This window comes from Macaca mulatta, chromosome 2 (assembly GCF_049350105.2).
Source record: "Macaca mulatta isolate MMU2019108-1 chromosome 2, T2T-MMU8v2.0, whole genome shotgun sequence".
NCBI lineage: Eukaryota > Metazoa > Chordata > Mammalia > Primates > Cercopithecidae > Macaca > Macaca mulatta.
This window is the reverse complement of record NC_133407.1, coordinates 158,861,161-159,927,732: the sequence shown is the minus strand read 5'-3', so window position 1 is coordinate 159,927,732 and position 1,066,572 is coordinate 158,861,161. Positions and strand designations below refer to the sequence as shown.

The 1,066,572-nt window shown below is 42.8% G+C and overlaps 5 protein-coding genes, 10 long non-coding RNA genes and 2 pseudogenes across 49 annotated transcripts; 10 read left to right on the top strand and 7 right to left on the bottom strand.

Annotated features, from left to right (window-relative positions):
* Nucleotides 1-60,415: 60,415 nt before the first annotated feature.
* Nucleotides 60,416-133,666, bottom strand: CCDC14 (coiled-coil domain containing 14). Of its 4 annotated transcripts, XM_077993783.1 has the most exons (14): nt 133,551-133,666; nt 129,182-129,237; nt 128,795-128,867; nt 128,486-128,555; nt 128,278-128,400; nt 115,103-115,336; nt 114,898-114,992; nt 112,960-113,476; nt 110,214-110,355; nt 98,650-98,732; nt 95,897-96,115; nt 95,691-95,823; nt 92,220-92,293; nt 78,911-80,933 (listed from the first exon to the last, which is right to left on the bottom strand). In XM_077993783.1, the coding sequence occupies exons 1-14, from the start codon at nt 133,578-133,580 to the stop codon at nt 80,839-80,841; spliced, it is 1,944 nt and encodes a 647-aa protein (XP_077849909.1). In that variant the 5' UTR covers nt 133,581-133,666; the 3' UTR covers nt 78,911-80,838. The 4 variants fall into 4 exon arrangements, with proteins under 4 accessions (XP_014985511.2, XP_077849909.1, XP_001106787.2 ...); XM_015130025.3 differs by lacking the exons at nt 78,911-80,933; nt 92,220-92,293 and adding an exon at nt 60,416-61,684; XM_001106787.5 differs by lacking the exon at nt 92,220-92,293.
* A 6,976-nt stretch (nt 133,667-140,642) lies between these two features.
* On the bottom strand, nt 140,643-163,742 carry ROPN1 (rhophilin associated tail protein 1). 2 transcript variants are annotated; one of them, XM_077993781.1, is made up of 6 exons: nt 163,564-163,742; nt 152,201-152,328; nt 148,690-148,804; nt 147,199-147,360; nt 141,816-141,991; nt 140,643-140,997 (listed from the first exon to the last, which is right to left on the bottom strand). In XM_077993781.1, the coding sequence occupies exons 2-6, from the start codon at nt 152,314-152,316 to the stop codon at nt 140,931-140,933; spliced, it is 636 nt and encodes a 211-aa protein (XP_077849907.1). In that variant the 5' UTR covers nt 152,317-152,328; nt 163,564-163,742; the 3' UTR covers nt 140,643-140,930. The 2 variants fall into 2 exon arrangements, with proteins under 2 accessions (XP_077849907.1, XP_077849908.1); XM_077993782.1 differs by lacking the exon at nt 152,201-152,328.
* A 38,989-nt stretch (nt 163,743-202,731) lies between these two features.
* KALRN (kalirin RhoGEF kinase) lies at nt 202,732-895,775 on the top strand. 24 transcript variants are annotated; one of them, XM_015130033.3, is made up of 60 exons: nt 202,732-203,176; nt 393,970-394,044; nt 401,035-401,149; nt 431,191-431,383; nt 435,719-436,231; nt 465,803-465,925; nt 493,141-493,332; nt 497,032-497,163; nt 501,427-501,657; nt 520,485-520,607; nt 555,048-555,239; nt 564,933-565,141; nt 568,520-568,694; nt 583,506-583,701; nt 593,150-593,316; nt 600,974-601,093; nt 607,687-607,878; nt 611,537-611,686; nt 614,992-615,106; nt 619,177-619,292; nt 619,780-619,902; nt 628,518-628,700; nt 629,937-630,055; nt 635,262-635,328; nt 635,972-636,081; nt 647,791-647,860; nt 650,351-650,440; nt 655,501-655,593; nt 660,921-661,032; nt 663,756-663,946; nt 664,385-664,486; nt 665,806-665,948; nt 669,405-669,507; nt 735,446-735,692; nt 805,919-806,202; nt 807,316-807,420; nt 810,736-810,831; nt 824,773-824,903; nt 829,278-829,344; nt 830,782-830,885; nt 831,068-831,137; nt 831,767-831,853; nt 832,702-832,794; nt 834,250-834,300; nt 835,166-835,243; nt 838,661-838,846; nt 839,224-839,395; nt 843,806-844,044; nt 846,324-846,577; nt 850,136-850,259; nt 851,414-851,473; nt 867,916-867,943; nt 868,438-868,609; nt 870,230-870,351; nt 872,019-872,150; nt 874,278-874,442; nt 877,171-877,249; nt 888,549-888,749; nt 892,830-892,968; nt 893,883-895,775. In XM_015130033.3, the coding sequence occupies exons 1-60, from the start codon at nt 203,104-203,106 to the stop codon at nt 894,426-894,428; spliced, it is 8,940 nt and encodes a 2,979-aa protein (XP_014985519.1). In that variant the 5' UTR covers nt 202,732-203,103; the 3' UTR covers nt 894,429-895,775. The 24 variants fall into 24 exon arrangements, 23 of the variants coding, with proteins under 23 accessions (XP_014985519.1, XP_028700390.2, XP_014985527.1 ...); XM_028844557.2 differs by having other exon boundaries at nt 607,660-607,878; nt 807,319-807,420; nt 846,327-846,577; XM_015130034.3 differs by lacking the exon at nt 202,732-203,176 and adding an exon at nt 263,326-263,523.
* On the bottom strand, nt 320,828-321,759 carry LOC106996798 (large ribosomal subunit protein uL30 pseudogene; annotated as a pseudogene).
* Nucleotides 323,581-331,094, top strand: LOC114676415 (uncharacterized). The gene is made up of 4 exons (XR_013414362.1): nt 323,581-323,655; nt 328,616-328,849; nt 329,110-329,843; nt 330,522-331,094. It is a non-coding gene; the product is annotated as an uncharacterized LOC114676415 (long non-coding RNA).
* On the top strand, nt 578,057-578,152 carry LOC114676553 (U6 spliceosomal RNA; annotated as a pseudogene).
* LOC144339388 (uncharacterized) lies at nt 741,685-744,802 on the bottom strand. The gene is made up of 2 exons (XR_013414369.1): nt 744,603-744,802; nt 741,685-744,232 (listed from the first exon to the last, which is right to left on the bottom strand). It is a non-coding gene; the product is annotated as an uncharacterized LOC144339388 (long non-coding RNA).
* Nucleotides 759,324-762,847, top strand: LOC144339385 (uncharacterized). Its single transcript, XR_013414366.1, has 2 exons — nt 759,324-761,086; nt 761,802-762,847. It is a non-coding gene; the product is annotated as an uncharacterized LOC144339385 (long non-coding RNA).
* Nucleotides 858,189-862,372, top strand: LOC144339389 (uncharacterized). Its single transcript, XR_013414370.1, has 2 exons — nt 858,189-859,206; nt 861,584-862,372. It is a non-coding gene; the product is annotated as an uncharacterized LOC144339389 (long non-coding RNA).
* Nucleotides 895,776-904,925: 9,150 nt separating the features above from the next.
* Nucleotides 904,926-919,588, top strand: UMPS (uridine monophosphate synthetase). 3 transcript variants are annotated; one of them, XR_013413423.1, is made up of 6 exons: nt 904,926-905,103; nt 910,039-910,192; nt 912,494-913,165; nt 914,944-915,119; nt 917,375-917,762; nt 918,098-918,603. XR_013413423.1 is itself a non-coding variant. In NM_001261598.1 (6 exon segments), coding segments are annotated over 6 exon segments (1,443 nt in total). In that variant the 5' UTR covers nt 904,926-904,947; the 3' UTR covers nt 919,334-919,588.
* Nucleotides 919,589-920,204: 616 nt separating this feature from the next.
* Nucleotides 920,205-930,739, top strand: LOC144339381 (uncharacterized). The gene is made up of 2 exons (XR_013414360.1): nt 920,205-921,117; nt 930,606-930,739. It is a non-coding gene; the product is annotated as an uncharacterized LOC144339381 (long non-coding RNA).
* A 1,032-nt stretch (nt 930,740-931,771) lies between these two features.
* ITGB5 (integrin subunit beta 5) lies at nt 931,772-1,063,253 on the bottom strand. 6 transcript variants are annotated; one of them, XM_077990904.1, is made up of 15 exons: nt 1,063,101-1,063,253; nt 1,040,755-1,040,840; nt 1,026,485-1,026,689; nt 1,015,438-1,015,687; nt 1,008,194-1,008,362; nt 988,754-988,915; nt 987,223-987,318; nt 985,057-985,146; nt 976,429-976,563; nt 964,010-964,439; nt 942,368-942,590; nt 937,808-937,908; nt 935,016-935,135; nt 933,187-933,353; nt 931,772-932,521 (listed from the first exon to the last, which is right to left on the bottom strand). In XM_077990904.1, the coding sequence occupies exons 3-15, from the start codon at nt 1,026,519-1,026,521 to the stop codon at nt 932,426-932,428; spliced, it is 2,076 nt and encodes a 691-aa protein (XP_077847030.1). In that variant the 5' UTR covers nt 1,026,522-1,026,689; nt 1,040,755-1,040,840; nt 1,063,101-1,063,253; the 3' UTR covers nt 931,772-932,425.
* Nucleotides 933,236-938,318, top strand: LOC114676414 (uncharacterized). Its single transcript, XR_013414361.1, has 3 exons — nt 933,236-933,373; nt 934,108-934,339; nt 937,604-938,318. It is a non-coding gene; the product is annotated as an uncharacterized LOC114676414 (long non-coding RNA).
* LOC144339386 (uncharacterized) lies at nt 951,798-963,123 on the bottom strand. The gene is made up of 2 exons (XR_013414367.1): nt 962,235-963,123; nt 951,798-951,872 (listed from the first exon to the last, which is right to left on the bottom strand). It is a non-coding gene; the product is annotated as an uncharacterized LOC144339386 (long non-coding RNA).
* LOC144339383 (uncharacterized) lies at nt 958,079-963,043 on the top strand. Its single transcript, XR_013414364.1, has 2 exons — nt 958,079-961,229; nt 962,389-963,043. It is a non-coding gene; the product is annotated as an uncharacterized LOC144339383 (long non-coding RNA).
* On the top strand, nt 1,020,255-1,022,534 carry LOC144339391 (uncharacterized). The gene is made up of 2 exons (XR_013414372.1): nt 1,020,255-1,022,269; nt 1,022,347-1,022,534. It is a non-coding gene; the product is annotated as an uncharacterized LOC144339391 (long non-coding RNA).
* LOC144339387 (uncharacterized) lies at nt 1,048,591-1,051,589 on the bottom strand. Its single transcript, XR_013414368.1, has 2 exons — nt 1,051,482-1,051,589; nt 1,048,591-1,051,341 (listed from the first exon to the last, which is right to left on the bottom strand). It is a non-coding gene; the product is annotated as an uncharacterized LOC144339387 (long non-coding RNA).
* Nucleotides 1,063,254-1,066,572: the final 3,319 nt, after the last annotated feature.

Below are 1,066,572 nucleotides of genomic sequence, written 5' to 3'. Positions count from 1 at the left end.
CCTGACCTCGTGATCTGCCCGTCTCGGCCTCCCAAAGTGCTGGGATTACAGACATGAGCCACTGCACCTGGCTCTATTTTGTTTTATAACAGAAGGAGGTAATATGGAAACTCTCAGCCAGGTCATTAAAATTCAACAGTATCACTACGAGATAACACTAGCACCTGGTGGGTCAGGTGTCCAAAGACACACAGTAGAGAGGAGTTTGACCACTAGGTAGAACTCAAAGCATCAGGATGACTTGGAACTTTTAAAATTTATAAGACTAATAACTGTAAATTACAAAACACATGGAAAGATAAAGACATGGACTAATTAAGAACACTTACTACTTATTAGTCATTTTCCAACACTTAGAATCAAATATGTAACATGGGACAAAATAATAATCCCTATCCTTCCACCAGCTTCAGTCATAGTAACATTAATTTTTATTTTTTTGAGATGGAGTTTCGCTCTTGTTGCCCAGGCTGGAGTGCAATGGTGTGATCTTGGCTCACTGCAGCCTCCACCTCCCGGGTTCAAGCAATTCTCCTGCCTCAGCCTCCTGAGTAGCTGGGTTACAGGCATGCACCACCATGCCTGGCTAATTTTGTACTTTTAGTAGAGACAGGGTTTCATCCTGTTGGTCAGGCTGGTCTCGAACTGCTTACCTCAGGTGATCCACCCACCTTGGCCTCCCAAAGTGCTGGGATTACAGGTGTGAGCCACTGCACCCAGCCTGTAACATTTCCTTCAGAATTATTTTTGTTCTATACACCCTTCAGCACCATCAGTAAGATGTCTTGTTCCTCCCTGATTCTTAGCAGAGTTTTATCAATGTAGCCCTTGAACATAAAATATGAAGTTGATATATATATAAAAATATATAATATATGCTCTATTCAGATATAATTCATATACCATAAAATTTAAAGTGTTCAAATGAATGCTTTTTAAGTATAGTCAGAGTTGTGCATCACCTCATGAATTTAGTGCACTTGCATCACCTGTAAAAGAAATGCCATACCTATTCACAGTCACTCCCCATAATCTACCCCAAGGTTCCCCAACTCTAGGCAACCAATAGTCTACGTTCTGTTTCTATGGATTAAGGATGCCTTCAACAGGCTCACAAGCACACTCAACACAACTGGAGAAACAAAATCAGTGATTTTGAAGATGAGTCAATAGAAATTATCCAAACTAAAACACAAAGAAATAAAATAGTAGGGGGAAGAAAAGAAAATAAAGAATCTAAAAGCTATGGAATAATATCAAGTGGTCTACTATGCATATAATTGGAATCTCAGAAAGAGAAGAAATAGAGGATGAGTCAGAAGAAATACTTACATAATGATTAAGCATTTTCCAAAAATAATGAAAGATATCAAACTACAAGAATCTCAGAGAACTCCAAGCAGTATAAATACAAACAAAAACAACCAAACACATCTAGGCATATAATCTTCAAAGTGGCTGAAAATCAAAGGGAAAGAAACAATCTTAAAGACAGATAGGGTGAGGGAATACATGAAAGCATACTTCTCATCTGAAAAAGTGCAAACCAAAAAAACAACAAAGGAAATCTTAAACGTACTGAAAGAAAGAACCCTGTCAATCCAGAATTCCATACTCCTGAAAATATTTCTCAAAAATAAAAGAAAAATACAGACTTTGGAAACTAAATGAAAAGCTGAGAGAATTCATTATTAAGAAACTTGCACGATAAGAACTAGTAAAGAAACTTCTTCAGGTAGAAGGGATATGTCAGACCGAACTTGAATCCAAACAAATAAACTAAGATCTCCAGAAATGGTTAAAATGAAGGTAAATATAAAAGATATTTTAAAAAATGTTTAATTGCTCTAAAAGATGATTGACTTTTTAAAGTAAAAATAGTAGTAATGTACTATGGGTTTATAGGATAGGTAAAAGAAAAATGAATAACAACAACAGCACAAGAGTTGAGAAGGAAGAACTTGGAGTATAATATTCTAAGGCTTTTATACTATACGTGAAGTGATGTAATTAGAAGGTAGACTGTGATGAAAGATATATGTTGTAAACACTAGAGCACACATTACATTTTTAAAAAGAAGTAAAATAATAAGCCAATAGTGAGATAAAATGAAATAATAAAAATTCTCAGCTGGATGTGGTGGCTTATGCCTATAATCCCAGCTCTTTGGGAGGCTGAGGCAGGCAGATCAATTAAGGTTTGAGACCAGCTTGGCCAACATGGTGAAACCCCATCTCTACCAAAAATACAAAAATTAGTCGGGCATGGTGGGTGCCTGTAGTCCCAGCTACTTGGGAGGCTGAGACAGGAGAATTGCTTGAACTTGGGAGGTGGAGGTTGCAGTGAGCAAGATCGTGCCACTGCACTCCAGCCTGGGCAACAGAGCAAGACTCCACCTCAAACAAAACAAAACAAAACAAACAAACAAACAAAAATCTCAATAAATACAAAGGCAAGCAGAAAAAGAGGATTAAAGGGACAAGAAAAAGACAAAACAAAAAATATTGATGGTAGTTTTAATCCAATCATATCAATAATTGCATTAATAATTATAAATGGCCTAACTACATGAATTAAAGATTGTTAGACTGTATAAAAAAGTAAGACCCAATTATATGCTTTCCACAAAAAAAAGCTCACCTTGAAAATAAAGACAGAAATGGGTTAAAAATAAAACAATGGAAAAAGACATACATGTAAGCACTAATCAAAAGAAAACTGAAATGGCTATATTAATATCAGACAAAGTAGATTTCAGGAAAAGGAATATTACCAGGGATAAAGAGAGTAATTTCATAACGATAAAAGGATCAATTCACTGAGGAAATGTAACACTCCTAAATGTGTACACATCTAACACAGGGTTCCAAAATACATTATCCAAAAAGTCTTAGGCCTGAAAGGTGAACTAGGAAAATCCACAATTGTAGTTAGAGATTTCAACACTCCTCTCTCAGTAATTGATAAAACAAGCACACAGAAAATAAGTAAGGATTTAGAAAAGCTGAACACCACTGTCAACCAACTTGACCAAATTGACACTCAACCCAACAAATGCAAAATACACATTGTTTTCAAAAGCATATGAAAGATTTATCAAGATAGACCATATTCTGGGCTACTAAGCAAACCTGAATCAAATTAAAAGAAGTGAAAGCACATAGAAATATTCTCTGATTGTTATGAAATTAAACTAAAACTTAGTAACAGGAAGGTATCTAACAAATTCCTAAAATGCCTGCAGATTAACACATTTCTAAATAACTCACAGTTCAAAAAAGAAGCCACAAGGAATATTAGAAAAATTTCAAATGGAATGGACATAAAAAAACACAATATGTGAAATTTGGGGGGATGCAGGAAAAGGTCAGAAGAAAATGTATAGCATTAAGTACTTATATTAGTAAAGAAGGAAGGTCTTAACTCAGTGATCTAAGCTTCTACTTTGGGATAAACTAGAAAAATAACAAATTAAAACTAAATTTCTCAGAAAGAAGGAAATAATAGAGATAAAAGCAGAAATCAATAACAATGAAAAGAAATAAAGAAAATCAATGAAGCCAAAAGTTTGGTTTTTGGAAAGATCAATAAAATTGGTAAGCCTACAGTCAGGCTGATCATGAAAAAAGAAAGATGGTACAAAAATAAATCTCAGGAATAAAATAGAGAACATTACTACAAATCCTACAGACATTATATATACATATATATTTAGAACTATATATATTAGAATCTATATATATAGAACAACTCTCTCTACATATATATATAAAACAAGTCTATGTCATAATATAAAAACTTGACAACTTAGATAAAATACACAAACTCATTGAAAGACACAAACTACCAAAATTCCCACAAGAAGAAACAGAGAACCTCAATTAAAGAAATTTTATGAGACCAACATTACTTGATATGAAAGTAAGATAAAGACATATAAAAAAGAAAACCATGGACCCATATTCTTCATGAATATAAACACAAAAATCCTCAACAAAATATTGGCAAATCAAATTCAGCAATATATTTTTTAAACATATATTATTATTCTGTGTGGTTTATCCTGAAAATGTAAGACTGGTTCAACAACTGAAAATCAGTGTAATTTACAGTACCAACTTAGTAACAAAGAAAAAAATTACATAATCATTTTATTACACACTTAAAAATCAGACAAAATTCCATTTTCATTCATGGTTCTGAGCAACTGCTTTAGTCTGAATGCAAAAAACTGCGATTCCTTGTTTTAAAAAGGCACAAGTTTCTTGGGGATCCAGAAGTCCTCTTATGAGACAGGTCTCAGGTAATGTTAGAAGATGGAGTATGAAGAAACAGATACATAGTGGAGACTTCAAACATATAATGAAATTATATTCATGATATGCTGTTCCAGAAAGGGCTTGTTACATATAGGCAGAATTTCTACTGAATAAAAGAGGAGCTTCATAGTACCAGACCTCTGGACAAAGGCAGCAGCTTCATATTTCAGGTGGTAGATTCTTAAAACCACACATCTTCAAAAGGTCCTGGACAACTATCTGTGAAGGATGCTATAAAAGGTCTCCTATCTTAGATGGGAATATAGATTTGATGAATTAAAAGTTCTTCCTAGTACTATAAAATAGTAGAGATAGAAAATCCAGTTGGCCTAACTAATGTTTATTAAGAGCTTGGTAAGGAAGTATGAGATTAATCTGTATTTTAAAAATCATATTGCCTATCTTTACATAGTTTACACTAATAATTTAGTAGAGATGTATATTTCTATTGAATACTATGTAAAAATATTTTTCTGTATATCCCTTTCTCCCTGCTTCTCACTCTAAAGAAGCTGATAAGTGATAGTTTAGTCCTTGCCTCATTAATACCTTCAACCACTCATTTTCTGTCAGTTCCTTTTTTTCTGTCTTCAGACATCCTCTCTTAAAAATACCAACAATTAGACCTACTGCCTTTTCCAGCTACCATCCTATTTCTAGCCTTTCTTTCCACTCATATGTTTTCAATGAGTCATCAACACCTTCTGCCACAATTTCCTTTCCACCCACTCCCTCTTTAACCCCCTACAATCAGTCCAGTTCTTTTATACACCACCTACAAAGTCAGAATGCTAGGGTTTAGAGAGGCTGAGAGTGTCAGGAAGATGTAACATTTGTACCCAAGGAGCTAATCAGACAAAATCTACTTAAATCATCTAAATATCCACTAGGAAGAGACTAGAGACAGGGGTTAAAAAAGATAACTAACATTTATTGGATGTCTTCTGGTATACTGTTGTGTTAGGTTATCTCCCATCATGGCCATCAGCAATTAATCCATCCATGTATACTTAAGTCTCTCTAACTCCAACTTTATCAGAAATCACAATAAATATAAATGAACTAAATTCACCCATTAAAAGATAGATAATATTATTATACAACATTATATACAATATCTATCTATATCTGTAGCTATATATTCTGCTTATATACTATTCATAAGATGAACCTAGAAAACACAAAGGCATTGAAAATAATAAATGAAAAAATAAGTTAGACAAAAACTAACCATAAAAGAGTTGGAATAACTAAATTAATATCAGACAAAATAGACTTTAGTGTAATTGATCAGAAAGAGAATCACTACATAATAAAAACAGGAGTGAGATAAAGATGTAGCGAATATCCCTGGCATCATCAGTTTTAGAAATGGGAGTCTAGTAACTATCTCCAATATAACGGCTCAGAATCAGGCCAATTCTGCTCAATTTAATTCAACTCACAATTATTTGTGTGAAAACTCCCAAATTTGTCACCATGGGCAAAAAAGCTTAATCTAATAGACATATATAGAACCCTATGCTTGATAATTACAAAATACGCATTACTCTTTTCAAACACATAGAAAATATTTTCAAAAATTAAACTGCAAAAGGCTATAATGCAAGTCTCAACAAATTCCAAAGAATCATATAATCAACAACAAAAAACAAGATCAACTTGTCTATTCACTTCCTCTGCCAATATCTTATCTCTCTGAAACTGCCTTATTTATTTGTACTTCTCTTTTGACATTGTTCATAGACATTGTGTCCATTTATTCAACATATTTGTATTAAATACTCATATACCAGTCACTATTCTAAGCATAGGGGATACATTAATGAACAAAGCAAAATAGACAAAGGTCTCTCCTTTGAGGTGTATACATTTCTAGTGTCACTTCTATCACTAGACTGCAAGTGCCCTAAGGCAGGACTATGTCTAATCCAGATTTGGCTGGCTCCCAATGTGCTGCTGGGCCAGATACTATGTTGGATCTCACAAGGTACAGAACCTACACTCTGATATTGAAGACAGGGCTTGCTGAGGCTTAAGGTATGATACTCGGATAGTATGGAATACAGCTTATCAGGCAGGGACCTGGAAGCAGGAGGAGTAACAGAATCTATGCACCCCTTACAACTCCCCTATCAGTAATTCAATAGCTCAAGTCTCATCTGTCCATGGGTCAAAGCAAACCAAAGTCTAAACCATGTTGTCAAAGCAGAGATGCAGAAGACCAGATGTCAAAAATACTGGAAACAATGAAATCAGACAGATCAGGAGAAATAATCATATCTTTTAACATGTCCTTGCAAATTGGGGTACAGTTTAAAGAGGCCAGATAAGCCAGGTGACTAGTGACCATGTCTCACATGTCTGTCCGGTTGTAAGGGCCCTTTCATCCTTCCTCTATGAGATAAGAATGAACATCCAGGCCTAAGAGCATCCAAGCTAGGGAGCAGGACAAGGAGACTATATATGTAGCTTGCTGCAAACAGATTTATGTTCTAATAGGAATAGGGGTAAGGTGGCTGGCTTTACAGAAAACTCCGCTACATTCCAGAATGGCAAGTTAACAGCCAGCATAACGAAGAAAGAAAAGGGCCTGAAAAAGAGAGATGCCTCCAACTTCTGACATAGGTTTAAAAGGAGACTGGTTCCTTCTGCAGAGACACATCCCTTTCCAAAGGCCATATCAGTCCAGAGAGAAAGACCAAAACAAAAGCCCCACAGCAAGAAACAGGAAGGAAGGGGAACTATTCAAATTCCCTGCCCGTCTTCTCCATAGCACACAATAGCTGGGACCTCTACTGGGGCATCACAGCTGCAAAGGAATCCCTCTGACATGGTGTTTTCTGTTTTTTAAGCCTCTGTTTGAGCACTGTCACTATGGCGACAAGGCTGGGATGCTTCTGCTCTAAGTGAGAGGGCTTATCCCTTCAAATATGCTTCTTGAGTCAGCAACAAAGGAACTCACTGAACCTCAACTAATCTCATATTCTCCTTGGAGACCTCTCTCAAAAGGCACTTTCCCTCCTTGCTCCCACAAACCTTCTAGGTTTACGTTCTGTGTTCAGCCAACAACCACACTGACATAATGATTGAGTTTACTCACACACCATATCTCGACCAAGCTCTGAGGTGTCTTCTTTAGTCACATAAGCCTCTCCCATACCTATTAAACAGAGACAAAGCAAGGATCTTGGTTTAGGGGAGGCCTCCCCAAGAAGGCTAGTGGACATGGGCCCCCAAGCTAGGATGGAATACAGGAATGAGGGGTGGGAGGAGCAGGAAGCCAACTTGCATAACTTTCTTTTCCAGTGGGAGGAATCCATGGTGTCATGTAGCCCTGGCAGGCCTGATCCTCACCCCCGGATCTGTCCTCAACCTGTCCTAGGCTGGCTGTTCTGTCTTGGCTCAGGTTCCACATCATTCCCAGCCACAGCTCTTCCAAGAGTAAAAGTTGGCTCTGGGGAATACATCCTCCCTGCCTTCAGAGGGGTCTTCCTTAGTCATGAGTTCTTAGAATCCTAAAATATAGGCCTACTTCTTGTTAGTTTTATTACTTTGGGGAAATCATTTAACCTTTCTAAGCCTGTTACCTCATCTGTAAGATAGGAGCAATTGACCTCTCCAGAGGGTTGTGATAAAGACTGAGGGGCAGGCATACATTCTACAACTCTTAGTTCTCTCTGCACCCAGCCCACTCTTCCCTCAGAAGCAGACAGTATCTAATCCTAAGAAGGTCTGTAAGCAAAGAGACAAAAAGATGCACCGACCTCACCTTGATAGCTCCAGCTCTAGTGTCTTCTGTCACCATTTCTGGGTTATATATAACTCTTCTCCTCAGTTGTTTTTTTTTTTAAAGACAGGATCTTGCTGTGTTGCCCAAGCTAGCATTCAGTGGCTATTCACAGGTACAATCATAGTGTACTATAGCCTTGAACTCCTGGCCTCAAGCAATCCTCCTGCCTCAGCCACCTAGGTAGCTGGCACTGCAGGTGTGAGCCACCGTGCCTGACCTCTCCACTAGTTTTCAAAGCAAACAAACAAATAAGAGAGGGTATTCAGTCTCTTTTACCTTTATTATAAGAGACAATGAGGTGAGAGCAAAGATAATCCTAGGAAGCAAACTTCTGGGTTCTAGTCCTTTTTGCTCACTGAGTTTCTCAGCCTGTACTCCAGAGGACTCACCTCCCTGTGGAAAGAGGCTGCACAGGGCACTCTGTTAGGGTCCATTCCAACTCTAAGATCTCTGGGTCTTAGGTGAGTACCAAACGACCTATGAAATTAGAATAAAGAAGACTTTGCAAAAAGACTGATTGTGCCCTCTAGGAGTGTTCTAAAACAGGGCAGATGAGACATGCAGGACACAAAGACTAGAAGCATCATTTATACCCAGGAAACATTGACCACAAGGACGTGTCAGGAGTCCATCCACCTCAGGGACAGAGTTCAAGTTTGACAATGCTGGGGAAATAGACATGAGAGCCTTTTGGGTTTTTGTTTTGTTTTGTTTGAGACAAGGTCTCACTCTGTTGCTCAGGTTGGAGTGCAGTGGTGCAATCACAGCTCACTGCAGCCTCAAACTCCTGGGCTCAAGCAATCCATCTGCCTCAGCTTCCCAAGCAGCTAGGACTACAGGTGCACACCACCATGTCCAGCTATATTTTTTATTTTTTTAGAGACAGGGTCTTGCTCTGTTGACCAGGCTGGAGTACACTGGCCATCATAGCTAATTGCAGCCTCAAATTCCTGGACTCAAGCAATCCACCCATGTCAGCCTCCCAAATAGCTAGGACTACAGCCACACACTTCTATGCCCAGCTAATTCAAGCCATTAAAAAAATCCACCCCTCTCCCCAATGTTTAAAATAAATGTTTTATTTGGGAATAACATTATATTCTTAGAAAAGTTTCAAACATGATACAGAATCCCTGGTACTCTTCACTCAGTTTCCCCTAATGTTAATCTATTACATTACCATGGTATATTTTTCAGAACTAAGAAATCAGACTTTATTTGGATTTCAGCAGTTTTTCAACTGATGTTATTTTTATGTTCCAGGATCCAATCCAAGATACCTCATTGCATTTAGGATAAAGCACTTTTTAATGGTGAAAGATTTCTATCATAGCAACAAAACAGATTCTTGATTAAAAGAATATCAGGTACATTTGTGGCTCTTTGGGAACCCTTTCTTCCCATTTCCATGTCTTTTCCTCCCTTAGGAACCATTATAAACTCATTGTTTTATCATTCCCAGACATGTTTGTGTGAATGCACAGAAAGACAGTATAAGCACAAACACTGTATATATAGTGTTGTTTTCCACGCTTTAAAACTCATATAAACACTATTCTTTTCATATCGTTCTGTAACTTGCTTCTTTCACTCAATGTTGTTTTTGAGATTGATCTCTTAAGAAATGTAACTATAGTTCCTTTACTGCTGTATATAGCATGTATAATATTTCATTCATTTTCCTACTGGTGGAAATTTAGACCATTTCCCTATTTTTTTTTTTTTTTTTTTTTTTTTTTTTTTTGCTGCAGTGAACACTTTAATATTAAACATCTACTCAGGTACACAAGAAAAGATTCTCCATCTAGGACTGAAATTCCTGGGTATAAAGCATATAACCAAATTGTTTCCTAAATCTGTAGTACTATCCTTCCAGCAGTGTAGGAGTCTGTCATTCCATATCCTCATCCATACTAAGAAGTATATTTAACTTATGAATTAATTTGTGGAGAACTGGCACCTTTATAATGAATCTTCCAGTTCATCAATATAGCCCTTTTCTCCATTTATGAAGGATCTCTTTTTTTTTCTTTCAACAACTGTAATTTTCTTCAAAAACATTCTTGTGTACTTTTTGGTTAGGTGTACTCCTGGGTATATTATGGCTTTTGTTACTGCTGATAATAGGATCCTTTATCTATTAATTTTTCTAATTGGTTATTCCTGGTAAATAGGACTTCAATACGTTGATATTGTGCTTATGGAAGTTGGAACTCTTACATTATACAGTTGGTTCTCTATATCCATGGGTTCTGCACCCATGGCTTCAACCATCTGCAAATCCAAAATATTTAAAAAAAAAAACTAATAAAAATAACAATACAACAACAAAAAAATTACAAATAATAAAATATAGTATAACAACTATTTACATAACCTTTACATAGTATTGGGTATTACATATAATCTAAAGATGATTTACAGTATACAGTAGGATACATGTAGACTACATGCAAATACTAAACCATTTTATACAAGGGACTTAAACATCCACAGATTTTGACACCCAAGGGAGGTCCTGGAACCAATCTCCCATGGATAGTGAGGGATGACTGTATTTTCCACTTAAAAATCCCGAAAGAATCCCCTGTTGGTATGCAAGCAAGAACATTTTAATCTTTATTTTCAATATTCACATTTTTCTTGTCCTATTGCATTGGCTAGAACCTCCTGTACAATGCTGAATATAGTGATAAAGGGTATTCTTGTCTTTTTTATGACTTTATTGAAAGCGAGCCTAGTGTTTCTGTGTATTGTTCAGGATTGTTTTTTGCTGTATTATTTTGATAGATGTTCTTATCAGGTTAAGGAAGTTTTCTTCTATTCTTAGTTTTCTGAGAAGTTTCCCTCAATTGTGAATGAGTGCTAAGTTCTGACTAACATTTTTTCTGTATGTAATAGATTATAGGCATTATTAATCTGTTAATATGCTTTATAACATTAATATATTTTCTAATGTTGAATCATCTTTACATTCTTTTCACAAACTCTACTTAATCAGAATGTAAATATTTGGAATAGATTTGCAAATATTTCATAAGCATTTATGTTTATTAAAAAAAACTGGTCCGGCCGGGCGCGGTGGCTCAAGCCTGTAATCCCAGCACTTTGGGAGGCCGAGACGGGCGGATCACGAGATCAGGAGATCGAGACCATCCTGGCTAACACGGTGAAACCCCGTCTCTACTACAAAAATACAAAAAAACTAGCCGGGCGAGGTGGCGGGCGCCTGTAGTCCCAGCTACTCGGGAGGCTGAGGCAGGAGAATGGCGTGAACCCGGGAGGCGGAGCTTGCAGTGAGCTGAGATCCGGCCACTGCACTCCAGCCTGGGCGACAGAGCGAGACTCCGTCTCAAAAAAAAAAAAAAAAAAAAAAAAAAAAAAAAAAAAACTGGTCCATAATTTTCCTTTCTTGTATTCTTCTTATTTGGATATTCAGGTTATACTATCATTATAAAAAAACGACAGCTTTTCCTCAGTTTCTATTCTCTTAGACAGTTTGCACAATATTAGGATTATTTACTTCCTGGAGTTGTACATGCAAAAAATAATTTAAGCCTTATATTTTTGGGAGAAGAAGTCTCTTGACTATCAGTTTAAATTCTTTATAATTGTTATTTTACTGCAGTTTTCTGTATCTGTTGAAGTAGTTATGGCAAATTATATTTGCCTAGAAAATTACCCATGTCTTCTCCTAATCCAAATTTTAACATAAAAATTTTCAGAGTATAGGGTTTTTTTTTTTGTTTTTTTTTTTGTTTTTTTTTTGAGACGGAGTCTCACTTTGTCGCCCAGGCTGGAGTGCAGTGGCCGGATCTCAGCTCACTGCAAGCTCCGCCTCCCGGGTTTACGCCATTCTCCTGCCTCAGCCTCCCGAGTAGCTGGGACTACAGGCGCCCACCACCTCGCCCGGCTAGTTTTTTGTATTTTTAGTAGAGACGGGGTTTCACCATATTAGCCAGGATGGTCTCGATCTCCTGACCTCGTGATCCGCCCGTCTCGGCCTCCCAAAGTGCTGGGATTACAGGCTTGAGCCACCGCACCCGGCCCAGAGTATAGGTTTTTGATTTTTATTATCAATTTCATATCAGGAGTTATATTTCCATTTCATTCAAAATATTATTTGTGGATCTTATTTTGAAAAAAAAAAAGCCTTATTAGGGTTTTATCTATATCACTTTTTTAATCCGCCAAATGATTTTCTATTTCATTTCATTTGTCTTCCTTTATTTCCTTCTTTCTACTTTTCCAAAGGTTTATTTAGGATTTTTTTCTAGCTTCTTGAGTGGGATATATGTAGTAGACAACAATAATTGCCTACACAATATTTATAATATTCTCCCTTGTTCCATACTAACACACCCTTATTCGGTTTGGGAAGGCAATATGCCATGCTAAAAAACAAACTATACTTCCCTGGCTTCCTTGCAGCTAGGAACTGCCAAATGACACAGTTCTAACCAATGACACATAAGTGGAAGTTATTGCATAGGGCTTCCAAGAAAGTGCTCTAATTAAAGGTAGCCAACTCACTTGGCAAATGCCTCTTTCAAAACCTGTCCTTTCTCCATCATGCTTGGAATATCAATACAAAACTGGAAGTAAAGCAGCCATTTTGCAACCATGAGGCGGCAAGCATGAGTATGAAAACTATGTTTACATGAGTGGATGTTAGAAGAGCCCAGGATCCTGATGGCATAATGGAGAATCCATACTTGCCTTGGACTACCTCCAAACTTCCTGTTATATGACAAATGTTAAACCCCTAGGTCATTTAAGCCATGGTCATTTAGATTATCATTTATACATAGCCAAATAAAATTTATAGTAATACCTATTCAATAGGTTACTCTTTTCTTTTTGGTAGGAAGTAGAGGCAGATGGTGTCTCGCTCTGTCGCCCAAGCTGGAGTTCAGCAGCATGATCACAGCTCACTGCAGTCTCAGCCTCCCAGGCTCAAGATATCCTCCTACCTCAGCCTACTGAGTAGCTGCAACTACAGGCCCGCGCCACAACACCTGGCTAATTTTTGTATTTTTTGTGGAGATGGGGTTTCGCCATGTTGTTCAGGCTGGTCTCAAATTTCTGAGCTCAAGTGATCCATACCTTGGCCTCCTAAAGTGCTTGGATTATAGCCATGATTCACCATGCCTGACCTCAACTTATTTTTCATATTTTAAATGTTTCATAAATGCATTTAAGGCCATAAATTTTCCTCAAAGAATAGCTTTAGTTGCATGTAGTATGAGATCAGTTGTGCTGGTCGAGATCAGAAATACCATCTAGCCAACCCAAAGAATTGTGATATAAATAAAATAGCTATGGTTTAAGTCTCTAAATTTTGGGGTGGTTTGTTATGCAGTAAAAGCTAGCTGATACAGCAGTTAGTTTCCAATGTGGGGTGGTGCCATAAGAAAAACTATAACATGTGGTACTGGCTTTGAAATAGTGGCTTTTCTAGTGGCGAGAAAAGCAGTAAGAAAACAGTTTGCAATGGCTGGAGAAATGGAAAAGAAACTGCTATAGCAGGCTGGCAAAATGATGGCTTGTTTTGGGTTGAGACAGCACAACTGGTAAAACTAAAGCTTGCAGTAACTTAAGAGATTTTCAAAAAGAAAAGACCCTAATGAACTCCTAGTTGCAGCTAAGTAGATCTCCAGACAGAATTTCAAAAGTGTCATTTAGGAGCTCTTAACTGCATATGCTAAAGTATGGCAAGACAAAGGTGAGCTAAACAAGGAAATGTTCTGTTTGCAACCAGAATTTAGATGGAATATAGAAGGTCCAGGATTTGTGGTGTTTGAAAATAAAACTGACCCTCATCGCCAGTCTCCCCATATTTGACAACCTTTGAGTAAAATATTCTCATAGTAAAAGGAGGCCTTAAAAGAGCAAATTAAGAGTTGGGTTGTATGACCATTTGTTAAGGCCTCTGAAGGATTTAAGAAAGAAAGCCTAGCACACCTTAGCTTGTCAAAAAAGTTCCTAAGAATCTTAAGGGCCTGACAGAAGCTTAATCCCAAATCACTGAATAACTCTAGGGAAAAGAAACAACAATTGTGGGTATAGTTTTTATACAATGAGTTGGGCTATAGCCTATTACATAGAAAGCCCACAATATTTTAAAGAAAATCATCCCAACAAAGCACTATCAGCTTGGACTACAAGGGACTAAAAATGATTAAGCCGCAAAGAGATCTCTGGGCCCTCAACTATCTATGGGCAGGAAGACAGATGAGAAAGGGACTCAGCTGTACTATTTCTTATGGAAAAGGAAAGGCTTTTTAAGGGGGAGAACCAAGATATTACAGAATAGAGTCAAGAGCCTCGGAGAACAACAAACTGGGAAGACACCCCAGAGGGCAGAAGGAATGGCCCTAGATTAGATGACCCGACAACATTTGCCCCAGGGGAATTTTGATTTGTTATGAACCAGTAACTGCTATGTCCCTTTTGTTTTTCTCCTTTTTGAAGAGAAATGTCTATTCAAGTTATCCTGCCCCAGTCTCACCACTGTATGATGGAGGAGTAGGGAGCAGGTGACTTGTTATTTTAAATTCTGGATCAAGAGCTGCCATATCCAAGGAGCTGCAGCTGAGGACCCTCTTTCATATCTGAATGTGATAAGATCATGAGATCACAGACTTCCAACCTGATGCTATAAATAAGACAGAGAGCCTAGGATGAGGATGAGCACATTTTGCATACATGAGAAATGTGGCCAAAGAGCAGACTCTGGTAGATTCCAAAAACACCCATAAATTATTTTCCTCCTCTCAAGATGTGGAGTTTATTTCTCTCCCCATTGAATCTGGGCTTGGCAATGTGACATGCTTTGACTAACAGGACATTAGCACATATAACATAAGCAGAGGCTTAAAAAGTTTTTGGACAGTAAGTCCTGCTCTCTTGCTGCATTTGGAAACCTGGGTCTACCACGTGAATACCCCAACGCAGCCTACTGGAAGATGAGAAGCAATTTGGAAGAGAACTAAGACATCCAAGGATCAGATAGTCAACTTCCAGACATGTGAGTGAGGCTATCCTAGATCATCTAGACAGTCACCAGCTGACCATAGAGGCATGATAGAGTCAAGATCTGCTGAGCTGGCCTAGATTTTAAAAACTGCCCAACCAGCCCAAAGAATTGGAAGCTAAATAAGACACTGTTTATTTGGGGCCACTGAGTTTAGTAATGTAGCCTAACCCTCTGGGTACAATTGATGACTATAGTTTTTTCTTAAAAAATCTATAATTATTATCTTCCTGACTCTGAATATGACTTTAACATTTTCCCCCAAAATAATCTGAACCATCTTGCTATTGTTGCCTAGTCTTCATTTTAATCGTTTTTAAAATCATACACACTTATGAATGTTTTGCATAGCTAACAAATAAATATAAATATATTTTATCAATTTCTATGTTTACCATTGCCTCCTACATTGTACATCTTTTCACATTGTTTAATTTTTTTCTTTCCAAAACACATCCTTTATGGGAACAACAGACACTGGTGACTCCAAAAGGAGGGGGAGGGGGCAAGGGCTGAAAAACCTCCTATTGGATACAGTGTTTACTATCTGTGGGTGATGGGATCAACAGAAGCCCAAACCTCAGCATCTCACAATGTATTCTTGTAACTTGCACGTGTACCCACCAAATCCAAAACAGAAATGGGAATTAAAAAGAAAAAAACACCCAAATATATCCTTTAATAGTTATTTTAGTGAGCATCTTTGTATTTATACTCTTGGTCTTTGTTTTGCTCTCATTCTCCTGGGATAGTTTAGGTATAGTATTTTAGGTTCAACACAGAAAAGTTACTCCTCTGTCTTCTTACCTCTCTTGTTGCTGATGAAACACCTGTCAGTCTGTTATTTATTTATACATAACTAGTATTTTTATTTTTGATCTTTAGGTTGTTCTTTTTTCTCTTTTCTGAAGAGGAAAAAAAAAGCAGTTTCTGCAGTTTCACTATGTCTAATTGTGGGTTAACTTTTGTTTAGCTTTCAAAGTATTAGGAGACACTTTTAATCTGAGAACTCATGTTGTTACTCAACTCTGGAAAATTATTAATCATTTATTTAAATATTGCTTCACTTCCATTCCCTTTTTAAGTCTCTTTCTGTAGCTTTTATTAAATAATGTTGAAGCCTGTCATTTACCTTCCATACCTTTAAACTGTTCTTTTCTGTTTTCTACATCTTTATATTTGTGCGCTGCAGCCACGCTAAAGTTTTCTGTACTGTTTTTCAATCTGTTAACTCATGCTTCAATGGTAACCAGTCTCCAGTGTATCCCATCTATTGCATCTTATTTCAATAACTACATTTTTCATTTATGTATGTTTTTATATATACCTGATCTCATTGTTTATTTTTTTTTTTTTAAGAGATGAGGCCTCATCCTGTCACCCAGGCTGGAGCGCGAGCCTGTAGTTCTAGCTACTCAGGAGGTTGAGGTGGGAGGTTTGCTCAAGCCCAGGAGTTGGAGGCTACAGTGAGCTATGATTGTTCTACTCTGCTCTAGCCTTGGCGGTAGAGTGAGACCCTGTCCTTAAAAAAATACGAGAAATTAAGAAATAAAAACAAAATTAAAATTTTTAAAAATGAGGAGGAGATCATTTGTGAATGCCAACTATTCCTAACTGGTGCTTCAGAAGCATCGTCACTTTGCCAAAGCCTCTCACTCCAAAAGACAAGCACAGTAACCAAAGCAAATAGACCCCGATCCTGCTGTTTGCCACCACCACCACCTGCCCTAGAGATTTGAGACCTTCTCCTTTTACACCAAAGTTATCACTGATCAAGCCACCTAGAGCAGAGGACTTTGTCAGGAATTTTAAAGACTAATATAATCTTTTCCATTCATTCAAGTGTAAACATTTCAGGTAGAAAGAGTGAGACGACAGAGGAAACAGTGAATACTGAAATTTGTTTATATCTCAAAACTACAAGTCTATTTTTTCCAGAACAAAACTTTGTACACCGGGGCCTGGGCACCTGAGTCTCCAGTGTTTGTGATGTTATCCTTACTCAGTTACTGGGCATATAAAGGGACAACACCTAGTTTGGAATCAACAAATGGAGAACCTATGACACTTAAGTAGTTTTTCTTCCTCTTTACTTGGAAAGGAACCCTTGGTTGCCTGTGAGTATGGAAGGAAAAAGTTGGTCCCCAACTGGAACATTTTCCTCTTTAACACACCACTACAACCCTCTGGTTTGTGCATACACTGGGATCTGCCCAGAATTGGTCTCACCAGGGTACCAGGTTGAACGAGGCACATCAATCTCAATGCTAACCACCAGGGGTTATTTCATATGTGTGCCTCTTTTGGGTTTTGCTTTTGCCAAGTCAACCTTAACACAGCCAGTTTTCCATTTAACTATATTACCCATTCAAATATTTACTGAGTACCTCTTAATAACAACAGCCTTTATTTAATGGGGACCTTCTTTATGTATTACAGTGCATTTTATATATGCACCTAATCTTCACATCAGTTACTCATACAAACCGGGCAATGTTATCTTTATTTTTCAATATAGGAAACAGGCTCAGAGAAGTTCAGTGATTTCTCAAAGTGTTATACAGGTTGGACTTGAATTCAGATATGACTCCCAAACCCAAATTGTTTCCATATTGCAAACTGAGGACATCTGATCTTTGGTATAAAAAAAATTGTGTGTCACGGGCTATGGCCCTGACTAAGTTTTCAGTCCTGGGGCAAATCCAGCCTAATAGCCTACACTGGGCCTGTCACCCTGGCCTGTATATATTCATTTTCCCTTGCACTTCAACTCTCCCACTTGCACTCGGGGCCTACAGCCTGATGACTCTCAGCCACTGGCATAATGTAAACCAAAGGACAAAGGACTTTTGGGTACCCACTGGTATTGGATTCTGGGCCCTCTTCAGTGCCCTGAGGATTGGTAGTTTTCTTGCTGCTGCTCCTGCTACAGAGGCTCTGGGGAGCTATCTGCTTGTCAAGCTTATGTTTATCACTTGCAATAGTGCCCAGATCCTGTGGTATTGTCCTTGGCCCTGAAGATGGTACCACAGACAGAAAAATGCAGAGTGCAACTTGGGAGAACTGAGAGGTCTCCAGAGTGGGAGAGGTCTGGGGACTAAGGAGAGGACTAAGGAAAGGAAAATAGGACTAGGTTTTTCAGAAATGTGATTCTAACCTTTCACCCATTCCCTTTCTCTCTTAGGTCCCCAGACAGCCTGAGATAGCCATAGGCCTCTTAGTCCATTTTCTGTTGCTTATAACAGAATACCAGAAACTAAGGAGTAAGAAAGAAATGCATTTCTTACAATTACAGAGGCTGAGAAGTCCAAGGTCGAGAGGCTGCATCTGGTAAGAACCTTCCTGCTGGTGGGGACTCAAGATTCCTAAGGCAGTGCAGTATGCTGACCATACTAGCTCAAGGCTCTCCTCCTCTTCTTATAACACCACCAGTTCTCCTCCCTTGATAACCATTAATCCATTAACACATTAATCCATGAATCGATTAATCTATTCATTAACCTATTAATAAATTAATCCATGAATGGATTTACCCATTCATGAAGGCAGAGCCCACAAAAGCCCCACCTGTCAACACTGACACACTGGGGACCCAGTTTCAACATGAGTTTTGGAGGGGACATCCAAAACATAGCAGCCTGCTTTCACTAAAATGTATCTGTTCACCCATATTGACAGCTCTCTTCCTGCCAAACTGGCTCCATATCACTTCTTTCAATGCTTTCACAGTTGACCTTCAAACAACACAGGTTTGAACTGCATGCATCCACTTACAGGGAATTTTTTCAATAAGTATATTTAAAAATCTTTTGGAGACGTACAACAATTTGAAATTTTTCACCAATAAATCATGTAACCTAGAAATACTGAAAAAAAAAATTAAGAAGTTAGGTATGTTATGAATGCCTAAAATACATGTAAATACTAGTCTACTTTATCATTTACTACCATAAAATATAAAAAAGTTATAAAAAGTTAAAATTGATGAAAACTTATGCACCTATAAATGGTACCTTTTGCAGCCCAGAGAAATATAAACAAATATAAAGATGCAGTATTAAATCCTAACTGTAGTGCATACTGTACTACTGTCCTAATTTCATAGCTACCTCCTGTTGCTATTGTGGGAAGCTCAAGCATTGTGAGTGCCCATTTAAAATGCCATGTGAGCAGTTCATCTCTCCAGTAAATTGTGTATTGCAGTAAATAATGACCTCTCATGTTGCTCACGTATTTTTTCATCATGGTTAGTGCAATACCATCAACCTTGAATGACACCACAGGACCCATATGAAGTGTCACCCAGTGATGCTGAGGAAAGTCATGACATTCCAAGGAAAAGCTGAATTGCTTGATACGTACCACAGACTGAGTGAGGTCTGCAGCTGCCCACTATTTCAGACAGACAATTCATCTAGTAAAAAGGCAACATAAACTTTTGATATCAATAAGTAAAGTATTGTAAATGTATTTTCTCTTCCTTATGATTTTCTTAATAATATTTTCTTTTCTCCAGCTTACTTTTTATAAGAATATAGTATATAATACATATAACATACAAAATGTGTGTTAAGTGACTGTTTATGTTATTGGTAAGGCTTACAGTCAGCTGTAGGCTATTGGTAGTTAAGTTTTTGGGTAGCCAAAAGTTATACTCAGATCTTCCACTGTATGGAGTCAGGGGCTGGCACCCTTAATCCCTGCATTGTTCAAGGGTAAACTGTACAAACATGACCTCACTTGATCTTAGGACACAGGCTGGACAGGGGATATCATCCCTATTTTAATAAGACTCGGAGAGACTGGGGCATTGGCTAATTAGCAGCACGGCTGAAACTAAAACCCTGTCCTCTTGACCTAAATCCAGTGCTCTTGTTGCTCAAACAAGGATGACGTTGTCACTCTACCTGTAATCTGATCCTAGTTTCCGTAACACTTAGCTCTACAATTATTTATTTTTTAAATTTTACTTTAAGTTCCAGAATACATGTGCAGAATGTGCAGGTTAGTTACATAGGTACACATGTACCATGGTGGTTTGCTGCACCTATGAGCCCATCATCTAGGTTTTAAGCCCTACGTGAATTAGGTATTTATCCTAATGCTCTCCCTCCCCTTTCCTCCAACCCTCCGACAGGTCCTGGTGTGTGTTGTTCCCCTCCCTGTGTCCGTGTGTTCTCATTTTTCAACTCCCACTTATGAGCTCCACAACTAATTTTATTAGGGCCTCATTTTTCACTTGAGTTGATCACACAATCTAATTAGTCCCCCTACCTTTAACCTAGCCCCTGCCTTGCTCCCTATCCCCAAGTTATTCTCCACTTCAACCAAGGGATCTCTCTAAAAAGCAAATCTGCCACTTCCCTATGTAAAGTCTTTCCATGGTTTTCCACAGTCTTAGGAGGAAGTCTGAATTCTCTGGAATGCTGTTTTGTGGCCTTTAACCTACTCACTGGTCTCATGTAGTGCCATGTCCTCATATATCCTGTGATTCACACATCCTGTGACCAACACGCCTCCTCTCCTCTGCACCTGCTGCTGGGCTACCTGGAATAGTTTCTTCATACTTGATACTACCTGTATCTGTCTTCTCCCAGAATGCCCTGCCTGCTTTGTTTGTAGCATTCTTAGATAAGCTATCTTACACATCCCATCCACCTCTATGAGTTATTTCATGACTGCATATGGTTTATGTGAGTCCCCAGAAGGCAAAATAGAGTCTAGACCATGTAGCAGTAGGTTAAAAAATGATATCTGGCTGAGGTCTAGGCTCCTGCCTTGACTAATTTGTGTGTCCTTCCTTGTTTTTTTTTTTTTTGTTTGTTTGTTTGTTTTTGTTTTGTTTTTTTGCTCTTGTTACCCAAGCTGGAGTGCAATGGCACAATCTCAGCTTTGCCTCTCCCAAAGCCTTAAGGCATTTGATGCAAGTCTTCAGACACCACCACACAGTCTCTAATTCACTCCTTTCTGATAGCCTTGCTAACATACTTATTGGAAATTCTGGTTGGAGAGTCCAGAACCAGATTAAATCAATATGCCCTGGTCATCTATTGTGTATCAAGAACCCTTCTGTTACCTCAAACTCAACAGGCATCCTTTAGAAGACAATGTATGGAGAGTTCTAAGGGCATAGCCCTTTCATCAGTTAAAATACAGTGTTGACCTGTCACAATCCCACCCCCCCAAACTCTTATAACTCATTGTTTATGTATGCCTACAGATTTTATATCCATCTTTTCCAGCTTTTACTATGAAACTATTTCTATAACAGTTTAGAGTACAGCCTGTGCTTGGTTTCAGATCCTGGCTCTGCCACTTACTAATGACTATGTGTTTTAGGTAAACATAAAACTTCCCTCTCCCTTGGCTTTCTCATCTAAAAATGGAGATAACAGTACTTGTACCTCAAAGGATGCTATAAGGATTAAATATCCTCAAACATTTGAAATAATGCAGAAAAAGTACTTAGCATACTTGTCACATAGTGGTCACCCAATAAATATTAGTTAGAGCAGAAGCCCTGAAAAATAGCCTCTGCTGACCAGGATCACCCTTTTAGCCATTGCTTTCCACTCCCCCTACATAAGATACCAACTGATGCCACAGTATGCTGAATGCCCAGGGGTAGGAGGTCATTCTCGAGTTCTCTAGTCTACCTGCACACTTCTGCCCCCTCCAGGTGAGCTGTGTGCTTACCAAGAGTCAGCTGGCTTGTCCCTAAAACCGGTTATGCCCATTGTATTTATTATTGAAATGAAATGACTAAATTTACATATAATTTAAATAGTATATGAAGTGATTAAATGTGAATATAAAAGATCTGTTTCTGTGAAAGTTAAATGATAGAAATGAATTGTTTAAAAAATTACTATTGAATTCGGTTTGGATGGGACAACTGTAAAAAACAGAAAAATTATAAAAACTAAAAGAGTTCTACATTCTGATGGCTTTCAAAGTGCCTAAATTCCATTCTACACTAAAAAGATTCAAACTGGAATGTGTAAAAATTGCCTTACAGGCATAGAGCAAACAAGTAAGATAACATAGGCTCCCATTAGTAAACCCAGTTGGGTCCCACAGTGAAAGTTGGGCAACCAAATGTTTCTATGTTTTAAGTTAAAATGTTTTAGGTATGTATACGTGAAGTTTTCATCAGCTTCTCAACGAGTCAATCAATTACTCATCCTAATCACACCTCCAACACAGTCTGTCTATTCCTGATTACATCTGACTCCAAGTCCGTGAAAGGTTTAAGTCTCTCCAGACATGAGTACTGAAATAACATTGCTGAAGTCACTTTAGCCTGACTTAATCAGTCACAAGATATGCATTTCCAAAAGTCTATTTTATGTTCAAAAGATGAAGCTGTATCATAACACAAGATATTAAAAGAACTGTCCATATACTACGATCATATGAAGAGCTTCCATAGCTCAAGGAGAAAAAGACAAATCATTTAATAGAAAAATGAGCCAAGGACAAGAACAAACAATTCACAAATAGCCAAAATACATGGAAACATGCCCAACCTCAGTAGTGGTAAGCACAAATTAACAATGAGATAGCATGTATTAGAAAATTTAAATGACTGGTATCACCTGTTTCTGGTAATGTGTGGGCATCAAATTGCTGCCAGTAATTTCCCCTTTAGGTAATAGAAACAAAAAAGTTTATATACATATATAAATTTTTAAGCAATAGATTCTTTAATATTTTCAGATGCAGTTAGAAAAAAAAACTCCTCCTCAGAAGGAAGGAAAAAAGCATGATTCTAAACTAAACACAATTCTAAAAGTGAAATTCCAAAAACATTTTGAGCAATGGCATCATCACTAGCATAAGTACATACTTTCTGAAGAAAGTTATTTTGAAGGACATCAGTGACTGGGATGATGCCTTCTGCTATGCTGGTTAAAATACCCTCCTTTGATTCTGTAGACAGCAGAGCAGTACTCATGCCCTAGCAGGCCCAGCACAGAGCTACAGACCAGAGGTGTAGGGGCAGCCACGCTGCTAAGCAGCCAGCATCACTGTCTCCTAGACCTGCAGTTCTTCCCCACACCCTGTGTACAAGGCCTGCGTTGCACCAGGTGGACAGCTGGCCTCTCGAATTCTTTGATCAGGGCACTGCTGTGTCTCTAGCTTCTCATGCTGAAAGAGACTTCCTGGTATTTGAGCCTAATGACACCCAGAACCTGGAATAAAATAAAGACCTAGCTTCTCTAGAGATCAGGGAGCCAAGGACATAGTGTTCTATCTATACAATGAAATGCAGATTTCCCAATAAAAGGCAAAATTCTTTACTTCAGGAGGTTGAATGGGATGGAAAAGAATTCCAGCTGCTTAAATTTATGGCACTGAAAAAAGCCCTGTCTGAGAATAATTCTTGTGTCTGAGCCCAAGATGCTGTCACCTTGCCATGGATTGTTAAAGTACTCAGTGTGCTCCCATCCTCAGAGCTGTGCCCTGAGCCAGCCTAAATAGGTCAATAAACACAGTAGTTCTGTCTTGTTGCCTCCTCTTCTGAAATTAAGAATATTTTAACTGAGCCAGTGTCAGGGCAAAATGTACAGGAGGCCGTATTTAGGTAAAAACTTGTTGGACACGGGCCAGGCGCGGTGGCTCATGCCTCCAATCCCAGCACTTTGGCAGGCTGAGGCAGGCGGATCACGAGATCAGGAGATCGAGACCATCCTGGCTAAAATGGTGAAACCTCGTCTATACTAAAAATATAAAACATTAGCCGGGCATGGTGGAGGGTGCCTGTAGTCTCAGCTACTCAGGAGACTGAGGCAGGAGAATGGCATGAACCTGGAAAGTGGAGCTTGCAGTGAGCTGAGATCGCACCACAGCACTCTAGCCTGGGCGACAGAGTGAGACTCCATCTCAAAAAAAACAAAAAACAAAACAAAACAAAAAAAACTGTTTGGACACTGTGTGCTTGCATGTTGAGATCATGAAAGAAAATGTCAATAATCCTCCTTCCTGCTCTATATTTGAAAGAGAAACTAGCCAAGCAGCCCCGAGGGCCTACCAAGGTAAGCTCTGCAGCAAGACAGCTGGGTTCACACCCTGCACCGTCGCTCACCAGCAATGCACCTGTAGAAGCCTGTAGGTGTCTGTCCTTCAGATCCCTCATCTCAAACACAGAGGTACTAAGAGAGCTCCCCTGATGGGGTCATCATAAGGAGAACCTTAGTTAACAGTTCTAAAGTGCTGCCCTCACAGTGAACACTCAAATATCGGTTACTACTGTTGGAAGGGAGAAGGTACTGCAACTAGAGTAGACGCCAGAGGGCCTGAATGTCTAGCATTAGTGTGACAACCCTTGTAGAAAGCATTTATCCATATGACTGTGCCCAAGCTGTCTTTGGCCATTTACATCTGGCATGTACCATATACCTCTTTGTGTGTGTCATTCACTAACTACATTGTGAGCTCCTGGTCAGCAAGAAAACAGTGTCCTAACCCAGCACAGAGTCTCAACAGGTACCCAGCAGGCACTTGACAAGTGCTTAATTGACTCTGCTTCCTGCCCATATGGAGAGTGGACTGGACTCAACATGTCAATCCTACAAACTCCATTCAAATGGGCTTTTCTAGAAATGGGGCTGCATCTTTCAGGACATAGTCATCAAAACCAGGGATAGACATGGGTTTCTGTGGGCCATCTGGGCAACAACACACTGGAGGTGCCACCCCTTCCGCAGACAGGAGTATCCTCATGCTTGCTGTCAGGGAGCTCTCTGTTCACTCAGAGCAGAAGCACCTTCCCCACCCACTCCAGAGCTCCAGGCCCATGGGGGCTCCATTGGAATCTGAGCCAGCAGTCAGTGCCCTTCCTAAGGAAGGCTCTAAGGCCATGCTGGTTCAGCATCACCAGTCTGGGCTGCCTCCTGTACCACCTGGAGTATTTAGAGACCAGCTCAGCTCATGCTCCTAGCTTCTTACTCTAACTTTATGGCCATCTGTGCTAAAACTGCACAGTTACACAATTTTAGCTGGGGAATCCTGTGTCCCTGGAGTTCATCTGTGTATTCAGCAAGCTTTCCTGAGGGTCTACTATATTCCGGGCCCTGACCACATTCTTAAAATACTGAATCTTAAAATAGCTGGCACACCATTATTGAGTGTATGTGCCAGATACTATTCTAAGTGCCCTAAATCCATTGTTTATTTTAATTCAGTCAGGTTGGTGTTATCTCTATTTTACAGATGAGGAAAAATGAGGCACAGAAATGAAGTCACTTGCCTGAGATCACAGAGTAAGCTGCAAGGTCTGGATTAAGACCTGAAGCCAGGTCTGTCTAACAGAGAGTAGGCATCCTAAACATGAAGTTTGCTGACTTTCCCTACCTCTACTTAATCTATTTATCTTCTCTGACTTTATGACTCTTGCTCATGTCACCCTTACTACCTAGATTCAAAAGATTTGGATTAGCTGTATCTTGCCTATTTCATGACTCTTCTAGACCAGGATTGATATGATAGAGAACCAATCCCCTGATGCTAAATAAAAAAGGTGAAATCCAGGTTAGGCTTAATAACATCCCCTTTCAGCAGCCCCCACCTCCCTTCTCCCCTACTTGTTCTTCCAAGTTTTTCCCTTCTTTTTTCTATCCTCTACCCAGTGTGCCCACTCAGGTATCCCATGGGCTCCCAGCTCAATCCCAAACTGAACTCCCCTGCTTCCTGAATTCCCTACCAGGGCTTTACACTGAGCTGCCTGCATTCATGTTGAAAACCTGTCATCCATGTGAGAAGGGTTATTATAACACAGTGGTTTAAATACAGGCTCTGCATCCAGACTGCCTGGGTTCAAATCCTGGATCTGTCTCTGCCAGGTGTGGTTACTTAACCTAGCTCTGTCTCAGTTTCTTCTTCTGCAAGAGAATAAAAACAGTACCTAACAAAAAGGAAAGTGTTTTTGCAACAAATGGGGCTAGAACAACTGGATATCCACAGGAGAACAAAAGAAATCTTGATCCCTACTTCACACTATACACAAAAATTAACTTGAGATGGATGACAAACCTAAACATAAAAACTACAGCTATAAAGCTTCTAGATGAACACACGGTGATTATCTTGGTAATTTGGGGGTTGGTAAAAGTTTCTTTGGACATAGAAAAAAAAATAGCCTTGCCAAAAAAAAAAAAAAAAAGATAAATTAGACCTTATCAAAATGTAAAACTTCTGCTTTAAGAAAGAAAATGAATAGGCAAGCTATAAATTAGAAAAGCATATTTTCAAATCACATATCTGATAAAGAACTGGTATTCAGAATAAAAAATTCCTACAACTCAATAATAAAAAGACAATTCAAATTTTTAAATGGGTGAAATATTTGAATAACACTTCAAAAAGAAAGATACATAAATGGTCAATAGGCACATAATAGCGCTTAATATCCTTAATTATTAGGGAAATGCAAATTACAACCATAATAGGATACTGCCATAGCAGAATCCATGAGAATAACTAGAATTTAAAAGACTGACAACACCAAATGTTGATAAGGATGTGAAGCAACTAGACTCTGATACATTGGAGTGTATAATGTATCATATATTATAATGTATAAATGTGGAAACAGATACTTTGGCAGTTTCTAACAAAACTAAACATAGACTCATCTTATGACCTAGCAATTCCACTCCTATATATTTACCAAGAGAAATGAAAACATATGACTACCCAAAAAGACCTATACAAAAATATTCATAGCAGTTTTATTCAGAATAGCCAAACTGGAAACAACTTTTTCTCCAAAACTGGAAATGGGATAAATAAACTGTGGTATAGCCATAAACGAAATACTCTTCAGCAATTAAAAGGAACGGATTGATACACAAAACAACATGGATAAATCTCAAAACCAGGCCAAATGAAAGAAACATTAAGCCAAAGAATATATACCACACAATTTCATGTATTTGAAGTTCTAGGAGAGGCAAAACAAATCTGTGCCTTAAATATTAGAATAATGGTTGCATCTGGAGAGTGGAGACAGAAATTGGAAAGAAATACAAAGGAATCCTGCAGGATGATGGTTATGTCCAAATCTTGAAAGGGGTTTGGGTTGCACAGGTGCATGCTTTTGTCCAAAGTCATCCAGTGGCATGCTTAAGATTTGTTCATTTCACTATAAATAAGTTTTACCTCAAAAGAAAAAATAATGTCAACAGTATTCAACTCAAGGTAATGGTATGCAAACTTAAGTATTTAGGGGAACATGTACAATTTCCCAATGTCTGTGACTTAAACATATCACAAAAACAAGATGGACTGATTGACAATGGAAGGATGGACAGACAGGTGATAAAACAAACACAGGAAAATGTTAACTTTAGAATCTAGGTGGAGGGAATATAGGTATTCACAATACATGTGTTTAAACTTTGCTGTATATTTGAAAATTTTTATAACAAAATTATAGAAATTAGTCCCTAAAATGTAAGAGTGTTCCTGGTGCTTTGGGAGGCTTAGGCAGGAGGATCGCTTGAGGTCAGGAGCTTGAGACCAGCCTGGGCAACATAGTGAGACCCTGTCTACAAAAAGTAAAAAAAATAGCGAGGCATGGTGCATGTGCCTGTAGCTCCAGTTACTCAGGAAGCTAAAAGCAGGAAGATCGCTTGAGCTCAGGAGTTCGCGACTGCAACCACTGCACTCTAACTTGAGTGACAGACTCCGTCTCTAAATATATGCAATTGCTGCATCATCTTTTACATTCTCTTTTTCGTCACCTCTCACATGGCCCCAAACACCTGCTAACCTCACAATCACTCACATCCCTCCCCTTGATGGCTTTCTTGCAGTTTCTAGCTTGGTCTAGGCCCTGGTTGCATACCTGGATTTCAAATCCACTGATTTGCCTATCTTTGGGGTTCCCTACTCCAATCTGTTTTGAATGCCACTGGCAGGTCAATCTTCCTAGTTCACAGCTCCTATTACATGTACTCTGCTGCTCAACAATATTTGATGACTGTCCATTACTGAATAATATCTATACTCACTGGCCTGCAACAAGGCCCTTACATTCTAGCCTTGTTCTACCATTGTCCTAGGAAAATACAGAAATTATTTACTATAGTCAAACCAGATTACCAGTATTCCCTAACATACGATACAACTTCTATCTCCATACTCATCATGTCTCTTCCACAGGAATCTATTCCTAACCCATGGCTTTTAGCAGTGCAGAATATGAATGAAAACTGCCTAGAAAACAGGCCTCAATAGACAGGAGTTCCAAGTCTTCCCGTAGCTACTTAGCAGTGCTAAGCCAGTCACAGAAAACACTCATTCCCTGTGTTCATGCATTCATTCACTTGCTTGCCGACTTGCTTAGTACCTATTGTGTGCCAGATGATGTGCTAGGTGCTTCAAAAAATATAAACATGGCAGACTCTTTCCTGAAGAAGCTCAATTAGTGAAGAGTGAGGTAGAGAACAAGTATAATTCACCATTAAGTCCCGATCTGAAAGTGGCAGATTTTTACTTCAGGTTAATTTTAGATTGGGACTAGTGAGAAAGTGGTAAGATTCCTGCGGCAGTTTTAAAACTTGGCCTCAAAATCTTTGACACTCCTCCTATCAAGGCGCAGGCTTATGGCTGCTTTGATCAATACAGTACGGCAAAAAGCAACACCATGTGACTTCTGAGGGCAGGTAATAAAAGACCAGAGAGTCCTCACCTGGCTCTCATGGAATGCTCCTTCTGGGAACACTTGCTCCAGAAACCCAGCCACCATGCTGTGAGGAAACCCAAGCCACATGGAGAGGCCATATGTAGGTACTCTGGCTCCACATATCCCAGCTGAGCCCAGCCTTCAAGTTGTCTCAGTCTAGAAGCCAGACGGTAAGTGAAGAAGCCTCCAAATGATCCAAGCCACTAGCTGTTTGAGTCACCTCAGTCTTTCAGGTCCTCACAAGCCATCCCCACCATGTCCTGTTCAAATTCCTGACCCACAGAACCCCAGAGCATAACAAAATGATTGTTGTCTTATGCCACTATTTATGCCACTGTTTGGTGAAGTTTTGTCCCAGCAATGGATGACTGGAACAAACCCTGCAGAAACAGGTGCTACTTATGGCAGGACCCCGGGCAGTCTTGGCTAGAGGGCTGGAGCCAAGAAGGATTGAGACCTCTCAAAGACTATAACTGGTACACCCCCTTTAAATGTTCACCCCATTTATCAAGTTTACCACACCTTCGTTCGTTCAGCAAATATGTATGGAGTGCCTGGTATGTGACAGGCACTATTTTAGAATTGGATAAAAATCCTTGCCCTCAAGGAGCTTACTGTTTAGTGGGAAAAACAGACAATTAGTGAGGAAAATACATAAAATGTAAACCATGTTGGAAAGGGGATAAATATAAGAGAAAAAATAAAACTGAAAGAGGGGACATGAACTATCAGGATAAGATTGAAATTTTAGAGAGGGTGGCCAGGAAAGGCCTCATGGAGAGGTGACTTGAATAAAGTCTTGTTGGAAAGACCTGGGATGGGAAATACCACATTGTCCCCTCCCCAGTACCCAGCCGTATCAGCTGCTCACACCTGGTTACCCAGACAGACCTGAGGACAACTCTTAGGGTCAAGGAGCTTGGGTGTCTCTAAAATGTTACCTCTCCAGTTACAATTATATAATGCCAGACAGAAAGGGATGTCAGAAGCTATGCAGTCCCTCCCTCCTCACCCTCCAATGGGGAAACTGAGGCTATGGTGTTCCAGGTAGCCTGAGACTTAATCTGAGATCTGCATGTCTGCCCAGTCCTGTGTTATTTCTATGACTCCCCACTGGCTCCTAGAACATCCCTTTCCCTCGGTGGCTAAGCTCTTTCTTCTGTGGCTGCATCATCCCTGCTAGAAGCACCCAATACTTATCAGTTACTAGTTTTGTGACAAATCCTTAGGTTAAGTGGGGCTGGGGAGGCCAAGAACAGAAGCAGCACTGGCCCCAGACAACTGTCCAGCATTCCCACCAGTGACACTACCACTGTCCATAATTTTCTCCACCAATAGCCTCATCCACAGTGTAGTCTGTGACATGAAAAATGGACATGTTCCATTTTCTCTTCCCAGTCCATCTGTCATGGGTTAAATTGTGTTCCCCCCAAAATCCTATTGAAGTCCTAACCTCTGGTACCTGTGAATGTGACCTGGTTTGGAAATAGGGTCTTTGCAAATATAATCAGGTTAAGGTGAAGTCATACTGAATTAGGGTGGGATTTAATCCAATGACTAGTATCAAAAAAAAAAAAAGAGGAAATTTGGATGCATTGGACGCAGACACACAGAGGGGAGGACATCAAGTGAACATACACTGACACAGAGGGGAGAAGTCCATATGAAGATAGACACAGAGACTGGAGTGATACACATGCAACCAAGGAATGCCAAGGACTGCTGGCAGCCACTAGAAGCCAGAAGAGTCAAGGAAGGATCCTCTCAGAACCATCAGAGGAAAGCTTGACTCTGTTTGAACCCCTGATTTCAGACTTCCAGCCTCTGGAACTGTGAGGAAATGAATTTCCATTGTTTCGAGTCACCTGGCTTGTGGTACTTTGTTACAGGAACCCAAACAAATGCATACACTCTCCTACATAAAAAGTCTGAAGTCACGCATGGTTGCCATACAGTCTTCCTCCCTACAATCCCCAGGTCCACAGCTCATAAGCAGCTCCTGCCTCCCCCAACACCACTCCTTCATATCTACCTGCTGTGCACATGCAGAGACTCCCACAGAGCCCTACAGAAAGTGAGTTGAGAGGTCAGCCATTTCTAGAGTTTTTAGTACAGTTTGCTGATTAGCCGGGTCCTATGTCTTGCTGTAGGTACAACCTAGTTTATAAAATTTGGCTCCAACCAGTCTAGGATCTGTTGGTCTTTTTGGAAGGTGGTAATTATAACCCTCAATGACTGATGAAAGACTGGTATAGGCCCTCTGATGGGCTAAGAGGTTGCATGGAAGTACCATCTATGGGAGAGAGTTTACTCCCATGGGTCTAGTAGCAGCCTTTTAAATGGGAACCATCCTTCTAAAGGGCTAGTTGGCAAAATGGAACAAAGGCTAAAAAAGAGGATTGTATCTTTTGACCTAGTAATGCTTTTCTGGGAATATAATACAAGGAAATAATACAACAGAAAAAATAAACTATTTGGACAAAGATCATTATAAGAGTGTTACTCATAATAGTGGAATTAAAAACTGAAAACATTCATTGTGGAACAATTAAAATAGAGTATCATAATAATACCCAACATTTTCTGAGCACTTACTTTGTGCCAGGCATTCCCCCAAGCACTTTGCTTGGATTCTCTCGTCTAATCCTCACAAAAACTTTACAAGTTTGTTGTATTATCCCTGATTCTTTATAGATAAATAAACTTGTTCAAAGTCATACAGTGAGGAAGTAACAAGTGAGCACAATTTATATCCTGTGCTTAGTTTGACTTTATTGTGGCCATCTGATCTTGGACAAGTTCCTTTTAACTTCCCTAAGCTTTGGACCATCACCTACAAAGTGGGAACAATAATAATATTGCAAGATTGACAAAGATTAAATGCAAAATGTATGAAAACAAGTAAACTGTAAAACATTACCCAAATGAGAAGTATTTACAGCAAAATAATAACTGAATAATTTTATGTGGCAGGCCTCATTGCAGCCTACTTTACATGCCACGTTGAATAGTTGAAATTTTGTCTTTTACGTAGCAGGCGATTAACATTGTTTTTAACCAGGGGTGTCACAATGAGATCTGTGTTTCAATACTGTTTTTAGGTACAATAATACAAGATCATCTCAGGGTGACAAAATTGGAACTTTATCTAGTTCTTGATCCTTAACAAGTTTTATGAGCTCTCCAATAAAAGCCTTGGTCTGATTGTTCCAGAAGGCAATGAGGCCTCAGTCTGGGATAAGCAGGGCAGCCTAAGAGTAGTCGTGCCCTTAACTCACAGACTCTGCAGGAAAGCAGGGTCCTCATCCCCTAACAGCTATGCAGGAGGGTCTTGAACCTTGTCAAGAGGAAAGCAGAAACCTCAGAACACATGAAAAGGTGGGGGTGTTCTGAAGGCAGTTGGAGGTGACTCTCCTCACTCCTCCCACACTGGGTGGTCATAAGGAGGGTTATTATTATCAACAGGTCCAAGAGGTCTTAAATTTTCCCATTAAATCCAAGGCAATTACACAACTGATTCCACTAAACCAGGACTGGCACAGCTCCAGGTTCCTAGCCCAGTGAACCGGGCTGAACAATGAAAGACAAGAGGTCCAGACAACCTAAGGCATCATCCAGACCTGGCGGTCTCTCTCCAGAGCAGAATCAGAGACTTGGCCCTTGAATCACCCCTCCCCATCTTTCAGCTCAGAAATAGTCTAGGCAGAAAAAGGGACCTACACATCCTCTCCATATCCCAGTCTCCAAATGGATTCCCCTATCATGTTTTCAAGTCGTTTTGCACTTCTCTTGTCCACCACTCTGCTCACCTCTCTCAGCCCAGGAGAGAAGGTGAGGGAATTAACATACCCCTTGCAACAATTCTGGGAGGTTGTTACATCTCCATTTTATAACGGAGTGAACTGAAGTTCAGAGTAGTTAGGTAATGTGCCCAGATTCACCCATCTAATAAGTTCTTGAGCTGGGATTGAAACCCAGGTCTGTTAGCTCCAGACCCTTCCCATCAGCTGCCAACCCAGCCCTCCCAATCAATTAGGAAAAGTGGCTAAGATGAATGATGAAGTCTACCTGTGCAAAATCCGTTTGTCATGCCTTGTTACATGGCTCTATCTAGTCCACACTCCACAGGCATGAAGGTCATTTAGGAACCAGAAGGGCCTGACCCCTCCTGCTCTGCCCCTCCCCACACACAGGCACACTCCTCTATAAAAAGATCTAGAAAGCCATGGTCCTGGAAAGGGGTCAATCAGCACTGGGCTGGCACCTGGAGGCCTGAGTTCCTGAGCCTGCCAGCTATGGTGCCAACCACATCCCCCAGAAAAAGGACAGAGAGTAATTAGAAAGCAACGCCTCACAGACCAAACATGAGTCACATTTCTAAAATAGTCTCAAAATGAAAGATCAGCCTGGGGCCTGCAGTGACAGCACTTGAGCCCAACTCCTCCACACAACCTCCGTTTCTTCTAGGCTCCCGGAGGAGACCCAGAAAGGAAGCTGCAGCAGTGTACCACTGAAGTGTACAGGTGTTTCCACCCAGCCACAAAGGTTCACTAGCCATCCACCATATACCTGACAGAAGATCAGAGATGGCCCTATTGTGGCCCTATCCCTGAGAAGCTCATGGCTCAGTGACAACACAAGCTGAGAAACAAAGACAGGGCCAGCACAGACCAGATGCTCTAAACCAAGTGGAATGTATCTCAAGAATACAACTTGTCTGGAACAGTTGAAAATCAATCAATGTAATTCACCACATTAGCAGACTAAAGCAGGTGTAGGCAAACTATGGCCCATGGGCCAAATCCAGCTTATTGTCTATTTTTGTAAACCAAAGTTTACTGAAACACATCCATGCCCATTCATTTACATGTTACCTACGGCTCCTTCCATGCTCCAATGGCAGAGATGAATACCTGTGACAGAGATGGTATAGCCTGCAAAGTTGAAAATATTTACTATCTGTATCTGCTTCTTTACAGAAAAAGTCCACCAGCTCCCGGTCTAAACTATTAGGAGAGAACCTTTCATCCAACAAAACTGCAGCAACTCCAACTCCCTTTCCTCTCTTTTCTACAGACCATGTTGGGAGACAGATGAGCGTTAGGGTCCTAGACTGTCAGGGCAGGAAGACCAGGCCACTGCTTCCCATGAAAGAAACAGTCCATGGTGTTACCCTTTGCTTCCTTCCCATTGTTCCCACCCCCAAGCAGAAGCTTCAGGGCTCCCTGCTGGTAAGGTTTTTACTAAAGCTCTCCTAATAAAAGTTTAGAGGTAGGAAAACTGGTTCTACACCTCCATGTCCCCTTTCCCCACCCAATTGTCCCAGTAAAGGAGAACCCTAGAAATTATCAGAAAAGAAGAAAGGCCTCAAATCAATGATCTAAGCAAACTAGAAAAGGAAGAGCAACTGAACCCAAAACAAGCAGAATATATAGTAAAGACAAACCAATGAATTTGGAAACAAAAAACATTGAGAAAACTCAAAGAAACCAACAAACAGCTGGTTCTTTGAAAGAACTAACAAAATTCACAAACCACTGCCCAGATTGACCAACAGCAAAAGAGAAGACACAAACTATAAATATCAGGAATAGAAAACGAGACATTACTACAATTCCTAAAGAAATTAAAAGGATAATAAGTTAATGTTATGAACATTTACAAATATTCTGTCTTTTAGATTAAATAGACAAATTACCCCAAAGATACAACCTACTAAAAATCACTCAAGAAACAAATAACGTGGACAGTCCTATATTTATTAAAGAATTTAATTTGCTATTGAAAATCATGCCACAAAACAACTTCAGGCTCAGGTGTCACTGGCAAGTTCTACCAAAACTTTCAGGAATAAATAACAGCAGTTTTATGCAAACTCTTCCAGAAAATAGAAGAGGAAGGAACACTTCCCAACTCATAAGGCTACAAATATACCCTGACACCAAAACCAGACAAAGACATTGGATCAATATCCTTCATGAATATAGACACAAAAAACCTCAATGAAATTGAGTGAACCAAATCCAGCAATATATAAAAAGAGTAATAATATACCACAAGTGGAGTTTATTCTGGGACTGTAAGGCTGGTTAAACATTTGAAAATCAATTCCTGTAATTCCACATATCAATAGACTAATGCAGAGATCAGCAAACTATGACTGGGAAAACTATGACCAGCAGGCCACATCCAATCTGCAGCCTGTTTTTATCAGGTTCCTGGAACACAGCCACATCCATTCATTTACCCATCTATTGTCCATGGCTGCTTTCATGCTACAATGGCAGAGCTGAATCACTGAGTAGAGGAGATTTATGAGAGTTGAGTAGAGAGTTGAATAAAATACCTTATGGCCCACAAGGCCTAAAATATTTGTTATCTGGCTACTATGACCCGTTTTTAACTCCCAGAACACTTCTGACACCCAGCTACGTGGAGTTTTTTTCCTCATACCAACCAAGTCTCTCTCTAGACACCAGCTGCGTCTTGCAATCCAATTCAATGCTAACACTATCAACCTTGAGTTAGTGGTAGATCCTACAGCTTAAGGGCTCAGTCCCCAAGACTGCCCTCATTTCAGATGCTGATCACAAGTCCTGGGCCCCTCATATTTCTGATCAACTGACGATAAGTCAGAGACTCCCATGACCCCCTTCTTGGGTTTGATAATTTGTTAGAATGGTTTACAGAACTTGAGAGCCCTCTTTCCTTATATTTACCAGTATATTTTACAGGATACAACCTAGGATTGACAAAGATTGACAAAAATTAAATGCAAAATGTATGAAAACAAGTAAACTGTAAAACATTATCCAAATGAGAAGTATTTACAGCAAAATAATAACTGAATATTTATTCAGTTATAAATATTCTGGAACAGCCAGAATACATGAGGTAAGGTATTGATAGAGATTCTATTGTGCGTATGAATGTCCAATTGTGCTAGCACCACAGTGAAAAGATAATCCTCTTATTGAATTGTCTTTGTACCTTTGTTGAAAATCAGTTGAGCATGTATGTGTGATCTATTCTGAGTGTTCTGTCCTAGAATATTATAAATATTCTAGGAACAGCCAAATGGAAGAGATACATAGGACAAGGTATGTGAAAAGGGGTGAGGGACTTCCATGCCCTCTCCAGGCATTGCCAGCAGCTTGCCAGCATCTCAGTGTGCTTAGGCAATTCCAAAGCTCTCCAAACCCCTTCAATTAGGAGTTTTTGTGGAGGCTGTGTTACATAGGCATAATCGATTAAATCACTGGCCTTTAGTGATTTACTCTGTGTTCAGTCCTTCTCCCCTCCCTATATGTTGGCGCAGGGTGTGCTGAAAATTCCAACCTTCTAATTACATGGTTGGTTCCTCTGACAATCAGCCCCAATCCAGAAGCTATATAGGGGCTCACCAAGCTATACAGTCACCTCACCAGCATAAACTCAGGTATGGTTGAAAGGGACTTATTATGAATAACCAAAGACATTCCTCTCACCCCTCTCACTCAGGAAATTCCCAGGGTTTTAGAAGCTCTATGCCAGAAACTGAAAATAAAGACCAAATATATATTTCTCATTTTTCTCACACTGCCCTTTGTGAAAGAATTTGCCAACTCATGGACAAAAGAAAAAAATATGATCATCTCAATAGATCCATAAAAAGCACTTGAACAAATCATTATTCATTCACAGTAAAGACAAAGAAAATCTAAGCAAACTAGAAGGAAACTTCCTCAACCTGATAAAAAGTATCTACAAAAAACCTATGACTAATGCATATAAGATGATATGAGACTCAATACCTGCCTCCTAAGATTGGAAATAAGGCAATGATGTCTGTTTTCACCACTCCTGTTTAACATTATACTGGAAATCCTAACCAGCACAATAAGCAAGAAAAATAAAGGCAAAGAAATTGGAATTGAATAAATAAAACTGTCTTTATTCAGAGATGACATGATTATCTATGATGAAAATCTCAAAGAATCTAGAAAAAAAAGCTACTAGAACTAATAAGTCAGTTTAGAAAAGTCAAAAGATATAAGGTCAACAAACAAAAATCAATTGCTTAAAAATAATTAAAAAGCTCAGGAAAATAGTTAAGAGCAGATGAGGACTGAAAATTGATTCTATATCCCAGCCTTCTAAATTGTTTAAGTTACACATTAGATTTAGCTAGCTACTAATCACATTAGATTTTCAAACTCTGCAAGTACATATTTTGCTGTACTTTATTTTGATTTAAAATTTTTAAAAATCCATTAAAATACTAAATCAATTATAGTTATAAATACTAGCAATGAGCAACTGGAAAACAAAATTTTACTAAAAGTACCATTAAAAATTACACCAAAACATGAAATAGATAGCTATAAACATGATAAAATATGTTCAATATTTATATGCTAAAAACTATAAAATATTCATAAGGAGGGCCGGGCGCGGTGGCTCAAGCCTGTAATCCCAGCACTTTGGGAGGCCGAGACGGGCGGATCACGAGGTCAGGAGATCGAGACCATCCTGGCTAACACGGTGAAACCCCGTCTCTATTAAGAAATACAAAAAAAAAACTAGCCGGGCGAGGCGGCGGGCGCCTGTAGTCCCAGCTACTCGGGAGGCTGAGGCTGGAGAATGGCGTGAACCCGGGAGGCGGAGCTTGCAGTGAGCTGAGGTCCCGCCACTGCACTCCAGCCTGGGTGACACAGCGAGACTCCGTCTCAAAAAAAAAAAAAAAAAATTCATAAGGAAATCAAAGATGACCTAAATGGAGAAATATAGTCTATTTATGTACTCAAAAACCCAAAATTGTTAAGATGTCAGTTCTCTCCAAACTGATTTATAGAGTCAATGCAATACCAACAGACTTCCATCAGGAATTTATGCAGAAGCTAACAAGACGATTCTAAAATTTATGTCAGGCCGAAAAATCTGTAACAGCCAAAACTATTTTGAAAATAAAGAACTAGGTCGAAGGGCTCAAATTTCCTTACTTCAAAACTTACAATAAAGCTACAATAATCAATACAGTGTGGTATTGTTGAAAGAATAAATGCATAAATCAATGGGACAGAACACTCAGAATAGATCACACATACATGCTCAACTGATTTTCAACAAAGGTACAAAGACAATTCAATAAGAGGATAATCTTTTCACTGTGGTGCTAGCACAATTGGACATTCATACGCACAATAGAATCTCTATCAATACCTTAACTCATGTATAAAAATTAACTTAAAATGGATCAGAACTAAATATACAACCTAAAACTGTAAAACGTCTCGAAGAAATCATTGGAGAACATCTTAATGACTCCACATTAGGTCAGTATTTCTTAGATATGACAACAAAAGCATAACACATTTTTAAAAACTGATAAATTGAATTTCATCACAATTAAAGACTTCTGTTATGCAGTAACAGGCATTGTTAAAGACAATGAGAAGACAAGCTACAGACAGCAAAAAAAGATCTGCCAAATATATACCCAATGAAAGATAATGTCCAGAACATATAAAGAACTCTCAAATCTAAATCACAAGGAAACAAACAATCCAATAAAACTTGGGCAAAAGACTTAAACAGATACTTCACCAAAGACAAGATATGTTTGGCAAATAAGCACAAAGATGTTCGACATTAGTAGTCACTAAGGAAATTCAAATTAAAAACACAATAGGATAAAACTATTCTTTTAGAATGTCTAAAATTTTTAAAATCTGACAATATCAAGTGCTGACAAAGATGTGGAAAGTATAACCCTCAGACACTACTACCAGGAATGCAAAATGGTACAGCCACTTTGGAAAACAGTTTGATATTCTATTACATTTACCATACCTCCCAGAAACCCCAATCCTCGATATTTACCCAAGTGAAATGAAATCTATATTCATATAAAAATCTGTTCACAAATATTGATAGTGAATTGCTTATTATCACCTGAAACTGGAAACAGCCCAAATGTCCTTCAACTGGGGAACAGGTAAACACACAGTGATATGTCTTTACAATGAAATAATACTCGGCAACAAAAATGAATTATCTATTGATATACCCACCACCATGGATGAATCTCAAACACATTAATGCTAAGTGAAAGCAGGCACCCTAAAAAGCCTACAAACCATGACTCCATTTATACGACATTCTGAAATAGGAAAGAACACAGGGAGAAAAAGCAGATCAGTGACTGCCAAGGTCTGCAGGTGGTGGAAGAGCAGACAACCAAAGCTTACAAGGCAATTCTGGGAGGTGATGGAGCTGTTCTGTATCTCAAATGTGATGGTGCCTATATGACTATATACATTTGTCAAAATTCAGAACTGAACTTCCTCATAATTGTGTACTAATTGTTCGGAATTGTACATTAAAATGGGTGAATTCTACTGCACATAAATTATACCTACTTTTTTACATGAGAAAGAAAAAGAGTCTTCAAGAAAACCCATTATGATGCAGCATTCAAAAGAAAAGTTATTGTGTACCTGGGAAAATGCCAATCATTTGTCAAACAATGGAATCAAAAGGCAGTAGAAACTGCCAAATTTACCAGACCAGAATACACTGAAGCTAGGAAAAGTTGGTGTGACTGATTTATGTGCAATAGATGATCAGGTAGATATTGAATATTTATTTTTTTCAAAGTTTCCAGTTAACTTTTAGAAAAATATATCTAACTTTTAGCAATATTACTTATAGAAAAGCCAGAACTCAAAATTTAATCTAAAGAAAATGTAGATAAAACCCTGGTAGACTTTAATATTCCTCAGACTTATTCTGCCAATCCTAAAGATGCCAAAAATGTCAAAATTGTGGGCACATACAAAACTGGCTAAGGGAAGCAAAGACAATTAATAGTTCAATCTCACTTAGGACTATAGATGTAAAAAAAACAAAATATTAGAAAATCAAAGTCACTAGGGTATTAAAAAAAACTACAGTATGACTAAGTGTTTATTCCAGGAATGCAAGAATGCGTCAACATTCAAAAATCATGAGCACAGATTATGGAAAACAGCGTTTCACCTTGAAATCATATGTAACACTGATAGATTATATCAGTTATCACATTATTACAGTTCAGGAGGATCTTCATAGTTTGATTATAATGATGAAGAAACTGGTATGCAATTTCAAAAATAAAGGTATATTGTAATTTAGAAACTTTTCTAACATTGTCTATATGAAAGGAAGTGCTTTTTCCTGAGAGATTATAAAGTGATACGAATCTTACTGCCTATAATCTGGAATAAAGAAAATACGAGAATCCATCTTTTATCATGCTATTACCGCTATTTTTTCTCTTCAGCTGGCCTGACTTGGTTTCTGTTAATTTTGAAAAATCTTTCCTAATACACAAATCACAGAAATAATAGAAAGAATTACCCAGGAAAAATCAAATCAGGTTGACATCAGAATCACCTGGAAAGCGTTGTTAAACCAGAGATTCCCTGACCCCACCAAAGCAGTCTGGGCTGGGACTGGGGAGCCATAGGTTATTTTTCAAACAAGGTTCCCAAAGAGATTTTGTTATCAGCCAGTTCTGGAACCACTGCTATTAGGAAACAGAGGCATTAACATGTTCTTCCCTTGATGTTTTTTCAGTATAGTTACAGATATAAAATTTTAGCATGAGAAAAATTAAACAAATGATAAAAACATACCATAATAATTTATGACTTGTCTCCGTAAAAAGAATTTTACAGGGAGTTATTTCTAGAGACATTGAGGCTGAAAAGATCAGAGGCAGCCTCTGGGGGCAGTATCTGACAGTCATTAGGAACTTAACTCATTCCCTGAACAAATATTTAAGGCTAGAAGAATCTGTAAATCAAAGAGGCAAGTGAGGAATATTCCAGGTGAGGATGAACTCACAGTCACAGTCACAGACACAGGAAAGTAAAAATTGGGCTGAGACAAGAAGTCTGGATGTAGTGGGATCAAGGAGCGTGGGGGTGGCTGCTGTGAGATTGGGCTTGGAGGTCAGATTATAGAGGCCTGTGAATGGCTTAAGGCTGTTCTGTGTGAAACAGGGAGCCACCGGGGGTTTCTGAAGGTGGTGACGCAGTCAGACTATGTTTTAGATCAACAAAGCAATCAAGTGTATGATGTATTTGGGCTACAGAGAAGCCACAGTTAATACTCCAAGTGTGAGCTAGTACAGTCTGGTCAGGAAAAAATAGTAATATCAAAGTAAAACCAAGTGTTTCTCTACCTGGGATAATCGGCAGGCCCACAGGGGAGGAGCTGAGCCCCAAGGTGGCTGCCCAATCGCAACAAGAAGCCTGAGAACTCCCTAAAACACGCTATTGGGTAACATCAGTAGCAACTGTGTTAATTGTATCATGTATACCATGAGTGACTACTGGGAAGGCAGGAGCTTTTGGTAGTAATCAGAGGCAGGTTGCAAGGTAGGAACTGTGTTCCTCCAGGCATGTTCTAAAACCACCTGCTGCTTCCTCGTGAACATACTCGTTTCTACAAGATTAGCAACCAAGTGATTATGAAAATGATCACCCTGTTGACCTAATAGGAAAATACCAAATGGGAATTTAACTTGGATAATGGGGAAGGTTTGGAATACATCTGTTTGAGTCATGTTCTATGAATGGACTCAGTACTTAGCCGGAAATATGCATAAAGCTCAGGAGAAAAGTTAGAATGAGGTTATACCTAGCCCTATAGAAGACATAACTGAAGTGAGGTGAATGAGTGGAAAGTGCCTTCTCATGGAGTGGCAGACAGCAAATCCCTCAGAATCTTCTCTGAGCACCTCCATTTACCCCATTAGCCAGTCCTTCTACCCACATGTACCGAGCACCTGTGGTGTGTCAAGCACCAGGCTATGAGTAAGGATACAGATGAACCACAGCCCGTGACCTCCAGGAGCACACTGCCTAGCAAGACACTACCCTTATGACCGCGTCACAAGCGCAGGTTGCCGAGCACATGTTCATCTGCCTACAGCCTCATCAGATGAGTAGAGAGGGGCTTCTCTGTCCACTTAAAGGTGCTCAATCTGAGATGTGGAGATACCACATCACATAGCAGGAGACAGTGCTGGAGCTAGACCCCAAACCCGGGGCGTCTTCCCGGTGTTTCCCACAGCCTCAGATGACATTCCATGTAGTCTAACCCCAGGAAAGGGGAACAGCACTCAGTATCCAGGGGCCCTGAAGCAGACAGATGGCAGTGATCACAGGCAGATAAAGGAAGGGCATTCACTCCTGCTCCCCATGGGACCTTCAGACTGAAGAGGACAGCCTTCAAGGACTCTAGAGAAGCAGGTGGGGCAGATGAGGGAACCAATGTGTATCCATTCTTCCTGCCTAAGTCAGACCGTTCACCTTCTCATGCTATCACCATCCTCCACCAGGATAGATAGTGATGAGAACTCTGGCTGATTCTCTTGCCCCGGCCTCCTGAGTAGCTGGGATTACAGGCGCCCACCATCATGCCCAGATAATTTGGGGATTTTTAGTAGAGATGGGGTTTCGCCACGTTGGTCAGGCTGGTCCTGAACTCGTGACCTCAGGTGATCCACCCGCCTCAGCCTCCCAAAGTGCTGGGATACAGGCGTGAGCCACCACACCCAGCCACCACTTGGCTTCTTAGGCCAGAGTTTCCTCTTCAGTCCAATGCAAAGGTCAGGTGGACTTGATTCTTAGTCCTAATACCCTGTGATTCCAGAACTAGGAAGTGAGCCACAATATATGAGGCATGAAAAGAGAACACAAAGCCCCAGAAACCCAAAAGTCTTCTACGGGCCTGGGCTTTCACTCTGGCCACCCAATTGCCTCTTAATATTTTTGATCGAGACAAAATAAAACAATTTCTGATGTTTCAGAAATATTCTTGGCAGCAGAGGGCCAGAATGAAAACCCTCCCAAAATAAACCTCAGGACAAACACACCTGCATGTTTGGGAGTGCACTGCAGGGTCAGAGGTGTTGTGCCAGGGCCCAGCAAAGAAGGAGCTGACAGCCTTCAGACACTGGAGCCAAATGTTCCTGCCTTCCTCTCTCCTGGCAAATGCTCACCCTCCCTTCCTCCTCCTCATCTTTGAGGCCTTCCCCCATCACTCTAGCCCCTGAATTTACTGTCATCCTTTAATTCTCTTAACGAAACTTGGAAATTGCTTGTTGTCCCTGTTTTCTAATTACTTCATATGTGTTAGCTCTCTCGCTTCCCACCCAGTCTCTTAGCATAGGCACATTACCTTTGTTTTATAATCCTCTACAGACCTCGATAGAAAGTAGGTACATCATTAGCGTCTGCTGGTTGATTTACAAGTCATTCTATAGACCTGGAGAACACTGCCCAGTATATATAATAAAAGCTATTCTTTGTTTTGTGCCTATTTATAACATATTCATTTAATTTTTATAACCGCCCTCATTGTCAGATGACAAAACTCAAGTCAGCTCATAGAGGTTAAAACCTATGCCCAAGAACACCCAGCCAGTGAATGAACTGGGTGGAACTGAACCCAAGTTTAACACCAAAGATCACATTCTGCTTGGCTGCCTCCTCCTGCCAGAAACCTGAATGAGAGCTACTATACATCAGAAATCTTCATCTCTGAAAAAAAAAGAAAGGTAAACAACATCCTCAACTATAAAAGCCCCAAGTTGCAGGTGTTCAGTTCCCCCAAAGATTATGATAAGTAACCCATAAGGTCCTGGTTTAACAAATTAGCATCAGATCTGAGTGCCCAGAGCCAGGGGAAAAAATCAAGAAGTAGGTCTGAAAGAAAAGGAAATCCTCTCCTTACCCCTTTTCTTTTGTCGCCAAAGGGGCTTTCTGTCTCCAGAGGGCTCTGCACTGAAGACGCAGGGAAGGAGGGGAAGGGAGGGTGGAAGGGGGGCATGGAAGTACCAACAGAGAAGGGATGGGGACAACATGGGAAATCTGAGAAGCTGGATCTACACAAAAATTTCCACAGCTCCCTAGTTGGGGTGCCCATTCACCCTCAGACACTGAAGTACAGTGAGCAGGAGGGCAGGGAAAAGAAGGTGGTGTGAGCATCTGGAAACACAGCCTTACCTTCCAGCCCATGAGGCAGCAACTTTTGCTGGCTCTCCTCCTGCCCCAGCCCACTGGGCTGGCTATCAGAGTAAATTTCATGGGGGCTGCAGCCCTCACACACCAGGTGCGTGCAACAAGGAGGAGGGATGCACCTGCTGGCCTGCAGTGCAAATACGGAGGTCTACCCACCTTGAGTTTGTGAGGGGAAGGCATTTGCTCAACCTCTTGGCATCAAACGAATGGAAAAGTGCACAGCCAAAACTCAAGAAAGAATAGAGAATCCATCTGCAGAACGGCGCAGGTGGGAGAGGGGCGTGGCTTGTACCAGCACTGCTGCCCTGCACAGCCAAGTCTGCCTGCTTGTAGGGCAGGAGACTGGGGGAGCACGGGGAAGAGATAGAAGTCACATGGCACGGGAGCTAATCACAGTGACATCACTCTGTCCCACTGTGGCTCACCACTGGATCGTTCCTTGATTCTGAGCACTCAGGTCACCCAATAGATCCCGCTCAAGCCTGAGCATCCGCATGGACATTTTCCATGCAAATGGCCCTACCTCATGTCCTCTGCATGCACCCTCTGTTGGCCAAGTTGGGTGAGAACATTGTCTTTTGTTGGGAAAGGATACTTTTTAAGTGTTGTTTCTAAATTTTACTACATTTGCTGAAGACAGGACAGGAAGCTTTTAAGAATGAACAATCTCCCAGCCTCTGTGGGTTGGTTTGAGCTGCGAGAGATGCAGCAGGGCTTCCAAGTAGGCTTATATTTCCAGACTCCCAAGAAGTATTGCTCTCAGAAAGACACTAAATGAGACTCTCCAAACTCATGGGACACTGCACCCTATCCCCAAGCAAGGCTGCATTCTGAAACCCCCACCTTATGAACTTCCTAAAAGACAGACAAGCCAACTAGCTGTGTTTCAAACTCTAGGCTCATCTTCTATTTTGAGGATAAAAGCAAGGGGTCATTCTCAAAGACACTGAGTACATGGTGACCCCAGTGCATTCACAATCTATGCCTCTGAGGCCAGCAAATATCTCCCTAGCCAGAGACCCAGAACCTTTCCCCACCCTTGGCACTCAAAGGCCTCTCCCCTCTGCCACATCTGGGTCACCTCCTTCTCTGACAAGCCTTCTCAGCAGACTCCCCACCCCCCCCACCTGCCAGCCAGGAGGCCCTACTCTTCAGTGACTGTAACTGTCTGTCTACCATGTTCAGACAGCAGGTGGGGCCACCTGGCCTTACCAGTTAGAGTAGGAATGTTCCAAGGCCTAGTCTGCTCTGTGTATGTTCTTTAAAGATCTGGCCCCTGGGGAAACAGCCCCTGATGAAGGGGTGGGCAAACCTCACACAAAGGGCAGCTACTCCAGCTGGGTGCAGTGACTCATGCCTGTAACCCAGCACTTTGGGAGGCAGAGGTGGGCGGATCACTTGAGCCCATTAGACTAGTTTGGGCAACATGGTGGGACCCCGTCTCTACAAAAAAATCCAAAAAACTAGCCAGGTGTGGTGGCACAAACCTATAGTCCCTGCTACTCAGAAGGCTGAAGTGGGAGAATTCCTTGAGCCTGGTAGGTCAAGGCTGCAGTGAGCTGAGATCTGCCACTATACTCCAGCCTGGGCAACGGAGCCAGACCCTGTCTCAGAATAAAAAATAAAAAGAAGACAAGGAAACATCTACAAGGCTGCAGCTACCCTCCTCCTCAGCTAGCCAGTTATTACACAAAAGAAACTGAATATGGGAGATGAACCAGCATAAATGCTTCCCCACTGTGGGGTGGTTCTCCAAGCTCATGTTTAGCTGCAGATGATGCTCAGCATCCTTTGCATCATCAGTGAACAATGTGACAGACCTGTATATCTTGGCAAAAAAGCTCTTGTGCATGTCTCCAGAGTACCCACTACCCAAACCAGCATCCAGAGTCCAACCACTCCGGACCCAGGACCAACTGCTCAGGTTCCTACTTGCCCCAGCCCAAGGCTCCTGGCCCACTGAGAGTGGAAGTAAAAGGGGTAACCTCACTCTGGGCAGGAAGGAAAATTCCATGCTGCCCTAGCGCACTGTGGTGCCAGCAGCGTCATCCTTCACAGTCCCACAGTGTGCAGGCGGTGAAGAGACTAAGAGAATCACAGAAGAGAGAAGGAGGTCAAGAATTTAAAAGAAAACAGATAGTTCTATTAGAACCCTAAATGCCTTGTAGGAACCTAATAAAGTCACCAGACGCACCTACACTTCTCCCAGAGACTTGCATTGTCCATTCCTGATTCTTTGAAGTGTGGGTGGGGTTCCCCAAATGGTCCTCCTAAGCCCACCATCTGGAAATAATTTAATGACAAGTGCATTTTGACAAAAAGGATTCCATTCAGGTGGAAGAATACAACCTCACTTGGAAGGGGGATGCAGCTCCAGGGCAGGCTCTTAAAGGCTGTGGGGTTGGGGGGGTCATCGCATATACTCTGGTTTATGGGGAGAGGAGAGATGGTAAAAACCAACGGCCTGAGGTCTGGCACCACGCCTACTGCCCAGGTGTTTCCCTACACCCACCCAGCTTCCTGAATCACAACAGCTAATTTTATTCCCTCTAGACTCTAGCAGAGCTGGGTCTTCATCTGGTTATGAAATAGAAAGCACCCCGCACCCCAACAGACACACACACACACCCCAATCTAAAAAAAAAAAAATCCTAGAAACCATTTGCCCATCAGCCCATCTTCGCATCTTCAATGCCACTCCTAGAAATTCAGTCCTTTGGGTCTTGAAGGTTTTAGTCCCATAAGTTCCAGGGAGGGGTCTACCTCAACCATTGACAGCTCATATCTCCTGAGAAGTTTATCCAAAACTTTCCAGCTGCAATCATCGGCAAACAAGGTCCCTCAACAGTGGGACCCCAGTTAACGCGAAGGAGGCAGAGCGAGTCAAGGGGCTTAAGTGAGGAATATGGAGTAGGAACAAGTCTGCAAAGCCCGAGCCCCAGCTTCGCCTGGGATGGCCAGGTTTGGCACTCGCGGGCCGCCTTCCCCGCCCTACCTTCCCGGAATCACATTTGGGCTGGAAGGACCTTCACGTGGCACCCCCTTCCCAGAGGCCGTCACCGAGTCCTCCAGCAAGGGGCTGGGAGCTGGGAGAAGGGTCCGCTTCTCCTCCGCCCCTCAAATCAAAGGCACCCCCTTCGGATAATTCCTAGAGAGGCAATCGCATCACTGTCCCCAAGGACTTCATCTCCCCAAAAGAAAACTCGTGCAGCCTGGCGTCACTGGGGTCGTCTCCTTACGCCCCCGACTCCTCGCCGCACCCCGGGGCCCCTCTCCAGCAGGGGAGTCGAGCGGCACCGACGGTGGGGGTCCCAGCCCCCACCCAGAACTCCCACCCTCGGAGCCTTGACTTCCAGGGCCTGCGCCTGGACAAAAGCGTGGGGCGGGCTCACTCACCCGCGCGGCGAAGGCGGCCCGGGAGCCAGGGCACCGGCGCTCGGCGGGGCGCCCCGGCCGCAGGCGCACTGCGCTGGCTCCGAGCTCGCTTAGCGCCCTGCTGCCTACCGGGCGGCGCGGGGAGCCCGCGAGGCGCGTCCGGGACTAGGCAGGGCGGGGCGGGGTGAGCGAACGGGCGAGAGAGCGAGCAAGTGGGAGTGCGGAGAGCGGACGCGCGCTGGGGCGAGCGAGTGAGAGCGCGGCGCTGCGGGGTCAGTACTCAAACCACCGGCTCCAGCCCCCATGTGCTGATTTGCATGACATTTGCATAGCGCTCGGGGGGTGGACCTGCTGCCCTTCCCGCCACTCCCACCCGCCCTCTGCCTCGGAGTCGGGAGCGGAGAATCCGCAGCCAAACCGAGGGTCTGACCCGAGGCCCCCTCGCCCTTACCCTGCACCGCCCCAGTTACTCCTCGCACGCGGCGGTCAGCGTGCCGGTGCCGTCTTGGTGCGTGTCTTAGTCGCAGATTGGGAGACCTAGGCCTCAGGTCGGGGGCTGATGCTAGCTTTGGGAGCGTGCATGAGACACTGGCTGTCTCTGGGCCTCAGTTTTCTAATCTGTACAATGAAGATGTCAGCGGAAGCATGGGGCTAAGGCTTTAGCGATGGAAGGTTGTCTATGTGATGTTTTTTAGGACATCCTCCAGCGGTGCAACTCAGCCCCACGGTTCCTCTGACATACTCCCTTCGTGTGTGTTAAGAATCTCTCATTGGTTTGGAAGATACCTACAAAGTTCTTTAAATTAAAAAAAGGGGGAGGAAGAGGAGGTGTTTTGGGTTTTGGCTTGCTTTATATTTAGTTTGCACCCAATATGAACTATTTTATAGCTTTTGATCTCTTCACTTGGACCTTCTTTTGTTTTTTTTTTTAAAAAAAACTGTTTACGGAAGGTTAAGGAGTGTTTTTTCAATTTTTTAAATTGTAAAATAAAACATAAATACAGAAAACCACACACACACACACAAAAACAAATATATAGACTAGTGAATTATTATAAATGGAACATCCTTGTAATCACCACCTGGATCAAGAAATAGAACTCTGCCAGCCACCCCAGAAGCCTCTCCATGTGCCCCACCTTAATGACAGCCCCCTTTCTCCCTCCTCCCAAAAGTAACTGCTAACCTAACTTTCATGTAGTCACTTCTGTTGCTTTCCTTTTTCTTGGTATCTTCCAAGGGTGCACCTTACCCCTCCCCTAACTCTTTTTTTTTTTTTTTTTTTAACTTGATGTGCCTTTTAAGTCTTTTCCTTACAATTATTTGTTAAATAACTTAAGACCTTGATCTGTGAGGTTTTCCAGAGTCTGGGGGTTGCACATTCATGAGGCAATTCAGCATGTTTCTTGGTCCTCTGTATTGACAGCAAGTTGGTTGATCCAGGGTCTTCCTCAGACTGAAGTTTGATGTCTGTTGTAAGATTTTTTTTTTTTTTGAGACGGAGTCTTGCTCTGTCACCCAGGCTGGAGTGCAGTGGCCGGATCTCAGCTCACTGCAAGCTCTGCCTCCCGGGTTCACGCCATTCTCCTGCCTCAGCCTCCCGAGTAGCTGGGACTACAGGCGCCTGCCACCTCGCCCGGCTAAGTTTTTGTATTTTTAGTAGAGACGGGGTTTCACTGTGTTACCCAGGATGGTCTCGATCTCCTGACCTCGTGATCCGCCCGTCTCGGCCTCCCAAAGTGCTGGGATTACAGGCTTGAGCCACCGCGCCGGGCCATGTTGTAAGATTATACATGGTTGTGTGTTCTTTTCATCAAGAGGTACATGATTATGATGTCTGGTGTTTGCTCTTTTTTGAGGTTAGCAGCTGTCGATGCTCAATTCCTAGATTCATTAATTAATTGAAGTTGCAAAATCATGATATTCTAATAATTTTCATTTATTAGTTCAACAAGTGTATAAGGAGATGCTTCCTCTCATCTACTATTTGATTACCCTGAGATAGAAAGGCACGATGAATACCTGCTTTTTAAAAAAATTTACCTAGTTTTCAAGATAATGAATTGGTTCTCTGTCATTCTTAGATTTCTTTAATATCATTATAAATTCATGAATTTAAATATATGTGATAGGTTTCCATCTACTAAATTAGAGCTCAAATTGTCCCATCTTTGGCCAGTAGGAACTTCTTCAGTATGGCTCCTGGCTCCTTTGGATAAAATTCTAGTAGTCTTTTCTCTCTCTCTCTTTCTCTCTCTCTCTCTCTCTGTAGTGTGCAAAGAGCTTCAAATACTCTAGAAGTCTTTGATAGCTTCCTTGCTATCTGATATGACAAGAGGTTCCAGGCACATCTGTACATTTGCTGCCTCAAACCTGGAATCAGCCATTTCTCCAAGAAGTTCTATTTGTTTTTTTTGTTTGTTTTTTTTTTGTTTTTTCCTTTTTTTGAGATGGAGTCTCAGTCTGTCACCAGGCTAGAGTGCAGTGGCGCAATCTCAGCTCACTGCAACCTCCAAATCCCCGGTTCGAGGGATTCTCCTGCCTCAGCCTCCCAAATAGCTGGGATTACAGGCACGTGCCACCATGCCCAGCTAATTTTTGTATTTTTAGTAGAGACAGGGTTTCATCATGTTGGCCAGGATAGTCTCCATCTATTGTCCTTGTAATCTGCCTTCCTTGGCCTCCCAAAGTGCTGGGATTACAGGCGAGAGCCACTGCCCCAGGCCAGAAGCTCTAGTTTCTTTTGTTGAAATTTTAAGATAACAATATGAGCACTAGGGGTATTCATTGTTACTAGGTTGGGAACTGTTTCTAGGCTTTGTCTTTTTTTGTTTGTTTGTTTTTTTATACTTTAAGTTCTAGGGTACATGTGCTCTAGGCTTTTTCAATAGGCAGAGCTAGTAAAGAATACTTCATTCTTTAATATTCTAGAGGAATATTATTCTTCGTAATATTTTCATTAGTTCATATTATCATGCGCGTCCGTGTGAAGAGACCACCAAACAGGCTTTGTGTGAGCAATATGGCTGTTTATTTCACCTGGGTGCAGGTGGGCTGAGTCGGAAAAGAGAGTCAGCAGAGGGAGATAAGTGTGGGGCCGTTTTATAGGGTTTGGGTAGCTAAAGGAAAATTACAGTCAAAGGGGGGTTGCTCTCTGGGGGGCAGGAGTGGGAGTCACAAGGTGCTCAGTGGGGGAGCTTTTTGAGCCAGGATGAGCCAGGCACAAGATAATGTCATCGCTTAAGGCAAGGACCGGCCATTTTCACTTCTTTTGTGGTGGAATGTCATCAGTTAAGGCGGGGCAGGGCATGTGCACTTCTTTTGTGATTCTTCAGTTACTTCAGGCCATCTGGGTGTATATGTGCAAGTCACAGGGGATGCGATGACTTGGCTTGGGCTCAGAGGCCTGACACATATTATTTCCAATTTAATTTCCGGACTGTAGTTTTTACTTAACATATTCTATATTACATTAGGACATCCTTTCTTTCATGTAGAGAATTCTGGTTCTCAAGGACAAAAGGGATGATGAAATTAGAATATCTCAATTTACTAATTTGCTTTAGTTTGCATTAAACATACAATAATAATCTCAGAATAACAATATTAATACTACCATCATCAGTTTTGATTCTTGAAAACAGTTAATTTTTTTGCATATGCTATTCATCTTTTATAGTTATACTCTATCTAAATTATCAGCTTCTATAGCCATTCTATACCGTAATCTTCCTATTTAATCCTAATTTAGTCTTAGTTTAACAATTCTACAATTCTAATCCTAATTAAAGCTCAAATATATACTTAATGCTTACCATTAGTTCCTTATGTTTGTGTATCTTTAGTCATTTTGATTGTCTCAAAGCTTGTCCTCTACTAGATTCCTTAGGAAGGGCTTATGGAAAGAATATGCTCTGAGTTCTTGCATGTTGCTTACAGTTTGTTCATGCCATTTTACTTGAAGGTCAATTTTGTTGGATACAAACTACTTGGTGTCTTAGTCCAATTGGGTTTCTGTAACAACGACAAAACACACACACACACACACACACACACACACACACACACACAGAGAAGATAAGTGGCTTATAAACAAGAAACATTATTTCTTACAGTTCTGGGGGCTGTGAAGTCCGAGATCAAGGCTCCAACAGATTCAGTGTCTGTTGAGAGCCTCTTTCTGGTTCGTAGACAGCACCTTCTCACTTTGCCTAGATGCCCAAATAACTATCTTTTTCTTTCAAATCCACTAATTTTATTAGAATGTCTCTTGGTCATTCTAGTCTGAAAGTAAACAGTGTGTATTTCTTTCAAAATGTAGTTTCAAATGCATATATGTTGTTAATTTCAGGAAAATTTTCTTCAGTTACAGTCTTAAATATTTTTTCTGTTTTGGATTGCTTTAGATTGCTTCTCCAGAGACTTCTGTTATCTGCATGTTGAACCTCTTTTATCTTCAATATTTGTCACTTTCCCTTAAATCTTTTTAATTTTCTTTCTTCATTTATTTTTAATTTTATAAATTTCCCTCCTTTTTGCCTTCTTTTCTTTTAAGTTTTTATTAATTATATTTATTTGTTCTTGTGTTCCTTATAGGTTAATCTTTATTTCTCAAATGCCTTTTAAAATGTTTAATTATTCTATGAGTTCTGTTCCAATTTCTGAGCTTCTCTAATGTATATTGTTCTTTCATGTTTTATGTCACTCAATGTGTATTTGCTCTTCCAGGACATTATAGCTTTAATTTTTTTTGAGAATATCTTTCTAGAGGTTATTATGATCTTTATTTACTTTTTTCTAGTAACTTTACATGAGAGTTGACCTTAGTATTTTTTTGTTTATCATTTTTACATGAATTTTGTTTTCTTGAACTTTTAAAAGGAGGTTTGGTCCAGACAGTTTTTCAAACTTCACAAAGCTTTCCCTTTTGTTGTTTCTGAGTAGTGCCAAAAAATATATATGGTGGCTGGACTTCTGAGATTTCCTGGCTCTGTTTCCCTCACTCACTTTTATCTGGCTCTTCTTTTTCTTTCAACTTGTATTAGTCAGTTTTCACACTGCTATAAAGAGCTACCTGAAACTGGGTAATCTGTGAAGAAAAGAGATTTAATTGACTGACAGTTCCTTAGGCTTAACAGGAAGGATGACTGGGGGTCCTCAGGAAACTTACAATCATGGCAGAAGGTGAAGGGGAACCAAGCGCTTTCTTCATATAGTGGCAGGAGAGAGAGAGTGTGCAGGGGGAAGTGCCATACACTTTTAAACCATCAGGTCTTGTGAGAACTCACTCACTATCATGAGAACAGCAAGGGGGAAATCCACCCCCATGATCCATGATTTAATCACTTCTCACCAGACCCCTCTTCCAATTCAACATGAGATTTGGGTGGGGACACAAATTCAAACTATATAATTCCACCCCAGCCCCTCTCAAATTTCATGTCCTGCTCACACTGCAAAATACAATGATCCCTTCTCTACAATTTCCCAATCTTAACTCATTTCAACATTAACTCAAAACTCCACAGTTCAAAGTCTCATCTGAGACAAGTAAGGGATATAGGCATTAGGTAAATGCTCCCATTCCAAAAGGGAGAAATTGCAGCCAGGTGCAGTGGCTCATGCCTGAAATCCCAACAATTTGGGAGGCCAAGGCAAGTGGATTACTTGAGGTCAGGAGTTCAAGACCAGCCTGGGAAACATGGTGAAACCCTGTCTCTACTAAAAATATTTTTAAAATTAGCCAGGTGTGGTGGTGCATGCCTGTAATCCCAGCTACTTGGAGGCTGAGGCAGAAGAATCGCTTGAACTCAGGAGGCAGAGGCTGCAGTGAGCTGAGATCATGACACTGCACTCCTGTCTGGGCAACAGAGGGAGACACAATCTCAAAAAAAAAAAGGGAGAAATGGACCAAAACAAAGGGGCTATAGGCCTCATGCAAATCCAAAACTCAGCAAGGAAGTCATTAAATCTTAAAGGTCTAAAATAATCTCTTTTGAATTCATGTCTCACATCCAGGACATGCTAATGCAAGGATGGACTTCCAAGTCCTTGGGCAGCTCCACCCCAGTGGCTTTGCAGGGTACAGGCCCTATGTCTGCTTTCACAGACTGGCATTGAGTGCCTGCAGCTTTTCCAGGTGCACAGTGCAAACTATCAGTGGATCTACCATTCTGGTGTCTGAAGGACGGTGGCCCTCTTCTCATAGCTCCACTAGGCAGTGCCCCAGTGGGGACTCTGTGTTGGGGCTCCAACTCCACATTTCCCCTCCACACTACCCTAGTGGAGGTTCTCCATGAGGGCTCTGCCCCTGTAGCAGACTTCTGCCTGGACATCCAGGCATTTCCATACATCCTTTGAAATCTAGGTGGAGGTTCATGTATTAGTCCGTTTTCAAGCTGCTGATAAAGACATACCTGAGACTGGGAAGAAAAAGAGGTTTAATGGACTTACAATTTCACCTGGCTGGGGAGGCCTCACAATCATGGCGGAAGTCAAGGAGGAGCAAGTCACATCTTACATGAATGGCAGCAGGCAGAGAGAGTGCTTGTGCAGAGAAACTCCCGTTTTTAAAACCATCACATCTTGTGAGACCATTCACTATCATGAGAACAGCACAGGAAAGACCCATCCCCATGACTCAGTCATCTCCCACCAAGTCCCTCTCACAACACATGGGAATTATGGGCACTACAAGATGAGATTTGGGTGGGGACACAGAGCCAAACCATATTATTCCATCTCCGGCCTCTCCCAAATTTCATGTCCTCACATTTCGAAACCAATCATGCCTTCCCAATAGTCCTCCAAAGTCTTCAATCATTTCAGCATTAACTCAAAAGTCCACAGTCTGAAGTCTCATCTGAGATAAGGCAAGTCCTTTCCACCTATAAACCTGTAAGATCAAAAGCAAGTTAGTTACTTCCTAGATACCATGAAGGTACAGGCATTGGGTAAATACAGCCACTCTAAATGAAAGAAATTGGCCAAAATAAAGGGGCTACAGGCCCCATGCAAGTCCAAAATCCAGCAGGGGAGTCAAATCTTAAATCTCCAAAATGTCTTCCTTTGACTCCATGTCTCACATCCAGGTCACACTGATGCAAGAGGTGGGTTCTCATGGACTTGGGCAGCTCTGCCCCTGTGGCTTTGCAGGATATAGCCTCCCTCTTGGCTGCTTTCATGGGCTGGCATTGAGTGTTTGTGGTTTTCCAGGCAAACAGTGCAAGCTGTCAGTGGATCTACCATTCTGGGATCTGCAGGATAGTGGCCCTCTTCTCACAGCTCCACTAGGCAGTGCCCCAGTAGGGACTCTGCACTGGGGCTCTGACCTCACATTTCCCTACTGCACTGCCCTAGCAAAGGTTCTCCATGACTGCTGTGCCCCTGCAGGAAACTTCTGCCTGGGCATCCAGGCGTTTCCATACATCCTCTGAAATCTAAGTGGAGGTTTCCAAACCTAAATTCTTGACTTCTGTGTACCTGCAGGTTCAACACCATGTGGAAGCTGCCATGGTTTTGGGCTTGCACCCTCTGAAGCCACAGCCCAAGCTCCATATTGGCCCTTTTAGCCACAGCTGGAGCAGCTGGGACACAGGGCACCTAATCCCCAGGCTGCACACAGCACAGGGATCCTGGGCCTGGTCCATGAAACCACTTTTTCCTTCTAGGCCTCCTGGCCTGTGATGGGAGGGGCTGCCACAAAGGTATCTGACGTGGCCTGGAGACATTTTACCCATTGTCATGGGGATTAACATTCGGTTCCTGTTACTTATGCAAATTTCTGCAGCAGGCTTGAATTTCTCCTCAGAAAATGGGATTTTCTCTTCTATCACATTATCAGGCTGCAAATTTTCTGAACTTTTATGCTCTGCCTCCCTTTTAAAACTGAATGCCTTTAACAGCACCTAAGTCACCTCTTGACTGCTTTGCTGCTTAGAAATTTCTTACACCAGATACCCTAAATCATCTCTCTCAAGTTCAAAGTTCCACAAATCTCTAGGGCTATGGTAAAATGCTGTCAGTCTCTTTGCTAAAACATAACAAGAGTCACCTTTGCTCCAGTTCCCAACAAGTTCCTCATCTCCATCTGAGACCACCTCAGCCTGGATTTCATTGTCCATATTATTATCAGTATTTTTGTCAAAGCCATTTAACAAGTTTCTAGGGAGTTCCAAACTTTCCCACATTTTCCTGTCTTCTTCTGAGCCCTCCAAACTGTTCCAACCTCTGCATGTTACCCAGTTCCAAAGTTGCTTCCACATTTTCAGGTATCTTTTCAGCAGCACCCCACTCTACTGTTACCAATTTACTGTATTAGTCCATTTTCACAATGCTGATAAAGACATACCCAAGACTGGGAAGAGAGGTTTAATGGACTTACAGTTACACATGGCTGGGGAGGCCTCACAATCATGACAGAAGGCAAGGAGGAGCAAGTCACATCTTACATGGATGGCAGCAGGCAAAGAGAGAACTTGTGCAGATAAACTCCCATTTTTAAAATCATCAGCTCTCGTGAGACCCACTAACTATTATGAAAAATGCACAGGAAAGACCCGCCCCTATGATTCAATCATCTCCCACTGGGTCCCTCCCACAACGTGTGAGAATTATGAAAGCTATAAGATGAGATTTGGGTGAGGACACAGAGCCAAAGCATATCAGTTCCCAAAAACTCAACTCTTGCCTTCTGTGCACCCCCAGGCCCAAGACCACATGGAAGCTGCCAAGGCTTGGGGGTTGCACCCTCTGAAACAATGATCTGAGCTGTATCTTGGCCCCTTTTAGTCACAGCTGAAGCTGGAGCAGCTGGGACGCAGTGTGCTATGTCCTGAGGCTGCACAGAGCAGCCGGGCCCTAGACCTGGCCCACGAAATAGTTTCCCCTCCTAGGCCTTCAGGCCTGTGGTAGGAGGGGCTTCCATGAAGGTCTCTGAAATGCTCTGGAGACATTTTCTCCATTGTCTTGACTATTAATATTTGGCTCCACTTTACTTATGCAAATTTCTGCAGCCAGCTTGACTTTCTGTCAAGAAAATGGGTTTTTCTTTACTACCATATGGTCAGGCTGCAAATTTTCTAAACTTTCACAAGAACAGCACAGGGGAAATCCACCCCCATTATCCAATCACCTTCCACCAGCCCCCTCCTCCAATTCGACATGAGATTTGGGTGGGGACACAAATTCAAACCATTTCACAACTCATCCCTGTCATGCTAATTTTTTCACTTTTTTATTGTAGCAAAATATACATAACCCAAAATGTATAATTTTAACTTTTTTTTGAGATGGAGTCTCGCTCTGTTACTCAGGCTGGTGTGCAGTGGCTCCATCTCGGCTCACTGCAACCTCTGCCTCCCAGTTTCAAGTGATTCTCCTGCCTCAGCCTCCTGAATAGCTGGGACTACAGGTGTGTGCCACCACACCTGGCTAATTTTTTGTATTTTTAGTAGACATGGGGTTTCACCATGTTAGCCAGGATGGTCTCAATCACCTGACCTCATGATCCACCCGCCTTGGCCTCCCAAAGTCCTGGGATTACAGGCATGAGCCACTGTGCCCAGCCAATAACCATTTTTTTTTTTTTTTTGAGACGGAGTCTGGCTCTGTCGCCCGGGCTGGAGTGCAGTGGCCAGATCTCAGCTCACTGCAAGCTCCACCCCCCGGGTTTATGCCATTCTCCTGCCTCAGCCTCCCGAGTAGCTGGGACTACAGGCGCCCGCCGCCTCGCCCGGCTAGTTTTTTGTATTTTTTAGTAGAGACGGGGTTTCACCGTGTTCGCCAGGATGGTCTCGATCTCCTGACCTCGTGATCCGCCCGTCTCGGCCTCCCAAAGTGCTGGGATTACAGGCTTGAGCCACCGCGCCCGGCCGCAATTTTAACCATTTTTAAAGTGTACAATTTAGTAACATTAGGTACATTCACCACATTGTGTAACTATCTATTTCCAGACCTTTGTCATAATCTCAAACAGAAACTTTGTACACATTAAGCAACATCTCCCATTCCCTCTTCCCTCTAACAGCTGGTAACTTTTATTCTACTTTCTGTCTCTATCAATGTGCGTATTCTAGATACCCCATATAAGTGTAATCATATAATATTTGTCCTTTTGTGTTTGTCTAATTTCATTTAGCATAATGTATTCAAGGTTTATCTAGGTAGAATATATCAAAACTTCATTTTTTATAGATGAGTAATATTCACATCTAGCATATTTTGTTCATCCATTGATCTGTTAATGGACATTTGGGTTGTTTCTACATTTTGGCTACTATGAATAATGCATAATATGAATATTGGCATACAAGTATTGTTTGACCATTTTCAATTCTTTTTAAAATAAAACATACCTAGGAATGAAATTGCTGAGTCATATAATGTCTATTTTTTAACTTTTTTGAGAAACCACTGAACTGTTTCAATGGCTGTACCATTTTACATTCTCACCAGCAATGCACAAGGGTTCCAGTTTTTCCACATCCTCATTAATATATATTATTTTCTATTTTTTGATAGTAGTCAATTTAGCAGGTATAAAGTGGTATTCCATTGTAATTTTGATTTGCATTACCCTAATGACTAAAATTGTGGAGCATCGTTTTTGAGTATCTTCTTTGGAGAAATGTCTATCAAATTCCTTTTCCCATTTTAAAATTCGGTTGTTTTGTTATTAACTTGTAGGGTTATTTATATATTCTGACTATTAATCCTTTTCTAGATATATGATTAGCAAATATTTTCTCTCATTCTGTAGGTTGTTTTGTTGATTATGTTATTGATGTCATACCGAAGAAACTATTGCTAAATCCAATATTTCATAAAAATTTTCCCTATGTTTTCTTCTAAGAGTTTTACAGTTGAGCTCTTAAATTTAGGTCTTTCATCCATCTTGAGTTAATGTTTGTACATGGTATAACGTAAGGGTCCAACTTTATTCTTCTGCATGTGAATATCCAGTTTTTCCACCACCATTTGTTGAAAAGACTGTTGTTTACCCATTGGTTTCAACCCTCGTTGAAAATAAGCCGACTATATAATGCAAGGGTTTATTTCTGGACTCTCCATTCCATTCCATTGGCCCATATATCTGTCCTTATGCCAGGATCACACTGTTTTGATTACTGTAGCTTTGTAGTAAGTTTTAAAATCAGGAAATATGAAACCTTCAATTTTGTTGTTCTTTTTCAAGATTGTTTTAGCTATTGGGGGCTCTCTGAGGTTCCATATGGGCTTTAGAATGGGTTCCTTTTATTTCTGCAAAAACACTGGGATTTTAATAGGGATTGCATTGAATCTGTAGATCACTTTGGGTAATATTGTCATCATAACACTATTGTCTTCCAATACATAAACACAGAATGTCTTTCATTTATTTATGTCTTCTTTAATTTCTTTTTAGCAATCTTTTATAGTTCTCAGTGTACAAGTCTTTCACCTCCTTGGTTAAATTTATTCCTAAATATTTTATCCTTTTTGATGCTATTAAAAATTGAATTGCTTTCTTAATTTCTTTTTCAGATTATTTATTGCTAATATACATAAATACAACTGATTTTTGTAAGTTGGTTTGTATCATTTCCTATTATATACATTTTATTCTACTTCTAAAAATTTCTCCTTAGTTTGGAGTCTCGTTCTAAAAAAAAGCCTGAGCTGGTCAGTTTGAAGAGTTAGTGGGGGCTAGATTGTACCAGTTCCCCTAAACTCTGGCTAGTGACTAGAGACAAAGAGGATCTGCACAAATACCTGAAGAAGACCATGGTGCAAACACACAAACCTAGCACATAATGTCTGGTGTGTCAAGACAAAATAAATCTCCTTCAGTGAGAAACTATGTTTCCTTAGGCGTTTTGAAACAATGTAAGTTAGCCCCCACTGCCCCAAAGTGACATTAGTTGTAGAAAATTTTCCTTGGCTTGGTGGCTTGGTGGGGAGGGGGTGCCCATTTATTTTTACTACCTTTGCAAGAGGTTTATTCTGCAAGCCTGGATCTCCCATCCGTCTATGCACATCCGCTGCACTTCCTTCCTGTCTCTGAATCCCTTCTCTGGCTTGGCCCCCTTCACTGCTTGGTCCTTGTTAATAAATAAATAAATAAATAAATAAGCCAAAAGAGAAGGAAAGGGGAGGAAAAGACGGTAAGATGTCACAATTTATTAATCTTACATGGGTGTTGAATAATATATTAGCTCACCTTAGCTCATGAATGTACTAAATCTACCTAGCTCAGCATTGGTAGGCTAAGGCTAAAAGCCTGCTGGTTCTCAAGTCTAGCTGCACAAGGGACTCACTTGCAGAGCTTTAAACAAAGAACAAAACACAAAACAAAACAAAACAAAACAAAACATGTATACCTGGGTCTTACCTCCAGAAATTGATTCAGTTAGTCTAGGATGAAGCCTGGGGAATAATTTTTTTGTTTCCCCAGTAATTCTGATGTGGGGACCAGACAACTACTGACAGCCTAGGTAAAACCTAGGTAAAACAAAACAATTTGCATATTAGACAATTGTGCTTCAGTTTGCTCTTGTGTTCTAAAGGCTAATTATTTGTTTAGAGATTACTCTCTTGTGGAGAAAAGGGAACCCTTATACACTGTTGGTGGGAATGTAAATTGGTAGAGCTATTATGGAAAACAGTTTGGAGGCCCTTCAAAAAACTAAAAGTAGAATTACTATATGATCCAGCAGTTCCACTTCTGTGTATATATTCAAAAGAAATGAAATCACTATGTTGAAGAGATAGCTGCGTTCCCATGCTCATTGCAGCATTATTCACAGTAGCCAAGATATGGAATCAACCTAAGTGTCCATCAGCAAATAAATGAATAAATAAAATGTGGTGCTACGGTTTGAATATCTGTCCTCTCCAAAACTCATGTTGAAATTTAATCGCCAATGTGGCAGTGTTGAGAGATGCGGTCTTTAAGAAGGGTTTGGGTCATCGATTAACAGACTAATGGGTTAATGGATTAATGGGTTATCATGGGAGTGGTGGCTTTATAAGAAGAGAACTAGCATGCTCAGCCCCCTTGCCATGTGATACCCTGGACTGCCCTGGGACTCTGCAGAGACCCCACCAGCAAGAAGGCTCTCACCAGATGAGGCCCCTTGACCTTGGACTTCTCAGCTTCCACACTATAATAAATGAATACCTTTTATTTATAAATTACCCAGTTTTAGGTATTCTATTATAAGCAACAGAAACAGACTAAGACATGGTATATATACACACAATGGAAAACTATTCAGTCTCAAAAAGAAGAAAATCCTTCATTTGCAACAACATGGGGTGAACCTAGAGGACATTATGTTACATGAAATAAGGCAGGCACAGAAAAACAAATATCACATGATCTCACTTACATGTAGAATATTTAAAAGTTGAACTCACAGAAGCAGATAGTAGAATGGTAGTTACTAGACGCTGGTGGGGGTGGGAGAGGGTTAAAATCTTCTTAAAAAAATATCAGTTCCTTGACCAGGAGTATTAACATATGAAAATACAGACATACCAGCCTTAAAATATGATTTGTAGATTTGTTCCTATAAATATTCACTGTACACTGATTTTCTGTACTTTAAATCCTGTTATCTTATGTATTATTCTTTAAATCTTATTATCTTATGTATTTACCAAAGGTTAACTTTTCCTGTTATATAAGGATAATACATAAGATAGTAGCAATTTAAAGTACAGAAAAGTCATGTGGGCAGGGGCAGGGGCAGGGAAAATGTATTACATACCCAAGTACTAAGTCTTTACAATTGTTATCACTTTAGATCAGCACCCCAAAATTCTATAATTACTCCCCACCTCCCACCTGCATTTAAGAGGAGATAAAATCATACAGCTGGTAAGTGATGGCATTGGGATTTCAACCCGAGTCTCTCTTATTAAAAAGCCACTAATGAGAATATCAAAACCTGAAAAAAGTTTAAATTAATATTTTAACCATAAAAATATAAATGCTAACTGCAAGAAAAAGGGAAAGAAAACAAACAGTGTACAAGGTAGAAAATAAAATGTATCTATTGTCTTCCCCATAGCCACACCCTATAATTCCTTAAGTAACTTCTATTGAGAATTTACTGGGCATCTTTCAGGAAAAGACTGTTTTATTAGATCACTTATTATAATAATTCTAAAATTTAGTACAAAATATTATTTTAAAGTTCCTGTGATTATTATTATGTTACAAGTAAGTTTAAAATCCAAATTGATTATTTCAAGCTGCAGAACCCCGGATTCCAAGGAGGTGGCTGTAGTTGATGAAGTGGGTGCTGGGACCAGAATTCAGATCTCCCACCTCTTCCTTGTTCAGAGCAGTTCTGCTTTTCTGTAGTTCATGTACTGTACTGGGCTTCTGTGTAAGACTTTGCAGAACACTTAAATCCATAGTTTAAAAAAGTCTGAAAGAATAGAAATAACAACATCAACAAATGTGGACTCGGGATTACATTCTATTATTTTACATTCTATCTGTCATCCTTCCTTCATATTCTACTTTTATAAACCTATAGGTTCTCCATTTGCTACCCTCAACAGCCCTATACCTCCATTCTAACCACACTGTAGAGGTTTATCTTAGGAACAACAGGCGACCTGGGCAGAGGAGAGGGAAGCGATCTGAAAACCCAGCACAGCAAAGACCACATTTACAGATAAAATGAACACATGCAAATCATGGCTGAGAAATCTATCTACTGTATAAAGTAAATCTGGAGATATTTTACATGTAAGACCTCTGATGTATACAAATTCTGTAAACTCAATTTCCTACAGAATGAGAATCTATAGACAGATGATACCATCTATGAAAAATCCCTTGTTTTGCAAAAGACAAAGTAGAAGGTAGAGGATAAGTTGTGCATTTCTACCTCAGATTGTTTGTGTGGAGGGACTATAGTGTTAACATCTGAGTCACTGGAGCTTTGTTATTAACTAGCTATGTGACTTTGCACAAGTGACTTAATTTCTTCTGAACCTGAATTTCCTAATTGTTAAAAAACAGATACAAATGAGATAAATAAACCTCATCCACTTCATAAGGTTGTTGTGAGGGTTGCACAAGAGGGCACATTGCAAAGCATATTAGCAGAGTGTTTGACACAGAATAATTGTTGAGCACTTTTCTGTGGAGTACCAATCACTTAATCACGCCATGCCAAACTCTGTTCTCTGGCCCCTGGTGGGCTAAAATTCTTTCCATTATTCTGCATTGCCTCTTTTTTGGTAACCTCTATCTGTGCAGTCTTCATTCAGTGCCAGGTTGGAGAGACTGTGAGCTGTGACTCATGGTCCCAGCCAAGGCAGACATGATGAGTGGCAGCTGGAGAGGTGGTGCTGTGGGGAAAAGAAAGAGAGATCAGCCTGTTACTGTGTCTATATAGAAAGAAGTAGACATAAGAGACTCCATTTTGTTCTGTATTTGAGATGCTGTTAATCTGTGACCCTACCCCCAACCTTGTCCTTGCAAGAGACATGTGCTGTGGTAACTCAAGGTTTAATGGATTTTGGGCGTGCAGGGTGTGTCTTTGTTCCTAGAAAAGCTAGGTATTGTCCAAGGTTTATCCCCATGTGATAGGATGAAACAATGTTGCTAAAAGGTTTATCTCAAGGCACAGGATTTTCCTTTAAACTTATTCATGTCACAGAGATCCTTGTTCTCATGTCTTACTGCTAATTTCCTCCCTAAAAACGATCCTATTGTCCTGCCACTCCCTTATCTTTAAGATGGTAAAGATAATCATCTATAAATACTAAGGGAACTCAGAGGCCGGTGCCAGCGTGGGTCCTCTGTAAGCTGAGCGCCAGTCCCCTGGGCCCTCGCTTTTCTCTGTGTCTTATTTCTTTTCTCAAGTCTCTCGTTCCACCTAACGAGAAACACCCACAGGTGTGGAGGGGCAGGCCACCCCTTCATGGTGCAATCCAAGGGAACCTATAGGTGAGTGGAAGATTGAGATGGCGGTTCGGATTATCTACACCTGATGAATCCTAAGCAGGTGTGAAGTGAAAAACTTAAGGTTGAATCCAGCACTTGCGAATATCCCAGTACATTTTTTTTTTCTTTGAGACAGGGTCTTGCTCTGTCACCCAGATTGGAGTGCAGTGGCACAATCTTGGCTCACTGCAGCCTCCACCTCCTGGGTTCAAGTGATTCTCATGCCTCAGTCTCCTGAGTAGCTGGGATTACAGGTGCCTGCCACCATGCCTGGCTAATTTTTATGGTGTTTGTTTGTTTGTTTGGTTGTTTTTTTTTTTGTAGAGACTGGGTCTCCCCATGTTGCTCAGACTGGTCTCAAACTCCTGACCTCAAGTGATCTGCCCTCCTTGGCCTCCCAAAGTGCCGGGATTACAGGTCTCACCCTCCATGCCGTGACCCCAGTACATTTTCATCTAGTTTTTTGCATTCATGTTTACAATTGTTTATTAACAAAGTCAGAAGTTATTTTAACAAGTAGTACTTGAGTAGAAGTATAAATGGAAAGAGCTCATTTATTAGCTTTTCTGACTTTAAGATGTTTATTGTTTCATTAGTTTAGCTTCTGAATTAAAAACTTATTAGAGGTTCTTAGTTCTGTTGTAAAAAGCATTCATCTGCTAGCTTAAGTTGTCCTTGATAACTGCTTTGGTATAGGAGAACATGAACTAAGCCTTGAGTACTCCACCCTAGCTCTGCATGCTTCCTAACCCATCTCATGCCCTCACATGGTTTCAGATACCACCAGTGATCCTCAAATGTAAATCTCTAGTCTATTTCTTCTGAGTACCCAGATTTCGGACTTCTTCACCTGGAATTCATGGCCAATATTGCCCTCTTCCCCTCGTCCCCGGGAAACCTGCCTAGCTTCCTGGCTCCCAGGTTAACGACACTGACACGCATCCAGCAGTCCTGGCTAGAAACCTCGGTCCTTTTGCATTCCCTTTGCCTCATCAGTTGCCCATGAGATTTCCTACCTATGCAGATGGCAAATTCCTCTCCTCCCCAGTTCTCACTGTAACTTGCCTTACCTGTCCCTTAGGCTATTGTGGCAGCCTTCCAACTGGGCTTCCTGTCATCAGTCTTGCCCCTCTAATCCATGCTGATAGAAGGATTTTCTTCAACATAAATCTGTCAATGGAAGTCTCCTCTGTAAACGTCTGCAGCTGACCAAACTCCTCATCTTTTTTCTGGGTTCTTCTGTAGTTACTCATCGTAACGTCAACTCCAGCCATGGGAGCACCTCACTATTTTCTGAACACGCCTTGGTAGTTCAGGACTCGTTAGTCTTTTCCAAGCTTGAATGATCCATTATCTGTGAAGTTGACTGAACCTCACCAGGTTGATTAAGATGTCTCTCCTCTGTGCTCCAGTAACATGTGCCTCATACTGAGTAATCCATTTGTGTATCCTCAAATAGACTGCAAGCCTTTGAGGACAAGGACTAGGTCTGGATTTTTCTATTTATCCAAGCAATAAATGGAGAGCTTGACACAATGTGGATTAAGAAATACATTTATTGCATGACTTATCTGTGGAAATAAAAGCTATTAATTGCAAAAACAAAACAACCAAACAATATAACAACAAAATGGAATTTTTAAGAGAGAAAGAAAAAAGAAGAAATACTTTGGGAATTTTTTGCTCTGAATTATCCCAGCATGTTTTCTTTCTTTTTTTTTTTTTTTTTTTTGAGACGGAGTCTCACGCTGTCGCCCAGGCTGGAGTGCAGTGGCGCGATCTCGGCTCACTGCAAGCTCCGCCTCCCGGGTTCCCGCCATTCTCCTGCCTCAGCCTCCTGAGTAGCTGGGACTACAGGCGCCCGCCACCGCGCCCGGCTAATTTTTTGTATTTTTAGTAGAGACGGGGTTTCACTGTGGTCTCGATCTCCTGACCTTGTGATCCGCCCGCCTCGGCCTCCCAAAGTGCTGGGATTACAGGCTTGAGCCACCGCGCCCGGCCATATCCCAGCATGTTTTCTAATGGTCTCGCACAAACCCATGTACCCACTGGAAAAACTAGCTAATTAAGTCAAGAGCCCTCACATTAACAGAAGCCTGACGTTAGGAGGCTGCCTAAAACGGCAACATTCCAGATTCCTTTTCTGAGTAGGTCTTCCAGGACTCCTCTGGTCCTTCCCCCTATCTCTCAGCAAGACCACAACTGAACAGTCTTAGAAACGTGTATATCCACTTTTCCTTCCTGGTAATATGAGAGGGAGCCTTCAACTCAGTTACAAATTCCAGTGACTGGACATTCTATCTGGAAAGTTCTTTCTTATGTTTACATAATAATTCATGTTGCTAATAAAAATCTATTCAGATTAACATAGTGCCAAAAGTTTTAAATACTTATAAATTTAACAAGATCAACTCTAGGCTTATTTTTTTTTTAATTGGGGAAAAGCTATTAAAAGACACAAAATATTTGAATAGATTTAAAGTCATATCATGTCCTGGAAGAAAATACTTAATATAAAACTGTTAATTCCAGAAATTTTAATATATTAATTTAATGTAGTTCCAATTAGAATTCCAATAGGGTTTTTATTGGAATTAGATAAAATGATTCTAAAGTTTATATAGAGAAAGAATGCCAAAGAATAGCTAGTAAAACTACAAAAAATGTAAGAAGACAGAGTAGGCCAGGCTCAGTGGCTCATGCCTGTAATTCCAGCACTTTGGGAGGCTGAGGCGGGCAGATCATAAGGTCAGGAGATTGAGACCATCCTGGCTAACACAGTGAAGCCCCGTGTCTACTAAAAATACAAAAAATTAGCCGGGCATGGTAGCAAGTGTCTGTAGTCCCAGCTACTTGGGACGTTGAGGCAGGAGAATCACTTGAACCCAGGAGGTGGAGGTTGTGGTGAGCCAAGATCATGCCATTGCACTCCAGCCTGGACAACAAGAGAGAAACTCCATCTCAAAAATAAAAATTAAAATTAAAATTAAAAAAAGAAGAGTATACAGGGGGCTTACTAAGATATCAGTGATACTATAACATATATAAATTCAATTCAGTATAGCATTAGTAAGAATATAAAATATATTTCTGGAACAGAATAAATAATTAATGATTACATTGTAGTTATTCTTTAAATGTATTTCAGAGTGGTAGTTCAATGGGAAAAAAGTTGAACTATTTTTTTTTTTTTCACTATGAGACACAACTGGCTACTCACTTGAAAGGAAAGTGTTGAACTGCCATCTTAAACTACATTCAAAAATAAATGCAAATATATTAAAGAGTTAAATGTAAAAAGAAAATTTTAAGTTGAAGAAAAATATCCAGGGGATTATATGTACACACTATGGTTTGGGGAGACTTTCCTTACCAAGAACTATAGAATAAAAGACAGGCATACTCAGCCTTTTATAAATCACTTTTTTGGTATGGCAAATAGTACTATAAACAAAGTTAATAGCAGTCAGTATGTCTGAAAAAATGTTTGTGCTACTATATTCATACAAAGGATCACTTTCTATACAAAGCACCCTTAAAAACTGATAAGATGATGACCAACAACTGACACAACCGATTAGAAAATTGTGCAAAGGATACAAACAACTTACTAATGAGTAGTATCAAAAGGCCAAACATATGAATATGATTCAAGTTCACTAGAAATCAGAGAAATAAAAATAAAAGTAACAAAAAAATCACAATACCCATCACATTGGCAAACATAAATAACAGCCATAGTAAAGCTTCCAAAGATCAAACATGGGACAATGTAAGTATCAATAAAAATCATACCTGCAATGGATTAAAACACATCAAAGAAGTTTAATCCATCCATTACTTCATAATGATACTTAAAAAAACAGTCACCATTAAAGGATGCTAAGGAACCAATTCATTATTTCGAAAACTGGTAAATGGGAAAGAATCAAGCATTTATGCTGCTTTATTTATATGAACTATACTATTGGGTAACCAAATAGCAGAGGTGAGAAAGTTTTTCTTTATAGACAGTATACCTTATAAATGAAAAAGAGTAGATTTAGACTGTCACCATTTTGCAATCCTAGTGAACTAACAGGTCTGGGTACTGAGCATCAATGGTTGCTAACATCACAAGGAGAGAGACAACCAAACATTGTGTGACTCTTGATCCAGAAACAGTCACTGCCTTTTAAATTCTTCTTGCCATAAAAATCAAACCTGAATCTGATCAAGTTCTTAGATTCCATTAACAATTCACAGGCAATAAGGATGAGGAAAATCTTCCACCAAAACATAGAAATGCAACTTGCAAAATTCAGACTGTGGGAAGCTTTACAGCACCAAAAACTTGGTTCCTTCAACAAATAAATTATATGGGGGAAAAAGAATATGGCAGGGGAGACAATTTGTTAAGAGACATAAAAGACTAATCAATTGCAATTTGTGTACCTCAAATAAGATGTAAACACTAGCTATTTAATGAATAATTATTGTTAATTTTTTTAGATATGATAATATTGTGCTTATCTTTTTTTTTTTTTTTTTTTTTTTTTTGAGACGGAGTCTCGCTCTGTCGCCCAGGCTGGAGTGCAGTGGCCGGATCTCAGCTCACTGCAAGCTCCGCCTCCCGGGTTTACGCCATTCTCCTGCCTCAGCCTCCGGAGTAGCTGTGACTACAGGCGCCCGCCACCTCGCCCAGCTAGTTTTTTTTGTACTATTTAGTAGAGACGGGGTTTCACCGTGTTCGCCAGGATGGTCTCGATCTCTTGACCTCGTGATCCGCCCGTCTCGGCCTCCCAAAGTGCTGGGATTACAGGCTTGAGCCACCGCGCCCGGCCCCCTGTGCTTATCTTTTTTTAAAAAAAATTTATTTCAAGTTCTGGGATATATGTGCTTAATGTGCAGGTTTGTTACATAGGTATACATGTGCCATGGTGGTTTGCTGCACCTATCAACCCGTCATCTAGGTTTTAGGCTCCACATGCATTAGGTATTTGTCTTAATGCTCTCTCTCCTTTTCCCCCCACCCCCTGACAGGCCCTGGTGTGTGATGTTCCCCTCCCTGTGTCTATGTGCTCTCATCATTCAACTCCCACTTATGAGTGAGAACACGCAGTGTTTGGTTTTCTATTTCTGTGTTTTACAAATACATTTATACTTATATTTATGGATGAGATAATAAGGCATCAGGAACGTGCTTTAAAACAAAATGAAACAGAAGGAATTGGATGGGGCAGGTTTGGCCATGGTTATTGGGCTGGCTGATGGACACACAGGAGTTCACTAGACTGTTTGCCTCTTTTGTGCATGCTTGAAATTCTCCATAATAAAAAGTATTATTTTTCAAACACACACACACACACACACACACACACACACGCCAAGCCACAGTATCTATTGCTTATTGCTGGTGGTATATATGAAGGAAATTTTCACACATTTATAGCAAAAGTGTAAAGTGTTACAACCTTTTTAGAAGGCAATTTGGCAAGATCTATATTTTAAAATAAGTGTATTTGTTGGTTCAGCAGTTCTACTCCTAGGATTCTATTCCTTAGAAATAGCAGTGGAAACACACATGAGGTCTTATGGCAATTGTGTGACAGCGTTCATAGGAGACCCCAAACTGGAAACAAAGTGAATGCTCACAGCAATAGATTTGGTAGACTGGCCCACTCGCTGTTTAGTTAACCCCTTTCTTGTGTGTCTTTCTATTTTGCAGAGGTTGGAAAGCTAAAGACATATTTCCAAGTCTCCCTCAAAGCTAGGACTTTAGATTGTGATTTAATCTTTCTAGATGCACTAGTGCAGATCTGACAGACACACTGTAGGTCCGGAGTAAAAAGTTCCTGTGGTAGCCTCCTGATCCTCAAGTTGCAGCTAAGGTAGTGTGGTTCCGAAGCCAGCAGCTGGAACAGCAGCTTCTGGAATGTGACAGAGACGGCAGTTCTCTTGGAGAGAAGGGTCTGTAGGACTGTTGTGGGCATGATTCCTTGAGACCCAGCCTAGAGCCTGCTACTTGGGCACCTCCAGTGATTTCATAAGTCCCAAATTCCCTACGTTAAATCTCTTTCTACTTAAAGTAGCTATTTTCCGTTATATATAACTGAACAAAATAGTTGAATGAATTATGCATTATATAATATTTCCATATCATGGAATACTAACTAGCCATTGAAGAGAATAAATTAGATCCATACTAGATGACTTCCTAGTCATCTAGAGGGATTTTCCTAAGGTATTTCTAAGTCAGAAAATCAAAATATAGAAAAGTTAAATATGATCCCATTTTTGTGAAACAACGACCAGCTGTCTCTGAAGTCTATATAAATCATGGACCTAGATGACTTCATGAGCATGGAGAAAACACTGACAGTCACCCATTAGGTGATGATGATAGGTTACAGGTGTGTGGCTAGGGCGTGGGAAAGGGACTAATATGAGGAGAGAAGGTGATGAGAGAAGGTGTTGATGAAAAAAATAGCAAGCATGATATGATCCTATATATATAGAATTACTTGTGTATTTTTATGTGTATGTATAAAGAATGCTTAAAAGGATAACCAACTCATTAATCTCATGATGATGGGATTTCAGGGGGGATTTACTTTTATGTGATTAGGAACAAACTAAAGGTCTTTTCATTGTGAAAAAAAAAAAAAAAAAAACCCTGGGATGTGCAAGTGTAACAAAAGCTATCAGGTACTTAGGAATAAATTCTATAAAAGTTTAACAAGATTTTTATGGAGTAAGTAAATGGAGCATTATACAATACTAAAGGGTTGGAGGTTTCAATATAATAAAAATTGCAATTCTCCAAATTAACCTATAAATTCTAAGCAATTCTAATAAAATCTCAAGATAATTTGTCACAGAATTTGATCAACTGGTCCTTCACACAGAAGAGTAAAGGCCCAAGCATAGACAAAGACAATTTTGAAGATGAATGGGGGGAGAAAGGATCATTTTACCTGATATGAAGACATTATAAATCTGCAGTAATTAAAAGTATGGTATTGCACAGAGACAGGTAAAACAGATGAGAGAGAGAGAGAGAATAAACAGACCCACAGATAAAGGGGAACTGGGTGAGTGACACAGAGGTAACATTACACATTAGTGGGGAGCACAAGATGGCAAATGAACCTGGGTTGCTAGTCTTTCAGAACCCACCATGCAAATGCTACAAAAGTGACAGGCAAGTTAATAATGGATAACAGAATATACCACAAAACTACTAAGAAACCTTTGGGGAGACAGGAAATGATTGATTACCAGTGGGTATATAGGAAATGTCAGCCTAAAATAGAAGGTGGCCAGGCAGAAGGTGGACTGGGGAACATCATTCTCCCTGCATTTTCTTCTCTCCCCCACATTGTTCTGAATGAGTCATTGCTCAACTCTCACTTCTGGGGGGCCGAAGAGCAGTACTCAGGCCAGTGCTACTGAGTATTTGAGTCGCCTTGTGGCAGGGCTTGAAGAGTGGGTAACAACAGGTGCAGAAGAATGTCTGAACCCCTGAGCAGGCCTAATCCCTGTCCCAATCCTATGGGAAGAAGCTCTTGAAAAATGAGTAGAGCTCAGGGAAAAAAAAACAGATACAGGAAACAGGGAATGATCAAACCCAGACTGAAGTAACAGAGGTCAACACTCTAAGGAGTATTTCCTATCAGTACAACCACCACCCCACATCACATACACTCAATAACTCATCAGAAGGGTCTCAGTTGGATTCTGGATTTCAGTCTTCCTTCCCAGGTATACATTATCTGTTCAGGTAGCTGATACTCCCCAAGATAATGTAAACTCACAAGGGAAAATAATGATATAAACCACGTGCACATGCTTAACAGTCCATGCTAAAGGTATCAGAATCAATGGACCAGGCAGGCCTGAATTTAAAATATACATAATAAACACATTTAACAAGATAAGGGAAAGTATTGGGAATATGAAGCAGGAACAAGCAATTACAAAAAAACATACTGTATGAACAACAAAACAGTTGAAATTAAGAACTCAACACATGAATTGATTTGCAGAATGGGGATGGCTGAAAAACCAATGAATGAAATGAAAGATCTCATCAGGAAACTTCTTCCAGAAGAGTTAAGAATAGACAAGGAAATGAAAAAAAAAAGTTACGAGACATGAAAGTTTCAAATGTAAGTGTAATAGAAATCATAGAAGAAAGAAAAACAAAGTAGTAGGAGGAAATATTTAAAGAAATAATGACTGAAGTTTTCCAGAACTAGAAAAATGTGCAAGACCACTGGTTTAGGCAACTCACAGAGCGTTAACAGGAGACATTAAAGATCAAAACCTCCCATACCCATTACAGTGAAATTTAAGATGATCAAAGCCACAGAAAATTCTACAGGTTTCTAGAGGGGAAAATTATGTCACCTACAAAGCAACAAGGATCTGCTCCATGACACATTTCTTAGTAGCCATGCTTAGAGCTGGGAGGCACTAGTGTAGTAAGTAAAGTGCTGAAGGGAGGACAAGTTTGAACCTAGAATTTTGTATCAAAACTATTATGTTTAGTCTATTTTACTTTGACTTACTTTCAATTTTGCCTTCATTTCTGAGATGGTGTAATGTGTCTTTCCATCTTTTCCCTAAGTTCTGTCAACTCCTGCTTCATCTTCTGTTATCAAATCATCTTGGCCCTACACTCTGGTTTCTCTGCTCAGTACTCTTGGTTTCCAATAAATACCTGTTTCATTCAGTTATAAACATTCATGACCAAATACTTAGTCACAACTTTTGTCTACTTGATGGCAATGTTTTCCTGATAAGTGGTTTTAGTTTACAGTCATATTTTCCTATTTATTTCCCCTATTTCCTACAAATACTTTACTACAGATCCTCTGCTGGTCTTTCTTGATGACTTTTTTTGAAGCAGTTAAGGAAAGTTTTCTTAGATCAGCTATTTGTAGGAAGCTTGTAAGGAGGACTGGAATTTTCTTTAATATTCAGAGTTTTACGCATTAATTTGTTTGGTGTTTATTCTTCCACTTGGGAATAGGCACCTATGCTCCCCGTCTCCAAACACACAATCTGTGTAAAGCCCGTGGATCCTCTCCCCACTGTTACAAACCAAGGATTTAAAACTTCTCCTGACTGGGCATGGTAGCTCACACCTGAGATCCCAGCACATTGGGAGGCCAAAGAATGAGGATGGCTTGAGCCCAGGAGTTCAAAACCAGCCTGGGCAAGATGGTAAAACCCTGTCTCCACACACATACACACACACACACAAAAGAAAAATAAAAAAAATTAGGTGGGCTTGGTTGCACACTCTTGTAATCTCAGCTATTCAGAAGGATGCCTTGAGCCCAGGAGTTTGAGGTTACGGTGAGCTTTGATCATGTCACTGTACTCCACCCTGGGTGACACAGCGAGACCTCATCAATAAAAAAATATATTTTTAAAAAAACCCTTTCACCTCTGGGTAAACTGTTCGTCTTCGAGAAATGTAGTCTGCTAGCCTTTTCTGCTATCTGGAGCTGTGGCATCCACTCTTCTCCTATGCACTCCTGCTTGGTAACTCCTGCTTTTCCAGTCCCTCTAGCTATTTTGTGGTTTGGTTTTAGAGCTCTCTCCTTGTTTCCCCTGCAAATGGAGTTGTACTCTTCTTGGTTTCTGCAAAAGGGGGAAAAGGGGCAACTTTACATTACCATCTTCCCATTAAGAACCAGTGTAAATTATTTAATTTAAATGTGAGGGTAAAATAAAAATGTTCAAGTCCTCAGAGTTACCACACAAAGATACTCTTTGAAATTAAAATAAGAAGAAAAATAAATATGGAGAGCACCCATGATATTAGTATGAAAGAAAGAAGGAAAGAAAGTACAAAACAAAGAGCAACACAACCCAAAACTAAAATTCTGTAAGATACCAACGTGGTAGGAAGACATACCAGAGCCACGTGGCTAGTTACTTTGGTGTTGTGATCTTTCTTCTTGGAAAATTTAGGATTTTGAGCTGGAGTGAGTCTTTGAGATCGTATCGCCTCATTTGGGAGGCACTGGGGCTCTGGGCCCTTCAAAGGCACACTGTCTTACTTGTCTTTAGATGCTCAGTATGTAGCACACAGCAGACAGCTAATAAATTGTAAATGAATGAAGGTCACATAACACATAAAGACGGAATCACTAGGTCACCTGACTCAATCCACTGCTCTTGCTCTTCTAATACACCATGTTATTCAAGTGAACTTAACCACCAACTTATCATTGCCTGTTTCAGTGTTTTATACCAATCAATAATATACCATGGCATTTTCTCCAATTTTGGCCAAAGACATAATACAAAACTATAATTAAAATTCTCATACCCTTTCTGGGTATGTTAGGAGTTGACAGAAGTTGCTTTAAGTGTTTTGTCGTCATTATTTAAAAAATCTGACCAGACAGATTTGTAGACTGGTTGGGATATGGGGAGGGAAGAGATGGTGATGGTGGACTGAGTCTCTAGTGAAACGATGATTACAAGCTTTGTGTTGGGGAAAGATGATGTTAGAATATAGCTCACTGCTCTAAATAGTGAAGACCTATTTTTTTCAAATGTGATTTACTGATTTGCTCTAGTTTTTGTTTCATCTTCAATTGCTCCATCTCCCTATCCTAAGATGGCAAGTCTAATCATATTGATTGACCTAAAAAAAAAAAGAGAAAAGATTAATTTTATCTTAATCCATTGAGACTCTGGGTTTGAAAATTATTTTTCCTTTACTACTTTCTTCTTGCCAAACCTCAAACAAACTACTACCCTCCAAGACGGTCTGTTCTGCTTGTTTTGGAGCTCCTTATTTTTAAAATATTTGAATCTGGTCTCTTACCCCACTCTGGGCCTAGAGTTCACAGCCAAGTGCAAAATAATCTGGAAAGGATGGTGGTATGAAAATATGTACCTTGGCCGTGTGCTCCCTACTGAGAGGCTGACAACATTTCTTGTTATAGATTTGAACAAACGTAAGTCTCTTGCGCCAAAAGGGACTGAGTTTTCCTCTTGGACAGTTTGTGTTCTTCTCCATGTCTTTTTGAGATTTCTGTGGAGAAATGAGCCCTCTTACCCTTGGGCTGAGCAGAAGATAATGCTGGGGTCCTGGAAATGTCAGAGCTCACTTTGAATGCCAGTGTTGATGGGAGAAAAACCCATCTACTTTAAAACAAGTTTTAGTAATGACTTTGGTGGAATTGGCCAAGTGACAGGTGGGGAAATTGTTTTACTAGCATTATGCCACATGCTAAACAGATTTTAAGAACACTGTGTACCTTTAATAAAGCAAAAGTAAAACCTTAAGTGTCTATTATAGTACACACACATACATACACGTAGACCAACTACATGTAATTAGTAATCATTATCATCCACTTAATGTTTGTAGTTTGCAAAACATTTTCACATGTAATTTTATTTAATCCTTATAATAAATCCCAGAGGGAATTCCTTATTATTAGACCATGCTAGTAGAGACAGAATGGCATAGAGCTAGGTTCTGGTGACAGATTTGGAGCCCCAAAGGTTCAAGTGGTCATGAGACTGAGCTGTCATCAGGGAGACAACATAATGAAGAAAGGCAACTGAGAATCACAACATCTGGTTAAGGTGTTAGATGTGCAGCCTTGAGCAAGTTTCTTTAAATATGTCTGGTTTCAGTTTCCACATGGTAGTTTTCATATTTCATTATTCATGGTCTCTAAAAGCAGACCTGACTTCAAGGAGAGCAAGCACTGAGTTTGTGGTAAACTTGAGCTCTTCTTTTAGAAGCAGCTGAGACCACTTAACTAGTTAGTCTTAGTCTTCGAGGAAATGCTCATGTCTAGCTAGATGGAAACAGCCTCCCATGACTTCCTGCCCCAGCTGCCCTAACATGGTACCACTCAACACCAAGAATGACAGTGTGAATATTATCGGGAAACTAACTACAGCCCTAATGTGACCTGCAGCGTGATGGCTAAGATAGCCAACTCAAGCTTTGTCCACTTTAAAACTACTATAAGATTATAGGAAAATGACAATCTAACTGTTGTCCACCTGGATCAGATCACATCTGAAGTTAATTTCTGGATTTACATTTTAAGGGACTCACTGACAAACTGGCGGACATCAGAAGAGGGTAAGCAGGATGGTGAAGACTCTTTAAATATTGTCCTAAGTCAGACTGTACAGTGCCCTGCAGTTTTCCAGTGATTTGCTGACATTCATCCCTCCCAAAAACTAGTGAGGCAGGCTGGTGGGATAGATTACTCTGCACCAGTGTCATGGTTAAAAAGAAGTTTCTATCCTAAATATTTAAGAATCTATGGCTTCTCCACAGCACAAGCAGCAGTGTGCAAATGTTTGCCAGTAAGTGAATTTGGTTTCAGAACTTAGTAACTGAATAAAGAATAAAAGGCACAGGGAGGCTAATGCTAGGAACTTAGACGTGTGTAATAAAGCTATTAGCAAGCTGTTTCATGAACTTAACACCAACAGAAAATCAAGTTATGCCTAGGTGATCATCTGCAGAGATTTAGTTAGGTCCAACAACAGTTATTAAGTACAAACTATATGATAGTCACCAAGGGTCATGAGGGCAGTTGAAAATGAATCAATCCTGGTCCCTGTCCTCAAGAAGAGTAGAGGGTAGGAAAGGCTGATATGTAAACTGATAAAGGCATCACTAGAAGTATATACAAGGTACAGAAGTAGTACTGTGGATTTCAAGAATAAAAAAAAATTTGTCAGGAAGAGCTTGGGCAAAAGGCAGTCCAGGCAAAAGGAATACCCCTGGTGTGCTTGGAATCTTCTAGTAGTAGGTATCTAGTAGTATCACCGTAGAACAGTTCTTTTCTTTGGGTGTAACAGTAAGGTTATTTCTATAGTCCTTTCAAAAAGTTAACTTTTAAACCCTTCAGAAATCTAAGATCTTATCATCTCTGGTAATTCTATGGGAGGGTTAGCTCAAGACAACAGCTTTAAATAGTGACCAGTTCTCTACAAGTGCTAATATTAATACATCCAGAAAAGTTAAGGGGCTTTGTAGTGTGTGTGTGTTAAGGCATGCTATAGTCTTAGAATCCACATGTTTAAGCAATTCTGAGCAGAAGGAAGTCTAGAACTAACATTTGAAAAATGATTAAGGGACTGTTAACTTACAAATCAAACCCAACTTTCCCTAGTGGTTGCTTAAATTCTGGACCCTTAAATATTATTTTTGAGAAGGGGCCTGTTACCCTAGTAGGTAAAACTTAAGCCAATGTTATCACTCTTTGTTCCCTTACCTTGCTTTATTTTCTTCACAGAACTTACTACATGACTGAAGTCCAGTGGGACTTGGCTTGTGTCCCACTGTATCATAAGCTCTTTAAAGACAGAATGTCTGTCTTGTTTATTGCTGTCTTCTCAGAGCCTATAATATGTAACTGGCACACATTAGAGCTTTCATTTCATTCATTGAGTGAATGAGTCTTTAGCTGAGGGAATGTGAGCACTAGATACCTACCTGGTCAGCTGTGATGAAGCTGCACGCCCTTTTTACCTAAGCAGGTTTTACAATGCTGCCCTACTTTCCATGTAGTTGGAGCAGGCCTTTATCACTTTTAAGGCACTTGACAAGTAAAATGCCACCATTAGTGAAAAGCAAAGGTTTATGATTTACTAAACTCCAGGGGTGGTGGGAATAAGGGAAGAACATGTGCTAAGTACTTCTTTGGTTCTTTAGCCCTGTCCCTAGGATCTCTACAGTTGGTCCAATAGCATCAGATTCTACCTTTTATCTTCAATGGTGTTCACAAATACTAAATTCATTGTAAAAGGTTGTACATTACCTCCACAGATCAAAGACAGTAAAATAGTGACAAAATGCCATAGGATGGTTCTCATTCCATGCTCAATACCTATCAGGAGACATGAATTTCAGTGTGTCAGAGGTTAGCAGATACTCTGGAGATCTACTAATACGCTTTGTGCACTCTAGGACATCTGAAAAGGCTGAGAGGGCTGGGATCTGGGACCAGCCTGACCTTTTGGAGACTATGATGGGGCAGTAATGCTGACTCCTGCTGAGATGATCTAAAGATGACTGAGAATGGACACTCTCCTCCCCTTTTTATTCTAATGAAGACAATTTGGAACTTAACTTTTCATTTTAGACACTGCTTAGTGTGTCTCAAACTGATTAAACTGAAAACCTTGGAGTCATCTTTGATTTTTCTGTCCTCTTTAATTCCTATTAAGTCACCCAGCTGATTGAAAAATTTTCAATTTGCCTCTCCTTTTTCACTTCTATTGCCACAGGATTATGTCTGAACTACTGCAACAGTTTTCTAAATGGTCTCCAGTCTCTCCCTCCTCTAATCCTTCCTATTTACTATCACTCTATGACATTTTAAGAATACCCAACTTCGCGGTGGCTCAAGCCTGTAATTCCAGCACTTTGGGAGGCCGAGACGGGTGGATCACGAGGTCAGGAGATCAAGACCATCCTGGCGAACACGGTGAAACCCCGTCTCTACTAAAAAATACAAAAAACTAGCCGGGCGACATGGCGGGCGCCTGTAGTCCCAGCTACTCGGGAGGCTGAGGCAGGAGAATGGCGTAACCTTGGGAGGTGGAGCTTGCAGTGAGCTGAGATACGGCCACTGCACTCCAGCCTGGGTGACAGAGCAAGACTCCGTCTCAAAAAAAAAAAAAAATACCCAACTTCAACCTGGTAATCCTCAATTGAAAACAAAAAACAAAAACCACCACCACCAGATACCCAAATACTCCAATGACTTAATGTTTAATGGATACTCCTCAGCCTGGAGCTGAAGACATCACACAACTGATCCAAATCTTCTAATTGTGTGTTTTTCATTTATTATTACCACCCCATCGCCACCTCTGTTTCAGTCAGGTTGGTCTACCACCATCCTAATATACTAAATTCAATCCCCACATTTTGATGATACTGACTTTCTAAGGGGGAAACATTTAAGGCTGTTCACAGGATTACCCAAATCCTATGTATTCTTCCAAATGAAGTTGTCTCTTCTAGGTCCTCTTCTGCTCTTGGCTTCCTTCTGTTCTAAAGTTCTATAAAACTCACTATCTATTCCATCCATTGTGCTAGGTTCATATTCCACCTTGAAATTTAACCAAATTCATGTTTCTATTTCATGTGCATGTCTTACATCAAATACTAATCGTCTGCTGAAGGTCCCTGAAGAAATTTCTAGTCTCATTTGCTTCTTAAACTATTAATTTGATTATAACAATCACTAATTAATTAAACCCACAAGGGTTTATAAATTTCCTTTGCATATAAGGATGCCTGTTCCACGTTAAGGGCCAAATAGGACTATCTTCTTGTATTACCATGTAATCTTAAGATTCTACTTTTGCATATGAATAAGTTAAATATTTGAGAGTAGACAGATGACACAATTTTCTTATTATTTTTTATTTCTGAACTTATTTGTTAAAGAGTTGTGGCCTATTACCTCAAAATAAGATGCCAATAAATTAATTCATGAATACTAAAGAAAATTAAAGATGCTAATGGACTCTTGTGTGAAATAGTTTAGAATTCACTTAATAAATTTTTAGACTTAAATCTCTATCTGGAAAATCTGAACATATCAAAGAGACTACAGCTGGGTCCTTCAAACGCTATAGCACTAACACCTAAAAAAAAAAAAAAAACCGAAACAAACAAAAAAACACGAGCAGGTTCTGGGCCTAGGAGAACACTCTTTAATGATAAAGCCTGTCCAAGTACTAAAGACAATTAGAGTAGGCAGGTGACCTGTACAAAGTATTAGTGATAACACAACATTCAGCTTCCTAAGAGTTAAAATGTGCTGCTTACATGAAGGGAGATGATACTGAGCTAAGAAGTCGTGGTATAGAGAAGGAGAGAGATCAATCTACTTCATATTATTTATAGAATAGAGAATATTATCAGCTAACATGCTGGAAAAAAAGTTGTTCCAAAAAGGTAGAATTACAATCAATGCCAAGATTTACAAATACCATCATGTTTAAATATAAGGACAAAAATAAACATTTCTTATTTTAAAAAAACCCACAAATTTCCCAAACTATAGCTTATCTGTTAGCACTTATCAGTCTGACTATTCTTTAAAGGCCTTAAAACATGAATTTGGAATAAAAACAAATAAAAGTGCCCAAGTTTTAAGAAGCCATATGTTAACTTAGGATGTTATCTATATATTTTTTAGACCAATCAATGCTTTTTAAGAGGTGTAGATACTGGTAACTTTTCTCTTTAAATAAATGTTTATATATCTCACCAACAACACTAGCCTGTGGCACATAGCATGTTTAATAAAAACACATTGCTATTAAAAAAAAAAAGTATACTGAAACAGAAAAAAACAAAAAAAAAAAAACCAAAAAAAACACCTCCAGTTTCAACAGAAAAACTTACATCCAGAGATTCTTTTCCCATTATCTTTTAGGACAACCACAGAACTATTTCAACCTGTACCCTTAATCCAGCAGATACATCTTAATAAAAGAACTCTAATTGCTAAGTACTGAAATAAAACATTACTCACAGTAATTTCCTAGTTATCTACAACTTTCTTCTTGTAGCAATTGTCAACTTCTTAAGATGACTTTTTATAAGCTCCTCAGTGTCAATATATCCCAACAATACAATTAGTACTTGTACAATGTATTACTTCACACATAATTAATAATATAAAACATCATTTCACTAAAGAAAAATACACATTCAATATAGTCAAGTTCTAGTTTTAAAAAGAAGCACTCGATGAGTTTTCTTCTGAATTCATTTCTCCAGAAGACCAGTCCTTAAAGACTTCTGGAGTCTAGCTATGTTGGCATCTAATGCCGCAAGGCCATTTCTGAAGTCTTGTTCATCACGAGAAGTGAACGTTGAAAATGAAGAGATGCTCCAGTCAGACATCAAGTCAGAAGTGAAAACACTACCGTCACAGACAGTATTGCCTTTCACTTGAAGGCTGTTGCTAAGACAACCTGATGGGCCATGACATGCAGTTTGTTCCTCTGGCTCCTTGGTGGCAGCAGGGATCTTACCAATTACTTCCTTTATTTTATTGAGGAGCTGTGTGTCCTTCATATCAGATGCTCTGGAAAGTTTTTCAGGTGCATCTTCTGCTTCCTTTGTTGAAGAGGAACAGACTACAGGTGTACACAGTTTATTTTCTTTTCCAGAGACAGCAAGTCCACTGTTGCTAACTAGCTGTGTTGTAGCTGCTCTTATCTGTGGCTGAGGGGACAGTCTCTTAGAAAGTGGTGATTTCTTTTCAGAAGTGCTTCTAGCAAAAGGAATGTAAATTGTATTATCCAAATTATGCTCATCTTCTATTAAAGCCATAGTTTCGCTCCCTTCATCAGAATCTTGTTTTGAAAGGGCAGAAATAATTCCAGGTGCAGATACTTCCTCCGTGCCCCTAGTGTTACTATTTTGAGGGCTTCTGGAGGACAGAACATTTTCATAGAGTTTGTCTGGCTCTATGGTTTCCTCATTTTTAATTGTAGACTGTGGCTCTGAATGTGTAAAACTGTAATTTGTTTCTAACTTATTTAGATAACTCATTATGGAAGTGTGAGCAGGAGCTGGGTCATGTTGAAGTTGTTTATCGTGAATGTTCAAGAGTGATCTGGTAAGATTATTCCCAGGCTTGCAGCGAGCACTGTCCACACTAAGATCAGAGAGAAGCTTTGCCATGCTAGTCTGTAAAGTTCTGTTAAGAAGAATTTAGAACACTAATTATTATTATTTTTACCTGTTTCTTTAATTCACTTATCTATACCTCCATCTTTAAAAAAGGGATTTGAGAGAAGTGTCCGGTTCTCAATATGAAAACAAGCGACTAGAAGCACAAAATCACAGAATGTGCTTTGGCAAGAGCATATAATTAAAATAACAATGATAAAATATGTTGGTCTGTATCAAATCTATCACTATGTCTAAAAATAGAGGCTCAGAATTTCTTTTTAAGGTATGGAGATATTTTATTCTTTTCTTTTGTTTTATTGAGATGGAGTCCCATTCTGTCACCCAGGCTGGAGTGCAGTGACATGATCTCAGCTCATTGCAACTTCTGCCTCCCAGGTTCAAGTGATCCTCTCGCCTCAGCCTCCCGAGTAGCTGGGATTACATGTGCGCCATCACCATACCACGCTAATTTTTGTATTTTTAGTAGAGACAGGGTTTCACGATGTTGGCCAGGTTGGTCTTGAACTCCTGGCCTCAAGTGATCTGCCCGCCTGAGCCTCCCAAAGTGCTGGGATTACAGGCATGAGCCACCACCAGCCAAGAGGGTTTATTCTTGAGCAGCACTACAAATTGAGCCCTAGAGTAAAACACCGGCCTAACAAAGGTAGGCTAAGATACAAAGGGAAACACACTATTCATTTGTTATGAATTCTGTTAGAAATTATTTCCCTCCATTATATATGTTTGTGTGTGTATGTGTGTGTGGGGGGGGTACAATATTAGAAAAAAAGGATAGTTAGAGATAATTATCTGGCATAATAGGTATAAGCAACAGCTAGGTACTGGAAGGGTGTATAAGGAAAACCACACAAGGTTTGAAGTTAGAAATGGAATCAAATCCCAGTGCCATCATTAGCTGTGACCTTGGGCAAGTCTTTAACCTTTCTGAATCTCAAGTCCCTCACCTGTAAAATGAAGATATTTCTGAACTACAGTGAAGATTAAATAAGATAAAATAATAAGGTATAAAGGTAAAGTACTTAGCGTGGTTTCAGTCTAAGTGGGTGTTTGTTTGATGGCAACCTTTATCAGTAGTCCTATTAAAGCCTTTTTTTTTTTTTTTTGAGACAGAGTCTTGCTCTGTCATCCAGGCTGGAGTGCAGTGGCGTGATCTCGGCTCACTGCAAGCTCCACCTCCTGGGTTCATGCCTTTCTCCTGCCTCAGCCTCCCAAGTACCTGGGACTACAGGCACCCGCCACAACTCCTGGCTAATTTTTTTGCATTTTTTAGTAGAGAGGGGTTTCACCGTGTTAGCCAGGATGGTCTCGATCTCCTGACCTTGTGATCTGCCCTCCTCGGCCTCCCAAAGTGCTGAGATTACAGGCATAAGCCACCACCACGCCCAGCCTATTTTATAATAAGAGTTTAGTCTATTTAAATTGAATCATATATGGTCTCAAAAATCAGTGAAGGCTGGGCACAGTTAAAAGGAATAGTTTCACCTCTTTCCAAGCCAGTTAAGTACCACACAGGAGGAGTCCCCTGGGCCTACAGTTTCTACCGCAGAAAAAGAAAGCTGGAGGTGAACACTCAACTGACTCAGCACTCCGGGATGCTTCTCAGGAAGCCCACTTGTGCATTACCCCACGTGTTCCTACAGGGCTAGACCATCCGGGGTTAGCAAAAAACAAAGAAGGGGATGGGGCTCATAGTGGCTACAGCACAGATCTTGACAATGACTCTGCATTCCTGCCAATGGAAGCACCAGACCAGAGAGACCAGTCAAAAGCACTGCTTTGCAGAAAGCACAGTTGACAGGTTTGGCAGGGCCAAACCAAGTCCCTACCACTATCACACCCAAGCCTTCCCCAACCCTTAAGCAGAGTCTCAATTCTCTGCTTAAAGTTTTCCTAGGCCAGCAGGCAAGTATGCGGTGGCACCTAAGTGTAGAAGAGAGCATCTGGTCCCATAAGAACTGAGAGGGCGAGTGGTAACCCCACCCAGCCTCAGTACTCTGCTTATGGCTTCCCCGGACCCAGAAGCAAGTGCGCATTAGCATAAATCTGTGGAGGTCCGCATCTGGCCCTGCCAGACTCTAGTGACCCTACCTAACTTCACAGCTGTACATATAGTTTCCTGAGGCCAGGAGGCAAACTTGCATGCCTGCATATCTGCAGAACACAGTAACTGGCCCTGCTCAATCTTAGCAGTTAAGCAGTGACTCCACTCTGCTTTGGAGTCCAGCCTGAGGTTCTGCCCAGGCCCAGGCAGGGAGGCAAACCTGTGACTGCATACCGTGGAGTAATCTCTGGCCCTGCCTGTCACGAGTGGCTGGGCAGCAAACCCAGCACCATTGAAGCCCAGCCTGCAACCCTACCCAATTAGATTCTAAACAGCAGTAGCACTCAGCCAGGGAATATAGCCTGCAACCCTGCCCAAGCAAAGGTGATTGCAGAGCCCAGCCGGCAGCTCCACCTGACCTTGGAACCCAGTCAGTGGCCTCACTGGTTGATGGAGCATAGCCATTGGTTTCACAAGGCCATGGAGCACAGCCAATAGCTCCACTGACCTCAAAGCACAGGTAGCAGCCCAGCTAGAGCACCCAACAACAAGGTCTGCCTGCCTATGGTCACTACCAGATGGCTAATCCAGAATTGCAGGCTAAACAGTGAAGGTCTATCCCCTTCACCTCAGGTGAGAGGGGGGTAGGGCAGAAACCTGCAAAAGTTGGAAGAGGTGGCCACTTCTTCAAGTGCACGGACACCAATGCAAGGATACAAGGATTATGAAGAATCAGAAAAATGACACCACTAAAAGAAAGTAATAAAGCACCAATAATGGACTCTAAAGAAATGAGACCTATGAAATCAGAGACAAAGAATTGAGAATAATCCTCTCTTTAAAATGTTCAGGGAACTACAAGACAATACAGATAAAAAATTAAATGAAATTTGGAAAACAACAAACAAAACAGTAAGTTTGACAAAGAAATAGAAACAAATTTTTAAAATCAAATAGATATCTTATAGATAAAAAAATACAGTATTTAAACTGAAAAATTCAATAAAATACTTCAATAGTATACTTGATCAAGCAGAGGAATTAGTGAGCCTGAAAAGAGAACATTTAAAATTATCCAGTCAGAAGAGGAAATAAAGAATGAAAAAGAATGAACAACGCCTACAGGTATTATGAGACACCACCTGAGAAACAGGAGTGCCTGAAGAAAAAGAGAGAGAAAAATGGCCAGAAAGCATATTTAAGAAAATAATGGCTGAAAATTCTCCAAATCTAGGGAAAGACACCAACATTCAGGTACAGGAAGCTCAGAGGTCTCCAATCCAATTTAACCTACAGAGAAGTTCACCAAGACACGACATAACCGAACCGTTAAAATTCAAAGATAATTGTTAAAATTCAAAGCAGCAAGAGATAGTAAACATCACACACTAGGGAGCCCCAATATGACTAACAGTGGACTTCTCAACAAAAATAACCTGTCAGCCAAGAATACTTTATCTAGCAAAACTGCCCTTCAGAAATGAGGGAGAAATAAAAACTTTCCCAGACAAATGCTAAGGGAGTTCATCATCAGTAGGCCTATCTTACAAGAATTGCTAAAATACATTCTTTAAGCTGAAGTAAAAGGTCACTAATTAATACCATAAAACACATGCAATTATAAAACTCAATGGTATAAGTAATACATAATCATATTCGGAATACTCTAGTACCTTAATGGTGGTATGTAAAGCAATTTTATCTCTAATATGAGGGTTAAAAGACAAAACTGTTAAAAACAACTATAGTTACACGATATAAATTAGAAAAAGACGTAAATTTTGAAATCAAAATCATAAAATGTGGAAGAGGGGAGTAAAAGTGTAGTTTTTGCATGTGATTAAAGTTATTATCAGCTTAAAATAGCCTAAGTATAAGATGTTTTATGTAAACCTCAGAGTAACCACAAAGCAAAAACCTACAGAATTTGCACAAAACATGAAAAGGATTCAAAGCATACCATCACAGAAAACCATCAAACCACAAGGAAGGCAACAGAGGGAGAAAGAAAGGATCTACAGAACAATTACAAAATAAATTACAAAATAGCAGTAGCAAGTCCTTGCCTATCAGCAATTACCTTGAATGTAAATAGAGTAAATTCTCTAATCAAAAGACAGAGTGGGTGAATGAATCAAAAACTGTATGCTGCTTACATGAGGCTCACTCTAAGGTAAAGCACACACATAGACTGAAAGTAAAGAGATGGAAAAATATATTCCACAGGAAAGCAAACCAAGAAAGCAGGGGTAGCTATACTCGTATCAGACAACAGACTTTAAGTCAAAAACTGTAAAAGGAAGCAAAGAAGATCACTATATAATGATAAAGGGGTCAATCTGCAATTGTAAGAATACATGCACCCAACATTGGAGCAACTAAATAATAAAGCAACTATTAAATGATCTGAAGGGACAGACAGACTGAGTGAGGGATTTCGGTACCAGGCTCTCAACATTGTACAGATCATTTAGATATAAAATCAATAAGGAAAACATTTAGATACAATTCTAACATTTAGATATAAAATCAATAAGGAAAATCAATGAGGAAACATCTCGAATTACACTTTAGACCAGGGGTGTCCAAACTTTTGCCTTCCCTGGGCCACACTGGAAGAAGAATTGTCTTGGGCCACACATAAAATACATTAACACTAACGACAGCTGATGAGCTTTAAATTTTGTCAAAAAAAAAAAAATCTCATAATGTTTTAAGAAAGTTTATGAATTTGTGTTGAGCCACATTCAAACCCATTCTGGGCTGCATGCGGCTCAGGGGCCATGAGTTGGACAAGCTTGGTTTAGACCAAACAGATCTCATAGACATAACAGAACATTCTATCCTACAGCAACAGAGTACACGTTCTTCTCTCGCGCACACAGAACATTCTTCAGGATAGATTATGTTAGACCATAAAATAAGTCTTAACAAATTTAAGGAGACTGGAATCATATCAAGTATCTTCTGATTCCAATGGCATGAAACTAGGTATCAATAAACAAGAGAAATTTTGGAAAATTCACAAACGTGGAAATTAAGAAACGTGCTGCTGAACAACCAATGAGACAAAGAAGAAATTAAAAGGATAATTAAATAATACCTTGAGACAAACAAAAATGAAAACAAAATATGACAACATTTATGGGATGCAGCAAAAGCAATTCTAAGAGGGAAATTTATAGCAATAAATGTATCAAAAAACAAAGCTCTCAAATAATCTAATATTACACCTTAAGGAACTAGAAAAAGAAGAACAAATTAAGCCCAAAATTAGCAGAAGGAAGAAATCAACAAAGATCAGAGCAAGAAATAAATGAAATAGAGACTAGAAAAACAATAGGAAAAAATCAGCAAAACTGAGTTGTTTTTTTGGGGAAATAAAATTGACAAACCGTTAGACTAAGAAAAGGAGAGAGAAGACTCAAATGAATCAGAAATAAAAGGAGATATTACAACTGATAACACAGCAATGCAAAGAGATAACACAGCAATGCAAAGAATCATAAGTTACTATGAGCAATTATACACCAACGAATTATATAACCCAGAAGAAATGGATAAATTTCTATACAGACACAACTTACCAAACTTGAATCATGAAGAAATAGAAAGTCTGAGCAGATCAATAAAGAGTAAGGATATTAAATGTTCTTAATAAAGTCTCCCACCAAAGAAAAGCCCAGGACAAGATGGCTTCATATCTTAATTCTAACCAACATTTAAAGAACATTTAAAGAAGGATTGAGAATTCCAATCCTTTTCAAACTCTTCCAAACATTCAAAGTGGAGGGAATTTTTCCAAACTTGTTTTACATAGAAAACACTGAACAAGGCCAAGAACAAGGCCATTATGACTCTGATAACAAAGCCAGAAAAGAACACTACAAGAAAAGAAAACTACAGGTCAATATCTCTGATGAACACAGACAAAAAAAACCCTTAACAAAATACTAGCAAACCAAATTCAACAACACATTAAAAGAATTATACACCATGATTAAAGGGGATTCATAAATGAGATGCAAGGATGGTTCAACATATAAAACCAATGAATATGATATACCACATTAACAGAATGAAGAATATAAAACTATATGATCATCGCAAAAGATGTAGAAAATGCACTTGATAAATGTCAACACTCTTTCATGAAAAAACTCTCAACAGATTCTGTATAGAAGGAATGTACCTTAACACAACAAAGGACATATATATGACAAATCCATAGTTAACATCATACTCAATGTTGAAAAGTTGAAAGTTTTTCCTCTAAGATCTAAGAATAAGGTAAGAAAGCCCACTCTCACCACTTATTTTCTTTTTTTTTTCTTTTTCTTTTTTTTTTTTTGAGACGGAGTCTCGCTCTGTCGCCCAGGCTGGAGTTCAGTGGCCGGATCTCAGCTCACTGCAAGCTCTGCCTCCCGGGTTCACGCCATTCTCCTGCCTCAGCCTCCCGAGTAGCTGGGACTACAGGCGCCTGCCACCTCGCCCGGCTAGTTTTTTTGTATTTTTTAGTAGAGACGGGGTTTCACCGTGTTAGCCAGGATGGTCTCGATCTCCTGACCTCGTGATCCGCCCGTCTCGGCCTCCCAAAGTGCTGGGATTACAGGCTTGAGCCACCGCGCCCGGCCTATTTTCAACATAGTACTGGAAATCTTACCCAGAGTAATTAGGCAAGAGAAAAAATACAGAAGATAATAAGAAAGGAAGAAATGAAATTGTCTCTGTTTGCTGACATGATTTTATACACAGAAAATACAAAACACCAAAAAACTGGTTTGCTGATAAACTCAGTAAAGTTGTAGGATACAAAATCAATATAAAAAATCAGTAACATTTCTATACACTCACAACTACCCAAAATAAATTAAGAAAAACAAGCAACAAAAAACAAAGTAAAATACTTTAGTGAAAATTTAACCAAGGAGGTAAACTATATATATATATACATGCACATATAAAATTAGTATTTACTAAATATTATTAGTATATACTAAAAACTATGAAACATTGATAAAAGAAATTCAAGAAAACACAAATAAATGGAAAGATATCCTGTGCTCATGATTGGAAGAAATAATATTGTTGGAATATTCATGCTACCCAAAATGACCTACAAATTCAACATAATTCCTATCAAAATTCCAGTGTCACTTTTCACAGAAATAGAATAAACCATCCTAAAATTCATATAGAATCATTTAAAAACAACCCGAAAAGCCAAATAAATCTTAAGTAAAAAGAACAAAGCTGGGGGCACCACATTCCCTGATTTCAAAATATATTAAAGGAATTGAAATCAAAAAGGCATGAACTGGCATAAAAACAGACACGCTGATCAATGGAACAGGACAGAAATAAATCCATGTATTTATGGCCAATTGATTTTTGACAAAGGTGACAAGAAAACAAAATGGGGAAAAGTCTCTTCAACAAATGGTGATGGGAAAACTGGAGATCCACATACAGAAGAATGGAATTGGATTGTTATTTCACAATGCATACAAAAATATACTCAAAATGGATTAAAGATTTAAATACAAGACCTGAAACTGTAAAACTACTAGAAAAAAAACATGAGGGAAAAGCTCCACAACACTGGTCCAGGCAATAATTTTTTAGATATGACCTTGAAAGCACAGGTATCACAAACAAAAATAGACAAATGAAATCGTATCAAACTAAAAGGCTTTTGCACAGCAAGGGGAACAATCTAACAGAGTGAAGAGACAAGCCATGGTGTGGAAGAAATATTTGCAAAACATACTTGATAAGGGGTTAATATTCAAAATATATAAGGGACTCACACAACTCAATAGCAAAAAAGCAAAAAATTTAAAAATGGGCAAAGGACCTGAGCAGACATTTCTCCATTTAAATGGCCAATATGATTAAGAAAAAATGCTCAACATTAGGGAAATGCAAATTAAAACCACAATGAGGTATCATCTCACACCAGTCAGAATGGCTATTACAAAAAAGATGAAAGCTAACAAGTGTTGATGAAGATGTGGAGAAAAGGAAACCCTTGTATATTGTTGGTAGGAATGTAAATGAGTATAGACACAATGGTAAACAGTATGGAAGCTCCTCAAAAATGTATAAATAGAATTACCATATGATTCAGCAATCCCATGTGTAGGTACATATCCACATGTATATGTACACATATATAATATGTATATATAATATATATACACACACACACACAACTATCTATACACACACACCCAGAGTATAGGCATTGTAGCATTATTCACAACAGCCAAGATATGGAATCAACCTAAGAGTCCTTCAATGAATGAATGAAAATTTCTTTATAGAAAACGTGGCATATAAACATATTGGAATACTACTCGGCCTTAAAAAAAAAAAAAGAAAAAAAAAAGGGAAAGTCTGTCATTTGCAACATGAGTGAACCTGGAGAACATCCATATGCTAAGTGAAATAAGCCAGGAACAGAAAGACAAATACTGCATGACCTCACTTATATATAGAATACAAAAAAGTTGAACTCACAAAAGCAGAGAGTAGAATAGTGGTTACCAGAGACTGGGATTGTGGTGGATGGTAGGGTATGGGAAATGGGGAGATGTTAATCAAAGGGTACAAAGTTTCAGTTACATAGAAGGAATAAGTTTGTGGGTTCTACTAAACAGTAGGGTGACTATACTTTTTTTTTTCTTTTAGACAGAGTTTCGTTCTGTTGCCCAGGCTGGAGTACAGTGGTGCAATCTCAGCTCACCGCAACCTCTGCCTCCCAGGTTCAAGTCATACTCCTGCCTCAGCCTTCCAAGTAGCTGGGATTACAGGCGCCTGCTACCATGCCTGGCTAATTTTTGTATTTTTAGTAGAGACACCATGGTTTGTCTCTTAGATTGTTTTCTGTTAGATTGTTCCCTTTGCTGTGCAAAAGGCTTTTAGTTTGACACAATTTCATTTGTCTATTTTTGTTTGTGATACCTGTGCTTTCAAGGTCATATCTAAAAAATTTAGTATTTACCATGTTGGCCAGGCTGGTCTCGAACTCCTGACCTCAGGTGATCTGCCTGTCTTGGCCTCCCAAAGTGTTGGGATTACAGGCATGAGCCACCATGCCTTGCCTAGGGTGACTATACTTAATAATAATCCAACATTGCTAAAAAAAAAAAGTAAATTCCAAATGGCTCACTCCAAAATACAATAAGTGAGATGATGGACATGTTATTAGCTTGATTTAGTTATTTCATCTTGTTTACATATACCAAAACATCACTGTAGCCCATAAATATAATTAAAATATTGTCAATTAATTTTAAAAGAAGCTAATGAGTTGTTACTAAAACACAAAAATATATTGGAGAAACATACCTTTAAAGGAATGCTGTAATGAATAATGACCCACTAATTAATTTGATCAGACTGCATACTGAAATTTTTATTTTTGTTTATTTTCAGTAAAGGAATACTTATATTGAGGTTTCTTTCCAGTTTTTTAAAAAAAAGTTATTGTTGCTATAGATAAAATCAGAGATGAAGAAAGGAAGGAAGGGACAATGACATTTAAAAAGGCTTAATTTCTGGAAATTAATAGCAATTACTAATCTTCTGATGTATAAACAGAATATGACTCACCACTATCTCTGAAATTAAAACTCTCTGTAAGTAAAGAGATACGAAAACGTTAAAATTTTAAAGGAAGGAATATGAGCACCTAAACAGTGACAAGTGGATATATTGGTATTTCTATTATACATAATTCAGCTAAATACACTGATTTTTAATACTTAGAAAATTGGCACCCTTTCATAACAAATGCAGGGTCCTTTCTAGGCTACTTATAAAAATGCTTTGTGAAACTATTCACTACTTATTTACTTAGATAATATTAAATATATTATTTAATTTATATATTTTTAAATATAAATATTATTTAAATTAGTATTTAAAATATTAATTTTCTTCACATTTTAATGGTTGTATAACATGTTGTAGAAAGATCTGGAAAAAAAAGTGATACAGGCACATTTAAAATCATTAAAGGTTAGAGAAGGAAAAGAAAGATGGTTTGTGGTATTTCTTTGGACCTTCAGAAATTTTACAGAATCTCTTTTCTGAGAGATTATTTAAAACACACATACAAAAACCATATGCCTATCTGACTAAGGTGACTATGGGAAGAGTGAAGGAGTGGAAGAACATGTAGAGTTATCTGTACTGTCAGATGCTGGTGCTTTACACTCTAATGCCCAAAGTAAAATTAAAATGGTCACAGCAACCCACCTATAGTACTGGAGATGTTCCTAACCAACTGAATTGCATAGAGTGTCACCAAAGAAATTATGAATCAACAATGTGGATGAATTTAGATATAATTAAGCTCAGAGACTTTTTTTTTTTTTTCTTAATTTAAAGAACAAAACAATGGCTGGGTGTGCTGGTAATCCCAGCACTTTGGGAGGCCAAGGTGGGAGGACTGCTTGAGCCCAGGAGTTCAAGACCAGCTGGGACAGCATGGCAAGACCTTGTCTCTACTAAAAGTAAAAAAAAGAACAACAACAAAAAAAACCTGGGCACAGTGGCATGTGCCTGTGGTCCCAGCTACTTGGGAGCCTGAAGTGGGAAGACTGCATGAGCTAGAGAGGTTGAGGCGGCAGTGAGCTGTGATCGCACCACTGTACTCCAGCCTGGGTGACAGAGTGAGATTCTGCCTCAGAACAAAAAAAAGTATAAAACTGACATCAATGTATGTACTTAGAATTCTGAAGCTGTTACTAAATCTTTGGAAAATGTAGGGATAGTGTTAAACTCTACATGAGATATTGTGCCAAGCCTTCCCATCATGTTTTTACAATCATTCGTAAGAGTGCAGTCAATCTGACAGGTGAGCTAGTAGTCACGAGGCAGGATTTATGCCCAGCATAAAAACATGCTTAACAAAAATGTAAAAAACTGATAGGAAAATTCTTGATTCTTATGAAAAGGAGAGCAAAAGTCTGTATCTAATATTCTAGACAGGGCCTTTTCTTTTTTTTTTTTTTTTTTTTTTTGAGACGGAGTCTTGCTCTGTCGCCCAGGCTGGGGTGCAGTGGCCGGATCTCAGCTCACTGCAAGCTCCGCCTCCCAGGTTTACGCCATTCTCCTACCTCAGCCTCCCGAGTAGCTGGGACTACAGGCGCCCGCCAACCCGCCCGGCTAGTTTTTTTTGCATTTTTTAGTAGAGACGGGGTTTCACCGTGTTAGCGAGGATGGTCTCGATCTCCTGACCTTGTGATCCGCCCGTCTCGGCCTCCCAAAGTGCTGGGATTACAGGCTTGAGCCACCGCGCCCGAGGGCCTTTTCTAAAGGCAAATAGTAGGCAAGAATTAATGAACTTTTTTAGTTCCTATACTTTTGTTAGGATAAATGTTAAGGAAAAAAAGAAGCCTCCAATTATACTTTTTCATTCTGAATAAACAATGGAAAGGGCAGACTGCATGTTATTTTGAAAGAATGAGCAGGTACAAAAGTATCTCCAACACAGGTAGAAGAATCCCTCAATAATGGGGCATCTTTATTCAGAGAAAAGCTGTCCACTTTAAAACAGAAAGCAAAGCTGAAGAGGGAATCCAAAATCCTGGCTCTGGTCCTAGTTCAGACACTAACTAGCTGTGAAACTGAGGTAAGTCCCTTTTTTCTTTGGGCTTCCATTTCTACTAATTTCCAGGAAAGTTATACTGTTACTCTGAAAGATTTTTCTTATGTTTTTGTTACCAACTTTCTTAGTAAATGCATGGCACATGTTGAATAGTATGGTCAACATGTGCCATGCATTTACTAAAAAAAAGACGTATTTGGCCGGGCACGGTGGCTCACGCCTGTAATCCCAGCACTTTGGGAGGCCGAGGTGGGCGGATCACGAGATCAGGAGATAGAGACCATCCTGGCTAACACAGTGAAACCCCGTCTCTACTTAAAAAAAAAAAAAAAAAAAAATTAGCCAGGCGTGGTGGAGGGCACCTGTAGTCCCAGCTATTGGGGAGGCTGAGGCAGGAGAATGGTGTGAACCCAGGAGGCAGAGCTTGAAGTGAGCCAAGATAGCACCACTGCACTCCAGCCTGGGCGACAAAGCGAGACTATGTCTCAAAAATAAATAAATAAATAAACAAACAAACAAATAAAAGACATATTCCTACATATGTCAGTAAAGCACTACAAGAAGTTTTTCGCTTGTCAATGTGGATATTTAGCAACCAAAAATAATTAAATATTTTTATGTATGGTTCGCACATATATATTTGGAACATAATACAAAATAAATGTCTGTTGAATAAACAAATGAATCCATCCATTTATCCGTGTACCTCCCAGGTAAAAAATCATAAGGTTTACTTAGGCTAAATTAGGCATGGAGTTATTACCATGGCTAAAGCCATTCCATGTGCAAGAGGAACATCTGGCTAGAAATTAACAGACGTGAGTTCTAGTCCCGGCTCTGTTATTAACATTCTACTAATACTTAATTTGCGTGGCCTCAGTTTGCCCATTTATGAAAATGCAGATACTAAAATCTTCCCTCCATAGATGAGGACAAATAAAATGATACAGGAAAGACAGAACTTTGAAAAAAATTGAAGTAGTGTATAAAAGGTATCAGCTTGTGATTTCACATCCACAAAAAAGCTGAATTTAGCAGTATGAAGAAAAAGATTGTGAGAAGGAAAGAAAACTACCAGAGAACTATATCCTCCACTTCATCAGATTTTCTGCTTGGGGCTAAGAGCTGCCCCTTAGAATGAAGCAGATGCTCATAGTAACTCCTAAGCAAACTCTCATGGCACTTGACCATGTCGACTATTTTTTTCTTTTCTTCCTTTTTCTTTTCTAAACAGACTGTATACCATATACACCTTTTACAAAATAACAGTTTATTGAGATATTATTTAATCTATTTATTTTATTATTATTTTTTGAGACAGGGTCTTACTCTGTCGCCCAGGTTGGAGTGCAGTGGCACGAGAGTGGCTCATCACAGCTTCGACCTCCTGGGCTCCTCCCACTTCTGCCTCTCGAGTAGCTGGGACTACAGGCATGCACCGCCATGCCCAGCCATGCCCAGCTAACTTTTGTATTTTTTGTAGTGACAGCGTTTTGCTGTGTTGCCCAGGCTGCTCTTGAGCTCCTGGGCTCAGGCGATCCACCCACCTCAGCCTCCCAAAGTGCTGGGGTTACAGGCATGAACCACTGCACCCTACAGGTATAATTTACATACCACAAAATCTACTCCTTTTAAGTGCACAATTTGGTGGTTATTAGTATATTCATAGAGTTGAGAACTGTCACTACTATCTAATTTCAGAATATCTCATCACTCCTAAATGAAACTACCCATTAGCAGTCACTTCTCATCCTACACCCCTCGGCTCCTCCAGTCCCTGGCAATGACTAATTTACTTTGTGTCTCTGTCAATTTGCCTATTCTGGACATTTCGCATAAATGGAATCACACCATATGTGGCCTTTTTTTTTTACTGGTTTCTCTTAGTATAAATACCTGACACTAACAAAGTTCTCACCCTGAAATTATGCCTCAGAAAAAAGGACACATGCTCCTTGGGATACCTTACCAAGACTTTCATAAGAAGGGACATTCTATTACTTTATTTTGAATAAGACTGGTATAAGCCAATATGCAGAACCTCTGACTAGAACCTAAACAATTATAATTCTATGATTACAAAAAATGTATCTTGCTTTTCCCATTGTTAAATAAAAGTTTGAATGCAAACATCCTATGAAATGTAAATGTGGAAAAAGGGCAATATTTCCATGTGAACAGATTATTAATTTCAAATATATTTATAAAGCTAAATTAATAAATTAAATGTTACATATTACTGTTTCATCCGATTCCCTACGAGTTTTATCATTCAAAATGTGGGGGAAAGTTTAAAATTCAAAATGGATCTGTTCATTGGAAACACAAGGAAGATTACTTTATATTCAAGATTATTTTATATTTGGAACTTCTAGGATCATTCAAAGACAAAGTCAGATCTGCTGATCTTTAGGCCTAAGGTAACTGACTTCTCTCCTAGAACTTTAAAAAAGCAGTTGAGAGTCCAATTCTTAGCAAATATCTCAAAACTGAACTTTGTAAGTGAGTATCATAGAAAAATTGAGTGAGCTAATTTTATTTTAGAAAAATACTGTTAGGGAATGAAATGATCTTAAGGGCTACTGCCAACCCCCTCATTTAACTGATGAAATAAGGCTGAAAGAGGCTAACTGACTTACCCAAGATCATATGACATGAGGGCTTACCATGCTAAGTACTTTTCATGAATGATTTCTTAGTTTCCCATGACAATTCTATTCATGTCCCTACTTTACAGCTGAGGTTTAGAGAAGTTAAATGGCTTGCTCAAAGCTACTCAGCTAGTATGTGGTAGAGCTGGGATTCCAGTCAGATCTTTCTAGCTTCAGAACCAGAGGGCTTAACGGTGTTGCTATACAAGTCTTCAGCTTCTCATCAGGGACCCCTGATTCACACGGTTTAAAAAAAGCATTTAGCTAGATTTGAAATTTCTAAACTAATTTAATTGGAACAGAAGAAAACATCATTAGAAATTAGCAAAAACAATGGCAAAGTAAGAGAAAAAGATATGGGTGAGATAACAGGTCTGACATTATTTTGAAGTTTATAAAAACATCTAAAAATAAAAAAGGCATGAGTTATTCAAAAGAAGTCAATTTTACCTGGTTAATTCTCTTAGTCGAGTCACCTCAGCATCACGCTGACGTAACGTTATCCCCAATATCTGGTTTTCCTTTTCAGCAGTTTCTAACTTAAACTGGGAGGTCCTCACATTGACTAAGGCTTCTTCCAATTCTAAAACAACAAAAGTGTCAGTTTCCTTATTCCTTTTAAAAAATGTGACCATAACTATTGTCTAAATACATACCAATTTTTATTCTTGTTATCTCAATATCATATTGCTGTTTATTTTCAAGTATAGTTTGATCTTTGTCTTTAAATATACTAGTAAATTTTTTGTTTTCATCTTTCTGATTTTCAATCACTTTTAAGAGCTCTTCATTTTTACTCTGCAGTAACTCCTGGCTCTTTAGTGACTCCTCCAGTTGATTTTGCAGTGACATATTCAATGACTGAAGAGAAAACACTGTAAGACAAAACAGATTAAATAGTTGTTTCCCAAACTGAAAAAGTACAAACTTGGAAAAATACCTGTTTCTTAAAAAAAAAAAAAAAAAAAAAGGCCTGAAATTTATTGATTTTGTTTAACAATTAATTGCATGAGCAGTTCTACATAAATACTACATATATTTTTAAAAACTGATTGGCAGACATCATACCTTTCTTCTCCAGTTGACATTTTAAGAATTTTTTTAACCCTTTTAAAAGACAGAATACATAATCCTTTTAAAAGAAAGAATACATGTACAAAGTTAAAAAATTCAAATACTGGCCAGGCGCGGTGGCTTACGCTTGTAATCCCAGCACTTTGGGAGGCCGAGGTGGGCAGATCACGAGGTCAGGAGATGAAGACCGTCCTGGTTAACACGGTGAAACCCCGTCTCTACTAAAAATACAAAAAAATTAGCCGGGCGTGGTGGCGGGCGCCTGTAGTCCCAGCTACTCGGGAGACTGAGGCAGGAGAATGGCGTGAACCCAGGAGGCGGAGCTTGCAGTGAGCCGAGATTGCACCACCGCACCCCAGAATGGGCAACAGAGCGAGACTCCATCTCAAAAAAAAAAAAAAAATTCAAACACCACAAAATATTAACGATACCAAACGATTCCCAAAGAAGAATCTCCCTCCCACTCCTCCTCTCTGTCTCCAAGACAATCACTATTAATTTTCATATCTTTTGTGAAAACACTTTTGCATATGGTATTAATTACACTACACACACACGTACACACACACCATACACAATTTCTAACGTTGCCTTTTTCTGCCTTAAGACTGTTGTATACAAACACACAGATCTATCACGTTCTTTTTCAAGGCGATAAAAGTATATGGTACCATTTATTGAGCAACTACATGCTTAGTGAACGCTTACTATGTGTGAGGTATTGTATTAGAATCTGAATATACAGAGATGAATAGCACAGACATGGTCCCTGTTCTCACAGAGCTGATAACAAACAAGTAATTATAAACAGTAATGATCTCAAAGAAACAATAAGATAATATAAAGAACAGAAGCTATTTAAAGTGGCAACTACTGATCACCCCACTTGTCCTCTAGGCCTCCTCTCTCCTACCCTCTCCCTCTCCTCACCTTTGGTTAACAGTGGAAACACAGTGATAACTTCTGAATCACTCTGGTGAAATTGAACACTTTTATAAAGTGCTCATTCTGTTGGGTAATCATATTTTTTCTTATTGCTTTATAAGATATATATTAAGAAGATTAAGCCTTTATCGTGTCATATATTGTTTCTCCATTTTGCTTATGTGTTTTGAATGTATTTATAATTTTGCTATGTAGAAACTGAAAAAGGTTTCTGGGGACATATTTTATCAATCTGTTCCTGTGTGGCATTTGAGTCTTTGACAGGCTTAGGAAAAGTCCCCCCACCAAAAAAATTTAAAAATACAAATTCTTATCTTTTCTTCTGGTACTATTATAGTTTCTTTATTAAGTTCTGTGATCGTTAAGGACAATTTGGCAATATCTGTCACAATTACAACTGTACATACCCTTTGGCTCAGCAATTCTACTGCTATACATCTATTCTACAAAAATGCTGGCCAAGCGTGGTGGCTCATTGTCTGTAATCCCAGCACTTTGGGAGGCCGAGGTGAATGGATCACTTCAGGTCAGGAGTTCAAGACCAGCCTGGCCAACATGATGAAACCCTGTCTCTAATAAAAATACAAAAATTAGCCAGGCGTGGTGGCAGGTGCCTATAATCCCAGATACTTGAGAGGCTGAGGGAAGAGACTCGCTTGAACCTGGGAGGCAGAGCTTGCAGTGAGCCAAGATCGCACCACTGAACTCCAGCCTGAGTCACAGAGTGACTCAGAACAAACAAACAAAACAAACAAACATCTCAAAAAAAATCTCAAAACAAACAAACAAAAAAATCTCAAAACAAACAAACAAAAAAATCTCAAAACAAACAAACCAACAAAAAAGCTGACATATATGCACGAAGACATACAAAGATTTTCACTGCAATGTTGTTTGCACTGGGAAAAGGGGAAAGTACTATTAGCAGAGGACCATATTATGGTAGACCTGGATAAGCAGAATATCCAAGTAATTCGTAAAGAGAAAGATGCATAATTATGTATTTTGATAGACAAAAATATCCACTATATGTTAAGTGAATAAACAGAAACTGTGGAAAAGTATATACAGTGTGATCTCATTTTAAAAAAAGAAAAAGTACATATATAGTTCTATTTGTGCCTGGCACACAGTAGGTATTCAGTAAGTATTTGTTAAATACATCAATTACATATGAAGAGAAGATATGTAAAAGGAAACACACTCCTGTTTTTCAAAAAAAAAAAAAAAAAAAGGTGTATATTATTGGGAAGTGAAGGCATCTTTTATTTTCCTATGTTTCTACAATATTTTAAATTTATCCCCTCAAAGTAATTACAAAAGCTCAATTCTTTATCAACATTTCCAGAGCCACAAATAATTTATCAATACTTAAAGTTCTTTTACTTACATTCAAGGTTGCAATCCACAGCACCAGATGGCTTATGAGTTTTCTCTTGTTCTCTGAGTTGCTGGTTCAAAATTCTCAACTGCCTAAAGAAACAATGAAGAACTATGAATGTAAGAATCCCAAGCCAATTTAATAGTATACATGTGATAGCCTATCAAAAAAGATAAAACATAAACCCACTAAGGCGGCAGAAGTCCGTCGCATCCCCAAAAGACAAAAACTAAATAAACATAACAAAACCATACTACTATTATTATGAGGCCTGAGATAATTTTTAAGGTTGCCTGAAACAACCTAACACCTCCCCTCATGGGCCAGGCGCAGTGGCTCACGCCTGTAATCTCAGTACTTTGGGGGATTGAGGCAGGCAGATCACCTGAGGTCAGGAGTTCAAGACCAGCCTGGCCAACATGGCGAAACCCCATCTCTACTAAAAATAGGTGGCACGTACCTGTAATCCCAGCTACTTGGGAGGCTGAGGCAGGAGAATTGCTTGAACCTGGAAGGTAGAGGTCGCAGTGAGCGAGATCGTGCCACTGCATTCCAGCGTGGCAAAAGAGCGAGACCCTGCCTCAAAAAAAAAACCTCCCCTCACAAGGAAAATGTTAATTTCTCTTTTTTGTCTCTTCAGTGATTTGTTGGTTTTTTTTCTATTTCTTTCCTTTTCTACCTCCTCTTGCTGTTTCTCATTGTCTTTCTGTGTATTTTAATCATTGTAGTTAATCATCTACTTTTTAAAAGATTTGTCATTACTATGAACTAGAATACCTACAGGCACTGACTGCTATCAGACATCTATCTTCCTGATGTTTGTCATATGCTGAAACAAAATCTATGCTTCTAATAATTTTATTAGATGGAAAAGTTAGTGGTCTTAAGTAACGAGAATATTAACAGGCTACCAATCTGCCCTGTTACAATGAACTTCACAATATGTATCTGCTTCACAAATAGAAACATAAAAAAGTATTTTCTTTACTCCTAAGAAGTTATCGCTTTTGGGGAAAAAAAGTTACCTCTATTATCTTTCCAGAATTACCTAAAAATATTTTGCCTTAAAATATTTATTTTTGATACTGAATCTAAAATGATAGTACCCTACCTTGCATCACTCACATGTATTAATTTTGAGTTGATTAAAGTGATAAAATATTTTTTAAAAACCCAACTATACAAGTTTTAGGGGGAAATCTACATAATCTTGAAGTGGGGAAGGCATTTCTAAGTGAAACTCAATATCCAGCAAGCATCAAGGAAAAGAACAAAAGATTTAACCATATCAAATTTTGAAACTTGTAAAATTAAAAGCCTGAAAGAAAATACCTGCACATACGTTATAGACAAGGGCTCCATAACATTTAAAGAACTCCTACAAATCAGTAAGGAAGGCAACCTAGTAAAAAGTGGCAAACGATAAGAATGAGCAGTTCACATAAGAAATAGAAACGGCCTATAAGCGTATGATAAAAATGTTCATCTTCACTAACAGGAAGAATTGCAAATTTAAAAGGAGATTTTTTTGGCCACAGGATTGACATAAATAAAAGGAAATAACACTTTCTGATGATAGTACAGGGAAATGAATTATCTCAATTCATGTGATTATATCAGTATAACCATTCTGGATGGCAATTTGAAATGTCCAACAAAATGTATAATGTTCATAATCTCTGACAAAATTATTCTACTTCTAGGTTATCGAGCATCAGAAACAGTTTTACATATGCAAAAGCATCTCAAACCTTATAGATATATACAAGAATATTCACAACAGCAATTATTTAATAGTGCCAAGTTGGAAACAACTGAATGTTACATAAATTATGGTACATCCATATACAAAATACTAATACACAGATATTAAAATGAGCAAGAGGTCCATTTGTACTGATGTGAAAAGATCTTCAAGACATTATGAAGTGAAAGAAGCAAGTTGCAGAACAACAATATAATATGAGCTTATTTTTGTTTTAATAAAATTCTGATTTTCTTTAAAGGTTTCCCATTGACAACAGAAGCTTTCCTTGATAATCTTTTTGTATGTCCCTGGTCAGATTCTTCTCTTCTCAAATGTAACCAATCTAAACTTCTAATAATTCACTGCAAGCCTCTCATTCCTACCTTCCTCTTCTCAACTGTTTACTTTCCTTTTTCACTAAAAATAATGTGGTTTGGGGATAAACACAGTCATCCTTTGGTCCCAGGGTGTATCCATATGTGTACTAACCCTCATTTTTTCCATCTAGTCTGGGTGAGTAGCCTCATCTGTGCCCTGCATCCCACCCTCCTCCTAGACCATCAAGGACTCTGCTCCTATCCCACTCCCTTTATCTTCTATATCTGCAGTTTCTCCCTCTTTGCCAGTTCATGTGCCTAAGCCAAGAAATATATTAAAACTCTTCCCATATTAAAAAAAATTCCCTCCAACTTAACTGTACAACTAGCTACTTTCATTCCTCTCATTCCCTGCTTTCAGGGCTAGGCTTTTTAAAAAATTATTCTATTTAAAATGATACATGATAAAAACAGAAAAAAGGATATTTTAAAAACTGATGTTACACATGCTACTTTAAAATATTATGTACTAAATTTAAATATACTGGATTTTAAAAAAGGAAAAGAAGAACTGCTGCTATTCAGGCAAATATTTCTTTTATTCAAGTCATTCTTTTTTTTAGATAGCTTGAGATAAAACTGACATACTATAAACTACATAAATTTAAAGTGTGTCATTTTATGTTCTGCCATATGATGTAGTAAAATCACCATCACAATTACAATATGCATCAGCAGCCATAAAAAAGAATGTGATCATGTTTTTTTGCAAGAACATGAAGGGAACTGGAGGCTATCATCCTTAGCAAACTAATGCAGAAACAAAAGCAAATACCACGTTCTCACTTACAAGTGGGAGCTAAATGATAAGAACTTATTAACACAAAGAAGGAAACAACAGACACTGGGGTCTGGGTGGTAGGAGGGAGGGGAAGGTATAACTATTGGGTACTGGGCTTAATACATGGGTGATGTAATAATATGTACAACAAACCTCCTGTGACACATTTACCTATGTAACAAACCTTCACGTGTACCCCCAAACCTAAAAGTTTTTCAAAAAAGATATTTATCATCCCCAAAAGTTTCCTCATAGCCCTTTTCATAACCCTCTTCCCAGATAACCACTTATTTATAGATTAGTTTGCATATTCTAGAATTATATATAAATGGAATCATGGAATATATACTCTTTTAGCCTGTCTTCTTTCACTCAACATAAGAATTGTGGGATTCATCCATGCTGTTGCATGTATCAATAGTTCCTATCCTTTTATTGTTGAGTAGTTTTCTACTGTATGGTTATAGCACTATTTGTTTATCCATTCACCCATTGATAGACATTTGGGTTGTTTCCTATGAACACTCATCAACAAGTTTTTGTGTGGACATATGCTTTGACTTCTCTTACATACCCAGGAGTGGACTGGTTGGATCATATGTTAGATATACGTTCAATTTCTAAGAAACTGCCAAACATTTTTTCCAAAGTGTTCAAATTATTTTACATTCCCACCAGTTAATTGTGAAAGTTCCCATTCCTTCACATCCTAACATTTACTAATTTTGAATTTTAGCCATTCTAATGGTATGCAGTGGTATTCATCATGGTTTTAATTTTCACTTTCCTAATGATTACTGATAAGCCTCTTTCCATGTTCGTATTTGATATTCATATTTGATATCCATTTATTTGGTGAAGTATCTGTTCAAATATTTTGCCCATTTTTAAGCTTGATATTTAAAAATTTATACTGTCTTAAGTTCTTTGTACATTCTAGTACAAGTCCTATATCGGGTACATGTTTTGCAAATATTTTCTCTCAGTCTGTTGGTTGCTTCATTTTTAGTAAAAGTGCTTTTTGAAGAACAAAAGTTTTAAATTTTGATGAAGTCCACTTTACTCATTTTTTTCTAGTTTATATTTTTTGTGTTATATTTTTAAAATCTTTCCCACTCCAAAATCCCTAAGATCTTCTCTTATGTTTCCTTTTAGAAGTTTTGTAGTTTTAGTTTATATATTAAGATCTGTGATTCATTTCAAGTCAACTTTGTGTACTGTATGAGGCAAAGGTTGAGGTTCATTTTTTAAAAACATGATTCTCCCATTGTTTCAGCACTATTTATTGAATATTCTTTCCCCACTGAATTTCTCTGATATCTTTGCAAAACACTATCTCTATGTGTGAATTTGTTTCTATACTCTACTCTGTTTCAATGATCTATTTGTCACCTTTACACCACACCTCTTAGAATACTAATCCTTTATGTTTTGAAATTGAATAGTACCAACTTGGTTCTCCTTTCTCAATACTGTTTTGGGTATTTAGATTCTTTGAATTTCCATGTAACTTTAGAATCAGCTTCAATTAAATATTTAAAAACAGCATGCTTGGGTTTTTACTTTAATTACATAAAATCTATACATCAATTTGGGGAGAAGTGACATCTTAAGTCTTAAATTTATGGATCTAGTTTATCTCTCACTTATACTGATCTTTCATTTCTCACAACAATATTTTGTAGTTCTCAGTGTACGGGTCTTACATATTTTTCAAATTTATCCCTAAATTGTTCATATGTTTTTGATGCGACTCTAGTACTGATTTTAATTTCAAATTGTTCATTGCTGATACATAAAAATTCAATTGATCTTGTATCCTGCAACTTTGCTAATCTTTCTTATTAACTCTAGCAGCTTTTTTTGTAGATTCCATAGGGTTTTCTACAAGAATTATCATGTCATCTGTGAACAAGACAGTTTTACTTCTTTCCTTTCCAATGTGACTGGCTTTTATTTCTTCTTCTTGCCTTACTGCACTTGTTAGAACCTCTAGCACACTGTTAAATAGAAATAACAATCATTATTTGCTGGGTAACATTCATACATTCTCCAGCATATACAGAAACAAAATATATATATATATATATATATATCTAAGAAGAATTTTAAAATAATAGGATGATATTACAAATACTACTTAAAAATACCATGTATTGAATTTAGGATTACATAATTTTAATGGAAAGAAAATAAGAAGCGAAACCAAAACTGATTAACTTTAGGCAAATATTTCTTTACTTCAAGAAATATTACTCCTAAGTAATCTAAAATTTAGGAAATAGGATATGAAAAATGCAGAGTCTGGAATTCATATTGTCAAAATTACTAACACATTCTGATCTATAACCATAATTTCCAAGGTTGTCTTAGTTTTACGTATAGGTTCAATGTTCACATCTGTCTACTCTTTTGTTTGAATTCCTCTTTTGGTTGACTGGACTTTGCCATTCAAGTTTTTTGTTTTGTTTTTTAAAGGAGTTCAAGGCTGTTAAACTTCCTAAGTTCTTGCACACTTGAGAATATGACTGTTGCCTTGACACTAAAAGGACAGCTAGACCACATTAGAGATTCTCGGGGCATACTTTCTTTCCCTCAGAACTTTCAGAACTTGTAAATGATATTCTATGATCCTTTGGCAATGAAAATCACTGTGAAGAGACTGGAGATAGCCTAAAATGTTTCTCTTCATTTGTAATTTTCTGTTTCTTTTGAGTGTCTCCAAAAATTAACTTTTTTCATCCTTAGGGTGTAGTAACTTTACCAGCATATGTGTTGGTGTTGATTATTTTGCACGGTTTTTCTGAGATCTTCTACGTCCTATTCATCTGCTGACAAAGATCTTTTTTTTTCTTAGAGATAGGGTCTTGCTCTGTCTCCCAGGCTAGAATAAAGTGGTACAATCAGAAAATTTTCTTGTTATTGATAAATCTCTTGTCTTTAATCCATTTGTTCTGTTCTCTTTTTTCAGGAACACCAATTTTATATCTATTTCCTTTTTCATATGTATTATCTTCTTCATAATAATTTTTAGATCATTCTTTTTCTATTTTGCCTTGTGTGATTCCCTCAAGCTTATCTACCATGCATTCAGTCAATTTAACAAATATTTGTTAGAATGAGTGCTAGGCACAATTCCTAGCACTAGAAATATAGCTGCAAACTCTAAAGAGACAAAATTTCAGCCTTCTCAAATTCAGAGACAGAAACAACAAAAAACAAGAACTTACCAGGAGGTAACAAAAGGAAGAAGAGAAAATTACTGTTTAATGGGTACAGAGTTCATGTTGAGGATGAAAAAGTTTTGTCACAGATAGGGGTGATGGTTACAGAACACTGTGAATTTATTTATTGCCACTGAAATGTACACTTGCAAATGGTTAAAAATAAAAAGGTATGTATTATACATATTTTACCATAATAAAAATATATAAAAATTTTTAAAAGGGTTTAGGAAGAGGAAGAAGCTAAGGTTACTAGGAGACACTGAACTATGAATTTAGTAGCAATTAAAACAGAAAGACGGCCGGGCGCGGTGGCTCAAGCCTGTAATCCCAGCACTTTGGGAGGCCGAGACGGGCGGATCACGAGGTCAGGAGATCGAGACCATCCTGGCTAACACAGTGAAACCCCGTCTCTACTAAAAAATACAAAAAACTAGCCAGGCGAGGTGGCTGGCGCCTGTAGTCCCAGCTACTCGGGAGGCTGAGGCAGGAGAATGGCGTAAACCCGGGAGGCGGAGCTTGCAGTGAGCTGAGATCCGGCCACTGCACTCCAGTCTGGGCGACAGAGCGAGACTCCGTCTCAAAAAAAACAAAAAAACAAAAAAACAAAACAAAAAAAAAACAGAAAGACTTGGGGGGAAAAACTAAAAACCCAAAAAGCAACAAAACAAAAAATTTCAGGCTTCATAATACTTAAGTTCTAGTGGACTACAATATCCCTGACTTTATCTGTTTATTAATTATCTTACATTTGTTTCTAATGGGGCTTTCATTTTTGTAATTTTTTTGCTTTCTTTTATTTTTCTGAGTTCACTTAACTCACTGTTCTTCTTTTTCTTGAGCATTTTGTCTCAATCTCACTCTTTCTCCCTGTAAGAGATCCCATTATCTTTAATTTCCTTGACACTATGGAACACTGTTTTAAGTTTTTCTGAAGTTCTTTGAGTAATTTGTCTTGTGATATTTATTCTTAACCTACATTTGTTCTTGTTGTCAGTTTATTTTAATGCAATGCAAAATCTCTCCTATAAATTGTCTTCTTCCTGTGACTTTTGTGATGTCACTCTCCTAATTTTAATCTTCTGTTGTTTCCTGAAAAAGTTGTTACTCCCCACCAATTCACCTTTCACTGCGCTCACACACTCTACCTTCTTGGTGAATATATCACTTACTTATATGCTGGTAATAAATCACTTACTTTCAATGAAATTGTCTCCAGTGTCTACAACAGTGCCAGATCTATACAAAAAGCTCAATAAAAACATGTTCAGAGAATAACTCCCGAGTCTACATTTCCATCTTGCATCTTGTTCCTATACTCCATATGGTCTAACTCAGCAGGTCTAAATCTTAACTCACAGGCTCTCCTATTACCTTGCCTAACTCAAAAAATGGTAACAATATGAAATAAACAAATCTATTCTGCCTCTAGTAGCTCCCATCTGCAAGAATTATGTTACCATTTGTTAAATTATGAAGACAGAATCTGAACATCATCCTTGACTCCTTCCATTCACTCCCGTTTCATTTTTATGTTCTGTGTGGCTATATAATGGTCTCATAGTTGAGTTTAATATCAGGAGGTGGTCATGAATTATTGGCACTCTCTAGCTCAATGCCTCTTAACTGGAGGTTAATACCCACCAAACTCCCATCCAGGAAATTTGGGAATGTGCCAAGCCTTCTGGTGGTCAAAATTAATGGCACTACAGACATTTAGAGGTTGGGGACTAAATGCTGAACTAAAGGCTAAATGCTGAACAACTGTGTCAGAAGACACATTAAAAACTCTCTAGCCTAAATGCCAAAAATGCCAAAATATCATAGAAACGATGCATCTAGCTATTTTTTAAGCCACAAGATGGCAATAAACTGCAAGAAAGTCCTAAAAGATGTGGTTAAAAAGAAACATGTAGTTTCCAAACATCTAAACAGGAAAAAAAAAAAAACTTTTTTAAAAATTGAAAATGATGACAAACACTTTTGAATGAACCAATGTATTCCAATTTTTATTTGTAATGGAGATAATGGGTAATTCTTTCCAAATAAATTACCAAAGTGGCACAAAATTTCCTACACTACTGCCAGAAACCTCATTCTACTAAAAAGAACATGCCTAACAAATTCTTCATTTTTTAGTTATTTCATCTCTTAGAAGGTCAAGTAAACAACAGTGGCAATAGCATGCTATATAATCTTTGTCCTGTAAAGACAGCCAGCCAAATAGCTCTGGTGCCAGTTGAAGAATTAGGTCAGACATCAAACAAATACCTTTTAAAAAAAAAAAACTAGAAACAAGTGGTGGCCCATAAAACAGTAAACTTCATTTTCTTGAGTGGCTTACGAATTAGCCCCTAAGGCAATTTAAAAATGTTCTAAGGAACTGAAATAAATAAGAACCACTAATATTTTCCATGGTAACAATGTTAAAATAAAATATTCTCAGACTAAGTTTTGGTATCCTTATTTAAGAAACCAATTATTTGATTGTCATTCCTTTCAATAATATGCTTATTTTGAATGGCTTACAATATATTCTATGTTCCACAAAATACACCTAAATAGTGAGGTATAATTAAATCTCTACTTCCTAACTGAGACAGTGTAAAAGTCTACAAGTTAAGATCACTGTACTCTAAAACCAAATTGCCTGGGTTCAAGTCTTGAGTCTAACTTCTTAGATGTATAACCTTGGGCAAGTTACATAAACCCTTTGTGGCCTTGATTTCCTCATCTGTAAATGCAAGTAAAGAGCACCTACTTCACAAAGCTGTTGTGAAGATATAAAGAGGTGACACATATCAAGGACAATAGTCTGGCATATAAAAAACATTCAATAAATGTTAGCAGTATTTGCTGTTCATTAATTATTTACTCATTTTTGGTTTTAAAAATTTATGCTGGTATAGGAATTCCTTAGGTCAAGACTGAAGACGATATTAGATCTTAAACCCAGCAACCCCATCTTGTATCATAGTATCTACAGGATAATGACCTCCGGAGAAAGAATCCTAAACGAGTACATCTCACTAGCTATCATGCCTCATAGGCTCCGGATATATATATTTTAGCCATGCTCCAACTATTTAATTGCTTTCCAGTTTCTTTAAAAATGTGTGTAGATCCTTGCAGGTCATATCTTACTGAATGTCTATAGCTTATGCAGCTGTAACACTCTCTCAGGGCACACTCGCATTGCAGTGCTGCAGATGCACCTGACTCCAATTTTTTGCAAAGTGTATTAATAAACAGACACTGAAGTGTTGGCCTTGATGGTCATCACTGAAACATTCAAAGTTAAGATATTATTGATAATATGTGGGTGATTCCTCCTTATTTCAAGATTAGATCCCTGGTCTACATCTTTCCTAAACAAATTAAGAATGTAATTCCAACAAGTTTAAGATGACCAAAAGAAAAAATATCAAAGAATTTAACTTTTTCCTATGTCTAAGTGTGGTGGGGCTAAACTAGTGCTTACTAAGGTTCTCCTTTCCTTCCTGGGTGTATAGAAGTATGGAAAAATTATATATCTATGACATTATTTTATATATATACATATTGTATATAAATGTATGGTATGTGTGCATGTATGTTTGTCACTGCGTATATATACACACACATATATGTATATATACACATAAACACACACATATACGCATATATACACATAAACACACATATATGTATATATACACATACATATACATATATATGTTTATATGCACATACATATACATATACATATATATATGTTTTCATTCACAGTTCCTGGCTGTCAATGCCCACAGCCTTTGTTATTTGTTAAGCAGTCAAAACCAAAAACATACCTTTTATTAAAGTATTTGGCCTTTTGTCCCTGGTTCCTGAAGCAGCTTCAGACCAGCTTCAGTGATAAAGGTGAAAGACAGTCATTTGTTAATATTCAAGTACTTTAGGCCTCAGAAGCAGGCCTCAGAAAACAGAATCTCTCTCTCTAATCTTCTCTTGCCATCCTTTCACATGCTCCTTTTTCCTCCCCATGGTAGGCCATAGGAACTAAAAATACACTTTAATTTTCTCCCACCTTTCTTACTGCTGGCCATAAGGAAATTCTCTGACCTACCTTGTCTGTCTGTAGGTCATAAGAACCCCATTTCCGAAGGGGACCTGCCTCAAACTGAGGAGAAAGGAATGTTCCACAGAGAGGCCAAAAAATTTGAACGGACAGAACTTCTTGGGTTTCCACACTCTATCTATTTGTATTAGATCGTACCCTTTTTGTCAAATCACATTTCTTCACAGTTGTCCATGATTCAACCATGACTATCCAATGAAACCTCCATAAAAGGCCCAAGAGGACAGGGTATGGAGAGCTTCCAGATAAACACATGGTGGTTACTAGGGGGTTGTGCATCCACCGAGGGCATAGAAGGTCCACGCCTTTTCTCCAATACCTTGCCCTTTGCATCTCTTCATCTGTATCCTTTACAATATCCTTTATAATAAAGTGGTAAATTTAAGTGTTTCCATGAGTTCTGTGAGCCACTCTAGGAAATTAACTGAACCCAAGGAAGGAGGTCAAGGGAACTTCAATTTATAGTCAGTCAGTCAGAAACACAGGCAAAACAACCTGGGGCTTGTCATTGGCATTGGAAGTAGAGCTCAGTCTTGTGGAACTGGGCCCTCAACCTGTGGGATCTGATACTATTTCCAGGTAGACGGTGTTGGAATTGAACTGGAGGACACCCAACTGGTGTCTGTTGCAGAAGTGATTGTTTGCTTGCTGGTGGGGAGAAATCCCTACACATTTGGTCATGGAAGTGTTCTGTGTCAATTGTTGTGTGAGGGCAGAAGAAAAACAGTTTGTTTTTAATACAATGTCCCAGACCTTTCTATTAGGCAGGGCCTTGTGCCTTGTTTCAGCCTATAAAATATAAGTGGTAGCGAAATGATCACTTCTGGGTTGAGCGATGTAAGACTCCTCCCTGTTGCCATATCCACATTCTCTTTTTCCTGGACAACACATACTGAGACAGTGGCTTCATAAAATGGAGGGAGTCTGGATCCTGAGTCACAGGATGAAAGAGCCACCAATGATCCATGTTAGTCTTGGCATGAGAAAGAAACTTGCTGTGCTATGCAAATGAGATTTAGAAGTTTGTTCCTGCAGCATAACTTAGACTAGTCTGATAAACGTACAGAGGTACTTCATTTCCTGCCTACACACTACTAAGTGACAACAGGGGTAAAGGAAGTGGGAGAAAATACGTACAAGGGGGCAGAAGTAAAGGAAGACCTGGAGAATGCTGGAAATCTCTGAAAAATGAGGAAGAAAAGTAGAAATACAGTAAGACAGCAAATCAATTTTACTTATGAAGTCCTAGGTTTATCATTTGGCACCTTTGTTCTGGCCTGGAGACATCTTTGCATACAGACAAAAATATTCCAAGAGCAATTCTTACCTTCGTAACTGAGCATTCTCACTTCTTAATGGTTGCATGGCCAGTGCTATCTCAACTTGAATATCTGTGTTTCCACTTACTGCTGGAAGTACAGATATACATGCCTCCATTTCTGTAACCAACCTCTGAATTTCTGAATCCTCTATAAAAGGAAACAGAAATGAGTAAAATCAATATTATATTTTTGGACAAGATTATTAGTATATATTACTAAAAAAGAAAATCTTTATAGGTATGTACATTCTTGTTATAAATTCAACTCAATTATTTATAAATCTATTATACAGGTTCCATTTTTCTCTTTCACGCTGCTGGTATTTGCTTCCTCAGAATTCTAAAGAAATTAAGTTCAGTAAACTAAAGATTAATCTTAAATCACAGGATTATTACATAAGTGAATTTTTTTTTTTTTTTTTTTTTTTTTTTTTAGTTCAGGAGTCAAGTAGGAATGTGACTTACACAAATTTCTTAGTGCATACTTACCAAGGGCCACAGTGGACTCCTATGATTGCTATAGGGTTTCCTATAATTGGTTATAGTATTAACATTTATAATACAACCTTTGATCCTAGCATAAGCAAACAGTTCACTTTAGGGGGTTAATATGGCAAAATATTGAGTGAGGGTCCGCTAAGATAGTTTCATTATTTAATTTTCTAAAGTAGATTGAACACAAGCCACCACATCTCATTTCATGTGACATCAAAGGGTTGTTAATAATTGTGGAGAGTGGATGTTTTTGAAGACTGCAAACAGACACAGGCATGGAAGGCAGATATTAATTCTTTTGCCTTTTATCTTTGCCCCTCATTCCCATTCATATTTACTATGGGCTAAAAGTACTTAAAATTATTTATTAATTATCTGATAACCAACAGGTTGAAAGTATATTCTAAGTTACAAAATGTATTCAGTTTCACAGATATTTTAACATCCTGATGAAAAGTACATATACACAGTAAACAACTGTGTTCAATTATCAAGCAGTCTTCTACCAATTTTTATTTATTTAGAGACGGAGTCTCACTCTGTTGCCCAGGCTGGAGTGCAGTGGTGCAATCTCGGCTCACTGCAACCTCTGCCTCCCGGGTTCAAGCGACTCTCCTGCCTCAGCCTCCTGAGTCGCTGGGATTGCAGGTAGCAGCCATCATGTCTGGCTTTTGTATTTCTGTAGAGATGGGGTTTCACCATGTTGGCCAGGTTGGTCTTGTACTCTTGACCTCAGGTGATTTGCCTGTCTCGGCCTCCCAAAGTGCTGGGATTACAGCTGTGAGACCCTGCGCTGGCCTTCTACCAATCTTTCGTAGAGCAGTTTCACTCATAGGCTTTGGAGGCTGGGACCTGGGCTCCACCACTGTCTGGAGCTATAACCTTGGTCAAGTATTTAACTCATTTTTTTAAAACAAATTAATCTTTTTGTAAAAAATTATTTATTTAAATCAACAAAGAAAAATTGTATAAATTTATCATGTACAATATGTTTTGAAATATGTATACATTGGGATGGTTAAATAGAGCTAATTAACATATGTATTACCTCACATATTTATCATTTTTTATAGCAAAAACACTTAAAATCTACTCTCTCAGTAATTTTTAATAAAATATTGTTAACTATAGTTATAATGTTATATAGTAGATCTCTTTAACTTATTCCTCCTACCTAATTGAAAGCGTGTATCCTTTGACCAGCATCTCAATTACTTAACTCTTGAAACCTGGTTTCTTCATGGTTAAATGGAGATAAAAACAGTAAAAACAGTACCTTACAGGATTGGTGAGAAGATTAAATGAGGTACTGTTTCTCCAAGTCTCAGTTTCCTCATCAGTAAAATGGGAGTGGTAACAGTACCACATAGGGCTGCTGGGAGGATTAAATGAGATAATGCACATAAAACACTTAGCACTGTGCTGGGCACATGGTAAGTGTTCAATAAATGACAGCCAATAGTATTATTATTACCATGATTATGTATCTGATTGTGAAAATGGTAATAAGTTGAAGGCTGAAAACACAGCAATTTTAATATACTAAATCTTTGGTTTAATGGTGCTACATTCATATAGCATTTTAAGATTTTTTGTCTGCAAACGTTAGGTATTCAATCAATGCTTCCACAATCAATTACTGTGTTTTCTAAGATGACAAAACTGTAACTCATTTCAAGCAAAAGTCATTACTATAGAATACATATACAGAATGGAAACAAATGAATATAATCTGGCTCAGAAACATTTCTCTTAAGAAAAAAAGTCCTAAAAATAAACTGAAAAGGGCATTAAGAAGGTATGGGTTACTTCTCAAAGCGAGATTTGTTAAACAACCTAACAGTTGGCTATTAAAGAAATGACAGGAAGGAATTCTCTGCATCTTTTTAAAATAGAAAGAATAATCAGTCTACTCAGGAAGTTAATCATTTATAGGTGTTCTCTAATTAAAATTTTTATCTGTATAAGTTCTCTTTGTTGAATCTTTTCAAGGTCTATTACCTAGTAGAATAAATACACACTTGCAAGCAAAACACTGAATGTTTGATATTCTCAAACACATTTGAAATCCACAGGAAAGAAGGGATCAAAACCTTAAAAAATAAGAATACAGTAAGTAGAACTCATTTTCTTACTAGCTCAAAACACAGTTCTATGGAAAACACCACAAACTCCATTTAAATGATAGCTAAATAATATGACATTGCTATTTAGTATAACACCATACATACTACAGAAAATTATAAGTCCCATCTACCTTGTTCTGCTACCAGGGCCTTGAGCTCTCCCAACAAATATTTTATAATTCTAACTTTTTCAGCTGTCTCATTCACATTTTTTGCCTTCTGTACATCCTTGACTGTTTTTGTATCTCGCACACGTATGTTTAAATCCTTTCTTTCACTTGTGGTCTCTCTAATTTTCTCTCTGGCACATTTTTCTTCATTAGTGGCCAAGAAAGCTGGTTGTGACTGAGTAGGGCTTCGGTGTGTCTGACTGTCCAGATGTGTTTCTTTTCCATGAGATCGAAAAAGAGACAAATATGTTTGAAAACATTTTAGTAGGTCTGTTTCCTTATGAAATCCTTGTTGTGGCGGAATTCCATTAACAAAGCCCAGTTGCTGCAATGTTGGAACAGCTGATATGTCAGTTTTGGGCAGACTACATGGAACTCCAGGACTGGTATTAAATGAATTCCTTAGAATATCAGTACAGGTTGTAGAAACTGTTTTATCTTGTGATGCAAACTGACTGTCACCATCAGTTTGAACTTCCTGAAGAAAGAGAAAAACACGTCTTCAGAAGTATGAGCACTCATTTGTAGGTATTAATTACAACAAACTCAAACATATGAAATATATTTATTAAAAGTTTATTAATATATTTGTTTTGTGAATATTTAATAAGTAGTTACTACTATATTTTGAGGATATACTGTAGTCTGTATAACTACTCCCATACGGTTAGACATTTAAGTAACAGCCAGTTTTTCACTGCTAAAACATCTCTGTAAATATGTTTGTGCAAAAGCTTATTGTACGTTTGAACTTAAATTTTCTTATGATGTAATTTCCCAAAGTGGACTAATTTTTGATGCTTTTAAACCATCTGTGGTATTTGTAAACAGTCTATTTTAGTCATGGCCTTGTAATGCTCCCATATTACAGGGTAAACTAAGCTTTAAAAAACAAGAATCTTTATTGTACTGAGGAAAAAATCCAACTTACTTACTTTGAAGCTAAAAATATTAGTAAGTTTCTGATATTAGAAACTTGCTTATTAATAATAATACTAATTATAACAAACTCAAATATATGGTTACTACTCCTAACCATATAGTAGTTACATAGACTATGGTATATCCACAAAATACAGTATTAACAAGTTATTAAAAATTCACAAAGGGTATATATTAATAAACATGTTTTAAATAAAGTATTAAGTGAAAGAAGCAGTATATAAGACTGCATAAAGTTTACTTATAACTTTATTTTAAAAGGAAAGCAAAGTTAACAAATACAAACCAGAAACTAAAACCTGTACAGATGATTAAACGATTGGAAAGAACTCTATCAGCGTGTTAAAAGGAGTTGTACTTGGGTGGTCAGTATGGTTGATTTTTTTTTTCCCCCTACTGATCTCTTCCCCTCTAATGATCTCTTTCCCTCTTTCTCCTTCATTATTGTCTTCTTCATTATTGTCATTAAAACATAGGTAAAACTTTTCTTTCTTTTTTTGAGACAGAGTCTCACTCTGTAGCCCAGACCGGAGTGCAGTAGCACCATCTCACTCGCTGCTAACTCCCCCTCCTCGGTCCCGGTTCAAGCAATTCCTGCCTCAGCCTCCCAAGTAGCTGGGATTACAGGCATGTGCCACCATACCCAGCTAATTTCTGTATTTTCAGTAGAGATGGAGTTTCACCACGTTGGCCACGCTGGTGTTGAACTCCAGACCTCGTGATCCACCCACCTCGGCCTCCCAAAGGGCTGGGATTACAGGCATGAGCCACAGTGCCTGGCCATAAATAGGTAAAACTTTTATAGCAAAAAATAAATAAATAAATAAATAAATAAATAAATAAACAACTGATCTTTAAATCCTAGTGCATTAAGTTACAATCAATAAATTCAACAGTCCTTCCCGAATGACTGCTATAAGTGAATAGTTACTTATGTAGTATACAAACTGTACGCACAGAATGAACCTGTGGACGGCAGGGTGGCCGCTGAGGTGACCAGACTGGGGTGGAGGTACATAAGCCATAACTAGAATGAGGAGTTGCCTGAGATTCTGTAAGTAAGAGGGAGAAAAAATCAATCACATATCCTACTTTTTATACAATAACCAAGCAATTTAATTAGAACTTACACTCATGATTTTTAAACAGCATTCATACTCACCAGCGTGAGATAAAGCATGGCATGGTACAGCAGGAATTCCATTAGGGATGTTCTTTGAAGTCAAGTCATTCATCAGTGACATCTGAGTCTGCACATGCTCACAGAGGGCTTGGTATATTATGGGTGAATACATTCTATAATGATCTTGCAATGACCAATTTTCTAGGTCTGATGTGTCTCTTTCACTTCTAGCAGAAGCTTCATTAGGTATCGGTTTCTTATTATCTGCAGATGCTAATGTGGAAAAAGAAAAAAAGTTCTTGAAATATGATTCTTCAAAAATTCTTACCGTAAGATTTTAAGAGAAGAAAGGGCTCTCAGAAGTAGTACAATTCATCACATACTTCATAGAAGGGCTTTACCACTTTCCCCAGTCAAAAATCATCTATACTAATTCTTACAATTCCCATTTTTTTATGCTACTTGCCATGTGTAAAATCTCTCCTTCAATTTTAACACTTCTTTTAAGGGAGTTATATTATCCCTAAAGTCCAATCAAACTCCTTCACCTTGTTCCTCGTCAGTTCATGTTGTCAAGGGAAAATGGAATAGGAAAGAGAATAGTTGGTACAATTCTGATGCTTTGGGTCCTCAAAAACAAAACAAAACCAATCAAACAAACAAAATCTTAGCCTGGCATTTAAAGTTTTCCAAAGCTTGACCACAACCTACTTTTCCAACTATTGTCCCATCACCCCCAACTCAAATTTTTCATTTCAGCCAGGCCAATTTAGTTACCCAACAAGCTTTTTTCACCTTCCAATAACATTGTTCATGATGAACCATTCCTTCCAATCCAATTCTAACCACTCACCAAGGCTCATCTGAGTTTCCTTCTTCCATGAAACCTTTTGCAATCCAATCATTCCAGTCTAGTGACTACTCTTCACCACCCCAGAGCACATATTGTCTATACAAATCATATGCCACTGACACACTGCCTTATATTGCTTATCTTTCATCCTCCTGCCTTTCTGACTAAACCGTAAGTTTCTTTAAGCAGGGCTGTACTTCATTATTTCATCTGACAGAGCCTAGTATTAGTCTATGAACAAGGTAGAATTAATGAAGTATTAACAAAGTAATAAGTAAAAAATAACAAAGTTTTCTACATAGCACTACCTATAGATTGGTATAACAATCTGAAATCTATTTCCCTAATTTGATCCCCTTCCCAAATGTTTTTTTAAAACACTATTAACAGAAATGAGAATATTCTGGTAAATCATAGGTTATCAGTATACAAAACAAATTTAGAAAAACATATGGCTAATTGTCACACCTACCAAAGCTAAACATACATATATCTATGACATAACAATTCCACTCCCAGTTATACACCAATAGAAATGAGTGCTTATGTCTACTGAAAGACATGTACAAGACAGTTCACAGCAGCTTGATTTGCAGTAGCCCAAAGCTGAAAACACCAAATAGCCATGAATAGCAGAAATGGATAAACTGTGGTATACTCACAGGCTGGAATACTATATAGCATTAAAAAAACAACAAAGTACTGATATATATACAACTACCTGGATATTTAATGCGCATCAGGCTGAGTGAAAGTAGTCAAACACAAGGGCGCATAGTGTTCAATCACATTTAGAGAAGTCCTCAAACAGGTAAAAGTCACAAATGGAAATAAAAGTCAGGAAAATGGTTACACAGGGATGAGGGTCTAGGTGATGGTGAGGGTACTGACAGGGAGGGAGCCCTGCAGGGTGCTAAAAATTTTCTATATATTGATCTAGGTGGTGGCTACAGGGGTGTATACATATGCAAAAGTTTATTGAGATTTATGTACCTTAAAATTAGTTACGAAAAGTATTCCTTATTTTTTAAAAAAACAAAATAATTAAAAATTTAAAACTAGAGAATCCCTCAAATATACAGTTTATTGAAAATAAAAACATTACTAAAAGCATAAAACTTCCATGTAAAAGCAAAAACAGAAAAAGTTAAAGGCAGATTAAATACTATAACCGGTGAAAATAGAAAAAAAAATTAAAGAAAAATACTTAATATTTGACTATGAAAATGGCTGAAGATATCAGATGCTTTCCTTTTGACTTGGGGTATGTTTCCTTTTGAGATGATCTATTCCTATGAATGTACTTTCCAGACCTAAATACAAGCTTTAACACTTATTAGCTGAGTAACCTTGGGCAAATTAACTTCTCTTGACCTCTTTTTCTTCATCAGAAAAATTGTAATAATGCCTATTTTATAAGATTATTGTGAGATGTAAATGAAGTAACACTTGTAAATTTCTTAAATCAATATCTAGCACACAGTAAAAACTCAATGTTAAATATCACCAAATAGCTGCACTCTTACAATAGACAAGCAAATATATCATATTCATAAATCATGCTATCTGATGTCAGTAATAAACCTCTGAACATGTCCCCTCTGAGATTATTAAAATCAAGAGTAATAAGAGTTACCTTCACTATCTGAACAGATCAGCTCAAACAAAACTGGTTAATAAACTTCTATAAAGCAAATACTATTTCTTACTGGAAATACAATTTTATAATAAGTCAAATGGAAAAGCCCTCTAAAATATTTTAACTTTGAAATCTAAAATGATAGAGGGCGAGATCATAGCCCATGACCATCTAGCATACCACAAGTCCTTTCCTCTTGATTCCTGGGTCTTTTCTTCTGCTCTTGGATTTCCTCTGGTCCTTAAGAATTGGCTAGTTTGAGGAATTCTCAGATTTCACACACAGGTCACAGCATCAGGCTCTCATTTACTTTCTTTTCAAGGCATGGTTTTCACGGTCTCTAATAAAGCTGAGCTACATTATGCCTCAGCCAGCAGATGTCATCAACTAACATAAATTAATAAATTCCAAACCTATTTCTTAAAAATCAAAGCCTTAGAACTAAAATGACTTCTTTTGCTCCTTTATAAACTCAAGTCCACACAAAACTCTACTGATAATGTTGAGTAACTTTACTTAACAATATGAAGTCTTAAAGCAAACAATCCAAGTTAGAAACCGTAAGGGAAAGACTGCAGTTATATGACTACTACACAATTTTAAAATAAAACTAATGACCAAATGAGTCTGTTATTACGCCAATACAAATGAAGTATATTTTCTTGCTCTTGTTAATTACACCAACACACTCTACATGAAAATTTTAGCTATTGGTGTGGTAATATGTTTAAGTGATATCAGGTGATAACTAAAATTCACGAAAGGAATGTATTCATTTACTCAGTCCACAAAACTTTTTTAGTCCCTGAAGTCTAGCTGCTGTGCAAGCACTGTCTGACAGGAAGTTATTCCTGCCACTCGAATATAGAACACACATCCAGTGCAGGTAAGAGCCACTGGATGCCTACTATCAATTGAAAGATGTGAGAACACCTGGCCTTTATGAGGTGCAATCAATGCTCAAAGGATTTTTGCCTGTGGTTGGTTTAGTTCCCCAAGATGAAGACAGCAATATATATTACTAAAAGCAAAATCATCAAAGTATTCAACACAGTTATCATATGTAAAAGCTCCTTATTTAAAAAATACGTATTTTATTTAATGCCAGAGCACTCTCAAAAAAGCTCAATACAATTCTGGAAGGGTTTCTCTGCCTCCTTACTCCCAGAATGCATCATGGTGTGCTTACCTAACTCCATAGGCATTCAATGATTGGGTAGGTCTCAGATAGAAAGTACATGAGGGGGCCATTCCCCAGAAGACAGTTAACACAAAATAGCAAGATAATGTGTGTTAAAAGTAAAATAATACATGGATACTAGTTAACATACTGTAATAGACTGCTTAAAGTTCTTTATGATTACCTCATTTGGAGAGAGATGGTAAACAGAACAAGTGATGAGCTTGGATTTTGTGTATTGTTGAGCATTGTGGTAACAGAGCAAAATCTTGTATTATTGGTTAACAGCTGCCAACCACATACACACACACAATTAGGAACTAATTTCTAATATTGCAACCCTAAAGAAGATTGTCCTGTGGAACTAGGTCCTTCCTTCAGATTAAGAAAATATGGGAGAAACAACAATAGGAATATTGCACCCTGATCACAGGCCAGAACTGCTGATTCGGCTGTAATCCAAATAAGAATTTAATGCTATGGACTCAGAAAGCCAGAATCTTCCATCTGCCAATCCAAATCCACCTCTACTGGTCTTTCACCCTGCTCTCCCTGGAATGCTGATCTATATGGGCTGCAAAGAGACAGTCCTTCAATATGTCTTGCTGTATATACCAAAAAAGCAAGGCTTTGACCTGAACTCCTTACCTGGGCCACTTCTCAGGGTTGTGTTTGCAGTGAGCAACCTTGAAGGATGAGGTAAGGTTTCCCTCTGGGACAAGCACAGGTTTGATTACTGCTTACTATCAAAGTGACCGATTCCCCAAGCTCAGTGTTCCTCAGCTGCAACCTAAACCTGTGCATCCATATGGGTCCACCGTATCACCTCAACGGGAACTAGGGTGAATAAGAACCAACACAATATGCTGATGCACATACTGCTGCCTGTGCTGTGAGTAATAAAGTCCTTCGTCTCTGATCCAGTAGTCTTGTCTTCTGCTAGCATCCATGACACAGTAAGACTAGCTTACTAGCTTGTAAAAGTCAAATCCCAGACCTGATATACATCAGTAGGGCTTCAGTTGGGTTCAATCCAATGGGAGTCTTGGCATATCAAGGAAAGGAAGAAGCATGAAGTCAGGATATACACTTATTCCTGCTCCCCTTCTATGAGGCCACCTTGGGCTGACTTCGTCCTTTCAATGAAGCTCACTGCTCTTCTCAAGGTAGCATAGTCTACAAACAGTATCTCTTTCTAGATTCAGTAATCTTTCTCTCTCCTAATCCCTTATGGTCTAGAGATGGTAACAGCTCTGCTGCTGCTGCTGCTAGCACTAGGCTCGTGCGACCTAGTAGGCAAAACCTGTGGTCTTCCTATACCCTACTCATATCTTTATGAGTCCCTTTGTAAATAAACATAAACCCTCCTCGAATTACCTCAACTTGAGTGCTGCCATCTGTTTCTTGTTGGAATTCTGACTGACAGAAGCAGTTAAGTCAGGGTCCAATAAGCTGATACTGTGACACCCATTGTCAGTCACATACATCGCAAATAATAGTTGCTTGAGGAAAGGTGCCCTGGATAAGAAATAACCTGCCTACAGACAAAAAGGAGACTGCTACCACTCCTTTCTTTCTCAATTGCGCCCCAATAAAAAGACCTCTGCTTTAAGAGTTAAGGCCAGGGTTTAGCACTCTTTTTCTTAAAAGGTCAAATAAATATTTTAGGTTCAGCAGGCCAGATGATCTCTGTCACAACTACTCAACTCTGCCACTGCAGGACAAAAACAGCTAATAAAAACACATTAATAAATTAGCTTGGCTGCATTCTAGTAAAATCTTATTTACAAAATAAAATAACTAAACATTACTTAAAAAACTGGCTGTAATGTGCTGAGCTTAGACCAATGCTATCCAATAGAAATATAATGCAAATCATATATGTAACTTAAAATTTCCAGTAACTGCGGCGGAGCAAGATGGCCGAATAGGAACAGCTCCAGTCTCCAGCTCCCAGCGCAAGCGACACAGAAGACAGGTGATTTCTGCATTTTCAACTGAGGTACTGGGTTGATCTCACTAGGGAGTGCCGGACAATCGGTGCTGGTCAGCTGCTGCAGCCCGACCAGCAAGAGCCTCACCTGGGAAGCGCAAGGCGGAAGGGAATCCCTTTTCCTAGCCAGAGGAACTGAGACACACAACACCTGGAAAATTGGGTAACTCCCACCCTAATACTGCACTTTACCAAGGGTCTTAGCAAACGGGCACACCAGGAGATTATATCCCACACCTGGCCGGGAGGGTCCCACGCCCACGGAGCCTCCCTCATTGCTAGCACAGCAGTCTGCGATCTAATGGCAAGGCAGCAGCCAGGCTGGGGGAGGGGTGCCCGCCATTGCTGAGGCTTAAGTAGGTAAACAAAGCCGCTGGGAAGCTCGAACTGGGTGGAGCTCACAGCAGCTCAAGGAGGCCTGCCCGTCTCTGTAGACTCCACCTCTGGGGACAGGGCACAGCTAAACAACAACAACAACAACAACAACAAAAAGCAGCAGAAACCTCTGCAGATGCAAACGACTCTGTCTGACAGCTTTGAAGAGAGCAGTGGATCTCCCAACACGGAGGCTGAGATCTGAGAACAGACAGACTGCCTGCTCAAGTGGGTCCCTGACCCCTGAGTAGCCTAACTGGGAGACATCCCCCACTAGGGGCAGACCGACACCCCACACCTCAAACGGTGGAGTACACCCCTGAGAGGAAGCTTCCAAAGCAAGAATCAGACAGGTACACTCGCTGTTCAGCAATATTCTATCTTCTGCAGCCTCTGCTGCTGATATCCAGGCAAACAGGGTCTGGAGTGGACCTCAAGCAATCTCCAACAGACCTACAGCTGAGGGTCCTGACTATTAGAAGGAAAACTAACAAACAGGAAGGACACCCACACCAAAACCCCATCAGTACGTCACCATCATCAAAGACCAGAGGCAGATAAAACCACAAAGATGGGGAAAAAGCAGGGCAGAAAAGCTGGAAATTCAAAAAATAAGAGTGCATCTCTCCCTGCAAAGGAACGCAGCTCATCGCCAGCAACGGATCAAAGCTGGACGGAGAATGACTTTGACAAGATGAGAGAAGAAGGCTTCAGTCCATCAAACTTCTCAGAGCTAAAGGAGGAATTACGTACCCAGTGCAAAGAAACTAAAAATCTTGAAAAAAGAGTGGAAGAATTGATAACTAGAATAATTAATGCAGAGAAGGCCATAAATGAACTGACAGAGATGAAAACCATGACACGAGAAATACGTGACAAATGCACAAGCTTCAGTAACCGACTTGATCAACTGGAAGAAAGAGTATCAGCAATTGAGGATCAAATAAATGAAATGAAGCGAGAAGAGAAATCTAAAGAAAAAAGAAGAAAAAGAAATGAACAAGGCCTGCAAGAAGTATGGGATTAGGTAAAAAGACCAAATCTACGTCTGATTGGGGTGCCTGAAAGTGAGGGGGAAAATGGAACCAAGTTGGAAAACACTCTTCAGGATATCATCCAGGAGAACTTCCCCAACCTAGTAGGGCAGGCCAACATTCAAATTCAGGAAATACAGAGAACGCCACAAAGATACTCCTCGAGAAGAGCAACTCCAAGACACATAATTGCCAGATTCACCAAAGTTGAAATGGAGGAAAAAATCTTAAGGGCAGCCAGAGAGAAAGGTCAGGTTACCCACAAAGGGAAGCCCATCAGACTAATAGCAGATCTCTCGGCAGAAACTCTACAAGCCAGAAGAGAGTGGGGCCCAATATTCAACATTCTTAAAGAAAATAATTTTAAACCCAGAATTTCATATCCAGCCAAACTAAGTTTCATAAGTGAAGGAGAAATAAAATCCTTTCCAGATAAGCAAATGCTTAGAGATTTTGTCACCACCAGGCCTGCCTCACAAGAGGCCCTGAAGGAAGCACTAAACATGGAAAGGAACAACTGGTACCAGCCATTGCAAAAACATGCCAAAATGTAAAGACCATCAAGGCTAGGAAGAAACTGCATCAACTAACGAGCAAAATAACCAGTTAATATAATGGCAGGATCAAGTTCACACATAACAATATTAACCTTAATTGTAAATGGGCTAAATGGTCCAATTAAAAGACATAGACTGGCAAACTGGATAAAGAGTCAAGACCCATCAGTCTGCTGTATTCAGGAGACCCATCTCACATGCAGAGACATACATAGGCTCAAAATAAAGGGATGGAGGAAGATCTACCAAGCAAATGGAGAACAAAAAAAAGCAGGGGTTGCAATACTAGTCTCTGATAAAACAGACTTTAAACCATCAAAGATCAAAAGAGACAAAGAAGGCCATTACATAATGGTAAAGGGATCAATTCAACAGGAAGAGCTAATGATCCTAAATATATATGCACCCAACACAGGAGCACCCAGATTCATAAAGCAAGTCCTTAGAGACTTACAAAGAGACTTAGACTCCCATACAATAATAATGGGAGATTTCAACACCCCACTGTCAACATTAGACAGATCAACGAGACAGAAAGTTAACAAGGATATCCAGGAATTGAACTCATCTCTGCAGCAAGCGGACCTAATAGACATCTACAGAACTCTCCACCCCAAATCAACAGAATATACATTCTTCTCAGCACCACATCACACTTATTCCAAAATTGACCACATAATTGGAAGTAAAGCACTCCTCAGCAAATGTACAAGAACAGAAATTATAACAAACTGTCTCTCAGACCACAGTGCAATCAAACTAGAACTCAGGACTAAGAAACTCAATGAAAACCGCTCAACTACATGGAAACTGAATAACCTGCTCCTGAATGACTACTGGGTACATAACGAAATGAAGGCAGAAATAAAGATGTTCTTTGAAACCAATGAGAACAAAGATACAACATACCAGAATCTCTGGGACACATAAGCAGTGTGTAGAGGGAAATTTATAGCGCTAAATGCCCACAAGAGACAGCTGGAAAGATCTAAAATTGACACTGTAACATCACAATTAAAAGAACTAGAGAAGCAAGAGCAAACACATTCAAAAGCTAGCAGAAGGCAAGAAATAACTAAGATCAGAGCAGAACTGAAGGAGATAGAGACACAAAAAACCCTCCAAAAAATCAATGAATCCAGGAGTTAGTTTTTTGAAAAGATCAACAAAATTGATAGACTGCTAGCAAGACTAATAAAGAAGAAAAGAGAGAAGAATCAAATAGACGCAATAAAAAATGATAAAGAGGATATCACCACTGACCCCACAGAAATACAAACTACCATCAGAGAATACTATAAACACCTCTACGCAAATAAACTAGAAAATCTAGAAGAAATGGATAATTTCCTGGACACTTACACTCTCCCAAGACTAAACCAGGAAGAAGCTGAATCCCTGAATAGACCAATAGCAGGCTCTGAAATTGAGGCAATAATTAATAGCCTACCAACCAAAAAAAGTCCAGGACCAGATGGATTCACAGTTGAATTCTACCAGAGGTACAAGGAGGAGCTGGTGCCATTCCTTCTGAAATTATTCCAATCAACAGAAAAAGAGGGAATCCTCCCTAACTCATTTTATGAGGCCAACATCATCCTGATACCAAAGCCTGGCAGAGACACAACAAAAAAAGAAAATTTTAGACCAATATCCCTGATGAACATCGATGCAAAAATCCTCAATAAAATACTGGCAAACCGGATCCAGCAGCACATCAAAAAGCTTATCCACCATGATCAAGGGGGCTTCACCCCTGGGATGCAAGGCTGGTTCAACATATGCAAATCAATAAATGTAATCCAGCATATAAACAGAACCAAAGACAAAAACCACATGATTATCTCAATAGATGCAGAAAAGGCCTTTGACAAAATTCAACAGCCCTTCATGCTAAAAATGCTCAATGAATTCGGTATTGATGGAACGTATCTCAAAATCGTAAGAGCTATTTATGACAAACCCACAGCCAATATCATACTGAATGGGCAAAAACTGGAAAAATTCCCTTTGAAAACTGGCACAAGACAGGGATGCCCTCTCTCACCACTCCTATTCAACACAGTGTTGGAAGTTCTGGCTAGGGCAATCAGGCAAGAGAAAGAAATCAAGGGTATTCAGTTAGGAAAAGAAGAAGTCAAATTGTCCCTGTTTGCAGATGACATGATTCTATATTTAGAAAACCCCATCATCTCAGCCCAAAATCTCCTTAAGCTGATAAGCAACTTCAGCAAAGTCTCAGGATACAAAAGTAATGTGCAAAAATCACAAGCATTCTTATACATCAGCAACAGACAAACAGAGACCCAAATCATGAATGAACTTCCATTCACAATTGCTTCAAAGAGAATAAAATACCTAGAAATCCAACTTACAAGGGATGTAAAGGACCTCTTCAAAGAGAACTACAAACCACTGCTCAGTGAAATAAAAGAGGACACAAACAAATGGAAGAACATACCATGCTCATGGATAGGAAGAATCAATATCGTGAAAATGGCCATACTGCCCAAGGTAATTTAGAGATTCAATGCCATCCCCATCAAGCTACCAATGAGTTTCTTCACAGAATTGGAAAAAACTGCTTTAAAGTTCAAATGGAACCAAAAAAGAGCCCGTATTGCCAAGACAATCCTAAGTCAAAAGAACAAAGCTGGAGGCATATGCTACCTGACTTCAAACTATACTACAAGGCTACAGTAACCAAAACAGCATGGTACTGGTACCAAAACAGAGATCTAGACCAATGGAACAGAACAGAGTCCTCAGAAATAATACCACACATCTACAGCCATCTGATCTTTGACAAACCTGAGAAAAACAAGAAATAGGGAAAGGATTCCCTATTTAATAAATGGTGCTGGGAAAACTGGCTAGCCATTAAGTACAAAGCTGAAACTGGATCCTTTCCTTACTCCTTATACGAAAATTAATTTAAGATGGATTAGAGACTTAAATGTTAGACCTAAAACCATAAAAACCCTAGAAGAAAACCTAGGTAATACCATTCAGGACATAGGCATGGGCAAGGACTTCATGTCTAAAACACCAAAAGCAACAGCAACAAAAGCCAAAATTGACAAATGGGATCTAATTAAACTGAAGAGCTTCTGCACAGCAAAAGAAACTACCATCAGAGTGAACAGGCAACCTACAGAGTGGGAGAAAATTTTTGCAATCTACTCATCTGACAAAGGGCTAATATCCAGAACCTACAAAGAACTCAAACAAATTTACAAGAAAAAAACAAACAACCCCATCAAAAAGTGGGCAAAGGATATGAACAGACATTTCTCAAAAGAAGACATTCATACAGCCAATAGACACATGAAAAAATGCTCATCATCACTGGCCATCAGAGAAATGCAAATCAAAACCACAATGAGATACCATCTCACACCAGTTAGAATGGCAATCATTAAAAAGTCAGGAAACAACAGGTGCTGGAGAGGATGTGGAGAAATAGGAACACTTTTACACTGTTGGTGGGATTGTAAACTAGTTCAACCACTGTGGAAAACAGGATGGCGATTCCTCAAGGATCTAGAAGTAGAAGTACCATATGACCCAGCCATCCCATTACTGGGTATATACCCAAAGGATTATAAATCATGCTGCTATAAAGACACATGCACACGAATGTTTACTGCGGCACTATTCACAATAGCAAAGACTTGGAATCAACCCAAATGTCCATCAGTGACAGACTGGATTAAGAAAATGTGGCACATATACACCATGGAATACTATGCAGCCATAAAAAAGGACGAGTTTGTGTCCTTTGTAGGGACATGGATGCAGCTGGAAACCATCATTCTCAGCAAACTATCGCAAGAACAGAAAACCAAACACCGCATGCTCTCACTCATAGGTGGGAACTGAACAATGAGATCATTTGGACTTGGGAAGGGGAACATCACACACTGGGGCCTATCATGGGGAGGGGGGAGGGGGGAGGCACTGCACTGGGAGTTATACCTGATGTAAATGACGACTTGATGGGTGCAGCACACCAACATGGCACAAGTATACATATGTAACAAACCTGCACGTTATGCACATGTACCCTAGAACTTAAAGTATAATAATAATAATAAAAAAAATTACAGAAGAAAAGGGAAAAAAAAGATAGATGATTGATTGACTGATTGATAGAATAAAAGAATAGAACCAAAATACAAAAAAAAAAAATTTCCAGTAACTACATAAATAGGTAAAATTACTTTTCATATTTATTTAAATCAATATATCCAAAATATTAACATAATAACCGAATTATTATATATATAATATGTATAATAACTGAAATTTTGTATTAAATCTTCTAAATCTAGCATATATTTTACATAAAGCACAATCTAGATGCTAAATTCTCATCAGAAATACTTGGTCTATATTCAGATTTAATAAAATTTACACTTGAAAAGGTAGGTTCACATGCCCAAGTTATTCCAAACATACTTAAAAGTTTTATAATAACTGGATCAATTACAGTTTTCAAATTTAATTGTAAATTAATTTAAATTAAATAACATTAAACATTCAATTCCTTGGTCGTACTAGTCATATTTCAAGTGCTGAATAGCCACATGTGGCCAGTGGCTACCATCTTGAATAGTACAGGTCATAATATAAGGCTATTGTTACTGGCTTCCAAGATGAGTTACGTTTCCCCTGCCTTAGTTCTCTACCTTGGGACTATCTGAAACATCAACCTCTAGTCCCACGAATGCTCTACTGACACTTTCTCAGCCTCCTTGCCTAAATCCTGATCTCTTAATATATAGGGATACTGCCTTATAAGACTTTCTAAACTTCATTCCTTGGCCAAGCTGAATCTAAGCATGCCCTACAGTGCTGACATTTCTGGCCCACCTGAACTATAGAACTGGCTAGTCTAATTCTCGTCCATCTGAATTCCCATTGTGGACTTTTTCATCTTCATTATGGGCTATCTTGTTCTCTAGGCCTCCAAGGGACAACATAACCAAAACTTTCTTGTTCTAAACTAGGAAAAGTTAGCTGTGAGGATGTAAAGTACCCTTGGCTATATTCACCATCAATCAGCAGCAGGCTCTCTTTCCTTATTGATCCAATTTTACCTCCTTATGTACCATGTATCCTAACTGTGAAGCTTGACAAGTTCGGCTTGACTAACTTAGGACATATATATATATATATATACACACACACACATACACACACACACATATAAATATAATAATCTTAAAGCAACTACTAGAAGTATATACCTGAAATACAACCAATTTATGATTATCTATGGAAACAAGTGGCAGGGAAAATTAAGATAACTCTATATACTTCGCAAATGTCATTCTGAGTTTGAACTTTTTCTCCTACAAAACTCAGACAGTCTCTTTTTCTACTTTTCTTCTTGAGAAGATGATAGCAAGCAAAGTGGACTACTCAGTGATTAGAAGCTGAATACAGAAAGGCATAAGCACACATAAACCTAACCAATACTGATTATTAAAATGAAAGTCAACTGCATAATCCTGATAATTAATCAAAATACCCACAGTTAAGGATTATCTTCAAATAACTAAGAGAAAAAAGGCTTACATGTTTCTTTCTGGACTACCAAAGGAATAGTCTGTTTTTCACGTCTTTTCTTTTTTGATCCATATCTTTTGCTTTCTAAAGGTCTAGAATTAGATCTGTTTTCTAAATATGCTGTTTCTGAACCTATTAATAAAACAAAAATGTGTTAACATCAAAATAATGACTTAATTGAGATAAGGTGTTCAGCAAAGAATTTTAAAAAATAAACCTGAATCTTCATTTCTCAAAATGTCCCTCAGCAAAGAAGCACAACCATCAAGCCCGTGTACAGTTTCCGCCTGTAAGGAATAAAGTCATTTAGAATACATTTGTATATAACTGTTAGTGTAGGAAAAAATATATATTATGTAGTTTTAAAATTTGTTTATTTACAATTTATTATTGGTAGAAAAGATGCTTTAAAGCAACAGACTTCATACTTCCTTACAGCAATTAATACTTTGCATTTTATTCCTACTTTTTAGCTACTATCTGAAAACTAATTAAAATAGTGTGTATTGTATCTATTCAATCTTACCTGACTTTCTGAATCAGAATGGATGGAATAGCCAGAATCTGCATTAAAACGTGATATTTTTCTTAAATAGGTCCTGGAAAACAAGCTCATTAATATTTTTACAAATATTTTCCCCAAAATACATTAGTAAGCAGTCATCTTCTTTCCAGCAAAGACAAGAAAGCTTGTCCAACCATGTACAAGATGAATTTATAAACACATTTTGAAGATTAGAAAGACTGTTAAATACTAAAATGATTAACATGGGTAGATATAAAAAGTTGTTCCCCAGAGCTTGTGACAGTAGAGGCCTACCTAATTTTCTGGGGTAGACAACATGTCATCCAGCCCAAAGACCTGAAAAACATCTTGAAATCTGAAGTTGTAAACGTCTTCATAAGTACTTACGCTTTCTTTCCATTTGTTAATTTAGCAGGTCCAGTGTGCCTTCCTGAAGATAACACCTATGACATAATATATTATAGCAGATAAACATTTTTCTGTTATATTTTCAATATGCTATCTTGACAAAATTTAATGTCATTTTTTTCTTTTATTCATCTTCTCAAACTGAAACTCTGTACCCATCAAACAATACCTTGCCATCCCCTCTTCCCCCTGACCCTAACAACTACCAACCTAGCTTCTATGAATTTGACTACTCTAGAAACTTTATATAACTGGAATAATACAATATTTGTCCTTTTGTGACTGGCTTATTTCCCTTAGCATAATGTCTTCAAGCTTCATCTATATTGTAGCACGTGTCAAAATTTTTCTTCCTTTTTGAGGTCAAATAATATTCCATTGTATGTACCATATTATTCACTGTTTTAATTAATGTGATCTATCCTAAAAATCCACAAGTACAATTCAATTCATATATTAAATTTCTTTTATGTAAAATGTCAAGCAAACAACACATATATTTGTTCCTTAAGTCTGTTTAAGGTAAAAAGGAAATTGAGATATTATTTTAAACCGGAATTAACTACTACACTAAGTTCAGACTATACTAATCCCAAAATATGTTCTATATTCCCAAATTCTTTGAAACATATAAGTTAATTCAAGATACAGAACAGAGTTTTTAACTCTGCTTCCTTTTATGTACATTCTTTGGAATGCCTGATTAGACCAGCAAGAATTCTGCCCTTTCTATCTACATCTCATTGTCTTAATCTTACTTTTTAAATTCATATACCACTGTTGTTTTCTTAAATTTTTTTGTTTTAAAAGTGACATAATGGACAACATTTTGTGTAGAAAAAGAGGAAAAAAATAAGCATTTGCTTTTACATGCATCCGGTATCTTGGGAGTTATGCCAGAAACAGTTAATCATGGATGCCTCCGGGGAGGGAAACTGAGTATCTGGGGGACACAGTGAGAAGGGACACTTTCCATGGTATACTATTTTATATCTTAATAACTTTATATCAGATAAATATAATCTCTATTCAAAATAATTTTAAATAGACACAAGAAAGTCCCTGACTCCCTCCTCGTTCCACCCTCCAGATGTAGTCACTGTTGGCAGTTTCATTTACAATTTATCTTGACATATTTACATATTTCATCTCCAGACAGCTTTGAGCAGTAACTACCAAACTTTCTGGAGTTACATGGCATTCTATTACATGCTTGAATATGCGTTCCATCCTTCTAAGAATGTCACTGAGAATACCTTTTTAAAAAACTGGGTTGGTAAGAATTATACTTCTTGAGATAACTTGGAATATGATGGAGGGTCATGAAGCCAGCAGTGAGAACATCACTCCACTGGTCTCTGTGTCACACTCTCAGGGTCTTTCCCTTTGGTATATCTATGTCGATGTCCTGGCTGGAATCATAATAACAAATCCAAGCCATGACACTGTAATACTGTACCCTGGATTGAGTCCAAAAACAACTACCACAATTATTCTTTCAAAAAAAAATGTTTTTTTAAGTACACTGTCTGAGGTACATGTCTGGCATAACGTAAGGTTATATATGGTGTTTCTCCAAAAAATATACACAAGGCTATATTATAGAAAATCTACTAAAGAAAATTACCCATGATAAAAGCACCTTGAAACAGTAACTATCATATTGGAACAATTCCTTTCATTTTTTTTTTGTAGTTTCTATTATGAAATAATAGTACAAAGAAGCCCTATATATGTTTCAGATTCTGTGACCCTGGACGTTTTCCATATTCTCTCTCAATATATATATACACAGCATTACTTTCTGCCTGAACCATTAGAGTTAAGTTGCAGATACAATACTCCTTTACTCCTAAATATTTCCTAAAAACAAGGTCATTCTCTAATATAACCATAGTATAATTATCAAAACCAGGAAATTAACATGGATACAGAACTTTGATCTAATGTTCAGACCTTATTCGCAAGTTGCCAATTATCCCAATACTGCTCTTTACAAAAAAAAACAAAACAAAAAACAAAAATCCCTCTGGTTCATGCCCAATCCACGCTCACATTCTGTTTCTATGAGTTTTAACTATTTTAGATACTTTATATAAGTAAAATAATGCAATATTTGTCCTTCTGTGACTAGCTTATTTCACTTAGCATAATGTCTTCAAGGTTCGTCTCTGTTGGTGCATATGACAGTTAGTTCCTTCTTTTTAAAGGCTGAATAATAGTCCATTGCATGTATATACCATATTTTCTTTATCTATTCATCTGTAGATAGACTTTTGGGTTGTTCCCACATTTTGGCTATTGTGAATAGTGCTGCAATGAACACGAGAGTGCAAATATCTCTTCTATATCCTGATTTCAATTCTTTTGGATAAATTCCCAGAAGTAGAATTGCTGGGTGATATAGTTCTATTTTTAATTTGGTGAGGAATCTCCATATTGTTTTCCAAAGTGGCTATAGCATTTTACATTCCCATTGACAGTGTACAAGTGTTCCAATTCTTCCAAATCCTTGCCAATACTTGTTTCTGTTTTTTTAATAAGTCATCCTAACAGGTGTTAGGTGATAGCTCATTGTGGTTTTAATTTGCATTTCCTTCATGATTAGTGACGTTGAGCATCTTTTCATATACCTGTTGGCCATCTGCACATCTTCTTTGGAGAAATGTCTATTCAAATCCTTTTTTCATTTTTTAACCAGGTTATGTGTTGTTCTGCTTTTGAGTTATAGAAATTCCTTATATGTATTTTGGATTATTTATCAGACACATGGCTTGGAAATATTTTCTCCCATTCTGTAGACTGCCTTTTCTCTCCATTAATCATTTCCTGTACTGTGCAGAAGCTTTTCAGTTTGATGTATCCAAGTTCTTCTTATAATTCCCCGGCTCAGCCCTGGAGTTGGTCATTTCTCCAAAAAGCCAGGACTCCTTGGTGGACAGTGGTACTTGGAAACCAAGATCTAGGTACTAGACGTGTTCTTTGCTACCGGGGCTTCCAATCTTTTTTTATATGCATTTTTTACTTAGTCATAATAACTAGATATTTGCAATTTTAAATCCTGTGTTTTCTACTTTTAAATCTTTTTCATATTCAGAAATTTTTAATGGTTGTATAATATTTCCTTCAGTGGAAAGAATATAATATGGTCTTGGTTTGCTTCCTATTTTTCACAATCAAGAAAACAAACCTGGAATAAGCCTATTTATTGAAAACAGCCGTTTCATATTTAGGATTAAAAGGAAAATTATTTGGTGAAAGGTTATTAGTAATTTAATAACCCTTGATACAAACTGCAAAGCTGCTCTCCAAAAGGAGTGTCCTAATCACAATACAGGAGAATCAGTTTGCTTTATTTTACACTTACTTCTACTGGGTTATTATCACTAAACTTTTAATTTTGCTATTTGAGAAACATACAAGCATTTCTTAGTAGTCATATCTCCTACCAACAAGTACAAGATAAAACTGCCTTTGTAGAATGACTTAGAGTGCGCTAAGGTCTTTCATTTCCACTTTATCCATACCCTGTGAGTTATCATTATTTCTGTGAGGTGGGAACCTAAACTTCAGAAAAGTTTGTTCAAAGTCATACATCTACTAAGTAAAATGTTTAAAAGAAGAATGGACTCTGGCATCAGCTTTGTGAGTCTGATTCTTGTTTCCACAGCTGTGTAACTGCTAAGTTATTTGAACCCTCCGGCCCTCGATTTCCTCATATATAAAATAGGGATAATAGTACTTACCTCATAAGGATATTGTGACTATGAAATGAGTTATTTTATGTAATACATAACTTAGAGTAGTATCTACCACATAAGTCCTATCTAAATGTTAGCTGCTGTTTATCAAGATGGTGGCAAACTACGAGTTTTTAAGGGAACTAAATGTTGTTGTATGTCTACCAACTGTGTGATCGATGTTTTTACCGGGTTCTCTGATTTAACCTTCTCAATTCTTTGAGACAGGATTTTATGCTTATTTCTGCCTATTTTGCAACTAAAGAATATAAAGTTCTGATAAGTAAAAACTAGTAGACTTTCAAACTGCAGGTGACCGAAGCTAGGAAAGCTTAAGTCACTCGAGCCAGCGGCGAAGGCTGGGACTCGAACCCCGGTCTTACCCCAAAGCCGGCGGGCTACGATAATTTAAACAGAAACACATCGAGACCGAGCGGCTGTGTTACGACGGGAAAATTAGGTGTTCCCTGCACCTCTGTCCCAGCACTTTAATGTCGCCTCATTGTCTTTGTCTCTTTTCGAGCATAGTTTTACAAGTCCCTGGCCCGAAAACCCCCCTGTCCCTCGAGCCATCCCCACAGTGGACTCCTCAGGTCCTCAGCCCTCACCTGGCCCGGTCGAGATCCGGACCTGACCATCTCTCGCAGCCTCAGAGAAGCCCAGACCGAAACAAGTGAAGCCTCACGGTAAAAAGAATTAACCGCCGTGGGCTCCCGGACCTTCTTGGCCCGCCCGCCAAGCTTCCGCTTCCGGAAAGGATCCCGCCGAACGCCGCGCTTCATAGTCTGCGACCCGCCTCCACTCCCTTTCTCCTGCTCCAGGCCCAGCTCCTTGGGCGTGCGCAATAGATCCCGCCGGCTTCCAGGCTCGTCACCCACCGGCAGAGGGTAGAAAAAGCCAATAGATGGCGAATGGGGCGGGGCCTAGGCCTGGCCGGGGCGGGGCCGCCAAGAAAAGAGTTAAGCGATGCGGTTCCAGGGCTAGCGGTGGGGGAAACAGGGACGAGAACCCGCCAGCACCAGAGGAAGGGTCAGGGGTAGGAGGCGGATAGGTTTCAGAAGGAATTGCGCGCGACTTTTTGGGTTTTCGCTCTTTATTTTTATTTTGGCATCGTGTGCCTTTTGGATGATTTCGTTCTTGATATTCTATAAAAATAAGACCGCCGGGTTGTTATCTTTGCCTGAGTGTGATGACAATTTCAGAGTTATTCCCTGTGGCCACTGATCTCAGATGTTCGTTAGTTGGGGTTTGGGGTTTACTTGCATGCGTACTTGTCTCCTCTTGTGTTGAGGTAATTACTTTTGATGAAGAATGACACAGCATTCTTAATATTGGCATGTGCACTCAGTTTAATGAAGATTTTAGTCATTGGTTTTTAAGGCATTGGGTTTGGGTTAATGATTTAAATCAAATTGAAGAGAGATAACTCAGTTTATTCCGTTTCAACTGTCACCCAGACAGGAGGGCAGTGGCACAATCTCAGTTCACTGCAATCTCTGCCTCCTGGGTTCCAGCGATTCTCCTGCCTCAGCGTCCCTAGTAGCTGGTATTACAGGTGCAAGCCACCACACGCGGCTAATTTTTGTATTTTTAGTAGAGAAAGGGTTTTGCCATGTTGGCTAGGCTGGTCTCGAACCCTTGACCTCAGGTGATCTGCCCGCCTTGGCGTCCCAAAGTGCTGGAATTACAGTGGTTAGCCACCACGCCCACCCTCATTGCTTTTTAATGGAGAAAAGAGCTACCCTTTAAATGTCTGTTACCATTAATGTCAAAGCCCAGGAACTAAAATATGTCCACCAATATATCACACACTTATCCTGAGTGATTTTAGGAAACGAGTATTTCACAGATTTAGTTTTGAATTAGATCAAACTGTGAAAACTTCTCCTTTCCTTCCCCAGCCCTCTCATAACTTCATAACTTTCTAACATATTCACCTGAAATTCAGGATTTTTTTTTAGTTAAGTTGATTTTTTAAAATTCATCTTGATTTTTCTTGATACATATTTATTTTAGAAAATAGAGATCAGCAGAAAGGAAAAATAACCCATAACCTCATTGCCCATGAGTTATCACTCTGAACAGCTTGGTGCATTCCCTTCAAGATTTTTTCCACCTATGTATATATGTATAAATGTATTACAGCAATATGAAATAATAGGTATTACTTTAACATGAGTATTTTCTCTTAATATCTAATCAATATTGTTTCTCATTAATCTACGATTATAAAATGGCTGCCTGGTGTTCCATGATTCATTTCCCTAGTGTTGGGAATATTATGCCCCCACCCCCTGTTTCATTTTGTTATTTGCTATTATAAATAATGTTGCAGTGAACTGAGATCTGCAAATGAGCTAGATAGAGAGTGGAGAGCAGAGGATTCTAAAGATGTGGAGACAGCATGATGTTGAGAAAGAGAAACCCAGGGAGGCTCTTGCTGCTGAAGTGTGGATGGAAATGTATGTAGGGCCAGACTATGCAGTCCTCATAGGCTACATGATTTGGCTTATTATCCTAAGGCCATTAGGAATATGTAAAAGTTCAGGCAGGAGGCACAGTGAACTGACTGGGGTTTTACAAAGACCCATGGCTGTAGTGTAGAGCAGGAATCCGAAATCTACAGTCCCTGGCTAAATTCAGTCTGCCATTCTTGGATACAGCCTGAGAACAGTTTTTGCATTTCCAAGTATTTTTTTTTTTTTAAGTCAAAAGAATGATATTTTGTGATGTGAAAACTTACCTGAAAATCATCTCAGTGTTATAAAGTTTTGTTGGAACACAGTCACACTAATGTGTTTACACATTATCTGTGCTACAACTGCCAAAGTTAAGTATTTGTGATAGAGACCATCTAGCCTGCCAAACCTAAAATATTTACTGTCTGGGCCTTTACAGAAGAAGTTTGCTAATCACTAGCATAGAGGCTGCTTGGGGAAAAGGCAAGTATGGGTGTAAACAAGTTCTCTCCTCCTGCATCCATTCTCTGCCCTCTCTTTGGACTGACATCAGTCAGACATGCCCTCCAGCTTCAGGTTCTGTTTAGTCAATAGAAGAGGGAGAGAATAGGATATTCCTCCTATCTCAGCACCATATGGCTGATGCACTGGCCCTCTGCATCGTCAGGGGAATCCCTGCAGCTCCAGTCCTCTCACACTCTAATAAAACATGTCCTTCCCTTTGTCCCTTCAGTCTTAGGGGTGATAATGGTTTGCTAGTCCCTGGGTGCCTCAACCCCCTTGTTGTTTTCCTTGTCCATTCTGTAAACCTTTTAATTATCTTCAAAACTCTAGATTGTCTTCTGTTTCCTGTGAGGACCAGATTGATAGGAAGTCCAGATGAAATATATTGGTAGCTGGGAGGGGATGAGGGGACCTAAGGCAGGTGGTGGTGAGGGAAGGTGAAGAGGACATATTTGAGAGATGCATAGGAGGTAAAATGGAGAGCACTTGGTGATAGAGTTGGAAAGTAAGGCAGTGGGGAGGTATTTGTTGACCCTGGTTTCTGGGTTTTGTATCTTGGCAGGTGGTGGGAGAGATCCGCATTTAGGAAGGAAGCTTATGAACTCATTTCTCTCCAACATTTTTTTATGAAAAAAATACAAACCAGAAAAGTCATTTTTGGATATGTTAAGTTAGGGAGTACTTTGGAATCATCCAAGAAGAGATGTCAAGTTGGCTACCAGATAGTTGAGTCTGGAGCGTGGCAAAGACGTGTGGGCTGCAAATACACCTTTCTGAGTTGCCTGTGGCTTCCGAACTTGCTCTGAAATTAATTCCTCAAGAAAGCTTCTCTATCTTGCCCCTGCAAACTAACTGTGTGCTCGTGCCCCATGCTACTATGCAGTAGCATCATTTCTCACAATTATAAACTTGTGTTTAGTTATGTAATGTAACTTGTGTTTAGTTATGTAATGTCTGTCTTCCTAAGTAGAATTTAATCTCTATGAAAGCAGGGACCTCACCTTGTTCAGAGCAGTATCCCCAGTGCCTAGCACAATCCCTTGCACTTGTAGGAATTTCTTAATTATTTGTTGAATAAACCAATGAATCAACCATTGTTTGGACTGCTTTGGTGCATTGGGGCTGACAGCTACTTGAATGTCTGAGGCTCAGGATTATCCAGGACTAGCCCTTTGAGCTTGGTCTGGAGGTTTAGTCCCTCTAGTATCATGGATACACAGCTCTGCTTGTCTATCCAGTCTTTCATAATTCAGCACATTGGACCAATGACTTTGCCAATTGGCTCACCTCTGAAGTGTGAAAGTCTCTGTTCAGGTTTGACCATGTTCCAGTTTATAGGAAATGACCAAAGTTGAAAGTACATGAAGATCTAAACTAAAAACACAGATTTATGGCCAGGACCTAAGATTCAAAAAGTAAGAGGCTGTAGATAAAAAGTCTCATGTTGGGAGTGTGAGCTCAGTTTTGCTTGGAAAGATCTGAGAGACTGTGTTATTGCCTCTCCTCAAGCCATTTAGTGCTCTCTGGGGCTATTTTGAACCCAAAGGTTCTTCGCCTTTTGAGATATTATACAAATTTGAGAAGTTGCTCAACGCTTTATAATTTTTTCTTCAGAAAAATGCTAAAGAGCACATTTTGGAAACATAGTTTTATATATAATGTTATCAGAGGCATTCAGGAGCCTCTCCAAGGATTTCAGGTTAAGATTCCTGTTCTAACCTAATTCAAAACCAGCCTTCCACACTGGGGTGTCCAGCTCCTTCTGTTGCAGGGCCCTGGTGATCCTGGAAGTGGTTGGTTAACTAGGGATGGTAGGTCCCTGATGGAATAGCATCAAGGAGAGGAAGGGCATGGAGCATAGAGAAAATGGAATTGAGCCATAATCTTTGCATTTCCCACTGAAGCTTATGTATCTGCAGTCTTCACTTTAATCAAAATAGCTTAATTTAGGAAAGAAAGAGCCCAATGTTTTTGCTTTATAAAATCCTGATTTTATTGCTTCCTGAAATTTGTTTTAAAGGAGAAATACAAACCATATGTTACAAGGGCCTTCATTTGACAGTTTAACTGGGGTCATGCTGGGACTCTATAGATATTGCTCATTATGATAGGAAAGCCAGTAGGATGGGTCTGACAAGGATCTGTTGGCAGCAAGAATCAAGGGACCCCCTTTGGAATGATCTGATCACAAGGAAGAAATGGTTGGGGAAAATGTGCCACGTTTGTGGGTCAGATGTGAACTTTAATACAGCACAATGACAGTCACTTATTGCCCTGCAGACCCTGAAGACTTGTGCCTGACCCAAAGAAACATTAATAATGATTAAAATGTTAAAATTTTGTTTTATTAAAATATTTGTAAGGCAGTGTAGCAGATGCGGGTGGCTTGTTATTGTGAACATCTATGACTTCCTGGCCGAGAGCCTATTTTCTGGAGCAAAAGGAGCAAGCTGAGGCAAGCTGGAAAGGCAGAACATTAATTCCCCTGGAAGAAGCCCTCAGTCAATGACAGGTGAGGATTATCCAGTGATGGATGAAGAGCTTCCTCCTCCTTCAATTGGGATAACTCTGAGATGTGTTCTATGCTGTCTCCCAGAGTTCCCCAGCAGTATTGGGGTATAGAGGTAACTGGCTAGATAACACACCATTTATTAGCTTTCTTCCCATCACTATAATATCTTACTCTTCCTATCCCTGTTCCACTGTTCCTGGGATCGCCTCCTAAATGAACTATTTGCATGTAAATCCCTGTCTCAGGGATTATTTCAGGTAGGGGGGTGGGAGGAATCCCATACCTAGACAGGCACTGAGGATATATACAAGGCATCATAGATTTGGAGTCAGACAGATCTGGATTCAAATTATTTCTCACCAGTGACATTGAACAACTTATTTAAGATTGTTTCTTAGAGATAATGACTCTGACTTCATGATATTGTAAGGAAAAATTAGAGAATGTATAAAGCACTATACACAGTGGCTTACATGTGGTAAGTGCTTAATAAATGTTGGCTATTATCATTAATACAGTATTTGTAATATTGTTAATAGAGCATAGCCCAGGTAGAGGGCAAAGCACAAAGCTGTTTTCCATCCTTGGGGTGACTGCAGAAGCAGGTTGATTTGGCAGATGTGCTGTAGATACTGTGTCCCTAGTGAGCAGCTGTGGCATAGCAATATCAATAGCTTAGAGCAAGCATTGCCCCAGTGAACCAGGGCAGGAGAGGAGGAAGATGGCGCACACCAAGTGGTGGCTCAAAAGATGAGCAATTGGCAGTGCAACAATGGTATCGCCAATTGTGCTTCGTCTCAGTAAGCACCGATAGCTACAGCACCAATAACTTCATGTCTGTGTCTAGTACACTCTTTGATCATTGGAATTTCATTAGCCTCACTCTTGAGGGATTATGTTGAAGGCTAACAAGACTAAGTTTCTGATTTCAACCTGCTTTCCCAAATGTACAAAGGACTCTTGCTTTTGTTACATGTATGAACCTAATTTGTTATTTTAAAGTCTGTCAAACGGGGCTCTCTGTCCCCCTTTATTCTCTATTTGCAGACAAGACCATATTTCAGTTATTCGGCCACAGTGAAAGAGAAACTGAGAGACACCAAGAATCTGAGGCAGGTTAAAGGGTTTCACTCATTCTCGAATCCTGATTAATTACAGCGCCAGGTTTCACCTGTAGTGCTTCAGCCTTCTCAAACAGCCTTAGGTTCCAGAGCAGATAGAAATGAGGGGCCACTCACATGGATACATATTAACAAACGTGCACATTGTGCACATGTACCCTAGAACTTATAGTTAAAAAAAAAAAAAAAGAAATGAGCGGCCACTTTGGCTAGGAAGGCAGACAGCAGGTAGGATTAGTTGTTGCCCATCTCTGCAGGTGCGGCCCAGTGCTGTGGGGGAAGAATCTGTTTACGTCCCTTTTATTGTTTCACTCGAGTCAGAAATCAAGGACCATGGTAACATCCAATCACAATCTCCTCTTACCTTTAGACACTAATAGACAAATTTCTCCTCAATTGATGTAGCGAGATATATGCATATAACATAACATGATTTTTGAGCAAAAGCAACTTTTAAGAGGGGATAGTATTACAAATAGAAGGGACTGACCCAGCGACCTTGACACACCTGATATTAAGAACCATAATCACAGCCTGTTAATCTCGTCTGTTTCCTTCGAGAAAGGAAAATCTTTAAGACCTTGTCAGAAGGTCTTAGGCTCATGTAGGGGATTTTCTCTAGTGGGTTCTATGACATCTGTGTATGGTTTCAGAAAAATCCGTTGACATTGACACTTTCTGGAATACTGTTAGTTCTTCTCAAGGCCATTTGCATGAAAGTGATTTATGTTCATGTCTTAGTGTTAGACTGTGAGCTCCTTGAAGGTAGAATTCTGATATTATTTATTTGTATGTGCTCACAAGCCAGCATAGTTCCTAGAACGTTGCCAGGTTTAGCAAAAACCAAAACAAAACATATTTGTTGTTTATCTGAGATTCAAATTTAACTGGGTGCCCTGTATTTTTTTCTGGCAACCCTATTCCTGGCACATAGCTAACCTCAATAAATATTGATGAGTGAGAGGATGAATGACTAGCACAGTACCAACAAATGGAGAAATAAACTGGTAAAAACTTCAATTGACCATATAAAAGGCACTCATCCAAATTATGCCTAACAATCACAGAACAACAACACTGTGTCTGGTTAACGTACTACTTTTTAAAGTCTGACAGTCTGGCTTTGATTGGAGATACATTTTCTATCCATGCTTTGTCAGCCACTTTTACTCAGTGTCCACGTGGGAAGAATACTAATCTCCTGGTAACGAAGGTGTTTTGTTCCAACAATTTCACATCTTAATTCCGCACATTTCTGATTTCATATGTTTAATTGTTTATTAGTGTGTACCAGTTGTACAAGAAAATTGATTTTGGGTGGTATATGGGTTTCAGTCATTCTGAAGTACAATCATCTCTGTATCTTCCTTTAAAATTGCAAAAATTGTGCTTTTACTCCAGTCGAACCCTGGGGTTTTGGGTAAAGTCATTCACCGTGATTATACCATCAGGCCCAATTCTGTTTGGAAAAAGGTATATCTGCAGTTAGTTCACTGACAGTTAATCTTAGAAAGACAATATACAAATAACTCTCTCATTTCACATTAATTCTGCTGTTGCTCCTTTTTCTCTCTCTCTTTGTGTGTGTGTGTGTGTGTGTGTGTGTCTTCTGAGACAGGGTCTGGCTCTGTCGTTCAGGCTGGAGTAACTGGTGCGATCTCGGCTCACTGCAACCTCTGCCTCCTGGGCTCAAGCCATTCTCCCAATTAACTGGTGCAGGCACATACCACCATGCTCGGCTAATTTTTGTATTTTTAGTAAAGATGGGTTTTCACCATATTGCCCAGGCTGGTCTTGAATTCCTGAGCTCAAGCCATCCCTAGGATTACAGGTGTGAGCCACCATGCCCAGCCCTCTTTTTCTTTTAACCCTGCTCCTCCTCCTCCTCCTTCTCCTCCACTTCGGTTCCACTGGTCATAGCTAAGCGTGAGTCAGAGTTACTGGGGGGCTTATAAAGACACAGATTCCTGGGCTCCACCCCTAGAGTTTATGATTCCATAGGTCCAGGGTGTAGCCTGAGATTCTGCATTTCTAACATGTTCTCAGGTGCTGCTGCCACTACTGCTAGTCTCAGAAGGACTCAAAGAATTATTGTCCTTTATCATTCTTTTCCTTCCTCTTCTCCTTCCCTTCCCCCTTTTCTTTCAGATCCATATTTCATGTTTCTCAAAATACTTTTCTATTTCCAGAGCAGTATAATACAATAATCTCTATCTTGGCCTGCTAGATTTGTTTTCCTGGTATTCTTTCACCTCCAATGGGTAAAAGTTAACTTACACTTCCTGTTCAATGTAGTTTAGCATCCTGCTGACGTGTGATGCAGAGATCTCCCCATCCACTTCGGCAATATACGTGTAGAGAAACTGGAAGGTGCTGAATGGGATCCGGGGCGACCCGCCATTATGGTCACATGATAAGACCTCACACAATATCTTGAGAGTTTTGGTAATAGTCTATAAAAGTTACATAAAATGAGGAGAAAGTTACTCTTCCAGGCAATATTCCTGAGATCCATTGAGATACAAGAAAGAAAACAAAAATATTCCTCTATAAAATGAAGTGGGAACAATTTAAGATTCTAGAAAGCTTGAAATTTTTACATTCAAATGTCACTAATTCATTCTAAAAAAATTAAGTATTGGGTATCTTTATTTTTTTCTTTGTTAGAAGACTACTCGAGGAATTAAATTTATAAATTCCTGAGTACTTTAAAATATTTATTACTTTAGCCCAAAAAACCTCACTAAAGGAGGGAAGTTGATTTGCTTTCTATATAGTTAGAATTATTATTATTACCTTCCAATCTTTAAACAGTTGAGATAAATGGTCTAGCCCATATAATCCAGCAAGATACTTGTGGCAATGACACAGTAGAAGAAGGGTAATTTCCCCATAAAAATAGAGACCCAGGAAGATACTGGAAAAATGTTCTTGAACATCAAGATAAACATTCCTCTAAAGCATCTGGGCCCATCTAAATAGAATCACCTAGTGCTTTATTTAATATTACATAATACTAACCCTTATATTGTAGGGGAAATATTGGTTGACAATGAGTGCCAGGAATTTTAATAGAGGGGTTACTACAGAAGCAAACCCTCCTTACAATGAAACTTGAACATTAAAGGAGCATGCTCAGAACTAATCTCATGTCGTTAAATAAACCCACCCTTTGAATAAATAATACAAGGGAAAGAGTTGTGAAATGAAGGTCAGCATACAGATCTTGGTGGTTTACTGAAACTGATGATGTACAGATCATCCTGACACACCCTTCCAGGGATCAGTGAATGATCAGTCCTGAGTCCTTAGGGGGAGTGAAAAAGCAGCTGCTTCTTCCCACATGATTAGTAGCGGAGACTTGTCCTGCCTTAGCAGTTGATGTTTGCTGTTCTTCTCTCATCCTCTCCCAGAACAGAATGATTGCCTAGATGGGGCTTCTCTAACTGTGGTGTGTGTTACCCAGGAGTGTAATCTATGTCAGGAGGTACTAGGGTATGTGTTATCCAGGAGTGTAATCTATGTCAGGAGGTACTGAGGTACTGAGGATGTGAATAAACTCTTCCTTGAGTGATAGTTTGACTTGATGGCAAGTAATTTAAACATAATTTGTAATAATTATTAATTTTAATTGAGTTAATATTAGAATTTGTTTCTTTACATTTAATAAGCATTGTTATTTTCTGAAACAAAATTTTCAATAAACCACACAATGTCAAAAAAAAACTGAGTTTGAGGTAGGCCACCTTCCTTTCCTCTCCCCTGCCCCTGGGGATCCTCTCATGGAAATCGCTGTGAAACACTGCATCTTCTAGGCACTTCCACTTAATTCAGAGTGGGTGGGAGGGCAGGCATGGGCTAACTAGTATACATGAGGCTGTCTGGGAGGATGGTAAGTCATGCATGTGAGTAAGAGAATGGTTTGGGGTAGATTTGCGAGCACACTCTGAACTTTATAATTTCCACCCACAGCTCACCCGTTTCTGTAAAAAAGCAAACAAGCAAACAAAAACAACCCTCTGCACCCCTAATGCTTTGTTCTGTTGCCCTCTCCCATGGGGTGCTGGTATGGGCTGAATTGTTCCCCCTAAAATTCATATGTCGAAGCCTTAACCCCAGAACTGGAGAATGCGATTCCGTTTGAACATACGACCTTCAAAAAGATAAGTTAAAATGAAGTCAGTAGGGTGTCTCTATAAGAACAGGAGTTAGGACATAAAGAGAGAGCCACCAGATATGCAGGCACAGAGGGACACAGTTCGAGAAGCTGGCCATTTTTAAGAGAAGGAGAAACACCTCAGAACAAAGCAATCCTGCTGACAGCTTGTTCCCAGAACCTCTGTCCTCCAGAACTGAGAGACAACAAATTTCTGTTGTTCAAGCCACCAAGTCATGGCAGCCCTAACAAACTAACATAGGGTCTTTCAGCCTTATGCATCATTTTTTATTGATTATTCAAACAACAAACCTTCAAATTCTATTGCCTCATAAGATTTTTAAGTATTTTTAAAGATTTAATAAATGGATGAGTGGATAAATAACTCTTTGGACTGGAGCTATTTGGTAAACTGACATAAATCTAAAGTAAACAGATCTTCATTCTCTTGCACAATATTTTTTTGGGATCTGCTTCACAGACATAATCTTTAAGCATCTTGCGAGCTTCATTTTCAAAATTAGAGGTGAAAGCCTTGAAATGTAAATCGTTTGCTAACAAAATATGTCATTCCTTCCAGTGAACATGATTATTTTCTACATACGTGATCTCTTTCTTTTTTTAATAATCAGTGGATATTTAAAAATTCAGTGGAACAGGAGGTGGCATAGGCCAGTCCAGAAGAAGGAGTGCTGAAGGGAGGAGGAATGCAGGTCTGCATGCCATCGCATTCTGAATAATGAGTATTAGACGCAGAGAGCTCAAGATGGAGTAAATGTACCTATTACCTACTGGAGTAAAAATTCCTGTTACTAGACTCTTCTACAAGGAACAAACTGGCTTTTCTGAATGGCATAGAGATCCTGTCTTGCTGTTGAATTTGCAAAGGAAAGAGAAATTCTGGGCTTGCCTCTAAGGATATATGAATTAACTAGGATGCAAGGTCTCCACCAGATGGTAACCCCTGACTTAGTCTCAGCTATAACAAAATACCTTAGACTGGGTAATTTATAAACAACATAAATTTTTGCTCACAGTTTTGGAGTCTGGGAAGTCCAAGACCAAGGACCCAACAGATTTGCTCTCTGGTGAGGGCGTGTTCCTCATGAATGATGCTTTCTATGTGTCCTCAGTTGGTGGAGGGGCAACTTTTATAACGGCACTAATCCCATTCATGAGGGCTCCAACCTCATGACCCAATCAACTCCCAGAGGCCCTACTTTTAAGGCCATCATCTTGGAAGTTGAGGTTTCAATTTACGAATTTTGGGAGGACACAAACATTCACACCGTATCACTGACCAGCCCCACATTTAAGATCCCAGAAACAGTCCAGCATGATAGAAATGAATATAAGGGTATTGATTACTGGTTTCATAGGGTACCCCTTATTTACAGACTTAACCTCCAGGCTGACTTTACCTCTAGGGGTTCTTTGACATGGGGATGATGCAGAACAAAATCAGATATGTCAAGGCCTCTTAGAATTGGAGGAGCTCACTGTTATTCAGAGGTAGGCCTGAGGGTGTCTCAGAGGAAGCAGAGAAGTGGGGATAGAATCACAGGATGTCAGAGGTAGATGAACCTCATGGAACACTGAATCCCACCTCCTTGTTTTAGAAGGGAAGTAGAAAGATACAATTCACCTCGTGGTTTCCCCTTCTCCAGTTTGGGAGGCAGGTACATCAGAGGAAACTTCGCATCTACACAGTGGACCAAACAGAGGGAGGGTTGGAATCTGACTTTCCAAAGTCATTCTTTGTTACTCTGAGGTATGGGGATACGGGAAGGCCTCAGACACATCACACACTGGTGAGGGGCTGTGAAGTAGACCACCAGAGCCAGGGAGCAGATAGGATGGCCTGGCAGAAACTCAAGGAGGCCCTCGACACCATCGAGAACTGAAATGAGCCGGTGGGGGAGGCATCGTCAGCCTTTCACCAGTCTGGGAGAGACGAGACCAAAAACTTAAGCTGCAAGCAGCTAGCAACCAGACAGACAGGCATTGCCATGGAGACCAGAGATGCCAGAGAAGACTGAGGGCTGTGGGAAACCCTTCACTTGACTGCTCTGTGGTCCTAGAGTCACTTCTTTCCATCTACATTCAACTGCCATCTTGGAGAAGAGAGCGTGGTGAGGAAAAACCTGAGATACTGGGAAATTTATCTTTAGGCTGTTTCAGTTACCACATCAGACTAAAATTTCAGGATTGGATTGAATTTATTTATTTTCTTATTTGACCCTTTGTGGGTGGGATAGACCAAGAAGATCCGAATTAACTACAGATAAAATTTTAAAGGTACATTTTCACCCCAAAATGTCTCAAAATGTGGTGTGAAAAAATCTGTAACCCTATGAGAATTTAATAAAATATGTCCATTTTTTATCTTCCCATTTGTGATTTTCCCCAGTCTTGATTGACAACTCATAGGCCTCTGCTGCTTACTTTTCTTTCCTCCTTGGAGGATAGTGATTTATTCAGTAATAAATGCTATAAAGGAAAATGAAGAAAAAAAGAGCCACAAATGTCCTCTTGTTTGCTTCTCTCTAAAGAAGTGATTATGATGAAGGCTGTAGGGGAACCTATAGGAAAAGTTGGACTACAATATTTCCACTAAATTTTCTCAGAAATAAAACTGTCAAATATGTATTCCAAGCATATTTGAGAAGAACAAGATTATGTTTAGATATGCTGAATGATTCAGACTACCTTTTCATACCATTCGGTTTTGGCAGACGCAATTATTTTCTCAATAATTTTCAAACTTGTATGTATCTCAGGGATTCTTTTAAAAAATCATGTTTTTGATTCATTTTAAGTTACTTTAACAATGTTTAACAATGTAAGTCCAATATAAGATACCCAAGCTTTAAATATCTATACATATAAACTGCTTTCAGCATCTTTGGCTTCAAACCAGTAAAATTGCTTTTCCAATATCAAACAAGTCAAATTTGGAAAAGGCATAAATCTGTATGAACATCCTGCATCCATGGAGATGTCATGACTAAATTCAGAAACAGCCTCATCTCTCTCTCTTTTTTTTTTTTTTTTTTTGCTTTCTTATGTCTGAGTTTCGCATCCAATTCTGTTTATTACATAGTTTTCTATAAGATTGTACCCCCTTTAAAAAGTGTCTATTGATATATATTCTAGGTGTCTGGAAGTCTTTTTCTGCAGCCGGCTCTTGGCTGTCTCTGGGAATGTGAATGGAGGGAGTGGAGTGAAAACAAATCTGAGGGCAATATTCATAAATAATCCAAGAGCTACACTGTAGTCAACTCTCCCCAGAGCCTGACGATGGTGTCTCCCTCTGCCCCTCCCAGCCCCTGCCTCTGCCTGACGAGCACAGAAATGACTTTGCTTTAGAGAGGAGAAGGCCAAGGCGAGAAGAGGCATGTTTATCATCAGCCCTGGAGAGTTGACCACGTGTATAGATCCACTGCCCTTCCAGGCCCGGAGGGAGATTGCCCCCTCAGGAACAAAACAGTCAAGCTAACTTACAACTCCCAGAGCGCTGCAAGCAAGGGCTAAAAACTTCAGCCACTCGATCTCCTCCGTGAAGCGACCCACATTCATCACACTATTAAACAGATCTGCTGGAAGATTCACCACTTTCCACATCTGGGCCAGCTCCTCTGCATGGACGATCAGTCTCCCAGCAACCTGCAGGGCAGGGGACAGACACAACACGGAGATGTGGGAGAAGTTGAGACAAGGCCCTGAGAAACACCCCGCCCCCAGGCCAGGTCCACATCTCCCAGCACATGGCAAGGGGCGGGAGGGGGTGTTAGGAAGGTACAAGATGGCTCTGTGTGGCAATTATCTTTGCAAATCCTAGTGAAGAGCATGCTGAAATATAATTTATTAATTGTTAAACTTTAGGTGTCAGAATTATGCAAAAGATATACATTCATATTACATTTTAATTTCTGGTGACAATAGCTTTTATCTGCTATTGTATTCCTAAATTGTTTTATTCCTTATATGACAGATAGAACAGCCTGAAAACAAAACCAGGGGGTAGAGGGCTTACCTCAGACCACTAATTAATGGTAAAATTAAAACAAGACATAGGTCTCTTCCTTCCAGATTGCACTGAGTTCTTAGCTCTAGACCTCAAGCGCATCCCTCATGCTTTCCCCGGAATGATGTGGGGTATGTGGCTGACCCACGGGGATTTGGTCTGGACGCCTAATGTTGCTTGATACCAGGTACGTTAGAGCTCTGTCATGTTCACTGCACAAGGTACTTGGTGGATAAAAGGAGGGAAGGTGACCGGTTGTTGGCCACCAATGCAACAAGATCACAGATGCCCCTGATGAAGTGCTCCACCACCTTTCCTGACCCTCTGATTCCAGCGAAATGCTAAGCCTCTGGCACCAAGGTAGTTAGCCGCACCAGTCCTAAATCACCCCTAACCTCTCTGTCCTGGATCATAAAGCAGGGTATGGTGGTGCTCAACCGTATTTCTTGGGAATTGGCCAAACCACAAACTGTCTCCAACCGGACCCTCCTCATGCATTCATTCTCCAGGCAGCTCCCAGGATGATGTGGCTGTGAAGAGGCTCACAGCCTCTCCCTAAAAGCTAAAAGCTATGTTTGGACCTGGGATAGCTGGGGAGCTGAAATATGCCCTTCCCCGAACTGTGATTGGCATCATATTATGGTCTTGATCAGTAAGGGAGACACTGTCGAGTGACTGAGGACCTGCACTTTTCTGGAGAGACGAGATTAGCATTGCATTGAGCCCCTGTACATTCTGCCAGCTTCAAGGAAACCTGGGATGACCCCACCAATGACTCAGCCTACAGCCTATTTCAAAATTATTCCCATTTCCCCAAGGGAAGATTTACTTTCAGTCCACGGTTTAGTGTATTTTAGGGTGGTGCTAAGTGGTCAACTGACTGGCAAGAGAACAGAGGGCTTTCATCTGTACCCACCCAGCCTCAACACTGTGCTACATTCCCCTCAATGCTGCAGCAGGGCCCTTACCTGAGAATGCAGGATCTTTAACACCTCAGGTGTTAGCTCTGTCCAGTTACACAAAGCAGCTTGCTCAGACCGCTCTCTCACCGGAGGCATCTCTCTACATAGGGCCTCAAAATAACTACAAGAAAAAAGTCAGAGAGTAGGAGGAGCATCCTATATCCAGTGGCCTCTGGCTGTTCTAGCAATCCTTCCCCCTTTTTCTGAGGGAAGGAGGTAGAGAAAGGAAGCTTTGTGAAGTGGCTCCTATGTGTCATTGTGTTTAGTTCACTTACATATGGGAAAAGCCTGAATGTGTTACTCTCCACTTAGGGCACAGAGAATGCTTAGAGAATACAAAGCTTTGTTCTTCTCTAAGGATGAGGAAGGACCAAGAAAAGTTTGGGTATGCAATTCCCTGGAGCATACTGGGTTCAGGTTTCTTTTTCAGTCATCTCTGAATGTTTTATACACGCAGATGTATATTACACATGTATATACAATCTTGGGAAGAGAAGTTGGAAGAGAACTAAAAAGAAAGGGGAAGACAGCACAGGAATGGTGTCTAGGGCCTGTAATCCAGCGACTCCAGAGGCTAAGGCTGGAAGAGCACTTGAGCCCAGGAGTTTGAGGCTGCAGTGAACTATAATTGTGCCACCACACTCCAGACTGGGTGACAGAGTGAGACCCCCATCTCTGAAGAAACAAAAAAGGAGGGAAGGGGAAGAGATGGAAGTGTCCTAGGGGTGAATCAGGAAGGGTTTCTGGCCAGAGGTAGTGAGGCTTGGAGCTTCAAGAGGGAAGGGAGAGAGGGTTGTCAGGGCACCGTGCAAGGCTCAGGAGAGAAGACAAGCCAAAGAAGGTTTGAGACAATCTGAAGCTATATGGTGACTGTGAAATAAAACTGTTTCTCCATCTTCCCTCAAATTTTTCAGTAAAATCTGCCTGCTCCTCAATATTTTGTGGAGTGGACTTTGTTTTGGGGCATTGTGGAACAAGTACTGGGTTCTGTTTCAGGATTGGCATAAGATGAAAAGAGGCTGCCTGCAGCAGGGAACGGACATGAGCCGCTGACATGTGGGTCACCAATGCTGTATGGCAGCGTCTGTCTCCATCAAAGCCTGGTTATTGATGATCCATGAGCCACAAATTTCTGTCCCTCCCTGCTTTTTTCCCTCCATTACTTCCTCCAGATCCAGGTTGTACGTAAATAAATATAGAGGGAATTTAGTAAAAGTCCATTTTAGGGTCAAGCCATACAATCATGGGCTAACCATTGCCTGTCTCTGAGCCACATAGCCAGGCAGAGCTAAAGCTACATGGACTAAAGCAGTAACTGCCAGTCACCCCTTGGAGGTCATCAGCAGGAAGGGCAGAAGAAATACGTTAAGGCCACATTTAACAACGTGCATGAGAAATCTCTGCACACAGATCAGTGTTGGGGTGGGTGGGGTGTGGGTGCAATGTGACAGCAGGAGCGGGGTGTGGCCTCAGGCTTTATAACCAGACTTGGGTGGTATAAATGGGAGGGACAGAGACACACAGCACCTCATTCTACAGAAGTGCTGCCCAGGTAGAGTAACACTCAGCACCAACCTCTCTGGACTTCTTGTGGGATTGGTTAGACAACATGGAAATAAAGCTGTAATCATGGATTTCGTTCTTTGGGTTATTGAGCTTCATTTGCAAGTGATCAGGTCCATGGTTATACACATAGATTGCAAATTTGTGTTGTAACACATGCCTACCAGAGGACAAAGAAGTATATGTCCTGCCGATGCCTGGTAAGAGGTTTCTTCGTTGACAACATATATGTAGTGAAATTCTTACTTGCAATGGATTAAATACGTATTTTGTCTTGGAAATACTTCGTAGAGTTTTATTCTCTAAAATGGTACAGGTTTTAAGTAAGTCACATACAACCATCTGAGCGGTGCTTTTCACGTCTGGATAGAAAGGAGGGGGCTCTTAGGTCATGCCCTCCTTTTTCATTGTGGTTAAACTACAAACTAAGTTTTCATGGATGTCTAAAAAATTATAGCACATGATACAATATGAGAGCGAGCAGGCTACAATAGTGAATGCCTTCTTCCATAAATGTCAGGGACAGTACTAAGCAATGTCATCTTGCTTATTATAAAACAGCAGCACAAGGACAATAAAATGGGTTTGAAACGAATGTATAAGATAAAGTCTGTCTATCTGACTATGCCAAAATAAATTAGTCTTCTGATGCTAAAGTTCAATCTTAGAGGCAATATATAAAATTTAGAATGGAAAACTAAACAGGGCTCATTACTAGGCGAAGCAACCGCCATTTATGTTTCTTTTTATGAGCACCCCTGGTCTATTTTCCTTCCAGTTGTAAAAGCTGCATCCTAATCCAGCCCGGGAGCACAGCACTGGCCCAGAGACTCCGAAAGACCCCTCTTAGATGACATTTTGTGTCTTCTCAAAGGTGTCCACACTCTCCCCACCATCTGCACAGTATACCCGCTCACAACTTCAGGCTGAGGACATCTTCCCTTCCCCAACTCACTGGCTGTCTCTCAACGGCCTCTCTCACTCTCCCCTTCCTACTGAGACCCTCCTAAGCAGGGAATCATAAAACAGTAAAAATAGCCTGAAAATGGTCCAAGAGGTCTAGTTATCCTCCAGCTCCTGTCTCAAGTCCTGGTTCCCCAGTTTCAAGCAGGCAAGTTTGTCTAAGGAGCAATTTCATAGCTGAGAGGCTTTCTGTGCAAAGCTGCTTCAATCCCGGCCCGCAGCCATTGTTGTGTGAGCTCCATCTACTGAGCAGCCTCTGGAGGTCTCTCCTGAAAGAAGGCCCGCGTGTTTGAGGCACACTGTTTTCAGCCATGCCTGGGGACCCCATCACTCTGCTTGGCCTTTCTCCAGAATGCAATGGGTACTGTGCGGACATCTTTATGTTGGCAGAACAAATCAGTTCAGAGAAACACTAAAGAAAATAACAATTTCCTCAAAGACAAGATACAAAGCGTCTTTGGTTGGGTCCAAGTAAGAGTTTTAACACAGGGGATGAAGTGTCTCCTTAAAGGGGTGAACTAGCTGGACTGGTCCCACCCCATCCACCCAGGGCTGTCGCGTCCCTCCCCCGGCTGCACTGCTGCCATCTAGTGGTGAGACAGGAGAACGAAGAAAGGCAGATTAAGCTTCGGAGATTCCCAGCCCTTCTTTCCACCGGGACTGGGAAAAGGAGAGCAGGGAGGAGGTGGGTGTGCATACGCTGGTGTGAGGCGGTCACTTAACTCTTGCTGCTTGCCCCAGGACACAGGCTATTGACCTGGCGTCCTACTGCTCAATCTGGCTCGCTTAGGGGAGGCATCCCATCCTCACCCCGCTAGATGTAATATTTATGTGTGGATTTTAAAGCATCAAAGCAATGCCAGAGCTAAAACAAAGATGATGCCAGTTAGTCCCGACCCCCTGGCTGCAGCCATGGCAACCTCTGCGGTTTTCCAGGACCCTCTCTCTCCGGCTGTCCTCCAAGGGGTGAAGGCGAGAAAGGAGCACGTACTCGGCTGCCCACTGGATGAGGTCCTGCGGCTGCGCCCGAATGGCGGCTTTGGCAAACTCCTTCAGCATCTTCGGCAGCTCCGGCGGGATGCATGTTGGCTTATCTGTCTGAGCCATTGATTGGTTGGCCTATTCTCAGAAGAAAAATCCCTAAGATGAAAACTTCGACTCATACGATGAGAGCAATCCTGGACAGGAGGTCACCCAGCCTCTGTTTGACATTCAATTTTGGGGACTCTGCAAGACAAATGCATTCTATGCTTACACAACGCCAAGGTTAGAAAGCCGTCTGCTAACCCCTACTTTTTGTTGTAAATACTTATGTCCTTTACATAAAAATTACACAGCCTTGTTCATTTAAAAAGTGGAGGTCAGCAAAAAATTCCCTAATGATATCACCCCAAAATATTGGATGTCTCCTTCCAGAATTTTTCAGTATAAATATATATGTTTGTAAAATAAAAAAATAAGATTATACAAAACAGCTTATTTACTCAAAACTATATAATGAACATCCTTCCATGTCGTCCAGCTCTTATTAGCTGGGTAAGAATTGTAGCAAAATTTACTCTGAACCCTCTGTGAATTGACATTAGGCCATTTCCACATAAAAATTATCATTAAACAGCCGTTTGATGAGCGTCTCTCTTTATAACTGCGTGTTCTTTTCCACTCTAATTGTCAAGCGGAAAATTTGTACATTTTCTCTTAAAAAGTTCCAGGACAAATTGAAACAAAACATGAAAATCCATAAAGTGTATACAATTCCCTCCACAAATAAACAACAGATCAAAAGATTTTTGTCTGCTTTTAGTAGAGAAAGGGACAGATTAGATATGCTAAAAAGCTGTCCCTCTTCAAATCACCTAGAGGCCAGACAAATCTCAGTACAAGCCTTTCACATTGCCTTGCTGGGCTTGCAGTGAAGTGAGAGAAATCTTCCAGTGGCCAATGAGGTGAGTAAAGTGGAACCCGCAGTGCTGGGCAAATGCAGAACCTAGGGCTCATCTGGGCAAATGTAGATGGCAGGAACTTGAAGCCTTGAGATAAATGGCCAGGGAGGGTGGGTAGAGACCAAGGATTGGGCTCACAAAAGGCAATGTCTGGACTAAGGACTCCCCTTCTGACCTAAACTTGAGACCCACCCAGGGACTCCACCCTCAGCCGGAAAAGGTGTGGCTGAAAATATCTGCCTACAGGCGGGGGTAAGCAGCAAAGAGACCTGTCTGCATTGCTGCTTCTAGTCAGGAGAGAGACAGTCCCCCAGGAGTTTGTAGCCGCGGACTAGTTCTAAGTTTTCAATGTATACCAGCACCAGCACGGCTGGGAAATTCCAAGACAAGAAACTAAAGTCGTCTTAGGTTGGTGGGACTTCATGACCTTTTACTTTATTTATATTCTTTTATTTGGAGGAAAAAGAGGATAAAATAATGATTAATTTTAGACTTTGCAAAGTATTAGAAAAGTTATAACAGTAATATAACCACTAAATCTGTAGAGAGGAAAAAAGGAATTTTTAAACAACACAAACAAGCAAAACCCTTCATCAGTCAAAAAGAAGGCAAGAAAGGAGGGGTGAAAACATAGGAAAGTGGACAAATAGCATGGTAGAAAACAATGCATACATATCAGTAATCACAATAAAAATAAATGGGCTTAAATGTGCGAGTTAAAATATAGGTATAGGTACACCTGAAAAAACAAAGACACAGAAAGACTCAATGTAAAAAGGGTATAAATAAGCAAAGAATAACCAACAAAAGTTAAGGTAGACATACCAATGCCAGACAAAAGATACTTTAAGGCAAAATGCACTATTAGGAATAAAGAGAGTCACTACATAACGATAAAAGCTTCAATTGTTAAGACAATAGCAACAATTCTCAATGAGTATGCCACAGACATCACCATGGAGGAGTCTCACCATGCTAGATGGAAAAGCAATATATTGTTTCTGGTGACATATGTATGTTATAATATTCTAATAAAGTGTAAGGAATGATAAATACAAATTCAGAATGGTGGTTACCCCTGGTGGAGGAGGGAGAGGAGGGAGAGGGACGTCATTAGGGAGATACAACAAGGGTCTCTGTATTATTAGTAATGCTCTATGTTTTAAGCTGGATGGTTGCTGCCCTGATGTTTGTTTCATTATTTTTATACTTCTACTTACATCATGTATTTAATTTTGTCAGTATGAAATATTTCATCATTTAAAACGTTCCTCTTATAAGTTGTTTCTGATGACTTTTCAAACCATTTTATCTATCAAACAGCAGTACCTTATTTGCTCTGCACAATGTTGTCTTATGTTGTCTACACATATATGTATTCTTTTACTGTGTTAAAAATAATACAATTTACCATTTTAACCATTTTAAATGTACAGTTCAGTGGCATTAAGTACATTCACATTGTTGTGCCACAATCACCACCATCCACTCCAGAACTTTTTCATCTTCACCAGCTGAAACTCTGTACCCATTAAGTACGAACTCCCTATCTTCCTTCCCTACAGCTCCTGGCAACCACCATTCTTCTTTCTATCTTCATGAATTTGACTATCATATAAAATCATATGGCATATAATATTTGTCCCTTTGTGTGTGGTTTATTTCACTTAGAACAATGTCTTCGGGTTCATTCATGTGGTAGCATGTGTCAGAATTTCATTTTTCTTCTGATCCATAGTCAGATGTGTTATCCATTGCACCACTGGCCCCAAGCTGAGAATTTCCTTGTTCTTAAGGATGAATACTATTTTGTTAGCTGTACCACAATTTTATCCATTCATAGGTCAATGGACAGTTGGATTGTTTCCACATTTTAGCTATTGTGAATAATGCTGCTATGAACATAGGTATACAAATATGTGTTCAAGTCCTTGCTTTAAATTGTGTTGTGTATATATACCCAGAAGTGGAATGGATGGATCATATGGTAATTGTATTTTAATTTTTTGAGGAACTGCCATACTGTTTTCCACAGTGGCTGCACCATTTTCTGTGTCCATGTATTTTGACAGGATCTTTTAGTTGTTGTGCAATTGTTTAATTTCTCTCCTGGAGTCTCAGATAATCTCGTGTAAATGAAAAGATGCCCCAATCCTAATTAAGGAAGCTTCCATGACAACAGTAACAATGGTTAACCCTTGGTCAGTATAGAGCAAACTTAAGTAAAGCCTTTACTTCATCCCATTGCCTTTTCTAACAACTGATCTGCAAGCTCTTTTCATTTTGGGGCAAGGAATCTCTTGTAAGTTTTCCATACCCATTGTCTTTTCTCAGGGGTTGGTCCTTCTTTAACCTCTTGCAGTTTCTGTTTTCTCTTCTCATCATTGTATTTTTCTCTTAAAAGTTATCAATTACATCTATTAATTTATTGTAAGTGCCAGGTGCACTCATAAGAGGACCAGTACTGTGCTAAGTACTGGACCATACATTTTTCTCAAGTAATCCTCAAAGTATCCCTATAAGGTAGACTATATTAGCATTATTTTACAGATGATGAAACTAAAAAAGATAACAGAACTTTTGCAATGACATCTAATAAGTGACAGAGGTAGGGTTGGAATACACAGAGTCTGACATGGGAGGTGACCTGCTAGACATGACAATTGTTTCCTTCTTGAGACTTTCTCCTCCTTTGATAGCATACGCCATTCTTGTGTGTCTATTTTCCTCAGCACTGCTCCTTTGCCTCCTTCCATAACTCCTCTTCCTCCCTCCTCACTCTAAGCAAGAGTTAGCAATCTTCCCCCAACTCAGGTCTTCAGCATTCTTTCTGTTGCTCTTCTTGGAGAGCTCACAGCCTTTTCATGGCTTTATCTATGACAAAACTGTGTGGATTATACTCGTTTTCCCATCCTTGACCTCTTGCCTGTGCTTCTATTTCATACTTCCCATTGCCTCCAGGACACTTCACTAGAATCCATTGTCCATCTCCCAACTAAATCCCTCTCCCAGGTTCTTCTCTGAACGTGATACCACTAATCTCTCAGTCCTTTGGCCTCAAAGCCTGAGAGTCATCCATTTTCTTCAGTCTGTTGAATCTCACTAAATCCCACTATTTCCTTTGAAATGTGTCTTCAATTAATTCCTATTTCTACTCCTATGTCTCTGGCTCAGCCCCTTATCACCTATTGTGCAGCCTCCTGACTAGTCTCCCTGTCTCAGGTCATTCTCTGGCCTGTCCTGTCCAGTGTGTCCAGATCTATCTTCCAAGTTGCTTTTTATAGTCAGAGAGCACTGCTCACAAAATGACAATCATATCCTGACTTTCAAGGTTTTCTATGATTTATACCTATAATTCTAAACTAAAAATTTTCTGCTACTCTTTACCAACACAAATTTCCTATACAGTCTACTCTGGCCACTTTCCAAAAAAAAAAAAAATTATATATCCAAAGCTTAACACTGTCTCTCACCCACTGTTAACAGTAATCTATCTTTCTTTTCTCTCTTCCCCTCAGTATTTTGATAATTCTAGCCGGCTTACTTGAAGTACCCTTCTTCTTTCATCTGCTTAAACCCTGTACATCCCCAGGGGTTTTCATACTGTGCCATAGGCGTTCCTAGAAAACTTGGATATCATTAAATATTGTTTGTAGTATGCATTTCACCACTTAATCCTCTTCTGCCTTTCATAGCTCTCTAAAGCCGAGCTCCCTGCTAGAGGCCATGGCAGAATGGGCTACAGGTGTGCCATGGAAGATTGATGGTTGTAAACTTTTTATAGTAATACAAAATTTACAACCATTCACAAACTTACAACAGTTGAAATTATATTTGGATACTGTTTGGCACAGTCGGTAAACTTCCAGATTTCAGTACCTATTGTTTCTGTGCCGAAGGTTTTATGTATAACACCTGCTGCCAGAGACGCCTTTATAGGGCTTTTCCTTTCAACTATCTTGTTAAAACAATCCCTGTACGTCAGATTATTACTTTAATTGCAATGCATTTATTATCAGTGACAATGATAATCTTTATGCATATGTGTTGCAAATACTTAGCTCTACTTTTGATTTAATTTTCTCTTTTTCACATTATTTTCTCCTAACAAAGAAGTTGTATGATTTTTCTTCATCATCACCATCACCACCATCATCATCATTTGTCCCTAAGAAAACAATAGATTTTGTTCACTTTTTTTTCCCATTGTGACTTGATTTGTTTGTGACTTGTTTATTCTTGGCTTTTGATGTTAAACAAATATCCAAAATCTGATACTTAATGCACTTTTATAAGGACTTGTTTGTTTACAAAAATAATAAACATTGCCTCTAAACATAAATAATAATAGAAAATAATTTAATTGATTTAGTAAAGGAGACTCTAGGCCTTCAGTAAAGTCTCATAAAAATATTTTTTGGCTGGGTGCAGTGGCTCATGCTGGTAAACTCAACACTTTGGGAGGCTGAGGCGGGCAGATCACTTGAGCCCAGGAGTTCAAGACCAGCCTGGGCAACATGGTGAAACTCTGTGTCTACTAAAAATACAAAAATTAGCCAAGCATGGTGGCACATGCCTGTAGTCTCAGCTATTCAGGAGGCTGAGTTGGGAGGATGAGGTTGCAATGAGCCAAGATCACACCACTGTACTCTAGCCAGGCTGGCAGAGCAAGACCCTGTCTCAAAAACAAACAAACAAACAAACAAAAAAAACAAAAAAGAATTCAAAATATTTAAATTATACTTGAAATAAGTAATACTTATGCTTTGTGAAAATCTAGAATTGTAATTATTAAATTAAATAATGTTTCCAAAATTTCCCCTTTACTTACCAAATGCTTTTCAAAAATTTTATGTGATTTATTTAAAAATATTCTTAAGGACAGCCATATTTTCTTTGAAAACTGATTTGTTGTAGTCAAAAAGGCCTATAGTCTCCTTAAGTACTTTATGTATATTATTTATTTTCCATCATAAAAGGTAATGTAAAATTAAATATTAATTACTTTTATTAATATCTTAATATTATTACAAAAATGGTTTCCAAAGTCCTCAGGGACATACAGAAGTTCCTGAAATCACCACACAGTTGCAGAGGCAGGGCAGCTGTTGCGGGGAGCAGGGGTCCCTGATGGAGACTGTGTGTGCTGTTGCACTGGAGGTGGTGTTGGATGGGGGTGGGGTGCTGGCCGGTGCAAGTCCAGGTGACTTCTCTGTACCCTGCAAGCAGGAGTAGTTGCTCAGGGTGGAGGAGGATCTGCTATTCTCTGCACAGTGTTAGCACAAGGGCAGGTGTTGGCAGGGGTGGGGCTTGCTGGTTCTGTACCCACCAAGGCTCTGTCTGCAGTGGCAGTCAGTGAGGGTTAGCAAGGGTGGACTACACTCTTGTGTGCTGGCAGGACAAGTAAAGCAAAACCTGCCTGTGCAGACATGGGCCAGCAAAGTGATGTGGGTAGTTGCTGTGGGCTCAGGGAAGCTGTAGTATAGGGAAGGAAAGTACTGGCTGCAGTATGCAGCCATAGGGGCCACCTTGCTGGAGCTCTCCACTGATCAGGCATGGTTTGCCAGTGCAGAACCTATGGTGTGGAACCCCAAGGCACCTGAGATTGCCCTGTAAGCAGGCATGGCCAGGCTGGGGTCTGGAAGAGGCCAGCAGACCAACGGGTGCTCAGATCAGACCAGCCCTATCTGATGAACAAGACCTCCCTGCAGAGATGAGGTCCAACAGTTCCCCTACAGCTAAAGTCTCTTATTGGAGCAAGTTGAGCCTGGTGGGATGGCCATCCCTGGCCATGCTGCACTACAAACACTCTCACACCAAACTCTCTGGGCTCCACATCATCTGGCTTGCTGCCCTACTTCTCTAAGCAGCTCTCCCTGCCACCTTAAGTTTCTGTGGTGACTGATGGGTTCCCTCCTCCCAGGGTTCCAGTGGCCCCTGGTGAGAGCAGGTTGCTCCTTGCCAGTTCAACTCACTCGTTCCCCCAAAGCTGTTGTGGTTCATAAATGAGCTTCAGTGTATGGCAGCCCGTATGGGTTTCCCAGCTTTCTCCCCCTTCAGCCAAGCTTGTGCCTTCCCTCAGTCCACTGTCTGTGCCTTCCCTCTGAAGACATGTTAAAAGCACTCCAGTCGTCTCAGTTCCTCTGTGGGAGCTGTTCCACTTGTCTGCGTCTAGTTGGCCATCTTGCCCTCCAGTAAAATTTCTTACCCACTCATGTTTTTACATCACTCTGAAAAACATTTAATGGATCTTCATTTCTTTTCTTATAAAAATTATGCCATTTGACTTTCAAGATCTCCACAATTTGTTTATTTGTATTAACTTTGCTTCTTCAACTGTGTTTCACAGAAGCCTGGATTTTTTTCCATCCTGAGACAAACCCATGGCCAAGTCAACACAGCATTTGGATGCCAACAGCAATATTGTTAAGAGCAGTTCTACTTGACCTTGTCCTTTTTTTGAGTAGTAGTTTTGGCTTTGTTAGCAAATTTCCCAAACTTGCTTATATATCATGCTAGTATTACCTCTTGAAAGCATGAGTTCTACATGTTTATTATTTAACTAATGAATAGGTACCTCTTTTGGTTTATCTAAGCCATGCTCATATTTCAAAGATTTCCCCCATGTCCATTCACATCATCATCCATTCTAGGAACACATGGCCCATTTACACACTGGCATATAAACTATGTCATGTAAAGTTGTACAACATGGTTCCCTGATTTGGGGATCTGGTATACACACTTGGGTCACCTTAGCCCTGTCTAATATAAGTGTATGAAAGTCTTTATTAAGAGTAAGTGTCATAATACCCCACACCATTTTCATCTTTTACTTGTCCTTCCTACTTTTTTTTTTTTAAGATGGAGTCTCGCTCTGTCACCCAGTCTGGAATGCAGTGGCATGAGCTTGGCTCACTGCAACTTCCACATCTTGGGTTCAAGCAATTCTCTTGCCTCAGCCTCCAGAATAGCTGGGACTACAGATGCGTGCTGTCATACCTGGCTAATTTTTGTATTTTTAGTAGAGACGGGTTTTCACCGTGTTGGTCAGGCTGGTTGTCCTTCCTACTTCTGATTTCATTATAGCATTTCTGTGAGTCAGAGATTTAAAACATACAAACAAGGGCTCTGAGGGGTGAATGCACTATAGTTTCCAGTGTAAGATTAGGGCTATGTTTCTCTTCAGTTTCCATTACCATTCCTGACGATATTTGACATTGCACTGGCCTTTTCCAAAACAAAACATAGGGCTGCTATCCTTCATAGCTAGTTGTGGCATAACATCCAGAGGGCAGATGAAGCTATAGTGAAGAAGCACTCTTGACTGTGAGGCAGGAGTCCAGGATTTTGGCCCTGGGTCTATTTATGACTAATTATGTGATCCTTAGGAAATCATTAATCCAACAAAACTTATGTGTTTTATTGGAATTGTGCTGAATACTGGGATACATAAATAAGTCACACACTCTGCTTCATGGAGCTCACAGTCTCATGGAGGAGAGTGACAGGAAAATCAGTGACTCAAATAAGGTATAATAAGTGTCAAGAAGCCTGTACTAGATATAGAAGAACAGAAGAAAAACTCTTGGATGAGGTATCTAACATCTGGAGGTATTAGAAGGAGGTCAGAAAGTACTTTTCTAAGAGTGATGATATCTGAACTGAGACTTGGAAAAACCTGGTTTGTTCATTGCTGTATTGCACACCCCCAGAAGAGTACTGGGTACAGGGTAGGTATTCAGTAAGCATATGTGTACTTATGAGAGTAAGGAGAGAATTTCATGTAGCTAGAAGGACTTAGGCAAAGATGTGGGGTTGTCAGAAACATGACGAGTTCAGGGAACTGTAATTATGGAGCTCTAAAGTGGACAAAGCAGGAGTGGTTGGGCCTAAGGCTGGAAATATAGCTCAAAGTTTGGGCTTTTGAATTTTTTCTTGAAGGCAAGAAAAAAATTGGGGGGCCACTAGAAAATTTAAGCACAAGAGTCACATAATCAGTGTTAGCTTGAGGTGCCAGTTACCAATTTTTGCCTCTCAGCTCCAAATTCACCTTGTATTGCCTCCTCCACAAAAATTGAACTAGGTCCTTTAACATTTTTTCCCTTGCCAGTTGTCATAAGGAGTAGCTTTGTTGGGACAGAGCACTGGAAGGACTGGAGGAGGAAGAGGTTTCTCTTAGGAATTTAGGTATGTTCTTCTTGCTAGGCTCCAGGAACTTGTAGTTTCTCCTATGCTGGGATCCTGTAGCAGACAGCTTTTCCAGCATCTGGTTCATGCAGTGTGTGATCTCTTGAGTGCCCAACTGCTGGAGTACACAGTGGCCATCAGTGCCCCACGGCTAGCAGTGTCCCCTGGCACCTCTCTTGGGAAGCTCTATAGCAGAGTGCTGTCAGTGAGTTACCTTTTAGTGAATGACTTCTCTGGTGTTTCAGAGAGTAAATTTTGCCTGCCTGGCACCTCAGCAATTTTTCTGCTCTCCAGCCAGCTGTGGCCATCCCCTCTGCACCAAGCTCTGGGAAAGGTTTCTTCCTTGAGTGATCTGTCTTGGGGGTAGTGGTTGCCCCTTATATCTGTGATTCCTGTATATTTTAGATCTCTCCTGACGTATTAGCCAATCCTTCATTACTCCAATCCCATCATTAACAATTCTTTATATTGAACTTCTCTTGTTAAAATTATTACATGCTCAAAAAATTACTATGTGATTTATTTCTCTTTGTTGGACTCTGAAACACACATTGACTAACAGTTGTGTGGATGAGCTGAAGAGAGGATGGTGAAGCTTCAGGCAGGGAGCCTGGTTAGGAGAATATGGCAGCACTTTTGACAACTCTCAGGAGCTTCACTGCCTTGAAAAGTCGTTGCAATAGGGAGGGATAAAAGAGACAGGTATTTAGGAGATAGGATATACAGGATTTGGTAACTACTGAAGGAGGAGGAGGAAGAGAAAGAGGAGGTGGAAAAGAAGGTGGAGAAGGAGGAGGAGGTGAAGGACAGAAAAGTCTAGAGTCACTATCAGTTTTCAAGCTTGGATGACTGGGTGCACAGTGGTGGTACCCTTGTAGAAATGGAAAACACTGAAGGAGGGTCAGGTCAAATTGTCCCCCCAGGTTCCCATTTACTTTCAGGAGTTCCATGCACTTCTGAATCACAAAAAGTTGAAATCATAGACTCTCTGAGTTGAAGAGGCACCAAAGCCCAGCTTTTCTGTCTTTGGGCAATAAGGGCCATTTGTTCACATCAAAGAAGTGGGAGAAAGGTCCATTCTATCTTAACATTCCTCAATTCTAACATTTTGTAAAGTTCTTTTCCATTTTTAAATCTCTTGATATCGTAGGCCTTCTTCAATTATACATTCCAGAGCTCATCCATACCCCCAACTCTTCCAATTCAATACATTTCCTCTTAAGTGAAACCTACATGCCTCCTAATGTGAAATGGCAGCCCAACATATAACCTACCAAGTGCTGAAGAATGTTGGTCTTAACATAGACTATAGTCTTGTTTCAGGAATCTCTCACTTGGTTTTATTGGTATGGGCTAAACAGGGCTTCCGTTTCATAAATGAAAGTCTCCAGTTACATGAATGAAAGGCTCCAGGGCAGAATTTCAGAGGGTTTCTATGAGTGTCACTTGGAACCAAGCACAGGCAACTGCACATCCCTGTTTGGGTTTGGAATTGGAGGTGGTGGGTTTGGGATGTGGTTACTCTTGTTTGGAATGCATTCTTCTCCTCTTAACAGGTTAATTCTTCCTTTGGAAATCTGCTCAACCTTCCCTGACCACCCTGTCAGTTCCATTGTACATACCCTTTCAGAGCATCACTTACCCATCGTTGCTGTGATTCTTTGAGTAACATGTGCCTCTCCCACTAAACTCCACGGCAGGACTGGTCAGTTTTTGCTCACCACACCATCCCAGTGCCTACCCAGTGCCTGGAACTTAGTGTTCAATAGATACTAGTAAAAATGAATGCATGATAGCAGTCTGTGAGGTGCTAGGTATAAAAGAATGCGTGATAGCAGTCTGTGAAGTGCTAGGTATGCCCATTGGTCCACCTGACAATTCTCCCAAAGTTATTTTTATATCCCTGTTGCTGATGAAAAAGCAGAGGTGTGGCTCCTCCGTGGAGGGCTCTGATTCCAGACTTTTGAGTCTCCCTATCACTGTCCTCAGGGTAAGAAACCGTATAATAGTATTCTGGGTACAAAATACCCACACAAATTGGCCAGAAAGCCATAATCCCCAACAGTCACATTCTCTTGAAGATCTTGCCTTTCCCTTGCTCTGTGAACAAGGAGAGGCTCAGAAGCCAGGGGGCGTCCTGCAGGGCTCCTCGCTCAGACCAGTGCAGCCCTCGGGGCGCTCAGAGCCCTGCCCTCCCTCCACTTCCCCTCGGGGTGGCTACCTCAGGCTCGCTCCCAAACCGGCTGTCTGGCCTCAGGCGAGAGGTGTGGGGAGAGACCCAGTGCCTCACACCCTTCTTCTCAAGAAGAGCAGTAGAACCTCGGCGGGGAGGGCAGCAGCGGCCAGGGGTGACAGCAGCGGCGGGGCACGACCGCCGTTAGCTTTAGACGTTAGCGCTCCGCCTTCGCCTGGCAAACTCTGCGCGGGCTCCGCTGCCAGGTCACCCGGGGTAGGGCCGGGCGCGACGTCACAGAGCCGCCCCGCCCCTCCTGCAGCGGCAGGTTCCCAGGGTCCCGCTAGGGCGCTGCTGGGGGAAGCTGAAAGCTGCTTTTGGCTTTGCTGTTGGTGGAAGGACCAGACGGCCTGGAGGGTTAAGGACAGGGCTGGGGGCGTTAGGAAACCCGGACTGGGGGCGTTGGGGATGGGACAGAATGTGTAGCCATTGACCGTGCGCTTTTGTAGGTGAGAGAGCGGAAGTGGAACTTGACCTTTCGGCTTGTGGAAAGTGGACAGGTGAGAAGTCCTGGGGAATCATAGTAACAACACTTCTTACAATGCGTTCTTTGGTGCCAGGAATTGTTCTAAGTGCATTACACACATGTACTCATTTCATCCTTACTGTCACCCCATGAGGCAAGTACTATTGTTATCCCCATTTTTACAGATGAGGGAACTGAGCCCAGAGAGGTTAAACTTGTCCAAGATGTCAGCAATTGATAGAGTCAGGATTTGAACCTGGGTTGCATGGTCCCAGATACCTCACTCTTGACCTTATAATGCTAAGAAAGAGGGATGGAGTGGATAGGAGCAGAGCCTGAGTTGCCTGGGGACAACAGGGAAAGATAGACAATCTTTACTGGGTAGAATGTGGTCACTGTGCCAGGGCACTTTTACAAACATGATGACATCAAAGTCCCACGGTAAACTCTGAAGGTAGATATTACCTTCGCTTTGGAAATAAAAAACAGGCTCAAGGCTTCGAGTAATTTTGCTTGTGATCAAACAGCTGGCAGTAGGGCCCAGCGCCCAGCTTGACTCCAGGTCTTCTGATTTCAAGACTGTGTGTGTGTGTGTGTGTGTGTGTGTGTGTGTGTGTGTGTGTGTGTGTGTGTTTTGAGACAGGATCTTGCTCTGTTGCCCAGGCTGGAGTGCAATGGGGTGATCATGGCTCACTGCAGCCTCAATCTCCTAGGTCTAAGCAATCCTCCCACCTCAGCCTCCCAAGTAGCTGAGACTACAGTGCTTGCCACGATGCTAGGCTAATTTTTACATTTTTATAAACGAGGTTTTGCCATGTTGCCCAGGCTGGTCTTGAACCCCTGGGCTCAAGTGATCCACTCACGTTGGTCTCCCAAAGTATTGGGATTACAGGTTTGAGCCACCGCACCTGGCCTCAAGACTGTTCATTTTGGCCGGGCGCGGTGGCTCAAGCCTGTAATCCCAGCACTTTGGGAGGCCGAGACGGGCGGATCACGAGGTCAGGAGATCGAGACCATCCTGGGTAACACAGTGAAACCCCGTCTCTACTAAAAATACAAAAACTTAGCCGGGCGAGGTGGCAGGCGCCTGTAGTCCCAGCTACTTGGGAGGCTGAGGCAGGAGAATGGCGTGAACCCGGGAGGCGGAGCTTGCAGTGAGCTGAGATCCGGCCACTGCACTCCAGCCTGGGTGACAGAGCGAGACTCTGTCTCAAAAAAAAAAAAAAAAAAAAAAAAAGACTGTTCATTTTAAGCACCCAAGGAGGCAAGAAAAGCCCCACCTTTCTCTGCTACACCCCTTGTCACTTCACACCTATTTTAAAGGTGCCCATTGCATCATCTAATCTTTCAGTCCATTTATACAACAGGTGTATTAGTCTAAATCGATTAGTTCACCCAGGGCCTTCAAAGCTTTCTCTGGTTGTGAGATGAAAGCCTTTGTCTCTCCTTAAAGCAATTTTAAGCATCAGTGAACAAGTGGGGGGACTAGATTTTTGGGTTATGCATGCAGAAAACTTTTCACAGCCTGCTGTCATCCATTTGTAAAGAGGCCATTCTGCTGGCATTTGTCAAAATTCTACAGGTCCTTGCACACCTGAAGAATCCTGGATGGTCTGGCAATGGCCACCGCCCATAGGACAAGATCTAGGGATGAAAGAAACCTAGTCACTGGCTATCACCTGCCTTCCTGAGGCCTCTCTGGAGGGGCTGCCAGGTGTTGGTATAGGCATCTGACCAACAGGGTGTGCCTTAGGTTGGGAGGGAGAGGCTGGAGGCTTGAGGGCTGCAGGTGCGTCATCCAGGATAACAAGAATGCTCTGGCCACTGGGGTCTGTTCTGTATATGCACATGAGATGAAGGTGTGCCAATCTCTTCCTGCTTTCATGCTGAGTAAATAATGCTGACAGGAATGAATAATAATGATCTTTGTGCAGAAGAAGTGGTTTTTCAGACAAAGCACTAGCAGTTGGAGAGAAGATGAAATAGAATAGAATTTTGGTGTAGCAGGTTAAACACAAGGGAGGAATTTCATGGCACTGTCTGACTGAGGTGATTTGATGTCTGCCTGTAGGAGGCCAGGTTGAGAGCATAGGTTAGATTATCCTTGATCTGCTGGTCAATAAATATAACAGGATACAGTCAGGAGAATATAATTTTACAGGGAAATGATAATAATACAATTCAGGAAAGTTGCTTTCTTCTAAAACAGAGGTAAGATTAGAGAGGGAGAAGCACATAGATGTTACTGGTAGTGGTATAGCTCTTGGGGTGGATGGTGGGTTCATGGGTGTTTATTATGTTTCAGTAAAAATATCTGTCTTAAATATTACAATAAAATCTTTTGTTACATAAAATCTTTTATCAAGTAGGTTACATTGTTTTCTGCTATTTTCTTGTACAAATGAATATTGACTACATCCTTTCTCATCATTTCCCTTTTTCTACTAGATAATTCCCATCAACATAAAAACATGCTTCTCCCATCATTTTCCTCTTCAGTTTTGACCCTTTTCTCTGCTTCCCTTTATTGCCAAGTTCTTTAAAAGAGTTGCCCACACCTGCCACCTCTAATTTTCTCTTCTAAATTTCTTTTGAATCTACTTGAACCAGGCTTTCATCCCCATCACTCCACTGAAATGACTTGTGTCAAGGTCCCCAATGACATGCTGTTAAATCCAACATCATCTGTCAGCCTCAGCTCAACCTATCAGCAGCATTTGACCCTGCTGATCACTTTCACATGCTTGAAACACTTTCTTTCCTTGGATTCCAGGACATCACACTCTTGGTTTTTCTCCTTCCTCATTGGCTGTTCTTTCTCAGTCTCTTTTGCTTGTTCTTTCTCCTCTCCCTGACACTTTAATCTTGGAGTGCCCCAGGATTTACACTTGGACTTCTCTATCTACATGCACTCTCTTTTTGATCTCATCCAGTTTCATGTTTTGGATATTACATTTATGTCTTCAGCCCTAATCCTTCCCTAAACACCACATTAGAACATCCAACTATCTACTCTGCACCACTGGATGTCTAATAGGCTTCTCAGAATTAACACACCCCAACTGCACTCCAAGATTCCTCTCCAAACCAGCTCCTCCAAGCTTCCCCATAGCAGCAAATGTTAACTGTAAATTCCAGTTCCTCAGGCTAAAAACCTTGGTATCATCCTTGGCTTCTTTTTCTCTCACACCTTAAATCCAATCAGAGCAAGTGCTATTGGCTGTATCTGCAAGTCATTCAGAATTGGAGCACTTCTCTCCACTTCCATCACCTTGGTCCAAGCAAACCTCACCTCTTACCCAGACCACTACAATGGCTTCCTAACCCATCTCCCTGTTTCCGCCCTTCCCTTCCAGTGGTCTGTTCTCATCACAGCTGCCTGATCAAATTACTGAAAACCTACGACTGATCATGTCATTCCTCCGTTTAGAACCCTCAGTGGCTCCCACCTTGTGCAAGTAAAAGTCGAAGTAACCCACAGGCCCTTAAACTCTCTGAACCCATCATTTTCTCTTTTCTCCTTCCTCACTTCCCTCCAGCCATGCTAGCCATCTTATTATCCCTCAGAAAGGCCAGATCCTCTCCTGCCTCAAGACTTGTGCACTTGCATTTTGTCTGCCTGGAACATGATTTCCTCAGGTATCCACATGGTTCACTCCTTAGCACCTTCGGTTTTGTATCCAAATGTGACCTTCTAAGGGAGTCTTATCTGACTCTTTTAAGTTGAACACCAATATCCCTTCCTACTCCTCCCTTGCTTTATAGTCAGTACATGCTATGTATTTTTAAATTTTTGTTTTATTGATTTCTCTATATTTTTTCACCGGAGTGCATGGGATTCTGTTTGTTTTAGTCACTGCTATATTTCGGGAGCCTAGAACAGAATGTGCACATAATAGGCACCATCAATATTTGTTTACTGAATTAAATTCTCCTTTTTTTCTCTCCTTCCATCTTGCTTCCCCTTCCTTCCTTCCTTCTTCTAAGAGGCCCTTCTGAAAAATGATACTTCAGTGTCCTTCAGCTTTGCATGTTCAGTATCTTAGGGACTAAAGTTCTGTGTGACCAAGTAACCACAGGTCTGGCACCAGAGAGTGGGAATCTTGACTGCCTTCTCTACCATCTCAGCCTTATAATAAATATGCACTGTCTCATACTAGCTATGAGCTCAGAAAGTCAGTTCTCCCTATCCTCTATGGCTTATATTTTGACTCACTTTCCCCAGATTGTAAGTGTGCCATTTCATAGGAGGAAACTGAGAGTGACCCTATCCCACCTGCTGCTTGGATCATGGTGAGGCTGGGGCTGAGCAGTGACGATGGGTACACCATACTCGGGACCTTGGCTCAGGTTCAGCACAATTCTGGGATTTAGCTGTGGGGTGTGGTTGTTAGACTCCCCGTGGAGCTACTCTACCCTGTGTACATAAACTCCTTTCACATATACATTTGTTTTCTTTTGCTGCATTGCAAATTACCACATACTTAGCAGCTTAAAACAACAGATTTATGATCTGTTTCCACAGGGCAGGAGTCTGGGTAGATTAGCTTGGTCCTCCACTAAGGGTCTTGCCAGGCTAAAATTCAAGTGTTGGCTAGGGCTGTGCTCTCAAAAGAGCCTTAGTGTCCTCTTCCATATTCATTGGTTGTTGGCAAAATTCAGTTCCTTGCAGATGTAGGACTGAAGTCCCTGTTTTCTTTCTGGCTTTTGGCCAGGGATTGCTCTCAACTCCTAGAAGCCACTTTTATATTGTAGTTCCATGGCCCTGGAATGTCAGTTTACAACACTGATGTTTGCTTTCTTCCAGGTCAGCAGAGGCATCTGTTGTGTTTCTTTTGTCCGTTTGTTAAGGCTCACCTGATTAGGTCAGATCCACCCAGGATAATCTCCCTTTTGACTAACTCAAAGTCAACTGATTAGGGACCTTAATTACATCTGAAAGTTCTCTTTTGCCACATAATATTAATCACAGGAATGCTATCTCCTCGTATTCGTGGACCTCACCCACACTTACAGGGATGATGAGATTATACAGGGCATGTACACCAGGGGGTAGAAATGTTGGAGGCCATCTTAGAATCCTGCCTACCACAATATGCCTCTTTGTGAAAGAAAATGATGGGGAAGGTCCGTCATCTCTCTTCAGAGTTGAAACCATTGGGATGACAAGTACAGGTACTCACTGTGGTTCTGAATCCCCTCCACTTCCTGCTACCTCTGTATGTAGTCTTTTTCCAGAACCTAGAAGGGCAACACCTCCTATAACCACTCAGGTATGAAGAACAAACCACAAAATTTCACATAAATGAAAATGTCTACCTAATCAAAGTCTACTTCTTTAAGGACCTGAGTAATTGGGGGTAAAAAAAGGAGAATATTTACCACTGGGAAGTGGGGTGAGTTGTCTGGACACAGTTCCTTCCTTCCTGACACCTGTGTCTTCTGTGGCTGCTCTGATTCTCCTTAGGACTCCCCCCTACGCTGTGTGGCACCTTCACATACATTAGAAAAAGGTGGTCACTCAGGGGCAGACATAGCCCCTTGGGCATATGGGCTGACAAGTAGGGTAGGAGCTGAACTTCAGCCCACTCTCACCCCTCAGAAAACTGCCTGGTTTTCCTGCCTCCAGAGCCTTCTATTTCTATCCCACATTATTCATCTTCTAAATATGCACAACACTCCCTTGCTCCCCACCATCACCATAAAAAAAAAAAAGAGAAAAGAAAAGAAAACCTCCTCAGTCTTTGGATTTCTCTCTATCTTCCCTTCATGAGAACTCCTATCCTACTATGGATAGAAGTTTTCCAGCGAGCTGTCTGCGTGGATGACTCAAATCTACACTTAAAGTCTCAACCTCCCTGCTCAACTCAGTCCCTTGTCCAAATGTCCTGGACTTCATTCAAACAAGTTCACAAAGGGCACACCATCTTCCCCAGGGCCAGCCTCAGACATTCATAGTGTTGTCAGTGGAGACATCCTCCTCCCTCTTATCCCACTACAAACCTAAGAATCACCCTTAGGCACTCCCCTCTGCCTTTCCTCACACATCCCATAAAAGGTGAGGGCCTTCTCACCTACAGGCCCCGTGCCTTTGTCCATTTCTTGCCAGTCTCACTGCTCCACACTGATCTAAGCCCATACCTGCCACCTCTAGAATGTAAGATGCTAACATCGTACATTCACCCTGTGTTTCTACAATTTTCTGATCATGGGGTCCTCCGTTTCCTCTCCCAGTGGTTCTCAACTTGGGGGTAGTTTTGCATCTCTAGGGCATATTTGGCAATGTGTGATAACATTTTTGGTTATCACAACTGGGAGTGGGCTGCTGTTAGCATATAGAGGGTAGGGGCCAGGGCTGCTGCTAAACATCCTACAAAGGAGAGGACAGTCCCCCAAACAAATAATTATCCTACCCCAAATGTCAGTTGTGCTGGGATAAAGAAACTCTGACCTATGTCAATTCCTCCAAACTTCCTGAATGTTACAGCCTTACTCTTCTTAAGAAAACGTACAGTGCACATATTGCCTCCTCACTGGAAAAAAATTATTTCCCATTTCCTATATGCACATGTCTACTTTTGCTTAAGATGATCTCCCCCTTCCTTTTCTATGCCAATATGTCTTTCCTTTCTCTTAAGGCCCGTAGCAAGCTCTCCAGCCTGTGTGTTGGGCTAGTCTCCATTTGTCCCGCTAGGTCCATTCTGTAGTCTTCTCTGGTTCCATGGAACCAGTTCTCATTGGCTCCAATAACATCATTTCCTGCCTTGCCCTTTCAGGTCTAGGGGTGGTTACGGCTTCCACAATTGCTAGTCCCTAAGTTCACCACTGTGATTGATTCACTCAACTCTGCCCATTCTTCAGTAAATATTTCCTTAGTTAAACTCTCTCGAGTATGCCATCTGCTTCCTGCTGGATCCTCAATGATGCTCAGTCACTTGAGGATTTTCTCTCCTCTTGGCTCTCATACAAAACTTACGGTTGGGACCACTCCTCTGTCATTCGGCATGTACGCCTTGATATTGCTGTGATCCACTTACATCTAGTATTTTCATGGTTTCTAACCATGTTGCAAACTCCTGTGCGTCAGGGCTATTTAATACAACATTCCCGCTCTCTTCACATAGTGTTGTGCTCAGTCAATGTTTACCAGTGAAAATAATAATAAAATGCTGGATAAGGGACGCTAAGTAAAACTGGGGATTTCTCTACTGGCTTCCTTCCTTGAAACCTGTATTCCCTCCCTTCAAAGCCCCTTGGCTGCATTATGCTATACCTGGTCTGCAGGGAGCAAATATTCTGTGTGCTCCCTACTTCTAAAGCCTGCTGCTGCATCGTGCCCAAACATGTGCTTCATGAATGCCTTTCTGTCCCACGATTCACTTCAATGAGTTTTTATTTAAATATTTAATGACGTAAAAAGTGGTGTAAGTGCCTCCTTAGGGAATCCTGGTAAAGTATAGGGATGTAATCAAACGGTTTGCAAATTGTACTTATTTATTTATAACTCTAATTTTAAAAGGACCAGAGTTATGAAATTATGAAAGGGATGTTCATATTTCACAGAAATGTTATCCTAAGGAATGAGGGACAATTATTCCTAGGAAAAAGGGGCAATGCCAGATCATTTCCTAGAGTTATTGCATCTTATCCATCAGTGTTGTAATGGTTTTTGTGGGAGCAATTTATAAAGCGTTTTCTTCTGCTCTCTGCCAAATATGTTTCCATCTGCCTAATTCTGCTGTGAGGGTCTCTGTTTAACCTCAGGGCTCTGGTTATTTTCATGCCAAAAATCTACACCCAGAGTCTGTTTCCTCTTTACCAGAATGATGAAGAAGATGATTAGAGAGGAATAGTAGACATTTTGGTTCATAATCCACCTTGATAATTTCATGGAAAGGCTTGGAAAAAATGAAGCTGAAATATAGACTAAGTGACAAATCATGTTATGATTTCTGTGGGCAGGAAGCACTTTTGCCTTCTTGGACCTTTTCCCCCATTAAGAAAATGAAAAATCCTATTTTATGACTGTTTTGAAATAATGGCAAATATATGAATATAATATGTCAAAACATTTTGTGTAGCCCTCACAGTATTTTGGTCCCTAGCTACTGTGTCTCCTGTGCCTAATGAATGAGTTGGCCCTGTTCACAAGCAATGGGAAAAGAATGTAGCTTAACTCCTTTCTCAGGGTCTAAAGATACCAAGGTTCCAATCTGTTCTGAATGATGGCTGAGTTGGGAGGTTATAATCATAAATAAGACAAATTCCTGTTCTTCCTCTGAGAAGCTTTGGGGGGCTTTGGAGGGGTGGGCAGCTGTGGGCCTCAAAGCTTGGCCACCTCCCAGATGTGGGCTGCTCATCTCTTCACCTTGTCCTAGAGTGACATCACCTTCTCCCTATGTGACAGATAGTGTTACAGTCTCTACTCTGGGAGGTCCAAGGTGACTGTCCCCATTCCACAGCTGGGGAGCCTCAAGCATGGTGAGGTGAGCCTGCGTAGCTTGCTCTTCTGCCTTGATTCAGATTCTAATGCCTTGCTGCTTTCTTGGCAGCAGGAAGGAAACATCTTTAAAATATTTTTTTCTGACTATAAAAGTGATACTGGTTTATTATGAAATTTTGAAAAATATAAGAAGTTGAGAGATTTTTTAAAAAGACAACAACTCCCTTGATCCTACCTCCAGGAGCCAACCACTACCAACTGCTTCATGAGATTGTATAAATGGGCGCACCATACCATGGGTGGGATAGGACTATTTGACCTCCTGGGAGCCAGCCCAGGAGTACCTGTCGTTGCTGCTATTTCTGCCTGATGTCTCCCTCAACTGTAAAATGGCTGGACTTTATAATATCCTCCCCTCAAATGCTTACAAGCTATAATGTTAACTGGAAAAGGTAGGTTGCAAAATGTTTATACAATATGATCTCAAGTATGGAGAAACATGCCTAAAAAATTGAGGAAGGTAATTATGTCAACAGTGGTATTAGCTGTCCCTCAGCCATGGGAGCTCTTGTATGGGTGAGGAACAGCTTTCTGGGGGGATGGTAGCTTTCCGGCACCACATAACATCCCCTAGAAGACAATTTTATCATTTTCCTTTGAATAAAATTGCTCCTGTTTGCACTCCTTGGAAGAGGGCAAGAGGAACTGTGATCCCTCCATGCCTGAACCTCAGACCTTTGGAGGTTGTTGTCCTCTTTCATCTCCTCTTCCCTGTGCCCACTCATGAAGCAGCAGTTTCTGCAGGTTCCTATTTGTATTCGAGGCTGGCAGTGGGTTTTCCCAGCTATCCTCTTGGGAACATGAATCCATTCTCTGCATAAAAGCAAAGATACAATTAAAGCTACGCATCAGAGAGCAATGAAGGGAACTAACAACTCCACATTACCATGGAGAGGATGCTATAGAACAAGGTCAGTTTCTGCTAGGAGACTCTTCTTACTGTTGCCACAAATGCGGAAGAGCAGCTCCTGGTGCCTCTGCAGCCTCTCAAGCCTGGCTTATCCGAGAGTGACGGGCATCTGCAGACAAAATATTTTGTCTTCCTCAGTGGCTTGATCCAGTGTTTGACCATGTTTCCCTTAGCTATTACCTACATCTTGCCTACTCAAGTCATCATCCTGTGTCTGTTTTCCCTGATGAAGACAAGACAGAGAACATTGGCCTATGCATCCCCACAGGATAACCTTCCAAAGCTTGATGCTGGGTTTCTTCTAAATTGTCTATATCAAGCCCTGAATGTTAGCATACTACCAGATTAAGGAACTTTGAGTCTAAATGGTACAGTCAATAATTTAATTCAACAACTATTTGTCTGAGCATCTACTATGTGCTAAGCAGGAAAGAAATAGTCAAGGAGAACACAGTCTGCACCGAAATCATCAGCATGTGCTACATCAGGTGCTGTGTTCAAAGATCCCATGTCCTCTTTTGGTTTTTAAAGTGAGCTTTGAAGTCAGATAAACTTGGGTCTAATTCATTTTTTGCCACTTACTTCTTCTGTTACCTAAGCTAAGCTACTCAACTTGCATGGGTCTCAGTTTTGTTACCTACGAAGTGGGGATAATAATACCTATTTCACAAGTTGTAGAATAAATAAAATTATGTGAGCAAAGCACAGTTCCTAAGGTGGAAGTTACTCTGCAAATGTTGCTCTTTCCTTCAGGTTTTATAATGATTTGGTTATGGGGACATTGGAGATATTGAGTGTCGTATAAAATCGGTTTTTAATTTGAAAATGTAAATTTTTACATGTATTGTTTACTTTGTGGATTAACAATAATTCCAAATTGGCTTCCCACAAACTCAGGTTATGACTTGTCATTTAATATGCCAGTATTCATTTGTTTATCCAAGAAATATTTAAATATCTTTTATGGCACAGTCAACGTATGTGTGGGGAATAAAAGCTGCCTTTGATATAAGCTTGGTCCAGACATGATCAGGAAAGGAAATCTGCCATGAAGAGAATCCTGTATGGAAGGCATTTTCAGGACAGTGAAAGATGGGTTCAGAGAAGCACAGCTACCAACAGAGACACTCCTCAAATGCTAGCAGAAAAAAAACCCTAACAAATGCTTGACTGCAGAAGAATCCTGGGAGCCTGGACTTGCCTCTCATTCTTGAATTGCATTTATTCTGGGAACTAAGCAGAGTGCTGTGTCAATCTGCTATGGGGGAGGCAGAATTATAAATAGAATATGTGCTAGAAATAGAAAATGAGATGAAAGATGGCATTTTTTGGGCTTTCACGGCTTCCCCCCGCCCCCCGCCGCCCCCCACCTCCCTCAGCAGAGGGATAAAAGTCATCCAGTTTTGGTGAAGGCAAAAAATTCAGAAGCCATCATTCCAAGAGCAGTGGAAGGGAGGGAGGAAGTAGAAAGTATGAAAGTGGTGAAAAGTATAGAAGTGGGAAGAGTTGAGTGAGATGTGAATAGAGGGGTGGGAGGGTAAGCTGGCCTCCTGGGCAGATGAGAGGAAATCAAAGAGAAAATCCAGGGCTGGGACACAGAATGAAGATTTATCCAGCTGGAGAGAAACTTGAAATAGCAAGATAGTAATAACACATGGCCAGACAGGGATTGCGTTGGAAAAGAATTAAAAAGCTTAAACCCTAAAAATGGAATTAGGTGGGAAGGCTAATGTGACTGTGAGACAAAAGACCCAGGCCTGATCAGTAGCATTCCCAGGTAGCTCCATTTACCCTTTTCCCCAAAGCAGACCTTGACCTTCAGCTTTCAAGGTGAATATCTTCAAAGGTATTTTTGAATCTGTAATGAGGTGTCATTCCATCAGGTATGGGAAAGGGTGTTCTAGTTATGGTTGAGGAAGGTTTAGTGGGAAAAACTCTTGAAGTTGGAGGTGGGTTCTGGTCCCAGCATTGCCATCAACTAGATATGTGACCTCAAACAGGTCACCTGACTGGCCTCTGTGAGCTGGGTTTGGATATCATCTCTATCATGAACTGCCTGTTTACTCTTAATCTATTTACTTCCCTTATCTGCAGGCTTTCACAACTTTCTTCCTTTCAGGAGAGGGAGAAAAAGCCATCCATCCAGTTTTGGTGGAGGCAAGAAATTCAGGCACCATCATTTCAAGCTAAGCAAAAGGGAAGGAGGAAATAAAAAATATGAAAGTGGTAAAAAGTATAGAGGTGGGAGTGAGATGTAAACAGAAGGGTGAGAGGGTGAGCTGGCTTCCTGGGCCTTCATAGCTAGTCTTCATTTTTTTTTCAAATCTGCAAAATGATGGGTATTAGACTCTATGTCTTAAAAGCTGCTGCCTGATGTAAAGTTCTACACTTTAATACTTGAATGAATGCTTAGGGTGAGAGAGAATAGTGACCCCCTAACTTAATTTGTTCTACAATAGGAAACAGCTGTCATGGAGGTCATTCAGCTGAGATGCTGGATGAATTGACAGCTTTAAGTCCTGCTATAGTCAGAATATGTCTCCTCTTCACCTGGCAGAGATCCATGCCTTCCACCATTGCTCTATTGCAGGGGTACCAACTTTGGATCTGTGCAGCTTGAGTGGGGGAGCTCCTATAGTGTTTGCTCCCACACAAGTGTTTTTAGCAGCTACCCACCCGGAATAATTTGGGAAGAAGGCCTATAGATGCCATAAGATGGAGGTTCCTCAAGGAATCCTCAGGGGAAATGTTGTAACAGCACTCTGCCGAAGAGATGAGATGCACCTAGTTATCTTGTAAGTAGAAGGTGTGGAACTGCAGGTATGGCTCTGCTTTGTTGCCCCCAAGTGATCAAAGTTTTGCAGCCCAAACGAGGATTTGGAGAAATCGCAGCTCAGAGAACACCCAAGTACGTCAGGGTTCAAAAGTGTAGTATGAAGTGGTACTGCCCAAACTCATTAATCAGGAACAGCCACGTGGTATATATAGGAACTTGCATTCTTTTACCTTACAAATTACATTATCAATTCACCTGAACGTGATAATGTGTTCTCCCATTGGTCCTTGAGCTTTACTAAGGTAGTTTCTTTGGCCAGAGTTCCCTTGAGGTCGCTATAAAGAGAGCTCAACTTACCTATGGAGATTCTATTGCTTCTGCTCTGTCTTCTGCTCATCTGTTTCTCAGCCCTGAAGGAACTAGTTTGCAAAATACTAGTAAGGAGATAATGTTGAATCTTGTCCATCTTTATAACTTGATCTAGTAAGGTACTCCTCAAATAGCTCAGGTAATCTGTCCCAATATGGTCCTGATTTTGCCCAATCACATACACTTCTGTAAATAGATATGAATTCAGATACTGGGCCACTGGGTCACACTGTCTGGGGGGCATCAGTCTCGGAGGTTAGGAGTCCTGGCCGGGGAAACAGGAGACTCACTATCCTATCAAGATTGTATACAGCACACCCATATCTGGAGATGAATGTGGGTCTTGGTCAGAAACCGTCCTTGTGGGAAATTGAGGGCATTCCCAGTAGGCAAGGTGTCCTCTCTGTTGGTGGTATTTTGTCACAGTGACAAAGTGTGGTGTTTTGCAAAGCTGATTGACTACCATCATCTCTTAGAAGGAGGCAAACCCATGATAAAGATGGACTGACGGCAGGGTCAGACTGACTATGGCTTACAATTGGAGTTCTGTTTGAGTTAGGGTCTTTCTTTCTAACTCAAACAGAAGTACAGCCCTGGACAGGTAGCATTAGCATCATCTGGAAGTTTGTGAAAAAGCAGACTCAGGCCTCATGCCAGTCCTACTGGATCAAAACTCCATTTGACAAGATTCCCAGGCAATTTGTATGCCCATTAAATTTTAAGAGGCCCTGGGTTAGGGTGCTTCTTTTGAAAAGGACGTAAATATCTCTTCTAGAAGCCAGTCATTTACACTGTAATAAGACAGCTTAATCAGAATACTTCTCATTTATCCTTTAGCTAAAATATGCCAGAGTGGGAATTTTTGTTGCAAGGGAAGGGAACGTCACCAAACCCCCAACTCCTGACCACTACTATAACTTCAGCTCTTACCATGGGGATCTAGCACATAGTAGCATAAACGTATCTTTGGTTATTTGGCTGAATAACTCATTCACAATGAGAAAGAGTACATGGTTTTCTGTTTTTCAGTATTTGACATATGCTGAGGTGTGGTAGAATAACAGACTACCAAATTTCCGTGTCCTAATCCCTAGAACCTGTGAGTATGTTACCTTACATAGAAAAGGGGAGTGGAGGTTGCAGATAAAATTAAGGTGGCTAAGCAGCTGATTTTAAGATAGAGAGAGTGTGTGTCCTGGATGATCCAGGTGGGCCCCATATAATCACAAGCATCCTGAAAAGTGAAAGAGGGAGGCAGAAGAGAAGGTCAGAGTCAGAGAAGGAGATGTGAGAAGTACTAGCGCTGCCCTTGCTGGCTTTGAAGACAGAGGAGGAGGGCCATGAGTTGAGAAATGTGGGTGATCTCTAGAAGCTGGAACAACCAAGGAAACTCTCCTAGAGCCCTCAGAAAAGGACGCAGTGCTACCAACACTTTGATTTTTGCCCAGTAAGACATGTGGTAGACTTCTTACCTACAGAACTATATGACAATAAATTTATGTTGTTTTAAGCTATTAAGTGTATAGTAATTTGTATGGCAACAATAGAAAACCTGTAAAGCAGGAAACAGCTCATTTGTTTTGAATATGAAAAACAGACAAAAATCTAGAATTATATCAAATTTTTTTCTTTTTTCTATCTTTTGGAATTCAGGTGTACATGTTTGAGGTAATCCTGCTTCTCAGGTCGTGGAATATTATCATTTACTCATAGAAGAACCAAGCTTTCTGTGAAACTTTTTTTTAAAGGTTTATTGTTTTTTTCCCCTTCATCTATCATTCCTAATCCCACTGCCCTTCTCCCATAGGCATCCACTCTAATACATTTAATATAGTTCTTCCAATCCGTCCAACAGATGTTTATTTAGATATATAAGCGTCCTTACAAAAATATACAAGGCAGCTTTATGTGTGTGTTTGATACATAAATGGAATTGTGCTATAAATCCCATTCTGTTTTTGCTTTTTTTTCTTTTAACTCCATTTTTGAGATCAATCCAGGTTTCTAAATGAAAATATAGTTCATTATCCTATTGTATGCACATACTACATTTTACCTGTACATTCCTTAGAGATGGACACCTAGGTTGCCTCCAGGAGGGTGGTAGTGAAGCTTGTTAGGAACATCTTGTGTTCCCTGGGAAGAATGTCCCCAGGTGTATACCCAGGAGTGGACTTGGTGGATTTAAGGTGCACAATTGTCCTTCAGAATGGCTGCACCTGCAGGGGGTGAGGACTCTCTTTCCCCACCTTTTTGCCAATGCTTGGTAATATCTGACTTAAAAAGACATGTTCTCTGGCTGTTGCAGCCACCAAAAAGCCAGGGTACAAAGGCAAGGAGTTATCTGAACTGCCTTCCCAGAGGGTCATGCATTTAGGATCTGACTCGTTGATTCTTTTCCTTAATTTTGCTCTGTACGTTTCTCTAAGAGGGCTAACCAGTGTCAAGGTTTGATAATATCTGAAATGGTATTCTGGTGCCAAAGTATCATCTCACAAATTATTTAGAAATTGCAAAGAGAAAATATACTTTATAATCCAGATATCTGGCAGTTAACCACATGATCAAATTTAGCATCACTAACAGTAGGACAACTAGATATATACCTCTTGCAGGGTTGAGAGTACAGCGATGCAATCATAGCTCACTGCAGCTTTGACTTCCCAGTCCCAAGTGATCCTCCCACCTCAGCCTCCCTAGTAGCTGGGACTACAGATGTGTGCCACCACACCTGGCTAATTTTTATGTATTTTTTTAGTGACGGGGTTTCACCATGTTGCACAGGCCGGTCTCGAACTCCTGGGCTTAAGCAATCTGCCTGAAAGTGCTGGGATTATAGGCGTGAGCCACTGTGTCCAGACTATGAAGTATTCTTGCCAAAATTGATCAGCCTAAATCTAATCAAGCTTCTAGGCCAGAACTGTCCAATAGCAATGTAATGTCAGCTACATGTAATTTAAAATTTTCTAGTTGCCACCAAAAGCACAGAAAAGAAAAAATAGATAAATTGTACTACATCAAGATTAAATACTTCTGTGCATCAAAGGACACAATCGACACAAACAAAAGATAAACCACTGAATGGGAGAAAATATTTGCAAATTGATATTCATAATATGTAAAGAATCTTTACAACTCAACACCCACAAAATAAAAAAAAAAAAAAGATTAAAAAATGGGGAAAGGACTTGAATAGACATTTCTCCAAAGAAGATGTACAACTGGCCAATAAGCACACGAAAAGACTAATTACAAGGGAAATGCAAATTAAAACCACAATGAGATCAAACACATTAAGTTGGCTATTATACAAAGAAAGTGCCAGGAGCAGTGATCCCAGCTACTCAAGAGGCTGAGGTGGGAGAATCCCTTGAGACCAGGAGTTAGAGGCTGCAGTGTGCTATGATCATGCCTGTGAATAGCCACTGCACTCCAACGTAGGCAACATAGCAAGACCCCATCCATAAAATAAAATAAAATAAAGGCAACAAAAAATAACAAGTATTGGTAAGGATGTGGAGAAATTGGAACCCTTGTGCATGCTGGTGGGAGTGTAAAATGGTATAGCTGCTGTGAAAAATGGGATGGCTATTCCTCAAAAAATTAACCACAGAATTACTATATGATCCAGCAATCCCACTTCTGCACATACATCCAAAAGAAGTGGACTCAAGGACTCAAACACATATTTGTACCCCCTGTTCATAGCAGCATTATTTACAATAGCCAAAGAGTAGAGGCAATCACAGGTTCATCAATGTATGAATGGATAAACAAAATGTGGCATATACACATAATGGGATATCATTCAGCTTTAAAAAGGGAGGAAATTCTAACACATGTCCCAACATGGATAAACCTAGAAGACATTGTGCTAAGTGAAATAAGTCAGTCACAAAAGCACAAATACGTTATGATTCTATTAACATGAAGTACCAGAGTTGTCAAATTTATAGAGACAGAAAGTAGAATGGTGGTTGCCAGGGCTGAGGAGTTAGTATTCTACTGGATGCAGTTTCAGTGGGGTAGATAAAAAATTCTGGAGGTGGATGGTGGTGATGGTTGCACAACAATGTGACTGTACTTAATGCAACTGAACAGTACATTTAAAAATGGTTAAAATGGTACATTTTATATTATGTGTATTTTAGCACAATGAAAACAGCTATAAAAGGCATTCTTGAAACAACTGGGGATATCTGATATTCTGGAATTATTGTTACTTTTCTTAGGAGTAATAATAGTATTGCAGTTATACACATTATATAAAAACAGTATAATGTCCTTATTCTTAGGAGAGGTCTTCTAGACTATTTGGGGATAAAGTGCTCTGATATCTATGACTTACTTTCATATGATTTGGAATAATTAAAAGCAGAAAAACGAAAACATTGCACACACACCACACATACAGATAAGCAAATGTGGCAAAAGATGAACAGCTGGTGAATTAGGAAGGGGGTAAACAGGTATTAATTGTTTCATTCCTATAATGTTTTCTGTCTCCTTGAAAATATTTACAGAAAACATGGGGCCAAGAAAGGAGGAGGCCAGGAGACTTCAGGGAATGGTCAAATCATGTCACCAAGCAGGAGACATAGTCTTCTTTGTCTTCCCCATAAAGTTCCTAAGGATGATCCATACATGCACAGGGAGCAATGACAAAGGAAAGGAGCTCTTCTTTGAGCTTGTGTCTGAAAGATAAGTGCCTCTCTTTGTTGAGTGGTCTAGAGCATGTGGCCTAGGCCAGAGGCTTACCTGTGCCTCTCTTTCCCCCTAAGCATAAGCCCAAGTTAGAAGACTTTCTTCATGTGACAGATCCCAAAAGTGATAAAAGTACCACAGCAAGCATGAGAGAAGAGAACTGAGAATCAGACAGCATCTTCAACAATGCAGAGGGAGGAGGAAGAAAGGAGAGTGGCAGAGAAAGGACACCACCTTTTACTAAGTGATGCCCACTCAGTGTGAGAAATCTCTCCATCAAGTTGAGGTACAGAGTGAGGGGCATGGGGAGAAGGGAAGATGACTTGAGTTTCTTCTTTTCCCAGAGGCAAAGGGTAGATGAATTGAAGCCCTTAGATAGTAAATATGAGAAGGCCACGCTCCTACCCCTGTAAGTATTTCTAACGCCGCCATAAATGATGTGGAGGCCATTGTTTTTAGAGGAGCTGCAAAAAGGAGAAGCTCCAAATGGAGAAGTCAGTATCTGGTAAAGCAGTACTGTTGCTGACCTCTCTAAGCCTGCGTCCAGCAACCAAGACCTCAACTAGAAGGGGAGGTGTTGTGAGCTATAATAAAATGCTTAGGCATTCAGAGGGAAAATTATAAGTACCAACGATGACTTTTGTTAACAGCCAAAGAATCACATGATGTAAAATTAAAAGAAGCACAGCTTACCTAGAGGAATCATCTACTACCTTTCCTTTTCTTTAACTCTTTTTCATAACCTGACAAAAAAAGAGGTTCAGATCGTAGGCATAATTCAGGTCCTGTAATTTGGAGTATTATGGAGACAAAGTAACTGAGATTACTTTGGCATAAATTATTGGCATCATCACTCCCAATTTAACCACTCTGTAAACATTTTGTAATACAGATGAGCTCAGGGAAGGGCCAGGGTACAGGTGAGATTTGGGGATAAGGGAACAGACAGTAGTAATCCCTTGAAGCAAAACCGGAAACCTCTGACTTCCAACTTAACTGGACGTTGGATGAGAGTCTCATGCTGAACCGGCAGAAACTGAGCCACTTATAACTTTCCTTGCAGCTTCTCCTAAACTCTGGTCTTTTGCAACTTCCTGAAATAATCAAACCATCCTTGACACACAGTTAAAACTACTTCCTTTGATGCCTCACTGTATCTTTTTGTAAAGGTTTAGAAAAGAGGCAATACCTTTAGCTGAATAGTTGTTTGTTTCAGAGGATGTTGACTTACTGCATCTGATCAGGAATTAGTTTATCCTATCTTCCTATTACCACTCCTCACAATAACCTAGTGTCAAGGGACTTGGCATGGTGAGGGGGTGAGGCAGTTGTAAATATATATTTTAAATATAGACTTCGTCCCTACCCCTGGATTCTCATGTATCCCCTGGAGTCTCTAAGGGAATATGGCTTCTCCAATACTTTCTCAAACAGCTGTTGAGAATCATTCTTTGTAGTGAGAAATATTACTGATGTGGAGCCAGGAGAAGGTCTGATAGCCACAGCAGCAGGGGAATGGGGAGAGGGTGGTTCTGTGTGTCCTCAGTTCAGTTATCTTCTTAGCCTGGGACTGTGAACTCAAGCTCATGTGCAACACAACCCTGCACCTCGAAAATACCTGGGACAGTTGCTTAGTGAGTAGTGGTACGTTTAACTTCCTTCCAATTTGGATTTTCCCATCTGGAAATATGGAGCTAGTGTGGCAAACACTGAATGCATATCCCTCAGGCTGCCTTACCATTTCAGTGTCTTCCAGACATCTTCCATCTGCCAGGATTTGCATCGTGGTGCTTGAGGACTTTACCTGGAACCCTGGAGGGTCACGAGGCCTTAAGACACATGGCAGTTCAGAAACACTGGAAAATTAACTGTCCTGTCCCCCAGGAGCATCCCTCAACCAATGAATGGTGGGAGATGAGGTATAAATATCCCAACAACCTCATCCCTTGGGTGGAATAATTCTAAGGTGTGTGTCTTAGACTGTTTCCCAGAGTTTCTCTGCAGGATTAAGCTATAGTTGTCCTCTGTAGTTGGCTTAATAATTCACTTTTTATTGGCTGTCATATAGATTCCTATTTAGTAGGTAAGGAAACGGAAGTTTCGATGTTTTCCCAGGATCACTTGGTGGTACATCCCTGCAGGCCAAGTGGAACTTGTAGCAAGTGACACAAGCTGGGGACTCTTATTTTCTCTACATGGACTGAAGTTTCAGTAAAGACTCAGTTAACACAGTAGATTTTTCTAAGACTTTGGGGTTTGAAAGGTCACTGGACCAGGCCAGAAAAGAGGAAGCAGAGAACATATCAATTCTTAGAGTGTGATATGTGAGATTCTTCCAAATGCTCTGTGGTCTGGGCTTATTGCCCCATATAAGGTAGATGGCATCCTGGATAAGATCAGGTCTTCTAAAGCAGACTCGGGGTTGGAGTTTTTGCTGCATCATTTGCCAGCCATGCTACTTGGGGTAAATTACTTAAACAGTCTGCACCTTAGCTTCCTCATCTGTAAAACAGAGATAATAATAATATTTCTTATGTGGCCGCTGTGAGGATAAAATTAGATAATGTACCCAAAGCTCTTCACACAGAAAAGCCTTCCCCGGCTGGATCTCTCATGTACCCCCTGGATTTTCTAGGATAGTGTGGCTTCTCCAATACCTTCTCAAACAGCTGGTGAGAATCACTGTTTGTAATGAGAAATATTACGAAGTGGAACCAGAAAAAGTCTGACAGCCTTTGCAGCAGGGGGATGAGGAGGAGGTGGTTGTGTGTGTCCTCAGCTCAGTGGTAGGTGCCTGGCGTGTGGTAGGAATGAAAAAGAATAGTAGAATAGTAGAATAGTATCCATAACTTCTATTTTTTGGCATAAATTAACAATTCAACAAAATTTAACAAAAACTAGACATCATTTTTGTTGGTGATTTACCAGGAACATTGCTGTTTTTCTTTTCTTTTTTTTTTTTGAGACGGAGTCTCGCTCTGTCGCCCAGGCTGGAGTGCAGTGGCGCGATCTCGGCTCAGTGCAAGCTCCGCCTCCCGGGTTCACGCCATTCTCCTGGCTGAGCCTCCCGAGTAGCTGGGACTACAGGCGCCCGCCACCTCGCCCGGCTATTTTTAGTAGAGACGGGGTTTCACCGTGTTAGCCAGGATGGTCTTGATCTCCTGATCCGCCCGTCTCGGCCTCCCAAAGTGCTGGGATTACAGGCTTGAGCCACCGCGCCCGGCCAACATTGCTGTTTTCTAATGACTTCTGGTAGTAGTTTGTTATTATTTTTTCGTTTTGGTTTTATTTTGTGTAAAAGGACTAAGTGAGACGCGTCTTTGCAATTTTTTTCTTTCCAACTGACTAGTCAATGCTCCTTTGAACACCAGCCCACCCCGTGAAAAAAAGGAAAAAGAACAAATTGAGAACTTATGAAACTACAACCTAGAAACCTGAATGTTTTTCATTTTAGCTTTTCTTGGAAAATTTTGATGAAAAGCCTGTGCTGTGGTTTTAAACGGCATTGGGATGCCCGTCTCCTGTCCTTACCCCTAAGCTTCTGAACGTGATTTATACTTCCCTATTTTAAGCTAGTGCAGATTTATGAGACTTTAAACACCATGGTTGGAGTTACTGGTGGTTTAAAGAGATTAAGCAGGTCCAGCAGCACCTGGAGGTGTGTAAGTTGTTTAAAAGATTTATCGGCATTTCCATGTTAAAATTCACTTTTCAAGGATTCTCATATCCTGGAACTGAATCTATTTCGGGCAGAGGAGTAAATTTTTAGGATGTTTCACAAATGGAGGAAACAACTCATCCCTCTATCACTTCTTGCTTTGTTTTTCCGGCTGTGCCTCTGCCCCCTCACCTCTCTATCTTGCATGTCTAGCTGGGGTTTCCCTTCTCTCTATTCCTGTCCTCTCTCAAGCAGTTGATCTCAGTGTTCCTCTGTGTTCACGGACTCAGCCTCTGACCCAGGAACCGAACGACAGCCAGCGGGAGCCTGCAGCTATCTTGCCTGCCTGGGCTCCTTGTGGTCCAGGGAGGGCTGCGGTGGGTGGGAATGCCTGACACAGGGTGACAAATCTCTGTGTTTACACCAGAGGGAGCAATGACTCCGTGGCTGAGAGGGGCTGGCTAAAGTCTGGAGTTTCCAAACGTCCATTCAAGGCAAAACACACACAATTCCTTGGCAGTTAAATTTAGGAGACTCTGTATTGAATAACCTTAAGAACAGGTTCAGGGCACAACATGGGCACACCGTTTTGTCATATTCTACAAAAACTGGGGAGAGCCAACATTCTTCTCATTGCCAATAATTATGCTCATGAGCCTCCACGTCTTGCCTCTCACGTTTCTTCCACGTTCCAGCTCTGCCCACCCTGTCAAGTCAGTGTGGATGTAGGGAACATGAACACATTTTAATATCAGCCTGAACCAGATATTGCTGGGAAGGAAATTAGAGAAACCATTAAAAAGTCAAGTAAAAATAACTTGTGAATACATACTCTATGGTTCCATTTATGTGATACCCTAAAAAAGACAAATCTAATCTGTAGTGACAGAAAGCAGACTGATGGTTGCTTGGGGCCAAGGTAAGGGCAGATTGGCTAAGACAGCACAAGAAAACTTTTTGTGACGTTAAAGTATGCTATGCCTTGATTGTGGTGATGGATGGACAGTTATATAAAGTTGTAAACACTCACTAAAATGTATAATTAAAATGTGTGTGAACTATACCTTGGTTTTTAAATGTCTCTGTTGTACATTCACACCACCCTTTACCTCTATTAGCACAGACAATAGGAAGCTGTGTATGAATCTTAGAACGCTCCCCAATCCAGGGGTGGTTGTTCAATCAGCCTATGCTGTGTATCCATAGAGGCATGGATAATCCAAAGCAGCAGATAAAACACCTAACTAGTTCTAATTGACTCTGGACTTTTTCTGTGCATTTGCATTCCCTGAGTACAACCTGACTGACAGGAGCAGGGAGAGTAGGCAGCCAAGAAATGTGGCAGGGGAGGCCAGATTAAACAATTACAAGGGAGGGACAATGAAAGGGTGACTGACCACACAAATGATAAAGAATTGTTGACTTTGTAAAGTGAACTGCATATTGCGCAAAGCAATTGGTGAGGTGGAGCAGATGTGCATTAGAAACGAAACCAACCACCCGGAATGGTCATGGTCTCTGGATAACAGGGGAGCTTTATCGACTCCATCTTTTCCACATCTCTAATTAAAATCTTGATATTACTTAAGTCAGGCACACTGCTCTATTCATTCCGACATCTGAATATCCATTTTAAAGTGGGCTAGGCTCACCCAGAGGATGACACAACTAGATTAAGAGATGGCGTGAAGGTTTAGAACACTGGATTTTTGTCCCTGTTTGTGTGACCTTCTGGAAAATCACTTGTTTCGTTTATTTGTTCCTTTATTCCCCTATTCAGTAAAATTATAGAGCACCTATTATAAACCAGGCAGTTCGCAAGACATTGTTGACATATTGCTGTAGGTGTCATTTTCCTCATTTGTAAATGCTCATTCTGGGATCCCTGGACTATCCTGACCACTGTGCTAATGGTAGGTAGCGATGGGGTCAGGCTCTGGGACCTTCAGTGCTGTGCCTCAATGTTGAGGCTGCCTCAGCATAAAAGATAAGACTCTCCAACTTCATTGGTCTGTATCTTTTTAAAGAGTGGCTCCAGATCACTGAAAGCATCTTTGCCATAAAAATTCCATGGAAATGAAACTAAGCATTTTAGTTTTATTTGTTGAAAATCTGTCCTTTAAAAACCTCTTAAGACCATTTTAAAATTAATTTCTTATTGCTTCAAAGCAGAAACTCACAGATAGTTAGGAACTAACATTTGATCTAGTGCAAGGCAGTAAACTAGGGTTTTTGTCAGGCCTTTCTCCCTGATTTGCAGTGTTCCCTGGCACACCCACCCCCTCACTAAGCAAAATTTAGAAGTCAACAGACACAAAATTGCTTCTCCCTTGAAATCTTCCTCACACTTATTTTCAAGCATGCAAGATATACAGGCTCTTTTCAGGCATACAAGATCTGTTCCCTACCAGGTCATCAAATCAACTCTCAGAAAAGAGTGATCGAGTGAGTTTCAGTTTCTACTCTGTCCATTTATAATGTGTGACCCAGAGAAAGTTCCCTTACTACTTCTTCTTCTCCTTCTTCTTCTCCTTCTTCTTCTTCTTCTTCTTCTTCTTCTTCTTCTTCTTCTTCTTCTTCTTCTTCTTCTTCTTCTTCTTCTTCTTCCTTCTTCTTCTTCTTCTTCTTCTTCTTCTTCTTCTTCCTCTTCCTCTTCCTCTTCCTCTTCTTCCTCTTCTTCCTCTTCTTCCTCCTCTTATTATTCTCTTATTCTTCTTATTCTTGAGACGGAGTTTTGCTCCATCGCCCAGGCTGGAGTGCAATGGTGCGATCTCTGCTCACGGCAAGCTCTGCCTCCCGGATTCACGCCATTCTCCCGCCTCAGCCTTCTGAGTAGCTGAAAGTTCCCTAACTTCTTTGCCCCTCAGTTTCTTCATCTGGAAGTGGGGATAACAATATCTACTTTGAGTTGTTGTCCAGTTTAAATAAAATAATGGATGTGAAAATGCCCAGCCAATAGTAGAAAAGCAATAGTGGTTGTTATGAAAGCCTAGCAGGGGTGAAGGCTGGAGATTAGAGAGAAACATCTGCCATTGAGTGAGAGGTACTCCACTTATTCTTGGAATGAGGAACCAGGACTTTCAGTCTTTGTTGAATAGGTGGCTCCTATGGAAGGATAGGATCTTCAGATTATTAAGCTCAGAAGTGTGTATTATCTATCTGGGAGGACTGGCATTCTAAAAGGGGAAATATGTCATCCATATGCCAAAAATGGGAGGGCCCAGCGCCCAGCTATAGGGAGAATGAATATGGAAGAATGATGAAGAAAAAGTCAGCTCCAGTCCACTGTGGTGGCCATATCAGCAGATGCCGCCATCAGATTACCTCCACATTCCCCCAGGAAAAGTTGACATTTCCTGGTCCTTTCCAGAGAAGGCACAGTCCCACCATCAGGTCAAAATTAGTATCACAAAGAGGACTGAGAACCTGAAGGTGGAGCATGCTTGCTGATCCAAGAACAACAGACAACTGGCTCAGGCTGTGATTAAAGTTGGTTGGAATTCACAGCTGGTAGAACAATGACCACATTAATGAACTGAACTTTGGCTTATCCTCCTGTTCCAAAGTCCTTCTTCTTCCCTCCACACACACAGCCAACTCTACTGTGGAGATTTATGGTGTTAGCACCTGGAAGTGTTGGATGGCCTTGATTGCTGTTTAATAAACTCTAACATATGTGATTTGAAAATACAGTTACAGGATGCAAACTGACTTGTAATTGCTAAGAATGCCAAATAAGAACCAACTATATTGTAGAGCTCCACATGGGCAGGGACAACATCTACCTTTTTTACTGCTTTGTATCAAGCATCAAGCTCGGTGCTTCTTTGGTGTCCAACCATCCTGGTTTGCCTGGAGCTCTCCCAGCTTCAGCACTGAAAATTCCTGTGTCTCAGGAAACTGCTTAGTCACAGATAACCAGAGATGGCTGGTCACCTGGACTTGGCACATAATAGATGGCCAATAAATTTTTGTCAACCCAAAGAAATGCATTAAATAAGTGTAGAAGTGTAACTGGAATTACAATGCAATAAGTTATATTAACTACTTTGGATACAAATCAGCCTCTAATAGATACCGGTTTCACGTTGAGTTTGGTGAAACCAGCATTCTAGTTTGATGATATATAGACCAGTTTTGGGCTTTCTATACCTTCTGATTTCTGTCCCTTCTTTTGACCTTAGTTTGTGTATCTGGGCAATTAGTCAGCAACAGGGCCACACAGTTTTGAACTGTCAAAACATGGTCAAACATGACTAGGATTTCTAAAGTTTATTTTCCTAATTGTTAACTTTCCCATCCCATCTACATAGAAGTCGGGTGTTTTAATATGATCCATAGCATACACTTGGGAAGGAAGGAGCATTTGTGCAATCAAAGAAATTCAACAATCCTTTACTGAGTGAGTGCTCTGGGCACTGTGCTGGGGGCTGCAGGGCATTCAAAATGAGTGAGAAAGGATCCGTGCACTTGGCAGCTCTCAGTCTAGGGAGAGGATGTATGAATAACCAGACATGAATACTTATGATATGAAGCAGATGGGTATACTATTTTAATGATTTTAATTGTGCCCTATATGACTACGGGAGAGAGAGAGATGGGTTTTGAGACATTGTGGAACGTCCACTTGAAGGAGATAGGATTTAAGGTGGGCTTTGAAGGAAGTACAGGACTTCAAAAATTGGCTATCAGGTGGGGAGAATTTCTTTCCAGGTAGAAGGGAGAGTAAGGGTGTGGGAATTAGTTGCATTAGGCCACTCACTACATGAACCTGACTACAGGGACTTAGGTAAACAGAGACCTACATACAAGAAGCCCAAGGCTAATGCAGAACTTCAAGGAGCCATCAATGCCCCAGGCTTCTTTTCTCTTTCTGCTCCACCATCCTTAGCCTTTGGCTTTGTTGATCTGTGTTCCCAAGATGGTTACTCCACCTCAAGCCTCATGTTGTGCACGAGGCAGGTAAAAGAAGAAAGAAAAAAGGGTAGGAAAGAAATTGAAGAAGGAAAGAAAGGAAGGAAGGAAATTGAAGAAGGAAAGAAAGGGTGGGGAGAAGGTGGAGCCTGTATGAGGAGGGCAAAAGTTTTCCCCAAATCCCTAGCAGACTTTTTTTCAGTCATATCTCATGATAAGAAACAGGTTACATGGCCACCCCTACCTGCAAAGGAGTCTGGGCAGGTGAGCATCGTAGCTGGACATATTGCCCTCCTGAATATTATCATAGTTCTGTTAGTAGCAAGGCAGGGCAGAATGGATTTGGGGTAGGTACCCAACAGGGTCTGTGCCTTTGAGGAGAAGCCTAGAGATGAGGACAGGGCAGGGATTGCTGGATAAATGAGAGAATGAAGAGTAGAATCTTGTGCCTGGAATGGAGCAGGTGTGTGTGTGTGTGTGTGTGCACGTGTGCGTGTGTGTATGTGTTGAGGAGAGGGCAGAACAAGATGGGATGGGATGGCTTTACAGGTGTGGGTAGAAGTCATCTGAAGAAAATAGTGGGAAGATATGTGCCAAATTCTAGAGATATGTGGCTTTAACCTGTCTCTTTAATTTCTCTGCAAAATCTCTAGATCAGCCTGTTTCATGTTTCATGGGATGGTGTTCATCCTTTACTCCCATTTGCTTCCCTCCTCAGTCTCATGTTATCAAGAACCTTGGATAGGCTGGGTGTGGTGGCTCATGCCTGTATCCCAGCACTTTGGGAGGTTGAGGCAGGAGGATTGCTTGAGCCCAGGAGTTTGAGATCAGCCTAGGCAACACAGGGAGACCCTGTTTCTACAGGGGCTGGGGCAGGGGAGGGAAAGAACTTTGGATAGTTGTATTAAAAATGCCACTTTCAAACCTATACCTTCATGTCAGTATCAGAACATCATTTTCTTTCCCTCAAATTTACCTGTTATCTATATTTCAATTTCACATTATTATTTATATATTATACTGATTGACTCTTTTATTTCCCTTGGGTACTGTACAATATCAACCTTTCAGCATGAAACAACTGTGATTTTAGTTTTGTTAACTAATAATCAGGAGAAAAAATATATATAGAAACATAATACTAATCAGAAATATACATATATATTTTTATATATATTTCTGATTAGTATTTATCAATCTAAAATCATATTTTACACACACACATACTCCCTCCTCCCCTACATATATTTTCCATCTATAGCAGTATTTTTTTTTTCTGGATAGACATTGAGACTTTATTTTATTGTCAATATAGTAGTTTTCTTTCTTTTTTTTTAAATTATACTTTTAAGTTCTGGGATACATGTGCAGAACGTGCAGGTTTTTTACATAGTTATATACGTGCCATGGTGGCTTGTAGCAACCATCAATCTGTCATCTAATGCTATCCTTCCCCTAGACCCCCAACCCCCTGACAGGCCCTGGTGTGTGATGTTCCCCTCCCTGTGTCCATGTGTTCTCATTGTTCAACTCCCACTTATGAGTGAGAACATGTGGTGTTTGGTTTTCTGTTCCTGTGTTAGTTTGCTGAGAATGATGGTTTCCAGCTTCATCCATGTCTCAGCAAAGGACAGGAACTTATCTTTTTTTTATGGCTGCATAGTGTTCCATGGTGTATATGTGCCACATTTTCTTTATCCAGTCTATCATTGATGGGTATTTGGGTTGGTTCCAAGTCTTTATAGCAGTCTTTTTGAGGGTCAGACTTGTTCTTTAGCTTGGTAATTTCTTTTGTATCTTGGAGTAATTTTACTTTGGTCACTCTCTAAGCTACAGCTCTGATTAATTTTCCCATTGCTTGGCTCCAGTGTTGGTTTCTTTCAGAGCAATAGTTTCTGAAAATAACAACTATTCTGAAGAGTAGTTGAAGAACCACAGAGAGCCTATCAGTATTAGGGGAAGTTATAAGGTTGTTGTTATTACTCTAAGTCAGGAGTCAGCAAACATTTTTGTGAAATGCCAGATAGTAAATATTTTTTATTTTGCAGGCCAAATGGTCTTTGTTGCAACTACTCAGCTCTGCCCTTGTAACAAAAAAGTAGCCATAAACACTAAGTAAATGAATGGGCACAGCTTTGTTCTGATAAAACTTTATTTACACTTACCCCTGCTCTAAGTGAACAGCAGAAAGAGATTCTCTCCCTTGAGCATGCGCTTTGTCTGTGTTTCTTCTTTTTGTCTTCATATCACCGTCTTTCCTCGACATTTGTCTTTATTCCTTTTTCATCATAACTTCCCTGTTTCTCACTTTCTTTTCCACATCTTGGTCCTTTCTTGTCACTTGCTGCATGACATGTCCTCCAGGATGCCTGGCAGGTCCTCCTAGTCTCATGGGATGACATCAGAAAGGAAACCTCACTCCTCCTTGGGGCCACTTGTGACAGAGAGTTTCCTGGGATGACTGGATTGCATGTCTGGCCACTTCTTAAGTACACCTAACTCTTTGTGGGTAGCTTAAGCTATGCTTTAGTTTATCAGCTGCATCATTCCTCTGGCTTCCTGGGACCTGCATCTCTGAGGGGACTAAGGGGGGTCTTTCCTTTAAAATGCCAGTGGAGACTGAGGCGTATTTGAGTGTTCTTTAGTTTGCTGAGTTCTCCCATCTCTTCCGAGTAGGTGAAGACTGACAGGGAACAAGAGTGTGGCGTCTGTAAGGGCAACTTCCTGAGGATCTGTAGGAAATGGACATGATTTTACCTCCTGGAGATTTCCTCATTCAGGCAGGTTTTTGGTCACCACATGCTTCCCCCAAAGACAGGATGAGAGTGATTGGGCTTTCACTGCAGCAGGAAAGATTAAGAGTAGAGGTCAGGAAGAACTTTGGGGCTGTCACAACTGTATATCAAGCAAGGCCAAGACCAGGGGATGTTTTGGCATTCCCTTGGAATTGTTAAAAGAAGAGGACAGATTATTTCCTGTCCTCACTCTAAACAGAAAATAGTGTGACAAAGGAAACAGCTTTCTGTTAGAAATTTCCTGTGTAGTATGGACTGAGGGCTGGGAATCAAGATTTGAGGCCCAAATATCTTCCACCAGCTTCCTCTATGCAGACCACTCTTCAGGGTGCCGGCTGCTCACTTCAGCAGGGGAGACAGCCACCCTTCCACGATCTGAGTGATGCTGATATTCTTCTGGCTTCAGAATTCTCTATTCCTTTCTTTTTCTCACTGCTGTGTCTTTTCCTCAGCTTTTTAGCTGTGCTCAGCTGCTCCATTTTGAAAACAACAGAAAAAAATAAACATTTGGAAACTTGACCATCCTGTCTACCTACTGTCTTCTTTTCTTTTTCACTGCCCACTGCCCACACTTCATGAAGAGATGATTCCTCTTTGCTGCTTCCATCCCCTCACCTGACACTGGCCCCTGTCCTGCCTGTGGTATGGTTCTATCCTCTGCTTTGCTCCCTCACCACACACTGTCTCCTATAACCTAGTTATATGCTCCTCTTTCTCTACCGAAGCTCACTTAAAACCTGTCACTTACCCAAGTTCTCCATGTCTTAATCCTCTCTGCCCCTCACTTCCCTGTGGCATCTGACATGTTTGACCCCTGTCTCCTTCCTGACACCCTCTCCCCTAGTCTACGTGGCCAACATGTTCCTGTGACTTGTCTCTCTGGCCTATTGCTTCTTTCTATCATTGGCTTCACTTCCCCACTTTGCCTGGGGAGGCCCGTTGGCAAGCTGTTGTAGAAATTCAAGACCATAGAGCTGAAGGCTGGGCTAGGATGGCATTAGAGGGAAAAGAGAGCGATGGATGGTCTTTCAAAGGAAAACATAGGGTTAATGATAGCATGGATGCAGGAAGTAGAGGAAGGGGAGGAACCCCACAAGTCTCTCAGATTCTAGTCTGTGAAGTTAGAATAAAGAACTCAGAAAAGGTGGAAAAGGTGCTGGTTCTAAGGCACATTTCATTTGAGTAGAAAGCAGGACATACAGATAGGTAATTTCATCCAAAGAGGAAAGTTAATGGAAGTGGATAGAAAATCTTTTATCTCATTCATTCTTGGTGCTTCAACCAGCTCCTAACTCCTTAATCAATATTCCCAGCTGCCAAGCCCTCTCTTAGCTGCTCTGCCAATTGGACATCACCATAGTAATTGGACATTACTAATTGCTGATTGGACATTACCACCTGGATGCCCATCATCACTTCAGATTCCTAACATAGGCGAGGAAATGTGTGCGATAGGGAAACAGCATGGGAACCAGCCTAGGACTCATGAATTCTGGGGTCTGCTGTGGGACTTTGGGCAAGTCACTTTATTCTCTACTTTTCAGTCTTCTCATTGTTGAAATGAGGGGTTCGATTAAGTAATATCTTAATCTCTTTCCCCATCTTTCCCCAGATTGTTTTCTTCTCTCTAGAGGAAGAATTTCTCCTCCAGAAGCCAATTTTCCTATTGGTTATGCCATCGTTCTCTCTCAGTTACCTAGTGTAGCCTAGGAGGCTTCTTGGACTCCTGCTCCCCTCCGCTCCCTCTTTCCTGTCCACACCTGCTTCTCTCCATATATAAGGCATCAACATATGCTATTATGTTTCCTTTCTCATTGCCTTCCACAGCTTTCCATTTCAGTCACAGCCACAGCTTCACTGAAGTACTTCTACACTATTCTATGGACTCCGAACTCCTTCTTCCAGTCTTCTAGTCTCATCTACCTTCCGAAAACACTTCTTCCATCTTGTCCTGTCCTGTCCCTTCCTTCCTTTAAATCTCTGAGCAGGGGTGGAGGAAAGGGGATCTGTGTCAAGATGCCTTGGGAGCTTTTTCTAAATACGTAGACCTGAACATAGCTCTTCCTTCCTCCACTCTGGCATTCTTATGCATCATGTGAAAAAGTTTCTCCAGGTGATGCTTTTCTCCCTGTCTCTCTCTCACACATCATTGTAAAGAATCCACATTATTAAAATTTAAATATTTTATAGACTATGAAGATCCCCTCAAAATAACTGGTATTTCCTTGTAAGCATGTGTAGCTTTATCTCATTTACTTAAAAATTTGCTTTTTAAAACAGTTTTATTGTGGTATAATTGACATTTGACAAATTACATGTATTTAAAGTGTGCAATTTGATCAGTTTTGACATAAGCATACAGCCATAAAACCATCACTGCAGTCAAGAACATATCCATCACCTCCAAAAGTTACGCTGTTCCCATTTATAACTCCCTTCTCTTTCCCCTCAGCTCCCAGTCCCTGACTCTGGTCATCTCCAGACAATCACCGATCGCTTTCTGTCAGTATGGGTTACTTTGCATTTCCTAGAATTTTTTTTTTTTTTTTTTTTTTTGAGACGGAGTCTCTCTCTGTCGCCCAGGCTGGAGTGCAGTGGCCGGATCTCAGCTCACTGCAAGCTCCGCCTCCCGGGTCTACGCCATTCTCCTGCCTCAGCCTCCCGAGTAGCTGGGACTACAGGCGCCCGCCACCTCGCCCGGCTAGTTTTTTGTATTTTTTAGTAGAGACGGGGTTTCACCATGTTAGCCAGGATGGTCTGGATCTCCTGACCTCGTGATCCGCCCGTCTCGGCCTCCCAAAGTGCTGGGATTACAGGCTTGAGCCACCGCGCCCGGCCTGCATTTCCTAGAATTTTATAAAAATTGAATCACCTAGAATATACTCTTTGTTGTCTGACCTCTTTCACTCTCCATAATTATTCTGAGATTCATCCAAGTCCTGCGTAGTATTCCATTATATAGATATAGCATAATTTGTTTATCTGATTGCTTGTTGATGGATTTTTGGATCACTTCCTGGTGTTGGCTAACATAAATGAAGCTGCTATGAACTTTTTTTTTTTTTTTGAGACAGAGTCTCGCTCTGTCACCCAGACTGGAGGGCAGTGGTGCGATCTCTGCTTACTGCAAGCACTGCCTCCTGGGTTCACGCCATTGTCCTGCCTCAGCCTCCCAAGTAGCTGGGACTACAGGTGTGTGTCACCACACCGGGCTAATTTTTGTATTTTTAGTAGAGACGGGGTTTCACCACATTGGCCAGGCTGGTCTCGATCTCCTGACTTTGTGATCCACCCGCTTCTGTCTCCCAAAGTGTTGGGATTACAGGCGTGGACCACCGCACCTGGCTGCTGTGAACATTTGTGTGCAAATCTTTACATGGATATATGCTTTTATTTTTCTTGGGTAAATACCAAGAGTGGAATGATTGTGTCACATGGTAAGTATATGTCTACCTAGTTAAGAAACTGCCAAACTGTTTTTTGAAGTAATTGTACCATTTTACATTCGAAGTGTAAGAGAGTTCCATTTTTGCATCCTCTCCTGATCCTCACCAGCCCTTAATATGTTTGGGCATTTTAATTTTAGACATTCCAATAAATAATGGCATCTCATTGAGCTTTTAGTTTGCATTTTCCTCATGACTAATGGTATTGAGCATTATCTCAAATGCTTATTGCTGTCTGTATATCTGCTAAAGTGCATGTCTAGTCAAATCTTTTGCCTAATTTTAAAAATCGGGTTGTTTGTTTTCTTATCATGAAGGTCTGAGAGTTCTTTATATATTCTGGACACAGAGGGATGGCAGTGTGAGACGGACTTGGCCCATCATTGTTGGTTTGGAGATGGAGGAAGCGCGACACAAGCTAAAAAATGCAGGTGTCCTCTAAAAGCTAGATAAAGTAAAGAAGTAGATTCTCCCCTAGATCTACTGAAATGAAATGAAACATCCCTGCTAACATCTTGATTTTAGCCCAGTGGGACTCATTTCAGACATCTGACTTCTAGAACTGTAAGGTAATAAAATTGTGTGGTTTTAAGCTACAAAGTTTGTGGTACATTTTTATAGCAGTCACAGAAAACTAATACAGATTTTTCAATTGTTCAAGAACCATTTGCAAAGATTACGATTTTTATACTGAATTCCCTTTGATTTATTTTTATTTTTGAAAATCAACAGTAGCAATTGATGATATACCTATGGGTCTGTTTCTGGACCCCATTCTATTCCATCACTTTACTTGTCTATCTTTACACCAATACCACATTGTCTGGATTACTATAACCTCATAAATGTCTTGAAATTGGGTAGTGTAAGTCCTCCAACTCTCTTCTTTTTAGTTGTTTTGGCTTTTCTAGGTTCTGTTCATCAAATCAATTTATAAATTTCTACAAAAAAACCCTACTGGGATTTCACTGAATCTACATATTAGTTTGGGAAAAATTAATGTCCTAAGGATTTCGAGTCTTTGCAAAATTCCATGACGCAGTATTTCTCTCCATTTACTTAGATCTTCTTTAATTTCCTCCAGCAATGTATTTTATCTTTGAGTGTATGGGTCTTATATATTTTAAAAATTAGGCTAAGGCTTCAAATTTTGTATTTCCATGCTACCATAGTGATGTTTTAAAATTTCAAGTTCTAAATCTTCATCGTTAGGTTATAGAAATGCAATTTAATTTTTATATTGGTCTTATGCCCTGAAATCTGGCTATACTCATTATTAAATCTACTAGTTTTAAAAAATATATTTCATAGAATTTTCTAAATAGCAATCATATCATCTTTGATTACAGACAGTTTTACCTCTTCCTCTTCAATCTGGGTGCCTTTAATTTCTTTTTCTTATTGCACTGTACATCCAGTCCATTGAATAGGGGTAGGAGTAGACATCTTGCCGTCTTCTGATCTTAGGGAAAAGCTTGCTGTTAACTATAGACTTTTGGTAGATGCCCTTTATTAAGAGAGCCCCTTCTATTCCTAGTTTGCTGAGAGTTTTGTTCAGAAATGGATATTGGATTTTGTCAAATTATTTTCCTGCATCTACTTAGATGATTACATGGTATTGCTTTTTTAAATTTTAATTTAATTTTATTTTTTGAGACAGGATCTGACTCTCATGCCACCAGGCCCGACTACTTTTTGTATTTTTTGTAGAGATGGGTTATGCCATGTCTCCCAGGCTGGTCTCAATCTCCTGGGATCAAGTGATTTGCCCACCTTGGTCTCCCAAAGTGCTAGGATTACAGGCATAAGCCACCACGCTCTGACTGGTATTGCTTTTTAAATATGGTATATTGGTTTCCTAGGGCTGCTGTAACAAAGTAGTGTAAACTGGGTAGCTTAAAATAATAGAAATTTATTCTGTCACAGTTCTAGAGAGAAGAAGTCTGAAATCAAGTGTTAGAATGGCCGTGCTCCTTCTGAGACTCCGGGTAGAATCTTTCTTTGCCTCTTCCTAGCTTCTGGTGGTGGCTGTCAGTTCTTGGTATTCTTTGCTGCTGCGTCACTGCAATCTCTGCCTCTGCTATTACATGGCATTTTTCCTTATGTGTCTCTGTCTTCTCTGTCTTCATATGGAGTTTTTTGTTTTTTTTCTTCTTATGGGGACACCAGTCATATTGGATTAGGGTCCATCCTAGTGACCACATCCAAACTTGATTATATCTGCAAACACCTTGTTTCCAAATAAGGCCATTTTCACAGCTACCAGGGGTTAGGACTTTAACATACCTTTTTTGGGAAATACAATTCAACCCATAACATGTAAGTTACATTGAATAGTTTTCCAAATGTTAGACCAACCTTGTATATGTGGGATAAACCCACTTGGTCATGACATACTATCCTTTTTATATATTGTGGATTTTATTTGCTAAAATTTTATTTAAAATTTTATTCCTAATAAATATTCCTAAGGAAGTAGTCTACATTTTTTTTTCTTATATGGCCTTTGTTTAGTTTTGGCATCAGAATAATGCTGGCCTCATAGAAGTAGTTGGGAAATATTTCCTCCTTTCCACTTTTCTGGAAGAGTTTTTGTGGAATTGATATTATTTCTTCCTTAAATGTTTCATAAATTTACCAAAAAAGCCATATGAATCTTGAGTTGTTTTGTGTGTGGGGGTGTGTGGGGAAAGCTTTTAAGCTACAAATTTAATTTCTTTAGTAGATAAATAGCTATTTAAGTTAGCAATTTCTCCTTGAGTGAACTTTAGTAGTTTGTGTCCATCTTATGAAAGTTGTCAAATTTGTTGGCATCAAGTTGTTTATAATATTCCCTTATTATTATTTTCACATTTATAGAATTTGTAGTGATGTCACCTCTCTTGTTCCTGCTAGCAGTAATTTAAGATTTTTCTCTTATTTTCTGATCAGTCTGGGTGGAGGTTTTTTTATTTTATTGATCTTCTCAAAGAACCCACTTCAGTTTCATTGATTTTTTTCTTTTGTTTTCCTGCTATTTTATTGCCTTCTGCTCTGATCTTTTTTATTTCTGTTCTTCCACTTTGATTTCACTTGCTCTTACAGTAGAATAGGAGCTTATTGATGGGAGATCTTTATTTTCAAAATAGGTGTTTAGCACTATAAATGTATTTCTGCTTTAGCTGCATCCCACAGATTTAGACTGCCTTAGCTGCATCCCACAGATTTTTATGTAATGTGTTTTCATTTTTATTCACTTTGAGATTCTTTCTAATATCCCCCTTTGAATTCTTTTTTTGGTGGGGGCCGGCAGGGGACAAAATCTCACTGTGTCGCCCAGGCTAAAGTGCAGTGGCACAATCTTGGTTCACTGCAACCTCTGCTTCCTGGGTTCAAGTGATTCTCATGCCTCAACCACTAGAGTAGCTGGGATTACAGGCATGCGCTACCATGCCCAACTAATTTTTGTATTTTTAGTAGAGATGGGTTTCGCCATGTTGGTCAGTCTGGTCTCAAACTCCTGGCCTCAAGCGATCCCCTGGCCTCAGCCTTCCAAAGTGTTGGAATTACAGGCATGCCCCATGGTGCCCAGCCCATCCTTTGAATTCTTAGTAGCTCATGTGTTATTTAGAAGTATGTTATTTACTTTCCAAATATTTGGGAGGTTTTTCTGGATTCTTTTTGTTATTGATTTCTAGTTTAATTCTACTGTGGTCAGACAACATACTCTGTATGATTTTTTTTAAAAAAACCAACTTAGGTATAATTTATATACCACTTTGCATGATTTTAATCCTTTTAAATTTATTGAGATTTGTTTTATGGCTTAGCGTATGGTTTATCTTGACAAATGCTACCTGTGCATTTGAAGAATGTGTATCTGCTGTTATAAAGTGGAATATTCTATAAATGTCAATTAGGTTAGGTTGGTTGATAGCATTGTTCAAGTCTTCCATATCTTTACTGATGATCTGTCTCCTTATTCTATTAATTACTGCATTTTACAGATAATTAATTGTCTGACTATAATTATACATTTTTATATTTCTCCTTGCAGTCCTATCAGTTTTGCTTCAGTTACTTTGAAGCTGTCTTATTAGATGCAAACACTCTTAGGATTGTTATGTCTACTTGATGAATTGAAATGTCCCTCTTTATCCCTGGTAATATTCTTTGCTCTGAAGTCTTCTTTGATATTAATATAGCCATGAACATTTAACACTTAAATAGAAATTGCCAAATTTCCTCTCAAAAAGTTTGTCATTACATAAGGTGTTCCCCCATTCTTGTCTGTATCTTGAGATTTTGATATGACCCTTCCTCTAAAAATGTAATGTTTCTTCTGAATTGGGATGAGCTAATGCCTTGCCAGGCCACTGATTCTTTAGCTGCACAATGGTAGCAATTAATTAATAGCAGCTCTGAAATCACATATGTGTGTGTAGGGGTAGGGGAGCAGACCAGGGGTTAGGCACAGGATTAAGGGGAAGAAAGATTTTGAAAAGACGAATGAGAAGTATTTTCATTGTCAGAAAAGGCATAGGCAAAGGGGCATCTTAAGCCAGTTCAAAATACTAGGGCCAGATGAATTAGATCTCAGGGCAGTGAACTTGTGATGTCAGAGTCACTACAGAGGTCTGATAGATCTCTCCAACTCAAGGTTGGAGACAGATCTGATAGGTGTATCCAAGGTTGGAAACAGGTACTTTTTTTTAATGGGTGAAAAAAAAAGTAGCCTATTTGTGTCAGTGAAGAACGTGATGAGTACCGGGAGCCAGAAAGTGTTCACTAAAAACTAATTTAATTCATTTTTTTTTTTTTTTTGAGATGGAGTCTCGCTCTGTCGCCCAGGCTGGAGTGCAGTGGCCGGATCTCAGCTCACTGCAAGCTCCGCCTCCCGGGTTTACGCCATTCTCCTGCCTCAGCCTCCCGAGCAGCTGGGACTACAGGCGCCCGCCACCTCGCCCGGCTAGTTTTTTTGTATTTTTTAGTAGAGACAGGGTTTCACCGGGTTAGCAAGGATGGTCTCGATCTCCTGACCTCGTGATCCGCCCGTCTCGGCCTCCCAAAGTGCTGGGATTACAGGCTTGAGCCACCGCGCCTGGCCATTTAATTCGTTTTATTTGCTGCTAGGGTTACCCAGTTGGTGGATCTGCATAGGCCCCAGTTGCCTTGGCCCCCAGAGAGAGGTGGAACCAAATAGGTTACTAGAGACAAACAGTTCCAGGAGATTCTGTCTGATGGGTTGCAGTCATCAACTTCAGACAAGTACCTGGTTTTCCTATTAGGCGTGTTTTAACTCATTAGGTCAGGCCACCACTTCTCCATCTGTCTGGATGAGGCAACAGCAAACAGCGCTCAGCAGACTTTATTAAGTACTCAGGTCTTAAAGACCTTCTGTTTGGTGGGCTCTGCAGTCACTAGAACCACAAACACACTACTGGATAATTATTGTTTAATTATTACTTAAAAACTGATGGGCACAATACAATCACCACATTAATTACCCCATACAGCATCTGTTTTCTTTTTTGCAGTCATCCCCACTCCTCCCCAGCCCCTCTCCCCACTTTAATTGAAATTCAGCTTGCTGTAACACCTCCTTTCTCCTGGCCAACTGGATCTCTCCATTCACATGAGGGAGAAGAACAAAACCGAGAAGGCCCCAGGGATTAGAGAGTTTTGACAGCTGTCCAAGAGGAGCACGGAGATAGGGCCAAGTACGGAGGCAGGACAGAGACAAACGAGGGACAAGAGAGTGACGGAGGGAGGGAGAGATAGGCAGGGAGACATCACAGGAGCATTAAACTGGACAAAGAGTCACAGAGACAGGCGGAGATGTTTAAAGGGGCGCTGAAAAGGGGAAAAGGACGAGAAAAGACAAAAAGGAGAGAAATTGTGGCGAGCTGGTGAGGAAAATGTGAGAGGCTCAGGAGGGCAGGGAGACAGAAGAGAGTTCGTCAGGAAGGAGGGGAAGAAAGGCCGGCCTCTAGGGACAGGTCAGTCCAGCTTGGGGACCGATCTGAAGATCCGGAGAAGGCGGGCGGGCAGCCTGGTGTTCCCCTCACACACCTGGGAGTGGAGTGGGCGGAGGAGGTGGCCGCTGGGCCGGGTGGAGCACTGGCGTCGGGAGCGGAGAAGCAGAGCGCGCAGCGCCCGGGCCGCAGAGCCCCTGGACTAGGCTGGCTTGCGCCCTGCAGCCCCGGGCTCGCCCGGCGGCCCCGCCCCCTCCTCGGCCCGGGCTTTTCCTGCCGAGCTCAGGAAGCCGGCCTAGCACAGCCTCGAACAATAGCTCGGGACTCAGGCTTCGCTCCCTGGGAGGCCGGCGCAGGGAAGCTGGGACAGGGGGCGTCGGCGCCGCCGGGGGCCCGCAGCGAGCCCTCGGCCCGGGCTGGAGCTTCAGTTCAGCTCGGCGCTCCAGGGGTCATTGTTGGCGGCGACTGAGGGAGCGGGAGCCGGGGGAGGAGCTGGGGAGGCGGCGGCTGCGGCGGGAGCCAGAGGGGGAGCCAGAGAGCGAGCGAGCGAAGGAGGGAGGTAGCGAGTGAGCGAGTGAGCGAGGGAGGGAGGAGGTAGAGAGACAGGGAGGGTGGGAGGGAGGAGGAAAAATAAAGAGGAGAGAGCGGAGCAGGGCTGAACAATAGAGACAGGCAGACAGGCGAGCAGGAGAGCCAGCTGCCGCTGCTGGGGGACAGCGGGCACCCAGGCAGCCCGCGCCCCGGCCTCGGTTCCCGGCCCTAGCCAGACAGCAGGCGGCCAGCGCCCTGGGGAAGGGGTACCATGGGGGAGCTGGCGGCAGGCACCCCTAGCCCGCCGCGCGCCTCCGCCTGAGGGAGGCTCGGCGTTCTCTGCCCCTGCCCCACCGCCCAGCGCCCGCCCTCGAAGCCCCCTGGCCGCCAGCTCTGCGGCCGCGGCCGCTGCGCCCCGTGCCCTCCGCCCATCGGGCGCCTAGCAGCCCTCGGCCCCAGGCTTCTCTGGCCCCCGGCTGCCCTCAGACGCCCTCCCACAGTCATGAACCCCCCTGAGGGAGCAGCGGAGGAAGGAGGAGCAGCCGACTCGGACGTGGACGCCTTTTTCCGGACAGGTAAGCTGGGCAGGGCGCGGGGGGCCGGGGCTGAAGGCTGCTGCCTCGGACGCGGCGTCTCGGACAAGTTTGGGGAAGGAGGGCTGTTGCTGCCGCGTGCGTGTTGGGGGCCAGTGCCCCCTCGGCGTCGGGGCGGGAGTTGCCGAGATTCTGGTTGTTATGGCAGTGCTGGCTGCGTTTGGGGAGGGCGTGGGGGCTGGGAACTCCGCGCCCCTCCGCCTTCATCCCAGTTGCGGGAGTCCGTGTTGGGGAGGCGGGAGGCGGTCCCCTCGGGCCGCCTTCTCCCGGAGCGCAGGGATGGGCGGTGTTGGCTCACTTTGCAGCGCGCCGCTCCGGCTACCGGCGTCCCGGCCCCTCCCTTGGCTCCCCCTCCCCCGTGCCTGTCAGCGGGGCTCCCGGCGGCAGCCCTGGGCCGGCACCCCTCCTCGCCGTCGGGGGCCCGGGGCCCTGATGTGCACAGAGGGGCGGCGGGGACCCGGAGCCGCGCCGGCTGCAGACTGACAGGAGCGGGGCGGACGACATGGGTCTCGCCTGGTGCGTGTGGGGAGCCGGCCCCTCTCACTTGAGAGGCAGACCCGGCTGGGAGGGCGGTGGGCGCCTCGGACCTCCCCCTTGTCCTCCTCTTCAGTTCTGGGAACGGAGGAGCTATTCATAAGAATTACTCATTCCTGGAAGTGTGAGTTAGCGTCCCTCTCATACACACCCACTAAGTCTCTGCTTGCTGTGAGGTGTAGAGCCCTGAGATGTCTTTCTAGATCTTTGCGCCCCTGCCACCGTCCATGTCCCGGGTCCATTGCTCCTCCTGCTCCCTGGCTACACAGTCCCTCCCGGGAACCGGCACTGACCATCCTCGTTTTCCACCACCTGTGACCCTGTTTCTCTGATGGCCAGGGATTCCCCATCTCCCTGTACCTGTGGCTTCCACTAGCTTCTGTGTGTAGCTCCCCATGTCCCCACATGTCTGAAACCATTTTGTCTGGAATCTTTGTCCCAAAGAGTCCAGTAAGTTACCGGGGCCCCATGCATCTGCTCTCCCTTTTGGAAAGTTGGATTAGAGGACATGAACTGGTGGGGGTCAGGGGTCAGGTTAGCTCTGGAGGGTCTCTGCACATCCATCTGTTTCCTAACCCTGTTACCTTGCCCTGGAGGTCATCTCTAGGGAAGGGGGTGGGGTGCTTTGTGGGGGAGACTTGTGGCTTTGGAAGTCAAGACTTGATTGGCTCATATGTTCATTCTCTAGTTGATGTGCAGAGGAAAAAGCTGGATGACAGGAGCTGCTGCCAGGGTCTGGGGAAATCAGAGGGAGCCCCTGTCATTCTATTCTGCTTCCTAGGTCTAAGCCTACCTTCCTTCTCTTCCTCCTTCCTTCCCTTCTTCCTCTTCCTGAGACATGGATTATATTTTCTCTCTCTTCTTTCTTCTCTCTCATACACAAACAGCCCAGCACCCAAAAGCATGAATTCTAAAGAGGTGGAATATAGGGACAAGGTTCTGGGGGCTAAGTGATATCCAGAAATACTCATTATGAGGACGAGGAAGGGAGATATGGGAACTCATAACTGGGGCTAGAAACAAATTGACCAGTCAATCAAAAACCCAGCTGATCCCTGTTGCCTCCCAACTGGGGCAAAAGTCTGCATTTTCTTAGCTCTAGGGGAAAAAATCTTGAAGTGTGAGCCTTTCCACCTTCCCTTTCAGGACCCCACTTTTACCTTTTGGTGTCCACTCCTCTTTCCCCTTTGTATCATCCAAACACTAGGTCCTGTTCATTTTCTGTTCCAGGCACCTGTAGCAGAGCTCAGTTCCTGGAGGCTTATTTCTGACAATAAATTCACACAGTGTTAATGGTGTTAATGGCCAATAATAGTCCAATGTGTAACTTTTCCCAGGGCCTTTCAAAACACAACGTATGGCACACATTATCCAACCCTGGCTCAAATCACAAAATAAATAGCAGACTCGGGTCAGTCTCCTGTGGGACTCCTATGTTGGGGATATTCTCCCTCCTCCTTGGGCAGTCCAGTGGCTGAGCTAAGTCTGATGTGCACTTAGTATCAGAGAAAGGTTAAGTCCTTGGTGCATAAGGCTGGAAATGACTGATGACCTGTAACATGTTGCAAGAGGGGGTGGGTCAAGGACTACACCCACCATGTGTGGCCCTCTATGCTTGGCTCACTGACTCTCACCACACTTCTGGTCTCTAGCCTAGGCTCTTGCTGGGGATTCGTCTTTTTTTGTTGTTAATTTTTATTTTAGGTTCAGGGGTAGAAGTGCAGGTTATATAGGTAAACTATGTGTCACAGGGGTTTGGTATACAGATTATTTCATTACCTCAGTAATAAGCATAGTACCTGACAAGTATTTTTTCTGATTTTCTCTGTCCTCTCACCCTCCACCCTCAAGTAGGCTCCTGTGTTTGTTATTCCTCTCTTTGTGTCCATGTGTTTTCACTGTTTAGCTCCCACTTATAAGTGAGAACATGCAGTATTTGGTTTTCTGTTCCTGTGTTAGTTTGCTTAGGATAACGGCCCCCACCTCCATCCATGTTGCTGCAAAGGGCATGATCTTATTCTTTTTTTATGGCTGCATAGTATTCCATGGTGTACATGTACCACATTTTGTTTATCTAGTCTGCCGTTAATGGGCATTTAGGTTGATTCCATGTCTTTGCTATTGTGAACAGTGCTGCAATAAACATATGCGTTGGTGGAGAGTCTTAAGCTTAGAAAAGCCATATTTCTAAACCTCCCTTCTGATTCCCCATCTCTATGGAATATAGCACTGTACCTGACAGGCTGGATAGATTATAAATGTATTCAATTGAACATCTGAGAAACCTTCAAACAAATTTTCAAAGTCCCTAGCACCAGGGTTACCCCTTTCTTTCTGATGGAAAATTTTGTATGCACAAGGACCGAACTGGAAATTGCTTTGTCAAAATTCTGGCGTACTGTGCTTCTAATTAGGCGTATTTCGAATTATTCTGTCATTTTGGTTCCTTACTTGTCCTTTCTTGATTATTTTGGTATTTCAATCCCTTGACCAATTGGTTAAGCTAGATTCCCTAAATCTCACTTCCCTGTGTGCACATGGACACAGACACCCCACCCTACCCAGCCTACTATTCTAGATTGGTAGACTCCAGATTGTCTTCCTGGGAATTCTCTGTGCCAAGCCTGAGAAAGTGCGTTACAATAATTTTATTGATCATACTTAGGAGGCAGAGGAAGGGAGATATGGGAACTGATAACTGGGACCAGAAACCAATTGACCAGCCAATCAAAAATAATTATTCGGTTCTCACTAGAGCCTTCTGCTGTCCAGGGTGCTGTGGAACACAAAAGAAATATTTGAAGTGGTCTGTGTTCTCAAATTTTGAAGAAGATTGACAATTACTGTTCAATTAAAGATTAATTGCTAACCATTGTGGTGCTACAAGTTAAAAAGTTGGCAGAACTACAGAGGAGGTGGAGCCTAGGGTGGTCCTTCAAGGGTGAGTGGAGAACGGGCAGTGGCACATGGGAGTTTGGGCATTGAAGAGCCTGGGCTGACACAGAGGAAGATGTAGGTTAGTGAGGAGTGGGAAACAGGATTGGAGAAGTGGGGCAGGGTCAAATAGGGAGAGTCTTGAAAGCACAAGAGTGGAGACTGGATTTGATTCAGAGGCAGTAGGGAGTCATTATGGATTCTTGAGCAATGACACATCATGAAGAAAGTGTTTGGAAAGGTTAATCTGGGGTAATATGATTGAATAAGTGGACAAAAGTAGGGTAGAATCTAGGGAGATGCAGAAGTGATCCGGAGCTGAGGGGGAGGAGCCTTGGTCTGGGTTGGTGGCAGAAAGGATGGGGAGTCAGGGATGACCTCGAGACACATTTTTAGAGGTATGAATGTGGGGACTTGTTGATAATCTACTGATGGGGGAGAGGAAAATGAAGCCCATGAGGAAACTGAAGTATGTGGGTTGAGGAGCCCAGAGGACTGACAGTGTCTGACTGATGGACAGGTGTGGGCTGGTTGAAGACAGGAACTGGTTTTGCAGGGCAGATAATGATGTTAGCTTTGGACATGAAGCATGGGGGGCGACTCAGGGAAATCCAGGTGGAGCTGTTTTGTCAGCAGTTGGAAATGTGAGACCCAAGACAGGAGCATGGCTGGAGGCTAGGGCTGTTGATGTTGATTTGGAAGGTTGGATGCAGCTGAAGCTTTGTGAATGCATCTGCTCTCAGAGGGAAGGAGTAGAGGAAGAAAGGGAAGGGCGAAAGTTAGATTTTGGGGTAGAAATTCTTATTGCAGAAGTGGCAGCAGAGGAGACTTGATCCTGGAGACCCCAGGGAGTCAGTGTGGGCTCTGATGTGATGACAGGCTGCAGACAGGTTGAGCGGGAGGAGTGCTGGGGCATGGTGAAAGAAAGACCCTGCGCGCTCCAGGAGCAGAGGATTAGAAGAGGTGTTCAGAGGAGGGATTTGCGGTGGTGAGTGGGAATCAGCTACTTGCAGAGTTTATCAGTGAAAGGAAAAAGAGGTATGTGCTTAGCCAGAAGGGACATTAGTATCTAGAAAAGGAATTTTTGTTTTTTGTTAGAGTCACAGCAGGTTTGGAGGTGGCAGGGAGAAAATGTGTGGAGATAAAAAAACTGAGGAGGCTAGAACGAGTGTAGAGTTTGATACCTGAAGAAATGAGATAAGAATCGGTTCCCTAACAAAAGTAAGAGCTTAGCTTTGGTGAGCAGCAGAAAAACCTTTTTCTTTAAGGTGCAAAGGAAAAAAGTAAGAAGATAAATGAAAAGAGAGTGATGTGGAGATATTTTCTACCTCTGTCCTTCTGTTGAGCTTTGCTTCTGTGAATCTAGACATTTTCAGTTGAAGTGTTTGTGGTTACTTGGGCTTCGGCCAATCTCAAACTCAACTCTGTCTTTCCAGCTTTCCAAACTAGCTCTTCCTCTTGACTTTCTTAATTCTATAAGTGACATCTTCACTCTTCCAGTCATGGTATTTAAAACCTTGGTATTGTCTGTGAGGAATCTCTCTCCTCCACAAACCCTGTTGGATTATCTTTCATAGTTAGCCCTTGTTCATCCACAGGGCATGACCCCAGGACAGGCCCCATATGCCCCCCATGGACTTCTTTCCTGGCCCTCATTCTCATCCCTCGGAAGCTGTTCCCTTAGCCCCACTCTAAGTTGGACCTGCAGACACTTTACACTTCCTAAAGCACTACTTTCATCACACCACTGCTTGCTGCTTGGACCTTCAGTGAACCCCTAGTGCCTTCAGGGTCAAGTGTCGACCTCACAGCTCAGCTCCAGCCAGGCTGCTCTCCACACACTGCCCAAGGGCGCCTGCATTCACAGTCTCCTTGGATCAACCACCCCAGCACCCTCCAAATCCAACACAGTCTTTAAGACTTGAGCCCTATCTCCTTCTGGGAGCTTTCACAGCTCACGATGACAGCCCTTTGAATTACTCACTGTCTGTACTCATTTTCTCACTTCATCGGTATTGTATTGTTATTTAGCCTTTTCATACATGAAGGCTTGTCTCCCCCATTGAATTTATTTGTTCTTTGGAGGTAAGAAAAAGGATCTTTTTAAAACCTTGTGATTAATCAAAAAACGCCTCCTCACAATATAAAGCAAACTTGGCAAAATATAAGCAGCTATTGAATCTAAGTGATGGATGGTTTGTATTCTCTGTATGATTCCTTAAACTTTTTTCTTAAATAAGAACCCTATCACATCTAGATAGGGAAACTTAAACTGTTGTCATGTCCAGGTCATATAGAAGGGAGATTTTGGAATAACAATCTATGTTTGCCGCAATTCTTTGAGTAAATATCACCGCCCAGTCTGTACATTGCCAGGTACCTAAAAAGGGAGGAGTCTCTTACTTCCTGAGCTTGCTTTTGCAGCAAAGGAAAAACATCTTTTTTTTTTTTTTTTAAGTTATGCTTGATTCTCCAGAGTGTAAACATGATGCTTAATTTAATGCTTATTGTCCCTTCTTGATCTCCTCCACTTTCACCCATTATGAACTGGGCTTTTGGTCACCCCATTTTTCAGGAGCCTTTGGGGGAGTATTGGGAAGACTTTGTGGTTCTGGAGAGGGAATGTTGTTAATATTTCTAATGCTATATTTTTTATAGGCTATTTCTACTATTAATATATTTTAGAACATATCAGTGACATCCAGGTCCACCTCTATAAGATTTGGCAAACTTTGCTTCATCCTTGTGCCACAAATCACCAATAACTTTATTATTGGTACATTCTGTCCCATCATATTTGATAATCCCTTGAGGGATGAAAGGCGGTTTTAGAATAAACTGAAGCTACAGTAAGAAATTAGCTGATAAGTAAGAAAATCTTCCTGACTATAAATAAAATCAGTAAAACACTGTAACCGGTGAACTAGAGTTCTTCTTAGATGTTGGAATTGAACACTTTTTACTTTTCAAAGTTTTCTGTAGTTCTGGTATTTGATAGTTTACTGCTGGAGGTGGGCAGTATGGTGTAGCCCAGTGGTTCTCGACAAGGGCAATACTCCCCTTCCCACCCCCCATCACAGAACATTTAGCAATGCCTGGAGACATTTTTTTGTGTGTGTGTCATAACCTGGGGAGGGTTTGCTACTGGCATCTAGTGGGTGGAGGTCAAGGGTGCTGCTAAGCATCTTACAATGCACAGGACAACAAATAATTATCCAGCTCCAAAATGTCAGTAATGCTGAGATGGAGAAACCCTGGTATAGCTAGAGGATGATAGGCTTTGGATGGAATAAGTTCAGCACTAACTAGGCGTAGGATCTTGCATTAATTATTTAGTATCTCTCATCCTCATCTTCTGCAAAATGGGACTGATAAAGCTTGTTTCACAGGTTGAGAGGATTAACTTGGAAAAAAAAAACATGTATGGAGCATCTAGCGGTCTCTGACACAGTAGAAGCACAAGAAATCCTAGTTATCCCTGTTGTTTCTGCTGTTTTAATTATTGAATGTGATGGACAGAGGCTGAAGGTCTCTTGAAGGCGTGCTGGGCAGGGCTTTTGACATGGGATGTGAGAGGGTGCCAGAGAGGCAACATGATGCAGTGCAGGGAGCCTGTGTGTGGCATCAGAAGGCTAGGTTTTGGGCCTCGGCTCTCATTCATTCATTCATTAAATCATTTGTTTGAAAAATATTTATCAAGTGTTTACTATAGTCATGTACCACGCATGCTATGGGAGTATATAAAGCCATTAAAAACAGAATGTAGAACAGGAATGGAAATGGATATAAATATACACCCTCTGGGAGCACTTGGATATAAGGGGTTAAAAGGGGAGGAAAAAGTCTATGAAGGAGGCTGAGAAGGCCAGACAATAGAGCAGGAGGTAAACACTCCATTTTGCTCTCTACTTACATGAATAACTTGGGCAAATGACTTTAACATCTGTGTAAGATGAGGATAATAGCCCCCCTGCCCCGACCCTTCCCTTATAGAGCTGCTGAGAGACTCAAATAAGATACTGTATCTGAAAAGTCTTTATAAGTTGTACAGTGCTATCCAAAAATACGTAGATCTTTCCAAATTGAACATTCTGTTACTCTAGGTGCCTCTTCTGACAAGTATTGTCTTATTTAATCTGACTTCCATGGGACCTTTACAGTCCAGGAAGATATGCAGTTATTCTCATTGTGGTTTCCCAAGGGGACTGGATGGGTCACCCTTTTACAGCAGGTCAGGGGACCCCTGTTTTCTCCTCCTCTGCATAAGTATAAGAATGCCAGTGCCCCAGTCCCTGTCCGGGTCGTGGGGCACGTGGCTCGATCCATCTGGAGAAGGTTCTTGGTTCTTACTTCTGCTGAGCCTCAGGTGTGCACAGAGAATCAGGCCCTTCCTGCCTTTTCTCTGTCTGCGTGCAGTTCAGACTCCTCCTGCCACTCCTTTGTGCATGAATGATTGGCAGCAAAAATAACTAGGAAATGACTGACAGCCACAGAGCTGTTGGATCAATAGAGCTGCTTGAAATTGTGTCTGCCTAGGAGAAAGGGAACAGAAAGAATCAAATGGGTGGACAGAGGAATTAATTCAGGGAGGTAAAGAAGAAACTAGGAGAATTCGCTTTCTCTCCTCCCCATCTGCCCCATCACATTATTAGAAGGGAGCTGGACACTAGCTAGGGAACATGGATGCAACAGATAAACAAGTATAAGTGAAAAGTGGCAGACACTCTGTACACTTAAGGGAGTGGCTACTTCTCCTTGATCTGGGACATATGATTGGTATGGTTTGGATAGGGAAGACAGAAAGTGTTGTGTTCCCAGGTTAAAACAGCATTGAAAGGAGGTATGAATATTCATAGCATATTTAGGGGCAGTAAATGGTTCAGTTTATGTGACTCAGAGGAGACTGGTGGAGGATCAATGGGAGATGAAACTCAGGAGGTGGCAACCAGGTTGATTAGTTGATTGCTTTATCAAACATTTACTAGGCTCCTAGATCATGAAGGCGTTGAATGGAAAGCCAATGAATTTGGTCTTTCAGCAGTTGGCTCTGGGAAGCCACTAAAAATGACATGATCAGAAAGATAAATCTGGCAGCCCTGTGGACGGCCCATTGGAGTAGGGGAGGGACTGTTGGTTGGGGATGGGTTAGGAGATCACTGAGATAGAGTAGGAGGGTCTGAACTTGAGAAGCAGCAGCAGAAATGGAGAGGAGGGGATGGATATGAGTTACTTCAGGAAGTGGAGTCTATGGGACCTGGCATCTTGGATGTTGATGTGTCAAGAAAGAGATAGGAACCCAAGATTACTCCAAAGTTTAGAGTTTGAGTGACTAGGAGAACAGAGGTACCCTTAATGAAAGTCAGGAGCTGGGAAGAGGAGGAGCAGCTGTGGGGAGGCAGGGGAAGAGGGGAGATTTGGAGAATTTGCTTTGGGACATGTTGCATTTCAGGTGTCAGTGAAATAGCTAAGGGAGGTGTGGATTCAGTAGGCGGATAACGAGGGGAGTCTGGAGCTTTGGAGGGAGGCCAGATCTGGAAATATAGATTTGGGAGCTATCTGAAAGAAGTTGTGGCTGGAGCTATCAAAATAGATCATATAATAAATGAAAAAGCATACACAGAATTAAGGGCAGAGTGCCAAAGACAGAATTGTAGATACAGGGGTATCTACGTTGGGCTGTGGGAGAACAGATGCAGAAGGGCTGGAGGAGAACCAGGAGAGAGCAATACTTAGGAAAATCAGGTGATCAACAGGATTTAATGCTGCAGGAAAGTTGAGGGAGATGGGAACTGAGCAAATACCATTGGTTCTGGAGACTAGGAGATCATTGGTAATCTTTGAAATAGCAGTTTCAATTGTGTATGGGAGGTGGAATCCAAATTCCAAGGGGAATGAGGAGTGAGCGCATGGGGAGGAAGTGGTGGGAGTGCATATAGATGGCTCTTTGGAAAGGTTTGACTGTGAAGGGAAGATTAAAAATAGCAAGGTACTTGGAGATGGGGAGCAGAGTTGAGGGGAGGTTTTTTTTAGGAGAGAATATATGCGAATACCTAGGGATGGGGAAGAGGGAGACGGCAGGCATGAGGAAGATACTTAATATTTAGAAAAGACAGAAGTAATTGATAGAGGAAGGTCCTGGATGAGCCTGGAGGGGTGGATCTCAAGGTCAGCTTTGGGCCAGAGGAGGATGCTTCTTTCTTGGACACTGGAGGGAAGGCAGACCTCAGTGAAGTAGCTGGCTGGCAAGGACCGGTGGGCACAATGTTCCAGATTGACAGCTCCAGGAGAGAGAGCATCATCTGGCTGGAAGACTCAGAGACTAGTGGCACCATGCTTAGGGAGGGTAGTGCAAGCTGAGGCAGCTGTGAAATGGGTGGGCTGAGCTGTTGTGGCCCTAGAAGGCTCTTGGGTAAAGAAGCTAAGAAGCAAGGCTGGGAGATCTAAAGTTAGCAAACCATTTAAAAGTGCTGGTGGCTTTCTTTTGCAAGCTTAGGTGGGACTGCTTTAGGCTGTAGTAGGGTCTGCAGAATCGCCTCCTACAGAGTATGAGTCAGAAAGGCAAGTGGGGAAGAAGTAAGTGAGGAGAGAAGAGAGGGAGGGAAACTCAGGCAAGATGGTATCTGGGCAGCCTACTTAGGAGGGGTCAGTGTCTGGCCATCAAGGTGCTATATCAGTGATGGGATTTGCTCATGAATTTCCAGTTTCCATAGTGTCTCTTGAAGTCCTAGAAGAAAGTGGAAGCAGGCTAGGGCTCATGAAAGAGCCCCTTGCTCATTCTTCTCCATGAAGTGAAATCCTTCACAGAAGAGAATATGCCATACTCTTTTTCTTGGCCCCAAACACTCATTCCACCCCTTGTTTCAGGGGCTGACCCAAGAGGAAAAGCCCCATTTCATCAAAGACCCTCCTGAGGGCTGGCGAGTAGGAATCTGGGTGTTGCTGCCACCAAAGGATGGATTGTGGGGAACCAGGCTTATCTTGCCTAGAACACAAGGAGGTGGGAGTTTCCTTAAGTATAGACCAGTTCCAGAATCACAGAATCTTGGAACAGAAACTTACTCGCTTTGTGACTTTGTGCAAGTTATAATTATTCCAAGCTTTAGTTTATAAATCTGTAAAATGGGTAAAAAAATTCTTACCTTTCAGTGGGCACCTGTAATCCCAGCTACTTGGGAGGCTGAGGTAGGAGAATCACTTGAACCCAGGAGGCGGAGGTTGCAGTGAGCCAAGATCATGCCACTGCATTCCAGGCTGGGCAACAGAGCAAGACTCTGTCTCAAAAAAAGAAAAGAAGAAAAAAAATTGCTCATGTTAATAGATATATTGTGATAGCTGTATTCATATTGTGAATAGTAATGTAAATAGGATTATATTACTAGTAATATGGTACTATATATTACTAGTATGACATATTACATGTATAACATATTATGATTATGTTACTAGTTAGATGAATCCCTTTATTTTCAAAATCATGAAAACTGATTCCCTCCTTCTTTCCTTCTCTTCATTTTCTTCCTTCATTTGATAACAGTATGGAGATAGTGTTATGATTTTTAAACTTGCAGTTACAATTATTCCAAGGCTTGACAGGCAGGGACTAGGGATGAGGCTAAAATCTCCATCTTTTATACTCTTACCCAGCCCAGGGACAATGGGCATCTATGGCGTGGGGGCACAATATTGAGTTGGCAGCTGGACAGTGGGCCTAGAAGGGGACCTGGGAGACTGGCAGATGGTTAATTGGATGTGACAAAAGAGGGCTAGGAGGAGGGGTCTGGGCTCCTGGGGGATTCCTGTCTCTGACTACTTACTGTCCTGAAATGAAGTGGTGGGGAAAGGGAGGAGTGACTCCAGGAACAGTTGGGGAAAAGATTGGCAGGACTCCATGTCAGGGTGTGGCAGTGGAAGGACAGAACACCATAGGGAGTACTGTCACAGCTTTAAGTCAGAGGGACGGTGCAAGATTTTAAGCCTCTTCTGTGTACACCAGTGCTTTGGCACATAATATGCTCAGATACTTGGATGTAAAGAGATGCTTAACCAAAGATTATAACAGTACAATTTTCTAGTCATTCTTCATGATCCCAACCACTGAGTTTTGACAGCTAAGTATCATTCCTTTTGATGGGAATTGGAGAAAGAACTAATCAATTTTAGCAGAGTACTGGATTTCAGTGAGCAGATCTCTTCATTTATTTTTATACTCATTTATTGAAGTGTCAAACACCAGCTGTGCACCTACTAAGTGCCAGGCACTGGGCGTACACAGACAAGTTATAAATAGTCTTTCCCAAAAGGAGGTTAACAGCCTAATTGTCGGGCAGGGGTGCCTGATACATAAACAGATGATTGCAGTGTAGTATGATAAGTGCAGTAAAGACAAATGCACGCTAATGTATAGAGGAAGGATCAACAACCTGACCCAGATGGGTGTGGGGAACATTCATTGAAGAGGGAGTGCTTGGGCTGAAATGGATGAAAAGGTAGTACAAACAAGAATAATGAGCATAGACCAGTATTCAAGAAACTTGGTAATAAAAGTAAGGAGACAAATAAGATGGTAATCAAGAGGACATTTTGGGGTTGCTGATATTGTTCTGCTTCTAGACCACAGGTGTGTTTCTTTTGTGAAATCTTTTTTTTTTTTTTTTTTTTTTTTTTTTTTTTTTTTGAGACGGAATCTTGCTCTGTCGCCCAGGCTGGAGTGCAGTGGCCGGATCTCAGCTCACTGCAAACTCCGCCTCCCGGGTTTACACCATTCTCCTCCCTCAGCCTCCCGAGTAGCTGGGACTACAAGCGCCCGCCACGTCGCCTGGCTAGTTTTTTGTATTTTTTAGTAGAGACGGGGTTTCACCGTGTTAGCCAGGATGGTCTCTATCTCCTGACCTCGTGATCCACCTGTCTCGGTCTCCCAAAGTGCTGGGATCTTTTGTGAAATCTTAATGATCTGTTAACTTATATGTGCAGTTTTATGCATGTATATTATTCTTCATTCAAAAATTTTAAAAGGTTATCAGGTCCAGTGAAGTTATTTTTTTCTTTCAGATCAAGAAAAAGCTTTGAATGTTTGAAAAAGTCATAGGAAGAGACAATGGTAGAGACTCAAAGTGTTAGAAGGTGGTATATGCGTTAGCGGAGGGTACCACGGTGGGTACCAGCTTCCCCCAAAATTAGAAAGGAACGAGATTTGTGGGTAAAGAGGTTATCTCTGGAATGGATGGTCACCTTTTCTTCTGTGGCTATGTGGAAAGACCCAGGTGTTTTTCAGGTCAGATGCTAGAGCTCCTATTAAGCTAACCTCAGTCATCTTAGTGAACGGGAGCCAAGGTCATCTGCAAGCACTGGGAGATGCTGCGAGCCTGGGGAGAGAGGAGATGGATTGGATCCATTTTCTGGAGAATGAGTGGGAATTGCATAAAAGAATGATCTGTTCAGTTGATTTCAGAATGGGCTGGGTATGCCTGGTTCTGACTCTTGCTCAGCCCTGGAGTCTCTGGAGCGGGGAAAGAAATAGTGTTTTTGGCTGGTGATTTGGATGAGATGTCTGGGGTGAGGATGAGGTGTGCACTTCACTTGTTTGAATACTATTGTCTTCCCCAAACCTTATGGAACATTGATGGCGTTAAGGCCTTTTGAAGGCCCTACTTTGGAAAATGTTTATGTCTGATTTCTCCAAGTAGGTTGTACACACCCTTTGCTTTTGACTTGTCTGTATTCTTGTCAATGCCCAGGTTAGTGCCTTGCAAATACTACTTACTCCATTAGTATATGTTGGCCCAATTTTTTTTTTCAAAAAAACTACTTATTGGTGTCTAGGCTATTTGGGAGTTTTATAATGAAACACTGTGCTAAGGAAATGTGTCTTCTTTTTTGTTTTTTTTGTTTTGTTTTGTTTTGTGGACAGGCAATTCTGCTTTAAACAAAAGACCTATGAAGTCAACATTGTGAAATACAGCTGTTGTGTGGATTAATTAGAGGGGATTCCTTTTATCACTTGCTTATAAATATTCACATATTTCACAGGCACTGGAAAAATATTCACTCTTCTTTTAGAAAGACCCAAGTAGGAAAGTTCAAACATGCAAATGGACCAACTAATCAATATTTAGTGAGTGTCTGCCATGTGCCTAGTGTTATGCCAGATACTAAGAGGACTAATGAAAATGGCTATCACATGATCTTTGTCCCTGAAAAGTTCATAGTCTTGTTGAATTAGGAAAATAATGGCTAATTGGAGAAAAATCAGAAAGGGAGTTTTAGTCATTCATTGACTCATTTAATATGTATTTATTGTCTATAAGCTAAGAGATAATTTAAATAAGTGGTAAAATAAGGTTTTATTTAGAGAGACTCAATTTTAGGTATACCTTCATAGAACACTTTTTATATTGAAGTTTTTAAAAATATAAAACATTATTTTAATGCTGGCTAACTGTAGGACATTTGAAAAATGTGATGAAGTATAAAGGATAGAAAAGCCACTGTAATTCTTCTATCACCCAGAGAGAACCCGTTTGCTGATATGAGATATTTCCTTCTAGTCCTTTTTCCTATGTGAATTCTCTCCCTTGATCCATGGTTTGTTTTTCAATTTTTGAATGAAGATGAAAAACAAATGAAGGGGGTAGAATTTTTCCAAAATGAGATCATTTTTTCCAACTAACTTAAAGGTATGATACATTCCTATACATATGTCTATTGAACAAAGGAAGATGTTTATAAGCCAATTGACCTTTATATGGGGGAAATACAGGAAGACAGAGGATCCATTCATTGTTTGGAGGGGTAAAGGTATTGACACTGTTTTAAAAAATATTTACACAGAACAAAAGTACAAGATATATGGTCAGAGTGAATACTCTTTCTCCCTCTTCCTCCCTTATGTTTAGATAAATTCAACAGATACACACATGTACCTGTTGCATATACATCTTTATACAAATTAATAGCTTTTTTTCATTTAACAAAAAGAGGATCATGCTATACCTGTTATTCTGCAACTTGTTTTTATCATTTTGTAATCATGGACATTTTTCTATGTCAACACCTATAGTTTTACCTCATTTTTTTTGTTCTTTTTGTCTTTTTGAGACAGAGTCTCGCTCTGTTCCCCAGACTGGAGTGCAGTGGTGCGCTCTCGGCTCACTGCAAGCTCCACCTCCTGGGTCCACGCCATTCTCCTGCCTCAGCCTCCCGAGTAACTGGGTCTACAGGCGCCTGCCACCACGCCCAGCTAATTTTTTTTTTTTTTGTATTTTTAGTAGAGATGAGGTTTCACCATGTTAGCCAGGATGGTCTCGATCTCCTGACCTCATGATCCGCCTGCCTCAGCCTCCCAAAGTGCTGGGATTACAGGTGTGAGCCACTGCGCCTGGCCACCTCATTTGTTTTAACAGTTGTGTTACATTCTATTGTGAGGATGTGTGACTTTATTAAACCATTCTCCTAATGATAGACATTTATAACCCAGATTTTCTGTGGACCGGTGTTTGTTCTGGGACATTATTTGGTCCAAAGAGTAGCAAGAAAGGCCATTCATTTTTTTGATCTTGTTCAAAGGTGACTGTAGGACAACTGTAGGTTTGTGCTGTTTTCTCTGCCTTTATCCTCAGGAGAGAGGAAGAACAACCAGTCCCTGTTCTCTGAAGGATAACTTTTTGTGTAATGTTTAAGGACACTTTTGTTAGTGACATTTAAATAAATGGTAGAGGCCATTCTTGACCTCTTTTTCAGTGTGCCTTAGGAGCCAGATTTGCAGTCTCAATTAGCCAAAAAAGCCGCATCTGTTCTTGAACTTGAATGTAAGTTAATTCCAATACCACAGTTAGCTATGGCAGCACTTTAGATTGTGTATGCAAAAGCCATAGCCTGTTCTTGGCTAGGAGACTCCAAGGATGTCATTCGGGAGACCTTGGTTTCTAATTCTGCCCACCACTAAATAGCTCTGTACCTTGGCCAAACCCGGTAATACGCCTGTTTTTACAGATGGGATCTCTCTTTCCTCATTCGAAGAAAGAGGTAAACATACTTGCCCTGCCATACCTCATAGGAATAGTATGAGATAAAGTGAGATGATAGAAAGAAAATGCTTTGGAAAAACAAAATGCTGACTAACTGAAAAGGGATTTTGTCAGCTGCTTCTCTGGGGTCTCCTTCGGTTTTGAGTGTGGTTGAAAGCTGAGCTGGGCGACTCAGATGGGAGTGACAGCCTGTACTGCACTTGAGGACTGTACATTTTTTCATGTCTGGTAGGAAATTGGCAGCACTAGAAATGGAGTGAAACTTTTCATGACATGTTCCATTTGCTTTTGGAAAAGAGATGTGTGTATGAGAGAGGAAGAGTAGCTCATCTAACTGCCAGAATAGCTGAGGTTTTCTTTCTGGTGGGTAACAGTGTAGTTCAGTTGCACACTTACTTCTTATTACCCAGATGTGCAAAGAAACTGTAGCTTTTCAAATTTTCTAAAGTGGAGCCAGTCTTTCTGATAAGCCCCCACCCCCGTTTTGCTAGTTTATAATATATTATTCTTTTTTCTGGATTAATCTCTTTTGGATGACTGTTTCTTTTAGGTAAATTGCTCAGTTGCTCAGATTTTTCTCATGTTCCTCCATTTCTCTTCAGAGTGGGATCTGAGTGCATAGAGGTGTTTACATGAACTTAGGTGGTAGTGATGGGAGCAAAGGAAGAAGGGTGCTTGGAGCCAAGGCAAGATAGCTAGATCCCACTGGTCTTTGCTTTATGGAGGTAGGGCTGGTCTGATGACCTCTCTTGTTTTTTGGAATATTGTGCTAATACCCAGCACTAAAATTTATGTCCTACTTTTTGCCTATGGGGTCAAAGACCCTACATATAGCAACCTCTTAGTCCTGACCCAGGCCTTTGCCCAGTCACTGACTGAGTACTATCAGCAGGGAACAAAGAAGTATATGGATCCCAGCATGCTCAGCACCAAGTGTGAGAAGACAGAACTTCTGCACTTGGCTCCCTAACTAGACACTCACCTTGGCCAGTGTTGTGTTTTCATCTGTTCACCACCATCCTCTCCCCTCCACACCACACTTGGTGAAAAGGTAGGCATTTTTCTAGAGGCCTTCAACACCTCAGGAGTAGCCTTAGGGTTCTCAGTGAGTACCATCACAACTATTAGGATATTTCTAAAGCTGTTCCCTAAACTCTGGTTGAGCCTTGAGGTGGGAGTATGTATAGTGGAGCCTAAGACCCTGGTATCCGATCTAGACTGAATTTTTCCCATGTTCCCCACATGCCTGAGGAAAAGGGCTTCCCTCTTTCCTTATGGCAGGGATCTCCCCTATGTCATATCCTCAGTACTTTCTCTCTCTGGTTTAAAGAAAACCTTAATGGTCAAGTCCACCCAGGCTGTATCTTAATATGTTAGTGGGAGCTTGAGAATTCAAGCTGCATACTAAAAAAATCCTATTTTGGATGTCAACAGCTGAACATTGACGCTTTCTCTTTGCCTGCTGCTATAACTATCCTAAACTTCCTTGAGGCAAATAGATGCTTCTGGCAGAGTAAGGAGGAGGTTAAATATATATAAAGACATGCAAAAGAGGAAAGTACATTATATTTTAAAAAGTATTACCCTAGTTAAAACAATAATTTGGGGGGAAGAAAGGTTTAGAAATGAGGCTCCCAAGATTGCCTTCATTGGGATTCCATGTATATACATGTACATGCTTATTTGCATGTAAACATGCAAGGGTGTGATGTTGTTGATTCTTCCAGCAAGCATGTAGTGAGCACTTGTTACAGATCATGTACAGAGGGGCATATGGCACAGTCTCTGTCTTCAAGGAGCTCCTGGTCTTAGGAGAATGATGGAGTGAAGATGGATTACATTATAGAGCTGCATGGCTGAATTCTGCTTTCTGAGACGTTGGTGTTTTCGCCTGATAAATATGACTAATGGTTGAGCTAGGGCCTTTAGTGGGTCTGGTTTCTCCTTACCTTGCTAGGATCTGCTTTCCAAGTCTCTTCAACTTTTGACAATGATAAGTTCTAGTTACTTTTGATTTTCTCAAATAAAGTGAATTCCTTTAACATCAGTCTGGGTTTTCATGAACATATGTTCTATAGCAAGGATGTGCTAAATAAAACCAATTTTAATCAGTAATAAATCAATGGAAGAAATGAAGCCCAAATTAGATTTCCTGCTCTTCTGCTTCTGTGGTGGTGGAGTTGTTTGGTTGCTGTTGTTTTCATCCAAAATTCTTTCACCTCTTTTGATGCAGGAAAACTTTTGTATTTTATACACTATACTCAATCCAGGGCTATGGAGTTCAAACAGCACTAGGGGCTGTGAGCAGTAGTTCTGCTTTGACTGGTGAAACTGGGAACTCTGTCCCCTGTGAAGAGGGGGAGAAACTGGTAGCCTGGCAAGTCAAGCCAGGCAGGGCAAGTATGGAGCAAAAATAACACAACAGGTAAGTGGCAGAGTCAGATGGTTGGGTTCCAGTGGAAAGAGCAGTGGGCTGGAGTTTGGAAGAACAGTTATTACTGCCGAGCTTGGGCAAGTGTCTCCCATCTGAGGCTTAAGAGAGAGTTGAGCTAGAAGATCTCTAATGCGTCTTCCATCTACAATATTATGAGCTGAATGGATAGCAGGTGGGGGGACAGGGAAGCCCAGGGGCATAGGAACCAAGTGGTAAGTGGTTTCAGGACCTTTATGCCTGGTTCTCCGGAGACTTTACCCTTTTGAGGTCTTTCATTTCTGCAGCTCAAGACTGCTTGGTCAGTCCTCCTGATGCCAGAACTCAGAGGTGATCCAGCATCCTTATATGGTGAATAGGGGCACTAACCCCCTTGGGGAGAATCATCCTGATAGTCAGCAAATTAGTGGCTTCACACTATTTTGGTTCTTAGAATCTTTTCAAAGAACCATGTTTCTGGGGTTTCTGGGCCTGCATTAAAAAGCCTACACTTCCTCAGCCTTTTCTTTTGGATTCCAAGTCTGTGTGCCTGAACATCCTAGATAATGCCTTCATCAGGGACCACCTTTCTTCTGGCTCTTCCAAGATACAGAGAGGACTAACTTATTCATCTTCCTGTCAGCCCATGTCCTTGAACTTTTCTTCTTTTGCATCAGATACAGAAGATGGTAAAAAGCAGTCCAGAATCTTCTTTTCTTAGGGTATATGCAAACCCAGCCCAACTCCAGCATCTCAAAAGGAGAAATAGGGTAAACTTCCATCTTGGTTTTCTTACATTTCCTTCCACGCAGAACTCTCCTTTATTCCACATTTTCTAGAGCTTTAGAGAACTTACATTTTGGTAGAGGGAAACATACTTGATTTCTAAAAAGTACACTAAAGCATTCCAGTTATATGATAAGACTACAGTAGTTGATAGCGTGGACATAAACGAGGAATGAAGTCTATGTTGGTGGATATGGTGGTTGTCATAGAGTAGGAAATGATTGAATGACATTTGGAAGAGGGATTCATTATCCATAGTGACGAGTGGGGAGAGGCATTCCTAGCAGAGGAAGAAAGGTGAGCAAAGGGAGAGAGTTGTGTAAACATCATGGAGAATTAGAGGATTGTAGGGAGACAGGGACTAGAGAGACATATGAGGTCTTGGATTTTCTCAGGAGTTGGATTTTATATACTAGGATTTGGATTCTATTTTTAAAGATATGGGGTCTTGCTGGGTCACACAGGCTGGAGTGCAGTGGCACAATCATAGCTCACTGTAACCTCGACCTCCTGGGCTCAAGTGATCCTTGCACCTCAGCCTCCTGAGTAGCTGGGACTTCAAGCATATGCCCGACTCTGGATTTGGGTTTTATCTTGTAAGCACTAGAGAGTTATAAAAGACTTTAAGAATTGAAGTGATGGAATAAAAAAAATCTAATTTGGAAGGGATAATATGGCATTGGAAGGACAAAATTGGAGATAGGAATTCTAGTTAGGAAACTACTGGAATATAGTTGATGATACAAGCAATTTAATGGTAGGGGTATCTGCAGGATTTAATGTCTAGTTGATGTTGGGATTGAAGGAGAGGTGAAGTCTCAGACAATCTCCAGGTTTTGGCTTAGGTTGTGGGTGAGGTCTCAGATGATCTCCAGATTTTGGCTTAGGTTGTGGGTGAAGACTGATGGTGCTTTCACCAAGCCTGACGTCATAGGAATCATGTAGGAGTATAGGAACACTTCACATGCTACTATAGCTTTCTACTGTAAAAGGGTTTAGCACTGCTCCATTCTTCAAACTCTTTACATATTTTGAATACAAAACATTAAAAAAAAACCCAGAGTGACTGATGGTTGGACAATTATATATTCGGACAACTTTTCCCACAGGTGGAGCAAATCTGCATGCTTATGTGTGCATATATGTGCTGTGTGCATGCATATGATGTTGCTCATGCTTTGGATATGAATGTGTGTGCTCCTTTGGTCGTGTTGGGTTCTTGACACAATGTCATTTTTCAGCATTAAAATTCCCATCACCTAGCAGAAGTGCTCCCTTTAACATCCATTTCCGCTTGGCTCGTTGTGCATAAACATTCCAGTGGGATTGATTGCTTATGTCAAATTAATTTTTTCCCTTCCCAGGAACAGTGTCTGCCATGTGCAAAATGGGGAAATCCCCAGGCCTCTAGCCAAATGCAAGGCTCAGATATAGGGGTAAAGTCAGGCTCGGGTCAAGAATGGTTCTAGATAAGCCACAGAGCCTGCATCTGGATACTTAAGCTAACCTTCCCATTATGCTTTGTGACTGTTTCTAGACAACAGGAAAACCCTAAGCTGGGTAGAGATGGCTGCATATGAGAGGCTTGGGTCTTTTCAGCATCAGCTGCAGTACCGCGTCCTCCTCTATATCTTCCTTTTGCTGCTTTGTTTAAAAGGCTGCAGAGGCCGTGTGTTGTGGCTCCCACCTATAATCCCAGTACTTTGGGAGGCCAAGGTGGGAGGATTACTTGAACCCAGGAGTTCAAGACCAACATGGGCAACAGAGCAAGACCCCATTACTTAAAAATAAAAATAAAAATAAAATAAAATAAAATAAAATGAAGTGTTGCAGAAGCCTCTGGAGGCAAATGGAGAACATGCTAAATATCCTTTCCCTACCTGACTGCTATGCAAACTTCACAGAACTCTGGGGTAGTTTTTCCTTCAGTTCCAGTCCTGACACTTCCCTGAAGCTATGGCAGACCTTGGAATGTACCTGTAAGGCCTTTCCCTAACAGGTAGCCCCTATCTTCATAGTGCTTAATTAGCCAGCCTTACCACATTTTGCCTGACTCCAGACACCAGACCAGGGACCTTCAAACTGTCTTTCCTAAATTGGAAACTTTGGCCAACTGACCTGTACAACAGAGTAGTCTAGACTATATTGTCCACTGATGAGCTAATTTGTATCTTGGCAGTAGGAGCTTTGTGAGCTGTATGATACAGTCTTCCTGAGAATGGTTATGTATTCTTTTCCTGAAACCTGGATTTCTGGAAGTCCTGTTTAACAGCTATTAAATTTAAGTTTAACTTTGTGGGTTGTGATTATCAGTAGTTCCAACCAAAGGATCTCTAGGAGTTTATCATCTATAATCTAGCTGAATACAGCTTTTTAATTAGTGGAGTTTATAGCAAATAGCTTACTCAGTTAGCCATTAAACATCAGGACCCTTGAACTTTAAGAAGAAAGTGGGTGAATTCCTCATCTCAGAGGGTAAAATGCTAAACTTCTACTGTATCTGGTGTAACAATTACTTTTGGGGGAAGGGGGCTTGGATTCCATTTGCCAAAAGCTTTTACATAAATCGATAACAGAAATGATTTTTAGCATTTGCCAACAGATTTTGTAATGCATCACTTTTAGCAGAGGGCATGCATAGGACTTGGTTATACAATTTAATTTTCTGTTATTCCCATAGAATCTCATTGTAATGTCTGGTTTTTGAGCCAGGGCAACTGACTGCTGGAGGGGTGCAGGGTTTATAGAAGTCTGCCAACTGTTAGCGAGAATGTTTCCTCTTTCCCGCTCCTGATGCCACCAAACACGTCTCTTGAATCCAAAAGGAGGTCATCTAATTTCTTCTCTTTACCCTGGCCTAGTTTCTAAGCTCTTACAGCTATTCACTCTATTCTATCTAGTTTGTTTTGAAGTATTTATTCAACGTGTTATGCATAGAAGTCATTCTCTGAGACATATTTTCAGACCACCTTAATTACTCTATCTAGCATGATTCTGGGCATTGAATAGGCCTGTTTGTGATTTCCCCCCCTTAGATTTTGGGTTTTCCTATGAGAAAGACCAAGGCAGCTCTCCAGTGGAGGTCCTCTTTGACAGACTCATGGGCTGAGTGTGTGATCACGATCACGTGCCACTTTAGGTTTCCTGGAGGCCCTAGAGCCATAGAACTCCAGATTTGATGGGATCTGACTATAGAGGTGGCACTATAAAATCCCATCCTAAATCTCTTTAGTACAGAGGATGAGGGCAATCGCTTTACATCTCTTTCAATCACTCTAGTGGGTGCCATTTTTCCCCATGCCAAGTCTTTTCCATCCCTGTGCGTTGATTCTGCACCCAGGTACCCACCTTATTCACTCCTTCCAGGACCCTCAGTACTGAAGCCTTGTTCTCCTGGACTTTTCCATTTCCGGGCTGTTGGATTTAATGTGACCTTCCTATATGTCAGGTTGAATGGTGAGAGCCTTGTGAATTCCTGGAGAGCCTTTGTGCAGATTAAGAACAAAGGAGGCAATTTATCTCTTCAAGTGTCAGGACTTTTAACCTTATGTTCTTCAACCTCCCTTTCAGGGTTGTTTAACTTTTTGCCAGCCCCTTGCCTTGCAGGTCTTGCATATGCTATAGTTGAGGGGGCTTTTTACAGGCATTGCTCAGCTTTTGAAAGGAAATTTTTTTTTTTGAGGGAGGAGAGGAATCCCCCAAAATTTGATCAGTGGAAGTCTGTCGTTCTTTGGATGTCAGTGGAAACCTCAAGTCGTCTGGCTGCCTTGTGCAGTTCTGTGTCTGTAGTGTGGTGCAAAGGGGTATGTCCACAGCCTGGAGAGGGGATTCCTGTATGCTGCTGTCAGCCATTATGCACTGGTTTCCTTTCTGATTCTGGGCAGGCCCCTGTACCTCTCTGGGCCTGAGTTTCTTCACTGTAAAGTGAAAGTGCTGAAATGGATGATCACTGAGGTTCCTTTAGTCTCTTGAAAGTCTATGGGGTCTCTGATAATTTAGGAGAAAGTCTTCCTTTGCTTATCTCAACTCTGGGAAAATGCATCTTATAATGGTTGTCTTATGCCTGGGAGTCCCTGTTCTCAGACGTGACACACAAAATGTACAATAACTTGCCACTGACTGGTATCTGTCCCTAGCTATTAGAAATCCAGCTGCAACAAACCTCCAGTCTTGCCAGTCTCTGGATGAGCTGTACAAGCTAAGTTCTGAGCCAATTACAGTATCCTTAGTTTATTTTTTATAGGACCCACCAAATATTTATGGGCTTCCCAGGAAGGTTCAGTCAACAATTTTAGGGTAGCTATAATCTATATGTAACAACTACTCTTCAACATGATTTGTTTCCTCTCTTAGTCTGTAAAGAGGATTTTTTGAAAGGAGAAAAGTTTTGTTTGAATTTTCTCAGAAACTCCAAGTTCTTTAAATTGGATATTTGGCAAATCTTTTTCCCCAGAGTTATCCGTGTTGGCTGGCCCTGCCAGATCTTTTTCCTCTCTCTTAGAGGGAATTTTAACTGCCATTGATTTATCCCTTACCACATTTGGCTTTGTGAAGAGCTGGTGGGGAGGACAATCTGCAGACTGCTTCTTCCTCTGGAGATTAAGCCTTCAGGACCATATCCTGTTCTTTTTCTTAGAGCCTCGCACCACACCACCCCCTCTTTTGCCACTCTGTCTTCAGGTATGAGTACAGTATTCTGGAAGCTGGGCAGAGAGTGAGGAACTGGGATTGAGGGAACAGAAGCAAGTTTTAAAGGTCAAGAAATTCTCATAGTTTATAGAATGATCAAGAGTTAGAACCAGAGGGGGAAGCCTGGCCAGAGTCAGCAAGGGATCAGGGATCAGGGAAGTAGATAAAGGCCAAGAAGATGAAATCGTGAAAGCTCAATCATGGAAGGCAGTATATGATGCATTCAGCATCCAGGGCATCTGCAGAAGCAGAAGGAGCAGGAAGAGAGAGGGGAAGCAGATGTGAGTTTAACTGCAGCAGTCCTTATTGATTGAGGAATCTCCTTGCTTTGGCCCTGCCTACACTTGTGTGGGTGCCAACTTCTAAGCAGAAGGAGCCTGGGCCTGGGTGGCGGAGCCCAGTGAGAGGACCTGGGCGAGGCACAGTTCTTGATGTTATCAGCTGTTGCCTCCCAACTTCTTTCTGGAACAAGTCATCCTGTGAGGCTCTGTATTTCTGCTGCTCAAGGACCCTCTGTCCTTTCCATTCAGTGAGTCTGCAGGTATCCAGGTTTATTTGCTAGGCCTGGGGTTTCAACTTGAGGGGTCAAACTACCTGGATACATTAAGAAAGTGAGTCTGGACAACTGTATTAGTTCCTTTTCATGCTGCTGATAAAGACATACCCAAGACTGGGCAACTTACAAAAAAGGTTTAAAATGGATTTGCAGTTCCACCTGGCTGGGGGAAGATTCACAATTATGGCGGAAGGCAAGGAGGAGCAAGTCACCTCTTACATGGATGGCAACAGGCAGAGAGAGCTTGTGCAGAAAAACTCCCATTTTAAAAATAATCAGATCTCATGAGACTCATTTGCTATTACAAGAACATCCCGGGAAAGACCTGCCCCCATAATTCAGTCACCTCCCACGACAGGTGGGAATTGTGGGAGTTAAAATTCAAGATGAGATTTGGCGGGGACAGAGACAAACCATATCAGCATCCAAATTCCCCATAGAATATTATCCTTTAGCTTGATGTCTTTAGATGTGTAATTTCCCCACTTCAGTTCTGGTAACAGAGCTGCCTGTCTCTGTGTCTTTAGCTGATGCCCTATCTTTGTGTTCTTGAGTCCTTGGGATGAGTTCATTCATTTTGTTGGGTGGGCCAAAGGGTCTTTCTGGCCATAAGTAAAACAGGTTGTGAACTAAAGATGCCCATTTATCTTTGTGCTTTTATTCAGTTTTATTCAAGGGCCCAAGAGGGGCCCTTCCTGATTTTTGACCCAACTCTCCTCCGACTACGTTTTTCTTCATTCTCAAGCTTAAAAGTTTTGAATCTACATATCTCTCTATGGTGCCTGAGAGCACCAGCCTTATCTGTGACTTGCCTTAGATGGCAGGCTTCAGCCTTGACCTGCAATTGGATTTTTCTAGGAATTTCTTACTAGAATTGATCCAGCCCAATTAAATCAGTAGGCTTCCCTCTAGTATCTGTCTTTTCACCCTTCACTCATAGATTTAACATCTCTTTTAACCTTTTCCAAATTGCACCATTCATCCTCCAGGCTGAAGATGAAAGAGTCTAGATTTATTTTATATATTCGTATATATTTAAAAAAATTATATTATTTCTATACTGTAAACATTCAGGTTAAAGTTTGAATCTTGAAAGTAACTTCTTTAAACGTAATTGTGACAAATGTCACTCTGTGTTGATTGTTGGTTTACACTTGGCTGAGACCAGCTCTGATTCCATTGGTTATGTGCTCCTTGTAATCCTCTTCCTTGTCCCTTCCTTCTTGAGACTCTCATTATAGAAGAAAAAAAGGAATTGTGTAGTGTGGAGGTCCCTTAACTTTCTCAGTTCGTGGTACCTTAACATCTCATAAGTTTTCTGTGGCACCCTTACGGGAAACAGAATACTTAGTAGATCTATTGATTAGATAGTTAGATCCAAACAACTTAATAAGTACTAATGTTCTAACAATCCAGTAGCCATTTGAAAAAATGATGCATATAAATTAAAAGTATTTTTTCTTATTTATTTTTTGACAAATAGAAATTGTTTTTATTTATGGTATACAACATGATGTTCTGAAATTGTGGAATGGCTAAATTATACTAATTAACATATTCAGGGCCTCAAATACTTACCTTTTTTTTTGTGGTGAGAACACTTAAAATCTACTCTCTTAGTAATTTCCAACTGTACAATACATTGTTATTAACTATAGTCACCATGTTATACAATAGATTTCTGGAATGTATTCCTCCTGGCTAACTTAAATTTTGTATTCTTTGACCAACATTTCCTCCTCAATCTCCCCAAGAAAAGTACTTTTATTTCATTTTTAACAAATCACAGTTACTTACTAATGAGATGTGTGTGCCTGTTGGGCACTGCACAGCTTCTCAGAGGCTGGACTCAAATTGGATATTGCTCCCCTTATTTCCTGTTCTCCATTGATTTTTGTGTTGTGCTTGCTTTTTATCATAGAAATTGCCTCAAATCCAGTTTTGCAAAGATATGACGTCATTTAAAGGAGTGGAATGTGGTTTAAGGTTGAAATTGAGAGCTACTTTTTGCTAGTAGCTTATGCAGTATCTGACAGATGCCAAGCATTGATGTGTTTCCCTCAAAAATTTAAAAATTCACATAGCCCCTATGAATTTTCTATGGTGGCCCACGGTATCTTTGTGCATCGTTTGGGAACCATGGGGATAGTGGAAGAAATGTTGGAAAATCTTTTCCAGGAGCAATTTTGGTGCTTTTTATCCCCTCAGCCTGGTTGCTATTCTCTAGGTTGCCAGCCTTCTCCTGAGAATCTCTTAGCTTCCAAGTGGCCTTGATTCTCAAGGGACTTTTTCTCTCCATTCCCCATTGGCTTCGCTGACCATTTTTGAGGCTGACTGGTATTTATTAGAGTCTATATCAGGGAGTCTTTTCTGAGAAAGGGTTAGGTCTTGGTCTACCAAACATAAAATGAGGGGGCGGTGAAAGCAGCACCAAGTAGAGCATATAGGGTAGGGGCCAGATGCACATAGTCAGCATCAGCTCTATAATTTGCTGGGCCCAGGTCAAAACAGAAATGTGAAACTTCTTGTTCAAAAATAGCAAAGAAAAGTACTACTGTAGGTGTTAATACATAAAATGCTTTCCTTTCTTTCACTGTCTCTCTCTTGATCTGTCACGTTGTTTTCTATTTGTTATTTAATGTTGTGCTCCCTTAGCATAAGCCTCTTAGGGGCCAGCGCAAACCTCACAGGTATCTGGCTTTCTTCTTACCTTGTGATTTGGTGCACATGGCCTACTGGCTGCTGGGTTCCCGCTTCCCCCAGCTGCAGGACTGAGCCCTGGCCAGGAGCAGATAAATTGTTCCAGGTGTCTCTTTCCATGGACCTGCTGCTTCAACTTAGAGGGGACAACCTCCAACGATATTGCAAGCACAGGGAAGTGCTTGCTACCTGGATTGTGGGTGGGCAGGAAACTTGCTGCTGAGTTGCTGAGCATGCTGTGATGGTGCTGCCAACTCAAGGGAGGGATGGCTAACATCATGATTTGCCTGAAGACATTGTGGGGTGTATGTACCTGACCTCCACCTTCCCTCTGCTAGGTGGAAGGGGTGGGGAAGCCAGGCAAGGCCTGGGGCCCCAGTGGTTGGGGGAATGGTTAGCTGAGAGCCTGTCCTGAGCAGGCAGCTGGTCAGCACATGCTGCTTCACTCTATCAGACTTCACTTACAAAACACAGATTCAAAAATTAAACTATTAAGACATTTGAGACAGTGACAATAGGGCCTTAAATCCCAAACACAGGGCCGTCTGAAGACCCTGTGCAACTGCACACCTATGACACTGGCCCTGGGGAGGCAGATACACGAGAGAATTCTACCTTGTGACTGATCAGACTGAGGTCCCTGTTGTTGAATTAACTAAACTGTGGTTCATTGCTGCACTCAGATCTCTGGTAGTATTTATAGCCAGTTTGTTCGGAATGCCCACCATGTGTCAGACTTCATGCTGAGTGCCTTTTTCTGTAGTAACTCTTTTAATTTTCATAATAACTCCATTTTACAGATAAGAAAACTGAGGTTAAATGACTCACTCCAAATCCCACAACATGTAAGTGACAGAGCCAAGTTTCGAAGCCAAGCAATATGGTACCAAAGCCTACCTCCATGCCAGGACACCATTCTTTTTCTGGGTGTCATCCACCTTTTGTTCATAACAATGGCACTGCCTCTTTATTTCCTAATTCCAGATAAAACCCTCTTGTTTGGTTCCACATGTATTTCTAGACAAAGACGTTTATTTTTAATTTGAAAGCTTCCTTCAAAATGAAATAATCTAATTTTCTAAATATGTTTTCAAGAACAGTATGTGGCTACATCTTTTTAAATCCCCAATTTTCAGGAGGCCATGTCATTTTTCAACATAGTTGTTACAGTAACAGTCAGGGGCTGAGGTTTGGTGTGAGTACCTTTGTTTTAGGCGCCATCTCTGCTGGCTGTCAACAGGTGACTGATAGGCTGAGGGGCAGCACTGTAGTGAGTCCATGCGCTCCACACGGTGCAGCTGAGGACACCAGGAGTAGACCGCATTCTACAGCACAAGTGCTTGTTGTAAAGAAGCAGACTATTTATTTAGAACAACAGAAGAGCAGTTATTTTACTTTCTAAGACTTGCTGCCTAAAGGGTGGATGGCGACCTGGAAGCAAGGGCATCACCTGGGAGCTTGTTAGAAATGCAGGATCTCAGGCGCCCTCCTTGCTGAATCAGAATCTGCATATTTAAAAAAGCCTCAGGCAATTCGTTTGCACATTTTAAAAAAGCTGTTTTAAGCCTGTGAGTGTGTGTTTGTGTGTGCTTATTTCCTTTACTACTTCTATGAAAGGACATCCTTTGTCACTTAGGTTAAACATTCTGCCTTAGACTTGTGTGGCCTTCTGTAGGCACCTAACTCCCTTGAGTTCGGTTTTTCTTCTGTTAAATGAAGAAGTTGGACCAGATAAACTCTGTGGTCTATCTCGGTTCTATGGTTTTAGTAAAAATCCCTAAGCAACAGAGCTTTGTAACAGTTTATTGCTTCTATTTAAAGCCACCTTTGGGCATTTACACATTTTTAGCCCTGTTTGCTTTATCCTATATCCAACTGCTAAAACCCAGTCTTCCAGAATGTGACCTACAGCCGCTTCCATCAGACTCACTTGGGGACATTGTGAAGATGCAGATTCCTGGGCCACAGCTTAGCCTTCCTGAATTGGAGTCTCTGGGGACAGGTCCTAGAAATCCACATCTTTCACCTCTGCGTTAGAGTGCAGGCATTAGCATTTTCTTGCTACTTTCTAAATACAAAGGTCTCTAGGGGTTTTCTTCTCTCTTTCTCTTGTTTTTTAAAGTCACGTGCTTCCTTGGTGCCTTAGACAAATGGAGGCCCAATAGAAGAAAGGAGAATGCTGTGAAAGGAAGCTAGTTTGGAGAGGGGAGACACTGAATTTGTGATGACAGCTGGTGATTTGAATGAAATTGTCTAGAAAACATACCAGGCTGTGGTACTGAAGTATACGTAGAGAACTGGTGAGCTATGGGTTTGTGGGTGCCCTGATGTATGTAGGATTGGGAACCTGGTCACCTCAGAGCACTGAGGGATGTAAAGGAAAAAGAATGAAATACATTTAAGTGTAAGAACACATGTCTGAATAAGGTAGCAGAATCTTCCAGGCAGTGGGAGGAGAGAGCTAGCTGCACAGAGGACCTAAGGGTTCAGCTTCAAGGACTGCTCAGAGTTAGAGGGTGGGAGGAAAAGAGGAGTTAGTGAGTCCTCCCAGGAGAGCTTGGAGAGGCAGAGGAGAATGAGAACAGCAGGAGAGAAGAGCATGGAGGTGGTCAGACACTATCTGCCAGTCAGTCTGTCTCCAGAAGGACTCATGCACTTGGAATGAGGGTTCAGTGTCTTTAATCATGTCACGGCAGCCAGATTATATGTGATTTAAGAGGGCAACAGGAAGAGGAGCAGAGGAGGGGAGGGTGACGGGGCCTGTGATTGTGGTGATGTACTACTCACACTTTTGCAGGACAGGGGAAACACTGGGTCATTTCAAGGGAAGCGGTCTCCTCGGTGGAGGGGTGGGTATTCACCCTTGGTGCCTGTACGGTGCTTACAAGGTAGTGCCTGTGAGGTTGCCAGCTCGGGAAGGAAGTGATGTGGGTGCGATGGGGGAAGATGGTTGGTAAAGACACAAACATTCTCGGCCAGTTGGCAAACATTGGGAGCAGCAAGCTGGAGGCAAACAGATGTCAGTATTTAGCAAGATGTTAGGACATTTTGGAAGCAGGAAGGCCCTTCTTTCAGCTCACTTCCAGGAGGGATTGGTAATTTTCTTCCTCACTTGAACTTTGTCAGCTACTTAACATAATTCAAACACACTGTAGCTATATATGGCAGATGGTCAACTTCTCTGGGGAGCTTAGATCACGGGCACCATCAGGTCAATTCAACAAGCATGTCTCGAGGGTGTTCCATATGTAAAGCACTGACTTTGGCTAGTAGGGATCAAAAAGGCTGGGCCTGCCCTTTAGGAGACATGGTTCTGAACGTGTGTTGCTTTCCAGTTAGTTCGGTTAGTTAGCAGAAATCAGGGAATTTTAAGTTGGTTAGCAGCCATCAGGGAATTTTAAGCAAAGAAAAATATGCACTTTAGTGCCACTAACAAGACAGAGAAGGTGATTTTAGAGAACTGTTAGAATTCAGTTAATTTTGACCAACATTTGTCAATTGATTGAGGTCTGATGGGCCCCATGTTAAGGATTGAGGATACGGATATAAATATGATGGCTTTGGCCTCAAGGAGTTCAGAGTCTAGCAGGGGAGGCAACCAAGAAGGCATAATTACAGCTTATCCTACACATCCTGCAATGGGGTCACCACTGGATGCTAAGGAAGCATAAACCAGAGGGACTGAGCTCAGGAGGTGATTCTGATTAAGCCTTAAAGAACAAGTAGGAGTTTAAACTGCTGAGAGACTAAAAAAAAGGTAAATGAGATGATGTGATTCCTCTCTGGCAGCCATTCAGAGGCAGGGCATGTAGTTTTGGTTTGTAGAGGTCTGCTAGGGACTTTCAGGGCTTTTAGCTCCTGAAGATCAGGCAGGGCACCTTGGATGACATCTTCTCTGTGCTCTTCTTCCACTTCTCTCTTCCTTGTTTTTCTTTGTTACTCAGAGAGGTCTGAAGCAATAAGGAAAGCAACAGTAACTAAGGCCCGTTCCCCTTGCTGACCTCCAACAGCTCACGCTGCCCACCCAGGGTTGAGGAGGAAATCTAAAGGTTTTTGAGAGGGTGCCCAAAGACATAATCTGGCCATTGTATGAGCAGATTATCTGGGCACTAAGGAAGAGAATGGGGTATGTCTGTTAGGACAGCTTTTTGGTTTGGGATTGAGAATCTCAAAGGTGGCCCTCTGCATCTGGAATGGCCCAGCCTTGCTTTTCTTTCCAACTTGATACCCCTTGAGCTACTCATACATTGTTTCCAGAACAGGAGTATTCAGACAAAAACAAGGACAAAATGTTGACCCCTCAAAATTTCCTCCCCTCTTGGTGAAACTTCTCACCCCAGGATGACCCCCCATCCCTGTCTTTGGGAGCTTGTCCACCGTTCCCCCTTCCCTGAGTAGCTGACAATGGACACAAGCAGTGCTGTCCTGTGTGTGTTGTTTACTTGTGTCTCTCACATGGTCTTGGCTGCAGTGGGGCAGAAGCTACATTGGGAAGGTGGGTCTTTTCCACTCCGGAAAGACTGCTTTGTACTAGATTCATACCAGAATTGAGTGGAAGGAGTTCTGGAGTAAGAGAGAAGGTTTCTTATTTTCAAAGACTAAGAAGGAAAAGCATAGCAAGGAGCATACGGCATTGTGATGATAGGGCCGGGTGCTGATGTGGCTTCAGCAGCAGCGTATGAGCTAACACTGCAACAGTTTCAGCAAGATGAGCCCAGCCCCGTGCAAGGAGGATGTGTGAATTCAGAAGGGTTACATATTTTTGGGTGAAGTTAGGGAAATTTGAGTATAGGTTGGTTATTAGATTATATTCAGAATTATTATTAATTTTGTTAGGTGTGGTAATGGTATTGTAGCTGAGTGCCCTCATATTTAAGAGATTCGTATTGTAGTATTTATGGGTGAAATGTCAGGATGTCTGTAATTCACTTCAAAATAATTCAGCAAAAATGATGAAGCAAATATGGCAATAAAATAATAATTGTTAAATCTAGGTTATGGTGACTAGTTATACTATTCTTTCTACTTTTCCATATGACTGAAACATTCCTTAGTTAAAAAAAAAAAGAGTACAGGCTCTGAAGCCAGACTGCATGGGCCCAAATCCTGGCATGTGGTTTTAACCTGTGTGCCATTTTCTCCTTTAAAATGAGATGAGATAATAAAGGTTCCTACTGGACAGGGTTGTGTGAAGATGGAATTGTATAACACATGGAATGCTTAGATCAGTATCTAGTCCATAAATTCTCAACAACTGTTTTATTATTATTACTAAAAAGAAACCACCTCAAGAAGTTGAGCTTTCAAGCTCAGACTGTGGCTGAGAGAGAACATAACTTTTCCGGAAGCCAGTCAGAGACATCCAACTCAGTTCGTCTTCTAGTTGGGGTGAGTTTGGTGGGAGCAGGAGTAGAACTGGGCTTGACAGGGATCCAGGATCCCTGGTGACACCCTTTTCCCTGGGAGGATGGCCTGAGTGTTGTCAGGGAGGGGGGCAGTGGGTCATCTCCCAGAAAAGATGTGAGTCATCAGGCTAGGTGGGAGAGCATATTAGACAATGACATGAACATTGTGTTGTGTTGCTTATCTATGCTCAGAACTGAGAGTTCTAGCCATTATGATTTCTTTTCTTTCTATGTTGCACAGGAAATTTTGCATGTAGGGATGAAGAGGGCTGTGGAGAAAAGAGAACTCAGCTTCTCTCTGGAAATTCCACTGCACCAGAGAGAGTGCTGAATGTGTTGAGTTGCACTGTATAGAGATTTTCAGAACTAATCAATTGTTCAAAGATGACACTAGGGTGAAAATGGGTTCATTAGATGTACCAGTCAGGGCTTTAGCAAGAAACTAAATGTTGGTTATTAGATTATATTAGATTAATCTAAAGTAAGATTAATCTAATATAATCTAATATAATCTAAGATGGCCCAGCCATGTTGGGTAACCTGAGGAAGGTTTAATGAAAGGATTCTTTACAAAGGTGTGGGGAGGGATTTAGATTTGAAGGAGTGAGGGAAGTGGGTGGTTACCAGAATGTGTGAAAGAGCAACCTCAAAAGGAGCTGTGACCTGGGTAAGGGACATAGCGAGCTCATGGGCAGCCATAACAGTATCTGGAACAGGGAACACCGCAGCTTCACCCTCCTTGCTTCTTCTGATCTCCTGCCACAGCTTTTCAAAGGCTGAGCTCAGCAGAATGCCAGAGGGCAAAGGAGCCTTGATGTGGTCCATCTAGGTGAGCCTTGGGCACTCAGTCAGCTGGAGAAGGACAGAGGGTGTGCCTGGAACAGATGGAGAGTGATGGAAGGGCAAACAGGAGCCCCTGGTTGACTAGGAGAATGTGAGGCTTTTAGGAGAAACAATTTTCTCCAACCCTCTTTCAGTTAGTTTCCCAGCACTAACATGTGAGCTAGGTGATCGCCGTACTCTAGCTGCATAAGCTCCAATATCTTTACACAAACTCCACTTTCTAAGGATGCAGTGTTAGCTGCAGTGCAGGCTGGAGCAGACTTCAAATCCCCAAATGGGAGATCCAGAAGGCTCCAGAAGAGACATTAGAGATAATTTAGTCTATTTGCCTCATTCCTTCAGATAAGAAAACAGTTCCCAGGAGGCAAAGTTATTAGTCCACAACTTCTTCATGGCAGAGCCAGAAAGGGGACGCTCATATCCAGGCTGTCAGTAAAATGATATTTTCCGAGGCCCTAATCCTACTCTGACCTCAGATATGATATTCGCACTTATCCTCTCTTCCTACGTCCCTGACCTTGACTGTTCTTTCCTACCCCCCCACCCCACCCCCCCCCCCTGTTGTGATGGGGAATTACTCTGATGCAATGGTGGCCTTTAAGTATGCTCTATATATAGTTGGCACCCAAACCAGAGGTCATGGAACTGGAAGCTCACAGCCAAATTAGGATGCTCAGATCACATGGTTTATTAAATCCATTTAAAGCACACAGCAAAAAACCAAAAAACCACCAAAACAACCTTGCAACAAACAAAAAAACACAAGAGGAAAGATATGGGATAGGTCTGTGCACTCAGGATAGGATAGAAATGGGGAGAAGGATCGCATCCCTGACTTCTGGGTTACATATCCAAGTCTATGTCCTGTGTATCTCTCTGCTATGTCCGCTTTTCCTGCTGCTGATGTGTTTATGGAAACCAGAATTGAGAAGTGAGCAGGCGGGCACAGCAGGTAGGAGGTGCCTGTTCCCAACACACACTCACTTTTTCAGAGAAGCACTGGGGCAGCAATGCAGGCCGGGGAGCCACTCACCGGTTATCCTGATGAACTGCTCTGGGTTCTGGGTGCATGACTTGGGCAGAGGACTGGTGAGGCCTGACTAGGATATGAAGACACAGTCTGAGAGATTCCTGACGTAGTCTTGTAACTACCCACCTGCCTCCTGATGTCCTGCACGTGTCTTCTCAGGCCCTATGCCTTAGCTCAGCTGGTTGGCAGTGGCCTTGAGGTCAAACCATGGGTCTGATTCTTATGGGGCCCAGCTGGGCTTCCACAGAGGAACAAATGGCTTCTACTCCATGGGCAGTGCCTCCTTTAACCCTGAGTGGCTAGTCTGAAAATCTCATCATTGAGGGGGCAGGATGACAAAGTTTGGAAAACTTAACCAAATCCCAGTTCTAGGATCTAGATCCCAATTCGAGAAGTTGGGGCTAGGGATATGGTCATCCTTCTGGGAGGAAACCACCCACCTCCATCTGTGGAACTCAGTGTACTCGCCTGGGCCCTTGTCAGCCTCCACTTGGTGTAACCTGACTTTCCACGGGTAGCAGCCTCTGTGACATCCTGTGAGGTTGCAGCATGCGAGCATCCAGATTGCTTTGTGAAATTAGAACTAAAGCCAAAAAGGCTGGTTGGCCCAGTGACACCGATGACAGTCCCACATCCATCTACGTTTCAAGTTCCTGGGAGGCTTCTCTTTTGCTGAGTGTGCTATACAGTGAGATTTAATCTTTAGAGTTCATCTAGCAGCACCTCTGTTTCCACCTAACGTAGTCAATATCTGTGCTTAGACCAGAGACACAAATAAGAGGCAGCTAGTGCAAAACCCCCTTCCCCATCTGCCTTCATCACAGACTAACATCGAGGCCTCTGCCCTGCCATGTCTGGAGATGATAGAGAAGCCTGGTAGATTTTAAATATTTATTGATTTACACCCTTTCCCCAGCAGTTGAATAATGCTTATTGACAGAAGCACTGGGGACATACCATTTTTACAAAAAGAAAAAAAAAATATCATGGAGCTTGGAGGAGTTGGGGAGGGATAAAGAGGAGCCTGCACTGAGTGATGGTCTCAGGATGGAACAATGTGACATTTTCCACTGGATGCATGAGGTAGCAATGTGATTTGTGATGTGAAAAGGGCCTCCAGGCCCTGGCAGTGCCTGCATTGAGACTGAAGACTGAGGATGTAAAGTGGGTGTCTGACCTCCTGCTTTGGTCTTTCTGGATGTTGAAGCATGAATAACAGCAAGGACAATAATCATTAGTAATCATACCTAGTGTTTATTGAAAGCCTCCGCATGTTTGGTATAAAGTCAAGCATTTTCACAAATATCTCATCCTTAAAATGACCTTTGTGGTCCCCATTTTTAAGATAAAGAAATAGAGAGGCTAGGAACTTGCCTAAAGTCACACAGCTATTAAGTGGCAGAGCTAAGACTTGAACCAAGTGGTCTATTTGTCTATTTCCATAGTCCACATTCTTTCTATTGGATCGCGCTGGGGGGAAAGGAATTCATGGAAACCTGTCAGGAGGAGGAGGAGGAGGAAATACTGAGGGAACGTGGTTAAGATGTCTGAGAGACTGGGGATATCCCAGAGCTGAGTCGACATGTGTCCCTCTGTCGTGCACAGCCCAGGGTCAGTGCTAGACAGAATCACACAAAATCTGCTGCTCCCATTTACTTGTAGCAGGGAACAGGGCATGCTTGAGAAAAGCAGGCAGGTTGGATTTTTAGGTGTATAGGGCAAAAATAGAAAATCAATGTAAACTGTAGTAAAGTGAGAGAGCCCTTCATTGTGCAGTGGGGAACAATTGAGTATTTTTGAGTGAGGGAATTATATGATAGGACTGCTTTGCTTTAGCAAAATTAATTTTTGAGTAGTGTTTAGAGTGGATTGCAGAGTGGACTAGGTAAGTGCTGTAAAGGAGTAGATACCACATGCAGCTGAAGCTCAGAGGAAAGGGAGGTGAGCTTTGCCTGGGGGAGTTAGGGAATGGTTTGTAGAACATTTGACCTAGGCCTGGAAGGATGAATTTGGTGAGTCAGTGAGTGGGAAGGCCAAGATATTTCTGGAGGAGAGACTGGAGAGCCTCTCTCGTCAGGCTGCTGTGCAAATGGGCTTGACTAGCAGGCATGTATTTAGATACCATCTTGCTTTGAAAGGGATTTACAACAGCTTAAAAAAGTGTACCACAAGAAGATAAAGAAAAATAAGGAGGTGATGAAATACAGGCAGAGGAAAAATTAAGGTAGGAAAAATGAGATGAAGATAGGATTAAAGTTAGTACAATTAGCTGGATTTGATCCCTATATCCTGCTCTCTAAGGCTTCTGGACAGAGACCACTGTTAAAGATAGCAGGTGTGGAGTGAAGGCAGAGACTGTGAAGTGGTGATGGCTGAAAAACTTGCAGTCCTGAAAGTCTCTGCTCTGAGTACCAAGCTCGATGATCGGTGGTGAGAGGTCCAGGAAGCATCCAAATACATACTTACCAGGTCCTTGCAGAACCTGCTGGCATTCTCTCTTTACTGAGAACATACCATACTGAATCTAGATCCGAAGACTTTGTTTCTGCTGGAACCTTTGCTTGAATGTTCTTTGCATCCTAGCCATGGTCTTCATGAGGCTGCAGCATGTCCCACTACCTGTGGGGAAGAGATCTTCTATAACATCACCCTGTTTCCATCTCTGATCTCCCTGAACACCTTCCATGATTTGTCATCACAAACCCCCTTTCATTATTGCTGTTTCACGTGGTAGGTGTTTGCTCCCCAGCTAGATAAATGTTGAGCTCCTGGAGGACAGCTGGGAACTTGTTTCCTAAGTCTCAGTGCCTATCCCAGTGTTGTTTATAAAGTAGCGGCTAAGTAAATGTAAGCTTGACCTTCCCTTCCTCTGGCATTTGCCTTGTGTGTCAATTTCAGTGGGTCCTCAGTCAGGAGGTCTTGGTTTAAGGACTCCTCTGTCATTGTCATGGGCCTGTCCCTTCTCCTTTCTAGATCTCAGTTTCGCCACCTATAAAAAGAGACGATTTCACTCAGTGACTGTTAAAGTCCCTTTCACATATTTAATATTTGTGTGATTGAAAATGCCTTAATTAGGGATATTTTCTGCCTTTTCTTGCTCTCTTCAACTATCTTTTTTTGTGTGTGTGCTGATGTCCGTCATTGAAAGGTTTCTATTCGTGTTTAAACCTCATGTTTAAAACAGCATTTCTATGTGGAAGGTGATCAGGAAGGGGAGGTAGGCAGCCTTGTGCCTGATTAGATGACATGGGGGGCATGGTGTACATGCCTGCATAGGTGTGCTGGGATGCCTGGTGATCTGAGATCAGTCAGGTGTTACCTGGTGGGTGACTTCTCTAATGGTGTCGTCTCATCCCTTGCAGGTATAAGTTTGCTGGAAATTCATTGACTAAGCACTTTCCAAATGTAATCTCTATTTCTCCCAACAACTCTGAAATGTAGTAGTTCCTCCCATTTATAGCTGTGAAAACATACCCAGAGAGGTTAAGTGATTTGCCAGAAATGTTCAAAACGAAGATCTCACCTAGGGCTGTCTGGCTTCAAAGCTTGGGTTCTTTTCATCAACGTTGCCTTGCAACTCAGCCCAAAAGAGGAGAGCTGAAGACATCTTAGTCTATCTGTGCTGCTATAGCAAAATACCTGGTACTTGGTAATTTATAAAGAACAGAAATTTATTGCTCATAGTTCCGGAGGCTGGGAAGTCCAAGATCAAAGAGCTGGCAGGTTTGTTATAAGGATTCAGTCTCTGCTTCCAAGGCGGCGCCTTGAACGCTGTGTCCTCTTTTATGAGGGCCTTCATCTCATTCATGATGAGGGGAGAAGCCCTCATAATTTAGTCACTTCTTGAAGACCCCACCTCTTAATACCATCACATTGGCCATTAAGTTTCAACATCTGAATTTTGGAGGGGATACATCTGAACCATAACTCTTTTCATCGACATTGCCTTGCCCCTCAAACCCAGAGAAAGAGAGCAGAATGTGTCCATATCACAACTATGTAGGAAGGTGAGAATTTCCCTGGCAAAGTGTCTCCTCTGTTAGAATTTCCCTTAGGCACATCAGTTCTTGAGTCAGAGAAATTCCTAAAAGACTTCTTGAAGATCGCTTCCAGCCTAGGGAGTCTGAGACTTGAGGAAAAAGTTGTATTTCTATGCCAGGTTTCAAGTTTCTTTCTTCTAAGGACTAAAGCTGCATGTTCTTCCATGGGCTGTTAACACCAGGGAAGAAAAAGAGGATATTGGGCCAGATAAATTTAGTGGAAGAGGAGCTATTCCTTTTTAAGTAGTGGATATCAATTTTCTAAATACAATCCAGGAACATATTATACTTCCTTCTGCAGCTCAGTGCACTCTTATTCCTGGACTTGTTCTGTTCCGATCTGCTCCCTGTATCTGCTCTCTGTGTCTCTCTCTGCTCCTCTGTCTCTCTTCCTCTTTCCAACCAACACTTGAAAGTGGTCTCTTCCTGTTAATAAAGCAAATATCTGCAGTTTCACCTGATAAGTCAATCAATGCCATTGATGAGGTGGTTACTGCAAATGAATTCCTGTTTTACTTGTGAAATAACCTTGAAATAAAAGAGAATATGGGGATCCTGGCCTGGGGGAATTTAGCCCATAGAGGTTTCCTGGAGGTAACAGTGAAGCCCATCATTCCACATTCCCAGGAACCTGGAAATAATAGAAATGAAGCTGCTTCTGAGGGTTCAGTTACTTCCATCCATGTATCCCATATGGATGGGATCTACCATCTGTAGCTATGGACCAGAAGGTGTTTTGCAAATATGTGAAGCAAAAGACTCCATCCGTGTGACCTGGAAATAATGTCAGGGATATTGGCTGAAATATGATTGTAATTTAGTAATATAAAACCTAATTAATTGCTCTGAGTGCAATTTGGAGAAAGATTGTATAAAAGGTGCTGGCCAGCCAGGGCACTCCTGAAAGGCAAGTTGAAGCAGAAGCTGGTGGTACCCATTCAGACTCTGGCTGCCCACCAGGGCTCTTGGGTTCTCCAACAGGACCAGCACTATTCTTGCTAGTCCATCCCATCATGACCTGCTGATGTTGAACCATGGCTTGTTCTGCAGACTTCCCAAGCCTTGATTACATGTTCATCATGCAATGTTCCGATGACAGCTTGGCGTCCCCAGTGCATCAGCCTACACTGATTACACTGAACTAAGCACTCCAGGGTCCTGTGGCAGTTGTGTTTTGTTGTTACTTTTGGCACTCAAGATACGGAATTTCTGGCTTATCCATCAGGCTTGTGAGCTTGGTTAATACAAATCTTCACCCAATGATAGATTTGCTATCAAAGTACTGACCCAGTCTAGTTTCAGAGTACGCACCCTTTACGTGTGGGTTAATCAAGAACAGTGTCATCTGTGGAGCCTCTTGGAAGCAGTAAATGGCCCACTCCTTTTAAAATTGCAGGCGTGCTGCCTTTTCCATGCAAACTTTACTCAAGAACAGGCAGCAATGACATTGACACATAGGAAGGACTTCACAGTTTATTAAGCAATATATAGACAAACCCAAGAAAATACTGTAAAAAAGATACTATAGGGACAACTGAGAGCCAAAGAGCTGCAGAACAGAGAACTAGCATCAGTCACCCCCACTTTTTTAAAGTGGCCTTTTAAAAGCTGCATTTAGACTGAGGAGAAAATATAAAAAATCTTCTGTTTAGGAAGATGTTAGTACTAACTAATATCAATGGATTTCTTATTATGCAGTAGCTACTATATCAAGCTCTTTAAAATAAGCATTACTGCAATTGATCCCCAGAACTGCCCTTTTAAGTAGATAAACACTATTTTACCTGTTTGATAAATGAGGATATTGAGCTCTGAGTTCACTCAACTCATAATTAGGAGTGCCAGGATTCGAACCTATGCACATAGCTACTATAATTTATTGGAACAGGCTTTTGCAGGTGACACAACACAGAAGTCTTTTGTCTCTGATTTCTCCATCAAGGCACCGATCTCAAGCCCAGAATGGTGTAGTAAGTTTCAAGGTCCCATCATATGCTATAGGATGACTGAGGGGAGAAGTTCTGTTGCCTGTAGTTTTGAAGGAATGAAGGGACTTGGATAGCAGAGATAGAGGCTAAGAAAGTGTTGCAATGCCTCTTACCAGTTTGGAGGTAGTAGGAGAAGCAGAATAGATGGATGGGATAGGTTACAAGGGAACAGTGGGGCTAGGCAGGGGGTGCTGAGCTTACTCAGGTTTGCATTTCTAGTCAGCTCCCTGCTATATGTCCAAGATAGAGATGCAGTAACAAAAATTGAAGGAATGGGTAAATCCAGTCATACTCTATTGTTTGTTTTAGAATTCTCGGTTCATAGCTTCAGAATGACTTTTCTATGAGTGTGTGCCCTGAATTTCTGAATCTGGAGCTCCATGCATTGAATGGGCACTGTAATGAAGAAGGAAGGGCAGGGCCATGGCAGGCCTGATTGGTCAGGGTTTAACCAAACACAGTGGACAATCTCTTTGATAGTCTAGTCAGAAGCATTTTCTGTGAGCTAAATCTGCATTTGTTCCTGTTTTCCAGGCATATGTAAATTTTGGAGCCCACAATCGCAAGGTCCAGAGAATGGAGCCCAGAATTTATCTTATCTGGAGAGAGGAGACTAAGGAGCTATTATGAAGTAGATAGATCCCATCCCACTGAAACTCAGTCACCTCTTCTCCATCAACTCTTAGAACCTGGAAGGACTGTCCTATCATTTCTCTTGATCAGCGTTTCTTTCTCCTGCCTGGAAGAGTGTAGACCCATAGAGTACCTCACGTTAGCTCCCTCCTACACATTACAAGAATGTTATATAAGACAAGTTCTAGTGTCCTGATGGCTTATGAACCACACTTTTAAAATTTCTTTAATTTGGAGATGAGTCAGTGAATTTTTTCATTTTGTTTCTGGCCTCCAAGTAGTTCACTGAAAAAGTGTTTTTCCTGTTGTATTGTTATTCAACTTAAAAAAGCTTTTTACTATAGTATCTTGGAAATTTTATGTAAATTAAATTTATGTAAATAGACAAATTTTCATCAATTCACATTCATATTTACTCTCTCAAAAACTATTACAAACAAGCTTTGCTTTTATAAGAGCCGTACTGTCTTTTCCTTTGATAGATCGTGCTTGCTTGCATGCTTGTAGTCCTATTCTTTTTTTTTTTTTTTTTTTGAGATGGAGTCTCGCTCTGTCGCCCAGGCTGGGGTGCAGTGGCCAGATCTCAGCTCACTGCAAGCTCCGCCTCCCGGGTTTACGCCATTCTCCTGCCTCAGCCTCCCGAGTAGCTGGGACTACAGGCGCCCGCCACCTCGCCCAGCTAGTTTTTTGCACTTTTTAGTAGAGACGGGGTTTCACCATGTTAGCCAGGATGGTCTCGATCTCCTGACCTCGTGATCCGCCCATCTCGGCCTCCCAAAGTGCTGGGATTACAGGCTTGAGCCACCGCGCCCGGCCTCGTAGTCCTATTCTTAAGCTATGTCCTGCCTACTTTCCTGGTATGAAAATTAGAATTCTCCCTGGATCCTTTCTTATGAATGGAGGCTACATGGGCACTCTGCCAGTTCTAGAGCATGAGTGACTTTGTAATCAGAGGTTACACATTTTGGGCAGCCTCGCCACAATTTCACCCTTGAATTCCTTTAGGACTCCCAGGTGGATGCCATATGGTTCTGGTGATTTATTTACACTTCATTTGTCAGTCAGGTTCCCATGCCCTCACTGCAGTTTCAACCCTGACCTCGCTCCTGTCCATCAAGGAGGGCAAGTTGGGAAGGATTTTCATTCTTGAGGACACCACTTGTACTAAGAGTATCATCAACTGGTTCCACTGATTTGGCCCCATTGGAATAAAATAACCTTTGGGATTGACCTTGGCATTGGCATGTCTCAGGTTTATTTTTGGTCTGATTATTTTCCTGGTTGTTGTTGCATTTTTATGAGCCATTTCTTTCTCTATGCTCTCTTTGAAATCTCTATCTGGTCATGCAGGGATGCTTGCTTTCTTGAGGGTCTGCTATTTTTGGCCCTAGCGTCACCCCATCTATCCTGGAATTCTAATACTGTATTTACAAATAATAGACTGACTTTATAAACTTTTTTTTTTCATCTCCCCTTAATAATCTCACTCTCTTTCTCTGAAATTTGGCATTCAGGTTTGGGGTGCAGCTTAAGGCAGGAGCAGGACAAGCTGTAGAGAGGGAGTGTGGTGCGTTCTTACCATGAGGCCCTTTGGCAATGCAGATGCGGAGCTGAGCATGCTGTCTGAGTCAGGGCAAACTCCGTTCCTGAAGCTTGTGCTCTGAGTCAGGATCTGTACCAAGAACGGCCCAAGGTTGCCAGCCTTGTGAGTGTACCCCTGTGTCTGCAGTGTGGCCTATGTACAGGCTTCCTTCCACATCTCATCTCGCATACTGGCCTGACATGCTTCCTGTGATGAGGCCAGAATCTCTGCAGGACAGACTAAGAGAATGGGCTGAAGTGGGAGCAGGAGAAACTAATTTTGCTGGCAAATTTCCTAGGAGCCCAATTGGGAAGCTCAAGGAGAAAGTGGAACCTCTTTGGAGATATTTAGAATATCTATCTGTGTGAGCAGAAGATGCAGACCCAAGGGAAGCAAGGAAAGCTGGGGTTGGGGGGTAGGAAGGGAGTTCCTGAAGCTTCTAGGCTGAAGCTTCTGCTGATCAGGATCGTTTCTCCACTCCAGCAGCAAGTGCCTGACCAGAGTTAAGCTAATTGTTAAATTAGAATGGCTGGGGAAGCAAATTGCTTCATGATGGGGTTTCTCTGACTGTGTCCAAGGCTGATGTCATCTGGCCTTGTGCCGTGTTGAGGGTGTGGTATGGGGTGGTGGGCAGGCCTGACACACGTGTTAATGAACCACCCTCATCCGCTATAGCAAGCCCTTGCTCCTCTGAGGAGCCCACATCTTCCATTGAAGGAAAATCCCTCCCAACTCCTCTTTGCTTCTGTTTAATGTCTCCAGTTCCTGAGTCTTGCAATGATGATATTTTAGATCGTTTTCTGTAGAGGTTGTGAACTCAGATCCCTATAGGGGCCAGACTATTAGCATAAAAGATCAAAATGGCCCATGTATAGATGATGAGTGGCAGCAATCAGGGACAGTAGGGGTGGTGGGGACTGTGACAAACTGGAGGGTGGTGTCCCAGCAGCTACTCAGCCCCAGCTGATTGATGCCATGTAGGAATGTGGGCTCCATGTTGCCAGATCTTCCTGCTTCAAGAACAGCGGCAAATATGCACTTTCTTTGTGAAATGTCCTGGTTTTTAAATGTTGAAGCTAATTAAAAGACATTGTGTTGGTCAAAGTCCATTTACAAGATGAGTTTGTCCTGTGTGCCCCTAGTTTGCCACTTTTGATTCTGGTTCAAACTCCTCGGATTACAGATTAGGAAACTGAGATCCAGAGAAGTTAAGCTTCTGGTCCAAGGTTACAGGGAGTCAGTGAAGGAGTCAGAATCACTACCTGTGGCTTCTAACTCCTGTCTGCTGCTATTCCACTTCTTGGTGCTGGTTTGGACCAGACATTGTCTGTGCTGGGTCAGTCTGGCTCTCAGAGGAGAGTAGACCTGGGTGGACATGGTCGTGTGATGCCTCATGTCACATTATTGCCCCTCTGCTTTTGTGGGTTGCTGGGCTCAGATGCCCCAAATGGGTGGGAAGGCTCAGGGAATTCAGGAAGCTTTTGCAGGTAGCAGCAATGCGTAGGGAGAGGAAGAGAGTGGGGAGGATTTAGGCTGCCCCCCTGGTTTGAAGCTCCTGAGGACTTAAGGCTTCTGTAAGTGCTTGCGAGTGAACGCAAATAAAACAAGATTTTTAAAACTGAAACTTAAAGCAATTTTACTATGTACCTGAGTCAAGGTTCTACCCATCTTTCTAGTCTCAGGTGAAAGATCTCTTCTTCTAGCAAGCCCTGGGGATGTTAGGACTATGTTTGTTGTCTCTGCTATGTGCTCCCATATCCTCCTCAGTGTTTTCTCTTTTAAGAACTGGGTGGAAGATTATTCTCTTCTCTTTGGGAAAAGATAATCATATATTTTCATGCTTTCAGGGTGGGGCCTATTCTGTTTTTGTTTGTTGCTTGCTTGTTTTGTGGCTTCAGCTGTGTGGATACAGAGCAGGAAGGCTAGGAGCAGGAAGAGGCTGGGGCGTTTTCTGACCCTGCAGATAGTTCTTCTTGGGTTGGGAAGAAAGACTGTGGGAGCAAACATGATCTGCAGCTGCAGAGGAAGCCGAGGGGATTTTTGCATCAAGGACAGTCTTGGGGATGAGGAACTGTATACAAGTCAGGAAACTTGACACCAGAGAGTGGCGGCCACAGAAGATAAGGGGTCATCTCTGTAGACCCTGTACAAAAGAAATGTACAAGAGGAAAGCGAATGAATTAAGAATCATTGTGATAGAATAATCAGAAAGATTATGAATGATACTTACATATTTCTTTAAAAGGGATTACTTTCTTGGCTTAATGCTTGCACTCTGTTCTCTTATTTTATTATTTTATTTTTAAAGGTATTAAACTGTGCTTTTTAACCACACCTAACATTTAGGACCCAGAGCCCAAGGCATCTACTGCCACCTGGTGGTAGAGTATACCACCTGTGGGATTTGGAATTGATGAGACTATACATTGATTGAAAATTGATTCTGCAGTCAAAATATGGAATCATAGAACATTAGAGTTGTGGAGATATTCAAGATTACATAGTTTTTACTCTAATAAAACCCAACATCTTTTTATATACAGTATTTTAGTTGAATACCTCCAATGACAGAGAGCTCATGATCTGGCCTGACAGGCTATTTTGTCATTCATTCTTGTTAGTTAGAATATTTTTTCTTTTTATTTATTTTTTAATAGAAAAGTCACTTGTATTTATTTGTCTTCATGTTTACCTCTGGAAAAACTCATAAGTTTAGTGATTCATCTACATAATAAGCCTTCAAATATTTGAAGGAATGTGTTTGTTTCCCCCATAATCTTTTTGTCTTCAGGTTAAACAGTCATAGTTCCATATTTATTATTCTGACATCATGCTTTTCAGAATCCCCATAGCATTTCTTTCCTCTAGTTGCATTCTATGTTGCCAATGTTCCTGCTGCCAGAATTGGATCCAACCCAGTGTTCCAGACATGATCAGCTTAGTGAACTCTAATACCTGCAGGCTGTCTGAACACTGAACTTCTAACACATTCTGGATAGTATGAGTTAGCTTTCTGTAGTCTTTCCACAATGCTGACTCCTCTTAGGTTTGTGGTAACTGAAAGCCCAAGAATTTGTATCCTTTCCCGCATTGTAAAACTTTTTTTAAAAAAAGCTAAAAGCAAGGCTGTACTTTAAAAAGAAAGCTTAATTATACAAGTTTAACACAAATACATTCTGAATTTCAGAGGTTACTCGTAAAGCCAAAGCCTTTTTAACTCTGTACCAACTCAGTTTCTCTTTGGAGGCAGATCCTGATACTAGTTATTAGGGGTCCTTCCAGACCTTTCTGTGCATTTACACAGATAGATAGATATCAGCAGAAATGTGTAAATTGTGTATGTGTGTTTGAGGTTAACATATCATTTTGCAAGTTTTCTGCATGCAACATGTCCTGGAAATCTTCTGCATAGTATATTTTGCAGTGTGGATATTCTGTAGTTTTCTTAGCAATTCTTCGATTATTTCTGGTTTTTAAAATCATCATAAGCAGCGTCTCCTTGTACACATGTACAAGTGCTTCTTTAGGGTAGGTACGAAAGACTGGGTGAGTGATACATATATGTTTATTTTAAAATGTAGATCTCAGACATGAAATTTGCCCTTGTTAATTTTGACCTAGTGTTCGAATCTGCCCAGATAATTTTACATCTTGATTTTGGTCATCTATTATAATATTAAGCCCACTATAGCAGTTTTGCATCATCTGCCCATAGTATAAGCATATCTTTGATCTGATCTAAGGAAGTGATTGTTTTAAAAGTCAAATACAACATTTAAGGGAGGAGCTCTGTGGCCATCACCAGAGACCTGCATTCCACCTAAAGCTCACTATATTCTCCTAACAAACACTTTGGTCCGTGCAGTTTATCTACAGCAATTCTATCCAACTATATACTCATCCCATTCATTTTTCACCATCTTATATACAAGAATTTCATGGAGGACATTTGTAAAAGGCTTAGCAGAAATCCAGACTCACTTTCTATGACATTCTCCTGTCTACTGTAGCAGGACTGTCGTGGAGGGAATTGAGAACAGCACACATTGCTCCCGGGCACGTGTTATTTAAGATAGATCCTGGTAACACTTTAATGAGCAATGTGTTTATGTACCTCCATGCAAGAGTGTATTCAGTCTCAAAGACATCAAGAAAAAATCAGCTGTGCCCTCTCAGTTGCCTGTCTTACCTATATGTTCTCAGTCTAGTTGCTCTCCCAGGGAAACTGTCTGATGGCTGAGACATAGCTGCTTTAGTGACAAGCTCATGGGTTATATTTCCAATGTTATTCAGGTAATTTGTCCCGCCCCATCATAGCATAACAGAGGTAAAGGAGCTGGGCACAGTGCCTCACGCCTGTAATTCCACCACTTTGGGAGGCTGAAGCAGGCAGATCGCTTGAACCTAGGAGTTCAAGACCAGACTGGACAACATAGGGAGACATCGTTTCTACAAAAAATACATAAATTAGCTAGATGTGGTGGCACACACCTGTGGTCCAGCTACTCAGGAGGCCGAGGTGGGAGGATCCCTTGAGCCTGAAAGAGAACCAAGATCAAGCCACTGCACTCCAGCCTGGGCGACAGAATGATGCCCTGTCTCAGAAAAAACAGGCAAACAAAGAACAACCCCAAAACAAAAACAAACAAAAAACAGAGGCATCCTCACACAGATATCCACAGGCCTAGTGCACATATGTGTGCCTTGACACGTAGTTATCCTCACAAAATTGTCTCTGTAAACATGGTAAAAGGACTTCCCCTGAGTCACAGCCTTACTGGCTTGCTTTGTGTCATCATAAAAAGAATAGAAGTGATAAGCAGGTAATTCTAACTTACTTTTATCTAGCTTAGAAACTTGTTATAAGACATGCCACAGATGACCCTCAAAATGGTAGTGAAGGTGAGACTGTGGTCCTGGGGTTCTGGGTGGGTGGTGCAGTATGGAGGCACTGTGGCTGTCCCTGGATGCCCAGCTGCAATTACATCAGGCTGCATGGCTTCCCAGGCTGGGGTTTGGCAGCACCATTGCCCTTCTGTAGGTAGCCAGGCTTGGATTCTTCATTGAGGAAAAGTTCTTGTGTTCCCTCATTTTTAGGGCAACTAGTATGGAAAATATAACCTCAAGTATCTTTGATGTAATCTCCAAGGGAAAAGTTGCTCCAACTTTTTCTTACTATAAGTAGAAATTCTGTTTCCCATTTTTTCCTTCAATGGGCCTGAGCTATCGCTCTGGCAAAGCTACAGCCAAGTAACTCTTCTCCAGAATCCCACAGCTGGCTTTATTTGGGGGGTGAGGTGGTGGTGGTGCCAGTTCTGCTTCAGAAAAGTAGAGGAAACAACAAATACTTCTTTAACAAAGCTAAAAAACATGGTGAGGAATGCAGAAGGGAAGTGATACCAAACGAGTGAATTGTGCCCCTTTTGCACTCTGCAGTGTCCCTTTACTTTGGGCACTACGTTAGGTGCTTGGTGCTGATGGAAGGCAGCAGTGGGGTAGGATATAAACTATATGATCATGACAAACAGTGACTTCAGTTCAGATGAGTTTACAGTGTGGTAAAAATAGTCTGCAGACAACATGAATGCAATGAACTAACCAGTGTTTCTCTTGAAAGAGTTAGATGGATGCTTGGGTAAATAAACCACCCTTATAATAAAGAAGAGTCCACCTTTTATTTTTCATCAGTGCAAAGCTACATCGATTCTTCACACGCAGGCATGATAAACAGAATCAAAGCTTCTGCTGCTTGTTTCCAGTTAAACAGACCTATCCTAGGTAAACCTGTATTCCCCTCTGAGAGCACCCCTTCCTTCTGGTACTTGATTGACCCCCTGCCTTGGGCAGGGTTAACCCGCCTCCACTTTTTTCTTGAATTACTGCTAGGAGGCAGAAACTCTGTGAGCTCTTAGAGAGCAGCCTTGGTGTTCTGTTCCTTCATGTATTTCCAGGCATCGTCCAGGGTGTGACATCTTGTAGGCACTTAGTAAATGCTTGTTGAGTGAATGAAAGCTGCCTTTCATCTATTCCCCATTCATTTATTCAGCACATATTTATTGAGTGACTTCTCCATGCCAGGCGCTAGGGATACACCAATGAACAGGACCTGGTTGGGAAGACAGATGATAATATGGGGACACTAATATGGTGTTGAAAAGGTACAGGATGTGGTGGGCGCAGATGCAGGGGTGGCTGGCCCAGCTGAGTTGGCCAGGAAGGCTTCCTAGAGACCTGAAGAATTAGCGCAGATAGCTAGATGAAGGCAGGATGGGAAACAGTGTTCCATGCCTAGGAAGAGCATATGCAGGGATCCAAAGGGAAGAGATAGCTTAGCATGGAAATGTGAAGGCTGACAACATAATGATAATCATAAACACATATACAATGCTTTCTGTGTGCCAGATATTATTCTAAGCCCCTTACATTTATGAAGTTATTTAAATACTATTATCATCCCCATTTTACAGAAAACGGAGGCACAAAGAAGTTTAGTAATTTGACTGATCTCACACAACTGTTAGAATTGGCATTTGAAGGGAGTTGGCTGCGGAGCCTTGGTGGTGACAAAACAATTATTATGCCTGTGTGTGTGTAGCACTGATTCCCAGTGAGAATCCTGGCATGCGGTTAGATATGCATGGGCCTTGTGGTAGCAATCAACTTGGAAATTGTCTTGTTAAGACTGACAGAACTCGTGGCATATCCTGATTGTTGAGTCTGTATTTGTCAGGCAGACGATGAGATTCCTTGCCTCAGTAGATGGTTTTGTTGTGTCTCATCCTATGTGAACAGGCTGCAGGGAGGGTGCCCCTGACCTCCTAGTGAGAAGGGACTTGGGGCTCAAACAACAGTTTAACTGGATGACCAAATCACATTCTTCACTGCAGATTCCCATCCCTAAATGGGGAGAAGGAGGAAAATGGTTTAAAGACCAATACCCAGAAATGGCCGACCTCTACTGGTGCTTCGCCACTGTGTGTGGTTGTTGGAGCTACAGGCTGTGAGGAAGAATAGTTTGGTTGATTGCCAACTTGGCCCCGAGGGAGTGGGCCTGAAAGGGGGTTAAGGCATTGGTTCTGCTTTCTTTCCTTCCAGTTTGTAAATGGTAATCCAGCCCCAAGTCTTTAGTGCATGAGCGTTGTGCAGCCCCTCCCTGTGACAGGTCATGGTGGCTGGGCCTTGGCCTCTGACTTCCAAATTCCCAACTTTCCCCCAGGCTTCAGTATGACCACTTCCTCTGAATCCCTGTTGCTGCTACAGTCAGACCCAGCACGGAGGGGTGTCCTCAGCAGCCTCCTCACTGCCTGCTGCCACTTGCTCAGGAAAAGCACGAGTTGCACATCAGTGTTTGGAAAAATTAATGCTTTCAAGATGAGCTCCATACAGTTTTAGCACGTCTGTCTCTCTCACCAGCTGAAAGAAAGAAGCATGCTTAGACAATTACTCCCCAAGGGAGCCCAAGGACTGGCTTTGTTTATTGAGTGTTTTTAGTTACAACACGTGAAGTTCTGGGATTTTTTTGGCTTTGGCTTCTTTTTTCTGTTTTTGGTTATGGGAATATGAGTGGATTGCCAATTAACAGGGCACTTGGAGGTTTCAAAATTGTGAAAGGCATGTTTCTTACATGGGCACAATTGCTGAGTCTTTGGGATAAGGAGCTCAGTAAGACGTGACAGATGGAATCCAGGCTCAGGGCTTACCTCAGACCAGCACTGCAACCAGATGTTCAGAGTCTTCCATATGCAGCTGTTTGGAGCCACAGCTCCACCTGTGAGGGCCCCCTTCGCTTTCCTCAAACACCCCACATCTTTACAGTCTTCCGATAGACGTACCATATAATGACACAGTCACAGTCAGCTTTCACCTTACTTTACCCTGTGCCACCTCCCACCACCTTCAGCTTCCCCCACCTGCTGCATAAAACTCTAAGTAGAGATGGCAAGTTTTAAAGCCTGAGGTTTGGGGAGTCAGAGCCCATTGTACAAGGGCAGGGATGGCTGACTTGAAAGCCTGTGTATTACAATTCTTCCTGCCTTCCTGCCTGTCTTTGGCAGACATCACTAATTGATGGCGCCATTCTTTCCCCATCTATCCTGTAAGTAGCCGCATAATCTTCCACACAAAACTCTGGACAGTCACTGCCCTTTGGTTAGAGCTGGAACTTGAGATGCAACATAGTTTCCATTGCTGACCAAAATCCCATAAGGTGTCTAAGTGGCTGATAAATGAATGGTTTGAGAGGAGTTGAGGTTCTTCCTGAATGCTTGTTATGGAGAACCCATCATGACTCTTGTGGTAAGTAAGGGATGTGGAACAAAGTGGGGAATGAATAGCATTTTCTCATGATATAGTGGTGGAACTCTATCTGCCAGTCACTTGAACAGGTGGATAAGTCTGGTGAATTTTTTACTGTGACCTGTGGGTTCTCTGAAGACAATTTCATATTCTAGACCTTATGAGTAGGGGGTAGAGAAGGAAATTGCTGCCGTGGCCCTGAGGAGCACCTCCTTTTTCAGAAAAGATTTGAGCTGCTACTTTAGTAGCAGCTTCAATATTTAAATGCTTTGAAAATTACCAGAGTAACAAGTGCTTATAGTTAAAAAATTGTAACAACATAAAATTTTATAAAACACAATTCTCTAACTACCTTTCTTCATTCTTCAGGGATAACTACTGTTAATAGTTTGGTGTGTATATATATATATATGTACTACTAGAACTCTTCTATGCATAGTGAAATACATACTGATAGTGTGTATATATATATTTATATATCTATTTTCACAAAAAGTGAGATAATAAGAATTGTTTCCAATTATTTCACAAATCATATCCTTTCCTTCAATAATAGATCACGGAACCCTTTCATTCAATAATAGATCATGGAACCCTTTCATGTTACTACATATAAAACTGCTTGCTTTTGTTAATGGTTTCTAAGTATAATGTAGGCTGTGTCATAATTTATCTTATTAGTTCCTTATTGTGGGACATTTAGGTTTTTTCTTTCCTTTTTATTTTTTTCTATTATAGAATACACTGCAATGTGTGTATAAGTACAGATATTTCAGTAGGTGAGAATCTTAGAAGAATTGCTAGGTTGAAGGCTATATACTTTAGAATTGTTGATTGTACTGCCAAATTGACTTGGAAGAATATTATATCAATTTAGTCTCCTACTAGGTTGATTGTTTTGTTGTGTGTGTGTGTATGTGTGTGTGTGTGTGTGTGTTTTGCTGGGGGCAATCTTATAGGTAAAATGTGGCATGCTGTTATTGCTTATTTGCATTTCCTTCATCATTAGTAATGGTCAACCTCTTTTTACTTTTTATCAATCATTTATATTTCCTCATCTGTGGGTTGCCTGTTCGTAAACTTTAATTTTTATACCAGGTTGTTAACTTTTTCTTAATGGTTTCTAGGAACTTTTTGTAAATTAGAGATATTAACCCTTTGTATAATTTATTGTTGCAACCATGGCAAATATTTACCTCCTGCATTATCTTTTAATGTTCATGTTTTTGCAATTTTATCTACTATTTTATTCTGTGAGGACTTAAAATATATGAAAATATAATGTACTCACAGTGTTCAAAAATTAGTACAAAATAAATAGGTCTTTATGTGACCCATATACCTGTCTACCAAGCCACTTTTTCCATAGGTAACCATCAGTATTAGTTTACTGGGAACCCTCCCAGTATTTCTTTTTATAAATATAAGCAAATCAGAATCCATACTTATGTTATCCCTTTCTGATCAAAAGCAGGTGAATACTAACTATCCTGCTCTATGCTTTGCATTTTTTTTTTTTTTGAGACGGAGTCTCGCTCTGTCGCCCAGGCTGGAGTGTAGTGGCCGGATCTCAGCTCACTGCAAGCTCCGCCTCCCGGGTTCGGGCCATTCTCCTGTCTCAGCCTCCTGAGTAGCTGGGACTACAGGCGCCCGCCACCTCACCCGGCTAGTTTTTTTTTGTATTTTTTAGTAGAGACGGGGTTTCACCGTGTTAGCCAGGATGGTCTCGATCTCCTGACCTCGTGATCCGCCCGTCTCGGCCTCCCAAAGTGCTGGGATTACAGGCTTGAGCCACCGCGCCCGGCCTATGCTTTGCATTTGTAACCCAACAGTATGTCTTGAACATCTTTTCATATCAATTCACAGAAAGCCTCATCATTCTTTATTCATAGCTGCATAGTGTTTCTTTGTGAAGGTATACTGTCATTCAGTGGGCATCAGACTTTTTTTGCTTCTGTATGCTCTAAAAGAATATTGAAAACTTTATGCCCCTTCACACATTTAAGTGGATACCTAAACATTTTTTTTTTTACCATGAGTTTAAAGGTTGCAAATAATACATTTTCTAGCATGTTGCATATTATAATAGGCTTTAAACACATTTTCTTCAAAATCTTGGAGCTATGGATTTATATGAAACGGGAAAGGCAAATCTGATTGTCAAAGCAAGTAGCCAAATTAGACATACTTACTTCCTGTCAGAGAAAGTCTAATTTCACTTTTTATAATTCAAACAAGCATGTTAATTAGACACCCTCTGTGACAACCCCATCTTCAGAATTCTAAGAAGAGTAGAGAGCAAGCTATTAACAAATAGATGTGGTCCTGAGACTAACCATGCTTTTTGCCTTCTAGATGAAAGAAGGCACAATTGTTTTCAACATCTCCTTGGTGATGTCATTGAATCATGGGGCTTTACTTTGCTCTGCATGCACCAGTGGCTCTGTTTCGTTACCTATTACACTGTAACAAACCACCCCAAATCTTAGCCACTTAGAGCATCATTTTATCATTCTCATAATTGTGGGGCTTACCAGGCAGTTCTTCTGCTCCATGTGGTATCTGTTGGGGTGCTGGGATAGCTGGCAGCTCCAGGGTGGGCTTCCTCTGGTGGCTGGGAGGGGGCTGGGACTAGCTGAGGGTCTCAACCAGCATCTCTAGTTCTCTTCCACATGGCCTTTCCATGTGGCTTAGCCTTCTCACAACAAAGCAGCTAGACGCCAAGAACAGTTGTATCTATTATTGACTCCATTATTTTAAAATGTCTTTTAAAGAGTTAGGTGATACAGTCCAAGGGTCAAAATTTAAAATGTGTAAGATGATTTACAGTAAAAGGTTATCCTTCTAACTACTATTCTTCAGCCTCCTGTTCTCCTTTGGTGATTTGTATATCCTTCAAAAAATTTTTAAAAATGTGTATATAAGCCAATATACTGAGTTTTGTGTCTTGCTTAGGAAAACCATCCCACCCTAAGACTATAAAAATTTTTCTTCTTGAAGTTTTATAGTTTTTTTTTTTTTCCATGAATATCTTTAGGCTTTATTGAGTGCATGACGTGAGGCCAGGATTGATGGACTTTTCGGGATGCCAAATAATTGCTGTTCACTATGCTGATGGTCCATCGGGAACTTTGTATTGTTTCTCTTCTCCCCAGTGCTGAGGGTCATCCACGTGTGTCACAAGGTATAGTCAAAATAGTTTTCATAATTGAATCTCCAGTGGACTTTCCAACCTGTGTCAGAAAGAGGAGATCAGATGAGTTGGGGCAGCTGGACATTTTCATTTCCCTAGTGAGGGAAGGAGAGTGTCACAGGAATTAGAGGAAATGTAAGCTCTAAGAATCTGCCCCCTCCTGAAGGGCAGGTAGAGAAGCCTGGGAAACTTGGAGCAGTGACTTGACTCTTAACTCTGGTCCCATGAATTGAGAATTTCAGCGTGACCTGAGCTTGTTTTTGTTGCAGGAGAATGCACTAACCTTTATGAAGTATCCACTATGTATTAAGTGTAGTGCTTTGGATTTTATATGCTGTTTTGTCTTTTCCTCATGAAAAGTTCAAGTTTTATGGGATTAGTCTTATCTTCATTCAAAAGATGAAGAAACTGAGATGTGGGAAGTTATTCCAAAGCCTCAGCCCTTTCCCAGTACCTCGAAGGCTTGCAAATTAATGGTACAGAAGGTATAAAAAGGTTTATAGAATTTACGAGACTCAATTATTTTTAAGAACCATAAGCAGAGTTCATTTGTTGAAAAGTAAGGTGATCTTTGCAAATAGTTTTATTTTTTCTTTTTGAAAATAAGAACCAAGGAAGAGAGAATTCACATTGGCTAGTGTGCAAGTAATTTCATTATCCAGCTCAATGTGTATGTATGTAGGGAGCCAGGGCATTCAGGTGAGTCAGATATTCTGATTTAACAGTGGGTGGCCCTGTGTAACACACACAGATTATATACTTTCCATAAACAGACAAAAATACTCAAGGGACTATAGCAAAAAAGGGACTAAGTAGAAAAAAAATGTTGAGCTCTAGATATGTGCTAACCAAAATTTAGCATTTATTTGACAATACAGTGGATTCCTTTTGATATGGTTGAACTTCACATTCATTATTATCAGTCCCAGTCCTCATGGTATGGTGCCTGATTTTACTGGGCAGACCTGCTTGAGGGGGGCTATCTGGAAAAGTTCCTGGAGGGGATGGAGAAGGGCATGGGATGGAGAGAGCAGGTAGAGGTTCACAGGAGGGCTACGCCTGGCCTAAGGAGTGAGGCTTCAGCTGTGGTGACTGGCAACTTAGCTTCCTGATTCTCTGATGGTGACCTCAGGGACTGAGAGATGTGAGGAACATTTAAGAGAAGCCAGACCTCCTGAGGGGTGAACGGCCTCCTGTCAGCCATGAAGTAACACTACCTCCTTTGATGGGCAGAGAAATGACTCTTGGTGGAAATGAGATGGAGGAACTGTGTGACTGGCTGCAAGGGAAACAGAGGAGGTAATAGTGAACTCTGGATTGCAGAGGCTCATGGACCAGTTCTGAGAGGGTCTCTCCAAATATTTACCAGCTTTTTTTTTTTTTTTTTCCCTCAAGAACTCCTTTGCAATGTAGGTGCCTTGGGGAAGGCAGCCAACCAGGTGTTCATGCTGAGTAGGAAATGGGAGGTCAGGGCAGTGAGGGAGGATGGAAGGAGCACCAACTTCCGTGATTGACTTCATTGGGATGGCCTCACAGGGACATGCCTGTGAAGACCTAGGGAAGGGAGTCATGGACTCTGCTCCCTGACTGCAGATATCCACCCCCACCACTGCTTACCTAAGGCCTGCACTCCTCTATGCCTTCCTTTGACGTAGGCTTTATCTTTTGCCAAAACAGGAATATTTCCTGAGGGCCTAAATATTAAGCTGTCATCATAAATACCTTGGATGGGATGAAGTTGTCATGGTACTTTTCACAGGACTTAATGGAGAGGGCATGGGGCCCAGGATAGATAAGCTTCGTAAGGTCATGAAGGAGGAGGGGGGACTGGCTCTTGGGTGGGCATTGGGGGGTATTGAGGTGGCATGCTGTGTTAGAGATTCAGTGCAACCTGGGGGTTCTATTGACTGCTGGGGGAACTAGAACCCTCAGAGAAGCAGTAAGGAGGGGTCAGGTTTTCACCACTTAACAAGGTGGTTTAGAGCCCAGGGCAGTGAAAGGTTGTCTTCCATGAGCTGGCCATGCCTCAGCCAAGGCAGAGTTAAAGATCCTCAGCAGAGGTCGGAGGTGAGCCAGGTGAAAGCTACACAAAAGCCGAGGCAAGGCAGAATAATTAGCTTCTGCCTTTCCCTCCTGCTGCCTGGCCTGATATTTGAGGTGACATTTAAAGCCGTTGTACAGATGTGCAGTGGAACTGTGGCAGAACGAAGGCTTTCTGGAGCCTGTGGAGAGGCAAGGCTGATTTCTTAGCCTCCTGGCTGGCAGCTTCTCACCCCTCCATGTGGGGCCCTCTACTAGGCCTTGAAAGGAGAGAGGCCCCTCTGCCTTCCAGGTGAGCATACTCTAATGGGGGACTCAGACTCTCCCTCCCTACTGGACTCTCAGGGTGTTGGGGGAGGTGGGGTACACACTAGAATTCAAGATAGTGACACGAAGCCAGTGCTGAGGGTAGGAGAGGAGAGCAAGGACTGAAGTGGATGGATCACCATCGCAGAACTCTCTGGGGAGCTTGTTAAAAATGCAGGCCTCTGGGAATGAGGCCTCGTTATCTGCATGGATAACCAATCCTCTAAGGTGATTCTGCTGCCCATTAAACTTTGAGAACCTCTGAGATAGAGAATGTGTGAGGTTAGCTGGAAAGGGCCTCTTGGGAGGGGTGGACTTGAATTTCAGTGTCTAGGTGATACTGGCTGTAGATACTGTCCTTAGGTGTGGACCTAAGAAGCCCGTTCACCTAGGGACACTAAACTCATGGGAGAGACTGGCAGGGGTCCAAGCCACCCTTGAAATGGCATCCGTGAGAATGTGTTGCCCCGGGCTCCACTCCACCACTTGGGCGCTAATCGCCAAGGGGGCGGAAGTGGTGTGGGAGGTGGCTGAGGATGCTGTCTACTGGAGTGTTTGATTCATGTTACAACTGAAGCACAGCTTGCAGGGCAAAATGGTAGCTGGGTGGAGCCTGCTTCCTGGGGCAGATCAGTATGTCTGTGGATAGTCTTCACTTTGGTTTGCAGATACCAGCAACTATGCTACCTCCTGTGTTGCCTTCACTTGCCAGATAGGTCCATGTGTCTGAGGAGTTGGGTCAGTGCTGCTGAGGGAACAGTGGCCATTGTTGTCCCAGGAGATGAGTGGGAAAGATTTGAGATGTGGCTGGATCTCTCCTCCCTCCGTACTGCTTGCCTTCTGCTCCATACACTTGTGCTGGCTTTATCTGATTGGGAACACAGTGTTTTCAAGTTGGGGTGGGTGAAGAGAGGGAGAAAGAACAGTGCCAAGGAAAGAAGAAGGAACATCGAAGAGAAAGGAACACATCCATGTTGTGATATCAAATAACTGCTGAACCTCCGGATGGGCATCGGCCCTCTGGAGTGGATGGGCTGTTGCTGGCCTGGTGACACTGCCTGACCCTGGAAAACATGTCTCTATAGCCAGCTGGGTGGGCTGGAGGAAACATGCCAAAGGGAATAGCTGTGCTTGCTTTGACCATGAGGAAAGAAGGAGCCACTGTGGAAGCATTGTATAAGACAAAACAAAAACAACAACAAAAACCTACTAATAAGGCTGTGTCCTGGCCAATATCCTTTCTAATTGCACTGCAGTTAAATGGCAATGCCGACAGTCTCTTGGAACATTTTATTCAACTTCTGGAGGGGCTACATTTCAAGTAAGACTTAGGAGGCTCTGTGGGAGATGAAGAAATGAGCAGTGGTGGGCTGGGGAGCTCCAAGGAGCCCAGCTTGATGGGTTGAAGCCAATCTTGAGTAAAACTCCGGGCTGAATGGGTTCACCCTGGGGCTGACCCGATGGGCATTGCTTATGTTCTTAGGTCTGTTTGCGGGGGAAGTGCTTGCACCCATATTATTCTTGACAGTCTTTATTCCCTTTTCCTCTGCAAATGAGACTGTGTGGACTGTTTTGCCCTTGATTACTGGAGGGAGGGGAACAGGGCCAGCTTCTTTCTCCAGCCCCAAGAATGAGACTTGTAGCACTAGCACCGTTAGGGCACTCTCTGGGACTTTCAGCCTCATAGTCAGATGCTCTTCCCCTGCCCCTCTCTGTCTAGGTCTCCTGCCACGATGGGAGCCTCCCATTTCAGATTTCTCCCAAGTTGTGTTAGAAAAAGTCTTTTTGGCATTCTTATTTGGAGATGCACTCTCTCTGCAGTTATAAGTCAAGGGCCAAAGAAAAAGATAAAAAGCCCTTAGTTAATAAGTGGCCACATTTGGACCCTCCACTCAATCTGTGCCCATGGCATGTCAGCGCCGCCCTGGAGGGGCCTCCCTCAGGGTTCCTGTTAGGAAACAGCCATGTTTCCCCAGGTCCTCCCCTACTGGAGGGCTGCCATATCTTAGTGAAACATGTCACAATTTCCCAGGAATCTCTTAGCGCCCCTGAAACTCTCAGGAAGGAGACAGATGGGCACCTACGAGTTACCTGACCTTAAACAAGTTATTTAATCTTGTGGAACATGGGTTTTCTCTTCTGTATACTGGAGAAAGTGATTCCCATCCTACAGACCTTGCAGGGCAAGCGGGAGATGACAGTTATGAAAGTACTTTGTGAACGAAAAAGTACTGGCCACACGTGAGCGATGAATTCTTGTTATTTGTGAAGGGCAGAACACCGGGTTACTTCTCTCTGGAGGGAGGAGGAGGGGTTTGCATTCTTGTGTTAACTACACACTGGAGTCTTGTCCATTTAGGGTAATAAGAAAATAATGCTAACAGAGCCTGAGAGGTAGCTTCTTGGGTGGTGATATCTCTGCCGAGACCCAATGCTGCCCTTTAAGAAGAAACCACAAGGCATCTGGGGGGCAGGGGCAGGCGGTGGAGGTTGTGGCTCTGCTAGCTTTCTCCCTCTCCCTCCTGGCTTCTACCCCCTGGACGTGTGTCCTCCCAGGTCTGAGTTCTTCAGAAATCGACAGCCTGTCTCATCTTGGAGGTATAAGTTCCAAGGAAGAGCTGGTGCCGAGGGAGACATGCCTGCCAGTTGCCTGATGGAGACCAGGAGGCCTGGAGACCACCATTTCTGCTAGGACAGTGAGAAGGCATTGCTGGCATGGCCTAAGCTGCACAGAGCTGTGATGAATGTGCAGATGGCTGTTGGGTAGTTTTTAGGCTTGGAGAACAAGGTCTTCCTAGACCTGGGGACTCCTCAGGTTTCATTTCAGTGAGCAGCACTCCCAGTCACCTGGGTCACAGGCTGGCCCACTGTAAGACGTGCTGTGTGTGGGGCAAGGACTGGGCACCCCGTCATGCCCCAAAGGCCTTAGACAATGCCTTAGACAATGCCCAGGGGCTGAGGTCTCTGCAGCTTACTCTTCTCCTTGCCTTGAAAACAACATTGTATTGGGGACTCAGATGCCCTTGCACGTTCATTTGTCCAGTTAGTAATTACTTGAGTAATTGCGAAGTTCAGTGTTCTTTGAGGGACACAAAGATGATTAAAAAGCAGATCCTACCTTCATGGAGTTTATGGGTAAGTAAGGAAGAAGAGTCATATACAAAGGAGAAGGTGGAATGAAAAAAATAAAATATAAAGGAAGGAAGATCAGGGAAGTCTGCCTGGATTCTGTGGCATTTGAGTTATTTGTTGGAAAAATTAGGAGCATTTGGCCATGATGAGGTAGGAAAGTGGGGAGAGCATGCTACTGGCAGGAAGGGCAGGAGCAAAGGCCTGGGATAGAAAACCGTGGGATGTATGAACGTGTGGGGAATTGAGAGTCTGGCAAGAGGGAGAGGGGTTGAGAGGTAAGGGAGAACCTCGTATCTACCAGTATCTACCAGGTGCGACACCAGAAACATATTCTTTTGCTTTGAGGCTCACAAATACTATTCTCTCTGGTTTACAGAGGAGGAAGCTGAGGCACAGGGAGCTGAATAACTTCATCGAGGCCAGGCAAGTATTAAGTGGCAACCAGGATTTGGACCCATGACTGTCTCTACTATAGAGCCCATGCTTCAGAGCCCATGCTGTCTCTACTATAACAAAGGTTCCATGAAGGGACATAGGAAAAAAAGATCTGTGGCCTTTTACTAGTCATGCAGGTCCTGCAGTCTTGGGCAAGGAGAGCCGGTGGTCCCGGCAGTGAGGCAGTGAGGCAGTGAGGCAGTGAGGCAGTAAGGCTCCCGGGCTCCTGGACTGGCCTCAAAGTCCAAAATGGCTGAGCTTCTGGCTTCCCATCCCACATTCTACTGGAGGAGCCACTGGCCTCTGGTGTGGGAGGCATGGAAGCCAGGATGGCAGGAGATGCTGGAAAAAAATTTAACACATGGACTTGACTGTGGAGTTTCATTCTCAAGACCACTGCAAACCTCGCGTCTTTGCAAAAGCCCTTCCTGACTCCCTCCCACGCATCTCCGACCTCCCCTTGGGTCCAGGCAGGCTCGGTCTGCACACGGCGTTGTTCTGCACTTGTTCCTTTGTTGCTGTGAAACCGGCTCCCGGCACAGTCAGCCTCTGTGTGGGAGGACTGGTGGCTGTCTTTGCAGGCAGGCGTTTGCTTAGAGCAGGCTGTGTGCGAGCCCAGCGTCAAGTGATTCCGGCCTCCTCGAGTCAGCGGTGGTGGGATGAGGCTCTGCCGAGGGGACTGGCTGTGAAGGATGAGTTCAGGGTGGGATGACGGACCGCTTTTGGGACCAGTGGTATCTCTGGTATCTCCGCTTGCTCCGGCTGCTGGATCGAGGTATCCTGAGTGTGTGTATGGTTGTGTGAGAGACTGAGAGAGATAAATACACATAGAGACATAAAGAGACATGCAGAAAGACACAGCAGAGAGGGGAGGGGGGTCAAGAAGAGAGAGAAGGAATGAAACAGAGGCAAGTAGCAAACCCATGGAAAGTAAAGAAAGGCTATTTTTCTGGGGACATGTATGACCCAGCTGGGAATCAGGAGCACAGGGTCATTTGGGGAGCATCTGTGTAACAGGATCTCATTTCTTGCTGGGTTTTTCATCAAGCTCAGTACTCTAGTCAAATACAAGTTAAGCCCTGTCTTGCAGGGCTCTTGACAGAACTCTCTGAGAAGCAGTGCAGAAGGAGAATGATTCCTGCAGCAAGAAGCTGGGGGCAAACAGACTCAGGCTCAAATCTCAGCTCTGCCACTGACCTTAGCCTGATTTATGTGACTTTTCTGAGCTTGTTTACCCATCTATGAAATGGGCACGGTAAGACCTATGTGCTGGGGTTGCTCTGGAGCTATTGTTTAATTCATAGATGTAAAATATGTAACATCATATCTGGTGCACACAGTAGGTGCTTAGTAAATGCTGAGTTCCTGCCTGTGCACTTCTTAGCTTCACGGAACTATTAGTACCTATCCTGAGGATAGTTCCCTTTTTTGATTATCTATAGACAGAGCCGGTACAGAATTTGCAGGTAGTGGAAAGAAAAGAGAAAATCAGTTTTATTTCTCAGGTTAATCTGACCTTAATACATTTTATCATCAAATATTAATGCAATTAAAGTGTCCTGATAATGTGACACAAATCCAGATGTTCTTTTGAAAGGAAAAGCCACTGTGAACTTGTTTGGTAATTGATTTTTTAAAATGTTGAATATTATTTTTAAAAGCTTTGGCTTCTTTAAGAGGTTTTGTCAAGAACGAGATCAAACTCTTGTCGGGAAAGATGGCTCTGGGGAAGCCTTGCTATACAGCCCAAGGTGTATTCATCTGTATGAGGAATAGTCTTAGTGTGCCAGGAGATCAATACCAGATGGAAGCAGAGAGCTGCACAGAGCAGGTGAACCAGGACCCTTATCAGGGGAGAAAACAAAGATGGAGGAAACCAAACCAGCACACACTAAAAGCAGTTTCTCACTAGCACCGAGAAACAGGCCAGTGGGAGCCCAGACTTGAGATGAGGGCGTTAAGAAGGGAACCAGAACTTCCTACTGATGAAGATTATAGACTGGGAGAAGGGAGAAGAGACCACTAGGTGTGAATCCTCCTTATCTGTGTGACCTCAGGCAAGTTGCTTAACCTCTCTGTATCTTCTTCCCTTCATTTGTGAAAAGGAGTGATGATGATAATGGTAGTACCAACTCAGAGGGTTGCTGCAGGGGCTGAGTGAGAAACTATAAGTGAAATACTTATCCCAGTGCATGGCACAAACAAAGTACTCTTTAAATGGTAGTTTTCATTACCAAGACAGTTAATTCTCACTCTCCAACAAACATCCTGGGAAAGACAGGAACAGGTGGTATATAATACCCGAGAACTAAGAAAAGTCCAATTAAGAATGGTGAGAGGCTTAGAGACAATTTATACTTACATGAATTAAAACAAGATTCACACTACCATATGATGTTAATTATAAGAAGAAACTAGATGTTAATGTATAAGCTATAATACTACCAATTTATTTTTATCTTTTAGAAATGCTTGAATCCATGAGTCACAAACTTAGGTTCAAGTTCTGGCTCCACTGCCTTCTAAGTGCCCTTGAATAAAAGGCTAAGGGTAAGGACTTAAAAAATAAAAGGCATTGTTTTCTAGAGCTATACTTAACCAAATTCTCAGTTTGTTAATCTTAAAAATTGGAATACTAATAATAATGCCTACATCATAGAATTTGGGGGAAAGTTATTGTGTTAGTGCATATATAGTGTCAGGCATTTTGGAAATGTCAGGTTAATGAATTTATGGGTTGATAGATTAACCTGTCTCCTTGGATAGCAAAAGCTGGTTGCAAGAATTATGTGATCTTCCATGCATGTTTGATCACCACATATAACTGTAATTTGAAAGTTTATGTGTCTTTCTATCTATAGGGTTTTCCTTAATGTGAGGTTTTAGACCAGTAGCTCTTGACTGTGTAGGGTGTTTGATTTCCAGGTGTTTGGAGATTAGATGTTGATTATGTTTCCCAGTTCTGGTTAATCAGTATTGAAGTATTATACATGTGTGCATACCCACATCCATATTCAAAAAGAATTTTCAGTTATGGCACCTTTCCTCTTGTAATGAATGTTACCTAACATTGCATAGAAAATGGCATGCTTTTAAGTGGCATGTTAGGCTGAGCTAGATCATGAAAGATGCTCAATAAATATTTGTTGAAGGAATGAATGAATAAGTGAATGAAAGATGAACCTGCCTTTCTGGGCGGTGAACAGAATTCCCTTAGATTTGATCTTTCTTAAGTATAACAGAATTTAGCTCCTTTGATTTGTTTGAAGATTTTATATCATGTTGCCCTCATCATTGTCGTGCCTTATGTCATCTTGAAAGTAACAGGCCTCAAGAAAGTAAGGAGGGGATAGGAAATGAGAAGTGGGAACTGATGAGTTTATCCCAGGAAATTGAAATAATCGATGAGCTGTATGCTGGCCTGAGTCACTCACTTGGCTGTGACTGGAGGATAAGTGAATCTGTGATTTGACACACCTAGGAAAAGGGAGGAAACATTAGAACACATCTTGGAGCTGAAATAAACTTTACAAAGAAATAACAGCGTAGGCTTGATGATTGCAGACTAATCTTTTGTCTCCCCCATCATTGTTCAGCTAAGGGTAAGGATTTAAAAAATAAAGGATATTGTTTTCTAGGGCTATACTTAACTACATGCAAGAATTTATTTGACAGTGTACTACCAGCTTGTTCAGACATTATTTTGATGATTTATTCTCCTTAATAATAGATGCTGTTTTTACGGTGTTTGTTACTGGGCGTTTGTCAATTCTGCTGATTGTATTCTGTGCTTATAGACGTTGACTAAGGAGATGGTTGCTATGGTGGGGATTGTCTATCAAAACAAAAGAGCTCATAGAGATAAGAAGCATGAGTTGTATATAAAAGAAGTCACATTGCTTTTCGTTGTTGAGTTTTGGTGTATTCATGGGGACCTGACAAGTAAGGTAGGGGTTTAGGTTCCTTTGTTTACATGTAATATTTTTTTGGTAATGAAAGGGGAAGAATGAAAGACTGCTGCTCTTTATTCGTAGAGCATCAGGCAGTTTCCCAGCATGTGGGAATGTCCACCACTGGTAGTACATGAGATGATTTTAGGTGATTTACAGATGTTTCTTGAGCTTATCTTGCTGGCCACTGCCTGGCACAGTCCAGAAGACAATCTGTTTTCCCTGATGCCTGCTTCTGTTGGGCTATCCACTGCTGCCCCACCCATTCACTGTGGGCCCTCCTCAAGCCCACCCATTCCTCAGCTTTTCCTTCATTCCTACCTCTAGTCTCCCTCTTCTCCTTCCAGCATCCCTGCCTGGGCCTCACACTTTGCCCTGCCTTAGTTTCTTGGCCCCAGTAGTCTCCAGCCTCCCTGGCCCTCATGCTTATTCTCTGTCCCTTGTGTTCTTTCAAGGCACAGCTTTATGCTACCTGCTACAAGTATCCCCATTCCCTGGCATTTCTCTATTATTCTCTCATTGCCCAGCTTCCATCCCTTCTTATGTCTGTGCTGGGTCACCTTCACCCCATAGATCCTGTGTCTCCAATCCTGGACCTGCCCCTACCTGTCTTCCTTGCCTCTAACCCTGAGTGCCTTTTCTTTTCAGCCATGATCTTCTTTTTTCTTTTTCTCCTACCTTTTTATGCCACCTTGCAGTCCACTAATTCCTTTTATAAAGATATATAAGTAAAAAAGAGTCAACTTAAAACAATATCAAGGAAACAACAGTGTAGGAGGTATGTGGATATGGTTAAAATACTGACAGAAGTACAAAAATTACTGATGTTTGTCATTATGTCAACATCTCAACATCTCACATGTTGAACTTAAGGATATGCTGAATTAGACTGCTAATTTCTTCTTGATGCTTTTAAAAATTGATACATAATAATCGTACATATTTATGGGTACAAGTGATATTTTGTTACATGTATACAATGTGTAATGATCAAATCAGGGTATTTAGGCTATTCATCACATCAAACGTTTCTTATTTATGTTAGGAACATTTCAAATATTCTCTTCTAGCTATTATGAACTATACAATATAGTGTTAATGATCGTCACCCTGTGCTATCAGACCCTAGAACTTACCTTCTGTCTGTATGTTTGTAACCATTCACCAACCTATCATTGTACTGTTTACGCCTTAAGATGAACTTTTTTAAGCTTCCACATATGAGTGAGAACATGTAATATTTGTCTTTCTGTACCTGGCTTATTTCGCTTAACATAATGACCTTCAGTTTCATCTATGTTGCTGCAAATGACAGGATTTCCTTTTTATAGCTGAGTAGTATTTCATTGTGTATATATAACCATTTTCTTTATCTATTCACCCATTGATGGACACTTAGATTGATTCCATATCCTGGCTATTGTGAATAGTGCTGCAGTAAACATGAGGGTACAGGTATCCCTTGACATACTGATTGATCTCTTTTCCTTTGGATAAATACCCAGTAGTGGGATTGCTGGATTGTATATAGTTCTATTTTTAGGTTTTATGAGAAACCTCCATACTGTTTTCTATAACATTTCCCACCAGCAGTGTATGAGTTCCCTTTTCTCCACATCCTCGCCAGCATCTTTTATTTTTTGTCTTTTTGATAATAACAATTGTAATTGGGGTAAGATGACATCTCATTGTGGTTTTGATAGCATTTCCCTGATGATTAATGATTTTGAGCATTAAAAAAATATGCCTGTTGGCCATTTGTGTGTATTCTTTTGAGAATAGCCTATTTGGGCCAGGTGCGGTAGTTCACGCCTGTAATCCCAGCACTTTGGGAAGCCAAGGCACGCAGATCACCTGAGGTCAGGAGTTCAAGACCAGCCTGGCCAACATGGTGAAACCCATCTCTACTAAAAATACAAAAAATAGCCGGGCGTGGCAGCGTGCACCTGTAATCCCAGCTACTCAGGAGGCTGAGGCAGGAGAATTGCTTGAACTAGGGAGGCAGAGGTTGCAGTGAGCCGAGATTGTGCCATTGCACTGCAGCCTGGGTGGTATAATGAGTCTCAGTCTCAAAAAAAAAAAAAAAAAAAAAAAAGAAAAAGTCTATTCAGATCATTTGCCCACTTTTTAATGGGATTATTTGGGTTGTTCTGTTTTGTTTGTTAGTTTGCTGTTATGTGAATTCCTTGTATATTCTGGATATCAGTCCCATGTTGGATTAACAATTTGCAAATATTTTCTTCCATTCTACAGGTTGTCTCTTCACTCTGTTGATTGTTTCCTTTGCTGTGCAGAAGGTTTTTATTTTCAACAAAGGTACCAAGAACATATATTGGGAAAAGGACATCCTTTTCAATAAATGGTGCTGGGAAAAGGACATCCTTTTCAATAAATGGTGCTGGGAGAATGGGATATCTATATTCAGAAGAATGAAATTAGACCCCTATCTCTCACCCTATACAAAAATCAGCTCAAAATGGATTAAAGACTTATGTGTAAGACCAGAAACTATAAAATTACTAGAAGAAAACATAGGGAAACCCTTCAGGATATTAGTCTAGGCAAATATTTTATGGCTAAGACCTCAAAAGCACAACAAACAAAAACAAAAATAGACAAATGAGATTATCTTCTTGGTACTGTCCACATTCCTATAGCTACCAGAAAGTGTTTTGGATTCTGGACCAGAAACCAACTGTTTCTCATCTCTCGATGTATGCTAGAATCATCTGGGAGCTCTTAGAAAGCGTAATGTCCAGTTCCTCCCTTTCAACACCCCCACTTCCACCTCCAGCCAATTAAATTGGAATAGCTGGAAAGGGGGCTATACACTGGCATTTTAAAGACCTCTGTAGGTGATTCTAATGGCAGCCAGAGTTGAGAACTGCTTGTTGTCATCCTTTAACGTGGATGTCAGAGAGTAAGGGCAAAAGGAACTCTGTTGCAAAATAACAAAATGAATGAAAAACAAGTCACTACATGGGAATAGTAAACATAGGAGTAAACATAGGACTATGCTAAGGAACAAATTGTGTAAGAACGCAATCTTTTGGATACAACTCATGCAACTTTCTTTACAAACTTAACCATTTTTTCTATGACTTCCTAGATAAACCTTGACTTTCCTTCATATTCCCAGAAAAGCAATTTATCTGTGTCCCAGGAGGTTGTTTGGCCCCAGCTTGCTTTGGGTTTATTGCTCTCAGTTCAGGCTGCTGAGGGGTTTGGAGGTAGGGATGGTGGTCTGTCACTGTAGATGTCAAAAACCTTTCCTTCCTTGGTTTGTATAACTCATACTAGGAAGGCGTTAGGTGGGCATTATCCATATTCTGCTAGAATTAGAGAAAGAAAAATCATTTTCTCTCTTCAGGATAAATGGGAGGTAAGGAGAATAACTGTTTTCAAGCCTTCATGGTGTTGGGCTTTACTTTGACCAGGAATCTACTTGGGTTTGTCACTAAAGTTCACCTCTCCCTGACTGGCCATTCTTTGTTGTCTCAACTTTCAGATCTCCCAAACATTCCAAGTCAAGGATTGATTCTGCTCAGGTGCAAGAAGTTAAAAGGCAGCTGGACCTCGTGGTCTTGGTTGTCAGGGCACCCTGATCTTTGTGCTTTCCCTTTCCTTGGTCTCATCCTCACCATGCCTGCAGCCTTCTTCTGGCTCCTTGTCTTCTAGCACTGACAGATACCGTGTCTTTGACTTGCTCTATCATTGGCTTGCTTGCTGCTTATCTATCTGTACAGCTCTGGCCCCTAACCAGGTCAGACTCGGTATCTGTGCTTAGGCCATCTGCTTGTAACTGGTCCCTAGCCTGCCCCGGACTCTGGATACCCATTGTGGTCTGGCTTGCCCTGTTCTTGTTAACTATTGCATATGTATGCCCAGCATGATGTATGGGTTCTTTGCGCCAACCTTTATGACTTGTTCCTTCTCTCTTACATTCAATGGGAAAAAGAAGAAAAAAGCACACAACATGTATATGAAAAGCACATTGGGTGATTCTGCTGTGCTAGGGTTTTTCTAATTGAAGGAGTTTAAGTTGTAATCACCTTCTCATTTGAGCCGAATATTCAGGTAATACATAAAGAAGTTACTTTAAATTAGCTTTTATAGTCATCTATATATATACCTATTAGAGTTATTTAATTGGCTTTTGCCACAAGATCACTTTACTAAAGGGACCAGGCCTCTTGTCTAATAAAGAGTTTGAACACACACCCACTTGAAACACCATCACAGAACAATTCCCTGTTGTTCTGTATCAGAGCCTCACCAGCAACCTTCATATTTTCTTGTGCTTTCTCTTGAAATGCCCCAAACCTCCTCTTCTTATAGTTAATCCACATTCTTTTCCCTCCAAACCTCTTAGCCCTGATGTCCTCTAGAGAAAGGTCCCCTGACTATACCTGGTTCCATTCAGAGACTCACGGGCACTAGGTCCATGGCTAGTGTTCTGTAATTCACAATGCGCTCCTGTGGGCAGTAATAATACACACCTCAGGAGGTTGTTGTGAGCCTTGAAGGAGCTAATATGTGTGACATGTGTTTGGTACCAATAAGTACTAAGTAAGTATGTGCTTGCTGTCCGAATTTCTGCAGCTTTAGGAATCTTAGTTTCTTGTCGGGGATCATTTCCCTCCATTAAGAGTGGAGTTTCCCTGAGGGCAAGCCCTTGTCCTCACTATCCTTTATATTTTCACCTAGATACCTAATTCAAAGTTATATCTTAATAGGAAGCCTAATTAATAACTTTGGCTAACAGAGTATCTGAACTCTCCAAGGAACAGTTGATTATCACAGCATTGTTAAGGAGGAAAAAGAGAAATGTAATTATTTGATAATTCCAAATATCTTACCCCTTTGTTTCTCATTATGCCCGTCTGAGATAGGTCATATCACTTCCCGTTTCACAGATAGGAAACAGGCTCGTAGAGATTAAGCGCTTGGTTAAGGTCAGAGAGCTGCTGAGGGAAAAGTCAAGATCCAGGACCCTGGACTCCTGTCTAGGATGGGTTGCCCCCTCTACCTGCTGCCATACAGATGGGAAGAGCTCCATCTGTCTGTCTCTCCAGCATGCATGTTAAACTGGGAGTCCAGCCACCTTCCCTGTCAGCAGGTAGTAGAGCATATCATTGGGATGTCTTGTCTGTGATGTGAACTACCCAGGCAAGATGTATCTAGGCCAAGTCCTGGGGGAAGGACACTGATAGCTGCTTTGTGAGGTCCCGGTGTGGTGTTTCCATCCAGTGGGGTGGAGATTACCGTGATGTGAGAACAGCAAAGCAGCGCTTGCCCAGATATGGCATGTCCTCCCAGGGCCTGTTCTGTGGTGGCATACTCAGTGGTTGCTGAGAACCAAGGGGCAGTGGGACAGCTGTGTCCCTGGATATTCAGAAGGCTAGTTGGATCCCCAGCATGAGTGATAGGTTTGCTCTTCACCTTGTGGACAGAAGTGGCTTATTATCAAAGAAAACACCAAAGCAGTTAGTATTGTTGTTATTAGTAGCAGTAGTAATAGACTCTACTAAGGGTCCAGGTAGAGCAGGGAGTGATTAGGGTTAGGTGTAAGCTCACTACCCTTAGGGAGCTTACAATTCAAACTCCTGAAAGATCAAGAATCAACAGTAAGGCTGGGTACAGTGACTCATACCTGTAATCCTAGCACTTTGGGAGGCCGAGGTGGACAGATTGCCCGAGCTCAGGAGTTGGAGACCAGGTTGGGCAACATGGTGAAACCCCATTTCTACTGAAATACAAAAAATTAGCCGGGTGTGATGGCACGCAACTATAGTCCCAGCTACTCAGGAGGCTGAGACAGGAGAATTGCTTGAACCTGAGAGGTGGAAGTTGCAGTGAGCCGAGATCACGCTACTGCATTCCAGCCTGGGTGGCAGAGCGAGACTCCATCTCCCAGAAAAAAAAAAGAATAAACAGTAACATCTCTGCATCTCTGTTGGCCCTCTTTCAAGTGATGGATTACTTATAAGGGGGAGCTCTTCTAGCTCTAGTGTTTCATGGTTCCTTGTGGACAGCACCTACAAAATATTCACCTATTAATACCTATAATATATCTTTGTGATGCCACAGGTACTCTTTCATGTTATATTGCTAGATGAGTGCTATGAATTTACAAGAGAGAAATAATTGGGTCTGAATGAAGGAAGAAATACTCATTTATTCAACAAATGTCTTCTAAGGACCTACTATGTGCTTTGCTCTACCCAAGGCTCTGGGAATACAATGCTAAAGAAGACAGTGTTCTTGTCTTTGTGAAGTGTTACAGTTTGATGGGGGGAGTAGATAATAACAAATAACACAATAGGTAATACAATGACAGAATAAAAAGGAGAGAACAGGGTTAAGCTTTAGTAACCCTTAATTATGAGGATGGAAATCAGCAAATACAGGGTGTGCTTGGGGAATGAAGACTAAATCAGACTGCCTGGAGCATCTGTGTGATAAGAGTTAAGGTTGGAGGGACAGACTGGGGCTACCTTATGAAGATTCTTGCATTGGCATGTTGGGTTAAGAGCAAATGGTTCCAGAGTTGTAGCATTCAATTTAAAAAAGGTATTGAGCAGTACCAATGTACCAGACAGTAGACTAAATACTACTGGGTTTATATGGTTTAAGGAGAGACTCAGATGTGTAAAAAGGACCTTACAACAAAACTGGTAAGTGCAATTACCTAGGCTTGCATAGGATCACAGAGGACAGAACAACTAATTGCCTAGAGGGGTTGGAGAAGTAAGTCTTCCCGGAATATCTGATAGTTTAGCTTGGGGTGCAGGATTAATAGGAGTTTGTTTGGTGGAGAAGGTGGGGCCAAACATTCTAGTCAGTAAAGCATGGGCAGAAGCACAAAGTGGGTTGAAGGGGATGGATAGCTAAAGAAAAGGGGGCAGATCAGTGTATCAGGAAGGTAAGGCACACAAGAGGAAGCAAGGGTCATGGGGAACTTCTGAGCATGTCATATTCTTTAAAGATGAATCTGAATACATAAAGAGAACTGGAGAAAAAGAAAATGGATGTGAAGGAAGCATTGGCCTATGGAGAGGAAGGAAGAGAAGGACGTACAAGATAACGTCCGAGAGAGTAACAGGGATTTCTTACTCTTCATATTAAAAGGTCATTGAAGCTTTCATGCTTAGGTTTGACTTGAGTGGCAACCGTTACACTAAAAGTCTGAAAAGAGGAGTAGGACTTGGGATGTTGGTAAAGGGATTTAGAAAGTTTGAGTTTTAGATGATTACAAGATGCCTGATTCGTTCATGCATTAAAGTAGGTTTGTGTTTCTAGGGGGATGTTAGGGTAGGAGATGAATATTTTGAGTCATTTGCCAAAAAGTGATGGTGAAACTGGTATTAGCTCAAGGAAGACAGCATAGAGAAAAGTGAGAGTAGTGTAGACTGGTTTTCGAAAGTGTTGACATAGGGAGACAGGATAAGAGAGATACAAAGAGTATTCCTTAAGGGTAGGAGGAGAGCCAGGGTACAATAATTTCGTGGGAATAGAGGAGAAGGAGAGTTAGGGAGCTCCATGTGCAGGGAGAGGAGGCAATGTTGAGGGCTTTGGTGACAGAAGGCATTGGTGACTACTTACAGCATTGTTTCAGCACCTCAATGACAAGAAACCAGATTGCAGTGGGAGGAGGTGGTGAAGATGAGGCAGCAGCAAGCACATATTGTTTGTTTGAGAAATATGTCAGAAAATGCAAGGTAAAAATAGAATGGTGGTTGGTGGGACGTTAGGGTCAAGTGATGATTTTGTTAAAGGAGGAAGGCCTATGGGTTTGAGGCTGGGGGAAGGGACCAGTGATATAAGTTTAAAGATGAGGAACAGAAATGGATTTATTTATCCATTCAATAAATATTCATTGAGCACTGACAATATTCCAGGGACAGTGCTATTTGCTAGGGATACAACATGAATAAGGCATGAAATCTTCATGGAGTTTACATTCTAGTGAGTAAGGCAGACAGTACACAAGTCAAGCAACAGTTGAATTTGTAAGAACAGCTTGTGATAAGTGCTCTGCAGTGAAGCAGTGGCCTGGAGGAGGTAGGGATGGACTGAATAGAGAGTGCAGATGGAAGTGGTAGACTGGAGGAGGGGACACTTCCTCTGTTGTAAGGAAGGAAGAAGGAGTGCTTAGAAAATGATTTTTAAGTAGAAAAAATTAAAAATGAGGAAATGCAGTTCAGATGGTCCTGATATTCTTAAAAAAGAACAGGCAGTGTCATGAGCTCAGACTGGAGAGGTGGGATAGTTCAAGACCTCAGATAGGTGCTTACTGCTTCATTCAAACGTCCCATGACCCTGTGATGTTGTGGGAGGGTGTTATTCTCATTGTATACATGAGATAACTGAGGGGACTCAGAGAGGACCCATGACTGGAGAGTATAGGAGCAAGGGATAGGAGCCTCACCTTGATGCTCTTATTATCGGACTCACCTCCAAGAGCCAGCTCAGAGGGGCCTGTCAGTGCAATCAAGACATCCGTTCCTCCTTCTTTCTCCTATATAAAACCTTGTACTGGGCCTTGGAGGAGACTGTGGAGAGGAGATGCCACCTGCACATGGAAAATAAGAAAGATGAAGTTGGAAGAGATGAGATGAGGAAACTGAGGCTCAAAGAAATGATTTCACTCCCCAAAGTCACACAGTTGTCAGCTGAGCCTGGATGTGAAGCCAGAATGAAAAACTTCAAATTGAGGCCTCTTTGCATTATATTCCCCTATGGTTTCAACTCAACTCCACCCCTTTACTGTGCTCAGTAGCCTTGATGTAGTCATTATATATGGACAGACTGGAGAATTCATGTGTTTGAGGGTTACCTGGTTTGGGTTCAGCTTTTAACGACTCCAGGCAAAATTTCTAAGAAGCTCCAAAAGCAGGATTGTATTTCTTTATCCTTCCTTGTTATCATTATGAAAAATAAGCTGTCTGGGGTTACAAGTGGCACTTCTTGGTTCTCCTGGGCTATTGCAGAATTGTGCTCTAAAGAACCCAGAGGAGTATCTTCCTTATAAACCCAGGATAGGAGGAATAATTGGTATGGGGCTTTTAATCTACTTTCATGCTACATGAAATCTGTTAGATGGAATAATGAGCTCCATATTTTATGGACTATTTTAAGCTTGTCTCAAAATAAAATACAGGGCTAGGGGTGGAGGAAGGACGTTAAGTCTTAAAGACAAAATGCCATGGCTTACTCATCAGTGTTTTCCTTTTAATGATCCCAACCCCAGTACAAGTCCCTCAGTGATACTGTAATGGAAACCACATTTTTTTTTTTCCTGTTGGAAGTTTCGGGATGAACACAGCCAAATGCTTCAAGACATAATTAAGACTACAATCTCCTATCCTCGGTAATATACAGACCTTTCACCCAGGGGGCTCAGCTAGAGACAATGTGGTTGGAAAGCAGTTGAAATTATAGATACTTTTTTTCCACCAATCTCTGGCCCCCCAGAGCTTCTTTTCTAGGCCTTGTCCTCCCTGTCCCCTTCCCCTTAACTGCTGCCTCATGCCTGGGAAGGAATAAACCAACACATAAATAAGTAAGAACCCTGGTATTGACTCTTTCCCTGCTGCAGGGAGAGAATCCCAGACAAATGCTGCTGTGTCTGGAGGAGGCTGGACTGCGCTGGCAGAGGCAGCACATACATAGCAGGAAGGGCAGCCAAGAGAGCTTGCCAACAGATGTGGGGTGCTGGGAGGGAGGAGGTGGACAGTATCATCATTAGGTATGGAAGGAGGTAGGGAATGTTCTGTACATTACAGGCTGGAAAATCCAGCTCATAGGAAGGTCTTGAGGGCTTAAGAGAGCAAGACAGCCCCTTCTGTGTTTGGACACAATGGGTCTCCTTTGCTTTGGCAAGCTTTCTGAACCTGCACAGATCAGAGTTAACAAGCTTGGCATGACCAATCTGATTATGTGTCTTCTCCGCCCCTCACTCTCTTAACCACATCTTGAACACCTGGAATATATAAGATAATGGAAGCCCATAGTACATATATGCATATACTCTCTGTTTGGCCAGTTACAGTACAGTCTTATCCTTGTAGGGAAGACTCCAGTTAGCACAAGGAACAAAGGAAGGGTTAGGATATTTGCCCCTTGCTACCTTGGTTCCATACTCTGCCCTGGGGGTAGTGATTCTGGGATAGCTGAGGATAAGACCCCACTGGGCACTCTGCTTGGCTACTTAGAGATCATATCACTGGTACATTTCTCTTCTCACTACTCCAACCACCAAAAGACAGATAGTCATGTTAATATCTCCTTCAGGAAAATGTATTAATTAATATATTCTTGACTCATTTAACTAGTGACTAGTTACACACCTTTCTGAGTCTCAGTTTCTTTATTCAGAGAATTAGGATAATATCTATCTGTGGTAGTCATTAGTACCATTCAGTAAGTACTTCTAGCTATCTACATTTTTGGGCATACAGTTAGATGGTACTTCTCTACATCCTTGGTCCTGTGACCTGCTTTGGCCAATGAAACGTGAGCAGAAGTCAGGTATTTCATTTCCAAGTGAAAGCTTTAAAAGCCAATATACTATTTACTTCCTTTCATTGTTTAATTTATTGTAGCTCTGTTGGGATAAATCCTTCATCAGCCTGGGACTGTGAGTGACTATGATGATCACAGCTCTCTGCTGAACTCAGTTGAATATGTAGTATAAGCAAATATTAATCTTATTTTCTGTGAAGTTACTAAGATTTGGGGGTGGTTTGTATCTGTAGCTTACCTAGCCTGCCTTGGCTGATAATACACTACCTTATAAGACTTTGCAGGGGATTACAAAAAATGTGTATGTACACATAGTCCACACTCAATAATTGGTGGCTACTTTATTCTCACCATGAATATAATTTGGAATGCTTTTGGCTGCGGGTAATTTGGCCCAAACTCAAAATGCATAAACAATAAATGCGTTTCTCCTCTTGCCTTCACTTCTCCTCTTCCTGCTTCTCTTAACAAGAAGTTTAGGATTTGGACAATTAAATTAGAGGCTCAGCATCATCACTAGCTTCTTTCTTATTTAGTCTGCCTAGGTTCATTAGATTTCTTAAATCTATAAAATGTTGTAGTTCATCAGTTTGGGAAGATTGTCAGTTATTATCTCTGTTCTTTCTCTTCTTTTCTTTTGAGATCCCAACGGATTGTATGTTGCAATTTCTCATTGTATAGCCTGTATTTCTTATTATTCTAGATATTTTTATCTCCCTTTGATGCATTCTAGATAATTTCCTCTGACATATCCTTCAGTTTATTCTCTTTTTAGCTGTGTCTAATCTGAAATTAAATGTGTTCACTGACTTCTTAATTTCAATTATTGTATTTTTAGTGCAAAATCCCTATTTAATTCTTTCCCAGATCACCTTTCTTTCAGTTTCCAATTTTATGAAAAATACTTTCAAGCTTATCTTTTGTTTCTTTGAGCATTGAGCATAGTAAGCATATTTGTTTTATAGTTTTTGTTTGATAATTCTACTCTCTAAAGTCTTTGTGGGTCAACTTTTTTTCCCCTGGCTTTACTGAGATAAAATGGACAAATAAAAATGGAATATATTTACCATGTACCACATGATACTCTGATATATATGTCAAAGTATGATATATATGATATATCAAAGCATCATGTGGTACATGGTAAATATATTCCATTTTTATGTATGTATATATTTCATATACAGACACACACACACACACACACACACACACACACACACACAGTGAAATAATTACCACAGATGTGGGTCTCTTTCTGTATTCTGCTGTTCATGATGGTACTTCTTCATGGTATACTTTTTCCTTGTGTTTTTTATCTTTGTATCTTGATCGCTATTTTTGAAAAAGATTTTATGAAAATAATTTGAAGGCAAGAATGATAACATTCTTCTGCAATGATTTTTATTTTCTTTTGACAGCCCCTGGGATACTTCCAGTCCAGTTCTACCTTAACACAATGCTTCAGATTCCTTTGACCTAGGTTGCAGGCAACTGGGTTTCAGGTTTGCATTAAGAGCTAGTTTATTCTAGGCTACCTTTATCTTGAGGGTGAAGCTTCCCCTCTGAGAGGAAGCCTAGCTTAGAGTGGATGTTGTTTATCAAAGTTTTCTGGGGCAGAGGCCCTGGACGTTGCTTTCTTCTTTCCTACTCCTCCTGGTTGCCAAAAGCACAGCTTAGTTTTGCTACTAAACTAAATATTATTTCTTGCAGATTGGCAAATGCTCTCAAGGCAAAAGCTTTTTTTGTGTGTTTTGGGCCTTCCTCTTTAGATTTTCAACTTCTCCTAGGTTTCAGCCTAGAAATTCTTTATCTTGTTAGCTCTTTAATGCTTTTGAGAAAATAAAAACAAATATAAATGATTGTCCTCAGTGGGAAGGATGGTCCTGATCACCTAGCCTGCCACTGCAAGAAAAGATGATCTTAGAACCCCAATACCTTACATCTTTCCATTCTACCATCCTGATAGTCCCAAGATGGCTGCTGTAACTCCATACGTTACATGCACAACCGATAACAACTGAAAGAGCCTGTTTCTTCGTGCATGTATTTAAGACCAAGAAAACCTTTCCCAGATGTCCTCCAGGAGATGTTTCCTCATGTCTCAAAGGCCATTATTTTACCACCAATTCCAAAACTAGTCACTGGAAGGGGATACAATTTCTGCGATTGGTGTAATGTAATTGGCATTTACCCTGTGGGACTGAAGTTGTCTTTGCGTCCCCTGAAGCACATGGATGCTTGATTTCTGAACAAAATGTGGGTCTGTAAGCAAGGAAGAAGGGGGTTAATGGCCGCTGGGTAGGCAACCAACTGTGTCTATCACAGTCTGTGCTCAGGATTAAAGATTAAGAAGCATAGTCATGGTTCTTGTTCTACTTTGAGACCTACGTGCTCTGAATGATGCAAGAAAATATACAGCCAAACCTAATACAGAAAGGATTCAGAAATGTAGGGGGCATGTTCATTGAAAACACACTTTGTAACTTAAAAACTGTAAAAATTTGGGATAGTCTATGATCAAAATATAATAAATTTATTTAATCAAAAATATTAAAAAATATATAGCAGGAAGAATAGCTTTATTGGAAATGTATTCCCCAAACTTCATCATGTTACAAATTACTTCTATAAATGCATATTATACAAAATAGGAATAGATCTAATGCAGTCATGGTTCCACTGAATGAGCTGGGTCCTTCCAAGTGCTCCTAGTAGAGGTGGGCTGCAGTTTGCAGAAGAAAGAAAATATTAAGGCTTAAGAATCCTGGCTGAGCATGGTGGCACACACCTGTAATCTCAGCATCTTGGGAGGTGGAGGCGGGTGGATCATTTGAGGTCAGGAGTTTGAGACCACACTGGCCAACATGGTGAAACCTTGTCTCTACTAAAAACACAAAAATTAGTAAGGTGCAGTGGTGCACACCTGTAGTCCCAGCTACTTGGGAGACTGAGGCTTGAGATCGCTTGAACCTGGGAGGCGGAGACTTCAGTAAGCCTAGATCATGCCACTGCACTCTAGCCTGGGCTACAGAGTGAGACTCTGTCTCACCAAAAAAAAAAAAAAAAAGATCTAGAACTAGAAATACCATTTGACCCAGCCATCCCATTACTGGGTATATACCCAAAGGATTATGAATCATGCTGCTATAAAGACACATACACACGTATGTTTATTGCGGCACTATTCACAATAGCAAAGACTTGGAACCAACCCAAATGTCTATCAATGACAGACTGGATTAAGAAAATGTGGCACATATACACCATGGAATACTGTGCAGCCATAAAAAAGAATGAGTTCGTGTCCTTTGTAGAGACATGGATGCAGCTGGAAACCATCATTCTCAGCAAACTATCGCAAGAGCAGAAAACCAAACACCACATGTTCTCACTCATAGGTGGGAATTGAACAATGAGATCACTTGGACACAGGAAGGGGAACATCACACACCGGGACCTGTTGTGGGGTCATGGGAGGCGGGAGGGATAGCATTAGGAGATATACCTAATGTAAATGACGAGTTAATGGGTACAGCACACCAACATGGCACATGTGTACATATGTAACAAACCTGCACATTGTGCACATGTACCCTAGAACATAAAGTGTAATAATAATAAAAAAGAAAAAAACACAAAAAACAAAATAAAAAGGAAGTTACCCTATATGGTTTTAAAAGGGAAGGCATGAATAACCCACCCCTTGTTTAGCATATCATCAAGAAATAACCATAAAAATGGGTAACCAGCTGTGTCTATGGAGTAGCTATTCTTTTCTTCTTTTACTTTCTTTATAAACTTGCTTTTACTTTACTTTTTTTTTTTTTTTTTAAAAGAATGCTCCAAAACCTTGGAAACGCGAGCATCCTTTCCCTAGCAGGGGTAGAAGTTTTTTCTTGATCTAATATACCTGCCTTTGTTACCTAGGAGCAGGGGACCACAGAAGGCGAGGTACAAAGGTACAAAGACAATCTTTTCCAAGTTCTGGCTTGCTCCCAGAAGTTCAGAAACCAGATCCTCCTGTTTGGACAAGCAGCCCCAGAGAGAGATAGGAATTTATCCTGCCTGTCCCCAACTGCCCCACCAGAGTATCTGAGGAGAAGAGGTCCAATTCCTGAACACTAGCCTTCCACAGGTTTGGGGTCCATCTTTCCTCCTTCTGTTTTCCATATCCTATATTTATGGTTTGATCTCATCTTAGAAGTCCCCCTTCCTAGTTTGTCATTTTCCACAGGTTGCTGGCTCTTGAAAGTCCCTCAAAGAGGATACCCAAAGGAAGTGTGCCAAGCAGGTTGAAAGTAGGCATGGGGTGATATTTTTGGTCATGAGCAGCTGAGTACAGCTGGGTTTTAGGGGACGGTGGGGACAAGTAGGGTAAAAGTGAATTGAAAGTGTATCTACATGTACTTGTAGATATACTTTCATGTACCACATAACTACATGTCACCTTTGATTACCTCCATGCCATTTCATTCTTCAATCCCACCAGTTAAAGCTATTGATTTATGTGACCAGACTCCTTTAAAAAAACCAAAGGAAAAAAAGTTAATAAATTTGGATGTGTCATGCCCAGTGAAGAGGTTTATTTAGCTGATCGGCTTGCTTTTCAGGCGGTATGCTGAGTAGTGAAGTGGGAGGAGGCTTTGAAATAAAAATGGCCTGGTTTAGCTCATAGCTTCACCACTTACTATTGTGTGACACTGGGCATGTCACAGCCTTTCTAGGCCTTGGTTTCCTCATCTGTAAGATGCCAGTCATATCCTATGTTTACCTTATAGTGTTACTGTAAGGATTCGGCGATGTTACACATGTTAAAGGCTCAATAAATGTTAGTTATTAATTCTTAACCTGTATTGCCTAAAATCTAACTTTTGGATGAGAAGGGAATGGAGGAGTGGTTATAAGGCACTCTGGGGACTGAAGGCTTGGGAAGGCAGGTTTTGAAAGGGTGCGGAGACAGAATATGCATGTGAGGATCTGGGCTTTGAAAGAGGATAATCAAAAGTTGGATTGGGGGAAGAGAGTCGATGACTAACTTCCATTTCTCTTGAAGTGTGGCCCAAGGCCCTGGGGGAAACTTCAGCTTCAGGCTATACCTGTGTACCTGCTTGTTTCTGGGATGCGTTTCTTGCAGGAGTGAAGCCATCGGTAGTTTCTTTTAAGGCCCCGCCTCCTCACCTTGAGACTACTGGCCAGGTGGCTGAGCTGGGCTGCCTCAGAGGGGGCAGGTGCCCTGCTATCTCAGCAGGCGCCCTGCTGGCTCAGCCTGCAAGGCTCAAGGTACATCCTGCCTCACTGGAGTTCCTTCTCCTAAGATTAAGAGCTTGAGTGGCCCAGCCCAGAATAATGGATACATGAATTGGCAGGCATTAGAAGGCTTCAGCATCAATAAATCATCATAGTCTGGGCAGTATCTGCTGAAACCCATTCTTATCAACCACTTCAGGAGAGAAGGATCCAAGGGCCATGGTGAATATCTGTCTCAACCCAGAGAGAAAGGAGCTGAGGCAACAGGGTCTTTGGTAGTGCTGGAAGGGTAGAGAGTAGGCCCTGGGTAGATTTATTTTTAAAAGGAGAAAGGTAAGAGAAAGGGTTAAAAGGCAGCCTTTTGTCACCACCTCAGGCAGCTGGATGAGGGACCAGGCTTGAGGGAGCAAGTTGGAAGAACAGTTATGTCAGAGGTAGAAGTGTAGCTTCAGTCTTCAAAGTGGCCGTTGTCAGCATTTGGTTATGTTCTGGCCATTTCATCAGAGGCAAGCACCCCTTGGTACCTGTTTGTATGATGGATTTGGATGGGAGGGAGAAATGGGTTTTGGGGATACCATGAGCTCTTTTTCGCAGGGGTTCTTCTTTAGCCAATGCCATGGGCTCACATCTGAGCCCTGAGGAGAGGAACCCTGTGCAAAAGTTGAAGGAGCTGTCTGTTGTTTTCATGAGGACCCTGTGTGACATATGGGGACAGATGATGCTGATCTTGTGAACACTGTGGGGAAGATGGGCTTAGCTTCCATCAGGGCTTGATCCTGGCATAGTGAAGACTCTGGGAACTCAGACTACTTGGCACTTGGAATATTGGGGGTTTGAGAACCCTGGAGCCAGCACTCTGGATCTGATGCTGGTGTCCGCACAGAGGGCACCTCAGGCATCCTCCAGCAACAGTGGGCAGCTAGAGCAGCAGAGGAAGGACATGGCAGGTGTGGCTGACAATCCCTTGCGAACAGGAATGAGTATGGGGAGATGTGAGTGGGGCTGAGGTGCAGCATGAGGTAGAAGATCAGGCCAAAGCCAGTGGAATTTGAATTGCCTTTGTTAATGTGGATGTCTTGTCTGGTGAAGGCTAGGAAATTCAGGTCACCAAAGAAACTTCCTGTCAGTGAGGTAGTATTCCCCAATTTAACAAATATTTACTGAATGCCTACCCTGTGCAGGCACTATTATGAGTATGAACAAGACAGGCAGAATCTTTGTCTTCATGAGAATGACAGTGAAGGGAAGGCATTACCCAGTTAGAAAGTGCCCTGGGAGCAGAGAAAAGGAGGAGGAGAATTTCAGCTGTGGACTGGATCTTAAAAGGACCTTAAAGGATGGGTAAAAGTTGGGCCTGTGGAGATAGAGGAGGCCTACAGAAGAAGGCAGAATTTGGGAAATAGTCTGTATGTGGTGGACGTGTGTTTATACACACTGTGAATGTGTATGAAGGGGATTAGAAATATTGAGAGAGAAAGCTGGAAAGGTTGGTTGGATGGCCTTTAGGCCCCATGCTAGGATTTTATTCGGTAGTCTGTGGGCAGCCATTGGGAGATTTTCAGCAAGAAAAATAACTTGATCAATCCTTTCCTGCCTTTGGCTGAGGTCACTTAGCAGCACTGGTGTTAGGCAGGGCTGCAGGCCATGATTGTTTCAGTATGTTCTCTTCCTGGCCTTCTCACGGGAGCAGTCGTAATTTTATTTTTACCCACTTCTCTGTTTTGGGCGTGCGTCAGATTAGCAGCTAGCTCTATGCCTCCAGTTGGAAGACAGCTTCTGTTCAAAGTGCTGTATGGGTGGAGTCTTTCCGCCACTGTCCAAGCCCTGCTGCCCCTCTTGGGTGTTGACCTTGGCTGTAGAGGGTGTTTCCCTTGATTTAAAGCTGTTTGTTCCCCCTTCTTTTTCAGCTTCACCCTGGTACTTCTGAATGACCAGGGTTTCTGCAGGGAGGTAGAGCAAAGGCAGCTTGTGGTTTGGGTGTTAGCTAGGGGCAGCAACTAATAAATGAATGGTCAGTTATCTTGGGAATATAGGTCTTTGCTTCAACTAGATTTACTTCCATTTTATCATAAATACCAGAAGCTTCATGAATTTAAATTGGTTTCTTGAAACAGACCCTGGTTCCAGGAACATTTCTCACTGTGGGAGACAGGATTGTCAACAAAAATCGGGATGCATTTTTAAAGATAAGATCTATTTATCAGTGTAGGGTCCACAAAGAATCAAATTTGGTGACTTAAAACTTCTGTACTCAAATGAAGGGTATGGTGCATATTTATCTTACAGTGACAGTGATGTTTTAGAATATCCGTATGGTACTGCTGGCTTAGTTGGCCTGGGTGTTATATTCATGAGGCCAAGGCTGCAGCCCAGCTCTCTTCCCTCTGGTGGACAGATATCTTCTCTCTGGTCATGGCTAGAGACCACATCTTCTGTTCCAGCTGGTAGTCTTTTAGTAGCATTTTATTAGTCATGCAAGGGCCAGCAAAAATAGCATAGACAGATAATAAAAATCTAGTCTTGTACTGGAAAAAGAACTTGGAGAATGTGGCCTGTTGATAATGGTTGTATTATCACTTAGTACTTTTTTTTTGACATTGATTAAGTACTTCCTATGTGCCAGGAACTGTCCTAAGTGCTTATCTCAACCCTCAAAATAGTACAGATCCTATTTTACAGATCAGGAAACTGAGGCTGAAATAAGTTAAGTGACTTGACAGAGTCATTCAGCTTGGATAATGGTATGCATAATTAGGTTTGAACCTAGCATTTCTTATCTTAAATCTCGTGTCCTTTCCTCTCTTCTATCTAGAAATGATGATGAGAATATAGTCGTTTCCCCTTATCTGAGGCGGGTAGGTTCCAAGATCCCCAGTGGATGCCTGAAACCACAGATAGTACTGAATCCTAAATATACTATGTTTTTCCCTGTATGTTCATACCTGCAATAAAGTGTAATTTATAAATTAGAAACAGTAAGAGATTAACAGCAATGACTAATAATAAATAGGACAATTATAACAATATAATGGAAGTTATGAGACTGTGGTATCGCTCTCTCTCAAAATATCTTATTGTACTACATCACAGGTAACTGAAACTGTGGAAAATAAAACCACGGATAAGGAGGGACTACTGTACCTATACTGTAGATTGCTGGAGGCAGAGTCAGATGTTGCATTGTTCAGTAACATCTTGAAGTCTCCTTTGTCCACCAAAGTATGTTTAGCTGTGACCTTAGGCCTCTTGCTTTGAAGCAGAGTTACCTCTATCCTATTTGGAGTCCAAATTAACATCTATTCATCACCAAGTGGATCCCTGGAGATCTTTCTTGCTCTATCCTCCAGCCCCTAGCCCCTGTTGAATTGGGGAAGTGGCAGATGGAAGATCAAGTGGCAGATGGAAGGTCAGATTTCAGACCTTGTAGGCTTCCTTCTGATCTGCGTCAGCTCAGAGGGAGAGAAGGGGGGACTGGCTGGTGTATGGTCAAGTGTACTTTGTTGACCTGCTGCCCTGAGCTGGGGGGTGTCTGTACTAGGAATTTCTTTTATGGAAAAGAAAAAGACTTTTTTTTTTTTTTTTCCCCCTTGAACATACTGGGGGTGGGGAGAATCAGCAAATTATTTTATATTTAAATAACTAAAACATTTCTTAAGGGTCATCTCTGGAGAAGACAGAATTGGTGTGATTTGAAAGATGCTACAAAAGTGCCTCCTGCTCAGAACCTCTGTGACCCTTGTAGTGCCTTGACACCTTGAACAGTTCATTCATTCCTTTTGGCTAATATCACTCAGCTGATCCTCTTATAGGTGCTAAAATAATGCACTCTTGTGTTAATTTAAGATTCTTCCGGAAGAAGTAGAGGAACATTAAGGCAGTGTGTGTGTCGGGGGAGTGGGGTGGGTGGTGTTTAGAGTGAATGGATGACTCAGACTTGGTGAGAGATATTCTGGGATGGCTTCCTGGAGGAGAGAATTACTTAACATGATGTGGTGGCCAAGAAGGCTGTTGGCACTGTTCTTTCAGAAGCTTCGGATTGAGGCATTCACCAAGTTACTGAACATTAGTTTTTAGTTTCTCAGATAATGGAATTAGCTCTAGTAGTACAAGGTACAAAGCCATTATTAACTTATAAGCCTTTATAATTACTTTTCAGAAGCCTTTTTTGCTTTAGCATTGTAAATCTTTCTCACAGTTCCAGGGATTTAAAAATTTTAGAAATGACATTTAATTAATGTTGAATGTAAAATCTCTTTGGGTTTTAAGCTGTCTTGGGAATCTACTCATTCCCTCCTCCCAGACCCATCTTGCCTCCTCTTAGGGATCATCCAGGAAACCTCCCTGAGGGCTGGCATGGAGGTAGACAGCGGAGAGTGCCTTCCCTCAGGGTGACTGTCAGACTTTCCAGCCCCCAGAAACATTCTGTGGAGATGCAGGAGACACTTCCATCTGTGCCTGGGCCATATTTCAGGGAGACTACGTGGTGGGACTCGCAGCTGGGGGACAGGACAGAGGGACCACAGATGGCAGATGGCTCTGGCTGCCACTTGGAGGGGGCTGTTCTTGGGACTGAGGAGGGGGGTGTGTGGCTTAGACTATACTCCCTGTGAAGTAAACAGGGAATGCTTTTCTTAGGATCTAGGGAAGTTTTAGCAACTGAGTTAGGATTATGCCATCTCTGTGGGAGAGAGGGTTTCTGCAGGAGACTGCAAAGATATGCATGTGAACGTTTTAAAAGTACAACTTTCCAGCCCCCAGAAGCATTCTGTGGACTTGCAGGAGACACTTCCATGCATCCATAGAAACCCTCTGTCCCTCACATGGGCTCTGAGGATTCCTAAGACTTCTGTGCATCTCTCTACGCGAGTAATGGGACATGTTCCCTTAGGCCACATGTAAATGCCAGGCAGTGAGGCCTAAATAGTCATTGCACTCTAAAAAAAAGTAAATATATTTAATTTCTCATGTTTTTATAATGATGTCTTACTTGAACATTTACTGTATACCAGATTTGTTCCAAACACTGGAAATCCATCTTCTCATTTAATTGTCACAACTCTGGGAGGTAGCTGTCATTCTTTACAGTTTATAAATCATGTCCACCATCTATCTCACTTGAGTCTTTCAACAGTATATATATCCCCATTTTACAAGTAGGATGCGGCCAGATAAGTGACCATTGTAAGACTGTATGTCCTTGGAGTAGTGACATTGGAACTTGAACTCAGAGCTCTTTGTTCCAATTCCGGTCTCCTTTTCATCATACTGCAATGAGAGCCCAGCTTTCTTCCTCCCTTCAGCCCCCACCTTGTTTTACAGAGAATGTCTCTGGGATTCTGTGGCTGGGAGAGGTGGGAGAGGTAGCTGAGCAGGTAAGCCTTTTAAGAATGTGTATAGGTTTGAGACCTGCAAGGCGAGAGGCAGCAGGGAGTGGAAGCTGACTGACAGGGCCCTGGGGGATGTGTCAGAGACAGTGCAACTGTAGCACAGATGTGGTGCAGGCTTCTCATTAAGAGGGAGCTGGAAAGGAAAAACTCCCACTTCAGAGAAGAATTAGACTGTTCCCAATGTCTTCACATCTGTGAGGGGACTGATGGTACAGACTCACTGATAAAGGGACAGAAGTTTTCAGACCCAAGAAGATATTAAAATAAATATTTAATTGGAACAAATTATGCTGTGAATCATTAAGACAAACATAAATCTCATGAATAAGATTTCTGTTATTTCTCTGAATCTCAATGAAATATTTATTGAGGAAAATGAAGTCAGCTCATTGCTTTGCATGACTAAATGCCATTGCTGGCTTCCAAGAGCAGCTTCCTCAGGATCTGTCTCAGATCGCAAGGATGGGGGAGGAGGCAGGACTGCTTCCAGGCTGTCCCAACATGAGCAGGGATCAGATCATTCAGATCTGGTAGGACTGAAGTATGATCTAGCATTGTGTCTGGAATAGAAAATGATATCTAATTTTTGGTTATTTAAGGTTGATTTTGAAGGTCCTGGGGCACTTTCTGATTTGAGGAGTAGGGAGGATGGGCTTCAGGGTAAATTCTCTGAATTTTCAGATGGCAAACCCTGAGACAGCTTTCGAGGGTGTCTAGAACTTAGAATGCTCTGATTCAGGTTAATGCCTTTGGGGGTGATACATGAATGTCCTGATGCCATTCCTGGGCTGCTGCTTGGGTATGCTTTACCAATGCTAATGGTGTGCTCACACCTTGGGGATTGGGAGAACAACATCAATCCACCTAATCTCACCTAAGGTAGTAGAGGATATTGACCCATCTCCCCACAGAGGTCAGCCCCAGTTCACTGACTTTCTTAGTTGTGGTTTATCAGAACAAAGCTGGTTATTCTAGGAGATGGATTTCAAGAGGCTGAAACAAAAGACAGCAGTGTGGGTACACGGGGTGATGAGGATACCCAGGCCTTCCTGGACTGGTTTGGGCTGTAGCCGTTCCCCCGACAGGGCAGGTGGCTCTGACCCTGGGTTCGTGGTCCTTTGGCAGGCAGATCCAGTGTGGGTCACATGATGGATGTTTCTATGGGTGGTCTTGCTGTCCAAAGTCAGCCTTGCTGCTCTAATTCCATTCTGGTTTTCTTCTTGCAGTCTACAGGTGGTTTAGGTAAATCCCCACAGATGAAATATTCCTCTCTCAAAAACACAGTGCTTTGGTCAGAGAGAAAGCTTAGCTAGCATGTTGAGGGAACTGTTACTTAGAACTGGCCGTATTGTTTTCCTTTGCCTTCGACTTCCCATTTTCTAAATCTAGAGTGTGATTAATGGTATAAATGTAGAATAGGAACTCCCATTTCTAGCAGAATTACTGAATTTAAGTATGTACTGAGAATGAGCCATGTGCCTAGAAGTGTGCTGATGCTCTAGAAGATACAGAAATGTGAACAGAAGAATTGCTGCTTTTGAAGAAACTTACAATCCAGATAGGAAAACTAAATATATGTGTGTGTGTGTGTGTGTATATATATTTCACATAATTAGCTAACTATTCATTCAATGTATATTTATGCAGCACCTTCTCTTAGCAGAATATAAAAGGAATCAGAAATGCTCCTGTAATCCCACCACTTTGGGAGGCCAAGGCAGGTGGATCACTTGAGGTCAGGAGTTTGAGACCAGCCTGGCCAACATGGTAAAACCCCATCTCTACTAAAAAAAATACAAAAATTAGCTGAGTGTGGTGGTGCACCCTGTAGTCCCAGCTACGTGGGAAGCTGAGGCATGAGAATTGCTTGAACCCAAGAGGCAGAGGTTGCAGTGAGCCAAGATCATGCCAGTGCACTCCAGCCTGGGCAACAGAGTGAGACTCCATCTCAAAAAAAAAAAAAAAAGAAAGAAAGAAAAAGAAATCAGAAATGGCTACTTAAAAAGATATGTTGATAATTATTTCGTAAAATGAAGAGTAATATGAGTTCCAGGAAATGCTATCCATGAAAGATGCAGGAGTATAAACAGTACTTCCATTAGTAAACTAGAGAATGTAGCCACCAGATAGAGGTTTTGATTGTTTATATTTTCTATCTCTAGAATCTAGCACAGTGTCTGGTATGCAGTAGATGCTCAATAAAGAAATGTTGAATGAATAAATTTTTCTAGGCTGGAGTAGTCAGAGAAAAGCTACCTCATGGAAGAAGTCAAGCTTGAGTTAGATATTTAAAACATGATAGAAATTGGGTGGCAGTGGAGAGGGCATTTTAAGTTTTTCAGAGGATATCATTGCCATGTCCACAGCACTGTGTTATTTATTTCTCTCTCATATTTGTAAAATATTGCACGAGTCACTCATGAGCACTCAGCTATTTCTTATCTCCTTTATCAGACCATTAGGGAAGGGTTGACTCTGGGACCCATGGAACCTGGTTGTATGATAAAGTACAAGAAGTGGTGATTTATTTCTACTTGAAGAACCAATTTTACAGTTTGGGGATGCTTTTGGAGCCCTGTTGAAAGAGGCTGTGGATTGGAATTCTCCATAAGGCCATTAATTATTGAATTCGCTTTGCTGTAAAACAAAGGAGCTGCTTATAGGTGTCAGCTGTTGAAGGTGCAGAGCGACTTAGTAGCAGTGTAAGTGCTCCTCCTAATCACAGGCAGACCTGTTAGCCGACACTCAGAAAAAAAGACAGGATACTGTCAGCTCATTGCTTCAGGGAAGATGGGTAATTAGTGGCTTCAGATGTCACATAGCATTCTTCTCCCTTTGGTCTCCCGGGGGCTCTCTGTTGGGCAATCAGAGATTTTAGTTATGACTCTAGAAACAAGTCCCAGTGAGAGAATTTTGGGCTTTTCACTTCCCAAATGGTGAGATGAGTGGTGCCAGGGAGTTTGGCTGCAGTGGTTGTGATGGAAGTTCTGCAGGTGGTGGTGCTGAAGAGAAAGAGAAAACTTCCTGGCTGTCATGGAAGATAGTTGCTTTCTGGGCAGTGGAGCTGGATATACCAGTGCAGTCTGCAGTGCTGGTGGAGGCTCAGTACCACTCTGCTGCTGTGGTCGTGTCCTTCAGCAGACTCTGAGGTCCTGATCTGCTCTCCTGTCTCATATGTGGGGGTGCACAAAGCCAGGCTGCAGGAGCCTTCTTGGTGGGCATTTTTATAATGATATGCTTGGAAGCTTGACTTCTGAGTGTACAGGCATCCCTCACTTTATTGCACTTTATAGCACTTAACACATATTGCATGTTTTGCAAATTGAAGTTTTGTAGCAACCCTGCATTGAGCAAGTCTGTCAACACCGTTTATCCAACAGCATGTGCTCACTTCGTGTCTCTATGTCGCATTTTGGTAATTTTCACAATATTTCAAACTGTTTCATTATTGTTATATCTATTATGGTTATCTGTGATCAGTGATCTTTGATGTTACTATTATGATTGGGGGCACCACAAACCATGCCCATATAAAACTGCAAACTTAATAATTGTGTGCGTTCTAACTGCTCCACCTACCAGCTGTTTTCTCATCTCTCCCTCTCTTCTCAGGCCTCTTTATTCCCTGAGATGCAGTAATACTGAAATTAGGCCAATTAATAATCCTACAGTGGCCTCTAAGTGTTCCAGTGAAAGGAAGAGTCATACATCCCTCACAGTAAATCAAAAGCTAGAAATGATGAAGCTTAGTGAGGAAGGCATGTTAAAAGCCAGTATAGTGGCTGGGTGCAGTGGCTCACACCTGTAATCCCAGCACTTTGGGAGGCCGAGGCGAGTGGATCATAGGAGCAGGAGTTCGAGACCAGCCTGACCAACGTGGTGAAACCCAGGCGCTACAAAAAATACAAAAATTAGCCAGGCATGGTGACACCCACCTGTAATCCTAGGTACTCAAGGGCTGAGGCAGGAGAATCGCTTGAACATGGGAGGCAGAGGTTGCAGTGAGCCGAGATCATGTCATTGCACTCCAGCCTGGGTGACAAAGAGAGACTCCGTCCCAGAAAAAAAAAAAAAAAAAAGCCAACATAGGCTGAAAGCCTGTGTCAAATTGTTAGCCAAGTTGTGAATGCAAAGGAAAAATTCTTGAAGGAAATTAAAAGTGCTATTTCAGTGAACACACACGTGATAAGAAGGGGAAACAACTTTATCACTGATATAAAGTTTTAGCGATCTGGGTAGAAGATCAAGTCAGCAACAACATTCCTTTAAACCAAAGCCTAATCCACAGCAAAGCACTAACTCTCTTCAATTCTATGAAAGCTGAAAGAGGGGAGGAAGCTGCAGAAGAAAAGTTCGAAGCTAGCAGAGGCTGGTTCATGAGACTGAGGGAAAGAAGCAGTCTTTACAACCTAAAAATGCAAGATGAAGCAGCAAGTGCTGATATAAAAACTGAAGCAAGTTATCTAGAGGATAACTGATGTAGAAGTCTATAACAAACAACAGATTTTCAGTGTAAATGAAATAGTCTTCTATTGGAAGAAGCTAGAGAAGAGAAGTCACTCTCTGGCTTGAAAGGACAGCTTGACTCCCTTGTTAGAAGCTAATGTAACTGGTGACTTTAAGTTGAACCCAATGCTCATTTACCATTCCCCCAAATCCTGAATCCAACAAAGCCTGGATGACAGCACATCTGTTTGCAGCATGGCTTACTGAATATTTTAAGCTCACTGTTGAGACCTACTGCTCAGAAAAAGAGATCCCTTTCAAAATACTACTGCTCACTGATAGTACAGCTGGTCACCCAAGAGCTCTGATGGAGATGTACAAGGAGATAAATGTTGCTTTCATGCCTGCTAACACAACTTCCTTTCTGTAGTTTATGAATCAAGGACTGATTTTGACTTTCATGTCTTATTATTTAAGAAGTACATTTCATAAGGCTATTGCTGCCTTAGACAGTGATTCCTCTGTACATCTAGGCAAAGTAAATTGAGAACCTTCTGAGAAGGATTCATCATTGTAGATGCCTTAAGAACATTTGTGGTTCATGGGAGGAGGTCAAAATATCAACATTAATGGGAGTTTGGAAGATGTTGATTCCAGCCCTTATGGATGACTTTAAAGGGTTCAAGGCTTCAGTGGCAGAAGTAACCACGGATATGGAAGACATAGCAAGAAAACTAGAATTAGAAGTGGAGCTTCAAGATGTGACTGAATTATTGCAATCTCATGATGAAAATGGAATGGATGAGGAGCTGCTTCTTATGATGAGCAAAGAAAGTGGTTTCTTGAGATGGAATTGATTTCTGGTGAAGATGCTGTGAACATTGTTGAAATGACAAAAGATTTCTGTAAACTTAGTTGATAAAGCAGCAGCTGGTTTTGAGAGGATTCACTCCAGTTTTGAAAGAATTTCTACTGTGGGAAAAATGCTATCTTACTGCATCACATGCTGTAGATAAACCTTTAATGAAAGGAAGAGTCAATCAATGTGGTAAACATCGTTGTTGTCTTATTTTAATAAATTGCCACAGGCTCTCCCACCTTCAACCACTATGCTAATTTCTGGCAGCCATCCACATTGAGGCAAGACCCTCTACCAGCAAAAAGATTGGATTCAGATGACTGTTAGCATTTTTTAGCAGTGAAATATTTTTAATTAAAGTATGTACTTTTTTTAGACATAATGCTATTGCACACTTAATAGACTACAACATAGTGTGAACATAACTTCATATGCACTCGGAAAACAAAAAATTCATGTGACTCACTTTATTGTGGTGGTCTGGAACCAAACCCTCAGTACCTCTGAGGTATACCTGTATATGGTAATGCGTGGGAGAGGGTTTGTGTTTAACATTGTAGGGACAAGGAATTCAGTGACATTTAAAGCAAATCTTGCTGAGCCTACAGATCGGGGCACAACCCTAGTTCAGAACCTAGAGTATAAAGAAGAGACATGGCCTCTGTACCAGCAACAGAAATAGGGTGATTTACAATTTACAAGAGGGTTTCACATGATTTATCTCATTTGAAATCCACAGTAGCCTTCTGAATCAGTAAAGCAAGGATTATCATTGCCCTTTTACAGATGAGGAAACTGAATCTCAAAAAGGTGAAGAGATTTGCCCATGACTTCCTAGCAATGGCATGGCTTCCTGACCAATAGTGGCTGAGAAAACAGTTGAGGTAATATTGGGTTAGAGGTATTTCTTAACATAACATTGAGGAAAAAATAAAGGAATCCTACTGAAAAATTCTGATTGATATATATCTTTTCAAGTTTGGAAAACTTGAATCTAGGACCTTGGATTACAAGTTTCCTGCTTTGTTCTTTCATGTTAGTTTCTAATCATGAGAACAGACAACTACACATGAAATGACTCAAAGGTACTGATATTATGCTGACAGGAGAGTTTGAAGGGAAGGAGGAAGCCCAAGGTCAGAGATAGTGTAGTGAATGAGCAAGCCTCCAGGAGCTGGTGACCTTGAGCTGTCATGCAGATGAGAGGAAGCTGTGATGTGGTGGGCGGAGGGCTGCGGTGCTGAGCCTGGCTGTATAGGCAGGCACTTTCATCCAGGACCACTCTTCCTTATTCCTGGACATTTGAGGGAATCTAAGGGAGGTCCAGAGGAAACACAAACACCTCATTTTAACTTACAGTATAATCCCCCCTTCCTAGAAATGCTGTCAACACAACAGCCCACAAAAAGCAAAGTGACTTGGAGTCAATTACACAACGGCCCACAAAAAGCAAAGTGACTTGGAGTCAATTTCTTCCACTCCTTGCCTTTGATTCCCCTGTGAGCGGCAGGGAACTACTTAGGAAGAGTAAAGAGGAGTTGTCGAGAGCCTGGATGACACAGAGTTAGGCTGCTCTGCTTAATTAGGACTGGGCTGTCCTGATTAGGTGTTTCTGCTTTGAGCAGGAGTGGTTCCATGCGTTAGAGGCTGCATCTTGGTTTGCATCCTGACTCTGAGGCAGGTTTGGAGGAAAAGGAGGTAACTCTACCACCTTGTACCCCCAAATCTCGACAACTTATCTACTAATATTCTCTTCTGACTCTAGGTTGCCTTTTAGCAACATCTGTTTTGCCCTCATGGTTTGCCTTGATATACAAAATGTTGAATAGAAGAGAATCATGGTTTTGTGAATGTCTGGCCAAGAATTGGGAGAGATTTCCTTGCTTTTGCCAGTCCTCAAATTAATGATTCTGTTTTTTTTTTCCTTTTCTCTATTTAAAAAAATTAATCATGAGTGAAATTTTCTAAACTTTATTAATTTTCCAAAAATAAAGGATTCCTTTATTTTTTCCTCAATATTATGTTAAGAAATACCTCTAACCCAGTATTACCGCAACTGTTTTCTCAGCCACTATTGGTCAGATTTCTTTCCTTCAATCATTGAAATTTTTGCAAAGTCTGAACAAATATTTGAGGTTCCTTCCTGCTTCCTACCACACCTGCACCTTGCGAGGTGGAAAACGGAGGTTTGTGTGTGGTCTCAGGACATCCCCTGGCCACTGTTCTTCTTTGGGGTGATTTGCCTCTGTGTTTTAAATCCAAGATGGTGGACAAAGATGACATCCAATTATAACTTCTTTCTGATTTGGGGCAGAAGGGCAGATTCTCCTAAGAGAATTTACACAGTCACAAGCTTAGAAGAATTTCTCGTGATATAACCAAGATGTAAAGGCTATTTCCTTGCTATAACTCATGTGCAGTTTCTTGTGAAAATGGAATGGTCCAAGCTCTGCTGTACCATGCTCTCCAAGTGACAGTTTCATCTACTCCATATGTTCACAGATGAGGGAATCATTGTCACATGGCAAATGGCCAAGAAAGCCCCTAGCCCACTTCTGTAGGCTTGTCCAAGAGTGCCTGGCACATTCTACCCCTCAATTATTCCCATCAATTGTGAACAGATGGGCACAGTACTCTTTAAGTCATAGTAAAGCGACTTGTATCTGGCCATTATCCAAGTGAAATGAAAGAAGGTGTTGTTGTCTATTTGGCTCAACTACAATATGGAATTCATAAAATAATGACCCCTGGTTCGATAATGACAGGAGCCCCAGGCTGCCAGGATGGGTACTTTTGTGGCAAGGCAGCTCAGAGATCACCCTTCATAAGTTTCAAATTGGTTGCAGATTTGTGGGGTAGACTTGCGTTGTTATTGGCTTCCTTTAATTTGCAACTGTGTTGCCTCTCCATATTGCCTCAACTTGTTAAATATCTGATAAGATTTTCCCATTTCAATTTTATTCAGGTTAGGATTACCTGCCAGTTTAGGAAGGCTCCAATTTACTCTAAATAGATGTTTCTGAGAATAATATCTCTGGACCTTAAAGTGTCCCTGAGACCAGTTATACTGTTAGGGTGATTTTTTCTAATCCTCCTCCCCTTAGTAAGGTTTCTGGACCCTACACTCCAATATGTACTTATGTTTCTAAACTTGGCTAATTTACCATTCTCTGTTACCCCCTTCTCAATCTGACCCCAAACTTCCCTCTTTCAGGAAGTCTGCTTTGCTTGATGTTACCTACTTTTCACCACAGAGTTCTAGATTAGTAGAAACTTAGTTATGAATGAGATCTTAAAGTCCATTTAGTCTAACTTTCCACTTGAGGCAGAAATTGCCTCTAGATGATCTCTGAGTGATGGTAATTCATATCTTCAGTGACAAAGTGCTCATGACTCCATGAGACAGCTAATTTTATTGTTGTGCAGATCTAATTGTTAGTAAATTATTTTATGTAATTGAAATCTGACTTTGCCTAATTTAGGCATGTTGATCTTAGTTCAACCCTCTAGAGTAATGCAAAGCTATACAATTTCATTTCTACTTGAAGTCCTTCAGCTAATTGAGGATGGCAGTTATTACTATCACACAGTCTTTTTTGGCAGTGTTTTATCCTTTTTGGTTGATCCATATCTTCTTATTTTTTTCTTTCTCTTATGCTTCATTTACTTTATTACGCTTATTCCACAGTTTTAGAGGCTAAATCTCTTCATTATTTTGTGTCCCTTAAGAATTTATGTCCTTGATGTGTAGAATATGTTTTAAGTTACTCAGTTATTGCCTTTCTTCATTCATGTATTCCCTCAATATTTATTAAGTACTTTTATGTGTGGCAGGTGTATGGTAGGTGCTAGCAATGACTAAGGCCAACTCCCCACCCTCAAGAAGCACTTACTGGTGTGTCACACTAACTTTTCTCAAGTTAGTAATTATTACTATAGTCACGTTTATCAGTGGAATAAGATCCGTTTATGAATGAAGAAAACCAGAAGACTGGGATGTTGAGACGTAGGTGCTGTCAACCAATGTTATACTTGTTTGTCTGGTGGCCATTCTTCACCCCTCTCTCCACTTGCTACTTTTTGTATATTAAAAGATATTTGGACCTGAAAAAGATGGGTTTTCCATAGAGACTATTTAGATAGCAAACACAGAAGCCTGAGGTGAAATAAACTTTTGGACTGAGAATGGAAGCCTTAGCTCAATGCCATTTTACTTGTTGGCAGTTCAAAGGTGGTAGTTATACTTCTGCCCCATCCAGAGGGCAAATGTTCCCTCTGAGTTGACCATAGCGGGAAGCATGAAAGTGGAATGAAAATTTAAACCAAGTAACAAGAAGTAGAAGGTCCTTCATGATGGAATAAGACTACAGAGCCCTGAAAAACCTTGATTTAGGCCCCAAAAGCTATTTGGAGAAGAAGTGAGCTTTCTGCAGGGGAGCATTGTAATCCAAGAACTTCATGCGGGTGGCTGTGGTATGGTGCCGAGGTCTTCCTACTTACCTCCTTCTCAGATGCTCACTGTGTCCTTTTCAACTGGTCCTGAAGAGTTCTGTGGTCCAGAGTCACCTCGTTGGCCTAAACATAGTGTGCCTGTTCCCTGTCCCCTCCCCTATGTTAGCTGCCCTGTTGGCTTGGTTATATCTCTGCACAGGGATAGAAGCAGCTTTGCAACCCAGAAAATCATGGAGTTGTTCTCAGACATTTGCATTTGACATCTAGAGAGCCAAGCAGAAACTATGAATTGTGAAATTGAGGGCATGGAGGCTTACGAGCAAAACTGTGTACAGCCGTGTTCAGCATGCTCATATTTGGGTGTTCCTAAGAAAATTCCTAAAAGTCACAGTCATTGTGCTCAGGCAGCTTTTGTTTGAGGAAGATCAGCCATACTCAGGAGCATTAGCAGAATGGTACCCCAGCATCATGGTGGCATGGAAAACCACTTAGATAGGTTTGTCTATCTATTCACAGATCCCAAGGGTCCCATGTTCTTCCTACTTTTGTCTTTTGCTCTGCTAGAGGACAGAGCACTCTCCACATCTGCTTCACTGCTCTGCCTTAAGTCCTGTCTGCTTTAAGGATCAGCTCAATGCCTGTCCATAGTGACTCGTACTCTAGTTTGCACCCTGCATTTAGAACAGAGCCCCTTCTCACTTTACGCATCCAACTAGAGACATATTCCTTAAGGTTGATATGTTTTGTAAGGTCAGGGAATATGTCTTGTCTTAGGCACTGCACTTGGTGGTTTGGCGTGGGATGTGATGCTCTACTTCAGTCTCCTGGACAATGGCACCAAGAGGTAGTAGCAAGGGAGAAGGAAGGTCGTGATGGGTGGAGGTTGGAAAAAGGATAAGATAGAGCTTGGTCTTCTGTTCTGAAGAAGACCAGAGGTTGTAATAATCACATTGCCTTCAATCATTCATTCACTCTATCACCATGGCCCTATGGGAAGGGCTGTTCTCCCCTCTTCTGTTTTCATTCCCCAGGAAACCTCTGTTAGGTCTTGCTTTCCCCTCTAAAGCCAAGGTCATCATTGAAGTTTGTTTTAACCTCATTTCATCTGTGAAAGGGATTGGATGGGTAAAGTGAGAAAAAAAAAGGCAGATGACAACATTCTGCCCACTCAAGGAACTTCCAGAATGTCTAGCTCAATAACAGAATGTGTGCTTTATAAATGTATGTTGCTTGATAGCTGATTAACATTTGCCAAGCCACACAAAAACAAGTGAAATGAATAACAACTCACTTACCTATTTTGGGGACAACGTTTACCATTCAGGACATAGAAATAGTCTTTCTAATGGAGAGCCCATGTGACCAGATCTTATTGACTTATGGTAGTGTATAAATTAAAGTTCCTAATTGGCTCATCTTTTTTTTTTTTTTTTTTTTTTTTTTTTTTTTTTTTTTTGAGACGGAGTCTCGCTCTGTCGCCCAGGCTGGAGTGCAGTGGCGCGATCTCGGCTCACTGCAAGCTCCGCCTCCCGGGTTCACGCCATTCTCCTGCCTCAGCCTCCCGAGTAGCTGGGACTACAGGCGCCCACAACCGCTCCCGGCTAATTTTTTGTATTTTTAGTAGAGACGGGGTTTCACCGTGGTCTCGATCTCCTGACCTTGTGATCCGCCCGCCTCGGCCTCCCAAAGCGCTGGGATTACAGGCGTGAGCCACCGCGCCCGGCCGGCTCATCTTTAATATTTTCCAGGACAGAGATTAGAGGGAGGTGCTCTGGGCTGCTGATACCTTAGTGATATCTACCCATGAAGAAGGAGACAGTGAAATCCTTAGATATTTAGTATGTCTCTGAATATGTTAAATATATATTCAGAGCTCTCTGAACATCTCAGTGTAGTCTGCAATGGTTGGGTGGTTTACTATCTTCAAGAAGTAAAATTGTTAGATTAAAAAAAAAACTGCTTAAAGACTAACATCAGATATCTGGAAACATACATGGGGTACCATCTTTTCCAGTGATACTTTAAAAATGATTATTTACCAATAATATCAAGTTTTGGTGAGACTATGGAGCTCCTGGAACTTACTTTGCTGGTGGAAGTGTATATTTATACAGCACTTTAAAGAGAATTTCCATGATATCTATTATGTATACCCCATGAACCCATAATTCTACACCTGGATATACCCAATAGATTTGAACTCCATCTGTGAACAAAAACAAAAACATGTACAAGAATGTTCGTATCAGCTTTATTCATAACAGCCCCAAACTGGAAACAACCAAAATGTTGTTTCCAACAACAGTAGAATGGATAAATATGTTGTATATCAGTGCCACAGAATGTTATACAGAAAAGATAAAAGAGCACACTATTGGCACACTAATGGCACAGAAGCATCTTAGAAGATTGTGAAAAGATGCCAGACATAAGGTAATACATATCGTATTCTCCTACTTATATGATCAAACAAACCTAATGTATGGAATAGAGGTCAGAGTAATAGCTATTCTTGACTGGAAGGGGGCATGAGGGAGCCTTCTGGGTAACTGTAAATGTTCTAAATCTTGGTCCGGTGATTATATTAGTGTATAACATATGCAGAAATTCACCCAGCTGTTCCCTTATGATTTGTATACTTAGTGCAAATTATGCTTTAATGAAAAAGCAAAGAAAAAGGAAGAGATGTACTGAAGTATGATGCTGAGTAATTTGCCACAGACCCCAGTGTGTTCTATATGTCTGAAGCTTAACAGATAATATCCTTAAGGTTCTTGCCCCTGAAACTTCTTGTGAATTTTAGCGTATTTTTTCCTGCTTCCAACTTGCTCTGGAAATAACTGGCGTCTGTGACTCAGGAGTCCTCTGCTATAGTCTCTCAGCCCCAATTGCCAACTGTGTTTACTTAGGGGTCAGTTCTTGAAGGAAATATATGAAGTAGACCTCCCAGTCACTCCTCTACCTTTGACCCATGGGGTTTGGTGAACATAAAGTGAGGTATAAGCTATCAAGAAGTTTTTGAAAAAAATTAAAAGGGCCACCCAAATACTAAGAAGTAAGATTGTACTTGAACTTGATGAAATTGATAGCAGCTACTGATTTGAGTCACATAAGGTGCTGTTGACAAAGACTGTGCTGTGATTTTAAATAATTGGGCAGTGATTTATGAATCATCTTGGTACTTGGCCCAGGGCTGTTCAGTGGCAGCTGTGACATCAGGGTGCAGGAACACATGAGGTGACTTGTGTGTTGGGAAATTGTGGTGATTACAGAAGCCGCCACTGCCAGGAGGTCAGCATCACGTGCTGAGGATGATGGTTCTTTTCCAGGCAAAGCCCTTGGACTACTGTGGCCAAGTGAACAGTGCCATGTTGAGACAACCCAGGTCCATTTCTGGCTTTTCCACCAAATGATTATGTGATACAAGGCAATCTGTTTGCTTCCCTGGACCTTAGTTCCTCATCTGTAAAATCGGGGAAATGATGTCATAGGTCCTTCTGAGCTCTAACTTCCTCCATGTCTTCCCCACACAGCCAGTTCTCACTTTTTTTTTCTGTATGTGTATCATATGGTCAGTTTTAAATCTGGAAGAGTCTTCTTTTCATGTGGCTGCTCTTTACAAGTAGATCTTTAAGAAGACAACTCAGCTGCCAAGAATCATGTTGTCTCCTAACAAATAATGTCCATTATTCTGGAATATTGATTATCCATCATTTTGACAGCCCAGTATCTCTTTCCATCATTCGTGCTGATGACTGAGTGCTGCCTGAATTACACAACCACTTTCCTGTCCCTCCAGCCTCCTCTACCCTGTTGGAGCTCCAGCATGACGTCTTAATGAGCAAAGCTATGCATTAGTAATGCTTAGTTTGGGGCCACCTTTTCCTAAGGGTTGTGAGTGAAGCTCAATCATCACTTCAAGTGCCCAGAGCCTGGCATCCGAGCCGGTGAGAACACTGATGGGAGAAGAAACCCAGTGAGAGGGAGCCTCCAGTACTGGGAAGTGAGCATTGCATCACCACACACCACACACTCCTGGACTTCTTTCCTGGCCTGAGGCTGAATGAACGTGCAAAGCCAGGAAGAAAATATCTTACTGTCCTCTGGTCAGCCTGGGCAGAGATCTATTACACATGGCAGAACTTGGGGAAAGAAGAGGAGGACAACGAGGCCAGGAAAAGGTGACTTTGTTGTGTCAGGGAAGGAACCAGGGCCTTGTAACTCAGAGAATTGGAGAAAAGCTTTGTGTCACCTTAATTTTTCCTGCTCCTTCATGGCTGTTTTGGCAGGGATTTTGGCTTCTGTCTCACATTCCAAGTTCTTTCATGAGAGTTTTGTGGGTCAGAGGCAGGGTACTAGGCCAGACCTTGACCTCTGAAGACACAAATTCTCCCCTGGCAGCCCCTGTCTCTTTGGGATTTGTCCTCTCTGTCCTCTGGAATTTGGTTTCTGAGGCACTTAGTAGGTGATACATGACTGACTGCATCACTGACCACTTCCAAATGAGGGGTACTCTCCTCACAGCAGAGCCTTGAGGCCGCTCGTGCCAGGGATGCTGCCTGTGTTCCAACTGTGGATCTGCATTCTGGGAATAGCCAATCAAGCTGATGGTGCGGGGTTATTTTTTATTTTTTAAATTTAAAAATTAAAAAAAATTATCCTTAATGGTGATAAAACTTCAGAACTGTTTTTGAATACTAATTTGGTTTTTGGAAACAGCCCAACTCCATTTGGGAAAATCTGGGGAAGAAGGAATCAAATCTGGGCAAACCGGGTGACAGTATTTTAGCTTAAAAAGCAAAACAACAACCTTCCTCTCTCCCACACCTCAAAATTAAAAAAACAAACAAACAAAAAAACACAAGGTTTGTCTATTAAGTAATGAAACAGTTTGCTTGTTTTTTGATTTTAGAATGACAGTCGAGGCTGTTTTCAGGAGAAGTCCAAAAATGTTTAGTGTCTGCTAGAATAAGCATAGAGCTCTGGAGGTAGCTAACAAGGACAGCCCTCATTTCTGTCTTCAATTCAGGAGGCCACAGGTCAGGATCTGTGGTGTTGGGGAGGGCCCGCCCACGGCACTGCCTGTGATTGCAGACCCACTCCTGTGCCTTATGGGGAGGGAGGGGCTAGAGGAATTTGGGGCTATTGCCAAATCCCCTATCGTTCACATGTTCCTGGAGAATGAGTTTGAATACTGACAAATTCTGCATCAGGGAGGGCTGCCTGAGTCCAGAGATCTCATCCTGAGCCTGTCCGCTTGCCTGGAACCACAGGCAAAAAGAGTTTTAGGGCAGCCAGAACAGGACAATATGTTCCTAGTGTAACTAAAATGGCCTTTATCAAGTTGCTTTAAAGAGGTGTTCTTTGACTGCTGAAATAAATCATAGATGACACAAACAAATGGAAACACATCCCATGCTCATGGATGGGTAGAATCAATATTGTGAAAACGACCATACTGCCAAAAGCAAGCTACAAATTCAACGCAGTCCCCATCAAAATACCACCATCATTCTCTACAGTTAGAAAAAACAATTCTAAAAATCATTTGGAACCAAAAAAAGAGCCCATGTAGCCAAAGCAAGACTAAGCAAAAAGAACAAATCTGGAGGTATCACACTACCTGATTTCAAACTATACTGTAAGGCTATAGTCACCAAAACAGTGTGATACTGGTATAAAAATAGGCACATAGACCAATGGAACAGAATAGAGAACCCAGAAATAAACCCAAATACTTATAATCAACTGATCTTTGACAAAGCAAACAAAAACATAAAGTAGGGAAAAGACACCCTTTACAACAAATGGTGCTGGGATAATTGGCTACCCACATGTAGAAGAATGAAACTGGATCCTCATCTCTCACCTTATACAAAAATCAACTCAAGATGGCTTAAGGACTTAAACTTAAGACCTGAAACTATAAAAATTCTAGAAGACAGCATTTGAAAAGCCCTTCTAGACATTGGCTTAGGTGAGGGTTTCATAGCTGAAAACCCAAAAGCAAATGCAATAAAAACAAAGATAAATATCTGGGACTTAATTAAACTAAAGAGCTTTTGCACAGCAAAAGGAACAGTCAGCAGAGTAAACAGACCACCCACAGAGTGGGAGAAAAATCTTCACAATTTATACATTTGACAAAGGACTAATATCCAGAATCTACAACGAACTCAGACACATCAGTAAGAAAAAAACAAACAATTCCATCAAAAAGTGGGTTAAGGACATGAATAGACAATTCTCAAAAGAAGATATACAAATGGCCAACAAACATATGGAAAAATGCTCAACATTACTAATGATCAGGGAAATGCAAATCAAAGCCATAGTGCGATACCACCTTACTCTTGCAAGAATGGCCATAATAAAAAAAAAATCAAAAAACAGTAGACGTTGGTGTGGATGCGGTGATCAGGGAACACTTCTACACTGCTGGTGGGAGTGTAAACTAGTACAGCCACTATGGAAAACAGTGTGGAGATTCCTTAAGGAACTAAAAGTAGAACCACCATTTGATCCAGGAATGCCACTATTAGATATCTACCCGAAGGAAAAGAAGTCATTACTTGAAAAAGATACTTGCACACGCATGTTTATAGCAGCACAATTCACAATTGCAAAATTGTGGAACCAACCCAGATGGCCATCAATCAATGAATGGATAAAGAAAATGTGCTATATACATATGATGGAATACTATTCAGCCCTAAAATGCAATGAATTAACAGCATTTGCAATGACCTGGATGAGATTGGAGACTATTATTCTAAGTGAAGTAACTCAGGAATGGAAAACCAAACATCGTATGTTCTCACTGATATGTGGGAGCTAAGCTATGAGGACACAAAGGCATAAGAATGATACAATGGACTTTGGAGACTTGGGGGAAAGAGTGGGAGGGGGGCAAGGGATAAAAGATTACAGATATGGTGCAGGGTATACTGCTCGGGTGATGGGTGCACCAGGATCACAAATCCCCACTAAGGAACTTACACATGTAACCAAATACCACCTGTACCCCAGTAGCTTATGGAAAAATAAAATTTAAAACAATAGGTGTTCTTTGAAAGGGTATGGAGGTATTAGAAGTCTGGGGTCTGCACTGTGAGCTGTCTTATAGGGAAAGTCTGGTTCCAAAGGACCCAGCCTGTTTTTAAGGACAGTGTATGTATCAAGATGCTGGGATTATGGAGATGGCTGCTGAAGAGAACTCTTGCCCCAAGCTATGAAGAGTCATGAAGTTTTCTTTCTTGGTGGGGAAGGGTACTTGATGAGGGGCCAGTGTGGGAGACATTCTAAACACAGCAGCCCAGCTGCTCAACTCAGAGTCAACCAGGGGCCCATTCTGGGGAAAGGAGGGAAGTGATGAAGACTGAGCATCTGCTATATACCGGGCATTTCCATATATCATTTTATGTAATTCTCAATAGTCCTTCAAGGGGACTATTACACTCCCCATTCTACAGATGAGAAAATGGAGGCACAGATGGTGCAGCTGCTTGTCCTGATCTCCTTACTACAGACTCCCTTCTCAGTTGCCTGCACACCTTGTTCAGTCTTTGCACTCAATATATTGCATTATGATGACTTCCCCACTCCTAGAAGTTCTAATGAAATTGGTCTGGGATGGGGCCCAGACTGGTATTATTTTAAAAGCTCCCAGCTTAGTTTAATGTCCAGCCATGGCTAAGAACTGATAGTTTAGATTATGGGTTTTTCATTTTTTTTTTTTTTTATATCTCCCCAGGGCCTAAGTCAGTGGAACTCAAACTTGAGCACACATCAGAATAATTTGGAGGACTTGTTAAAGCACAAGTTGTTTGCCCTACCTTCAGGGTTTCTGATTCAGCAGGTCTGTAGTGGGCCCAAGAATTTATACTTCTCACAAGTTCCCAGGTGATGCTGATGCTGCTGGTCTGGGGACCTCGTTATGAGAGTCCCTGATCCTTTAGAACGAGAGGAGGCACTTACTTGTTCAGTAAATGCTGACTGAATTTTACCAAATTGCCAAGGTCCCCCACTGATTGGAATCAGGATTTGAATACTGCCCTACCAGGTAGCAAATAGGCTGGCTCTTGGGGAGCCTGGTTGGTAGAGTGAGGTGGGCCGGCTTGTCTACTTAACCTCTGGGAGGAGGGTAGAGTTTGTTGGTCTTTAGGGTCTCCTTATAGGGAGAAACAATAACCAGTTTCTTGCCAGGAAACCTAGTGGCTGTTAAAGGCCCAGAAATTTTGGGTAGTGGTTCAAGGCGGCCAGAAGATCCTAAAGTCCTAATCCAGGACACAGATTCCTAGTGCAGAGTGGGACCCGGGAAAAGATGGTCATGGGGGTGCATGTACCAGAGTGTTTGTTACAAAGCTGGTGACACTACTCTTTAAAGTTACTTCTTGTTTGTGCACTACAGGAAATTCAGGAGGCAGTAGTGATGGAAACAGGGCTGAGTGATGTCAGAGGTGGGGAGCGAGGCCCTGAGCAGACCTGGATGAGTAGGGCACAGGGTTGATGGGGCAGAGCAGCTGTGGGAGTTTGGGCAACTGGAAAGAATGTTTGAGGCCACAGCAGGAATGGTGTGTTTGGGAGAGGAGGAAGAGACTATGCTGATGAATATAGCAGAGGACATGGGGAGTCTGGATTCTCATTCTGGAGGGATGTGTTTGTTACCTGGACACTGGAGTCACTGGTTTTGCTGAGCAATGAATTTAAAAAATGAAACCTTAAAACAAATATTTACTTATGTGTACAACACTGTTCTAGATGCTGTAGGGCTGCCAAAAACTGGTTAATGAGAAAATGCAGAGTGAGGTAAGTGTTAAGTGATTATTGCAGGTGGCAAGTCCATAAGAGTGGGGAGAAGAGTCCTGTTGGCTGTGTGGCTGGGAAGGCCGGTCCTGGCAGGATGAGTGAGTGTGAGATGTGCTGTGTCAATGGGGTGAGCAAAAGTGTAGGGTGGGGCTTCTAATGAATGACAGCTCATTATGGGACGAATGGAGCGTTTGTGCAGAGGATGTAAGGATGTGGTTGAAAAGGGGGAATGAATGAATGCCACCTTGTCCTGGTTTGCTGTTCCCTCTCTCTTTCCAAGTGTGAGGGCTGGGACTAACTTGAGGATGCAAGCCTCCGAACTAGCAGGGCTGCTGGAACTAACTACTCAAAAGAGTTTCTCCAAGAGTCCTTACACACAACTTTTATGTTATTTTTACCCTTTCCAGAAATATTGGAGACTGGAGGAAGAGGAGGAGAGCTCTCTCTCCCTTTAGAAATGGGACTACTGAGGTCTAGAGAAGGGAAAAGGCTAAAAATGGTGTTCTGGGTGTGGGTCGGATACAGGGAGATGGCTGAGATGGCCATCTGAATCTAATAGCATCCTCTGAGGGCGGGGGTGAAGGGCATACTTTTTTCTGAACAGCACTGGGATATGGATGCTTGATCCTAAGAATCTTCTGTAAAGTATGTGTTTTTGTGGATCTGGGAGGAAGTATAGAGAACAAGGGAGAGAAAACAGCCCTAGTCAGAGCTTAAGGCCCTGGACATTCCCAGGGATCCCCAGTGGCCCCCAGCAGGCTGGTATCTCAAGGTTCACAGAGCCTGTCCTGGGTGCCACATCCTAGCACAGTGGTTTCAGGCATCTCCCACAATTTATGCCACTTCCACCACCCTCCTGCAGCTTTCTCTTTGCCCCTCACCACTACCTCTGGACTCAGTGGGAGTTGAGCAGCTAATCAGAACTGCAAAATCCTCTCTTCCTGCTGGATCACCATTAGACATCAATTTAGCATGTCTTTGGAGAGACCTACTCTTTTCCACTCCCCCAACTTTGAAGTCAGTCAGCTCTGACTAAAAGAGGGGGAGGGGAGGCTCTCTGTGCTCTACTCCACCAGTGGTATCACCCACCAGTATTTATACCAAAGAGGTTCTGTTGCCTTGACAACTTTCTTGCATGGGTTCTGGTGCTCAGAATATCTGACAAATAGCAATGCTTCACACTCAATGGGCAGAGACAGACAAGCAGATCAAAGGGCAAATCTCAATGATCAGTGCCAGGGTCAAAGATGGAAAGAGTGACTGGGGCAGGATATAAGAAAGCCACTGAGGCCACAGAGGATTCACTTAAGTTCTTCCCCTCTCCCGTATTCTCTCCTTCCACCTTTCCTTATGTATTCTCCTCCTCCTCTCTGTGGAATTCCTGGGCCTTTTGGTCTTCTTTGTAGATGAGTCGTCAGCATGAACTAGGGTGCCTGCATGGCAGAGTATTCCCCTGGACCACTGAAGGGACATGGTGAGTACAGAGGGGTGACTCCTAACCATGGCTTTGGTTCTCAGAGAGCTCCTAGCTTATTGGAGACCATGGTATTCATCTCCATGACACTTCTGCTGGGGGGAAAAGGAAGGCGATTAGTGTGAGGGAGCCCAAAGGTTGAGATGGTGTTCTGATATTGTTTACATATGCGTGTATCGTGGCACATATAATACGATGTGAGGCCACAGAAAAAGCTCGTTGCAAAGATAAATGGTACAAGAGTGGGGGCCGGGGAGCATATGGGAGGACCTGCAGCAGGAGGCTGGGGAAGCTGGCCCAGGGATAAAAGTCCTTTTGTGGTAGAGAAGAGTTCTCCTCTCAGGTTCCATCTACAGGGCCCATATCCTTACTTTTTTCTCTTGGTTACATGGTCCTTTGTGAGAACCATATTTCCTTGGAGGCAAAAGACCAGAGTAATGAGGAAGGAAAGGGAATCTTATGTTGACAACACTCTATTTAAGTTGTTCTCTAGAGAAAACGTGCTGAATGGGTGGGTGCTCATGTGTCAAAGTTTGGGTGTATATGTTAAGTAAGTGAAGCTTCCACAGAAACAGAACAAAACAGTACATCTTTTGTGGCTTCCTATGGCATGATCTTCTTGAGTCACACTTGGATTAGTGTTTTAATGCATTTGTTTCTTTATTCCTCCTGCAGTTTATTGTGTACTAGCTATGTACTAGGCTCTGCACAGTATAGACTTTTCTGAACCACTCCTTTCTGCTTTGCTGAGAACTGCTGGGCAGTGGTCCCTCTCTTTTGTTAGGGACAGGGAGGGTTTGTACAGAGAGGAGTGAGGCAGAGCCTTAGGCCGCAGTGAGAGGGAATGCAAGAGTGGTCAGATACATGGTAGAAAAACCAGGGCACCTGGGGATTCCCTTATCAAGGGTTGCAAGGAAGGAGAGGGTGCTAAAGTCAAGGATTGGAGAGTGAGATAGAACTGTGGGGGCTTGGATGTGAGGAGATCATGGTCATCTTTGAAATAACAGTTTCAGGACAGGGGTGGTGCAGAGTGAAAGCATAGGTGAGCAACAAGGTGGGGGGGATTTCGTGTCATCTGAAAGGGCTTTCTGGTTTCAGACCTCCTCTCTCCTGGTACACCTTGATCTCTGACTTTACCTTCACAGGAGGTAGAGGTGGCTTTTCTGTTGTGCTTTGCAGTGCTCTCTGGAGAGGTCCTGACCCCTATCTTTCATACTGTACCCCAAAGGGCCCATATTGTCATATGGTAGCTCCACCAGCAGAGCTCTCTCTCCTGTGACCTCTTTTATCTGATGATTAGGACTGATCCCCAGTGAAGCTGTGAAACTTGCTTTCTAGGTCCCTTTGCCATTCTGGTCAGTCGTTGACTCACTTCAGTAGCCTACCCAAATATGGCCAGTGAGTCCACCTCCAGAATGCCCCTCTCCTCCTCTTCAAAGCATTAAAACCCTGGCTTCCCCAGGTATCTGATAAATGAATACATACTCTTGTACTTACGGTTGGTAACAACTCAATAAGTTATGCCTCACAGGAGAATGTGTAGTTTAAAAGAAACATATTAAGCTAGAGAAATAAATCTCTAATGGTTGAATTTCAACTGCCACTGACAAGCAAATAGAAGTGATATTTTAGGGTCCCTGAGCTGCATTTATAGAGCTCTTCTCTATCTCTGTCAGACCCTATCTTGAAGATGGTATTCAGTTCAAGGTGCCCCAGATGGAACAAGTGTGATTCTTACCCAGGTCTTTCTGACTCAAAAATCTTATCCCTGTCTCTATAGCAAGATGCTGGCTGAGGTCTCCTGTGATTCCCTGCCCATGGCAAAAGCTAGATGACCCCTCACTAGAGCACAGAAGGAATTCTTGCTTGGACAGGGAAGTGGCTTCACCCTGTTTGAAAGCTTCACTCGCTCTACTGATGGGAATAATTAAGTGTTGGCCCTCAGATTCCATTCCCATTCTCCTTGTGACTTCTTTCACCAGGACATACAGTTTCCAACTCCCAAAGCAGCAGCCTTGCCCTCCCTGGGGGCACAGGGAGTGGGGGAGGGCTGGTCTCACCCTGGGTCATGGATGACTACACCTCCCCTTCCCCAGCCTCAGGTTTCCTTTTCTTGAATTTATGATTCATGATTATTTCATTTGGATATCTTAGAAGAATCTTAAAAATGCATAGAATGGAAATAATCTACCTCATTACCACCTTCTCCCCAAATTTTTTGTTGGGCTTCTCTAGTTCTGAATATGATACCATCATGTTCTTGCCTTGAAGCTTGGGTTAACTTTGATTCCCCCTTCTTCAGCTCCCCAGTCACCAGGACTTGTCTGTCCTTTCTGGCCACCTCCAATGCCATCCCTACTTCAGACTCTCTTCATCCCATGCCTAATAGTTCCTTCCCTGGCTCTCCGAACCCCGCAGGTTTCTTTTATGTCAACTCCTCTTTTCACCATGTCTTTCCTCAGTGAAGCAGCCCATGGTTTTCATAGCCCTGGTCAAAGATTAGAGTCCTCACTCTGTCAGCCACAACTCGCTAGCCTCACCCAACCCCTCTTTTCTATGCCGTTTCCCACCAGCTCTCTCTTCTAAGCAAAGTGGCCTTCCTTGGAGCATATTTTCTGCTTTTTCTCATGCGGGTGAGATTTTTCCTTTTCCAAATGTCCTTCCCTCTCTCATCCTCTCCTCACCTGTCCTGCCACCGAATCCTTTAAGGTTCAGATCCAAACTCCTTCCACAGAATCTCCTGTGGCCACTACAGTTGGAAGCAACTGTTCCCCCATTTAAACTGTACTATGATTTATTTTTGTACATCTCATTTGGCACTTTTTTGGGGGTTTCACTAATTGTTAGTTTTCACATTTTATCTCCTTGGTTGCAAATTGTCTTTTCCATAGCACTTGGCACAGTGAAGGGTGTTGGTTAGTGACTGCCTGGTTCTCATTCTTTCTGCTTCCCCACCTTCCTTTCAGTCACAACCTGTCTTTGCCCCAGGAATCTGCCCTTGTTAATCCTGGCTGTTTTTCAGCCTGTCAGTATCTCTGTCTGTGTTGTCTCAAGCAGTGTTCCTCGCACCCCTTCTTCCTATTAAATCTCACCATCTCAGAGAAGCTGTGTGGACCAGTGGGAAGTGCTCAGGCTTTGGGATTGGGAGGATCTGGGTTTGAATCCCAGCTCTGCTGTGTGGTTTTGAGGAAGTTACTCTCTGAGGCTTTGGCTTTTTTCAGCTCTGAAAATGGGGAAACTATTCTTTATCATAGGTAAAAATACATGATAGGCCCTCAGGAAACGTTTGTCTCCCTCTCCCCTCCATTCTCAATTCCTCCTTTTCCATGCAGCCCTTCCCAAGTACCCCACATTATACTCAACTCTGCTGTTACTGAGATCCTGTGGCATGTGCAGTGTCAGAGACATAGGGCTGAGCTTTGTTTATGTCTCTCAACTTAAAGAGCAGGTGCCTGAGGTCCAGAGGTGGGGAGCGACTTGCCACAGGCTTCCCCAAGCAGGTAAGTGACTGAGCCAGGTCCAGCACTCAGTCCTGGGTTTCAGCCAGGTGTCTGTCTCTGTACTCAGCCAACACATGGGCTCTTTCAGCTTGAGGGCTGTCTCTATCCCCACAGCATTCTGCACAATGTCGAATGAACATGGAGGAGGTGCTTAATAAATACTCGTTGGTCAACTACGTGTGTGAGTCCTGCTTCCCTGGTGGGAGTAAGGATTGTTATGTTCAGCTTTTGTTCCTTTTTGGTATTCAGTGCAGGCCTGGTTACAATACCTGAAGGTTAATTTCAGACCTAAGAACCAGGGTTTTTCAGTGGTTCCTGGGGCTGTCCCTACAGTATTTTGCCTACCTCTGGAGAGCACAGTTCTGTGGAGTGTCCATTTGTGAGTGGCTCTGTGGGGAGAGGCCTGTGTGTGTAGCCTCAATGCTTGCTTATACCACATTTCCTCCCACTCTGTACTCCTCCAGCCTCCCCTCTTTCCATCTCCACCCCCCACCCACTCCCTGCACCATGTTGCTGCTTTCCCTGCTCTAAGAATAAATCATCACTGTTGCATAGCAACGAGTTTGGTTTCCTTTACTCCTCCTTCTCCTCCTCCTCCCACAAAAGTGCCTCAGTGCTAAATTTAAGGTAGTGTGTCAGGAGATGCTATCACCCCACAAATGCCTCTGAACCCCAGCATTGTTCCCCTATAGCTGCTAGCTTTATAAGGACAGAAACTGTGATGACTTTTTTTTTTTTTTTTTTACTTTTCTACCCTCAGCACCTAGTACAGTTTCTAGTACTAGGCACATAGTAGGTGTTCAGTGAGCATCTATTGGATGATTAATGAATGAATCATTTTATTGGAATTCTTGCAGTTAAGAGGTGCTTCTGGGAATTGGAAATGTTATTGCCGACTCTGGGATGATCCATAATTCACCTCTCTTGGCTGGGTGCCTCCCCTCCTTTCTTTCCGCAGCCACCAAAGAAGCTGATGTAGCAAGAAAAGGCACATATTTCTTCGTATCTCACTGTCCTGTGGATGGTGAATGCATTTTCCTCTCTATTTTCTGGAAACTGGGGTTCAGGCAATCCACATGGTTTATTGAGCCCAATGGGAAGTATCAGTGTAATGGGGCTTTAGGGTTGGGAGCAGATTGCTCTTTTTGATGACAGGAGTATCAGGCTTGTTTTCAGGGGAAGATGAATGTCTGTGAGCTCTGAACTCACAAAGTCCTGGATTTGAATCCCAGCTGTGCTACTTGCAAGCTGTGGGCCCTGGATGGGTCCCTTAATTTAGTTTATGGGTTGTAAGTATTGCCATGAGGAAATACTAATAGAGACTCCCAGAGTGCTAGGAAACAAGGGTGACCAAATAGTGCGTGTTTCTTTTTCCCCTTTAAATGGAGAGAGAGAAACATATCAGAAAATACTTATTAATGCTAGTGATGGAATGCCATCTGTACATAGATAGGCAGGGCAAACAAAGGTAAACCAAGTGAAATTTAACAATTTTGATGTCCTGAAAGCTTCCAATAAAGACTAAAAAGGCTGTAATGTATATTTGTTCAATAAATAAGACTGGCCTCAAATTCTCTTTGAAAGTGGGGCATATATCCTTAAAAAAAAAAAAAGTTTTCATTTTAGAACAGGATAATCTGAACAATTAGAAGCTATTAGATGGGCAGTAAGAGGGGGACCTAAGTAGTGTCTCTTTCGGGGCCAGAGGGAGTGTTCTCCTTTGACCTAACATATGTACCTTTTTTCTTTTTCTGGCCTGAAAAGTAAGTGTTGGATTTCACAACTGACTCTCTACGTACCCTGTGTTCATCTCCTCCCAGACATCCCCACATAGCATCCCTAATTGACTCAGTTGTAGCTTCATGGAGTAGGAAGTACAGGATCCAGAGGGAGAATGACCAGTCCAACTGCTCCTCTGAGATCCTGGAACTAGAGGTTGGAGAGGAGGCTGGGAACGGGCCACTGTTCAGCTTAAAATAGCAGCAGCAGCAGCTAAGGGAGCAGCCAGAGGTCAGAACCTGGGGCAGCCCCAGGCACACATTTCCAGCAGAGAATTCTGAGCTTAGCTAAATTGTTCCCTGCTCCTTGGGAAGGGGTAGTGGGCACTGCCTGGTCTTGTATGTCATCTGTGCATCTGTGCCTGCCCACATTGGGCAGCTAACATCTCCCCTTCCAGGTATGCATACCACTTCGTCGTGGTTGTCACCATCGTCCTCGTCCTCCTCCTCTTCCTCATCATCTTCCTCTTCCTCATCATTCTCCTCCTCCTCTTCCTTGTCCTCCTCCTCTTCCTCTTCCTCATCATCCTCCTCCTCTTCCTCATCATCTTCCTCCTCCCCCTCCTCATCCTCCCCCTCTTCCTCATTGTCCTCTTCCTCATCATCTTCCTCCTCCCCTTCCTCATCCTCCTCCTCTTCATTGTCCTCCTCTTCCTCATTGTCCTCCTTTTCCTCTTCTTCCTCGCCCTCTCCTCTTCCTCCTCCTGGTTGCCATTTCTCATCCTCCCCTTCCCTCTTGTCTCTCTGCAGCATTACCACAGCAGCATCCATTTACTAGATTTTCATAAACCAGTCACTTTTTACAGTGTTCTTGGGCCTCTGCCCTCTGAAAGTCTGTAGTTTGAGATGGTGTCCTGGACTGCAAGCTTCCAGGAAAACAATCCAAGTGCAGCCATTAAATAAACAGGAAATAGATGAGATAGAGTGTTCTTATTCCGTAGGAGTTGAGGCCAGTAGTATTTGTGGAGTCTTCTGGGTGTGCGTTTGAGAAAGCCCAGGAGTTTCCTGCTTGAAAAAGGTGAGGGTGGACTAAGTCAATGCTTTCCTAGGGACCAGTGTTTGAGGGGAGGAGCAAGCCCTCCTCTTATGGGCAAGAGGGTACTTCCAGCCTTAAGGCTGGACCTTGGGAAAAAATACAGAGCAGCTGGAGGTGAGGGATCTGAGGAGACAGGGTCAAGGCCATGTTCGCATTTGCCTCAGACCCATCCTCCTCCCTTTATCGATCTGCTGATCCAGTAACTCCGTCATTCATCTACTCAACAAACATTTAAGGAACTTTGCTAAGTACCTGTGTGGATGGGAGAGTATTCTAAATCAGTGAGTTTTCACCCTAGCCACACATTGGAATTGCCTATGGAACCTGAAAATTACTGACGCCCAAGCTTCATCCCAGATCAATGACATTAAAAAGTCTCTGGGTCTGAGATGTAGGAGTGAGTGTTGTATTAAAGGCCCTTCACTGCCAGGGTAGACAACCACTGGTCTCAGTGACCTCCGAGGCTCCTTCCTGTGACAGTGCCACTCACTGCCCCTCTTCTGAGTGACATGACTGAAGGTGTGACTTGCAGTCACTACAGCAGCTGCTACTCTGTGCCCACTTCACATAAACGTCTACTGAGCAGCTAGCATGTGCCCAGCATTAGAGACACAGAGATGAGGCTAACAGCATCCCCAGGAAGTAAATTAATGTAACCACTCCATTTCCTTGAATGTTTATCTGGTGAGCCAGAAGCCAGCTTTTCTGATGAATGGGATTTTCTGAGATTTGTCCTGTCTTCTCCCTCTGTGGAAGAAACTGTGACTATATCTGGTACGTTTCAGTTAAATGGAGATGAAGCAGGTGGTCAAAAAGACATACACAGAAATAGATGGAATGCAGGCAAACAGGGAGGGATGTTGAAGGGACAAAGTGTTCTCTTTAGGCAGGTTTTCAAGGATGCACCATTGAGATGAAATCATGGAAAGGTAAAAGTGAATAATATGCCTGTTTGAGTACTTGTATTATCAGCAAGGAATTGGGTCCCCATGAGGCATCTGGTTTTGGGCTGGGGACAGTGGACATGACACTGGCACTCAGAGAGCATGCAATCCTCCTTGGCAATTAAAACCAATATCCAAAACATAGAGATCTTAAGCCCTCAGTTGTGTTTCACTGAAAGTAAGGTTCCTACAGGCTTGGGGAAGGGAGGTAATGGAGAAGTGCTCCCTAAAGTGTGGTCCATGGAACTGCTCTGCCAACCGTTTGTTGTCAGTCAGTAATGAGGAGCACAGAAATAGAAAGGAAGCATTTAGAAACTTTATAGCAATTTGCCAGAGTAATTTTATGTCTGTTGAATCTAAAAATTAAAGAATTGGAACTTTTGTTTTTAAAATTGTACTTCACTGGTAATTCATTTTTATTATATTTTACTAAAGCACTAGTCTATAACAGATTAGAATAAAAGCAGAAAAAAAAATCAAACTGGTCTTTCACTGCAAATGGCTTGAGGAGAAGTATTGGAGTGGAAATCTGATATATCCTGGCAGGCTAGAGAGGTACTAGAAGGTGGGGGAAAGGGCAGATGTTCTATCGGATGTTAAAAAGGGAGTAAGGGCCAGGCGCAGTGTCTCATGCCTGTAATCCCAGCACTTTGGAAGACCGATGCAGCAGATCACTTGAGGCCAGGAGTTTCAGACCAGCCTGGTCAACATGGTGAAACCCCATCTCTTCTAAAAATACAAAAATTAGCCAATATGGTGGTGCATGCCTGTAATCCTAGCTACTCAGGAGGCTGAGGCAGGAGAATTGCTTGAACCTGGGAAGCAGAGGTTGCAGTGAGCCAAGATTGCACCTCCACACTCCAGCCTGGGCAATAGAGCGACTCTGTCTCAAAAAAAAAAAAAAAAAAAAAAAAAAAAAAAAAAAAAGAGGTGAGGAATAAGTAAATCCTGGAATCCTAGAACTTGTCCATGAGCGAGGCTCTAAAACAACAAATATTTATTGAGTTATTTGTGGATGCTGCAACTATACCATGTACTTTATATAAATTATTTTATTGTCTCCTCTTACAAAACTATGTGAGATAATAGCGCTCATCACCATCTTTGTTTTGCAGAGGCTTGAAAAGGGCAAGTGAGGTCCCCAGGCTATCGCAGCTAGTGAGTGGTGGGCCTGCATTTTAAAGCCAGGTGTGTTGGACTCCAAAGCCTAATGGTTTATAACTCCCCACTCCATGCAGCCCCTCCAGGTGACAGGGATCACAAGCAATAGGCTCTGCCCATCCAGACATTGCAGAATAGGAATGAGGAGAAGGCCCTGCAGATTCAGATCATGGCAGAGCATTTGCTTATAGAAGATGCTCTGCCTCCTAGGGAGAGGCAGAATATGGACTTTTATCTGTCAGCTCTTGCTCTCTCTTCGCCTCTGTGTTATTTCAAGAAATATTTGAGTAGGTGGAGCTACCCTAGTTGGGGCCTTTTATTAGGTTTTGAATTGTTTTGTCAGTAGCTTGTGTTAGTGGCATCTCATCCATCCATTAGAAAAAATTTATTTTGAAATAATTATAGCTTCATAGGCAGTTGCAAAGAAACATACATGGAAGTCCTTTGTGCCCTTCACCCAGCATCCCCCACTGTTAACATCTTGTATAACTGTAGTACGATATCAGAACTAGGAAATAATCCACAGACTCATCCATCCAGTTTTGCTCCCATATCCTGAGAATCACATTTTAAGAGAATCATCACTAAGCCAAAGTGTATCTGGAAGAGGGAGAGGGTGGTTGGTCTAGAAGCCAGGTCATATGCAGAAGTTCTAAGGGACTACTGTGAGCTTTTTACATATAGATGCTGTGTGTTATTTACATCTCCTGTCTTAGTGCCTAAAACAGTGTGAGGCACACAGTTGATCCTCAGATGTTTTTTGGATTGAATGTTTGATTCAGAGTATAAAACCTGTGTACACACATAATGGGTGCTTTCCATGTTGTGGGGCCTCTAGTGAGGAAGAAGGGTGAGATTTATCTGTCCCCTATTGCTCTAGAATGCAGAGCTGGGATTAGTGAATGGGGGAAGGATGGAAGGAGAAACATCCCACCCAGATGTGTAGAAGGACTTGACCAACAATGGGAGCAATGCAGCAGGGACGTAGTTGGCTCCCCTCTCCTGGTTGTGTTTAGTCAGTAGCAGACCATCAGGGGTTCAGTGGGATGATTAATGCATTTTTTTTTAGTACTAGACCGGATGGCTTTAATGGAAGTCTTTTTCAGTTTCTTGTTTCTGAGATTCTAAGAACATGTGCTTATGAACAGAAATAGGATAACTGGGAAGGGAGACCAGTTTATGGGAGGAGTCTTCATGGAGTTTGAGGAAACAGCAAAACTTTCTTAGGGAAGAACACCTATAGACTTTGAAAAGACTGTGTTTGCTTTTTAAAGGAAGGTCATGGGCAGCCAGGTATGAAACCCCTTCTCTTAGTGTTTCTGTGTAACCTGTGGAATTTGCCCAGGGGAACATCTAGAGTTAACCTGGAAATCAGATGCTTTTCTTTCAGGCAGCTTTTGGCAACATCAAAACATTAGTTCTAGATAATATTGTGGGTGCTAGATTCTGACTATAGGTGACATGTTTTTGTCATGTTAATCAATTATTGAAATTAAGGAGAAGATTATTGCAATTTCTATTCCAGGAAATGAAGCATGCACTGAGTTAATCAGATTACTTCCAGGTGAAAAAGGAAAAAAAATAGGTCGAGGTTCTTAAATTAGGCCACCTGAGAAGGTTATTATATATTCATATATGATTACCTGTAAGGTATGCATTTAAATGATTTATGTTTTTATTTCATTCTGGCTGGCAAGGAAGATAGAAACTTCCTTTTGTGTGTTTTAAAAGCTCACAGAAAATTCATCATTTTTAATCGGGGAGAAGAGAAAGGAACAAAAATGTATTTACTGCCTACTATATGCCAATAACTTTATATTATTATTATATTAATTTTCACAATGATTCTGATGGGTATATTTTATCATTATTATTTTGTGACCAAAAAAACTGAAACTCAGAGCAGATAAGTAACTTGTTCTGGGGCACACATTGAGTGAAAAACAGAGCTAGGACTGAAAGCCAGGTCTGGCAGGCTCCAAAGCCAGTGCTCTTTATGCTGTTTGCTATTGGCGACATGCAACCCTAGCAGAATCCAAACTGTGTTCATGAATGGATTTCAGAACTTGTATGTCTCAAACCCACAGGTGTCAGTTCCTTGTCTGTAGCAAAGCCTGCCCAGATGAATCTCCACCATTGCTGATGACCTTTTGTAGTAGAGTCAGACTCAGGCATTCAAACCATTGCTACAAGTAGAAGTCCTGGCACCTTCCTATCTCCCTGTACCCCCTAGTGCCTCCATAGTGCATGATCTTGAAGATGAATGCTGTCCTTTCCTTTGACTGTGGCACAGCTTCCAGCTTGCCTGCTGCCCAATGTCGAATAATCCTAGCTTAAATTTTTTCCTAGTTTTGGAAATGGGTTCTCATTCTCTTAAGTGGCTTGGAGAGAAGCCAAAAGACCCCATGGTACAAAGGACAGAACACATGACAAATATGTTCTATCCATGCTATGGAACTTGCCAGCCATGTCGTTTTAAAGAGTCTCTTAGCTGTCTGAGTCTCAATTCTTTCACCAATGAAAAGGGGATAATGTTAATCTTCTCTATTTTCATTTTAAGGTGAGTATGAGATTCAGATGCTATTAGTATCTGGGAAACTTTGAAAATAATAGGGCATTATAAAAATGTAAGAGAACCATCTGTCCCGTGCAAAAGCTTTCCTCCAGAAGAGGTGAAAGCCAACGCACACGGCAGAGTAGGGAAGCATCAGCTTTTACTAGCCAGTCAGGTTCCATTCTATTGGAAGTAGACTTGGTCTCTGTGGCCCCCTCTTTTTCCTGAATAGCAGAGCTGTGTTTCTTGGCTTGGGTTATTGAAATAATTGCTCCCAATCTTCCCTTTCCAATGAATGCCAAGCTGTTAAACCTGAACTACAGCCACTGGCTGCAGCCTTCCAAAGATCCTGATTGGGTGGACTGGGTTTTGCTCAGCTGAATTTGCTTGCTGGTTATGTAAATATTAGGGTTGTTAATCTTCATTAGAGGGTGTTAGCCAAGAAAAATTGTATTTCTATAAACCCATATATTAACATGGGGAAAAAAGTAAAAGTAAACCAAGCAAAATTGAACAACTTTGATGTCCTAAAAGCTTCCAATGAAAACTAAAAAGCCCTAATGTGTATTTGTTCAACAAATAAGAACATGGTTTCAAATTATTTTTGAAAGTGGGACATAGATACTAAATAAATTAAAATGCAAATTTTTCATTTTAAGAGAATAATCGGGACAATTAGAAGCTATCCATTTTGCTGTCATTTATAGATTTGAGTTTGCAAAGCAGTTTTCATGGATTTTTAATTTTCCTACATGGACTTTATTCCTTAAATGTAGTTTGTGTTTATATTTTCATGTTAAAAACTTTTCACTGAAGTCTATCAAGTGTACAGAAGAGTGCACAAATTCTAAGTATACAGCTCCGTGGATTTTTACCCAGTGAACACACTAGAGTAATCAGCACACAGATCAATAACATTATGAGCACCCCAGAACGTTAGCCCCCGCAGGGTCCCTTTCCGTTCACTAGCTCCTCCTCTCAAGAGTAATCTCTATGGTGACTCCCAGCATCATAGATTAGTTTGCCTGTTTTGAAACTTGGTATTTGTGGAATTCTAAAATACACACTATTTTATGTCTGTCCTCTTTTGTTCAGTGTTATGTATGTGAGATTAATCCATGTTGTGTATAGCAATTTGTTTTTATATTGTATAAATATGCCACAATTTATCCATCTTACTGTACAAGGTATTTGGGTTGTTTCCAGCTTGGGGCTATTATGAATAAAGCTGCTATGGACACTCTTGTACGTGTCTATTGATGAATATATACACCCAGTTTTGTGGAGTATATACCTAAGAGGAAATATCAAGCAATGGGGTATGAGTATGTTTAGCTTTAATAAACACTGCCAGAAAGCTTTCCAAAGCAGTTGTAATGATTTATATCTTCACCAGCAGATAGAAGACTTCCCATTGTTTCATACCTTTGCCAATATTTGGTATTATTTGTCTTTTCCATTTCAGCTTTTCTGCTAGGTATGTGGTAGTGTCACATTGTGGGCGTTATGTTTTTGTTTTTGCATTTCCTTGATGGCTAATGAAGTCTAGAACATTTTCGTATGTTTATTGGCCATTTGGATATCCTCTTTTGTAATGTGAATCTTCATGTCTTTTGCCTCATCTTTGCTATTGAATTATCTGCCTTTTTCTTATTGCATTGTAAGAGTTCTTTATGCATTCTGAATATGAGTCCTTGGTGGAATATATGTATTATGAATATTTTCTTCCAGTCTGTAGCTTGTTCCTTTACACTCCTTATGATGCATTTTGATGAAATGAACATATGTTATTAACTTTAATGTGGTCTACTTTATCATTTTTTTTTCTTTTATATTTAGTACTTTTTGTGTCCTGTTTAAGACATTTTTGTCTACTCTAAGTATTTCTTACTAAAAGCTTTATTGTTTTACTTCTCACATTTGGATCAGTAATTCATTTGGAAATGCTTTTAGTGTATGGTGAGAAAGAGAGGTTATTATCATTATTTTTCATTCAATTTGAGAGCAGGTACTGTTTATTAACTGACCACCTTAGAAAAATAATCATGGTAGACACCTTAGTTCATTCTTCTAATAAGCTTGTTGATCTGGTCCTCCCTGTTGCCAGCATCTCCACCTTCTACAAAATGGATGGTCTTTTTCTTCATTCCATCTCATGGAGAAGATAATTTGAAGGGCCACAGGAAGTTATTTGCTTCCTTGAAACATTTTCCAAGAGTGTAGCTCTCATGATCAGATCCTCCATGCAGATGATGCCATATTTACCAAGAGATGGAGCAATCAAGGCGTTATCTGTCAAAGCAGTTTGCTTCGTACTAATTTTGCCATAACCACGCTTGTAGATTAGTTCATTTACTGACTTCAGATTTGGGTACCCCCATGCAAGATATGGTTCTACAATCCTCAGCATGTTAATTGAAGCCTTGTTGAGCTTCACAAAGGTTCCATTGAAGATTTGATGAAGGCGAAGAAGCTGCAACACCTTTCAGACCTTTGGGCTCACACCATTGATACCTCTGATCCTGATGACAAACGCTAATTTGGGTTCTGCAGGTACATGGAAGTTGCCAGCTTTTCTTGCCATCCTGGCCATTCACATTTCAGCTCTGTACATCTGCCTGTATTCCTTGTGAAGTGCTTCGCTTTTTCATAGATAAGCTTCCTCGTTGCCTTTCGAAGCATCTTTTGTGCAAACTTCCTTCTCAGGCGCTTGATCTTCAGCTCTGCGAAATTCCTTTGCTTTTTCTTAAGGGTTTCTGGCACAACAGAAACCTCCTTCTTCTTCTTTTCTTCTATACTCTCCATGGTTCCAGCTGGAAAAAAGGAGATTTTTTTTCTCCTGTTTTGTCATCAGTAGACTTGAAGACATTTATTGAAAATATCATTCTTTCCTCACAGCATTACAATGTCACCTTTGTCATAAATCAGAGGTGCCACCAAGTAGTTGATTCTACCTTGATTGTACTAAATACATGACTAATCTCTCGGCACAGGCAGGGGTGACTAAGAAAGGCCAGGACAGGATCAGAGGTCCAGAAAATTTCCAGATTCACTGCCCCACAGACTAGGTTTAAATATCCTTCTCCCAGTAAAATGACTTTAATAGAATCATAGTATGAACACATAGACAGTTCACAAACAAGATGGTTAAGAAACTATCCTCTCCATTAGAAGATGGATATGGAGTGGAACCATATGAAATGGAATTTAAAGAAACGCAATACCTACTTTCAAGTTAAATTCAGTTTCTCACAAGATTCAACTGAAAATGATTATTACTTTGCTTAATGCCAGTTTTCACAATAAAGGAAAGCCTTTTCTTGAAACAGGCTTGGCTCATGCCCATTTCTTGGGGTTCATCCATCACATCTCCCTCAGCAGAGTGCAGAATTAGACACACAGAGCCTTTACCTTCTTGCTTATTTTAATTACTCTGTGAAGGGCCTTTTGTTCATCTCCAGCTGCTTCTGGCAACCTAAAATCTTTCAGGATTTCTAAGATTCATCCGGGTCTGGGATGCTGATAAGGCAGGGTCTCCTTAGATAGATGGGCACCCATCCAAGGGCCCCATCCAGCTTAACCTATGGAGGACATCAGCTCTCTGGCCAAGCCCTCATTCATCCAGAGAATACAGCTTCCTTCCATCAGCCAGATTCAGGGTGGGATATGAAGTGGAATCCTTCTTCTTAGGGAACTTGGACTGGTCTAGGCACCTTCAAGTTCAGGGAGTTTCCCTCCACCTCTGCGTCTCTCTCCTGGGACTGACCCTAAAGTCTTGGCTGTGGTGAATGAGAAATATTGTTCAGCAAAAAACCTCATTGGAGCAACAGCTTCTTTTGTAGGTTTCCATTTGGTGAACAAGTGCAGTTGAGCACCTTCTGTGTATTAGCACTCAACATCTATTCCCAGTGCTTGAGAGACTTAGTTTACCTCTAACAGTCTCTACTGAAACTTGGGGCCTGACAAACTTCACTAATGCTTGATCACCTGACCTCAAGTCTTACTCATTCCTATTCCCCGCCATATTAGCTGAGTATTTTGTAATGAATCTCATCTGTCTGCTGTGTATTATACCCCACTTTGAACTTCTGTTTTGACTTGAGTGAATCCATGTCCTGTTAACCAGGAAGACTCCAACTTAGCTGAAGTCCTACGTTCTTAAGTGTCTTGAGATGCTTTGCTGCTGCCCCAGGATCTGCCATTGATCTCAGGACAAAGCAGTGCACTTGTCAAGAGAGAATTAATCTTGTTCGTGTAATGCCATCCATGTGTTGGGGTCCTGTGTTTTTCCTGTGCCCAATGACAAAAGATATAACAATGACAGGGAGTTAGGACTGTGGCATAATGTCCCCACAATTGTCATGCCTTATTTTCATCAGGAAAGAATCCCAGTCACTACAAGCCTTTGCCACCCTAGACATAGTATAATTTTGATCTTGTTCACCCGTTTGCTCTATATGTACACAGAATGGCTATTTTAGGCTCTTTAATGTCTGTTCTTTTAAAATAGCTTTTTAAAGAGACTCTTCTGTTTTGTGTTTATGTTTCTTAATCTCTGCACATTTAAAAACCATTGTATATAATAGAGTCACAGACTTTCGGAACCTAGATATATTAGATGCCATTAGTTCAGTCTTTTCATGACTACATAATACTGTGAGATTTCTCTCTCCAGAGATATTTTTAAACTTCTTTTACAATCACAGGAAGTCAGAGCTGGAAGACAACTAAGGACTGTGCTCGGCCAGCAATGTCATTCTGCAGACAAGGACTCTGAGGAGGCAAGTGACTGGACCACACAGGCAGTGGTGGGATAGGGTCCTGGATCTCCAGACCCTCAGTCTGGGGCTCTTTGTTCATGCAGACAGGGCTGCTTCTCACTTCCAATTTCACTTCCTAATTGTAACCCAAAGACAGCCAGGCGTTTCTCATGGAATCTGTGAATGTGCTTGTCATGAAACACTAATCACTGCCAGGATTTAAGGTAACATAGAAATACCCGAAATGTCTTTTGGGCAAGAGCCATGAATCCCAATGGGAGTAGGCTGGGATAAGTAGTTATGTTAATAAAACTTTTCCACATCAAAAGTGTGAGTCAGATGCAAAGTATAAATACCTTTAAGAGGTTACATGCAGAGGGAATTTAGTTTTAGTACAAATAGATCATTTGTTTGCATCCCTTTCTGAAATAAGGAGGGTAGAAGTTATGTCTTTCAAATTACACTGATCACTAAAAAAAGGGAAACCATCTGCAGGAGGGTCCTTTTCCTTGTGGACTGCTGTCCTGTATAATGTTTCTGATAAAGCTTGAGCTTCCAGCCCAGCAGAGGAGAAGAGGAGAGTGTGTCTTTTCTTCCCTCTGTCTTAGCTGCATTCAGAAAGTTCCACCTCTGCCCCTTTCCCCTGCAAGTGCCCCTGGTCCCAGCTCCTTCCTGAGGCCTGTTGCTCTAGGTGCTCTACAGCCAGGCAGCAGTGGCTGTGGGTCTGGGGCCTGTGGGAACCTCCTGTGATGGAGTACAGAGCACTGTTAAGGAGAAAGGAAACATTAGAGTCAGTTTTTCTTCTGCTCCTCGGGGCTCCCCTTTTCCTGCCCATCTTTCTCCTAGGATAGACTGAGCTAAGCAGAGAGGCTCAGAGGTGTGCCTTGTAAACTTCAGAAATTTTCCTACCCATCACACCCAGGGTTTGTTTCTGCCTGCTTTGTGTCACCTCCACCCCACCCTCTGCTCCTGAAGCAGGGATGTTTGTGGCTGAATGAGGAGGGTGGAGTAGATGGGAGTGTGTTTACAGCCTCCTCTGGGCTTGTGCCTGGTGACTAGAAGGAGCTGGATGGGAACTTTATGGATTGGACAGCCCACTTCTCCCAGGAAGCACCCAGTCTACCGAGGAGATGATAATTGCTTATCTGATGGCCTCTGGTATAAAGTGGTGCCTGAACTGAGTGTTTCTTCATTACTTCTCAGATGCCAGCACCAGTCCTAGGCTAGTGTATCAGTAGAAGCCAGATCTGAGCTGAGATGGTGATTCTGTCCTCTCTGGAGAGGCCATTGTCCCCAAGAGGCATTCATGTGTTGATTTGCAAAACACTGTTGAGTTTCTCTTTGCCTGTTTGGAGATTTTTATGCAAAGGGATCTCCATTCCTAGAATTCACTGAAAGCAATCCCTGGCATGCCCTCTGCAACTCATCATGTTAATGGGAAAGAAGGGCTGGAGACCAGCCAGGCTACCCCCTCCCCTAGCCATGTCAGGATGGCTATATTGATTGCAGAGTCTGATGGAAGATTATGGCGAGGGATGGGGATTCACTTGGCTTTTGCAAGGCCACTGACGGTGGAGAAATAAAGCTCTGGCTCTGGAGCCTGTCTTCTCAACTGGGCTTCCAGCCAGGTCTTCCTTGCCATCCTCCTACTCCCCCCCTAGTCCATCATGCACACCCAACCAGGTCTGGCTTCCCTGAACACCTCTTAGTCAAACTCCCCAATTGCTTAGAACCCCTTAATGGGTCCTCTTGGCCTGGACTCAGGGCCCTATAGGATCAGGTATACATCTACAAACAATTGCCTTTACAATCTTATCACTGATGAAGCCTGCCCTCTGCAGTGAAACCCAAGACCAGATGGAGTCTTCTCATAGTCCCCTAAAAGTTCCAGGCTTATTTGTACCTCCATGCCTTTCCCCAGATTGTTCCCCATGTCTTCTGAGCTCACCTCCATCTGCTCAAATTCAGTTCCTCCCTGAGTATTTGGCTTATGCCATACCTCCCTAACCATTGGCCCACATGCCTTTTTCTTTTCTTTCTTTCGTTTTTGTTTGTTTGTTTTTGAGACAGGGTCTTACTTTGTCACTCAAGCTGGAGTGCTGTGGTGCAATCTCAGCTTACCACAGCTTTGAGCTTCTGGGCTCAAGTGATCCTCCTGCCTCAGCCCCCCAAGTAGCTGGGACTACAGGCATGTGCCACCATGCCTAATTTTTTGTATATGTATTTTGTGTAGAGATGGGGTTTTGCCCTGTTGCCAGGCTGGTCTTGAACTCCTGAGCTCCATCGATCCACTAGCCTTGGCCTTCCAAAATGCTGGAATTACAGGCATGAGCCACTGCACCTGGCTGGCCTTTTTTTTTTTTTTTCCAACTTTCTATCTCTTTCAAAGTTAACTGGTTACCTTTTGCCTCCTCCGCTCCGCAGGCTATGCAGTAGCCCATTTCTCTGATATGTAATACCTGAGGGCAGTAACTGTTAGACCCTCCAGTCCACGGCAAAATGTGAGATGAACACATGCTATTTCTTGGGTAAATGGGGAGAGATGAATGCTTGAAATAATGAACTCTCTCTGGACGATTTAGCATCATTTCCTTCTTAACCTGGTGTTCATGTACCCATTTTAAAGTGACGACTAAAGGTATTGATGGGGATGGGGAGAGGTGGAAGCAGGATTCTCAGAACGGTTTCCAGCATAGCAGTGATGATGAGCAGGACTGAGATGGAGCAGGTACTAGATGAAAAACTGAAACCAAAACCCAAAGAAAGCAAGAAATTGAATTTGACATACCTTGGTGAAGGAAGATGGGTGTACTGGGTTGAATAAATGTCCCTTGTAAGTTCACATCTACCTGAAATCTTAGAATGTGACCTTACGTGGAAATAGGGTCTTTGCAGATATAATTACGAGATTAGGGTGGGCCCTAAATCCAATGACGGGTGTTCTTGTAAGAGAAACGGAGGATACACAGAAAAACAGACCATGTCTTCCATGCTGCCCTGGACGGAGGGGCCCATCAAGCACTCAGGGCAGCCTCAGCATGATGGGAAGCCATGGGCCAAGCCATCCCTGCAATGTGCAGGAGGGAGAAATCACATCAGATGGGATCGCTTGAATGTTCACATTTTTATGAAGAAGGAATCTGGTTAGAATGATCATCAGGAATAGAAGAGGTCTGTGCAGGGAGAAGGGTGATGGGGAGTGTACTGTGGTGCTTTTGTGGAAAAGTGGATGGGATGTGGGTTTGCTTTGATGTAAGTGAAAAGAGAAGAGAAGGAAAGGAAGTGTGAAATGACCCAGTTGGTTTTTGCAATGAATGATGTGTAAGAAAATGGCCTTTTTTTTTTTTTTTCTGGGTCACCAGGCAGCTCTGACCATCTGTCAGATGGCATCACTTCAGGCAGAGGGTGGGGTAAGAGAGAGCTTGGCCTTTGGAGGATTTCCTTAGGCGCCACTCCAGCACCTTCTTTCTCCTCCTCAGCGTCGGAGATGGTGAGGGATAATGGGATGCACGCTGGGAGCCTTCCCTGGATCCCCATATGGTCAGCGCTCTGTCTGAGCAAGTCTGTCCCCTTCTTGGATTCTTGGTCTTCTCCCTTTTACAGGAGGCTTACAAAGTTTATGTGAGCATTGAGGAAAAATATTTTGTAAACCTCCAAATGCTGTCTAATATTGTATCCTATAGTTCTCCAAGGACTGAGAAGGAAGATAGATGGAGTCTTAATCTTTTGGGGTTTGAGGGAAGCTCGCATACTGTGTGAAAAGTAATGAAGGTTTCAGTTTGAGATGATGAAGTTCTAGAGATGGCTGGTGGTGATGGTTGCACAACAATGTGAAAATGTGAATGGACTGAATGCCACTGAACTGTACACTTAAAAATGGATTAAATGGTCAATTGTATATGCTCTCTGTTTTACCATGACAGAAAAGTCACACCTCTATCCCTCCCCCAAAAAAGTAATGTACATACAGGACAAAGCTGATATGTGAGTAAATTTGCCACTCCAGCTATTACAGAGCAATTATTAACATTTTGTGGTGAATGCTTGTATTTGCAATCACTGTAAGGAATTAGGACCGGTTACCAGGACCCAACACAATATATTGTTGTTAGTGCTTTTGGATGGCTCTAGAAATTCTTTTGGGAGGGAGTAAATTATGTCACAATAATTGAAACAGAAATGAACTATAAGCTGAACTTAATAACATGATCTGAGATCACTTCTCCCCCTCTACCCCTGCCTTCAAGGTTGTTCTCCTACCATAGCACTACTTTTTCTTTGTTTCCCAATTTACTCCTTATCCCGGTAGGTCAAGGTGAAAACAGATTTGCATCTATAATACAGAAACATGTGAATCTCCTGTGGCCTCCTGTATGTTACTAAAAATGTCTCATGTTATTATGGACCCTGGTCCTGTGGGCCAGACTTTGCTCCCAGAAAGAAGCAAGAACTATTTGCACATCTCCCAGATCATTCCTTCCCCAGGCCTGTGGGCATCCACATCAAAGCCTTACAGGATCACCCCCAGTTTTTTCCTTTCTTAAGCTCCAAGGTGCTTTTGAAGATCAGAACCATAAGTATGAATACTGCTTGAGGGTATCTGCATTTCTGAGGAGTCTCCCATAGGCTGAAGGCCCAGAAAGTAACTCGGAAAGGGGTTGAAAGATAGATGCCTTTTGGATTGAGAAATTGTTTTACTTCATCACAAAATAAACTACTTATGGTTTGGGATTTAAATACTGGGACATGTATTGTACCTCCTCTAAATCATCCCAGAAAATGAAGCAGAAGAACAGTGTTCAATGTAGAACTGCCCATGGTGCCAGATGATTTTGAGTCACATACAGAGGCAGGCACAGCTCTCAAATGTTATGGCTACTTGTGTTTCCGACAGGCAGCCAGTTTCCTAAGAGGGGGTTGGGGGCAGGAAAAATTCAGTGCCTTCATTGTGGGCTGCTTCTTGTTGAATTTTGCTCCACAGGTTAGAAGACAGGTCCCAGTCTTCCTAATGAGGCATTGAAAGTCTAGGTGGAATAGATGCTTGCTGGAGCCTGTGGAGATTATAAAAGAGCTCACTGCCTTAACGTGGTCAGGAGAGGCAGGAGTGAGAGCCAGTGTGAAGGTGTGGGAGTTGGAAGGAACTTGGAACTCAACTTCTTTTGGCCCCTCAACTTGAGATTCACAAAGAAAAAAAGCAATGTCTCCTCGCTGAAAGGTAAGAGTTTAAAATTTATCTGAACTCTGAATATTATAGTTTGTTTTGGCTCCAGTGGCATATTTCCATAATGTATTTAAATCACAAATCCCTGCTCTGAGGCAAAGTCAAAACACCTGGTCTTAGTCCTGAGGTGAGGCCCTCAGAGCTGGAATAGTGCTTTGCCCTGTGCAGGGGCCATTATCAGATTTATATACAATGGAAAAGATTGTCTAGAACCTAGAGAGGCACTAACTAAGTCTTATCCTTTTCCTCCTTAGCAAAATGGAAACTCCTCCTTGCACAGTGCAGCCCCTTCCTCGCTATAGGTTATTTCAAGTGAGAAGAATAAACATGACTTCCAAATGCCATCTAACAATATATGAATATCTAAAGGAGACAAGGATGACTGAATGCATCTTCATGTGTAGGAAGTGAAGTGGCTGTTGACATTAAGTACTTCTTCATGAGTGAGAGGAGGCCCGTGATGGAGATGACACCAGTACCTCCTTCTAGCACTCTGAATTCCCAGTGTTTACTACTGGTGTCTCTGAAACTACAGCATCCTCACCAGGACCACACAGGGAACAAAGGCAAGACACCTGAAATCCCTTTAGCCGTATTCACAACACTTACTTCATAGATAGGATGATGTTTGAAATATGAGAAGGATTTTTTTAAAAAGAGCACTCTGTTCTCTTGGTATCCTAGTATGAGTGTCTGAAAGTGCTCATTGGCTGGAAGGTTTCATGTGAGCATCAGCCGCAGGGTCCAGAAGACACTCTTGGCAAGCCTGGAGAGTGAGGATGTTGAACAGGCAGTGGAAGCATCCATGAAAAGCAGGCAGCTGCACAAGACTTTCCAACAGATGGCTGGTCACTTGCACAGAGGGAAGGAGCCATGGATTCCGTGATAATGACACTTGTGCCAGCTTTTGTGTTTCCAGAAGTATTGAAGATATAAGGGAACCAACACGTGTAGAGTATGTGAAGTCTTACAGAGACGAGGTCCTAAGGTATCTATTTTGACAAATCACGTTGCAAGTAATGTGAAAGCAGTTTGAAGAAAAAATGTCCCCATCTAATGCTGCATTAGGGCATGCATTTCTATAGCCTAAATCTGTCAGTGACATGAAAATACATGTTTTGTTGGACACAGAATAGGTTGAACACATAATAGGTTCTAGAATGGATCTGCATAAAGAAGTAAGAAGAAAGGATATAAAGGTAGAAGAATAAATGTATAAATATTACAACAGGACACTGAGCTGGGTGGCTCTTTACCATAGACCTCGCTCGTATTTCTCACTACAGGCTTGCTGTGAGTCAATTTCCAAGTTCTCTCTTTCTCCTTCCAAACTGCCCTGTATGTAATCTTGCTCCTGGGCCACCTGACTGATTTTTAATGCCTGGATATTTGCTTCCACCTCTGCATGACCAAACCTTGGCCAAGTCACTGTTGACTCAGTTGCAACATCTGTCCCCTGCTGAGGGCTGTCATAGCTTTCATAGCTTACAAACAGTCCAGCTTGAATCCAACATTTTCTGTGGTCATTTGGAGTAGCAAGAAGCATTGTGTTTTGGATTTACTGCAGAGATCACACGCTTAACTGTATACAGTCAGTTTTTATAGCTATCACTGCATCCAGGTTGGACAGTGACCTTGACTGAGACATCCTTTACCTCTGTTTCAGATCAATTTAGGCGGCATATAAAATCTCTGTGCACTGCCAGGGGAAAGTAAAGTGGAAGACTTCATGAAGAAATGGACAAGGCCAAATAGTTGACCATTGTTGCTGTATAAATCTTGGATCCAGGGCTAAAAGGTGGCAGTATAAATGCAGATGGTGCTGCTGCCATATTTTCCTAGCACATCTTCAAGCAGCATATTTCAAGCCGTCAGGGTTGGAATGGCATTTCCAAATATAAACTCAAAAAATCCTCAGGTGTTTGGTTCTAGAATAGAGCTGGGAATTTTGTCCTGCAAATGCCTTCTGCAGCATGGGAGCAAACCCACTCTTCTGTGTCTGATGCTTCAAACTTTCTATTTTCTGGAAACTGGAGAAAGATGTGGGTCTACATTTTGAAGTATATGCCTTGAACAGGAATTATGCACCTATAGAAAACTTGTCATACATTGAGTAAACTCTCAGTTTACAGAAATCTATGGAAATATCAAAATAAAACATCAGAAGGAGCGGTAACTATAGAGGTTACTAACTAAGGGGATTACCTGAAAAATAAAGTTATATTTGCCAAAAACTGTATTTGATTAGTTTGGACTTCTTTTTTCCTATCCCTTTTCTGTTTTATATTTATATTTCATTTCTTCTAAAATTAAGTGATCTGTCATGATCTAATATTGTAGAAAATGTCCAAGTCTAGACATTAGGATGGCTTTTGTTATTTTAGTCACATGCAAGAAGCAGAATGGTTTTGTGGAGAGAGCTCTATCTTTGGAGTCCAGCTCTACCTTCGGTGCTAAACCCAGGCATCTTTGTCCTGATTATAGTACCCCTCTGGCTTCTCCTTATGTTTGTAAAATGAGGGGGGCTCTCTGAAGTATCCTTCTGGCTGTAAAATCTATTAGCTCTTATTGCTGAAGGTTGCTTCTGTTCAGAGTTTCTAGGTTTCTTATAAACTGAGGAGCCAGAGGTCAGGAGGAATGGAAACTTGTTATTCCATTTGTAACATTGTTCAAAGTTTTAAATACAAACACAAGTAATTAATCTGTCATCGTTGCTTGAACATATTATACTTCACTGAATGATAAAATACAATCTTTAGAAAAATTTGTTATGAGAAATAAATGTTGCTGCTTATCTAAAATTTTTTGGGGTCCTTCAAATTAATGCTTGTAGCAGCAGTTATCAGCCCTGGCTGCGCATTAGCGTCTCTTAGAAAGCTTTTCAATATGCCAGTGTCTGCCCTCCCACCCTCAGAAGTTTTTATCTAATTTGTCTGTTGTGGGGCCTGGGTACCAGTATTTTAAAGAGACAAGATTGAAAACAAAATACATTCAATTCCCAAGACTGATGTATGCATGGTTCCCATGAATGGCTCGTACCTATCCACCCTCCATAGCAACCACATGTGGTCCCCTCCAACGTGCTGTCATGTTTCACACATGTCATTTCACACTGCTCCATCTTTGCGTCTTCTGTTGTAGCCTGGAATGCCATGCCCCAAGAGGCTTAGACTTTCTTGAACCCCTCCCTACAGTATAGATTTCTTTATTAGCATAGCTCCTGTACTTTGTAATGGCCTGCCTTGCACTCATTCTTCCTGTATTGTAAATATTTTATCCACCATTGTACATATTTATATTCCTACATTCGCTCATGTCTCTTGGGCTTAATGCCCACCCCTGCCCAAGTGCTTTCGCATTGTACCTACCTTGGCCTGTAAGGCCTCACATGATCTCTTTCTCATGTCCTCTCCCTGAACCATGACCTCTTTCTCAAACCTCTCTTCCTACCACTTCCTGCTTGTTCATTTCAGCCTTACAAGCCTCCTGACCCTCAAACATACCATGCTTGTCCTCATCTCAGGGCCTTTGCACATGTGGTTCCTCTGCCTGGGGTGTCTTCCCCCGCTCATCCTCCCATCTGCCTCCTCCCCAGCATTCAGGCCCTCACTCAAATGCCATCTCCTCAAAGTGGCCTTTCTTAACCATCTTAGCTAGAGTAGCCTGTCCCCCACTCTACCATCCCAGCATCACACCCCACCCCACTGCTTCTGTGTTCTTTGTGGGACTTGTAGTATCTCAAGTAATATTGTTGTTTTGTACACATGATTTTTGTAAGCCTTCCATAACTGGAATGTACGTTTTATGAAGATAGCAACTTTGTCTTGTGGGGGCTTAACAAATATTGAACACATGAAGATTGTCTCCCCTGTGAGATAGTGCAATGCTTAGTGTAGTGACTGGAAAGATGGTGTTCATTAAGTACTTCATGAGTGATGTTTCCTAGATGTTTCTCCTTCAGAAGCAGAACCACCAAAGAGCTCAAATAATACTCATAAAAATTAGGCTGATTTACGTTTACATTTTCTTAATTTCCAGTTTTAAAAAGCAGAGAAAAAAATATGTTTTTTCTTTTTGTAAGAAAATTATGTCTCTCCCTAATTTAAAAATCTTTATTTCCAGGACCCACACCTATATAGAGACGCCCTCTCTCCAGGAGTCCCGTTCAGCAGATACCAAAGGGAAAGGGATTCCTCTGGAAATCAGTTTTGCCTAGAAGCCCCAAATTTAAACTGACATCACTGCTCTAAGCCAATGTGAGAGGAAACAGATGTTTTTTTGAACATCTAAATTTGGAGGGCCCAGCGTGGTGGCTAACACCTGTAATCCCAGCACTTGGGGAGGTTGAGGCAGGCAGATCACTGGGGGCTGGGAGTTTGAGACCAGCCTAGCCAACATGGTGAAACCCTGTCTCTACTTAAAATAAAAAATACAAAATTAGCCAGTCGTGGTGGTGTGTGCCTGTAATCCCAGCTACTTGTGAGGCTGAGACAGGAGAATCGCTTGAATCTGGGAGACAGAGTTTGCAGTGAGCCAAGATCACACCACTGCACTCCAGCCTGGGCAACAGAGCAAGACTCCATCTCAAAATAATAATAATAATAATAATAACAACAAAATAATAATAATAAATTTGGGGACTTTCCAAATAGGTGACTGGACAGGTAAAGAGGAGGGAGGGGGTGGTCCAAGAGTGAACCCTGTGTCCTTGCAGGGCTCTGCCTGAGCGACTGGGCCCAGGGCTCCCTTAGATCCCTGCACTTTACTGCTGACCTGTGGCTCCCGTGAAATTGTTAAGCAGGAGACTGGTTGCTAGTCATGGTGGTGGCAGTTCTAATTCCTTCTCCCTAGCTTGGCTCTTGCCCTGGGATACCTAGAGGTAGAGAATAATTTGGAAAGTTGTCAGAAACATTGGGAGCATTGGGAACAAGTATGGAAGAGCACTGGACTCTCCAGAGAACACAGCATCTGTAAGGAGAAAGATATAGCAAGCCTGTTTTCCCATCTGTGAAATAGAGGGGTTGAGCTAGATGGTCTTTAGTGGCTTCTCTGTTTCTAACCTGCTCAGTCTGTAAGAGTTCGTAAGCATTTTGTTATTGAAGTGATCAACATTCAAACTCTAGGCAAAAGGTGTTTTCATCATGTAATTCTTTCAGCACAGATAACAGGTATTCTCTGTGTAAAATTGCATGACACTCTTTGTGGACACTGTGTATCAAATTGAGGTAGTAAATTACTGTTGCAGCAAAGTCTGGTTGGGATGCCATAGAGTGTATTCTCCCATAGAGTGGCCAATAGTCACATGTAGCTATTAACATTAAAATTAGTTAAAATAAAATTAAAAACTCAATTTATCACTCACATTAGCTACCTTTCAGGTGATCAAAATGCACACATCTTCTCTTTCCAGTACAGTTCTCAATTGGACAGAGCAGATATGTGCATTTCCATCATCCCAGGAAGTTCTATTGCACAGTACCGGTTTGGAGTGCACCCCTGCCCTCAGGTGAGAGTTGTATAGTTACAGAGCTGCTAAGGACCCACCCATCTCTAAGGCTGAGGGGTTCTGTGACTTTGTGTTGGGAAGATCATATTCCTGCTCTTCCTTTGCTGAAAAGGTTTTTGGTTTCCAAAAGTACTGAGGTTGGTGGAGAAGTACAAAACAACTGCAGGGAGTTCCTGTCTGCCTGAGGAGATCATCATTCACCTCAAGAATTGCAGTGAGAGAAAGAGACGATGAAATGATACTGAAAAGCCCTTTAACAAGTTGAAGAGTTACATGAGTATAAGGCAAGATGATTGTTAAGTGAATGCATTAGATAGAAAGGCCACTTGCTCCTGGACCCTCCTTGACTTCCATCCCTCTAAGCCAATCAAAATGAAGTTGGTTGCCATTGGCAACTGATTCTCTATTTTGTCCAAGCTCTGGCAACCTGAGTTAGAGACACTATGAGAAAGTTCAGGGCAGAGCAAGCAATATTGGCTTCTGCTGGTTTGAGTCATGTTTACCTTGGCTTGAAGGGAGTCCCTAGAATGCTGGTGAGAGTCACTGGGAGGGCCTGGATCAGTGGCTCAGCCAAGTTCAAAAACTAAGGGAATCTCCCTGGGGAGAGGCTCAGTGGTACCACTTTCCCAGATGAGGCTCATAGAAGAGGTGACTCTACCCTCTCTGCATATCTCTTGATCAGCTTTCCCTGTGTTTCCTCTCATGTCTTTGCATCATAGTTTTAACTCCTGTTGTGACAATATGTTATGTTAAATATTGTAGAAAAGGCACCAAATGTGGTGACTACAGCCACATGCCTCAGGTTTGGATTAGATCTCAATGGGCCTCTCATGGAAGAGGACACTGGGAGTGATTTGGAAGGCATCTCCATGTGTCTTCATTGTCAACACTGCCTCCAAGCACATGGCACTGTTCTGGGAGCTATAGGAACCAGTGACAAAGGCACATGAGTGGACAAACACCCAAACACAGACAAGTATATTTAGAGTATATACTAAGAGATCATAACTCTAAATGTTGACTCTTGAGTGGAAAGACATGGGATTTGAGTCACATGGACCTTGATCTCAATCCTGTTTATTGACTGTGTTATCTTGGACTCTATGAGCCTCTGTTTACTCATGTGAACTGGAAATAATGCCTTACCTTCAAGGATGTTCTAGGAATGAGTGATGAACACATAGTGGTGGAAGGCTTTGCACATTGAGGCACATAAATTATTTCCTTTCCCTTTCTGAGGGGTCAGTGCTGTGATTTGGAGGGGAGTGGTGGAGTGACTATGGAAAGTCCATGCTTAGAGCATGGAAACCACTGCATTTTACTAAGATTGTTGGCTGTCTGGTGGTTTGGAAAATAGGGTGGGGATGGGGTGGATTTGGCTAACTGGATCAGGAAGGATCTCCCTACAGGGTAAGGGCTCACAGGAATGGAACTGCCCATCTCTCTTTAATCCTGAGCCAGTGGTTGATGTTTTGGTAGCTTTAACTTCTCTTCACCTGTGGGCTCTAGCTGTATAGGGGTTGATACTTGCAGGTAATTTGCAACTACTGGTGCAGTGGAATCCCAGGGATTGACAGAGGGGCAGTGTGTGTACTTTAGGGGGAGGGAAGGAGGATCCCGTCTCCCTGGTGCCTCATGTCTAGTGAAATGTTGTTCCAATCAATGGCATTGATTGGTCTCTGATGGAGATGTAGTTCTATCAGTTCAATTTCCTGTTTCACTATAGAATGTGACTGTATGTGTTTGTGAGAGAGACACAGGGAAGAAGTCATTATCGACAGTGGAAAATAAGGGAATAGTCAGGGGAAGAGAGAGAGGACAGTTCTCTCTGGGACTGTCAGTTGTCCTGAACGTGGGAGTAGTGACTTGCTGGAGTGGGACTATGGAAATTAGGATAACAGGGTTTTTTCCACTAAGGAAACTAGAGAAGGAAGTAAGATCAGTTCACATGTAGGATCAATGTTCTGAATACAAGAGGCAGATGCCCATTGTTGGATGTGAGAATCTAAGGTGGAGAGGAGGGCTGGCTTGGTTGAAACTCAACCAAGAGCATTTCAGAGTTCTTTCCTCAGAAAATACCGTGGCAAAGCTTTAGGTAGCTATAGATGTACTTGGGATGTGTGGTTAAAAAACAAAAACAAATAACACAGGGACCCAGTCCATCATTCTGATTCCTTACCAACCACATCAAGGCTTTAAGATATGGCTTTACCCCAAGGAACCTTTAGCTCCTCCCTGGCATCTTGCAAACTTTTCTCTGAAGGAATGTCTCTTCTCTGAGTGTGATGAAGGGTATTGAACCATTAGAAAGGAGCTTTGCAACATCCACTGTGTGCCAGGTATAGTACTGGGCACTTTATGTCATCTTAGTTTTCATAACAACTGCATGATCTATGCATGCAAAATCCCAGTTTTACTTATTAAGAAACTGAGACTCAGAGATGTGAAGTGTCTTACCCAGGGTCACATGGCTGGTGAGTAAGTGGCAGTATTGGGATTAGAACCCCAGACCTAAATTTAGATCATTCAGAGCCACTAAATGTCAGGTTAAGGAGTTTGGAATTCTTCTAAAAGGCAACAGGGAGTTGTTGGCTGTGACCAATAGGTTGATATATGAGAGAAGACATTTTCCTCTTGAGCACACACAGAGAAGTTGTAGATCAATAAAAGCAAGCTCTAAATGTCTCTCATTTTTATGGGCCCTTGGGCTTGATTCTTCTTTATGCAATCAAGACTTCTTAATGCTGTCTGGCTCCAGTCTTGGGGTTTTTTTGAAGCCTGCAGAGTCTCAGGGCACAAACAACACCAGCTGCTTGGCTAAGACATACTTTATAATCTTCTTCCGCTTCCACGTTCTTTTTTTTTTTTTTTTTTTTTTGAGACATGGTCTCACTTTGTTGCCCAGACTGGAGCTGGAGTGTAGTTCAAGTGATTCTCATGCCTCAGCCTCCCAAGTAGCTGGGATTATAAGTGTGTGCCAACATGCCCAACTAATTTCTTGTATTTTTTAGTAGAGACAGGGTTTCACTATGTTGGCCAGGCTGGTCTTGAACTCCTGTCCTCAAGTGATCTGCCTGCCTCGACCTCCCAAAGTGTTGGGATTACAGGCATGAGCAATCTCGCCTGGCCCATTTCTACCTTCTTGATGCTACCCCTGTTCTCAGAATTGATGGGGTAATGCTATGTAAGATGATTTGGGAAATTAGGCTCCAAGATTTAGTGGATTGAAACAACTATTTGCTTACTGGATTAGCAACTTGAGGTGGCATCAGCTGGGCAGTTTTTCTGCTGGTCTTACCTGGAGTCACTCATTTAGCTGTAGTCATTTGGCAGCTTGACTGGGGCTGGATGGTCTAAGATGGCTTTACTGACAAGTCTGGGAATTGGTGCTGGTCATCAACTGAATAACTCTCTCTGTTCATCTTTTTGTGATATCTTATCCACTAGAAGACCAGACTGAGTTTCTTTACATGATGGCAGAAGTGTTGAAAGAGGACGAGAGCAGAAGCTGCAACACCTCTTGAAGTCGAGGCCTAGAGGTCACACGACATCTCTTCTGCTCTATTGGATTGGTCAAAGCAAGTCATGGGCTAGTTTAGACTGAGGGGGTAGCAAAACCCTACCTCTTGGTGGGAAAAAAGGCAAAGTCACATTGTAAAGGAGCGGGCACATAAGGATAGAAGGACTTGATTTGGCTATCTTTATAAACAACCTGCCACAGAAGGACTTCTGTTTTTCTGATCCTCCCTTAAGTTTGAACTACATGTTCCCTGAGGAATTCCTGCCTGTGGAGATCAAATTAGAATTTGGATTCTCAGCAGATGGTTTAATAACTACAAGCAGTTGCCTTCAGAGTCCCTGAATAAAATCATCTTCCTGGGGGTCCTGGGAAGGGCTTTGATGGGTGTCCTAAGCTCTCTCTCCGCAGATCTTGTACTACCTCCATAGGTTTTTGGATATTTGGTGAGAAAGGCATCTTGGAGGAATGGAAATGCAGGATTTTGGGAGGTGGACAGACCTGGATTCAGCCAGTTCAGTCTTAGTTCTGACTGGCTATGTGGCTTTGGGTAGGTTACTTGACTTCTTTGAATCTTATTTTCCTTATCCATAAAATAAGTATATTTATTTTGCATGATTGATTTGAGGAGTCATTCATTCAACAATAGGTAATAATAGTTAAAATCAACTCCAAGGGTAGCATGAGCTCAAGGCCTCTCATTTCGACTCCTGAATCAGCCTGTCCCACCCTTACCCTATTCTCCTTCACCTTACCTTGGCTTGCTGGCCAAATAGGCTGTGAGTTTCCTAAGGTCTTCCTGTCTTACTCTGTCATGATCGCTGTGAGCAGGGCTTATCCCAGTCGGATAAATGTACAAGGAGGAAGAGGGAGGGAGTTTAAGAAAACCAGCCAGAAAGTCTGCTCCAGATAACAAGAAATTCTGCCAGAGTGCTGGATGGAATAGCCAGAAATGATGCACAGAGAATCCAGTCACTGCTGAGGACAAGGGTGTAAGATTTGGATGCACAAGGCCAGGCCCTGCGCCTTCTAGCTCTGAGGTCTTGGGCAAGGCTTTGAACCTATTGAGCCTAGCTTTTCGTATCTGTACCCTAGGAATCAGAATTTTGTATTGCAAGTTTGTTGAGAATAGGAGAATAAAATTTGCCAGGGGCATCCCTGGAACATAGAGAGTTCCTGGGCCTGTGTAGTGCACAGTAAAGGGTGGCTTTGTGGTTATTCTCAACCCTCTCAATGCTGTGCTCTCTGCATGTTGTGGCTCTGCTGTCCACAGGAAGTAATGGGGTAAGACCATTCCAGGCTTTTAATGACCCATCTCCTGGGACTCAATGGCTGTATTTTTTTAAAGTTGTGCTTTATGTAGATTTTTATAAATTGAGTCCTATTTCCTCATTGACCAATCTGATTATTAATCTCAGTGAAAGAGTTCATTGGAAAACAGATATAATAGGAATGAACAGAGCTGCAGCAATCAGCCTGCATCATCATCCTAGTCAGGAAATTAGGCTTCAGGAGATTAAATAATAACTGGCTTAAGGTCACACAACTAGTTGGTGAAAGAGCTGAGGAACCAGAATGTCTGGTCCAGATTGGTGATTGCGGGGAGGGGATGGTGGAAAGAAAAATTTACAGCAAGTAGACTAGAAGGAAGTACATTAAAAACATTGTGGTTAATATATGGAGAATGAGGTGGAATTGAGACATTAGGTCATTTTCTTTCCTTTGTTGTTTTTTCAGAATTTCTATGATGAACATGTATTGCTTTTATAATGGCTAAACTAAGTTCGATAAAGGAAAAGTAAATTTAAAAAGAGAAAGCTTGGGAGAACAGAGCCTATATAGTGGCCTATGGCTAGATTATGGACCTGGGTGTTCCAGATTGGATGTAGTGAACAAAGGACAGACAGAATTGGGAGTAAACACTGACTCTTTCTTAGACTCTTTCTTAGGCCTTGCAGAAATGATGCTGAGGTTAATCTGAAGTTACTTGGGAGATAGGGGAGAGGGGAATGTAGAGAGTCAACAAATCATTGTATTGAAGTTTCCTCTACTTTGTTTGTCTTTTGCCTTGGCCTCCTGGCCTATAGTGATAACTGGGAGAAGGGGGAGTGCGAGGAAAGGGACCAAGGTTTCCTGTGCTTTTTAAAATTATTATTATTATTGAGACCGAGTCTCGCTCTGTCACCAGGCTGGAGTGCAGTGGCGTGATCTTGGCTCACTGCAACCTCTGACTCCCTGGTTCAAGTGATTCTTCTGCCTCAGCCTCCCAAGTAGCTGGGATGATAGGCTCATGCCGCCACACCCAGCTTATTTTTGTATTTTTAGTAGAGACGGGGTTTCACCATGTTGGCCAGGATGGTCTCGAGCTCCTGACCTTGTGATCTGCCCACCTCAGCCTCCCTAAGTGCTGGGATTACAGGTGTGAGCCACCGCTCCTGTGCTTTTGAATGGCCATGTGTCAGGGCTACCTAGAAAGATCAGGACAAGGCCTCAGAAATCCCCATCAGGATAGACTGGGATGAGGTTCACTCTAGGAGCTATGGAAGAAAATATATAAAACCTGTCATTGTTACCATGAGATACAAAATGCCCCACCATTTATCATTACCAAAAAATTCCTGGTACTTCCATGGGCTTTCTGCAGCAGGGAGGTGGGTACTTTTAAAAGTATAGCATTTGGGCCAGGTACGGTGGCTCACGCCTCTAATTGCAGCACTTTGGGAGGCTGAGGCGGGAGAATCACTTGAACCTGGGAGGCAGAGGTTGCGGTGAGCGAAGATCATGCCACTGCACTCCAGCCTGGGTGACAGAGCAAGATTCTGTCTTAAAAAAAGAAAAAAAAAATGTATAGCATTTGTCCATTTTGTGCACAAGGCTCACTAGCTTGTCCATTGCTGCCAATCTGCCCTCAGGTTTGGGCCTTTCTACTAGAAACTCCCAAGCCAAGCTCCCTTCTTCGAGCCACCTGGGCCATTCCTCCATCCCCAGGATGTCAGGCCATTTGGCAAAGTGCCCAGAAGTCCTTAATCGCATCTGTCTCCCAGGAGGAGGGCATAAGTACAGGATTCCCTGCAGGCGCCTATGCATGTGGCCTGGAGCTGAGCCTCTGCTAACTCCTCTCCCCTTACAGAGCAGGACTGACTTGTCCAGGCCCCTTGTCAATGGAGCATATCCAGAGGAGAGCTTTCCCACAGGAGGGAAGGCTGTGTCTGTCAGAGCTCTTCCTTTCTTGATTTCAACTCTTATAATCCTTGGCAGGAGAAAATGTTTGAGGATAGCTCGGGTTCTGTAAGCTTGTCACCATCTTCAGAATTGAGAAAACAGTAGCAGAATTTAAGTCATAGTGGGGCTTTCTTTAATGCCTGGTCAGTCCATGTGAGGCCTTTGTGTTGTCCTTCCAAAGGGGCAGCTGGCAGGACCAGTGTCCCATATCCCTGGGCCAGCTTGACTTCTATTGTCATAAAAAATTAATGTGGAGGATGAGGTGATTTGTAGGGCCCTGCAGCTGGCAGGCACAGCCCAGCCCACGTGTGCATCCAGGAGAGGCTTTGGTTCTACATTCCCATGTGCCCTGTGTTATGTATGTTGAGGCACATGGAATATCAACAGACCAAGTGTTCTGCACTCAAGATGCTGAAGAAATATTAGGAATGGGAGACGCAGGCCTGGAGGCCCCAAGCACCTAGTGCTGTGTGCACTGCCAAGGGTCCAGGCCTGCTCTCCAGGATGTGGAAATGTGTACAGCTAAGTGTCCAGGCCTGTTCTCCAGGCCCAGCACAGATATGGCTGCCTTGCTCACATCTTTTAGATTTCAGCCTCTATTCTCTAGCTGTCCTCTCTGAGACCCTATGTGGATATCTTCTTTAACATGTCTAAAATTAAACTCAGCCTCTCCTTCAAGATGCATTGCCCCTCTTTCTCAAGACCTAAAATCTTGAATTTTTTCATGATTTTCTCTCTTCTGGGGCTCTTTCAATCTTAGGTTTTAGACCCAGTAACCCTTTACAACCTCTTGTCTGCATCTCTTCCTTTCCACCCATCCCTGCCTTTTTACCTTGTCAGAGCCCCCTGACCAGCCTCTCTGGTGTGGCATTACTCCTTTTTAGCTCCCCCAGATCAATCTTCCTAAAACAGCAAGTCTTTTCATTGCTTTTTACCTTCTAGAACAGTGACTTAGCCTGGATTATATTAGGATTGCCTGGAGAAGATGGAACGGGATGACTGGAGTTCCCAGGGAACCCACCCTGAGGAAGCCCCGCAGTAATATTTGGTGAAGTGATCGTTTTCAGGCTCAGTAATGTCCACGCACATTACCCACATGGTGATACATTCTTGGTGTCTTGTAAAATCCTGGACTGGTGTCTCCCGGCCACCCAACTGTGGCCATGGTCTCAGTCCTCACCATTGACATCAATTGGAACCAAATACCCTGAAGAGGATAAAGCAGCTGCTGGTGCCAACAGTCAGGGCATGCACTGTCAAGCTGAAGGTGGCTGACACAAACTGTGGAGGGAGACAAGCAGGAGAAGCTAGGAGTCCTGGCTCCAACTCAAGCTCAACCATCAATTGTATCACCTTGTATTTCAGTCACTTTTCCAGTCTGACCTCAGTTTCTTTTGATGCAAAGCAAGGTTCAATTAGGTGCTCTGCTTGTCTGGTTTGTTCATACCACTGCTATCTCCTGTTTTCAAGGAAATTTGGGAGATGTATTTTCTAACCGTAGATTAGTTCTCTCCTTGCTTCATGTTAAATAGGCATTCTTAGGTCTTGGCTAAAAGGAGTTACAGACTGTTGGTGATGGGAGGAAACTTGGAGATTACCTCTTATCTGATGGGCATCCACACTATTCATAATGCAAAGGAGACAGCAGATTGATTTCCTGTCAGACTCCCGGGGCAGAGAGACCCATTGGGTCCCAAGGGCTCAAAGCACTTAGCAAGGATCACCTGACCTTTCCTGAGAAGAGGCACACTAAGAAGACTAAGAGAGAGAGGGCAGTCTCTTCTTAGAGGTGGACAGGATGCCTGGTGGGCACCACTGCCTGGGGCAAGTATGGTAATGGGCTTTCTTTGTTCTTTCTCTCTTCCTTTTCACAGGGCCTGGGAGTCAGAGGACTCTGCTCTGTTCAGGACGGAGAACTCTGAGTGTGTTGTCTCTAGGAACAGGCCTGCTACTTCCTGAACACTTGGGGCAAGACTATTGCTTGGCAAGTGTGGACTTAGGCAAAGCCGCATGTCGCATTTTAAATGCAATAAATATCCTGGGTAACCTTGATCATACCCGCAGTCTAGTAAAAGCATCAGAAATGGCAGCTAGTTGGGAGGAATATTAGGGAGTTGGGGGTCCCAAATGAGTCAGAAGCTTGGGTAGGGGTCATAAGGAGTCATTGATAAGATGGTTGTAATGTGCTGGGGAGGGATGGTTCCTAGTATGCTAAAGATAGCTGTATTTTAGTGGCCAGTAGCCCAGAAGTTTCTTTTTATCCTCTGCGGTTTTCCCAGTTTCCTAAGCCCCATCTCTTGGAAATCAGCCCCAATCTAATCCGTGGATCTCTAGGTAACAGATGGACTTTACCGTAGCTACTTGGTCCATGCGAGTGTTTTAGAAAGTGTGATCTGGACAACTTGCATCAGCACCACCTGGGCTGCTCTTTCAAAGGGCAGAAACCCGGGATCTACCTGGATTTATAGGTCCAAGCAGTGGCATCCACATGCCTACCTGAGATAAAATATAAGCACATGTTTCATAGCCCTCTTGTCATATCTACAACATACCTCTTTACTAAAAGGGTCATGTTTAAGGAACACTAGGCAAGTGCTAAAAGGAAAATATAGTAGTCCCCCTTTTTTGTGGGTGATACGTTCCAAGAACTTCAGTGGATACCTGAAACCATGGATAGTACCAAATCCTACATACACTGTTTTATCCTATACATGCGTACTTATGATAAAGTTTAATTTATAAATTAGTCACCATAAGAGATTAATAATAACTAATTAAAAAATAGAACAATGATAACAAATATAGTCATGTGTCACTTAGTGAACAGGATTACATTCTAAGAAATGTGTCATAAGGCAATTTCATTGTTGTACAAACCTCATAGAATGTACTTACACAAATCTAGATGGTACAGACTACTACACACTTAGGCTGTATGGTATAGCCTATCGTTCCTTGGCTACAGACCTGTGTAGCATGTTACTCTACCAGATACTATAGGCAACTGTAACACAATAAGTATTCATGTATCTAAACATATCTAGACATAGAAAAGGTACAGTAAAAATATGGTATAAGATTAAAAATAGTACACCTGTATAGTACACTTGCCATAAATGCAACTTGCAGGACTGGAAATTACTTTGGGTGAGTCAGTGGTGAGTGAATGTGAAGGCCTACCACATTACTGTACACTACCATAGACTTTATGAACACTGTACACTTAAGCTGCATTAAATTTATTTAAATATTTTTATTAGCTAGGTGCAGTGGCTCACGTCTATAGTCCTAGAGCTTTGGAGGCTTAGAGGGGAGGATCACTTCAGGCCAAGAGTTTGAGACCAGCCTGGGCAACATAGCCACCCTGTCTCAATAAAAAATTTAAAAAATTAGCTGGGTATGCGGGCGTACACCTGTAGCCCCAGCTACTTAAGAGGCTGAGGTGGGAGGATTGCTTGAGCCCAGAAGTTCAAGGCTACAGTGAGCTATGATCACACTATGGCATTCCAGCCTGGGTGACAGAGCAAGACCCTGTCTCTAAAAACAAAAAAAAAAATTAATAAATTTTTTGTTTAACCTTATGTTACTGTAAATTTTTTACTTTATAGATTCTTTTGTAATAACGCAAAACACAAATAGGTGTATGGCTGTACAAAAATATTTTTATATTCTTATTCTATAAGCTTTTTTCTTTAAAAAATGTTTTAAAACTTCTAGAACTTTTTTTTTTTAAACAAATAAATACACAAACACACACATTAGCCTCGGCCTACACAGGGTCAGGATCATCAATATCACTGTCTTCTACCTCCACATCTTGTCCCACTGGAAGGTCTTCAGGGGCAGTAACACACATGGAGCTGTTGTCTCCTATGGTAACAATGCTTCCATCTAGAATACTTCCAGAAAGACCTGCTTCGACTGTTTTACAGTAAACTTTTTAAACAAATATATAAACCAGTTTTTTTAGCAAACATATAAACAAGAAACATTGCCATTATCATTATCAAATATTATGCATTGTACGTAATTGTATGTGTTACACTTTTAGACAACTGTGAGTGCGGTAGGTTTGTTTATACCAGCATCACCACAAACATGTGAGTAATGTGTGTGTTGTGCTACAATGTTATAGCAGTTATGATGTCACTAGGTGGTAGGAATTCTTCAGCTCCATCATAATCTTATGGGACCACCATCATATATGTGGTCTGTCATTTACCAAAACGTTGTTATGCGGTACATGGCTATTCTGCAATAAAAGTTATGCAAATGTGGTCTCTCTTACTGTAATAGTATTTTATTGTACTGTACTCACCTAGTTTCAGACTGAGGTTGACTGCCAGTAACTGAAATCGCAGAAAGTGAAACCGTGGATAAGGGGGGACTACTATAATTATTCCTGAGCAAATATTTTAAAGAAATGAACACCCAAGATACACAGTTGTATAGCTTCCTTTTCATCAGTTGTCCCCCAACCATAATCATCGCACAAACTTTGATCAGAACAATGCTGAGCTTGAGCCTGGGGTAACTGCGTGTGTGGTAGGGTATGTTCAGCCTTTCTTGGTTTCGTCGCTGTGGCTCTTCTCAGCTGCTGACCTTGCCTTTGCCCTTCCCCACTGGGGCTATTCTGTTTCTCAGCTGCCGAAGGAGGCTGTAGCAGCTTTCGGCAGGAGTGCCTGGTTTTCTCTTTCTAGTGCTCCTGAGCAGTTCTAGACCTGTTGTGTCCATCCTCCAGCTCCTACCTTGAAGGCTACAGAGCTTTCCATTGGGAAATGAAAACTTTCTGGTTCCCCAGAGTTCCTCTGCCAGTTTACTCTTGTGCTTTAGTGTTGCCTTCCCCCAGCTTTCATCAAGAAAGGTAGAATAAGCTACCCCTCTCCCTCTTCCCTAACCTAGAAAAAGAAGGGAAAAGAAAAGAAGGTGCGCAAGAAGGCCCTTGCCAGATCTTCAGAGAGACCCAAGTTGGAATCTTGGTCACCACTTATCAACTGTGTGACCTTCAGCAGGTCATATACACTCTCTAAGAAGCAGCCATCTCTTTTAAATGGCAGAAGAGGACCTCCCTCGTTGGACTCATGAGGATTCACTACAATAACATGAGAAATCTGTAGCTCAGTGTCCCTCACATATTAGCTACTCAGTAAAGGTTGCCCTCCCATGCCCCTGCCCTGGCTCTCTTTTCCAATACAGCCCACTTCTGTCTCTGCTCTCCTTCCTCCCAGTTCTGCATGGCCCGTTGCCCACGTTTATTCATCTCTGTCTCTCACCCCACTTCCTGTAATGAACAACACTGTCCTCACTCTGTATGTATCTGACCTCAACTTACAAGTGGGTTATATCTAAAAATCCATTAATAAGTCAGGTGTCAGAACTACTCTTGTGCTTTTCTAGGGGTGGCTTACACCTGTACTCCTAGCCCTTTGGGAGGCTGAGGTCAGCGCATCACTTGAGCTCAGGAGCTTGAGACCAGCCTGGCCAACATGGTGAAATCCCATCTCTACTAAAAATACAAAAAAAAAAAAAAAAAAAAAAAAAATTAGGCGTGATGGCGTGCACCTGTAATCCCAGCTACTCGGGAGGCTGAGTTATATAAGAATCACTTGAACCTGGGAGACAGAGGTTGCAGTGTGCCGAGATCTCACCACTGCACTCCAGCCTGGGCAATGGAGACTACACTTGTGCTTTTCTAAAAATCCACATTTATGCATGATGGTTAACATTCCCAGGCTAGACCCAAAATAACTCACCTCATAAGTTACAATGAAAAAAACATAAAGGAGAGAGCAACATTGTTTTAATAATCATAGCAAAAACCACAGCAAGCAAGAGTCCTATTACATTTTTTCTGGAAAGCTGCTCATGATCAGAAGCAGGTTAAATTAAATTAGAGGATGAGGAGGTGAGGTTTTGGTGTGCTTTTAAAGGCTTTAAAAGTTGCAGGCTTTGGTTCATCGTTAGCTCTAGTTTACTACAAAATGCATGGCTCTCCCTTTTTCCCGATGCAGGTGTAAATCCCTGGCACCAGTCTTGCACTTATCTGCTATGATTAGGATTATTTTTGGCTCTAAAACAGAACAAAGCAGGGAGGAGAACGTGGAGGGGAGGGGGAGGAATCTTTTGCTGCAGTCGTTTGGAAGGAATTGGGAGGAAAGAAGGGAGACAGAAAGGCCTAGGATAGATATGAATGTGCTGTGCAACACTGTTTGTAGTGGAAAGTGGTTCCTAGGAGGGACAGGAACACAACATCTCTGATGGGGAAGGAGGAAATAGAAAAGAGAAGCCAAGTCCAGTGGTAGAGTGAGTATTCTCACGTATTTTAGGTACAGGGTACAGTGATCTTGTAGCAGATCAGGGATGAGCATCTTGTTACCAACCTAAGTTTGGATATTTCCATGTTAGTGTCCCTGGAGTGCCTTTATAGTGACTCTATTCTTTTGCAGTAGACAAAATCAAGCTGATGAAAATTATATCCAAGATAAAATTATCCAAAGGGAATTAAATACAAATGTGGATGCTGGAAGATATTAGCTGGTCAGAAATTAAAACAATAGGGCAGCAAATATTTGGAGGTTAGAGAGAGGGCTTTTTGGGAAGTGTATTAGTTATTTATTGCTGTGTAACACATTGCTCCAAAATTTAATGGCTTGAAATAACACATTTATTGCCTGACAATTTCTGTGGTTCAGGAATTTAGACACAGCTTTCTGGGTCCCCTGCTTCATGGTCTCTTAGGAGGCTGCAATCAAGATATCGTCCAGGGTTGGAGTCTTATGTGAAGACCTAGTGGAAAATGCTGACTTACATGGTTGTTGGCAGTTCCTCAAGGGTTTTGGGGCTGAGGGTCTCAGTTTCTTGCTGCAGAGCCTGATCTCTGGTCTTTGTTATGTGGGCCTCTCCAACATGGTAGCTCATTTCATCAAAGCCAGCAAGAAAGAATCCTGTGGCAAGATGGAAGCCACAGTCATACATAGCCTAGTCACAGAAGTGATCTCCCATCACCTGTGCCATATTATACTGGTTAAGAAGCAAGCTACAAAGCCAGTATATGCTCAAGGAGAGAGGATCATTGGGTGTCCTCCCAGAGTCTCCTTGCCACAGGCGGGAGTATTAACCAAGAAAAAGACTTGGGAGATTGAGGGATCTGGTGGCCCAGACCCATCTGGCTTCATCTAGTGCCTCTTTAACCATCTCACTATCAGCCTCCAGTCCCGAAAGATGTGCTTTATGTCTGGGTTCCAAGTGCTCCTCATCTATGCTGACCAAAACCGTGTCTTCACAGCTGTTCTTCCTCATTAAGGATTTTCATACCGAAAACACATAAAAAGAAAAATAAAGTGTTGGGGAAGAGGAGCTGAAAAGTTCAAAATATTGAGTATTTGTATATTATATATACAGGGTGTTATGAGCTGAATTGTGCCCTCCCCAAATTCATATGTTGCGGTCCTAAATCCCAGTCCCTCAGAATGTGACTGTAGTTAGAGAGAAGGCTTTCAAGAGGTGATTAAGTTAAAATGATGCCATTAGGGTGGGCCCTAACCCAATCTGACTGATGGCCTTATAAGAAGAGAAGATTGATTAGGGCATATGGAGAGAGACTGCGTTAGGCTGTTCTTGCATTGCTATAAATTAATTAATTACTGGGCAATTTTATAATTGCTGGCTAATTTATAAGAAAGGAGGTTTAATTGGCTCATGGTTCTGCAGGCTGTATAGGAAGCACAATGCTAGCATCTGCTTCTGGTGAGGCCTCAGGAAGCTTCCAATCATGGTGGAAGGTGAAGAGGGAACAGGCATCTCTCATGGTGAGAGTGGGAGCAAGAGGCCAGGGGAGGTGTTATACTTTATAGTAACCAGATATCATGAGAACTAACTATTGTAAGGTCAACATCAAGCCATGAAGGATCCTCCCCTGTGACCCAAAAACTTCCCACCAGGCCCTGTCTCCAACACTGGGGATTACATTTCAACATAAGATTTGGGTGGGGACAAATATCCAAACTATATCAGACACCATGGGACGCAGAAGGACGACTGTGTGAGGAGACAACAAGAAGGCAACCATCTGTATCTGCAGGCCAAAGGGAGGAGCCTCAGAGGAAGCCAACCCTGTTTGACCTTGATCTTGGACTTCCAGCCTCCAGAGCAACAAAATAAATTGCTATGGTTTAAGCCACCCAGTCTGTGATATTTTGTTATGGCAGTCCTAGCAAACTAGTACTCAGGGCATTTTTGTTTTAAAGTGTTCATTAATCTTGTATACATTTAATAAATGTCTTTGTTCCAGGGAATGTGTTGGGAAAGGACTGAGGACTTAAAAGATGGACCTGTTCCTTCAGAATCCTATAGGTCAAGAGAGATGCAAACAGATCAGAATGTAGTAATGAATGCCATAATCACCATACATATGTGCTGTGGGAACAGAAGAAGGGACAATTATATGTTGAAGAAATTATGGAAGTGACAGACGAGCTGTGGCTTAAAAATGAGGTGGAGTTCTCAGAAACGGAGGAAGTTTATTCCAGTCTAGACAAACTGAACAGAGGCATGGAGGCTGGAAAGAGCATAGTGTGAGCACTTTGGCTCTAGAGTCACATGGATCTGGATTTTAATCCGACTCCACCACTTAGTAGCTCTGTGACCTTGGGCAAGTCACGTAACCTCTCTGTGTCCTTATGTCTTCATCTGTAAAGTGAGATTAATTGTAATACTTCCTCATAAAGTTGTTGTAAGGATGGTATGAATTAATATAGGTGAAGAGCTTAGAAGAATGTAAGTATTACATAAGCATTAGGTATTATAATTCTAAAATGCAAATCTTATGTCATTCCTTTGGGTTAAGCTTCTCAGTGCTTGTGTAGTAAGTCTGTGGAATAAATTCCCAACTCATTAGCATAGCCCTACCTTGATCCCCAGCCTCTTCCCCTGTGTTCTAGCCCCGCAGGACAGCAATGTCTACATCCTCTCCTATCATATTCTCTCCCCACTGCTGAAATAAACCTGCACATTCCTGAAGACACAGGTCAATTTTCAACTCCCCTTTGAAGCCTTTCATGACCCTCCTACCCTCACTTCTATAATTATATCATGTAGATCTAAATTGTAGCACTTGTGTTTATATTCCAGTTCTTTTATTCATTTACCCCAATAGACCAGAGATACCTTGAAGGCTGGAACTATGTATTTTTCCAGCCAAATTTTGTATTCTTATCATCTGGCACATACTGGGCATACTGGGCACCCAATAAATGGTTGTTGAATGAAAAAAATGAACAAATAGTAATTTGTATGTAGTAATTTGTATGTGTGAGACATGGGCAGATAGGTGGGCATGAGCCTGAAAGCAGGGATTTTGAAGGGTGGATCTGTATGAATGCATTTAAATGATGAACAGCAGGAGCCACTTGAGTATAGCTAGCAACCATCTTCATTTCCCCATTTAGGGAGGGTTTTTTTTGTTTGTTTTGTTTTGTTTTGTTTTGGGGACAGGGTTTCACTCCTGTTGCCCAAGCTGGAGTTCAATAGTGTGATCTTGGCTCACTGAAGCCTCCACTTCCTGGGCTTGGGGATTCTCCTACTTCAGCCTCCCGAGTAGCTGGGACTACAGGTTCATGCCACCGCACCTGGCTAATTTTTGTATTTTTACTAGAGACAGGGTTTCGCCATGTTGGCCAGGCTGGTCTCGAACTCCTGAGCACAAACCACCTGCCTGCCTCAGCTTCCCAAATTGCTGGGATTACAGGTGTGAGCACCTGCACCTGACCTCCAGCAAATGCAACAAGCTACCAAAACTTGTCTGAAGTTTCGGGTCAAAGCTTGTTCTTGGGCCCCCTGTTTATTCTAGGCTGCTAGAATTTCTGTCCCTTCCTAGTTAGAGAAGGGACCACCTTGGGCTTCCTCTCTTCCCTGCCGCCTTTGTCTTTCTCTCAAAGCTCTAATTAAAGTTGTGATTGTGGGGCTTCTGTGCTGGATTCTATCCACTATGATCCTCCAAGGCTGAGGACCTGCCTTCCTTGGCAGGTCTGTCTGTTGCTGACTCTGGTGAGCAGTAGTTGCTTCAGAGTTTGTTCCTTCTGTTCCTCTGGTCAGAGTCTCACCATGAGATGCCTTCAGCTCAGGCAAACCTGGTGCATAGATGGTACCAGTTGTCCTCTGCCTTGCTCTGGGGAGCTGCCTCATAAACCTGCAAGGTAGGTGGGGAGGGGGAGAAGAGGATCTGAAGTAGACCAAGGCCACTGAAGGGTCATTTGTTAGCCTAGCACTGAGAGGGTGGTAGTGACCTTCCTTTACTCTCACTGTCCCCTCTCCTTTCATTGTCAATGCCACTGGTGTACTTGTTTTGACCTGGTTTGTAAGCAGGTTCAGTGCAGCAGGCAGGTGCTGGGTGGTGCCAGTTTCTGGGAGATGGAGGCAGACCTGTGGGATCTACCCCTGAGTCAAGGGAGTTGCCCTCTGAATCAGGTTAGGAGTGGCAGAGTCATCGTTAGAGTCACACTTTGGTGGTGAGCTAGGATCAGGTTACCTGGTTTCAGGGCCCAGCTCTTTTACCATGGTTGCTTCATCAGAGAAAAAGGTTGTTTTCAGTGGATTGTCTTCATAAGACCTTGAGGGAAAGTTGCTAGAGAGAAGAGGATGCAGGACTCCTTTGAGCAACAGCAATGCCATTAGAATAATGCAGCCTCCGAAGGGGCCGCCCTTGAGGAGCATAGCACTCCTGGATATTGTGTGTCAGGGGTCTCTTGAAGACATTTACCCCAGTGGTTAGGTACATGGATTCTCTAGCCAGGCTTCCTGAGTTCAGTCCTGGTTCTGTTATTTCCCTTCTCTGTTCCTCAGCATTCCCAAATGTAGGATAGGGGAAGAGAAGCAGCAAACTCCATGGGGTTGTAGTAGGGATTAAATGAGTGCATGTGTTAAAGATGATTAGAAGCAATGCTTAGCAAATGTCAAACAGATGTTATTTTTAAAATCTTAAAGTGTGGTTGCCTTTTATGGTAAGTTCCAGAGGCAAGATCTTGTCGTATACACTCCTGAATCCACGTGTGCCCAGCCAGAGCCTGTCCTAAGCAGGTGTCCAGTTATTTACTGGATGAAATACTGAGACCTACAACTTCCCCAGTTCATGTGTTCATCAGCGGGGAGCTAAGGCCAATAAACATGTTGCTCTTTCCCTACGAATAAAATCCCTCTCACAGTTCCCCTAGGGAATCATTCCTTTCAGTTCAACACAGCCCAAATTTCAACCATTAAAGTAACTCATTCCTTTGACTTAAAATGTTTTGCTCCCGAGGCCTCATCAGTCCTCCAAGCCTGAGTGTATCCAATTCCTCCTGAGCAGGGTTTTTGACAGGGGCAACGGGACACTTGTTCGCCAGTTGGGCGGAGGGGTAGAAGATGGGAATGATGCTGAATTATGCAGGTGATTTATTTTGAAGATGGATCTTAATGACTTGGCAGCATTGCTCAGAGCTCACCTTGGTGTGGGTGGGGTATCTTTCTGAAAGACACAGTAATTAGGACCTGGACATGTAGATTGCACTCCTTGTTTTTCACTTTTTTTTTTTTTTTTTCTTTTTGAGACAAAGACTGACTCTGTTGCCCAGGCTGGAGTGCAGTGGCTCAATCTCAGCTCACTGCAAACTCTGCATCCCGGTTTCAAGTGATTCTCCTGCCTCAGCCTCCTAAGTAGCTGGGATTACAGGTGCCCGCCACCATGCCCAGCTAATTTTTGTGTTTTTAGTAGAGGCGGGGTTTCACCATGTTAGCCAGGCTGGTCTGGAACTCCTGACCTCAGGTGATCTACCTGCCTTGGCCTCCCAAGTGCTGGATTACAGGTGTGAGCCACCGTGCCTGGCCTCGGTATGTCTTTATTGGCTGTGTGAGAACAGACTAATATGCCATCCAAACACAGGGCATGTGTCGGGAAGGTGAGGCAAGGATCTTCAGCAGCTGTTCAGTCTCTATTGGAAGAAGTTCCTAAGCCTCTGGTATGAAAGGCTATCTTCACCTAAGCTTCCATTCCCCTGGAGATTTGGGTGCTGTGGGGAGGGGCAGAGAGGAGGGAGGCCATGAATGGCAGAGTAATCAGTCAGGAGAAATCCAGTAGTTTCTGAAAGTATCTTTAGCAAGGTGCGCATGGATTGATGGATAGATGAACTATAAATGGATTAATTAGAGTGCCAAGGTGAAATAAAAGGAAGAGAACAGGCCAATTAAGTCTACACCGTGGGGGTAGATTTCTGTTGTAAGTGATTATTAGAGAGTTACAAGGTGGGGAGAGATTTTAAGATTTACATTTGAAAGAGGAAGACTAAATGGCTTTGTTGAAGGACAATTAGGATGTTAGAGCAAAGGAATATTAGGGAAAAGTCCTCAGTATGTGCATTTTCACCTGGTTACTGTTCCTAATAGGGTAGATAAACTGGAAGTCCTCAACCCTGACTGCAAATGGAATCTCCTAGGGAAACATTTTTAAAAACCCCAGAAATGAAGCAAAGCAACAACATACAAGCACACAAAAAACCCATGTGTGGGCCCTACTTTAGAACAATTGTTCAGACTCTTCAGGCTGCAGCCAGGCGTCATGTTTTTTTGTGCAGCTAGAGTTGAGCCCCCAGCATTTAGAACAAACTTAAATGTACTCAAGAATCACCTGGGGTACTTTTTTAAAAATGCAGAATTGCTAGGCCTCACCACCAGAGACTCTATTCAGTAGGTCTGGGGTTGGGGGAGGAGTCTGCATGTTTTAAAAGGTTCCCAGATAATTTAGATTTTGCAGTAGAGATATTGGATTAGAGGATGTGAACATTCCTGAGAGCAAGAAAATAGTCATGAGGGGTGAGCAAGGGTGGTGGAGGAGAGAAGCTCTGTAGGGAAAAGGACATCTCTGAAAAGATTTCCCTTCAGAGCAAAAGCTGCTGTCATTAATATCATTATGCCCTCAGCATGGCTGGTTCTGACAGAAATTGGTGTCTAGCACTCAGATTACTCACTTAATTACATTTCTCTTCAGCCTCTCTTGTAATGTGCCAGCACAAGCAGGGGTCTTGTAATCAAGAGTATGATAGAAGGAAGTACTTTGGACAGGGAGAATGAGAGGGGCTGGAGCAGGTGTTTCAGAGGCGAGGCGTGTATACTCTATTACCTGATGTCAAGAACTGTAAAGTGTCAAGGTCTGAGATTGACCCTACCTGCTAGCTAACAAGTTAGCCTGCCACAGTTTCATGGATGCTGGCAGAAGTTATGAGACTCCTGGATCAGAGGCAAAGGACTTAATGACTCACGGCAAAGCAGGTAGCATGAACTTCAGCATATTTGTATTTGTACTCCTTACCCCCAAGTCCCACAGTAGCAGTGCAGAGGGGCCCAGGTAGATGCTGCACATGCTGTGGGTTTGCATTATAGTTGAGGAACTTCGAGCTTAGGAAATTCCAGTTTTTACAAGGGACTGCAAGCAAATCTGCTGTGTTCTGGGGCAGGGGCATTATCTTTCTGCCCTTTGCCTCAGAGGGAAACAATATCTCTATCTTCCAAGTCTGTTCACTATATGAACATCCTTGAAAAGATAATCTGGAACAAAAGCTATCAGGGTCTCGCTTATAAGATGTGCAGAAATGTAAGAGACTGTGGAGAACTGTCTCCCAACATTTAACACCTAAGGTCTCCCAGCAGTGGAAGCTATCCAGCTCTTCTCACTATGTACCACATGTTCCAGGGAAGACTGAACACTCCAGTTAGCCTTGGTATGGAGTGGAGAGTGTTCTGACACACTAATAAAGTACCCATAAATGTCGAAGTCTGAAAGTGTTGCTATTGTGTGTGATGTCAGCTTATACCTTAGAACATGCAGTGGATTCCAGGAGTTTTGAAAAAGGGACGTGAAGGCAGCAAGTGGAAATACTCCTCCCTCTGACCATCAGTTCTTGACTCTGGAGGTGTCATATGTGCAAGAGTGTGTAAAAAGCAACATAGAGGGCCAGGCAAGGTGGCTCATGCCTGTAATCCTAGCACTTTGGGAGGCCGAGGCGGGTGGATCCCCTGAGGTCAGGCGTTCAAGACCAGCCTGGCCAACATGGTGAAACCCTGTCTCTACTAATAATACCAAAAAATTAGGCCAGGTGCAGTGGCTCACGCCTGTAATCCTAGCACCTTGGGAGGCTGAGGCAGGTGGATCACAAGGTCAGGAGATTGAGACCATCTGGCTAACAGGGTGAAACACCATCTCTACTAAGAAATACAAAACTTAGCTGGGTGTGGTGGCGCGTGCCTGTAATCCCAGTTACTCGAGAGGCTGAGGCAGAAGAATCGCTTGAACCCAGGAGGCAGAGGTTGCAGTGAGCTAAAATTGTGCCATTGCACTCCAGCCTGGTGACAGAGCAAGACTCTGTCTAAAAAAAAAAAAAAAAAAAAAAGCAACATAGAAGCAAGATTTTATAGAATGAACATTTAAACAGAGCTTCACAGTTCACAAAGTACTTTCCAAGTGACAATTGTTTCTCCATTTTCTGTATATAGGCAGGCACTGAAGAATGTAGGAAATGAGACTAACTAGAAGCAGGTCAGATCCCACTTACTCCAGGAAGCAACTCTTGAACAGGGCTGAAAGACAGCAAAGGACTAGGGTGAAGAAGAGAAGGAAAGGAAAGAACAGAGGGCATTCGGATAGGCAAAGAATTGTATGAAAGCCCAGAAGCTGAAACAAGCAGGGAGCTTCGTATGGCTGGCCCCCCACTGCTCCCCTGAACCCTTCCAGGGCCTCTGATGTTCTCGCCAGTGGAGTTATATATCTGAGCACCATCATTTATCCTCAAGACTCTACCTTCCCCCTTCCCACCATCACTAATTCTGCATTCATCTGTGGGCATATTACTTGGAGCACAGTCTTAATTGAGCCTGGGGTTTGCCAGATTGCCACTGAAGACTGCCAGAACACTAGCCAGGCATTTCATTTATCTATTTCTGACCCCAAGACATGGTGGCATAAAACAACCACCATTTTATTATGCTCATAATTTTGCGGCTCAAGAATTCAGGCAGAGCACAGTGAAGGTGACTTATCTTTGCTCCACGATGCTTGGTACCTTAGCTGAGATGGCGCTAACAGTTGGAATGGGTGGGACAGGTGTACTAGCGCCATATGTAGGGGGCTTTAGTTCTGTCTGTAGTTATAGTAGAGATAGGAAAATGAAAGTGTTTTTCCTAGTCTCAAACTATGCAACATAGGAAAAGGTGTGGGGATTTCTCCCCACCAGCAACCAATCAGTTCTTCAGCACACACCAACTGGGTACCCTACAATTAAATTCAATTCTGACATTATCTAACTGGAGGCAGCATTGGATTCCACAGATTAAGGGCTTAGTCCCTAAGTGTCCCCAACTTCAGATACCAGTCATCAGCCCCAGGTTGTGACCGGTGCTTCTGGCCAACCAGCTAAAAATTGGGGTTTGCATGACCCCTCTTCAGATTCAGTTAATTTGCTCGAGTGGCTCAGATAACTCAGGGAGACATGGTTTACCAGTTTATTATAAAAGATATTAAAAGGATACAGAGAAACAGCCAGATGGAAGAGATTCACAGGGCAAGGCATGTGGGAAATAGTTTCTATGTCATTTCTGGCTGTGCACCCTTTTGGAACCTCCACATGTTCCACTATCCAGAAGCTCCCCAAGGCCAGCCCTTTTGGGCTTTTTATGGAGTCTTCATTGTATAGGCATGATTGATTAAATCATTGGTTATTGATGATCAACTTAACCTTTATCCCCTCTCCCTGCCCCACCCCTGAAGTTGCCGGATGGGGCTGAAAGTCCCCACCTTCTAATCATGCTTCGGTCTTTCCAGTGGCCAGCCCCCATCCTGAAGCTGCCTAGGGGCCCCCAGCTACCAGTCATCTTGTTAGCATACAAAAGACACTATCACTTTAGAGATTCCAAAGGTTTTAGGAGCTGTTATGTCAGGAAGTAGAACAAAGACCAAATATATTAATATTTCCACAGTATCACAAGCTGCTTTCTTTTTTCTCCCCCTACATTGTGTCTGCTGGGGCTAGAATATCTAAGATGGTTTTTTAAAATACCATATCTGATGCCTGTGCTGGAACAGTTGGGCTGGCTGTTTTTCTTTCTTTGTTTTTCTCTCTCTGTGTGATCTCCCTACATGGCTAGCTTGGGCTTCACAGCGTGGTAGTCTCAGGGTAGCCAGACTTCCTATGAGGTGGTAGGCTTTCCCAGATGTGAATGTTTCAGGGGTACTGGTCAGAGGCTGCAAGGCTTCAGGAGTCCCAGAATGTCCCTTTTACTCCATTCCAGTGGTCAATGAAGCCACCACAGCCAATCTGTGACTGGGAATGGGAATTAGACTCTGTCTCTTAATGGGAGGACTAGGGAACAATTTATGGCCATTTTTAATCTACAGCACTAGGTCTGGGCAGATCAAACCATATCTCCAGGTGAAGGGCCTGGGAACCTGTGTGTTCAACAAGTGACCCTGGGGGACTACTGTTATCAGGAAAGTTTGGGAGACACTGGTTGGTATAGGCTGAATTTTGTCCCACCTGAAATTCATATGTTGAAACCCTAACCTCCAGTACCTCAAAATGTAACTATATTTAGAGAAGAGGCCTTTAAACAAGTGATTAAGATAAAATAAGGTCATTAGAGTGAGCCCTAATCTGATATGATTGGTGTCCTAGTCATTTGCAACAACATGGATGGAACTGGAGGCCATTATGTTAAGTGAAATAAGCCAGGCACAGAAAGACAAATATCCCATGTTCTCACTTATTTGTGGGATCTAAAAATCAAACCAATAGAATTCATGAACAGAGAGAGTACAACAATGGTTACTAGAGGCTGGGCAAGGTAGTAGGGGGTTGAAGGGAGCGGGGAGGTGAGAATGGTTAATGGATACAAAAAAATAGAATGAATAACAACTGCTATTTGATAGCACAATGGGGTGACTATAGTTAATAATAACTCAATTGTACATTTTAAAATAACTTAAAGAATATAATTGGATTGTTTGTAACTCAAAGGATAAATGCTTGAGGGGATGGATACCCCATTCTCTGTGATGTGCTTATTTCACATTGCATGCCTGTATCTAAACATCTCACATACCCTGTAAATATATACACCTACTACATACCCACAAACATAAAAATGAAAAAGGGATATTGTACCTACCAAGAGATACCATGGATGTGTATGCACAGAGGAGAGGCTGTAGAAGGACACAGCAAGAGGCCAGCCATCTGCAAACCAGAGGCCTCAGAAGAAACCAAACCTGCTGACACCTTTTAATCTTGGACTTCTAGTTTCTAAAACCATGTAAAATAGATTGCTGTTGTTTAAGCTACAGTCTGTGGGGTGTTTTGTTATGGAAGCCCTAGCAAAGTTATACACTGATACTATGAGTTAACTATTAAACTAGGCATTGTTTGCCTTGAGTTAATTATATATGCATAAAACTTACATTCTCCAAAAATTGTCAGCATGTGTACTTCTATTCTTTAATGACCTGACCTGACCTAAAATCTGATATTTGATCTAATGTTTACCTGCTTCCTGTTGGTCCTGGGCCTGTTTGCCTTCAGATCCATCCCAACTTCTGTCCTGCAGTTTTGCAGGGTGCCAACCCCTATAGACTGCATTTCCCAGAGTCCATGAAAGTTGGCTGCTGGCGGAGTTTAGCCAGCGGAAAGCACTGTTGGGAGATTGAAGAGTGGAAAGAAAGCGGGGAACTGGAGCATCGTTCCTCAGCCTCTCTGACTCCCACATTTTCTGGGTGAAGAAATGAGGCTCACCTGTCCTGGTTCCAGCTTCCATGGTATGACCCTGGTTCCTGGTCATCTCTGGGTTTTTTTCTACATCTTATTTCTCTTCTTAGCTCTCCTGTCATCTGGATAAGTATTTCCTGCATTGAATCTAGTATGTTTTTAATTCTTAGTATGATTTTTATTTTTCTGGGTGGACCCTGAGTGATGTACTTTTTGAATATTTTCTCCTAATTTAATGAACCACTTATACTTCCCTATTTCCAAGTTCACTCCCACTATACTCCTTTCTACAAATAGAATCAAATTTAATGTTCATTCTGGAATTTCTTTAAAGTGCAACTTATGGCATTTCCCAAAAGAAAGACACAAAACTAAATGAAAAAATAGCCATCTTTCAGAGTCCAACCTGCCAGTGATGACCCCTCTTTAACCTTTGGTTTATTCCCTTCCAGTCTTTATTTCACTTTTTTCTTTAATATATTTTCCCTGATACTTTTTGCAATTTTACATAGTTTGAGCTCACAAAGTATATCTATTTTTGCATCCAATCTCTTTTAGCTTGACATTTTATCATAAGCATTTCCCTATGTTTTTAAGAACTCTTTATAAGTATCATTTTTAACTTGTGAAAGGAACTAAAAAGGTAGAATTAGGGAGGATTCTGACTTATGAAATTCTGTACCCCAAAAAGAGTGTTCCAACTAGGCTTTGCATCTGTATCTCTCAAACTAGTTGTTCAACAGATATTCACCGAGTGCTTACAGTAACCCTGATATGGTGGGAGAACTGAAGGAAGAAACCATCTGGGGACATAGACTGGTTAGGAAACCGAGAGAACACATATGAGGCAATTAGAGAGCAAGAGAAGGTTTTTGAAAAATCAATTGCTAGGTGGAGTGCTCCAGACAATGAGTTTAATAAAAGAGCAGAAGAGGGAGCGATCAATGTGGGCTGGACTTGTCCCCAAAAGTCTCTTCCTGTGACATGATCTGAATAGTGAGTGAACCATGGGCAGGATTCTGGTAGGTCTGGAGGAGACGGAAGGAACTCCAGGGTTAAGCGGCTTTGGCGTCAAGCATACTTGGGTCTTAGTTCTGGCTCTGTCACCTCTACTAGTTGTGTGATGATAGACAAGTTACGAGCCTCCCGAGGCTTCAGTTTCTTGGTGGTAGTGATAGAACTACCTACTGCATGGAATGAAATGCTGTAGTCAGAAGAGTTCAATCTTATTTCTTCCCACAAGGATTAAACATTCCCCCAGGTGAGGATGGAAATGAATAATTTCCATGTAAACACTTGCTGTGGATTATTACCTGTAGCTAAAACTCCATTTTCATGTTACTAAAAGCATAAATGGCTTGCCCTACTAAGACGGGGAAGTTAGTATCTGAGTTAGTATTTGACGGTGTTATCTCCTGGTGCAGCTCAACCCAAGGGCACTGAGCCCTCTCCCAGTGCGTCTTGTATGCCAGGTACTGCCAGAGCCCTTGGATCAGTGTGGCTTCTCAGATTTCAGCTTGGCCCTTTTCCCTTTCTGGGTGGGCCCCTATCTGCTGTTCCATGAGAAGAGGGTTGCATGCTGAGGAGAAATGAAATATGTTTGCTAAGGACACCTATTTGAGGACTCTGAGCTGGTAGACCTGAGTTTTAGGAAGAGAAGGCAGTGATGGTAGGAATGGGGGGGTTGGGAGAATGACAAGTGTGAGAACATTTATATGTAATTGTTGCAAATATTACAGTCCTGGTACAAATGTCTGTATCCCCAAATACCTTTGGAATCTGTTTGCAAAGTTGGCTTATTACTACTAGCAGAGATTTGGGGAGAAGAAGTAATGAAGAGGGAGAAACCACATACACTCTCTCAGAGGGTGTGAAGACACTTGCTATAGCCCCTCATTAATGAACTTCTCTCCTGGAGCTTAGCCAAGCTGATGGGGGCTTGCCAGACCTCACAAGGTCTCATTCTTCCTTCCACAGATGAACTTACCTTTCTTAAGATCTCCTACGAGACCTACCTCTTGGAATGCTGCCTTTGCTAAACTGATAGGTTGCCAGCTCCTATGTTGGAAGGCTCAAAGGATGGAGGATTTCAAGTACTTCGTTAACGGTGGGGAAAGGGTACTGAGGATCTGGGTTTGACTTTCTGAGAGCCATAATAAAGCATGTCCACATTTGTGGCACTTCTTCCTGAGGCTCCTATGTGCCGTCAGAGTGAGAGGAGGGAAGAAATCTTTTCCTCCTCCTCCTCAAGGGCCATGTAGAATCACCTGTCTTATTCAACCTACCCTAAAAGGGAAGGTCTTGAAATAGAGAACCTCACTGAACCATGCCGCTGGATGCCTTATTCCTGGGCGTAGAATTGGCTCCACAAGAGCTTATCTTTGCCTCCACTCTCATCTACCTCTTGACTCCATTGTTTGGATAACAATGAGGAGCTGAGTTTAGCATCTGAGCGTGGGGTGCTTTGTCCATGTGTCTGCACAAAAGGACAGCTGCTGAAGCCTGCAAAGGCCTGCCTACCTGCCAGAAATCTAATTTCAGACACTTGCATCAAACTCACCTGCATTCTAGTGTACTTCTGTAATTGTTTTGGTTCTTGTCAAAAGCACTCTTTTGCTTTGGGAGGAGGAAGAAATTCACAGAGGGAAAGGGGGAACACCAGGGATCTTTCATCACCCACTTTGTCCTCAGGGCTTGGAACTCTTTCCCCAACTGTCCACTCTGAATAATGGGAATAAATGGGAAAGGATTAGGGTGTTTTCCATGACCCCACTTGTCTTAATTGAGAATCCCTAGAATTGCCCCTCAGTGATGTTTGCACAATGTACGTGATCCCCTCTGATTATTATGGCCAAAACAAGCATCCCTGATTTATCATTTAATTCCTGGCTCTTATTAGGTTGTCTGAGACAACCTTAGTCTGAGACAAGCCGCAGGTGGGGTCTTTTTCAGGTTCACTGCTCAGGTTGTTTTAAAGGCCAGTTGGGTATGTGAGGGCTCTGAAAAAAAGTGAGGTGCTCTTCCCATGAGAAGTCTTGCTGCTGTTGTTACTGATAATGTAATAATAATGGGGACTGCTGCTGCCATTTCCTAGATTGGAGAGGCTCAGATCCTGTTTCACAGACAGAAGAAGAGAGAAGGGCAGGGTGGAGGAGGGGCAGCAGTGACAGCCAGGAATTTTTTATAAGCTCACATCAAAGAAATTCCTCAGGAACACATTTCCCTTAGAGCTTTTTTTTGGCTGTATTGAAGTTGGTCTTTCTTTTCTTCATTTCTGAGGGCAAAAGTAATTTCCTATTCTCCTTGGCTACTTATTTCTAAATCTTCATTTTGTTTTCTTGAGCATCTAAATACATACACACACACACACACACACACACACACACACATACATATATGACAAAAATAAAGCACACACACTTTATAACCTGTTTAAAACCTAAACACATTGTTCATGAACATCTTTCAATGTTATTACCTTTCTGGAAATCATTTTTAATGACACTATAGTATTCTGTCTTATGGCTGCATCTTGATAATGGCAGTACTACTAATAACAAATGTTTATTGAGTGATTTCTTGTTCTACAGTTATCTAGGAATATATCAAGCCCTGTACTAAGTAATAATACTAGGAGGCAGGTGCTATCATTATGCTCATTTACAGATGAGGAAATAGAGGCTTAAATAATTTAAGTAATTTTCTAAAAGTCTCACAATTATTGAGTGGTAGAGCTGGGATTTAACCTAAGCATTCTGATTTTAGACCCCACACACCCAACAATTATGCTATGCTACCATCATTTATTTCACTACTCTCTTAGTGGTGGACATTTTGGATTTTTTTTTTATTTAAAAAGATTACAAACTCTGTGGTTTACCCTTTGCATACGTTCATAATGATTTTCTTGACTAGATTTGCCTTATATCATTCTATCTTTGAATAACATGGTAACCTCCAAACTTGTAACATGTTGAGCTTTTTCTCTGTATTCTGTAGTGTAATGTTTTATTTGGTTTCCTGAACATCCATGATGCTGGGGAGAAGGTGCTTACTTTCTGCAGGTGCATTATTCAAGAACAGCCCTCTTGCTAATCAACCCCTTGCTTCTGGACACTGAAAGCAAGCCTTGTGTGCTACTTATAGACAAACACCCAGAACACAGTCTTCTCCTTCCTCTTAGTGCATCCTGTTTTCATTTTATCTCGTCTCATAGATTCCAGATTCTACCAAACCACATCTTGCCTTCATCCTCAGCCTTGATCCTTCTAGCTGGAGCACTTCTCCGGTTGTGAGCAGAACTTTCCCGCATGTTCTCTGCCTGGCTCACCCTCCAGCCCAACCTCAGTGTCTCTCGTGGATATCTTGTAAAGACAAACCATTCTAATGCTGTTTCCAAGGGGCTGCCACTTGGTCCAGCCCTTTAGCAGGGACAAGATAGGCAGGGCTTGTCCTCTGCCCTGACCCCAGACCCTATACTGCTGTGCATGGGAAGGGATTTATCAGAAGCCTTCCTATCTGTTTTTCTTGCAATGCAGTTTATCTAGAAATATTCCTTCTGTCTGCCAGGTAATTGTCCTCATCATATCTCCAAACATGCTACCCTGCATGTTCTTTTCTGTCTGTTCCAACCTTCAGCTGCTCTCCGATGGTTTCTACCAGAATGCTACCTACAGCTCTCTTCTGGTTCACACTTAGTGATTCAAGTGACTTCCATGGATTCATTCTCTGGACCCATATGCAATTCTCCAGGCACTGTATGATTTTTAAAAAACAATACCACATTTATACAGACCCAGAGAGACAGACACATAACAATGAAGTATTACTTCTCTTTTTAGCTAGATTTCTGATCGAGGAATTAAAAGCTTTGTGCTAAATGGAGAAAGAAGGGTAGATTTTGGATGGCAAGAGGAATTTTCCCTTGCTTACTCCTGGAGGTCATCTAACCTTGGGAAGTCTCTGGAGTGTGGTGCTGAGAAAAGCAGGCATGGACCTTGGACAACACTGGGTTTGATTCTGCACTCCATAACTCACGATTTGTGCAACACAGTCAAGTTTCTTAACTTCTTTAAGCCTGATTTTTCTCATCTGAAATTGGGATAATAGCAACTTAAGTTTATTGTGAGTATTAGATTTCCAGAAAATGCGTGTCAAGTCCTTCGCCTTTCCACAGCTTGCCGCACAGTAAGTGCTCAATATTGTTTTCATTAAAGGCTTCTGAGGTGGGCGGGCTCAAAGAGACAATTTGTGTTCTCACTGTTGCAAATACTTCCCTGAGGGGAGGATAAGCTGGGAGTTGCCTGGCTGAGCTACCAGGGGCTTCTCCCAGGGAGGGCAACAACCCTCAAACAAAAGTGCATGACATCCTCTTGATGAGGAGTCCTTATTCTGGGTTCATGAGTGAGCTTTTTTGGAGGTTCGTTCACCTCTTATAATTGCATGAAAATTTTGTGCATGTATGTATATATATGCAATTTACGAAGACAAAAGTCTGTGGCTTTCATCAGATTCTCAAAGGGGTCACTGACTTCAGAGAGGTTAGGAATCGCTTGCTCTAGAAGCTCCTTTGGCTCCTGCATTGTTTTCTTCCATCAGCTGTGGCTGCGGACTATAGTGGGCAGGAATGAGGGATCCAGAGCAGAGGCTGGGAATGGATCATAGGGCATCAGCCAGAATCTGGAAGTACCAGGAAACCAGAGGCCCAGATTGTGTGATGGGTCAGTACTAGGAGAGAGTCGGGAGCAAGGATGGGACAGGTACCAGGGATCAAAGTAAGGCATGCAACAGACCTAAGGAAGCTAAGGAAAGGCCTGAAAGGCTAGAGATAGGGAGACTTGGAAGCGGAGGCCAGGCTGCCTGTTTCACTGCTGAACTCAGTTCCTGAGTGGAAGACACAGGTTGGAGCACTGATACTTCAGTGCATGCCTGGCATTCACTCTTGCTGCTCCCAGGCTAGGCTTCTTCCCATTTCCCTTTCTTCTGCTTTATTTGTACCAAGAATCCTGCCAGCCAGAGCTCCAGAGCCCATTCTCATCAACTTCTCACACACCCCACACCACCCCAGAAATGCAGAAAGATCTTCCCCAATGCCCTCGACCTCTGGCTTCTTGGACCCTTGCATCCTAAGGCATTTCTAGATTTGTGTTGAATAGCCCAAATGTTGTCCTCCCTGGGATCTGTGGAGTCCTAAACTGGGCACCCACAGGAGAGTGACAAGCTAGTTTCTTTTTATACTCTGGAGAGAGCAAAAAGAAATGTAACAAGAAGGACTGATGTTTTGCATTCATTTATTCAAGTGATTTTTATTAAGAACTTACATGTGCCAAGCACCATGCTAAATGCTGAGAAAATAATACTGAGCAATCCTTTTTTCTTAAGGAGTAAAGGATCTTGTACAGAAGTCAGAATAGTGGCCAGGCAATTACCATGCAGCGATCTAAGTGCTCCATTGAAGGAGTATGTGGCTAGCCTGAGCAATATGAGCCTGTATAGCAACAACCATCAAGCGGGTAATTGTAGAAGCTTTAGAGAATGTCAAGATCTGTTTCGGCTGTTTGAGGTGGGTGGAGTGAGGCAAGATAGACAAGATGACCACTGGAAGGCATCATCTATTATTGGATTTGGGTTTTTAGTACCTCTTGTGGGTGAGCTTTGATAGAGCATCCTACCAAGATGTTCTGTTGGCGAGAGTAAGAGGTTCCTGAAAAGGTTCTTCAACCTTCTATGATATTTGCCAGATTCCCCATAACCGATCCTCTTCTTCTGCATATGTCTAAATTTTGAAATGGGAAACTAGCATCATAAACAGGAAGGTGGGTGTTGCAGCAGTGGCAGCAAAACTCAGGTATGCAGTGTGAGAAGATGGCCAGTGATGTAATGAAAAAAGCACTGGGCTGACACTAGAAAACTGGGTTCAGAACCTAGTTCTACCACTAGTAAGCCATGGAATATTTGGTAAGTAACTTCTTTCTGAGCCTCTCCCTCAACTTATCAATGTGGAATAAATCATCTCTGCTGTCTTAGTTCATTTTGGCTGTTACAACAAAGTACCATAAACTGGATGGCTCACAAACAACAAACCTTTATTTCTCACAGTTCTGAAGGCTGGGAAGTCCAAGATCAAGGTGCCTGCAGATTCGGTGTCTGGCGAGGGCATGTTCCTCATGAATAATGCCTTCTGTGTGACATGGCAGCAGGGGCATATGGGCTCTCTGGGGTCTTTTTTAAAGGACACTAGTCCCATTCATGAGGGCTTTGCCCTTAAGACCTAATTATCTCCCAAAGGCTTCTCTTTAAATACCATCACATTGCACTTAGAATTTCAACATATAAATTTGGGGTAGGGGGACAGAAACTTTCATTCTGTAGCTCATGCCTTAGCGAATTGTGTTGAACAATACATGAGAGAATGTATGTAAAAGTGACTCAGCATGTTACATGGGCCGGGTTACATTTGGGAGCCTGAGAGGTTTTTCTAAGTCTGGGATGTATTTTTTCACAGCTTTTCACATTGAGAGAGCAGAAATTAAGAGCTACCTTACACCATCCCTCTTGGGAAGGTGGTGTGAGTGTCCTTTAGATTTGTGAATCCTTGTGTATGGCATAGATAATGCAGGTTACTGTACATAATATCTATTCCAGAAACCTCTCTTTCCTTCCTTTTTTATCAAGGATAGAGAGTGAAATACTTAAATTTCCAGCTTCCCTTGGCACGAACGAAGACGTGACACAATTCTGACTATTTATATATAGGCACAAGCCAATGGGTGATCTTCTCTTCCTAAATAAAGATAAAGCCATCCAAAGAAAAAGCTATTTGCTTTTCACCCTCCTTCCTTCCTAGAATGGGGATATGATGCCAGGAGGTTCTGCAGCCATCTTGTGACCAAGAGACAAAGGCCACGTACAAGACGACAGCTGCCATTGAGGCAGCTCCGGGATGCCAGGTCCAACTTCTTCTTGCTTAAGACAAATAAGCACCTTACTTGTTTCAGCCATGATGGTAGAGCTTTCCGGGACTCTCTGCCAAATCCTAATGTAGGATTCTGAAGCCTGGGAAGTCCCAGCTGAACTTGGGCTCAGAGGGTGGTGGAGATGCTGCATGGTGCAGGCCATCCCTTCTTGTAGGAGGAACAACGACTGTCCTTGACTCCATCTGGCTTAGCTCCTGGTCACTCCAGTGTCTTGGCGCTTCCCCTGGAGGACTGGAGCTTTGTGTGTGTTTTCTTTTTTAGGAAGAAAAGAAAACATCACTAGTATTCAGAAATTTTCCTTTCCTGAAATAGAATCCTTTGGAAAAAAACAAGGATTTAAAATGCTGTTCTCATCAAAAAACATTTATAAAGTCTTGGTGTATGGTGGCTATGCTGGGGTCTGTACAGGTTGATGGGTGTAATCTCCATTCTCCCAGAGCTCCTTGTGGGAAGGGAGATGTGTAGACCTCCCCCTGGGTGCTCCTAATCTAATGGAGGACACTGAGCATAAACACCTGGGAGTGTTTGCTTTTTCAGAATGTTTAACTTTTGAGGACTTATAAATTAAATCTATAAATACAGCTAAGGCAGTGGCTCCTGTCTTGGGGGAGAAGTGGCTTTTACTTGGTTCACATCTATATCTCTAGCTAGGTTTGGCCCTTGGAGCCGTGACTAGCAGCTGCTGAAAATGAGGCTCATGCACTCGGCAGTCTGGGGCCAGCTGGAGCCCTGTGATGGGGCCAGGCTGGGCCAGATGCTGGGGCGGAGTGGGAAGCACTTCTTGTCACATCTAATCAGTCCCACCTCTTCCTGTCTCCTACCTCCCTTCACTTGCAGGGGAAAGCACAGCAGCTTCAGAGCTAGCTCAGGTTGCAAGTATGAAATTGTATGTGCTTGGCATGTTTCGTCTGCATGGAAGTGATTTGGAAATTTTACATTAGGAAAAGCATCAGCATGAAGATGTGGAAAGTTCCCTCTTTGTGTAGAGAAGTGGCAGCCACTTCACCTTAGATTTTTGTTTGTTTGTTTTGTTTTCTTGAGACTGGGTCTTACTGTGTCACCCAGGCTGGATTGCAGTGGTGCAGTCACGGCTCACTGTAGCCTCAACCTCCCAGGCTCAAGCGATTTTCCCACCTCAGCCTCCCAAGTAGCTGGGACTATAGGTGCATGCCACCATGCCCAGCTAATTTTTGTATTTTTTGTCGAAACGGGTGTTTCACCACATTGCCCAGGCTGGTCTGGAACTCATGGGCTCAAGTGATCCATCTGGCTAGGCCTCCCACTGTGCTGGGATTACAGGTTTGAGCCACTGTGCAGCCTACCCTAGTTTTTAAATGAGAAGTCGGATAACCTAATTTTCTTTGAACCCTCCCTCCTCCTCCTCCTGGTCTCTTCTCCTTCACCTTCTGTGGGGCTCTCTATCCACCCTTCCAGCCAGCCTGCTCCATCAGTGGTATTTGCTTGTGCCTCCTGTGATTATTTCTTACAACAGATACAATGGGCACCCTTCCCCCATACTTTTGCTTCATCACCTTTTCTTCAAGACACACCTCTTCCCCTTTGGAGAGAACAAAATGTGATTCCCTTAATTCCTGAGAATCTTCTAGAGTCTCTGGAGCTCTCAATGCTGCTGTGGTCCTCCGAGGCCATCCTGCTGCCCTTCTGGCTGGCTGCATCTCATTTGTAGTGTGTCGTGCCAGCTGGCAGGCTGGGCCATCAGCACTCTCCACTCGTAGCTTTGCTTGTTTCCTTTCCTCCCTGACAGTTCTGGTGGTGGCTCAAGTTCCATTAATGTTTTATGTGCTGCCCCCAGGAACCTTGGTTGCAGTACTCTGGGGAAGTTCCCACTCCTCCTTCCTTCTCACTGCAGAACTCTGAAGCTAGAGAGATCATTTGTTTCCCAGAAACCTGGTGTCATCTGTCATCAAACTTCCAATTAGCTGAAGCTCAGTGCAGCAGTTTGGGGTGCCAACATTCTCCCTGACCAGGGAGGGAAAGCTCCCAGAGACAGTGACAGTCTGGCTCGTTATCCCTGAGCTGAGAGTCAGCCTTCTCATTAACCCATTCTCCTGGGCTCTTCATTAGCACTTCTGACCAAGACAGGTTCTATTTGATTGTGCCCATTCGGTGGGGATGGAAATTAAGACCAAGGGAACCAGGAGGCTGGTTTCAGGTCATGTAGTGAGTTGAGGGCAGAGCCAAGCTAAAGCTGATATCTTGTTTTCTGATTACTGGTACTGTGATTAGTATCTTCTATTGTCCTCAGAGGACTGCTGGAGCCTGCCATGGGCTGCTGCTGGAAGAGAGAGGTTGGAGGGACCCAGGCTGCAGCTTCCATAGCTTTATATGTATTGCTTGGAATAATGTTCCCAAAGCTGAGTGATAAAGAAAAATAATAATAATAATAGGGCAATAACTAACAATTACCTCCTCTGTGCCAGGAATTGTGATAGGTGCTTTCTGTCTAACCTACCAATTCAGGAGTCTTCCCATTTTATAGATGAGGATTCTGAGACTCAGAGACATTAAGTAATTGCCCTCCAAAGGGCATTTTTTCAAGCAAATACAAACTGAAAATACAGTATTTGCAGGATGTGAAACTCTTGTATATGGAGGGCTGTCTTTTCCAATATGTGAGTTCCATAGGGTCCTCAACTGCAGGACATGAGTATGTGTTCTCAGGTTTTGGTATACACGGAGGTCCTGGAACCAAACTTCTGTGTATACTGAAGGACCACTGTAATTGTAACCTCTTCAAAAATGTGAATCCCCGTAGATCTCTAAGTGTTTTTTCTGTTCTCTGGCCAGTCAACCTTACGTAGGTTTCTTCATAGGATCCTTTAGTTGCCACAATTACTGTTTTGCCCTTATGTTTTTATGAGTCTGTTCAGTTCTGGCAAACACAATTCTTTAGACTCATTGAATCTAAATATAAATGTAGACATCAAATTTTCTATTTTAAAAAATCTTCTAAACCAAATTGGATGATCAGCCAGGTTTAGGAACAAACTGCTGTGGGCTGCAAATTAAAACACTGATTTCTTTATTTTTCACATGGGGATTATTCTCCACATGTGGAGTGTTTACTTTAAAAGAGAAAGAAACAAATGCAGGCTGACTGCCTCTAACCACTCCATAAGCTTCTATGCTCCTTTCCCCAGATATTGGATTGGTGCATACTCATCTAATTAAGATGCACTTTGATTCAAGAAGGTAAATCTTGGGTAGATCAAAGAAAAAATTCCAGTCATTTATCTTTGGCTTTGGAATTCATCATGTGATTTTATCTTCAGCTTTGGATTATCTGTGCTGCTGCATTAATGTGCTAACTGCACATTCTTCTTCTTCTTCTTTTTTTTAAATAATCCCTGTTTTAGAATTTACCTCAAGGGACCTGTGATGCCTCCCCCATCTCTTAGTTTAAAAACTAAATCTCTAAGGTCTTTCTTTCCAAAACTGTCCTCCGCACTGCTCCAGAATTTAACTGCCTCCCCACCTAAAACTAGTATTTCCTTCCAAATTATTTCTTATCAGCTTATTAGGAGAACTCCTCATGGAACTGTCAGAAGGTTGAGCTGTGTTAAGGGAGACATACTTCTTCCTCATTCCTTTGTGTCTTTGTAACATTTGCTTTTACTGTTTCGAGTTTTTGTTTGCAAAGTCTGCAGTCCGGGAGTTATTTCCTTATTATTGCTCCTGAAATTCCAGGAAGTCAAATTGTCCCTGTTTGCAGATGACATGATTGTATATTTAGGAAACCCTATCGTCTCAGCCCAAAATCTCCTTAAGCTGATAAGCAACTTCAGCAAAGTCTCAGGATACAAAATCAATGTGCAGAAATCACTAGCATTCTTATATACCAATAACAGACAGAGAGCCAAATCATGGGTGAACTCCCATTCACAATTGCTTCAAAGAGAATAAAATACCTAGGAATCCAACTTACAAGGGATGTGAAGGACCTCTTCAAGCAGAACTAAAAACCACTGCTCAATGAAATAAAAGAGAACACAAACAAATGACAGAACGTTCCATGCTCATGTATAGGAAGAATCAATATCGTGAAATTCCAACAAGACAGTGTCAGGACATAGTGTTGCCTTGCTATATTGGTCCAAATAGGAAGGCATAGTCAGTGACGTGCTGGTAATGTTTCCGGGGAAGAATAAAAGCCCTGGTTGTGGTGTTTGTAACATTTGCTGATTTCCATTGTGTAAATACTCCTATCATAGCAGATTTCAACCTACCAACCTGTATAACAACGAGCTGGCAAAAATTCCGAAAATTACAATTGTTTCTCAGGAACCAGAACAAGCAGGCTCTAGAACAAGCTCTAGCACACCACCAGGTGTAGATAACTGTTTTAGAGAGCACTCCAATCAGGTATGATATTTTACACAAATGAAAATCGTTCTCACAGCTCCTGCTTAACAGTCGTGTGGCCTTGGGCAAATCATTTGACTTCTATGAGCCTCAGTTTTCACATCTATGAAATGCAGACAATAATATCTGTCTCATGAAAGAATATGAGAGGATTTAATGAGGCAGTTACTATAATGGGCCTGGCATATGGTATGAAGCAAATGATTCTTCCCCTTCCTAAAATGCTAGAGACACAGAGTAGAAGATAGCGGGAGAGTTTTGAACTTTGGGTGCCATTTAATGGAAACACCTACTGGAGGTTGGAGATGCAACTGGAGGTAGACTGGGTGAGAAACAAGGCCAAGGATTTAGATTTGGGAATCAGAACAATAATAGTATAGTACCTTCTGTTCATATCATGCTCTAAAATTTACCTGATACTTTCATATTTGTTTGTAAGAGGTGTGAGAGTGGAGGAACTCTTAGGGAGAAGAATGGAGGACCTGTCAAACCCCTGGCAGCTGGTATCTAAATTCTTCCAAGTTTTCCCCTCCCCTATGCTCATTATTTTGTTTCCCTTTGAGTTCTCCTGCCGTTTTTATACCTAGATCACTGACATATTCTTATTGCTTTTAAAGAAACCATGTGTATCCTTAATAAAATACATTAACACCTGACATAAGATTTTGAGATAGAGATCGAAGTAATTTCTTCAATCTCCACAGTTTGCCACCCTGATGTTAATAAGAGAGTGTTCTCTGCTTATTGGTCAAACACTGTAGGTTGATGGATATAATAACCAGTAAATATCAGAGATCACATAATAGAAGATTATTTCTTGCTCATGTCATAGTCTCCTACAGATGTTCCTGGTTGGTGACAACCCAGGACTCACCCTTTCCATTCTCACAGGGCTTTGCTTATAGGGCCTTGGAGTCCTCCACTGGATACTTTGCACCCAGCCATCTGAGGATGGACAAGAAGAGAGAATGTGGAGGACATACATGTGGGATGATTTTATGAGCCAGTCCTGGAAGTGGCATATGATACTTCTGCTCACCTTCCATTGACCAGAGCTCAGTCATATAACTGCTCCTAACTGCAAGGGAGGTTGGGAAATGTAACAGTCATGTGCTTCGGAAGAGGGAATGAGCTTGGTAAGCCTCTGGCCAATCTCTGTACCAACCTTATATGGATTGGTGGAAATAGTCACCACTATGGATATAGGTCAGTCCAGGTCACCAGAGAAGACTTCTTGTGCTTATTGTGTAGGGTTTTCTGGGTAGTGTTGCATGTTGAGAAATACAGCTTCCTTCCCACAGTTAGACTAAGATTTCATCTAATTGGACTTACAGCATTATATGAGTTTCCAGGACTTTCCAGGACTGGAGTGCTTTGCTGAGTGTACCAGCTGGTTTTTGTCAACGCTTGAAATTGGTAATAATATTTGCTGTTGTGTTTATAATTACCACATCATTAACAGTCAATGGCATGGGGAATTTCATGGGACTCTCCATTTCCATTTAGCCACTTATTGTTGTCTAAAATGCCTCTGACAGTCTTCTATGGATTGTTTTAGTCAATCCATTTAGTCAAGCCTACATGAAGAAAACTGATTTCCCACCTCAGAACAGCATTGGCGTTGGCATTTTCCAAGGGGTTGGTAGAATGTCTGGCTGAGAGTGAAGGGACTGTTGGGCTAGCTGGACGAGGCAAGCAGCAGCGGTGAAATACACGATATCCACTGGAACATCGCAACAACAGGTTTCTCTCAGGTCTGCATCATCATCCAAGGTGAGGAGTCCTGCGAGGGAGAGTCACCAGAGTTCACAAGTTGGGGGAGACATTCAGGGTCAGGCTAGTCTGTGCTTCTACATTACTGGGCCATCACTCCATTCCTGGCAGGCCCCCAGGCAGTGACTAGTGGCACATAGACATCCTTCCCTCCTTCCCCTGCCAGGAAAGGGGTATGGCAAAGGATGGGCAAGGCCCTAAATAGACAGGTGGGGTTTCAGAGCACAGTGCTACCTGTAAGGTGCTAATTATAAGGCTCAGCAGGAAACTGAGGTAGAAACCTCTGTCCTGTAACTCTCTGTCTTGTAACTGTCCAGAAACTCAGGGTCTGGGGTTCATCCCAGGCACATCCAACACTGTGTTTGAGGCTGCACCAAACATGGCTATGTCTTAACCCTAGAGAGTTTGAAGTTCTGGATATGTCCTGTCCAGGGTGACTTGGGAGCTAGATGAGACAGATCTATATGTATGAGGCTTCATACACAGGCTTTGGAATAGGATAGACCCATATTCAAATCCTGACTTTATCATTTCCTAGCTCTGTGACCTTGGGCGCATTATTTGCTTCCTCTAATCCTCAGTTTTTCACCCATAAAATGTGGGGAACAATATATACCCCTTAGGGTAGTTGAGAGAATTAAGCAACATAAGATATGTAAAACACTTAGGAACCTGCACTTAGGAAGTAACCCTTAATTAATGATAGCAAGCATCTACCACAAAGTCCCACGAAAGCAGCAAAAACAAAACAACAGCTAAGCAGGCCTTGGGAAAGCAGGAGCTGAAAAGTGGGCTCGTGTGATGCTTGATTTACAAAGCCTGTGTTCTGTGAGGTAAGTGATCACCAGTGGGGCAGGGATACCTTGGTCTGTCCGCTGGCTTTACCAGCTGGGCTTTCCACAGACATTGTTAACTGTGAGACTGGGTACACGCTTTTCCCCCCAGTTCAGTGTCTTTAAAATGGAAAGTAGGACTACTAAGTCAGCCCACATCCTGGCCATGCAGCTTCTTTGGTACTTTCCACCTCACCGCTTTAGGACCCACACTTTCTCCTGGCAACCTGCGGCATTATTATCACACATTGTCTTCTAACACACACGTATGTAACTAGAAGCACAAAGGTCCCTAAAATGGTAGGAAGGGGCTTTTCCTGTACTGGCACTCAGCCCCTGTTGGCTGGAAGGTAGAACATAATTTGCTTTGACCTTTAGCTTCAAATGCTGTGAAGTCTGGAGGGCTGGCTGCCCATGCCTTGGAAAGGGGTTGGCCTTCCCTTTGAGACAAGCAGGATGAATTATGAAATGAAAGGGACTTCTTCAAGAATCTTGATTTTTAAAGAGCTTGTACAAAAAGTTAATGGAAGGGCAGATAGCTCAACTAAAGCTAGCAACTAAAGTGAGCTTGTGAACAGTTGTGATAGAGCAGGGTTTTAGCGCTCTGCTTGGGGAAGATTGTCTGTTATAGACGGAGATAAAGAAGCCCTATTCTCCTGCTTCCACTGTCTCCAGCCAAGAAAATGCACTTCAGATTAGAAAATGCAGAATAGATTGATTCATACAAGAACCAAGTGCCAGCCAGGCACAGTGGCTTATGCCTTGTAATCTAAGCACTTTGGGAGGCTAAAGCAGGAGGATCACTTGAACACAGGAGTTTGAGACCAATCTGGGCAACACAGAGAGGTCCCATCTGTATAAAAAATTTTAAAAATTAGTTGGGTGTGGTGATGCATGCCTGTAGTCCAGCTACTTGGGAGGCTGATGTAGGAGGATCGCTTGAGACCAGGAGATCAAGGCTGCAGTGAGTCATGATCATGTCAGTGCACTCTAGCCTGGGTGACAGAGTGAGACTCTTGTCTCAATAATAATAATGATAATGATAATAATAACCAGTAGTCAAGAAAAAATAGTAAAAGCCCTAAACTCCTTCAATAGTCATGGCTATAACAGCTGCAATTGATTATTTATGGGGACTTTATGTACATTGTCTCTCTATGAGGTTGGCGTTATTAGCCTTATTTTACTTATGAGTCCACAAGGAACAGAGAGATTAAGCATGCTGGGTTCTTAGAACTCGACAGATTAGAACCCATGTCTGGGCTGGGTGCGGTGGCTCATGCCTGTAATCTCAGCACTTTGGGAGGCCAAGGTGAGCAGATTGTCTGAGCTCAGATGTTCGAGACCAGCCTGGGCAACATGGCAAAACCCCATCTCTATTAAAAATACAAAAAATTAGCCGGGCAGTGGTGGTGTTTGCCTATGATACCAGCTAGTGGGACTGGGGAGGCTATGGCATGAGAATTGCTTGAAGCCGGGAGGCAGAGGTTACAGCGAGCCGAGATCTCACCACTGCACTTTAGCCTGGGCAAAAAAGCAAGACTCACTCTGTCTCAAAAAATAAAAAAAAAAAATAAAAAAATTTTAAAAAGCAAAAACCCTGTCTAACTGTTGTGTCCATCCACCCTGACCTCTCTGAGAATAGCTCTGCATCTCAGGCCTGAAGGAACTGTATCCTGAAATGCTAAAAGAATTTGCCTGTGTGGTTTTAGAGAAACCACTAAGAAATTATAGAGATAGGAAAATGCCTAGAACTTGAAAAGAAAGGAATGAGTAGAATCTGAAAATTCTAGACTTGCCAACTTGATCTCACAACCTAGCAAAATTCTAGAATCTTAACTTTTGCACTAACTGGCTGTGCAACCTTGGGTAAATCACATCATCCCTCTGGGCTTCAGCTTCCTTGTCTGTAAAGTATATGCTTGTATTACATCATCTCTGAGGTTCCCTCTAGTTCAAAGTATTTCATCCTAATAAGTTCCTTTAATATGTTCTGACAGTTTTAGTGTTTCAGTCTTACCACCATGAAATAACTCGTTTTCATTTGGTATCAGATGCCTCAGTGCTTCTTCAGAGAGTAAAGGGTTAACAAGATGGAGTTTGGAGTAAAATAGTTGTAGGTTCAAATCTTACCTCTTCTCCCTACTAGTTAAAAGACCTTAAGCAGATTATGTAAACCCTCACTGTATCTCAGTTTTTCCTCTATAAAATGCTGGTCTTTCCTATGCTTGCATTTATTTCACAGGGTTGTTTTAGAATTAAATGAAATAATATGGATAAAGCACTTAGCTCAGTGCCTAGAATATAACAAATACCCAGTAAATATTAGTTCCCATATTTATTGATTATAAGATGCTCTTTTTCCTTCTACATTTTGCCATCTCTGAAATCAGGATGCATTTTATAGTTTATGGTGTGTAATAGTTTAATTGGCAGCAGTTTTTTCTTTTCTAATGGCACATAAACTAATGATACATTTTGCAATTCATTAAATATGGTATTTCCCCAGCATGATTCTTATCCCTGAGGTTCTCATTTCTCCTCTGGGATGCTCCCTTCTCTAACTTTTTTGCAGGCCATTATTTCTTCTACAGCAAAGCAGATTTAGGGAATGGGACAGCTGGGGAAGTGACAACCTCAGCCATCATCTTATCTGGCTCATTTATTTTACTGGTTTTGAAAATGGAGGCCAGAAAGGGGTAGAGAAATTCCACAAAGGGAACTGAGGTCTTCAGATTCCTAGTCCAGTGTCCTTTCCCCCATCAGCAATATTGTTGGCATGGAACAATATGACTCAGTTGTTCCACAACCATGACTCAGTTGCTCTGTAGATGCCTGGGCCCCAGTTGGATGGTGAATGCTTCCAAATTTACATATAGATTTTGATGGAAAAATTTCAATCCTACAGCCACAAAGCTGGAAATTAATAGATTTTGACTACTGTTTCCATTTGCACAAATGCAGAATTCTAAAATTTTAGAGTTGAAGGGAAGAATTTTTTTTCCTGTGGGAACTATAATGTTCTCACCTTTGCCGGAGTCTGAATTGGCAAAGCATGCTCTCTGTAGGCAGCACATTTCTTCTAAGTTATTATGTCTACAATTTCAGGAGCTGACAGCATGTGGATAATTGTGTCTTGAATTGTGAATGGTTTCTGCAGTTTGGCTGTTCCCAGGTTTGTATAGCTGAGCCCAGTGGCAAATCAATCACACAGTTCAGACACTTCATTGATTCATTCATTCACTCCATTACCTAGCACTTACTGGACACCTGCCATCGACCAATCACAAGGTACACACATAGTCTCAGCTAATTCTCGTAATAACCTTATGAGATGTTGCTTACATTTTGCAGATGGAAAAACTAAGGAATAGTGATGCTAAGTTACACTTTTTTGAGGTGGACATTGATGAACCTTCCAGATGTTGATTAGGGCATTTCAAAGCAAGAGATAACTTTATTGCTGTAAGAAAAATGACTCAAAATTGAAATAGTAATATGAATCATTTTATAGTACAATATGTGAACAAATACAGAAATATGTCCATAGTTTGTAGAAAAGAAACAGAATATTCATTGGGGATCTTATTAGCTCTAAATATTAATTGTACCAGTCAATTCAGTGATCCCATGGTGGGCTCACAGGTAAAAGGTACAGGCCCATGGGCTTAGGAGAGGGCAGCAGCAGCCTCCCTCCAACAGCACACTGGTGAGAAGTAATCCTGGTTACCCCAGCCTAGCATCTCATTGTACTTTATGTTCTAGTTGGATGTTTTTTGGAGTCTTCATCATTGGATGATGAGGACTCATACCTCTTGGTGACATGTCCTCTCCCAGTGCTTCTCAGGGCTCTCCTCTGCCTCTCAATTTTAGAGAGGTAGTGGCAACACAAGTGGAGAGGAGGCTACCTGCTTCCCCTTTTGTGGTACCTCTGTTGACTGAAAAGCATAGGGCCATCTCTGGGGATAGAAACTGCATGACTCTTGTGCCTTTTTGGGAAGGCTTCCTGGAGGAAAAGGGATTGACAGCTGAGGTCAGAGCCTTTCTAGAGTTCTCCTTCTTATTCTGGGGATTAACCTCAAACAGCAAATTATAGAACATGCAAATAAATAGAATAACAGACAAAAACGAGGCAAGGCATGGGGATTAAGAGACCAAAGAAGCAGAGGCTTATAAAATCTAGAAAAGAGAAACCAGAGAAGTGGATTCATACAGTTTTAAATTTGGGGTATTTTTTTTTACCTTGTCTTTATACACTTTTACAACATTAATTTTAATACATATTTATTGTAGAAAGTTTGAAAATTATAGAAAAGTGTAAAGAAAAAAACGAAATATCCCCATAATCTCACAACCCAGAAATACATTATGTCCATATTTGGGATCACATCAAATCACTATTTCAGAAGGTAAAAAAAAAAAAAAGTTGAGTCTCAGCAATCTCATATGATTTAACCTAAATTATATAGTGCGTGTATCATTAATGCCCTAATTTTTACTTTATATGTTGCAAGCATTCTTCCATGAAATTAAAAATTACTCAAAAATACAAATTGTAATGGCTGATGTGTATTTAATTTATACCTATTTCAAGTTTATCTTAACTATCCCCTTTCTGTTGGCTATTTGGGATATTTGCAGTTTGGGGCCACATTAAAAAGTATTGCATGAAATACCTTGTTTGCAAATATCTGTCCTGATTTTTCCTTAGTTCCTTCACATAGACATCCAGAAGGGATATCACTAGATCACTGTATTATTATTATTCATATTACCAGATTGCTTCCTGAAAAGGTTGAAGCAATTTTACTTGCACTAACAGGGTTATAGGCAGGAACCTATAACCCTTGCTAGCATTGATGATTATTGCCTTCTCAAAATCTTTGCAAATTTAATGGGTTTAAAAACATCTCATTGTTTAGTTTGCATTTTCTTTATTACTAATTAGGTGGACTGCTTTTTCATATGTTTATTATCCATTTTCCCTCATTTTTGAAATGTATATTTATATTCTTTGCCCATTTTTCAAATAGGGAGCAGTAATTTTTTCTCTATCGTATTTGCTACACTTTTCCTAGCTTGTCATTTGCCTTTTAAATTTTGTTTATAATCTGACATATAGTTTAAATTCTACATAAACAAAACCATCAATATTTAACTTTCTGATTTCTTTAAATACTCTTGTGCCTTGAGAGCTCTTTCTTATTCAGGGATCAGTTAAATGACCATGCATGTTTTCTCTTAAGGTTTTTTTTTTAAATGTCATATTAAACATTTGGGCTCTAATCTGTCTAAAATTTATTTTATTTTGGTGTACGGTATGAAGTTGTCAGGATTAACTGGATTTTTCTTTTCCAAATATTCAGTTTTTCCAGTGCCATTTATTGCTATTTATTGACTACTTTATCTTTTCTCCATTGCTTTAGATTCTTTCCTTACCATGCATTAGATTTTAAAATATGCCAGATCTGTATTAGGGCTATGTTTCAGGCTCCATTCATTGTATGTTAATTCTTGTGTCTGCTCTACCTTTTAATAATTGAATTTAAAATATATACTTTCATATCTGGTAGGGCAAGACCAATCCATTATTTATCTTTAAAAAAAGTTTAATTATTTTTATCTACTTGTTTTTATAGGTAAACATCTAGTCGAAAATCCCTTTGGCACATAGCGGGTACTTAGAGATTCATTCAACAGATATCCACTGTAATGTTTAGCTTTTTAATCTAAAAACATGTTGATTTTATTTGAATTCTATTTTACTTGAATCTTCTTTTATATCTTGCATTTCAAAGGGATAAACCCTGTTTGCATACATGGAAAATTATACCTAATGAAAAATGGAGTTTCCTTTTACAGCTCATTTGGACTTCAGTTCTTTTAGTCATAAGACAATTTTATCTGTGATGAATGGTAGCCATTTTTTATTTGCCACAGGATCACATTGCAGAGTGAACAGCTGTGTAACACAGTTGTTCTAAACTTTAAATAAGGTTGCTCTTAAAATGCTATTTGACTTGTTATCATAACCACAACCTAATTATTAAACTTTTTGAGTGTATGAATATTTTACAGATATTCTATATATGAAGGATCAGTATACAAAAGAGAGAATTTGCTCTTTTCCAATTATTTCAAGAATAAATAAGAAAAATCTGACATAGAAAAAATTAAAGAAACATTAACAAAATCTGCAATCCAATTTTCAGAGATAACTGCTGTGTACATATATATATGTACATATAGATATGGTTTTTATACACACAGAAACACAGACACTATATGTACAATTGAGATATGGTTGTACATAACTGTTTTATAATCTTTTTCATACTTAACAATATACCAGGAAATTTCCCAAGATATTATATTTGTATAATATTTAATGAATATTTAATGAATACATTGAGTAGATATACCATGGTTTATTTAACCACTTCCCTGAGGTTGAATATTTGAGGTTGTTTCTGATTTTTTGAAATATATGAAGCTATCATAAATCTCTTTACTCCCTAACTTAAAATTATTCTATTCTTAGCATATAGGCTATGTTCTGAGTACACATGCACATTTATCCATGGACAAGACAATCTCATGGCACTCTAGTCATGGCAAGGACTCCTCTTTTCCAGGGAGCTGAAAGAGCAGGGGACCAGATATCCCAGCCTCTTAGAGGTCTGCTAAGATTACTGGGAGAGAATTATGAGTGCTGGGGAGTTGGTGAGGAAATCATTTCAGAGAGCGTGGAACTGAGAATCTAAGCAACCTGGGGACATTTATTCTACGTGTAGCAAGCAGATTTTAGTATCCAACTCACTTGGATTTGTATTCACCACTTTCCTGTGCCTGCACACCTAGCTCTGTGTGTTAAGGGTAACATAACCTCTCTAGCTTTTCTTTCTCTGTGAACTCCCCCTACTTACTATAGCCTGACAACTCAAGTCCAACTAAGAAAAAGACTCACAGGTCAATGACTCTCCCCAGACCTCTCCCCATGGGGCTCTGAAGGCTGCCTACTAGGTAGATGTGGTGGCTTCTTCATCTCAGATGGTGGCCCCGCTATCAGGATGTGTTTTCAGTAGGCATGCTTCTCAGAAATGCCACCTTGACCTGTAGATCTTTATGTAGAACCCAGTCTCATAAGGGCAGGGGGAAGAGGAGTTGGGAAAAGAAGGAACAAGGCCTGCCAGCTGCTGGCAGCTGCTGGCAGCTATGGTCATGGAGATGCCCCTGACCATAGCCCCCTGGCCACAGGAGGAGGCACAAATGCACAATCAGCTGGGCAGCTGGCCTTCCTTCGGGAAAAGCAGGCTTTCTTTTACATCTGGGGCACCTGGGTAAGGGAGCAGGAGTAGTTGTAGTGCTCGCCAAATAGCCCAGATTGGGTAGCAGAGGGAAACAATAAAAATTCAGAGGACGCACACAGATGGGTGTGAGCGGTGTGGCTTACAGGTGTGCAGTGGGAAGTTGAGGAGGCAGTTTTTAGCTGCCATTTTCTGAGTTTACTCCATTCACTTACTCATTCACTTGCTCACTCATTCGTATAATCAGTACTTATTATTGAACATCTACCATGTGTCAGGCCCCATGAAGGAGATATCAAGATGAACAGAGAAAAGTGAGCGTTATGTTTACTTAGTGTCAGGTAGGTGTCTGGTTTTTCAATTTTCCTCCCTTAATCATTATAACAGCCTATGAAGTGTAGGTATTCTTATCTCATGTGAAGAAACAGAGACCCAGAGAGGTTAAGCTGTCCAAGGACACACAGCTAATAAATACTGGAGCTGGGAGTCAGACTTCTGTCCAAAGTCTATGCTTGACTCAGGGCTGTGACCTTCCCCTCAAGACATTCCTGTCCTGGGAGAGCTTGCTGTCTTAAGTAGAAGATAGCACGTTGAGCAAGTAATGGCCAGGTGTGTCATATGGTTCCAGCCTCACTAGGAACACTCCAGAAACCTTATCCTGCCATTATCCAGGCTCCAGCAGATCTTGTTAAACATGTTTGCAAACCCTTTCTGCTGGCTCTAACCTTGACAGTGTCATGAATCGAGAAAGGGCCTGGGGTCAAGTTGTCATCCCTCCAATGGCAGGGGTGTCATCAGTTTGGAAGGCTTACTGGAGATGTACTGCCTTGGTGTCTACAAAACTCATTTTGTGTTCAACTAACCTCAGTTCTTCCAGCTCTTAGTAGCTCCATAATGAGAGAGAACCACCTCTGATAAAGCTTATTCTTACAGCACAGGATCCTTCACACAGCCTTCACCTTCTACCATCTGCCACAGTTTCCATTTATCTTAGCTAAGGAATCAAAATCATTTCATTTTTTCTCTGCCAGCCCAACCATGGTATTGGATTCCAGCTAAACCACGAGTGTCATAAAGTGTGCTGTGAGGGAGGCAGAGCCTAGGTAATAGGATCTAGTGGTTAGAACCCAAGGTAACTTGTAGACTCTCACTGTGACTGCCCTAGGTTAGTGGTTCTCAATGATTTAGGGTGTCATAGATCCCCTTGAAAATCTGTTGACAACTGTACTTAAAGATTGTCTCTCAGAAGAATAGACACGTATGGACAGATATGCAATGGTTTGCATACAGTTTCATGAAGTTCATGGCTTTCCCCCACCACATACATTTTGAGGCAGGGTTTATAGGCCTGCTTCAGTTTGTCAGGTAAAAAGTATAACTTAGTCTGTCCTCTGGTGAGTAGAGTTGAGGATTACCCAGTCTACCCTCCAGAATTCTGGAGAAGGATTTTGGTTTCATGAGATACCTAGATCACCCCTGAGTTCCTGTTTAGCACTTAACATTGTTATGCTTCTTTCTAAAGAAATAGCAGACATCGTGAGTCAAATATTTTCCCAATCATGGCAAATTTTCTAGCTTCTGCTGGGCCCTGGTTATGCTAGGTCCACAGGGGAAGCTTTGTTGTTTGTCTCCAGCAAACATTAACTCATCTCTTTGTTATTATGGATAGGGTCTAGGTCATGGGAAAACCCCATTGTGTCTTAGTTAGTCCTCTCTCTTCTCCTAGACCCACCAGAGACTTGTCACCTGTCCTGTCCAATCTAGGACCTAGGTGATGATCCCATAATCCATTGCCTCTTCTCTTGTTACTGCTTTTTCACATTTTAGAGACTTCCTTAGAGCTAGAGTTTTAGTATCTCTTTTGGATTATCTGAATATTTGTCCCCCATGTGTACCTCTATATTATATTACTTGCATGATATTGAAATTACATGTTGGTTTGTCTGACTCTTTCCTTAAATTAAAAATCCCTTAAGGTCAGGAACTCTATATTGTTTACCTTTGTACCCACAGTGATTGTAACTTTGCCTGACACATATAGGTGCTCAATAAATATTTATTGAGTTGAATTGTATATGTTTGGATATCCAAGGCAATAACTTAAGTAGGGACTCAAAAATTGCTTAAAACTCCAGGAATCTTTCCATGGATAATCCATCAGATATGGTTAGCCAATTTATCTAGATACCTGAACATTGTATCAGGGGACATACAGGGTTCATGCTGTCTCATTTCCATGTGATCTGGGTATGTTTGTGTCTGTGTGTGTGTGTAGGGGTATGTACACAGACCTTTGTTTCTTGGTTACTACAATAATTTGAAAACAATACCAAACAAACCTCTCTTCTGTAATCTCTCTATATGTATATTCCTCCAATGCTTCTTCACATTTCTTATCTCCATGATATATCTTAACGTCTCTTTCATCTCTGCCTCTTTCTCTTTTGGTTGACATATCCCTAAGACAACATGGACAGCAGCCACTCCAAGTAGCGTCACACTAGTTCAGGACCAAGGACAGCGGCATACATGTCCTGGCCATGGGGAGAGGGTGCTTTAGTTTGCTAGTTTGTTCAGTAAAATGACCTTTGGATGTGTCCCTTCTCAGCTGTCAGACCGCACCTGCAGTTCTGCAAACCTGGTTGTTACTTTGGTCCTAGTTGTTCCACGTATGTAGTGGACCGGTGCCCAGTCTGTGCCAGGGTATCCCGGTGACATTGTTCATTGATGGTCATGGTGAGGACACTGGAGCAGGAGTGGCATGGTTGTAGAATCAGAAAGAGTGCAACTGGGAGTGGGGAGAAACTCTGGGCTTGTGTGAGAGGGTCTGTTCGAGGAGCTGCCTGTGAGGGTCCTCTGCCCTAAACTCTGTGGTCAGCCATTGCTACTTTACTGCCGCCCACATGGGGGTTGGAGAGATGGTTGAGGGGAGAGGCATCCCATAGGTGCTGGACAGTTTCATATTTAGATATCTGCCAGAGTGCCTTCCATAATGACAGAGCCCTGAACTGGCTTTTCAAGTCAGCAACTTCATGTTTAACTAGTCTTTATGCTCTGATTAAATTAAGTATTAATATTATTGATGTTTGTGCTGGGGAAAAGGGAGGGGGACTGAGATGAGGGTCCCAAGGAGCAAAGCTTTTCTATGTCTGAACTTGCACAGCACACACCTTCTGCCCCTGGGCACCTTTGTAACTCTCTCCAAATATAATAGCAAATACATAGCTAATGTTCAACAATTGGATCATAGTAATCACTGACAAGCCAATGTTCTGTGTTACTTTGAGGACCATCCAAGAGCAGTGCTTAAAGTAACAAAAAAGACAATAAATCTACCACTATCACCACTGCCTGTGATGTATGAGCACTTCAGATAACCTGGTGAGTTAGAAAACAATCAGTTTCAAAACAAACACAGTGGGTGGATAGAATCACTTCTGAAGTGGCCATTTTCTTGTGTCTACACCATACTCCAGATGTCAACTTTTCTGGGGAGGGAGGGAGGGAGGGAGGGAGGGAGGGAGGGAGGGAGGGAGGAAGAGTGAATAAGCCTGTGTGTATTGCAGCTGAGGTCTCAACTCGAGCTAATATTAAATCTTGTGAAGAATAAACAGAAATGGTTTGCTCATTAGCTGGGCTTAGAGAGGCGTTACCCGTGTGTTTAAAGTGCTAATTATTAGTGATCTTTAATGGAGCTAATGTAGCAATGGAAAGTGTTACAAATTTCCGTTCCTCAAAGGTAGCCCATAAGCCAGGCCTTTATAGCTAATATTGACTTTAGAAAGTTAATATTGAAATTGGCCTCAATTAGAGTTCATGTGAGAGAGAAAGAAAGATGAACATGGAGGTAGAAATAAGCACAAAGAAGCACCATGGGAGGAAGAGACATGGCAGTTACTAAACACTTTTTATGTAGAAGGTGTCGTGACACTTGGGATGTGAAAAACTCTGCCTCTGGGTCACTCATTAAGTGCCAGCTGTGTACCAATCACTAAAGCTATTGAGAGAAGTACTCAGCCTCTGCCCTCAATGAGCTTAGAGTCTAGTGAGGGAGCCAGATGCAGTGGTGAACAATGGCAGAACAGGGAGGTACGTGCCAGTGATATACTGAGGCAGACAAGTGAGTCCAGCCCAGATGGTGATGGAGCAGTTAGGGCAGGCACCCTAAGGAAGCTGTCCAGCTCACTGTAGTGCAGGGCAGAAGATGGTCATTTATGAAAATAAACTTCAAATGCATATCAGAGTTGAGAGAAGGTAGACATTGCTTTTCTCCAGTGTAAAGGCTGCCCAACCTGGTTATAGCCAAGTCCATGGCTGCTGCCTCAGCTTACAGGAGGCCTGGTCAGTTTGCTTAGAAAAGCTCAATGTTTAGCAATTGCCAAAGGAAGAACACATTTTTTCCCCCTTTTTGTGTTGAAATCAAGTTAGCAGAGGCTCCCGGGTGTCCTTTGCTTAGAAATCCCATGGCCAAAGAGGAGAACTCTGCCGACCATCCCTCCTGCACACCTGCCACCTAAGGAGAGGGACGCTCCTTGGTCCATTTGATGTTTGTGGGTGACAGTGATGAAGGACGACTGTGGGGAGTTGGCCCCATTGGGCACAGGTAGATTTTCAGGTTGGGGAGAGGCATGTGGGTCTCCACACTGCTGTGTGTTTGGTTGCTGACATAAAGCTGCCCAGTCTTTCTCTCTCTGCCAGGTTTATTCCTTCCTTTAAGCACACACTTTCTGTCTTGGTGGTAGGTGTTTTTGTTTTGTTTTGTTTTGTTTTGTGAGATGGAGTCTTCCTCTGTCTCCCAGGCTGGAGTGCAGTGGCACGATCTCGGCTCACTGCAACCTCTGCCTCCCAGGTTCACGCAGTTCTCCAGCCTCAGCCTCCTGAGTAGCTAGGATTATGGGCTCACACCAGCACAACTGGCTAATTTTTGTATTTTTAGTAGAGACAGGGTTTCACTATGGCCAGGCTTTTAGTTGGCCAGGCTGGTCTCAAACTCCTGACCTTGCGATCTGCCCACCTGGGCCTCCCAAAGTGCTGGGATTACTGGTGTGAGCCACCACACCCGGCTGGTGGTGTAAGGAGAACTCTAAGGAACATATTTATAGTCACTGGAGGCATTTTTCAACAGTTTCCTTAATAGCTCCTTAGGGTCTATAAAGAGGAGACAGGAACATTCACCTCCATTTCTTTCTCTGTCTCTGTGTGTGTGTGTGTGTGTGTGTGTGTGTGTGTATCTTTCTCTCCAACTCTTTATCTCTTGCTCTTACTCCTTTTCCTTATTGTTTTCTCCCACTCTTGCCACCTCTCTTTTTCTCTTGTGTTAACATAGGAAAGGAGGGGATGAAAGAAGGGAGAATGAAGGGAATGAAGATCTTGCTTCTAATAGGTTCTCTGCTAACTCCAGTTTCACTGACAGTGTCTTCTCCTAAGGGCCTCACCCATCTATTTTCTACACAGAAGAGACCAGGACTTTATGTCTCTTTCCTTTATGATTCAGTTTCACATTGCACTTTCATGGGGTCTCACACAAACTGTCCGCCTGCTACTGTCCCAGCAGATCCCAGGAGGTTACCCACAAACATGCTTCCTGCCTCTCCTGGGAGTTAGGGAGAAGATCAAAAGAGACAAAGTTCCAGTGCCCCTACCCTCTATTCTAAAACTAACTTCAGCAGGGGCCAAGTCCCAACCTCCCCATATCCTCAAAGATAAAGCAGAATGTGACCTGGAGGTTGGGATCAGAGCCTGCTGGGCCAAGCCCTATTCAGGAGCCACAGCCTTCTTCTGGGACCAGCGAGATTCCACCTAACTCTACCCCTTGCTGTAGCACAGACCTGGGTCTTGGAGTCTCCGAAGGCACTTACAGTGGCATCTTTGCCGATGCCTCCCTAGGTGTCCACCCTGTTGGGAGTCAGACCACAGAGCCCACCCTCCTCCATGCACTCCTTTTCATCACCCACTAACTCTGCTTTTCTGTTCAATGAGTAAAATCTCTTCATCCATAACATACAGTTTGTTTGCCCCTCCGTCTCTGCCTTGGCATGTACTGCTTCCCACCATCCCTTGCCTCTTCTGTTATTTACAATCTAGTTTGAATATCATCTTCTCTGTGGAGACTGACCTGATGGATCATCTCAACTTGCCATTCTTTGTCTTCTCTGTGCCTGTGCGTGGTCAGTTTCAGTATTTCTTGACTCTTTTTTGTGACAGGCACTGTGCTGGGTTCTGGGGTAGAATAAGGAATACTACATGTTCCTTACCCTCAAGGCATCATGATCAGTTAATGGGGAGTAAACGAAAACGCATAAATGCCATTCAGGAGTGATGGAGTATCAAGTACAACTGGAGACAGCTCAGCTTGATGGGGAGGCCAGGGAAACTGCACAGAGGAAATGACACATTAGAGACAGATTTAAGAGGTAGGATCAACAGAACCAAGTAGCTGAATCAATATGTGTGATGGAGGAGGGGGGAGTCTAGAGTGCTTCCCAGGTTTCTGTTTGGTTAGCTCCGTGGATGACGGCACCAATAATTAAGATATAGTGGATACAGGATGGTCAGGTTGGGGGAAGGGTGGGAGGATCTTTATCAGAATCTCACAGTCTTCACTGGTTTTTTATGCAGTCTGGTAGCTTCCTGGTGTCAGGGGAGATGGACATTGGGTATTTTATGAGGCTGGAAATTGTCAGAGAGTAGAAATTGGGTTTCCCCTCCAAGGGAGAGAATTGCCTGAGATGGGCACTGTGTTCTCAGATGCAGAACTCCCCAGGTGGGAGCACCCCTCCTTTCTGTTTCTTGTCCAGCATTTCCCCAGTGTTCAGGACTTTGTACCTGTGAGTAGGGGTGCAGTTGGGATAAAGAGGCATAAACGGACTGGCTTCTCTATCCTCCAGGGCTATCTTAGAGATGGCATCTTGGTCTGTAAATATTATCAGTGACAGTATTTATGGTACTGAGAGTAGTTAGAGAAGGTAGGGCTCTGAGGGTAGGAAGGAAGATTTGTGGTGAAATGAAAACATCTGGTACATGAAGGAATGGTTTACGCTACCAAAATTCTGAGCAGTTTGGACAGGTGTTATTCATAAACACTCCTGCCACCAAAAAGTAAGATGTAGTCCAGTCTTAATGCCCTGGAGGGGGAATTCATCTACCTCCCAGATAGCCTTTTTATTCCAGAGCTGAATTTGAATAATAGACAATTATAGGGTAATGGCTGAATCTCTGGAATCTCTGGGCAGTGGAGAGGGGTCTTCCCATGGTAGGGGCTGGAGGGGTGATGAGTAGTGTTAGATGAGATTTTAGAGGTCCTGTTTAGGCCAGGCTGCAGGATGCTTTTCTCCATCTTTTGCCTCTGAGGTGACTCTGGAATGGAAAGACATACTTTAGTGCACAACTTCCCAAAGTATAATGTGCATATGGATCAGCTGGGTTTTTGTGTGTGTGTGGTGGGGGGCATTGGGACAGGGTCTTGTTCTGTCACCCAGGCTGGAGTGCAGTGGCATGATCACAGCTCACTGCAGCCTTGACCCCCCTGGCGCAATCAGTCCTCCCACCTCACCCTCCCAAGTGGCTGGGACTACAGATGTGTGCCACCATGACTGGCTAATTTTTGTTGTATTTTTTTTATATAGATAGGGTTTTGTCATGTTGCCCGTGCTGGTCTCAAACTCCTGGGCTCAAGTTGTCTGCCTGCCTTAGCCTCCCAAAGTGCTGGTATTATAGACATGAGCTACCATGCCTGGCCTCACCTGGGTTTCTTGTTAAAATGTAGGCTCTGACTCTGTAAGTCTGGGGTGGAACTTGAGATTTTGCATTTCCAGCAAGGTTCTAGGTATATGTGATGCTTATTACCTTGAGTTGCAAGGTTTTAGGACTCATCTTTAAGAAGCTCTTTTAAAAAAAATTTTTTTTTGAGTCTCCTTGCATTTTGTACAGGTGATATCCTGTCTCTGATAACAGTTTAATTGTCCTATTTGGAAACCTGTTTGTCTCCGCTTGGAAGCCCCTGGAGAGCAGGATCCATTTCTTATTTGTCTTACTATCACCAAAGCCTGACATATGGCCTGGCACATAGTGCTCAATATAGAATTAATGAAACAATGACCTTAGGAATAGGAAAATTTCAAAATTACAACCAAACTAAGGTCCAGCCAAATGAGCTCCTGTACCTCTCAATTGTAAGCCAGATCTCTTTTATGCAGCCTCTTGTCCAGTGACTCAGTGCCATTTTGAGTAAGGCTCCCATGCTGGACACCACAGGGTGAAGCAGAAAGAGAAGGCAGAAACCTGAGCATAGGGAAGTGTGCAGAAACAGGGCTCAGGCCCACTTGAAGCAATGTTAGAACACTTACATAGTAACTTCTAAATAGGTGCACATTAAAGGGGTGTGTCTGAGAACCAAAAGGAAACAAAGAGCAATCCATGTATACTCTGGCAGCTTGAACCTCCAAATGCTCTATAAACACCCACTCTGTCGTTTGCTTCTTCACTTGTTGAAATAAGGATTGCTTTCTGAAGGAGGTTAGTATGGAACACAGGTGCCCTGGGGAATATACTGCTACTCTACACCCACAAAACCACAGACAGGGCTGGTGGCTCAAGGGCCAGTTTTACCATTGCCATTAAGGTCACACAGAGGCTGGGAGCCAGAGTGAGGGTGTTTGGCATTTTCTAACGTGGGAAATGATGACTAGAAGCAATGTAAGCATAACACATTTGGAGCAAGGAGAAGCAAAAGTGGGGCTTGGAGAAGACCCATGCGGGAGGATCCTGGGGAGATGGCAGGGATAATTTGTACTTCCTTAATAGATGTGGAGCATTTCAACTTTGCTAATTAACGGAACAGCAGGCTTGTAATTCTGACAACAGCAGGACACAAATGGGGTGGGATTAGCACTGAATGCCGGTGAAGCATGCCTTTGTCCTTAAGAAGAAGCACAACACCCACGACCCACAACCCGTCTTGGGTCAGGTCCATGAAGTTACTACCCCTGATTTTGTTTTTTGTTTTTTCCTGCAGCAACTCCAAGGGCTTAGGGTTTTTTAAATGTCTTCTCAGGCCTTCTTTAGAGGTAGCAAGCCTGTTTCAACTGGCTTTTTTTTTTTAAAAGGTGGAAACAGGTCTATGATTGGTCTAGAGCAGGAGTGTCCAGTCTTTTGGCTTCCCTGGGCCACATTGGAAGAAAAAGAATTGTCTTGGACCACACAGAAAATACACTAATACTAATGACAGCTGAAAAGCTAAAAAAAAAAATTGCAAAAAAATCTCATAATGTTTTAAGAAAGTTTACAAATTTGTGTTGGACTGCGTTCAAAGCTGCCCTGGGCTGCATGAGGCCTGCGGACCACAGGTTGCACAAGCTTGATCTAGAGTTTATTTTCTAATAGTTCTATCACATATACTTTATACCAGAAATGGCAATGATAATGTAAGCTTACTTCCTTCAAGAGGTTAAGCCTCATGGAAATTCTTCCATCACTCTTCTCCCATTTTGGCATTTTGGGCTACCTGCAAAATGGGGTGATCTGCCCCTGAACATCTATAAACTGATTCTGGGGGAAAAATTGGCCATGAAGCCAGTGAAATGTTTTATCTTCCCAAGGTGGAATGAATCTTGTTAGGGAATTTATTCCCAGTACTTCCTTTTAAAGCATATTGATCTGATAACCTGAGGATCTTAAAGGCCAACAAATATGAAGAGAAGGTTTAGAAAGTCTCAGAGTATTAGAGCTGAGTAGTACCCTGGAGGGCATCTACTCAGATAGCCAGTGCTTGGTGTGACAGATGAAGTCATTGACCTTGTGTAAGTCATTTTAGGAAGGGTCAGCGTTTCATTCATTCATTTATTCTTTCATCAAATATTTATTGAACATTTACCATGAGTCTACCAAGACATGTACCGGATAGTGAAAACATGTTGCTATTTCATTGGTCCTGTTTGAATTAGCATTCAGTGAACTTCTCCTTTATTATATATTCCAACAGCTGGTTTCACAAGGGCCCTGGGGGAATTGATATGCTACATAGGATCTTTAGCCAGTGCAAATAGGTTTTATATGCAAGGTCACCAATTTCTGAGCTGCTGGGCTAATTAGCTCTACTTGGCTTTACATAATACATATATTGTTGAAAAGTTATGTGTAATTTAATTTTTGGCAAATGAAAAACTAATTCAAATCACTAGGGGAACTTTTATTTGAAGAGACTCTGGAGCAAATCCTTTTATCATGTGAAAATTTTAGTTGTAATTGGAAATGATTGTCCCCTAGTTTGGATTTTGTAAATCTGGACACTTTAGGTTTTCTTATGGTGGACACACAACCAGGCACAGCAGTGGCCTCTACAGGGTCGGGGAGGACCCTGGCCTGGGAAGTAGAAGCCCTAGGAATCCTAGAACAGCCCAACCCGAGGCACTGATATTTGCTGGAGCCCATGACTGCAAGCTGCATGGACAAACTGCACACCTTCTCTCCGGTCCTGGGCCCTGGTGGGGAGAAGGAAGAGGTGGGGCACAATGAGTGGGTGTGATGGGTGAGACTTGGAGCTTCCTCTTCCTCTCCAAGGGTGGGAGTAGAGAGGAGATAGGATGGGGAACCTTTTGCTTCCATTATAGCAAATTTGAAACCCTTTCTTAAGGTCTTAGGGCTATTTAGAATTAGGACCCTCTTGTGTACTGCAACACAGTAGGGGACAAGAGGGAGGACAGAAGAAAAAAATAGGACAAGAGTTTAGGAGAAAAGAGAGTTATGTGGATTCTTTTTATATAGTAAATCTCATTAGTTTGGGTCTTGCTATTTTTGAACTTGTAAATAATCTGAAAGTAGATAAGACTGAAATTTAACTTTTATATTACATTTTTTTCTATAGAAATTAGTAGAGTGCATGGTTACATAGAGGAAAGTGTTTTAAAATTAATGTATAGAAAGATATATTTCACAAAGGAAAATCATGTATTTTGATATAGAAGCATCATTTTTCACAAACAAGTCATGTATTAAAGATCCTTGTCTAACAGATAAAGCCTAATAGATTGCCAAGGAAGCTAAATGTCTCCTCGTTGCATAAGGATAAAAAAATACTTCATGTATCTGTTTGTAAATTCTATAACAATTTATATTGATCCTAATTAACCTCTATTAGTGAAATTTAATTGTTTTTCTGTGGAGAAGATAAAATTAGAGCATAAATATCTGTAGCAACTAAGGATAGAAAGTTCAAAATAATGCTTATAGGCTTTGAAGTTCAAGTATTCTTTTTTATGGTGTTACTTTGTTTTCCTATTGTTCAAGGTCTTCTCAAAGTGAGCCTTGTAGCTAGTTCTCTGTCAGCTAGTAAAGAGAAACAACTGATGAATAAAAGACTTGCAGTCTTCATTTGGTGCAAAATGAAAGAGAAAAAATAGGCAAAATGGTCAGAGACACTTAGGAAATTTGCTTTAGGTTTAGGGTATGACCTCTGATCATAGACGCTGGCATTCTGAGGACATATCTCTCTTCCTCCTTGATTGAGTGTGCAGTTGGCCCACTTCACTTCCCTAGGCCAGTGATCTTATGCCTGGCTTGGAATTTTACTGCCAAAATTCCCAGGTGGGTTTCTTGAAACAGTCAATGTTTAGAGATTGAAGGATTGAGTGGGATTGTCCTGCCCAGCATGTTGCTTTCCTCTGTAAATTGTCAAATTTGGACCCCAAGGGTATAAGCCAAGTGGAGAAAGGCACCCGAGGGGGCATCCATGGTATCTGGTTCTGCTCCCTGAGCTGACTTACAACCGCTCACCTTCTGGGGTCTATCTGTGTCATATCCCTAATGGTGACACATAACAGAGACCCAGTTAGAGCTCGAATTGCTGTAAGCGTGGGTGGCTCTCCCTGAGAGTCCCTGTGGGGTTCTTAGGTTAAATGATAGGGGTGCAGTGGGCTAGCCTGGGGTTTGTGGATGTGGAAGCTGGGTCCTGACTTCCCACACATCCCACACTGGGCTGGATTGTCCTTTGCCTCCTGAGGCTACTGTTCCTCCAGGCACATCTTTAGTTTCCTTTCTTTGGGAGCCCCGAGCTTCTGCCTCCAGCCCCCAAAACAGGAACTCAACTGGAACGTAAAAGGACTTTCTAAATGGGAAGCAAGATTTAGAAAGAGAACAAGTTAAACAAGGTAGTGCATTTCCTTCCCAGGAGATTTGTGTCTCCCCATCTCCTGTCTATCGTGGACTGATGATGATGACATTGAGGGGGGGAGGAAGAGGTGGGGAGAGGAATATTGTCATCAACTTTGCTTCCTTCTGTAGGAGTTTTGTGGTTTACTTTCCTTGTTTGTAAAATAAAGACTAATAGTTGTTGTGCCAGAGGAAAGGCAAAAAGGACTTTGTAAATCTTTATTTAGGACTTTGTAATCCATCTTGATATCAGTTAACTAATTCAACAGATATTTCCTGGGTGCTGAGTATGTTCAAGACACTGTGCTAGGCACTAGAGGTACAAACATGATTTTGTAAAAGTCCTCCATCTTCAACTTGCTCAACAGCAACAGGGCTGGTTTTTTTTTTTTGCCCCCAGGGTATGGAGGTTTGTCCACGTGAGGAGGGTGATTTGGATTGTCCTCTGCTTGAGAAGGACGGGGGGGTTGTAGCCCTGGTCACCCCTGTAGCTGGCATCGTGTGGAAGTATCCCTTCTGTTGTGGACCCTCTCCTGGTCCATCGGGCTGGGCTGTAGGACCTGGACAAGGCAGGACTTGCCGACTGATGATGGGATTGGGAGACTGAGGATGGGACCCTGCGATTCAGCCAGCTGGCTCCTCTCACCCTGATTCCTTCTGGTTTGTTTTCCCACAGGGTCTTTTCGGAATGATGGTTTGAAAGCTTCTGATGTCCTTCCTATCCTAAAGGAAAAAGTGGCCTTCGTGTCTGGTGAGTATTTGTGGGACTTTCCTTTGTAAAGGACCTAGAGAAGAAGTGTGTGCGCACATGTGTTCAGATTCACTTGTGTGTTAGTGGGGGAGAAGTAGGGGAGGCGAAGTTATGCTTGGGGCAGCTGCTTCCTTTCTGCTGAGGCAGACGGAGAGAGAAAGGAGGGCTCTGGCCCCAGCTGGGCATTCTAAAGGACACCCAGAACCAAAGGGGCATTCCCCGAGCTTCCCATCCAACCTCAGTCCCCTGGCCTGGCCCTGTGAGAGTTGCTTCAACTGGAGAATCTGGGCACTTGGCACATTCCCTGAGGTTTTATTTCAGTTCATTTCTGCATGGATCAGGGACAGGAGATTTTTAAAGGAGTTTTTGTTTCCTCCTTTTCTTTCTTTCCTGGCAAAGGGAACTCAAGTGAGGGTTCGTGTTTATATGTTTAGTTTTTGTTTTTTTCTGAATAATGACTTCCAAATATTTATATGACTTCTCTCTCCTATACATCTTGTGCACAAAGACCTCTTAATGTCTCACTCTGGGGTCAGCAATCTGTAGCTGGTGGGCCATCCACCAGTTTTTATAAATAAAGTTTTATTGGTACACAGCAATGTATATTTGTTTATGGAGTGTATTAGTTTTCCATTGATGGTGCAACAAATTTCCATAAGCTTGGTGGCTTAGAACAATAGAAACTTATTATTGCACAGTTCTGGAAGCCAGAAATCAATTTCATGGGGCTGAAATCTAGGGGTCAGCAGGGCTGTGCTTCCAGAGGTTCTAAGAGAAAATTGGTTCCTTTCCACTCCCAGCTTCCAATGGCTGCTGACATTCCTTGGCTTGTGGCTGCATCATTCCCATCTCTAACTCCAGGGTCAAATTGCCTTCTCCTCTTGCATCTGTGTCAAATCTTTCTCTGCCTCTCTCTTTTAAGGATACCTGTGACTACATTTAGAGTCCACCTAGATAATCTAGAATAATCGCCCTATCTCAAGATGGTTAACTTAATCATATTTGCAAAGTCTTTGCCATGATGTATTTGTGGACTATTATTCAACCTACTATAGATAGTGTTAATGGCTGCCTTCTCATTACAACAACAGAGTTGAGTAGCTATTGCAGAGACCATTTGGCCCATTAGCCTGAAATATTTAATATCTGACCCTTCAAGAAAAAGTCTGGTGACCCCTGATATAATTGAAGCCAAAGACTGGCCAGAGCCCCTAAGGCAGTCATTCTCAAACAATAAGGTATGCCACAATCACTCTGGGTGCCTGTTCCAGGGCTCCACTCTAGGCCTCCTGGATCAGAATTTCTGGTAGGGTCTGAGGCAGGGGCTGGGGTAGACAATGTTAGTAGCCGAAGATCATATTTTGAGAAACATGCCATGTGCTTATACCTCATGGACCAAAGCTTTATTTCTGGGTGATTTTGGTGATCTACAAGAAGTAGCAGTGCAGTCACAGAGCAAGAGCTATTCCAGTCCTGTAGAGCACAGGTTCATGCCACAGGCACTGTTGGTTTGGCTGTTGGGCGACAGACAAAACAGAGAGAAGAGGAGGTGGGAAGGGGATAAAGGAAAGGGGAAGTTAAGCAGCAGTTGTCTCCCACCTCATCGGAGAAAGGGCGAGAGCCTGATGATTCAGAGTGTAGGTGTGAGAGGTGAGGGCAGGCATGCAATGGGAGTGTGCAGAAGACTTTATAATGACTAAGTGCATTCTATATTATTGTAATTATTGTTAGCAGTAGTAGCAATAGTAATTTATTATTGTCATTGCTGTTAGACGAGAGTGACCTGGCAGCTGCCTCTTCCCATTAGGGACTAGTATATCTTATAAGGTAATGAGCCCCCTGCCACTGAAGATGTTGAAGTACAGGCAGAACAACTCCTTGGCAGGATTATGCAGCAGTGATTTGGGTACGGGGAGAGGCATAGGTGAGCAACCTTTAAAACCTTTAGAAACTTGGATTCCATTTACTTGCTAAGCATATGGGAAGACCTTGTGCAGAAATCCTAGAGGCCATTGAGCAGTGCCAGGCCTCTGATTTCTGCTGATCCCCATAGCCTGGGCTCCCAAGGATGTGGTCCACAGCCCTCTGGGAGCCCAATCTTATCGTTTCTTCCTTCTTTTTATAGTCCTTAGTTAACCTGATGTTCTTCCTGTCCCCTGGATATCCTGCCAATCCTTCCATTTCTCTTGTGCCTGACACTTCTTTCCCTCTGCAGTGCCTTCTCCATGCCTTCTGCCAGTTTGAGCCTCTCCTCTCCTTCCAGAGTCAGTTCCTACTTTGCCTCCTCCAGGAGACCTTCCTGGATCTAATGTATTCCTCTGAGCATCATCCTATTCCACATCAGTTTGGGGCATATGCATGCACAGTACACTCTGACGTGGAGACCCTTGCTTGATGTTCATGGTTTATTTTTTCCCAAGTAAATTCAGTCAGAGCCCTGGGCGGAGCCCCAGAAAAAACCTTCTCAGGTGGTAGGGGCTAGTCCTAATGGAGCTCATAGAAGCAATGTGGCCAGGAAGGCAGTCAGGAATGAGGCAGGTAGAAAATTCCCTGAGCAGGACGAAGGGGGCTGGGAGCATAGCTCTCCCCCATTTGCCAATGTAAGCCGAACAGCCTGGGTTCAGCCTTATTCAACTGCACCTGCACTTGTGGTGCCAGAAACTTCTGGGCTTAGGGAACATTGCCCTTCCATGTCTGGGAAGGACACTGAATATACTGGGAAGATAATGACTGGCTGCATCTAAAAAAACAAAAACAAACGCCAAAACAAAAAAAAACAAAACAAAAACAAAACCCAACCAACCAACTCTTACATCCTGAGCTTTTAAAACATAAAAGATAAAACACAAAAATAAAACAAAATAAAGAAACCTATAATTAAATAATGCAGTTTAACAGTTGGATTTCTTTCTGAGAAGAAGAAAGCACTGCAAGGAAGGTGGTGAGTAGAGAAACAGGCTGTTTGTTAATTGAGCCTGCCCTCCCCTGCTAGTACCCAGCCTTGGCCAGGCGAAAAGAAAACCATGCTGCCATGGGAACGTACATTGGGAATAATCCAGGGCAGCCCAGAAGCTTCTGCATATGAGCGTGTGCATGTCTGTGTGACAGGATTTGGGGCTGTCCCTCAGTGAGCCTCCATTGTTCCAGCACTGCCCCATTCTGCTCTGTCATTCACAGCTCACAAGTTCCCCTTGGCCCTCTCTGATATCCTTTGTACTACTTATAAGTCACAGCACCCATTGTCCCTTTTATCCAGCCTTCCCATATAGGGTCTGTTTCACCCTATTGTCTTCATGTGCATACACGCCCACCTTTTGGCCACCTCCTCATGATTCCTCTCTGCCTCCTTATCTCCCACCAATGTGGTTGTCCTCATTGGTTTCCACCGTTCCCAGGGAAACCTTATGTTGCTGTGGCACAATCTTTTGTACCCTGGACCTGCATCTCTCAAAGTGTTTTCCAAGAACAGTTCCACAGGATGATCCTCTACAAAGAAAATGGGGTTCTATTCTCAAAGAAGTTTGGGAAATGCTGGACATCGTAGCTCTCCTTCTTGGAGAATTACAATGTCCACTAAAGTACATTAACATTTTAAGGCTCTGGAAAGTCCTGCAGTAAAGAACTTTCTTTTTTTTTTTTTAATCTGGCATTTTCCAAACCATAGAATAACCTCGTTCCCTAAAAATTTATGTGTCTGTGATGTATATTCATTAACATCTTGCAGGTCTATTGTTATATTGACTTTATCGGGGGTCCTTATACTTCATCTCTGCTTATTGTCCTCTGTAATTTCAGCATCTATGTCAATTATTGATCAAATCCTAGAGCTTCATTGCTGCTCAGCCTCGTTGGTACCAAAGTCCTCCACCTACCTACCGTGATTATGCACGTCCAAGATCTTGACCCTTGATATGTCTATCTGTGGTTTTAGTCCCTTATTTTGACCCTTTCTGATATCCTCTTGTCATATGGGAGAGGATGGATATGAGAGGAACAAAATCAACACCTTTCCCTCTTTTCTGGGATGTCATCATCCAACAGGACATCTCCCACCCTCGCTGGGCATACCCCATTTATATGGTGCATTAGCTCCATTCTGCCTTCACTCAGCTTGGAGCCTGGCACAGATACTGTAGCCAAAGCTTTCAACAGAGCTTTCGCTGTGCCCTAGTACCCTGTCAGCAACCCTGAAGCTCATGTCCTACCCAGTCCTACTGTCATTCTTGAGAGAAGATCTCCAGTGATGGTTTCATTTTCCTCTCCTCAGTACCCAAAGCCTACCCTGACCCTGGACTGATTCTTGTCTACTGTTCTACCCAAAGAACCATGTCCCTCAGGCAGACTGAACTCCTCCCTCTCCACCAAAGAACCATGTCCCTCGCGCAGGCTGAACTCCTCCCTCTCCACCACCTATCTCCATTTCCTCCTCCAAAGAACCGTGTCCCTGGGGCAGGCTGGACTCTTCCCTCTCCACCACCTATCTCCATTTTCTCCTCCAAAGAACCATGTCCCTCAGGCAGACTGAACTCCTCCCTCTCCACCACCTATCTCCATTTCCTCCTCCAAAGAACCGTGTCCCTCAGACAGGCTGAACTCCTCCCTCTCCACCACCTATCTCCATTTCCTCCTCTCTCAGAGTTCAACAGCCTGCCTCAAAGAGGGGGACAGCCCTGTCTGCTGTGGACTGGACCCTCCCCTTGTGCCTTCCCTGGGGCCTTGCTCCATTGTTGTCCCTACCCTTCCCAGCATAAAGATTCTCTTCCTCTAGGCTCATTCCTCTCCTTTTTTTCTATAATCTTCAAAGGTCTCTTTCTTTCTGAACACCACATGGCTTGATCCTGCTGCCTCCTCTTGACTCCTGATCTACACTTCTGGATGTGGGGAATTAGAATTCCCCAGGCTTTCTCTTCTCACCCCTCCTTCCTTGCCATCTGAACCCTCCAATCTTCCTATTCACTATTTATGATACGATTTTAAAGCTTATTCATTAATGGACACTATGCTTAGGAAGTGGAACCAAGTTTCTCAGGAGTGTCAGACAGGAAAAAAAAAAAGCAGAAACTTGGTTCTGTTTCCTAAGCATAGTGTCCATTAGTGAATGCGCTTTGAAATCATATAGTAAATAGTGAATAGGAAGTTTGGAAAGTGGAGGAAAGAAAAAGTGACTATCTTCCAGCCATCTAAAAACCTCCCCAGCCATGATCCTGAATCTCATGTCTCCAAGGCCAGCCCTGGCTCCAGTTTGGGAGGGACAGTATCAGCCAGCCCTCCAAGCCACCCTTTGCCAGTCAGAGCTGTGGTTCCTTATGGTTCCAAGACTCTACTTGTAAAATGCCCAAGGAAGGTCAGGAAAAAACCAACAGCTATGGTAAAACAAGCAAACAAACCAACTGCCAGAGTGAAAATGCTTGGGGTGAGGTCAAGGATAGAGGAGAAGGTTGAGAGTGTTGGAGTACCTCCCAGCTTTTGGAAAACCTTCTATTTAATTTTTTCGCTTCCTTTCCTCATGTGGAAGGCAATGGAGAGATGGGGACCATTTCCAAGGCAGATGAGACAAGGGTGGTTATCACTTCAAAGAACCAGGGCTAGTGGTATGAAATGTCCAACTTTGAGTTAATCTGTATGAATCTTCCCTGAGTTGGGGTGCTGGGCAGTGGTGGTGGTGCAGAAACACTTTTTCATCAGGGCTGGATCTCACAGTGGCCTTGATCTTGTGTAATCCTTTTCTCTCTGCAGCCTCCTTACTTCCTCCTCAAGGGTATTCTGGATTGATTTTTTGTCAAGCGTCCCCTCTATCTGTGTGCCTTCTGGACTCCTTAACCAGAAGGAAACCTTATTCATGAACTCACACTTGGGCGGGATCCCTGGGAGACTCTGCCCTCTGGGTAAGAGATCCTGTTTTCCAGTATTGGTGAGGTTTGCACCTCTCCACTCTCTTTCATTAGATCCCTTTGTGGTCCTACTCTGGGGTCTATCTGGTGGCCACCTGAGATGTGGTGTGAGGAGTCTGTGATCATGACACAGTGGTTTTTTTTGTGTAATGGCCAGTGCCCTGTAAGGTCATAGTTACCCTTAGCTTTTTTCCTATCTAACGCCCCTGAGAAACTTGGTTCCACTTCCTAAGCATAGTGTCCATTAATGAATACATTTTAAAATCATATAATAAATAGTGAATAGGGTATTTGGAAAGTAGAGGAACGAAAAAGCAATGATCCAAAATCCTGGCCTTCTAATAGCAACACCAATTGTCATTTTGGTATACTCCTTCCAGTTATTTTAAATGTGATGTTTAGAAAACACTTGTAATCTTAGTATGTACATATGCATTTGCAGTGATTAAGACCTTGAGCATTCTGATTTCTGATAAGATTCATGTGCTCCTCTAGCAGGAGTGACAGGTGGCACCTCAGGCAGACAGGCAGGGGTGGTTTTTTGGCTGTGTAGAAAATACTTAATGTTTTTTCTATGAATCTAAGAACCTTCCAGTAATGCTATCCTGGGATGGATGCTTTGAGGTCTGCTTACCATAGTAGTCAGCTAATGACAAGCACTCCCACCTCACAGAGGTCTATAAAGAGAAGTAAATTAGAGGTTAAATTTCCAAAGAACATAGCACTTTCCACCAGCTTGTTTTCTCAGTAAGAACAGTTATCACCACTTCATATCATCTCACATTTGTTGAGAGCTTTACTTTTCCAAGTGCATCCCCATGTGCCAACTCATCAGTTCTTGCAACAACCCTGTAATGTGCACAGTACTGTTTTCATCTGCCTTCTACAGATGAGGCACCGGGGAAGCCAAAAGACTTGCCCACAGTCATACGTGCTACCTGCATCTCGACCCCCTGGCCTTGTCCTGAACAGTGACCAGATTTCTCTGGATCCCCTATTTCTGTCTGATCACCCAGCACTCAGACAGATTTCTTTTTCCTCTGTGGCTTTCCTTTCTGACTGGTTTTCTTAAATACTCTTCCCTTCCTCCTCCTTGCAGGGGGTCGTGATAAGCGAGGCGGACCCATCCTGACCTTCCCTGCTCGCAGCAATCATGACAGAATAAGACAGGAAGACCTGCGGAAACTAGTGACGTATTTGGCCAGCGTGCCAAGGTAAGGGGAAGGGGAATGGCCTGCAGGGGAGCGGGAGGGAAGCTGGGCTGATGCCAGTTTTGGAAGGAGCCTCCATCTCTGCCAGGGACCCTAGTGGTTTCTGCCCTTCCAGTGGATTCTAACTGTTCCTGGAACACCATTGTCCATTGTCTGTCTCATTCCCATTGTTACTGCTGGGATTCATGTGAATGGGGTGGGAGCTGGAAGTGGCAACTCTGGACACTCAATTCTGTATCACTCAGCTAGAGGAGGCACTCAACTTGATTTAGGTCATGCATTTTCAGTGGCAGTGGTACTGCCCCCAAAGAGAGTGAAAATTGGTTGTTGGGGATAGCAAAATATTTATTTCCATGTATTAAACACAGGTATATATACTCTACCAATGTACAGTATATGTGTGGTATTAAATTTTCACTGGGTAGGGTGATTAGGGGAAAAAGATCTAAAAAGGCTTCTTCAGGTCCTAGGATGATCATTTTAAAAAGTATGAGAAACACTGGTCTAGATAGCACTGGCCACAAGGTGGGTGTGGGAGACATGCCAAGGACATAGTTTATGTGTTTTGAGAAGGGAGAGACGAGACCTTCACTTGATCAGAGAACCACAAGATGTGAGAGTTGGGAGAGCCCTGAGGAGCAATCTAGGCAGATACGTGTCATGTCCTGCTTAGGGAAAGGGGCTGGCAGAGGATGTGTGTGGCTCACAAGGCTCAGTGGGAGAGCTTGGTCTAGAACTCAACCCTCCTGAGGCCAGCCCCCGTGCTCTCTCGCCATCTTTGTTCTTGAGCAGCGACAGCACTGCTGACTGTCTCTTAGTGGGGCCAAAACCTGTGACATGTTTGTTGTGGCACATAAGAAATGGTTCCTTGGGCTTTCAAAACCTTCATCTTGTCTCTGTGCATTTTATAGAAGAATTAGTGAATTACAGGGAGGAGCTATAGATCCAGCTTTGCCTTTGCTGGAAGACCCGGGATAATTTTTGAATGTGTTATTAAGTTCTTGAAGCAGATGTCGAGTGAGGCAGGTACTGCATCTCAGAGAGCTAAAGAAGAGATGAATGTAAAGGGATGCTTGGGAGGTGATGGGCAGGTAGTAAAGGGGATTTTAAGAGCAGTCATCCCCTACTTGGAAGGATGTTGAATGGAATGGTGAGCCCTGAAGAACTTCAGACAGAAGACTGTGAACAAATAGATGCTGAATAGTGTCTGTTTTTTTTTTGTTGTTGTTGTTCTTTATGATATCCACTGGGAACAGAAAAAAGATGAAAGGTCTTAAGTTCCAGTAAAAGGGATTCGGGTCATATCTGAAGAAGATCTTATAAACTTTGAGTGCATGAGACAATGAATGTAAGGATGAAAGATTTTTTTTTCTGGGGGTCATTGTAAAGAAGAAATACTCTTATCTGTCTCAGAAGCAAGGAGGTAGACTAAATAACTCATGATTGATATAGGTAATTTAGCAATTTAGCTAAGCAGTTTTTTAAAGCACTTTTCCTAAGTATGTGACCAACAGGCATAAAACCAGGAATTTTCTGAAGCAATTTACAATAGAAGTTTTCACAGGGACCCGTGATGAACTCTCAGTTCTTTTAAAGACAGAAGAAATTGGGATCCCAGAAGATATAAAGGGTACATTTTTCTTTCCTGCATGTTCATCACATAGCTGCAACTAATTCATGCTCATCTTTTCTTTAGAATAAAGAGGGAAAGAGTTGGAAGAATACTTTTCTTTATTCTGACTTGTTAAGCAAAGAGTGGGACAAAACAGACTGGAAGTAATTTAAAAAGAAAAGATTTCCGCTGGGGTGAAGGGGAACAAAACCCAAGAGGGGCTGAGAGGAAGGCCATGAAAAAGGTGGAATAATACATTATCACTGAAGGAACACACAAGATGCAGGCTCTCTGCTTCTCAGAGGGTGGTCACATCATTGCAGTCTGCGCTCCTGAGAATCGAAAGGCTCTTCACAGGGCAGGCAAGAGTCCTGTTGCCAGTGGGAAGAACTGTTCTGTGATGCCTGAATCTCTGCCTCCTGAGGGACCTGCATTCATGAAGAGTGTAAGCGCCCAGCAGGCCACAGAGTTCGCCTAGTCATGCCCACCAGTCACTTCCTAATTCTGTTGGCCACATGTCACACATAATGGCTACTGGATGGAACAGGATTGTTCTAAAGACAGTGAAGTTTGGGGTAGGAAAACTGAATAACTTAGCAGGTCAGATTATATTTGCCACTTTCTTCTGTGTAGCCATGGCTTTGGAAGAGAAAGAGAACAATGAAAATTAACTGTTAGACTCAGTAGATGATACTGGTGAGAAGAAATTATTTATCTGGGTCAGATTCAGGATGCTAAAAAGACAGGCTCTTGTTAGAAGTGGATTGTTACATGCTGGTGTGATCAAGCCTGTAGGTGACATTTGATCATTTGATGCTTTTTTTTTTTTTTTTTTTGAGACTGAGTCTCACTCTATCACCCAGGCTGGAGTACAGTGGTGCAATCTTGGCTCACTGCAACCTCTGCCTCCCAGGTTTAAGTGATTCTAGTGCCTTGGCCTGCCAAGTATCTGGGATTACAGGTGCCCGCCACCACAACTGGCTAATTTTTGTATTTTTAGTAGAGACAAGGTTTCACCGTGTTGGTCAGGCTGGCCTCGAACTCCTGACCTCAAGTGATCTACCCACCTCAGCCTCCCAAAGTGCTGGGATTACAGGCATGAGCTACCACTCCCGACGAACATTTGCTACTTATTTATTCATGCATTTATTCATTATGTAGTCAACAAGTATTTAGAGCTTCTCTATGCCAGGTAGATTGAGGATTTGCGGTGAGCAGGAACACACATTTTGAGAAATTTAGGGGAAACCTGGGTATTTCCCTACCCAGTGCCAAACCAGTAATAGTAAAAGGCAGCCCAAGATGGGAGTGCATTGGTAGCATAGGAGATGAACCAGCCAACAGAAAACAAACAAATAAGGACAAGTGAGTGGTGAAAGAGGGTCCTGGAATTTAAGGAACCAGCAAACTTAATGACCATTTAGGGGACCATTTTAGAACAGATGATTAAGCAGGTAGTGTTGATAATTTAGAAATGAGTAGGAAGAAATAGTCCCACTCTCCTCTCTGTAGGCCAGGCCATATCTGAACTACTGCATTCAACTCTGTAACATTCATCTGGCCAGCTTCATTTTAAGAACTACATAGATCAGTTAGAGTACTGTCAAGGAAGCAGCACATTAAGGCACCCACAATCCATGTCTCCACAGTTGAAGGAATGAGGGATGTTTGCTGGCAGGCATGAAGATGAAGGAAAAAAAACACACGCAATTCCTAACTTCAGGAGAGCTGCCCCAGAAGTGAGGGAACAGGCACGGCCTCTGTTGCATTAATGGGTAGACATTAGAATCAGGGGAAAGAACCTGCCCACATGGAAGCTGTCTAGCAATAATGCTGCTGCCTCTGGAGAAAGCGAACTTCCTGTTGCTGAAGACCAGATGACCCTCTGTTGGGGATGCTGTAGAAGAAGTTCCTCTACTGGGTTGGAGGTGGGCTTAGATAACTTCTAAGAATCTTTCCTGCCTTGAATTCTAGGTTTCTGTGATATTGGAAAAAAACAATACGTCATAAAATCCAGGGCCTCAGAACAGAGTCTTACCACCCCCACCAATATGCATCTAAGTACTCTCAGACTTCCTAAGTAAGTTAAGGTCTGGGATTTCACTTAACATTTTGTCTATACCTTAAATTCTAAGAGAACTTCTTTTTAGTCCCCTTGGACTCTGGGTGGAAATTTTGGGGCATTACCCAGGACCAAGGATCCTGTTGGGGTGTAACAGCTTGGATCAGTCCTGACTTATTCATTCAGCATCCATCTTGGCCTGAGATGAGTCCCTTCATTTTAACTTCTCTGTCTTGCTCCTGATGAGTTTGGGCATCTATCTCCTAGGTCACTCAGGTTTTCCATCATCTTATTCTGAGGAGTCATAGGTAATAGGGTGGGAAGAAACCTTAAAAGTCTTCTAATTCAACTTTTCAATACCTCCATCCACTCAGTTCAACAAATATTTACTGAGTGTCTACTATGAGACAAGTTCTGGATGATTCCTATCATCATGAGGTCTCATGTTATCTTTACTGTCATCTACCTACACTTATCTATCATTTTTTTGTCCTGGTCCGCTATCTGCTTACAGTTACTTGTATGTGAAAGGAGTGGAAAGAAAATACTCAGATATAATCAGCTGATGAATGTCCCTAGAAATTGAGAGACAGGATAGAGACAGGATAGAAAATCCAGCCTGAATTATAAATCATGCTGCTATGAAGACACATGTATGTGTCTTTATATGTTGGATGTTTACTGCGGCACTATTCACAACAGCAAAGACTTGGAACCAACCCAAATGTCCATCAGTGATAGACTGGATTAAGAAAATGTGGCACATATACACCATGGAAGGCTATGCAGCCATAAAAAAGGATGAGTTCATGTCCTTTGTAGGTACATGGTTGAAGCCAGAAACCATCATTCTGAGCAAACTATTGCAAGGACAGAAAACCAAACACCGCATGTTCTCACTCATAGGTGGGAATTGAACAAGAGGAACACTTGGACACAGAGTGGGGAGCATCACACGCTGGGGCCTGTCATGGGGTAGGGGGAGCGGGGAGGGATAGCATTAGGAGATATACCTAATGTAAACGATGAGTTAACGGGTGCAGCACACCAACATGGCACATGTATACCTATGTAACAAACCTGCACGTTGTGCACATGTACCCTAGAACTTAAAGCATAATAATAAAAAAAAGAAAATAAAACAAAAGGAAAATCCAGTCTGAGAGTAAACAACTGTCCAGGCCTCGCCCACAGTGTGGATAATCTACCCACTGTGATTATTGGGAGTTGACGAAATGCTTGAAATAGGAATTTTTAAGTACTACATCTAGTAAGGAAATCCTGGGTTACTTTTATTGCATTGAATTCCTCTTCATCATCACTGTTAGCCTGCTTTGTCACGACCTTCTTTCTGTGACTCCTTAGGGCACCAGTTGATGTATCTGACACTTAATCTGCTCTTAGCAGTGCCACTGAGATACTGAGTGTTCTGCCAAGGAATGCGGTTATCATATTGGTGAGGAAAGATGACAAGAAATTAGGATGAGTTATTCTGCATTGTCAATCAGATCAAGGTGCCTTTACTTGTGGCTTATTATTTGATAACATATGCTCTTGTTCTACAGATTTCAGCAAAAGATAAGTTGGGCTTACGGCCTGCGCTGTCTTTGTGCAGCATCCCCAGAAAATAGGCGTTAAGCAGAGAGAACTAGGAAGACAGTTGAAAGAAGAGGGGTAAAAACTGCAAGGGTTTCCTCTCTCTATTTTCTGCATGAGAGAGTCTGAACTATCCAAACTACTGTCATCAAACATGTTCTGTTGTAAGGGCCTATTGAGATGTGTTGTTGGCACCTTGCTCTTTATCTGGGATCATCAATAAAAGGAGGATGTGGGGAGGAAAGGGAGGGATTGGGTGATGGAAGGGCCAGATAATAGGACCAGTGAGAACATTTAGGTCACATTGTTTACATTTCCCTAAAACTTATACCTTTTAAAGATCATTGTTAATTTCTTTATCTATTTTAAATTTAAACCCTATGTATAAACAGTTTGTAATTTCTATGTGTAAACAAGATACTTTTTACACACATTTCCAGCAATACCAGTTAGGTGTCCCTATTGTTGTCTGTGTGTAACCCCAGCCCTGAAGAGCAAATAGCTTTCTACCATAAAGCCACAGTAGTAACTGCAATTGTTAGTAATAACCTTCCTTAGAGTCATATCAGCTTTTGCAGCAAAGGATGAAGAGGCATCTTAGTCTAGATGGAAGATGCTGAGCTTCGGATCCCAGCTTTACCTTTCTGCAGCCGGGAAACATATGGCCCCTCAACCTGGGTAATTTGGGAAGACTTTAATGAAGAGACAGTTTGTAAGGCTGTGGGCAGGGAACAGGGAAACCAGCAAGGTTTGGATCCCTCAGGCATTGCAGGCCTGGAAACAGCACGGAGGGGAAACATAACCACTTCTAAGAGAGAGGAGAGCTTTGTGAGAGGCTGCCTGACAGGAACTGTGGCCTTCAGTGGAAGATGCCACCAACTCATGGTGACTCCATGACAGGGAGCAGGGGAATTGGTCCCTTGACCCCACTCTCTTCCCGTTGTCTCATCTCCTGTCATCGTTGGCTGAATGTACTGAGAAGGCAGATGACAGGGGAGCCCATTGATGTAGTCTATGTAGGTCAGCTTCCCAGGGCACTGGGGAGTGGAGAGAAGATACAGAATGGATTCAAGGTGCAAATGGAAGATATTTGGCACAGAGGGAGACTTTGAGCGTGCTATTCACCATTTCTGAGTTTAATATTATAATTTTTATTTTGGGAAAAGAATGTCTATCTCATAAAGGTGTTGTGAGGAATTATCTAGCAGTCTCTCTCTAGCACCCAGATGCTCGTAATTGTTAGTCTTTCCCCTAGAGGAGGTCAGTAATAGTAATAATGATAATAATAGCAACAAAAAATATGTGAACATACATAGATAGCACTGTTTGCTACATATGAGGGACTAGACGCAGTGTATATGGTTATGAAGGTTATGAAGCACAATAATATAGCGAGCACTTGAGAGCCTACCCTCCAATTTGAGAAGCAGAACATCACCTCTATCCTCAGTGCTGCCTAGGGCTCCTCCCCATTCTGACTCCCTTACTTCCCCCCAAAGTAACACTACCCTGGGTTTTATGTTTATCCTTCTTTTGCTTTTTGGGAGGTAGAGTTCAGCACATGTTTTCATAAACAATATATTATTTAGTTTTCTTGTTTTTGAGCTTTATAAGAATGGTATTGTACATTATGTAGTTTTCCATGACTAGCATTTTTGAACTATTGTGATATGCAACAACATGATGAATCTTTAAACATAATTTAGAGTGAAAAAGAACCTAAGGTTTTGACTCTGAGAACTCCAAACCAAATTATTAATAGATTAATGCAATGCTAAAGTATCTCTTGAGAAGTTTCTCTTAGTTAACTGAAATAAGGAAAATTAATAATGATTACTTTTCTCAGTACTTTAGAATAAATATCATAATTTATATCAATATTGAAGAAAAAGTAAAATTCTTTTCAATTTATTAATTATTGGTATTAAGTAAGACGTATTAAGTAAGATAAAGTATATACAGTCCTTACATAGTGCCAGGCACACAGTAGATTCCACAAACATTAGTTTGCATCTCTTTCTATCGTCTGGGGAAGTCTGGCATGTGCACAGTTGTGGGGTAGCACCCTGAGTTAAGTGATGAAATAGAGGGTTGAACCCAGTGCTCTGGCCTCCCAGTATGTGGAACATATAGCATCACTGTTGACTGGGAGTGGGGAGACTTCAAAAGGGACGTGAGCAGCATTCAGAAGCCCTGAGAGAATTTTGCTAAAAGCACAGAGGGGTAGGAGTGGGCCAGGCAGAGGGAAGGTCTCAGAGGAACGCTGGGGGTGGGCAAAGGAGGTGAAGGGGTGTCAGGTTAAGTTCCGGAAACTCAAGATGTAGAAACACATAGTCTTTTGTGAGAATGGCAGAAGATAGGGCAGAGAGGCATATAGAATTCCATGGGTCCAGTTCAAAAAGTTTTACTAATAGGCAATAAAAAAGCCATCGAAGAGCTTTTCAGCAGGAGAATGACAATTAAAATTGCATTTTAGAAGATTCACTCTGGCAACTGAGTGGAAGATGGAACGGAAGAGAAGGCTAGGAAATGGGGAAACAGTTGCAATAATGTGGGTTAAAGATAGTAATAATAACAACTAGCATTTATTAATCAATTCTAGGCATTGTCATAAGTATTTTACATGCATTTACTTAATTCTCACAACACTGAGATGGGAATTATCATTATTCCCTTTAACATATGAGGAAACTAAGACTCAGAGAGATGAAGTACTTGCCTACTGGCACACAGCCAGTATGATCTGGAGCCAGATGGTCTAGCATCAGAGCCTAAGCTTTTATCCAGTGAAGAGATGAGGAGGCCAAAGTGAAGGAAGTGGCAGTGGTGGCAGAGTGAGAGGACTGATTTGGGGAGAATAAGAAGGTGAACTCTGAAGGATGGGCTAAGACTGGATTTGGAACAGAGGGACAATGAAAGAGGGCGGTAGGAAAGGGATCTAACAATGGTGGGCAGAGACCACTATGCTTCAAACTTGCTTTCCTGAAGCTTCTCTTTGGAACCTAAGTGTGAAAGTTGCTGCAGGTGAGAATACAGGTAGCAATTGCCTCAGTCTTGGGCTTCTGCTGGCCAAGGCAACCATGGTGGCTGTGGATTTGCAGGACAACAGGGGTGGTGAGGGTGGTGGTGGGGGTTCCTTTACAGTTCCTCCCCCAGGTGTTTGTGTTCAGTTTTAGATGAGTTAACTCTCATTTATGCTCATCTGTGGGTGATAGTCAACCATGATTTAGTTACCAAATTGTACCAAGAGATGTAGGGAGAAAACAAAAGCACTTAAGACCATAGAAACTATTTAAAGAGATTAATAAAAGACTATCAGTAGCAGGGACCCCGAACTTAATGCCTACATTGGTGGGGTAGTCTCTATCATATTCTAGCGATGATCATCTTGTTCATTTTCCTTGAGTGTGAGATGTTTCCTTCACCCACCTGCCTGTCTGTTTCTATATTGGCATTGCTGTGGTGTCAGAAGTACAATTCTGGAATTAGTGCTCAGTTAATGTGCATTCTGAGGCTCCTTCATTTCCATGGCCATGCCACCATTGTAGGACTTGGCAGGTCTGTGGGGCCTGCACAGTCCATGTGGGGCTAAGGGGCTACGGGGGCTCAGGGACAGGTTGTTGGGAGTGGGGAAGAGCTGGCTATCATGCTTCAAATGCAGAGAGACACATTTGTGATTCCCTGGAGAACAATAACTGGAGCAATCAGAGGCGGAAACCACTTGGTCATGAAGTAACTATGAGAAGCAACCCTGGTTATTCCAGGAACCAGTAAGTGCCTTTAGCGATAAATCAAGGACCCACCCAGCACTGGACAAAAGAATTCCTAATAAGTGAGGGTGGTGAGTCTCCTTCACATGCATATTCCATGTGTACGCTCAGAAGGGACTTTGGGCATCAGCATTATCTTGGTGGGAGTGGAATGATAACAGAGAAAGAATGGGCTCCAGGGAAAATGCTGACACCTGGAAATTATGCAGGGTATTCCAGCCGAGGAAGAATAAACCCCAGAATCCCCCTCTCTGGGAGGTGAAATGTGCATGCTTGCTAAAAATTTTCTTATTTTTAAAACAGGTATAAAGATATTACCAAACAATGGTAGTGAGGATTTGATGAGATAACACGTGTGAAGTACATAGCCCATTATTTAGCTCACAGAAGGGGCTGACAACCAGTGGCAGTTGCTTTTCCTTCCCTTGCTTGAAAGTAGGGACCTTGTTTTGTTACTTGTCCTTTATTGTCCCTAGCACTGCTTTTTCAAAGTTAGGGTTAGGGTTATGCTTAAGTTTAGGATTAGAGCCAGTAGTGATAGCAGTTACAGCCATAGGTCAGTAACACTTCGCTTCTAATACATAATGAGTGAATATATGTGCCTAACAGTGTGACAAAGTTTTGGCCTGTATTTTTAAATTAGAAGGATATTTCTTTTACTGGAGAAAATAAGTGCAGAAAAAATATTTTAAGAGTTTTTTAAAGCTCTTATAACTGTACCACCTAGAGATAATAACAATATATTGACATATTTCCTTCCTATCTTTTTTAAGAGTTTTGTTTTTTTGAGACGGAGTTTCACTCTTGTCACCCAGGCTGGAGTGCAATGGAGTGATCTCGGCTCACTGCAACCTCCGCCTCCTTGGTTCAAGCGATCCTCTTGCCTCAGCCTCACAAGTAGCTGGGATTACAAGTGCCCACCACACATCCAGCTAATTTTTGTATTTTTAGTAGAGATGGGGTTTCACCATGTTGGGCAGGCTGGTCTGGAACTCCTGACCTCAAGTGATCCACCCACCTCAGCCTCCCAAAGTGCTAGGATTACAAGTGTGAGCCACCACGCCTGGCCTAGAGCTTTTTAAAAACAGAATTGAATTATATTGTTTCTTCAGTTTTGCTGCTTGCTTTATTCCAGTTAGCATTATACTATAGAAATATTTTCATAACATTAGAAACTTTTCATGTGTAATAGTGTATCTTGGGATGCATTATATTTAATTAACCCTATCACTAGACATCTAAGTTGTTTCCAAAAGTTCAGTGTTGTAAGTAACCCTCAGTAAAAATCTTTTTATATAAACCTTTGTCTGTATCTTAAGTGGCTTCTTCGAGATAGATCTGTAGCAATCATGGGCTTCTTTTTAGTTTTTACATATATAATTTATATATTTTTTGCTTTTTAAAAATTGATACATAATGTACATATTTATAGGGTGCATATGATATTTTGATAGATGTAACAATGTGTGGTGATCAAGTCAGAGTCATTGAGATTTCCACCATCTCAGAAATTTATCATTTTTTTTTGTTGGAAACATTCCAAATCTTCTCTCATATCTATTTTGAAATATATTATAAATTATTGTTAACTAGAGTCACTCTACTGTGCTATCAAACACTAGATCTTATTCCTTCTATAGAACTGTATTTTTGTACCCATTAATCACCCTCTTTTATTCTTTCTCCTGTCTCTTCCCAGCCTCTGGTAATCATCATTGTATTTACTACCTCTGTGAGTTGTTTTTTTCTAGCTCCCACATATGAGTGAGAACATGCAATATTTGCCTTTCTGTACCTGGCTTACTTCACTGAACATAATGTCCTTCAGTTCCATCTATGTTGCTGCAAATGATAAGATTTCATTCTTTTTGTGGCTGAAGAGTACTCCGTTGTGTATTTATATCACATTTTCTTTATCCATTCATCTGTTGATGGACACTAAGACTGATTCCATGTCTTGGCTATTGTGAATAATGCTGCAATAAACATGGGAATGCAGGTATCTTTTTGATACACAGATTTCCTTTCTTTTGGCTACATACCCAGCAGTGGGATTGCTGGATCATATGGTAATTTTATATTTATTTTTTTGAGAAACCTCTGTACTGTTTTCCGTAGTTGCTGTACTAACTTACATTCCCACCAACAGTGTATGATTGTTCCCTTTTCTCTGCATCCTCCTTAGCATCTGTTATTTTCTGTTTTTGTTTTTGTTTTTGTTTTGTTTTGTTTTAATATAATAGCCATTCTAACTGAGGTGAGACGATATCTTATTGTGGTTTTGATTTGCATTTCACTGATGATTAGTGATGTTGAGTATTTTTTCATGTACCTGTTGGCCATTTTGTATGTCTTCTTTTGAGAAATGTCTATTTGGATCTTTTGCCCATGTTTTAATCAGATTACTTATTTTATGAACCTTTTTTTTAAAGCTGGTGGGGCAAATCACCAAATTTATTTCCAAATTTATCAATTTATACTCCCAATATGACTTGCAATATTTGTCTTTCTGTGCTTGGCTTATTTCACTTAATATAATGTCCTTCAGTTCCATCCATGGTCATGCAAATGACAATATCTCATTCTTTGTATTGGCTGACTAGTACTCCATTATGATTACCTTTCTTTTGGCCATATACCTAGACATGGGATTGCTAGATCATATGGTAGTTTTATTTTTACTTTTTGAGAAACCTCCATACTGTTTTCCAATGAGATTTCCTATTCTTTGCATTTCCCTAAATTTATTTGCTCACCATTGCCCAGGCACCATTGTGCAAACATTCTTATTACCGTCATCATTGACCCTAACTTAGGGCCGTATATTATGTACCTAAACCTTATCCTGACTTTGGAAAGACTAGAGGGATTGGTCACAGCACCTGCTCTGTGGGGTCTCCCAGGCAAGGATTCCTTTTACTTTCCTAAACTAATATGGCCCCTTAACAGGGAGCATACATTAAAATTAGGATCTGATATGAAATCTAAAAAGGGCTTGCTTGTTTTTTTGCCCTTGGTGATTTTTTAGTTTTGTCTCTGGATGTGTTTCAGCTCCTTGGCTGGTCGTGTAGTCAGTTCTGGCATGGCTTAAAGTGGTTAACCTCTTTTGTGTTTATCGGAACTGGTGTCTTTATCTGCCTTTTAGGAAAAAGGCCTTTTAGGAGTTTGCCTCTGGGCAGCAATGTTGAATGAGCCTGGAAAGCCTAGGTGTGGTCATTTAATTTCTCTTTTAGGCTACTGTAGTCTATGGCTCACCAAGAGCAGGCTGATTAGGAAGCTGAAGTGTCTGGTGTCACCTTGATTAGGTCAACTTCAATGTCAGGTGAAATGAGAGCCAATGCATTCAGGTGTTTCTGGAGTTTGTGGTAGGTAATCAGGATGAGTTAAATTTAGCTGGGATTCATTTGGCTGGAATATTGAAAATAAGAGAGTTCCCTGAATATAGATGCAGGAGAGACAGCCTAGCATCGGGTAAAAATGATGTGTTTTTTAGTTACTGGGATCCAGGTTGGGGCTGTTTGTCTTTCCCCCATTACATATCATTTTCACTATGTTTTCTATTTCTCTCTTTACTTATCATTGGTTAAGTCTGATTATGTGCCCTTCACTGATGTTTGGGGTTGAGTATGTTTTCAGGCATATATTTGATACTGATACTCTATGTTATGACACTTCAGTTTTGTAGAGACTGCCTTTATTGTACACTCTTCTGGCAGCTTAGGTGTGCTGCCACCAAGTGGTAGAGTACCTGAGCTCAGCTGCCCAAGAAGACACAGATGGGTTTCGTCAGAGGCTCCAGTGGTTCTATTCTGGTTGTCTCCTCATTAAATCTGGGATTTTCCAAGCTTTACCGTTTAAAATTTTATTGAAACACTGAAATTTAAGCAACCAATAAGCAAGGATTACTCTTCCTCAACTACAAGTGAGTTTGATACAATCTTTCTCAAAGAACTGTAGTAAATGATAGATAAAATACTGTTTGTGAACATGGTTCACCTGCTATGTAATAATTGCCAGTTGAAACTGGGAATTTTATAATAATGCTATTTTGGGGAAATAAATGGTGTGGTGTTTCTATAATTCTTTTTTAAATAAAATCAAATTAAAAAAAAAAAAACTAAATCACTAACAAAAAACCTTCCTGTTGGGTTTGCCTTCATCTTTGGTCGACTTGAAGTTGCAGTGCCCCAAGCAAACTTATCTCTTGGAGCTCCCAGTGTCCCCCTGACCTTTTTCATCAGCCACAAACATTGACGATAAAACATAGAAGATAATTTGTCTTTTCAGACCTTCCTTTCCAGACAACATTTTCTTTCTCTCAACATGGAAGATTGAGTACAAGAAAAACAACACTATCTAGGGTTTTGTTGCAGATAATTTAACTCAGATGTAGGCACTCATCAGTTGCGGAAGATTTCTGTACCAGTTTGCCACTGTCACTTGTATTTAAAAAAAGTTTCCCCCTCGCCTTCTCTACCCCATCTCATCTCTTCTTAGATTGCTTTAGAAAAAAAGATTTATTCAGAATTTCATTCTCAAAAGTCCAGCATTACCTAAACAAAACAAGTGATTTGAACGACATTTAAACATTTTTGAATCTAGGAAACTCATATAGTGGGGGTGAGTCCCATCCCTTCTACGAGATCTGCCTGTCCTGAGAGAAATCACACAGCTTTCTCTCCGAGAGGTGGTGAACCTCTTGCAGGTCGGAATGGTTAGTTTCTTTTCTTGCCCCTGAGGATGCAGAGCACCACCTTGCAAACTGGCTGAATTCAATTAGACTGGAGGCTCCCCAAGGAAAAAGGAGAGGGCTTCACCCCCCCATACTCCTTAGGGCCAATGCCAGGATCTCTCTTTCAGACATGGAGTACCTGAGGCCAGACTGAGGTTTCCTTCGGGAGGTCCTTTTTCCTCAGTCGGGGGCTGTGGCCACAGGGGGTGCCCAGGCCAGAGGTGGGTGGACTGGCACTGTGGCAGAGAGCGGGGCAGAGCCTTCTGCCAGGGGACGGAGCATGGAGGTACCTGTGAGGGAACAAGCAGTGGACTCAGTCTCACCAAGGAGGTATATTCTTGTTCCTAAATTAAGCAAATATGACAGCCAGCCCCATTTCTCCTGGAACTTAGATGGGAGCACTTTGTCAGCCATGGTGACTCAGCAAGGACAAATGTTTTTCTGGATAATTTACTGACGTAATTCAAGCATGTGTCCTGATGGCCCTGGCCCCTGTTTCCTTTTCTCTCAGAGCCTCCTTCCTCTCTGCATTCCCTATTTGTTCTAGGTCAAGTGAGGACCAGCCTCGGTTTTGAGAACTACTAAAAAACTCTAAAATAAGTACATTTTTCTCCCTTGCATCTCCCAGACTGTTCTGTCCTGAGCTGGAATTTTATCTGTTTCCATCGCTAGTAATGCATGTGCCAGGTTTTGGCCTGGTGCCTGAGACAAGGTCTGAACCTTGTCCTGTGATGCACTCCACCCTGGTTCCCTATACAGGAAGAGAATGTCCTGGATCTCCAGACCATAAGCTGTTTTCATTTGCAGGAAATTCAGGCTTCACCCTCATTGGCTGAAGAGAAGCTCCCTGTTTTGGACTTGGAGGAAGGCAAGACCATTCCTCACCCTCTTGCAGCTCTGATTATGACGGAGTGCTCCACTGGGAAGATTGCACATTGGTCCAGATTTAATTCTGTGGATACACAAAACAATTGTTTAGTTCTTACATACACACCAACTCAGAGGGAATGGTCAAATGATCTTTTGGCTGAATTTGCAGATTGATGGGGTGCGGAATAGGGGAGGGACGCAGTTCTTGCCTTCAGGATGTTTGTGATCTGGTTAAGGTTTCAGGATCCACAGGAAAAGACAAAAACTGAAAGCTTCCAAGGCAGCAACCACAAAAGCATGTCAGTTAAATGGACGTAATCAGACATAATTTACTGGTGGTAAAAATCTGACCTGGATTGTAAAGGAAATAGATGAATTGGAATTCTAGAGCTTAAAGGCAGGAAGAAGCTGTAGAGGTCTGCGAGGCCAACTCTTTCTTTTAAAAAGAGTAGAATGCTGTCCAGAGGGGTCCAGTCATGGGCCCAGGGTCCTCCAGCTGGCCAGGCTACCAGTCCTGAGCTTGCTGCAACCATACATACACTGCCCCCTAACACAGACCCTGCCTGTGGGACAGCAGGGTCCCCAGAGCAGCATGCACAGGGTAAGGGCCTCTATGAATTCATATGTGGAGGGATTCTTCCACCCTATATGTGAGCTTCCTGAGCCTCTGAGCTAGTTATGCATGGGGGCAGCCTAATTTATTCTGATTTGGAGCAAAGACCTGGAGCCCTTGGTCCTCCCTGTTCCATTTCAAGATCCAAACATGCATGCCTCCACCTCCCACAGGGCTCCCCCGACTCCAGCTCTTTGACCTCCCTTGTAATTCCCAGGTTCCCACTAGTGTCTGAGCCATCACAGGGTTTTTCCTCCATATAAACCATGGGGATCTCATCAGTCCCGTCTGCCAGGCCAACCCTGGCTGGGTGTCAGAGGGAAGGCAGGCTAGCTAGAGGGTAACAGCCGCCTGCCCTGCAGGAAATAGAGCTCCTGCACTGGTTGGTAAAATCCAGTGGGCATGGCCTGGGGGGGTGGCTTTGTGTGGGGTGTTGCATTGTGTTTTGGTAGGGATGGTTGTGCATGTGTCTGTGTACTGCAGGCAAAGCGCACTGGGCTTTCAAGAACGTGACTGCTACTTAAGGAGAAAGAGGAGGAGGGAAGGAGAGAGGGTGTGCGCAAGCCACAGCAAGGGCTGTTTCCTGGAGGAAACATGTGGTTTATTAACGAGGATTCCACCTAGCCTGCCAGGAAACCAGAGCCCAGCTGGAGAGTGAGTGGGGGTTCCTGTGAGAGGGCAGGGAGGGGGGGTGGCAAGAGAATGAGGAGTGGTGATGGCACGGTAGTAGGCCAAGCCTAGGAGAGTTGCTGCTCTGTCTCCTGGCCAGGTCGGGGGCAGCACCCCAGTGGGAGGCAGCCCATGGCTGCACTGTTGCCATTTCTCTTGAGTTCCCTCAGCTCTATTCTCTTACTCCACATTTTAGAAAGGCTCCCTGGGTCTTACGGTGGGGTGGCTGAGGCACTGTGCTTAGACAGGTCACAGTCTTTGTTGCTCACGGATATATGTGCTATGATCATGATGATATATTTTTTTAAAAGTTAAAAGATGAATTGTTTTTCATATAGCCTGACTATGGGGGAGTGGAGGGCGGGGAAGAAGGAGAGGGTAGAGAAGGCCAGAGGAGAGTGACCCTGGGGTTTGTCTGAGGAGGGCTGCGGAAAATGGGAGGGCTGTGTGGGTTTTGGTTTCCAGTTCTTTCTTTCCCTGTAGTGCTTTGGTTTCCATTTCATTTCTGCTGCATGTTCTGAATGACCCAGAAGGAAGGGATGAACAGCTCTGTGAGGGAGGGTAGGAAATAGGGCAGGAAGCTGCTGTCCTGAAATGGATGTCAGTTTCCATCCCACTCCCATCTGAACCCACCCCTTTGCCACCTTCTCTCCCTAGCCAGCTAGACCAGACTTCTAGGAGCAATGATTCTTGTGCTTTCACAGTTTTCATGTCTTCTCTTGGCTAAGAGTAGCTCCTTCCAAACAAACACTGTGCCCCCAAGCCACTCTGATTCAGAAAGTGGGTCTCTTCCTTTGGTGAACAGGAGTTGTGTTTCAGAGCCTGTAAGGCTGTAAAATGACCTTACTGATTGACAAACACATCAGGGTTTATGCAGCTGCCTTATGCTGGTCCCTCCAAGGTGTATATCCTTTGGAAGACTGCGTGCATTTGCTCGATACTGCTGTCACCCCCACCATTCCTAGAGCTCTCTTGAGCTCCCTTCAGCTGTGGCATGCTCTTTTGACTATTTGCAGCATGGCATGGCAAGTCTTTGCCTTTTTTTTTTTTTTTTTGAGACAGGGTCTGCCTCTGTTGCCCAGGCTGGAGTGCAGTAGTGCAATTTGGCTTACTGCAACCTCAACCTTCTGGGCTCAAGCTATCCTCCCACCTCAGCCTCCGTAGTAGCTGGGACTATAGGCATGCGCCACCTTGCCTGGCTAATTTTGGTATTTTTTTGTAAAGACACAGTTCCGCCATCTTGCCCAGGCTGGTCTCCAACTCCTGAGTTCAAGCAATTCACCTGTCTCAGCCTTCCAAAGTGCTGGGATTACAGGCGTGAGCCACTGTCTTTGTTCTGTATGAGAAGACTTGATTTTTAGAATATTTTGTTTAAAGGCAGCATTGAAGACAAGTTGGGATGTGGATGCAGAGATCCTGCTGAGTGATTTTAGGCCTCTGGACCTGTCACTTTATAGCTATACCTGCGAATGTTGGGTGTGACTTTGGGACCTGAGTCAGTGCTTTTGAATACTTTACCGCGCCCTGCCTGGAAGAGAAAAAGAGAAACTGCCACATCCCTGTTCCAGGTGTTTGCAGTGAGAGGTCTTTTTGTTTTTGTTTTAGTTTGTTTTTTAATAGTGTTATTTGTGTAGAATTAGGTAGCAGACTTTAAAAAGGTGGAAACTGTCAACCTTCCTTATTTGGTCTCCAATTAGGGTTTCCCTGGGACTCTGATGGGCAAGAGTTGGGTTTGCTTCTGGCACACTTGAGGGTGAGGAACTGACAAGGAGTAGTTCCTAGACCTAGAAATAGGCAAACAAATCTCTACAACTTCACCTTCATGGTACTTAACCATGGCTGCACATTAGAATCACCAGGGGGAACTTTTAAAAATGATGGAGTCCAGCCCCAGACCAGTTAATCATAATCTCCTCACTTTGTAGACCTGGAGTAAGGCAGTTGACAACTAGATGCCTGGTCCAAATGGCTAAGATATCCAGCAGACTGTGTGACCTAGAGCAAGTCACTTCCCAGCTCTGAAACTTGCTACCCTCAGTTCTGACAGGAGGAGCTAGCAAGAAGAAGCATGAATGTTTCTTCAAGATCAAGTGTTCTGTGCATCTGTGAGGCAAGATAGCATGGTCGTTTTATGCACAGACACTAAGTCAAACCACTTTATAGAGGAGGAATTGAAACTTAGATTTCGGATAAGATACTGCCTTTGCACCACCCCACTGCCCCCACCAGCCCTGGCATCACAAATCAGATGTGCAGAGGCAAAAGATGTGTTGTTAAATGGGTAGAAAAGACACTAACTCTTTGGAATAACAACCTGGGAAAGAGGCCAGAGGGTGACTTCCAGTACAAACAATAACAAAAACCTCTGGATGAATTAACGTAGATCCTGAGGCGGTCTTTTGGCAGTTGGATTACAGCTTGACAGAAAGCCAGCTGGTGGAGAACAGTCGCCCATAACCCAGCAGAGAGAGCGCATGACCAGCACAGGGAGCCCCATCACCTCTCTCCTGCCCTCTGGATACCCAGCCATCCAGGAGGCCTCCCCATTGTAAAGGACCAGTTTGAGAACTGTCTGTGGGAACAAACATTCATTCAAAACCCATTCCCAGAGAGCCGCTTATTCTCTATAAGACACTGTTTCCTCTAATATTCTTTTTACTACTTCGGATTATACCAATTAGAGAACTTAAAGCAGGTGCTAATGTGTCTTTAACACTTTTCTTTAACACCTGCTGATTTCTGGTGTTTCAGAAAGTAGTTGTGGCTTGGGGTAATCAGCAGAAGTGCTGAGGCAGTTAGAATAGCCCTGAGGAGCAGAAAGCAGCTTAACACAGATCAAGTAAGGAGCAAAAGTTTGAATAAAGTCTAGATCCCACAGCCAGAGACTCTCCACATGTCTGAATGGCTTGAGAATTCCAGCACAAATGGGTCAGGAGAATCATTTTCTCTACAGAACTCCAGGAACCTTTCTTTCTCCTCAAATTCGGAAGAACTCAGTTTATGTAATGATTTAGGGTAGACATGGGTGCAGCACAGTTCTGGGAGAAAGTGTGAAGTGGATACTTATTTGGGGCTACTTTTTCTTCCTCCCTTTTCTGATTTCTGTCTGCTCATGGTGAATGGTCTGCAGGTACTAAAGGCTGCCCAGGCATCCTGGATAAGACTCCTCTTTATCATTCCTCCAAGTCATCCTGCACTGTCAGCCCTGTAGGACCAAAGATGTGCTATGGCAGGGCCAGTGCCACCCTCATTAAATGAGGAACTCTTAGCTTGCCTTGTCCTTCTTCTCTGTCAGCCACTCCTCAGTGACCAGGCTAGCTCTCTACCCATGTTCAATTTGTCACCTTCCCTGGACATCCTAGTGAATAGGTCTTATTTGAAGGTTAATTGTGCACCATCACAACCCAAGCACTAGGGATTCCTGGTCCTCACACTAGGATTCTAACATCTTCACACTGCTGATATCCTGAAACACACACCCAGGCCAATGGAACCGGCCCCCAGCAGCACACACTAAGGAGGTAAACAGAAATCCTCGTCTTCCTGGCTGGCCTGCTGGAGACCCACAACATGTGGGTCTCTGCTTCACCACCTGCCATCAGAATGGATCAATGTGATCTTTATTCCAGCAGCTGTTTTAAGTGGGAATCTGCCAGACATTCATAGAAATGGGGTAGATCTCAGGTGGTAACACATGAGTGGGGGCAAACAGGGTCAGGGCATTTCCCTGCTGCCAGAGCACAGTGGAAACCATGAGGAGGATGGTCCTTATTCCTGAGTTAGGGGTTTTAGTACTCACACAGGATACCCTGGGCCTCCAAGCCAGATTATTTGATGTTTGCTTTTTCATGGGAGAACTTTTCTTCCTGTCACTTCCAGAGTTCTCATGGTTTTATAAAAGACCTGGAGTAAGGCAGTTGACAACTAGATGCCTGGTCCAAATGGCTAAGATATCCAGCAGACTGTGTGACCTAGAGCAAGTCACTTCCCAGCTCTGAAACTTGCTACCCTCAGTTCTGACAGGAGGAGCTAGCAAGAAGAAGCATGAATGTTTCTTCAAGATCAAGTGTTCTATGCATCTGTGAGGCAAGAAAGCATGGTAGTTTTATGCACAGATACTGGAGTCAAACAAACCAAGATTCAAATCCTGATTTTACCCCTTCCTGGTGACTGTAAGTAACTTCTCTGAGGCTCAGTTTTCTTAACAATAGGGCAGGATAATAAATAGCAGCTTCTTATGAGTTTCATGTGAGGAATTAATAAGATACTGTATACAAATGTTAACATAGAGCCTCATGTGTTCAGTAAGTTAGCTTTTACCACTAATATATGAATATGTCTCATTTTTACCAAAAAAAGTTGCCCCAAATTTCAGTAGTTTGGCTCTCATTGTATATGTGTATTCGGCTGGAGGATTTGAGGTCCTCACGATTTAGAGGGCTAGCCCAGATGTGGCTGCTGGTCTCCTGCTTCCTTACTGAAATTCATGATTTCTGCCTCCTCCCTGGCTGCGGTGGAGGAGCAGCCAGCATCCAGGCTCTTTGACTCCTCAGGGCCTTTGCACAGGCTGTTTCCTCTGTCTGAAGTATTTTATTTTATTTTATTTTATTTTATTTTATTTTTGAGATGGAGTTTTGTTCTTGTCACCCAGGCTGGAGTGCAGTGGTGCCATCTCGGCTCACTGCAACCTCTGCCTCCCAGGTTCAAGCGATTCTCCTGCCTCAGCCTACCTAGGGATTACAGGCGCTTGCCACCACACCCAGCTAATTTTGTATTTTTAGTAGAGACAGGGTTTCACTATGTTGACCAGGTTGGTCTTGAACTCCTGACCTCAAGTGATCTGCCCATCTCAGCCTCACCAAGTGCTGGGATTAAAGGCATGAGCCACCATGCCCAGCCTCTAGTATTTTTTTAGTGTTCTCTTAACGAATTATTTCTTGTGGTTTCAGTCTTTGCTCCTCATGTGGGCTGTCCTGAGATATTCTTAATACTTATCATAACTTGTCCACCTCTCCTTCTAGAATGAAACTTTCATGTTTCTGTCTTGTCCACATTTATATATCCCGGTGCCTAGTACTGGGCCAGCCACAAAGTAAATGCTCAATAAATGTATGTTGGATGAATAAATTAATGAACTAATAGATAATATTGTACATTTATGTGACACTATATTATTTATGAAGCACCTTCATAATGAGGTTCTCCTTTTGAAGCCATATGAATCTCTGTAAGGCTACAGAAATTGGTCAACCAGAGCCTGGCTGTAGATACCCTGCAATAGCCATGACAGTTGCCATGTGGGAAAGCACAGGGTCATGGCAATACACAGGAAGGTCCCCTTATCCCAGTGGGGATGGAGCAGGGTGGGGAGGGCATGTATCTGTAAGAGAAGACTTCTTGGAAGAAGAGGCTTGTGAGGCTTGTGAATGTAAAAATGTGAGTAGAAATTATCCAAGCCAAGATAGGGTTGGTGTGGGCAAGCACAAAGACGTAGAGGCATGAGAGGGAAAATTGAATATAAAATTGAAACTAATAAATGCATTAAGAGAGGCATGGATAATATGTTATCTGTTTTAGCGAGGAGGAGATTGCTCTGACAGAGGAAGATCAGGCAATAAGATAGAAGAAAGATCAGGAAAGAATAGAAGGTAGCATTTGAATTCAACCCTGTGGTCAGATGATAATGGGCTGTATGCAGGGTGGTTCACTCATGTGGCCAGGAGAGAATCCAGAGAGACATTCTGGGATTTGCTCAGGCAGGGACCTGGAAAGAAGTCCAGGGAGAAGAGATTGGAAGACAAGATGGGAGAAAGTGGCATTTTTCTCCCTAAGGCCAGACTGTAATGTAGGGCAAAGCTTGGCCTGGGGTTGTCATTGACAGGTGCCCAGCCCTGCTGTCTGGGTCCAGAGAGACCTGTGGCTTGAGGCACTGGTACCCTCATTGCCCCCTGCCCCTCAAGTGGAGGTAATTGAGTCTCCTAAAGTGTGAAACAGGGCTGGGATAATAGTAGCAACCAAGACAGAGAAGGTAAATTCAAAGGCCAACAAACTGGTTGTATAAGTTTGTAAATAAGCTGGGAGTGGCTTGAAGAGTGGTTTTAAGCCTTCTCCAAAGATGTGTAAAAACTTTACAAACAACAACAACTGTGCCTAATAAAACCACTTTTGGGGATTGGCTTCAATAGTGGGCTGCTAAATTGTGATCTCTGCTAGGCTACCATAAGTGAAAATGGCCAGTTGTGACACGCCTATTCATTCATTCCTCACACACCCACCCACCTACCCACAGAGACCCTCTACACCTGGATTCATCAGACCTGGAGCCAGCCAAGTGGGTCAGGAGACGACTCTATGGGCATCAGATGTGGGCAGGACCTAACATCCACCTAGAGAGACACCCAGGCCTTGCCCAGAGGTTTGAGATGTGGCTGCCAGGTCAGGTATATGACAAGAAGCAGAAACCTTGCAGTGATTTCATGGCAACTTAGAGAGGGAAGCCAGGGAAAGGAAATCTTCAGCAGGTGTCTGAGCACAGGCAGCAACACTGGGAAGGGAAACTGCCAAGCTCTTCAGGGAAAGCCTCATTAGGCCAAGAGGAGGAGCCCAGTGTTTGCAAAAAGAACCAGACATTTACACCAATGGCAGAAATCCTTCCAAGCCTATTCTTGCAATAAATGACTCCATGCCTGAGGGCATGGAGAGAGAAACTAACATTTTCAGCAGGCTTCTGTATGGTGTAGCTGTTGTTCACCTTGCAAATGTTGTTCTGACTTACTTCATTGTTGCTCTGATATATTTGTGTGTTACCTACTGTTTATTAAATGGATATCATAATATCTGATTTAGACAAAGCGAGTTTTTATCATTAAACTCTCAAAAACCACACCTAAGAGTGCCTAACTGTTGTCCTTGGATCACTATGGGGAGAATCCTGAGCTTTATCCCAGACCAACATTCATCAGAATGTCTGGAAGGCTTCCCCCAAATCAGCATTTTTAAACAAGTGTCCCCTAGGTGATAAGGAAAGTCACTAAAGTTTGAGAAGCATTGGCATAAAGTGGTGAAAGTGCTTTTCTGAGATAGCACAGGCTTACTGAGTGAAAACAGCCCCAGTGACATTTAATGAACAAAAGAGTAAATGGTCTAGAACTGAGTACAAGAAACAGCTGATCAATCATCCAGTCATTCAGTATACATTTATGACTTCTGGGCCCAAGAGCCCTGGAGTCTATGAAACAGAACACAGCTCAGTTTGAAGGGATTGTAATTTATCACAAAGGGTGAGAACCTGGCCAAGGGGGCCTCGGGGGACCCATGCCCCAGATGGGAAACTATAGGGCAGGGTGGGCACAGGGGAGACAGGGCAGTGCCTGCCTTCTCCCTCTCAAGTAGCAGGTGTGGGAACAGGAAGGGGGTCACCCACTGTTCTTTCCCCTCCTGAGGGGATTTAAAAATCTGCTTTAAAAAATATTTTTAAATAAAAAATAAGTATATAAAAGTCTGCTGCTCCACACTCCACCCTCCTATGCCCCCATCCTCACCATACACCATACACACAAACTTTCTGCCCTTGAAAGTTTGATCTGGGCTAATAAATACCTTTTAAGAGGTTAATCACCTAAAGGGAAAAAGCAGGCTACCTGTTCGTTATGTTCCACTGTAAACGGGTCTGCTGAAACTGCTGTCATTTGAGCACAGGGAATGAGAGAAGAGCTCTGGGAGTGTGAGCCTTGGGGAAGAGGGCAGGCTGGGGAGCAGCTGCGGGAGTTGGGTTGGCCAGAGAGCACCATGCAGACTCTGGCCACTGCTGGGGTCAGGGAGACAGAGTCAGGGGGTGGAAGTGCACCACAAGCAGCCTCTGATATCTGTGGCACTTCCTGCTAATCATTACAGAGATTAACCAGCAAGACTGCTTCCTTACTCCAGCATTAATTCTGGCCCCAGCACCTCACTGAAATTTCCCTGACTCATGGGACCGTGGCCTCCTAGTTGCTAAATACAATAGTTCTGCTCTAAGTGAATGACCATTCTCTGCAGCATTTGACACTGTTGTTCCTCCTTGCAATCCTCTCCTCCCTTATTTCTTTGATGTCATTCCTCTCCTGGTTCTCTCTAACCTCTCTTCATTTTTTCCTCAGGGTCATCTACTTCCTTCTCCCATCTCTTAAACACTGATATTCCTGCCAGTTCTATCCTTGACCCAGAAGGTGGTTCTTTTCTTCTTCCTCGGTTTTGTTGGGGGTTCTCACCCACTTGTGTGCACATCAGCTACCACCCATTCGGGAATCTATTCATTCAGCAAATGTTATGGAACACCTACTATGTGCCAGGCACTGTGTGACTCCTAAATAAACATTTCCACACCTGGTTTCTCTTTTAACTTCTAGACCATATATCCAATTGCCTTCAGAATTTCATATATGTATGAAATATACAATCGACCCTCTAAATCTGCTGGTTTCACATTGACAGATTCACCCAACCAAAGTTTGAGACCCGCTGATTCAGAGAGGTGACTGTACATATTTTCCATCAAGGTTGGTTGAGTATATGGATTTGGAACCCACAGATATGGAGGGCCAACTGAATACAATTTATATTTACATTATTACTCATAACTAATAAAAATAACTGTCTTAGGCTGTGTTTAATATGAAGGAATTTGGATACAAATGATTTATTAAGGGTCTGCTATTCAGGAAAAACTTGGAAGAAAGAAGCAGAGTAAGGAAAGGGGAAAAACCAACTAAGGTTGGTTTCAGGTGAAGTCTAGCTGGAGCCTTCTGGGGAGACTGGGGAGGCAGTGAAAATACATCACACTTCAGAGTTACTCTGCAATGAGGTAAAGGAGCTAGGCTCTGACACACCTCCACCAGAGAGGCACTTGCCAGCCCTGGTGTGGGGATATAACTGCCCAGGTTTCTCTTGGAGAAACATAGCCATCAGCTAAAGCAAGCATTCAGGGATGGTTACAGGCATCAGCTGATAGCTCCAATACTCTTGAAACTGGAGAAAAGGCATAGTAGTTAGTAAAGGGATCCTAGGTGGACACCAGTGACATCTCCTATGGCAGCTTAGACTTACATAGAACAGTCTGTGTCTGGCACCATCCTAAGTGATTTATGTCTATTAACCTTTAAGACAACCCTGTGATTATTATTCACATTTTACATTGTGGGAACTGAGGCACAGAGGGGTTCCACAATAAGTAAATGATGGGGCCAGGATTCAGGCCTAGGAAGCTGGTTCTAGTTTTCATACCCTTAACTGCTGCCTCCCCTTCCTCGTTTGCACCAGGCACTGTAGTAGGCACTGAACATTCAACAGTGAAATGCATAAAAACTCCCTGCCCTTACTGAGGTTACTTTCCAGTGAGGGAAGATGGACAGTAAATAAATAAAACATATTATCCAGATGGTAATAAGTGCTAAGGAGAAAAATAAACAGAAGGGGTATAAGGAGTATTGGGTGACAGTTACAGGTTTAAATAGGGTGGTCCATGGAAGACTTTCATGAAGAGTCATTTTAGCAAGGACCCTTCTTCTACTCTTACACACTCCTTTGGGCTGACCCCAATTTACCCTCCTTCTGCACAGCTGGAGGGTAATCAATCCAAATCACCTGATCACATTCCTTCTCTGAATCTTACCCTTCAGTAGTTCCTCGTTGCCTTTAGGACAAATCCACTGCTCCAGCCTTGGCATACGAAGTGCATTCTGATTTGAAGTCTACATCCTCTCCAGTCTCTTCTCTTGCAAGGCCTGATTCTAACATTGTGGTGCCTAAGGCAAGAGTACAAATGGAAGCTCACATACCCTTTGTCTGAATATTTAAAATTAATGTAGCAAGCTAACAAACTGTTAAATAAAACATGTTCTGTCCTTCTACCTTGACAAATATATCTTCACAGCAACCTAGAAGGCCAAATTTAAATTTAGATTTGTTGGACTCCTTTGAGCTCCCAGGCCCAAATGTGGCAGCACAGTAGACCAGCCCCCACTCATGCTCTGCCTGCCTTCTCTCTCCACTCCCCAGCTCAGCCCTACATGGCAGGGGCGCCTCATGCATGCAAGTGAACACCCCAGCTCACACATTTATATTCTAGCCACATCCTTTCAAATAGCAGCCCTTTGTCACCCCTTGGGCCTAGGGGTACACATAATGGTGGTGTTACTTGCCCTTGGGAATTGGACCCTGGAAAGAGATACCCATGGGCCCAGGAAGTAGACTAAGGGTCCTTTGGGCAGAGAGTGTTAGGGTTTCAGATACTAGGAGCTTGACCTACAAGGGGAAGATGGATGTGCAGCGCAGACTCTATGTGGGTGAGTCATCTTGGCTCCCGGGGTGGAGCGGGGTGTGTGCAAAAAGAGGGACAGAACCCAGAATGGGACTCTCCAAGGCACTCAGAGCTGCACTCTCTTGCGTTCAAAGGCCTGAACCAGAGTTAATTGCTTGAACTTTCTCAATATGCCACGCTCTTTTGCTTCTCTGACTTTGTGGTTTTGCACAGACTGCAGAAGGGAGATCACTCACTTAGACTCCTTGCCCTAATTTATCCCATCTCCTCTGAGTCCCCTAACTTAATCCCCTCATCTCCGGCCCCCAACTCCTGTCCCCAAACAAAGACACCCATACATAGTGTCAGTGTGGTGGGGTAGAGTATGATATAGTGACCTGAGCTTGGGTTTTCTTTTTTTTTGTTGTTGTTGTTTTTGAGTAGAGACAGAGTTCTACCATGTTGGCCAGGCTGGTCTCGAACTCCTGACCTCAAGTGATCTGCCCGCCTCAGCCTCCCAAAGTGCTGGGATTATATGCATGAGCCATCGTGCCCAGCCTGAGCTTGGGTTTTCAAGTCTACAGTCCTCATTTTGAATTTTTGCTTAGCCACTTACTAGTTATGTAATCTTAGGCAAATTTTATGCCTCAATTTCATCTTCTCTCACATGGAGATAACCATACCTAGTTTATGAAGTTATTATTAGGATATAATGAAATGATGTATGGCAAATACCGAACTATAGCCCCAGCATAGAATGAGCACGCAGTAAAATAGTTGTTTCCCCTTTCCCAGCTATGCCCCTTACTTGAAACCAAACACACAAAGCACCTTGGAAGATTAGCCTGTTTTTCACAGAAAGATGCCAATTAGATTAGGTCACAGCCCTTAGCTCCTGGGCTTCTTTCTCCATCTCCTGAGTTATTGAGAACCTCCTATAGAATATTAGGACCTAATTTCTACTCTCAGTTTTCAGAAATGATTAGTTAACAGGGCATAACCTGCTACTGACCACCAGCTTTAGATGCAGGGATTGTTGACCTCCAGCTCTCAGTAGCAACACAGAATATTTGTTGTTAGGAACAAAGAATTCTCAGGTCAGCATAAATTGTGGCAACACAGATGGAGTCTGAGGAGCAGGGAAATAACGAAGACAATCATCTCTAAGGAAAGGCAAGACCCACAGTTAACATTGCTGAACCTGACATAGGTGGGCATGCAACAAATATAAGTCAAGCTACACTAAATGATGTTCAGTGATAAAACCCCTAAATCCCAAAAGAAAGCCTCTAATCCCTAATAGAAAGATGGATAAAAGAGTTGATCAGGTAATTCACAGAAGAAATATTTACAGGCCAAAAAGCTGTAACTAGTAATCAAATAAATGCACATTTAAATATAATACAATGTATTTTTAATAAAACAGGCAAAGGTTTAAAAAATTCAATGACCGGTGCTGGTGAGGATAGAGTAAGGGGGGTACTGTCATACACTGCTGGTGGACTTGTAAGTTGACATACCTTTCTGTAAAGCAATCAAGAGAATGATCAAATAAGTTATGGTATAGGCATAAGATGGACTATCACTAAGTGCAACAGATTGGAAGAAATTTTAGACATGAGAAAAAACTGTGTTACAGTGAAAAGTAGAACAGTACATGGTATGAAAACTATATGCACAGAAAAGGTAGAAAGGATATAGGCCTGGGTGTTATAAAGTCCTACCATTAGCATCTCTTGCATGGGTCTCTGACTACTTTAACTTTTGTGTAGTTATCAGGTGTTTCTCTTATAATGGGAAAGAAATCCTGTAATTTGGAAAAAAGTCACATTGCTTTAAGACAAGAGGATAGAGAAAATTATTTACGGAAAACTTTGGCCACTCATTGTTTCAATAAGTGTCAGGGAAGAAGAGGCAACTCCTTTCCTTTGGGATGCAGGATTTGGGGAGAATACTCATCCTTTTTCTCATGCTGGAGAGAGTCCCCTCTCCTGGGGAATTTTCTGTGTACCAGGGACGCCTAAGTAATCTACCTTGTGCTTGAGACACGCACACAGTCAAGAGCTGTGGTCTCTTAATGAGGCTGTAACAATCTCATCACTGGTTGAAATTTGAGAATAAAGCCCCCTCAAAAGGTTTTAATTTCTTTTTGTGACCTGAATCCTTCTGTGGCCTTACTGCCAGCAGCTGTGAGCAACTGATATGTGGTAGGCACATATGTGGGTCATGTAACGTACATAGTGGTTTAAACAACTGCAGTCTGGGAAATGGGAAATTAAGTGAAAGACCATAAGGAAATACTATGCTGGTATTTATATTTTAAAATATGAAGTAATCAATGTCTATTTTGAATTATAAAATAAACGGATTGGCTTTAAAAAAAATAAGAGAAGACCCCTAACTACTCAAACATAGACTTCCAAACTGAGATGTTATAACTATTCTGACCTTCATTTTTTTTCTTCCTATTCTCAGGAGTTATAGTCAAAGTTCAAGTGTTTAAACTTTGCTGCTAACTTATATAATAACATCTTGATTTATTTAGCCTGCTGATGTCTTGGTTTTCAAGATGGTCACTGTCACTTCATCTTGCCTTGATTTCAAGAGTTACTCCTCCCTCATCCTCCCTTAACATCCTGATACATGCATTTCACACTGTGACTCTTACAATGGAAATACATGAAACAACTGGTCTGCATCTTCCGTTGCAGTCAGTTCCACTCTGGGCTCTTTCTGAGTGATCAGCATGACTCAGCGACCTGATTTTTTAAGTTGACATACATTTTAAACCACAAAGCTGGGCATGGTGGCGCAAGGCTGTAGTCCCAGCTACCTGGAAGACTGAGGCAGAGGGATCATTTGAAGCCAGGAGTTTTGAGACTATAGTGCACTGTGATTGTGCCTGGGAATAGCCACTGCAATCCAGCCAGTGCACATAGCGAGACCCTGACTCTTAAAAAAAGTGAAAAATAATAAGCTAAAAGTAGTACATCTTAAATACAATGGTGGTAAAGTCATGTTATTAATACTTTGTGTACCATCTCTCATCAACTGGCAGAATCAACCTAGAGCCCTTTTTTGAAAAAGTATTCTTTGGCCCAGTTTGGGCTCAGTGGTAAGATGTACTAGTGTCTGTCACTGATGTAGGCACAGGGCAGAACAACACTCCTGTCAAGGACTTTCCATCTCAGATTTAAGAGGCAACAGGGTCTCTGTCTTTAGAGAAGTGGAATATCAATGGGGAAAACATGATTCATTTTAGGAACAAGAAAGTGAGACAAAAATTAAAATGAAAATAAAATACAATTGTGAATATCCAAATTGTAAACATCCCAACAAGTGCAGTTGACTACAGGTTGGGTAGCTCCTATCCAAAATGCTAGGGACCAGAAGTGTTTTGGACTTCAGATTTTTTTTTTTTTTTTTTTTGGAATGTTTGCATTCTGCTTGCCGGGTGAGTATCACTAATCTGAAAATCCAAACTCTGAAATGCTGCAACGATCATTTCCTTTGAGCATCATGTTGACCCTCTTAAAGTTTCAAGTTTTGGAGCACTTCAGATTTTGGATTTTCAGATTAGGGATACTCAGCTTGCAAAAGGAAGGCCTAGTTATTTGCCAAATGCTGGGAGAAGGCAGAATGCCAGGACCATTGGTCAAATGTAGAAAGGATTTTTCTGAGGCATACAGTTTGAGTTGGGTTTGAAGGTGGCCAAGAGACCTGACATGAAGTTGGAAGAGTGATTCTGGTCAAAGGGAGTGCAGGTTTCCGGGTGCTTTTTGACTGTGTACTCCAAAGTCTCAGCTACCCAGAGTGACCATACTGACCTTTGACCTCCCCACAGTGAGGACGTGTGCAAACGTGGCTTCACTGTCATCATCGACATGCGGGGCTCCAAGTGGGACCTCATCAAGCCCCTCCTCAAAACGCTGCAGGAAGCCTTTCCAGCTGAGATCCATGTGGCCCTCATCATTAAACCTGACAACTTCTGGCAGAAACAGAAGACCAACTTTGGCAGCTCTAAATTCATCTTTGAGGTGAGCCAGATTTCTCTCTCTTAGCATCTTCTTTCCCTTCCCCTTCTGCCATCCACACATTCCTCACTTCCTCTTCTCCATCTACCATACAGTATGTGACACCTCAAGGGCTGAGATTTCAGGATTCCTTGGCCACCATGGCCTTACCAGTTAGAGTATGGGGAGGAACAACAGGCTCACAAGATTGTCCCAAATGCACACCTTCATTACACAGTCTTATTTACTGTTGTTGGTTGTGTAATTGGGACAACTATTTCTGGAGGCAACTTTGCAATTTGTATCAAAAACCTTAGGAAGAGTTTATGTCCTTTGATGTAGCAATTCTTTTTTTATTGCTGTATCATAGTTGTACATATTTTTGGGTACATGTGACATTTTGATGCCTGTATACAACGTGTAATGCTCAAATCAGAGTAAATGGGATATCCATCACCTCAAATATTTATCATTTCTTTGTGCTAGAAATGTTACAATTCTTCTCTTCTAGCTTTTGAAATATATCATAAATGATTGTTAACTACAATTCCTCTACTGTGCTATTGAATACTAGAACTTATTCCTTCTATTTAACTGTATTTCTGTATCTAGTAACTAATTTAGGAAAATATTCTTTTTTTTTTTTGAGATAGAATCTCACTCTGTTATCCAGGCTAGAGTACAGTGGCATGATCTCAGCTCACTGCAGCCTCTGCCTCCTGGGTTCAAGTGATTCTCCTGCCTCAGCCTCCTGAGTAGCTGAGATTACAGGCACCTGCCACCATGCCTGGTTAAATTTTGTATTTTTAGTAGAGATGGGGTTTCACCATGTTGACCTGGCTGGTCTCGAACTCCTTACCTCAGGTGATCTGCCCACCTCAGCCTCCCAAAGTGCTGGGATTACAGGCATGAGCCACTGTGCCCAGCCTGTTTTAAGAAAATATTCTTTTTTTTTTTTTTTTTTTGAGACAGAGTCTCACTCTGTTGCCCAGGCTGGAGTGCAGTGGCCGGATCTCAGCTCACTACAAGCTCCGCCTCCCGGGTTTACGCCATTCTCCTGCCTCAGCCTCCCGAGTAGCTGGGACTACAGGCGCCCACCACCTCGCCCGGCTAGTTTTTTGTATTTTTTAGTAGAGAGGTGGTTTCACCATGTTAGCCAGGATAGTCTCGATCTCCTGACCTTGTGATCCGCCCGTCTCAGCCTCCCAAAGTGCTGGGATTACAGGCTTAGAAAATATTCTTAATACAAAATTTCAACAAACAAGAAGGTAAAAAGCCAGGTAAAATTGCAAACAAGAAATGTCTACAAGAATGTTCATCACAGCTCATATGTTCCTATACAATAGTATATATACACATGTGCATAATAGTATATATACACAGGTATATTTATACATATATAGTACATATACATACACATATATAGTTTGTGTCCTTGCTAGACATTAATGTTGGTGACATTAATACACAAATACTGGCTGGGTGTGGTGATTCATGCCTGTACTGTAATCCCAGCACTTTGGAAGGCTGAGGAGGGCGGATCACTTGATGTCAGGAGTTCGAGACCAGCCTGGCCAACATGGCAAAACCCCGTCTCTACTAAAAATACAAAAATTAGCTGGGTGTGGTGGTGTGCACCTGTAATCCAAGCTACTCAAAGAGGCTGAGGCAGGAGAATCTCTTGAACCCGGGAGGCGGAGGTTGCAGTGAGCTGAGATTGCACCATGGCACTCCAGCCTGGGTGACAGAGCGAAACTCCTCAAAAACAAAAACAAAAAAAACAAAACAAACAACCCAAATACTAGGAAGCCATGAAAAACCATATTTAGAAAAAGTAGTATTAAAATATTTATTGTTTACTAAAATGCAGGTGATAAAACAATATGGATAGTATAATCTGAGATTTGTTTTTAAAGTGTATGTATGGAAAAGAAAACTGAGATTGAAGATGTTAGTGATGGTTTATTCTAGGTGATGGGACAATGGGTGGTTTTTATTTACTTCATATATTTTTATTTTTTCAAGGATGATGTATTACTTTCATAATCAAGGAAAACATGTTTTCAAACTAAATTTTCTAGAGGCTATATGTTTCCCCTGAGAATTTTAAATGACAATACATCAGATTAAATCAATGATTTAAGTGTCTGTGTTCCAGCCAAATTTGAACTGTTCCCTTCCTCGGAATTCTAGTCCTCATTTGCAAGGGGATGAGCTTTTAAATGTGTGTGTGTTGAAAACGCAGAGCTGCTTTTAATCTTTCAGCAGCTTCCCATTCCAGACTTTTGCGCCCTGGGGGCCAGGAGCGCCTGTGTGTGGTGTCAAATAGGCTGTGATTTGAGCACAATGACCTGACCCTTGATGCAGGCGATTCTCACTCTGTGTAAACAACACAAGAAATTTGGCTTGGTATAAAAACAGTGACCTATTATAGTCTCCCAGCATCCCTCGGGAACAGTAGGAGTCCTGTAGGGAAATGCTTTTTATATTTTGGCTTGTTTATACAGAGGTGGTGACAACAAGCCTATAAATGTATAAGCTGAAGAGACTGAAAAGAATCTTTTCAGTAAGTCTTGATACTTACGCTTCAGCATTGCTGGCCTGCATGTCCCATCTCTCTGCACCTCTTTCACTCTAAGTTGAGCAGGCTTTGTCTCTGTCTCCTAAATAAGAGGTATAGGAGAGATAGCTGGGGGCCTCCCAATCAAAGGAATATTTATAAGGCAGTATCTTAAAAACAGTGAATTTCATACTTAGTGCAGAGTAGGGTGACAAGTGATACAGAGATGAGAGTATAAGCTTGTTCAACAACAGATACTTATACATAATTGGTAAGTATAATTATGGAGGACTTCCCGGAAGTGGTAAACTTTGAGCCAAATTTGAAGGAGAAGGTACTTTGGAATAGGGTTTTTCAAGTTTAATGCACACAAATCTCCTGGGGATTTTGAAAGTGCAGATTCTGCTTCAGTAGGTCTGGGGTAAGGCCTAAGATTCTGCATTTCTGACAAGCTCCCATGTGATGCCAATACTGCTGGTCTGAGAGCTATGCTTTGAGTAGCAAGGATGGAGATTAGCAGGAGTTTGCAACTCTAGTTGCACATTAGAATCACCTGAGGGACTCTTAAACCTACTCATGTCCAAGCTCCCATTTAGCCAATTAAATCAGAATTTCTAGGGATGAAGTTTGAGCATTGGTGTTTTTGCACACTCCCCAAAGGATTCTAATGAGCAGTCAAGTTTGACAACCGTTGTTCCAGACCAGCCCTCCTGCCTGTGGCAACTCCTTCCTTCCTCTTAGGAGAGGGGTGGAAAGAGAAGGGACAAAGAGGGAATGCTCAGTAGCAAGACACAGAGATAAATTGCTTTTCAGGTTGAGTAATGATCCAGCCTTCAGGTCATCAGAGTGAGCACTAACAGGGATTGAGCATGTACTCCATGCTGTGCACCCCATGTGCTTTACACACATTGATACGTTTAATCTCTGCAAGCCCCTTAAGGAAGGAATTATTATCTCCATTATTCAGAGGAGGAGACTGAGGCTCTGAGACCTTAATAGCTTGCCCTGGGTCACACAGTTAGTAAGCGTAGGGCTGGGACCCAAACCCAGATATTAATTTGCTAGCCTCTCATTCTTCATGAGAAAGAAGAGAAGCCTAAAACCCTGTCAGATGGAAAAGATGTTTACTAATAAACTAGGTTGGTTGCCTGCATCACCATTTGCTGGAGACACTTTGCTTCCTGGAGACAAACATTCTCCACTCTGCTCTCCAGGAGCTTGTAGGGAACTCACAGAGAAAACCAAGGACCTAGACTCCCCTGTTGCCCATCGCTAGTTCTGTTCACCATACCACAGAAGAGCTGACAGGGAGAGCCTCGGAAAAGATAAGATTATGAAATCTTTGCAGCCCAAGCACTGGCCCACGTTGCTTAATCCAACTATGATGATACCCTGGGTCCACGGGCCTTGGTTTTAAAGCTGTAGAAAACTGTCCCCCAGAAACTAGGTCAGTTTTTCTTCCAGCTTCTGCTTCTAGCATCTGAAACCCTATTGAAGTGAACTTGGGGTCAGGAGGAGGGAAAATGAGGACAGCAGGGACACAAAGGCAGTTCTTCTGGGGTGGTAAATGGGGGGCAGCTGGAGAGGCTCGCTAAAGCAGTCAGCAGTCTGTAGACACTGCTGATCCCAGCTGATCTGTGACTCCTGACCAGTGAGTCCCATGGCTCCCCATCACCCTTTCTGAGGCAGGCTGTGGTCATTATTATGTGGACTTACCTTGTCCTTTTCCCTCATCCTATTTCTGCCCTGTTCTTCCCCCAACATCACTGAGTATCCTTGTCTGTGTCTGCCCCTTCCAGACGAGCATGGTATCTGTGGAGGGCCTCACGAAACTGGTGGACCCCTCCCAGCTGACGGAGGAGTTTGACGGCTCCCTGGACTACAACCACGAGGAGTGGATCGAACTGCGGCTCTCCCTGGAGGAGTTCTTCAACAGCGCCGTGCACCTGCTCTCGCGCCTCGAGGACCTCCAGGAGATGCTAGCCCGGAAGGAGTTTCCCGTGGATGTGGAGGGCTCTCGGCGGCTTATTGATGAGCACACACAGCTCAAGAAAAAGGTGCTGAAGGCCCCTGTGGAGGAGCTGGACCGAGAGGGGCAGCGGCTGCTGCAGTGCATCCGCTGCAGCGACGGCTTCTCAGGACGCAACTGCATCCCGGGCAGTGCTGACTTCCAGAGCCTGGTGCCCAAGATCACCAGCCTCCTGGACAAACTGCACTCCACCCGGCAGCACCTGCACCAGATGTGGCACGTGCGCAAGCTCAAGTTGGACCAGTGCTTTCAGCTGCGGCTCTTTGAGCAGGATGCTGAGAAGGTAGGAAGGGAACAGGCCAAACCTGAGCTGGGATGGGGGTGAGGGAGCAGAGGTTGCTCATCCAACTTTCTGATTAATGATAGTACTTTTCTGGAAAGCTTTAAAACAGTGTGCCTACTAGTTTTAGCTAGTGTAATTTTTTTTTTTTAAGCTCACCCTTATATAGTATTTATTATGTGCCCAGTATTGTTCTAAGCACTTTGTGTAAATTTACTCATTTTAATCCTTTCAAGAGTCCTAAGAGATAGGCGTATTATTATAATCACATTTGATAGATGAAGAAACTGAGAGGTTAAAGAATTCACCAAGCTGGGAAGTGCAGTCTGGCTCCAGGGTCCATGCTTTTACCTACCGTTAGAAGCTGCCCCGAGTGCCTGTAATGAGTTGCTCAAGCCAGCTAAGGAACAAAAACAGTACTGTTAACAGCCACTATAATATTAACTAGTGATTATGGCCCTGCAATGTATTTTACCATTGACAAACCACTTTTCACACAGTCTTATTTAATCTGCATAATCCTTTGATCCTTACGGGTTGAGTGGTGGCATCTCTCTTGACATGCAGGGAAATGGATGTTCTTTGATCTTGGGTCTACAGTGACAGAGCTGACATCTGAATCCAGCATTTTTCTGTTTCCAAGTCCAGGGCTCTTCCTGCTATACCCACTTGTTTCCAGAGGTTTCTCTTTAGCTGCTAAGCACTTTCTTGAGTAAGACACCATTTTTTCCGGCAGTGAATTTTCAAAGCTTTCCCCTTATCAGGGGAAAGTAAGATAAGAGAATGTAAAAAAGGAAAATTGCATATAGTGCCTCTTTGCTGAGGATCCAAGGGTATCTTCCCTAGATTCTCTTTAAGCTAAAGAGAAGAAAGAAGAGTTTACTATTATATGTCCTTTAAGAAGAAGACAGTAGGCTCTCCTCTTGTCAGTTTTCTGGATGTAACTTATATTTAAATGGACAATACTGTTCTTAGGGATGTCATGACATCTCTCAGTAACCTGTGAATTTTACAATGTCTGATGTGATGGTTTTCTGTCTTTTAAGAGCTCATATTGAAAAATGTCTCTAGGTATTTTTAAATGATGAAATCGAGATCTTAAACTCTCTGTATAAGTGTGATCCCAATTTATGTACTAAATATAACTGCAAGAAAATTTACCAGAATGTTAATAGTTTTGCTTCCTTGGGGCAGAATTATGGTTGATTTTAATTTCTCTGTATAATTTTATAAGGCTTTCTAATTTTTTATAACATATAGTAAAAAAAATTAGTATATGCCTTTTTTTAATGCATATCACTTTCTATAGCATATCCCTTTTTATATACCTTTTGAATATGATTTAAGCAAACTTTGGGAACTTCTGACCTTTCTTGGGGCTCTTTGCCCAGTGGCCTGGCAGCCTGAGTCTGACCCTGGCCTGGGCTGCTCTGGGAAGGGCAGCTTAGATCTCAGAATTCCTGCATTGCTCACCGAGTGATGAGATGCCAGGGCAGGAGCCAGCTGTTCTGTGAAGCCAGAATCAGGTACTTTGGCTCTATTGCCAGTTTTGGAAAGATCTGGAACATCTCTTTTTTCTTGAGGCCTGTTTTGCTCTGGGGCAGGGAATCTGCTTTGCAGCCTGGCCTGCGTGCCTGTTTCAGTGAGCAAGGGACAGAAAGGGAGGTGGAGGACTTAGGTCTGCCTAGGCATGTTTTAGAGTTTGGAGCACTTCATGGTATCCCTGAGGCTCAAGGACATGGGAAGCCTGCATAGGGCACAGATAGTGCCTGTCTGAAAAACCAAGCAAATAGCATACCATAGCTCCAGAAGTTCCCAGGTCAAGGACACTGCCCTTCTAGGGCCTGCCACGTTCCATTCAACAGGGCAGTAATTGCTGTTACACATAGATTCTCTCAATCCATGCTCCTAAGAATTGTATAGTATATGATAATTACTATTTTACAATTGAAGAAGTGGAAACTCGGAGAGGTGAAGTGGCTGGCCCGAGGTCATACTGTTGGTTAGCCAGGGCCACTGTCTTAGTCTGTCTCCAAAGCCCATCCAAGCTCTTATCCAATAATCCTGTTGTCCCTCTGCTCCCAGAACCTACTTCCTGCTACCACTGAACACCACCTGTTAGCCCCTAAGTCTCCTGGCGCATGCCTGATGGCCCTAGAGAAAAATCCCAAATCCTACCTTTTAATGCTCATTCCATAGCAGGGGCTCTTTCTGTGCCATGGACTCTTTTGGTCTGGTGAAGCATACGGACCCCTTCTCAGGATAACATTTGTAAATGTACAAAAAATATACATAGGCTTGGAAAGCAATTACTTAAACACGGTTATTTGCAGGAACAGAAAACTAAATACCACACGTTCTCACTTATAAGTGGGAGGTAATCATTGGATACTCATGGACTTAAAGATGGCAACATAAAAACTGGGGACTACTAGAGGTGGTAAGGAGAGAGGGGCCTAAGGGTTGAAAAACTAACTATTGGGTACTATACCCATACCTGGGTGATAGGATTATACCCAGGTAATAAACCTGCACAAAATATCCCCTGAATCTAAATTACATGTTAAAAATAAAATAAAGAAATACAGTGATTACATTTTAAAAAAAGCAGCATTATATGTACTTTTAAATTAACATGCTAATAAGATCTACTTGAAGTCTAATTTAACTATTATAATCCTGAAGCAGTGATGAACATAAATAAATGATGTTCCAGGACAACAACCCTGATATGATATGAAAATGTGTGTGTTTCTATTATAGTCAAAGATACCGCATTGCTAACACTAATGCAGTTTGTTGACTATGTTCATAATGGAAGAGAATGCTATATTTCAGTTAGTTAGTGAAAATAAAGATATGATTTTTTTCCTATCCAAGTATATGATCCCTGAATTCTGTCCATGAACCCAAGGTTTAGAATGCCTGTTGTGTGATGTGCTCATACCTTAAAAAGGAGTGTGGGGGAGTGTGCGAATGTGCACGTGTGTATGTTCATGCATGTGCATGTGAGTAGAGGGGTGGGGAGAGAGGCAGAGAATATTCAAAACAAGGGAACAAAAAGGAGGATGGGACGAGGGCAGCCCAGGAATATTTTGAGGTTGAGTCAGTGGTGAAAATGCCACTCAAGCTTGACCCAGCTGCCACTGAAAATGTGCTGAGTGCTGGACAGGGTAGAAAAACAGTCCTTTTAAGTTGCTTTAAGATTAATTTAAAATATCTGCTCAGAGCTGAGTGCCTCAGCCTTTGACTTATTTGGTGACTTTGGAAGGGGGTGAAGAGCGTGATGGTTTGGAATAAGGGCTGTGAGTGTGGATCCACATCTAAACAAGGGCTTGAGGAAATAGTTACCGTCTGAGCCAAGTCTTAGTCTTCCTTCTGGTGGGAGGCTGGTTGGCGGAGGCCTCTAATTCCAGATCTGGGAAGCTCTTGGCAATCAGAGGAGTCTGGTGATAGTTCAGCCTCTATTTTTGTAAAAGAGGTGGGCACAGTCTCGCCCCTGGCCTTGCAGGGTGACAGCTTGTTCCCAAGGGCTTGAAAATGGGTTGGTGTTCCCCATTTACCAGCTGGCCTTGGGGAGAGAAGCTGCCTCTCACTTCTTCCCCTGACACCTGTGGTGACCCCCCACATTCCCCGTCTTGGAGGTGCTGGGGAGTGGACCATGCTGTCTCCCAATTAAGCCTCTAGGGAGTAGGGCCTGTGTTCCACAGATAATTCATAAAGCAAGTCACTCATTCATTTAATAATCAATGTTGAACAGCTGTCATGAGCCCCCAAAAAGGGGGGTAGGCCAGAAGTTCTCTCTGGAGCAGTTCGCCATCTAATTAAGGAAGTGAGCACATAAGCTCCTGTGTATTCACTTTTTTTTTTTTTAATTTTTAAAAGCAGGTTTATTGAGGTATAATTGATAAATAATAAGTGGCACATATTTAACATATATGATCTGCTAAGTTTGGACATGCGTATACACCTGTAAAACCATCAAGGTAATAGACGTAGCCATACCTCCAAAAGTTTTTTTGTTTCCCTTTGCATAAACTCTTACTTACTGAATGCTTTCTGTGCACCCTGTACTGTCCTAGGCACAGCCTCTGTGCTTGGAGAATTTTCAGAGAAGAGGGAACACTGCAGCTCAGGAATGACAGGAAAGTCTTAATGAGCAATCTGTGGAAGCACAGAGTAATTCAGAGATGATTCAAACAATGCATGATGTTAGATGAACCACTGCAGTCTCAGCCGGGTGCCCTCTGGCCTATAACTAATGGGCCTGTCCTCCACTGTATTCACAGAACACAAGCCGGGTCACCCCTCATTGGCTTGGTGCAGATTAAGGCTCTCTATGCAGCCCTGTTTCACATGTGGCCACCCCTCCAGTTGCAATAGACCCTGTGTGATGAAGGTGTCTGCCCTGCAAACACAACCTATTACTGAAGAGAAGGAATGGGCCTCTTCCCCACTGGGGGCCATATGTGGTCTTAAAGGTCATTACGTAGACTCATTGTAGATGTGCCTTTGGCAAATGGAAAGGTGAGTGCTACTCAGTGGAGGATCCTCCCCATACACACCCCTTACTGGGTGCCTAGGACACATCTTATAATGGTAAAACTAGAAGCAACCGTGAAGTCCACATGTCTACCTCCTACACACTGTAGAAATCCCAGCCTTGCCATCTGATGACAGTCATTGTGACCTTGTGATGTCAGTGTGCTGATGCCAATGATAAGTATCAGAAAATACTGAAACTCCCATCTGCCTTCTAGTCTGGGGAAGGCCCTCAGTCTTCCAGTCTTTTCAGAGAAGGAGCAGTGCTTCGAAGAGCTCTGGTGCATAACTAGACTTAACGGATTGAGAAATCTTTATCTACTTCATTTCTGAATAAAGGAAGCTCTACTGATGTCTACCCAGGAGGCCCATTTTTTAGTCTTGCCCAAAGCTGTTCTGGAAAGGAGACGATATTCGCACTTTGGGAGAATCCCCAAAAGAGTGAACAAAGCTGGCTAATGGGGCTTCCTGTATTGGAATCATGCCTATTATTGGTTTATGCAGCACATTGTATTTATTTCATGTGTAAATGCATGGTTGGGAAACACCCAAGACAAGATCCTTATCACCCTGCTTGAGAGGATATTTTGGTGCCCACCTCCCCCATGACCAAGACAGCTAGCACAAATGAGAATCTCTCATTTGTTTTTAGGTGTTCAGCGGAGACTGTGGCCTCTGTGGCTGTCTGGCCCTGCCTTTACCACTATGGGAAAGCTCACCTTGGAAAACCTAATTTTTAAATGCCGTCCTGCAGTGTTCATTTTTGCATGGCAAAATTCTGTTCACATCCATGGGTGCCATGCTGAAATGGAGCTGTGGTGGGTGGGGTTAGGATTTGTCCTGGGGTGACACTTACCAATTGTGAGACATCAGGCACATCTTTAGCTTCTCACCCCCAATTATGTTACCGACAAAACAAAGATAAAGAATTTCTGCTACTTCTACTTCATCATCTTTTGACTTTTCTTCTGCTTCCACACTGCACTGTTCTCATGCACAAATACTCTCTCTTCATGAAGACATCTTTCAACAGGAGAAGTGGGGTGGCCACGGTGATGGTGGTGGTAGCTTTGGAGGTGGTGATGATTTGAGAATAAACTTCTGAGGAGATGTACCAGAATCTGCAGAGTGGTTTGGTAAAGCCCCACCCCACCCCAATCCATTCCTCTTCCTTCCTCTTCCTTTGAGACTTGCTGCACTAAATAAATATCGAAGCCCTTTTACAACTTAACAATTGTATAATACTTTTTGCTTTTTTGTTCTTCCCTACATATTTATAGTGGGTTCTTGTCTTTTCAGGATTGTTGCCTTGGGTCATTATGAAAAATAAGGAACCTCTCAGCAAATAAAACCCTACTTCCTTGAGGTTTTGTTTGTTTGTTTATTTATTTGTTCGCTTAAAAAAAAAAGACAAACTTCTTCGCAGGGTTGTTTTGAGAACTGAGTGGGGTGATGTATGTAGCAGTGCCTGGCATGGTGCCTGGCCCAGCATAACTATTCCAGGAACATTGGCTTCCCTTCCTTCTCCCTGCGCTATTTCAGTTATGATTTACTCTTCAGTCATGGGTGCCTGCTGAGACCGTGAAGAGTGTCACTGATGCTCTCTTCCAAATGAACCTGCTCTAAATCATTTTCAGTTATCCTTAATGGAACAAAATTCAGAATTGATTTTTGAGAGAAGTTGGAAATTATGGTATAGATTCATGGGGGCACTGCAGGTCACCAGGCTATGCAGTGCCCCTGGGCAGGGCACAAAAGAGGAGCATATAAATCAAATTGGGATCACACCTGAGGGGTCAGGGCAGGCAGATCCTCCACGGGGAAAGGCCTCTGGAAAAACAAGGTCTGTCCTTGAAGCAGCCCCAGAGGAAGTGATTCTTCCTGGTGTCCCATGAGAGGTGAGCCCCCATTCCCATGTACCCTCTACATCTGAGACACTTGTCACCTTCTGCTTTGCAGTATAGCTAAGAGCATATTTGTCCTATTCTCTTGCAAACTTGGGGCCAGAAATATTTCCTATGGCAATATTTATGCATTTTAATATTCTTGGAAGTCTGTGCAAACAAAATAATGTTGCTTTTATGTTAATCACCGTGAGAAAATCTACACTAGGCACCACTGGGCATCGTGGTAGGGAGCAGACCACTGTGCTAAGGGTGATGTGCTTATTGTGTTTTGTGGCTGGTATGTCCTGTTGGCCACATTAGCATTGCAGGACATCCCCAGGATGCCCCGTCACTGGGCAAAGTATCCCCTGCTATTTCCTGTCCTCTTCCTCCAAGGTGTAAACAGTTCTGGTCACTCCCTAGAGCCCAAAACAGGACCCAAAGTCTTATCCTGCCTGGGGTGACCAGAACCAGTGGGGCTGTTGTAGAGAAATCCTGCTGCTTCTACTTCCCTGGTGGGCCCTGGCCCACAATGTCTTCTCTTCCCCACACCTCCAATACCCCCATTCCCCATAAGGCAGCAGCAACATGATTCCACTGTCATTTGTCAAAGTGAAGTGCCTTTGCGGTAATTACAATATGTAATTCTTTTGAGAATGTTCAAAGTATTCTCACACCCATGACCTTAGAGATTTTATGGCCCAGCCCTTCCTTTTACATAATAATCTTTGACCCAGAGCAGAGACCCACCCTAAAATCATCCAGTCCATGGTTCGTCATCTGAGCCTCCCATGTACTGTATGTGGTAGGCCAGGTGTGCACGTAAAGGGGCATCATTTCACAGATGGAAAAGCTGAGACTTGGTGTGCTTGAGTGGTTTGCTTGGGATAGAGTCCTCTGCTTTGAAGCTGGTGCTCCTCCCTCTTCTCCCAACACAGACACCCACACACACACACACGTGCGTGCATGCAAACACATGTGCGCACGTGCACACACACACACTCTCTACACCCTCTCTTTGGAGGCTCCTTGCCGTTCAGGACAGATGGTGGCATGTGCCAGCAACCTAGGTGGTGGCTAAAGGGGCTGGGGGCTAGGAGGATAAGGGTCACTTGACATGTGTCCTCACCAGTGCTGTGGTGAAGGGACAAGCACTTGACAGGCCTCCAGAGGGGCGTGTCATATCTCTGTGTTGTTCAATTGCCTGAGCCCTTCATGTTGGGAGGGAGGCTTCAAAGAGCTGTGACCTTTGGGGTGGCCGGAAGGGCAAGGCCTTTACTGGGTGGTTGTAATTTCCTGCTTTTTTTGGAGAAAGACTCCGGTGCCCTCTTGTTCCTGCTCTCCCCCTTCATACTGAGACCTTAACCACCAAACCCCTCCACCTCCTGTTGACTGGGCTCAGGGCAAGGAAGTGTGTCTGTGTCCTGCCCCCTGACACAGAACACAGTGTCCTGTATTATTTCCAGCCTGCTGGTCCTGGGAATTCCGACTTACTTTTTCTCATTTCCTCCCCCTGAACATTAGAAACATTAGATTCCAAAAATAATCTAAGTCACAGTGTTCTACAGGCTGCATGTGTGTGTTTTCTCCCAAAGCTGTTTTTCTCCCTCTTAAGTCCTTTCTCTCTCTCCTTTCTTCCCTCTCCTGCATTTTCAGCCCCATTTGTATCCTGAGATTAGCAGGCCTGCAGGAGGAGTGTGGGTGTGGAGAACAGAATGGAGGAAGGATGGGGAAGAATGCTCAGGCATGAGGCTTGGCTCGCTTCCACAGTTCTCTCAAGAGGGTGGAAGGTGCCAAGACCTGAACTGCTGTGTGTAGAGTCTGCCTATGCAGCCCCTGCTTATGAATGGACCCCATAGAACTGTGGACCCCATAGTGACTCTTTGGAACTGAGAACTGAGACACTGTGTTAACAGTACTTTCCAGAATCTGGGTTGTCACACTGACTCTTTCTGCAGCAATTGAGGTGAGCTGTGAAAAGAAGGTCTGATCAGAGATGAAATGTGTGTGTGTGTGTGTGCGCGTGTGTGTGTGTGGTGCAGGGCAGTAACTGAGAAAGGTTCATTGACTCATTCATCAACAGATATTGAGTGTCTACTGTGTGCCAGACCTTCTGCTGGGACTATGTCTCTCTACTTTTACCCTAGCCCTTGGATGGAGGATAGTCTAAGGCAGTGCAGAGAAAATCAGAATTAGCACTAATGTAATTCTTGATACATTGTAAGGAAAAGATGGTTTAGAGAGTCACCACTCCAGTGGCTAGAACCTGGGTGAGTTAAGATATCAAGGTCTCTATTGGTTTCTGGGTGGGGGTAGGGCTGGTGGAGGTGGGGTGGGTGTATTATTATGTATGGGAGAAAAAGCATGGAGGTGGTCCAAGCAAAAAGGAAACATGTCAGCTCTGCCGCAGTAGGGGAAACGGGAAAGGTTTTGGTACCTTGTTTGAAGAATTAAGGACATTTCAGGTATACTTTATAAAGTAAAACAAATTGAGTCTCTGTTTGGGGTGGGAAGCTTTCCCAAGGTTTCTTTCCAGGCATTTTACTTTGAAGAACCTGCTTTCCTTTCTTTTTTCTACCTTCTACCCTTCTCCCCTGTTCCCCTTCTGCTCCCTTTCCCATTTGTGACCTTCCTGGTCCTTGCCCTGGCATCTCCTCAGGCTTGTCCTTACCTTTCGTGCACCTGTTCTCTCTGAACGTGTTGCATGGCCTTCCTTTTCCATTCCTGCTTCCTTCCTTGGTCAGAGTTAAGGAAGAGTCCCATGCAGAGTTCAGGCCTCCTGTGGGGGACGGAGAGAGCACTGGCTTTGGAACTGGAGAGACCTGCTGGGCCACTTGTAGCTGAGTGACTGTGTTCAGTTCACCCCCTCTGAACACTGGTTTCTTTATCTCCAAAAAGATTTTAATATATGCCTTAGGATTATTGTATGAGTTAAAGAAAATGTACATAAATCTTCCTGCATGGCTGGAGCCTTGAAGACACTCAGCACATGGAACACATGGCAGATTTGTGGAGACAGACTTGTGCTGGCCCGTGTGATGAGTGGAATCAGCAGTAAACAGTTGCCTGGGGAGGCTCTCTTGTGAGGCGTGCATGGGGAATACAGCCCTATCCACAAAGATGCCAGAGTAGACAGTAAGCAGCCTGTGGCAGCAGAGCATGGAGGTGAGGTAGAACCTGGTGGCTGGAGAAACCAAGAAGGGACCTTGAGGAGGAACTCATCAGTGGGTATTAGACACTCGGCTGCTAGCAGGGAGAAAAGGAAATGGAAGCTGTAACCAGGCTGGCAGGATCTTAGAGAACACTTGCTGAAGATAAGCCAATCACTGTGCTGAGCACTGTGCCAGGGATGGGCATTTGGAAGATGAGCTGCATTCAGGTCTTGCCATGTTAGAGTAGAGGGCACCAGGAAACAAATAGCCATTGCACATGTAAGTTCACAACGGTGTCTATCAGTGCTGTGGGAGCATAGAGGGAGAAATGTTCAGCCAGGGTTTGGGATGCAGGGAGATGGAAGAGTGTGAACAAAGGCACAGCAGCCTCAAAAGGCAGGCTGGATCCTGGGAATGTCTGCAGTCGGGTGTGGCTGGAGCACAGGCTGTACAGGGAGGAGTGCAGGAGGTCCATGTTCACGCCATGTGGGTTACCAGGATTCAGAGCACAACAGAGAGTCAGAAGTCTGTGGAATAACCAGTGGACCACAAGGAAAACTGGATTCTAGCAAATGGTTCAGGTCTTGCCAGAAGCATCTGAGAATCCTAGAGTCTTTGATTCAGATCCAGTCCTTTACCCAGGGCAGAATCCCCTTCCAGATGTGCATTTTTCCAGATTCTTCTGAGCATTTCCAGGGCTGAGGAAGCCACAGCTTTGTGGGGCAGCCTGTTCCACTGTTCCGTAGCCCCAGTTGTTAGAAAGTCCTCCTTCCAGCAGGCCAGAATCTACCCTCCTGTAGTTCCACCCTGAAGTCCCAGCTCTGTCTCCCCGGGTCACTGGGGAACTACTCTCTTCCTTCCCCTACAGGGCAGCTCTCCCACAGCTTGGGGACAGTGCTTGGGGACCTTCCTCATGTTTTCTTTACCAGATAAAGTTCTGTGAGTTCTTTCAGCCTATTTTCATTTGACACGGGCTCTAAACTCTTTAATGCAGCTTTCCTGGGACCAGTTTTTCAAATGTGTGAGGGGACACAGGAGGAGTCTGAGGCTTTTGGTCCCACTTGCACAGGTGAGAATGAGATTTTGTATGCGTAGGTGCACTAGTTTTTGTAGCCCAGGTTAGTTGATCTGAAACCCCAAGAGTTCGCCCACCCCAGAGAGTGATGTTCTCTCACTCGAATAGAGAGAGACACTATCTCATATGTAAATACAGGAGGATGTCTTCTCACATGTGAGCACAGAGAGATTTTTCTAGTATGGAACTGTTGAGTTAAAGCATTCTGGTGCCAAGGTCAGTAGTAGTTACTGTTTCTCAGGGAAAAGCCCAACTCAAGGGTATCTACTATTCAATCCCATTCCTGTATCCCATGGCTCTTCCTGAGGTCATTCCCAAGGAGAGCTAAAGCCTCATAGTCTTATCTTGTAAAGAGTCGGAAACCTGTGGTAAAACCAACACGGCACATGTATCAAACCTGCACGTTGTGCACATGTACCCTAGAACTTATAGTAAAAAAAGAAAAAAAACACACACAAAGGAATATTAATCTCTTGGAGGAAATCTACCACTAGCTGGAATCCCAGAAGGGTTCTTCCCCCAGTCCCCCATCCTATGGCCCCTTTGAAATCGCACTCTCTTGGTTTGCTCACCTCCAGCCTTTCCTTAGTAAGCTTTCTCTAGCATAAGAATGTCCTGCTATAGGAACAACTGCTGCTGTGGTGAGAAGATATACTTTGTAACATATGCTTTCTGGTGGAGAGATAAAAGAGGGTTTGGTTTCCTCCATCCTCTTTAGAGATTGGGTTGACCAGCTTGTCCCAGATTTCCCTGGGGAGATGACCTTGTCATGAGGTGGCAAGAGGGGGTACAAACACAAGGGCCCTAGCATGGAGAGTGAGACTGGACTTGGGCATTCAGCTCCCATCCCTCAGGGTATTCTCTTCTGCGCTTTGCACATTCCCACCTTTTCATGCCTTTGTTCATGCCAACACTCCTCCCATTTGGAATGCCTGCTCTACTGTAGGTGCCTATTAAAGCCCTCCCTCAGCTGAAGGTCCAGCTCAGATGCTACTCCCTCTGTTCTCCCCTGTTGGAGGTGCTTTCTCCCTCTGAGCATTTCCTGCAGCCCTTATCCATCCCCCTCAAATCATCCCTGTTCCATCCCATCTAGCATTATAGCTAGGTGCTCAAAGACCTCATTCCCCCAATTATATTGAAAATTTCTGGAGGTCAGGACCAGTGTCTTCAATTACTCTGTGTTGACCAGAGGCACATAGTGCCAAATAAATAAATAGTTGACTGTGACACAGTCTGTACTCACTGGGCTGCTTGAGAATAGAACTTCTGTGAACATTGAGCTGGCACAAGAGCACCACCTACTGCTGAATGGTTTCTAGGAACGCTACCTTAATGCACTCACTTGAAAACCAAGGTGTTAGCAAGTTTCACCTTGCAATGGAGGAGTGATTTGGAGGCAGGAAACCGGTTCTGGTCCTTTTATACTAATCCAAGTGGGAACAGATGAGGTGGTAGTGAAAGTAGAAAGGGAAGGGGCAAACCCTCAAGACACTCTAAAGGAAAGAAAATGAGACCAGTGACTGACTAGATGTCAGGGAGCAAAGGCAGCAGCACGAAGGCCTTCATGTTGGGAGAACTGGCAATGGGACATGAGTGGGAACAAATCCCAAAGACATTTTGGAAGACGGATGGATAATTAAATGAAATTTTAATTTTAATTTCTTTTAAGGCACAGAAAAGTGAAAGTGAAAGAAGTGATTATGAAGGTTACTAAAAACATTATCATGTGTTAGCTGGTTATTGCATTTCTGCCCTACTTTTTTTTTTTTGGAGACGGAGTTTCGCTCTTGTCACCCAGGCTGGAGTGCAATCGTGCGACCTTGGCTCACTGCAACCTCCCCCTCCCGGGTTCAAGTGATTCTCTTGCCTCAGCCTCCTGAGTAGCTGGGATTACAGGCATCTGCCACCACACCTGGCTAATTTTATGTTTTTAGTAGAGATAGGGTTTCTCCATGTTGGTCAGGCCGGTCTTGAACTCCCAACCTCAGGTGATCCACCTACCTTGGCTTCCCAAAGTGCTGGGATTACAGACATGAGCCACTGCGCCTGGCCTCTGCCCTACTTTTAGGGACAATGGGTGCTATCTAAACACAGGCATTCACCTTGGTCTTCTGGCAGCCTTGAGGAGTAATGGGGCTCTTCATTCAGTAAGTTCTTCCTAAGCCCTGCAGAGTATACCCTGCAGGGTCTGGAAGCTGCAAACACTGCCAAGCTTCTCCTTGTGGATGTGCCCAGCCTGGCTCCCTGCATGGCCCCTTACCTGCCTGAGCCCCATTGCAGAGGCTGCTGCTGGAAGAGGGGAGAAGGGGCAAAGTGGGGTGTCTAGTCCTCCTCCTAAACTTAAGGTCAGGCCCACCTAGCACATACCAGCATAGCTAGGTGGTAGTCTTCTCCACAAGAGAAGGACTCCCACAGGGAGGCCTGCCTCCTTCTCCCAGAGAGGGGCTCCTGAATGAAGAGCTGCCTCCTCCTTAGCCTCATGTGGAGCTTTGTTCCCAGATGTGCAAGTGATTGGCACAGCCGATTTTAGGATGTGTGGGAGGACTGGATGAGAACATACAACAGACACTCCATTTTTGCAGTAACAATAATAGTTACCATTTATTGAGTGTATCCCTTATGTATACACTCAGTGTATGCCAGGAACAACCATTAGCTCATCTAAATTAACTTGCCAAGGGCCAGATCTCAGTGCCTAAATTTAGCTCTGGGATAAAGTTGGGCATTATTTTCTCAGCCTGGATTAAATAGGATTTGACCTCTTCAAGTCTACATTTTGGGAAGTGAGTGAAGTACATTCCCTCACTCTGTTCCTGAAAATATTTTATCAGCATTTGTGGTTCAAATGGAAGGAATTTGGCCACTCAGAGTCAATATCCCGGGGCTGTCTGGGCTGACTCCTGGCTTGGTTAGTCCTGTTTCTCATCTGCTTGACTTGCTGGCTCCTGGATGACCATTCCTTCACCACAGGAGGGTAGTCAGTGTGTTGCCACTGCTGCAGGGAATAGAGTGCATCCAGGTTCACAGGCTGGAAATAAAATGCAAAAATACCTCATTTAAAGTCTGAAAATATTTATATTAATGACTTGGTGTGATTTTTTATTACATCACTTAACTTGAGGAGGGCAAGAGCAAGGAGAGCGGCCTTTTAAGGCTTAGCATTGAGCGTGTACTTCTCCAGACAGAGCTGAACTACAGCTCATCTGTCAAGAACAGTGTGTGATTTTAGCATGAAGTTTCACAGTCTTAGTTTCTCTAATCAGACAGCAGCTACTTGTTGTGACTGCCAGTTTATCTTGTCTGAACCTAGGGGAAGTGGAAAGAGACTAGCATGCATTCTGGATCTGCTATGTATCATATGCTATACTCAGTACTTTTCATGTATTATCATATTATGATCTTTATCTTCTTTGACCCAGACTTTTGAAGAGTTTGTGTGAAAAAAAATGGGAGAGGGAACAAAATGGAGGAGAAAGTGGAGGCAGAGACCATCAGTTGGTGAGCAGTCTGCAATGTGCTAGTTGATTTTTGTTCTATGATATCAAGGCTGGCTTGGTCCCCCCTTTGCAATGAGATAAATGCCTGTATATCTGGGAGGGTCTCAGTGTAGACACTCACTTCAGGGTTAAAAGCAAACCTGAGCTATCACTCCCCTCCAGTGGTTCCCCAATGCATCTTTTGCCCTTTGTGATCTGGTATCTCCCTATCTCCTACTATCCCTTCTTTCTATCCCTCATTTTATGCTGCTGCTTTAAACCTCCAGGCCTTTGCTCAAGCTATTTCCTCTGATTAAAATGCCCTTTCAAACTACACCTTCTTTGCATGATGAAATCCTGTTGTCTTTCAAGTGCTGTCCAGGTGTTGCCACCCAGAAGCCATCCATGCTTTTCCCTAACCCTACCTCTGCCAAGTTGGACCAAGTGCTCCTCTACTGTCCGCCCACAATATACGTCTCTTATAGTATTTTTCACATTTTATTAACATGAACAGAATATGGAATGTGTCTGTCCCCCTCACTAGACCGTGGCCTTGATCTTTTATCCCCAGTGTCTAATCCAGTGTCTGGAATACAATGAGCACTCCACACGTGAATGAACAAGCACACTAAACATCATGAGCATGTGACTCTGGGTGTCAGGATGCTTTGGGCTGCAAGAAACAGAAGACGAGTAAAATTTGCTTAAATATCAAGGAAATGTATTCACATTTTAAGTAGTCATTCAGAGACAATGATGTGAGCTTTAAGATTGATGAATCAGTGCGAGCCTGTCTTCAGGCACTCGGGATCTTTCTGTCTCACTCATCTGCTGAGATCTCACCATTTGGCCGAGAGCTTCATTGCAAGGCTGTTTCCCTTCATGGTTCTAAGACAGCTGCCAGTTGTAACAGAGCAACATGCTTCACTATTCCCCAAGTGATAGGGGTAGCAGGAGAAGGAGGGAGAAACACAGGCAGACATTGACTTCTCTTTCCCAGAAGCTCTAAGCAAATCTCTCCTCAATTTCGTTGATTCATACTCACTTAGACAAGCCCAGTCCTGAACCTGTAAATAAAAAGGGGAGTGAAATCAGTATGACTGGTTTGAACAAATGATCTGGGGTGAAATGAATGTTAAGGAATCGATGTCCAATATACTACTCTAGAAGGAATACTATATCCTTCTTATCCTTAGAGTCTATCATGTCCCATTTTCTCTTTCCTTTCCTCTGGAACTCTAAGTATGCCTGTGTTAAAACTATACTACCCAACAGGGCAGTCAGTAGCCACATCTGGCTAATTAAACTTAGTGAGTACAGTATACACTACTGTGGTGATAGATACACTACAAGTTCCCAGACTTCACTGCTATGCAATCTATCCATGTAGCAAAATTATATTTGTATCCTTTAAATTTATACAAATAAAAAATTAATTAAAAATAAATTTTGTTTGTTCGTTTGTTTGTTTTTGAGACAGAGTTACGCTCTTGTTGCCGAGGCTGGAGTGCAGTGGCGTGATCCCAGCTCACTGCAACCTCCACCTCCCGGGTTCAAGTGATTGTCCTGCCTCAACCTCCCAAGCAGCTGGGATTACAGGCGCACGCCACCATGCCCGGCTAATTTTTGTATTATTAGTAGAGACGGGGTTTTGCCATGTTGGCCAGGCTGGTCTTGAACTCCTGACCTCAGGTGATCCACCTGCCTGGGCCTCCCAAAGTGCTGGGATTACAGGCGTGAGCCACTGCACCCTGCTTAAAAATAAAATTAAAAACTCAGTTTCTCAGTTTCACTTGCCACATTTCGAATATTCAAAAGGCACCTAGTGGCACACCAACTGGACAGGACAGATATAGAACACGTCTGTCATCACAAAAGGTTGTACTGGACGGCACTGCACTAGATATTTTAGTTATGTCCCATATCTCTTCTGCTATATTTTGTGCTTCTATTTGCTTTTCTCTCTGTGCTTCAGTGTGCTGTTTTCTTTCTTCTGTTTCCTTCCTTCCTTCCTTCCTTCCTTCCTTCCTTCCTTCCTTCCTTCCTTCCTTCCTTCCTTCCTTCCTTCCTATCTCTCTCTCTCTTTCTCTCTTTTCTTCTCTCTCTCTCTCTCCCCTTCTTTCTTTCTTTTTTTTCTTCTTTTGCGGAGTTTCACTCTTTTTGCCTGCCCAGGCTGGAGTGCAGTGGCATGATCTCAGCTCACTGAAACCTCTGCCTTCCGGTTTCAAGTGATTCTTCTGCCTCAGCCTCCCAAGTAGCTGGGATTACAGGCACCTGCCACCACGCCTGGCTAATTTTTGTCTTTTTAGTAGAGACGGGCTTTTACCCTGTTGGCCAGGCTGGTCTCAAACTCCTGACCTCGTGATCTTTCTGCCTTGGCCTCCCAAAGTGCTGGGATTACAGGCATGAGCCACTGTTCCCTGCCCAGTGTGCTGTTTTCTATTGATTTGTTTCAAGTTCATTCATCCTGCTTGCTGCTGCATCTATTCTGCTGTTACACTCATCCAGTGAATTCTTAAGTTCAGTATTATACTCTGCAATTCTAGAATGTTCATGCAATTCTTTTTATAGATTCTGATTCTCCACTGGAACATTCCAGTTTTTAATCCATTTTGTCCCTTTTCTTTAAGATGTCAATCATAGTTATTTCCTTGTCTGCTAATTCATATCTCGATCATCTTCTATAGACAATTTTATTGTTTTGATTATCAGTAACTTTTCCCTGTCTCTTTATATATCTTATGATTTACCTTGTATTGTGGATATTGTAGATGATACACTGTAGAGGCTCTTGTTAGTTTATCTTTCCCTAAATATTTTGAAGTCTTATTCTAGAATATAATTAAATTACAAAAGATTATCTTGATCCCATTGAGCCTTGGTTTAGACTTCAGTATAGTAGGTATATTTTTATCTTTTTATTAATCCTAGGGTGTAGCCCTTATTCTAAAGATAAGGCTCTTATTCCTATAGCTTGGTGTTTCTGGAGTCCCAAATGAATGCCCAGAGAGTTCGTGAAAGCCTCTCTACTCTGCTTGAATTAGAACTCCCAGCATTTCCCCAGCACTGTGTGACCTCTAAAATTTCTGTTTAGCTCTTAATATGCCCCATCTCTCATAGCTGTTTTCTGCTAGACTTTCTGGAGTCTTGTCCTGCATATGCAAAGCTTGGGATTTGGCTGTGGACCTGAGGGAAATTTTAGTGAAGATTTTAAGTAGCTCCTCTGCATCTCCTTCCACTGTAATATCTTGTCACCCAAATCTCAGCCTCCTTACCAGTCCCTGAACACTAATATCCATTTTTCATATCCATCAAGACTATGGCTGCCCTCTGCTCAGCTTCTATTTCTCTGCTCCACAGTTAGGAAAATATCCTCAGGGAGAAAGCTGAGGTGAATATGGGCCTTACGTTGTATGCTTTCCCTCTTTCAAGGATCTTTGATCTATATTGGTTATTGACCAATGCCTTTCAAATAGCTAATAGACAGTAGGGTTAAATCTGATACCAGCTAGTCATGGACAGACCATAAGTCTCCACATGAACATTTTAAATAAAAATGCAGGTATATTGAGGTTACCTGGAGAGCTTCTATGGAATCAGAAAATCAATGGTAGGGCCTAGGAAGATATATATATAAGTAACTTGGTCATGGTCACACGTTCTGGGTGGCATATTAAAAACTCAAATCTAGGTCTGCATAACTCCAAAAGTCATGCTTTTGAACCATTAAATTGTCTCCCAAATACACACTTAAATCCTGGACTATCTATAGTCACACAGTGCCTGCTATGGTTTGAATGTGCCCCCAAATTTCACATGTTGGAAACTTAATCCCCAAGTTCATATGTTGATGGCATTTGGAGGGGAGAGCTTTGGGAGGTAATTAGGATTAGATGAGGTCATCAAAGTGGGACACCCCATGATGGAATTAGTGGCTTTAGAAGGAGAGGATATATATATATATATATATATATATATAATTTTTATGTATATTATATGTATATATTTATTTAATTTTTGTTTTTTGAGACAGAGTTTCACTCTTTCACCCAGGCTGGAGTGCAGTGGTGCAATCTCGGCACACTGCAACCTCCACCTCCTGGGTTCAAGTGTTTCTCCTGCCTTAGCCTCCCCAGTAGGTGTGACTACAGGTGCCTGCCACCACGCCTGGCTAATTTTTTGTATTTTTATTCAAGATGGGGTTTCGCCTTGTTGGCCAAGCTGGTCTGTCGCTCCTGGCCTCAGGTAATCCACCAGCCTCTGCCTCCGCCTCCCAAAATGCTGGGATTACAGGTGTGAGCCATCATGCCCAGCCATGAAATTATATTTTTTTAAGAAAACATTTCAGACAGTTCTAAATTAAAGCTGTGTTTGAGAACTACTATGGTAAACACTAGAGAAATGAGTTTCCAAGAAAAAGAAGTCAGTATGGGCTTATTTGGTCAAGAAAGGCATCAGGAGGAGATGAGACTTCAATTTTGAAGGATGGGAATAATCTGGAGATTTGAGTGTGGGTATTTCATGGTGGGGGGAAATGTGGACACAATATAGGGATGGAATGAGCATAATATGGTGTGTTTGCATGGCAGTGAATAAAACAATTTGGCTGCAAAAGATACTTGGCGTAGGACAGTGATGTGAAATAATAACGTAGATTTGGACCAGTCTGGGGTTGGGAGAGGCCTTAAATACCGGTTAGGAAGATTGGATTTTTCATTGTAGGTATCAGCAACAATATGGTTTGTTTTTTGTTTTCTTTTTATTATTTTGACTGAGAGAATGACATAGGAAAGCAATGTATTAGTGCGGTGAACCTGATGGGGTCAGATGGCTAAGTATAAGGGACAGAATGGAGTAAGGGGACCAAATAGGCAAGTATTTTTAATTTATTATCTAGGCAGGGTGGGCTGAGGGATAAGTAGCAGCAGCAATGGAAGTAAAAGGCATATTCCAGAGTTATTTGAGAAAATAGAGAAAAAGTTGAGCTCTGAGGGATGATGCGAAGGTGTGGGAAGACAGGAAAAGGTGGTAGTTTTGAGATGCTTGTGGAACATCAAGAGGATATTCATATTGAGTCCATAGATACTATCTTAGTTTGTTTTCTGTTGCTATAAAATAATGCCTGAGACTAGGTAATTTATAGAGAAAGATTTATTTAGCTCATGATTCTGGAGGCTGGGAAGTCCAAGAGCTTGTAGCATCCTGTGAGGACCTACTTGCTGCATCATAACATGGCAGAGGGCACCACATGTCGAGACAGGGCAAGTGTGCTGGCTCAGGTTCCTCTTCCTCTCCTTCTAAAGCCACTAATTTCATCATGGAGCGTCCCACTTTGATGACCTCATCTAATCCTAATTACCTCCCAAAGCTCTCCCCTCCAAATGCCATCAACATATGAACTTGGGGATTAAGTTTCCAACATGTGAAATTTGGGGGCACATTCAAACCATAGCAGGCACTGTGTGACTATAGATAGTCCAGGATTTAAGTGTATATTTGGGAGACAATTTAATGGTTTAAAAGCATGAGTTTTGGAGTTATGCAGACCTAGATTTGAGTCTTTAATATGCCACCCAGAATGTGTGACCATGACCAAGTTACTTAATCTCTCTGCATCTGTTTCTCTACCTAAAATAAACAAATAAATTAAAAAGGTTGTGATTATGGCATCTATTACCTCATAAGGCTGTTATGGGGATTGAGATAATGTGTGTAAACCTCATTGTGTAGAGCCTGGCATGTATTTATTCTTGTCAGTTATCTGGGAAGTTATGGTTAGAGAACATTATGAAACAGGAACTTGCATGGGATTTAGGTTCAGGTGGACACTAGATTCCAATTTATCTTCATCACTTACAAGCTGTGTGATCTTAGCCAATTTATTTGGCCTCTTAATAGTGAGTTTTCACTATGTTTAAAATGGAATTAACAATACCTTCCTTGTAGCTTATTATGAGGATTATGTGACATAAACTATGAAGGCTCTTGGCACAGGCACATGAAATAAGAAGTAGTATTAGTGTTGTTAAAGTTGTGGACCCCGGTGGATATTCACATGGAGAGGGTTTGATGGATGAAGGGTAGAGGACTGAGGTCCATCTTTAGATTGTCACAATAGGCTGTGAGGGACACAAAAGGAAGCCACAAATTGGCAGCCAGGGAAGTGGGAGGTAAGTTTAGATAAGTCAATGTAGGATTGGAGGATTGGTAAGCTTTCAAAATTAGAGTTTTCCTATCATTTTTGTCATACTGAGACTAGATATGATGTGTCAAGGAAGAAAATTCAAGTATGTGAAAACACTGATTCTCCAGAGAAGATGTTCACAAGTCTAGAGACTTGTGAAAGAAGGAAGAGACACTCATCGTGTCTGCAGCCAGATGAGCTGCTGCTGAAAATTACCTGGTCTTGCGGGGCAGACAGGTTGGAATTTCAGAAAGGACTGAATCTGATTCTGACATGAGGTCAAAGTGAATGAGAACTGATGAATAAAGAATTCAGAAACTAGGAAGTGACGGGTTTTCATCGTGGGTGTCAACTCAAGAAAGTAGTAAAAGCAACCATATTTTAAGGGCTGAAGGAGGAAGTGGATGGAGGAAAAACAAAGGCAGCAGGGGCAGAACACACTTCTGAAAGTTTGGTGATGAAGAGAAGGAGAGACAGAATGAAGCTCTGAGCTCACTGGAGGGCTTAGCAGCAGGGTTAAGAGCATCAACTCTGGAACTAGACCTCCTGGGTTTGAAACTTTGACTGATGTTTATTAGCTGTGTGGCTTTGGACAGGTTAATTAGTTTCTTGATGCCTTAGTTTCCTAATTCATAAAATGGAGATGATGATATTGAGGGTTAATATTGGGGAGATAATTATGAGGTTATTAGGAGGATTAAGTGAGTTAATATATATAAAGTGCTTAGTACAGTATCTGTCACATAGGGAGCATTTAACAAATCTTAGCTGTTGCAATTGTCATAACCATCATCATTATTGACGTTATGGAGATAACATTAACATATCATGGAGATAAATTGTTATGGAGAGAAGGGAAGAGGAAGAAAAAGCAGACAAGAGGCTTAGTACTGTTGTAGGTATAGTTTGGCTCTGAAATATGAGCACAGCACCTACCAGGGAGTCTTCTTAGGTCCTACTAAACACTTGGACTTATGAGACTTCCATGGGCCATCTTGGGTACTGATCTACTGAGAATGATATAACACGGGAACCACAGCTTGCCAGCAGAGCAGTGCTTACAGCAGTTCAGCTCAGCCATTCGCTTAGGTGCAAGGAGATAAGATCTGCTTTGGGCAGCTGCAGGAGCTGCCATGGCTTATAAACTCCATGCCCCATGGGAACCAGTATGTTTGGTAACAACTCCATTGGCACAGCTCCCAGAGTTTCTGCAATGAACATTGCAGTTATAAAAATCACCACCTCAAGGATGTCCAAGATATGGTGTACCCATCAGGTGTTTGCAGTTCACTTACAGTTCCTCCCAATCCAGATGAAATTTGTGAAGCAGGGGGTATTTTTTACCATAAGAAACATGATTTAGCAACATGTTGGCACATACCATCTTTTATCTGTTTTCAGGGAAGCTGAACTTGGATGTTAACTGAAGGTCAAGTTACCATGTAAGAGGGGAAAGGGTTTTGTTAACCCTTTGCTCGTAGTGGGATATTTGGCTGTTTTACGGAGAAATCAGACCTGTTCTAGATTGTGAGTAACATGTAAGGCTGTTAGACATGGGATTTGAGATTTAAGCAGTTTGGGTATGGAAGGTGTAAGAAGTGAGTTAGGGGATCGTAGCATGTTTACAGGTCAGAGACGTGGCCTGGTCAGTGAGATGTTTGGCATCCTGGCCAGTTACTGAAGATACAGTGAAAGTGTCTCCCAGGTAACCAGGCTGTGCTGTCCTTCCTTGAGCAGACTGGATTTATGACAAAAGACAAAAATGGCTTCTCTTTTACACAATATATAAAAGTATGCCAACTGACATGCCAAAAACACGAAGGAAACAAGCAGTGCTTCAAGAGATATTTATTACACCTACAGCCTCTCAGGCCCATATCCCAGCTGCCTCCCCTGTCTGTGGATATCCATGTAATGATCTCTTCAGAACCTGAATACCCTGTGGCCTGCAGGGTTTGCAGGATACAAAAGAGGTGAGGTGTCACATTCTTTCAGTAAGGAATTCTTGGAACCTGGAGATAACGCCACATTTTGGGGTCCTTTATGTTTCTTTTTTTTTTTTTTTTTTTTTTTTTTTTTTTTTGAGACGGAGTCTCGCTCTGCCGCCCAGGCTGGAGTGCAGTGGCCAGATCTCAGCTCACTGCAAGCTCCGCCTCCCAGGTTCACGCCATTCTCCTGCCTCAGCCTCCTGAGTAGCTGGGACTACAGGCGCCCGCCACCGCGCCCGGCTAGTTTTTTTTTTTTGTATTTTTTTCTCTCTCTCCACCTTTTTGTTTTTGGAAAACTAGCAAAGCTCAATTCTAGGAGAGTGGATAACTGAAAACCAAGAAGGGTCTTGGGGGTCCTGGGCCAGAATATACACACATGAGGTCTGTGTGTTACCCTATTTGCACAAGAAAATGTGTCCTGGGTCAGTCCAAGTTCCATGAAAGCAAAATTGCAAAGTGGGGGGGGGGGATTTTGCCTTTGATTCTCAAGTCTATTTTAGGGCTTCCCTCCTTCTCTCTAGGACCTCTCTGCCACTTGTAGGATCTCATCCCTGGGTCATGTTCACAAAGGACCTTGCCCTCTTACTAAACTGTTTCTATATTTAGGATAAACTAATTGCAGGAGGGATTGCAGGAAAAATTGCATTTTAATAGGCATCTCACCTGAGTGAAAAACTGTTAAGAGCCAAAGGGACTGAGTCTCTAATAGTGAGAGTTGAGGTGTGGCAGAGAGGGTGGGGAAGGAAGAGTCTGGAAGCAAGCCAAGAGGAAGTAAGATTCCCTGGTCAGGCCACCCAGGGACAGCAGGAAGGCACCAGTGCCCTCAGGCAGAGCCCTGAGAGGGTGTCTGGGCCTCTGAGTGCGTGAAGGTGGAGGTGGTGGGAGGATGGACAGGCACCTTTGGGCTGTGTCTGTGCAGTGCCCTGTGGTCACTCTGAGGGTGCATGTCTAGTGGGCAGACTGTGGATGTTTTTCATGTGAGCTGCAGGTGTGATTCCCCGGCTACTGCAATCTTAAATTCACACCTTTCCTCTGTTTTTTACTATAATGAAAAACATTTGGAAAATATGTGCAATAGAATATATGCTCATATGTGGATTTCAAAATCTATCATATGTGTAGCACTTAACAAAGCTTTTTCATAACCATCATTTTATTTGAATCTCCCTGATACCCTAAGGTTTAAGTAGTTTAAATTGTTACCCACATTTTACAGATAAGGAACTGAGTTTGAGACCAATGATAAAGCTTGTCAAAGTTTATTCAGCAGTGTCTGTACTGATTTGAATTCTGTTCCTTGCGCTCTCACACTCATAAAATTTTATTTTGGAATTAACTGGACAGCTAGTTTCCCAGATATAACAAGGTTCACCTGCAAGGAGGTTGTTGGTTCTCTCCAGGGCACAAGCTTTTATGGATGATCCACTGTAGTGTACACAGGGTATAGTGAACATGGTTGCTGTTGGGATGTGCATATTTAGGCAAAGAAAAGCCATTGGTTGTCTTGTGTCCTCTTAATCAGCTCATCAAAGCTGAATATGAACATATTTAATACCAATGTAATCTATAATTACAGTATAAAATACTAACAATAGATAGTAAGGTGGTTTGAAAGTTAAAACTCTAAATCAGATGCTTTTGCTAAATTTGGCAAATGAAGGAAAATAAACACAAGATTCTTAATATACTTGTCCTATGAAATAATTTATGCTTCTTTAAAAAAAGAACAATACTAACATTTTAGCTATTCCTATCATTGAAAGGAGAAAAAGGTTTCTGTTTGTTTTCCTAATTTGCATTTAAATAGATTCATTTAACATTTACTGTATTAAGAACTAGATTTGTATATTTTCACTGGATTTTAGCCAGCAGAAAAAAAATTTACTTAGCTTGGTTAAAAACAAAACCCCAAAAGAAAAGGGGGAAAAAAAAACCCCAAATGTCTTATGTGTAACATCTATCTTCTTAATGAGACTAAACTATGTTGATTTCAAAGAGATACAATTTCATTATTTAGACATGAACTTTCCTCTTTGTAGAATTTTTTTTGTTATATTACACTTTGTTGAACTCACCATTTGTGGCTTCTCAAAAAACAAAGACAAGTTTGAAGGCACTTTGGAGATATTTTTAGTTTAAAATGTCCTAGCTGGAAGGGAGCTTAGAAAGAGTCTACTTATCTGGACACTAGCAACCGAAGAACCTATGTCCAACTCAGCATTCATTCATTCATTCATTCATTCATTCATTCATTCATTCATTCAGTGAGTACTGAGAGAACTAGAGCTATTTGAATCAGCTGTCCCCAGACATCTGGTATTCCATCTTGGTGGGGCAGGCAGTGGAGGAAGAGGAGAAGAAGGAGGAGGCAGAGAAGGAGGAGCAGGCTAGATAATGGCAGGGGAATGTTCCTATTGAGGAATAGCACCTTACCCCAGCTGGAGTACCGCAATGCCCTTTCAGCTAACTTTTAAGGATAACTGCCCTGTGGAGCTCAAGCAGAGCAAGTCTTACAGCCATATGAGCAGGAGGCAGGGCGGTGTCCCCAAAGCATGGCTCAATGGTGAATGAATTAAATCTACACCCTGTAATTTACTTCCCTGAACCTGTTTTCCTGCCTGTGAAGTGGGCCTGATGATAGCACCTTGTGGGATTGTTTTATGGATGCAATGTAATGATGAAGGGTGAGTGAACATTTTGAACTCTAAAGCATCACACAATTGTCAGGGCTGAGACTAAGAAGCTTCCCTTCTTCCCTTCTTCTTTTTTTTTTTTTTTTTTTTTGAGATGGAGTTTCACACTGTGGCCTGGGCTAGAGTGCAGTGGCACAATCTCAGCTCACTGCAACCTCTGCCTCCCGGGTTCAGGTGATTCTTCTGCCTCAGCCTCCCAAGTAGCTGGGATTACAGGCACCCATGACCAAGCCCAGAAGCTTCTCTGGCTATAAAATAATGCCATTTTTCTCACTGACATTATTTTATTCAAAAAGATAGAAGTGTAAGTTGTAGCAATGAACATATCTTCTGATCCAGGAGAATCAACAAAACTATTTTTTATTTTGGGTGGAAAAAACGCATTCTGTACATTTCTAGATTGAGCCTATTATAAAGCAGGATGCTTACCTCCATTCTGCAAACCACTATCTCTTGCAAATGAGGAGAAGACCAGAAATGAAGTGATTCTTCCACAGTCTCATGTGGAGTTAGTGACAGAGCTGGGCCTGGAACCAGCCTAGTCCTCATCTCACTTGACTGTATATATACATGCACATGCATGCATTCATGCATGCACACATTCTACCTCTGCCACCAGTTCCACTGAATGCAACAGAGATGACTATGACCCTTGCAGACAGCCAGCCTTGCAAAGGTGAGGATTATATGCAAGTAGGCAGCAAGTTTAGGCCCAGAGAAGACTTGTGATTGTCCCTTAGGAAACCCTAGCTCCTGACATCACATGAGACCATCTAATCCCCAGAGCAGGTCTTTTTCTCTCTGCTGAGATGTGTGTCGCCTCTTTGGAGCACCACCTCCAGTGACAGCTAAACTTTTCCAGAATGTCCCAGACCCCAGTGACAAGCTGGTATGCTCCAAATATAGGAGGCAAAATCAGTTGGGATGACATGGGCGCAGACCTCATTCTGTAAGAAGCTGATTCAGCAAGGTGCACGGTTCCTTCAGCACTCTCAACTCTCACCTTTCTTTAACTCATTTTTGCATTGCTTTCCACCCTAATTGGCTGGTGTTCAGCTTTCCCTACTCTGTGGTCGAGGGATCTGGTGCCAAGCAATCTAATCATTCTGGTGCCAGCACATAAGTCATCTACTTATTTGCATATCTAAATCACCATTTAACATAAAATACAGGGAAGGTCACTTATCGGCCACTGAGACATCCAAGAAAGTGTATGGAGTGAGCATTTTCATCACAAGTTCCAAGGACTTCAGGCATTTCAGACTTTCATTAACTTTATTGATTCTTTTGTCAATAAAGAAAAGAAATGAGAAATTATTTTAAAATAGGGCTGGGAGGCAGGCTTTTAAAGATAAAATTACAGAATGAGAGTCCTCTAAATTCCTGGGGCGTCTATCTTTTCCTTCTTGTCCTTAATAATAATTAAAGAAGAAAAAATAAAAGCCTTGAACAAATGCCTGTGCTGTGAGGGTAGCTGAGGCTGGAGGACCCCGTATAGTGCACAAAGCACAAATATCGACCCAACCTCTACAGGAACCCCAGCCTGAAATAAATCCTCTGACACTCAGAAGTAAGGAATGGTCCTTTCGTCCTTTCTTTACTGTCGGTGTAAGTAGATGGAAGTGTAATTCAAAAGGGAGAATAATCTCCAAATCATGCACGTTTGCCTTTGGAAGGTGATGTTTTTATACTTAAGTGTGGGTTGTTACAGCCCTGATGTCTCTCTCCTGACCTTTAGACACAAATAACTGCCTACTGGATACCTCCCCTCTCATAAGCCTCCCAAACTCAGCACATCTAGAACAGAACATACTATTTCCCACCCAAGCTTCCTACCTTACTGTTGAGGCAGCATCTGTGGTGGTACTTTTTATTACCAGGACTCAGGGTGCCATGCCAGAAGCCTGGCTGTTTTCTCTACCTCTTCCCCACCTTCTCCTCTCTAAACAACCAAGTCCCCAATCCTCCTAGTAGCTTTCAAATCTGCCAGTTTCTCAGACTCTACTGCCACTCCCCTAATCCAGGATTCCAGGTCCTCGCCCTCGTCAGGATTTCTGGAGCAGCCTTCTAGCCATTTTTCTCTTCCCTTCCAGTCCACATCCCTCACTGCCATCAAAGCTCACTTCACACTTCACAACCCAGCTTAAAACCTTCCACCAACACCTGGCAGCCGACAATGTGTGGTCTAGGTTCCCTGAAGCCTGTGTGCAAGGCTCTCTGTGGTCAGCCTGTCCCACCTACCTCCCCAGCCACACCTCCTCCTTGATGTCAGGCTCCAGAACACAGCTGAGGACCCTTCATTGTCCTCAACACAGTAGGCTGCCCCAGTTCTGTTGCTTTGCCTGAGCATGCATCCCACTGGCCTTCACCTCGCTGATTCCTACCTGAATCAAGGCTCAACTCAGATGTCACCTCCTCTGAGAAGCCTTCTCTGCTCTTCCCCATCTCCTCAAGGATAGGTGAGGTGTCCGCCTCTGTGCTCCCTCAACAGCCAGTATTCACCTCTATCTTATCAGTAGATGTTTTTTGAGTTGTAATTTTAATCCCATTGTGTGCCAGATTGTAATAAAGTTGTATCTGAGTCCATGTCAACTTTCCACATTAGCCTGTAAGCCACTAATACTCAAGAACCATATTTTAGTCATTTTTGCCTCATGTCACCTCCAGCGGTCCCTGGCATATAGCAGGTGTCCCATAAATATTGGTTGAATGTAATTGAAATAGTCAATTCACTCTTCTGTTAAAGGGACATAATTGGATAAGGCTGCAGTTCTGGCTCCGGAAAGCTGGTACAATTATGGCCACTTCTTAGCCTGCTTCTGTTCTCAGCTGCTTCCTGCTCCACTCTGCAACTGGGCTGCGGCCTTTAGTCCATCCCAAATGCAGTGTGAGGCTTAAGTAGTGCAGTTCTCTTCTCCAAATGTACTCTTTCACACCTTTCCTGGCTTTTGCTCACTTAACCATTGTATTTTGGTCTTCCGCATGTGTGAGTCACTGAGCTGAGATGATGAGGAGCCTCGGGCTATGGCACATTGGAAATGGTTGAGTTTCCAGGTCCTCACCCTCATCAGGTTTTCTGTAGCAGCCTCCTAACCATTTTCTCTTCCCTTCCAGTCCGCATTCCTCTGGGGAAGAGAGAACTGTAAGGGACATGTGATGGCTACCTTCAAATATTTAAAGGGCTGCCTTAAAGAGAAAAGAGTAGAATTTTCTGCTCTTGACAGAAAATTACAGAAAGTCCAACTTCAACTGGCTTTAATAATAAAGAGGATTTATTGGCTGAGGTCCAAGGAAGTCCAGAGACAAAGTGTAAACCAGACAACGCTCAGCCAGGGCTCTGCCTGCTTCCTGCAGTTGTCTTGGCTCCACCCTTTCTCTACCCATTGGCTTCACCCTTAGGCTGCCAGAAGAATGGCTGCAACAATTTGAGGTCAGAGCCACATACAACAATACTGGAGGAAGAGAAGTTATAACTAAATAACTAGGATTCTGTTTTCCTATAAGTTTCTAGCAAAATTCCCTTGTGTTTTATTGTATTAAATTGGATCACATTCTTATATCTGAGACAATCCCATTGTTTGGGAAATGTCATGCACTGGTTGGCTTAGGTCTGGTGTCCCAAAGAGCCAGGGGTTCTGGTCAGCTCCCATTGAAGTATGTGGGCTGCCTGGAAGACGGCTGGATACCTAAGTGAAAACCAGGGTATGGAGTTAGGAGGAGGAAGATGGCTCAATGCCCACTGTGCTAGCACCAGGCAGTACTTATACCACCCTTAAAACCCTCATTTTCTGCTTCCCAGTTGGTTATAGCAGAAACCCTGGAATCGTGAGGCTGCAGAGTTATGAGAAAAGTTGATTCAGTTCAGAATCAATTCAACATTGTGTGTGGCTGGGCAGTGTATAAGAGGGGCAGGGGCGAGTAAGGATGTCCCTGTTGCTTTCTTCAAAGATTTCTGTCTTCTACTAGTGCAGCAGGAGATGCATTAAGCCTCCCAGCTTGTCTCCTCAGCACCTGTCCCTAAAGCAAGCATGCTGGGAATGGTAAACAGCTTCCTCTCCCATCTCCCAATCATCTCACTCATTTTCTCTTTTTCCCTTAGGCTCTGTAATGCAACACAGCGGCTGCTGGTGGGTTCTTTTTTTATTTTTTTTTGAGACGGAGTCTCGCTCTGTCGCCCAGGCTGGTTGCAGTGGCGCAATCTCGGCTCACTGCAAGCTCCACCTCCCGGGTTCACGCCATTCTCCTGCCTCAGCCTCCCGAGTAGCTGAGACTACAGGCACCCGCCACCGCGCCCGGCTAATTTTTTGTATTTTTAGTAGAGACGGGGTTTCACCATGGTCTCAGTCTCCTGACCTTGTGATCCGCCCGCCTCGGCCTCCCAAAGTGCTGGTGGGTTCTTAAGCTAAAAGTGAGGGCCCTCCTGAGAAACCAGGCTGTGGCCCACCCCATTAAGACTCTCCGACTCAGAACAATAACTGAGCAGCAAGAGAACTTTTCCCCCTTCCACTAGCTCGGAAAGTTTTGCCCTTTTCGACCCATGACTATTCTGATTACGCTGTGCTTTCTTGTCCCCTCTAGATGTTCGACTGGATAAGCCACAACAAGGAGTTATTCCTACAGAGCCACACGGAGATCGGAGTCAGCTACCAGTACGCCCTCGACCTCCAGACGCAGCACAATCACTTTGCCATGAACTCTATGGTGAGCTGAGGGGCTGTTCTCAGGGCTGCCTCTGGGAGTGGGAGAGTGGGGAGAAGGGGGAGGAGGGACAGAAACAGACTTTCCACTCAAGGAAGAACTGTGAACATGCGGACCCTTTGGTATTCCATTTGTTGGAATGAGGATGAGTGCAGGGCATGTGGCCAGCCAGCTGTTCCTGCAGCAGATTATGCCTCCAGATCCTGCTTTACACAGTGAAAGAATGTGCCGGGGGTTGTAGGAGGCATTGGCTCAGCTCAAGTCTAGAAGGGCGAGTTCTACCAGTTCCACTTCACTGACTTAGCCAACGTTTTTTTTGTCCCCAGCATATGTGAGTCACTGAGCTGGGATGGTGAGGGGCCTCAAGCTGTGGCACATTGGAAATGGTTGAGTGACCTGGGGCTGTTTAGACTGGGGAAGAGAAACCCTAAGGAACATGTGATTGCTGCCTTCGAATATTTAAAGGACTGCCTTAAAGAGAAAAGAGTAGAATTGCTTTATGTTTGTTTAGAAGGCAGAAATGTTCAGGGATGGCAGTTTGAGGGGGAGGCAGGACATGGCTCAGAGCGGGAGGTGGGGTGGGATGCAGTAGAGGATAGTGAGCTCTCCATGATGGGCAGTGTTCAGGCAGATGCTGAACACTCAGAGAGGGATGTTTGCTAACTGTGTGGCCAGATAGAACTTACTGTACCTCTCTATGCTTCAGTTTCCTTATATATAAAATGGAAATAATAATAGCTACTATATAAGGTTGTTGCAAGGATTTAATGTGTTAACTGTAAAACAATGAGAACGGTGCCTGGCACATAGTAAGTCATCAGTAAACGCTGGTGTTATGATAATGATAAGGATGGAGGAGTTCAGTCCATACGACCACTCTTATTCTTCATAAACCTAACACTTAGGGATATATTTTTGTTTCCATGCATGGTTACCCTTTATTTCAAAATTGTGTCTGCTCCTTGAAGCCACTATATTTCAAACTCCTGCAGCCTAAGAATGCCTGTCTCCTCCACCAGCTCTTCCTACCTGAATTATTGGTCCAGAAGACTAGCTCCACCCTTCCTCATATATCTGAGAAACAAAGACAGCTTATCATTGTAGCTGATGATGTTGGGAGTGGAACAAGTGTTAGAAAAACAGAAACAAGGTGAATCACAGAGGCCAAGAAGGAAGAGAATTTCATTTTCTACCAGGCTCTTTTAAATATGCTGTGCACCGGAATTAACACACTGGAGAAGAAATATTTTAGGTTGATGCAAAAGTAATTGCGCTTTTGCCATTACTTTTAATTAAATAATTCTGGCTTCAAGTTGTTCAATGTCTAACTAGAGAAAGAAAACTTAGACAATCATGGTGCAGCTTGATATATGTAGTGATAGGGATATGCTGAGTTAACTAAGAACCTTAAAATCTCAGTGGTTGAAAACAACAGAGGTTTGTTTATTGTTCCTACCACACACCCATCCCTAGCTTGTAGGAGCTCTGCTTCATAGCCACCCAGGGAGACCTGGGCTGATGGTATAGCCACCAGCTCAGATCTGCCAGCTCAGATGCTGCCAGCCTTGCCAGACGAAGCATGTACCCAAGGACAAATGCTGGACACACGCTGGCTCTGAAACCTTCCAACTAGAAGTGACACATTTGCTTACATTCCATTGGCCAATGCCAATCACAGAACGACGTCTAATTTGAAGTGGCTGGGGACATCATGCAGTCCTATCGCATGCTGGGAAGGAGAGAGCAGAATGGTTGTGAACAGCTCTAATGACTAGCACACTGAAGGATGTTAGGTAGAGGTGAACATCATGAGACTTGCATAGAAAGATCACTCTGGCTGTATTGATGAAGGTTGTGAGACCAGGCAGATGAAGGTTGTGAGACCAGGCAGGAAAATCATCAACACTGATTGTGTTATCAGTCTTGGCCACAACACAGTCTTGTGTCTTCATCTAAATATAAAGACTCATTCTCTTCCCACTGGTCTCCTGTAAATATATCTCATTTCTGTCTCCCTTTAATGTAGAGTAGCAAAGCAATTGATAACAGGTGATTAAGAACGTGAACTCAAATCTAATCAAGTCTGATTATTTGTGTGCCTTGTGGATTTTCCCTGGTGAGTTTTACAAATTCTGTGCCAGAATTTTCACATCACCCAACTGCCTGGCCCTAAGGCAGACAAACTCATTTTAATAAGAAACAAAGACAACCATAATTAGGGAGGTAAATCCACCACCAAGCCCCTAGAAACAGTGAACTTCAAAGTTAAATCAAAAGAGCCTTTGGTTTTGAATTATCTGTACAACTGCTCTTCTCTGCTAGTATGGATAACTGAGAGTTAACAGCACATCAAAAACCTTTCTTCGGACAGATTTACTGTTGAAGTCTCCATTTTAAGGAAGGAAATTTACTGAAGGGAAGTATCTTCTGGAACTGGGAGAGAGAAGAGATTTAGCATACAATAGCCAATTAGTGTGTCCCAGCCCATCTAGTAGCCTCCCTCACCGTGAATGCACACAGCACTCAGAGGCCTCCTTGGCCTGATTAGTCTGGATCTCCTCTCTGGCTTCAGGGTGAGGGAAGGGAAATCCCAGGGTTTTTGGATCAAATTGCCTGCACGCCTTTGCTTGATAAACATGGCCTGGTGCCTTCGTTAAATGGGAGGTTTAACGTTTGTTATTAAAAGAAGCTTCCTGCAAAGAGGGATGTCAGCATCCCAAGCAGGTGAAAGGAGGGAATTACAGATTCCTTTTCTCTGGCCTGGGTGATGGATGTTGCTGCCAAGAAACAAATGTATGCAAGTGGCTACTGCTCGAGCTCAGTGACTACAGGAATGATCAGTTACTCAGGGGAAGTGGGAATGTGGATTGTTCCGTAAATTCACTGCAGCATTTCTGTTCTTGGAAATTATACACACACATATACATATACCCACACATGTGGGTATATGTATTACATGTATTACATGTAAATGTAAATATAGCATACTTTGTTTTAGGCTGCAGGTAAATCTTCTGGTATTGAATCTTGTTTTACCACACGGAAATAGGCCAGCGGTTCCTTATGTTTCGGGTAGTGCACAGATCCCTTTGAAATCAAATGAAGGTTGTGAATCCTCTCTTCAGAGAAATGTATATGAACACATTTTTAAAGACAGTTTCTGGAGATACAGGGGAATCCTAAAACCTGTCAATCAACCTCCCCAACTTAAGGTTCTAAGAACCTTATCACTTGTTTATTCACTCATTTAACAAATAATTAAAGATCAGACATTGTATTGGATACTGAGCATATAGTGGTGAACAAGACAGAGATGATTATGTCTCATGGAGAGTCCAGCGGGGAGATAGATGTTAAGTATATAATCTCACAAATAAATATATAATTACAAACTAATAAGTCTTATGTTGGAAAAGGAAGGGATGTTATGACAGAGTTTAAGAAAAGGGCCCAATTTAGATGGGGGGTGGTCAGGTCAGGTACATTTTTCAATCAATAATCTGCATTGACTTAATGATGATTGTTCATTCGTTGGTAGAAATTAATGGCCTGTGAATTGAAGTAACTCTATAATGTACCAAAGAACTTATAATTTAACAAAGTCCTAGGTATATCATTTTGTGACTGAAAATGATCAACTAATAACTTACCTGTTCAGTTTTATTTTCACATGTCAAGTTTTTATACATTGGTTGAAGACCCAATTCCAGCAAAGGTGACCATTACTGAGAGTATTAATTTGCTAGGGCTGCCATAACAATGTCATGGACTGGGTGGTTTGAGCAACAGAAATTTGTTTACTCACAGTTCTGGAATCTAAAAGTTCAAGATCAAGGTGATGGCAGGTTTAGTTTCTCTTGAGGCCTCTCTTCTTGGCTTGCAGATGGCTACCTTCTCACTGTGCTGCCAGGTGGCCTTTTCTCTGTGAGCACACACCCCTGGTATCTCTCTGTATGTCTTAACCTCCTCTTTTTATATAAAGATACCACTCAGATTGGATTAGATCCCATCCCAATGGCCTCATTTTAACTTAACTACCTCTTTAAACACCCTGTCTCTACATGCGATCACTTTTTATCGTACTTGGGTGTTAGAGCTTCAACATATAAATTTTGGGGCTCTGCAGTTCAATCTGTAATACAAAGAAATAATTGCATATTATTAAATCACAGAAGAAAAATCAGAAATTTTCTAAATTTTATCTATGAATTGGTACCAGGAGAGGCCATCAATTGTTAACAGACCAAGAGTGTGGGAGTGATACCCTACTAAATATAGTATATAAATAAAATGAAAAAAAGTTAAAATTGGTTGATCTTTAGATTTTTTGTCATAACATGTGTTTTTGAATTTCCCACTCGGAAATCCAGTTCTTTTGATCTTCAATTAATAATGATAATAATAACAACAACTCACCTACTAAACCCAGTAGGAAAATATTCTGTTGCTTCTTACAGTGCCTCAGACACCCAGCTTTCCTGAGCTCTCTGGGGTCTCCCTCTTTTTAAATTCTGCCTTCTGCTGTGGAAGCCTTTTGCATAAATTTTCTTTCCCCTGAGTGTGGCCCTCTACTCTGATGGGAGTATGGGCAGATGGAAGGGAAGTTGGGTGGTAATATGCACAGAACAGTCATCTAGCTAGCTATGCTCTGGTTCTTCATGAGACTCGCAGGAGTACATGCAAACATAGCACAATCTTATTTACAATTTTAATTAGCTGGTTCTTTGGGAAAAATAAATTGCTAATGGCTTCTGTCTAGAGTTTTAAAATATGAAATGATATTCATTTTCTATTATGACTCTGAGGATTCACCGTAGTGATAACAATGTGCGGCTGGGCGGGGGAATCTTTCTGCTGTAGCATGCTTGATAGCTGTTTTAATCCCATTAATTCGCTTGCCAAAGGCACATATTGCCACTTGATGGTGTGTAAATCAGACCAGTTGCAGAAAAAAACTACAGTGTTCTCTCTTTGTTTTGAGGGAAGGTTACAAATGACAACACCAAGGAAAAATCAGATCTGGTACGAGAAAAATCAAGAGTCTGAGGCAGGCAGGTGGTCTCCCAACTCTAATCTCCCAACCCTAATCTGAGAAACCTTGCCCTTGGGCCCTCTGTCATCTTCGATTCTTGGCAGCCCTAAACCGTGATTCTGTGGCACTTCCCATCTCCAGACAGGCAGCACTTTTTAGAATGACAGAATTTCTAGATTTGATGTAAACACAACACACACACACACACAATTGTAATGTTTAAGTAGCCAGTGTTTGATGCTACCATAACTGCAAAACTCCTTAGTAGACATAGAACTTGTTTTAAAAAAAAATGAAGAAGAAGAGTTCAATCTTATGTAGTAAGCATTAGTCTTTTTAGTATATTTTTTTCTCAAAGAATCACATAGGGAGCTTGCTAAACATGCAGATTTCTTTTTGACTATCACCCTAGTTCTGGAAAATCATAATCTCTTGGAGTAGGATCCCAGGATTGTAAAGAAGTTCCCCAAGTGATTTATATGCACGTTAAATCAGAAAACTGTTTTTCTATGAAGATCTATATGTATTAAATAGTCACTTTCTAAAAGAAAACATTACAAGTTCCAAAAGACAGTTCACTTCCACCATGACAGTGTGAAGAACTCTGCAAACCTGTTATCCATTGAAACTAGTTCCATTGAAACCAGTGAAAAATTTTAAAACAAGCATTTAAAGTCTCTGGAAATGGTCCAAAATGCATACAGCAACTGAAAAACATTTATTCAAGAACATACACTAAAATTCAGTAAGAACAGTGAGCCTGTGGTATTTGAACTGAGACCCACTCTCTTCTTTCCCCTCCTAACTCAGTAAGTTTGAAACTACTCCACAAAGCTTCCACCAAGAACACAGGGTTCCTTTCCCCTCCACCCTAGTTTCCAGTTGAAGGAGTATCTTCCCAGGTGGGACATTTCTTATCCTGCCCCAAACTACCTGTTGCTGACGCCAAGTTCTGGGTGAATGTGGCCCAGAGGTGGAGACTCCCTTCTACCCAGCCCTCGTTCTTAGAACAGTGGCTGTGCAATGTTTGCCAGGGCCCCAATCACCCTTAGGCAGAATTTCCATGTTGGGAGAGGTAAGCCAAGGAGACCTGAGGCTATTCATCTCATTCTACTGAGCATTCAGCTCCTAAAGTGGGCTGGGCTTCAGGAAAGCCCGCCATTGTCCCTAACCCCAGCTCCAGAGCTGCAGCTCAGAGATTTTGCTTGGGGTAGAAACAAACTGTAGAAAGAGAACTCCAAATCTTTCCCCAAAGGAACTGACTTCATGTGCAACAGAGGATGGAAAAGTTCAAGCCACTTCCAAAAATGCTCTTAGGGAGGTTATGGTGAAAGGAAATTAGGAGACGATTGGTAGATTCATTGGTGACATAGGCCGCATTTCAGGCAGGTTAGTTTGCCAGAGAGAATCAGGGAAAGAGATCTGGGGCCAGAAAAAATTTCAAGCATTGACTTCAGGAACTGTCTCTTCAAAGAGACCCAAATTTAATTGCTCATGTCTGTGGAATCACTTATGCCCCAGTACGTTGTTGAAAACAAGAGAGCAATCAGCTTGCAATTAATAGAATTAAATTCCATTGACAGCACCAGGGAAAAATGAGATCTGGTACAAGATCTGGTACCAGCTGGGTTTGATCAGGGAAAGAAAATCAGAGCACTGCCAAAGCCACTGTCATTGCAGGGTGCCTGTGAGCCTATCCAATGCTGTACTGCCCCCGGGAGCAACATTGGAGGCTACTGTAGAAGTGTGGGGGAGTGGGAATAGACTTCACTACAATAATCCAGTCAGTCACTAAACAAATAAGCAAATAACAACAACAAGCTCCAAAAGAAGTGGGAGACTAGTACCCAGAGTTGCTCCTATATGGCCTAAAATGTCCAATTTTCAACAAAAAAGATTATGACACATGCAAAGAAACAGGAAAGTATGACCAGGAAAAAAAAAAGGATTCAAAATATGCACTAGAAAAAAATAAAAAACAGTCAACAGAAATCACCTGTGAGAGCAACCAGATGTCAAATTTTACACTTTAAAGTTGCTATTATAGATATGTTCAAAAAACAAACCATGGTTGAAGATTTAAATGAAAGCATAATTACAATGTCCCCATCAAACACAGAATATCAGTAAAGATAAAGACATTATCATTAGTATTATTATTTATTTTGAAATAGGGTCTTGCTCTATTACCCAGGCTGAAGTGCAGTGGGACAATCATGGCTGACTGCTGCCTCAATCTCCCAGGCTCAAGCAGTCCTCCTACCTCAGCCACCTGAGTAGCTAAGACTACAGGTGCATGCCACCAGGCCTAGCTAATTTTTCTATTTTTTGTAGATACGGGATTTTGCCATGTTGCTCAGGCTGAGAGGCTTTTTTTTAAAAAAAGGAAATATGGAGCTGAAAAATACAATAACTGAGACAAAAATGTTTTAGAGAGGCTCAATGTAGATTTGAACTGGCAAGAAAAAAATAGAATTAACAATCTTGAAGATAAACTAATAGAAATTATGCAATATGAAGAACAGAGAGAAAAAAGAATGAGGACAAATGTACAGGGCTTCAGAAAAACATGAGACACCATTAAGTGCACCAACTGCTATGCATAATGGCAGTACCATAAGGAGAGGAGAAACAGGAAGAAACAGAAAAAATTATTAGATGAGATAGTGGCTGAAATCTTTCGAAATTTATTTTAAAATATTTATGACCAGGATGCTCAAGAAACTCCAAGTAGGGTAAATTCAACAAGATCCACAAGCAGACACATTATGGCAAAATACTGAAAGCCAAAGACAAGGAAAACCTTGAAAATAGCAAGAGAAAAATGACTTCTCTGTTACAAAGGAACCTCAATAAGATTAAAAGCTGATTTCTCATCAGAAACAATGGAAGTCCAAAGGAAGTAGGACAACATATTAAAAAGTGCTCAAAGGAAACAACTGTTAACGAAAAATACTATATCCAACAAAACTATCATTCAAAAATCAAGGTGAAATAAAACTATTCTGAGATAAACAAAAACTGGGAAAATTTGTTTCTAGCAGATGCACCTTATAAGAAATAATAAAGGAAGTTCTTCAAGCTAAAAGCAAGTGACCCTTGATGGTAATCTGAATCTACACTAAAAGACAAAGAGCACTGATAAAGGTAATTATGTGGCTATAAAAGACAGCATAAGCACACATTTCTTCTCCTTTTTTCTCTTAATTGATTTCAAAAGCAATCATAAAATAGTGTGTACATAATGTATTGTTGGGCCTATAACATAAAAATGTAATATGTTTTCCAGTGATAGCACAAAGGAGGTTGGTAGGAGCAAATTTGTATTAGGCTAAGGAAATTACTCCAGATGATAACTTCAATCCACAGGAACGAATACGGTGGCGATTCAGAAGTGATAAATAAGACTAATATGAAAAAAGCTATAAACATATAGTAATCCTCCTTTTCTGTCTCAGCTTCTATAAAAGGCATAAAATTACAGAAAGTGATACTTATAACAATCTAATGTTTGGTTTGTAACATTTATAAATGTAATATGTATAAAATATGACAAAATGTGAGGAAAGAGGATAAAGCTCTGTACGAGTAACATTTTTATGTCTCACTGGAATTAAGTTAACATACAGCAGAAGCTGATTCTGATAAGTTAAGGTATATATGGTAAGCCCTAGAACAATTGCTAGGAAAATAACTCCCAAAGTATAGTGAAAAAAAATCAATCAGTAAAGATATTAAGATGCTACACTACAAAATATTCACTTATGCACAAAAAGCAGTACTGGAGTAACAGAACTATAAAAAAAGACATATAACGTATAGAAAAAAAGTCAAATGGCAGACATAAACTCTATTAATAATGACATTAAATGTGAAAGGATTCAATAATCCAATCAAAGGTAGAAATCGTCAGACTGGATTTAAAAACCAAGATCCAGTTAGTAGCACTGTCAAAAAGCATTTAAGACCCAATCTAACTGCTGTATACAGGAGGCACATTTTGGATTCAAAGATATAAATAGATGGAAAGTAAAATGATAGAAAAAGATGTATTATGCAAACATCAATCACAAGAATAGTCAAGTGACTATATTAATAACAGACTCTTAAGTGCATCTTAAAAGAACAACAAAAAGTTACTAAAGATAAAGAGCAACTTTTTAAAGGAGAAGAACGTCACTCTATCAGGAAGATATAACAACTATAAGCATATATACACCTAACAAAAAAGTACCAAAATACACAAAGCAAAAACTGACAGAAATGAAGGAAGAAATATATAATTCAAGTGTTTTAACTGGAAACTTCAATACCCCCTTTTAATAATGGATGGAACAAATTAGCGGAAGGAAATAGAATACCTAATCAAAGAAACAGAAGACTATAAGCCAAATTGAACCAACAGACATCTATAGAACATTCCATCCAACAATAGCAGACTATACAATCTTCTCCAGGGCATGAAACGTTGTCCATAATAGACCATATGCTAGGCCAGAAAACAAACCTCATGAAATAAAAAAGGATAGAAATAATGCCAGATATTTACCCCACCACAATGGAATGAAATTATAAATCGGTAACAGAAAGAATTTCAGAAATACATGAATATGTGGAAATTAAATGACATCTTCCTGAATATCCAATAGCTAAAGAAGAGATAAAAAGGAGAATTGGAAAATAATTTTAAATGAATGAAATTTTTGTACATCATACCATAACTTACATGATACAGCTAAAGTTGTGCTTAGAGGGAACATATAGTTGTAATGCCTATATTTAAAAAGCTAAAAAAAGTTCTCAGTAACCTAAACTTCCGCTTTAAAACACTGGAAAAAGAAGAGCAAATGAAACCTAAAGCAAGCAGAAGAAAGGAAATAATAAAGATTAGAGTAGAAATTAACTAGAGAATAGGAAAACAATAGAGAAATTTAATGAAATCAAAAGCTGGTTTATTGAAAAGGTCAACCAGATTTATAAACCTTTAGCTAGAACAACCAATGAAAAAAATTACTAGACTCAGAAATGAAAGAGGGGATATTATTACTTACCTTACAGAAACAGAAAGTATTATAAAGAGATGCTATAAGTAATTGCAAGCCAATAAATTAGATAATAAATGAAATGGACAGATTCATAGAAAGATAGTAACAACTGATACTGATTCAAGAAGAAATAGATAATCTGAATAGACCTATAGCAAGTGAAGAGATTGAATTAATAATCAAAGAGATATTCTCAAAGAAAAGCCCAGGCCCAGATGCTTCATCACTGAATTCTACCAAACATTTAAAGAAGAATTAGTACTCATTTTTTGTAAGCTTATGTAAAAAAAAAAAAAAAAAAAAAAAAGATGAGGGAACACATCCCAGCTTAAGAGGCCAGTATTACCCTGATACCAAAACCAGATAAATCTGTCACATAAGAAGACTACAGACCAATATCTCTTATAAATATGGATGCAAAAATTTCCAACAAAATACTATCAAACCAAATCCAATTAGCCAGACATGGTGGTGCTCACATATAGTCCCAGCTACTTGTGAGGCTGAGGCAAAAGAGTTGTTTGACTCCAGGAGTTTTATGGCTGCAATGAGTTATAATCGTGTCATTGCATTCCAGCCTGGGGACAGAGCAGACCCCATCTCTGAAACAAACAAAAAGAAACAAAATCCAGGAACATACAGAAAGAATTACACACCATGACCAAGTGGGGGTCATCCCAGAACTGTGAGTTTGGTTTAACTTCAGTAGGAAAAAAAAACCAAAAATCGTGTGGTCATCTCAATAGACCCAGAAAAAGCATTTGACAAAATCCAACACTTGTTCATAATAAAAATACTCAACAAACTAGGAATAGAAGATAACTTCCTCAACCTGATAAAGGGCATCTACAAAAATTCACAGCTAATGTTATACTTAATAGTATACATGATACTTCCCCACTTAAGATCAAGAACAAGACAAGGACACTCTTGCCACTTCCATTCAATATTGGAGGGTCTATTCAGGGCAATTATTCAGGAAAAAGAAGTCATCCAGATTGGAAAGAAGTAAAACTATATTTTCAGATGACACAACCATGTATATGAAAAATCCCAAAACATTCAGTAAAAAACTATTAGAGCTAGTAAATTAGTTCAACAAGGTTACGGGATACAAAATGAATAAACAAAAATTAATTGTATTTCCATGCATTTAAAATGAGCCATTTGAACATGGAAATAAGAAAACAATTCCATTTATAATAGCATAAAAAAGAATAAAATGCTTGGGAATAAATTTAATAAAAAAAGCGTAAAACTTATACTCTGAAAACTATAAAGCATTGTTGAAAGAAATTGAAGATACAAATAAATGAAAAAAAAGCTCATGTTCATTGATTAGAAGACTTAATATTGTTAGGATGGCAATACTCCTCAAATCCTTGATCTATAAATCCAGTATATCTCTATCAGAATCCCAACTGGATTCTTTGTAGAAATTGATAAACTGATTCTCAAATTCATGTGGAATTTTAGGAGATGCAGAATAGCCAAAACAATGTTGAAAGAGAACAAAGTTGGAAGACTTATACTATGCAATTTCAAAACCTAACACAAAGCAAAAGTAATTAAGAGAATGTGATACTGGCATAAGGATAGACATATAGATCATTGGAATAGAATTATGAGTTCATAAATAAACCCATGTGTCTGTGGTCAACATATCTTGGACAAGAGTGCCAATGTCATTTCATGGGGAAAGAATTGTCTTTTCAACAAATGGTGCTGGGACAACTGGATAGTCATAAGCAAAAGAATGATGTTGGACCCTTACCTTACACTAAATTAAAAATGGATAAGTTGGACATCATCAAAATAAAAAATTTGTGCATCAAAAACAACAGTGAAGAAATGAAAAGACAAACCACAAAATGGGAGAAAATATTTGCAAATCACTTATCCGATAAGGGAGTTATATCTGCAATCTATATAGAACTCTTACAACACAATAATAAAAAGACAACTCGATTAAAAATGTTCAAAGGATTTAAATAGATATTTCTTCAATAATATATACAAATGGTCAATAAGCACATGAAAATATGCTTGATATAATTAGTTATCAGGGAAATATAAATCAAAACCACAATGAGATACTACTTCTTACCCACTAGAATGCACTAGAATGGTTATAATCAAAACTCTGGCCAGGTGTGGTAACTCACGCCTGCAGTCCTAGCACTTTGGGAGGCTGAATCGGGTGGATCCCCAGAGTTCAGAAGTTCGAGACCAGCCTGGCCAACATGGTGAAACCTGGTCTCTACTAAAAATACACAAAAAACTAACTGGGTATGGTGGCACACGCCTGTAGTCCCAGCTACTGGGGAGGGTGAAGCAGGAGAATCACTTGAACTCAGGAGGCAGAGGTTGCAGTGAGCCGAGATTGCACCACTCTGCACTCCAGGAATGTGTGTACTACTCGGTATTCACTCATTTGTCCATTCAACAAACTTTTGCTGTCTGTGTCATTTACTAAACACTGAGAACAACAAGATTCATGAGACACAAAACTGTCTTCAAGGAGCTTGAAATTTAGTCATTCCCAAATTCATGTACCTAACGCAAACAGAATTTTGCCCACTAGAATATAAATTCCTAGAGGCAGAGCTTTATCTGTTTTATTCACAGCTGTATCTGCAGGAACTATAAGAATGCCTGGCAGTTAGTAGGTGCCTAAATAAATACTTGTTGAGTGAATGATGATGTTAAGCATGTCACCCTGAACACTATTTGAGCATCAGGGATGCAGAACTAGGAAGGTAGGGCCTTTAGTTTTGAGGGAGCCCAATAAGGCACGGCTCCAGCGGAAGGCTCTTGCAACAGAGCAAGACTCCGTCTCACCAAAAAAAAAAAAAAAAAAAAAAAAGATATGGAGAAGTCAGAATGCTCATACATGGCTGGAGGAGTGTAAAATGGTATAACTACTTTGGAATACAGTCTGACAGTTCCTCAAATAGTTAAGCATAGACTTGCCATAAGACCTAGTAATTCAATTCTTACGTATATACTCAAGAGATATGAAAACATATGTCTACATAAAATGTCCATACATTGTACACAAATGTTTGCAGCAACATTATTTATAAAAACCAATAGGTGGAAACTACCCAAGTTTCTATAAACTGATGAATGGATAGACAAAACGTAGTATCTTCATATAATGGAATTATATTTATTTGGCCATAAAAAGGAATGACGTGCTAATATGTGTTACAACATGGATGTACCTTGAAAACATTTTGCTAGGTGAAAGAAGCTGGGAACCAAATACCACGTATTATTTGGTTTCATTTATTTGAAAAGTCCATAATAGGCAAATCTTTAGAGATAGAAAGTAGATTGGTTTTTGCTTAGAGTTAGAATGGAAGGGGTATAAGAGAGTTACATCTAATAGGTACAGAGTTTATTTTTGAGACAATGAAAGTGCTCTAAAATTGATTGTGGTGTTGGTTGTACATATCTGTATACTAAATAATATACTAAAAACCATTGAATTATACACTTTTTATTTTATTTTATTTCATTTCATTGAGACAGAATTTCACTCTTGTTGCGCAGGCTGGAGTGCAGTGGGGCGATCTCAGTTCACTGCAACCTCTGCCTCCTGGGTTCAAGCAATTCTCCTGCCTCAGCCTCCTGAGTAGCTGGGATTACAGGCACACACCACCACGCCCTGCTAATTTTTGTATTTTTAGTAGAGACGGGCTTTCGCCGTGTTGGCCAGGTTGGTCTGAACTCCTGACCTCAGATGATCCACCTCCTTTGGTCTCCCAAAGTGCTGGGATTACAGGCAGGAGCCACCGCGCCTGGCCTGAATTATACACTTTAAATGGACAAATTGTATGGTATATTGAAAAAAAAGAAGATAAGACAACTGAAGAGTGAGTGTTTTGTAAGTGGTCTTTACTTGCTTGAAGATATAACCCTCCTAAACATTAGGGAATGCCCATGACAGAGTGTGGACACCAACCCTGGTGGTGTTAGGGAAGCTGAAGCAGGAGGATCTGTGTGTACCACTCGGTATTCACTCATTTGTCCATTCAACAAACTTTTGCTGTCTGTGTCATTTACTAAACACTGAGAACAACAAGATTCATGAGACACAAAACTGTCTTCAAGGAGCTTGTTAGTCATTCCCAAATTCATGTACCTAACGCAAACAGAATTTTGCCCACTAGAATATAAACTCCTAGAGGCAGAGCTTTATCTGTTTTATTCACAGCTGTATCTGTAGGAACTATAAGAATGCCTGGCAGTTAGTAGGTGCCTAAATAAATACTTGTTGAGTGAATGATGATGTTAAGCATGTCACAGTGTCTGTCACCAACCCTGAACACTATTTGAGCATCAGGGATGCAGAACTAGGAAGGTAGGGCCTTTAGTTTTGGGGGAGCCCAATAAGGCACGGCTCCAGCAGAAGCTGAACAACCACCACCTAGAAGGTGAATGAGAGCACTGATTTTCTTCAGAGATGGACATGCTTACAGTGTCCCCAGGTGATACACACTAACATCCAGGAACTACCAGACTGCGTGATCTTTCAGGTTCCACTGATCCCAAACATCTTTGTTTCTGGGATTCTCATCCTAAAGACAGAAGCAAAGCCACTAAAAAGCAAACCCCCACCCCCTGACAAAAATAAACATGATCCAGTGGTTGCTGTTAACACTGGGGTTCCTAAGGCAGGCCTTTAGGGAACCTGTGATTACAAAGTACTGCATGCATACCCAGCCAGACCTGTTCTTACCGATCAAGTTGAACAGGATACAGTGTGTGTATCTCCACAGACAGCCTGGTGGGTGGAATTTCCCTTTTCTTCTGACTCAGTAGGAGCATTACAATTTATTTTCTGATCTGCTCAGGATTCATTTATGACCCTTGCCCTTGGCACGACTGTCAGCATTAAACTGGACCCAAAGGAGAGAGCAGTGTGCTTTGAACTCATCTCTGGTGAAGCTAGTGCATGTCTCTAAGGCAGCAGTCCAGCACTCTGACTGCCCACTAGAGTCACCTGGGAAGCTTTTTAAAAATGCCAAAAATACCACGTATAGGTTCCACTCTAGATTCTGATTTAACCGTACTGTGGTGACTCAGGAAATCTGTACCAGGCTGAGAACCAAGTTGAAAATCACTACCGGTCCAGGGTGAAGAAAATAAGCCAATTGACATTAGCCCTGAGGTCAGACTCTAAAGTTACCAAATAATTAGCCTGTGGACTTAGAGGGTGTCAGTTCATTTGTGTTGCTATAAGAGAATACCTGAGTCTGGGTAATTTATAAAGAAAAGAGATTTATCTGGCTCACAGTTCTGCAGGTCACACAAGAAGCATGGTGCCAGCATCTGCCTCTGGTGAGGGCCTTAGATTTCTTCCACTCATACTGGAAGATGAAACGCACTGGCATGTAGAGGTCACATGGCATGAGAGAAGACAGGGTCTATCTCTGTCTCCCAGGCTGGCAGGCAGTGGCAGGATCGTGGCTCACTGCAGCCTCAACCTCCAGGGTTCAAGCAATCCTCCTGCTTCAGCCTCTCAAGTAGCTGGGACTACAGGTGTGTGCCACCATGCTGGCTAATTTTTTAATTTTTTGTAGATACAGGGTCTCACTATGTTGCCCAGGTTGGTCTCAAACTCCTGGACTCAAGTGATCCACCTTGGCCTCCCACGGTGTTGGAATTACAGATGTGAGCCACCACGCCCAGCCCAGGGTCTTTTAACAACCAGCTTTTGTGGGAACTAATAGAGTGAGAACACACTCATTACCTTGAGGAGGAGCCATTCATAAGGGATCTGTCCCCTGACCCAAACAAGTCCCACTAGGCCCTACCTCCAACGTTGGAGATCAAATATCAACATGAGGTTTGCAGCGTCAAGTATCTAAACTACAGGAGAAGATGAGGACATTTCTCCGACGTCAAGAGTCTTCAGGGAGAAAGAGTGCCTGTGTTCTACTCCCTACTCCTTGTTCTCCACCCCAACCTTTCCAGATGTCCCATTTGCTTTTACCCCCATCTCTATTCAGCCATGTTTGGGGATTGGTTCCTATTCGAACAGGAAGCACAGGGAAGCTCCTTGTCTTAGGCAGCCTTCTCAGTATTGCTCTAGTGCACACATGGCCTGGGTCCCTTCTGCAAGGCTCCTCTGAGCTGACCAGCAGGGCTTGGCTGATGACTCAGATTTCTGATTCATGGTTGGCACTGCCTGGCTCAACCATCTCTCTTTATTGCTTATCCCCTTCAGAGCCCAGATTTCCCTCCTTTTCTCCCTCACTCCTGGTTCTCTACCCACAATCCTGGGACATTCTTTTCTGGCTTCCATCCACTGCTTTCTGAGGTCCTTTGTCAGCATGTTCCTTAACCCAGGCTATTTGCTGTGTCCTCTTGGTGTTTGCCCCATGAGCCCTGTAGCTCAGTTGGCCCACCCACTTACACATACTCATCTACGGCCACTACTTGTTCTCCGTCAGGTCTGCAGTTGCTAAGCAGTTAATTTGTCTGAAATTCAGCCAAAGCTGATTTATGCCTTTCTTTGCGGTCTTCTGGAGTTGAGTGAAAGGCATGAAATGGTCTGTGAAACCTAGTATGTCAGATGAGATATGTACATGAGAAGTCTTGAACTGTAAAGCAGAACACAAATGTGAAGTGTCGATAATAAGCAGTGACAGTGCCATTTGGGGACAGCATGGTAGCCAGCTAGGAGTACCAGATGAAGGACAGAGACTGATTGCAGACATTACAGGTGAGATGTTTGCAAGTCAGGAAACTGAAGAGGTGTGAGAGATCAGGACCAGATGGGCAGATGGGAAGGGAGCAGTACAAAAAGCAGAAGTCATAGTTCCTTATGCAACCAGAGGCCCGGAAATAAAGGACTGTCTTCCGCAGCCCTTTCAGCTCTACTCTCAAAATATATTCAGAGTCTGGCCTCTTATTGCTGCCTCCATGGCTACCACCCTGATCCAAGCTGACATCAGCTCCTGCCTGGACTGCTGCAGTAGCTCTTACCTGGTCTCTCTGCCTTCACCTTTGCTCCCCAGCAGTCCATTCTCAACCCTTGGCTGGAGTGATCCTGCCTAAATGTGAGGTCCGTTACATCGTGCCACTCCTCTGCTTAAAATACCTTCATGTCTTCATGTCCTTCTCATGATGAAAGCTGAAGTCCCTTACCATGGCTTACTGGGCTCCAATAGACTGAACCCCAGTTACCTTTCACATCTCAGCCTCTACAACTTATTAATTTGTCCCGGTCATTCTGGGATTCTTGCTGTTTCTTGACCCACCAAAGACATTCCTGCCTCATGGCCTTAGACCCTGTTGCTCCTCTTCCTGCAGATAGCCACATGGCTCACCCTCTTACTTCATTCAGGGCTGAGCTCAGGGGTCACGCTGTCCCGGCTTCTCTATCTTATGTAACACTCTCCAGCCCCATCATAAAATATGCCTTTTCCCAGGCATATTTTATGTAACACTGAAATAAACATATAGTAAATATTTATTAATTTATTGTCTGACTCTTCTACTAAAAGGTAAGCTCTGAGAGCATAGGAATTTTGTCTGTCTTGTACCTGGCTTGCACAATGTCTTGTATTGTTGAATTAATGAATGGATGAATAAACATATAGGATGACATATTTAAGATTCCGTCTATAAGGCAAGATACTGATGAAAGCAAAGAGTTGCCTGAATCCTGAACTTTCTCGTGGTTCTGTGGAGACAACGACCTGTTCCTCAGGGCAGCGGCTTCAGATTTACAGGTAGAGATTATTGCTCCAAGGCAGGAGGGGGCAAGAGAATTCCACCTACCAGGCTCCTGCTCATTCCGGAGCTAGGCTATTCTGGAAAATCCAAGAGCACATCAAGGGCCCGATGGGAAAGCTTCAGAGATGAAAACATGCATATTGAGTTCTCTCTCCAGAGGCCCTTTTTCTCTGGGCTATGAGTTTTAGATCTTCAGTAGAAATTTCTCATTGTCTTCCCTCAAGGGAGAGGGAAGTGCCCAGCTGTTGCATTTACAGCAAAGTAAAACAGCTGGGGCAGTAGGTGCTAACTGTAGCTCTGTGTACTTCCTTCTTAGTACTGTGATCCTAGGCAGGTTATTCAAATTTCTCAGAGCCTTACCACCTCATCTGTAAACAGGGGATAATGATAGTGCCTTTATCAGGGATGGCGTAAGGGTGAAATGGTAAAAGGTGTGCATTTTAGGCACAACATTTGGCATGATGTTATATTTGCAAATGTTCAACTATTGTTGTTAAGATTAGGCATGCTAGAAGAAATAGTTATTGTTCGGGAAAGCTCCTCAGAATTCCTAACTACAGAGATTCTCAAACATTGATGTGCATACCTATCACCTGGGACAATCTTGTTAAAATGCAGATTCTGATTCAGAAAGTTGGGGAAGGGCCTGAAATACTGCATTTCTAACCAGCTGCTAGGTGCAGCTGGTGCCTCTGATCAAGCTCTGAGTAGCCAGACCCTATTTAAAAAACGGTGGAGGGGGTCGGGGCGGCGGTTGGGGATAAAATGCTGATAAATACATTTCCCGGAAGTCCTAGAGGCTCTAATTTCAACCTTAAAGGTAGCCTAAAGTTACTACATCCTAACCCAGAAAAGCTCCATTTTTCCTAATCACTTGCCTCACTGGGTGTCCCCTGAATCTGATTCCAGCTGTACCCATCCTTCCCTACCATTTCAATTTTGCAACGATGTCTCATACAAAAACACTTACCCTGCCCAAGGAGGTTTATTCAGAGCTGAGAGAGAGAGGAGCTTCTCTTTTTTCTTTTCTTTTCTTTTTTTCTTTTTTTTTTTTTTTTTTTTGAGACTGAGTCTCGCTCTGTCTCCCAGGCTGGAGCGCAGTGGCGTGCGGCTCACTGCAAGCTCCGCCTCCCAGGTTCACGCCATTCTCCTGCCTCAGCCTCCCGAGTAGCTGGAACTACAGGTACCCGCCTCCACGTCCGGTTAACTTTTTTTTTTTTTTTTTTTTTTTTTGTATTTTTAGTAGAGACGGAGTTTCACTGTGATAGCCAGGATGGTCTCTATCTCCTGACCTCGTGATCTGCCCGCCTTAGCCTCTCAAAGTGCTGGGATTACAGACATGAGCCACCATGCTCGGCCTGTCTTTTTTCTGAAAGCTGTTCCTGGGTTTCCTGTGGCCTTTGGACATATGGCCAGGCGCTTGTTTTCATGACTGCTTAATGGTTTGTAAAGCAATTGCTGGAGGAAGCATTGCTACGGCAAGCCAGGCCAGAGGGACAGGGCTCATGAGCCAGTGTTATCTTTGCTGAGCACCGGCGCTATTCCTGTTCCTTTTCTCTCTCCATCCGGCAGTGACAGATGGCCTCCACATGGTTTGACCTCCTGTTTGGCCAGACCTGATCAGATAGTCATCAATCAGCTGCCCCATTTGGCCCCCCAGAGGGCACCCTGTGGTTCATGGGAGGCAGAAGGTGGAAGTTTCCTTTAGAGCTCATCATATCTCATAGCTATTGTAGTATAGTTTCAAGCATGGGCAGTTCTTATTCCAGATGTTACTATCCCAGTGTCCATATGTTTTGAGGTGGGATCAGCAGGTTTACATGGTAATGTGAAACTAATTAATCATAAACTAATGATTTAACAGCTTTAGGACCCAAAGTGAGTTTTGTACTGGCAAAGATGTAAGTAATACATACGGTGTTATTAAGCTGGAGAAAGGAGATGAGGCTGAGCTTCTTCCATTGCTTTGACACAATCTCTTTATTTTCTTACTGATACTCAATGTTACTCACAAGGTCTCTGAAAACTGTATTGGAAAATCTCCAATTACTATTATTCATGGCTTTGAGATTGAGAAAATAAAAATTTACGTTAATATAAGCTGCAGGGCACAAGAAAAGGGGAGCAATAAGCAGAGGGGCCATGTAGAGAGGAAATCAAGATGCCGGGGTTCTAGTCTCATTCTTCCTCTTTCTTTGAACATGTTGCTTGACTGATATATCACACATTAGGTAGATACAAGCAATGGCTCAGTTCCTTTTTTTATTTCCTAACTGTAAAATGAGTTTGTTGCATGAACTTGGCTTCTAAAAACTTTAAATAAAGTGTTTTTCATTCTTTTCCTGAGAAAAGCAGTTTTGGTCATTTCATTAAAACCTGTTTATTCTACTATGTGTAAATTGTGCTTCACTAAAAAAATATATTTTTTTGCTGAAGTCAAAAGAGGTGAGGACATTTGAGTAATTTCAGCTCTGATGGAGTACAACCCAGCTAAATATATTAAAGATATATTAAAATAATTTTTTAAATTAAAATTAAAAATACCAAATACCTGTAATCCCAGTAGTTTGGGAGGCTAGGAGAGAGGATTGCTTGAGTGCAGGAGTTAGAGTTCAGCCTTGGCAACATGACTAGAATCCATCTATAAGAAAAAGGAAATTTAAAACACCAAATCTATTAAAGTTAAAAATACCAATAAATCCCTAGCATTATTTATAGTAGGGAAGAAATAAACTACAAACAACAACCTTTGCACCTCAATAAAAAGAGTGAATTGATAAAAGTAGGAGGTTGAACATAAATTCCCTAGCTCCATCAGGTATTTTGACATCTGATATTCTGATTATTAACTTCAGTGGGGAGGGAGAGTCTCCTCTGTATAGTTTTAATAACCCTTTTCTCCCTGATCATTTGTATTATATATAAATTATATATATAAAAAATATATATACCAAAATTATTTTTTTTAACTTTTCTATACATAATAGAGATGAGAAAAAGACCCTAAAGAAAAGTTCCCACCATCATGTATATCTGGTACAAAATAAGTATTCAGGCCAGGCGCAGTGGCTCACACCTGTAATTCCAGCACTTTGGGAGGCCAAGGCAGGCGGATCACTTGAGGTCAGGAGTTCGAGACCAGCCTGGCCAACATGGTGAAACCCTGTCTCTACTAAATATACAAAAAATTAGCCGGGCGTGGTGATATGTGCCTGTAATCCCAGCTACTCGAGAGGCTGAGACAGGAGAATTGCTTGAACCCGGGAGGCGGAGGTTGCAATAAGCCAAGATCATGCTACTGCACCCCAGCCTGGGCAACAGAGCGAGACTCTGTCTCAAAATAATAATAATAATAATAATAAGAAGAAGAAGAAGAAGAAGAAGCATTCAATAACTGGTAGTATTTGGTTGTGCTTCCCTGGTATGTATAATGTTTTCTCAGCTGAGGCAATACTGTTTATATTTTGTAGTAGCTTTTTGATTGAGCATTTGATTTTCATTTGACCTGAATTATTTTGCTGAGTACCTTGGCTCTCAGCTGGTTGTTTGCCTGGCCTCCCTCCCTTGACTTTTGGATTTGGAGAGTCAAGGTCTCAAGAGCTTATTGAGAGGACAGAGCCCCTCAGGGAAAGTGTCCCCTAAGTGGTGGTTATACCTTGCCTCCTGTGTTGATCTGACAGGCAGATCACACCTTTCATTTTCATAATAATGATTAAAAAGCTGTAGCCCCGTTAACTGGAAAGGAATTGAGAACCCTGTGCTCAGGACTTGTTCCTTGCAGAGATGAAACAACTCTTTGATGAGCCCACTCTGTCTTTCTCCTGCTGAAGACAAGTCACGTTGCCCATAGACCACAAAGTGAAGAACCCCAACACCCAGCATGGGGAGGAGGCTTCTGTCACCTTTTGTAACACAGTTTGCAATAAGGAGAAGAACCTGTTTCCTTGTATGAGGACAAGATGGCCCAACTTCTGAGTGTTCTGGATTTGACTATCACATGCCAAGGTGGTGGAGGCACCCCAAGAAGACTATCTCAAGAGATAAAAGCTTTATTTTTCCAACTTAAGGAATGGAAGGACATTGTATTGAAATAACATGGCTCAGAAAGCATCTTATGGGCTGATTCTGAATCCTGTGATCTCTCTGGGTCAAGGAAAAACTTATAGACAATTCTGAGCTCCAGACCTTTAACTCCTAGGGGAAGAGCGTCTGCAGCAGAGGGTTTGTGGCATGTAGGGCATAGCCTGGTAAGTGGCTAGGGCAGCATTAACAGCTGTAGTAGGGAATAGTGGGAACCTTGTGTTGTGCTCTCTGTGAAAGACAATGAGACTTCACTTTTTTGCCTCTTGTTGGAATCGTTGATAGATTTTTCTTTTTGTTGTACTTTTTACTAATACTTTGATTTGGTATGCACTTAACGTGGGGAGCTAATGCCAGTCTCCTAGAACTGAATGAGGGAAAACATATGACATTCTTTGCACTATTGGTTCTGTGCCAGGCATCTGGCTGGATGCTTTATGTTATCTCATGTAATCCACAGAGAGTGTGTCTAATTCAGAGTGGGGACCTGTGACCACAGGAGTGTAAAGTTCCCCTCTGCTTTTAGGAGTGAAATGAATGGGATTCAAAGAATACCTTCTCTTGGCAATGATCTTCTCTTATAATCAGCCCCTGACACATAGGTTAAGGTTACCAAAATGATAACTTGCATCAACTGATTATTTCTAGAATGACCAGTATCTCTTTCAGTATACCACATAAGAAGTCACAAAGAGAATATTTAGCTAAGGTTTTTAATGGAAAGCTATCATTATCTTGTTTTTTGTAGCCAGTAGGCGTAAGCCAGGAATCAGGTTGGAAGTGGGAGCCCTTTTGGCGGGGCTGAAAACTTTGATCAAGATTCTGCCAAGCAGTTCTTTCAGGACAAGGACTCTGCTCCACCGATTTCAGTTAATCACAGCAGGGGACAAGGCCTCAGAAGAAGGGGCTCTCCATCCTGTGATCTCCCATTAATGACTGCAGGAATTAAAAAAAGAATTTTGTGGTAACAAAAGTGAGGGCGGGGTGTCAATATACATGGTTTTTAAGTTATTGAGATTTTGTTGGAATTTAGTTATTTTTCCTGTTTGTGAGGAGGAGAGGCTTTAGGGGGAGGTAAGATGGGGTAGATGATGCAACAGACCATGCTGCAGGTGCATTGCCTTCTGCAGGGTAGATTGTGTCTATACCTTGGGCTGTGCCATACTTTGGATAATGATAATAATTTAATAACAACATATATAGACTGCATATATAGGGGAGTTTAAATTTAATAAATCAGTTTTGAGGTAAGGATTTAAGAAGACACATATCAAGCTAGAATTATTAGTCAAGTTATTATCTTCTGGCCAGGGAAGCTGGTTAGTCTGAGCATCTCAGCTGAGGGGAAGGGGCTAAAGAGGAGAGGGGGAGAAGGGCCTCTGGCCCTTGGTCACCTGGAAGCTGAAGGACTCAGGGGGTCCAGCTCCAGCCTTGGTCCTCACACTACTGGGCAGTGAGCAGAGCCAGCATCTCAGCCTGCTGAGACATGGACAGCAGGCCTGGAATACATGTACCTCTGGAGTAGGCAGCACTATGCTCCTGGTCTCCTGGAACTGACATTACTTACTCAGAAATGGAATGTCTGAGATCATTAGGTCAACTCCCTCACAGATGAGGAAACTGAGGCACAGAGAAGTCAAGTGACATCTCAAGTGAATACCAGAGCTGGGACCAAAGCTCGTGGCTCTTGATTCCTGGCCCAGTGACTTTAATGCCCTTGACTAATGGGCAGCTCTGCAGATGGAAAGGCATTGAAGGCTGGCAGGGAAGAATGGGAGAGCCAGGCAGATTGAAGAGAGTGGAGGGGGCAGCTGGTAGGAAATGGGAAGGCTGTAAAGAGCCAAAATATCCATTCCTCTTGGCCATGTCCCAAGGACAAACATAACTCCCAAGTGTTCCTAATAAGGGCATAAACAGTCACCCAAAAGAACCACACAAATGGATTGACCAAAGGCCATGAAATGTTGTTTATGCTTAATGAGTAAGCACTCCTATTTATTCAGACTCCTAATCCAGCTCTTTAACCTCATTCTTTCCTTTTAAGTCATTGGAGGCCTTCCTTGCCATTACTCCCTTCTCATTTGTTGTGTGGCTATCCTGGTACCCAGGGACAACTGCAGTTTAGAATCTATCTGCCCATTTCTCTCAGGTTCTGGGGCAAAGGAAAATGAAGAAGAAGATGATGAACTTGGGCAATGTGACTTGCCTGAAGCATTTGATATTCTGAAAAGGGGCTATAGGAAAGAACAATGAGCCAATTCATAAGTCAACATTATGTTTATCCCTCTTTTATGAGGGATACTGCCTCTACTTCTTTTGTGAGGCATAATTATTTATTAGTTTTAGCAAGACATTTCTCTGCCTGCTGATAATGAAACAAAAAAAGCATTTACTGTGCTACTCTAGAATGTGAACTGTAAGCTGTGGTCTTTTTTTTGTTTGTTTATTTGCTTTCAGTTTTAATCTATGATCACAGGCTTAGAGGTTGAAGGGGACCATGGAGGACTGCCAGCCTCCCCACCCTCTTTCATGCGGGGAGCCTCTTCCCGACAGCCCTGCCAGTGGTTCAGATCCCTTCCCTCTGAATCCCCACAGAGAGTCGTTTCTACCTCTGTGGAAGCACTTGCTTCATTTTGCCTTAAATTACAGTTATTTGAGGACTTGTCTTAAGCCTCAGCTGTGAGCCCCTGTGGGCAGGGGGTGGATGGGCAGGAATCCTATCTTATTCCTCTTTGATCTCCTACAGCCCCCAACACAGAGCCTGGCCCACTCTCCATAAATATTTGAATGAGTGACAAGGTGTTAAGAGTCTACAGAGGCAGCCACAGTTGGACACATCTAATAGCTAGAAAGTTCTTCCCAAAAGTAAGCAGAAATATGCCTCCCTGTGTGCCTTGGGAGGGAGAAGAATGTAATAGGCAGTGATGACAAAGGGCTGGGTGTCTATAGGATATATCTGGGGACAGGGTAATGACTTGCTCTTACTGCTTTTCTTGCATTCCATCTGGCCAGAGTACACAAGGCCTTTCTCCAGGACAGGAAAACCCAACAACCTAGATAGATCTGGGTAAGGGGACAGGGGCATGGATTCCAGGATTTGAATCCAGTTTGGGAGGACAGCTCTATCAGACCCTGTCAGTGTCCCAGCCACATGGCCTCAGTCTGCCCTGGGGGTCATCGGCAGGTGATTCTCGTACAGACTGACCACTTCCTGCATTTATCTGCGGTGATCACTCTCTGACCTCAGAAGTGGGCTTGGTCTGTTTGTGGGTTCAGATAGGAATGCCAGGAACTTACCCCAGGAAGGACCTTCAACCAAAGATCAATGGGACTTAGTGCATCAGTAACCCCGATTCCTCACCCCTCAGTGGGACAGCTCAGAGGTATGTTTTATAGTTTCTCAAAAGGTCTCAACAGGGATTGAACCCCAGTTGCTCATATAACTTAACATATCCTTTATTCATTTCCCTCCCTTTCCTTGTTGACTTCCCCTCCCTTTCACTATGCTTCCTGGGACCATGCCCAAGTAAACTCTGTCTCCCAAATAATTGTCTCAAGGTCTGCTTTGGGGAGAACCCAAAGTAAGACAATGACATGAGCAGGAGATTTGAGGGACTTCCCATACTATTCTTCCCATAGAAGATAAAACTGTCTGGCTCTTGAATTTTTAAAAAAGAAGATAAAACTGTCAAAATCAGTGTGTGCTTTCCCTTCCTCCTTCTTCCTTTCTATTTTTAAGTGCAGAGTGGTTTTTCTGTCAGTTCTATAAATAGAGTTTAATTTTCAGTAGAATTTGTGTCCTAACTCAGAAAACAAGGCTGCAAATGGTTCCTACAACTTTGAGGGATAGTTATTTCCCATAACAAGAATCAGTAATATCCTAGTTCTCTTAGGGAAATGCACTATGTCAGAAAGGTCTCAGGACAGATTAATAAAAGAGATGACACATAGGGGTGATTAGACATCAGGGTGGATTTGTGTAGAAGTTCTTCACTTAACTTTTTAAACTTCCACAGAGACATTTTAAATTAAGAGAGACCCTACCAACCTGGCCCAGGTTTGGGACGGAGTGCTTAGAAGTCAGGGACAGCTAAGACGAATGGGGACCATGAGAGAGGAAAATAAAGAACCTTCATTAAACCTACTCAGTATTAATGAACTACACCTGAGTTGATAGAACCTAGAGAAAATGCTGTTACTGCAGAATACGTATAATCATTTGAGAAGATTTGTAACAAAGAATGAAGGCGTGTGAATAATCTGCCTCCCTGGTCCTCCTTTATGCAGACATATTGTGTGATTTGGAAAAGCTCCCTGTGGATGCCACGACCTTACCCGATTGTTTTGACACCTCAGAAAACTAATAGGAGATAGCAGTTAAAAATAGCCATAATCACTACTGTCTTAGGTTTGTGAGGTTTTTCTTTTGTCTTGTTCCTTCCTGGAGCATTTTTCAGTGACCTAATAGGAAACAGCATACATGTTCATGAATTTTTAATTAGCAAGCAAAGATGAGAATGAATGTAAACAAAACACAAGATGACAGGAGACAATGGGCCAAGAGAGCCCCTCCTTGATGCCTTTTGGGGTACCCACAGATGCCTTTTGGGGTCAGGTGGGGAAATCTTCCTAAATCAAGCAGGGTTAAGAAAGGGCTTCACAGACCTAATTATTAGCATGGAAAAGTGTGTGGCTTCAAATGCTGTCTTTCTTTAAACCCTGTTTGATGACCAGTGCCTCAGCTCTTTTGGCAGGGCTGAAGGAGGTAGGAGGAAGGTGGGGACATTTTGCCAGGTGATAGGAAGATGTGGAATTACCGTGTCTCCTCTGCCCTCTTTGATGAGTACTTCTGCCCTGTTTGTTGTGTGTAGATGGCAATAGTGTCCTGGGTACAGCTCTCCCCTGAACAAGAGAGACGTCTCTGCCTCCTTTAGCTTGTGCCCTCGTCTGAGCCACCACTTCCAAAGAGCGCTCTTGAGAGTTATGTGCCATCCCTGGGAATGACCGCATAAGATGGTTGTGAGGATTACATAAAGCAGTCCATGTGAAGTGACTGCATGAAAGTGCATTAATAGTTGGCACAAAATCTATGCTGGTTCCCCACAATGAGAGGTCCCTGCTATCTACTGAAATTGAATTGTAGAAAAAGATTTCCCTTGGGCCAAAAACAAATACACTAGTATGGCCTGTACCAACCTCTCTCAGACTTTTGTTTTGGGCAGCTCCCTACCCCAAATATGTGCCCCACAAGAGTGCCCAGTGGATGTCTTTTGAGCCTGCCCCACTGAGCACTCCCCTTTGCTTTCTAGAACGCCTATGTCAACATCAACCGCATCATGTCCGTGGCTTCCCGCCTCTCCGAGGCCGGCCACTATGCCTCACAGCAAATCAAGCAGATCTCCACCCAGCTGGACCAGGAGTGGAAGAGCTTCGCCGCTGCCCTGGATGAACGCAGCACCATCCTCGCCATGTCTGCTGTGTTCCACCAGAAGGCTGAACAGGTAAGGCCCAGAATCCTGCAGCAGCTGCTGTTGCTGGGAAGGGTTGGGGATGGACAGGAAAGGGCTGGAGCGGAGCACACACACTCTCTATAGAGTGCTCCGCCTGTCTTTTTGAAACACTGAAGACCCTGCAGAGTCATTGCAACATTAACCTATGTTCGACCACATTCATGGCCCCTGTGTGCACAAAGAAACATTGGTAACTCTTGGTGACTTTGCTTGTCATACAAACAAGAGGGTACCCAGAGCCTTTTTACATTTTGCTTGGTAGTGGTTGTGTATGCACGTGTGCATGTGTGGGCTGTCCGCGTAGTGTGCATTCTCAGAACACAGATCAAAGGGGTGAATGTAAAGTGATCATTGAGGTGCTGAGAGCAGGGGGAAACTAATTTTACATGAAGCATTTGCTATGGATAATGGTAATATAATAATAATATAATGGGTCAAGATAATAATTACTCGTACTTACTAAGTGGCCAGGCATTGGCCAGTTGCATGATAACCCATTTTACAAAGAGGAATACTGAAGCTCAGAGACATTAATTGATTGGCCTGCCTAAGATTCCACGATGTGTTGGAGCCTGTATTGAACCAGCTCATAGAGAGACAGTTGTTAAATTTTCAGGAATTTTGTGAGCTGGTTATCACATTCTAGCTATTGCTTAATTATGTAGGTTTATAATTAAATATGTTATGTTAAAAGCAAAGTTAATAAATGCTCAAAACTCATCACTTGCTAATTATTTTACAACCTCTTGTTATTACCTATGTTCTTGAAATCATTTTTATGCATTTATGTTTTTCTGTGGCGGAAATACCATACAATTGTGTGCTATGTATGGATTACTCTTCCCAACTCCATGTTGGTGATGTCACACTGGTAGCTTAAAATACACCATGGTAGGAGTTTCATATTATAGAAATTATCAGATGCTATAAACCAGGGATTAATTCATTGCTTTATTGTTGCCTAGAGTCTAAAGAAAATGAGGGAGAAAGTGTTTGAAAATGCAGACTAAACTTAAAAATGTGTCCTGTGTATACCTGTTACATTGTGAGTAACACACAAAAATCAAGGAAATATTCTTCCAATATTCAAAAACTGTTACTTGGTTCAGCAAAGAAGTCACTGACATCCTTGATGAACAAGTGATGTTCTGGCGTAGTATTCAGGTGTTTTTCACCTTTGTCTCACTTCTTAGCATAATGAAAATATCAACTAGCATGTGTGTCAAAACTACAAATGTTTGTCAGTTGCAACCATAGGTCAAAAGCATCCTGTGAGAATCAACTGGCTACATTAAATATACAATACAGAGCATTGTATATGTTGTTCTCTGTAAATGATGTGTTATACATTCTTTATATCTGTAGAATTTGTAAATGCACTTACCTGTATATATGTAATATATAGTCATATACACACGTACATATATATGCTGGTTGTTAAACATTTACTAACACACCACTGCTAAAATCGCACAATCTATGAGTAGATAGGCTATCAACTCAGGTGTGTTTAACACTAGGCCTGTGGTCTTAACCTCTACATTTCTTTCTTTGCATTACATTTGGGTAACATAGGCCAAGGAGAGTCAGACACCTGGTCACACCTTAAATCTCTCCCTCTGTTACCCTCTCTAGCGTGGAAGGCAACATAGCATAATTAAGAGTCTAGACTTTGAGGCAAGACACATGGATTCTGATCCCAGCTCCACCATTCATTTACCCTTAGACAAGTCATGTCACCATTCTGAGCTTGTTTCCTCTTCCATAATGTGGAGCTAATCATAAATAGCACAGGGCTATTTATGTGCTAAAGGGCTGTGCTAAAGATACAACATGAGAGATGGAATGTGTAAGGTGCCTCGTGTGCTTACTAAACAGTGGATGTTACTACTATGGGTATTTGCACCACATACTATCCTGGTATCTTTTTATTTCCTCCACCTGAGAACTTCCCAAAGACTGAAATAATACTTGTGTCAAGCCCAACCCTATACTTTGAGAGGGATGTGGCCATATCTTTTTGTCGCTGTTGTTAAGGTTGTTGGTGGTAGTGACTGATAGTGACTGGTTCATTCTTAGGGCCATGAGAATATTGACGTCCAATTTCCTGTTCTCTCTTCAACCGTATCACTTTCATACTTTATTCAAGGTTTGCCCAGATTGGTAAGGAAGACCCCCTGCTTCTCTCTTTGTCTCTCTGGCATTATATCCTTGAGGTGATCATTTTGTGGGATATGCTACAGGCCACCTGTTAGAATATTGCAGAGAAATCCCAAGAGCCTTGAAGCATTACTCCCCCCATGATTGACACAAGAATGTCAAGTGGCTTCTAGGATCATTTGTAAAGTAGTTATTGGTGGAGCAAAGAAACTTCTGAGATTTCAGCATGTACATATTATATGATGTGATACTGGATGGCACCTGGCACTCTTCCAGAATTGCTAAGAAATGGTCTAATGTGTTACGAAATGTACAGAATGAAAAGTCAACCACAACAATCAACAGGCCGGGGACTGAAAGCTGACAGTGACAACAAAACTAGAATGCAAACGGTTGCAGTGCCAGAACTGAGAAAACTGGAGAAGTGCACATTTATTTCATGTTTCCTGATTTGGACTGGTTTGGATCAGAAGCAATTTTATTTGTATCTATTTTTTAATGCAATTTCTGTAGGTATTACTAGTCCTTCAGGGACACTCATAAACCATGCTTCTTTTTAACTGGGGAAAAAGATGACTCAAGGCTATTTTTTTCCATGCATTTATTTAGGCAGCTCTTTATTGTCCTCATATGGGCTGTTCTTGGCAATGGGATTAAAAGGTATTTAGGCAATTAATTTAAATGGAGCTGTGCATCCAGGCGAGAGGAATCACAGACAGAACAATTCCAGACTGTTGGGTGAATTATTTGCATTTTCAAAGTGCATTTTTCCACCCAATAAATTGGAGTGATTTCAGTTAGCTTACCCTTTGTGCATGAAGATCCATAGTCTTCCACAGCTGTTAATTTTAATTTTAAAATAATTTGATGTCTGTCAAAGATCTATGTCTATGTATCACAACCCGGGATGCAGTAGGTATAGCACAGCCTGTCCCCCTAGACTGCCTCTCTTGTTTCCACCCTTCAGGGGACTGACCCAACAGTGGGTCAGTGGGAGACCTGTTGAGGGCAGTCTGCATCCCATATGGGATGGTCTCTGCAAGTTCCCTGGGTTCCTGGTGGTCTGTGTGAGGTGTTTTTTGCTTGTCTTCACAACTGGATGTACACACTATAAAGCACAGATGTGGAACATCTCCTTATGTTACACACAGCCCCTCACATATGCCTGCGAGTGTGCATGGGGCAAGAAGCTCTAATGTATCCTTGGAATGTGGTGAGCTGTTTCCATACCTGGACATTACAGTTAGTGTGTAGCTATAACCTGTTGAACATCTGGTGATTCACCTGCCCCCTACAGTTTCATAATAGTCAATTTTGTGGAGACTATACTTCCTAAATGGGTACCTGGGTCTGATTTCTTACCAGGAGTTAGTATTTGTAGAATTAAAAAACTCTACCCTCTACAGTGGTCTCTGAAGGCTTTCAGAAGTCCTGATGTTTTTTCCCAAGGTATGTGACGCTCTCTTCATAATCCACCCAACTCCCTACCCCCAGTGCTCCCCCACTGACCCACCCCGCGTCTTCTTCCAGTTCCTGTCGGGAGTGGACGCCTGGTGCAAGATGTGCAGCGAAGGTGGTCTGCCGTCCGAGATGCAGGACCTAGAGCTGGCAATTCACCACCACCAGACCTTGTATGAGCAGGTGACCCAAGCCTACACAGAGGTGAGAATGGAACAGGGCAACCATGGGTCTTGAGCATTTCTGCATGTGGGTGGGTGACGAGGGCACTGGCCTGTGCACTGTGAAATAGCCTGGGTGGGACTAAGAAGAAGAGAGGCTGTTTTTCTTTTTTTGGTGACATCTTTAGGAACCTTGATCTATGAACTATGGTGTCTCCAACCAGGAAGGAGAACAAATTGGGGCCATTATTAGGCATCACTTTGGTGCACTCACATTCATTCTCTCTCTCTCTGTCACACACACACACACACACACACACACACACACACACACACACACCCTATACACTTGCCTTATCCTGTGTGTGAAGATTGGACTTTCTCCTCTTGGGGGAGGAATATAAGAAAATGAAGCTGTGCTTTTCTGGAGTTTGCTTTCTGGTTGGTGAATGGACATGTACGCACTAGCCCTGCCATCTTTTTTATGAAGCAGCTCATCAAAAAAATATTAATTTTCTCACCAGAAGATCCAGAGGAAAACACACAGCGTGGAGATAGTGTTTGCAGGAGTAAAAAGCTTCCGTGAATGTGAAGGACAAAGACTCTTCCGTTGAAAAATCAAAGGCAGGGGGTTGCTGTAAAGCTAAGAAAGGGAAAAAAAACCTCTTGACAGTCCTCTCAAAGTAAAAGGAAACAGCTACATAGGTACCTCTGTGTAGATATACACAAGTTAGTATGTTTGCTAACTGGCATGAATTCTGAGGAAGGGAACTGAGGGATGGAGAGGGATGGGCTGATTAAGGAAGCTGGATGAGGAGAAGTGAATTCACATACAGCCCATGTGTTTCCTCTGGGCAGGATTAGTTAGAGGAGTATTAAAATGGGTTCCTGGACCACCTGCATCAGACTCATCTGATACAGATTCCTGGGTCCCACCCAAGACTGAATCAGAATGTCAAGAAGTGAGACCTGGAACCTACATTTTAATAACTATTACCCTATTTGAATTTGATGCACATTGAAGTCTAAGAACCAATGGCTTCTGGGTAAGAATAAGGGTTTTTGCCACAGTCAAACTGAATTTGAATCCTGGCTCTCCGATTTACTAGCTGTGTGACCTCAGACAAGTTACTTAACCACTCTGAGCTTCGTTTCATCTGTGAAATGAAAGTGGTAACACCTGCCTCATAGGATAGTGTCGAGGTTATAAAGGTAATGCATGACAATTCACAATTGCAAAATTGTGGAACCAGCCTAAATGTCTATCGGCCAACGAATGGGTAAAGAAAATGTGGTATATATACACCATAGAATACTACTCAGCCATAAAAAGGAACAAAATAATGGCATTCACAGCAATCTGGATGGAGTTGGAGACCATTTTTCTAAGTGAAGTAACTCAGGAATGGAAAACCAAGTATCGCATATTCTCACCTTTAAGTGGGAGCTAACCAAACACCACCTGTTCCCCAAAACTATTTAAATAAATAAATCATAGTACCCAACAAAAAATTAAAAAAATAAAATGAAGGTAATGTATATAATGCACTTGGCCCAGTGTCTGATAGTAATAAGCACTAAAAAATGGTAATGTATTCTGTCATTGTAGAAGGCACAATGAAGGACTTATGAGCCAAATCTGATCTCATCAGCTTTCTGTCTTATAACAGAACTGTGCCTCTGCCCATGGGTCAAGAATCTTTAAATTTACTCCTTGCAAAATACAAATATAGAGAGTACAAATGAGATTAATATTATACTTCCACATGTGTGAGGTGCGGGTATAATTATACATACAGACACAATATTTCTCTCAATTAATTATCAGGCCCTAGCATTGTGAGGCTTAAACCTTCCCTTCAACCCCACTTCAGAGGCCAGTGAGCTGTCCCTGCTTCCTACAGATGTAGAGACTGAGGCAGAGAATTGGAGCTCATGCAGGGTGGATTTCTAGGACTTGGGCCTCCATCTCTAACCACCCTGCCCTGGACATAGCATGGTGCCAAAAGACAGCATTTGCTCAGAATTCCAGGAAGAGAGCGCTCCTGGGTTTGGCTATAGGATATTTGTCTTACTCATGTCTCTGGTGGGCATCACCTCTGCATTGTTTATAAACTACTTCCCCCACCCCACTCTCCTGGCAGTCTATGGGAGATGGGGATGGTGGGATTGGGTGGGTGGTGGTGGTTTCCTCTCCTGGCCTCTGCTGCACTCTACTCCAGCACCCCTCCTAACTACCGTGCCCTGAAGGCCCTTCTGTGGCCCCATGGGCAGGAGGAGTAACAGCTGCTTCTGTATTCCTGGACCCCCAGCCAAGCTATTATCAGGGACCAAAGGAAGGGTGAGGGGAGTATGCAAACCCGGCAAACAGCTTCATCATCAGAGGTGTGGAGATGGAAACACACCTCATTCCCTACCTTGCTGATGAGATAAAAGACCATTTTCATCTCCAAAAGCCTTCTTTTGGTGAAGACTCCAAGCCAACTTTGATTTAGTTGGTAACCAAGTTTGGGGACTCAACATTTCTATTAATTCCCAGTCATCCCTGTTTTAAATTGGAAAGATGCATGTTCTGTTGGGTACTTTGCCAAGTACAGGAGGGCCACAGGTGTTGATTGTATGATGTCACTTTCCAGAATTATTGTTGCCCGCGATTGTGCCAGAACTCCAATGAGAAGAATGGCAGAGAGTGTCATCCCACTTTTCTCAGACTGAGGGCGAGTGTTGGGATGTGGATGGTGTGTCCACAGTCTAAGTGTCCCAGTCTTTCTCTGCATGTTCTAGAAAAATGAGGATTTTACTGCTTTTCAGAAGAAAGAAGGGGGTCGTATAGAGCAAGAGCAAAGTATTTTAAAAGGATAAAGACAAAAGAAAGAAAATGACAAGGAAATAAAGAGGATGGGAGGGAGATGATGATGATTATGACGATGGTTGTATTAGTCTGTTCTCATGCCACTAATAAAAACATACCTGAGACTGGGTAATTTATTAAAAAAAAAAGAAGAAAAAAAACAGGTTTGATGGACTTACAGTTTCACATGGCCATGGAGGCCTCACAATCATGGCAGAAAGTGAAGGAGGAGCAAAGGCATGTCTTACATGGTGGCAGTCAAGAGAGTGTGTGCAGGGGAACTGCCCTTTTATAAAACCATCAGATCTCATGAGACTTATTCACTAACATGAGAACAGCATGGGAAAAACCCATCCCCATGATTCAATTACCTCCCACCAGGTCCCTCCCACAATATGTGAGGATTATGGGAACTACAATTCAAGATGAGATTTGAACGGGGACACAGACAAACCATATCAATGGTGATGCTGGTGAAGATAAAATTGGTAGCCAGTATCACGTCAGGCTCTATTCTAAACACTGTATGTGTGTTAACTCATTTAATCCTCACCATGACTTTATGAAGTATGTACATAATTCTGCCTCTTTTACAGAGAAGGAAACTGAGGACCAAGGGGGTTAAATAACTTGTCTCTTGTCACACATCTAGAATTTTAGAGCCAGATAGAGGAATTTGGGAAAGAAAGAGCAGGAGAGAATTATGGTGGGAACTTATATTGACTTCATTTCTGAAATGAAGTTATGCTGTCTTACCTGGTGTGAGTCAGTTAAAATATTTACCAAGCCTGGGCGCGGTGGCTCACGCCTGTAATCCAAGCACTTTGGGAGGCTGAGGTGGGCGGATCACCTGAAGTCTGGAGTTCGAGACCAGCCTGGCCAACATAGTGAAACCCCATCTCTACTAAAAATACAAAAATTAGACAGGCATGGTGGCACGCGCCTGTAATCCCAACTACTCAGGAGACTGAGGCAGGAGAATTGCTTGAACCCGGGAGGCAGAGGTTGCAGTGACCGGAGATCGCACCATTGATTGCACTCTAGCCTGGGGACAAGAGCGAGATTTTGTCTCAAAAACAAACAAGCAAACAAACAACAACAACAACTAAAATTTGCCAAGTGCCTACTGTGTGCCAGGCACTGTTTTGGGCATTGAGGGGAGAGCAGCAAGTAGTCAGTGTCTCTGCCCTCACAGAGCTGAAATTCAGGAGGGGAGAGAGTCTCACAGACAACTGGCCAGCACTCCAGCAACTCCCCCATCAGGGAATTCCAGGTGCTTGGCCCTCCACCAGACTGGAGGATCATGGCAGCTCTGGCTGGCTAGGTGTCTGGGTATGGGATTCCTGAGATTCTCAGAAGGCATAGTCAGGGACCTTCAGGCAGATACTTATTGCTTCTCTCTGTGCCCTGCCTATCACCCTTTTCCCTTAACCTAAACTTCTCTCTTTCCTGCAGGTCAGCCAGGATGGCAAAGCACTGCTAGATGTACTACAGCGGCCCCTGAGCCCTGGGAACTCAGAATCCCTCACGGCCACAGCCAACTACTCCAAGGCAGTGCACCAAGTGCTGGACGTGGTACACGAGGTGTTACATCACCAGCGACGGCTGGAGAGCATCTGGCAGCACCGCAAGGTGCGGCTCCACCAGCGGCTGCAGCTCTGTGTCTTCCAGCAGGACGTACAGCAGGTAACAGGCTCTGAGCCCTGGTGTCCATCATCCATTCTAGGAGGCAGACCGAGCTCAAGTCCCTGATCTAGGTGGTCAGGCTTAGGAGAGCACAGACTTATAGAGGGAAAAATGAAATTCAGCTCTCAAGTGCTCCACAGAACCCCACCAAAATACAAAACAAAAACTGGACCTGTGAATTGCATGTTTCTTGCCTAAGTGACTTTATAGACTGGCCTTCTTACCATGTGATATTGGAAAGGGAGACTTAGTTTCAGGAACTGCAATTCGTCATCGTCATATGGCACATTTTTCTTTGGTTTTGTTTTGTTTTGTTTTTTGGAGAGAGCCTTGCTCTGCTGCCCAGACTGGAGTACAGTGGTGTAATCTTGGCTCATTGCAACCTCCACTTTCTGGGTTCAAGTGATTCTTGTGCCTCAGCCTCCCAAGTAGCTGGGATTAAGGGCATGTGCCACCACACCCAGCTAATTTTTGTATTTTTGGTGGAGATGGGGTTTCACCATGTTGGCCAGGCTGGTCTTGAACTCCTGACCTCAGGTGACCTGCCTGCCTCAGCCTCCCAAACTGTCAATATGGGTTAGGGTTAGGGCCAATGTGGCACATTTTTCGTTTGGTGAGCTTGACCCACACTCAGGCAGTGATTGCTAGACAGCTCAGGGGTGGGTGGTTATCTGAGCACTGTCAGGCTTGGACCCCACATATGGTCCATCTGGGATGCAGGTGGCCTGCCAGAGTGGAGGTGAAGTGGGGTACAGGGACCTTCAGAGGATTCCTTTACAAGGTTGGACCAGGAAAATCAGATTTAAAACCTGGGCTGTTGTTCAGTGTATGTTTCATGATTACAGGTTATTTCTGACTTTATATAGTTTTTTTTTTTGTATTATGACATCAGTTGTGGCTTTTTCCTTTACCACTAATAACAAAGAAATGGTTATGTTTCTGACCACAAAAGGACAGTCTTGCTACAAATGCCCTTTCAGATGAAATAACCCATTCTTTTCTCCTTGTACTTTCTCTGTTTCTGTCTTCCAGGGGACCCTGGGATCTTTGCTGGAGGATTGATATACTAGGGTGGGGGGAGCTGGTTGGGAGATGGGGACTGAGATCCAGTCTCACTGTCTGTCATCTCTCTCTTAGTTCACCATAGGAGAACTAAGGATGGGCTTAGTTGTCCTAGGATGGGCTCTGCAGAGCTTCAGAGGAGCTGCTGGGGTGGACGCACTTGTGTTCAACACCTGTTTGACTTTTCTGTGGCTACCATGTAACTCCAGGATTATACATATAAAATAACAATTCACTCTCCTTTCATTCTTTTGTGGCATCGGCCAGGTATAATCCAAGGATAATCTAATTTATCTACTGTATTATATAATACAATGTAATCCGTTGTATATTTCCAGTGTAGTGAAATACACATGGAAAATTGAGAGCCAACTGTACATGTCTTTGGGATATTGGTGCCCTTCACCGGTGTCATTAGAGGGGCCTCTGGTGCTGGGTGCCTGAAGGAGTCAGGCCGAGTGGAGGGAGAGTTGAGCATTCTTGTCACTGACTGTGACACCCTCTGACTAGGGGGATAGTCACTGTGCAATCAGTCCCAGGAGCAGATGGGCCTTCGAGCATGTCCTCACTTCTTGGGCTGCCATAACTTGCCTTGCAGAGTCCTCTTCTGACTGGAGCATCAATTGAGTCATCAGAGGCAACACCTCAGTCCCAGGAGAAATGGGCAGTACTGATGTGCTGGCCGCAGTTCTGAAGCCCTCATGGGGCCTGCTGGGAGTGGAGAAGCAAATGAATCAGTTGCCTACTCCTGCCATCTGGAGCTATCCTGATAAATATATCACTCCTGAGTGCAGGAGAGCACAGGAGGTAGTCTGTGATTGAGACAGAGTGAGGTACCAGCCTCTGAAGGCACAAAGGAGAGGCGTTGCTATTTCAGTGAACTCTCCATGACTCTCAGAGATGATCTGGGCAGTATCCATGGTGTCCTCTTTACCCTCATGCTGATTTTACAGCTGTTGTCCTGGAGAGCTGCAGAGGGGCTGCCAGGAGGGTGGGTGAAAGGCCTCCCCAAGAGGAGGGTGGCATTCCAGACTCCAACTATCAGGGAACTGCTGTGATCTGACTTTTCTGTGGCCACCATGACATCTAAACTAAAGCTAAGAAAAAGTATAAAACCACACCTGTGGTTGTTCTGCATCATGCTTTTAAAAATGAGAGCCTTTCTGAAATTAAGATCCTGTCAGTTCATCACTTTCTTGTTTGTAAATCCATGAGCATGAAATCTTTTTCCATTTATTTGTGTCCTCTTACTTCCTTCAGCAGTGGTTTGTAGTTCTCCTTGAAGAGGTCCTTCACATCCCTTGTAGTTATATACCTAGGTATTTTATTCTCTTTGTAGCAATTGTGAGTAGGAGTTCACTCATGATTTGGCTCTCTATTATTGGTTTATAGGAATGCTTGTGATTTTTGCACATTCCAGAATTATGCAAAAAATCAATTGCATTGATTTTGTATCTTGAGACTTTGCTGAAGTTGCTTATCAGCTTAAGATTTTGGACCAAGATCTAGAGAAGTAAAGAAAGCAAGACATTACAAGTTTTGATGGAGGCTTAAAATGTTGAACTTTTAGAAAATGCTCTGAATCCCAGAAACCTCAAAGAAATCCAGAGATCTGGTGAATAGCAATGTCAGGAATATAAGACAAGGTGAGGACAAGGTGGTTCTTATCATTAGAAGTTAATATAAGAAATTGAGAGTAGAAAATATGTACATGACTAGGTTGTATTTCTGTCAGTCTTTCTACCTCATGTGTAATCTTTTAAAGTTATTTGAATATTATCCTAAGCAAACTAACACAGGAATAGAGAACCAAACACCACATGTTATCACTTATAAGCAGAAGCTGAACACTGAACACACATGGACACAAAGACGGGAACAGTAGGCACTAGGGACTGCTTGAGTGGGGAAGGTGGGAAGGAGGTGTGGGTTCAAGGCTGCCTATCAAGTACTATGCTCAGTATCTTGGTGATGGGATCACTCATACACTAAGCCTCAGTGACATGCAATTTACCTATGTAACAAACCTGCACATGTACCCCCAAACCTAAAATAAAAGTAAATAAAAAGCAACAAAAATTAAAAAAAAAAAAGATTTTTGGGCCAAGACGTAGGGTTTTCTAAATATACAATCATGTCATCTGCAAACAAAGACAATTTGACTTCCTCTCTTCCTATTTGAATACCCTTTATTTCTTTCTCTTGCCTGATTGCCCTGGCCAGAACTTCCAATACTGTGTTGAATAGGAGTGGTGAGAGAGGGTATCTTTGTCTTGTGCTGATTTTCAAAAGGAATGCATCTAGCTTTTGCCCATTCAGTATGATATTGGCTGTGGGTTTGTCATAAATAGCTTTCATTATTTTGAGATACATTCCATCAGTACCTAGTTTATTGAGAGTTTTTAGCATGAAGGGGTGTTGAATTTTATCAGCCTTTTCTGCCTCTATTGAGATAATCATGTGGTTTTTGTCATTGATTCTGTTTATGTGATAGATTATGTTTATTGATTTGCATATATTGAACCAGCCTTGCATCCCAGGAATGAAGCTGACTTGATCGTGGTGGATAAGCCTTTTGATGTGTTGCTGGATTTGTTTGGCCAGTATTTTATTGAGGATTTTTGCATTGATGTTCATCAGGGATATTGGCCTGAAATTTTCTTTTTTTGTTGTGTCTCTGACAGGTTTTGGTATCAGGATGATGCTGACCTCATAAAATGAGTTAGGGAGGAGTCCCTCTTTTTATATTGTTTGGAATAGTTTCAGAAGGAATGATACCAGCTCCTCTTTGTATCTCTGGTAGAATTTGACTGTGAATCCATCTGCTCCTGGACTTTTTTTGGTTGGTAGGCTATTAATTACTGCCTCAATTTGAGAACTTGTTATTGGTCTATTTGGGGATTCAACTTCTTCCTGATTTAGTCTTGGGAGGGTGTCTGTGTCCAGGAATTTATCCATTTCTTCTGGATTTTCTAGTTTATTTGCATAGAGGTGTTTATAGTATTCTCTGATGGTAGTTTGTATTTCTGTGGGATCAGTGGTGATATCTCCTTTATCATTTTTTATGTGTCTATTTGATTCTTCTCTCTTTTTCTTTATTAGGCTAGTGATCTATCTATTTTGTTAATCTTTTCAAAAACCAGCTGCTGGATTCATTGATTTTTTGAAGGGTTTTTTGTGTCTCGATCTCCTTCAGTTCTTCTCTGATCTTAATTATTTCTTGTCTTCTGCTAGCTTTTGAATTTGTTTGCTCTTGCTTCTCTGGTTCTTTTAATTGTGATGTTACGGCATCAATTTTAGATCTTTCCCGCTTCCTCCTGTGGGCGTGTAGTGTTATAAATTTCCCTCGGAGCACTACTTTAGCTGTGTCCCAGAGATTCTGGTATGTTGTGTCTTTGTTCTCATTGGTTTCAAAGAACTTCTTTATTTCTGCCCTAATTTCATTATTTACCCAGTAGTCATTCAGGAGCAGGTTGCTCAGTTCCCATGTAGATGTGTGGTTTTGAGTGAGCTTCTTAATCCTGAGTTCTAATTTGATTGCACTGTGGTCTAAGAGACTGTTTGTTATTACTTCCGTTCTTTTGCATTTGCTGAGGAGTGTTTTACTTCCAATTATGTGGTTAATTTTAGAATAAGTGCGATGTGGTGCTGAGAAGAATGTGTATTCTGTTGATTTGGGGTGGAGAGATCTGTAGATGTCTATTAGGTCCACTTGGTCCAGAGCTGAATTCAAGTCCTGAACATCCTTGTTAATTTTCTGTCGTGTTGATCTGACTAATATTGACAGTGGGGTGTTAAAGTCTTCCACTATTATTGTGTGGGAGTCTAACTCTCTTTGTAGGTCTTTGCTTTATGAATCTGGGTGCTCCTGTATTGGGTGCAAGGAAACCCAATGCACTTTCTGTTTTTTATTCTCCCCTAACTCTTCTATCTTCCATGTATGTAAAAGGGCTACTTTCAGGCCCAGATACACCTGAATTGTGGTGGGAAGAACAAGGAGTCACTAGATTCTTGCTCTTTCTGGGAGATGCAAATTTCATTCTATCTTTTCTTAGCTAGACCAACTGTTTTCAGAGCATCCCCTGCAGGCAGGCCAACTTGTTCCGCCTGCCCTTCTTCTTCACTCTCCATTTTTTGCAAGAATGAGTCTATCTGATAGCAAATCCTAGACAGACAACACTCTTTGGTAGAACAGTAGGTAGGCTCTTTGAATAAAACACAAACACAGGAATAATCTCCACTGATTATTTAAATCAAATAATTCCATGTTTTTGTCTTTTAGTGTGACTTTAACCCTCCTACCCCCAACTTCTATTTTTTATTATAAAGTAATTTAGTTTTTCTGTAGCAAATAAAAAATATATCAGTTGACAGAGGCCAAGCACGGTGGCTCACGCCTGTAATCCCAGCACTTTGAGAGGCTGAGGCGGGAGGATCACTTGGGGTCATGAGTTCAAGACCAGCCTGGCCAACATGGTGAAACCCCATCTCTACTAAAAATACAAAAATTATGCAGGTGTGGTGGCACACGCCTATAGTCCCATCTACTCAGGAGGCAGAGGCAGGAGAATTGCTTGAACCTGGGAGGCAGAGGTTGCAGTGAGCCAAGATCACAGCACTGCATTCCAGCCTGGGTGACAGAGCAAGACTCCATCTCAAAAAAGAAAAAAAAAACACGTCTGTAAAGTGTTTTGGCACACCTTCTGTATGCAAAATCTTGTGCTAGAAGTTTGTGGTCTCTGCCTTTGAGCGTAGACACATACACCCAAGTATATATTAATGGCACACAGCTATCTGTGTTCAGAGCCAAAAACAACCAAACAACAATGAGCTTATTAGAGTCAGGGCAGAGAAAGTTCACTCTTGTTGGGGTGTGCTTCGCGCTGGTCCTTGGAGCACAGGAAGGGGAGATGGGGGTGATGTTCTTGGGAAAGACCAGAAAGCAGAGAACTAAGTTATAGGCAGGGCACAAGGGTGAGGAAGTCTAACTGGATACCTACTCCTGGCAGCGATAATGGGAGGTGAGACTGGAAGGGTAGGGAGTGGTCTTGTTGGTGTGAGTAGGTCAGTGACACATTTGAGGCTTCTATGTCTTGTTTTTAAGCAGTATGGTCAGGTGAACTAGGGAAGGGCAGTAATGTCAGAATATATCTGGCTTGGTGACTTCCATTCTGAATTAATGAAAATTAATATTCATTTAAAGTCCATAGTTCCTGTACTACAAATAGATTGTACCTGCTTCCCTCAGTTTTTCTGAAGCCTCAGGTGGAAAATTACAGCTTTTACTTTGTCAGCTCTAGTTTGCCAAAGACTGTCTCAAAAGGATTTGACTGTAATTTTCTAAAAACTCCAAATAGTCAATCTTTTACTAGCTCCATTGACTATAGTCTCTTAATCATACTAAAACGGTTTGGTCATTGTATAATCCAGTCGACAGTTTTGCATAATAGAAGATGAGCACTTCAGGTTGCTCTCAGAATGATTAGTTATTTAAAAAAAAAGTGACCAGAATGATGTCAGGTCTAGAAACTAACTCTTCCGATAAGAAAGAAGGATTAAAACATCTAAAAAGGAAAGGGTCAGGGCATATTCTGCACCTCATTAGATCAAGGAATGCACTCATGGGGGAACCGTGTGTTCAACAGGTTACTTGATGGGTGCACTGAAAGGGGATTAAAGTATCAGAGGAATGGTTGGATTCCAACCCTGAGATTTTGTTACTGGAATTAAATGTGTCTTTATAAGTTATATTGTTCAAAGCTCAGGATTCATCAACTTTATGAGTAAATATGATTGAGTATCTAATCTCTTCACTTGGCTTTTGTTTAATCTTCCATCACTGTGAGGCAGATGATAGTTTTGTTCCGTCTTTCTGATGGGGAAATTAAGGCTTAGAAAGGCTTAGTAAACTTGCCTAAGGTCACACAGCTAGTGGCAGATCAGGGATTCAATTCCAAGTTCACCTAATATCAAACTCCATCCTCTTAGCCTCTTTACTATGCCATATACCCATGATGGGTGATGGGAATAAGAGACACAGATCATGCCCTTGAGAAGTTTATAATTTAGTGCTAGAGTATCACCAATCAAAGTGTCCTGATCAATTACTTGGTCTCACAGGATGAGACTTGCCTAATATCATATAGCTGCTGACAGCTGAGATTGATCCTCAAACTACCTGTCCAGTAAGATTCAAGAAGACAGTCTTACTTATACCCAGAAACCTCCCTCATTGGCTAGCACAGCAGTCTGAGATCTAACTGCAAGGCAGCAGCCAGGCTCGGGGAGGGGCACCCGCCATTGCTGAGGCTTAAGTAGGTAAACAAAGCCACCAGGAAGCTCGAACTGGGTGGAGCCCACAGCAGCTCAAGGAGGCCTGCCTGTCTCTGTAGACTCCACTTCTGGGGACAGGGCAAAGCTAAACAAAAAGCAGCTGAAACCTCTGCAGATGTAAATGACCCTGTCTGACAGCTTTGAAGAGAGCAGTGGATCTCCTAGCACGGAGGTTGAGATCTGAGAACAGACACACTGCCTGCTCAAGTGGGTCCTGGACCCCTGAGTAGCCTAACTGGGAGACATCCCCCACTAAGTGCAGACCGACACCTCACACCTCACACGGTGGGATACACCCCTGAGATGAAGCTTCCAGAGCAAGAATCAGACAGCAACACTCACTGTTCAGCAATATTCTATCTTCTGCAGCCTCCGCTGCTGATACCCAGGCAAACAGGGTCTGGAGTGGACCTCAAGCAAACTCCAACAGACCTGCAGCTGAGTGTCCTGACTGTTAGAAGGAAAACTAACAAACAGAAAGGACACCCACACCAAAACCCCATCAGTATGTCACCATCACCAAAGACCAAAGGCAGATAAAACCACAAAGATGGGGAAAAAGCAGTGCAGAAAAGCTGGAAATTCAAAAAATCAGAGCGCATCTCCCCCTCCAAAGGAATGCAGCTCATTGCCAGCAATGGAACAAAGCTGGACAGAGAATGACTTTGACAAGTTGAGAGAAGAAGCCTTCAGTCAATCAAACTTCTCAGAGCTAAAGGAGGAACTACGTACGCAGCGCAAAGAAACTAAAAATCTTGAAAAAAGAATGGAAGAATGGATAATTAGAATAATCAATGCAGAGAAGGCCATAAACGAACTGATAGAGATAAAAACCATGACACGAGAAATACGTGACAAATGAACAAGCTTCAGTAACCGACTCGATCAACTGGAAGAAAGAGTATCAATGATTGAAGATCAAATGAATAAAATGAAGTGAGAAGAGAAATCTAGAGAAAAAAGAGGAAAAAGAAATGAACAAAGCCTCCAAGAAATATAGGATTATGTGAAAAGACCAAATCTATGTCTGATTGATGTGCCTGAAAGTGAGGGGGAAAATGGAACCAAGTTGGAAAACACTCTTCAGGGTATCCTCCAGGAGAACTTCCCCAACCTAGTAAGGTAGGCCAACATTCAAATTCAGGAAATACAGAGATTGCCACAAAGATACTCCTTGAGAAGAGCAACTCCAAGACACATAATTGTCAGATTCACCAAAGTTGAAATGAAGGAAAAAATGTTAAGGTCAGCCAGAGAGAAAGGTCGGGTTACCCACAAAGGGAAGCCCATCAGACTAACAGCAGATGTCTCGGCAGAAACTCTCCAAGCCAGAAGAGAGTGGGGGCCAATATTCCACATTCTTAAAGAAGAGAATTTTCAACCCAGAATTTTGTATCCAGCCAAACTAAGTTTCATAAGTGAAGGAGAAATAAAATCCTTTACAGACAAGCAAATGCTTAGAGATTTTGTCACCACCAGGCCTGCCCTACAAGAGACCCTGAAGGAAGCACTAAACATGGAAAGGAACAACAGGTACCAGCCATTGCAAAAACATGCCAAAATGTGAAGATCATCGATGCTAGGAAGAAACTGCATCAACTAACGAGCAGAATAATCAGCTAATATCAAAATGACAGGATCAAGTTCACATATAACAATATTCACTTAAAATATAAATGGACTAAATGGTCCAATTAAAAGACACAGACTGGCAAATTGGATAAAGAGTCAAGACCCATCTGTTTGCTGTATTCAGGAGACCCATCTCACATGCAGAGACACACATAGGCTCAAAATAAAGGGATGGAGGAACATCTACCAAGCAAATGAAGAACAAAAGCCCTTTTCCATATGCTTTCTCTATAACTATTTATTACTAACACAAATTTCCCCAAAACAGACACTATCCATTCTCATTTATTTTTCACAGTTATAATTATGTTAACTTAGCATTACTGATGCTATTATTTGCAGCATGTATCTTGAATAATATCCATCTGCCCATGGTCATAATTAGCAGTTTTAAAGTTCTCAAATAAGTTTTTTTTTATAGTGATAATCTAATCATTCAGATATTTTTCAAGTAGATAATAGGTGATTATTTGGGCAGAGTGTATGCCCAGAAAGAGCACAAGGTTGAGACTCTGCTGAGTTGGTGTAGATCGAGAGGGAGGCTCCTGCTTGTCAGGGTTGCTTTCTGATTGAAATGAAGAGAGGGAGGAAAACATTCCCATCTGTCTTTTTAGTGTCCCTGATCTTAGAGGAAGCACTCCATCCCTTTCCCTGTGGCAGGAGGCTAGTACAGAAGACTATGGGTTCTAGTCCTCTCCATGTGTTCCCTAGTCTCTGCAGGGCTGGGGAATGAGCTAGAGGCTTGCCTCTTGCATGCTCACATGCTTCCTGCCTGGAACCTCATGGGCTCCTAGTACCTCTTCTTCCTGGTTCCCCATTTCCCATACTATACCCCAGCCACTCTGTTCTCTGCCCTACTTTCCTTCTTGCCTCTCTTCCCTTCCCCGCCATGGGCTTCTCCCTTGGTGTTTAGTTTGGTATTTATTTTGATTTTATGAATACAAACTCTGTCCTGACTGAAAAGTGATCCTTCCATGATGAGCACGTGGGCATCTCATCTGGCAGGGATAGGAGGCTGATGAAGCCTGGGGAGGCAGTGAGAAGTCTCTTGCCAGGAGATAGTGAACCTCAGGGCTTTATTGATCCACAGTAATTTTTAACATGTTTAATGTCCTCAATTCCTTTTTTATTGTTATATTAACAAGTGATAAGACAGTAACCATCCAGGGTACCTTTTTTCTAACAATCCCTATCCTTAGCATGTCCTTGATCTCAACATGCTAATTCTGGTATCTTGAATACTAGGCTAAAGGGTAAAGAACTCACGCATGATTATTGATGAGATGCTGTTGAAGGATTCTGTGCAGAGGAGACATGTAATCAGAGTAGAGGTTTGAGGAAATCTAGTGCCAGTTTAGGGGCTGAGTTGGGGTGAGGGGAGACTGGAAACCATAGGCATGGTATGTGGCCATAGAGCATGAACAAGGGTAATGGGGAAAGTGTAGGTTTGGGAGCTTTTATGGGAAAAAAAATCACTAAAAATTTTCCATTTGTTACAGAAAATGAAGGAGGCATCACATATGAATATGTAACTGTATTTTTCAAAGTGTGGTCCTTGGACCCCTGCATTAAAATTATCTGGGCAGAGTGGAGGGCTTTTTAAAAACAGATTATCAGGCCCTATTCTACATTTCTTGATTCAGAATTTGGGAATGAGGTGGAGCCTATAATTTAAAAAGAACCCCAGGTGATTCTTAAGCATTCTAAAGTTCACAACTGCTGGCAAGAGTTTGAAGCCTTAGTGTTAAAAAGTATAGTGCCTCCAGAAACAGACAGCAAGGCACTAGGCAGAGGAGGTTCTCTCAGGGAGGTAGGAGGACCCAGCCTCCACTGTGCTGGGAGGGGACAGGTACAGGTGGGCTGGGGCTGGAGAGGCCAAGGGTTAGGGGCAGCTGAGACTTTGGGTCTCTGGACCCTCAGCTGGCTTCTACCCGACATCGGGTCTGCCAGGAGACAGAATTGCAGCTCTCAATGGAAGCACAGTCTGTACACCTGCTAATGAGTTTCCGCTGAGCCCTCTCAGAAGAATGATGGCTTCTCCTGCCATAGCAAGACATTTATTTTGATCATACTTGTTCCAAAGAGGGGACGGAAAATGAGTTGCTGGTAATTGGGCATTTCAAGTGGTGCCTGCATGCTCTCCAGTTGCAGCCGATGGGGAGCTGGGTGGTATAGGCAGCCTAGGAGCTGCTCCCCTTCAGAACTAGTGCTCAGTGTGCTGTGTGAAGAGACAGAAATAATGATGTGGTAGACTCTCCTGAGTGCTCTTCACACTGTGTGTACTTGAACCTTTAACAGAACAAAATGTCTTGTAGATGCCTGATGGCATATAAATGATCCTTCATTTACTTCAGAATAATGGCTTTCTAAATGTGGGAGGCTGAGGGCTGAGAGGTAGAAATTAAGAGAGGAGAAATCTTTAGTTTACTTAAAACATCAGGCAATTTCTTGTTTTACCCTGTGGATCAAATTATGACAGAAGCTGAATAATCTATTTCAAATAAGATGACTTATCAGAGAGAACCAGGTGAGGGATCAGAGAGGTGAGATTCTGATTCCGCCTACATTTGCAAAACATCTCCATTTCTTTTCATGGGTTTTGTCCTTCCCACACAGGAAGTTTTCAAATTATATTTGTTATTCGTTTACCCATTTATTCAGCAAATACTCGGAGAAGAACACAGCAGCAAATCAAATGAACCCCCTGTTTACATAGAGCTTACAGTCAGGGGGTGGAAATAAAACAACACCCAAACCAAGCAAGTATGCCATGTGTCATATGGCGATAACTGGTGATGAGTAAGTGGAGAGCTGAATGAATGAGCAATGAAGATGCGTTTAAGAAGAGGTTCTGGGACTGGGCACTGTGGCTCATGCCTCTAATACTAGCACTTTGGGAGGCTGAGGTGAGCAGATTGCCTGATCTCAGGAGTTCAAGACCAGCCTGGGCAACATGGTAAAACCCTGTCTCTACCAAAATACAATAACATTAGCTGAGTATCGTGGTGTGTGCCTGTGGTCCTAGCTATTCAAGAGACTGAAGCATGAGAATCGCTTGAACCCAGTAGGTGGAGGTTGCAGTGAGCCAAGATTGCGCCATTATACTCCAGCCTGAGTGACAGAGTGAGACTCTGTCTCCAAAAAAAAGAAGAAGAAGAGGTTCTGGCACATGGAATGGTACTTACAAAGTCCTTAAGACCAGAGTGGTTTCTCATGAGCTCAGATGCATTCATGGCCACCATACAGAGATTGTTTGTTAATAATTCTCTTCAAAAGGACATTTTCCAGCCGGGCATGGTGGCTCACACCTATAATTCCAGCACTTTGAGAGGCCGAGGCAGGTGGATCACCTGAGGTCAGGAGTTCAAGACCAGCCTGGCCAACATGGCAAAACACCGTCTGTACTGAAAATACAAAAAATTACCCAGGCATGGTGGTATGTACCTATAATCCCAGCTACTCAGGAGGCTGAGGCAGGAGAATCGCTTGAACCTGGGAGGCAGAGGCTGCAGTGAGCCAAGATCATGCCACTGCACTCCAGCTTGGGCAACAGAGAGAGACTTCATCTCAAAAAAAAAGAACAGAACATTTTCCCTTCTCCTTGGCAGTTAGAAAAGACTGTCTTCTGAAAGGCATTGCATCTTGATTGTATGCTGGTTGGAATAAACACAATTAGATGAGGAAGAAAGGGGGTGATTAGGGAATTATGCATAATGGCTGTTAGGTTAGCTTTCAATTCTAGTCGAGGATGTGAGCATCTCTTTTGGAAAAGACTGTTCTTGGAAAAGACTGCTTTCTGGTTGAAAAGTCAAGACGGAGAAAAGAAGATCTTTACAAGTTGTTACAAGACTGCCTGCCTGCTGTAGTGGCAAGGAGACTGGGCTCACCTGCACTGTTATCCCTAATGATGGCATTCCTGAATGGGATGGCAAAATTCCTCTCAAGACAAGCAAGGCAGGGACCTCGGCCACATATGCACTTGGCAGTTCATGGCTATAAACAGTCATTGTGTATCTTCTGAGTGCAAGATGCAGGCAAGGATGCTGTGTGGTAGAAGAGAGGGAAGGGTAGCATACAAATGGTGAAAAACCTGTACTCTTTACATCCCTCTAGGAACTAACTACCTGCCAAGTGGGACAGTGGAGAAGGTAGAGATGCACAAAGAGAAAACTTTGAGTGCAGACTGAGAGTTACAGTGGGAGTGTACAGCAGGAGACATTCACTCCAAAGTTCTGCGTTAGAGGGGTCAGTTTGAGTTCAGTTCAATTAAACATGTATTAAGCAACCACTCTGTGTTGAGTACCACACTGTGTCCTGGGAGTACAAAGAGGTTGGAGTCTAGTGTGAGAGACAGGCCTGTGGGCAATAATTGTGGTTTGAACAGAGTAAGAGAAGAGAAACACCCGCTTCAGCCTGGATGGGTTATTAAGGAGTTAAGGCTTTCCATAGCCAATGATTTTGAAGTAGAGCTTAAAGGATAAGTAGGAGGTAGCCTGGGAAGTGGGTATACAAGAGGAAAGGATATGGAAAGTGACGGGGAAAACAGAGCAAAACTTAGGAGATGAGAGGCAGCTTTTAGGATGTTTGGGGGTGAGGCAGGAACTCACCAAAGGTGGGGTTAAGAGGGGGTAGGGCCAGGCATAGGGGACTTTGTATGTCAAGTTAAGGGCTGCTCAAAAAGTATACCCCAGTGAAAAGCCCTTTTTAGAATGCATGGGTTAATTTCATTTAAGTCTGAGGGTATGCCTTTATTTATTTATTTATTTATTTATTTATTTATTTTTATTTGTATAAATGTACAGGGTCCAAGTATAATTTTGTTATATACATAGACTGCATAGTGGTAAAGTCAGAGCTTTTAGGCTATCCATCACCCAAATAACATATATTGTACTCATTAATAATTTCTCATCACCCACCCCCTCTCCCTTTCCAGTGTCCATTGTCTAGCACTACACACTCTGCATCCGTGCGTCTGCATTATTTATCTTCCACATATAAGTGAGAACATGTGATATTTGTCTTTCTGTGCCTGACTTGTTTTACTCAGGATAATGGCCTCCAGTTCCATCCATATTGCTGCAGAAGACATGATTACATTCTTTTTTATGGTTGAATAGTATTCCATTGTCAATATATACCACATTTTCTTTATCTAGTCATCCATTGATGGACAATTAGGTTGAAGTTATGTTTTTAAAATGGATTTGGCATTCCTAACTTTTATTATTGGGATTTAGGTAGATTAACAATTTATAATTTATTTTTTAGCCTTAGTGTATAAATTACTTCTTTGAAACTAAAGGCACATCTTTCCCAGAATCTGATTGACAACCATTATTGAGTACTATTTTCCATTCAAGTTCAGGGGCACAAATCACTGCCACTTATGCCCATGAGTATCCCTTTCCATAGTCATTCTCAGAACAAGAGTGTGAGCATAGAAAGGGAAAAAAATCTTAAGAAAAAAAATACGTTATGTCTGTGCTACCCCTCATAACTCATTCAGTCCCGTACCAGTGACTAGTTCTACCTTCCGCTCAGATATTCAAGACATGCCCCTGGGGGTCAGGCTTACTGCCTGCCTCTGCATCTCCCCCATAGCCAGTTACCAAGTCCTGGCAATTCTTTCCCCCCAATCTGTCTATCTATAGACACTGCCATTGGCCTTGCATGAGTCACCATCACCTCTTGTCAGAATTTCTGCCTCCTGTTTTCCTTTCTCTACTCTTGCCTTCTCCAGTTGATCCTCCACTAAAGCAGTCAGAGCTATATATATATTTATACACACACACACACACACACACACGCATATACACACACACATATATTTGAGATAAGGTCTCACTCTATTGCCCAGGCTGGAATGGTGATATCACAGCTCACTTCAGCCTGGAACTCTTAGGCTCAGAGGATCCTCCCTCCTCAGCCTCCTACATAGCTGGAACTGCAGGTGTGCACCACCACGCCTGGCTAATTTTTTTGTAGAAACAGAGTTTTGCCATGTTACCAAGGCTTGTCTCAAATTCCTAGGTTCAAGCAATCCACCTGCCTCTGCCTCCCAAAGGGATAGGATTATAGGCATAAGCCACTGCACCTAGTCAGTCAGAGCAATAATTTTTAACTGGAAATGAAAAGTGTCTTTATCCTCCTGGCAGCGGCTCTTCAGTGGCTCTTAGGATGAACACTGGATTCTTCTGTTCAGCACACCACGGCTCACCACAATCTGGTACCTGCCTTTTCAGGGTCCATTTCCTACTTATCCCCTATGCAAGCCATGCTGGTCATTTCAATTCCTAATTTGGTTAAATCCTACTCTCTCTCAGATCTCAGCTAAACCTCACTTCTCCTGAGAAACCTTCTGTGACTCCCCAGAGAAGATGCATTTGGCTGTTGGTACTTTTCACCTTTGCAATGAATGACGAATTGTATGATTTAGTGTGTAGTGCTTGCTACCCCTGTAGACTGAGTTCCCAGCATCAGGCCATGCCTGCCTTTTTACTGCTGCTCCCCCCTCTCCAGAGCTGCTCTAGTGCCTGGCATTGTGGTACAATAAGACTATTTAAATACATATCTGAATATGTGAATACTTACACACCCACACATGCTTCTCTGCTGCCTGAGGACCCCTCAGACGAAAACAAAAAGATAAAACCTCCAAAGTTAGAAATGCTCAAATACCAATTCAGAGCCATCGATAGGTATGAATGACTCTCATGCTGTATACCCTGACTATGATTGGTAATTGAGTATTTTAAGTATGCCTTGTAGATGAGGAGAAATTATTCAGGAATAAGATTATAAGGAGTACCTTGATGGGCGCTTGTACTTAGGTAGGGTCTGGGATTTGACTAGAAAGTCAATTTATTCTTTAACCAGTGATGTTCAGATTCTGGAGCCTGATTTATCTTAATGGAACACACTAGAAACTGACAAATATCCAGAATCTCAAGCCACACATAAATTTATAGTGTGTAATGTAATTGTCAGGCACTGCTGGTGTCTGCTCAGGAACATGTTTCTCTGCTGCGCAGGATCTGCATGGAAAGTCAGATTGTACTCCCGAGGTTGGAGGACATGGAATCAGGGTCGAGACGGTGTGTGGTCTAAATACGTGTATGATGCAGTGATGGCTCTAAATGAACCATCTGAAATAAAATAGAAATTAGAATCTTTAACAGTACTTCATATATTGACTATGTTTATCTAGCCTCGAGTACTTTTTCAGTCTGGATTACTAAAGAAATTTTGTTAACTTTCCTAAATTATTTGCTTTTTGATTTGTTAAATTGATTTCTGCGTAGCTCCTGAACTTTCGTTGAAATTGCACATATTTTCCCTACAGCTTCAATTCTAATGGCAGAAATTGGACTAAATGATGGCACTATAACATCACAGAGCAATCAAAGTTATGTTAAAATGAAGTAAAAGCTTCTCAAATATGAAAGAAATAGGTTTTTAAGTGATGAAGGCATAGCCAATTAAGTAAAACTAAGTGTCACTAACTAAAAATAAATTGACATTTTAAAGAAAGCAAAGTACTGAAAAAGGAAACAAATTGCCTTTTAAAAAATATTTAAAAGTTGTAAAATCGTTTCTGGGGAGTGCAGACGCTGTATGTGGGTGAACTAGTAGATGGAAAATATTCCTCTTCAACCAATTTACTTCAGAATAACCAATTTTCTTAAAGCTAGAGATAAAAACTGAAATAAAACAAAACTCATGAAAACACTGCAAGACAAGCAATTCATACTTAAGTGCTCAAAACTAAATTTAAAAAATTGTGGTCTGAAAAATCTGTTATAAATTCCAACACATTCGTAAATGACCACTGGTAGTTCTTTAATATGCAAAAAATTATCCTCAAACCTCAATTGTTTTCAGAAGGGATTGATGAAAGTTTATGCCTTAAAATCCTAAAACTTTACTATAGTTGGCACCTAATATACGGGAAACTTTGTGACTACAAAGTATTTGCCTTTGACCTTGCATGCTGAAGCTCATAAATCCCGTGACAGTACAGAATTGTGAGATCTAATTGTGGCAAGCCAAGTAAAAATACACTCTCTTGATTTTTTTGGTTGAAGTTTCACCGTAAGTAATTCTAGAGAAATGTAGGCTCTTCTAAGAGAGGAACATGTAAAGTTCCTTTCAGTGCTGCCTTTCAGTATTTGCAAAAGGTAAAAATCCAGCACTACCACAATTTCTTTTTAGGGCTGTGCCTCCAGAATACTTAAAATATGTATATTGCCAGAATATATTATAAAGTGTTTAAAATATCCATAGATAACGTTTAGATGAATTCATTTTTTATTTACAAAAAACTTCTTTTCTTCATGATGATGGACAATTACTCCACCTGTCTTCATTAAGTGGATATTTGTTAAGCCTCATTTTTATATTCGTATGTACCTTTCTCTGAACTAGCACAATCATAATGTGGGCTTTGTGATCCTGTCACCAAAGACTTTGAAAATGTTCACACTTTACACACTGCAGATATTAAAATATCCCAAATGTCAGAGAACTCCCATGCCTATAGTCTATGGAATGATTTGGTTCTACCTCTGTTTGCTACAGGGCAATCCGTCTGAGACACAGGAATGAGTTAAACCATCTTTTTAAATAGACCTAGTTCATCTAAGTCATTTTCCAATAAGTTCTTCCAAAATCTGGAAAGGCTAGTACATCATTAATCAAATGTTTAGTTCATGGTTAATATTGCAGGCAGTGAGTGGACTCACTTGAGTTTTAGCAGGATCTATAACAGGTGTGTCTATACTGTAATTCTGATTTAATTGTGGTCACCCGATTTACTGAGTACCAACTTGTCAGAGATCAAAAGATGATCTCTGGGATGCACGCATTTTTGTTAGGCCATCTGCAAGAATGCAAAATGAGTATTAAAGGCTTTGATCCTCCCTGCACGTCAAGGCTTTTACTAAGGGATTTCCATCCTGCCTCTCAAGTGCCCCTCAGGAAAACTTCTTTTCCACCCTTTTAGCTTCCCCTCTCTCTCACCCCTCTATTGCCCAGGCTTCTCTGTTCCAGTGTCTCTAAATACCAAGGAAACTGTATTGAAGCCAAATCACTAGATCTTTAGCCTGGAAGAACATAAAGTCTCCACTACTTCCCAAGAGACTCAGATACTAAAGGACTTAGGATGCAAATACTTTAATTTATACATTTGTTTGTTTGGTTAGTTGGTATTGATTGGAGGAGGAAGATGGAAAGAAGCCAGAGGGGGCTATTGTCCTAGTGTTCAGATATCATGAGCATCCAACTGGGGACTGACTACCCTGGACTTTGCTTTCAAGATTAGGAAGGGGCGTCCCAGGAGCACAATAGGCAGGATCCCCATGACTGGTTGCCATTGCTGTTTGCATTCTTATGGCAGAGTGACCGATGAGTAATGAGGGCCAAGATACTGCCCAAACTGCTACTACCTAATTTCCTGCCAATATCTTTATGTGATTAGGTAGAAGTGGTGAGGGGGTTAAACTGTGCCTGGTGTGTAGCTTGTTTAAAATAATGAACTAAGAAAATGGAAAAAGTAATGGACGGATAATATGGAGATCAAAAAGGGTAAGTTGAATTTAGTTAAGGGTGGGACTGTGATATTGCCAGTGACAGTGATGAAATCCCATGGACTCACAGCAGATTGACCATTTCCACCTGAACTGCTGCTTTACAATTGGGATGGGATGTGGGGGTGGTTAGGACTCTAGCAGTTGCACATGTTGTCACGTGTCTTTCCTTCTGCTAGGAAGTCATAGTTGCTGTTATCCTTCTTTGACCAGGTGTTGGACTGGATTGAAAACCATGGTGAGGCCTTTCTCAGCAAACACACTGGAGTTGGAAAGTCCCTACATCGAGCCCGGGCCCTGCAGAAGAGGCACGATGACTTTGAAGAGGTGGCTCAGGTGAGATGCTGTCTCTGTGTGTGTGTGTGTGTGTGTGTGTGTGTGTGTGTGTGTGTGTGTGTCTAGATGACGGAGACCAGCGCTGTGGCTTTGGTGTTTGGTGAGGCTTGCTGGGTTGATAGCCTGTGGCTGCTGGGCTGCCTTCCTGCCTGATGCAAGGAGTCCTTTGTCTTCTATTGGATTCTAGGTGAGTGGTAAAATAGATGCCCGTATTTATGATCTTTCAAAAAAATCTTCCTGCTGGTGTGATCTAAAAATGCCTTGTCCACAAGGTGGTGCTGGCAGGAGGGAATGACATTATTAGATTCCTCATCACCCCAGGGCTGCTGCTTATGGTTGTTACTGCCAGTGAGTGAGAGCTAAAAATCAGTCCCAGCTCTACTTACAAAGCCACATACCTTCCAGGACCTGGAGAAACAGGTGACACCTGCTCACCAGCCATGCACTCACAGGGCTGAATGTGCCCAAAGAACCTGCCTTGGTGTCATTTGGACAATATTTAAACTTCCATTTATATAATGTTCAGTCTTTTAGCTGAGCTGCACACCTGATCCAAAAAGGGCACCATTTCTGAATTTGCGTAAAGATGTTGTATGAGAGGCCCTGGCCATTTGTCTAATAGTATAATTGTTTTAAAGTGTTTTTGTTCAGAGCCTTCATCTTAAAAATGTTATCCTAACTCTGTTATATTTCTCCATTGGGGAGTTTTCCAAATGGGTCCTGAGAATTTTCATTTTCAAGATGAAATACTACTCTCCAGTTATTTTATCAGGTGTGATCAGCTGCCATGTAAAACAAAATAATGAAGAATAAGGGAGGGAGGGTGCCCATATGGGACAGAGGGGTAAGTGCTGCTGAAGGAGTGAGGATGACAGAACTAGGTTTTGCCACATCACTGCTTTAGCCAGAGCTGACTTCAGTCCCACCAGGCAGACAGCCCTCAATGTGGGCCCCACTTTGGGCATTGTGCAGAGCCCTAGGCCTCACCCAGGGAGGCTCCCAGCCCTAGACAGACTATGTGCTATGGATGCAAAAAGAGATGGTATGTCAACAACCGAGCAAGAACAGGAAGGTCATGGAGCATTACTGCCTCTCTAGGGGAGCTGCAAGCATCTGCTGAAAATTGAGAGGCCTTATAGGAGCCAGAAAGACCATGTCCGCAGTGACCTGAGCCCAGGGAGTATGGGTGGATTAGACCCAGCCTGTGAGATGAAGAAAGCCTCATATGGAACCCTTGTGCACTGTTGATGAGAGTGTAAAATGGTGCAGCCACTGTGGAAAACAGTGTGGAGGGTCCTCAAGAATTAAAAATAGAATTATCATAGATCCAGCAATTCCACTTCAGGGTGTATCCCTAACAGAATTGAAAGCAGGGACTCAAACAGATTTTTTTTTTTTTTTTTTTTGAGACATAGTCTCGCTCTGTTGCCCAGGCTGGAGTACAGTAATGTGATCATGGCTCACTGCAACCTCCGCCTCCTGGGTTCAAGTGATTCTCCTGCCTCAGCCTCCTGAGTAGCTAGGATTATAGGCGCCTGCCACCACACCTGGCTAATTTTTTGTATTTTTTTATAAAAATGGGATTTCACCTCGTTGGCCAGGCTGGTCTCGAACTCCTGACCTCAAGTGATCCACCCACCTCAGCCTCCCAAAGTTCAGGGATTACAGGCGTGAGCCACTGTGCCCAGCCACCAAACAGATATTTATTTATATACTCATGTTCACAATATTCAAATGGTGGAAACAACTCCAATGTCCATTGACGGATGCATGGATAAACAAAATGTGGTCTATTCATATAATGGAGTATTATTTAGACTTAAAAAGGGAGGGAATTCTAACATATGCTACAACATGGATGAACCTTGAAGACATTATGCTAAGTGAAATAAGTCATTCACAAAAAGGATAAATATTTTATGATTCTACTTATACCTAGAGTAGTCAGATTCATAGAGATGGAAAGTAGAATGGTGGTTGTCAGAGGCTGGGGGTAAGGGAGGAATAGGGAGCTATTGTTTAATGAAGCTTATCCAGCCCATGGCCCACAGGCTGTATGTAGCCCATGATGGCTTTGAATGTGGCCCGACACAAATTGGTAAACTTTCTTAAAACATTATGAATTTTTCTGCAATTTTTTTAAGCTCATCAGCTATCATTCGTATATTTTATGTGTGGCCCAAGACAATTCTTCTTCCAATGTGGCTCAGGGAAGCCAAAAGATTGGACACCCCTGGTTTAATTGATACAGAGTTTCAGTTTTGCATGATGAAGATGAAGAGTTCTCGAGATAGATGATGGTGATGGTTGCACCACAACACTGTGAATGTACTTAATACCACTAAATTATACACTTTTTTTTTTTTTTTTTTTTTTTTTTTTTTGAGACGGAGTCTCGCTCTGTCACCCAGGCTGGAGTGCAGTGGCGTGATCTTGGCTCACTGCAAGCTCTACCTCCTGGGTTTATGCCATTCTCCTGCCTCAGCCTCCTGAGTAGCTGGGACTACAGGCGCCCGCCACCTCGCCCGGCTAGTTTTTTGTATTTTTTAGTAGAGACGGGGTTTCACCGTGTTAGCCAGGATGGTCTCGATCTCCTGACCTCGTGATCCGCCCGTCTCGGCCTCCCAAAGTGCTGGGATTACAGGCTTGAGCCACCGCACCCAGCCAATTATACACTTTAAAATGGTTAAAATTGTAAGTGTTATATTGTGTATATTTTACCACAATACAAAAAAAGAAAGCCTCCTAGCCAGTGAGGACCTTCGGCAAGATGCAGCACAGATCTAAAATATCTGAGTGGCGATGCATCCTGGGTCATTCCTCTCTAGGCTGTTAGGGAGCCAAGGATGGGAGAGGGCCACATGTATCCCCTGATGGCTGAGAGTGGAGGTTGTAGTACGTGGGGTGGTCTGTTGGAATAGGGCCATCCCATAGCTTTGGTGCTTCTGCCTGTGGGCTGTCCTATGGCTCAGCACTCCTCACTTAGAAAGGACATCCCCAAAGCTACCCATAGCTCTGACCCAGCTCAATCCTCCTTGCCCTCTGCCTGATATAGCCTCAGAGGCAATGCCAACCTTGGTTGTAGGCCCATGTTTTGATTATAGGCCACAGTTTTTGCATTTTGTTACAACCAAGCAAGACCCATGGCCACCTCAGGCCCATTTTTCCCGACTGTTCCTCCACCTTCTCGCTGATACCTGATACTCCTTTCATGTGGGACAATGCTTTTCCATCAGCAACAAAAACACATGAATTTAAATTCATGCTAAAGAAAGAATGGGCACATTTTTGAGAGCTTATGTTTCCATTATATATCTTATGCCAATCCTGAGTGATAGGTTGTATTCGCCTTGTTTTATAGAAGACAACACTGAGGCTTAGAAAGTTCTTCCATGTGCCCAAGTCATCCAGCTTGTCAGGGGCTCTGCTGAGATTCAAACCCAGGTCTGTTGGATTCCAGAGTCATGTTCTTATCCTAATTCCATGCTGTCCCTCCTTATTGAGGTAAAGGAAGTGGGCATAAAATTCATTTCTGAGTGCCCATTTGCTTATGGAAAGTGTGGGACAAAGACAAAGGGGGTGAGGGTGGGGGATGTTGCCACCCTTATTGACATCGATTACAACTTTCCTCTGGCCCTTCCAATGAGTAATCCACTGGCATGATCCACACCTCCCTGACTCTGCTTTCTGATAAGACTGTATTTTTTTGAAAGAGAAGACAGAGTTCTAACTTCCAAAAGGCTCATCCTTTTAGGAGGAGTGTTTGCTCTGGAAAGGAGAAAAGCAGATATGAGCTACGAAGGGAGCACTTTACCTAGGGTTCGTAAGCCATCTCATTACCCTGAAATTAGCCTCCAGAGCTGGATCTTGTAGTTGGGGAATTAATCCTACCTTATTCTGTGATCCCCACTCTGGGAGATGGAGCAGCCCAGCATCCTGGGATTGTTAGTCCACATAGGAAAACCAATGCTGACCACAGTGAAGGCTGGTTGGCTGTCAGTAGCAGCCTGCCTGAGACCTGCTTTGTTCTGTACAGCGTGATTGCCATGTTTAGGTGGTGAAAATGGGGTGATCTAGGCAGGAAAGGGTTCTTCTTTCTCTCTTGCTTCTGCTCTCAATTAGATGGGGGCCACTGGGAGAAGAGGAGTGGATTTAATCAGGAATTGAAAAGTTCTTCAGTAAGAAGAGCAATGACAGAAAGCCCAAAGCATGGACACTCTTATTCTTTGTTTGGGTTGCTGTTTATGAGATGTGGTCAGGAAGGCTATATATGCTGCGGGGTAGGGGCCTGGGGTAACTTATAAGCAATACTCTAAAGGGTCGTGATTCTGTGAAGGGACCTCTTTCAGCCTTATCATTTGGGATTCCTTTACCTGAGACTGATAATGAGAGAGGAATTCTGAGCACCCATTCTCTGTATTTAGGTTCAAAAAACTGTCTTGAATCAAAGCAGAAAGAGAGCTATTACATCTGTCACAGATCCTGGAAATTTGTCCTTCTGAAAGGAAAAGCAAGCCCTCAACAGAGGGAATGGCTACCCACGGGGAGGGGTTGAGGCAGTGTAAAGCCCCTGAACAAATACATCTCCACTCTTGGGATAGTGGAGGCATCTGTGATTCTTACCAGTGGTTAGTCTTTGTAGTAAAGACATTTAGGGCAGCTATTAAATAGACATAAATGATATCTTTGAAGAATTTATGTGGCAATCCATTATCCTTCATTAAACTTTAACTTTTGTGTTTAATAGCTCTTGAACAAATTTTAAACAAATTCTTCAAATACCCTTTGAAGATGAATTAAATATTTGAGTCTTCAGTTCATCCTGCAGATGGCACTCTTTGAATAGCCGACATAGAAGCTGAGCTGACTGGGGAAAGGCTTTGCAGTCATGACAGCCTCCCTAGGGAGGAAGCCAACATTCAGAGCGAAGGTCCAGGAAGGGATACACCAGGGGATCTGTGTCTACAGTTATCTAGTCCAAGCTGCTGAGGTTGTGCATGCTCAAACAGAAGACCTGGGCACTGGCGGGAACCCCTGCTGCTCCTTAGGTCGAATACTGGACTCAGTTTGCCTATAATCTCATCAAATGACTCAGGCCACCAAGTAGAACAGTTTTTAAGAGACACATATTTTTTGTGGTACATTAGGTATCATCAATAATATAAACAAGTGTAAGATGGAGTTGCTACCCATAATAGGATGGCTGTCAGGGGATAGATGTGTCCATGTCTGCCCCGGTGGTGGAATAGAATGTGGTAATGTTATATTGTCATGAGATATTTGCTACTACGAGGTAGGACAGTACTCAAGTGCCTGTGGTTTACATAACAGCTGTGCCTGCTCTGCTAGTGGCCTGCTTTATGGCCTCATTATCTGAAATGCCAGATTTTCTGTATGCTAATTTAGTCAAAAATTAGCAAGTGTTTACATTCAAATATATATTATCTAAAGTCTCAGAGCACCAAATCACATTTAAGCAGCTAGGCATATTAAGTAGCATTAGTGTAACATTTTTGAAAGAGCAGACAATTTAAAGAAAGACTTAAAGAAATAGAAAAACATGGGCACAATTAAGTACTTTATTCAGTAATCTCTGGTTACTTGTTTATCTGTCCAACCCTTGTGGATTTTTTGTTTTGTTTTGTTTTGTTTTTTCTCAAACTTGAGTAGAACACACTTTAAAAAAATCATTCCGAAACTGGAAACCATCATTCTCAGCAAAGTACCACAAGAAGAGAAAACCAAACACCGCATGTTCTCACTCATAAGTGGGAATTGAACAATGAGAACACATGGACACAGGGAGGGAAACATCACACACTGGGGCTTGTCAGGGCATCGGGGGCTGGGGGAGGGATAGCATTAGGAGAAATACCTAATGTAAATGACGGGTTAATGGGTGCAGCAAACCAACATGGCACATGTATACCTATGTAACAAACCTGCACGTTGTGCACACGTACCTCAGAACTGAAAGTATAACAATAAAAAATAAGAGCTATTATGAAAGAAGAATTAACAGAATGAATGGATAATCCAAACAAGTGGTAAGAGAAAGAGTCAATGATGACAAATGTTCTGAACTCTGTAGGCAACTGCATTGTGCTATCTTGATACTTTGTTGACTTAGTAAAACTGGAACTGTAAAAAAAAAATCATTCAAAATAGGTAAGAATAGAGGAAAGGCATTTTAGTGGATTTATCAGTGACCTTGCCCACTGAAGATACTCTGATACACTGAAGATACAATCAGCAAACCTACCATAGTAATAAGGGCAAAATAAAATAGGATAATCCACAGAGATGGAAGGTCTGTGCCCTCAGAGTTGAACAATAGCCCTCATCAATTTTCATTTCCCATCAAGTTTCTCTGTTGGGCACTGTGAAAAGTTAAGAGGTCCACAGTTTCTGTCTTGAGGAACTCAAAATCTAATTTAAAAAAATGCATCAAACATGTTCTAACCTTCTAAGAAATTCCGTGGCACGAAAGGAGGCTTAATGTTTGCTCTTTTAAGGTTTTCAAGGGGCATTTCTAGTAAAAGCTACTTCATCTGGCAATTCAATTAATATGCAGTGATGCAGTGACCTTCAAAGTAAGTTCCTTCTTTCTCTTCTTGCCAGAGATGATGACCAATTATAGCAGCTGCAAATGCAAGCAGAAGGAAAAGGTGGGAGAGCTTAAATAGATGCTTTTTCACACTCTAGCTTCTTAGCAAGGATGAAAGATTCTTAGGCAAATGAAAAAAAAAATAGTGAGGAAGAAAGCCGGGAAAATGCAGAAAAATTAATGTCATGAAGTGGGAAAGTGGAGGAATGTGAAGCAGCAAAGAAATAAAGGACAGTCTTGGTCTTTGGATCTTGCATGAAATGTTTCCCGTTGGGTTGGATTCAGAACCTTCCCTCCCTGGAGCACTAGGGAGAAGTTACTGGTATGAGCTGATGGGAGATGGTCTGGTGATCACACTCAGGATAAAAAAAGATGTTACATCTTAACTTCCAGTCAAGGGTTTTGAAGGTCACTTTGTGTGGATATGATGTAGAAAATTGGGAGAGGGCAGGAGCCAATATCCAAGATGTTGTAGAGAGCCTACCATGAACCTCTTGTTAACCCCATGAACTGTCACTCACATTTGCTGCTTCCTTTGGGGAACAAATGGCACATTCAGAAGAAATTGGGACTTTGTTCCTAATGACTTAAGTTCTGAGTAACAAACTGGAAGATTTGAAACCACAGGTGGTGTTTTTATCTCTCGTTCCATGTAATGGCAGTAACTACAGCAAAGAAGGGAAGCTTTGAGAAACAAATGCCTGCCTATGTAGATGGTGTTTCAAAAAGTTTTCTGAACTGTGTTCTGCAGAGCCAGGATGATGGGCTTCTGGCAAGGGATGGAGTGCATCTTGTAAGGACTGGGAAGGATATACGTTGGCAGAAACCTTGATAATCTATATAGAAAGATTTAAATGAATTTTAAAGTAGAGGGAGAAAGTTAACCCAGTGAAGCCAAATTCAGATATGTTAGGCTTTACACAGGTGACATAGAAAAAGTGTGTTATAAATAAAATGTGCTTAGATAACCTTAGGTTTAAAAAAATACCAAGAATACAGGTTGCAGACAATATTTTTAGGCTTCTTTATAAATAAACCAACAAAAGGCATGTGTAACAAGTAGTGCACTTAAACTTTTAACACAAGAAGATAAATATAATAGGTAGTACTGAGACCTCAGGATATTGAGCTCATAACTAGAAAATGGCAGTAGAAGAGGATTCTTTGTTGAAAGGACTTGTTCTAATGGGAGGAGTGACACTGTATCAGAATGCTTCATATCTATATGAAATCTACAAACCTGAGGGTAGAACCTTATGCAGAAATAATATGAAGATAAGAGGAACACAGAAATGAGCCATCACGTTAGTGGAGAGGACCATAGTCTGCTCCATCAAATGGAAGATACGGAAAATGCTGTTCTGAGATTATTTCAGTTCTGGTCAAGGAAAACTATGGTCATAGTGGGAGTCCTCAAGCTCCCTGAAATCTCCTGGAAAAATTTGTGACTCTGTAAATGAAATCAGTCAAATAGGTTAGAGCAAAGGGTTCTATGTGGTAGAATGTGAATCATTGTAGAAAAGCTCAAAAACTGTAGTTTGTGTCTAAACTCCCAAGAACTTTGACCTGTAGATGCAAGGAGTTAGACTTTATTCTTAGAGCAAAGAGGAATGTTAAAGGCTTTTGAGTGATAATATAAATTAAAATATAATATCTAAACCAGAGAGATAATAATTATACTGTCATTGTTTAGATCACATATGGAAAATTGTGCCTAATTCTGGAAAATATATTTTTAAAAAGATATTGACAAAATACACCACGATTATTGGAAAGCTACCAGGACTGTGAAGCTGAAGTAACTGGATATGTTCTGTTTCAAGTAAAGAATGTTTCATTGAAGGCGGGGATGATAGGTTTGATAATTGAAGGCTTCCTAGAGATGAAATAAGAATAAAAGGTACAGTGAAGCCAATTTTAGCTTAATTCAGGTGTAACTTCTAACCACAGGTTGCTTTTTTATGAGCTGTTCAAACCAGAGTGAAGTGCCTTGTGATGTAGTATGCTTCTTCTCACTGGAGGTTTTCTGATACAGGCAACCTTTTTTCCTTAGGATTAAACACCCTCAAGTCTCTCCCTTTTTTTTTTTTTTTTTTTTTTTTTGAGACAGAGTCTTGCTCTGTCACCCAGGTTGGAGTGCAGTGGCGCAATCTCGGCTCACCGCAACCTCTGCCCCCCAGATTCAAGTGATTCTCCTGCCTCAGCCCTCCAGGTAGCTGGGATCAAAGGCATGAGCCACTACACCCTGCTAGTTTTTATATTTTTAGTAGAGATGGGGTTTCACCATGTTGGTCAAGTTGGTCTCGAACTCCTGACTTTAAGTGATCCACCTGCCTTGGCCTCCCAAAGTGCTGGGATTACAGGTGTGAGCCACTACGCCTGGCCTCTCCCATCTTAAAAACAAATTAATACGAATGCAAGCCACCAAGAATAGCTTCTCTGAACTCTTACTTTCCCCTCTGTTTCTCCTTCCCTTTGTAGTCCAAGTTCTTGATAGAGGAGTTTATATTTGCCACCTCTACTTCCTCACCTCCTCCATTCCCCTTGACCCCTGCCATTGGGCTTTTGTTCCCTCTGGCCCACTGAGGTTAATCTTCCAGGGACTCCAACAGGACTCTCTGATTTTATTTGCTAACTTTATTATTTATTGCTAAATCCAAAAGACACTTAACAGATTTTTTTTTTTTTTTTCTCTCTTGTCGCCCCTGCTGGAGTGCAATGGTATGATTTCGGCTCACTGCAACCTCCGTCTCCCGGGTTCAAGTGATTTTCCTGCCTCAACCTTCCGAGTAGCTGGGATTATGGGTGCCCGCCACCACGCCCAGCTAATTTTTGTATTTTTAGTAGAGACAGGGTTTTGCCATGTTAACCAGGCTGGTCTTGAACTCCTGACCTCAGGTGATCTGCCCACCTTGGCCCCCCAAAGAGCTGGGACATCGTGCCCTGTTGGTTTCCTTATGACTTTCTGACTGGTCCTGATTAAACTCTTTTCCCTTTTCCCCAGGATTTGTTCCTCAGATCTTCTCTTCTCACTTTATACACACTCCCTGAACAATTTAGACTCTCTCTCAGTCTCAACAGCCACCCCTGCTCTGATGGCTTCCAAATCCATGTCTCATTTCTGGTTTCACCCCTGGGTTCCATATTTGTAAACCCATTGGCTCTGTGGACACCTCTGCTGCAATTTTCAGAGGGTTCCTAAACTCAGTGTGTCCAAAGTTTATTATATCACCTCCTACCCCTTCTGGTGTGCTCTTATTCCTACATTCCTTATACCAGTGAAGGCCACCAACCACCCACTTGCTTGAGGCAGAAACTTGGGAGTCATTCTTGATTCCTCCCTTGCTCTTCCTCGTCATTGTCTATTGCAAAGTCTTATTGATTCTGCCTCGTTCGTATGTTTCTTTCCTTCCATCCCCATTGCCACTGCCTTAGATCAGAGCCTCATTATCTCTTGCTTGGAATACTGCAATAGCCTTCTGTTTTCCCTGACTCCAGTCATTGTCTTAAATCTATCCTCACACTGCCACAATAGTGGCTTTCCTCAAATTCAGTCTCATCATGATCTCCATTGGTTATGGAACCTATAGATGGCTTCCCATCAGGATAAAGTTCAAACTCTTAATAATATAAACCCTTTGTGACCTGCCCATTACTTTGTCTGGTTTTAGCTTTTACCCTTCCTGTGTTGCCTGTATCCCACCATGTATTCCTGTTTTCCTGAGCATGCTATGCTCTAAAGTCTCAATACTGTCTCCTTCTCACTCCTTTAACTGACCAGCTTCTATTCACCTGCAAACACTTGTCTCAAATATTATCTCTTCCAGGAAGCCCTCTGTGGCCTCCTTGGTTTGGATTGGATGCCCCTTTTCTAGTCACCTGGTTACTCTGGTCATATCTCTATTATGGTAGTTAGCACAGTGCCATAATCAGTTTTATGCTGTCCTCACTATCTGACTGGACTGTGATCTTCCTCAGAGCAATAATTTTGTCTCAGTCTTTTTAAACCAATGCCTAGCACAGTGGTAACCCTGACATGCAATGGACACTTGAAAGATAAACGAACGAGTGATATGGAACGAATGCCTTTGTTGGCCGGTTATCAGGCCAGATGATCTCTGAGGTCCCTCTCAGCTCTAAGAATGATAAGAGAGGTAGATCGGATGAATATTTATAAGAACACAGGCTCCAGAACCACATAACCTGGAACATAACTGAGTACTATCCTGACAGAATTAGCAAGACTGCCCTGTGCTGGGGGTCACCCTGAATAGCCCCAGTGCAGGGTTTGGCACTTTAGAGGAAGCATCTTTTGAGTCAAATTTTGAGTGAGTTCTTTGGACTCTTTTGTATTTTTTTAATTAAAGAAAGCCAAAAAAATTCAGATGAAGCTATAGGAAACCACTCTTGACAAGAAGAAATGGCTGTACTTACTGTGTCCATTTTCCCAGCTCCACTACGTTTCCATGATTTATCCAGCTGGGATCATTATCATCACACTAAGCCTGACCACCAGAGGAGGCTTTAACCTTCTCTCTTCATTAGCTGAAATGTAAGGAAGTATTTTTTCCTCTTTTTAAAAACTCGCTGTTGTTACAGGTGAGTAAGATTGGTCTTTTCCAAAGAGATCTGAAAGGCAACAACAAAACAAAAATTAGATAGAAGTGGTATACTGTATATTGACTTTGTATTCAGCATACTGATTTTGAGTCCAAGACAACTCTTCTAGTCACAGACTGCTTTTGATTCAATATAACCAATGTTCACTGGTTGCCATTTTTTCCTTCTCCTTTTTGAGACGGAAATGGCCTTCATAACAACAACAATGATAACACCTGCTGAGTACTTTCTATGTGCTGGGCACTGTTCAAATTATTTTTCTTATGTTAACTTATTTATTTCTCACAACATCCCATGAGTTATTAATATATATTTCTAATTCCCATTTATAGATAGGGAATTTGAGGCACAGAGACTAAATGAGTAGCTGAAGTTGATAGACCTTGTGAGTGGTGGAGCTCAGATTCAAGCTCTAGTAGTCTGGTTCCAGAGTCCAGGCTGTCAACCACCCTGCTGTGGAGTCTCTTGATTCAAAAGAACCTCGGATGTCTCTGGGATCAGGCCTGGTGTGGTCCTCATTTCCGTCCAAGAGCCAGTTCCTAGCCCTCTTTCCGTGTGTGGATCTGGGTCATCCCTCAGGCAGCTCGCCTCACATTAGCACTGTGACTGCAGGACCCCTAAGGGATACTTTTTCCCTTCTTGCCGCTAAGATTTCCCTTGGACTCTCACGAAGGGTCACCTTCCTGATCCTCCATGACATTTTTTTAACCCAAAAGGTGTCTATGCAGCCTCAGGCCGCATATGACTGACTTTTGCCCTTCTCTGCCTGTCCTCTGGTGTATCTGAAGCACATGTAAGAATGATTGGTGACAGCTGGTTCTGCTCTTTGCTGGAGCTTGGCCTAGTTAACAATTGATTTGGCCAGTATCTGGCCTGAGTCTTCATTTCTATGTTCTAGCACAAAATGGTGGACTACACTTGGCCCAGACCAGATGGTTATTTCATCCCTTTCCTTTTACCTTTTGCTAAAGTTAAGCTATCACTAATGAAATGTCCTAGCTTTCAAAAACCTACCCCCCTAGTAGTCCCCTATCTCCATATGAGGTGTCCCCTTTAGTTCTGATTTCCCTCTACTGGGGCATATGGTATAGTGAAGAAAGGCCTAGCATTTGGGGTCAGTCTCTTTTTTCCACTTTTGGCCCTGGACCTTGTGACAATCACTTAAGTTCTCTGAGCCCCAGAGTTCTTCTCTCTGAAATGAGAGTGACACCTACCCTGAAGAGTGATGTGGAGATGAGAAATAATATATGGAAAGTACCTAATGGAGAATTTGATTCTTAGGAGATGCTCCATAAATGGCGGTCTCTGTGGCAGCAAATGGTGATCATGTTGGTGCCGGTGGCTGGTGATAGAATATATCTAAGCTTCACTCCCTTCCAGGCAAAGCCATTAAGTGCCATGCTGTCATCTCTCAAGATTCAGCGTGGAATGGTCTGCTTAGCTATGTGGGAAAGAGTAGGCCTGTGCTTTGAGATGGCCAGGTGCCAAGAGGACAGATCAGCTGCAGGTACCGACAAACATCATCAAGCGTTAAGTGTTATGGAAGAGGTGGGTGCCCTATTTGACCAGTCAAACAAGGAAAGCCAATAGAGTAATGGTATATCCTGCCTAGGGGCAGGGGACACCCAGCAGCTGGGCATCCAGGAGCCAGTGGTGTTCAGCGACCCAAGGTGGAGGCTTGCACAGTTTGCACCTGGGAGGCTCTTAGCCGGGCTGTAGCCACTGGGCTGCAGTTCAGAGGCAGGATTCTTGAGGTATCTGATAAGGTAATGGCTGGCTCTTAGGAACAGGACAAAACTGTAGTTATGGAAACTGAGTACCAGGGCAAGACTGCATTGGCTGCCAGTGGAATCTGATATGGAGGACAAGCCTGTCAGTGAGATGTGCGACTCAATTTGGTGCGACTCAATTTGGGCTGGAGCTGAGCCTGCCATGGGGCCCCAGAAAAGGGAGAAAGAAGTAGAGAGACACTATGAGCCAAGTGAGAACAGACTCTCCCTTCTAAAGGATTCTTTGCCTAGTGGCCCTCCTCAGAAAGAGTGGAATCACTCAAGTTTCACAAATGTGACAACATATTTTACCTTGCACAGTGAGAAGAATAGGAAGAATATAGTTACTGTCTCTCAGAGAGCATTGGCATGGTTTAGAAAGGAAACAGGGAAAGTTATTCCAGAGGAAAGCTTTCTCATCTGCCCAGTATTGATTCTGAAAGCAAACCATTTATTACCATGTCTTCCAATAATTAATTTCAACAAATGTCAACTTGCCCAGATTAAGAGAAGCAGAATCAGCTTCCTTTCTCTTCCCCCTTTCTTTTGTTTCTGTGACACCGTGAGCAGGGTGAGCCTCAGGAGTATGCTTGCTGCTGGGGAAGCCAGCATTTGTCTATGCTGAAAGAAGAGGGAGCATGTGATGAATTTGCATATAGGAGGAATGTATGCAAATTTCTCAAGACTATTTTGCCTTCATGAAAAGATTTGGAAAAGTATTTGTAAGGTTTTAAACCTATGCTATAAAGACAAACATACAAGAATAACTGATAATAACTACCATTTATTGAAGGCATGCTTTTACAAGGAATACCTCACTTAATCTTTGAAACAGCTCTATAGAGTTACTGTTAATATTTTCCATATGAGGAATCAGGCTTAGAGAGGATCATTCAAGTGGAGGAGGCAAGGCTCACACTCCTAGAACACACACAGTCAGAGGAATTTAAAAAAACTGGGTTTAGTCAACCTTCCTTCTGATTTTTTTCTAAAGGAAGTTTTTTTATTTTATTTTATTTTATTTATCTTTTTTAAGTTTAATTACAAAGTTACATATTTTTCGATATAAAACATACAGACAAGCAAAAAGAAACAGAAATAATCCACCCACTTGGTTGTCTGTCTAACAGTTGCTAATACTTTGTGTTTATTCTTCCAGCTATTCCTCTGTTTATGTGTATATGGGTACATTTAGTTACCAGCTTTTCTCATTTAATGATATCGCCATGGTAATAGATGCATATCTACAATGTTATTTTTCTTTGCTGTGGCATTTTTAATATTAAAACTTTATATTCTTTTCTAGATTCTAGTACCTTACAAGCTATTAAAACCAGGTACAGTTATAAGTGTGTAAAGAGAAGCAACACTAGCATTGAAGACACAGGGCTGGGTTTAAGCCAAGCATTCAGAATTTCTTCCCAAGAGAAAGCTTCAGAGAATGGCAATTTACAGGAACCCTCCCAAGCCTTTCCAGTTCCTCATTGTAGGTGTGCATATATTACAGGGCTGTGAGGACCTTCTGAGTCCATAAAACCGGCTGGGGTGGGGAGGAGCGATGGTGGCAGTGGTGGTGGTGGGGACAGTTTCAGAACAGTAACATTTGTAGCCTCTTTCTTCCTCCTCCTCCTCCTCCTCTTCCTCTTCCTCCTTCATCCCTTCCCACTGGTCCAGGTGTGATTTGAGGTGGGCAATGCTTTCTAGGCCCCCTGAAACCTCCATGAAGCAAGTACTTTCTGGCCGAGGCGTTCAGGGTAATGGGGGCAAATCAGGTTGTGGGGGCTGACGGGTAAGAGATTTGAGAACATGTGGGTAGATGAGGCAGCTGGTGCAGGCAATGAGGAATAGGAACCAGTATCAAAGAGCCCTGAGGAAAAGGGCTTCGGGCAATATATTAAGCAAACCAAAAAATAAACACACATCACCAACAAGAGCAACCCACCAGGCAGATCTGTCTTTTTTCTCTGCCAATGAGCAACTGGAGGCATTTTCATAAACCAATTCTGTTCAGGATAAATTTTTAACAGGAGAAAAGCCCACTGCCAAGTTGAGACAGGAACAGATAATTACATCTGAGTTATTCCACCTGGAAAGGAAGCCAAGTTTGAGACAGAGGGAACTGAGTTCTTATGGCCCCCTGCAGATACCAGAGGACATCCAAGCCTCAACAGGATTGGTGCCTTTATTTGTCTTGGGATGCACAAGGCATATGCCCAGCTAGCCCAAGATACTGCCCTTTGGATTTAAATAGAGATTGGTGCAGCTGTCCTACTGCAATCCAGGAGCCAACAAAACAAATACTGGCAACTTCAGCTATAATTACATATCTCCATGGTGTTTCACACCATGGGCTATTTTGCACAATATATCTGAGCCTCAACAATGCCAAATATGGATTGAAATAGCTCCGGTGGACTTTGGCTTATCACCTGCCTAGAATTTTAAAATATCACCAAGGGAAGGAAGCCATGGAAGAGGCTAAAAAGGGAACTCCAAATCCATATAATGGACATGTTTCATTTTTCTTTCTCTTCAGGAGGCTTGGACCTATGGACTCTTTTAGTGTCTTGGGAATTCCCAAGGTCAGTTTCATTTGCTTAAAAAAATACAGCTAAGAGAAGAGGATTATTGGGATGCAGATCTTGAGTCTGATTCACCTGCTGTAGCTGTCACTCTGATGAAACTTTGCAAGTTTACAAAGTTAGAAAGGTTCGAGGTTTGGGTATCCCAGTTACCCTGATTTGATCATTATATGTTGCATACAGGTATCAAAATATCACATTACTCTAAAAATATGTACAACTATTATATGTCAATAAATAAATTTTAAAAATTATAGTATAAAGTTTGGGATTTACTCCAAGAAATTACATTGTATCATGACTTCAGGGTGCCAGATGACCTGGACTAAGGATAATTTCCTAGATTTTTCCTTTCTTCACTCTATGCCTCACACAAAGATCACTTGAAAAATTAGTGCCACAATCTCCCCATCAACAAAATGGGAGTTACAGATTCTTCCTGCCTTCTTCCTTGTGGGAAGCAACAAGATCCAGTGAGAAGGATACAGGGATTAGAATACTTGAAGGGGAGGCCAGAGCCACCCCACCTATATGTACAGTTCCCCTAACCTTGCCAAGCCTCAGTTTCTACATCTACAAAATGGGAATGATATCTATTCCATTTTAGTTGAAGTAGGCATGCATATAATGTACTTAAAAGTACTTTAAGTCTAGAGCACAGAGCAAATGTAAATTGCCATCATTATTTTTCAGGGGATATGGTGAGAGTGGATGAGATCATGTCTGGAACACACTCAGAAAAGAAGAACTAAAGATATAGAAGAGATTGATGATATTGCCCCATCCCAGGAGTTTCCCAAGAGAGGGAATGTGCTGACCAGTCTCTGAGTTTAACTGAACTCTTGATGCCCTGGGCTTCTTTCACTGTTTGAGGGCCAGATTCCCATGCGTAGCAGGATTAGCCGGGAAACTTTCCACATTCTAAAGCTAAAGCTAATGATTTAATGAGCAAAATCTCTCCCTGTTCTGATGTTTATTTATATAAGTTCAGGTCAGTAGGACTTTTGGGGCAAAAGCGGTTGTAAGTGGAAACAGCATGATGCTTTGCATTTCGAGCTCTCTGTCGGTTTCTTTTCACCGCCCTTCTAATCAGAGAAAAACGGGCAGCCCTGCCCAGCGACCTCTCAACAGCAAGCAGTGTTGCCCCACTTCAACACAGCAAGGGGGTCTACAGTGCTTCTTATATCTACCTTTTGGGGGTTCTGTGAACTTATTTATGCCTAGCTAGATCCTGCCTCCAAGCCAGCTTGTTCTTGTTTCATTATGTCACTGTCCACATTAATACCATTGCTTAATTTTCTTTTTCTCTTATGGAGGGTGGATTTGTATGGAATTACTTACGGTTCTTGCCTAGGTTTTTGTGACTGTGAGGATTATGGGTATAGTCTGTAGTCATGGAAAATAGCTCTTGGCCTGTGAACATCAGGAACAGTCAAGAGTTTCAGAAAATTAGCTGAATGATGGGATGGGAGCCTGAACCTCATGACCTTTCCCTGTCTCATGGTCCAATCTTCAGCTATTTGGATTCTGCCCTTTCCCTGAAGAGCTTTATGTGGGGAGACTTTGATCTCCTGCAGCTTCTCTGCTCTGAGGAAATGTTGCAATGGCTATGTCTTTTCACTTAATCTCCTAAGGAAAGGAAGTGGGAAGAACATGTTCCTGCTTTGAAAGTGGGGAGCCGGAGGTCTCAGATGGCCCTGGGTTTTGGCCAACAGTGCATGGTGAACAGTCCTTAGTGGATATGTGGTGTCTCTTTTGCCCTAAAACAAATCTCTCGATCTAGCCCTGTTTGAGAAGTGTGTGCAGATGGCCTTGTCACTAGCATAGGTCTCCTTCCTCTTGTCTTTCTCTCCTCTTGACTCCCTCCCACCAGCTTTCCACACCAGACAGCCACTCATTAGGGCTTATTCCACAGTGAGGACTAGAGCTGGGGTGTCTGACTCCCAAACGGTGCTTCACTGAGGACAGCTGGGCTGTTCTGCCTGTAGAGCTGTTAGACACGTCTGCTGTGCTCCCACAGTGAGCTTGCCAAATCTGTACTATTGCCATGCCATTCCCTTGCCTAGCAGATTACTCTTTGGCTTCACATTCTAGGCTTTAAAGTTGGCTCAAAAAGTCACTTCCTGAAAATGTCTCCAGCTTTATCCATCCTGCCCTGGTCACTCCTTTACCAAGTATGACCTCAGCATTATATTGCTAATTTGTGCTACTGTCACCCTTCATTTCTTTCATGTCCTTGGGGTCTATATAACTTAATTATGTAGAGAACCAAGACTTAACCCTAGGCACGTCATGGAGAAACTTTTCAAATTTTGTTTTTATTGATGATGAACTCTCAAATACAGTTTATATTTTTTCATGCCTTATATACTAAGCATTCTGAACACAATTCACCCCTTTAAAAATGAAGGGGAGTACCTATGGCAATGTCCACAAATCTCAGTAATGAGTAGGGATACCCCGAGAGCCACTGAAGAAGCTAAGTTTTTCTCTTTCTACTCACTGTTGGGTCTCTCCCAATACTACAGTATGGTTCTAGGGCTAGTCTGCATTCCACGGGACCTAGTCAGCTGCTACACAGTCTCTAGAGCAGCCCTGTGCCTGACACCTACATTTCTGCTGGATGATGATGATGACGATTTTAACAGTATACCTGGGGAAGGTGAGATACAAGTGGACTTGACTTTCTAAAGCCATGCTGATAGCCCAATCCTAGAGCAAACCAGTGAGACTAGACAAGAGAGAATGATTTTTCTAGATCTGAGTGTTACCTGTTATCCCTTTCACTTTGCATTACTCCACCTTTGTGTTACTAATTCTCATTTAAAAGGCCCTAAGCATTTCAATCTATATCAGCTTGTCAGTTTCACACATGCAGGAACCCAAGGTCCAGACTCCCTGCCTGTCATTCCGTGCTGCTGTTAGTTCTGTGTCATGGCATTAAGGCTTTTGATATTTATATGATGGTGATAGGGAAGGCTTTCAACCAAAACTTACGGTGCCACTTCAGACATAGGCTCTAGGGATGTGATCGGAGCACCTGCCTCACTTTTAAGTACTTTCAAATTTGACATGTTTCTTACTTCTGATGGCTGAGGAAAACAACTCAAGGTTATGAATAATTGATGCTGGCATTGTGCCCAGGGAGAATAATTTCTAGGACTTCATAGGTGATCATTTTTAATGAGTTTTTTTGCATATGTATGTCATACCAACATCATGTTTCTTCTAAGCTATGCTAAGCAATGTCATAAAGTCCAGACTGAGAAATGTGAAATATCTGACTGGGGGGCTACAGAGACATTTTACATGTTTTGTGATTGTATATTTTATTGTACTTCTTCAAGCATTAGTCAGGGTTTACATAACTAGGAAATGCATTCATCTCTAAGATAAATATATTTGTAATGAAATTTATTTGTATTTCTAAATGCACTCACATTTTCACCTGTCAGTTGACAAAAATATATTGAATCCTTATCTTTCCCTTTTAAAATTTCTTTGGTGTTTTTCAAATTTTGGAGAAAGTCCTGTTTATTGTAATAACATGTGGAACATTGCAAAGATGTGTAAATAAAGAGCTAATTATTTCTCCACTCCCATTTCTCAATTCCACACTCCCAAGATAATCAGTTATCTTGCACATCTTTCTCTTTTTCTTTTAAATTTCTTATTTTTTAATCAACAGAAACATGTATGTATGTATTTACTATGTACAACATATTGTTTTGAAGTATATATACATTGAGGAATAACTAAATCTGGATAATTAAGAGATGCATCATCTCACATAGTTATCATTTTTGTGGTGAGAGAACTTTATATCTATTCCCTTAGCATTTTTTAAGAATACATATATTGTTAACTATAGATGCCATGTTGAACAATAGATCCCTTGAACTTATTCTTCTATCTAATTGAAATTTTGTATCTTTTGGCCAACATCTCCCCAACCCCCCTGCCTCAAGACCTCCCAACCACCACCCCCAATTATCCCATCCCCTGGTAACCACCTTACTGTCTGCTTCTGTGAGATCAACTCTTTTAGATTCCACATATAAGTGAGATCATGCAGTATTTATCTTGCTGTGCCTGGCATATCTCACTTACCATAACATATTCTAGGTTGATTCATATTGTCAAAAATGACAGGATCTCCTTTTTTATTGCTGAATAGTATTCCATTGTCTATATGACAGCACTTCAAAAAGTTTATGGAAAATGTAATTTAAAAGAAAAAATATATATAAACGCTATTTGTCAACATAAGTTCCATCAAGTTCAAGGCACCTTTGTAAGTGATGATACCAGTTATTTAGTCCATCCCTAAAGAACCGAGGGTCCTGGGAATTTAACCAGGTCAATGTATGTTCTTAACTCAAGGAAAATGGATGCCCTTTAAGATTTTTTTTATGATTAAGATACAAAAAAGATGTCAGAAGGAGCCAAATCAGGACTGTAAGGTGGATGTCTAATGATTTCCCATCAAAATTCTAAAAAAAAAAAAAAAAAGCCCTTGTTTAGCTGAGAGAAATGAGCAGGAGCATTGTTTTAGTGGAGAACTGTCTAGTGAAGCTTTCTGGGCATTTTCATGTTAAAGCTTTGGGTAATTTTTTCAAAACACTCTCATAGTAAGCAAATATTATCACTTTGGCCATCCAGAAAGCCAACAAGTGAAATGCCTTGAGCATCCCAAGAAATTGTTGCCATGGTCTTTGCTCTTGACCAGTTTGCTTTTGCTTTGATAGGTTCCCACTTCCACCTCTTGGTAGCCATTGCTTTGATTGTGTTTTGTCTTCAGGATCATACTGGTAAACTATGTTTCATTTCTGTTACAGTTCTTCAAAGAAATACTTCAAGATCTTAATCATGCTTGTTTAAAGTCTCCATTAAAAACTCTACTCTTGTTTGCAACTGATCTGGCTGCAATCATTTTGGCACTCATTGAGTGGAAAGTTTGCTCGACTTTAATTTTTCAGTCAGAATTGTGTACGCTGATCCAACTGAGATGTCTATGGTGTTGGCTATTATTTCTGTGGTTAATCATTGGCGTGAACAAGACTAATTTTTCTTCACAAATTGATGTGGATGGTCTGTAGCTATGGGCTTCATCTTCAAAATTATTTCATTCCTTCTTAAAATGAGTTAGCTACTTGTAAACTGCCAATTCCTTTAGGGCATTGTCCCCATAAACTTTTTGTAAAGCATAAATAATTTCATCATTCTTCCACCCAAGCTTCACTATAAATTTGATGTTTGTCCTTGCTTCAATTTTAGCAGCATTCATGTTGCTCTGATTGGGGCTATTTGAAACTGATGTCTTATCCTTCTTAGTACCTCAAACTACTTCCTGTTCAGGTATGTTATGACAAGTTAGTATGAGTTTATTTGGGTGTAAAAAAGTTGAAATCCACGCATAGTTTCCTTTTAAATATCACACATTTCCCATGAATTTTTTGAAGACCCTTTGTCTTCTTCATCCATTTATTCACTGATGGGCACGAAGGTTGATTTCATATCTTGGCTACTGTGACTAGTGCTGCAGTAAACATGAGAGTGCAGACATATCTTCAACATAGTAATTTCATTTCCTTTGGATATATATCCAGTAACAGAATTGCTGGGTTGTACGGTAATTGTATTTTTATTTTTTTCAGGAAACTCCATACTGTTTTCCATAATGGCTATACTAATTTACCTTCCTACCAATAGTCTTACACATCTTTCTTCTTACAAAAATAAGGAAACATTTGCAAAACAAATGTTTCTGCTTACTATTTGGAATAATTTCTTTAAAAAAAATATTTTGTACTATTTTTAAATTTTTTGTGGGTACATATTAGGTGTATATATTTATGATGTACATGAGATGTTTTGATACAGGCATGCAATGTGAAATAAACACATCATGGAAATGGGGTATCCATCCCCTCAAGCATTTAGCCTTTAAGTTACAATCTAATTAAATTCTTTAAGTTGTTTTAAGATATACAATAAAGTTATTATTGACTATAGTCACCCTATTGTGCTATCAAATAGTAGGTCTTTTTCATTCTTTCTATTTTTCGTAGCCCTTAACCATTCCTACCTTACCCCCAACTTCCTACTACCCTTCCAAGCTTCTAATAACCATCCATCTACTCTCTATGTCCATGAGTTCTATTGGTTTGATTTTTAGATCCCACAAATAAGTGAGAACATGAAATGTTTGTCTTTCTGTGCCTGGCTTATTTCACTTAACATAATGACCTCCAGCTCCATCCAAGTTTTTGCAAATGACTGGATCTCATTCTTTTTTATGGCTGAATACTACTCTATTGTACATGTGTGCCACATTTTCTTCATTAGAATAATTTCTAAACAATGCCCTGCATATAATTTTTATATTTAAGTGATTTTTTCCATTTTTCCTAATTATGAAACTAATATATATTCACCATGGAATAATTAGGAAACAAGGAAATAGTGGAAAAGAAAATTTATCTCTAATATCACTCAGACATAACCATTATTAATATTTATTGATAAATTTCCATTTAACACAGCAGAATACTAAGATTGTTTTGCCCAGGATCAAACAAATGTGAATTCCAGATCAACATCAATTATTTATGTGAGCTTTTCTGAAGTTCTTTTACATTTTTAATCCTCCATTTCCTTATCTATAATATGATATAATAGCATAAGCATTATCATTATCAGTAGTAGATTTTTTTATATATAATAAAATTAGAACCATACTTTGGTTTAGTCTGACTTCTTCATTTAATATTAATTAAGAACATGTCTTTAAGTCATTAAATATTCTTCAAAAACATAATTGTAGTGAGTGGGTAATACTCTATCATGTGTTACGTACCAGAGTGTAGTGAACTATTCTGTATTGTTGAGCATTTTGGTCATTTCTGGTTTTCATTTCTATAACCCACAATTACTGTATTTAAACTGCCATACAAAGTGTTAAATATATCACTGTCCTAAGTTCTGAGCCTTTTCAAGGCAAAAGACTAGATTTCTCTCATGTTGGAATTTCAGCTCAGGCTTTGAGCCCTTTCCTGTGATGAGCGGTTTCAATGGTAGATGAGTGGCTGCAATTAGAGTCACCTGGGAGCTTTTAAAACGTGGCTGTCAGACAATCCCACAACTCCCTCCCCAAGCCCATCCTAATTTACATAACCTGGAGCAGAGCCAGGGTACTACATTGTCCCTCCAAGCTCCTATCTTTATCTCTCAAACCCCTTGGCCCTCAACCCCCTAACCTCCTCCCCCTGTCCTGTGAGAACCAAAGGATTAGAGGATTCCTTAAGGTTTCTGCCATCTGAATGATTATCAGAAAAATACTGTAAGCTGGGGCAGTTGTATGATCTTTCTCAATTCGGCTTCCTCTGTGGTCTTATGGTCTAAAACAGTGGTTCTCAACTGGAAGGCAATTTTTGTCTCCCCCCGACTTCCAGCCCACCTGGACATCTGACAGTAGCTGGGGACGTTTTTGATTATTACATCTGGGGAAGAGGTTGCTATTGGCATCCTGTGGGTAGATTCCAGGGATGCTGCTACGCATTCTGCAGTGCACAGGACAGCCCGTGTTTGTTTCCTGTGGCTACTGTAACAAAGTACCACAAATCGCACAGATTAAAACAGCAGAAATTGATTGTCTCGGAGTTCTGGAGGCTAGAAGTCTGAGACTGCAGTGTTAGCAGGGTTGTTCCTTCCGAGGGCTATGAGGGAGAATCTGTTCCAGGCCTCTTAGCTTCTAGTGACTTGCTGGTGGTTTTGTCATTTCCTGGCGTGTGGCTGCACCACTCCAATCTCAGCTTTTATGTCGCTCTCCCTGTATGTCTGTATCTTCATGTGGACATCTTTTTATATGAATGAACACCAGTCATACCACATTATGGACCTACCTTATTTCAGTATGATCTCATCTTAACTAATTATATCTGCAACAATGTTATTTCCAAATAAGGTCACATTCTAAAGTAAGGGGTTAGAGCTACAGCGTATCTTTTTGTGGGTACAGAATTTAACCCACAAGAGCCCCCCAAGCAAAGAATTAACCAGCGCAAAATGTTAATGGTGTTACTGTTGAGAAACTCTGTTCCACATAATCTGTGGACCAAGCCCAGGGAGGTTAACTAAGGTAAAACCCAGGGCAAGTAGCAGTATGGTCTGAATGTCTGTGTTTCCTCCAAACATATATATTGAACCTAATTCCCAATGTGATTGTATTACGAGGCAGGAACTTTGGGAGGTGAGCAGTGCCCTTTTAAAGAGGTTCTAGAAAGCTGGCTATTTCCTTCCATCATATAAAGACACAGTGAGAAGATCATCTGTGAACCAGAAATTGAAGCCCTCACCAGATACTGAATCTGTGGGTACCTTAATCTTGGACTTCTCAGCCTCTAGAACTGTGAGAAATAAACTTCTGTTATGTATAAGCCACCCATTGTAAAGGATTTGTGATAGCAGCATGAATGGTCTAAGGTAGAAAGAGTCCAGATTCTGGGAAGGTGGAAAGGGAGCAGGAGCATCATCATTAAGAGGGTCAGGTACCTTTGCTCTTATATCAGAGGCTGTGGGCTCCCTACAGATGTATATAGACATAACCTCAGGCAACAGAGGTATATGTGACCAAAACAGGGTGAAAGGACTTGAAAGAGCACTATGGTAACAGGGATGGAGGCAGAAGTATGGCCAAACCCTCTGATTTGGTCACCTCATCATCTGACCCACCTTTCCATGTCAGGAACAGCCTTTTCCTCTTTTCCTCTGTTAGGAATGGAACAGGAGAGAAAAATAAATCCACAAGTCCCACAGTTTTCAGCAGTATTTTCAAGCCAACTGTCTTGTCTCTCCAAAGCCCAGTCTTCTCTCTCTGACACCCACTCCCTCCCACTGCCAGCCAAACATAGAATATAGAAAACAGGAAAAACAGCAACACTGCAAAGTTACATCTTTTGAGAGAGAACATTGCTGTGGATACATTTCCCCCCATACCTCTTGAATTGCCAAACCCTGCAGCAGGCAGCTTTATCCTGTTCCATGGGGATGCTGTCTCACCAACTGCTTGTTTCTTTGGCTTCAGGAATTCCATGCAAGAATGAATTTCTGCCGGGACGGGGCCACTGGGCATTCTGTGTATCCACATCTGAATATTTAAGTCTATCTTCTTCACTTTTAAAATGGTTTTGTCCCCATTCTTCTGTTGTGGCTGCATGTTCCCCTTCATTGTTTTGCCAGTTTGAATAGAGTGAGGGAAAGGAGGGAGGGGAGAGGGTCACCAGAGGAATGGAGATTGTGTTATCAAATTCCAGGAGTGATGGGTTGCTTCCCAGCAGCAACATGAATGCCAGCTGGCTATATCTGGGGCCTGCTCAGTGGGAAAAGGAAGAAGCCTTCCTCCACAGTCTTCAGAGCTCTGTGTCTGCTTAGTGCATGCCTCATTTTGGTCTCCTAATTGCTCAGCTGTCTCTGCTCTCCATTGTTTCCTTTGGTTTGTCTCAGGAAGCAGCTCTGGGCCTCTAGTCTCCTTGCTCTCTGCAGCGTCTTCTTTGTGTCCCATTCTAAGTGCTAGTCCTGGCTTCCCTAGGCCCAGCTTACGGCCCCGACTCTGCCTTCCACAGCTCCCCATTCCCTGGTGGGCTAGGTGGGGAGAGGTCAGGGACAGAGTCTTTACCTGCTGTATGTTTCAGGTCCCAGAGGGTGGCCATGTTTTCTGGAATCTGAGCTAGTCTTTTCTTACAGTCTGGACCTGGTGTTATCTGTCAAATTATATCTTGTAACTAGTGTTGGCAACCTCTAGGATTGACTTTGCCTTTTAATCCACAAACAAGGTATTTTATTGTTGTTGTTATTAAATGGATAAAATGTTAACAGTTAAGTATTTCTTTTGCTTTCCTGCCTGAGAGTGACCAGATATTTAGCTTCTAGTTTACAGTCGGGAGGGAATATTTTGAAGGTCCTTTAAAGCAATAATGTGTAAATGAAGAGAGTTATTGAGAAAGAAAGAAAAGGGATCAGTGAAAGAGAACACCCCAGCAAAGAACTACTATAATTTTCTCAGAATTTCTAGGCTTGTGTACCTTCCTAAACACACAAAGTTAGACTGTAGGAAAATAAAATTTTACTTTAAAAAAATGTGGAGTTCTAAAAATATGCCTTTTATAGAAAAAGGTGCTAAAGCATTTTAGATATAAAGAAAAATAGTCTCCAGCAAGTAGAAATGTGTGAGAATGGACAGGGTGATGATTACATATGTAAATGTGATAAAGTTGGTGTTTAAGTTCCCAGAGATAATCTCAGTACCAAAACTACTCATGTTGGGAGGCACTGGTACCTGCAATAGTTATTTTTCGTATCAGTCCCAATTAGTAACTGAAGATTTATATAGATAGTCTTCAACTTTAAGGAGCATCTCTTTAGGGTACTCCTTAGACACTCCTTATTTGGACATAAAGTTATTCTAATGGAGGGAACTTATTTGTTCACTTATTCAGGGCACCTAAGAAGATATTGTTCTTGCAGCAGATGTAATGTGGTGGGTCAAACCATCACTTGTACCCAGAACTAGTTCCCTCTGTTTCTTCCTACTTTTCCACCAAAGACGACTTTGCCATTCCCAGAGTTCATCCCCTTTCCCACTACAAGAACCAACAGATGGAGGAGAAATATATTCCTGGTGTTCTAGGATGAAAACTGAAAAGCATTTTTCTATATCACCCTCCTTCATCATAGACAATGTGCTGTGTCAGTACTATATTTTAAAGCTATTATGTGCTCAACTGAATTTCTTTATTTTATCCTGGGATTCTAACCTTCATTTACATGGCAAATACATTCTCAGTGCTAAATGGAACTGGGAAATACGACACCTTACTGCTGTCAAGCTGCTGAACTGCAGAGTTTTTGGGTTGAGTGACTACTGAAAGGAGAGCACTATGCCCACTAGGTACATTGATGAATAGTTGAGATAGAAAAAATGAGTAAGATGGACTCTTTCCTTTAAAGTGAGTACAACTCTCCTTAGAAGACAACATGCACACAAAAGAAATGTATTGCAAAAGAAAAAAAAAGGCTGTTGCACATGAACAATTACAGTGTCATAATTTAAAAACCAAAGGCCTAAGAGTGAACGTAATTCAAAGTAATAAAGAAGCAGAAGAGCTGGAGATTTTACAGTGAGTTTTGGAGAAGTACATGTTTCGGTGAAAAGTACTGGAAGTTATAGTTAGAGAGACTTGCTTGCCATTTTCTAGTTATAAAACATTGTTTAAACAAGTTACTTTATGTCTCTGAGCCTCAGTTTTCTTATTTGTAAAATGATATTAATAATATCTATCTTATGATTGATCCCAATGCTTAGAGATAATGTCGATAAAGAACCTAACACTATGCTTAGCATACTGTGGACACCTGGTTAACTGATGCCACCTTCTTTGACCTATGGGTTATTTAGAAATGTGTTATTTAGTTTCCAATAATTTGTGAATATTCTGGTGAGATTTCTGTTATTGAGTTCTAATTTAATTACATTATAGTCAGAGAAAATATGTTGTATGACTTGCATCCCTTTAAACTTGTTGAGACTCTTTCTATGGCTGAGAATATGGTTTATCTCAGTAAATACTCTGTGAGCACTTGAAAAAAATATGAATTCAGCTGTTGAGGTGGGGGTGGAATGCCCTATAAATGTCAGGCCACGTTGGTTGAGAGTGTTCAAATCTATATCCTTACAAATTTCCTATCTACTTGTTCTATTAGTTACTGAGAGGGGGCATGGAAATCTCTGACTATAATTATGGATTTCTCTATTTCTCCTTGTGGGTTTAATCAGTCTTTACATATTTTGAACTTTTGTTGATAGATGCATAAATGTTTAGGGTTATTATATCCTCTTGATGAATTGACCCCTTGATCATTACCAAATGATAATATTACTCATTTTTTCCTGGTAATGTTATTCACTCTGTCTGATTCTACTATGTCTGATATGAATATAGCCACCCAGCTTTTTTTGGCTAGTGTTATCATGCTGTATCTTTTTCTATCCTTTTACTCGTACCCTACTTGGTGTCTTTGTACTTATAGTGCATTCCTTGTAGACAGCATATAATTGGAACTTGCTTTTTTATCTAATCTGACAATCTCTGCCCTTTGATTGTGTTTAGACAATTTATATTTAATGTGATTGCTGATAAGTTTAGATTTAACCCTATCACTTTTTTTTTTTTCCTATATGTTTCATCTGTTGCTTTTCCCCCTTTTTTGCCTTTTTGGATTAATTTAATATTTTTATGATCCTGTTTGACTTCCTTTGTTGGCTGATCAACTATAACTCTTTATTATTTTAACGATTGCCTTAGGATTTATAGTATTTTAACTTATCTTACTTATATATGTACCATAAATCCCACACTACATTGTTATCATTAGTTTTTAAACCTTATTTACCCATGTAGTATTTCCAGTGCTCTTGATTCCTGGGTATGGATCTGTATTTCCATCTGATACCATTTTCCTTCTTCCTGAAGGACTTCTTTTAACATTTCTTATCTTGCATATCTGCTAGTGAAGAATTCTTTCATCTTTGTATATCTGAAAAAGTCTTTATTTCGCTTTTGTTTTTGAAAATATTTGTACTGGGCACAGAATTCCCAGGTTTGTTTTTTGTTTTTGTTTTTTTTCTTTTAGTACTTTGAAGTTGTTGCTCTACTGTCTTTTTGCTTGCACTGTTTCCAGTAACAAGTCTGCTGTCATCCTTATCTTTGTTCCTCTGTATATAGCTTGTCCTTTTTTCCTCTGTCTACTTTAAAGATTTTCTTTTCTTTCCCTTTTTTGCCATTTTATTTTACTTTTATGTTCCTTGGTGTAGTTTTCTTTGTGTTTCTTGTGTTGAGGGTTTGATGGGTTTCTTGGATTTATAGTTTTTGTTATATTTGAAAACTTCTTGGTCATTATTTCTTTAGGTATCTTTTCCAATACCCTCCTCTTCTCCTAGGGAATCTCAATTACATAGATATTGGCCTGTCTGAAGTTATCCCATAGCTCACAGATGCTTTATTTTTAAAATTTATTTTTTCTCTCAGTATTTTAGTTTAAATAGTTACTCTTGCAGTTTTCAAGTTCAGTCCTTTTATCTTCTGCAAAGCCTAACCTACTGTTAATACAGTCTAATGTTTTTCATCTTTAGAAGTACAAGGGGTTTTTAAAATTTTTTTATTTCTTAACTATCTGAACATACGAAATACAATTATAATAACCATTTTAAAATACTTGTCTGCTAATCTTAATATCTGTTTCAGTTCTGGGTAAGTTTTCATTGATCGGTTTTTCTCCTTCTCATAGGTGAGATTTTCCTGATAATGGGCATGCCTGTTAGTTTTTTACTAGATACCAGACATCACGAGTTTTACCTTGTCAGTTGTGGATATTTCTGTATTCCTATAAATATTCTTAAGCTTTATTCTGAGACACAATAAAGTTACATGGAAAAAAAAAATGATCTGTTCAGGTCTTTCTCTTAAAATGTACTAGGCAAGACCAGAGCAGTTCTCTTTCTAAGTCTACTTATTTACCCTTCTGACCCTTCTGGGTACTCTGTCCAACATCCCATTAATCATGAGGTTTTCCATGCTGACTGGTGGGAGCAAGTGCTATTTCTAACTGTGTGAGTGCTAGGTACTGTTATCTCTAATTCTTTCAGATGGTTCTTTCTCTAGCCTCAGGTAGTTTCCTCACATATGGATTCTTTGCAGATCTGCCCCAGAGAGGGTAAGGAAGGAAGGTGAAAGAGATTTGTAAGCTGTAAAGTACTATTCAGATGTAAGGTTTTGGGTGTTATCTTGATTGCTGCCCTCCCCAAGGCCTATGCTTTTGTGTCTCCTTTGTCTTCAATGCTTATGTATTTTTTTTTCCTTTCATCTCATTACCTGCTGGTTTCAGCCATGCTGGCCCGAAAAAAAATGCTCACTGTGAGGGGGATTTTCTCCTGGTCCTCTGGTAGTCTCATTCTTCAATCTACATTGCCTCTTTTGAATAGTAAGGGTGACTTTCAGGCCTCATCCTTCCTCATTCCCAGGGCATAAAGCCAAGATTCTCACTTCATATTACCAAGGAAGTAGCCTCTTGATTCTAGAGTGTTTTTATTCACTGTCTTTCCCACCCCTTGCCTTTAAAAAGCCTGCTTCCTGCTTCTCTGCTTCAGCCCAGGGAATCTGAAAACATACCTGTATTGCTGAAATTCCTGTTAGAGACAAATTATCCTAGAATGTTCTGTTTCTTTCCTGGGGAGAAAATTCAAAAGTAATGGGCTGAGGCTTCAGCAGAGTGTTTAAGTTAGAATTAAGGGCTGAATTATCTAGGGCATCGTACCTGGTTGACACAGTCATGGGGTGTTGGAGAGGGAAGAACAGGAACTGCAGCCATCGGTGTGACCCATATCTCTGAATCAGGGGCTCTGTCTACCACAGGTCCTACCTGAAAGCTCCAACAGCTGAGGGATCTATATATGAGCACTCATAACCCATTTTTGGCATATCTGTTGGGAAATGTCAATAAGGCATCAAGTCCAAGGCAGAGAGACTAGGAAGCTGGGAAACCAAAGAATGCCTAGGAAATATGTTCAGAGCAAGGTCAGACTCTGGCCCTGGGTCAAAATCTGTTGCTGATTTGGTCAGAAAATGAGCAGAAACCCGTTGTGATCCTTGTCCCAATTTGGGGGTATTGATAAGAGTCGAAGTATTGCTTTGGTAATACTTTAGTTGATATTTTCCATACACATTTCTATTTCAAGGCTGTGCCAGGAGGTAGGATATACCAAATAAAATTGAACATTGAACGTGAATTCTATCATGTAATGTCTTGTACCGGGTAGTTGATGAGGAGCTAGGGTTGAATATTAAGATTGGTGGTGGTTGATATCTTCTTTAATTCATTCATTCATTTACTAAATATTTATGGAGCACTTACTAGGTGCCATACAGTAAGGGAAAGAGATGAGAGACATTATCTGCCCCTAAGGAGATGAGAAAGACAAACATTTGCAGTAGAAAGTGGCAGGTACCATGGACAGGGTTGGTATAGATCATTCTAGGAGTCCAGAGGAGGGCACATAAGCTAGCCTTGGGAGAGAAGAGGATATGAGAGTGGAGTTCCTGGAAGAAGCAGTGCCCTAGCTGGGTCTTAAAGAGTGAATAAGAGTTGGTCAAGTACAAGAGTGAAGGGAAGGGCATCTCAGGCTGAAGAAGAATATGTGCAAAGGCACAGAGGCAAGATTCAGTGCAGTGAGTTTTGGGGGATGCAAGTAATTTACTTCCTAGGCTGTTTGTAGGAAAGTGATGTGGGTTGAAGCTGAAGGGAAAAAGTGTCAGGTGAAGAAGGGCGTTGCACACCGTGTCAAGACATTTTACCCCAAAGGCAGTGGGAAGCCACTGAACAGTTTTAAGTAGAAGACAGTTGTGATTGTGTCTGAATTTTCGAAGCTCTTTTCTGCTAGTAATAGGGAAGAGAACTTGGCAGAGACAAAGGTGAGAGCCCAGCTTTAACACTGACCCCATTGCCTTCCCACCTGTCTTTATTGTTCCATTCTCTCTATAAAATGTATCTATCTTAATAGCTCTTCACTGACGTATCCAACCTGATTTTCTGCCACTCTCCAACTTTAGTCAGGTTGACTCAACTTATTCAAACAGACCTACTCATTTGTGTCTTCTTTATTCAACAAACATTTAGTAAATGCCTATTGCATACCAGCCACAGCGCTTGCTTGGGGGAACCAAGGATGAATGAGATACTGAACCTACCTTTAAGGGGCTCACAGACCAGTAGAGAGATACCATGGAGACACATTGTTACTATAAAGTATGATGATGGCTGTGGGGTAGGATAAATATAGAGTACCCTGGGTGCAAAAAGAAGACAGGCTTGGCTATGAGAAGCCCTTCTCCTTCTCTGCTAAATCCTACCCATCCTCAGGCTCCTGCCTATATTCTTTATAGAGGCAGGGTAGTTTAATGGGTTGTTGCTTGGGCTCTGAAGCCTGCCAACAGGGTTTTAATCCTGGTTCTGCCACTTACTAGCCATGTGACTTTGGCCAGAAATTCTTTGTACCTCAGTTTCTTCATCTGTAAAATGGGAATGATGGCTGCATCAACTTCATAGGGTTATTGTGAGGATTAAAGGGGATAGCATGCATAAAATCCTTTAGAACAATCTTTGTCATGTGCAAAATATTTAATAATTATTAGCTACTATTATTCTCAGTTTTACTTCTTTTCTTCAGCATCTATATCATATCAAGAAATTGTAACCCCTAATTATCTATTAGTTTGTTGCTTGCCCCATCTTATGTATTGTCATGTTATTTCTCTCAAGAATGATTTTATTCTTCTTTGAGACAAAATACATTATATATTTATCTGTACTTTTGGGATACTTACAGTATTGGATATGTATTATGGCGATCAGCCATCCCAGTTTTCCCAGATCTGAGGGGATTTCTGGGACACAGGAATTTCTATGCTAAAACCAGGAAAGTCCTGGGCAAACTGGGACAAATTGATCACCTTACATGTAGTAGACACTTCAGTTTGGCTTTTTATTTATCTCTTATTGGTCCCAAACCTAATTTGCTAGCAAGCTCACTTTGACTTTGCCACAAATTTTTATTTATTGTCTACAGAATGTAAAGTTACAATCTCTAGGGGTTTTGGGGAGCAGGGGTGGGGAGAATCCTGAGATTCTCTAGGATTTAAGGTGGACAATTTGAGGGATTCCTAAAATACCTCTCTCCCATCAGCTGTGGGCATATGGACTAGAAATTGTGGGACTAGAAATCCCACAAGAGCTTTCTTTAACCTGACCCACAGCCCTAGAGGTCTACCCTTGCCTGTCATTCCCCTTGTCTCCCTGCATGTCTCTCATGAGTGAATGACTTCCTTCATCTGCTTTCCAGAATTGACGTACCCTGGTTTAACCCAGTGGCAAAGCTCCTTTCCTCATATGAAGCTGCTGTTTTTCCATGAATTTCCCAGTTGGGGCCAAGTGATTTTTCCTCTTTTTCAACCCTGTCTTGGAAGCACTGGGACAATGTAAATGACTTTTTCCCTTTTTCAACGCGGTCTCACCAGCATTGGAACGATGTTTACCTTGGGAAGTTGCTTTTCAAGCAGCATTTCTTATGGATCCCCTGGGGCCTCTCTCCAAATTTCTAGAAGCCAAGACAAGTGTTTGCCTGCCCATCTTCCCCAGTCCTATACCAGTACAATCAAGAGGCTGGCTCCACAGCCTCTGAAAGTTTCAACCCTAGAGTCTCAGTTTCCTAGGGCTGTCGTAACAAAGCACCACGAGACGGTGACTTCGATAACAACAACTTCTTTTCTCACAGTTCTGGAAGCTAGACATTTGAGATCAAAGTGTCATCAGAGTTAGTTCTTTCTGTGGAATATGAGGGAGAAATCTGCCCTATGCCTTTTTCTCAACTTTTAGTAGTTTTCTGGCAGTCTTTTGCGTTCTTAGCCTTGTATATACATCTCCCACTTTCTTCGTTCATCTTCACATGGCATTCTCCCTGTGTGCATGTCTGTCTCTTCACATGGCATTTTTTTTTTTAAATAGGGACACCAGTCATATTGGATTAGGGATCTATCCTACTATAGCATGACTTGAACTTAACGTAACTAATTACATCTACAATTATCCTGTTTCCAAGGAAGGTCACATTCCGAGATATTGGGAACATGTGAATTTGAGTGGGGGGTACAATTCAGTCCATAGCACGCAGGTCTTCAAGTGAGTCCAGAACACTCCTTACAGACTCAGAGACCCTGTCTCCATAAGCAAAACAAAGCACCAGAGAGTCATTGCTCACGAATCCATTTCAATTCTCCGCTCACTTTGTGTTTGATACTGACTGCTCTGCTTGTTCCCTACTCTAGAGCTTTGTGCCAACTCTAGGGATACTAAGAAATATATGTACACCTGAGTCACCAGCTGTAAGTCAGGACATATCAGGAGACTTTCAAAATGAGAAGCCTGCTGAGGAAAAGTTGTATCTGTGGCAAATAATGTAGTAACTATTCTAAAGGCAGTGGCTCCCATCCTGATGAATAATAATTACAAGTTGGTTGCCTTTTAAAATGCTCTGGAGAATACCATGGTGTGTACAGACAGGGGGTTGGACAACTGTGTGTGCGCGTGTGTGCATGCAGTAGCTTATGATAAACAAAATCAACAGACTCCTCCCCAACCTTCCTGCAAACATTCCCTGGGCCCGCAGGGAGTAGCCTGCATCTCCTCCCTCTGACTGTGGCCGCTGCCTTTTGTCAGCTCCCTAGAGTTGCTGATCCCTTCCCCTCCAAAGAAATAGCTCTGTTCCAAAAAGATAAACACCAGTAGTTACAGGGAACTTGAGGAGAAAAGCAAAGCGAGTCTCCCAGTTAGTGTTTTTCTGGTGTTCTCACATAGAAATACAGACTGTCTTTGTGGGTGTGCTATTTCTGATCCTGACAGTTACAGCCTGAGATGTGAGGGCAGCGATGGGTTTTCTTGAAGGTAGGGGATTGGGAGCAGCTGGGGTATGGAGGTTCTCTAGGCTCTCTCCACTTCTTTCCAGGGACACTGCACCTCTGAGAAATCCCAGGGGTGGATGAGGCACCTCGCTGGTGCCCGCCTGTGCAGAGCAGCCAGGCAGGCTGCTAGCTTGCTGAGAGGCGGCGTGCCAGCTCCGCAAACTGCGCCTCAGTGCCAGATTAGGGAGCTTTCGGCTCAGCGCCCACGCCCCTCCATTCAGCTCGGGGGAGCCCCAGGGTGGGCTGCTGGAAGTCGCGACTGCAACTTGACTTTGCCTCACTGTTGTTGCTGGCAGAATACGTACACCAATGCGGACAAGCTCCTAGAAGCAGCGGAGCAGTTGGCTCAGACGGGGGAATGTGACCCGGAGGAGATCTACAAGGCAGCTCGACACCTGGAGGTGCGCATCCAAGACTTCGTGCGCAGGGTGGAGCAGCGGAAGCTTCTCCTGGACATGTCTGTCTCCTTCCACACACACACCAAAGAGGTAAGGGGAGCTAGTGGAGAGAGGGCATTCGGTCCTGCCAGGGTTAGGTCGGCTTCCTAGTAAAATGGCCCTGAAGGTCTGACCAGGGTCCTGGGTAGTCTGGAGGTTACTAACTTCCTAACTTTGGTAATATTAACAATTCGTTCCTGATAGCCTGCATTTAGGTCTCTCAGAATGGGGCAAAATTTCCTCCCATAATATCTAGTGAGGAAAGGGGGTCATGGAGACAGGGGGTTTTGGGGGCATCTACTAGAGCATGCAATCTGCAGCTGGAGACATGTGGGAATCCCTGATATAGCAATAGTCATTGCAAGAAGAAATGTAAGAGGATCACAGACTCTCTTCCTACTCCACACCCAATTTCTCTTGGTTGCTCTTTCCTGTCAGAAATGAGAGTCCTACAGAACTTTGATCAGGTATCTTTGCTACCAGCGAGGAACATGTAGAGTTTACAGTTGTGTTTTTTCTGTGTTTTTATTTTTTTTAACAGGGGATTTAATCTTCTTAATGAGGTCTGTGTCAGGGTGATATTAAAGTTGGTCCTCACTGTGCCTGAATGTGGAGTGACACGCATTGAAAGAAGGGGGACTGAGATGCCCTCCACCAAGGAAGCTGGCTGGGCTTGAAAGCCAGCCTGAATAATTCACCAAGTGGGGAAAGGAAAAGGAAGGATAGATTATGTTAAGCTGCTGCAAGAGCAGAGGGGCCCCATAGAGAGGAGGATAGTTGCAAACTTATGATTGCTTTTCATTTCTGATTAACATGGGACATGCTGAAATTGAATAAGTGGCCAGTAAGGAGGCCCATTTAGCATCATCTGTAATAACACCCTTGGCAGATGAACTCATTAGGTGTATGCATGCTTGTGTCCCCTCCCAGGAATTCCCTTTAATAGAGTATTAATTAAAGTTTGATTGCTGCCCAGGGAAAAAAAAGTAGCCCTACTTAATTAAGTTGAATTTTAATATTGGGAATGCATTAAGAATCTTGGTTGTTACGGCCTTTTCTGACACTGAGGGAATGAATGCAAACCATTGCAGCTCCTATCAGAGAAAAACATGAAAAGATAATGTTCTCTCAACTGAGATTCCCCAGGCAGATGAAGGGCTGGCAAGCTCCCTGAGGCTGGATTTGCTTCCTCTCTGCAGGACCTGCAGCCACTCTCTGATGAGTGTCTATAAAGCAAGGGGATTAGCATTAATCCAGGGTTTCCTGCCTGGTTCTCTGCTTGGTAGTGGCTCACCCAATTGTTAATGAAAGTCTCAGAAACCAAAGGCATGTGTATTCCCTTTTACTTATGAGCCTGTGGGTGATAGAATGGAGTATGAACGAACAGGAGTCATGTTCCTCATGAGGGCTGTGGCGGTGCTGGCTGCATGGAGAAGTGGTGGACCAGGGTCAGTTTCCATGGAACTACCACTCCCAAAAGAGTGACCATGGCTTTCAGGAATTCCTCTAGCTACATCTCCCACCTTCTATACACAGAGCTAGAAGGCTGGGATTCTAGACCAGATTCTGCTGCTAAAGAACCATATGAGCTTGTGCAAGTCACTATGTCCCTGGCCTTGGGTTTCCTTATCTATAAAATTATGCAGTTGGAGTTGGTGGCTCTAAGGCCCCTTAAAGTTCTAATGTGAATCCAAGATTCCATTCTTCTTCTCGTCTTCTTTATTTGCTGTTGATAATGATAATAAATAATAATAATAATAATAATTAAACTGAAGTAGTATAGGTGATTTACCGAGCCTAAGATTTGATTTATTGTAAGCTCTCAAAATACATTACATGCGTTTTTTAATGGACGCCTATTACTTGCCAGACACATATACCATCTCATGTAACCTTCATGATAATCTTATGGTATAGATTTTATTAAACACGTTTTTAAATGAGGAGACTAAGCCTCAGAAAATAACTTTTCTAAGGTTACAGACTTTCTCAGTAGTACAGCAGAGATTTTACCTGTCTTCCTATGACCTACACTCTTGTTTTTTTCTTTTCTATCTCCTTTGTTCTTCCTTCTCCTTACTTTTATTTTTCTGTTTTACATTTCTAAACCCCAAATCAGGGGCTTAATGGGTAGGACAGATCTTGGCTGAGAAATACACAGTGTTGCCAGGATTGGAGGTGTGGGAGACAGGAATAGTCAGGGAGTTATTGACTATTGTTTTCCCGGATATCTCTCACATCTTGCTAAGCTTGGTCCTGTTTGAACCTGAGACTTGTTTCCTCACTGGAGCTCAGCTATAAAGTCACATTCACGTGAAATACTACTAGAAGGAATGGTGTGATACAGGGGCCAGGTGAAGAAAGAGAAAGAACTGAAATTTATTTAGCACAAACTATGTGCTAGGCTATCTAGCTATCTAGTTCGTAGCCATGACAATTCTCATTTTTTAAAATTCCAGTTTTACAAATGGGAAAACCAAAGTTCAGAAAAATTAATAATTTGCCCATAATTTTATAGCTAGGTGGTAGTAACTACAGAAATTGACCCCAGGTCTTTCTGACTCTAACGGCCATGCTTTTTTCTCCTTTGCCACAAAGACTTTTATATACAGGCAAATAAACAGAGACTTGAATGGATTTTTTTTTTCCATCAGAGAATTCATTCAAACAGGAGGCTATCAGGAAATTGCATAGTCTCTTTCTCCTCAGTCCCAAAAAATGAGAGAATTTTGGAGCAGCCCTGCCTGGATACAAAGGGGTTTGTGGTTGTGAGGCTCATTCTATTCAAGACATCTACAACTCTCTGATCATACAGATTTTATTTTTTTTTTCAGGATGGACAGAAAAGCAACATTTTGAGTGACTGTCACAGAGGAGCTGTTCCCAGGGGACATGCACTGGGACTTTGTATCTGCATGTTCCCTCTTGGTCACTTTCCCATCCAAACCAGTCTGTGTGAGGTCCCCTTTAAGTGATTTGCAAGGCAGCGTAGAAAATAAGGTGTGTGTATGTATACATGCACATACATGTATATGTGTACACATGCACATATATGTGTACACACACATGCAAATGTTCCCACCCACTAAGTACAGCAAGATCTTGGATGCCAGGTAGGTTTGATTTCCAGATCTTTTTTTTTTTTAATGCTTCATACCTTTGGGAGAATTGCTCTTAATCTCTGCTACTTTGTAATAATTATGAGGATGACTATTACAAAATAAAGTAGTACAATACTAACACTCATTTTTTCCTAGTAGGAAACTTCCTCCCACATTTTTCTTAGTGTTTCTTTAAAGTAGGCTTAATAAGAAACTTAAAGCTCAACTTAGACATTATTTATTTTTCCTTGAACTTCTTCCCGGGTGCTTGCAACTTTCACCCAGACAAGAGCAGAGCGCTGTATATACCTCCATCAGTGGTGCCATGGTCACACTGAGCTGTGATTCTCTCCTTCACTAAATTGGGAGTGCTCATATGTATTGTACACATGTGACATTAGATATGTAGATACAGATACTACTGTGTCTGATACATAGAGGTACTGAATAAATATTGAGTAAATGGGTTTACTTGACAATGGGAAGCCAGTCTCTGCTAACAAAAGTAAAAGAAAAAGAAGAAGAAAAATGAGAGGAGAGTCCCTTCAATTACATTTTAATCTATTGCAGTTCTTTGATTTGAGCTCTCCAGATATTGTAAATAAGGGGGGCTGGGTGGGGTATCTAACTTGCTGATGGGAGCTTTCCTTCAGGACCTATATATAGCAGGCAGAAATGGATTATTAGGGGGGCAGAAATGAGCGTCCTTGAATGGTCTCATGAAAGAACTCCTGTGGTTTGATTTTTCCGTACTCTGTTTAATACCTCTCAAGACTCATCACCTCTCAAACATCACTAACTATGGGTCCTATGTGTTCCTGAGTTCATTCACTCTTGACTCCTTCCTCTTGACTCTATAGGCAAAGTTCTGGCTTTTTATTCAGGAGAGGATTAGTAGTCTGTTAGGGAATTTTGAGGTGCCCGTGGTTGCTTTTCCCTCTTACTGTGAGTAGAGTGAATAGATGGAAAATCTGCTCAGCATTACTAAAGTGGCCTTCGGTACTGCTGATAAATACTGTTGTAAATCATTTCTGCCTCATTATGGCTATCTTCTTCCTTCTTTCTTTCCTTCCTCCATTTCTTCCTTCCTATAATAATTTCTGCCTTGGTGCCAATTTCTAACAGAATGTTATCATAGTCTATAATTTTCATGGAATGAAAGCCCCTTTTGCAGGAGATTTCTAAGTGGGAACTGAATATCCAACTTCATAAATGATTTAACCTAGACTTCCTATGACTCCCCAGGCTAAAGTTCATAATTTTACTTTTGCCATATTTCCACATCAAAAGATTTACTCTAATTAGGATCAGAGAGGAAACAGGAGGAAGATATAAAAAGATAACCTCCAGGCTCATTTCTTCTGCAAATTCAAGTCTGCTTAATCCTATTGGCCTCATGAATTCTTTATTTATTGTAGGAACCTAGAGGGTGAAAAATGTCTAACTATTTCATCACAGTGTTAGTCATAATCTTGAATAATTAGAGACCATCTAAATGTTTCACACTGGGTGATTTCGTGAAACAAATCATAGTGCATTTATATAGTAAAATATTACACAGTCATTCTAAATCACATTGCCAAAGATCATTAATGACATGAGGAAGAGCTTGTGGTATAATTATAAAAACTGTATATCCAATACAACACAATTTCAATAACACATATAGAATAAGTACCAGAAGTAAATATACCAAGAATTTAAGAATGTTATGGGAGATTTAATTTTTTGGCTTTTTTGTTTGTTTGTTTTGCAAGATTTCTTCAATGACATTTTAAATTTATAATCAGGAACAATCCAATAAATGTTATTTTTCAAAAGCAGAACTATTCATCCCTACTTATACAGAAGAGTTACTCAAAAAAGAAAGGCGACAAACATGTACTTGGGACTTTCTTATACATCCAGAGCCTCCACTACTAGTACAAATTGTGCTGAACTTAAATACATTCTTTTTGCCTAGAGCCAAGAGGGCAGCCAGCTTTGTTTTCTGGTCTGGAGAGCTAGGGCAAGTTTGGGAGAAGCATTGACCCAAGTCCTCATTCTTTTTTTCCAGGAACATCGCATTTGTAGCACCTGCCCTGTAGAAATTGTCATCACAGAATTCTCTTTCCTTGCTGTGTTTCCATGGAAATGCTACAGTCACTGGGCTTTCAAAATATCCATTTTTAGATATTTTTGTTGTATAAATATAAGTCAAGTTAAATAAGGAATGTGGCCAAAGTAACCAACCTCTGCTCTTTATTAGACAGCTTAATTAAATACCCATTTCTATTTGTTTCGCCTTGTGGAATCATTCTGCCACACCATTTCCTACTCAAATAGGTACAAACACACCACAGACACTCCTATATACACATGTTCCTCTACCCACCAACTCTGGAACCAAAACTAAATTGGTCTTCAAGAGGGGTGATGGCTTTAAGAACAAAAATAGCCTCATCCTCTGTTTCACTTGCTGTACTGTTGTACTATTTATTTAAGAAATGAGCAGGTGATTGATGCCCAGGAAAAATTATCTTTTCAAAATGAGGGAAGAGGAGGTTCACCATGTGGATATGGTGTGCCTTTCAGCATCCTTAAGGATTGCTGATACCGTTATTGTTAATCAATTGTTGTCAGCACAATGGCTGCCCAAGCTGTGCAAATGGAACAGCCAATCAGCCGGAGAAAGTGAAATAAAATGACGTCTTTCCTTAACCACTCATCCGTAAGCCTCGTTATTTTTCTTACAAACCTCCTAGGCTCTTCCTCTCTTGTCTGCTTCCTTCCTGTCTTTTTCAGTTGCCCCTTTCTCAGGCTGCCCCACTATGCAAGCGGGCGAGGGTCTGTGGGCTGACTCACTGGTTCACTGTTAGAGCTAATCTTATGTAGGGCATGGAAAGGCTCCTTTAACTATACCCCTATCAAGGTTCTAGAAATTCTCAAATTGGACCCATTCTTTTGGATGTAGGTATTTTTGGTCACAACTACATGTGTTTTCTGTAAGAAAGAATGCACAAAACCATCTACATGTGTATATCAGCATGGAGCAAGCAACCATTGCCAAGAAGAGAGCGGGACCGTAAAAGAAGGGTCATAGTACACATACATTTTGATCAAGAAGAGAGGGTCTGGAAATGGCTGAAACATGGGATTTTTTTTTTTTTTTTTTTTTTTTTTTTCTGGGGAAAGGGTGGGTTGATGGAGAAGGTACAGTGCTATAACGTTAAACCTTAGATAAGCAGAAAGGAAAGCGGCTCACCCATGGAAGAGAAACCAATGTGGAAGACAGTGTGGAAAAAAGCACACGTGGTTGCTGCTGCCTCACTCGCTCCATTATTTTACCTAATTAGTTCCAGCAAACATCGGCTTGTAGTAGCTTGACAGAAAAGATTGTTCTGGCTGGATCTCACTGACTGCTTAATAATCAGTAAAGTAGTAGCAGAAGTGTCCCTCTAATTTGGACTTTTTTCAAAGCATGTTTTTCAGGGCTAAATCAGAGGGACATACACAGAGGAAACCTATGGGACACTGAGAGAGCTAGAAAAATTACAGCCTATTATATGGGATATTGACTCTACTCATGGTTTAGTAGCACCAACTTTTATTTCTATCTACCTTATGGTGCTAAGCCTCAGAGGTGCTTATTCAAAACTGTGAGCTTGCAATTTAAGTTTGCTCCCACCAGGCAGTGACTGTGTGCCCCAGGTCCACAATTTCACCTCTCTCTCTTTACATCTTTTTTCTTTTAGAACTATCAAGACTTTTTAGTTTCTAGGCTTTCCTCGGTTATCCTGAGACAAAGTGACAAAAACAGAATAGAGATGCCCAGCCCAATCTAGTATCTTGAAGGACCAAATTCGATGTTGATCTTATACAAACTCCAAAATGAAGGAGTACTTCAAACTTTCCCTCTGCCCTCTAATGGGAACTGGAGATGGCTTGCAGCAAAAGCATCTTTTTTTTTTTTTTTTTTTTTTTTTTTTAAAGACAGAGTCTTGCTCTGTCACCCAGGTGGAGTGCGGTGACACAATCACAGCTCACTGCAGTCTTGACCTGCTGGGAACAAGCAAGCAATTCTCCCGCCTCAGCCTCTGAAGTAGCTGTGGCTACAGGTGTGTGCCAACATGCCCAGCTAATTTTTGTGCTTTTAAAAAAAATTTTTTTATAGAGGCTGGGTCTTACCATGTTGTCTAAGCTAAAAATATCTTTTAAATGTAATAATATGTAGCACTGATACAGTATTGATTATATATTAGACACTGTTGATAAGTAAGATAGATAATATATTTGTGTATACATACACATATATCGACTTATTTGTAATCTTTATCACAACTCTCTGGGAGGAAAGCACTGTTATTGTCCCTATTTTACTGATAAGGAAAGCCAAGGTGCAGAGAGAACAAGTAACTTACCCAAGATTATATAGCTAATATGTGGTAGAACTAGGATTTGAAACTTTTTTTTTTTTTTTTTTTTTTTTGGAGACAGAGTTTTGCTCTGTTCCCCGGGCTGGAGTGCAGTGGCGTGATCTCGGCTCACTGCAGCCTCTGCCTCCTGGGTTCAAGCAATTCCACTGCTTCAGCTTCCTGAGTAGCTGGGATTACAGGCACCTGCCACCATGCCCGGCTAATTTTTGTATTTTTAGTAGAGACGGGGTTTCTCCATGTTGGCCAGGCTGGTTTCAAATTCCTGACCTCAGGTGATCTGCCCACCTTGGCCTCCCAAAGTGTTGGGATTACAGGTGTGAACCACTGTACCCCGCCCCTGAAACTCTTAAAGACTATGCTACACTGCCTCTCTGTACAATAATTTTTCAGAGAATCCATCATCTCTTCCCTAAAGACTTAAATACACTTACAAAATGTGTTTTCTCTCTAGACAAAACTACAGCCAGAAAATATGAAGTGACATTAAGCTATCATTATCAATATCCTATACTTCCTGGTTTTATGCTGATTTGAAATTAGCATATTCTCACTTACAGCAACATGTATCCCAGCTTATATGGTCTGGAAAACTTGTTTGGTGTTTTATTTGGAAAGGAAATAAACTGAACTAATTACAACCAGATTTGCAAGCTGATAAATGTGAGGGTTGCTGAATAATAATTTGCATTCCCTATAGCAATCAGCATAATGCTATAGGCTTAATACTGCTATAAGTTTATTTAAAGCATTAATAATAAGGAAATAGTTCAGTCCTCACAGTCTTTGAAGTGAGCAGGGCAAATCTTGTTCTTCCCATTTTGTAGATAAGGAAACTAAGACTCAGGAGGTTACTCACCTGTACAAAAAGGACATTCTTTACACTTTCTTATTCACAGCCTCTAAAACTTATTAATCTTCCTGTTAACCTCTTCTGCCGCATCTAGGGCTTCTCTATCTAAGGAACAAAGAATAACTTGTCCAAAATCTTGAAGACTATTTTTGTCTCTCTTTATTTTTTTTAATCTTCCCTTATTGAAAAGGCCATACTGTAATTTACCATACTGAGAACCAACTCGATGAAATAATATTCTTGAGGTAGACATTTACCTATGTTTTTAACAGGGAAGACTTTAAGATGTTAGAACCAGATGGAAATTAACCAATTTATTTCATGCTTTCCACAACCTACTTTACACATGATGTCATGGAGATCGAAAGGTATAGTGATTTGTGCAAAGGCACCATGAGTAATGGGAGGAATAAAAGCCAAAATCTGCATCTTCTGACTCCATCTATCAGTTTTCTCTCTCTACTGACTTTTTTCCTGGTAGAGCCCTGAGCTTATCTTTCCTGCTGGTCAGGTGAAGACTCCTGGTTTCAAAGCAAACACTAGACTCATCTTCCCCTCTCTCATTTATGAAAATTCTCAAAGTAGTCAAAAGTGAGCTCTCTGGCAGGCCACTGGAGACCTGTATTCAGTATGATGAGGAAAACCTATCAATAAATGATTTTTCAGTAATTCAGTTTTAACTCCTCAACATTTCCAATGCTTATTTTGTTCAAAACACTATACTTAGCTCTTTTAAAGTTATCTAGCCAGTAATACCTAGTTGTATTTTATCATCTTGAATATTATGGGAAAATGTCTCTTACATTTATTGAAATTAAGATAAGCCACCATCTTTAGCATTCAATTTTCTAACCAATCTAGCAATTTTAAAAAGAACAAAATACTATGGGATATGTACAGAATATGCTCAGTTAATGTGCATTTAGTTCTTATTGACCACCACATTCTTTGTATATTTGCAATATCATTATACATTTCTAGGAATCAATGTGCACAGAGCACATTACTCCCTTTCCTCCTTTCTGAAAGAGGAAATTAATATTCGTTCATTCTAGTCTCCTGTTCTTCCTAGTGGTGTCTCAAAGATGACTGATCTCCTTGCTCTAAGACCACACCTGTAGGTTTCCCTGAACCACAGGGAAGTTAAGCCAGGGGTGATTCCTGTCTTTAGGGACTGTCAACACCAATGGAGTAAACTTAGCAAAGACTGGTGATGAATATAAATGTAAAAACACAAAATGACCCATAGGTGTGCTGATCAGAATGGCACTGACTGGTTGAGAGTAAGTTGGGTGATTCCAGTCTAGCTACCTTGCCCTCACCCCAGCCCTGGCCTCTCCCATCTTCCCTGAGTGGAGTCTCTGCTCCCTCTCTACAGTTGTGGACATGGATGGAAGACCTTCAGAAGGAGATGTTGGAGGATGTCTGTGCAGACTCTGTGGATGCAGTCCAGGAACTGATCAAGCAGTTCCAGCAGCAGCAGACCGCCACTCTAGATGCCACGCTCAATGTCATCAAGGAAGGCGAAGACCTTATCCAGCAGCTCAGGTCAGCGCCTCCCTCCCTGGGGGAGCCCAGCGAGGCCAGGTCAGCATGGGCAGAGCTTTCCAGTGGGAAATGCCTCGGGCTAGACGTGAGATAAGTCCTGTCCCAGTCTTGACTCAGCAAAATCTTGCTTTGTGGTCTTGTGTGAGCTTCGGTTTCTTTATCTGTAAGATGTAAAAATGCCTGCACCATACCCAACTTGAGTCTAGAATGAAATAGTAAATGGAAAAACTTTAATGTTTCAAAGCATTATTTATCATTCAGGATGTTATTCAGCCATCAGTAAGTAATATAAATACAACAAAAATTAACAAAAGACAAAAAAATAACAAAAGTAAAAAATCATTAAGAATTAGGGCATATTTGCTCATGCAGAGAAATAGACATTATGGAATATGGTGTTATCTGACATCTGGTCTTAGGCTGAACTCTGACCTCCAGTGCCCCAGTCAGCAAAATCAGATCATTTTGCTGATGTTTGACTTTGGACCCATGAAGACATAGAAAAAGTGTGGTGGTGTCCTACCAGTTCCCTGTTACCCAATTATGACCTTTTACCATTCCTTGCTGCCCAGAAAATAAAACTCCTTCTGCATCAACCTAAACAAACATAACTAAGGAGACAGATCCTGTCTAAAACTTTTCATTTGTTTAGAATTACCCAGGCCATTGCCTCCTTTCTATTGGCATCAATATCTAATTTTCTGTCCCTGTCAAGGACACTGGCTCCTTAGATAAAGTGTCATGAGGCCTTAGGCAAGCCCTCAGCAACCAAACCCATGCCCAGGTGCTGTATAAATAGGATTTGATGGTGCTAATGATGCCCGCCCACAGGGACTTGTTCCTATCCCAAAATCACTGAGTGCTGGGACCTCTGCCAGCTCTGGACAGAAATAATCTCATCAGCAAGTCCTAGGCCAGCCTTAGGGCCTGAGGGAATTACGTCAATTGGAGACGGTTTTTTTCACCCATACCAGTTGTCCAATTAAATAAACAATGAGAAATTACCTTTAGAAGGCCCTGGCATGTTTTTCTGTTGGAAATTAATAATTTCTATTCCAAACATGCACATGAGATGCTCCAAATCCTCCTATTGCATGCTAACAAGACAGCCTCTTTTCCTTCTTCCCCTAATTCATCTTCATGAATATATAATACATGACAGCTTTGTCTGCCTCCCTAGGAAACTCCACTGTCATTTGCTTCTGAAGAGAATTCCAAATAGTGGACAGTCATTTAACCTCTCTGGGCCTCAGCTGCTTCGTCTGTGTAATTAAGGGGTTCACTCTAGGAGTTCTGGCAGCTCTAGAATTTTGTGATGGCTTTGTGTTATCTATTCAAATACTTTTCACAGGCTTGGCTGGCTTCACTTTCTGTGGGGCTAGGCCTATGGAGATGCCACTCGTTCTTAACAACTGTAAACCTGCACAATGCCTAAGGGCATAAGGCTACTTGATGATGGCAAAGGCAACAATGTGTGTGATGCCTGCTCTGCAAGATTAAATTCCATGGGTTTCAGAGAGTACCGCAGGCATATGACCAAGAGCCACTGGTGACCATTCATTGTGCCAGTAACCTGACTCTAACCTAGGCTCCCCTCCCTGATATCAAAGCAAGTCAAAGAGAAAAAGAAGTAAATGGTGCTTAGTGGACATTGGCAGGATACCTCATACACACCAGAAACATCTTCCCTAGGTCTTCGTGATTTTTCTGACACTTGTCACCAGAGCACCTAAGGGAGATTTTACATCATCTCTGTGATTCCTAGTGACTGTGACACTGACATAGTGCCGCATAAAATGGTCCAAAATCATTCTCTTCCTTCTGGAAGATGAGTGATGGAGAAGGACTGAGAGGAACAATCCAGGAGAATAATCATATCCTCCCAGCAGCAAAGCCCTCAACAAATACATAGCAGATAGCACTGAGTACATCTCATGTTCTTTTCATGCCTGGGGATGTCTATGCAGTTGTGGGAGTAGAAACTGTGCCTGTATCACAACAAACAGGCCAGGGTGAGGAGGCAGGAATTGGGAGCCCTCTGAATGGTAGACAGAAGGACGCTTGACAGATTAGCCTTATGCCATCTTCAGAAACAGAATGAGCTCAGATACCATTGCTTCTGAGACAAACACAGGCTAAAAGAACATGGCTTTCAGAAAGCCTGCTGATGAGATGATTGGAAATAAATGATTTCCTCCTTGTCCTTTGACTCCTTAAATTGTGTGAGAAGCTAAGATGTCACAAGATAATGAGTGTGCCAGTTTATTTCAAGTTTTAGGGCTCTAGCTTACTCAAGGCTCTATGGAATCTAAACTTTAACTTAGCCTCCATCATTTTCCTATTATGATTACCACCACCTAATTTTGTTGAGCAAAATCAATCTGTTTATCTCTCAGTTTCCCTCTACAAGGCATCACCTCTCCCTACTGTGTTTGTGGAGACTCTCCCTCCTCAGAGGAGGCTACACCTCCTCCTATTGACTGTGTTTCTCCATTTCTTCAAACCCCCACATCAAAACTGTTTGCAGCCTTTGTTGGTTGTCCCAGCTTCTTAAGATCTAGCCTTAACTCTCCTGATCAGCACTTGACACTTCACTGGTGTCCTTTCAGGAGTAATAATAATCCATACAACATGTTACTGGTCTTAGTTCATGTGCACTCTTATTTAACAGCAAACTGTGAAGTGGGCAGGGCAGAAATTATTAAGTCCACTATTATTAAGTCCACTTGACAGATAAGGGAGCTGAGACTCAGAGAGGTGATTTCCCAGGACCACCAGCCTAAATATATCAGAGTAGAGACCTAATTCAGGTTTGCAGGCTCCAGATCCTATGCTTTCCTAAGTATAGCCTGAGCCTGTTTAGTATAATAACACCAGCCCATAACTTTAGCATAGCTTTATAAAGTGCATGCTTACAATTTTGGCAACCATGACATCATCTGTTTTAACAAAGAGTCTGTGAAGTAAAAGTAGGAAGATTTTTTTAAAATATGCCTTTAATATGTTTGTCTGTATGTATTGTGATAGATGTATGTGTGTGTATGTGTGTGTTGAAACTATACATATTAGACTACATATAAGTGTGGAACCATTCCATTTCTCTAATATTTTATGCCTTTTAGAGTCCTTTCTCATACATAATTTCATCTTATTTCTTTCACAAGTCTGCTTGAGGAATAGGAGAACAACTAGTCTTGGAAATAGACTTGTGAACCCAAAACAGGATGCATATAGCTTTGGTTCACTCATTAAGCAGATAGCATCAGGCTCACAGCAGGAGTTTGATAAATGTCTGTTGATTGAATGACTCAACTGATTCACATCCACCTTGCTCAGATGAGGAAGGTCCCCCTCCTTCTCTGTCACTTTTAACATGGAAAGGCCTCTCCCTCCCTTTTTCTCCCCACTCTGCCACAGGGACTCAGCTGTGTCCAACAACAAAACACCCCACGGCAGTTCTATCAGCCACATCGAGTCGGTCCTGCAGCAGCTTGATGATGCCCAGGTGCAGATGGAGGAGCTGTTCCATGAGCGGAAGATCAAGCTGGACATCTTCCTGCAACTGCGCATCTTTGAGCAGTACACCATCGAGGTACTGGAGCGGGGAGCAGGACGGGAGGTGGAAAGGGGCCAAGATGCTTCCTGGCCAAGGGCACTGCCCCAGGGACAGGGTAGTAGCCTAAGGAAATTAGAGCATCCAGCATGCATTTTTAGAACACAAGAAATTCCCAGTCCACTACGACATATTCCTTCCAGTCCTTCTCATCCCCTACTGCCGAGCGGAGCCCCTCTAGTTTACTTTCTGTCTGTAGATTACTTTCTTGAGAAGGTTTTTTGTTTGTTTGTTTTGTTCTGTTGAGATGGAGTCTTGCCCTGTTGCCCAGGCTGGAGTGCATTGGCACCATCTTGGCTCACTGCAAGCTCCATCTCTCAGGTTCAAGTGATTCTTCTGCCTCAGCCTCCCAAATCGCTGGGATTACAGGCACGTGACACCACACCTGGCTAATTTTGTATTTTTAGTAGAGATGGGGTTTCACCATGTTGGTCAGGCTGGTCTTGAACTCCTGACCTCAGGTGATCTGCCTGCCTTGGCCTTCCAGAGTGCTGGGATTACAGGCATGAGCCACTGTGCCCAGCCAAGAAGTTTTTTATTGCTATCTATTAGAGTCTTACTTGGCATTTTCCTGAAATACCATGGAGCTGGTAGTTCGATGATGGGAGTAGAGTCATTGAATTTCACAGCTTTATGAATGGGTAGATGTTAAAATTAGGTGGCCTCCTTAGAGCTGATAATTTAAATCATGCATTAGATTCAATCACACAGCAGTTAAGAAGCCAAGCACCACAGGAAGGGGAATTTGTATCTGCAGTTTGATTTCTACGTGTTAAGAAAGTAAGCCTGTGCTAAGATCATTTGTTAGTTCTTCTCATAAACTCCTCAGTTTATTTTCGGAAGGTTGGAATCACATATTCTGGTAAATTTATGTCCCCTTTATCATACCAATTAGTAATGTCTTCTCTCACATAATTTCCCCCTTTTCATATTTTCTGCTTTGAAACCGTAACTAAAGCCAGGCCAATAGGGTTTCTGTGGTATAAGGAATATCCAACATAAGGCACTTTTTCCTTTTCAGGGATGGCAAAGGGTTGAATTAAAGGCATGTCTTCTCTTTGCTCCTGGCTGGTATGGTAGGAGGAAAAACCAGCTTTCCACCCACCATTTCTTAACTTTGTTTTCCATGCCAACCATCTCTCTGGAGTTAGGGCCCCTGGGTTTCTGGAGAGTGATCTTCCCGATAATATCTGCGGAAACTTCAGTGGAACAGCTTTGGAAGGAAATTTTTTTAAAAAATATATTGAAAGCTCCAATATCCCATCCTAATCCAACTCAATACAAGAGACTGTCTTGGGAACAGCTACCCTTTGCTTTAATCCTGGGTCCAAAAATGTTCATATTGAGAATCTGAAGTGTAAAAGAAAAGCAATCATAAAGGTATTCATCTTTCTATCCTTTACTTTCTTACAAGCACATCTGTACTCCTGCCTCCTTGGGAGAACTTGTAATTTCTTGCTTAAAGACTTCACGTTCTAAAAGATGCTTTCTGGACAGGTCCTGGAACAAAGGAGAAGTTAAGCCTTTAAATCTAGATCTTAATTATCCTTCCAACTGATTTCATAACCTTACGTGAATTTATTTATACTTTTTATTTATTTTGAATGTACTCTCAGGATTTCAGGTGGCAAGTAGTATCAAAACATGTTTTGAAAAACAATCAAAATGCCAGTGGGAAAATAAAAATATTGACATGTAGTGAAAAGTGTATGTAGTGAACATTTTAAAGGCAGGGTAACAAGGTAATAAAGAGGTAAAAGGGAGGGTTTGGGTCATTATTCTTTAGTAATTTGGATTGAGATGTACAAAAATAAATACAGGCTAAGTTGATTAAAGTAGCCAAAGGCACTCCTGCAATCATTCCTCAGCTCCATTTTGCCCCCTGGGAGTGAATATATCCATGGAGAAATTATGTTAGCAGGTTTGGTGGTTTTGCTGTTGTACTTCTTATTTACTCTCCTGTCATTCTGGGTCTGCTTCAAAACATGCTTAAGGGGGAGGAAACAATCTGAGGGTTTGGAATAAGTTTTATTTGAAAAGATGGCTGTGGCCTGGAAGTCAGGGTTGCTGGTTCAGTGCTGGAATGGGTCAGTTAGCTTCACTTTGACATCATCTATGCCCCTCACATCAGCTGGGGGCATCACATGGGTGTCTTTGCTTGCTTCGATTCTAGGCAAATCCAGTTCCACTCCTAAAAAATGATCTAAAACATATGGAGAAAATATCCTTTAAAAAATGTGGGTTTAAATCGCATGCATTAAAATTGGATCTGGTTTAAAGGTTACGAGAGAGGAACTTGATACTTAAATTATGGGGCCGAGGGTGGTGGCTCACGCCTGTAATCTCAGCACTTTGGGAGGCCAAGGCTGGCAGATCACTTCAACTCAGGAGCTCAAGACCAGCCTGGGCAATATGGTGAAACTCCATCTCTACCAAAAATACAAAAAATTAGCTGGATGTGGTGATGGGCACCTCTGATGCCAGCTACTCAGTAGGCTAAGATGGGAGGATCACTAGAGCCCAGGAGGCGGAGGTTGCAGTGAGCTGTGATCACACCACTGCCGTCCAGCCTAGATGACAGAGTGAGAACCTGTCTCAGAAAAAATAAAAAATAAACAAATAGATTGTTTAGCCTTTGTATGTATAAAAATTCCTCTTCGTACCCCAAGTACTGGACAACAACTGGACAACCTGGTATGCAGGCTAGCACGAGTGTGAGGGCCTCATAAAGTGAGGGAGAGAAAAATCATGATAGGATTCTGCATCCTCTGGTGTAGGCTATAACATCCGGATTTTAGAAGGGGTCTTATTCCCTTGTCTTGTGGGGGAGGCCCAAAAGCTTGGGGAGAATGCTACATCTAATCTTAGAACTGGAAATCCTGCCAAACCTATGAAAGTTCTGCCTTGAGTCAGATTGTCAGAAGTTATTTTTGAGGGTGTTGAGATTATTCAAATACCAGCTATGTCTCACTGTGGGGATGAGGAACGAACTTTTAGAGAAGCTTCTGAGTGTGAAACTGAGGGTGGTTTCTGTAACGAGAGGTGTGTTTATGCTGACATAAGCCAGGGCAGGGTCTGTGATTATAGGACCTGCAGTGTGGTTTCTTTCCTAAAGGAAGGCATTTGATAGACATGCTCCAGATTCCTCGGGATTACCGAACACTGGAGGAGGCCTGCTACCCTGCATCTGAGGAATCTAAACGTGACTCCTTAGGCATATCACTGAGGGCCCAGATGAGCCAGTTAATGTAATCAGTAGGATAGCATGTGAGTTGCTGCACCAATCTCTTTTTACTCAATAATAATGGTGCTCACTTTATAACCTGGAATGAGATCATAGGGTGCGCCCACGTAAAGTGAAACATCCTAAATTTGTTAGTCAGATGTTCAAAACCAGGCCCATAGCTGGATTTCTGGTATACCTTCTTGGACTCCATGGAGACCAGAGTGACCTATAATGGAACATGATGTCCTGTAATGTTTTTTTCCTGTTGGTTCAGCCTCCTTCTATGAAAGACATTTTATATAAACTAGTTATGATAGAAGAGACATTTTACCAAATACAAATGTTTATTTTGTGATGGTAAGAATATGGGTGATTTTTTTTTCTTATTTTTGATACTTTCTTACATTTCCAAGTTTTATACAATTAGGAAGGACAATCAGAAAGAAATGAAAAATATTTTTAGAAGCAAGAATAGGCCAGTGGTCTCTGAACATTTTTGATTATGTACCTTCTCAGTTTTTTTGAACTTGCAACCCCCTACATATAAATATTTATTCATTTTTAAGTTATAAAAATGTTTGATCACTGGCTAATAATTTCAAAACTCAACAGGCTCTTGGGAAGAGGTTTAGATTTTTTCATTAGAAGTTGTGGGTTCCATATTTCAAATAGTCTTCTGATAATTTCCAATTATTTTTTCCCTGGTTTCTTGAGAGATTGGATTAGATTGTCATTGTTGCCTTACCCCATAATGTGACTGACAGAGAATTCAAAGTTCTCTTGTGCTTTCATGATTAGTATTATCTTCAAACTGCAGTTTCTTTGCAGGAACCTCGTTAAACCATGTGTCTTTTTGTGAAGGTTAGTTTAGTTAAAACTAGATAGTAGATACATCTATTTAACTGGACAAATGAAAAAAAGCAATAATTTGAAATGTGCAGAAAGCAGTGAACAAATGAGCTACAGTCAGCCCCACAGAGTTGTGACACTCCTACCTTCTCCAAGGAGCCCTCTTTTTCATGCCCTCCACAAAGCCATCTGCCATGTGATCAGAGTGAGACTCCAGCACCAGTCTACTAATGAAAATCCTGGGAAATTTTATACACTTTGTATTGGCTTGATAAAATATATGTGCATAATATAATATATATACACATATATGCATATTTATATCAAGATCGTTTTTCTATTATCAATAGATAATTTGGGGCATTTTCTGAGATGGGCATACTCATGTTGAAAAGCCTTAGAAATGACACCAAGAAAGATAGATATTCTAGACAAGGAACTTTCTGAAAATAGGCCACCTTTATAGTTTTTCTTTTAAATATCTGTGTAATTGCAAGCAAGGCGTGCTTAACGCACCTGAAAGTTTATTGAGTAATTAACCTGAGTAGGGGATGATCTACCAATTCTAAATCTATGGGGTTCATGTAAAGCAAATAGGGGCCAGGCTAAGGCTGGGGAGAAACGGCATTCAAGGAGGAAACTTCTACCTAAAGAAGATAAGCTGATTATAACTTACTGGTGGTCTCAACTCTTCAATTAGTTGCTTGCAGAGGCCCTTCGCATTTTATATTAGAAAGAGACCATTCAGTCAGCCTTTTACCTATATAGAAATTCAATTCAGTAACCATTTGGTGAGCACCTACTTATGCAGCAAAAGCCATGTTGGACATTGAGGATATAACAGGGAGACACAGAAACAGAATCGTCATACAATTTAAGAATTCTATGATAGAGTCTCCTGGTTTGCAGAGAACACTGGAAGGGGCAGATACTTAGCCCAGTCAGGATGTCCATGGAGGGTTTCCCAATGAGGTTACATCTGAGGGTAGGCAAAAGTTGGTGGCTAGGATTTGGCATCCCTGGAGGATGCCATCCAGCCTCTACCAGAATATCTCCAGAGCCCAGAAAGGGGCTTAGCAGGGAAGAGAGAAGAAAGGCGGGAGCTCATGATCTCACTGTTATGTTGTACCAAAATCTCCACCTTTTACACGTCAGTCCTTGTTCCGCTCTCTGAGGGGGGGAAAAAAAAGAAAGAAAAAGAAAAAGAAATTAGTCTGCTCCCTCTTACTTGGGAGCCTTAAAAATATTTGAAAATGCTTATCATAGGCCTCTTTTCCTTTATCTGAAAAATGGTGAGATTGTATGAGTTATTTCTGCAATCCCCTGACTCTAAATATTTTATTATGATTTATCCTTAGTGTCAGCCCTCTGTGGTATATATCCCCTATGTTATTCATCTCTTTCTGGGTAGGACATGGTCTCCAGCCACTGACTCTCTTGGTCACTGTCTGCTGAAGGGAGCGTGGCTCACATACAGGCTTGGATGTGTCCTCTTCAGAGCACTGGCTCTGGTGCAGCCCAGGAGATAGGTACCTTTTAATGACTTCATCACCTGTCTTGTCTAGGCTTTGCTTGCTTAAAAGCTCCTGGTTGTTATTTCAAAGTAAGGGCTTCCAGTACACTGACTTTAAAAAAAATAACCTTAAATGGCAGCTTTTATATTTTGTCACTCACATTTAGTCTTTTTCTTTTTTTTCTTTTTTTTGCACAGTTCTTCTGCCTGTGAAAATAGATGTAAATTTAACTTATTATTACTATCAATGTTGTAGCTGTTTGAAAAGTTGGGCAGATAAGACAGGACTGTCTGGTGCGTCACTACAGGCTCTTCTCTGGGGGACACAGAGCCATTAGTCTGCACAGTCACTGTTAGCTGTGGATCATCTAAGGGCCCATCATCTAGTCCAATTTTGCCACTTTTTCTTCCATAAAAACCATTCGAGACTGCAAGGCCTTGCTGTTCTCCACATTTGTAACATGCCACATCCACCAACATAGCAACTATATCAAGAAAGAAGCTAACATCTATTTGAGGTCATCTTTGTGGACTCTTCCTAATGATCACTGTCACATTTTCTGAATGTACCCCCAGAACCTTTGGGAAAAACACATAGAATTAATACAATGAAGTAAACCTAATCCTCACAAAATATTTATTTCATAGTCTCTTCTAGACTTTTTGACAAATTAATTTCAGGATCACTGGGAGGTTTTCCCTACTATCGTCCTTTTTAAAAAAAAAAAAAAAATAGGATTATTCACAAGCTTTAGTATTCTGGTAGGTCACCTGTTTTCAGTAGAACTGTCAAAAATCCCTGATGGAATGTTCAGATCGCTCTGTAATGGGGTGGATCTGGGGCTGTGGACCTGAGCTCAAGTAACATTATCAAGCTTCAAATGCTGTATGCTCCTTCTTTCTGGTAAGGATGCAGTAGAAGGTGTTCAGCTTACACGGGGGGGAAAACACTCTGACACTCAAGCATAACTAGGTTCTAGAATGAGTGAGCAATATACGTTATAGGAGCTCTTCAACAAAACATTACTGGGTATATACCCAAAGGATTATAAATTATGCTGCTATAAAGACACATGCACACGTATGTTTATTGCGGCACTATTCACAATAGCAAAGACTTGGAATCAACCCAAATGTCCATCAGTGACAGATTGGATTAAGAAAATGTGGCATATATACACCATGGAATACTATGCAGCCGTAAAAAAGGATGAGTTTGTGTCCTTTGTAGGGACATGGATGCAGCTGGAAACCATCATTCTTAGCAAACTATCACAAGAACAGAAAACCAAACACCGCATGTTCTCACTCATAGGTGGGAACTGAACAATGAGATCACTTGGACTCAGGAAGGGGAACATCACACACCGGGGCCTATCATGGGGAGGGGGGAGGGGGGAGGGATTGCATTGGGAGTTATACCTGATGTAAATGACGAGTTGATGGGTGCAGCACACCAACATGGCACAAGTATACATATGTAACAAACCTGCACGTTATGCACATGTACCCTAGAACTTAAAGTATAATAATAATAAATAAATTTAAAAAAAAAGAGAGAGATCTTTTAAAAGGAGAATAGAGTTCCACAAATCTCAAAATGATAAAAGGCAATGGTATGGACAAAATTATAAAAAGGAATGACCAAGATCCCTCCCAACCCTGTTAATTGACAGTTGTGATTATATCAGGGACCTCAGGGGTTTTTTGTTTGTTTGTTTTTTGAGACAGAGTCTGGCTCTGTCACCCAGGCTGGAGTGCAGTGGCACGATCTCGGCTCACTGCAAGCTCCGCCTCCCGGGTGCACGCCATTCTCCTGCCTCAGCCTCCTGAGTAGCTGGGACTACAGGCACCTGCCCCCACACCCAGCTAATTTTTTTGTATTTTTAGTAGAGACGGGGTTTCACTGTGTTAGCCAGGATGGCCTCGATCTCCTGACCTCATGATCCGCCCACTTCAGCCTCCCAAAGTGCTGGGATTACAGGCGTGCGCCACCGTGCCTGGCCAAGGACCTCAGTTTTAATCATGATGGTAGAGAAGAAAAGAACATGAAATTGGCCATAAAAACTATCCAATTATCCAAATTATTCAATTGGTATAGAAATTAAGTAATTGAACATTGGAACTCATCAATTACAGCATTTTTGCAATATGTTCTCACATTAATTTGCCAAAAATTAAAAACAACTGAGTGGATTTCATTACTTTCAAGTCCCTTTTCTTTTCTGGAAATTTGTTACAATATTCCCAGAGGTCTTTAGCTATTTAAACAAATATTTTAACTCTTCAGAGAGATTATACATATTACTAAAACAGGGAAATGCTATGATAACTTTAAAATAATCTGCTTTAGAATTCACTAATCTTATCGTTTTAAGAATTGATTAACAGAGAGGAACTCAACATTATGTTGGACAAGAGTAAATGACCATGGTACTTTAGCTAGTTTATTCATCACGGTAACCTATATCGATACATTATAGATAAAATAGCTCTTCCCATGCAATGAGATGGTTTCTTCAGCTGCAATATGTCTTTCCCTCTCAGCCAGCATTTGTAGGTCAGTGGAGAGTATTTGTCTTCCACTTTCCTCATCTTCACAAAAATAATGATGTCATAAAACAGAAAGATGCTCATTTTGCAATTGATAACGCAGGTATGTCAATGGCATCCCATCACAATGTAATGCCATGGACCCTTTCTTCCTACTGGTAGTTGGAATGAGATTGAATCTTAACATATGCAACATATGTAGTGTTCATTAATGTATATGATCACCTTTGCTGAGAGACAGTAATGCTGTGATCAAGTGTGTAGTATTTTGAGTTAGACTGCCTGGGTTCGAAACCTGTTTTACCACCTTTACTAATTGTTTGGCCTTAGGCAAGTTGCTTTGCTTTGTTTTTTTTTTTGAGACAGGTCTCACTCTGTCACCCAAGCTGGAGTGCAGCAGCCTGATCTCGGCTCACTGCTATCTCTGCCTCCTGGGTTCAAGTGATTCTCCTGGGTTCAGGCCTCCAGAGTAGCTGGGATTACAGGTGTGTGCCACCACGCCCAGCTAATTTTTGTATTTTTAGTAGAGACAGGGATTTCACCATGCTTGCCAGGCTGGTCTCGAACTCCTGACCTCAAGTGATCCACCTGCCTGCGCCTCCCAAAGTGTTGGGATTATAGGCGTGAGCCACCACACCCAGCTGGGCAAGTTGTCCTTGAAGCCTTGGTTTCCTCATTTGAGAAATGGAGATGAGATAGTATTTCCCAGCCTGTTGGGATACTGTAAGGATTTAATAAGTTAACACACAATATTTTTAGCACAGCTCCTGGCAGTTAATCAGCACTTAATACATTGTAGTCAGCATTGTTATTATTCATAATATGTTTTCTTTTATATATATATTTACTTCCAGGTTTTAAGCAATTAAACATCCCTTCTTATTCTTTCTCATTGTTTCTCTTCTGATTTGTTACTGAATCATATTAGGAGATCCCTGAATGTTTATTCAGAGCACCTGCTGTGGGAGCCAAAGTCATTTGCTCTTGCCTTACAGAGACCCTGCCTGTGTAGGGAACAGATCACACTTCTATCTGCTGCAACTTAAGTCTCAAACCAAATTGCAGATATGTCTCCTATTCATGACAAAGGCCTCTGGGACCAGAGAATTCTATATGGGTTAATATTACCTTTATACTGAGCAATCTGGCCAAGTTGGTTTTAAAAAAATCACTAAGCTCTTTAAAAATATACTGTACTCTGCTCACTTCATCAGCACATACACTAAATTGGAACGATACAGAGATTAGCATGGCCCCTGACTCACAAATACGTGAAGCGTTCCATAGAAATTTTTTTTAAAAAAAAGAAAAAAAATACTGGAGGAAGGCAGTGTGTTTTCTTGCAAGGATAAATTATGCCTGGCATTTATCTAAGGCCACAAACACACAATTTCTTGGTCTGCTCAAAAATATATAATTAATTTAAAAGGCTCATGTGAAGTGAAGAAAACTGAATTATGAGGTTTTGTTTGTTTGTTTGTTTTTGTTTTGTTTTGTTTTTTAGAAGAAAACAGGAAGGGTAAAACTGGCACTTTTCTGAAGTGAGAATAGTAAAAAGAAGGATACGCCCCAAAATCAATTCTTGGGGCAGCCTTATTGATGTAACACCATGGCTAAGAGCATTGGACTTGGTCATTAAATGCTCAGCTTTGCCACCACCAGCTCTGAGACCATGGGAAAAACTATATGATTTCTCTGTGCTTTCATTTCCTCCCATAGTGCTATAAGGATTAAATAAAGTTGATCAAGCACTTAACACACTGCCTGCCGCATGATAAATGCACAATACAAAGTAAAATGTCTTCTTCAGTCATACTGTCTTCTTCGTCATTATTGCCAACATCAAAACACTGATCTGAAGAAAGAACTACACAGTGAGATTTCCAGTGTTGCAGGTGGTAAAGAGTTGAAGTGGGTAGACCATAGGAAGTGGGAATAAAAGGGGGGCAGGTGAATTTTGATTCAGGCAGATACACATCAAAACATCTGGGGAAGAGGGATGATAGCTTTCTCTACACATAAATACTGGGGAATACCAAGAAAACAGAGCTCAAGGCGACTGCTAAACCAACTCCTATGAAGCAAATTTTCATGGCAGAATACATGGCAGAATACTGGATTTGGTGGATCTCATCTGGCAGGAACAGCTTGGGCTTCTTTGTGAAGTGAGGCTTCCCATTTTCCATTTCCCACTGCCTCTTACCCTTTTTTAAATTTTATTTTGGCTCTTTCTCTGGTTTCCCTTATTGATGTCTCAGAGTAGATAATTGTTAGACTAGAAATATTGCCAATGTATCTGTCAAATAAGTCATCATTTCCTAACTCCCCAATTAATTCAGAAGAGTAAGGGAGACAGAGGCCACTAGAGCAAGTGGGGAACTGAGCGGGCCAGGAGCTGAGACAGTGGTAACTGAGTGGAAGGAGAAAGCAAAATAGGTTGACTGAAAGTGGAATGCCCTCTGGGAACCTTGTGTTCCATCTTTCATTCACTGGCTTCAGGCCCTAGTTTCTAGCCTGAACAAATTCTCTCCAGATGGAGTAAAATCACTAAATTCACTCGCTGGCACAGGTTTTTCTTTTCCGTCTTGTCTCTCTGTATTAGCAAACTCACCCATGGCCCATGTTATTAGATAAGCCAGAGAAAAATATCTGGGTCTGGGTGTTGTCGTGAAGCTCTTCATGCCAGAGGGTTCACTCTGAAGGGTGGTCAGGGCTTAAGCAGGTTGGGAGGAAGGACAAGGGCATTTCAGGGCTATTAGACCAGTGAAGAAGGCTGGAGACAGCAGAACTTGCTCTCAGCATCAGCAAGTAACCCATCTGACTGGTTCATAACAAGAGCACAGGGTAAGGCTGGAAAAAAGGTTTGTTTATTAGCAGTAAGGTCAACTTCATGTTTGAAAACAACTATTTTTCTTTTTAAAAAATGGACCCCTATTGTCTTCCAACCTTATGCCCCAGAAAGAAGATGGGGAGGAAGAACCTAATGAAAAAAACATTCCTAGAGGAAACAGAAAATACTTAGGAAAGAGAATAATTTAAATTCAGTGTACATTAAACACACACAAATCAGACTAATTGAAAGCTGTGAGCATCAGTGCCTGGAGGAGAGAAGAAAGGGGAATCCAACAGAAAGAGGAGAGAGCCTGTGGACCCAGGGAGGGCAGCCTTAGGAGGAGGCCCTGGAAATTCCCATTCTCCAGGCTTCATAACAGACCTGGGTTCCTCAATTCAATGGTGTCAGGCGATGAGAGTGGAGGAGGGTAAGGAGAGGAGAGGAAAGAATATAGAAACACCAAATATCGAATCCTGGACATATTTCACGTTTAGCTTAGATTAGAATTCCCAAGATCCCAGAGATCACTCTCTCAACTAAAGCCCTCTGACCTGACTCTGTTCTCCCTCACCAGGACCATCGGCACCTTCCACTCCATAGATTCCTGGCTGTGGGACTCCTTGGATCTTCCTGCAGCAAATAGATACCTCATAGACTCAGTTTCACAGAAACAGACAGAACCTAAAATCAAAAGAAAAGGCAGGCTCTTCCTTTCATGCTTGTTGTCTTAGTTTTATTCTAATTCCCCTTAGTTCGTAGGCCAGAAAATGGAGTAAAAATTGTGGTTTGGGCTATTTTCCATATATTATCCAATAAAGAACTTACATCCAGAATATATTTAGAACTTTTACAAATCTACAATGAAAAATTAATTAACTCAATTTTTTAAAAAGGGCAAAAGACTTGAAAAGACATCTTACAAAAGTAGATGTACAAATGGTCAATAAGCATTTGAAAATGTTCTCACCATCATGAGTCATCAGGAAAATACAACTTAAAACCATAATGAAACAGCGCTTCACACCTCCTAGCATGGCTAAAATTAAATAGACTGATAATGCCAAGTGATGGTGAGGGTAGAGCAACTGGAACTTGAATACATTGCTACTGGGAATGTAAAATATTACAATCATTTTAAGGAACTCTGATGGTTCCCTTATAAAGTTGAACATACACCTACCCTATGGCCTATATATAATTCCACCCCTAGGTAATTATGCAAGAGCAATGAAAACCTATGTCCCCAGAAAGACATCTACAAGAACTTTCACATCAACCTTATTCATACGAGCTAAACACTGGAAACAACCCAAGAATTCATTAGGAGGAGAATGGATAAACACATTGTGGCCTATCTATACAATGGTACTCTATTCAGCTGTAGCAAGGAATGAACCATGCATACACACAGCCACATGAATGAATCTTGATACAACATGTTGTGAAAAAACCAAATGTTAAAAAAATATATTCTGTATGATTTCATTCGTATGAAATTCAAGAATAGGCAAAACTACATCTATGATGATAGAAATCAGAAATTGGTACCTAGTTGTGGGTTGGGGAGGGGAGGAATGGATTGGAAGGGGGCACAAGTAGGTTCTCTAGAGTGATGGAAGGCTCTATAGTTTAATTTTGGCAATGACTACATGGGTGTATAAAATTGTCAAGACTCAGAACTGAATGCTTAAATTATGTGTATTTTGTATGTAAATTATACATCAGTTTTTAAAATACAGTAACGAAAAAAGATATTTACAGGCTTAGTTCTATAAAAACTATAAAAGCCTATTTATATTTTAAATTATGCTTTAAAAAAAAAAAAAAAGAAATAGGGTCTCTATCACCGAAGCTGGAGTGCAGTGGCATAATAATCGCTCACTGCAACCTTGAACTCCTGGGCTCAAGTGATTCTCCTGCCTCAGCCTCCCAAGTTGCAAGGACAACAGGTGCATGCCACCATGCCTGGCTAATTTATTATTATTTGTTTTGGAGAGACAGGTCTCACTGCATGGACCAGGCTGGTCTTGAACTCCTGGCCTCAAGTGATCCTCCCACCTTGGCCTCCCAAAGCACTGGGATTATAGGCACAAGCCACTGCACCCAGGCTAAATTATCTTTTTAAAAATAATCTCTTTTAGTCTCATGAGTCTAACCCCGTTCTCGAGTTAAGAGAATGAAGTACTCTTCAAAGATGGGGCTACAACAAAAACCTACGTTGCCTGTCAACCCACTGGTTCCTGGATCCCCCAAGGACGCCCCGCAATAAGTAATGCTGGGTTTTCCTGCTGAGCTCAGCAGTTCTCTCAATTGACCTGAAAAGATATGGGGTGTGAAGTGAGAACCTAGGGCAGCGAGGGTGATATTTTCAATGTCCCCATTTCTGCTTCAAAGAGAGCAAGTACAATTTAACCTGTTTCTATTTTGCTTGAAGAAGGGTCTTGCTGTTAGACAAAAATGAAATCCTGTGACCCATGGCTTTCCCATCCCAGCATGTGTGCCCCAGCATGGGATATAAGAGCACTGCTCCCACTTGCTTCGGTCCATCGTCTGTCTCCCTGTGTCACTGATGCTCCTGGAGCAGCAGTTTTTGATAACTTGGAAGGTTATGCTATGTGGGAGCTGGCATGAGACCCAGCATCATGAAAACTACTCAACTAAGGCTCTGGGATATATGCTTAGATGGCCTGGGCCATCCTGGGAATGTGTGACCTGGAGTGACACTTTCCTATTCTGAGAAAAGAGGATGACAGTACGCATGCTGTCGCCTTCACAGGGGTGTCATGGGGGTAGCACAAGATAGCAGATCTGAAAACCATGTTTACAAACTTTTAATTTTGATTCACACCGGTGGAGTTATCTAGTTCAGTCTTCTGAGTTCCTAGTCTGTGGATGATTGCAGAGATTGTAAAGGAAGTATAGGATTTAGTCCCTATTTGCAGAAAACTGAGAGTAGACCTGGTGAAGTCATGTGAGTTAAGGTGTAGAGAAATGAACAATTAGCAAGTTGCTATTGGGGCAATGTTTCCATTCATTACATGCTTTAGTATTCATTAGAATAATGAATGCCTTTCAATTGATTAAATCTGCCTGAATTTCTGGAGGTATGCTACACATTTATATTTTGTTTAGTGTTTAGTCACTATTTTTAGGTGTCAACTTTTGTAATAGAAGGACAGAATGTTGCACAATACAACATGGGAATCAGAGTAGGACCCCTGGGTTTGATGGACACTACTCTTTAACTGATTGTGTAACTTTGGGCTATTCACCAGGCTTTTCTAGCCCTCTGTTTCTGTTTCTGAAATAAACTCGCTACTTAATTTCTGAGAACCTCTTTAGTTATGAAAAATACAGCAACCGCTGTGGGATGGTAGACAAAGTCTTTGCAGTTAGTAGAAGAACTTTATCCATCTCTGGCAGGTTAAATCACCCCATCTGTCTGTGTGAGGGTCAACTTCCTCTTCTAGAAGATGGACCTGTGGGTCTCCATCATGCCTGCCTCACTGGCTTATTGTGAGGATTGAACAGCAAGGAGTATGCAAAAACTCTATAAGCCATAATTCATAATATAAACGTTTGCTGCTGTTCCTTTGCTGTTGCTACAGGCATTGAAAAACCTAGAGAGCACTCTTGGAACCATGTATACAAGAGTGCATGGCAATGTTGCTTAAATAGTCTAAGGGTTGAAGAATTCCAAAGCAGAGACTTATCTGAGGGCTGGATTCATGAATAAGGCTTGGAATCGTAAGTCTAAACCTAACATTCTCTCGTGGACCTGGTGAGCCTGTGCTGACGACAGTGGTTCCCTCACAGGTGACAGCAGAGCTAGACGCCTGGAATGAAGACTTGCTTCGGCAGATGAATGACTTCAACACAGAGGACCTAACCCTGGCAGAACAGCGGCTGCAGCGCCACACAGAACGGAAGCTAGCCATGAACAACATGACTTTTGAGGTCATCCAGCAGGGACAGGATCTGCACCAGTACATCATGGAGGTCCAGGCATCAGGTGGGTGACCTCGCTCATTCTTCTGGCAGGGGAGATGATGAAAACAAGCATACCAGCTAGCCTGCAAGGAGCACTGCCACATCGTTTATTCATTTTATTCCTACAGCTACAAAGAATAGAGACTTCTACCCACATTAAAAAAAAAAAAAAAAAGAAAGAAAGGAAACGAGACCAGGTGTGGTGGCTCATGCCTGTAATCCCAGCATTTTGGAAGGCTGAGGTGGGTGGATCATTTGAGGTCAGGAGTTCGAGAGCAGCCTGGCCAACATGGTGAAACCCCATGTCTACTAAAAATACAAAAATTATCCAGGTGTGGTGGTGGACGCCTGTAATCCCAGCTACTCGGGAGGCTGAGGCAGGAGAATCTCTTCAACCTGGGAGATGGAGACTGCAGTGAGCAGAGACCATGCCACTGCACTCGAGCCTGTGCAGGAGTCAGATGAAAAAAAAAAAGAAACGGAAGCCATGAGAGCTGAAATAGTGCCCAAGGTTACCCAGTTAGGCTGTGCTCAAGTTGAGAATAGGGCCAGGGTCTGCTGGTCTGCAGAGAGTGAGAGAACCGATGATGGCAATCAGCACAGATTCCTTTAAAAAATAGTAGCCTGGAAAAACAAACCAGAAGCAGTCAGACATTCATATGGATTGTATTCACATGTGTAGCGGTTTCCTCTTCTGCTCCTGACCCCTGCTGCCAGCACGCATTCTCTAGCCCTATCCTCTACTCGTAAGCTACCTCCTTGTCTCCTGTTCCTGCTTCTCAGTCTCCTCAATTTTAAATCACTGGTCTTTGGGTGAGTATAAGCAGTACTGATAAACATTTATGACAAGATCATATAATTTTGTAACTTCTCAGAAAAACATGGCTGAGTTACTCAGATTTAACTTCTTTTCCTGCTCAAGATTTATTCAAAATTTATCTAACAAGTGAGTGAGTCCTTATTATTATGCTTCCCACTCCCCAAGTCAGCCTTTGATGTTAGAATGAGAGAGCGCCATGGTGATCCACTGGTCCAGAAGAAAAGAAGTCACATGGCTGGTCACATCCCAGGGGAATGCTAGAGCCCATAACTCTACCTCCCAACCCACTCCACTGCCCTCCTACCCAGGTCCTTGTTGGCTCAGGTGCCTCACTCTCCAGCATGAGGTAGACAGGAACTAAGGCCATCAACTATAAAACGCAGTTGGGCCATGTCCCTGCTTATCCTGAAGGATATGGAAATCCTGAGATTGTTGGGGGGACCTTAGCAGTCATACTGAACTTTAAAGTACTGTGTTTCTTTTGATGACCTGAAAGAGTAAAGACCAGCTTTCAGGCCGGGTGCGGTGGCTCAAGCCTGTAATTCCAGCACTTTGGGAGGCCGAGACGGGCGGATCATGAGGTCAGGAGATTGAGACCATCCTGGCTAACACGGTGAAACCCCGTCTCTACTAAAAAATACAAAAAACTAGCCGGGCGCGGTGGCGGGCGCCTGTAGTCCCAGCTACTCGGGAGGCTGAGGCAGGAGAATGGCGTAAACCCGGGAGGCGGAGCTTGCAGTGAGCTGAGATCCGGCCACTGCACTCCAGCCTGGGCGACAGAGCATGACTCCGTCTCAAAAAAAAAAAAAAAAAAAAAAGAACAGCTTTCAAAGGGACTTCACTCCTGACCAGAGGAGAGACAGTCTAGTAAATTCTGTTCACTTTTGTCAACATAGTCTGTCCTTGAATTTTCATCTGTGCTGTGAACAGACTGCATCTGAGACCCAGGCCTGTTCACAGGTGTGCAGCTGAAACCCCAGGCTTATTCACAGGTATGCAGCTAGTGCTCTGTGTAGTCCCAGGAAGGGCTATTCACCTTGCAGTCTGTCTGGGGACTTTTTTTAAATGACAGTGCCCAGGCCCCATGCCCTGATATTCTGATTTAACTACCTCTAAATGAAACTTGGGCAACAGCAAAAAGGTGATTCAACTGTGTGGCCAGGGCCAAGAACCACTGCTTTTAATCGTGATAATTAAGCCACAACAGCTGACATCTCCAGAATGACCTAGGACAGTGGCTCTCAAAATGTGATCCCCATATCAGCAGCATTAGCATCACCTGAGGATATGTTTGAAATGCGAGTTCAAGGGCCCATACCTGAACCCATTACATCAGAATCTCATAACATAAATGTTTGCTGTGGTTCCTTTGCTGTTGCTATAGGCATTGAAACAGCGCATACTCTTAAAGCCCTGTATACAAGAGTACGTGGCAATGTTGCTTAGATAGTCTAAGGGTCAAAGAATTCCAAAGCAGAGACTGATCTGAGGGGTGGATTCATTAATAAGGCAGTGTTGCTTAAATAGTCTATGGGTGAGCAGAGTGTGGCCCAGCAATCTGTGGTTCAATTAGCCCTCCAGGTGATTTTGTGCACCACTGACCTAGCATGTTGCTACTCAGTGTGGGCCCTGGGCCCAGCAGCGCCAGCATCACTTGGGAGCAGATTAGGAATGCAAAATCGCTGGCCTTATCCCAGACTTGTGAATCTGAAAGTATATGTTAATGAAATCTCCAGGTAAATGGTGTGTACATTAAAATTTGGAAGTCAGTGTTCTAGGACATGGACTGTACCTTATTAGGGAAGTGGGGGAAACCATAATCCCTTCTCTGTGATTGGGAATCTTACCTGGACTCGGCATTTAGCCCCATGACCTGCCCTCATGGTACTCACTGTAGCTGTCTATGCAGCTACGACTGGGAACCATAAGAGAATGCAGACACAGCATCTAGCAGAGAGACGGGCAGAGAAGCTATGCAGGGATGCTCACCCTTCATCTCTCATGGTGGATGTGTCCAGCAGGAAAACGAGCCTTGTCTGCCTGGACACCTGCAGCACTTACTACCAGGGTGCTGACGTGACCCTGGGCAAGCCAACCTCTGTCCCAAGAGCCAAGTATCCATAGTAACAGAAAGACTACTGGGAGCTGGAAGTCCCTGAGGACTGCTTGTGGCTGAGGTGGGCTGTGCTTGGCGTCCACCTAAACCATGAGGGCTGAGTGGGTGAAAACACCCCAGGCAGATGGGCTGCCCACCCCCACAATATCCTGTTCTAGAAATGAGCTTTGTCAAAAGAGGTTTGATTGGCCTCTTCAGCGCCTCTTACTGAGGCTGGCTGTTCTCCTGCTCCTACCACAGCTAGCTGTTCAGTCTGGCGTATACCATGAGGCTTTCAAGAGAATGAATCCAGGGGTTTTAGGAATGCTCACTCCCTGTCTATGGCTGAATGCCTGGTTCTGCAGGGGAGGCATCTAACTTACCTCTGGGCTTAGGGAAATGGAGGGTAGATTCACACCAGAGCTGGAGGGCGGGGTTGGGGTAAGAGGTGAGCCCAGGTGGGCCTTGACCCCCAGTGGCTGAGGAATGTAAGACTTCAGAGACACAGGACTGAGGCAATAAATGGCTTGGGGAGTTACAGTCTTTGTTTAATGGATTGTATTTGGACTAAAGGTAAAATAAACTGTAGTCTTAGAAAAAGGACAATTAGCAATGTTAAAACTTTTGTTGGTGTTTAGTCCATGTTGAATAAGGGCTTATGCTTTGATTTTGTAGTAGCAAATGGAACTAGGCAATTTTTATATGCTTCTTTTCAAGTGTGAAGTTTCTAATACTGAGCCAGGCTCTACTAAATCGCTCTGGTGTACCTACAACTGTAACCAAAGCAAAAGCCTTTGCTTAACTTAACATCAGGCTCAGGAATAGAGTAAATAGGAACAATTTCTTAATTTGCTCATTGTTCTTTCCTCACTATGGAATCATCTATTTGAGCCTCAAGTTGCGAGGTGGTAGGTTTTGCTGAAAGAAGTTGGGGGAAACATGCTGGATGAATTCAAGGTCCAGTTCCACCAACTAGCAGTCTGATTTTGGAAGTCCCTTTTCTCTTTAGACTTTAGTTTCTTCTTCTGTCTAGTGTGGCAGGCCTTGATTCCTAAGGTTCCCTCCAGTTCTCACTTTCCATAATTCAGCCTAACTGCCCTCATTGGCCAGGCCATACTTCTTCTCTCCCATGAAATCTGACCATGCAACTGTTACACTTGACTCGAGGAGTAAAACAAGAGTGACATACCCTATGGATATGTTGTTTTTGTGATTTACTCAAAGCATCAACTTCTCTCTTTATACAATGTTCGTAAATGGGAAATCTCTGGAGTCTGTTGCCATGATACTTAAAATTTACTTTGCCTGAGAAGAGCCCAACCCCAACTTTAAAAAATAAATAAATTCTTAAAATAAATTAAGTTTTGTGAGGATCACTCTTCTCCTTGAGCGTAAAGGCTAGAATACAAAATCAAGAGGAAATCCTGGGTTGAAATCCCGGCCGCACCTCTTAGGACCTGAGTGTCCTTGTATGTATTCACCTGTCTCTCTAAACCTTGCCTTCCTCTGAAAAGTAGTGATCTTCAGAATCCTTACCACATAGGGTCATGTGAGGATGAAGTGGGATAACACGGGAGGATGGAAAGGGTTCAGTGAAACTTGGCAACTAGTATATGTTGTACTCCTAGCACATGCTATGTTCTGTTGAAGTTATTTGTGTTCCTGTAGTTTTTTCAGCAGCATGAAGGAACAAATTCTTTCTTCCCTCTTTCCATTCCCAGCATCTAGCAGAGCCAGTGTCTTGTGCCTAGCAAGTTCTTAATAGTAATGTTTGCTGAATTAATCAAGAATGAACATCAATGTGGGTGGAACACATGTAGGTAAAAATAATGGAGCACAAACAATTTTACTAGTGTCAAAAAGGAAAGAAAAAAAATCTGGGTTTTTTATTATTATTATTATTTTCAACATGAAAGCTACTCTGGGGTTAATAGGAATGTGGATCTGAGGGGCTGAGAGGAGGGGAAGAAGAAACCTTGACATAAAACAATGGTTCTTAACCTGGCTGTAGATTGAGAATCACCTGGGAACTTCTTAAAAATACCAATGTCTGGGCCCCATCCCTCAGGGACTCTTAGTTAATTGGTCTGGTGTGGGCCCAGATTTTTTTTAACTTCCCAGGTGATTTTAAGGTACAACCAGTGTTGAGAACACTGATCTCAAAACCTCATTAAAGGACTTTGTGATTTCTGAACTGTTAGGTAGACGGAGTGACACAGAAAGAGGAATGGACAGGGGAGGAGAAAAGAAAGAGAAAAGAAGATGTTCTGTATCTGAGGCAGATACCGATATTTAAAGAACATAGTTTTTAAAAACGTGTTACAAGTATGGGCAGCATAGCCAGAAATATCTGAATCTTACTCTAGACCATGGTCACCTCTTTCCTTGAGGAAATTAAAGTGGTACCCTCATCTGGTAACAAACGAAGCAAACTAATGCTTATCGTTGTTAGCTGTGGCTTTTAGCCCTAAACAAACACCAATGCAGAGCATTCGCTGAGTGTAGCAGAAGGAATATCTCTGTTTCCCCAGTTTTCTGGCCATTGTACCATCTTATCCAGTGGTTCATAATCTTGGTTGCATGTTGGAATCATGCCTGGAGGTTTAAGACTTACTAATGGCTGGGTCCCGACCACAGAGATTCTGAGGTTATTGGTCTGGGGTGTGGTTAGGACATGGTGATTTAAAAAAAAATTCTCCAGCTGATACTTGGGAGGCTGAGGCAGGAGAATCGCTTGAACCCAGGAGGCAGAGGTTGCAGTGAGCCGAGATCGCGCCACTGCACTCCAGCTTGGGTGACGCAGCAAAACTCAGTCTAAAAGAAAAAAAAAAAACTATCTGCTGAATCTGATGTGAGCCAGGGTTGAGAGAAGCAGTCTAACAGCATTAAAGCCACCATAGTTTCCAATGATATACATTAGGCGAGTACATAAACACCTGTCAGTAAGGTTTTATATTTACATTTTGTACAAGCCATTCAATAGTTCCATCAGCAATCAAAAGTGTATTCGTTATAATTTCTCTGAGGGAGAGGAAAAAGGGAGAAAATGAATATTTTAAGCCTACTAGATGCCAAGCACTGTATACATTGTATCTCACTTAGTTCTCACAACATCCCTGAGAAGTCCTCCTTGTGATTCCCATTTTACAGACAAGGCAACCCGGGCTCAGAGAGGGTGAGAAGCTCAGAGTCTCTCCATTCATAGCATACAGAGCAAACCTAAGCCAGTTCTTCCCCCAAGCTCTCAGGTACTTTCCACCACAGCATATGACCTCAGTTCTCTAAAGAGGCTCGTTTGTTCATTGATTAGGTATTTATTGGATGATATGAATGAAGCATTGTGCTAGGGCCTGAAGAGGCAGAGATGGGTAAGACTGACATGGTCCTGGTGTCGGGAAGCCTGCATTCCTGGGACAACATGGATAGGTTAATAAGGAACCAACCTGAATGGAAGTGTTCTGATTGGGGTATAGACACAGGAAATTGTGGGGGCAAATCAGAAAGAAGTCTCAAAAGAACTTTTTAAAAAGAGCCTGACAAATGATTTCCTCACAAATATATTCCACACTTGATGGAAAGAGGAAACATGTCTTTTCACATTTCTGAGAGCCCTTAAGAAAAACAGATATATCATTAGATTGAGAGCAGTAATGTCAACACAAGCAAACTCTGCCTGCTGCTGATTGACAGATATTTACCATTTGATGGGCTTTAACTGGTACTCGTGTCAGTGTGTTTGGGGGCAGTGGGAGAGGGGGTAATTTCTATTCTTCTAGGTGTGGCTGGAATAAATCTTCATGTTCCTCCCATTTACTCCATCCACAACATGATGTGTTCCTGAGGAGTGCAGAGGTACAATAAGGATTGTCTTCATCCATTTTATTTCCTGTGTTTATCTCACATGAAACAACCTCAAATGAGATGGATGAAAATGCAGGGACTGAGTCTCAGGACTTGCTGGGAGACTGCTCTGTTTGATGTCCTAAGCAGGTGGCTGTCCTCTTTGACAGGTAACATGTGGTGTGGCAGAGTTGAGCCATGAGGCTCACATAGAAAGACATTTGCCCAAGCCCAGCATCCTGAACACCAGAGACACATGCAGAATGAGTATGAGCTACAACAAATCCGCATCGAGACCGGAAGTGAGAAAGAGCATCTGCTTCTGCAGATGGATCTTAAATTGCATTTCCAGAAAGTAAAGATAAGAGTCAGGGGTCATCCCACTATGCCAAGCACTGCAGAGGTAGAAATTTTGTGTTCTTACTTTTTATTTCAGTCAAGGAGATGCTCTACCTCATCCCCTTGGTAATTGAAAATAGTAACTGGAAGGAGTTGGCTGCCAAAAGAACAAGCCGTTCTTTTCTCTGTCTCCCACAGATATTTCAGGAGCTGGGACTTGGAATTATGAAACAGACACAAAAAAAAATAAACATGAAAAGATACTGAAATTATTACCATGTAACACCAGGAAAAAAAAATGTTCCCACTTTCCCATATTGTCCTTATATAAAACACTATTTTTGCCTCCAGAGATAAATTTTCTTTAGCATGTACAGACTTTCCTTATACTCCCCCGACTATATGTTGCAGGTGTGTTGGTGGTGGCAGTGATGGATTTCTGATGGTGTGAGTAGAGTGATGGGGAAATCTCTCAAATGAGATTTATTTTTTAGGTAGCCATATGTTGAGACTGGCAGGCTCCTTTGGGTTTGATCCCCATGGAAGTACACTACCTTTTGGTGACTTATCTGTGGGGCTTTTAAGTCTGAACCCCATCATTGGTTGAGATCCTGTCCTTCAGCATCACAGACAAAGTGTCAGCATCGGGACCAAAGCTGCACTGGGTCTAGATTGTTGGATGAAGAGCCAGGGAAAGGACTTGGACAGAACTAAGAAGCTGCAGAGCCAGGTGGACTCAGGGATCAGAAGAAGCAAGCAGTCCAGAGTTAGGATTTTCCTAGAACTAAGGATCTGAACAAGGCCGAATAAGAAATATGTAGACTATCCAAATCAAGAAACAACATGGGCCACAACTTGCAACAAGTCGGAGACATTTAGAAACCAAGAGGGCATGAATGTGAGAAGGCAGAAAGTTAAAAGTTTAAGGTAAGAGTCAGGAGTCAGGAAAGCCACAGGACTAAGCAGCAGTGGTCTGTATTTATTGTGTATCATGTATACACAGTAATATGTATATATGAGAGATATTTTACATGCATCATCCCATTTAATCCCACAAGTTTAGGAGGTAGGTAGCTTATGAAGTAGATAGGTAGGTAAATTCATATTTTACGTATGAGCAAAATTAGGCTTCTGAGAGTCTAGATCACTTGCCCAAGGTCAGGATTCCAACTCAGGACTATTCCAAAGCTAGTACACTTTCATGTAGTCTTTGAGAGCCAAGTAAGGAATCGAATTCAAGTTACTAGTGGAGAGAAGGACTTTGATTACTAAGACAGTTCCTTTGCTCTCTCACCGAGTTCGTTAATTTCTGAGGCAGAAATTTATTTGATGAAGGCTACCTGGGCCTGCTGATGATAATGTATAAATAGGAGAACTGGCATGGTGAAGAGAGGAAGTGTATGTGTGCACCTGTGCTCATGAGTTGGGAAAAGTATATAGGAAAAGTAAGACAAGGAGGTAAACAAAGAATGGGGCCACAGCTTCTGGCTGGCATATATTGACTCAAGGTTCCCATTACAGGTCAGATCGTTGACAGTTTATTAATGTTGGATGGTTTATACATAAACCTTGAGAACACTTGTCAGTGACTGGCTGGGTTTACTAATTATAAACCAGTAGAAAAACACTGAGCAAACTCTCCTTGTGTGGGCACAACTTTAATGTGAAGCTCTTTCTAAACGGATAAGCACTCATTATCCCTGTGGTATATTGCTGGGTTGTATTTATTAAGTGTGTTTGCCTGAGTTTTATAAATAATATATGACAGCTAGCTTATATTTCTAACAGTTCCTGTTTTTAGAGAACCTAAGTAGTTGGCTAATAAAATCACCACTGTCCATGTGCAACCCTTGCGGAGAATTTAAAATTAATTTTTAAAAATCACTATTGTGTAGCTATTCTCGTTGGAGTGAACTTACCATCTAATGATAAATTATATCTGACCAGCTAAAAAAAGAAGTGTGTCGTTGGCAGAAGTACTGGGACAGTCTTTTGGTTTGGTTTTTGATTTTCCAATATGATTTAGAGGCTTGTTTGTGAATATTCTGGGTGTTGGCAAATCCCCCAGCAGGAATTGCTGGGTGCTGTTGTGTCTAGGGTTGGACCTCTATATAACTCTAATTCCTGTTGATAATAAGGAGCTGATCATCCATTGAATTCTCAGGCAAAGGATCCATTGATACAAAAGAGATGGCATAATTTTAGCATCCCAAACATGGGTGCATTGTGGTGTTCAGTTTCACAGAGGAATGTTTAGAGTTTGGGAGGGTATGAATAATGACTGTTTCCAAATTCCAGTTTTCTTATGCATATTGAAAGGAATGTAACCTTCACAGTACTAGCTGGTTTTTAATTGTTTTCATTTTTTAAAATCAGGAATTGAGTTGATCTGTGAAAAAGACATTGATCTGGCAGCCCAGGTGCAAGAGTTATTGGAATTTCTCCATGAGAAGCAGCATGAATTGGAGCTCAATGCGGAGCAGACTCATAAGCGGCTAGAGCAGTGCCTCCAGTTACGGCACCTCCAGGCTGAAGTCAAACAGGTAAGCCTGGCCCCTTCTTCCTTCAGCCTGGGTTTCTCAGCCAGCCGAGCCTGACCTGGGACCTGCTCCTGATACGAGGTAAGGCATACAGAGCCACAGGTGCCCCTTTAAGTAACCAGCACTTCGAAAATAGGTAAGTTAAGGACTACTTGTATTAGTTTCTGAAAACTTGGCTGCAGTAACAAATAGACCCAATGATCCAATGGCTCAAACAACAAATGCTTGATTTCTCGCTTACATGACAATCCATTCCAGATTTGTCCTCAGTCACTGAATCTATTCTTTCTTTCTATCCTCAATCCTGTCAAGCAGTCCATGGGAAATATACAAATCCTTTATCAATAAACATATTTAGGATATAGAGTCAGGTTAATTAATTTGGGGCACCCGTATGCCTGACATATAGTTAATATTCAGTAACTAGTAGCAATTACCATCACTATTTCCAAAGTGTGTATGGTTATTATAGGAAACTTTTCTTGCCATATTAAAGTTGATTTTAAAAAGGAAAAAGCTTATCTGCATGAAGCATTATGCTAGGCGTTTTATGCTTAATCTCTAGGAATCTGTGGGAACATACACACAATGACCAATGTCACATTTTAAAAATAGTACAGGCCAGGCATGGTGGTTCATACCTGTAGTCCCAGCACTTTGGGAGGCCAAGGCAAGAGAGTCACTTGAGGCCAGCAGTTTAAGACCAACCTGGACAACATGGTGAGACTGCACAAAAAATGTTCAATATTAGCTGAATGTGGTGGCACATGCCTGTGGTCCCAGCTAATTGGGAGGCTAAGGAAGAAGGATCGCTTGAGTCCAGGAGTTTGAAGCTGCAGTGAGCTATGGTCATGTCACTGCACTCCAGCCTGGATGACAGTGCAAGACCCTGTTTCCAAAAAATAAAAATTACAAAAAGTACATATATTAAGAACAGACTAAGTGGTAATTGTTTTAATTTGCTATTTGTACGAAGGTGGGGGTGAAGAAGTAAAAGTATAATAATAGTTCCATTTTGTTGAGTGCTGTGGGTGTGTTACACACATCTTCATCCATCCTCACAACCATTCTCTGAAGTAGACTTTATTCCCATTTTATAGATGAGGCCACTGAAGCTTAAGAGGTCATCAGACCACGATCACCCTGAGGAGAGAGCACATCACCGCTCTCCACAGGTCCCAGAGGGGTTCCCAGCAGGGCAGGTACCACATCACTCCTGTGGTTGCCCCTTTCTGCCCCATTCTACCCAAATCATCCTAAGCAAAGAAGCATCTTTTAAACACGTTTTTTTCTTGTCTATAGTGGCTGCTGGAGCTTTTACCTTTTTTCTTCAGGAAACCATAGCTCATCATGCTGGAACTTTTAGAATTAAGCCTTTTGATTTAGTATGAGGGCCAAAAACATCTTATTTTGTTTAATTGTTGCTTGATTCCTTATATTAAAGGTATTCCTTCCTCCAATGCCTCTGTCTTAGTTATTATATTGTTATTTATTATAAGTCTATCTTCTCCACTCCCCATCTCTTCCAATCAGTGCTGAGCTATAGCCCACACACGTCATGCTAAAGATCTGTATTCCGTGCAGATTACATTCCTGAGCCCCAAGCAAGGCAGGGTTATAGTGCTGCCCTCCAGGTTGTTTCTGCTTAATGACACTGGGATCAAACCTGAGTCTCCAGAGAGACATGTTATTTATAAGGACTTGATGGAAATCCTAGCAGGCCCAGAACAATAATGAGTATGCAAATTCTGTGACTTAGTAGTTAAGGCTGGACTTTCTTTTCATATGAGAAATCCTTTCTCATTTATAATCTCATTTTAAGAGAACATACCCATGGGGAGAAGTGGTGTTATGCTTACTTTTCAAATGAGGAAACTAAGGTACCATAGGGTTAGTGCTCCCCAAGCCCTCTTGACTAGTCAGCTGAAACTTCAGCCCAGGCCTCCTAAATCCAAGGTCCTACAGTTTGCCTCTGCTGGCCCCGACTCTTGCCATGTGGTCCCAGGAGAAATAGAAGCCCTCCAACGTTATGTGAAGTGAAGTGGGCCAGGCACAGAAATACTACACGCATGTGGGAGCTAAAAAAGTGGATCTCATAGAAGTGGAGAGTAGAATAGTGGCTATCAGAGGTAGAGAAGGGTAGAGGGGAGGGGATGATAAAGAGAGGTTGGTTAATGGGGACAAAATTATAGTTAGAAGGAATACGTTCTAGTGTGGTATAGTACAGTAGGGTGACTATAGTTAACAACAATTTATTGTATATTTCAAAATAGCTAAAAGAAAGGAATTTGAATGTTTCCAACACAAATAAATGAGGTGATGGTTATCCCAGTTACAATGTGCACTACACATGGTATATCTGTATCAAAATATCACATGTATCCCATAAATATGTACAATTATGTTTATCAATTCAAAATTTAAAATAAGAATCCTTCTAGCTGAATGGCCTTAGGTTTTCCTGACCTCAGCAGTACCATGTATGAGAGGACAGGAGCAGGCATAGCCTAAGCTTGATGGAGAGGGTGGCACCTGTCTGAGGTCAGCAAGGCTCCAGCAGGTCATCGAAGTCCTCTGCTGCACCTACTTGGTTATTTCCATCAGTGGAAGGTGGCAGGAATGACCATCTGAACAAAACATAACAGGAAAATCATTCCTCTTTGACTTTGAAATGAAATATATAAATTTGCTTTTGTTCCTGATTTTTCATTTATTTTTCTCCAGCACCAGTGGTAGATTCAGCTCCCTAATTCTCTTTTCCTTGGCTGATATTAAAATAGAAATGTATTCATTCTCCAATTACACATCCTATATAGGAGGAGACTGGGCTGATGATAAGTATTTTGTTAAATAGGGAAGTGGACTGTCTATATATAAATAACCTGGGGTGGACTAATATCTATATACATTCCCATTTATAATATCACGAGTGGGGAGACAAAAAAGGAATTCTTCTGTGGGGGTGGGAAGATTCCTTATTTCTACCGTGACAAAAATGACATACTGTGGGATTGTCATTCAAGACTGTACAAAATTGCTCAAATGGATTCTCAGGAAATCTACCAAGCCCTTTGCAAAGGGCATTGGTCCTCGAGGTGCCAAGGGACTGCTGCTTGGTTAAGCCACCATGCCTCATTAGACAGGCTTGTTTTCCTTGTCAGTGTAGGCTCTTTCCTTAGGGAGCCCTCTGATCCAGTTTCAGAGAAGGCATTTGTATTTGATGGAAATTGGTGGAGCAGGAAATATTGATTTGGAAGCTGTTGACTCTTGGAAAAAGGGAGTTAATTTAGATGTCGGTATTGATCAGTGAGGCTAAATTTAGATAGTAGCTTGAGAGTCTCTTTTGAATATAGTCTCAAAAAAGAAAGAAAGAAAAAGGACACTTTAATTGAAATGCCATTAATGGGGGCAGAAAGGGAGAAGACAATAATAGATTATGATACAACTATGTCATTAGAGCTCATAGATTAAAGGTTTAGATTTGATCATGGCCCATCATAACCTTAAGTGTAGTTTTACCAAAATAATATTAAACTGAAGTACTGAAAAGTAAGAAAGGCACAGACATTAGACTAAAAATTATATTAATGGACTCAAAAAAATGAAATTGATTGATGCAACTGATTTTCTTTCTGAGGGTTTATATAGGACTTTATATCTAAGATAGATAGCCCAAACACCCCTAGAGAAATGGTGGACCTTGAAGGGAAACCACTCCACTAATAACAGCCCATGGAGCAGATCCCTGGACCACTGAATGCCAAATTACTCTTCAACCCCCACAGAATGCTCTGATAGCTACCAGGAAAATTACTACTCTGGTGAAGATGACCTCACATCTATTAGATAATTCAGAAAGATTTGAAAGACCTACCTAATGAGCATAAAACTAAATGAATTTCCATATGTATTCCTGCAAAGCAGTGCATTTAGCAGAAAATAAGCTAAAATGGATTTGTAAAATGTTGTGTCTCTAAGCTATGAGGAAAGAAGTTATATTTATTTGATTACTAAAGACATTGGCTTAATTTCCTTCTTTGCACCAAATGCTGGCCAAAATTTGCATATAATCAAGATGGACATTTAGGACAAAGGAGAAAATATTAATGTGTCCTCATTCTCCTGTGGAGAATACTGTGTTCAGTTCTGTTGACTGAATATAAAAGAGAGGAATTGAAGTAGAGCCAAAAGAGGGGCAGCCAAAAGGACAAGTACCATCCTTTTGTTTCAAAATGGAGATAATTAAGAGGACATATGGCCACAGTCTATAAACCATGAAGGATGAACATGTGCAGTCTCATAGACCATGGATTTTTAGAACTAAGGAATACTGGACATATGACAGGCTCCCTGCTACCATCTGAGGAGCTGATTATTTTTCCTGTGGCTAGAGTTTCAGAAACAACTATGCCTTGTGATAAATCATCTATAATAGAGGTCCTTAGAGTCAGTTGCCTTGAGTACAACCTCATAGCTTTGCTGTAGGTGTGACCTTGAGAACACAGCCATCTACAGGCGACTTTCCAGTCTACATGGTTACAAGGCTCAGCCTGCCCAGCTTAAATGGCATCACCATTTGTGGATATCTTCATCCACTTATTCAAATCCATTCTCCGGACTTGGGCTTAGCTGAGCTTTCCTGGCCTGAAGAAGCAATAGATCTTCATGTACAGTTCCCCCTCAAGCTCAGACTGAGCTGAACTTTTGACCTAGCTCTTAAGTCCCCAAGCAGTGATATTCTTTCAGTCCTTCATTTCTACGTAACTGATTTTCTTGGACACCCTAGGGGCACTCTTTGAGTTTTGAAAGTAGTGTGGAATGTTAGAGCTGGAAATTATCTTTAAAGATCATCTAACCTATTGGCTAAATTGTTGCTTAAAATGTTTGATCAATGTCAATATTCATTTTACAGTTTGAAAAATACTTTTACATTAATTATTTTATTTTTTCTTTACCCCGAGCCTTATGCAAGGAAAGTGTTCACATTTTACAGATGAGAAAACTGAGCCTTGGGGAGCTTAAATGATGTTTGCAAGGTCACACAGCTCAAGATTAGTAGAACCAACGTTTTCTCATTTTAGTTATGATGTTTCTTAACTTGCACATATTTGTATGCTCACAGAAGACTAACTAGCCAGTTTTATGAACCTGGAAGATTAAAAATACCAGTAATAGAAAATTATACCAACAAGGATTATCAGTGATCACAGTAAAAGGATAATGATGACAAAACAGCTAAGGAAGCTACATCACATCAGAATATGCCAGTAAGCTCATACAGACACTGGAATAAAGCTCTCTTCTCATTAAGAGAGGTATAAATAATCACCTTATTATCCAGCTTTTCTCCAAACTAAAAATCGCCACCAGTACCATCATAATCATCAGACTTTACATTTTACGCATTGTTGCGTCAACCCTGCAATGCAGAAAAGGAAGGTACAATTATCCTTATTTTACAGATGAGAAAACTGAGGCTCAGAGGGGTTAAGTGATTTTTCCAGGTAAGTAAAAAGCCGCGTTTCTGACTCCATATGTTATGTTATTTTTCTGCTATGCCAGGTCTACGTCCAGGACTGACTCTTTCATAGGGATCAGCCCCACTCTGGAGCTAAGCCATGGATATAAACTACCATGCATTTTTAGCTTCCTAAAATCAAGTCTCCCACTTTAAAGTCCTGGAATGCCTTTTTAAACAGCATTTAGTAAATAAAAATGAACAAGGAAATGACGTGATATAATTTAAAAAGTAGGTACTGAAACCCATGATGTTTCTAAATGGGAAGCTGGTAAGTAGGGATCCCGCCACCATAGCTATAATTCATGTTTCCTGTTGACTGAAACTGGAGAGAAAAATTTTCTAACAAAACTGAAGAGGTCCAAAGGGAGTCAAATTGTCCTACAGGCATTGATGTGTGATGCACTCGGAGAAGTCGTTTCGCTGACACCCTCAAATGAATCTTCAGACCAAACAAAATGCAGTAAATCATGGCAGAGGGATACCGTAAACTCCATTTCCCAAAGAGATGAGGCATTTGGGCATGCAGTCTATGAATGCATGCGCCCAAAGTTACAGGCAACTTTTCAAAATAATTAGCACCTCTAGGCAGCCAGCCACAGTCCACCAGTGACAACAGGGATTTCACGTGAACACCCTGAGCAGTTATTTCCTGTAACTAATTGCTTTACAGATTGGCATCTCATCTACAATCTGCCAGCCTGGCTGTGAATTAACATCTCAATCCAAGTAGCCCAGCTTTAGTGGGATTTATGACCTGATGTTATCTATGCACAATAAGGCATGAGTCATTTTTTGCCCAGGGATGAAATTTGAGAGGTGCCTATGAGTTATAGAGCACGAGACTAGGCTTGGTATTTTCTAATTGTTCAATGTGAGGAAGTAGAGGGGAGAAAAATATGAAAGCAAATCTGAAACAGATAGTGGTGTCTTTCTCCTTTGGCATGAGGTGACAGATGGGTGGTATTTACTGATCTTGAAATTTCAGAATAGCTTTTATTTCTTCTCCAAGCAAACTCTCAGACTCCCTAATAAGGAAAGTATTTGGCAGTGTTCTGGTGACCAGACACCAGGTAGGTTTTCAGAGCCTAACGCTTCCAGTTGCATTATTTGTTCTGACTTTATTAGCTGGATAATTTCCACATCCCTTTTTCACCTAGAACTCTCTAGACAGTGTCAGCTGTTTCTTCTTCTATCCTAATATTCCCTCATTGAGTTTTCTTTCTCCCAGTACTTGTTAACATCACATAGAAGTTGTATTCAGCCTACCCATGGCCTCTAAATAATTTAAGTCGATTATATTATAGCTTACTCCCGTTTTTCTGATGATTCAGAAGATGGGTTATCCTATTTTGCTTGTTTTCTTTCTCTTTTCTCCTTTTTTGGGGTTGTTTACCTACTGAAGTTCAAACCTGCCTACCCTTGGTTATTTTGCAGGGTAGAGGAGATTAGACTCACTGCTCAGGTGTGACCTGGGTATACTCCATTACTTCAAAAACTACACCACACCCATTATATGCGAAGTACTGTGCTAGGTACTGTGTGAGACTAAAATATGACTAATATATTGCCCCAGATTTCAGGAAGTTTATGTTCTCAGGGGGGAATGAAACATAGGTTGAAATAAAGAAACCAGGAAGTCTGTGGTGAATACCATAAAGGTGGTACATGCAAAATGATATGCTCGCACTAGATGAAGATGAGATTGTTTCTAGCAGGAGAGATTAGGTGCAAAAGGTTTCCATAAGTTGTTGTTATTTGAACTGGACCTTATAAAAAAAGAAAAGGATACCAACAGATGGAATGTGTTTATTTATACCATCCTATGTTCCAGAAGGAAGTTTAGACATGTATACAGTACCACCATGTTAAGTAATGTTTACATTATGTGGGTGAGGAAATTGGGACGGGGGTGACGTGGAGCTGGGAATAAAGCAGGTACATAAAATAAGTACCTTATGGCACAGGTACTCTGTATGATTGGGGAGATGACCATTTAAATTATGGAGACCTTTGCTGTCCTCTCTCCAACAGAAGATAAATGATAGTGAGCTCTGTGTCTGAAGTCCCCGTGAGAAGAGGCAACAGCTCTGGGGAAACTGCGGAAGGCCATTCATCTGTGTGCTTGTCCCGATTCCCTAGGTCCTGGGATGGATCCGCAATGGAGAGTCAATGCTCAACGCCAGCCTGGTCAATGCCAGCTCTTTGTCCGAAGCAGAGCAGCTGCAGCGGGAGCACGAGCAGTTCCAGCTGGCCATCGAGGTAACACCCAAATCTGGCTGCACTGTCCTCCCTTCCCCTTTCTGCTCTGTACCTCAGGCAGGGGGATTCTCAGGTGTGGGTGTTCCTTCAGGCAGCGAAGGTAGAATGGTCCAGGGAGCCTCCCTCTTACCCAAAAATTAATGGGGAAGCAAATGCAGGGGTTCATCCTCCAGGGAGGCCTGGTGTTAGAAAACAAGTATTCACACTTCATATGAGAATCTTTGTTATCTATCTGTACCTTCAACCTTTAAGGCCACTGGTACATTGGTTTTTTTAATACATTCTAGATATGTACCATGTGAGGAAATGTAAAAGTAAAAGGTTAGAAGTCACTTCCGGTGAAGATCACTCAAGATTGAGGATAAACAAGTACAAAGGTCATTATAAATTAGGATCCTGTTTTTAACCATTTGGTTTACATGTAACCCTTAGATACTATTGTCAGAGTCTGCCTTTTAACAAGGATAATGAGCGTTGGAGCAGATTGCACCAGATATTTTTACCCCGCTGAAAGTAGTTGTTCAATAATGCTGGTAGAACAATATTTAAAGAATAAACTGCAACCAGAAGAAGTTCATCAACAGGGACTTTTTAGAAGGCTATTTAAAAATAAAACTTCATTTATGATAATCTAATATAAATTTTGTCTTGCTTTAAGTACCCTTAATTATCCTTTTTTACTAGGACATTGTCCTTCCCAGAGAGACTTGAACTGATTGCTTTAGAGTGGTGTAGGAAAAAGAGTAGGAAATGGGACACGGGAACTATATTAAAAATAAAATAAGGTAATTACCAATGGGAAAAGAGACAGAATGAAAACTTCAAAGACATTCATTGCTTGTGGTTCAGTATAGAATTCAACCCACTTCTGAGTGTGTAAGAAATGCAAAGATGTTATATTTTGCTAAAAAAAAAAAAAAAAAAAGATTGTTAATGGGTCATTTCTACAGCAATGATGGCAAAATAATAAAATTTTAATTGCCTGTGTCTTTTTATGCAGTAATCCAACTGATTGCTCGCCATCTTTAAGCTAGTGTTGATTGATTGCAACCATTTAATTTCCCGGAAACCATCGTGGATGTATAAACAGTGTTAAGATGCATGATATTTTCTTAGGAACCATTACTAGTACTAGAAGAACTGTCTGGGATTTGAGATTTAAAAACAAACTTCATATTGCACACACTGCATCAGCAAATCATTTTCTAAGGCGGAATTAACCAGAGGAAATAAGTTTTATTACCATCAGCTGTCTCTATTGTAGCTTTCTGACACACCGAAATATCACAGTGTTAGGATATATTCACTATAAAGAAAAAATCAGGATTGGGGTTATAATCAAGAAACAGGGCCAGGCATGGTGGTTCACGTGTGTAATCCCAGCAATTTGGGAGGCCAAGATGGGCAGACAGCTTGAGGTCAGGAGTTCAAGACCAGCCTGGCCAAATGGTGAAACCCCATCTCTACTAAAAATACAAAAATAAAGTAGCCAGGCATGGTGGTGGGTGCTTGTAATCCCAGCTACTCGGGAGGCTGAGGCAGGATAATTGCTTGAACCCAGGAGGTGGAGGTCGCAGTGAACTGAGATTGTACCACTGCACTCCAGCCTCGGTGACAGAGTGAGACCCTGTCTCAAAAACAAAAAAAGAATTGGACACACAGCAGTCAAGTTCCCACAGTCATAGCAGCAACGAAGAAAATGAAGGCTGAGTGATCAGACTAGAGGTATAGCACAGTTATGAGGCATGCTGGGCAGAATGAAGACAGCTCTTGGCCATACCTCCTCTTTATTTATCTTTGGTGAGAAGGTTTGCCTAAATCAAATGGTGGGCAAGTAAGACCAAATGTCATAACACACTTAAGCATCTCAATGAGCTTTTGAGGAAGCATGGGTAAATGTATTCACAGTGCTTGAAATGACTATATTCCACATGACTGCATATGCAGTACGTATTCATTTGTGTTAGACACCGTTTCATCTTTACAGAATAGAGGCTCACTAAGCATAAACACCTCTTAATCAGTTCTGGGTTTCTCTCTGGATACAACTTGATCAAATATTCTTGGAATTGATGTTGAGATATAGGCCACTTAGTCTCGAGAGGGCATGGCAGAGTAGTTAGGATTTCTAGAAGGTATTGGGAATGAAAGGTAGGGAGAGTCTGCATTGCCTAGAACAATGAAGGGAACAGAACCAGAATTGCAACATATGCTCCTTCTCCAGGTGGCCTGCATTTCTCCTTAAATGTGTCAGTTCAGACTAGGCTCTCCATCAGAAGGAAAATATGCCAGGGAAGATAAGCTGTTTCAAAGGGAGTGAAAGCAGTTGGGTTTGGCTTAACCCACTTTGACAGTGTTACTAGAGGCCTTTACAATGATTGTTGGTGGGGAGCATAATTTGACTTCTTTCTTGAACCCTAAGAAAGAACCCTGGGTTCCATCAGGGAAAACAAAAAAGTGGTAAATAGGATGCATATAATTTATTGTTTAAATGAGATCCTTTAAAGGTGAAGAAGGGAATTATTAATAACTAAGCCAGAAAAATAGGCATATACTGGAACTGTCATGGGCAAACTATGATGTTTGCTAACTTATAATATCTTGGGTGACCTCATTAGATTGAAGGTTTTGGTCTTTCTAAGGAAGGTCAGGATTTTTACCTGAAGTGGCCTCGTTTTCAAGAAGTCTTTCCCAGAGCCATTCAGGATGGAAAGCAGTACAGAGCATTTGAAAGAAATTTAGCTTTGTCAAACCCAGAATATTACTTGTTAGTATCTAAGATGTGGCTGATTAATCTTCATGAACTGTGAACTTCAAAATCTATTGTTCTTTGAAATCCTCTTATGCATTTTAAGAATAGGCATTATGTCAGAAGAAGTAGCTAAAACTGGATAATAAATTCAGTTGATTCAGTTCCATTCTCTTCTGTGTACTCCTACTAAATATTCATGTCCTTGATAATCCATGTCTTAAGGATATAGCACTCAACAGGATTAGATAATGGGGAGTAGAAATAAGTGCAAAATAATTACTTAAGCTCAGCAAAGCAAAGATTATGTTATATGGATAAGAGTTTATCATTTAGGAAATTAAAGGGGGAAGGTACTCCCAGGACTATTACATGATAATGAATTTCAAAGTAAGAAAGAACATTTGTATATATATTATATATAATATATATTTCCATATATTGTGGGAAAATCAAGGTTACTCCTCCACTGTCAGAGAAAAATACATAACTGTTTTATGATAACAATTCTATGCTCATTTTAGATATTGAAAAGAGGCCAGATAATTATCATAATTGTTAATGTTCATTTGGTGAACCCTTCCTCCAAATGAGATACTATAGATACTGTTCTAATTGCTAGAGATGAAATGATGTGATGAGCTATAGTAGAAAGAACACAGGTTTGGGAATAGGTCAAATATGAGTCTTAATTCTGGTTTCATTACTTCTTTGGGTTGTACATTTTTGGTCAAGTCACTTAGCCAGCTGAGCCTCAGTTTCTTAATCTGTGAATTGGGAGTAATAATATCCACCTCGTAGTCATGTTGACAGAACTAGAAAATATATGCATAAGCACAGTGCTTATGATTTTTCAAACCATCCTTGCCTTGAGAGTGTCACAGTCTAAGTAAGGAGAATCAGCCAAGTGTTAGATGAGTGACATAGAAGTTCAGAAGAGGGTGGTTTACAGTGAGTCTCAGGCTATATGAAAAGGCCTCATCCAAGGAGGGTAGACTTTAGCTGAGTCTCAAAGGGAAGCTGGAACATGTATGGGGAGAGATTTGGACAGCCATAAAAGGCAGGAAGAATGAAGGCAGCAAAAGCAAGAAAGTACGTGGTGTGTTTTCAAAGGGTTTTTGTAAGGAAGTAATTCATGATCATGTTATGGAAGTAGTTTGGGACCATGTTGTAATGAGGGCCTTTTAATGACAGCCTCCAAAGTTTGGACTTAATTTCAAAGCAATGGGAAGACCACTGAAGGCTTGAATTGAGAGAAGGTAGTGGCGTTTATGACATAAAATGAGAGTTTTAGAGCTGGAAAAGATGTTAGAAGTCTTATAATGCTAATACTTCCCATTACAGAGAATTAAAGGAATCTGTTAAAAATGTAAAGGATGAATTTTATGAATTAGAAATGGAAGGCAAGAAGACTCATTAGGTCATCACCACAACAGTCTGTGTGTAAAGTGGTGAGGGCAGGGCTGGGACGGGGGAGAGGGGAACGGCAAGCAAGAATGATGTCAAGATTGTAATCGTAGGAGGAGAGAGAAGGAGAGTACCAACAGAAGTGGCAGAGTACCATAAGAAAACTGTTTTAAAGATAAGAGGAGTTTAGTTTCAGCTGTGGAACTAGAGAAGCTGTCTAGGAGAGGTAGAGGCTCTAATAGAGCAGGAAAGCCTTTCCCATTCACTGGCAAGGGCCCCTCCTCTCTCCAGGAAGATCACTTTTACTGAATGCATCTTTCTGGCAGGCTGACATAGGACAGACAGCTAGATCAACTGAATCAGTGCTGCTCCTAACTAGGGTGAAACCTGTGCAGGCAACTCACCCTTGCGTCTGAAGGCGTCTGAAGTCAACTGAAGAAGAGTCAGATGTCAGACAAGAGACATAGACTGGGGAGTCATCTGCAGAGAGAAAACAATAGAAACCAAGGGAAGAGATGAGAGCGCTGCAGCAGCGGGGCAGGGGTAGGGGTGGGGGAAGAGCTGACCTTGGTACCTCTACATTTAGGAGACAGGAAAAGAAAATGGTGCCGATAAGCAAGACAAAGGAAGAAAACCAGGGATTTGTAGTGGATTGTTTCCACCCACTAGCTTACTTTCTCTAGCTTCGTTAAGCAATTAGGAACCCAAATGCTGATGTGGTCATCAGGATCGGATCGAGGGCTGACTCAGTGGCAAGGCAGGGAATGAGGGAGTCTAGGTTGCTAAGGAGGTCGTGCTAGCATTGCTAACTCTGAGTACAGATTCAGGAGAGGGTGAAGAGAAGCCAGAGGTGGGGGATAGACTGGAGAAGATAAATGAGAATGTGTAGACTGCAATCTGGAATGAGGGTGAAGGGCCATCATGGTGGGAATCAGGGAGAGGTATAGGTGAAAACGAGTAAGGCTCTACTCAGACACAGGGAGTGCAGAGTGGATTAGCTCTTGGGAACTGTCCAGAATTGCTGCCCAAGAAGAAGGGCAGAAAATAATTCTGGAGTAAGTTACTGAGTTCTAGCTGTTCTTTTTCACTGCCAGCTGAACTATTATTTCCTCAAAAGTGCAAAGACCAAATTAGTACTACTCCATCAGTCTGGAACAATCCCAGCAGTTGAGGTTGGGATGATATTAGCTCTGTCAAGTCAGTGGGGCTCTAACATTCTCTTATAGATCATCCACATCCGTATTTTGTCTTAGTAAATCTTAATCCCATTTGGTTCTTTCCCGGCCACCCTAGTTCTCCCCACCTTCTACAGTTAATATAAACTCAGATAACACATAGCACATTTAGCCTAAATCAGAAAGGATTAAAAAAAAAAAATAGACCTTCTGGCCAGGTGTGGTGGTTCTTGCCTGTAATCCCAGCACTTTGGGAGGCTGAGGCCAGAGGATCATTTGAAGCTAGGAGTTTGAGACCAGCCTGGGCAAGACAGCAAGATCCCATTTTTACAAAAAGTGAAAAATTAACCAAGTGTGATGGCACACACCTGTCGTCCCAGCTATCCAGCTACTTTGGGGCCTGAGGCAAGAGGATTGCTTGAGCCCAGTTCAAGGCTGCAGCAAGCCATGATTGCATCATTGCACTGCACTGTTCAGCCTGGGTGACAGATCAAGACCCTATCTCAAAAAAAAAAAAAAAAAAGAAAAAGAAAAGAAAAGAAAAAAGAAAGAAAATAGACCTTCTACATATATATGTATCTCCTGAAGGGATATGTAAATAACATGGGGATTATGTATTGAGGTGAATTATCTCCTGCACTGTTGTGCCCCCCGGTGAAGTAATTAAGGGATGATGTAGGAGATTATTCTCTAGCTTTGTTAACCTTCCAAATTTATTCCTTTAAGTGGAATCTTTTTCAACTGATTATTAATATTTTAAATGATTGCATTGTTAGCTGAGATTTGTGTTACATGAAATTTCTTTTCATGTGCTGTCTATACTTGATCTGTAAAATGGGACTGCAGTAGTAACCTCCTTTGAAAACTCAATGTACAATTTTATTATTCTATATGCGAAGGAAATTTATGAACCAGTTAGGGAGCAGATTGATACACAACTTCTGTTTCCCTTCTATAGAAACTGAAATGTCCTTAAAATCTAGAGTGCTGCAAGGAAAAAGAAAGAAATGGGGACAGAATTTAGGGTCGTGAGAGATTAGCTAATAAAAATGTATGATATTCTTTTTAAAAATATGCTTTTAAAATAATAATGTATTAATGGTCATGACAAAATGGATCAGTCATTTAAAGCTCTTTAACTTCTCTGCATCTTTTCACTCACGCCTCACTCCACCCCCTCCCATACCACGCCTGGGTTGTTCCCACGGACCTTTCTCTCCTCTCCTTGTGCCCAGTCCCTCTTTCATGCCACTTCCTTGCAGAAGACGCACCAGAGTGCCCTGCAGGTACAGCAGAAAGCCGAGGTGCTGCTCCAGGCCGGCCACTACGATGCCGATGCCATCCGGGAATGTGCTGAGAAGGTGGCCCTCCACTGGCAGCAGCTCATGCTGAAGATGGAAGACCGGCTAAAACTGGTCAATGCCTCTGTGGCCTTTTACAAAACTTCTGAACAGGTGAGGGAAAGGATTGTGGGGCTTGTGGGGCTGAGATTGACAGAGGACTGTTTTCTGCCTTGCAGTGTTAATGTGCAGTACTTAACGTCAGCGAAAAGCCAGTCCTCTCCGTACTAACGTTTGAAGAATAATTTGTGGAAACACCACAGTTGGCTTCCTTATCATCCTTGCCATTTGAGCACTGGACCATGGGGTTTGTTTCTCATAAATTTCTCAAACTTACCAGATCTATAGGGAGGTGTTGAAATAGAAATTGGGTGTATACTAAAGGCTAGATTTGGACAGTATATTAGTCAGCTGTTACCACCATAGTGCTGTGTAACAAAACACCCCAAAACTCAGTGATATAAAATAATAAACATTTATTTTTTTTGCTTAAGTGTCTGGGGTTCAGCTGATCTTGGCTGAACTTGGTAGAACTAGGCTTTGAGATGCAGACTGGGTCTAGATCTGTTCCCATGTCTCTTGTCCTCCTTGACCTGAAGCCATCTCAGGCACATTTATAGTTAAAGGCAGGAATACAAGAGTCCAAAATCTACCATACAAGTGCATTTCAAGTCTTTGCTTGTGTCATATTCTCTTTCATCTCATTGGCTAAAATAAGTCACATGGCCAAGCCAACGTCAGTGAGGCAGCAATGCCTCCTATGAAGGTTAGGAGAGGAGAATGAATAGTGGCTGAACAATAATTAAATCTACCACAGTTAGGCATTATGCACTGCTTGAAAAACACATGGTTCTTTCATTCCTGGGGCCTCCAGTCTAATGGAGGAAACACAGCTGACACTGGGGAACTAGGAATGCACCGGATAAGATGATGCTGCTGTGGGAGAAAAGGCAGGAGCTGGGCAGCAGGGCCATAAAGATGCAGTGTGTTACCCTTTCATCTGTACAGCAATATGCACAGGGCTAAGAGGATTTTTAAAATGACTTGGGTGCTGTTAGGGAATTATTTTTATGAAACAGGTTTAAAACAGGAGTAATTTTATTCAATGTATAGTAGTTTCCTTCTCTGAATTGTTCCCTGGTAGAAATAAATCAGAGCATCATTCTCCTTGGGTGACTTACAGGGACCATCGGAAAGTCTCCCTTGGAGAAAATGTGACATGTGCATCAGAGGGCCCTGCAGCCAGGGTTAGAGTCTCCATCCCTTCTCTCAGTCCTTTCTGTTGCTTCAGAGGGATGACTCCTTTGATGGCCACAGAAGTGAGGAGCTGCAGACTAAGATGATAAAGAGCATCCCCAGTTGATCCATAGATTCAACATAGTCTCAGTCAAATCCCAGCAAGCTTTTTTTTGGTAGAAATTGATACATTGATTCTAAGATTTATATGGAAATAAAATGAAAATGCAAAGAATACAGATGCAAAGAAACTAGAACAGCCAAAAACAATTTTGAAAGGAAGAACAAAGTTGGACAAGTCACACTGCCTGATTTAAGGACTTATTCTAAAGCAGCAGGGATCAAGACAGAATGGTATTTGGAATAAGAATAAACACAATGAGACAGAATAGTGGTGATAGAAATAGATCCACATATATACAGTCAGTTGATTTTTGACAAAAAAATTCAATGAGTGAAGGAAAGTCTTTTCAGCAAAGGATGCTGGACAACTGAATATCCGTATGGAAACAAATGAGGCTTAATTCCTGTCTAATATTATACACAAATTTTAATTTGAAATGGATCAAGATGGTGAAGGGCACTGGAATAGGAGTCAAGAAATTTTACCCTGAAGTGACCTTGCCAAAGGTTACTTTACCCCTCTGGATTTCTGTTTCCTCTCTTGTTAAAGTATTTATACCTAATAATCTTTTCATTTCTTCCAACTCCCAAATTGTTTGCTCCTAAGTTCAGTCCTATCATGGGACAGATCTTAAGTACCCTTTTTCTTAAAGTTTTTGCATGTCTATAAGCTGTTTTATCTCAAAACATGAGCTGCCTGCACGTTTCAGGCCTTTCAGAAAGAAAGATGTGATACTAGAGATGGGACTAGAGAAGTCACCTTGAGTTCGGTGACAGATCTTCTCATGACGCGAGAAGCGTGTCTGGCTATGAGGGTGTTCTTCCTGGGACAGCTTTCAGCACATCTTTCAGCTCAGTTCATAACTCAATGAATGCCCTATCCAAAGACATCTTTCATCTGGCTGGGCGCGGAGGCTCACGCCTGTAATCCCAGTACTTTGGGAGGCCAAGGCGGGTGGATCACTCGAGGTCAGGAGTTCAAGACCGGCCTGACCAACATGGTGAAACCCCGTCTCTACTAAAAATACAAAAATTAGCTGGATATGGTGGTGGGCACCTGTAATCCCAGCTACTCGGGAGCCTGAGGCAGGAGAATCACTTAGGCAGAGGTTGCATTGAGCCGAGATTGCACCACTGCACTCTAGCCTAGGTGAAAAAGCTAGACTCCATCTCAAAAAAAAAAAAAGACATCTTTCATCAAAAGACTTTCTCAGAGAAGGCCAAGGATAGTCATAGCTGTTCTTCCCTGCTGCCATATCCGAACAAGTAATCAAAGTCTATTGAAGGAAATCCAGTCATCCCAAGGTCTATTGAAGGAAATCCAGTATCCGTGGGGTATTTGTTTCAGGACCCCTCACAGATACCAGACTTTTCAGATGTTTACGTTCCTGATATAAAATGGCATAGTACTTGCGTGTAACCTATATACATTCTCCCATGTAATTTAGATCATCTCTGGATTACTTATAATACGTAAGTATTATAGTAAATAGTTGTTGTACTCTATTGTTTTTATTTGTGTTATTTTTTATTGCTGTACTTTTTAACTAAGTATTTTCAATCCATAGTTGGTTGAATCATGGATGTAGAACCCACAGATATGGAAGGATGTCTGTATGGAATATGAGTTTCAATTTTCTGCATCATGCTCCAGGCCCTGATACTAGGCTGCCTTGAGTTTTCCACTGTGAGACCCAGGCTGAATTTCCCTCCAAACCTACTTCAAAATGCTTTTGCTCTCTTCTGAGTTCATTTATAAGGTCACTTAGCATGGCCTCTCAGCATCTTTAGAACTAAAAACCTTCTTAACTGTCTTTTAGGTTAACCCAAATTTGTTACCCCTCTACAGGAAATGTGTATTTTGTAATAGAGATCCTGGAGATGTCATGTATTATGGTTGGATTTTTGAGACATTTTTCTCCAGGGGAGGAAAAAGATGACATTCATTTATGGCCCGTAAACCATACAACATAGGCAACTTCCTCCTTTGTCTCTGCTTGAGGCTACTTACTATGGGACAAGTACAGATGGTCGGATAAATCAAGTTATCTTCTCCAAACCTCGTTTCCTATTCTACCTAATTTATAGTTATTGTGAGATTATAACAATATGTAAAAACACTGAAACTCCAAAGATACCAGATTGTCTTACTTTCTTACTTTACCTACTATTCTTAGTTAATGTCATCAACTTCCATAAAAAGATGATTCCAAAATCCATATCTCCAGTCATAATGTCTCCCAGGTTTCAGACACAAGACTGTCACTGCCTCCTGGATTTCTCTTAGATGTCTCAGAGGCATTAAACTTCTAATGAAAAATGTCATATGTGTAGGCTTCTATAGGCTGAAGGTCCTCAGAGAATACTTCCGGAATAATTAATTTACTGAGTCTTTTCTTCCATGGTTCACTAGGTGTGTAGTGTCCTGGAGAGCTTAGAGCAAGAATACCGGAGAGATGAGGACTGGTGTGGTGGACGAGATAAGCTGGGGCCAGCGGCAGAGATCGACCATGTCATTCCACTCATCAGCAAACATTTGGAACAAAAGGAGGCCTTTCTTAAGGTCAGAGCACATTGTCATGCAAGGGCTCAGACTCCTGGCCTTGGCCTTGTTCTTTTATCCTCTTTCTCTTTCTCTTTTTCTCCTTTCTTTCTTTCCTTCTTTCTTTTCTTTCCTTCTTTCTTTTCTTTCCTTCCTTTCTTTTCTGCCTTCCTTGCCTTCCTTCCTTTCCTTCCCTTCCTTCCCTTCCTTCCTCCCTCCCTCCCTCTCTCTCTCTTTCTTTCCCTTTCTTTCTCTTTCTTTCTTTCTTTCTTTCTTTCTTTCTTTCTTTCTTTCTTTCTTTCTTTCTTTCTTTCTTTCTTTCTTTCTCTTTCTTTCTTTCTTTCTTTCCTTCCTTCCTTCCTTCCTTCCTTCCTTCCTTCCTTCCTTCCTTCCTTCCTTCCTTCCTTCCTTCCTTCCTTCCTTCCTTTCTTTCTTTCTTTCTTTTTCTTACTTTCTTTCTTTCTTTCTTTCCCCCCCTTCTCCTCCCCTCCCCTCCCCTCCCCTTCCTTCTCTCTTTCTTTGTTCTCCTCCTCCTCCTCCTGTCTGTCTCTCTCTTTGTCTCACACACACACACACACGCACACACGCGCACACACACCCACACGCACACACGCGCACACACACCCACAGACACACGCACAGCTTCAAACATGCTTCCTATCCCCTCTTTTTTTCTAACCTCTTCCCTAAAGGTGTAAGGGAGTATAATGAAGATGTTGACTGGCTAATTTCAAAGGTGAAAGGTTACATTTCCAACATTTATTTCTCTCTTGGCACTTTTTGTATAGTTAGGCTATCGGGATACACTGTTACTACTACTGCAATCTTCAGATATCCCAATATCCCATGGATGTTGTTAACTGAGAAAAAGACATGCTTTCATTCAGTTATGTTTGGCTAATTAAATTATTTTTGATAGTAATATCAAAAAGATATAAGCTTAGATATAAAACATGATTAAAATATTTTATAAATGGAAGATGCAAAAATTAGGGTAAGAATTAAAGAAATGAATTTGGATGCCCTATTTATTTATCAATCTAACAATTACCAATTACCAACACACAACACTGTTCATTCTTCTGTATTAAGAGAGAAATGCCTTATTCCAAGTATTCTGCTAGAGCCCTGCCTTCCGAGGGAGGAAGCACAGGCCAGCTCTGCACAGACTGTCAGCTGGTGTGGGAAGTCCTTGTGAGCCTCCTTCCCCAGTCTTTGATCTCCTCTGATCTCCTCTCTTCTGTGTTCAAGCTCATCTAAAGGCTCCGTTTGCTCTCAGATTTCTTGCTTTCATGTTATGCTTCCTCTCAGGTTTCTGGGAATAGAAGAGAGAATTTTTATACCCTGACATGTTACCATTGATTTTATTCAATTCTGTAATTACCTGCCTTTCTTTTATTAGGGATTTTCTCTACTTGACCACCTTGAGCTTAATTTTTATTTTTTTTAAGCTGGCTTCTCCCTTCCCTCCTCCTATCTATCTTGTATCTGCACCTATATGGGTCAGAACCTTTAGTAATCAGCTCTTACTAATAAGACTAGATAGAAATTCTTCTGTGCAGAGCTTATGGTGATTTTTTTAAAGTTTTCCCTATTGCAAAGCAAAGTTTAAAATGGAACAATTTAAGTAGAGCATATAAAAATCTCAAACAGAAGTATAAAGATATTTCTTCATAAAATTAAAAGAAAATATTTCTATTGAAGAAAGAAATAGAAAACCCTCTGGTCTGATGTTTTCTATATGTCCCTAAAACCACAGTGAGAAGCTCCCTATCACTGTGGGAATTATATGCCCAGTAGATAGAATATTGAGCTCTTTATTTGTATTCATTAGTTGATCCATTTGAAACTCCTTAAGCTGAAAACACCATCAAGCTTTTTCATTCAGGAGCCTCTGTGTTCATGGACTCACCAGCAGGTGTTTGTGTACCAGATATCCCAGATACCTTTGTTGCTAATTTTTTTATATAACCAGAAAATTATAAAATTTTATAATTGTTTCTATTAATTATATAATAATTTTTAATTATATTGTAGGATCAGAAGGAAAGTATAAGATTCTGAAATTTTACATTTCAGGGTGTGTAGAAGAAAAAATAAAATTTCAAAGAAAAATGAAATAAAATTTCACAGTTTTACTAGAGATCATTTAATTCTGAAAACTATGGATTAAAAATTAGTATGCTAGTATTTATTACTTTACAACCAGAAAAAAACCCTGCTTTATAGAGAAATCCAGAAAATACTAGGCTTGAGAGGAACAGGAAATACTGTCAGTCGTCCTAGATCCTAGATCTGAGTTGCTTCCTGGCTCCTGCCCTTTCCGGGCTCCAGTCTTGTCCATCAGCACACCAAGGAGAATGTGACCAGCCCTCTGTGTGCCACCCACAGCTAATATGAGTCATAAGGGGAGTAGGTAATATAACAGCTGTTAGTCCTTTATGTAGACTGGCATTCTTCAACAATAGAATGCTTATTCGTGATATTTAGATGAGGGGGACTTGATAGGCAAATAAGTCTGAAAAATGTCAGTAATTTCCATTTGGAATGTAGGGTTAATAGATGTGTTTACCAAATTTACTTGCTCAAGTCTAAGTCACACTGATTTTCAAGTGGGTTTATGTTTCCTGAGCTTACACCAGTGGTCATGTAAGAGGCATTCTGGTGGCTGAGGAAAAGTAGGCCTAGAGTGAATATTAGTAATGCCTGGTCAACATAGAAGGAGACAAAGGGTGGCTGATATCTGATTTTTATCTGAGATGGAATGGACAGAGACAGAAAGGAGTAATTCTTCACTTGACAAAAGAAAAGCTCAGAAGGGTGATCTCCATAAATTGGAATTGGAGTATCCATGAACCAGTGATAACTTCCAGGGCTCTGCTTCTTCTAGATTCCTTCAGAGTTCTTGAGCTTCCTAAAAAGTACAAGGAGGAACCAGGTGCCATGGCTCATGCCTGTAATCCCAGCACTTTGGGAGGCCAAGGTGGGCAGATTGCTTGAGCCCAGTAGTTTGAGACCAGCCTGGGCAACATAGTGAGACCTTGTCTTTACAAAAAATGCACAAAATTAGCTAGGTGTGGTGGTGGGCCCCTGTAGTCCCAGTTACTCAGGAGGCTGAGATGGAAGGACCGCTTGAGCCTGGGAGGTGGAGGCTGCAGTGAGCTATGCTCACGCCACTGCACTGCAGCCTAGGCAACAGAGTGAGACTCTGTCTCAAAAAAAAAAAAAAGAAAGAAAATGTAGAAGGAAGATGTGTATGCCTTCTCCATTGTCTTGGATTCCATACACCTGCTGGGACAGGGGCCTCACGACTTTGTCTTTCTCAGGCATGCACCCTGGCTCGGCGGAATGCTGAGGTGTTTCTCAAGTACATCCACAGGAACAACGTCAGCATGCCCAGTGTCGCCAGCCACACTCGGGGACCCGAGCAACAAGTGAAAGGTCAGTGAGAGACCTGCCCAGCCACCGGTCACTTCAGCGAATGCCCCTCCCTGAAATATACCATGTACCCAGTTTTCACACAGTCTCAAATTTCCTGCTGCTTCTCCTTGGAAATGAAAATGTATGATGTGGGATGGTGTGGGCAGTAATGATTCATGGTTAATTTTTAAACATGCTTCAAGATCTGGAAGGCAAAAACAAGGATAAAATTTCCCCAAGTATTTTCATTTATCTTAGAGTCTGGACAGCACTGCCTAGTGGAATTTTCTGAAATAATGGAAATTGCCTGTATCTACGCTGTGCAATACAGCAGCTATTGAGCGCTTGAAATGTGCCTAGTGCAACTGAGGAACTAAATTTTAACTTTTGTTTAATATTAAGTAATTTAAATGTAGATTACTGTATGTGGCTCCTAGTTAATATATTGAACAGAACAAGACTAGGGTGTCTTATAGCCTAGGAACAGAATGTGGACTGAGAATCCTAAGACCAAATGCTGACCCTGGATTTGTCACTGATTGATTAAGCCTTTTAAAACTTTAGTTTCTTATTTAAAATGAGGGGAGCATCTAGACTCTTGCTACTCAAATTGTAGTTCCCAGACCAGCCACATTGACATCCCTGGGGGAGAGTGTAAGAAATACAGAATCTCAGGCCACACCCAAACCGACTGAGTCAGAAACTGCATTTTGGCACTTTGGGAGGTTGAGATGGGAGGATTGCTTGAGGCCAGGAGTTCAAGACCATCCTGGGCAACATAGTGAGACCCCGTCTCTACAAAAAGTTAAAAAATTTGCCTGGTATGGTGGCATGCCTATAGCTGTAGTTACTCAGGAGGCTGAGATGAAAGGATCGTTTGAGCCCAGGAGCTGGAGGCTGCAGTGAACCACATTAGCACCGTTGTACTCCAGCCTGGGCAATTAGAGTGAGACCCTGTCTCAAATGAAAAAGAAAAAAAAAGAGAAAAAAAGCACAAAGAACCTGCATGTTGGCAAGAACTGCCCAATTCTACCAACCAGGTGATTTATGTGTTCATAAAATTTAGGTAAGTGCTATTCTACATCATCTTTAATATCTCTCTGAATTCTAGAAAGTCTATGATAATAAATACATAACTTTTTAAAATTACTTATTATCTGACCATGTGAAACTTAAATCATTATCTGTGGAATTATTCTGACCATGCAGAAATTAGCCTTTGAGTGAGTGAAGAGTTTAACAAATGTCATCTTGCCAAGGCACAGAAATATAACTCTGGAGCCCGAGGCTAGGGAGGGAACCCAAGCTGACTTGGAGTGAGGAGTGATATGGGCTTGGAGACACCATGGACAGGGTAGGATGCCTGGTCTGCTTAAGAAAGGCTTCCCTCTTTGCTCAGATTGCTCAAGAGTTGGAGAGAACAGAGGCCACTGGACAGAATTAAATCTAGGAATCAAAGTTCCCTACAGAGAGGAGGGAGCAGAGTTTCTCTTCCAAATGTGCTAATCTATTTGTGGTCAGGGGACCTGTGGGGAGCTGGTATTATGTCACTTCTTCTGGCACATTTGAAAGCATCTGTTCTGGCTTCCAAATGTAGATGGGAGATTGGGTGAGGCCAGCTGCCTACTGAGAGACCACATATCCCACCTACACCTCTGCGTGCTGAAGAGTAACAGGCACCCAGAGACAGTGAGAAATGCCTACATCTTCTTGGAGGCAAGACCAGGTTGTTGCCCATGTGAAAGCTTTCAAGAAGAGGGGGGAAAATAATCCTGAAACTCTTTATGATTTCTGCCTGATCTGGGTTGATTCTCTTAGCCACACCGTAGAGGGAGCTTCAGTGAGCAAAACTCTGGCTACGGAACATAAAGACTAAAAGAAATGGGTTTCTACTTCTTCCTTCCCCAATTGAAGCTTCCACCTGAGGGACCTACAATCCCTTATATATCAGTTTCCTTTTCACTTACTACCTAGACTCAACACCAGTGCCACATAGTTTTGGCTTTTTTATGCTGCTGGTTGTTATATGGCTGCATAACAAACAAAAGTCAATGATATCCACTGTAAGCATATGTTGTTCAAGTGGCTGTGCATTGGCTGGGGAGCAGCATCTCAGCTGGGCTCAGCAGTGCGGTTGTGCTTCAGACTGCAAGTCTGGCTAGCTTGGCTCCTTCACTCCAGGTAAGGTCTTGTTTGCTCCACGTGTATTCATTCTGGGACCTGGGTTGAAGGGGCAGCAGTTACCCAGGAGAAGTTCCTATAGTGGTGATAGCAGAGGTACAAGGAGCAAAGTCAAGTCTACAAGTACGTTTCAAGGCCCTGCTTCTGTTTTATCTGTTAACAACTCATTTGCCAGAGCAAGTTATGTGGCCAAGCTATGTGGCCAACATCAGTTGGGGAGTGAGAAACTGTACTTGCCTCTTTGGGAAGGAATGAAAGTTACATGATAAAGGCTTAGATACAGGGAAGGGTGAATAATTGGACCCATAAAAGGTTGGGCACACTGGCTCACACCTGTAATCCTAGCACTTTGGGAGACCGAGACAGAGGCAGGAGGATCACTTGAGCTCAGGAGTTTGAGACCAGCCTGGGCAACATAGTGAGACCCTGGTCTCTACAAAAAAAAAAAGTTTACAAATTGGCTGGATGTGGTGGCATGTGCCTATAGTCTCAGCTACTCAGGTGGCTGAGGTGGGAGGATCACTTGAGCCCGGGAGGTTGACGCTGCAGTGAGCTATGACTGCACTCCATCTTGGGTGACAGAGCCAGACCCTGTCTCAAAAAAAAAAAAAAAAAAGCGCTTAGCCTAAAAGATGAAAAACACATCCTATCCTCAGAAAGCTATACTTGGCTGGGGAGGTGAGAATGAAGGGGTATGAAAAGTACATAAAATCAACAAAAACTTCTCAGTGCAAGCACTGCACTTCAGGTTGTGCCATCTTCATAAAGCACAGAAACTTGTACTTTATAGTCCCAGTAATGTGAGAGACCAAGGTGACTAACAACTCAGGCTCTGAAGTCAGATCTGGCCTGAATCTGAACTCTGCCCTTTCCTATCTGAACAACCCTGAGCTAGTTACCCTCCCTACACTTTCTCAAAAGCTTTCTCTAAACCTCAGTTTTCTCATCTGTATAATGGAGATAATAATGGTGCATGCATTGTGGGGTATTATGAAAATGAGTGTCTTCCACATACTGAGTATGTGATAAATATTATTCACATGGTTATTATTATATATTTTGTTAATATCTAATATGGCAACAGGAAGCAGGAAGAAGACATAAAATAAATTTTATTGCTTCCAGCATAACATACTATTTAAAACACTTAAGACATCTATCCACGTACCCAGCTACTCCTGAAACAACAGAAAACTTAGGGAAATAGCATGGACTGAATGCCTAACCATGGCCCACTTGCTGTGCTATATGCCTTGTGTAGACACTCTCATTTAACATCACTTTTAGCTTTTCTTATGATCACATCCAAAACAACATGGGCCCAGAGACAACATGAAGACATAATTCCAACACAGCTTCCCTGTGCCCACTATTTAGAAGTGTTTAAATCGAGGCTATGCCGTTAAAGTGCTGTGTGCACAACCTCTTGTGCAGGTCCAAGAACATGGTTCATGATGTGGGTTGTCAAGCCAGTGACACCAGCCCTCATTGCACTATAAATCTCCTGCCTCTCTTCTAATGAGTCCTTAAGAATGACTGAGATTCCTGTCAAGGTCTACCCATGCTCATTGGACTCTTGGGGCCAATTGAATTAGTTGCTTCCTAAGATTTCTTAGAACCAAGGACTAATTTTGCTATAAAGAGAATCGGGGTCATTTGTAAGTCACTGGTGTTATATTCTTGCCACCTTAGTTGATGGAACTCTCATCAATGGGCTCTCCCCCTAGACTCCTCGACCTTGCTCCTTTCTAGGAAATCCTTTCTGTATCCAGCTTTTGCTCCCTTTCTTCTGATGCTGGATTAGTCTCGCGGGGATGCTTGAAATTACAGTCATGGTCACCTGGCACCTGCCATGGGGCTGAAGGGGTTGGTTGGATTGTGCCCATCATATGTATCTCCTCTGCCCACAGCCATCCTGAGTGAGCTCCTGCAGAGGGAGAATCGCGTGCTGCATTTCTGGACCTTGAAGAAGCGGCGGTTAGACCAGTGCCAGCAATATGTGGTGTTCGAGCGCAGCGCTAAGCAGGTTGTCCAAAGCTTTCCCTGGCTCTATCTCAGTTCTGGGGAGCATACAGAGGCCCAATACCAAGGGTTAGTCCAGAAGAGGGCCACAGCAGCAAATTGGGGATGGGAGTGGGGAATAAAGAGGAAAGAAAGCAGGGTGTCACTTGTCAGCAATTCAGCATTTACCAAGCTCTCTGTTTTGAGTTTGGTAACAGGAGATATGAGGAAATGCTAGGTCACCCACTATGCCCCTAATTCATGGATGATATTGGGCCTGGCCTAGAAGAGTCCCCGGTCTACTGGGGGAGACCCTCTCTTTGCTGGTAAGTGTTCCAAATCAGGGGAGGGCTCATTCATAAAAAACAACTCCAGAGCTACATACCAATCAAATTGTGTCAGTGTTTCCTGGGTCCATTAAGTTGTCCCAACAATAACCTTCGTTGTAATATGGCATGTCTTCTACTGACAGCTGCCTTTTGGGGGACTGGATGGGTTGTTTCCTCCCATAGGCGCTTGACTGGATCCAAGAAACAGGTGAATTTTACCTCTCAACACATACCTCCACTGGAGAGACCACAGAGGAGACTCAGGAACTGCTGAAAGAATATGGGGAATTCAGGGTGCCTGCCAAGGTAGGAAACATCCCAGACCCTTCCCCAAATCCACCCAGAACTCTCCATTCTGGCCAATTTCACATTATGGAAGCAAAGACAGCTTCTGTAAGCAAAAATACCTGGCTGCAGTGGCAAGGGGGAAAGTATGTAAATGTCCTAAAGGATTGTCTCTAGAAACCTGAATACCCAAAGAATTGCAGCTGCTGGGTAGAGCAGCTGTATGCAGGAGGTCAACTGCTATATACTGTGCTTCCAGATACTCATCTTCATGCTCCAGGTTCTGGAATCTGCTATATTCTTTCAGACCAAATCAGGGAAAAGGGTGTATTCATGTAAAAATGTTGCCTGTGCATGTGAACACTGCACATATCCACATATTCTTGCAATTTGAGTGGCTTGGGAAGTTCACCTTATTAGAAGGGCCAGTGACTATATGGGTACACAAAACAGGTGAATTTCTCCTTTTCTGAGCTATTTCCATCTGGCCTCAAACCTGCTCATGAGCTAGGCTGGGTCTCTGGGGAGCAAAATGTGCAAGGATGTACATACCAATTCATACCAAGATTGTGGGGAATGCCATAATAGAAGGAAACCTGATTTTCATCTGTTTTCACAGCCAGGATTTGATCTGAGGATACTTGGGTTTGAATGAAAATCTGATCTGTCTCAAGTTCCTCTTTGTAGTGTCCTCATCTCTCACACGGGGCTCCTTGCCACATAGGAGCCATTTTTGGCATCACTTCCACACATAGCAGACGCTCTTCCCAGGTTGAGAGATGCTCTTGTTGGGGTCAAGGTGGGAAACATCCTATCCAGAGATCCCTCTGACACTATAAGGAATGTTCCTCTGGTTTGGTGTGACAAAATTAGGCCCTTAGCCTCATTCCTGAGCTGATATTTCAGAAGTGGTTATCCACTCTATGAATCTTTTCCTATGATCTCTCAACTTTGGGGAGCATCTCCCTGCATCCTTGTGAGCTTTGGGCCTTTTTGCCTAATGCGAAAAGCTGTGAGCACAGATAAGAGACTCATTTCAGTACCAGCAAAAGCAAACAGCACAAAGAAGGTGGCAGATGCACAGACCCCTGTTCAAATCCAAATTAAAATGGCTTGTGAATTAACAAGTTTGGCTCTATCCACCCTTCTCCAAATAGGGTCGATAATGAGCCATTAACAGGATGAATAGTATGAGATCCATTGGTGTTCCTATCTGCATAGGGTGGATCACAGCAGATACCCAGAACTTCATAGGATCAAAATCTTTCCATAATCAAAGTGGAAATGTGAAGAATTATTCGGTCAATCTTATTCATCCTACCTTTGTAACCGTCTTCACATATTTCTCCTCTTTTTCATTCACATAGCTACTACCCTAAGCTGTAGTAGCTTCCTAAAGGGATTGCATGCCTTTGGCCTTTCCTTCCTTCCTTCCAATCCACCCTGCCCTTCATTGCTGTTCATCTTTAAAATGCTACTTGGTCACATAACCACCCAGATCAAGAACTTTATGATTTTCCAATGCCTTTAGGATAATGCTCCACAACTCTACAGCTGTGCCACCCTACCTCCCCGGCTTTATCTTCAATTATTATTTTATGCAGAGTTTATGCTTCAGCGGAATGGATGTATTCTCTTACCCTCTGAGAGATACATCTTATACTTTTTTGTCTATGTGCCTTTTTCATACATTTCTCTGCCTGGAATACCCTTCCCTTCCCTCTAGTTTTTGCTTTTTAAGAGGAACCCCCCCACCCTGCCTTTTCCACTCTAGAGCCTCCTCCTCTATGATCCTTCCCACATACGAGGATATGATCCAGCTCATCCCTGCACTACAGCCCTTGTCCGTATAACCCTTCACCTGGGCCGGGCACGGTGGCTCACGCCTGTAATCCCAGCACTTTGGGAGGCCAAGGTGGGTGGATCACGAGGTCAGGAGATCGAGACCATCCTGGCTAATGTGGAAACCCTGTCTCTACTAAAAATACAAAAAATTAGCTGGGTGTAGTGACAGGTGCCCGTAGTCCCAGCTACTCGGGAGGCTGAGGCAGGAGAATGGTGTGAACCCTGGAGGCAGATCTTGCAGTGAGTCGAGATCAGGCCACTGCACTGCAGCCTGGGCGACAGAGTTGGAGTGCAGTGTTTTGGACTCCGTCTCAAACAAACAAACAAACAAACAAGCCCTTCACCTGGCACAGACCATCTCTCCTCCAGTAATCTATGCAGTGTTATCTCCTATATAAGCCAACAGGATACTTAGAGACGAGAACCACACTATTCATCCTGAGTTCCCTAGGTTACCTGACTACATTTTACACATTCAAAGGGGGCTACAACCATTCAGGAACATAAAGAAAAAAGGAAGTTTGAGTAGATTCAGCCCTTCTTGTTTATATTTAATATGAATCTTCTACTTTGGCTGTCTTTGTTCTCTGTCCCTCCCGACATAACTATCGTGTTCCAAATCTCAGGGTTATTCATATTAGAATATCTACAGGATAACAAACCCAGCTGAGGAGCTTCTGATTAGAGGCAGCAGCCTCCTGCCCCACCCTAGTCCCACTTTCCAGAGGTAAACATCTTCTAATCAGCTGTCTTTGATTATAATCTTTATAACCAAGAAAATGAATTTGAAATGGAAACCAAATTGACCTTTAGCCACAAGAGAATACATATGGTGGCCCTTATGGTTGAATAGGGCAGTGGAGTACATTAAATTTAATAATATTCTGGTCCAAAGGAGCAGACCAAGTAGAAGAAACATTGGATATAGAAAGATACTTTCTATGTAAAAGCTCACAAATGTAAGAATAAAAATGAAATAAAAAGAGTTTGAATGAGGAAAAAAGGAAAACATAATTCTCATGGTGTGATATGCCTATAGACAGTCCATTAAAAGAATAGAAATGGTATTTTCCTATTATGGGTTTCAAAATGTATAAGGGGTCAAGGCACACAGTGATGGGAAAGCTTAGTCATCATGACATTTGGAAGAACTCCATTTCTTCTAAAAGCAAAACTTTTTAAAGATGATTTTGTTTTTCAGTTTTTACAAATTCCATGGTTTTTACTATATTCACAAGGTTGTGCAAACATTGCCACTGTTTAGTTCCAGAACATTTTCATTACCCTAGAAAGAAACCCTATGCCCATTAGCAGTCACTCTGCATTCCTTACTCTCCTTAACCCGTGGCAACTACTCAAAAGTCTCTATGGGTTTGCCTGTTTGGGCATTTCATATAAATGGAATCGTATAATATGAGATCTTCTGTGACTGGCTTACTTCCCCTACCCTAACGCTTTCAGGATTCATCCATGCTATTAGCATGTATCAATCCTTTTTTCCTGTTTATTGCTAAATAGCATGCCATTTCATTGATATACCACTTTTTGTTTACTATTCATCAGTTGATGGACATTTGGGTTGTTTCCAGCTTTTGGCTGTTAGGAATAATGCTGCTAGAAACCTTTATATTCGAGTTTTGGTGTGAACATATGTTTCAGTTCCCTTATGTGCATACCTGGGAGTGGAATGGCTGGGTTATATGGAGTTCTACTATGTTTAACTTTTTGAGGAACTGCTAAACTGTTTTTCAAAGTAGCCATACCATTTTATACTCTCACCAGCAATTTGTGAGGGTTCTGATTTCTCCACATCCTCACCAACACTTGTTATTGTGTCTTTTTATATAGCCATCCTAGAGGGTGTGGAGTGGTATTCATTGTGGGTTTTGATTTGCATTTGCCAATGGCTAATAATGTTAAGAAAATACTTTTTTAAGCTGGTAATTTCATCTCTGAAGATGAAGGAATCCATGAGATAAACTGGACTTAATTCATCTTGACAAAAGAAAATTAAGCAGTAATGAAAGCAACTGGAGCCTTAGCTGAACTAAATTATGTTTTCCTGAGATTCAGATAGCAGAGAAAGGGAACACTGGGGTTGTCAGATGGTACTTTAGACTGAGAGAGGTAGAGTCTAAACAGTTCAGATAAAAGGTAGGCATGATTCTATTTCTGAGACTCTTTTTTTTTTTTAGATGGAGCTTCACTTTAGTCACCCAGGCTGGAGTACAGTGATGTGATCTCTGCTCACTGCAACCTCCACCTCCTGGGTTCAAGTGATTCTTCTGCCTCAGCATCCCAAGTAGCTGAGATTACAGGTGCTTGCCACCAGGTCTAGCTAACCTTTGTATTTTTGGTAGAGACAGGGTTTCACCATGTTGGCCAGGCTGGTCTTGAACTCCTGACCTCAGGTGATCCACCTGCCTTTGCCTCCCAAAGTGCTGGGATTACAGACGTGAACCACTGTGCCTGGTCTTTCTGAGACTCTCAAGTGGAATATAGTTCGCATGTGATGGAAAGTTTTGAAAATTTTGGTTCTTTCATGTACACTAACAACCCTCTGCTGAATGAATCCGAAGATGTATTTCAAGAAACCTATTCACCTGCACAAGGAGCTCAGTAAATTTGTGTCTACAAAAAAATTGATAAGGAATATCAATATTCCTTATTATTATCTAATTATAAGGAATATCAATAATGAAAGGCAAATATGGAAGATTATGAGATTATAAGATTACTATCAAGAAGGCAAAATCTTAAAGTCTTGTAAAATGTGCTGAAGTCAAAAGGGCTTTAAAAAAATTTATTCAGAGTGAGGCTCACTGATTAGAGGAAGATCATAACCAAAGAAAAAAAGAAAGGAAAGGAGGAAAAGAGAGAGTGGGGAGGGAAAGAGAGAGGGAGAGAGAGAAAAAAAATAGAATTACTGACCCCCTCTTTTGAACCCCTGTCTTTTCCAGCAGGTAACTAGAATTCAAAATGGAAAGGCAAAACATAAATTAGGTGACACATGAAGCCCAAGTGAGCTCTCAGGTCTAGATTTCCAGGCCCAGATGAATTATGGTACCCAAAGTTTCCCTTTTAGCCACAAGATCATGTCCATACTTCCGAACCTTTCATTCAAGAACTGCTGCAGTCTGACCCCCATTTTATTAGTTTATATAAGTTACTGTCTTTGGAGGAAAGATTTGAGTTTCAAATGGGCATAGGTTGAACGAGAAAGATACTGTATGGCCGTGTGTGGAAATAAAGAAGATAGAAGCGATGTGTCTGAACCTCCCAGAAATCCAGAAAAAGCTCAGTGACTCAGCCCCATGGGAAGAACAAGAAATGTGGCACAGTGTCACCTCTGGAGATGAAAACTGGAATGTTACCCGAGACCAAGGGTGTCTCAAGCAGCCACATCATCTGGTCATCATCTGAGAGCAGAGGACCAGAATCTGTGTAATGTTCTACCATTTCTATACCACAGCTTCCTTTTTCTTCTTCCTCTCTGCTTTCTGTGATTTCACTTCTACTCTGCAGCCATCATCCAGATCCCTGTCTGTGCAGTTTAAATCCTCAGGGAAACAACCTCAATTGACACGGCATATTTCCAGTCCCCTATTTAGACACAGCTTTTAGGCCAGGACACCTCAGAAGTCACTGGCTGACTCTTGATTGGCTGCCCTCATAAGAAAAGTTTTTACCTCTGATCTCAAAAGCTGTGACCAGGCATTTAGCAGGTCATGTGGTACCACCACAATCACCAATGTATAAGAAACCATTTCAGAATACTCCCAGTGGGGACTGTGGCCATGGTTGGTATCTTAGTGCACTTACCCAATTCATGGGCCAAATTTACCATCTACTTCCTCCCAATAAAAATCTTCAACTCCTGTTGGTCTAGCTTTACTCACCTCCAAACACAAGACTTGCTCATTCATTCATTCAGTCAACATTGATGGTATGCCTACTATTTTCTAGACACTGGAGATATACAAATGAATGAGATGTAATACTTACCTTTTAGGGTTCATGGTCTAATGAAGGAGACATATATGCTAATTACGTGTGATATATGCTAAAATACAAGCATGTATGTGATACTGTGGGAACACTGGGAAGGGCATTGCCCACTTGTTTTTTGGGGAGGACAGGAGAGGAAAAAGGGCATTGCATCGAGAGTGGGGGTGAGTAAGAATCACTTGTCCCAGCTGGAAGGGCATGCGACATTCAACATGGCTGCAGTGTAGGGAATGGAGAGCAGTGGAAACAGGGCTGCTGCGAAGGTAGGTGGAGCCACATGGGGAAGGGTGTGTCTAAACTTCCCTCCACCTACTTCCTAAGGATGCATCTAAAGTCATTTTACTGTCTCTTTGCTCCTCTAGTCCCCACACATACCTAGAATACTCTTGGTCACAAACCATTTGCTTTGCTGACTCTGAATCACAGTTTTGATGCTTTAGGATATAATTTTCTCTGATAGAGCTGCCCTAGTATGGCTACTGCCACCAGCTGGCTGTAAAACCCTTTCTCTTAGGTGTAGTCACTTTACCAAGAGCAGAGAATATGTATTTCCAAGACTTTTCCATTAAAAAAAAAAAAGGTCTCTGTTTTAAGTAAATAGAAAACCAAAGAAAACTCTTTTCAGGAAAAATAAAAAATAAAAAAAATACCCTACATGAAATAAGGTGAAAGTCCTCAGGATGCTTAGACACTGTTGATATATAAATGAATAAGATAATTAAAAAGAGGGATTCAGTAATTCTAGTTTAGATAGAATCGAGTAGATTCTATTTTGAATAGAATCTGCTAATTCTATCTTAACCAATTCCCCCCGTTATTGCTCTGCCTTTTCATGGCTGAGGAGATGTTTCTGCTATCCTCACACCCACCTCCTTTCCCTCACACCAAAGCTCTTGCCCTTTATCTTCCAATACCGGCACCAGCCTACTGTACCGAGATAGGAGAGGCTCCATGTGCTGAGTGAGCTACTGGAGAGCTGGATCCCTGGTCCTTGGTCCCTGGCCATGCGTGCAGCAGGCAGAGCACTCTCAATGCGCCTCTCTGACACCCTCTTTCTCTGGCATTTCTTGGGAGGATTGGTCTCTCATGGGAGGGGCTGTAGATGGGCCTGGAAGGAACAGGTGGGGTGAGGATAGTAGAATAAAGAAAGAAGGGCTCTGTTGTTTTTTCTACTGTTGCTCCAGTTCTGCCTCAGTTTCCCTGTTACCTAGATTGTAGCATGGTTTAAACCTTGGACCTACTTTTCTCCAGTCCAAAAGATAATTTTCCTTCTTAGAATACTATTTAAATGTTCTTTCCTTTCCCTGAGCAATTTTAGAGTTTGAAAATCCAAACTTAAGATTTAAAAAAAGGGCAGCAGTCCACTTGTTGGGTGTCTCTCTCATTCCCATGACTTACCCAGCTTAAGTGCTGCCTCTCCATGAGACCTCCGCTACCCATGCCTGTCCACCTTCATTTTCCCCTTTTAAAATTCCTATAATATTAACTCTACATTCTCCCATTTTGACATTCAATTACATAATGCCCTGAGTTATTTAACTACTCTGTGTGAAATGAAGATTTTTTTTTTCCTTTCGTTTGACCCCCAAGCCCGGCCCTATAGCTCTTTACACAGTACTATGGACCAAGTAGGTATTGAACGAACTCTTGCTAAAAATGAAATTAACCCAGTAAACAGCTGAGTTCCACTTTACCTAGTCCTGTAATAGATGATGGCTTCATTAACCTCTTTCTCCTGCTGTCTAATGGAAACTAAAGACAAGATTCTGGTGGTGACAGGGACAGAGTTAACTCTTAAATCTGCTCATTGTATTTATTTAGATCCTGGCATGTGCCAACTTACATGAGGTTTAGAGCTGGTACAGTAGAGGGGGCAACTAGGAACTAAAGGGCAGAGACAAATAGGCTCGTTTGCTTACTGCTAGTATGAAGTTGGACCAGCCCTAAGCCTTTCTCAGCCTCAGATTTTTTTCATCTGTGGTTCAAAGAGACCTGCATCACTTCCCTCCACCTACTTCCTAAGGATGCATCTGAACTCAAATGGCTTTCAGATACAGTAACACACTGTGTAAATTAGTAAAGCATATTAATATAAGAGATTCTTACATCAATAATAATAATGGCTAATGTTTATTGCTTACTGAGTTCTTACTGTGTTCCACTGTACTAAGCATTCTACATTTATCAACTCATTTAATACACCAACCCTCTGAAGTAGGATCAGCCCTCCATATCTACAGGTATCGCATCCATGGATTCAACCAGCTGTGAACTGAAAATGTTTTTTTCAAATGGATGGTTGTGTCTGCACTGAACATATATAGACTTTTTTGTTCTTGTCATCATTCCCTAAGCCATACAGAATAACAACTATTTACTTAGTATTTACATTGTATTAGGTATTGTAAGTAATTTAGAGATGATTTGAAGTGTTCCTGAGGATGTGGCTAAGTTATAAGCAAAAACTACACCATGTTTTATGAGGAACTTGAGTATCTGGATTTTGGTATCCATGGGGGGCCCTGGAACCAGTTTCCCCCACCCCAGCACTGAGGGATGACTGTAATATTATGATTCCCTTTTTGCAAATGAAGAAACTGAGGCACAGAGGGCTTCAATAACTTGCTTAAGATCTCCCAGTTAGTAGTAACAAAGCTGGGATACATACCCAGGTAGTCAGCTATGAGGTATCTATGGCTGCTTTAAACAGGAAGAGAGGATTTGGGATGAAGGGACAGGAGAATAAATGTAATCCAGTAACTTAAGGCCATCTTTTGGGGCAGCAAACAAAGGAGAAGGTGAAGCTTCTGATTCAGCTGGCTGATAGCTTTGTGGAAAAAGGCCACATTCATGCCACGGAGATAAGGAAATGGGTGACCACGGTGGACAAGCACTACAGAGATTTCTCCCTGAGGATGGGGAAGTACCGGTACTCCCTGGAGAAAGCCCTAGGAGTCAACACAGAGGTAGGCAGGGGTATTGCCCTTTGGGACATCCTCCCTTCTCATTTCCCTGAGCACCACTGCCCTCATCACCATGGAAGAAAAGCATGTTTCCAGAGCAGTTCTTCTGAGCTGTTGACCCCTAGAGCACCTGCCTCGTGTGGCTTTTCTAGTGGGGAGTGCTGGGTGGATATTGCTGATCCTTTAACCTCCAGTCCCCTGTGATGAGTACTCTATACATTACAAAATCAACTGGACAGTAGTGGGGCCTATTGCTACAGAACAGAGTTTTTCTCTGTATAGACTTTGAGAACGAAAAGCTTTATCTTAACTTCATAAGTACCATCTTCCACCCAATTATGTTAATCGGCAAATGATTAGAGTGCCCAGTATATATAATAGTGCTCTTTCAAGAATAAGGGGTGCAATTTGTACAAGGATTATTTGACATTTCAACAGAACAGAGGTACAATTTGCCATGAACCAGGGAAGATGAACTTTTAATCTCTTCTTTATACTAGGGGTTAGTAACCTGTGAATTAAGAGCTTAATACAGCCTGGCAATTTAATCCTAGGATGTCTAATTCTTAAATCTTCAAATAGGCTCATGATCTGAAGCAGAGCAGCCTGGAGAGTGAAGTGGCCAAACCACCTAAAGTTGAGAGAGTTAATGTCTCCCCCAGGCTTTAATCTGTGAGTTTTTATCTAGGAAGTTCCATCATATATAAATACCAAATGGTGGTTAAAATTAGTAGGGATGAGCAATGAGAAAGTTCAGTTATTGTTCTGTTATTTAGCTTTCTGTTTCCAAGGGAAATTGCTTGTTTAAATAAATATATTTGGTTTGATTATTTTCTTTTGACAAATGAAAGATGTTTTATATCTTTATGTGTTTTTGTTTCACATCTATTTTAAATGGTTAAGAATCAGTCGTAGACCAATTTATGAATGTGTTTAGATTTAATTAGGACCAAAGGCCTTGGGGAAATAGACACATAATTATCAAATGTGTTTATTGTTTTTTCTTACTGTGGATATTTACCCTAAACATTTGACCTGAACATTTTATTTCTCTCTTATTTGAAAACACAATAATGATCCCATGAAGAACAGTGCTTCTGGGTATGAGTCTGTAAGATCCCTCATGTTTTTATCCTTCTCCATTATATCCTTTTTCCCCCTTTTACCACCTCCCTCAACTCGATTGAGTTGCTTTCCCAAAGCATCACAAGGTGACCTTTGTGATCCCTCCATGTGCAGGATAATAAGGACCTGGAGCTGGATATTATCCCAGCAAGCCTTTCGGATCGGGAGGTCAAGCTGCGGGACGCCAACCACGAAGTCAATGAAGAGAAGCGGAAGTCAGCCCGGAAGAAAGAGTACGTGTTGGCTTCCGCCGCGCTAGCTGGCTCGCCATGACTGTGGTGGGCTTTCACCGCCACTTGTCCCTTTGGATAGCTTAATATGTCCTCGTGGCCACCTACAGGGATTGGGATGGACAGACATAACGTTTGCATTGAGAATATGAGTTCCCTCTGAAGGCTTTGAAGTCTCTCCCGTCTGTCCTTCACCTGAATTATCTTCATTTATTAGCAACTTCCTAGACAAAACCTTCCTCATAGATCATCACATTGTACTTCACAATGTCAAAACTCAACATGGAACAAATCAAATATTTTTTTCATCTCCTCCAAATTTTATTCTCCTTTCTGATTTTCTTTTTTTAACATTTTTAATTTTTTTTTATTTTTTGGGACAGAGTCTCCCAGTGTCACCCAGGCTGGAATGCAGTGGCATGATCTCAGCTCACTGCAATCTCCACCTCCTGGGTTCAAGCAATTCTCCTGCCTCAGCCTCCCAAGTAGCTGGGATTACAGGTGTGCACCACCATGCCTAGCTAATTTTTGTATTTTGAATAGAAACAGCGTTTCACCATGTTGGCCAGGCTGGTCTCAGACTCCTGACCTCAAGTGATCTGCCCACCTCAGCCACCCAAAGTGCTGGGATTATAGGCATGAGCCACCGTGCCCAGCCTCTCTCTTCTGATTTTCTAATTGCCATCAGTAGTGTCACTAATCTTCTAGTTTTTTCTAGATTATTTGCAAAAACTTCCCACAGTTTTCCTGCTGCTGGTCCCTGCCCAATTCACCTGCACAGCGATGCCAGGTTTACCTTTCTGGAGTACATTTTATTATTGCTAATACCAATACTCTCCTGCCACCAGCACCTACACTTTTTATGTCCTAAACATTACATAAAGTGCCTTTACACACATTTTCTCTTTGTATCTTTCTATCAGTTCTCTCAGGCAGCTAAGATTACTCCCATTTTACATATAATAAGACCTAGAAAAGTCAAGTAACTTTCCCCAAACCACACAGATGGTGAGCAATGAAGCCAGAATTTAATCTAGCTTTGACTCTTCAACATTCTTTGATTTCTTTACATTATGTCTGTCACCAGCTTCAAATTGTAAATGGTTTGCTACAACCCCCAGAATAATGATAAAAATCCTCAAGGTACTATCCTTTGGTCTCATCTAAGTCAATTTTACTTCAAAATACTTTCTAGTTCAGATCACACCCTTCAGTCAGATCATTTTCACTGACTCCTCTCAGGTCTAAGAATAAATTGTATATAATTGAGAATGCTCTGCTAGCCGGGCGCAGTGGCTCACATCTGTAATCCTACCACTTTGGGAGGCCGAGGCAGTCGGATCACCTGAGGTCAGGAGTTTGAGACCGGCCTGGCCAACATGGTGAAACCCTGTCTCTACTAAAAATACAAAAATTAGCCGGACGTGGTAGCACACGCCTGTAATCCCAGCTACTTGGGAGGCTGAGGCAGGAGAATTGCTTGAGCCTGGGAGGCAGAGATTGCGCCACTGCACTCCAGCCTGGCGGACAGAGCAAAACTATGTCTCAAAAAAAAAAAAAAAAAAAAAAAAAAAAAAAAAAAAAGAGATAGAGAGAGAATGCTCTCCTTTCTCTTTGTTATTTTCCCTTTCATTTCCCTTCCTTTTTTTCCTGTTTGGTTTTATTTTGCTCTCTGTAAGTCTTATTGATTCTTTAAAATCCAGCTCATATCCTATGCCTCTATAAATCCTTTATCTACAACCCCCACTGTCATTGGCCCATCCGTTTATGAACTCCTTTACTTCTTTTCTGTACCAATTCCCATTTTACTTATTCAACCAATTCCTAAGCTAGATTGTATGCTCCGTGACAATAAGAAGTATTTTATACTCTCTTGTATGAATCAAGGGACTAGAGAATAATGAAGATAATGTAATTATTGATCAAGAAAAGCTTATAGTCAGGCAGGGCACAGTGGCTCATGCCTGTAACTTTGGGAGGCTGAGGTGGGCAGATCACCTGAAGCCAGGAGTTCGACACCAGCCTGGCCAACATGGCAGAAACCTGTCTTTGCTAAAAAAAAAAAAAAAAAAAAAAAAAAAAAAGTAATACAAAACTTAACCAGGCATGGTGGTGTGCACCTGTAATCCCAGCTACTTAGGAGGCTAAGACATGAGAATCCCTTGAACCCAGGAGGCAGAGGTTACCACAAGCCAAAATTGCTCCATTGCACTCCAGCCTGGGTGACAGAGCAAGACTCCATCTCAAAATAAAAAAGGAAGGAAAAGAAAATCTTATGGAACATAATTGGATATAGAAATTAAAACCTTGAGGGAAGGGCAGGACGTTATTTAAAATCGCAAAACAAATAAGGACTGTAACGTCGATTTCTTTACTTGAAGTTCAGGGATACACCATTGGGCCAGAAGAAAATAAGGCATGCTTTAGGAGGCATTCCAGTATCAGATGGTCCCTGCCCTGACTTGATCTAGGATTCAGATTTCAAAAGGAAGAAAAAGATGCTTGGAAATTGGTCCAGTGAGTGACCCGTAGATGTTAGAATGTAAAGCTGCCACCTAAGTTTACTCCTAGGTCAGCAATAGCCCACGAGGAGATGAGGCAGAGGAAAATAGGCAAGAAGAGAGTAGAGGTTGCTGAGATTCCAACATTTTGGAAGAATCTGAAGTAGCTTAGGTTTTCATAAATTGAATTCTGTTTTCTCAGAATAAGAATGAATAGGGACCAGAATTCATTTAGCAAGCTGGAACCAACTTATCACTAGATTCCTGCTTTGCTCCCTAAGTATCTCAGCACCACTTTCAGAAATGTCCTGACTCCAGGTAGGCAAAACACATTTTTCTTCTTTGGTTGTTTGGTAGGGAGTTGTCTACCAACATTTCACTCTAATCAAGAATTACAGGGCATTGGACAGGGTAAGCAATGAACCGTGCCCATCTCATAAACCATTTCTTGACACTAATTCCTTTATGCTGGGGTTACAAAGTAACACATATCCAGAGATTTCTGGAGGAGTTTATGAAGAATATTTTGACACTCTGTTTGGGAATTACTAGAAAAAAAATAGTATGTCCTAAAATTAAGAAGCCCTATGTAGTTTATTTTATCAAGATGACGTAGGACCACAGGTTCCTTGGAGCTGAAGAAACTAAAGCTGCTCTATGAAGTCAGAGCTTGTTCATATGGGGAGTGGATTTGTTTGTTAGGACTGCTGTAACCAAGTACCACAAGTTGGGTTGTTTGAAGAGCAGAATTGTATTGTCTCACGGCTCTGGGGGCTAGAAGCCTAAAATCAAGGTGTCAGCAGGGTTGATTCCTTCTGAGGGCAGTGAGGGGAGGGTCTGTTCCAGGCCTCTCTCCTTGATAGCTTGTAGATGGCTGTTTCCGTGCTCATGTGACATAATCCCAGAATATATGCCTGTGTGAAAAATTCCTCATTTTATAAGGACATCAGTCGTTAGATCCAGGGGCCACTCTACTCCACTACTACAGTGATACTGTTTCCAAATAAGACCAAAATCTGAGGTATTGGAGGTTAAGGCTTCAGCATATGAATTTCAGGGGGGTCATAATTCAGCCCATATCTGGGAGGGGGATGAGGGGACTACACCTGGCCAGATCTTCCTCCTTGGTTCCTTCTGTGACAACAAATAGGCAGAAGAGATTAAAGGATGGGTGGAAAATAAAACAAAATGGGGTGGTGATAGCAGAGCTAAATTGTGAAGAAAGACAGGTAAAACTGCAGGAAGCAGATGGGAACAAAAGAACAATTCTAGAAAACCTAAGGCAGTAAAATCAAAGGCAAGTTTTCAAAGCCTGTCAGTTTATTTTCCTTCTGATCTCCCTTCTGTCCTAATTTCATAGCAATCTACAGCTCATTTAATCATGGAATGTTTCCTGAGCACCTACCATGCACTCGGCATGTTGCTTACGTGATCTTGTTTAATACTTGCAGCAATTCTGTGTGATCAGCTATTTTATAAGTAAGGAGACGAGACCTGGAGAGGCAAGTCCTACCTCTGGTTGTAATTCAGTTCCTATCTGTCTGACTCCAAAGCTTATGCACTTTTTACTCTACCAATAGAGTTAAAATCAAAGAACAGAAAAATATAGAATATACCACAACGAGGCCATGTATCATAAGTTTAACAATTGCCTAAGCACGTTGTATTATTTAGAGGCCCAGGGAGGAGGAGAACCCTCTCTTTAAAGATACATAACACACACTTCTCTTTGTGGGGGACTGAGAAGCAGTCATTTATTACTGATTTGTACTGTGCTTATGGTTGCATGTTCAGTTTTCTATACATCCGTTGATGCTGTAAACAAGTCCCATTGGAAATGTATTGAACAAATAGCTAAAAGGATAATCTAGATCAGAGGTCAGCAAACATAGACCAAATCTGACCTGCCAACTATTTGATATAGTCTATGAACTAAAAATTACCTTTTATAGTTTTAAATAGTTGGAAGAATTATCAAAAGAAGAAGAATGTTTTATAACGTGTGAAAATTAGATAAAATTCAACTTTTAGTGTCCATAAATGATTTTATTGGAACACAGCCACACTTACTTTTTTTTTTTTTTAACACATTGTCTATGGCTCCTTTCACATGACAACAGCAAGGTTGAGTGGTTGTGACAGAGACCGAATTGTCCACAGAGATTTATTATCTGACTCTTTATAGAAAAATTGCTAACCCCTGATCTCGGTGTATTGGATATCTTTTCTGGACTTTGAAACCTGGTTTGTTATGGTACCAAGAACTGCTTTGGTATACATCTACAAACTCTACTGAACAGAAATCATTCTGGGAGCTGTAAGCGAAATGTGGAAAACTGAGATTCAAGCTATCTAGTTGGTGAGACAGAATATATGAACAGTCCTGCCTGCCTGTACTCACATGAATATCACCACAGAATCACAAGTATTAGTAGTAGGACTGGGGTGGAAAAGAGAAAGAATATGGACCTAGCTGAGCACAAACCTGCTAAAGGGATGCAGGGCCAATGGTCAGGAAGGATCACAAGTATCATAGGAAGATACCTGTAGGAAAGGGAAGGAATTTTGAAGAAAGGAAAAGACCTGTTGATGAAGTAGAAAAATAGGACATTTAAGAATGTCATACATGCCGGGGTGGGGAAATGAAGTTTGAAGGAGGAGAGACATTATATCTATAACCAACTAAAAGCCCATTTGTTTCCTTCTAGATTTATTATGGCTGAACTACTCCAGACAGAGAAGGCTTATGTAAGGGATTTACATGAGTGCTTAGAGGTGAGTCTTCCAGTAGTCCGTTCACAGCTATATCGGAAAAATGACATCCTTGCCAGCATCAAGTCCTCAATTGGAATTTGGTGCTGTTGGTCTTCTCCCAGAGAGTAATGAATTAAAAAGCCAGCCAGAGGAAATCTTTCTCCTAAAGTCAACAATAATTGCAGAGAGTTTAAAGTACTTTTGAAAAGAAAGTTTAAACTTTTCTCAGACTGGAGCTAGACCCAGGAAAAAGAAGTGTATAAGGCACTTCAGTTCAAAATAAAACCATGACACAGTCAGTGAACTTAAATTGGGTCTGAAAATCTGCATCCTGACCCCCCATACTCAAATTTACACACATTTCATAAATAACAAGAGACTGTGGAGTTTGTGTTCTTGCTAAAGTTCAGGATAATGAAATATTCAGGTTTTATTTATTTCTCTTATGTTTACTTAACACATCACTTTTTTTGCTAAAGTTCAGGATAATGAAATATTCAGGTTTTATTTATTTCTCTTATGTTTACTTAACACATCACTTTTTAAACTCTACATGCATTTACAGTTTGAGTCTTGCCCCACAAGTTTGAGTGCCTGTTTATTTTGTCTGTATTTTATATGGCATGCCAGGCTTGCCAGTGATGAAACTGTTACTGTCTTACAGACCTACCTGTGGGAAATGACCAGTGGTGTGGAGGAGATCCCCCCTGGGATCCTCAATAAAGAGCATATCATCTTTGGCAACATCCAAGAGATCTACGATTTCCATAACAAGTAGGTTTGTGGAGGGTCTTAGAGGTGCACACTTAGGCCGTAAAAACCGGACAACAGGGTTCCCAAGAAGTGGATCAAAGGCAATTGGTGAATCTTATCTGGTCAGTTTTCTAAGGCAGTTGCTGTCAGACTTCTTTCTTACTCACTCCCCTTTCTCTGTAATTGTCGAAAAGTCCTAGTGGAGACTGAAGTCACGTATTCAGCTGTGCTCCTCCCCATCTCTCCTCAACATTCTCATTTATTGAGCCAGAATGAATACCAGGCTTTGAAGAAATAAAAGTAGCTTCTCCTCATTAAATCTTGTGGGAAATCCTGACATTAGAATTCATCTGCAGCTAACCATTCCACCTTGTGGTCTTTGGGTTTTGAATTCCATTGAAGTTTTCTGTCAATCTAAATATTTCCTCCATCCTCATTTTATCTCACATTTCTAGTTTAGAGGGAAGGACATCAACTGATACTCTGTTTTGTTGGAATAAGTAGAATCGTAGGGCCCTGAAATTTCACAAGTCATTGTTTCCAACTTGATTGAAGAATCTTTCCCACAGCATACAAAACAATATGCTCCATGGTTAACAGAGGATCAGCAAAAAAATTGGCATGATTAGTTACACAACCAACCAGTAGAAATAACTGTGTTTCCAAAATACAAATAGAGAGAATCTCAAGGCACAAAGAGGAACATTGGCATAAAGTCTTAGAGCTCTCAGGACCCTGCTGCAGAGCAGTGCTACGTCAGGCTAGCCGAGGCATTTACTGAGTTGTGTAGGCTTGCTGGAGATAGAGGGGCCATGTGTACAGGTGTAGCAGCCACCCTGAGGCAAGACTCCAGAACAGCACTGTCCCATGGAGCCTTCTGCAATGATGGAAATGTTCTATATCTGCAGTGTCCAATATGCAGATATGGTGGCTAATGAACACATGAAATGTGGCTAGTGCTACTAAGGAACTGAATTTTCAATTTTATTTAATTTTAATAGATTTAGATTTAAATAGACCACAAGTAGCAAGTGGCTGCCATATTCGATGTCTCAGCTCCAGAATAGCCCTGTGCTAAGAATAACCAAGAGGCAAGCAAGATTGGGTGTAAAATGATCCTGGGCTGTAATAGGTCCAGATAAGGGGGGGAGATCACTCCTCTCTCATCACCTCCTGGTTATTAATTCCTGGTATGTCATCAGATGGGATCACTTTAAAGGAACATAATGTGTGTAGCTCCCATGACATGCAAACCTTGTCAGATTATTAAAGCAATAAGCTCTAGGGAGAAAAATAACCGTTTGACTTTCTGGAATATGTGATAAAAGTTCCCAGTCTTTTGTTTTTTAATCATAAATTTTAACACTATCCATTAGGTTTGTCTGGAAATTTCCAGATATAGGAATATCATGTCCTCATGCTTATCATTGATAAGATCCCAATAAAACTATTTGACCATTGATCCCAAATTCCATCATCTGAGCCCAGCTCAGTATCATCCCATCTCCCTCAGGATATCTGAGAAGACATTGGACTGGCAAACGGTAAGTCATGTTACCTTACTTTTCTGACTTATGGTCTCTGGGATTTAGTTAACAAGTCTCACTTTCCCCATGTTCTTAGCAAATTGACTAACTATGGAAGCCTAGAGATCACAGCACGCACTTCCTGGGAGCCCTACATTTGCCAATCATTTGATAAGGGGAATGAATATACATTTCCAAATTGACCACGTGTAACAAAATAGCTAACATAATCATGCCTCTCATTCTATCATGATATCACTGCTAAGCCATGGTAAACAGTTTTGTAGTTTTCTAAATAGCTGAAAATCTACCTACCAGTTACAATACATAGTTCTAAGAAATCCTTTTAAAAAATCAAATTAAACCATAGAGAATCTCGCATGCTATAAATTGAGGAAGAAATCCAACTATCAAGAAAACAGCTACCCAGCACATATTATCGAGTTAGAACATTACGAAGAAAGAAAAAGAAAATAACAACTAGCCGCTCAACAACCAGAAGAGATGTCACAAAAATTAAGTTCTTGTCTTTTCCTAGAAGCATCTTTCTATCCTCCCTAACAACCACTTTACCTCTTGATCATATTGTTTGTAAGCCCACAGCAATTTAGAAACAGCAAATAAGAATCAAGAACGTGAGTGAGTAGTGGGATACCAGCAGCTGTCTAAAGAAGACAAACTGCAAAAACAATAGGCAATAGACGCCCCCCCCCAAAAAAAAAAAACTCATGATGGTCAAGGGCTACTCAGCATTGGTGCAAACCATTCTATATCCCACTATAGAGCCCAATACAGTCACTGTGTTACAGCATAGCATACTTAGCATTAGTGGTAACCCTGAGTCATGAATATGTTCTGCACTAAAGGCAAATAACTGTAGTGCATTTAGAAAGCTATTGACCAAAAATAAATTAATGGTTTAAATTATCCATAATTTAAGGAAACATCTAAGAAAATCAAGCTTCATATTAATTTCCTACAGGATCTGTGGGCTGTCTTTACTGTACTCATAATATATGCTTTCTACTTGTGTCATACAAATTTTGATTAATGAGGAAAACATAACACCTCTAAAATCTCTAATAAATAAGAGATAAAATGGCAGTTAGCCAACTTAGAAAATGCAGGAATTGTAAACTCTAAAGGACAGCTTAGAGGGGAGAACATCTTTCACTGCGTAATCAGGTACCTGGCACATAAGTAAACATTGAGTAAATATTTGTTTGGTAGGTGAATGCATGGATGAACAAATTAAAAATAAAATTAATATTTGCAGACTTGTGGCTAATACCATTCAAGTCATAATTTAATCTTTTGTTTGTAAAAGTCTCAAGACAGAGCAAACCATTAGGTATGAATTTTTACCCCATCATTCCAAGCACCATCTGGAAGAGCAAAATAACTTAATTTCTACATGAAGGAGTTTCTTGGAAGCTTCTTACTGGGTGGACCATACAGTTGTCCTAATACTTATTTATCCTTCAGAAATACTTCTCTGAAGTTGTCACTTCTCAATATGAAAAAAACTCAAAGGGTGCTTTTTAACCCCGATTGTTTGTATTATCCCAAAGTTGCAATTAAGCACTGTCTAACAGAAACATGCACCTCTCATTTCTAGTGCATAGCTCAGGTTATCTGCCTGTAATTCGGAAAGAGCCTATGGAAGGGAGAGCAGGAGGAAAGGATATTGGGAGATTGAGAGATTGAGAGAGAAAGGGATTGAGATTGACACGACCTTGCTAACTTAATTAGCTAAGTCACTAGAAAATTAGCACCTAGACCAAGGGTTATGTGGTGAATACATATCTTAGCTAGATAGTATTGATCTGTCTAAATGGTGTCACTTTGAAAAATTGCAACCGAATTAGTTCTCTCTCTTGCTCTGTGTGTGTGTGTGTGTGTGTGTGTGTGTGTGTGTGTGTGATCTGTCTCAAGGACCTTTGTCTTTATAGGTATTGAATGGGGAAATTCCCCAGCACCAAAACTTCTTTAAAGAACAATTTAATATGTAGAATTTAATACCTGCAAACAGTGGCTTTAACACAAACTAGAGATTGAAGTAGAATGATGCTTCGTTTTGCCCTCCACTCTCCCCATTTTGCACTACATCTCTTTCCTACAGAAATAACTATACAGATCATGAAATTTACTTATCTACACAAGACTTAGACCTATTTTGATTGCATTTTGTTAGCATTTCTGGAGCACTCAGACAGGAGAATATATTCCATTAGTAGATCCCCAGACAGTAATGATTTTATTAATGCAGTCTTCCCATTTTGCCTAGCATACAACTTGTAATTCAAGAAAATAATTTGTTTTCAGCTTGCTGATTATTAGATTTCCAACTTTGGTGTGGACAGCTTTTTCTTTAAAATGCTCATCACCTTCTGTTAAATCTGAACTTCTTCCTTTTCAGTTTTTTGGAGATAGGGTCATATGTGAGTCTGAGCAATAACATTTTAATAAAATCTCTACTCCCAGGGCTCAGAGGGTCCTCTCAACCATCAAGTGCAACCCTCTCCATGTACAGACAAAGAGACAGGCCCAGAGGAGCCGTGTGTGCCCCTCCCCTTTCCTTAAAGGTCAGGTGTTAGATTCCAGGGCTTGGTCTCCCATTTCAGCACTCCCTCCCCTTCTCTCACTCCCTAGACCACCATTGGTGGCTGTCACATCTGGCTGGTTTAATTCATAGTTAACCAGCTTCCATGTGGATCTTAGAATTTGATGAATATTTCTACCCCTTTCTCCCAGAGCTATGTCATTCTTGTGCCACACCCATCCAACAATTACCTGAAATAAATCAGTTTTCAGCAAGGTCTAGATTTTCAAATCAGGGACCAACCACCAAGGTTGGATGTCCCTTCTGCACACTCCCTCCCTCTAGGCTTGGCTGGAAGCTATTAGATTTGGCCTTGGCCACCAGCCACTGCCCTTCCAGCCTGGTGTTCCCTTCCCTGCAGGAGCAGGACCAGAGATGTGTGAGGTTGAGCTGGGAGCACTGGCCAGGCCAGGGTCAGCCAGGAGCAGTGAGGGGTGAGCAGCAGGGGTAAAATCGAGGCTGGGGAATTTAGGGAGGGGCACCTCAATGAGCAAGTGAACCACAGCCACATTTTGTTCATCTTCCCAGAGTTCCTCCTTTGGGCCAAAGGTGTGCTAGACTGAAGATGAAGCTGGTACTCTGTGATCAAACCCAGCATCTGCCCTCTGAGTTCTGAGAATGACATACCTGTCTGTGATAAGGGTGGAGGTGGGCACAAGTGGAGCACAAAGAAAATAGCCTCAGTTGGAGAGTAGGAAAGGCCTCATGGAGAAGGGGGCATTTGAGATATAATTTAAGAAAGGGGTGAGATTTTTACAGGCAGGGATGGCTTCCTTGATGATGGAATAAAGTTTGAACAACAGCCCTGCAAGGGCGAAAAGTGGTGAAGTCTAGCAGGGAGGTTGAGAGGCAATAGGGGGTTTGGGAGTGGGGCACCATCCTGGGTCATGGAAAGCAGAGAGAGGTCCCACTGTCACACTCTCAGGTAGGCTGGGTCTTATCACAGCCATGTCTGTAAGACTGAGGGAAGAGAAAGGAGAGGTGGTGGGCAGGGATAGTGCAAGTCAGAAATGTGGGGAGAGAAAAAAGGAAAGGAGGAGAGAGAGCTAGGTGGATAGAGCATAAGTGAGAAAACTGTAAAGTGGGCAGATAATAAGGAGAAAGGAAGAGATAGAGAAGGAGGGAAGCAGGGGAGCAGGAGGGAGACAATGACAGGGGGAGGGTGGATAGGTAGGTGGGGTGGGTAGTCAGGCAGGTAGGTTGGTAGGTAGACCCATCTAGGGAAAGAGGCTCTAGGGGAAGGGGAGGGGATGAGGAGAAGGAGAGCAAGGGAAAGAGATGGATAAAGACCTAGACCTTCCCAGAGCTACCATCCTGTTGCAGAAGAATGAGCAAGGTGGTGTTTTTCAAACCATTTTTTATCATGAACCAAAGAAAAATACTGTACATTATGCCCTGATATACACATGCATATATGCTATATATAATGGGGAAGTTAAATTTTGAAAAACAACACCTGCATTATGTGTGATGCACTGTGGTATTTTGTGTTAGGTTCTATTTCTTCCTCCTCTTTTTTAAAATTCTCGTTGCCACCCGTAAATTGATTTTACAACCCCTTGAAACACGAGGGGTTTGATCTATGGCTGCACGGTGAGGCGCTAGCTCCACCGCGAGGCGCTAGCTCCACCAGGTGGTGAGAGAAGGGATGTGCCGTTCAGGCCACCGGGGAAAGGCCACCCTGCCAGGCTGCTGCTACTTTTCCTCCCTCTTTGCCCCTCCTACCTCTTCTCAACACACACACCCTTACTTAAAATGTGCATGTTCTATGCTTTCTAAGCTTCTTCCCCCCACTCCAAATGCCTTTGATGTTAGTGGTCTCTCATTTATAGAAAATCATAGAATTATCAAATATAAAAGCCCGAAAGAAATCTTTAAAGATAATCTAGTTGTCCCTTGCTCTATAGAAACTGAAACTTACAAAGGTTTATGATCTGCCCAAACCGAAATTAGTGACAGAGCCAAAGAATCCAGCTGTCGTTTTCTTAATAGTCAAATGTTAAGGAAAGAGGAAGGGGAAGACCTGTTGTGCTTTTTCTTTGGTCCCCAAACGCACACTTGAAGAGGAGAACCCATCAGAGGAGCCCTGTACAATTGTAGCTGTGGTCTTGTTACTGTTGTTTGTGTTTTCAGTAAGCCGTCAACATTGGGGCTGCTTATAGACACTGGGGAATTCCCAAAGCAAGACAAAGTCTAAACACTTCGTTTGGATGTGTCAAAGCAATGTTGGTTTTAGTTTTACACACTAACTTCTTAGCATCCATGCCTGGTTGCTAAACACCACCTTAATGGAGATGAGTAACATTAAGCATAAGATTAATCTTTTGTATTTTTTGTTAACATTAAACTTGGTATATATGTATGCAAATAACTTTATTCATCTGATCACACAGATTAGACAAAGTAAGAAGATACTGGCAAAAATGTATTCAACAGGTAGCCATGCAGCAAGGTAAATTTTGCTGCTTGTGGTTGGAGGCTGAGAGTGTGATGTGCTGAATGGGAGTCCAGCCCTGCAGACCATTCCTCTTCATCCCTAACCTGGGCTAAAGCGTCAAGTGTGAAATGAAGGGACAGAGCCAGGTGCTTCTCCTGGCTCAGCCTCGGTGATCAAACTGTGCTGGAACTGTTACATGAAAAATCCAGCACCTTTCCCTGAGTGTACTTGACCTTCCATTAGTTTAATACCTGCTCCAATATGCTAACCAGCTATCTTAGCCCCTATGGTCTAGAGCCTCTTATGTTCTAGGCTCTGAATCTGCCTGGTCATTAATGGATTCTTTAGAAATAATCTCTAGCTCTACTTGCATGAAAGCAGTTACCCAGCCTTGCTTTGAAAAGAAGGCAATATCCTGGACTTCCTACAAATACATGAACCTCACATCTTTCTCCCCACCTCATTTCCGACTTAATGTTTAAATGTATGCTCCACTTTGTTCCTCTTTTTCCCCATTGCCACAACAGGCCCCTTCCCCTTATCACCACCTCTGGCATTCCAACAAGCAAAGGTACATTGACATACAAGGTCATCAAATAGGTATTTCCATTTAGATGCAGACTGCACCCTTGATGTAAAGTCTGTTTGCTGACAAGATTGTGAGCCCCTCAATGAAGGATACACGTCCCCAGAAGCAGTGAGACTGTAGAACAAATTCACCTTCCGAGAGAATAACAAAACCAGTCTAGCACCTTTGAAATAGTGGTATTTGTATCATACTTAATGACAAAACTCAGAAAGCTTTCTGTTAATAAATGCCAGCAGTTTCATTTCCCAGGATTGTGTACAAAGCCAAAGGGAAGCATTTTCCTCACAAAGTAACTGCATAATATATTATATTGTAATAATTTAATAGAGTAATGGCATTGCCTTGATCTTGACATTTCTTTAAAAGTTTTATTCCTTTCTGAAAGAACCCCAGACATTCACACAAACGACTTGCTTTGCTCATTCTTTCACAATTTATTACATGTAATTATTGGAGTGGTGAGGGCCAAATTGTTGCTATAGAACAGCTAAGGTGAAATGTTCCATCATTTGTGAAGAGAGTTGTGAGCTGTTTTGCTTTCATTTAAATTCATCATGTCTATTTGAAGTAAGTAGAATGATATTGATCAGACTTACATAATCTGTCATCTTCATAAGCTTCAAATTAAGAAGCAAAACAGAGTTTAATATTGCCACTTACTTTCAACAATTACATTGAGATGGTAATGAATATCTTATTCAAACTTATCAATTGATGCACCTGGCACAAGCTGAATAGGTTTTTTTAAAAAAAAAAAATCATAGCTTTCTCCCCCTAAATTAAATCCTATAGAACCGATGTAGGATTTGCCATCTGGAAGCATGCTGGAATCTAGGACAGTTGCCTTTAAATGCTGATCTATGGACTGGATGTGTGGGCATTACCCAGGAAGCATTTCTAAACAATGCATTTACTCAGATAGTAACCCCAGAAGGTGATGCACAACCAGGTGTGGGGACCACTAACTAGAGTTTTACAAGAGTGTTCCTTGAGACAAAGTCTGATACTCGCCCCAAAAGTGTTGCACCCACAAGGAAGTTTGAGAAGCACTGCATACTGTATTTACTTGAGAGGTTTATAGTGTAACTCAACATATTATAGGATTTTGGAAGTTCTTCAGCAAAGAAACCAGCTTAGCCCAACATTTCCTGAACAAGGTGACCTTGGAATCTAATGTTGCTTAATAACCAATCAAGATTTTCCCAGGATATGGTTTAGGAGAAAATAACCTGCTGCAGAGTTTTCAGCGAGGGCTTGGTAGGGAGTTCCCCGTAGATGTAAGTCTCCAGGAGTGGGGAAGAGTGTCAGGTATATGTGTTTATCAAAGAGTATGAGTTTATTAAGATTGAGAAGCACTGATCATGAAGAACTACTGTTTATTTAGTGTCTACTGTGTACCATGCACTGGGTTGGGTTCTTTTACCTGTGGATTAAATCCTTACAAGCACCCCCACAAAGTTGTTATTTTATTATTATTTTTTGAGACGGAGTTTCACTCTTGTTGCCAGGCTGGAGTGCAATGGCATGATCTCGGCTCACTGCAACCCTCCGCCTCCCGGGTTCAAGCGATTCTCCTGCTTTAGCCTCCTGAGTAGCTGGGATTACAGGCGCCCACCACCACATCTGGCTAATTTTTTGTGTTTTTAATAGAGACGGGGTTTCATCATGTTGGCTAGGCTGGTCTCAAACTCCTGACCTCAGGTGATCTGCCTGCCTCAGCAAAGTTGTGATTTCAAGATGAGGGGGATGAAGCTTTGGAAGACCCTTTCACAACTGTGACCAAGTGTGAACGCTGATTCTTTAACTTGTGCTCAGTTGTGGGAAGGGAAGAAAGTGAGACCTGGGGATAGGTAGATGGGTGAGCTAGTGGTAACTGCTGTTAAAACCTTCATTATACAGAAAGGCATTCCTCATGAAAATTATGTGCTGTGCATTTAATTCTGGTTATAGTATTTTTGTTTCCTGAGTATTTTCAAATTGTGCATCTTCCCATAGGTGTTTGGTAGCTGCTATCACAAAAGTCAGGGTATTGCTCTATTTAAATTAATAAGATTTTAAATAAAACTGCTAGCACTGTCTTTCTTTCTATCAATGATCAATTCTTTAGACGTAATTATCATTGTTTACTTCAAATTAAAGTGACCAGACCAACTGTCCTTGGGTCATAAGTCAAGTAATGGCTCTCCCTGAGTCATCATGGGTACACTTGCCACTTCTGAAACAATAAAACAATTTTATATCGTGTGTGAAATGTCCTGATCCAGGCTGTTTTACCATTTCTTTGACTATTCTTAAGGGAGAACAGCCCAGGCTGGGCACAGCGGCTCATGCCTGTAATCCCAGCACTTTGGGAGGCCAAGGCAAGAGGATTGCTTGAGCACAGGAGTTTGAGACCAGCCTGGGCAACATGGCAAGACCTCATCTCTATTATTTTAAAAAAATTGTTTTTAATTTTAAATTGAAATGTGTTTGTGTGTGTATATTTGTGTGTGTGTGCATATCTATGTGTGTGTGTGTGTCTGTGTGTGTACCTGTGTGTGTGCATATATATGATGATGAGGCAGATTGATTCTTTTCTCAACAAAAAAGTATATTTCCCTTTGGATCTTAACCTGTTTGATCCTCAATTATAACATTATATAGTGCTTTTTAAAATTTGCACTTTAATGGTCATATTAAGTACATATTAGTTTAAATGTGTCACTTGTAGTTCTTTAAAAGGTAGCAACAAATATGATACTTTTTGACTTTGAGCACTACATATTTGCATTTCTGAAGCCCAAATATCATTATAATTACTCTATGATTCAGGTCAGAATACTCTAAAATCACACATGTAAGGACAAACTGGTTACTGCTAGGAGTCCCCCAGATTTTTTTAAATGGCTCTTTTCTTATTACTAAAGCAATGCTCATTTATTGTAGAAAAAATTAAATTACAGATGGACAAAGAAGTCATCTATTATCCCGTCAACTATTGTTAGCATTTTGGCTTTCCATATAGGACTTGCCAAACATTTTTAATTGCACATATTTATTTTTAAACTCCAAACAATGTCATTCTGTGTCGCTGAAGGAAGAACGCACAACACATATATGAAATCCATAACCACTTGTAATTAATTATACTGCCAAAATGTGTGGACAATAGAAGCTAGGTAAAGTTAGTCAAATAACATTTTGCCCCTCTATGGTACAGGTAAGTAGTAGAGTAATGCAGAACCACTTTGTATCATTTATCTTTTAATTCAATTTTTGAAGGTAATGCATTCTCACAGTTTTAAAATCAAAATTAGATAGAAAAGTAAACATTGAGAAGTGTTGTCCGCCACTGTCTTCTATTCTGTTCCTTTACCTTCTTCCCTGTGGTGAAGTCTTTTCTTAGTTTCTTGAGTTGGAAATAAGAACACGTAATTCCTACTGAGACAAAAAGTTGCATTTTCTACATATTCTTCTGTACCTTTTTCTACTTAGTTTCTCCCAGAGTTCTTCTGTATGAAAACATAGAGAGCTGTGTCTTTTTTTCATAGCTGCATAGTGTATAGTTCTGTGGATGTACCATAGTTTAAATACCTTGTTCTTTACAGACGATCTTTTGCTTGTGTAAACAGTGTCACAGTTAATACTCATGTATATAAATCATCTTATATGCATAGACATAACTACAGGAAAATTTCCAGAATTCAAATTGCAGAGTCAAAAGATAAGCACATTCGTGATTTAATCGGTACTGTCAAATTGTTCCTTGTAAAGATCATAGCAATTCCACTTCTGTCAGTATGTGTCCCCAAAGCCTCATAATCACTTTTTATTTGAAAAATATTTTGTTTTTTAAAGCAAATACCATTCTAATAATGTTGGCTTGTTAGAATTTATATCCTCTGAACCCAAACCAATGATTTAATACATTATTTTGAAGTCAGTGTAACTATTTATTTATTATTTATTAACATGGAAAGGAGCCATGGCACAGATATCCACACTGGCAGATAATTCCGTTGTAATTCGATTCAGCTTTGGAATGTAGTGTGACTTTTTACCCACTAAATTTTCTTTCCTAATCGTGTCTGTATTATAAAACATTGTTTAATACATAGTTTTTAGTACAAATTGGCTACTGGTGGAAGATGAGGCCAAAAATTAGAAAGAGGCCAGTATAGGCTGAATTTTTTTCTACTTTATCTCTGGGATAGTGATATTTTATTTTGCTTCTTTGAAATATCTCTATTATTTAAAATATTTATGATGTGCTTAGATTACTTGTGTAAAAAAGTAGATTCTTACTTGCTAATAAAAAGTCCAACATAAATAAAATATTTTATTATTTATTTTCACTCCTAGAAATGTTCACCCCAAGAGAAAGAATATTATTTTAAGTAGCAGTAATTAATCAATTAACATACATTTTAATGAAATTAGTTCCAACATTAAAAACTGCACCTCGCCATCTGTCGCTTAGACAGTAGAGAAGCCATGTGTAAATAATTGAGAAGTTATGGTTGTGCTGGCCTCAGTGCAGTCCTCGGGGGGTCAGCTGCACAGAGGTGTCTGATTCAGTCTTTTTCTCCTCTTGCAGCATCTTCCTCAAAGAGCTGGAGAAGTACGAGCAACTGCCTGAGGATGTGGGACACTGCTTTGTTACCTGGGTAACCTACCTGAAATCCTTCTCCCACTGCCCATACACATGGCACCACTCTTCAGTGCCTGACCTAAGGACTGGGGTCACTGCCAGTCTCACACAGGACCAGGGGCTACTGAGAGGGACCACGAGTAGGTCTGAGAGAAGCCTTGGGAAAAGTTCTTAGACATCAGGATTAAGCTCCGTCTTAAGCTGTCTAAGAACTTTCTAAAACTGTGAGGTTGGAAGAGTGGAACAAGACTACCACCCCTGGCAGAGGAACTGCATCAGCTCAGTACATTAGCTATTGTTACAGGCTATGGATTAGGGAATTAGAACTTTAGGAAGCCACCTAACCATTTTTTTAAAATTTATCTTTAATTTTGTGGATACATGGTAGGTGTATATATTTATGGGGTAGACAAAATACTTTGATACAGACATGTGATGTGAAATAAGCACATCATGGAGAATGGGTGGGGTGTCCATCTCCTCAAGCATGTATCCTTTGGGTTCCACCTAACCATTGGTTACATTTTCTTCTTTAATAGAGAAAAACAGATTTTTGGGGTATCCATCCCAATTCTGACCCACAAGATGAGTGCCTGGTCATCCTCCTTCATGCTATTGTCATGGGCCAAGTAAAGGGACTGAATGTACCGGGTTCTAATTATATAAACTGAAACATTAGTCTTCATTGGCTCTCCACTCTGCATTATTCTGAACTCAGGCTCATGTACAATATGTGAATGCAAACATCTCCAGGGAAGTCCACTTAGGACACTGAGTGCAAACATGCAAGTCTTCCCCCCGGGGTCAAGCGTTCTACTATTTCGTAATTACCTGATAATAACTTCCACCCATAAGGGGCTAATTGCCTTTCAAAGTGTCTTCATGATTCAGAGAGATTATGTTCTCAACAGCCCTATGTGGTAGGCAGGACTATGTTTATGTTTTAGATTTTAAAGATGGGAAAATTTCAGATGAGATCGGAGGTTGACTAGTTCACTGACACGTAATAAATATCACAGCCAGTCCCACAACTCAAGACCTGACTCCCAGACAAGCTTTTTTTCATGAAATCTTAACGTTTGCTTTCAAGCACTCTTGTTTCTTCAGAAAGTCTTAGCTACCATTTTATTTTTTTCTAATACATTTTCTACCTCTAAATAGATGAGCCAATGCAAAGCTCATATTAATGCTGATAAATAATTTATGACTCCTTGCACAACCAACATAGAGAATGACAAGATTGACCATTAAGTAAAGGGTTTTTTTTGCATCTTCTTTCATGAAATTTGTGGATTCCCTTTACAATCAGTCATAAGAATGATTTATCATCATCTCCTAGGGATGATGAATAACCTCCTAGGTAGTGTATAGCCCTGAAAATTGGTTTCAGAATTTTTTTGTGATTGGATAAAATATTCACCTTTTACCAAGAATTACCCCAAGGTGACTTTCTTAAGTCTCATAATCTTAATATATGAGTGTAATGCAGAAATGAAGGGTAGAAGAAGTTGTTTGTAATGTATTAAAAGGCAGTGGTCAAGATCAAAAAGCCTAAAGTCAGATACCCTACTTGCTACCTGCTAACTGCGGGAATTCAAAGTCACTTGATCAATCTGTGCCACAGTTTTCTCATCTGCAAACTGGGGATAATAACAGAACTCACTGTATAGAGGTCTCATAAGGACCAAATGAGTTAATATATGTAAAGCTCTTAGAACGATGCTAGCATAAATGAAACCTGCTGTAATAAACACATATTTGGGCTGCTGTCTCAGAAGAGGATGCCAGCACAAAGTTCCAAAGGCACTGAGATGGGTAGCATTCCACCAAATAAGAAAAGTATTTGGTGGCCAAAATACACATACCTTTCCCAGTAACACTAACCCAGAGAGTTTTGAGAGTCTTGAATTTTCTCCCAGCCATAAGGTTCTTGGCTTGAAGTAACAATCTGGTTAGGAACCATTGTTTAGCCTCTGCCCAGGGGGTTACTCTGCTTTCTTTTTCCCTGTCATTGCTCTGGGAGGTTGGGGATGGCATAGTTCCTTGCCATGCCCCTCCACCTTTGTCCAATGGAGACATTTAGAGTACAAGCAGATCTACCTCTGAGATCATACTTTATCTTCATTATTTGTTTTTGTATTCAGAGCAAATGCTGTCCTTTTTCAAGATGGGGAGCACAGTTGTAGATAATCAAAAAAAGGGTAAAATCTGTAAGTAAGTTCTGTCTAACTTCAGAATATGTCAGGATATATGGGTTGCTTTCTCTGATTCTTTCTAGCACAAACTAGTATTAAAATGAGCTCAGTTCCAGAAGCTTTCGGTACATGCTGACAGAAAAAGACATCCCAAATGTCTGTTAGGGGACCATGGAGGCTGGATGAGCATAAAACATTTGCCATAGTAGACACTGGCATCTGAGGGTTTTGACTGTACAGCCCTTGCTGGGGCATTCAGCGAAGGGAGCAACTAATGAATGCTTATCTATTATTATCTTTGTTCTTTTTAGGCAGACAAATTTCAGATGTATGTCACCTACTGTAAAAACAAGCCTGATTCCAACCAGCTTATCCTGGAGCATGCGGGCACCTTCTTTGATGTAAGCTGTGGTTTTCTATTCTTGAGCAGCTGATGAGCAGGTGGAAATGCTTCTCTGCTTTGGCATAATGGATGTTTAGCTATCCTTTTTTCCTAAATTTTCTTTACTGGCCACTCCAAACCTTAAGCATGGAAAAAAAAAAACAAAAAACAGTATATGTATTTTGTTTTATCCCTTCCTATCTTGACCAGTGTGATTTTGGACGAGGCAAATTTGTCTCCATGCCTCCACACCAAACCTAGGTAGCCATAAAGCACATGTTTAGAGAAGGCCCACTATGATGCAGTGGTTGATTAATATATTTCACTTCTGCTTCACATACAGCTCTCACAAACGTAGTGTTTCCAAAAGTGTGATCCTTGGACCTCAGTCCACGTCTATTAAATCAGAATCTCTCGGGGGGAGCCCAGCAACCTGAGTTATAAGGAGGCCTCTGGGTAGCTGAAGCCCACTCAAGTTTGAGAATCAGTTCTCTAATGCAATTGATTCAACCTTGGCTACACATTGGAATCACCTGGGGAGCTTTGAAAAAACTGATTCCTGAATCCTGTGTCTGAGGTTCTGCTGTGATTGGCCTGACTGTGGCCTGAGCATTGGAATATTTTAAAGTTTCTGGTGACAGTGATGTGCAGCCAGGGCTGAACACCTCTGCTATAACAGAAGCCAGGAGAAGAGTGAGGCTGATGTGCCTTGTCAGATCCTTTGGTTTGGAATGATGACACAATCCTGTTGAGGAATGGTGGGATCTATTTAGTGCTGGTTCCCAAAGAGAGTGACCTATTGGCTTTACAGTAAGCAAAATCAAAGGGGGCCCTGCAGGATTCAAAGGATGAATAAGAGGGAAAGATGAAATTGGGGAGAAAAGAAAGTTTAGTGAGAGGCGGACTATAGCAGTGAAGGCCATTTTGGCAGTCATATCGGAAGTGACAGAAACTAGAAACAGCACTTTTTAAAGGTTATCTGTCTATCTTTCTGCCTACCTGTTTTCATTTTTTTCATAAATCTTTGTATGTCTACTGTATGCAAGATAGTGGGCTAGGCCCCGTAGAGTATATAAAGACATTTAAACATGGCTCTTGTACTCAAGTGTACAAAAGACACCTTCCCTGAGCATCTTTCTAGCCTGGCACTGCCTCAACAGAAATGATTCTACAAATGTCATATTGCTCAGTAAAGAAATGACTCTTGAATGGAAAGAAGCCAGATGAGGAAAAACGCACATGATTTTTTTAACGGAGCATTGATATGGAAATGGCTGTATGTGTCCCACATTAGAATATGTTGGGTTAGATTTGGCATCACAGAAGAACCCAAGAAAAGTGCTTCTCTCACCTGATACTATTGAGTATCATATTAGATGCCCTACGCCACCATTACATCTGATTGAGAATCTTTTTCTCTTAGGATGCTTCTGTTGATTATTCATGAGCAATATCCAGAAGGGTCTTTTTGAAGTTTTAAATGCATTGTGTCCTGTCTTCCACTTAGCACTTTTCTGACATACATGTCCTGTGCTCTGAGCATGCCTCAAACTCTTCTGCTTCCTTATCTTTGCTTACACTGCTCTTTCTGCCTAGGATAGATTGTGTCCCCTCCACACAATACGAACACACAAACACACACACCCTTCTGTCCCTCTCTCTTCAAAATTCTTCCTATCCATTAAAGTTCACATGCTACTTCCTGCATGAATCATTTCCTTTGTACTTTGTCTCTTTGTCATAGCATCTATAATGATTTGCCTTTTGGCAGGTTAACAATGCACCTTTCTGTTACTCACATCTCCCTCCACCTGTGAGCTCCTTGAGACCTTATGCCTGATTCATTTTTGTCACATCCCAGTGCCTGGCACCAGACTGTATTTTCCCTTAGTCCTACCTACCTTTCATCCCCATTTCTAGCCAATTTCTATGCTTTGATAAGTCAGATATATCCGCAAATTTCCCATTGTGTACCCCATTTCCAACATAGTGCCTAGTGAACCTCTACATCAGTTGGAAAGACTGATGGAAGCCAGAAAACCGGTCCAGTATGAGTTCTTCAAGTCTGCCCTGGAAGTGGGAATGGAGGACAGTAGACTCTCTGGATTGCTTTCAAAACTTTCCAAAAGGCATAATCTTTGCAGCTTATTTTCATTCCATCAGAAGAGTTTCCTTAACTTCTACAATTAGGAACCATCTGCTTTAGGCCCTCATTCTATAAATGAGATTTATAAATGAGATAAACCCTTAATAAAGGCAGTCACCTAATATCCATGACTGTAAAAAGAACGCAGAGAATTAAAGTCCTAGAAAGGCTTACACATTCACATGATCCAGAATTTTTGACCCTAAATATGAGAACAGCATGGGTGTGATGTCTAAGCTTGGTTTGACTGATGTGGGTCCCTCCCTCTCTGCTCCACATGCAGCCTTCCTGAAGCTGGGCTTTTCATCAGAGAGGGAAGAGTGCCAAAGGTGAATTGTTGCTTGTGCTTTCTTGCCAAAGCTCCCAGATAAACTCACAAGGTTCAGTTGCCTGAAGAGAGTCAAGCTGCAGCTGTTTTGCCTATCATCCTCAAGCCTTGTAACTACACACCTCTAGGGAAGAGGCAAATAGTGACAAAATTACTACTTTCTGGGAAGAAATCATTTCTTATAGGCAATGGAATAATTTTTAAAATTATTATTATCTCTCCTCCACCCTTCTTCATAGCCCCATAACAAGTCCTATCAAGTCCATCTTTAAAATATTTCTTTTATTCTTCCTAATACTTTGTTCTCACTAATTCTAGCTTAGGGCATGCCCCTACATTACATACCTGGACCTATTTTTAAAATAACAGCTTTACTGAGAGATGATTTCAGATATCATACATTTCACCCATTTAAAGTATGAATTCAGTGTTTTTGTGTGTGTGCTCACAGATATGTGCAACCATCCCTACAGTCGATTTTAGGACACTTTCATCACCTCACAAAGCAACCCTGTATCCTTTACCCATCACCTCCCAGCGCTCCACCACAAACCCCCACCCCCAAGCAACCAATGATGTACTTTATGTCACTACAGATAGATCTGCCTTGCCTGGACATTGCATAAAAATTGAGTCATAATACATGGTCTTTTGTGACTGGCTTCTTTCACTTAGCATAATGTTTTCAGGGTTCATCTATGTTGTTTCGTGCATCAGAACTTCATTTATTTTTATGTCCAAATAATATTCCATTGTATGAATATTCTACATTTTGTTTTTCCACTTATCAATTCATGGGTATTTGGGTTTGTCATGCATAGACCTGGAATTTGAATTGCTGGATCATGTGGTAACTTCAGATCTACACACCTGGGCTTTTGCAATAGCTTCATAACTTGTCTCTATCTATTTCTCCAAGATTTACCCCCATGTTGCTATTAGATATATATTACTCTTTCTGAAACGTTACTTTCATCATGTGTTTTTTTCTCTTTTTTGTTGTTGTTTGTTGTTTGTTTGTTTGTTTTGAGACACGGTCTCTCTCTGTCACCCAGGCCGAGTGCAGTGGCATGATCATAGCTCACTGCAGCCTTGACCTCCTGGGCTCAAGTAATCCTCTGACCTCAGCCTCCCAAGCAGCTGGGACCACAGGCACGTGGCACCATATCCAACTAATTTTTGTATTTTTTGTAGAGATGGGATCTGGCTATGTTGCCCAGGCTGGTCTTGAACTCCTGGATGCAAGCAATCCTCCTGCCTCGGCCTCCCAAAGTGCTGGGATTACAGGCATGAGCCACCATGCCCCACCCGTTTCTTCTCTTTAAGATCTGTGATGCTTTTCCATTGAAAAACTTACCCTCATATCCTAACTCTTTTCTAACTCAAACCCATCAATGACCCAGCCTTGCATATCTAACTTTATTTTTCACTTCTTATGGAAGGTGGGTGTGCATCCTCTGTACCATTCAGTCATGGTCCTCATCTTCATGTAAACATACAATGATTATTTCAGCCGATACATTTTGTGTTTGATGTAAGTGAGTGTCATTTCTCCAACCTTTTACTTAACCCACCCCACCTGCCCACCTCACCTCTTAGCCCCAGGTGAGGTTGAGGCCTTGTCTCTACTAACTACCTGGCCACTCCGAAACCCAGTAATCTCTCCCATTTTTATTGGCTGTACCATTTCCTGTACTGTCCTTTGTTGATCTCTAGTTCATATGCGTTGAGTATTCTCAGCTAGACTGTAAGCTTTTTGAGGACAGGGACAAAAATGTACCTTTTTCTGCTGCTTATAACCCCTAGACTTTGGGGAGTAGAAGATCATTTTGGAGGTAGGATAGAGAATAAAAGGAGACACTAGAAGCACAAACAGCAATTGGAGGCCATGGCCTTAGCCTGGGCGTGAGTGATGAGGGTGATGTCCCTGGAAATGGAAAGGAAAGATTTGTCACCAGGGATAACAGAGGAGAAATGACTAAAATTGACTCCATGGTTTCTAGCTTAGGAGACCTGAAGAATGAAGGAGGTGCCATGGATCACTATGAAACATTTATAAGAAATAAAGTGATGACCCTAAGTTGGGATGTGTTAAATTTAAAGAGAAGGATGGTATTAATAAAGGAGATATATCCATGTGCTATTTTAAGGTGACTGAGGGCAGGGAAAGACTCATCAGGAGTCATCAGAATGGAAGTCAGAGCCTCATTCTCTGCCTTCCCTGTACTCTCTTCTCCCCTTTTTGGAGCTGATTTCGTTTCACTCCTACTTCATCTCTCCTTACCCTCTGCTCTGTTATTTACCTTGTTGCTCTCTTTTCTACTGCTCTTTTTCTCCATTTTTGTTCAATTTCTATTTGTTTCACATACCTGCTTCTTTCCCTAACCCTTCTTCCTTTTCCGTCTCTCTCCTATTTTCTCTCTATATCCATCTTGGTCTCTTTTGTTTCTCTTTTTACTCCCTCTCCCTATCAAAGAACATGTTCTCAAACTTGTCTACCTTTTTCTCTTTCTTCCTCTCTTCTGACCCCTGCCTCTTTCCTTTCAGAACACACACATACACACGCCCCTCTGTGTCTAATTGCACCTTGTTCTCATCCCTGCAGGAGATACAGCAACGGCATGGTCTGGCCAATTCCATCTCTTCCTACCTAATTAAGCCTGTCCAAAGGATCACCAAATATCAACTTCTCCTGAAGGTACCTCCCCTCCCCTCCACATCCCCCTCCACTGCCTACCGCCTATGGCAAGGGAGTCCCAGCTTTGGCCCGTAAGGATGGGAATGCTTCCACCTGAAGACCTTTCTTCTACCTAGAGCAGAACTTCAGCCCACACTGGCATTGCTGTCCTATCCCATGGAATTCCAGATGCCTATTTTAAGGCAGAAAGGGAAGAAAAGGGAGCAGGAATAAGTTGTGACTATTTTCTCATCTACCTACCACTGCAGAACTTTTAGCAATTGCCTTCTCAGGCACTGACTGGCTCTTAGAGGCTTTCTTGTCCCTCCTTATAAAAGCAGATTCTTCCTGGTAGTCCTGCTTTTGATGAAATCAAGGGTCAGAGTCTGGCCAGGCACAGTGGCTCGTGCCTATAATCCCAGCACTTTGGGAGGCTGAGGTGGGCAGATCATTTGAGGCTGGGAGTTTGAGACCAGCCTGGCCAACGTGGTGAAACTCCATCTCTACTAAAAATACAAAAGCTTAGCCAGGGTGGTGGTGTGCACCTGTAATCCCAGTTACTCGGGAGGCTGAGGCAAGAGAATCACTTGAACCCAGGAGGCAGAGGTTGCAGTGATCTGAGATCACACCACTGAACTCCAGCCTGAGTGACAGAGGGAGACACAGTCTCAAAATAATAATAATAATTAATAAATAAATAAAAGGTCAGAGTCCTAAGGGCAGTGCCAGTTTACATGGATAGTTGAGGCCAGAGTGGCACCTACCATTGTCTTAATCTCTGTGTTTGCCAAGACAATGAGGATTTTGAGGGAAAATAGTCAAAGGGTACATATTAAAACACAAGAGTATTCTTATATCTGTAGGTTCTCGCATGTTGGGGTTCTTCTGGAGCCAACCAAGAGATTTGGATCTTCCTTCAAAACCTTTTCTTTAAAAGTTAAATAACCAAATATGCAAAACACTAAGTAATTTGAGTTGATCCTTCTCATATAAGAATGCATTGATACATTGAAAATCATGTCATTTCCACAGAAAGCCTGGGGAATTGACACAAGTAGTTAAATAACCCCCATCTATATTAATTCCTAAAGTTTAGGGGTAGAGTTTTCCCTCATTTGAAATACACTGCTGGATGCTCCTTTAATGCAAAGATAAAGGGATAGTAGGGGACATGTTATAAGTACATTGTGTAATTTCAGAGAAAATCTGATGTAATTCAGCTTCTGTTTAGAGATGCCTGCAAAAATTTGCATAAGCTCGTTTCACTGAACTTGAAAACCAGTCTAATTTCAAATCCACCATTCTAGTCACACTGGAGTGAGTTCACCATTCCTAGCCCATGGAATCTCCCTAGCTTAGCACTTGAGGTTCCGTGATGAGAGGCGTGAGGGCAGCAGTGCAGTGAAGGTGCAGGAGCCTGTGCGCTGGTAGGGTTTTCTGTCCTCTGAGTCAGAGTGGGGCCGTGCCACATCATTTCCCTTCAGCCTCCTCCCTGCAATTCTTCTCCTTTCTCATCTCCAAGAAGAGGCTACGGGCGTTTGCTTCCAGGATTCCAGCCATCCAACCCTGCAGAAATGGCTTAAAGTGTTACAACTGGACATCACACCCTCGGCCTTTACTGAGGACTAGCGTGAGAAAAGAATGTGCAGGCACCCCAGCTGTCCTGGCAGAACTGCTTTCCCTTCTTTGTTTTTTGAAATTTCTTATATAAAGGCTCACAAGAAATTCTTGTGAGACCTCAGGACAGGGGCATAGGGAATCCTCTCTCCTGAAAAATGGATATACTTTCTGTCTTTAAATGACAGGTGCTCAGGCCCTTCTTTACCTGTGGCTATTAGAAAGTTAGCATTGAATTCTGTGGTTGCTTACAGTAGAATCTCCTTAGCCCAGATTTTGTGTATAATTATCTTCTTCTTTCCTATCCCACTTAATGCTTGGCCTTTTAAAATTATTTTTCATGGCCGGGCTTGGTGGCTCATGCCTGTAATCCCAGCACTTTTGGAGGCCAAGGCAGGTGGATTGCTTGAGGTCAAGAGTTCAAGACCAGCCTGGCCAACATGGCAAAACCCCGTCTCTACAAAAAATTAGCTGGGCATGGTGGCATGTGCCTGTAATCCCAGCTACTCAGGAGTCTGAGGCATGAAAATTGCTTGAGCCTCGGAGGCAGAGGCTGCAGTGAGCCAATATCATGCCACTGCACTACAGCCTGGGCAACAGGGTGAGACTCCGTCTCAAAAAAAAAAAAAAAAATGAATAAAATAAAAAATGAAATTATTTTTCTTCTGCTAATAGACTTTTTAAAATTGATTTTTATGGTTTTTAATGTACGTATCCCACCCAAAGGTTTTTCAGGAATTGGTGGGGTTGTGAATTTAAAAAGAAAAAAAAAAAAGGAAAGAAAGACAAACCAGTGCTGACTCAACTATCCACACTCCCAGTGTCTTAAATCAACTAAGATGCAGTTCTAAAAGAAATATAGTTTTTTACCTCTCCCTTTCATCCTGTAAGGTATAAGCCTCCTAGGATGAATTATGTGGCACAGACAAGGGAGGGAAGTTGAGGATAGAATAGGCTTGTGTTTTGCTGTAGGCAGTTGAAGGAGTGGGCTCTGGAACTTTGTTCTGGAATTGAGTGTTTTAGGAAGAGGTGCCTATAGAGGTAGCTAAGAAGTGGAAAAATAAAGTGGCAGGAATTTGATTGTGAGGAAGTAAATTTTTTTTTTTTTTTTGGAAAACAGGCTGGGCACAGTGACTCACGCCTATAATCCCAGCACTTTGGGTGTCCAAGGCGGGTGGATCACTTGAGGTCAGGAGTTCAAGACCAGCCTGACCAATATGGTGAAACCTCATCTCTACTAAAAATATAAAAATTATCCAGGCACGGTGGCATGCACCTGTAGTCCCAGCTACTCAGGAGGCTGAAGCAGGATAATTGCTTGAACCTGGGAGGCAGAGGTTGCAGTGAGCTGAGATCGAGCCACTGCACTCCAGCGTGGGTAATAGAGCGAGACTCTGTCTCAAAAAGAAAAGAAGATAGTTTTAGTCTTTTTAAAATGTGCTGTTGGCCTGCTGAGTAAGAGAAAAATAGTTTGCTGAGCTTTTACTATAAATAAATAATATGGGATTTATTTTCATAAAGTCAGTTTTATTTCAAATAAATGTATATTTAATTATCGGTATCCTCTGGGTTCATCACTTTAGATATGGCGTGAAAGTAGAAACTTTATGTCAGAGTGCTCAGTGTTCTTTATGTAAATCTGCTGTGGCTTTACAAAAGGATCCTAAATTAAATGTGGAGCCTTCTCCTTATCACAAAGTATAGCAAGGATCAGAGAAAATTTATTGGCCCAGCTGGTAGATTGGTAGACTTGCTCAATTGTTTTGGGCAGGGGGGATTAAACTAATTCGTGTTTTCTGTCACAAACTGAAGCATATTTCTTGTTTTTTCTCTTATGTTTTACCTCAGGATTTTCTTTTATGATGTATGAAAATAAGATTGGGAAGGTTAAAATAAGGAAAGGGGTGGGAGAATCTGAGAACTTTAGGTTGGCAGAAGTCAATATCACTTTCTGAACAAGGATGACATTATACTGACGGGAGCCAAGGACAGAGCTGAGCACTGATCACTTCTCCCTCCCAAACATGTGCTCTAGGGGGCGCACTTCTTCTTTGGACTCTCAGAGCTCCCTTATTCCCATGGGAGTGTATCCAAGCTAACACTAAGGATTGGATTTTTAGATCAGACTCTCACTAATTAGATATCTTGCCAAGTATAAAACTTGACTACTAATTTCAAGGATACAAGTAATTCCAAGACAGAGGTGACATGGGAAAGGGCCAGGACCACCAGTGCAACTCCAAGCCTTTTCTTGCAGCATCAGGACGTGCTGAGGCCAGATTGATCTACAAGGTCTGTAAATTATGTATGTCACATTGTATCACCTGCCCTGAAGAGAGTCATTTGGTCATGAAAGACACTCCCCTTTTACTCAGATAGCTGCGTAGCTTATGTGACACCTTCCAGAGAGCCATGCCTCTAAAGCCACAGATTCTAGCATTATTTACCATAAGAAGCCCTAGACAAACCAGATTTATCCTATTAAAAGCATTTCCTAGATAAGTCCTCTTTTGCTAGCAAGTACCATTAGGTTATTTGTCAAGAGGTCTGTCATTAACGTGTTTACAAGATTTGATCTGGTGAACTTCTTTCTTTCTGGGAAAAGCACCTCCACTCAACACGCATCCCCCGCCCCCTGGAGGAGAGAGTATGGATTGCAGATCTGTTGCTTAACCATTCCCTTCCCAGTATCAAAGTGAGCAAGATACAGTGACCCTGATAGGAAAAATGAAAAGCCAACATTCTTCTGGTCTGGGCAAAAATCATTCCAAGTAGTCTTATGATTCTTAAGATAGTTGGAAATGATCTTTTCTCCACCAACCAAATACTGTATGTATTTTATGGGGATGGTGATGACCGAGTCTCCAGTGAGGAAATACAAAAGAAAGGACATACTCCCCAGCTCCCCAGGAGGTAAAAGAAAGAAGGTATTGCCCTTGGAAGCCTCAATGGGGGACAGAATATAGGAGAGACAGGGTTGATGTGGTGGATAAAGTGCCAGACTTGGATTCGGGGGACCTGGATTCAGGCCTCTGCGTAGCCTCCACTGAGTTCTATAACCTGAGGAAAATCACTTTATCTCTCTTAATCGCGCTTACCTCATCTGACAGTGAAATAGCCTAGAAGCCCATCTATTGGCCCCAGATTAGGAACTCCTGATCCATATGATCTAAAAATATTTTATTACTCTGGGGTGTCATAAGCCTATTAAGTCTGCAACCTCAGGTTGTTCCCAGTGGGATGGAAGTCAGCATTCAGGCTGTAGAGGCTTATAAATAAAAGTGGTGTCAGCAGTAAGCATGCAGGGATATATGGGTGCTGCGTAGCACACTCTTTATCTTCCCTTTATCCTTCTCATTCTCCTCTTTGTTCCCTTTATTGGATTATACAGTACTGCACCTCTGTTCTTGTGCTTTACCGGGGTAGTCCCTTCCCTAAGAGGGCAGTCCAGTGACAGAGAATGCCTCAGTTGCTGACTTACAGATCAAGCCATTTGGGAGTTGGGTTGGATTGAGTTAGTTTGGGCTAGATTGGGCTGAGAATGCTCAGTGTGAGAGAAAAATTGTGGTTGAATTCTTGGAGATAACCCCTTACCCCACTTCACTTTCTTTATAGCTCAGAGGGAACCATTACAGAGAGCGAAGCTGGTCTGTAATTTCCTTGGTGGGTTAGGTGGTGGGAGGAAGCTGGGGGAGATGGCCCTAATTGTGTCTGGACTTTTTTTCCCCCAGGAACTTTTGACTTGCTGTGAAGAAGGGAAAGGGGAGCTCAAGGATGGCCTGGAAGTGATGCTCAGTGTCCCAAAGAAAGCCAATGATGCCATGCATGTCAGCATGCTGGAAGGTAGCTGTCCTCCCCGCACTGGGGAAGCCTCCTCTCTTCCTTAAGACGGGGGAACTTGCATCATGAGAGGGAAGTGGCATGAAGTTAGACAAAAAAAGCTAAGGCTGGAAGAGAGAAGAAACGACAAATAGTTACATAGGCCCTTGTCGTGTGAGAGGGGCTCCACAAGGACCAACCTGGCTAGCACCCTGCTTCCAGGAAGGACCAGGCCTAAGCCACTGGAGGTTATGTGGACATGTTGCTGCCCATGAGAGAGTCCAGGACAGGCCATTACCCTCACTGTTGGTGTGCTAGAGCTCCCAACCCGCAGCAGGCTTGTTTGTGTAGCATCTGCATTGCATCGCCTTGGTCATCACAATGAACAGAAATCCTGATCACATAAACACACACAGACACACACACACAAAACATACCATCTTCAGCCTTATGCTCATTTTTTTTTTTTTTTTTTTTTTTTTTGAGACGGAGTCTCGCTCTGTCGCCCAGGCTGGCGTGCAGTGGCGCGATCTCGGCTCACTGCAAGCTCCGCCTCCCGGGTTCACACCATTCTCCTGCCTCAGCCTCCCGAGTAGCTGGGACTACAGGCTCCCACAACCGCGCCCGGCTAATTTTTTGTATTTTTAGTAGAGACGGGGTTTCACCGTGGTCTCGATCTCCTGACCTTGTGATCCGCCCGCCTTGGCCTCCCAAAGTGCTGGGATTACAGGCGTGAGCCACCGCGCCCGGCTTATGCTCATTTTTTTATTATGGTAAAATGTACATAATATGTATAGCATAAATTTACCATTTTAACAATTTTTGAATATACCGTTCAGTGGCATTAAATACATTCACATTCTTGTGCAACCAGCATTTTGTCCTCATAGGTTAGTAAGTCCAGCCAAACAACTCTGATAAGACTTCAGTCAGCTGAAACTATCTTCTTGGGACCAGAAACCTGTAGAGTAAGATTCCAGTAAAGTCATCTTAACACTGCAGAGTGAGTGGGCAGAGCAGCCGTACTGGGGCGGAATTTGTTAGATGAGTTACGATTTGACATTTTTTGGGGAGGCCAAGGTGGGTGGATCACGAGGTCAGGAGTTCGAGACCGGCCTGGCCAACATGGCAAAACCCGGTCTCTACTAAAAATACAAAAATTAGCCAGTTGTGGTGGTGCATGCCTGTAATCCCAGCTACTCAGGAGGCTGAGGTATGAGAATTGCCTGAGCCCAGAAGACAGAGGTTGCCGTGAGCCGAGATCGCATCGCTGTACTCCAGCCTGAGCGATAGAGTGAGACTCCATCTCAAAAAAAAAAAAAAAATTAACATTTTTAATGGGTTCTAAAGGAAATGTGTATAGTCTGTTGCAAATATGTAAACACGTGGCTGTTTCATCTCTTCTGGACTCCATCCTACTCCACCAATACCACCACCACCACCACCACCACCTTAGGAGACTTGATATGGTCTCCATATTTCCTGGATAATCCTTAGCACCTTAAGCCTCAATTATTAGAGCAAAGGAGCCCTGGCTATTTTCCTTAGGCTGAGCAGGAACAATCTAAATGTACTCCTGTTGACACAGTTTCTCCACTCCTTTCCTCTCTGTTCACACCTTCACCTCTACCCCACCGTGAAGTACCTGCAAGTACCCAGCTCCTCCAGTCTGTCCCTGACCTATGCTCTGGATCCAGCTACTCCATGCACGGTCTGTTTACCAGCAGCAGCAACAGCACCTGGGAGCTTGTCAGAAGTGCACATTCATGGACTCACCCCACACCTACTGAATCAGAATATCTGGGGAGGTTGGAGGGTGGACAGTAATCTTTGTTTTCACAAGCTCTCCAGGTGATTCTTATGCACATTAAAGTTTGAGAGCCTCTCTTAAAAACTTAAAGTGGTATAAATATAAACTGTATAAAGTGGTATAAATATAAACTGTTGAAGTCTTGTGCAAAGCAATCAAAGGGGAGAATTCTAGAAATGGAATATAGGAATTAAGGTAGACCAGGCACGGTAGCTCATGCCTGTAATACTAGCACTTTGGGAGGCCAATGTGAGAGGATCACTTGAGCTCGAGACTAGCCTGGGCAACAACAGCTGGTCTGTAGAGACCTTGTCTCTACAGAAAATACAAAAATTACCTGGGCATGGTGTTATGTACCTATAGACCCAGCTACTTGGGAAGCTAAGGTGGGAGGATCACTTGAACCTGGAAGTTCAAGGCCACAGTGAGCCATGATCATGCCACTGTGCTAAAAAAAAAAAGAAAAAGAAAAAGAAGAAGAAGAAGAATGAAGAGAATTAAGGTAATATGACAAATAAAGATGAACTGAAGACACTCAGTCAGGAAGTGTTTGTCCTCAGCCCTACTCATAGCTGCAAGTCAGGAACAGTAGAAAGTTGTGGAGGACAAAGGAGCTATGGGATTTGCCCTTGCAGGAGGCCAACCGTGGGTATGTGAAGATGTGAGGTTGCACAGGACCTTTGCAGGAGATTCCACTAATATTGGTTATGTATATAAAAGACGTGGTGCAGGAAGGGGTCAGGAGAGATCTAATTGCAATGCTCAGAGATGTCTATGGAAGTGTTCAGCAGTCTCTGGAGTTAGCAAAGAGAGAAAAACCCTTTAGGAACTGAGGACTAACAATAAGAGAGGCCTTTCTCCAAGACGGGAGTGCAACATGGTCCCCCTGACTGTGGCAGTAGAGAAACTCCACAGGGTGAAAATGGATGTTTTTCAGGGTTCGACGAGAACCTGGATGTGCAGGGGGAGTTGATTCTCCAGGATGCCTTTCAAGTGTGGGACCCGAAGTCGCTGATCCGGAAGGGGCGGGAGCGGCACTTGTTCCTCTTTGAGATCTCCTTGGTTTTTAGCAAGGAAATCAAAGACTCTTCAGGACACACGAAATATGTTTACAAGAACAAGCTACTGGTAGGTGGGGCAGGTGGGATAAGACAAGACTCCCTGCTTTCATAGAACCCATGGGCAGGAAGGGATCTGGACACACTCATCTCATCTCCTCCCTGGCCTCCACACCAAAACCATCCTGGACAAATGAAAATGTCTCCTATTTGGAAAGCACCCCACTCACCTCCCACGTCTGCATTTTAGAGTTCACAGTTCTTCTTTCTGTTTGCTTTTAGCACCTCCCTCTTCACCTTCCCTCCCTGGTACCTGCTAATCAGGCACGTGCCTGTAGGTCCTTCCATCCTGGGTAGATGAACAGAATATCCAATCTGTTAAAGTTTGATTGACAGAAGCCCCTCCCTCGGTCCTCTCCTCTTTGTTGCCTTTCCCTTCCCACCCCAGCCCTAAGTTTCCCCACTGCCCTCCCCTTCCCCGCCTCTCACAGGCATTTCCTGTCTACAGACCTCAGAGCTGGGTGTGACCGAGCACGTGGAGGGCGATCCCTGCAAATTCGCCTTGTGGTCTGGGCGCACCCCATCCTCAGACAATAAAACAGTGCTGAAAGTAAGTACTGCTCTCTGCTAGGCACAAGATTAGGGTTGGGGGTAATAGAAGTAGGGGTGGGCAAGTGATGCCTAAAAGCTAAGGCGCAGAGACTCTACTGAGCCATGGGCCTCTCTTGGAAATGGTAGCATCACATGAGTATTGAGAAGCAAATTCTATCCTGAAGGTAGACCCAGAATCTCAAAGATGCATGGTCTCTTCAAGTGCATGCACATGTGTGACCAACAGGGAAGAGGGCAGGGAGTGGCCTGCGGGGCCAGCTCAGCAGGGCCCACTTAAACTGTGCTCTGTCCGTATGTCCTCCTTCAAGTGGCAAGAACAATTGACCCTTTGACAAAAGGCACCTTGATTTGCTCTACATTCATTTGACATTTTTTCCTAAATAGCTTCTGTGTAAAAGGTATAGTGCCTAGTGTGGTGGGGGATAACCATGTACAAGATATGGACCTTATTCCCTGGGAACCTATGTTCTTGAGCCCCTAGTAAATCACATTAGTATGGGGACCATGCTGATGGGGAGAAGTGTCAAGAGGGGGCCTTTCATTAGAGGATGGCCTTGAGGAGTCATTGCAGCTCTCTGGGGCACAGCAGTGATGTTAGCCTGGCTGAGCAGCGATCATGCAGCTGATGGAGCTCCTAGCAGTCATTTGCTTGTCAGGAAAGTGCCCATCACCAAGGAAAAGATGGTCCAACCCCGACAAAAGCTTCACACTTGTTCACTCTGAACTGCCAGCATAGCTGCTACCTGTTGTGAGGCAGAATTACCAGAAAAAAAATTTTACCAAGACAAATGGAATCATCATAAAATGATAGCAGTGCCTTAGTTAACAGAGTTAGCTTGCCACAAGCCCAGGACTGACTGCTAGTCAGTTCAAGTCTGTGGAGCCATGCTAGGTGAGCATCCTGACATATATCCATACTGATTGGGAAGTAGATGCTGCCCCTCCCAGTGCCCACTAGACCTCCCCTGGATCTAGCAACCCAGGTGTTAATCCCTGTCCCAGGGGGAACTTCCAGATTCTGTTCCAGCTCCAGGGCAGATATCAGGATTGGTCAGTGCCTTATGGGTTATGAAATACTTTGACAATTACTCTCATACAAGTAATTCTGCATTGAGTCTTGAGGTCAGAGCACTGTTCTGGGAGTTGGAGAAGCCTGTTTCTGGTATTAAAGAGTCATAAGTATGAAATGATAAATAAACTCCCCAGACATTTGGAATCCTTGAAAATAACAGATGAAGACTGCAGGAGGGTTGAGAGCTGTTTTTGGCGAGGTGATGGGAGTTGGGGTTCTCAGTCTCTCTCCCTGTGGCACTCTAGGCCTCCAACATCGAAACCAAGCAGGAGTGGATCAAGAACATTCGAGAAGTGATTCAAGAAAGGATCATTCACCTGAAAGGAGCTTTAAAGGAGCCACTTCAGCTCCCCAAAACACCAGCCAAACAGAGGAACAATAGTAAGAGGTAACAAGCGCCTCTCCCTCCAGCACTGCCTGCCTCACAGGCTTCCGGGCACGGGAATGGGATGAATCTTTGCTTCTGAAGGGGGATGTGCCCTGCAGGTGGCACTTTCCAGGAAGGCCTGTGAGTTCCACCTAGGATGAGTCATCTCATCTTTAAGCATCTCATGAGTGTCAAATTCAGCAGGGCTTCACTGAGCACCTCTTATTTGATAAACACTCTGCTAGGTGCTACAAGATTAAAGGAAGTGTAAGATAAGTCGATTCCCTTAAGAGCCATCTAATAGCCATGTCTCACACATGAAATAGACCAGAAGAACCACCAATAGGGATCATAAATGCGATAAGAATTCAAAGAAAGGGGACTTTAGATGAGCCCTAGAGTGGAGGAACGCTGGACTGGTTGGATAGTGAAAGGGCTTTGTGTACTGTAACGTGTGGAGTGGTGGTTTCATTGCAGCTCTTATTGCAACACCCACAGAGACCTCGCCTTCATTCACCTATGATAAGCAATGTCATTGGGCAGAAGAGGACTTATTTCTTATATCTTTCTGGACCCTTCTGAATCCCAGTTTCCTCTAAACCCATGGATGACTTCTTAAGTATGTCTTTCCCAAGTCTCCATGTGACACCTACACTTCTAATGACTCTTTTGGGGGATACTTCCAAAGAAAGCATACAAAAACTTCACATACATTTTGAAGAAAAAAAACAGGGTTCTAACAGAGATGGTCATTGGTGGTAACAGGTTCTTCCCTCCTCCCCTGTACCTGAATGGAATAAAGCTGGAGGATTTAGTTGACCCTTAGGTACCAACCAGGACAAGCAGTGTAGGGAGCCATTTCAGGGCCTATGAAGCAGCAGCAACATTGGTCCTGAGCAAGGTGGTAGCCAAAAGAAGGATGTGACTAAGGTAGAGAAACCTCCGTGGGGCAGAAGCCCCAAGACCTGCATGACCAGGATAAAGTCACCTCCTCAGTGCTGCATGGAGGAATTGTAACTGCTCTGGGGGAGGGATCATTTTGATGTCAGTTATCTATGTCCAGAGTCCAGGTAAGGAGGGGGTGGACTAAAGTCTAGCAGTGGAGACAGGCCATGCCTCAGGGAATCCATACTTTAATAAAGAAATTAGAAAGGAAACAAGTATAAAGAAATGGTGGTCTAGGATCATAGTGAGAGAGGATACTCAGGTGAGGCTGACTAGGGTTATTTACCCTGACATTGCCCCTTTTTCCTATAGTAGGAGAGTTTGGGCATTTCTAGAATATGGGAAATGCGTATCTTGGAAATGCCCCTAACTTTTCTCCGCTCCCACCTTTTCTCTTGTCCTGTGATGGGTGGGTGAGAAACCTTGGCATACTCTGCAGAGAATAACCAGGTAGTCTATAATTCCATTATCTTGGATTCCTGGATATGGGGACAGTTTATAGAGGAGTTCATTGGTTGGGGAATACTACCCACACTCCTAGGTGGGCTCCCCACATCCCCCAGAAGTTACTTCATCTGGAGTGGACCAGAAGGGCCCACCATGGGCCAGAATAGCAGGAAGCAGAAAGTACAGCCAGCTCTCAACTGTCTACACATGATGGGGAGCACTGGCCCAGTTAATCCAAAACAACAGATGATCTAAAAGTCCTTTATTTTTGGTTTTGAAATGCGTCACATAAATTCTTTTTACAGCAGATTTTCCTTCCTACGAATGTGTGGCTTATGTTATTAAAATAAATTGACATTTCCCAAGCCCACAAATGATGGTGAGAGAGCACTTGACTTAGAAGTGTTCTGGGTGGGAGAAAATACTTTTTATGATGAATAGACATTGTGTGTATACATGTGCACATGCCTGGGTACTTGCATACACACACATCCACATACATCCACACGTATACCAGAGTGTAATTATTTAAACCCTTTGAGGTGAATTCATTATTTGTGGCACTTTGTTCATGTGGTAGGATTCTCAGGCTTTCAGTTTCCCTGTCCCCTGATGCCATTACTTCTCCACAAGCAGCATCAGGGTGTCCTTTATAAAAGTGCCCATTGGAAGAGCTGTCGTTTCCTGTGCTAATTCACCTAACCCCAACCCTAACCCCACATCTCCCCCAGCTTTTCCTGGCACAGACCTTGCAGCCTTCATCAGTTTCCAGACATCCAGTCCCTCTTGGCCATGCTGTGGGCTCGACACAGGATAGGGGCACAGTTCTACAGCTGGAGAGCTGAAAGAATGTGGGAGTGGGACAGCTGTATGGTCCGGGGTCCAGGAAGGGGTCTAAATGCCGGGGGTGCACTCAGGAGATGGTCTTAGCTGACACACAGCAGCACAGCTGGCTCCAAAGCTGCTGTGGAACCTGTGACTGTTCTCCAATCTTTGAGAAAATGCCTTGGCTGTCTGTATTGATAAGAAATCATCATACACATGCATGAGATCCTCAAAACCCAGCCAGATGAAGGCAATAAATTCCTTCTCCACACCCAGGAGTTGAAGGTCCAATAGCAGGAATTTCCCAAAGATAATAGCCCCTGGAGACAATATTCCACTCAACCTGTTTTCCTGAACAGAAGAAACTTAAGTATAAAAGAAATCTTGGCTGGGTGCAGTGGCTCACACCTGTAATCTCAGCACTTTGGGAGGCCGCGGCGGGCGGATCACCTGAGGTCAGGAGTTTGAGACCATCCTGGCCAACATGGTGAAACCCCATCTCCACAAAAAAATACAAAAATTATCTGGGCGTGATGGCAGGAGCCTGGAATCCCAGCTACTTGGGAATCTGAGGCAGGAGAATTGCTTGACCCTGGGAGGCAAAGGTTGCAGTGAGCCAAGATCACGCCACTGCACTCCAGCCTGGGCGACAGAATGAGATTCCATCTCAAAAAATAAAAATGAAAAAATAAAAGAAATCTTATCACTTCTGTTTTCTTTATAGGCCAACTGTAAATGAACCCTCATCCTAATTACAGCATGTACAAAAACTTGAATACCCTGAATTTGGGATTATTGAAATGACCTAATCACTTGAATAGAAGCCTAGGCTCTAAGTAGGATATATATCTTCCTACTGCCTGTTATAGACCCATTCCCAAATATATATATATATGTGTATATATATATGTATATATGTGTGTATATATATGTATATATGTATAAATACATATATATATGTGTGTATATATATTCACATATACATACACCCCCTCTGCAGCATGGGCTGGAGGAGTTTTGGGAAAGGGGGTCATTTTGCGTTCAGTTATCAACATAGTGATTATGTATTTACTAAGTGCAAGAAGTGACATCACTGAAAATCGCATAGGGCCACTCTCTTTAGCAGGATAATTTTAGACAAATCCCTGCTAGAAAGTGCGAGGCGCTGCTCTGCCCACCCAACCGGAAATCCTTGTGTGCTCTAAACCCACAGTGGTTCCCCCCACCCCCACCCCTGTTTTTTTTCTCTTCTTCCTGCAGGGATGGAGTGGAGGATATTGACAGCCAGGGGGATGGGAGCAGCCAACCAGACACCATCTCCATTGCTTCTAGGACCTCTCAGAACACAGTGGACAGTGACAAGGTAGGACAGAGTCCTAACCTTCCTTCCCCTGAGACTTCTTGATGGCTCAACCACCCCTGAAGAGGTACCCCTAGAGAATTTCTCTCACTATGGATCCTACCTTCAGGAGCCAGTTGTCTCTTTGTGCCAAGAGGGAAAGAACAGGGCTGGAGGAGGCATGTCCCAGCATGAGATCTGGTCTGAGGGGATGGAAGACTGCGGTGGTTCAGGCTGACCTCTCATGTTGGGAGAGTTTAACAAAAGTGGAGAGGCTGAGAAGTGAGGGAGTCTAGGTTTCTTCTCTTTCTGAGATGCCCCACCTGGGCTTCTTGGGCTGCCCTGCCTTCTGGGAGGACGGATCTCAGGAAGGCTGAATTGGGATAGTGTCCTGAGACCTTAGTGGCTGTGATTGGCTCAAATTTACAGTGATTTGAGAAGAGCTCATCTCAAAGTTAGACCGAGCTTAAGGGTTTGGGAAATGGCCACAGAGATGCTGCTTGGTAGCAGCCTCTTATCCAAAGGGACTCTAGTGGAAATGATGCTTTCCTCTGGCTAGATTATTGGGGCTCAGTTGCTGAGAGACAGGAGGACCAGGAAGTGCTATGTGAAGGATGTAGTTGTTGTGTGAGAAAGCCTGGCCACTTGCTTTCTAACATTTTGGAGCAAGTAAGCAAAAGTTAGTAGCTCTGATGGGAAAGCAAAAGAAAAGAAACTGTAGCAAAGGCTCTGTGTATTTGCCCCAGGTAGGTGAGGAATGCAACCGCCGGAATCTGTAGCAGGGGGAAGAAAGGGTCCATGTCTGAGCCTTCTCTCATTTGCTTACTCCAGAATTCAAAGAGTATGAGATAATCTTTTGCTGCCTATTAGTGATCTTATTAATGAAGTTCTGGGTTTCCAAAGACTATTTGTCCCTAGTTTATTCAGACCTAGTATTTTGGCCTGCTCCTTCAGGCTCAGACAGCAGGCTGTGTCGTTGCTTCATCTTAGTTTTCTAAGTTACAGGTATTTCTTTTAAAGATGATCTGCATTCATTAGGATTTTTCCTATTTTTTCTTGCTGGGAGAAAAAAACCATTGAGACCTTAGTGTGGGGACTGTGCCCCGAACCTGCTGAAATTATGGTGCCAAATCACCCTAATCATGCTTTAGACTAGTGCTCAAGGTCATTCAAGGTAATTCTGACAACTGCCCTCAAGTTTTTAAGCCATTTTCTACTGACTATCAGAGTGGATGGAAAATTAGTTTTTTTTTTCCACTTGTAAAAACATACAATGAAAAACCATGTCTGTAATTTCCTGTCTCCTCTGACCTGTTGTCTAGAAATACAACCTAGTGTTCCTAGCGTATAAAAAGTGTTCGTCTTTCAACAGTCAGTGGGTGGTAAGTCAAGTGCAGTGTTTCCCATGTTCAGACATAGATTATTAGTGTCATGGTCCAGGGAATTCATGCCTTCCAGCTGCTAATCCATCTTCCCAGCAGCTCTGACTTTGACACAGACCCCTATGCTAGAGCCATTTGTTTTAGGAAGACCTCAGCTCCAGCTATGCCTTGTCTTTCTGGCAAGGTGTGTGGGGCTGGACTAGAAGACCTCTGACAGCAGCCATTTTACTATTAATGAGGGGTCCTTGTACTTAGACTTTACTCTACAAGTAAGCAAGCAAGCAAGCAGGCTCAGAGAAACTAAGTGACTCACCCAAGACAATGCTAGTAGTTGTGGGAAGGCAGGAACTAGAACACAGATCTCCTGATTTTTCCAGTTTTCCCCCACTCTGAAAGTCAAAGCGTTGAATTCAGATGCTAGGATGAACTCAGCTGGTCAGTTTTTCTGCATATTTCACAGAAACAGCACTCACATATTCATGTAGAAGCACCCATCATGTGCCAAGCTCTGTGCTGGATGCTGTAGAGAGATGTGGACTCTTTGTTGAGTGTGAATCTCTACCTGTGTAATTTTTTGTTTCGTGTCTGTCTCAATAGCCAGGTCATTGAGCCCTGATGAAGGCAAGAGCTGTGTCTGTCTGTTTCATTGCCGTACTCCTGACACGCAGCACAGAGAGGCTCAGGAGATACTTGTGAAATAAATAAATAAATAGAGGGAACAAAATGACTGGTCTCAGGAAACTCCAGGAGGAAGAGGCAGCGAAAACCAGTGGTCTGAAAGCAGACAGATATATGAACATTGCATTTTTAAATATGCTAAAGAAAGATCAAATCCCAATTACCTTCTCTGGCCTTAGGAGACATGAGCAGAAGGTAGGAGATTCTATGTTATGTCCGTATACAAAACCTAGAAAATTCCTTAGACATAGTCACACTTTCAAAATAAGGGGAAGATCATTCTAGGCCTATGCACTGTAATTTAAATGTTCTTACTCTTCTAACACAAAACGGTGATAACAGGGCAGCCATTTGTCCTCTGTGACTGCACTTTTCCTTCATCCGTTAAATCACTCATTGGTATGTTTGAACTTGTAGATGTTATCAGCAGTGTCAGATTTTCCCCTAACTATTCTAGACTGCCAGGGAACCCTGGTTTCTAAGTGGTCAGGTGAACAGTCTCTGAAAAAGAGGAAGTTAACAAAGTGGACTGATCAGGTAAACTGACTCATATTCAACAGAAGGGCAAACAAGGGCACTGTGGGAGGGGAGTGGGTGGAGATATCTCACCCAATTCAGACTCACCTAACAATAGACTTCTAGAAAAACCGCCCCAGTCTTCCTCTTACAATCCAGAGGAATGACAGTAATAGTTTCCCTGTCTGGCTGAGTAGATGAGGAAAGCATAACCATTAAAGAGTCATGACACACCAGCTTGAGGTGTGGCGGCTCCAGGGTCTCCTCCAACCACTCCATGTGTGTTACGTACGCTGTGGTGTGGTGGAAGGAGTTCAATATACCTAGGTTCAAATCCCAGCTCTGACACTCTGCGTCACATTGCATAGGTTACTGTACCTTCCTTTTTCTGTAAAGGAGAGATAATAATACGTATCTCACTAAGTCATTGGAAAGATTACGTAAAATATTTGCTTGATAACCATTAGACATTCAGTAAAGGTTAATTCCCACTCTTACTAGAGGGCAAAGGTTTAGATACTATGAATAAGATTGCACAATTATTTGGCAGACTATGAGGATCTTTGAAAATGCTTGGGCTAGTTCTGCCCTGTGGTTTTATTGTTTATTAACTGTCAGCAGGTTCTTTTCTGTATTAGACCTAAAGTGATGTAGCTTCAACTCACCTGTCTATAAAAATAACTTTACTCTCTTTTCCATCTGCTAGCCCTTCGAATCTAAGGTTTGGATATTTGCTGTTAGCATTGGCTCATGGATTATTTTATTATTTAATTAATTATAGTCTATTATCATCATGTATTAATTTTAGTGCTCAAATTGTACCACATTTTGCTAGTGGCAGCTCTTAAGGCTTTAAGTGTTGAAAGATGCTTGTCACATCTTTTCTCCAAATCATCTCTGTTTAGAAGTCCTCAGTTTCTGTGTCTGTTCCTTATATTTATATATTTTTCAGATGCTTCCACATCCAGGTTGCCTTCATCTGGATTTACTCCAGTGTGTAATTTCTGTATAAAATGAGTCCTATAAATATATCTAAATATAAATACATCTAAAAGGTATATAATACTGCAGAAGTATTCTAACTAATGTAAACATGGCTCCTTGTTCTAGGACTAGCTGCTATGTGCAGATCCTGCCTAAGACGGCATGCCATGTTTCGCATGTGTGTCCAGTGCTGGCTCATAAAATCTCCATGCCCTTTTTTATGGACTGTCCTTAGTCGGGCGGGTGACTTAGTAACCTGAGTGTAGGCTACTTTACATCTATTAGATTTTCTCTTATTTAGTTCCATCTCAGTGTTCTAGAATGTATTGAATACAAATTATATTGTCCAGTGTGTTAGCCGTATCTCTCTGCAGTATTGGATAAATGCATCTTCTGTAGCTTCATCCAAATTCTTGCTAAAAATACAAGATTGGGAGCAGAAGACCAATGCCCAACACCACTTCTTATTTCTCACCTAGGGTCTGTAACTTGGAAACCTCCTTGTCTGACTCTTCTTTGACATCTCCAGGGAAGGAAACGCAACCACTTTTCTCTATAGCAGAGAAGCTGAACTGTTTTCTTAAGCTGTAAATCCTCTCTTGATGAGAAAACAGTCTAATATTCTTAATCCTACATTAAACACTGACAATACAATATGGGTGCCTCAGTAAATGGCATTAGTAACTCTTCTAGGGTTGCTTTTGTTCAGTACTTAAATGGGTCTGCATAGCTTCTACCTTGCACCTGTCTAATACAAAGGCAGTAGTTCCTTAAGGGGCAAACAGGTGTGCTTACTTTGTTCCATGGTGATCTGAGCCCCTCCATATTCTGTCCAGGAGTCAGTTCATGATTTTCTAAAAAGGTCATTCCACTATGAATCATCTTTTGACTATATGTGCATTACTAAATGGTGGGGCTTTGCAGTCACACTTAGAAGAAATCTAGAATTATAGAATTCTAGCCAAGCAGGGCTGAGTAATGAGGTGACAGCCAAATACCTTCTTGTTTAACCTGATAGATATCTGCTGAATCCTTTTCAGCTAATGGTACAAAAGCAGCCATCTGCACTGTAATAGTTCCAGTGCATGTATTTGCCATTTAGCCCAGGCATGCTGGAAACATAAAATAAATACTTATTGAAGGGAACATTACAAACCTATCCTAGTAGAGATACTCTCCATCCAAAAATCACTATAAATTTCCAGACATGTCAGAGTTGGCTGGAGAGAGGGAGATTGAAGTGAAATTGACTTGCTGGTACTCTTCTCTGAAAACATTATAAGGGAAGGAACACTGCTGAAACATTTCAGGCTGGTGTGTGGTTTGAAGAGGAACTTCAGTAACAAGCTAATGTGAGCTGAGGTGCAATGTGGGCTGATAATGGTGATATGCTAAAGAAGAACAGGGAAATACCTGGAGAACCCCTGAGATTTTTGGATATAACTCAATGGTTTTTAAACCCTAAATTATCACATCAATGTAGTGCGTCAGGACCAAGATTTTGTTTTACCAATTGGGAAGGAAGGCTTGGGTCGGAGATGGTAAGGGTCCAACTAAGGGGAAATTCAAAGGATTCCTGCAGTGTCACTGCTGCTTTAATAACAAGCCGTAGCATGATGCCAGTAAACAAGAGGCGGAGCAGCCTGGCTGCAGGAGCCTTCTAAGAACAGAACTCCTGTAGAGCCTTACCTGTTTCATCAGAACTGACAGTTTCATCACCTGCACACTGGGAGGCCACTAGATGCAAGGGCAGTAGCTAGAGAGAGGAACCACTCCCTGCACCATGAGATACCTAGTCCCTGTGTTGGTATATTCCCACCCACTTCATTCATGAACTGTGCAGAGGTCCTACCTACTCTACAGCAGATGCTGTTCTCCATGCTAGGAGTACAGCAGTAAATGCGAAGAGGCCCTGCCATCTTCCAGCTTACATTCTGGCATGTAGAAACCCAGAAAGAGAAAGGATGTCCATTTCTAGTCTTCTGCTAATTGCATCAGCAATAAAAGACTGCTTGGTTTTTCTTCTGAGAAAAAGTGGGCTAATGCTGCAACTGAAAGCACTTGAATTAGATGTAAGAAATTATTTTCCCTGTAGGGATTAGTGCTTATGGAGGACAGATGACTGAGGGAAAAAATGAATGTCTTTACTTAAATGGGTTCACAAATAGGAAGACAGACAAACAAAAACAGAATAGGGATGGAGTTAGGACAACTCAGAGCTCAAAGGAGAACACCCTAGGTCCCATCCCCTAGAAGCAGTCTTTGACCGAGATTCCTATGCATGTGATTTGAGAAAGTGCTCCTAAGAGGGGAAAGAGGGAAGGGAAAGCAGGGTCCGGTGGGGAAGGAGCGAAGGCTGGTCCCTCCCAGAGCTCTACAGTAGGAATTGCATGGAGTTTGCCCTGCATTGAGGCAAGGGGGCCAGCCGTTTGTGTCAGTTGTGAGCTGTGAGCAGCCAACAGGCACGAGAGCTGGGACATTGGTGCCCTGGCAGGAAAGGGGATCTGGGTGGGCTGCCCGTAGTGTCTGCTGCAGGGAGGAAATGTGATGTAAAAGAAAGGGGATGGGTTTTGAGATCAGGTACAATCCTCAACTGGGTGCCAGCTGCATGACCCGAGTGGTCCTTTAATCACTTCATACCTCCATCTCCTCATCTGTACGATGAAGGCAGTGATTTCTACTTCCTGGGATTTTGAAGGACTAGCTGAGATCCTATATGAAAGAGCACAGAAGACCTGGGATAGGTCACTGCCCAGGGGAGTGCGGGGCAACTCCTGTGCAAGAAAACAGGCAGCAACATGCCCCCTAGAGTTTCAAGGGGCCACAGACCACTGTGTTTTGCCGCTGAAGAGAAAACTAGACATCAGGAAATGTGGAGACTTGGCAGCATTAGGATCGATAAAAATCTTAGCAGTTCACATGGTAATATTTTTCACTTGACACATTCTTAAAAACCATCAAGATAGTCCACCCAAGACTGGGTCTCCAGCATGTTGCTGTGACAGCATGTTAGGTTTAGCTGTGGTCCCTGGACAGTGGCACCACACACTGGAGATCCAGCCCATTAAATGTGCTATCTTGAAGGCAGGAAAAATGGGACAGGTCTCTGGGAAAATTTCCTCAGCACTTCTGTTACTCTGCCCTTTGTCTCAGTGGGGCTGGAGGGGCCCCTGAAATATTTCTTATTAGGGAGAGATTATACTGCCTCCCATTTAGTAACAAAACACTTCAAACCCTTAAATAAATACCTGAAAAGTGTATATAATTGCACTTCCTGTTACCAAGGCCTAGAGTAGATATATCTGAAGTCTAAACTTGGGCTTTATAATATAGCTGGTAATCTCGAGTCTCAGTCACATCCCACACCTGACAGCATATAGGATTAGAATTGCTGTATAAATCCCAGATGGAAACACTCTGATTTTCTTCAAGGACTTGACAGTCACTCCAAAGTAGGAAAAATACCATCTCCACTCTAAGCCCAAATTGTTATTATTATTATTTTTTTAGCTTTCTTAATAATTCAAGTCCAGAGCTAAGTTTGAAAATAACTTTCTTCCTAGTATACTTTTATCCTTTGTTACTTTTATCTGTGGTAGGCAGGTGGCTGGAGGAGGAGGAGGAGCAGAGGGTAACAAAATGCAGAGGTTTCTGTGGTACTTGGGATGCCTGCAGCTCCCCGCCTCTGGCTGCCCTCTCACCTCCCAGAAACACAACTCCATCCTCTCCTCAGAGACATTCGACACAGTACAAATGTGTGGGCTTTTCAGAACAAATTGATAAAGTGTGAGGAATTGAAGTCACAGGTTTTCCTCTAAGTGAAAGTTCCTCAAATAAATGACTGGCTTCCAGCTGTTGCGTACCACCAAAGGGTATGAAATATACTTTGCTGAAAAATACAACCTAGCTTCACAGGGCAAAATTTTTCATATCAGCATTATTTTACTTAATATTTTGATTTATATTCCATAGCTTGAAAACCTCCCTCGAGAAACCCATCATTAAAATTGCCAATCATCTGCAAAAGCAAGTAAGTTTCATAAAATATGGCTGCCAGTGAGTAGTTTGCTGAACACACGCAGCTTGCAGGAAACCTCAGAAATGCCCTCGTGGTACTCAGAGCACTTGGACCCGCATAAAGATTTGTTTCACGTTTATACAAGTACTTGTTACAGAAATAGGGACGCTGGAAAAAGTGATTTGCCAGTAGATGAGATCTGTATGTGATAGCTGCAAGGGTAACCAGAGACTAGATCTGATTCAGTGTGAGTTTGGAATTTGAAACCATAGAATCTTAGGAAGGAAAGGAATCTTCGAGATCATCTAGCCCTCTTCCTTCATTCTGTTTTAAAAATAAATAAATAAAGTGACTTGCCCAGAGTCATGAAGCCACTTAACGGCAGACCTAAGATTCAACACCAAGTCAATCTCCTGCCTGGTAAGTTGGATTAAAAACAGTACTTTTGTAGTAACCTTGATAGTTCAGCTTGTTGATCCTTGCAACAGAAAGGAAACACTACTATTACCCCCACTCCCACCCCCTACGCCGAATGTCCTTGCATCACCTCCCACTTTGCCCCAGCAAATCCACAGCAACACAAAGTAAATTACAAAGTGGTTCTGTAGCCCAGTCCAGGGGCTTCAGGGTTGGCATGTGGCAAGTATTAATGCCTATCACAGACTCATTGATGCCAAATACTTGTGACTCACATCATAGCCTTGGTGGGAGTGTGATTCTGCCCTAGACAGAATCTTCCAGCCTCTCAAGCAAATTCTGGTTGGGCTCTGAGAGCTTGGCAGTGAGCAGTGGGATGTGGCAAGGCTGATCCCTGCTTCAGAGCTGCCTGGGAGGACTGAGCTGCCGGAACCAGTTCAGCCCCACCACAGCCCAACTCAAATTGAAATCTATTTCATTATTAAAATTTTGGTGGAAGGAGAAATAAAATCTGAGAGCAAGACAAGATGTTAAAGTGGATTAGCTGGAGACAGTCCAAGGCAAACAAGACTCAAGTGAGTACGCTTGCAGTTCTGCCAGGAGAAGGGGTACAAGAAGGGAGATGGCATGGATGGAGGGAGGGGAGGGGAGAGCAAAGCTTGGAGGCTGAAGGTAGAGAAGTGGTGGCTTTCAGGGCAAGGATTTTACTGGAGTGTTCTGCATAGACCTTTTGATATATCACTTACCCTTTTTTCCTTCTGTATCAATTAAAGAGAAAAAGTTATTTTCATATAGAACAAAAATGACTGAGTCCACATTATCAAAACTAATTGTAGGGGAAACAGGGAATGGGAAATTTTGTTCTTCAAAAGTTGAGCTCCAGGATAACTAGAAGTGACATTGGGAGTGTGATACCTGGAGGCAAGCTCTTCTGGTAGACATGAAAATAAACTTAAAAATTTAAGCAGAAGGAGTTGGGCATGGTGGTTTGCACCTGTAATCCTACTACATTGAGAGGCCAAGGCGGGTGGATCAGCTGAGTCTAGGAGTTCAAGACCAGCCTGGGCAACATGGTGAAACCCTGTCTCTACAAAATATATATACAAAAATTAGCCAGACGTGGTGGCACATGACTTGGTCTCAGCTACTAGGGAGGCTGAGGTGGGAGGATTGCTTGAGCCCAAGAGATCGAGACTTCAGTGAGTTGTGATTGCACCACTGTACTCCAGCCTGGAGTGAGACCCTGTCTCAAAAAACAAAACAAACAAACAAAACAAAACAAAACAAAAAAGTCTTTAAGCAAAAATTTGCTAGACAGGAACCTCTGGAGCCGAGGCAATCTAGAGTAGGTGGGGCAGGCTGGAGGTGGCTGTGAAGTTATGGCTCTGCTTTGGCTGGAGCTCTCTTTACCTTATGTGCAGTGATACCTTATGTGCGGTGCCCAGTTAAGGGCAGCTTGCCTCAGGCTTGAGAGCTCTTCTTTTAGGGAGAAAACTGCTCAAAGAAGATGCAGAACTGTATAGATCAGACCAGGACAGATGTCCACTCCTATTTTCAACCAGACACTTGACCCACTACTAATCAGCCTTCTCCTTCTTCTCCCTCCGTGTCCCATGCAGATATGGCGCTGGTTGTGTTGAGCACTCATGTTGTCATATCAGGCTGGCAGTTTGTTTTCAGTCTCTCCCGTTTGTAGGAACTTAAATTTGAGTCTCACATGTTCAGAATGTTCAGGTAGTCTTATTTTTTTTTCTTTAAGAACTCTAGTTAGTTCTTTTTCAAATTGCTAATTGCAGAGAGAGGTACACATTAACTAGAATTTCAGGAGAGATGCTTTCTGCATGACCCCTGCTGATCCTGGCTAAAGAATGCTTTGTGAATGCTCCTAGATACATTGCTCTCTGCCCTGTAGCAACTGCAAGGACTTAAACACCTCTCTGAATGTTATGATATGCTGGAGGAAAACCCAGGCTCTATTTTTTACTACGTCTGTACCCTGTCTCCTGCTAGCTAGTGTCCTTTCTGCAAGAATAGGATTTTTAAAGTTTCACTTACTGTTTGCTTATTTACACATGGAAAACAGATTGGCTTAGTGAGCCATAGAAGATATTAAAAATTCATTATCTTTTCTTTTGCTTGGGATTTTCATGTAGGCTGTCTTTTTTATCTCATTTACTAATTAATTCATCAGTCATTTTTTGAGCTTCTACCATGTGCCAGGCACTATTGTAGACACAGAGGATATGGCAATGAAGAAAACACAAACAGCACCCTGGTTTCCTGCTTAGACCTTTCTTTACTGTGCTGTTAGCCTGAATATGCCCCATTTTGAGACATTTCAGATTATTGTTTGAAAAAAAGAAAAATTCTTCTTAAAAAAGCATTTGAAGGTATATAGAGTGGATGTAGTTTGTTAAAGAGAGGTACTTCAAATCATGGAACCTGAAATCTGTAACTTATTTCACCTCCCCACCCCATTTCCTGCCACCCCCAAAATGAGAACGGTCACAGTTCTTAGGCCTTTTTCCACACAGTCTCTTAAAGGGGAATGCTTATTGCATTAACTTAAAAAGTCTTTAAAAATCTTAAAAGAGAGACTTCTATAATATGTTATCTGACATTTAAATTTAAGACAATACTGCCAACAGGGGCATATGAAGTCCAAACCATGAAATTTGCTGTTATTTGGAGGGCAGACTACTAGGAACCACTGATACATGCCCAAAGAGAAAGCTCTGTTAACACAGAAGAATGAAACTAGGCAGAGTAAAAAATTATTTCAAGTATATTGGTACACTGAATTTATTCTTTTATTCAACAAAATTTCATTGTGTCCATTGATGACCAGAAACCATGGAGATTCAGAATATATCAAAACAACTTCTGTTTTTGCCCAGTCTTCTGAGTTCACAGCCCAGTTGATAATATGTGATAGTGTGTGATGATAGGGTGGCTATATACATGTTATGTGTATTTATGAAGTGAGACCGTTGTACTGAGCACTTCCTTTAAGCCAGTTGTTGTGCTAGGCATCAGAGAAGTTACAAAGACAAATGTGCCAGATGAGATACACGTTTACCACCCAATATGTTACATTTTATACCAGAAGCATACTTAGTTTGAAAGATAAATTTAGCCTGGGAACCAAAGCATCAGAAGTGAAATTTGAGCTTGGCCTTGAAGTTCATCTACCTTTCTGTTTTTCCTTCTTTGTTTCAATTTTGGTCCCAAAATATTTATTCTATATTCTTTTTTATTGAAATGTACAGTATTTATATTACCTAAATGAACGTTATGGGTCATTCTGATTAAATGTTACTTGCCATCTTATTTCTATAGATAAAATGTATTTGTAAGTATAAACATCTGATTTATATCAAACTTTCTAAATTTTTCAAAATGCAAAATATACATGCAAAAAATGCACAAACAGAACTGAACAATTTAATGGATAATTATAAAGTGAACATAGACGTCAAAACCATGCAGGTCATGAAATAGAACATTGGCAGCTTTTCGGAATCCTCCTTTGTGCCCTTCCCTGGTCACAACCCTGGAGGTCACCCCTCTCCTTGTATGCATAATAGTGTCTTTCCTTTTTTTTTATGATGTTACCTTCTATGCAGGTATCCCTAAACAATTTCATATCAATGTGGCTGTTTTTATATGACTAGAATCATTCTATGTATATTCTTTTGTGTATCGCTTCTGTTGCTCAACACTTATTTTTATGGGATTCATCCATGCTGATGTGTATAGTTCATTCATTTCCATCATTATATAGTATTCCATTTTATGAGTATACCACAATTTATCCATTCTGTACATGCAACGTTTGGGGCAATTGTGAACAGTGCTGCTATGGATATTCTGGCATACATACCCCTGTGCACGTGTACTTGAATTTCTCTAGGGCGTAAAACTAAAAGTAAAATTATTAGGTTATAGGATATGTGTGTATATTTTCAACTTTACTTGAAGATGTCAACTATTTTTCAAAGTGCCGATACCAAATTTACACTCCTGCCAATATATATGAACTTTTCCATTGCTCTATATCCTCACCACTACTATGTATTGTTAGACTTCAGAATTTTTACAGATCTGGTGGATGGGTGTTGATATGTACTTACGGCTTTAATTCGTGTTTCCCTGCTAACTGATCAAGTTGAACATCTTTTCATATTTGTATTGGGGCCTTGGATTTTCTCTTTCGTAATGTTCCTGGTTCAAGCTTTTGCCTGTGTGTACAGTGGGTTGTTTGGCTTTTCTTATGCATTTTTAGAAGTTCATATATTCTGGATATTAGTCCTTTGTTGGTTATATATGTAATATGTTTCACCCTGTGGCAAATCTTTTCATTCTCTTTATTGTGTCTTGATAAATACATATAATTTTATATTCTGAAGGCTATACATTGATAAGTTAGAGGCTCATGTGATGTGACATATGAGACTTTTCTTACATTTTGTATTTTATTTTATTTTTATTTTTTTGAGACAGAGTCTTGCTGTCACCCAAGTTGGAAGTGCAGTGGCGCAATCTTGGCTCACTGCAACTTCCACCTCCCAGGTTCAAGCAATTCTCCTGCCTCAGCCCCCAGAGCTGCTGGGATTACAGGTGCACACCACCACACCCGACTAATTTTTGTATTTTTAGTAGAGACGGGGTTTCACAATGTTGGCCAGGCTGGTCTCAAACTCTGACCTCAAGTGATCCGCCCACTTCGGCCTCCCAAAGTGCTGGGATTACAGGCATGAGCCACTGCTCCCAACCATATGTAGTATTTTAGGGTACAGTTCACCATTTGTTTCTCCACAGAATAGTGTACCAGTGTGGAAACTGAATATATAATGCAAGTTTATGTTAATCCTTAAGTATGCCCCTGTTTTAATGAAGGAATAAGAAGCTGATTTTTAAAAATGAATGTTCGTTACATTTCACTCTATACATTATACGCAAGTAATAGAGATGCAGCAATGAAATATGCTAGAAAAAAGATATTAAATTTGTTGGTTTTGGATCTTAGATGTCTGACAAACAGCCAAAATCTAGGAAGAAACTAGCAAAACTAAACATCTGTTGCTCACAGGAAGGCCTTGCAAATCTTAATTTTATATGTAATCCTTATGATCTTTGCCATCTAGTTACTCAACCCAAAGGATATTAGAAGACGAGAAAGTTTCTTCTCTATAGGCACATGTATTGCCACAAAGGCTAAGCTGTTAACAGCAAGGGAGGATACAGAAAAGCTATGAAAGCAAAAGCTGGTGGAGGAACTAACTCCAATAGTGTGGTTCTATTTATTGAAGCTATCAGGAGTGCTATATGGCTGGGTGTGTTCTGAGGTCCTCGCTTATATTTTGCACTACACAAGAACAAACAAGCACAGTGTGATGTGTTTGGCATTGTGGGCAAGAGAGAGATCTAGAAACTGGGACCAAATGTAATTAAGAAAAACAAAGCTTCCAGTTTGGGACGATCAGACAGTGTTCCACATTAGACTTCACTGAATGGGTAGAATTTATCCAGGCAAGATTAGTGTTGGGAGCAAGGAGGAAGATAATTCCAAATGGATCAAACAGCAAGAGTGAGGGGTAAGGGAGAAAGAAAGGAGAATGCAGGGTAAGTTTGGGGCATGGAGAGTCAGTATGCCTGGTTCAAGTTCAGGGTTCGTGAATTAAGGGTTGGGAAATAAAACTGGAATGATTGGCTGGGTCCATTATGGCAGATGCTGAACACCATTCAGAGGAATTTAGACTTTATTGAGTAGCACACAAAAAACACTGGGGGGGGTGGTGGTTTCAGCATGATGGTTATCGAATTACGTTTATCTTCACCTTGATGCATCATTGTCCTTTTATTCTTTCATTCTCCAGCCTCCAAAACAGTCTATTGTTAGTCCATCCACAAGCTCTGGATCTCCTCCTTTGTAGCGGCCTTCAGTGTATCAATCCAACACCTTTTTTCCCCTTCTCATATTGTCAAACACCTCCTTTTCCCCTGCCATCTAAGGCTTATTTGTTACCTCATGCTCCCAATGAGAACTGCACTTGAACTTCTACTCCTGAATCTTCTTTCTTTAGAACTACCCCGTCTTCAACAATAGTTTTTGTTGCTTTGCTTCTGATGTCTATGATCAAAATTCCAAGAGTATGTCTCTGAAGTGACTGTACTTCTAATGCCAAGTTCATATTCAGTTACCCATTCATTCGCTACACTTTTTTCTGAGTACTTAGTACTAGGTGCTAAGTGCTGCTCTAGGGTGGAGGTGCAGCAGGGAAACAAAACAGGCCAGTTTTCATGTCTGGAAATGCCCACTGGTCTCCACATTAATCCATGCCCTTCCCCCCCTCCCCACAGAGCCACCTACGCTAATATTGCCCTTCTCCTCTCCCCTTCCCCTAGTCAAACATTATTCTTTAACATTCAGGGCATATGTTGCCCTGAATTTATTTTGTATTTGCCATGTTGCTTAGCCTAAAGCTGTACTCCTTTTTTTTTTTTTTTTTTTTTTTTTTGAGACAGAGTCTTACTCTGTCGCTCAGGCTGGAGTGCAGTGGCACGATCTCGGCTCACTGCAAGCTCCACCTCCTGGGTTCACATCATTCTCCTGCCTCAGCCTCCCGAGTAGCTGGGACTACAGGTGCCCACCACCACGCCTGGCTGATTTTTTTTTTTTGTAGTTTTAGTAGAGACGGCATTTCACCGTGTTAGCCAGGATGGTCTCGATCGCCTGACCTCATGATCCATCTGCCTTGGCCTCCCAAAGTGCTGGGATCACAGGCGTGAGCCACCAAGCCCGGCCAAAGCTGTACTCTTAGCAATGATTTGAACACTCTCTGTTCCTAGCGCTTGCCTTTCACCCTGGGATCCAGCACTATGTTTCCAACTGTCTGTGACATAACTGCATTTGGATGACCTGTTGCATTCTACTCAACAGAACTGAAACTAAACTCATCATATACCACATCCTTGATCTACTGCTTTCTCAGATTCTGTCCACAGCTTTGTCTGTAGACATCATGGCCCTCCTTCACTCTCTATCCGCTAGCTCAAGTGACTTCCATTGGAGGGCTGTCACGACAGCACATTCCTCAGCCTACTGCATATTCTGTATAATAGTCAAGGTCTGTCCCTGGGAGCTTCTAGAGGAAGAGCATGGCTCCCAAACCACATAGCTCTTTCTAGGACCTAGAGCTTCCAGTGAGCAGGCCCCTTCTCTCTGCTCCTGCTCCTCCCCTGGGGCCCGGCAGTCTGCAAACCTCTCCTCCAAATGTGTTCTCTAGTACGTGTGTGATCAGCTTCAGTAACAGATAATGATCTCACAATTTCCTTCATCTACCAAACTATACTGCATCGCTGTGTCTCCAAAATTATTTATCTGTCCTGAGAGGTACATTTCTGACCTCAGGAAAGCATTGCTGGAACACATCTTCATCATTAGATTGATTACTGGAATCCCATCCCCCAGCAGTTTGTGAGATAGTATCTCCTTCTGGTTTGCTATTGTTTCTCATGGGTTAGTTTTTAATCTCAACCACTGAATCACAAGATCCATGAAGACAAGCTTATGATTGCTACTGTGTGTTACCTGCAGCACACTGAGGTAGAAGTAGCTTTTCACAGAAACTGCACAAAAAAATCATTTGAATGATATGTTTTATGTATATATCTCTGGTTTGTGTATATTTATGAATTTGTGTGTGTGTTCCTCAGTGTGCTTCCCATATACTCTGTAAGAAGTATTCATCTATGTGGTTTGAGGGGCAAGGACTTGGATATTTTCCCTGGCCATAAGGCCAGTGACATAAACTAGTTAAGCTGGGTCCTCCACAAGCTCATGACTGTCGCTGGCGCAATACAGGGCTTACCTGAGCTGTAGCCTGGAATTATTTTTGCCTCCACTTCCTATTCTCTCTCTATTTGAAAGACTAATTTTGCTTTTAAACGTGAAGGAAGTGACCGGGCGTGGTGGCTCATGCCTATAATCCCAACACTTTGGGAGGCTAAGGCAGATGGATCATGAGGTCAGGAGTTCGAGACCAGCCTGACTAACGTGGTGAAACCCTGCCTCTACTGAAAATACAAAAATTAGCCAGGCGTGGTGGCACACCCCTGTAATCCCAACTACTCGGGAGGCTGAGACAGGAGAATTGCTTGAACCACAGAGGCAGAAGTTGCAGTGAGCTGAGATCACACCACTGAACTCCAGCCTGGGGAACAGAGCAAGTCTCTGTCTTGGAAAATAAAAAATTAAAAATTAAAAAAGTTTTTAAAAAAATAAAGGGGGAATATGTATGTGTACATATGTGCTTGTATGTGTGCTTATCTATGCATATGTACATACATATGTGCATGTATATATGCATATATGTATATGTGAAGAAAATATATGTAATATATATTTTCTCCAAAATGTAAATTACATTTCTCCAAAATGTAAATAATGGATATTTCTGGGTGGTGGTTTTTTTGGTTTTTGTATTATGTCTTATAATAAGACATAATAAATTTAACAAAAACCTAATAGATATTATTTTTTAAAGACCAGAGAGGAACAAGATTATCAGATAGTTGCTGGGGTCCACCCTCTGCATGAACCAAGGGTGAGGGACAAGCAGGTTCCTAGCAGAGAACAGGGTAATCCACTTCTCAGGACCTTGGGATTCAAGAAGGCCATCAGAGAGTGAATTCAGGCTGACTTGCAGGACTGGCGGAGGTTGTGAGCTGAAGAACTGGCAACTTTGTTTGGTTGCGAAGGTCAGGAGCCTTGGACTGTGAAAAGAAAGAGAAGGAAAATCCAGGGGGTAGGGGGTTGGGAGCAGGAAGGGGATAAGAAGTTCTTGAAGGTTTTCCCCAAAACTCAGCAGTTTAGAGACCTGTGGAAAAGGTGAGGAAAAGCTTGAAACATGGCTTCAAATTCATGAGGCGTTTTCATGAAGAGATATGCAGTGGGAGAGAGAAGCGGACGTGTTTCCAGTTTGGTGTTCACTTTCTGTGATTCCAGAGGGAGGGGTTTCCAGAGTGACTCAGCATGGGGACACGGAGATCCAGGTCAGGAGGGCACGGAGAGCGCCAACTAGGGAAAGCGTTTGCCACTGTGTGAGCAGCAAGCTTTCAAACGGGATGCGGGGCAAGACAGCTCCCCCAACCCGGTTACCCTCTCTTCCCTCCTCTCCCACAGTCTAAGTACAGAGGGAAGGTTTTCTGGTAAAGAAACTGTCTCTAATCTTTCTAAATTGGAAACAAACAAAAAATGACATGAAACAAGTATTTTCCAGGATGTCTCTCCCACACTACCTAGGTTCAGAGTTCTCTCAGAGGGTTCCCTGAGCAGAGGGAAAAATGGAAAGAGGAAAAACAGAGATTGAATGTCGCTGGCTGCGGCTGATGTCTTTGCACTGGGGTGGTGGTGTGGCAGTGGGCGTGGCCAGCCTGTCACTCAGGAGGCCGCATAACAGGTGGGCATACCTCCGCACCACCTCTGAGGCCTTCCTGCTCATCGCTGACTGCTCAGCCAGCCTGTCTTTATCAGTAACCTCCTTATAGAATTTGGGAAAAAGAGCCCTGGGGTCAACATGAGCCGCAAACACAGACATCTAGATCCAAAAGGAGGCCCTTCAGGCAGAGTAGGATGCATGATAAAACAAATAAGAAGGTCGCAGAAATCAATCCCTGAAAAGAGCTAAACTGAAAGTGTGTTTCATGGTATTAATTGATGTCTTCTCTCTATGCAGTATTTAATATTTTTGTTACTGTGTATCTCAGTTTTTAATTCTGATGGCTACATCAAGTGATATTTCCAGTCTGGGTTCTGGTTTGAAACCTGAGGTGGAGAAAGCCTTTTTGAAACCAGTTAATATAGTATTCACAGAGTTTCTCTGTAGGAAATGGAGGAACACAGAACACATAAAGTCCCTGCCAAGGACAGAATCCCTCACCCCATTTAATGGAAGAGATACAAGCCTTTCCCTAAAAGTCCCTGCCAAGGACAGAATCCCCCACCCCATCTAATGGAAGAGATACAGGCCTTTCCCTAAGAAGTCACTGCTATAATTGGGCAGGCAGAGAAAAACACAAAGGCTGCCTGCAAGCAAGCCATCCAGAGGTTAAGCAAATGACAGTAACCACTGCCTTTCTTACTGAACTCCTAATGTGAGCCTGACATTTTACATGTACTCTCTCCTGTCATTCCCACAACAGTTCTTCAAGGTAAGTATCATTATCCTCATTTTGCAGATGAGGAAAACATCACTCCAAGAGGTTGAATAATTTACCCAGGGTCACACAACCAGAAAGTGGCAGAGATGAGATTTGAACCCAGGTGTTTCTGATATCCATTATGCACACTGCCTTCCACTGGCCAAGTCCACTAAGTAAAACAATTGGATGATTCAGGCAGAAACACACAAAGCAACATTTTGGCCCAAATAATATAAATTCTATCAGTTCCCTCTCCTCATCAGCTGAATAAAACACACTTGAATTTAAAAACCAAGAAAATTCTGTGTTCCATGTATTGTCTGTTACTCACTCACTGTCTTCTGTGCCAAGCAGAGCATGGCCTGAGTCAGGAATTTAGAGGAGGCTGTTTATTATGTCTTAGCCATACAAATAGCAATTCAAGCATATCCCTGCCTCCATGGTTTTCTAATCCATCAGACAAAAAACATTGGAAACATACAGTCGACTGAAGATGCATTTGAAAATCTGTTGCAAAATAGCTGCCTCAAATTCTTAGCGGAACAAGAAGAGGTATAATATAATAAACATGTTCTCCTTTTGTGGCTATTTTTCTATCACTGGATGTCCAATGAATGCAAAACATCTCATTATAGCTCAGCTCTTATTCCAAGAGTCTAACATTAGAATGGGGCCTATAGTATATTAAATAAACAGCATTTATACGAAGGAGTCTGTACATGAATAAGGGGAGATAGGGGAAATTTTAGCATAGCCTCCCCTCATATAAAGAATGCTGAGAAGGTTTGGTTAATAAAAGCCACTGTCCTATAAAGTGGGTCTCACTGATTCTTGCCCCTCATGGAAAATGCCAAAGACAAGTGCTTCTGGACAATGTGTGCTGGAAAATGTGAAAATGTACTCGATATCCTGCAAAACTCAGCTTTTCCGATGTTGGAGTGGTTGGCATAAAGAAAAGACCTCTATGCTAAGCATTCCAAGACAAGTGACCCTTAGAATTACTAGGCAAATATTTCAAAAAGTTGATCTCAGACTCTACACTGGCCTACGGAATCAGAAAGCCAAAGTATAGAGTTATTGGATGTGAGAGGTATATGAATTCTAAGCTGAGAGCTGTTTTCTCAAACAAGATAAATTATTAGCATTTCAAAAAAATTTTTAATGGTCTCTTTTTCACACTTCCACTTAAACTTTTTCCACTAGTCCTTGCCCTAGGCCAGATTTTTGAAAAATCATCTCAATAATGTCATGAATGACTATCTTTTTTTTTTTTTTTTTTGAAACGGAGTCTCGCTGTGTCACCCAGGCTGGAGTGCAGTGGCGCGATCTCGGCTCACTGCAAGCTCCACCTCCCGGGTTCCCGCCATTCTCCTGCCTCAGCCTCCGAGTAGCTGGGACTACAGGCGCCCGCCACCACGCCCGGCTAGTTTTTTTGTATTTTTAGTAGAGACGGGGTTTCACCATGTTAGCCAGGATGGTCTCAATCTCCTGACTTCGTGATCCACCCGCCTCGGCCTCCCAAAGTACTGGGATTACAGGCTTGAGCCACCGCGCCCGGCCTATGACTATCATTTTTAAAGTTAAGAGCTATGCATTGATGTTTAGGTTAACCACTCTTTTAAGGTACCAAGTGGGCTATGTAAAATAATGGCTTCCTGGATAACTGTGTATGTATTTTCTCAGGACTTAAGGGAGCAAGTGTTCAGTATCACCTATATGGGTTTATCACCTATTTCCTATTTCTCACACATCAAACCATCATGAGAAAGATTTGTGGATATACAGAGATCATCATAGCTTAATATATATATATTTATATAGATAGATAGATATAATGAAGTTACCCAAACCACTTCAGGTTAGGTCCTCAGGGACAAGATAGATTCTTATGTGAGGAATGCTTTCCAAGATTTTTAGAATTCACAAACATACAAATATACAAATATTATTTAGAAGATGGATTCTCCATTAGAAGAGGCAACATGTACAGTGGTTAAGAACAGCTTTGAAGTCACACAAACCTTGGTTCAGATCTCACACACAAACCTTGGTTCAGATCTCACCCCCTCCACTTGCCAGCTGTATGATCCTGGGCAGGACTTCTCCAGGCCTCAGTCTGCAAAATGAGGGCAATGGTATTTACCCACTCAATGAGGTTGTGGTGCAGATCATGTGAAATGATGCATGTGAAACACTCAGCACCTTGTCAGACATGTGGTAAGCACTCAATAAATGTTAGCTATTAATAATAAGGACAATAAAATATTTTTAAACTGCTATCCTCTTCAGAATTTTAACAACCATATAAAAAGCAGAATGCCAAACTTAGCATTTATAAGACTATTAAATCCTGCCACTGAAATAAATTCTGTAGGCCTCATAGCCCATCTATTAAAAAAACCTGGTAATGACAGTGAATTATGGTGTGGGGGTGGGGGGGGGTCTAGCTAATCAGGACAGCTGATGCCACCTTCCATGCTAATGACATTGCACACAGAAAAAAATGTGATTTAAAATTCTTTTTTTTTCTTTCTTTTTTTAAATTATACTTTAAGTTCTAGGGTACATGAGATGGAGTCTCACTGTGTCGCCCAGGCTGGAATGCAGTGGTGCAATCTCAGCTCACTGCAACCTCAGCCTCCCAGGTTCAAGTGATTCTCCTGCTTCAGCCTCCCAAGTAGCTGGGATTACAGGTGCCCACCACCACGCCCGGCTAATTTTTTGTATTTTTAGTAGAGATGGGGTTTCACTGTGTTGGCCAGGTTGGTCTTGAACACCTGATCTCATGATCCACCCACCTCGGCCTCCCAAAGTGCTGGGATTATAGGCGTGAGCCACCACGGCTGGCTGTGATTTAAAATTCTTGAGCCACTTTTGCCCTGGTAAAGTTGGGATCAGTGGGTGCACCAGTCCCTTTGCCATGAGTTATTCACAAAGGCATGTATATAGCTCCTGGCTTGCTTCAGAATCTCATCTCCTCTCTGAATCCTAAGTATACCCTATATTCTTGGAAGCTCAGGGTAACTACCACTTCAGCTTGATGCTGAAGTATTTTATCTCACTAAATGAACAATTTTTGCCCAGCTGGATTCTTACTAAGAGAGTTTCAGACTGTTTTTCTCATTTCCATGTGGCAAGTGTGATAGAACCTTTTACATCATGGAGCTGAGCCACAGTCAATGTGAGACTGTGAGATTATACTCTGGAATTGATCCTGAACTTTTCTCTTGGCCAAGAGCCATTGCTCTTTAGAATAGATCACTCTTCTAAGAGCGCTACAAGTTGACCTTCTTTGAGAGGTCATTTTTCTTAAGGAAACAGTGATTTCCTTGCTTCAGATGGCCCAGTAGAGATGGTGTAAGCCATGCTGCATATGGAAGCTGGGTCTCCAGCTTGGCTCCCTACTCGTTCACTCTCTCACTCAGGAATTCACTCCCTCAGGCAGCCTTGCAGTCTGCCCAAACCAACTGCATGCCTTGGAAAAATTACAGATTGCCACCTGTCATGGTCCCTGGAAACACTTAAATCATGAATTTTAAGTCCATTACTATCAAAGATGTACTATATAAATGGGTAAACTTTTCTCAGTTTCTTTCTCCCAATTAAATGTTATATAGCAAGACTTGCTGGTAGGGCACAGGGGTCCTAAGACAGCTTAAACAACAAAACGAATAAAGGATCTGAAATAAACTTTAATGATCACTGTCACTAGAACCTCACATTTAATGCATCCCCATTTCTATTATTCCTGACTCAACTCCTGCTTATGGGTCTGGAACGCTGGGAAGCCACTGCAGGACTGGTTTACAGGTGTCTAATGGGATGAAAGCATATGGATTTGAGTTCTAACAAAGTTAGTAAAAGTGGTTCATCAGTGATCCTCCTCTGGATTGTGGACTTGGTGGGTTCCTTCTGAACCTTCAGACCAAGGAAAGTCTTACACACACTCTGTTTCCTCCATATCCTCTTCTACAAAATGATTGTGTGTTTGTCAGGTTGCACTCTGCATCGGGTTACTAGAAATACAGTAGGTTGCACTGATGATTTAACTCTGTGTTCTATAAGGGCTACGGGATCTCATGCAGATTTTTGCAAAGTTATATGCAAATCACAGAGCCCGGCCCTTTTCTTAACAGGATGGCAACCTTGTTCCTCGGTGGCACCTGGGACCTGGAGATCCTTTCTCCACTTACGTTTAGCGCGCATCCTGGGACTTGTCCCTGCAGCTCACCGGGTTAGCCGTGGCACCGTTGGGACCTCCCACCAGGACTCCAATCACCCACCTCTCTTGAGACTTCTCTGGCAGGGCTGGTGTGGGGTGCAGCCTTTGCTCAGAGGGCAACATGTTCCAAGCAAAATCTCCCCGCCTGGGCCATGGGTTTACCCTCGGGGCTCCCTTCTTCTCTACTGGGTGCAATTCGAGGTTGCTGAGCTTCTCTCCAAAGTCTAAAATGGTGGGGCAGTAGGGACCTGTGAGAGGCCCCATGGCCCAATGTACTTCCCCCAGATCCCACTCAGAACAGCAGGTACGCCCAGGCCCCTGCTGCCCTAGCGGTCTGCAACATGAGTGAAGAGGTTAATTAGAGGGACACACTTGTCTCTGAAGTTTACACCAGGATGAACATTTCTATTATCAGTGGCCCCCAATCTGGAAAAACCCATCATTCTAATCTAGCTTGCATCCCCACATCATGAGAAAGAGGGAAGAAGAAGGGATGATGTATGGTAGAGAAGATGAGGGTTAACTTTAGCCTTTCCCAAACACTGGCAACAACCACTTCCTCAACAATTTTTCTATCTGCTTCAGCCTACCCAGATTTTTTCATGTTTTTCTAGCTCCTCCACAACCTCCCTCCCTCCTGAGGTCTCTGGTTCAAAGACCACCCTTCCAGCCCTATTTGCTTCAGGTTATCCTGTTGAGGGTGGGTGGGAAGTGTGAGAAGATACAAATGAAAACTGGCCACATGTTGGTAATTGTTGAAACTAGATAATGGTACATGGACATTCATTATACCATTCTCTCCACTTCTGTATATGTTTGCAATTTTTCATAATAAAAAAGTTTTAAAAGTCCTCCAGTTTCCAACACACTCAAGAGAGAGCCCTAACCCCAAACACAGAGTTTCGTGGAAACCCCACACCAAGGCAAGAGGCAGAGATGATGATTCCATTTCATATATACACTCATTTTCTAACTTTTTTTTAAAGGCCCACTGCTTTATTTTCAATAGATTAAACCTGATTTCTGAGAGGTCCTGAAGTTGGGCTTACTTCCCTGGCTGGGTTATGGGGGAGGGCAGGGTAAAGGAATCCTTAAAAAAGTTTACACTTTTATGTATCTCACAATCTTATTGTGAGGATGTGACTTGTTCAGTGTTCTGAACTTTTCGAAGGAATCGTGCTCTCAATGCAAAGTGTCATTCTCTGGAATTGCACCTGGCTCAGGAAAGGACTGTCTTTGTACTTGAATTTAAATCCAATGGAGAACTTTAACACGGGCATTTGCATGACTGAGAATTGCTGCTGTCTTTTTTCCGTATGTCACTTTCTTGAATGTGTTCTAATAAAATGATTCTAAAGCAGGCTGTTGATATACAGTGATTTATAAATACTTTCTGTTGAGTGCTGAGGCCCTTAATTCTCTGCCAAGAATCCTCCCCATCCCACTTTCCAGAAAGATCTGTCAAGCTGGAGACAGATGCAATGAGCGTGTGTCCGGCATGATGGCGGCACCACTGCAATTGCAGCACTAATGAGAATCATATCAACCACAGCAATTTTGTCTTCTGGTTGCCTAGCAACAGAATTTGTTTTTCAGAATAAAGATAATCATAGGTAGAAGATGAGTGTGGTGGTGGGAAGGCAGAGGAGGGGGCAGGACAGGAACAGGAGTATAATTGACTCCACAAGGGAGGGAGTGAGGGAGCAAGGTAGAAGGGAGAGAAAAGCAGCCAAAAAGAGAGACAGGCAAAGTTCAAACTCGTGCTTTTCAGTGGTAGTCCTCAGCACGTTCAAGTGATAATCAATGGTTCAATTTTATTTACAAAATTAAACCTTTTGATATCAAGCTATAGCAATTTACAAATCTCATTAGGCAAACTGGAATCAAAAGGGGAAAATATATATCTCTGAAGGTAGATATTTTGAGAAACACTTTTTATCCCAATCTTTATGCCCCTCCAGCCAAGACTAGCTAGGGCAGGGGTCCCTAGCTCCTGGGCTGCAGACTAATGCCTGATGATGTGAGATAGAACAGTTTCATCCCCAAACCATCCCCCACCCACCCCCTCACCTCTCCCATTTATAGAAAAATTGCCTTCCATGAAACCAGTCCCTGGTACCAGAAAGGTTGGGTACCACTGAGCTAAGGCACTCCCATGAGCTAGTAGCAAACTTGGGCCAACCCTTTGGGAAAGAGGCATTGTTAGGAACCTCATGGCTTAAAGGCTTCATAAAGGGAAGGGGAGGCAGAACCAGTCAAGGAGGCTTCCATTCACTGGGCGCTTTTCTGACACCGGGTACCAGGAAGACACTTGATGTCCTCCTCTAATTTTCACAGCCATCCTGAGAGGCAGGTAGTACTTTGTTTTCCAAATGAAGAGAAGTAGATAACTTAAACTCACAGCTAGAACATAGCAGATCTGTGATTCAAATTCAGGTCTCTCATCCCCAAATCCATGCTTTTCCAGGCCACTGGGCTGATGGCCCAGGTGCCCAGCCTGGGGTCTTCCTTGCACACCTCCCACAGGTGTTCACATCAAGGAACTGTGCAGTTCTGTATGCCCTCGGGGTGCAGACCAGTGTCCTGCTCTTCCTTGTGTGATTGGAGGACCCTGACGGCCAGGGTCTTTGTAGCACACATCCATGTATCTGTGCCTTGGTTGTGTAGAGCACAGGCTGATGAGGCAGAAATCACCATTTGGTTTCCATAGAGATTTGTTTACTTAGCAAATATTTTTCGAGTGCCTCCAAGTGCTGGGCATTATGAAATGGGTGAGTAAACAGTCCCTGTTCTCACAGAGCTTACCAGTAGAGGAGACAGATATTAAGTAATACATATGAGTGGATATTTAAATACAACTGAAAGGAACCTTGGAGATGATTGAGATCAACTGATGAAACTGAGACCCAGAAATGCTAGTTGCCCAAGCAATGTGCCCAAGACCGTATAGCAAGTTAGGGGCAGAATAAAGACTAGAACTCAGAACTCCTGATTTTCATTCTTAGACTATTTTCTCCCAGAATATGTCACACTCTGTTCTGTTGCATATCCATTCCATAATAGACTGCCCCCAAGCCCCAGCCAGCCATATAATCATGTTGATCCATCAGGACACTATCCCCATTTTTAGGAAAAACCAGATAGTATTTTGAAATGATAAGGAGTGTAGTGAAGTAAATCCCTGAGAGTGGTGCTTACCAAAGCTTGTTTTCAGTGTTATCTCAGAGCCCAGAGAAGAAACAGAGAGAAAGGCAAGGCTCCCATGCGGTAGCGACACTAACTAATAAGGGTGCTTACAGGTGTTTCAGTGTTTTGGTCTGACCCCAATACTTTCTCATCTCCCAGATTCAGCAGTTGCTCATTCACTCATTCATTCAACAAATATATACTGAGTGCCTACTAGGTGCCAGGCACAGTTCTTGGAGCTAGGGACACAGCAGTGAACAAAACAGGCCTCCCTCATGGAGCTTACATTCTAGCTGTGAGAAACGGACAATAAACAAAATAAATAACACAGCATATTAGAAGGTGCAAAATGCTACAAAGGAAAATAAGAAAGGAAGGTAGAGAGTGCCAAAAGTAGAGATGCATTTTTAAATAGGGTAGTCAGGAAAAAGACCTTCCTTAGAAAACGATATACTCAGTACATCATTTTCTTTATTTAGTGACATTTAAATGTATGTATATGCATACATATGTACATAATGCAAGTCATATATACATATAATTTATATAATACAAATACATATGTAAGACCTTCCTGAGAAAATGATGTACTGAGTCATTATATATATACATATGTACATATATACATACCTATATATACTATACATATACAAATATACAAATGAATTGGTGACAAATATATCACTTTAAGTATGACAGTGCATTTGACGTGGTTTAGCATGTCGCTGTGGGCCTAGCTCTGAATAGCCAGCATATTGTGTAATTTGAAAAGTCCCACAAGCTGCTTCCTACTCCTTACAGAAAAAGAAAAAGAAAAAAAAAACAAAAGCTTCTCATGGCATGTACCAATGCCCAATTCCTAGCATTCCCTTTTTGTGGGGCACTAAAGCAGTAGTTCTCAAACTTGAGTGTACATCAGAATTGCCTGGGAGGCTTGTTAAAGCACAGACTGCAGGACTGTACCCCCAGAGTTTGTGGTTCAGTAAGATTTGGACGGATACAAAATTTTGCATTTCTAACAAATTCCCAGGTAATGCTGATGCTATGGTCCAGGGACCACATTTTGAGAACCACTAAATTGAGCTATTATAGCTAGGAGGTTCCTGTTAAAATGAAGCTATTACTTGAGAAATGAGGCATCCATTCATTAGGATGAATGGACATTATCAAAGTAGTTGTCCTTAAACAGCAGAATTGTTTAAAAATTGGACTATTTTTTTAAACAGGGGTAAGTTTCAGACGCCACAGCCAAAGACCCCAAGCATGGAGGAATTAAACAAGGAATGTGTCCTCAAAGGAGGTGCCAACAGTATTTCATTATTTGTCTATCAATGCTTTACATTTTCATAACGTAATACTTTTATAAGCCCTTTTGACCACTACTTTCTTTTGACCAGTTAACCTACTAGGTAGGCAGAGCAAATGAATTATTACATTGTATAAATAAGAAAATTGAGACAAAAAGAGGTTATATGGCCTCCCTTGGGCTATCAAGTCTGAGAATCCCAGCTCTCCTACTCCCATTCCGTTTTTCTTTCTCCATTAACATTTTTCATAACACTAGCAATAGCTTTCTCCTGGGACATCTATTCTGGGATCATTAAAATCCAGGACATACAGCTGCTCTTGGCCTTTTGCCCTGTTCGGAATCCCACTTGCTGCAAGTAGATTATTCATATAAATGATTAACTGTGGCACGTCCTAGGCCCTGCATCAGTTTCTTCTGCCATAAACACATTTTTATTCTTCTCCTACCAGTTATTTTATGGAGAAAATGCTAACTCATTTTATTATTAGCCTAAGCTAGAACTTATCATTATGAAAGCAAACCTGCTGGGGGAAAACACACATAATCCTTTCCAAAGGCAAATAGAAAAGACATTTTGATTATATGTACCATTGCTTTCATTCCATTAGGAGAGATAATTGAAAGTTTTCTGTTTCACTAAAGTACCCAGCAAAATGAGAGTAGATTTTTTTATATCTGATGACTGGTGAATCACCTCTTGAGTATTTAAATATACCTACCCCTCCACAAAAAAAAATGAAAATGAAGTATAAAATCCTTTTTCCAAGTTCTTGTCCTTCTAGTCATCTTCTCCACGTCTGCACTGTCTCCTCTTGGTGAGATGGTGAGGTCTTCTATTGACTCTCATGGTAGGGACCCTGTGGGTCACAAGGAGCTATCTTCCTTCCACTTCTATACTGTCTTTGACTATCCAGCAGCCCAAGGCTTTAGAAGTTTAATTTCTAAATCTGCCCTCATCTGTCACCTAGTACATTGATATTGTGACATCATCTGCCTCCTGTGCTGCTATTGAGACCATTCATTTATTCAGTAAACATTTATTAAACATTTACTATGTATCAGATACGCTGGGAGCCACTAAGCAGGCTACAAAAATGAGTTTGAAATAATCCTGCCCTCAAAGAACATGGCATATTATAGAACCACTCTCTAAATCACATGGAATCATAAACATCCAGATGTCTTCTCTGTGTGGGTTACAGTCCCACACAAGCTGCTCCCCATTTTCATTCTCTGTACTCTATGCTCAAAGAAAGCTAGTTCATGAGTTTTTTTAGCTTCAACATAAAATAGATACCATTAGGAAAGAAAATATACCCGGGGAAGAGAAAAGTGGGATAAGGAAGGAGAACTAGTCTGTGATTCTGAGTACACAGAGATAGGTATGTATCGGCAGCCCAAAAGCATCGGAAACAGGGAGCAGTGTAGGATCTAATATCTGCTGTAGACATTCCATGTGTGGACCATGGAAACTGATATATGTGGGTCATAAAGCTTGGATGACTAGAAGTTTCATATTGATGAAAGATCCAGTGTGAATATGGTTTTGCTGAGCTTTAGACTCCAAAGTGTGCTGTGAAAATGACTGTCCTTTAAAAAAATTAATGTTCACTGCGTCACAAGGACTGAACATAGGAGAAAACAGGTTGAGTTGCGGGAGAGAGTGGAATGCAGAGGATTCAATGAGCTGAATCAGTATTAGAGAACCCATAAGAAAGATTCAGATCCTAATCCAACAATGTGCGTGTATGTGCATATAGGTACACAAATACATATGCACAGGAAATGTGTCAAAGGCCAGTTTTTATGAGGATGAGTCTCTTAAATATATTTCAAACTTATAATCCAGAAAGGAAGACAAGTTCAGAAAACCAAAAGTGCAGTCAGAGCTAAAGATAAGATTGTTAGGTTACCACACATCTTCCTCCCATTTATATGGAGCCACCTGAAGGTGTAGCACCTTTTACACTCTCAGCAGCTTAGAGGGGCCCAGGCTCTGACCACTCTTTTTTAGATTGGGCTTCATGAATAGAAACACAAGCCAGGGGTTCAGGGCAGATATGGAGCTGGTTCTCAGATCTGTCCTTTGAAACCTGTTTTTACTGGTTCTGCAAACCTGTCCTGGCCCTGAAGAGAGTTTTCTCAGCACAGGTGCTTATAACCAGGCTTACTAATGACCATCAGAGGTGCCAATGGCATGATAATACAGCCAGGCCTACCATGGGTGGTTGTGGACATGGATAATAGTAGCCGTAGTTAGAATTCAGAGAGTTCAAAAATAGCAATGATGGGAGAGGGGGTTTCTATGTGTCTGCTTTTGAGTTTCTGGGATGGTGGAATAAGGAATGTTATTCTATCTGTAAGGATGTCCAGTGACTCTGTTACCTATTAGTGGTAACCTTCTAATCAGCTTTATACCTAACAATGTGGAGGTTTTAGATTTGGCTGTGCTGAGTTCTGCTGAGTGGTTGTTATGGCATGCATCTGAGTAAAGGGAAGTACCAGGATGGGCATGAGATAAAAAAAATAATTGATGTAGAAAGAGGGTTTAGATTTTATTGGTGTGGCACTCTCACTCTGAGAGTGACCTGTAAGTATAGCACTCTGAGTGTTGCTCTGGTGTCTCACAGTTTCACGAGGACTTGCCTGGGATCTTGGCCCTGAGAAAAGCAAGTGATTGGTAAAATTGATTGACACAATTGAGCTTCTCCAAGGCCAGCTGGAAGTTAGCAATGAAAATAGGAGACTTTGTACTTCTCAGACTCTCCTGTGTTCTCATTTGCTATTGAGGATGCTGACCTATTGCTTTATGTTTTGGTATTTCTGGGACTATTCAACTAACAAACTTGTAGGAGAGCCACAGATATAACCCTCAAAGCCAGGCCAACACAAATGATCTAAGTACTCTCTTTCTATCCTGCAAAACCACATAGGCAGGCTTCGAGATGGAATAAGTCATTAAAGAGGAGGGGGGGTGGTCCTTGCAGTGCTTGATTGATTGGCCGGTGTAGAATAAAAGTGATGACATTTCAGCTTAATGGCACAGCAAAATGTTGCTTGTAGGGCTACACACAGGCACAGCCTTCCAGGAGAGGCCATCAAGCCATCAACCCGGCATTTCTGGCTTCATGGCAGGAGTGAATGATTCAGAAATTAAAGTGAGAAAATAATGAGCCCAGTGAGTGTGATGGTCATTCAAAGACGATTGCTTAGATCATTACCACTTGCCAGTTTCCCAACATGCCTCAGACCTCTAATTTGGCTATAGTAGTAAAAAATCTGGATAACTTATTTTTCTCCATTAAAAGTCTTATAAAAATACATATGGAGCCAGGTGGGTGGCACATGCCTATAATCCTAGCACTTTGGGAGGCTGAGGTGGGCAGATCACTTGAGTCCAGGAGTTTGAGACCAGCATGGCCAACATAGCAAGACCCTATCGCTACCAAAAAGATACAAAAATTACCCAGCACGGTGGCATACACCTGTAGTCCCGGCTACTTGGGAGGCTGAGGTGGGAGGATCACTTGAGCCCAGGAGGCAGAGGCTGTGGTGAGCCAAGATCACACCACTGCACTCCAGCCTGGGCAATGGAGCAAGACCCTGTCTCAAAATAATAATAATAATAATAATGCATATGGGAGCAGGGGTGGGAGAAGTAAGGATGTGGAGGGTTAGATAGAGTAGCACCACTAGTCACATCTTTGGTAAATGTTTGACATGAGAAGGGCTATAAGGGTTATGTCCAAAATAGTATAATGATTGGGGTTCTGGAGAGTCCCTCCACTATTAGAGACTATAGAAATGGCTAATACCTCCTCCAGAGGCCAATGAAGGGGTTATGTCGCCAAAACAAGAGAATGTGTATTGCTAATAATTAGTGACTCTCAATAAGTACTGGGTATCCATCACATTCGTTCATTTATTCATCTAACAGCTATTTATTAGATACCTACTATGTGTCAGGCACTATTCTAGACAGGAAAGAGAGAACAACAACAAAAACCACAAACAAGAATTCCTGCCCTCATGGAGTTTATATTCTGGTGGAAATACAGACAAATAAGTAAAATATATAAAATGTTAGATGATTATACATATTATGGTGAAAAATATAGCTACAAAGGAATGTAGGGAGTGCAGAAGATGAGGAAGGAATGCAGGGAGAAACTAAGATTCAATGACTGACACAATCAGGGCTACAGAACACTAGGAAATTCATCCAGATGATCTCAAGGCAGATAGTAGTGATGAGTCTGTGAATTTCAGAGGGAATGGAGAGGTAAGGGTTTTGCAAGAAACATACACAAGATTTTATAAGTCTCTCTTTATACTCCCCACAAAAAGCATGAAGAATGGCCGGACACGGTGGCTCACACCTGTAATCCCAGCACTTTGGGAGGCCAAGGCAGGAGGATCACAAGGTCAGGAGATCGAGACCATCCTGGCTAACAGGGTGAAACCCCGTCTCTACTAAAAATACAAAAAATTAGCCAGGTGTGGTGACACACACCTGTAGCCCCAGCTACTCAGGAGGCTGAGGCAGGAGAATCGCTTGAACCCAGGAGGCAGAGGTTGCAGTGAGCTGAAATTGTGTTACGCCAGCCTGGGCGACAGAGCAAAACTCCGTCTCAAAAAAAAAAAAAAGAAAAAAAAGCGTTGGGGAGGAGCAGTTTTATCTAGGAGCAAGTAGGAACTCTCAGATAAGATAGCCTCTGCCCCAGTCTTCATGCCTCCACTGGAGCGAAGAGTGTGCCCAGAAATGTGCCCCAGAAGTCAAGTGGGAACCTCAGACTATTCCCCCATCCTTTACCAGCAGTCAAGAGAAGCCTTTCTGATATGACATCAGCCTAGGTTTGAAGAACCTAGATTCCATTCAAAGTGATGATGACCTCACTTATGATATGGTTAAACATCCTTCAAGTTCACATGGCAAGATTCTCGAAAACAAATCAAGGTTTGGTCCAAGTTCTATGTGAATCTGGGAGCCAAGAACTCGTACTAGTCATACACTATTCATAAATCAAGGGAAGCTTAAAGAGGCATTGCAGATTCTGAATAGTGTGACAGGTATTTGTTTTGTCCCTAGGAGGTTTAAAAATATTAATTCCCTTTGGTTACTTCCCCCTGATTTCTGGCAGACTGTATGGTCCCTCCAGTCTAGTTTGATAAAGTTTCAGCAGCAGCAGGAAGCATGGTTTCCAACAATGCCTGCATGGAGACCCACCATGGTAACTAGTACACGGACAGAGAAAGTCCGGGTTTGCTTTATCACAAATAGGACAGGACCCCAGGGGACCCAGTGAAGAGGTGCAGGAATTCCTGCTACAGTCTTGGGATAGTAATTCATATAGAGTATACCTATTGCTTGGTTCCTTGTGCCCAAGTAATGAGTATGTTCAACCTAGGTCTGAGTCCCTGACAGCAGGAAGATGGCTCAGTCACAGTTGTGGGTAAATGTAGCTTCCCCGTGTCCTCTCCCCAGACCCCACAAGACTCATCAAATTTATGCAGCAGACTTGAGAGTTAAGGAGAATCTGGCTGTGTCCTCCCAACTGCCTCACTGTGCCCTCAAGAGACAAGCTTTTAAAGTTGAAGCCAGATGGGAGGGGAGCTCAAAGTACCAGCACACATGCCCACCCTCCCATTCATTGTGTAATAGTTACCATCTAATGCTAAGGTTATCTCTGGAGAGATACATTGCATGACTAAGTTCAGGAGGTTGTCTGCCATTGCTATGTTGAAAAATTAGTCTAAGATGGTATTGGTTAGCCTTTCCAGATAAGGGCTGAATGGGGCAGGTTCATTCCAACTCAGGTCTTGTTATAGGAGCCAACTAATATAATGGCAAACAAAAATCACATTCTCTATGTGGCCATGATAAATGTGATACTTGGTTATTTTCTATTTTCTTGGATCTATACTTGTGCTCAGCAGGGGGGCTCTAAACATGCCTGTATAGGTCAACCATCTTTTTGTCCTATCCTGATAAAAATTTAATTTTGAACATGACTCAGACTCATCTGTAGATTGCAAGAACTTTTGAACTTACATGGAAGTAGCTGGATTAAAAGCCAGTATAGTTTTATAAAATCCATGTCAAATCACACTAGTACCCGAATTGGTAATTGCCACAGAATAAGTTCCATGAGGGTAGGGAGATTCTTGTCTGCTTTCTTCACTGCGATATCCCCAGTACCTGTGCTAGTATCTGACACATTGTAGATAATGCAGCTACAATTACATAGCATGTACAGCAAGTGCAGTCTCCTTAGTGTACAGAAACACAGAGAGAAAAACTTCCCATTTTTAGTGCAACAAGACTGGTAGATGAGGACCTCCCCTGTTGCAGTGCTGAAGAGTAGGAAGTTCTTTAGAATGATGTTATACTTGACAAAAACAAGGAGCATGCTGCTTGAGTTCCAGTTCTTGATAATGCAAGAGTAGAAGACAGGTCTGATGCATGATCTGGTAGGCAAAACTCAAATCCAGAATCGAGGGCCAGGATCGTTTAACAGGTAGGGCCTGTTAAACCTAGCAAATTATAGCCTTGGAGCTTCTTTGCTAGGTTTTCAGGTAGCAAAGAAGCTCTAAGGCCATAATCAAAGTGGGCAGTGGAACCCAGGTGCACAGCCAGATGTGGGAACTACAGGGTGGTTTGGTCACTGACAATTCAAATAATTCCGATAAATGCCAACTCTTCTCTCAACACAGTTTTATTGTGTAAATGAGCTTTTAAATGCACTACTTAACTTCTGGGGCCCTGTAGATCATTTCTAATTAAGAATGGAAAATGGGAAGATTGAAAAAAGAAAGCATCAAGGGCCAAGAACAATGAACAAGAGAATCAACCCAACAGGGCACATGTCAAAGAAAAAACAAAGAAACAACTGCTATGAGAAGTCAGATTTGAAAAATGTCCCTCATTTGGTTTGCTTCACTGAGTTGTTTACCAGTGAGAAAGACTGAAGTCTCAAAGACTGCTGATTGCAAATGCACTTCTCTCTGCCCTACTCCACCCCCATCTCATTCAACATTCCTGAAGCTCCAGGAAATGAAAATGTAAGAATCAATCCATCTATTGTCAGTCAGCCCAAGAAATGGTCAGCAGTGGCGTCTGATGCCAATTCCCTGGTTGCAAGTGAAGCTGCTCTTCAGCTTGATTTTAATGAGCTTTAGGACTGTTCCAAAAATACATTAAAAGAATAGAAAATATCCTTAATTAGAAGAATCATATAGTCCATTTGGGAGAGAGAAAATATCAATACTCAGGGAACAAAATTCATACCACGTAGGATAGGAATAGCTATTGCATTATCCTGAGAGGCCCAAAAGTTAGAATGATCTTGCCTCCCTTTTTATCTCTATCCAACACCGAAGATGAGTCATTGGATGTAATGGCAGTCATCTTCAGGTTGTTTTTGTTTGTTTATTTGTTGCCCAGGCTGGAGTGCAGTGGTGTGATCATAGCTCACTGCAGCCTTGACCTCCTGGGCTCAAGTGATCCTCCTGCCTCAGCCTCTTGAGTAACTGGGACCACAGACATGTGCCATCACACTTAGCTAGTTTTTGTAATTTTGTAGAAATGGGATCCTACTGTTTCCCAGGCTAGTCTCCAACTCCTGACCTCAGGTAATGCTCGGCCTCCCAAAGTGCTAGGATTACAAGCCAGGTTGTTTTAAGAACTACTAGTAATAATCATGGTGGTAGTAGTAACAACAATAATAAAATCCAGTAAGTCGGCTATAATTGCATTCAGTTTGTATTTGTCTTAGTATGGTCCCATTATAACTCTCTCCCTTTCTTAACTTTATTTTTCCTGCCACTCTTTCAAAGTTCAAGTTCCCAGACTCCTACCAATACTCATCCCCAAGACAATTCAGTCAAGAACAAAAGTGAATATATCTGTCAGGATAAGCCAAGTTTTGCTATGGTAGCAACTCTGAAAATATTGGTGGCTTTAAACAACAAGGACTTACTTCTTGTTAACACTACATGTTCGTAATGTAGTTTTATCCATAGCAGGGGGCTGTGTTCATTATAGGCCCTCAGGGACTCTCTGGCTGATGAACCAACTTCTAAAGTTGCCAGTTACCATCCCAGACAGAAAGATAATTCTGAATGCTCTTACTCCCACAATTAAATGCTCCAACCTGGAAATGACACCAGTGACCAGAACTAGTCACATGGTCCTTCTCAATCACAAGGAACCCAGGAAAAGCAATTAAGTTATATATCCAGAAGGTGGAAATATTTGGTGAGTGTCAGAATGACTACCTTAACAGTTAACATCAAATCATACTTGCAGATAATTTACATCTGGACTCCAATATTTATATTTTGGCTTTAACTCAAATAGATTTTCAAATTTTGGCTCTACTCAATAGACTTGTGTACGTGGATTTGAAACTTACACATTGAAGTAGTGTTATTTATGTTTAGCTCGTGGTTTGCTTTCTGTTAATCTTTGTATTAGTCCGTTTTCACATTGCTATAAAGAAATACCAGAGACTGGGTAATTTGTAAAGAAAAGAAGTTGAATTGGCTCATGGTTCCACAGGCTGTACAGGAAGCATGATGCTCTCATCTGCTAGGCTTCTAGGGAGGCCTCAGGAAACTTACATGGCAGGAACAGGAGGAAGAGAGAGAGTGAGGTGGGAGGTGCCACACACTTTTAAACAACCAAATCTCACAAAACTTACTCACTATCACAAGAACAGCACCAAGGGGATGGTGCTCAACCATTCATGAGAAACACCTTCCTGATCCAATCACTTCCCACCAGGCCCTGCCTCCAACATTGGGGATTATAATTCAACATGAGATTTGGGCAGGGACACCATATCAATCAAACCATATCAATCCTACTACCCTAATTTCTACTCACCCCTGTCCATGAACATTAGGTGCCATATGTAGGGCGTCAGTGGTAATGTCAATATTTAATTAAAATATAAAGGTAAGAAACCTTCTTGTTCTTCTTGGAACTTTTTCCAGACTTAGGGAACCAATTTTTAGGGTATAATGGCCTGATGAGTCTAGTGGGACATGGGCTTTTCTCTTAGAGCTTAATTTATTACATTATTCATATGCTAAGCAGTGGAGTTCTCTATCAGCATCTGGCATAAGATTCTCTACACAGTAGATGATGCATGGTAGGGAAGTGAGCTTACTGAATCCCCAATAGCAAAGTCACTGACCAATGTTGCAAAGTATGTTTTACATAAGTGTAAGAACATACCACATGTGTCATGTCACCTCTTGTAAGTAATGCTATAAGATTGCGTGACATTGCTCTAGAAATCACATAGTTACTCCATTATTATGTAGCTTGCGGTATCATTGCCAGGGCAAATTCAACTGTAAAACACATTCAGATTATCTGCAAACAGAGTAATGGACACAAGCAGACCTGGGGAAGAAAATGTAGCACTGTAATGGCATGGAACACTGGGTTGGAATCAGGAAATTTAGCTTTGATCCTAATTCTGCTATTGATCAGCTATATGAGCTTTGAAAAATACGTTAGCCCAATCATCTCTTATCCAAACCTTTTTCCTAGGTCGGGCATGGTGACTCACACCTGTAATCCCAGCATGCTGGGAGGCTGAGGTGGGTGAATCACTTGAGGTCAGGAGTTCAGGACCAGCCTGGCCAACATGGTGAAACCCGTCTCTACTAAAAATACAAAAATTTAGCTAGGCGGGGTCGCACACATCTGTAGTCCCAGCTACTCAGGCAGCTGAGGCAGGAAAATTGCTTGAGAGACGGAGGTTGCAGTAAGCTGAGATCCCACCACTGCGCTCTGCGTGACAGAGGAAGACTCTGTCTCCAAAACAAAGCAAAAGAAAAAAAAAAAAAACTGTTTCCTAATCTGTAACAATGGAAAGTAATAGAAACTGATTTCTAAATTTCCTTCTTTTTTTAATCATACACTTTCCTATTATTTGCTTAGTTCTTACCAATAATTCCGTGACTTTTATGGGGAAAAAAATAAACAAATACACATCCTAAGTAATGTTGAATTGGAGAAAACATATTTATATATAAATAATAACCTAATTTTATATATAATTATATACATAATTATACTGATAAAAGAGACATAGATACTGTAAAATAATAATTTTTAAAAAATTATTTATGGCTGGGCATGGTAGCTCATGCCTGTAATCCCAACAGTTTGAGAGGCCAAGGTAGGATCACTGGAGTCCAGGAGTTCAAGAGCAGGCTGGGCAACATAGCAAGATCTTCTGTCTACTAAAAGTTAAAATAAAAAATAATTTAAAAATTATTTAGCTTGAAATATAGGCAAAGATGTTTTCAGAAATTAACATATATGCTCCATTTTCTCTCTCATTTATTTATCCATTCATTTAAAAATATATTGAGCAAGGCCAGGTGCGGTGGCTCATGCCTATAGTCCCAGCACTTTAGGAAGCCGAGACGAGCAGACTGCTTGAGCCCAGGAGTTTGAGACCAGCCTGGGCAACATGGCAAAACCCCATCTCTACTAAAAATACAAAAAAAAATTATCCTGGCATGGTGGAGCACACCTGTAGTTCCAGCTTCTCAGGAGGCTGAGGTGGGAAGGTCACCTGAGCTTAGGAAGTCGAGGCTGCAGTGAGCCAACATCGCACCACTGCACTCCAGCCCAGGTGATGGGAGAAGTGAGACCCTGTGTCAAAAACAAAAACAAAAACAAAAAACTGTTGAGCATATGTCATGTAATCAGCTGGGTTAAGTGAGTGGAAAGGTCCAAGGACATTAAGGACACTGGCAAGAGCATTACTAAAATAATGAGCCATGCACTTTACTCTCCAAGAGGTGAAGCATAATTCCCCACTCTTTAACTCTGGCCTGTGTATAATAACTCATTTTTAAGGCGTACAGTGTGAAAGGGAGGGAAAGGTAACTTCACAGTGGAGAAATCTGGCAAACACTACCTCAGTCAGGTTATTATCAACAGGTTACCTCCGTCAAACATCAACAGTGAGAAGTCACGTTGATAGCACGCACCCTTGATATGATGTGCTGATGGTCTTCCTCCCCAAATCCATAACCCCAGTGTACTCATGAGAAAAACACAGACACATTCCAATTGAGAAATATTTTATGAAAGACTTTACCAAAACTCAATATATTCAAAAGCAAGGAAATCCTGAAATACTATCACACCCAAGAGGATTCTAAGATAACATACTAAATGTAATATGGCATCCTGAATGGGATTCTGGAAGGGAAAAAGAATATTAAGTAAAAACAGGGAATCTGAATATTGTATGAACTTTAGTTAAAATTGGTTCATTTATCAGAAAACCAAACACCGCGTGTTCTCACTCATAAATGGGAGTTGAACAATGAGAACATGTGGGCACAGGAGGGGTAACAACACACACTGGGGCCAGTCAGGGCATGGGGGGCCAGGGGAGGGAGAGCATTAGGACAAATAGTTAATGTACAGAGGGCTTAAAACCTAGATAATGGGTTGACAGGTGCAGTAAACCACCATGGCACACGTATACTTATGTAAGAAACCTACACATTCTGCACGTGTATCCCAGAACTTAAAGTAAAATAAAATAAAATAAAATAAAAAATAAAAATGAGTCATGGCATCTAAGCTACATATGAAGGAAAGCAATGAAGAGAGAGTATTGATGGATTGGGAGAAAGTAACGGGCTCTATGAACTGGAGGTCTAGTGGGGTGGATGAAAGGTCTGAGTACCTGAATAAGCAAATTGGAAGGAGAGGAAGTTGTGGTAAGGAAGGAAGATATGAGGTATTTACTTCTAGCCAAGATAGAGAAGTAAGAACCAGATTTACTTCCCAGCCTGAAACAATTTTTTTAATGGGCAAAATATAACAACCAATACTTTTCACGACACTGGACATGAGACAACAAGGACAGTGTGATCCCTGAGAGACAATAACCAAACCAACCGAACCCTACAAATACCCCAGCTTACTGCTTTGAGTTTCCAGATGTCAGTGCAGGGAGAGGTGGAATGCCTGTTCCCAGGCAGAGTGAAAAAATCTCAAATTCCCAGGAATCAGGAAGAGTACTCAGAAGGGTCTTACCTGAGTAGTGGGGAATAATAAATCCTAAACTAAACATGGCTCTGTTTCTGTCTATGAGACCCTGACTCAAAAAATATAAAAATTAAAATTAAAAAACAGTACATGATTGTATAGTCAATGAGGTGGATGGGTGGATATTTCCTATAAAGAAGTTTTTTTGTTTTTTTTTTAACACCAGCAACTTGTAAACACTCTTGAATATATTAAAATATATAAAATGAAATAAATTTGGGAAAAGATTATGTAGAGATATGCTCACAAAACTCAGTTATCATCAGTCACTCCAAGTTTTCTCTGTATTCACTTCTTAACCAATTTACGGCTTGTTCCTCATCTTTTCTTTTAGACAGAGGCTTTCTGGGCTCTGCTTATACCAGCTGTACTTGAGTTTTCCAAGAGTGCTACAGCATGACCTGATATGAAACCGTGTCCCTTCAGTCTGCTTCAATCTGTCTGGTCACTTGCGTTTCAGAGCAGGCATGTCGCAGGCATTGCTGTTGGCTGAGCACTCATAATTAGCTCTCTGGCATTCCCCTCACTCTCTGTCTCCTTTGTCAATGAGATATTGTTCTTTGATCCAAGCCGCTTTTGAATTTTCTTTTCTCTTCTGATCAGAATAGAAAAACACAGAGATTAAAAAACATCTCCAACCTTCCCTTGTCTACCTTCATAAGACTCTGTCATCTATATCAGGATCAGAAGGCTTGGCTGCATACAAAAGAAAAGCCCCAGGTGACACCAGCTTAAATAAGAGAGAAGTTTATTTTTCTTTCACATAACAGACAACTGCAGGTAAGCGATCTAGGACTGGTAAAGAAAATCCACAAAGTCCTCAGGCGCCCAGCTCCTTCTAACTGATTCCTTCACCATTCCCAGGGTTTAGTCTAATTCTCATATCCTAGATGGATGGTGTTCCAGGGAGCAGGTTGGGCAAAAGGGAATCTGTGCCATCCCCCATATTAAAAAGACCATTACAACCAGTACTAAGAGTTACATCCCATTCACCAGAGCATGATAATATGGCTGCAATAGCTGCAAGGGAACCAGATAAATGTAGTCTTTTACTGAGTAACAAGGTATCTCCCCAAGCCACCCAAAATGAGTCTTCATTACTAAGAAATAAGGGCACAATGGGCTTTGGGAGGCACTTGGAAGTCTTTGCCATCCATACTCTTTTTTTTTTTTTGAGATGGAGTTTCACTCTTGTCACCCAGGCTGGAGTGCAATGGTACAATCTCAGCTCACTGCAACCTCTGCCTCCCAGGTTCAAGTGATTCTCCTGCCTCAGCCTCCCGAGTAGCTGGGATTACAGGCATAAGCCACCACGTCCGGCTAATTTTTGTATTTTTAGTAGAGATGGGATTTCGCCATGTTGGCCAGGCTGGTCTTAAACCCCTGACCTCAGATGATTCGCCCACCTCAGCCTCCCAAAGTGCTGGGATTACAGGCGTGAGCCACCATGTCCAGCCTCCATACTATTTCGTATTACCAGAAAAATAGCTAGTAGCAATCCACTGTACATATCTAATTAGTTTCCTCCTCCACATTGTGTACTTACTTTGTACAGAAAAAGATGTTATTTATCTTGTGCAGAAGAGTATTAATGTATAGCAAAGGTATCCTTGAGACTCATAACTCCTAACTTATTCCATATATCATAAAGAAGCATTGTATTTTTCCTTTTTAATATTTAAAATATATTTTAAGACAGATCAATTTTTAAAGAGTTATGAGACATTTTCCTCAAAACTGAAGATGCCACAATGAAAAGCCCAAAGTTATAAGGCATTTAAAATATACACTCTATACTTATTTCTGAAAGGACTTGAGAGAGTTTGATTAAAATGCTAAAAAAGATGTGAAATTTAAAAAGTAAACATAAGAGAATCCACATGAAGGATGCAAGGGATGTAGAAGTTCCAAATTTATGATGAGGCGAAGTACAGCACTTTCCATGCACTTCAGCAAACTCCAGTTGACAATAATTGAAAACCTACTCCATAAGATAATTTTTTTTTTTAAAGACAGAGTCTCACTCTGTCACCCAGGCTGGAGGGCAGTGGCACGATCTCGGCTCACTGCAACCTCTGCCTCCCGGGTTCAAGCAATTCTTGTGCCTCAGCCTCCCGAGTATCTGGGACTACAGGCGGGCGCCACTACACCCAGCTAGTTTTTGTATTTTTAGTAGAGACGGGGTTTCACCATGTTGGCCAGGCTGGTCTTGAACTCCCTACCTAAGGTGATCCACCCGCCTTGGCCTCCAAAAGTACTGGGATTACAGGTGTGAGCCACCATGCCCAGCTAAGAGAAATGTTTTAAAACCACACAGTCTCTATGGTGAAGATACTTTCAATCCAGTGAAAGGCACAGGAATGTAGACAAATACCATCCAAGGCAAAAAATGTGCTGGAATAGAGATACAAATATAATTCTGCTGAGTGAAAAGGTAGGGAGATGTTACTGGGAACTGCTGGTGGTGATGGTGCAGACAGGAGCTGCTGATGGAGGGGATTCATGGATGAGGTGGCCTTTGAACTGGCCTTAAAGATAGAAAAGGATTTCCAGAAGATGACAGAGGTGTGGTTTGGGAAAGGAAGGAAGAAACTATTCCAGGCTGAGAAAACATCATAAATAAAGGTCAGGGAGTTGGGGAAATGTTGGCTCTGTCTGAGAATCGGAAAGCGTAGGTGTGATTTGGAGTGCAGGGTCCGTCTAGGTAGCAGATGAGTAGGAAAGACTGAGAGGTTGATCTGAAAAGCCTTATGTGGTATGCTGAGGGATTTGGACCTGGTTCTCTGGTCAGTAGAGGAATAGGAGAAGAAGGAAGATGAGCATGCTCACATTCTATGACCTCTGTTTTCTCAGAAAGTAGTGAGCAAAGCTTCTGTTCATGAGATGTTTGTTAGTTTGTAAAGAATGTAAAGGGTTTAGAAGAGGATAATATGGTAAGGAATCGAAAAAGAAACAAAAGAATTGTGAGAAACCTCGAAGTCCCCACTGACGTGTTGGAAGTGAATTTGTCTTCACATTGTTGACAAAAGCTAAAGGGCAAATGCATTAGATTAAAGAACATTTTGGCTTTTGACAATACAAGTACATATACCGTGAGGCAAAAACATATGTACCTTCTCTCACCACTGCCTTCTTTCAGCACAGCAGGATGATTTTGAGAGACCTTGATAGAGGAACCAAGGAAGGTGGTATTGAAGAGCCAAAGAGAGAGAGAGAGAGTGTGTGTGTGTGTGTGAGAGAGAGAGAGAGAGAGAGAGAGAGAGAAACAGAGGCAGAGACAGAGACAGGATGCAAGAGATGGGGAGGAGAGGGGAGCACTATTTGTCTTAGTTAAGTAGTTAGGAAGAAGTTATCACTGGGCAGTAGTTGTTGGTCAGAGGAGAAGGTTATGTGTGTGACTGTGAATAAGGTGGCTGACATTTGGATGAGTTTTTAAAGCAGTGCTGAGTATTTTGGGGCACAATGACACTAAAAGAAGAGAAGATAATTTTCCATAGAGACACTTGTACAAAGAGAAACTGAAATGATAACCCGAGAGATATTGTCTGGTGGAGTGGGAGGGAGATAGACCTTTCCCCTTACTTCTTTCACAAGGGCGTTGTAACATTAAAGATGAATGTGGAGATTTAAGCAGAATACCTTTCAGAATGACAACCCTGTAGCAGAGCGAATAGTGGGGCCCCAAAAGGCCACAGGGCTCAGACTGGCTGGAGCAACTCTCCCCCACACTCAGGCTGAGTCCTGGCATCTCCACCTTGTGATTCTGCCTGGGGGAAGCTGCAAATTGGAACACAAAGTTAGATCTTAAGAATACTTTTAGGTGTTTTTTTGAAAATTTGTTTTATAGATGAAGAAATAGGTCCGAAGAGAGTCAGTGGCTTGCCTGAGATCACTGTCCACATAGGGGCAGAACTGGATGGCCATCCAGACTCTTGACTTATAGTCCAGTGCTCCTCCTGCCATTTCTACTGTGCTGGGGGGCTGATGCAGTTCACTGTGAGAGTGCCACTGAGATCTGTGCAGCCCTGGTGGCTGCGCATGTCCCTCCCAAAGATGCAACTATGGGGACGTGATCTGTAGCCTGCCAGACGAAGGGGAGCCGAGGGAAGCAGTCAGATGGGGATTTCAGGAAATGCTCTAAAATGGGTATTGAGAGGGTTTTAGAGGAAAAATCTACTTACCACCCTGTTTCAGGGATATTAAAATGCAGTGCAAACCTCCCACGTGCACTTAGGCTTTCTGTGCCTTCTGGGGACTGATAGATCTTCTCTCTAAAATGCATTGATCCTCTGAGGGAGATAGACCACAAAGTTCTAAATCCTCTCCTATCTGAGAGGTAGAAGGCTGGAAGCTTTAAAACATCGACCATTGTTCCATTAGGAAGGATGAGCATGACAATAATTATCTAACTTTTGCAGCCGCTGAGCATCCATCTCATTGAGATCCACCAGACGCACCTGCACACCCCTGGCAGGCTGCAAGCTCTAGGGCTCAGCACAAAGCAAAGCAGAGGGGAATGCAGATACTTTGTCCAGAGGTTTAGTGAGGTGCTGAATAAAGAAAGGATTATTACCACTGGTGTTTTTATAGGAACACCTGAGAGAAATAAGCTAGACAAGCCTTGGGTTTTCCAGATTCTTTTAAAGGAAGGAAGGAAGAAAAAAAAAAAAAGAGCAAGAGTCAGAGTTTTGTATATTTTTGTACATTTGACTTTATTTGTATCATTTTGTGTTTTTTTGAGATAGGTCTCATTCTGTTGCCCAGGCTGGAGTGCAGTGGTGTGATCTCAGCTCATTGCAGCCTTGACCTCCCAGGCTCAACTGATCTGCCCACTTCAGCCTCCCCAGTAGCTGGGATTACAGGCATGCACCACCACACCCAGATAATTTTTTTTTTTTTTTTTTTTTTTTGAGACAGAGTCTCACTCTGTCACCCAGGCTAGAGTGCAGTGGCATGATCTTGTCTCACTGCAACCTTCGCCTCCCAGGTTCAAGCGATTCTCCTGCCTCAGCTTCCCGAGTAGCTGGGATTACAGGTGCCTGCCACCACACCCGGCTAATTTTTGTGTTGATTTTTGTATTTTTTATAGAGACAGGGTTTTGCTATGTTGCCCAGGCTGGTCTCAAACTCCTACGCTCAAGCATTGTGCCCACCTCAGCCTCCCAGAGCTAGCCTTACAGGTATGAGCCACTGCACCCGGCCACATTTAATACTTTAAATTATTGTAAACACATATGTGATAAATGAGCTATGCAAAGAAGTCTCTTTTATTTTTAGTCACCCATTCAGGCCCTTTTAGAATAAAAATATATGTCACGGTAGCCATGTGCCCAGGTCTATATATAAAGTAGTTTATGGAACAGTTCTGATTTTAAAGAAATCTGTCTTATAGCCAGACCATGTTTCTTGGTTTCTCATTTGGGATTTTTTTAGATGTAATATGATAACATGGTTACCATAGGTGCAAGGTGAATGGCTAGCTGGGTAGGTAGCCATCACAGGTATTCGAGACTCTGAATCATACATATACACAATTTTAGAGCTGGAGTGGACCTTGAAAATCTTTCAGTCCAACCCTTTTGTTTTGCAGATGCAATAACCATGGCTTAGAAAGTTAAAGCTGCTTGTCCAAGCCACAGAGCTGGGAATCATATTCAGGGCTCCTCATTTTTAGTCCAGAACTCTTGACATTGTATCTCTCTATCCTGGTGCTCTGAAGGTCAATTTTTTGGCAGATCAAGGGCCACTCCATGGGCACCACTTACCAAAACAAAGCCTTATGTGAGGCACTGGTTTACGTCCATCACAACTGACATTTAGGGGTTCACGATCCTGTTCCCTAGCTGCATGCCAGTCAACCTGTCAAACCCCACAGCAGAGCTAAGGAACGATGTAAGTATTAATTGGTCTCCCTATTACTCTGTGCTGATTGTCACCTCTTTAGCACAGTTAGGAACAGTTTCTTAAAAACTGAAAAACAGTTGGTTAGTTCCCAGTCACAGCTTGTTCTGTGAGGGAGTGGAGCTTATTTCCTGTGTCTTGGTGGCATAAAATACAAGCAGTCTTTGGTGACAGAACTGTTTTGTTTTTTGTTTTTTGTTTTTTTAACCTAACTGTTAGAATTATGAAGGTCTTTGTGTATATGTGTTTTGTTTTAGAAAACCCTTATGATTCAGCTGGGCGTGGTGGCTCACGCCTATAATGCCAGCACTTTGGGAGGCTGAGGCAGGTGGATCACTTGAGGTTAGGAGTTTGAGACCAGCCTGGCCAACATGGTGAAACCCTGTCTCTACTGAAAATACAATAATCAGCTAGGCATGGTGGCGTGTGCCTGTAGTCCCAGGTACTCAGGAGGCTGAGGCAGGAGGATTGCTTGAACCCAGGAGGCGGGGAGGTTGCAGTGAGCCGAGATCACACTACTGCACTCCAGCCTTGGTGGCAGAGTAAGACTCTATCTCAAAAAATTAAAATTAAAAATAAAAAAAAAGAAAACCCTTATAATTCTTGGACCTTTATAACCACACAGTTTTATTTTGCTAATTTTACATCAGTCCTACCAACGTTAGTTAAATTCATTTAGTTGCTTGGAAAAGAGCTCTCTCAAGATAACCCAGATCAGCTGGGCACAGTGGCTCATGCCAGTAACCCCAGCACTTTGGGATTTCACCTCTGATCACTTGAGGTCAGAAGTTCGAGATCAGCCTGGCCAACGTGGTGAAACCCCATCTCTACCTTAAAAAAAGCAAAAATTAGCCGGGCGTGGTGGTGCACGCCTGTAGTCCCAGCTACTCAGGAGGCTGAGGCAGGAGAATTGCTTGAACCCAGGAGGTGGGAGTTGCAGTAAGCCGAGATGGTGCCACTGCACTCCAGCCTTTTTTTTTTTTTTAAAAAAAAAAAAAAGATAGCTCAGATCTTTTTTTTTGCCCCAAGACGTGTCACTTCACTGGTCAGCCTTTAGGGTAGCTTTTCATGGGCCAAGTGCCCACCCTAGTCCATTCACCTGTGGGCACAGAATGGACTGGCATTATGTGATAGAAGAAGATACTGCCTTAGACCTGCCTTGTCAGCAGCTATAAGCAGGGCAGCTTCTTGTAGAAGGGTTTGTGGCCATGTTAGACAATGTCCTTGGCCTGCTTCATTTAATATTACAATCAAAATAAAATAAGTAAATCATCAGGGAGGCGGCTGAAAGTAAAGGAAAATAGAATTTAACAACAAAGAATTCGTGGTTCAGTTTTCAACTCTGGAACTTAGTAGCCGTGTGACTTGGAGCAAGTTTGAGCCTCAACTTTCTGTCTGTAAAATGGGGATTTATAAGGGTTAAATGAAATGATACACATGAAAACACTTTGTCAACTATGAGGCACCACACCCACTTAAAGCATATTATATTACCTCCTGTAAGTCCCTCAAAGCATAAAATATTCCATTTGTAGGATTTTTGGATATCCCTTTATAAATTGAATATCACTTTCCAGCACAAAGCTTGTACCTCTGGGTTCAGATGATGACCCCTTGTTGTCAGAATCTGCAGAAATAGCCCAGAGAGCTCAAGGTTGTTACCCTGTACACATAGCTGACCCAAACTACATTATTCCGAGAGTGCTTTGTTCGGAGAGAATAAGGTGTTAGCATTGGCACTCCTCAGAGTCCTCCGACCCAAACTCCCTTTATTTGCAGATGAGGAACTAAGGCTTAGAGAGGTAATTAACTTCCTCAGTGTCACTGATGGTACCAGAGTGGCACTCACTCAATTATCTATTGCTCCCTAACAAATTACTTCAAAACTTAGAGACTTAAAACAATATTTATTATGTAGCAGTTTCTGTGGGTCAGAAATCCAGGATTGGCTTTGCCTGGCGTTTCTGGCCCAGGGTTTCTTGTGAGGCGGTAGTCAAGGTGTCGCTTGGAGCCGCAGTCATCTGGAGGTTTGACTGGGGCTAGATCTGTTTCCAGGGTGGCTCCCTCACATGGCTGTTGGCAGGCGGCCTCAGTTTCTCACCGTTCGAACCTCTCTCTAGGGCTGCTTAAATGTCCTCATGACACGGTGGCTGGCTTCTCCCGGAGTGAGTGATTCAATAGAGAGCAAGGAGGAAGCAGCAATGCCTTTTCCTCCCTAGTTTCGGAGGTCATGCGTGCATCAACACTTCCACCATATTCTACACGTTCAAAACAGTCACTAAACCCAGCCCACACTCAAGTAGAGGAGAGAGGAATTCAATTCCACCAATCCCTAAAGGGTGAAGCATTAAAAAATTTGTGAACATATTTTCGAAACACCACAGAAGGTTTCCTTTAATGTGGCATTTTCTTTATAAATGAGTTTCCATCAGAAATCAGAAGGATTTTTTTCAATTACTTGATGAAAGATAATTCTCATTCAGCAGTAATTAGTAGAAGAGAAATTAATTTATAAGGGTGTCTTCTCAGGATAATATTGAGAAAACCTCTGATGCAAACAAAAGGGTAAAACAAGGAGAGAACAGTATAAGAAAAGAAAGACAAGGGAAAAACAGAAGCAAGGGTGCGTTAGATTCTGACTTCTGTGGGCAGAGTTTTCTTTCAATTCAGGAAACACTGAGTGAACAGATGCTAGTAAATCATGTCTAGGGGCAGGGGTTTGAAGGTACAAAACCTCTAGGTACTCCAACTCTAGTTGCAGAGCATGACAGAGCATGACCCATATATGTAACTAGCCCAAATATAAATAACACGGAAGCTTACATTAAATATTGTCATGGAGGTACCTAAGCTTATGTTAAATACTGTAATAAAGGAAACTATCATGTGCATTGGGAACATGAAGGAAACAATTCTGTAGCCATGCGGTTTGTAAAGCCTTGCAGAAGATATGCAAACCACTCTACTACCATACATGCACCCTGGCACTTTTCATACCCTTTCCTTGCTTTATTTTTCCCTTCAATACTTATCACAAGGGGGCCAGGTGCAGTGGCTCATGCCTGTAATCCCAGCACTATGGGAGGCCAAGGCGGGTGGATTACCTGAGGTCAGGAGTTCGAGACCAGCCTAGCCAACATGGCAAAACCCTGTCTCAACTAAAAATGCAAAAATTAGCCGGACTTGGTGATGGGTGCCTGTAATCCCAGCTAGTCGGGGGGCTGAGACAGGAGAATCACTTGTACCCGGGAGGCAGAGGTTGCAGTGAGAGGAGATTGTGCTACTGCCCTCCAACCTGGGCGACAGAGCTCCATCTCAAAACAAAACAAAACAAAACTATATATATCTATATCTATATATCTACATCTATATATCTCACTATGTAACATCTTGATGATTTTGCCATTATCTTGATTACCTCCTCAAGAATACAAACTCCATGAGGGCAGAAGTGTTTGTTGTGTTCAGTGCTGTATCCCCAGGGCCTAAAGGACTGCCTGGCACATAATAAGCACTTCGTAAGTATTGTTCAATGAATCAATAAGATAATTAATCAGTTAGTATGGAAATTGAGCTCAATCCTAAAGGGGCAGGGCAACTTGGCAGATGTGGACTGGAGGGTAGGGTGCTCTAGGCAGAAGGGAAGCTGGCCAAAGCCACTGTGTGGCTGGGCCTGTAGACTGTAGTTGCTGTGGAAGAAGGTGAGATCAGAAAGGCAGGTACTAGAGGATGTTTGTGAAGGAGTTAGGATTTTATTATACACAAAGGGAACCCACTTAAATTTTAAGGCTAGGAGTGATATCCATGTTTTTTCTCTATGATCTTGTTGCATTTAAGAATATGTGATACCAGGAAGGTTCCCACAATTCCTATATTACCTAACATTTGATTTGCGACACATTGACCAATAATCCTACCTCTTTTACTGTAGCAGCTAGCTCTTCACTCTTCATTTGCTCTCTTTTTGTATAGGAAATGTAAAACCCTCTAAATATTGAGGTCTCTTGCGTTCTGCCTCCTTTGCTGGCGAGCCTGAGGTCAACAGTAGACCCTGGGAAATTCAGTGGCATTAGTAGTGGCTGTAACACAGTAGTTTTATGCCTAGGGAATGAATCATAAATTTCTTGCTATAATTTCAAGGTTCCCTGATGTGTAGGGTATTTTTCTTTTCTCAAATCTTATATGCTGAGATTTTTTTCAAGAATCCATTTCATTGCTGCTGGCAGCAACTGTAGGCAGTGTGGGAAGCTCACACAGGGACCTGACTGTCCTGAAGCCTGGGGGTGAGGGACCTCTGCTTCCTGTCCTTTGCTAGAAGAGATGGAGTCTCTGGGCTGGGTCTCAATGACCTCGGCCCAGAGGCCAGGGCAGGGGGTTGGGCCCCACCTGCTGTGAGGGTGGATGTGTCATTTAACCTCTGTTCAGTGTCCCCATTAAGGAAGGTATGGGATGCTGGCTGAGACTTTATGCCACAGCCTCACTTTGATGGAGCTTCTTGGATGTCCTAGAGAGCCCAGACCTCTCCAAAGGAACGTTATTTTAGATAGGGACAGCAACTGTCTTAACTCTGAAATCTCTCAGCCCAAGCTTAGAACATAGCCCCGCCCACACGTGACTGAGAAAAGAGATGCATTATGGTTGAGAAAGCAGAGATCACACACAGGATTTTTTCCCCTAAGTTGTCTCCCTTGTTCTAGTTCCCTTAATGTAAACAGAAGCAACTAGAAAACCTGGAGAGTAACTTACCATGGGAAAGGGAAGGCACTTAGCCACTAATCCCATTTTTTAAATAAAATGGCCATTTTCAAAAGAAGATAACCACCACTGTCCTTTTTATTGACAACTCTGTTACTTTGTCAAAGTGCTTAGTGATTGAAAGGCAGTGCTATGGCCAGTCACACCTGTAATCCCTGTAATTTGGGAGGTGGGCAGATTTGAGCCCAGGAGTTCCAAACCAGCTCTGGCAACATAGTGAGACCCCCATCTCTCAAAAAAAAAAAAAAAGAAAGAAATTAGCCAGGTATGGTGGCATGTACCTTGTAGTCCCAGCTACTTGGGAGGCTGAGCTGGGAGGATCATTTGAACCTGGGAGGTCAAGGCTGTAATAAACCGTGGTCATGCCACTGCACTCCAGCCTGGGTGACAGAGTGAGACCTTATGTCAATAAAGACAGAGAGAGAGAGAGAGAAAGAGAAAGAAGGAAAGAAAGAGGAAGGAAGGAAGGAAGGAACGAAGGAAGGAAGGAAGGAAGGAAAGAAGAAAGGAAGGAAGGAAGGAAGGAAAGAAGGAAGGAAGGAAGGAAGGAAGGCAGGCAGGCAGGCTGTGGTAATTTTAACAGTGACTTCATATGGACTCCAATATAGAAGAGGGTTGTTGTGGAAGTTGGGTTGGGGATTAGGGAAAGAGAAGTACAAAATCCGAATGCCTCCTTCACCATGGAAGCCTTACCCTCACAATATAGGGGATGGTCTTAGAGCCCAAAGTGCCCAGTGTGGATCCATCTTAGATGCAGCTGAAAGGAGGTAGGGAGTGTCTTGGAAGGATCTCTTGTAGGTCTCAGAGTCTAGTGAAGCCTTTTCAAGGAGATGAGAAGCAGGTAGAGGAAGCTGGTGAAAATGCAGTTTAGGAAGGTCTCAGCCGTGAGAGAACTTCAAGAATACAGAGACATCCTGGCCCATATATGCTGGGGATACATGTCTGTGGGCTTGGGGCAGGTATTTGGGAACTGTATTCTGTCCTGGCTATGAATCCAGAGGCAGAATACTCACACAGATTTGTTGAATGAACAAATGAGTGAAGGAATGAACAAAGAACTTGAGGTCAGCCTTAAAGGAGAATTTTCTACATAGTCTCTTCCTTTCAGAAACCAAATTTGTTTGAAGTCGATGAAAACCCTCCAGGACGGGTGGTCAAAGCACTGGGAGAGGAGCACCTCTTTTTTAAATTCCATTTTAATTTATTTTAAATTTCATTTATTTATTTATTTTTATAGAGACAAGGATTTCACTGTGTTGCCCAGGCTGGCCTCGAACTTCTGGCCTCAAGCTATCCTCCTGCCTGGGCTTCTCAAAGTGCTGGGATTGAAGGTATAATCCACTGTGCCAGGTCAAAATAATTTTTATTTATTTAGTATTTTTTAGAGACAAGGTCTCACTTGGTCATCTAGGCTGGAGTGCAGTGGCACTGCAGCCTCCAACTCCAGGGCTCAAGCAATCCCCCCACCTCAACCTCCTGAGTAGCTGGTACTACAGGCTCATACCAACTAATTTTTTTTTATTTTTCTAGAGGCAGAGTCTTGCTGTGTTGCCTAGGCTGATCTTGAACTCTTGGCCTGAAGCAATCCTCCTGCCTGGGCCTCCCAAAGTGCTAGGGTTGTAGGACATGAGCCACCATGCCCAACCTGTACCCAGAGTGACTGTCTCTAGATTGAAATCCAATACATTGCCTGTAGCTGAAGTCCCAGGAGAGCAGGAAGGGAGAAAGGATATCTGATGGTCACAATGTGGCTCCCCTATCATGATGCTGGTTATGGTTGTGCCCCTCCCCACCCCCTAGCCACCCCCCTACCCCTAAGTACCCCAAACTTTTGGGCTCAAGCAGGGAACTCTCTTTTTTTTCTCTTACATATACCAAACATGTTGTGAGGTTGATACTATTAAGCATCTCCATAGCTAAGAGCTCATTCTTCTCCCTGTTTGCTAAAATGGGGGCATAGGAGCCTTCTCCCAGGGGCAATTGCCAGGTTTTCTATAACTTGCCCAAGTGTTCCTCCAGGTTCTGTTTTTTCCTAAAGATAAAAAGAAATTTGCTGTCCATCTAAGCACTGCCACAAGGAACTCTCAGCGAGCGTGGTTGGTGTTCCCAAGGGCCTGAGCTTTCATCACCAAGTCCTTGCTCACTTTCTTTGTTATAATATTTTGTCCAGGACATATTTCAAGTCAAGCTGGCTCTTTCTAGCTACCAAACTCCTAACTACAGGGGAAGGGGTACAGGAAAGAACGAATTGTAAAAATTTATAAGTAGAACTTTCTCTGCTTTCTCTGAAACTATCTGACTGCTCTCAATCCATATTGGTATGGTTGACTTACATTTAAAGGAGGATAAAATTAACCTCTCTTCCCAGTTTTTGGACGGTCTGCCATCTTGACTTTGTATTATGCCATAGCTATTAAATCTTAAATCTAGCCCAAATATTCTAATGGGACCAACAGTTTAATTATCTCCCATAATATCGAGCCCCCATCTCTTACAGCTATCAAATGGAAGGCAAAACTGTCCAATTCTTCTGAAACCTCTCTGCTCAGCACCACTGAGCCATTCAGCAGGACAGTGGGACAGACAGAGGGTCTAGAAGGGAGTATTCCATGTGCCCTCAGTGACTTAATCACACCAAATAATAACAACAGCCATTAAGTAGGTATCAAGTGTTCACATGCATTCTAATCTTTTTGTTTTATTTTGTTTGAGATGGAGTTTCACTCTTGTTGCCCAGGCTGGAGAGCAGTGGCGCAATCTCAGCTCACTGCAACCTCCACCTCCTGGGTTCCAGTGATTCTCCTGCCTCAGCCTCCCAAGTAGCAGGGACTACAGGCATGTGCCACCACGCCCGGCTAATTTTTGTATTTTTAGTAGAGACGAGGTTTCACCATCTTGGCTAGGCTGGTCTCAGACTCCTCACCTCAGGTGATCTGCCTGCCTCAGCCTCCCAAAGTACTGGGATTATAGGCATGAGCCACCGTGCCTGGTCCCATGCATGATAATCTTTAATTGAAACAGCAGCCCTGTTAAGTTGGTATGTATCTTAATCTTTTTCAGTGAGGAACTGAACTGATTGTGTTCTAATATTATTGACGAGGAACTGAAGCTTAGAAAGAGAACTTACATCTCTAACATTTCTACAGTAACACAGCTAGTCAGTGGTGGAACTTGAATTCAAACTCAGGGCTGCTGAGTTCAAAACCCAGATTATAAATCACCATGATGTAGTCTAGTGAGCTCCTAGACTTACTGATTCCCTCAGCCTCCTCTATCTTGCCACTGCCAACTGAAACACAGATTATGGACTAGAAATACTGGCTTTTTTTTTTAAGGAAAGAAAACCCCAAGAAGCCAACACACACACGTGTACACACACACACACACACACACACTCACACATGTCCTTCTGACTAATGCCAAACACAGAGCTCTGGGATGCCTTATTGTTGAAACAATGCCATAAAATAGGAGAAAAGTGATAAAACTTAGAAGCCACTCTAAAAATGACTATTCAGTAGGCCAAATAGGGAATCCTGTTTTATTTTAGCTTTATAGTATACACATATATACACACACGTTTTATAATATATACATATATACACACAAGCCATCCAAAATATGTCCTTCTCACTGCTTCAGTGTTAAAATGTGTAGGATGAACAAAATTAGTCCCAGGAAGAGGACATCACTGTAGAGATCACTGCCAAAGAATGTGAGAGAGGTGGGGAATTAAGAGTTGTACTTGACCTCCAAAAGTGGGAAAGACAGGGTCTGGAGAGGAAAAGGGAAACAACTGAGATGGAATATTGCCCATCCACAGAAGTCCAGAGGCAGAAATGGCCAGGACACATTTGGGGCAGCCTCAAGAGATCAAGCAGATAAAATACACAGACAAGTAGTGAACGCTGAGGTTGAAGAAGTGGGTGGGGAAGTGTTACAAAGGGCTTTGAATGCCAGGATGAGGGTGGCAGAGCCCATGTAAATTCTGAAATAAGAGAGTGTTATGAGGAGAATGGAGAGTGGGAGAGACCAGTTAACGAGGAGACACCTGCAGAAATGTAGAGGCGGGTGATAAACACCTGGATGGGCATAGGGGCTTCCAAGAGACAAAGGAAAGACTTAATAACTTTGCAGGACTAAGTGATAGATCAGATATAAGGGATAGAGAAAAGAGTCTCAAATGACTATGGTTTCTCCAAAAATGTTTTGAGATTGGGAGGGACAGGTAGTTCATCTGGGCTGAGCTATAGTGGAGGGAGCCGGGAGGGAGGAAGAGGAAGAGGCCTGGTGCAGGGTGAGGGAAAGAGAATCTGCAAGACTGGGCCCTGACACTACCTAGTTTTGTGCTCAGATTCCATTACTTGCCATAGTCTCTGCTTTCTCATTTCTAAAATTAGGAATTTCACCCAGGAAACGTGTTGAGCCCCCAATATATGCCACCTACTGTATGCATTTTTTTTTGTCTTATATTTCCTCTGCGGGCTGGTGTTTGCCCTAGTCAGGGTAGTGAGTCTCTATGGGACCAGTCTTCTGATCAAGGAACCCAAGCACGTGTTTCCTTTAGAAAAGCCTAGCTTTTGCTTCCCTCTAGTGGCTACTTAGTGCCACTAGACCTCTGCCTTTGCTCTTTTTGTCCCTGGAGAGCTGGTATGAATTGAAAATTAAGAAGTTAAGGCTGGGCGCGGTGGCTCACACCTGTAATCCCAGCACTTTGGGAGGCCGAGGCGGGAGGATCATGAGGTCAGGAGATCGAGACCACCCTGGCTAACACGGTGAAACCCCGTGTCTGCTAAAAATACAAAAAATTAGCCAGACCTGGTGGTGGGCACCTGTAGTCCCAGCTACTCTGGAGGCTGAGGCACAAGAATGGCGTGAACCCGGGAGGCAGAGCTTGCAGTGAGCAGAGATCGCACCACTGCACTCCAGCCTGGGTGACAGAGCAAGACTCTGTCTCAAAAAAAAAAACCCCAAAGAAGATGGAGCTGGATCATAAATCATGCACATGCACATGGTCAAGGGAACAGTACAAAGTGTTGTCTAGAGGGCATGTAGTGATAGTTGGTATCCAGAGAGGATGGTGAGAGGAGGAGATAAAGGAGGCATGATGTCATGAACCGGAGGTGAAGCATGGGATAGCAGTCAGTCCCAAAGCAAAACCAACCAACAATAGCTGATGGGAGCAGAAAATCACATTAGGACTCACCCAGTAAGTGGGTTAACCTGAGCAAATGGAAAGTATGGGGTCATAGATAAAGGCCTACCTTTACGCTGAAGAAGATAAGGTCAGGGAGAAGGGGAAACCCTAATAGTAATTTGCCAAGGGCAAAAACTTGACATGAAGATGCTTTAAGATGCTGGGAACCCTTTCTGTTGCTGCTGCCACTTCTACCCATTGCTGGGCACATGTGTTGGATCTGAGGTGGTGCCAGCACAGCCTCATGCTGGTGGAGCTTAGCAGCTGACCCAGAAGAATAAGTGCATGGATGAGGAGGCTGGACTCACTAGGCTTGGAGTCCTGCCTTTGCAGTTAGTTATTAGGATGCAATCTTTAGCTAGTCATTTCACCTCTCTGAGCCTCAATTTCCTCATCTATAAAATCAGATGATAATGCCAACCTTATGAGATCTATGAGGGTCAGATGATGTCTATGAAAGAGTTTATAAACTATAAAGGGCCATACAGCTGTTAATTATTATCTTAGTCTGCCTGAGGATGAAAAATTAACAAGATGTCTGCTGACATTTCTTCTGGCCTGAGAGACAGGGACCAGGAGTATTTGCTTTCTGAATCAAAGCATTTTGAATGTACTCTTTCTTCTGAACATCAATCTGTAAGGCACTCTGCTCCCAGCCAGACCCCTTACAGAGGCAGGTTGTTCCCCTCTCAGGTGCTCCGCCTGTGCCCTCTTCCCATCTCCAGTCCTGGAAGACAGGCTGCCTGTCCCCAGATCACCTAACAATAATTAGAGCAATCAGAGTTTCCTGGTCAACCAGAGGAGAGCTTGGCCTCTTTCCAGGAATTACTTTGCCAGGTTTCTATGTGTGACTGGATAGCTTAACCTCCACCCTACAACCACAGTGTAAATAAATGTGTGTTATCTGCCCTGATTTGGCAACCAGTTCCAAGAATTCTCTTCCCCAGTCTGATTCCAGTCTGTTGTTTCTCTAGGATGCCCAGTATAGGAAGAGCAGAAGGTCACATCCATGGGATGACAAAGGGAAATTATAGCCTAAATTTAGGGTACTAAATCTTTGAACCCTGGGTTTGGGAATAGTTTACTTTTTTTTTCTTTCTAGTCTGCCAGATTATCTCAATATATGTCATTATGACTTTGAAAATTGATTTCTCTTTGTTTGTTTTTTGAGATGGAGTCTCACTCTTGTCACCCAGGCTGGAGTGCAATGCTGCAATCTCTGCTCACGGCAACCTCCGCCTCCCAGGTTCAAGTGATTATCCTGCCTCAGCCTCCTGAGTAGCTGGGATTACAGGCGCATGCCACCACGCCTGGCTAATTTTTGTATTTTTGGTAGAGACAGGGTTTCGCCATGTTGACCAGGCTGGCCTTGAACTCCTGACCTCAAGTGATCTGACATGCTAGGATTACAGGCATGAACCACTGCACCCAGCCCTGGAAATGGATTTCTACTCCCTCGACACAAGACATCAGTGCAAGAAAACATATCTTGAGTGCATGCCAAGTTATTACTGGATAAACAATAGATAACATTTATTAAGCATGTAATGCACGTCAGGGTTTACCTGTGTTAATGTAATCCTTCCAACAACTCTATATGGCAGGAATTAATATGATTCCTACTTTACAGATAAGGAAAATGAGCCAAAGAAAGACTAATTAACTTGCTCCAGATAATACAGTTAGTAGCGATGGAGACAGATTCATACCTAAGCAGCCTAGCTCCAGACCCAGTAATCCATAGAAAGGGAAATGATTACCCACATCTGAATAATTGAGGTTTGATGACATTTTGCACTTCCATGAAAATTGTCTCTGGTCTTTGGCCTGGTTTCCTCTGAAGTTCAATTTTCCAGTGTTGCACAGTCCACACAGTAGACAATTTGCAGGAATGCCTGGGGCTTTCAGAGAAGCCCATAACTTCTTATCTCTCTCTAACCATGAGTTGCTCTTTTTTATGTCAGGTTTCACGCAGCCACCTCTCCTCCCTCTTCTGCAGGTAGCCTTGGGATTTTCAGAATCATGTCTATGAGCTCTTTTCTCCTTCCCAAGCTATAGGGTGTGTTGCAGGAAATGCCTTCCTGCGCAAGCACAATCAAAACAGCAATATAGACAGCCTCAGTTAGGCAAAAGGAGCCAGGAGATGCTTCCCTGTAGACAGGACAGTTTTACAGTTACCTCCAGGCTGAGGGGCACTTTTGCAGAGGCAAAGTTCATTGCCAGGGCTTTAATCCTCCTAGCCGCATCTCTATTGACAGCTTGTGTGGGTTCCCCAGGGGCAATGAGATGAAGATAGAAGGGAGGATAAACACCAGTTGCTACTACTGCCTCTTCTTTCCCTGAGGAGAGGATGGCTCTGCCCTCCTCACCCAAACTTGAGTCAGTGTCTAGTCTAGATGTTCTCTGAAGCCTAGACAGGGAGTACAGAGATAAAGAACAGGCAGAGGCCAGGCACCGTGGCTCACGCCTATAATTCCAGCCCTTTGGGAGGCCAAGGTGGGAGGATCACTTCAGCCCAGGAGTTCGAGACCAGCCTGGGTAACCTGCACCAGCACCAAGGCCTCCTGGGTAACATGGCGAAACCCCATCTCTACTAAAAATACTAAAATTAGCCAGGTTTGGTAGCACGCGCCTGTAATTCCAGCTACTTGGGAGGCAGAGGCAAGAGAACCACTTGACCTGGGAGGTGGAGGTTTGAGAAGCCCCTGTGAATTAAGTTGGGGTTTTTAGTAGGCTACATGCTCAACTTGACCAAAAGGCCCTCAGATTACATTCTCCTTTTTCAGTGTTATTGTTCCATTTTCTGGAAAATTTCCTTGACATTATCTTGCAACTCATCTATGAAATGTTTCAATTCGGCCATAATATTTTTAACTTCTGAGAGCTCTGTCTCATTCTACAACTTTTTCCCTTTATGTAACAGCTTGTTCTTTTTTCATGGATACAATATCCTCTCTTATCTTTCTGAGGATTTTATCGTGTTACTGATGTTTTATTGTCCTGCTTGCATTTTGTTTCCTCCAAGTTCCTGGTCCTTTTTCTGTTTATTTATTTTGGTCTCTGTTAAGGGGGGTTTTCTGAAAAGTCTGGTAATCTATAGCTGAATATTCACATTTATGACTGAGACACAAAGGCTGACTCGATATTCTGCGTAAAGAAAGGAACTTGTTGACTTAACGTTCTCACTGTGAAGTGATCTGGCGGGGCACTGGAGGTTTTGGGAGCAGAGAGGGATCTCTAAAGGCCAGTACTTGAGTATCTGTACATCTTTTGGTTTCTCCCATGAATGGTTCTGAAATCTCCCTAACATGTTATATGTGGCTGCTAGCATTCTGGGATCCAAGAGGGACAAGGATACTAGCCATCTCTCCATTCTACATTTAAGCCTTCACTGCATTTCATTTTTCAGGAAAGTGCACATAGGATAGAAGAGGGATCTAGGGGTCCCATCTTCCTGTTTTAGCCCCACCTGTAGTTCCACCCTCAGTGCCGTCTGGTGCTTCCACTCCCTGGACCTGTCTGAGGGTTGGGCAGAGATAACTGGCAGGAACTTGAATCTCGTCTTCTCATTCTACCAAGTCAGTATCATTCTTGCATCTGCTTTCTGCCATTAAAGAAAAAAAAAGTTCTCGGCCGGGCAGGAGAATGGCGTGAACCTGGGAGGCGGAGCTTGCAGTGAGCTGAGATCGCGCCACTGCACTCCAGCCTGGGCGACAGAGCGAGACTCCGTCTCAAAAATAAATAAATAAGTAAATAAATAAATAAGTTATCTTGTTCACTACCTCCCATTCTCTTTGTTCTTGTGGATTTATGTCTCCCCTCACTAACACCTTATGTTGTTTTTGTCAGGTTTAGGAATTCATGGAGATATAGCCACATGATTAAAGGGCAAGATAAATTTGGTTGAAAGGGGCTCAGAAAAAAAATTAACAGTTATCTGCAAGACACTAATAGGAATAGGTGGGCAGCCAATGGGAGAGAACTCTCAGACAATGTAACTAGGCATCTCAGTTATATATCAGGCAATAATTCATGGAATTTATTCACTCGCGCATTCAACAGATATTTATCACCTGCTGTATGCCAGGCATTGCTCTAAACTCGAGAGATATGACCATGAGCAAGACAAAATGCTCTGCTCTTCTGGATCTTACATCGGATAAGAGTAACACATAATTTAAGTAAACAAGGCAACACATTAATGGTAAGTGCTCAAGAAAATTCAATCGCACTGTGTCGGAGAGTCAATAGAGAAACTACTCTATTTATCAATTATTAAAACTGGAAGTGGCCCTGGAGTACAATTTCCTCATCTTAAATGTGAGGAAATTTAGGTATGAAGAAGGGAAGGGGCTTGCTGAGTGTCATACATGGATGAAACCTGCACCAGCACCAAGGCCTCCTGATTCCCACTCCTGCATTCTTCCCACTATTAATTACTAGGCAGTTCACAAGACCTACAAGACCAGGAGACCACGGTGCTCATTTACGCACCATGGGAAACAGCTAAACCAAATAGCTCCTTCAGTTGCAGTTAGTAGAAGCCACAGTTCCAGCGAGCAAAAATAAAGTAAATTGTAAGCATTAGCCTCTTAATTGGACCTGGCAGCTCCATGGACTTCCAATATACAAATTGATGTAATCCCAGAGCTCCACGACAATGTTCCTAAATGCCAGACAATGCTTTACACATTTGCTAAAAAAATTATAATCAATTCAAGATAAAAGCACAGCTCTAAGCTCTTTTAAAGGAACCTAGTTTCTGGAGAGCCCTTCAGAGTTTTATAGCAGGGCGGGGACAGAGGTTTAGTAGAGGAAGGATTTGAAGCAGCTATGCTAAAGCATCATCAGCAATTTGGGGCTTTCCTGAAGCTTCTATAGTGGCCCTAGAGCAAAACTGGAAACTGCCCATCACTGTCCCATTTTTCCCCTCAAACCATTATGCCTCCTTGAAATATTTGCATTTTTCCCATTACCTTTGTTGATTTGTTTTAGAGGTTGTTATTGTTGATGTTATCATTACTTTCATTATAAAACAGCACTTATGTGAGAAACACTGGGCAATACTGGAGATTAGAAAGCCGGAGGGAAAATTACCCAGAGTGCACCACCTAACAATACCAGTGTTAACATTTCCACCAGTTTTCTTTCTGTTTGTTTCCTATGAATAGGGTTGCTAAGTTGTTGATGATGTTCACACAGTTATATATACAACTGTACATCTTGTCCTTTAAATTTTTTTTTTTACTTTATATAAGTAGTCTTTAAGCTATTACAAAGTTTTATAAATAATGGCTGCATAATTACTCACTTAGTGAGTAATTCTCTTCCTGTTAGGTTTTTAATTCCCTTCCTGTTAGGTTTTTAAAATAATTTCAACTTCTATGTTAGATTCAAGGGTTACACATGCAGTTTTGTCACCTAGGTATATTGTGTGATGCTGAGGTTTTGGGTACAAATGATCCCGTCACCCAGATAGTGAGCATAGTACCAAACAGGTAACTTTTTAACCCTCACCCACTTCCCACTGGTTAGATTTTTATATTTTAGTATTGGAGGGGGGTGATGTTATTGTAAAATTTTCCTCATTTGAAAAAATGCTATTATGAGCATTTTCATGCTTAAAGTAACTCGTGTGGTGCAGCTCATATTTTTGCATTTGGAAAGGAATCATTATATTCTGCTTTGAGGTGTTTCATGCTAAGGGACATTACCTAATTAGATGAAATCACTTTCTGATGAAGAAATGCCAGGCATTAGCAACAGGTGCAGGGAGTGTTAGGGGGAGGAGAGAAAGACAGTTTTTGCACAGGAGTTGGCAGGACCTCACGGTGCCCTTGAAACCATGCCAAGTAGATATGCTCCAGCTTTATATTTTTTGCCAGCCAGCTCTGGCTGCCTGTGAGGCTGTTCATATGTAGATGTTAATTTATGTGAACTTGGTGCCTCGGGCTGGCTAAGAGTTGTGGAGGAATCAGATGATCAGATGGAAGAAGTTGGCGGGCGGGCGGGCGGGCGGGCAGCCAGGGGAGGAGGAGGAGGTCAGACTTATCTGATGGACGCTCTTGGGCACAGCTCCCCCTCTGTCAAGAGTATCAGATCCAAGTGCTCTGCAAAGCAGTGTCAGAAGTCAGTATTCACAGTTACCAGAAGGCTCATTTGGCAAGTATTGAGGGCAGGTATCAGACTCTGGGGTAAGGGGGTTTCTTCACAGGGAAGCTTCCTGGAAAGCAATGTGGAATGAAGAGGCAAGAGTGAATCCTCATGTTGCATAAGGGAATCCTCGGTCCCACCATTCCTTTGTTTTTATTATAACAGGAAAAGTATGTGCTGATCTGAGGGAGGTCTGAGTCACCTTCCCTAGTGAGCCTCAGGGTCAGTTCTTCTAGTTAGGGCAAAACTCCATGAAGATGACTTTAAGAAAAAAAAAAGATTCATTTACATAATAATGTATGTGCATGTATACAGTTGATACAGTCTGTTACCAAACAACATGCCATCAAAATTGATGTTTAAAATTTCTTCTGTACTCCTTTCCTCCCAAATTTAAATAATAATTCACTAATACCTCCAGAACTTTGTTTTTTGAGATGGAGTCTCACAGTGACACCCAGGCTGGAGTGCAGTGGCATGATCTCGGCTCACTGCAACCTCTACTTCCAGGTTTGCGCGGTTCTCCTGCCTCGGCCTCCCAAGTAGCTGGGACTACAGGCATGCCCCACCGCACCCGGCTAATTTTTTGTAATTTTAGTAGAGACAGGCTTTCACCATGTTGGCCAGGTTGGTCTGGAACTCCTGACCTCAAGTGATCCACCCCACTTGGCCTCCCAAAATGCTGGGATTACAAGCTCAAGCCACTGCACCTGGCCCAGAACTTATTTTTTAGACAATCACTTAGCTCTCTCTGCTTAAGGCACTATCCTAGGTGCTTTAATATTATCTCATTTAATCTTCACAACAAGCTATGAAGTAGGTACTGTCATTATCCCCATTTGACAGATGAAGAAATTGAGACAAAGAGGTGAAGTAACTTGCTCCTGGTCACACAGCTGGTGAGAAGCTGCAGAGCCCATGCCCTAAATGAGGCTCTGCTACCTTGGAGAATGGAGCAGAGACACAGAGGTGCACAAATGGAAGCTCTGAAATGACAACAGGAGAATTCTTCAGGGGTCCTGTCCTCACTCTCTGGATGCCATTGGGAAACCATCAGGGAATAATAACTGTGTCTTTTCCATAATGTGGGGAAGCTCACAGGGACAATCTAGCTCACACAGTGTATACAAGAAGGAGGTTCAGTTAATCTCCAAATATTAATCATGTAAAAATAGACATAAATGAAAGTGATCATTTCTGGTGAATGCGAGAACTTTGAAAATGCAGATGGAGTTACAAAGAGTGGTTACGAAATGTCCCCTGTGTATGTAGCAGTTCATGCTGGAAAGAAGCCAACACAGCTATCACTGCAGAGCCGAAGGAAAGTGAGGACGGGAGGAGCTCCTTCTGCCCCTCTGGGAAGCATTGCGGAGGGCGGGGAGGCCACGTCCACCCAGGGATTGGTCAGCAGGGGCACAGGCCCCACTGGAAATGGCGAGGACCCAGAAAGGAGAGAGACTGGGAAAGTAAGGACAGGGAGTTGGATGGTGACTCAGCAGCAGGCACTTGGGTGGGAAGCCAGGCAGACAATTAGCATCAAGAAGGCTTAGCAGGCCTTAGGCGGCGTTCTAGGGAACTAGGCAGAGAAAATATCTGAGCGCTCCCGGGAAGGGGGCCAAGACTCAGGCATGAAAGGCCAGATAGGGACTTGCTGCTGGAGTGGGAGGATACAGTGAGGGGAATAAGATGAGAGAAGATTCCAGAAGCAGGGGTACAAGATCAGAGAAGAATCAAAAACCTAACCTGAATGCATGCTGAGATTCTGTGCTGCCTACTCAGCTCCCAGCATCTTCTGAGCAGGAATAACGTTGGTCTTAGAATCTCACCCTACAGCTTCCCTGGAGGAGAGGATGAGAAGGGACTGTTGCAGGAGCAGCTCTGCCTGACCCCTCAAACCATTTCCCCAGCACCCTCCCTTGTTGTCCGTTCTTTGGAATTCACTTCTTGCCAGGGTAGGGACCTGGTGTAGTAAATCTTTTTGATCAAGCCATTGAGGTGAAGTGAACCAGGATATTCATCCTGTATTTGAACCATAATGGCTTTTGGGCTGCATGTAAAGCTTGAGCCCGGTTATCTATAACATGTAAGCATGGAAGAAATTGCCCATTGATCTTGTTTCCGCTTCTTCCTTTGTCTGGACTAGGCAGCCTACAGAAGACAAATACCGCCATCTAGTGGCGTATCCAGGCTTCTCGCCAGGAACTGTGTCTTTAATTGTAGAGACACAAGCTTGGCTTTTTACCCTCTTCTGTCCAGCCCATGGGTCTGATTGTAACCCGCCCCAGGGGGCAGTGGGTCTTGTATCTGGGTGCCATGCTGGGCCGTTTGCGACTAGAGTTTCAGGCCCCTTCTGCTCTAACAGTCTGCAAAAGGACTACACTCATCCCTGGACTCAACCATGTTGCCCTAAAAGGGCTGCAAGTTGCATCCCCTGCTATGTGTGAGCTTGGCCTCAAGAAGCAACCCTGAGCCTCTGGCATTGTCACAGAGGAGCAGCTCCACTGAGATGCAGAAGCTCAGTGATAAAGAATCTCTCAGTTAGAAAGAATGTCAGTCATCTAGGCCGGCATTCTACATAGTCCATTAGTGAGTTGGAATCAAATTAGTGGGATGTCAACAGCAATTGAGAAAAACATAGAATGTCAGAGTTGAGCTTGTGTTTCAGTGATATATCTATTCACATGTAGTGTTCCCTGGTCAAAATATGAAATGTATTACAGAGCACTTTGGGATCTGAATCCCAGCACTTTGGGAGACTGAAGCAGGAGGATCAATTGAGCCCAGGAGTTCAAGACAAACATCGTGAGACCATGTCTCTACAAAAAAATTTAAAAATTAGCTGGGTGAGGTGGTGCACACCTATGGTCCCAGCCACTCAGCAGGCTGAGGTGGGAGGATCACTTGAGCCAGAGAGGTAGAGGCTGCAGTGAGCCAAGATTGCACCACTGCATTCCAGCCTGGGGTTCAGAACGAGACCCGGTCTGTGGGCAGTGGAAGGCATTCCCAGGCCCTGACCCAGGCCTACTGAATCATGATGTGTGATTGAGGGGTGGAGCAAGAGAAGGAACTGCTAGGGAATCTTCATTTTATAAGCTCTCTACATGATTTTTGTGTACACTCAGTGCCGAACCACTGATGTTGACATTTCTGAGCTTGAATTTCCTGATGTATGAGATGGAGATGATAGTACTACCTGGTTATTGTGAGGACCAAGTGGATAATTAATGTAAAGGTGTTTTGCTAACTGTAAAAGTACTCTAGAGATTTGAGGGGTCTCCATCCCACAAAATCCTTCTCTATATGATGTTTTTAAGGAGGATAGCACCAGGAGAGTGGGGGAGTGAAGACTGTGCACTTAATGGGACCAGGAGAGTTAAATGGAAAAATATTCCCTTCTGTCTCCTTCCACCTTCTACCTTCTGTCCTGCAGATTTCCTGATCTGATCCCAATGGCAGTCCTGTGGGAATGTGGTTAGCACAGACCCCCTGCCCTGTGACTGGTGGTGACGCATATTGCCAACATCAGTCTGATGCATTATTTTAACCTTTTCAAGCCCCCTCTGAAATCGAAGTCCCTTTACTGGAAATTTCTTACAGTCCTGAATGCTGAGCTTTTGGTCCTGGTGGGACTGTTAATTCTCTACTCACTGTGACATTCACTGTGTATGCCGTTGGGCAGAAGCTTCCCAGAATGTGTGTGAAATGGCTACACAACATGTTTGGACAAGTGCATTCATATGGCCACTGATGCAGAAAATTTGGGCCCTGAAGGCTTACATCAGAGATGCACAGACTGAAGTCGCTTCCCTGGAGGTGGTGCAGGGACTTTGCCTCCAAACTGCTTTTGGGGTGAACTTTAGAGGATAACAGGCTAGCAAGCTGGGCCTCATCCTCCTCATTCCTTCCCTTCCCTACCTGTCACTCTGCCCTTCAGTGCAGCTGTTCTTCCAAGAGGGAAACTGTACTTAGTTCTATGAGACAAACTAATAACCAAATGGATTCTCATGGAAATATGAAGCCAGAGGAAAGGGGGGAAGTGGGGCCAAATCCCCAAGGCGAAAAAGTGAGAACTCCCAGCATTCAGCAGTAGGGGTTGTTCCTGTCAGCCCCTTTTATTGGTTCTGCAACAGGATCAGTGAAGTAGGAAAAAGGCGGTGTGGAGCGAAGCCGGCATGGAGCGTGAGGGCTGGGGGTATGTTCCTAAGGAAGAAGTGGCCCGTCTCCCTTCTCATGCTTCCTCCCAGTCCCTAGTGCCTGAGCCTTGGAGGCTATTCCCCTCCCAGACAGACATTGCTTTACTTCTGCCTTTGAATTGAAGCCTCATTCTTTTTGTAGTCCTCGTAGCCTCAATTTTAGGCTGATGGCTCCAGTAAGAGGTGGGGATGGGAGGTGTTGCAGGGGTTAGAAGGAAGGAAGGTTGTCTCTTCCATTATCCCCTATCATCTAGTGAGAATCTAGTGGGAGGGGTGAGTTAGAATAGATGCCCATACAATAGGAGTCTGAGGGTCGTAGTCAGGGCAGGGACAGAGCACAGGGTAAAACCCTTGGAAGGAGTAAAGGGGCATACAGGGAAGGGGTTTAATGGCACAATTAGCTGAAGCTTGGCAAAGGAATAATGAGCTCTAACGAAGCAAGAGGAATTAGAATCAAAGCCCTGGTTCTGGGCAGGCTTCAGACTGTGGCTACAGCTAGAAAGCCTGAGTGATTGAATATAGCACTGTGCTAATTACATTTTTTTCTTGTTTTCTTTCCTGTTCTCAACTCTCCTTTTCATCTTCTGCCGTCTCTCCGCCCTAAACACCATTTTTCCCCTTTTTCCCCCTTCTCTTCCTCCTTACCTCTGGTCTCACACATTCTTTGTCCCCTCTCACCAACCCTCTCATATTTCTCCCCCTTCCTCCTCCTGCCCTCCTGTTCTACTCCCTCCACCACCACCCACCAAAGCTCTCTGGCGGATGTGAGCTGACAGTAGTCCTCCAGGACTTCAGTGCGGGCCACAGCAGCGAGCTGACCATCCAGGTGGGGCAGACGGTGGAGCTGCTGGAGCGGCCCAGCGAGCGGCCTGGTTGGTGTCTGGTCCGCACCACAGAACGGAGCCCGCCCCTGGAGGGCCTGGTCCCCAGCAGCGCCCTGTGCATCTCACACTCCCGAAGCAGCGTGGAGATGGACTGCTTCTTCCCCTTGGTGAAAGGTAGGAGAACAGAGTGGGTGGGAGGCACAGACCAAGGAGGCCATGAGCGCTGGCCTGACTCTAGCTGAAGACCACCATGGAAGCGACCTGTCTCGTGGACCCATTTTGACCCTGTGGGGTTTCTTTGGGACCTGATTGTGAAGTGAATGGGTTGGGAACTTGGAGAGGAAGAGCTACCAAGTAACTGTGTGTGACTTTGGGAAGGTCATTTAGCCTTCGTGAGTCAGTTTCATCTTAGAAATGAAGGTTGAATTAAGTAACGTCTAAGATCTCTTCCGGTTTTCTCATCGTATCACACTACATTCGGAAAAGTCCTCTTCTACCTTTGGCCAAATATGGCTTAGACTCATCCTTTCTCCACTGACCCACTCCCCTCCACAGCAACTTCTGGCTCTCTGACCCCTCACCAAGTACTCTCATGCTGACCTGGAGACACCAGGCACACCCAGGGAGGAGCCACAGCTGAGTCAGATCTGATCCTGCCCTCAGCCCGGCCAGGGTTTGAGGTCCATGACTCCTTCATGTGCCTTCAACAGATAAAGTATTCTAGCCTTGGCTTTTATTGTATGTAAGCTCTGTGTTCTCTTCACATGCCTGTTTACTCACTTTTTCTCATGCCAGGGAGACTAAACTCCTCATGACAGTGGTTCTTTAGGGGTGGTCTCTGGATTAGTAATATCAGCATGCCCTGGGAACCTGTTAGAAATGCAGGTGCCAGCCTGGGCAACATAGTGAGACCCTGTCTCTACAAAAATTTAAAAATGCAAGGTGGCACACGCCTCTAGTCCCAGCAACTTGGGAGGCTGAGGCAGGAGAATCACTTGAACCCGAGAGGCTGAGGTTGCAGTGAGGTTCCAGTGAGCCAAGATTGTGTACTGCACTCCAGCCTGGGCAACAGAGTGAGACTGTCTCAAAAAAAAAAAAAAAAAAAAATTAAAAAAATTAGCTGGGCAAGGTGGTGTGCACTTGTAGTCCCAACTACTCGGGGCACGGTGAGGCAGGAGGATCAGTTGAGCCCAGGAGTTTGAGGCTGCAGTGAGCTATGATTGCACTGCTGCACTCCAACCTGGCTGACAGCAAGACCCCACCTCTAAAAATAAAAAATCAAAGTTAAAAGAAAAATCCAGGTACAGTGGCTCACACCTGTAATCCCAACCCTTTGGGAGGCTGGCTTGAGGCCAGGAGTTTGAGACCAGCCTGGGCAACATAGTGAGACCCCCATCTCTACAAAAATAAAAAAATTTAGCCAGGCATGGTGGCGCACGCCTGTAGTCCCAGCTACTCAGTTGGGGGCTGGGGTAGGAGGATCACTTGAGCCTGGGAGGACAAGACTGCAGTAAACCATGCTTGCACCACTGCACTCCAGCCTGGGTGACAGAGCAAGGTCCTGCCTCAAAAAAGTTTTTTTTTTCATTTGATTTTAAAAAAGAAAGAAACACAAATGATCAGAACCCCCACTCCTCCAGAACTGGTAGGTCCCAACAGTCTGTGTTTTAACAAGCCCTCCAGGTGGCTCTGATGCACATTTGAGTTTGAGATCCACTGACTTGTGAAGTCCAAGTGGCAGAGGCCTTGCAGCCAAGCATTTTACACTGGGGAAGCCAAAGACAGGCTGTAGTTCTGGGCTTATTTTTGTAACTGGCCAGATCATCAGCAGCAGAGATGCCTTCTATGCAGACGTGTGCTAGATATTTCTAGGAGAGGAAGATGGGGATGAGGGTCAGCATGGAGACCTGCGGCAGGCTTCCTGATAATTGCCGTGAACTGAGAACATGTTTAAAACGCTCTGGGGTCTGGAGTGCCATCTGGTCTACCTCCAAAGCCTGACTTCCTTTCCTCCACTAGATGGCAGCAGCAGGCTGCATTGTTTGTGCTGCATCCAGCCTGCCAGGTTTTTCCCACCAGGAGAAAAATGTCAGCTAAAATCGCCGCCCTCATTCTCCTCGCGCTCTCCACTCCCAATTTAGTCATTGCCTGCTTTCCCCTCTGTCCTCTGAGGACTAAGGAGGGACTATGTCAGGAAGTTGTTTGGGAATTTGAAATTGCAGGCACAAGAGGAAAATCAAGAAAACTGAGGAATCTGGTTCCACTTGAGGTCTAACCAAGAGAACAGGGTACACAGAAGGTAGATTATTGTGAGGGTAAAATGAGGTAACGGAGACAAAACACATCAGTGCCTGGCATTCAGTGCACCTTAGTTGTCATGATAAGTTTTTGCTATTATATTATTTGCCATAGATTATCCAGCAAAATAACTACACACTCCCACAAGTCCAGCTGAGAGACCCATCTGCAGAGGAAACCAAGCACAGCAATTCATTTGTGGCAAAAGGCTAACATTCCTTGGATCCCCAAGTGTGGGTCGTTTTCATCAGGAGGGACTCAGCTTCAAGGGAAGATAAGACTTCCTGACCTAGACCTGGCCTCCTAGCCCGAGGCTGGGTGAAATGTGCACTCCCTCCCTGCTGGGGCTGCCACATGTGCAACTTGGCAGGAGCAAAGCCAAGGTGGAAAATCAGAGAGCAGTGTCAGAGTCAATCTGTGATCCCGAGGCGGGAGGTGGAAGCATTCAGGGTAAGAACTGCACAGGACTGGGGGTTCTCTCTACTATAGGACAGATTAGTGGAGATTTAACTAAAAATAGGAGCTGCAGACCAGGAATGGAAAATAGAGGCAAGAGACAAAACTGGGAGGGAGGCTGTCATAGAACTTTCCAGTTAACTCTGCCAACCAGCATAGCTTCTTAAGGTACCAGCAGTGCCTATCACCGATTTCCCTAGCTCTTTTCATTTCCAGGTTGGTTCCTGTTTCCCCTAGGTTAGGCCAGTTATGCTGAGCCTTCAAATGGCAACTTGTGAGGTCTTACTATCTTCTCACCCATGTGAGCTCTGAATACAGAGGTCCTCAACTCCCGGTAGTCAAGGACCTAAGTCGGCGAGGCGTGGTGGCTCACTCCTATAATCCCAGCACTTTGGGAGGCTGAAGTAGGTGGATTGCTCAGGCTCTGGAGTTTGAGACCAGCCTGGGCAACGTGGTGAAACCCTGTCTCTACAAAAAATTTTAAAATTAGCCAGGTGGGTGGTGTGCACCTATATAGTCCCAGCTACTCGGGAGGCTGAGGTGGGAGGATCACCCGATCCCAGGAGGCTGAGGCTGCAGTGAACCATGATCACACCACTGTGCTGCAGCCTGGGTGACAGAGTAAAACCCTGTCTCAAAAAAAAAAAAAAAAAAGGGACCTAACTCTGCATTCTCTATGGAGCATTCCTTATGCCCTTAACTAGACCTCATTTGAAAGTACGTGCAGTCATGCACATGGCCCAGCCTCAAAACCCTTTCCCTCTCTCTCTGGGGTCTGCCCAGAATGTTGGCCTTAGCTAAGACCCAATAAGCTGTTCCTTCTCTTATTCCAGCTGGCTGCCTGCTGGCAAACCGCCTTTTCTTCTCTCAGCAGTAATTTGTCTCCAGTGGGTGCTTTACCTTATAAGTTATGCACAACTAGATTGAGAATAAAATGTTCCTCTGGGGGTTGTGGAATAGGACAGAATGGTCTCATCTGGTGTCAGGAGGTTGGAATCAATTCCTCTTCAATTCCTATAAGAGAACTGATCCTCTTAGCATTTGCAGAGAGCACCAAGTCAGCACTCTCACAGGCTGTGTGAAACAGGGACTATGTGTGATGGCTAAGTACCTCGTGAGTGCTCAGGCCATGACCATCACCCCAGCTGTGGGGGCAAGAGAACCACAGGATGGTTCTTGATGATCCACTAGAACAGGGTTCTCAACGCTGGCTGCACATAAGAATCATCTATGAGCTTTTCCAAATGGCAGTGCCCAGACCCCACCTAGAACAAATGGAATCAGAATCTCTGGATGGGGCCTGAGGGGTCAGTATTTTTAAGTGTTCCGTAGGTGAATCTAAGGTGCAGTCAGGGTTGAGAACCACTGCACTAGCCTGGTCTCCTCTCTTCCAGGGAAACACTCAGGCTCAGGAAAGCAAGGTGACCTCCCGGAAGCCACAGGGAGTCTGTGGCAGAGCTGGCGCAGACCAGGGCTCCCAACACCTGTTGGGCTTCTGGGTAGTGCTAGGGCTCCTCTCTGCTCTTCCCTCCTCTGCCTTCTGTGGGAGCAGTGGTTGGTTATTTCCTCCTAATATGTCTTGGTGTCATTCCTGATGGGGTTGGTGAAAACGAGTGGGGCTGTGTGACAGAATTGGGGTGGGGCTGCCTTTCCTGCTACTTTACTGCCACCCTGACATCTTAGGGCTTCTCACCGGGATTGGGCCCTCCAGCCCTAGTCCTGCCTTGCCACAGTCCCCTCTCACTTTCACAGCAGCAGGTGGTGGAGGGCAGCACCTCCCAAGAGGCAAGCCTTTGTAGCAGTGGTTTCCAACTCTGGATGCACCTTGGAAACCACCTGGAGGAGGTTTCTAAAGATACTGGTGCCTCATACCCACCCCAGAACAATTAATCCAGCTGCCAAGGACCTGGGCATCAGTGTATTTTTAAGCTCCTTCATGAAAAAAAAGAAAAAAATTAGCTGGGCATAGTGGCGTGCACCTGTAGTCCCAGCTACTCAGGAGGCTGAGATGGGAGGATTGCTTGAGGCTGAGGGTTCAAGGCTATATAGTGAACTGTGTTCACACCACTGCACTCCAGCCTGGGCAAAAGAGCGAGACCCTATCTCGGGGGAAAAAAAATGAAGAACAAACTTAGTGATTCTGATGTTCCCTTAGGGTTGAGAACCACTGCTTTGTGGACTCGGCATGCCCAGGGTGTCAAGCTTAGGAGATACTTAAAGATGTATTAGAAGGGTTAAGGGTTAATATCCAGATTATATAAAGAACTTCTGCAACTCAACAACAACAACAACAAAAAACTACATTTATAAATGGGCAAAAGACTTAAACAGAAATTTCTCCCAGGAAGATATACCAGTGATGAATAAGTACATGAAAAGATATTCAACATCACTAATTATTGCCAGAAAAATAAAAAAACAATGACTTGCCACTGCAAAGGATGGCTACTGTTTAAAATGTGCACACACAGAAAATAACAGGTGTTGATGAGGATGTGGAGAAATTGGAACCCTTGTACACTGCTGGTGGGAATGCAAAATGGTACAGCTGCCATGCAAAACAGTATGGGATTCCTCAAAAAAGTAAAAATAAGGTTATCATATTATATCATTCTAGCAATCCAACATCTGAGTATATATCCAATAGAATTGAAAGCAAGGACACAAACAGAAATTTGTACACTCATGCTCATAGCATTATTCACAATAGTCAAAAGGTGAAAGCAACCCCAGTGTCCAGCAACAGGTGAATGGAATATATACATACAATGGGATAATATTCAGCCTTAGAAAGTTAGGAAATTCTAACACATGCCACAACATGAATGAACCTTGAGGACATTAGGATAAGTGAAATAAGCCAGACACAAAAGGACAAATACTATATGATTCCATTTAAATGAAATACCTTGAGTAGTCAACTTTTTAGCTGTAGAAAGAATGATGATTGCCAGGGGCTGGAGGGAATGGGGAATTAGTGCCTATTGGGTACAGAGTTTCAGTTTTGCAAGATGAAAAATGTTCTGGAGACAGATGGTGATGATGGTTGCATGACAATATGAATGGACCTAATGCCACTGAACTGTACACTTAAAAATGGCAAGAATGGCTTTTTAAAAAGTATTGGTCCTGGGTACTTCTGCCCCAGGCTCCAAAAACCAATCTAGGTTCTTCTGTACCTGGCTGTACAGGACACCTGTGTTCCTTTTCCTGTGCACTTTCTTCCCTGGCTGGGGCTGAGGGTCTGGAGAAGCTGTAAGGAAATACCTCTCCGCTTATGAAACCAAGCCCAAGGCTTCCCCCGTGAGCCTCAGAAGCAGATGCTCTAGAGGAGAGATGCAGTGGCCCATGGCACCCCTGGCTTGTTCATGAGGAGTCCTCTCCCTGGGGGCCTCCTGATGATTTCTACTGTTACCACCTACCTGGCCTCAGGAACAGCTTCCCCATGCTGTGGAAGGTGGTGGAGAACCATGGAGAAAACTTGGGCTCTGAAGGCAATTACCACCAACAGCCTGAGAATGCTGGGCAAGTTTGATACTGTCCACTTGTGTTAAGTGTGTCACCAACTCACAAAAATACTTAACACTTATTGAGCTTTACCATGGGCCAGGTTCTGGGTTGCTTTAATGCTAATAACAATAATATTTTCCTCATCCCTCAGATAAAGACACTGAGTCTTAAAGAGATTAGGTAACATGCTGAAAGTCACATAGCTGACAAGCAGTGGGCCTAAATTTGAACGCATGCCTGTCCATTTCCCAAGGTCTCACTTTACCACTGTGTTCTACACCCTCCCAAGTCTGAAAGCCTTGAGACAGGCACTTTAGTTTATTCTCCCATCTGACTTGGCTCCCTTTGTTAGCCAGTCTGGCTGAATCTAAAGAGCATCAACCCCATTATAGTTACACATACCCACCTTTCCACTCTCCCTCTCACCTCTGGCCCCAAATGCCCCACTCTCTAGGAGGAGTGGCAGCAGTCAGGGACAGATTTTGTCCTGTGGGTGCTTTGCCAACTAATAAGATTCTGATGTCCTCAGCTGGGGCAGAATGACTCCAAGGAGCACTCTGGACAGCAGGCTGAGTTTAGTCCAGCTCTGATAGCGGCCTGCCAACCCCTGGTGCTGGTCCAGCCTGTTCAACAGCTTGTCTGCAAGATGGAAGTTCCCTGCACTTTCTGCCGCCAGGAGCCAAAATGCCAAAAAGTTCAGCCTCCTCTGCCTACCAGGAGAGTCCTCCAAAGGTCTCTCTCTACCTCTTACTTTTCAGTATAATTCTGCATTAGGAGCCCTACCCTCAGGTTTTTCATTTATTGCATAATCCCTAACATGGCTTCACTATGGGAGGCTAAAAAATAATTAGAGGATGAATATTCCCTAAACATTTCCTTTCAGGTATGAAGTGATATGTTATAAATTGCAGTTTGCTGATTTACTTCATCCTACAATCCTCAATTGCAGGATGGTGCTTTGTTAACATATACCTCAATTTTTTTCATGAGGCAAAATACGATCCTTCAATCCTCTTCATTTGTATAGGATTGTACCTGTAATTGACTAGATGTGAGGTAGTCCTTTGAGATTCAGAACTCACTTCCTCATAGAAGCAAAAGTATACTTGGGAGTATGATCAATGAGGGTGAGAACAGGTTTCCATACTAGCCCACAACATTTTCCTTTATATTAGCATAGCTAAATTACAGTATGTTTGCAATGAAAAGGTGTGGTACGGTGTTTTTAAAAATTCTAATACTGTTGGGTAAGAATAGTTGAAACCCAAAAATAATGCATTTGAATAAGAAATGTTGTAATTTATTTGAGTACTGATACGTTTTGAAGAAAAGTGTGTTTAAAGATAGATGGAGAGATTCTAAAAGGAGCTCCTTGACATTTTTCAGAATTATAAAAAGTTAGAGTTGAAACGTTCTCTTTTTATAACTGGATAAAACTGGTTCTTGATTAGATTTAATTTCACTCCAGAACATTGGCTTCTTTTGGCTCCTGGGATCTTAGAATTGAGAAACAGGTGGAAGGTGTTCTAGCTCACTCTCTTTCCTAATACAAGAAACCCCTTCCACAATGTCCTTGACAAGTGGTCGGCTATGCATTACTTGAGCACTTCTAGGGACTGGGAGCTTATTACTTTTAGAGAAAGCCTGTTGGATTTTAGTGTAATTCTAAGGGTTAGAATATTCCTCATATATAGCAGTGAAATCCAAATACTTTCTACCCACGTCTCCTTCTATTCTCCCCTGTCCGAGCCCCCAGTGTAAATCCACCAGTGCTAATTCTTATTCTCCCTCTCCTTCTGATCTGTATCTAGAAGTAATACAATTTGCAGATAAAATGTTAAACACCTCTTTCTGAAGCGATAAGAGCTAGCAATTTCTCCATAAATCCTTTTATTAAATGCTTAGAGCAGAACAAAATGTTTTTAATTAAATTAAATAATCCTGACTTGTTTAAAATGATTGTTTGTGTTTATGGATTAAGAGTCCTTTCCGACATCCTTGGATTTGAGAACTTCAGAGTCCATCCTTTCCCTTGAACTTTGGGTATCCCCTGGTTTCTCACTCACAGACATCTGATCTGTTATCCTCTCTGGGCATAGAGCTTATAGGCAAGTGCCTTCCACTCTGAGACTCTCTACAGGCTGGCCTTTTTTCCTAGTTATTCCCTACAGTCATTCATATTGCTATTTGTTCTAAAGTAGCATTTTTATTACCTTTTATTTATGTCTTCTGAATTACCTCTAGGATCCTTTCCACTTCTAAAAATGTGGGGTTTTTTTTTTCTCTCTGCATCAGGTAATTACCTTTGTTAATAAAGAGGGATTAACCAAAGTATCCTGTGTTTATTTTATTTTTTATTTTTTATTTTGGAGACAGGGTCTCACCTTGTTGCCAAGGCTGGAGTGCATTGGCAAGTAGCTGGGACCACAGGCTCTCGCCACCATCCCTAGCTAATTTTTGTATTTTTTTGTAGAGATGAGGTTTCACCACGTTGCTCAGGCTGGTCTTGAACTCCTGAGCTCGAGCAATCTGTGTGCCTTGGCCTTCCAAAGTGCTGAGATTACAGGTGTGAACCACTGCGCCCAGCCAAAGTATCCCATTTTTGATGCATATAAGCATAGCATAAATATCTTCATTTTGAGGTCCAATGTTTTAGTTTGGGGTGCATGAAATCTCCCTTTTTGTAGTAAAAAATGGTTGAGGCTGGGTGCAATGGCTCACATCTTTAACCCCAGCACTTTGGGAGGCCAAGGCAGGTGGATCACTTGAGCTCAGGAGTTCTAGACCAGACTGGGCAACATGATGAAACCCCATCTCTACCAAAAATACAAAAAAATTAGCTGGGCATGCTGGCATGCACCTGTGGTCCCAGCTGCTGGGGGTAGGGGTGGGGGAAGGGCTGCAGTGGGAAGGGAGGCGGAGGTTGCAGTGAGCCTAGATTGTGCCACTGCACTCCGGTTTGGGTGACAAAGCAAGACCCTATCTCAAAAAAAAAAAAAAACAAAAAAAAAAAAAAAACAGGTTGAATGTCAGCAATTTCAATTCCAAATGGCCCAACCTAATGTATTGTAATCTACTGTTTTTTCCTTAAAAGGGTACTGGCAAATCTTTGAAAACAAAGAGAATTTGGTTCTCAGGGAATCAGATGGGCTGGGAAGAGGACAGGGTATGGAATGAGAAGCCAGTTATTTTGAGTAGAAAGTCACTTAATCTTCCTGGGTTTAGCTTTCACATTTATGCAAAAGAAAGCAGATAAAAATGCCTATGTAACAGAGTTGCTGGGAGACTCAAGGGTGGAAATGTTAAGTAAAAGTGATTTTTAAACTGTGAAGTTGGTTTTATTATTATGTGCACAGGCTGATTGTTTAGGATAAAACAAAAGTTGTCTGTGTCTTTACCTCAGTATGCAGTAGACTATAAAAAGATGGTCTGTAATTCCAACACTTTCAGAGGTTGAGGCAGGAGAACCACTTGAGCCCAGGAGTTCCAGACCAGCCTGGGCAACAGAGTGAGACCCTGTCTTTAGGAAAATTTTTTTTAAAAGCCAGGCATGGTAGTGAGTGCCTGTAGCCCCAGCTACTTGGAGGGTTGAGGTAAGAGGATCACTTGAGCCCAGGAGGTCGAGCCTGCAGTGAGCTGTGATTCAGCCATTGCACTCCAGCCTGGGAAACAGAGCGAGACCCTGTCTCCAAAAAAATGTCTTGGGGTGGAAGACCTGAGTCTGAATCCTGGCCACTGGCTAGATGATGACCTTGGATAAGACACTTAGAATCTATTAAATAAGCCGATGTGATCACACACCTGTGGTCCTAGCTGCCTGGGATGGGAGAGAGGATGGCTTGAGTTCAATGCTGCAGTGAGTTATGATTGCACAACTGTACTCCAGCCTAGGCAATGGAGCAAGACTCCATTTCTAAAAATTCTAATTTTAAAAAAATCTGAGAAATTGATTAATAGCACTTAAACTCCAACAAGGTAGACTCTCCAGCCCAGTTATGCCTCATCAAAGGTGGTCAAAATGTGAAGTTCCCTGCCTGCTCTTTGTCTAAGTTCTGATACCTCTATAGGGCTAAGTACAGGGTGTTTCCAGCCTGAATCATCCCCAGGATTGTTCAAGGGGTCAGGGTTCTCTTTCTAGTTTCCATTGGTTTTCTTTTTTTCTTTTTTTTTTCCCAGACAGGGTCTCACTTTATCGCCCAGGCTGAAGTTCAGTGGCATGATCAGGGCTCACTGCAGCCTTGACCTCCCAGGTTCAAGTGATCCTTCTGCCTCAGCAACCCCCAAGTAGCTGGGACTACAAGTGCGAGCCACTGCATCTCCATAGGTTTTCAGAGGCCCCAGCATAACCTCCTGTCTGCACCGGCTCCCTTCCCTCAGTCTCTATTCCTAACCTACCCTGGGTCCTTTCCACAGTCCACCAACAGCAGGTCCATCTGGTTCTGTGATTTCCCAAGAAATAATGGCTTATTCCTCTCGTAACTTTCTTTTGACTTTAACCCAGAGGATTGAGATAATATCTGATATATTTGAGCTAAAAATTCAAGTTTTTCCTTGGCTTATACCTCTGGCACCTCTCCATGAGCTATTCTCTGTCATTAATTCTGTGGTACTTGAAGGTAACATTTGGACCACATTATGGAGATGGGCTGACCCATGTGATGGGAGTTGTGCTGACACTGTGAGTGTTGGGTGTATATGAGAGGAGTTTCGTGAAAACTGCCTCAGGCCTACTTTGTTCTGGTTGAGATGTCCTGCCTGTGGCCACATCCATCTAATACTATTTAGGACATGAAAGGGCTTAGAATCAAAGCCTCAAATAGGAACATGTCAGGCCAGGCCACATCCTTCTCTAAATACAACTCAGTGTCGTGCTGCCTCCAAGTAGAACTGAAGCAGGAAGACCCAGGTGTCCAGGGAAAGAGCTGGTCTCTCTGGGTCCCTCTGCAGAGATCCTGCATTTTTGCTTTTTGTAACCAGCCTGCTGTGACTTTCCTTATGTTAAATGCCAATTTCAACAGTATGTTTTCATGCCTGCTGGTGCCCACCATAAATCTGTGACATCTGCATGATGATGATGCCCCTTATCATCCAGAGGGAAAGTCAGTGGGAAGCTTGAATATGCCCTTTGGAGCCACATGAACCAGCTGATGGAGCTCAGAGCTAAAATGAGAGCCTCAGGATTTGATCCCAGAGAAGAAAGGCCGCCACTGACTGCTTTCTGAGAAGAAGCTGAAGATGATGGAGAGGAGGTTACCCTAGCAAACAGAATGTTCCCCCAGAGGAAAGATGGTGCAGTTTTCTTGCTTACGGCTAGCTAAGCTGAAAGCACTTTCCCCCTAGAAGAATACAGGGACCCAGGAATGACATGCACTGAATGTGACTTGGGGAAAAGAGAAGGCAAGGCAGTGGTCTGGACGATCTTGGGATGTGCCCATCCTGTCTGCTCAGGGAAGGGCAGAGATGGGAGGACCTCAAAGGCCTTGAGGAGCAGCCCTTGCAGGCCAAAGCTCTAGGAGCTCTCAGCAACAGGATTCTGATGCTGCTGGGCAGGACAGAGCAGTCAGACCCTCCTCTCACCGCCACACCGCCTTCCCTGTGTCACTTGCTCCTTGAGAACAACTCCTCACCGAGGATCTATGTGGGGGTGAAACTGCAGCCTTAACCCAAACCCTGCAAACAAGCATGAGAAGTCTTTCCTTTTACTACTAACTGCCGTTCCGAACACCAGCCCTCTGCCCTACAGGCAGTTATTGAACAGCCTGCCCCCTTCTTTGCCCCTGTGGTAGGACTGGGTTGTCTTGTTTTCTCCCCATGTCCACTAACTCCAGCCAGAATCTTGATTCTAAGATTGTACCCACTTGCCTTACTTTCCACATGGCTCTCTAGGCCGCAGGAAGTCTGGCTCCTGATCTTTGTACACAGGAGGGCTCTGAATAGATAATTGCCGTTGCTTGCCCCCAGCTGCAGGGAGGTGGCCCAGGCTGAAGGCCCTTCTCCGCTCAGAATGTTCCAGTGTCTCCTGTCTCACTTCGAGTACAACGAAGTCCTTTCTGTGACTGCAAAGAGGCTCCACAAAACCTGTTCCGGAGCCTATTCTCTGACTTCATCTCCTATGTATTCATTTCCTGTTGCTGCTGTAACAAATTACCGCGAACATGGTGGCTTCACACAACAACACAAACTTATTATCGTACAGTTCTGTGGTTTGGAAATGCAACACGAGTCCCCACGGGGTAAAATCAGTTTCAGCAATCAGGGCCACATTCCTTTTTGTAGGCTGTTAGGGAAAAGCTGTTTCTTACCTCTTTGCCTCTTCCAGCTTCCAGAGGCCACCACACTTTCTCCATCTTCAAAGCTAGCAGTGTTGCATCTTTCTGATCCTCCTTCCATAGTAGTTTCCCCTGGGCCACAGTGGGAAAGGTTCTCTGCTTTTAAGAACACCCACAATTACACTGTCCTCACCAAAATGATCCAGCATAATCCCCTACCTCAGCGTCCCTAACAGAATCACATTTGCAAAGTGTCTTTTGCCATATAAGGTAACATATTTATAGGTTCTGGAGATGAGGATGTGGACATCTTTGGGGGACGTTATTCTGACTACCAGTCACCTGACCAGCCTGCCTCACTGAGCCATTCACCAATCAAGCCACACATATGCTCACCTCAGGGCCTGACCTTTTGTTCCCTCTGCTTAGAACAAGCCAGATACCCCAGATCCTCAGATACCTGGATATCTTGCTGTCACACTTCCTTCTGCTTGAATGTCACCTGATTAGAGAGGTCTTCCCTAACTCCCATCCTCTCCCATCACACTGTATACTCCCTCCTCTGTTTTACTTTTCTTCAATGCATTTATCACTTCCTGATATATTTGTTAATATTCCTCTGCAAATCCTCCCTACAAATACAGGGATTTTGTCTATTGTGTTCCTTGCCCTATCCCCAGCATCTAAAACAGTGGCTGCCATGTAAGAAGTTCTCAGTAAATATTTATAGAAAGGAGGGACAGATCATGCATCAAGGACCTCTGCAGTGTTCTTATGTGAAGGACCAGGCTCAGCATGTAGAACGGTAGAGGAAACTGGCTTAAGCTTTAGCAGGAAGACCTGAGGATGGGAATGGGGAATCATGTTCTGATGCTAGGAGTCCTGACTGAGGAAGTCTTCTCTGGGGATGTATGGGTTAAGTACCTCTCATTTATTTGGACTGGTTGAAGGATGAGTAGGTCATTATCCACATTCCATTATTGGCAGATGTATATCCTTTCTATTATTGGAAATCCTCAATAAACTCACCTGAGTTACATCAAGACAAAATCCACTTTCCATTTGACTCATCAGAAACATCTTCACTGTACCCCATGAATCTACATGGAGCTGCTATTTGTGCCTGTAGGACGGAAGGTGGCATTGGCAGAATTAAAATGCCATCCCGCATAGTGGACACTTAGCAATTATAAGTTTACCTTTAATTGAAACTCAGAGTGATAGACTGGCACTCTTTTACTGCCCTACTTTGGGAACACTTTGACCTACTTAGAGGTAAACGTTTTTGGAAATGGATAAAACCTGGAGTGGTTTGTTTTTAGCAACTCCAGCTGCAGCCATCTTTCACTTTGATAAATAGCTCATCTGCCCCTGAGCTCAGGCCAGCTCAGGCGGCTGCTCAGTACAGATATCCAGGAACCTGTCCTTGTTGCCAGTAGCTCTTCCTTTCTGTCCTCACAGAAGAGGAATGTTGGCCATTCTGGGGAGACATCTGTGTCCTCTGTGTAATCCCACAGTCTTCATCAGTATGTCCTGAACCACCCCTCTACCTTGAACCTGGTTCAGACCAGAGAGTAATCAGTAGTACTTCCTGGGGAAAAAAAAAAAGAGGGTGGCTGCAGGCTGAGCTGGGGCCTCTCTTGAGGATAAGTGAGACAGCTAGAAAGAGGCAAACAGGTGTCAGGTGGGCAAGTGCAGATGAGCACATTTAAAGGCCAGTAGGTAAAGACATATGGGCCAAGCTTAGTAATGGTTCAGTCATTAGAGTCCAGGAGCTGTCACCAAGTGGATGATGGTACGCATGGGGCCAGCAGTGGTGCAGTGGTTAGACCACATTAAACAGAGATAAAAAGAAGAGATTACTATGCGTGATTCTGGCAAGCACACTTTTTCTGTACACATTACTGTTAAAATAACACGTATTACCTGGGAATAGTTACCCACATAGATATTATACACTTTTGAAAAAAAATATTTGGGCTGGACACAGTGGCTCATGCCTGTAGTCTCAGCACTTTGGGAGGCTAAGGTAGGATGATTGCTTGAGGCCAAGAGTTCAAGACCAGCCTGGGCAATGTAGTGAGACCCCATCTCTATAAAACGAAAAAATTAGGCAGGTGTGGTGGTGCATGCCTGTAGTCCCAGCTACTTGAGAGACTGAGGTGGGACCCCATGATTTTGAGGATACAGTGAGCTATGATTATACCACTTCACTTCAGCCTGGATGACAGAGCAAGACTCTGCCTCCAAAACAAAACAAAACAAAACATATTTGGAGTTTAAAATATTTGTAGTTCAAATTAAATATAGAAGCAATGTACACATTATACCTTCTCTAATTGAAGTGTTTCTGGTTACTGATGACTATTGTCTCAATTCCTCTTTTTCATATAAAGAAGAAACACCTACCTTATGTCCACTACTGCTCTGTTTCCATTTCTTTTTTCTGCCACAGCAAATTAAACCAACTTCTGCTAGAATTCACCCTGTTCTTCTTTGTCTTTTCTCAGGGAACAGACCTTATTTAATTTACATTTTCTTTATAAACTCCCAGATATAGGTTAGCTTGGTGACTTGCAAACAGTAAATGTTCTAAGACCAATTATTTGTTGAATAAATGATTAGTACTTAGAAAGCATCTTAGATGTTTAGGCCACAGCCACAAATGGAGGCCAGGGCTTGGTAATTTGGGAACATTGATTAGCCATCCTGGTATCAGCAGTCAGGCAGTTCATAGATCAGAAATCTACACAGGGAAGATAAGAATTAAGGAACCTGCAGTTAGCAACCAGGGAGCATGGCAGGCAGTGGAAGAATGGGTCAAGGGACTGATGGTCAGAGTCTGAGAAAGTAAAACCATTTGGGTCCAAGTGTTTCCTAAACTCTACAATGCAGGAACTCATCCACAGTGTGAGTGGCCTTGGGCCCCAAAGTCAGTGGTTCTCAGCCATGACTTCACATTGAAATCCTCTGCAGAGCCTTTTAAGACCCATAGATTGGCCGGGCATGGTGACGTTTGCCTGTAGTCCCAGGTACTTGGGAGGCTGAGGCAGGAGAATCACTTGAACCTGGAAGGCGGAGATTGCAGTGAGCCAAGATGTGCCCCTGAACTCCAGCCTGGATGACAGAGTGAGATTCCATCTAAAAAAAAAAAAAAAAAAAAAAACCTTATAGAATCCAAACCTGGGGGTGAGTGCTACAGGTGAGAATCACCCCTGTGGGGAAAGGAGGGCAAGGGAATGGTTGCAGTGGAGGTAAGGAGATCAAGGCCTGGCCTCTGCAGTCACCAGGAACCATGTTCACGGCTCACTGAGCCTATGTTCCATAAAAGGTCTCAGTACTTGTCACAGTAAGAAGGATCTTACATGAATCTCTAGGCCTGAATTGGGGCGTAGTTGCTATTCCTTCTGTTTCTGTCCTGAGCGCTAAGAAATGTGGGGAAATGATTGTGATTTAGTAAAATTCTATTCCTGACCATCTGAAGAGAATAACCCTAAAGGAAAAAAAAAGATGGACATATGTCTGTTGGTGGAAGAGACAGGTGCCTGAGGTCTTGGTCCAGTGTTACTGAAGGCTGTGGTTAATGTGGAGGGAGAGGCAGTCACACTGGTGCCTGAGGTCAGGCCCGGCATTGTGGTACACCTGGCCCACTACATCTGCAGGCTGATACCAGGAATTCTTTGGGGTTCACTGTTGTTGGAAATGAGGGTGGGACATAAAGTTGTCACATAGGTAGGCAGACAGCTTTATTCATGTAAAATGGACTTAGGCTGCAGGTATCACCGAAGACAAAGTCTGCCAAAAATATAAATGAGACTCAGTCACCTAGTTGAAAAGTAAGACTACTTTAGAGATATTGCTTATAGCTTAGGAGTTTTTAGCCTGAACTTTGGGAGTGGGTGAGTAGGTATGTGAAAACCCTGAAATAATAGACATTCAACTGGCTTACACAAAAAGGAATGTATAAGCGAGGGGCGGGCACAAGTAAAGTCTAGGAATAAAGCTTTAGGAAGAAGCCTCTCTAGCTACTCAAATGATACCATGAGAAACCGACCTCTCTTTTCTTCTCTCTCATCTTTTTCCTGTGTTGGCTTCATTCTCAGAGAGCTTCTTCCCACATTGTTATAGCAAAATACCCCCAGCTGCTTTAGGCTAACATTCCATCAACTTAGAAATCTTGTAGAAAGAGATTGCTGTTTTCTCAGATGTTCTTGCTAAGATCTCAAGGTTTATGCTCATTGCATAAACTCGAGTCATGTGCTAAATCTGAACCAATCCCTGTGTCTGCCTGGTCACACCCAGGTCATGGGCTTATCTTTGGAGTAGAGGGTGGACAAGGGGAAGATGTCAGCCACACCCAGAAACGTGGCCTGAGAAGGGAGGAGGGCTGGTTCCTCAAAGACAAGTCAAGGTGCTGTTACAAAAAGAAGAAGGCACAGATGCCAAATAGGCAAGGAAAATATCCAATTCTCGAGTAGGTCTCCGTGTGTTTCTGTACCAACAACATCGGCCTCACCTGGGAACTTGTAGCAATGCAAATTCTCAGGCCCCACCCCAGACCTACTAAATCAGCAACTCTGGGAGTGGAGCCTAATAATCTGTGTTTTAGCATACCCTCCAGGTGATTCTGATGTATACTCGAGTTTGAGAACCACCATACTGCACCAGTGGTTTTCAAACTATGCTGCATATTACAAACACCTGGGGAACTTTTAAAATCCTTGTGCCCAGTTGCACCCAAAGTCAATTGATCTAAATCTCAGGGGGTGTGTGGGGGTGGGGGAGGGGAGACTCAGGCAGCAATGATCTCAAACTTGGTTCCACCCCAGAGCCTAAAAAATACCAATGCCTCATATTTTTAAATGCTTCCCTTCTGATTCTTATCAGCACCAATGTTTTAAAATTATATCCTCCACCATCCCTTCTAAATTGTTTTGAGAATATTAACTTAAAACAGCTGGATAAAGGCTAGAAGATCTAGGCCTCTATTAAACCCCTCAACTAATAAACTTAGTCACATATCTGATGTGGATTCACTTTTCTCTCACATTCGTGATGAGTCTGTCCTAGTAGCTAGCTTCAGAAGGACTGAAATTGTTTCAGTTCACCAACGTAGATCCAGTACCTAGAACAGAGCCTGACACAGAGTAGGCACTCAGTAAGTATTTGATGAATTAACGGGTAGGTCCACAAACAGTTAGTGTCCCCATGTTGTTCAAGATTTCCTTGATGGCCAGGTATGGTGGCTCACACCTGTAATCCCAGCACTTTGGGAGGCCAAGGTGGGGCGGATCGCTTGAACCCAGGAGTTCAAGACCAGCCCAGGGAACATGGCAAAACCCTGTCTCTATTAAAAAGAAAAAAGAAAAAGAAAAAGAAAGAAAGGAAAGGAAAGGATTTTCTTATTAGGTTGTAGACATTGGCTAGTCTCATTCTGGAAGGCAAGTGAGGATGGCAATGGGACTCTTGGGTTATTGGTTATTGCTGTCTAACCCCAGAATGAATCTCCAGGATGGCCAAAAACGTATTGACCTTGCCAACTTAAGAAAGGAGGAGGTTCCTAATGGTTTTATGCCTTTGAGAGTAGGATGAATTCCTGGGTTATAAGAATTAGTAGAGGCTGGGTACGATGACTCACATCTGTAATCCCCAAAATTAGATGCGCGTGGTGGCGCACATCTGTATTCCCAGCTACTCCGGAGGCTGAGGCAGAATTGCTTGAACCCGGGAGGCAGAGGTTGCAGTGAGCCGAGATCGTGCCACTGCACTCTAGCCTGGGTAACAGTCTCTGCTCAAAAAAAAAAAAAAAAGTATCAGTGGAAACATGCCCAATGGATCCATTTTGCCTATAGTGGACTACTTTACGGTCTGCTGGTATTTGATTTCTAAAGTAAGAGTTGGGTCTTCCTCAAACATGTAACTCAAGCCAGTTTCTGCAAGATGGTATGTCATTAGTCTCTTGCAAAGAATTGTGACAAAAAAGTGATCCAGTGTTATCTGAACACAAAAACCAAGAGGGAATATTGCAGTAAAAAACAAACTGGTTATTCCCCATGAAATTTTGAAGCATCTTTGAATTCCCATCATAGTGCCCCCAAAATGTAAAAAGAGATGGATTGGGTGGGTAAACCAAACATTGAGCCTTAGACCATAGCAACCATACTATGGATCACAAGCAAATAAAGTTATTTTTTACAGACATTTTTGGTCTGGGCTTGCAAGAAAAACAAAATATGTACTGTCTTTGGTGACATGGAAGAGAGAACTAAATAATAGTGCCGGTTGCTGTGGGTCGGAACTGGAACCCAGGATAACTATGTGAGGATTAAGGATCCTGCAGTAATTCAGCCTGGCAAAATGAGACTGACCAATTATCAGGATGGTCAGTGAATCAGGAATCTTGGGTGCAGACAGCATGAGCAATTTTTTTTTTTTTTTTTTTTTGAGACAGAGTCACTCTGTTGCCCAGGCTGGAGTGCAGTGGTGCGATCTCGGCTCACTGCAACCTCCGCCTTCCGGGTTCAAACAATTCTCCTGCCTCAGCCCCCAACGTAACTGGGATTATAGACATGCACCACTATGCCCAGGTAATTTTTGTATTTTTAATAGAGATAAGGTTTCACCATGTTGGCCAGGCTAGTCTTGAACTCCTCACCTCAGGCAATCTGCCCACCTTGGCCTCCCAAAGTGCTGGGATTACAAGCGTGAGCCACTGTGCCCAGCCAACATGACCAATTTGAACTGTAATTTCTCTGTTTTTGTATATGTTAGAAAGAGCACCAGAGATTCATTTCCTGCTTGACAGTGACATTCTTATGTAAACCTTGCCAAGAGAAACCATCAAGGAGATGGCAGTAGTAGAAATAGAGGGTAGATTTTTGACTTTATGTTCTACTGTTCCAAAGGGGCGAAGCTTTTTAGAGTTCCTCTTTAGAATTAAACCATTAAAGCCTCATCGTAGTTTATTAATTCAGTTTCTTCAAAGGTAAAACAGGAAACTACTTTACAAGGTTTTTTAAATGAGATAATATATGGAGAACATGGAGGAAACTGCTTAGCATATAAATGCTCAATAAATGTAAGCTATTGTTACTCATTAGATCATGCTTTGATCATTTACTGGTATCCCAACCATGTGGCAGATGCCTTGGCACATATTTTTTTTTGAGGGGGGTGTAAGCTGGGGGGGATGGGGTCTCACTCTGTTGCCCAGCCTGGAGTGCAACAGCACAATCATGAATCACTGCGGGCTTGACATCCCCAGGCTCAAGTGATCCTTCCACCTCAGCCTCCCAAGTAACTGGGACCACAGGCATGGTCCACCAAGACCCGCTCATTTATGTATTTATTCATTTATTTTTATTATTTGTAGAGACAGGGCCTCCCTGCATTGTTCAGGCTGGTCTCGAACTCCTGGGCTCAAGTGATCTGCCTTGGCCTCTCAAAGTGCTGGGATTACAGGCATGAGCACCCATGCCTGGCTGTCACATAGATAAATAAAGCACAAATCTAAGCATGGTTCCAACTGGGAAAGGAAGCCCCAAATCCTGGTAACTTTTAAAAGCCTTGTCCCATGAGTGTGTTTCTTCCAGGAAGGCATTGGTTACCTGGGTGATCAAGCTTCTGTTTTTCATTCCTCCCACAAACTTCCCTTTTTCCTGATGAATAGGCCCTCTTTATGAGTGTTGTGTGTTTCCAGCAGGCCCTTTGCCCTAAAGCTGGACACAAAGGAATGGGAGAGACATCCTGTGAGTAATACAGTGGTTCGTGGAAAGGCCCCACTGGTGTAGCCCAAGTGGACTTCAAGGGGGTTGTGGAAAGCAAGCTTGACCTTGAAACATGAAAAAGCTTTAAAAGACAGGGATAGGGATATAAGTAAAGGAATGACAGGTCTACTGGGCATATTGGGCAGGGGGGATGGTGAATGGCAGTCTTGCGCCATAAGTAAGATGTTTGAAGTTTTTCTGTAGGTATTAATTCACCTGGAAATATTAAACTTCACTTCTGTAACAGGATGTTAGCCACACCCAGAAACATGGCCTGAGAAGGGAGGAGGACTGGTTCCTCAAAGACAAGTCAAGGTGCTGTTACAAAAAGAAAAGGAGACAGATGCCAAATAGGCAAGGAAAAAGTCTGAATCTCAAGTAGGTCTCAGTGTGGTCCTGTACCAACAACATCAGCATCATCTGGGAACTTGTAGCAGTGCAAATTCTCGGGCCCCACCTCCTACCTACTAAATCAGCAACTCTGGGAGATATCCATAGATATTTTTAAATTCTACCATCGGCTGCATGTGGTGGCTAATCCTAATGCTTTGGGAGGCTAAGGCAGGAGGATCACTTGAGCCCAGGAGTTCAAGACTAACTGGGGCAACATAGCAAGACCCTATCACTATTAAAAAAAACTTTTAAAAAGAAAATCTACAACCGTGGAAAATAGGAATTCTTTTACATTTTTTTTTAATGGGGAAACTGAAGATAAAAGGTGAAGTGACTTGCCTAAGGTCAAACAGCTAGCAGGTGGCAAAACTGAGCTTTGAAGGTTGGTTGTATGATTCCAAACCCAGTGTTTTCACGTCATTACAGTTGGAGAGCTGATCAAGATGAGGCACTGTTATCATTGTTAGTAATCAGCATTACATGGAAGGAAAGAAAGGGTTGGGGACGGTGTTTTCAATACAGAGGAGGCTGTGGGGAGGGAACAGGTGAGGCTGCGAGGAAGAAAAGGGCATCCCTGAGTCTTGGACATTCTAAGTCTGCCTCTCTCTCACCTCTTTGGCCCCATCTAGTTATTTTTTTTAAGCCAACGCTCATTGTGGTGGCCTTTGAGGGGAGGAAGTTGCACATAAGGAGTACCTACCTGTTTGGTGCCAAGGGCTCAAACTCCACCCATTTGCCCCGTGCCCACAGCGCTGGTGCCACTGACAGCGTTGCATAAGGCTCTGGCCGCTGCTGGCCAGGTCTCCTGCGCACAGCTGGACCTTGGAACTCCGCCCCTTAGGCCCTCCCTCCCCGCCCGGCCCCTCCCCGCTTCCCAAGGTGGCAGTGGCTCCCAGTAAGTCAGAGCTGCGGCCGGCCGCGGTGCGGGGAGAGCACAGCGGGGAGGGCGGGAGCGAGGGCGGGAGCCGGCTCTCGGGCGGCGGCGCTGAAGTTTCCTTCCCGCCGCGCTCTCACCCCGGGCTGGTGCCCGGTGCCATGCGGGAGCGCTGGGGCGGCGGGGCAACATGAAGGGCGGCGACAGGGCTTACACCCGAGGTCCCTCTTTGGGGTGGCTCTTTGCTAAGTGCTGCTGTTGCTTCCCGTGCAGAGGTGAGTGGCTGTCGGTGGCCTTGGTGCCTTCCCTTAGCCAGACTGGTCGCGCTGAGCCCGAGGGAGGCTGGTAGGGAGGGAAGGGTTGGGGAGGCCTCTGGGGTAGGGGGATGGGGGTGGCGATCAGGAGGGCGGCGAAGGCAGAGTTTGCTGCGATCCGTTTCACAGTTCCCCAGACAGAACGCGCGCGCTCGCTGGCCGGCGGTGTGGTTCTGACTTGGATGCGGAGCTGTTGTTTGGGAACTCAGTCACTTAGCAGCGACTTTGGATGTCAGGGCGCCAGCCTGCTGGGGAGTGGGATGCGGACGCGTGGGTAGGAAGGGGACGCAGAGCCGCGTATGTCCCTGTAGTGGCGGAGAAGTACCTCACTTATTGACACATGGATCTCAGCTGCGGGATTAACGCGTGACTCCTGGCTACAGGAATGTGTTTGACACCTGTGTCTACACCAGGAACTATTTTTGCCAAGTGACAATTTTCTCATACGACTGGAGCACATTTTTTTTCTGCCTGGGTTTTCACAGGCCAGCGTGGATTTGCAGCTCTGGGCCGGAGCTTGGCTCATTAATTAACAACTCTCTCTGTGCCCAATTAGGACTGTATTTAATTATTCTGCTAATCTTAATGTTGTGGAAGAGACTTGGAGGAAGCACCCAATTTCCCCCAAAGCAGCTGGCGAGCAGGAGGGCGAGAAGGATCACAGAGGGAGGGTTCTCAATGGTGTGGCTTCTCCTGAAAAAGAAATCAGAACCTTCCCAAATAGGATAAGCAGATGCTCCTAAGGCTGTTCCTGTGACTTTAACACACGCTAGGAGAGTGGGGGAAGACTGTTTTTGTGTGGGTGGAAATGAGAATGTAGCCCCTACTTGACATTTGCCCTTTTAAAAAGTTTCACCTTTTGGGCCTCTGGCTTCCACCCCCATTTACAATACCCCACCCAGTCTCTCATCCCATCCGCTATGCAAAATCCTGATGGAACTTTCTGGCCGAGTTACTGGTGAATAAACTTCATCCAAGCCACCTTTCACCATCCTCTATGCCACAAACACACAACATAGCCCTGAGAAATTTTCTATCCTGAGCAGATTTAAGGTTACCAAAATTAATTAAATCTGAATGACTTTTCCTGCAAGTCATTAAGGTCATAATCTTAGCGTTAGATGGTCTCAATCTCTGCATTTAATTAGAATAGCCTGGAACTGTGTGGTTTTGAGCTCTAAAAACCAGAATTCAGATGAAGAAGGAATGTGAGGGGCCAGGGACCCTCTAAGTCTGATTCAGAAACATTCAAAACCAAGGCTGGGAATTGAGGGAAAGGGGGAATAAAGCACGGAGGAAGCAGGAAATGGCCAAGGGGAATCTGAGTGGGTGGGTTGGCTCCAAGGCTGCCCTGCTTTCCCCGCGAAGGGCTTCTCTGCAGGATTTCTTGGGAGTCCGTTTCCTGTCAGACAGAATGTGGGGGCTGGGGTGGTGCTTATCTGAAGCCCCCACAGCTGCCTCCTTGAGTCCAGATATGTGACAGTCCTGGCTGCCCTGCAGGGTAACTCTCTGGGGGTCTTGCTGGCCTTTGCTTTGTTGAGAAATTGCCTGACTTTCCCTCTTGCTGCGATGCAGGGGGAGGGGCTGGGGAGCTGGCTCCGGGGCCTGCTGGGTGCCTCCTGCCTGAGGCCTGTGAAGGCAGTGGCTGCTGGCTCCGTGGCTAGGAGAGGAGGCGTGCGAGTGGCTATCGTAGGAGCCGGAGCTGAAAAGGCCAGCGACCCTCAGATGAAGACTGAGGGAGTCAGAGGTCCAAGCAATGAGACCAGTTTGAAAGGAAAAAGAAGGGTGGCAAGGTGGGGGCCCAGGGCCTTCTCCTGCTTTACTCCTCAATCCCCTAGATTGTGAAGATGAAAAACGGGCTCATCAGAGGACGATGGTGGGAGAGGTGAGTTAGCCACTCTCCAAAGAAAACTCCAGCCTGTGGCTGGGCTGGGGGTCGTGTCTGAGGTGTTGGGCATGCCTGGGGCTCCTCAGGCTCACTCTAACCAAGAACAGTCTCCACTCAGCCTGTAGGCATCAATTTGAAAGCAGATTGAAAAGATAAGGTCTGTGCTGAGCCTGAATGCATGGCCCAGAGCCCGTAGACTCTTTGGGAAGAGGCTTGCCCAATTGCAACACCCAGAAGAGCTGAGGGGAGAGTCTTGAGGCTGTCCCTCAAGTGGAGGGTGTGCACTGCAAGGTACTGACTGCCTCGCCTTTCAGTTGAACCAGTTCCTCTGGTCTTAGGGAAAATACAATGGAAAGGCAGCCTCCCCACTCCACCTTTTAGATAAAGGCCGCGGGTTGTTTGGTCTCCATGCCTTCTCTCTCAGGGAGAACTCGGCTGTCTCCTGCGGCTTGAGTAGCTTTACTCTGAAGCAATGACTCAGAGCCCACTGCTGTGGTTCCCAAGGCAAGGGGCCTTGACCGTCTGGCTTCTAGTCATGCAGGATTTAAAGGATACCTCCTTCTAAAGTCTGAGGAGAAGGACAAAAGTAAAAGAACCAAGAGGAAGTGGAATGTTTTGGCTATTTTTGACTTGAAGCTAAGTGAGCTACACTGGAATTTCTCTGGTGAATCCTGAGTGGTTGTAATTGTCATCACTAGGGTCAGAGTCAAGGATTTAGATAAAGTACCTATGTGGTCTTTAAATATCACATTTGAGGAAAATATGGATAAATTTCACTGAACTTATCTTTTGATTTGGAAGAGTATGGAAAGCTACTGTCTTGTGTTTTTCCCTCCACCCCCACACTCCACTTTTTTTTTTGAAACAGGGTCTCACTCTATTGCCCAGGTTGGAGTGCAGTGGTTTGATCATGGTTCCCTGCAACCTGGATCTCCTGGGCTCCCACCTCAGCCTCCCAAGTGGCTAGGACCATAGGTGCATGCCACTACCCCAGGCTAATATTTTTATTTTTTAGAGACAAGGTCTCACTATTGTTGCCCAGGCTGGTCTCAAACTTCTGGGCTCAAGTGATCCTACTGCCTCAGCCTCCCAAAATGCTGGGATTACAGGCGTGAACCACTGCACTTAGCCTTTTTGGTTCTATTGAGTATGAGTATAGAAAGCAGGTTTGATGAAAGATGATTTTTCTTCCCTACCTTGAAACTGGTGTTGAGAGGCAGGAAAACTGAAAACCAAGGATAGAAAGAAAATAGATATCAGGTGAGAAGGAAGAAAGAAGGCAAATGCATTTATAACTGCCTTTTTGAAGGTGAAAAACAACCAAAAGTGAGATAATTGCATGCATGTGTCTAAGGGGTGATAAATCATTGATGTCACACTCTGTGGGGAGTTAGTTTTGGGATAGCTTTGACTAGCTAGACTGTCCTTCAAGCCCGAAAAAGTGGGTCAGTTCAAAAGAGATTTCAAATCACCTGGAAATTGCTAAGCTATGTATTGCACTGGAATTTGTGATCAAGGAGCCCAGAGATTTTTCTGACCTTTCTAGGTAGAAGCCAGTTTTAGAGACTTAATTTTGTTTTTGAGATGGAGTCTCGCTCTGTCGCTCAGGCTGGAGTGCCGTGGGGCAATCTTGGCTCACTACAACCTCCACCTCCCAGGTTTAAGCAATTCTCATGTGTCAGCCTCCTGAATAGCTGGGACTACAAGTGTGCACCACCACGCCCAGCTAATTTTTTGTATTTTCAGTAGAGACGGGGTTTCACCATGTTGTCTAGGCTGGTCTTGAACTCCTGACCTCAAGTGATCCACTCCCCTTGGCCTCCCAAAGTGCTGGGATTACAGGCGTGAGCCACCATGCCCAACCAAGACACTTAAGTTTCTAGTCAACTTTCGTTAACTTTAGGTATGTGGACACAAGTCCCGTTTTGAAAGCTTTTCCTGATTGCCACCCTCCTTTGCTGCTCCACAGTGTGCATGGGATTTATTTATACTTGTTTATTGCTGTATCAGTGTCCTTGCGTCCCAAGTCCACTTGCCATTGTGTCTTCACATTTAGACTGAGATAGTCCAGCCGTCTGAACATCTCAGAGGTAAAGAGAGGAAGGAGGTGGGACTTACCCAAGCTGAATCACTTCACTGGGGCGGTGCAGGGATCGGTTTCTATGATTCTTTCTTTATGTGGGTAGTCCTTCCTCCTTGACTCTGATGTCATGGGCTATGGGTAAGTGTTACGGGGATTCATAGGTCATCCAAAGGCATTTTTATCTATAACTTTCTCTTATCCTACTTTGTTCCAGAAGTCTCAACCAGAAACCTTATGACTTGATGTAAATGTCTCTTCCTTGGCCCTTAAATTAATATAGCCCATTTTATAAATGGAGTTTAATATGTGAAACCATGACACCAAGTTCCTTTAGAAAGGTGTTGGTAACCGCAAAAAGGAACCATTATGACATTCACTGTTGTGGACTTTAATTCACCATCCACTGTAATCCCAGCACTTTGGGAGGCCAAGGCAGGAGGATTAAGTGAGCCCAGGAGATCAACACCAGCCTGAGCAACATAGGGAGACCCCATCTCTACAAAAAATTAAAATATTAGCTGGGTGTAGTGACATGTACCTGTAGTCCCAGCTACTCGGGAGGTTGAGGTGGGAGGATCGGTTGAGCCCAGGAATTCAAGTTTGCAGTGAACTATGATAGCACCACTGCACTCAGCCTGGGTGACAGAGTGAGACCCTATCTCCAAAAAAGAAACAAAAATAAAAATTCATCATCCAGAGGATAAAATCCTTAGGGCCTTGATGTGTATCCTTTTATTTCATCTTCTAGGAAGTGCCTTTACCATGATGAAAACTGAATTGATTATTTAGCACGTACAGTGCTAAAGGGGATTGGTTAGTAGCCACAGGGGATTGGTTCCAGGAACCCCTGCGGGTACCAAACTCTGAGGATGCTCAAGTCCCATAGTTGGCCTTGTTGAACCTTCAGATACAAAAAGTCAAAGATCCCTGTGCCCGTGGGTTTTGCACCCCACAAATACAGTATTTTTTTTTATCAGTTTGGTGAATCTGAGGATGTAGAACCTGTGGATACAGAGGGCCTACTGTATGCTTTTGCGATATGTCTCTTGGTTTTCTTTGCCTCCCAGGAATGTACTCTATTTCTATTTTTCCTTCTTTCTTTCTTTCTTTTTAAATTAAATATATCAGCAGAATCAACCAGGGATATATTCAACTTGGGAAGAAGTAGCACACATATTTACTGTCTTCAACCCGAATCCTATGCTTCTCTTAGTATCTGGATAACACTACTGACTGCCAGTCAAACCACAGCCTGGTAGAAATGGGGGTGTATGAAGGTGGTGAGGTGGAGATTGGAAACTGAAGTTGAATATCCCTCCTGTGGTACAGCTGCATGCCCACCAATCACTGATAATCCTGTAGGCAATGGTTCCCTAGGGTATAGGTTCGTAAGCCCTACCTTGGGATAAAAAGATACAAATTATGACTCTGTATCTGTTTTTTTAATGCAAAATAACTTTAAAAATAAAAATTAAAAAGCAAGTTGAATGTTGGGGTCTTGACTCTTGAGCCTGTACAGCACTGGGCATACCTTCTGGAGTGGTGTTGTAGACATTCTCTTTTGTGGTATTCCTTTTAAGAATCTTCACACTGTTCTCTTCCACCCTAAAAACATTGCCCATCTTTTTGCACTTGATCTTAGCCAAAAGGCCAAGAAGCAATTGCCCATTTTTTTGAAGTGCTGTTCGTCTTTCAGTGAGTAGCACATCCTGCCCCTTCAGACCTAACCCCAGGCTTTTCCTGAAGGAGGACTTTGGAAAAGGTTGAGGTCTGAAACCTGAGGGTGTCTTCTCAAGCAGAAGGGACTAAATCATGGAAAGCTAGAGCCAGAAGGAACACCAGGAATCATTTAATTCCACCTACTCCTTTTATACAGGAGAAAATGGGGATCCAGACTTTTAGTAGCAGGATCAGAACTAGCATCCTTTTCTGATACTTTTTCCTCAACTCTTTCATTCCTGGGCATGTGGCTTGTCTTCCTATGAACAGAGGCAGGACTGACCCAACTGAGAAGGGTAGAGATAGTACCTAAACTGTAAATGGGGTGTTGACTGTGGAATGATCTGTTGTTCTTGGGGGTGACTGCACTGCCTGGAGCCATTTGGAATTAAATGTAGCTGCTTTCAGATGTGGTCTGCTTTCAAGGGACTCTTCTGTCCCAAAACTGAAGACGGCAGAGACCACCATCACATCTCTGTCTCCCGGAGCAGCTTATACACGTTTTCTTAGTTAATATCTGTTCATGTTTTTCTCTCTGGTTCAACTTAATTCAGGTCCCTTTTCCCTGATGTTTTTTGTCCTTTTTCTTTCCTTTTCTTTTTTTGAGACAAGGCCTCACTGTGTTGCCCAAGCCGGTCTCGATCTCCTGGACACAAGCAATCCTCTCGCCTCTGCCTCCAAAAGTGCTGGGATTACAGGTGTGAGCCACCATGCCCAGCCATTGTCCCTGTTCTTGAAGCTTACCCTTTCATAGTCATTGCATCTTTGAACATCACTCTTTATGTGACACAGTGTTTTAATTTATTTGACAAATGTTTATGCTGACTGCATGCCAGCCCTGAGCTAGGTGCTTGGGAGAGTGGACAAGAAGGAATCATAATGACGTTTCCTCCATTGAGCTGTGAAGATTGGTTAAGACAATGTAAGTAAAGGGCCTAGCATAATGCCAGGCATATAAAGTGCTCTAAAAAAGATTAACTATTAACCATAGCAGTAATTGTAATACTAGACATAGACCCCATCCTCAGGGGACTCCCAGCTAAATATCTGTGGGTCCACTAGGTGCTAACACTGTAAATGTAAGTTCCAAAGCAATTTAATGGCCCTGACTCAAACCACTGTCAACAGTGCCTCAGTGCTGTGGAGCTGTCACTGTGGGGAAGAAAACTTGTGATCTAGATGTGTGGTGGGAATTTCCTTTTTAAAAAACTTAAACCAATAAAAAACCACATAACACTTCTACTGTTGTAATTTCTTTGTGTTACATAAAAGAAGATTCAACAGAAGATACTGGCAAGAGGCTGGGCACAGTGGCTCACGCCTGTAAGCGCAGCACTTTGGGATGCCGAGGCAGGCAGATCACCTGAGGTTGGGAGTTCAAGACCAGCCTGGCCAACATAGTGAAACCCCGTCTCTACTAAAAATACAAAAATTACCTGGGTGTGGTGGTGCACATCTATAATCCCAGCTAATCGGGAGGCTGAGGCAGGAGAGTTGCTTGAACCCAGGATGCAGAGGTTGCAGTGAGCCGAGATAGCGCCACTGCACTCCAGCCTGGGTGACAGAGCAAGACTCTGTCTCAAAGGAAAAAAAAGAAAAAATACTGGCAAGAAGCCTACATATCCCTAAGTTATCCTTCTCTTAGGGGCAACACAAGGTACAAGAACTGGAGAAGAGCAACCTAATTTTTGAAGTTTGGATCTCGAGAACCTACATTATACCCAAAAAAAAAAAAAAAAAAAAAAAAAATAGCTAATTGCTTTTTCTTGCCTGTGTCTTGGCTTTGGCTAGCAGTATCATTGGAAACGTTTTTCTCTTCTTTTCGCCGGTATTTACTGCACATCTTTTATGTTTGAGGCTTTGTTGGTTCTTCTTCAGACTGTTTTTGCCCAGAAAAAAGTCATAACCGGCTGCCCTCAGGCCATTATTCCAGCCCCCGTGGTGCTGGATGTTTCGCTGAGGCTCGGCCAGTACCTTCCCCCTCCCTTGTCGGTGAGGCCCACGGGTGGTTTGCCTCCCTGCCTGCTGTAATCAGTGACTAATAGAGCATATCTTTTGCTCTTGGCAGAACTATGTTGTTACAATTCCTGGAAGGAGGGGAGCCCTGGTTACACCTGTGAGGCAGCCAGAAGGCTGCCAGGCGGCTTTTGCCAAGTGAAAGAGCAAAGATCAGAGTTAGGAAAACAGGTTGTTCCACATTCTTGCCTTTCTGGTGACCACAGTGAGGAAACTGTCAAATTGAAGGGAAGGGAAGGGAAACCCCTTCTGCTGCTAGGTCAAAGCAGTACCTCCTAAAATGTTTCTGTTTCCAGGTATCTGCTCTTACCGGCGCAGGATTAGTTGTGGGCTTGTATCTCTTCTTTTACAGCATCTGGTGTGTCATCAGCTGTCAGGATATTCTCAGTTTCTGCTCTCTCTCCATGAGAATCTTCATACTGCTCCTGGGGGGAAAGGGATGGTATCTGCTCCCATTCAAAGGGGAAACCAAGCCTTGTTTAAAATAATTGCAAACTCTTTGCCACAGATTTTTTATCTCAGTTTCGTATCTGTGCAGCGCTCCTTCTCTTCTTTGTCTGCCTACTCACAGAATGGCTTAGAGCAGAAGTTCTCAAAGTGTGGTCACCTGGAAACATGTTACAAATGCAGATTCCCAGGCACCATCAACCAACACCCCTGCCCTGCCCCGCCCCACCCCACCCTGCCCCACAACTCAGGGGTGGGCTGTAGCAGTCTGTGTGTTTTTTTTTTTTTTTTTGAGACGGAGTCTCACGCTGTTGCCCAGGCTGGAGTGCAGTGGCGCGATCTCGGCTCACTGCAAGCTCCGCCTCCCGGGTTCCCGCCATTCTCCTGCCTCAGCCTCCTGAGTAGCTGGGACTACAGGCGGCCGCCACCGCGCCCGGCTAATTTTTTGTATTTTTAGTAGAGACGGGGTTTCACTGTGGTCTCGATCTCCTGACCTTGTGATCCGCCCGCCTCGGCCTCCCAAAGTGCTGGGATTACAGGCTTGAGCCACCGCGCCCGGCCAGCAGTCTGTGTTTTAATAAGCACTCCAGGTGGTTGTGGTGCACGCTCAAATTTGAGGACTACTGACTTAGTGCTGCTGACTCGGAGGGAAAAGGTAGATTTCCTCTGTCTTGTATTTTTCTTTTTGATTTGTTCTTTTCTCTGTCCTCCCTCCACCCTCCCCTAACCTTCTGCCTCCTCTCTCCAGCTCCAGCAAAAGCATTCCATAACAGAAGGCTCCCTGAGTCCCTGGGGAATTCTTCGTTTGAGACGTTGTAGAGGACTGTTTGCTATTTGCTTTCACAGGGGTGGCGGGGAGTAGGAATTAGGAATCAGGAATTGTCTATGTCTTCCATGAGCTTAACAGCCCAAAGATCCAGTAAGGGAGGTTGTTGCATCTTTCTTCTCACTTAAGATTACTTTGCTTTTATTTTATTTTCCTCATTACCTTCTCCTGCCACATTTCCCTGCCAGACGAGGTCTTGCCACGTTGCCCAGGCTGGTCTCTGACTCCTGGGTTCAAATAATCCTCCTGCCTCAGCCCTCCAAAATGTTGGCATTACAGGTGAGCCACCACACCTGGCCTCCTCATTACTCTTAAAAATAACTATGCTTACTACAGAAAAAAATCAAAATAGGCAAACAAAAAGACCAAAATAGCATAATCCTAACCATCTAGAGACAACCACTACCTAATAACTTACTATATTCTTTTCCGTATGTTTACCCCTTTTTACTTAAATGGGTTCATTTTTACATGCTGCTTTTATAACTTGCTTGCATTTAATCTTCTGAACATCTTTCCCTATGGATGCATTTCCAGGATTTTTTTTTTTTTTTTTTTTGGAGGCAGAGTCTCACTCTGTCGCCAGGCTGGAGTGCGGTGGCGAGATCTCGGCTCACTGCAACCTCCATCTCCTGGGTTCAAGCTATTCTTCTGCCTCAGCCTCCCAAGTAACTGGGACTACAGGCATGTGCCACCACGCCCAGCTGATTTTTGAATTTTTAGTAGAGACGGGATTTCACCATGTTGGCCAGGATGGTCTCGATTTCTTGACCTTGTGATTCGCCTGCCTCAGCCTCCCAAAGTGCTGGGATTACCAGCGTGAGCCACTGGTGCCCAGCCTTCCAGGATATTTTTGATGACTGTAAACATTTTTCATTGCAGACAAGACTTAAACCTGACAACTATTAGTATTAGTTTAATATAATGGTTAAGAGTTCGGTGGGCAGATCCTGGGACGAGTCCTGGGTTAAGAAATAGATCTTTCCAGGATCAGATTATATAAACAGACTAATTCTTGTCCTGGGACTGAAATATCTCCAGTCCCACTTCCCACCTTGCCTTTCTGCAGGACCTACGAATAATCAGCCTTTATCTCTCCTCCCCAGGAGATCAGCAAGCACTGTGGCTGGAGCCTCAGGATTTACCCCTCCCCTCTTTTTCTCAGTTATGAGGTATTGGGAATCTTGTCACCCCCTGGGACCTTCTTATTGCGCAGCTGATTTCATTGAGCAGGTCCAGGGATTTTTCTTTCCTTTTTTCTTTTTCTTTTCTTTTCTTCTTTTCTTTCTTTCGTTCATTCGTTCGTTCGTTCTTTCTTCCTTTTTTTTTTGACATATCATGGGAAGTAGTTCATTTTTAAATTATTGCAACTAGGAAAGAGAACCTTGATTTTTTTTTTTCTGAGAAAAATCCTACATAAAGGGGAAAATTTTGAAAATACAGATAATGAAGATAAAATTATATCACTTAGAGATAGCCAGTATTAACACAAAATACATTATTTTGATCTTTTTTTTCCATGTGTGTATTTTTTTTCTCAGAAATATGATACAGAAGTGTTACAAACTTTTTTCACATAGCATATTGGACAACTTCTACTACATTTTAATGAATGTATTCCGTGGTATACTGGAGCCAGCTCAGCTCAGATAGGAATTGTTAAATAGGATTTCCAGAGCAGATTAAACTATTAGTAGCTTGAGATCATCCGTGGTGGGAATATTTATACCACAGAAGTTACCAGACACCATGAATTGGGGCTTTTTGTTTTATTTAGAGAACTGGGTTATTACCGTACCACTAGATACACGTTTTATCATGTAAATGTGATTTCTTCTGATTGAAATAATCTCCCTATTTTAGGTTATTTCTGATTTTTGTTGTTATAAACACTAATGGCAATTATGGATGTCCTAGTACACATCCATAATTACTTCCTTAGGATACATTGCTTGAAATAGTTTCAGAATCAAAGGGTGTCTGAAATTACACGAACTTGTTACCAAGTACCCTCAGTTTCACACCCTTTGAAAGGAAGAGTGTACTATTTTTGTTTTAAGAGGATTTATGAGAAACATCCTCTGGTACCAAGAATTTCATGTCTCTCCTACTGTTTACTTCTGTTTACATTTTCTGAATGAATTCTTTTTATATAAGGAAATACCCTGGCTGAGAGTATAATAAGCGAATGCCTTTAATTCATAGGATATAGACCGATATGTAGGATGTAAAAAGTACCTTTTGTGGCATTCTGGAATGAAAGGCAATATATCGTGATGATTACGAACTTGGAATCAGGTGCCAGAATGAATTTGAATCCCAGCTCTGCTGTAACTCTATGCAAGATACATAAGCTCAGATAGAACGATACTACAAATAGGATATCATTTCACTAATTATTAAAAAGTAGAAACAGGTGAAATTAGTTTTACTGTATTGCATTTAACCCAATAGCTCCCAAAGTTTTACCTCATATTTCACTTCAAAACAATAGCTCCATCTTAAAACAAACAACAGCAGCAACAACAACAAAAAAAACAGGCGCGGTAGCTCATGTCTGTAATCCCCGCACTTCGGGGAGCCAAGGCAGGTGGATCACCTGAGGTCAGGAGTTTGAGACCAGCCTGGCCAACATGGTGAAACCCCGTCTCTACTAAAAACAGAAAAATTAGCTGGGCATGGTGGCGGGCACCTGTAATCACAGCTACTTGGGAGGCTGAGGCAGGAGAATCGCTTGAACCCAAGAGGTGGAGGTTGCAGTGAGCCAAAATCGTGCCATTGCACTCCATCCTGGGGGGCAAGAGTAAAACTCCATCTTAAAAAAAAAAAAAAAAAATAACCAAACACACAATAGCTCCAAATATCATTTCAACATACAATCAATATAAAAATTGAGATGCTTTACATTATTTTTTTGTACCAAGCCTTTGAAATCTGGTGTGTAATTTAAATACACAGTACAGTTTCTTCAGTTTCTTCATCTGGAAGGTAGAGATGACCATGGAATCTCTTCACAGGGTTTTTGCAAGGCTTACGTGAGTTGATGTATGTAAATCACTTACACCTGGCCTGTAGTAAATCTAGGTAGGTGTTGGATTATTACTATCATTAATAAGTACATAGGGTCGGGCGCAGTGGCTCACACCTGTAATCCCAACACTTTGGGAGGCCAAGGTGGGCAGATCACTTGAGACCAGGAGTTCGAGACCAGCCTGGCCAACATGGTGAAACCCCATCTCTGCAAAAAATACAAAAATTAGCCAGGCATTGGTGGTGCATGCCTGTAGTCCCAGCTACTCAGGAGACTGAGGCATGAGAATCCTTGAACCCAGGAGGCGGAGGTTGCAGTGAGCCAAGTTTGTGCCATGGCACTCCAATCTAGGTGACAGAGTAAGACTCTGTCTCAAAAAACGAACAAAAACCAACAACAAAAATAAGTACATAGTGTCTCTGTGGACCTGTGCCAACCGTCACATTCAGATGGTTTCATTAATTCCTTAAACAGGAAATTAGGCTGAGCACTTTTTGTGTTGATTCCCAAATATTTGAGTACTATGTGGCAGATATTAGGCTAGTGACATAGGAAACATATTTCTCTGCCCCGAGTTGGTCCCAAGTAGACCAATGTGGGAGCTACTCCATAAGCATGAAACAGTAATAGCAAAAAGGGGGACAAAATAAAAGAAAAACCAGTTGGTAAAGACAATAAGGGAAACAGTGCTGCGAGATCCTGCCAGATTGCTGGCTAAAATAATTACGCAGAAGCTGACGGGAGCATAGTGGCCTGGGGTGATCTGGGAGGACTCCCCAGGGAATGCAGGGTTCTCACTAAGCGCTAAAGAGCAGGAAGGGGTTTTTAAAGGGCCAAGGACATGGTGGGAGCAAAGCAGCAGGGATATTCAGGGAACCACAGAGGAAAACTTGGTTAGAGCTGCTTTCCAAAGCTGCACTGTCCAATCCAGTAGCCACTGGCCATTTGTGGCTATTGAGGACCTGAAATGAGGCCAGTCCAAATTGAGATATGCCATATATGTAAATATTTAAAGCATCTCAATTTTTATATTCATTATATATCGAAATGATATTTGGAGCTATTGTTTTGAAATGAACTATGAGATGAAAAAACTTTTGGAGCTACTGGGTTAAATGTAATGCAATAAAACTAATTTCACCTGTTTGTTTCTTCTTTTTAATAATTAGTGAAATAATTCCATTCTATCTGTAGTAAATTTTATCTATCTCTGTAGAGAAGATAGTGAAATGTAGGACGGTCCTGCCCTTATGTTTGGGGGAACAGGGAGGGTGGAGTACTGGATCTAGTATGAGGGAAGACCCAGCTCTTTGGAAGGAATCTGGAGGGCCAAGGACCCCAGTGAATTGGAACTAACTCTCAGGTTCCTGGAACTGTATTTTGCCACCTGCTCCAGTTTGAGTCCACAGAAATCTGTCCCACAGTGGCCACTTGCTTCTGGTATTTACAAATGTCCAGAGGGATTCTGGGGGAGAACAGCTGCTCCTCTGGAGACCCAAGTCCATCTGAAATCACAGCTTGATTTCCAGAACTAGAAGAGAGAGGTCCAGCTGGTCTTGATGAAATCAAGGGCTACTCCAATGGCCTGGAAATCTCCAAGCAAGGCCGGAAGACTTTCTTGAGACATCCCAAGGGGCTTCCCGTAGCCAAGTGGAAGGTCAAGGTTGACCTGAAGCCAGACCTGGTTTGCCAGTGTGCTCTAATTTAATCCAGTCCTGTGAAGTCCTCCCAGAGATCCAGTGAGGTCAGTGGCTGCCAGAGTATTCTGGGGCCTTGCTGGAGGCCTCCTAACTCCTGGTCCCCTCAATAATCAGAAAGGAGACAAGGAACTGCTGTCATAATTTTATGGTGTAGAGGGGTGTCATAGATAGGTCCTTCTCTTTCTCTCTTTCTCTTCCCCTCATTACCCCCTCTGTCTCACTCACACACGTGTTTTGTTTTTTGGTTTTTTTTTTTTGGTTGTTGTTTGTTTTTTGTTTGTTGTTGTTGTCGTCGTTTGTTTTTGAGACTTGCTCTATCACCCAAGCTGGAGTGCAGTGGCTCAATCTCGGCTCACTGCAACCTCTGCGTCCTGGGCTCAAGCCATCCTCCTACCTAAACCTCAAGAGTAGCTGGGACCACAGGAGCATGCCACCACGCCCAGCTAATTTCTTGTATTTAATAGAGACAGGATCTTGCTATGTTGGCCAGGCTGGTCTGGAACAGCTGGGCTCAAGCGATCTGTCCACCTCGGCCTCCCACAGTGCTGGGATTACAGGTGTAGCCACCGCACCTGGCCTCACTCACACACATTTCTAAGTACTCTCAAGGAAAAGAACAGGATGCTCTGAGACTATCTGGGGGCAGGGGTGGGGTGGGGTGGGGTGGGGGTTAGATTGGGCAGTTGGAACCCTGCCTGAGAAACTGACATAGCTACCAAGAGTCTTGTTACTACCCCTCTTCTGGCCCCCAAATGGGTATTATTAGCGTTCTCTACCAAGTTTAAAAAGTATTTCCAAAAGGTTTTGCTAACTACTATGGGAGAACATAAGGTAGGGAAGTAGAGTAAAAGCAGCATGAAGCTGGATAGCCTTATCGCGCTCACAATTTTAGTACCTTGCTTGAAGCTGACTTGCTTCAAGAGCTCTCCTGCCATTCTTTGGTCTATAAGAACCTCTGAGGAACCTGTACCCAAGTCACAAAGGATCACTGCCAGGGCCCTTGCTTCCTGATTTACAACCTGAGTCTCATCATAATTATGTTGGCACTGGGATCCAGATTAAGAGAGCCAGAGTCCCATTCCCTGCAACCCACCTTGGCCTTTCCCATCTGTCTGTCTCTCATTTCTGTTCTGAGGCATTGCCATCCACAGCTGCTGCCTCCTGCAGCGATAAACTGTTATTCAGAGCGTGCTGGCAGGGTTCAGCTGAGTCTGCATGGCCCTCTTTGGGCAATGCTGTAGACCTGTTTCTGTAACATTTGGGACATCATACTCAGTGGCCTTTACAATCTTTTCCAATTCCCATTCCACAAAGGGATTTAAAAACCAGAGATAATCCTGTTTGTTTACTTGGGTTCTGCTTCAAAGCAGAAGACCTCAATAACCTTTTAAGGTTTTTACAGCCTTTCTAATTTTGAAGTTCCCATTTCTTTGGGCTTTGGTTTAGAAATTCTTCCCCTTTTCCCAATTTAACTTACAGCTTCACCACCAACTAGTGCTTCCATTTTAGAGTGTTAGCAGCCAACTCTACCAGAGTGTCTATGGATTCCACACACAGCTTGTTTCCCAGTGAATTCCCAGCGAGGTGGTCAAGTCTAAATTTAAACTATGACCCTTCTGCCAGCATATGCAAGCCGGGGCTGCAAGAGCAAAATCAGAAATGGATTGTTCTCAGGGAGATGTGTGTGTAGGAGTTAGAAGAGAAAGTGGGCAAGGCTTCCCAAAAGGTAGACCAGCCCCGGGGGAAGAAGAGCAGGAGTTCAGGTTGAGGATAAGTATAGTTATCCCAAGGGACTTGTTGGAGTTTACTGTAGCATGGCTGGGTCCCTTGGAGAAAGTCAGCCAAACTCTCCATCCTCTCAGTTTCCTCTCATTGTAACATACCAATGGCATAACTCACCTGAGTTTGTCATTACCATGGCTTCTTGCCAAGCCTTATGGCACAATTATGTGCTCAAATTTGTCTCTTGTTCCAAAGTCACAGATTCTTGGTTTATGAGATACAATCTGCACATTATGTTATATTGATTTCAGCTCTTGTTTGGTTGCCTGGCTCACATCTTTATGTGGGTTTTTCTGTATCAGTGGGTACGTATTTCAAAGACAGGACAGGGGAGTGTCTATAATTCTGGTTGTGGAATGGCTTTGCCAAGTCAGGTACTAAAAAGTGAAACTGGAAAGCATAGAAACTCATTTAGTTTGTAACATTTAGCTCATTATAATTTAGTTACACCTCCAATTTGTATTTATATTTGTGATTAGCACCCTATACCATGAAATTTATATATATATGATATCATATATGTGACTATATATGTATGACATTTTTAGAGTGGCATCAGATTTGATTCAAATAGAGCAATCTTTATTCTTCTGATTGTGATTGCTAACATATATTTTGGAAGTAGCCTAGCGGCAGGTTTGGAGAGGCTACCTTAAGTGCATGTGTTTTTCCAAAATGCCCCAGCTCGAAATGGAGAGGAAAATTAGATCACAGAGCTTCTGAAGCTGGGGTTCTAGCACTCTCTGAAAGTGCCCAGGTTAGAATCACAAACAGGGCTTTGACTAAGAAGGAACATAGGCCAGTTGGCCCTCTTGTGCTCACACGTCATTTTCTGTAAGTAAGCTAGAGCTTTTTGTGGGCAATTCTCTGTCTTTAGTTCAGACCTCTAAGAGCCAAGCATGGGTTGGGAGGGTCAGACTGCGTCCCCCTCCTGACATTAGAGCTTGCTGCATGTGTGGCATTAGTCTGGTGACCTAACTTTATGGCAATCTCTTCATCTGTGCACTTGGGGAAATACAGGCATCTATCCCTGAGGGTGGCTGTGAAGATTCAAGTGAAAAAGTGTGTGTGTATCACTTAGGGTAGTTCCTGGCTCCCTGGCATATGGAGTGCACTCAATAAGTGTTAGCTTGAGAACAGCAACATTCTTCCCATTATCAAACATTTCTCTAACTTATAGGGTAATAACTTTAAATGAGCCATTATGTAGGATGGAAGTAGATTAGTGACTATTTCTCAAAGCTTTTAAGGAAAACAGACTTGTAACCTAGGTCTCAAACTACTGGCCTTTTGCCCAGGTTTTCAGCCCTGGGAGTGTCCCTGTTAAAGCAAGTTGCTGATCTGGTAGATCCTATGGCTGATTCACGATGACAGTTGTTATTAAAAAGAGATGGTCTCCTCCCAGTGTGTTGGATTCTTAAGTAATTCTTCAACCAGGTCACTATTAAGGATCTTTATATGTATGCATTAGTTTGTACTATTATCCTATATTCATGTTCAAAGTTGATGATCTTGGATGTATTCCTTTAGTTACTACAATTATCTGCTATGCTCTGGTAAATATCTGCCTTTTATGGCTCGGAAATTTCTATTCTGACCAGTGTAGTGGCTCATGCCTATAATCCCAGCAGTTTGGGAGGCCAAGGCGGGTGGATTGCTTGAGCCCAGGTGTTTGAGACCAGCCTAGGCAACATGGCGAAACCCCATCTCTAGGAAAAAAAAAAAATAGCTGGGTTTGGTGGCATGCACCTGTAGTCCCAGCTACTCAGGAGGCTGGGGTGGGGAGTATGGCTTGAGTGTGGGAGGCAGAGATTGTAGTGAGCCAAGGTCACACCACTGCACTCCAGCCTGGACAACATAGCAAGATTCTGTCTCAAAAAAAAAGAAAGAAAAATTTCTATTCTGTTGTCAGCAACCCATCAGAGCTTCTTGTATTCAATAACCATACATACCAGTTTTAGGCAAAAAGAAATGACATTTTGGCTAAATATACTATTGGTTAGATTTATAGTTTACAGTAGGCTTTTTCCAATAGTGAAAATCACATATATACCTTCATGTTCAGAAGGAAAGAAGAAGTCAGAAGTCCCCCAAATTGACTTTCCTTGGTGCTGTCTACCCTGAATTAGGTGATATGCCCATCCTTGAATTAACGATCCGCTGAGTGAAATATTTCTCTTATTTTGGGACCCACCCTGGGGGTGGAGACTCAGCAAGGACAGGGTTTCAACTCACAAAGCTGTGAAATATGGGGTGCTCCCATGAAGAGAAATGGATGCTGGGGAGATGGATGGATGCCAGCAGATGTCCTCTATGTCATGTGTCAACCTAGGACCTGTAGTCTAATGAGAAACTATGATGAGTTTAAGAACTGAAATCCCTCTGCCTTCCCTGTTGTATGCGCCCAGAGGACAGAACTACCAGTTTTTCTAAAGGAGTGAGAGAATGTGTTCAGAGGAAGCCTTGTGGAAAAGTGACACAGGGCTGGATCTTAAAGCGTCAGAAGGGATATACTCCATCTATGTTAGGCAGAGAAAATGGCACCAGGAAGGACATAGAGACCTGGATAGGAATGGAATATCCATGGTAATGATGAACAGGTATGAGACTGTAGCATCTCCTTAAGTCTTCAGCTTTTGGGAGTCAGCCTATATGTTTCGCAAATGACAAAGCTGAGGCTTAGAGAGATTAAATGATTTTCCCAAGAGTACTTAGTCTGTGTGTTGAGTCCTGGTTTCTTCTCACTTACCCTGCTGGCCCCAGTTAATTCCAGTTTTTTGTTTGTTTGTTTTTTGTTTTTTTAATACTACAGTGGAATCTAGTGCAATACCACATCATGTGCCTGAAACCATGGGATGGGTTAGCACTTCCAGAAGCAGCCTTTTCTTGTGGGGTGTTATTTTTATTTGCATATGTAAACCCTGTGCCGCCAAAGCTCTTAACACAAGCATTGCCTGGCATACACACACACTTTTATACCCTAAATAGCAGAGGCCTGGAAATGTTTGTCTACTTTTGCCAACATCTGACTGTGATTATCTTTAACCACAGTCACACTTGTTTGTCTCCTAAAATAGTATTGACTCTCCAGAGAAGGCTGTTTCTAGTCATCAAAGCCCTCCCAGAAATCTATCTCCTTCTACCTGCCTCCTCCTGGTAGCCTTGGCAGCCTCTAATTGACTCACTTAATTTTCTTACTCCCTATGGCAACACTCCTTAATCCTTCCTTAAAATTCGCAGACCTCTCCTTGTGGGTTTTACCTCCCAGAGCCCACCTGTTAATGCAGGCAACTGAAGTGTTTCTCTCCTTGAAATGTTCATCAGCTATTCTTCCTTTCTGTCCCTGGCTCTCCCCACAGGCCTTGCCAGTATGCAGGTGTCAACTTCCCCAGAGGAGAGTAGCCTAAAGGCTAAGCTGTGTCTGACCTATAGGGAGAGACCCAGTCAATTTTTGAAATGGAGCATCTCTCCCCACAACCCTCCCACCAGCATGGATATTAAAAATGTGTGTCCTTGCTTTGGGGTTCTGTCTCAGAGAAAGTCAGTATTCCCATATGCTAGTCTATTGGGTTCCTTTGCCTTAAAGTAAAGGTTGCCTCATTTTGACTTTGAACTTGATGGGGGCAAAAGAGGGAGAATGAAGGTGTTTTTACCTTATAGTATCTAACTATGCCCTCCCACCTCTCTAGAATAATACATTATACCAGGCTAGGAAAAAGTGCTCCAGGTGGAGCCTGGTGATCTTATTTGAGAAGGTCATTCTCAGAGCCATCACTAGGATAAAGAGAGTGAACAACATCAGCTCACACATGTGATTCTGTGTTGCGTGCTTTGGACTTGGATTCTATCACTAAGAGATCCCTTCTCTGAAACAGTTGGGGTGAAACACGGGTGGTAGATCCAAAACCCCCGCAAAGTAAGAACTCTGAACAAATAGATGGTCAGGACTGCTTTCGTGTTTTTTAAGCTTTCTCTATGCCTTGGGTAGTGTATTCTCCAGAGTGAGGGTGTGGAGGTTACGCATCGAGCCTGACAAGAGCCACTCTTGGTGCTGCTGTTGGTCTGTATTGCTCTTCCTGAACCACAAAGGTTGTTTCTGTATAACCTTGTGATCATAGAATTGAAAGTTAAGGTGCTTAATGGTGGAAAATAGGTTTGGGAGATGAAGGTTGGAGATGAGCTCATGAAAGCCCTATAAATATTTTTATGATCCTTAAAATAAATTATTCCACTAAAGAGAATAATAGTGATTACTGTGTAATTTCCATTCTATTGGGTTAGAAATTTTCAGACTTTTTCCTGATTCAAAATTTGAACTAGATGTGTAATTCCTTTTAAAATTTTTAATTAATTAATTATTTTAGAGACAGGGTCTCACTCTGTCACCCAGGCTGGAATGTAGTGGTGCAATCATAGGTCACTGCAGCCTCAAACTACTGCACTCAAGCGATCCTCTTGTCTCAGCCTCCTGAGTAGGTGGGACCACAAGGATGTGCCATCATGCCTGACTAATTAAAAAAAAATTTTTAGATGAGTGCAGTAGCTCATGCCTGTAATTCCAGCACTTTGGGAAGCCAAGGTGTGCAGATCACCTAAGCCCAGGAGTTCCAAACCAGCCTGAGCAACATGGCAAAATCTCATCTCTACAAAAAAAAAAAAAAAATATATATATATATATATATATACACACACACACACACAAATTAGCCAGGCATGCTGGTGTGCAGCTGTAGTCCCAGCTACTCAGGAGGCTGAGGTGGGAAGATCACTTGAGCCCAGGAGGCGAAGGTTGAAGTGAGCTGAGATCACGCTATTGCACTACACAGGGTCTCACTCTGTTGCCCAGGCCAGTCTTGAACTCCTGGCCTCAAGGGATTCTGCTGCCTCGGCCTCTCAAAGTTCTGAGATTACAGGCATGAACCAGCACGCCTGGCCTAAATTCCTTTCTGTGTGTGGGTATAGAGATAATAGGTGCATTGACTGGGCGCAGTGTCTCATGCCTGTAATCCCAGCACTTTGGGAGGCTGAGGCAGCTGGATCACTTGAGGTCAGGAGTTTGAGACCAGCCTGGCCAACATGGTGAAACCCCATGTCTATTAAAAATACAAAAAAATGGCCAGGTTTGGTGGCACATGCCTGTAATCCCAGGTACTCAGGAGGCTGAGGCAGGAGAATCGCTTGAACCCAGGAGGCGGAGGTTGCAGTGAGCTGAGATAGTGCTATTGCACTCCAAACTGGGCAAGGAAATGGGACTCTGTCTCAAAAAAAAAAAAAAAAAAACAGAGAGAGAGAGAGAGAATAGGTGCATTAAGATAGTTTCATCCCACTGTAGTCCTGTATCCAAATGGGGCCCAAAACTGTGTAAGAATACAGACTTTGAAGCTCCATAGACCTGCCTTGGATATTGGTTCTGTCCCCTGATTATAGAGCTTTAGTACCTTAGGGGTTTGGTGTCATGTATCTAATAAAAATGCATATGCACCCAGGTTTTTAAGCTGCTGTGCTTCACCCATGGCAGTGTGATTTGTCAAAATACACAAGAGCAGAGTAGCACTTGGATCTGCCTCCATCACCACCCCTTCCATTACACATGAGTGAAATCCCCTCTACCCCAACACACACATCAAAATGTAATTCTTGCCACAGCTTTTTGCATCTCTTCCAAGAGGGAGGCTTTATTGGAAAACCTACTTCTGATTAACCATCAACTTTACTCTCCTTTATCATTTCAGTCCACTGCTGACTTTCTCTGATTATCCCCATCATGAATAGCTTAAAGACTTGACTTAACATAGTCATGCATCTGTTCAGCAAATTTTATTGTACCTAAACATACTGAAACTCAAGTTCACAGTTGCAGAAAACACAGAGAGAAATAAAATCACATTGATTGGAGTTTGTGTACAAGGGGAATTATAGTTTGGGGCAATTATATCGTTTTCATTTGGGGTATTCTTTTGGCCTTACATGATACTTAGACTAGAGTGTCTCCTCTCTTAGATGGGAGTCCTCGTTGGTGACCCAGAGGAGCATGGAAACTGCCTAAGAGCTAGAACCCAAAATCTCACATGTCTGATAAGCTCAGTGCTGGCATAGCTTGAAGCATTCACTTAGCTATGAAAATGCCCAGGCTGTGTGATGTGTGGCAAGGCTTCTTCTTAATCCTTTCTTATAGTCCTGTGTCCTTAAAAATACCATAAATTTGATTTATAAAATATGAGAACCATAAAAGACAAATGTAAAGCAGAGGTTCTTTGAAGTTTCTACTTTAAAATGTTTTTTCTTGGCCGGGCGCGGTGGCTCAAGCCTGTAATCCCAGCACTTTGGGAGGCCGAGACGGGCGGATCACAAGGTCAGGAGATCGAGACCATCCTGGCTGACACGGTGAAACCCCGTCTCTACTAAAAAATACAAAAAAAAAAAAACTAGCTGGGTGCGGTGGCGGGCGCCTGTAGTCCCAGCTACTCGGGAGGCTGAGGCAGGAGAATGGCGTGAACCCGGGAGGCAGAGCTTGCAGTGAGCCGAGATCTGGCCACTGCACTCCAGCCTGGGCAGCAGAGCGAGACTCCGTCTCAAAAAAAATAAAAATAAAAAATAAAAAAAAAAATGTTTTTTCTTAATATTAAAGTCAGGTAAATTATATCCATAGATCTCATTATACATAAAAATAAATTTCAGAAGGATTTCAGGCAAATGTAAAGACACTATAAAGGAAGTGAAAACAAATGACAGACAAGGAGAAAACGCTTGTAACCTGCATAACAGATAAAAGATTAAGACCCAGAATGTATAAAGAGTTCTTATAAATTAAGAAAAAAGCTAATTAACCCAATATTTTTTAAAATGGCAAAAGCGATGAAGATGTAAGACTTTTCAAAAGGCAATAAACTTTTGAAAAGATAACATCTAGTAATCAAAAATACAAATAAAAACAAGATTATGTTTCACCCTTCAGACTGGCAAAATTATAGGTAAGACCAAATAGATATTCATCCACTGTTGTGAACGTTGATTCTCTTTCTTGAGGGCCATTTGGCAACATCTATAAAAATTGAACATTTGTGTGTCTTTTGACTCATCAATACCACTTCTTGTACTGTACCCTAAAGAAGGTCTCCATCTGTCGCAGGATTTCAAGTGATAATTTTTGTAATAGCGAACAAGAAGATGGACAGTGACATTGTTTCCAATAGGGGAATGGTTGTGGTATAGTTTTACAGTGGTGTGGTATTCAGCCATCTGAAACAAACAGCAAAATAGAAGATCCAAACATACGAAGATCTCCCATTTATTAAATGGGAAAAAATCCGTACAGAACCATTCAACGACATAGTATAAACATCATTGTGCAAGAACAAACTGTGTGTCTATGTGAGTGGATGCATTGAAAATGATCCAAGATATACACTGAATCACGGTGGTTACTTCTAGGTAGCAGAGTAGAATTAATTTGGGTATGGGCAAGTCACTGGGAATAAGTTGGGGAGAGATGAACTTTTTACCCTATAATTTTCTAAAGTATTTTATGAAATTTCAGGAGCATGTATTTATGTATGACATACTTTTTAAAGTAATACATACTTGTAACCGATAATTTGGAAGATATTGGAAAAAATAAGGAAAATCTATCTCCCTATAATCCTAGAGACCTTGACTTTATTCAACTCTTTCTCACTCTGCCGCCCAGGCTGGAGTGCAGTGACACAATCTCGGCTCACTGCAACCTCTGCCTCCTGGGTTCAAGTGATTCTCATGTCTCAGCCTCTCAAGCAGTTGGGATTACAGGCATGTACCACTATACCTGGCTAATTTTGTATTTTTAGTAGAGACAGGGTTTCACCGCATAGGCCAGGCTGATCTCAAACTCCTGGCCTCAAGTGATCTGCCTGCCTCAGCCTCCCAAAGTGCTGGGATTACAGGCGTGAGCCACGGCACCCAGCCTCCATTCTTTTTTCTGTATGTACATTATATACATATAATATATATGTGTAATAACTATAAAATATATCCACAGCTAGTTCACTTTTTATATTTAGCATTGTATCCTGCTTTTTGTCCACTTAATGTTATCTAAGCCTTTTCCTTCAGTTTTACAAATTTATAATCTCTCTTTTTAAAAATTTTTTTTAGACAGGGTCTCACTCTGTCACCCAGGCTGGAGTGCAGTGTCCTGATCTCAGCTCACTCCAGCCTCCACCTCCCTGCTCAAGTGATTCTCCCACCTCAACCTCCTGAGTATCTGGGACCACAGGCACACGTCACCATGCCCAGCTAATTTTTTTCTGTAGAGACAGGGTTTCGCCATGTTGCCCAGGCTGGTCTCAAATTCCTAGGCCCAAGTGATCTGCCCACCTTGGCTTTCCAAAGTGCTGGGATCACAGGCATGAGCTACCATGCCCTGCCACAAATTTATACCCTCTCATGCAACCTTTAAATGTCTATTATAAATTCAGACTTTAAGTCTCTAGAATAGACAGTAAATTTTTCAAGGGCCATGAAGAGCAGATGAGCCCTCTCTCTGTCTCCCCAGGAAGAGTACTGATAAGTAGAGGGCAGCTGAGCCAAGGCCCAAACACCCAGAGACTAGTTGCTGGAAGTCAGCGGAAACCTTACAGCATCCTGTCTCCCTTCCTCCTTTCCCTCCTGATAGTCTGCGGACCCTATGTTTTTGCTTTTCCCTAGCTCAGGTTCTAATTCTGGCTTCTGGGAGCTGCCTTCTCTGCTGCAGGCCTGCTGGAGAGTTGGGAACAAACACCAGGATTTGAAATGATGGCCCTCCCCTGCAGTAATGGCATTTAAAAGTCTGCTTAGAACACATAACTGAATCTTCTGTATTTCCAGGGTTTAAAGGTGAAAGCGCTGGTAAGGATGATCTGGAGTTGTTTTTCCACTTGATAGATTAGTACATTGAAAGCCAGCAAGATTGGGTTTTACCTAAGATCATGCAGCAAGTTAAGAGTTAAGCTGGAAATCACACGTGGGGTTATTTGTGTGGCCCAGTGCTCCTTTCACTGTACTCCTTTTCTTTTTTTTTTTTTTTGAGATGGAGTCTCGTGTTGTCGCCCAGGCTGGAGTGCAGTGGCCAGATCTCAGCTCACTGCAAGTTCTGCCTCCTGGGTTTAGGGCATTCTCCTGCCTCAGCCTCCCGAGTAGCTGGGACTACAGGCGCCCGCCACCTCGCCCAGCTAGTTTTTTGTATTTTTTAGTAGAGACAGGGTTTCACCGTGTTAGCCAGGATGGTCGCGATCTCCTGACCTCGTGATCCGCCCGTCTCGGCCTCCCAAAGTGCTGGGATTACAGGCTTGAGCCACCGCGCCCGGCCTACTGTACTCTTTTTCTTGAGCACTGGGAGTGTGAGGCCTGGCCTAGCACTGAAAGGTATGGTGAAAGGTACCTTAGCAGCAGTCAGGCAGCCTGGAACCCTGAGACTTAGCCAAAGGGTCAGCGGACTGAGGAAAGGTCATCTGGGCTTGAGTTTTGTTCATTTATTCAACAAATATACTGCTTTACAGGTATTCATGTGCACATAGCTACCCAAAGATTCGGGAAATGTTCTAAAGTGTTAAAGGTCACAAAATAGTTGGATTACAGAAACTTTTCTTTTTCCTCAAATTTTTTTTTCCCCGTAATGACTATATATTACTTTTGAAATCCTGACTGTTTAAATAAAGTCCTCCTGTTGATCTAAGTGTTTTTATTTGCTGAGGTCATGGAGTACTTCCTACTTTGGCATAAGAAATGGGTGGGTGATGTTATCAACCACATAAATCCCCTCTTCCACGTAAGCCTGATAGTTCGGGGGTCTCTGACCTGAGTTTGTGGAAGTCCTAAGTATGTCACGCAGCTCGTGTTCATGCTTGCCAGACACACCTGAGTGTATACATGTATTTGCACTAGCTAGGATGCTTCTGCATCTGTGACTGAGGAGGAGCAGCAGGTTATAGAAGTGAGTAAAGGGCGTAGAGCCGCTTTAAAGCTGCTTAGAAGAGAAACATGCATTCTCCCTTTGTTGCTGCCTGGGAAGGAAAATGAGAGTGAATCCATTCCAGCAGATGACTCAAGGCATTGCAGTCTGAGGATGAGAGCTGGCTGTCTTGCAGGCTTGAGGCGTCACAGGCATTGCTGTATTACAACACAACATTGTTCATTGCCATTCAATAGTCATTATTGTCATTGCCATTTATTGTCATATAATAAGCTCTCACTATTGGGTTAAGTAAGTATTGTTATCTCAGAGATGGGTGGTAGTTGTCCTCATTTTATAGATGAGTAAACTGAGGTTCAGAAAGGTAAAGAGATAGAACTGGCACTCGAATCCCAAGGTCACCTCACTCTACACTTGGCTTCTGTATTCATCCATGCACACAGAAACAGGCATCTTGGCTTCCTTTTTATTCATTTAATATTCAGAACATATTTACTGAGCACTTTCTATGAAATCTTTTTTCCCCAACAAATGTTTATTGAGTGCTTTAGTTCTGTGCTAAGCACTCTTTTAGCTGCTAGAAGCACAACAATAAACAAAAACAGGAAGAAGAAAAAAATCCCCGCCTTCATGGAGCTTTTAGTGAGGGGAGTAGGTGCAACAAATACGAAATAAATTTCATAGTATTTTTAAATATAGTACATTAATATTAATAGAAATTTGAAATTCAGTCATGCCAACAGATGAGGAGGTGACTGAAATGATAGTCTATTACTCACCGTTCCCCAAGAGGATGGGGCACCCCACACCGGGCCACAGAAGAAAACACTGAAGCTGCATGCAGGCAAAGAGAGAGAAGGAACTAGGGGGCTGGAGTCTTTAAGAGGTGAGGCAAGATAAGCAGGTTTAGGACTGGCTAGTTTGAGTAATTGTAGAGGGCTCTGGGGGACAAGGGGTTGTCTCTAGTTGTCTGGTACCTGGTCCTGGGGTGATTAGTGCAGGTGGATATTGGCCCAAAAATGAAAGCTTGATAAAGAGGGTGGTTCTGGGTGTGGGCTCTGGATTGGTGGGTTTGCATAGGAAAGTTGTCATCTTTCTCTGGATATTAACTAACCCTGGGAGGGGCTATCCCTCCAGGATCATCAGTACCCCAGATATCAAAGCAAATAATACAGGAAATAAAAAGACATGGTGAATACAATTGGCTTGACTGGGCAGGGTGGCTTACAACTGTAAGCTCAGCACTTTGAGGGGCTGAGGTGGGAGGATGGCTGGAACCTAGGAGTTTGAGATTAGCCTAGGCAACACAGTAGGACCTCCTCCCTACGAAGAAGAAGGAGGAGGAGGAGGAGGAGAAGGAAGAGGGAGGGGGGAGGGGGAGGGGGAGGTGAAGAAAATTAGCCAGGTGTGGTGACACACACTGTGGTCCCAATTACTGGGAGGCTGAGGTGGGAGGATTGCTTGAGCCTGGGAGATTGAGACTGCAGTGAGCCAGGCATGCCACTGCACTCCAGCCTGGGCAGCAGAGTGATACCCTGTCTCAAAAAATAAAGAAACAAAAAATACAGTTGGCTAGATGGCAGTAAGTGCTACAGAGAAGGTAACAGGGCTAGGGAATCAGAGTGGCAGCATGTGGAGGTGGGTGTTGTAGTTCTCAATAGGGTATCAGGGAAGGCTGTGCTGGTAAGGCAGCCTTTTAATAATGACCTGAAGTAAGAGAGAGAATGGACTCTGTGGGATCTGGGGAAGGAATGTGTAGGTAGTGAGAAAAGTAAGATCAGAGATGGGAGCATATCTTGTTGATAATGTTACCTAAAGCTGTGTCAACACACCCTAGACCATAGCAGAAAGAATTAAGTTGAGATACCAGGTGACATGTTGGTGTGGGAAACAGCAGATAGTTAGGAGGCATAGGATGGCCTTGTGTATGTGAGCTGGATATGGAGTGTTTTGTCCAGAGACCAGATTTGAGTATCTTGATGGTTCCTATTCATCCATATTTAGTAAGCTGTTTCTCCCGTATCTGTTACTCATCACTAGAAGAAAAGGTGATTCTTGGTACAAAGGTGATTCTAACTGGGGGAAAATGTATCTGGCTATATAACATGGGATAGTCAGAAATTAAAGATTGTCAATAAAAATGAATCCTATTGCATCACCTATACCACACCCCAGCCCCTTTTAAAACACTCCAATGGCTTCCCATTGCATTGGGGATAAAGTCCAGCTTCCTGCTGTGCTCTGCAAGGTTCTGGTTCTAGGCCCTGCCTACTTTCCAACTGCGTTTAATGTGCCTTCACCCACCAGCCACGCTCAAGCTTGAATATCCCAAACTCATTTCTGCCTTAGGATCTCTGCACAGTCTGTGACCTTGCCAGAAAGCCTTGTTTCCATCTTCATGTGGCTGGTTCATTCCCATCATTCACGTCTCAACTTAAATGTCACTTCTCGGAGAAACTGTCACCATCTACTCATTCTGAAGAAGTCCTCAGGCCCTCTCTAGCCCATTAGTCAGTTTTTTGTTTTTGTTTTTGTTTTTTTGATGGAGTCTCACTCTTGTAGCTGAGGCTGGAGGGCAATGGCACAATCTCAGCTTACTGCAGCCTCTGCGTCACAGGTTCAAGCAATTCTCCTGCTTCAGCCTCCCAAGTAGCTGGGATTACAGGCATGCACCACCACATCCAGCTAATTTTTAAATTTTTTTTAATTTTTTTATTTTTTGAGACGGAGTTTCGCTCTTGTTGCCCAGGTTGGAGTGCAATGGCATGATCTCGGCTCACCACAGCCTCCACCTCCCGATTCAAGCAATTCTCCTGCCTCAGCCTCCCAAGTAGCTGGGATTACAGGCATGCGCCCCCATGACCAGCTAATTTTGTATTTTTAGTAGAGATGGGGTTTCTCCATGTTGGTCAGGCTGGTCTCAAACTCCTGACCGCAGGTGATCTAGCTGCCTCGGCCTCCCAAAGTGCTGGGATTACAGGCGTGAGCCACCGCGCCCAGCAATTTTTGTGTTTTTAATAGAGATGGGGTTTCACTATGTTGGCCAGGCTGGTCTTGAACTCCTCACCTCAGGTGATCTGCCTGCCTCATCCTCCCAAACTGCTGGGATTACAGATGTGAGCCACTGCACCCAGCCGTCAGTTTAATTCTTTAAAACTGTTCAATACTACTGGAAATTTTTCTCACTCATTTGTTAGTTTCTTATCTGACTCCCTCTCTACCCCAACTAGAATGACAAGTTTCTAATTTCAGTGACTTTGTCTGTCTCCTACACTTGCTATAGCCCAGCATCAGGAACAACTCGTGGCATATAGGAAGCACTCAACAAGCATGTGTTGAATGAACGAATAATAAAGTAATATCTTCAAATATAAAATGTTATATAAATCAAGCCTATGGGATCCCCACTTAAATAATAGAAGAGACATTATAACGATGCAAGGTCTAGGCAAGCTTCTGGGAAAAGGGCATTCTTATGGAAATAGTCTGATTGAGTGTTTTCTCTGCAAAGGATATCTGCAGGGATGCCTGTAGTACTGCTGACATTCCATACCAATCATTGCTGATCATGGAGCCAGGGGTTTTAGTTATCGTAAAGGAAAAGTGGCCTTGCCACCATTGGGCAAGCAAGGCAGAGTAGCAATCCTTGGGCCTTTGGTCCCAGATGTGTAGTATTTGGCAGCAGAATGGTTGCCTCCTTTAAAAAAAAAAATATGTCTTACACTCCCCAGCGGACTTACAACCCGCAGTTTGACACAGCCTGTATCTCTCCTGATTGTTCTGTATCCATCTTTTAATGTTTGCCTTATCCGTTGGTCTCTGAAGACATCTGAGCTTTGACTCTTGCCCCAGGTGAATAAGTGACCCTTTCTCTAGCAGCTTAGTGGGTACATTGGATGTTTTTCCTGATTGAAGGAAAGTTGAAATACTGCTAGTAAGTCTCAGGATTAGGCTCATGGCAACAGGGCAAGATATCAGTTTGTTTTATCAGCCCAAAGGGCAGCGGATGCTTGCTAAAGGGAGTTTCTAGTCCCAATTATACAAATAACCTACATGTTATTATTGGGAAGTGACCTGTCCAGGGTCTTGTGGCATCTTCAGATCCAGCCTCTCTACCCAGCTCTTGAGTTGAAGGCTTATTACTTGCTACAACAGTTAGGTAACCTAATTCAGTGTTTTCTAAACTAGAAGCCAACATTTGAGCTTCTCAGGTTCTCACTGATCTATTCTCTCATCACCTACTTGCCATTTCTCCTGCCTTTACCGTTGTTAAATTTGATTCATGAGACTGGAAATGCCTCACTGTCTAACAGGGTCCTAGAATTCTATTTCCATTCTTCAGTCTCTGGCCTTTCCAGCTGTCAGGTCCCATACTCAAGACTCAAGAGCAGCAGCGTTCTATGTCGTGATGATCTTTCTGTATTTATTAGTAACATATTGTAGGTAGTTAACAGAGCCAGCCTGGATTTATGCCTCCCCAAAACCTCCAACACCATTTTCAGTGACAATTTCAGATCTATAGAAGAGACTTATGGGTTGAGTATAAACCTGGCCCCAGACTAGCTTTCAGAATCCTCACTTTGGAATCTGTGTTTCATGTGAAAACTTCAACTGGATGGATTTTGTGTGCCCACAAAGGCTAAAATCAACTTTAAATAGAATGTTAAAGCATAGCTTATAAAATTTTAACAAAACCTAGTTCTAGTCTTTAGTGTAATTACCAGTTTCTTTTTCTAAAATTCTTATTGATTGATTGATTGATTGAGACAGGGTCTCACTCTGTTTCCTAGGCTGGAGTGCAGTGGCTCAATCACAGTTCAATGTAGCCTCGACCTCCCATGCTCAATCAATCCCCCCACCTCAGCCTCCCAAGTAGCTGGGACTACAGGCATGCACCACTATACCTGGCTAATTTTTATAGAGACAGGGTTTCGCCATGTTGCCCAGACTGGTCTCAAACTCTTAGACTCAAGGGAGCTGCCCACCTCAGCCTCCTGAAGTGTTGGGATTACAGGCATGAACCACTGCACCTGGCTTTTTTCTTTTTTTTTTGTTTTCAGAGACAGGGTGTTGCTGTGTCACCATGTCACCCAGGCTGGAATATAGTGGTACAATCATGGTTCACTGCAGCCTCAACCTCCTGGGCTCGGGCAGTCCTCCCACTCAGCCTCCCAAGTAGCTGGGACTATGGGTGTGCACCACCACACCCAGCTAATTTATTTTTTATTTTGGTAGGGACAGGGTCTCACTATCTTTCCCAGGCTGGTCTTAAACTCCTGGACTCAAGTGATCCTCCCACCTTAGCCTTCCAAAATGTTGAGATTACTGGCATGAGCCACCACACCCAGCCAACCACTTTCATTATACACTGTTCAGTCTGTCTTCAATGAAGTAGAAAATTAGCCTCTTCTCATGTTTGTGATCAGGAAATTGTTTCATGAATGGAATTGAGTATTTTACATAGGAATTGTGTTCAAACATTACTTATAGTTAATTTGTCACATATATGACCAGAGTTAGGCAAGCGAAAATTATATCAGAATTTTAAAACAGCTGGGCTAAGTGAGTATGCACTTTTACCTGGTGGATTAGAACATTGTCTCAGTGACAGACACTAGGGGATCAAAGTTAACATCACTGTAGTCTAATCAAATCAATATTTTACGCTTTCTGATTTGATGCATCATTTTTGGGATATTCCCACCAAAAACACACACCTTAAATGTAATCATAAGGAAATACATGGCAAACAAAATGAGGGACATTCTACAAAATAACTACTCTGTACTTATAAAAGATGTGCAGATCATAAAAGACATGATCTTTCTCTATGAAGGACATTATTGGAATAACTGTCAATATTTGAAAAAAACAGGATATCAATGTTAAATTTCTGATTTTGCTCATTGTCCTATGGTTATATAAGAGAATGTCCTTGTTTTAAGGAAATCTACACTAAAGTATTTGGGAATAAAGGGGAATCTTCTCTGTAACTTATTCTCAGTTTGGAAAGAGAAAGATGAAAAAGCTAATGGCAAAATGTTAACATTGGAGGAATCTGAGTAAAGAGTATATAGGAGTTCTTTGTACTGGTTGTGTAACCTTTCTGTGAATCTGAAATTATGTCAAAATAAGAAGTTTTAAAGAACTGGTGCCAATGGGATCATACTCTTGAATCCGGTCGCAGGGTGGGCCAGGCAGTTCGTTTTCCTAGCCACGTCTCAGTGTTGAATCCGTGCTCCCGGTAGCAAGGAGGCCAGAGAGGAGAACCACAGGGAGACTTTTGCGTGAACAGCACAGACTTGGGAAGTGTAGGATGAAACACTGAGCTTGGTCAGGAGGCTTAGACTAAATTCAATCTTGTTTGTCTACTGCTTTTTCCTAAGCCAGGTAGTGAAGACCTAGAAGAAAACCCACTTGGCACAGGTGGTTGGGAGAAGGAGAACCAGATTAAGACTGTAGAGCCTCCTATTACATTAAGTCCAAGAGACCCTAAGCCTTCACACTTTCTTTCCTGTTCCACGCAAAAATACAGTTTACCAAAAAAGGACACCGAAAACAAGCAGTCTTTGACCTCTAGCCACCTGTTACTTCCTCCATATATGCAGTTTCCTCCTCTTGCTTCTTAGGTTTCCTAGGAGAATTTCCATTGCGACATTTTCAGTTAAGTAGCACTTAATTACAGTCTTAAACTTTCCAGAGTCACCCTGCTTAACTCTTCCCCCCAGCCTCTATAATTAAGCCTGTCGTAGTTACCTTTGGTTAAGGTTACTACTGAAGGGCACATTGTGAGTTGAATCCAGGTCAGGCTTCCCACTGGCTTCTGGGTATACTTGATGTGATAGTACACAAGCCTAAAATAACTGAGCTAGACTGCAACTTAGCTCCTGCTTTGGCATTTGTTACAGGTTTTGAGTTTTACTGACTACTCCGCTGTCAGGATACCATCTCCAGGAGTCTCACCCTTTTTCTTCCAGATCAAGGGAATTACAGCCAAGATCAATGAAGTTTGGTAAATGCTCTATGTTCCCTCTGGTGTCATCATCTACATTAGCATATTAAAGGTTCCTGGAAGTCTTGCAGTAAAGAAACAGTTGGCTTTCTTAACTCATTTTTAATTGACTGGGCAGCACTTAGAACTTCTTAAGGAACTGGCCGGGTGCAGTGGCTCATGCCTGTAATCCCAACACTTTGGGAGGCCGAGGCAGGCAGATCACAAGGTCAGAAGGTAGAGACCATCTACCTTCTGAAAGGTAGGTGAAACCCTACCTTTGGGTGAAACCCATGGTGAAACCCTGTCTCTACTAAAAATACACAAAATTAGCCGGGCCTGGTGGCAGGCGCCTGTAGTCCCAGCTACTTGGGAGACTGAGGCAGGAGAATGGTGTGAACCCGGGAGGCGGAGCTTGCAGTGAGCCGAGATCCGGCCACTGCACTCCAGCCTGGGTGACAGAGCGAGACTCCGTCTCATAAAAAAAAAAAAGGTGATATTGCTAAGTTTTGTCCCTAGCTTTTCATCACCAGCCATTTAATGACCAAAGGATTTGAGGCCAGTCTGGGCAGCATGGTGAAACCCTGTCTCTATAAAAAATAAAAAATATAAAAATTAGCTGGGCATGGTGGCATGAGTCTATAGTCTCAGCTACTCAGGGAGGATCACCTGAGCCCAAGAGGTTGAGGCTGCAGTGAACTGTCATTGAGCCACTGCACTCCAGACTGCGTGACAGAGTGAGACCCTGTCTCACACAAACAAAGAATTTGTGCTGGCAGTACCTCTTCTCAAGGACTTTCCTTAGGGAGGTAAAATACGTGAACAAGTATTTATCAGTGCCAAACAAATGGCACAAAAAGGTACTCAGAGCAAAAGGAGAACATGCTGGGCTTACAATGAAGAAGTCCTTGGTAAGCTCCAGAAAAGCAGAAAAGCTAAAGGGTGTACAGGCAGTGAGGAATGCAACATAACGCAGTGAACTGAAAAATTAGACTAAAGTGAAGGGTTCTTATAGGACACTGGTCTTCAAACTCTGCGCTGCAGAATTACTTGGGGAGCTTGTTAAAGCACAGGATACTAAGCTACCCCAATAGTTCCTGATCCACTAGCTCTGGAGTAGGGCCCAATAATTTTCATTTCCCACAAGTCCCCAGATGACACTGATATTGCTGGTCTGGGGACCACAGTTTGAAAACTTGGGATTATTGAAAAGTGAAACTCAGAGAACAGGCAAGGTGAGATCAGGCCTGATGGTAGAACTACCATGAAAAGGTAGGCTGACAAATTAGATACTATTGATGAAGTTTTGAATGTGATTTGAACAAAGTGATACAATTGCTCTAGTGGCAGAGATATATCCAATGGATAGGAGAAAAAGACTGGGGGCAGAGAGACCAGTCTGGAGCTGTTATGTAGTTAAAGCAAATAGGTTTAAACTATCTGAGTGACAGTGGGAATGGAAAGAAAATATCAGTGCAGAAATCTTACTGAATGAAAAGTCCGCTGGTCAGAGAACAAAACTGGAAGTCAGCCTTGCCCATTCTGTGGGAGAGTCTTCAGTCATATACAGTCATTTGTATAGTGCTATTTTGAGTCTTTGTGATTATTACTAGAGCTGAACTTGTTTATGTTAATACCATCTGAAAAGAAAAGGAGAAAATGTCACTAGGTAAGCTAATAGAGTTAACAATGCTTTACAGAGCTCATTGAGGGCTTGTTTGAAGGCCTAAGATATACCATGGACTCAGGAGTGGCCCTCATTTATAGGGAAATTGGGCTTACCTGCCAGATATGGAGCTTGGGAGGGCTGCATGCGGAGAGATAAATCCAGGAGAAGGCGCCCTCTCCAGCCTCGGAACTTGGTAGAAGCCTTGTGTCATAATTAGATGACCCTTGTGCGTGAGATGTCTTCCGTAGGTGAGTGCAGATTTCAGGCAATCTCAGTTCCTACTTATCCACTAATTCTTGCTGGCCATCACTTGAAAATAGTAAGCACTTCTTGTTTGTTTATTTTAAAATAAATGTGATGGTATATATCTAAGGTATATGTCATGATGTTATATGATACATATAAATAGTTATCTGCTACTTTGTATCCTCTGGCCCACATCTCCCTGTTTCTTCCCCCTACTCCAGCCCCTGGTAACCAGTGTTTTATTTTCCATCACTGTATATATATATATATTTTAAGATTCCACATTTGAGTGATATCATGCAATAGTTTTCTTTCTATGTCTAGCTTATTTCAACTTAACATAATGCCCTCCAGGTTCCTCCATGTTGTGCAAGTGGCAGGATTGCCTTCTTTTTAAAGGCTGAATAATATTTCATTGTGTGTGTATATAAATATATATGTCAGTTTCTTTATTCCTTGGTTTGTTGGCAGACACTTAGATGGTTGCTGTGTCTTGGTTACTGTGAATAATGTTGCAATGAACATAAGGGTTCAGATATCTCTATGAGGCAGTAATTTCATTTCCTTTGGATATGTACTCAGAAGAGGGATCACTGGGTCATATGATAATTCTTTTTTTTTTTTTTCTTTTTCCTTTTCTTTTTTTTTTTTTTTTTGAGATAGGGTTTTACTCTCGTCGCCCAGGCTGGAGTGCAGTGGTCCTCCCGAGTAGCTGGTACTACAGATGCATGCCATCACACCCAGCTAATTTTTGTATTCTTTGTAGAGATGGTCTCACCATGTTGTCCAGGCTGGTCTTGAACTCCTGAGCTCAAGTGATTCGCCTGCCTTGGGCTCCCAAAGTGCCGGGATTACAGGCATGAGCCACTGTGCCTGGCCCGATTATTCTATTTTTGATTTCTTTAGGAACCTCCATACTGTTTCCATAATAGCTGGATCAATCTACACTTCCAGCAGCAATGTCCTAGAGTTCCCTTTTTTCTACACTCTCACCAGCATTTGTTATCTCTTGATTTTTGATAATAGCCATTCTAACAGGTATGAGATGATATCTCATAGTGAAACTGTTTTGTTTTGTTTTACAATGAAAGGTCTGTATTTTATACTAATATAATATGCCCTTTCTTCAGTCTGAATTTGTGAAGTTTCACCGTATTCTTTCAGTGGCTATGGTTTTTGTTTTTGGTTTTGTTTTTGAGACAGAGGTCTCACACTGTTGCCCAGGCTGAAGTGCAGTGGTGCAATCAGAGCTCACTGCAGCCTTGACCTCCTGGGCTCAAGCGACTCTGCTGCCTCACCCTCCTCAGTAGCTGGGACAACAGGAACGCACCACCACACCAGGCTAATTTTTTTTTTTTTTTTAGTAGAGATGAGGTCTCGCTATGTTGCTCAGCTGGTCTCAAACTCCTGATCTCAATTGATCTTCCTGCCTTAGCCTTCTAAAGTGCTGGGATTATAGGCATGAGCCACCACTCCCGGCCTTGGTGGTTATGTTTTGAACTTTTCGGAAGTCTTTTGGGAAAGTTTTCTACTCCACAGCTTAGAAGAAATGTGTGTTCCCTCTCCAGAAACTGCAGCAAAGTCTAGCAAAAGTAAATGGGTGTGTAGGTTGAATTAATATCTAGAATATTTTCTCTTAGGAGAACAGCAGATCTGCTTTCACTGACTTTTACTTGATCCCACATATCAAGCTTCGGAATCCACCACTGGTGGAATATAAAGAGAATTTTCTTGCCATTAACTTCCAGAGGCAGCTAGATGGGGCAGTGAGTCCAGTGAGTCAGCATGGCAGTCTATCAGAGCAGCAGCCTTGTGTTTTCAGGACATGCTTATCTAGGGGCAGAGGGTGGAGTTCATTGCCCTTTGAGGGCTTTCCTCCCTCTGTCTCTGACTCAGAGGATTAACAGGAAAACCTGAGGTCGAGGAGACCTTGAGGACAGTCAATTGGGAACTTTCATTTTATCCTCTGATTCCAATGCCATTCCAACAGGAGCCAAAGCGTGGGGCCGGGGTGGTGGGGAGGACAACACTGAAGGAGCCTGCAGTAGTTGAAGGAGATCTGCACTGAATTAGAACAAAATTTAGGAGACTTCTAATTTGAAGCCAGAGGTGCTGACTTTTCAATCTGTGGAGATTGCCTGTTGGAGATATTCCTATTGAGGGCCAATGTCCCAATGGGCTCTGAAGATGAGAAGGATCCCTGCCCTATGTGGATGCCAGTGGATCTGGAATCATTTCTGTGGCTCAGATTTCTGTACACATTCTGCCAGGACAGGAGCAGCCATATTGGGAAAAGAAGGGGGACAATAACTAGAAATGAACTAAGATATGGCCCTTGCTTTTGTACTTTTAATGGGAAAAAATAGATATAGATGTTCTATTTTTTTTTTTTTTTTTTTTTTTTAAATTTTTTTTTTTTTGAGAAGGAGTCTCGCTCTGCCGCCCAGGCTGGAGTGCAGTGGCCGGATCTCAGCTCACTGCAAGCTCCGCCTCCCGGGTTCACGCCATTCTCCTGCCTCAGCCTCCGGAGTAGCTGGGACTACAGGCGCCCGCCACCGCGCCCGGCTAGTTTTTTGTATTTTTTAGTAGAGACGGGGTTTCACCGTGTTAGCCAGGATGGTCTCGATCTCCTGACCTCGTGATCCGCCCGTCTCGGCCTCCCAAAGTGCTGGGATTACAGGCTTGAGCCACCGCGCCCGGCTAGATGTTCTAAATGCATAAGGATTCAGTTGTACAAAATTTATAAAAACACAAAGTTAAGTCTGGCTAAAGTGGTGAGGTAAAGGATGTTGAGTTGGTAAAGGATGCACTGGAAAAGTGGTGGCATAGTAAGTGGGAGGCAGGGGTTTGCACTATGCATTTGACACTTAGGAATGACTAAGAGATGGAAGACGGAATATTCTGAGCCAAGATGCATCTGCCACTTTTAGTCTAAAGTTGTGGTAAGAGTAATTGCAAGGGCAACAAGTTTCCTAGTGTCAAGGAACAGTATTTCTAGCACCGCCCCGCCCCCCCCCCCCCGCCCCCGCCATTTCCTATTGCTGTCACCATAGCAGCTATCTTCATTCTCCAGCACTAAGTGGCCCAGGCACCAAGTTGGCTAACCAGATGGTTTGCTGAGAAGCCAGCCATGCCAGGACCTGACCGTACATAGCCTTAGGACCTCAGCTGAATATGCAACCAGGAGCTTATATTCTGCTAAATTTTGCTAGAGTATTATTATATACCATGCAGGACATATTATTTAATAATACTTACTGCAGGCCTTGTGCTGTCAATGCTTACAAACATAGATTTATCCATTGGCTACCCAGGAAATTTTCACCCTTGGCCCTCCCATCATGTGCCCTTCTCTAGATCGTCAATTTCCAGTGTGAACAAAAATGTACATATGATATTTCTATAATGTTTATATTAGCAAATTATTTCCATAAAGCAAAGAAAATAGGAATGTTTGAGTATATAATATCTTCAAACAGATGTATTTAAGTACATTGGCCTTATACAACTCAAGCCATATGAAAGCAATATGAGTGAGTTTGCAGTTATTCCTATGCCATTGGAGCTAAAGCAAGACAAAAGAACAGAAGGTCAAAGGACCCCTCTGTAAATCATTAGTGGATATCAGAAAATTTTTTTTTTTTTTTGAGACGGAGTCTCGCTCTGTTGCCCAGGCTGGAGTGCAGTGGCCAGATCTCAGCTCACTGCAAGCTCTGCCTCCCGGGTTTATGCCATTCTCCTGCCTCAGCCTCCGGAGTAGCTGGGACTACAGGCGCCCGCCACCTCGCCCGGCTAGTTTTTTGTATTTTTTTAGTAGAGACGGGGTTTCACCGGGTTAGCCAGGATGGTCTCGATCTCCTGACCTCGTGATCCGCCCGTCTCGGCCTCCCATAGTGCTGGGATTACAGGCTTGAGCCACCGCGCCCGGCCCGATATTAGAAATCTTTGTGGTTTCTTCTGATTTCAGCCTTTGGAGTCAAAGTTTCTAATTCAGTATTATGATGAACACCAGGTGGACATTTATAGACCTATTGACCATCTAGATAAAGCACGTATGGTATGTATGGAGCAACTGGGCCCCATGTCTTTTAACAATCACATGATACATTATATAGAAGACATGCCTTTGGGGTGTGCTTGAATACCATCATTGAACTCCAGAAGAATGGATTGAAACAGAGTTTTTCATTTTTGAGTTGTGCTACTCAAGCGAGTGTAGAAAATAGTGAGCCAGCCTCGTGAGTAATATATTTAGGATGCCCACAATCCACGGAAGCCTTGGATGCCACCTACACATATGCTTGTTCTCTAGGGTCCCAGCCTACCCCTTGCAAAGGCAGTTACTGGTCTTTGGGGACACTACGCTCCTAACACTATTAGAACTGTCTTCTTTTTCTGTCTGGGAAGCGTAGTCCTTCTCTACTTCCAAATCGTCTTGGGGTCAGTAGAAATAAGGCTAAGTCAGTATTTTGTGATCAGAAAAGTACTGGGTGACAGTCCTGTGGATGTAGCCATACAGCATTTGCCAGAGCCTGTGTTTGCACTCTTTGATGACTTGTGTGCAGTGTGTTCTGATTTCAGAATAGTACACTAAACCAGAAAGGGGAGAAGCCTTTTTTTTAGGTGTAACATTGAAGTAAGTATGAGTTGAAACTTTAAAAACAAGAAATTAAATTTCTAAATGAGTTATATCAGATATAATACATCTCTGGTATATTCAGTTCCTACCAATGTCTATACAGGTTTCTTTCTTTTCTCTTTTTCTTTCTTTGTCTCTCTCTTCTCTTTTTTTCTCTTTCTTTCTTTTTTATCTGTTTCTTGCTTGCTTGCTTGCTTGCTTGCTTGCTTGCTTTCTTGCTTTGCTTTGCTTTGCTTTGCTTTTTTCTTTCATCCTGCTATGTTGCCCAGGCTGGTCTCAAACTCCTGGGCTCGAGCAATCCTCCTGCCTCGGCCTCCCAAAGTGCTGGGATTACAGGTGTGAGTCAGTGCACCTGGCCTATGCACGTATCTTCTATTTGGCTACTAATTGTATTAGAGTTCTCTAGAGAGACAGAACTAATAGGAGATATATTTTATACACACATACACACACACACACAAAGGGGAGTTTATTATTAACTCACATGATCACAAGGTCCCACAATAGGTCATCTGCAAGCTGAGGAGCAAGGAGAGGCAGTCCAAGTCCCCAAACTGAAGAACGTGGAGTCCAATATTTGAGGATAGGAAACATCCAGCACTGGAGAAAGATGTAAGCTGGGAGGCTAGGCCCGTCTAGTCTTTTCACGTTTTATCTGCCTGCTTTATATTCTAGCGGCTCTGGCAGCTGATTAGATGGTGCCCACCCGGACTAAGGATGGGTCTGCCTTCCCCAGCCCACTGACTCAAATGTTAATTTCCTTTGGCAACACCCTCACAGGCACACCCAGGATCAGTACTTTGCATCCTTCAATCCAATCAGATTGACACTCAGTACTAATCATCACACTAGTGAAAGGCTACCTAAGTAGAAGAAGGACAATGTTTGACACAGACAACGGACTGGTTAGGATATGTTCAATGTACAAGCGCTCCCAGGCTTTATTCTGGTATTTACTTTCAGTTGAAGCAGGTAGCACTTATGTGTGTTGCATGGAAACATGCTAAAACAGTCCCCATCTATCTGTGGTTTCACTTTCTGCGGTTTCAGTTACCCACAGTTAACTGAGGTCTGAAAATATTAAATGGAAAATTTCAGAAATAAACAGTTTGTGAGTTTTAAATTGTGCACTGTTCTGAGTAGTGTGATGAAATCTCACACCATCCTACTCCATCCGGCCCAGGATGTGAATCTGAATCATTCCTTCGTCCAGCATCTCCATGCTGTATGTGCTACCTGCCCATTAGTCACTTAGTAGCTGCCTCAGTTATCGGATCAATTGTCATGGTATTGCAGTGCTTGTGTTCAAGTTACCTGTATTTTACTAAATGATGGCTCCCAAAGTGCAGGAGTAGTGATACTGGCATATTGTTATAGTTGTCCAACTTCATTATTAGTTGTTGTTGTTGTTAATCTCTTAAGGCCTAATTTATAAATTAAACTTTATCATAGGTATAGAAAAAAACATATATAGGGTTTGATACCATCTGTAGTTTCAGGCATCCACTGGGGATCTTGGACTGCATCCCTCATGGATAAGGGGGAGATTACTGTACTGTGATTAAAATACCTGAAATCATGGAGTTGTTGTCCCAAGGCTTAGGCTAACAACATCGATGTGCTTATTCTAACCCCAAGATGGTATCTGACACAATAATCTCAACAGTTGTTCAATTACCTCCTCATAGAGTCCTTCAGAGGCTCCCATTCTGAGAGATACCCCTGTAGATAGAAGGAGGCAGGTGTCATCTTCAGAGAGTAACCTGTGCTGCTTAAACTTCCAAATGGTGAGGGAGGGGGAAAATTGCCTGATAGCCAAAGGATGAGGCTACCTTATTCTAGGAAGAGACTTCAGGCATTGGTCTTAGGAGTAGTTAAAGAGCTATCATTACTTACTGGAGATAGGGAGAATCTATCACTGGGTGGCAACTGGTAATATTAGGTTTTTCTTTGCTTTCATGAGACATAGAACTTTGAAGCTAAAACTTTTGATGCTTAACATATCGAGACTAGCCGGGCGCGGTGGCTCAAGCCTGTAATCCCAGCACTTTGGGAGGCCGAGGCGGGTGGATCACAAGGTCAGGAGATCGAGACCACAGTGAAACCCCGTCTCTACTAAAAATACAAAAAATTAGCTGGGCGCGGTGGCGGGCGCCTGTAGTCCCAGCTACTCAGGAGGCTGAGGCAGGAGAATGGCGTGAACCCAGGAGGCGGAGCTTGCAGTGAGCCGAGATCGCGCCACTGCACTCCAGCCTGGGCAACAGCGTGAGACTCCGTCTCAAAAAAAAAAACAAAAACAAAAACAAAAAAAAAAAAACATATCGAGACTAGCCTGTGGAAGAACACACAGATGGAATGAATGAATGAATACACAGAAAAAAGTCAATCATGGAATTAGGGGAGGTTTTTATGGTTTTATTAATTTTTATTTAACAAATGCTTAAATGGTGCTTCTCTGGGTCTAGACATTATTCTAAACACTTTACAAATATTAACTTCTTAATCCTAGGAGCAACCTTATGAGATAGGTTCTGATATTCCCTACTGGTGAGGAAACCAAGATACAGAGATACAGAAACCAAGGTAACCTGCCCAGAGTCATAACAGCTGCTCAGTGGTAGAGCCAGGCAGTTCCACCTGGAGATTTATGCTTTAGAGTAAAAGCAGTGCTGTTCAGTGTGTGACCTACAGACAGCCAGGGTCTTTGAACTAAGTCCAATCCACAGTGAGATGAGCACAGAAAATAAGAGGGTTTTGACAGTTCCACAACATCCAAGAGTGTGATATATTTCATAAAAGTATTGGTCTGGCCAGGTATGATGGCTCATGCCTGTAATCCTAGCGCTTTGGAGGCTGAGGTGGGAGGATCCCTTGAGCTCAGGAGTTTGAAACCAGCCTGAGCAACATAGTGAGACACCATCTCTATCTTCTTTAAAAAAAAAAAAAAAAAAAGTAATGGTCCAAAATAGATTGGAAACAAGTAAAATTGGTTCTTTACCACAGACAGTTTGGGAAGCACTGGCCTAGAAGAATTCTCACACTCATGCAAACAGATTCGTACAATTATATATCTATTTATCTCTATCTATATCTCCATATGCCCAAATGTTCATCATTAGGGACAGATATTACAAAATTATGATATAACCTATGAAAGAATATTATTCAACAATTAACATGAGGCTGGGCACAGTGGCTCACACCTATAATCCCAGCACTTTGGGAGGCTGAGGTGGCCAGGTCACCTGAGGTCAGGAGTTCGAGACCAGCCTGGCCAGCATGGTGAAACCCCATCTCTACTAAAAATACAAAAATTAGCAGGGTGTGGTGGCGTGCGCCTATAATCCCAGCTACACCGGAGGTTGAGGCAGGAGAATCGCTTGAACTTGGGAGGCAGAGGTTGCACTGAGCTGAGATTGCACCACTGCACTCCAGGTTGGGCAACAGAGTAAGACTCTGTTTAAAAAAAAAAAAAAATTAACATGAATGAACTAGATCTACATATATGAACATGAATAAATCTCAAATAATTTTGAATAAATGAAGTTGCAAAGTGATACCTACATTATGATAATTATATAAAATATAAAACACAAAATAATACTATATTCACATAAAAGTAAATGTTTAACAACATGGATAAGAAAGATGCACACCAGCTTCAGAAGAGAATTTAACTCTGATGAGGGCAAGTAGAGAATAGGATTGCAACTGGGCAACATAAAAGGCTTCAACTATATCTGTAATCTTTTATTTTTAAAAAACCTAAAGTAAATATGGAAAAATGTTTACACTATATCTAGGTGATGGGTGCATACATGTCAATTTTTTTCTACATTTTTCTATATTTTAAAACTATTTCATGATATAATTAGCTTCAGAAAATATTTTTTTTAATTCAGAACATTAGGGACTCTTTATTATTTGCAGTGTCCAGGGATTCATTTCTCTTCCCATTTACTTAATGCCAGTCATTGGTCTTTGGGAAGTTTTTAAAGCCTCTTTGCTAAAGAGGAAGCGTTGGTTCAGAGCCCTAGAATAGGCCTAGGGATGCCTAGATGTTGGTACTAGTTTTGTTACTGGTTTGTGACAATCGCTTTTCCACATATAAACCTTTAAGCAACTTGATGCTCCTTTCTATAATAATGGTAAAGATGAAAGGAGCACATGGAGTGAACATGGATGTAGAGATAAGATTGAATATATGTGTGGTGGAGTCAGATCTAGGTTTAAGTCTTGCCTTTACCAGTCACTATGAGCCTCAGTTTCCTAAAACAGTCTCATTTTCTGTTTCCTAAGGTGGGAATCCTAATAAATAACACCTGCCTGGACTTGGGATGATTTGATGAGAGAACAATATTATTGTTGTAGATGTTCCAAATCTGTCACTTAACTGTTTTATCTAGAAAGATAGTAAAATAACTTCTCCCACAGCTAATGGCAGCCATTTTCCAAAAAAGATGGGATGAGCATAACATGCCAATCCCTCTGAAGAAGCCATTAACTAAGTAGATGTTTCTAATCTAAATGATGCCACATTCCTTTATAACCAGGCATTTAAAGTGTCTTGGAAATGGTCTTGTCCCAAGTCAGGACATCAACTAGTTGATGAATTACATTGCTTCCAGCTCTGAGATTCCCATTACTTGGGCCATGGTTGCATGGCTCCAGTTGTTTGAGTGGAACAAACTTGAAACAACAGAATTGAGATTACTCTTGGTTTTTAATTTGTACTTTGTACTCTTGCCATTAATTTTCACAGAAAGCAAAAAAAGCAGAAGTAAATGACAATAGGGGAAGAGGAATGGTCATTCAAAATGTGCATTTGTGAATCTCAAAACCAGGCCATGGTGTGCCATGGAACAGAAATCTTAGTCATCTGTCTTGCCTGGTAACACAAGGCACAGTTAATGTGGCCAGGCCTCTAGTTCTGCTGACATGAAGTGCTGATGATAAGTCTTGAAGGCTTAGATTCAGTAAAGCCGCATAGAATCACAGGGGTCTAGTGAATGAAAAGCTTCTGCAAGCTTATCAGCAGAAAGATAGCAGAGAGGTTCTGCTTCTATTACCAGTGTTCTGAAGATGTTTATCACCAACCTTCTGAGAACAGTAGTTTGACCCACACCAAACACTTCAGAAACAATGTCAACACACCCAAGACCACAGCCAGCAAGGAATTTTCTGAGATAAGATTACAACCTTTTCCTTAAAGGGATGCCAACCAAGTTAGTCGATCTCCTAATATTCCCTGAGTATAGCAACCCTATGAGTTATCCTTCATACCAGAGAATTTTAGAAGCTCAATTTTTATGCTTCCAAATACAAATATTCTGCCGCTGTTTTCCAAATTATGCACAAAACTCTAGCAATATCTAAAAAAGTTCCAGCAGGGTCAAGGCTCAGAAAGCCTGAGATTGGTGCCCATGAGACCAGCCAGTTGTAGCCACTGGAGACAGCTGTCTATTGGCAAAAGCATCCATTCACCTTTCCTTCCTTCCTTCCTTCCTTCCTTCCTTCCTTCCTTCCTTCCTTCCTTCCTTCCTTCCTTCCTTCCTTTCTTCCCTCCCTCTCTCCCTCCCTCCCTCCCTCCCTCCCTCTTTCCTTCCTTCGTTCCTTCCTTCCTTCCTTCCTTCCTTCCTTCCCTCCCTCCCTCCCTCTTTCCTTCCTTCCTTCCTTCCTTCCTTCCTTCCTTCCTTCCTTCCTTCCTTCCTTCCTTCTTCTCTCTTCTCTCTTCTCTCTTCTCTTTTCTTCTTTCTCTTGCTCTATTGCCCAGGCTAAAGTGCAGTGGCGTGATCTCAGCTAACTGCAACCTCCGCCTCCTAGGCTCAAACTGTTCTCATGCCTCAGCCTCCCAAGTGGCTGGGATTTTAGTCATGTGCCACCATGTCTGGCTAATTTTTTTTTTTTTTTTTTTTTTTTTTTTTGTAGAGCCAGAGTCTTGCCATTTTGGCCAGGCTGGTCCTAAACTTCTGACCTCAAGTGATCTGCCCACCTCTGCCTCCCAAAGTTCTGGGATTACATGCATGAGCCACCAAGCCCAGCCATATCCTTTCACCCTGTTTCAGGATTTTATTTCTTCTCTGTTGGCTACATGTAGGCCAGAGGGCCTCCCAGGTAGATTAGAACCTCTAGTCTAGTTGTAGGGCAAAGTCATTATAGGAAAAGGTGACTCAGTCTTTGAGTAGATATGAAAAGCCACTGTAATAATTTGTTTAAATACCTAGTCCTGTGTTTGATTTAAGTATCAGTATGCAAACTGGCACTGTCAGGGGGCCTATGTGCAGGCGAGGCAGAGCTGATCAGGTATTCTCCCAAGACCGTGGTGATGATGAGAAGCAGCAGCATTCACAGAGACAACTCACCTTTGATTTGTTCAGATGCTAATGGTATCACTTCTTGCTTTGAAGTGTCTCACGTTCCTTTCTTTGTATCCCCTGTGCACAGCCCTAGTGTGGCTTCCTGGGTTCTAGTTCCTCCTTCCCAGGGCTGTACTGTGTATAGTTGCCAAGATTAATTAAAAACAAAGCAACAACAACAACAAAAACCCTTTTTATGTCATTTCCCAGTAGTCTCATAATAAAGTTTATACTCCTCTGGTTTATTATTGAATGTTCTCACAAATTTTTCTATCCAGGTTCTCTTTCTCCACTAATCTTTATTTCACCCAAAGGATCTATTACTGGCTGTTAACCTATTTTTCATTTTTCCTGCCTCTGTGCTTTTGTTCCTGCTGTTTCTCCCTTTTGGAATTCCTTCACCCTTCTATTCAGATACAGCTCTTCCATTAAATCTTTCCAGATCAATCCCGCCTCCACTGATCTGACCCTCCTCTGAACTCTGCTTACTTGTCAGCTAAAGTCCATACCAGCCCTCTGGCAATTAATCACATACAGCCTTGTGAATGTATCTTTATTTTGCGTGCTCAATCTTGCTTTTTCATTTTCTGTCTCTCTCTCTCTCTCTGCTTCTCTCTACCATTGTGTATGGATGTCTATGTACAGCTAGGTAAGAGGTCTATGAAAATAAAAATCTGTCTTATATATCTTTAGAATAGACAACCTAATCGGTGCTCCATGACATAATTGTTACTTAGGAGTTCTCACTGAGGATCTTGATTTGCATGCCTATGCTCCTGTGCAACTTTCAAATGTCTGGGGATCCCAGCTTTCTCAATACTAGCAGGAACAAGAACAGCATCCCCAAGCACTGAGAGCTAGGAAGACATCTGAAGTGGACTTAAAGGGCTTTCTTTTGAATAACTCAAAACTGTTCTGTAAAGCCAAGGTAGGTAGATTCTAATACTGATCTCCTCCAAGTTTAATGAGTATTCAGAAATCAAGGATTTAGGGAAAATTAAATAAAGTTTGCTCAATGTGCTTTTCCTGCATGCCCACATCTGCCACATGCCTGTTCTCGCCTGTCTATTCTTCCATGGCAGTGAGGCTTTCCCTGGACTTGCTCTTCCTCCAACCTCATCCCCAACCCCATATCCAGAGGGAGCCTAGAGAACTGGGGGGGCGTAGACATGAAAGGCCCAGTAGTGTTTGTTTGTTTGTTTGTTTGTTTGTTTTGAGACGGAGTCTCCCTCTATCACCCAGGCTGGAGTGCAATAGTGCGATCTTGGCTCACTGCAACCTCTGCCTCCTGGGTTCAAGTGATTCTCCTGCCTCAGCCTCCCGGGTAGTTGGGATTACAGGCATGTATCACCACACCCGGCTCCAGTAGTGTAGTTTAGTGCTCAAGTCTGGCTGTCTGGAGTTCAGATTTCACCTTGACCCTATGAGCTGTATGTCCTTAAGCAAGTTAACTCTTTAAGTCTGCAGTTTCTTCTTCTGTAAAATGAGGACAATAACAGAACCTACCTCATAAAGTTATATGGAGAATGAAATGGTAGTCCACATAAAATGTTCAGGCTATTGCAAGCATATTATATGATTGAAAATAGTCACTATATGGCATACAGTTTACAAACAATATGCTGAGATTTAAAAAACAAAACCAGACAAACTCTTGTGCTCCAATCACTATGCCTTCAAAACAGTACAGGAATTCTCTATACTCTGTCTTGTTTCTTACACCTATGCTCTTGCATCCTCTCTAATGAGGCCATGGCCCCCTCCATTCCACTACAGCTGCTTTTTTCAAAGTCACCGATGATGTCCATGTTGCTCAGTTTTAAGACTTAATTCTTAGGTCATCTCTCCTGACCTATCAAGCAGAAATGGACACAGCTAATTTCTCCCTTCGTAAGACATTTTCCACATGCAGCTTCCAGAACGCCTCACCCTCCTGGTTTTACTCCTACCGCACTGGCTACTTTCTGGTCCTCTCGTCTTCCTGCTTCTGGCCTAGTCCTTGGAATTTGTCATTATCCATATCCACGCCCCTCATTTATCTCACCCAGCTTCATGGCTTCAACCCCATCTCTCCTCTGACAACTCCGCAATTATCTCCAGCTCACCAGCACTTTCTCCCCTGAACTCCAGACTTGATGGCAAGCTGCTATTCAATTTCTCCACTCAGGTATCTAATGGGCATCTCAAAGATGTCTAAAACTAAACTCCTATATTCCCTCCCCCAATCCTGTTCCTCCTGTATTCTTCCACGTCTCAGGAACCCTGTCCTAACCTCAGACCCAAAACCTGAGTTACCTTTGACCCTTTTTTCATATCTCATGCACAGTCTGTCAGCAAATCATATTGGCCCTTCCAGCAAAACATCTCTAGAATCTGATCACTTCTAACAACCACTAGGACCACCCTGCTTCTAAGCCACCAACATCCGTCACCTGGAATAGTGCAGTAGCCTCCCAACCAGTATCCCTATTTCCACTTGCCCTCAATATAGAAACCAGAATGACCTTTAAAAATATAAGCCATATTTATCACTCTGGCTCAGAGTCTTCCAGTGGGTTTTCACTCCAGGTAAAAGCCAGAGGCATAACACTGGCCCACCACATGCTTGTTGACCCAGCTCCCGGCAGCTTTTCTGACTTCCTTTCTTACTGATCCCGCCTGGCTTACTCCACCAAGGCCACCCCAGGCCTTGCCTTGGGCCCTTTGTGTTTCTCTTCTGTCCAGAAGGCCCTTCGCCAGATGGCGTCACCACCACTAGGCCTTGGCTCACATGTCATGTCATGAGACTGTCCCTGACCAACTGTTCAACCTGTACCCTCTTTTCCAACGCCAGCATTCCCTAATCCCTTTCCCTACTTTACGTTTTGATGTAGTACTTATCACCACCTGTCATACTTTTCATTTTGCTTATTTTATTGTTATAGTCTATTATATGTGTTTCCCACCAGAATGTAAACTCCACGAAGGCAGGAGTCTCTGTCTTCTGCCCACTCCTGTATGGAATGGTGCTTCATACATTAAAAATTGAGTGAGTCAAACATTTTCTTGCTGTTCTTGAGAGGGTTCTCTGGACTGGGGTCTACAGCTGGCCTGGATATTCTGCCTTGTGCCCTAGCTTCCTGAGGATGGAGCTGTCTCACTCCCAGGTTTGCGGCCTGCCTTCACTGCCTCTGACATGGCTGTGTCTGTCCCTTTTCCTCAGATGCATACTCTCATTCCTCAAGTGAGAATGGAGGCAAGTCCGAGTCCGTGGCCAACCTGCAGGCCCAGCCCTCCCTGAACTCCATCCATAGTTCCCCGGGTCCCAAGCGCTCCACCAACACCCTTAAGAAGTGGCTGACGAGTCCTGTGCGTCGGCTCAACAGCGGGAAAGCAGATGGAAACATCAAAAAGCAGAAGAAAGTTCGGGATGGTCGGAAGAGCTTTGACCTGGGATCTCCCAAGCCTGGGGATGAGACAACCCCTCAGGGTGACAGCGCTGATGAGGTACTTACATGGGGCCCCAGAGTTGTCCATCAGGGGGGCCTTCTGACATGTCTCCTTCCTCAGGTTTTGTCAACTAGGCCATCTCAAATCTCCACTAGTGTGTTGTCTTGAGCCTAAGTGATTTGGATTCATTTTATTCTAAAGACATTGGCCAGTTTGATTTGTGGTCGATTCAGAAACTGACTAGCACCTAAGACATCCAGCAGACAGAAACCATTTGTCAGATTTGGAGATAGGACCTGGGCCTGAGGGGAGTCATTTGGTCATTAGTTCCCTACCTCTACTAAGGACTACATTAAAACCAGCTAGACCTGTTTATATTTAGAATAAAAGAATGAAGATTGTTTCACTTTGGAAACAGGACTATGCTGGAAGATTATAGCTGTTTTCAAGTCTCTTGAGCAGTGCCACACATCAAAAAGAATACGCCATCCAGAGTTACTCCAGATGAACAGATGAAGATTACAATAGGCAGGGTCTCAGCTCAAAGAAAAACTTTAATCAGGAAGTCAGCCAATGATTAAATGGGCCTTCATGAAAACTAATGAATACCCGTACTGGAAGGTTTGAGAGACCGTAGCCAAAGTTAGGCTGGACGAAGCTGAGATTCTGTAACCAAAAGACACTGGATATGTTTTGGTTGGGGAAATGAGATACCTGTTTTATTTGGCACACAATCCTGCTCTAATCACTAATGTAGCTAAGAACTTCTTTGTGATGTGTAACCAGACTCCCTCTTGTTGTGATTTTATGCTACCTGCCATTTCTCCCTCTGGAAATGGCAGCTGAGCCTGGCGGCATTTTTTACAAAAATGTAAAAGTTAGGCTCTCTCTGACTACTTCCAGCTTTTTCTTTTCTTGCTAATCAATAAGATAGATAGTTGCTGGTTTTGCTTCTTTTGGGGGGTGTGTGTGTGTTCCCCATTGGTGCTCACTCTCATTTGAAATAAGCAGGTGTATCCATGTTTCAAAAGAGGAAATTGTGACTGAACAGTTAGGAGTGAGTTGAGGGAGGAACTGTCCTCCTATGTATTATTTTTGTTAATGTCAAGTCCAGAACCATTGGCATGTTTAGCTTGTGACACAGTAACTAATGCTGCTCTTTTGTTCTAGAAGAGCAAGAAAGGTTGGGGTGAAGATGAGCCGGATGAAGAGTCACACACACCCCTCCCACCGCCTATGAAGATTTTTGACAACGACCCTACACAGGATGAAATGGTAGAACTTCTTTCCTTTCTCACTTAAAAGAGCAATGTGCAGGGCCTGATTTTGTTTTTTGTGTGTGATGGGGGTAGTCGTACTCTTTCTCCCATGTTATCTCATCCTCTGCATGAATCCATGCTGTTGTCAATTGTGTCTCTATTTGGTAGGTGTCCCTTCCCCAGCCCTGGAGGTCCAGCTTCATTCTAGGCTGTGGAGGGGGTGTGTGCAGAATTCTCGAAGTGGGAATCTGCCTGGTGTCTTGTCCTGTTGATAAAAGGTAATGGTTCTGTCTTTGGAAGCAGCACATCCTAAAAGGAGCAATTCCAGGTAGTCCCAGTCCACAACCATTTTGTCATACCTGACTGTACAACCTACATGTTAGTTGTATTCCCTATACTTAACTCTAAACTCTAACTAGTGGTAGCTACCAGTCAAGCCCAGTGTTGGTCAAATTTTGCAATGACAGTATGAGAAATGGAGATGCTGCTAAGGGGAAGTTATTGTCAAAGGTGGACAAACCTCATATGCGAAATTGCCTGTCTTTGCTTTGCAAGACTCCCTGGCCCACTGGCATACAGAGGCTCACTGGTATTTTATCGATGCTCCCTGTGTCTCCAGTCACCCGGTGATCACCCAATTGTTCTGGAGCAGAAGCGTGGGTTAGATGTACTTCCAGGTACTGACCCGAGGCTTGGGGCAGCTTTGTGTTCTCCCTCACTTGCCACTCAGTCTCCTTGCAGCCCTGCTTTCATGTCACTGTGTTTTTCTTGCCTTAAGTGTTGCTGATTCTCTTCGACTCTAGACGTGGAAGTGGCAGTTTTGGGTTTTGACTGTACGTCACTTTCAATTTGCTTTTTTGAGTGCTGTTTTGTTGCAGTGGTGGTAGTGGATGCGGCGGCTTGCCTACCTGTCCCTCCAGGCTCTCCTGTGCTCTCTAGTGCTCTGTCCTGTAGTGGGACAGCCTCCCTCCAGGAGGTGCCCAGCAAGTGTAAGCAGGAAACAAATCTCTGTAGTACCATCGAGCACACAATTCAAAAAGCACTGTCTGCGGATGTGTCCTTTCTGGTGACATCTCAGTTCTTATTTTAATTCTCTCTGCTTTGCATTTGAATTGTTAACCCACAGACATTAACTGAAGTCTTCCTCTGGAAGGCTGGAAGGACAGAGTCTAGGGACTCTGAGATGTGGCAGCTGCCCCCATGATGTGACTCACCTAGTCGTGGCCCCTCCTAGGTGATGTTGGTGGCCCTGGCTTCAGGGCCAGATCTTTGACTCTGGATCACTGGGAAGAAACATAGTAGGAAGGCCGGTGTTATGCCATCCTGCGTTTCTGAGACAGAAGTGCTGGTGCTTCACCTTGAGATGGGAATGAGACCCTGCCTACTTGTAATGTGTTTTATAAACAGCGATCGTGGCCTGGGGAGTAGGGTGCCCATGTCTCACACAGCCCTCTGTGCAAGGGCCCTGCTTGCATAAGGTCACCACCCTCTCTAATTCCTTCAAACACAGCTTGTTTACAGAAATGGATGTTACATTGTTTCTGGATAATTTTTAACTGAGAATTCTGGCTTACCTTTATTTGTGTAGCCTTTTCCTTACCCAGAAATGGGGCAGATGGCAACAGTCTCCTTTCAGATACACGAATTCTCCTTATTCCTGCTTGTTTGATTTCTGTGTGTTTTTATCAATGTTTGGGAGTGGGATGAACTTCAGAGCATCTAACAAATGGAGTTGGATTTATTAAAACAATTTTTACAACACTGTCAAAGGAATTTTTAAAAGTTCACCATTGTAATATTGTGCAATTGTCTTCTCCATGTTTCCTTCTAATCTTTTTCATATGTGTGTACGTTTTACTTTTACAATTATAATATGCATATGATATGTCCAATGTTTTATTTGCTACCATTTCCTAAAATTGCATTAATTGTTTTCTTCCTAGCTGTAATTTTCATAGCTGGAGAAAAGTTTGCTTATTTTCTGTTCCATAATGTGTTTGATCAGCCTGTTGGGGACACCGTAACAGGGTGTTTCCATTGTTTGCTACTGTGGCTAATACTACTACATACAGATCACTGTGTATATAAAGCATTTGTTCTTTTGACTTCTGTCCTTGGAATAAATTTCCAGGAGTAGGACTACTAGATTAAAAAGAGGATAACTTGATTTTCCACATAGACGTAAGCTTTTTCCTGCATTCCCCAAGACAGAAAAATAATATTATTATATCTTCCTTAATTATAATTATTTTCCTCCCATCTCAGAAGCAAAGACTTAATAAAGTAACTTAGATTAGATGAGAAGCTTCATTTTTGAAACTTTTCCTCTAACCCAAGGGGCACACTCAAAGGAGCCTGTGTCCTGGCCTTGGGAACACCACTGCCCTCTGCTCTGATAAGCTGGAAGTAAAAAGCACACACGTACTGTAGGGGGTTAACCATTTCTGCCCCAGTTTCTTCTCAGATAGAAGAAGGAAGAAAAAGCCAAACAAAAAACCACCGTCCTTCAGTGAGCAGGAAGCCCCAAACCATTGACCAAACCACCACACAGACAACTCCTCATCGCTGGCGCAGGGGAAAGGGGACACAGGAAGGTCCTGGAGTCGTCTCTCTTTACTATGAACAGGATAGTTCCTGGCTGCTTCAGGACTCCTGCTAAAGTCTTTTATTACTTCCTAGTGTTCCGGTTCAGGGGCCTTACCAGAGCCAGCTGTGCTTTGTGGAGGGGTAAGGGTGTATGTGTGTCAGCGGGAGAGGCGGAGAGGAAGAGAGAGGGAGAGAATATAGGAAGGGAGTATCTAGCTTGCTGGTCACTAAGGGTCCTGCCCCTAGCATTTTTGCTAGACACATAATAAGGATCTATATTTAAGGCTATAGTAAAGCAAGGACTCTTTCCCTTTTTTGGACACACTGGAGGCTGAGTTTATTGAATCCTTCACACCCTGAAACAGCAACAGGCAACTGTGTAGTGGCTAAAGTCTTGTTTGCCCACAGAGCAGTAGCCCCCACCCTCCAAGCTGTTGCTGTCAGTAGGTGCAGCCCTGGCCTGTAGGCCTCCCAGGAAGTCAGTGATTCCTCCTCTCCCCTCCTTCATAGGCTTGCCTAAGGATAGCCTAGTCCCATCCATTTGCTGCTGGCTAGAATTTCTGATAAGGGGTTGGGCAAGCCTGTATTACACCCACTCTGTTCTCCGTCTGTCACCTGTTCCCTCTAAACACAGAACTTTGCTTCCCTTCCCTGCTTTGAACTTTGGACTTTCTGTTTTACTTCCTGATCACTGTTCCTTATTCCTTGCTAATCTGCTTTTCCTCTGCTGCCCGATGTCTTGCAGTCCTCCTCTTTGCTAGCAGCCCGGCAGGCTTCCACTGAAGTACCTACTGCTGCAGACCTTGTCAGTGCAATAGAAAAGTTGGTCAAAAACAAGCTGGTAAGTGGGGGTCCCGGAGGCAGTTCTGTGTGTGTCTCACCTCCACGCTGCTCCAGCCTTGCATCTGTCTGCCGTTTTCTCCTTTCACCTGTCCTCATTCCTCCTATGTGATTGCAGCTAATGATGGTTTCTAAAAAACTGTACCCCAGAGTCCTTTCTGACTTTGTTTGGGAATGGGCATAGGGAATTAATAGATTGTTTGGGGGCTGCAGCATTGATGAAAGTTGAAAACTATCCAAGACAAACTTAACTCATTGCAAGTCTGATCCAGTGGCCCTCAGGCAAGTGGCATTCAGTCAGCGATTGATATATATTTGGTTAGCCCAGAAGCTAGTGCACTGTGATGCTAGAACACACTGATTGGATCTTTGATAGCACTAGGAAATTTTATGAGGGACCTTGGGTAGCCTTCCAGCTTGCAAAGTCTCTCAAAAGTAGACTGCTGATTATAAAGGGGAATGGGCAAAAGTGTGTGGATACCTCACCACAATAAATTAAGAGAGCCAGTGCCTAGCCCTACCATGGTGGGAAAAACTGAACATAAGCCACTGGCAGCCTGTCTAGCCTGTGACTGTCTCATTGACCCATCAGCCGATTGGAGGGATAGGTGATGAGCCTGAGCAGGTTTGGGGTTTTGGCATAATGCTGGTGAAAGGGCCCTTTTTAAGATAGCTCATTAGGATAGAGCTGTTCCTCCACTCATGTTTTTGCATTTAAGTGTGTCACCACAGAATGACACCTGGAAGCATTTTCCTTTCTTTCACTCTCATCCGTATCACCCATTTAGCTTTTCCTGCAATTCTCATTAGGATAAATGTCTGTGCTTCTGCCAGACTTCTGTTGGGCAGTCTTATTAATCACTTGGCCCAGGAGCTAGAGGAAAATGATGGATGCTCTCTATGGAAAGCTACCTAATATTTTGACTATAGTAACTCCCTTTTCAAATATCCCAGCATATCCTATATAAATGAGGTTTAATACATATGATTTTATTTTTTTCCTGCTAAATTTTCCTTTCTAATTGAGAAAAGAAAAAAACCCTGCTGTTTTTGGTACCCAGTGTCAAACTCTTGAAGGTTGTCCGTTTTCCTGCCATCTCTCCTTTTCCTACCAGCAGGAGTTAAGTGTCTTGTGGGCACTACGTTGACTTTTCAAAGACCCCTCCCTGGTGTTTCTCACTTGCTCTCCCTTCCTCTCGACACCAACCCATATACCCTCTTCATTCTACAAATGCTATATTTAATATTTTTCTTAAAGTCATCCTTTTTCTTTTTTGTATTTTTTCTTTTACCATCTGAGCCTGGGCTCTGACTTCATTCCTGGACTATTGCAGTAGCCATTGCCTGCCCTTTCCCCACCCAGTCTGCCTTCACCCCAAATTGGTCTTCTGTAAACACTGCTTATTGCCTCCCTCTTGGCTGCATAAGCAGTGGTCTCCAATGTGGGGGTGCCCTCAGGTACATAAGACAACTTACTGGGGTATGGGAAGAAAATATTTGAGCCTCTTTATAGCATTTTAAAATGGTTTTATGTGTGTTTTCTTATGCATATAATGATAGTACAGTAGCATAGATATAGAATTTATAGACAAGTTACATGTTTGGGGGTACATGAACAAAATTATTTTCAATGACAGAGATATATAATCAAAGTTTGGGAATCACTGGCCTATACATAAAGTCCACACTTATCTAATATTCTGATATTTTTGTAGCCTGTTCTCCAACCTACCTTTCCAGCATCTAGTTATTTATTTGGTTGATGAACTCTGCTCCAAACAAATTATTTTCTCTGCTATCCTCAAACTCATACTTGGCTTTCTTCCCTCCAAGTTTTTGTTCATATCGCCCCACTTCTCTGGAATGTTCTCCCTCTTATGTTTGCTGATCTAGAGCATAATGGTCATTCAGGGTCCTCCTCAAATCTCCTCTCTACAGGGGCTCCTCTGACCAGCCCAGGCCAAATTTCCATTGTAATCCCATGGTAATTATGAAAGCCACATACCGCCTGGGACAGCTCTTAAGTAGCTCTGTAGCATAATCTGTTCAAATATCTGAATGTTTTCATTTGCATTTTACCTCCCTAGCTAGATGGTAAGTCATTTAGGATATTATTATTATTATTATTTTTGCTCTATTAGTAAAAAAAAGTCTTTTACACTTATTTTTATATTTTGGATTACCTTTTGCTACTACTACTGCTAAGAAGCAAAGACATAGAAAAGTCCCATCAAAGCAAATTTTCTAGAGAAGAGGGGATGTGGGATGGCACTGGTGTTGATTGGCTTTATTATAGGCTGTCAATAAATGTCTGTCGAATGAATGTCCTTTCTGTGGTGAGTTTGCCATAATGAAGGATTTAACTTCTTCCAGCAATAACTACTCTTGAGGACCTACAGTAAGCCCAGAATTAGAGCTATCTTTGGCTTAACATGTAAAACCAAGCTCACGTCACAGAAAGGAAAAAGGAAGCAGTGGTTTGGTTTCTTAGAATCTTCCTACCAAAAGTTGATTCTTGGTCCTTTCCACGACTTTCTCTTTCTTCCCTTCCCACATGGGGTAGCAATGTAACAGTACTAGGTTGAGAATATCTCAGCCATGCTTGAGAGCACTAAGTTGTATTTTCACCTTCAAGACTCTTAGTCCTATTCCTTATCAGTTCTTCAGCTTAGAAGAAGAAAAGATCCAGAGCCCATAAAAGCTCTGGAGTGTTTATTTGACTAAGTACAACTGTGTGATAGCTGCCAAGATAGCGAGTATTATCACAGGCTTGATTAACGAAAGTACAATGTACAGATCAAGAGAAGCAATAGTATTCAAAGGTATTCAGACCATACACGTCATGAGCGGTGTGTGAATAATGCGTTCTATTCTTTCCTTTTTTTTTTTTTTTTTTTTTTTTGTGAGACAGAGTCTCACTCTGTCACCCAGGCTGGAGTAGTGCAGTGGCATGATCTCTGTTCTCTGCAACCTCCACCTCCCAGGTTCAAGTGATTCTCATGCCTCAGCCTTCTGAGTAGCTGGGATTACAGGCACGCTACCACACCTGGCTAATTTTTGTATTTTTAGTAGACACAGGGTTTCACCGTGTTGGCTAGGCTGGTCTCAAACTCCTAACCACGGTGATTCGCCCACCTCAGCCTCCCAAAGTGCTGGGATTACAAGCATGAGCCACCATGCCCAGCCAATGTATTCTATTATTCTATTCTAAATGCAACCTTCTACAATGTTCTTGAACAAACTGGAGGGGCCCAGAGGAGATAACCAGACCATGTGGTCCATGTAATTTGAAGGAAAGTTGAGGAAACCAAGGTTAAGTATGGGAAGAAGTTAGGAGAAGACACATAAGAGCTGTCTTCTAGTAATTGAAGCACTGCCATGGGAATGAGGTTGCAAAGAGTAACTAACTCTTTGCTACCCCAGAGGGCAGAACCTAGACCTGTGGGTGGGAGTTTTCTTCGTTTCATATGAGGAAGAACTAATAAAGTTCTTTTTTTTTTTTTTTTTTTTTTTTTTTTGAGACGGAGTCTCGCTCTGTCGCCCAGGCTGGAGTGCAGTGGCCGGATCTCAGCTCACTGCAAGCTCCGCCTCCCGGGTTCACGCCATTCTCCTGTCTCAGCCTCCTGAGTAGCTAGGACTACAGGCGCCCGCCACCTCGCCCGGCTAGTTTTTTGTATTTTTTTAGTAGAGATGGGGTTTCACCGTGTTAGCCAGGATGGTCTCGATCTCCTAACCTAGTGATCCGCCCGTCTCGGCCTCCCAAAGTGCTGGGATTACAGGCTTGAGCCACCGCGCCCGGCCAGAACTAATAAAGTTCTTTCCACTTTACAGAATTCAATTCCGTCTTACAGGAGCATCTGGTATTCTTGGACTTTACTTAGTCCTTAAAGTCTTTGTGCTTTGTTGGTTGCTCAAGCCATGGTGCCAAATTCTGCATTAGAATTCATTTGGCTTCCTAGCTCCACCCAAAGGCCATGAGATCCCCCATGTTCCTATCTCCCAGAGCTGCCCCCGGTGCTTTATGGTTGCATGGTCATTGTTATACCAAAGCTTCTGCCTCAGTGAGTTAGGATCACTGCTGCACAAGACCTACTGTTAAGGAACAAAGACAGGGTTTATCTGAAGTGCAGATAAAACTTCTGAAGACTCACTACCCGCCAATGAGTCCTTCTGGACGTTAATGGGCCCTTCTGTGGTCTTGCCACCAGCCTTGGTCTTTAATCGGTGCTCTTGTTTATCAAGAAAGGATGCTCACCCATCTCCCCAGATAGAGATAACATTCTTTTTCTGGGTTTTGCATTAAAGTATTATCTTTAAGCCAGGAATACAGCTCCCCCTGCTTTCACTGTGTGATTTTTAATAAACCCTTTTCTAGACCTGTGGACTGTTGCTGCTGGCAGTGAGTGTGTAAAGAATCAGAAGACCTAAGATTTAGTCCTGCCTCTGCTGCTTACTGTATAGTCCTGGGAAAATTACTTAGTCTACTTGGGGTTCTCTTTTACCTCACTTATTAGTGATGCTGATTCTGTCTATTCAAATCTCATCCCAAAAGAGTTATGATGATAATTGAGTAGGTATGAATGGGCTTTGTAAACTGATAATCAAGCATCTACAAAGGTTAATTCTTAGCCTCCTCAACTGCCTTGTGAAGGACAGGGAAAGGGAACTGTGTCATCCTTATCTCTTGTAGCTTGGTATGAAGCTGGGCACATGGAAACTTACTATTTGCCAGTGATAGATTGGTTGGGTGAATGTTACAGAGTAATAGCTTAACAGTCTATACAATTTGGTTTTATTCCCCAAGTTTGAGAAACAAGGCCTTGAGAATCTAGTGTATCTCTAAACTGAAGTCCTGGAGCCCCAGAATTCTACCATCTTCCTGGCATGAAAGATCGAGACTCTAGAAAGAAAGTCCCTAGGCCGGGTGTGGTGGCTCACACTTGTAATCCTAGCACTTTGGGAGGCTGAGGCAGGCAGATTGCCTGAGCTCAGGAATTCAAGACCAGCCTAGGCAACATGGTGAAACCCCATCTCTAGTAAAATACAAAAGAAATTAGCTGGGCAAGGTGGCATGCACCTGTAATCCCAGCTCCTCGGGAGGCTGAGGTATGAGAATCACTTGAACCCAGGAGGCAGAGGTTGCAGTGAGCCGAGATCGCGCCACTGCACTCCAGCCTGGGTGACAAAAGCAAGACTCTGTCTCTACAGAAAGGAAAGGAAAGGAAAGGGGAAGGGGAAGGGGAAGGGGAAAGGGAAGGGGAGAAAAGGGAGGGAGAGAAGGGAGGAAGGAAGGAAGGAAGGAGGGAGGGAAGGGGGGAAGGGGGGAAGGAAAGGGAAGGAAAGGAAAAGGAAGGAAGGAAGGGAAGGAAAAGAAGGAAAAGAAGGAAGGCCCGCCCCTCTCTAAGCTCATCATCGGGTGACACACCGGCATAGTTCACTGGGCTCAGCATGGCCCCAGTGGACCCTGGCTAATAATCCTCTGCCCTTAGAGAAGAGACTGGCCAGGACTGAGCTCCTGTTTAGTCTACTTAGTGGCCTGGCACCCTGAGAATGTGCCCTACCTGCTTCAGCAAGACTTCCTGCTCTCTGGTTCTCCTACTTTGACAGCATTCATCTCCTCCTTGGGCCAGCCTTGTGGGTCATGGAAGAACATGGCTATGGCCAGGCTGTATTTGTGTGTGTGCTTTGGCCCCCTTTAGAAGAATTCACTTGTTTTGTCAATAGCCAGGTGGAGTTAGCAAAAGTTCAGAATCCAGATGGGAAAAAATAATGGCCTCACCATATCCATTGCAGAGGTGTGTGTTTCCAGGGACTGGGTTCTTCTAGCACTCTTTTGTGGAAGAGATTCCCGAGGTTCTTTTTTTTTTTTTTAAGACAGAGTTTCACTCTTATTTCTTGTTGCCCAGGCTGGAGTGCAATGGCGGCTCACTGCAACCTCTGCCTCCCGGGTTCAAGCTATTCTTCTGCCTCAGCCACCCAAGTAGCTGGGATTACAGGCATGTGCCACCACGTCAGGCTGATTTTGTACTTTTAGTAGAGACAGGGTTTCTCCATGTTGGTCAGGCTGGTCTCAAACTCTCAACCTCAGGTGATCCGTCCGCCTCAGCCTCCCAAAGTGCTGGGATTACAGGCATGAGCCACCACACCAGGCCAATTCCTGAGGTTCTTGTAAGAAGGTAAAAGTTTAGATTTCCACCAATTTTTTTTTGTTTTTGTTTTTGTTTTGTGGAGGCAGGGTCTCACTGTGTTGCTCAGGCTGGTCTCAAATTCCTGGCCTCAAGCAATTCTCCTGCACTGGCCTCCCAAAGTGCTGGGATTACAGGTGTGAGCCACCATGCCCAGCCTCCACAAAATGTTTTTAACCCAATTACAAACCTGAAATGTCACTGGCCTGGAAAATCCAGACTTCAGCTTTTCAACTATGTATTGTCCCTATACCCACCAACAGTTTGCCTCGGAATGACTTAGATCTAATGCTTTATGTCCAGAGAATATTATGTAAGGTTTTTGTTGTTTTCGGTTTTTTTGAGACAGGGTCTCGCTCTGTCACCCAGACTGGAGTGCAGTGGCTTGATTTCGGCTCACTGCTGCTTTGATCCCCCGGGCTCAAGCAATCCTTTCACCTCAACCTCCTGAGTCAGTAGGACTATGGGCTTGTGCCGCCATACCTGGCTGATGTTTTAATTTTTTTATTTTTAGCAGAGACAAGGTCTTGCTTTGTTGCCCAGACTGGCGTTGAACCTGAGCTCAAGCAATCTTCCCACTTCAGCCTCCCAAAGTGCCGGCCACAACCATATGTTATTTTTTTACATAAATTTTATTGTGTATATTTGAGGTTTACAACATGATGTTATGGGATACCCATAGATGGTGGAATGTTTACTGTAGTGAAGTAAATTAACATATCTGTCATGTCACACAGTTACTTTTTTGTGTATGTGTGACAAGAGTAGCTAAAATTTAGATTTTAATTAGTTAAATAAAATTTTGGTGGAAATCTAAATTAGTACCTAAAGAGTAGCTAAATGTATGTATTTAACAAAAATTCCAAATACAATTTTATTAAGGATAATCCTCATGTAGATTAGGTCTCTAGACCTGTTCATGCTACAGATTTGCTACTTTGTATCCTTTGACCTACATGCCCGTTTCCTAGTTGCCTTTTCCACCTTGCTGGTAACTACTGTTTTATTTTCTATCTGTATATATTTTTGTATATATTTTGACCTTTTTAAAAAATATTTCACATATAAATGAGATCATGCAATGTTTTTCTTTCTGTATCTGCCTTATTTCACTCAGCATAATGTCCTTCAGGTCCATCTGTGTTGTGGCAAATGGCAGGATCTCTTTTTTGTTGTTAATACTTTAAGTTCTGGGATACGTGTGCAGAACATGCAGGTTTGTTACATACATATACACATGTCATGGTGGTTTTCTGCACCCATTAACCCGTCATCTACATTAGGTGTTTCTCCTAATGCTATTCCTCCCCTAACCTCCAAACCCCGGACAGGCCCCAGTCTGTGATGTTCCCCTCCCTGTGTCCATGTGTTCTCATTGTTCAACTCCCACTTATGAGTGAGAACATGCATTGTTTGGTTTTCTGTTCTTGTGTTAGTTTGCTGAGAATGACGGTTTCCAGCTTCATCCATGTCCCTGCAAAGGACAAGAACCCATCCTTTTGTATGACTGCATAGTATTCTATGGTGTATATGTGCCGTATTTTCTTTATCCAGTCAATCACTGATGGGCATTTGGGTTGGTTCCAAGTCTTTGTTATTGTGAACAGTGCTGCAATAAACATACATGTGCATGTGTCTTTATAATAGAATGATTTATAATCCCTTGGGTATATACCCAGTAATGGGATTGTTGGATCAAATGGTATTCCTGGTTCTAGATCCTTGAGGAATCGCTACACTGTCTTCCACAATGTTTGAACTAATTTGCACTCCCACCAACAGCGTAAAACTGTTCCTATTTCTCCACATCCTCTCCAGCATCTGTTGTTTCCTGACTTTTTAATGATTGCCATTCTAACTGGTGTGAGATGGTATCTCATTGTGGTTTTGATTTGCATTTCTCTAATGACCAGTGATGATGAGCTTTTTTTCATGTTTGTTGGCCACATAAATGTCTTCTTTTGAGACATGTCTGTTCATATCCTTTACCCACTTTTTGATGGGGTTGTTTGTTTGTTTCTTGTAAATTCGCTTGAGTTTTTTGTAGATTCTGGATATTAGCCCTTTGTCAGATGGATAGATTGCAAAAATTTTCTCCCATTCTATAGATTACCTGTTTACTCTGATGATAGTTTCTTTTGCTGTGCAGAAGCTCTTTAGTTTAATTAGATCCCATTTGTCAGTTTTGACTTTTGTTGCCATTGCTTTTGGTATTTTAATCATAAAGTTTTTGCCCATGCCGATGTCCTGAATGGTATTGCCTAGGTTTTCTTCTAGGGATTTTAGGTTTTAGGTTTTAAAAATGTTTAAGTCTTTAATACATCTTGAGTTAATTTTTGTTTAAGGTGTAAGGAAGGGGCCCACTTTCAGTTTTCTGCATATGGCTAGCCAGTTTTCCCAACACCATTTATTAAATAGGAAATCCTTTCCCCATTGCTTGTTTTTTAAGGCTGAATAATATTTCTCTCTCTCTCTCTCTCTCTCTCTCTCTGTGTGTGTGTGTGTGTGTGTGTGTATCACAGATTCTTTAACCATCAGTAACACTTAGGTGTTTCCATATCATGCTATTGTACATAATACTGCAATGAACATGGGGGTGCAGATATTTTAAGAAAAGCTGACTTCATTACCTACCCAGAAGAGAAATATATACCCAGAAGAGGGATTATTGGGTCATATAATAATTCCATTCTTAATTTATTTGGGAACCTCCATACTGTTTTCCACAATGTCTATACAAATCTACATTCCCACCAACATGTACTAGGGTTCCCTTTTTTTCACACCCTTGCCAACATTTGTTATCTCTTATTTTTTATTTTTATTTTTTTTGCTGTCTCCCTGTCTGGAAATTGAACCCCAATATCTTATTTTTTTCATAATAGCCATCCTAACAGTTGTGATATGCAAATTTTTATCAAAGAGGAGCAACTAAGAGGTGATTGGTTGGTGTGGTAGGTGGTACTGGACCAGCCAGCTTACCCATTGTCTCATCACATGAGCTTTGATCCCTTCCCAAGAGTTACATAGCATATTTAATAAATTCTTGGAGTCCTCCTGTACACCAGGCTTTGAAATCAAGCACAGAATTTTCCTTATAGGGAGCTCGCAGTCTCTAGGGTTAATGCTCAAAATCCTCTCCTCCCTGGACTGTTGGCAATCATTTCCTCTCAGATTTTAGTCTAACATCTCTTGCTAGAGGGATCTTTCTTTTACTGTTTTTTTTTTGTGTGTGTGTGTGTGTGTGTGTGTGTGTGTGTGTGTGTGTGTGTGTGTGTGTTTGAGACAGAGCCTTGCTGTGTCACCCAGTCTGGAGTGCAGTGGCGTGATCTCGGCTCACTGCAGCCTCCACCTCCCAGGTTCAAGTGATTTCTTGCCTCAGCCTCCCGAGTAGCTGGGAATACAGGCCTGTGCCACCACATCTGACTAGTTTTTGTATTTTTAGTAGAGATGGGGTTTCACCATGTTGGCCAAGCTGGTCTTGAACTCCTGACCTCAGGTTATCGGTCTGCCTCAGCCTCCCAAAGTGTTGGGATTACAGGCATGAGCCACTGCGCCTGGCCTCTTTTCCATTTTTTTTTAATTAATAGTTCTTTTCTGACTAATAAAAGAAATATATGCTTATTCAAAAAAATTTGGAAAAATGACAACAGTATAAATATAAATCATCATCTAGACATATTCAGTGTTGAAATTTTGATATATTTTCTTCTAGACCCTTTTAAAAATAGTATAATTAATCATAGAATACTTAAAGTTTAAGTTCTGTTTTTCTTTACTATCACATCAGAGACATTGTCCCAAATTATGAAAATATCTTTGGAGCATTAAGACTGACATTTCTAAGTCTTAAAACATGTTATTTCCCTGCTTACAACTGTCCCATCATTGGTCTTAGAAGGTAAAGTTTCTACTTCTTTATTTTTAATTTAATTTTTATTTTTTATTTAGTAGAGTGGGGTCTCACTATGTTGCCCAGGCTCGATTCAAACTCCTGAGCTCAAATGATCCTCCCACCACAGCCTCCCAAACTGCTGGCATTACAGGCATGAGCCACCATTCCCGGCCAAGTCTCTACTTCTGAATGCCATGCAGACAAGGTTCCTTATGATCTGATCCCTGCAAACTTCTCCAGGATTCTATTTTCACTCCTCACTCCCTCTTCCTTTAATACCTACTCACCCAGACTCACAGAACACACAGTTATTTGCCAACCCCCTTCCCTCACACTCTGTACTCTGCCCACACCAGGCTACTTTCAGGTTCCCAGGCTGCCCCCACGTCATTCGCTCTTTCACCCTATATTCACAATGCTGCTTCTGCCTGGAATGTCCTCCCGTTGGCATATCCAGTGAAACTCTCCTCATTTATCCGTTCTCAGTTCGAGCATTGCCTCTTTCATTAAGTCTTTCCTTTGCTTCTCCACCCCACCATAGAGCCACCTGCTCCTTTTGTTCATCCTCCATTGTACCCTGTCTCTCTACAAGAGACCCATTTTGGCTTAGATTATGGAGGCCAGGGAGCCTTGTCTTATTCATCCTCGTTTCTCCAGCACTTTGCAAATATTTAGCATGTAGTAGATGTTCAATAAATATTTGCCTGAATTCAAATCAGTGGTTACAATACTATGTGATGAATGCCGTGCAGGGAGTGTGAAAAGAGTGTTTACAGGTGCACAGCGGAGGGGCAGGTTATGAGTATATGGTCTCAGATCCAGCGCCCAGGAAATGTGCTCATTTTAAATATGGGGATGACCTTCCTTCACACTTCATCACATATTTGAATCTATTTGCATTTCTATTCCCCATCCTTGGATCGACTATGGGAACATTTGTTGCTCTATCCCCATATACCTTTCCCTTTGTCCTCTGAGACTACTTGTGCCCTGAGCTCCAGGTGGGACAGAAGTCCTCACTGTGGCAGAAACCTGGCCACCACTGCCTTTTTTCTCCCAGGAGCAGAACAGACAATTTTAGGTCAGCTGTAGTTGCCCTTAGCTGGGGCTCAGTATCCCAGCTCTAGCATAGGTAGGTAGGTCTTCAGAGGCAATCACTCTTGAATTATTACAAGCATTAAAATCAAACTCATTGTTTTAGGCAGACTACCTAGCATATAGCTTTAGCCAAATTCTTTCTTTCTCTTGTCCTTCTCTATCACTGTTGCCATCCCAGCGAGTCCTCCCCTGGAGATAACTTGGGCTACTTTGCTCATAGAACAGGTCAGGTAGGAGGAGATGGAAGTATTTCCCCATTTGACAGAATGGACTCCTCAGATGTTCTTTGTTCTGTAGAAAGGTTGAGAGTGGACCACAAGAAGTTGGATGCTCCATGGGAGTGCCTGTGGGCAGAGATGTCACCCTGGGAAGGGGTGGGAGCACAGAGGATACCACTGAGCAGCAATTCACCAGAGGAAAACATTCATTTCTTCTAAGGGCAAAGGGATGGACCTGTGAATGAACTTCAGCAGTATCTAATGGTCAAGTGAGCCTATAAACCAGGGCTTGTTTCCCAGGCATTGCAGTCACCATGCTACCACTCAACAGGCTGCAGAATAAAGGCTGAAACAGGACAATGAGGAGAAGGAGAGGGAAAGTAAAAGGCATGTAATCAAATCAATCACCAGCTGGGCCCATCTGCCCAGGAGCCTGTCTCTGGTGATGGCACCAGGAGACATGTCATTGGAATGCCTGCCTGTGTGCTTGGTTGTCAAGCCTCAGCACCAGACACTCTCATTTCCTTAATGACAGGTTACAGATCCTGTATCTATAAATTGAGCTAAACCCTTCTTGACCTTTCCATATTTTTAGCCTATACTGCTGCTCTGGATATAACAACTTCCATGGCCGATTACTTGTTCTGTGAATACCTTTATCTCAAGTTAAAAGAAATTCTCTCTCAAATTTGAAGACCCTGTCCTCTTAGTTTCAGTTTCTAGTGTTGGTAACAAATTCATGTTTAGCCCTTGGCACATTTTGTCAGTTTGGGGGTGAGGGGGATGGAAGAAGTTTGATATCTCTGCTGTGTTATGTTTTTCAGATTCAAATATTTATATTCTCCATCTTTTTTATAAAATGGACCAACAGGAACCTCATTGCTTTTTTATTTATTTCTCTGGACCTTTCTTTTCTACCTCTGTTTAGCCTATGTTAAAATAGAGCAACTAAGAGCATTGTGACAAATACTCCAAGTGCAGCTCACTGAAGGCCAGGCTGAAGCCTTTACTTCCTACTACCTTTTTGGACTGCATTTTTAAAAATCTTTGTGACTTTAACCTTAGGGCTAATGTTTTCAAAAACTACTAAATGAAACTGTTTCTGTTAGCTGCAGTAGCTGGTTTAGACAGGCATCTTGTAAGGGCAGTTTAGGGCCAGGCATGGTGTCTCACACCTGTAATCCGAGCACTTTGAGAGGCTGAGGTGGGAGTACCACTTGAGCCCAGGAGTTCAAGACCATCCTGGGCAACGTAATGAGACCCCTGTCTCTACAGAAAAAAAAAAAAAAAAAAAAAAAAAAGATTAGCTGGATGTGGTGGTACATGCCTGTCCCAGCTATTCGGGAGACTGAGGTGAGAGGATTGCTTGAGCTTGGGAGGTCGAGGCTGCAGGGAGCCGTGATTGCACCACTGCACTCCAGCCTCGGCAATAGAGTGAGACCCTGTCTCAAAAAGATAGATAGATGGATGGACAGATGGATGGATGGATGGATGGATGGATGGATGGATGGATGGATGGATGGATGGATGGATGGACAGACGGACGGATGAACGGACGGACGGACGGACAGAGAGCGAGAGAGAGAGAGAGAGAGAGAGAGAGATTCTGGCTGGGTGCATTGGCTCATGCTTGTAATCCCAACACTTTGGGAGACTGAAGCGGGAGGATCACTTGAGCCCAGGAGTTCAAGACCAGCCTGGGCAACATAATGAGACCTTGTCTCTAAAATAATAATAATAATAATAAAGAATAGCCTTAGATTAGTCTCTCATTATTTGTTTTACAGTTGCCCAACTTGACCTTACTCTCCAGCCTTACTGTGTATCCACACTACTCCTGCCAATTTGCATAATGAAATGCTAAATGTCACTGTGTAATCCTTCTTCCAGGACACTTGTAAAAGTGTTAAGATTGACTCCATTTTGAGTATTTTTATTGTTAATAGTTCCATCCATGGGGACAGGGGAAAACCTCATCATCATAGGACATTTTTAACTTTTCAAAGGGGTTGTACAGCTATTATCTCTGCCTATTCCTTAGAAATCTGCAGAGAGGGAAGATTTAATTTGAAAACTGAGAAAAACTGAAGCATGGAACAATTTTAGCTATCTCACATAAATCATTCAGTGACTAGCAGATCTGGGATTCAAATTTAGGTTCTTTTACCCTTAGTTCCCTCTATAGTACCACATTTGCCCTTTTCACTTGTTTTGTGTAACTGCATATTTGGTATAGAATTGCAATCATTATCATTACCTCTGGAGCTCTTACCTAGAGATAGTCACTTTGACAATTTCATTATGTCTGAGAAATTGGCAGCACATAGATGCCAAGTACATCCTGGTTGCCTGAGAAGGTGGCAGCTCTGGGCTCCCTGCTGCAGGAGGATAAAGTCTCTGGTCTCCTAATACTTCACTGTGGTTTGGTGAGAACAGCCTTGGCTACTGATTTTCCATGTTGTCTATGGCTAGGCTGGGAGGACACAGGGATTCCAAATGACTTTTCAAAGTACACTTTTCTAAGGCTGTTTTTTCTTTCTTTTCAGAGTCTAGAAGGAGGCTCATACCGGGGGAGCTTGAAAGACCCTGCGGGCTGCCTGAATGAGGGGATGGCCCCACCCACACCTCCTAGAAACCCAGAAGAAGAACAGAAAGCCAAGGCCCTGAGAGGCAGGATGTAAGTGGCTTCCCCAGATTTCTCCCTGTGGTGCACACGTGAGTGTGGTGGATGATGGGCAAAGGTTGGGGAGAATTCGAGAGGGGCTCCCCACGCTGTTTCCACTGACATCATTCATTCTAAGAGTCAGATCTGTGCAGCATAGCACTGATAAACATTGAGCCACTTCGGCACTGACTTGATTGAAGTTTAGGCTAAAGTATATTCTGTGAGATAGCAGCTATTACTGACAAACTGTGGTTATAGGTCTGTTAGAAATTTAAAACAAGGTGATAAAAGGAAAATGGTAAAGTTGAGGAAACTATGAGACTGTTACTGAGGGCCTGTAGAATCGGAGAATCTCTGACTGCGGCAGAAAGTCTGATAGTGGTCACCTAAGAAAACATTTCCCCAAATGTGGGAAAGTTATATGTAGAGGAAGGAGCTGTTGTACCACCAAGCAGGTCCCGTCTCTACTCCTTCTCCAAAGGTTTTAATTTTGCATCTGTTTCTGGGATTAGTTCCAAGAGAACTTCTTCTCCACTTTGAATAGTTAGTGGTAAAATATAATTCATAGTGCAGAACAATCCCATGTTATGCAAGAGTTATCTATGTTGATATGAAGTCAATCTATTATTTGAGCTGATCAAGAATATACCAGATACCACTAGTACAAAAGCAGAACTCCTCCAAAACTTTCTTTTTTCTTTTTTTTTTTTTTTGAGACAAGGTCTTGCTTGGTCACACAGACTAAAGTGCAGTGGCATGATCATAGCTCACTGCAGCCTTGACCTCCTGGGCTCGAGGGATCCTCTCGCCTCAGCCTCCCAAGTAACTGGGACTACAGGTGTGCACCACCATACCTGGCTAATTATTTTATTTTCTGTAGAGATGGAGCCTCGCTTTGTTGCCCTGGCTGGTCTGGAACTCCTAGGTTCAAGTAATCCTCCTGCCTCAGCCTCCCAAAGTGCTGAGATTGCAGGCAGGATCCACCGCACTTGACCAACTTTTGTTTTCTTGTTTAGGGTTTGGCTCTATGTTGGAAGCAGAGCTACTGATGAGTCTTAGACATAGCTCAGCATGTGAGAGATTATAAGCAGTAGCAAGAATTGGGGAGGCAGGTGTGAAAGGTCCCTCCCTGTTGTTAATTAGCCTGCCTCTCACTCTCAAATTCATCACTCCTTTAGCCTGGCCACAGACAGGAAAACTAGCAAAAATAAGTCAGACCAGGTCCTTCTGTTACCTGGAAATGTACAAAGTGTCTATTTATGGGTTTTTGTTTCCTAGGAAACAAAAGTGAGAACATCACAGTGAAGGCCTGGTGTGAAAGCAGGGCTATCATATCACTTCTTAGTGGAGATAAACAAGTGGCATGTAAATCCTGTAATTCCATATTTACCCACTCAGCTTTGTGAGTACTCAAGGGGAACCCGAAGAAGTTGGTAAATGGGATAGAGGTTGAGAAATGCCATCCCCAAAGGGAAATTTCCTAGGACTTGCACAAAACTGAGTCTCCTTAGTTTCTCAGATTGTTACACAGGTGAGGCCGTGTTGGAGCTGATGTCTTAGTCCTTTGTCAAGCCAAAACAAAGCTTAAGTCAGGAAGGTGACCTCTGAGGTGGCAGGTGACCTCTGAGGTGGCAGGTGACCCTGGGCAAAGCCAGTCACTACTCTTAGCATGTAGCTTGAACTGGCCTTTGAGCAGTCATTTAAGCCATTGTCCAGATACAATAGGCCACAAAAGTTTGCTGTCTCTTTTGCCCACTTCATTCATCTCTTCTCCCTCTTCTCATTCTTGCCAAAATCCACACCTCTTCACATCCTGAACTATCCTGGAAATACAACTGTTAGAGTATCTCATTCCTCTTACTATATCTCATCCTTGTTCTATCCTGCTGTACTTTATGGTCATGATGAAAGGGTGGTGTAGAGGTGTTTCACTGTTAACCATATGTGAGGCCAGAGGCTGAGGGGTGTAGAGAACCAAGACTCAATCCAGAAGATGGCAGCAGGGCATCAAAGGGTTAAATGAGAGCTCCACGGAGAAAAGATGAACACAAATAGTCATTTGTCCAGGAGAAGAAAAAAGTTGAGAATGGAGTTACTTGTCTTCAAGTTTTAGTCATTCATTCAACAAATACTGGTCTAACACCAGTTATGTACCATCAGTGGGATACATCACTGAATAAGACAAATAATAACAACAAAAGTCTTTGCTCTCATGGCAAGTTTAAATTCTAGTGGGAGAAGTCAGACAATAAACAAAATTAATTATGTAGTATGTTGGAAACATGAAAAAGAAAAAAAAAATAGAGCAGTGTAAGGGAGATCCAGAGAAAAAATGAGGCCATGTTGCCATTTTAAATGGCCCTGGCATTTTCACAAAGACTGGGGGAGGTAAGGAATAAGCCATAGAGAAAAAGTGTTCTCGAGAGAGAGAACAGCCGGTGCAATGAATCTAAGAGATTTTCTATGGAAGACCAGCCATTCCCTATCCCTGTGAAAGGAGGTTAGAAGTGGTTCTAACATGTAGCTGAAATAATTTTAGTTGGACCAAAGAATAACATTTGTTTGTAAATAACTTCTACTAATAAGAACTTACCATGAAAAACATGCCTTGTTGTCAGTTCATTTGGCAATTAATTGTGCACTGCCTTGCGATACCTGCAATTTAAATCCCTGATGTCACTTTTCAGAATGTCTTTTAATACGTCGTGGTTTCCCCAGGTACTTCATTAACCCTTCAAGGGAAAAGATGACAGGTCCACTAGCAGCACCTAATACAGTTTCCTTCTCTAGAGGCTGAGAAGCCAAAGATAGTCCTCATCTGTCAGCAAATAGCTTAGGATAAAAATATCGCTTGGAGACAGAGAGCTGGACTTCATCTCCAGAGGGCCCTCCCAGCCCCACATTCCCACTCTAACTTTCCTGTGGGTTTTCTTTTGCCACTTTCTACTAGGCAGTAACTTGGGCCATGGTAAAGATATATTTAAATGCTTTTATTTGGCCTTGCCAGTTCCTTCCTGTGGCCTAAAACACATGATTGTCTGTGCTGGAGAGGGAGCTGTTGGAAGTGCTGGGTGCACTGATAAAGAAGCGTGTGTTCCTCTGCTTCCTCCCCATTGCCCAGAGGCCCCAGCCCCAGGAATGTGGTGGCTTCTGGGGCTATACAGAGCAAGAATTTCAGATGAATTGCTCCTGGGTTCAAAATGGTTACCACCCTTGTGCTGGGGTCCCACTTTGACATCTCAGAACTTTATCCCTTCTGCTACTTGGGCCCAAAATGCAATTGTGTGGTCCCAGGCAAAACTCATTCCAATCAGATTGGAAGAGTGTGACTCCAGTAGGTTGCACAGCACCACCCTGCCCCTGTGCACAACTATTAGCATTTTATGTAAAGCTCTTTAGCGTCTGGACAAAAGACAGAGTGTTTGGGTTTGAGGCTTCAGGGACTCCCAAGAGCCAGTCAGAGTAGTTTACCAGGCAGTGGGCTGCTGGGAAAGAGCATGGTTTTTGGACTCTTAAACAACTGGGTTCAAATCCTGGCTCTGCTACTCACTTTATAATCATGGTCAGGCTACCTAATCTTTCTGTCTCCGCATTTTCATTTATGTAAAATAGGCTTTACAATACCTACCTTATTATAAGCATGGGAAAACCCAGATGAAGGGAGTGGCACATAGTGTGGTAGAAAGAATTAACAAGAAAGAAACCAAGAGAGCAAATGTCCTTGTAATTGTTAAATCCTGCATCCTGGAGAAGGTAGGGATGCATTAAAGGTATGATTTTGGTGTGTCTGCAGTCCATCTTTCTGGCCTTGACTGGGGATCTTCCAGGCCAGTTACCATGGATACCTATCTGAATAATTGCAACTTCCATATCCTAAAAGCTTCACTTGGTATCTATCCATGTCTTGGAGGACTTACAGGTTGGTAATCAAATGGTCTTTCTCCTCTTGTTAAGTGAAGAATGGAGCTGAAATGAAGGAAGAAAAGTCTCATCCTGATCCCCTGCCGACACTGGCCTCAAAGCTTTCAGAACTCAGTTTTGCCAAAATGGTTGCCATTCTTTCTGCCCTCTGTCTATATAATTGTTCAGTTGTAGGTGAGGGAGAAACACGTGAAGAATAGAAAGAATGCTAGGTGCTGAGTGTCATTTTTTGTGTGACTATTGTATGTCACCTGGGGACGTCCTTTCTGACCTTGGTGTCCTCAGCCCTTCAATAGGGCCTTCTGTAGGGAAAGCATCCGTAAGCATCTTTCCCAGGAGATAAATGTGGGTGTTTTAGGGGGTCTTGTCATAAAGGTGCCAAAGTAACTTTTCTGTGAACTTAAAGTAAAGATTTTTGGCTTAACAATGAAGAGGAACACTCATTGTTCTTAATCTCCTGCTCAGGTTTGTCCTGAATGAGCTGGTACAGACAGAGAAAGACTATGTCAAGGATCTGGGCATTGTGGTGGAGGTAAGTAGAGGGTTCCAGGTGGGTCTGTGGTCACCCAACCAGGAGCACATTGGACTCTACCTAGGCCAAGGTGTTTTAATCTGATGGTTACATATACTTTACTGTCTGAGCACTTGCAGAAATGAAAATAAAAATGGTAATAAGTAGAATATGTAGGCAATATTTTTCTTTTCCCCTTGAAATAAGCTATTTAGAGGGAGGTAGAGGCCCGAATGTTATAGCATTTCGGGGAGCCTCTTGGTTACAGCGGAACTCATTCCACTTTGTTTTAGGTGACCAAGCTATTGTCTTAAGAGCTTTTCTTTGATGTTTAACTATGTGGACATATATTCTTCAGAGCTATGAGCCACATAGGCATAAAACAGGTCATTCTTAGTGGAATCTTAGGGCTTATACATTTCCATAGATTTTAAGGATAAGTGTTATAGCTAGCAAAAACACAGATAAAAGGAAAACCCACCAATGAGCAAGGTTGACAGGTCCACAGTTAAAAGTCAACTTGGTAGTAAATCAAACAACTCTAGCTCGGTAGGAATTCACTTACGAGGAACTTAGACACTTGGATGAAAAAAAACCTGAGAAAATAAATGGCTAATTTGAGTGACTTAGAGCCCTATTGTTAATCATCTTGAAAGAACATGAAGTCTACAAATTATATGGCTACATTGCCTGCTGCTTCCTTACATTTAACCTGAGTCCCCATCCTGTGAAATCTGCTGACTTAGGGTTTTATATTTGCTTACCTGAACCTTGGATAAACAGATTAACCAGGCATATAGAAGACCTGAATTTTGACTTATGGGAAGTTATTCTTGTCTTTTTGTGGGGCTGGGGGGGTGGAAGAGGTACAGCAGCTTCCATACGTACTCCAGCCCAGGAGTAGAGGACAAGGGAATCTGGAGACTGGGAGGCTGAACTGCAGGGAACTCAGACATCAGCGGTGCGATTATGGGACAAGTCATCCAACACCCAGGTGCCTGGGTTTTCTTGTCTGTCAGATGGAGATAATGCTACCTGTCCAACCTCCAAACCTGATGTTAAACCAAAAATGAAATTCTATATGATCGCATTTTATAGACTATAAAGTATTAGCATATTAAGACTTACTTCTAGGCCAGATGTATCTAATTCTGAGCCTTTACAGACCTGATTAACATGGACTGGGAGAAGGAAGAGGGACAGCTTATTGTTTTCTTCTGTGCTCTGCTTTCTTAAGGGGACTGGAGACAAAGAAGGGGATCCTGAAACTCATAAAAGTTTTGTCCTTTGCTCTGCACCGGGGGTAAAAGACCTGGTTGAATAGTGAGAAACCATAGAAGCATTTGTCCTCAAACTCACACAGAGAGTGTGGGCTCGCAGGGGTGCTGTGGTGTGTAGCACAGCCCAGAAAGCTTTCCTCTGAAAATATGCTACTAACCACTGCCTTTGCTGCTGCAGGGCTTCATGAAGAGAATAGAAGAAAAGGGTGTCCCTGAGGATATGCGAGGAAAGGACAAAATCGTGTTTGGAAATATTCATCAGATTTATGACTGGCATAAGGAGTAAGTGTTAACGCTGCCCCGAGGATCCAGCGTCCTGGGAACCCAGGACTTGCGTCCTCTTCCTGCATCTGACTCAAGGGGTAGGGCTTAGGGGAGAGTCTTCTGTCACTCATCTTATTATTGAGAAAGAATACAGTTCTGAATAATGTGGCTTCCTTCTCTTATCCCCTTTCTCCTTTTAGTTTTTTCCTGGCGGAACTGGAAAAGTGTATCCAGGAGCAAGACAGATTGGCACAGCTCTTTATTAAGCATGTGAGTGTCTCCCATCACCTCCTCCCCAACTCCTTCACTAGGCTCATTTATATTCATTTTAAAATCCTGGCCAGGCACAGTGGCTCACACCTGTAATTCTAACACTTCAAGAGGCCAAGGTGGGAGGATTGCTTGAGCCCAGGAATTGAGACCAGCCTGGGCAACATAGCGAGGCCCCCATCTCTACAAAGAATTTAAAAATTAGCCAGGGCTGGTGGCACATGCCTATAGTCCTAGCCACTTGGAGGGCTGAGGCAGGAGGATCGCTTGATCCTGGGAGGTCAAGACTGCAGTGAGCCACGATGGCCCCACCCTGCACTCCAGCCTGGGTGACAGGGCGAGACCCTGTCTCAGAAGAAAAATAAATAAAATTTCTTCTCTTCTGCTCTTCCTTGACTGACTTTCCTTCTCAGCCCTCTCTGAGTCTTTTTGTTTGTTTTTTTGACCACCATGGCGATTTGGAAAGTGGCTCTTGCCCACCACATTTATATCCCTGGTATTCAGCTGCCTTGGTGCCTCCCCAAGTGTGCCTTAGTCCTTCGTTCACGTGGAGGCCAGCACGGCACTCTGAGATTGAACAAAAGGCACAAGATGCCTGACTGTCCGCATGTCTCTCTCTGTTCTTTCAGGAACGGAAACTGCACATCTACGTGTGGTACTGTCAGAATAAGCCACGCTCAGAGTACATCGTTGCTGAGTATGACACCTACTTTGAGGTAAGCTGCGCGGGCTTTGCTGAACTAGGATGGGAGGAAAACTCAGGCCAAGACAGCCACTTTCAGAAATACCAGACATCATCCATCCATAGGTGACCCCCACACAGCACCGTTGACCCCTTCACGGCAGGAATAGCTGCCTCAACAAAGAAAGCAGCTTCTTAGCTAAATTTTCATGAGCACCTTCACTTGAGAGGAGCTGAGGTGGCCCAGTCTGGGTTCTCATTTGAGAAGCCCCTATTTGCAGAATCAGCCTGAACACAGAGACGGTTTGAGAAGCTCCAGTTCTTCTTAAGTGACCCTGGAGCAGATTGTACCCACCAGTCGCCCAGGGACCACTTACTGAGGAGCCTTCTGTTGGTTGAAGGGTTTGCAGCCACTTCCCAGTCTCTGCTTGGCCTAGCCTGGAAGGATTGATTTTGCGGGCAGAAAGGCAGCACTGTCACTTAGAAAGAGCGCTCAGCTGAGTGTTGGGAGATCTGAGTTTAGGGCCCTGCTCCAAAGGCTTGTGTGTCAAGGAGAAACCCCTTTTCCCTGCTTTTTCCCTGAAGCAGTGGAGAGAATAAGGCCCCTCCAGCTTGTCTCCCAGGACTGGGGTGAAGACCAAGGTGTGGAAGTACTCACTGTAAAAGCATGGGAGGAAGGCAGGAAGCCAGTGGTGATGTGTGTTACGTGTTGTTCATAACAAGTGAACGGTCCTCTAGGCAATTTTACCTCTCACATTGCTTAAAGATTCTTCAGCTTCATTGGAAAACATGCAGACCTGTCTTCCACGCCTTTGAACCCTGATTCAGAGCACCCCAGTTCTTCAGTTCCTTTTTCTTCTAATATTGCTGCCTGTGTTTCAGGAGGTAAAACAGGAGATAAATCAGAGGCTGACACTGAGTGACTTCCTCATCAAGCCCATTCAGAGAATAACAAAATACCAGTTGCTCCTCAAGGTAAGAAGCTGGGAGCCTGGGTCAGGGCTAGAGAAGGGTCCCTCAGGCTCAGAGCAGGTTAGCATAGTGCTAGGCATTCTGCCTCCACCACACTGTCCCAAAGGACTGTGAACTGTGGGAGGGGTGGTAGGGATGTGGGAACTTTTATCCGACTGCTGGTTACTCCATCAGCTTTGCCCCCAGATAAACTGCATGACTGTTCTTCCTGCCCTTAAGGTGGCAGGTTGTTACTTGATTTTCCTTTTTCAATTCACATTCTTACTTTGTCTCAATCATTGACTTGATACCTTTAAAAAATAATAAGAATATAAAATCAGAGTGAACTACAAGGGACAAAGAAAGGGAAAGGCAAGGCTTTAGAAATCTTAGAGTAGTAATACCTAAAATTTGATTTTATATATATATATATTTAAATATAAAATCAATATATTTTACATATAATCAATATATATTATCAAATATTATATATATTTATTTATATTTGAGGCAGGGTCTCACTCTGTCACCCAGGCTGCAGTGCAGTGGCACCGTCATAGCTCACTGCAGCCTCAAATGCCTGAGCTCAAGCGATCCTCCCTTCTCAGCCTCGCACGTAGCTAGGACAACAGGTGCATGCCATCATGCCTGGCTAATTTTTTATTTTTTCGTAGAGACAGGGTCTCACTATGTTGCCCAGGCTGGTCTTAAACTCCTGGCCTCAAGCAATCCTCCCACTCGGCCTCCCAAAGTGTTGAGATCATAGGCATGAGCAACTGTGCCCAGCCTAATTATATTTTAAACAATGGCTTAACTTGATTCATCTTATGGAACTCAGAGGCTAAATAGGAAAGAGAGACTTAACTTTCCTTTCTCTCCTTTCTTGTCATAATCCCCCTTTCCTTCTGTCTTCCCTCCCTCTCACTCTTCCTTCTCCCATAGCTTTGAAATTTTGAGGCTGAGTGCAGTTGCTCACATCTGTAATGCCAGCACTTAGGGAGACTGAGGCAGGTGGATCACCTGAGGTCAGAGTTCAAGACCAACCTGGCCAACCCAAAAATTAGCTGGGTGTGGTGGCACTCACCTGTAATCCCAGCTACTCAAGAAGCTGAGGCAGGAGAATTGCTTGAACCTGGGAGGCAGAGGTTACAGTGAGCCGAAATTGCACCACTGCACTCCAGCCTGAGCAACAGAGTGAGACTCTGTCTCAAAAAAAAAAGAAAAAAAAAAAAAAAGAAAGAAACAAAGTAAGAAAAGAAAAGAAAAAAGAAAAAGAAATTTTGAATATTCTAGGAGTTCTCTCTCTGTTATTACATCTTACATGACTCGTAATTTCATTTCTCAGCTACTCTAAACCATTGCACCTCTGCTGGGAAGGAAAGTCTCCAGGGTATTATTGTATTTTTATGATAAGTTGTTTCCCCGCTGTTTTACTAATTTTACCCCTTCCCACACTCCCCTGCTTCCCCTACTTGTTAGGACTTCCTGAGATACAGTGAGAAGGCTGGTTTGGAGTGCTCAGATATCGAGGTGAGTTTTCTGCTTGTAATGCTTGCTGTTCTTAGGGGCCATATTGGTTATCTCTCTCTAGAGGGGAAAAGATTGTCTCAGGAAGACCATGGATCCAGGTGCATCCCTCTCGGACAGTAAGAGGCTCTTTGTACCTGCTTGAGGAATGGCAAGTGTTAACACAGCGTTTCCTAGAACTCGATAACGTCTGTCCTGGGGTGGACTACAGCTGAGCCCCACTGGTGTTCTTTAGGTTCCTGGTGACACATAGTAGGAAAGGGTAGCCCCTTAATATCCTTCAGAGATTAGATGTAAGTTGCACAAAAGCCTCAGTAAGCAATTTTATTCGTGAAGGCAAGTATTATTTGAGTCAAACATATAAAGTATTCCATTTTCACCTCCCTATCCAAACCCTGCAGACTACGTCCAAGTGAAGTCCTTTGAGACAATGTCACCATGGGATTATTTTAAGCCAGAGAGGTTACAGACCATTCTGACAGATTATTTTAGTTTAAGACCTCTAGTGGCTCACAAGCCAGGCTAAGCTGTTGCCTGGGCAGCCAGGAAGCAACAGAGAGAAGAAAGAAAATCTGAGAAGGCAAGGGACTTGATGAACAAAAACAGGAAGGTAGGGAAAGGAGGAGCTGAGTAATATTCCCCCAACATATGCTCAGTGACTGACATGGAGCCCCTGTGCTGAGGACCAATACCCCCTCTCTGGAACAGAAAGCCCCATACTCTCTGAGTGGACAGCAGGCACCAGCGTCCCTTCCTAGAATAAAGGAGCCACCAGAGATGAAGTCCCTGTTTTCCAGCACTGAATTACCAAGAGCTTCCTGCCTGAGTGCTGTTCCCCCTCCTGAGTGACGATTGTTCTTTCCCACAGAAAGCAGTGGAGTTAATGTGCCTTGTTCCCAAACGTTGCAATGACATGATGAATCTAGGACGTCTGCAAGGCTTCGAGGTGAGTCTTTAAGAATGCATCTAAGCCCACTCTCTCCAGGACAGTAGAAGTCCAAGCTGTTGCAGCTTCCTCCCTCCGAAGCCCTGTGTCCTGCCTCTGCCTCCTTCATTCACTCACCACTATGCCTTCATGCCTGGGCCCCTCTGGTTCACAGTCCTGGAAGATGCATCTCTTTAGGAAGTCCAGCAGTAGGGAGGTCATAAGAAGTTACAGAGCATTTGGCCAAACCAAAGTCAGAATTCCAAGGAGATTGGAAAGACCCAGAGTTCTTTTTTTTTTTTTTTTTTTTTTTTTGAGATGGAGTTTTGCTCTCGTCGCCCAGGCTGGAGTGCAGTGGCGACACAACCTCTGCCTTCCGGGTTCAAGCAATTCTCCTGCCTCAGCCTCCCAAGTAGCTGGGATTACAGGCATGCACCACCACGCCTGGCTAATTTTTTGTATTTTTAGTAGAGACAGGGTTTCTCCATGTTGGTCAGGCTGGTCTTGAACTGACCTCAGGTGATCCCCTGCCTCAGCCTTCCAAAGTGCTAGGATTACAGGCATGAGCCACCACTCCCAACTGTTTCCTTTTTTTTTTTTTTTTTTAAATAAGCACATCAATCATATTCTATTAGGGCTCACTTGCATGACTACTTCACTTTAACTTGATTGCCTCCGTAAAGACCCCATTTCCCAATAAGGTGACATGCTGACATTCTGGCAATTAGGGGCCAGGACTTCAACATAGGAATTGATGAGGGGCATGGAAGGAGAGAAAACACAATTCAGCCCATAACAGTGAACCTTTGAAGAGCAAATTGACTTTCTAATTTAAACTGAATAACTGACTGTTATTAATGTATATCCAAACCTAATAAATTAGCCACACATAATATGTTTTTAAGATTAATATGATAAAATTGGAACTGACACAATTATTGATTGGTACCTAGTAGTTGTTGATCCCTTTAGATAAAGATGTGTATCTTCTATTTCCCAGCAGTCCGAAACCTAAGCTTTCATTATTCCTTTTTTGGGGCAAAGGGATTCCTAGAATTTGAGATAACTAAGAAATAAATGGCTTGTTTTTTTTCTGGCTACACTGGAATGGAATAGATACAAGACAGATATATAGTTGACTCATGCTCATACCACTGTATGAGTAATTTAAGGGATAGTGTATTTAAGTTTGAGTTCATGCATTGGATTCATGACATTGTTGAGCCAAATTCTCTTCTCCTCCTTGCCCTTCCAGCCCATCCCATGTGTCCCTGTCTGGTTTTCATGCTTTGCTGTGACAGGAACTATGTGGACGGTTTTCTTTGCTGTGCGTTTTTCATAAGCTCTTGATCTTCCAAAGCAGGCCGGAGGCATTAGTGTAAGCAGGGTTACTCAGCAGACACACACTGAGTTCTTAACTATTTTTCTTCAGTCATACTGGGTGGAGTTTTATACTTTTTCCCTTGGCATTACATCAGGTCTGAGGCTATACTGAACAAACCAAGAGATCCCTTTTGCTCTTCAACCTTGAAGACCCCATGTTTCCTGAACAGGAGACTAACTGTGCTTCTCTGGGTCTCTGGAGGAAGTGACCACCGGCAGGAGTGGCGTCTGATTGTGCTGTCTGCCCCAAGTTAAACTTCATAGGAGCTGTGTTGTTCATGTGCATGTGCGCGTGTGTGTGTCCATGTAAGGGCACACACAAGCACGGAATCAAGCTTTTAAGTTAAGCACTGCTCTCTCCTGTTTTTGTTAAGCCACCAGAACCTGCTTTTGGCATTCCTTCAGGTAACTGGGAAGGACAGTGAGCATGTGTCTATTCCCTCAGCCCATGGCTTTGGGCTTGAGAGAAGTTAGAGCCTCCTCTTTTAAATTCCCCCCCACTTTCAAATCCTTTGGCTTTCCCTTTGATGCTGGCCGAGCTATAAGCCATGCTAGGTTCTTATGTAATATTAATAGAGCTTTCCTGGCTAGCTGGTCACTGGCTTAATATTAACTCTGGACCAGGGTAGAGATAAGCCTGTTTGGCTGCTGACATTGGCAGTAAGGAGCCATGATCCAAGCAGAGGGCAGGCACTTCTCAGGAACACAAAAGAAAAATAACCCTTCTGCTGGGTAGTGTTTGGAATAAGGCATCACATGAAGGGAATGGCCACATTGGCACCAAAGGACAGAGTTGTCGCCTGAGAAGGAGTACCTGCATTTCAGAGGAGGCCCTCAGATTGCTCTCTCTGATGTCAGGGTCTTCTTGTTGCAAAGCAATAGAAATGCAAGGTGCTCTGTCAGAGTCTGGGAAGACTTTCTGGGTTGGGCCATATTCCCTTTGAAGCTGTGAAGATGTCTCTGAAAATCTCATTAGAAACTGACAAACCAAATAGGTTCTACCTCCTCAGTTAGGTGTCAGGTGGCCTAGTAGCTAGAATCATTTTTTTTATTAATTTTTAAAAATTAATTTATATGTATATTTATTTTGATACAGAATCTCGCTCTGTTGCCCAGGTTGGAGTGAAGTGGTGCAATTTCGGCCCACCACAAGCTCTGCCTCCCAGGTTCAAGTGATCTTCGTGCCTCAGCCTCCCCATAGCTGGGACTACAGGCACACACCACCACACCCAGCTAATTTTTATATTTTTAGTAGAGATGGGGTTTCGCCATGTTGGGCAGGCTGGTCTCGAACTCCTGACCGCAGGTGATCCACCTGCCTTGGCCTCCCAAAGTTCTGGGATTACAGGCGTGAGCCACCGCGCCCACCCTGGAGTCATTTTTAGAAGAATCACAGAACCCAGAAAAGTATCTACCAGCTTATAATATGTGGAGACCTATCTATAGTACCCCCAACTTTACCTGTTGGCCTATAACTAGAAACTAAGATTGCAGAATTTCCCCATCCTAAAATAATTGAAGAAGAGAGGGGAGTGACTTATCCGAATATTTGTGGTCCTGCCTTCATCACTTCCCTTGTCTACAGGTGAGTCCAAGGTTGGTGGCCATGAGAATGCCCTTGGTCCTTGGCCCATACTGCAAAGGAACCAGGCAGGCACAGTTCTCAGAGCTCTGAGGATGGAAAGGCCACTTGTAGCTCCAAGTGTCACCTACTTTCCATTGTCCTTTCAATAAAAAACAAGAAGGACCAGGATTATGACTTTTCTGCTAATAATGTTACCTTCCTGCCTTCTGGCATTTGCCTGGAGCTGTTTCTCAGGGGTTCCACAGCTTGCTTTCCCTTTCCCTCCAGGGCCCTTGTGTGTGCAGGAAAATGGCCAAGGTCGGCCCCCGGATGAGTGGGTGGGTCCCAATTCAGTCTCTTCCTAGAGCCCTGAGGATTTTGATGTCAGATCTGTTGTCCGTATCCCCAGATGGGGAGGTTCTCTGGACCCAGAGGGCAGTGGCCATCTCCCCATTTATCATTCACTTCACCCCAGCCCCTCTTTCCTTCAGGGCACCCTGACTGCTCAGGGGAAGCTGCTACAGCAGGACACATTCTATGTGATTGAGCTGGATGCAGGCATGCAGTCCCGGACCAAAGAGAGGCGCGTGTTCCTCTTCGAGCAGATTGTCATCTTCAGTGAACTGCTCAGGAAGGGATCCCTCACCCCTGGCTACATGTTCAAAAGGAGTATCAAGGTGAGGATCCCAATGGTGATATGAAGGGGCAAGGAAGAGCCCAGTTTTTGGGAGCTGCTTCCCTAAGACAAGGCACTGGAGTCGTGACATCCAGAACCATGAAGATCTTTCAGCCTAATAACCTTCGGTCATGGAGGTTGAAGGACAGTGATTATCTGTGAGCTGAAGTGACAGGCTGAGCCAGTCTCCAGCATGATCCTGCAGGTTCCCTGGGACTATGTCACTCACCCAGAGACAAAAACCTAAGTACTGTCCTGCTAGATCCAGGGCAAAATTTGGAAGCTTGTCCTGAAATAGAAACTTTGAGGAACAGTAATATGTTGCTGATTTTTTAAAAATCTCTTAAATATAAAAAGGATCAACTTGTTTTCTTCCAGATGAATTACTTGGTCCTGGAGGAGAATGTGGACAATGATCCCTGCAAGTTTGCACTCATGAACAGAGAGACTTCTGAGAGGGTCATTCTGCAAGCCGCCAACGCTGACATTCAGCAGGCCTGGGTGCAGGACATCAATCAAGTCTTAGAAACACAGCGAGACTTTTTGAATGGTGGGTGCTGGGCTTGGTTTCTTGCAGGGCCATGTCAGGGGACTCCACAACTTCTGAGCTTCCTTGGGTCTGGGTTCATGGTGAGTTATGAACCCAGATCACATTTTATGGAACTCCAACTTTGTAGTTTTCAGAAACACTTTTGAATTTTTCTGAATCTGAATACACAAGAACAGATAGGGTATGGAAAAGAAGCTCCATCTTTCTGATAGAAGAGATTTCGCTTATGGGACACAGGATATATGTCTTGTTGCCATCACTACCGCCTGGTACTAATTTGGGCAAAAGTCTGAGGTAGGCATATCCTCTGTGTCTAAGAGGCCAGGGCCGGCTAGAAATGACATGTGTTTTTCCACTTTTCATAGCTTCTCTAGTGTTAACTAGAGATAAATGAGAGTTTGGCCAATCAGTTCAAATCCCTCCTCTGCTCCCAACAGTGTGAGAGCCTAAATAAGCCACGTTTGCTAGCCAGCCTTACCCCTTTTAAATGAGAATGATTGCTAACTTTAAATTTCTGTAATACCCTGAAACTTCCTAGAAGAAAATTGGTGGTTACACAGAGGGTGTAGCTCTCTGTGGCCCTTGCAGGAGCTCCCTCATGAGTGGTGTGAACTGGAGTGAAGTAGAGTTGCCACTTTGAATATATTTCTTTATTTTTTCCTCTGCTGGGGTTTTCTTCACACGGAGCTTGGCATGGGAAAGGGGTGTGCGATTTTAAACTAGTGGCTGATCTCTGCTGACTTGGTTAGCTCTGACGTCTAACCAAGCAGAAACAGAGCTTGTAGTTGAATGCAAGATGTAACTAGTAATGAAGTAAACCTGAAGACTCAGCAAGCACATATGCCTGGATAGACACACACACACACACACACACACAACCACCTTTGGGTATACCACCTCTTCCTGCCTGTCCTGAGATCTGTACTACATGGCTATATGTGCTCACATGAGTGCACACAAAGGTACACACATGTACACACGTACAGGTCCACCCTTGGGTGTGTCACATTTTCATGCCAGTACTAGGATCTGGACTCTCAAATGATCCAGATACAGCATGTTCTGGGTGTCTAGAATGGAACTGAATGCTGAAGGGAAAGATAAAAGGTGACGTACGAGTTGAGGACCTTGAGCAGGTCATGACATTTCTCTGGGCCTTGTGACTGGTTTTGTGAAAAAGAGAGTTCAGGTAGATATACTCTGCCCATGCTGGCATGCTCCGTGATGAGCCAGTCTTCCTGGAAGCAGGAAACCTGGCATCCTCCCTACAATATCAGTTTCCCTATATTATAAGGGATTTAGCACAGTGTTTTAAAGACAAATAGAAGAAGATCATGTAACAGGATGCCATGACTTTTTAAGATAGAACACGAGACTTCAAAGCAATTTTGCACTTACAGAAAGTATTTTTGGGCCAGGCTCCTGGCCCTCAACTGTAAAAAAATTTGGTGAAAAACAACTAGACTAAGTGATCTCTAGGATTCTTTTCACTCTAAAATATCTAAAATTAAACACCAGCCCAGCCCTGAGGGATGGTCATGAAAGTTGTGTATGGCTTATGATTTCTGAATATATGACTTCAAATGAACACTTTTGTTGATAAAATAATTTTATGCAAAACTGTGTGCATATATAAAATATATCCATTTAAATTGCATTCTATTAATTAGGAGTTTCTGATAGATTCTAAGCAGAAATTAAGAATTTTAAAATTCATCAATTTGGGACAAAAGAAAAATAAGGTATAACAGTAAGTTGAAACAAGTTATTGACATAACAATAATGGCTCCTGTATATTGAATCCTTGCTCTGTGTCAGGCACTATGCTAAGCATTTTACATGGTTTTTCACATTTAATCCTCACGTCAACATGGAGAGGTAAGTACTCTTGTCCACTTTTTTTCAAGTGAGGAAAAGGAGACTCAGAACTTGTCCAAGGTCACAGAAACAGTGAGCAATAGAAACAGGACTTGAATCCACAGCTACAGGACTTCAAATTAAGGTTGTGAACCACAGAACTGCAGTATAGGTGCTAGTGTTAGAGCACTCATTTATTTAATTATGATCTCCCTAGCAACCAAAGTGAAGAAAGAAGCAGGATCAGACATGAGACACTGTATCAATCAGTCAAAAACAAACCCTGTAGGGATGCAGTTTTCTTGATTCTGAGAATTACGTTGTGCAAATGGAGGTTGGTGAAAGAATACAGGCTGTCCATTTAGCTTATTTAAGAAGGCATACTATTTTCAAATGTTTTAGCACAATTATTGTAAATAACCAGGTAATATCACAATTCCATATGATGGGAATTGATTCGTAAAATCAGTTTGATAAGGCCTACTTTATAACTCTGGTATGTACTTAGAACTTGGAACTGTATTTATTTAGGCATAGTCAATGATTCAGACCTTTACTTGGTTCCAAGAGACCTTTCTCTTAATGAATCATGGAGATACAGTCAGCCCTTTGTATCCACAGGGAATTGGTTCCAAGACCTCCCGAGGATACCAGAGTCTGTGGATGCTCAAGTCCCTTACATAAAATGGCATAGTGTTTGCATATGACCTATGTACATCATCCTGTATACTTCAAATCATCTTTAGATTGTTTATAATACCTAATATAATGTATATGATGCGTAAATAATTGTTATACTATATTGTTTATGGAATGAAAAGAAAAAAAAAGTCTGTACATGTTCAGTACAGACTACAACCATCTTTTTTCCATCTTCTTCCCCCATATATATATATATATATATTTTTTTTTTTTTTTTTTTTGAGACAGTCTCTCACTCCGTCACCCAGGCTGGAGTGCAGTGGCAAGATCTTGGTTCACTGCAAATCTCCACCTCCTGGGTTCAAGCGATTCTCGTGCCTCAGCCTCCTGAGAAGTTGGGATTACAGGCGTATGCCACCATGCCTGGCTAATTTTTGTATTTTTAGTAGAGACAAGGTTTCAAGTGATCTACCCGCCTTGGCCTCCCAAAGTGCTGGGATTACAGGCGTGCACCACTGCGCCTGGCCTTTCCCATATATTTTCAACCCGCAGTTGGTTGGATCCATGGTTGTGGAGCCCGCAGATACAGTGGGCTGACTGTGTTACCGAACTGGGTTATCATCTCCTAAGTACTTAATGCCCACAAAACGCTCCTCAGTGAGAGAGGCAGTGCTCTGGTGGGCCCGTTATTACTTTGACATATACAAGAGACAAGGATGTGATGATGGACCAGGGCCAGGCTTCTACTTACAGAGATGTGTGCAGGTATCTCAGAGCCCATCTTTCCTTCTGAGACCTCAGATAGAAAGGAAGTGTGACCCTATGTTGAGTCCTGTTGAGGTATGTACCTATCACAGTAGCAACATCCTTCTAATTGAGAAGTTCTCTGGGCCCCAGCTGTTCACCCACTTAAATAGTTGTTACAGTGCAAACTGATAAAAATGACATAATCGGTCAACCCTTGAAGTCATTCTTAAAGAATTGGACCTGTATGGCATTTGCCTGGCTCTCCCTCTGTAGTTCTCAGACCTTACAACTTTGTTACCTTAAACTCAATAAAACAAAACTCCAGTCTTCCCCTTCACATCAGCTCGTTCTCCTGTCTTGTGAGTTCCACTGACTGCCATCCTCCAAGTCTCCAAACCTGAGCCATCCTCGATTCTTGCATTGCTTTCCCGCCTAGGCTGTCACTGTCTCATCTCTCCCAACCTCACCACAGCCACATCTATTCCACATCCCCTGATCCCGCTCTCCTAGACCTTCTGCCTCTGGCTTTTGCCATTCCATGGCTTCTGAATTAGACAAGAAGCCTTCTGTCTCCAGTCCCTCCTCCTAACCACTACAAGGTTACTGTTCCTCAAATGTGGCTCTCTGATGATAGAATCTGAATTTAAAGCTTTAAAGTTCATTCCATTCAGTTACTTTTCATGACCTTCAAAATTTGGTCCAGATTCACTGGCCTCACTTTCTAGACTTTTTATACCATGGCATGTCTCACCTCACAGACCTTTCTCGTTTCCTCTTCCTCCAGGGAGACCCATGGCCCGAGGCACTCTGACTACTTCCTGTTCCCCTCACCAGCACGTCACACTTGCTTCCTTCCTCCAGCCTAAGTGCCAGAGTCTGGCCACAGTTCTCTTCTGAAGCTCTTTGTCACCACCACCACCACACGTATTACAGAGCCTCCTCTCTCTTTGCACAACCCTTGGCACCTCACATATGGCACCATTTTGTTTTTTGTATTTTCATTATTTAGGTAGATGTCTTAGTTCTCACATTGCCTTAAAATCAAGGGTAGTGTTTTTCTCACTTATCCACACGATGCCTAACACAAAGCCTTGGGCCTAAGAGGTCTCCAAATCCTTGTGGGATTCCCAACGCTTAGAGTAACCACCTGCTCTTATCCCACAGCACTGCAATCGCCCATTGAGTATCAGCGGAAAGAAAGGAGCACAGCCGTGATGAGGTCTCAACCTGCCAGGCTTCCCCAAGCCAGCCCCAGGCCCTACTCCTCTGTTCCTGTGGGCTCAGAGAAGCCCCCAAAGGGCTCCAGCTATAACCCACCTCTGCCTCCCCTGAAGATATCTACCTCCAATGGCAGTCCAGGGTTTGAATACCACCAGTCTGGGGACAAGTTCGAAGCCAGCAAGGTAAGTGACAACTCATTACTCCCACCCTTGTCACTATGAGGGCACAGCCTCAGGGGTTACTTTAGGAAGAGATAGAGTCTCGGTCTGTCACCCAGTCTGGAGTGCAGTGGCGTGATCTCAGCTCACTGCAACCTCCGCCTCCCAGGTTCAAGCGAATTCTCCTGTCTCCGCCTCCCGAGTTGCTGGGACTACAGGTGCCCCACCACACCCAGCTAATTTTTGTATTTTTAGTACAGATGGGGTTTCACCATGTTGGCCAGGCTGGTCTCAAATTCCTGGCCTCAAGCGATATGGCCGCTTCAGCCTCCCACAGTGCTGGGATTACAGGCTTGAACCACTGCGCCCAGCCAGGAAGTGGCATCTTTGAATGCTTGCCGATTATTTTAGCAGGAACAGCCCACTAAGTACAGTCTAGTCTCAGTTTTGTTTTTCTTTCCCCATAAATTGGGTGAGTTATACCAGTTTCCTCTAGCAATCATAAAAATGGATGATTTTTGCTAAATAGAATAGTTGCGGTGTGGATCATCTTCATCTAAAAGTCACTGCTATAGTGTTTGACATCTTAAAAAGAGATCACGCTTTCTAATGATGATCTGCCTTGAGCACCTACTGAAAGAAGTTCACAGTTCTTTACCATCCATTGGCTGATGTGGAAGGGAAGTCGATCATCAGTGTGAGAATGGGAGAAGTCTAACTTGGATTGAATGTTTGTCAGAGATAATCCACAATTCAAACATCACCATGAGGCGAGTCAAAGACTCAAGCATAGATTTGGTCTACACAGCTATTTCGCCCCACAAGGTAGGTAGAACAGGAGAGAAATGGGAAAAGTGCTAGATTAGGAATCAGGCAAACCCGGTTTCTATTCCCAATTCTGCAACTCACTTGCTTTAGAACATTAGCAAGTTAGTTAACCTCATTAGGCCTCAGTTTTCTCTAGAACTCAGTGGCTCTATGAATAGGAACACTTACATTTTTTATCTACGTGTTCCAATTTTATAGTTTTATTTCTCCCCAAAATTATTAGTTTATATTGGTTATGTTAAAAAATAATTAGTGTCCAAGTTCAATCCTGTATTAGAGTAACTAGACCAATTTGTTCCATCATATCACCTGGAAATGATTTTCTACCTTAAAAAACAATCCTGCCTTTGGGAGTAAGTTGAAGTCACTTTGGCATTTTGTCAAACATATCGGGCCAGATGCGCTGGCTCACGCCTGTAATCCCAGCGCTTTGGGAGGCCAAGGCAGGGGGATGGCTTGAACTTGAGAGCTCAAGACCAGCCTGGGCAACATAGCAAGAACTCGTCTCTAATAAAACTTAAAAAAAAAAATTAGCCAAGCATGGTAGCATGCACCTGTTGTCCCAGTGACTAAGGCAGGAGAATCACTTGAGCCTGGGAAGTCGAGGCTACAGTGAGCTATGACTCTGCCACTGCACTCTAGCCTAGGTGACATAGCAAGACCCTGTCTCAAAAACAGCCAAACAAAAAAAGAGTATATATTGAAGAATTTGTATGTATATCCTGTATGTATATACATACAGAATATGTATGTGTGTATATATAGAATATATATGTATGTTCTGAAGACTTTCTGACTCTTACCATGCTCTATGAGGCAGCCAGACCTCCTTGGAAAGTTACAAGTCTGTCTAGCTGCAGCTGCCCTGATACAGACTCACATGAAAAGGTCATGGGCAGCATCTCTTGTATTAATGAGTAGGGGAGGGTACCTGGTGCCTGCAGGAAGTTGGGTAAGGGTAGGTCATGGCCTTGCCTTTGAACTGGGCAGAGATAAGAGGGTCAGAATATAGAGTAAAGCCAATGCATTTTCAAAAAGAGAAAAATTTAATATCAAACAATCCATGTTCTTTTCATTGAAGAATTGTGACCCCTGACATGACCCTTATGCTGACCTCACTCTGCCCAGGTGCTTACATATCCCTATGCCAGTGCCAGGTTCTTCCTTTCACTTGTAAGAGAATGCTGGCAGGAAGGTTGTATGCTAGGAAGGGGCTTCCAGGTCAAAGGTGTGTTTGTACCTTTGTGTGGGCTGGAGCCTATTCACCCTGGATGATAATATTGTTGAAACATTGCTATTAAAAAACATACTTTCAGAGCACCTTATTAATATTATGTCATTACTCAAGAGCGAATGCTGCCCGCTGCCTACCCTGCTAGTGGGAGATTTGGCCTTGAACCATTGGGTAGGGTGCCGAGCAAGCCCACGTGAACTAGCGTCCTTGTGTTTGTGCCCCTCTTACCCTTATCTCCCAGCAGAACGACCTGGGAGGCTGCAATGGGACCTCGTCCATGGCCGTGATCAAAGATTACTACGCACTGAAGGAGAATGAAATCTGTGTGAGCCAAGGTGAGGTGGTCCAGGTCCTCGCCGTCAACCAGCAGAACATGTGTCTGGTGTACCAGCCTGCCAGCGACCATTCCCCCGCCGCCGAGGGCTGGGTCCCAGGCAGCATCCTGGCGCCCCTCACCAAAGCCACAGCAGCAGAAAGTAGTGACGGGAGCATCAAGTAAGTGCCTCGTTGGCTTCCCCGGGAGAGGAGTTTGAGGATTAAAAATATTCAGAAACAAACAAAAGAACACAAAAATGCAAACACACGGTAGGGAATTACTGCTGCTTATTCTCAACAGTGCCACAGAACCAGTGTTTGAGTGCTGGTACCATACACAGCATGGGGCATCCAGGCTGGAGTGGTCCAGTTTTTTTTGTTGGTGGTGGCAGTGTTTTTTCTTTCCTTTTGTTTTGTAATTTTCTGTTCATTTTTTCTCTCTTTTTTCCCCCCACTCATTAAGAAAAGAACCCTACTGAAACCCTAGGTGACAAAAGGTGTGCTTTCTGTTGCCACATTTGACCCACCACAGGACTCACTGGACTGGACTTCTATTTATATTGTATTAAGTAACTGATATATATATATTTTTTTTTTGATTGACACCAAAAAATTACCTTGGCACAAATGCCAAACCTGTGAAGGTCAGAGGCCCGCTGCTTCTCCCAGGAGGGAGGGAACTTTTTGGTTGTCTGTGGTAATTCCTCTGTACAGATTGTAACTTTTTAAAAATTCCCTTCGACCCCGTCACTTGAATATGTGTTCATAGTAATTTGTAAGATACTTCTTTTCCTTATTTTGGTTGCAAAGACCCTTCCGAACACATTCCTGTATAAAGTATTTTGCACTATTTAAAGAAACCCATACGGATGAAGTCAGGTTGTGCAATATGATGGCGTCACAATGCTCATCGTTGTACTTGTCATGTAATTAATCAGTTTAAATGTACTATTTTAAATATGTAAAATAAATTTTCACCATGAGCATGTTTTAATGAAGTTAAAAACTAGTTGACCCTTTTTCCCCCCATTTCACTCTTCTTGGACTTTCCAATGTGCAAACAATTCTTCTTTTCCTTTTCTTGTTTTTTTCCTTTTCTATATTTTAGGTTTTGGGTGAATGCATTGGCATTTTTTTTTCCTACACAAAAAGTACTTTTGTTGCTAAAGTTCTGACCCTGGCCTTCCCTCCTAAACAGCCCCTGTTGATTTTCCCTAACCTCTGAGATGAGGGAAGGTACAGATTCGATGCTGTCCGACTGGTTCCCTGCAACTGGGCAGCCCTGAAGTGCTGATGTCAATGAATGACCAGAGTAGAAGGCAGTGTTTGGCTGGCATTCCCCGCTGCTTTCCATGCTGCATAGTGATCCATGGAAGACCATGGTACAGGGGGCTCCCACGAGCTATCTGAGCAGTGGCACCAGCAGAACTGCACTGCTTTGGCCCTCTCTAGGACAGGGGATGGCAGCTACTGACATCCCCCGGCCTCACTAGGTAACCACAGGCCCAACCAAAAATCCACAGTGGCCCCTAAGGCACAATAGCCCCCATGCATTTTATCCTAAGTACACTTGTTTTGGGTGCCTTTTAGGAAGCCTTGGGATAAAGGCCCTCGAAGCACTGAAGTTTTTAATTAATCAGGGGACTTGCAGAGCTAACTCTTAATGATTTATCCTCTAAATATCCAGGTACTAAACACTTCTTCCTCCCTACCTTTGGTTCTGTTGGCCACTTATCCATACATTCCATGGGAGGGAAGGTAAAAGGATGTCAGACCGAGCAAAAGAGAGCAGATTGAAATACATATGGGTCATTTTGATTTCTTGTCAGTCGCTCTTGCACAAGGGTTGGGGGTGTGTGTGGAGGGGAGCAGTGGACTGAAAGAGGTTGTCAGTATTTACCAGTGGAGGACACTCAGCACACCCTCCCCAAGGCTTGCCATAACCACAGGGGTCAGAATTCGTTGTGATGCCTACAGGACAAACGTCACTGAAACCCTGTGCCCACATCAGTCCCCGGGCTTGCAACCAAGAGATGGAAGCTCCCCAAACCATGATGACGAGTTCTTCTGGGAAGAAGCATATGAAACCAAGCCTGTCCTGCCATTTATACTACTCTGAGTCTTCCTTCCAAACATGAAATGTTATTGCTCATATTTCTAGTTTTTCACCAAGCATTTTAAATAACCAAGAGTTTAATAAATGTAGAAACACGCCCCTACATGGACACGCATGTACACAATGTGCTGCCTGCCCTGGGAGTCCTTTCAGCAGGGATCTCCCTGACTCGAGTTGTTCTCAGAAGGAGCCAGGGACATGGATTTTGGAGTAAAGTTATCAAAGTCTGAAGTTAACAGGCTGATGCCATCTAAGATTGCTTGGCTGGTTCTTACTCAGATTCAACAGTTGGAGCAAGGTGCTGGTATGCAGGGGACAGTAGAGAGCCTGACTAGTTAGGAGATACAGGAGAAGGTCTGGGTTTTTTAAGGAGCCCACTTTCCCACAAGATTCAAGGATATTACTACAATTGCTTTTTCCTGCTCAGAAGGTCGAACCTGTGTGCTAGGGGATAAATATTTTTGGAGCACCTTCCTCAACGTACCCTTAAAATCCTGATGTATGTGGAGCATTTTGGAGGAGATGCTCTGTATTTTGCAGCAGCTTCCTTCTTCCTAAATCTCCTCTGCCTCTCTCCCATAATGGAGGCTCATCTCATGGAACCCTGTCTGCATAGGCCCACCTTTGACAGGGAGATACTGAAGGGAAGCCACGTCTCACTTATTCCAGACAACAATTAGAACTTCTTTCAAGCTCTGTGACCTCACCTGAAACTGATGATGCCTGCTCAGGGTCACTGACACTGTTTGTGACTTGGCTTTTGGTATCTCTGTCTTTGAGATCTGATATTTACAGAATATAAGGGCTCTACTCTGAGCTTGTCTTCAGAGGTCTGTGAAGAAGTTGCTCCCAGGACCCTTTGTGGGAAGAAAGAAGTTAGGATGAAAGGCCTATTGAAAAGCCATTGCTGCTCTCACCTCCCTGGGAGTACACATTAGGTCTTATCCTAACAGGGAAGCTCTAGGACCTCCAGAGCCTGACAAAGCCATGTATTCACAAACACTGAGTGATATGGAGAATAGAGACCGAGAAACTCTTTGCCCTAAAATATCCAGATAAATGAGCGATGCTCCACTGTTTATTAAGCAAATGCCTGCCCCAGAAAATCCTGTCTGATCAACATTATTTGGGAGTGGCCCTGCCCAAATACAAATCATGAGGTAGAACTCTCAACATCATCCTTTTGGGTCTTTCTGTCTGGTCCTGGGAAAGTGTCAGTAGCATATACTTCCCTTGTCTTTCCTATTCTACTCCTCACCCCCTTTCTCACCCATCCACCATGCCCTTCACAAGAGGAATTCCTCGGTCCTGTGAGGCATCACGGGTATGGTATACAAACTCCCTTGTTAGAGTTTAGTCACCTAGGATTCATATTTTCTTCAAATGCTGCAGTCAACCTTGCACATCTACCAAGGGAGGTCAGAGTTCATCCTCGCTCACTTCCAGTTGGAGGTGAGGTCAGCTGCCAGCCCCCATTGGAGCTGGTGTGCAGGTTTGGGGCCTCTGAAGCCCGGGCTTGATGGAGCACCTCACCTGCTGACTCACCCAACGGTGGTGAGCCCGCCCACCACCTCACTGTCCCTGACCTGCCATTTTGATTGGTGCATTTTTTGGTACAACAGGAAGTCATGTTCATGGCATACTCTACGCATGAGAAAGCGGGCGGAAGTGGAGAACACGGGTAAAAATGAAGCCACAGGGTCTCGTAAACCCAAGGATATTCTGGGCAACAAAGTCTCTGTTAAAGTGAGTAAGGTATTCCGGAGCTGCGTCCCCACCTGTCATCCACTCCCACCCTGCAGCATTCTCACAAGCCAATTGGGTGGATGGGTTATTTTTTTTTTTTTTCCAGTATGGGGACCAGAGGGGAAGTAGTTTAGCAGGATTTTGCATGCAAGATCAATTTATTTTTTATCTTTTATTTCTCCTGGCAACTTCAATTCAAGTAAGTACCTTTTTTTTTTCCTTTATACCTTTCTCTTTATACTGTGCAGATGTTTTACAGCAAAATTATCTGCAGCACTATTCTCTTAAAAATGCGAGATGCTTGATTCATATTAAATTTCTCAAAGCTGCCATTCGATACCCTAGGTTTGAGAATACACACAGGTTTAAGCAATTAGGGATGCCTTCCAAACCCCCAGCCCTGTGAAGGCTGAGGTTTGGAATTTAAGGGCCACTGTGTCCTTAGTAAAGTTTCATTTCTTTTCCCCAGAGTTCAGGCAACATCAACTTCAGGCCATTTTACTTGCCTTTCCCTATGCATGGACACAGTAGGGGGACACATTGGTGAAGTTCAAATTATTTCTTTATAATAATCCATCTACTGCTTTGAACTCATGAATTATAAGCCTGGCAGACTCTTATTTACCCCTGTCTTGAAACAATTTCATCTGCTTTCTTTAAATTGAACCCTCTGGAAAGATCTGCCTCTGGACAATGGAAGCTAGACACTGATTATTATAGCACTAATTGTGCCTTAATGTGTGAACATCTACCTGGAACTTTGTTTCCCTTCCTTAGCAAAGTAAGAACAACTAAAACCCAGTCTAACTTCCTTCTTGGGGAAAAGAAATCGTATGCTCTCCTTCACTCTCATCTGGGAAGTCCAGCCTCACAGAAGACAACAGTTTAAATTCGACAACACTCATGCTTCATTTTGTTTCCATTGCTGTTTCCCATGAGATAAGCAGTTGTACACAACCCCAGCCTCCTCTCCCTGAAAAGAGCATGCTGCTGCCCCTGGTGATTCTCACTCCCACTTTAAAAATACCTGGTTTTTTCTGTGCCCGAGATCCTATCGCCCATGCTTCTCTGAAGTTCTCCTCTCTCTCTAGCAAAAGCTACTTGTGTTCTAACTGTGTTCTCTTTCTTCCCCCTTCCTCATGCTGCCAATCAAGGAGACGAACAGTTCCGAGGAATCAGAGTGTGATGATCTTGACCCTAATACTAGCATGGAGGTAGAAGCAGCTATTGTTGTCCTATTTCCTACAATGATTGCCTTTTTTGATGTGTTCTGTGACAGTGACCTTGCTAAAATGATCAGCCATTCAGAGATAAATTGTGATGTTGGGGCATCTCTGGGTATCCCATCCCAGCTAAAAAAGAAACAAACAAAAACATAATTCAGTTCAGCGTGGGTAGAAAACTCTACCTAGATTTTTAAAAAACAAAAACAAAAACTTGTTCTCTTGACTGCTAAGTATTTTCTCCTTTGGCAGGTTTGACTTTATGTAGAAAATATCCAATTTCATTATTTGAAACTTAGAACACATTTTTTCATGGAAAACAGCACTATAAAGAGTGGATGAGTCCCCGCTAAATGACAAGGACTCATTTTGGGTTTAGTTTCTCCCTCTTTTGTTTCCCCCTTCTCCGCTTCTTCTTTTTCTTTAGCCCTTTATCCTCTCCATCTTGCTCTTCTACTGGGTTCTATTCCCCGCTCAATGTTCCAGAAAAATAATGGGTGAAGTATGGCACCTGGTTGCTATGTAGAGCTGACTGATAGCAAATGAGGTATAATTGTAGCAACTTCAGAGCACACTTCAGCCCAGTGCTGGGCCCGTGAGCAGTGGCTCTGCCCACCGTGTGAAGGAAAAGCCCTGGGGAAGACCTGTCTCCTGGAGCCACGGCAGAGGCCTCTCCAGAGATGGTGAGATGGAAACCCTGCCCAGGGGACGTTTCTGGCACTCCAGGTTTACAGGGATGTGGAAGTGGAACCAACGCCTGTATCAACAAGAACATCCATTCCACTTGCAACTCCCAGTCTGTTGGGTTATAGAAACATGGCTCTTATGTGGCTTGCCACTGAGTGACAACCATGATAAATTTACAAACCCTGGACAATGAGGGCAAACATGGAGCTGACTTTCCTTGCCATTTTATCATTCAGAGTAAATTGTAATGTTTTTCTCCAAATCTGTGCCTCCATCTCCAGTAATGGGTATAAGTTTAGAGATTTCTAAGTACAAAATAGACAACATTTAAAAAAAAAAATTTGTATAGTCCCAAACATTTCACTTAATTAGATGGACTTTTATTCTTATTCTAATTTAACCTAATCCCAAAGAAGTCCAGCACCATGTTGTTTCAGCCACCACAAAACCCAAGAGAGACCATGAGGCCTAAGAGCCAGTAAGTCAGCTGCAGAAGGAGTCAACTGAGTTGAATCAGGCCCAAGGCAAGCGGCTGACAGTGGGAGTTCTGCCAGGATAGAGTAGTCCCCCATGGATGTGGGTATTGCCACAGAGCTAAATCTGGTAGGTGTGGCTCAATACATACCCCGCTGTGGGAGAAAGTGGAGATGGAATTTGTAGCCTAAATGTATCTTACAGAACAAGGAAGCCAGGGGAAATTTCAGGCTCTGTTTTCCTTGCATTTCATAGGATAGACACGAGCTCTCCTGGAGTTCACACCTGTCAGCTTGTAGATACTGGATGGCACCTGTATCCCCAGACCTAAGTGTTGCCAGCATGTATTGTAGATGTCAGTTGCAAGTGGAGGAAGGCCAGACAGAGGCAGGGGAAAAGCCAGGTATCTGTGTTCCAGGAAAGAATTTAGGACCTTGTCCAGTTCTTGTGGACTGGGAGAAAAGAGTGGTGTTTCCACTCTGTAGGAAGAAATGGGCATAGAGGGATGTGGGACCAGGGGAGCAGCACACATTAAGAAAATTAACTGAGGTCATCGAATGCCCCATTCTGCACTTAGATAAAAAGCATGTGTGTGCATATACACATCTTAACTCTGCTTTGCTAATTGAACACATTTTAAAGGTTCTTATTCATCTAAGGCTTTTAGTCCTTTGCATGGGCTGAGTGAGATGGGTCCTCAGGAGGTGCTACAGAGTGCATGAGCAAAGACATTAGAATATTCATGCTGAACAGAGGAAAACCAAAAATTGTGTTGATGCATGTCTGAAAAGTTTTCAAATACAGTAGTTGAGGCACAAAGTTTCCTTTAGGCACAAACTTTCAAGTGACTGGAACCTCAAGGAGGCATGTTGTTGGAAGCTGCAATATCCCCAGTATGTGTGTATGTAGCCTTTATATATTCCATATACATCCTTCTAAATTTCAGTGATTCTTTTTTTTTTTTTTTTTTTTTTTGATGTGGAGTCTCTGTCACCCAGGCTGGAGTGCAGTGGTATGACCTTGGCTCACTGCAACCTCCACTTCCCTGGCTCAAGGGATCTTCCCACCTCAGCCCCCTGAGTACCTGGGACCACAGGTGCACGCCACCACGCCTGGCTAATTTTTGTATTTTTGGTAGAGACAGGGCTTCACCACGTTGCCCAGGCTTGTGTTGAACTCCTGACCTCAAGTGATCCGCCTGCCTTGGCCTCCCAAAGTGCTGGGATTACAGGCGTGAGCCAATGCACCTGGCCTAAACTTCAGTCATTCTCTGAATGTGTTGCCAGCTTCAAATTAACTTTGAGCACATGAGCGAGTCCAGAGAGAAAGCAGGCATCTTGGCACTGCTAGTTTGGTATTTTCAGAAATAAGATATAGAAAGTCAACCTGTTCAACATGAGTTGAGAATTTTATCAAGGCATATGTAAGTAGAACCTGATTGCAGTGTACACTGCAGAAGAAAATGATGAGGAGTGCATACTGAAGAAAGAGGCTACCTTAAAGATCCAAATTGAAATATAGGTGGGCAGGCCACCTCTTGAAGGCCTCTCACTATTAAAGTGGCCATTTGGGGCATCATTCCCAGACCCAACCTGGCCCCCAACCTCACCCTTGTCTTCTGAGCTTGATGCTGTAATGGGTGTTGTCTCTCTGGGAGTGTGTCCGTTACTCTTAGTGAGCTGAACCCTGTACTGTGGGTGCCTCTGTTCCTGGAACCCCAGCTGACATAATGGGAGCATGCACCCTGTGTGTTCACTCCATGCTAGATCTCCAGATGTTAAATCCCAGCCTGCTGACTGATTCCCTTTAACCTGAGGCCAGCCTGTTGATCCTAGACCTAGCAGTGCATAGGCTCTCATCTCCTGCCTGCATGGGAATGATGTCACCAAAACATTTTTCTCAGTGAGTGGACCGAACGGTTCCTTTAAGGGCAGTTTCCTGGGGTCTTTACTTAAACACTGGCTGCTTGCTACCTTCAGGCTGGCATTTGTCCCACCATGGTGTTTTGGGGAGATATACAGGCACATCCTTGAAAGCTAATTAAGAGGAAAATGAAGCACCTTGAATCCTAGGAATCAGATTTACAAAGCTTTCCAAGAACACCCAATTAGGTAAAGGGAGGTAATTCTGCTCTAATGTTTACATCCTTTTCCTTCCCCTACTTGTGAATGTTTTCAAGTACAACCCCCACTCCCAGCAGTACACGCCACACAGCGCCACCGCAAGATTGGCTCTAGGTCTGTGCCATCCTCTCGTGGCCAAGTCTCCTGCAGCCAAGTCTCCTGCTGATCTGTGACCATACCTCATGGAGAACTGTTCTAAAGATGACGAGTATCATCCATAGTTCAGCTTACTTATTTACCTTGCACTGATTAAACTTTGGGGTGGGGGTGAAAGGGGGGCATCACACATGAAAGAGATGTTTCCACATGGAGGAAGAGTCAAACCAAGCTGAAAACCAAACACAAGGATGCCTTAGGAACAGGTTAATAGTAACTCATTTTTTTCCAGTAAGGTTAGACTGCCGAGTGCCTTTTGCAGGGCTGAGAACCACATGCCCAACCATCACCTTTTTCAGTCCTGTCTCTGCCCCGGTGTCTGCACTGACACCCCAGGCTGGAGCCAGGCTCGCATGTTCAGGGTCAGCATCTGGCCTATACTACATTTTTCTTAGGACCCAGGCGAGGCAGGTTTCCGCCTCTGAAAAGTTGTCTGAGAACTGTGTCAATGCTCGCTTGTGTTTTTGTACCTGCCCCCAAGCCCCAGCATTGCCACCTGCCTACATCACAGGATGGGGTTAAAAGTTCTGAACTAGCCTCCCTGACTAGGGCCTTCAAGGATAAGGATTCTCAGCCTAGGTTTTACACCAAACTCAAGTAATTACATGCGTTTCAACTAAAACAAAACAAAACCCAATACCTCTTGTAGCAGAGAAAGTCAGTTCATCAGAGTAAGAGGTTGTCATCATTCCAAAAAGACTGCCTCTGCCCCAGCCATTCAACGCGCCACTGACCTCATCCACAACACAGACTAAGTGCAAACGTTATCCTCAGTCATATACCAGCCACCAGATATTTAGCTTAGGGGTTAAAAACAGTGTTGGGATCTTCTGGGAGAGGGCTCTGAAAGATGAGAGAGAGAAAGCACTTGGGAAGGTGAAGCTGATTTTGGAGGAAATTTCCCATTGGAGTAAGAATCACACTTTCAGAAGCAACAGAACCTTGGAAACATTTAGTTAACCTCTTCATTTATTTTTTATTTTTATTTTTTGTAGTAAAATATACATAAAATTTTACCATTTTAACCATTTTTGAATGTGCGATTCAATGGCATTAAGTCCCTTCACAATGTTGTACCACCATCACCACTCTCCACTGCCAGAATGTTTTCATCATCGCCAACAGAAATTCTTTAGTGGACTCACTAAACTCCCTATTCCTCCCCATCCCTGCAGCCCCTTCACCTTTAACAGAGCCACAGGAACTTGTCCTTTTCTGTTTGAAAACTGGAAGGTGCTCTAGTTTCTGAGGCAGCTTCTGGTTTTTCTGGTTGCTATTCCCCCACCTACACCATCTTGCGGCAACTTGGTGTCCCATCTCCAGGTTGGTTTTAATCTAAAACACAGATCCTGGCAGACGAGAAGACCTAACTCCTAGTGCCAATTTTTGTGTATAAGTGTGTTATTCCGTTTTCCAGCTCAATAAAAAGGAATATCATTTCTGCCCATCTTGACTTTCCAAGGCTGAAGTGTAATTTAAACAAAAACCACAAAGGCAGTATCACATGGAAAACTGGAACAGGAGTCAAAAACCTGGATTCTAGTTTGGATACCGCCAGCTATGTGACTGCGGACCAGTTAGCCTTTCTGAGCCCCAAGTTCCTCTGGAAAGTTGCACAGCTCCAAGTGTACAGGTGTTTATACAGTGATGTGTAACCCTTTGAGCACCATGGAAATCTAAGGTGTGCTAACAAAGGACTTTGCTCTCCGGCACTTCCGACTTTGAAAACATTGAGATCCCGGCAGAAGAGGACGTGGAAGATTCTGTGCCTTGGCCAGAAATTCACTTTTCAGGGGGTGTGGCGCGAATGGCCTGGGCAGATTTCCTCCTGAGACTCAACTGGAGTGTCCACTCCTGGCTCTGGGAAGTCTGAGCGGCCAGAGCTGGCCCTTTTTTCCTCCCCTGAACCCACAATTCCCTGGCCTACCTTTCATGTCCTCAGATCTGAAGAGCCAGCCTGCTCCCCGCACCTCCTTCCCCCCAACTACCACATCAGCTACTCTGGCCTCCTTATCCTAGAGCTTCAAAATAACCCGGCCAGACAGATTGAAGGAAACTTTTACACCCCCAGCCAGGTGGCTGACCTCCTGGCATCCCCAGTGTGTCCGCTGACGCCTGCTTCTGCATTTTATAAAAAGAATTTTTTCATGAAAAGAACCCTTTGGATGAAAAGAAAGTGAAGCATTGCATTCCTGTCATTTTATTTTTACAAAATATTTTCTTTGTAATGTATCTGAAGGGTGTGGCTTGAAGACTTCTTGCGTGGCTTTGTTCTGACTCTCCATGCAGACTGATTTATATTCCGCCATCAAGAGATGGGAGCTGAGCTTAGTGGCTGCTTCCCTCTCCTGGGAGAATTATGAGAAGATCGTCCACAGCAGATTCACATCTATTAGGCTTTTTGTTCCTTGCAACTGCCCTGTGAAGTAAGCAGGGTGGAGTTTCTCACCCTCCTGGGGGAAACAGGTTCAGGGGAGGTCAAGGTCGTGCAGCTAATAAAAAGAGCAGGTCTTGATGGTGGTGCTTTGAGAGACCAAACTTAGCATGTGCTATAGAGGACATCTACTCTCTATGGCTTAAGTACTTTCTTAACAAGGGTCAGGCGCAGGCCCTCTTTTGTTGCACATCTGTTTTAGGAGGAGAATTTCTTCAATAACTTTTCAAATCTCTTGACTATCGGGATAATTACTTGGCCTCGCCCACGCCCTTTCTCAATGACTCAAGAGCCCAGCCAGAGCAACCAAGAAAGGAAGTTCAATTACATGAGTTGGAAATGTCTGAACTGGTTTATCAGACCAACACAGTCACTCAGCATGCCCTGTCATGCATGTTCCATGGCACCCTCACCCTAGACTGGGGGCCCAGCCCGTTTCATTTATGTTGTACACTAATGAGATTACAAGGTACCATTGACCCAGAAGTTCCTCTAGGAACCTGCTATTGAAGAAGCAAAGACCATCACCCCCCAAGCCCACCCCCATGCTGTCAAAGTTCACTCAATGTGAGTTCCTAGTCAGTTCAATTTCACACAATTTGATTAACACAAGGCATTGCAATGATTATTATGGAGGGCTAAAGAACAATGTAAGATTGATTCCCATGCTTAAGAAGCATAAGGAGGCAGGTATAATTAAATGTCCATATTACATAGCAAACCTTAAAACCTGCTCTAACAGTCATGGTGGGGGACTGATTAATCCTGCCTGGAGCCATTTATTCATTCTGTGGATATTTATGCACCCACTCAGGCACTGGGCTCACAATAATAGTAGCTACTACTTAGCAGACTTTTCTGTGTAACTGGCTCTGTGTTGAGCTCCCAACAACATCATCACATAGGTACTATTTGCGTTATTCCCACTTTATAGATGAGAAAACTGGAGCGCGGTGAGGTTAAGTGACTTTCCCAAGGCTGTGTATTCTTAGGTAGCCTGTCTCCCAGGGAGCCTATGAGTGTGGTCATTGATTCACTGGGAGGCTGTGTGGGTTGGATAAACTAATAGGATGTGGGCAGTCTTAGAGAAGGCAGAGGGTGAGGAGAGAGCATGAACAAAAGCCCTGAGGTGGGGAGTACCTAGCACATGCCGAGCAGGTATATGGTCTTGGTACCTGGGGTTAGTTATGTAGGAAGAGCTGTAGGAAATAAAGCCTGGCAGATGGGTTGAGACCAGACAGACAGCAAAGGCGTAGAAGGACCTGCTAGGAAGCCAGGACTTGATCCATGGACTGCAAGGAACAGTAGTAGGTTTTAAGTAGTCCATATGATTCATCCTGTACTTTGGGAGGGTAACCAGCACCTATGCAAATGCTGGTGGGATTTTTTTTTTTTTTTTTTCAAGACAGGGTCTTGCTTTGTCACCCGGGCTGGAGTGCAGTGGCATGATCTCGGCTCACTGCAGCCTCAAGTGACCCTCCCACCCGCAGCCTCCTGAGTACCTGAGACTACAGGCATGCGCCACCATGGCCAGCTAATTTTTAAATTTTTTTTAGAGGTGGGTTCTCCCTGTGTTGTCCAGGCTGGTCTCGAACTCCTGGCCTCCAGTGATCCTCCTGCCTTAGCCTCCCAAAGTGCTGGGATTATAGGCATGAGCCATGGCACCAGGTCCTCAGAACAAATGTTAATCTGTTACATAGCTCCAAAGACTCTGAGAAGTTTAGGGGATTGGGGCATAATCAGGGCCAAATCATTAAGGGAGGAGACTCCAAAACACTCAGACATAAAGACATTGTCCAAAGTCAAGGTCATGGCTGTAGGTTGGAAATGTGATTTATAAAGAAGAAGCTGTAACTCCACCGCTGCGTCCTCCTTGGCCCCCGACCTCCAGTCCCTTCCTAACTGACTCCTAGGCTGCCAAGAGCACCTGGAGACCAGTGCATACACAGCAATGCACCCCCATTTTGGTCCTTTGCAACCAACTATCCTGTGAGATGGGTGATAGATGCTTTCATTATTTTACCGTATTTTCATCCTTTTTATTTTGAGGGCACACTAAATGTTCTCTAACCAAAATATTGAGGGGTAACGGGGAGATATTTGGACTAGAAATATTCATAAATCAATGTACTTGACACATGGACACATATCAAGACCTGTACCCCAAAATTAATGATTATACTTTTTTTGGAAAAACATATAGAACTTTTTTACAAAAATTGATCATGCGTGCTACTTATAAAGCAAACCTCAGCAAAAACCAAGGAATCAATATCATACAGACCAAGTTCTCCAGGCACAATGCAATTAAGTTAGAAATAAGCAACAAAAGGATATTTTTAAAAATCTCCCGTGTTGCCGGGCGCGGTGGCTCAAGCCTGTAATCCCAGCACTTTGGGAGGCCGAGACAGGCGGATCACGAGGTCAGGAGATCGAGACCATCCTGGCTAACACGGTGAAACCCCGTCTCTACTAAAAAATACAAAAAACTAGCCGGGCGCGGTGGCGGGCGCCTGTAGTCCCAACTACTCGGGAGGCTGAGGCAGGAGAATGGCGTGAACCCGGGAGGCGGAGCTTGCAGTGAGCTGAGATCTGGCCACTGCACTCCAGCCTGGGCGGCAGAGCGAGACTCCGTCTCAAAAAAAAAAAAAAAAAAAAAAAAAAAAAAAATCTCCCGTGTTTGGAAATGTAAAAACATACTCATTACAACTGGGTAAAGGAAAAAATCATAGTTGAAGAAAAACACTTAGAACTGAATGATAATGAAAATACTTGAGGAGTAAGGAACGAGTTGAAAGAGACAAGTCTATCGCTGTTTGAGATTATGTTGCATTTACATTTTTTTTTTAATTACAGCTTGTCTTATGCTCATTTAGAAAAGAACAGAGGAGGCCGTGTGTGGTGGCTCACACCTGTAATCCCAGCGCATTGGGAGGCCACAGGTGGGAGGATTGCTTGAGGTCCAGAGTTCAAGACCAGCTGGGCAACATGGCAAGACCCCATCTCTACAAAGAATAGAAAAAAATTTGTTAGGTGTGGCTGTGTGCACCTGTAGTCCCAGCTCCTCAGGGAGTCTGAGGCAGGGGGATCACTTGAGCCTAGGAATTTGCAACTGCAGTGAATGGTAATCATGCATGAGCAACAGCGTGAGACCCTTTCAAAAATAAATAAATAAATAAATAAATAAATAAATAAATAATAAGCAGAGGTAGGAATATTTTCTAAAAATTTAGAAATTCGAGTCCAAAAAAAGAGAAAGAAATTCGAGTCCAGTTTGGCCAGATTGAAAACACAAAGGGTAAAACCTTCGAACCATAATATTGTACCTAAATTCTTAAAATTGTTTTTCTTATATCTTTATTTTATTGTCAGATCTCATCATCTAAAATTCCTTTCCTGCCTACTCTGAATACAGGTTCACATGAAACAAGTGTAAAAGGAATAGAAAAAGGAAACAATATAGAAATACATTCTGGGCAGCTGTCAGTTGGGTTTAGGGCATTTGGTTTATGTCTATTTGACCGTTTTTATTCCTTCAGTGTTCTCAATACGTAGTTCTGAGCTATGTTTTGTGACTGTGATGAGGAATTTGGAAAAAATGGGGGTGGAGGTCTTCTTCTTCTGGAGTCGGTTAACAACTCATTCTCTAGACAGAATTTCACCCTCAGTCTTAAGTCTTAGAGTCAGTCAGACATGGGCTAACAAGGAAAATAGATGCAAGATTTCCTCAAAGCTCAGCTTATGGTACTCAATGCTGGTTGATATTACCTGTAACTCTTTCCTCTTACCTCACTGCCCTGCCATTTTGAAGAAAAAACAATAAAATTATTGGATTTCTCTCCAGAAGGAAACTAAGTTGCTGATGGATGACATTGTGGTAGTTCTTGTTCTCGCCTGGGAGGAAGCACTGCCACCTGCCGCCCTCTGCTGGTCAAATAAAACCAGCTTTAGGAACCTATAGGTCTTTCCCATGGTGTCTACACCAGCCCTGTCCTACTGGCTTGGCCCAGCATTCTCTTGTGCTGTCTCACAGAGGGAGAACATGTGCATTTTATGTGAATAATGTCGTCTTTCCTCCACGACCACTATTTCATCAATGTTTTTTTTTTTAATTTTTTTGAGGCAGGGTCTCACTCTGTTGCCCAGAGTACCATGGCGCTTTCCTGGCTTGCTGCAGCCTCAACTTCCTGGGCTCAGGCAATCCTCCCACCTCAGCTTCCCGAGGAGCTGTGCACCACCACACCTAGCTCATTTGTTCTTTATTTTTAGTAAAGATGAGGTCTCACTATGTTGCCCAGGCTGGCCTTGAACTAAGCTCAAGTGAGCCTCCTGCCTCAGCCTCCTAAAGTGCTGGGATTACAGGCGTGAGCAACCATACCCAGCCCACGACCACTATTTTGGATTCCAACTCTCTCCTCCGTCCCATCTATCACTTTACATTGACTCCGACTTGTTTCTAAGGAAGGAAAACATTATATTTCAAAAAAAAAATGTGCAGCTTATTATAAAGCCCTCAGGATCCTACACACACCAGCAATGACCACTAGACAAGGTGGTCAGGAAGCCTAATTTCTAGTCTACTAATTGAGTGACCTCAGTTAATTTCATTCAACAAATATTAATTTTTCTGCTACAGCAAGAAAAAATTATGATTGATGGTGCATAAAACATGGGAAAGGGTTACTACCTTCAAAAGCCTCACAAGTCTGGTAGGGCAAATACAGTTCAGTACGACGTTATGGTACATGGCAGCTCATGGTCAGAGACATAGAGGTACCAGCCCCTAGAAGAGTGCAGAGGAGGAAGATCACTATTGGCTACATCTCCGACATTGACTGACTCATTAGGTTCCCAAGCAAGTTCATGACAGGACATTTTCTCAGTTCTCCTCCCCAAAATTAGGATCCTACCACTTTAACTTTTCATTGATTTGACAAATATCAACAGAGCACATATGTGCCAGGTATCATGCTAAGCTTGGAGGCAATAATAGCAGAACAATATGACCCATTAGAATTCAAAGAAAGAGAAAATAAAAAATTTAAGAATATAAATAAAAAGTAATAATAAATAAAAGAATATGGTCCTTGTCCTCATGGGCCCTGCAGTTCACAGGGAGCCATAGACAAATACATCGGTAATTAGTCTACTGTGTGAGAAGGGTGTCCTCCTCCAGTTCGTACTCTGATTTGCTTCAAAGTAGAAAGAGAAAAAATGAGGGAGGAATCTTCTATGGCCATAGTCCAGAGTCAAAGTAAGAAACAAAACATTAGTGTGGACCTTGCCCAGGCTCTTGGTCCTTGTTGGAGGATTTTAAAGTAGAGGACTGAGTAGAGACAGGAGAGAGAGAGGTGGGGAGCAAAGACAAGCAGGTAGGCCTTTGATGTCAATGACAAAGTTTCACAATGCTTTTCCCAAGACCCTCCCACTTTGCTGAATGCTATGATGGAATGAGCACTGGAATAAAATTCAAGAGCGCTCGGAGCCACTTCTCTGTCACTGTGATCTTAACAGTTCACTTCCCTATCTCACCTAGGAAATGGTGATGAATAACATTTGCTCTGCACTGCCTCCAGGGTTTTGGAGGAGCCCATGAAGGAGTTTGTGAGTAGCTTATGGGAACCGCATAATGCTACCCAAGTCAGTGATGCTATTACCATTATCAGCCACACCTTTTGTCAAGGTGGGCTCTCCTCACCTGGGCCAGCCAAAAGGCAGAAGAATGAAGACCAAAGACTTTCATGAGTCCCTTCCAGATGGAGAACCTGTAATTAAGACTTATTGGCAATCTTTCTCTCCAATGTCTCTGCTAAGGACTACCCTCAAATTAGGAATATTTGCTTTTGTTTGGACACGGTGGCTCACACCAGTAATCCCAGCACTTTGGGAGGCCAAGGCGGGCGGATCACTTGAGGTCAGGAGTTTGAGACCAGCCTGGCCAACATGGTGAAACCCCGTCTCTACTAAAAATACAAAAAATTGGCCGGGTATGGTGGCATGTGCCTGTAATCCCAACTACTCAGGAGTCTGAGGCACGAGAATGACTTGAACCCAGGAGGCAGAGGTTGCAGTGAGCTGAGATCATGCCACTGCACTACAGTCTGGTTGACAGAGCGAGACGCTGTCTCAAAAAAGGATTTTTTTTTTGGGGGGGGGACAGGGTTTCCCTCTGTCGCCCAGACTGGAGTGCAGTGGTGTAATCATGGCTCACTGCAGCCTCAACCTCCTGGTTTCAAGTGATCATCCCACCTCAGTCTCTAAAGTAGCTAGGACTATGCCCAGCTAATTTAAAAAAATTTTTGTAGTGACACCATGTTGCTCAGGCTGGTCTCGAACCCCTGGTCTCAAGCAATCCTCCCACCTTGACCTCTCAAAGTTCTGGGATTACAGGCATGAGCCACTGCACCTGGCCAATATTTGCATTGTATTTATTTTATTTTGAGAGAGGGTCTCACTCTGTCACCCAGGCTGGAGTGCAGTGGCATGATCTTGGCTCACTGCAACCTCTGCCTTCCAGGTTCAAGCGATTCTTGTGCCTCAGTCTCCCTAGTAGCTGGGATTACAGACACCTGCCAGCACGCCTGGCTAATTTTTGTATTTTTAGTCAAAACAGGGTTTCGCCATGTTGATCAGGCTGGTCTTGAACTCTTGACCTCAAGTGATCCACCCACCTCAGCCTCCCAAAGTGCTAGGATTACAGGTGTGAGCCACTGCGCCCAGACAATATTTGCTTTTTTAAACAGTGTGTCTGTTTAGTAATATACTTAGCACGGTTAGGGTTCTGTGATGAAAAAGAATAAGGCAAGAAGTTCTTTAAGCAGCACTTTGGGGCGTTTTCTTATAAAAGTGTAGGTTTTATAAGTACCACACTGTAGGTTTATGAAACCCTACTTAAAATTGTATAGCATATAAGCCTGCTACTTGTGTCTTCCATTTTGTCAGCTTTCTTCTCTGTGAGACCCCTGGCATGGACTCCATGCTTCCTTGTGGATTCCCATCATGATGGGAAACACAGGCCACTGGACAAAGTTAGCAGTATTATCAAATCATTTCCACCCTAGAGTCCTTCTGATAGAGTGGGGGCAGGCAGCATGGGGGACAGTGTAACATTCCATGTTTGTTGAAAGCTGGTCATTAATATCTGTCAGACACTGCATCAAATGCAGATGTTGTTGAATTCCATCTTTCCCACTAGACTGTTGGCCCACTGAGGGTAGAGAGCATGCCGGCCTTACTCCCTGCCCGGTCACTACCACCTCACCAAGGGTCAATTCAGTACCTCTTCATCAAATAAATTGAGTCCTTACATCAAATAACCCTTCCAGATGGGCATTTTTATCCCCAATGTATAGCCAAAACTGAGACAGGAGTTGCTTAAGAACGTTGTCCAAGGCAAGAGAGAGTGTCTGGCCTTGAGTCTGGATACTACATGCTCTTTCTGCTCCCCAAGCTTACACTCTTCTGCACAGCGTGCTACTAAGAACGTCCTCTCTCAGAAGCTATGGATTATGTTATTTTTAAATCATTTTCTAAAAAGTTTGCATCCATCTGTGTTTCCCAACAGGCTCTAGTCAAGTATTATTAGTCATATGCCCAGAACTAAGTATTTTGGGTGTATGACTAATAACATTGGTCCTCTTGGTCCTATTCTGAGATTCTATTTATGAAACAGACCTAAGTTCTTGGACGGTGTGAAATGAAGTCAAAGGTCAAATATGTATTCACCAGCATTTGTTAAATACGCATTATGTGACAGACCCTGGGCTAGGGCCCTGAGGTACAAAGGTGAATGACAAATGCTTCCTGTCTTTAAAGAGCTTATAGACTAATAGGTCTGACTGTGCCATTTTTTCCCTTCGAAAATAATTCTTAAGAATGTGAAGCCGGGCACGGTGGATCATGCCTGTAATCTCAGCACTTTGGGGGGCCGAGGCAGGCGGATCACCTGAGGTCAGGAGTTCGAGACCAGCCTGACCAATGTGGCAAAACCCTGTCTCTACTAAAAATACAGAATTAGCCGGGCATGGTGGTGCATGCCTGTAATCCCAGCTACTCAGGAGACTGAGGCAGGAGAATCACTTGCACCCGGGAGGCAGAAGTTGCAGTGAGTTGAGATCGCACCATTGCACTCTAGCCTGGGCAACAAGAGTGAAACTCCGTCTCAAAAAAATAAATTAAATAAAATAAAACAAAATAAAGTGAAACATGCTGATGCAGAATATTTGGGAAGCCCACATAAGAAAAGAAAGGAAGCAATAGTCACCCCAAATTAAGATGCTTTATAAATCCCAAGGGCAGAGCCTATGTCTTAGTATTTCTTTATCCACAAAACTGTACACAGATCTTAGAGTAGAAGACGAATTCAGTTAATGTTTTTTGAATGAGGAGAAAGCCACCCGTAAACCTACCACCCTGAGATAACCACTGTTAACATTTAGAAAATATTCCTAGCCTTCTTTTCTTTGACTGTCAAATGACTGACTGGGATGCCATTCTCCCTGCCTTATCCAAACCAGGGAGAGAAATGTTTGGCCTCTTTAGCGCCCCCTACAGGTGATGCAGTGCTGCTCGTGGTTGATTTAATAGTTTGAGTGGAGCAACCCTTCCCCATGGGCAATCCTTCCCCATGCCATGCCTCGAAACATTTTCACACAGAGGACTCTTTTAGGTGTGGGAGATGCAGTAGGTTCTACCAGATGTTCTCATCCACTCCCCCACCCCTCCCCAGAAAAGCCTCCGGGGCAGGAAGTTGGTTTACCAAGATCAGTTCACTGCGATACAGGGGGACTTTCATCAGGTTCATCAAACAAGGCTGCATGTTGATTCACTTTAGAGAGTTAAAAAAAAAAATCCCAATGCCAAGGCCCCACTTCACACCAATTAAACAGAATCTCTAGGCATGAGGCCCAGGCATTAGCCTCTTGTGTGTTTAAGGCTGCCCAGGTCAGGCGTTGAGAACCACTGATTTAAAGACAGGCTAAGCAGAAGTGTAAGTGGTCTTTTGAGACTAGCAGAGGGCACTGCAGTGGCCAGAGTTGGGGCACTCAGCCCAGAATTTGGCATCACAAGGGTTTTATGCAGCCTACTTTGTGCAAAACCTGGGTGGTATAAGCGGGCACTTGATTTGCAAAGGGGAACGCAAAGACGGAAATAAATGTCTTTCTTCCAAAGGGTTTATATGGATTCCTCTATAGGGGAAGACACACAGAAACCATGCATGTTCACAAAGATATGCATACATACAGGGAAGTAAATGCAAAGGCCCCAGTTGGGCTATTTTGTAAGGCATGTGAGTTTTCTGGCTTCATGATAAAGGAAAGAAGAATTTTGCCAAATAAACTATTAAAGATAAGCCACTTTAATAACAGGCTGCTTAGCTGAAGGAAGATTATTAAAATGAGATCATCTTTATTTAAATAGGTATTGAGTACCTGTTATTTGCCAGGCGTTGTGCTAAGCTCTTGACATATATGATTTCATTTAATCTTTGTGATAACACTTTACACTAGGTATTATTTATCCCCATATTATAGTGAAGCATCAGTTATTATGTAATTAACATACAATCACATTAAACAAAACAGGTGGCCTCAGCCTGTCTCCAAAGTCTGTGCTTTTGTTAAACAATGCCAGGCTGTACAATCTGGACTTGCATGATTAGCGGCAATACAAAAGATGTGGGGGAAAGTGACCATCTTCTCAAGAAGAGATAGCTTTCCAGAATGGCTAGTTGGCTAAAATGTTTTCCCTACTGTGAACTCTCCAAAGTGTCCTGAGGCAGGCAGCATGGTATATACCTAGAGCCCCAGCAGTTCCTCCCTTGAACCAGCCTTGTGACCAGAGATCATCAGCTTAGTCACTTAGTATTCATTTTCTCACCTATGAAGCAGAAAGGGTTAGAATGGTTGGGTCAGTGGCTTTAAGTTGCCCCATGCAGGCCTGGGCTATAGGAGATCATGCTTGAGAAAGAAGAGATAGATAGGACTTCTCTTATTCCCCTTCATCCAGAGAAACTCTGCGTTTAGCTGCCTGAAGAGTCGTTTCCCCTGCCTAGGGATGGGCGAAGGGTAAAGGGAGGACATTTGGAAGGAATCCACTGTGTTAGTGAATTTCAATGACCCTTCCAGTTTGATAGGTCTCAGGTTCTCTATTTTTGAGTTTATGATGCTAGGAAGAATCAGTGCCACCGCATTGCTTGAGCGCATAATGACCAGGAGAGTGGGTTTTCTGCCTGTGAAGGGAAGAAAAGCAACTGAGAAGAGGGAGGACAGAAAGACCTCTGCTAGCAGAGCTCCAAGTTACAATAAACCTGCCTGGGGCTGCACGCTGCCAGGCAGGAATGTGAACAACTGGATGAGACGGAGTAAACCAAGTGCCAATTGTTGCTAAAGAGAGGTTTTACTAATGTGACAGTAATACAGTCACAACACAATGGGAAGTTGGGCTCCAGGCCTCATCTCCCTAAATTGTACTTTGTTTTTATTCAATAGGGTGAAGCCCCTTATTCTCTTTTAGTAGTTTAGGATTCAAGAAATTTTCTGTTTCTTTTTGTTTTTCAGATCTTAAATCCAAATTTCATCCAAGAAGGTGAGTTAAAAAGCATTACAGTTGGAAACGGAGATTGGTTAAATAAACTATAGTTAATACAACATTAAAGCACTGGCTGTAAGCAATGGTGATATAGTTCTGTATCGATGGACAAGGAAAGAGGTTTATGATAAACTATTAGATGAAAAGACTAAAGCTTGCAATATGTATAATGAGATCCAATTTTTATAAGAAGTCTGTTTATATAAAGCCCAAAAGGGTATATACCAGAATGCGCACAGTAATTATCTCTGGATTATGACATTATGGAGCTTTTCTTTCTTTCTGTTTATGTTTCCTATTTTTCTACAATAAATAGTTATTACTTTTAAACACTTTTTAAAGAGACCCAGATGACTCTGCGGTGTTATGCTGAAGGTTATTTGAATCATTATGTGACACGGGTGGGAAATGAGAGTGGTGTGTTTAAAAAAATGGCTGTTTTATTCTAAGTTTGCTCTGAATGATGTGAATATATGTTGATTTGATCATAGTGGCCCCAGAATTCCTTGTGCCCTTGGTGGATGTCACCTGCTTGCTTGGGGACACAGTGGTACTGCAGTGCAAAGTCTGTGGGCGGCCAAAGCCCACCATCACTTGGAAGGGTCCAGACCAGAACATCCTTGACACTGACAACAGCTCAGCCACATACACCGTCTCCTCTTGGTAAGCTGATTGCCCTAACATCAGCACCAGCAGCCCCTTAGCACAGCACTGAGAGGCTGAATCTGGGGTGCAACTTCTGCTCTGGCGACTGGGCTCTGCAAGAAAATAGCTGCCCTGGAGCCTGTTCTAGGGCAAACACTTGGCCTTCATTAGAGGGAAACTGAGGAGACTCAATGCTGCAAGTGTTAGTCACAGCCTCTGCCACTCACGCTGCAGCCTGATGGACACACCTGCAGCAGCACCAGCACGCATTTTCCACGGTGCTCAGCACCACGTCGACATACCTGGGACCAACAGAATGGTTTGTAAAGACTGTGCTCTGGACCCACATTCAACAAACAGGGAAAACATATAAACCTTTATGTCTCAGGTCAAGCACGCACCATACTTATGAAGAGCTTTTACAGTCACTGCCTTACATTCACCCTGGTAGATGATCTTTCCCTACAGATCCCCAAGTAAATCTCTAAGTCAGAAGATTTAGACTTCTGATTAAGTGGTGAAGGCTCCAGACCTGTAGTAAAAATGTAATCCTCACATCTGGACATCCTGACATTTTTTGTGTCCTTCAGGATACTGTGAAACAGTGAGATGTTTAATTCCTTACCTAAGAACAATGTTATTAGAAAAAGAAACGACTCATTCCAAAATGTGCAATAGAAAATCAAGCCGCAAGCATGCTTCTGCACACAAAGTCGATTTAACAAAACTTAGCTGACTGCCTCCCAATCATTCTGTCAGCATTTACTGTTACCAATTATGAACTGGATCGTGTACCGTTGCTTACAGTGGACAAGCAGTAGCAAGCCCTAGATGCTTGAGAAACATTAGTGGAAGAAGCACCTAGAATCAAGAAACTGTCATTCCTTGACTTAATTTGCATGTATGTGAAAAAGAAGAAGACCATCATTCCTTGATATTCCCAGCAGAGACTAACTGGCCAGATCACGAAATATCAGTGGGTCCAAGAAGCCCAGTGTGAGAGGCAGTGGTTGGTGAGGATCATGAAAAGCGCCAGGGGATATCATAACCCTGGGGAAGGGGCAGAGCTGACTGTGACTTCTGTATTTCAGAGCAGTTCTCCCCTGGGGATGAATATATATTATATTGGGATGAATGGGGAAGTTGTCATTTAGGTGATGGAATTTACCTTTTCTTAGAAATTCACTTAATTATTTTAAGGATCCCACATCTAGAATTTGAAATACTTAAAGTATGTTTATTTTGGAGTCTTTCCTTTTTTTTTTCCATTGTTCATTATTGATCTGTGAAACTGAAAATATTCTAGGACGAAGTTGCTAGTGGTAATACTACTAATAATACTATGAGCCAGAACTTGCATATGACTTTCTATATTTCAAACCATGCTGTAATTCTTATGTCATTTTATTCCTTATTTTATCCCTCATGTACAACAAACTTGAGAGATGGGCATGGCCATCTGGAGATGTAGAGAGACAGGGTGATCACCAAGGTATGTAGGTAGCTCACTGACCAGGGGCTGACCTTGGGCCTGAGGACTCTCAGTTCAGCATGCCATGTGCCCACCCTATGGGATTTTACCCAGCAGTCAAGTGTCTCATTCCTGGAGTCTGAAGAGCATCCTTTTGGTGTCCCTAGTGATTCTGGAGAAATCACCCTGAAGATCTGTAATCTGATGCCTCAAGACAGCGGGATTTATACCTGCATAGCAACAAATGACCACGGGACCACATCGACGTCCGCGACAGTCAAAGTGCAAGGTACAGCCTGTTTGTTAGTCAGACCTTTTGAAATAATTTTTTTTTAGACAGGTTCTTGCTCTGTTGCCCAGGCATGATCTCTGTTCATGGCAGCCTTGACCTCCCAGGCTCAAGCAATCCGACCACCTCAGCCTCCTGATTAGCTGGGGCTACAGGCGTGCACCACCACACCTGGCTAATATTTTTTGCATTTTTGTAGAGATGGGATTCTGCTGTGTTTTCTACAATACTTTTTAAAACATTTATTTTTTAAATTTCAGTAAAACACACACAATAAAATTTACCATCTTAACCATTTTTTTTAAATTCAAATAGAGATAGGGTCTTGCTATGTTGTCCAGGCTGGTCTCAAACTCCAAGGCTAACGTGATCCTCCCACCTTGGCCTCCCAAAGTGCTGGGATTACAGGCATGAGCCACTGTGCCCATCCCATCTTAACCATCTTAAAATGTACAGTTTAAAAATAAATAGGCCGGGCGCGGTGGCTCAAGCCTGTAATCCCAGCACTTTGGGAGGCCGAGACGGGCGGATCACGAGGTCAGGAGATCGAGACCATCCTGGCTAACACGGTGAAACGCCGTCTCTACTAAAAATACAAAAAAACTAGCCGGGCGAGGTGGCGGGCGCCTGTAGTCCCAGCTACTCGGGAGGCTGAGGCAGGAGAATGGCGTGAACCCGGGAGGCGGAGCTTGCAGTGAGCCGAGATTCAGCCACTGCACTCCAGCCTGGGCGACAGAGCGAGACTCCGTCTCAAAAAAAAATAATAAATAAATAAATAAATAAATAAATAAATAAATAAGGGTACAGTTCAGTGGCATTAAGTACATCCACGTTTTTGGGTTACCATCACCATCATCCATCGACAGAACTTTTTCACCTTCCCATCTTTCTGAAACTGCATCTGTACCTGTTAAGCAATGACTCCCCATTCCTTCCTCCCCAATGCCTCTTGGCCACCACTGCTCTACTTTCTGTTGCTATCAATTTATGTTAGTCAAACTTTTATTTTCTTGAGACAGGGCCTTGCTCTGTCGCCCAGGCTGGAGTGCAGTAGCATGATACCACTCACTGCAGCCTTAACCTCTCCGGCTCAAGCTATCTTCCCACTTCAGCCTCCTAAGTAGCTAGGACTATTGGCATGTGCTACCATGCCCAACTCATTTTTTAAACTTTTTGTAGATGGAGTCTCGAACTCCTGGGCTCAATTGTTCCTTCGGTCTTGGCATCCCAAAGTGCTAGGATTATAGGTGTCAGCCAGCACACCTGGTCCTACATTTTACGTGAACATTATAAGGGCTCCCTGCGACATGGGGGAGAAATTGTCCATTGTAAAAATTCAAAAATAATAAAGTTCTGGCAAATGAGAAGAGAACAAATCTTTCTAAGAGCTGTCTGTGTCCTACCATAAACCTACCATCAACATGTTAGTTCCCTGGCCAAGTTTTATCTTCAGGGTGCAGTATTTAGCCCAAGGAAGAACTTCAGACAGCATGGTGTGTCTCCTACATCTGCCTTGGGCCTGGAGAAAGGTATGCCACTTGGTGGAGAAGGTCACAGGAAAAAATTGTGACATGGGTTAGGTAATGTTTCCTAGATGACCTTATACCTTGGTATACAATGCCAAGTTCTGCAGAAATAGCACCTGATCCTGATTTCTGTCTCCACAGGTGTTCCAGCAGCCCCTAACCGCCCCATTGCCCAGGAGAGAAGCTGCACCTCTGTGATTCTCCGTTGGCTGCCCCCGTCTAGCACAGGAAACTGCACTATTTCCGGTTACACTGTGGAGTACAGAGAGGAAGGTACACTATCTTCTGCTCTCCTTTGTCTTGTCTCTTCTTTTAAAACATTTATTTTTAAAATTGTACTAAACACACACACAATAAAATTTACCATCTTAACCATTTTTTAAAAAAATTTGAATAGAGACAGGGTCTTACTATGTTGCCTAGGCTGATCTCAAACGCCAGGGCTAACGTGATCCTCCCACCTTGGCCTCCCAAAGTGCTGGGATTACAGGCATGAGCCACTTTTCTTCTCCTTTATTTTTATTGTTTATTTTTTTGAGACAGAGTTTGGCTTCGTCAACCCAGGCTGGAGTGCAGTGGTGCAGTCGGCTCACTGCAGCCTCCACCTCCTGGGCTCAAGCCAACCTCCCACCTCAGCCTTCTGAGTAGCTGGGACTACAGGCACACACCACCACACCTGGCTAATTTTTGTATTTTTAGTAGAGACAGGGTCTCACTACGCTGCCCAGACTGCTGTGAAACTCCTGAGCACAAACAATCCACTCGCCTCAGTCTCCAGAAGTGCTGGGATTACAGGCATAAGCCACGGCGCCCGGCCTCTGGCTCTTGTTTTCCTGTCTTCTCTTCATCTCTAGGAGGTCCTTCAGAATTGTAAACACATTAGCCTCCTCATCTTTCAGAAGTTGTTCCTTGTCGTGTCTTCCAACTCAGCTCAGAGGCCTCAGTGCCAGATTACAGCTGCCTTCTAATCCCAGATGTTCAGCAGCTCTTTTGGTTAAGATGATCCAAACCTCCCTGACATATTTATGACCCAGGGCAAGTTTCAAGGTGCCTTCATACATATATCCCTACTTAACACGCTCGATCACCCAGACAGGGATGATCAAGCACATTTTACAGAGGGGGAGGCTAAGGCCTAAAGAACGTTAAGAAAGACAAGATTATAGTTAATGAGAGGCAGAGCTAGCACTAGAACTCAGATGTCTACTTGGCTAATTTGTGATCTTTCTCCCAGAGAAATAACTAGTGTGGTACGGATGGACTTCTACAACCCCTACCTACCCCCAGATAAAATTAAGATAATATATATTTTTTAATTGTGCCTTTTAAAATTGTACAATTTAAACTGTTAAAATTTGTTACATTTACATGCTAAAAGTGAATGTATTTCTTCAGCAGTTAGAAACAACTGAGACTTCCATCTAGTTAGCAAGAAGAATTAGTTAAAATAGAAGCTGCCAGATCGCTCTAATTGTTAATAACACAACCACAGTTAATTCAGAGTCATAACACAATTACTCTGAATCACATTAGGAATTACACAATTGAACTGAAAGCAAGTGCTTGCTACCCTATCACCCGAACCAAAACCATTTGTTTTATTCTACTTTTCATTATGCTTAGTATTTTAATTCTTCTTTCTCCTTCTTTTTTATTAAACAGTTATCAACCCATTTATTTCTGCATCCTTCTTAAGCTGTTCACTCTTGTGTCTCCCAGGTTAGCACAAAAGTATTAATAGTGAGCTGGGAGACACATTTTACAAAGTTCATATTTACCTTAGCATTATCCAGTTCATAGTTCAGCTCACTAAGTTCTCTTGGGCAAATTGTTTAATATTTCTGAGGCTCAGTTTCTACATCTGTAAAGTAAGATTAGTCCTTTACCTCACTGGATTTCTGTGGATTTAAGACAGAATTAACTTTCTGTCTTAAATCTCATTTAACTATGAGAGAATTATGTTGAAGACACCTTCCACCGGATTTTACATGTACGTAGTGTTCAATGCATGTTAATTTCCATTTTGTTTCGGTTTCCACATGCATATTTTATCTCATGTTATTAATTAAAAATATACTCTTCTGGCCTTATTAAAAGTTTACCTCGTGTCCTCTGTAAATTCTGTATTATCTATGTCTTTTCACTCTGGCACTTGCACATTTGAAAGTAAACAGAATCTGTAGGCCAGCTTCTTCCACGCCTCTCACCATTTATTCTGTCATGTAGGAAATTGAACCCAAACTACCATAGTTGGCCTACAGGCTTGGAGAGCCTGACACAGTAACCACAAGCATCCCTTGAATTGAATGTGTCTGTTTTCCTTTCTTTGTTCGCTGAAGGTCTTTGAAACAATATCCCTTTGGCTTTTCTCTTTCCCTCTCCTGGGAAACCGTACACTAGGTTCCCAGATCTGGCAGCAGTCGGTGGCTTCGACCTTGGACACTTACCTCGTCATCGAAGACCTTAGTCCCGGGTGTCCTTATCAGTTCAGAGTCAGTGCCAGTAACCCCTGGGGAATCAGCCTTCCCAGCGAGCCCTCGGAGTTTGTGCGACTTCCAGAATATGGTGAGTCCCAGCCCAGCCCTGGCCCCCCAGGCAGTGGGGGCGAGACACCTGGCTGCCTGTCACAGACTCATGGGCACGTTGACATGTCAGGCCACCATGCAAGAGGCACCTGGTGGCTCCAGTCAGGCAACATTTTAGAGGCCTGAGAAGAATGTTTCTGTAAAGTCTAGCTCCAAGCATCTTGGGCAAATGTTAGGTCTCCACCGATGCCTACCCCTGCATCTGCCAAGTTCCCTGGGGACTGAGTATGCCCCAGGAAAGGAGAGTTACAGGCAGGAGTCACGAGTCTTATGGATGTTCTCTGCCCCTCTTCTGAGACAGTGAAACAAGCCTCCTCCCACCCGGGCACCCCTGCCAGCCGTAAACGTACCTCCCTGCATGAGGGACTCACCCACTTCAAATGGGGGAGAGAAAAGCCACCTGGCTGAAGGGCTTCACTACAACATGAGGATTTCATAGTTTCCTCACCCCCAATCATCCTAGAATTTTTTTTCAACATGGATATAATTTTATGTAGATTTGTTAAAAAATTAACTAAGATACACATATAGCTAGCTAAATACGAGTATTTTACAAATAAGGTTCTTATTTTGCCCAAATCATCTTCGTCCCAGGGACATTTTGGAAGAGAAAACTTGGCTATCCTAAAGAAATCTCCAGGCCAGGCGCGGTGGCTCATGCCTGTAATCCCAGCACTTTGGGAGGCCCAGGCGGGTGGATCACGAGGTCAGGAGATAGAGACCATCCTGGCTAACACGGTGAAACTCCGTCTCTACTAAAAATACAAAAACAAAATTAGCCAGGTGTGGTGGCGGGCGCCTGTAGTCCCAGTGCTTGGGAGGCTGAGGTGGGAGAACGGTGTGAAACCAGGAGGCAGAGCTTGCAGTGAGCCGAGATAGCACCACTGCACTCCAGCCTGCACGACAGAGGGAGACTCTGTATCAAAAAAAAAGAAAAAGAAAACATATAGATGGTATATAAGTCATAGTCATCATATATTATAAATCAAATGTACTTTATAAATTAATTTAGTGCCAGGTGCAGTGGCTCGTGCCTGTAATCCCAGCACTTTGGGAGGCTGAGGTGGGTGGATCACGAGGTCAGGAGATCGAGACCATCCTAGCTAACACAGTGAAACCCCATCTCTACTAAAACTATGAAAGAAAAAAAAAAAAAAAAAAAAAAAAAAAACAAGCCGGGCGTGGTGGCAGGCGCCTGTAGTCCCAGCTACTCGGGAGGCTGAGGCAGGAGAATGGCGTAAACCCAGGAGGCGGAGCTTGCAGTGAGCCGAGATCACGCCACTGCACCCCTGCCTGGGCGACAGAGCGAGACTCCGTCTCAAAAAAACAAAACAAAACAAAACAAACAAAAACAAAAAGAAAGAAAGAAATCTCCAAATGGTGAGACTTCGGGCAGTGCAAGGGAGTGGTCTGTGTGTACTGGGGAGAGCAGTGGGTGGGGGGCGGCTGACTGTACTCGAAAGACAATGGACCTGTGTGCTTTGGGGTTAAGGGAATTCTGGAGTCTCCAGAGGGGTCTGGGAAACCCTCTAAGTCACCTCTGCCGGACCCAGAAATGCTCTCCAGTTCCAGCCCCACTGTCAGTCCAGTTTTCTCCTAGTGACTTTGGCTTTGTTCCCACGAGCCTGTGACTCATGCAGAAACCTAGGCCCTGGGTCTCCGTTTCCTCAGAATTCAAGATGGATAAGCTGCCTTCAGTCTCAGCCAGGCTGTGCTCTGGGAAACCTGAGGGAACTGGCTCCAGGGTCAGCCGAGCCAGGCTGCTCATGTGACCCCTATCCTCCCAGGCCGCTTACTTGCTCCAGCCCCAGATGATGCTGTGTGTTTTGCTGTTTGTGAACCTTGGTCCCCAACAGATGACACAAATGCGTATTGCTGTGCATGCTGTGTGTGTGTGTGTGCACGCGTGCATGAATTATTGCCAAGGAATTGACACATCACACAAGGTAATACTGCCAAAGAATCTACCCAAGCATATATTGTGGGTTAAGTTAAATCCTTCAGTATACCAGATAAGCTCATTAATGCCTGAGAAGAGTGGGATAAGAAAGAGAATTTTTTCTTTTTTTTTTTTTTGGAGACAGGGTCTCGCTCTGTCTCCCAGGCTGGAGTGCGGTGGCGCGATCATAGCTCACTGCAGCCTCAACCTCCTGGGCTCAAGTGATCCTCCAACCTCAGCCTCCTGAGCAGCTGGGACTACAAGTGTACACCACCACACCTGGCTGATTTTTAATTTTTTGTAGAGACAGGGTCTTGCTATGTGGCTCAGGCTAGAAAGAGAAATTTCTAAAATGTATTTTCCTTTTCTCTTTTCTTGACCTTGTAACTTTTCCCTTCATTCTCTGCATCCTCCTTATACCCCTGATTTTCACCAGCTTTTCTAGGCTTTCAAAGTGTTCTTTTATCCCTTTTAAATTTTTCTCCCAAATTTATCTTTTAAAATATCCAGAAGTCATATTTCTGATTGTCCTGAGTTTTCCCTTTGTTTAAGTAGACGGGAGAGAGAAGCCAACTCTGTCATGTCAGTTTCCCCTTGGAAGATTTTTTAAAATAACATTCCAGAGAATCATGGCATTTTCCCACTAAGTCAGACTCCGTATTTGGTCATGAGAATTGCTTTGGGGTTGCTCTGGAGCTTTTCTGTTAATTTTTTCTTTATTCTTATATGACATCCTCAATATTGTAAATGGATTCTCTCTCTTCCGAAGATGCTGCTGCTGATGGTGCCACCATTTCTTGGAAGGAAAATTTTGACTCAGCTTACACTGAGTTGAATGAAATTGGAAGGTAATGACACAGTTTTCTATTCCTTCGTTCATGAACACCTAGCAACATCACATCAGAATAATAACTTTTTGTTGTTGTCATTGTTTATTTCTTTTACAAATGCAATTCTTTCCATAGCAAGAAAACAACTAAAATATTTATATATTCTACTATTCTTTTTCTTTTCTTTTCTTTTTTTTTTTTTTTTTTTTTTTGAGATGGAGTTTCACTCTTGTTGCCCAGGCTGGAGTGCAATGGTGCAATCTCGGCTCCACCGCAACCTCCGCCTCCCAGGTTCAAGCAATTCTCCTGCCTCAGCCTCCCGAGTAGCTGGGATTACAGGCATGTGCCACCACGCCCAGCTAATTTTGTATTTTTAGTAGAGACGGGGTTTCTCCATGCTGGTCATGGCTGGTCTCGAACTCCTGACCTCAGGTGATCCTCCAGCCTCGGCCTCCCAAAGTGCTGGGATTACAGACATGAGCCACCCACCCGGCCATTTCTACTGTTATTTTTCTAACCTCTTAAGTTGGATTCTTCATTCATCAATTCTCAGCCTTTCTTCTTTTCTAATATGAAAATTTAAGGCCCAAAATTTTCTTCAAACTACAATTTTAGCTATAGGTCTGAGTTTTGATATGCAGTATTTTCCTTATTAGTTATATGTAGTTTTCTCCAACCATGAATTTTTATTTGATCTCGCTATAATGGAAACATGTTTTTATAAATATGAGATTTTTAAATGTATGAGTTTTTAAAAGTATCTTTTTATTACTGATTTCTGACTTAATTTGCATTGTGGTCAGAAAATCTATATGGTACTGATTCCTTGGTTTTTGTTTGGACCTGCTTTATGAGTAGCACATGATTAATTTTTGTAAAAACTTCCATATGTTCCTGGGAAGACTGTATAATCACTAATTGTTGGGTATAGATCTCTATATTGCCCGTGTACCAAGCACATTAATTATTTTATGAGGATTTCTAATCCCAGTCCTCCCCCTGCCACACATATACACATCCATACCTTTCTCTTTCTCTCTCTCACTTGCAGTATTTTGGTTAGAGAACATTTAGTGTGCCCTCAAAAATAAAATGGATACAAATATGACTTTTAACAGAAAAATTAAAACTCTATCACCTGGCCCACAAAATAGTTGATGGGAAAGAAACAAAAGGGGTTCATCCCTATACATGCTTTAGCCTCCAGGTGGTCTGGGTGAGGGAATGTGGGTAGATCTTACAGTTGCCCACCCATAAGATCATCCCCTCGGATGTATAAATAAAAGAATACCCACTAACAATGGGCCATCGGCATCATCTCTATCTCTGATTGGCATCTCTCAGTGAAGCATAACATTTTTTAACTGGTGTGGTTGTGACAGAAGTTATAGAGGAAGCCAAATGGTCCTTATTCCTGTGTCTTCGGCAGGAGTCACCATGTCATTCCTGCCTTCCGTTACAGCAGCTTTCATCAAAAACAAACTCTACCTCTCCTTTCCTGTCTTCTTTGTGTAGCCAAACAGAAGAAAAAAGCCAAGGAAATGTATGTGATGATGATGATGATAATGAGGATCTCCGTATCTATAGCATTGTAGATACTAAGCAGATCCTACATACAAATGTTATTTGTGTTTATTTGTTTGAGCCCTACTGCTTAATACACAAACATTATTTAATTTAATCCATACAACACTATGAGATACTGTTTGAGCAGATTTTCTTTCTTTTTTCTTTCTTTTTTTTTTTTTTTAAAAAAAGATAGAGATCGGGTATTGTTATGTTGCCCAGGCTGGTCTTGAATTCCTGGGTTCAAACGATACTCCTACCTCCGCCTCCCAAAGTGCTGGGATTATAGGCCTGAGCCACTACACCCGGCTGAGTATATTGTCTTTTTGTCTTCTTTTTTCTTTTTTCTTTTTTTGAGACAGGGTCTGTCTCTGTCACCAGGGCTGGAATACAGTGGCACTATCATAGCTCACTGCACACTCAATCTCCTGAGCTCAAGCAATCCCCCCAGGCTTGCAGGAGGATGATCAGCCTTCCAAGTAGCTGGGACTACAGGTGCACACCACCACACCTGGCAAACTTTTACAAGAATTTTTTGTTCTTGTTTTGTAGAGATGGAGTTCTCACTATGTTGCCCAGGCTGGTCTCAAACTCCTGGCTCAAGCAATCCTTCCGCCTCAGTCTCCTAAAGTGTGGGATTACAGGCATGAGCCACCCATCTCACCCAGCTTGAAGTATATTTTCAGTAAAGGAAACTCAGGGTCAGATTAAGTAACTTTCTCAAGGTCCCACAACTCGGAGGTGTGGAGCCAGGATTCAAATTCTGGGCTACCTAACTCCAAGCCTGGGCTTGTTTTACTAGTATTTATTGTTTCTCATCATATCAATTATTGTCCAAAATAAGCTCTAGTAACTGAAATCTAGTTTGCTCTATTATGTTGAAATTTGTGAAGCTAAACATGACCCCCAATAATGGGCCAATTAAATCCCCAGCTAGTTCTAAATGAAATCGGTTTCATCACCTGGATGTCCCAGTTAATTCCTCCTGGAGACATGCGTTTGCTATTATTAGCCATAGATTAAGGCATGTTTTAGCTAAAACAGATGGCTAGTTTGATATTTCTCAAAGGGAAGATCAATTTTCTTATCTGTTCAAAAGTAATCAATGTTTTTGTTTTAAAGTCTCTAACAGCCTGAAGCTTTTCCTCTCTCCCAAGAATAGTCCTCATATTTTCAGAAGATCTTTTCAAAATGTTGTACATTAACAGAATAGAAATAATACATGGAAATTCTTATTCTTTTTCCTTATTTCTTTGAGACAGGGACTCACTCTGTTGCCCAGGCTTGAGTGCAGTGGTGTGATCACTGCTTACTGCAGCCTCGACCTTCCAGGCTCAAGTGATCCTCCTACCTCAGCCTCCCAAGTAGCTGGGACTACAGGCGTGAGCCATCACAGCCAGCTAATTTTTGCATTTTTTTGTAGATACGAGGTTTCATCATGTTTCTCAGGATAATCTCAAACTCCTGAGCTCAAGCAATCCACCCACCTTGGCCTCCCAAAGTACTGGGATTACAGGCGTGAGCCACCGCACCCGGCCAAAATAATACATGGAGATGTTAATGTGAGACACAGGAAAGGTATTTGTGTCAGGGCCGTGGAAGTGAATCGACTTTCTTCATCATACCTAAACTGGAATTCTGGGCCTTTGTGACTATTCTGTTAAAAGGAGCGCTCTGATAATTAAATACTATAAAAAACCACAGTGCAGGAAGGAATATGTTCTCTCCTACAGCACATCCTAGAAGGAAAGGGCACTTGAGTATGGCATGTTTAACCAGGGATGAACTATATAGGCAACAATGCAGTATAAAGAAGGCAGGGGGTTGTCACTGGAAATGCTGACCATTGCCTGTACCCATTGCTATACAGAAAGGTAGCAGTACCAGGTCTCCAGGTGAGATGGCAGGTTGAACACAGGCATCTATTTTCACTTCCTCCTAAATTTCATTGAAACTACAATGAAGGGTTTTGTTTTTTTTTTTTTTTTAAAGTAGGCATATAAGAATGAGGATATTGGAAGAAGAGACAAAAATAAAGTATTAGACACAGAAAAACAGATGAAAGAATGGTAAATGATCTTGAAGAACTGAGTCAGTCAGTCATGGGGTCAAATGAGGGCCTTTGTAATTTTTGCAGCAGAATTACCCAAAGGCTCAGGTATTAGGAGCATCAAGTACTCTGGAAGTAGGTAGAAGGAGGATGCTAAAATTGAAAGGATTGGCTAAAATTTTTTGAGAAGTTGTGTCTCAGAAGGGAGTGAAAACTGATGTCTGTGTTCAGCCTGCCATCCTTACCTGGAGACCTGGTCCTACCTTTTTAGATTCTATACAGGCAACCGGTCAGCATTCTCAAGGGATAAGCTGGCTCCAAATCTGCTCCCCAGCTTCAAATATCTGTGTGATTGTCTTTCCTCATCCAAGAAAAGACTGGTTCCTTCCTTGTTCCTTCCTTCTTCCCTTCCTTCCTTCCTTCCTTCTTTCCTTCCTTCCTTCCTTTCCTCCCTCCCTCCCTCCCTTCCTCCCTCCCTCCTTCCTTCCTTCCTTCCTTTTTCCCTCCTTCCATGCCTTCCTCCCTTCCTCCCTCTTCCTCTCTTTCTCGTTTCTTTGTTTCTTTTGTTGTGGTGGTGGTGGTTGTTTTAGGACAGGGTCTCACTCTGTCACCTAGGCTGGACTGCAGTGGCTCAATCACTACATCCTTGACCTCCTGGGCTCAAGTGATCCTCTTAGCCTCCCAAGGAGCTGGGACTACAGACACACACCATTATGCCCAGCTAATTTTTAAATTTTTCGTAGAGACAAGGTCTCCCTGTGTTGCCCAGGTTGGTCTCGAATTCCCAGGTTCAAGTAGTCCCCCCACCTTGGCCTCCCAAAGTGCTGGGATTACAGGCATAAGCCACCATGCCCGGCCTGGAGTTTTATTTTCTGGAAAGGGAAAAATGGAGCATCCCTGCCCTTGGGGACACCACGCACAGTTGAAGGCAGTGGAGCCATTCTGCAAACAGGGACAATATGAGAATGTATGCATGCTGGGTACTGAGAACCCAGCTCTCTTATCCGCTGGACCTCCAGAGGTTGACAGCCAGGGTTTCACCCTCTAGGCAGAAAGCAGGGGGCTCTTTCTCCGGGAACTCTAACCAGCCCAAAAGGAAAGACTTAAAGATACTGATTATGGAGCTTTCCCATCTGAGCAGTCTGGTCAAATTACTCTGTAGTAAAGTAAAAGTTGACAGGCTTCACCCACAAGCTCAGAGCTTCTAAACATCTTTTTTCTTTTCTTTTCTTTTTTTTAGACACTCCAGTCTGTCTCCCAGACTGGAGTGCAATGATGCAATCTCGACTTACTGCAACCTCCACCTCCCAGGTTCAAGTGATTCTCCTACCTCAGCCTCCCGAGTAGCTGGGATTACAGGTGCCTGCCACCACACCCAGCTAATTTTTGTATTTTTAGTTGAGACGGGATTTCTCCATGTTGGCCAGGCTGATCTCAAACTCCTGACCTCAGGTGATCTGCCTGCCTCAGCCTCCCAAAGTGCTGGGATTACAGGTGTGAGCCACCATGCCCTGCCACCAAACACGTTTTTATTCCTGAACTTTCAAAATGAGCCGACTTCCAATGCCGGCCATGATATAGTAAAGCCACTGTAGCCTTTATCTCCCACTGATTACAACCAGAATCCCAGACAAGATACAAAAAGCAATACCTGGGTATTAAATTAAATAATAGAGATGAGAATGGAAAGTCAAGAGACTTGGGCTGGATGTGGTGGTTCACGCCTATAATCCCAGCACTTTGGGAGGCTGAGGCAGGAGGATCACTTGAGCCCAGGAGTCCGAGACCAGCCTGGGCAATATGGTGAGACTTCATCTCTAAAAAAAATAAAAGACAAGACTAGCTAGGCACGGTGGTGCACACCTGTAGTCCCAGCTACTTGGGAAGCTGAGGTGGGAGGATTGTTTGAGCCTAGGAGGTCGAGATCGCACCACTGCATTCCAGTCTGGGTGACAGAGCAAGAGCCTGTCTCAAAAAACTAAAAGGAAAGAAAGAAAAGTAAAAATCTGAAGAATGGCTAATGACAAGGAGAATAGCAGTTTCCTTCCTTCCTTCCTTCCTTCCTTCCTTCCTTCCTTCCTTCCTTCCTTCCTTCCTTTCTTCCCTTCTTCCTTCCTTCCTTTTTTCTTCTTTCCTCTTTTCTCCTTTATCTCCCCAGCTTTGATACAAGTGTGGGCCAAATCAAAGAACTATGTAGCATGCACAAAGAGCAAAAACTCCAAAAAAAACCCACATTTCTGGCCAAAGGACAAAGAAAGGGGAACCCTTTGAGTGGAGAGAACAGAATAATTCATGCTTTGTTTGTTTTTTTCTGTCTCCTTACTGTCACTCCTTCACCCCAAGGGCAGTCATGTGAAACTGCATGACAGTGCAGGAAGCTAAACCTCTGAGGGAATCCCATCTTTCTGGCCAGACAACTTCAAAAAGGGGCACTTAGGAGATAAAGAATGCGGGGGAATCTCAGGAAAAAGCAAAAGAAGATCTCCTAGTTCTCTATGAAATGACTCAAATCCTGGGCCACCTTCCGGCTGTGCATGTGTAAGGCACATTCAAAGAAATATAGCAAGGCTCTGAGAACTGGACTATGATGTAAACCACTGCGCAGTGACTGTTTAGCTTCAGACTACTCTTTGTGTGGTGCTCACAAGAGGCAGACCTAAAAGCATAGTAAACACTTTGAAAGCTGAACTGACAATAGAACCACCTCCCACAGAAGGTGAGACGGAACTTGCAGCCTGAACCTAACCAAGCTGATTATTGACCAAAACATACAAATAAACCAAAAATCAACCTTCTCCAAAGGATTTTAACAGAATCAGAGTCTCACAACATAACATTCAAAATGTTCAGGATACAATCTAAAATTGCTCAACATTACAAAAAGCAGAAAAAATCTTAAAAAATTCTTGGGAAGAAAACAATCAACAGATGCCAGCTCTGAGATGATCCAAATATTGGAACTATCACACAAAGACTTTAAAGTAGCAATTACAACCATCTTCTGTAAGGTAAAGGTGAACACTCTTGAAATGAATGGAAAGATAGAAGTTATTGGCAGAGAAATAGAAATTATTTTTAAATGAAAATTGCATAACAAAAAATAGAATATCTAACATTTTAAAATTTACAGCATGGATTCAATAACAGAACAAAGCTGATGGAGGAGTTGGTGAAATTGAAGAGGAAGAAATATAAATTATCCAACATGAAGAATAGAGAGAAAAAATGTTTTACAAATATTAGACATAATCCCAGGGTCCTATGGAAAAATATCAAAGGGTCTGACATTCATGTCATTAGAACTCCTGAAGGAAAGAAAAAAGTGATTTGTGCAGAAAAAATTTTTGAAAAAATAGCGACTAGAAATGTCCCAAATTTGGCAAAAGACACAAATTTTTAAAGAAGCTTAGTGACCTAAATAAAAAACAAACAAAAACCATGCCCAGAACACATTATAATCAAACTGCCGAAAACAAATATATGAAAAAAAATCTTGAAAGAAACAAGAGAAAAAAACAACATATTACATTCAGGTAGAACAGTGACTCAAATGACAGCAGATTTCTCATCAGAATCCATGGAGGCAAGAAGACAACAGAACCAACATCTTTAAAATGCTGAAAGAAAAGAGCTAGCCACCAATAATTCTAAATCTAGCAAAAAATATCCTCCAGGTGAAATGAATTTAACTACTTAGAATTTCTGAACAGTTGAGGAAAATCTTTAACATTAAAGACAGAAATCAAAACAAAAGTAGAAGAAAGTAAACACACTATATAGCAAAAGACTTCCAAAAACTCTCATTAGTATCCTTAGATAAAGGATAATATTGAAATTATAAAACAACGGGAGGCTGAGGCAGGAGAATGGCATAAACCCGGGAGGCAGAGCTTGCAGTGAGCCGAGATCTGGCCCCTGCACTCCAGCCTGGGCGACAGAGCGAGGCTCCGTCTCAAAAAAAAAAAAAAAAAAAGAAATTATAAAACAAGAGCATAATTCTACAAAAAACAAAAAAACAACAAACAACCTTTTTTTTTTTTTTTTAAGACAGAGCCGTGCTCTTTCACCCAGGCTGGAGTGCAGTAGCACAATCTCAGCTCAGTGCAGCCTCTGCCTCCCAAGTTCAAGTGATTTTTGTGCCTCGGTCTTCCAAGTAGCTGGGATTACAGGCACGCACCACCATGCCTGGCTAATTTTTGTATGTTTAGTAGAAATGGGGTTTCACCATGTTGTCCAGGCTGGTCTTGAACTCCTGACCTCAAGTGATCCACCCACCTTGGCCTCCCAAGGTGCTGGGATTACAGGCGTGAGCCACTGCAACTGGCCTGAAAACCTTAATAGAAGTGTGGGATGACAGTGTTGAGGAAATTTCCCAGAAATCTGAGTAACTGGAAAAAAAAAAGGGAAATAGAATAGGAAAAGAAGAATTAGAGGACTAGACTAGAAGGTCCAATTTGAAAAACAGAAATTCCAGAAAGAGAGAATAGAACAAATTATACAGAGAAGAAGGAATTATTTCTAAAAAATAAAATATTCCCAGAATGAAAAGACATTAGTTTGCTAATTGAGAGAGCACCTGAGTGCCCAACCTAATGGATGAAAATAGATCATACTGCAGCACATAATTGTGAAATTTCTCAACACTTAGGAAGAAAGAAGAGCCTACAAATTCTCCATGAAGAAAAGGGGTCATGAAGGATTAGGAATCATAATGCTTTAGACATTAACAGTTAACATTACCAATAACAATAGAAGTTGGAAGGCAACAGAATAATTCCTTCAAAATTGTGATTGAAAAATTTTCCAACTGGATTATACTCGGCTAAACTCACAATCAAGTATAAAAGTAGAATAAGTACAAATTTTCAGATATGCAAGTCTGAAACAATTTATTTCCCATGCACTCTTTGTCGGAAATGATTGAAGATTGCATTCTGTCGGAAAAAGGAAAAGTATTCATAGTTTACTAGAGGCTCAACTGTGAATAGCATAGACATAGTGTAGTAATGTAGACACTGAATATTGATTATAATTTTATTGGGAGGACAGTGGATGGGGATAGCAGTTATGTGGCAGGGACAGAGGAAGGAGGCTAAAATCTCATCTTCCATAGTGGGATGTCAACAGAAATAATTAAAACTGAAAAATGAAGAAGTAGCCACTCAAAGCATACGATTGAGAGTCATATAAGTAAATATTTCAATAATCTGCTAAACTATATTAAATTGATGTATTAAACTGCCTCGCAGGCCAGGCACGGTGTCTCATGCCTAATTCCAGCACTTTGAGGGGCCAAGGTGGATGGATCGCTTTGAGCTCAGGAATTCAAGACCAGCCTGGGCAACATGGCTAAATCCCATCTCTACAAAAAAAATACAAAAAATTAGACAGGTATGGTGGTGCATGCCTGTAATCCCAGCTACTTGGGAGGCTGAGGTTGGAGGATCACTTGAGCTTGGGAGGCAGAGATTGCAGTGAGCCAAGATCATGCTACCGCACTCAAGCCTGGGTGACAGAGCAAGACTCCAGGGAAGGAAAAATGGGGATGCATTTTTTTTTAATAACAAATCTGTAAAGATAATTGACTTTTTTAACCATGGGGCTGCATAACTTTAACAACTACAAACCTTTTTCTAAAAATGAAGCTAGCAGTACCTTGATGTGGCCACTAAATTCAGGAGAGCTATCCTCAACATTCAATTGTTTTCATTGTTCCATTTCACTCCTCTGCGAGAAGTAACTTATGATAATCAAACTCACAAAGAGAGCACTGTTGAAAACCAGAATGGCAATTTATTAATTTGTAATGTGACACAAAACTGCCATTTTGACCAAATATTTGCTTACTGTGCCAAGAATGATATTTGGTAAATAATGTATGTTCAATAAATACTTGTCTAAGACTTGTTTTACTAATTAGTACATTATTTTTAAAAAACAATTTTTTTTAAAGAGAAAGGGTCTCACTATGTTGTCCAGGCTGGTCTCAAACTCCTGGGCTCAAGCAATCCTCCTGTCTCAGCTTCCCAAAGCACTGGGATGACAAGCACGAGCCATTGCACCTGGCCTTATTAGCACATTATTTTATTTTATGCAAATATGTGATGGGAAAAAAAAGTATTATTAAAAAGTTGCCTTTTGAGCACAGAGCCAGGTCAAGGAGGCAGTTAGATGATCTTCATGGTGGCCACGACACACCCATTTCTGTTGGAGGAATGGGCTGGTCTTCAGACTGTTCACTCCTCTGCTCGTGGGTTAGGACACCTCATGGGCAGGGCTTGGATGGTGCTGCCTTATCACCTTGCTGACCCTCCCTTCATCTGCCCCATTGCTGACCTGTGCCCCTACAGAGCTCTCTTGCCACCTTCCACAGGGCAACAGCTGTATCTGGGAACCATTCTATTTCAGGAGTTGGTAATTTTGTCAGATGTAATAATGGCAGAGTGGTTATATATTTCTAAGTGTTCTTGTCAATAGGGATGTAAACTGAAGTATTTATGAATGAAATGACATTATATCTGGATTTGCTTAAAATACTCCAGGGGAAAAAAAAAGCAGCGTATAGAAAAGAGATAGATGAAACAAAATTGATTAAAAGGTTCATGATTATTGAAGTTGGCTGCATAGGAGATCTATTTTGCTATTTTCTTCACTTTTGTGTATATTAGAAAGTTTTCATAATAAAAAGATAACAAATATAAAATAAAATGAAACAAGGGACTCTTTAAAAATGTTTTTAATGAGAGCTAAGCTATGAGGACACAAAGGCGTAAGAATGATACAATGGACTTTGGGGACTCGGGGGAAAGGGTGAGACGGTGGTGAGAAATAAAAGACTACACACTGGGTACAGTGTACACTGCTTGGGTGATGGGTGCACCAGAATCTCAGAAATCACCATTAAAGAACATATTCATGTAACCAAACACCACCTGTTGCCCAAAAACCTGTTGAAATTTAAAAAAAAAAAATTCCAATTTGCAGTGGCTCTACAGTCTGGCCTTTTCATCATGTCATGGCCCCATAAAGAGGTAGCATTTGTGCTAGACCTTGAAGGAAGTAGAATTGGTATGTATGAGAAGGAGAAAAAAACAATAAAAATGTTTTAAAAATTATCATTGAGTAGAATTCCTCCTTCTTTAACATTATTGCTGTTTCTATTGTTGTATTTCACAGAAATATGTATTCTGCCTAGAAAAGAAAACTGAATTGCCATTGATGGTCAAAATGGCAGAGAAAAATATTGGTTAAAAAAATTATATTAGTTAGGCCAGGCATAGTGGCTCACACCTGTAATCCCAGGGCTTTGGGAGGCTGAGGCAAGAGGCTTGAGCCTGGAAAGTTGAGGCTGCAGTGAGCCATGATCACATCACTGCTCTCTAGCCTGGATAACAGAGCAAGACCCTGTCTCAAAAAAAAAAAAAAAAAAAAAAAAAAAAAAAAGCTTTATATTATATATAAAAATATAATGTATAATATAATTATATTATATAATATATTAGTTTTTGACATCTCAAAAAAACCTAAAATGCTAAAGAAGGAAAATGGATTTTCTGAATAACATTATAATTAAAAATATAGGAGAGTAGGATTCCTAATAAAATCTAACTGACCACTTCACACAAAACTTTACTTATCCATGAATAAAATATATCTAGTTAATTGATGAATGTTGGTAAACTTTCCCTTTTGCTTTTCCAGAGGCCGTTTCTCTATAGTAAAGAAATGCATTCACAAAGCTACCCGCAAAGATGTGGCTGTGAAATTTGTTAGTAAAAAAATGAAGAAGAAAGAACAGGCTGCCCACGAGGCTGCCCTGCTTCAGCACCTACAGCACCCTCAGTACATCACTCTCCATGACACCTATGAGTCCCCCACGTCCTACATCCTGATCTTGGAACTGTAAGTACAGATGCCGTCTGTCTAAAGTCGCCCCCATCCATTTGGGTTAGCTCTTGCCCACAATTAATGGAAAAGACAGTTACGTTTTATACAAGGTCCTATCATTTGCAAAGTGCTGCATATAACATGCACTCTCTCCCCCATTTTATAATCAATGTCATTTCCATTTCAAAGATTAAAACATCATAATAGGGATAAGGGAAGTCCTTAGAACTAGCTCCTTAAGACTAGGAATAGAGAAGCTGGGACTTGAACCCATATCCCTCTCCCTTCCATGTTTATTTTCTTTCTATTATGGACTCTTGGGCTGGGCATGAGTTTGGGAAGAGCTTGTCAACAGTAGGCTGATTGACAGGGTGGAGTTGAAAGAGAGGGCTCTGTGTGTCAGTTCACCACCATAGCATCTCCAGTCTACCACCCAAGAAATTCCTTCTAGGGGAGAGCCTTACCTTCAAAACATTCCACTCATTCCAGATTTTCTAGGGACTTAGGCAACCATATACCCCTAGAATAGATTTAATAAAGCAATAATGTCCCATTCTCCCCACCACTACCCCAGACTAAGAAGAAACAGTATGCTCTGTGGTTTAGATAAAGATCACAGAGATGAAAGAGAACAGAGTCTTTTCAGAAGTGATACAAGTAACAGAAATGTGATCAGATTGGTGCTAATGAGGCCCTTGGCCTAGACAGGAGACAGACATTTCTGCCAAAGACCATTGCTGTGTATGGCTCCACAAGAACCCGTTTTCAGTAAAGAAGTGCCTGCATTTTCAGCTTTTCAACTACCATGTTAGTCCGGCTGTTGCGTGATTGTTAGTCTAGGCGTGTGTGTACGGGATCTTTCAGTGAGTAACTTGCCACGAATTTATTTATGATAAAATAAGAAAGCAAAAATGCAAGCAAGTTTGGCTATTTTTAAAATCAGCTGGAAAAAAGAGGGGACAAAAGCAGTGCTGCTAGCATCTGTAATCCTTTTGTGAAACTTAAACTGTATGTGGTTAAGTAGTTGGCAGTTTGTCACTTTAGACTTAACAGTCTTTTTCAGAGCCTGACCTGTCTGTAGGGAACCTCCTAACTCAAAAGGCATATTCTATTGCTAGTGAACTATACTTGTCCACAGATGACAGCATCTGTGCTTGAGTTCCAATGAAAGGTATTGTCACTATGTACCAGGTTGAATTCAGCTGACCCAGAACTTCTGCCCCTTCAGACTTGCCAACTACTGTTTTAAGGGAAGGTGCTGATAGTGGGCGACTGCAGTGCAATGGAAAGAAGCTGCTCTTGGAATGAGGAATCTGGGCTCACGTCCCAGCTCTGTGATTTGAAGCAGAATACTTAGTTTGCCAGGGCCCCGGGTTCTCATCTGTGAAGACTGAAATTCCTCCAACATCCCAGAGATGTTGCAGGGATTAAGTTGGATGAATAGTGGGTTGAACTAGTTTAGCAAATATTTACTGAGCACTCACTATGCACCAACCACCATCCAGACCAGGGCCAGGGCTGGGGGAACAAAGGTATAGTTATAAGGGTAGTTTAGAGGAGGCAGAGGTAGAGTTTATAGGGGGGAAAGGGCTGGGCACGATGGCTCATGCCTGTAATCCTAGCACGTTGAGAGGCCGAGGTGGGCGGATCACTTGAGGTCAGAAGTTCGAGACCAGCCTCGCCAACATGGTGAAACCCCATCTCTACTAAAACTACAAAAATTAGTTGGGCGTGGTGGCGCACACCTGTAATCCCAGCTACTCGAGAGGCTGAGGCAGGAGAATCGCTTGAACCCAGGAGGTGGGGGTTGCAGTGAGCCAAGATCACACCACCACACTCCAGCCTGGGCCACAGAGTGAGACTCCGTCTCAAAAAACAAACAAACAAACAAAAAAAAAAAACAGGGGGAAAAGATGTAGCTTTTGCCCTCAAGGAGTTACATGTCTAATGAGGAAGACCAATAGATAGATGGATGGATGATTTTAATATAACATGGTAAATACTAAGAAAGACATGCATGCACTGGAGAAGGTTGCTGTGAGAACGTAGGTGCTTGGTTGAACTTGAAGTTCAGGGGAAGTTTGTGGAGAGGCAGTGCCTGAGCTAATCCCTGTGCTGGATCTCATTATCCTGTTATGCTTATGTGGCACATACTTATGCTGCCAATTATGTGACAGTGGCCTCCCCTTAGGTGGTCACCAGAATTGCTGGGAGAGCTTTTCTTTACCAGGCAACTGAGATTTAGATTCCCTATTCTGGGGTGGGATGTGGGCATCTGCCTTACCCAAAAACTCTAAAGGTGAACTTGGTGGCTAAGACTCTCTCACTTGGAGCAGTGCTGCTGTTAATTGCTCCCTTAATGACCCCAAGAAGTTCAGGGGAATATACTTAACAAGCCAAATCCTACTCCATCTACTCTGATCACTCTTACCTCACCCCTAGCAGGGTCAGAGGAAAGCAAAAGAGGCTTGCATGGGTTCTAGCCTTTGCTCCTGTTAGGGGAAGTAGAAGACACCAGTGAGAAGAAGCAAGCTAGAGGGGAAGAGGAAAACTTGGCCAGGGTGATTTCAGCTGTAACTGAAAGTCATTTCTGACCCTGGATTAGGCTCCTCTGCATGGGGGTTTCCTGGGGATGTGCCTTTAACAACTCAATACATTTGGTAACTCCTTGCTGTAAGAGGACAAAGGGTGGCTGAGAATAGCTACCATCTATTTAGCACTTACCTACGCTACCAATTACGCTTAAATGCTTCATCATCTCATTCCATCCTTGCACAATCCTCATAATGAAATAGGTGAATAGTAATATTCACCCACTATATTATAAGATAATATTAATTCATTATATTAGATTAATATAATGAATAATAATTGTTATTATTTTGTTGCTGTTCTTATTCCCACTTTAAAGATGGTTCACTTTGGTGAAACCAAAACACAGAGTTCAAATGACTTGCTCCCAGCCTTCAGCAGGTAGGTAGCAGAACCAGGATTCGAATCTGGGTCTGGATGGCTCCATATACCATGTTCTCAATCACAGTTCTCAAGGTTGGAAAAGTTGCCCAGAAGGCAAAGGATTCAAAAAGGGATCAAGAGCCGGGCACGGTGGCTCATGCCGGTAATCCCAGCACTTTGGGAGGCCCAGGCGGGTGGATCACTTGAGACCAGAAGTTACTGACCAGCCTGGCCAACATGGCAAAACTCTGTCTCTACTAAAAATACAAAAATTAGCTGGGTGAGATGGCACACACCTGTAATCCCAGCTACTTGGGGAGCTGAGACACCAGAATCGCTTGAACCTGGGAGGCGGAGGTTGCAGTGAGCCGCGATCATGCCACTACACTCCAGCCTGGGCGAAAGACTGTCTCAAAAACAAAACAAACAAATAACAACAACAAAAAAAAGGTGGCAGGGTGGGAGTGGGGCAAAGAATCAATAATGCAAAGAACAAACTTTGCCTACTTTCTGTTTTCCCCAACTAAAAACTGACAAATGAAAGTAGTTTGGCTAGACGCAGTGGCGTCCTCCAGAAATCCCAGCTATGTGAGAGGCTGAAGCAAGAGGATCACTTGAGCCCAGGAGTTCGAGGCTGCAGTGAGCTATGATTGTGCCACAGCATTCCAGCCTGGGTGACACAGTGAGACTTCATTTCTAAAATCAATATAAAATAAAATTAAGAAGTACTTTGCAAAACACACGTGGGGTTGCTTGCAGCCCCTAGGCTACGGTTAATCAGAATATTGCTGAAGTCCCTCTTGGTGAAGGCTTTCTTTACTTAGCAATCGAACCTCTTAAATGGTCGTCACAACATTTTGTTGTGAGCAATTTTTAGAGTTAATGAAGGAGAATGTTTCCTAAACAAGGTCATTCATATTTCTTCCCTGCAGTACACCATATTTGTAAATATATTTATTTTAGTTCTGAATATTACAATAACTTTAGGCTCTAACTAAATATGCATGTGTTGCACATTTAGTCTTCATGTATAACAAGAAGTATGAGAGAGCTTAGAGCTCTTACTGATTTGTATATGTGTTATTTTTCTATTTCTTCATATCAAACATATTTCCTTTGCCTTTCCCTGCCTACTTTCAGGATGGATGATGGCCGCCTCTTAGACTACCTTATGAATCATGATGAACTGATGGAGGAAAAAGTAGCTTTCTATATTCGAGACATCATGGAGGCTCTGCAGTACCTTCACAACTGCAGGGTTGCACATTTGGACATAAAGGTAATAAGAAGTGTCAACTTTGCAGGGAATACCTTAAATGGCCAAGTCCAACTTACAGTCATTACTCATAAGGAATATAAATTCAAATTCATTTTATTTACTTAGAGTAGAATATTATGACTTTTTTTTTTTTTTTTTTGAGACAACTCTGTTGCCGAGGCTGGAGTGCAGTGGTGCAATCTCGGCTCACTGCAACCTCTGCCTCCTGGGTACAAGCAATTCTTCTGCCTTAGCCTCCCGAGTAGCTGGGATTACAGGTGCCTGCCACCACACCCGGCTAATTTTTGTATTTTTAGTAGAGATGGGGTTTCATCATGTTGGCCAGGCTGGTCTTGATCTCCTGACCTCAAGTGATCCGCCCGCCTTGGCCTCCCAAAGTGCTGGGATTACAGATGTGAGCCACCACGCCCATCCCATTATGACTATTAAAGAGAATCTGGGTTGTCATACAATTTAAGTATATCATCCATGAATTAATGAGAATATACCAGAGCCACAATGACATCTGGTGTGAGAGAAAGTAGGGAAGTTCTACCTACCTAATCTAACTTCATAGAAGTAAGCCAACAAATGTCACGTTTTCTTCCATGCTGCTCAAAAAGAAGCCCCTGTTCACCAAAATGAGTAATTTATTATTTCCTTGACTCAATGCAGAAGCAATGTAGTTAAGAAGACATGATTTTCAATGTCAAACTACTTCTCTGAATTACAACCCAAACTCAAAGTGTAGTAAGCTCAGAATGATACTTTGAAGTCTCCTATGCAGTTTCCATAGTGCATAGGGAATTTTCCATACACCATAGGCTTTATCAAAGAATAGCATAATTGTGTTTGAATTAATGAGGTCTTTTGAGTAGTCAAAATAGAGGCCTGAACTTCCCTTCTTTTCTCCCTTCCTCCTTGGATCTCCGCAGCCTGAAAACCTGCTCATTGACCTACGGATTCCAGTGCCTCGAGTGAAGCTCATCGACTTGGAGGATGCTGTCCAGATTTCGGGTCACTTCCACATTCACCACCTGCTGGGGAACCCTGAGTTTGCTGCCCCAGAAGTCATCCAAGGCATCCCCGTCTCCCTGGGGACAGACATCTGGAGCATCGGGGTTCTGACATATGTCATGCTGAGTGGGGTCTCCCCCTTCTTGGATGAGAGCAAAGAGGAGACATGTATCAATGTATGCAGGGTGGATTTCAGCTTCCCCCATGAATACTTCTGTGGTGTGAGCAACGCTGCCAGAGATTTCATCAATGTGATCTTACAGGAGGACTTTCGGAGGCGGCCCACGGCAGCCACATGCTTACAGCATCCATGGCTGCAGCCCCATAATGGCAGCTACTCTAAGATCCCCCTGGACACCTCCCGCCTAGCATGCTTCATAGAACGCCGCAAACACCAGAATGATGTGCGGCCTATTCCCAATGTCAAGAGCTACATTGTCAACCGGGTGAACCAAGGGACGTAGCCATCTCCCAGCCCCTATGGTTTCACATAGAAGTGCAGTGTGAACCAAAGCAAGACTGAATGTGATTGTAAATAATTCTGTTCATCATTTCACTCCGTGCAGTTCTCTGAATTGAGAGATGTACCTCTTAAACCTCATCAGTGGTTATTCAGGGTCTGAGCAGCAGTAAAAGTCACCCTAAATCCAGGGGCTTTCCAGAAGGTCATTCTGAAGAAATAAAGAGGCAAAGAGTCACAGAAGTGTTCAGAAGAAGGACAAAGATGAGAACAATATTGGCTGTTATGAAATTTTAACTGTATCTTCCAAAATGAGTGGTTAACTGGGCAAACCGTAAGCTCACAAGAGTGTAAAAGTTCTCTGGCTTTGCTGAAATTTTAAGCAAAAAGTTCTATTTAATGGAGATGTCATGTATATCAACTATTCTGGTTTAGATAACTTAGATATAGTTTCTTAATAGGATAGATATACACATACAGTATAATATATCCCATTCAGGTTTCAGAGTTTTCTAATATAGACAGAGATATATATTAAATCAAACACAAGTAACTTTGAGTGCTCCAGTTAAGACAGTAATTTATTTACCGAAGCATTACATTGTTTTGACTAAGCACAATTAGATGACAAGTTTTGTAGAGCATTTTATAAATCTTGTATAGAAATCTTTTACCAGAACCTGTGCATTAAGAGAAAGCAACATTGCCCTTTTGAATGAGATAATTTTTTCTGTCAATCACAGGTTATTTGATTAAGATAGGTTCTTTCTGTATATGAAATGCTACCCGCAAATTCACTGGCAGCTCAGAGTTAATCTGGCAAGAAAGCCCGCCAGGAAATAAGTTCAAATACACTATGAGCTGCGGGGGTATTTTTGTGTCTACACCAGGTTTGAAATAAACAAACAAATATAAGAGGTTCATACAAAAGGGCAAATGAAAACCTTTCCTACAGTTCCTATGAACAACGTACCAACACTTTCTGATTTCTTCTACGGCTGTAGAATACCATCTTTCAGAAAGTTGGCTGACTTTATTTCTAACTCCTTATTGAAGCTAAGGGGTGCTTACTAAAAGGAGGCAGCCATATAGGCCTTTTAAAGGCCTGGTCCTAAGTCCTTTTTAAAGCCATGGAACAAAACGTGATACACCACCCTAACAGAGCATTAAGTTGTAACTGAGATTGCAATACCTGTCACCACTCAGCCGCTGATAGTTCTCTGAACCAAAAGGACTAATTGTGCTTTGAGGCCAATCCTGCTTTCTGGTGTATATTCTCCATAAAAGATTATTATTAACTGCTCTTTTTCACTCTGGTGGAAAAAAAAATTAAACCTGGGCATTTCATGGGTTTTCTTTCTTTATTGTTGTTTGTTTGTTTTGGAGGGAGGGAGTTTGTTTTTTGTGTTTGTACATGATCCACCCTTAGTTTTCTAGAATATGTGTTGAAAATAGATATTATTATGCAAGTAAGATTTTAAAAATGTAACTCAAGTGTTTGTTCAAATCAGGTTTAATGGCGTTGCTTCTCTCCTATAATGGGATGGAGAAAATTAAAATCACACAGTACAGAAGTGCAAGAAGAGAATATATGAAGGACGAATAGAACTACAAACCTATCTAAATGAAAAAGAAATGGTGGAAACTAAGCCTGAACTTTACATATAAAAAGCATTATTCCCACAGTGGAAATGTAAAATTAAAAATCATCATCATTTTTTTTCCATTGGTTTCAAAGACAACTTCCTCATTCACCCTCCACCTCATCCCATCCAAGATTACAGATTGATAAACTAATGGAAATTATAAGCAATAAGACTAGATAGCACTTAGTATTTTCGGGATTAACCAAATATGTGGAAACCGACTCCGACTGTATTTGTTTCCTAGTTTTCAAATGGCCCTGGGTCATTAAGCCTCACTCCCTCAGAGGTCTCTCTTGACTAACCCCTATAGTCTTCATTTGGACCTTTATGTATATGCAAATACTCTATGATACAATACATAAAAATTTAAAACATACATTAAACATGTTTACTAAAATTTTTTAAAATTTAAAACATTTAGTAAAAAAAAATTAGTAAACATGTCTTCATTGTGTTTAAAAAATTTAAAACATATTTACTAATAATCCTTTTGGTAAACATGTTTACTAAAACCCTTTCAGTAAACATGCCTTCATTATGGTATACAGCATAAAAGAGGAAAGCCTGAGCCGGGCACGGTGACTCATGCCTGTTAGCTGGGCGTGGTGGCAATCACCTGTAATCCCAGCGACTTAGGAGGCTGAGGCAGGATAATCGCTTGAAACCGGAAGGCGGAGGTTGCCGTGAGCCAAAATTGCGCCACTGCACTCTAGCCTGGGCAATAAGAGCAAAACTCCGTCTCAAAAAAAAAAAAAAAAGAGAGAGGAAAGCCTGGCCCATAGTGTTTGTCAAACTGTAGGCTCTGAGGATACCCAATATCCATAAATTCCAGCTTGGCAAGTTCTGTTCTGTCCACTGTGGATGACCTGAATCAAGATCCCCCTGTTGAGCCATTCTGAGTTTTTATAACAAGTTGAGTTTCTTCTTGAGAAGGCCAGGGCCCAGGACAATGGTGAACAGACCACGGCAGGTGGGAGGCAAGGATGGTATTGTTGAAATTATGTTATGGGGGCAGTTGACAGAATGTTAGACCTCAAGCTTTCGTATCAGCTTTTACAACAGAGTTGGGAGGATCCAGATCCAGATGTGGGGTTACATGGAATTCCCCCAAGTACACATATTTGGGAAGTGAGAAGACAGGAAAAGAGGGACCTGGGAAAAGTAGGATGATTTTGTTAACTGGAGCCAAGGTACAATCGTTAGACCAGAATGAACTTAATAGAGGCCCCAAGAGAAAGGGGGTATATTTTATATAGTTTGATAATGGAGGGAAACTAACAGGGAGGCTCCCTGTCTGCAAAGCTCCTGGTCTCTCCCAACAGAGATAAGAGAGTAGTCTTGGTTCAAGAGTTCTCCATAGCAAGTTGGAAATAACAAGGAATCCCAGACGATGAGCCTGGGGAATGTACTTTAAGTTGTTCTGAGGGCAACTGTGGTTAGGGAAGAAGGATCAGGGGCCACTCTTGTTCCTGTTTTGGTGGAGAGATTTATTACTTGGTAGTAAAGAAGAGAGGAGAGAGGAGAAAATAGTCCACTTCTATCATAATGATGGTAGTTCACAGTGGGAGTGAACTTTTAGCTGAAATAGGAAAAACAAACAATGGTCAAGGTCACAAGTTTCTTGCTTGGCTTATATTCATTGCATAGGGTTTTGAGCTTTTTGTTTTGTTTTGTAAGGGTGGGATAAAGGATGAAAAGATCAGGGACAACCCATAATAATTTTTAAGAAGTATTAATATGATGATTTCCTACATCTTTACATTTGTTTCCAATTAAATAGATATATATCCACTTATAGCTGAATGTAGTAAAATTTTTAAGAAAAAAATGGTAATGTTGGAGATATCCTTCAGGTCTCTCTCAGCCATAAACAGTGTAAGGGGGAGTAGAGGAAGCAGAGGAGAAAGCTAGCTTCCCTGCTTTGTGGTCCACAAAGCCTTTATAAATAGTAGTGCCTTTCAGAGGGGAGGATGGGAGATAAAGAAGTTCGTTGCATTTAGATTTACTGATATTGCAGCATTTTTTCTTTACTTTAAAATATCTTGTAAATGAAAACATCTGAATATAGGGGTGGGACCAGGAATGTTTGAGTTTCAATCTCAGCTATTCCTGATTCATCTTTTCTTACAGAAAGTCTTTGTTTTTTCTTCCCCAAATGTCCCCATTGGTAAAATGGGAGCTGGGGGATGGGGAAGGAGGGAGGACATTAATCTTACAGGAATGTTGAGAAATAACCTTGGTTGGGACATCTATAAAACACTTTGATTTTTTTTAAAGTGCTACACACTGCCAGTGCTAAGAATTTTATTGATAGTAACTTTGAACATTCCAGGTTTTCAATATTCACGTCTTTAGATACCATTTATAAACTCATGAGATTAAATTCTGTAAATTGCTTTCAGTTAGAAGTATCAGGTGCTCTTCGTCTAAATGTTATTTGGTCTTAGCCTATAATTTCGATCATTTAAGAGCTTGTCTACCGAAAAGGGTTCAGAGAGCTGATGAAGTCTTATGTCCATAAGCCGTTTTCTCCAGTATTTCTTATGGCAGATGCAAAGAGTAAAAAGGCCTCGAAAGCAACTGCTACCTTCCTTCTCAAGCTTTACGCGCTGGAAAAATGGACAGAGAAGAACCCAACAACCACTTTCTTAGCTTGGGAGGGCAGAAGTGAGAAGAAAATATCTTCTCATATCACAATTTATTTTTCACAGTCTCACAGGAATCTAAGAGGCAAATTAAATGCACAGGCAAATTAAATGCATAGAAATGAATTGGACTGTTCATTTTTGGAGAACAAACCTTGAATCTTTTTTTTTTTTCTTTTTTTAGGTGGTTAGGTCTTTCAGGAGTTGCATATTTGCTATCCCATAACCTCCATGATTAGAGCCCACGAGTCAGGCGTTACTTTTTTCTTGCCTCTGTGGAAGAGCATGGCAATTTAGATTTGTGAGAATACGAGGGAGCAAATATGATATAAACTAAATTTTGCATTAACTAAAACTTTGTCCCATGCATTTAATAGAGGAGGAAATAATTTGGTACGTAAGAGGTCTTCGTAGTAGGGCAAAGTTCAAACTCACCATGTCCTTATTCAGTGTGGTCAACAAATTGTGCTGGATGAGTTTTGAGGAATGTAGACCTTCTTCCTTTCTCTCCTGGGTCGCACCTCTACGGAGTCTGGGTTAGACAAACGCAATATGTGACCTTTCAGTGAATTTATTTATGAAACTGCACCTTGATTTTTCTTCACTATTTAAAGCCTAGGGATGATTTGAGGATGAATGATTAAACCCAGGGTGGGCTTCGAGACGATAGAGCTCACACACGCTCCATCAAGAAAAGGAAAGCTACTATGTTAATGTTTATTTTCTAAAAATAGTAAGGCTCTCAGTTGTTTCATTAATTCTAAAGGGTTAAAAAGGGCTGAAATTTGTTTATAGCACTAAATGTTTTTAGTAGGAAATTTACTCACATAAAAAATTTATGCAGCAGTAGTAGAACACAGATTATCGTAAGAACATATTTTCTATGAAAGACATTTCTTCCTCATTTTCAATAAATATAAAGAAGTTAGAGGAGAGGAAAAGCAATCACTCAAAGACAGCTTTTAATCTTTGAGGGACATTATGATAAGCCTGAAATTAATATGCACAGGCTATTGCATTTTTCTGTGAGAAATGTGCCCCTTTGCTGTGAGATTCTAAAATGTGTTCAGATTTAGTTTTTATTCAAATGATCAAGATAACGGATTAGTTAGATAACTGCTATTTCAGATGGTGGGGTTAGCTGAGAAAAGGGAGCATGGTAGAAGAAATGCAAATAATGATTATTGGAATGCCAACCCCTGAGGCTTAGTTTAACCAAGCTAATTTGTGGGCCCAGGGATGGCCAGCATAGGAGTTTCCATCAATACCTGACTTCCATCAAGAACTGAATCCATGTTCTGGAGTATTACAGAGACTGTTACTATGACCTCAAAGACTGTGGCTACGAATCTGAAGTTAACAAAACATACATCTTCTCTTACTAACTTAAGCCATATCCGTCATCACTCTGTTTGATTTTTCTGACCCTGGTGCTTTTACTTCTGTTTCTGCCAAACTTCAGCCTACTCTATGGGGAAGGTGAGTAAAACTATTAGTTAGAACAAATATGAAGACTGTGAAAAAAACTAAACATACTCTTCAGAATGAGATCCTGTTCAGAGAACAGTAGTGATCAAAGTGCAAACTGTTGGAAAATACGGATATATGTACATCTGTACATGTATATAGTGTATAATATGTATGTATATGTTATTGCTCATATGCAGAAATCTATCCATTTGCAGACAGCCCAGGTGGGTCAGTTTTTCTATTGGAAAACCATTTAGGGCCATTCAAAACCATTAGGGCTAATTTGTGGAGATGAATTCTACTCATTCTGGAATTAATTTGCTGTTTTTTGACATCCACAAAGCCAAACTAACAAAGTGTGAAACATAAAGGGGCCATCATTTAGGTTATTCTATCTGGACTTATAACTATCTTTATATTTGAACTATTAATAGTCAATTTGCAAACCATATTGGCATCTCTTGGTTTTGAGTGACCCCGGCCCCCCCAAGTCTTTTGCAAATTTGGAGTGGGCTTCACTGGCCATTCAGACAAAGGGCCTTATTCATAAGTGGACAGGTTTCCCCATAGGGATCATCACACATATACATATAAGTACATACTTCCATCAGGCTTGTAACAATTGGTTTAAAATCACTCCACAGTATTGATAAATAGCTCTATATTTTCAAGGTGCAGAAGAATTCCACAGCCTTAATTATTTCAGTGTCTTGCTGGTCTGCCTTAAGTGTATCTTCTGGGTTTTTGGTTGTTTTATTATTTTTAAATTTTTCTGCTGTTGTTCATTTTGTATGCACACAATGTCGTTTTGTAAAGGTAGGTTGTAAATATTTTATTTGTAAGTCAAAATCACTCATGTGTAATGTTGTAAAGTGATGACCTGCTGTCTTGTTACTGCTACAGTAAATGTTATAAGTTATGGATGAAACTTCAAAATGTACATCTCACATGTTATGCATTCCTATAAATATACTATACTAAAGATACTATATGGTCGTCTCTTTTTTCCTAATTAAACCTTTGTTCAAAGAAAAGAGTAATTTTTTTTTCTTTCTCCAAATATACAAAAGACTTTGAAAAGGTAAAAATATCACATGATTATTACAACACTTTAGGCCCAGGATTTTAGAAAGAAAGCAACAATTTTGTGCCTTAGAGTATTCTAAAGCATTTACCCAAAAACGCCAAGGAAACCTCAGGGCCAGGTGCGGTGGCTAGCACCTGTAAATCCCAACACTTTGAAAGGCCGAAGTGGAAGGATCTCTTGAGCCCAGGAGTTCGACACCAGCCTGGACAAAATAAGGAGACACCCACCTCCCCTCAATCCCTGCATATTAAAAAAATTGTTTTAAAAAAATTAACTGAGTGTGTTGGTGCATGCCCGTGGTCCCATCTACTTGGGAGGCTGAGGTGGAAGGATCATCTGAACCCGGGAGGTAGAAGCTACAATGATCTGTGATTATGCTACCTCTCTCTAGCCTGGGCAACAAAGTGAGACCCTATCTCAAAAAAAAAAAAAAAAAAAAAAAGCCTCGGGTGGTTGTTAATTTCATGCTGGTATTTCAGGTGATAATGTCAGAATGTTTGGAAGGTATTTTGGTCTGGATTTCACAAGTTTATACATTCTGGTGTGGACTCCAGCAATCTGGGTTAGCCTATGCAGATATGATCAGGCTTTGAAAGTTTAAACGTGCCACCCAAGTGCAAATGAAGCTGATTCATGGTATACTGTCAATTAGCCAGAGTGTTAAAGTGTTTTAATTAGCTTACTTTGCCAAGAAAAACAAAAAAAAGTTTTAACATTTGTCTTCTATTTTCATCAAGATGCTATTGCATTTATTTGTAATGAGAAACACTTGTCAAAAGCATGGGCTCTTCACATTGGCTCATCAGCACAATCTCCTCAGAAAATATAGATAATAAAGAATATTAGAAATGAAGTCAGAATCAGGTTTATGAATTAAAATCATAAGCCCCTTATGGGCTTTTTTTTTTTTTTAGATCTAGAATTTGTATGTATTTTAGCACCTATATATGAAGCCCATTTGTAATTAATTTTTCATTTAATCCCAACAAATTCTTATGAAGTAACTTATTTTACTTGGATTAGAGACAACTGAGTCACAGAATCTAGGTGGTTGTTCAAGGTCACTGAGACATTCACTGGAAGATAACTTTTTTTTTTTGAGACAGGGTCTCACTCTGTCACTCAGGCTGGAGTGCAGTGGCATGATCACAGCTCACTGTAGCCTCAACCTCCCAGGCTCAAGTGATCCTCCTGCCTCAGCCTCCCCAGTAGGTGGGACCACAAGTGTGTGCCATGATGTCTGGCTAATTTGTTTTATTTTTTGAAAAGACAGAGTCTTGCCATGTTGCCCAGGCTGATCTCAAACTCCTGGGCTTCCCGTCTCTGCCTCCCAAAGTGCTGGGATTGCAGACATGAGTCACTGACCTGGCCCTAGAAGATAACTTAAAATAAATGTATATGTATGTGTTTCAGTGTATCTGAGTCTGTGTAGCGTAGGTCAAACAATAATAAATAATTAAATAACAGTACCTCAGCCTGTATTTTTTTGAGGGGGAGTGGTTGAGAGGAATCACCAACATAGTTAAGGAATATTAGCAAAAGCCTTAATACAAATGATAATCAGAACCCCACAAGCTCAGTCTAAAATAGATATCAGAGTAGAATATAGAAGGGATTCAGCGAGCAATATAGAGCTAGGTCCATGAAAATGCTCTAGATTGAACTATTGCCTGAAGTTTTACATTCATGGAAACTCTTTAGGATACATATCTAAAACAGTAAGACTAAATATTGGTTAAAGTCAAGATTCTTTACCCAGCCTAAGTAAATGAAATGGAGAACACAAAATGAATTGGTACAATCTATTTCCTCCTCTGTTTTTGTTTGTTTCTTTGTTGTTGTTGTTGTTGAGATGGAGTCTCACTGTGTTGCCCAGGCTGGAGTGCAGTGGCATGATCTCGGCTTACTGCAACCCCAGGTTTAAGCAATTCTCCTGCCTCAGCCTCCCAAGTAGCTGGGACTACAGGCACGTGCTACTATGTCTGACTAATTTTTGTATTTTTTGGTAGAGACGGGGTTTCACCATGTTGACCGGGCTGGTCTCAAACTCCCGACCTCAGGTGATCCACTTTCCTTGGCCTCCCAAAGTACTGGGATTACAGGCATGAGCCACCACGCTCAGCCCCACCAACTTTTTATCAAGTGTTTTTTAGTGAACTATCTCATTGAATCTTAATAGTGATCTTTGGAGAAAGTTAATATATTATCTTCATTCTATTTTTTAGAAAATTGAGACTCATAACTCAAAATGCATTGCCAAAGATCACTCAGCCAGTAAGTAGAATGGGACTAAAATCCAAATGTTTTGGTTTGAAACTTCATGTTCTTTGTAGTGCACAATACTGCCATGCCTTATCTGTTCCTCTTTTTTAAAAAAGTATTTGTTATAGTTGACACATGATAATTATACACATTTATTGGGTACATAGTGCTATTTCAATACACACAATGTACAGTGATCAAATCAGAGTAATTCATATATTCCTCACCTTAAATATTTTTCATTTCTTTGTGTTGGGAACATTCAAACTCCCTCTTCTAGCTATTTGAAAATAAATAGTAAATTATTATTGACTGCAGTGACCCTACAGTGCTATAGAACACTAGGACTTATCCCTCCTATCTAGCTGTAATTTGTATCCTTTAACCACCCCCTATCCTTCCCAGCCTCTAGTAATTACTATTCTACTCTCTACCTCCATGAGATGAACTTTTTTAGCTTCTGCATATAAGTGAGAACATTTGCTATTTATCTTTCTGTTCCTGGCTTGTTTCACATAACACAATGTCCTTCAGGTTCGTCCACCTTGCCGCAAATGACAAGGTTTCATTCTTTATGTGAATTTAAGGGTTATTTTCCTTAAGCTAGAAGAAAGTATTGCCTTATATACACAATGGAGAAGAGATGTATTTGTAAAGATTATTTCTTAGATTATTTCTCTAAGAGATTTATTTGTAAAGACCAAATATGTTTGGATTTTCAGATTGTCTAGCAATATTATCCTCCTGGATAACCCTGATACCAATCAATTCACCATCTTCTAACTCTCCTCCCTCCCTCCCTAACCTTTTCTACACCTGTTACCTAAGCATTTGAGATACGCCAAAGGAAATAAAAAAGTACTTCTTCAGGAAGCAGAGTACAGACAAAAGAGGTAATGAATACTGTAATGATCTAAGTGCTGTCACGTACTAGATGCTATGAAGTTAATAAAAGAATTGAGTAAAGGTCCCTGTCTTTGAGAACTTATATTCTATTTGGAGAAACATGGGGGGAAAATCGTGGCTAATAACTAGCAAATATAACATGCTAGGCCAAGCAGTAGAGATAATTAAGAGAACTAGTCAAGAAGGCATTGGCTGTTAAAAAATGGACAGGATTTATGAAAACTCTCATGAAAGCCTGGACTTCATGATCCTACAGTCAATCTAGCTGTTCTGTGCTTTGAACCCCGGTGACCCCATCCAGAAGAAACCAGGAGAAGCACAAACTGGCGCCAGATTCGCTACCACCTGCCCGACCCTTGAGCCCGGGGAAACCCAGAGGTGGGTGCAGCAAGCTCTGGAAGCTGCAGACGAGGCAGGCGGAAGAGGCGGGGCTTCGCGGGCTACGTCATCGGGGCGCCAGAGGCCCGCTGCGCCTGGGAGTTTGAAGCAAACAGGCAGCGCGCGACAATGGCGGCAGCTGGTGGAGCTTTGGGGCCATTGGTGACGGGTCTGTACGACGTGCAGGCTTTCAAGTTTGGGGACTTCGTGCTGAAGAGCGGACTCTCCTCCCCCATCTACATCGATCTGCGGGGCATCGTGTCTCGACCGCGTCTTCTGAGTCAGGTGCTAGCCCAGGAAGGGGAAGGACAGGGCTAGGTGGCGGGAAAGAGGACCAGGAAATGGAAGAGGGTGACAGGAGTTGGGCCGTGAGTGAGAGCAAAAGAGCCAAGCAGGCAGTCCAGCCCTACTCTTGGTCTGGGGAGTAAGCATGAGAAGCACAGAGGCCAGGGGTTGTTGGACTCTTTGAGAGTCGTCTGTTCTTTCACCCACAGGCTTAGACACGTGTTTTGCAAAAGTCGGGAAACCCAGTTTGGAACCCTGTCTGGCACTGAAGCACACTTGAATGAATTCTGTGTATTTAACTCTAAGAAGATTAGACTTGAGGCCGGGCGTGGTGCCTCATGACTGTAATACCAGCATTTTGGGAGGCCTAAGTGGGCGGATCAACTGAGCCCCAGGAGTTCGAGACCAGCCTGGGCCCCAGGAGTTCGAGACCCCGTCTCTACAAAAAATTAGCTGGGTGTGGTGGCGCACGCCTGGGACGCTGAGGTGGGAGGATCACCTGAGCCTGGGAGGTCAAGGCTGCAGTGAGCTGTCTTTGTGCCACTGCACTCAAGCCTGGGTGACAGTGAGACCCTGCCTCAAAAAACAAACAAACAGACCGGGAAAACGTGAGGGGGCAGATAATTCAGTAGCTGGGAAAATACTTGTGAGAAAAGAAAAATAGAACAACCTGAACCCTGTGATGTATACAAAATTTATCAGCGCCTAGAGAGACTTCAGCCATGCTCCCCCATGCAGCCCTGGGGACAATTATTTATTTATTTTTTAGAGGGGGTCTCTCTTATGTCACCACGGCTGGAGTGCAGCTCTGTGATCGTAGCTCACTGCAGCCAGGAACTCCTGGGCTTAAGAGATGTTCCTGCCTCCAGTGAGCACAGGGGCTCATGCCTGTAGTCCTAATTCTTTGGGAGGCTGAGGGGGTGGATCACTTAAGGTCTGGAGTTTGAGACCAGCCTGGCCGACCTGGTGAAACTCCGCCTCTACTGATAATGCAAAAATTAGCCGGGTGTGGTGGTGCACACCTGCAATCCCAGCTACTCAGGAGGCTGAGGCAGGAGAATCAGGAGGTTGCAGTTAGCGGAGATTGAGCCACTGCACTCCAGCCTGGGCAACAGAGGGAGACTGTCTCAAAAAAAAAAAAAAAAAAAAAAAAAAGAGATCCTGTTACCTCAACCTCTGAGTAACTAGAACTAAAGGCGTGTGCCATCATGCCCACCAAATTTTTTAAATTTTTTTTTGTAGAGAGGAGGTCTCACCATACTGCCCAGGCTCGTCTCGAACTCCTGGCCTCAAAAGATCCTCCCGCCTTGGCGGCCTCCCAAGTAGCTGGGACTACAAATGCCTGGTGCCACCACTGGGCTACCTCATGTTATTTCAATGCAAATTCTTGGTGAACATAGGAACTGCCCCTTTTGCTTTAAAAATCCACTTGTAACTACTGTATAATCAGGGCAACTTAAGTTTGTGCTTCGGGTTGCACTCCTCGAACTTGGCACACATTTGTGTTCTACTTGTATTAATTTTGCCTCAGCCTCTTCCTTTTAGGTCCTTTTAGGCTGTTTGGAAAGGGGAGTTGAATTTTGCACTGTGCGACCAGAAGCAATAATTAAGACCAGAAGGTGGACATATTGGGAAAGCAGGTTTTTAGTCAATATAAGGAAAAGTTTTGTACAAATTAGAGGTTTCTAATACAGTGCTTCTAAACTTTGAGTATATATGAATTACCTGGGAATTTTGTTAAAATACAGAATCCAGTTCTGTAGCTCTTGAGACTGGACCTGGGGTTGTGCATTTCTAACAAGGTTCCAGCTGAAACTGCAGACCACACTGAGTAGAGGCCGTAAATATGTTTTCCAACAGAGTTTGCTACTAGCCACTAGTTACTATTGAGCATTATGAATTTTTAAGTTTAAATAGTCATGTATGACCAGTGGCTGTCATATTGGACTGCTCAGATAGAGGACATTTCCATCATTGCAGAAAGTTCTATCTAGAAGACATGTGAGTTTCCTCAGCCCACTTAAGGGTTTATGTTCACTAGGGACCACTTTGTGTGGTTATTGTAAAAAGTATTAAGGTAGGTTGGACTATTAAGGTTGTGGTACTTTGGACTATTAACTTCTCATCATCCAGAATCTTGATATGGTGTATCTCAGCAGTGTGGAGAATTACTACGGATTTTCTAGGGAAAAATTGATTTATTTTAATAAGCCAGCTGATAAATGACAGAAAAAGTTTTTTGATAACTAGATCATGGTGTGTGTGTGTGTATTTTGGTGATTAATTGGTGAGAAGTTCAAAACATGGAGAGACTTGGGTATAACAAAACTCCTTTTCACATCTTATTTATGCGAATAGAATTTCTCAGTATTTACACCCCAAAAAGCAATATAATTTATGCTAAACTCTAACCTCCCTTAATAAGTGATATTTGACTATAGTACTATATATACATTAGTGTACATAAAGTAATTGGAGAGGAAAGGTAGCATTAACTCACTAAAAATGCATTTTCCAGGTCTGTTTTTATCCCTCTGTCAAAATTTGCAAAACATGTTTTAATTAATCATATGCTTGTAATAATTTAATAAGAATTCTCTTCTTTAAAAAGTACAATTTCCATTTTCTTTTCCTCAAGAGAATAATTTCTCTTCAGTCCTTAAGGATTCAGCTGCTTACATGGGCTTTGTTGTGGGTCGAAGCAGCACCCACAGGTTTAAATCAGGGTTGGGTATTTGGTCCTTGTGGGATTCACAAGATGGATTACTGCTGACTACTTTGCTGTGAATGGCACAACTCACACAGTAATGTAGCTTCGTATACAGTTTGGGAAGAACATAGGAGGCAAAGATGCTCCCTGCAGAAATGTCCCTCACTGCTGCGGCCTCTACTGTGTTCTGCATGATGGGCTTCTTAATAGTCTTTTCCTTGGGCATGTATCAGACATAGTATGTGCAACTACTGGCCACAGCCCTTTTTGGCACGATCATTGTTCCTTTCTTTTCTTTGTCATCTTGGAAGTAAGGACCTGAGAGAACTACAGAAGAATTCTTGACACCTAGAGACTTAAGGTCATGGGAAATTTTTTTAAATTACCATTTTAAATTTCAGTTTACATACATATAGACAAGTATGACAGAGGGATCAGTAAAAGCTTTTCTAGTATAATCATATATTGCTTTAGAATAAAATTCTCTGGACACAGTAGAGTGAAACTTTGAGTTGAAAAAAGATGTAAAAAATTTTAAACTTTTCATAGTCAGGAATTTCATGTTTTTTGTTTTTTTTTTTTAAATGGAGATGGTGGGTATCCAGTCACTGTAGCATTTGTATTCCAAGTTTATTCCTTAAGAAGAGTGGTAAAACAGTTCTGAGATAATATGTTAATATTTTTAGTACTAGAAATTACATTCTTTGCAACTTAAAATAGTCATAGATTGTGGGGAAAAGAAAGAGAGATCAGACTGTTACTATGTCTATATAGAAAGAAGTAGACATAAGAGACTCCATTTTGTTCTGTATCTGAGATGCTGTTAATCTGTGACCCTACCCCCAACCTTGTCCTTGCAAGAGACATGTGCTGTGGTGACTCAAGGTTTAACAGATTTTGGGCTGTGCAGGGTGTGCTTTGTTAAACAAGTGCCTGAAGGCAGTATGCTTGTGAAAAGTCATCACCATTCTCTTAATCTCAAGTACCCAGGGACACATACACTGCCAAAGGTCACAGGGACCTCTGCCTAGGAAAGCTAGGTATTTCCAAGGTTTCTACCCATGTGATAGTCTGAAATGTGGCCTCGTGGGAAGGGAAAGACTTGATCGTCTCTCAGCCTGGCACCCGTGAAGGGTCTTTGCTAAGGAGGACTAGTGTAAGAGGAAAGAAGGCCTCTTGGCAGTTGAGATAGAGAAAAGCATCTGTCTCCTGCCCGTCCCTGGGCAATGGAACATTTACTGAGAAAGGAGAAAACCGCCTGAAGGTGGGACGTGCTAGCAGCAATGCTGCTCTTTATGCACTAAACAGGTTTATGGAGATGTTTGCATATGCATATCAAGGCACAGCACTTTTCCTTAAACTCATTCATGTCACAGAGATCTTTATTCACATGTCTTACTGCTGACCTTCTCCCTAAGATGATCCTATTATCCTGCCACTTTCCTTTTTCTAAGATGGTAAAGATAATGATCAATAAATACTGAGGGAACTCAGAGACAGGTGCGTGGGTCCTCTGTATGCTGAGCACCGGTCCCCTGGGCCCACTGTTTCTTTCTCTATACTTTGTCTCTGTGTCTCATTTCTTTTCTCAAGTCTCTCGTTCCACCTAACAAGAAACGCCCACAGGTGTGAAGGGGGAGGCCACCCCTTCAATAGATTTTGTTTTTTTTACTCTTTAGAAGTACTGGAGTAAACCTATGATCTAGTTCACAAAGCAACTCAGTGATTGTTTGCTTTTCTTTTTTAAAAATGAGGTGGTCTTGGGTGGGAATATGTATTCTAACATTAAAAAGTGATGATTTATGTGGAAAAGGAGATTATAAAATAGCAATTCGCTAATAGTCTGTATTTACGAAACTTCCTAATTGAAGGCTTCTTTCAGGAAATATAACTAAAAGATGATAGGTTTAGATACTCAGCGTAATGGGTTACTGAGGGAAACCAGGAGTCAGGGGACCATCCTTAGTCTTTGGTAACATCTCAGGTTGCCTTCAGAACAGATTCTGAGTCTGGCTGAATAGATTCATTCTTGTGTTTTTAGATTTATGTTTATGTACTGGGTTTATGGAGAGGGTAATAAAAAGGCATTTTTTTTTTTTCTCCATTCAGGTTTGAGACTTACCCCCACTAGTTTATTACTGTCTTTACTGTTATGTTGTTACATGTTTATACACTATTTAAAATAGTTACAATAAAACGTTGTTTATGTGTTCATTTTCTTACAGGTTGCAGATGTTTTATTCCAAACTGCCCAAAATGCAGGGATCAGTTTTGACACCGTGTGTGGAGTGCCTTATACAGCTTTGCCATTGGCTACAGTTATCTGTTCAACCAATCAAATTCCAATGCTTATTAGAAGGAAAGAAACAAAGGAGTATGGTAAAATAAAAGTAACATAAAGCATTAAGTTAATTAATCTGTAACATATTGTTAGAATTTTTCAGCTTCTGTGCACTAATGTTTTACCAGAGTCATCTTGAGTCCCTTAAGTTATTACTGCTTGTGGAATTTGTAATTGTTACTATAAGTCACCTTCCTTTTTTTAGACTAGGGGTGAAATGCTTTGCATTGATTAGGAAATGAAAAGTGCTTTTTTTGGTACTGTATCTATGAAACCCCAACATTTTTTTTTTTTTACCAGCCCTTCTCTCATCAGCAAAATGTTGTAACAGCACTTACTTTCCCAGTATGTTTGTATTTAAACTTCATGAAAAGTAATCCATGGATAAAATTACTCTCATAAAGTAGCATAAACACCTCAGAGAGATATTCGTGTGGGTTCATGGCAATAGATTATCAGGTGACTTGCTTTAAAACCTGAAAATTTGTCCAGGCACCATGGCTCACACTTGTAATCCCAGCACTTTTGGAGGCCGAGGTGGGCGGATCACCTTGAGGTCAGGAGTTTGAGACCAGCCTGACCAACATGGTTAAACTCCGTCTCTACTAAAAATACAAAAATGAGCTGGGTGTGGTGGTGTGCACCTATAGTCCTAGCTACTGGGGAGGCTGGGGCAGGAGACGTGCTTGAACCCAGGAGGTGGAGGTTGCAATGAGCTGAGATTGTGCCACTGCACTCCAGCCTGGGCGACAAAGTGAGACCCTATTTCAAACAAAAAAAAAAAACCCTGAAAATTGGCCAGGCACAGTGGCCAATTGTAATCCTAGCACTTTGGGAGGCCAAGGCAGAGGATAGCTTGAGCCCAGGAGTTCGAGACCAGCTTTGGCAACATAGTGAGACTTTGTCTCTACAAAAATAAAAAAAGAATACACAATTAGCTGAGTGTCGCAGTTACGTGGGAGGCTGAGGCAGGAGGATGGCTTGAGCCCAGGAGCTGAAGGTTGCAGTGAGCTATGATTGTGCCACTGCACTGCACCCTGAGTGACAGAGCAAAGCTATCAATAAAACCTGAAAAGCAATCTTAATGATAGTAAGGAATTAATGGGCTTTTTTGTTTATGTTGGTGTATTAGTGTTTTGTTACTTTTTTTAAAACAAATCCTTCTGCAGATGTGTTCTAAAAATTTTTATGATAAAAAAAGAAACATTAGTTGAGTTTTTGCTCTGTAAGGGCAGTGTTAGTTTTTCTGTTTTTTGTTTTTTGTTTGAGACAATGTCTCATTCTGCTGCCCAGGCTGGTCTTGAACTCCTGGTCTCAAGCCATCCTCCTGCCTCATCCTCCCAAAGTGCTGGGATTACAGGTATGAACCACTGCACCCAGCTGAGATTTTCTGAGCTAAAAAAAAAAAAAATCTATATGAATCCCTACCCATAAGAAAACTCTTATTTCTGTTTTCTTATTTTATGTTTTAAAAAATGTTGCTGGAATGAAATTATGCATTTTTAAATATACTATAAATACTTGCAGTCTTGTGTTCTCGCTTAAGCTGATTCAGTTAAACTTGCCAATTGTTCAAGAGACAGAAAGGATTTGATGAGTCTGTGAAGTCCACAGCCCAAGTTACTTACATTTTGTAGATTATCTGAAAATAGTCTGTAGTGGAATTTAGGGTAGAGAAGTATATATTTAATCACGTTGCATTATATAATTCTTTAGATTGTAGTAATGGGTCTAAATGATTGCTGAATATTTTTCCTTCTGAATTTGTATCTTCAAAAAGCCAATTATTTGGCTGATCTTGAATAGTGAATTTATAATACTTTGATGGAAAAAGGAATTATTTCATTGATGATATTGGATTATTCTGTTTCATAACTTTCCTTGATCTCGGTGATCTTGCTGTAAGAAACTCTGTATTTAGGCTGGACGTGGTAGCTCACACTTATAATCCTAGCACTTTGGGAGGCTCAGGCGGGAGGATCACTTGAGCTCAGGAGTTTAAGACCAGCCTGGGCAACATCATCTCTGTGATAAAACAAATTAAAAAAAAAACAAAAAAACACCTGTATTTGAAAATTTGATCATAAAACACATTAAGCCATGTTTATAATGTAAAATAATTTACTTGAATTACTATAAATATACTGTATGTATAACTGGCAAGTTTGGTATACAGAGTTGGCTTTATACATAAATATACTGTATGTGCAACTAGCAAGTTTGGTATACAGAGTTGGTATACACATATACTGTATGTATAACTGGCAAGTTTTGTGTATATATATACACATATACCTACATATTTAAATTTGGAATCAGCGAAATTTTTTCTTTTCTAGGAACTAAGCGTCTTGTAGAAGGAACTGTTAATCCAGGAGAAACCTGTTTAATCATTGAAGATGTTGTCACCAGTGGATCTAGTGTTTTGGAAACTGTTGAGGTTCTTCAGAAGGAGGGCTTGAAGGTTACTGATGCCATAGTGCTGTTGGACAGAGAGCAGGGAGGCAAGGACAAGTTGCAGGCGCACGGGATCCGCCTCCACTCAGTGTGTACGTTGTCCAAAATGCTGGAGATTCTCGAGCAGCAGAAAAAAATTGATGCTGAGACAGTTGGGAGAGTGAAGAGATTTATTCAGGAGAATGTCTTTGTGGCAGCGAATCATAATGGTTCTGCCCTTTCTATAAAGGAAGCACCCAGAGAACTCAGCTTCGGTGCACGTGCAGAGCTGCCCAGGATCCACCCAGTTGCATCGAAGCTTCTCAGGCTTATGCAAAAGAAGGAGACCAATCTATGTCTATCTGCTGATGTTTCAGAGGCCAGAGAGCTGTTGCAGCTAGCAGATGCTTTAGGACCCAGTATCTGCATGCTCAAGACTCATGTAGATATTTTGAATGATTTTACTCTGGATGTGATGAAGGAGTTGATAACTCTGGCAAAATGCCATGAGTTCTTGATATTTGAAGACCGGAAGTTTGCAGATATAGGAAACACAGTGAAAAAGCAGTATGAAGGTAAGTGTATTATTCAGGAATCTGCAAGAATCAGAAATCCAGCTTAAATTGAAGAGAAAAAGGAAATGCTCATGTCATTGAAAGTCCATTCATAGAGCAGGCTGTCAAGCGTGGTTGGATCCAGGAGCTCAAGTGATATCTTCATGACTTGCTTTCTCTCCATCTCTCAGCTCTGCTTCTCTGTTGACTTCTTTCTCAGGTAGGCATACTCTACATGCTCACCGTAAACCAATCGCTCTAGCTTGGGATATAGAATACCTTCATTAACTAGCCTGGACAATCTGCTCTGCAACTGTAAGGCTGTGAACTCTGACCTTCTTGAAATAAGAACCAGGCAGGGATAATTTCCTTAAATAAAATGGGTGTGCTAGTCCCAAAAGAAGGGTATGTGTCTGGTCTAGCAAATTCGACAGATGTCCTTAGCAGAATATGATGTTTTGAATGAAAATTCCACATAAAGGAAACAATGAAAAAGAAATATAAAATAGTAAGATTTATTTGTAGCAGAAAAAGTTCTATTGATAAACATTATTTAAAGATTTTAATTTTATCAAGTAGGGACTTAAAGTAGTGCATGTGTTGGTTGAGAAAAATGCTTAGTTCTGCTGCCTATTCTATGCAAATTTCTGTCTACATTTTTACAACTGTGTGATCAGACTGTATATTTAATGCATTTTTCAGTTAACCTTGTAACAGATATTTGGTTGTGTTAGGTAACATTTTTTGTAGGTATCTTTGAGGTAACTTTTCTTTAATGTATGCATATTCATAAGCTATTTGTTTAAAACAGATTTGTCTTTAAGTGACTTCTTCATGTGCTTAAGATGTCCTGCCCTCATCACATTGTCCAGCTTACTTTAGCTAATTGACTGATGTAAGAGTTTTATACAAACTTTCTTTAGCTCTGCATAGAGTTTTTTCGAAAATCAGGCTTCTTACTGTCCGCTTTTAAAAGGAATATAGTTGCCTATTGAAATTAGATAGCTAAGGAGATCTAAGGAACTTATAGAAATATTGAGCAATAGTAAAGCTACTGAGAGACCCCTGCAGAGTGAAAACTTGTCATCTTCAAGAAGAATTTTATTTTTATTATTATTATTTTTTTAGACAGGGTCTTGCTCTCTCACCCAGGCTGGAGTGCAGTGGTGCAATCTTGGCTCACTGCAACCTCCACCTCCTGGGCTCAAGTGATCCTCCCACCTCAGCCTCCCAAGTAGCTGGGACCACAGGCACATGCCACCACACCTGGCTAATTTTTTGTATTTTTGGTAGAGATGGAGTTTTGCCATGTTGCCCAGGCTGGTCTTGAACTCCTAAACTCAAGCAATCTGCCCACCTCAGCCTCCCAAAGTACTGGGATTACAAGCATGAGCCACCATGCCCAGCTTCAAGAGGAATTTTTAAATGTTGTTATCCTTGACATCAATAAATGTTTGTCTTCACTGGAGTCCCTTTCTAACAGCATGAGTTTTATTTGTGGTCACGAGCTTCAGCCTGTAAGGAAAAACAGTCCTGTTAGCGTTCCTGATGAGCCAAGCACAGAACCTTGAAAGTTTTTTTCTCGTTGTGATCTCTTACCCAGCTACTTACCTAAATAACAGATACAGTTTTCACAGATGGAACCATGGGTCTGCTGATAATCACTAAAGTTCCTGAAGAGTTTGGTTCTCTCATTAACATGTTACTGCGAGATTATTTCATATTCCAGTTGGTTGGACAAGAGGTTAGAGGTTTTTGTTTGAAAATCGGCAAATATCTTTTTTTCCCCTTCTTCTTAGGAGGTATCTTTAAAATAGCTTCCTGGGCAGATCTGGTAAATGCTCACGTGGTGCCAGGCTCAGGAGTTGTGAAAGGCTTGCAAGAAGTGGGCCTGCCTTTGCATCGGGGGTGCCTCCTTATTGCAGAAATGAGCTCCAGCGGCTCCCTGGCCACTGGGAACTACACTAGAGCAGCGGTAAGTTTTGGGGGGACTGGGTGAGAGGAGGCAGGGGCTGCTATGCTGCATGCTATAGGGCAAGAAGATATCTCCTAATCTGGCATCTCTGGAACCTCTGCCAAAAAAAATCCAGCTCTTGTTAGTGTGACAGTATATTAATAGTAGTTGGATAGAATTCCTTGATAGTTAATAGCATTTTATATCATGTAGTGGACACTTCAGGAATTTGAATTATACTCCAGGAGAAACTTTGAGACCCAGATAGTTAGTCAAACAAACACTTACTAAATCTACCAAGACTTTAAGACCATTGTCTTTTTCATCTTACCATGAATTGAGAGAAGATGAGAAGAGCTTCCCAGACACGCAGTGTCTCAGAATCTCCCAAGTCCTACAGAGATGCACGTTCCCATGACAGCAGCCCATATGCAGTGGCTTTCTCTTATTGTCAGATATTTTAGAATATTATATTACTTTTAAAAAGTTGTCATCGGGGGTTGGGCACAGTTGCTCATACCTGTAATCCTAGCAGTTTGGGAGGCCAAGGCGGGAGGATTGCTTGAGGCCAGGAGTTTGAGACCAGCTGGACGTCATAGTGAGATCTCCTCTCTACAAAAAAATGAAAAAGAAAATTAACCAGGCATGGTGATACATGTCTATAGTCCCAGCTACTTGGGAGGCTGAGGTGGGAGGATCACTTGAGCTTAAAGATCAAGGCTGCAGGAAGCCATGATCATGCCACTGCACCTCAGCCTGGGCAAGAGTAAGAGCCTATCAAAAAAAATAAAAAGCCCCAAGAAAATCCCCATGATTTTTCCCCCCATGTGAAGAATCTAGAAGTAAAGGATTTCTATTTTTTCATATTATTTCAAAGACTATCTGGAGACAACTCATATGGCCCTACAGTCACGTTTTAACCCTATCCCTGAATTGACTATAAATGTCTGATTTCCCAAGTCTCATAAGCACGGTCAGTTTTAATATTTGGCATTCTGGGAGTCTGGGTCTGGCTCAAGGACAAGACATGACTTGTTTGTTGGCAGTAGTACTTGGTGGCAAGAATGTATCAATGTGTCTCAGGTCTCGAAGTACCGAAGCTAGAGTGCAGTGGTGGTACCCAGTCAGCTCTCTGGGAAGTATCAAATAAGAAGGGAAGTACAGAGTCATGTCTCTGGGAGGGGAAAGTACCAAATCAGAAAGCCAGGCAGACCTTCTAAAGATACTTTTATGAATGTGAGATAATAGTATAGAAAATGGGGAGACCAGTTGATGTTACAGAAGAGGGAAAGTGGTAGAGGTAAGATTTCTTTTTTTTTTTTTTTTTTTTTTTTTTTTTTGAGACAGAGTCTCGCTCTGTCGCCCAGGCTGGAGTGCAGTGGCTGGATCTCAGCTCACTGCAAGCTCCGCCTCCCGGGTTCACGCCATTCTCCTGCCTCAGCCTCCGGAGTAGCTGGGACTACAGGCGTCCGCCACCGCGCCCGGCTAATTTTTTGTGTTTTTTTAGTAGAGACGGGGTTTCACTGTGTTAGCCAGGATGGTCTCGATCTCCTGACCTCGTGATCCGCCCGTCTCCGCCTCCCAAAGTGCTGGGATTACAGGCTTGAGCCACCGCGCCCGGCCTGAGGTAAGATTTCTTTAGCTCTTGAAAGCATAGCTGTTCTTTATATGACAGCTGCCTTTGAATATGGAGTACCCCGTCTGTAGATAGTCAGTAAGCCTTGAATGTGGTTTCATACCATTATAATATGTTTTAGAGTACTCACCTTAAATCCTTTTTGGAACTAGGTGGGTCACCAAGCATTATTAGAAATAAGAAATTCTACAGCATCTTGATTTTAGATGCACATAGTATAGGATTTCTGTTTGAAGTATGATTTATTGCAGGAAGGGAAGGGAAAGGAAAGGTCATCTCAGAGTCTTAATGAATCAAATGTGTTTTATTATGGTTTCTATTTAAGATGACCTGTTCAGATATAGTAACTTTATATATATGGAATGAGAAAAGGCATCTATAATACAGCAAGGTTTCTAACTAGATAATAGAGCATAAGCCGGACATGTTGACTCACACCTGTAACCCCAGCACTTTGTTAGGCCAAGGTTGGAGGATCCCTCGAGCCCAGGAGTTCAAGACCAGCCAGGGCAATATGGGGAGACCCCATGTCTTCTTCTTTTTTTTTTTTTTTGTAAGTTTTAAAAAAATAGAGCGTATTTTTACTTTTATTCTGTGTGATTAACTGTTTTCTTGTAATGTTCTGTTACATTCCATTTAGGTTAGAATGGCTGAGGAGCACTCTGAATTTGTTGTTGGTTTTATTTCTGGCTCCCGAGTAAGCATGAAACCAGAATTTCTTCACTTGACTCCAGGAGTTCAGTTGGAAGCAGGAGGTAAATCTGGTCACTGGTCATGGCTCTTCCAAAAATGCTTCTTTACCCATGGCAGGCAAAATAAAACTTTGCATGTTGTTAAACACTTGCTTAAGAGAAGCCTTCTTAGTCTAGAACAATAATGAATGAGGCCTTTGGTAACTATGTATCTTTGGACAAGTCAGTTTACTTCTTTTAGTCTGATTGTCTGTAAAATGGGGAGGATAACAGTATTGACCTCATAAGGTAATCAAGAGGCTTTAATGAGGTAACATGTAGAATATTTAACACAATGTCTTTTTTTTTTTTTTTTTTTTTTTTTTTTTTTTGAGACAGAGTCTCGCTCTGCCGCCCAGGCTGGAGTGCAGTGGCGTGATCTCGGCTCACTGCAAGCTCCGCCTCCCGGGTTCACGCCATTCTCCTGCCTCAGCCTCCCGAGTAGTTGGGACTACAGGCGCCCGCCACGTCGCCCGGCTAGTTTTTTGTATTTTTTTTAGTAGAGACGGGGTTTCACCGTGTTAGCCAGGATGGTCTCGATCTCCTGACCTCGTGATCCGCCCGTCTCGGCCTCCCAAAGTGCTGGGATTACAGGCTTGAGCCACCGCGCCCGGCCTAACACAATGTCTTAGCACAGAGTAAACACTCTGTACTTGTAAGCCCTTATTCATAAGCCCTTATAATTCTTTGACTAGATACTATAGTTAGGGTCAAGGCTTTTAAGAATACTTAAAGTGTCTTGAATTTGGAAGATAATAAGCCATTTAACAGAATGCTTCTGGAACAGCAGAATTTAATAAAACAAAAAAGCAAAATCTAAGGATTAGGGTTTATGGATAGTCTGTGTGAGCACTTGATGAGGTTGTGATAGAAAGGTTCTTGTATATGGTAGTGGTCAGGTTAGACTTGCTCAGCAGTGCCTTGTGGTGATGCCGAGATGTATGCTAAAATTTTCTTCAATTGTGAGGCCAATCTTTATTGTATTTTTTTGATATTGAACCTTTCTTGGTAATATATGAGTTTTACTTTTTTTAAAATATATATTGTTAAGCTTACAGATCTAAAATTTGACATTGAGAAAGTGTATATTTAGGGCAACTTGAATCTATGCTTCTGGAAAAAAAATACATGAAAAAAATAATGATAAAATAAATAAGGCTGGGTGCAGTAGCTCACGCTCATAATCCCAGCACTCTGTGAGGTCGAAGTGGGCAGATCACCTGAGGTCAGGAGTTCAAGACCAGCTTGGCCGACATAGCGAAACCCTGTCTCTACTCAAAATACAAAAATTAGCCAGGCATGGTGGTGCACGCTTGTAATCCCAGCTACTCGGGAGACTGAGGCAGGAGAATTGCTTGAATCCAGGAGGTGGAGGTGGCAGTGAGCCAAGATTGTGCCATTGCACTCTAGCCTGGGTGACAGAGCAAGACTCTGTCTCAAAAAAATAAATAAAATAAATAAATAAAAATAAACTTTACCATTGAAAAGAACTGGTGAGCAGCTTTCTCCGTTTGATGTCTCTGGCCTACCCAGTGAGTCTCTTCAGCTCCTGTTTTTACCCGGTTGCTATACAAAAGGGGAACGAAAGTAGGGGCACATTTTTATTGAAAGCTGGTTAGATACTTTTTCTGAGAAGTCATGTGACAGGTTTTCTGATTTTTGTATTATGTGAAACTATAGTTTTTGTGTTTCTTGCAGGAGATAATCTTGGCCAACAGTACAATAGCCCACAAGAAGTTATTGGCAAACGAGGTTCCGATATCATCATTGTAGGCCGCGGCATAATCTCAGCAGCGGATCGTCTGGAAGCAGCGGAGATGTACAGAAAAGCTGCTTGGGAAGCGTATTTGAGTAGACTTGGTGTTTGAATGCTTCAGATACATTTTTGTGAAGACACTGAAGATGTGACAGTCCCCCTGAAAGTCACTAGCTGGAAATAATCCAATTATTCCTGCTTAGATTCTTCCACAGGGCCTGTGTAAGAATAGGTTCTGGAGTTATCATGGACTTTAGGAAATATTGAGTAATTTGTAATCACTGCATTGATACTATAATAAGTTCATTCTCAAGCTTGCTTTTTTTGAGACTGGTGTTTGTTAGACAGCCACAGTCCTGTCTGGGTTAGGGCCTTCCACATTTGAGGACCCTTCCTATCTCTGCATGGGACTAGACCGCGTTGTTATTCTTTTATTTAATTTGAGACGGGATCTCGCTCCATTTCCCAGGATGGAGTGGAGTGGTGAGATCACCGCTCATTGCAGCCTTGACCTCCCAGGTGATCCTCCCCGCTCAGCTTCCAGAGTAGCTGGTACTATAGGCATGCACCACCACGTCCAGCTAAACTTCTTTATTATTTGTAGAGATGAGGTCTTGCTATGTTACCCAGGCTGGTGTCAACTCGGGGGCTCAAGCAATCCTCCTGCCTCAGTCTCAAAGTGCTGGGATTACAGGTGTGAGCCACTGTGCCCAGCCTAATTGCAGTAAGACAAAAATTCTAGAGCACTGATAGGCTAAAGTCAGCACAACTTTTCTTGTGTCCTGTATTCTCTGTCTAATGTGTTGCCCAAATAATATCTAATTGTTAGCCATTCTCCTCCATCTCCAGCCTAAAAGTGACAATCCAGGTATCCACATGGGCTGGTTCCCAGAACTGCCATTGCTCACTCTCCAAAGAGGGGAAGGTGGGGAAGGGGAAGGTGACTGCAGCTCAGCTCCTGAGCTAGTATGTGGCTGTTATTTCTTTTTTTTTTTTTTTTTTTTTTTTGAGACGGAGTCTCGCTCTGTCGCCCAGGCTGGAGTGCAGTGGCCGGATCGCGGCTCACTGTAAGCCCCGCCTCCTGGGTTTACACCATTCTCCTGCCTCAGCCTCCCGAGGAGCTGGGACTACAGGCGCCCGCCACCTCGCCTGGCTAGTTTTTTGTATTTTTTAGTAGAAACAGGGTTTCACCGTGTTAGCCAGGATGGTCTCGATCTCCTGACCTTGTGATCCACCTGTCTCGGCCTCCCAAAGTGCTGGGATTACAGGCTTGAGCCACCGCGCCCGGCTGTGGCTGTTATTTCAACAACTGGAGTTGGAGTTTGGGCTCATTTTTTCCCTAGCCAGCAATTATGGAAGAGTGGTAACACGAGTGACCGCTTCCTGTGACTGATTTCACAATTAGGAGGTCTAAGATTTCATTTGGGGATTTGTTTAAGGATCCCACATAATTGTCCCAACTGTCATTAGTAGAGGGGAGGTCAGCCTTCATTAATAAAGAGAAAGTCCACATTCAAGGTGGTGTTTGAGCAGGGGCAGGGTGAGGGCTGTCCCGGTGCTGACTGCGCCAGCACACTCACATTCCTTCTCATTTGGGGCCCACCTGCAGGAAGTGGCACAGGATCAGCCATTCCCCACCCTTGTCAGCCGATGGCCCACTCTTCTCTAATGACTCAGAGGAATGCCTAGTACTTTTTTTTCTTTTTTTTTTTTTTGAGACAGTCTCACTCTGTCGCCCAGGCTGGAGTTCAGTGGCACGATCTCAGCTCACTGCAACTTCCACCTCTTTGGTTCAAGGAATTCTCCTGCCTCAGCCTTCCGAGTAGCTGGGACTACGAGCCTAGGATTTTTTTTTTTTTTTTTTTTTTTTGAGACGGAGTCTCGCTCTGTCGCCCAGCCCAGGCTGGAATGCAGTGGCGCGATCTCGGCTCACTGCAAGCTCCACCTCCCGGGTTCACGCCATTCTCCTGCCTCAGCCTCCCGAGTAGCTGGGACTACAGGCGGCCACAACCACGCCCGGCTAATTTTTTGTATTTTTAGTAGAGACGGGGTTTCACCGTGGTCTCGATCTCCTGACCTTGTGATCCGCCCGCCTCGGCCTCCCAAAGTGCTGGGATTACAGGCGTGAGCCACCGCGCCCGGCCAAGCCTAGGATTTTTAACTCAGGTTTTTATTATGTTCCCTCCTGAAGTTTTTACTTCAAGAGCTTCTGCTCTAAAGTCCAATTTGAGCTTCATGTCCCCAGTGCTGCATTTCCAGGGAAATTTGGTCTGTGGGAGACAGACCAGCTATCAAGGAAGAAGTGACCAGAAGGAACAGGAAGGGAGTTGGCCCTCGGGGCTACTTTGGGGAAGCCAAAAGTCAAGAAGGGGAGAGAACTTTCTGAGAAAAAATTGCAGAAATCTCTTAGGTGTCTTCAGTGTTGAGAGGACTTTGGAGTGATGTGCTGAGGTCTCAGGTGCCCACCTCCCTGGCTGTCACTTCCATGTGTCAGTGGTTCTCCCACTTTAGCAGGTATCAGAGTCACCTGGAGTCTTGTCAAAACAGGTGCCCAGCCCCACCCCCGCGTTTCTGACTCTGGGTACCTCTGGGATGGGTCTTGAGAATTTGTATTTCCAAAAAGGTCCCAGGTGATGCTGCGGTTGCCTGCGCAGGGACTGGACTTTGAGAACCACTGCACTGGTTATTTACGTTTCTGCCTCTGCAGTGAGACAGCCTGGAGGTCTGCCTCCTCCTGCTGAGAGTCACACGCTCCTGTCCTTCCTTTAGAAATGTGAGCTCCTGCCATCTCCAGGACGCAGGCACTGTTCCTGTTGAGGAACTGTATTTTATAGGATCCCTGCTAAGATGACTCGAGGGGAAATGAGAGGCTGGGTGATTATTCCAGCCACTGCCACTTACTGAAAGTGTAGGTCCTTGTGCCCCACACCATCAGACATTCTGCTTTAGCAGATTTGTGGTTTGCCCAGCAGCCTGGGCGTGTGCATTTCTAGTGGGTGCCTCAAGTGATCTGGCGGTTTCTTAAGAGTCAGCCCAGTACTGCAGGCCTCTTACCTAAGCAGAAGCCCAGTCTTTCATGAAAACTTCAGAAGACAAGTTGATTCAGGCAGCGAAGAACTTGGGCTATACAAGTGCTGTTCTTCAGCATTGAAGTATTTTGGAGGCATTAGGTAATTTAACCCTTTCTTAGTCAAGGAATATTTACAGAACATGATCTCTGGGCATTGTAACTCCTGGTTTTAGTGGGAAATATAGGGACCCCATGTCTCCATGGGGTGCACAGAATATCTGTGAGACTGATGGAGTGGAGAACGCCACCCCCAGCCTCTCCAGCTACTGGAGGCATTCTGCAGAACATCAGCCCATAGATTGTGTGTGTGTGTGTGTGTGTGTGTGTGTGTGTGCGCGCGCATGCTGGAGGAACCTAAGAAACTATTTGGTACACCTCTTATTTTAGAACTCCCAAAGTGTAGCTCCAGAATCGTAAAGGGATCTGCTCACCAGCCTGTGGACCTCAGTCCCAATGCTCACCCTTGTGCTACTGAGTCAGCTCTAGGAAAATCTGCCAAAAGTATGCCTAGGGCCGGTTTTTTGTTTTGTTTGTGACAGGGTCTTCACTCTGTTGCCAAGGCTGGAGTACATCACGGCTCACTGCAGCCTTGACCTGGGCTCAAGCGATCCTCTTTTTTTTTTTTTTTTTTTTTGAGACGGAGTCTCGCTCTGTCGCCCAGGCTGGAGTGCAGTGGCCAGATCTCAGCTCACTGCAAGCTCCGCCTCCTGGGTTCACGCCATTCTCCTGCCTCAGCCTCCCGAGTAGCTGGGACTACAGGCGCCTGCCACCTCGCCCGGCTAATTTTTTGTATTTTTTAGTAGAGACGGGGCTTCAACGTGTTAGCCAGCATGGTCTCGATCTCCTGACCTCGTGATCCGCCCATCTCGGCCTCCCAAAGTGCTGGGATTACAGGCTTGAGCCACCGCGCTCGGCCAAGCGATCCTCTTGAGAGCCTCTCGAGTGGCTGGAACTACAGGCGTGCACCGCCATGGCTGGCTAAGTTTTTAAAATTTTTTCTAGAGACAGTGGAGGGGTTCTCACTGTGACTCTGTGTGTGCCCGACAGCAGAGCCCACAGCCACACCAGTTTACAGTGGTTGCCATCTGGGTCATCAGACCCGGCTGCCAGGGGTGCAGCCACAGGAGAGCCAACTGCAGAGGGTGCTGGCACCTGAGATAGCTGCTAATGCTGCCCTGGGTGCACTTCTCATCCAAAGTGCCCAGTGGGTGGGAGTCACTCAGTACCAGTTCTGAGCCTGAGCCCAAACTCTTGTATTTCTGCTAACCCCTCTCTGGCTTCTGCCACCAATGAGAAGAATACGCCCTGGTTAGCCCATGACCTCCGAAGAGCAAGAGAAAGTAGAGCAGAGCCTACTCTAGCCTCCCCCTGTCCAATATACAAAGGCCCCGCTGATCTGTAAGCCTGGGAGCGTGATAAATGCTTAGTAGTACATGCCATGGAGTTCCAGAGTGGTTTATTACACAGCAATATCTAGCTAAATACTTTTAACATGTGCTGCAGCTCCCTGGATCCAGCCTGGTTATCGGGAAGACAAAAACTGGGCTCCACCAAGAACCAGTCTTCTGCCTTCCCAACCATCACTTCTGGCTGCATCAGTGATCTCTCCCAGCAAAATAGCCGCTTGGTCTTGTGTGAATCCTGTACTTGAACACAGTGGACCGAGTGTCAGTCATTGAAAATGACCATGAGTAACCCTATGGACTCTGCAGCTTGGTTCCTTTGCCCCTTAACAGGTGGGTATGAATTGTGTCTTCAGTGCCAGGGCTGAATGATAAAGCGCATTCCTTTTTGAAGGAATCTAATATTAAACACAAAAAAAAGCATGAGAAAAATCAGGGCTCATTGGAGTTATATCTTTTTTTTTTTTTTTTTTTTTTTTTTTTTTGAGACGGAGTCTCGCTCTGTCGCCCAGGCTGGAGTGCAGTGGCGCAATCTCGGCTCACTGCAAGCTCCGCCTCCCGGCCATTCTCCCGCCTCAGCCTCCGGAGTAGCTGGGACTACAGGCGCCCGCCACCTCGCCTGGCTAGTTTTTTGTATTTTTAGTAGAGACGGGGTTTCACCGTGGTCTCAATCTCCTGACCTTGTGATCCGCCCGCCTCGGCCTCCCAAAGTGCTGGGATTACAGGCGTGAGCCACCGCGCCCGGCCTGGAGTTATATCTTTAAAATATATTTTTTAACAGTTATAGATATTAGATATAATATATAATAGTATATATAAATAATATATGTTGCCCAGGCTGGTCTTGAACTCCTTAGCTCAAATGATGCTTTGGCTTCCCAAAGTGCTAGGATTACAGGTGTGAGCCACTGCGCCTGGCCTGTTGGAGTTCTTTACATTTATTTTATAATCAATGCTGTTTCGTTAAATGCAGATTTTATTTTGGATTATAGGATGTAGAATGCCGTATTTTTCTTAGATCACAGGGCCTTTCGCATTTGTAATTTGGCCTTGTATGACTTACCCTGCAATCCCTTTGTTTTCCCCATAACCCTTCCAAAGGAAGGCCACAATAGAAATACAAAGAGAAACAAAATAATTAGAATATTTTTTAACTTCTAAAGTTCAAGGTTTTGGCATAAGTCTGGTTTAGAAGAACATTTGCCTAGGCCTCTCCTTCCCACCAAGGGGGGAAGTCTTCCTCTAGGCAAGAGGCAGAGGGCTCCTCAGAGTCAGATCCTGGTGTGGGCTCTCGTGTGTTGCGGCTGAATCCCAGGGAAGGAGGGAGGAAGGGCAGTCGACACCCAAAATAAGGGTGGGGAACTGTCAGCAGAGGAGGTCTGTGTCATGATTTTCAGCGCTGGGGTTGTGGGGAGCCCAGGAGAGCAGTGAAGGTCCAGAGATCCCTCGCCCCAGCTCAGCGCAGGGCAGTGGACTCAGGCCGTGCGTGTGTGGGGCAGAGCCTGAGGTGACCTGAGCTTCCTGTGGCTCCAGAGTAACATTATAGAGAAGCTGAATTCTATTTTTCTGAAAAGGGCATGGGAGTTAACTGAGAAGCAAACCTGGTGGGCCTGAGAGTCTCAATCGTCACGTAAGGACAGTCAGTGGGAAGTGGACGGGCCGCACAACCAAAGTTCTCATGAGGACAACCATGTCTTCGGGGGTGCCCTTTTGCACAGACAGCTCCACAGCCCTGCCTCCAACGTCCCAACACTGCGTTGTCTCCCTGTACTTAGCAGCCCTGCAGGATGAGAGGTGGGGAGGATCCTGAAATCATGATTGTGTGTAACAAGGCATGCTGTCCTTGTTTACCTGGAACCTAGTAATGTTGTTTTCTGCCACCATTTGAATAGACACTTGAAGTAGAGATGATGTTGAGTTAAAAAAAAAATACATAAAAATATGGGTTCTTTTCAAACTGTATAGATGGCCTAAAAATTCACATTTGCTCAAGGAAAACCGGTGTAGGTAGTCTTTGACCTCCTTTCCTCCCTTATCCTTTCTTCTGTCTTCTGAAGACTAAACTGATTTTTTTTTTATCTTGCCCAAATTCCTATCTAAGGGGTCTGGGGAGTCATGCCCTACAAGTCATACATTTTTATCAGATGGGTTTTATTTAACCCTATATATCATGACTTATTTTCCAACCTGACTCTGGTATAACCTTACGAGACAAGGAAGAAAATCAAAATATTTTACCCCCAAACATGTTTATTTGCCGTATTTTGAAATGGCCCTGCAAAGCTGTTCTTTGTGGGGGGAAGTTAGCATCTGTAAAGAATCTCTATTAATATAGCTAGATCTTTTTCTTCCAGACTCTCCCAATCCTAGAGAGATTAAGATCTGAATAGGAAACCTTTGTCATCTATTGTCTCTCAGGGCAGCCACTTGTAAGACTTCAAAGAACTTTTGTCTCCACAGTCTTAACCTTAACATTCCCTTTCTATCAATCCCAGGTCTTTAGACAAACTCAACCAATTGTCAACCAGAAAATGTTTGAATTGACCTATAGCCTGGAAGCCCCTCCACCCCGCCACACCACCCCTGGCTTTGAGCTGTCCTGCCTTTCTGGACCAAACCAATGCATTTCTTAAATGCATTTGATTGATGTCTCATGCCTCTCTAAAATGTATAAAACCAAGCTGCACCCTGACCACCTTGGGCACATGTTCTTGGGACCTCCTGAGGGCTGTGTCATGGGCCATGGTCACTCATATTTGGCTCAGAATTAATCCCCCTTCAAATATTTTACAGAGTTCCACTATTTTTGTTGACACTTCCCTCACCCCCACCATCTTGCTGCCCTCTGATTTCCCGAAGCCCCTGTGCTCTCTTCTCGGGCTATAGCATTACCTCTTCCTCACTTCTATTGCCTTCTTCCCCTCTTCAACTCCATTGCCATCCAATGGGGGATGTCTCCCAACTGAAATCAAGCCTACAATCCTTATGGCTTGAGCTGAAAAGAGACCCTAAGAAAAGGTGCTGAGTGGGAGGGAAACCCAAGCTTCCCATCCCCCTGGGTCCTTAAGGTGCAGCTCATCACCCACGTGGAGATGCTCACACAAGGTGTGACCCCCGCAGCCCGCAGGTGATCATGTGTTTTGTTCAGTGTATGTTTTCTAAAAAATTGTTTTATGATCATGTGTCAGGACATGAGTGCCAGCCAGCACATGTCAGCTCATACCTGGGGTCTCCCTGATATGAAACCCTGCCAGGGCAACCTGTGTGTCTCCCTAATGGAAAGGAGTCTTTGAAGGATTGAACTTCTGTGCCAGGAAACATGACATTTGTGTCAGTTGTCATCTTCCTTCATTTAAAAAAATAGAACAGTTCCTGGGGTCTTGGTTAACGTGTGTTGTTCTCCATTGGCAGGCCTATGCAAATCTACCCCTCAAAGTCTGAGGAAGCTGAGAGGTCAGAGAAAGAGGCTAACAAATCCAGTTTCTCAGAAAGAAATATTTAATGGGGACTTAAGAACAGAAGCTATGTCTGTGTCTTGGGCAGTGGTGAGACAAGTTGTTGGATCCCTGAGCCATCATCCCCTAAACCTAGGGCTACAGACCGCAGGGAAAGGATGGATGTGATTCAGAAGGGGTGTGTAGGACAATTGCTTAAGGGCAGAACTTGTGGTAAATACAATAACATCAAGGTTATTTAGTTAGTACCTACTCTTACACAAGGAACAATAGAGAAACTGGAAATCTTAGAGAGCTTTCCAGAACAGGAGTTAATCAGAAGTCAACATGGCAGATTCACTTCCAAGTTGGAGTTGCCTTGGCCTCCACATGTGGGTACCAGAGACTGCTCTTGTGAAGAGGACGAAAGAGAAAGATTCAAGGAGGAGGGAGAGAGATTTTATAATGTGTCAGTCTGCTCTTAGAGCACTCATTTTAGTTCAGTAGAGATGTATGCCCCCAAGACGGAGACTCAGATGACTTCCCCATCATGTGGCAGAATTCTGGGATAAGAAGAGAGTCAGACTTTTTCCAGGAGCAGGTGCAGAGCAGAGGACTCTAGAGAAGGGATTCTTGAGCTTGGGTCTCACCAACCCTCACTCAAGGTGTGACTGTTCTCCATCTCCCCTTTTGTAAAATGGGAAAATACCTTCCCTGAATGTGGTATTTGTGGGTTAGTTGTGAGGATCAAATGAGGAGTTTGCTTTCAGTCACAGGGGTCTGATATTCTATGTGGGTGGGACCAATGAAGCTTTCAATGATGTGTCTTCCAGGGAGGGTGGTTTTGAAATCAAACTGAAATGATAACCCTGAGAAATAGGCTTGGTCTTTTTAGCGTCTTCTTTATTACACATTTATAGGCATTGTTCTGACAAGGGTGTCTGTAGCATTCACCAGAATGCCAAAGCAGCCCATGACCCAAAAGGGTCAAGAACTCCTACCCTAGAAGGTCAGTGAGGTGGCTGCCCCTGATGGGTTGCTCCTTGCAGTTTAGAGCTTGCCTTTTTTCACCAAGAATTCGAGGCATCTTAAAGTGAAGACGTTATGCAGCCAGGTATCTATCAGAAGGATCAGGACATGTGTAGAAGAGGAAGGTAGGAAGAGATGGGGGTTGTTAATGGAGGGGGCAGTGGAGTTGGGTTGAGAGGAAAAGGGGTGGCACTAAGAACCCGAGCCTCTTTTCTCTTGTCCCCATGTTTTGAACAGTCTCTGGTCCACTAAATGCATTCAGTTCCCAGCTTCCTAACCATCAAGATACCGTACCGATTATACAGTCCCCATTGTGTGACAGAAGGAAGCATCAGTCATGGGGAGAGATGGACTTCCCAACATTCACATCCAAGAGAAAGAAATCGGATGTGAAGGCCTTCTCACTGACACATCACCCAACCCGTCTTGGAGGTGGCTCTGTCAGATGGGGCTGGCCAGGCAGCAACTGTCCTTCCCTGCTTCCCATGGGTCCCTCCCAAAGCAGCAACTGAGCAGGCGGGGCCTTTGGGGGCTGAGAAGAACTGTTCCTCAAGCACAGCCCCCTCACCAGCACGAGAACCTGCTCAGCTGTCTCTCCTATTCTTCTCCCTCCAGCTCCATGTCTGCACCCCTGGAGGGTCTGAAGGCCTGAATAGGAGCTGGGTCCTGACTATGAAGCCTGGAGCCCTGGGGGAGAACAGGATGCCAGGTGGGAGAGACTTAACTAGGACTTCTCAGCTGGGGGACCTCCAGAGGAGCCCCAGTGCCGAGTCACAGCCAGGAGAAAGGCCACAGCTGTCTGAGTGCTCACAGCCTCCATGCAGGCAGTGACCCAGCTCCAGGCATGTTCACATGCCATGCCCTGTCTGCATTTCCAGTGCCCACTGGACAAAACCCCAGCTTCCTCAGGCACCTCACACCCGACAGGCGCAACACCTCCTCCGGAGCCTCATCCCAGCACTGTCACTGTCGGCCTTTGCGTCTTTTACTTCTTCTCCCCGCCCCCTCTCTGCCAGTCTCAAAGCGTGTTACTAGCTGTATTAGTCTGCTCAGGCTGCCGTAACAAAATACCACAGACTGGGTGGTTTCAACAACTGTAACTTACTTTCTCATAGTTTTGGAGGCCGTGGAAGTTCAAGATCATGTGTCAGCAGCAATGGTTTCCCCTAAGGCCTCTCCTGTTGACTTGCAGGCAGCCGCCTTCTCGCTGTGTCTTCACACAGCCTTTCCTCTTTGCAGCCCTGGGGTCGCTACCTGGTCTTATAAAGACACCAGCTGCATTGAGTTAGGGTGCCACCCTATGACCTCATTTAATCGCAATTCATTCTTTAGACTCCATCATCTCCAAATACTATCACATTGGGGCTTTAGGGCTTACAACAAATGAATTTTTGCAGGGACACAATCCATTCCCATCCATAACAGTAGCTGAGTATACAAGGCTGTCCTCAGCAGCAAGTAGGAACCATGGTATTGGACGTCCTCCAGGGAGGGGGAGGAGCTAAAGGGCATACTCCAGCAGAGAAGGACCTTCTGTCCGCCCTGACAGTTTTTCCCCATCTGTTTGCTCTTACCTGAAATTCATCCCAAGAGTTTCATGATAATCACCTCAAGCTTTGATCCTGATTAAACAAATTTAAAAATCACATTTCTTCCCTGGAAGAGGTAGCTATTGGTCACTTTAGTTTCCTAAAGTACTAGTCAATCAAGCTGTATGAGAATTCCCTTTTTTTTTCTTTTTTGTAGAGTCAGGGTCTTATTGTGTTGCCCAGGCTGGTCTCGAACTCCTGGGCTTAGGCAATCCTCCCACCTTGCTCTCCCAAAGTGTTGAGATTACAGGCGTGAGACACCGTGCCCGACCAAAGGCCCATTTTGATAAAAATATCTTAAAATTACAAAATGACCTATCTGGGGGTGGGTTGTGAAATGAAGCGTTTGGAATAGATTATCTTTGTGGTCACCGGCAGCTCGCTGGATAACCTTTAAATCATACATTGGGTCGCAATCTCAGGAGTCAGATCTCCAAACAGCTCATCCCAAGAGCTTCCAGCAGGGGGCAGCAAGGCACCGTGAGCGCGGGTTCCGTAACATCCCTCCGCGTCAGACTGAACACCCCCAGCTTCCACGTCAGGTGGAACTAGAACAAATCTTCCTTTGCTATCTATCTGTGACTCAAGAATGTTGTGCCCAGGCCAGGCGCGGTGGCTCACTTCTGTAATCCCAACACTTTGGGAGGCCAAGGTGGAAGGATCGCTTGAGCTTGGGAGTTCTAGACCAACCAGCCTGGGCAACATAAGTGAGACCTTGTCTCTGCAAAAAATAAAGTATTATCTGGGCGTGATGGTGCACACCTGTAGTCCCAGCTACTTAGGAGGCTGAGTTGGGAGGATCACGGGAGACCAGGAGGTTGAGGCTGCAGAGAACTGAGATCGCACCACTGCACTCCAGCCTGAGTGACCCAGTGAGACCCTCTAACAACAACAAAAAAACCAGAATGGCATGCCCTCACAGAAAATGAGATTCTGAGCCAGTTAATGATTTGTCTCTAGGAAACCCAAAATTAAACAGGAGAGAAACCCGAAGCTTCTTCCAAAATTACATTTATTTTTCTCAATTCAGAAAGTCTCAACGCCGCAATTTATCTGTTTAATGTTTTCATTTACATTTGGCTTTATCCCAAAAAGGGTTTAAGGCAGTGTCACCAAGTTACCAGGTCTCTGTTCCATCCTATTTACACAAGATGGAGGAAACTCAGTCTGTTCGTATTTGCCCCAGGTGATAGGCTCTATGTAGTGACAGGCATTTGACTATTTGACTTGACTTAATGTTTGCCAAAATGAAGTAAGGGGAATTTGGTCCACAGCTGAGGATAGATCCACTTGGAATGAAAGCATAATAACCTTGAAGTTACTCCAGTGACAAAAAATGATCAGTGAAAGATTTTCTAAGAACAAGTAGGAATGAGGAGGCTGGCCCTCTGGCCAGCCTGAGATGGGGTCTTAGGAACAGTTTGTCATTCAGCAACCTCCTAACACTGAATGGCAAGCCACTTCCCCTCTCTGAGAATCAGTTTCCTCTTCTGTACATAAGGGGAGAGGGTCAGACAACCATCTCAGATATGGGAACCTAAGGGGACTTCATGGCCCTGCAGGAAAAAAGCTCAAATGTATTTTTTGCACTGGGCCTGCATGGGACATAAGTGTTTTGGGAGTGAGGGGAGGCCTTGGAAGGGAACTGCTATTGCTAATGATGTTTAAGAGGTGGCTTTGTGTGGGAACCACCACTCAACCCTCGCTTGTCTGCACAATCTATTTCCAGCCTCAGCTCCTTAGAACAAGGGAGGGAGACCAGGGGGTGGTTTTTATGGTGTCTAGCCTGGAACTCTGTCAGTAAAAGCTGGAAGGGGCCAAAGGTATCTGCTCAGTGCTCCCTTGCACAGCCCTGACTGCCCCGAGCACCTCATGCTTACTGACAAGTTGTAGTCTGGAGTATCAGACCAGCTTGTGTCCCACCCCTGAGGAAGTACACGGCCGCTTCAGTCCTCACTGCGGGCACCATTTTAAGTCCGTTCAGAAAGAAACAAATACAGAGAGTATCAGACAAACACAAATTCCTTTGGTTTTAATCTTTACTTTCAATCCCAAACAGTCTTGTTTCTTTTCATTACAAAAGTACTAAACAAACACGGACAGGAGAGGAAACTGACATTTGCAAACGATGGACCTTCGACAGGCATCTCAACAGCCCCATCACCAACACCTGTGTGCAAGGCATAGCCATCAGGCAGAAAAGTCTCCGGACTCAGAACTACACCATAAATGCAGGATCTTTTTATTTCATATAAAAATGATCAATGTGAAAAAAGCCAAACTGTATGCTGGTTTTACACACTCTGACCCTTCCTGACAGTCCTCTTGTCTGGCCAGGCTCGGGGCCCAGCACTCCTGGAAGGGAGAGACAGCCCAGCATCTCAGTATTTCATTGGGACAACAAGCTGGATGTGGCAGGGAAAGCTGAGAGCGCCAAGGTCCCCTTGCTTTATCCCAAGCTCGGAGAGATGCAGCCTGGCATGGCTCTGGCCTAGCAGCCAGGTGACATGGCCAGGCACCTTCCTGCGCAGGCAATGTGGGCGCCTGGCCCAGGCTCACTAGAAGGTCTTCTCTGTGGTGCCTACCTAGGGAGCTGTGATCAAGCCGAGCAGCCGTGCAAGGCGTTTCAGTCTGACCTTTTCATTAGTTCCCCCCTCCAGACGCTCGGAGAAGGAAACATCAGTCCACAGTGCCATTGTAGGATTTATTGAACTTGTTGAAGGTGAAGTCCACAGTGTGCGTGGAGATGGGCTTTCTGTACAATGGGTTTGAAGCCTACAGAACATGGCGGGGAAGAGGATGAGGACACATGTTAGCTCACACACTCAAACCAGCAGACACCGCCCTAGGATCCCTTCCCAGGTCAGCCACCCACGACAGCAGCAGGCAGAGCACTCAGGAGGAGATGGCCATGTGCTCTAGGACAGCTCTGTGTTCCCCGGGAAAGCTCTCGCCTTCTCTAAGCTTGCACTATCCACCTCTGGAAGGAGGAGTTGGGTCAGAAGGTCTCTGAAGTCCCTTCCAGCTTTAACAGAAACCAAGCCCAGGTTCAGCAGGCACTGACTCTGCGCTCAGTCCTTTGGGCGTTTGCAGTCCGCCTGGGCTGACCAGACTGCAGGTGTGAGTGTTGTAATGGACCATAAGAATCTGAGCTTTCCTGTGGGTCTGTGGTCTCTCTAAGACTGATCAGACTCTTCCTGAGGCACACCCAGCGCCTCTGCCCCCATGACCCTCCTGATCTGGGTTTGGAACAGGGATCTGTGCAGGTCACTCTGCACTGGGGTTGTGCAATTCTCTCCGTTCAGAACTGGGCACAGTCTTTCTGGTGTTCTTTGTTTTTAATGCCAAAGACATTAGTGAGCCTCTATTGCTAATGTACCACTGAACTCAACCACGCCTCTGAGCTTGAAGTCTCTGCTTCCCATTTCCCACATGCTTACCATTTCATAGCGGGCCCTGGATCGCTCGCTCTGGAACTTTGCAAACTCCCTCCGGTCGTGGATGGTGACGAGCAGCTTCCAGATAGCCAGGAGTGCGAGCCCAACCAGGAGGATGCTGCCGACCACAGCCAGGAGGATGGTCATGGCGTTGGGGGTGTTTCCACACTCTGGGGGGACCAGAAACATGGTAAGCAAAGCCACTAGCATCACCATGCCCCTCCCACCCCCCAGCTGCAGGCATTTCTGAGATAAAAGTTGCACCCCTCCCAAAGGCCTTCTCCTTGGCTCTCTTAGATCCTCAGGAAGGTTTCCCCAATGTACAAAAAATGAAAGATTCAAAAGGGCCAGTGGCTGTTCCAAAGTCACACAGCAAGTGTGGCAAAGTCTAGATGAGAGCCCTGGGGCATAGCTGCCTTTCCCCTCATGGGCAGCACCCATGCCCTGCCTGGCCCGGTCTCCACTGTGGGATGCTGGACCCACTCAGCTTTCATGTACATGGTTTCAGGAGCAGACTGGCAGGCAGGAGGTACCATGAAGCCACTTCTACAAGGTCTGGGCTGGGGGCCAACATTTGTAAGCCTTTAGTGTGGAATTCCTTGGAGTAAATGTGCTTATTTTCAAAGAACCGCAGAGACAGCACTGGAAACAAAGCCTCATTCTTACAGGCGTGTGTCCTAGGCTGGTACCACACTTCTCTCTGCCTCTGGCCTCAGGAAGGCACATTATGTGGTTGGGCCCAATTTGGAAAAATAGTTTGCAGTGCTGTCAACTGAAGAGAGCAAATCTTTTTCTGCTCCACCCCTGCCTCCTCACCCCCAAGAAGAATGTAAGGGGTGATATCAGAAATTCCAATTACTCCAAGGCAAAGGTTATTGGTCCCTGAGTCCAAGCAGAGGCAGAATTTTGGTATTTGGATTACAGCTTGACCTCTTCAGTGGTTCTGGAAACTGAGCATGGGAGCAGCAGGAATGTTGAACCCAGCGCTCCGTTGTCCTTGGAATCCACGCTGGGAAGAGCAGCAGCCCTGCCCGGGCTGTGTGTGAAGCTGGATGCTCCCTGACTTGAGTGATACCCTGCCCAGCCCAGGTGGTCCCGATGCCCTGCACCCTCCCTGCAGAACACAGCGGCTCCTTGCTGCCTTTGGCTGTGCAGGGTAGGTATGTTCTGTGGTTCCTTTCACCTCTGAGCTCCTCCAACAGAAGACTCTCCCAGGGACAGGGCCCTATCCTTCTATAACTCCCATTGCCCTGACTCACGCACCCCTAGAGCTTTGCCCCAAGAATGGGCCCCCAGCTGCACACTCATCTTTCTTCTAAACTCGAGGAGTGGAGCAGCAGTGACCTTAGATCTGATCTTCATGAGAAATTGTACTGGTTAGGTGCAGTGGCTCAAACCTATAATCTTAGCACTTTGTGAGGCCAAGGCAAGTGGATCGCTTGAGCCCAGGAGTTCAAGGCCAGCCTGGGCAACGTGGTGAAAACCTGTCTCTACCAAAAAAACACAAAAATTAGCCCGGTGTGGTGGTGCATGCCTGTAGTGCCAACTGCTCGGGAGGCTGAGGTGGGAGGATCACCTGAACCCGAGGAGGTCAAGGCTGCAGTGAGCCATGATGGCACCACCGCACTCTAGCCTGGGTGACACAGTGATGGCCTGTCTAAAAAAAAAAAAAAGAAATAAAAGAAAAATAAGAAATTGTATCCCTCCTCTCCCTGGAGTTTGGAAAGGCCAATGAGGAGAGAAAGGGCAGTGGTGCCAGAGAAGGGAATGGCATCAGAAATCAGAACTGAGGGCTGGCTGAGTGGGCCGATCCCCTCGCAGCCCTCACCTACCTGGCTCCCTGAGGACGGTCAGGTTGGACTTCCCACTGGGGAGCTCCGTGTAGGTGAACATCATGACGCAGTCCTTCGCGGTTTTGTAGAAGCAAAGCACAGCCTCCTGGTCATCTTTCACTGGAAGAAAACCAAGTGGGAATGGCCTGAGTCTCTCTGAGCAGCCCACAGCCGCTGATGGTCGGGGCAGGGAGCCGAGCACCTTGAAGAAGGAAAGGGCATGGGGGGAGTGGGCAGAAAGTCTTAAGAGGAGGCTGGGCCTTTGAAGATGAGTTCAGGTTTCTCACACCAAGAACGCAGTCCCAGGGCTGAATTTAGATGGCTTTGGGGACACGTGGAACACATTAGAGGATCTCCAAGCCTCTGAAGTGTTAGTCAGGGGTGATGTGAAATAAGAGAAGGTTTTAATGGTATCGGGGTGGGGACGGGTGAATGGATTGGCCACGGAAATTAAAGGGATAAAGAAAGAAAGAAAAGAAAGAAAGAGCCATCCCAGCCCCCTTTGAGGCTTGAGTGAGGCTTCATATTTGAGAAACAGCCCAGGCCACTTGGGGCTGAGAGCTGGCCGCAGTGGCCAAGAGGCAGCAACTCCTTCCTGGGATGTGAAATCAAAAAGAACCACAGGACAATGAGGACATTGAGTGAGAGGCTGGTGCCCACCTTGGTGCCCATGCCTGGAGATAAAGTGAGACAGCGTGGAGCTCAGGCTGTCCCCAGCCCAGCCCTGCACACTGCCCGGCCTCTCTCCTCCATATTAAGAAGCCCCTTCCTCAAGCTGCCTCAGCAACTCCCTCCCCGCTTGCTACCGTTCCCCAAGGTGGAGGCATCCCTGTCCAGGCATTATCTACATTCCAAGGCTTCCCCAGGAGAGGGTTAGCAGGCTGTTTTTTAGGAGGGAAAGGAACTAGGGGAAGTGCAAAGAGAGGCGAGGGGTGAGGAAATGCGGCGGCGATGGCAATGGGTCCTGGGGAGGAACAGAAGGTGAACATCAGGGCGGGAAACGCTTCCCAGCTCTTGCCTTTTTAACCTTTTTAACCTTGCTGCTAGACGGAGCTGTAACCTGGAAGCAGATGAATTTGTGCAGTTATCAGACATGAAAGCCTGGACTTTCTGTCTCAGCTCCCTTCCAGACTGGGTGAATGTGAGTGAGCATGTGAGTGTGTGCGTATGAAAAAAGCCTGGAAGAAGGAAGAAGGGTAAATGATAGATTGGAACATAAGCTTTCTCTGCCGCTCTATCTCAGAGGACTGGGTTGGGAAGCAGCTGTGCATGAACGGCTGTCACTGCTATGAACCAAGCGAACCAGTCCTTGGGCCACAGGAAGGCATTGTTTCCTTCTCTAACCATGTGTACCTGGTTAGGGGCAACCAGCCCAGGTCTGCAGGCAGAACCTGAGGTCAGCCAGGCCGAGCCGCAAGACAGAAGCAGGGGCAGGAAGACAGGCATGTGAGGAACCAGACTGTGGTCTACTCCCCACAGTCTCCTAAGGAGATAGACAGCACCTGGCACACAGTAGGCGCTCAGTGAATATGTGCTGGATGCATACATAGCTCAAATACTAAGAAGTAGCTGGGCATGGTGGCACCTGTAATGGCAACACTTTAGGAGGCTGAGGCAGGTGGATTGCTTGACCCCAGGAGTTTGAGACCAGACTGGGCAACATGGTGAAACCCTGTTTCTACAAAAAATACAAAAATTTGCCAGGCGTGGTAGCATGGTGGCACATGCCTGTAGGTCCCAGCTACTTGGGAGGCTGAGGCAAGAGGTTTCCCTGAGCCCAGGAGGTCGAGACTTTAGTGAGGTATGATGGTGCCACTGCACTCCAGCCTGAGTGACAGAGACCGTGTCTGGAAGACAAAAAATCCCTCAAAAGCCATGACTGAAGTGAGTCAAAATAGGGAAGTGGGAACAAGGAAGTCTACAAAAGATGTAAGTTAGGACCAAGACAGACAGGCAGCTGGGGGCCAGGAGTTTGCAGAAGTCAGAGGTGAAGATGGGGGGAAGCCTGCCAGTGAGGGAAGCCTGAGATGCAGATTCCCTTTCAAGGTGCATAATTCCACGCCCCCAACCATTTAAACCATTTTACAGTGTACAATCAGTCGTTTTACTGAACTCACAATGTTGTGTAACCATTCCTACTAATTCTGAATATTTCCATCACCCTAGAAAGAAATCCACACCTGTTAGCAGTCAGTGCCAATTTTCCCTTCTCCCTAGCATCAGGCCACCACTAATCTACTTTCTGTCTCCATGGCTTTTCCTATGTTAGACATTTCATATGAACAGAACCATATAATACATGGCTTCTTTCACTCCGCACTGTGGTCAGGCCTCCCTGTGCCGTAGCGTGTGTCAGTACTTCATACCTCTTAGTGGCTCAATAGTGTCTACTGTATATAGACCACACTTAGTTTTCTTTTCTGTTCATCCATTGATGGACATTAGTTCGTTTCCACCTTTGGCTATGGTGAATAATGCTGCTGTGAACATCTTTGTACACATTTTTATATGGACATATGGACCTAATTCTCTAGGCTGTATAACTGGGAGTGGAATTGGTACATTGTATTCTGTGTTTGACTTTTTAGGAAACTGCCAAGCTGCTTTCCAAAGTCTGTACCATTCTACATTCCCATCAGCCGTGGATGACGGTTCCAGCACCGGGTCCTCATGGGGAGCCCACAGTTATGCCCAGGAAGCCTGGGCTGTGCCTCCTGACTCAAGGCTAAAACCACCCTCCTCCCCAGGGAGGAGAGAAACCGTGGCTGCCCAGGCGGCGGCGGCACACTCACCGATGGTGTCCACCCATGTGATCACCTCGTCCCTGCACAGGCTGTGGCAGGTCTGGTTGTCAGGTTTCCCGGAGTGGAGCAGCAGGCACTCGACGCAATCTCTTTGGAAAAGAGGAAATAAAGGTGGGTGTCAGACAATGTAGAACAGTCCCACACCTGTCCCTGAGCTCCCGACAGTGCAGGACCTGGGAAGGCTTTCATTTCTTTCTAGCCGCAGATGTTCAGCCTCAGGGAATGTGTCTGCTCTGCCTTTCTTGTTGCTATGCGAGGAAGCCCAAGGGTTCTTGGAGGAACCTGTGTGAGTTTAGTGGCATGTCTTGTCTACATGTCAAGTTGCAGACCTTTCAAATTCTGACACCAGGAGCCAAATCCATTTGCACTCTGGTCCATCTAATGCCTGGTGAGGCATCTGGTCATCACCCAGGGCAGGGATCTCAACCCTCCCACACATTCAACTCTCCAGGGAGCTTTCAAGAGAAACTCCCAGTACCTGAGCCCAACCACACCCCCAGGGCCAGGCTTCCTGGGCAATTCTGATGCGTGTCGAGGGCTGAGATCCACTGTCCTGGAGAATCTCGGGCTCCAGCCCCCTTCTCCCTCTCAGACAGAGTCCACCTGCCAGGTCCCCCAGGCCTGCTGTCCTCTTAACCCACGAATCAGTCTACACCAGGCTCTGGCACAGGCTCTAGGGTGATGGCTCCCTCCCAGGGAACCCTTGTTCTTTAACAGGGGCCTCCTCTAGAAAATGGATGAGCAGCCCAAAAGTGACAGCTTGAGCCTCTCTCCTCCCACCTCAGGCTAACAGTGGGTGCTGGCTCAATCAGATAGTGGGTGAAAATGCTTGACTACAAAGTTCAATTAAATGGTCAGTATTATACTTTATATCATCAAAACCAAGTTCCAGACATTCTTTCTCTGTCTTAGGAGACATTTGGGAGAACGGGATTCCTGAGGTCACAGGGCGGGGAGCTACGCTCTGGCTGCACGACTGTAAAGCTGATGTTCAAGGGGAGAGGTCCCAGGCTCCGCTGGTGGCTGGGGGATGGTGAGCACAAAGCTCCAGGGAGGAGAGGGCTGGGGCGTGTCATTCTCAAGGACTTTGTGATGCCGTGCTGCCTGGTGGCCTTTGAGGAGAGTGAGACCCCAGGAGAGGCGCCTAGGAAACCGGGTCAGGACTCAAGAGCCAGGTGTGCTGGGGAGGCCACCAGAGTGCAGGGGGTGACCTCCTCAGAACCTCAACTACACGAGGGACAGCTGCTGTGCCGCCACAGGCCTGTGGGGACCAAAGGGGCTGTGTGTGCAGAAAGCTCTCTGCCAAAAATACAGAGGGATGTGCAACTGCAATGTGGTTCCTTTATCATCATCTGTTTCCTAACACCTTGGGATTAAGAGACCAGCTACTAAAACATTGCCAGTACAGAAACTGCGAAGTGGAGGAGCAGAACTGGCTGGGAGCTCTGAGACCATTTCACTAAGTCCTCTTTATTTTACGGAGGAGGACTTGAGGTTCTGCAGCCAGATGCCCCACCTCTCAGACTAGGCCTCCTAAGAGGTTCGGATATGCTTAGGAGCTCAACCATCCCTGAACTGGCCACAAAATCCCGCTCTCCTGGGACTGACTTTATGGAAACATTCTGAAGTTAGAAACAAGATGGTAACTCTCCCAACAGTCACAGCCCTGGAAGGTGGGCAGCTGAGACCTGGCTGGGGGCCAGGAAGGGGTGGCTCCAGCTTCAGTCATTCATGCTGACCCAGCTGCCCCCGACCCACCCCTCCCCCCCATCAGCCTCCCAGATTAGCACAGGGCTAAGAAGAGGGCTGCTTTCGCTCCGGGCCAGGATTCTCTGTCCCTGCCGTCTGATTCTCTGTTGTTAAACCACAGCTCCAGGCCGCTTCCAGGAAACACTCCCTAAGTATCCATGTGGACATATCAGTCTAACTCATATGCCCCATGTACTGGTTGAAACTTGTAATATATTGTACTCATGTACTAAAATAAGTCTGCCCTTTAAAAAAATTAAGTTGTTTAGAGAGACTTTGCGCTGAGAGCCTGTTAATTGAAATCAGCTGGGGTTGAGTGTGAACTCACCCGAAGTGAAGAGTGTGGTTGGTTAGATCCAGAAAATGAAGACTGGCTGCTCTGAAACCCCCAGAAAAAAAAGGACGTAGGACATTCAAAACCTGGTGCCTCTCAACAAGCAGCAAGTAGAAAAACCAGACTGATATAAGTCACCATCAAAAGGACTTCATTAAAAAAAAAGTTTCAACTAGGCTGTGAAAGAGACAGAGAGGGTCAGTGTGGCCCAGGGACAAATAAGAAGGAATAGTGGGCTGGGTGCAATGGCTCACGCCTCCTGTAATCCCAACACTTTGGGAGGCTGAAGTGGGAGGATCGCTTGAGTTTAGAAGTTTGAGACCAGCCTGGTCAATATAGCAAGACCCTGTCTCTATAAAAAATAAAAATTAGCCAGCTGTGGTGGTGCAAGTCTATAGTCCTAGCTACCTGGGAGGCTGAGGCAGGAGGATCGCTTGAGCCCAGGAGTTCAAGGCTGCAGTAAGCTGTGATGATGCCACTGCATTCCAATCTGGGTGACAGAGCGAGACCCTGTCTCAAAAAAAAAAAAAAAAAAAAAGAAGAAGAAGAAGAAAGAATCATGATCATGATATTCCCTTGTGGCGTCTCTTTGCTCTCCTTGCTCCCTTCATATTGTGTAATGAATAATAAATTGTTAAGTCTATGTCTTCTAGGAAATCAGTGCTTTAAACATTTAAAGCTAGAGCTGTTTTCCCCTGGGCTTTTGACTTAAGGCCAATCCTCCATTGCCTGTTGTGCTGTAGGAAGGCAAGACTCGTTTGATGGGCTCCATGTGTATTGTCCTAGCTTGACCCCCACTCCCCATTAACCTAGTGTGCCCCAAGGACTAGGAGCATAGACTCAAAAAGGTTCTGCTGCTGGGAGCTGGAGGTGGGGGCACCTCCCTCGGGTACAAAACGTGGATAATGGCTGACTCCATGCTGGGATGGCCACAGCTATCTGGGCTCCAGATCCAGGATCCTAACCTTCCCCAGGCTGTTTCTACTTGGATCTGTTTTTTCTCTGCTCTTAGCAGATCTAAAGAAGATCTGTTTTTCTTCTTCCTTACTCTCCCCCATCCCCTCCAATTAAACACATTAAAACCCAGTCCTGTCTATCTTGTCTCTCCATCTGCAGCCAGCTTTCATTTACCCACGCCTGGGTTATTTATGGCAAATGTCCAACCAGGGGTTCTGCCACCCAGAACGTTTCTGAGCACAGACTGACCAGCAGCCACTGCAGGCGCAGGGAGCATGAACTCATTTCATTATCAGCCTGAGCCAGACATTTGGAAGGGAAATCTGCCAAGAGAAAATCACAGATGCGTTCCTCAGCCAAAGAGAAGCGACGTTTGTATTATGATTTGTTTCTTATCCTCTGTGTCCCTGCCTCCTTAGCATGGATAATGATGACACAGCTGTTTCTCCAGCAAACTCCAAGAGCAAATGCCACTCCTGCTTTCCAGGGGCATCATTCTGTAATTCCCTCTCATTTGCACTCTGGTGGAGCGTGCGGGGCTGAGCAGAAGGAGGTCAGCACGGCTACAGGAGGCCGTGGCCGAGTCAGCGAAGGCTGGGGCCCAGTTCTAGACAATCTCTGCGTTCAGCAGCAGCGCAGAGCCCGCGTTCTATTATCTGTATAAATGGAGCAGAAAATTCAAAAGCCATTGCAGTGGTTTCTGGCATGCCTTATTTAGGTCGGGTGCCTTTATCTCCAATTTACCCTTTTTGAGACAGAGTCTCACTCTGTTGCCCAGGCTGGGGTGCAGTGGCACGATCTTGCAATGTCCCTCTCCCAGGTTCAAGCCATTTTCCTGCCTCAGCCTCCAGACCAGCTGAGATTACAGGCATGCGCCACCACGCCCAGCTAATTTTTGTATTTTTAGTAGAGACAGGGTTTCACCATGTTGGCCAGGCTGGTCTCAAACTCCTGACCTTAAGTGATCCACCCGTCTCAGCCTCCCAAAGTGCTGGGATTACAGGTGTGAGCCACCGCGCCCAGCCTCTTTCCAATTTACCTTCTGGTGATGTTTGTCAGCATTTCCCATAGGGGTTCTGTGAAACACTGCTTGGGAGATATCAGTGTGGAGGATTAAATTCATTTGAAAAAAGATGCACGCTGTATTCTCCTGTGAAAGCACACAATAGTACACTCAAGGCTCTGAGAAGGTGCTATTTTTGGTACCAACACCAGTTTAATTTCACTTAAATCTGTGATCTTGTAATTTCTAAATGTGTTTAGGAACAGAGTAGCAGTTTTGTATTTCTTGTTGTGTTTTTGTTTTCTTACAAAACCCTTATGGAACCAGTGTTTGAAAGCCACAGTTTCAGTTACTGTTGGTAAGGGTGCGGCTCCCCAGTGAGGCTGGCCGGGTGGGAGATGTGGGAGGTGGGGAGTGGAGGCTGGCCAGCCCTGAGGGCTGCCTGGCTGGACCACAGGCCTGGCCTGGGTGAGAAGTAAGGTGGGGCTGTTGGTGGAACCAGTACCTCTTGGTGCTGCACGCATCCGGGCAGGTGGGGCACTTCTCACACATCTCCCCAAAGGCCCCCGGCTCCGTGCATTGGCACTGCCCACAGAGACAGTGCCCGCGCTCACTGCAGATCTGGCCATCTTTGCCCCGGCATGTGCTGATGTCTGTCGAGCAGTTACAGTTGTCCCCGATGTAACCTGCATGGCACTTGCATTCCCCGCAGTGACACTCACCATGGCCTAAAAGGATACATGTGGCATATCAGCACCTGCTCACCTTTACACACAAGTGCAGAACCATCTGGTGCCCCACATGCCACGACTGGGATTCAGCAGAGAATGGAACACCAGCTCTGCCCTCAGAGCCTATTTGGGGAGATAGAGGGCCTAGAGCCAGCATGAAGGGACAGCAGGGGACCCTGGCAGCTGGTGTGGCCAGGCTGGGTCTAGACTAGTGCTCCAGGTTGGTCCAGAACTTGGCCAAGTTGGGCCACAGGGCCAGGACCCAGGGAAGCTTCCTCCTGCCTCAGTTGTATGAATACTGGCCCCCAAATATGTTCCCACTCCAATCCCCAGAGTATCAATGTTACCTTCTACAGCAAAAGAGCTTTCACAGATGAGATTAAGTTAAGGATTTTGAGATGAGGGATTCTCCTGGATTATCTCTGTGGGCCCCAAATGTAATCACCAAGGTTCTTCTGAGAAGGAGTGAGGGAGACTGGACTACGCAGGAAGGTGGCAGTGGGACAACAGAAGCAGGATGCTGGCTGCTGGTCTGAAGATGGGGAGGATGCCAAGAGCCAAGGAATGCAAGGAATGTGGCTGTGGAGGCTGGAAAGGCCAGGAAGCCGATGCTCCCTGGGAGCCTTGGAGGGAGTGCAGCCCTGCTGATACCTCCGCGTCAGCCCAGTGAAAATGATTTCAGGCTTCTGACCTCCAGAACTGTAAGAAAATAAGGCCGTGTTGCTTTATGTCACTAAATCTGCAGTCATCTGTTACAGCCACAGCAGAAAACACAGTTGTTCTCCCTGAGTCCCGGTTAGAAGCTGAATTCCTGCCCAGGGACCCGAAGCCCAGAAATGGATGATTTAGGAGCAGATGCTGAGAACAGGAGCAGCAGCAGCTAACACTCACCAGGGCTTCCTATATGAGCACCTTACACGTAGAAACGTGATGAATCCGCACAGCGACTTATGGGGCAGGCATTATTGTCCTTGTTATATGAGGGGTGAAACCAAGACCCAGAAAGATGAAGCAATGGTTGATGGTCACGCAGCTGGTGGCAGCAGAGCCAGGACTCAAACCCAGAGAGTCTGGCTCCAGAGTCCATGATCTAAATACCAGGGTCTACTGCCTCCTGTGAGCACACCCAGCCAGGGCGAGAACCTGTGGAGGGATGCCCTGGCCCTTCCTTGCAGGGGGTCCTCTCCATAGCCTGCAAGGGTGGAGAGGCGGGCGCTGCCCCACTCAGCAGGTGTGAGGGCAGGAGTATCACTCAGCTCAGAGGAATGTGTGTGTATGTGTGAGAAAGCAAGTGTGTGTATGAGTGTGTTTGAGTACAAGTGTGTGTAAGTATTTAAGTGTGTGTGTGAGAGTGTGTTTGGGTGCAAGTGTGCATGAGTGTGTGTGAGTGTGCTAAAGTGTGAGTGTATGAGTGTGTGTTGGAGTGCAAGTGTGTGTAAGGGAGGATGTGTGTGTGTCTGAGTGTGAGAGTCTGTGTGTGTTGGAGTGTGAGGGTATGTTTGTTTTGGAGTGTGAGCATGCTGGACTGTGAAAAGACTAGACAGCACCATCTTCCAAGGGACCAAGGGCCTGACAGTGGATTCTCCATTTTCTACACAATCAGAGGCAGAATGCAGTGCTATAATTGGTACTTTTTAAAAAATCGACTTTGTATTATTTTTTTCCCTAATGCCATTATGTGAAGGCTGATATTAATACAACCAAGAGTTTCATTTGCTGAGCACCACCCACAAACTAGTGGGTGACTGGAGAGGCGGAGTGGGGAGTCCTTTCATTTTACTTCCACATCTGAGTCAGTTACCTGGCTTGTTAACTGGATCCCAGCACCTTCCCTGGGACCACCAATGTGTGTGGCCCACAACATAATATAGGTCAGGACTCAACTCCAGAAAGCCTCTTCACCCGCCACTTAACTTCCTGCCCCTGCTTCCCCGGGCTCCGTCCACTGTCTGGTGCCCAGAACCTGTAGGCGGCAGGGAGACCATCTGGACAGCCAAGCCTCCCAACCCTCCTGTGCTCAGACAGCCTCTCTGCTTACTCAGGGGGCTCAGAGCCACAGCAAATGTGTGCTGAGCGGGTGCCCTCCCATGTCACAGGCAGCACTGAGGCAGATGGCAAGCCCTCCAGGAGAGGCAAGGAAAGCCAGACTCGGGCCCGGAGTCCGCTGTGGAATGCAGTCTTAACTGTGTAGATGCGGGCATGTGAGGGGTAAGCCACTGGGAAGGGCAGTGCCCTGCCGCTCAAGGATTCCATAGTGGAGGCTGGGGGAATGGGCAGCACGAGCTCATCCCCGGGAGGCAGAGGGCGGCCCTGCCCCTCCTCTCCACCAGTCTGGGACCAGCGCCACTTTTGAGCCTTGGCAGCAGGAACTCCCATGGGGAGCCTTCACAGGTGAAATGGATCCAATCCACACCGCTCCCTCACTCTCTGGCCTCAGGGACCACATTGGTCAAGAGCCTGGTTTCAATTACAATGGCTCACTGTCAGGGGATTATTCCCTGCACCCCAACATTCTGTTAGGAAAAGTTCCAAATCTGCAGCAAAGTTGAAAGGACTGTGCAGTGCACACATACATATCCTCCCCACGCAGATCCTACCTTCGCATATGACCTGCTGCTTGACTGCACACCTATCCAGCTGTCTGCCCTTCCATCAATCCGTATTTTTAAAGATGCATTACAAAGTGAGTTGCAGAGTGTACTCTAAGGGCAGACCTAATACGGCTCGGGCACTCTCCGATGGCTTGTACATCACGCCATCCCCAAAACACTAACATACAAAGAGTAAAAGGCATGCTCAGTGCTAAGCAACAAAGACGGCACAGAGACCAGGTGGGGATTGTTTGCTTTCCTCCTCTAATTGTTGTTGGCAGCACTATAAAATCATCCAAATACAATGTGGTACAATGTGTCAAAGCGTCAAAGGTTTGGAGGTAGCCTATTCTTTTGCTGAAGGGCCTGGGCTTGGGGTGAGGCATTTGTGTTGAGGAAACTGGCCTTCCATGTGAAAAGGCCTGCTTATCGCAGAGAGGCAGCGAGTCAGGCAGGGTGCCTGCTGCTCTTCACTTCCCCCCGGGATGGCTGGCGGGCGGGGAAGCCTAACTGCTTTGGGTATGTCTGATACCTTGCAGGCCCGAGAGTTCCACAGCCCAGCCCAAGGTCAAGGCGGCTGAGTGTGCCCCTGACCTAGGGTCTGAGAAGAGTTAGGAGTCAAGGGTAGGAGAGGGTGGGAGCTGGTGGCTCACCAGAGGTCACCACCATTCCTTGGACAGGAACAGGACTCATGGCCAGAGCTGCTGGCCATTCCTAAAAGCTTCCTACCACCCTTGAGCCCAGCCAGGAGCTGCCAGGAAAGCAGCGGTGTGTGGAGCCCAGCCTGCTTCTGGGGATGAGTCAGTGGGAGCCGTGGAGGGGCTGTGGGACATCAGAAAACCTTCATCTACATGACTTTTTGGCCTCCAATATTTGATGACTCCAAAGCAAAGCCCTAGCTGGCCAAACCAGAAAATAAGCCCCAGGCTTCACGCTTGATGAAATCTCTGAAGCCACCAGAAGGCTTGTCCTCTGTGACTCTGATAATAGTCCCAGTTGAGTTTACCTTGGGTAGTTCCCTGCCTTTCAGAGTTCATCGTAGCCTAAAGCAGCGATGGCAGACGTTGCACATCTCCTTCTCCACCCTTGTGGCAGACATCGCTGTATCCTCACAGGACATAGGCCCCTTCTTCTCCAAGGGGCCTGGGCTTGCCCTCAGCATCCTCAATGCAGTCCTCCAAGTAGGTTCTACCAAGTGGTGGGAGCTGGCACACAAGTCACAACTACCTGCCACCTTGGTTGAAACCAAGATGTCCAAGACTCCACAACCCAACAGACAGTCAAAAGCTACATACGCCTGGTTACATTGTATCCCAATTCACATGTCTCAGCTCCTGCCATTGAGCCTGAACCTGCCTTTTCCTCAGCCTGCATGCTCAGAGATTGCCAGCATCTTTTGGTCAGCCCCGGACCCTCCTAATGTCCTAGGAGGAACACATGTCATTAAAAGGACCAGGGTCATTTGGCCTGTCCCAAGGATCAATAACCTATCAATCACCATCATGGGGATTGGGAACAACATCCCAACTGGCTGACAGTGCTCAGAGGACCTAAGTCAGGACTCTTCATCAAAACAAAGCTAACGTCTAATGCTACCTCGGCAAAGGGAATTGAATTTAATGATGCCCACAGAAAAAATATTTTCATTACACACAGATAGGGATATTGAAGGACATGCAAAATCCCTGTGCAGGCCGTGAATTGCTACACATGCGGGTTATTATTAGTACCTTTGTTACAATGATTGATAGCCAAATGGACAGGAAGTTGTAAATGTGTCTATTTATACAGATTTTCAGCTTTATAGAATTCAACAGCTTTCCATCAGCAAAACAGTGCTTGTGTGGGCTATGGGCCAAGACACAGCCTCTTGCCTCCTCTTATAAAATTAAATGCTGGCTATTCAGAGGAAGGGGCAGGCTGGGAGGTAGGAGGGGAGCCAGTGGCCCTGTAAACCCAGGGAGACATGAGACGAAGCCCCAGCATCAACGCTCTGTGGACATCAAGGAAGGCAAATCCTAAAGCAGCTACCAGGCTGCACCACAAACCAGCGAGGACAGAATCCAGCCTGCAGGGCGTGAGGAGGTGGTGACAGTGAGCGTAGGGAACTTCCACAGGTAATTCCCACAGGTAGGGGGAGATGGAGGACAAGGAGGATGGGGGATTTTGCAGATGGGATAGATTTGAACATTCTTCAGATTAAAGAGAACGATTCAGAAGAAAGTCCGGGCGGGGCGGGGAAATGAAGAAATCAAGGGAATGGCAAACTGAAGAGCTCACAGTAGAGACAGACTGGGAGAAAGGAGAGGCTGGGCTGAGGGCAAGGGTGTGGCTGAAGCCTTAAGTTCCAACAGCAGAGGAGTTCAGGGAAACAGGGTGACCAGCTGCGTGACAAGCTGAGGGCACGGGCTGGAGCTCAGTTCAGATCCCTGTGTCACTTTGGGCAGGTCCCTAAGCTTCTCTGATGATCCATTTCCTCCTGTGTCGATGGGGATAATGTCTCCCTTGCAGGAATGCTGTCAGAAATATCAGCGCTATTCCAAGTGATCTCTGACACGTGGGGCATCAGGACATGGGAGCTGGCATTGCTGTGGGTGCCACTGGAGCTGACACTCTAGGAACTCAGAGACCCACGTGTAGTACAGCTTGTCCACAGGGAAAGGCAAGGCACCCAGAACAGCAGGACTTGGGGCAGAGGGCAAGAGTGTGAGGCAGGATCAAGGTCTTTGGGGAATGTAGGGGGTGACCAGGAGGTACATGACAGGAAAAGTGGAGGGATGGCACAATCTCAAAAGAGGAGAAGGAGCAAAGGGGATGGAAGGCAATGAGCCAAAGGTACTACTAGGGGGCGAGAAACATGTGACCTGGGTGTGAGAGGCCCCCCACCACCAGCCTCCCCAACCTCCCACTACCCTGTGGTCTCAGGGACCAACAGAACCAGGAGAAGGAGCGGGTGGGGAGTTGTGCATAAGGCTGAGGCTGAAGAGGAGCCTGTTCACCATGAAACATGGGCAGTGGAGAACAGGGCTGGGCTATGAAGAACCACCTGGAAAAGGGGGCAGTGGAGTACAGCAGTTAACGCAGGGATTCTGGAATCAGGCTGCCCGGGCTGGTCTCCTGAATCTGCTATTCACCAGCAATGGCTGCCATTTCACCCCTTTGTATATTGGTTTCCTCACTTTTAAATGGGGCCAGTAAAAATGCCTTGCGGGTAGGGTTGTTGTATGAGTTAGCTCGCTTAACCTCTATAAACCACTTAGAAGAGTGTTGGCTCATTAAACATCACTGCCTTATCATGGCGGGGTGTTGGGGAAGCTTGGCACAGGTCTTTTTGGAGGTTGTGCAGGGGTACCCTTTTTGTCAGCTTGAATCACAGACTTCCACAGCTAAAGGGCCCCATGAGGTTACCTAGACCATGCCCGGTTGAAGGCAAGAACAGCCAGGACTGAGAACACCCAGGGCCTGAGGGAGCTGCTTGGCCAGTCTGTGCCTTGACAGGGAGGCTCACACCACAGAGGCCCCCTTCGGCCCTGCGTGGGGAGCTCCCTGAGGCATGCCAGAGCAGGGCGCAGTGGCCCTCAGCAGGGCCTCTGAGGCAGGGCAGGGGACCCTCAGGGAGGCCTCTGAGGCAGGGCACGGGGACCCTCAGGGAGGCCTCTGAGGCAGGGCACGGGGACCCTCAGCGGGGCCTCTGAGGAAGGGCACGGCACGGGGACCTTCAGCGGGGCCTCTGAGGCAGGGCACGGGGACCCTCAGCGGGGCCTCTGAGGCAGGGCAGGGGACCCTCAGGGAGGCCTCTGAGGCAGGGCACGGGGACCCTCAACTCTGGCCCAGGAACAAAGCCACTGCTCCATTTACCCCCAAACGCCACTCTGGGTCTGCAGAGGCCCAAGGCAGCCGTGGGTGACTGCAGAGGACTAGCAGGAACGCAGTGGGGCTGCAGGAAGGAAAGAGCCAGCTTGGGATAAGGCAGAAATGAGGAGGGGTTCTCTTCTTCCCATCCTCACCTAGCTCAGTGTTATAACCAGGCAGACGTCAGGCCCTCAGGGTACAAACCATCTCTCCATAGCTGGCTCAAAAATAGTTTCCACTAGCTCTGGAATGCACTGTGGCTTCCCTGGCTTCCCTCAGCGCAGCTCCATCCCCTCCGGGAGTCCATTCTGGCTCACAGAAGGCTGAAGAAGGAGGACTGGGCTCAGCGCCTGAAACAGGAGGGCCGTCCCCCTTCTCTCTTCTCACAGCCCGGTCCCCCTCCCCCATTCCCCCAGTCGGTGTGTCCTGCACACACACTCACTTCCTCCTGCTTCCTCTCATCGTCTCCTCTCAGTTTCTGCCTTAGTTCCCCCCCCACATGTTTCCCCACTCTCCTCACATCCCCCAGGAACCCTTCCCTCTCTCCAACAGTGTTGCCTCCTCCTCCCTCTTCCCCTCTCCTCTGAACAGGCGGCCATGTAAACAGGAAGTGGTTCAAAGACAGAGGGAGTGTGGCTGGAAGCCTTTACCCCTGGGAGGTAATTTCCCCATCACCCAAAGTCAGATTTCATGTGTGTTCTAGACAGCTCTGTGTGAGACTCTGGGCCCAGCTTCTGGAACTCTCCATCAACTTTCACAGGCAAAGCAGGAAGCCAAGTCAGCAGCTGTGTGCTTCAGGTCGCTGGTGTCTGTGTGACTGGGGCCGTGTGACACTGTCGAGCCAGGGCAGCTGGGATGAGATTACAAAGCTCGGAATGCGCAGCGGCTGGGGAGAGCTGGGCGCTGGGGAGAGCTCAGTGACGGACCTGCTTGGCACTCACGTGCTAGGCCAACCACCGTCCTCTCTGGAGCACCAGAGCCAGAGCCGGGATGGGCTGTCTGTAGCCAAACACATACATAAGCTTGCGAGGACGGCGGCCTCTGTCTGGGGCTTTGAAGATTTCCTGGGGGGAAATCCCTCCTAAGAAGCACTATTCCTGGCTCTGCTGACAAGCAGGTTGGGATTACGTAACACACCCTTTGTCCTCCCATGCCCTCATGTGTCCCCACCTGGCCTGTGCTGCCTCGTGTTCTCGGGGTGTCTCCAAGCCTGGTCCCCACGGCAATGTGCCCATCCCACTATTTTCCCTCTCCCCTCCATGCGCTGGTGTTGATTCTACAAAAAGTAAAGAACAGAGATTTCTGAAATGCACAGGACGTGTTCCCAGCTCCCTCACAAGGGATCTCAGCTTGGGTCCAGGCACCTCAGTGGCAACTGAATAAACCTCCAAGGGCAAGAGAGAAGTTGCTCTTGAAAAGTTTTGTTCTCACCATGGGTTTCCTGCACTTGTAAACAGCATTACCATGCCCGGGGGCAGTTACGGATTGGAGAACTTGCCAACTAAGGGCTGTTTCTTTCGCAAAGAAAGCACACCTGTCCCTTGCTTAGCACCATCCCTAGAACTCAGCTTTGGGGGAACGTCTCCCCTGCTCTCCTTGGTCCTGCCCCTGTCCCTCCATGTGCAACTCCTCAAACCTGCTGGGGAAGTCCTCTCTGAGCAGTGCTGCCGTGCAACCTCACCTACCTACCTGCTGGCTGTGGGCAGCGGTACAGGTGCCTCACTGATAAGAGAGAAATAGTACCTTGTCTTTCTTATAGGATCAGGCATATTCTTAGTCAATGTGCAATAGAGAAATGTATGTTTTACTTCAATGTTTACTGCCTTCCGGGAAGTTGTAATTCCACTGAGATAACAAGCCATTAAAATCTCTTAATAATAGTAAAACTTTATGGAATTCTTACAATAGGCTAGGCATGGTCCTAAGCATTTTGCATGGATTATCTCATTCATTAGCCCTCCCAATAATAACCCTATGTTGTGGTACAATTATTACTCTAATTTTTACAGATGTGGAAATGAGGCATAGAGAAGCCAAGTAACTGATCCAAAACCACATAGCAGGCAGGTAGCAGGGCTGGAATTTGACCCACATCTGTTTGACCAGAAGCCCATACTCCTAACCACTATGGGAAGAGAGCATTTCGAGGAGGGCATGGTCAACAGAGTCCACTACAGCTGAGAAGTCAAGTACGATGAGGGCTGAGAGCCCATGAGATTTATCAAGACAAGGTCACTGGGGACCTGGGAAGACCTATTTTAGTGGAGTTACGGGACTGAATCCAAATTAGACTGAGGGGGGGGCAGCGAAGGAAGGCAGCAAGTGTAGACAACTGTTTTAAGGATGTGGTTGTGGGCTGGGCGTGGTGGCTCACGGCTGTAATCCCAGCACTTTGGGAGGCCGAGGTGGGTGGCTCACCTGAGGTCAGGAGTTTGAGACCAGCCTGACCAACATGGTAAAACCCCGTCTTTACTAAAAATACAAAAATTAGCTGGGTGTGGTGGCGGATGCCTGTAATCCCAGCTAGTCAGGAGGCTGAGGGCAGGAGAATTGCTTGAACCCAGGAGGCGGAGGAGGTTGCAGTGAGCTGAGATTGCACCACTGCACTCTAGCCTGGGCGACAAGAGTGAAACTCAGTTTCAAAAAAAAGAAAAAAGAAAAAAAAGAAGACTGTGATCATGAATACGGAGGAAAAAGGAGCTCACAGTGAGCGTGGCGCAGGCTGATGGCAGGGTTTTTATTGTCTGTTCTTTTATTTTCCTTTTTATTTTATTTTTTAAATACTTTAAGATTAAACAGGCTGGGCGTGGTGGCTCACGCCTGTAATCCCGGCACTCTGAAAGGTTGAGTTGGGTGAATCACTTGAGGTCAGGAGTTCGAGACAAACCTGGGCAACATGACAAAACCCTGTCTCTACTGAAAATACAAAAATTAGCCTGGCGTGGTGGTGGGCGCCTGTAATCCCAGCTACTCCAGAGGCTGAGACATGATAATTGCTTATCATGGTGGAGGTGCAATGGGCCAAGATTGCACCACAGCACTCCACCCTGGGCAAGAGAGTGAGACGCCGTCTCAAAAAAAAAAAAAAAAGAGAGAGAGAGAGATTAAACAGACCTGAGCATGTTCAAAAGCTGACCAGAGACTTAGTTAAGAGACGTAGGTACAGAATCACTTAGCACACTGATGGACTTGTTTGTTTGCTGGTCTACCTCATCTCATTAGCCTACAAACCCACACACAATCAAAGCCTGTGTTTTATGTTTCTGTGCCCCACGCCTAGCATGGTGTCAGGCGTGTAGAAGATGCTCAGAACATGCTGTTGGTTGGCTGTGGTTGACAACATCACCAGGACAAACCTCAAACCCTGGGGGAAGACATCCAATGCTGGACATAAGAAAAGGAACAGAAGTATTATTGATACCTGAAGAACTTAAATGTGATCCTTGAGATATTTCAGATTCTTAACAAATGTCCAAGAAACCCAGAGACTTCAGAGTAACATGAGAAGAAGACGATTAAGAATTCTCTTTCCTCTGGCAGAACATGGTTGTGGTCACACTGAAATCGCAGCCTTGCATCTCCCACTGTTCTTGCACATTGTTTGGATTTCGCCAGCAAAAGGCTCTTTAGAGATACAAACTATGACGCATCCTTAGTCTCAGGGACAGCTGCTCCTCTGTCCATGGCATATTGTTAACAAACCAGCCCCATCAGTCAGCTGATGGTCTTTCCCCACAGGCAGTGCCCTGACAAGCCCCTCACCCTTTGTCCTTCATCGGCTAGACCACGTGGGGCATTCTGTAACTGAGTAGCAAAATACCACTACTATTAAAAAAATAAGGTGATGGTGCTTTAAACCAAGGTTCTCCAAACCTCAACATTAACTTTCTGAGATGATGGAACTGGCTGGAAAGCTAAGACTCCACTGTAAAAAGCAACAGAACCGTCTCAAAGTCTATCTTTGCCTTTCTAGTCTTAGCCACCTGATTTCTCAATGCTGATGCCAGCTGGGTACAGTGGCTTACACCTGTAATCCCAGCAGTTTGGGAGGCTGACGTGGGAGGATCCCTTGAGTCAGGAGTTGTAGACCAGCCTGGGCAACATAGTGAGATCCCATCTCTACAAAAAAATTAAAAATTAGCCAGGCATGGTGGCACATGCCTGTAGTCCCAGCTACTTGGAAGGCTGAGGTAGGAAGACTGCTTGAGCCCAGGAGTTCAAGCCTGCAATGAGCTGTGATTCACATGCCAGTCTAGGAGAGACAGTGAGATCCTATCTCAAACAACAACAACAACAACAACAACAACAAAAAAGCCAAAATCAATGCGGATGCCCAGCTGCCATGTCACAGGGAGATTAAGGCAGTGGAGGAAAGATGGAAAAATCCTGTGTTCTTTAATGAACTCACCTTTCCAGTTTCAAAGAAGTCTAAAACCAGCTGAGTGAAATCAACCATAGTCCTCTTCTAGGACCCCGAGAATGCTGATTCAGAAAGAAAAACAGAAGGCTGTAGCCAAAAGAAACAGAGGTACTTCAGGTCAACACCTTGGGTTTGGCTTAACCTGCCCAATCTGCCTGGCAGGCACTTCTGGGGAAATGCCAAGCACATCTGGAAAGTGTGAACTCGCCACCCTCTTGGTCACTGCAACAGGATGCGAGGGTTACTATTTTCAAACTGGAAACTGTCATGGTGTTGTGGTTGGTTAACAGTTCCCATATTCCACCCCAGGCTGGCCACTGTTCAGAGACTAGCTGCATTCTCAAAGGACGGAGGTGGTTTGGAACGTCCCATGTGCAGGCCACACTGAAGCCTGGCTGCCGGGACCCTAGTCAAGCCATGAGACGGCAGGGAAGCAGCTGCTCGGCAGAAGAGCAGCCCCCTAGGGTTAGGGGAGGTAGACTTGTGTTTGTTTTTTGTTTGTTTGGGTCAAGACTTTTGGCCCAAAATTTCAGTGCGGAGTGTGGCCCACATGCCAGTCTTCTCAGCCTTAGTCTCCCACATGGGCAGGGTGAGTGACAGCACACCAATCTCCTGGCACAGTAATAACAACAAGTAAATGAGATCATTCATGTCAAGGGCGTTTTATAAATTAGAAGAAACTGACAAAGGTGCACTTGTAGGTTCAGCATCATCAATAACAACAGCCAGATACCCACTGAATACTAAGAGGAGCTCTGTGTCTTTCATCAAATTATAGTCACGAAACGATGAGCACCTCAGCCAGTTGCTTGGTCCACGTGTGTCTTTCAGGCCTGGTTCGCTGTGTCTGACATATCCTTACATAATGCAGAGAAACTCACTTAGGGAAACAGGGGCTAAATATTGCCTAAAATTTTGACAGAAATAAAGAACGCTTATAAGGTAGGACTTGGAAAATGTAGGCTAAGTGCCAGGGTGGTGGGAAGGGTCTTAAGCTAATCAAAAAAAGTAAATTTAGGTAGAAATGAGCTAATTGTTTACCTGCAAAAGGCAGTGCAAGGTTCTCCCTGTCTGACTCTATAATCAAAAATCACAAGAAGCCCTAGTTCAGATTCTGGGCCTCAATTTTCCCCAATGTAAACGGTGGAAGCAGGCAATGCACTGTAGACACATCATGTGTGACAGGCTCTGCTAGGAAAGGCATGAGATGAAAAAAAAAAAAAATCCTCCTAGTTAGGGCTTGCTCATGATGAGTGCAAAATACTAATAAATGAGCCTGTTTGTTTCCAAGGAAATGATCTCAATATAGTGAAAAGGCCATTAAAATACATTCTCAGCTGGGTGCGGTGGCTCACATCTGTAATCCCAACACTTTGGAAGGCTGAGAAGGGAGGACTGCTTCAGCCCAGGAGTTAGAGGCTGCAGTGGGCTATTCAGTGTACCACTGCACTCCAGTCTAGTCAACAGGGCAAGACCCTGTCTCTTTAAAAAAAAAAAAAAAAAAAAGATTATCCTTGTGTTTTTATAGTTTTGCCTATTGCTAAAGGCCAACTTCACGATGTCAAATAACATACCAACCTGGGTTTCATATTTCTTTAGCTTAGGGACATCTGGACTCACCTGATAGACTTTGGGGGTGGTGGCTATGGGGTGGAGTGACAGCAGCTTCCCTCCTCTGGGTCAGAGAGCAACAGTCAGAGCCCAGGAAGGTGCCCTGGAAAGAGGAAGAAAACCTTCGAGCAGATCAGACTCGGAGCAACTTCCAGACTCAAGGGAGCTTTTGGATCTGGGTGGAGCTCTTAGGTCAGTGTTCTGAGCGTGACAGACACTCCCCAAAGATCAACATAGCTCCATCCAGACCTGCCCCACCTCACCAGAGGCACTGAGCAGCAGAAGCCAATAAATAACCAACTATGTTGAAGGATCTAAAACCAAGACCAAACTCAAAGTGTCAGCTCAATCCCTAAGAAATGGAATGAAAGGATCCTTAAGAATAACCATTTCAGCCACCAGAGGTCTCTCACAGTTTTAAATTTAAACATGGAAAAATTTCCAACATGTTATCCTATAATATCAAAAGGCTAATACCCACACCTCAAGCCTACATGACTAAGATCTTATCTTTGGCATTCTTACGTCTTCCTAGTATTTTCCTTTGCTTTTTAAATGTCATTATTTCCTTCACAACCAAAACCTCATGACCTTAAGCACCAGGACCGAAGTTCAAAGGCACACATAGAATCCTTGCCACAGGGTTCTGTTTGCAAACTTTTCTTCCTAAGTAGAGGGAGGTGGACAGTGAGGGGAGGCCCAATGCTTAGATTTTCAGAATCACAGGTGAATTGTTGCTTAAGATGTTTCTAGACACAGGATCTGAGTGGTAAGCAAAAGCAGTGAAAAAACTCCATTTACTGAGCTAAGCTCAGAGCACCGAGAAGGCAGGTTCTCAAAATGCTTCCCAACACTCTGTTTTTTGTCTTTCAAGATCTCAAACAAGTCTGAATGGTAAAGGTAGAAGCATAAGATGATTCATGTTCCCATTCTTCATTTCCAGAAAGTTTCAAGAGAAGAGGCGGAAAATTCCAGGGGCAATAAAAATTTAGAAATTAATTCAAGACTGAAACTCCAGCTGTATATCCCTGGCAGCCAGTACAACACTTGGCTTATGAAGAATGCTCAATGAACTTTTGTTGAATGAGATGAATGCGGCAACCTGCCTAACACAAAATGACCTTCAATGAGAGATTGTTGTTTCTATATTTGTAGCTGCATTGTCTCAGATCAGATACTTATTAAGCTCTGGTTTTTCCAAAGCTCTGGTTTCTCCAACCACAAGCTGCAAGAGGCTGGCTGACTCCAGAGATGAGCAGCCCAGATGGCTCATGTGACTGGTTTAAAAGATGCATTATTTCATTATAGGATCACAAGCCCTACATTTTGGTACCTTTTTGCCTTTCAACTTGAGTAGTGGCTAGAAACAGATGGAATTCTTTTTTCTTTTTTTGAGATAGGATCTCACTCTGTTGCCCAAGCTGGAGTGCAGTGGTGTGATCTCTGCTCACTACAACCTCCTCCACCTGCTGGGCTCCAGCGATCCTCCTACCTCAGCCTTCCAAGTAGCTGAGACCACAGGCACATGCCTGGATAATTTTTTGTAGAGACAGGGTCTTGCTATGTTACCCAGGCTGGTCTTGAATTCCTGAGCTCAAGCAATCCACCCACCACCTTGGCCTCCCAAAGTGCTAGGGTTACAGGTGTGAGCCACTGCATCCAGCCCCCGGGGAGAACAATGCACTCAGTGCCCCTGGTGGTAGGGCCCCTGCAAGGAGCTTTATAGACACTGTCCTGTTGGTTCCTCACAACTCCCTTCTGGGGTAGGTTTTTCCTCCTTATTTGATAAATAAAAAAATCTAGGTTTGCTGCATTCCCGCATTCCAAAGCCATTTCCTTTCCATTATATAAGGAGGCCTCCAAAGGCTTTTGAAGTATTCCTGGGCAGGGGACAAGGAGAAACATCTCTGTGCTGGTTACTGACATGGTTTCTGGCAGCTCTGCCTGTGTTATCATTGCCTAAGGAACATGCATTGTCCTTAGCCACCCTGTATGTAGTATCCTGCAGAAGTATTACTTCCACTCACAGGTGTCTCATTCCTTATGATGACAGTTATTGAAGAATCCTGTCACAAATTCTGTTCTCAGAGCCACCTGTTCCAAAATGGAACGGGACTCTCCTGGCCCTTACGGTCATGTACATATTTAGGATTTTTATGATATTAGGTGAGAGAAATTGCTATATTGGTTTCTGAAGCTCTGCCTGGGGGCTTCCTTTGGGAGAGAGGGGTCCTTTCTCTGGAAGATACATTTTGCATCCTTGTATTTGCTAGAAGCATCTGGGTAAACATCAAACTGAGCAGAGATTAATGTATGTGGAAAAACCTGAAGAACTTCTAGGTGCTCCTACCAGGGGCACACAGTGGTGGTGATCCAGCCAAGAGGTCCCTTTCCTGGAGATTAAATATGTCCAATCTAGGTTCATTCAAAAGGTGCTTTTAGCTCAGGCCTGTAATTCCAGCACTTTGGGATGCTGAGGTGGGAGGATCCCTTGAGCCCAGGAGTTTGAGACCAGCCTGGGCAACATAGGGAGACCCTGTCTCTACTGTAAAACAAATAAACAAACAAAAGGTACTTTTGGAGAACTCTGTCTTAGAGGTCACCTTCAAGACAGTCCTGTGACAAGCCATTTGTGAAATATGCCAATTGCAATGACAGAGATATAGCAGTAACCTGGGCCCCCAGGACAGCTGCCAGGCTACTGATTCTGAGTGTGAAAATTATATTACTAAAGAAAACAATATAAATATGGGGAGAAACACTTTTAAAACTGTATCTGGATAACTGTTGCCATGGCAGGTGTTTTGTTTGGCAAGAGTCAAGAAGCCTAGGATGTGGTCTTAATCTCAGGAGTGGCTTTAACTAGACAGGTTAACAGAACAGCCTTTAACTAGACAGGGTTAACAGAACTTTGCTAAATCGGCCGGGAACTGTTAGCCCAGATCCAGAACCCATGCTTGGATGCTGGTCCCGACCCACTAGGAATGATGCTACTAGTACCAGGCTTCTTGTTCTTCTTCTTCTTTTTTTTTTCTTAATATTTGGGAGAGAACAGAGGATGCCCCTTGACTTCTAGTTGTCTGCCACATAATAATAAAAGATTCTTGCTCAAACTTTGGGTAAAATAAAGGTGAGATGCATATATGAGACCTTACTCAGAGGTGCTTTTGAGATCTTAAAGCTACGAGACCAAAAGGCCTCTGTTCAAAATTCTACACCCTATTTGATTTAAATTTCCTCATTATGTGGAACCCAAGAAGGAGGCTGACCATTAGCTAATGATTCAGTGTACTCCAGTGCAGTCATTTTAAGCGTAGAGAAGGCTGAAAGCATCTGGGTTGAAACTGACCTCCGGCAGTGTACCACAAGGGAGTAGCTCAAATCCCAGAAAATACACTGTTTGGACACAGAAACCAACAAAGAAACTGAAAGTTTGAGCAAGAATCTTTTATTACACGAAAAACAACTGAACAGAACATGTCCTGCTTCTCATATTCTATGGGTCAATACTTTACGAGACTCAAAAGAAAACAAATCCTCAAGATGGTCCCAGGAAGCTCCCCTCAAACACACAGAAACAGTTTGTGGACAGAACCATTCTCTAAGTCAAGCTGCCTCTAGAAACCAAGACATAAGAGCCCCAAGCTCACACACATTCCCATGACAATGTGTCACAAAAGTAATAACAGAGTTGTTCAATTGCTTCCAGACCTTAGTCGGATTTGTTCACTGCTCATTTTGATGACGGATAACATATTGCAAACCTGGAATCTCTTGCACTTTCCCCCCAGCCCTGTCTTGGTAGGGGCAAGGACTGTAAGCCTCCTATTGATAAGAGAGTCCAGTGAAGTGGAAGGAGTTTCTCTGGGGTGACCCTACCTACTCTGGTCCTGGCTCTGCCTCAGCCACTTCTTCAAGTGCACCCCTCAACCCCACTCTGAAGACAGACCACAACCACACAATTTCCTTCCAAGACAGGCTGCAGGGAAGAGGGGGTGTAAAACTGTGAGAGAATGCTGAAGTCAGCTGCTTGGGAGTCTCTGAGTCAGCACCTTCAAGAGCAGAGTGGTGGCTGGAAAACAGGCTTCTCCGCCACAACAACTCCAGATGCAGCCGTGACCCAAGAGCTCAAAACCAACGCACGCAGTTCTGGAGTGTGAGCCTCATGCTGACCACAGGTGCCAAGGACCCAGGGACTGGAATTCCTTACCCATCCATTCACAGCCCCTCCTGAGCTATAAGGTTTGAGAGACAAGGGCTGGTGCTATAACACTGTGCAAGAAGCTGCTGCATGCACATATGTTATCAAGTCGTGCCTGGAGCTGGACTCAGTCTAAGTCTTTCCCAAAATTGTCAAACAACAATGACCTCACTCCAGAAACTATTTTCTCCGGAAAGACTTGGATAGCGTCACGTTTCAACTAGTTGCTGCTTTCAAAGTGAAGAGGTGGAGGAGGTTAGTTGGGGCTGCAATGGAAAGACACTCAAAATGTTCTCATCAACGATTTACTAAAGTAATTTAAATTCAAGTGCTCCTTAGGATATAATATTATAGGAAAAAAAGCATGATACAAAATTGTATGAGGCCATAAACACACATACACTAACTTAGAAGAAAGTTTAGAAGGAAACAAACTAATCTCTTAAAATAAGAGTGATGAAATTGTGGATGATTTTAAAATTTCTTACTACTGCTCAGAATATTCTTGACCTAAGGCTAATCCCCCAACTCTCTGGCAAGGTCTTGACTGAGCACACAGCCTCAGAAGTGATGCACACGAAACAGCCTGGGTGAAAAGAGGTCTGGTTTCCCAGATGGTCCAAATTACTCCTGGTCACCAAGAAGATGGACAGCACCAACTGGCCACACATCCATCAACTTCCTTGTATTTTTCAAGTTTTCTTTAATGATTGTCTATGGCTTTTCCAGTGGGGAAGAAAAAAAGACATTCCATTCTGCAACCTCAGGGAAGTTAGTGACTTGAGGCATCGTTGATCTGGGAGCCTCAAGGGCTTGGCAAACCTCTGGTTTCTCTACCCCATGATGTGAGCATTTCCCAATCCCGCAGGATTGTATGGGGTGAAGGGAAGAGAAAGAGATAGAGCACCAGGGGTTTTTGGATATGAAGTCTGGCAGAATTCTGTAATGCAGGATTAACTCAGGACTGTGGGTTCTGATGATTGAGTAAAAAAAGCTGCATGTTCACTCAGCTGTGGAATATTCCTGTTTCCAAAATGACCAGTTTTCCCCCACTGAGGGCCTCTCATACCTCATCTCCCACTTGTCCTGTCTCCCAGGCTGTGTACTCAGAGAAAGCCCAGTCTCAGCGAGACAGAGGAGGCATCTAACATCCACTGGGTCCTGTTCCCTACTGAGCACCAGGCCAGGGCCTTCATCTCTGTCTTCTCCTTCAATTCTCAAAATAATGCAGAAACAAGTGGTGTTGGCCCATCTTAGCAGACAGGAAAAGCCAAAGTCCAAGACAACCAAGGCCACAGCCTGATGAACTGTGGAGACGAACCGTGCACACAGCATCTGACTCAGACGCCCTTGCTCTCAGGCTGCATGGACACATGCAGGATTCTAGGGTGAAGACATACCAGAGGGTTATTTCAGGCTCCTGAAGGGGAAGGAGGGACGACTTCTGTCATGTTTGCTAATATTTCTTTAAAAGAAAAGCTGCTAAAAAGCCTGCCAGGCTGCTTAGAACTTTTACTGTGGCTACTAAGAGGAATGGAAACTCCATTCCACCACCCCGGAATTTTTCAGGCAAAGCCTGGGGACTGTCTGGGAGAAGGCAGGGCCCTCCTGCACACCAGGCAGCAGGTGCGGCCCCCCCCTAGAGTGGTGTGGCACTGACTCATAGAGGAGCCGGCATTGGGTGTGTCTTCCTTTTGTGCCAGGCAATGTGCTGGGTGCTTCACGCACATCTCTTATTCCTCATAACAACTCTGTGCCCAAGTCACACCAGCAGATATGGTATGATGGGACTTAGGCCCAGGCCTCCCGCTATTGAGCCCAAACTTTTTCTTTTTTTTTTTTTTTTTTCCCCGAGACGGAGTCTCGCTCTCTCGCCCAGGCTGGAGTGCAGTGGCCGGATCTCAGCTCACTGCAAGCTCTACCTCCCGGGTTTACGCCATTCTCCTGCCTCAGCCTCCCGAGTAGCTGGGACTACAGGCGCCCGCCACTTCGCCCGGCTAGTTTTTTGTATTTTTTAGTAGAGACGGGGTTTCACCGTGTTAGCCAGGATGGTCTTGATCTCTTGACCTCGTGATCCGCCCGTCTCGGCCTCCCAAAGTGCTGGGATTACAGGCTTGAGCCACCGCGCCCGGCCTAGCCCAAACTTTTTCTAGTAACCAGATAGAACCATCCAGCTAAGACCAACCTATCATCACTCTGCTGGGGAAAGCGTTGATCCCTGTTGCATGCTTGGCATGTCGAATCCTGATTTTCCCACCTACTTTACTCTGCGATGACATTACTAAGTCCTGCACTTTCCAGGGCAACTCAAGTTTTAGACCTGCTGGTCCCATGACACCCATGGGTGTACTCACGCTTGTCTCATGGCAGTCTGCTCCAGGAAGCTTCCCTTGCTAACCCACGTCTGTGCAACCCTGCGTGGAGGTACAATTCTTCCTCCCATAGGACGGAGTATCTGCACATTCCTGGTTTGCTTCAGATACACCTTGTGCTTTCTTTCCCAGCTGAACCCTTAGTTCCTTTCAAATCCACCCATCCCAGTTGGAAGACCATTCTTAAGGAGGGAGCCCTAGAAACTACAGAATAAACGATGTGTAGAAGAAACCACAGCCCTGCCTAAAACTGTTTACTTACTACCTTTACAGGTCGCATGGTGTTGGATAAAATTTGAGATACAATTTTGAAGGATTTAATCAGAATGCAATACCAGAGTAGGAACTGCCAACTTGTCATTTAACTGGAATCAATGTAAAGTCCTGTGTTTAGATTCAGAAAATTAAGAGCTCCAACACAACGCACTAAAAAAGTACCTCTCCTTCTGAACCACAGTTCTAAAAAATAAAATAAATAAAAAGCCTCAAACTTTTGGTAGTGAAGTTAAAAACCAGCTCAAGAGTGTATTGTGACTGTTTAACAGAAAGAAAAGGTGGCCCGGGCACAGTGGCTCATGCCTGTAATCCCAGCACATTGGGAGGCCAAGGCCGGTGGATCACCTGAGTCAGGACTTCAAGACCAGCCTGGCCAACATGGTGAAACCCCATCTCTACCAAAAAAATAGAAAAAAATAGCTGGGGTGGTGGTGGGTGCTTGTAATCCCAGCTACTCAGGAGGCTGAGACAGGAGAATTGCTTGAACCCAGGAGGCACAGGTTGCAGTGTGCTGAGATTGCGCCACTGCACTCTAGCCTGGGCGACAAAGCGAGACTTCATCTCAAAACAAAGAAAAAGGAAGGAAGGAAGGAAGAGGAAAAGGAAAAGGAAAGGTGAATGTATTGTCAGGGTGCATCCACGGAAGTGGAATGTCCAAATCACAGGAAACAAATGCTCTGCTGAACCCTGGACCAAGCCCTCATTATCCAGCATGACAAGTAACACGCTCGATTCTGTGAAGCATGCTTCAAATGATAGCACCCTCAGACAAGGAAGAGACTTGCGGTGTCTAGCCTACATCAGAAGAGAGAACACAGAACCATAAAGAAGCTTTTAGATGTTTGACAGCTTGTGACGTGGAAGAGGGACTCTAGAATGGTAACCATTGGGTGGAAGCTATTGAGAAACAAGTTTCTCTTCAATATAAAGAGCAATTCTGGGCCAGGCACAGTGGCTCACGCCTGTAATCCCAGCACTTTGGGAGGCTGAGGTGGGTGGATCACTTGAGGTCAGGAGTTCAAGACCAGCCTGGCCAACATGGTGAAACCCTGTCTCTACTAAAAATACAAAAATTAGCCGGGTGTGGTGGCGGGCGCCTATAATCCCAGCTACTCGGGAGGCAGAGGTTGCAGTGAGTCGAGATCGTGCCACTGCACTCCAGCCCAGGCAACAGAGTGAGACTCCCTCTCAGAAAAAAAAAAAAAAGGGGGATTTCTGACAGGAAAAATAAGAGCCCCAGAGATGTCCACATCCTAATCCCTGGACCCTGTGACTGTGTGGCCTTACATGGTGAAAGGGACAGTGCAGGTGTGAGTAAGCTGAGGACCTGGGGATAGGGAGACCTTCCAGGGTTCGACTGAGGGTCCCTTGTAACCACGAGGGTCCACAGGAGAGGGAGAAGGATGTGACAACAGAAGCAGAGGTCAGAGTCAGAGAGATTAGAGGATGTTACTCTGCTGGTTTTGAAAATGGAAGAAGGAGCTGCAAGTCAAAGAATACAGGTGGCCTCTAGGAACTGGAAAAGGCCAGGACACAAACCCTCCCCTGGAGCTTCTAAGAGGTGTGCAGCCCTGCTGGCACCTTGATTCTAGCCAAATAAGATCCATTTCAGACTTCTGGCCTCCAGAACTGTAATGGATTAAATGTGTATCATTTTGAGCCAGCAGGTTTGTGGTGAGCTGTGGGAGCAGCAATAAGATATGAATCCATTGGCTAAGGGGCAGATGGCCACTACCAGCCCCAGTGAGCTCCCCATCCGAGGAGGCAATCAAGAAGAGGCTGACCATCTCCACCTGTCAGGAATGCTGTGCAGGCCAGTCCTGCATGAATTGGGAAGTAAGGTAGATGACCCACAGGCAGGCCCCTCGAACTCTGAGAGTCCGCAATTTATGGCAATGCCTTCTGCTTTTGTATTCTGCACACTGGTCCCCACCTCCTGCCTACGGGCAGCAAGGCTGGCCCACTGTCTTCTCCAAGGAGAGCCATGGTAGTGACACTTTCTACCACCACCGAGTAAAAGGCAGGCTTTGGGAGGGTGTCCTAACAGCATCTGGGCCTGGCTCAGAGCTAAAGCGCTTGCTGGGGACACTTACCTGAGCAGAGGACTCCCTTGTTCCTGGCACAGGAGAAGTTGTCGCACTCACAGAAAGGCCCGTAGATCTTCCCGAACTCACTCTCAAAGCAGGAGCACTGGTTGCAGCTGCACTCCCCGCGCCCACTGCACAGTGGCTTGCCCTCTGCCTCCCGGCACAGGTTCTGGTACACGCTGTGGTTCTCCCCATCCTGGCACTCACACCTGGTGCCCAGGTAGCCGGGGCTGCACTCACACAGGCCGCAGACATAGGTCCCGCTCCCGCTGCACCTGGCGCTGTTGGGTTCCAGCCCCACGCTGCAGCCGCACGTGCAGTTGTAGGTGACCCCCACCTCCAGGCTGTCCCGGAATCCCACCGGCCGCAGGGCAAACACGTGCTCTGTGTGTCTGCTGGGGCAGCTTCGGGCCTCCACTGACACCTCAAAAGATGCCTGGGCAGAAGAAAGAGAGGGGACGTCATGGCTGTGGCAAGTCAGGGTCTCCCATTCACTCAGGGGCAGGGCCGTTGATGAAGAGCAGCTGCGAACTCCAGCCCTCTCCATGCACACAGGTAGAACCACCGAGGTGGCCTGAGTAGGAAGAGACCTCAGAACCAGCAAGCTCCCACAATTCCTGGAGAACAGAATGTGCAGGTGGGCTCACATTTGACAGACGATTTTTTAAAGATTCATTATCTCTTTGCATCCTCATGACCCTGAGGAAATGGACCTCTGCAGAAAGATACAGGGCTTCCTTGAGTTCACACAGTTCTTGTTCTCCCTTTCTTTTCTCTTTTATCCTATCCTCTTCCCAGCCCCACTGCAGATGCCTCTTCTCTTCTCATTTAAAAAGTCATTCAGTGGACAAATATTTCCTGGGCACTGCCTCTGTGCGAGGCATGATGCTAGATGCAGGAGCATGGTGGCACTCTCACAGGGTGCTGGGTGAAGGGGACCCACCTGGCCCACCGTAGAGAGGGCTCCGTGCCTGCTGGCAAAGGGCTCAGCTGACTCCAGAGCTTGTTCTTCAGACACCCCCGAGCCCCCCGTGCCCCAATTCCTCCTCTGTGAGTGCTTGTCATAGCTGCATCTTTCACAATCCCCCCATGCCCTGAGGTCTTAAAGACGAGTCGCCACTGATGAAATGCACTGTGCACATGGACAGACCTTTTCTTTTTAAACAGAATATATAAGGAAGTGTTTCTCATTCAGGAGCTTCTCACAGCTTGCCTTGGAAACAGGCTCAAGGTGGGCCTGGCTGGGTGGCAGATGCCTGTCAGCTGCCCACAGGGCTGGGATGGAGGGAAAGCAAGGATGAGGCTTGGTCTGATTCAGGAACTAGAGCCTGACTCCCCCACCCTCTCCTCACCCCCCTGAGGAGAGCCATGTGAGGTTTGAATCACTCAGCAGGTCCCTCGGAGCAAGGCACTGTGGATTCTATGAAGACACATAGACAGGTGGCCTGTGCACCCTGATGAAATGCTGTTGTGAAGTTTTACTCAGGGGTGGGTTCTCCCTTACTCCCTAAACAGACAGAGGCCTGGCCCATCCCACAAACGGACTCACTGGATCTAGGTCCAAATGTCTTTATTTTTCAAAAGGCTCCTCAGATCATTCTGAAGCTCAGAATAGGTTAGAAGCCACTTTCAGCTATTACTATTCTTAATTCTATTATTTGGGTTGGAATAAAGCTTTTTTTTTTTTGAGGTGGAGTCTTGCTCTATTGCCAGGCTGGAGTGCAATGGCGTGCTCTCAGCTCACTGCAATCTCTACCTCCTGGGTTCAAGTAATTCTCCTGCCTCAGACTCCCAAGTAGCTGGGATTACAGGTGCGCGCCACCACACCCAGTTAATTTTTGTATTTTTAGTAGAGATGGGGTTTCACCATGTTGGCCAGGATCTCCTGACCTCGTGATCCACCCACCTTGGCGTCCCAAAGCACTGGGGTTACAGGCATGAGCCACTGCACCCAGTCATTACAGCTAATTTTTAAAATGTCATCATTCACCTGATTTACTGGACAATCTTCAGGTAACAATGTTTTTGTTGTTGTTGTTTTGAGACAGAGTCTCTCTCTGTCACCCAGGCTGGAGTGCCGTGGCACCATCTCGGCTCACTACAGCTTCTGCCTCCCGGGTGCAAGCGATTCTCCCACCTCAGCCTCCCGAATAGCTGGGATTACAGGTGCCTGCCACCATGCCTGGCTAATTTTTGTATCTTCGGTAGAGACATGGTTTCACTGTGTTGGCCAGGCAGGTCAGCTTGAACTGCAGACCTCAAGTGATCCACCCGCGTCAGCTTCCCAAAGTGTTGAGATCACAGGCGTGAGCCACTGTGCCTGGCCCACGATGTTCGTTTTTTGAGAACATTATAAATACCTGTTTCTAAACATATAGATCCCTATTACTTTGAGATTTTTACTGGTTCTAAAAGGCCTCCCTTCAGATGCTGTGACATCTAAGGACACGGGGAGAGGGTAGAGGGTATGGGACTGAGCAGGAAGATGGATCCTGCTCTCTAAGTCCTGCAGAAAGTCCTGCGTGGCAGCAAACTGCTGCTTCAAAGGCTTGACGACAGACACCCAGGACTCAGCATTAGCCAAGAGGTTCAACAGGAGAGGCTTTTGGATAGGTGAGCTGAGGATAGCTAGGAGCACAGGATCAGAAGACAATCGGGGGACCAGGCCAGCTGCACAGCTTGGGCTAGCTCCACCTCACCTTCCATCTCTGTGGGGTAGGAAGAGCAGGAGGAGGCAAAGGGGAAAGGTTGACAGAAACAATTCCAAGGCTAAGTTCCAAGGTCTCGAGGTACAGGGAGTCTCTCAAGGTAAGTAAAGATTCAATCCACTTGGACAATGAAATTGGTTAAAGGATAACATGAATAGGACGGGCATACTAGCTCACGCCTGTAATTCCAGCCCTTTGGGAGGTTGAGGTGGGCAGACTGGGAGGATCACTTGAGGCCAGGAGTTTGAGACCAGCCTGGACAACATGGAAAAACCCCATCTCTACCAAAAGTATGAAAAATTAGCTGGGCGTTTTGGCACATGCCAGTGGTCCCAGCTACTCAGAAGGCTGAGGTGGGAGGACTGCTTGAGCCCGGGAGGGGGAGGTTGCAGTGAGCCATGATCATGTCACTGCACTCCAGCCTGGACGACAGAGTGAGATCTTGTCTCAAAAAGAACAAATCAAAACAAAACAAAACCACTAATAGTTATTAGTTGCCAAGTACCTACTATGTACCAGGCACTGTGCTGGACTTTTCCACAAGCGTCTCTTTTAAATGCCCTAGAAGGAAGTGTCCTCACTTTACCAGAGAGAAAACAGGATTGGTGGATTTAATCACGGTCACACAGCTGAGGAGGAGTGGGGCCAGGCCTAAAGCAGGGCCTGTGCTCTCCTTAGCATATCACCTCCTAGAAGGGGGAATGAGGTCTACCTCATCGGGGTACGGAGGGAGAGCCAGCCTGGCTTACTAAAGGGACCCCTTGATGGTGATCCCCAAAGTGGTGACCAGAGGCATCTCCACATCTTTCTGCCATGGGCTGAGAATGATTTGAGCCTACAGATGGGATGGGGGTGGGGACTATGCCTGCTCGAAGCCACCCATGGGGCCATCAAGAATGCAGAGGTGAATGGAGTTTTTGAGGAGCAGATGCCATCCCTCCCTTCTGAGGCCCAGAGAGAAACTTGCTTGCATCTCCTATTACTACTTGCTGGAAGCTCCCACTACAGTGACATGCTTGAAGCTACCTGTAGCTTGCTTCAAGTTACCGCTGAAACCCTGTACTCCTAGGGCTACAACTTGCTGGACTTGTTCAATGAAAAGCCTGTGGCCCGCAGAGGCATCTGCAGGTCAGAAACTGAATAAACTACAGAGGAATGACCTGGACCAAGGGTCAAAGGCATTTAGTATTGAAAGACTGTGGGGAGTGCACACCTGTGAGTAAAACCTTCTCCCATGGAAACTTGCCTGCCTTGGGGTTAAAGCAATGAAAGTGAGAGTTAAGTCTCCAGAATCTTGCTGATGTGTCGGGGAGAAAGTGGGAGGTTAGGGCACCCCTAAAGTGCTGGTGCCCAATCACCAGCATGTAGAAACATTCAGGCACTGTCTGCCCAGCTGGGCAAACAAGGAGGGTCCAGCTTTCAAGCAGGTCCTGAGGCCTTCCCCAGCCAAGGCTTCGGTCCAAGTGAGGTGCTATCTGTCTGGCCCTGTGCAGCCTGGAGTGCAGCCAGATGCCTGATAACCAGAGAATGTTCTGTCTATTTCAGCCACTGGGTCTCAGCTCCTGCTGGGCACAGGAAGTGCTATAAAAAGCACTTCAGGACCAGCAAAGAAATCTGTTCACTTACCCCTCCTTTCAGAGGGTCCATTTTCCCTACTGGATTTGGAAAGAATCCAGAGAGGCTGGAAGGCAGCTGGAATGAGGCCTCTTCGAGTCCCTTCCCTGATTCCTGAGAACTTCAACTGATACTGAAGGCTCCCCAGTTCCTGGAGACTTTCCATTCACTAGCTCCGAGATTCCAGAGGAAGGTCACAGACACAGCAGCCCTCCCGCCCAGTCTTGTTATTAGAACTTCATTGGGATTCTCCTAGTTCCCCTGTGGGGCTGCTGGCCTGATGTACCCTTTCAAAAGGGCTGCCCAGCCCCCACCCGAACCCACCAGATCCAGGGCTATCCAATGCAAATGCCAAATCTGCTCAGATCTCAACAAAAAAGGAGCTGGGATGGGCACAGGCTACAGGGCCCCAAGGAATGGACAGGAGCAGGGAGGGGGTGCTGTGGGAAGTCCACGACGGGGTTCACTGGCTGCTTTGTGCTGGGCGTCCATGCTAGCCTCACAGCCAGCCACTTGCATACTGATTTGCTGAAGCCAGTTCCTAAGTAAACTGACTTTTGATGGTTGGTGTAGGATACAGGGAGGAAAACTAGGGAAACAATGGAAAACTGGGAAAGAGAATCTCATTGGATTTGGGGCTTTCAAGGTTTGATTTAAGCCTATTTCTCTTTGAGGACATCCCTGCCCCTCAGCCCTTGCCACCTCTCCTGCTTCTTGCTAGACATCTATCTTGACCCAGAGCACACAGGGTTGTCACAGAACCACAGCCTGCACCTCCTCCACCTCTGCAGGAAGTTGTGATAATGAGGAGGCGAGGTCCATCTGGCTGGCCCTCACACGGGCTGTGTCCTTGTCCACAGGCCAGACCCTGAGATCCCTGATGACAGCTGAACCCTGCCTGCTTTTCCTAATCCTTCTTCTCCAGGGGCATCCCCAGACCCTCCAGCTATGCTCGGTATTCTTGTCTACCCCCACCACCATTCCCTGACTTGCCCATAGCCCTCTCAACTCCTGCCACCAAAGAATGGAACCCACTTACCAAACAATGGCCAGACCCCTTAGGTTGGCGGGTATATTTCACCACTGTGGCCCAAGCCAGCCACTCTCCCCTCCCTCCTCAGCCCACTCCTCTTGCCTCCATGGCCATCACCATCAGCTGCTTTCCACTGGCCAAAGGACGATGCTCTTCACACCCTAGCAGACATATCTTGCCAATATGCACGTGGCAGGCCCACTGATGGGACCAGCCCACCCCCTCTTTCTCTGTCTGGGAAACTCCTACTGGTGCTCTGGGCCTCAGCTCCAACAGCTCCCTCTGCAGTGCTGGGCCCTTCTTCCTTGGGTTCCTGCAGTGCCACACCTGGCTTTCCCACAGCACTTGTCACCCTCTACGGAGCTGACTCCTCTGCACATTATTTCCTCCACTAGATCCCTGATCTGTGGCCTCATCTGTCCATTCTGAGTGAGCATGGGATTTGGTACATAAACACTTACTGAGTACGAGTGGATGTCAGCACAGTCACTGGCAAGTTCTGAAATGTATGGCTTTGGAACACACGTCCAGAGGGATATACACACTCAGTAGCACCTCCGCTTGCCAAAGCCCAACTGTCAATGCTTTGGAGACAGTTCAGCCTGAGAGAAGGGATGGAAAGTTTGCCTTCTTGGGCCAGGGTTAAGAAAACCAGACTGGTCCCAGCTGTAAGTGCACCCCTTCTGTCTTGGGGATCAGAGGAATTGACAGACCCCTCTCCTTCATTGCAAAGGGAAAGCCCCTCAACTCCCCGTGCCAGGGCCGGCTCTCTGGCACATATATGCCTGTGCAGTCACAGGGTCCCCCCACTCAGAAGGGCCCATGCTTACTTTAATGCTCTGTGGTTGCTGTGCTGGAATTCTTAATGATTTTTGAACATGGACCCCATATTTTCATTTTGCACTGGAACCTACAAATGATGGAGCCAGTTCTGCCCCTGATGGCCTTCAGCTCTCCTCAAGAGAGCTGCCTCTCCTGGCCTGCATGGCCTGGTGTGGCCCTTGTGAACAGAATCATGTCTGGCTCTGAAGAGCAGAGTGGCCACTGCCCTGTGCCAGCCTGTCTTCGTCCACAGAAAACAAAAACCCCACAGCCCTCGCAGTGGAGCTGAGGCCATGTGACCGTGGCCCTTAGACAGCAAGACAACAACACTGGGACAGTGAGTAGAAACAAAGGGCCAGCTCGGGTCAGTCGCCTAGGGCCCCTGCGGTTCCCACAGGGCTGCGGCCCATCCAATCCCACAGGGAGAGCTGTCAAAGGTGCCGGCCTGAGCAGAAGTTCCCCTCTTCTTTAGTGTCACTTCGAATGCTCTAAAAACTACTTCAATACATCTGAGATTTTCAGAGCATTTGCAAAATCATGTAAAATCTTTTTCAAGTTCTGGACAATTTCCCCATTTTTCTGAGGTATCCCAGTAAAAATGAAAATCTGTACGCTGGAGTGTCCATCCATAAGTGGCCATGACACCACTGTATGCTTCCTAGAAGCTGTTACTCCCAAAGTGTGTGAGGCATAGGGCAAACACATGCCCTGTGGCCTCAGAAGCAGCCCCCAACTTGGCTCCCGATGCTTGAGGCTTCTGGCACACTTCTCAGGCCCCACTTTGAGTCTTAGTTTTTCATACATAAAATGGGGAAGGAAAAGCTCCCTTACAAAGCTGCTGTAAGAGGCAGACAGCAACAGTAATGCCCCCACCACAGTAAGGGGCACGTTGGACAGGGCACATTGGATATCCCCATTCCATGCAAACAAATATAGTTTGCTCTGTAATGGGGAGACAGTGATAAGCGAGATGACCTGCTGTGGAGGGGGAACAACCTTGGTTTGGCTTGTGAGTTCACTGCCTCTTAGCTGGGGGAGCTGGGGCAGGTCACGCTGATCCTCAAATCCCAGGCTGCCTGTCAGCAGTGCGCAAGTGCTGGGCTCCCCACATGGTGCAGGGGGGCTCAGTCAGCAGCACTCTCCCGTGGAGGCTCCTGTTCCTCAGGATCGTACTTTGTGCTGGTAGAGTCCTTTGAAATAGGTTTGGTAGAATAGAATTGTGGGCACCAAGAAGCCGGATAAAGGTGGTGAGGGAGCTGGCTTCAGAACAGAAAGCCCTGGCTTTGAATTTTCACATCGACACTTACAGGCTATGTACCTGTATGCTTCGTGCCTCAGTCTTCCCCATCTGTCAGCATGAATAACAATGCCTTCCTTCCAGAGAATTAGTGACCACAGACTGCTCATTGTCTAGATTATTTCTGGTCCTTCCCAAGACTAACTGTATTCCTGCTTTCCATGAGGAACCCCAATATATTTAGAATGACTTTCTCCTTTTCACTTTGGGCAGCATAAATTGGCTTCAGTTTTTTTTGCATCTGAAAAGAGTTCTGACTTTACAATCATACTATCAACAAACATTAGTTCCTTTGACCTTCCTAGCTTCTAAACAATACATCATGATAGTTGCTTGTCACTTTTCTTTTTCAAAAAGAACTGGGCTGGGCACAGTGGCTCATGCCTATAGTCCCAGTACTTTGGGAGGTCAAGGCAGGAGGATCACTTGAGGCCAGGAGTTCAAAACGATTCTGGGCAACATAGCGAGACTCTGTTTCTACAAAAACAGCAACAACAACAACAAACCCACAAAGAAATTAGCTGGGCATGGAGGTGCAGGTCCGTGGTCCCAGCTACTTGGGAGGCTGAGGCAGGAGGATTGCCTGAGCCTTGGAGTTGGAGGTTACAGTGCACTATGATCAAGCCACTGTACTGCAGCCTGGGAACCAGAGTAAGACCCTGTCTCTAAAGCTAAAAATAATAAATAAATAAATAAAAATAAATAACTGAATATAGAACTCCAAGTGTGAGGTTTCAAAATATCTCTATTAAATACAGCTTCAACTGGCATTACTTTTTATTTATTTATTTATTTATTTTTTATTTTTTTTTTTTTGAGAAGGAGTTTTACTCTGATACCCAGGCTGGAGTGTGGTGGTGTGATCTGGGCTCACTGCAACCTCTGCCTCCCAGGTTCAAGCGATTCTCTTGCCTCAGCCTCCCGAGTAGCTGGGAGTATAGGCGCACATCACCACGCCGGCTAATTTTTGTATTTTTAGTAGAGACAGGGTTTCACCATGTTGGCCAGGCTGGTCTCGAACCCCTAACCTCGGGTGATCTACCTGCCTCAGCCTCCAAAAGTGCTGGGATTACAGGCATGAGCCACTGTGCCCACCCTGCTATTTATTTATCTTTATTTATTTGAGACAGGGTCTCACTCTGTCACCAAGGCTGGAGTGCAGTGTCCCAGTCATGACTCACTGCAGCCTCAACTTCCCGTGCTCCAGCGATCCTCCCACCTCAGCTTTTCAAGTAGGTGGGACCACAGGTGCTCCCCACCATGCCCAGCTGATTTTTGTATTGTGGGGAGAGACTGGGTTTTGCCATGTTGCCCAGGCTGGTCTCAAACTCCTGAGCTCAAGCAATCAACAAGCCTTGGCCTCCCAAAATGCTGGGATCATAGGAGTGAGCCACTGTGCCCAGCCATTAATTTTCTTTTTTTAAGAGACGGGGTCTCACTCTGTTATCTATGCTAGAATACAGTGGTGTGATCACAGCTCACTGCTGCCTTGAACTCTTAGGCTTAAGCCATCCTCCTGCCTCAGCCTCCTGAGTAGCTGGGACCACAGGTGTGCACTACCATGCCTGGCTAGTTTATTTTCTGTAGAGATGGGGGTCTCATTTTATTGTCCAGGCTGGTTTTAAACTCCTGGCTTCAAGTGATCCTCCCGCCTTGACCTCCCAAAGTATTGAGATTACAGGCATGAGTCACTGCGCCTGGCGGACTTTTTTTTTTTAATCACTGTTTATCTGCATTGAGCCTTTGAGCCATTATAATCGGCCAGATGTTTTTCTTTTACTATCAAACCAAGTTTCCTATATCCTAGTTATATTCTGAACTAAAATGTAAGACATTAATCTTCATGATTTCAATCCATCTCAATTTTGAAAAATATTTTTAAATCTTGGTTTTCCTGCTTTATAACATAAGCTGTTTTCTCCAGCTCTGCGGCCTTCCCACATTTGATAAGCAGGTCTCCTATGAGTTCAACCCAAGCCAATGATAAACACAACAGACAGAAGACATTGGAACCTCAGTCAAGTCCTCCCACTGGCTGCATTATCAACACTCTGAGACAGCATGTTCACCCAGCCACAAATCCGCATGACTGTGCTGTTGTCAACTCATACTATTAAATATTTGCCTTATTTATAAGGATGTCATTAGAAATTGTCAAGAGCCGCCGGGCACGGTGGCTCAAGCCTGTAATCCCAGCACTTTGGGAGGCCGAGACGGGCGGATCACGAGGTCAGGAGATCAAGACCATCCTGGCTAACACGGTGAAACCCCATCTCTACTAAAAAATACAAAAAAAAAAAAAAAAAAACTAGCCGGGCGAGGTGGCGGGCGCCTGTAGTCCCAGCTACTTGGGAGGCTGAGGCAGGAGAATGGCGTAAACCCGGGAGGTGGAGCTTGCAGTGAGCTGAGATCTGGCCACTGCACTCCAGCCTGGGCGACAGAGCCAGACTCCCTCTCAAAAAAAAAAAAAAAAAAAAAAAGAAGAAAAAAAAAAAAAAAAAAAAAAAGAAATTGTCAAGAGCCTTCCTGAAACCTGGTGTATGCTAGATTAGAGAGTCCATCCCCCTCCCTTCTCTTTTCCATCATACCTATTTCTCCAAGTAAAGGGTTCCTTGTTTGGGTATATTTCCCACTTTATCCTTCAGCTTTCCTGACATGGTGCACCAAACATTCTACCCACAGATCTATAGAATTCACTTACATGTTGTTGGGGATTTTTGGCTATTTCTGCCTCATTTCTTTTTTTTTTTTTGAGACAGAGTCTCGCCCTGTCACTGCAAGCTCCACCTTCAGGGTTCACGCCATTCTCCTGACTCAGCTTCCTGAGTAGCTGGGACTACAGGCGCCCGCCATCATGCCTGGCTAATTTTTTTTGTATTTTTTAGTAGAGACGGGGTTTCACCTTGTTAGCCAGGATGGTCTTGATCTCCTGACCTCATGATCTGCCCGCCTCGGCCTCCCAAAGTGCTGGGATTACAGGCGTGAGCCACCGCGCCCGGCCTCATTTCATTTTTTATAACTATCTCTTTAAACCCTGTCCTGTAACTGTAAAGCATTAGTGTTTTGTTTTGTTTTTTTAATCATCTGGATTGAGTAATCATTATAATGCATGAAAATAACATAAATACATTGCAACTTCCTACAATTATTAAAAATAAACAGTAAAATGTTATTGGAAGTACCTCTTTAATGAGATAAGGCTTTCCCCCAATGTAAAATAATATTAATTATTGCTAAACAAGACGGATTCACATCAATTATATTTCTGTTTTTCACTTGTAGAGATTTAAACACAAAAAAGTTCACATTAATAGAAAGATGGGAACAGGAGTTTTTTAACAGCAATGTCACCTTGTTCTACGAATGTCTTCTGAGTTAAAAGCCATAAATAATCATTTGTGGGCAGCTGCGGTGGCTCACACCTACAATGCCAGCACTTTGGGAGGCTGTGGTGGAAGGATCCCTTGAGTCCAGAAGTTCGAGACCAGACTGAGCAACACGGTGAAACTCCGTCTCTACTAATACATAAATTAGCCAGGTGTGGTGGTGCATGCCTATAATCCCAGCTACTTGGGAGGCTGAGGCATGAGAATCGTTTGAATCTGGAGGCAGAGGTTGCAGTGAGCTGAGATCATGCCATGGCACTCCAGCCTGGGTGACAGAGCAAGACTCTGTCTCCAAATCAATCAATCAATCAATAATAATCATTTGTAATGACTTATCATCTGACAGCTTGATTAGGCCTTCTTTCAAGCTTGTTAAAAGCAAAATAAACTTGGAAACAACATGTCTTAGAAAAGGCCTTGCTAGCCAGTCATGAGAGGCTTTCATTTTCTCAACTTCCATATGATATTTTGAACTGTCCCTTTATTTGGGGGAGCGAGGCACTGCAGTAAGATTTGGGAAGGGTAAGAGATATGTTTGTGTGTTGTGAAGTGGGTGAGGGACAAGTGTGAAGACGGGGATGGGAAAGGATCTACAGTGGAATGTGGAGAAGCCCGAGGAGACCACTGCTACCAGCCACGAGACTGTCCCTGTCTCCGCAAGTTCTTTCCCTGAAGCCAGGGGATGAGTCAGCTTATATCCGCCTTGGCCGTCATGAGTGCTATGAATGCCAAGAGAATATAGCCATCTATTTGTAAGGTCTCTATAGTTTTTCTGTTTCTAACTAGATTCTTTTAAGTGTGGAAGAGAATTATCCCTCACTGGTCTTCTGTTTACTGAGCACTGGACCTATCAACAAAGCAAGTCAGGAATGGAGCTGATGACCTGCTTCCAGCAGCAGGACCCCCAGAAGATGTGTGGCTAGCTGTCCATCACCACTCACTGGCCTCTGTGCCCGTGTCTGTGTCTGTGTTCTTGTTGCCCACATGTCCTCCTCCCTGCTCCCTCACCCAAGTCCTTGGTTTAGTGCACAGGCATACATCTTCATACATCATTTGAATAAACTTAATCTGGACAAGGCATCTGTGTCCTCCATTCCTGTAGAGTCATCCATTCTATTTCACCAAACAGAATGGGGGGAGTGGCTTTCTTTACATTTCACAGAAAGGAAAAGTGACGGTCAGATTATCCAAGGAACACAGCTATTTGCAGAAGACTGGGAATGAAGGCCAGGTCTCCTGGATTCCCACCTGTACTCTTCCTCCTGATTACAACTGTGTCAAGCTAAGAGGATAATGGTTTAAAACACCAAAGTCACAATGCCAACCCGAGAAAGCCTCAGGTAGCAATGTGCTGAGGGCTGCCTATTGACTGGGCTCTTTAACAAGTTCACCTGAGACTCTGAACACATCATGCAAAACAGGCTTAGGAGACTCCTCTGGGATGCTGAATTGGAAAACAGAATATAAATTCTGAAAGGACTCTAATAAGTCACAAAAGTTATTAGAACCCAAAGACTGATGACCAATGCTAGTAAGAGTTCATACAAACTTGGGGTGAGACTTACCGTGTCCCCAATCTTCAGGCCCTCACACTTCCTCTGACCAGGGTAGGATACCCCATCTTGGCAGGTAGCAGTAAAGAAGAGATTAAGATCTTCAGGCTGATCCCAGACTGACAGCTCCACTTTAGACCGGATACTCTGAACGGAGAGAGAAAATGAAGCCCAACCATTTAATAAAGGCTGTGGCTGAGGTGCTCCCACACTGGTTTTCTGAGGCCCACGTGGTTTCCTCTAACTCAGGAATCCCAAGCCAAGGGAAGAGCCAGTGAGCTTGGTTCCCTGGCCCTCCCTCATCCTTTCCCTTCCCTCTGCACTCACACAACATCTTGCTAGACTCAGCCTGAGGTCTCCCTCTGTGAGTTTGGAGAAGTTGATAATGGTCGACCTGCCATATGATATTATCTGCTTCAAACGGGTTATGCCCCATCCCCTGCTTGCTTCTCCAGAGCCACCTCTCATCCCCACACTTGGCTTCAGACATGCAGTTCCTCAGTCTTGGAGTGTGCACGCCAGGCTTTGAGCCTTTCCGTGTACCCAGGGTAATGATCTTTTGCACAACGGCTCCTCTCCTTACTCCTCCTGGCTGGCTCCTTATCATCCTTCAAATCAGCTCAGCAGGCACTTTCTCCAGGAATCCACCATATCATTCACATCCATACCTATCCCCATCAGATGAGGTCCATATGCCTGAGTTTGAAACTACATAATGAGAGAATCCAACATTATGTGTGGATTACATCCTTAAGCCAGTGAATCAAACAAAAATCAAGTCAAAATTACCTATCAGAACAGAAAAAAATAAAGACTAAGAACATCAACTGTTGGAAAGGATGTAGAGCAACTGTGGCTCCCCAACCCTGCTGGTGGGAGTGAAAATTGGTGCAACCCTATAGAAAGCCATTGGGCTATATCTACTAAAGCTTAGGCCAACCTCAGACCTAGCATTCACCCAGGATTATACCCAACAGAAGTGTATGCGTCACCAAAAAGACACGGACAAGAATGTTTACAGCAATACTGTTGTAATAGCTAGAAACAGGAAATTCTACTATCAATAGTAGAATGGATTTTTTAAAATTGTAGTATGTTCATACAGTGGAATAACATACAGTAATGAGAAATAAAATATGACTACATGTAATAATATGGATAAATCTGACAAATATAACATTACTAGAAAGAAGGCAGAGACAAAGGCATATATATTGTATAACTCTATTTATATGAAATTCAAAAACAGGCAAAATTAATGGTTGCCCTTGAGGGATTGTGATGGAAGAGGGCAGAATAGGGACTTCTAGGCCTTGCTAATGTTCTGTGTGTTTGACCTGGGTGCTGGATACTCAGGTTTATTTAATTTGTGAAAAGTTTGTGAAATTTTCCATATGTCTATTCGTTTAAAAAATTGTCCTTGTGACACATGCCTGTAGCTACTCAGGGGGCTGAGGCAGGAAGATTGCTTGAGCCCAGGAGTTCAAGGCTGCAATGAGCTATGATCATGCCAGTGCACTCCAGCCTGGGTGACAGAGTGAGACTGTTTCTTAAAAAATAATAATAATTAATAATAATAATAATTTCCTTGAAAATCTCTAAGGAAGATGCCACTTTGGAGACTGAGGCCAAATGAAGTAAGTAGCTTTTATTCAGAGGTCATATTTTACCAGAAAATTTAAAACAACTGTCTGTTTATACACTCAACACACAGTACAGCAAGATGCACCCATATGAGAGACAAGGACCCCAACATCCGCAGACAGCCCTGCAGATTCCCTCTCCCTTCTCGGGTGCACTCTAGGGAGCGTGGCAGTTGGACAGAACAGCAGACAGACTTGCCTCTTGCTCTTGTGGGTTTTCTTTTCTTTCTCTTTTTTGCTGAGCATATAGTGCTAAAGTTGAATAAGTGAAATATGCAGTTTTCCAGCAAATTAACAGCTTGTTGAAAATACTTTCTGCAAAAAAAAAGTCTCTCTCTTTGCAACAAATTATCTAAGTGCTTCTACAACTCTAAAAATACGATCCGTCTTAAATCCACTTCCCTTTGCAACTCGCCAGCCTTACCTGGCCAAGGGTCACAAAAGCGCCACTCAATACACACCGCACTCAGCTGCTGCCTGTGATTAGTTATTTACAGATCTGTCTTCCCTACCATGTTGTGAAGTCCAAGGGCTGTATCATAGATCTCTCTGGGACTTAGTACAATCTGTTGTGGAATAAATAAACACATGGACGGGTAGACAGATGAATGTTTTAGCAGCTATGCTAAGGTCTCAGGCCAAGTAGATGAAAATATTTCTTAAGACAAATATTAAAAAATAAATTTATAACTGTGAATAAGTATGCGGATGAGATAAAACAGTATCGTAAAAGAGCTGAAGAGTGAAGGCATGTAAAAAATTACTTGGGAATGATCACTTGAAATATGGGGGCCCTGTGGTTCACAAATAAAACTTTGGAAGGAAGCACCAGCGCTCCCCAGCAAGGTCTGCCCAAGCTGCCACTTGAAAGCCCCAAGGGAGGATCTGGGAGAGGATCCGGGAAAAAACAAGAGGGACTTGGACTCCTACTCTGTGAGTCAGCAACTAAGAATTAGATGGAAATGGACTCTTAGGTTCTACTCAGGCCATAGGCCCCATGTTTTGATGTGAAGTTTGTATTATTCCTGCTACCCACAGAGTCTCTGGAATCAGAAACTCTTAAGACATTTCAGGCAGCAGGAACCGTGGAGATGATGCAGCCCAAACCTCTCGTGTATGGAAGCTGGAAGTCAGGGCAAGGAAAAGGTGGCCTGGGACGACTCTGCTGCACAGGACCGGGTGCAGGCCTTCTCCACTCACCCAGGGCTCTTTCTAATCCCCACACCTGATAGGCACTTCTTTCTTTGGAAATTGGCTCTCTGTCCACAGAAAAGGTAAAAAACAAAAATAAAAAAATAAAAAGGAATTTGGCTCTGTGACTTTGGAAAGAGATTGTCAGGTTGTATCCCGGTTGTAAGGGTCTCTACTCCCAAAACTATGAGTGCTGAAGGGTAGGACTGTGTTTTGCTCACTATTTTATTTCCAAGGTGCAGCACGATCCCTGCCACACATTAGGCTGTTAGTATATATCTGTTGAAAAAATGAACGAATGGAGTATAAAATATAGTAGAGGGTCAAAGTGCAGTTCTTACGCATGAAGACTTTTATGTGTGACTCCTAAAATTTCATTAACTCCTACCAGATTCGCCCCTCAAGGTGCACTCCTTACTTCTCCAGTAGGAAACAAGACGATGTTGGGAATGTCAGAAGTTTAAAGGCTATTAAATACTCAGTCAGGTTAGGTCACATCTGCAATTGCTTTAAGTCGGGCCAGCTGTGGAGTGGGTGGGAGCAGACTTTATGGCAACAACAAAAAGAGAAACATGTGCTCTGCTAGGAAAAAAATACACCACAGATTCTGATGTCACCGTCCACATGCAGCTCCAGTGCTTTCCAGCTTATTCTGCTCACTCCCACACTGAAAAGAGGCCTTCCTGGGTGCAACATGAGGCCAGTCCCCTCTGCACGTGTGGACCCAGGGCTTCTGTTCTGCACGTGTGGACCCAGGGCTCCATGGCTGAGCTCTGGAAGGGATTCTCTCACCAGCACGTATTACAGAGCAAAGCACCACATTGCCAAACTCCCTTGGGAAGACCTCTCACAGTGAAGAATTTGGCATAGCAAGAAAAAATGCATAAATCCAAGTTGAAGATTTCACACTCTGAGAGATGTGTACACCAGAGTTGACTCTACAAGACATGAAATTAAACATACCCTTTCCATTCTGCTCCCTCCTCAGCCTGGCCAAATACCACAGCCATTGCATCTGTTACATATGTTCCAACCCAAATCTGCTCAGAATGTCCCCACAGATGGTCTGCCAGCACTCTAGGGGAGGTAAAAGCCAACACCCACACTTAGTCATGTGTTGCATGACTCATGAAATCCAACACAAACCACTCGGACGGTGAGGTGACAGAAACAGAAGCGGTCCAGAGAGAGCTGTGACTGGATTCTGGCCGGGTGCGGAGCAGGTGAAAGGAGAGCAGAGCTGACGAAAGCCTCTCCTGCTGCCCTGGCACACCCCACATGCACCAGGGCCCCCGTGCTGGGGCTCAAAGTTGGGAAAAGTCCAAGTGCAAGGAGCTTGAATCCCAGCCCAGCCCTTCCCATTGGCCAGGACAGCAGCAAGTAAGATGAGTACTTGGAAGGAAAAACCCAAACTGTTCTTCCTACTCTATGCTCACACACCACTCAACACAACACTTCTGACACCAGATGTGAGGAGTTTCCCCCACACACCATGCAGTTCTCTACTGGACACCAGTTGGTTATCTTCTAATTCAGCACAATTCTGACACTATCCACCTGGACATAGTGTCAGGTCCTACAGGTGAAGGGCTCAGCCCACAAGACTGCCCCCACCGCAGATGCCAATCACAAGTACTAGGCTGTCACCTATACCTCCAACGGATTGGCCATACACTGAAATTCCCACGAACCCCTTCCTTTCTTCATCAGTTTGCTAGAACGGCTCACAGAACTCAGGGAAATACTGTTTACACTTACCCATGTATTAATAAGAGATAAAGGCTGCAGATGAACAGCTAGATGAAGAGAAACAGGGCAAGGTGTGTGAGGAGGGTGCAGAACTTCCCTGTCCTCTCTGGTGCCACTCTCCAGGAACCTGTCCCACAGCTTTCCCAAAGCCCTCCAAATCCAGGCCTTCTGGGTTTTCATGAAGGTATCGTTACATAGGCCTGACTGGTCACATCGCTGACTACTGGTGATCCACTCAACCTTCAGCCCCTCTCTACCTCCCCAGAGGTCATGGTGTGGGGCTGAAAGTTCCGACCCTCTAATCACATGTCTGGTTCCCCTGGCAACCAGCCCCCATCCTGAGGCTGTCCAGGAGCGCCCCTGAGAGTCACCTCATTAGAACAAAAGATGTTCTTATTACCCAGGAAATTACAATGGTCTTGGAAACTCTGTGTCAGGAACCAGCGTTAAAGACCAAATATTATAACAAAAGATTCTCCTAGTGTCCTTATCTACAAAGGTTTTAGGGGCTTTATATTAGGAACTAGGGGTAGAGACCTGTATATATATCTTATTATACCACAGTATCACAGGTTCTAATCAACACAGAAAACCAACATACCCCTAACATGGCTTTGATCAACTGAACTTGCTTCAAATATCTTGCAGTTTCACATTTCTATATTTAATAAATATATTTTAAATTTCACCTGAAGGATGGGGTGGAAGAAGGGAATTATCAAGGGTCACTTTTTGGAGTAATGGACATGTTCAGTATATTTATGGTGGCGATGGTTTCACAGGTATATACTTGTGTCAACACTCATTATATACTTTAAATCAGTACCATTTGCTGTATGTTAATTACATGTCAATAAGGCTTTATAATTCTTTTCCACGGGATTTAAATAGTTATTGTTGAGAGTATTCTAATAATCACTACTTCTTTTTTTTTTTTTTTTTTTTTTTAAAAAAAGAGACAGAGTCTCACTCTGTTGTCCAGGCTGGAGCACAGTGATACGATCACAGCTCGCTGCAGCCTTGAACTCCTGGGCTCAAGCAATCCTCCTGCCCCAGCCTCCCAAGTAGCATGCCCAGCTAATTTTTACAAAATTTTTTGTAGAAACTAGGAGTCACTATGTTGACCAAGCTGGTTTCAAACTCCTGGCCTCAGGTGATCCTCCCAGCGTGGCCTCCCAAAGCACCGGAATTACAAGTGTGAGCCACCATGCCTGGTCATCATCACTCATTTTTAAAAGCGCTGAGTTTCAAAGTTTATTCATAAGTCATCATTTCACATGTTTGTTTACAGGAACTAGTTTAACTCGCAGAGTCAAGCGACAGTGCCAGGTTCCCACAGTTCCTCTGGGAATTCATTCCAGGTTCCAAAAGCAGCTCCAGCCCAGAACAATTGTTCCCTGTACTCATCCCTGCTCCCCACTCCCCATCAGCAGGGAGGGGTCCTCACTCCTCTCCTGGCCTCTGCCTACCACAAAGGGAATGCTTTCCCTTCTCACTCCTTGACCCTGGGCCCCTGGATTTCCACTAAGAAAATGAATGTAGATATATGAGAAATCCTGCTCAGGGCTAAGCACTTATGAGATCCCATGCAGGGAACCAATAAGAAAGCCTCCTGCTACCCGGTTTTCAGTGGTCCCAGCAGGAGCACAGACACACAGAGCCCGCCAGTCACACAGAAGCTGGCTGAGCAGTGTGCCTTCCCTGCTGCTGCAAGGCTGCCCAGCCAGGTCTATGGAACTGTGCGCCATGATGCCCTCCGATATCAAAGCCGCCAGGAGCAGGGGGCCTGGGCCTTCACCAGCCAATGATCTTGGGGAGCCCCAGAGCTCTGAATTCAGGAGGTGGCTGACAATGAAATGCTGACAAGTGGCCCCTCCTCAGAAGCCCTAAAGAGGGACCTCACCCCACTCCACAGAGCCCAGATGAGCTGCTCTTCAGCCATTTCTTCCCAAAGGCCCTGACTCCGCAGGAGGCAAGCGGTGGCCTCCCTGCGTGTGAAAGTGGGTCCAGCAGCAGTGCCCCTTCTGCCCTGTGGGGTCGCCCAGCTCTGGCATCCTCAGACGGAAGGGGAGAGTGGCAGGGCAGGGGTTCTGGCTCTTGATTTGGTTCTCTTAGTTCAGTATCCAGAGTTTAAGACCCAAGCAGCTCACAGCTCACACCAGCTCACCCCAGGAAAGAGGGTGACATTCACAGGCCTGCCCCTCCTTCCCATGCAGGCTCACATCCCAACCCCTCTCTGGGTGTCACACTTCAACAGACCTATTGTGCCCACATAACCAGCTTACGTGTTCCCCCTTTTCCTGAAGTGTAAAGCAAATCACTCACCGTGGAATCTGAAAGTCACTACAGTGTAAAGTTCATTAGGAAACCCTCTCACTGCACTCTGGGTTCTGAAGTGCCTATGGGATCTGGTGAGGCTCTAAAGGCCAGAGAACAGAAAAGAGGATGTTAGTATGTGGGCAGTGGGGTAGGAGAGAAGGAAATCTTCAGTTTCTCACAACAGGAAGTTCTGGGAGTATCTGAATCTGTGAGAGCAAGAGGACCCTTGGCTATAACAGGAGATGGGGGGGCGGGGGGAAGGGGGAAGGAAGGGAAGAAAAACAAGCCAAAAATCCTCACTGCTGCCCGCCCGGCAGCCTTTAGGACACGTTGCCTTTAGGACACAAAGGCTCACACCCCCAAGCCCCAGGGTTCCCCCTAGCTGAGCAGTACTTTGCAACTCAAAACAGGGCCACATCGGCAGGTGGACAAGGCCAACATTGGGAAAGGCTGAGCTCCAAATACTCATTTGTAACCAGTCACTGCTGGGACGGCAAGATGACTTTTCTCGCAGATGTGTGACACCACACTGATTCCTTAGGTTCCCAGGTTAGCCAGAAAAAACTATTTTACCTAAGTTTAGGATTAATAATGTTACTTAAGCCACACTTAGTCTGTGTATAACTTAGTTTTAACAGGAAGAGGCACTCTGAATGCCAGTTTAGAAATTACCTGGCCCCTTGAGCAGGTGGGTAGGCACTGGATGCTACAACCATCTTGGGACCCACAAGGGAAGGGATAGCAGAGGGTACACACTTCCCAGCACAAGAGCTCTGCCTGCCATTTGCCTGAGAGAAGGTAGGTCTGAGTCAAATACTTCTGGGGTGTTACGAATTGAGGGGAAGGAGGGTAGGAAAGACAAAGGTTTGGGAGGTGAGTGTGTGGATGCGTGGCTTGGAATGTGAAAGTGATACCTAAACCACATCTATAAGAACTTGCACTTATTATATTAGGGCCAACTTCACATGATATGTTACAATAGCATAGAATTTAACAGCCCCATTCACAAAGCCTCTGAAAGGACTTGATTACAATCACATCCTAAGTAGGTAGGCAAAACATTGACTCTTTGGCCAGGCTTGATGGCTCATGCCTGTAAAACCAGCACTTTGGGAAGCTGAGGTATGAGGACTGCTTCCAGGAGTTCAAGATCAGACTAACCAGGGCAACACAGTGAGACCCCAATCTCTCTCTATATTTTTTAAAATTAAAAACAAAAACAAAAAAAACGGATTGTCGATTCTCCCATGTTAGTCTGCAGCTCTACGCTGAGGTCCATGAGGCTGAGGGATTCCCATCCTGCCACTGTGAGATGAGCTCAGTGTGCAAGCTTTGCACTTCTTGCAGTGTGGCTGGTGGACGCTCTGCTCCCTCATGCAGGGGATACAGTGGCAGGGTTAGCCTGGGCACTGGGTAGGTGGAGAATACCACTGCCTGCCTACGCGAGGTGTCAGAACCTAAGCACTTCCCAGGCCGCCAGCCTGAGTCTGAGCCACTCCTTGGCTCACTGAGATCTGCAGATGAGAGTCAAGATGGCAGAAGTGAGAGGGAGACTCATCAAGCAGGATGGGTTTCTCCACCCTGACCCCGAGTGAAGCAGGAAGAAGATACCAAACTCAACGGGATGGGGGAGCAGAGCAGCATGGCGAACTGCCCACCTGAGCCTGTGGCAGCTGCAGGGCCTCAGTGGGAGGGGGTGGAAGGGAGGTGGCAGTGGGGGAAGAAACTGGTGACTTACATTGTATGCATTAATAATGAGTTGAATAATATTTTTGGAGTCTCCATCTAAAATCTCCACTGTTGTTCCAGGTATCAGGGCTGTAAAATTCTTGGGAAAAAAAGTAAAGAGAAGAAATAAGTTAATTTTGCCCTGCCAACCATCAGAGTGAGCATTGCTACACTGAGCTAGAACAGTAAAGGCTCCTAGCACCATATCCTGCCACCTTCTCCCACCATGAACTAAAAAATATCCCACAGGGAAAAGCAAGAAGAAATGGCACAGAGGAACAGTTGTTGCAGTAGGCCGTGGAATATCCAGCCCTATATATCCATAGGAAAGGGGCTTACAAGGTCTTTCCCTAAACGATAGTGTCTTGAGCCCCCTCCCCTCCCACGGTGACAGACAGCTCTCTCAAAGCCCATCTTCTAAGGTCACAGCTCCTGACAGTTTCTTGCCATCTCTCCCCCGCTCTCTGAGGTATTCACAGGTTCAGCTTTCAGGATCTGCTCAATCTGTTCAGAAGGAGTGAAAAGGGCAACTTTTCCAAGGGTCTCAAGTATAGACCTTTTCTTTAATAGGAAGCTGAGATATGAATGGCACCCTCCCAAGGACCTCTGAGGTCCTGTGGCAAAGGGGCAGCCTTGAAGTACCCACCTTTCCTCTTTCATCTGTACTAACTCCTGAGTCTGCCACTTCTAACAGTGACAGAGACATCCACCACCCTCTCCCTGCCTTGGGACTGGATGGGCTCCCTCCCCCAAGCAAGGTGTATTTAGCTCTGAGGAAGGATGCTTAAGCCAACGTGGACTTCTTCCCTCTGGAAATATCTGGAAACCCAATACAGTCTGTGCAACTGAGCCCTCTAAAAACATAAAACGTTATTTGTAAGTGAAAACTTTTCTTTCTTTCTTTTTATTATTATTTTTTTTTTTGCGACAGAATCTCGCTCTGTCCCCCAGGCTGGAATGCGGTTGCTAAATCTTGGCTCACTGCAACCTCTGCCTCCCGGGTTCAAGAGATTCTCCTGCCTCAGCCTCCTTGGTAGCTGGGATTGTAGGCACACACCATCATGCCCTGAATAGGCTTTATCCTGCTATCTTCCACTAAACAAAAAAAGAAAAACAATCCTTTTCCCTTGTTTCATCTTCTAACATTGATTTGGACTAAAGGAGGATAAAGAACTCAAGAAAATGTAAGTGGCATTTTATCAGTGATAATCTCAGGCAGGAGCAATAGAAAAACACAATCAGACAAAGGTTCTTTTGTGGACATTTAAGAGCGAGGAGAGGGAACTATGGCCAGCTGTTTGGGGGTGGAGGGTGGAGAAGGATTGCAGATTAAGTTCTCATTGCTTCACCATGTAAAAGAATCTCAGAGGCGAGTTTACACTTAGCTTACATGAGCACACCGAGGAGATCTGTAATTCAAACGTGGCTCATCTGTGACTGAGAAGGAGCATGTTCATGTGGGGAGTCTCTGAAGATGGTCTGGGGTAAACCAGGAACAGTCTCTTTAGACGGAACAGATCCGTACCCAGAGTGCTCTATTCACTCAAGACATTTATTGGTCTCTTTGGGAATTCCTGCCCCAGACTAAATGGGGTAGTCCAGGGTGACCTGGAACAGTTTCTTTAGATGGAACAGACCTGTACCCAGACTGCTGTATTCACTCAGGACATTTATTGGTTTCTTTGGGAATTCCTGTGCCAGACTGGCCCACTGGTCTCCTATAGTCTGCAGGCTCAGGCATAAAGCTCTGGATTAGTGGGATTAGTGATGTAGCCTGATGAGATGCCTTACTTTTCTTTGGGTATATCTTCATTTTGTATTTTCCTTCTGTAGTAGAGTGTGCCTCTCTCTGTTTCCAATTCATCACCCCCAAAAATGGGAATTTGTGCTATTTTCAAGGTTTTTCTCAGAATCAAATTAGATACTATATGTTCAAATTTCTTGTAAGGTCTTCACTGCTATGCGAATGCTTAATTGTTTCATCCTATTATTTTCCATTAGATCAAGACTGGGCTATATTCCACCCCTCCTTTGAATTTCCCCCATATATATAGGCAGAGCTGTAAACACTCCTCACCATCCCCTCTACTCCACCCCACATTCTAATCTCCCAAACACCTTAGGGTCAGCCTGGCCCCTAGAATTAAATCACTAGCCTCCCTCCCTCCCAGCATACCTTGTACAGCATATAATGGTTTTTCGTCACTGCGAAGATGAGGTTGATGTTGTTCTCTGCCAATTTCTCTCCAAGCAAGGCAAGGGATGGATAGTCCTAGGGCCAAGGCAAAAGTCAAGGCTATGACATTCCTAACAGGTGCAGATACCAGCACCTGGCTCCAATGCACACTCAGCAGCCAGCATTTGCCAGGGAAGCACCTTTTCCTTAGGTGGCCCCTTAGAGTCCCTTAATAACTAAGCCTCCTTGGTAGCTCCTTAACGGAGGAACTGAGTAGAAGAGACCCTCAAGGAAAGGACCCTGTGGCATCCACCAAACTAGATTCACTCCTCTCATCCCAGAGTGGAGAGGTGATGAGTGGAGGTTTTCCATATCTGGTCTGTGTCTCCATCCTTTCAGCAGGGAGGGGGACAAGTGGGGATGCCCTAGAGAACAGCCACCACATTCCACCCTGTCATCAGCGTTTCTTACCTTTCCTCTCTCCTCTAAGACTTCTCCTCCCTGCCTCCTTGCATTATTTTCCTTCTCCTATGCCTAACGGTTAGGCCTGCCAACATCCCCCACAGGTCCTGCTTCATCCTGCTGTGGCTCAGATGGGCAGAGGAGGGTGCCGAGCTCTGGACTAAAAGTTGGGCCATGGGGCAGGGGTGCAGAGAGAGGAGGAAGAGAGGAAGCTGAGAGGCAGTTTAACAGTGTCCTGAGGGATTCTGAGGACTAATGATGGGTACAGGTCCGCATCTGGTGAGGTCCTACAGTTATAGTCCTTTTTTCAGATTCCAATTATTACTAGACAAGATGGAAGGCTTGGGCACCGACCACCTCTTGAAACTGGAGAAAATGGGCTTCTCTAGGGAGGAAAATTGGGAATAATTCCTCTTTGGCCACCAGAATGGATTTGAGAAAGAAAAGGGTGGAGATTTTGGGGGGAAAATTGCATAGTGAGTATGCGAGATCTTGATCATTGTTGGGTCTGGGTGATGGGCATGTAGGGTTCATTTTGCTGGTCTATTATTATATATGCTTGAAATTGTGCACAAATTCTTTTAAACTGCATAACTGTGGTTCTCATTCCGTGCAGAACACCTCTGCCCACCACTGACACTGACAGGCAACTCACCACCTCTGGGAGTCCATGCCTAGAAGTCAGGAAGTCCTGCCCTATAACTTCTATACCAGTTATGGCCTCTGCAGGCATAGCACCCACCCTCCTTTAAGATCCCCTCCCCACTATGAGATCTATCCTGTTTCCCCTGGGCCATCTGTATCCCAACCAAACACTCCCCATTTAGATGCACATTGGCAGAAAGATGAACCAGCTACAGAAATCCCTGAGAAATGTTGTAAGTCAATTAGGAGTTCCGGAAACCCAGTTGGAGAAGATGGAGTAATGAAACCCAACACCAAGAATGGATCAGAAAGCCAGTGAATACTGAGGGCCAGATAAAGGTTTCAAGGCTGGGCAAGTACTCAGACCACAGGCAGGGTCACAGGAGAGGCATCGGGGAATGGGGGTTTGGTCCCCAGCACTCACCATCTGGTTGGATGCAGTGTACTCGTTGGCCTCGTTCAGGTGGCACTGGCCATCATGTGGCTGCACCAGGCCTCCCAATTTTCCATCCAATGCGATATGGGGCACATCATCCGTTGTGAACACCAGCAAATGCAGTGCATCCTTTCGCCAGCCAATCTTCTCCTGAAGGACAGAAGGTGGATGGGTACACCAGTCTTTCTGCCCACTCCTGCCCTGGTCATGCAGGGCACTGGTCCGTCTCCGGAGTCATGGCCTGAAGCAGAGGCATTCCCTTTGCCATGTGTACCTGGGGCACACTCACAAAACCATTCCACAGTGCTCTGAAGAGACACAGCCTGGACTGGGGAAGCCCAGATGCACACAGACAAATGTCCAAGGCTTTGCCCACTTCGGCCCATGCACCTGGAACCCCCTCCCTCCAGCCCATCATACTCTTCTGTGCTCCTTTCAATGATGTCCCCTGAGGGCTGATCCTCCTGGACGCTTCCCCTTTTGGCCTCAGCAACTCTTCCTTCCCCAGAACAATCTTTAACCTTCCCCCCACCAGCTCCCCCATCAACATCCCCTGTTTGGCTGGGCTAGTCTAAGATGATAGTTAAGTGAACATGTCAGTCCCCCGATTAGACCTGAGTCAATCAGAACAGAGCACTCAAATGACCAATAGGTGGGTTTGTCTTTTGAGGGTTTGTAAAACCTGCCATCTATTCTGGTAGATATAAACCACTCCAATCGTTACTTGAGCCACATTGGTGTTTAAAGTCAATCAGATCCCTTTTCTCCCTTTACTGCTCCACTATCTGAAATGTATCCAGTCTTCAGACTGAGGCACAGCTGAATACAGTCTGTATTGCAAAGGAAGGACTCTGCATTTTTCATATTCAGCCACTGTGGTGCCAACCCTACACAAAAACACTCCCAGTCATCATTTTTACGAGCAGCTAGACCTTGATACAGAGTAACAAACACTGGGATATGGTCGCCTTCTTAGGAATGGTGAATCCCAAAATGCGTCGGATTTTGCAGTGTGAATATATGAAGATTTAAACACTGCTGAGAGTCTTCTATACCTGCACACTTGCTATTGAAATAGGAGGACTGGATTCACAGACCTTACAGGTTAAAAGCTATTGCTCTCTTACAACAGATGAAGAGTAGATGGTATCATCCTCTCTTACTTATCATCATAATGGTGGATAAAACAGCCAAAAGAGCTATGATATTTTCTCTCTTGCTCCAGAGGCAGCATGGACATACAAAATAAATAAATCACAAAAGAGTCCACCCACATGAGGAGGAAAAGAAGTTTGAAAATAAGCCAGTGAGGACTGACAGCCAGGAGACCTATTGTGAACAAAGCGATTAGCCTTTTGGGGAATCAGTTTCCTAGACACTCAACATTCATCCAGCATTCAATCACTGACTTCTTACTGCATGCCAGGCCCCATAGAAGGCACTGGGTCCACAGAAGAGCTAGTTCCAGACCTCAAAGAGCTTACAGTCAAATGGAAACAACAACTTCAATACACCATGACAAGAGTGTTAATGAAGGGAAGTCCAATGCTAATGGAAGCCAGGGAGAGGAGGAGGAGGGAGAGGCTTCCCAGCACAGATGATGAAAGTTAAACTGAGCTGGAAAAAATAAGGAGGACACTTCAAAGAAGCTGAAAGAGGGTGGGGTGGCTCACACCTAGAATCCCAACACTTTGGGAGGCTGAGGCGAGAGGATGGTGTGAGGCCAGGAGTTCAAGACCAGCCTAGGCAACATAGAGAGACCCCATCTCTACAAAAAATAAACAAAAAAATTAGCCAGCCACAGAGGCACAGACCTGTCATCCTAACTATTCAGGTGGCTGAGGCAGGAGGATCACTTGAGCCCAGGACTTTGAGACTGCAGTGAGCTATGATCATGTCACTGTACTCCAGCCTAGGCAATGGAGCAAGATGCTGTCTGTAAAAAAATAAATAAATAAAAATAAAAACAAACAATTTTCTAAAAATTTAAAGGAAGCTGAAAGAAGGAATAGGAAGGGAGAAGGCAGAAGAGGAAGTGGGCATTCTAGGCGCTAACAGAAGCTCAGAAGGCAAAGGAGCACAGTGAGGAGGCCAGACACATTTTAGGAACCTGGAGTGAGAAGCCTAGAAGGTCCCTTACTGTAATGAAATGCTAAGTCATAACAAAATCACTTAGGGGTAGGAGTTGGCATAGCGGTTCCCCTTGCTGTCAGGATTGGAAGAGGTCACAAAGAGGCTTCCAGGGTGCTGGTGATGTTCTGTTTCTTGACCTTGTGAGCATTTATCGAGATGTATGGTATAAACTATACATAACTATATATAAAATATATATATATATAATTATATATAGTTTTCTGTGTGTATATTTTGATAAAGAGTTAAAACCTATTAAATAAATTAGGCAATGCATTATAAGCCATGGAGTGTGGAAAAGAGGGAGCCAGATGCCTGGGAAATAAAACACAATCGACAGAAAGTATAAACTAGTAGAGTTTTTTGCAGGAAACATGTGATCTGTTATCCACAAGGGCACAGCCATGTGCTCAACACCCTAGTAAGGAAGCAGAAAACCAACTTTTAATTTGACAAATTGTATTAAGAACCTTGAGGAAAATCAGAGACCTAAATAAATGGACAGAGATATCATTTCAGGATTGGAAGAGCCAATGGTGTTGAGACGCCATCTCTCTGCAAATTGGTTTATAGATTTGACACAATCACAGTCCAAAGCCTAGAAGGCCTTTTTGAGAAAATGACAAGCTGATTATAATATTTATATGAAATTGTAAGCAATGGAAACTAGCCAAACGATTTTGAAGAAGAAGAACAAAGTTGGAGGACTTATTCTCTTAGGTCAAGACTTATTACAAAGCTACAGTCATCAAGGCTATGGTAATGACAAAATCTATGCAATGACAGAATGCATAGATCAGTGGGGAATGGGATAGATAGAGTAAAAATAGATCTACAAATATCTAGTCAATTTAGCAGAGAATACTGGAACTGGACATTCATATGCAAGAAAAATCAAGTTCAACCCATACGTCTCCCACACACAAAAATTAACTCAAAGTGGATCACTGACCTAAACGTAGACCTAAAGCTATAAAACTTCTGAAGGAAACCTAGGAGAAAATCTGTATGACTGTGACATAGGCAAAGATTTCTTAGATAAGATGATTCCTAGGATACAAAGTTGATGAACTGGGCTTCATCATAACAAAAACTTACTTGTTCAAAAGCTTCTTTTAAAAATACTGTTAAGAAAATGAAATGACAAGGCACAGACTGGGAGAAAATATTTGAAAAAAATAAAATCTGAAAAAGGATTTGTTTACAGAATATATAAAGAGCTCTCATTAGTCACTAAGAAAATAACAACTGAATTTAAAAAGTGGTCAAAAGATTTGCACAGACAATTCACCAAAGAAGAGCTACGGGTGGAAACAAGCACAGGAAAGGGTCCTCAACATCATTATTCATTAAGGAAATGCAAATCTGAACCACAGCGAGATAGCCATTAGATCCCTATTTGAATAGCAAATGAACAAACAAACCCTCACAGTATCAAGTGCTGATAAAAACATGGAACAATTAGAACTCTCATAATTGCCTATGAGAATACAAAATGTTTCGCCAACTTTGGAAGACGGTTTGACAGATTCTTACAAAGTTAAATATACATTTACTATCAATCCAGCAATTCCACTCTTTGATATTTACCCAAGAGAAATTAAACTTTATGCTCAAATAAAAACCTATATGCAAATATTTATAAAAATGTTATTCACAATTGTCATAAACTAGAAACAATCCAAATATCCATCAGTAGTGAATAGACACATTATAATACATCCATACAATTAAATACTACAATGCCATAAAAAGGAACAAACTACCGATAACACACCACAACATGGATGAATCTCAAAGCATTATGTTAAGGGCAGAAAGTCCAACTCAAAAGACTAATTCCATTCCTATGGTATCCAGAAGAAGAAAAAAATACAGGGACAGAAAACAGATCAGTAGTTGCCAAAGTGGCTTAGGGTCATGGGAGGAGATAGATGACAAGGCATGCTGGGAAACTTCCCGGGGTGATGGAAATAATACATATCTCAATTGTAGGGGTGGCTATAAGACTTTATACCTAAAAAGGGTCAATTTTACTCTGTGTAAATTATCCTTGACTCAGTGATTCTACTTCAGGGCAATCTATCCACAAGAAGTATTCTGAAATACATGCAACAGTATTTTTATTAATAGTGAGAAAAAGGGAAAGGCATAAATATCCCACTGTGCCGGAAAAGGTAAATAAACTCAGATATCTCCTCTACACCCATCAGAAATTATTCATAGAAAGTATAAAATTATGTGTAAATATCCATAATATAAGCTGAAAACAAAGAATTTAGCACTATAGTTGTAGTGTGATTACAAACTACTTAAGAAACAAGCATAACTCTCCATTAAGAGAACAAAATATCCCACAATGTGGTTGTGGTTGGGACTGGAGTTAAGGTCATAGACAATTTTTGTTTTCCCATTATTTTCTAAGCTGTCTTTAATAGGCGGGCACAACTTCTGCAAAACTGGGGTCTGGATGTGGCTCTATCATTTAACTTCTTCAGTCTCCAGTTCCTCCACGCCAGCTTCTTGAGGGTCTTGTGGGGACACAAAGGGGGGTGGGAGTGAGAAGACAGAACAATGTGGAATTTGGGTGCCTTCTGATAAGCATGTGAATTTTCTTGCTGCCTCTAGTTACCTGTGCAGTTTCAGCCGAACTATTCAACACCTCAAAATCTTTTTTCTTACCAGTAAAACAGTAATAATAATACAAAACATGTATTGTGCACTTCCATTATTCTTCCATTATTCCACTTAATCTTCACTACAACCTTTGTGAAATAGGTAATATATTGCGCTCTCTTAGGTAAGGAAACTGGTGTTAAGAGAGACGAAGTGACCATCCCATCAACTAGCAAGGGCCAGAGAAGCCAGATTCAGATGACCAAACTCTTGCCCACATTCATGTACAGAGAGGAACTGTGCATGTAATAAATGGGATAATTCATAAACGTGCCTGGTTCATGATAGGCTCTCAGCTTGTGGCTGCTGGATCCAAAATAAATGTTTGTTGAATGGAAGGTTGCATCTAAAATGGAAATAGCTCCACAAGTGAAGGATGGCTCAGCATAAGAATAATAATTCTGTTTTCTGTGAAGTGGGCTCTTGTTATGTAAATGGTGTTAACAAACTTGGCCCAGAGGTTGGGCTGCTGTGAATGAGTCAGGACATGCTTGTTCATCACCCAGGCTTTCAGGCTTGGAGGCTTTACAAGTGGTGACTCCACAGAGTATTTACATTAAAAATAATTTCCCTTATTGTTGGGTTGGCTGGCAGAGCTCGCTGTTTTGAAGGCCTGAGTTCTGTATTCCACATTTGGGGAAGGAAGCAATAGTGGGAAAGTGGATTGAAAAAAAAAGGAAAACAATGAACTACAAATGGAATATAACATGAGAGCCAGAGTATATCAGCTTTGGAACAGATTCTAAGGTCAGATCTTTACCCTATTCTAACCGTGGGCCCCTGAGTCAGTCACTTCACCTCTCAGCCTCAGTTCTTCTTCTGTAAAATGGAAATAAGCCTGCTTTGCAGAGCTGTTGCTAGGTTTAGACAGAATGTATTAAAAAGTATTATAGTTAACACATAAAAGGGAGTATATAAAGGGAACTTGTAGTTATTATTCTAGGACCAGTAATAATTTTTACGTTTCCTCTCTTCTCCTTTTACTAATTGATATGTGAAGCTATATGACTGTTACAGGAAGTATCAATTATTGCATGCTAAACAATTTAAAAGCCTTGTATTAATTCAAAACTACAATAAGATCCTATCACATGCCTTTAAAGTGTCTAAAATTTAAGACTGACCACATCAAATGTTGATAAAGATATGTAGAGACTGGAACCCTCACACCCTGCTGGTAGGAATGTAAAATGATAAATGTTCTTTGGAAAACAGTTTGGCAGTTTCTTAAAAAGTTAAACACCTACCATATGACTCAACCATCCCACTCCTGGGTATTGACCCAAGGGAAATGAAAGCATACGTCCATACAAAGACATGAACATGAACATTTACAGCAGCTCTCTCATAACAGGCAAAAACTAATGTCCATCAATAGATGAATGGATACATTCATCACATGTGTATCCATGTGATGGAATACTACTCAGCAACAAAAGAATGAATGGATACACTAACAGCATGAATGAATCTCAACTGCTAAGGGAAATAAGGCAGGCAAAAAAAGAGTGTATACTAGACATACGAAATTTGAGTAAATGCAGTCTAGTGTGCAGTGACAGAAACCAAATTCATTGCCTGGGGTAAGGGAGGCAGGAGGGAGAAGAGGAAGAAATGATGACAAAGGGGCATAAATACACTTTTGGGGGTGAAGGATATATTTGTTACCTTGATCGCAGAGCTGCTTTCGTGAGTGTACATAAATATCAAAATTTGTTAAACTGTACACTTTCAATATGTATAGCTAATTGTACATCAATTACACTTCAATGTTCAGGCTGGTCTTGAACTCCTAGGCTCGAGCCATCGCTGCGTTGGCCTCCCAAAATGCTGGGATTACAGGCATGCGCCATCACGCTGGGCCCAAATACTTTTTTATTTAATAGCAGTATCCACACAGAATTTATGTGCATGGGCTCAGGTATCTGGCTAATCTGAGTTCGGTCCCATGTCTCCCTTATCTTGTTTTTGTGATCTTAGACAAGTTACTTCATCTTTCCCTATCTCAGCTTCCTTGTTTATAAGAGGGAGATAATAATAGTATTGATAAAATAGGGTTGTTGAGAGAACTGAAGAAGATGATACACATTGAGCACCCCCCTCAGTACGTGGTATGGGATAAATGGTGATTAATAATTATCATCATAGTATTTCCATGGAGTTGAAAAACTGTCACTCATGTCTATAGCTCAGAAGCACATCATCTTATCTTTAGATTATATTGATAGAATTATGGGTGATGCTTATTTCCTTTCTGCTTATCTACATTTTCTAATTTTTTATGTTGAACAAACTCTTTTTGTAAAAAACAGTTTTTAAAAGAAAGAGAAGAGAAGACCTGTTTATTTAGCTGAACTTTCCTCTATGTCTCTGAGTAAAGCCAAAACACAAACAAAACCAATTTCACTAAACATGACAGAGGCCAGCCTCAGATGAAAGCGTCAGGAGTGCGTGGGGCAGAAATGCACTGGATGCAGATGCATGAAGCCAGGCATTCTGTCAGGGCTGCCAGTCTTCACTTCTCTGTGTTCACTGGTCACATTCACCATGAGGTCTATTTCCAACTCCCACTTTCACACTCACTCGAGGGAATGACCTCACCTGTTTCGTTACCCACAGAGATAGGTAGAAGGACTTCTCTCTTCACCTATTCCCAGGATCTCACAGTTCTGCTCCTAGGCCCTAGGATGCCTTTCACCCAGCGCTCTCCACGCCGTCCTAAACAAACTGGCGTGTCCTCCCAGCCTCGCTCTGATCTCACCATCCCAAGGGAAGAAGTGCTCCTCCCTCCTTGAGGAAACGCAGCCCTGCAAACCCCACCCTCTTTGGAGAATTTATTCCTTCGTCACTCTGTCCTCTGGTCCCTTCCATGTGCCTACAAATATGCTCATGGCCCACTAATAACAAGCCTTCTCTTCACCCTGCTATGCCCCTAAACTCTCATCACTCGTCTCTCTCTCTTTTTTAAGACTAGCAGACCTATTCCATTTCCTCCTCTCAGTTCCTTAAAGTCTGACTTCACTCTCAGTCATCCATGAAAAGGGGAAGCAGGAATGAGATGGAAGACCAGCCCTTCCCAGTCACTGAGAAAATTAACCAAAATGGACTCCTCCCAGGAGTGAAGACAGACTCGCCGGCCTGTTCACTTCCAGCATCTGGCCCCAGAGAACATAGGGACTGGCAGAGACAGAAACAAATGGTTAGGGAGTAAAGGACCTGGTTTCACTAGTTTGAGGACACAAGCTTCCAGCCTGTGGGACAATTTGGCTTCTTAAGGCTGAAAGAAGTCACACTCTGTGGCTATAGGTCTGACAAAAAAGGAAGCTCACGCAGAGAACCAAGAATAGCTTCCATCCTTCTCTGCCCCACCCTCCACAGTTTGTCCCTGGTCTCTGTCCCACCTGACTTTCACCCACATGGTAAAGTGGCTCCATGGGAAGCCAACAGGAGCCAGGAAGAAGTCAGCTCAAAGTCAGCTGCACTTGGCAAATAAAATGAGCATGTATAGCAGAGTTCATGGTCACTGTAGCCAAATACAGGGGCAGCTTAGAGGGTGCACTGCTGAGAACCAGAGAAGACAGGCTCCAAGGGGCTACAACAGCACAAAAGCACCAATGGATGACTGGGTAGAAAAACAGAGAAAACATGTAGCACCTGAAGCCTGGAAGGAACCTCAGAGGTTCTTGTACAGCCTCCCATCCAGTGCAGGGATCTTTCCTCCAGCACCTGCCACCTGGGTGTGGGGCCCACACACATACTCACTGCCACACTGCTGAACAGCTCTCCTTGACAGAAAATTCTTCCATGGCCGGGCATGGAGGCTCACACCTGTAATCCTAGCCCTTTGGGAGGCCGAGGCAGGTGCATTACCTGAGGTCAGGAGTTCGAGACCAGCCTGGCCAACATGGTGAAATCCCGTCTCTACTAAAAACACAAAAATTAGCCGGGCGTGGTAGCACGTGCCTGTAATCCTAGCTACTTGGGAGGCTGAGGTGGGAGAATTGCTTGAACCCAGGAGGCGGAGGTTGCAGTGAGCTGAAATCACACCACTGAATTCCAGCCTGGGTGACAGAGTGCAACTCCATCTCAAACAACAACAACAACAAAAAAAAAAACAAGAAAATTCTTCGTTATATTGGACTCCAACTTGCTTTCCTGTGGCTACCCTAGTACATGCCCTGGAATAGCCAAAAGGGTCTATTCCCTCTTTTATAATGATATCTGAAGTCAGTTACCATGCTACTTCCCATGGTGTCTCTCCTCTGAGGATGTGGTTGGTTCCCATGCCTGGCACCACCCAATTATCCCCTCTGCTCTCTCGCTGTCAACGTCTGTCTTAAACACAGCTCCCAGAGGCAGGTCAGGCATGGTTCCCTGGGTGTGGTCTGACCTGCACAGAGGAACTAGGCTGAAAAAGTGGCCTGTAGACTCTGAATTGGACCTGGAGCACGTGGCCTGTATTTGGCAGCTGAATCTTCCTACTGGCTCATGTTAAGCCTTGGGATCCCCAGGCCCATTTCATAGTAACTTATTTACGCAAATGGACAATGGCAGAGCATGACAAGTGAGACAGGCAGATTCAAGGACGCCCCGTGGGAAAGTGCAGGGGAAAGCCTGGACCACCAATTCCTGGGAATCTGAGGAAAGCCAACATCCCACTCAGCTGTCAGAAAACACAAGTGGGGCCTGCCTGAACATGGGCTGGCTCACTGACCTTGGCTTGCTAGTTCAAACACAAGGGAGTCTTGGAATAAAGATGCCATCCCAGAGACTGTAGCTTTAAATTTCTAGGTTCTCTGATCCCGAGGTCAATCTGCCTAATTAAAATTAACAATTGTCCAAATGAAGAGGCCCTCAAGACTGTTATCAACGCAGCCCATGGGCCCCAGTTGTCACAGAAGAGTCGCCAGGCACATGTACTCTCTCTGCTGGGAAAGATCTACCAAGTGAAAAGCAGCATTGTGCCTCAGTGCCATCTGAGAAAACCCGAGGGAGCAGAGGCAATAGGTCTGAGACGCCCTCCAAATTAGGAATGAGAAGGCAGATATCAGAGTTTCCATTTTACAGACAGGGAAGTCAGGGGCAAAGATAAGCATTTCACATATCCATCAGCATGCTAACTTGCGACAGTACCAGTGGCCCCCCTGGAAAATCCTGAGGGTTGATAGAGTCACATGATAACTGTTGCTGATAGAGAGGAAACTCTTAGCTCCAGAAGAAAGTGGCACATGCAACTGTCTTCCCCTGGAACTGTTTCAGTACCATTCTACAGTTGGCAAACTGGGTCATGTGGGTAACTGTGACGGTTCCTTAGACTGGGACTGTGCTCTCTTTGGAAGCACACCCTTCCCGCTTCTCTGTTTCCATGTGACTTCAAAAGATGGCAGATACTCTAATGTCAAGGTTAAGCCATACCAGCAGGTGGATATGGTTTCCAACTCTGGTGCAGCCTTTTGTGGCTGTAAGACTTTGGAGAAGTTACTCCACCTTTCTAGGCTTGTTTCCTCATCAAAGGAGACAGTAAAGCTACCTTCAAAGGAGTATGTGAAAGAAACCCTGTTAAATGCCTGGTACAGAACCTGGCTCTCAAAAGCACTCAGCCAGTGGTGATCAACAGCATCATTAGCACCAGTGCATCACCGGGAAGCAAGAGACCAGGATGACCCACTGAGAGAGAAAAATGCTATAATTGAACCACGGATCCGAAGGAGCCAGTCCTTCCAGAGTCTGTGCTCTGGCTGTGCCTTAGATCCTACACGTACATCAGTCCTACAACTAGAGTGATGCTCATGGAGACAGGCACCCGGCGACTTCAACTCTGCATTCCCCACAGCACCTAATGGGACGTCTTGTACACAGTAAGTACTCAAGACGTTTTCAAATGTAATAACAAAACGCTGTCCGTTAACCTTTCAGGCAAGCACTGAGGAAGAGGGGACAGGTTTCAAGGCAGGAAAGGGAACTGACCTGGGCAGCCAGTGGGCAGCTCCCACAGTAGATCTGAGCTTGGGGACAGAGGAGTCTCCACAGCACATAAGGCAAAACAAGGTTAGAGGGTCTCTGTGATTGGTTTCCCAAATCATGTTGACATTCAGGCATATTTCCATCCCTTTATAACAATACACACATTCTTTTTAGTTTGTTTTTCCTACTTCCATCCACTGTTTGCAATGAAATATCTTTTTAAAAAAAAATCTGTTCTGTCCTAAACTTAATAAGGCCAAAAGTGTAGCATTTCTTTCCTTGGGAAAAAGAAATCCTGGCCTATGACTCAGGATACAGACATTCCTCTTGAGCTCAAATCCCAGCAATGTGCAGGATAACATTTCTAATGTGTACTCTGTGACAGAGCTCAATGTGAATTATAGAACATTTTGGAATGAAGAAGGTTGAACCATACGAATTTTCCATTTTTTGCAGGAAAAACGTCAATAGGCGAAGAACAAATATCACCAATAGTTAAATATCAATAATTTTATATGGTTCACTCTAATGTTTCCAAACTTGATTGTCTTATTTCCCTTCTAATGGATCTGGAGGCTCAAATCAAATCCCAGAGGATAGAGACTTCTCATCTATCTTTAGTTTTCTCCACCATACCTGCCACTGAGCATTTACTGGACAGCCAATAAATGCTTTCTGAATGGAAAGGTATTACCAAGTAATAGCACTTCTGATTCTGCTTTAATGAATTTGCATGAAGCACTATAAATTCCATGGAGGCAGCCTGGTGGATGGGAGGGTGGAAGTCCCATCCAGGATGGGACAAGCTTGGGGCCAGAAGAACCTGGTATTCCTGAACTTCAGAAGCATAAAGGCAACTGTGAGAACGAAGCCTTTGTTCACCAGATGTTTAACAAGGACCTATTATGTGCCCAGCAGTGTGTGGTGCTGGGAATACAGTCATGAGAAAAAAGACATATCCCTGCCTTCAGGGAGTTCACTATCTCAAAGAGAGGCAAGCATTCCAGGAATGCTTCAAATAAATAAAAATAAGATGATAACTAGGACAGAAGTGATTAAGGGCTTGCCTGGAGCCTGGGCATCCTGACCTAGTCAGGGAAGTCCATCAGGGAGGGCTTCTCTGACAAATAGACAGTGAAGCTGAGATCTGAAACACAAACAGGCACAGATTAGACATTAAAAGGAAAACAGATTCAGGGGGAGGAAGCAGGAATAGACAGGTGGAGCACAGGGACTTCCGGGGCAGGGAAGCTACTCTGTGTGGTATCTAATGGTGGCTACCTGTTGTCATACATTTGTTAAAACCCACAGAACTGTACAAACCAAGGGTGAACCCTACTGTGAACTATGGACTCTTGTTGATAATGATGTGTTAACACTGACCGGGTCACTGATTGTAACAAATATACCACACGGATGTGGAATGCTGATGGTGGGGGAGGCTGTGTGTGCAGTGGTCAGAGGGAAGTTGTGGGAATTCTTTATTTTCTATTCATTTCTGCTGTGAACCTAAAACTGCTATAAAAAATAAAATCTACTGAAAGAAAGAGAAAGAAAGAGAAAGAAAGAAAGAAAGAAAAAGAAAGAAAGAAAGAAAGAAAGAAAGAAAGAAAGAAAGAAAGAAAGAAAGAGAAAGAAAGAAAGGAAGGAAGGAAGGAAGGAAGGAGAAGAGAAAAGAAAAGGAGGGAGGAAGAGAGGAAGGAAAGAGGGAAAGAAAGAAAGAAAGAAAGAAAGAAGGGAAGGAGGGAGAAGGAGGGAGGGAGGGGAGGGAGGAGTGGGTGGGAGAGAGGGAAGAAGGAAGGAAGGAAGGAAGGAAGGAAGGAAGGAAGGAAGGAAGGAAGGAAGGGAGGGAGGGAGGGAGGGAGGGAGGGAGGGAGGGAAGCCAGCCAACCAGGAATACAGGGAAGGAGTATCAAAGAAAACCAGGAATACAGGAACGGAGTAACCAAACAGAGGAAAGAGCACGTGCAAAGGCCTTGCCTGAGTCAGAGTAACAGACTCCAGGTCACTGTGGCTGGAATGCAGAGGCCACAGGTAGAGGCCACAAGCAGAGAGCCTTGCAACAAGAGCCCAAGAGCAAATTCCTGTCTCCTTTCATCTTTGCCCAGTGGACATTCCAAGTAAGAAGGAGCCTCTGACTTAAAATAAAAAATTGACACTCTCGCCTGGTATGAAAATAGAGCCCCAGCCATCAAAGGGGCCTCCTACCCTTCCCCCAGGATGATTATTCCCTGCCTCAATCAGTGAAGGGAGCCACCGGCATGTGCAGACACCTCCTAAGCACAGGTGCAAGGCAGGCACGTGACTGGTTTACACTAGAGGGCAAAAAGAAATGCAAACTCTCCCATGTGCCCTGTTCACAATACTGAGTTATGACTCAGCCAGTTCCCACCGCTCAACCCAGAACAACAGCTGTCGGTGCCCACAACACAGCTCACAGCAGAAGGCACAGCAAGGAAAACACGAAGTCCTGCACTTGGGATGCCACCTCAGAGACCAAAACAGTAGAAGGATTCAGGGGTGCACATGAAACCACTGCCCTCTGCCACACAGAAAGCCAAGGAGAAGCTGCGCCACACCTGTCTGACAACAACCCCGCAGAGCAGAGGGTCTGCACGCCTGCATGCACGATGCCCAGGGAAATCCAATACTTTAATGGTACTTCCCAAAGACACAGCAGCACAGGAGAAGCAGGCAGCCTGGCGCTGGATCAAGCCCTGGAAACCTGTGGTGAGATCTGCTAGCAGAAGCAGCTCACACATGCTGAGACAGACAACGCAGACAGGCAGACAGCCGGGAAGCAGAACATGTGGCAGGTCCCTCTCTTCAGGTGGTGCGGAGGTTTCAGGAGTGGGGGGATGCCTTCCTTGAAGAAAGAAAGGCAATTCCTGTATTTCTGAACTCATGCTTGGAAAAGTGACACAAGTCTGAGGTCTAAAAGAAATCAGGCAATAAGGCAAAAGAAAGCAAGTCAATTCTGCAGGAACTGGGAGCTGGGAGGGGGCAAGAGGAAACCCTGACAATGTTGTGCCTGACTCTGGGACTGGGGAATTTTCCACATTTTACAGGAATCTGCAGCAGCCCCTACTGGGTCTGAGGCTTAAGCCTGAGCCAGAAGAGACAAAAAAGCAAAATCAAAGGCCCTGAGCAAAGGAGACAGGGCTGTGACCAAGTCCTCTGCGAGAAGTGGCACTGGCTGGCACAGATGGAAGGCAACCTGGAGCACCTTCCTCCAGTCCCGTGCCTCCCTGCCTCTCCCAGATGTGCTCTCTGAGGCCTGGAGAAGTCAACTGGCTTCCATGGAGGCAGCCGATAGCAGAAGAGGCAGAGCTTGAGTCAGGAAAACATGACTCTAAATTCAGTGCCTTCCTAGGTTTGGAATGTATTATTTAAAAAATAATAATAAATAGGCTGGGTGCCATGGCTCACACCTATAATCCCAGCATTTTGGGAGGCTGAGGTGGGCGGATCACTTGAGCCCAGAAGTTCAAGACCAGCCTGGCCTACATGGAGAAACCCCATCTTCACTAAAAATACAAAAAGATTAGCTAGGCGAAGATGCAGTGAGCCATGATCTCATCACTGCACTCCATTAAATTAATGGAATTAAATTAATTCCATTAATTTAAATTTAAAATTTAAATTTAATTTTAAATTTTAAAAATTTAAATAAATTTTTTATTAAAAAAAATTTTTTTTTAATAAATAAATGCAGTGTCCGTTGCTCAACAGTGCATTATTGCTACTTCCCAGAGCACACAGTCACTGAGTAATATATTTCAAATCAATAGAACTGGTTCACATTCTGGTTCTACTCCTTACTAAGTGCAATTAGTCCCTTGTGACACTCAGTTTCCACCCCTGTAAAATGGGAACAACCCTTATCAGAGTCCTACCAATATATTGTAGGGCTCTGGTAAGGATCCTCCAACAAGAATCATGGCTCCTCTGAGGCTGTGGTCTTCATTTTAGATAAGATATTCAGGCCAGGGAAGAATAAAGGTCTCAATTCCTGCCAAAAAAATGTTATTCAATACATAAATTTACCTTGTTTGCTTTAAGAACTTATTTGGCTGGGCGCAGAGCTAACACCTGCAATCCCAGCACTTTGCAAGGCCAAGGCAGGTGGATCACGAGGGTCAGGAGATTGAGACCGTCCTGGCTAACATGGTGAAACTCTGTCTTTACTAAAAAAATACTAAAAAATTAGCCAGGCGTGGTGGCGGGCGCCTGTAGTCCCAGCTGCTTGGGAGGCTGAGGCAGGAGAATGGCCTGAACCTGGGAGGTGGAGGTTACAGTAAGCCAAGATCGCGCCACTGCACACTCCAGCCTGGGTGACAGAGTGAGATTCCGTCTCAAAAAAAAAAAAAAAAAGACTTATTCATCCACCCATTTCTGAGAGGACATAAATGCTTTAAAAATTGAACACATAATGCAAAATTAAGAGAATCAGGATTAAAACAGAAACTCTGTCTCAAGAATACAAAGGATAAGTGCCAGGGCTCTATCAGTGGAGACAAACAGGGAAACGTGCTTGGTTGCATTGATTTATTTTCTGGCTGACCAAAAAAAGCAGCACATAGAATACTATTCTGCTAGCATGTACCCAGCCAAGCTCAAATGTACAAGTAACTTCTTTAACCTGAGAGCCATGAAGAAGAGCAAAGTGATAATTGACAAGTTGGGACCCAGAGCTTCCAGGCAACTGTTCACCCTGTGTCCTCCCTAGGCCAAGGGCGTGCCCTGTTTTGAGTTAATAGGAAAGCAGTCATATTTCCAGTCTGAACCACACATCACACTTCCGCCTGTACAATTTCAGAACAAACAACTTAGAGTCAACTTCTAGAAGGTCCTGGCAGAGAAACCCTTATTCTGGCCATAAAAACCTATAAACAGGTTCAATCATAGGCTCTGGGTAAAGATAAAAAATTACAGGCAGTGGCATTCTCCAACTCCAGCCAGGAACAGTGCATTAGAAAAAATGCCTGCCTTGACGAGACAGGCATCCCTTAGCTGTGGATGCTTAGCTGTGGATGCTGTTAGATGACCTCTCACAGCAATGTGACCGGCAGAGGATAAATAAAGCAACTCAAAACCTCCATTCATAGAAGCAGAGTCCTTATCATAAATGGAATGAATCCTAAATAGAAACTATTCAGGAATCCTAAATAGAAGAAACTATCTGTTTCCTTCTTTTTGCAAAGAACAACTTTCCAAGAGCAGGCCACAGAGGTGTATTTAAAGTCAGACATGTGAATATTCCATACCCCTAAATCCCACAAGTTGATAACTAACAGTCCATTCAGGGAAACAAGAATGAGAATAAAACCAGAGTGAGAATAAAACAAGGACAAAGAGCTCCCTGTGGCGCTGGGAGATAGGCCTGTTATCAGCTCCATCTCCAGGGCACAGGGTCAGGGGAAGTAGAGCGTGCAGAGCTGCCGGGGAATTGCCTGGCCAACTCCAGCCCCTGTGACGCATGAGCCAACTGCACAAGATTCCAGGCCTTCTCCCTCTGTTCCACTGTTTGCAGGATCCAGGAAGGGCCTTTAATCTGGCCAGACCAGGAGGAGACACAGCATTCAGTAAACAAAGTAAGGGATACCTAGGACTTACAAATGATAGCCAAGGTCTGCTTCAAATATGGGTGTGGTTGGGAATACAAATGAAACAAGACTGGTCATGAGTTAGTAATCATTAAAGATGAACAATGAGTACATGGGGTTTCATTTCACCATTCTTTATTCTGAAACTGTTCCAGAATAAAAAAAAAAAAAAAAAAAGAAAAGAAATCATACATATTCACTGTGGAAATTTAGGTAAATATTAAACAAAAAGTCACCAAGAAGAAAATAAGCCTATCACCCACCTATCAGAAAAATATAATCCTGTCACCTGAGACAACCACTGTTATCATTTTGTTCTATTTCCAATCTTTGCCCACAATTTTTTTCTTTTGTTTGCAAAACAGAAGTATACTGTCCATATTGTTTTATAACCTGCTTCCTATGCCAATCGTAATTTATCTTACGTATTATTCTGGAAATTCTTAAAATGTAAAACATTGAGTTATATCTTCCCTAAGGACAATTTTTCCTAGGAGAGCCAAGAGAGAACAAAGTTACTATTAGAGCCATCTGATACTAATATCTTACATATTATTCAAGTCATTAAATATTTCAAATAGTATGACTGTTGCATAGTCTTTCATCCAAAGGTAGTCCATAAACTACTTCCAATTTTTTGTTACCATAAGGCTGTGGTGAGCCAGAAGGATGACATGTTTTATAAATAGGTGATGTCAAGTGAGAAATAAATTGTTTAGTATGCACCGGAACATAAACTAACAGCACAATGGAAAAGAAAAGGCGAAGAGAGATGCCGGAGGCTCGTCAGCTGCATAATTCTGAGCAATTAACTTTCCAGGTATTCCCTTTTGCAAAGGTCGTGGTGAGGAATAAGAGCAAATTTCAACAGGCATAAGCCTGAAACTTGCTCATAAAGTGCCTCTCCGTCAACAATAATTCACCAGGTCCAGGCAATGAATTGAGAATCTGCTAGCATTGCCTCTGAAATGCTTGAGTCTTGAAATACTGTGTCTCAAAGGGTTGAAGAGTTCATCCATCAGGGATGGCACAAGAAGGTTCCATACACATAAGACTGGATCAAATGGCTTTGCAAAGACCACTGTGGTCCAAGTGATCAAACATGCCTTTCCAATTTACCTAATTAAATAAAATATACTCAGACACTGCTTAGGCCTGCAATTAGATTCTTTCTCCAGAGAAAGATTGAATTTATCTCCGAAAAAAAGAAAATCCATAAAATTCTCAAGGTGGGGAGATGAGGGGGATCCTATGTCTTCTTTTTGCCTACCAAAAAGCAGAATTTGGCTGAATGTCTGTGGAGAAAACGCCTCCGATAGTCAATATCTGAAAGTCAGTCAAAAATATAATTTTTCTTTCTGAATCAAATTCATAAACTATTTTGTGAAACATTTGAAAGGTTCAGAACTGAATACATTCTAGCTGTGTTCCATGTGGCTCTCTCAGACTGCTAAAAGACACCAGGGACTTCTGAATCAAACCATTTGGCTCTGGCCAGCAGCTGGGAAGAGGCCACACTGCAGCCTTCCTGGATAGGACGCCACTGCTACCTTCTTCTCCAGGAGGGGCCCACGGACTCTGTGATAGGCAGAACCACAGTGGGACCAAGAGAACGGCAGATGGCTGTTGCTGCTTTCTTTACATTTTACCTTCTCCTTATCCATTTCCTTCTGCCATTTTGGTTTTTTATTTCAGAAAGGATATCTGGGGTTTTCTTTCCATCTTGTCAAGGATTGAGTGGAGAGGAAACAGGAGTCTGTGTGACACACCAGACTCAAGCTCTGAGGTCAGAAACTATGTAAGTGAGCAATTAAGTGCTTATCACTTAGTAAGTGAATAGCAGCTGCCATATGCAGCCTCTCTAGACTGAGTTCTAGCCTCTGACCTTGCCCTCCCCAAACGGAAGAGTCCCCACCTATTAAGGAATCTGCCTGAATTTTCAAGAAAGCATCACCAATTATTCACACTCTATTGATGACCACTATGAAAAAATACTAAATGTATGCACAAAGAGTAAGAAGAGACACACACATTTTTAAAGTATGTGTTATGAGAGTAAATTCAAGAGAGTTTTTTTGTTATTGTTATTGGGTTGTTTCAACAGTAGAAAATTATTTTAAGACTATGTTATCACCAATAGAAAATTATTTTAAGACTATGTTATCACCAACATTCCATTTATATGTTTTGCTAGGACTGGAACCCCTCGAAGCATGAGTTCATTTCTGATCTAAGTCTAGGCCCTCCCTCTGGATTCATATATCACAGAGAAGCAGGAGGAAAACAACTAGAATTGCAACCAAAGATGCCACACAATTCTTTTTCTTTCTTTTTTTTTTTTTTTTTTTTTTTTTTGAGACAGAGTCTCACTCTGTCGCCCGGAGTGCAGTGGCCAGATCTCAGCTCACTGCAAGCTCCGCCTCCCGGGTTCACGCCATTCTCCTGCCTCAGGCTCCCCAGTAGCTAGGACTACAGGCACCCGCTACCTCGCCCGGCTATTTTTTGTACTTTTTAGTAGAAACGGGGTTTCACCGTGTTCGCCAGGATGGTCTCGATCTCCTGACCTCGTGATCTGCCCGTCTCGGCCTCCCAAAGTGCTGGGATTACAGGCTTGAGCCACCGCGCCCGGCCCACACAATTCTTTTTCAACTGGGTTTCCCAAGAGAGCAATCTCTAAGGTTTGCCAAAATTGGTCCAGAAAGCTCTACAAGCTTCTATGCCTATGGCTTGACCTTTACTTTTTTCCCCTGAAAATAAACCAAAAAGCCAATGCATAAATGCAGACAGCTGTCTTCTGGCAGACAGTACTCCACTGCACACAACCACACCCTGACAGAGAGACACACACCAGCCCAATCCATTCCTGAGCTCTGGCTGATTTGGTTGCTGTAGATTTCCCAGAGGTTCCACTGAGCTCACCCTCTGACTTTGGAGTGGTCAGGAGCCATATGCTGGGGCACTCAAAGTCTCCTGCAGGAAGTACCAGCACCCACTGATGCTCTCTACCTTGACCTCCCTGTGCAGGGACAGGACCAGAAAGGAAAGTTACCTTGCAGACGGCTGCCTGGAGTACTGCATCAAAGCCCCCCTCAGGGGCATCTCGGTTCCGGGACACCCTCTGCTTCCGAACTTCCTCATTGAAGCTGTCCACTCTGTCTGTGAGAGGCAGCAGATGGCGGAACCCAAAGGAGGGGACGCAATTTGGAAACAACTTGTAACTAGAGAGAAAGAAGAGAAGAGTCATTTTTCCATCACTGTCTGTAAATCTTTACCAAGTGTTCTGAGCATTCACTGAGTGCCTTGAGAGGCACCAATAACTATTTACCCAGAACCTACTACATGCCCCTAGGACAGGCACAGTGGAGAGAGCAAAGATAAATAACATAGTCCCTACTTTCTAAACATCAGCCCTAAACTGCAGGCAAGGCTGTATATGCCAAGTTGTAAATGAATGGTATGGACAAATGGTTAAAAGGAAACAGAGATAACAGTAGGCTACCATGGTTGGAGGAAGACTTGACATGGGCATTGAAAGGTATATGGGACCCAGGGTGTGGGCCAGCCTAGGCAGAGTGGACAGGAAGTGTCCTCTGGGCTAAGGAATGTGGATGATGCCCAGTGAGGGCAATGTAAGTGAAGTTACTCCATGCAACCAGCTTCTACATCAATGCTGCTGCCACACAACAAAGGATCACAGGATCATATAACCTTGCCATGTCAACCCCCTCAGTGACCAGGATGTGCAGGCACATGGACAAATGCTCAATGGAACAGGAATAAAAACATCTTATCTGCTTCTTCATTCGTTTCGAAATATTGTACCAACAAACTATCAATTCTGCTAAATGCAATAAAAAATTATTTAGAAACTAAGCATCTTCAAATGGAAAGTGATGTCTGGAAATTGGGAAAGAAGGAAGCATTACACATCAATAGTAGGTTAATACCAAGCCTTTCTCTTGAAATATTGGGTGATCTCCTTTTCAGTCTCCTGTGGAGACTCCAGGTGACCCCATTCCTGAAGAAGTTACTTTCCATTACAGCTCTAAGAGTTTCAGCTTGATCTAGAGCTAATAAAGTTGGAAGAAAGAGCTTGTATTGTTTTACCAATGGGTTCACAAAGTAAAGAGGGGAGAGTGTTCCAGCCAGAGAAGAGCATGTGCAAGAGTCCTGTGACAGGAGGAAGCACAGAGCCCAGGGACAGAGGGAGGCCAGGGGGGCTGTAGTGCAGAGTGAGGGGTGAGGGTGGACGAGGAGGAGCCTGGGAGGCAGGCTGGGCCAGAATGTGCAGGGTCTCTGGCCGTGTTAAGGAAGTCCCTCTTTCAGGATAAATGATGGGAAACGAGCACTAACAGGCCTGAGGGAAAGGCTTTATAATCTAATTCAAGCTGCATACATGGGAAAGAAAACAGCTTTAGCAACAGCTAGGAGGACCCTGCCTTAACTGCTGTCAAAATCAGCTTCACCAGGGCAGGTCTGGGCAGGCTCCCTTCTGTAAAGGGGCAATCATTGGCTCTCTAAGGGGCCATTCCATTCCCTTTCAGGGCTACAGTCCCTGCTCCATCCACACAGTCACAAGAGCACAGCACACAGTCCCCAGCAACAGGCCCACCCCACACAGAATCAATCAGCCCCACTCCTGTGACAGTCACGCTCTCCCTCTCGGGCCAGCGGCAGCAATGGGCTCTCCTTGCCTGGCTTTCCTTTGTGTTTCTCCCTTCTCCTTTCCCGAAATTTTCACGAACACCTTGTACAAGGACAGGTGGAGCTCTTTTTTAACCTCAGCCTCAGGCCACCCAAACTTTCCATTACCTCCTCGTTTTGTCATGAAAAGAACAATCATGGAAATTACATTCCCAGCTGGAAGAAGGAACTGAGGTCCCATCTGTAGCTATTTGGCAAGTGGATCATAGGCCCAGAAGGAAGTAAGTCTATCCAAACTCTCCCCCCTCTCTTCCTCCAACATCCTGCCCTCACTTATGTGGCTCTGGCCCATGATTTAGGACTTCAGGTGTATGTTTTTTTACACTTGGTCCAGTTGGTGGTGGGCAGGGAGGAAAGAAACTGAATAATAATTGTTGTTTAACCAGGAAAGCTGTGAGAAACTCAGCTACAGCTCAGCACGTTTTACCTCCTCCCTTTCACTCCCGCAAACAACAAACAGCAATGAGCAGATACATTTTTACTTCAAAGAATGTCTGTGAAGTAGTTAGGAATTAGAAAATGTGTTTGCCAGACAGAAGCCTTCATTGCAGAGAATTTAGTATAACCAAGTCAGAGTCACTTCATACCAAGAGGAAAAGAGCTTTGTCACACAGACGCTAGCAGTGTCTCCATTGACACTGGAATCGGATGTCACTTGTGATGAGTTATCTGACTTAACCCCAGAACAGCTGTCTGAGTGGCCTGAAGATCCAGATGTTTTGGGGTCATACCAGGAGACTATACCACCCCTCTCGTGTGTCTGTGCTGTGAGACCCCAAATAAGCACCACGCACACAGTTACTAAATTAAGGATTATTAACAAGGGAGATAAAAAATAAAATATATATGGTTAAAAAGCCAAGGGAGTGTCTGTATGTATAAAGAGCGAATCCAATTTGAAGACACCAGACCTAGGCAAATCCAGAAAACAATCTAATGCCTCAGGAGACTATCATGGATCAAGCTGGCATGGAAAGGCTCTCATGTCATGGAACAGGAATGAAAACACCTTATCTGCTTCTTCTAATGCTAACCATATAGAACTGCTGGATAAAATGTAATTTAAAAATTTTTAATATATAGCCTAGACTGGAAGCTCAGAAAGTAAATCCCAGAAATGAAGAGGAACCCATTCAATAAATGAATGAAACTTTCAGAAGTATTTGGTTTTGGAAAAAATAAAATAAAATAAAACAAAATAAAATTTAAAAATATAAAAAAAAAAAACCCAAAAAACAAATGAATGGACTTAAAAGAATAGGTGGGGGCCGGGTGCAGTGGCTCACGCCTGTCATCTCAGCACTTTGGGAGGCTGAGGCGATTCACTTGAGGTCAGGAGTTCAAGACCAGCCTGGCCAACACAGTGAAACCCCATCTCTACTAAAAATACAAAAATTAGCTGGGCGTGGTGGCAGGCGCCTATAATCCCAGCTACTCAGGAGTCTGAGGCAGAAGAATCACTTGAACCCAGGAGGTGGAGGTTGCAGTGAGCTGAGATCGTGCCACTGCACTCCAGCCTGAGCAGCAGAGCGAGACTCAGTCTCAAAAAAAAAAAAAAAAAAAAAAGGTAGGAAATGGGTAGGCACTCATGCCAAGGACCCCTGCAATGCGTCAGGCCTTGACTGAGGCCCTGCAGGCTTGGAGCAGGGTCTACCAGGAAGAGATGCTGAGCATCACTCCTGCACAGGGCTGAACACTGGAATAGGGCTCTCTGCATAAAGCCCAACACTACAATGAGCTGCTGTGCCACTAAAACCAGAAACAGAAAAACTCCAGCTACTGGTCCGGGAAAGCGGCACGGAAGCTGACCGTCTGTCACGAATGAGATGAATTACCCATAAAAACTGTAATTCCAGGCCTGAGCAACTGGAATACACTGCCTTTATGGTGAAGACATCTCCAGTTGAAAAGTTAACAGAAAAACTAGTCCCACGGTGAACCTGGAGATTCTCGACAGCAGCAAACATAAAACTGCTCTGCAGGGATGCCCCCACAACCTCCAGTGAAGATGTACTAATGAAAAGCTTACAAATTGCATGAAAAACAATTCATGAAGGCATGTCAGCAGGTCCAATACACTGACCTGCTGTGGATCCACCTGAAGGATCCACAATTCAAGAAACAGAAACAGAATAATTTAAAATACTTTAGGTCGGGCGCGGTGGCTCACCCCTGTAATCCCAGCACTTTGGGAGGCCGAGGCAGGTAGATCGCCTGAGGTCAGGAGTTCAAGACAGCCTGGCCAACATGGTGAAACCCCATCTCTACTAAAAAATACAAAAATTAGCTGGGTATGGTGGCATGTGCCTGTAATCCCAGCTACTCGGGAGGCTGAGGCAGGAGAATCATTTGAACCCAGGAGGCACAGGATGCCGTGCTGCCTGGACTTGGGGAGACAAAGCTCAGCCTGCTCACCACGCCACAGTGTGCCCCTGCACTGCGTGTGCGCCCCAGCTCAGAGAAGAGAGCTTCACATAACTCAGGCCCGAGGTTTCCTTCCACACTCTCGTTCTTCACTGGACTTCCTGCCTTACAAGCAGCTTTTCAGTGTGCCTTGTACTCACTGTCAAGAGTTTTACTGTCTGCAACGGGTTCTGCCTTAGAGGACTGAGAGAGTAAGCTCTGAATAAGTAATGTGTCATAACTTTGAATATTTAAATGCTGTGCGCCTAGAGCCAGCCCTTGATTCTCTGCCAGCTTCCAATCTAGTGTCTCAGTCAGTGGAAGGGCCGTGGAAGAATGAAAGTGGGGACACACCCTATCTGTCTGGAGACAGGGCCCAATTAGGACAGAGGTGAAAAGAAGCAAATAAAATCACTATTCCAGATGAATTGAAAAAAGGCTTGATTAAGGCTTGCCGTTAAGATGCTGTTGCTCCTGGTAAGTAGTAAAATTTCAACAAAAAACATTTGGCACCCGGACTTAGTTGAAAAGGGCCTTGGAGATAGGATCAAAGTAATAATAGTCCCTGTGGACACCTGTCGCCAGGAGGAAGCTAAACCCAGCAAATGATGATGCCTAGTGCCTCTTCGTGGTTAAAGAATTTAGAGTTTCATTTGTATTTAAAACTTTTTCTTGTCTTACTGTTTTTCTACCAGTGTCAGTTCCCAATCCCTGGAGAAGATCTAAGTCAGCTTCTAGGAGATGTACAGAAGGATCCGGAGGGACTCAGAAGAGCCCATGCCACCAGCACACTAACTCACTCCCACCACCCAGCCCAACTTGGAGCTGGCAGCTCTGAAGGCTACCAAAGAGGACTTGTGGAGAGGGAAGGGCTCAGGGGTTTTCTCTTCCGTTGGTGGCAGCTGGAAGACCAAGAATTGAGAGTGGCATCACAAGATGGAAGGAGCTGCATCCCCGAGTTACTGCACGCAGAGCTTGCAAGGAAAGCAGCTCAGCCCTCATCAGATTTTGCACAAGAAAAAAAAAACAAAAACTTTCACTGTGTTCAGCCACTGAGATTTGGAGACTGTACATTACTGCCACATAGCCTACCATTATCCTCAGGTAAGCCTAGGAGATTGGGGTAGGGTGGTTTTGGAGCAGGTATTATTACTCAGCCTAAGGTAAAGTATCTGTGTTGTAGTGTGATTTTAATGGGGAAGAAGGCATTATATTAAATGCAAATGCAGGCCGGGTGCAGTGGCTCATGCCTGTAATCCCGACACTTTGGGAGGCCAAGGTGGGTGGATCATCTGAGGTCAGGAGTTCAAGACCAGCCTGGCCAACATGGTAAAACCCCATCTCTACTAAAAATACAAAAATCAGCCAGGTGTGGTGGCATGCACCTGTAATCCCAGCTACTCAGGAGGCTGAGGTAGAGGTTGCAGGGAGCTGAGATCGCGCTACTGCACTCCAGCTTGGGCAACAGAGTAAGACTCTGTCTCAAAAAAAAAAAAAAAAAAAAAGCAAATGCAGACTATAAAAGTAGTCTGGGCCGGGCGCGGTGGCTCAAGCCTGTAATCCCAGCACTTTGGGAGGCCGAGGCGGGCGGATCACGAGGTCAGGAGATCGAGGCCATCCTGGCTAACACGGTGAAACCCCGTCTCTACTAAAAAATACAAAAAACTAGCCGGGCGAGGTGGTGGCGCCTGTAGTCCCAGCTACTCGGGAGGCTGAGGCAGGAGAATGGCGTAAACCCGGGAGGCGGAGCTTGCAGTGAGCTGAGATCCGGCCACCGCACTCCAGCCTGGGTGACAGAGCCAGACTCCGTCTCAAAAAAATAAAAAAATAAAAATAAAAATTAAAATTAAAAAAGTAGTCTGTATTCATATTCCAGCTCTATCCCTTGCTGTTTGTATAATATTGGGTAAGTTATTCTCTCTAGGCCTCAGTGTCTGCATCTTTAACATCTGGCTTATACCTACCTTAGAAAACTCACCAGATTGTTATGAGATTTAAATGAGATAATCTATAGAAAATATTTAGTAAGGGCTTGACACTTAGTAAAAACTTAAGTCTTAGTTGTTCCCTATCTCATGACTAGTTTTGGACCTTACAACACAAACCCTCACTAAAGTTAAATACGGAGACAAGGAAAGCAAGAGTTGGAAGTTACCACTCACTGCAGTCACTTGCATAATCTTGACATTTAAAGGAACTCCTGAAAGACTAAAAAGGAAAGAAACCAATCTAGTAGAGGTTGTGTTTCATGGGCTGAAGAATGCAATCCCCTCATACAACCACCACCCCCAACATGCACACAAACACCCCATGGCAGAGACCTGCTCAATAATCCTATTTCTTCTGATTCCTGGGCATAGAGCTATACTAGTTCTCAGCCTCCTGGCTCAGTTCTGTTCCGTCTAATCACATGTGGGAGCAGGCATGGCAAAGGCCTATCCTCCTATGCATGACCCTCTAGGCAGCATGACCTTAGGAGCCATGTGTGGAAGATGGAAAGCCTGGAAGATGGAAGGCACCTAGGTCCCTGAGTCACTGCTTGCAGGAGAAGTTCCACAAATGAAGAGACCCAGCTGGACTTGAGGAGCAGGAAATAAACTTCCATCAAATTATACACCTTGTTATTATAGACTCTGTTGCAGCAGTTAGAGACACCTGTTTTCTAATAATATGTCAAATCTTTTCTAGTTCAGGTGTTTATGTTGAAAAAAAAATGCTTACCTTTAAAATAGGATTTTAGTCTAATTATGTGAAAATAAGTTATAGTTATTTATAGAAAAACAACAGGGACAAATTTTGAATTCATTTCTCCCCAGGCACCTCAGTTACTACAAGCAAGGGGAAAGTTTAAGTTGCCCTGCCTGCTGCCTCCCTGATAATCTGGATTCATCACTCCCTGAGGACATTTTCTGAGTTCTATTAATGTGAGCAAGTGGTGCTGTGCATGGCAGGCAGGATAATCAAGGGGTTGTGATCATTTTATCTTTACAACCTTGTGACAGTTCACTCACTTCTTGACAGGTCAGGAAAGGAGAGAATGTATGCCTATCGTTAATCAAATTAAACACCTAAGCCTGGCCACCCCTCCTAACCATGCCTTCCTTAATTCTTTCTTTGAGCTAAATTTTCCTGCTACTCCATTCTCCCACCCTTAAGTACCCAACAGAAGGGCAAATGGTCGCTTACCCAATGCATGGATTGGTCTGGTACCTCGGTGCCGTGTAGGAGAAAGGAGAGATGTCCTTATCGACAAAAGACCCAAATCCCAACCGGAAGTTGCTGGTGAGCTTCCTCATCTCCTCCGCGAGTTTGGTGCCCAGGTTCCGGATAGTGTCCAAGTCATCCTTCATGGACAGGGAGAGGTCCATCAGGTAGTACAGGTCCACAGGATAGTCCTCTACCTGGCGAACCTGTAGCTGGAAGGTGGTCTTGTCACCTGCACCAACAGAGAGGCCACCCGTGTTAGAGGTCATGCAACCTGCTAAGGGCTGAGGGGTGGGATTTGCTTTCAAAGCTAGTTCACCTCTTACTTTTCTTTAGTGATTGTGTGCCTCCCAGAAGATTTTTCTTGGAAGTAAAGTGCCTGAAGGGAATACGGTGCTGAGAATGGAGGCCTGGTTTCTCCTTCCCAAACACTCGGCTTAGCATTTATTTTTTTATTTTATTTTATTTTTTTAAGACAGAGTGTTGCTCTGTCACCCAGGCTGGAGTGCTGTGGGGCAATCTTGGCTCATGCAACCTCCGCCTCCCAGGTTCGAGTGATTCTCATGCCTCAACCTCCTGAGTAGCTGGGATTACAGGTACCCACCACCATGCCTGGCTAATTTTTGCATTTTTAGTAAAGACGGGGTTTCACCATGTTGACCAGGCTGGTATCAAACTCCTAGCCTCAAGTGATCCACCTACCTCAGCCTCCCAAAATGCTGGGATTACAGGTGTCAGCCACCACACTTGGCCTGGGCTTAGCATTTCTAAGGAAACTCCCTAACAGCCAGGCTCCTTGGTGGTGTTCTGTCTACTCAGCAACAAGGACCCTTGGGTAATCAGTGGACCGTGAACCAGACAATTTCATGAACACAAACTAGGTGGAGAATAGCCCACCAACCACACACCAACTCCAGAGAAAGACCCAGCCACGATGGGAATGTGTGTTTGAAACAAAAAGCAGGGAAGAAATGAACAAAAGAGCCTGAGTGGGGAAGAACCAAGCTGGGGAGAGAGATGTGCAAGGCAAGGGAGGACAGAGAAACAAAGATGGTTGTTTAAAATACCCCAATGGGCCGGGCGCAGTGGCTCAAGCCTGTAGTCCCAGCACTTTGGGAGGCCGAGACGGGCGGATCATGAGGTCAGGAGATCGAGACCATCCTGGCTAACACGGTGAAACCCCATCTCTACTAAAAAAATACAAAAAACTAGCCGGGCGAGGTGGCGGGCGCCTGTAGTCCCAGCTACTCGGGAGGCTGAGGCAGGAGAATGGCGTAAACCTGGGAGGCGGAGCTTGCAGTAAGCTGAGATCCAGCCACTGCACTCCAGCCTGGGCGGCAGAGCGAGACTCCGTCTCAAATAAATAAATAAATAAATAAAATACCCCGATGGGCAAAAATATGCATGCCTATGCCACGTCACCTGTTTTTGTTTCTATTTCCCTCACCATTTACCAGACTAGTATTTACTTTGGGGGGCATATTTGATGTTTCGGGACATCACAGGTACAACTCATTATCATCAGAAACTACAGATATAAATACAGGAAGACAGATTCCAAATTTTAGCTCTATCGAAAAAAGAAAACGAGAAGAGAAAAGATAGCACTAGATTTGTCTACCAGCTACAATAAGGTAGCCGACAGGCAGAGAAAAGCGGAATTAATTCAGAAGAAAAGAACAAAGAAAAAAGCCAGTGTCTGGCAGGTGTGGTCTTTGCTGTCTCACTCTATAGAGTTCAAAGAGAGGCTCAAGTCAGGGCAATAACTGGAAGACCCAGGCCAGGATAATGATCTTGAAATCATTTCATAATTTCTAAAAACAAATCACTTAGAACGAACTTTAAGGCTCAGTTCAACTCATATCTGCCTTGGGCTCATTAACCTTTCAGGAGTGCCAAGAGATGTCCTATTTACCCTGCAGTAGAACCATCTATACATACTTGAAATTTGGATAGATTCTTTGTGTGTTTAGAGGCACTAGAGCAAAGATGGCCTCACTCCTGCCCAGCGAGTCTACACCTGACTTGCCGGCAGCCACATCTCAGAGCAACCAGTCTTTCATCTCAAGCTGACAACCAGCAAACTGAAGACTTCTTTAACTTGTAGGGAACTCAATCCTCTATGCTCCCTCTTCTCCTCCCACCACGACAACAAGGCATATTTCACTAACTAGACCATAAAGAATCAAATAATCAAAAGATTTTAGTTCAAGTTCCAGCCCTGTCCCTTGAGCAGGAGTGCAACCTGGGCCTGAAATATAAAATGGAATATATTTCAAGTTTCTTGAAATATAAAATGGAAATAAGAACAACGCTCACAGCATCAATTAAGCCTATTTATTATGCGCTCATGAGGGAGAGCAGTGTTTTATGAGTAGTACAGGCTTGCACAGATGAAGTATGATTATGATCATTACTGCCTGTAGTCAGAGTGGCAGCTCTGAACCTGCTTCTCCTGACTTGTCTTTGCGTGTACTGTTCTAGGTGCCTCAGGACTGATGGAGTTTGAGTTGCCTATTGGTATAAGCCTATTTTTTTAAACCATGAGTCTGACTCAAACAGAGGAATGTTCAAGTTTTTCTTCCAGAATGAATTCCAGGCTGCTGCAGTGTCTGCCTTTGGTCAGACGGACACAGCCGGTCCCGCCAGAGGGCTCCTTGGGTGCCACATCATAGTGAGGGAGGGGCGGGGGGGGAGTTGGGGGGAAGGGAGCTCCCTCCTTGGCCCTTGCATGGGCAGGCAACAGACCCCAAACGGCCAGAGCCTGCAATCCTATTTCCTTTGCCTGATGCCATGATCTTTTCGTAGGTCTTCTGCATTTTCTGCCACCTGTCCCCCCAAGTTCCCACCTACAACTTATTTTATCCAAAATCTACTTCTACTTTTTTATGAATTATAAGAAATTAACAGATGGGCACTTTAAAACCAGGAAACAAATAATTGCCTTGGATTCTGGGAGGTGGAGAGGCATCTATGAGATAGAGGCTTGGAAGCAGGAGAGTTGGGTTTGAATCCAGACCTGGTCACCAAGGACTAGGGAGAACTCAGGCTCCTTTCAACTCACTGCTCAGTTTCTACATCAGTCAGGTAGGGAGGATATTAACTATTGTAGGGATTAAAAGAGATAAACACCGCACAAATGTTCCTATACAAAGAAAACTTTGGCCTTGGTTTTCCCAAAAGTCAATTACTGAAGCAATTTCCTGTGAGGATAAAAAGAGAGACAGCAAATCCTGCCAGCAACTTGAATTTCAACAGCTACAGCCTTGGGCATACAAATTTAACCCTAAATTTTCCAGACATGAAGGCTGAGGGAAACAAGGCATGATATATAGGTCCCTTTGTATTTTAAGAGGCTATCTATTCTGAAGCAAGAAACTTCTTGGCATTACATTCTAAGAGAAATTCATCAGTAAGAAAACACACACACACACACACACACACACACACACACACACACACACCCCTTCCCAAAGGAAGGCTGAAGTTGTTAAAAAGAAATACTGTCCCATTTTTCCAGAAAGAGAGGGATGTAAGAAAGATGGTAACACCACTGATGTTCAGAATGAGGATTTATTGCTGCCTCTAATATGCTTGATTTTAAATGCCACAGACTCCTGAATAGGCGGTGGCAATGACAGAATGTTCTGTCAGCAGATCCTGGAGGGACTGACATACCTGGTCAGATCCGTGCTGTGGGAGTTAAGCTTCCAGTGTACCAACAATTCCCCAAAAAGGGAGGCCTCTAACGTTAGCAGCTTGAAGGTGAAGCCATTACTGCATGTGAAGTGCACTTTCTGCTGAGAGAAGGTCTTGGGTATGTGTTCCACTTTTGGGTACACTTCCGGAACCGTGCATGCTTAAGCACTCTCCTCCCTTCCAACTCTTTCCCAGCCATGCTGCTTTCCTTTAAAAATACCTGAGACTTTAAGCCAGTCACCACCTCCTGTTGCCTAGCAGTGTGGGAAGCGCTTCTCGTCTTTAATCTGCCTGTCTTGGTCTGTGCCTGTCTCTGGTGACACCATTCTGGCCCATGTGTCAGGATTCATCCTTCTCTGTTCCTTCCCTCTCCACTTAGGGTCTCTACAGGCTCAAGTATCCCTGTGGCTATATCCCCTCTCTCTGGGGCTGTTCCATGTAATTCCTGCCAGCCTCGGGACCAGGAGCAGGACCAGAGAAATGGCAAACTCAAAAGAGAAGTTGATCACCTGGCACCTGTGACGTGCCACCCCAGGCAGCCCCTCTCATGTCCTTCTGCTTGTTCCTGGTTCCAGAGTACCCAGCTCCAACTGCATTTTGTACAGAATTTCTGTGCTGCTCAGTTTGTAAGTGCAGGTTCTTCCACTATAATCAGGTATCAACTAGCATTCCATCTGAAATGTATTTTTAAAGCTTTCTTCTCTCTGCCTTGCCTTTAATAAAAAGTGAAAAGTTGGCATTTTCCTTAGGGATATACATCAAATAACAAACATTTCTAGAGAGTGAGTTGAGAATTTCAGCAAAAACTTTTTTTTTTTTGAGACAGGGTCTTGTTCTGTCACCCAGGCTAGAGTACAGTGGCACAACCACAGCTCACTGTAGTCTCAACCTCCCGGGCTCAAGCAATCCTCCCGCCTCAGCCTCCCAAGTAGCTGGGACTATAAGCACGTGCCATCATGCCTGGCTAATTTAAAAATTATTAGTAGAGACAAAGTCCTGCCATGTTGCCCAGGCTGGCCTCAAACTCCTAAGCTCAAGTGATCCTCCCCCTCAGCCTCCCAAAGTGCTGGGATTAAAGCCACATGCCCAGCCTCAAAAACTTTTTTTTAATTTTTATTTTTTCTGCTTTCTTATTTTCCCTCAGGTTTCCTGTCTTTGAGCCAAAAACTCTTAAGACTGATTTTGTTCAAAGTGTTAAGACAAAGTAGTACCTCAGCAAATAAAGATCCTTGCCATCCCAAAATAAATGCAAGGGGTTTTTGATTCCCTAGAAGTACTATTCTGTGCTGGAAACTGAAAGAAAGAAGGGAAACATAAAAATCAACTCTATTATAACAGGACTACAACTGAACAGAAAATTAGGGCCCTGGTGCACACATTATAAATGAGCAGACAGCTCTTCCAGTCACTACAGCAGAAGGCACTTAGTGTCCCAGGATTAAATCCAGATCTAGAACCAAAGTATTGCCTCACTGGTCTAGAACAAGGATGCCAGGCTGACTGCACCCCCTCCCCACCTCAGAATTGTGACTGTTGACGGATGGAATAAAGGAACAAGTCACCTGAAGGCATGGTTGTCTTCCACAGTGTCTGCCTCCAAGCCCAGGGCTCTATACCTCTAATTTCCTTTAAAATAACCCCTTATCCAGCCATCATCAAAATACTTTCTTCATCTATTTAAGCTATCTACACTGTCACCCAGGGTGGCAACTTTATTGCAAAAGCAATACCTAAAAACTGGCACTTCCAAGTAGAACCTGGAAGAAGAAGGGAGGAAAAAAACAGGGGCTGGCAGGAAACCCAGAAGCAACCAATCACCTGTGGTTTAGTTAATAGTATTGTAACCGTGTTGGTTTCCTGGTTTTAATAAAGTACTCTTGTTATATTAAGATGTTATCATTGAGGGCAGCAGAGGAAGGTACACAGAAGATCTCTGTGTTATTTTTGCAACTTCTTGTAAGTCTAAAATTGTTTCAAAATGTAAGAAAGCTACCAATCAAGGGTCATTTTTTAAGAAGTTAAAGGACTGAGGCCAATAATGACTTATAAACCCTTCTTAATTGCTCAGTGTTTCAAAACCACCTTTAGCTTTTGACCATTCTCAATAAGCTTTACTTTCAAGTTTATGTACTTTCTTAAGGATTTTATGCTCTTTGTTAATGATTTTTTCTAAGGTTCTTATCCTGACATGTAGTTTCCAGTATGGAAATAAAATGGAAAACATGATCCTATATTTACACAAAATCTTGCCTAAAGCTTGGCAGTCCTTCAAAAAGTTAAACATAGAATTACCATATGACCCAGCAATTCCACTCCTAGCTATAGACCCAAGATTATTGAAAACATATGTCCCCATAATAGTGTGTACATGAATGTTCATAGCAGCATTAGTCATAATTGCCCCAAAGTGTAGGATGTTAACTGTGGGGTTATTAAAACAAAAGAAAAAAGAATTGCCCAAAGTAGAAACAGCCCAAATGTCCATCAACTAAAATATACATATACAATGGAATATTATTTGGCCATAAAAAGGAATGAGGTACATGCTACAACATGGATGAACCTTGAAACATGTTGCTAAGTGAAAGAAATCAGCTAAAAGAGCCACACATTATACGATGTATAGGAAATGCCCAGAATATGCAAAACTATATAGAGAGAAAGTAGACGGGAGTATAGCAGGGGCTGAAAGGGGAGGGTGGGAGACAGTAGGGTAGGCAGTCACTGTTCATGGGTGTGGGACTTCTTTTTAGGAAAATGTTCTGGAATTAGACAGTGGTGTTGACTGTACAATCTTGCAAATATGCTAAGTATACCTTAAAATGGTGAATCTTATGGTCTGTGAATTATATCTCAATTTAAAAAAATTAAAAAGTCCTGCTTAAAGTAGATAGAAATTCTTTTTATTTCCTTCCTGAGACTTACCTTGGAACAATTACTTTGCCTTCATGAAGTGTCTTTCATATTATGCTGAGGCTTGTCCTTGATTAGTCTGCAATAAGTCTGGCAAAGTCTTATATTTCACTCAACAAATAACTATTACGAGGCATGGGGGATAGGGCAAGGGAGGAGACACAAAAGCATTTCTAAAAATATACAATGGAGGCCCAGCGCGGTGGCTCATGCCTGTAATCCCAGTACTTTGGGAGGCCGAGGTGGGCTGATGACTTGAGCCCAGGAGTTCGAGACCAGCCTGGCCAACATCGTGAAACCCCGTCTCTACTAAAAATACAAAAATTAGCCAGGTGTGGTGGTGTGTGCCTCTAGTCCTAGCTACTCAGGAGGCTGAGGCATAAGAATCGCTTGAACCTGGGAGGCTGCAGTGAGCTGAAATTATGTCACTGCACTCCAGCCTGGGCAACAGAGCGAGACTCTGTCTCTCTCTCTCTCTCTCTATATATATAGATAGATATATGAAAAACCAACCCCTATATAACTGAAAGCCCTCTCCAGAGTCAGGGGGGAAATACCCTGAGGCAAATATGCATTTTGCATAACTGAAAATTTTGCTAACTGTGACATACCATTTTTCTCTCCCCCCAAATAAATTCTTGGGGTTTGCCTGCACTTCTCTTTGTAAATGTTAAAATTATATTTTCAAAATTTTAACAGGCATCATTGGTTTCAAGTGTTTCTACATTTGGGAAACATATTCACAATGCTTGTAGGTCTTAGGAACTCGTATTTTCATCAGATCTCTTCCTAGTCTTCATCTCTTCAGACTGAACCCTCTTCATAGTCTGGGTGTGTTTCCAGAAGGCAGTCAGCTCCTCCATCCACTTGACACCCCCAGCACTGGGCTCTCCACCATGATACCTTCCACAAGACAGAGCTGTACACAGCACCCACACTGTATTTTTGTATAAACATAGGGTCATGGTTTCCATTTTATTTCTAATACCAGAAACCATATCATAATAATGCTTAGCAGGAGATGTAACTATGCCAAATAAGAATGATTTTTTTCTTTAATTGAGCATATATTGAGTTTTATGCATAAATATGGGATTGCATACAAACCGGCCGTTACTCAAATCACTTGCTTTTTATTTTGGGTTCTTGTTGTTGTTGTTGTTGTTGTTTAGAGTCTCACTTTCATCCAGGCTGGAGCCTCAAACTCCTGGGTTCAAGGGATCCTCCCACCTCAGTCTCCCCCATAGCAACGGGGTCTCACTATGTTGCCCAGGCTGTTGACCTCAATCGATCCTCTCTCCTTAGCCTCCCAAACCACTGAGATTACAGGCATAAGCCACCTTACCTGGCCTTCTCTAACTCTTCTACAGGGACTGCCGTAAAGGCCAGTTGGTAGTCAAACCAGACAACCATCTCTGCTCACACTCACACCTTAATTCTGATTTTAAAAACTGGAATTATTAAAGTGTGGACATCTTTGGATTTGTGTGATGCAACTCTTTCCTAAGTTAAGTCTACCCTAAAGAAGAGAGATTTGCCACCATAAAGGATACTTTTTGGAGAGAACACCACAGGCTTTGAGAGCTATTCTAGGTAAGGAGTTCCAAAAATGTAAATTAAAACCTTCCTCCACAATGGCTCTGAAACTACAAACTCTTTCGGAGGTGTGAATTTTTGTCCTCATTTTCAAAGATTATTGAATGAAAATAGCACAATTATACATACCTTATGATAATAAGTATATGAAAAATACAAAGAGGTGAATAAAGACAGAGGACATAGTAAAAATGAAAAATAATATTATATTAAAGTGGATTATTTTTCTAGAATTTCATGTGCTATTGCTATACTGTTACTATGATAAAAAAGAAGATATGGCATTCATATTAGTCAATACACTATTCTTATACAACACAATGTTCCAATATATTAATAGTCTACAACAACTCCTATATCCCCTTTAGGTCCAAACCCTTGACCCTGAGCCTGTCTTCGTATAAGAGATTTCTCTTTCCCCAGAGGACATCACCAACCATCTGCCCACATAAAGGTTCAGCTGACTTTTTTCTACCCACTCACCAGCTCTGTAAGAGTTCCCTTCCTTTTCTCTCTCAACTCAGTATCTCACTAAAAAGGCTGAGTGTCGCTGACAGTGAGAAGGTTTGCAAAAATCCTAACTTCAATTAATCTCAACACTGATTCCTGAACAGGCAACCCAATAGTTTAGGCTTCTCTATCCAGCAGGGCCATCTTACGCTCTTCTTTTGTTTCTTATTTTCAAGACAATTAAAATAGACAAAATAAAACATTTCTCAACTGATGATGACTTGCAGCTCTTTCTTGAAAAACTCATGGTGCAGACCATACGATGACAACCACAACAACAACAAGCTTTACTGAGTGCTTGCCACATGCAGCATTGTGCTAAATCCATTTCTGAGGCACTGAGCATCCCTGGTCAAACCTCTATATGGCACCCTTGGCCACTGCTCTTTGAAAATAATAAAAATTTTAACTTTGAAAAGTTCACTGATACAAAAAGTCCCATTTAAACCTCTGAACACGCCCGTGAGGAACAAAGGTGACAAAGACCCTAAGATGCTGAGAGATGGAGTAACTTGCCCAGGGCCTCCGAGCTAGGGACAGAGGCAGAGCTAGAACCCAAGAGAGCCAGCCAGATCCATGATCTTTCCACTGCTATAAGCTTCCCTGGAGTCTACATAAACCATCTACAAACAGTTACTGCCAATGGTTTCCTAGACCATGGGATAGAAGAAAACAGCAAAAAATCAGTGAAATGTGAAAAAATCTGCCCCTTCCCAATAGCATAATACTTTCCAATTTAGCCACGTGCACATCCAACCCTTTGACATTGTAAGGCTTCTAATATGCAGAATATTCGATGACAAAAGTGGTGAACTAGAAACAACCACGGGTTTGTGGTTACCAAGACCTGGGGCTGAATCGATTCACCACTTACTAACTGAGAGACCTTGAGCAGGTTGTTTCCTTGTGTGTAAAATGAGAGCTACCTGGCAGGGCATGGTGGTTCATGCCTGTAACCCCAGCACTTTTGGAGGCCGAGGAGGGTAGATCACCTGAGGTCAGGAGTTCAAGGCCAGCCTGGCCAACATGGTGAAACCTTGTCTCTACAAAAAAAAAAAAAAAAATTAGCTGGGCATGGTGGTGCACGCCTAGCTACTAGGGAGGCTGAGGCAGAAGAATCTCTTGAACCGGGGAGGTGGAGGTTGCAATGAGCCAAGATTGTGCCATTGCACTCCAGCCTGGGTGACAGAGCGATATTCCATCTCAAAAAAAAAGATAGCTACCTTAAAGTTAGGTCAAGTGGTTAGCACATAGTAGGTATGCAAAACTGTTTATTTGTATTACATTATAAGTAATTATATTACCATTTCCTTATATTAAGCAACTCTAAGGTTTGCAGGTTCCGAGGGTCACAAAAAAAAAAATATCCACTCTAAAAGTTTGTCCTTCCAGAATGCTACAGACTCAAATGGAATTTGCTGATGGGGAAAAACACTTTTTCCTAAAAGTGGCGTGTTTCCTGAGCAACTTGCATTCACTAAGGAGTAAATCTACCAGCATCCTCCTAGAATAAACCACAGCATTATTCACAATAGCCAAAAGCTGAAGACAACCTAAATGTCCATTGACAGACAAATGAATAAACAAAATGTGATACACCCATACAATGAAATATTACTCAGCCAAAAAAGGAATGAAGTTCTGACATATGCCAAAACATGTGTGAAACTTGAAAACATTACACTTAGTGAAATAAGTCAAACTTCAAAGGACAAATACTGGATGATTCCACTTATGGTAGGTACCTGGACTAGTGAAATTCAGAGTTGGAAAGCAGAGTGGGCAGCCACTACACCCTGAATGACTGTAATTTCTGCCATCAGTTGCTCCCTGATTTAAACAAAATTTAAAAATAAAAATAAATGAAAAATAAAAATAAAGTAGAATGCCGATTACCAGGAACCAAGGGAAAGAGAGGATGAGGAATTAATGTTTAATGGGTATAGATTTTCTGTTTAGGACAATGAAAATGTTCTGGAAATAGATACTGCTGATGTTTATACAATATTGTAAATTTACTTAATGCTGCTGAACTGTACACTTGAAAATGCTTAAAATGGTAAATGTTATGTATATTTCACCCCAATTGTTTAAAAATAGCAAAGATCTTCCTCTGTCCACAGAGCCTATCCACAGACACATCAATAAGAACATACTCTGCTTCCTGAGGTCTGAGCCTCACCTCCCCATCACCATCTCGTGACTCTGTTCTCAGCCTGGCCTGACTCACTGTCCCATTACTAACAAGTCCCACCTCCTCCATGGGCCTTCCTGATCCCAGAGCATCTAGCCCTTTCTGTGGGCAACTCACCGGGCCGGAGGTTCACAGCAATCTCCTGTGGTGTCATCTGAATGACGTCCCAGCCCGCAGAGCCCGAACCCTTGCTGCTGAGGGGCAGGCTCCTCAGGATATGGAAGCTGCTGGCTGGGCTCTCTATCTCACCTCCACAGCCATTTCTGACAAGGTTGGCCCTCAAGTCACACCGAGAGGTGATGGACCGTGGGCTTCCGAAGTCCTAGGCAGGGAAAAAGAGGAAGAGAGTAGGAGGTGGTCAGGATGTCTCCCGAAAACATGGCATGCTGTGGCTGCGTCTCCATCCGGTTGACCTTAAATTCTCTACTTTCCATTTTCATTGTCTCAAAGTAGAGGAAATGGTAATCCCTATTCCAGGTGCTTCACCAAGTATTGTAAGGATTAACTGAGCTGCTGGATATTAAAGTATTTTGTAAACTGTAAACACATAATAAAAATGTTCGGTTTGTTATTTTGATGGTTAAAATGTTCCTAACTGCCTACATGATAAGCAAGAGAAAGAAACAGAAATGATCAAAAGTTGTATAGCTAAAATTTTTTAAAAGTTGTTATATATTGCTGGGCGTGGTGGCTCATGCCTGTAATCCCAGCTATTTGGGAGGCTGAGGTGGGAGGATCGCTTGAGATCAAGAGTTTGAGACCAGCCTGGACAACATGGGACCTCAACTCTAAAAATAAATAAATAAGTAGATGAAATAATATATAGTTAAATAAATAAGATGACATATAAGTGGCTGAGAAGTCTTCCCTTGGGCATTCAAGAGTTAACCTTTAAGCTGTTCACTTATCATCTTTCACTGGCATTGGATGCTGAATAATCATTCAGGAGAACAACGTGGCAGTGCAGGTCATATCCACTGACCCAGTGCTCTGCTCCAAGAAACTTATCACAAGAAAATCATCTAAAGAGAAAGGAGAAACTCTTTGTGATGTATATGGCAGTATTATTTGTAATATAATCTTTAAAACTTGCAAACCTAAATCCTTAAACCATAATAATAACATAGCATATCACTTCAATAGATGACAGTCATTACAAATAATTATGGAAATTAAGAAGAAATTTAAAATCTTTACACTAAGGAAGAAAAAAAATCCCAGAATATAGAATTGTATTTATTAGGATTTAAAAGAAAAATTTTAAATGAGGTGCTATAATAAAGTGACGAAAACATTTTTGTTTTTATCTTTGTTGTTTGATAACAACATATTGATAGGAAAAGTCTTTCTTTGGGTTTGGAAGAAAGCTGGACGTCAGAACAACTCAACCTCATTTGGGACAGCAGGAGGTTAAGGTATTAATTTTTAAATGAAACAATATACTTTGTTATAAAACATGAAGCTTCCCTGGTCATCTCCAGCAAAGGGGTTTTTAATGGCAAAGCAAGCCCAGGCTTCTCTCTGAGCACCTTTTCACTGGTGAATGTAAAAAACAAGATCCTCCCCTGCCCGCCTCCCGCTCTGGCAGGCTGGAGGCCAGTGCTGTCCTATGAGTCTTTCTGGAGGAGTTAGGACATTGGTCTCTTCCTCTTCCCTCTGGAACACTTTGCCAGAAGCCTCACGTGAGTCAGCATCCCTTGACCACTTTGTTAGAAGCCAGACTGCTGGCAGAGGTACAAAAATCAGAGGAATGCACCCTCCCTCAAGGTCTTAGATATCCTAGAACTATCCAATGCCCTTTAGAATCCTTGTAAAATTCAAGATTAAGAAGTCAGCCTGGTGTGGTGGCTCACACCTGTAATCCCAGCACTTTGACAGACTAAGGCAGGAGGATCATTTGGGCCGGGAGTTCAACGCTGCAGTGAACTGCGATTGTGCCACTGCACTCCAGCCTGGGCAACAGAGCAAGAGCCTGTCTCAGAAAAACAAAAAGCAAACACAAAAAAGAACAAGAAGTCAAGAAGATACTGCAGTGCTTTTAAATAAGTAAAGCCAGAGGTATTGTCCTAAGCCTATGGTATGTTTGTTTGTTTTCTGGGTTTTTCTTTTTTAAAATAATGATTTTTTTATTTGTGCACTAAATCCCCAAGGATCTTGCCTGTCAACAACCTCCAGGACTACACCAAAGGTGTAAGTGGCTCCATAAAGATTTGTTGTGAAACAAGGTTAGAAAAATGAGTTTTCTGGCCAGACATGGTGGCTCATGCCAGCATTTCAAGAGGCTGAGGCGGGAGGATTGCTTGAGCCCAGGAGCTCCAGGCTGCAGTGGGCTACGATCCTTGCCACTGCACTCCAGCCTGAGCGACAGTGAGACTTTGTTAAAATAAATAAATATATATATACACACACACACACATACACACACATATACACACACACACATTATACACACACACATTATACACACACACACACACACACACACACATATTATTCTGGCCTTACATTTTTTTTTTTTTTTTGAGACAGTGTCTTTCTCTGTCACCAGACTGAAGTGCAGTGGTACAATGTCAGCTCACTGCAACCTCCGACTCCCTGGTTCAAGCAATTCTTCTGCCTCAGCCTCCTGAGTAGCTGGGATTACAGCCACGCGCCACCATGCCCAGCTAATTTTTGTATTTTTAGTAGAGACAGGGTTTTACCATGTTGGCCAGGATGGCCTCGATCTCCTGACCTTGTGATCTGCCCGCCTCGGCCTCCCAAAGTGCTGGGATTATAGGTGTGAGCCACCGTGCCCGGCCTCTGGCCTTAGATTTAAAAGCAGAGCTTTCTAAATGGGGTTCCAGGTGGTCAAGCTTGACTCTCATATAGCAGTTCTAGTGAAGCAGTGAGAAGAAAAACACAGGGTTTGGGAAAAGGAGGGGTAACAACCTGAGGGCCCTGCCAGTTTGGTTCTGCTGTCTTGAGCTGTCTGAAGTAGATGTCTAATTAGCTTTCCAGAGCTTGAAGAGCTCAGCGACTTGCCTGCCCAGTGCTTACTCTGCTAGAGAATCTCTGAATTTCTCACTGGCGAACTGAGCCTTGCTATCCAGCCCCTCTGCTTCTGAGGACCTGACTATACTTGGCCCAGTTCTGTTTGTCAAGGTGCACCTGTTTTGATCAGTCCAGTGCACAGCCCCACCACCAGGGTGGCAATGGAAGCATGGTCAGTCTCCTCAGAGTAATGGGAACCCCTGACACACTTCCTATGGGTCTGGACCAGCTTACACTCTGGAATAGACCAGGACACAGAGCCAACCTGCTTCACCTAAGCAGGAGGCAGGTGCACAATTCCTTTAGGTTGGTCAATGAGATGATCCCCCCACTGCTGGGATACATGCACTGGCAGTGAACTTCATCTGAGCTTCCCAACATCCTGCTCAAAGGGATTTTTGATGGACACTACCCATCATTGATCAAGGACTTGTACAGGGCCAAATGTATCTGCTGGGACCATCAGGAGACTTAAAGTCCAAATCATATTTCCCAGGCCTGAAGAACTGTGAGGCAGCCAGATAAGTGCCGATTATAACCCTAGTTGTGTCGTTGGCTTTCCCAAGTGCACAGTGTAGCAGCTCTGGGGCTTCTTTATTCTCCAGGATGTTAGGAGCAAAGCCCTCTTCATGCCCTTCATTGGCAGCGGCTTTCCCATGTTTCTCCTTAAAAACATTCTTCAGCTAAGGTTGTGATAAATCTCAGCTCCAGTGCATACGAGGCTTCCCTGAAGTTAGCTGCATTAACAACAAGAATCATGGGCTCCTGCACTGTCACCTGGTTGCCAGTGTGGAAACCACTATTAATCACATTAAAGCTGCAACTTGCAGGCTTACACTGACTTCGGAAGTGCAGACCGAGTCAGCAACGTGATGGTACAAAGGGAGTCCTATTCTCAGTAACTCCAGCTTTATAGACAGCAAAGGATACCCCATATGCCATGTGGACCAAAGTTAGATTTCTTCTCAGTGCCATGCATCTCTATTATCAGTGTCAAAGTTCGCTTTCTTGCTACCTGGGTCAGGCCATGTGGTTTTATTGACATGCTCAATAACTTTGAGACATCTTTACCTATATATCGAGTCCTGTCATTATTGTCCCAGAGCTCTAGGGACTCAGAGCCACTAGCTGAGGCACCACGGGGCACGACAGGTCCGAAGAAGCTTTTGAGGGTAAGACAGCTGCCTTAACACGGAAATTCCCCCTAAGAGGTGAAGATCTCTTTTGGCACAGAGTCCAAAAAATTGCTGTGACTAATTTCTTTTGATTGATTTATTTTTGACCCGATAAGGAATGAGTAAGCACAACTGATTTGTAGCTATAGGTTCTTATTGCCCAAGAAAAGGAACTGAGAGTGCTGCAGACCTCAGCAGAGGGAGTCAGGCCACAAGCCAAGAGCTTCTCCTCTATTCCGTGTGCTCCTTTCTAAGTATTTATGTTTTTGTTTTTATTTTTATTTTTATTTTTGAGACAGAGTCTCACTCTGTCACCCAGGCTGGAGTCCAGTGGTGCAATCTCAGCTCACTGCAACCTCCGCCTCCTGGTTCAAGTGATCCTGCTGCCTTAGCCTCCTGAGTAGCTGGGATTACAAGCGTGTGCTACTATGCCTGGCTAATTTTTGTATTTTTAGTAGAGATGGCGTTTTGCCATGTTGACCAGGCTGGTCTCGAACTCCTGACCTCAGATGATGGCCGTGGCCGCCCAAAATGCTGGGATTACAGGCATGAGCCACAACACCTGGCCTAGATATTTTAATTTTGAACAAGGGTAGATGCATATTTAAAGAGAGAAAACCAAAATGACAGAGACCAGGGGCATATCTAGTAATGGCTATGACCTTCCAGGTATACAAACATTATAAATCAGGAAAACGTCTCTTAACCTTTAGTAGTTTAAGGTAAAAAAAAAAAAAAAAAAACAAAAGTGAGAGAGAGAGAAAAAAGAAAGAAAGAAAGAGAGAAAGAAAGAAAGAAGAAAGAAAAAGAGAAGGAAAGAAAGAAAGAAAATGTCTCAAGACCTATATTTCTTTTTTTTTTTGAGATGGACTCTTGCTCTGTTGTCTAGGCTAGAGTGCAGTGACACCATCTCAGCTCACCGCAAGCTCCACCTCCCGGGTTCATGCCATTCTCCTGCCTCAGCCTCCCCAGTAGCTGGGACTACAGGCACCCACTACCATGCCTGGCTAATTTTTTGTATTTTTGGTAGAGACGGGGTCTCACCGTGTTAGCCAGGATGGTCTCAATCTCCTGACCTCATGATCCACCGGCCTCAGCCTCCCAAAGTGCTGGGATTACAGGTGTGAGCCACCACACCCAGCCCTTCAATATCTATATTTCTAAGCTCCAAATTCAATGAATACAGATGCCTCAAATCATAAAGACTTAGAGAAAAGGCAGACTCATGTTTAAGAAAATTCTCCTTCTTAAGCAAATTAATGCAGGCACAGAAAACCAAATACCACGTTTTCACTTATTAGTGGGACCTAAACATTGAGCACCCACAGACATAAACATGTGAACAACAGATACTGTGAACTACAGGGTCAGGAGGGTTTATGGGTTGAAAAATTACCTATTGGGTACTATGCTCACTACTTGAGTACAGTATGCCCGTATAACAAACCTGTACATGTATCCTCTGAATCTAACATGAAAGCTGAAAAAAAAAAAAAAGAGAAAGTCCTCCTGACATGAATGACATCCCGATGTCTGATGGTGTAACAGCTTCAGATCCCAGAAACCTGACACTCAAGACCTTCTGCCAGGTGTCAGACATAGCAAGTTCCAAGGGGAAGGGCCCTTGACTGCATCACCTGGTGCCATCCCCTGGCTTCCACAGGTGGGAAATCAGAGGTCCACAAGCCTAAGTTCACCCAAGAAGTTGAAGTTCATCTGGCCCAGGCTTCTTGAGCCCAAATCCAGTGCTCTTTGCAGCATGTGTGTGCCTCCCATTTTAGCCAAGGCCACTGCCAAGTTCTGCAGCAGGAAACTAACTTTGGGCCCACAGATTCCATCCTTCTGAAGGGAGCATTTCTTTGCTGCCCCAAATACAGAGATCTGTTACCTACCAAACATGAGGGATAAATATCCTCTTGCAGAGAAACAGGTACAGAAGCGCCTCAACCTATAGAAGAGGAGGGGGGACTTCATTTCAACAGGGAAAAATGGAAACCTTTTGTTTCTTGAACAAAAGGAGCCCAAGCAAGAAGGATGGGCTTCTAACGGGCCACAACACAACTGCTTGCAGATGCTCCCTATGCTCTATGCTGGAAGAGGTTCCCATACACAAACAAAGCATTGATCCCTGGTCTCCAGAAATGCCCTTATCAAACTCTCCAAAGGGGAAAAGCAGCAGAATGGAAACAGAAACTTGAAGTGTCCTTTGCAGCTTTTTTTTTGAGAGACTGGGTCTCGCTCTTTCACCCAGGCTGGAGTGCAGTGACGTGATCGCCACTCACTGCAGCTGCAACTTCCCAGGCTCAAGCTGCCTCCCCACCTCAGACTCCCAAGTAGCTGGGACTACAGGCAGGTGCCACCATACTCCACTGATTTTTTACTTTTTTTGTAGAGACCAGGTCTCACTATGTTGCCCAGGCTAGTTTACAACTCCTGGGCTCAAGCAATCCTCTCGCCTCAGCCTCCCGAGGTGCTGGAATTATAGGCGTGAGCCACCACGCCTGGCTTTTGCTGCTTTTAGTTACTAAGTGGTAATAATATAAAAGAGAAAAGAGAGGTGTTTTAAACTTAGATTGTTTTTAGTTTGTTAGAACACTGGTGTTTGCAACTTATTGTAGGCCATCATGCTCACTCACCCCATCATCACTGTTACATGGAGGATAAGATGAGGTCTGCTACTTATTGTAATATGTAACATCTGACTCCATATATATTTTATTTTTTGTTTGTTTGTTTTTCAGATGGAATCTCGCTCTGTCGCCTAGGCTGGAGCGCAGTGGCCTGATCTCTGCTCACCGCAACTTCCGCCTCCTAGGTTCAAGTGATTCTCATGCCTCAGCCTCCCGAATAGCTGGGACTACAGGCACCCACCGCTATGCCTGGCTAATTTTTGTATTTTTAGTAGAGATGGGGTTTCGCCATGTTGGCCAGGCTGGTCTCAAACTCCTGAGTTCAAGTGATCCACCCGCTTCAGCCTCCCAAAGTGCTGGGATTACAGGCGTGGCCACCATGCCCAGCTCCCCTATATATTTTTTGCTAATCAAGATCTCTTACCCTGCAGTCAAGGCTAGTGCTCAATGGGTGCTTGGCTGTCCAGCATCACAGTGAGTGCATTCAGGTTCCTCTATGTCAGACCAGACATTACATTATTTGAGTGCCATCCTACCTACTATTGCTGAAGGCTAAAACTCTAAAAAGGCGAGGGTGATTATTTTGGGGGAAAAGACAAATTCTTGTTTGCTTCTGAAACAGAGTAGAAGAGTTGAGGAACTGTAGGTCCTTGAACAAAAGGGCCAAGCAAGAAAGGAGGCCAGCATACCCAATCCCTGGGATGAAGAGGGAAGAAACAAACTGGGAAACAGGCAGAGAACCCAGGGGAGAAGTGGACACAGGTGGGGAGCTGGCTTCTTGCTGAGGCTGACCTTTCTGGCTGGGATACAGCACGGCCTGGCCCCCTAACCAACCATGCCTGCAGCTCCAACTTGGCAGAACCCTCAGGGATGTGAGAAGGTAGCTGATGACAACCAAAATGTGTGTTGTGTGTCAGCAACACACTGCCACGTATACTTCCTGCCTGGGGGATGGAGAAATCCCTCTACCAGCTTCCAATGGACTTACTTAATTCATTGAACAAATATTTATGAAGTGTCTACAACAGGCCAATATTATTTCTTTCATTTAGTCTGACCACAAGGAGATGTTCTTTAAGGAATCTATAGTTTATGTGAGCTGGATTGAATATTGATTCTTTTCATTTCAGTTGGCCCATCTTGCTTCCCAGCCTCTCACCTGTCTCCCTCCTCATGCTCCTACCTCCAATCCTGCTGATGCATTGCTGCTTCTCCACATCTACTTCCCCAGGCAAAGACTGCTCACCCCAGCCCAGAATTCACTAGTCTTCTCCCATGCCTGACCCCATTTCCACGCATCCAAATACTTCAGGCCTCATTGTTCTTCTCCCTGTGGGAATTCAGCTCCACAGTGGTGGCCTTGCCTAACCTGGTCCTTCTCCCGGATTTCACAGCAGCCTGGTACTGCCCACAGCCACACCATTTCACAGAGCCTCATATTCACACCCTGACAGCCTCCCAGCTTCTGCAAGGCCTAAGTGCAATCTCTCTGCCTGTCTTTGCCTACTCTCTTGCTTTCCCCAAACCTGCTTTCTCACAGGGAGCACGGATCCCTAAGCCTTGCCCACTTCTCCCAAACCACTGTCCTCTTGCGAGTGACACGAGCATAAGCTGCCAGTACACTGAGCCCATTCTCCCTTTCTTCTGGGGCACAAAGCTAGAGAAAGTCTCCCAGTTCTCATTGCAGTTAGGCATTGCCATGTGGCTGGGTTTTAGGCAACAGTGTGAGTAGGAAGAATGTGGGCTACCCCTAGGCCCTGCCTAGAAAGCATCCACACACTCTCCTCCAGGCACATTCCTCAAGACATCTAGCTGGGTTGTAAAATTTAAAATCTTAGAGGGGAAACAAAATGTCCATTTTAAAAAATGATGGACAAAATAGATCATAAACTGCTGGGGTTTATTGTGTGTTGATACGGTTAGGCTTTGTGTTCCCACCCAAATCTCATGTTGAATTGTAATTCCTATAATCCCCATAATCCTCACAAATCAAGGGAGAGACCAAGTGGAGGTAACTGAATCACAGGGGCGGGTTCCCCCATGCTGTTCTCTTGATGGTGAGTGAGTTGTCCTGAGATCTGATAGTTTTATAAGGGGCTCTTCCCTCTTTGCTCGGCATTTCTCCTTCCTGACACCTTGTGAAGAAGGTGCATTGCTTCCCCTGCACCTTCCACCATGGTTCTAAGTTTCCTGAGGCCTCCCCAGCCATGTTGAACTGTGAGTCAATTAAGCCCCTTTCCTTTATAAATTACCCAGTCTTGGGTATTTCCTTATAGCAATGTGAGAACACAATACATGTGTCTTAAGCTGTCCTGTACAAACAGCACCATAAGTGGCTGAGAAGCAAGTGGCCAAGGCTGTCTAGAACAAGGTAGAAAGTGTGTTGCAGAGAGGCAGGGGCAGCGTGGACAGGCCAAGACAGGCAGTGACCCACACATCCTGGTCTCAGAGTAAGGGAGAGTCTGGCGACTCTGGATATGAGGGCAGAGAGTAAGTCTGAAACCCTCAGGTAAACCATGGTGAGAAAATAAAGGCAAGAGGCCAGGCATAGTGGCTCACTGTCTGTAATTCCAGCACATTGGGAAGCCAAGGTGAGAGAATCACTTGAGCCCGGGAGTTTAAGACTAGCCTGGGTAACATAGTGAGACCTGTTCTCTACCAAACAAACAAACAAACAAAAAATCAAAACTTTGCCTGGGTGTTGTGGGATAGGCCTATAGTCCCAGCTACTCGGGAGGCTAGGGTGGGAGGATCACTTGAGTCTGAGAGATTGAGGCTGCAGTGAGCTATGATCACACCACTGCACTGCAGCCTGGGCAACAGAATAAGACACTGTCTCCAAAAATAAACTAAATGATTAAAAATGAAAAAAAAGTAAACAAAGGCAAGAGAGCCAGTGCTGATGTGGCACAGAGCCAACTAAGAGAGAACCAGCAAGAGCACCATTCAGGGGGTGGTGGGGAAGGACACTGGTGGACTCACACACGATACCTGTGGGAGGAGACGGAGCCAGAAGGCATGGAATTAGGTTACAAGGGATGTGAAATGCAGGGATAAGGAGTGCCCATGCCCACTTCAAGTAAAATAAGGGTAAGTCTTCATGGGACCTAGAGCAGGAGAATCCCCATGGAATGTGCCGTGGGATTCATCCTCATAGGTTGGGAACCTGGCCCTCACTGGCTGTCTACTGGGCAGCAACCCTCAGTGTACACACACATCAAACGCTCATTACATTTTTGATGATGTCCTGGGATATATGGTTAAGAAGGCACCCAGCGACACTTACTCAGTCTTGCTAAGGAGAAGGGGTTGATCAAAACCATTCATGGCCAGGCATGGTGGCTCACACCTATAATCCCAACACTTGGGAGGCAGAGGCAGGCAGATCACTTGAGCCCAGGAGTTTGAGACCAGCCTGGGCAACATGGTGAAACCCCAGCTCTACTAAAAATACAAAAATTAGCCAGGTATGGTGGCACATGCCTGTAATCCTAGCTACTCAGGAAGCTGGGTGGGAGAATCACCTGGGACTGGGAGGTTGAGGCTGGAGTGAGCCATGATTGTACCACTGCACTCCAGCCTGGATGATGAGAGTGAGACCCTGCCATAAATAAATAAATAACCATTCCCGAACTCTCCAACCTAGCTCTCTAAAACACATCCATGCCCTGGGGAGAGGTCACCCGCAAAGAAGATGGGAAGCTGCATGCCAGGGCAGGGATCATAGGAATTTCTTCAGCTAAGAATGAGGCTTCCAATGAGCAGAGAGGCAGCCCAGTGAGCTAGACAGGGAACCCAAATGTGGGTTGGGGTGATAACAAGCTCCTAGGGACACCTTCATTTACTGTCAGCATCAGGAAGTCTGACTTGTGGAAGTACTAGCACAAGGAAGGAAGCTACTTAAAGTAAAAATGGACCTGGCTTCTGGATTTTCTAGCCACATGTCACTAGAAAATATTTATGGATGACAGTGGCAGCCATTCAGGAGGCTCAGCTAAATCAGCCCCGTCCACAAGTCCTCTTATGCACCGATCTCATTTTACATTCCCAGTTATGCTGGAGGGTGGGAACTGTCACCTTCATTTTATATATCAAGAAATTAAATCATGGCAAAGCTGATTGAAACTTTGGTTTTTCTAACTCCATGTCTTTTTAACAGTACTCTTATATCAAATACAAATTCCTGCCAGATTCTTGACTGGATACAGGGTATCCAAGATGAATAAGGCAGTTCAGTTTCTGAAGGAGATGATGATGTAGTTGGTAACAGGCATGAAAACAAATTAAAACAAAACGAGGTTATAAGTGCTAAAGAAGCACAGAGTACACGGAGACAAAAAGGTAGTCATGGCCTGCACCTAGCAGACACACAATAAATAGTCATCCAGTGAAATTCTTTGAGCAACTACTATGTGGTAAGCACCATTCAGGAATACAGTAATGAAGAAAACAGATAGAACCCCTGCCCCAGCTGGGCATGGTGGATCACGCCTATAATCCCAGCACTTTGGGAGGCCGAGGTGGGTGGATCACAAACGAGGTCAGGAGTTCAAGACCAGCCTGGCCAAGATGGTGAACCCCATCTCTACTAAAAATATAAAAACTAGCCGGGCATGGTAGCACGTGCCTGTAATCCCAGCTACTCAGGAGGCTGAGGCAGAGAACTGCTTAAACCCAGGAGGCAGAGGTGGCAGTGAGCCGAGATCACAACACTGCACTCCAGCCTGAGCTACAGAGTGAGACTCCATCTCAAAAGAAAAGAAAAAAAGAACCCCTGTCCCTAACACTCCAGTGGAGGGAGCTTACATTCTCATATCAAATGGATACACAGATGAATACACAGATGGATGGATGGATGGATGGATGGATGGATGGATGGATGGATGGATAAATGACTGGATAGACAGATGGAGACGATCAGGTACGCAGGTCGTTATGGAGTAGATGAGGTTGAACCGATTATTTTTTTTTTTTTTTCTTTTTTGAGACAGGGTCTTGCTTTGTCGCCCAGGCTGGAGTGCCATGGCACAATCTCGGCTCACTACAGGTCCTCCTCCTGGGCTCAAGTGATCCTCCCACCTCAGTCCCCCAAGTAGCTGGGACTACAGGCATGCACTAGCACACCCAGCTAATTTTTTGTATTTTTTGTAGAGATGGGGTTTCATCATGTTGCCCAGGCTGGTCTTGAGCTTCTAAGCTCAAGCAGTCCACTCACCTTGGCTTCCCAAAGTGCTGGGATTATAGGTGTGAGCCACTGCACGCTGGGCCTGAATGTAATGTGTTGTGTTGTGTTATTGTATTGTATTGTATTGTATTGTATTGTATTGTATTTTGAGACAGAGTCTCACTCTGTTGCCCAGGCTGGAGTGCAATGGCCCAATCTCAAGTCACTATAGCCTCCACCCCCCAGGTTCAAGCGATTCTCCTGCCTCAGCCTACCGAGTAGCTGAGATTACAGGCTCACGCCACCACGTCCAGCTAATTTTTTGTATCTTTAGTAGAGATGAGGTTTCAACATATTGGCCAGGCTGGTCTCGAACTCCTGACCTTGTGATCCGCCCATCTCAGCCTCCCAAAGTACTAGGATTACAGGCGTGAGACACCACGCCTGGCCGAATTGATTCTTAAAAATGATAAAACAAGGTTATCAGTCAAGGAAAGGAGGGGCCGGGCATGGTGGCTCACATCTGTAATCCAAGCAATTTGCGAGGCCAAGGCAAGAGAATCATTTGAGGCCAGGTGTTTCAGACAAGACTGAGAAACATAGAGAGATCCCATCTCTAAAAGATTTTTTTTTAAATTAGCCGAGCACAGTGGCGCACACCTGTAGTCCCAGCTACCTGGTAGCTGAGGTGGGAGGATTGCTTGAGCCCAGAAGGGAAGCTGTAGTGAGCTACGATTGCATCACTGTATTCCAGCCTGGGTGACAGAGCAAGACCCTGTCTCATAAAAATAAAAAATAAAAAAAAAAAAGAAGGAAAGAGGAAGAAAAAGCCAGCAAGGCTTTCTGGGGAGAGGAGCAACACCGGGAAGATCAGGCAGGGTTCTCAAGCTGAGTTCTCTGGGGATCTGCAGGTGGTTCCCTCTGGCTAAATTTCAGGTCAGACAAGAGATGATGGCAGGAGGAAGGCAAGAGACCACAGAGCAGGTCTCTATTGACCTGCACTGCAGGTCACAGAGAACAAAAGGAAGATTTTAAAGAAGGGTGATAACAAAGATGGTACGATTAATCACAAATATGATTAAAGGTTTATATGTTGGAAAGATTCCTCTCTCAAAGTAAACTGAGAACTCCCAAAGTTTTAAAATGACATTTTAGAGAGTTCATATAGCAAGCAAGAGGCCATATAGTCTGGAGGGAAAAGCTTGGGCTCAGAAGTCAGATTAAAACCCCAGCTTTGGCACACTTGTATGACCTTGAGTGAGTCACTTTACTGCTCTGAGCCTCATATTTTCATCAATAAAACAAGTGTATTACACCCACCTGACAGAGCTGTTGTGAGAATCAGAGATATTATATGATATACAAAAGGTATGACATCTAGTAAGTTCCCCACATTATCATTTTTAGCCATCATAGGTTAAAGGAATCCCCAGACCTCTGAGGCTGCCATGATGGAGACTAACCCCAGCCTCTCGAGAGCCATCTCTTGGTCCTCCTGACAGGGATCACACACTGAGTTGCAGACTGAGCCAGTCCAAAACAGCAAGTCCTGGGTTCTTTTACAAATAACCTTAATGGGGCCCTTTTACATGGAGGGTTTGTGACCCAGAAATTTCCTTCAAGACAGGAAATTTAGAAATCAATCATGTTCTGATTAGTCTAGAAAGTTACATTTCCTTCCCTCCCTCCTTCCTCCCTCCCTCCCTCTTTCTTTCTTTCCTGATTTATTTAGTAGAGATAGAGTCTCTATGTTGTCCAGGCTGGACTCAAACTCCTAAGCTCAAGCCTCAAGCAATCCTCCTGCCTTGGCCTCCCACAATGCTGGTGTGAGCCACAGTACCCAGCCCACATTGCTTTATGATATCAATAGCCTAACATTGTCCCAAACTTATATCTCTTTCTAAAAGGCTTAAAGAAATGGCAGCCATTATTTTTAAATAAAATCATTCCATAAAGACTAATTCCTAATATTTATTTTCAAGTAAGCACACTAAGATGACTGGCCTCCACCAACATGCCACCCATCTAGACATGTTTTGAATCATTATGCAACAAACTCGATTCACAAGCTCAGGTCTTCTGGTGTTCTCAAACCAAAGATCTGAAAACTACAGATGAATCCTAATTGGTTTCCAAACAAAAGGGAAGGAAAGTCTTGTTTCCCCAAACAGGATTAGCATTCCACACTATCAAGAAACCCAGTTTATCTTATTGTCTCATAAACTTGGATTTGTCATCACTCTGGCCTGACGGGGAAGAGGCAGCTTACAGAATCTGCATAGGATTTTTAGGTACAGTGAACTGGTGTGTTGTGGTGTTGCCCCCTCCTCACCCTCACCCTCGCAACATTCCTTCCCATCTTCCTCCCCTCCCCCACCTACATACCTCTTTGGAGCACCAGGCACATTTTGGGTGGATTAGCAGACATTCTTCACATGAAGTGGCACTTCCACTAGTGCATATGTTGAGACCTTTAAAGCAAGATAAAGATGATGCACTAATTAGTTCCTGGCTATAAATTTCATGGATCAGGCCTTTGAATAAGTTGGGAGAATTACTTCCTTCTTTAACAGGAGGCCTCTCTGAGTCTAAAGGGTGCAGGTCCCATTGTTAATTGCAGGTTAAGACTCATTTGCTGAGGCTGAACATTGAGTTTCTGAAGCATTCACCAAACATGCATGCTTGTGTTAGCAACTTCCATTTCTTCTGCTAGACCCACTTGGATTCTCATTTTCCCCATAACTCGGCAAATCCTCTCTTTCTGAGAGAGAACAAGAAAGGCCCCTTTACACTTAGTCTGTCCAAAATGACAAAAATAGTACAAAAAAAAAAAAAGGAAAGAAGAAACAATACATTGGTTTTATTCAGGAATTTTTTTAAAAAAAGAAAATTATAAATCAAATACTCTCACATCAAAATTTACAATGTACTGAAAGAAACCATGTATCCCAGGAACACAATGTTGAATTAAGATAGAGGAAATCCATTGATTCAACATATCTATTAATAGGTCAAATTAAAAAAAAAAAAAAAAAAAAAAGCAAACCCAAGGCTGGGCATGGTGACTCACGCCTATGATAATCCCAACATTTTGGAGGTGAAGGCGGGAGGACTGCTTGAGCCTAGGAGGCTGAAACCAGTCTAGGCAATGTAGAGTCCCTGTCTCTAAGAAAAACAAAATTTCACCAGGTGTAATAGTACACACTTTGAGCCATGATCGTACCACTGCACTCCAGCCTGGGCAACAGAAGGAGACCCAGTCTCAAAAGCCAAAAAAAAAAAAAAAAAAAAAAAGAAAAGAAAAGAAAGAAAGAAAGAAAGAAAAAGAAAGAAAGAGAGAAAGAAAAAGAAACTGAAGAAGACCCCCAAAATGGAAAGATATCCTGTGCTCATGGTTTGGAAGAATTAATATTGTTAAAATGTCCATGCTATCCAGTCTAAAAATTTAATTCACTTTTTATCAAAATCCCAATGTCATTTTTCACAGAAATAGAAAAAAAAATCCTAAAATTTTTATCAAACCACAAAAGTTTGTATGAAACCTAAATAGTCAAAACAACCTTAAACAAGAAGAACAAAGGTGGAGGCATTGTATTACCTGATTTCAAATATACTACAAAGCAACTGTAATTAAAACAGCATGGTACTGGCATAAAAACAGACACATAGGCCGGGCGCAGTGGCTCAGGCCTGTAATCCCAGCACTTTGGGAGGCCGAGACGGGCGGATCACGAGGTCAGGAGATCAAGACCATCCTGGTTAACACGGTGAAACCCCATCTCTACTAAAAAATACAAAAATCTAGCCGGGCGAGGTGGCGGGCACCTGTAGTCCCAGCTACTCAGGAGGCTGAGGCAGGAGAATGGCGTGAACCCGGGAGGCGGAGCTTGCAGTGAGCTGAGATTCGGCCACTGCACTCTAGCCTGGGCGACAGAGCGAGACTCCGTCTCAAAAACAACAACAAAAAAAAATACAGACATATAGACCAATGGAACAGAATAAAGTGCCCAGAATAAATCCAGGCATTTACAATGAACTGATCTTCAACAAAGTTGTCAAGAACACACAATGGGAAAAGGCTAGTCTCTTCAATAAATGGTTTTGGGACAACAAGATATCCATATACAGAAGAATGAAACTGAACCCTTATCTCACACTATATTTAAAAAATCAACTCAATATGGTTTAAAACCTTAAATGTAACACCTGAAATGTAAAAGAAAACATATGAGAAAAGTTCTCTGACATCACACTAGGCAATGACTTTTGGAATATTATCCCAGAGGCACAGGCAACAAAAATGAAACTAGGCAAATGGAATCTATCAAACTAAAAAGCTTCTGCACAACAAAGGAAACAATCAACAGAGTAGGGAAACAACCTACCATATGCGACAGAATATTTGCAAACCATACATCTGATAAGTGGTTAACACCCAAATGTATAAAGAATTCAAACAACTCAATATTAAGAAAACAAATAACCCAATTAGAAAAATAAGCAATGGGCCAGGCACCGTGGCTCACTCCTGTAAGTCCAGGCACTGTGGCTCACACCGCGGCTCACTTTAGGAGGCTGAGGTGGGCGGATCACCTGAGGTCAGGGATTCTAGAACAGCCTGGACAACATGGTGAAACCCTGTCTCTACTACAAATACAAAAATTAGCTGGGTGTGGTGGTGCACCCCTCTAATCCCAGCTACTCGAGAGGCTGAGGCACGAGAATCACTTGAACCCACGAGGCGGAGGCTGCAGTGAGCCGAGATAGCGCCACTGCACTCCACCCTGGGCGACAGAGCAAGACTCTGTCTCAAAAAAAGAAAAAAAAAGAAAAAAACAAAGATAGCCAGTGCTAGCAAGAATGTTGATAAAAGGGAAGCAGGGGAACTCTGTACACTGTTGGTGGGAATGTAAATTAGTACAGCCATTATGGAAAACGACATGGAGGTTCCTTAAACCAGAACTACTACATGTTCCAGCAATTCCACTGCTGAGTATATAACCAAAGAAAAGAAATCAGTATGTCGAAGACATACCTGCACTCTCATATTCCTTGCAGCACTATTCATAACAGCCAAGATATGGAGTCAACAGACAGATGAATAAAGAAAATGTGATATTTTTAAAAAGTGGTATATACATACAATGAAATCTATTCAGCCTTAAAAAATTGAGAAAATCCTGTCACTTGTGACAACATGGATGAACCTGGAGGATACTATTAAGCCAGGCACAGAAAGACATACTGCATTATGTCACTTATACGTGGAATGGAAAAAAAATAACTCAGAAAAACAGAGAGTAAAATGGTGGTTGCCATGGCTGGTGGGGTGGAGGTGGAATGGAAAAAGAGGAGATGGTTAAAGGGTACAAAGTTTCATTTAGAGAAAATGAATAAGTTCTGGCGATCTATTGTGCAGAATGGTGACTACAGTTAATAACAATGTATTGTGTACTTGAGAACTGCTAAGACAGTAGATCTTAAATACTCTCACCACATACACACACAAAGATAACTATGGGAGGTGATGAATATGTGAATTAGCTGGATTGTAGTAATCACTACAAATGTATACATATAATAAAACATCAAATCACATACTGTAAATATATACAATTTTTATTTGTCAACTATACCTCCATAAAGCTGGAAAAAGAAAAGAAACATTTAAAAAGTAAAAGAGAAGAAATGCCAAAATAGGGGTTAAAAAAAAAACCAATATCTTGCAACTGGAACATTTCCCTAATTTGCTAATTTTAACTCCCTGCTTCTCCTTTGTCACCAGCAGTAAAAACTCACAGAAATCTCAAATGGCAAAATTGCTGACTGGGAGAGGGGTGGGTGCAGGAGGTGGTGGTAGTGGGGAAGGAAGCTTTATCGTGTCACCCCAGGGACTTCAGAAGGAAGAAATACCAATCGGCATAAGGATGGTAGCTGGGACGAGACAGGAGGGAGAAACAGGCAGAACCTGAGAGGCTAGGAAGAAAGGAACAGAGGCTTTGAGAGCCCACAGCAGGTGAGAACAAAGGTTTCCACCAGCCCTAACCCTGAACCCTAGGCTTCCTCATCCTTATCTACCTCACCCAGGGAGGCCTGCAGCAGGAGGCTCTGGTGCTGCTGGGACCCACCTACCATGCCTGACCTCACTTCAGCAGGAAAAGCCATCCCAGACCCAAATGAGGACCAAGAAGGTCTGAGAACACAACCTACTGGGAAGCTGGACCTGCTACTGACAAACTCCTTCTAATTTTAAATGAATTCACTCACTCAGTGAGTTTTCTTTTCTTTTTTAGATTTCTTGTTTGTTTTTTGCTTGTCTGTTTGAGACAGGGTCTGGCTCTGTTGCCCAGGCTGGAGTGTAGTAGTGTGATCATAACTCACTGTAGCCTCAAACTCCTGGCCTCAGGTGATCCTCCCACCTCAGCCACCCAAGTAGCTGGGGCTACAGATACACACCACCACACCTGGCTGGTCTCAAACTCCTGGGCTCAAGTGATCCTCCTGCCTGGGCCTCCCAAAGTGCTAAGATTACAGGCATGAGCTACCACACCTGGCTCACTTAGTGATTTTCAAATAGACACTTAAGCCTTTAAAAACAAAAGTGTGTGCAGGAAAAGAGTTGCAAAATGCTAGTCCCATTTTTTGGTCAAATCCCCGTACCTGTCAGCAACTACTATCTGCAGGGGAAAAGAAACAAATCTAGAACAAAAGTAACTTTGCTTCTCCTCTCCTCAACCTTATCAAATATAAACTCAGGCTCTTGAGGCATATCCTTTTCTCTGATATATAAAATCATTTCCATAAAATCATGAAATTATAGTACCTTGGGGCTAGGATTGTTTTAAGATGAGCTAGTCAAGTTGCCTCTTTTTACAGATGAAAATGTAAGAAAACAAGCGTATGTGACTTGAAACAAGGAGCCCTATCTACAAAAAAGAGGTCAGATGGGGTCCTTGTCAGCAAGTGCCCACATGAGATGCCTGCCTGGGGGTCCCTCTGCCATCTTGGATGTAGGGCTGGTGTGACCTGCTGAGCTCTAGGGTCCTCTGGAGATCCGTAACAGCCCCTTCATCAGAAAGGAATTTGAGGGTCAAAGGCTTCACTTAGGACTCTGATCAAAGCCGCATACTTTTTTTTTTTCTTTTTTTTTTTTTTTTAAGATAGAGTCTTGCTTTGTTGCCCAAGCTGCACGGGCATGATCTTGGCTCACTGCAACCTCTGCCTCCCGAGTAGCTGAGATTACAGGCATATGCCACCACACCTGGCTAATTTTTGTATTTTTAGTAGAGATAGGATTTCAGCATGTTGGCCAGGCTGGTCTTCTGACTTCGACCCCTGACTTCAAGTGATCCACCCACTTCAGCCTCCCAAAGTGCTGGGATTACATACGTGAGCCTGAGCCTCCGCACCCAGCTTCAAAGCCACATACATTTACAAACAACACTTTATAATTACCAGAGCCTCGTCACTGAGCTCTGGGAACTTGGGCTGGAGGTCCAGGGCTCAGTACAATAAGAGCTCCTCAATTCTGACCCACATCAGACTGAGCTCTGGTCTTCTGGTCCAGCAGCCTAAAAGCCCTTACTGAATATTGGACACAATACCAAAGAAACTCAAAGGATGTGATAGTCACCTGGTATGAAAACATCATGAACAACTGTAAAACAATTTATCATATGGCAATACTAACTGTTTCTGTTATTATTATTCACATAGAAAAGTAAAGTCGTTTGTACTCAAAATGATTGCCCTAAAATTCGGTTGATGTCGGGACAAATTCAAATTCAAGAAACTCTGCACTTGACACACCCTAAATGCTGAGCACTGGACTGGGGGGATGCTAGAGATGCACAGGTGAATGACCTACCAGCCCTTGATGTCCAGGAACTCACAGTGTGCCGGGTGCCAGGTACCAGACAGGTACTCCAGGATCCTAAACCACAGGCTGTGTGCTGATATGTGGAGTGTCAGACTCACTCCCTTTGGCATGTCTCCTCTCTCCACCTATTAATATTTCAGAGAGTTTGGACTTTGCTGGATGAGTCACTTGGCACCAATAAGCACTTTGAAAAGGAAGGAAGCAATGAATAAAAAACTAAACACTCAGAGTTCACAAATGTCAGTGTTAGGTCTAGGTCATGGAAACAGGAACTAGCAGCCCAGACGGGGATAGCCACATCTCATCTTCGTCGCTGTTTGCATAGTGACTATTCCCAGCTCAGTGGCAACTCCCTGTATCTCTTTTGCTTCACATCTCTGAAGCCCAGTGTTTATTGCAAACTGTAATCTAAAAATATGTTCTTCCAAAACCCACTGACTCACCCCTGTGTTTCATCAATCATCCAAGGAGCCACCACATCCGGTTGATCATTCCTTTCAAGATGCAAGAAATGTTTATCCTAAGCCAACCCTTCCTGTCTGCAACCTCTAGCCCCAACAGTCCAAGCCAGGCCCTCTGGTCTAAATTCCTGCCATAGCCTCCCGACTGGCCTCCTTCCATTCAGCCTCTCTCCACTTCTATACACCCCATGGGTCCAAGGTCAGACAACTACTACTAAAACATACATCTGCAGTTGGAATTTCCTGATCCAAAATATTCCGTGGGATAACAGAAGCGAATACAGAAGCTGAAATGGCCTTTCTGCCTTGAAGTTGGCAATGCCCTGGAATGCTTCTCCCCACACCCTGAACCAGGCCCTCACATTTGTCACACAATGGACAAAACAGTCCCAGTATAGACTCTAGCAACTAAATAGCCATATGTCTAAATGTTACCATGAAATGCAAATATGCCCTAGGAAGGTTCTATCCCAGCAGTTCTCATTCTACACTGCCTTTATGAACATCAGACATCTGCACAACACTCAACAATACCAGCCTTACAGATCTGACTTCTATTTTTAAAGCACCAATTCATATAATGGAGTGCTATACAGCTATAAAGAAAGAATGAGCATGCTCTCTGTATTGACAGGAAGCTTACGCCAATACATTGTTAAGTTAAAAATAAAAAGCAAGATACACACTGTGTTTTGTGCTGCCTCTGAATAAAAATGAAAGAGGGATATTTGTAACACACGCATAGAAACCCTCAGGATACATAAGAAAGCTTAGTAGCTTTATAATAGGAATTATGTAGGCATAATCTGTTTAGGAAAGGGGGTCACAGAAATATCCCGCACTGATGGGCAACAAGAAAGACAGGCTTCTCACTTAATGAGTTATACTTTTAAAAATTATGGGACTATATTACCTACCAAAAGGTTTTTTTTTTTAAGGCAATTGATTACCTCTATGTTCTTCTTCCAAAACCACCTAACTCTGTCTAATCATGGGAAAAACATCAGCCAAATCCCAAGAAGGGGATGATCTACAAAATATCTGACCAGTACTTCTTAAAACTGTCAAGGTCATAAAAAACAAGGAAAAGACTGAGAAACTGTTACAGCCATAGGAACCCAAGGTGACATGACAACTCAATGTACTGTGGTATCTTGGATGGGATCCTAGAACAGAAAAAGGACTTAGGTAAACACTAAAGAAATCTAAACTGATGGACTTTAGTTAATAATAACATATCAATATGATTCATTAATTATAATAAAGGTACCATACTAATGTAAGATGTTAATAATAGGCAAAACTGGGTGTGAGGTAGATGGGAACTCTTATCACTATCTTCTCAATTTTTCTGGATTTCTCAATTCTTAGAAGGCTTTTTTAAGGGCTGGGCACACTGGCTTACTTCTGTAATCCCAACACTTTGCAAGGCCCAGGTGGGAGGAGCAATTGCGCCCAGGAGTTCAAGCTGCAGTGGGCCATGATCACGTCAACGCACTCCAGCCTGGGTGACAGAGCGAGATTCTGTCTTTTAAAAAATAAATTAATGAATGAATAAAAGAGACACCTGGCACAGTGGCTCATGCCTGTAATCCCAACACTTTGGGAGGCTGAGGCAAGCAGATCACCTGAGGTCAGGAGTTCAAGACTAGCCTGGCCTACATAGTGAAACCCCATCTTTACTAAAAATACAAAAAATTAGCCAGGCATGGTGGCACATGCCTGTAATCCCAGCTACTTGGAAGGCTGAGGCAGGAGGATCGCTTGAACGTTGGAGGCCGAGGTTGCAGTGAGCTGAGATCACACCACTGTACTCTAGCCTGGGAGACAGAGAGAGACTCTGTCTCAATTTAAAAAAAAAAAAAACCTTTACATATGTACTTTTTCTTTTCTTTTTCATTTTATTTTGAGATGGGGTCTCACTCTGTTGCCTAGGCTGGAGTACAGTGGTGTGATCTTGATTCACTGCAACCTCTGCCTCCCAGCTACTCGGGAGGCTGATGTAGGAGAATCGCTTGAACCTGGGAGGCAGAGGTTGCGGTGACCGGAGATTACACCACTGCGCTCCAGCCTCGGCAACAGAGTGAGACTCCATTTAAAAAAAAAAAAAAAAAAAAAAAAATCCTGACACATTCCAACAGAATCTTTTTCTCCCAGGATGTTTCTTCCTAGCAAGCCACATGCATAGTCCCTGACTTCAAAGCTAGCTGTAGAAGGCAACAGGGAGTTAAGGACGGGATACATTGCCCTCTTCACCTCCCAATTACCAAGACTCAGGTTCATCCATTCTTCAATCAACAAATATGTGCCTGGTGCTGTTCCAGGCATTGAGGATACAGAGGTGAATAAACCCAAAAAGACTCCCTTATTCACAGAGCTCACATCCTGGCTGGGGGAGAATTCTACTTAGGGGAAATAGTGAACAAGATATGTAGTTACATTAGATGGTGATGAGTGCTAAGGACAAAAATTAAAGAAGGAAAGCAGATAAAAAGAACGCGGGATATAGGGAGGAGGTTGCAGCTTTAGCTGGGAGCAGCCAGGGAAACCTTGGCTGAGCAAGAGACGATAAGAAAAGGGTTGCAGGGTGGAGGAAGCCAGTCATACAGATATCTTCTTGCAGGAGAGTATTACAGGCAGGAAGAAGGGCTGCCATGGGGGCATGACTGGCACGCTGGAGGGACAGTGGGAGGCCCATGCTGCTAGAGCAAAGGACTTGAAGGGAAAGTGGTGAAGGAAAGTCAGGGAAGTCAGTGGAGAGTTCGTGGAACCTGGCAGGACTCTGGGAAATCATTTGAAGGTTTTAAGCAGAGAGACATGATCTGACTTGAGTTGGATCTCAGGATCACGCTGAGTAAGAGTTGAGAATAACTAAAGGGAACAAGTTGCAGAAGTAGGTCTCAGCTCTTCAAGAGACAACCAGCTCTGAAAATGTCTGGCTGGAGTTGGGGAGGGAATCCTATAAAGAGAGCGCAGGGTACCCTGCAGTACCTTCAAAGCATCAGCCTTAGGGGATGAGTCAAGCCTGTCTTGAAGCAAACTTTTCACCATGAGGCCCGGGAAGCAAACCCTGCATTCAACGGAAGCAAGAAGCTTCAGAAACAAATGGGCGCCTCTAAATAAAGCATTCCTTTACATTTATAGAGGCCATTAATCCCATTCGAACCGGAAAGAAGGAAAACAAACCACGGCAGTCAGTTCTCCAAGGCCCTCAGCTCCAGCCAACTGGAAATACCTGTGAAAAAAGACCCTATCCCATTAACCCAGCTGCACACTGCCATGTGAAAGGGGCCCTATTATTTAAGTAGTGTGTAATTGTCCCACATTACTGATATCGTTAAAGCATCTCAGAATATTTCCGTGGCCAGGCTGAAGAAGAAAAAGTAGTTACCAGGGCACACAGGCACAAAAGGCCTTTTGCCAAACTACTTAGACATTTTAATTCCCCATTGCCTCAGTAGCTAAATAAGCATGAAGAACAAGCAGGCGGGGAATACTAATTAGAGCTAATTAGACCCTGCCCTCTTCTGCCTCAATCCCCTTTATAAAAAGCTCCCCCAACTCAAGGATGATGGAGTTAAAATGTAAATCCATAGGATAAACAGCAGTCTACAGACCAAACCCACTGTTTGTATTTCATTGTCCTGTCAGCTCTAAACCTGTGTCTGGTTACCTACAGAGAGCTGCAGACCCAGCCAAATTCCAACAACCCCATCACAGACCACAGGAAATGTGGTAGGGGGTGGGGGGTAGAGGAAGGGTGCTGCCAACATGAGTCCACTAAATAAAGCAAAGGGCTGTCTTAGGATGGGCAGAGCATTCACCAGAAGAACATTTGATTGCTTTTTTAAAAAGAAATGAATGTGATAGCACACATAATTCCAGTGGTGTTGCAGGATCCTCTTTATAAGATGGTATTCCTCTCTCTCTCTTAGCAAAGGCAGCATGGAAAATCCTCACCTCAGTGAGACCCCTGGTTTTGGGGGAAGACCATGTCCTAGGATTCTGTCTGAAGGCTCTTGGCCGTAAGATAATAAAGAGAACAGGAGATAGCCCTTGGTGGGGACGGGAGGGGGTTGTCAGTCGGCCAGGGACTTGTTGGAAATGAGCCCCTGAAACCTAAGGTTTCCGGCTGGAAATCCATACTGAGATGAAAGAGAGGTTAGAGCAGCAGAGAGAGCCATTCAACCACTGGTCCAGGAACAGCCAGGCAAGCATGGCCCTGAGGGTCATCTCTTTCTTTTCTCTAAGTAACTACGTTTTTTTCTTTCAAATAGTAATGTTCCTAGTAGCAATACAGAAACACACCCTGAATAAAGTACCTGTAGTGCTGCAAGAAAAAAAAAGAAGGGAAGGGAAGAAAAAAAAAAAGAGAGAGAGAATGTTGAAGTTAATTCAGCAACACTGAGAAACTAGGAGAAATCACACAGATGTGAGTCAACCTCTGCTAATCCTGAGAAGCTTCAGAGCCCTAAGAGGTAGGCAGCAAGTTCTGGAGGCCAGTGCCATGGCTTGCTCCACCACCACCAGCACCATCACCAAAACCTGTAGTCAAAGAGATGGGCAGAGGCTGGGTATGGTGGCTCACGCCTGTAATCCTAGCATTTTGGGAGGCCGAGGTGGGCGGATCACCTGAGGTTGGGAGTTGGAGACCAGCCTGAACAACATGGTGAAACCCCGTCTTTACTAAAAATACAAAATCAGCCAGGTGTGGTGGTGCATGCCTGTAATCCCAGCTACTCAGGAAGCTTGGGCAGGACAATCGCTTGAACCTGAGAGGCGAGGTTGTGGTGAGCTGAAATCATGCCACTGCACACCAGCCTGGGCAACAAGAGCAAGACTCTGTCTCAAAAAAAAAAAAAAAAAAAAAAAAAAAGATGGGCAATGGGAAAACAGGACCCCAAAAGAGTTGCAAATGAACCACCGTGCTCAGTGCTTTTCTCTTCCCTAAGCTGAGTCAGGTAGGACAGAGGGCACTGGACCAAAAGCCATGGTCCCTGGTCCGCCACTCCTGACCCAAGTAGAGGAGAAGGGCAAGTCACTTCCTTCCTGAGCCCATATGAGAAAATGGACATCACCATGAAGATGTACGTGAACTTTGAAAAACAGAAAGCACGATGCAAGTGGAAAATAATGTATTTTTAGAAATTATTTGCAGCCAGGGACGGTGGCTCAAGCCTGTAATTCAAGCACTTTGGGAGACCGATGCGGTTAGATCACCTGAAGTCAGAAGTTCAAGACCAGCCCAGCCAACATGGTGAAACCCCGTCTCTACTAAAATTACAAAAATTAGCCTGGCACGGTGGCGGCACCTGTAATCCTTGCTACTTGGGAGGCTAAGCCAGGAGAATCGCTTGAACCTGGGAGGTGCAGGTTGCAGTGAGCCGAGATGGCACCACTGCACTCCAGCCTGGGCTACAAGACTGAAACTCTGACTCAAAAAAAAAAAAAAAATTATTTGCAACTGGAAATTATTATTATAATTCTGTTTGTCAGAATTACAGAATGTCAAGCTGGAGAGGAACTTAGAAGCCATCTCCTTTGGCAGTTTCCAAACTTTTGGATTTCAAAGAAAACTAAGATTTAAAAACAAAACAAAAGAAACAAACAGAAAATGAGAAGGGGAGCTTAACATAGGGTTGCCAGATTTTCTTATTTTGCCAAAATTAAAAACTACTAACATTATTAAAAGTATTAAAAGAAAATGTTCCCACCAAAAAAGAAAAAGTGCCTAATTTCAAACTAAAGGAAAGTCCTTGTGGGGCAGGGGAGCGTTCACAACAATACATTCCTGTGTGATGTGGGCTACAGCTTCCTTCTGCTCGCTTTCCCGAGGGACCCATGAAACTATCCGTGATGGGCACTGGCGGCCGGATGGGTGTCTGGAATCCACTCATCTACTCTCCGAGCTCTGGAGTGATTATTTTCCCATTTAAAACAAAAAACAAAAACCTTGCTACAGTATTAAGTTTGAATTAGGGTCTAAACGAAGTTGTTGTTTGCTCAGACCCCTCCTCCGCTCTTAAACCTAAACCTCCACTGCCTTCATGTAAATGAGACACGGGGGGGGGGAGGAACAGTCCTCCCCTTGGGCAGCCAGGCAACCACTTGGCTCACAGGAGCAATCAAGTATCTCCGGCTCCAAAGTGAATAGAGCACTATTAGTTCCTAAAGGAAGGGAGAAAGTCCGCATCCCAAACAAGTGCATCCTTCCTCGAGGGCCTCCGAACTGCCACGTCCAGTCATCTCCCAACCCTGAAAACTTAAGAGCAGGTAACCGAGGGATCCTCGCACCGCCGCCAGCCCATGGCAGCGTCGGGCTAAGGCAATCTCCGCAGCCCCTGTCCTCTACTCCAGAATCCGTCACAGTTAGGGGAGTGTGAGGCTCCGAGCGTGTGCAAATGGCGGGATAAAGTCGGGCAGAAGGAATCTAATAGGGAAGTCCCAGGTGGGGCTGTGGTTTGGGACGCGGGTGCCCCCTCGGGTTTGCGGTGGCCTAGGCGAGGCGGAAGCAGGCGGGGTGGGGTGGGGAAGTGGGTCTGCATCTTCAAATGAAGGCGGCTAGCCTAGGCGCAGAGAACTCCAGGATTCGCGGTGGGCCCTGTGCACCCGCAGTCCCAGGAGGCGAGCCCTCAGGAGTGGAGGTGGCCCTGGGCTTTGGCTGGGGTTTCGAGACTCCCTTGCTTCCCCGGGAACAGGACACCGGCGGCATCCCCCCCAGCAGCCCGCCCGCTCCCGGCCGGCCACAAGGACCGCTTTGTGCCCGCCAACGGAGAGCCCGGGCCCCAAGGCAGGGCCGGCGATGGTCCTCCCCGTGCCCTAGGCACGGGGCTGGCGGGCTAGGTCAGCAGGCCGGCCAGGCTGTTTACACAGGAAGGGAAGCTCCTCCTCAGTCCGGGAGGGGAGAGGAGATTCACGACGGCCCCGCGGGGCTGTCCCCTGGCGACTGGTCCATCCACCAGGGAGTGCCCTGAAGGCGCCCTCTGCCCTCAGGCACTGCCTGCGCTCCCCGCCCCTCTGAGACGCCTGCCCGCGGCTGTGTGCGCGACAAAGTTTCTCTGGGCGCCGTGGGCGGCGCGGCTTACCTGCAAGCCCGGGCAGGAGCGCGCAGAGCCCCAGGAGGCAAGCGTACAGCGGCGCCGGGGCCCGCGGCATGGTGGGGCGCCTCCCTCAGCGGCGGCGCGGTCGCTGCACTCCGCTGGGGCCGGCGGCCGGGACCCGGGCGGGGGCCGGAGCGCGGGGGCCGAGGGCCGGGGGCCGCCGCCACATGCCCCGTGCGCAGCTACGGCTCACAGCGCCCGCGCTGGCCTGCGCCCCGCCGCCACCATCTGTCCGGCAGCGCTCACGGCCGAGTCCCGGAACGGCGGCTGCCCTGGCTGGCGGGCCGGGACGCCTAGGGTGTCGCCGCTCGGGACGGCCCCGGCGGGCGGCTCCGGGCAGGGCAGGGGCTGGCTCAGCTCGGGGGCCGCGACTTGGGCTCCGAGACGCGCCCCGCGCCGAGGCTCCCCCGCGCGCCGGCACACTCTGCCCCTCGCCTCCGCCCCTTCCCTTCCTCCCTCCGTCCCGCCAGGCTCCACTTTCCTCCTCTCCTTTCTCCTCCCCTTCTCTCCCCTGCCAGGCCCCCTCCCGGCCGCCACACGGTCAGCTTACTGCGAGGCGGGGCGGGGCGGGGCGAGCTCCGGGCCGGGTCGGCTCCGCCCTGTGCGGGGACCGGCCCGGGACGCGGAGGCCCTACGGGCCCAGGTGGAAGTAGCTTGCGACTCACTTGGGGCATGGGGGGCTCGAAACCACTGAGTAGAGCCCGCTCCCGTAGCTTCGCCGCCCGTCGCCACGGGAAAGCGGCGGGGCACGCAGCATTAGGCGAGCTGAGATTACCTGGGCCAAAGGCGGTTGCTAGACTCTGAAAGGGAGAGCAGGTACGGGGGTCATGTCGTGCCGGGCCCACCTCATCCTCCCAAAGCCGCATCTCCGGCGGCCTGAGGTGGGACGTAGACGCCCGCGCGTGGAACCGCAAAGCGACTTCTGGATAGGCAAGGGAGGGCACGGTGGGGCGTGGAGGCACAGGTAAAACCTACGTTACTTTTTCTTTTTCTTTCTTTCTCTCTCTTTCTTTCTTTTCTTTCTTTCCTTTCTTTCCTTTCTTTCCTTTCTTTTCTTTTCTTTTCTTTTCTTTCTCAGCGTCTCGCTCTCACTCAGGCTGGAGTGCAGTGGCCCAATCTCCGCTCACTGCAGCCTGGACCTCCTGGGCTCAAGGGTTCCTCCACCTTAGCCTCCTGAGTAGCTGGGACTACAGGTGCGCGCCACCACACCCGGACAATTTTTACATGTTTTGTGGAAATGAGGGTCTCGCTGTGTTGCTCAGGTAGGTCTCGAACTCCTGGGCTCAAGCAATCCTCCTGTGTCTGCCTCCTAAAGTGCTGAGATTACAGGCGCGAAGCACCGCGCCCGGCCAACTTTTCACTTTTTAACATTTGCACCTTTCAAGGATTTGAGACTGGCCAATATGCCGCTATATTTCGTTGTCCTTACTGACAATCTGTCAGTTTCCATGATCAAACTGATAGACTCAAAAACATATGCTCAGGCTTTCATCTTGCAGTTTACATATGAGCTGGATCTGAACTGGCCAATAAGGAGTGGGGTGGGGTCTTCCTCAGATGGTGCAGCAAAGGATACCTTGGGCTTGGATTCGCTACAAGTGCATTTAGAGTGGAGTGGTTTATAGGCAAGAGAAGAGGCAACATTCAGGTAGGGGAAGATAAAGATAGAATACCTATCAAGTACAGAGAGCACACTGCCAGCCAGGCGCTGTTCTAAGTCCTTTACCCATATTAACTCATTTCATCCTCCTGACAACCCTACTGTTATCCAGTTGAGGAAACTGAGGGACAGAGGGGTTAACTGCTGGAGGAAGTGACAGCTGGGATGCCTTGTTCAAAAGGGCAGCATGGCTTGGCTAAAACTGAAGCAGGAAGGGGTAAAGAACAAAGGGGTCTCACCTTTGCAAGTCAGGGACCTGGTGGAAGAATGGCTTGGAGGGCCCAGTGGAAAACTGTCCTAACTGCCCAGCTCAAGGAGTTTGGCTGTTAACCTTTATTTGTCGGCCTCCTCCCAAACTCTGACAAGGTGGTGCCTCAATGCCTGAGGAAGTAAACTTCTTGAAGTACAATATAGTGTGCCTGGCGGCAAAGATGCAGCAGTCCATAGCAAGCTCCTTTACAGTATTTGTGAAAAGAAAATAAATCTCAGGGCCCCCAAATCACTAAGCCAGGAGAAAAGTCAAGCTGGGAACTGGGTCAGGCAAACCTGCCTCCCATTTTATTCCTAAATAAGATAGCTAAGAAGCTACATACCTCGCTCACAATTTACCCACAGGAAATTCCTTGTGGACAAAAGACAGACAGAACTCAAAGTCATCCCTCTGAGGCTCACCTGAGACAAATGAATACCTGATTGCTCCCTCTGGCCTATTGTTTATGTAAAAATGCAGATTCACTGAGCCAGACTAAATTGTGTATTCAGTGGAAGGCTAATCAAAAGAATGCAGCCTTTTGTCTCTTATCTACTTCTAACCTGGAAGCCCCCACTTCATGTTGTCCCGCCTTACAAAACCGAACCAATGTACATCTTACACATATTCATTGATGTCTTATGTCTCCCTAAAACGTACAAAAGAAAACTGTACCCCCAGCCACCTTGGGTACATATTGTCAGGACTTCCCGTCACTGGCACATCCTTAACCTTGGCGAAATAAACTTTCTAAATTTAATGAGACTGGTCTCTGATATTTTGGGTTAACGTATTCTATAATATCCTCATGTTTGTTTTGATGTAAAATGCTTGTCCCTAAATATTTTACAGGAGGTGTCCTGGGTTTATCTCAGAGCTACCTGTCTCTCAGGTCAGTGGCCTTGGAGCTACTCTTATCCCAGTTTGAGAGGCAGTGATTATAAATAATGGGGCCAGCACGTTGGCTCAAGTCTAATTCCAGCACTTTGGGAGACCCAGACAGGTGGATAGCTTGAGGCCAAAGTTCAAGACGAGCCTAGCTAAACATGGCAAAACCCTGTCACTTTTAAAAATACAAAAATTAGCTGGGCATGGTGGCGGGTGCCTGTAATCCCAGCTACTCTGGAGGCTGAGGCCTGAGAATCGCTTGAACCCAGGAGGTAGAGGTTGCAGTGAGCCAAGATAGCACCGCTGCACTCCACTCCAGCCTGGGTGACAGAGCGAGACTCTGTCTCAGTCAATCAATCAGCCAGTCAGTGCTCTGAAAGAGCTATGAGATGTTGTGTGCCAAGTGGTGATTTTAAAAGATTTGTCTGTCAGGGGAGTGTAGGATGGATTAGATGGAAGGGGAGTGGAGTCCTGGAAACTGGGTAAATATTGCATTAATAACTACAATAAAAATTAGCATTTATCTAGCATTCTTTAAGCCTAGGCTCTGTGGAGCAGCAGATCCTCTGTGTGTCACCTTCCTTCTTTCAACTCCAGTGCTTTACAAACTGTTGAAATATCAGTTTGATCTGTCTCGGACTCAGATCCAGCACAGACCTCCACTTACCTAAACCGCACTTGGAAAGTTCTGCAATCAAACCTTCCCCTGGTTCCCTTCTTACCAGCCCCCATCCTATACCACCTGGGTGGATTCCTGAGTCCCCTAACTTGCCCAGACCTGCCATAAGCTCTAAATCCTGAGTGATCCAGTCTCCAATATCTTAAAACTGGTTTGGAGATGCCTTTTCTCTGAGCTTTTGCTTTCTGGTTTATGCGTTTTTTCTTGTCCCTTCTTCTTCTTCTTTCTTTTTTTTTTTTTTTTTTTGATTTTAATTAAGCTGGAGAGTGGAGATGACCTTCAAATGCTTTAACTTTTGTCTACTCATTAAATTCAGTATGCACTGATTGCTCACCTCAAGGCAAAACTTCCCCACAGCCACTGGAACAGTTTCCTTTGTGGGCAACTTCTGGAACATTCCATGTCTGATCACTGCTAAGCTTCTGGACCCAAAGGAGGCTGCTGGTTTTGGATCGGTTTGACTATGGGGTTTGAGCATGGATAACCCAGAGAAATTTTATGTTTCTTTTTGTTAGTTTTAAACTATGATGAGTTCAAGAATTAAATATAGACTTACCATATGACCCAACAACTCCAGTTCTGTGTATATCCTCCAAAAAATTGAAAGCAGGGACTCAAACAGATACCTGTACACCAAGGTTCATAGCAGCATTATTCACAATAGCTAAAAGGTGGAAACTACCCAAGTGTCCATCAACAGATGAACAGAAGATAGGATGTAGTAGTTACATATAGTGGACTATTATCAGCCTTTAAAAGGAATGAAGGCCTTTGCAGTGGCTCATGGGTGTAATCCTAAAACTTTGGGAGGCTGGGACGGGACAACTGCTGGAGGCCAGGAGTTCAAGACCAGCCTGAGCAACATAGGGAGGCTGAGGAGGCAGAATCATTTGAGCCCTCGAGTTGGAGGCCTGTAGCTGGAGGTTAAAGCGAGCTGTGCAACAGAGTGCATAGCTGCCTCAAAAAAAAAAAAAAAAAAAAAAAAAGGAAATGAAATTCTGACATTCTGACATGCAGCTGGGAGCAGTGGCTCACGCCTATAATCCCAACACTTTGGGAGACCAAGGCAGGAGGATTGCTTGAGCTCAGGGTTTGAGACCAGCCTGGGTAACATGGTGAAACCCCATCTCTATAAAAAATACAAAAATTAGCTGGGTGTGGTGGCATGCCTGTAGTCCCAGCTACTTGGGAGGCTGAGGTGGATCACCTGAGCCTGGGGAAGTTGGGGCTGCCGTAAGCCATGATTGCACCACTGCACTCCAGCTTGGGAGACAGAGTGAGGCCCTGTCTCAAAAAAAGAAGGAAGGGAGGGAGAGAGGAAGTGAGGAAGGGAGGGAAAGAAATCCTATTATACGACAGCATGGGTAAATTTTGAAAACATGCTAAGTGAAATAGGCCATATAGAAAAGGACAAAATATTGTATGATTCCACTTAGATGAAGTACATAGAATGAAAAATTCAGAGACATAAAGTAGAATAGAGGTTACCAGGCCCTAGAGGGAGAGGATAATTGAGAGTATTAATTAAATTAATGTGTAAATACTTTCAGTTTGGTCTTGAACTCCTGACCCCAAGTGATCTGCCTGCCTCAGCCTCCCAAAGTGGTGGGATTACAGGAGTGAGCCAACACGCCTGGCCTTAGTTTGGGATAATGGAAAAGTTCAGGAGATAGATGGTAGTAATAATTGCAAAACATGGTGAACGTACTTAATGCCACTGAATGGTAAACTTAAAAATAGTTAAAATGGGCCAGGTGTGGTCGCTCACACCTATAATGCCAGCACTTTGGGAGGTGGAGAAGTGTGGATTGCTTGAGCCCAGGAGTTTGAGACCAGCCTGGGCAACATGGTGAAATCCCGCCTCTATTAAAAAAAAAAAAAAAATTAGCATTGTGGCATGTGCCTGTAGTCCCAGCTAGCTACTCAGGAGGCTGAGGTGGGAGGATCGCTTGAGCCCCGGAGGTCGAGGCTGCAGTGAGCCATGATTGTGCCACTGCACTCCAGCCTGAGTAATAGAGGAAGTCTCTATTAAAAAAAAAAAAAAAAAAAAAAAAGTTAAAATGGTAAATTTTATGTTACGTCTATTTTAGCCATAAAAATAAACAAACAAAAAACTTAAAAATCAGATTTGTTAAGTTTTCTATTTCACAATTCAGATTTACCCACACCCAAAGTGACTTTTTATATTGGGCAATTCAATTTGTAATCCAGGTCAGAAATATTTTACTGAGGCATACCTGTAATTTAACATGCAGGGAGAAAAAGAGTTCAGGGGCAGAACAACAACTACCCTACGCTATATCCCTTAGTTTAGGTAAGGCACTTAATTTACTCTGCTTTTAGTCACGGCTAGGATTTGCCATACTGCAAGAAATGAGTGACTCTGGTGACAGAGTATTACAAAATTCTTTTGTAGAGATTGATAGGCCTATGACACATGTATACAATTTTCTTTAATGTTAAGATTAACTTTTTAGGCTGAACATGGTGGTGGCTCACACTTGTAATCCCAGCACTTTGGGAGGCCAAGGCAGGAGGATCACCTGAGGTCAGGAGTTCGAGACCAGCCTGGCCAACATGGTGAAAACCCATCTCTACTAAAAATACAAAAATTAGCTGGATGTGGTGGCGTGCTCCTGTAATCCTAGCCACTCAGGAGGCTGAGGTATGATAGTTGCTTGAATCTAGGAGGTGAAGGTTGCAGTGAGCCAAGATGGTGCCCCTGCACTCCAGCCTGGATGACAGAGAGATACTTTGTCTCAAAATAAAATTAAATTAAAATGATTAACTTTTTATTTTAAAAATACCAAATTATATTCCTTTTTGTAGGAAAATGCTCTGCCAAAGTTTTTCTTTCCCTGTCCACCATGGTCCTGGTTAGGAAAAAGTAATCCCTGTGCCACAGCCAATGCGAGACTACTGAGGGCAGACCCAAAAATGACACCTAGATGATGGATGAACATGGGAGACAAGAAGATGACAAGCCCTGGGGCACACTGGGTTCCCTGTTAGTGATAATAGCCAGTTATAGTAACTGGCATATATTAGATCTCTGTAATTTTTGTTTGATGGCTTATTTTTAGGTTCAACATGTGAATAGTGGTCATTGCCAAGTGTAAGGGGGGGGTGGAATTTCACGTTGAGAGACAGTACCAAACAAGTCTCGACAGAAATTTTCAACATAGGGATAGGTGTTTCTCTTTGGTGGTGTTGCTTTTAATGTGCAAATGTAGCTGTAAGTCATAAAAAAAAAAAAAAAAAAAGAAGCCCACACAAGCGCTTAATTACCAATTCTGAAAATACTTATTAATTATGACATCTTTCTGAGGGCAACTTTTCAAAGGTTAACTCTGAAAATACTTTTTAATTATATATTCCAGAGGAAATATATATTTTACAGCTTTCATGAACTATGTTAAAACAAATCCATTAATGAAATTATAGTAAAAGTTGTGATACTTTTCAATTAAGTTTGCCATGCTTGTTTTATTTTTATTTTTTCACATAGGACATTGCTTATGTAAAATTTTCTTTAAGATTATCAGTAGAGCTTAGACCTGGAGGAAACTCTCCTGGATTCTTTCTCTAAATGCCTCCTTTTCACTGGAGCAAAGCAATCACAGTGCGTTCTTCTTCTCCTGGATGTTTTCTCATATCACCTAAAGGGCACAGATTCCTTTCCAGTTATTTCAGTAAAAAGTAGAAAGAATGAATACAAATATACATAAACACACACACACTATATTTTAAACCAATCATGTTTAGAGACTTCTTGAGTAAATGCCAGTAATAAAGGAGTAGGCAGGAGATGGAGAAGAGACACAGAACAGGTACGATCTACACCAGGGGAGTCCAATCTTTTAACTTCCCTGGGCCACATTGGAAGAAGAAGTCTTGGGCCACACATAAAATACACTAACACGAATGATAGCTGATTAGCTTAAAAAAAATTCCCCCCCAAATCTTACAATGTTTTAGGAAAGTTTACGAATTTTTGTTGGGCCACATTCAAAACCATCCTGGGCTTTTTACAGGTGTGAACCATCATGCCTCTTACCTTTACCTTGTCTTAGGTATACCAGTGGCCTTTAAAACAATGCTTAGCTAGCAGTTCAGCAGCCTTTCAAAAGATGGGACAAGCTTCTGGACCCCTACCCTTCTTGGGGTGTCATGTTTGGGGCTGGAGTGGGGAATGGAGGCTGAACAGCTGCTCAAGGACCAGGTACACAAGAAGCCATGGCTCAGCCATCAGCCACCAGCCCAGGACCCAGCTTTTGCCTGTTTGCAGCAGCTGATGACCCTTTTGTAGAATATGGCCCCTCATATTCAATTGCTAGTGGAGGAAAATGAGAAATCTGGGCCCAGGATCAGAAGAATTGAGTTCCAGTCCTCATTGCCATCAACTAGCTGAGCAACCGTGCAACTGCCTGCCACCCTCCGGACTTCAGTGTGCTCATCTGGAAAGTGAAGGGCCTGGTTCCTGCCAGAGCTGGCTCTATAATTACCACTTGCAAAGCCAAATGTGTTCCGCACTTGGCAGCAGGCTCTACTTTACATAACCTGATCTACCGACTAAAAATTATTCTACAAAAAAGCACTGCTCTTACATAGAGGATGGAATGCCTGTTTGAACGTGTTCTTTATGTGGGAAGACTATGAGGGCCTGTCTTATGGGTGGACTCTCAAAATCATCACCTCTCCTCTTTAAGGGATGTCCACATTACATTAATACTTTAGCATTAAATGACAGAGAGGTAGGCAATGCAGTCGGACTGCCTGGCTCAAGTCCTGGCTGTGTCACTTCCTAGTTATATGACTGCAAACTAGTTACTTGTCTCTATTTCTCCTAATATTGAACAGGCATAAAAATAGTACCTACTTCATAATTATCGTGAGAATTAAAGGGGTTAATATGTGTGAGGCACAAGAATTGTGCCTGGCATATAGGGAGTACTTCATAATATATTAAATATTGTTATAGTTGTTGATTTTCAAACTGGTTCTCTCATCTGGAAGTAGCAAAGAATTATTGGCCCACATGTCATGATTGTGGGCTCAGGAAAAATGTTACCAGGCCTGCGGAAATTATGAGGCCTTTCATGGTTTGCCCCAGGCTTCTGTCTTTGAACAACAGCACCATATTTCACAGCCCTGAGGTTGAGAAGAACACCCCCATATGTCTTCCAGGGCTCTCCCCAACCTAATCTCCAACCTTGCTTTTTACACTGTGGATTGCCAATTAATGGCAAACTGGAATTCTCGGAGAACCTTCAAGGAAAACCCAGGCAGATCTTGCTCACCTCACCTCCCACGGGTGGCATTTCGTTTTTTATTTAACTGAAGAATTTTTCAGTGAAAATGGATTTATCTCCTTTTAAATTTTGTACAATCACCACTAAATAAAACGTTGATTTCTCTGAACAACTGTACCAAATTTTATGCACCATTAATATGACATTAACATTACTTATGGTTATTATAAGAGCAATAAAGAGGACAATATATGATCTCTAATGATTCAGTAAAAATGATGCAAATATCTCAAGAGAAAACAGCGTAACATTCATTTTTCCCTAGCACAAGATCAAGGAATAAAGAGACCAAGGAAAAGTCCAAAAAGAAATTTAGAAATGGTGCATTAAAAGTTAATGATTTCAAGGCCAGGTGAGGTGGCTCACGCCTGTAATCCCAGCACTTTGCGAGGCCAAGGCGGTCGGATCATGTGAGGTCAGGGGTTCAAGACCAGCTTGGCCAACATGGCAAAACCCCATCTCTACTGAAAATACAGAATTAGTCGGGCATGGTGGTGCGCACCTGTAATCCCAGCTATTCGGGAGACTGAGGCAGGAGAATCGCTTGAGCCCAGGAGGCAGAGGTTGCAGTGAGTCGAGATCTCGCCACTGCACTCCAGCCTGGGTGACAGGGTGAGGCTCTGTCTCGATAAGAAAAAATAATAAAATTAAAGTTAATGATTTCAAAAAAGCCTTTTAAAAGCACCGCCCCGCCGGAAGTTGAGTTTTCTGCAAGCCATAGGAGACAGCGCCACCTACCGGCCCCGAGATTTGCCCAGCTCTAGAAAGGGGCAGGAGGACAGGGTGGGTTTGGGGGCAAAATGGCACAAAAGAGTTCAGTCTCAAGCGGTTTTGGTGTTGATGCAATCTGGATGCCTGGTCACCTTCTCTATAAAGAGACTTGGAGCTTACTGAGGCTTCTTGTCCACAATGCGACTCTTGGTTTCTAGACTCTCGGGGAAAGAATGGGAAATGATGTGATGTGACCTCGAGCTGGACCATCATTAGCCAACTCAGTGACCTGAAACGGTGCTTCTCAAACTCCACCGCACATTCGAAGCACCTGGGAGCACGGGCGCGGCGGGTGGCTCCTGGAATCCCAGCTACTCAGGAGGCTGAGGGGAAAATGGCTTGAGGCCAGGGGTTAGAGGCTGCTGTGAGCCACGATTGTGCCACTGCACTCCAGCCTGGGTGTCGGAGAGGGAGAGGGAGAGGGAGAGGTGGAGGGGGAGGGGAAGGGAGAGGGGGAGGGGGAGGGGAAGGGAGAGGGGGAGGTGGACGGGGAGGTAGAGGTGGGGGGAGGGGGAGGGGGACGGGGAGGGGAAGGGAGAGGGAAAGGGAGAGGGAGAGGGAGAGGGAGAGGATCATGCAGGTAAGAGTTTAAATACTCCTGAGACTCAGGTCTGCCCTAGCCTGATGAAGTGCTCTGGAATGGGACCCAGGCATCAGTGACTTTTATACCTCCTCAGGGGATCCCAATGTGAAGCTAAGACCTGCTGCTGTCAAGGCAGCGGGCCATCCCATGCTGTTTCACCCAAAGCTGACCTCAGAGGACCTTCAGTCTAATGCGGAGAGCCAGCAGTGTGACATGTTCGTTTTCTCATCCTGTCTTAGGGCTGTGCCTAGAAGGTGTCCTCAAGGTTGGAGATGGCTCTACATAATAACTCACTCCCCACTTAAAAAATAAAAATAAAAAGAACTGGTTACAGGACCAGTTGGGACATGAAGGAGGCAATTCTACTTGAGAGTGCTGGTGGAAGAAAGGAAGAATTAGGAAAAGCTAGCCAGAGGAGATAATGGTTTAGTTGATCTAGACAGATGGAAGTATGTATTAGGTGCCATGGTCTAAATGTTTAGGTATCTTCAAGACTCGCGTATTAAATCCTAAAGCCTGATATGATGCTATTAGAAGGTGGGACCTTTGGTAAGTTATTAGGTCATGGGGGTGGAGCCCTCATGGATGGGATTAATATCCTTATAAAAGAGACCCCAGGCCGGGTTCAGCGGCTCACGCCTGTAATCCCAGCACTTTGGGATGCCGAGGCGGGCGGATCCACAAGGTCAGGAGATGGAGACCATCCTGGCTAACAGGGTGAAACCTCATCTCTACTAAAAATAAAAAATTAGCTGGGCATGATGGCGGGCACTGGTAGTCACAGCTACTCAGGATGCTGAGGCAGGAGAATTGCTTGAACCCCAGGGGCAGAGCTTGCAGTAAGCCAAGATCGTGCCACTGCACTCCACCCTGGGCAACAGAGCGAGACTCCATCTAAAACAAAACAAAACAAAACCCAGAGAGATCTCTTGCCCCTTCCAACACGTGAGGTTGCAGTGAAAAGATGAGGAACTGGGTCCTCACCAGACACCAAATTGGCTGACACCTTGATCTTGGACTTCCCAGCCTCCAGAACTGTGAGAAATAACTTATGTTGTTTGTAAGCCACTCAGTCTGTAGTAGTTCATAAGAGCAGCTCGAACAGATTAAGACATTAGGTAGTTGAAGGAAATGGGCATTCCCAAATGGGAAAGCAGCATGAGGGAAAGCATGAGCAAAGGAATGGAGGCATGAAGAGATGGTATGTTGGCTGGGCACAATGGCTCATGTCTGTAATCTCAGCACTTTGGGAGGCCAAGGCAGGTGGATTGCTTGAGCTCACGAATTCAAGACTAGCCTGGTGACATGGCAAAAGCTCATCTCTACAAAAACCCAGAAATTAGCCAGGTGTGGTGGCATGTGCCTGTAGTCCCAGCTACTCAGGAGGCTGAGGTGGGAGGATGGCTTAAGCCTGGGAGGCAGTTTGCAATGAGCCAAGATGGCACCACTGCACTCCAGGCTGGGCAACAGAGCCAGATCTTGTCTCAAAAAAAAAAAAAAATTAATTAAAGAGGTGGTGTGTTTAGGAAACAGCAGATGTGGCCAAAGTGTTAGTGCACCATAGGGAGGGGCATGAGGCAAAGCCAGCACAATCAGCGGCAGTAACCGGATATCTAGAAGTGCCATGCCACCAGGAGTCTTTTATTCTATGAGCTCTATTTCTCAGTGAACGATCCCTGAAAGCTTAAGCAAGGGAGTGTCACAATCAGGTATGCATCATAGAAAGTTCACTGTGACAGCCCTCCAAGATGGCAGGACGATTAGTAAGGAAACCTTTGCAATGGTACCAGCAGGCAGAAACAAATGAATTATAGGTCATGTTGCACAATAATAAAAAAGAACTTTTTGAATGCAAATGCAAAAGTCATTTTCATAAACATTATACATATGCATGTTTAGGAGATTATTTTTATTCAAACAATAGCAATGGAAGTCTTTGAAGAATGGCCCAGAAAGCCCAGAATTAGTATGGCTCAGGACCTTTGAGAATTGAAAGGAGCTGGCATGCTCTGGTTCAAAGGGGGATCAGGAAGGGGGAAAGGCCTCTTTAGAAATAAGGTTCCAATAGCCTTCTGCCAGTACTGAATCCAGAACAATATTTAAATATAAAGGGGGTAATATGCAGGTCAGAAATAGAGTCCGTGATGACAAATTACAGTGGCCAGCCAATTTTGAGTTCTGCCTGCATTAACTCCGCTGCTGTTAACTGATTGGTTTATGGCTGATTTCTTTAGTGGGGCATTAATAGCTCACAAGGGTATGTTTCTTGTATGTGATTCACCACTTAGCCATGAGAATACAAGAATAAACATAAGTGGTATCAGTGAGGATTTTTTTGACTGCAAATAACAGGAAAAAACTACTCAAATTGGCCTTGTAGCTGAGGAAAGGCCAGAGCCTTCAGGTATGGTTTGATCAAGGTGCCAGGTCCATTTCTCTCTGGGTCTGTCCGCTCTTCGCCTGTGTGTGTGTCAGCTTTGTCCCCAGCAAAACAGAAGCAGTTTAAGACCTCACACCCTCAAGCTCACTTTTCAGAAGAAGAAAGTTTCTCTTTCTCCAAACTTCCTACCAAAGTTTAGGCTTTATTCTAATTGTATCCACTTATGCCACATGTTCACTT

Bases quoted from the DNA above. Each gene is read 5' to 3' on its own strand.
- CCDC14 (XM_001106787.5), bottom strand. From the start codon at position 133,580: ATGGTCAGGTCCGGATCTCGACCGGGCCAG. The intron at 115,337-128,277 runs GTAAGCCTTTTT...TTTCCACATTAG, and splicing joins GGTAGTCCAGAAAGAAACAT to CATCTGCAGATAATAAGAAA. The intron at 98,733-110,213 runs GTAAGAATTGCT...TTGTTTCTTTAG, and splicing joins GAGAATGCTCAGTTACGAAG to GCAGTTGAGAATTTTGAACC.
- ROPN1 (XM_077993781.1), bottom strand. From the start codon at position 152,316: ATGGCTCAGACAGATAAGCCAACATGCATCCCGCCGGAGCTGCCGAAG. The intron at 141,992-147,198 runs GTAAGTTAGCTT...TAACTTTTATAG, and splicing joins CTTGCAGCGCTCTGGGAGTT to ACTATTACCAAAACTCTCAA. The intron at 140,998-141,815 runs GTAAGTTAACTT...TTTTCCAAACAG, and splicing joins AACTACATTGAACAGGAAGT to AATTGGGCCTGATGGTATAA.
- KALRN (XM_028844557.2), top strand. From the start codon at position 203,104: ATGAACCCCCCTGAGGGAGCAGCGGAGGAAGGAGGAGCAGCCGACTCG. The intron at 555,240-564,932 runs GTAAGGGGAGCT...CCCTCTCTACAG, and splicing joins TCCACACACACACCAAAGAG to TTGTGGACATGGATGGAAGA. The intron at 664,487-665,805 runs GTAAGTACTGCT...GTGGCACTCTAG, and splicing joins ACAATAAAACAGTGCTGAAA to GCCTCCAACATCGAAACCAA.
- UMPS (XM_077990901.1), top strand. From the start codon at position 904,948: ATGGCGGCAGCTGGTGGAGCTTTGGGGCCATTGGTGACGGGTCTGTAC. The intron at 910,193-912,493 runs GTAAAATAAAAG...TTTCTTTTCTAG, and splicing joins GAAAGAAACAAAGGAGTATG to GAACTAAGCGTCTTGTAGAA. The intron at 913,166-919,163 runs GTAAGTGTATTA...TGTTTCTTGCAG, and splicing joins AGTGAAAAAGCAGTATGAAG to GAGATAATCTTGGCCAACAG.
- ITGB5 (XM_077990902.1), bottom strand. From the start codon at position 1,054,675: ATGCGGCTTTGGGAGGATGAGGTGGGCCCGGCACGACATGACCCCCGT. The intron at 1,008,363-1,015,437 runs GTAAGCGACCAT...CTTTCTCTCTAG, and splicing joins CAGACCAATCCATGCATTGG to TTACAAGTTGTTTCCAAATT. The intron at 935,136-937,807 runs GTGAGTGTGCCG...GTTTTCTTCCAG, and splicing joins CACATGGGTGGACACCATCG to TGAAAGATGACCAGGAGGCT.